This window comes from Pseudopipra pipra, chromosome 5, assembly GCF_036250125.1.
Source record: "Pseudopipra pipra isolate bDixPip1 chromosome 5, bDixPip1.hap1, whole genome shotgun sequence".
NCBI lineage: Eukaryota > Metazoa > Chordata > Aves > Passeriformes > Pipridae > Pseudopipra > Pseudopipra pipra.
Window position 1 is genome coordinate 57,959,012 of NC_087553.1, and position 986,231 is coordinate 58,945,242.

The window sequence follows — 986,231 nt, forward strand, 5'->3', positions numbered from 1 at the left end:
TGGTAAAATAATTTAATTTAGAGTCAATTCATATTTATACATTTAGGACAAGGAAATTAAAACTAAAAAAAAGAATATGTAGTTATTCAAATACATAACAGAATTTTCACTTAATATTTCAGAAAATGACTACTGAAACATTTCATTCTATAAGTGTTGATGAAAGCATCTAAAATTGTATCTAGTAGAGGTGTTTTACTATTATCTTTGGGTTGTACAATATGTCTTTTTCTATTGTCAAGCTGAGTATTTATTTATTCCTTTTTATGTGCTTGTTTAATTAAGAAGATTCCATTCATGTCTAAATTATTACACAACTCAAATTTCCAGCATAGCAGCCATGGTGAGCATGGATGAATTAAAAACTGAAAAAACCCTTTATTTACAACAAGTTAACTCTTCTCCACAGCACGTGGAATGGAAACTGAATAGAAGACGTTAGTATTTTAGTAAATTATCTCCTTACAGGTAAGCAATTAGGGATGACTCTTATGGAACCGGCTAAATAAACTCTCTAGTAGTTGTCTATATAATCTGTGAGTATTTAGCTTTTCTCAAGAAGTAAATGAGAAAACTAATTCAATAAAAATTTATTTGCTTTCTTGAAAATACTCAGATCTTCAGAAACTCACTAGGCTTCCTGTAAATCTGTACCAACATTTACCAGATGTAAGACCCCAACTCTTGAGCTACAAGCTCACCAAGGGGGTTTTACTTTAATACCAGGCTCCAACAATATCCACCCTTGGGATTATTAGAAGAGCCTTCGGTTCTTTTAAGACCCCAAGAGAGAGCACTAAGGAGAAACATTACATATGTTTTCTCAGGAGGTACTTTACTGGTAAACTTTAGGAAATGAGAGATCTTGGCAAAAAGGGTAATATACAACCAAAACCAAGCATTACACAAAGCATTGACTTAGCACATGCTAACACACACAACTTAGCAAAATCCAACCTGTTCGGTCCCAAGTTACCCAAAATATTAAGAAAAGAGATTAGGAGAAGAAAAAACAGTAAAGAAAGAGAGGAGAAGAAAAAACAGTAAAGAAAGAGAGAAAAAGAGAAGATTATAGCTACTCCTACAGTCCTGTAAGAGTCCAGCTCGCACATGGCCAGGTGGTAGGTCATTGATGCTTTTATTGATTTGACTCCCTGTGGCCACCCCTCTCAGGTGGCCCACTGCCCATGCTAGGGCTCTGGGGTGGGCAAAGGGTGGTACTCCCACTGCACCAGGCAATCAGAGGCTGGGTTAGGGGCTCCAGGGGGTGTGGTGTGGGCGTGCTCCTGGGCTGCCTTTGGCTGACAGTTGCTCCAGGGTTGACCCTGGAGACTTCTGGGGCTGCCATGTGGGACAAGGCATTACCTCACCTGTGTGAAATTTGATTTATCCCTCTTCCCTCCCAGCACACACCTGAGCTGTTCCAAGCCAATAAAATAATCCAGTGTCTCACACTACATCATAATTTACTTTGAAATAATTTACTAAACACAGTACACTCAACAAAAAGAAACTGTAAGGAGCTTAGACAATGTCTTTTCTGGATGTATTAGTTTTTTCCAGAAAGCTAGAATAATTTCTAGTTAGTCCCTCATTAATATTTTCTGTGCATAATATGAAGGAAACTGTATTGCCTATTAACCAGAAATTTTACTATTTTAGCACAGGACAAACTTGGCCTATATACTGTTAAAAGACATGTAAATCTCATTAGAGACCATAAGCAAGTAAAAATCACAACCAAAGCAAAATAAACTATAAAATGCAACTGACATCTGTTTCTTTTTCCAAGAAATCTTCATGCACATTTTGACAGTAAACGTAGTAAAATACTATTCTAAACTTTCCATATAATTTTCATTACTTAATAGCCTTATACTTAATGTCACCTATCTGTAATACACAATAACACATTGTAAATGAACATAGCTCAAACTGTACTGAAAACACTGCTGTGGGCAGAGTAACAACAGGGCGTTAACACCTTTCAGCACTCAGAATTTTTTAAGGTTTTTAATAGCATGCCAAAAAAAAAAAAAAGAAAAAAAAAAAGAACCAATACCAAAACACATCAACTGAGAATATGATTTTGTTTAATCATTGCTAATTATTTATTATAAACATTTTTATAGAAGTAACTGACAGACAATCTAGTCTCCAACTCTAATCAATATTTTAGCTGGACTAAAGCTCTGTTCAGAATGTGTTTTCAAAAATCAATAAACTACATCTAAAAGCAGTGTAAGAGATGAAGAACAAGTTCATTCATTGCTTCCAGGGCAAGAAGAAAGAGGATTCAAATTAGTATCATTAAAAATCTCTCTCTATGTTCATTCTGAGGCTGAAATTATGCTTTCCAGATACTTGCTCTCTGTTTCCCTTTTCAAATAAATTTTGAGGAACATAGGGGGGTTTTGTGGAAAAATAATAAGCCTCAAAGAGCTAAAAGATATAATATAGTAAAAAATTCAGGAGTATTCTTTTTCTCGTAAGAGGACCGAATACGGATTACAGCTTGAAAAGAGTCTTATGAAGACTATTAATGACCTGGAAAAGTGATTAGAAACTCTCAAATGTGGCATAATTATATACATGAATATATATATATGTGTGTCATACATGTGTGTGTGTGTTTGTGTGTGTATGTAGTTATCAGTATGTATGAGAGAGAGAGATACATATATGTTGTCACATGTGAGCCTACTGTGACTGAAAAAAAAGATTCGTAATTAATTAGACACAAAGCTGGAATGTGAAAGAGAATTTGTGAGGAGGTATACTGGAGTCATCAGATGGGTGTGCAGCCAGGACTCTCCTATGTAATTCTTTTCTTATTCTCTTCAATTTTAACTGAAATTTTTCTATACATATCTGAAATAATATATTTGTTAAAGAAAATCCAGTCTATACTGCTTACTAAGGACTCTAAATATCTTTTTTTTTTCCGAAAGAGAAAAAAATTTTTTTGGGTAATTTTCTGATGACCTATATATAAAAATAGGAATAAACACAAGTTATAGAATAAAAGCACTGATTTAAATCTAACCCTGGCTCCCAAGCTCCTCCTATATTTGCTTTCTCAAAGGGAAACACTTGTAAGTTCAGATATGTATTCCCTCAAGCTAGGCAAACATGGTATATATGAAGTACTATTTTACTTCCAAATGAACAAATTAGAAAAGGGGGAATATATCAAGACATTATGTAACGAAGATCTCCTAGAATTGGACGTGCATTTGACATATAGGAACTTTTGACATATAGGAACTTTCAGTGTGCCATGTAGGTCATTCTGGTGCCAGTCCCCGGATTAAAAAGACAATAAAAGGAGAATATAATTTCACATGCAATTTTAAAATAAATTCAATGTTCTACAAAACTATTAATCCAGTAAATGATCTTTTTACTGACAGAGAACAGTACCTATATGCTGCTGTGCATGGAAAAGGGAGTACACAGCGGGCAGGCACGGTAGCATCTCTACCACTGACACCATTGCAGAGTATACATGCAAGAAGAGAAGATGACTGATGGCAGTGACCAGGGACAGCCAACAGCCCTGTGATTGCCAGCCACACCCTTAGTGACAATTCAGGTCTGACATATGGCCAGGAGGCCAAGTCAGTTAGGCCAGCTCAGGGACACTGGGGTGCAGTTCCAGGCATAGGCATAGCTGCCACAAAACTCACACATGGGCAATAGGTCAAGGGCCTGAGCTCAATACAGCTTCCAAGCAAAGAGGGAAAAGACACAGCTTCTGTCTTCACAGCAGTTTGATCCCAGGTAATACAGCTGAGCAAAATCACAGCTAACTTTGAACACAGACAGCCAAACCCCTAGGAACTGGGTGAAGAAGCCTCAGAGACTGTTGGTTCCCTCAGCATCCTGGTACCTGCAACAGTTAGTTTTGTACTTAAATGCTGTGAGAGTTTAAATCCTCAGCCTTAGGAGAGGACAGGACATTTCACAGAATATTGCCTAAAGATTTCCAGCAGTTTTTCCTTTGATTTGGCTAAGGTTAATATTGTACACCTTTTTCAGTTTTGGCAGGTACTGAGATAGGAGGGTGTAAAAAAATACAGAAATAACAAAATGAATAGAACACTGTGCTTTTTACATTGAAGAATTTTTTACTTTACTGATGGGTAGATGTTAAAGTATGGTATAGGAAACCTCTTTATTTCCATATTCCTTTACCACTTTAAATAAGGATCTTCCTAAAGCTGAAGGTTAGGAAGGAATGATTTTTAAGCTTTGGGAGCTGGAAAGGGGACAGCAAATTTTACAGCACATAGAGAAATGTTTCCTCAAATGTCTACTGGTTCATATTGAGTATGACTAACACAAGATGTCAGACTACTTTTTATCTCAAAGGGTTTTTTTCTTTCTGCTACGCTGATTTTGACACTGTGACGTTTTGTTCCCTCCTTGTCACAGTACAGAGTTCTTCTATGTCACTTGGACTGTAAATTGTATTAATCATACCACACAGATTTCTACCTGAAGAATATTGAGTTTGAACACTACCATCATGCATTTCAAATCAACATATTGTGAAGTTCATTTGCAGAATGTGTTAGATCCATTCAGACAAGAAGTGATGCTCTAGTGTTTCTTCCCATTCAAGGTAATCCAGACAGGTTTATTGAATTCTTTTAAAAACAGAAGCCATTAAATATAGCCAAATTATTTAAAAATAATATTTTTTATAAATTAAAATTTGTAACACTGTTTCAGAATATGCTTTCTATTACTGTGAAACTCTGATTTCTGGCTGTGGTTAATGATATGGAAACAATGTGTGATGAGGTCTAATGTCAGATCACTATTAGGTGCTATGAATTATGGAAAGATGAGTTACCTTCTTTAAACCATTTATTGTTAATAAAATACCCAGCCTGCTTCAAATATGTTCCTAACAGCCTCATTTTTACTTATAACACCTAACAGTGTAAGGAATAAAGCCATTGAACTCAATATATTTGAATTAACACTAATCAAAGTAATGAAAAGAAATACATTTGTTTTTCCTTGTTAAAAAGCCCCCAACATACTAAACATAGGTCAAAATATAATTAAAGTGGCTTGAAGAGCTACACGTGTTCCATTTTTTCCAGGATTAGCTTCACTTCAGCAATATGAAAACTGTTTGGATAGAAAATCAGGTCCACGTTACATTTCCACAGAGTAAATACAGAATCATACTGTTATATTCATGAACAAAAGACAACAAAACCACCTCTGATTTTCTACTCCTGTAATCACATCTGTAAAAGCAGATTAGGAACATTTTGCTTTTGCAAATTAAATGCAAATGTGATAGCTGCAGAAGGAACAATGCACTAGAGAATCAGGCTTATCGTCCACAGAAGGGATCTTCAGTTGCTGCTCAACATTACAGAATTCCATTAAGGAAGGAAGAACTGGTTTACAAACTTCTAGGGACTTTTTTTCTCCATTTAAAACAACCTAAACCACTTAACTTGTGAGAAAATTTCTTATATATAGAACTAATCTTTTTTCTTTGGCAGGTTGCTGACCATTTAGTAGATCATTAGAAATAGTCATAGTAATTTGGCTATTTCAGTTGAATCTCTCCCTGCTAAGTTAAATCTCCCCATTACCATAATCAATTTAGAGTAACTCCCCTGAATTTTAAAATGGTATAGTCTTATGCTGAGTTTTATGTTCAGTGTTGTAACTAGAAGCTTGAAAACTACATAAGAATTTCCAATAGCGCACTTGTGAGTTTCTCATGTTCTGAGTTTCTGGGAACACAAGGTGCTTTTCCACAGCTCCTCTGACACCTTTTCTAGTACAAAATAAAGTTGTTCCAGTTGCAGTTAAACTGGCTCTGATAAATTTCCTTATTCAAACTGGTTTCCTAGTTTTCAACAATCTTCTTTTACAGTGAAAGATTCACCATTCTTGCAAGTTTAGGACAGATGATGAGATCTAGAGATAGATGATGAGATCTTGATCTTTAGGATCAAGACTGAGATTTGTATTAATCACCACCAAGGAAAACAACACTTGGCAACCTCCTGTGGTGTCTCCCGACCCTGGCCTAGGACCCTGTTTCATCTCCGAGGAGCTCTTGGTCCCTGGCCCAGGGATGCCCAACAGGGCCACAGGACCAATCCTGGACATCTTGGCCCATCTCCATCCCCATGGAGATACCCCAGCTGGCCCCTGGTCTGCTCTGTGCCCTGAATGGGTGCAGGCAGAGCACAGACTCCCAGCCAGATCCCATTCAACTGCCTTTGGCTTTTGTCAGTGGGATTGGCTCTGGCCACAAAGCCCTGCCCTGACACCCCATTGGGAGGTCCCTTGGCCCCAAGCATCTGGCCCATGAGGACCACCAGTCCTCACAGTATTCTGACATGAGACAGCAAGCTTTAGCTTTTACCCAATAATGTTCTGACCAGAGTGGACCAATATTTGGGTTCCTTATGCATATTCTCTTTGGTTGCTAAAGGTACATCATAGATTTTATGTTTATGATGTAAATAGCTGCTTGCAATATGTACCTTTTTCGTGTACAGTATTTTGTAATTGCTTTCAAAATGAAGATAAACTAATCTATTTGGATTTCAAGTGTCTCACTGGGGTTTCTTTGACTGGGCTGTGCCTAAAGTATGTTAGGTACAATTCCTCATACAGGTCTTTCAAGATGTGTAAGGCTGGAACCAAAGAATATCAAGGGTTGGTTGGTTATATTTTATCACTTAATAGACATATCGTGCTATTTATGGGTTAGCCATATTTTATCCCAAATTAGATTAGAATTGTAATCATAGAATCATAGAATATTCTGAGTTGGAAGGGACCCACAAGGATCATCGACTCCAACTCCTGGGTCTGCACATGACAAACACAAAAATCACACCATGAATCAGTCAGATTATTGACAGTCAGTATTCATAGGATTCAATGGATGTGGTTTTCTCGACTTTTTTTTTTTTCAGAACAAGTAATTAGTTTTAAATACCAACTTTGGGATTACTGACTCAGTCACATGTGCACACACATGAACACACATACACATAAAGATAGGAGCAAAAAATCCCAGCAGGCATGTCACAGTATGGATAGTATCCTATTCTCACTTATTAGCTCAGATTTTTCTGATTAAAATTATGTCAGGAGGAAGACTTACCTTTTGGGTTAAATTTCATATGATCACAGGTGGAAGGAATAGTTCTGTGGAATTGACTTAGATGTGAGCGCTCTAAAAAAACACAGAGGAAACCAACTTTATTACTTCATTTTTAAGATTCTGAATTTCCTTAGAGGAATTGCCAATAAGACATATTTTTCTCCTCTAGTTACTTTCTCACTGTTTGCCTAGCTAGTTCAAACCTGATTCTTCCCAATTCTGAACTGTACATCACAGTGATCCCTGAACCTGAGCATAAACCTCATTTGGGTCAGAGCAGAGAAAGTATGCAGCCTGAATTTGAGATTCTGAGCTGAGTTGGAAGTCCTGATGACTGGGGGAAGAATCATATGAACATTTACCTTAAAGATAAGGACTTTCAAACTGACACTGCCTTTTTACCTAGGCACTCCTGTGATGGGAAGTCTGCTTTAATTAATTCCAACGGAGATAATTCCTAAACAGTTCAAGAGAGAAAAAAAAAAACAACAACAAAATAAATCTTGCTGTAAAGGCTACAATATCATCACATGAGTTCTGTCCTTACTGCAAAGGTTCACTTTAATCCAATCTTAATAAAAACTGATACAAATTTCTTATTTTTGAAACTATAAGAAAATAACTGGGAAAGATAGTCAAATTAATGACTGATTTTTTAATCCTGATTAGTCATTTCATACCAACCTCTATTAATTTCAAAGAAAAATGTTTCCAAATTGATTAGACTGCTTTGAAATTGTTAGTCAGCATGCCTAGAACCCTGTGGTGTTGCTATGACAGCCACTTTAAAGCCAAGGAAAGATTTATTTGCTATATGCCTGAAAAGGTCAGAGAGAAAAGTACTTACACAAGGACAATGCACACAGTTTGATATAAACACAACAAGGTAGTAAGTTCAAATATTTGCCCAAATAGAAATAACTCTTGCCTGTCATCTTTAAAATAACCTTCCGATTAAAAGAGCATACCAAAATATTTCTGATTAATTTGAAGAGGCAGTAATTCAGTTTTTCACATAGACCAGTGAGACCGGGTATGTTTCACTCAGATTGGTCTGTTAAATATTTTATAGATCAGTTTTCTACTTCTACTGAATTGAAGTGTAATCATTACATAATATTTTCTTTACTGTCAAGGAACATGCCAAAGAAGCTTTTTATATTTGATTACTTAGTTCTGGAGCAGAAAACTTATTCATCAGCATCACTTCGTTATTGTACCTGTCTTCAAGAGTGATTTTAGTTGATAGGATCTGACAGAACCATTATGATGAATCCACAATCCTGGCAATCTGAATAGAATAATCCTTAATATTGGCTAGTAGAATGTATCACTTGTTTCTTGTCTTTCATAGAACAAAACAAAACAAAAAACCAACCTCATACACACATAAAAAAAAACCTCTCAACTTGTTACTGGTTTAATTGCTGATAGTAATATGTAGAAGCTGTTTATTACAAAAGACCTTTCAATATATAATAATTATACTAGGTCTGGCTGAAATGTAGTTAACTTTCTTCATACCTTTGGATTTTTAAGCCGGTATTGATAACACAGCAACGATTTGATTATTGCCGAACAGTGCTTGATGACATGTCTTTCTCTTTTTCTTGCTCTTCTCAATCTGCCCCTTCAACAAGTAGTCTAGGGGAGGGAAAGATTATGGGAGAGAATACAGCTGGGACAGCTAATCTGAATTGACCAAATGACATCCTGCTCAATGATAATGACTTTCTTTCAGGATACTTGTTGCTCAGAGGGGGTGAGGAATTGTCTTTGTATGTTTGGTTGGGTTTTTCCCTCCTCACTCCTTCACTTATTAACCTTTCTTGTCTTGTCTCATAAGTTTTCTTGCTTTTGCCCTTCCTGTTTTCTTCCCCAGTCCTTATGAGAGTGAGGATGGAAGTGAAGGAACAGCTATGTTAAGGATGTCAGTCTGAAGGATCTCTCCAAATAATACATGGTTTCTGAACAGTTTTGTGTACACCAAGCATAATTTTGTTGTGCCTCTCCTTGTGTGATTGGAACATTTGTGCAAAACTAATGAAAAATGATGATATAGAAAAATTGTTCATATACTGCTTATATTTTTCTAATTGTACCAATACACTAATTTGCAAGTAAAGAGATATCCCTATGTAAAATTTCACATGATTTTCAATGTTTATAGCTCTCCAATTACTTTGAAAAATTTGCTTATTTCTAAGTGATTTTCATCAATATGAAAGCCTACTCTGTACTTATAATCAGTTACCTATGAAAACCAGGTGTTTTTGTTCAGAAAATGTAGCTGCAGTAGAATCAATCATATTCGTTAATAGGATTTGAACATATTTCTCTACTAAAAATAATAAAAGTTACTGGTTTACATCTGGTTACACTTCTGATAGTTTTTTACCTTCAATCATATGGGTTATACAGGTGATTATATTCGGTGTAAAACATTTTTAAAATCTTGACATTTGAGTATGTTCATGTAACCTTTTACAGACTGACTTAATCTTCCTGCACTATGAATTTGAGGCCTCTCTCTCTCTATGATCCACTTGAGTCAGAGAAAGGCCATTTCCAAAATGGAAGGCAGCATAAATTGTGATATCAGGGTATCTAACTCATCTAACCTCCAGCTCCCATCCAATTCTGTGAAACAATGAACAGGACCACTGAAAACTCAGATACAGTTTCCTGAGTTTGACTCACAGTTGCTATTTCAGCTCACTGTTACTACATGAAAGCAGCACAGTAGCAAAACTGCAGTTCCAGGGACTGATGTTATGATTTCTAATCAGAAACTACAGTGCCAATATTTGCAAAATGCCTGTGTGGACCTGTCATGCTAGACCACAACCTTTAAGTACCTACTATAAGCTTGTAACAGTATTTTTTTCGTGCCAAGAGACACAGGTGGAATCTTGTTTCCATTCATATACATAGTTTTTGTATTTTTGTTGTTTTGTCATGGAATTCACTATTTCTCCGATATTTCTGGAATTCAGTCCTCATACACATGCTTTAAGGTATGCGTTACCTTTTCCTGTGACCAAGAAAAAACAAGAAGAAAATAAAAAAAACTTTTACAAGGGCTGCAGTTCATTAGAGCCCTACATTAAATTTCATAATTGAAACAGCACAGATCAGGACAGATCTGACTGAGATAATCAGCTTCTCCAGCTGAGCTCAGCTGCTCTCTTTTTTTCAGACAAGGGTTAAAGAGCAAGGGAGTTGTCTTCTTTCCTTGAATAGAGCACTGGGGAAAGGTGCCATAGGGGAGAAACATTTCCTTGTTTTCTGTAGGAGATTCCCTTGCTATAAATCTTATTGCACCTTACTCAAGCACCCAAGTCTTTGCTGAATAAGTATTTCTACTGTTAGTAAAGTTTGAGCCTTTATCTGTTGTGGGGAAGGTAAATGCAATCTTCTTCTTAGGAGAAATAAAAAGATCTTCCTCTCAGTGCCCCAGGTTATATTGCTAATAACTGACATCTCATCACCCCCAAATATTCTGATTTAAGGGAAAGATGATACTTGAAATAAGGGAGTTTTTGCAGGCTGTTGGGAGTCTTTGCTACATGCAGATGGTGTTTACAGTTTCACAGAGCAGTTGTTAACTTGTGTAGCATTTTAAAGAATAGATTTCTCTCCAAAAACTTGTAAGGGATCCTTATGGGAATTATTTTGCCTTTTCCTGTCAGTTCATATGAAATCCATCCATCTTTTCTGAAGGTCTCATTTTATTTTTGAGACGCTAACAATTATTAATTCCATTTTCACCCTCTGTTGAGAACAGAGATATGTATATATATGTTTCATTAAGTCTACAAAAGTGACTCATCCATTTGTATTTTTTGAACAGGATCTTGGCAGCTGGAAGTATATTACCTGTTTGTCTGCAACCTTCCTGCATAGGGAAGGCACACTTGTAGCAATTACCAAGTCAGGCACTGTCAGTACAAGCTGTAAAGCCTTTACTTTCATAGAAGTAGGTGAAATATGATCAGCCAGATGTCTCAAAAAAAAATAGTTTTGGTGTGTTCAATAAAAGAAATAATGAAATGATGCAAACAACATTTCAATCAGTAACAAGTGCAAATATGACCAGATGTGTCTGGAACAGATTATGAGTGCCAAAAATGGCAACAGCAACCAAGAAAAAAGAGTACAATTTGAATGAGCTAATGGCGAACAAGATTTTCTCTGTTCAATATAATTTATGAAAATTCAGAGTGTCAGGGGTACTCAGAGTACCTGAAAGACTCTGGGAACAGGTGGGAGACATTATGACCCTGAGCCAGGAGCTAAGACCTTCATTGCTACTTCTGGAGAACCCAGGGAGCAAAAGAGAGACCAAGGAACCCCACGACCCTGCCCAGGACTACATACATCACACTGACATCCTATGTGCCATCTCTCCCACAAAAGAGGGAATTGTATAATTTGTAAAATTGCATAAATCTGTGATTAAAGTCATTTGGTATCCAAATTCCTTCGGCGTTCAAACCATCATTAAGTCTTAATCTGTGACTATGTGCCTAGATACTGCTCTCATGAAGCAATATGTTTTTCAATAAAACATCTGCTTTTCAGTTAGAAATGTGAAAGTTTTCATAATTAAACCACTTGCTTAATAATTTAATGAGATCACTTCATATCATGTTAAAAAATCTAGCAAACTGTCCCATTAAATACTTAATTAATGAAAATCTGCAAGTCTTTAGTTTTAAATAAGTATTTGCAATCATACTCACACAAATCAAAGCCCGGATTACAACGAAGGGAATAAATAATGTTCCAGAATGTAGTGAATAAACAATTCCTTAATTTGACTTAATGAAGTATGGTTTTAATTCAGTTTAGTATATATTTAAAATGTCATTTGCGTGTATATTTCCCCAGGGACACAGTATGACATTTTCATTATTTCATTGTCTACTTTTGTGCATATGCACATGAGACCCATCATTGGTGACCCAGCAGGGTGACTGTGGATGGCATCCATTCATCTGAAATATGCTTGGGCCAGATATGGAGAAGGTTTAAATCAGCAGAGCATCCCAGCTGACTGATGGGATTGTGTATTCACACAATTCACTTTCTGTTATCTGATGGGTGCATTTTCATTGATAGCTACAGAATGTTTCAGATAAGTATGCATTTCACTCAAATATATCATTACTATGGCTGAAAGTGGTAGTTAATCAAACTGCATTGTCACTGAGGGCATCTTTAAATAGATGACCCCTACTGGATAATTAATAATAGTAATAATAATAACAATAACAATAATAGTAATAGTAATAGTAATAATAATAATAATAATAATAATAAATAATCATCACCACCACACAAATCAAAACAGGACACTATTGTACATCAGGATTTTGCATTTGCAAAGGATATTTGTGATTTCTTACGTGAATCCTACTTGCTTTCTTCTTCCTTTGTATATAGAAAGAATCAATATAAAAAATATATTTTTCCTTTTCAAGTTTCTTAGTTTTCACCCATTTCAAGGCTCTTACAGCTAGTTCTTTGTTTTTAGATAACCAACTAAACATAACTAATTACAAAATTTTCATTCTCCCTTTAATGTGTTAGGTCAACAAAGATCTCCCTGAAACTATTTTTAAGATGAGAGGTGAGGAAAAAGATTTCATTTTATGTATGTATACTTGCAGAAAAATTAAATGCACTGTGATAACAGTTAAGGTTAGATGCTTATTTGTCATGTTAGTTTATCATTATTTAATTACATACCGATGAATAAATCCCTAGAGGCTTGAAATCCTTATTTAAGTCCTCTAAATGAAATTTTGTCCACAAACAAAAATCTCATGAAACCTTGAATATGCTATCATAGAAGTCCAGGTGAAAAAGAATGAGTTCATAAATATTTAAGAACAGCAGATGTCAAGAAATGTGTTCTGAAGGAGAATGTGTGATTTTGGTACCATTTATATTCTGTAATAAACAAATACAGTTAAGAATTCTTTCTCTTCATTTTCAGTTGAGGATATATTTAGTCGAGTGAAAATGGTCTTAAGAATCAAAGCTGTGCAATGGAAAATACTAAAATTCAGTTTGGACTAATAAAGCCTTTGTAGTGAAATATGGTAATCCTTCTTTGTAGTGAAATACAGTAATACTTCCTGTGCTTATCTTAACCTGATTTTTAATTTTATATATATGTTTGGAATGTGTTAGAAATATAAAAGTCAAGTGATGGCAACCCCTAGAGTTGATGTGAAAGGTCAAGGAGAAAGCAAGGCAGAATGATGTAATAAATATGACATATATTTAATTACCAGAGAATGAGGAAGAAGAAGCCATGAGTTTAAGAATGTTCATTTTTAAAGCAAGTATAATTCAAAATATGATTTCGTTATGGACTAGATTCTATGATGGAACATTCATCACACAACTGAACTGATTATTCACACACAATTAGATTTAGTTAGGATAGGGACTCTTATGGACACTTTAATCATTTGCTTCATGAATTGAGAAGGGGTGTGCATTTGATTTACTGTCATCTGGGTGGGTGATAAAGATCAGCTAGTTGATAAATGTTGCAAATGAATTTGCTGATCGAAGCTATCCTTTCATTTGTTTTGCACAATAATTAAAGATTAATTAAATCAGACATGACTCTAATGAAAGAGTCTTACCTTCAGTTCTCTTCATCCAACTGGAAAGTACAAAACAGATGAAGATGAAAATTCTTCAAAGAATGAGGACTTGGATAAACAGAAAAGGAAATATTTGTATTGTTCTGCAACTATTGATGCAAGCAATGTGTAATGGTTTACACTCTGCCTATTTCGAACAATAATTACTTTTGGACCAGAGATTGGTAACATTAAGTAATAAGCATGCAATCAATATAAAACTTGTAAAAATGCTTTTTTTCTTTTTTTTTCTTTTCTTTTTTTTTTTTAAAGTGTAAATGAATTCTATATTTGACAGAGGTAAGTATGGACTTTAAATTGAAAAACTTCTAGACCTAATAATGGTGCAGAACAAGAGCTGTTTCAAGTGCTTCACAGCAGTCAAGAAGGCATGCTTGTTTGTCATGATCAATGCCCTAAAGTAATCTTCAGAAAAATATTACACTCTTGTAATAACAAATTAGGTTTGCTCAAATATATGACTCTGTACATAGGAGATTCCAATTAATGTGAGAACTTTTGTGTTGGACGCTGATAGTTGTAGCATCTCTGATATGTCCACGTGGGTTTTTTTGTATTGTTCTACCAGAAGGTATCTGCTATACTCCACAGTAGCTTCACTATCATGAATAGTACTAGTCTAAAAACATATATGTCAGGGACTTTTCAGGAAGATTCAGGAAAAAATCAACCTGAAATTCAGTAACGTGGAATGTTAAAGAGACACGTGAGACAAAAAATGGAAAGTGAAATAGTTATACACAATGTATATTAGACATCTATTTCAGCTGGGGTGTTATGATCTCTCTAGGTGATGGTCAGCATGAGAGAAAGCATAGTTAATTTGAAACCTAACCTTTAAGTAGTTAAAAATATGTCCTATGACTTCAATCCTAGTGGTTTTATTAAAAACAGAAAGTGATGAAAAATTAATAATTAAAAATTAGAGTTATTTTGTAAATTTTATTCTGAGAGTTTTGTTTAGAAGCTTTGAAAATGTCATTGAATTTTTAATCAAAGTTGGGATGCAAGGAAAGGATGCAGTTCCTCATAAATTATGTCAGTTTTACTGACACCTCAAAATTGTATGGCTGTTTACCTGCCTCCAACAACTGTCATATCTGTGGGTCATAGTAAAATGATAAATCAAAGACATTAGAAGTCTCTCAAAGATCTTTATATTTTTGCAATGTGAAATGTTTACATTTTCCAAATATGAAGGTTATTGGGCCGTATTTCAACTTTTTTTTTTCTTTTTTATGATTTTAGTAGGTCAGTTTTAGTTGTATTTAAAAGCCTAGTGCTTCTCCTGAAGCACTGATCTTAACTGCCCTGATCTTACTTTCTGGGCATGTTTTAGTCTGATGTGGACTTTCTGAAACTTAGATTATCTGACTATGAGAAAAAAAGATATTTCAGTCACCAGGCCATCAATACTTTCATTTAGAGTATGTAGTGATAGAACAAGGGGAATGGCTTCAAACTAAGAGAGGGTAGGCTTGGATTAGATATTAGGAAGAAATTGTTTACTGTGAGGTTGATGAGGCTCTGGAGCACGTTGCCCCAAGATATTTTGTATGCCCCATCCCTGGAGGTGTTCAAGGCCAGGCTGGATGGGGCTTTAAGTAACCTGGTCTAGTGGAAGGTATCCCTGCCCATAGCAGGGACTTACAACCAGATGATCTTTAAGATTCCTTCAAACCAACCCATTCTGTGATTCTGTGCATAGAGTTTTATTTAGCTCTACATCGTGGATAATGCTTTGAAAAATTATGAAAAGAAATAGATAGAAAAATCTCATAAAATGTTACTACCACCTTTCTTCTTCAACTTACTTCAAATTTTTTTCTGTGAACCTGCCATATATATATACGTATGTATATATCTGTGTGTATATATATATACATATATATATACGTATATATGTATCTGTATATATATATACGTATATATATATCTGTATATCTATCTATCTATCTATCTATCTATAGATAGATAGATAGTTAGGTATATATATGCACATAAAGGCAGATTCAGAGTTAGAGAAAGTTAAGGAGGACATTCTCCAAAAATTAAAAGCAAAATATAAGATGTTGTGAAAGCACTGTTAATGATATTGAGTATCACCTATTTTTGACAAAATATTTGTCCCTGAAAGCAATCACATTTGCTGCAAACTTGCCGTGGAAAAGTAGTTCTTGTGAGGACATGACAATGTAGCTAGTATGTTTTCAAAAGGATAGAGAAAATAACTTTCATCTTGACACTGTAGGCTACCTTGAGAACAGGTTACAAAGGAAGGACTATCAATGGTATGAATCAATAGAAAGAAAAATCAATAGGGAACAAGAGACATTGACCTTGCATTATAAAACTCTATTTCTTGTGTCCTGAGTACATATTAATTGATCCTACAGTACCTGTTTAGGAATACCAATTTTCAACACCTGTAGCAAAAAACATCAACCTGGCTTTAAAAGGTTTAAAAAACGCAAAATGGTAGTTCATATCATAAAGAACTACAGTGCATGCTGGCTCATAGCAGAAAAATGCAACTCACTTTTGAAAATACTAGCATTTCACTATTATATCTTGTACCTTTTCTGAATTAGAAGTCTGGTTGTATGAAATAAGGCACACAGGTGACCCAGAAGAATAAGTAGCCAAATATATTTTGCCATTAAACTACATAATCTATTGTCCATGCTGTTGTCCTACATATTTTGTTTCTTAAATTCTTTGTAATGCTGTTTACGCAAATGACCTTTAATAAATCTAGGAATACAATCCAATTTTATCTACAGAATTTCAAAACAAAAAAAGAGAAATGCTGAAAAAAAAACCTGCCTAGAGTACACTGTGAATTAGTGAATAGTTATCAATGCCATGAAACCCGGAATTTGCTCCGATATAGTGATACCAAGATGCTTGATCATCTACTGAGGTATTCTCTCAGTTTCGGGCTTTTTAAGCCATCAGGGAGAAGCAGGATTCTATGGGGTAGTAACATGAGATCAAATCACAAATTTTAAATCCTGCATTTTTAAAAAAAGTTTTGGTAATCTGAGATATGAAATTGACTCATGTCCTAATTTGTTTATTTTATACTATAAAATATCTGCTTTTCTGTAATGCTTGGTGTCACTGGGTTATACTTCAGAAGTATCATCTTTTAGCATCTTGAAATTTATATTTTAAAATGAAAATATGCTCTGGAAAAACCAAAACTTGTGCACCACAGAGAGAATGAAGTCACATTTTCCCCAGGTTCATGTCTCATTACATATGAATCTTCAGAATTACTCTTATGGTAATATATATTATTCTGCCTTAGTGACATGATTCACTTGCCTCAATCTTCCAGCATCTCTCAAGTAGCATGAAAAATGAATGAGAAGCGTGTAGTGTGTTCATCCCAGGAAATGTTTTATACCCTGTGCAATACAGATGTTCTTGTCTAGTCTTCCAGCATAATTTTGCCAGTTACTGTTTAGTGTTGTACTCATAAAATTTTCTGTTGTGTTTAAGATCATTCCTGTAAGCTCAGAGACTTTTCAAACCATGGTTTACAAGGAAAACTTCTGCCATTATTCGGGTGATAATTCTAAGGACAGAAATTTTGGGGCCTTCATAAAAGCATCAGTAAACTAAATTAAAAAAAATTATAGACCATAAAGAAAAACAAAAGAGAAAGTAAAAAGGAAAGCAACAAGCCTATTTCTAGTTTCTCAATACATTAAATGCTATTAAAGAAAGTTTTTAAGACAAATACAAATTCAAGCAAATAACCAATGCATAAGGCATTTTCTATAGGATGGTTCATAAGACAACAAAATACTGAAATACTAGTATAAAGTGAATATTAAGAAAGGAGTTAAGTATTATATTTTCAATGTCATGTAAATTCGTTTTTGTTTTCAAAAAAGTTTTCATCATCTGATTTTCAGAGAAAGTTATCCTTAAAAATTAGTTTTCACAGAGTATGAGAAATGTTTGTTTAGTTATAGAAATAGAACTCACGTCCTTTAAAATTTTGCTACTGAGCAGCATCATATTTTTGATAATGACTGACAAAACTCCATGCTTAAGGATCTAAAGTATGTGCAGAACATACCACCTAAGGAGTCCTTCTGCTGTGCCTTTTACAATCGGACATGTCTATCTCGTATTTGCCTTATTAGCCACCAGCGTGCTTGTAACAAATGTGATAGAGCCTTTCCCAAATCTTTGTCTGTGAAGCCTAGCCATGATGATGATATACATATATGTTATTACATTTAGCTATATACACTTATATGTACATTATCTACACATATAAGTCACATAAACCTGCTTGTTCAGTTTTACCAAGACAAAATATGACTGAAAAGAAAATCATCTCACTAAGAAAAGTGTAAATTTATCATCTAGTATGTCTCTGATTAATGTGTCCTACAGATTTTTCAGTCAAGTGATACATTTTAGAAATCAATTATAAAAATGCCTGGCACTAATTAATTATACACATATTGATATTGACCATCCTTTGTTGTGAGATATATAAAAACTTCAAAGCTTATCTACACTGTGGTATTGCTTCATTCAGTGTCACTGGAGTATGAAAAACACCTTCGCTCTTTCTCTTTCCACTATGTCCTATTCAAAGAGCCATTTGATTTGAACAGCCCAGTTTTACTGTGTTTAACAATATGTGAAAGAAATGTAAAATATAAAATCTTAGGATATATTCATCAGGAAAGTTACCATTTCCTATGGTACCCAGATCTTTTCCATGGAAGCAAGGTTAAGACACATACAAAACAAGAAGGTGATCTGAGACAGCTTCCCTAAGGGCAAATCATGCCTGACCAATCTGATGGGCTTATATGATGGAGTGTCTGCAGCAGCTGACAAGGGAAGACTGACCAAGGATATCTACCTATACTTCTTCAAGGCCTTTGACACAGACCCACATAACATCCTTATATCCAAACTGGAGAAACATGGATCTGAAGGGTGGACTATTGAGTCGATAAGGAATTGGCTGGGTGGACACAGACAGAGCTGTGGTCAATGTCCAGGTGGAGGATGTTGATAAGTGGTGTCCCTCAGGGCATCTGGGACTGGTAATCCTTTATATCTTTACCAATGACATAGGCAGTGAGATTGAGTACACCCTCAGCAAGTTTGGAGATGACACAAAGCTGAGTGGTTGAGTTAACTCAACAGAAGGAAGGGATGCCATCCAGAGGAACCTGGGCAAATTTGAGAAGTGGGCCCACGAGAAATTCATGAAGTTCAACAGGTTCAAGTGCAAGATGCTGCACACAGGTAAGAGCAATCCCAGACATAAGTACAGCCTGGTAGAAGAAACCATTGAGAACAGCCTTGCAGAGAAGGACTTGAGGTTCTGGTGGATGAGAAGCTGAACATGAGCCAACAGTGTGCATTTGCAACCCAGAAAGCCAATCATATCCTGGGCTGCACCTAAAGCAGCGTGGCCAGCAGGTTGAGGGAAGTGACTCTGCTCCTCCACTTTGCTCTCATGAGACTCCACCTGGAGTCCAGCTCTGAGGTCCAAAGAACAAGAAAAACATGGATGTGTTGTAGATCGTCCAGAGGAGCACCACAAAGATGATTAGAGAGGTGAAGTCCCTCTCCTATGAAAACAGGCTTAGAGAGCTGGGGTTGTTCAGTCTGGAAAAAAAATGGTCTGGGGAGATCTCATTGCAGTCTTCAAGTACTTAAAGAGGGCTTGTAAAAAAGAGGGAGAGGGACAATTAACATGGACAGATAGTCTATAGGACAGATAGACAAGGGGGAACAGTTTTAAACTAGCAGATCAGAGAGTTAGATTAGACAGCAGAAAGTAATTCTTTACTGTAAGGGTCATGAGACACTGAAACATATTGCCCAGAGAAATTGTGGATGTGCTATTCCTAGAAGTGTTCTAGGACAGGTTAAATGGGGCCCTGAGCAATCTGATCTAGTGGGTGGCATCCCTGTCCATGGTGGGAGGGGTTTGAACCAGGTGATCTTTAAGGTAGCTTCCAGCCCAAGCCATTCAGTGATTTTGGACAAGCAGTGGAAGCCTCTAGAAAGGATATATACAAAATAGTCACGTTTTTTTCCCCACTAAAATTAATTGTAAGAGCGGGCATGGGACCAGAAGACAATCCTTCTGTATCATAAGGATGTGTAAAAAAAAGTCACAGAAAGGAAGTTCTAAAGAGTTCAGAGAGTAAAATACAGATGCTTAAAATGGGAATTTTTTCCACATATGCATGTCTTTAGCAAGACTGTGCAGCCAAAAGAAAGAAAACAGCTTAGCAAACACAGACCTGAGTAGCATAAGAAAGAAATAGTTCACTGTAAAAGTGCATCACATTTTCAGCTAATATGAACTAACACCAATTTTGATGGGTCAGTATTTGTTGATTTATTCTATCTGAGAAAGCAATCCAGAAAGAGAATTGTTATATGAGTGATATGTTTTCTTTTTACTTAGAGGGAGAGGTAGATTGTTATTTGTTGCCAGTTGGAGAATAAGCAGAACACTCATACATGAAAGAACTAGAAGTATTTCTCCTCTTAGTCCTTTGAAAGAAACAAAAAACCCCACCCGTCTCAGTGTAGAACACTATAAAAGTAAACAGCATAACAAGTGCTAAGAATGAATTCTGTGTGAAAAAACCTCTCTGCTTCATTAAACCACAGCTTTATGTTAGTAACCCATCAGCAGTGGTTGCAAATTTTCAGGGTTCTGCCTTTTCTGTTTTCACACTTGCTTGTTCCCCAGGAAAGATTACCACCCCTGATTAATTCCATTGCTGTGTCATCTTACTATAACCTACATTTCCTGAAATGATCCACTGAAATAAATAAAAAGATATAGTTTGTTTTACTCTTAAAATGCCTTGTAGTTGTCAGGTTTAGAGCAAGGCCACACAGCTGAATCGGCACACCTGAGGGTGTCATAAAACCTTGCAAAGGATGGGAAACAAAATATCTTAAATTAGGTCCATCTCCAGTGGAACAGTAATGGAGAATGCAAGCCACAAACAGAAAGAAATTGGACCATGTCACAAATTCCACATCTTTTACAGGTGTAAGAAAGCAATCAAATTTGTCTGCACATATCACCTCCCCAGCTGAATCAGACTATATATCCTGAAGGTAGAAAGCAACATAAGGAAGTAGAATCTTCACTGTTTTTGATATGAATTTTTTCGTTGGATCACTGATCTTGCATATATTCTGGGGTCTCAGTTTTTAGAATGATCATACAGCTCTTTTTCATGTTTATTCCCAGATGGCAGAAATCTATTTCTGATCCACTGTAGCAGTAAAAAGTTGGTATTTAGAAGAAGTAATTGGTTTCAAAATCATACCAAATCCACTGGAAAGAACATATGCAATTGCACATACTGTATAAGTTTGTCAATGTCCCTGTGTGTACCTAATGGCAGCAGTCAGACTTTTTTGAAAGACTGAGCCAGTACTACCCTACATTACTGGAAGGACAAATTGTGTAATCTATGTATTTAATCAGTAATGCAGCTGACAGATTTATCTCTATGTATATAATCTGCTTCAGGCTATACTTAAGCATCTTCAGCTGCTTTCTACAATGCAGTTATCACAGTCAAAATATATTACCTGTAGCATATAAAAATCTTTGGACATTGAACTCATTCTTTCAAGATAAAGAGGGAGGACAGCCCTTAACAGCTTAAAACAGCTTGCCAAAATATCACCTAAAGCAGTGGGATTCAAATCTAATTATACATTTGACAGGCTTTAGAATCAAATGGAAATTGTCCCAAGCATGTTGACAAGTACAAGATAAGAAAGGAGAGCTGTCCTCAAATTGTTAGTAGCCAGACTCAAGAATTTCTTTCAGAAGATTAGATATCAGCTGGGCAAATGCTAATGTCATATTTTTAAGCCATTTAGACAACACTGAAAATGAATTTTTGAAACTAAAATAAGACACAGTTCAATTAAATGCATGCCATGATTTGTTTTAAATGATGATATGTTAAAGCAAATCCTACAGACATATAGTTCTGTACTATTCTCCTAAGCTTGCACTTGAGAACCTCTGGCACCTCTGTCAGAGAAGACTTTAATGTTAATCTGGTAATCAGTAAAACTACAGCTGAGCCTTCCCACAGGAGAAAAGTTCTATCAGCCAATTATTTATCTAGCTTACCAGACTATTTAAAGGAGATTGATGTGAGACATTGTAGTCTATAACTTCCTTGTGAGAGGAAGAGAAGGAGCAGACACTGATCTCTTCTCTGTGGTGACCAGTGACAGGATCCAAGGGAATGGCCTGAAGTTGTGCCAGGGGAAGTTTAGGTTGGATATTAGAAAAAGGTTCTTCACCCAGAGAGTGGTTGGGTACTGAACAGGCTCCCCAGGGAAGTGGTCACAGCACCAAGCCTGACAGATTTCAAGAAGTATTTGGATGATACTTTCAGACACGTGGTGTGACTCTTGGGAAGGACCCTGTGCAGAGCCAGGAGGTGGACTCAGTGATCCTTGTGGGTCCTTCCAACTTGGCATATTCTGTGATTTAATGATTTAATGATTCTTAGGAGGCCTTACAGCCCACCTGCTGTAAAGAAAAATCTGAATCTCTTAAAAAAATGGATTTCAGCTTCCTTTCATCAGTCATCACAGCATCACAAAATGGTTCAGGTTGGAAGGGAGATTATCTGGTCCATGACCCTGCTTAAGCAAAGCCATTTAGAGCCACTTGCCAAGGGTGGAGACTCCAAAATCTCCCTGGGAAATCTGTCCCAGTGCTCGGTCACCCTTAAGTGAAATAATTTTTCCCTTTTTTTTGGTCTCCTCTGTTTCAGTTTGTTTGCTGCTTCTTGTCCTGCTGCTGGGCAGCAGTGAGAAGTGTCTAGTTCCATATTCTTCCCTCCCTTCTAAGATTCCTCCTGAGCCTTCTAATCTCTAGGTGAAATAGTCCCATCTCTGTCAGTCTTTCCCCATAGGAGAGATCCTGCAGTCCCTTCATGACTTTTGTGGCCTTTCACTGTACTCTGTCCAGTATGTTCATGTCTTTCTTATCCTAGAGAGCACAGAACTGGATGCAATACTCCAGATATGTCCTCTCCACAGTTGAGTGGGGGGTAAGGATCATCCCCCTCAACCTGCTAGCATCAATTTGCCTAATGCAGCCCAGGATAACATTTTCCTTTCCCACAGGGTTCACTGTTTTAACTTGGTGACCACCAGGATCCTGAGGCCCTCCTCTGTCAAGTTGCTTTCCACCTGAGTGGTCCCCACCATGTACTGTTGCATGGGGGTTGTTCCTCCCCAGGTGCAGGACTTTGTACTTCTCTTTGTCAAACTTTGTGAAGTTCCTTTCAGCCCCTTTTTTAAGGCTGTCGAAGTCCCTCTGGATGGCAGCAATGACCCTCTGGCATATCAGCCACTCCTCCCAGTTCTGTGTCATCAGCAAGCTTGCTGATGCTGCACTCTGCCTTGTGATCCAAATCATTAATGAAGATATTAATTCCATCTTTGTTGAAAGATTACAGAACTGAAGTACCATTCTGATAACATTCCAACTCAAAGAGTCATATCGTGCTTTAAATTGCTTTGTCATTTTCTCTAAATCATGTCAATTTATTCCCCTCCTATATCGCTTGCTTTCTGTCTCTGGAGATTTGTATCTTCTTCAGTCCAAATATTCTTATCCATAAACTGAAAAATGTTTATTTTTACATAATCAGAGTTTTCTTCCTGGTAAGTACTGGTCAGAGCCAGGATTTGTTTAATTTTACAGTGTGTATTCAGCTCAGAATATCCAAGAAGAAAGTTCTCCTATACCAGATAACCAATCATGGCAGCCATTCTTATGTGTATGTTTATAATTGTATTATATGGTTTCCCAATGTTATCAAGGTTTATGAAGTTATTAATTCAATTAATACAGAGTGAGAAAGTTAGCACTTTGATGAAATTTTCATCCAGAACTGAAATCTTGAAATGCACAGAATATATTCCAGTGGCCAGTGCGAGAGGGAGATATGACAACTCATCTGTAGAAAAATGTGAAAAAATCTGCCTTTCACAGAGGTCTTGTTCTGGTTTCCTGTAACTAGATTCTGGATGATGTACAGATACACTTTTTACATTTTCAAAAATATTGTAAAAGCTTTGAGAACTTTCTAGTTCATTATTGAATCCCTCGAGATCAAAGGAAGAAAACGAACTCCATATTTGAATTAATAGTTCATCTACTGTCTTTGAAACAATATGTTCTGTAGTCTAAATTAAGACCCTGAATCCCTGCATAATTCTATTATAGCCTGTCTGGCGTATTCACTGTGGTTCTATTTAGTATATTTGGAGATTTGTCTGTAGAGAAGCTGAGAAAACTCAGAAAGCTTAAAAAGTGAGTCAGCATTCAGATCATGCATCTCTGATTGTTTATATCGTAGGCTGAGAAGAGTAATTAGGATTGAGCCGTATGTGAGTAATGTGTGTTGATTATTGTTAGCTGACCAGTGAGATGTGAAGGACAACCTAGAAGTTGCCAACTACGATTAAAACTGATAAGTTTGATTCCTGCAAAGAATAAAAACAGACTAGTTTCTGTCTTTGAAGAGATTTGTACTGAAACTGATGTATAAGCATATGGGTTTGTATGAATAAACAAGTGGAAAGCGTGGTGACCATAATTACGGTTCAGTTATTCTTTGATTGACTATATATATCCTTCACACATGCACACACACTCACACTGAGTATTCTTTGTGCTTTTTTCCTAACGTATTTACAACTATTCTGAATGTGCCTCTATTAAAATAATTGCTTTGAGGAAATTTTAAATAGTCACGCTTTTGTTTGTTGTCAGACAACATGTGCTATGAGAAAATTGACTGGGTTTAGAATTTTTTCTTAAAAAAATATTTCTTTTCATAGATTATAAATGGTTTTGGGGACCTGAAAAAACCACAAAAATATATTTTGTCCACGGGAAAAATGCAGTCAGTGAAAAGAGAAACTCCCATTTTATCTGTTGGAGTTTGTAACCTGATAAAATATGTGTGGTTTAAGTAAGGAATATTTGTAGTTGCTTTTCTTCACGAATGAACTCAAGTAAGTACAGGAAAAAATGGGCAAAAAAAGTTTTAAGTAATTTCCATGATTTTTAGGGTATATTAATTGTGAAAAGCAAATTGATGTATCCACAAATAATGAAAAAAAGCCTGGCCACCGATATGATCTAATGAAGAACTATCTAGAAGAATCTTATCTCTAATAAAATTAATAATTCTAGGTACTTCAGAAGAATGTGAAATCAAGAGGAAATTTCCTGTAGTACTTTTAGTAGCCAACAGCACTTAACACCAATAATTTATTTTTCTTGGCTAAACTAATTGAAGTTGCATTTTTAGAAAGGCAAGCAGTAGATGCTTATTCTCTACTTTTAAAATCAGTTCACTTGACTTGCATTTTCAGAAAGAAATCTTATTTTCTAGATACTAGGTTCCCAAATTTGGGGTTTAATAACCAAATCTCTCTGAGTTCAAAGAAAAAATGGAGAAATACTGTGAGATGTACATGCTTATTATTACCTCCTGGTAGATAATACCTACCCCACACTTAAAAATAAAATGCAATTTCTAGATTAATAAAAATAAGAAAGAAGAGGCAGCTGGTAATTTTAATCTGCTTTGAGGTGATGATTACATCCAGTGATGACTCAAAAAGAACTGTGTAAACTAGCAATTGAAGAGAGTGAATCCGGAAGACTGTATCCAGAATATTAATGCAATGACAAGCTCATCATAAGTCATTCAAACAGCCCACTAGAAAGAAAAAAGGGAAAACGAATAAACAAACAAACCATGAGTTTGAGCATTATTATATTTCTTCTGGTAAAGAACTACTTTTGATGAAAAAGATAGGTCACATTCTTTCACTTTTATCTTTCTCTAGAGAACATGAGAAGGCACTAGCAAAGTAGACAGAAAATTCCAGGATGCTTAAGGACTGATTATTTATTGTCTACCTTGGATCAGACTATTAGTTTGTACCAGTGTGCCTGTTGCAGATATCCAAGCAATGATAACAGGAAACATAAATAGTATGCTTGGTAAAGATTTATCTTCTTGAGTGACTTGAGATTACCATGTTGTAGTATTTAAAACTAGTTCATAAGTGTTTAATTTGTAAAAATTAAGTGTGAATGATATAATACACTCAATATATCTATATCTATATCTCCATATATGTATATATATATCTGTGCAGTTAAAAAATATGTCCCTTTTTACATTTGAGCTACTGGTGACATGTTTATCACAGTATGTCTGAGTATATCTTTGTTACTGTTTATCTCAGTTTTTCTATGGCATATCCCACCAAAGAGGAAGAAAGTTTGAAATAAACTCGTGATTTGCTATTTCAAAATTATTTCCATAGTCTGAATATTGCCTGTTATTGCTAGGCAAAATGCAGAATTCCTATGTTTGATCTTTAACACTGGATTTGGATGTAGGAACTGTTCTTTACTCTTTTCTTTGCTGTAAATGAGTGTTTTTAACATGTATTTTTCATCTAATAATAGGGGAGAAAGAAGCATTTTAAAATATTTCTAACTGATTTTGGAATCAAGTCTTTATTTTTATAAAAGAAAAAATTAAAAAAAAATAGAAATTATGTCCCTTTAATGTATTTTTAAGGGGTGGTGGTGATGTACTTTTTAATTTATATGTATTTAATCTTTTATTCCTTTCATTTTTTCTTCTGTGTTACCTTCCATGAGAACATCTGTCCATTGATATCTGACTACATCAAGCCCTATTTCTGATTGTTAAATGATATTCGTATTAATTACTTTAAAAAAACCTGTAAGGAATAAATAGAGCCAACTCTCATTTCATACAGACAAAATCAAATTTTGAATTTTTGCATGAAGTAAAAATTACAAATTTTGACTGCCTAGAATAACAGATTTTAATTAATAATAAGCACACAAGTATTTGTTTTTCAGCCATATCTCCATATTTCTGATACTGTGGTCAGATTGGTGGTGTAATTTAGTTTTTAATGTAAGATTCTTTAAGAGTCAAAGCAAAAGACAAAAATTATTATATTTTGTATCATTATTTCAAAGAGTAATACTTGGTCAGATATGCCTTATTTGAGTCAGATGGCTATAACTTCTGAAGTTTAAATAATGATTGTTTCATAAATCATTAACATATACTATAGACTTTTATTCAAGTTAGGTTGATATACTATTGATGAGAGAAGAAAAACATTTTTTTCACAAATCAGGCACACCATTGTAGAAATTACAGGTAAACTACGTTAACCAAGATATTTAAATTTATTCCTTCTGTAAGAAGAGGATTTTTATCATAATTTCACATTCCTCTCACTAAAATATAGACCCATGAAGAACAAAGAAAGTTCTGGTGAAAGTTGTAATCTTAAAATTCATGGCACCCAGTGTGACAAGTCATATTTTAAACTTCTTAGAATAAGGCTATTTCTACATTAAAAATTTGACTTAATATTTTCGTTTTGCTTAATATAAAATTATACACTACTATGGATTCACTTAAATAAGTAAGGCATTAAATGTTTATTCTGGTTATAAAATGGTTCACCTATAAAATCACTTACCGAAGAGTATATAAAATGGAAATCATAATAACACATGTTTTTTATCCATACATCAATTAATTTTTCTGCTTGATGAATTCTAGATATATCATTGATGAACCCGATTAAAATACTGATTATGCATCAATAATAAAAGGGAAAATTCATTATAAGTTAATAATCTAACATCAAATATTAAATTTCATTATAATACTGATCAGAACATCCTTTATGTTATTTAAAGAAGTTTGCTCTCCCTCAGAATAAAAAGTTGCAAGAAATAACACAGCTGGGTATTCTCCTATAGTGACAGTTCTTTTAACTTGTGAACATATTAAAGTTTCTGAGTTATAATAGCAAGTTTTCCATAAATGTTAGCTTTTTGTAGGCCTTCAATATTTTCATTCAAAATACACTATATGAATTTTTTAAATTACTTACAGAAACATCGGTGACATTCTAAATTATAGATTTCTATGGATAAAAAGCATCCAGGGTAAAGAGAAAAATAGACAATAATTATATGGCAGGTCCAGCATGGTGAATTATAGTTCCACTTTGTCAGTTGTACAAATAGAATTATAAGAACTTTTTTTTGGTTTTCATCCTAGTTTTTGCTTTAAAAAATCTTTAAAAATTATAAGATTTTGAGTCTATCTAAAAGGTCAGATTAAATCAAAAGATGTATATGGTTCCATAACCTCTTTCTGTCACTAGTAGATGCCTAGAAATAGACTAAAAGAAAGTGGACATCTCAGACAGGAGATGACTCCATCAATAGCCACTTGTTTTAAGATACCAGTGACTTAAGGACTTCCAATGCCAGTCTTTTTTTATTCTACTTCGAATACTTTTGTACTATCAGAAAGGATTGTTGCCTCACTACTGAAATCCATTTCTATATAATTATGACTATACTATATACGACTGGTGTCATATTTGGTATCCTCATCAATAGCCTAAATTTAATCTAAAAGCTGACATTCTTTTGCCATTTCTTCTTTGCTATCTTAAATCAGTTAGTAATCCAAGGAAAGATTTTCTCATATCCACTTACAGCTTAGTTCCCCATCATAGGATTTTATAAAGGTTTTCTAAATCCAAACGCATTATATCTTCATGTCACTCACATTCATTCACGGCTAGGCTTCACGAACGAAGATTTGGGAAGGCTCTATATCTGCATGTATAGCTCTTTCAAAGAATATTGGAAAATTTGTGAGGTACAATATCTTTCCAGAATGCCATGTTGTCTCTACCCCTATGTAAAGTACTTATCCATGTCTGCTGTTTACCATACTTACTATTGTTTCTTTCAGTTGCTCAGAAGGCACCCCATTAACAATGATTTTCAACTTTACTCAGAGTCCCAGGCTCTGCACTGGCATGATAGGTCAGATCTGGACTGGGTTTGAGGCTTGTTGCCTCCCCTACCTGATCCTGAACTGTGCCAGTGTCTCCATGGGAAGGGTCTGGGAAATCCAGGGTGTCACTGACAGTATGAGACCTCGGGGAGGCTGTGTCTGGAGAGGCTGTGGGGACATGTTCACTCAGCTTGGAACAGCCATACAGCAGCCACCTCGGGTAAAGAAATGCAAGAAAGCTCAGGACAGAAGAAAAAACCTTGTCCCATCCCACCAAATTTCATACTCATCCTGCCAAAGGCTCAGGGTGCTGGTGTCATGTCTGGTATACTTCTCTAGTCTTCCTTTCAGGAGCTGAGCTTCTTAATTTCAGGATCCCCTGGGACTTTGGAGGTATGAGCATAGTCGAATGGAAAAGAGCTAGATGCCAGGAAGGGACAAAGGGATCGCATAGCAGGTTTAACTCTGTCATTTATGAGGCTTTTATCTGTATTAATTACATAGTTTGTATTACTAGAGTGTTAAAACATTACAAGACTGCCAACAGGTTCCTAGCTTCATATACACAGTGAGTTTTTTTGCTAAAAAGATTTTGAAGGTAGAAAGTACAGAGATCAGACCTGTGACCTTTTTAAAAGCTCACATTGGATATCAAACATTTAATTTCTCTGATACCCAGCAGTTTAAAGGAACAGCTCTGCTTCACTGTAAGCAGCTATAAGCAATTTCATATTTGAGTTTGCCTGAAATGTGATAAATGGTACAGAATTAGAACAGATCTTGATCCTTCATATACTTTTCTTCTAGGCTAAATAACTAAAAATAAGATTGTAGGGTCAGTGTTCAGATTACTTTAATCTTTTACAATATTCCTATAGGAAGTGGTAGGGTTCTACATACAAAGATGCAGCATAAATCAAAAAATGAAAAAAATCTGCAAACTTGAAAGTTGCCATTACACCTTGGTCAGACTTATTCTACACCTCAGTGTCTTCTGATGCTCTTCTGAAGCACATGCTTCAAATACAGTTCATAGAAGTCTTCTTTTTGAATGAAAGGGTCTTGGCAAAATTAAAAAGGAAAAATAGCTGATGATAAGGAGTGTCTCAGTAGTAGGAACTGATTAATATGACAATATATCAGGATAGTTTATATTATAGTACTGTAGGAACAATGTATATAGACAGTTTCAGTGGAAGCTATAGTAAATATTAAGGTAGGTAGATAGGTGGAGGGATGAATTCAAACTGTCTAGAGACAGTACATACAACATTCTTATTGGGTTTTTATTGTATAAACCGGATCAAGGAAAAAACTAAACTATGGCTAATTTTAAAGAAAGGAATAATCCCACTGAAATCAGTAGAATCAATGTTTTGTCTGATGTACAATGTGCATTTCTTCATATTATACGGATCAAAAGAGCAATTCATAATCTCATTTTTGTTACCCTTTTAAGTGAAATATTTCTTTTACTGTATTAAATATTTATTTTTAATTTAAACTTGGATAAATATGTTGGAACTTCATGTTTATTTTTGTTTCTGAATACACCAGGGTTTTTTCTCTCAAAAAATCAGATTTGGTAGCTGAAGGCTTAAAAACTTAATATCAACTGTAACACTAAATATAAAGAAACAAGGAGTGTTGCACAAATAGTTGCAACACTGTAAAAGCTCTGCACTTTATTAAGTAAGGTTCATGTCTAGAGACCTTTTAAAGTCAAAAACAGAAATGTAAACATGGTTCCATTATCAGATTCTGATTATTCTAATTCACAGACATTTGTGGGTTTTCAGGTTTTTTTAGTTTGTTTGTTGGCCGGTTAGGTTTTTATATTATTTTTATTTTAATATTTTAAAACATTATTAACAAAGAGAAACATTTCTATCTACTCTATTTCTTAAGATCACATCAATGAAGTGTTTCTAAAGGACAAACACCTATAAACAGATGGAGGTGAAAGGTTCAAAACTGCCTTCTTTTCACCTCAGCTTTCTCTGATTCTTCCAACCACTGTCCTTCATTACAGTGATTGCTGCACTCAAACTGCAGTTCTGAGGACAGACAGTTTACAATATCCTGCTGATATGAATGGTGGTATTACCATTCCATTCACTTCACAACATAGCAACAGATCGAATTGTTAGATACAAGGGCAAACTGTCATTTCCCAACATTTTAAGTGTCTCTTTCCTATAGTGTATAGTTGTATGTCATACGAAATTTTGAGCAGCACTTCAGTCTATGGAGCAAAGCTGTTTTAAAGATCAATGCAACTCACAACACTTGAGTTACCAGAAGTGTTGCAATATGGTTTTCTATATGTCTGCCTATCAAGATTGCACAAACATAGTTTTACTAATTAGTAGCTGTATGTGCACAAAGATTGCTATTTCACTTATAAAGAAGAAAAGAAAGTTTAAGTTAGTGGAGTATAAGTCTATCAATCAGGCTGTGTTATCGCTATTTGCTAATGCTAATGGCATGTTTATATGTATCTGTTACTTCTTTAATATGTAATACAGAGACTAAATGGCAGCTGAGTAGCCTGTTGAGAACAATTAACTCAAAACAGATGGCACTACAAATACAATTCTTAAAGGCTCTTTTCTTGTTTGGAATTTTCGCCTTCCTTGTTGATTTTGCCCCCTGGGTGAATTAGGGTCTTTATTGATAGATTTAAGATGTTCTTGACATTTGATTAAGCAAACTTCATACTGAGACTGTATTAAACTTTAATATCTTTCAGCACTGAACAGCAGTTTCTATTGGATGTTTTCTCCTCAAGTCTAGTTTTTAATATCATGTAAGTTAACTGATAGCTCAGCAACTACAAATCCTGAGAAAGCAATACAAACACAGACACTTGATCTAATAACATCTTTGAAACATTAACCCTAAGGGTCAAAAGTTTTTGTGCCCAAACAGGACAGTTAATTCGCAAATATATCAAGAAATATGGGCAACAGTTTCATTGAGCCGTATATAGAATATGCTAATATATTTTTTAACCACTTGAATCTTCTACATGTTGATTCTTTAAGAAGCAACATGCATTAATGGAGGCTGATAGATTTTTGCAACATATGGTATATGTGTGGACAGCTGTCCATCAAGATTTCAGTGCAAATTTGAGGCCTTTTATGTATATAAAGACACAAGTGAAATATCTCTCCTACTGTAACTGAGGCCTGAGAGACAAATCAGTGTCAAATATGTGTCCATCAAGTAAGTGCTACACTTAATGGAACACAACTCCCCTCAAGCTGTTTGTAGTTCTATTTCTGACATCTACCCTGGTGTTACACTAAGCAAAAATTTTCACTGTTCCTTTAGAGAGTGCTCAAAACAGGTTTCATCAGAGGTAGACATATGGACTTTTTAAGTATCATTCGAATGCAGAGTATTTTAGACATGCAGAATAGCTGACAGGAAGATTTGCAAACTTATTAAGTCTGGTCCTAGGACTGAAAATCTGGTGGGGTTTTTTTGTTTTGGTTTTTTGTTTGTTTGGTTTTTTTAAATAATAAATGTTCCTTCTGATTTATGAAATATATTTCTACAAAGTAAAAAATAATATATATCTATACAGGAGTCTGTTTTTATAGAAGCATGAAATACACTTTATTATATTAATGTTTTACAAAAAGAAGAAAAACTGGCAGAAAGCTGATGACACTGCTCTGAAAAAAACCCAGCAAATAAAACATAGTACTGTATCAATATTTAAAAACTACAACTACTTTAATATTGCTTAAAAGAGTTGATAATCCAGTTCTCAGTAAAGCTCTTTGCTGCTCGATCCTCCAAAGCAAGTTAAGGACAATCAGCTACATTTTTATCTTCCGTATTTTGAACCAGTTTCCAATCAAATAATGTCTTCTTTTGCTCCGTAAGATTTACCAATATCCACCATGACAAGAAAGTATTATCTGCCAGGTTATTTATAAAAGATTAAAATAGAAGTTGTTAAAAAATAGAATTCCAAAGTCAAAAATAGGAATGAAAAATGGAAAAGATCACTTTCACTCTGCAAGACAGAATTTTTTCTCTGTAATGTACTTTTCTAGTGATTTATGTTGCCTAACAGGAAACTTTCCACAGTCTAACAACATACAATGTGTTCATAGAATCATAGAATGATTTGTGTTGGAATGGACCTTAAAGATCATCTAATTACAACCCCACTGCCATGGACAGGAACACCTTCCACCACAACAAGTTGCTCAAAGCCCCATCCAACCTGGTCTTAAACACTTCCAGGGATGGGGCATCCACAACTCTCGACAATCTGTTCCTGTGCCTCACCACGCTTATAGTAAAGAATTTATTCCGAACATCTAATCTAAACCCTCTCTCTTTCAGTTTGAAGCCATTTCCCCTTGTCCTATGCCCTTGTAAAAAGTCCCTCTCCAGCTTTCTTGTAGGCCCTTTAGGCACTGGACGGCTGCTTCGAGATGTCCCTGGAGCCCTCTCTCTCAGCCTGTCTTCACAGGAGAAGTGCTTCAGTTCTCTGACCATCTTCATGGCCCTTGTCTGTACTGACTCTATCATGTCCACATCATTCCTACAGAGGAACTTGGGCTTTTCTCCCACCCTCAACATTCAATTTATTTCTGTCAGTTCTGTCTGTGTCTGTTGTGTTTGGTGATGCTTCCTGGACTATCCTAAAAAACAAGTGGTCATTAATTGAAGAGTCCATTAAGGCATATCAGCAGGATAATAAAGTTATGAGATAAGCAAATATGGGCACATTAGAAAATATAAGTTTTATTATGTTGAAATATTATATTTTTAAATAAAGATATTGAATTTTTGCCCTTTGTCTAATCCTGATCTGCAGTTAAAAATGCTATTTTGTTTCAATGGTTGATTACTTTCCACAGAAAGTGCTTTGTACCACAAAATAGACCAATTTTGCCCTTCTTAGAGAAAAATGCTTTTTATTTTTAAAAGGTTCTGGTGATCTAAAGATTTATAGTGAAAAATGACAATTTCTTTCATAGGTCTTGTAAAGATAGGTGGCCATAGACATAACAATTAATTTTATAGATCTTTTGAAATGAATATGTTAAAAAAATCTTCAGAAATGCATTAGAAACCAGCTGTAAAGAAGAATGTGACACATTTCTATCAGGGTTTTTAAGGCTTTACAGTTTATTTTTATTGATAAAACACATTAAAAAATGTTAAACTTATTTTGTTATCAAGGAAAATAAGCTAAAAAGAAACTGTTATTAGGATTTATTTGGTCCAAAATTTCATTCATTTGTATATATGTAAACAAGAGTTTCAAATGAACATAAACATGTAGTATCATAATTTGCATGGAACAAAGGATTATTGTGGCTTTACAAAACATCTGGAGGCTAGATGTCTTTTATGTGGGACACTCATAGGAGCCCTTTGATACTTGACCTTGAAGGACTAGCTTCCTTCCTATTTTACGAGTCTCTTTTTGCATCTTTTTTTTGACAATTGTGTAAGGTATAAAGTCTCCAGTAAATACTGGGTCTAATATGTTAGTTCAGCCCCTCCTTTTGGCCCCTATTTAAAACAGAAGCATCTCCTATAACATCCAAGGAAGAGTGCAACCCTTGGTAGAATATATTTGGTGTGCATGTCTACCAGATCAGCCTATAGACCCTAGAGAGAAATAGCTCTGCAAAAAGAGTTGCGGGTTATAGTAGTTAACTTAAAGTTCTCACTTTGCAGTTCTCACTACAAAGTTATAGCTATGAATGCCAAGAAGTGTTTTTTGGATATATAACTATTTTGAGAATATTGAGTAGTGATAGAACATGTAACTTACAGATATTTCTTAAGAGGAGAAAAAGTTCAAAGGATGGTTTTAACTCTATTTAGTACTTCAATTTTACATATGTTTGTTATAACATAATAGAATAATTTTTTTTAATTTTAGTGATGCTTAAAAAAATAAAAGGTTTATAATTTCAGCACTGTTCTTGAATTTTACTAGAATAGCTGGTGAAATATCAGTCATACTACCACTCTATCTAAAGCAAACCTCCAAATATAATTCTTCTAGGCAGATCTACTGCACCTCATTTTTTATAATTGACTGACATTACAAAAGTATATTTGATTATATAACAATAGAAATAATCCTGACCAAGTTTTTTTCTCATTCTTGAAGATTTTTGAAAAGGTCTATGAAGACTAAGTTAATGTTTGAATTTTTTCTATGGTTTTGTAGGTATATAGGTTTTCACATGAATATATAGTGTATCCATATATTTATTCAATCAATATATTTTACTAATATGACAAATTTATTATAATTCTTACATGTATATTTTATATATATTTTTATTTTATTAAAATTATTGAAAATCTGTATCTTTTAAAAATGCAAATAGGAATCTAAACCCACAGAAAAATCCCAAATAATTCACACTAAATTTTCACCAGCCTTCAGCACAATTTTCAATGTGATCATTTACTTTAGAGTTTGTGTTGCTATTTAAAACCAGTGTTCATTGATTCATGTATTTTTGAGGAAGTTTTTCCTTTAGCTTTCAAGATGCTGAAGATCTTATATCATAATTCATCTTTCGGTATATTAAAGTATATTAACACATAAAAAAAAAGGAATCTTTGTTATTCATTCAAAATGTGCTTTGTCAGTTGTTCTGTTTTGGTATATCTTAATTAAATGCCAAATATAATACAATATTTATTTATTCTACTACCAATCTTTGTTTAAATCATATCAAAGCATTACAGTCTGACCTAGATGATACAGGATACCGTCATTGTGTATTATTCTTTTTAAATTTTCTATTGCATTCTGGTCAGATCTCTGCTAATTCAAGCTAAGCAAATGACATATTTGAATTAGCTCAAAACAGTTCCTAAAACAAGTCTGTGTATTTGACTAAAGTGCTGTGTCTCACTGAATCATCATGTCTGAAAGTATTTCTGAATTCAGCCTAAACTAAGTGACCATTTCGTAAAACGCAGGAGGCTTCTCTCCCAGATGGAAAGATGTATCTTCCTCTATTAGCTATTTTGCCCTTTGGTTATGGGAGAAATTTTCTATATTACTATTCAAACTCAGGTTGTGAATTGCTTTCAAATGTCAATTAAATGACTATCATAAACCAAGAGTTACTTATAATAACAAATTATTAGTGCTTTAAAAAGTTTGTATGTTTGCCTTCAATGACTTAATGTATATTTCTCATTCTATTTAGCTTGTCTTAAGAATATTAAGGAGAACTTATCAGCTGCCATTAGGGGAAGTCCATAATAGCAGCAAAGTATTTCAGGGAAAGGAGAAGACAAAATACAGATATGAGGTTATATTTAATCTTACAGAGTAAGAACATTAACTATTTTGAAATAACTGATCTCTATGAATATAAAAGTTATCTTTACCACTCATATTCACTATATGGACTCTTTGTAAAAGAGGTGAAAGAGATGAATAACACTGCTTGTAACACTTTAGTTCTGAAGCCTGTGACCTTTTATTAGAGGCTTCTTGATACCATAGTATGCTACTTTTTCAGTGTTAAAAGAAATGGGTTCAAATGCTAAACCATAATGCTTGCAAGAATTGATGTTGTATGGTAATTATTTAAATTTTAGGCAAAGACAGAATTCACCATAAAGTTTTTAGAAGCAGATGGAGATATTATAATAACACAGTCTACAAGATGTAAAGAGAGAACTTGCTGGAGTATATCTGCTGCTGAATCACCATCAAACATGCTAGAAGTGCAGAAACAGGATTTCTCAAGGAATTATCAGCCTAAAGTAGCAATAAGTCTGTATGTTGTCCGCCTAACACTAATATTTAAAGCCATTTTAGGTATTAACATCAATCAGTGTAACCACAGAAAGAAAGAAAGAATCTTAGGAGTAAAATTTTAATGTGGATGTTAAGAGGAATTCACACAGATCCTGTTAGTCATATTAAGTAGGATTTGTATACTTATCTCCTGCGCTTTGTATATTGGGCTAATTTGCTTTGTAGTACATAGTGGCATGCAGAGTGGTGAGGTACCAACAACTTCAGACCTACTGCATGGGCACAGGTGATATTTAAAGGAAAATAATTATAGTCTAGGCCTAATGAATCTATGCAATACAATGAATCTACATAGACAGGGTGTACCCTACACTCCTCAAATATTTGTGGTACCTTTACATTACACATACGTAGTGATTTTAACACAAATATATATGGTTATGTTATTTAGACCATGCACAGTGGTCACTCATCCTGAAATTTAATAGATCTGCTGGAAAAGAAAAATAGCTGTTCAACCTGACAACCCGACCAGAATTTCTATCCTGGTATTGTCTGGAATGCATTATTGAGAACTTTTTTAGATTTATTTTTTGGTGAAGATTTCTTATGAAATTTCAGCGTGACGAGTTGCATATCTTCTCCAGTGTGGTCCTCCATGGACTGCAGGCATCAACCTGTGTCACCATGGTGTTCTCCATAGGCTGCAGGGGAATCTCTGCTCCTACACTTGGGTCACCTCCTTTGCCTGCTCCTCCACTGACCGTGGTGTCTGCAGGGCTGTTTCTCTCATATATATTCCCACTTCTCTCTCGCACAATTTCTATTGTGCAGTGTTTTTTTTTTTCCTTTTGTTAAATAAGTTATCACAGAAACGCTACCAACATCACTAATGGGCTCAGCTTTGGCAAGAGGCAGCTCTGTCTTGGAGCTGGCTGGAACTGGCTCTGTCCAACACAGGGGCAGTTTCTGGTGTCTTCTTACAGTAGCCATCTCTGCACCTTCTCCCTTCACATACACCCCCCCCCCCCCCCCCACACACACACCCCCCACACCCCTTAATACCTTGCTGCATAAACCCAATACACATCACTAATGAATTTCTTTGCTCCAGAGTGGAGCACATAAGTAGCCATATAGGATATAAGTGGTGACTTAGGAAATGAGAGTTCCACATTTAATGATAGGCATGATAGGGAGAGATAAAGCCTGTATTAGCAGTTACAGTGCCAAAAAGAGAGCAGGAGCTGCTGATCTTTCCATGACAGCAAATAACAGTATTTTTTACTTTCTCTCTCTTATCAGGCTACTACATGGGATCTTGTTCCTTCGCTAGAGTCAAATGGTTTTATGGATTAAGCTGAGAAGTTGATAGAACTTCAATAACAAATCATTTCCAAACAGTAATTTCTCTTTTTCATTATCAGTGGGATACACTTGATTGACAGCACCCATCTCAACACAAGTATGTTCCCAGAGCTTTTGCCCTCTTCTTGGTACTATTCATGCATACCTCTGAAGAAAGGGACTATGTGAGGACAAGAATCTTATTTGGTTTCTTATTTTATGGAGCAGTTTTTCTGCCATAACCATAAGCTTTGCAGCAGGATCATTCACAGTCGTGTCTGTCAAACATCTTCAGGTGTAAATAATACACCTTTTCCTTGCTTCAATTTTAGCTGTTAATTCACTTCATTGCTATGTTCTAAGCCTAATAAATATGTTTTGTTTTTTTTTTTATTTAGTAAGTGCTTGCAAGTACTAATTTAGATCTACTAAAATTTAGCTATTATTGGGATTACTTAGTATTGTTATTTAAATTGACTGAAAAGTGACCTGCACTGTTCTCATGTTGTTTTCAATGTCATGAAAAATTATGCAAGGTTTGTTCAATGTGGGGTTGTTGTGGTTTAACCCCAGCCAGCAACAGAGCCCCAAGCAGCCATTCAGTCACTTCCCCACCAGCATGATCGGAGAGAAAATAGGAAGTCTAAAAGTGAGAAAACTCATGTGTTGAGATAAAGACAATTTAATAGGGAAAGCAAAAGCTGTGCATGCAAGCAAAGCAAAGCAAAACCAAACACAGCTTCGTATGGGCAAGCAGGTGTTCAGCCATCCCCAGGAGAGCAGGGCCCTATCACGTGTAATGGTGACTTGGAAAGACAAAAACCATCACTCTAAATGTCCCCCCTTTCTTCTTCTTCCCCCCACTTTATATACTGAGAATGACATCAGATGGTCTGGCATATCCCTTGGGTCAGCTGGGGTCACCTGTCCCAGCTGTGTCTCCTCCCAGCCTCCCATGCAGTCCCAGCCCCCTTGTCAGAGTGTCAGTATGAAGCACAGAAAAGGCCTTGGCTCTGTGCAAGCACTGCTCAGAAATAACAGAAACATTTTATCAGTCCTGTATTCAGCACAAATCCAAAACACAGCCCCATGCTAGCCACTGTGAAGAAATTTAACTTTATCCCAGTCAAAAGCAGGACAGGTGTAAACAAATCATCTCTACTCAGAGAAATGTCCATGAGAAACCACTCTAAAGCTGCAATTCTTGTTCCTGGCAGAATTCAAACCTGGTAAAAAATATAATAATCTATGTTTATTTTTCTTTTATTTTTCTAGATTCAAAAGTAAAATCTGTTTACGTATGTCACAACCTAAAGGATTACCTAGCCTGCTAGTGATAAAGATTACAGCTGTGGGTTCATATGAATCCATAAAACACAAGGACACAGAAGATTTATTCTCTAAATTTCACTAAATGATTAGAGATTATCACAAATACAAAAAACCTCAAAATCACTAATGACATATATATATATGAATTAATAAAGCAAATATATATATACACATATTCAGCTATTAAAAATTATTATCAACAATAAATAGTATGGCAGTAATCAATAATAGCAACTGTCAATAGTATTGTGGCAATTAATAATAACAGGAATAGATAACTGCAGCCACAAGCACTTATAAAATTACAGGTTACTGCAAACTTATCAGTAATAAAGTGACATCAGTAATGTAACAGCAGATATGATAGCTTACTTATATGAATGTATACAATTACAAGTACATTAAACAGATTTCAGAAGGGAACCAAAACATCCCAGAGGGGACCCAGCTGCCCCAAAAGTGTGAGGACTAACTGAACCAACCCCAGAGGTATTCCCAGAAGGTACCAATCTACATCATGGAGTTTGGAGTCAGCTGGTTTGAGCCCAGCGGGGGCTCAAGGTCTCCTAAAAAGGTCTCGCCCTTTCCTTTTGAGGAAAGGGAAATATATATGCAACACAGGAAGTTCTCAGAAAGAGAAACTCCACTTTGGATAAAAAATAAATCATTTTTATATTGTAGAGACATAAGAGAGAATAGAACACTACCACTTCAAGTAGCCAGTGGATGTTGGCAGTTTATAGTTTTTTACGTGGAACACAAGAGATGATGACATTTTTTGTTCTATGGGATAAAATTTTTATTTTTCCAGACTGTTTTCCTGTTCTTGCAGTTAGAACAGCAAATGGCATTTACTGATTCTTAATTTCTCATGATATTTTCCCCTTTTCACAAACTATTTTTCACCTTTTCAGACTATAAGTCACTGTTACAGTTCTCTGGTTTTTGTTTTATTGATGAAATCTCAGGATGTTTCTAGGATATTTCTAGGTACCCAATCGTACTTGAGAGTTACCAGCTGCACTTCTAAAGGATGCTTCTGGCTTATAGGTCTAATTCCCAGGGTAAGAGTTCCCATCTGATAGGCATTTTCTCTGTCAGTATTTCAGCATATTCTTCTCAGTATTCTTCCCTTATAATCAGACCTATGGCTTCTCACATCAGCACAAAATAAAATTAAAGAAAAAAAGGAAAAATAAGGGGAGAAAAAAGAAAAGAAGCATGCGATGATTTATGTACCCTTTATGTACCACTTCTTGTACTGAATCAAGAGCTTTTAAAGCATTTTGTTCTTACATTTATCTATTACTCATGAAAGAAAATGGTACTAATAGAACTTTCATTCTGTCCTCATGTTTAAGGTGTGATATGTCCTTTTCCCACATGGTCAGAGACTGTTCTTCACTTCAGGTAATACTTCAGCCCAGGCAACAATTTTTCTAGAATGGCCAGCAGAGTATTCCCTTTTAGGATCAGTTTAGATTCTAATTTTGAATAATTGCATGATGGCAAATGCTGCCTTACACTGTTACACTTTTCTCTGGAAGGCATAATAAAAAAATGGAAAATATCCTCAAAGATAGTCCAATATAGACTATGACCAATATGCCTAAGCTAGTGAAAGAATTTAAAACTGCCTTAAAACAATGATCTATTTCCATTATTTACAGAGGTTTTTTCAATTCAAGTCTCATAAGAGAAAAAACAAAAATATGTGACTGTTGTCAGTAGACAGCCTAAAAATATAATGATGCTTTTCAGTAATTATACTACATAAAAGATGTGTATTTATTATCAATGTTCCACAGATGTCTTTGATGTTCACACACAGTCTGTAATACTCTTTGAGAAAATGAGAAATCTGGAATCCATTCAAACTATTTCTAAGAATAAATGTTGGCAAGTGTCCCTTAGATATTTGTGGAGTGTCTCAGAAATGCTATTTTTGCTAGATATTGGTGGATTTCAACCCAGAAAATGAAAGAGAATTCTTCTGATATTTAGAATGTAGTATTGAAGAATCACTATATTTTCATTAGACGTGAAATGTTAGACGAGAAGAATCTGTCAAGAAATCTCTAAACTACAACTGAATGAATGTTAGAGGAGATTTTTTTGGGAAAAAAAATCTTCATATACTTTCCCTGTTTTTTAATGATTGACAACTCTTCCTGTCCACTGTCAGACAAGAGATAGTGTTAGATCTTTTTTTAGATACAATATGATAATTTCATTTCAACAGAGAGTTGCTTTAAATTCAGTACTAGTTTATTTTTCAATTAATGACATACATTATGACTTTATATTTGAAGCTTCTCTTAATCAGAGTTGGACTAAAGGCACATCATCACATAAACTTAGTATTTCAAACTACATTTAATATTTTAAAAGGGTTCTGAAAAAAAATAAATTAATTCCATAAGGATGAAGTCTACCACACACATAAGAAGAATTCATTGAAGAAATACAAGATAGGAATGATTGGATAAATAGAAGGTTTGCAAAGCTGGAGAGTACGGTGCATAACAATTTAAAGAGGGCTATTTGCATTTCACCAAGAAATGCTTCAATAAAAACAAAACGAAATATACTGAAGTGAAAGTGATTGGCAGATGCAAATTAACCTTAATTTATGAAATAAAACATGCAAGACTAGCTCAGAGTAAGTAACATCTATGCAAGTTTAGAAAATTTATTATTTAGCTAAAATATTTTAACTACATATTCCAGCTTTCAAGAACATTGAAACATCAGAATAAGTATACTTCCTATAAAAAATGTATATGATTTTCAATATACTGATAAAATCATAGTTGTGCAAAAGAGTATGACATACCTTAACTCTATATTTAGGATCTGTTAAGTCAAAAAAACAAAAAGAAAAAAAATTTTATAAAACAATGCCATTTTATTGACAAGCATTCTGTGATCTAAATTTAAAATCTCATTTTTAAATTAACTTGACAAATTGTATAAAGCAAGTGATTTCACATTGTAAAAGGTTACCTCATGATAGATATATTTAATTCCTTTTAGATATTAAAATTAGATATGAAAAGGTCATAGAAATACTTCAACATAGCATAATCAGGTAATTAAGTCAGATAATTCAGATCATCATTGAGTGATTAAAATTCATGCTGGTGACACCTGATTAAAATAAATATTTTTTGATCTCTACATAATTGCCTGTTATAGTGAAACAACTAGCTCTGTGGATGAGGGAAGAGAGGGGGACATGATCTGCCTTGATTTTATCAAGGCATTTGGTCTGGTCTCTCACACAGCTTCCTTGCTAATGAGCTGTTAAGATATGGACTGGACAGATGAATGGCAAAATTGGTGGAAAAGTGGCTAAACTGCTGAGCTTGAAGTGTGGTGGGAGTTAGTGACTCAGAATCAGACAAGCGGAGTTCCTTGGGGTCAGTAACTTCAATACCGTTAAATATCTTTATGACCAATCTGAATGTCAGGACTCAATACACACCAAGTTTGTGAACAGTGTCAAATTGAGAAGAGAAGTAGTTGAATCTGGACAGATAAATCACCACTTAGCGTGATCTCAGCAGGCTGGATACAGACCAGCAAGAACTCTATAAGGATTAACAAAAATAAATGTGAAGTCCTGCACTTGTGACAGAATAATTATAAACTCTGTATGTAAAGGCTAGGGACTGATGGCTGGAAGCAACTCTGATGAAAAAGGCCTGGGATACTTAGGACACGGTAAGATCAATGTGACTCAGAAGCGTGTCTTGGAAGCAAGGAAGGGCAACTGCTTCCAGGTGTCCATCTGAAAGAGTGTACCAGCAGACTGTGGGATACGATTATTCCACACTACTCAACATGTGGAATGCCTGGAAAAGTAAACTGTTCTGATCCTTCTAATGTAAGAGAGACATTGGTATAACCATAGGGAATAACAGAGAACTGCCAAGATGATGAGATACTTGGGAAAATTATGAAGAAAAAAGTTGAAGGAACTGGGTCTGTTCCACCTTGAGAACAGAAGACTCAGATTTAGTGTAGATGGAGAGGAACCATACTCCAATCACGCTCATTAAGTAAAAGGTAGTTACTGAGAAGATGGATTAATCTCTTCAGAAAGATTCAAAGTGACAGGACAAAAATCCATGGGCACAAGTTGTGTTAAGGGAAATTCTGTATGAATATAATAAAAGCTTTGTTGTGACAACAATTGTTGTCATATGTTGCTTAGAGAAATGATGGAATCTCTCTCTCCAGAAATCCTCAAGATTCAGCATGACAAGGTGTTTGAACAGGGCCCTGGAAATCTTGACTTGAGGCTCTGCTTTCAACAGAATGCTGGTCAAAATGAGCCCTGGAAGTCTATTCCAGACTAGATTTTTCTATGGTTCTATGATTCTACAATGAATTATATCCACAAATATCTGTTTTCTGGTGCTGTTGGTTTAAAGATTATTGGAGAAATACTTTTTCTTTTTATTCACCCCTTATAGAAGAATAGATACTTTGTCAAATCCATTGGAGAATGTTTATAGACACATTAAACAAATTTGTCTTAGCTTAAAATGCACCAAATTTAATGAATACTTGAAATATAATTAATACTTTAAATATTATGAGGCAATATGATTATTATTTGTCTGATTTGGACACACTAATTTAGAAATTAAAAAAATTCTTTTGGTCCTTAGCAATAGCAGAATTTAAAATTGTCTAGTATGAATTACATGGTTTATTCGTTTAGTCAAAATTCTTCTTATTATCACAGTTCTAAGATACAAAACAATAACTTCTACCTTGCAAGGGCTGTGTTTAAGTTCTTGCAAATGCAGTCTAATAATAATATTGAGAAACACTGATCTATCTCATATAACCTAAAAAATAGTTTTGAATGTAATTGCATAAAAGAGTCACAATTTTAAGTTTGTAGGAAACTCTGGAGATCATGGAATCACAGAATTAAAGAATATGCTGAGTTGGAAGGCAACCACAAGGATTATTGAGTCCAACTCTTAGCCTTGCACATGAATATCCCTAAAAGTCACACCATGCATCTCATTAGGTTGCATGGACTTGTGCACCTTCAGGTTCCTTAGATATTCTCAAACCTGACCTCCTACAGTGGGCAGTTCTTCAGTCTCCCAGTCCCTGCCTTTGCCTTCTGACTTGGGTGGTGCAGCTCGTGCACTTGCCAATGAAGACTGAGGTAAAAGAGACATTAAGTACTTCATAGTCTCACAGCTGATGCAAGTCCACCTGGGGATCCATCTTGTTATATCAGCTCTCAAACACAGACACTGAGTGACATAAATTTGTCAAAAAACACAGGTTTCCTGAAAAGGCAACCTGCATGAACTGTTTTAACCCTATTTAATAGTTAAGGAAAAGGTGGTGGGACAAAACTGTCAGTTTAGCCTGTTTTCAATTTTAGCATGACCTTTAGCATTATCTAAAGGTTGAAAATTTAGATTGTTGTTGCTGTTGTTGCTAATCAGTAATTCAATTATTGATTATAAAATGGGAGACAAACTGGGGAAAGTGTAAAATGATAAAAAATAGGATACTGACAATCTATCTAGCAATTTCCTACCTTTGTGAAATTACCTTGGTAAGATGCTTTTCAATTCATAAACATTCATTCCTTCAACATTGGCATTCTCCTTTGTTTTTATTCATTTATATCCTTGTTTACCAGTTTTGTCTTTGCAGTAGGAATTAAGTTTCAATGATATACATATCTTATCCCAAATATATCTACTCTGATTCATTTTGTTGTTTCCACCTCCTCTCTCCTGTCTTTTCTTTATCTCTTGTGTTGATCTTTTTCCCAAACCTTTTTAATGTAAATGAAACATTCAGTACTTGGCCTTAGGGCTGATTCATTGTAAATTAAGCATTCTGTTTTATCAGGGGATGAGGGAGGAATGTTACACTATTTTCAAGACTGTTACAATATTTTATAAATCGTGTATCATAAGAAGTATTTACTTTACATAGATACTGTGCAATTCAGTCTTCATAACACCTTTACTTTTCCACTGACATTTTATACTCTCTATTAATAACATGTATGACAAATATTAGTTTCAGAACACTTTTTTTCTGAGCTCTCACTCCTGTTTCTGCTCTTTTTTTTCGGTTCTTTTGCTGTATATCACAAGTGTTATGACCACCTCCCCACAAAAAACCCCAAACCCTACCACAATAAAACAAACAAACAAGTGCATCAAAATTAAATAGTCTTTGATGTCTTTCTGAGGCAGAATTTCAACCTTCACATTATTCCACCACTCTGAGTTTTAGGAAGGACATAATCTTAAAACACTGAAAACACAACTCTAAATAACAGAGGCAAACATAACTAAGACAGTCCTAAGTATTAGCCAGCTCCGCTTTTCAACTCCTTTACTTTTCACAGACTCTAGACCTTGACTGTGACTATCACCAACCTCACTCAACCTTCAGACTAACAAGTGGCAAGTGCCTTTTTGCAGGTATGTTGCTAGTTCTGATGAAGAGCTACTTGCATGTTTTTCACTGGGAACATCTGTACCTAATTCAGCGATTCAGCTTTATTTGAACCCATTCACGTAATATTCCCTATAAGTAAACACAACAATACTATTTCATCATCCTCACTAAATACTTTGAAAGGTCTTCTCCCTCTGTCTCAGAGAGGTAGTATGTTAAATATTTTGCCACCAAATGTAAGAAGAGAAAAGCTTTCAAAAGAAAATAATACTTCTCTGGATTTTTTTCCTACATTACGCACTAACGTCCTAAAGTCATTCTCTGTATAATAGGAAGACTTGAGTCAGCTGGCTAAACGCAAGCAGTGGAGAAACTGATGTGCCTGAGGGTACCAAAAAGCATCTGATCAGGGCTGGTAAAAAAGGGGTTTGCAGTTTTCTGAATGTCAGAAAAGGACAAACTAGATAGGCTATCTTTGGACAAGCCCATATAGTAGCAGACAATTATGTTCAGGTAAGTCAGTGCCCACCTTTTTGTCACCTCTCATTGAAATAGAAAGATAAATGTGGAATTCATCCTATATCTTTTATGGAAATCTCATACCTTCACAGCAAAGACAAATGAAGAACTAAGTATGTAGTCAGAATAATTTTTATGTCTAAGTAAAATTAAAATCAACTAAAACTGTTTCTGTTTTTTTTTCAAGACCAGCTCAAGGAAGACTATATGACAGTCAATTTCACTATCCTTCTCCAAGATTTCATTTATCTACTCCCCACCTAGCCCTGAAATCAACAGTCTGAAATGGCTGAAAAATTTTAGATCTGGTGAAGAGAGGCATTAGTAGAGTACGACTTACAGGTTCAAATATGTATCTCAAGAAAATTTATTTTGTATATTCTTATCCATTTTCCAGCAGTTTTCAAGAGGTTTTTTCAGTCTCTATGTCACAGTCTAAAGTTCACTGAAACAAAAGTCTGCCTTGAATTCTTTTGAGATAACAAATACTGCAGAAAAAAAATGGAATTAAATTTACGTTTGCTTTAGGGAGTTTTTTCCTTACTTTTTACTACTTTGATACATAATATGTTATGACTCCAAACCTTTAAAGGATTAAAAAAAGGAAAAAGAAATGAAAAAGTCTAACACAGAAAAAAAACCCAAAAAAACAGCAAAGGAAACTTGAAGCAGGATGACCTAACAATTGTTAGTTGCTAGGGATAGACTCTACCTATGACTGTAAAAATACAATGAGAATCCAAGAGAGAATCTTTGTGTGAAAAAGCTAAGCAAATTCTTTTGATCTCATCAGCTTAATAACTCTGCTTTATAATTATTGTTTCACCTCTACACTGTATTTCATTTAGTTAAGTTTTGTGGGGTTTTTAATTTTTTTTTTTTTACTCTCCCTACTTAAAGAGAATACAAATTAAAACAAAAAGTGTTTCTTAACATTCAAAATTATTTCTTGATAAAATATACTAATATGGAGTATATTTCTCCCGGTTTTTGGATATGCATGCATGGTAAAGGAATTTGTTCCTTGCGAACATTAATAGTCTAAAACATCAACTGGACAAGAAATATTATTTTTTAATATTTTCATTTACATTACTGTACTAAACCAGGTTTCACATTTCATGCCTTGGTGGTTTTAAAGTTGTTTTTTGCTCTATTTTTCTTATCACAATTGTTGAGAATTCCTGTCACTTACCAGTCTTCAAGGACTTGTGTACTGGACTTGTGTAATATTTTTTACAGAAGATAAAATGCCTTTGTTTCACACCACCAGAGAGCACTGTTGGATCATTAAGATTTGGCTTTTTTCTTTCTAGACATTAGCTAAAGTAATGGGAACCAGGGAGACAAATAAAACTTCGCTAAATATTCTTTCTTTCTTACCACATGACAAATGTTTCCAGCACATAAGGCATAATAAATCAATTGGTATTTTTGTGTTTATAGTTCTACATTCTTTCAACATTTTTTCTTTTAAATAAATGAAAAGACCAGTGTTACCAAGGTTACAATTAGTGATACAGTTTGTACTATCAACTTTCATAAATTTTACTTTACTCAACAGTCCAGCTGAGTGCTGTATCACAGGACAACTGAGAAGATCACTTCTGGTTCTTCATTCAGGGAAACAGAAAAACATCTCTTACTGCCACACTAAATACATGACAAGAACTTGAAGACCAAGCTGCAAAAATACCTTGCCACTGTGTCAATCACAGGTAATTAATGCAACAGTCATGGCAAAGATCAAGGAAATTGTGTGCAACTAGAAAAAAGGAAAGGCACCAAGTCACCTTCAAAGGATGAGGAAGAGAGTGGTAGCCTGGTGTTCCAACTTAACTTTTCATTCAAAACTAAGAGCTACAAATCTTTGGTAGGTGTAGGAATTCATTCTGTGTATAGGTATATTCATGCATGCCTATGGCTACATGCAGATGTATCAATAAAATAAAATACATGTATACATTAATGTATAACACATTAATGTTTTTTAAATCTCTTAACTTTGAAAGAAAGCTGAGCACCTTTCTGTATGCAGCTATGTAATGAAGCTTTATACTAAATTAACCAAACATAGTTTTGAGATCTTTTTCATAAGTCAAAAAAAAAAAATTAAAGGGACTATAAAACCACTTAACCTCTTGGTAGCCACAGTTTAGGGATTTAGGGTTAAAGCCATTTTCAGATACTGATTAGGATTTTTCAAAGATAGGGGAATCAAAGATTATATAAGGTCTTAACTTCTACTTAGATTAGAAACTTTCCATTTAAATTTAGGTGTCTATATGCATTTTTGTTTTAAATCTTGGTGATTAAAATATGTTGGAGAAATTCAAATGAACTTACTTTGATTAATTAATGATGAGATTTCTAGTTTAGCTATAAAAAGAAAAAAATTATACAAGAGCTTCTAGAAAATTAAATGTGTTTCCTCTGGAAAGATACATCTCAAAATATTCTTACCTTTAAACCTAGCGACATGTTTATTGTATTGCAGAATATTTTGTGAGAATCCTACTTTTGTAGTAAGAGAAGACAATTAATCTCAAATGAGCAATACTGAATGTCTTTATTCCGCCCTTGATTATTCATTTTAACATAAGGAGATTATTCTGAAATTATAGTGTAGTGATTCAATGTTAAATTTTCCTACCATATTAATGCTTAGATATTGAAATGCCTAACTGTCAGTTTTACTGATTATTTCTAAATTCAAGCAGTAGCACACCACACCAAAGAAATCCTTACTGGTTTTTTTTCCTCATCATACCTTACACTTATGGTAAACTCTAGCGTAGAAAGACTGCAAAAACATCTTTCAGTGCTTCTGAAGTGAAGGGTTAAACAGTCTTTTCCTTTTGATGAATCTGCTAAGAAGCATTTTTCCTTCCCATCATAAAAAATCTAACCTATAATGAGCTTTCTCTCATTATCCGGAAGCAAGGTGATACAGACTATCTTGGACTTATTTGAGATTTTCCATTGGCTCAGACATGATAACAGAAAATGCTTGTTTTCATGATGTTAATGCTTCCCCTTCCACTTTAGGCTTTTCTCAGATAAAATGTGTATTGGAATTTTTGCTTGGGTAGGAACTTCAAAATATCTATATATTCAAATGAGAAACAGGACAATGATAATCTTCTTAACCTGTTTTCTTGATTATTATATTCTTATTGCAGGTTTTTCATATCTATATCATACATTATTTATATGTAAAGCTTATTCTCATGCTTTAAAAATATATAAAGCTCAAAAGCAGTGAAAAATTAGAGTCAAAATAGAATGATAGAAACATTAAGGTTGCAAAAGACCTCCAAGGTCATAGAGTCCAATCTTTGACTGAATACCACCATGCCCACTAAACCATAGCACTAAGTTCCACATCCGAACATTTCTTGAACACCTCCAGAGGAAGTGACTCCACCACCTCCCTGAACAGCCCATTATCCAATGCATTCTTGAAGTCCAACCTGAACCTTCCCTGGCACACCATGAAACCATTCCCTCTTATCCTGTCACTGGTTTCCCGGAGGAAGAGACCAACCCCCACCTTGCTATAACTTCCTTTCAGGTAGTTGTGAGGGCAATAATGTTCCCCGCAAGCCTCCTTTTCCCAGGCTAAACAACCCCAGCTCCCTCAGCTGCTCCTCATGAGACCTGTGCTCCAGACCCTTCACCAGCTTTGCTGCCCTCTTCTGGACATGCTCCAGCACCTCAATGACTTTCTTGAAGTGAGGAGCCCAAAACCAAACACAGGATTAGAGGTCCAGCCTCATCTGTGCCGAGTACAGGGTGACGATCCCTGCCCTGGTCCCGCTGGCCACACTATTTCTGATACAAGCCAGGATTCCATTGGCCTTGGCCACCTGGGCACACTGCTGGCTCCTGTTCAGGCACTATTGACCAGCACTCTCACTTTCTGCTGAGTCACTTTCCAGCCACTCTTCCTCCAGTCTGTAGCAATGTTTCTGTACTATATAATTTTGTTACTAAACACTTTTATATCCTCTATATGAGATAGCTCTGTTTCTTCATGATACTAGTGCCATATCAAGGCTTCTATTGTCAAACAATTTATAGGTAATTCAGAACCTTAGTTCAAAGTAGTCTTGACTGATAGTGTCTATATGTAATCCAAAATGAGAAATATTTGCTGTAAACTAAAATCAAAACATGGTTGGATTATCAACTAGAGAAGGAAAGAAGAATCAGGCAGAAAATCTTATTTTTGACTCGGAGACAAATTTGAGTCTTGAAAAGTTTGTGTGCAGTCACTACAATAAAAATTTCCAGGATGACCTTGAACTTATTATTTAGAATCAGATTTTTGAAAGGACTTTCTATAACAAAAACTTTGAATTTTTTAAAGCCATTAAGGAGATCATTTTCCAGAATGGAAAAATCAGAATAATATAGCAGAAATAGTTTGTTTTCCATAAATAAATGAAAGCAAATACATTTGTATGCATACATATGATATCCTCATAGTAAGTTAGTTGCCGAAGATTGTGAAAAAAAAGAGGGGAAAAACTTTTTACCAGAAGTTTATGTTTCATGGCTCATTTTAATTCATGAGTCAATTTAATAAAGAGCCAGCATACCTTTTCTTACTACGAAGATGATTAACCAATGGAATAATGTAGCCAAGGAAGGTGTGAATTCTTTATCATTTGAGACCTTATAAAAGAGACCGAATACCTTTTGAGAACACATAATTTAATTCAAATGCAGCATTTTCTTATGTCTATAGTGCATTTTTTGTTCAGTATTTATTCAGATAATCTCAGGATTTTCTAACCTTAAAATCTTGTAAGGGCCATAAGGTAACAGGTGAAGTAGGAGCAATACAGGTGTTAAAAAATTGTTATACCTGTAGTTCAAGAGATTCCACCATCCACCTCTTTCCAGATAAATTGTAAAGGTGTGAACAAAGAGCTTGAGGTCAATAGAAATTTTGGACTAAATTTGAAGGACACTTACAATTTTGTGAGTTAAGGAAAAAAAAAACTTGCTTCATGGCATTTCTTTAAAAACCACACCCATCTGTTTTCAGTAGAACTTCAGATTGGTAGTTCTATTTCATTTAAACTACCTAACTCCAGCTGCATACACGACAGCTGGCACCACTCAAGTCTAGTAAGCTGCAATCACTAGATGAGAGCAGTCTTTACAAGTAAGCCCCAATGCTTTGAAGGTATTTCTAAAGACAGCTCACATCCTCTGACAAGATTTATTCAATTTGTTGAAGTAATGGGCTAGGTTTTAAAAGACTTTAAATGTAAGAACAAAGGACATTCTGTCACAGGCTAGTCTACCATCTACTTTTTACCATGTGCGATCACAACATGTCTCAGGTTAGTAACTCAGGTTTTAATAACCTTCCCTAGCAATTAATGACTTGTTCCAATAAGGTCCCAACTCTATATTGTTATATTACCCTATGGGATTGATAAGTTTCTGTTATAATAGCTTATTTTTCCATTCCAAAAATCTTTTTTCGGTAATGACATTAAAATTAAAATTTCTTCCACATCACTTGTGAAAATCAAGTATTAAAAAGAATCTTAATAAGTGCAATCATACTTTAATCCAAAACCATTCTTAGTAAAGCTCTTTAATCAAAACTCTTTCACAATGGTTGCAAAAAAACAGGACTAGATTTATGAACTTATTCAAATGACTTCACAGCAAAAATAGGTCAGAGGGATGCAAAAATCCCACAGTTCTTATCCAACTAACTTTGTCTTTTGCTTTGAAACTTTGCATTCATTGGACACTTATAAAGTCTTTAAATTAGCTTTTACTCAGTAAGCCACTAATACACTCTTAGGTAAAGACCTTCATACTGATTTCAAAATCTGGTAGCTTTAAGCAATTATAAAGTCATTGCATTTTGAAAGAAGGAGGAAATGTGTAATTTGCATTCAATGTAAAAGTAAGACAGCCTTTCTAAGAAAGCAACTGTACTGACCCTTTTCAGAGATCTAAGTTTTGTTGAAGTAATTTCTGTGTATGTGTCTGTGAGTCCGCAATCCTTTTTGAAAGACTAAAATGCACTGTCCAGTACTTATTTGTATCTTCTTTTGCTTTGCTTGCCACCTGTATTTCTGTTATTATCTATGTAAAAACAAAGCTGGCCATTTTAGGATTTAAATGAATTCATATGGAAGGATAATATTTTGTAAAGTATAGAGAAGCACAGTCCCAGTGTAAATAGAATTTTTAGAGCATGCGAAAGTTTAAAAGATAGTTAAAAAATGCTAACAATCCTTCTTTCTGTTCCTACAGAAAAAAAGAAAACAATTATTAGAATATCCACTTAATTTTACACAGTGAATAATCTAGTTATAGGAATGCAGAAAATTTCTATAACTAAAAATTTCTTCCTAAAACACTGAATAAATGAACTCTAGTGGAACAATGAAACAGTCCCATTCCTTAAACTTCTCTTTTACACTGAAAACCTTTTGTCTTCTCCAGATTTAAAGATATCACATTTTTGTTCATAATTCCCTTTCCTAGTGCAATTCTTGCTTCTATAAGTTGTTGTAAATCTTCTGTAAGATGCTAAGCAGCAGAGAAAAGCCTAGAGGAAGCTCAGTAACCTAAAGAAAAAATCTATCTTCATGAAAGAAAAAAATTAATCTTACAGATTAGAGTATACTAAAATGCATAGCTAAACAGTTTATAAATTCAGTTCTATAACTGTCAAATTCTTTTTGACACCAGTTGAGGTCCATTACAGAAATGTAGAATTTTACACAGCTAGAACTGAGACTATAACTAGAGTAACTCTAATAGAGTATATAGGGAATGCATCTGTGATCTGTCTTAAAATTTCCTACTTTATGTGGACTGTCCCAGCAATTTATGTGCATTGTTGTGCCCTAATCACAGGATTAGTTCAAGGGGTCCACAAAAAAATATTTTGTAAAAAGCATCCACAGTATTTTAGTTAGTACTTAAGGGACATGAATTAAAAGTACCATTTTCATTAGTCTGATAGTTTTGACTGGGGTAATGTTCTTCACAGTTACTAGCATGGGGCTATGTTTTGGATTTGTGCTGAACACAGGGTCGATAACACAGAAGTGTTTTTGTTATTGCTGAGCAGTTCTTACCCAGAGACAAAGCCTTTTCTGCTTTTTGTGCTGCCACACTGGTGAGGAGACTGGAGTGTATGATAAGTTGAAAGGAGACAGCTGGGACAGGCGACCCAAACTGACCAAAGGGATATTCCCTACCATAGGGCACCATATTCAGTATGCAAAGTGGGGGGAAGAAGGAGGAAAGAGGAGTGCTTGGAGGAATGTTCTCTGTTTTTCCAAGTAATTGTTAGACATGATGGGGCCCTGCTCTCCTGGAGATGGCTGAACATGTGTCCTTGGGAAATATATCAGAAGCAGCTTTTTCAGGATTACCACTGATTAAAACTAATATTTTTATATATATTTCAGATTGTTTAACTGACAGAAGTGCAAGAAAATATAATAAAATTGCTATATGAAGGTCCCTCATTACCCAGTGAAAGCTCTAACTGCCAAACTCTTATGGTCAAGATGGCACTACCTTCAACACCACTCTGCCTCTTACCTCTTGTGCTTCTCCCATTAAGTTCTCAAACATCTGAGAAAAGAAAATAGGCTGGCTCCCTAAACCTGGATCAGAATACAGATCTCAGAGGCAGATATCCACTCAGAAAAGACAATTCTGAATATCTACATGAGCATAAAATCAGCCATCCATGAATATTTTAGGCGTAACCATCTTGTCCAATGGCCCAGAAAAACCTGTAAGCACTCAGAGTTTCTCTCTGAGACCTAAGTACCAAACTTAGGTATCACTGTTGATGATATCTAGGTGGCAAATATTTTATCCCTGTTTGTTTCAAGTTCATAACATTGTTGCTATTATTTTAGAAAACATGACTTTTTTATATTTTGATGGTAGGGTATTTCTGGATTCTGGATACACAGCAATCTCTTTAATACTGTATAGAAAATGGAATAATCTAAAGCAAGCAAACAATCCTCTTTAGGAGTATATGGATTCAAACACTTCTGACCAAGCTGGAGAGAGGACTCATGTAACCTATGCTTATTTTTGAGCTCTAGTGAAAAACTTTGACACTAGCGTGTCCTCCTTGTGTGGCTGCAGAAGAAAAAAACTAGGGAATGAGCCAGATGGAACGAAATGTATGACTTCGGTCTGTACATGAAGAAGATTACTACAGCCTTTGGATCTTGTTTCCTAAAGATGTTTTTCTCCCTTCTTCTGTTAGTGCCAAAATTCATTTTAATATATATCCTTTTATAAACATTTTGGGTATCAAGTGCTGTGAATGTCAGTGTTAGAAACCTGTATCTCAATGTTCATTGCAACTTATTCATCAGTATTGGGAATCCTTCTTCCTAAGCCAAGACCTTTAATAGTACAAGGTTGTGTTCTCTGGGTTCAATACACAGTGTACAGTTGGATTTTGGCCATGTAAAGAGATTTCATCAATGTTCCCAACAGAGATATTGACAGAAGAAAAGACTTAGCTCCCAGAGTAAGCACACAGTGAAACTTCTTTGTTGGTGAGGTTTAGGTATTTGGGTGGGTTTTATTGATGGTGGATTTGGGTTCCGGTTTGTTCCTGTTTATTGTAACTATATATATATAGTTGCTGTACTATTGTTGCAGCCTTATACATCACCTTAATTAAAAAAAGTAATTATTAAAAAATCTAGACTATATTGTCTTTATCCTTTTAGTTTGCATGCAAGGGTATTGCACCACTCTATAGCCTGAAGCTTATGCTTCCTGTAAGTCTTTGTAAAAACAAATGTAACTAATGTAACAACATTACCCTGTTGTTAAAAAAGGCACTACAACACAGTGGAATGTTATTAAAATATCGAGGTGCACTTCCTAAAGTTTTTTGGGACAAATTCAGTTGTGTGAACATGGAAAAAATGAAAATTTTCTCTGTCTTTAAAGAGGTGCAAGTTAAATAAAATATCTGTAATATAAGATAATTAACTCGAACATTCTACAGGAACAGTAAGAGGATAGAAATTATTTTTAAAAATCAAAATATATGGCAGAGATTTCATTTGTTGCTATGCTATAGCAAAGAAACCTCTTCATTTTATGTCTGTATATCTGAACACCAGAACTTGGATCCTCACAAACAAATAACATCATTATGCTATACTTTTAAAAGTTACAACATTTTTTCCAGTTCCACTACTGAATATTAATGGCCTTTAAAAATTTCAGCTTCCTATATACTAATCCTATGCTACACAAGCACTTAACTTATATAATGTTTGGGAAGGGGCTAATTTGCAAAATTAGATATAGATTCAACTTTTTCTTGAACTGGCTCTTTTTTTTCCATTTCATTTCAAAACAAAAACAAATCAGCAAATATACAAGCATATATTTTTTAGACAAATTAAATCAGTTGTTTTCAGAGGTCCTATGAGCTGTTTAAAAAGACACTGTCTCTCATCAAGTGTTGGCACTCTTTGGGAATGTAAGTCATGCTACTAAACCTGTTTACACACCTGCACGACTGTATGTGCATTAATCAGCTGGTCAAACATACCCCTTTTCATTTGATAGGCACACATCCCTTTGCTTGGTGGATGACACAAATTGTCCCAGTTCAAATTATCCAATAGATAATCTCTTATTACATGAGTAAATGTGTATCTACTCCATGACATAAACTCCTTCTTCATAAAGTCCTGACATATTCAGTAAGTTTTTTTGTCCAAAAAATATGTGGTCTCTTTCCTAGGAATGCAATAAAGAATAAGTTCTGGACAGGATTATTAGCAGTTTTGCATAAAAATCTGGTTGAGAACTTGAATTAATGGGGGGGGAAAGCTGAATTCTGTTTTCTATTAACTTCATAGATGGCAGAATAAGACATAATTTGCGATAATTTTCAAAGTCTGTGGTGTTTGGGTTGGGTTCTTTTTGTTTCATAAATAATAAATAAGTAAATAGCACATTTTAAACTGCAACACAAGCTGTGCAAGACAATCCAAAGTCATCTAGAAAGACAATTTTTGAATGAATCATACAAAGTCTTAAAAAATAATATGATGTTACCAGTAATAGCACAGTGGTGAATAGGAAACATTATATTCATTAGAGAATGCCAAAACCACCATAATTCTGGGCTGTTCCTATTTCTCTATGTTCATCTTGAACCTCTATTTCATTACAAAAACACAAAGAACAAATGAGCTATTTATTCCTGTGATAAGTTGGTATAGTGTGCTTTGATATATGTGTGCAAAGCATACAGAAGAAGTTATGTATGAACAGTGGTAAAAATAGATCCAACTGTTGAAATTGTAAACTAGAAGTAGGTTTAAATTTCCAAACAACTATCTCTTCTGGGGATAGTTCTATGTACACACGAATGACTTCATGGCTTTAGCCAGAACTGGAAAATATGAAAGAGCCTTTGATATTCAGTTCTGGGTCACCTTGTTTGCTGCATTTCTTTCTTGATCTCCACTGGCTTTACTAACATCTGAGTCTTGTTTTAAGCTTGCTGATTGCACTGAGCTTGTATTTGCTATGCAATAAGCTGGCACTAAGAAGGATTTTGATCTTTAATCTCGTTCAAGTGATACTAAGCAGCTCTGGTTGCAGCCATAGGCAATACATGTACTAAATGAGATTGAAGGACAAATTAAAATAAATAATGTTTGAGTAAATCACTTTGTCCTGGTTAAATGCATTTAACAATTTCATTTTCGCTTGAAAAGCAGGTTTTAAAAAAAATTAACAAGTGTTTTACTTTTTTTTTGGTGTAAGTATAATGAACCTTTTTCCACACGGAAAAACTAATGTCATTAAAGTAGTGTTTCTCCTGCACATATTACAGTAGCTTCAAAGCTTTTGGGTAGAAAGCTGAGGAGAAGTCAGGGATCTGTAAAATATAGTACTGTATTTATTGCCAAAGGCAAAGCATGGGAAATTGGTTCAGTCTTCCTTAGCAATCATACTTCACTCGAGTAATGATGTTTTAGGCCTTTTGACTAACAGTAGTTCCTGTAGACAGACAATAGCAACCTTGCACAATTTTCATTGTTCTAAGAAATTAAGTCTACTAGTGAATTTGGGAGAGAAAGAACAAGGAAAATGGATTTATTTGATCCATTCATTTTAGTAATATTCTGCCTGACAATATTTACATTCCTTAGAGTAACGTTTTCGTGATGTGTTGCTGTATTGGTGGAAGAGAAAGCTAAACAATAAACTAAAAAAGTCATCTGATGCTATAATTAGGAGAAAAGCTAGAAAAGATAATATATACGGTTTAAAAAAAAGATATTCCAAGATGGAAATTAATAGAACAACTAAGATTTTTCAGCAGATTATCCATGCTAAGTAAAAAGCACCTGATAGTCTGATAGAGTAAACTCTGTTTGGTCATGCTTTCAAACAAAAAATAAATATAGACATTACTACACTTTGGAATCTATAATTTTATGATCATCAATTACTTCTCTGCATGTGAATATGTTTATACAGTTCAATGTCTATAAATATGAAATGTCAAAGCAGCACATGTAGGTGTTCAGAACAGATGAGTGGTTACAGAATAAAATCTTAGTGATAGGTGTGATTTATTTATTTTTTTTTTTAGGTGCATAGTTCTGGGAAAAAATGTGGTCTTTTTGGTACATCTTGATGTCCTTGCAGAATTCAGAATTCAGAATTGAATTCTGCATTAAACCCTAAAATATTTTCTTATCTCAGCCCATGGGATTTATGTTCCTTCTGACTCTTCTCCCTGTCCTACTGGGATTGGGAGTGTGTGAGTGCGCAAGTGGCTGTGTGGTACTTTGTTGTCATCCAGGTTTAAAGCATGACATGGAGTCAGAAAATCTTCTCTCAAGGCAAATTAATTTTCTTCCTTCAGATTCATCTCATGATGGGTTTTGACTTTGACACTGACTTCTCTAAGAGTATCACTGTTCTCAGTGCCTTGTACCAAAATGAAACTGTATTTCTAACAAGATGTATTTTTTACTAAAGAACTATATCTGACACATGTGAATACTTTCTTGAAATCAGATGGTAATCTGGGCAAGAAACAGTTGTCAAGTCAAACACTTAATCCCATGCAAGATTTTTCTAGAAGTCAAACTATATAAGTCAGTGGGTTAAAACTACACAAAAGGATAAAGATATTTGAAACAGTGTGCAAACCAAATGATCACAGATGATAGCACAGACATTTTAATGTTTTCTAAGTCTCTCCTGATCTTATATATAAAATTTCTTATTAGCTAAGAGATAACTGAATGTTAACAATAAGATAGGTTGAGTAGTTTGATAATTACTTTCAAACTAGTGCTGCTCATCCATGGCTGGTGACCTTCTGTATTAGCAACTTCATAGTATGATATAATCTTTATGTACCAATACCAGAGTTAAAATACTTTCTTGGCCGCAAAATCAGCATGGATAGCAGGGAGCATTTACATATGGGACACTATTAATTTTACCATCTTTCTCTGTAATTCATTAATCTCGGTAACTCCAAAACACATTTGATTCAACCAGTTAATCAAACTGCTTATTTTTCATTATTTTTTAAATTTAACAATTATTTGATGAAATTTGTAAATTGTTAGAAGATAGAAAAATGTTATGATGCTTATATTAGATTATGCAGTTATGACATGCTGAAAGCATTAAATATAGACAAGTTACAACACTCAGTAGTCTAGGGACCCTAAAAATTTAATAAGCCATAGCTACAGGCAAGAATCTAGCAGTTGCAGGGACAGAGAAAGAGGAAGTTCTAATCTATTTGTAGTCTGTATTTTGTTGGCAAAAGTAATGCATCATCATAACCATTCTTTCTGATTCATTATTGAAAGTTCTCACAAATTTTCATCTGATGTGTATACCTATGCTCTTACCTATAGAATTATACCTATATTTCTCTTTTATATATATTTTGCAAAAGTAGTAGTAGACAAAAACTCATACTCCAAAAAATCTTATTTCAGTGTTTAAGAAATATTAAGGCTTCACATATTTGCTTTTTAATATTGTGAACATAGTCTTCTGTTCCCAATAAACCTTTTGTGACCATGAGATTGATCTTCATGAAAAGGATATCTTTTTTCAAAAATATTCTGTAGGGAGAAAATATGTTCAGGATATAGATATTGAAACAATATGTTGTTAAAAGAAAATTATCAATTCAGTCTTACAGTAGTCATGTTTAACAGTCAATGCATAAACAAAAGTCTACTCTTCAGCTTTATTCTCCAGTCCTGCTGGATTCAATCACACGTGCTTAAGCCTAGTACACTTACAGGGCATGGGTTTTCTTTCTTGCTGCAGCAGAGATATCTGTGATTGCAGTGGTGTTGTTCATGTTTCCGAGCAACCTGGAATCTACTTTAAATGAGTCTGAAAGAGCCTGAGTCTTTGTTACTAACTAGTTTTTAAAAACAGCTGTAGCATATTATTAGTTACATTATGACATTGTGATGACAGAATTAAGGCTGTGGACTGTGAGTGAAGTACTCAGCTTAAAAAAATATTAGAAAAATCTGATTATAGGAGTTAGTCTTTCTAGAAATACTTCACTCACATTAGGCTAGATTATGAAATTAACAGATTTTTCCCCCCTTCATTTAAATTCTTCCTAGAAGTACAGCTTTTTCTTGTTTAATTTAACTAAAACTCTATCTTAACACCTTTGTTTAGAGATACAAAGGAACAAAAATGAAACAAAAGAAGAAAAAAAAAACATTTTATATGACCTCTCTTGTTTTGGGAAACAGTTTCAATATATTCCATTAATTGTATCTTTTCATTTACAAACGTAGAGCCAAATTTCAAACACACTAGTATATAACTGTTCATGTTTTTTCTCAGCCCTGGATAATGGGACATGTACTTTAAATCTGATGGCAAGTAAAGGTAAGATTTAGTTGTCTGTATGGAAATCTCTAAGTTCAGAGGTGAAATGCAACAACTTTAACAACGTATACTGTGATATGATGGGAGAATAAAATTTTTTTTTAAAGCTGTAGAGTAAAAATATTATTTTTCGAATTTGTGGTGTTATGACCCCCAACAATACTATATAGCCTCTTTCTCACTCACCCCCATACACAGACCAGGGAGAAAATAAAAAGAAAATGAGAAGACTCATGGATAAACATTATGACAGTTTAATAGGGAAAGCAAAGGCTGTGTGTGCAAGCAAGAGAAAAAAAAAAAAGAATTCAGAAAAGGGATTCATTCATTACTTTCCATCAGTAGACAGATGTCTATCTGCATCCTGGAAAACAGGGCCTTGCATAACAACTGCTTGGGAAGACAAATGCCATAATAGGTAACATGTCCCTTTCCTCTCTCATTGCCTAAGCATTTCCTCCAGGGCACAGCATCATATGGTATGGAACATCCCATAGCTCACTTTGAATCAGCTGTCCTGGCCATGATCCCCCTAACTTTCTGCCTACCCTCAGCCTACTCACTAGAGCATTGGGCAGAGGAAATTAAGAGAAATAGAGAGAGAAAAACTTGACACTGTGCAAGTACTGTTCAGTAATAGCCAAAACACTGTTGTTTTATCCACAGTGTTTTAGACAGAAATGCAAAGCACAGAACACTATGGGCTGCTGAGAAGAATTTTAACTCCATCCCAGCTAGACCCAGTATGAAACTATATTTTCTAAAAATGATCAAGGCAGACTGTCATTTATAGAGATATTTTGCTTGGGATTTTTTTAGTTAACGTTAGTGTTCTTGCTACAATTGCAAGAACAATTTTATTTAGAAATATTTAAGAAGTAGTTTTAAAAATTCAGTATTTGACAGTAAAAGTACTTCTTAAAGTTGAACCTTTAAAAAAGCTTACAGCTGAGCAAACATGAGATGCTCAAAATATTCATAATTTTTTAGCCCAAACACATACACTGGTGAATGAATATATTTCATCTGGGATTTACACAGAACAAGTATCAACATTGTCTCATGCAGTACTTTATGTAGTTAGGCTAACAGCTCATTAAAATTCATAACTGTATTTACAAATGAAGAACCCACTTTTGATCTTCCAACCGTTGCAAATATTATCTACAAAGAAAAGCAGAAGCACCAGATCTACAAGGAAATCCAAAATATGCAAAGGTTTTATCAGAAAATATAGACATTATCTTTCCTGCACCTGTCAAAGCAGGAAAGTAAAATTACAACTATTTTCAAAATAAATGAAAATTCTCACTTTATGTTTAGTCTCCTGCTGGAAGGGTAATAGAGAGAAAAGATTGTAAAATGGTTTTAAAAGAGCTGGGATGACAAAAAGTATAGTCAAGATGAGGTTAAAGTATAAGATAAAACACTACTTCTAAGATATCAGTCTAACCCCAAGTTCATACTCAGAGACAAAACTATCCTTTCAGTCTACAAATACATAATGTTAATTTTATATTTTAATATATTTTTCATAAGATTTATCACCAACTGTAAAGAACTCCTTAACTATGGGTACAGAATCAATCTCTGCATAACTCCCACAGGGAAACTTCACCTAAACAGAAAAAAACCTTACTTGCTACCTTATAAAAATCAGTCAGAAGACTGACCACAATTTAAACTGCATGAAGATAGTTCTGATGCAAGAGGTGAAATTATTATCCCTTTCACAAAAGGGAAGTGCTATATCACTCATGCAGAGGTACAGTGGAAAGGCGATCCCTTGCTCACTAGACAGAGAACAAGGTTTTTGCACTTTCCTGCTAGGATCTCTTCCCAAACTCTCCTGTTTCACTAGCACTGTTTAGAAAACCACTGAATTTGGAGTAAAATGTATTTCCAGTAAAGTAAGTCCTAGAGATACAGTTTCTCTACTGTACTTGCCTTTTGGTTGATGTTTATACATCAGGACATAGGGACAAGAAATGCAGTGATCTATCAGATATAATTTAAAAAATTTAAAATTTACTGCTCTACTAAAATGACAAAAAATGACATTTCTGATAGTAGAATACTATCTTCTTTCAGACTTAACAGATAACAACAAATTATAGAGCATTAAATGTAAATCACATTAAATTTGACTAATAATGTTACCTTTTAACATCGACTCCATATTAAAAAAAAGTTTAATCTGAATTTGAAAACATCTAGGAAAAACTTACTTAATGTGCGTAATTTATAGCTCAGTCAAAGAAATAACCCAGAAAAAAAGTCAGGATAAAAAAGTCCATCACTAAAATGTGGATATGTACATAATGAGAAAAGCGAATTTCAATTCATATATGATATATTAAAAGTGAATTTATGGTCAGAAAATAAAGGTTCACTCATTTTATCATTGGGAAAAAAGAGTTCCAACATAAAATCATGTGCATAATAAGCTAGTGCAAAATAATATTAAAACTAATTAAAACTGTTTGCAACAGCATCGAGTCTGTGATCGTAGAAGAAAGTTTTATTATTACAGTATGGTTTGACAATAAATTGCTCAAAAGCATTATTGACATCACTGACTATGCTGAGCTGTAAATTTAAGGTTTTTCTTATGTTTGTCCCCAGGTAGTGAGTAACAACCCTCTTAAATTATCAGGGAGATTATGTATCTACAGTTTCCTATTGTAAAAGATTTTTCTTCAGTCTCCTCTCTCCTGTTCTTTGTTATAACTTCACTTTCGTACCGTCAGAAAAAGGTGTTTTTAAGGAAGAAACACAGGGCAAAGTGCCAAAGTCACTTTGATCCAACTCCCACCTAGGATTAGATTTGCTGTTTTAGAAAGGTTGTTAGAGGTAGTTTTACCTTCACTCTCCTCACAATTTAATGGGACATTTTTGTGGCCATCAGTGCTGCTCCATTTCACCCTTTGTTGTTCAGTACTGATCCTCCACCAGAAAATCGACATTGTAGGGACCAATCCTGCATTTTATTCTTACAGTGGGATGACAGCAACCTAAGAATGACAGTATCAAAGAATCATATATCTCTCTATCTGATAAATAAGAAGAGTAATATTCACTCCTCTAAGAATGAACTTGACATAGCTTCACAATTGAAATATGTCTTTCCAAAATGTGTAAATAATTTCATGTATATGGTCTGTATTAATTTCATTTTTTGTATTCAGATAACAACTGCTATAATCTGCTTTCTTATAAAACCCCTGCATCTATGATTATCCATTGTGACGATAACATAACAAAACATGGGTGAAAAATATGACAGTATATCTTAAAATCATTATGCAAGACAAATCCATATGAAACCAATTTTTCTCTGCTGGGTATAACAAACAGTTTTTAAACTAATGAGTAGAATTTATGTGACTGTATCAGCTACCCAAATGCTGTATGACTCATTGGGAAGTTGTCACAATAAAAATTCTGCTGCCTGCATTTTCTAGGAAATGGCAGGAAGCTGATCACTTTGTTTTGTGAGGATTCATAATGCTTCTAGTTTCTTTATTGCAAAATAATTCCATGGTCCAGTTGTGATTTGTAGGAAAGATTCTAGAAAATTAAGTTTGTTGAGTATCAGTACAAGTACTTGAAAGAAATTTTACAATGGAATTATTTTCATGGATGACTCAAAAAGGATGATTATTTAGTTTCTTGCAAGAATTTTTTTCTTTTGCACAACATGATGATACAATAATTTTCAGATTTTAAGAAAATTAAATTCATACAGATGATTTAAGTAATGACTCGGACAGCTGCAGGAGTAAATGATAAATAAAGAAGTTGGCAGACATACTTCAAAATAAGTTTGAGAGAGTAATTTTTGAAGTAGCTGTATGCATCACATTTATTTGTTTAATTTTTTTGTACATAGAATTACAAAGATAAGTACATAATTATTAAATATATTTTTGTATATAAAATAACTTCTCCTTGTCTCCCAAACAAATTGTAGAGACATAAGAGCATTCCTGAGAACATCCTTGAGTTAATCTTGATTCATGGTGTTACCTCATGCATGGCTAGTAGAACTGGGACCATTTTATCTTCTCCTGAATATCTTTTGAAGTTTATGGTCATTGAAAAAATCTACACAAATAAATCAGTGAAGTTAATGATATATTCAAGTCTCATACAGAGCATTAAAGCATTATGGTGGCTCAAATTCCTCTAGAAGCAACAAGAGATGGGATGAAAGAGTTTGTTAACAAATGTCTAAGGTATTTTTTCATTCAAATGAATGTGTTGCTATAAACAGAAAAGAATGCTATAAGATCAATTTATAGTGGCTCCAGTACTTTATGTTAAAGGATGTTAGGTACAAGGCCAGCTCCAGCAGCACTAGCTCAGGACTCCCTCCTGCCAGCCATTGGAGTCCATTCCCACAGGGACCTGGAATCTTTGCCCAGGCTGCCGAACAAAGCTACCACCTTTCTGTTAGTAGGTAGAACCAGAAGTGAAGCCCGGGTCATATCCAAGAGACACACATATGCAGGACACTGACACAGCCAGTCGCATGAGCTGTCACAGACAAAGTGCTGCCTTAAACAGTGCCTGCATACAGGATTCACATAAATAAAAGCACAGCCAGCCAAGATCTGCCAGTTCTTGGGCTGGCAGAGGCAGGAGGTCACTATACAGGCATACACACAAACCTCTCCGGGTTCACAAGCATGTGCACATTTGTGGCTCCCCTGAATACCGACACAGCCCCTCTCTCTTCCTGTCATAGTTAAGGAAAGGCTTAACAAGAAGACAGAAGAAAGTAGGCTAGACTGTGGTGATCAGACACGGGGCTCAGTCAGACTGTACTGACCAATACCAATAACATTACCAGACTCTTGTACCCTTTTCTGTGTGTTCCCCCCTTCACTTCCTGATTTGCTTTCCCTGCATATTCCTTCATCACAGTCCCACTGATCCCCGCAAACTGTCCCTCAGGTTTGCAAAGTCCTGGTTTGTCTGCTGTTTTGTGGCCCATTCGTTAGTGCAACTGACCCGGTGTGTTCCTTGTCTTTGCCTTCATACAAGTTGTCAGTTTTGAGTCTGTATATTTTGCTTATGGCTTCGCCGTTTTCCACAGTATCCCATTTGACAAGGTCCTTAATCAGATAATCTTACAAAAATAAACATTTCTATGCTCCATCTACTCTTACTAGCTCATGTTTCTGACCATGTTTCATTCTCATTATTGCCTGGTCAGGTTTGTGTCTCTGTACGATCTTTCTAATGAAATATACAAGTTGTCTTTACTGTCCAATCATTATATTTGGGCATAAGTTTGTTGCTTCACTATCCAGGCTCTGTATTTTTTCTGTGAAGGTCTCTATACGATGTGGCACTTGATTCCCAAGCTGAAAAATTCAGACAGTAAGAAATGGAAACAGGACTTTCATAAATTAGGAAGTTATATATTTCTATTATAAATTGTTACACTGATATTATACTTTTTTGGGAGAGGGGAAGTTAGCAAAAAAAAAATCTGACAATTTCTTCTTACTATTTGATTAATCTTTCTGAGTGAATTTTATCTTACTATTTTCTCATGTTAAAACCAAAGGAATTAATTCAAATATTCTCAGTTAAGCATTTAGTCAGTATATCAACAACTCACAGTGAAGTAGGTGTAGGAAAAAGGATTCTCTTCTCTTTTGTAACTCAGAAATTCTTCAAGTTATAAAAATATTAGTCCAATAAGTGTTTTTTCAAGGAAAAAAAAATAAGTGTAGCCTGAAGTATTACGAAGACTTCCTACCCTTAGGAATTTGAGAAATTAACTCAGAAAAAAAAAAAACAAAAGACTCCTCTTGTCAAGATGCTTAAGCTCTCAGGGCAAAGCTCTCAAAGTCCCTTCTTCTGCTATAATACTGAATTAGTTGAAAAAATAGAAATTTTTAAAGTTAGCATTCTAGACTAAGAAGATCTCTTTTCCTATTCCTATATGAACACAAAGAATAGTCATATATGTGCATACTTTACAGAAAATATTCATTGAGAACCCAAAAGGTACATGCATCCCAATGGAAAAGAATACTCTCTGCTTCCATCTCCTGGTAGAGACACACAGGCATAGTTTCATTTGCATAAAATTTTTATTCATAATTCCTTCAGTGACACATGGGAGTGATCATCACTATACACAAACTCATAATTAGTTAAGAATTGGAATTGCATGGAGAGAGGTGACAAGGGATTTCTTTCATGTAGCTAAAAGAACATCTGTGAGGCAAGGACTCACAGATGTTCAAGCATCCTGCAAGTTATTAGTTGTCAGGCCCTGCAGACTATGTGCTATTGAGAGGTGAAATATAGGTGCTCCTTAAGTGAATTTACAAAGGGCAGAAGAAGAGCTAAGTGAAATCCAGCGATTATTTTCCTAATAGGAAAATAAAGCTGAATTTCAGAGCACCAGGTCTTCTTATTCATTAAAAACAAAGGAAGCACGGAACATAGATGATCACAAAAGATGTTATTTGGTTGGGTTTTGGGATTGATTTTATTATTTTTTTAAATCTCACAGAAATTCCATCATGGATCAAAAAACTCATCATAGTGGCATTTTCTTTAGAATAGTTCCTTTGGAATGAGAAAATTAGTAATTCAGAATTTCAAAAAATTTTAAGTTACTCTTGATATGAGTTTTGATATAGTATTAGCTTGGGCTTAAGGAACTGTTGGCGTTTTATGGAAGAATCACAGACTGCATCTGTATTATGAAGTTATTCACTACTTTGTCCCAGTGTTCTATTCTCCTGATCATACCTCCAAGGATGTGTGCTCTCGAGCTCTGTTCAGGAAGAAATCAAACTGTTTACTTGACAGAAAAGCTGACCAACTGTGCATACCCATATCTACACACATCAGACAGTATGGGTAATTTTGTTTCTCCAGCTTGAAATATTCTTCTAATACGAAGTTATTTTTCTCCACTCAATGGCATCCTTCACAACAGTACATTGCATACTTTCATGCTACTCCCACAATATACCTGTCAGAGTTTCATCACAGTGTTGTAAGAAAACAATCTAGAGAGTTGCAAAACCTTTCTCGTTACTCATTTTTTCTGTCTCAGATATCAGCACACAAAAGCTGGTAGGGATCAGCTACCTGTAGGGACCTTGTACTGTCTCAGAATTTTGCTGTCAGGCAGATTCCCAACAGTATTACAAGGAGGTCACTTGCCATACCTGCCATATGGTCAACACTTTTCGGATGGTTACTGTACTCTCAAAACCTTGTTATGAGCACAGGGGAACACAGACTGTATGCAGAGGCAAGAATTCATTGTTAGTACAATTAATATTTTAAGGGTGTAACTAAAATACAGCAAACAGTTCTTATTACTCCAGTTACAATAATACTAACACTGATAGTGAAAATTATCTAACCTGTACAGAGAATTCTGCCTGATAATGCAGTTAAAACTGTTGTTTTCTAATAATATTTAGATGTTTCCTAACTTTTCTTGAGTGTTGTGCTCACTCACAATGTTCACCTGTCAGTGTAGGTTGATGGAGGTAGATGGTCTTCCTCAAAAAGACTTATTCACAAAGGATGTGGGTGAGTTACAGCAAATCATGCTCACTTCTTCCCCTAGGAAGAGTATGATGTTCATAGTAGAGTGTTTCTTCCTACTCATATATGAATCTGGCTTAATCTGGTTTTGAATATTTTCTAACACCATCTGCTCCATGGCTCTTCATTGCTAAAATTTCCAAAGTCAGTTGTCTTTCCACTGCCATACCAAAATATAACCACATATGAGTATCATGTGTTGTAGCGGATCAAGAATGACACACCAGACAGTGACAGTTCTTTTGGATGGCCTCCAAATTCAACAACTCTGCATTATAGGTACTAAATAGTGACTACTAACTAAAAATTATGGGAAGAATTCCCTACATGGAATTTACATGTTTTATCAAAAAGCTGTACAAGACTCAAACATGGTGTAAGCTAGAGAGGCCAAATGCTAAAGGATTTAAAACTCATTTTTTATTCAAGTGTGTGCTGATATGTATTACAAATCTGATCTTCTAATGTGCAGAATCTATAAGTCAGCCCTCATCTGTGATACAGAAAACTGAGCTCAGTCCCTGGGACATGAAAAAATTACGACACAGACATTGTCAATGAGCACTCAAAAACAGCTCAACAGAATCCCTGTGTGCCTGGGTATGTTGCTACTTTGATATCTTATCTCTATTTATTCATTGAAAATAGAACCTCATGGAATATATTTTGGAAGGACTCATCAATGGCTCAAATGGACCTCAATGTTAAAATACCATAACAATTAGTCTAATATGAATTGACATTGCTTAGCAGAAAGAATGATCTGTGTTTGAAAGACAACAGATTTCAGGACTTGTTAATCTTCAAAGTCTTCCTACTCAAGAGCAACACAAACTAATGACAAGAAGAAGGCTCCTTACCACTTTAGCATGAGGCATTATTCTATAGGCATAGATTTACTAGAATTTATTTTGGAGTTAAAAAAATCCCCAAAGAATATTAAGTTTGAAAAAATCTCAAAAATCACAGAAACAGACCAGCAGTGTCTAAATTTGGAAGCAGAATACATGCAAAGAGCAGTGAAGTAGAAACAGAAGAACCTTGGTAGACCACAAAAAAGTTAGAAAAAAAATCTAGAACAAGCAATTTAATACTTACTGCATCAGTAATAGTAGCACATATATTAATACGAGTGAATACTGAGTTGGGTTTGTGTTTTGGTTTTTTTTGTTTTTTTTTTTTAATTTATTTATTTTCAGAACTGAGGTAGTGTATCATTAGACATCTTGATAATAAATCTCTTTCATAAGAAGTCACCACCTTTTGACATCCCTTTTGATAAGGTTACAACATTTTGGCAACAACAGGGTAAGTCAGATCCAAGCATCTGTAGATGCTCCAGATGGTTTTTAGTTAATGGTGGTGTGAGGAACTGACTTACAAGCCTAGACCCTGCAGTTCTTTCACTCCACAGTCATAAAAGTGTCCTGACAACAGCAGGCAGCTCCCACCATGCTGTGCACAAGGAGAGCAATCACAGAAGGTGCCCTAAATATTCACAGTGTCTTGAGCAACACTCAGGGTATGAAGTAATTCATATTACTTCCTATTACTCCATCATAATGAAATAATAATGACTCTGAAGGACACTTTCAGCAAATTTATGTGAAAAACTTGTGATGCCCAAAAATGTAAACAGAAAGAGATATACTAATGGATTAAGATAATCTAGGGACTTCGTTGTGTTATGTATGTTTTCTCATTTTCAGAAAAGTAGACTCTATGGGACAATGCTTTTGTCTCATTATTACTACCAAGAGTAACTTCGTGACACCCAAAGAGGCCATCTGTGGAGCTGAATAGTCTGCAAAAAACATTTTAGGTATAAAAACTCCCCTTCTAAGGTCTTCTCACAATGACAATACTGTGTGCAACTGAAAGAAATCCACTTTCCTTCTAATTTCAGAGGTACAGCTTTGAAAATAAGTGAGACTTTCCATATGATTTAGAGGAACTACATCAGGATCACTAATGACTCAAGAAGGTAACAGAGCTGTATGCATACCTGGTTGATTTTTCCAAATAGTTCTCTTTTTAAGCTTATCTATTTTTAATTTTTGTAAATGAAAAATGAAAATTAGATGTCATTACGTTAATTAGAGGAGTTAAAATTAACTATACATCTGCCCATCTCGCAGTGTAATCTTGACCGAAGAAAGATTACACCAAGAGGAACTTCTATGCTGCAGATTTCAGTGTGTCGCCCAAACATTTGAGACTAGCTCATGTAGGGAAAGCATTCTAGTCAGTCTAACCACACAGAGACCTCCATGTGGCTTAATTTACCCAGACAACCAACCAACACTGCAATGGTTAACATACTTTCAGTACTTAAGTTAGCACATAAAAATTCTGCTCAGCACTGTGAACTATACAGCAATCTGCAAAGGGTAAATAACCTGAGAAGAAATGGCCACTGTAGATATTAAGAGGATTTTATTTTTCAGAGCTTTTTGCCTTAGCTATTTGTTAGAGCAAGATTTTCAGATTTAATGGATAAAGTGATGAGAGAAGCGTGGGTTTCTTTGCAGACATGAGCGGGAAGGATTCACTAGCAGGTGTATACCATAAACCATCCGTTGGCAGGGAGAAATCGTTTTGCTCTTCTCACGCACTTCTTCCTACTTTTTTTTGTTGTTTGACTCATTGTCACAAGAACACATTGTGCACAAAGAAGGTTTTTTTCATGTGATATTCCCTTATCCATGTAAGGGAATTTTTTTTTCTAGGTCACCCTGTAGATTTTTTCTCACCCCCAGAGATCAGTAGAAAAGCTGCTGTTTAACAGACATTGTAGGTGAATTGCTGTAAATCACAAAGAGAACTCAACTCTTTATGTTCTTAGGCAAAAGTGATTGACTCTTTTTAATCATCTCTTCTTCAAATCTATTAGGATAATGGTAATCTTGATGACAACAAAAATAAAAATACCTTCCTTTAGTTCAGTCTGTTATTTTTTGATTTAATATGCTTAAAGAAAGTTAAGAATGTAGCTCTACGTAACAGCTAGATATATAAAGATTTTCAGAAGGAAGATAATATAACATCTTCAATATACACTCCCTTAGATTTACCATGCAGTCTCTTTTTCACAAGAGGATTACAGTTATAATCACTGAAACATCTCATTCCTTCTTAATTTAAAGCAAATCACTACAAAGTACTGCAACTGTTCATATTGAATGGAATTAAATGAACCTCCATGATCAAGCAGTCCTTCTTTGCCATGATATGGGAACTGAAAATAAATATATAATAACCTATTATAATCTGAATTTTGAAGTTGTGCCAAAGTTATTGAAATAAAGCTAAAAATATATCAATTGTTGTTATACTGTAAAAATATTAAAATCCTTCAAAAAATAGATGTTTGGTGTCAGAATAAGATTTTTATGATTAATTAGCCCTTCATAAAAAATAATAAAGGTTTAGAAATGTCTTAGATTTTTTTGTGATTAGGGATTACTTTGTCTACAAAAATTTATTTGTAACAGTGTATGTACATATTTTATTATCCCAAGATATTTTATTATGTAGCACACAGAAAATTAAAGAAAAAAACTCATCAATATAATGAAAATATAATATAAAAGCAGATGTTTCTGGTGATTATACAGTTTACATGCAAATAAGAATAAAATGCATTGCCCAGCCATTTTCCTTTTTTGCCATTCCCAGTAAAAAGCTGTGGGAAGGGTCTGGCAAACACAGGGGGTCACTGTCCAGCAAAGTAGAGCTCCTAGGGGCTGAGCCTGGGGAGGCTGCAGGGTCGCACTCACACTCATCTTGGAGCAGCCAGCAGGCAGCAACCCAGGGTGAATAAACATATAAAAATAAAACCAAGCATGTCCAAATAATGAGGAGCAGAGGACCCCCGGCATGAACATCATATTTGTCTCTCAGGAAAGGCCCTCAAGATGCTGTTGGCTCACTGTAGCCCTCCTTCTTGAGGAAGATTTCAATGTGATCTTCAGGACACCAAAAGCCATTGGAAGTGCGAGATGAAAGAAGAGCTTTTTGATACAATTTGCCCTACATTTTTATTGAGTTTTTTCTGATTTTTAATATTAGATTATTGACGCTTAAATGACTCCAGTATTAAATTTTTAGCTGTGTGTATATATATGTTGCACTTTCTTTTGCCCATAAAAAAAGATTTTGAGATTTAAAATGTGTAAGATAGTCACAGTCTTTCAAACTTGAACTCACTAGTGAAGCTAAGGCAGTATGTATCAAATAAATGTATATTTTCCCTTGGTCATAAAGTCATGTGTTGGGAGCAACACATGAAGCAGGTGAGCGGAGTCGGGGGAGGCAGCTGCAGGACCCATCCCCAGTCAGCATCACTGATCAGCATCAGTGCACTTTTGGCCTGAGGCTAGTCCAGGGAGGAAGAAGGGTAGTTTTGCAGTGGAAGACAGGCTGGAAGCAAAGAACAACATCAAAGCTTGGTGAGCCTAAGGGCTGAGACAAAATGGGGCTCCTGGCTGAGGTGGGTCAGGGCAGCTATAGTCCAAGGGTGCTCACTGACAGCCTGTTTACCTAATCCCAAGGTTGCACTTTTACAGTTAGTAATCCTTTATCTGGATTGATTTGAGGATAAAAATGCTTCTTTGCTTGAAGCGTAGCAGCTTCAAGTTTCTAGTAAGTGAATAAGACAACTGCTGTTAATACGTGCTGGTCACTAACATGTATTCATTTGTTTCTGGATCTGACTATTATTTATTTTCAGAAAAATAAACTTTGAAGCCTCAGGTTATTTTAATACTTTTGCATGGTTCAGTACAATCGACAGAGTCAATGGAGCTACCACAATAACAAGCATTTACTCCTTGAATGTTGCATTCTTCCTCATAAACATTTAAAACTTTTCTATGCAGCTTGAACACCTTTGAGCCTCAGGTTCAGAACTTGATTCTGAATTTATTTTTTTCTCAAAAATATTCAGTCATTTTTATTTTCTTAAATTATCTTCCCTATTCCTAGAACTGAACATGGACACAGTCCTTTTGAATGTCTATGCTCTAAAGAGTATATTAAAACAGTTCAGTTTATTCATGTGACATATATATTTTCTGTCTCGATAAAGACTGAACATGAGAAAAATATTAAATAACGTTTAATTAAAACATGTGTGTGGGAGTTCACCCACCTAAAACTTCTCACCCACATATGTCCAACAACAAAGATCTACTCTTTCAGTTCTCTAAAACAGAAACACAGAATGGGTAAGGCTGGAACAGGCCACAGTGGTCCAACCTCCCTGCTCAAGCAGGGTTATGCTAGAGCACATTGCACAGAATTGTGCTCAGACTGTTCTTGAATATCTCCAGGGAGGGAGACTCCACAGCCTCTCTGGGCAATCTGCTCCAGTGCTTGCTCACCCACACAGTAAAGTTCTTACATATTCAGGTGGAACATCAGTTTCTGCCTGTTGCCTCTTGTTCTATTGTTTGGCACCATCAAGAAGAGACTGACTCCATCTTCTTGACACCTCTTTAGATATTTATACACATTAATGAGGTTTCCTCTCAGTCGCCTCTTCTCAAGGCTGAACAGGCTCCACTTCCACAACCTTTCCTTGTAAGAGAGATGATCCAGACCCTTGACCAATTTAGTAGCTCTCCTCTGGACCTGCTCCAGGAGCTCCATATCTCTCTTGTACTGAGGAGCCCAGAACTGCACAAAGCACTCCAAGTGTGGCCTAACCAGAGCTGAGTAGAGGGGCAGGATTACCTCCCTCGATACACTGGCAATGCTATATTTAATGCATCCCAGGATTCCATTGGCTTTCTTGGCCACAAGAACACACTGCTGGCTCATGGACAATTTGTTATCTGCCAGGACCCCCAAGCCCTTCTCCACAGCACTGATTGGGTCGCACTGAGATTGGTCACTTCTTTCAGTTTTGTATCATCAGTGAACTTGCTGAGAAGGCATTCTACCCTCTCATCTAAAACATTTTAACCTTAGCCATCTAGGTTCACTATTGAACTCCTCAGCACTTGTAAATTATTTTAGTGGTAAGAAATGTCTTTCCAGAAAGATTGGTGCCCAGTGCCTGTAGAGTCCCGTGGAGATTCAAACGTTTATTTCCTAATTCCTCAGAAAAGCTTAATATGTTACCATTAGGACTAGCACCTTTATTGGTGCTGCTGAAACCCATTTTTTGCATAATAATCTAGAGGATATACTGCTTGTCTAAGATGTGGGCAACATGTATTCTAGGCACTCTTCCTACAGATGGAATCTTCACTGTCTCAGACACAGCACTGAGAATCCCAAGTGAAAAAACAAGGGCAAGTATTTTCTAGTTATTTACTGTGCTCTTAATGGAGAAGGAAAATTATCTAATGTAGGAAAGAGAATTTCCCTCTGTAGATAATGGAGGAATCTTCCTCTACTGAGTATAGGAAGCATTTAGAAATTTTAGGGGAAAAATCTTATCCTTCAGGACTAAACACTGAAAATTGAGCAGAAAAAATGAAAAGATTAAAGTCTGAGTATAATAGAATGAGTTTTATCACTTGTTATCTGTTATATTGTCAAACTCAACATATTCCTGTAAGATGGTTTAGTTTCCACAGACCAGCATTTGTTCACAGCAGCTTATTCTAGGAGAAAATTTCTAGCCATTTTTACAACACGAAGTGTAAATTCATATAAATAGCATGAAAATATTAAAATATTAAAGCAAGAATTCTCACTAAAGAATCAATTTCTGTAATATTATTAGCAGAGAAAAAAAATCAGCTTACTTACTGGGGTGAAAATACTACATGAGAAATGAAAATAATGATGGTCCAGGAGCCAAACAGCACACATGTCAATAGTTATATGTACCATACACAACACAAACACAAATATTTAATGGTTAAATATGAGTCTTCCAATTATTCTTTTAATAAAAGGAAATACTGCTTTTGCAACCCAAGTGGATACAAATTTGAGGTTTCTTCCCTTATTTAAGCTCTTCTGTGAGCCGTGACAGTATCAAAGAGTCTCTGCAGATATAATACAACTTACTACAATGCTTACAGTGTATTTCCATTCTAAAAGTTTGTTCTCTGCAAATTATATTGTGTTGATGGCATGTTTATATTACCTTTGATGCTAGCCAAGGCAACATTTGTTCAGTTTCAGTTGCAAGACAATTCTTCCAGTTAATAACCTTGCAAAGTCACCCTGGAATTCAAGAGTTAATGTCTATTTGTTTATGTCTAATATTAAAGTGAAAATAAGGCCACAATTTGTTGCTGAAATTAAAATTTATTGAGCAGTTCTGTTGATGAAGTACAAGCCACAATAGAATTTAGCTTGCTCTTTCAGATTTCCATCAGATCTTGAAAGATAATATCATGTAATTTTTTTCTTTTTTTTCCCTCTTAGAAATGGCAGCTATGTCTGCGAAATACATATATGAAGCATATGATTTCAATGAGAAATCAACCCATAAGAGTAATTGTTTTGTTAAACAACATATCACATAGTAACATGGTCTGGCTGCCTCTACCCATCATTCCCAAATATTAAAATGAATTCTCTTAAATGGTACTCAAAAGAACATGAAATGCATTCTTAAATGGGGTGTTCCGACTAAAGCATTAATTAAATAAAGAGATTGGCTCCTTGAATAATATAAATCTGTCACGTTATTATTTGGACAACTGACTAATTGACGTGATTTTGCTTTTATCTTGCCATTCCAATTAGGTTAATAGCACTGTACCGTAACTTAATAAAAATTGTTCAAAAACAATGAAGGAAGAAAATGTATAAATATTATTTGCATAATGCTATCAGTGGAATAAGTTAATGGATACTGCAAAAATCTGACTCTGACAGAAGAAAACAGGTTCATCACAATTGTGTAAATTATTCCATCACACAAATGGCCTTTACTTGCTTGACAGTTTGAGAAAGGAAGTGAATAAATTAAAATGAAAATCAATTCCTAGCTCCTTGATCACAGTTTGATGGTCATTTATACTTAAATGTGTTGTAAGCAATTTATTTTAAGAGTACGAAGGACTTGAATCATTGCTGTTTTCTGGAAGTGAGAGTTTTACACTGATTTCATTTATACCAATGAATGTCTTTAAATATGAATTTAAATAATAAGTTTCCCAAGATTCAGAGGTCTGAATACATTCAGAGGTCTGTCTTTTGCATACATTATGAGAACGACTATTCAGCTCTGACTGTTGAATTCACTTCACAAATGAATTCATTTCTGACCATACATAACTGAGAAAAAAAATCTACCAGCCATTTTAAAAAGGTGAAGACCCACAGCCTTCAAAGTCTGCATTTTAGTCTTCAGCTAAATATGCAAAATGCTGACTATCTTTTGTTTAAGTGGAAGCTGTGAGAATCAATTCGTGAAGATGCATGCTCAGAGCAAATTTATTCCCGGTTTTAATAGGCACTGGGTTCAGGTTCTCACAGAGCATTTCACATATTTATTTTGAACATGCATAATAAAATGAAGAACAGAACAGAGAATACAGTAATATTCTTTTCTGATTTAGATCCTGTGCTTTTCATGATGGTAAACTTTCTGTTTTCATTCCTTTTTCAACAGTGTTTAAAGATTTATTGTTAAGTTTTCTAACTATAGGGTGGTTGATTAAATGATACTAGATTAATACCATATACAATTAATTTCCATTAAGATTATCACTGATTTTATTAGAGCAATATCCATAATCTTATTGTATCATAACAGATAATGAGTGATTCACTTTTTGTTGATAGTACAAATACATAAAAATTCTTTTTATTTTTATTGTCCAAAGATGTGTCCAGAATCTATAAATTAAATACCTTTTTTTGAAACTCAGCCTATTATATGTGTCTGATGGCAACATTAGGCCTAATAGACCCATTAGGGGTCCAAATCAGGCAACATTAGACCCAATATTATCTGCCAGAGCAAGTCCAGAGGAGGGCCATGAAGATGATCAAAGGGCAGGAGCATCTCTTCTATGAAGACAGGCTGACAGAATTGCATCTGTTCAGCCTGGAGAAGAGAGGGCTCTGGGGAGACCTTAGACCAGCCTTCCAGTTGCTGAAGGGATCCTACAAGAAGGCTGGAGAGGGACTTTTTACAAGGGCATGTAGTGACAGGATAAGAGGTAATTGCTTCATACTGAAAGATAATGCCCTTAATAATATGCTTTAACATTTTGTCAGCCCTGAATTGCTCAGGGAGTTGGACTAGCTAATCACTGTAGGTCCCTTCCAACTGAATATGATTTCACCTTTATGGAAATGTGATAATCTGCAGTAGTTTTTCTCTTCAAATATATCTCAGATAACAGCAGAAGGGAAACTTGTACATGATGCAGTTTGAGGAAGTACCAGTGTGCCTGAAGGAATATCCTAGGCCAGCTTACAAGTTAACAGAGCCTTCATGTTTTTTATCAGAGCAGGACCATTGCTGAGTAACAAGAGATAGACAGTTTGACTATATATGTGTATTCTTTACATTGTTTGCATCAGCCATATGGTAATATTTGTGCCTCATTGTAAACATGTACTTCTTTCCTACTTCAAAATTATATCTTTTAAAGTCATGAGGACAAATCTAATTCTCTCATTGTACAGACTTAATACTATTGAACACAAAGCTTTTATGAAAATGATATCACAAAATAGTTTTATATATATTCTGTCAGTTGTGATATTAAAATAAAATTAATATTCCCTACTAACTTTAAAAATTTTTGTTTAGTCTTATTTGTACATTTAACACAGCTACAATTCTGTACAATATTTCTAAATATTTATAAAACTAAATTAACAGCCAATAAAACATTCTGAACATTCATGCCAAAATGTTACAATTTTTAAGGAAATTTCTCAAAAAGGAAAGGAGAGTGTTTCCAAAGTCTAGAAACCATAATTTTACTAATGATTAAAAAATGAGAAACTGAAAATACTAGTGTAAAAACTCTGCAAAAACGTCCTGGAGTAACTGATATTATGCATGCGTTTAGTCAACTTCTAGGCAAAGTTAAGTGAGCATATTTAAACCGTGTTAGAAAAGAAGAGCCATCCTTACATTTAGCAGGAGAGTTACAAAGCAACCTGTACTTTTCAGCGTATTTAACTATTCATTTTGTTAGCTATTCAGTTCTCCAAGTGTCTAGCACTTTTAAGTAGGTCAGTTCCCTCTTTATTCCAGAGATGTAAGGGAAGGCCAAGAGGCATGCTTATGAAAGCATTTGCTATATTCTTAATCTTTCTTGTTAAAGCTGGAATGCCAGAGCGTTTTTCCATTTGTTAATGAACACCTCAGAAGACACAAACGATAAATCTGATATCAGTATTTGACAACAGCAATTAAGGTATGGCTATTATATTTGCACAGTCTCTTAAGAAAAAAAAAAAGATTCAAGTATTGCTCTAAGGCACCAAATCTGCATAACACATGTACAACACACAATAGCAGTAATTGGATATATTGCTATAAACAGCAATTTAAACCCCTTGTATATTCCTTGTAAACTTTGATTGATTGTCTGTTTAAGCCATGCCCTTGTGTATCTCTTTTGAGAAATATACTAGACCTACATAGAATTAAATACTCCTGGCTCACAATGGACTCCTATTACATTGCAATATTGTTAGAAGACAGATTTTATTTTTAATGAGCATGCATTATTCTTAAGTACTATTTTTTGAAATCAGAGCTTAGATGATTAGAATATCTGATTAGCAATCAGAAAGAACTTGGTCACATAAGAACAGTGTTAGACCAATTTTTCTTTCAGGTTTCTTGCTGTATATTTGTTTATTAAAAATTCTCACACTAAAAGGATTTAGAATAATGTTATTAAAACAGTACAGGTTTGATAATGGAAATGCATAACATATAGTATAAATATATTTAATTATATATATTTTAATATATGTTTGTGGGAAAAAAAAGTTTATAAAAAGAATATTTTTATTAGAATTTTCAACATAGAATTCAGTTTCCATGCACACTGAAATGTCTTTTATATTGTTCTAGTTTAAAATCCTATTTCAGAACTTGCATGTGATAGGTACATATGTGGTTGATTTAAAGGGAGGAGGTGTCCTAGTATATAACCCTGAACTGTTTCTCTGCCAATCTACGTCACCTTCCTTCCAAGAAATGTTATATAACCCTTTACAGTGAAGTCCATGAGTTGTATTAATATAAGTAAAAAAATCACTCCCCACCACCAATTCCAGTTACTGATTCTCCTGCATTAGAATAAACTATGACATAGAATTTCTATATCTGAACTTTACATACAGCAGAACTATAGGAGTCTTTGGGGCCTGGCATGGACAATAACATGATGGTTACTTCTCGTAAAGCCCCATGCAGGCATCTACTACTATTAGAGAAGTTCTAGACATTCAAAACATCCACAGTGGGCTAGGGAGCCGAAAAGAGAGCAAAGGAACTACAGGAAGACTGAGTATTTAAAATTATCTATGGCAACTGGTCCACTAAGTCACACTTTGGTTTCTGTACTGATGCTCAAGAGTACCCTGGTTCTGCAAGTAGCAAACAAACTTCAAGAAGATTTGGAGAAAGGAAGTATGGCAAAACAAGACTTGGCTCATGATCATTACACGGTTATTAATCATAATTTCTTTTGTTGTTGCATTTTTTTTAGTGTCAGTGTTCCAGCTGTTTGTATTAGGTGTTTTATATACAAGTCATTAAGTAAATGGTACTTTAACCTTGTGTCCTTGTTTTGGAATGGTATTCCCCAATTTAGTACTTCTAGTAAAAAGAAAACCACAAACCGTTCCCCTCCCTCCTACACTGGGAGACAAAAAAGGCAGAGATTATGGTTGAGATAAAAGCAAATTACTGGAAACAGTAATGAGATAGGAAAATGAACAGTAACAACAACAACACTAATAACAACAGTGTACAAAACAGAGGGTGATTTACATGCAAAATGCTCACTAAGCCAAGACAATGAACATTGGTAGAGAGACTCTATGTCCTCCCCCCCCCCCCCCCTCCCCGCTAGGTTTGCTCATGACTGAAAACCATGCCCACCTTCTTTGCAGAAGTGAGAGTCCATTACTTCCATCCCCTGGGAATGATGCCAGGTATGGAATAACATCCTGGACAAGCCCACACAACTCCAGGCTCTGCCCCCTCGTGGCTACTGTGGAAAAATTAACTCTGTCCTGGCCAAACCCAGGATATCTTGAGAGTAGAAATTAGATATCCTTCAAACAAATACTTTAAATTATTCCCATTTTTGTATGTCAGATACAAGCAAAAGTGCCAGAACCTTTTACTGGTGAATGATTCTTCATGATGATTATATTCATGTTTTTCCTGATTCTTAATGCATAAGTTATGCCTTGATTTGGTAAAGACATGATTTTAAGCACGAAAATCTGTGTTTTTCTAGTAATTTCTTGTGTGCTTTTCTTCCTTGTACTGAGGAAGCAACCCCAGAACTACAGTTTAAGAAACTTAGTGCCTTTACTTTGATGTGAAAAGAAAATTAACTGAATAAAGAGCATATAGAGAGCCAAATATTTTTTTTTTTTTTGAACAGTGATGGAAATTAAGGGATACATTTAGAGTTGGTTTGTTTTGTTTGGGGTTTTGGGGTGTTTTTTGTAAACACTGCTGCATTTTTTCTGATATTCTGAGAAAGGAGGTTGTACTGGGTCTGATTGGGATGGAGCTAACTTTCTTCATAGTAATCCATATGATGCTATGTTTTAGATTTGTGACCAAAGCAGTTTTGATAAAGCTCCAGTGTTTTGGCTTTCAGTGATCAGTGCTTGTTTCTCTGTTTCTCACTCTGCCTCCACTAGCAAGTAGACTGGTGATGTACCAGAAACTGAGTAGAGAAACAGCCAGGAAACCGTACTCCCACAGACCAAAGAGAAAAAAAGAAAATGCAGAAGGCATGTGCTATCTACTTTGTATCCATTTCTATCTACTAGAGTTATTAATCTTAGAACAAAAGCCTTTGAAATGGAAATGTATTATTTTTATTTATGCAGTCCATTCTCAATATTTTTTTTTAAGTCTAACATTCCTGGGAATTATACTAATTGTTAACCCTTGATCACATTCATTTTTATGTCTTATCTCTCTGTTTAAGAGGAAATGTTATCTGGCTCCACTCTAGCTGAAACCATACTGACATGGTGTGTTACAAATTAAAGCCTAATATTGTTGACTGCTGAAAACTGATGAGGGAGGTGTGGGATCAATGCTTTAAAATGTTCCTGATTTGTGGGGAACCATAAAGGGGAATACCAGGAAGGGAAGTGACATACAATGCAGCTATATCCTGTTCTAGCTTTTTAGATTAAATTAGGCCATTGAGATGAGAGTTAAATCTGTGATAGAATTTGGAGCAACCTCTTGTTCATGCCTCAGGCTGATTTCTATCCTCTTCATTTATTCTAGTGCTGCTTGCTTTCTATGCTACTTTATTTCTTTGATACTTTCTACACTGTTATTTAGAAACTCTCTCTTGAAGTGCTGTGCAATTCATTACTTTCATATGACTGTCTTTTCCCATTTCTCTTTATATTGTACTAAACATTCCCTCAGTGATTTTTCAGAAAATCCTGTTGTTACTACATCCTTGTCAAAGCTTCAATTGTAGTCCCAAAATGGCTGTATAGAGCTAAGACAAACAAACAGAAACCCCCAAACTACTGCTCTCTCCCCATAGGACTACAGTAATGTAGTGGACATACTTTGATAATATTATTCATATAATCAGTTTTATAACTGTACTATTTTTTTACATGTCTTCCAGTAGAAGAATATTCTCTTCCTTTCCTTTTGAGTTTTGTTTCTTTCCAACCCAAAATGCACTTTAAGTACTCCTTGAAAATTTACCTTCACAACCTGACAGGTTTGCTTCATGGTGGGAATAAAACCCACAAGGAGAACGGTTTGATCTGAGATATCTGAAAACAAATCAACTACAATCCTGTCTTGACATGGCCTTCAATCTGAAGTGTCAAGGGAAGCAGCAGGCCACGAGAGGAGAGGAGAGGGTAAGGGAGAGGGAGAAAGGGAGACAGAGAGGCAGAGGCAGAGGAAATCAGAGACTACTAAACAGACCAGGAGATGGGCTGAAACAGTGATATGGAATATCCTTTCAGATACAGTGTCAGCATGTTCCCTGTTTTAAATTTGGCCCACACTTCTATTTTTTCAAGTAGTCCCCAGGGATTAGAGGAAAAAGATGGAGTTTTCTTCCTTCAGGCCGTTTGGGTGAATCAGCTAGTCATCAGAGAAACAAAATTGGATCACAGTTGTGCTTTACTTATAAATTTGTTTGTACTCACCCACTCGAATGTCTAGACAGAGAAGGTAAGTAACTACAGTCACTACCTGCAACATGTAAATATGTATGTTTTATATAATTTCTGATCCAAAGTTTTTTCCATATTGTGAAGAAAAAGCATAAGAAATATTTTTCTCCTACCAAAATAAAATAGAGAGCTGAAGATACATATGCTGTTAATATATATTTATTTTTCTCCACTACTTTTAATTCCCAGAAGTTTTAATGAATAAACAACAGTTTACAACATCAGTGGGCCACATTAAACCAAAACTACAGCAACTGTCTTGGACTCTGCATTATCTTGTTCTGAGTCATCCTGAAGTCAGAGACATTCATTAGTTTTTTGTAATAAAGTTTCAGGAATGAAACTGGTTTCAGTCAACAAACTGGTTTCTTTCACCAATTCTTACCAATGCTTACCTCATTTCCCTCATCACAAAATGATTTGGCAATAAAAGGAATCTGACTTTCAGCTTCTTTTGCTTGTGGGGTGCAGCTTATACTTGATATGATTACTGAACAAACACTTGCACAGATTTTCTGGGGTAATTAGCCTCTATATACACTTCCCCAGAAGTAAACTCAAGTATGATAATTCTATGTTTAAAATTAAATTTAAGCATAATTCTTCTATGTGTTTTTTCTTTCTCCTCAGAAGCCATCAGAGGATTAATAGATGATTCAAAGTGTGCTCCATAGACTGACCATTTCCTGCTTTCAAGATACTACTAAATTTCTAATTAAAATGGGATGATTTTTTTCTGCAGTCCACTGAAAATAATCAAAATTATGTCTATTTAAGTAGTGAATGGTTTTTCTTTGGCAACAAAGCATAACTTGATCAGATTTTAAGGCTGAGGAGGTTCTTTTTTATTTTTTTAGTCTCTCTTTGTGGAAATTTGGAATAACTGAGCAGTTAAAATTCATGATTTACACTTTTGTGTCATTATTATTGCATTAGCATGAAATTATGGTTCTAGTTAGTCATAATTATACTCATAATTATTCAATTTATCACTATAGGTCCTCCTGGAAATTTTATTGGAAGAGTTATTAACATTAATAAATTGTTTTTCTTCATATCCATATTATTAATTCACCTCATGTGTGATATGAACCATCAGCTGTAAAATTATTACAAACTCTGTTCTACTTGTAGATGATTTAATGATGGAAGGTCTGATAACCTTTAGTCAGTTTTCTGGTACAGTTGTTTGTCTTCTTCATCGAAAACAAACAGAGGGGGATAGGTTGGACATTCAAATATTCAATCCCAAATACAGCCAAGACACTTACCAGAAGATTTCTGATTTTCTATTACTTGTGATAAAAAAAATGCTAATTTTCATATATCAATGTTTCTAAGAAACAGTCCATTGGTTTCACCCGACAAATATTTCTGGTCAAGGCACAGAAATATTTGTCAGAGCCGAGAACAGCCAATAGCCTTTCAGATCTAGGCACTCACTACAGAGCTCGGTTCTGACTTTGCAAGTACTTTTTTCTTATGCTTTTAACTTGAATACATGAGTGTCCAGAGACATTTCCAGCTGAGCTGTATTTAGAACTGATGCAGTATAGCTGCAGCAATTGTAATTGTTAAGAAAATATGGCAATGGTTTGTAGCACCTAAATTAGCACTCTGCACTACTAGATCTTCTTCCACATTTTTTCAGTTATATTCTATTATAAGTATAAATACTTATATGTGCATGTGTCTAGATATATAGCTACCCTGGCTTCTTTTCTTTCCCACCTACTGCCCTTCTGACAATCTTACCTAAAACTGTGAGAGTCTTCATTGCCTACTAACACTACTACCCTAATATGTGGCATAAATAAAGCAAGACATCCAACTCCTCTTTCACTTATTGAAATTTATGTCCAGTTGTTGGATCATGGTTTATTTTTTTTTAAGAATGTTGATTCATCCCAAAATTTAAAATTACTTTGAAAGAGAAATCTTTCCTGAGAAGGAAAAAAGTAGTTGAAGGAAAATATTTTTTTTAATATATAAAGCAGAGGGCAGAGAAACAGTAATTTGTTGACTGGTCCTGTGTTTCTTTAAAAAAAAAAAAATCAATACTCACATTACTGTAAAAATCAGGGTTTTTTTAATTGTTAATTTCTGGTTCTTTCCAACATAAGTGGTCAAAGTATTGTAATTTAAACATAATCTTTCATTCAACAAAACTGCTGGTTTATGTTACATATTGATATTGAAGTTGAGGCTTTTGGGTTTGGAGTACTTTTTGCTCTTCCCTCTTTTCACTTGTTTTTACCAAAAATATTTAATTATAATTTCTGATGCTTCCACACTTAAACAAGAAATGTAACTGGTCTGAAATTCTGAAATGCAAAGATAAAGGGAGGGTTCAAGACATACTGAAACTTGAAACCATGACACCGTTAAAAGCTTAACAAAAACCAATATTTATTACCAAGAGGTGGCCAACAAAACGAACAAACACAAAAGGGAGGAAGGAGGAGAGAAATAAGCCTCCAGCACGACCTCCCCAGTTACCCAGCTATTGCCCATAAAGTTATCTTACCAACCTAGCATGCCTATAATTACCCATAGCAGAAGCTGCATCCTTGGAGAGTCAGTAAGTTCACAAACTGGCAGGCATCCCTGCCAAAAGGCAACGTTGTCCTTGGTGTGAAGTTAGCTCCCTCCAAGAAAGCATTATCTGCTTTTATACAATTAACTGAGTGACCACAACCTCCCAGATGTGGCCAGCACTGCCCAGCCAGAGGCCCTCAGTTCCTAGTTATGTAAGTGCTGCCCTTCTGCGCAGGTGTGAGAACTTTGGAAATCCCCTCACGCACACGCAGTATGCTTTGGGGGTCTTTCTTAATTGAGTCTGGGGGCGCTATTTCATCCTCCTCCTCCTCAAATTCTCCTTCAAGCAACCTTGGAGGACAATTAGCCAATCACAGAACACCAATTAAAACAGTTTATACAGAATTTCTCCCTCCAAGGACAAATTCACTGTTTTATCAGCGAATTTGGCAGGGAGAATATAAACTACTGCAGGTGGCTGGGGCCAAACACAGACCAAAAGTATCAGCATAAATTCACCCTGGTACAATAGCAGAAAGGGATGAAATTCAAAACCTAAATTCTTTTAAGGCTTTTAAAATGTGGTCTCAGAAAATAATAATAATGTGTCCATTTTTTTATGGATTTTTCTGAGTCCTGAAGAATTTATTAACAGGTAAATTAGATATAGGATACTTTTATCAATACATTTTATGTAAAAATTTCTCATTGTATAGACTGGCATGGAGCAAGAAAACTGATATTTCCTTCCATGTATTCCCATGTCACATGCTATCTAGTTTATACACCAACTATATTTTCAGAAATCTGTATTTAAATCTAAGCTATTGCAAATCAAAGGCAACTGGTAATCATCCTGAAGACAAAAAGAAGGAATGATGACTACTTCTTCGCTAGATTTGAATGCCATCTATGATCTACAAAATCATTGAAAAACTAATACAAAGAGATAATATAATATAATATATAACCATATTAAAACTAAAATAATTATATAAGTGAAAAGAAAAAAATATTGGTGATTTCAAATCCTCCATGAATGAGTTTCCAATCTGAGTACAAAGGTTTTGTAGATCTGATGTGGTTCCTCTTAATCAGCTCTGAAGCAGATACATCTTAACCAGGGCATAAACAGATACATTCATATTCTGTGTGCATTGCTAGATGGAAATTTTGTGCATATGTATAGCATTCTGACTTTCTTTCTCAAATTTTTGTACTATTTTCTGAATAAAAATAATTATATAAATGTAATAATAATATTCACTTCAAATTATAATACCGAGCATTTGTTAAGCCCTCATTGGAACTGGTTGAGACTTGCAACTTTGGACAGATAAAGAAGAACAAATTAAAGCTGCTTCTGTAATTGATATTGCCGATAAGGAAGTGTCACTGGAGTTACAGATGGATTCAGAGCTGACACTGAGAAAAAGGTATTCAAATAGTCCATGACTAAGTGCTTATTGAGAAGCAAAGTACAGATCATGGAACAGCAGCGGAAGCTGTTGGTGGTCAGCTTCAATCTAAGGAAGACTGAAGCAATAAGAAGAAATTGAACCTTAAGAAGGAGTCCAGTCAATAGAGATACAAGTCAATATATGTCCAAGTACAATCAAGGAGAAAGCTGGCCTTCCTTGAAGAACATGGATGGGAAATGTAAATTGAAGGTTAGTTTGGAAGACAAGCATGCTGATAGAGATGTTTCTCAGGACAGAGAACTCAAAAATAAAGATTTAGGAACCTAATGCATGAAGAGAAAACACGTAATATATAGAGTTACAGGTGAAATTAAAATTGGAAGGAAAGACTTTAAGATAAAGGCAAAAGCAGAATCCACATTCATATTGCAAAATACAGAGAAAGTCCTAGGACAACAGATAAAGTTACAACCAATAGATACAAAACCTGAAGAGTCTAAATAATTAAAGAATAAAAAAAAAGCCAGTAATTTCATTGCTCAAAGAATAGTTTATAGTAAGCCTTGTATGGAGTCACTCTGGGTAATTAGAAAAACAGATTACACATACTTTACCTCAGATATGGTGCTAAAGAGTCTCCAGTTATTTTAGGTCATCTGTCTGACCATTATAACCCTAATCACATGCAATCACAGGGGATTTTATTCCAGTATAGGATTCAGGCATTTAAAAGATGTTTCTCTCCCCCAGCTTATAATAATCTAAATATTTTCATGGTATTTTACTGTACACAACAGTAAGTTAGGAAAAAGGTTATAATTATTTGTAGAAATTAGTCGTGAAGAGCCTCACATTGGAAAAGACCTTGAGAGCACAAGGTCTATGGAAACAGCAATGCCTCTCCCGGGCTACATTTTTCCCTTCCTATTTGAAATGTCAGCATACAGAAAATTGACAACCTCAGTCATCATAGTACAGTATTTTTTAGTAAAAATATTAATTTCTTGCTGTACATGGGAATTCCCAAATTGTTTTTCTAGCACACCATATGTTTCCAAGTGTGTTACAATTACACTTCAGTATCAAATGGCATTATAAGCCCACAAAACCTTTTCAGATAACCTGGCAAGCTGTCTTTAAGGTTTATCCAGTAGATGTTTGGCAATGACCCTCAGCTGGTGAATGATACCACATGCCTTCTTTTATTTTTAAAATATATGTTGCTGGAATGATGGAAAGAACAGAATACACTGCAAAAAAAGAACATCTTTAGAGGAAGATCTCTCTTTAGGTTCATAGAGCTACTTATAAATAGATATTGCTTCAGTGTGAAGTTTTTTTTTTCTGAACAGTTAAAAATAGAATATTATATTAGGGTAGCCTTATAATAAAAACAATCCCCCAAAATCTCCATATTGAATTGAGAATAACTATTGGCTAATAAAGATGGTTAAAAAAATAATGTGGTACATTAATATGGTTTAAATATTAAAAGCCTCTCCTTTAAGGGACTAAATGACAGTCAGTTTCAAGGATGTGCTGTCCTCTGACTTTGATAAAGAGTCAAAAGAGTCACTGGCACCAAAAAAAGGACTATATTAGAATAAAGAAACAGCCTTTTCCCTGAAGTAACTCTCTCACTCTCAACTAAAAGTTACTGCCTAAAATGTTCCACCTGAATGACTTTCTTCCAAAGAGTGAGCATTCAACTCCAAGGAATTCAAATGTCGTTATAAAAAGGTGAGATAAAATTTCAGGCCCGTGTCAGTGATGTTTTTAATGACAAAATCCATAGAAATAGAAGCTATTTATGCTTTATGATGAAAAGAGAACAGCAAATAAAGAAAGCACCTTCTTCTGCCCTCATTTGCAGTCATTATTTTGTATGACTGATGAGTTAGACTGGGGCTACAAAACCTTGAGCGCAAGGCTCTCAGGAAGCTTCTTCTACAGAGAAGTGGGGACCTTAGCTCCAACAGGTCTCCTTTTCTCCTGTCCTGCCCATCAAAGAAATATAAGGCTTCCTGGCTTCTTTCCAGTGACTTTTTTTGCTCTTAAAATGGCTAAGCACTGACTTTATGCATTATTTCTGACTTACTTTCCTCTCCCTGATAAAACTGATCTCCAGGTGGAAGAAAGATCCTGTGCCTCACAAGGTATCTACTACACATCAAGCTTGCCTTCCTGAGCCTGGGGGTGTTGTCTCCACAGAGCAAGCAAAGTGCCTAAGGCTCTGCTCTTTTGGTTTTATACCAGCATTTCTGCTTTCAGCTTCACGGATTGTAGCTGGCAGCTTCTGCATTTCCTTCACAATCCCATTGAGTTTAGTATTATTTTAAAGTATATTTAGGTGCATCTTCTGAAGAGTAGGATGTTTAATTTAGGATTTGTTTTCTCAATTTTTTTTTTCTGAATATACCTTATTCTGCTTTTCTAATATGCTTGTGGCAGGCTCTTTGCAACCCTGTTCCTAGCACAGCACCCCATTAAGGAAAAAAAGAGTGCTATGCTAAGCGGAAAAGGATTTCTTCACTGAGAGTACAGGACAAAAAGAGCTGTCTGAAATTGTCTCTGTTTCCTTAAGCTGAGTGAACACTTGAGTTTCTCAAAATGTCTGCCTGAATAGAGTCATGCTCTAGTACATTACTGCATGCACCATTTTGCAGGACTGTAAAGTGTGCTTCTCAAAGTACATGTGCTTTCTAAAGCAAAGCAAGATCTTTGTTTGGCATTGTACACATTAGAAAGCAAACAAGAGGCACTTTAGTTGTTTATCCTAGCAACAGGATTTATGCACATATATACATTTTGTAGGAAGAGAGTGAGTGATGTTGAGAGAAAACTCCCTTTTTTTTAGGCAGAAAGAATATTATCCGAAATTATCAAAATTTTCTGCATTCCTCAGCAACTATTAATTTTTTCCTCAGTTTCGATGGCCAAGTTATGGCGGGCCCAGGCAGATGGGCTAAAATGTTCCTTACTGTTGCCCTTAAAACAAACACAGGGCCCAGAGTTCCATTCAAAAGAATAATTTTTCAGTGGATTAAATTTCACTTATTGACTTATTTTCTGACTCTTTCAAACTCCCACCCAGTTAGATCTGCAAAATATGTATTTGAAATATTATTTTTTCTGTAAACTCTAGCTTAGGAAAGTGAAGTCTATTGCTTTTCATATGTTTGCTGTAGTCAGTCCCTTCCTGATAACTTTTCTTAAAATGAGGCTGTGGAAATGAGATGTCCTACGAGATGGATGATCTCCTTTTCCTGCTTACACTAGCAGATGTTGCTCCGTAGTCTGACTTTATTTTGTAACTCCCTGGGATCTATGTCCAACCCGGCTACAGGACACAGTGCCCACAGGCTTCCAATGTTTGTCCTGCAGCTTTTTGACTTTTATAAAGCAGAATACATATATAAAATCATACAGTCACTGGCATGACGTAGAGGAGTTAAAAATATTCAGGCAGTCATTATAGTTGCAGCAAATAAATATATTGGTGGCATAAGAAAATGTCAGGAAATATAAAAAAACCCACTGTTGCTATCAAAGATGTATTGCATTTTCCTACCTTCCTTCATCTGCTTTGGTTCATTTCAGAAAGAACTTGTTTAAAATCCTGGTACAATTTTACAACAATATATAAAATACTAAGAAATAAGCTGATAACTGCAACAGCTGGCACAATGTCAAGAAACAACCTAGTTTCCAGAAACTTGTAGTTAATACAGTATTTGACAACATGAACATTAGGGTAAAGAAGAGAGCGTACTGATTATGGAAAAAAGGGCTGACTACTCAGGAAGAATTTAGGAATATAGTTTGGTCCTGTAGAAAGAAAATTAGAGAGACGAAGGCACAGCTCAGATGTCTGTGACTGGCTTTATTAAAACCTGAATCTTTGTGATTAAAGATGAATTCTTTACTTGAAAAGCTGATCCTGTGGCTCTGACAAAGTTAATCTTTTTTATATCCTCATTATGTTGCACATTAATAAATTTTGTTGCTTATTATATATCAGGCATATCTAATAAAGACCAAACAACATAATTTTTTCAGTTTTCCTTTCAGTCTGAATTTAATCTTTGGACCAGTGGACAAAAGCAGACTTACTATTTTTCTCTCTTAACCTTTCCCATACTTTCATGTGGTTTGGAACATCTAACTCATTAGAAGTAATACACATATGGAGAACACAATCATTAAGATCAATCTTTCAGAACCTAGGAAAAAAAATAATATTGAACTATTTGGGCATGTTTTTCCTTTAAGCACTGTGATTTTTTTTCTTTCTTTCATGTGATATCTAAAATATTTCTTTATTAACTGTAATATCTAATCATTATAAAAATCAGTCATGAATCTACACCCTTGGGATTTTTGCCAGATCCATGGTGTTTCCTCAAGCCCAGATTTTCTGTCAATACCAGATCAAACATATTTTACAGGAACAGCTGGAGGACATTCTCTGAAGACAGATGCTTCTATTGGTGATTTACTATACTGTCACCATGTCAGTTGTCAGATAGTAATTGTCACACCTTGCAGGATGTTTGTATGGAAAGCAAGCATGTCAGAAAATGTAATATACACACAGCTGACTAGAGCTAGTCTGTTAAGTCTCAAGAGTCAGAGCCACTGGAATCTTGCGAGCGATATGAAATGGATATTTGGGAGTAAAATTGTATAATTAAAGAGAAATGCTATGACTAGTTTTTTGGGGTTTTTTTTGTCTATTTGTTGTCTTCTTTGTCCATCAGCATATCTTGAGATATCTGCTGTGAAAATAGAAGACAGTAACAATATCCCTTAGTAGGTTCTATTATTTAGATTTCCTACAGAAATATATTTAAAATATAAATAAAGCATGTAATTTGTATTTCAGATGAGTCTTGAAAATGGCTAACATTAACTTACCATGTTATAATGTAGAAAGGCTGTTTAGTGTACAAATGGGTTAGTTGCAACATGAAAAGCATATTTGATTAATACACAAGTCTTACTTGGATTGATTTATTTTTGTGGTCAGTATTTCTAAACATTGTAAAAGAGGTAAACCTTAATAAATCGGTTTAAAAAATCACAAACAATTTTTTTTTTTGTCAGTGCAAATATAGGTTTGATGCTTGATCTGGTTTTGAGACTGCAGTAGTGAACTGATAATGGCCATAGCACGAAAAGACAGTAATTGTTTAAGCATATTTTTTAGAATATCTGGGTCACAATATTTCTGAAATTTCATAGCTTAAAGAAGAGGGTTTTATGGCACCCATTTGCTTGACTTCATACTTGCCCAGAAGGCAGAATCACATACAAATTCAAGGAAGCAGAAATATAAACATTAAAACTGAAGTTCTGGATTGAACTTGTCTATTTTAAGACATGTAAGTAGAGAATTAAATACCAGACTATTTTATTCATCAGAGTTAATCTCCACTTCCATTATAATCTTTGTCACAGGATGAATTAATTTTATACTATTTTCTTTTCTCATTACACTCCTTGACATGAATATAGTCATATGTCCTTTTCTGAATGAGCAATATTTTCAGAACTCAGAATAATTCTACCTCTGATGTTCATACACAGTAACTCCAGAATACTTTCAAAGAATTACATTTGTATCGGAATCACCATGCAGCTGAGTGGACATTCTTATATGACCACAGAATACATCAGAGGGTTTGGGGTTTTTTTGTTAGCACTTCTTCACTTCTGATGCTCAGGTGAATATTACCATCTGATGACCACACGATCTTTCAGAAGTTTTCATTATGTTTTAGGACCTGGTCATTGCCTGCTTCTGGCAACAGATTTATCCTCAAGAACCGATTTCATGACTTGACAAACTCAAGCAAACAGAATAGATTTATACATTTTCAGTGTTCCAACACAACAGCAGTACGTGCTCACTTTGTTACCATTATTGCTTTGTTACTGCTTCATGTTTTCCAGCAGTGCAATGTCACAGTACTAGTATTGTTATTTCTTTTGGTAATAAGTAGCTGGCCAAAAGTCAAAACATATAAATTGGATTCAGCTATGGGAAAAAATGGTTCTCATGTCCACTGTTCTATTTCCTCTTCTTTTGTTGTTGTTATTGTTGTAATCCTATTTGTTTAAAAGTCATGTGCGAAGTCCTGCTACTCCGAACAAAGCACAAATCAAAGAGGAGGAAACTTTTGTCAATACTAGAGGAGAGAGGTGCCATTTTTCAATAATTTTTAGATTAAAAACTCTCCCTCAGAACTACATTTTCTGTCTAGGTGTTTTCCTGTATCTTCTATTCCTCCTGCATTGCCTTTTTTAAAAAAATCAGTACATAACAGGTGAGATCACAGAGCCACAGAGAAACCTATGTTAGAGTTGAACCTCAGTTCAACCTCCTGCTCAGAACCTCAGGATATCTTCAAAGCTAGTGGAGACCTCTGAGGGCCTTCTCCGGACAACCTCTGAAAATCCCTGAACACAGTGATTCCACACTTGCTAGGCTATCTCTTATGATGCTTAAACCCTCTTCTAGTGAAGCATCTTTCCCTATCTTGTAATTGCAGTTTCCTTTGCTGCAGCACTGTCATCATTCTTTCCTGATATTTTGTGAATATCTGGCAAGGGGCTAGCCTAATCTTCACTGTAAATTCCCTTTTAGACATTAGAAATGTGCTGCACCTCCAGGTCAAACATACTCAGTTCCCTTCTTTTCTTCTCTAATGTGATGTGCTCCAACTTCCAAATCATCTTGTTGGTCCTCCAATGGTTTCTTGCCAATTCACAATCTCTCTCTTCTGCTGGGAGAGCTGAAACAGGACAATATACCTCAAGGGTGGCCAAGTCAAGGGGAATAATAGCCTCTCTGAACTTACTGCTGTGTTTTTAATAGGCAGCCTACATCCCTGCAAGGACATGCTACAGACTCACACTCAATTTTCTGCCTATCAGGATCACCAGGTTCTTTTCTGCAGATCTGCTCCCCAGTCAGTCATTCCAGATTCCTCTATCTACTTGTGCCTCATCTAGGGCATTTTGATTAGTGGCAAATGCCTGTGTTTTAGGAAGTAGCTCCTGGCACTGAGGCAATCTGATTCTGCACAGAAGTGTAATTTTTGCCTATTGGTTTTCTCCTAAAAATAGTTCACTCCAGGTCAATAAAATCAACTTTAAAAGCTATAGCCTGTTCCCACACTAGCTGTTAAAATCTGACTATAATAATCTTTACTCCCCAAGGCTGTTGTGAGCTCCTCAGGAAGCTTCACATTTTTCTTCCTTTCACTCAAAAAGTTGTGGATATTCCCACTTTCCAAAATGCATAGATCTGACTGTTTGGTGTCAGTTTCACCTCTGACTCAAATTCCTGCTTCTTGGACCAGCCCTAAAAGACAAATGATAAAAATTTTGTTGATAAAAATATTTATTTCTCTCACTTTAAAAGTGAAGAATGGGAGTTTCACCCGCTTGTTTCAATATGTTTAACACATCACTTTGTTGATAAAGGATTCCAAGCTGCTAGCACAGAAAAAATAACCTAAATAGACTTTAATTATTTACTCAAGACAAGAAGGAATATAAAAGGATGACAAAACCTTTATTATTGCTGTCTTTTCATAGTGTCAAACCAAAACAGTGTCTCTTTCAAAGTCCTCCTTACTATACCCAGTGTTGAAGGTGAGTTTTTATCCTACCCAGTTGTTTTTTCAGCTCTTGAGATGAAGCTTCTTTTACTGTGATTTTGAAGAGCTCTTACCCTTTTTTCTCTGTGAACAGATAAGAAAGACTATCTTGAAGAAAACAGCAATTCTTGTAACTACTTTTTAAAATTTTGTTTTCCATTCTTACACTGAGTGTTCAGGGAAAGTCAGATCTTGCAAGAATATTGGGAAAGACGCTATTGACACCCCAATGAGGAGCTCTCTCTGATAGGAGGATTTTCTTTCTTGTTTTTCACTGTGAGCATTCTTAATTAGCCTTCTATACTTTATCTTCATTTTTCCTGGTCTAAATATAAATGTGTTCTAGTATTGGTTAAGATATTTGCCGACTTCAAAGGGAGAATAGTTTTACAGACACAACAGCCCTGGTATCTTTTCCAATGTAGACAGTTTATCATAGTGTTTATTATACTTTATCATTACTTTGTTTACTATTTACTTTGTTTAATACTTAAGTATACTTTATTACACTTTGTTTATTATACTTTATCATGCTTTGTTTATTATACTTTATCATAGTGTTATAATTATACCTATTATTTTTACAGTATTTAGCATATTGACTCCAAGATTTACCACTGTGACTAAATGAGTATTTACTGTAACAGTTTCACTGATATATTTGAATTTGGTCATGTCTGAGAGAACTCTTCATTATACATGCAACTGTTGAGTTCCTAATTTCTTGGAAGCTCAAACCTGACAGATCCACAAGAGTACGAAATAGGAAATTACACCTGTAGTGGGCTGACCTTGGCTGGATGCCAGATACTCACTAAAACCGCTCTCTCACTCCCCTCTGCAACTGGACAGAGGAGAGAGAAAAAAAACAGCTAAGGATTCATGAGTTGAGATAAGAGTTGGGAGAGGTCACTTACTGATTACCTTCACAGGCAAAACAGGGCCAAAGTGGAGATCGTACTTAAATTTATTACTAACAGGATAAGAGCCAAAGAGTGAGAAATAAAACAGTCCTAAAAACAAGTCCCCCCCACCGCTCCTTCCTTCCATGTTCTCCCTCCTCCCCCCCAGCAGTGCAGGGGGATGGGCAATGGGGGTTGCAGTCAGCTGTTGTTTCTGCTGCTGCTCAGAGAGAGAAGTCCTTCCCCTGCTCCCAGGGGGTCCCTCCCACAGGATACAGTCCTTGATGGACCACTCCAGTGTCAGTCCGTCCCTCGGGCAGCAGCTCTTCCCAAACTGCTGTCCCATGGGTCACTCCTCCATGGGGTGCAGTGCTTCATGAATGAGCTGTACCAACGTGGGTCCCCTACAGGGGCCACAAGTCCTACCTGGGAAAAATCTGCTCTAGCACAGGCTTCCCCCTCCACAGGCCACAGGTCTCCAGCAGGACCCTGCTCCATCTTGGGCCTCCCACGGGATCACAGCTTCTTTCATGCATCCACCTGCTCCAGCATGGGCTCCTCCATGGGCTGCAGGTGGGTCTCTGCACCCCGATGGTCCTCCATGGGCTGTGGGGGCACAGCTGCTCCACCATGGTCTGCACCACGGGCTGCAGGAGCCACAGCTCTGGTGCCTGGAACACCTCCTGCCCCTCCTTCACTGACCTTGGTATCGACTTTGTTGCTCCCATGTTCTCACTCCGCTCTTCTCTGTCTGGAATTCTCTTTCTGTGCAACAATCTTCTGTTCTTAAATATGTTATCACAGAGGCGTTACTATTGCTCCTAATTGGCTTGGCCTTGGCCAGCAGCAGAAAGTCCAGGCAGCTGGAGTCGGCTGGCATTGGCTCCATGGGACAGGGGAAGCTTCCAGCAGCTTCTAACAGAAGGTACCCCTGTAGCACCCATCCCGCTACCAAATTCCAGCCACAGAAACCCACTAGAACACCTCATAAAAATGTCTTAGGGATTAAGACTAAAAGAGAATCTCAAACTGAAGATGATAGTTTCCATCACTTTTGCACTGCTTGCTTCTGCTGGCATAAAAAAAAAAAAAAGAAAAAAATCACCCTGAAACTATACAGAGGCCAAAAAAAAATTGTCAGTTTTTTTTTAATATATATCTTTTTGTTAGATTCTCCCTCTGTACTAAATTCCTAGTAATTAAGAGAGAAAAAAAATCATATTTTCTGGATCTTCAGATTCAAATGCATACTTCCAATTCTACATTCTACATTTGCTTGCAAAGTCTCAGCCTTGAATGTACTCATAATGTTTTCCTACTTGTTTACATGTATGCCTTTTCGACATCTTTTTATTCTTAATCCAGAAGATGAGCACTCTGTAGTATGCTTTCTGATGTGTTACACTGCATTCAAACTTTTAAAAACAAAATTCTATTATACTGCATACGAAGTTGGATTAAGCAATGCCATAGTCAATCTTTGGTAATCTGTAGGGCTTTTAAATCGGTGGGCTATAATATCAGTTCTTAGCTACAGAAATATGAAACTCATCATAAGTCCTTAAAATAATTACTTTAATACTCTGCAAGTGTAGACTTCTGAAGTTGTTAAGGATTTGAGGAACATTTCTGTAGGGGATAATTTTAATGAGAGGTCAGAAATATCTGAACATGGTTCAGAGAGGAGTTCCTTCACACACTTAAATTGCTTTCCTTAATCTGATTATTTATGGAAGAAGTATTTGTTTCCTTAAACTATTCATGGCTGATAGATATTGCACACAGCTCTCAGTAGCTTGAATGGAAACAATTCCTTTTGATCTTTTTCGTCTCCATGCAGTCAATGCATGCAATTTAAAATAATGAAGCAACAAAGGACATCTCTGAAAACATATGCTATGGCATCCATAGGAATGCCAATACTATTTTAACTCTATTAATATTGCAAAGGATACTAGCAGGTATTTACAGTAGAATCAGTAAACAGAATGAAATTTAATATAAATTTAATTAACCATGACAGGATGACATTGTAAAATATGGAAGTGACATTCTAAGAAAAAAGATAGAAAATTTCTAGAAATTGATCCCAAAATCAAATCCTCTATTTCTCCATGCTTTTTTAAGCTAAAGATCATGTGCAAATATTGTTATTTATTTAAGAAATACAATTCATAAAATAAAATAAAATTCTAACCAGAGAACATTAAATCTATTGAATCACAGGGATTTTTATTGTTTTTAATCACTTTTATCATACAAAAAACCAAAAACTGTAGCTTGGTAAATCAAACTATGAAAATCACAAATAAAGTACTATCTAAAACATGCTACTTTTAGACTATGTTTTTTCCATTACATTGCAGCTTATGAATGAGGTCTATAATGCTAACATAAAAATAGAAGTATTCTCTCAATGTGTCAAAGAGAAAGTGAACTCAAAATATTTTTTCCTCCATTGTCCTATGTAGAATAATTAACTTTTCTAAAGTGACTTTGGTCATCTTTTTATAAGTGGTTATTGGGTACATGTGGAACTTTTTGTCATGAGATTTGTGACATTCATATGGGTACTACTGTTCCACTCTTCTCAGCTACCTAATATTTTTTCATATAAAAGGAGGTTTTGGGAAAGTACTAAAATCGAAGCCACAGTGGCAGAGGGAAGGAAAGCCCAAAACCTCTTCCAGTGACACTCTCTTTCACTGATATGACAACATGTTTTTTCCTATTTTGTGCAGTAATATTTCTGAGAATGCTCTCAGCTTGTAGCCTAACATCTTTCTGTGCAGGCATTGATCTGAGACCAGCAGTTATTTTAGCACTTTCTGTGATGCAGCAAAGAGACAAGACAATAATGTGCTGCAACAGAATGCAACACATTTCATCACCAGGGATCGTCCCAGTGATCTGCAATATACATGCACAGCTCAGTTTGAGGCATGTCACAGATTTCCGTTACATTGCAGCTTTGCTGAGACACACGTAATTGTCTGCAATTAAGTTAACTGTCTGCAGTTATCTTTGTTCAGTAATGTGTGCTTCTTGCCATGTTCACAACGCTAATAAATAAAGGATGATCAAATGGAGTGCAGGATGGCTGCTGCTTTTGCAAATTTAATTTGATTCCTCCAGAATCAATGAATGAAAACAAAGGCAGTGAGAGAGTCAGTTCTGTCTGATGTTACGTATAGCATTACCATTTATATTTTCAAAATTTAAACCATAACTGGAAGTTACACATGAAAGAATACTTAAAAAACTTTTCTACTGCTGTTGAAGAATTTTATTCTTCAACACAACAAAATATGTTTCTTTTTGATATGTGCTTGTTTGGAAATATGCGATCAGTCCTTCAAGGGGAGTAAATAAATAGAGCTGTATGACCTTCAGTGTTGCTCCACTCATGGAACCAAACATGATCTAATCCAGTCAGATGTGAGATAGACGTTGCCCACATGCTCATGAGGAAACAAGGAGTCCTATACAATTCAGAGCAGATAATCCCCTTTCCTATCACAACCAGACATGGTAGGTGGAATGTGCAGAATTAATTAAAGTATACCTGGTAGGTATATGGACATTTGTGAGTGGGAGAGATCAATTAGTGATGTTTCTGAAGGTAGGCCAAAATTAGCTTTCACAGATACATATCACCATTATATCTTAGCAGACTGAATTAAAGCTCAGGTGAAAATTCTTTCAGTATCCCATTGCAGACACAAACTGTCCCTTTACTCTGACAAGAAAAATTATTGTCCAAGACATGCATGAAAATAAGATGTCACTATTAACATCTTATAAGATGTTACAGCCTCCTATGATCCCCTAATACTTTTGCATCCAATAATACATAGCCTTAGAAAGAAATAATAAATAAACCAGTTTCTTTAGCCATCTTAATGAACAGCAACCCTACATAAGCATTATCATGAATGTTTACATTTGGGTTATTTTCATAATTTATATAATCCGCTTAAAAGAGTGACTCTTCTGTTTCCTTGAGCATCTAGAGAGACTAATAATTATTGTACTATTAACTTCAGGCTCATCTATTTTGACCCTCTCCTACCATACTGTTATAGATGTTTCCATTATGTTAATAACAAAATATATGGTTATAATTCTCTCAGTGTGACATGCAACTTAGATACAGATTAGTGTCGGGCTCCTTAAAAGCATACCTACATTTACTACAGATTCAAAATTTATCTTCCCAGGGGTGTTAAAGAACTACACATTAAATTTTCAGCTATTCTTATAATCTGCCTCAAATAGGGAATGCAGATAGAGAGACTCTTGCAGAATTTTAAAATACATAGAAAAAATGAATTTTTGTTTGTTGAAGTACAACCATTATTGGAAAATAAAGTTACTGGTGTATGTCACAGATGTTTGATAAAACTGGAGGTTTATTCACTGTGCCATACCAAACTTAGGTCATCAAAGTGAAAAGCTTAATGCAATGCTCAATCTTTATATACATTCTACTCATGACTTCCTTGCAGAGACCAGCAATAAGAGTGCTAACAAATGCTAGATTCAGTTGGTATTTAGTGTTTTGGAAGCTATTATGTAGCAGTCACCAAACACCCAGCATATGGTAATAGCTTTTAATCAGTAGTTAAGGAAACAGTGACAGTCTGGATGGGACTTTAAATCCTAAAAATGAAACAGCAAGTTTTTAACAGGTAGCTATTTGCATCTTAACATATGTTTATATTCTGCTGGATATGAGCATAATGTAAATGAATAGATAAATAACCCAGTAAATATATGATCAATTTTAAATGCAAGTTGAATCTTTTAACAATAAAAATTTCAGTATTCAGTTCTGGGGGGAAAAAAACAAACAGATATTTTATTTTAGTACAGTGATTTAACACCCCATGTGTAAATTTTCCTATCTGCGTGATTTCACTGTGTAGCAATATTCATACATTGCATTGTAGATATTCTTAAGTAAAGGCTCTGTCTTTCTTAAAAAGATTCTAAACATAATAATCTATTCCTTTTTAAGTATTGACTGTCCAATGACATCTTAATGTCACTAGATCTTGATAATTCAGAGTAAAAAAAATTTTTTTCAGTGATATCGTATTTGTATTTATTTCTGACACTAACATATTGATTATTGCTATCTCAAGACCACGAATTTAAACACCCTCAGACAGGGATGAGAACTGTTAACAAATATTTACTGGAATCAAGTGAGTACAACTCAGAGGTAGTTGTAGAATCTGTACAACACGTTCTTTAGGTTAATAATCCTTTTGCTTTTTGTTGTGCAATGAAGGATATAGTGGCTTTATCTTTCACAGATATAATAAGAGAATGAAAAGGTATGGAAAGCTCACATATGTTGCTGTTGAGGACAATAAATCTATCTTACAGAAACAGAAGGAATGAGAAGACAACATTTGGAAAAAAAAACCCTAATTTTTTTAAAAATCTAACTGATTTGATGTTAGGAAAAAGGGTCATATACTCTTCTTTATTTTTATCAATAAAGTGAACAAAATGCTATGCATGGTTTGACGCATTTTAAAACAGTTGTGAGAAATATAAAAATCCATCTATGTTATCAATGCACAACACATCTCTTTATCCTTCCAGAAATCTGCAAAGTTCATTCAACAGCTATGAGCTTCTTTAAATATGTTAGAGGTTTGTAGTACCATGGCTGCATTGATGGGATCATGTACTGATAGAGAAATAGCAAGTTCTTTAATATTCAGAGTCCTTCAGAGAACAAGAAACTGGGTAGTTATAGTCATTTTGTCGAATTATGTTCTTCCTGATGAAGAATTAATGTGTTGAGCCTTGGTGATTAAAAGTAGCATTCATAGCACAAGAGTAGTGCTTTAACATAGAATACTATCTGATGTATGTGCTAGGGATTTTTTTTTAAGTCTCAAATGCAGGTCTATCATAAAAATTCATCTGTTGCTCATCTTATACATTCTTGATAATAAACATTTTTGAGGCACAGACTTGCAAAAAACGTTCAAATGCTAGAAAGGAGGCCTTGCAATTATATAGAATAATAGTCAGATATTTCATATCCAGTAATAGAATCTACTTCATTTCACCACCTTCCTGGTATACTATTTACTCTTAAGGGCAGTTTGGGTCACTGATGACAGTTCAAATCTCCGTTAATACCAGTCATCATTATTCTATGATGACACATGATTTTACCAATTCTAGATAGGGTAAAATTTAAGGTCACAGACCAATGAGCAGATTTAGCTAATCAAAAAGTTACCACAACAGGATGAGTGAAGGATAGAAACACAGAATCAATTAGGTTGGAAAAGACCTCTGAGATCAAGTCCAACCTACTACCAAACACCAACTTGTCAACAAGATCATGGTACTAAGTGCCCTGTCCAGTCTTTCCTTAAACACCTCCAGAGAGTGACCCACCACCTCCCTGCTCAGTCCACTGCAATGTTTAGACACCCTTTCTGTGAAGAAATTCCTCCTAATGCCCTACCTGAACTTAGTTTGGCACAGCTGGAGGCTATAAATAAATATATATATAAAAAATGTATAAATTTAATATAGATTTCAGTCTTGGCCTTAAATTCTCTGTCTTCAGTAGTTTCAGTAAAGTTCTTAACATCATTGTCATATTAATTTTTGCATGTGCATTTGCATTAAAGTTGAATACAAGAAATAATTAGATTTATACATGCAGTGCCTGGCAGATCTGATAAAAAAAGCATTTATGTGGAATTCAATAGTCCTAATTTGGCGTAACAACCAAGATGATGTTTGTGTTTCTATCTTTCTATTCTCTACAGTACTTTCTGAATTTTTTACTGTTAGGAAATAATCATTCTCTTTGCATTACAAGATATCTGTTGTAGATTTTAAGCCATAATACTTTGGTCACTGATTTCTTCTGTGAAAAACTGAAAAATATAACACCCTTGTTAGAAAGGTAAAGCACATAGCTTTTAATCAATATTAAAATGCACAGGTTTGCAATGTTTTAAAGGTTGACTTTAGTATCTTAATGCCAGCAGGCTAATGTTAATCTAAAAAATCTAGTTAATACATTGAGGTAACCTTCAGGGCAAGAAAAACGATAACATAGACATGAAAATAGATCTGAAGAATCACCAAAGAAGGTACAGAAGTAAAGAAATTCAAGTCTTAAAATTTTAATTGAGACTGAAGAAAGAGAATATATAAACTATTCCTTAATATTTGTAATATCACTTTAGTTTTCTTATATCAGTATGAAAAGTTCAAGAAAAGCATGATCATAAACATTTATTTATTTATGTCATTTCTAATTACATTCATTGGAACAAATTCAGTGTTTATACATTTTTTCCAGAGAACTGTATAAAGTATATATACTGTATATCTACTTTATACAGTCCTCTGGAAAAAAAAACCAATGAAAAACAGACCAAAAAAACCAATGAAAAACAGACAAAAAAACTGAAACTAAAAATTAAAAAGCTGTATTTTAAACCTGATAATAATTTAACTCATATTGTATGTTTTAGGCACAACCATTTACAACCTACAACAAGAGATCTTCTGAATTTTAGTAAATCACACACATTTTCCCAGACTTTGCTATATATTTAAATCAAAGCTTGGTCTAAGTTGAAATAATACTTGATAGAAATGATACTTGAGTTTGAGTATAAATAACATAAGTGGAAAATTTTAATATATTCCTTCTCTTTGGAAACCAGACTGTTTACCTTGTTTGTCAAACTCCACTTAAATTCAGAAACTACATCAACCTACATTTCACTAATGTACTCATAATGCACATGTAATGTTAAACATCTTTGCTTTCATTATGGAATCATAATATTATTATTAATATCAAAACTGCCTCATACCTCCAGGAAAACAAAATAAAACAAACAATCAAACAAAAATAAACCCATAAAAATAGTTTATGTCTTTGATTATTTGTATAGTGATCAGTTTCTGGTTTCAAAGTGTATCATTAGAAAACGATGCTAGGTTTTACTCTCTTAGGACACAAGCAATTAAAAAAACTTAAAGATATTTGTAAAACTCTGCAGGCCTTTTTAATTACTCTAATAAGGTGCTCTTTATTTGAAATATATAGTGGTATTACTGACTAAGTAAAATGAGTCTTGTTCCATGCTGCCTTACATACCATGAAACTATGAGGAAGTCAAACTTGAAAATTTTGATACTACTCTCAGATTAATCCCTGGGAGATGTTTTAGATTCCTCTATAGAAAGAGCAAAAAAAAGTGCTATATTGTAAACAGGCCTACATGTTTACGAAGTGGCACCTCAAGAATAATTCTTGCTTTGTTACGTTACCTTCTTATAAGATAACTGAGGCTATAACGTCTTGATCTCTAAACCTGCAACTGTATCAGAAACTGTCATGTTCCTCTTCATTAAATTCAATATTATTTTCACTCAGATATGCTGAAACTCACTCCTTAGAAAGGCTTGAATATCACTTTTCCCTTTGCCCACTGCATCTCTTCCTCCAATGTTCCCTTCTAATCTGGCAACTTCAATTGGTTCTTAGGTTACGAGGCAAATATTCTCTATTCATCAGTTCAAAGACCTACATTTTGGTTCTTCAGCAAGCAAATCCCCTGATATTCTTGAAAGTTTTAGTCTTAGACCCTGTTGCAAACATGCTGATACCAGTGAGTCCCCTCCTACCAACCACATGACACAAAGCTGCACCCTCTGCACACAACCTATCTCTCCCTGTGGACCACCACCCTGGTCCCCGGTGCAATGTCTTTTACAGAACATAGTGAGATGCACAGTAAACTGTGAGGTAAAAATTCTACAGTTTACACAAGTAATAATTTCTTAAAAACAACATATTTTTAAGATATAGAGAAGTATTGTTAAATAAAACCATAAGAAAATTTATTTTCAAACTGGTCATGTATGTATGTATTTGATAGCATCCTCAACTAGAATTCAATTTACATAGTTACAAAACAGACACAAAGAACAATTAAAAAACAAAACAAAGCAAAAAACCACTAAAGAAACAAATATTAATTTGGCATCTCTTGACAACTACTACCTAGAAATACACTGCAAGGTGAAAACATCAGTGTTCAAAATTATAACTTTGGAGGCAGTCATCTTCCCCTTCCAAGACACACAAGCAGGACATCATCATTCCATCTGGCTAATCTGCCAAAAGAAGGCACTTCACTAAGGTTGATTGCCTGAAAAATATGCTATATCAGTGCTGGCTTAGTCACATTTGTCCCATTTATTTTCCTTCTTTTCTCAGGCTGACAATGAATGATTCTAAAAACCACAGCAAAGCCAAGATTTCAGATGTCTTTCAATTCCCTCTTGAAGCCAACATGACATGTTCTGTAGCCTAGTGTGGAGTCTGGCTGCTTGTCATGTTCCAATTAGTGAAGCAGATGTGAAAGGTTTATTATCATCACCTGAGCCTTCAGTTTAGCTTGGAACACACATAACTATGCAGAATTTTACTAGTTCAGTTGGTTTTCACTATGGGTATATTAATTTCTGTTATGAGTTATTTCATTTTAACTTTAAAAATGTTCTGTTCCTACTTTTACTGCTTCTGGACTATTTTTTTCTTCTTGGTAAATTAATGGCAGTTTTGTCATAATCATCAGTGGGAATAGAAGAAGTTCCTATAATGTGCTAATTATTTTAAGCCAAATCTTAATATGTAACAGACAGTACTCTACTGCTACATTATTACTTAATTAATTTGCCATAAGATATACTGATAAAAATGTATTCAATCCACTTCATTACATGTCAGCTTCAAATAACTTTCCGTTTCCTTATCAGAGTTCTTTCCCATAATAAATACAAAGCCTTATACATACCTAGGAGATTGTTAACTTTTTAAAAGGTTTTTAAGGCACTAGTCTCATGATTTCAGGGGCTACTAGAGTACAGGATAAGTCTTTAACTGAGGCTCTAGTACATGGGGAGCTATGACCTCCAGCCTCTTCAGAGCTTTACTAAGACCCACTTCAGTGAAAACTTCCTCAGCTGCAATGCAAGAGGGAAACACTTCCACTGCATCAGAGAGACCATCATCAGAGAGATCATCACCACACACCACACACCAGCACAAGCAGTATAGACAGGAAGCAGAAGTACATGGCCTCTCTACAATAACCACGGTGACTGTAAGTCTCCTGTTAGGTAAAAAGCAGTACAGCAGCCACTGCAACACAGTACCATCTCTATTCATAGTCTAATTTCCAGGGACTGCTTTGAAATATAAAAAACCTCTGGAAAATAGATTATTAGACCTTATATTGCAGGCAACTGGAGGTCAGTAACAAGACTCAAAGAAGAGACATGTCTAATCATCAATGCAATGTTAGTTGCCACATTGATGAAAGGGCTGTAGAAGGTCAAGATAGGAGAAGAAGAGCTGCATTAGTTTTGTCAGAAAGTTGACAGAAAGAAATAACCAGAAAGCTTTGCACAGAAAAGAAAACAAATTTTTTTCCTTCACCTAATACAGAGAAGGTGTCCGCTTCTCTCTATTGTCTGTGGAGAGAAGCTATGGAACTAATTTAGATAGGATGTCTTGCATTTTAGGCAGATCCTGTGAAAGGAATCCTAATGAGTGTTAAAGAATTCAGTGTTAAAGGGAAAAAGGAAGAAAAAAGTGGACAGAGAATGCTGCGATTCCTCACAATAATATCTGCTGACATTAAAAAAAAAAAGAACAAGAAGAAATAAGAAGTAAAAGCAAAGGATGAAGTCACACATAATGAGACTTTTAAAGAGTAATCACTCAGATTGTGTAGACTTTCTTACAAATTTATGACTCTTAATAACAATAATCCATGTAATAGTTCCAAATAAGGTAACATGCAATGGCACCACAAACACACTATACCTATATCAGTGACTAAGATCAAAGGTCTATATAATCTGAACATTTATTTTCCCAGCAGTATGCATTAACAATTCCTAGGCTAGAAAATAACATACAAAAAAAGCATACTTTTTACAAGTGCTGTCCAATAATTTGCAAATTCCTGAATTAAGGTGATTTCTAAGAATTTAGGAAATTTCAATAAATTTATTTACTAGACTTGTTCTGTCTTTCCTTAAACCTAAATATGCTTTCAGTATTCTTAGCATCCTGAGAGATGGTGTTCCATAGCTTACATTTTTTGAGTAACTATCTCAGAGAATCATAGAAAAATGTTGGAAATTTAGTTCAACCACCTGCTCTAGGCAGGGAAAAGTTCAAGATATGGCCTCCTTTAGTGTTACTTGTTAGTTTCATCTGATGTCCCATAGTTCTTCCATTGGAAGAGGCAGGGAAAAAGTGGTCCATATTTACCATCTTTAGATTAATCATAAAAAAATCTCTATCACATCTTCAAGATTTTTTTTTGGTTTTCAGACTGAAGAATTTGCAACCTACTACTTAAAACATCCAACAGTTCCTTGTTCCTGCTTTTGAATATCTTTCTTGCAACTCTCTGAAACTTTTATAATAGTTTTCTTCTAATATTTTTCCTCTTTTTTGAGACTTGTATTATACCCTTTTATTTTGATAAAAGTACATAATATTTGAAAAATGTCAATCAAATTTGAATGATCAGAAGTTTTCTAGCTCCACTTCTTGTTAGAAAAATTATTCTGGAAATAGTGTCTGAGTCACTGAAAGAAATAGATGAAGACTTCTGATAGCACCTGCCAGTAGTGCTTTAAGCCTCACAATATTACAACATCAGACCGAAAACCAGTATGTTTGCAAAATCAGACAGTTTTTATTTCAATTCTACTTTCTCATGTACTCCTTCAAAATTGTAACAAAGTATTTTCATCACTAGAGTATATGTGAGCAGTGCTGAGTGATTTAGAAATCACTGAGGCAGCTTTGTCAGCTGATTTGGTGATTTTGGTAATCCTGCTGCTCTGGTTCCAAAGTCTCGTGCTCTACTTGTTTTTTTAGTATTATGATGAATAGATTAGAATCACAGTATGAAGATATAAAATGTGAAGTTGTAAACAAACTTTTCCCGTTTGTTCTTTTTCCCAGACAAGTTTTTAATGGTGTATTATGCTGTCACTCTCATCAAAATAGTAAATCTTTATTAATTGATCAATCTGAAACTAATGAATCATGTGGAAGAATAATTTTTAAGTGGGCATTTATGAAATTGAGATATTAAGTTACTAGATTATACTTACAACAAATGTCACTGAATGGAAGTAATGATTTGCATTAATTTTTCAATTTATTACATTTTCAAATCAAAATATGAAGTTAACAAATCGTGTTACTTTTCCTTTGAAAAAAATTGTTAAATTGTATTTCAACTCAGTACAGCATCACCAATCTATTAATTTACCATTACATATATCACTAGGGCCTCTACTGAATATGACAGGTGCATTTCCCTATTCTAGTTGAATATTTCCTCCACACCCCGCGAAACTGCTATAGCAATTGCTGATCAGCAAGTAAATATTCGGTAATTAAATGCTCTAAAGTAGTGCCTAATTGAGAATGAGTGAACAACATCAGCTGAAACTGACTTTGAGGAAGGCATGTTCACAGTGGCTTGATCAGCCATGCATGTTAATTCTAATCCTGACTAGATCATTTATTTCTGGAACTTAGTAACAGCAGACAGTAATTACAACACAGTGAAGAGAGTACAAGGGGTCAGTTTCTCATTAAAAAAGGAAAATTAAACACATCAGATCTAAAACAGTTTTTCACCTTTTATTTAGCATTATTTTGGAGAAATTACTTCCAACTAGAAATTAATAAATTACATGGAAAGGGAATTATTTTTATCCTGTATAGATGAAGAATATCATCATATATGCATTCCCAATATCAGATGAAAACACATTTAAAGTCTTTTAGACTACACCATGACAAAACATGCTGTATTATTAGGTCCGTTCGGGAAAGAAAAGGTCCCTTTCATCACAGTTGCTTCTAGACTACAGAGTAGGTTTCACATCACAAAATCACAAAAGTGTTAAAGTAAAAATATGTTTTAATTAGCTGAATTTGTCTAATAAAAGTATTGATCAGCTTGTCTATTATGGGTCAAAATAGTGCAAAATGAATGAGAAAACTACTTTAATACATTTGTTTACTTAGATTTTTAAAAAAATTGTCACAATTCATAACTCAAGTAAATTTAATAAAACCTGAAATTAATCAAATAAAAACCTCTGAAAGCCATAAGACTAGTTCCATGTAGAGATTAGGTTATAACTTAATTCTGGGTCAGATAGTAGACCCAGAGTGAAACTGTTCTTATAGATCCAAGAATCATAGTCCTTTATTTTTTGTGAACTAGCATAGGATCTGAGCATCTTCTCTATCAAAGATAAAGTTTGACAGGTAAATCTATAGTAATCACCTTTAATTCCCTTTATATTTCCTGCAGAAAAACAGAACTGCCCTATCTGAGCTGTCTTGTATAGACAGAATCACAGAATTTTGAAATGGTTTGTGTTGGAAGCTATCTTTAAAGATCATCAAATCCACGTGCCTACTACACACACATGACCACCACCACAGCCCCTTCTCTGACCCCTAATGTTGAACTAGATAGCCATAGCCCTGGACTGCTCTCATTTGAATAGCCTGCTCAAAGCAGGTGATGATGATGGTGGTCTACAATTTCCTTGGACAACCAGTTCTGGTGCCTGACCAAGCACTTTGTCAAGAATTTTTTCCTCTTTCAGTTTAAAACTGTTGCTCTTTGTTCTATCACTATCAGCCCTAGTAAAACATCCTTCTCCATTTTTCTTACAAGCCCTTCTTAGCATTTAGGCTACAATAAGGTCTTCCCCTGACCCTTCTCTTCTTCAGGCTAAACAACCCCAACTGCGTCAGCCTTTCTTTGTAGTTTAAAATGTTCTCCACACATGAAACAAACTAAAGCTGATGAAAATCATCTTAATTTCTAGAGGAAAATCAGAAAAAGAGGTAAGCTTGTTGGAGTCTTGTTATGCACAATGACAGACTTGTGCACACTCAAAAGGATCCACTCATATAAAGGCAACAGAAAAACTATCAATTACGATTACTGAAATTTGGCATCTATGAAAAATTTTACTCTATGAATTACCCTGAATCTATAAAATACAAAGTAATACAATGTTTTAAATTAGAATTTTGGTAAGTATTTATATAAGCACAACTTATTCAATGAACTTCTAGAAATACAAAAAAACACCCTCCATCAGAATTAAAAATCTGGCATAAAAATTTCTAATCAAGTATGATTCCAGAAGAACTATGAATGTGAAAATTAAATTTAATGTAACTGGTTAAAATGTCCTACTGTGAAACTGTGTTAAGGAAACTTCCCACTCTGACCATCCACGAGACTCTCTCAGTCACAAACTCAACGCCAGAGACCATAACTACTGGGACCGGAGTCCCTTCACAGCAGCAGCTCACAGTCAGCCAGACCAGGTTTCCTTTTTGATTTGAACCCAACAGAGTCTCAGATGTCTCATTCCATAAAGCTATTCACTGTGCAGTGACACAGAAACAGCTGGAGTTGGTGCCTCCAAGGAGGGACTCCCAACAAAGGAAGGGTTTTTATACCCTCACAGTCCAAGCACACAAAAGTCTTACTCTTCCTCCTGTTTCCCAGTGTCCATTCACTTGGCTGGCACCACCACTCTTCCTGCCTTTTATTATGCAAAGTTTTGGCAGTTCACAACCTCTCGTCTTGGGCTCCTACCCGGAGCTCAATCTGCCTCTCAATCTGCATCTGGAACTGCAGCTTGCACACCCAAGCTACCTGCACTAAGTTTATTCCTCTGCAGTCCTCCTTTTGGTTTAATTGAGCATGCCTGCTATTATACTAAAAAGAAAAAAGAAATTTTCGAGGCATTTATCCACTGGCCTAATGTACAACATTATTGCAAGTAACAAACATAATGATTTAGTCTGTCACAGGGAAAAGGAAAAAGTACCTTTCAAGGTGTTCAACAACTTGCTTTATGACATTATTGCAAGTGATGAACATTGCAGGATTAAGAGTAACAAGATTATCACAGTGTAGAAATTATTATCAAGATGCAAGGCCTAAAGATTCTCAAAAGTCAGTTATTGACTAACTGGTTGATCATTCACTACTCGTTTGATGTGAGAATGGTGTATCCATTTATCTTTACCCAAAACTTCAACAGTAAAGTAACAACACAGTAAGACAATATATTGTTCCTCCCATTTAGGTCCTAATTTGAATTTCCGTGATAATATCTTGACTAACACTTCACCCCAGGCTGTTTATCATGTTCTTGTATTTCAGGTGGGCTTGGCTGATACTACTGTGCGTACTTTCTCCACCCTTCAAACTCTTTCTGCATGTTCATAACATACTGGGTGAGGCGTTCCTCTCCTAACTGCCAGAGAGTGTCATGAACGGTCAGACTGGGAAGTTTCCTTAACAACTCGCTAGGCTTCGTGAACGAAGATTTGGGAAGGGCTCTACCCACGTTTGTTACAAGCGCATTGGTAGCTAAAAAGGCCAATACAAGACAGACAAGTCCGGTTGCAAAAGGTGGTATATTCTGCAAGACACGATTCTTTCTGTGTTGTCTTTTCTCCTCCAGAGTGATCCTGTGTGCATTCTCAAAAGCATCAGCAGCGTTATAGATGGTGTGTCTCCAGGCCTCCCAATTGGAGGCCAGAGTAGACCAGTTATGTTGATCAATATGGCCAAGGCTGAGATGTTGATTCAGGGAGTCATTTAATCTTCTCTTTGGGGCTCCTCTCTTGTGGCAGCCGGTGGCAAGTTCACCATAAAGCAAGATCTTAGGGAGGCGGTGGTCCTTCATCCTTGAGACGTGCCCTGCCCAATGCAGCTGTGATCTCAGCAACATGGCCTCAATATATTGTCAAATTAAACCAAATCTGGAAAATTTGCTCAATGAAAACCACTCATTAAGTGTGATACTGAATGTGATCCTCAACAATACTGTTATTGAAAACTTGTTTCTGGAAGGGAAATAAATACTTGGTCTGTCTGTTAGAAATAGAGAAATAATGATGCCCACTTGTTATATTTATAAAAGCATAATGACATATGGGCAGAAGTGCTCTGTATTTTGTAAGTTAGAAGTCAACTGTTTTCTACTAATTAAAATGCAGACAAACTCTCCCCCAGCTACAAGACCATGAATAACTGTGACACTTACCCAATAGCACCTTGCCAGTTTACCATTTAATTTCAGCTGTGAATACCATTTTTTGAATTGATTGCTTTTCTTCTACTGCAACTAAATGCATAATGACTGGGTTTTTTATAGCTATTTACTACTTTAACTTTCAGTATTCAGTGTTTTGTCATTTGAAGTTCAGTGACACATAATAAACAAAGCAGCTACAAATACGATGAAATATTTTCCCCAAGTGTCTTTCTACAGTGATATATAGCTATTATAATTTATGGAATTATAATAATTGTGAGTTAGATATTTGAGTTTGTCTCCATTTTCTGTCTTTTTTTTTTTAATTATTTTTTCTCTGGGTCATCTGTTTTGTTGTGTGTGAGCTGAGTAAGTGGTCACACTCACTGAGAGATTTTTACTGGAAAAGAGTTTGCTCTACATTTAAAATATCAAATGGTTAAATAAGAGAGTGAAATAAATTATGTCTATTCCTACGTGGTGCCCAAGGGCAACAAACACTATTTTTAAATATATTTGGCTTTAGTTCTTGTCTCAGTCAAATATTAGAGAATCTCTTAATCAAAGAATTCTTAGAATGTTTTCACATCACCATAAGTTATTTTTAATTATACTTCAATGAGTGGAAAGAAATCCAATTTATAATTCATATCATAAACCACTCTTTCTCCCTTTTACCAACATAGGGTGACTTTATTTAAACACTTAGTAAGTGCATATATGCCAGGACTTTGAAGAACAATGCGGATCTATTGAAAGGCTGTTGTTCATACTGCACAGAATACATCTCATAGCTTAATCTTTCTTTAGCTATTACCTTTCTATGACATATTTTTGTTGAAATTCCACAGAGGACGATGCAGTTCTGAAAGAAGCAATGCAATTCAACCTAGAAGGTGGCACCTAAAATATTGAAACATGATGTGGCTACTCACACCAGAGGCATTTAGTGTTAGTCAAAACATACTGATAGGGAACCGACAGAAATGAATTTGTAGCAAAGAAACCATTGGAGATCTCTTCACTTGTAGGCACCTCAGATATGTAAAAGGGCACTACACCTATGCTTAGGCAAATAAAACTCTAGATGACTCTTTAAGGTGACCCAATAGCTCTGTCTCTGAGCTTTGCTGACTGTATTGATGCCCTTTTTGAACATCTCCATGGCAAGGATGAAGACACCTTGTGCTCAGGCATGTCATGCACCTGCCCAGGTGCATGCAGGCCTACTCACACACAAATTGGATGCAGTCTGACTCCCAAGCACATTAACTTCAGCTAGTGTTGATGCCCAAACAAGTATTATTGGTAGAAAAATAATCTTCCCTCTGTGCCCCTTCCCCACCCCATTTCAAATCAGATGTTTGCTGCAGCTAAGGCAGCATTGTACCATAGATACTGATAATCAGAATTAATTTCAGTGTTTTAAGTCTGCTTTATCATTTTCCATTTTTTTTTCCTCTTATGGGATCTGGGTTTCCAAAGAGCTCATTTGTCAGGCACAAATTAAAAAGTCCTAGGATGGGGATTCAGTGATAGTGAGAGAGTGTTAGAACTCTTCTTAGGATTTGATGAATCCCAAGCACAGTGAAAAACAACAAGAGTAGTGAAAAAAATTACAGTGTAATTACACAAAAAAATTACAGTTGTAATACATTTTTTGTTAGTTAAAACCAAAAGAAAATCAAACAATTAAAAAGCTTTTTACAGGCTGCTTAGGTGGCTCCCACCATGAGAAAAAAAATGAAAAATAAAATAGTTGTTGAGTTTTCCTCTATTAAACACTGTATTCCACAATTAGATATAGTCAAAGGTATTTGAAGATTACCAGATGTAGAGGGTTGACCCTGGCTGAATGCCAGGCACTCACCAAAGCCACTCTATCACTCCTATCTGCAGTTGGATAGGGGAAGAAAATACAGCAAAAGGTTCATGAGTTGAGATAAGGTCCAGGAGAGACCACTCATCAAGTACAGTCATGGGCAAAACAGACTGAACTTGGGGATACTAATTGAACTCATTACTAACAAAATCAGAGCAGGATAATGAGTAGTAAAAAACATCAAAAAAAACCCCCTTTCCCCACCCCCCTTCCCAGGCTCTACCCCCTCCCGCACAGTAGTGCAGGAAAACATGAGATGGGGTTATGCTGAGTTCATCACAGGTTGTTCCTACCACTGCTCAGGGAGAAGAGTCCTCCCCCTGCCCCAGCATCTCTCATGGGAGACAGTCCTTGATGAACTTCTGCAGGGTGAGTCCATCCACCAGCAACAGTTTCACACAAACTGCTCCAAAGTTGGTCCATATTCCATGGAGTGCAGTCCTCTAGGCACAGGCTGCACCAACATGGATCTCCACAGGGTCACAAGTCCTATCAGGAAACCTGCTCCAGTGTGGGCTCCTCTCTCTATGAGTCTGCAGGTCCCTTCCAGGACCTTGTTCCAGCACAGGCTTTCCAGGGGTCAGAGCCTTCTTTCAGGCAACCACATGCACTGATGTGGATCTCCATTCCCAGCTGCGAATGGATCTCTGCATTCCTCTTGACCTCCATGGGCTGCAGGGGCACAGCTGCTCCACCATAGTCTGCACTACAGGCTGCTGGGGAACCTCAGCTCTGGTACCTGGAGCACCTCCTCCCCTTCCTTCCTCACTGACCTTGGTGTCTGCAGCATTGTTCCTCTTGCATGTTCTCACTCCTCTCTTCTCTGGCTGCAATTACATCTCTGCAATATTTTTTTTCTTTCTTAAATGTTATCACAGAAGTGTTACCACCATTCATGATTGCTCGGCCTTGGCCACCGGTGGATCTGTCTTGGAGCTGGCTGGCACTGGCTCTACTGGACGTGGGAGAATCTTCCAGCAGCTTCTCAAGAAGCCACCCCTGTATCCCTCCAGCTACCAAAACCTGGCCATGCAAACCCAATACATCAGGGCACTATAGCTGTTACATCAATCATCTTTTCCATCTTGTAAAAACATAATTGATTCCCTAGAAGAGAATTACATCTAAACACAAGTATTCAGAACAAAAGAAAAAGTAATATAAAATGTTCAAAAGCTGATTTAAAGTGGTTAGTCATGATTGTTCCTAATTTCCACTGGAATCAGCAGAACTCACCAGTCAGATCATACCCATAGAATTTCAATCATAATGTAAGAGGATGAAAAAATAATACTTCTTTTCACAACAATGACCCTGTATAACAAAAATAAATTAATTCAAAGCAATACTCAAGAGATATGCATATCACCGTAGCCAACAACACACCATCTCATTTTCCTATTCTCCAGTTCTTCAGGAGTAGTAAAATGCATATCAGTATGGAGATTTTTTGCAATGGGGCACACACTTTTTGCTAATGAAGCAAGTCTGTCAGAGCAACAGAGATGGGAAAAAGAGTAATTGGATCTCCCTTGAAAACCTTCAGTTTAGGTTGTGGTCTAGAACTGACAGGTTCTGTCAATATTTACAGAGAGACTTATTACTATGACATATATGCTTAGAATGACACATACTTTTGTGCTATAATAAAATAAAATGAATAGTGTTATTATCTTACTGTGAATTTTTGTGTCTTTAAAGTACGGGAATATTATTTTTTAATTGCATGAAATTTACAATTAACTGCAGGTTTTGGTCTCTGGTTTTAGAACAAATCATTATAAAAACTACAGAAGCCTATTATTATTTGCATAAGTGAAAACCAGATAGTGAAGCTAGCTAAGAAAGACATTTCTGTTATTTAGAGAATGCATTTTGCTTAATTTTATTTTATAAGACCATAATTTAAAAATCAATTAATAACAAAGACAATTTCAAATACACATTTTTATCTAGGTTCTGCTAAATATCAACATTTAACTTCATTCACAAACACATGGGCAGAAATAACTCACAACAAAAATATATAATGATAAACAAAACAAACTGGCTTAAGAGAAGGTTAATTTCTTTAACACATAGTATGACTCATAAGAGCATTTTGTTTCAACATTTTCAGTCTCAATAATTTACTCATGTTTTCATATGCTGAGTAGTGAAATAATTCTCTAAATGAACAATGCCTGACTGGAGTCTTCTTTCTAGAACTCTGAGTTTAAGGCTTATCTCCATCATCTATCATATTTTAAATAAAATGTTGAATCTTGATCTGTAGGCAGACAGTGGTAGATATGTGATTTATTTCCATTTCCTTTTGATTTTTGCCTTGAAATAATAAACAGGTGTATCAGGGTTTAATTACACTTAGACTTTTGGTCTGTGTTTGGCCCAGCCACTTGTAAAAGTTTTGTTCTTTCCCTGCCAAGAAATGAGAAACAAACACTGATAAATGGGAACTTTGTCCTTGAAAGGGAGAATCTTGTATAAATATATTTAATTGGTTTTCTATGATTGGCTAATCGCCTTTCAAGGTCGCTTGAAGGAGAGATTGAGGAAGAAGAGGATGAAGTAAACCCACCAACTCAATTAAGGAAGACCCCCCAGGTGCAGTATGCAGACACAGGGAAAGCCACGCATATGCAGAAGAGATATTACTTGCATAACAGGGGGTGGGACTGAAGGCCTCTAGCTGGGCTGTGCTGGGCCAGGTAGACGTCAACAATTAATTGTATAAAAGCAGATAGCTCTTTTTTTGGAGGGAAGCAAGATTCACATCAAGGACAACATTGCCTTTGTTTTGCAGGAACGCCCCTTATGTGTGAACCTGCTGACTCTCCAAGGATGCAGCTTCTGCTATGGGTAATTCTAGGCATTCTGGGTCGGTAAGATAACTTTATAAGCAACAGCTGGGTGACTGGGGAAGTCGTATTGAGGGCTTATTTCTCTCCTTCCTCTCTTTTGGGTTTGTTCATTTTGTTGGCCACCTCTTAGTAATAAATATCAGTTTTGTTGAGCTTTCAACGATGTTATGGTTTGAGCTTCAGTATGTTCCAAACTCTCCCTGTTACAACAGGAATGAGACCTAATTCTGAATATAAACAGACGTGTTATATATGCTTAAAATGTAAATTACAAAATTTCAAGAGATCCTTGGAATTTGCATTTCTGAAATCTGTAAATCCAATCTGACACACAGTGAATAATTGCATTTCCGCCTCTGCTCCTCTTTCTATTTCATTTCACTAAGGTTTTATTCTCACTGGAAAAAAAAAATCACATGAAAATTTGGAACATAATTATATTAAGGGGCATCAATCAAGTAAACTGTGATTTTTACTGAATGAAGCTCTCTGCTTCCAAAGAAATGTCAGTAACATCTACTGAGTATCTGCAGAATTTGTTTAAAATTTGATGGGACATTTTTCTTACCAAATTATATTTATGAAAATACCAAAAGCTTGTTTTGAACTACTAAGCTATATTAGCTATGATAATCCATGGCTAAGCCATCTGAAAAAAACCTTTTTCACTGACCATTGTTATTAGCTGAAAAAAGGCTGAAAAAAAACTGGTTTAGAGAAGAAATATCTGACATGTACCTGTATAAATATATTTTTTATTTTAAGATGCAATTACATAGCTCCAGAGGAGATTTTAGGCACTGAGTTCTCCAAAGTACCTAATTGGAGTCACGATTTTAGTACTTACATACAGGAGAAAATTTGAGACAAACTTGTCTTTTCTGGGTCCTCCTGATTGGCTGTTTGTCATAAGTGGCTGTTGGGAATTCCACACCTGAAGCTTTGAGTGACTGAATGCCTACAGGATGCTTTTCCCCAACCTTAAACATCTTTAAGGCAGTTAGGTAAGCTATGACCACTTAGATTTCCAAATCATTACAGAAAAAAAAAGAATCTTATTAGATGGTATCTGCTATATATTTTTCATAGTAAATTTTATTAACAACACTGCCATTTTGTCTTTATTTCCCCCTAGATCTGCTCCAAGAAAAGAAAAATAAAAAACTTTTGCATAGTTTTGCTTTTAACTTTCAGCTATTTACATATTTTATACTCTTGCTCTCAAGTCTAAGGAAATATATTACACTGAACGTAAAACTCACTAGAGTCTGATCTCTGTTACATCTGAATATTAAATGACATAAGACTGCCTTACAATGCAAGCAGCAGTACAAGCACAAGACGTAAAAATGATAGAGAACTGGAGTTTATGGGAACACACAACTAAGAGGAATAGAAGTAAACAAAAATTAATCAGATATGTTTGTGAGGAAGCACGGAATAAATCTATGTGGGTTATTCTTCTCTATCAGGCATGTATAATTGTATTGTTTCAAAACTTGTTTGCTGGCTCAGTTCACAAATATGTTCAGGTCTTGGAAGCTTGATGTTTTGCAGCTGTGAGCAATCTCTGTAAACTTACACATTGAAGTAATTTAGAGTGTTGCTTAAAAATATTCTGTAAATCCAGCTCCATGTAGGGTACATCTATGGTTTGTAATATACAGTGTAAGGTTGATAGTATCTAAATGTCTATTGATTATATTTTCCTTTAAGGGAAAGGAGGAGAGGAGAGGTTCGGAGAGGGGAGGGGAGGGGAGGGGAGGGGAGGGGAGGGGAGGGGAGGGGAGGGAAGGGAAGGGAAGGGAAGGGAAGGGAAGGGAAGGGAAGGGAAGGGAAGGGAAGGGAAGGGAAGGGGAGGGAAGGGGAGGGAAGGGGAGGGGAGGGGAGGGGAGGGGAGGGGAGGGGAGGGGAGGGGAGGGGAGGGGAGGGGAGGGGAGGGGAGGGGAGGGGAGGGGAGGGGAGGGGAGGGGAGAGGACTTCTATTAGACCTAAAATTTAGTAATCCAAAAGATTCTTCTTCTTTCTGTATATGTGTACTATGGTAAACATGGTAACACTGTTTCTCCTCCTCTACAGAGGATGAGAACTACTCCTTGTTTGTGAAGTTTTTTTTGAAACTCCTCTCTAAGAGAAGTCAAGTGAACAGGTTGCCTTATAGGAAGACATAGTAGTTGTCTCAACAAGTCTTGAGAGAGTAATTGCTGTATAACACTTGCTACCCAGTTTACCACTGGCTACTGTTTTGAAGAGAAAATGCTGAGTACAGAACACATTGTAAATTCATGTCTTATTTCTTTCAGCTATTTTTGCTGATCATGGACAGTCAACTAAACTTCTATAAACCCTGTTCAGTAACAAAGCTGGAAAGAGTGGATCTGAAGAATGAAAAATATGCTGGCAATATGACAGATCTTCCTCCTGGCCAGCCCATCAAAAATGTTGCTGAGTGTATCTGAAGAATGTAGATGATGAATCAGTGAGTCAAGCTAACAAGGACGTAAAGAAATTGACAGTTCTGTCAACCCGCTCTTGGTGGAAAGCAATTAGGTTATGATGAATAAGAGAAATAAATCATGTGGAAACTGTGGACATTTAATTAGAGGAAACCTCTCCCAAAGACACAGAATTGATGCAAACATTCAAAGAGGAAATACAGATTGCAATGTTTCCACTACAAAAATAAAATGAAGAAGCAGAAGAAAAGAGCACTCATAATTGTGAAATACTCATAATTAATTTCCCTCATCCACCCTTTTTTCTTCCTTCCCCCTTTCTTTCCCTTTCTTTCCCTCCCTCCATCCCGATCTTAATTTGAATTTTATTGCACAATAGCTCTCATGCCCACTCTCTCAGAGAGGAAGTGGAGATAAATATTTGCTAAGAGCAAGAGTTCAGGAATCTCCAGGCCTCTACCTGGGGAGACAAAGAGAAACAGAATAGTGAAAATATGGTGGGAGGTCAGCGTTGGCTCAAAGAGACAGGAAAGTAGCTGGAATTGCAGGATGTGTCATTCCTGTCACCTCTTAGAAAGCATGATGAGTAGGACATGACAATTTCAGCATTTCCACAAAACATGAGGCAGCTACCTGTCTCTTTCTCTCCAAATCAGCATGAACAGATACAGTAGACTACACTGGTCAGAGCTAAAGACAGGTGGATTTTTTTTTTTCCTTTTTAGCTAAAAATGAAACTCTATAGTTCTATATTTTCAGCATTAAAATCAAAATAGACAAAACTGGTATAAACACTGATCATTTTCTACTATGCAAATCCACTTTCTTTTTAACTTAATTTCATTAACAGAAAGAAGATTTACTTGTTAGCAGAATCATAAAATATAAGCGAATCATCCCTCTGACTGTCAAGAAAGAAGTGTTACAACAGGGACACTAAATTTCAAATGTCCCATTCTTTATTAAGATAAGCTTATAGTGCTTTTTCTTTTGACTTCTTCAAAATCCTGTATGGGTTATGCCAGTGTATCTAAAGTGTGATAGCTTGTTAATAGAGAATCCTAAAATAATTTCTCTTCTGGGAGATTTATTTCCCTCTATTCTATCATTTATTTTCAGATTACATTGTGTTTCTTTAATGTTTGGCTTTGAATGCACATAGGGCATTGTAGTAACTTATCAGTTCTTTAAAAAGCTTGGTTTCTTAACGATGCTCATTAAAAAGAGTAATTTATCTGTTATTTGTCGTATTAAGATGTGTTTAGCTGAATATTTCATTTTGTTTTGTTTTATTTTTAAATCCCCTTCATCTATTGTCCACTTATCAGTTAAAAGCATTAATAAACTCCTGATACCATAGACAAAAAAAAAAGTCTTTTGTTGTATCATACAAGGATAAACAAAAGTAAAACAAAGTAGATGTGGACACTTGGTCTTTAGAAAAAAATAAAATAGTTACAACTAAATGAATTAAAAAAAAGATACCAAAAAAAAAAGTCAAAACTGTTCCAGACAAAAGGAGTCTGACAAACCTCAGTACCCTGACTTTGCAAAGTCATGGCAAAACTTGTAGACTTCAGCTAGAAATGGTAAGACTGGGTGACTATGAGATGCTTTGATATTTGCTCAATTTCTATGTTTTGAGTTTGGGTTTTTTGTTTGCTTTACTTTGCTTTGTATTATTTCCTGTAATTGAAGGCCCTTGAAATCTTTGGAAAATATGTATAAAATACGATACAAAACCCCACCTAAACCTTCATATCTGAAAGAGTAAATAATCTCTGCATTTTCTTTAACTTTTCAACCAAGCAGAGATTAAAAGAGCCGATAAGGGCAGGACAACTAAGTTTGGTTTCTCATTTGTTTCTCATTTTTTAATTTTTGACCTTGGGCAGGTCCCTCTCTTTTATGTTCTCTGCATTTCTTTCCTGTAGTTTTAAGGTTACTTACCTGCCTTACTAAACATTCCTTCTCCCTTACTAACCACAGTATGATCTAGAAATCAAGATCTTAAATTCTCGATTTAAAACTATATCCTCACATGATTTTCCTTTCAGTAACTTTTGTGTGTCTGTGAGTGTGTGTGTGAATTCTGTGATAGGATCTTCTACTTTCTCCAGCTCCTGTCTTCTGAGTGGAACTGTGCTGGGGAATAAGAATTAGGTACCACTGACATCTGCACCAATTGATAAAGACTGCGATTATGCACAAATATATACCTCCCTATCCACACCTGCCATTACTGTCTGTCTCCTCTTGGCAGTAAATTGGGCTCCTCTCTGGATAAAAATCCTTTTACTATCCATAACTATGGTGGCAGTGATTTCTCTTGTTTTACTTTTATACAAACCTCCACCTAGGGAAATGGAGTAAGAAAGTACTGTACTGAACAAGCATTTACCAACTTACCCTCAAACAGCATTTGGTTACTTATAATGTAATCCAAAGCTAATAAACTCAGTTTATGTAAATCAATCATTATCATACTGTATGAAATTTGTACAGAACACTGGTGTTGACTAGATTTCAACTGGAAATCAAAAAAACTCTGTGTCTCTAACAATGAAGTTCAGTTTTATAATATCTTTTAAATATATTTTTTTCTTATCTAATGTATGTAAAGTACCTAGATTAACATTTACTATCAGATAACTTCCAACAAGTGGAAATGGGAGGCAAGGGTGAGGGGTAGGGTGAAGGAAATATACATATATGAGTTTGAAGGACCTGAACTTGGAGAGATTAATGTTTCACAGACATTTCATGCTGTCATTATTTTACTTCTGCTGTAGAATTCCTGAAGATTTTATTTTTATTTTACTTTGAAGTGTTAACTCGGTAATTTCTAGACAGCTAACTTGAATATAGCTTAAGTGAGGCATGATGTATGCATGTACATTAAAGTCAGAAAAAATAGATTTCAAGGGCATTAATCACCTGTATTTCTCATCAACGCATGAGTAGATTGTATTCAATACTGTACCTTTTGTTCAGGGAAGATAGCAGTAGCAGAAACAACTGTCAGAATTTGATAATGATTCAAATTGTGATATCATGAAATTAAAAGAGTCCAGCAAAACCAAAGGGAATCAAAGACTGACTAAAGTCATGTTCCTACTGGAGCTGCAAAGATTGAATCAGCTTAATAACCCTGCCATACTGTAACTTATAAATTAAAGAAATATTTTTGATTTCTCATAAGCTGTTAGTATTCTTCCCTTTCTAAAATGAGCATAGCTGATACATATATCAATAGCTACACCTCTTGGGAATACACATCTACTTTTCCCACTGGATGCCACTGTTTGATCAAATTGAGGCAAACAAAATCCTGGAATAATCTTGAAAATTTATAGCTGAAAGAAACCATTAATTCAAATTAAAACACAGTTTCTTTAGGAAACATTTGAAACATGTTTTATTAAAATGCCTGGAGCACAATTACTGTGGTTTTAGTACGGATTACACAAAATTAAAGATTGCATGAGAAAATAAAAAAAAACTTATGGGGCATGATAGAATAATAGAACACATTAGTGATATGTAAAAGCAGAACTTATTTGCTGAATAACGGATAAATGTTTCAACACGTTACTCATTTTGAGTATGAGTTTGTAGTTTGAAATTCACTGACAAGGGTCTTGCCACTAATATTAAAATATTTCAGAGCTGGAATATCAAGTACTTTTTTTCTTCTTCTTTGTAATAGAAATAGCTCAGTATGAACAGTTTCAGTTATTTCTGAAAGCCAATGGTCTTATTTTATTGTCACTGGAATCAATCACACTTTCACCACTCACTTTCAGAGGACATGATCAGACCAACATGAGTATTATGAACATATTGACTTAATCTAACTCCTTGAGGAAACATTGTTCAAGGGATAATAAGAGTATTTAAACAATAGTAGGTGTTACAGTACAAAATAAGAAACAGCTTCTAAAATATTTACATTCACAAAACACAATACTATCAAACAAGAAAGTATTGTAAGAATATACCAGTAATAGCAGAATATATGAAGAGGCCACAAAAAAAAAAAAAAAAAAAAAAAAAAGAAAGGCTGCAAGTAAAATTAATTCAATTTGAAGAGATTAATTCAAAAGGCAAGGTATTATCACAAATTTACAGATAAACATGGGAGGAAAAGATGGTGATATATTGTAAATCTTCCATTGAATCTAGATTACTAGACACAAGCCATTTTTATAGCATTTGAAACTCTGCTGTTGCTTTTCTTAATAATGTGAAATTCTACATGAATTTTGATAGCAAGACATTGGTTTGTTAAAGCATTTTGTATGAATCCTTGACTTTTGTAAGTACACTCCAAAAATGTACCACAGCTAAGTAATTAGTTATCTTATAACACAGATATAATACATTTTTTTTGTGATAACATGAAGTAATCTTTCCTATCTTTAGCATCTTAGACATTGCATATAATTTTCTGACCCGTTTACATTATAATATTCCTAGAATTCTGAAAATGCATCATATCTGAAATACATTCCTAAGACTTGCTTTACCCTAAAATGGAGCAACTGACTCTGCTAAATTTGATGAATTGCTTGAAGGCAAGAATTACAAACCCCTACCTGTTTCAAAGATGTGTGTATGCCAAGTCCAGATTTTATGCAACACTGCTACTCACTGTGTCAAAACTCGTTTTTCCAGATTTCTTTAAATTAAGACTGCACACTAAGCCTTGAAATAATTGTAAAGTTTGGCTAGTGAATAGTGAAATGCACATTTTCTGGTACTTTTCAACAGTGTCTTCTAGCATTCAAAACCAGAAAACTTTCAGTTTGTTGCTTGGATTCAGAGACAGCATGGCTGTCTAGAGCCTTTGTTCAGCAGAAAGAATTCTGGTACAGGACAGTCAGTTTGGTAGGGAAGTTGAATAGTAGAAGATAAGAACTTGCAATGAAAAGGAAAATAAGATGGGGCAAAAAATATGGAAGACATACTCAAAAACAAAAAAAAGGGAAAGATTTGGTAGAAAGTGACAAATAAAAATAAAGAGGAGCAAAGAAAAGAAAAACTGAGAAACAAAATTATGAGTGTTTTATAAAACAGTATTTAAAAAAAATAACAAAAATTCTTGCTTGCATTTATTCTGTGGGTGGCTGTGTTGAGGGGATACATCATCTCAGACAGAATTAATGAGTGTGCTCTCTATATTTTTAATTACATATACATTTATGTGTGTCTATCTGTGCATCTATGAGCATATGTGTATATGTATCTAGATATTATACTCTATGTATGGAACACAGTCCCACCTTCTCTACGAAACAGGGTAGCTCTGATTTATTTTTTTATTTAGTTAAAATTTAGTGTAACCAAATAAAGAGAAAGAAAAAAAAGAAGAAATAGGAAACTTTGGGCATTGTACCATATAGAGGAAAAAACAAAAAGGAGTCATACATCCCTTAAAGTGATCGTGAGGTTAAAGTAAAAGTCTTCCAAGCACTTATCTAAAGTACATACAAATAATTAGAACTGGTCATTTAAAGACAGTGTAAATGGCTCATCAGCTAGAAAGGTAGAACACAGATACTGCTAAGAAGAGATAAGTCAATAGAGAAATACCTTCTGCCCAAACTATGAACCAGTCAGACAAGAGCCAGCCTTGAGTGGCTGAGATAAGCTAAAAGACCCTGCAGGAAACAGGCACAAACCTCAGATGAGAGCTGATATGTGTCAGAGGAGCTTGAAGCAGGCAAAGCAAACTCCTGTACCCCTGGAACCAGAGTTGCACACATCTGTATCCCATGTCACAGGTTTCCAGCAGTGTGTGCCAGCACTGAGCTGTTCAAGCACTTCAGGAGGCATGTAATAAAGACAACAACCCTGGTGAACAAGCCATAGCAGGGCCTGAGCATTATGCTCAGGGCAATCGCTGCTGGCTTCTGCTGCCAAAGCAAGTAATGAGGAGACACCAGTAAGGGTACAGAAACAGGGGAGAGAAAGAAAGACAGTGTGGGCTTAAACAAACATCATAAAATATTACTGTAGATTAAATACAATGACACGTAAGAATGTGGTTGAGTTTTCACCTGAAGATCATTTAAAAAAGCTTCTTTTTGATCTTAAAATCTCAAAAAATTACCAAAAAAAAAAAAAAAAAAAAAAGGTAGGACCTGATTATGAAAATATGTTTGTGAGCAATATCAATTACATGAGTATATGAATACATGTTCCAAGGCTGGTAGTACTGCAACTGACCAAAGTTAGTGTGCTAATCATCCATGCAATGGTTGAAAAGCACTTTTGTACATCTGAAACGTTTGAGAAAACACCTTTCATGTTACCCTGTTTTCACAGTTCTTAAAAAGACCTGCCTATAAGTCTCTGCAAAAATATCCTTCTATCATGGTTAAAATTAAAATCTATTCCAGGTCTTCAATATGAAAAAGTGGATTTTTATAGAAAGAGTTAGGGACAACATATTTCAAGAACTTTAAAATAAATTCTACTCTGTGACCTTCATATATTAAGGTTAGTATTATACCCACCATTACATTGTGGTGATAAAACAGCAGTTCTCTTTCTGAGCAAACATTCTATAAAAACAGTAATATTTTCCAAAATTCCTTTTCCTATCTTAAGCTGTCTTGTCTACTCTAGGTATTGTTGTTTAATCTGTCAGTACTCCAAGATATTATACAAGCAGATAAATTAGCTAGGATCCTTACCCCAGAGGAGTTTCATTACACATAACTACAATCATATGAGAGAAGGTAAAACAAAAGAAATAATTAGGAGAGAATAAGGGGAGAGAGGAAGGACATCAGTTATGAAATCCTCAGTTTTAATGGTGTTTTGCATAGCTTTCTGTATAGATGGACTTCTATCTTTCATGGAGGAATAATCCAATAAAAAAACACGGGAGCTGTGGAACAGATGAGAAAGCTCTAAACATGAGGAAGAAAAAAAGAGTATGTAGCCAATTAGTAGGGACAACTGAGGGAAAGACGTGAAACAAAATGTATGTCTTTAAGTTTTGCGAGAGAACCAGTTGCAGTCAGTGGTGAAAGAGAAGATGCATGAGAAGGTGCATGACGTGAAAAGTTGGTCCCAGCTCCAGAGCAGGAGACCTTCTTTTCTGCTGGAAGAGGTAGTTTAAAAAACAGAGCAGAGAAAGCAAAACAGAGCAGAGAAAGCAAAACAGCAATCAGAAGAAACCGAATTAACTTGCACTGCTTTTTTTTCTGAATCTCTTTATGTTAATAGAAGCTAGCCTCTCTGACAGTGCTGTTCTCTTTCTTGCAACAAATAGCCTGCAACCCCAAGGTAATTTTATATTAATATAATCTTCTTTTTTTCCTTACTTCTGTCTCTATGTTCATAACTATGTGATGATTCTCTTCACATATCAAAGCTGTAGACTCAGCCAGCAGGTATTTATACATATGAGTAAGATCCCCCTTGAGCCTTCTTGTCTCCAGGATAAACAGATTCAGTTGTTTCAGCCTCTCCTCATAATACAAGTGATCCAGTCTCTTGATAATAATCATCAAAGATTATTTTATTTGTGGTCCTTCATTGGACTCTCTCCAGTATATCTACGCCTTCTATTTTCTGGCAAAACCAGAACTGAGAACCGTACTCCAGAAGTATTTCACAAGTCCTTAACTCAGAGGAAGGGTCACCTCCTTCAGCTTGCAGGTAACACTCCTCCTTATGCAGCCCAGGAGGTTATTGGCCACAAGGTTAGACAGTAAACCCGGTGCCCACCAGGGTCACCAGGTCTTTTTCTGCAAAGCCCTCACCAGGTACAGCTACCTAGAGTTATACTTGACATTTCCTTTTCTTTAAGTTCATAAGATTCTTCACTGCCTATTGAGGTTCCTTTGAATGGCAACATAAAGATCTGATCTAACCAACACTCCCACTTTTGTATCTTCTGGAAACCAACTGTGGATGCAGTATATCCCATCATCCATATCATTAATGAAGTGAAAAAGTATTGGTCCATTCTTGACCCCTGGGGCACACCATTAGTGACTGCCCTCCAGCTGAACTTTGTGCCACTAATGATAACCCTTTGATCCTGGCCATTCAGCCAGTTTTCAGGTCATTTCACTGTCCATTTAACTAGTGTGTAATTCATCAGTTTGTCAATGAAATGTTGTGACATTGTGGAAAACCTTTCTAAAGTCAAGTTATACAACATCTACCACTCTCCCTTCATCCACCCTGCCAGTCACTTCATCACAGAAGGTGATTATCAGGTTCATTAGGCATGATTTCCCCTCCATAAATACATACTGACAACATCCAAGAGCCATCTCCTTCATAGTATCAAAAAGATTTCCAGGATTATTTGCTTCACCACATTCCTGGGGAGTGAGGTGAGACTCATCAGCTCACTACAGGATCACAAGATCCTCCTTAGCATTCTGGAAGATGACAATGATCATTACTTTCCTCCAAGCCTCAAGAGCCTCCTTCACTTGCCATGACCTTTAACAAATAATTGAGTGTCCTTACTGTGTCAGCTCCCTCAGCACTTGTGGTTGTATCGCATTGGTTCCTACAGACTTGCATCTATCCAGGATTTTTTAAAAAATATTTTCTTTAAATGTTGTTTAGCATTTGGCAGGGAGCCATGATTTTTGACAAAGTTATGACTCCAAATATTTCACACTACCCTGTGCTTGCGCAGTGTGACTGTGACCAGCCACAGTTTCCACTTTACTGAGAAGAATGACAGAAAAGGACTGCATATCCAGCAGCTGGCACTTTTGTCAATATCGTACCCCACACGTTTTCACCTGCCTACTAAGTTGGTAAGTTTCCATTTTTTGAAAGTATCATGTCTGTTTGGTCTCTGAGCAGCCTCTGATTGTCCTTATTACTGCCTTCAGACCAGGAAGTACTCATATCTGAAAATGTAGAGTTATATATACACACACATGTATAAAGATGTATACCATTGCTGTGATTTAAGCAACTAAGTATTGTGTAGCCACTCACTCTGTCACTCCCTGCCCAGTAGGGAGGAGAATCAGAAAAAAAGGTAAAACTCTTGGTTTGAAATAAGAACAATGCAATAATTGAAAAAACAAATTGTTGATGTTGTTGTTAATAATAATAATGATAATAATAATAATAATAATGAAAAGCATATAGGGAGAGGAATTAACCTCAAGAAGAAACAAGTTATGTTTTTAAGTGATAACACTATACAATTTCTCACCATCCATTGACCAAAGTGCAGCCCATCCCTGAACTGTGATCAGCAGCTCTCCCTGGCCAGCTCTTCTCAGTTTGCAAAACAGGCATGACATTCTGTGGCATGGAATATCCCTTGCCCAGTTTGGGTCACCTGTCCTGGCAATGCTCACTCCTGACTTCTCATGCACCTGCTCCCTGGCACAGCACAGGATACTGAAAAAACCTTGACTTAGGGTAGGCTTAGCAACAAATTGAAAAACAAACTGCTTAGCAACAAACAAAACATCAGTGGGTTATCAACATTATTCTCATACTAAATCCCAAACACAGCACTGTACCAGCTACTGAGAAGAAAATTAACTCTATCCCAGCTGAAGCCAGGACAACCATATACCTGTATGCACACTATGTCAGCCAAACTTCTGAGAGATTGAAAGGAGGAATTCTCTTCTCTGGAAAAAGTCACAGTGTCATAAACAGATTCAGAAGTGAATGCCAGCATGTATCTAGGGGCTATGTGTTGAAGGGAGCACAAGCTCACTGTGCTGAAATGTTCTCTCTCAACCCTAACAAAGAGGGACAGACACTGTTGAAGACTTATTTCATCACTTCTGATGGTGTAGGATAAAAAGCAGACGGTCTCCAATAAAACTGACCTAGGCAACTGTAGTGGTTTGAATTTTGTTTTCCCCCAGAGGCTAAGAAAAGTGGTAGACCCCAAGGGATGGAAACCCCTGGAAGTTTTGAAGTTCTGCCCAATGGGCGCTCCTGCAAAAATGTCAACATATCACAAGCTCACCGGAAGAGATGAGTTGTAGTTTGGTTGTTGAGGAGAGGTGGCCATGTTGTAGAGCCACAAGGTAGGGGCTCTGAGCCCCTTGGGGCCTCTGGCCCCCTCCCAGCCCCGGCTGGGGGGACTGCAAAGACTTGGAACAGTGCTAGACTGGACTAAGTGTCTGTAGTATGCCGGGAGATGTTTTCTCCATGGGCACAGAGCAGCAGCCGGCATTGACCAGAGAAACGGTGGCAGAGAGCCAGGGCAGATAAGGACCTGAACCGGAGGAGCAGCAGAAACAACATGCAGCACCGCAGAGAAGACTCCTGGAAGGAAAGCCAAGGAGAAAGAGAACCAACAACTGAGAGACAGAGTTCTGGGGGTAAGACTGTACCAGCCCCCCAAAACTCCTTTGAGTTTCCTCTGAGAGAAGAGGGACATGGACTCCTATTTAGGAGAAGAGTTTTAGATATGCAGCACTGGAGAGAGAGAGGAGCTGAGAAGCTCAGAGCGTCCCGGAGCTGGACCGGGACAGCCAGATGGAATGCGGGAGGAGTTGACCTTGGCTCCCCCCCTCGCACTGCTGCCACGGTGGCAACCTGAGAGACAGGGCACAGAGGCCCTGCAAGGAGCTGAGTCTCCTGGAGATACCAGACCGTCACGAAGACCCCCCCGTGTCTTCGTGATATGACGTGGTGATACGACCTTGTCTGGGGTTACGAAGCCCACGGAAGACCCCTTTGCCTGCGTCAAGGGGGCCGAGGGAGCTTGAATACCTCCCTCGTGGATGCTGGCAGAAAGCCAGCCACAGCTGCTGCATGCATGAGATGAGGAGAAACCTGCTGCCTCAGAAGATGCTGCTACTTAAGGACTGGAAGGGATCTGTCCTTCTTTCCCTCCTGGACTTTTATTTGGAGGGGAGAAGAGATCTGGTCCGTTGTAAATACTATATGTCATGGTAGAGATAGTTGTGATCGTGTGTATAATGTGATATGGTATTTATTTGTACAGTCATTGTAATATATTCCCTTTCCCCCACTTTGAGTCTGGTGTGTTTTGTCTGGAAAAACCCATCTCACATTAGGTTGAGATGTGGGAGGGGGGATGGAGCTAGGGAATTGGATTTTGGGGCTATCTCAAACCATGACAGCAACCAAAGACTCTCTTTGTCAATAATTATTAGTTGGTTGTATCCAAATCAAATATTTGCCTTATTTTTTTATTTTTTTTTTAAATTGAGCTTTGAAAAAAAAAACCACAACCAGCAAAGAAAAAAAACAAACAAAACAAAGCTTGGAAGTAATGATGAGTCTTCCATATAGAAAGAAGTTTCAACTAAATCCCTGATATGGTTAGAGGGCACTAACCATCCAAAACACAATTTTCAAGGGAGCTGCAAGCATGCTATCAGTTTGACAGTCATCATAAATTAAAAGTATTTATAAGCACATTCCTGCATGTTTTTGAAAAATACAACACTATTTGTGGTTCCCAAAGGATTTCTTCACTGTATTTCAACAAATACTGACATTTAGAAAGCTCTTTTTGTAAAGTTTACTCTATTATAAACCACATACTGTGATTTCAAACATGTTTTTGCATTAGATAGATTTATCATTGCAGCTATTTAGTTTTTCTGTAAATCAGACGCATAAAATATAACAAGATCTGAAGTGTATGCTTTACATTTATATGGTAGCAATGGTGTGCAAGAAGCCCATGCTGTGTCAATGACAGATAATACCCCCACACACTGCGCAGAAAGATGAATTTCCTGAAGTTTGAGCTATTAGGGTTACATGGGACAGCAACTATGTTGTTATGGAATATTAACAAGTTAAAACGGCAGCAGGACATTTGATCCTCCAAAAGGGGGAGACTTAAACATAAGCAATAGGGAATAAACTACAAGAGAAGCAGGGGATGTGCCCTTTGCTTCCCATATGGCAGACAACAGATCTCACACCCCAAAGTAATAAGTAACTTGCAAAATACTCTTATTTGTTCTTTCATTTGTCCAGTACAAGAACTTCTAGCTTGGACAAGTTGCAGTCACATGCTCTATCCATCTAAAACCTAGTACTTTAATGGAAAATGTCACTACTTGATTTCCAAAAGAAAACATTTACAAAACAAGTAATCACATTTATAACCTAATATTTTTTATGTCTTACTACTACTAGCAGCAAGTTTTTCTCCCCTTCTCAGATATTAAAATCACATGTCTCCTGCTGGACTGATTGTTGGTCCAAATTCATCTGAATAATGAACAGGGATGGATGATTAATCATTGTCTCTTGGACTGATTACTGCTTTCCTGTTTTTCAAAGAATTTTTCAAATGGATAATGGAAAGAACTACTGACATGGGCAAAAGAGCATAAGAAATGGGAAGACACAGGAAATTTGAGGTCTAATGGAAACCCGCAGCTTAAGTTCTCTTCTGACCTTGCATAGCTTAGAAGGACTTTTTGTGTCTTCTCATGACTTGTCTAAGATATGTCAAGAGAATCAGCTTCAGGAAGTGTTTATGACTGTAAAAGGAGGCCCAATGACTCACATGATTAACCCTGTGGCATCTAAAGCATGGTTAGTGGAATCCATCCATGAAAGAGTCTTCTGTGATACTTGTGATACAGTGGAAATGCAGTTTTCTCATCAACTATGATCTGCAGATTTGCAGGAAAGTCATTGCTTACAGTCGCAGGCATTCTGTGACGACGGTAAAAAAACAATCAACATCATATTCACATAGAGCTTTAATCCCAGCTTTTAAAAAAACAGTGCAAAAAATGTGGGGGAAAAAAGGTAATTCAGTAAGGAATAGAATATGACACTAATTGCAATTTTACTAATAAATGATTGATGATGGTTAACACTTTTGGATAAAGATGTCCAAATTCTGCCGAGATTTTGACTATAAGAATTTCTTAAATCAAGGTTACTGACTAATCTTTGCTGATGTGATGTCTTTGTCTTCATTTTAGGTTCCCAGGATATGGGGGGTTATGTGTCCCAAGGGTTTGCTTTCCCCCATGTTGTTTAGGTCCTGAGTCTGCCTGCTGTTATTCCTGCAACATCACACTTTTCTGAGTGTTAACACTTTCTAGCCCTTCATCTGATTTCCCTGAGCTTATGATGTTTTTTTGAGAGGAAAAAAACCCAAAACAAACCCCAAACCATTTACAAGTACTTCTTAGGGAAAAATGAAGTCAGCTTCAATGTGGAGATTTGAAATGTCTTGAACAGTGGAAATTCTTACTTATGATATTCCCTTTGAGCCACTCACCTGTGTTGGACACTGCATGTTGAGGTATGATTTTACATGCCACGCAGAAAAGCATGGCCTTTAAACTCCTTTAATCTCCTTTTTTTCTCCTTTAATAACTAAAAACTGGGCTTCTGAGCTGCAGCTAAAAAGAGGTTTTGGGGACAAGAAAGGACAAAAATGACAACATTGTTTGCTAGCCTGGTCTGCTAATATCCTTGAAAAAGGATATCATCCTGAAAGAAGAAAGCCCTTCTGATATAAAGCCTTTATTCCTTCTCTACAATCAACACCCTAGCAATTAGTCAGTCATGTCAACTCAGAAATACAATTCAAACAATACATTTCCATAGATCACAAAAGCTCATTACTTATTCTAAGAGGTTTACATACAAAAAGGGTGAATACAACCATCATTTTTTTTTTAAAACTGTTCAACAGCATTCAAGACAGAGAAGTATCTACTCATTCAGTCCTGACTCATCTTGGTCTCACTCCAGTAAGAATTTATAATCTGACCAGAGGAGAAATATTAGCCAAACACATAACTATTTTTCTGTCATGAAGATGTAGGGAATACTCTCCTTATCTGCCTTTACAGCCTCCATGACTGATATGATTGATAAGTGTACACTCAGTAAACTGGATTTCTGAACAGCTATAGGATGTCTTTAAAAGCACTGACCCAAGGGCAGAAATGTGTCATTTAAATTGTCATAGTGAATAATAGTTATCAAATTAACCAAAAGCCCAGAACAAAAAACCAACAGAATAAAAATAATTCATGAGCATTTTCTATTAAAATTTTTCAGGTCTCCCAATATATTTTGCAAGAATAAGATGCTCTCTTTTATCAGACTGATGAAAAAGCAACAAAAAATCCCAATAAACCTTTAGCTGATGACAGTAGACCTCTTTGAAAAATGTTATTTTCAAAGATTATCAAATCAATACATACATCAATAACTGCTTATACTCATAATATTGCAGTTTTCCTGTGTATTTTTAACTGAAAAAGTTGAGCGTGAGAAGGCTTTTATTTTAATTCTGGAATATGAGTGATGCACTAAGAAGACTTATCTTTTAGTAGCAGTTTTTAAATCAAAGTATCAACACAAATGTGATTGTGATACCCTACACCCAAGCCTTATTTTTTAATGCTTACAATGAATTCTTCATTCAGTATATGATTGCTTAGTAAAAGCTGAAGTACAGTTAGCCCAATTTTAATAGCTAGGTGTTCGGCTGGAGTAAATAATTGACTTTCATGACATTATTGATACGCATTAGTTCACTTTGGATTTCTGGACAAATAATTTAGATCTCATTGTAATCTTAAAAATGTATTCTAAAAAGCTTATTTACACACTCAGGAAGGGGAGGGTTGGACAAAGGAATTAATCTCAGTTAACTGTGGGCATAAGCCTAATCATTCTGTAGATTCTCTAGAATGGTAGGAGTAGAGTAAACTCTGCACAGGCCTTAGGAAGCATCTGTTTTTCTTCACAGGTTATACGTAAAGTCCATGTAAAATGTCATAATGAAAAATGTCATAATATAAGTATCTTTGTTAGATACTTAAATTTAAGTTATATACTTTAGTCACATCATAGAAACTATTGACTGAGAGAATAGTACACTTTGATGCTGTCACTCAGTCTTCCATATGGATATTTATTGAATGTTTATAAGTACAAGTACTCATCACTGGACCTGTGACTTCATTCTCTATATGTGCTCACAATGTCGTTTGAGCTCTGAAATAAAGGCTGTTCATTGTAGAAATAATTCACTCAAAGTAAAGTGAATGAAGCAATAAAATAATTTTTTGATAGCTTAAAAAGAGCTCTGACATTGGGAATAAACCATGTAAGATATGCAAAAAAATAAAAGGCATTAATAATGGAAGAGACCTGTTATGTCATTTAGATACTCTTTTCTGAATTAAATAATGTTCCCAGAGGTTGGAACTGTATGTAGTTTTAAATATCTTATGCATACATTGTAGCAATTAATAATCCAAACATTGGAATACTATTAGTATTTTGGGAAGATCTTCTCTGTTAATATCATATACTATCATTATCCCAAACAGAATTTACAGAACTGAAACTGGAAAAAAAAAGTCTTCTTTCTTTTCAAGGGGTTTTTTTTTGTCACTGAGGACCAGACACACATTGTAATTCCTCTGAATGTCATTAAATTGCCCACACATAGTCATTGGAATGACCTAGGGAACGCACTTCATCTACATTCCATAGTCATGTAAAATTTTAATTACTTTGCTCCTCTTAATATATTTTTATTACATTCATAAGGATCAAAAAGCATCCTCTGTTGGCTAATACAGCACCTGATTCTGTTGTACTTCTCTCTTAATGTAGCCTTGTGAATAGGGTAACTGGCAGGGTTATGAAAGGGTATGAGTTCAATTCCTGTAGAGGATTTGCTTTCATTAAAATTTCTCTTATTAACATCTATCTTCTTCTTACTGAGATGTGACTAAATTAATTTTTAATTTTAAATTATTTTTCTCATATTTCTAATTGGTGTATCCAGAAGCCTGAGAGCAAGAAAACAAGAAGGATAACATTAGAATAGCAAAAGAGATATCTACACAAATTTTTCTATTTTTATACAAAAGACAGTCTTATTATTTTGAAAAAGAGACCTTTACATTTTGACTTAAACTTCTAAAGGAAGATTTTAATTTGATCTGCAGTTTGAGCTGAACAAGATTCGGGTTCTGTCTTATGATTAAGAACGGTATTAAGAATGGCAAATACAGCAGCTGCAAAGGAATAACTTTTTTTGTTTAAGACAGAGCATGTCTTGTACTGGATGAACAGACATCAGCATTTTTCTGTGAGCTCAAAATGAAACGTAGGAAAGGATTACTTTAAGCCATTCTGAGTAAGTTCTGGATGATCAAGGTCAGTCATGATTATCTGGTGGGTTTGATTATGATTATTCTTTTCTGTGAGGCCTAGCTATTATCGGTTTCAATACTCCTTCTTCCAGGCCAAGAGTTAAAGTCTCTGAAAGATCTCCTGGGTGTGTAAGCAGAAGCATTTGCCTAGTACCACAAATGTAAATCTTGTGGTTGCATCATCATCACACACACAAGGCATAGTCTCATCATCTCTCAAACAAAATATAGTTCAAATTGCTTCACCTCAAAAAAGATATTCTGGAATCAAAAAGAGTAATAAAAAAAGGTGACGACACTTAATGGAATTACTTTCATTTACTTAGTTAAAATACAGTCAAACCGCAGAACTCCTTACCACACAAACCTAAAAAAATTATATAGACTCAAAGAAAAAATGAACACATTATTAGACGGCAAAGTCACAAATACTTACCAAACTTATAGGAACTTACAGGATCTAGGGATCCAGCTATATGTGAGTCAAGGTTTTTGGTATTTTGATATAATTTTGATGTGGTCCAGCTGCATAACCTTGACTTAAACTTCCATGTAAATTGCCAACTTGTGAAAAAGGACTGTGAGAAAGTATATAAAATAGAGCTATGCAAGATGAGAGAGCTAAGACTGCTGATACAGGGATAGTTAGCAGTACAGGGGCAGGACAGGAAAAACACTGACAGGAAAATATATAAAATCCTGAGAAAAAACCAGTGAGTCAGAAGACAGCAGCTCATAAGTGATGAGTATCAGCCCATCCAAAGAAGCATTGAAGACCGACCTGCCTGACCTGTCTGATAACTGACAAGAATGCAAGAACCTTCCAACTACTTTGTAGGAGGTGGTGAACATATTGATGATTAGCTAAGTAACTCCTTTGTCCTAAATATCTATCATGTGTCTAAAGAAACTTGTGTCTAAAGAAAACTCTGTGGAATTCCCACAAGAAGCAAAGGTGCCCAAAAAAAGTGATCAAGAGAGGGACAGCTACAGTATCTTTTGAAAGCTGCAATTTGTAGGGAAATATATCTTATTTGATCCTTCAGATATTGACTTTCCTTATGTGCTCATTAATTCATAGCAAACGATGTCTTAATACAAAAAAGGAAAAGAAATAAACAAAACACTTCCATTTAATTTTAAATTTCACTTATCTAGACCATTATAGGACTTGTTTCATGTCCATCTCAGTTGTAATAGAAAATTTCCCCAGATTTGTAATTCCCATAATTAGTCTTGTTTCAATCCTGATAAATGCTGTGAGTTCAGAATCTGACTTGTTCCAATACATATTAATGATAATTTTCACCTCATTGCTTACAATAAGATGTACTTATTTTGCAGTTACAAATAGAGTTTGGAAAAGCAATGACTATGGAATGATGTGAACCTTAACTCTGTAATTTCATAACCTGTCTTTATTTTGATGACAGAAACTGCTCTTGTAAGTAAAATAGTGATCTTTGAACTTTTCTTATCTGAATTCCCTTAAAGAATCCTGAGATGAAAAAGGTTACAAACTTAATTCTGTCTATTTTGGAGCTATAGAAATAAAAAGAAGTATCAAGAAGGTCTAGAAGGCAAGATAATAAGATTGTAGAATTGCTGATAATGGACTTCTGATGAAGGTCTGAGTTTCATGTGTGAATTGCAACACAAACTTAAAGGTTGATGATCTGAGAAATGAAGAGGTATGGGTCAAACCACATATATATTCAGCAAAGATTCTGAGATCACACAGAATAGAAAATGATATAGCACTGAGATTTACATTACATGATTATGGTCTGTGAGATTAAGGATTACATGAAAAGCAATTCTACCTGTTGATGTAGCTGTAAACACAGAATAACTGCTAACTAAGATAATGACATTTGAGGCATTTTTCCTACATAAATATTGTACACATTTAGAAATAACTTTTAATTTTAAGTCAAACATTACAATACAGTATCTGAGAAAATTACACTTTTAGAATACAATACTACAATTTTCTGTGGTTTTCAGCCTACCATATCAGAAAAGTCAATAAAAGTTGAACTTCTTTTGCCTTACTAGCACCAGATTATTTCTACAGTGTTGAAATGTCTGGCCACAATGCTGATTGACACTGACCAGATAGAATGTTTAATGATAAATTCATAATTTGAAATAAATAAAATTATCAGATCGAAATTGTTGAAAGTATGATTTGAAATAAAATATTGTCTCCTATAACAAATCATATTTTAAATTAAAGTTGCATGCTGAACATTCCAATACAGTGTATTCTTCTCACATTTTTCATTTTCAGTGATTACGATTACTATCTGTTGACATTAACAAGAAATAGTGATATGTTATACAATTACTTGAGCATTTGGGAGTTGTTGGAGAGTCAACTCATTGATCTCATGGGAGGAGTAACCTACCAAAAGGAAAATATGAAAATGAACACACAAATGTCATGCTACAAAATAGCCAACCCCATCTTGTTGCAGGTGCATAATAGCATTCTGGACACAGTCCACTCATTTCCCCTTGTAAATGACTGAGAGAATGCAGCTGCTGTCCAACATGTTTTCTACTGGGACCATTTATATATCAGGCCACACAGTAAACAAAATTGAGCAAATAAATGTTAAAGGAACTGGGACAGGTTTATGTCTGATGTAACACCACAGATTTTAACTTGGCTGTGCTAAAATCTTTTTTGTTTTGTTTTACTTCATATATACTTCTACTTTGTAACTTTTAATGTTAATACCTTTTAAAAAATCCTTTCTGTTGCTCTTCATGGGGCAACAAAACTCTAATCGAGCATTAGCCATACAAATTTTCTCCCTACAGTGGTTAGCTGCATCTCTGTAGTCTTCCTGCATTGCCTGTCCTTGCTTCCAATGTCCATACACTTTCCTTTTCCATCAAGGCTCAAGAAGATCCTTGCTCAGCCAAGCTGGGCTTCAGTTCCTCTTGCCTGACCTCTGACACTGAACCTTAGGATTAAAGGGTGGGCTCAGTTCAGCGCATGCTGTGTCTCACCTAAAAAATCCCCTACGCAGGCTCGAAGGGTAATGACCTTTCCCAAAATCTTCATTCGCGAAGACTGACCACGAAGATTCATAGGGACCTTACTAACTAGCTTTTTCAGTAGACCAAAGTCTGCTCTGTCCATATGTAGGGTCAAAGTTTTGCTAACAGCTTTTCTTCTCTCACCAATGATTTGAAACTCAGCTAATTCATGGACATTGTGACCGAGACAGCCACCAAACTTAGCCCAGAAGTCCATCTCTGTTTGCAAACAACAGATCTAGGAGGACATCCTTCCTAATCAGCTCCCTTAGTACCTGCACCAAAAAGTTATTTTAAACGTGTTTCAGGAATTTCCTGGACCTGTTTGTGTCTGCTGTATTATACTCCAGTTAACATCTGCGACACTAAAATCACCCATAAGGGCAAGGGTTGGGTAGATTTTATTTGCTTTCCCCCTCATCCTTACACAGGATGTAAGGATGTCATCAACTGTCATCACCAATTGCAAGCACCATACAGTCCAACCCCTCCCTTACATACAGCACCAGCCCCCTGCCTTTTCTGCCTTCCCTGTCACTCCTGAAGAGCCTGTAAATGTCCATCATAGCACACCAGTAACAGGTGTCATCCCGCTGGTTTCACTTATGTCAATGATATCATAGCTCTGAGAGTGGGTCAAAGCTTCTAGTTCTTCCTGTTTATTATTTTTATTTATAATATTCAATGTAGAAGACTGTAGTATAATATATAACATATATTACTGTACATAAAATACATTAAGAAACTAATGTATTTTATATAGTAATTTCTTTTATAAAATTGTATAATTGTTTTATATTAATAAAAATATATTTAAATTAAGGAAATTATTCAAGTAATTTTTTTAAATAATATATTAATACATTAATATAATTCCCCTCCATCACGGGGATTTGTAAATAGATGATCCTTACTGTCCTTTCTAACCCAAACCATTCTATGATTCTACGATTAATAATAATAATTATTGATTGATATAATGTATTATATATTATTGTATATAATATTCAACAGAATACTATATATTATTATATTTTGTTATATTATAAGTACTTTCTGAAGTCACAATGCTTTAAGCTTTGTACTTTCAGAATACCTCAAGTATTTCTGAAAGTTGAAGTTTAACACATACGTAGGGACTTTTCCATGGAACACAGCCAGTGCTACTCATCACATTAGAGTAAACTGTTTGTTTCAAATCCTGCATGGTTGTGGTTTTTCAGGGAACAAGACACTGATTGCTGGTTGAAAATCACTCCAAAAAAAAAGGTTTGTTTTGTTGCCATCTTGTGACAGTGAAAATGGTATACTTCAAAATAAATTTTTGTGAATATTGTTCTTTTTAATGAAAATGCTTATTTTTTAATTTTAAAGGAATTTATAAATAGACCTCTTTATCAATGTAGCCTACCCATAGCACATAATGTAGATGTCCCCCCTTTTAGTCATTAAAACTGACTGTAATAAGTGATTCTCTCTGACAGTAGAGATTAAAAAAAATAATGCAAAGTAGATTTGATCATTTACTGACACCATCAGTAATATCCTACTCTTTAAGCTAAGCAGATGTTTCTGGTATGTAATCCAAAGTGTGCCTTATAAATATTTTTTTCACTCTTAATCAGGAGCTGATTGGGGCTGTGTAAAGGTCCATATACTCACTGATGGATGCATAGCTGTACTGAAGTAACTTTGTACTGAAGTAACTTTGAAATGGCATTCTCAGGGGTAGTAGGAATGATAGACTGTTTTAGTGAGCCTTACTCATTTCATAGTATTTCTCTTTTTCAATCCTGTCTCATACTATAGTCAACAAAGTGGTGGTGATACTGTATTTATATGCCAACTCACTTCAGTGAAAGTAGTGAATCTTTATCTGAATAGGCAAGCAAAAATTGAAACAGCTCTTAGGTATAAACCCTGTCTTCTGTAGTGCTTTAATAAAAAGACTGTGGTAAAAAAAGAACACTGATAGTAGCAATAAAAATATTATACAAATATAAAAAAATAGACAGAAGATGAGAGGAAATAGAATAAAATATAAGCAAAAAAGCTGACAGAAAAAGTGGAGAAGAGTGTAAAGGGACAAATTATAAGGTAGCTATGTAAGACAATCCCATAAATGATAATACATTTTGTAAAGACAAAGATATTTTTTGCAATGAAAGAATTCAATGAGTAAAACAGAATAAAATACATAAGGGCTTCTTGAATTAATAATAAAGATTTCCCTGCAGCATTTACTGTACTGTTATATATGCAATTTGTACATTGCAAATGTATACTTTGTATACTAAGTTCTATAGTTTAATCATTTGCTAGGAAAAATCCAGATTTCATAACTGAGCACTTCAGTACTAAATTCATATCATCAAGTCTATGTGAGCCAAGGACACCCAACATACTTTTAGGATATTTTACTTTAGTCAGAACTCTAAAAGTGGTTTACTCATCTTACATGAAACTGTTTAAGACTAAAATGCATAAAGAAGAACTGGACACAAATCCTCTCTTCTTCTTCCTGTATAACCCATTTTTCCATATTAAAGAGCATGAGGTTGACACTTGCCTTTGGTGAGCCTGACATTCTCATCAGCACACTTAACCTATTATGGAATGAAAGATGGAGTTTCCTATTCCTACCCCACAGCTATTTTATTACCTCTTTTAGGAATAAGGTTCTTGATTCTCCAAACAATGAAGTATTATTTATGTATATAAAAAAATTATGTACTCCTGCTACCTCATTACTTAATTATTTATAATCAGGCATCTTAAATTTGTCATGAAGATATGATACTGTAATTAGGGTGAACATAGAGATGAATATAACTTGAATCTGAAAATTCAAGTGGCTAAAAACACCATCAAAAAGTAAAAACTTTGTATAAAAGTTTCTTGTTGAAATTGCTATGAAACTGTGTATTGTGAGGAGCAGGTCACAGACCAATGTCTGAAATCAAAAATGTCTGAAATAGCTAGAAGTCAGCTTTTGTAGATTACTTTCATGTCACAGTCAACAGGAAAATATGCAGTTCTTCAATATTATACTAAAAAAAAAGAGGTAGACAAATGTGTGTTGCCACAGTTATGAGAAAGAGCATCTTCATCCTTCGATTCAATGGAAATACAAAATATCCAGACTGGAAAGAGAAAGCAGAACACTATATAATCTCCTGTCCAGTCTCTCAACAAAGGCATCTCTCAGTCATCTCCTAGTGGTCATAACGTCAATTCAGACAATTAAACTAATTGCAGAAAGTTAAGACTCTCGAGCCAAGTGATTCACAAAGCGGCTGAACTCTCACAAGATAATGGTAGAATTTACTGAAAGTCTACTCCCTCATCTGTGTGTTGCACTTATAAAATAAGCACTTTTTGTCTCCTATCTGAAATAATAATAAAAAAATTTTGTTGTTCCACTCTTGCCATTGTCAGCTGTCCTGCCCTTTTTAAGAACCACAAATACTTTTAATGATACAGTTTTTCACTTTTTTCTCCTAGGGGCACAAATTCACTGCTGTTGCATTCTTAATTTTCTATATCACAAAGCTCATCAGAAAGGCACTGAATACAATTGTTAGACTGGTGACTTTTTCCTGTGGATATTCAAGTAGGTAGAATCAATTTTTATCAGCATGTCCTAACTCTGCTACTTTATTAAACAATCAGAAAGAAGGGAACTCTTTCTGTTTACCCTGCTCTCTCATGTGTTGGGAGAGACCTGGCAGCCGTGTTAGAGGCGTGGGTGATCCCAGACTTGCATGTGGTCTGGAGGCAGCATGACCTATGCTTCCTGTGGAGCAGAAAGCCCAGTATGTTACATTACAACAAATAGAAGCACATGACTAGCTCAGATTTTCCTCAGAACATCAAGCACCACTTATATTCTGTGTTGCTGCTGTGGAAAAAGTTTTTGAGTAGGATATCTACAGGGAAAGGGGAGATTTAATGCAGAATCTTATGAAGCACTCCTCTCAGGTATAGTTAATCATCACAGAGCAGCTTGCTCTTACCCAACCTTTAAAAGCTTGGTTGAAGACCTGTAACAAAACAGTGAGCCTTCTGTGGGATTCACTGCGCAAGAGGCTTGCTGTTGTAGCAAAGGGCAAAGCCAGGTGAAATTAAAGATGCATTACACTAGACATCAAGCAGTACTGGAGGCAGTAAAGCACAATTCCTTCCAGGAACAACTTGTCCTAAACAAACGAGACATACATAAGTTAAACCTGTAGACACCAGCAAAGAAGTTTTCTACAGCAAAGAAAAAACCTCCCAACAAATAAACCAGAAGAAAATAAAAGCCATTTGTATTTTTTGGAAGTGGCAGTACATCTGTTGTCAATCAAACTACGCTTCCTTCCTACCCAGACAAGACATACACCACCATAAAAGATTACATGCTTTTATAATAAGGCAAGGGAAAATTACCAGAAGACCTAAATCCTCTGTAAGTTGAAGTCAGGGAAAGATATGATCAGGGATGATGCTACACTTTTAACCAAATCTTCAGAAAAACATCTCTTAAAAGATGAATGAGTACTCAAGGCAGAACTGAAACTATTTAACATCAATAACCATTTTAATAGGAATTTTAACTTAGTGTCCAGTTTTTTGATACAATTTTCCAGAAGACTGATGCAAATCCCAAAGAATTGAAAAGGAACTCTTTAGAAGTCTATCTTGCTTTACATAGTGCATGAGAGTAGACCAATAAACCAAGGTATATTTCAAATGAAATATAAAACAGAAAATAAGATGGCATCCTCCAAAGACAACGTTCACAATGAGGAAATTATTGTAAATGTTTGTATACTTGAGCAGATAAGTACATTCAAGGGTATAATATCAGCTTGATACTTGCTTACATACGTATTAATAGGAGCAAGGGGCACACGTCACAGAGAGAATACCTGTAATTGTCTAAATTGTGTAATGCTAGGTTTATGGATTTCTGTATAATGAAAAATTTCAATCTATTAAGAACTCAGTTGGGAGTAACAAAAATACCAAAAAAATAAAAAGGGGTGCAAGGGGTTACACAGAATTTAATTTATTGTCAAGGTTAAAATATTTATTCAGTATAGTATCATTTCAAATGACATCACAAACCCTGAGGATCTTTATTTACTTCCTGTTCAGCCTAAAGTGTATACTCCTGCAGAATATTTTCATGATAATGATAAATTGCTTAAAAAATCAACATTGAGGTACAAATAACATTAGACTCCTCTGTGCCGTATCTAATGCCAAGATTAAAACAGAAGCAATGTCATGGGTCAAACTTGTTGCTGTAGGCCCTTATCAATGCAAAATATTGACTTCAATTTTATTTACTGACAGGAAAATACATTTTGTCTATAGATGGAAACAAGTATCAATAAACTATTTGAGTCTTAATTATTACTACTCATAATACACCTTCTTTTTAATATACTTTCAAGACAAGTTTCCAAGTATTAGGATTAGCAAGAGACTTATCATTCATGAGGTTTCCTCCCCTCCCCTTCCCTACCCTCCTCTCCTCTTCCTTTCCCTACCATTTTCTGATTTCTCTGTGCTTTTTCCTCAAAAGCAAAAATTAAATAACCTTCTTGTATACAAAATAATTCCAGCTAGTCCCCAAAGATAATCAAGATGATTTTTATCAGAAATGTTTTCATGATCTGAATGATCCTTCAGCCATTCAAACCACCAGGTTTATGTACAAGATAATGTATCATGAGTTAGTATAAATAAACCCCTTAATCAAAAGCTTCAATCAATACTTTGCAGATTGAAAAAACACATTCTAGATCTGAGACTGTGAAAGAAACATCAGGATAAACCTGAACCAAAGCAGTCTTGTACAGAAAGAGATACATTGGCAAAAAAAAAAAAAAAAAAAAAAAAAAGAATAATGTGTTTTACAGAATAAAGCTTAAGTCAAGACAATCAAAGATTCTGAGAGTTAGGGAAGGAAAGGCCACTTAAGGTCTATTGACAATTGCCAGTGAAGGCAAACAGCATATGGGAAGGGTTTGCCAAAGGAATAAATGCAGATGACAGAAGTGGAGAGGAGACTGAGTTAATGAGGTTGTGTGACCTGTGAAGTGAGTGCAGGAGCATGCACTAGACTGTGCAGATTAACACTGCTCAGGAAAAAAAGGAAGTTAAAAGTAATGTAATTCGAGGTACTCATTAACATATATTCAAGATGTCTACAGTGATGCAACCAGAAAAGGCTGTAGCTGGAGATGATATCTGAGATAGCCCAAAGGAAAAAGTTAATCAACCAAGGTGGCTTTCAAATTAAGGATGTGTAATAGGTTGAAACACTAATATTATGGGCATTCAATGCACTCAGACACTCATGAACCAGAAATAATTTAAAATTTTCCTAAACAAGGAATAAATTTGGAAATACTAATGTAATTTTTAGGCAGTCTACTTAGGAGATCCTGTTTGAGATTTTAAAAACTGTTAAAGACCATTGATTTCATTAAGGAAAAGAAAATAAAATTATCTATTTTACCAGTATCACTTGAAATTCTAATAGCAAATTTGTGCCAAAAACCATGGAATTTGGGAGACATAAAAATTAAATTTTGGTAGGTCTTGACAACCAGACACACCACTTTAGCAACAAGGCAATAGCTATGTGCACATCTGCTGTGCTTAGGCAATTCAGTCCCCAGATGTCCACAAATCCATTGGTTACTCATCTGCATAGACTATAGAAGTGGACTGCTGTATGATGGAGTGCCCTGAGAGGAGGCTGAAGTGCCACCTGCCTTTACAATGAAGCAATGGTTTAACCAGTGCAGAAGCTCTGCAGGTGGGAATTTTGGGCTGACTTGAAGACTCCCTCAGGCAGCACCTGCAGTGCCAAGACTAAATCATATCATTTAATGTGTTGATTTAAATCCTGAAGAAGAAGTTGGACTTTCTGAGGACTCCGAAGAAGGTTACTACTGCAGAATTGACAAAATCCTACACAGGTAAGACCTTTATAAGTATAAAATATTCTTCCAGAAGCAAACAAGGCCAAGACAAGTTTCTGTATATAATTTCAATAGTTAGCAGTTTTGTGTTTGGTTTAAGACAACCGCAATGGGACAGACTGTGCCTGACCTGGAGTGCTGTATAGGAGCATTAAACCAGCATTAAACCAGAGAACCTGAGAACTGAGCTAAACAGTAGTGTAGAGAATCTCACCCAATCCAGATGAAGTCATCATTTGAAGGACCTTTGTAAGAGAAACTTCTTTCACCTTCTAGACAGTAACTGAACATTTACCTCAGAGTATTCTATTTCTTGTATAAGCATTACCCTATTGCAAGATCTCAAAAATTCAGGATTTTTTAACAAGTTTTCTGTGTTTGGACAGCAAATTCTAAATAAAAAGAAGTAAAAGCAGTATGACACTTCTGAGTATAACAAACAGTATGGTTAAAAAAGACAGATTGCTCCACCCTTCAAGTCCAAAGCAAATTGGAATTATCACCTTTAAGATCCTGTTCCATTTTTCTCTCCTAAAAGTGATGGCTTGATATTCCAGCTTTTGTAACTGATTTTTTTAGAATTACTATTTGAGGTAATAATCGTTGAAACCTTTACATGTGTAGGTATCATTACTGCTGTTATTGTTAATGTGTAAAAACAAATATTGTAATGACAAAAACAGTGTGTTGTAAGGTATTTGTGAATGAATTTGCTATTGGCAACACTGCGTATTTTAGACTCTAACTTAATTCACTTAAAGATTTTTCATCTGCATTGCATGAGTCAGTGGAATATTCACAGTGTATGTATCAATGTTTTGTAGCTTAGTTTCTAAAATATGTTTCCCTAAATCATTCCAGTGCACTTATTCTGTGATGATAACTATTTTCTTTGAAAGAGCTAGGACTTTGAAGAGGAGATGATGCTAATAATTCTGATAAAAATCCTTTTCAATCTCTGGAGCTGTAGAAGATCCTCAGGCAAATATTCTTACCTCTACAGTATCATGGTAAATTGTTTAACAAGAACAGATAAGATCTACATAAGACACCTGGATGTAGTAAACTATCCTCAGGGCAGGAAAAGAGTGAGAATAATGATTTGTGTTTCTCTGTTGTCATTAAAGAGTAGGGAGATCAACATGTTCAGTGGTTTGAAGAATCTCCCTGTCAGTGGCATCCCATGTCAGTAGGAAGTGGTTAGTGCAGTCCTTCCTATGCACTTTTCAAGCTATGCCCTTGAGATATTACTTTATCCTTAGTTTGAACCTAAATTTTCATAGGCATTGAAATGGCAAACATTGCTTCAAATCCTAGACACCATTAATTTAAGCTGTAGACCTGCAAAAGTTTCCAAGGGCAGAACACTACTTTACCAATAGAATATGAATAGTACCTTTTGTCACACCATGGTATACCACTTTCTTGTCTTTTGTTTTGTCAGGTTTATTTTCCCCCATGGATTAATAAAATGCAGTTGAATTGAATTTTAAAATATGTTTGTACCCTATGTAATACTGAACTGTTCAGTCTTATGGATGTCCCATCAACGACTTCTGCCATTAAAAAACATAAAATGTGTTAGTGTCTTTATTAGGCAAAGACAGTTTGACAAACTGAAGCGTAAGCATTGTATTTTCTAAAGCATTACTGCAATATTAATGCTCAAATGAGTAAGTCAAGTAGAAAACATAATATATTTCACTTTATAGGAGTTGGAAGATAAATATTAGGTGGATTTCAATGATTTGAATATAAATAGGAATTCCAAAGTTTCTACAAATATTTAACAATGTATTTGAAAGGAAGAATGTGATGGAAGTACTTTCTTATACTAAATTTAAGGGTAAAGATAACTTTTATTATGTTCTGCAATTTGACAATATTGTTAGTAATAATCTCATAGTTCATTTCTTAAACAATCCAGTCTGTGTAGAAAAGCAATAAAGTTTCCAATTTTGTAAAAGTAGATGAGTTACAAAAATACATATGAAATTGAGTTTGCTTCATCCTTGCTTTTCATCTTGAGGATACCTAGAATGAGAGCTTTCTAAGCGCAGTTATTTCTGGCACTATTCAAGAAACTACCAGAAGCAGTTGACATCATAATCAAGGAATATAAACTCTTTGTTTGCCAGTACTCCTCTCCTAAAGTTCCTATCTTAATCATTCCTCTTCTCCCTCTACTAATTTATGAGGTTAGGGAGAGACATTTGAATAAACTTTAATATGTTTTATTTTACCACAAAAGGACTCAGATAAAAATGTGATTTGACATTTTACCTTAAAAGAAAGCGTGCAAAAAAATATTATATTAGTGGAGATATAGCTGTGCTTGATTTTCATCCAAGTTAGTAAAGATCTTGAAATTCTAACATTTTCAGGCAAAAGTGAAAAATATTTTCATTTTCCAAATGAAATTAAATGGAAATATTTTTGTTTGACTATAATTAAATCTTTTTGTCTCAAAACAAGATTTTAAAAAACTTTTTTGTTTATAATTTTAGCAAATTTCAACTTAAGAAGATTTGTAAATGAAGCAATAGTTCAAAATGAAAAACAGAAATGTTGAGAAAATATTGAAATAGACATTTAAACTGCTTTCTTCTCTGATTTTACTTTGTTACAGTAGAAATAGCATGATTTCACAAGTTTTTAATAATCTCATCTATATATTTAGTGATAGAGTTCAAAATTCTACATGGAAAATACTGTAGTTTTCACTACTTAATAGATTAAAAATATATCTCCTTAATGCCATATTAGAAAGTGATTTCTTAGAATCAAGAAAGAGATTTAGCAAACACATCTCATATTTAAACAATCTAAAAAACATTTAGGCAGCAAAATCATTTTACTACTAGATCAGCATGGCTTGTCCTTAAGCATATAGGCATTCTGATTGTTTACTATCTACACAAAGCATTAGTTGAAGTACTCATAACATCTAAATAATTAGATTAATAACCATTAATTAAAGTATTACTTATTTTACACACATACTATACAGACTTTTTTTTCAAAAATAGTTATTACTAGTTTTAGCACTATTATTAATTTAATGATATATCCATCAGCACAGAGAAAATCTATTCCATTCTATTTCTATTTTTATATCACTTTTATAACTGTAATAATGAGCAGCTTTTGGTGATGTATAAAGTATCATTAGCAATATTTTTCCCGAGTTTTGTTCTCTCTCTTTCTAGATAATGATTATTGTAATATAAGATTTTTTTCATAGAATGAAATGCAAGATATCCTTGACTAACAATGCATCAAAGGACCATTTAACTGTTTAACTCCCGTAGATCTTTGAATCTTCGACTTGTAGCAAGTATTGGGATGTCAGCTATCTTTATGAGTATTTATCTTATCATTGCAAAATTAATTTATCTCCTTTCCTTGTAGAGCAGCCATAATATTAGCTTTTATCAAAGCTCTTGTTGAGTTGAAAAAGAGGTGTCTTAGTAAGAACTGCTAACAACCTATTATAAATAACCCAGCAGGTCATGCAAAGAGTTCTTTATGAGCCCCGACTAAAGACACTCTAAACCTGGCAAGAAAACATTTCACATATATACTAGCTGTAAGGTTGTTGATCCATTTCTGTAGTTATTGTTTCTTTTGTATCCACGCTTCAATTCTCATACATTTAAAAAAAAAAAAAAGAGAAAAATAATTTAAAGTTTGAGATCAAATTGCCACCCCGTTATTGAAAGTGTACAAATGAAACAGGAAAACACACAGGAGTCCAAATATCTCAGTGTTGTAAAATTACCTTAAAACAGCAATAATATTTAAATGTAGACGTAATTAATAAACATCACAAAAAGCAAATAAAATTCTTTTTTTGAGAAAGGTAAACTTAATATCAAGAAGTTAGAAGCATACTGCACCTTTTAGAAAACTTAACATATTTCTTATCTCCTAGAGAAACAGTAGAACAGGCTTCTATGAAGAATTATGGAATCTATAATTAGTTTAATTCATTTTGCAAATGAGATTACATTCCAGCTTCACCCTCTTGTTCTTCCTCCACCCCCCAACATTTAGTACTTTGTAATTACTATGAATAGAATTTATAAAAGGATTTAATTGCTTATCTCCTTTTGAAATCACACCCTTGCCATGAGTCTGTAAAACATAAGCAGCAGGCCTAGCTACATCTTCAGGCATGATCATACACAAGGGTGGAGGTGAATGAATGGAAACATCTTCTGTATAAGCTGAGGGGATACCTGCTTCAAAGGTATCTCTCTGAACACCAGTACCAGCTTTCCAGGGCTTCCTGAGTACCTGTCATATAGTCCTACTCACTGGTATGTTTTGTCACAAATGTAACTGCAGCAAAATCCATTTTATACTTGGATAGTGTCAGCATGTAGCCTTTTCTATTACCTTTTTTTTTTTTTGTTTAAATCACATTAGTTGCTTTTAAGTGATATTTCAGTAAGGCATTGTAAATGCTTGAATTGGGTGGTGTAGTAGAGTTAGGCAAGATCTTGGAAAGATGCTGGCTATTCACAGAACAAAAATTCTAGAATTCAAATGTTACTTTTGGCAATTTTTCACTTTTTTCTCTTTTTTTTTCTAGTCTGTATATTCCTGAGGAAAAATCATATTTCACTGTTTATGTTGATGCACTGTTTAGTTCATACTCATCTCACCTTATTAACCTTGTAGTAACCATGTACCTCTGTATTAAAACCCTTACCTTTTCATTCCCCTGCGTATAGCCCTGTGCTAATCCATCTTATTGTCTTTACCCATTTTATTTACCAACCAAATAGAAGTACCAGCATGTGAGCACAACAGTCCATTTGGTTCAACAGCAGTACTACTACGGAAGAAGGTAGCATTTGAAAATGCTAATAAGATCATGCTGGCATCCTCCCTGGACTGCACTGGAGCATGAAGCAGTGAAGTCTGAAGCTCAGAAAGCCTTCAGTGGAATGACAGCATTACTAGTGGCAGAAATATCAGAAGTACAGGCAGTAGGTCAGATGTGAGTTCAGTAAATCCTGATGCTCAGAGCAGAAAGCTGCCCTGGGTGATGCCATTTCCTCTGGAGATACAACTCATGTCTTCTGCAAAGGGATGGGTTAGTGGTAAGGTGGAGCAGTCAGGCAGTTTTCTGATATAAAGAGGAAGTAGAAACAGTATCAAACCCCAAAATGAGAATGTAGATATCACTAAAGTTAGCTTATTCAATTGGATTGAAGAAAATTCCTATGCATTCCTTTCATAAAAATAGTTAAATGGTTTAGCTCAAATACCTGGAATAGCTTAAATGACACTAGAAATATATGGTTTTAAAGGACATCAATTCACCAATTTTTTTACAGAGCTATAGAAAATAAATCAACCAGAATGCAATAAATAACTGTATTGGATTCCTGACATATAAAGAACTAGAGACAGGCTTTTGTCTGAATTGACAAGTGGCTTGGTTTTGTAAACACAACTTCACTCTTTCTAACAAATGTGTCTAAAAATCTTGTTATGTCTGAAAATCATACCACTCAGTCTAACCCCCTCTGAAATTTGGGAAGAAATTCCCCGCTTCAAAATTACCAGCATGAAAGTTTTAAGTGCTTGATATTTTTTAAATGCACAATGAATTGAAGATACAACTATTTTCAGATGCAGATTAGTGATTACTATGAAAAAAATTGCTGTAAAATGAGATTATATTATGACTGTTATTATTTTTGTTCTTAACAACATTAACATCACATTTTCCAACTCTTCACTCAGTTTTTATGACCATGATTGTTGTTCCCAGTGTGGGTACTCCTGAAGAGCAAATCTTTCATCAAATGTTTGTCTCTCTTTGTACATTCAAAGTCTGATTTCTTTAGCTCTTTCAAGATCACATTGAATTGTTTACAAAGACTTCTCATGGCAAAGTTCAAACCTGGCTATGTATTTTGTTTAGGACAAATGGATCTGGAGATGTGGATCAGGAGGACCTGCCAAGGGCCTTCCTTATATCAGGCTCTCTCTAAAGGAGAAAACAGCTAAAATAGTAAGTACAAGACGATCTCAGAAATTTCTTCTTTAAAAACAAAACAAAACAAAGTAAAACAAAGGAATCAGCTACACTCATGTATGTCTTTCCTTTGGCATGAGGTAGTGTTTAGAGTAAATAGGAAGAAACATACTTTTACTAAATTACAATTGAGAGAGTTCCTCCAGACACCTGGGCAGATGCTTGCCAAGCTGTAACTTCATAGTATGTTGATGCTGATGTCCCATCCCTGGAAGTGTTTAAGGCCAGGTTGGATGGAGCTCTGAGCAACCTGGTCTAGTGAAAGGTGTCCCTGTTCATGGCTGGGGTGTTGGAACTCGATGATCTTTAAGATCCATTCCAACCCAGGCCATTCTATGATTCTGTGATTATAGTGGCTGTTAGCTCTCATTCTTAGAATTCCAATTTGCAAAGGTACTGAAGAAATGTTTGATTAACATGGTGTTTAACTTTTAAAAAAATGTGTCTTTCTTTCAGTGGACTTGGAGCTATTTGTGCAAAGACAAAGTAAAGGAGACACAAAGGTACACTCAGAAATTATGCTGATAATTTTATAATTCTGAAAGTATTGAATGCCAAAGGTAAAGCACTGAATATTGGTTTTGATTACTTGAAAAAATGCCTTTGGAGAAAAGAAAATTCATGCGTGACTAGACAATAGTTTTGCACACTGCATTAGGTTTTAGTGTACTTATTCTATGTACTATATATGGGTCAGAATCTGTCTGACTATCTTCTGGGTGCCAAGACTGTACAGCAAAAATGTACAGTTTCTCTTTGAAACCCAGACAGGAAACAGAAGAAACTGAAATCTAGGTAAAAGAGTAACTCTCACTTTCCCACCCTGTTACCTTCATTATAGTGTAAAGAGTACAGGCATGGGTATTACAGGGGGGTCAGTGCTTTCTGTATGTAGAAAATATCAAATTATGAGTACTGCTTTGTTTGTCCCATCACTTTTTACTTATTTACTTGAACACACATTAATGTATATTTGATGAAGATATGTACAGGCCACACAATTGTGTCTCACCAGAGAAGACATCTTTTCTTGATTAAATCTGTCACATCTCAGCTTTTTTTTGTACAAACCAGATCTGTGTGTAAACTTTAGCAAAGTCTATAAACATTGTTGCATTTTCCACTATAGGGATATGAAAGGCGAACAACAGTGTTGTTCAGGGCAACAGTCAAGGTACTGCTGATGAGGGAGTGTATCAAAAACCCCACCCCAACCAATCGAAACAATCAAATAAGAAAACAAACAACAACAACAGAAAAAAACAATCCACAGGAAGAAGCAAAGGTAGTCACTTCTTTTCATCTTATAAATTAGGTTCAACTTTAGGGCAAAAGGAGTAGCACAGCAAATTGTGAAACACTTCAGTTTTTCAGCTTTGTTCTGTTCAAAGGCTTCCTTAATCCCATTTGAGGAAAAAGGTAGTTTTTTTACTTGAAACTTCAAAGATACAATTTCTTTGTAAGAATCAACTTATTATTTATAACCAAACAGAAGTTACTTTTATCCTGATCCTCTCATAAATTATATGTTCCTTTTTAATTTACTCATCTATTACTATTCCTGTGCTACTTTTCTTGAGTTTGCTCAAGTTTGAGCTGTAAAAAAGTGTCCAATCAAGATTCTCTTTTTCTTCCAGACGGCTAGTCCACTAATCTTCTATCACACATCATCCATTACTCTTATGAGAAATTCCACTTAGCCAGTGTCATCCCTGTCATCTTTTAAGCAGTACAAACTCTCTTGGTGCTTGAGTCCACTCCTTTTTCTTTCTTTCTTTCTTTCTTTTTCTTTCTTTCTTTTTCTTTCTTTCTTTTTTTTCTTTATTTTTCTTTCTTTCTTTTTCTTTCTTTCTTTTTTTTTTCTTTTCTTTCTTTTCTTTTTTTCCTCCTGAACATGGACGAAAATTGAATATTGACTGAGATTTATTATATGTACCTATATTTATTTGATTTCATTAACTCCTGCATCAAACTCAGTCTGTTAACCATATTTCTCTCGTATTAAGAAATCATTTACATTTCATATGCTTCAGATTAGACAATATTCTTTAATTTGCTTTAGCAAAGCTAAGTGTAGAACTCCAATTAGAAATTTATTCCAAATAATTATTTGGACTTCTTTTAGCCTTTCTTTTCAGCCTAAAGAAAAAAAAATAATATATCAAAAAATTGGTTCAATAAAATGACAGCAGGAAAATTAGAGGAGGGGAAGATAATATTTTTAGGATTTTAAAGGCTTCACTACATTGGCAGAATTAATTATTTTGAGAACGATCATGACCACACACATAATAATTAAAGAAAAATAAGTTTACAATATGTAAAAATTTGTAAGTCATTCAAGAACTGATGCTTTCACTGCATCTTTGATTTAAAAATAGAGATGTTTTTGTTGTGTTCAAAGTGTATTGTCATTTGCACAAATTACTAGATTTCTATCTCTCACTAAGAGTTTGGAGGAGACTGGGGTTTCTTCTGTTTGTTTTTTTGTGTTTGGTTTTTGTATGTCGGTTTTGTTTTCTTTTCCCTGAAACATGTAATGTTCTTGCAAGCCTATTCCTTGTGGAAAATGGAGGGAGAGGATAGAGGATAAAAGAGGGGGAAAAAATGCAGCTAAGCAATAGGGGTGTTGAGCAATTACTGTAACTACTGTAGCATGTTATCCTATTACTGCTAAGTACAGAAGTTACTGAGCTTTTCCTTCCAAAATGTCATGTCAGACAAGACCTGGATTACAGCTGAATTTTTTTAATCTTCAGAGTAGAGAAGTCCAACATTTTTATAATAGGATGTGAGCAGTGATACTCTATTGTCAATGACAATGCTACAGCTTTTCAGTTAACTCTGGCAGTAGCTGCATTTTCTATCTGACATTTGGTGTAGTGAGTTATTTAAACTTCATTTTCAAGACATTATTATTAACAATATATTTCTTTGAGATCATATCCTAAACATTGCTCATAATCAATGTACATTCTTTAAGATGGGGATATAAATCTATTTGTAACACGTATTGATGCCTTATTTAATGTTTTGCAGAACTTCTTAATTCATCATCATCATCATGGCTAGGCTTCGCGAATGAAGATTTGGGGAGGGCTCTACCCATGATTGTTACAAGCGTGCTGGTGGCTAAAAAAGGCCAATACAGGATAGGTACGTCCAGTTGCAGAAGGCGCAGCAGAAGGACTCCTTAGGTGGTATATTCTGCAAGACACGATTCTTTCTGCATTTCTCAAAAGCATCAGCAGCATTAAAGAGAGTGTGTCTCCAGACTTCCCGATTGGAGGCCAGAGTAGACCAGTTATGTTGATCAATATGGCCAAGGCTGAGATGTTGTTTCAGGAGTCCTTGTATCTTCTCTTTGGGGCTCCTCTCTTGCGGCAGCCGGTGGCAAGTTCACTATAAAGCAAGATCTTAGGGAGGCAGTGGTCCTTCATCCTTGAGACGTGTCCTGCCCAACGCAGCTGTGGCCTCAATACTTGTGACTGCTGCTTGTTCTAGAACAGATGTATTAGTCACGTAAACTGACCAGTGGATGTTTAGGACTGTACAGAGACAGCATTGATGGAATCCTTCTAGGAGTCGCAGGTGGTAATGGTAGATGACCCATGATTCGGATCCATATAAGAGGGTAGACAGCACTATGGCTCTGTAAACACTGATCTTTGTACTTTTCTTCAAGTGTTTATTTCACCAAACTCTTTTATGGAGTCTTCCGAAGGCACTGTATGCCTTTGCTAACCTGTTGTCTATCTCCCCGTCAATCTTGCCATCTGAGGAGATGAGGCTACCTAGGTAATTAAACTGCTGGACTGGTTTGAGCTCTGATTGGCCAATGGTGATGTGGGGATGATGAGGGACTTCCTGAGGTGCCGGTTGATAGAGAACTTCTGTCTTCTTTAAGCTGACTTCCAGCCCAAAAAGCTGAGCAAAATACTTCTTTTTCTGAGCAAAAATACTTCTTATTATCTGGTAGTTCAGAAGATATATCTGTATGTGATAAGGCTTCTCATCTTGAGGGGAGGGAAAGAAAAAAATAAAAAAAAGAAAGAAGAACTGAAGAATTAATAATACTTCTTTAGTTTTGTTGTGATGATCCTAATCATCAATATATATTTTTCTTCCTGTTTATGCTTTCTCTCAGAGTCATTTTAATTTGATTTGGTAAATATTTGTCAGATGTCATCAATAACAGACAATACAAGGTCCCACTGTGTCTAATCGTTACCAAGCACAGTATGTAAATAGAGAGAACATAAACATACAATTTCAAATTTAGCCAACATGTTAGAGTTAATGGTTTTACTACAAAGACCTGCTGATTTTTGTCCATCAATGTCTTGATTTTCTGTTTACTTCGACAGGCTGCAAAATTCTTGCCATCCAATATTGAAACTCCCATTAGATGACACTGTGGATGATTCATAGTAAATACAGAACGACTAATAAGCCCCGCAGTGCTTTGGTTTCCATCTCTAGCACTGGTCATATTTAGCTTCGATAATCTCACTCCATGAGAATCAGCACGGCCAAGTCAGATATGGTAATGCACTTTCTGAGCCCTTTCTAATAATCAAGGATGTGAAACAAGGCTGCGTTCTCACACCAACTCTATTCACAGTCTTTCTCAGCATGATGCTCCAAAGGGCCACAGCAGACCTCGATGATCAGGACGGTATCTACATTCGATACCGTACTGATGGAAGCCTTTTCAACCTAAGGCGACTGAAGGCCCACACCAAGACCTTAAACCATCTTGTCCAGGAGCTGCTCTATGCTGATGACACCGCCCTTGTCGCTCACACAGAAGCAGCTCTGCAGCATTTAACATCCTGCTTTGCAGACAATTCTGAGCTCTTTGGGCTGGAAGTCAGCTTAAAGAAGACAGAAGTTCTCTATCAACCTGCACCTCAGGAAGTCTTCCATCATCCCCATATCACCATCGGCCAATCAGAGCTCAAATCAGTCCAGCAGTTTAATTACCTAGGTAACCTCATCTCCTCGGATGGTTAAGATTGACAGAGAGATAGACAACAGGATAGCAAAGGCATATAGTGCTTTTGGAAAGCTTCATAAGATTCTAGCCATGAGTAGAATTGGTGGTATCCACTTGGAAATAGGAATGTACATCTTAGATTTTTTTCTTATTTGTACAGAGTGATTGATCTGGATTCCACCTGATAACTTAGGAACAGTTCATCTCTTTAAATTAGACATATGCATGTCTAATTTATCTAAGTGTGACATATGGCTTTCCAGAATGCTCATTTTGTCTGGAAACTTACGTGTTGTAGACAGATTTGGAAATCCTGCTCTGCTCTTTCTTCTACTGTGTCATTGAGTGATTGTATGTTGTATAATTTGACAACCCCTTCTATCAGCTCATCAGCATAACCTGCAACATGCATAATAATTACAGCTTCATTTCAGGAAATACATGAGAAAGGGTCAGAAATGTGTCAATCTGTCTAACTCCTTCTTCCACCACATCTGTTCTACTTAGTAGTTGAACAGAGTAGGACTGCCTTATAAAATAATAATGTATTTTTAAAGCTGGACTAATCTTTTGGCTGTCACACTGCTCATTCATCATTATTCTATAATGCATTTTTCTGAGGATTTCATTATAAAATCTGATATTTTAATAATAACAATAATATATGAAAATCATTGTGATCACACCATCGCACACACAGCTCCATACTCCGCCAAGGCTTGAATCATGTCGATACAGATAAAAAGTTCTGTGTCAAAGTTCCATGTAAAATTAAGTATTATTTTGAGGGCCACGGTTAATGTTAACATTAATGTTAAGATTCCTGTCATAAATGCTTTGCAGGTTTTTGAAGTGTGTTATAGACTTCTACTACGTTATAAACATATCACGAAGTGTATATATGTAAGTGGGTAAAAAACATAATAATTTTATTTTCTTTCTGCAATATATAACAACTGATTTTATGAAATGTCTTTAGCAAATTTATTAACATCTTTTTGAATGTGACTTTTAGATAAATTATTCCATTTAAAAGCTTTATGTGTACACAAATTTTATTATTGCTATTTTATCAGTGCTCATTAAAACATATTTTCAATGTAATCCAGTAAACCATTTTTTGTCATTAGACTTCATTCTTCTCTTTAAATATACAATAGGTAGACATGAACATTCACCATATGCATTGTGTAGTTTTTATTAGAATATTACGTTATTGCTAAAATTGATGCAAAAATTAATTTTGATTCTGTTTTCTGATAAGCATCAGGAAATTCTCAAGAAAATATTATGTGTAATAATTCTTTATTTCTCTATTTAAACTTTCAAATTCCATTGATTTTTTTTTTTAGCAAAAGATCAAAGATGACTTGCAGAAGCAGGAACATCAAGTTGTAATTCATGCCCATAAACAAGCATATGCAAATACTCCTCAGAAATTGTCAGAGCCTGCAGCTTGTAGAGAGAGGAACTTCTTAGCATACTTGAAATTAGAGCCCTTTAAAACTACAGGGAAAACTATCTTTCTCACAATAAAGCTGCAGAAAGGAAAGCTGACATTGCAATAGACTTGTCAGAGCTATTTTGTTACAGGTGATCTGTTTTCCATCTGATGAGAAAGCAAACATCAAGGACATCGTCCTACTTGGCATTTTTGTCAGAGGTTCCAGAGAAAAAAATAGTTTTAAAGAAAAGCAATTCAAATGTTTTGATTTACACTGAGCAACGAAAATGTTAAATGTTAAAGTGAGAGGGATGATGAAAAACTGTCTTCAATAGATTTGGTTTTGTGTGAGTCCCCCTGGTAGAAAAACAACCACTGATGTATTTCTCTTTTTCAGTGAGGGAAAAAAAAAAAGAAGAGCTACAGATAAGTTATTTAACAAACTATGTGCTAACATTTTAATACAATTAAAATATATTGACGTGCCATATCAAAAGAGTGTTAAACAGTGAGCCTTGTATAGATATAAACCACACCCTTGGTGACCAAATTCTGAGTTCCTTAAATTCATACAAGCAATCACATTGGAAATAATTTCAGAATCAAATTCTAGTCTCTATTTTTCTTTCCCTTTTTTTTTTTTTTTTTGCTTTGGAGAGGGTGCAGGGGTTACTATTTCACATCAGCAACATGGATCAGGAGATGGTGCCATATTTTGTTATTCAAATGTTGTTGAGTCGAAAGCATGGAGATAAGATCTGTGAATTGTAACATGGAGAATTTGATATCTGAGAATCTATTGATATTCTTCAGAACAAAAAAAAATTACAGGGTAATGTCTGATTGAAAAAGAACTGCTTTTCTCTCCTCCTCTTGTTTGAATATATATAGATATATAGTGTAGTTCTTCTGACAAGTGTCTGAGAAACTCAAAATATGTCTATGTAAATGTGGATATACATATGTAAATGTATGTGTATGTTTGGATATGTGTGGTCATAATTTTAAATCTGGAGACAAGTTCTGTTCTCCAATGGCCACACAATTTTATTAGTTGCCTTTTTTTCCATCATCAAAATTTTAGAGAATATTAAGTTTTTGGTGCAGTTGAGGAGTTGAGGAGAGGGAGTCGTGGTAGTTTATGACAAGGATGACATCAAGTTATTTTTTAATTACTCTATAGTTTTGGTTTTTGGGGGTTTTTTTAGATCATTTTTGGTATTGCTGTGCAATAAACCCAGTGAGTACCTCTGGGTGTTTTGTTCCTTTTTTGAAGTTAAACATATTAGTTAGATTCTCCTGTACCCTTTTCTCTAAGTCCTCACTCTTAGACAAATAATTAGGTCAAAATTTCATTACACTCAGAAAATCAGACTGAATTTTCTTTGTTTCATGCAGTATTTTTATTTTTCATCTAATTCTACAATAAGCACCAATATCCTTCTAACACATGAGTTTGTCAGCTAGCAAAAAAATATTTAGCTGTATGACTTGAAATAAGTAAAGTATGTTGATTTAATTTCATCATATCTGATATTTTGTTACATTTAAACAATATTTAATTACTTCTTGAGTTATAGGGTGCAATTTTCATCCTTTTAAGACAGCAAGGATTTTTGGAGTCAGTAATAGTGGTGCTGTAAATTAGACTAATGACAGTAATTGTACTTTATTTTGATTCACTGATAAGATTTTAAGGAATAAACAATAACTCTTAGCTCATATACAGAGTAAACAATAAACTCTTAGCTCATATACAGAGTGTGTTTGCTATTGCTTGTAACAGGATTTTTCATGTAACAGGTGGACCTGTCTTCTTTTCTAGGAATATCAAGTCCACAGATGAGGAGTGCCACTCAGAAGCAAACTTTAAAGTGGAGAGTTACATACTAGTAAGTGCCTCGATGTTCTCCATTTTTAATTCATGTTTTTATTGCAGAAAAGCATGAAGTAGCTAATTAACAACTCGTAGACTTTTAGACTTTAAAACATGTTTGTGTTGATCAGGCATAACAAACCCTTCACAATTCATTGTAACAATTAACTATCATGTTTATATGGGTTGTAGATCAAATTCTTCTTGCTTCTTAACAAATTCACATTCATTTTGATAATCAAAGAAATGGATAGTTAAATATTCATCTTTATGATAAAAATGTATAAAACTCTTTAGGGCAAAAATTAAGGGAAAATTGGTAGCTGAGACAGTCAGCTTTGTTTAAGCCTTGATGTACACCTCAAAAGATTCTGTACTACTCCAGAGTAGACTTAATCAGAAAATTAACATTCTGGTAAGTCCTCATGCTCCAAGCAGAAAAAAACTAAACAGTGTCTTGCTTTGTCAATGTACTGGTTCGTAAGTGCTTTTATAGCACTTTCCTGTTCTGCTCTTGGTGGCTGAGTAGTATTCTTTGCTTCTTCAAAGCACTAAAAACTATCACCAACTAGGTCAAATTTAAAATAATAAAAAAACCACCTTACACTTCCACAGTCCCCTCAGATTAAAAGGAGTCTTCTTGATTTAAACAAATTTGTAGCTCTTTGTCTACTCACTCAGCATACATGTTAAAAATGCCCCCACAAATTTCAGCAAGGACTCACTCAAATACAATCAAATTCATTGCATTTGAGCAGAATTTTGTGGGCTACTCTTTTGCTGTTTGCACATAACTACTTATCAAATATTTGAATGCATTTCTGTGAAATGCTTTCTCCATGATGAAGTTAAAGCCAAATTTTGATCATCTAATTTGATTAGGAAATATGAATATTTTTTTTCATGGTAGCTTTAATGATTTGATAACAGATAAGTATGTCCAATACCTCCCACTGCTTTCATTCTTTGTACAGTGATATGATTTAGTGTTGTTACTCAATAATATACTTAAGGTACTTTTATTAAGCTTTTCAGAAAAACGTTCCTTAAATATATAATATGACTTTGCAAGTGTGTAGTCCTATGTCTCGTCTAAGCCTCTGTTTCTCCCACCATGTTTTTTTCCCCTCTAATCATAGATGGTAGTGCAGACAAGAATAGTCATCTTCCTGTGATCAGTACTTTACATGATTCTAACAAAGGAGAGCATGAACATCAAAGGGTTACATTACAAGACAGTATAAGATTATACGGAATAATCAGGAGTTTATTTTACAGAAGAGCCCTAAATATGTCTTTAGGCATGTAAGAGACTTTCTAAAGCACTGAAGCAGATTATGTATCTAACTCCCATTAACTTTAAGATAGCCAGATGTCTTTGGGAGCTGTGAAACAGAAAATATGATAAAACAGATGATGTTTGAATTACCAGAACAGAGTGATACCTCTAATATTATATATAAGAACTGATGTGTTTAGCTTGTGGACAATGAGAGTTGGTTGGTCAGAAGTGAAAGATCTATGGAAAGATGGAATAATTTAAAAGAGAATTAATGAGACCTGTGCATGTAAAGTATGAATCAAATTCCTAATGCTATTATGAATATGCTGTGATGAGTACCATAGCCATTCCACAAAGTCAGGATACAGTTCTTCAAGACTTTCACTTTTATCAGGTGTAATTTACTTCATTAAATTTTATAAACAATGACAATAGAGAAAATTAAATCAAAAACAGGAACAAAAGCTTATCACAGGTAACACAATGACAGTTTCATTTACTGTAGTGATACTAGATTAAAACTAAGAACAAAATGCTACCACAAAAGAAAGGACTTGGTAAATTTTGTGTGCACTATTTTATGATCTACTAATTTTTTTATGCTGTAGAAATCACACAAGTAACATCTGAATAAAACAGGTCTATCAGACAGAATTTTTATTGGTGTTGTTTTCAGTGCAATTCACAAAATTGGGCTCTTGGTTCCCAAATAGTGTCCACATGAGACCATGCTCAAAGATTTTTCTTTTGCTTAAAAACTTTCTTCAATTTCTTGCACAATTTCAATGAACAGTGAGTCAGACACTGGAAATTTTCCACTCTGGGATTTTTATCAGATTGTAAAACTACCCATTATATTTGGCATAATCAATAGGATTTTAAAAATGCAGTACTATTTATAAACAGAAATTATCAGTTTTAAAAATTTTAAATAAGAGATCACTGGGATGACTGGGAACACTACAGATTACTATCTGACATCCCACGGAGTCTGTCACCTCCTTCTTTTCCTTACCAGTGGTAGCAATTCCATACGTTTCTTTCTGAGCAAATTTTTCTCTCAGTGTCAAGGCCCACACTCATGTGATTTTCATAAATAATATGTTTAGTGTTTCTCTGTGTTTTTTCACCAAAGAAGGTCTCTCTTTCTCTCTTTCTATATATATACTTATATATATAAATCTGGTTTAATACTAATTCAATTTTTTCCCTATTACAAAAGTATTTTTAAAAGCAGGTAAACAAAAACAGTCAAGGCTTTCATGGTAAAACACTCAATTAATGAGATATGTGACACAACTTCATTTCCTGTGTACTAACTCCCTGGTCTACAAATTACAACTTCCTTCTGTCCAATACATCTGTTATTCTTGCAAAAATAAGATATTAAATAAACACTTAGAGCATAGAAACAAGCGAGAAATGACCTAAATTCAGAGTTTTTCCAACAGAAATTGCTCCATTTGGCTTGAAACCACAGTCTCTTTTCACAATAGTAGGTCTCATTTGTAAGAAACCTTCAAAAATGTAGCTTTCAAGTAAGACATGGAAACCACAAGTTCATCCCCACTTCCCCCATAAACATGTTCACATCCACTCTGCTAATGAGCCACATCTCTGATGAATTTGCCTTAACTTCCTGACTACTGATGTTGAGTGAATACCTGGGGATACACAGAAGTCTGGAGGTATTCTCCTCTTAGTTATAGCTCTTTCATGACATATAGGTTAATGGAGAATCTACATGTTCCATGTTTAAGGAAAATGTTCTACCTTCAGACCGAAGAATAATAAAATACTTTGTTTTTCCCCCGAAATAAGTGATTTTGCAGACAAATCAATAAGGTTTAGTTACAGTATCTCAGAAAACAGGATTCCTGTTTTATGCTGTCACTATTTCCTCTAAATAATATTTAGCTGTGAAGTCTGGACATACTCAGTAACTGCTTGGACAAAGATCCTTAAAGCGAAGAAAGGTTTCAGAGAGCTACCTTGAAAATAAGCTATCATAGCTCCAGGTTTTCTTTTGCTTGACTTCCCCATCCACCCACACATCTCTAGAAACAGGAGGAATCTATTATTCATCTGGGATTTCATTAAATCTTATCGAGCTAAAAAAATTTGGAAATCTTGTACAAAGGGCTGTGGCATCTACACAGATTATCTATACAGCTCAAGTGCATTAGGAGTAATATATCTCATGCTTTTGAAGTAACATTTGTGAATTTAGTGTATTTGAGCACAATAGAGAAAATATAGTTCTCGTAACACTCTGCAGTGATGCAGAAAATTTCCTTTGTGCAAAAAGATAAAGTAGACCAACACATGGTACACAGGTGAAGGACTCTCAGGTTAGTTCAGTTGGTCAATGCATGGTGCTAACAGCAGCATGCCTGTCTGGGCCATTCACTTAAGATTTGCATTTGATGATCTTTGTGGGTCCCTTCCAACTTAGAAGATTCTGTGACTCTGTATAGGTGAATTTCATCTTAGAACAACTAAAGATGTTCTTTGTATGATTTATATAATCTTTTTTGCCTCTTCTTCTATAGTTAGAGCTTCCACCCCTCCATTTTCAGTAGTAAGAGAATTCATTTCAGGGAAAAAGTTTCCTCAAATTTTCTTATTCTGTCACTTTCTCAACCAGCCAAACAGTATTAACAATTTCTTAAACATTGGAACATCGCCAGTTTGGGGCAATTTATGGATTTCTTGTTTCTGCTCCTTCCCTTTTCTCATACCATAGCCAGACATGACCTTTTAATGGTATCTTTGTTTATTTTATTTGAAGTTGTTTTGAAAAATTATCCTGTTCTAATCTTAAAAATATGTGTTGGTAGATATCTGATCACATTTCTTTGTAATTTTTTTTTTTTATCTTCTACCTAATTACCTATCTGGAGCAGGGAGTTATGTGACCAAACAAATGTGCTTTCTTACTTAATGGTACTCCCATTGAGAGAAATATAGGTAATAGCTGTTTAACAGTTCAGAGATCAGACACTGTTTTCAAAGCAGAGATTCTTCCAGCAAAGACAGGAATGATAAAAAATCTATAGGTTTTTCTTTACAGTTAATTAAGCATGTACAAGTTTTTGGTTTGGTTTGGTTTGCTTTATTTTCTTGTTTTTGTGTCAGAAAAATCAATGCAATTGCATGATAAAATTTTTTTACTGGTATATTTTTGTCTTGCTCCTCCCTTCCACTTCTCTGTGTGAATATGACTACATTTTTCATTATCCAATTCAGGTCCTTCAGGCTTCAGAATAGCTCTCTGATACAACAATTAATAGTCAATTTAAATATAAATATCAGGCTATCTCCAGTTCTGGCTAGAATCATTGATTTAATTTCCTAATGACAGAAGAATTATGTAATAGGTTCTAAGTAGGAATGCAAGCAATCATGTGAAACCATGTGCCAAATTGATATTTCAGCAACTCTGATAGCTTATTAGGATGATGGCCATGAGATGTCACAGACCTGAATCATAAATCTTCAGTTTGCTGCTTTCCTACTTCTTCTTTAAAATAAGTTTTCTATTATAAAATTAATTGGCATTTGTGTTGACAGTCAGTGTCATCTTCAGTAGTGTTTAAATTAAGAGGCTCACAATGCTACTAAATGCTGTGAAAAATTGAAGCAAATAATCTTGCACAATAAACAGGCAGATAAAGGAGGTTGGAATTCTTTTCACAGAGGGCCAGCCCAAGTCTGACACATCAATAAAGTTCATTCATGGCAGGATACAGCACTTAAGTACTGCAGAGTCCTATGGATGGAGCATTTCACAAAAAAGAAGTAAATTGGACAATTACATTTAGAATTGCAAGCTTAAAAGCACAGATATCAACAGGATCAGAAAACATATATCTCAAGGCTGAAATAAACTTCTGGCTGCCACGAGAATTTTGGGAAGGAAGTCAGACACACAGAGTAGTAATGAATCTTCTGTGAATCTTCTTCATGATCATATACGTTTTCAAGTGATTAAAAAGGGTGAATATAATTTTAGTAAAAACTAATGTCACTCATGCCTATAGGTTAGATTTTATGTTTTCAAATAAGCAGGGAAATTCTTTAAATTAATTAATGGCTATGCAGTTTAATTATTTGCCATTACTGTCAGTAGCATATTTACCCCTGACTTTAGAAGGATAAAAAAATCATACCTTACCTACTTCCTGAAAAATGTTACTGGTCCAATCCAATCTTAACAGAAGTTGATGTTTTCCCCATCCTTTTAGTACTCTAGACATTGACAGAACTGTAGAGGTTTCAGCTGGTAACATCCGACTTGCATACACCTTGTTATACTGCCTTACCCTAGATTCTGTTCCAGAAAGCTAATACAGAGGGTTTTTTCTTTTCTATTCCTTGTGCTCAATCAAAAGATGCAGGCTTTTCAGATTGTGGTGAATATCAAACAAGCTGGGAATATCCTCTGATAGCAATGGTGCAGCTCTATTACAACCTTAGGATGTTAAAACAGTTTATGTAGATAGAGGAAAAATCTCTCTCTAGAATGTTGACATTGTAACTCCTGAGCAACACTAAGAATCAGGGTCAGTACTCTGAAAAGGATTTGTTAAGCAGTGCATGAAGGCAAGGTACTTTGCAGAACTATGCCACTGTTGTTCTTCTGCATACTATGGTTGCTTGTGGCTTTCTACAATCCCTAATGAATCTGGTTTTGGACAAACAAATGCCTTAGAAAGTTAATGCAGAAAATGCATTTTGAAAATTATACTTTCAGGTACAGACACATGGTGGATACTCGATAAATGAGATGTGTAACTTCCCTGAAGCGTTTCTGTCCCAGAACTCATTTATAGGTTTGCAACAACCTTTATGTAAGGGGAGCACACATTGTTTCTGCTGCAAAAAGAAATCAGGAACTGGATTGGGAGGATGTGCATCTCACTAATGTATAGTGGCTGAATGCATATTCCAAAAGCTTTACCCCCACCTTCTACAAATTCTACAAAGCTAAAAAATTAACTACAGAAATATGAGTTTCTCTAACACTGTTTTCTACACAGTTGTGACATTTTAATAGGTGAACAAAAAAAAAAACTTGTAAAATAGTGATCAGAGTACTTTAAATACTAAAAGTAATAAAATATACCAGTTATGAAGTTTATATTTTCAGAAACATTTTCAAAGATTAAAAAAAAAATTGAAGTTGTTAAATCCTGTGGAGTAAAAATGACATATTAGTAAAACAGACACCTCATGCATCCAAAACAACTGAAACCATTTGAGACATTAATTCTTTCCTCAGATACTGTAGTGGCTGTATAAGAATTTTCTCTGAATCACAGAAAACTTTACAATTTTCAAAGAAATAATCCCTATAACTTATTATGAGTGAGGTAATTTTAAATAAACAGAATAATTCAAAATGTGAACACAGGAACCAGAGGGTTAACCTTAATAAAAGGTCAAATTCTGCCTGCAGATACATGAACTTTGAAGAATGCTCATGGGCAAAGTTTAAGCCCTAATGTACATAGTACAAATTTAGCAAACATATTATTGAAACTACGGTTCTTTAAAGAGATTTCAGAGTCATGTGAGTTAACTGTGCTGCGTGGGGAATAGGCCTCTGTGAGAGAACTTCAGAGAATTGAAAGTAATTCACTATTGGAGGTAATGATAGTCCTGAGGACTTCTGACAGTTTAGGGTGACATGACTGAAATAGTTTATTGGCATATAGCTTACAATTACATTTATGAAAATTATTTGAGTGTGGAATTATACGGAAAGTTTCTGGTGCTCTGATATTATGACTATTCAGTATTTCTTTAAATCTACCATTTTGTTGCATATTATATTGCCAGACATCAGAAGTGAGGATTGAATATATCAATATTTGGTGCAAAATTGATTTTTTATTATTATTATATTTAGAGTTCAGCAATACTGTAAGGAGTTTCAATTTTGTTATGTTTGGGTGAGCAAGGTTAGCAACAGATGCTGTAGGTAGTTTTACCTGCTTGATTGATTGTTTGTTTGTTTTTCCATTACTCTTTAGAAAATGTCTCTTGTAAAAAGTGTGTCATCTACAGTCCACGTGGTGCCTTACTAGAAATCCTTTCCAAATCAGATTTATTTAAATAACTGGAAATTGCTATTTGAAAAAAGCAAAAACAACCACAAACTAACAACAAAGCAACCGAAGATATCCCAAAACCAGAAACGAAACCAAAAGAACACATGGGGAAGAGACAGTTACTGCTGTGTATTGAGTATGGTGAGTGTTTAAAGTGCTCCAACACTGATTTCTGAGATGAGTGTTACGTTTCTTCATCCATAAGGGAGGAATTAAGAGCCACATCATGGGAAAATGCTTTAGGCAAAAAGTTTTGAACAGTTTCTGTGTAGCAAGATAGGGAGGAAGAAAATAAGAACTCCATTTGAAACTCTTCCCCTGTGCAGTGAAAGTGAACATAATTCTCTAGTCTACTGTGTAGGACACTCAATAAATGGAATTTTGAAGGTCCCAATTCCCCATTCAGAGCCTGGGTATGTAGTTTAGTGAATTATCTTTTTCATAGAAAAAATACATAGACAGGCACTGAAGCCCAGACATATTCATTGGTTCTTTCCAGAGTAGCAGCAGCTGCTTATCAATCCCCACTAATACTGAGAAAAAGAAAAGTATGTGGGTTCCATCTAGAATAAAAGTAAGTCTTGTGACAGCTGGAAAACCATGAATGTAGAGGAAGTAAGGAATTCCAGTTCCATAAAAAACCTACAATGAAGTTGTAATGGTAAACCACCACAGAAGTGGTAGCTATCATTATGGGGCTCTGATGATGATGAGGTGGAGACAAATAAAAGGAGAGGTTTTGTGTTCTGATTGTCCCAAGACTAGTGGGTAGGTAAGCAGGGATCCAGGATTACAGCCTTGGATCCTGAGATGCATTAGTTTGAGAGATTTAAATACTTATTTTCCTGATAAGGTAGTTTAACTTCCAAGGTAATACTTCCATATAAACAGTTAGATATATAAGTCTCACTGATTTCACTTGGAATGAAGTTTTCAGATTCCTGCCTGTGCTGTGGTGACTGTGAGCTTCTGGTTTCTCTTTCTTCGTGGAGAAGTCCCACTTTTACTCCTCCTACACTGTGGGCCTAAGTAAAGTTTCTGAAATGGAAATCATAATGGAAGTGTAATTGTGATGTCATGATATTCTTTTTCACACACTTATCTCTCATGTGAAACCGTATATTCGTTGTTCATCATCGTCCATTCGCGGCAAATAAAGTTAGGTGAGTTAGGTGCTCCACTGGGTGCCATACTGCTATCCAGTATCTTAGATCTTATTAATATAGTGATGTTACTCAGAGACTCTGGGTGTACTGTAGGACACTCATTACCTTGCAGTGATTAGCATTAGCAGAGATTCACTTGTTTGCAGAGCAGAAAACTTTTATTGACAGATAGTAATGACAGTAAGACTTTATTTTTAAAGAATTCATGCAGTCAATGTGTTTTAGCAATGTAGTATATCAATCAAAGCCATGCACAAATTAGGGTTCAGTTGAAGTAACATTACCTTTAGAGAACAAATTCTTCTTTAAAGTATAAAAAAATCAAAGGTAAATTCTTTGTAGAGATCCATGCATTGATTTAAGCAGAGCGTTCAAGTTGTGATAGTTTTACCTGCTATGTATTCTTATCAAGTTGAAGAAATATAAAGTGGTTTTTTCTTGTATTGATTTTTTCTTTATGTCCCCAACAGAGACCAAAGTAGATATTTTTAGTAATACATAGTATGATTTTAATATGATACAATAGTGTAAGCATTGCATAATATGTGATGGCTATAACCAGGTATTAGAAAACATGATGTCATCATAATCTTATTACATTATGATACTATAGATTTACTTGGTACTAGTATATTATTTCTTACCATAGATTCTTTCTTTGACCAAGGTCATAAGCTGTACTTCAGGCTGCCTTCTGTTATCATAAGCATTCATATGATCACATATTTAATTAAGCAAGAAAGACAGAACTGCTTCTAGAAAGTAATTCTGAAACTGTATTCTGTTGAGACTTTTTACTGGTTAAATTTTAATTTTACTGTGCTACCCCTTTGGTTTACCATGCAGATACATGAATACATGAACACCACCTTTTAGTTGGTATCATTAGAGGCCTCGAATACAACTAACTTCATTCAGCCTGCTGGAAATGATATATTAGGTCTCCTGGAACAATCTTTTCTCATGCATAATTTCAAGATTAAAAAAAAACTGTAATACAGTTGTCTAACTCTCTATAATATTTGGAATAAAACAAAAAGGAAATGTAGATACCTGGTGGCAGCTGACTCAACTGTTAGTGTTACGAGGAGTTATTGTGTAACAATTTCTTATAAAGGTATGATATGCACATCCTAAAAGGTTCATTTCTGAAGGATTAAGTTATTATTCCGTATGTTCATAAAAAAGCATATTAATGTGTACAGATTATTCATCTTATGTTAATCAATAAAGACAAATTTGTTTTACTTTGTTCATTACATACTTTCACATTTGGAGCACAGTATTAATTCTTGGAATAACTAGTTACACTTTCATCTGTTAGTTATATATTTACAGGAAAGATCTGTAACTAATACTAAGATTTTTTTACCTGCTTGTGTTAAAATTGTTGAGATGCTTTCATAATATTTTCCTGCTCTGCAATATGACAACTTTGCAATATTTTTTGTCTTATTTGAAGATCTGGAACAAGTGAATTTATTATAACACAAGCACTCAGGCAATAACTCTTTCACGGACCTTTTAACAAACTCTAATACACTGAATTAATCTTAACTACTAGACACAAAGCAGAGTCTATATTTGCATTTGCTGTTGCATACTATTTTACCTCAAACATGATGTCACATTTAACAAGTATCAGGTATCAAGTTGCCCATGACTCTACTGATATGAAGGCAGCAGGAAACATGAGCCAGCAGTGTGCCCCGGTGGCCAAGAAGGTTAGTGGCATCCTGGCTTGTATCAGAACTAGTGTGGCTCGCAGGACCAGGACAGTGATCATTCCCCTGCACTTGGCACAGGTGTGGCCATATCTCAAGTCCTGTGTTCAGTTTGGGCTCCTCAGTACAAGAAAGACATTGAGGTGCTGGTGTGCGTCCAGAGAAGGGTGACAGAGCTGGTGAAGGATCCAGAGCACAAGTTCTAAGAGGAGTATCTGAGGCAGCCGGGGTTGTTTAGCCTGGAGAAAAGAAGACTCAGGAGAGACCTTATCATTCTCTACAACTACCTGAAAGGAGGTTGTAGCCAGGTGGGGATTGGTCAGTTCTCCCAAGTAATAAGTGACAAGACAAGAGGAAATGGCCTCAGGTGGCACTAGGGGAGGTTTAGATTGATTATTAGGAAAAAGTCTTCACTGAAAGGGTTGTCAAGCCTGACCAGGGAAGTGGTTGAATCACCATCCCTGAAGGGATTTAAAAGATGTGGCACTTAAGGATTAAACTTAAGGTTTAGTGGTGGATTTGGTAGTGCTGGGTTAACAGTTAGACTCAATGGCCTTAGACATCTTTTCCAACCTAAAATATTCTAGGAAGCATTATATCACTGTGAGGAGTGGCTTAGTAGAAAAATTCTATTTGGCTTGTGCCAGAGACCTGATTCAAAACAAGAAAGAAGCAAATAAACAATCCCAAAAATAAAATTGTTTGAAAAATATTTTAAAATAAATTTTTGTTTGTCCTGAAAATATTTAATTTTTAAAATTTTTAGAATGTGTTATGACAGAAAAATAGTAATATTTCCTTTTAAACACCTGTCATTTCAGGGGAAAAATAAAATGTCATGAACTGCTAGTCATTTTAGTACACAGAATTAGTATTTTTCAAACAGCTTCACAGTTTCATCTAATAATAATGTATTTCATTGTATTCTACCACCTGAAAGTCCCATCTCTATATCATCTGTGAAAAGATGAAAACGCCTCCAGCTAACATTGCAATCACCATACCGTTGAATTATGAATCTTGCTTTCAAACACACGAACTGCTACCTTTGCTTATGTGAGCAATATTAACCAAAAACTACATAAAGATTCAAGTTTCACTCAGATTCACTAACAAAGGAACAAATAGTAGAAAGAAATAAAGGAGGGAGACTGATTGGGCAACCCTGGGTTGGGAACGGATACTGCTGAGAAATTTCAAATCCTCCATCGGCAATATATAAAACAACAGAATGTATGGAAAGTCCTTGTCAGATTTTTGAATAGTCAGTGTAATTGGGGTGTAAATGTGGGGAATAATATTAGGTATAAAGACTTCTAAATCAGCAATGCAGTCTAGCGAGAGAGCAATTTAAGCTTCAAATTTTAGTTCAAAAATATGTCTGCCACTGCTTAATCACCTGGAGCTATTCTTGAAATATCTGTAAGGTACCATGAGCTAACCTTACCAGAAATAATCTGAAAAATATTTTGACTTGTTTGCAAACAAACAAGCAAAATGAAGTGATTTCTCAATTACAGTATATTTTGTAGGTCACTGCACAGGAAAAAGAGTGAAATATATTTGTTTCTACACTGATGGGAGTCTTTGGAGAAATTAAAAGTAGAACCCATAGTTGGAATTAAGGAGTATGGACTTTCTTTAGTGTTACTTCAGGGTTTTATGCAATATCTATCTAAGTTAACTTAAATAAACAAGGGACTGAGTTCTGACTCTTATACTTTATATGAAGGTTACCTCCCATGAAAGTTAACTCCCTATTAACTGTAAAAAAAGATGCTGATTCTCATATTTTTTCCTCTGTCGTGGTTCAAGGAGCTTGCTTTCTTTCAGCAGAGCAGTAGAGCTTTTAAGAAAGGGTATCTTTTAATCCCTTCCTGCTTTCCTCGTCTCCATCCTTGTCTTCAACTTGTGGGTTACAGCACACTCTGTGTGCCACACCATCAGGCATGGGTTCAAATCCTGGCAGACTGAAGTGATGATAAAACCAAGTCTTCCACCTCCCGGAAAAGCACACGAAACACTATGCTATTATGAAAATAAGCTGCAGCGTTTGAAAATAGTAACATCATTTGAAAAGAAAGCAGCAACTACTACAGTGTTGTGTGAACTTGTTACTGTGTGTTAGGGATGCTCTGAAAAATGCTATTAGGTCAAGCCCCTGAGGGAACTTGCAGTCAAGCATGCTAGTTTCTGAGTTCCACTCAGGCAGAGACACTAATATAACAACACATATCTCAGCAATCTCAAGTTTGACAGATTTATGACCGTATTCAGGAGAAAAGGTTTCGGGTACTTATGGAGTGCTTAAAATGAAGGTTTATATATATATATATATATATATATATAAATGAGTAAGAATATAAGATATCACTAACCTTAGATGGGTGTTTGAGTTTTCAAGATCACAGGTTTTGACATAGATTACTGTATTCTGTCTAGCTATCAGGGTCTATATGCATAGGAAGAGGAGAAAAGGGGCAGGCGAGGTTAAATCTGTGCTATTGTTTTATTCTGGAAAAAGATTCAAATTTCTTGCAAAAGTTAGCTCAGCTCTCAGATTTCATGGCCCAGCTTGCAACTTAATAGAATAAACCATTTGTGTGTATTTTACTACTTTGATTAAAGTGGCTAATCAAACAAATATTCACCTAAACAAGCATATTAGTACAATTAGTTAAACTGATTATGAACAGAACATTTTTAATTGAGGTCACAGTAAAGATGGAGCCAATAAATGACTATTTTAAAATATCTAAATTCTCAAATAGAACAGGTAATCACTGAATTATGGGTTTGACATGAGATGAGGTTATTATATGCTAAGCATGATTTAGGAAATACAATTCAGAATCTTTAAAATTGGTGAACAAGCAATTCCAGACGCTGAAGTTATGATTTCCTGCCTGAAAAAAAAAAAAAAAAGAAATTTGCAAAATGTATGTGTTCCTCATTTAAGTGTCTGTTCTGAGCTAAGCTATTTGACAAAGGTTTTAAATTTTTAATCAAAGGAATGGTCCACTCTTTGTAGACTTGCTAGTTAGTCATTAAAAATATTATTTTCTTTTAAAAAAAATATTTTGAATAATATAATTTTAACTTCTATGTTTATTGACTTATTTATTGACATATGCATTTATTTTGGAAAACTACAAATGGGGTTTTTCTTCTAGATACCTGTATTTGTACATAGCTACACCAAAAAAACCCCAAATTTATTAAATAAAATTTAGGCTTCTTCTGCTTTGTTGGTATAAAGAACAGAATACATTTATGCAAGAAAAGTAAAAATTTGGAGCTACATTTTTTTACTTGATCAGAGTTGGTAACCTATTTCAAGGAAATTCAAGAAATCTTAAAAAGCTGACATAAATTTATTCTGAAGTATTTAAATTTAGTCATCACAAAAAATACTGTGCCTTTTTCTTACCATTGTATTATAAATTCTCTTTAATCATCTTGTTTATTCAGAAGGTTTTATTTGCCCAATCAATTAATTAATTAATATTTATGTTAATTTAAATTAATCACTATGAATGTTTTTGTGGTTTCTTACCTTAGAATTGATCAAAGGAGCCTAATATACTGGCCAAGCATTTTACTAATCAAACTACAATGAAACAAAAGGTATTTAAATTTACTACAATTTACAAAAGGCATTTAAATTTACTACATCTCGGCTAAAGTCTAGGCATCTTTAAATGTTTAAAGAAACAAAATGTTTTTCTTAGGCAAGTAAAAAGAGTATTTTTTCATGACAAACAAAAGGAATGGACAGGGAATCTGAAGGTACCCATGAGATATTTCTGATGACATAAAAAACATTGTTGTGGCTTACTGGAGCCAGTGAAAGCAGTTGCAAGGAAAGAAACTGGACCAGAGAGAGAAGGGTGAAAATGTCTGCAGAAGGGGAAACCTGACAAACACCAAGGTACCTCATGCTATGTCCTTCTCTGTCTAACCTCTCCACTCAAAGAATTATGAATCTGACACATGGAATAAGTTTTAAGTATCTATTAGGCTCATTTCCGAAAGAAAATGTAATTATTTTTATTGAAAAATTTCCACTTAAATAGACACCTAATAGTTATTTTTATAATTCTGTATCAATAATATAATGAATGCTGCCATTCATTGACATATGGAATAAATATCAAGAGTAGGTCCTGCATCTGCAGGATGTCTGATAAAATTCTGAGCTCAGACTGAAGTATAAAGGCTTCATATTTATGTGTTCCAAAGGAACTTAGATTTTTTCTGTTTTCCCTTGCCTACACAAAAAGCTTATTTCCTCTTATACTCACAATTTAATTTCAGACTAAGAAACACAAAACATAAGCAATTTGCTCGTCATGACCAACATGAAAAATGCTAACTTTGTTGCCATTATTTGGTCCCTTCCCTATAATAAATATAAAGTGTCATAAGCCTGATTCTTGTACTGAAGTAAAGCTGGCACTTTGCTCTTCCCACTAACAGAAAAGAAGAGACCTGTGATCTTTAAGGTACAGCTTTTTGGGGATGTAAGCACTGACAAAGCTGGGTTTTAAATGCCGGCAACCAGAGTGATGTGTTCGACCTAGAATATTGAATTTTTGCAGTGTGCTTTAACCAATAAACCCTTGGTGAAGATGGAATGGCATTTGTTTCCTTACCTCTCACTGAAAATGTGCCATTATGAAATGGATACAAGATCTGAAAAAGCAGGGAGTGAATAAGTGATTTAGCAATCAAGCAGAGGATGCTGAGAACATCTCATTCTTTTTCCATCAGTCTAACATGAACATAAATACTCCCCTTGCTCTCCTCTACCTGCTCCCAATTAAAAGCAAATGATGACTCTGATACAATGATGTTGTAAATGTCACAGTACTGTAGAATTTCAGCGATTCTGCATTTTTTAGCATCTTAGAAGCTCTGCAGAACAATTTCTGATTTGCATTTCATCACTACCTTATTGGAGGAACAGCAGTAAACTTATGAATTAAAGCTTGCTAGATTAGGGAGTTTGTGCTCAAGATTTCAGATCTCTAGTGAATGGCTTGCTTCTGCACAACAAATCATTCTGTCAAACCAAATTGTGCTGTTAAAATACACATTTTAGACTATGTTCCCCAAATAGGTAATATGGAGGTAATTGAAAAACCCAAAGTGCATACAAATAATTGGAAAAAGTGAGCAGTGAAGGAATAAGAAACCAAATGAAAAAGAAAATAAGAAACACACCAAAAAACAAGGCAAATGTAAATAAACATTACTGTAGAAAAAATAAATATAATTTACTTTGTCACCAACTGCAAATAAATCACATACTTTGGGGCTTAACATTTCACCTATTGTGCACACAGTGCTATCTACTGAGATGTAATGGCGAATCATGGGGAAAAATAAGGAAAACTTTATGCCTCATAAGTCTCCCACTGAAATGCACTGAGAAGCATGTAATCTTCTGCAAATGCTCAGAAAATATCCAGCTAGGAGTTCTTCATTTCGTTAAATGGCATCATTGATTTCCATGGAAAATTACAATTAAAAGAGAAAACAGAGGCCAATGACAAACGCAAATTCTATAACATTTTTTAAATTAAGGAGTTAAAAAAAAAATAAACCCAAAACTTCATCATTGCAGAAACTCAACCAAATGAGTTTGTAACTTTTATGTACCTTGTTATAGTCTATGCAGTATCAGATTCATAGAAAGATTTACCTCTTCAAATATTCATCCACATGAGCTTGGTAAGTTAGTATGTGTACATACTACTGGTGCTTCTCATAAATGCTAAGATAGAATGAGTTTGAACCAGTCTTTTCTCCTCCCCTCTCCCCTAGCATCAATTTATGTATTAATAAACAGGGGACATAATTAGTAAAATCAGCTTAAGAGATTCATAAGTTCATATTTTTAATATTACAAGATGTATACTGAGTATCCTGTTCAACTCTATATAAAATAGGAGCACGATCTTTTAGGTTAGATAAAGATGCTAATTAAGAGTTCTGTTGACTAGATCTGTTTCCATTAAACACTTAGGCCTATGTGAATTCTTTCTTCATATGCATGAAAGGAAAAGGGAAAACCTTACTAGAACAGCATGATCAATGTGTTGTTGCAGATCCAATTGAATTTAAAAAAATCCAACTTTCTTCACTGAATGGAAAATCAGTTATCTATACATTCCAATGGACTTACACTGAAATTTCCTTCTGTCCCACAGGAATGTTAGACATTTAAAATTAAAAAAAGTATGTTGAAATAAATTAATCCTTTGTGATCTTTTATCCCCATAGTTCTTAATCAATTGTTTTGATTGTTTAATAGATCTTTATATGGCCCTAAATTATATTGCTCACATCCTGTCCTTTTCTTCCCTCTCTTTAAATATCAAATAATTCTAGAGCAAAAAATATTATCACCAAATGTTTGTCCATGTTCTAAAACAAGCCTTATCCCTTAAGGCACGTTTAGTAGAATACAGATGACATAATTTCTGAAATTTTCATTGCAGTAACTTCAGCAAAATTGTAAGATGACTCTTGTTAAATGTAAAGCACCCACATTGTTCTTCCTATCCTCGGTTGTGCATATTTCATATTTTACATATTGTGTATTTTGGTCCCCAGGACTTAAAACCAAAGATGACTTCTTTTTATTTGGTTGGTTTTGTTGGCTTCATGAGTATTGGAAGAGTTGGAATACTACCATTTCATCTTGAAGAAAAACTGATTAGATTAGAAGATATAAAAAAATTACAACTTCTACTTCTGGAAATACTTCCACTGGGATCACTCTGGAAGTCCCAGTCTCTCACTATAATTCACAATTGATTTTATGCATGTAGAAAATAATGTCCTAAACATTTTGGAACCTTTTCCATCTGTTTTTTTCACACTGATAAATAGGCTGTAAAACATCACATAAACATATCCTGTAAAACATCACATAAACATATCCTGTTTGCTTTTTCATATCAACTAGAACCTCATTTTTATTAAAATCACAGAAAGAGACACATGAAATTGTTTTTTAAGAGAATCTACATGCAAATCTGTGGATCTTGTAACGACCCAAAATTTTAACACCTTTAATTGATCACTTCTGGATGAAGCTATACACAGGAATATATTATTGACAAGTACATTATTGCCTTTCTTCTTCAGTGCAATAACTTCATCTGTTTAACCATCTATCCAATACTGTGTAAGAAGGCGGAGTATTTATATAACTCTTGTAGGCCCTCATACCATTCGGATATGACAGTTAAGCACATTTTAGTCATGGCAATATAATTTTAATTCACAGTTCTCTTTCTCCTCCCCTTCTTTTTCCTTCTTACACAGACCATAACTATGATCGTATTTATTTACTAATCATTTCTTTATTCATATAAATGCATATTCCCATCTAATGCAGAGGCAAAAAGTGTTTTAAATGTAGCATGAGGAAAAATTCAAATATGCAAAGGATTTGAGTGGAAAGTGAGGGGAAAAAGAAGTACTTCTATGAATAGTTAATTAATTAATTGATGCATTTTAAGATAGGAAAGGAAGCATAATGAATATTTATGACTATGGGCTCTGAATTAAATCTATTTTTCTCTTTCCCAAAGGAGCAAAAGTATTTGAACCAATCGTGGTAATGTTTGCAAAGGGGTTTGGGTTTAGATTGTTGTGGGATTTTTTGTTGGGTTTTTTATTCTCCTGCTTTTTTGTGCAATGTACATTTGGATTGTCTCTTCAGATCATTTTTCTTGAAATTTTGCTGAAAGGAGAAAATAAACCATAAACAATCTTGAAATGACAAATAGAAAGACAAGGCTATAAAGAAATAAAGTAAAGTAAGTATTTTTTTTTTTTGAGTACCACAAATTGTGACTCTTGGCAATCTTACAAAGTCTTGAATCTGAAGATAACAGCCTTAAAAATTATGTGTGGGTTTAGATGATGATTTGAGATATTAGGACTCCTCGATGTACCTCCTGCTGCAGTACGTAAATGAGGAATTTAGATCATAAGTGGTACTTTGTTGGTATAACGGTGATTTGAGTTAGGTAAACTATGGCATATTAGCAGTACTGGGGAAAAATGTCCTCATTCAGAGTAAAATCATGTTTTTAAGTTTGTTTGGGTTTGTTTTTTTTTTCTTTCTCCTTTTATTTTAGCACAACTATCAGTAATAAATTGTTAATCAAATTGAATTTAAAAGAAATATTTGGCATAGTTACAAGGTTTGAATATTTAAAAATAAAATTGATAAATATTTTGAATGCAAAACTACTTTTTAAAAATTGTTCTATTTTTAAAATGTCTATGTGGTTAATTTTAAATATTTTAGTTTGTATGCCTTCTGAAAGAAAAAATGTTAAATGACTATACATATTTGCCAAAAGTATTTCATACACTTTCCATTGTCATTCTCACACTGTAGAGCAACATCCTTCAAAAATAAGCAGGAGGGGAGCCATTTCTTAACTTAAGACTAAGAAATATTTCCTTAATACCATGGACAATCAATAGGTATTATCAGTTTGTGAGTGTTTCTGACTGATATTTGGACTACCCCAAAATGAGAAGTTCTGCTGGAAACTTTAAGGTGCTTTGAGGGAAAAGCATCACCTGGATTTTTTTTGGTTTTTTATTTTAGTCTTTTATTTGAATTTGGCCCTGAAAATAAAAGCTTTATGAAGTTTTGCTGAATTCATTGTTATCTTTTCTGTCTCCAAGTGCAGAATTGGCATCTTCCTACATGCTAGGTGAATTTAACTTCTGGACATGCTGATCTCTTTTTCACTTGAAGAACAATGTGGAAACCCTCCATCCTCAGGACAGCTTGAAAACAAACTGGACAACCCTAAAGTGAGGCTATTTGCTTCTTTCCTTTCCAGAGAGCTTTTGTATAGATATTTCTGTAGTTATTCTTCATTCTACTGTCAATTGTTAACTGAGTTAATAGATGGTAATGATTTTCTGTTGTATGGGTGCATCATTAAATATCAAAGTTTGTAAAATAAGGACTATCATCAGACTCAAAATTTGAAAGGCACTTTGAAGATAAGAAGTCCTCCAGAAGTGCTTGTTGTTAAAGATACATTATCAGATATAAAGTGTCATAGAAATGATTGAATGAGCCATGGGACTGAGATAGAACCTTGTCATTTTATGCATGTGTACTCTATCCGTGTTATACACATATCTGGAATTTAGAGCTATGTCTCTGAACAGTCACTCAGTTTTCAGTAATTTCACAAGTTTCATCGGCACCTGTTATAGGTTAGAAATTCAGGAGAATTTTTCTTTCCCCTGTCCCCCTCACTGTAGGAAAGACGGAGTTTGAGTGGAAAAGGGGGAAGGGAGCCAATTAGTGTTACAAAAGATCTAGCTGACTTCCTGGCAAATGGCCCATCAGGGAGGCTGGGGGGAGCTGGCTGCCCGGACTGAGGACTGAGCAGACTGCGGAGTTGGCTCTCAGATGGAGACGGGGGGCGGTCTGCATGCAGGCATTTGGAGAGAAGGCCTGGAAGCCTGTTTGTCTGGCTTCCCGTCTTGTTCAGCCCTGACTGCTGGCTTCAACTTGCCTGCGAGTTGTTTTTTTGTCTCCAGCCCGGACCTGCTGTGCTTTCATCAGAGAGTCTCTGTGCTTGCTGGGAGAAAAGGAGGAGCTTTTTGGGGCGCCATCAACTGAGAACCACAGTGAGTCCTGTTGGGGGGTGAACTGTTTTCCTTACCCCTTCCTCCCACTGAGGGAAGGGTCCCCCATTTCCTTCTCGGCTTCTCCCGCGGTCTGGGATCACCCCCCTCCCCCCGGACCCCTCTCCCCGTGTGGTGACCGCCAGAGCCCAACAGCGCCCCCTGCTGGCCACGACAGGGAACTGCAGGCCCTACACCTTCAGCGATCCAACAGCGCCCCCTGCAGGCCACGGTTAGGACTGTGCTAAAGGACAGAGAAGTATTCAGTCAGACTTTTCCTTCTAGGACTACTGTCTAGTTTCTTTTGTGTTCTGTTACTGTTTTTGACAACATACATATATCTTTTAATAAATGTTGTTATTTCTTCTGGTTTTTTTTTTTCCACACTTCCTCGATTAAAGCCCCTTAATTTTCAATTTACAATTGCTGAGAGAGAGGAGGTTGGTCTATCTCATAACTCATCCTCTTTAGCAAACATTCCAGTCTCCTCAGACTGAGACAGCACCAAAGACTGGATCCCTATTCAGCTGACAGATGAACTCAAGGTAGGTCAACTTGTATCTAAACCTAAGTAGAATTTAAAAGCCAGTCCAGTTACAGTGCGAGTGGGGACACTCTTGACCACAGTCAAGTTTTCCACAATACACGGCTGTCTTCACGACTGACAGTAGGGCTCATTTCTTCCTCCTAATTGGTCAGTGACTCTGGGAAAAATGAACACTTTTATGTTAAAAATTCTGCTGTCTGTACTAAAATTCCCATCTTCACTTCTAAGGAGGTGCATTAACACTGGAGTTAATGTAGTGAATGTAGCCTGCAGTGAATGTAACATTTCTTTGACAATGTTAACACCAATAAAGTTTGACTGGCCAAAACAAAATCTCTCTTATTTCTCCATTATGAGGAAGATAAGCCTGACCTGAGAATGAAAGTTCAGGACAGATGTGCACAAAATGTTCTTTAAGATATTTGAGAAAACGTATACGTCCAGCTGTTTCTGTGACAGAACCAAAGACCTGGCCTTCCATATGGGCAATTTTGAATAACCTATGCACAATGAATGTTCTTTGATAAAGTTTTCAATTGTGCAGCACCTAATAATCAACACTTGATTTACTGGATGTCTTGTGTTCCCTAGGAGGATAGCGTCTTCAGTAGCACTGAAATCCCACTGTGGATTTAGTTCATTGCATTTCTATAACCATTAACTTTAAATAGACTAAATAGGATTACAAAAACTGTCAATCCTCACTCTATTAACAGAGATAAGGCTGTCCATAATGAGACTATGCTGAAGATGGGATATCTGTTAATAATGATTATCAGTGCACTTTATATTTTGAAACTAACTCACACATATATTTAATTTGGTAAAGCTACCTTGAATCTGAAATGCAGCTGTGTTCACCATTCTATTATCAGATTTTTTTTCTATAGCAGAATATAGACCAGAAATTTGAACTTCATGCTTTAAGCTTCTCCTATTAAGAAAAGCAACATATTGGATCCTTCCTTGGATAACAATACCAAAGAAAGTGATTTTTAGAAATACTTCAGTGATTGGCATTAGGAAGGCTTTGATACCTACTCTTTATACAAAAAAACCCCAACATTATACTTCACTTAGTTCCTTTGATTTCCTTGAAAGAGATTGCACATAATTCCTAATGTAGAAATTTGCACAGTGCCTTCTAACAAACAGGAACAATTTCCTTTACACACTGAGGACTGGGCAGTCACTGATTTGTGCTGAAGGTTAAGTGACTGCAACGTGATGGTAACTTTGCAGTTCAGAAAGAAAGTAAACTGCTGATTAGGTCATCTTCTGGTTCTGCATACACCTATTTATAGCAAGTATAGTAATAGATAAATAAAGATTGCATAAGTACTATGGTGGAGTATGATATTTAATCTATGTTAATGCATATTTGTTTGTTTGTTTTAATAAGATAATCAAACAACATTTGTAAATTCAAAAATATCTCTCAAAATTCACCTTGGTTGACCAGTTTGGTTTATTTGTTTCTAATATCTATCATCTGCACATCAGTGAACAAAGAAGAATAAGTGGCAAAGAAAAATTTCTGTCATGACACTATTAAATGTCAGCAACTGGCTCCATATTCTTTTATTATGTTGACTGATTTATATGTATTTGCTAATGGTTCACTAAACTGTTTTCCATATAAAGTGTTAGAGGTGACACACATAACTTTAAATATTATGTTATTGCTATTTGAAAAGCTGGTGACCAGTTAGCTGTGCAGAAAACAGTTGTCTTATAAAAAGAGTAAAATTAATGTTTTGAATTCCAGGAAATTCCCAACTGCCTTTTTTTTCAAAGACTCTCTAGAACAGAGGATATCAATACTTAAAAGCAGAGAAACAAAATAAGAGAGAAGGGGGATTGCTTAGGATAATTGCCAGAAAAAAAATAAATGAATGAATAGAATAAATAAATAAATAACTGCTGCATGAATGTATGATGGAAGTACAGAAGGATTATGAAAAGCTGTAAAATATATAAACTCACAAACAATTTTCTCAGTAAGTGGTAGAGAATTTCATTATAATTGGAAGCAAGTCTCTGTTATCTACCACTATATTTGGGAAAAACTGTACCAAGCCTTTTGTTTAGGTTATGTTTTGGTTTTGCTTTAATAACCCAAACAGTGCTGACTTCACAAGCAATATCCTCAAGAGATTTTCCACTGTAGATGTTTGCGATTACTGTGATGGATTGTGATTTACTGTACACTAGTGCTGTTGTATTTTCACAGAGGTTAAATGGTATTCAGTATGGAATACTGTAAAAATATCTTCTCTTTTGGCAAGAAAACAACACAAAAGTAAAGGAGCATCCACACATGCACATTCACTATGTCCAGTCTACTTTTTTAAGCAAGCCTCAAATGATGGAGATTCAGCGGTTTGGGAGTGAATTCTCTGGTGCTGGATAACATTGTACTAGTGCAATTTCAATTTTTTAAACACCTTTTTTGATCCCGTTGAAGAAAAATTGCTGTTGAAGTTATAGAAAATAAAAAAAAAATAAGCTATTAATTGCACAATTTTAACTTACCACATTTGGGCTACTCCTAATTGCCAGTGAAGTACTTGTTATTAGTTTTTATCTTAATTTTAGAAGAATTCTACACAATAGAGAGACCATAATTCTTCTATATCTATTCAATGCTTCAACAAAATGATTTAGAAGTTTACTTTAACTTATTTCATTTGCAAATAATTATTTATCTCTGTTTCTGTATTATTAAATTACATTCTATATATTTTTAAATAGAAGTATTTATTTTATTGTTGCAAGAGTAAATAAATCAATTTCAGTGCAAAACAAAGACAGAGACTGAAAAACAAAAGTGTATCTCAAATTATTTTTTAGATAAAACGCTGGTAGTATTTAAAGAAAAAAAATGTTGCTAGAACAGTTGTCACAACAACTTGAACATGAGTGGCTTTTGCATGACTCGTCATCAAGTGATTCACTTGTGTATTATTTTTAAAAATTCTGTCTGACACTGTTGACATATCATGTCCTTTGAGTTTCTCCCTCTTATTCAGAAATCAAGGCAAAAAGTTCACTTCATAAAATAGTAATAGAAGCAAGTATTGTCTCTGACCTTATTTCATCAAAGTGGTTAGTGTTAAAGTTTCATTGCATTTCATGTGTCATGGTGGCATCTCTAAATCTTATGTGGAGTTAATAAATTATCAGCATCATAAGAAAATCTCAAGCAGTCATAATATAAAATAGGAAAAATCTGTAAACTGATACTTCACACTTAAATAAAATTTTGTTTTATTTAATCTTAGTATTTTCCTTCAACTGCTACTAAATATCAAAGATCAAAGCCTGAATGAGGCAAGGAATATTTAGGGTGTTTTTATGATAGGATTAGAATGAGTCTACTTCTATTTGAATAGGGATAATCAAATCTGGGATAATCTTGAGATCCTAAAGATTGTGTTCTTCACCAGATTTTTTTGCTAGACTGTTGCATACCTTGTGGTTTACAGTTAGAAGTCAGTTCCTGGCCCTTGTACTGAGCAGGCATTCTGACATTTGGCACAGTTCTTTCTCTTAAGTTTCCATCCTTAAGTAATTATTTCCTTCTCTAATCACAGAATACATCAAATTGGAATGGACTCACAATGATCATTGAGTCTAACTCCTGGCCCTGCACTGGACCATTCCTCAGAGTCACACCATATGCCTGAGAGTATTGCACAAATGCTTCTCGAACTCTGTCAGACTTGGTGCTGTGATCACTTCCCTGGGAAGCCTGTTCCAGCACCCAATCACCCTCTGGGTGAAGAATCTTTTCCTAATATCCAACCTAAACCTTCCTTGACACAACTTCAGGCCATTCCCTTGGGTCCTGTCACTGATCACGACAGAGAAGAGATCAATGTCTTCCCCTGTTTTTCCCCTCACGAGGAAGTTGTAGATTGTGATGAGGTCTCTCCTCAGTTTTACTGGTACTAGTACTCTCCCTTCTAATACCCTTCTGTATCTATAGTCAACTGGGCCAGTTGATTCAGTCAACAGTGGTAAGTTGTTGCCATTAGGGTCTCAAAGCCTTTGTCATAGAATTCCTTTCTCCTCAATATATTTGAGTTTATTTTTATGTCTATTTTTCTCTGGGTTCCTTCATTCTTTCTGTTCCCAGCTGAGTGTGATCATGGCCCGCTCCATAGCCTCTCCAGTCTAGAATCTCCCCCTGGGGGCTCTTGTTATTTGGACAAGAACCCCCCTGGGTTTGCCAGACCCTTCCCATGGAAGCACTGGCACAGCTCAGGCATAGGCAAGGGAGGCAACAAGTACTTGCCCCCAAGGCAGGAGCTGAAACCAGGCCAGCTCTGAGACTGGAACTCTCAGTTCAGAGCAGAGCTTGTGACCCTTTACCAGGAATGGCAAACAGTCATATTCCCTGTATTACAGCACTACAAGTGGAATTGCTTTCATGGAAACAAAGTTCTGATATGCTCCAGAAAAATTGCTGGTGGGTCTAGACTGCTGTGATAGTTTCACTCAGGCCTTCCTGGAGACAGGCTTGTAACCAGGAAGGAACTAGGAAGGTGATCACGGAAGTATTCCATGCTATTCCTTTACATAACTTGAGGTATAAATAAAGCCAGCAGGAGGGACCTCACTCTCTTCCTTTCCGGTGAGGTTCTAGAACGGTGGGTCCCTGTCTTGGTCTGGCTTATCTGGAGCCGAGGCCTACAGTGACTGCTGTTATCTGCCACGCGTGAGGGGAGAGCGCTGGGCCGTGTCTAGCCATCCTGCTTGTTCAAAGGGAAGTGGTGAGATTTTGCTAATTTACCTTCAGTTGGCTGGTTGACTTGTTTGGTCTTTGTCCCTTTTTTGTCCTTTTTCCCTTCTCCCTCCCCCTCTTCCCTTTTTTGGGGAGCTGTTTGGGATTTCGGGAGTCGCGGTGTATAGTATTCTCATTGTATATATCTGTCTCATATGTATATATATATATATATAATTTTTTGCTATAGCTTTGGCTGCTTAAGTCGTTTTTTTTCTCTTCCCTCTCTGGGAAGCAGGTCCTTGTTGTCTGGTTTTGGGGACTTGGCAGGAAGCCAGCTCGAAACTTGCACAACTACTCAGTCAAGAAGAATAATATTATTTCTTTACAAGAAGAATCTTTTGACATAGACTGCTCATGACTGAAGGATGAAAACAAATTGCTCTGGCAAACAGTTTCTCTTTTGGCCGTCTCTTCAGCCTGAACTGTGCCTCTGTTAGATCACTGGCAATAATTTCTGACCTGAAGAAGCCAGTCAGGGAAGGATTCCAGTATTAGCTTTTCAGATGGAGGTACAAATATTTACATCAGCAGGTAACCCATAGTGTCAGTTTTTCTGGCTTGCAAACAGCTACACAACCAAAAGGATCATCTCTGCAGTCATCAGGATGTGACTGGAAGTGTTAGCTTCTCTTTCTCTAGAATATGCTTGCAATCTGTGTGAATCTCCACGTTAAAACTATAGACATCATTTTGAATTTCAACAGCAAACACTTGTCTTGTGCATAGGTTCATTCACTTCATGTCAATGTTCTTGAATAGTAAATGATAAGTGTTTCTTTCCCATCTGGTTATGTCTCACAGAGATTGATTCCAATGTCATAGACTTGAATACAACAAACTACAGATAACTATGTCTGTTTGTCATAGTAGATGAGTGGAATTGGATGGCAGTCACTTGCTCACATTTTTGAAATGCACTTTCTTCGAGAAAGTCCATCTCTGTTGATCTGTCTTGACAAAGAAGTGGAGAAGAGTTTGGTTGTAGCTGTTTACTTTGGCTGAATGCCAGGTGTCCACTGAGGCTGCACAGATTTCACCCCCCCACCCAAAGGGGAGACAAAAGGGAAAAAAAACATGAAACGCGGCTCTTACCAAGAAAGTTTATATTTACACGGAGAAAAAGAAAGGAAGAGACTAATCACGCTACAAACACATAGACAAAGGAAACTAACAGTAAAAATTCTACCTCCCTCAAGGAGGTGCAGCTGTCTACTAGGCCATTCCGTAAGGAGAAGAAGGGCTGAGCTACCTCTCTCTCCCTTTTATAGCTGGGCTGACTAAACATAGTATGGAATATCCTGTTCCTCCCAGGAAAGGAAATGTTATTTAACTACATAAACCCACTACATTGGTGATCATTGATTTTTGTGGCAGGGAGATGTACTAGCAGTTCAAAGAATACTTAGAGATCTTGCTTAAGTTTTGACTGAGAGAAATTTAGCCTCTTTCTATAATTGTATTTCCTTAGTCTGTCTTCTGCTTTCACTATTAGTGGGGCCCTACATGGGATGCAGGGGGACAACCTGCAGCACCACGGTCTTCTCCATAGTCTGCTCTGGTGCCTGGAGCATCTTCTCCCACTCCTGATCTGGACTGTTTCACATTTTCCTCACTCCACTCCTTTACAGCACCACTGCCAAAACCTTGCCACATAAAGCCAATACATGTCTAGCTGTGCTTTTGTGAAATTTTTGTTCTTGTTCAGCAGCTGTGACAAGGTTTCACACATTACCTCCTGTAGCTGGATGAAGCTCAATCATGTCCACTGTTTATTCTGAAACTTCAACAGATGATTGCCATTCTTGTGACCAGAAATTGCAGTTTTGGTTACATAACAGAATTCATAGTGCTGAACTTCATGAAGGTAATAGAATTCCTTGTGCTTACTGACTAGGTGAACAATCACATATAGGTAGGACCATCTGATTTTCTCTGGCTCCACTCTCTTCTACAGAGAGAAGGAGAAGATATGATGTAAACTCTGCGTCAAAAAGAAACAACCTCCTCTGGGCAATTCATACTGCACAAAACGAGTGCAGTGACGGTGTCCTTCAGCAAATACAACGTGCACTCTCACAGGACATAAAGCAGAGACTGATGTTCTACCAATAGAGAAGTCCAAAAAGATAGTTACATGCAGTGCAAAATTGATGACTTTCCTCCTCTCCTACATATCTTCTCAATATACAGCTCATTTACTTGTAGTTACTGTAACCTCTCCAAAATTGTGTCTTCCAGCACCATGTTTAGATGTAAAAGAAATTTTAATTCTTAAAACAACAACCGCTCTAGAATATAAAAGTTTTTCAACTTTGTAGCTCTTTGTTGATTTGGGTTTTTTCTGCCACTCCTATGAAAACTGTTTTCTTTATTTAACAACAGGGTTTTTTTCAACTGGTCTATTCAAAAAGTAGAAGAAATTGTTGAAGAGACTTCAGAAATTCTGTGCATCATTACCTCTTAACTGAAAGATTTTGATTGATTCTCCTAGACTTATGCCTGATGGATTGTACAAACATTTGAGACAGGGGACCAAGTAGACTTTTTTTTGCTCACATAACCATGGATACTGGTTTAATGTGTTAGAAATATCTACCATGTGGCATGTTCAAACCATACTTCAGTATTTCAGATGACTTTTCATCAGAATTTTTTTCTTCAAGGAACAGAACTATGCATTTTTCATTCTGAAAGTTGATATTTCACAGTCATTTAAATACAACAGTTTGAAAAAGTGGATATGTAAATCATATAAGACTAAAACCCAGTTAAAACAAAACAAAAATAAAATTTGAACTGTGAAGTATAATTTAATGTTACAGATGTCTAGAGTATTCACAGCACCATTCTAAGTGACTATTTCTTCTGTGGTTCATGTCAGGAGTAGTTCAGCAATGCTAAAAGCATTTCCGTATACTCCGTTAACAATTAAAAACAGAAGTCAACACACCAATAAATGCTAAAGTGAATTACCTACATACACCTTTCTATAGTTTAAAGAAAAAGCAGACACAAAGCATTTAGTGCCTGCAAAACTTGATGTGACCTCAAAAACTAAAAAGTGTTATATGGCTATCTTTTTATTTATGACTACATGGGTTTTATAGAATATGAGTTCAATGTTTCATCTCTGTTTCTCCAGAGATATTAGATGAGCAGCTCAGAACAGAGAGACAGTAATCCATCTAGTGTCACAGGGATAAAATACAGCTAGTCTTGAGAATAATTTTTTCTAATAATGTTTTATTTACATAAAAGCCATTCTGATAGATAGACACAGTTTGACAGTTGCTTAAATACCCTGAAGACTGCTCTTCCCAATCTTCCCTCATAACAAGGCTCACACCTGTATTGAGTAAAAATGCTTGCAGCTAAAATATTTGTATATAAATTGAATCTATTGTCTTCAAAAATAATGTAAAATAACATATTCTATTTCTTTTCTAAGCATTTGTTAACTTTAACTTGTACACTTGTACTCTTTAGAAATATTTGTACAAGTTTGTCAGGCAACTTAAAGACAATAAGGTAGATATATGAAAGGAAAGTTAACTCTGGATTGGAAGTTTTCATCTGGTTTTATGTACAGTGAGATGTCAGGTTTGCTAGAAATACTCAGTGCCTGATCTTAGACATCATTACGTGAAGACATATTTGGCCAGAACTTAGTGTTCATCCTGAACTTGAATGCACGCAATTTTGAGGCTTCATATTATGCTGTATGTTGATGGAACAATATTTAATTTCAGTTCTATCTCTAACCGCATTAATAATTTCATGTTGGAATGCAGAGATTGAACTTCTACTCTCACTTACGATAGGGAGAAGGTTTGCCAGCTACAGAAAGAACAGTTTTTCTTGAGTATACATAAAAGAATTATGAAACAAGTTGGCATAAGTACCAAAAAGATAGATTCAAGAAAAGAGAAAGAAGAAAAAATCGAAAGAGAGAAGGAAGGAAGAACAAACATATAGTATGCTTACCCACTACTAGTAAGAAAAACATGTTATAAAAACTGCATGAAATCCAAGCATAAACACTTTTAAAAAATGAATCTATTATTATATTAAGATGGTTTGGGCAAACCAATGTTCTAAGGTATGTGCTTTGTTAGTCAGGTGTGTAAAAAACAAGAAAGTACAGCAATGAGGGGAAAGTAGAACTGATTAAAATAAGTTATTAATTCTGTTGGTTGACAACTGGCAATTTAGATAAAAAAAATTATTCCCATTCAAATAATGAATTAAATGACTAGTGAATTAAAAAGTATTTTAAGCTCTTCAAAACACTGTCTTTGAGAAAACTATAGAACTCTTTTAATTTAAAGCAGATTTTTTTTCTTTTGTAAATATTATATATATATAACATATATAAATGTTTTGCTATTTTATAATTACAAAGTATGAAATTAGTATATTAAAGAGTTCATTGTGGTTAAGTCTATATATATTTTGACAATAATGCAGAAACTTTTACCTATTTTCTCCAGTGAATTTGTGACTTTGTATCCCTCCCCTCCTCACACACTAATAAGCATGCATGAAATAGGGAGGGGAAGAGAACTGCAGAGAAACAGCTGGTGAGTGACACACAGTGGTGTTTACTCAGTCAAAAATTAGCAGAGTGTTCAGTGAAGGCACCTACGTCAAAGCAGGCTCAAGGGAAAGAGATGTGGTTTGACTGAAGGAAGCAACACAATTCCCATTTTGGTGGAGACAGAAGCTCCCCGTTGCAATGACATATATTCCTGAGCTCAAACCCCTGTCTCCCACTACATTCGTTTCTGTATACTGCAATGTTGTCAGGTCTTTCTGTTCCAGACAAGTTTTTTTTTCAACTGCACCCACTTAGAGGCAGACAGAAATGGAAGTCTGTTTAGCAACAACAGCTAGCTGAGCTATTCTGCTCCCTTAATTCCTGCTCATGTCTTTGACGCTCTGGCAGATTGACTTCTAATTGCTATTTAGGAACAATGACATTCAGTCAGAGTTTTATAATTGTCAAAAGGCTTTTTTAAATTTTACAATACCTTGTCTTACCAACTAGTTATAGCTTTGTCAATCAGTAAAATTAGAGTACAAGTTAATTTACATTTCAGCAAATGTGTTAAGGCTTTTGCAAAAATGTCTCTGTAACTCAACCTTAATTTTGTCCAAACTGTTCCACACTGGAATACCATCAATTAGCAGATGCTGTAAAACTAGTTGACACATTGTTGAAATACAAAAAAGGAAATACAGTCTCTGTGCCATATGGGAGATGAAGTATGTACGTGCACAAAGCGAGACTGCACAAATAATGTCAGTATTGAAGCCAGTACTAGACAAAAGCAGGTGATGCGAGTGGGAGAGAGCACAGAACTCAAAGTAAATAGGTGCCCACAGAAGATGCACATGCTAGAAATTATTTCTCTCACTGAATCCTAAATTACTTATAGTTGGATTGAGTGTCTGTTTCTATCTCACTGTCTATATCCAGATGTCTAAATGGTAAGAAACTGTAAAATAAAATTAGAGGAAAAGGTAAGTATCCATAGTTAAGCAGAGAAAATAAAAGTATGTAAAAAGAGGCATGAAAATAAGGAGAAAATTTATATGAGAAAAAATGAGCCATTATGATAAACAAAAAGAAGTATAAAAGGGAAGTAACTTACATGGTTAAGATGTCAAATATAAATCTCAAATGAATTTTTTATAAGAAAAATAAATAAAGCATTTTGTAAGTCATGAAGAGCTCTGAAAAAAAGGCTTTTCAAAGAAGAGTCATGGAAATAATCAAAGGGATGAATAGACTTATTTATTAGAAAAGATTAAAAACATAAATACAAATAGTTTAGTGAAGTAATTAGATTAGGGAAGAGAATAAACAACTACAAACCTCTGGAGGCAGTAAACACTGAGGGAGGACAGGAATAATTTATCCTGATACAAGAGAGTGTAATTAGAAGTAAAAGAATTAAAGTTAAAAAGGAAAAAAAAATACACTGAGCAGATGAGAAAATCACTTGCCTATGAGATGAAAAAAGATTGAAGTGGTGAGAGTCCACATCTAAGGGTAAGTAGATAAAAGAATTGGAAAGCATAACAAAACAAAATAAGAACAAAAAGGTTTAAAAAAAGGTCTAAAGGGCTGCAAGAAACAGCCTAACTACAAAATTTGCATTCCATAGATATTGTTTATGCTCAAAAAAAAATAATTTAAAAATAACTGAAAGGATTCTTTCAAAGATAATTTTCTTTACTTCTTTATAAGTCTTTATTAGTGCCTGTCATGTCATTGAACCTTTGTGGACTGTTTGGTTTGGAAAGTCCTCTGGGAGAAGGAAGAAAGCTTCCCATACAATCACAGTGAGCACCTTCAAGGCATGACAAACCCAGAGATCAAGAATTAGGTTTATTTCCAAAATCACTGAGGAAGCAATGAGCGGGGGATGGGTTGATAGGCTCAAAGCTTAATCTTCATCTTGCTTAGTTTTGAAAGTTAAGGCTTTATGGGGAGTCAGTGTCAGCATTTTAAATTAGGATTCTGCTGTTCCCTGACAGGATGTTCTCCACAGGTTTTCTGAGTCTCTTTCCCTCTCTCTATACATTCCCTATGACTTTCAGGCTATCACAATCCCTGTTGTTTTCTTGTACAGCTCTCTTGCCTTATCTGTCTTCTTGCCTCTCCTCACAAATAGTTTCCTGCAAGTTTACCCCTTTCCTTCCTTGCAAGCACACTAACTTCTCTCTGCCTCCTTTCCTATTACTTCTCACAACAGTCCTAGCTCCTGCCTCCATTCTCAGCTCATCTCCCTTGACATCCCTACTGCTGTTTTTAGGGACAAATCGTATGGAATATCTGTCCTGCCCTATGATACAAAAAGCAAAAAATAAGTTCAAAAGGCAAACGATAGGTCCAATTGTAAAAAGCAATTATCAAGCTCCTTTTCTGTTTTTTCACAAGAATAAGGTATGTCCTGAGACACTTTTTAGTAGTTCATTTCTTTCTAGGGGCAAAGAGGAAGGAAAGGTTATATAGTGAATAACCTCATGTTATCATGAGTTTTAACTGAAGCACAAATAGAGTAGCTGTTATTAGAGAACAGTCACATGCTGGCATGAGGTTGAAGTCTAATCTGTCTTTCTCTCTTTAGCTTCTGTTCCCAAGACATTTGATCCAATGGTAAAGGCAGCAAAATATATAAATGTGTTATGGTTCCCCAATGCTCTCCATCGATCCTGATGTTCCTTTTCCTAGTTAATGGAGGTTGTTATACTGTCTATCACTACTCAAACTTGCATTTATATTTTAAAAGCATGCTAGTTTGTAGTGCTTTTAAAAACTTAGTGCACACATTTAATGCTTATCTTCCTATTGAGAGATTTAAGGTATAAAATAAAATCAGATATATGCAAGGGAAATTAATTAATTAAGATTCCTTTTTCTCTCTCTGGGTACAGAGAGGGTTTCCTTCCTACCTTTTTTTCCAAGTGTACCCTAACACTTATGACAGATAATATCAGAATTATGTATGGTAACTTTTAAAGAAATTCCATGTATTGTAAAGATTGATTTATTAGTTTATTATCAGAATAATTTTGAAACAAACTTTAAAATAAAAAACATCTGCCAGATTCCCTGACTAGCTTGACTGTTAAAGAGGTCATATTGGCCTTGATATGCTACATAAAAGAACTAGATTGGTTTATGAAAGTACCCTAGAAGATTCTGTCTGTTCCCTTAGTTTGAGGAACTGGAAGATATCTATAAGAATGACTCATCAAATTATTACACACAAAGTCTCTCAAATGTGTTTTGAGTATCATAGCTGTAAAGCTCCTTTCTTGAAACTCTGCTGTTGTGCACTGTAGCTTTAGATCCCTACTGTAAAAAAAAACACTGTAAAAGTGTTCCTGAAGTCCCTTGCTTTTGAAAATGGTATCCAAAGTATACAATTCAGAGGACCACATAATTTTTTTACTTTCTCACTTTAAAAATCAAAATTAAAACTAATTTTGTGACTTTTCTGATTCAAATCCTGTTACTCAATTTTCACTCTAAAGATCCTAGAGGTGCAGCACAGAAATATTTACCCATAGTTCAATAAAAGTAAAGTGTGCTCATGTTCTCTTTTGATTTTGAGAGAGTCACTGTTCTTGTGGATTTATACCATGTTGCATATGTGTATAAGAGCGTTTGCAAGTGATTTTCCACATGGTGAATACAATTTAACAAAAATGTGTTTTAATTTTTTAATCAGCATTCTTCATTGATGAGAAACTATGAACAGAAAAAGCATTAACAAATCCCCCTAACTCTAAAATCATCAGATTCTGTTGAAGAACTTAATAATTTTTTTCTTTTCAGTTTCCCAATCTGTCATTTTCTGGTGGCTAAAGCAACCCTTTTTTTATCTTGTTCTTGATTAGATGACTAATAAATAACTCACTTTGTGTGTTGGAATGAAAATAATTTTGCAATCTGTGGGCTATTTATACAACTTGAATTTCTCCATTTGCTCAGTACAGGTCCATTAGGTTGTTTTTAGTGATAGCTTAAGATCAAACTATAAGGCATGATGACAAGTCTCATATCTGTAAAAATTTTATTTACTTTCTAAGAGGTGTCTATATTCTTTTTTGACTGGACACATTAGCAGATAACAGGTCATGTGCTGAAGGAGTTATTATTTCGAAGTGCCATGCACTTGCTTGCTTCAATTTGACACATTAAACATAGTGAACAGTGAATAGAGTTATCAACATTGTCCAGTCCACCGGGACCTGAATAAGACTTAAAATCATATAGGAATGATCTGGTTGTAGTACAATGAAGCATCAGACTGAATCAGCAAATAAAGTAAACAGAAAATTGCAGCAAAGTGATATGAACGAAGCAGAAATTGTGTATTTATAGCCATGTAACAGATTCCCTTTGTTTTTTGTTTCTATTGTGAACTAAACATTCATCAGATTCTTACATCTTCCTTTTCACAGGTGTTTTACATCTCTATGCCATCAAGAGTAGCAGCTAAATGTATACCATATAACTGAATCGATGTGCTGCACTATCACACAATTCCGTACCATTCTATCTCCACAAGCCAGATCACAAAGAGAGTGCTAATAAAAGTGCTTCTTCACTGAACCACGAGCTGGACTAGTACATTTTAGACATTTATGTTTCTGTCAGTATGACTCTGATTTTTTCAGGATCACACCCACTTGAGTCCTATGGATCATAGCACATTCTGGGCACAAAAATTATATCTTAAAAGCCTCTTCACCATCGCAAAGATTTTTCCAGCATTGGAGTCATCCTCCACAAGTCTCCTCTGGTACGGGCTATACATGTAATTAGAAAAATGGAAAACCTTTTCACCACCCTGAGAGTTCTCAGCTGTCGCATCGACCTCTTTGAAACACTTCTTAGAACAACTTTTTTATGCCTGATAAACGTAAGAGTAATTGCAAAATCCAAAGGACAGAATGTCAGTTTAAAGCTGCTTTTAGTGAAGTGCCTCTCAGATCTCCTGCCAAGTACTTCTTTGTGGGTCAAGCAGATAGCAGGAGCTACATGTTGTTGCTCTCTCCCTTTTAACATTTTTGAGGTGGTAGCAGTAAGGCTAGAACATGTCAGAATCTATTTATGAGTGGCTGCCATTACCTGACCTTTCTTATCCAGAGTGTTTTCTAATAAGTAAAGAATTAGCACTCAAAGAGTAGCAGTTTGTAATTTCCTGTTTTAACTGTGATATGAGTATTACCATTTTGAACTCTATCATTACCCTCTTACTCATCTGAAAATTATACATGAAATTAAAATCAGGAGCTGAGAATATAATTTTTTCCATTCAAGACATACAAAAAAAAGGAAATCCAGTAAGAGAGCTTGAGTTTTCAAATAGCAAGTTTCCAGAACCTACTGCATTCAGGTAAGTCTCGATCCACCTAAACAATATCTTTGGCTGTCCAAAATCAGAGGCAAAGCATTATGCATATATATATATGCATATATATATATATATATATATATATGTTCTTCTCCCCACACATGTCCCACACACTCACTTGGCTGCCTTCAGTCACAAAGAACAATCATGCCTCAAGCGGCTTTCCAGCTTGACCTTGAGATTCTTTTCACACACACACTAATCTTAGCTCTGGCTAGCTCAGGATCACATTACTTTTGCTTTAGTATTTTCTTCTTTTTCTTTACCATCCAGGTGTCCGGTGTTGTCTGTCCAGTTGCTCCTACAGTTGACGTTGGCTAATCTTCATATGACCAGCTTCTCTATTATTACCCCTCCACAGCAGGACCAGTGGAGAAAATGAGACAAAAAACTTGTGTGTTGAAATAACAACAGGGAAATCACTCAGCAATTACCATCAAGGGCAAAAGAGAATCAAACTGAGAAAATTAATAAAATTTATTTCTAATTAAATGGAACAGGATAATAAGAAATAAGGACAAATCTAGAATCTTCTCTCCACTCCTCCTTCCTCACCATGCTCAACTTCATCCCCAACTTCTCTACTTCCTGTTCTCTGAGTGGTGCAGGAGGATGGGGAGGGAATGAGAGTTAAGGTCAGTTCATGATGCTTTATCTCTGCTGCTCCTTCCTCCTAAGACTCTTCCTCTGCTGCAGCATGGGGTCCCTCCAACAGGATTCTGTCCTTCATGATCTTCTCCAAGGTGAGTCTTCCCATAGATTCCATTTCTTCAAGAACTGCATGAGTGCAGGTCCTTTCCATGGGAATGGAAACACCTGCAGGAATGTACTGCTCCCATGTGAGTTCCCCACAAGGTAACAGTTCCTGACAGAAAACCTACTCCTTTATGAGTTTCTCTCTACCAGCCACAGTTCCGTCCAGGAGCCTGCTCCAATGCAAGTTCTCCATGGGCTGCAGCTAATTTCAGCACATTTCCATTTGTTGTGCCAGTGGATGCTTTAGGACTGCACTTCCAGACTGCGGTGTGGACTAATGTGCTCCAGAGTGGTGCTCTATAGGCTGCAGGCAGACAACCTGCACCACTATGGTCTTCTCCATAGGCTCCAGGGGAGTCTCTGCTCCAGCACCTGAAGCATCTCTTCCCCCTTCTTCACTGACCTTGGTGTCTGTAGAGCTGTTCTCTCACATATTCTCACTCCTCTCAGCTGGTGTTGCACAGTGTTTTTACACTTTCTTAAATTTGTTATCACGGAGGACCCACCAGCATCACTGATAGGCTCAGCTGTGGCTGGTGTTGGGTCAGTTTTGGAGCTGTCTGGAACTGACTCTCTCTGGGAGCTGTTTATGGTGTCTTCTCACAGAAGCCAACCCTGTAGCCCCCCAGTACCAAAACCTTGCCATATTGGCTTTAAATAAAAAAACAAAAATCTATCAAAACAGATTCATAACTGGTGAAAATCAGCAGTTTCGTCAGCAGAAGCAAGAAGACCTGATATGTGAACAGAGTATAACTGTAAATGTGTGTATATGTAATGAGATGCCTACAGACTAACTACCAGTAGTTTGATATAGCAGCAACCCCTATATCAAACAGCCTGTATTTAGTTCCAGAAAACAACACTCTACTTTATCCCTCTGGCTAATCATCATGATCCAAACTACCCACCAAGAGGGCCAGAATAGTACAAGAAAAGTTATAAACTCTTGGTCAATTTCTTGGGCGAAAACTAAACTTCAGAGTAAAAAAGAGCCCACAGAGGTCAGTGCTGCAAATAGGCCATAAAAACACAATGTTGTAAGCAGCTGTTGTAAAATGAAAAATTTCCTGGCAGCATGTTTTATTTTTAAAATTAACACATAGCAATCAAAAATGGAAGATCAAGACAAGATTTAAAAGCAGCCAGAAGCAACGAAGTGAAAAATGCCACTTACACAAACATGTCTAACTGGACACACTGGGATTCTTAGAAGAGGCTGGAATTGCTACTTTGTAAATCTGAGATATATTGTTTGGAAGAATTTTGAAATGCATTAATTGCAAGAGTACATTATATATACACACCATTGACATGTTTTGCTATACTCTAAATACTTATGATGCTTATACACATTTAAGGCATAGAAATACCATCCACAAATTTCATTCATCATTTGTATATCATGATTATGTCTACAGTAGCTTCTTTCACCAAATATTTTCATATTAATATAATATTTTCATTAACTAAGTTATTATTAGTAAAATAACATTATTATTAACATTAACAGCAGCATAAAATTAAAGAAAATGCCACTTATAATTGCTTTGATTATAGTTTTGACAATCTAGAAAATAAGACAGAAAATAATCTAGATAGACCCCTTCTGCTAATGTTAAACAGTGGATGTTATTAGAAGAATATTATTAAGAAAGAAAAAAAGAAAGAAAAGAAAGAAAAAAGAAAAAGGTTTTGCTGTTGTTAGAAATACCAGCTTAAAAATTAAGAGACTGACATGTAAAAAAGTACACAGAAACACTGAGATGAAGTATGAGGAGGAATACAAAGAGCTTTTGCACAAATAAATACGACACAGAGATTCCCAAGTTTTCTTTTCGAGGTTCAACACTAGCAGGAGTAGGTGACACCTCTACCTGTGTTAATAAAGCAGTAGCTGTTTCTGTGCTAATTCATGTGTCTGTTTGAGTGTTGTGCAGGCCATAAGATGTACACAATCCTTCAGGAAATAATGAGTTAATAGAAATGAGATGAATCCGGGTGTTGGTGTTCCCTAATTTTTTTTCTTTGCAGACAGACTGCCTCTGGAAGCCTGAATTAAGTTAGACCCAAAGACTTGAACATGTTTTGTAATATTTTTCTTCTGATCTTTGCAGATACCTTGCTTCTTGAGATAGGATTTTATCTATCTATATGGCTGGCTGTCTATCTATCTATCTATCTATCTATCTATCTATCTATCTATCTATCTATCTATCTATCTATCTATCTTAATCCAGAAAACTATTTGATCACAGCATATATCTATCTGAGAACAGAGTAGTTATTCACCTTTATTTCTTGACTCATGCAAGACCATTTCTGAAACTCTCAGAGATATAAATGGTTCCATGAAATCTCATCAGCTTCTTGGGCACCTTGAAACACTCATCCCTCATTACTTCTTCAGCAACTTACAGAGTTGAACCCTTGCTAATTTTAACATGTTATCTTAGTATCTTAGCAGTAGCTTACTCTCCTGTGACCTTCTGACACTGATTCTTGCTTTCAGTCATGTAGTGTATTAGCAGAAGTTGTGACAATATTGATTTGATATAATTTAAGGTTGGGCACACTGTAAAGTATAATCCCTCACAGGAGCAGGTAATTTCATTTAGTTTCATTTAGGGGTTTTTGTTTTAATGTTATAGACGGATTTGTTGCTGTTGTTTCCAGATTTACGAAGTAATGGAATGGTCTCTGGGGATAATTATTACAACTGTTGATGATAAATAATTAAACTATAGGGCAGAAATCATTTTAATTATATTAACTCTATCTTACATGTGAAGGCTGAGCATTTACTATCTCCAGAGGTCTTATGTGATGTTTTGCACAACATCTCTATAATTATCTTTAGCCATGTTCTCCAATCCTCAATTAAGCGTTCCTCCTAAAAGGAGGAAATTTAATTTTCAACTTGATTTGTATTACTGATTTTGTTACAGCTAGTAAAGGAACAGTAGAAAGGATAGGAAAACATGATCAAATTTCTCTGTAACATACACAATACTAAAATAGCTTTGTTGCTAAGAGCTGCTGCATCTAGTTCTCACACAGTGGATGGGACTATATATGCTCCAGGAGAGATGCACAGTACCAGTTGAAAAATAAAAGTCATAAACAAGGACAATGCAATGATGTACTCAATTTTATTTTTGCATCATACTAAATTTGTGTGTTTCACACAAAAGTAATTACAGTAGCTAATTGATGGCAAGTAGTTTTATATGTAGTGGATTGATGGACTGATGCATACCAGAATATAATTGGCACAAATGTTATTAATATTCAGTCTCACTTTTGCAGCCCAATGCCTTGAGCGAGGAAGGTTTGATTTTTATTGTTTTCTTTCTTTTTTTCCCTCTTGCCATTTCTCAGTACAAAGTTGTTTGGATTCACATTGTTGTAATTGATTTAAAAAGAGTGATTTTCCTGCAGAGGATGAATTTGGCCACAGATGTCTAATTAACAAGAGGTATTGGTTGCCCACAAAATACTATGCTAAAAAAAAAAAATCAACAGCCCATATTCATTTCAAGTTAAAGCAACTGACAGGACGGGCACCACAATTCAACAACCTGGAAATTAAATTTAAATAACATAATTAATGTCCTCGTGATTTTTTCCTCTTCTCTTTTGTGTTGTTTTGGAGTATTGGCCTGCAAATCCAAGCATTTGTCACACATACTTAATGTAACATGGCAAACATTAAGTTTCATGATTTCTTAGCTTACGGGTAATTTTCACACAGAACAAAATGTTACAGATTTTTGGACTAAGATGGATAAAGAAATGGCTTTATAACAAAGAGCTAAAACTCTGTGTGGTCACTCTTGTTAATTAAATAGAGCTAAAGGGTATATAGCTAGAAATTTTGCATGAGTGTGACTATGTTTGCACACATCTGCCTATAATGACAAAGAGGGAATCTTGGGTACCAAAAGCTTCTTCAGACAACTAGAGGAACCACCTCATACCTGTAGAGGAATTTAACTATCTCAGCATCTGCCATGAGGACAACATTGGACACCATCCTGGTGAGTTTTAGAGAGCTGAAAATAATCTCTAGACACAGTTAATTCTGACCTAAGTAAAGCACTTTATTGGACCTGAGGAGGCCACAGGATTTGGTACCAGACAATGTGCAGTGTCCTTCCAAACTTACTTGAAAAGCCTTGCAATTGACAGTGTGAAGAACAGAGTATTTTGTGTATAAGTGTATGCTTATGAATATGTATACATACATTTCTTTTTCACGTATAAAATATGTTAAAAAAGTTATATTGCTTCCTCACTCTACTTTTTCCCCACCCAGTTTTTAGTCATTTTCATCATAGGTTTTTTGAGTCTCTTGAACTTTGACAGACCTATATCGCAGTTTTTCAGCTATTCATTTTTTTTTCATCCCTAAACCATGACAGAATCAAAGAATAGCTGAGGTTGGTAGGGATCTTTGGAGACTGCCTAATCCAACTTGTCATGTCCAGTTAGGTCTTGAATATCTCTGCAGATGGAGACTACTCAACTCTCAGCAACGTGTTGCTGTGTTTGACAATTTTCACATTAAAAGGATACTTCCTTATGATTAAAGAATATTTGTTGCATTTGTATTTGTGCTTATTGAACTTTGTCCCACCACTCATTACCACTGGGAACATTCTCTTTACACCATCCTATCCTATCTATAAATATACAGATATCCTATCTATATATGGATATTTACATATTATAGAATGTTTGAATAATTTATTGTAAAGCTTTATGTTAATTTTATTTTAACATTTTATATTACAACTTTTAAAAGAGGGAATAAAGTAATCTAGGTTGTTTTTTGTAGATTTTTTTTCTTTCTCTTTGGTTTAATTAAATGTTCCTAACAGAATACCAATGCAGAAATCCAAATCAAATCCATTCAAATTCTTTCAGATAATTTTACAAGCTTAAATGCTTTGGAGACTAGTGGGGAGGGAGTATTCTGCATATTTGCTGTATGTATTTGTGCAGAACTCCCTGCAGAATTAGATGAACAGTATTTAATTTCAAATATTCATATTCCAGACATATATATTCATATTCCAAACAGTTAAACAGATAATAAAATTTTTTATTCTTTGATAATGTACTGCTAAGTTTTAATTTAGTGTTTTGATGCAAATGTAGTTCAGGGTCAATGCTATTACTTTTAATTAATATTTTTAAAAATCCTTTTGAACAGATAGATAACACTTTTTTATAATCATATAATAATGATTATTACACTCATCATGACCAGTCTTCGCAAACGAAGATTTGGGAAAGGTCTTTACCCTTCCAGCCTGCGCAATGGATTTTTTAGGTGAGACACAGTGCGTGCTGAACTGAGCCCACCCTTTAATCCTAAGGTTCATCTGCCGGGGCTGAGCGAGCTTGGACGGTGGCAGCGAGGTCCTCAGGACGTAGGTTTGTTTAGAGTGACCTTCTCTTAGTTGGATGGCCTTACAGGGCTGACGAGCTCCATCTGCCCGGAGGAGTTCCCTGACTGGGAATCAAACCTGGGCCGCAGCGCTGAGAGTGCCACATCCTAACCACTAGACCACCAGGGGGCCTCCATTATTACACTATTTTCCATTTAAAAATCCTGGCTCTTCATGGAAAGCAAACTTTTCTGACAATTATTAGAGTAATGTGTAGATAACAAATCTAGGGTGTGTTAGTAACTTCTGTGCTACCAAGAGACAGAATGAGTTTTTTGAACCCTTTTTTGTGGGATGCTGTGTAGGGCTGAAAGAGCATCAAACTAATTGTGTAGACCTACCTACTTTGCTTGTCAGATCTGCCTGAAAAGTTGTCTCATAGTTCCTACAGGAAAAGCGATTGAAAACCTCACTATGTTTCCAAGCTGTGAAGTCTCCTGGCACAGCTTGTATTCAATTTGGCCCTCCTTAAGCACTGAGTTTGGTCATTTATTGCATTTGGGTATCCCAGGCTTTTGTTGGACTCTAAATCTGTAAGCCTAGGAGAACACTTGCACCTTTATTGATCATTTGTTACCAGCCCAGCCAGCTATTATGCAGGATCCTGATTCTCCTGTCCCCTCAGGAACCTAAATGAAAAGTTCAAACAGAAACCGGCCCAAGAAAACAAAGTAATATCTTTAAAGTGATATGATCACAATAATATCTCGTCACCCAAGTTAAGTGGTGTTTTTTAGAGTGAGGCACAGAAAAGCGCTCTTGATTTGCATGAAATTTTGGTCTTCTGCTCTAATTGTAAACAACTTTATATCTCATATAAGAAAATAAAGGCTGAAGTCTTTGTAAGGAGTATGGACACACTTTAAAACTTAAACATTAGTCTTGATCTCTTTTAAGCTTAACAGACAGAATACATACATCCTAATGACACTGTTGCTCTTAGCTTTAAAAGTAATTTTATTTAATTGTAATAAATGTTCCACATATCCTTATAAGAACAACCAAATTGCCATCACACTATCTTTCTTTTATGAGCAAATATGTTTTACTAGTAGATACTTTAATCAGAGGAAAACAATCTGTCACCAGATAATTGCTAAAAGGATGGGAATAAGTCATATTTTTTGTCTAATTCTTATGTTACAGGCTTGTGGCCTAATTCAATCTATTCTGAATGCACAGTAAATGCAACACAGTAATTTCAAAATCATAAACCTCTCAAAAAAACCAGGCAGAGGTCTGCTAATGTGTTGGATGATGGATCTCCTATTTACTATTGATCTCTGAATTCAGAACCAATCCATTCTGTACTAGCAAGCATTTTTCATATATTTTTAGAAAATATTGAATTGCTCTTAATCAGTGACAAGACTGCTTTGTGTGTTACTACTCAACATAGATTAGCAACAACATACAGCATTTCACTAGAAAAATGAAACTTGTAGAATCTGGTATACCTTAAATGAACTGATTTCACATTCAGCTACCCTTGAAGTAAAGGAAAGCTCAGAATAAGCAATCCAGATGTAATGAGAAAAGTGCTGTAGGGGTTATTACATATAGAAATCTACCTAGCCCTTTGTTATATGAACATATTATACATTGTAGTCTGAATCACTGATGGGAGAGGATTTAATACAAGCAAACTAGCTCTTTGATTATTATAGCTGGTTTCCGTATCATCTGTCTCAAGAAGCTGCATTTATATCCCACTCTCTACTGATTCTATTTTCTCTTCCTCAATCCACCCCATTCCAACGACCAGGTTCCTACATCTCCTTCTTCTCTATTTTTTTCTATTCAAGTTTAGATGCAGAAATCCCCAATATACTAACCTAATCTCACCTTTGTGCTCATTGGCCCCTGGTCCAGACCCGGATGACATTAAAACAATAACACATGTCTGATCTAACTAAATATAGAATGGAAGTGGGTATGTGCTAAGCATTATTTGATGCATAAATGTCATTGGGTTTGGACTCTCAAACTTTCCTTTCAGATGACTTGCCCTGCTCTTGAAGTCTATTACTTCCTCCTCTATATCTCCTTAACAGCCTTTTCTTATTAAGACTGTGTCATTATATTCCCACAAGTCTCAGAGGTGACTAGGAACAGAGGGAATGAATATAAGAATGTGATTCAGTTCACCGATTAAGGACTCTAATTTTAGGTATCTACTGGTAGATATCTATTTGTTTGGTAGTTGTTCATCTTGCTATTATAGTCAATAGAAATTGAGGGTTGGACTCAGTTGTGTTAAAGTAGGTACGTAGCACCACACAATTTTCCTTAAGATGTCCAAGACATCTATACAGGATTGACAGGTAAGATAGATGATAGACAGGAAGCCTCAACCCTACTGAAGCAGCAACAGAAGTCCACAGAGTATATTCTATGACATATCACATGCCCTTCTAGTCTTGTTTTTATTTCCCTTGTTCTCAGCACATCCCGTTTATCATAAAAAAATATTTGGGGGCATTATCCCCTAGATAATGTCTACTGCAGAATAAACTAAATCCCCTCAATGAATTTGCAGAACAAAGAAACAAAGAAACAAAGAAAAAAAACAATCTCTAAACCAATAAGCAACAATGACGAAAAATCGGTGTCCTTCTAAGGCTTACATATGACACAATTCTTTCTCTTATCCACTTATTTGCAAGGGAAGGTTTTTTATCTGTGCATGAAGAATGACAGATTCTGACTGAAGGACAATCAAACCACAGACACTATATAAGAAAAGGAAACTCTGAAATGTTTCTGAACTTAGCTACCACATCATGTTCAATTACAGAAGAGTCAGGCTGTGTCTCTCAAGATATTTCAGTTACACTTATAACAGTGATATTGACATTCCATAAAAGTACCAAATTCCAACCCTAGTTAGGGTTAGATTTCCCTAGCAGTCCACGCAACTCACTACAAGTTATGGTAGTTTTCGATAATTTAGTTTTCGTAATGGCCATTCACAAGGCCTATAAACACTAACAGTAAGTGCTTGCAGACAAGAAGTAAGCACACTGAATATTCTGAAAGCATGAAATATTCAAGAAAGTTTTTCTCTATCTTACTGATTTTTTTAAAATTCAAATTCATTTCTAAAACAAATAAAAATAACAATTTGGAAAATACTGCAATGGACATATGAAAATCTTTTACAGATCAGTCCCTAATTTTTATTCTTTTTATAGATTGCAGATATGCCAAATTGAGTTGATTATATATTATTTTTTTCCTCATAAATGTTATACTCTCAAAAAAACCCCTACACTTTAATCATTGATATTAAGTCACATGAAAGAAATAGTGCTGTTTCTGGCTTGAAAATTCCTCTATATCAGCCTACAGGATAACTCTTCTCTCTCTTCTTAAATAGCTGGAGAAGAAATTTCATCCTCATCTCCCAGCTATATAACTATACCAAAATTATTGCCAGCTAATATCAGTATTTTCTCTTTTGATTCTTCCAATTATTAAGCACTGAAATAAAATTTTCAGGTTTAAAAATATGCAGATACCACAATAATCTGAGCTTTCATACATTTCCTTACATTGCTTTTTTCTTTTCCCATCTTGATAAAACATTTTTTTAAATTTCCTCTGAAAAATAACATTCCTGAAACACAATTCACACAGTTTTGTTGTCATAGAATGAAAATATTTAGAGTGTTTAAAAGTATTTTGTCAAAATATAATTAGGAATTTAATTTCCAAAGTCATTGAGAAAGAAAAAAATTAAATCTTTTTTCCTAGAGAGACAAAGTAGGATGTTTCAACACTAAAATATTGTGGATTTTTTTCTGTTTTCCTTTTAACTTATGGATTATCTCCTAGCAGAAGACATTTTACATTGCCAAACTAATTTATACAAAATGTTCAGTACCACCTAGACTTATTTAAAACAAATGTGAAAAACAGTGAAGACTGCAATCTAAGCAGGCTGCAAAAAATAGTTCAGATAGGGATGCCCTGAATAAAAGAGGACGGTTATCTCTGCTGATATGGCTGGACGTGTCAGAAGCTGTTGTCACAATTCTCAATTACCTGTGTGCAAGATAACGTGAGGCTGGACTCGGCTGTGCCTCTTAGTAGTCAGCCAGTCACTTGTACCCTTTCTTTAAGAGTGCTGATCTTCAGTGTCCTACAGCACACTGAGATGCCTCTTTTTTGAAAGGCTGCTTAGGAAGTAAATAATTCCATTTACTAGACTGCAGTGAGAGCATCATGCACCAATTACAGACATGGCACCAGGCAGTGGAGGGCTCCTGGCTTGAACAAAATAATGGCAGAGAGAGAAAAATGTATTCAGAAACTCAAAAGATGTTAATTAAACATATCTCCCCTTCTCATTATAAAAGTAATGGACATTTACAGGGTTATTGAGTTCATTGCTGGACCATGACAAATAAACACACAATCTTTTTCTCCACTATATGTACTCTGTAGTAGACTCTTTTTTTAACCCTTAATTTAGTTATTAAAATACTTTCTGATGGATATAATGCAAAAGATAACTGGAAAGTCCAAATATATGTACTAGGAATCAACCCATCTTTAAAATGAGATCTAGAAAAAAACAGTCTACCAAAGTTTTCTTTTTCCTGATTTCCTTGTTTATTCAGGATTTTTAGTTTGGTTTCCCAAAAAGAGTACAAACCGGGATGATATGATGCTACAGAAAAACTTACTATCAAACGTGGAATCGTAACTCTTTGCAGGGCACTGCCAAGAATCATATCTACACAAATCTCCTCCAATCCAATGAGTAATGTCACACTCTGAATAAACATGAAATACTAAATTGTTGGGGGTTGGGGGTCATGAGAAGAGAGTATGTTCTAAATATTTTTCCCACCTCAACAGCAGCAGCAGCTGCAGAAGACTTGATATGGAGTATTTTATTGGCTGATGCATCTAGGCTAAATTATAGTGTCATGTTCTTCAAAGTTGCTGTACTTGCATCCACAACATTATGATTCTGCCTAGAGTTGACATTAACAAGAAAGCAGGAAATTAAAATATTATCAATCCTATGAAGCCTATAAAGCCATGAACATCATCTGTTAATAATTTTCTTGTAAACTATTTATGCACCCAAAGATATTTCTCATTATATGTGCTGTTTCATTTGACCTTTATTCTAGCTCCACTCTTCTTCTTCTGGATAATTATTTCTAGGTTGTAGCATGTGACCCTTGTATAACAAGGAATAAGTGATGCTCCTCGTGCGGTGGTGAGACAAAGAGAATTTATTCGAATTCGCGCGCCCTTTTATCCTTACAGATCATGTGACTTTCTTAACCAACCAGTTTACTAACTCTGGGGCATGCTCCTTGGGCTCTGTACCTGGCACATCCTCTGTGCCACCTTTGGCCCGCCCCTACACATCCCCTCTTTTAATTATATTAAGAAGTCACAAAAACAGTATGAACAAAAATGCAAACAACAATGCAAACAACAATTTTTACAATCAAAACATTATAAAACTACTAAGCTTCGCAGTGATCCGGCACATTGCTTGCTCAGTTTCTTAATTCTAATGTAAACCTTTTTAAAACCTTCTTATATTCCTATAGGGTAGTGCAACTTGGATAATTACTTTATTAACTTGGGGTTTATCTTAACTGTCTATAAACTTATAACTTTTTAATCTGAGGGTTTTTATAACTGGGGATTTCAAACTTTATTTAAGAACAGGGTAATCTTAGCAAACTACAATTTCTCAAAAGCGACCTGTGGCTGAGGTAATGTTATTTGTGAGGTGTTTGGTTTTTATTATTTGACCAATCACACAACCATTTTCATTCACACACTCATATCATACATCGGTGGCCACCGTACTAAACACACACATGAACACACACACACACACATTCCAGAGATTGCTTTTCACCACGTTGGTCATTTTCTAATGTAAACTTGAAAACATAACATAACTCTTTTCCAAACTTCTGCGTTGCTCTGGTTCCTGTTGCTGTGGTCACATATTTGAATAGGGTTTTACACACCTGGAAGAAACTTGCTTGAGTTCTTTTCTATAACTTTTAGGCATAGCTTTCTCTCCATGTCACAAACCTAGGTATCTCATCCATCGTCCTGAAATCAAATCTTACTATGATTAGCAACTTTGGAGAAACAAACGCCTGAGGTGTGTGCTGCTTTTCAGACCTGCTTCTTTCAGCACTGTCACAACTCAAAAATTTATAACATACATAGCTTTTTCCAGATGTTCTTACAGGTTACACCAGTTCTCCCCCCTTTTGTTTAAACTTAGCACGTGTTTCAATATGTGTTTTTACTGTTTTATGGATCAGTGTGAAATGCTTGACATGAGAATTTTCCTATTTCATAGGAAGTAACTGCTTAATTTTAATGTTAATCCATTTTAGAGTACCAAAGGTTTGCTAAGCAACTAACTCATGTGTTTTACACTTTTGTGTTTTGTCTAGTGAATGTAGTGGCAGTTATGTTTTGTGAATGTATATCTATTTGCATGTACAATTTCAATATGTCCAATTCAAAATGTATATCTCTGATCGCTAAGCCTCATTTGCTATTAACTCTCTAGGGTGGTTTCCTGACAGTGTGGCATACTTTGATGATGTAGCTTTATTGATTGTTATTTGAATGGTCTCTTAGAGAACCTGTATTCTGATGGAGAATGAATGAAGCAATTGCTTGCTTTAAAACTCTGGGTATAGTGTTAAACATTGCTGCTTTAGCAGCTTTTCAGTTTCTGTCAGTTATTGGCTGTGGCAGGTCAGGATGTGATTTTGCGTGCATTTGTATACAAATCATACCTTTTGTAACTCACAGGAACCAATCAGAACGCATTTCAAAAAACAGGTAAGGGTTAACAATATCTCAAGGAAATTAACTTTCAAAACAGATTATCAACCTCATAGTATAATAAGCACAATCATAACATCAAAGGATTGTTTTAAATTCTTCTCAAGGTAATGACAATCAGTCCAGAACTACACAGGAGCTTAGTTCATGGCTTGTAGTTTTCTCACTGTTCCGTGGCAGGATTTATTTAAGTCTATTGCAGCATATTGTGTTTTCCTAGATGCATGTGTGAAGGCCCTGAGGCCTTTCATTGGTTCAGTATTGCATCTGGTGTGGCCTTTAAAGGTAAAGTGTTGATTTCTGCCACAATCTGTGCTTAAGGAGATGGATTAAAATATTACCACCAAAACTTGCCAGGGCATCTTGAAATCCAGCGTCCTCAGCTGTCATCCTATCCAAATTGTCCTTTCAAGGCTGGAATGTTGGTAAAGGCAGGATTTCTTCCGTCCAGATCCTCAGTCGTGCTCTGCCCTAAATGACAAGCTTACAAACTCAATAGCAACTTACACAGATTTAGGTGGTGGGGTATGACTGAAAGAGCTGTTTTAGAACTAACAGCGGCTTCTCTCAGTTTGATCCCACTGAAACAAAGCTGCAATGCTTCATACCTGCTGGAAACAAAAACTAGGCAGATTTGCTTTTCAGGATCTCCCCTGTTTTGTTTGCTCTTTGTTACCTTGGTATAATTCTCTAATTTTTGGTTTGCCTCTGTAATCAACAATTTGTCAGACTTTAAGTTGGAGTTCTCCCTTAGCAACACAAAGAGAGGTTGTAGGTCCCCTCTGTTTATGGATAAAACCTGTTTTAAGCAACTGGTAGCCTTCTGAGGTTTCTGCAACTCGTGTAAATACAAATGTTTTTTACCTCGAGCTGTGTCACCTGTGTAGAGCTTTTTTGCTGTGTTATCTTTTCCATGGCAAGTCCAGAATTGTGGTCGTTGGATCCTTCCTGAAACAAACTGAAGATCTGCACCTTGGGCAGTTTTGGTTAAAACAGCAGGAACAATTAGCAGTTCATTTCTCGTGGCATTGGTTATTACTGTGTCTTCTGCATAATGATGTATTATGGCTGTCTGATACTTCATCGAGGTATTTTGCATCTCCTGAGGAGGTACAGCTCAGCAGTGAGTTTGAATAGTTTGTGCACTGCTTAAAACCATGATGGGAAAGAGGGGTTTCTGGGCATCCTCAGGGTGACAGAGAATGGTAAAGGAATTGTTTTTTGAATCAGTTACCACTTGTGACAAATTTGCTAGAAACCCTTTAAATAGAGGCAGTCCAATCTGCAAGGCTTCTGCATGTGTTTTGACTGCGTGTTCTGCTGTTAGCATCTGTAATGTTTTCCACCTGTCACCCTTCTTTGGGGTACAGGGTACATGGTTATTTTGGGGGCTGGTTATTGGTGTGTGGCTTGCCTTAAGTAGTTTTCTCTTTTGCACATGAACAGTAGTGCTAAAAAAGAGTACAGCTAGCAATGCTATTACAAGCAATACAATACTTGTAGCATATCTTTTGTTTTGCGTATGGCACCCTTGGTACAACTGAGTCATTTCTCTGCTGCTAGGGTGTTTATGGAATGTTGCAATTAGGGGTTTCCAGGGACAACTCTCCTGATAGTGATTTATTTCTCCACAACTCAAACAACTAGTTGTGTGTCTGACTTCTTTGTGTGTTCTCATCTGGGCATCTAAAGCTGCAGCTAGAGAGGCAGGTAGCTGCTTCTCAGAGCTAGCCTTTTGATAGGGTTGCACTAGCTCAGTAAAGTCACAGTTCTCCCTTGCAGGAGAGCTCTGCAAAGCTCTTGCATTTTCTCTTTCAAAAGCCAAATGCTTGTACAGCATCTCTCTGGCTTCATTGTATTCAATTTGCTTGTTTAAAGTCGACTGTAGCTGGTCCAAACATCTTAAATTCAACTCAGTATAACTTTGTAACTCTCCACTGTTGGACAGATAATCATTTTGATCTGCAGTGATAATGTTTTCCATAGCCTTTAGGGCTTGCCTGGCTATCTCTTTATGGTATTTTGATTGTGAATCTAAATTATAATTTGCTTTTCCGCCTGATTGATGTGCCGTGGTGTCTGCCTGTAGGTATTTCCTATGAATAGAACAATTTTTCTGGAAATCAGCTAACCAGACTGTATATTGGGTGTCACTGAGAACTAGTTTTATCAGTTCTTTCCAGTCAGATGTAGTGAGTGGGTAGGTGTAACTCAATGCCTCCAAATATTTAAATATATTGGTTAAGGACAGACCAGAACCACTTATCAATTGCCTCAGGAATTCTGCGGCCTCATACAAGGCCTGACTCTGAGGGGGCTGGCTTAGGCTCATATCGCCTGGGCAAGCCTGAATAATATTCAGGTTTTCCTTTCGTATTGCCTCGTCCAGACATTGTTCCCACATGTTAGCTGAAATTTTCTCCTGTGCCCTATTGATCCCTCCCGTTGGAACTATGTTTAGCTCTTTCTCCCCCTCCTTCTCCCCTTCCTTCTCTCCCTCCCTCCATTCCTCCCATCCCTCCCCCCTTTTGGTTTCGGCAAAACCGGTTCCTTGTGGGGGGATGGTGGTCAGTGCAGGTGGCGAGTGGGGGGCGGGGCTGGGCTCTCGGCCGGAAAAGAAAGGTTGGAGTACAGTTTGTGTGGGGGAGGAAAATGGCTGCGGCCATGGCTGGCCATGCGGTCGCTGATCATTTGCAGCGAAAGGGAATGAATACATTAAGTTACTCTCCCCATCACTGTAACAGGACTGCCTTGTGTGGACCCGGGGGTCAGAAGTTCGCATGGCAGTGTCTGTCTCTTCCCAGCGACTTGTTTTACGTGGCTCTCGTGTCTCCCGGTATGATCCCTGAGTTTGTATTACCATGTTGTGCTGTGCTTACTTTCAGCAGTGTGTGCGGGGGGGGTGTGGTGTGGGTTGTTTGTCTTTCTCTGTGTGCCTCGTGCAGGCAGAGTTTATCAGAGTAAAACTGCTTTATGTTGCAAAGTTTAGCAAAGCTCTAGAGTCTGAGTTTTGTTTCAATGTATCAGAGGTTTCTATGGAAACAGGTGTCTTATGTTACCTTATTTCGAGCGGCTGGGAGCACACGTTTTGAGTTCCTTTGTAACAGATTGGGCTAACTGCAGTCTTTTTTCTGCGGCTTTTGGGAGGTCCGGGCTGTGTCGGCTGCGGCGAGGGGGGTGCTGCTCCGGCGGCGTGGGCGGTTCTGCACACGGCTGGGGGCGGCTGCAGCTCGGGGCAGGTCCCGGCGCGGGGGCAGGCTCGGCAGATGCTGGTTCGGCGATGGCAGACCGTGGGGCTCCGGCGCTGGCGGCTGGTGTCCCGGCGCAGACTGCAAGCTCGGGACAGCGGCGGCGGCGGCGGGGGGGCTAGGACCCGCGGGGGCGGCTCCGGCGGCGTGCTCGGGGCCGCGTGGTCCTAGCGCCCGGGCCGGGGCCGCGCGGGGCGGCGTCCGCAGACGCGGGGCGTCCCCGGCGCGCGCGGCTCGGCGGGCGCCGCGAGGCGCCGGGTTGGCGGCGAAAAGCGGCAGAAAGTTCTTTTGGGGTTTCCGCGGTTTCTGAAAGGTTTTTCCTCAACTTGAAGGGTCTACACTATCGTCACTAACAGGCAGGGGCCGGCAGGAGTTTGGCCAAGTCTCCTCCGGTGCGCAAGACGCGCAGGGGGCGGCCAGCACACGTGCTTGGCTCGGCCGCTTCTCGGGTACTTTCAAACTACGGGTTTAGTAGTTGCTAGGCAACAGGCACTAGGTGCCGGCCGGCGGTGCAGCGGGCACGGAGCTTTGCGCTTTCCGCTGGGCAGAAAGGCAATGCGGGGGTCGCGCGGTGGGGCTGGGATGGTACGGGCGGCAGCGAAAGCTTCTCGCACGTGATCCAGCAGCAGTCGGTAGCGGAATACCGCTTTTACCAAACGACCGACACTTAGGGAATCAACAGGCTTTTCCCTGACGATCTTAAGGTGCTCCGCAGCTCGGGGCTCCGAGCTGCAGCCACGTCTCGCCCAGGGATCAGTCTTAGACGTGCGGGTTCGCTCCAGACAGACTCACCGCCTTTGATGTTGCATGGACTCACTCCGCTCTCTCCGGCTGCCTGCTCTGACCTCTCGGCTTCTTCCTTAACTCTTTCTTCTCTTCTTCCGTGCACTACCTAATCTTTTTTGAGCTCGCTAACTAACTATCCGTCTCTTAGATGCCACTAAGACTACGGGGTTTACTGACGTCAAGGTTTTTTGCGGTAAAGACTCCCATCTCCGAAAAATCGAGACGATCCCGGAGTCACCGGCTAATCTCCTGATTCAGGATGAAATATCTCGCTTAATATAAGCTAAAATTGTCCCGTTCGAGCGCCATATGTAGCATGGACCCTTGTATAACAAGGAATAAATAATGCTCCTCGTGCGGTGGTGAGACAAAGAGAATTTATTCGAATTCGCGCGCCCTTTTATCCTTACAGATCATGTGATTTTCTTAACCAACCAGTTTACTAACTCTGGGGCATGCTCCTTGGGCTCTGTACCTGGCACATCCTCTGTGCCACCTTTGGCCCGCCCCTACACTAGGTCAGAATTTATTCATGAACTATGGGTTTTGGTATTAATGGATCTAATGGAAAGACATTTTATTTGAAAGATTGGGAAATCAGGTTAACAGGAATTGCACATGTACACTGTTGCAAGAATAAACCTCTGTTTGATACCTGATTGTCCCTAGATCATAGATTACTAAACCAATATGGGTTGACATGGTCAAATCATTTATTGTCTTGCAGTCAGTAAACAGGGTGGTATTTGTTATCAGATTTTTTTTTTCCTACAAGGAATGAAGCATCAAAGATAAATAAAGATAAAATAGTGTGAACAAAATGGAAGGACAGAGATGATGAAAAAGAAAAGAGAATAGAGAGTTTAATTTAACATCTTTGCCGTCATAAATGAGATATTTAGGTCAGACAACACATCCTGATATTCCCCAAAGACAGTATTCTGAAGTGACAAAAGTATGTTCTCTTCAATAATGCATAAGGCGTATTGGATCTACTTAAAAAGAAGGGTTTCTGGGATATAACATCAGAAGACACTTTCAATGAGTTAAGAGAAAAAAACAATATAAAAATAGTTTTGATTTTTTTTTTTAATCAATTTGAAAATTCAGAGTAAAACCTTTTGTAGATTGTCAAGGTTTAGTCTGTTCAAAAAGTGCCGCCAATAGCCGTTACTTGGGCCCCTTATAGCTCTGGGCCCTGCAAGGTAAGAACATGGACCTGCTGAAATGAGGGCAGAGGAGGGCCCCAAAGATGATCAGAGGGCTGGAACAATTCCCTATGAAGACAGGCTGACAGAGTTGGGACTGTTCAGCCTGGAGAACAGAAGGCTCTGGGGAGACCTCACTGGGGCTTTTCAGTATCTAAAGGGGACTACAAGACTTTTTACGAGTTTATGTAATGGTAGAAAAGAGGGAGTGCCTTTAAACTGAAAGAGAAGAGATTTAGGTCAGATATTAGGAAGAAATTCTGTACTGTGAGGGTGGTGAGGCACTAGAATAGTTTGCCCAAAGACGTTATGAATGCCCCATCCATGGAAGTGTTCAGGGTCAGGTTGGATGGGGCTTTGAGCAATCTGATCTAGTGAAAGGTGTCCCTGCTCATGTCAGGGGGGTTGGAACTAGACAATCGTTATGCCTAGAATACACTACAAGTTAATTTGTACTTTGCTCTTTAAGAGATGCAATATTTTGCAACATTCAGAGAGTTCACAAACATCAAATCATGAAATAAATTGTGTTTGTCATCTAAGTAGAAGCTATGACTTCCTGCAGACTTTGCAGTAGTTAACATAGTGTTCATTTATTCAGATAAGATTTTTACCAAATCCAATAAAGCTATAAATAAAATTAAATTTCTCTATTCTGCTCCTACCTTGCCTTTTCTCAGAAAAATTCTTGTCACCAAAAACGAGTCATTCTGTAGGTAGTACGTGCAAGTGGGACTCAGATAATTGTTCTATTAGATTTTTCTCTTTTTTATTTTCTTGTGAAAATTAATTCTAAAAAACTGCTCATTGTATATAATGGTGACACAGTGACAGCTTATTATGAACATTCTCGTTCTCAACTTCAGAACTAGGACTTTCTGTGGTAGTCAAAGAAGTGAAAAATAGCCAACACAGGTCTCAGAAGCATCAATTCTCTGAATTGGCTGTGGGGCCTTGATTATTTTCCCATCCCATAGAGATAATCTCTCCTGGTTAAACTAACCTAAATAAAGTCTTCCTTGTAAAATAAATGGAAAGACATGAGTCATTGTTTGCTACTGAGTTTCTTTCACAAATACTAAGAAAAAAAAGGGCATAACATTGAATAAAAAATGAAACAATAACTGTAATTCCTATAATTTAGTCTTCCAAGTATTATGATTTTAATACTTGTTATATAACTTGATTTGATCCTTTTGATTCATATTAGCTTCATCATCTATGATCTAGGGACAACCAGCTAGCAGACTAAGGGCTTTATTCTTGCAATAGCATGGAAGTGCAGTACTCATTACCCTTAACAAATGCTGTGTAAGCATGTCAGTTGATGAAAAGCCCTCCTGAAATCTTAAGGACAAAACAAACAAACTCAGAAACAATATGTTTTCACTTACAGTTGTTATTCCATGATTAAAAATTACTATTGCAAAAGTGAATAATTGGAAAGCATAGACACATACAATCAGACCTCATAATCAAGTTTTCTTTCCTTCTAGCATTAGTACTACTGTCTCCACATTTCATAATGTAATTTAATTTTATGTACAAAATTTCCTGAAAGGCATAAATGCATTTCAGCTCTATGTAGTGGTAATTCAGTTTTAAACCATGCATAAAAACTCAATAAAGAGCAAAATGCTAATATTTTGTATATGGGCTGTGACCTTTCCTAGTCATTTTTCAATATTTTTTAAGAGTTAAGAAACAGTCACAAAAATAAGTTGAGAGACTCTTAGTCTACTATTTACTTTAGAAAAATGAATGTTTATCAAATGGACTTGAATGATGATAATATGATAGTTCATGCTTCAGAAGCCACTCAATTGCCAAGGTGAAGAACTGGATATTGTCTCTCTGGCATAATCACTTGGAGCGTGGATTGCATTTTCACTTTGCATGACCTTGAAAACAGTTTCCCAGACCAATGACAGAAACATTCTTTTTTAATATTGCTGCTGCTGCCAAGTGTATAGACTAGACAAATAAAATTAAAAAGGAATAATAAACCTAGTGATAATAAATTAAACAGTTATACTCTTTGTTCAGTGTTTTACAATGAAAAAATCCTTATAATTATGAACTAGAATTTAAAATGCAGATTTTGTACAATATTTCACAAAGAGATTTTAGCATTTCTGAGATCTATTATATTCTAAACCAGACTTTGAATGGCTAATGTTTTTTAAATGTGCTTTTAAACATTCACTGAGATTCCAGATTCCTTGAGTCCATCATCCTAAGTTTCAGAGATGCTAGGTTTGATTCACAAGCTGTTGTTGCATGTTGAATGTTTTCAGTAGCTTTGACTTCTTTGTTGCATCATATATTCCTAAATTTAGCAGCATATATTTTTATTTATTTCATGGAATTTTTCTCTTGAAGGTCTTTTATATCTGTAGATTTTTATCATTCTCTGGATACTTTCCCGCTACATTGGATAGGTACTGATGCAAGTACTCTGAATTATAAAAATTTTCCTCGCATCTTAAAATCAATATTTGTCTATGCTATGTTTATTCATCTGTTGCTCAGCAGTTCTAGTGTCCTTCTCTGAAGAAGATCCAAGGATGTTTTTAGTTAACCTCTGTTCGTACCTCAACCTTATTGTAATATGATCCAGAATTCTAAAATATTTATTGTAACTATAGCTAGGAGGTCCACGTGAATATAAGAGAAATCATGCTTTCTGATTGAGTGAATCAGAAGGCAACATAGGTTTTTACCACGGGTTTCCATGCAGCAATGAAACTCCTAGGACCTACAAAGTTTTCTTCATCTTTGGATTTCACCAGCCTATTTTTCAACTGAACTTTGTATTTCACCTGTTTACATTGCCGTCATGATAGATTTATATGTAATTACATCCATATCCATATAGTCCATACTTTTTCAGGTGTTTTTTTGTGACATTATTCTTGTGTGTATTCAAACTCTCAACACTCTTAAATGAATGAATTACCATATTACTAAAGAAATGTTCTTGATTCAAAATGGAGATTGGAGTTACAGACCTGCTTAAGATTTGTTGCTTTTGGACAAGATCCTAAAGCAAGTCAGCGTTTCCCAGTTATATTACCATTTAACAGGAAACAAGCTCTTTGAGAAAAATACATAACAATATACTTCTCGATTAAGTTACAGCACAAAGTCTACTACAGTTACAGTTTATAATGATCTATTAATGCAGTCTGGTTTGAGTTACTCCAATATTTTATTTTGCTTGATCTGAATGCTATCTTTGATGATGTCGATTATAACATTCTGCTTTATCATTTATGAAATTAGGCAGGATAACCTGGCACTGTTTTGAGTTGTTGTCATTCTTATTATCAAATGCACGTCCATCTCTGTCATTACATATTAGCTCTTTTCTGTACTACCCTGTCAGTTCCTTCAGTTTTTACATAAATTCATTTTTACTCAGTGCACAGTATATTATTTCCTTCAGGTAACTCCATTTATCATTTAGGTATTTCTTCCTTCACATAAGGTAATCAAGGACATGGGATAGTGACTTTGTACAGCTGTATAAAAAACCACCAAAGACTGAAAGGAACACATTTGTATTTTGAAGATGTATACAAAACCAGAGAAACGTGATACATGTCCTGGGGCAATGGTAAAACTGTTTTTCTTCTTCAGATGAAGTTACTCAGGACAATATTATAAATCTAGAATATGTCACATCTGTAAGAGACTTTATCAAGGAAAATTATGAGACTTTTCACAATTCTAAACCTATACTTATATGATTCTTCTGAATAATTTTCATTACAATCTTTATTGATAAATAAGGTAAACTTTGTTGTAGAAATTCATGAGACAACATAGAGCAATCAAGTTTCACTTACATTATCATAGTGTTTATTTATTTTTTTATTTAGAGAAAAATCTGCATGCATGAGTGGCGGTCTGAAAAATAAAAGCTAGACACGATCCCAGTAGGGGGGAACTGGAATAGTTTATTGAACATGAGAACACTATTTTAAAGGCATCTGGGGCTGGACATATTAATGAAGAGGATGAGCTATGTTAATTAGGGAATTACACAAGTTTTTACTACTATTGTCCAATGGGTTAAATATTTCCCTCAACCAAGATTACATAGGGGGAAAGGGATTAACAGGGTTTAGACATGGTCTGATACAATCATCTCAAGAGTCCTTTCTGATTTCTGCTGGAGCCAGGCTTAATCCATAAGGTAGAACTTTAACAGGTCTTGTGAGAAGGGTCCAGCTCCTTCGGATCACAAGGTTTTTGTCAGCCTTGTTTTCTTTTGCTGAAAGCTGGGTTTGGGCTCCCACATGCATGTCTTTAATTTGGTTTACATCAAGTATTTACACTGATTTCAAGTGAGGAATTGAATTGATATATGTGTAACCTAGAAGTAACACACAACCTCTCTCACTGTTCCTCTTGAACAACAAAATGTTTAGGACACTCCAGACGTTTACTTTCACATGGCTGGTTTTTTTACTCTGTGAAGTTAATGTATATTAATGGGAAAAAGTGCTATTGTACTCAAGACATGAGCTGTTACCTAGGAAATCCATTTGCCGCCTTCATGTTTCTGAATTGAGGTAGATCATTCAAACAGAACACTAGGCTGAGCCAAGATGTGTATGATAAACAAGAAAACTCCAAGTTACTTTGTCACTATGATAACCATGCCTTGGGTCTACCCTAGAAACTTTTCCTGGTGCAATGTTGTCATCCATAGACATTTGGGAATTCTTTAACGATACTGCTTAGACCACCAAAGGGCCTAAAGTAAACACAGCAATTCTGAAGCAAAAAACTAGACCTTTTCTCAGAGAACTTATTTTCTGTGGGAAGCTGGTAAACGCTACATCTAAAGAAACATATTTTTATCAGTAAAAGCTGCATCTACTTTTAGAGCTTTTACTGAGATAGATGTGTTAGCAATCCCTCTCTAGTTTAGACTAGCCCTTAGCAGTATAAAGCAATTAAAGATAATCCTGGCATGCCTTGAAAAAGGATAATGTTTTCTGCAGCTCTTTTATTCATGATTTTCAGACGCGTGCTTTTCTCTACTGTCCCTGCAGATCCTGTAATATAGATTGCATACTGATAATGCATGCTGTTATCTGTAGGTGTTCCTAAATAATGAATAGTCCACTGTAACAGCTTTTCTTACAAGTAACTAGCAAAAGCCAGCTTCAATCTGTTTTTTTGAACAAAATAATTTATCACATTTCTAAAATAGAAGCCTACCTCTAGGCTTTTAAATCCATTCTTGGGCACCTAAGGGTGCCTTTCAAGCTCCATTCATTTCAACCTTTAAATTATATTTAGTCCAAAAATGGCCATATTTCTTTAAGCTAGACTGTGCCTGGACAAGCACAAACTCTTATCCTGAAGCTACAAGGACCCTTACCCAACATTTCAGTCCCTACGGAAACAAATCTGTAAACAACTTTCTTTAAATATTCCTATCTTACATATCCATATGTGAGGTAGTCAAAGTCTAGATTATAGCACAAAAGGAATGATGTTTTACTCTCTCCTGTGTCTCCATCACATTATAATAATATTTATGTCTGATCACATCTTCCTCTGGGAAATACTATGAAAAACCTTTGTAATTTTCTGGGTTGGTGAAGGTTCTGGGTTTCTTCTCAGCTTTAGTTTGCTTTAGCAGTTTCAGCAGAACTCCCTTTCTATTGCGGGCATCACTATGAACATAGTAAGAGAAAGCTTAAAACACAATGTGTTTAGTGACAATTTTTTCCCCCTAACTGCAATCCACTGCCCTGTCCTTTGTTCCGTCAGTGACTCATGGGGTCTCTCAGCAAAGACTAATTGCTGAAAAATCTGCACTTGTTCTGCTCTGTCCTTCATTTTAAGCTGGGTTGTAACTTTTTGTAGTCCTTGGTGTTTAATTAATCCAGATCTAACAGAAGATTTTCCTCATGGAAGTTATGCTTGCATTGACCCAGATACTATGAAGAATTCTGGATAAGCAAGAGGGGCAGAATCTAAACATTATTCTCAATTGGAAATTGAAGATCAAATATCTTGAAGCTCTAATTTACCATCAGATAGAGCCATTAAGTACACCAATGGTTATGACATCACTGTTTTCATTTGTCTTTCATCATACTCTTTTCTGTTTTTTTTTTTGTTTCCACAGTCTTGCCTCTGTCTACCAAGGGAATTATTTCAATACATCATTAGTCATCTTGGAATTAATTTAAAAGTTCTTCCTGAGTGATCTTAATGGATTATGGCATACTTCAATTTATTGGTTCTTTTCTCTGCTATTCTCATCTGACATATAAAACACATGCCATATGAACAGCAAAATATGCTCTTTTTTTATTTCCTGGAAGTTTTAATAAAATCACAAGTGTCTCAGTTAGAGTCAATTTACAGTGTACATATACTAAGAGGAAAGGAAGTTAGATATAAAAAACCAACAAAGTGAAATATCAGAGAAAGAAATCAAAATGTCAGTATTTTCATTATATATCCTTATTTTTAGATATTTTATTGCATGCTAAAAACTCTGTAAAGACTAAAACCTAGCATATGAAATATGACATTTCATTCTAGAAACTAATTTTATCTCATATATATGTATAAGGAAAAGTTAATTTGTGGCATTTTGTTAATATTATACAGTTGAATGAAAGGTGGCATTACAAAGTGGAATCATTTCAAGAAGTTAGCATAAAAAGTATCTGTAAGAAGAATACCACATCATTAAGATTCAGGTTTTCTTAGTAAGTTTTGATTTATACATGTTTGGAACTCTGGAATCACTTTTTAAACCTGATATTATTGTATGTTAGCTTTAGATCATGCTTACTGTGCTTTACAATCAAGTTGTCCTAATAGTTAATAAAGTGTGTATGTATGCATATAGTACATGATATTTGACACTATGCTCTCACTTTAATTCCATTTTATTTGTCAATAATCTTGTATTTGACTGCTGTGTGGTTGAAGAGAACCCAGGATATTAAAAACCTTCTGGTGTGTTATGAACAGAGCCATCACGTCTCACAACATGAGCACGAGACTCAGACACACAGCATTTGGTTTGCACCTTCACACAGTAACACTTCTGTACCATATGTTTTTACACCACAAAAACAGATCATTTGTCATACTTTGAGATCCCACATGACAATCACAACTGCATGACTTAGCTGTGATCTGTCAAACTGTTATGGCTGTCACACGGGGGTCAGCAGAAGGAGAAATACCTTGCTAGCTGTGCTTCAGCTAAAGGAAAAAAGGAAGGAGGTTCTTAAAGGAACTCCACCACAAGGTAACATTACCCATCTACAAACTAATGTTATTACATTGTTTCACCACTTGAATGTGTCGAAGACAAATTTTAGTGGCCATTGAAACACACTGTATATCCATACAATCTCTTAAAGCAAAATGTTTGTGCAGAGGCACTACAGGGCTTTGAACAGTTTCAAATTTTTGTTGTTGAAACACCACAGAAGTTTCAGTCTAATAATGCTTTGGTTTAAATATAAGCAAGGAATTCCGTTTTCCATGGAATATTGAAAGTATAGTTTGCTGTACAGATTAGTACATAATTAGTACATAGCTACACATTCATTGCTCCTATTCCTTGGAGCATGGCAATCAGATATTTCTGCTCAACATGGCACATAACATTCACAGAGAAGCAGACTAAAAAGAGGTAATTTCCTTCTGACCACTAGAAGAAGCTGTATATATAAACCTGAGATGTTTGACTACATTGCCAGTCTTATGCTTCACCAGTAAACATCTCCTGCCTTTACCTTCTCTCTCCAGCTGTACAAATACACAAATAACACCATTTCCTCTATGATAAATATTGCTTCCCTAGCTCCAAAGTTTTCATTTGAAATGTCTGAAATACTCTTAACCTGCCTGGTGATCAACATAATCTACTGTTTGCCATATATGAAAATATCAGTCGCTTCACTTTTATTGTTCCGTTCCTTGATGTATAGACATAGAAAAACTAAAAAAAGGGGAAAAAACAGGAGAATGCAGACACAGCTTCAAAAAAAACCTTTAAAGGACATCTGGAACATATTTCTCAATGGATAGCAAATTTCTGCCCTTCGTGTCTCACTATAAGTCAGTATAGTGAGTTACAAATTCTTTGCTGAATGAGTAGTTCCATGCTCCTGATCATTGAAAAAGGCTAGGTGAATTCCAAATAATTCAAAACCCTACTAGTATGAGGATTTAAACTGCTGAGTTTGGTAACTCAGCAGTGAATTTTTCAGAAGTGCTTAGGTGATTAAAAAGAACAAATACAATTTATACTCCAAATAATTCAAACAATATTGTCAAAATAATGTAGAGATGTTATGATGTTTCCCAGTAAATGTCTAGAATATGGACAGACATTTTAAAGAATAAGAACTGGAATGCAAAGTAAGCTTCACAGATCTAGACAGTTCCAGTATCTCTACATTGTTATCAAATATAAATGGTCCTTTCAAAGGACATTTAAAACTTGAAAGTCACCAAAATGCTTAAGAAAAATTTACAGGTTTTTTGGTTTACTTGCCAACACAAATGAACTTTAAAAAAAAATCTGTAGTGCTTGTAGTATTTTTGAAAATTCTACTTACATACACGTAATTATTGACTTCTCCCTTAAGTATTGATATTTTCTGAACGGTAGCTACCAAAATAATCTTGTAAATTAGCTCTTTTTTATTTTGTAAATTCTATATTGCTATTTATTATGTGCTTGTACAGTACCTATCCGCATGAGGACTTAATGGGTATTATTATAATTTGTGTAATATAATAATATAAATTCCATCAATTATTATTTCCTTCAAAAGGAAATAAAATTGATATTGTGTGACATTGTCCACAACATAACCCTTGGCAAGTGAAGAAATAGGAAATTTTCTTACAAGTTTTAATTACAATGGAATGTCCAGGTATCTCAAGTGACAGATTCCAGACCTTCACAAAGACATCTCCTCTGTCTCCTTCAGAAAAGGAAACACAGCATAAATAAATCTTCTTCATAGCATCACTCAGAGGTAATTATAAATTTAGTGGCATCAACAAAATTTGAGACTGAACCACCTGCATGCATTCTGTTTGTGATGTATTAGCCATTAGGCAGACAACTATGAAATAGATCAAAATTAAGGTTGTGACTACTTTATTTTTTCTAATCCCTTTGATTTTAGGATATCAAATGATTAATATAACTAGCTATAAACAATTAACTCCTATATCATTGTCATTGGGTTTTTTTAAGCATTGATGTCCCACCTAAGATTAGATTCAATGATCTGAGAGACCCACATCATAACATCATAATTTAGGAAGCCTTCTAAAACAGGGAAGGAAACTGCTCATTCATGTCATCTTTCAATAAGATCCAGGTGCCTAGAAAATCAAGAAAAAAATCTAAAAATTTCCAGTTAATTTTGAGTGCACAATTGTTCATACCATTAAAATGTATACAATGGACATCACATGTTTAATACTTGACATTTTTTCAAAGTGAAAAGATAATATTTCTGGAGGACTTGAAGGAAATGGCTGCTGATCTGCTTTGAACTCTTTAGAGTTGTTAATTACACAAAGTATTTATTATGTAATCAATTCCCACCTCCAATTAATTCCATATACATTTAAACCATGCACATAAACAACCATGTCTTCAATAGTCTTATCTTTATATTTCTCTTTATATATATATATATATATATATATATATATATATATATATATGTAAATTCTATGTCATTCTCCCATCTTACTTATCTCAGCTTTAGGCTGTATTTTTCTGCTAGTCCTAACCTGAGCTTTTCAGAGCTTCCTTTTCACAACTGATTCCATATCTGCCATTATTTATCTTCACCATTGCAAAGCCACATTCCCTCCCTTGTCTCACATCAACTTGTTTCCCAAGTACGTCTTTTGGCACTTACCATCACCAAGCTTCATTGTTTCTTTTGTTCACATTTCATCCCATCATCTTTAGCACTTTAGTTTTAATCTCCTCACATTCCTGAACTCCACAGTTCTTATTCATTGTACTTATTCATTTTTGTTTTGACTACTTTCTATGTTCTATTCAGACAATGAACAAATATAGTATTATACTATATGCTGACAGCTTGTTGTCAGTCCTTCCAAGACAAGTGGAGAAAAAGTACTATTTGCATTATTTTTCTTCCACCTGCAAAGACTACATTACCTATGTTATCCATGGCTGTAATAAAAGATTCATAGCATCATAGAAAGTGTGTTGGGAATACATCTCTAAATACTAGATAGTAGATTTTCTCCTGGAGGCATTCCTGTTTGAGAAACTTCAGTGATTCAGACTAAATGATGGAGAGCTCTCTGAGAAACCACTTAACAGTTTATCTTGGAAGATAACTGGACTTTTGCCATGATTAGTTTCAAAAGGAACGAGATCAAGTAAAGGTTAGCATAAGATTGGGTTTTACTGTACTCCAGAAAAAAAGAGAAAGATTCTTAAGCATAAAAAAAAGAAAAAAAATTACTTACCTTTCTATATATTAAGATTAGTGTCTTACATGCAACAATAAAAATGAGTTGAATCAGAGAGTTTACAGTTTAAAAAATGTTATCTGTTTAACATTCTAAGATAACTTTTTAATAAAGCAAATATTGTTCTTAATAAAAACAATGCATTTATAGTTCTCTTTTTCAAATTGTTTATAAATTAAGGACTTCATAAAAACCCCATTCTTTTACAGGGGAAATTTATTAATTTTTAGTGCCTTTTTTTCAGTTTTTTCTTCTGTAAATATCCTTATATTTTACAAGCACTTCCTGACTCAAGAGAGTAGAGCAAAATTGGGCCTTTCAGTTAACTGAGAGCATTTCAGACTGGAAATTTCCAGAAAGATATGTTTTCCCTTTGGATGTGTTTAAAATTAATCTCTTTTACACTGTGGCAGTGGATTTTAATAAGCTAGAATTAGTACTCCTGACAAGAGGAAAAAACACTATAAAGCTTTGTTTCTTGACCTTTGAAATAATAGTTAACCTCATCTTAAGCAGACACTTTAAGCAAGACTGGAATTAAGGGATTCCAATAATGCTGACAACAAGAAGGAGATTGTATCTGACTTAAGTTTATTTGCCATAAAATTTGCTTTGTTGCTTGTCAACTCATCTAAACGAAGATGTGTGAAAAAGCTGAGTCTCTATCAGACTGCCCCTCTTTCCTAAGTTCCGAACCACTGAGTTTGTCAGCTCAAGACTTGCAGTGGGACTGGTAACAGCCATGGGGCCTTCAGTGTCAATCTTCCTTATTGTCTTAAATGTATAACAAGAAAGTTTGGAAATAGTTGACCATGTCTTATTTTTACCTATTACCTTTCACACTCACATGCAGAATTTACTTTCTGATATGACTGTTTTTATCTTCTCATGCCTTTCAGAAGTCACCAGTAAAAAAAGCTCAGTTAACTCCTGGTATGAAAATTTTCGTACCAGTAGCCCAGCCAGCTGTTGCATTCATGAAAGCTACTGGCTTGTCTAGAATTGTTACGAATTTCTAGTAAGGAAAGATTTAATGTTTGCAAATTACTACAGTTTTTTTTTTCATTCTTAAACTCTGTGTTTAAAAATAACTACTGTAGGAACTTAGCAACCATTTTATTTTATCACAGATTCGTAGAGCGGTTTGGAGTATATTTTTCTAGATCTCATATTCAGAAGCGGTTTCCTTGTCATAAGATTTACAATCAGTGACAGATATGACATACTGGATTCTTCATCTGAAATCTCAAAAATATTTGCACAAATATGTTAAGGTTGGCAGATGCATTTTTGGATACATACCTTACTTATTCTATAAAATAATTTATACATTTGTCATTGCTTTATCATGGTGATGACAATTACAGTTGAAATGCAATGAAGAACACAGATCAATGTTTAATTCCCACTATACCATTCACTTTGCAGTTTTTCTCCTTCCTATGCCATGTAGTATCTTATCTGTTCAGAATGCAATTTTTTAAAATTACATTTGTTTCCTATCATACGCTATTAAAAGCCAGGACCAGGTGATCTTCGATCTTGTTATATCTCTAGATTCCACTATAGATAGTTAATAACAAATAGTATTGCAAAGATATAATAGCCGATGTTATAGTCACATGTAATTATGATATCAGCTATGTAAGAGGAAGAATAAAAGAATATTTTAAATGTAAAAACAAATTCTGTGTGTGAGGAAAACAATATAAAAAGCACAACATGTTCAAATATTTTTAAACTTTCATGATCTACAGGTAAGAGAAGAAAAATTTATTTTTTTCCTAATGTTCTCCCTGGTCTGAAGAACATAATACTACCTTTTGTTCTCCAGTCTGATCAAATTATTTCCTCTGGATCTGGAAAATCCAGAGTTATCAGAAAATATTCGATATAAGAAACCTGATGAGGTATGGACTTGTGCAGTGGAAAATGACCTCAAAACCCAGTTCTAGGCTAAAACTTCATGTAAAAAAAATAATCTTTTCCTGATACTCTTACACATTTCTAAAACCTATTAGCATCTTGAAAAATGGATTGAATAATAGAAAAAAATTCAAAGATAAAATATCATTTGTTCTGAAGACTCTCTGAGCTAGAACACAAAAATATAATAACTTCTGTTATTTAAAAAGAAGCTGAAAGTTTTCCCTGAGGAAATCAATCAGTGAAGAACTGACAGCCAGTAAAAGTTGGATTCAATCATCCTCTATAAGGTACATTCCTCATATTCAAAAAACTTATGAAAAGAGAGTTTCATCTTGAAAATTATGTAATTCAAGACCGCCAAAAGGGCCATAAAAAACACCCAACTCAAAAAAAACAAAAAAAATAAACAAACAAGACTTCTAATATGAATCATTGAATAGAGAAACTTGGAACAAAGAAAAGAAATGATAGCAAGGAAGAACTATTATCACAAGAATACAATGATATGCATGAATTCATAAAAATCTTTATTGTTTTGCAAGAAGATACTACCATGACTGTTGGGTTTCAGTGTACTACATAAAATCTTTTATAAGCAACAGTGAAGGCTAATGCTGCTACTGAAAATTATTTTTAATGAGTCTTGAAACGTTAGTTTAGGTCAGTTTCTCATGTTATTCATTAACTGCAGTAAAACAGACTGAAATTTAATTTGAATTTAGGGTTCATTAATGATTCCTGTAGATACCATTCCTTTAACAAGCAGGTGAGTTATAGGGTATATGAGGCTTTAAGAAATGCTACTATTGTGCATTAAAACTTACTGTTAGTTAATTTTTCAGGTTACTGAACTTGTAAATTGATGGAAAAAATTTCTTATGACAAACGAAACACAAAATCATCTACAGTTGTCCGACAATAAACCATTTTTTTGCATATGATAATTAAACAACATCAATATATTAACTAGGACCATAGTTAGATCGCTTCAATTTCTTCTGACTGGAATTTGAATTAAGACAGTTGTTTTATTTGCCTTTCAAATTACATATCAAATAAAGGTGTCCAAAACCAGGGAAAATGGATCCTATTAAAAACAAAACAAACCCTATGTATATTGGAATATCCTATATTCTTACCAACAGGCAAGGAATAAACAAGTATGACCAAATGGCAAATTTCCATTGTAAGTATAGAAAAACCTTCTAGAAGATTTTACTACGAGGACATTAGAGCTTTTCTCTCAAGGAAGCTTTTCTGCCTGGAAAAAAGCATCTTTCCCAGAGACAGTTTAGATGTTTTCTCCTCCTGCATTCCAGAGGAGCTGACTTTTGGGTACAAGAAAGGATAAGTTCTTGCAGACTTGTCTGAAGGCCCCAGAGCAGGGGAGTCAGGGATGATAAAAGCCCTGAGAAGAACAGAGGACCTGTCTCTTTCTTAGGCCCAGTGCAGATTTGTGCCGAGACAATGAAGCATTTCAATTCCAATAATGTTTTGCAGAAGTCATAAATCTAATCCAATTGAAGATAACAATTAAAAGCCTTTAAAAAAGAATAAAATAAGAATTTTAAAGGAAATGCAGTGGATTTCAATGATCTCATATACCATAGGAAAAACAAACAAACAAACAAACAAACATGAAGTTCTTTTCTTCCTCTTTTCTTTTTTTTTTCTTGTCTCTGCTATCCTTCCAGTATGGCAGACGCTAAAATCTGTAAAAAGTTTGAGGCACTGATGGATTAAGCGGGCAATAAGAGGGCAGTTAAGCCAGTTAGAGGAGATAAACTACATTGACATAGACGTAATGGATTTATATTTTCCTTTATCTTTTTCGGCTCTTTTATTTTTTTTTTTTCTATTTAATCTCAACAGACAATAATATGGACAAAATCTGATGGCTCAATTCAGTTATTTAAACATCTGTATCTGGTATCTGAGGGTTCTTGGGCCAGTCACAGAGGTCTGGGAGGTAGGAACCAGCACTACCTGGGGGTCCAGCCCCTCCACAGAGGCAGCTGGAGGCCAGAGCAGACTGGTAGGGATGAGGGCACAGCACAGAAGTTTCTGCTTAGGGAACTCAATCAAACCATATTCCTGCTGCTCTCTGGTGATAAAGTTACTGCAACAGGTTTTACCACAGAACTTCAGACAGAGTTATGGTTTACTGATTCTCTGTCATGAACCCCACCTTTATTTTATTTTACTGCTGTTTTACTCAGATTTGTCAGGGAGACACTTTTAGGGAATCTTGCTTTGGACACAAGTAGATCAATTATATGTCATCAAAACTGGAATATTTTTCAGTCATAGTGAAAGATCAGGTGAACCAGACAGTCTAAAAGTAACTTAGACATACAGAATTAGTCATAGTCTATCTTTGGAGAAAAGTGAATTATCTTTTTTCTTTTCTGTTCAGCAATGCAAAATGGAATTAAAAGGTGTAGAAAAGTCCAGAGAAAGGATTCCAATCCTGAAGTCTATTTGGACTGAAACATCTTTTCTATTTTGGATATTTCAGAATAAAATTGCATTTGTTTCATCTGGATTTTTGTTGAAATGGACTCCAGAATTAAGCGGAGCCTACTTATTTCATCCCTGCTCAGTCATTTGCTACAGTTCTTTCTGAATAGCAAAATCTGTAAATAAACTTTGTAGAAATATAATTAATTAACCTAAGATACTTAAATCCAGTTGAACAAAAACTTGTATGTGTACTAAAATATATTTAAAAAAAAATACAAAACCTCCAAAAATACAGGAGAAAATTAACCTAAAGGTTGCCAAGTCTGTTTGTCTAAAATAAACTCTGAAAAGTCCTAATGCCATGAAAAAATATAATGAATAAATTACTTTAAAAAGACCAAAACAATAAAACAACAAACCTGAAGAATTTCTATAACTTAGTCATAATCTTTTAAAATACAGAGCTAGTTGCAGATAAAATGAGAAAAGGCAAATACTGGCAATTCAATGGCCTTTTTTAATGTACTATACTGATGCTCAGATTATAGCTCAAAGATGTGAATGTTTTAAATATTTCATTTAGCATTCATTAGGAAAGATAGGTTTTGTAGGGTTTAAAATGAAAAATGGCATTGGAAGCTCAGGGAAAAGATATGTTGGCAATATTTGATTCACTTTCCTTGGCAATGCTGCTTTCCATCACAGAAGCATGAGAAAATGACATGAGAAGACATTTTTAACAAGCTTTTGTCCCACAGTTACTTGTTTGGTTATAATCATTAAGTACTTACATTAACTTTATCTTCATTTCATATTATGTCAGTTTCTAAATATATTTGAGGAATAAAAAAAAAGATATCCTAGACATCTTCCTAGGCTAATTCTGCTAATTCTTAAGTTAGTGACTACTTCAAAGTAACATGATGTGGTTACTATTAAAATGTAATTCAGAGTTTCACTAGACTGCTTGTGCCTGACAACTAATTTTTTTGTTGCTCCCTTGGGTAGTTGCTAGACACAGTCCCCATCCTGTGACCGAAGGAGAGAAAGGAAAAGTTGAAAAATGAGCAACGGGAACAGCTTGCTGATGAAGTTGAATGAAGAGCTAGTAATGATATTGATGACATTACTAATTACTTAGCAGGCAGAATTCAAAATGAGAATTCATTTGTCATTGTGATATCATCAATCAGCTTTCTATTGCCTTGGGTAATAGGTTTGTGCTTGCTTGGTGCAACATAAACTTTGCTATATAACTCATTTTGTTTTTTACATCTGTACTTCTTAATTTTTACCTTTTAAAGTTTTACTCCTTCCTGTACTCCACGGTGGTTTTATGAGTGTCCTATTTCAAAGGTGGTGTATTTTATGCTTAATCAGATAATTGAACACCACATAATCTCTGCCCCTCAAAACAAGCAAACATTCAATAGATTTTTTAAAAGTATCATAGCCTAAAATAACATCAATGCCTGAGCAAAGGAAGCATAATAAAATTTGATACTTAGAAAAGGTTCAAATAGATTTCTAGATGAATACTTTAATGAAAAATTTACACTAAAGATATGTAAATTCCTCTAATTTGGGGATAGAGGTCAAAAATCATAGTTCCTGAGTTCTTGATTGAAGAAAAATCTCATTGGCTTTGATTTAGGAAAATCAGTCTTTTCAAACAATCCAGTATTCCTAATCCTTCAGCCTGTGAACCAGTATCATAGTCTGAAGAGCCTAGAGTCTACACTATCTCTTCCAAACAGCTGAGATTCCTGGCTGAATCATCCAGTTGGAGAGAGAGCTGGCCAGAGTTCACCGGCTGTACACTCCAAGATTTTCCTCTCTGTTGTCCAATTTGGCATCTCTGCCTTTTTGCATCTCATTCTGGATTCTCGAATTCCTGCCTTGACTTATACAGACCCACTCTCCAGTTTTGTGGGCATATACTATGATCATTAGTGCTTTGCTGTGAAGTAAGTAGAGAGAGTATCTGTTCAGTCACAAGGGAACTGCTAATTGTCCCCTTGGAAGTCACCAGAGCTGTCAATGACACGTCCTACCAGCCCCATGTCATGGCAATGGGGATTAACCTGAGAGTGACTCAGGGTCCCAAAGGAAAATGTGGTCACCACAGGGGTTTGCTGGCCAGCTGTAGTTGGCCAAGGAACTACTGACAAGAATCATCAAGTATATTGTCTTTTCATATGCTTGTGGTACTATAGTGTAGTAATATATGCAGCTTAGAGATACCCTAGAACTCATTAAACAACCTAATGGATCATCTGACAGTTGGAAAGGTTTTCCCGTGTAAGTGAATATTAAAGTGAATGTGTTAATTTGAGCCTATCTTATTATGCCATCTCATTTGCACTGTTTTCTATCATTTTGATTAATGCCTAGATTGTGACTAACACATAGAAGGAATGGAGGATAATATGCATAAAACTGCAGTCTATGGATGTTCTTACCCTTCTAGATTGTGCATCTACTGAAAGAAAACAGGTAAAAGTGGAGAGCTAAAAAAGTGTTTCTTTTAATTTTCAGTCTTATAAAATTTATAAGGTTACAAATTTGTTGATTTTGTATACACATCACTTCTACAAGATGGGAATAAAGTAGTTTTTATTTAGTCAAATATCACAATCAAGAAACAGCAATTTATATGCCTCTTAGTCAAAAGCAGAGAAAACCTTCAGAAATGTTTTTAGTATCTAGAAGCATTTTCTTATTAAACATATTCGGAAGAATTCATGTGTTCCAATTCAGTGAGTTTATAATTGTGTTTTGGTTTACATGCAGGTCATTAATTTCTCCAGAACCCTTTGAAATACGTCTGTAGCTTGTCATAAAATCTCCACAGAACTGAATTTCATTTTAATTTCACTTTTTCTATAGTGTTTCTAATTAAATGACATTTCACAGAAGCTGAATAATTTTTTGCTTCTTCTGTTTAAAAAATTTGGTCAGATTAAATAATAATAAAAAAGTAAATATTACTAGAATTCAATAATTTTAAAAACATTAATAGTTACTAAGGATGTAATCCCTAAGATAATTTCATATATATTAGGTTGTATTACAGATACAAATTGTAAAGGACCCCACACCTCTACTATATCAAATTCTTGTGAAAACAGAAGAATCTTAGGTGATTTTTCTATCTTTCTAAAACAGTCTGACTCCTTAGAATGGTTACCCTGAGTAGAGTTCAGAGTATATTACTGTTTCTCCTCTGAAAATCTAATTTCAGGAAACTCTACAGAGAAAAGCAGGATAGTATCCTAAATCTTATCAGAATCTTACATGGAAATATCATTCACAGAAGTCTCCCAGAGGAAAGAGGTGCCTCTTAAAATGGTAAACATATGATTGTAAATGAGAACTGCAGTTCTAGACAATTGATTTGAGGATGTTTGAATATTGCATTACCAGTACATTGCCTTGATCTGTGTAATTGCAGTAGAACAGACACCCAAATTTTGATATGCTGTCCCTGACTCTCCTGTATGTCTGTTTCCAGCCACTACCATGATAAGGTCTTTCAGAGGAAAATAAAAAATGTATATCATGCATGCAAGTTAATTTTTTTTTGAGATATGACAACTTTAAATATAGACCTATTCTTCTAAATAAACGGATGATATTTTTCCCCTACTTGTATGAGGGGGATGTGTCAACTTACACTGGAGGCAGCATTACATTTGTCATTAGGTACAGTCAGCTTAATCTGACAATTAGTTTCAAATATAAATGCAGTTTGGCAAATTACTTTTTTATTATTATTTGAGATTTTTGTTTTCTCTCCTGAAAAATACTTTTCACAAAAGCATTCAAAATGTCCTTTTCTTTGTGTAATGGAAGATTCGGAGCAAGAATTTCATTTCAATAGCTCAGGCTGCCATCCTTGTTAGAGGTCCCTATTGACAGCAGCCTACTAAGCAACAAAAATGGAGCAGAAAAGAGCAATTCTATGACCCTCTTTTGATTTATTTTCTTTTTAATCTTTGAGCTATCTTCAGTCATGATATTATGCTGGGAATAGCTTATTATTGCTAAATTTGTTTCTATTTTTTAAGCAGTGGTGACTGACTTTGTTCTTTGAAAGTACTCATTTGCTTTTTTCCCTGTCCTTATTATCTCTTCCTCTGTTTTTTGCTGAACACAAGAACTGGTACTCTAAAAAAGCTGTTGATTAATCTAATGACATTTAATGAGATAAATATTTGGCATGGAAAACAGACAAAGGAGATCTTTTCAAGTTATTAGACAAAATGATAGTGGAAATTTCTTTCTTAATAGAGGCAGGAAGGTTGTTTCAGTCTCTTAAGTCTCTAATATTAAAGACACCTCCCAAGCTTTTAACCTAAGTTTAATTAAAATATATATTATACCAATTGACTTTCATTATTTCAGCATCAGAGAATCTTATGCTGTCATTATCTTAAGTAAATGGGTTTGTTTTACATAATGTGCAGTAATTATAGTAGTGTACATTAAAAACATATCTCTCTGAATTAGGGACAGATAAAAGAGAAGGATTTTTAATATATATTCCAATTCCACTTTTCTGTAATTGAGAATTTGTCCAGTTGGAAAGCTTATTCATTCTATTTATTTTCTGTTTTGTTTTGTTTGTTTGGTTGGTTGGTTGTTGTTGTTAGTTTTGGACAGGTTTGTTGTTTGTTTGTTTTGAGGGTTTTGAGTCTGTTTTGCCCATGATGGTGATCACTGAGTGAGTGAGAGAGCGGCTTTAGGCAATACCTGGATCCAAGCAGGGTCAACTCACTACATTTCTCTACATTACAAATATTTATTTGAGTGTAGCCTTCTTAGAAAATCTCTTTTTTTTTTCCCTAAAAATACCTAATTTATATCTTCTTCAATTCCAGCTTTGTGATTTTCTATGATTCCCATGGAAAGTTGACAGCAGTTTGGCTGATAATCTGCTCTTGCCACTGTGTATTGATAAAACTGTTGATAATTATAATCTCATAATTTCTTCAGGTATATACAGATATATTGAGGAATACTTCTCCTGTATCTGCCTTTTACCTGGACTGTAAACTATTGACCTAAGGGACAATCTTTTTGTTTTGTACTTTTACACTGCTTGGCATCATGGAGTCCTTATTTTCTTTAAGGGTTTTACAGATTGGCAGTAATACAAAAAATAGCATGAAGAAGCTATTTTAACTTTTGGATTTTTGCTTTCTTTTATTCATAACCATTTGACTGCAGATTCAGAGACTGCACCATGATGGTGCATATTCACAAGTAAATTATATTCATAATATAAATGTCTTCTATATTCTATACTTTCCTGTACATTTGTGTTGTGTAGGTACAGCTGTTTGATTGCATTGAACTGAAGTACATTATATCAACCAAGTTTTAAAACTTATATTCAATAAGTTTAAAAACATTAATGATCTATTTCAGTGTCCAAATTAGGAAAATTGTTAAAAATGAAGGTGACACATAGAACATTTTTCAAAATGTTTGACAGTATACTTATGTGTTATATTTCCTCATATTTTTACAATTTTACACTGAAACACATTACATTTTGTACCTGCTTCAATGGCATTCTTTGAAAAAAAAACAAAAAGAAGAAAACTTAGTTACTTTTCTGAGTTTCACAGAATGTTATCACAATTGTCTCACCTTCATGATGAATACGGGCCTTACAGAGCATTTCCCAAAGTTAGACTAAATGATGTCAGGACTGATGACAATCCTTATGTAGCCATTTCTGAGTACTTTTAACTGTAAAATCACTCCAAATTCTGCTTAATAGCACATAGTAATCAGTATTTTTCTGTCAGTCATCTAATTTCTGAAAGAATTTATGCAATTGTGCAGCTCTAAACACACTCATATCCTATCTATGGCTGTTGTTCAGTAAAGACCAATTAGACACTAAGCTGGGGGGGAGTGTCGATCAGCTGGAAGGCAGGAGAGCTCTGCAGAGGGACCTGGATAGGTTGGAGAGTTGGGCTGATTCCGACGGGATGAGGTTCAACAAGGCCAAGTGCCAGGTCCTGCACTTTGGCCACAACAACCCCCTGCAGCACTACAGGCTGGGCACAGAGTGGCTGGAAAGCAGCTAGGCAGAAAGGGATCTGGGAATTTGGATTGATAGGAAGCTGAACATGAGCCAGCAGTGTGCCCAGGGGGCCAAGAAGGCCAATGGCATCCTGGCCTGTATCAGAAACAGTGAGGCCAACAGGACCAGGGAAGTGATTCTTCCCCTGTACTCAGCACTGGTGAGGCCACACCTGGAGTCCTGTGTTCAGTTCTGGGCCCCTCAATTCAGAAAAGATATTGAGGTGCTGGAGCAGGTCCAGAGGAGGGCAACTAGGCTGGTGAAGGGACTCAAGCACAAGTCCTATGAGAAGACGCTGAGGGAGCTGGGGCTGTTCAGCCGGGAGAAGAGGAGGCTCAGGGGAGACCTCCTCACTCTCTACAACTCCCTGACAGGAGGTTGTAGCCAGGTGGGGGTTGGTCTCTTTTCCCAGGCGACCATCAGCAAGATAAGAGGGCATGGTCTCAAGTTGTGCCAGGGGAGGTTTAGGTTACATATTAGAAAGAATTTCTTTACAGAGGGGGTGGTCAGACATTGGAATGGGCTGCCCAGAGAAGTAGTGGATTCTCCATCCCTGGAGATTTTTAAAAAGAGACTGGATGTGGCACTTAGTGCCATGGTCTAGTAACCGCAGCAGTAGCGGATCAAGGGTTGGACTTGATGATCTCAGAGGTCCTTTCGAACCCAGCTGATTCTGTGATTCTATGATTCTATGACAATAAATTAAACTAATTGCTAAATTAGCCGGTACCTACACAGTAGAACAAGCAGCAGTCACAAGTATTGATCTAGAACAAGCAGCAGTCACAAGCATTGAGGCCATGTTGCTGAGAACACAGCTGTGCTGGGCAGGACACATCTCAAGGATGAAGGACCACCACCTCCCTAAGATCTTGCTTTATGGTGAACCTGCCACTGGCTGCCGCAAGAGAGGAGCCCCAAAGAGAAGATACAAGGACTCCCTGAAACAACATCTCAGCCTTGGCCATATTGATCAACATAACTGTTCTACTCTGGCCTCCAATTGAGAGGCCTGGAGACACACCATCTATAACGCTGCTGATGTTTTTGAGAAAGCACGTAGGATCACTCTCAAAGAGAAAAAGCAACCCAGAAAGAATCGTACCTTGCAGAATATACCAACTAAGGAGTCTTTCTGCTGTGCCTTTTGCAACCAGACATGTCTATCTCGTATTGGCCTTTTTAGCCACCAATGTGCTTGCAACAAACATGGGTAGAGCCCTCCTCAAATCTTCGTTCGCGAAGCCTAGCCATGAACAGGGTATGTGATTCAATTGGTTTATCAATTCATTCCATTAATCAATCAAATGGTTAATGAAAAACTCTCTGTAGACTCATGAAGTAGACTTTCAGTCTCTATACATAATTTCTTAAACTCTGAAAATTATTTTTCATATAATTAAATCTGTAATTAAGCAGCTATACATACACAAAAGAGAACACTAACTAGGTTAGAGCTGAGGACAGCACCCAATCTTTGGAGTGAATTACCCCTAAAGTGAATTACTTATCTGTTTTGTTTGTCCACCAGATACTATATGTAATGCTCCTTTAAAAGGCCTGTGGTTGTACAGCAGGAAAATAAAGGCTGCTTGTTTGCTTTGTCCTGACAGGGAGCCTCTGCAGGCAGGGGCTTCAATTGGAAGTGACTAAAAAAGCCAGGAAAAGGACAAGTAAAGGAGCAAGAGAAACTTCTGGAGAATAGTTTGGGACAGGGAGGTGGAGCTAGACACAGAGTGCAGTAAAGGCTGTGACACAGATGTTTAAGAGACTTCTGAGAAGAGGAAACAGACAGTCAGGTCTGATATGTAATGTAATAGAAAAAAAACCATTTTGTTAGAGATCTACTGGGGCCTATGTGGAACACACCACACGTGTTTTGCAACCCCAAGCACTGCACATCACAACTGCTATTTGAACACTGCTTTCTTGGGAATCAGGTAGCTGCGGTTTTCCAGACATCCTGGAAATCATTTAACATTAGTCAAACATTAAAGCAGACAAATGTCTGTATTGTTGCAACCCAGAAGGGTATGGAAATTGCTTGTCTGGGTATAAAAACTGTGAGAATTAGTGGTAAAACGGTGGCCAGGATATTGCTTAAAAACTTCTAGTCCATTACATTGAGCAGAGCTCAGTTGTCTTTATTCTTTTTGTTCTAATGATGATGAAATATATCTTCCATAGAATAGAATCACAGAATACGCTGAGTTGGAAGGGACCCACAAGGGTAATTGAGTCCAACTCTTAGCCCTGCATGGGACCATCACTGAGAGTCACATCATGTGCCTGAGACTATCATCCAAATGCTTCTTGAACCCTGTCAGGCTTGGTGCTGTGACCACTTCCCTGAGAAGCCTGTTCCAGTGCCCAAACACCCTCTGGGTGAAGAACTTTTTCTAATAGCCAACCTAAACCTTCCCTGACACAACTTCAGGCCATTCCCGCTGGTCCTGTCACTGCTCACCACAGAGAAGAGATCAGTGCCTGCCCCTCCTTTTCCCCTCACAAGGAAGTTGTAACTGCGATGAGGTCTCCCCTCAGTCTCCTCTTCTCCAGGCTGAACAGACCAAGTGACTTCAGCCACTCCTCATACAGCTTCCCCTCAAGGCCCTTCACCATCTTTGTTGCTCTCCTTTGGACACTCTCCAACAGCTTAATATGTTTCCTATATTGTGGCACCAAAAACTGCACTCAGTATTCAAGGTGAGGCTGCACCAGTGCAGAACCCCTCCCTTGACTGGCTGGTGATGCTTTGCCTGATGGCCCCCAGGATGCAGTTGGCCCTCCTGGCTGCCAGGGCACTGCTGACTCACATTCACCTTGCCATCAGTCAGCCCCCCCCAGGTCCCTTTGCACGGCACTGCTTTCCAGTATCTCATTCCCCAGTCTGTACAAACATCCAGGGTTGTCCCATCCCAGGTGCAGAATCCAGCACTTTCTCTTGTTGAATTTTGTATGGTTGGTGATTGCCCAGCACTCTAATTTGTCAAAGTCTCTCTGCAGGACCTCCTTGCCTTTGAGGGAGTCAGCAGCTCCTCCCAGTTTTGTGTCGTCTGCAAACTAGCTTAGTATCCCTTCCAGTCCCATGTCCAAGTAATTTGTGATGTTGAAGAGCACAGGGCCTGAGATGGAGTCCTGTGAAACCCCACTGGAGACAGATCACCAGTCTGATGTTACCCCATTCACTATCACCCTTCAACTATTTTTATCATGAAATATTTTTTTTATAACTATTACCCTATTTGACTACTCTTTTCACTATTACCCTATTCTGTGATTCTGAAATTTATCTTTAGAGAATAAAACCCCCTTTCTATTCTTCAAAAGCCTAATTGAAGCAGAAGATGTAGGAAGATTTACCTCAAAACTCTAATGAAGGTAAAGCTCCAGCCAAGGTATAGAGAGAACCTGGATATCACATATTAGAAATTAATCTGCATCAGAAGATTCCCCTTGTAACAGCCTCTATGTTTGCCAGTTGCTGACACTCACAAGCAATATCCACGAGTCACATATTCATTCATTCATTCATTCATTCGTTCATTCATTCATTCATTCATTCATTCATTCTTTTTTGTTTTGTTTTAAAAGACTAGGGAAGAAATCTATTATTTCAGAACTTCATTCTAAATATTGACTTTCCTGATGTTGACAACACTGATATTTATAGAATACTAAAAGACCTAAATGAATACTGGGATATATTGAAGCAGAGTTGAGGATGTTGCTGCACGATTCCTATCAGCTCTAGGGGGAAGTAGGATTAAATCTGCTGCTCTGCTTCAAAAAAGCTCAGTGCTTAACTTTAAAAAACTGCCTTATAATATTCCATACTCATTTTGCTAAAATGGAATGCACCCAGAAGAGAATTTTCTAGTTGCTCCCAGAGCTCTTCGGTGGTAGCAATCCATTTCCTATTAGTGACAGTAGAATGTGCCTGTGCTGCAGTCCCACACTGTAAGTCTCTTTCACTTTCCTTCCTTCCTTTCTCTCTGTAGGCATTAAAGTCATTCTAGCTTCCTTACATGGCCCTTACGACTCTTTACCAATGTCTTCTATGACAAGTATATGATCTTTTGGCGAAATACCTTCTTTGATATGTGAGATAGGGCAAAGAGGGCAATAACGAGTGCAAAGGGACAGCTTTTCTTGTCCTGTTCTCAGCTTTTATTTCAAAAGGAATATAAATCACTCTTTCACACAAAAATCACAAGGAACATTGATTATTTCAACAGCTCAGGCTGTCATCAAGAAGACATAGCTATAATAACCTATATCCCAGAGTATCTTAAGAGCTTTGACCATTTTTGAATTTTAAAATATACCACACCATATAGATAGTTCCTATAACCACCTATTTCTAGAAATCTGTGTTTCAGTCATTGTTAAATAGATACTTAAATACTAAGTCAATTTAAACTCAAGTCACTAATTAAAGTTTTTTAATTTAGTTCTATCAGCCAAAAATACACTTTCACCAAAATAGTCAACATTTTCAGCCTACGAGCAAGTTAGAAACAATCTGAGAATAGCTCACAGGTGTGTTTCCTAAAGCATGCCCCTTTCACCATTATCTGAGTTGCAATGCTGCCCTCTCCCTGCATGTTCAAGGAGAACCTGGTTCGTCCTTATAATTTTCAAACCTCTTCAGTTTATGGACCCAAAATTATTTCCAATCTAGATGAAGACCCTTGATTAGAAAAGAGAAACCTGATGACAGACTTGTTTTTTTCATCCTTATCTGTGAACACTTCTTAGCAGTAGTCCACTGATACTCCACTAGGAAATGAACCAGGCCAGCGACTGTTCCTTGGTATTGGACCTCAGTCATCAATATCGAATATTACATATTTGGGCCAGCTAGTAGTTTTCTGAACAATCTCCAGGCAGGATTTAGGAGTCAGGACATCCCAGAAACTATCCTTAACAAGCAGTTTGCATGTAGTCTCCTCATTCTGGAGATTAAGAGACTTTATTAGCACAGACATAAGTGCCAGTTGGCCTCAATGGTCAGAAATATTCCCAGACATATTTAATCTACTTACGTGGGTTAAAAATTTGAAGGCCGTATATTGAAATAATTTATTGTAATATAACCAGCTTGTTGACCAATTTTTCCTTTCTTTCTTTTCCTGCTCTTGGTTGTATGAGACAAAGGTGTTAAGCGTTTAAACCTTTTATTTCTTATTGTGGTAATCTTGATTTCTGTTTTCATCTCATTGTCATTACAGTGAATTCAAATGTTGAAAACATTGATATATGAGGAAGTATGAGGCCTCTGAGGCCATAGAATAAATATTTTTTTCTTGAATATATGAATTGATAACTTAAAATATTTATCAGGCCTTCAGCTTAAGAAACAGTCAAAAATTATTTGCACATATTTTACTCTCAAAAAGCAAGGGCCTTCAGAAAGAGCTGCATTCATTTTCCTCAGGCTACATGAAAAGACATTTACCCTTGTTATAGAGTAGCAGCTATCAGGAATGCTCTAAATTGTGTTCTTTTGATTAAAGAAGGCTTTTTGGAGCCTTTCTACAGCAACAACCACATTCATGACGAGCAGAACAAATGCCTAATTCCAAGTGCAGCAAATTTATTCTAACACTTCTTTGAATAGCAAAAAGTGGAAAATATATTTCTACTTAATATTTGCTAACTTAAATGTTCCCTGCATGTGAACCACAACTCACTTCACCTGTAAGCAAAATGAACAGTAGCACATACTTGATTAAAGAATGGTTAAAGTTCCCTATCTCTCTTGAAAATTAGTTTTTTAAAATATATATGGAGCAGAGCTATATTACATAAAGTCTATTGAAGTAGTCAAAATATCTGGTAAAATATCAGAATTCTAATTAAAAAATCTCATACTGATATAAGTGATATGTTTATTGTGTTCTCTCATTAAGAGAACAGCCCTACTATATTCTCTTGAATTACTTATACCTGTTTCAAAGCTATTTCTGAACCTAGTTCAGAACCTAAAGAAAACTTAACTAGTAAGGCTTTCATACAGATAGGTGAAAAGAGACATGAAGCAGGAACTAAAGCATGCAAAAGTCAGACACATCCCATTTATCTTCTGGATGATGATTTGTGTTAAATTTTTATTTATTTCTATTTCTACCTTCTGCTAGAAGACCTCTCTTTTTCTGTGGAATTACAGTTAAATTAGAGAACTCAAGACAAGAAAAAGGCTTTTTCTACTGAGAACTACTAATTTTTAGTGTTCAGGAAAAAATAATATCTTATGACTCCCAAGATAAACAATATTTTCACAATTAAAGACCCTCATCTTAATTACCATCACATTTCTGGACATAAGAATATATGAACCAAGAATTTTTCCACACAGTAGAATGTCTTACCTTTGAAAAATTAAAATTTGGTAATGTTACAGAATGAAGGAATAGTTTTGTCTTCTAAAATAAAATATTTTTAAAATGGAGTTTATAATAAAGAAGGTTAGACATTTCCACCTCAAATAGCCAACTTAGCAATTAGATTTTTATTTATTTGACCAATGTCTATGTGTCAACATTCAATTTGTTGTGTGGGAAGGTGATCATGGCTTTGACGTTCAAATTATTCCAAGATAGGACTCATTTAGTCTGTTTTATGGCTCTTTTTCACTTCAGCATCTCTGAGCAGAGACTACAATTGGATATAACCTCTTGCTATGGACTACAACTTTATGCAACTTTCTACAATTTACATTTAACATTTAGATTATGCTACTCTAGAATACACCATTGCTTCTTACCTAAATCATTAATTTATAATAAAATTAAAACAGAATTGCAAGAGTTATATTTTGAACTTGCTGTCTCACATATTGATTGATTGCATTGCTTACCTAACTGTTGGTCCCTTTTTAGCGTATTATTACTTTGTTTTTATTTTTAAAAAAATTTCATTTCACATATCCTTGTGAACATCATCTATAAGTTATGGTGTAATTCTCAAAGAAAGGAAGAGAAGAAAGAAATGAGGCAAATAGATGATCAACATACTCTTTGACTGTGAAAAATCACTGTGAAATTTTGTACTTCTTGCATAAGAATATTGTTATCATAACATGGGCACAAAATATTGAGTGTTTTGAGATGTATTCAAAAAACCTTCGGCAATGAAGGTTCTGTGCACCATCAGTTCTTTCTCTGGGAGGCCAAACAAGCAAAAAACACAATCAAAAAACCCCACAAACAAACAAAAGCCAACCAAACAAAAAATGCACACACACCCTAGAATAAAAGAAAAGAAAAAAAAGAAGATAGAGAAAAGAGGAAAATTATGAAAAGAGAGAGACAAAGAGAGAAAAAGAGAAGAGAAAGAGAAAGAGAAAGAGAAAGAGAAAGAGAAAGAGAAAGAGAAAGAGAAAGAGAAAGAGAAAGAGAAAGAGAAAGAGAAAGAGAAAGAGAAAGAGAAAGAGAAAGAGAAAGAGAAAGAGAAAGAGAAAGAGAAAGAAAGAGAAAGGGAAAGGGAAAGGGAAAGGGAAAGGGAAAGGGAAAGGGAAAGGGAAAGGGAAAGAGAGAAAGGGTTTAGTTTATTTAGGCATTTCCTTTGGGGCAACCATATACTCTGGCAGAGTAGGATATTTTCTGATTGATGATACCTCTAAAATAGCTATTTGGACCACTCTTCTTACATTTATGTCCCATTATCTATAAGGTATTTCTGGTCTGTTCAGCAATTCTTCTTTGAAAGCATCTTGTAAAACATAATTAAGGTACCCTATCTAGTCTTGGCCCAGTCTGGCATTTCTAATAAATGGAAAAATAAAACATCAAATGTATCTCTGCAACCATCTCAAACTGATTGCTGTGGCCTGCATTCTACCTAGAAGCTGCAAAGAGAGGTAAGAGAGGGAACTTCCCTCATCTCTTCAATCAGTCTGAAAAAATGACCAAAAAAAAAAAAGATGAACAGTGTCTTATTAATTAATTGAGTTCATATTTCCTTGAACTTTGCAGCACAGGGAACTTTACAGTTTCATAGGCACAATGATGAGAGACAACCTCATTGCACCCCTTTTTCTGTCTGGCACTGAGTGTCAGGGCAAGCCAGCCATGAAATAGGCAGTAAGTTATAATGTTCCTGGAGGGACTGATCTGTACAACCCTCTTCAGGACTCCAAAAGGAATTTTTGAAGGACTGACTGTCTGCCACTATGCTCCAGCTACAAATCCCTTTTCCATACCTGACAGCAAAGAAGCTACACTCCTATCTTTACTAAAATTTTTCTTTTTATTGCTCTTTCTCTTCTCCAAATGCCTAAATAGACTAGATATTGTTCCTATCCATCTGGAATATGAATATAAATAAGAATATGCATATGCAGGCAATAATCATAAATATGAATAGACAGTCAAGAGATAGATACTCTCAAACCCAGGATAGACAGAACCAAAAGTTGAGACAACCTGGAGAAGGTCAGGAAGTTCAAGGAATTTGGGGAAGAATTGAAGAGATCATAGAATTACAGAATTAATCAGGTTGGAGAAGACCTCTGAGATCATTGAGTCCAACCTATGACAACATCACCATGTGACTCCACCACCTCCTTGGACAGCACATTACAATGTTTAATTACATTTCTGTGAAGAATTCTTCCTAATGTCCAACCTAAACCTCCCCTGGCACAGCTTAAGACTGTCCCCTTGTCCTGTCACTAATTGCCTGGGAGAACTGACCTACCCCCACCTGGCTACAACTTCCTTACAGGTAGTTGTAGAGAGTGATAAGGTCACCCCCAAACCTCCTTTTCTCCAGGCTAAACAGTCCCATCTCCCTCAGTTTCTCCTCATAGGACATGCACTTCAGACTCTTCACCAGCTTCATTGCCCTTCTCTGGAGAAAGAGATGGATGAAGAAAAATGAAAAGGCAATTTACGAAGTTTACAATGAAAGGGAAAGGAAGATGTTAATTCTAAAGACTTCTACCTCAAGGACACCAGTAGTTTTGTTAATCCCTCCTATTTATTTTTATAGAAAAATGTTTCCACATTTTCTTCTAGGTGTAACTTAAGGAACTGAATCTAATGAAATTTGTATATTTGATATACTACTCCTCCCAGAGTCCTGACAGAATTGACTGACATAGTTGCCAAGACACTCTCCATAATATTTGAAAGTCATGGCAGTCAGATGAAGTCCCAGATGACTGGAAAAAAATGAAAATATCACATCCCATTTTTAAAAAGTATAGAAAGAAAGATTCTGGGAATTACCAACCTGTCAGCCTCACCACTGTGCCTGAGATGATTATGAAACAGATCCTCCTAGAAGCTATGTGAAGGTACATGGAGGACAGGGGGGTGATTTGGGACAGCTGACATGGCTTCACCAAGGGCAAGTTCTGTGCAACCAGCCTAGTGGCCTTCTATGATGGAGTGACTACATCAGTGGACAACTGAAGGCCTACAGATGCCATTTATCTGCAATTCTGTAAAGCCTTCGACATGGTATGCCACAACATCCTTTTTTCTAAATTGAAGAGAGATGGATTCAATGGGTGGACTGTTCAGTGGATGAGGAATTTTTACTGGGACCAGTACAGTTTAATACCACCATTTCAACACAGACAAAGGGACTGAGTGCACCCTCAGCAAATTTGCACATGACACCAAGCTGAGTGGAGTGGTTGACACACATGAAGGAGGGGATGCCATCTAGAGGGACCTGGACAAGCTCAAGAAGTGGACCCATGGGAGTCTCATAAGCTTCAACAGAAACCAGTGCAAAGTACTGTACCCGTTTCAGGGAAACTTTCAGCTCAAACTATTCTATGATTATCTATTCTACTTTATATTATATACATCTATACAAATGAACCAATGTTGAAAGTTATGCAAAAGTAGAACAAAAAAATTGCTACTACAGGTACATTCAAGTAACCAATACACACAAATCATGTGTTAAAATTGTGTATGCTGTAATAAATTTTTCATCTGAATTTATTCATTTAATTGCTCTGAGCTGATCTATCTTAATTACATCAATTGAGTCTCCACAGTATATCTGAAGGCCATATAGAGGAATATGATTGATCTACCATTCTCACTGTGCTGACATGTCCATCTTGTGTATAGATCTCCTAAATAAACATTTATCAGGTAATAATTGCTATTTTTAGGTTTACTGTCCTCATACTGGAAGCAGTGGAACAAAATCTGTGATCTGTCTCATGTTGGCTAGGTTCTTTCAGTTTACCTAACACACAAGTCTGGCCCTGCTATTATTACTCTTGTTTTTTTCCTAACTTTGTTGTTTTTGGTTTTTTGTTTTTTTTTTTCTGAATGACAGCATTTAACTTCAAGGGAAAGCAAGTGTCCCCTCTTGCTATACACAAAAGCAACAGCTCTTGTCAGTACCAGGTCAACTCCAAGCTCACTTTTTCTCCTGCTGTTGATGCTAAATGAGTGCAAGGGCTCTGAGATGGATTGGTGATATTGCCGCTAGCAATTGCAACCAAACCCTCCTGGGTGCAAACTTATGGCAGCACCCCCTGGTCTTTCTGAGCAGATGCATTTGCAAATGTTTTCACCTTGACCAAACATGTCAAACTTGTAACCTCAGTCTGTTTCTTGCTGGTGCAGTGCAGTGTCTAACTACCAGGAGTGGAAATTGTCTCCATTTCGGACCTTTCTTGTTTTATCAGCTTTCACATCTGCCACTTCTTTTGTATCTGATGCTAAATATGACATAAGAACTAAGGCAAAATCCTAGGGCAACTGCATCTAATGAAGTTTCTTGCACTCTCTGATGAAAAAGAAAGTAGGCAAAGTGAAATATCAACTTGATAACTATGTTTATTCTTTTACTATATAATTTTAATGACCAGGATAGAAAGGGAGTTCACGAGAAACGGATTCAAGGCAAGTATGTGGTAGAGAAAGTATAAAATTGGTGTCAGTTATAAAAGTTGTAATGAATCACTGCATTTGAATCCAGTACTAGCTGTTATAATTTATGCACATAGCTAATCCCCAGATTAAATCAAGACTTTTATTAAATATTAAATTTAAAATAGTATCAACTGAAAATCAAAAGAAAAGATCCCTGCTCCCTAAAGAACTCCAGCAAATAATTTCAGCCAGAGGCCCAAGATCACAAAATTTAGTACTGTGTAAGCAGCAACAACCTCAATTTTAGAGCATGTAGGCAACTAAATGTGTAGGAAAAAACTTCTCAAAAAAGAAAGGGCTACTGAATAGAACCAAGCAGTTATTTATCTAATCTGTATCTTAGTTTCTCAGTTCAGTTAGGGATAACTTTCTTCTTCTGTTTGACTAGAAAACAAAATTAAGATATCTCAGTCACGTTCTTTCTATTTTTTTAAATGCACTTCAGAATTGTTAAGAAAGGAAAGTTTAAATTTTAACATTTTATTTTGTCCATAATGTTAAAGTTGAGAAGACTAAAGGGTGAAAAGAATATGCTTATTATATCCTATAGAAGTTTCACTGAAAACAGCAGTGAAACTAAAAATGAGGTATACTGCAGGGTTTTCATAGATACTTATGCAAAAAAAGACGCACATCCTGTCCGTCTTGCAAATTGTCTAAACATGAAGAAAATCTCTATTAATTAGGGTGATGCTGAATCATATTTCAAAGCTCTGTGTCTGTGGTGCTTATTTATCTCAAACCCAGGACAGGGACTACTTAAGAACTTAGCAATTTGCTGAATGCAGGTCCCTTTCTTCTCAATCTTTTTTGTGAGGGATGGTGTACCACAAAACACTGAATTCAGTGGTTTTCTGGGGCTGTAGGAAGACTGGAAGCCAACTCGTACTGACTTTCAGTGGTATCTGGGTGTGCGACTCCCAGCGGGGCTTGTGAAATGTCATACTTAATTGGTATTGAAAAAAGCTTACATAATTCTACATTAAAAATGTGGTTATTTCATAGGATTGTCATAGAAAATTATTTGAATTACACAGTGATGTATATTAATTTTTCCGTATCACTACCCAATAAATTCTGCAATTAACCCATATCATTGCTCTAATATCATGTACTTTGGGGAAATCTTTTCAATTAGAAACTTAACAGTAGGAGTGGAGAATTGGACAGGATGCTTAAAATTGGATTTACTTTGCTTGTTTTCCCTTAAGGTTAAAACAGGTTTTTGAAAAAAAAAGAAACTACATTTTTTTCTTTATATCTTTTCTTATGGGCTTTTTCTCTCCTTCCAATGGAGTTAATGAATGACATAAAGTCAGAATGCACAAGAATCAAAGCCAAAGAAGATTTTTGCATTTATTAAAATGAGAGATAGAATAGTCATAAATGAGGGGTAACTAATTTAAGCATCATCAGAAACTGAACAAAGATTTTTTTTCTAATCCATTTAGTTCTTGGCAAGAACCTCAAAGTGAATATTTTTCACTAGAAAATAATGAAAAAAAACCAACAATGACAACAACTACCAAAGAGCATTTAATCTCTAAAATGCATGTTAATTTTCATTTGTAAGTAAACACAGTTAAATACAAAGTGCTTATCATAACTAGGTTGTCAACTGAACTGTCTCTCTAGAGAAAGAAATGAGATATGTTTTCTATTCTAAAGAGCTCAACAAGTGAGAGGACAAGTGTAGATGTATTTGTGGAGTTTTGCCAGAGGAGATGGATTAGATGTTTATGATTTTAGTTCTTTTGCTTTGGGGGAGTTTTTTCTGGGTTTGGGGGGGGGGGGGGGCTTTGTTTTCCTGTTTGTTTGTTTTATTTTTTTTGTTATTTGTTTACCTGTGTTTTGTTTTTACAGCTGTTTTTCAGTGTTGTTGGCACTGACCCAGAAACTATTGTTCAAAGTCCACATTTTGCATTAGTGTGTTTCCTACCCTAGTCTGGGGTTGATTTTATATAAAGTCAGAATTGAAGTTCTCAATATGCTTTTATAGTCTCAGTACATTTTTTCCTTTCACATTCTATTTTCACGTTCTCATGCTGAAGGATACAAGGAGATCTCATTGATTGCAGAGGCTAAAACATATGCCCTAGGATTGGAAAACACGGCTCCAGAAATTTTGTAAGCTAGCTCCAGAGTGATTGTGACAGCTTCATTCAGACACACTGCTAGAATAACAGTCAATGAGAATCATTACAATTGAGCACCAATGCAAAGGAACTACGAAAAAGTTTATAATAGTCCTTTGCAATATGCCCATACTGTGACTGTTCTTGATATAGGGAATTCCCAGGACACAGTACATTGACAGTACAATAATCTTCATTACTCTTCAATACATGTATAATGACGGCTATTAAAAGTTTAATCCGACTTTAGAGAAGACATTCTGCCCATTAAAATAATAAATTAATTCTGGCATTAAACAAACTTGGACAATAATCATTACTGTTATGAATCAGAAATATATTTACATTGGCAAATGATATGACAATCTCAGGAAAAAAAACCTCAAGATCAAGTTAATCTTGGAGACAAGATTTCTGATTAGTCAGAAAAATACGCCAAGTTTGCAGGAAAAGCTCCTAAGACTCAGGGTCAAGTCCAGTTTTCTATCTCATTTATATAACTCTAATATGGTAAAATTAACCGTTTATAGAATAAGAGTATCAAGCTGAGAAATTTGTCCCTGAACAAATGAGCAATCAATTTACAGGCATGTTCATCACCACATTTTGTACATGTAGGGGGCACATGACTGATGAATTCCTTCAAGAACTTACATTAGGACCCTTCTAAAATGTCTATAAAGTCATTATTTACTTTGGTCACTAAAGACTCTGTTTAGAGTACAAAATAATGCAGTAAGAAATTATTTTCAAAGATCAGGCATTGCTTAAGTAGAGATTTTTTTTTATAGCACTTTCTTCATTTATGTCACCTTTTGGTTCTGTAGAATATCAATATCACATGAAACTAGTAATTAAAGATTTAGATCCACAAAATAGACAGCATTTGAGAGGTGCCAGAATCAGTTAAGCACTTAAGCATTGAATTTAAAGTCTCGACTGACTTAATGTCCCTTGATGCTTTTTCACCCCTTGATAAAGGATTTATAGCCTCTTCTGCTAAGGCTGACTGGCCTTATTTGCCATATCTGGATTTATTTTCCACTCAGATCAACCAGTGAAAGACACCCCTTAGTCCTGTAACCATTCTGGGATATGCTTTCACAGTACCTTTCCAAGATATCCAGTAATGCAATACAAAATCAAAAAAAGAAATTTCTTTCATTCTTGCTCAAAAGCTTATTTGTTAATTCATTTCCACAGCATGTGTTATACAGCCATTTAGGATCTATAACCTTCCTCCAGTGGCTGAATTCTTGCCTTTTGCTTTATCAAGAGCTACTTTTTAAAAATTCAAAGTCTATCTTAAAGATTCAAATACCACCGCCCTCTCATGCACTTCCTGTTCTCAGACAAGAGTTTTGTTGACTGTTCAAGAGTCTGTGAGAGAAATTAAAACATCTGCACTTACTGTTTGCAGAACAAGGTGTCTGATTCAGAATGGAACATGCCTTGATGACAGGAGTTTTAAGAGTCTGAAGTTATGAACATTGCAGGTACCAAGGGCTCAGGTACATATAGTATGTGACTTCTTAGCTAGTTTAATTTAAAGAAAAAGCATTATGTTTTCTGTAGGGGTCATCCTGGTGCTTGGCATGCTAACTTGAGTCATGTTTATTTTTATTTCTCTATCTCCGTAGATATTTCACAGAGAAATAAATCTGAAGGAAGAATATGTGATATTAAGTCTAGATTGGGAAATATCGAGAAATAGAAATATTCTAACAATAGGAAGTCAAAGTTGTTCATTTGAGAGACTGTTAACAGGTTTCAGTAGATTAAGAAGACACAAACTGCCACACAATGTCACATTCATGTTACTTGGAATGATGGGATGTTAATTTTTAACAAAATTGTCACAGATTAAGAAAATAGAAATTGCAACCTGTATAAATTGTTAATATCAGCTAGGAATAATTTCCCATTGTTTAAGAAATTAAGACTATCAAATGAAAAACTGTAAAAAGTATTTTTACATTTATTTTAAAATGTTGCAAATAATTATCTCTTTACTAATAATATCCATAATGCCATTACAATTTTTGCTGTCTGGTAAACGAAAAATAGATGTCAATGCTTGATTTGCGTTCAGTGAAGATTCTAGTTGCTTTGCCTTCTTGTTATTTGCATTGCTATGAAAAATCCAATGACCTTTATGTTACATTAGAACATCAGAAAAAAATGGAGATACATTTCTGTCTTGAGATGAAAAATACTATTTGTTTTTTATGTTCCAGTCTGCTGTTGGGACTTAAATCCCCTATGATGCATTTTAAACTAGGATCCCAAAAGAAACCATGCTTATTTCTTCTCTTTCTAAAGGGATGCAAATGAGTCAAACAAATCGGTATTCATGATCATGCATAAAAAGATCCTTCAGTTTTTTAGTCCTCCTTTTTTACCCCTCGAAATTTTGGACAGACACATCCTGATTCACTTTATTAACACTTTCTTAGGGACATATAAATATTTCAACGTTTAAATGACATTGGATTTTGTTTCCTTTTTATTTTGCATTTTGTTTTAAAATTAAGATCTATTCATTTGTCTACTAGAAGTAAGAAACACACAATCTCACATTCTACTAGAAGTAAGAAACAGGATGTTTTTCTTTTCTCTTCTTTTCTTTTTTTTTTTTTAATTACTAATATAAACTGATTATGGAGAAAAACTTCTCTATAGACCAAACTTTCCTTCTTAATAAAGAGTGGGCTGTTGTCTAGCCCAATGTTGAATTTTGGAATATGGAAGGTTGCATAGAAATTACAGTGAGAAATCACTAAGGAGTATCAAATTCTGTTCCACCATAAAAGCCCTATTTTCTGTTAAACATCAGGTGCTTAAAAAGCCCTTTCATGCTGAAGTTATTATCAGTGGGTTTAGCTTACATATCTATTTTTTCTAGCCTTTCCCAGTACACAGCTAGATTCTCCTCTGCAGTATGTAGGAAGCTATCTGAATTAATGCTTCCGCAGTTTACGAAACCTCTTGTGCTACATAATTTTGCTGGATGGAAAAAGATGGAATTAGATCTCTTTTGGCAGCCTCAGTGCAACCACTCACATATGAGCTGTCCTGCTGTTCCCTCTTTGAAAAACCATTGTGTCTCTATCATTGTAGACTTCCATCTTGGCAAAATTGCATTGCCACAGTGTGATTTCCATGGGCTTTATTTTAAACAGAATTATTTATGCTATTCTTACAGAATCTGAATCATCATGAGAGCCTCCAGAGTGAAGGTTAATTCTATTGCCAGCAGCTGTAGCTTCGACCTCCAAAGCTGAAGCTGGTGGTGGCAGCAATTACTGGCCATTCCTGTACCGATAAATTTGTGTTTTCCCTTTGATCAAATATGTCAAGCTTTTAATTCTGTATAATCATTGATTGCATGAAGTGCCAGACCATCTTGTTTTATCATCATTCACATCTGCTGCTATTTTCTGGTCACACAGGTAAAATGCATTGACCTAGAACATGCTGCTTTAACCTCAGCACCCTTAATGTGGAAGAACGCCATATACATAAGAAATACTATTCCCAAACACTTGTAATCTCAAGAGACAGCATATTATTAAAAATAAATAAATAAATAGCAATAATTGCCCCAAAAGTAGAGTGCCAGAAACTAAAATGAGAAGGAATTGTATTGCAAGGAGGAACATAACATCTTCGATCTTTAAGAATCCTGTGGGTCATGCAAAATATCTGTTAAATTTATGTCACACACTAGAGACCTTCTAGAATAACTGGAGCATACTACTCTAATGATAGGTAAAAATTAATGTGTCCAAATGCATAACATTTTTTTTCTTTTTAATTTGTACCAAGTTTGGGTAGAAAGTTAAAATTTTGAAAATAGTGTGTGACAATAATAACTGACTATTAAAAATCTCTAGTACTTCACATACCAGTTGCTGCTGTTTATGATGCTTTGCTTTCTGTATTATGTATTTGCAGCTCAAATTTCTAAATAGAAAACCATTTAGTAAGCAAATTGAACTTTTCATAATGAAAAATGCATAAATGGGATTCTCTGACTATTTCAGAACTGTTTATTCTTTCGCTTCTTTCTACAGTGAACAAATTATTGTAACAAAACATTTCCTCCAATTTTTTTTTAAATAGAACTGCATTTTCTGATTCTTTCAAGAAATTTTATATTGCAACAAACACAATAGCCAGGGAGGGTCACAAAATGCTCTGACAAAAAAAATGAAACCATTTACTATCCTTTTTCTCCCTATGTACATGAGTTTTAAGTATTTGCTAATTCAGAAAATGGGAAACTCCTAGAACAGGAACATGCTTCCACTGCTTAGATAAATTCTGTATTCTTACAGATATGAACATTTTGCATTCTTAATAAGCCATAGTTCTCTTTCAGCTCTTCAAACCAAAAGTGCTGAAACAAGGTAAGGTCATATAGGGTGGTTATGTTTGTCCTGAATTGTATCAATTCAATTTTGCATTATTCACTCTCAGAATTTTGCACTGTGAAAGTGTAAATCAGAAGCAAAATTTTTTGTCTTGAAGTGTCAAACTATTGTGAGGGCCTATACGTCATATTTTCACAGAAGAGAGGAAAATTGCCAGGCAGTACAGCAAGCAGGGTGGTATGCATCTTTTGACCACATCCAGTAATGTATACTCCATTTTATAGTGACTTCTAAGACTGTTGTACGAATTTAGCTGTAGATGTGCTGTTTAGCAAGGACTGTTTACTCTGCATGACAAGTTTAGTAGTTCAGCCATTTTTCAACAGTCTAAATGATAAAACATGATGATATTTTTGAGATGAAAGTTCAGCACTGCAAAAGTTCTAACACAAAAAGATCTTGGGTTTTTTTGTTTTTTGGGTTTTTTTAATGGCAAAAAGAGGAATAACAAGGAAATACATTTATGACTGGACAGAAATTAACAAAGACATTTCCAAATGGGTTGTAAACATCAGAAATTTTTAATATATTTGAAAGTACGAAAAGTATTTGAAAGTATTTGAGATGGTGTTGTTTGTTCTTTTGGTTTTGGGCGGTTTATTTTGTTTCATTGGTTTGTTTTTTTTGTTGGATTTGGTTTGGTTTATGTGTTTTTCAGCTTTGGTCAACCCTTATTCACACTTACACACTTGTTTTTATACACTCCAGTAGAACAAGAAGATTTGAGTTCCCTCCCTGTTATTACACTATATAGAAGAAGCAATTCTGATAAAAGCAGCCGTGCAGAGCAGAAAAGATTTAGCAATGACAATACACATTTAGATTAAGCTCACTTAGATAAAGATTTTTCATCTTTTATAATAATGGCCCTTCTTTTGGTCTGAATTACTTTTGATTAACCCCTAAATTTCAGAGGTTAATTTGTTGGTAACTGCAGGAATGATTTTTAGCTATTCCAAATGCCATCATAGTTGGGAAGCATCTAATTATTTTATTTGTTTCAGGAGTTATCTAGATTTTTGCTGTTTCACTGGCTGCTGTAAATACTTTTCAATGCATTTTGAACTCTCCTATAACCCTCAGAAGGAGTCATAAGTACACTTTGAAAATACATTTATGTGCCATACTGTGACTATGCATCGTTCACAATTTACCACATGTGAACCAGCACATGGAGATTTAAACCATAGTGTATATTTTTATGAAGGATAGCTGACATAAACCTTTGATTTTCTCTGTGGAATATGGACATCCATAGAGTAAACAGCTATTTCATAGGAGTTCGAGAGGAGTTTGAGAGAAGTTTGATAGTTCTTTTTACATACACTAGAGATGAGCAGACATGCATAGGCATCATTCAGTTCCTCTTAAGGTAGACTTAAAACACTACCAGAGGAATCATATCCTATGAGTACATCTCCGTTCACTTAAAAATGGAACTTATGAGAGTGAGCTCAGCTATAGATGTTCAAATTGTAAGCACTAACATCAACCAAGACAATTTCTAACCTGAATGTGTTTCTCATTTTTGGTATACAGATGGAGGCATCCTAAGGCAGGCCAATCTTTCAAAAGTATTTTACTCTTAGAGACCAGGTGAGTTTTTTCTCATTCCGGCTAAACCTGAATTACAAATTAGAAATTAAGCCTATATATAAAACTTTCATTATCAGCTATTAAAAGCAGTGTATGTTTGAAAGTCTTTGAAAAGGTACAAATATTTTTCAGGACTTTAAAGATTTTTTGTTTGCTTCCTTGGTCTTAGTGTTGTAAATCCACAAACTAAGAAATACTTTTCTGCATTGCTTAGGTTTATCAAATAACTTGCATCACATCTCTAATGGAAGGTTTTAAAATACTTAATGTCTAAATGCTTTCTCTGTCAAAATTAATTTTAAAAAAGTCATGATTTTAAATCTAACGAACACTGAAATTTTTGTCTCTGAATTACAGAACTAAAGCTGTATTTTTATTTAAGAATCATAAGGATGATACTTATTATGAGAAAGGCTAAAAATTAGTTTAATTAACACCTATTTTCCATTATAAACACCTGCCAAATTTATCTAAACACAAGCTTTCAGTGAAATAATAGTTCAGCAAATTTTAGCTACAAAGTTGTTATTTGGGGAATTTAAGCTGTTAGTAAATTATAAATTATAACGTTTACCTCAATGCTCTAGTTACCAAACCACATATAAAACTGCAATGAGCTTCATTAAGAAGATGCTTACAGTTATTTTTACAAGTTTTCTTTCACTTTAACAGTACATGACAGTACATACATATAAACATCTTGTGCACTTGGTTATTTGTTCAGCAGTAAGCTGAATCAGAGAGAAATACTACAATTATAGCAATATCTTCTCAATTCATCTATTAAAAAAAATGTAAACAGACAAGCCTGTCCCCTTCTTTTTCTTAATTTCAAAGATCTTTTTAAATGCAAGATGAAACTTCATCTATGGTAAAATAAGAGAGCACAGCAAATGCAAGAGCCAGAGATGATCTAAGGTATGTTATCCTACTGCCATTTCACTTCTGCTGAGAAATTGCCATTACAAAATGAAGAGAGTGTTCTTTACCCACAAAGATTTACAGGATTTACCCACTGATTTATTTCAAGAAATGGATCTGCATATCAGGAGCTCACATACATTCTCATGTGCAGCCTGAGGGTTCAGTTGTGCTGCACAGCTTGTCTGTATGAAGCACATAGCACAAAGAGCTGGCAATGAACTGTACAGATAATTCCTCATGTGTGCACAAATACAGCTTTCCTGAGGGGTAACTTTCTCACCTTCAAAAAAGGAAATGATTGCCCTTCCAATCACTGCTGACATACTATCTGCAAGTTTGAATACCATAAACTCAGACCTTACCCGACTGTGCCCTGCGCACAGTGCACTGAATCACAGGGTGGAGGGAAAATTTCCTTCTATAACCATTATTCAAAAGAACCAAGATCTTCATAAGGATAATATTTTTACAGCTGCTTCCTGTGGACTGCAAGCAGGGCCCGAGAGAAGAGCCTATGTTAGGACTAGACCAACCTGTCACCAGCAGAGGCCAGCAGCACCAAACTACTCCCCTGTCCGGGAGCAAGGGATAAGCGCGAAAAGAGCTGTGGCGCCTGTGGGTATCCTTTGGAGGAAGTGATTGCCAAAATGAGAATTGCAGGGCAGTAAGGTAACCATGGAGGGAGATCAGCCATTTCAAAGGCATCACACAAGCCAAGAGACAATGCATACGTACAAGAAAAAGAGAGCCCTTTAAAGATACAAAGGTTCACAAGCACTTGGCTGCTGCTTTCTTGCAAAAAGTACTAATGTTTTAATGGGTAGATGTACAGTAAAGAGCAGAAAAGCCTTTGACTACTTCATTTGAAACCATTGCAGCTTCCCTGTCAGAACCTTTAGTAGTAAGCCATAATGCACAACAGTATGAAATGCAATATAACACTTGCTGAAGGTATTACTATTCACAAGCTGATATTGCAGAGGTAAGGGACACATAAGTAAACTATCAGCTACCACTTTAGTAAAAACTACAAGTTCTTTCATAATCATTAAGTCCTACAAATGTGTTAAACAGAAAATCTTTTTCTTAGCAAAAGGAAGAGCACATACGTAAGAAAATTAGGCATTGCTAATCCAAATAAAGTTTAACAGCCTATTAGTGCAAGATATCTTATTAGTCTAGAAAAGCCATTCACTCGTAACAGCAAAAATTCATATTCATTCAGCTACACTTCCTAGTTAAAAACTTAATGAATGATAAATAAAGCTAAGGCTACCAGTGGGATTTCCTGCCATGCCAGGATATTAAATACCAGTGGAATCAGATTTTTTGATAAATGAAACAGAAAGCAGATAGACTTCTACAATATAACACTTCTTCGTCCTTGTCAAAACTCCATATACCCATAAAAGTTATATACTTGTTCTGCTTATATACTTTTGAAAAAGGTTATTCACTGTCTGATTCTGTTAATTTATTTTGTTACAGGAGCATCATATTTTCTTGATATTGTTGTTGGTGAACTAGTACTGAGAAATAGGTAGAGTGGGACTTAAAAATAAGGAACTCAGCTAAAAAATATTAATATGTTCTTCAATCTTTCAAGTGGTCATATCAATTACACTTCTGGTATAGATCTTTTTTGATGTGCCGTTATGGATGACATTAATATTTTAATTGTGAGGAAATATCCCACTGTAAGATAAAGACAATAGAGCACCATTTATTCTGATTCCATTGACTGGATTCCATGTGGTCCATTACTGAAAGTGGTCTTTCTACTTGAACTCAATCTAAGTAGGAATAATCTAGGAAGAGTTCAAGCTCTCTGAAAAAAAGGAAAATAAAACTTATTATTGATATTTTGGTGTTTGCTGCAAATTGAATCTTTAAACTTGTATGTGTTTTAGCCTAGCTCTGATTTTACATGGATGGATAACTCGAGACATCAAAATTGTAAGTGAATATTTAAATATTATATCTTTAAATGTTATACTGGAGATATTCTTTCCCAATTGTGAAATCTAGTTCCACCCTTTTTTCTATGTGGGTTTAGCTATAGACAGTTTCCTACTTCCTCACTATGTCCAGTCAAGAAGAAAACAAATTAAAAAAAACCAAAAGAAACCCAAAAAGAAAAAAGGAAAAAAATACAAAACATCAAAAAACCTAGAACAATTAAAACATTTACAAAACCTCTGAAAAATTCCTGTTGTATGAAGAAAGAAGTCTGAGGACCGAACTAGATTTCCTCAGGGGTGAAAAAAAATATATCAAATATCTTAGACTTGAAAAGACAGTTCACAGAGAAATAACAAAGACATTGCATGAAAATCTACCTCAAAGGCGGCATAAAACCTTGTCTGGCAGCTGCTCTTCTTTCAATGTACATGTTGGGATCTATCTTGTAATTGTAAAATTTTCCACATAGTTTTATAGTTATCTGATGAAAAGTTTAATGGATAAGTCTACTGTTTGCATATGTTATACCTTTTAAAATGTAATCAAAAAGCCTTTGTTCTATCAAAGAAGATAAAATGATAAAATTAATACAGCAGTGGTGAAAACTGACTAGTAAAACTACTCAGAGCTTATCTGATTGAAGAAAATTTCTCATTTTCAGTTCAGTAGAGAACTGACTCCAAACTGCCGGAACTCAAATTTCCTTATGCACTCTTACACTCAGAATAATGGAAGATAATCCCATCTTTGTAGGGAAAATGTTTAAATGCTACTCTTTCCCATAGCCATTGAGGTAAGTCACCTATTCCCAATCAGCCAGCCATCAGAACAGCCCAGGACTTTCTTTCACCCATTTCCTTGGCTGCAAAAGAGAGCCAAGTCCCTGGTTTCAGCTTGTTCAGTATCTGTCACTGTGCTCCAGATGTAGAAGTGGGGTTAAGAATCAAGAAACTCTAAGAAAAGTCAGTTTGCATTTTTTTGGATGCAAACTAAAGAATAATTTCCCCACAATTAGATAACAATATTCCAAGGACTGATTCCATGTAATTATTGTGGGAAAAATAGTAAGTTACGCTAGAAACCATAGGGAAAAAAAGGCATGTATTTCGACCCTAAATCATTTAACGTATAGTCACTATGCTAATCCACTACCCCACTTCTAACAGGGGCAAATTCACTAGCTGTTGAAAATAGGAAGTTGTATTAAATAAAGTTGAAAATTTCAAAGAAGAAATCTTTATACCACAAAAATACATAAAATAAATTTAGTAGAATAGTTACAACATCTTTCTACACTAGAACTATTCTAGGACCTCAAGGGACAAAAAAATATCTTACTTTAGTAAAATTTGAATTACGTAAAATGCAATAACAACACTATTTAAATATGGATATTACTCTTAATTACAAGATATGTTCACTAGCATGTAAAATATTTTTTTTCCAAATAATTAAAACTGCTTCTTAAAAGGTTCTGTAATGAATAGTGACACACTATTGCTGCACAGTTAAAATAGATTATCTGAAAATTGAATCTAAATGTACTGTAATTCACATTCATTAAAACACTAGACATTTTTCAAGTAAATGAAACTGTTCTATAAAAATCAATTCACTGTACATATTACAGTAACATATTACAGACCTGCAGTTAAAATGCAATCATTTAAATGGGAGAAACACTAATCCAGCGGTAATTATTCCATTCACCCAACAACATTTATTCATATTCAAGAATATAAAATACTCACCCTGCATCTGTAAAACAGTGAAGGATGTCTTTAGACTGGGTAATTGTTGGTTAGCCATGAAAAGACAGATTATTAATATTGCTATTATTATATAGCAAATTTAAAACATACATTGAGAACTGAAAAAAAAAATTACTTGGAGAAACCCTTTCAACTTCCATCTATAGCTTTTGGTCCCAGTATTGGATATTTGACATAAAATGAATCATTTTTTATAAGTTTATTAGCTTAAGGCAAACTATCAGATGATTTATAAGACATAATTGCATGTAAGTTTATAAGTAACGTTACACTTTTAAAGAAAACATGAGTTAACACTAGCTATTTGCAGATTTTCAGTTTAGGAGATTTCTTCAAGTATATTTGATTTACTGAGGGGAGTTTCAGGATTTTGTTTGCCTTTTTAGTACTAAGCATTAAGCATAAGTAGGCAGAATTTAAAAAATTGTCCATTTACTATATTTAGTAACTGAATTCCACCTTTTTTTAAGAGTAGAACAATCTCCCATTTTGGAGCTTGCATTCAGCTTCATGTATCAGTGTGAAATTTCAGACATTTCCCATTCCAGATGTGGTGATTATGATCATGATTTTTTACTTTAAAATGGCTCATCTCTTCCTTCTCCAAAAACCCAAAATAGATTGTTTGGACCATATTAAACATTACTAATTCTGTTGTTGCGACACACTAACACTACCTTTTTTCAGTTTTCATGTATAAAATGTAGAAATTTGGCAGGGGAGTGATGCTTGTACAAGAGATATGTCTACCTTCAACCATGAATACATAAATAAATCCATACTGAAATCTGACATACTTCAATCATTCTATCTTAACCAGGTTAACCTAGAGTGGTGACTGAACATCATACAGTGAAGCAGTTGTAGAAGTCTACAATGTCAAACCATTTTGTAGCTTTGGTTTTCAAGACTGTTCATCAACCAGTTATGCTGCATAAGACAGCAGAAATGTCCCAACATTTGTTACATGTGATGGATTTTTGTATTTTAAGTGTGTGTTATATAAAGTTGCTTCAGCATCAAGTGCTTTTTGGAAAAATGGTGTCCATAATTCTCAATAACCATTGTCAAGTCCAGTTTCATCTGGGCGTTACTGCACTTCAAAAGATTCCTGATGCATAGTTCATTCTGCAGTGCCACAAAACTGAAAAACTGAAATTGAACTTTGCCAAATGTTTTTTTCAGGCAGGCAGGTGACTTTCCTAGGATCATTATTTCTCAGGAGAAACTGAAATTGTTACTGTGGCCACATCTCACCACAGATAATAAACATTACATTCTCTCACACTTTGATATTCCAGTGGAGTTATTTCCTATCTATGTTTTAATACATTTAGATATTCAGATAATGATTTCAGGAAAACATCAACCTGCCTTTAGGTAGACAAGATGCGAACAAGCTTCAGTGTGATTAAAGATTTCACTGTGAACAGACAAGCACTTACAGTTTGATTGATTGTTAACTGCCATTATGACAATGGTTGACAAGACAGCAGAATTGGCTTCACACCTACTCAAACTCATGAAGGCAAACCAAGAAGAACATTTATATCAAGAACACTTAAGGAGAAGCGGCTAACTAATAGTATCCTATTTGTGAAAAAGAATCACTGTATTGTTTATGGGCTTTGGAAAACTGAAGGAACTCTCCTTGGGTGTGTGGATTCCACCTGCAATCAGATCAAAGCTCCTTGATGACACTGTTAACAATAAGAGGATTCAAATGAGCAGGAATATAAATTGCCTGATTATTTGTGAGAATAATTCCATTTATGTATGGAATGGAGTATGGACCAGAAACTGAAGTTGTGATGGCTGACTGCTTATCTCATCTGCACTTATCTCTACCAGATGCCCAGATAAATGATGATATAGAGTACTTGCACAGATTACAAGCATACTTACTACAGTGCAGGAGAGCAATTTAGAACTACAATTTAACACATCTCATTCATCAGAAAATGATGTGATTTCCTGATAACATGGTGGCCTAACAATCCCAAATACCTTCATTCATTTCTACAACAGCATGCTATTCTATAAAATGAACTTTTTTTACAAGATATTCATGACAGGCTTGTTCACTGTTTATTTTGCATGCATACAGTTGTTTCATGACAAGCATCAACAACAGTCAGGACAAAACTGCAACTATTAGAACTCTGCTGGTGGCCAGGATTGCATGTTCAAGTTAAAATTGGTCTAAACTTGAAGCCAATTTTATGCTAAAAATGCACAAATTTATATACTGTAGCTACAAACTATTCCTAAACTTTGGGCATCATTAGAACTTTTTTTAAATTGGTACTTAAGGTCACACGCTGATGTGTTTGCTATTCTACTGCCTTGGTAGATTATTTGAAATAATATTTATAAACTGAATTTGAGTCATATCTATTGCTAAAATATTGTTTTCAGCATAAAACAAACAATCTCATTTTTTCAGAATATCTTCAAAATCTTTTACTTTTTTCTCAGAAGGAAAGGTTTTATATACAGGCAGTGAAAAACATTCTGTCTTCAAGACAACAGAGAGATTGAATGTCTGAATAAAACTTTGAAAAAGATTGCTAACCTTTCTAAAAAAGTGACAAGGTTACACGTCTTCCAGCAATTCAAAGAACACCTGCTGATTTACTACATGGATGGAGAATGCATGCAAAGCAAAACATTAAATGTTAATGATTACCAATTGGCTTAATCTGAAAGATCACGATCAGATACAAGGCAGAGCCCAAAATAAAAAGCAAAGATTTGAATATACACAGATTGGCATTAAATATCTTAAAATACACATTTGCGAGAGTATGACAACCCAGAAAGACTATGGAAATAAGGTTTCACAGAGTGTTTCTCTACTATTGGTTTGATTTCTCCTTGTTTCATCTCTCAGCAAGAGGAGGTAAGGGTGGGGCAACACTAAAGCTTTCTTCCTCTTCCTGATCCAGATCTCAAAAAACTTTCACTATCAAATACACTCATGTCACTGCTCTTTCATGCTCTTCATACTTGCCTGTATAAATGGCAGCCTTTGGGCATTCTATTTTGTCTCTACTGTAAAGAGATATCAATTCTTAAAAGAATTAATTAGCACCTGAGATTTTTTTGTGGCTTAAACTGTAGTAGAGCTGGGAAAAGAAGTGATAGCGGAAAACCATTTCTGGCAGCAAGAACACACGTACATGGACAAGCATGACATTATGACTTTATATTTGGAGACTCAAGCAATCCCATACAAGGCCATTCAAGCAAATAAGAATAAAAGAAATTTATTTTTTACATCCATCAGAAGATCCTTTTTATGCAGCAATAGTAGATTAACCGGTAGGGGGAACAAGGACTAAGGATCAAAAGAAATGCACATCTTTGTTCAGTCACTTAAGGTAATTATTGTCACTCTGTACTCAACACTAACAATCCCAAAGACTGTTCCAATTCTAGGCCCCTCACTTCAAGAAGGACATTGAGGTGGTAGAGCATGTCCAGGGAAGGAATTGGTGAAGGGTTGAGAGACTAAGTAATGAGGAGCAGCTGGGGGAGCTGGGGCTGTGTAGCCTGGAGAAAAGAAGGTTCAGGGAAGACCTTATCATCCTTTACAACTACATGAAAGGAGGTTGTAGCAAGGTGGGGGTCGGCCTCTTCTCCCAGGCAACCAGCAATAGGACAAGAGGAAATGGCCTCAAGCTTACCAGTGGAGGTTCAGGTTGGACATTTCACTGAAAGGGTTGTCAAGCATTGGAATAGACTGCCCAGGGAGGTGGTGGAGTCACCATCCCTGGAGGTGTTCAATAAAAAACGCATGTGGCACTTAGCGCTACAGTTTGGATGGTAAGGTGGTGTTGGTCAAAGGATGGACTTGATGATCTTGGAGATCATTTCCAACCTTAATGATTTTATGATTCCATGAAGGATAGAACTAGATTGTGCCTCTCAGTGTACCTAACACAAAAGGGCTTAAAAATCCAGGCTCTATCTTGAAAAGGTATGCAAAGTTGCTCATCTCTTACTTTACAGACACAGTGCAGTGCTTTTATTCACCAGCTGCATTTTGGTAGCTCTCTGCTATTCACTACAGCACATGGAGTGTGACAGGAACTTGACTTTAAACAGCATCCTCCCAGATGCAGATAATGGAGATAGGGTATGTGTATCCTGAAAGAGAGTTAGTTGTTATTTCAATCTTAAATCATAGGTCACTGCATTACTTGGCCTTATTAGTTGGCTAGCTATTTGCTGACTGTATATTACTGAGTATTATAAGGCAAATTCTAAATTAACTGCTGTACATTAAGACAGTCCAAGAGCAATATAGAGTTGTTGCATTGGTGCTTCTGTGCAGAGGGTGTCACTCAGTTCTTATTAGCTGAAAATTGAAGCAGAAGCCTTAAGATGTGATGTGGGTCACTATTTGTGACTGGTTTTCACATGATTTGTAATTGAAAACCATCCGTACTGGTAGAATAGCCTTATAACCTATACATGTACTTTCAATTTAGATATGCGTGTTTACATAGAAACGTCATCTGCAGCTAGAAAGACTAGGCATGGGTTTTAGCTTATGTGTTTGGAAACCTATTAGCATGTCTGCATTAGACTAAAAATGCATCTTAGCTTAGAGCTCCTATTGTAGAGTGCTCCTTAGCTGCCACCTAAAACCACTATGGTGCACTGTCAGCAGATTTTAGCAGCCAAAATCCCCTCAGATGCCAAATACAGACTATGTTACTAACTTCTGAAAGACAGAGGAAGTCGTTCCTGCCATTCTATTTGTTCCCTTCATGCACTGTGCATTGGCTATGATCAGGCCTTAGAGGGGAAATCACAGGACAACTCCCCTGTTTAATTGCAGTGAATTGCTGCAGTCATTCACCTACACTCCTTCTCAGCCAAAGGTGAAATGAGCCTTCCTAGATGAAATTCAAAATTGTTGAGAGAGAGTAGAGACCAGAAAACAGAATTTGAAAAGAAATTGTTGAGGAGGATGATCTGGAGCTGAAGTGCATGGTGGGATCATAGATTCTTAAAATTTTTACAACAGGCAAATGTTGCTGCAAGAATATTTGACTTCAGGATTAAAGAGATTTTAATGTAAAAAGGCAGAAAATCTTTAGTACTACAAATTGTGCCAAATCAACTCATTTTGCTAGTGCAAGGTGTTACAAATTATGTTAGATGATGGCCAAGACAAATTTTGTACTGAAAAGGGTAATGCATCCTACCTTTCCAATTTATACAACCAACACATGAAACAGAGGGAAAAGAGTAATGGCTAAATGGAAAAGAACTAGAAACACTTAGCCTTCCTTTTATTCAGCAGGGTCAAAATCAGAATATCAACAAGATCTACGGTACTTCTGAAATAAATAAATAAATAACATTTTGTGAAGTATAATCAGAGTAATTGTAACCTAAAGCTTGTTAATCTACGGTGGGTTTCATCTTCAAAACATTACAAACACAACAAATTCTTAACTATTTCCCAAAGCATGGAATATGCCCCATGAAAGGACTGATGGCATAATTAGAAGCAACAGGCACAGGATGACCTCCAAATTGCTCTCTAGGGTCTCAGCTATCATTAGTCACAATAGAGTGTAGGTAGCATTTCAAAAATATCTCTTTGATTTAGGACTTGCCAGGCTGTTAAATGAAATCTGGCAAAATTTCTTCAGCGTCTGAAGGTAGCAATACCCCACAGTGATCTGTTTTCTGCCTCAGTTCAGAGTTAATTCCTCTAAAACAACTTCAGCTGTTTGCTTCTGTACACATGAACCAAAATCCTATAATTTCTAAAACTTTTCAGACACAGGAACATATAGAGATATGTCCTCAAGACACCTGTTTACATTGGATGACTAACTCCTGTTGCCTTCCATCCTTCAGTCTCAAATTCTCAAAGGTGTTTTGGTGCCTAACTTCAGAGAAAAGAAAAAGTAAAGGGACTAGATTTAGGAACCTGGAGGAAAACACTGAATTTCAGAATTTCCCATTTAGTATTTTCAAAACCTTATAAATTAGAATCTCAGAAAAGTGTTTCAAAGGTTCCCAAAATAAATATGCTTTCTAGGATACTAGTAAGCACTAAATACAACTTTTTATCATGAACAGGAATCTCAGAGCCTGTCCTGTGGTACAGTCCAAAATTATAAATCTTCCTAAAGCCTACCAAGAACACCAGGATTTACAAACTCTCTGATTCTTACAGTCTGAGGAACAAGTATGAGATCTTGTGCTTCTGCATCTCCTTAGCTGAGGTACTTCACTGGTCACTTGATTAAAAAAAGAGTGATTTAAGGAATGGGAACTAAAGTAATGTTTCCTTTATGCTCCCTGCATTACTCATTATACTTTCTTCCAAAGGACAAATGAAAGTCAAGGCCAAGTCTAAGAGGAGGGAGCTATCAGCTCAAACCTTCCAAGCCTGAAGGAAAAGATATCTCAACTTTCCTGACACAGCATTGTCTCTGCTGAGAGTTCAATGAGAGAAGTACAGTTTAGGTTCCTCTCAGGATTTAGATGACATTTAAGAAAGAGATTAAAACTAGTATACTTCTATAGTGTGTTGTCTTATTTTGCACAGGATATAGTTACAGATGCCTCTGAAACTCTCATACATGAGATACATGGCATGTTATACAGTGTTAGACTTCTGTACCTATGTTTGTCCTCAGTTCCAATCTAACCATTTAATCTCTGCTAAAGTATTTAACATTATGGTCATGAAGAAAACATTAAAATAAGTATTATTGGGTTGTTTTTTCTGTCTATGTTTACAAAAATGAAACAACAGCTGTTTAGAAGACATTTCCATTTAGAAGACAGAAACAAAACAGGATGTGGACCTGGAGGCTTGTTGGATTGAATCAGGGAGGCATGATTTTTCTGATAGAAAGTTTTTTCCAAAACTTACTTATTAAAGTTTGAGTTCCTGACATGGTTCTGCCACACTAGTGATGCTTTCTTGCAAAAACATTTTGGAACATGAGTGAAAAACTTCTAAGGATACACCATAAATATGAACCTAATGATGATGTCATTACATGAAGCTTTCGTTTCAGCTCTGTGTGTTACAAATACCTTATGACAAAACAGAGGAGTTGTGAAAGTGTGGATAAGTGATAATCTCAGCTGTTCAGAGATTGAAACAAGATCTTATAAAAATACTTGACTACCTGCAGATTTATTAATTAATTTTTAAGCTCTATTTATGACATGCCTCATATTTTTTTAATATTTAGAATATACACATGCTTTTCTCTAAAACAGAGGTACAATAAGCCTTTATTTTATTTTTAAATTAAAGCTGAGAGTCTCAGGAAATGTAATAATTTTGGAATCCACAGCTTCAGGATAACCACCAAATATTATGAGTGTAACAATAAAATTGTCAGCATAGGCAACACTGTTCTTGCACAATGATTTTTGCTACTCATAAAGTTCATTTCATAGAAGTAAATCATGTACCTAAACTAAAAAGCAGTTAAACATTTTATAAACACTTGTTTTGTTGGTTCAAGTGCTTCACAGCAATTTTATCCTTTAGAGTGTTTCTCATATAATCATAGAACCAGTCGGGTTGGAAGGGACCTCTGAGATCATCAAGTCCAACTCTTGAACCACTACCACCGTGGTTACTAGACCACTAAGTGCCACATCCAGTCTCATCTTAAAAACCTCCAGGAGTGGAGAATCCACCACTTCCCTGGGCAACCCATTCCAATGCCTGATTACCCTCTCTGCCTCCCCTGGCAGAGCTTAAGACCATATCCTCTTGTCTTGCTGATAGCCGCCTGGGAGAAGAGACCAACCCTCACCTGGCTACAACCTCCTTTCAGGTAGTTGTAGAGAGTGATGAAGTCTCCTCCAAGCCTCCTCTTCTGCAGGCTGAACAGTTTCTTTACTGTTATCCGAGACTGCATTTTGGGATTGATTTATTTTTAATATGTATATTTAAAAATTTTTTCCCTCTGTAAAAAAGTTAAACAGCTTCTGCTATTCAATGGCTTAGTAGTAAGAAAGAACAGAAAATAATACCTATGTATGTAGGAATTTTTAACCCTTCCCTAAGAACATATATAGAAATATGTTCCTGAAGCAAGTAATGGACTAAGACATTTTACCTTCCTGTTATACATTATGAATCAAGAGTCTTTGTACTTGACACTGGGCATTAATTCACTTGAGAAATGCCTAAACATCCCTAAAATGCTGAAAACAGCTGTCCTAACAACACATAGATGCAGGAAAGGTATGTATGAAAAAATAGATGTAAATCCATACAATATTCTGCAGGAAGGGAGTAACAACTCAACCTTCACCTTGGAGGCTTCTACTTGTGTTTTATGTGCAGTTTGTCAGCATGGCTTAATAGATCAAGATCATGCTAACTTAGCAACATGTCTTCTGGCTTGGAAATTATCCCATCCTTCAGGCTTAGAATACATCCCGAGCACAGCCATTTCCACCTGGAAGGAACTGTGCAGCTGTACCTTACAGCTGAGATTTTGTATACTAAAGCAGAAGGGAGATACTGTTTTCCCTGGTTTGTCAGCAGCAGCTGTTTGGCTCACAGCAATTGCCAGAAATCTAAAAGTTACTGTCAGTTGTCTCTCTGATTCTGTGTATCTTATGGGGGTTTGACTGCTCAGGTTAATACAATTCCCTTTAGCCTGGCTCTTTTTGGTTTTACAACATTCACAGCTCGATTAGAAAGGATCCTTTATTCCTGAGGCTATTGTGGCCATGGTGTAGCCTATATGCATGTCTCCAAAACTGATGTTAATCCCTGAAGCCTCTTAGCCAGTGTCATAGCACCAGCCTGGTATATCAGGCTTGACTGAGCCAGGGTTTTTCAAATTACAGTGAAAAGATGTGGAAAAAATGAAAGGATTATCAAGCGAATTTATGTATTCTAAATAACAACCATAAGAAACTCTCAATTTAAACAAAACAAATCAAAAAACCAAGAAGCTACAGGACAAGATAGGGCAATCAGAAATTAATAAGGTATAAAAAATCCAGAATGAAAATTTTATTTCACGGGAAAAAAAAAGTGAGCTCTGAAATATTGGTGAAAAAACGCTAATAATGTCCATTTGAAGTGTCCAGATGCTACACTCAAGTGTAGATACAGGAAATCTTTTAGATGGATGGATAGTATATGTGCCAGGGTGCTGAGTCAGCCTTAATGACCCAAATCAGCCTCATCTGGGGCCTCCACCCACAGCCATGGGCCCAGGAGCTCTATTTAAGCTCTACCCTGGCCACTTCTTTCCTTCCTGAGCTTTGCTAGGGACTGTTGGCCTCTTGCTCAGCTGTACCTGGCTATGGGGTCCCTGGCACTGGAGTGTGACCTGCAGCCTGGCTTGAGCTTGTTTTCATGTAGCAGGTCCAATGCATGTGATCCTGACTGTGACCTATGGGCTGACCTCGGACTTGGCTCATCACTGTGATACCGCCTTATGATCTGGGCGTTGGGTTGAACCACTGTCTCAGGTCTTGTCCTGATTGTCTTGAATGAGTAGTGTGGGATCAGGTTCTGGCTTCTGGCCATGGTATCCCCATTGGCTTTCCAGCCCTTATGGAGAGGAGAGATGTCCATTTTCTAAATGGTCTCTCACAAACTTCACGTCTGACTTTATATCTTATACTGACTTATTTGTTTTTATACCAGAGTTAACTGTTGTAAGTTCTAGCAAACTGAGTGCCTGAGATTTTGGTCTCTAGTGGTAGGAGTGAAAGTTATGTTTATAAAGTGCTATAGAACCGTGCCAGGGCTGAACCCAGTCATACTTCTGCTGTTACTCTGCAGGAAGCATTTCTGGTATGTAATATAAATATTTCATGTGCACTCTTCACTTCAGCCAAGTTGAGATGATAAAGTAGAAACCATGCAGAGTTTGAACCACCCCTTAGTTATTTGTCAACAGACATTCTTGAAAGTAAAATGAAAAATAAAATGCCTAAATATATATGAGTCATGTGAGTGATGCCAAAGGCAGGTGCTAAAAATGTCTCTAGGTATTGTGAAACATAAAAAACAGCTGTTTGGCTGGGGGAGACTCCCCAAATTACTTCTGTATAAAGCCAGAATATCCTTGAATTCCTGGTTTGAGGCATATAATAGGAAAAGAAAATCTTGGTAACTCTCAAAGGGTTTAAATAGCTTAGTTTTTTTTTTCGTTTTCTCTTTTTTTTTTTTTGTCTTTGTTGCAAGATCTTAGACTGATCATGTTGTAGAATAGGTGAATGATATTACTGGGTTGCTATAGGCAACTTGGTATGGAAGAGAGTAGGAACCCCAAACTTGTAACTGTCTGCTCTACCTCAAAAACCTGGATTTCAGTTTTCCACCTACATTCAGGTGTGCTCTCTATCTTGTAAACATGTAAAAGTTCCTTTTAGTTGTTTTTAACTTTATTCATTTGTATAACAGAGAAAAGTCTGTTTCAGCTTGGGAAGGCAAAGGTTTGATGTCACTTTTGATACTGATGGCTATGAAACTAGAGAAGAGTGAAATAATCTCTTTCTTGAAATTACTAACTCCTACTGAGTGTAGGAACTTATCCTTTCATAAACATTTCTAAGAAATAACTTAGGTGTATTCAAGATTAATGTAAAACTGTTTGGGAATTTATTCTTTTGTTACATCTTTCCATCCATTGCATAGGAAACCTGGCTACCTAAGCCAAGGAGAACAGCAGGAACAAAAGCTGTTTTTTGAGCACCACAATGACTGAGAACTTAAAGATCTCTAATGAAAGTTGAAAAACAAACCAGAACTGAAATATATTTTTCATGTTTTTCTGTTGCATCTAGGTTTCTAAGACCTAGCCCATTCCCTTAGTGTCCTCGATCATGATTCTGAAATCTAGGGGCAAAATTGTTATGAGTAATTTATTTTCTGTTCTTTAAAAATATGGTTTTAAATATTGAATTAAAAAAAATAAAAAAAAAAATCAATAGAACCTGTACAAAGCAACTGCTTTCACATGGCCATATAAAAGGGTCCTGCCATTTTACAATATGAAGATAGGGGGATTAAACTGTCTTTGGAAAGGAAGACTGTAGATAAAAATTTAAAGTCTAATCACAGTTTTGCTAAGTATTTTATACTTAAAGTTTTGAAGTACCTGTACTTAATATAAATTAATTGAAAAAAACCCTACTGAAATGATAGTTACATATATGTAACTTTTTAAGGTTTGCTGTAAAAGAAGCAGGGTGTGAGGGAATTTCTTGATATTTTGCTGGTGTCCTGGTTACAGAGAAAGAGGCTGCAGTTTTTAACACTGTTATTTATCCGTTTCTTGTATGAAGACTACCAATTGTTTACTCAAATTTAAGGTTCAAAGCAAAACCATATTTCATTAAATCCATGCAATTAGAAATAAGGAGAATACTATTTTAGTTCCTGTGTGTAACTTAAAAGTGAACTATCCAAAATAATAGTGGACTCTCTGAGGGTGAAGAAACATTAGATGAATAATTTTCAAATACAGATGTGAGTTCAGTTATTGCACAGATATAGTTATATAGCACATCTTGATAATCACTTTATTTTGGAGCTTATACAGGAACAATGTGAATCAGCTCTTTGACTTGCAGAAATCACCAGGGAATGGTGCAATCTGTTTACTCTTCTTGCCAGGTCTTACTAATTAGCCGGTTCACCCATGATGTTACTGACTTAGGACTGGATATAGCTGCTGTACATGGAACATACTCGGCAGGCAAACCAATTTAGCTCCTTTTATCCTGACATTGATATGATTTAGAATTTGATGGGTTTAGTGCACTGAACTCCAAAGCTGAGTTTTCAATAATTGTTTTTTTTTTCATATGCTGGCTGCATCTGTACATTATTTTTCCACCTACACAAAATAGCTCATAGAATCTCTAGCTCAATACAAATCTCTGCACCTCAGTTATAAACCTACAAAGCTAGGGGTGTTGTAATTTCCAGTAAATACTATCAGACCCTTATCTAAAGGGATGCAAGCCATAACTCCTCTAATATTCTATTTGTTATTATGTCCCAGAAAAGAATTTTTATTAACAAGAAAGAATGAACTTAGAGGCCAGCCAACTGTATTAAATCGTGGGTTTTTTTCTTAAGCATTACACATTTCCAGCTACTCTGGCCTCATGAACATGTACTGAATCAGTAGCTGTAGTGTTGACAGGCATTTCTATGACTGCATGATAAGGTATGGCCTTTATAATATAATATTATTCATCTATAATGTATCTAATATTCCATCTATAATGGATATCTGTAATATCCCTTGCCTTGGTGGTTTGTTTTAATGCAGTCCAGTGCAAGATATGGTAAGGCATAGAGATGTAATTGTTGAAATATTAAAACAAGAATGTAAAACAGAAGTACTTTAGTTATCCACTTAGATATACAGTTAATTCTCAACAGTTTCAGTGAATGCTTAGTGGGTGGCTAAGAAATAACTGCTAAAAGGAAAACATCATTGCTACACATCAGATTTTAATTTTAATGTCCTTTTGCAGAAATTCACATTGTATTTAAGATAAGCACTTTTTCCTTTATCAGAAGAGTTTTGTTTTTTTTTATCTTAAGTACCTATCAATACAACAACATGATCTGAAAATACATTTTTCTTTCCTATTACCAGAAAAATGAAGTTTAAAAATATGGATTTATTTCCAAATAAGATATGAGGCAAAATATCAGTTGCAAATAGTAGCCTAAAAAATATCTGTCAACAGCTGTATGATGATTTGATTCCTAGAAATGCTACTGTGAAATATTTTTGTTGCAGGAATGTTATCACTTATGTCCAGTTTTGCTATGTTTGAAGCAGAAACATGTTTCTGTTGACGTTCCTGGAATCTGAATTTCATGGAATGATGTAGAGGTGGTATTAACTCTTTTTATAACCAAAAGAGATCACATATGTGAAGTTAATTTGACCTTGCTATTAATATTTTCATCTTAATAGTTTTAATCAGGAATACACTCTCTAGCAATAAAATTAAAATAGTATAATTTACTCATCCTGCTGGTTCTTCTACTGTGCTCACACTCTCTCCCCAAATGTCTGTGGGACCATCTTCCTCCATCAGAAGTGAGGAGTGTCCCAGCAAGCTCTTACTGCCCTTGGACCTAGACTGGGAGGAGTTTACTACTGACGGGTTTACTCCCTTCCTACTCAGTCTTGACATTTGCTTGAGATTATTTTTTTTTTGGTGTTCCAGGCTGCTGCTTTCTCTCTGCTCCCAGCTGAGGCGTGTGCCCCCACAGGCTTCTCCAGGGCCTCTTGTTTGCTAGACAGTGAACTGTTTCCACAGAGACACTGGCAGAGCTCAGGCTCAGGCAGGAGAGACAACAGGCACTTGGACCTGAGTCAGGAACTGAAACCAGCTCTACCCAGCTTTGGCCCGAGGTGAGTTCAGGCCAGCCTCGGGATGTATGCTCCCAAATCAGAACAGAGCCTGAGGACGTACAGTTGCGTAGTCGGTTAACGCTGACCAGCAGCTAATCTTCCGCACAGCTGCTTGTCATTCTTCTAACTCCAACAGGAAGGGCAATAGAAAGAAGAAAAGGAAAAAAAAAAAGGCAACCAACTCCTAAATTATTTCAAAAAATCCAAACCCTTGTAGGCTGATATAAAGACAGTGGAGTAGGTGAAAGGCTGGGGGAAAAGGGCTACAAAGGCAATCACAACCTCTGAGCAGTAACCATCTCGGAAAACAAAACTACCCCCACTTCTTCCTTTACCACAGTTTTTTTTTTTGCTGATTGTGAAGGAACAAGATTGAGGATGGGAGAGGTTCCAAGCATGGAGAAAAACATACAGCAATTGACAGGACTTTATGATACGGACTTTACAGTTCTTCTGTGTTTAAAAATATACATATTGTATGTTTCCCCAGGATTTGTATTTCCCGGGCATGCCCAGGCTTACCCACTTCCCTGCTTCCCTCTCTGATTGGCTGGAGAAGCTGCAGAGAGGAGACAGCCACCATTCGCCCTTTCCTTCCCCGGCTCCTCCCACATTCCTCCCCCTTTTACTTGTGTCCCTATCCCGATTTGTTCCCCCGTTTGTCTGTCTCATGCTCCACCCCATGTTCTAACCCTTTCCCCCTGCCTGAACTGATAAAAAATCCCGTGCACGCCTCAATAAAGCATTCCATCTGCACCCGTACCTTGTCTCCGGACCCGTCCGTGCTGTATCACGGCCCCATCCCCCCTCGGACCATGGCAGCTGATTATGTCACATGATATGGAGTCTCCCTTTAGCCAATTTTGGTCAGCTGTCCTGGCTATGCCCTCTTAATCTATTGCCCACCTGTAGCCTAAGTTTGGGAGGCCACAGTGGGGAATAAAAAGAAAGCCTTGATGCTGTGCAAGCACTATTCGGCAACAGTCAAAATACTGTTGTGTTATTAACACTGGTTAGCCACAAATCCAAAATACAACATCAGATGGGCTGCTATGGAGAAAGCTAGCACCATCCCACCCAGACAAAGTGCAATTTGTAATGGTGAAAATTTCATTAACTGGGCTGTAATTGTGATTGACAGTTGAGTGGAGGGAAAGAAGGAAAAACTATTTTCCATTTCTTGTTCCACTGCATTTTCACATGGTGCTACACAGCTTTGCTAGAACTATTTGAATATATTCATTTTCATGTGCTTCTGTTCCTACATAATTTCTGATTTCTCAGGAAGGTTTTACTTTGTGAAGATCTTCTAATGAACATATGAAACATGTAACATAATAAAAACAAATCCTTCCTAGTCTTTCAAAAAAGTTCACTTTGAGCGAGTTAAGAAAGAGTTCAGGAAGGAAAAAAATAATCCCATAAAATGTTGTTTTCATATACTCAAAGAAAACAAAATACTTAGAGAAATAAAGGAATGAGTTCATGCTCTAATTGACATAAAAGCATTATGATGACCAGATATTCTAAGGGGCTCAGAAACCTGCAAAAAAAAATAGTGAGGTTTTAAGATATTTTCAAGAACTAGATGTTCAAATAGGAATTCATCAGCATCAAAACATACAAAAAATTACTTTCTCAGAAGGTGAAAGACAGATTTTATAGAGTGTATTGTGACAACAATCATAATTATGACTGATGTAAATCATGTGATAGAGCTCAGCTTATGTCATATTGGGTAACTTTAGTGATATCAGGTAAGATTTTTAGATACAAAATGGGTTACAAGTGTGGCTTAAATATAAATACTTTGAGTTATAGATAAGTGGAGAAAGGTCCTCACGGGAGTCAATTTGCCCATAGATAGATAGACACACACCCATTTCTTGTTTAAATTAGTAATCTCTAATACTAGGCCACAAACATAATAAATGCTTATTACACTTAATACATAGCTTTAAATTCATATTAACTTTCTGATCTGTCAAGCACTGCTAAGATTCAATGGTTAAGCTGTAAGTTTTATTTCTTTGCTTTCTTGTCTGACTTTTTTTTCAGAAACCTCAAGCTTAAAGGTTAAGCCTCCTCTGGTCTCAGTAGAGTTACGTGATGCCAACCACTCTGAATTAATATTAATCATAATTTTTTTTTAAGGAATACAAATTTTTTTTGTAGATATTTCTCACATTGTTCCAGTTTTCCAGGAAACTGAGGCCAGTTAACACTTCCAGTGGTGTAGTGAGTTTCTGTGGCCGGGTTTTTGTAGTGGAGGGGGCTACAGGGGTGGCTTCTGTTAGAAGCTGCTAGAAGTTTCCCCTGTTCCATGGAGCCAATGCCAGCCAGCTCCAGGACGGACTTCCTGCTGCTGGCCAAGGCCGAGCCAATTAGGAGCAATAGTAATGCCTTTGTGATAACATAGCTCAGAACAGAAGATTGTTGCGAAGAAAAAAATTCCAGCCACGGAAGAGCGGAGTGGGAACACAGGAATAACAACCTAGATACTGCAAAAGGAGGGGCAGGAGGTGCTCCAGGCACCGGAGCTGTGGCTCCTGCAGCCCGTGGTGCAGACCATGGTGGAGCAGCTGTGCCCCTGCAGCCCATGGAGGACCATCGGGGTGCAGAGACCCACCTGCAGCCCATGGAGGAGCCCATGCTGGAGCAGGTGGATGCATGAAGGAGGCTGTGACCCTGTGGGAGGCCCAGGATGGAGTAGGGTCCTGCCAGGGACCTGTGGCCTGTGGAAAGGGAAGCCCATGGGAGGTTTTTCCCAGGTAGGACTTGTGGTCCCTGTGGGGGACCCACGTCGGTACAGCTCATTCATGAAGCACTGCACCCCATGGAGGAGTGACCCATGGGACAGCAGTTTGGGAAGAACTGCTGCCCGAGGGATAGACTCACACTGGAGAGGTCCATCAAGGACTGTATCCCGTGGAAGGGACCCCCTGGGAGCAGGGGAAGGACTCCTCTCTCTGAGCAGCAGCAGAAACAACAGCTGACCGCAACCCCCATTGCCCATCCCCCTGCACTGCTGGGGGTGAGGAGGGAGAACATGGAAAGAAGGACGGGTGGGGGGAAGGTGTTTTTAAGACTGTTTTATTTCTCACTCTTTGGCTCTTATCCTGTTAGTAATAAGTTTAAGTACTATCCCCACTTTGAGTCCTGTTTTGTCTGTGAAGGTAATAAGTCATTGACCTCTCCCAACTCTCATCTCTACTCATGAATTCTTAGCTTTTTTTTTTCTCTCTTCTCTGTCCAGTTGCAGAGGGAGAGTGAGAAAGCAGCTTTAGTGGGTACCTGGTATCTGGCCAGGGTCAACCCGCTACAGTGGGTTTTTATTTATCTTTTTATTGAAAAGTGATGGCACTTTGTCATCATTGTATAGTTTTTCAGCCCCTCATGTATTTTCTTGAAGTCTTTTGCTTTTTGCTGATTCTCATGTCACCATTTTTTCCTATTTCTCTTGTGTTCTAATAGAAAAATGACAAAGGTGAGTAAAGCAAGAAGATAGAGAAAGATAAAAATCCCTATAAATCACTGTAATTTAGGCATTTTGATACTCTAGCATGTTAATTATAGAATGGGTAAGGTTGGAAGGGACCACAGTGGGTCATCTGGTCCAACCTCCCTGCTCAAGCAGGATCATCCTAGACCACATTGCACAGAATTGTGTTCAGACAATTCTTGAACATCTCCAGTGAGGAAGACTCTGTAACCTCTCTGAGCAACCTATTCCAGTACTCTGACACCCTCACAGTAAAGAAGTTCTTCCTCATATTCATATCCTGTGCACCAGTTTCTGCCCATTGCCTCTTGTTCTTTTGCTTGGCACCACTGAGAAGGGCCTGGCTCTGTCTTCTTGACAGCCTCCCTTCAGATATTTATATGAAATCATAAGATCCTACATCAGTCATCTCTCCTAGAGGTTGAATGGGCCCTGCTCCCTCATCCTATACTCATTTGAGAGATGCTGCTGTCCCCTAATCATCTTTGTAGTCCTCCATTGGACTTGCTTCAGGAGCTCCATGTCTCTCCTGTACTGAGAAGCCCAGAACTGGACACGGCATTCCAGATACAACCTCATCAGGGCTGAGTAGAGAGGCAGGACCATGTCCTTTGACTTACTGGCAATGCTCTTCCTAATATACCCCAAATACCATCAGCCTTCCTGGCCACAAGGCCTCACTGCTGTCTCATGGAAAACTTGTTGTCCACCAGGACCTCCAGGTCCTTCTCCATAGAGCTGCTTTCCAACAGGTCAGCCCCCAGTCTGTACTGGTCCGTGGAGTTATTCTTCCCCAGGTGCAGGACCCTGCACTTGCCTTTTTGAATTTCAGACCATTCTTATGTGCCCACTTCTCCAACCTTTTGAGGTCCTTATAAAGGGCTGCACAGCCCTCTAGGGGATTGACAACTCCTCCCAGCTTTGTGTCATCAGTGAACTTGCTGAGAAGGCATCTATCCCTTCATCCTAGTCACTGATGAATAAGTTAATACTGGACATAGTAGCACATGTACTGCTAGTGACCGAGAAGTACTTGGGCAATGGACTCTATTTGAATGATACTGCAGAGGTTTTGGGGAAAAGGATTATAAATGGCATGTCTGTCACCAGAGAGCTGTATGAGAAAAGCCTTGACAAATTTGATTCCTCTGGAGGCACTACTGTTCAAGGCCTATAAAACACTCTTTCGTTTCATCTGTAATATTGTGGTTATTTTCTGGTGGCTTACATGCTTTTATGTGATTTGCATGCCCCCACACTGTGCACCATCATATGTATACAACACAAGAAGACATATAAGATTGCATTGGATACAAGGCTGTACTAAATTAATCTTAATAATAGATTCACAAATCTGTCACTACCTTTCAACCAAAGAAGTGACAGAGTATCTTGCTACTTTATTATTCATGTTGTAATTCATCCCTTATTTTCTTTTGTATGTCAGTATATTTAGGAAGGAATATCTTCCCTAAGTATGTAAGCGCTGTACCAGGAATGGTTCTCTATTAGGTGAGAAACAGCAGAATTGCTGTTACATGAATGGATGGCATAGATCTTTACAGGTATAAGTAAAAGATGAAATTTTAACATAAAGACACAACTTTAAAGCTGAATACATTTGGATCAGCCTTTGCTACTGTCTCTATGGACTCTCTATCCAGAAGGACTACTTCTGTAAAACCATTCCACTGTACCTCTATGAATATTTTCTCAGTATACATGTCTCTTTGAAAATCTTCAGAAAATTGGCCAACTGTAAAGAAATCATGTGAAATCCTGTTAGAGTTTTGTTGTTGTAGTTGTTGTTAGAGAGCTACAGAATTCAAAAGGATAGCTAATAGGTATATGGAGTTAGTTGCTAGGATTCAAGCACATAAAGCTTGCTTTGTAGGTGTGCTTTGTTGGGCACTGCTGATACTTCCCTGTGAAGCAATTTACAACAGTTTTTAAGAAGCATCTCTTTATTTTCTAAAATAGGTAATACAAATACAAAAGCACATTACCATATTTTGTACTGACCCCCATTCACAGATCTGTTAGCACTGGTATGGTATAAAAAAACAAACAAAGATATTCCATAATACTTTTAATGTATGTGCTTTATTCTTTGCAACTTACTTTTCTGCTAATAGTGGTTTACAGGTTGTTTCTTTTTACTTCATTGTCATTTTCCCCAAGTTACCATATGCACTGCAAACAAATTCTAGTTCTCCCCCATTAGTTTAGTTGCTGTAAAAAGATACTGTTAGGTCCTGAGTTTAGTCTTCACTAGCATCCTATGCCAGCTTGTTAAAACACTTATCAAAACCTCAATACTGCAATGCGCAGACAACACTCTGCTCAGCTACACCTGTCTCTAGGTAGCATAAAAAAGGGGATAGGGCCACAGGCAACTTCATTATTGCATAGCTTCTGGGGTTACATCTGGCTCCATACTACTGCCTTTCTCACATTCATTTTGGCTAATCTAGCGGCACATTATCATTCCTATTATAAACTTTTCTAGCACTGTGGTTTTGGAGAGGATTTTTGCTTGTCATGGATATTTTCTTTCTTTTCTCTTTACAATGCAAGAAAATGGAAATGCTTTCTTTAAAGGAGAAACTAGGCACTGCACCATTGTGAAAAGACTCTGAGGTCAGCAGCAAAGAACTGTGACCTTCTGACAGTGGCTGTGTAGACTTGAAACCTTTTGCTCAGTCATAACTTTTTTTCACTGTGTACTGATTTTTCAGCTCTATGTAGCTGTTCAAGTAGGCTGTGGTGAGGTATCCCTCAGTCAGCTTTGAGAACAGTAGGCTAAATCTCACTACAGATGGAGTCCAGTGGAGAGCTATTAATCAAATAGCCAATTAGCCATCTCTCATGATAGCAGGTTTCAACACCATGTGATACAGCACATACCAGCTGTAATTTTACAGGACTGACCATCTTTTGGGAAAAGTTGCACATAGCCACAGAAGTCTTAGCACCTAGCCTTCCTTGTCACATGACATCTTACCATTCATCCTTCAGCTGCAATGAATTTAGTAGAACTGTTGGTCTTAGAAAGACCCATCCATTTGAAATTAAAACTGTAGTTAATATGTAGTGTATCTTGTTAAAAAGAAAATACAGAAGAAAATTTTGTTTGGTTTTTTTAACCAACTGGAAAGAAAACTTCTGTCAATATTAGCAAATTCTATTTATTTGCTAAATTCTAAAAGTGTAAATTCTACAAGTTTTTCCTTAGAAACATTTGTTATTTTTGTTATGAAATCAGTTGTCTAGTCAAAGGCTCCCTCATAAGAAGGAACAAGAGCATCACATAGGCAGCAGTACACTGATATAGGAAGAAAAAAAGAAATATAAGTCTTGGAGATGTGAAGATTAAAATAAGAGGGGGACGTGGAGAGAGTAAAATAAGAAGGATTTATCACTACAAGTAAAATAAGAGAAAATCTGAACTTCCCTGCAGCCAAGGAAACAACTGTACTCTCACTTTTGGAGAATATGTGGTAACAAGACCAAAGAGACCATCTGTAAGTATTCTACTCTAGGGAAGTAGCTCTAAGTTCTGCCTTGGGCTTTATAAGATCTTTCTGCCAAAGGCATTACAAGAGATGCTGTGAATCAGCAATCCTTCTCTGTGAACTCTTTGCCCAAATGTTTAGCTTCCTCCTTTTGTTTTCCCTGCCTGCATCCCACGGGTTGTTGAAAGACTAGATCTTGTGTCAGAAGGAAAGATGGGGAATGAAAATGTTTCACTGAGGGTATAAAATGAATAAATTGTATCCTATCATAACATGTCAGGAAACAAGAAAAACTGCTACTCCTTCCTCCTCATGCTCCCACTCTGCACCAGAATTGGGTGCTTCCCACAGGATGCAGTCATTCCCAAACTTCTCCATCATGGGTTCTTCCCACAGGCTGCAATTCTTCAAGAAGTGCTTCAGCATGGATTCTTTCCAGAGGATATATTCCTTCAGGAACAGACTGCTCCAGCACAAGTTCCTCGCAGGGTCACAGTTCCTGCCAGAAAACCTTCAAGTGCATGGGTTCCTACCTCTCCATGGGCTGCAGAGTTCCTGCCAGGACTCCACTCTTGCTTGAGATTTCCATGGTCTGCAGCTTCCTTCAGGGCATAGCCATCTGCCTCAAGGCATATCCTCCACGGTAGATGCAGGTAGATGTTTTCTCTGCAATGGACCTCCATGGGCTTCAGGAGCACAGCCTGCCTTACCATGGTCTTCACCACAGGCTGCAGGGGAATCTGGTCTGAAGCCTGGAGCACTTCCTCCCTCTCCTTCTTCACTCTTCAATAACCTGCGTGTCTGCAGGGCTGCTTCACTTTTTTCACTCCTTCATCTCACATCTGCTCTGCAGTGCTTTTGCTCTTTCTTAAATATGTTTACAGAAAGGCACCACCACTCTCACTGTTGGGCTCAGCTTTGTCCAGCTGGGTTTGCAGCTGGATGAAACTGTCTGACATGGGGGCATCTTGTGGGGTTTTCTTACAGAAGCCGCTCCTGCAGCTCACCTGCTATGAAAAGCTTGTCGTGTAAACACAGCACTTCAAATTAAGCAATAGAGACATATTATCAATTTAAGTGTAAATTTCATAAGCTCTTCCAAAGGAACGAGAGTCATACTGAAGTCAAGGATTCTATCACAGTGCAGGCCTGGGTTATATTTGACCATGAGGATCCTGTAAGAAAGAAACAATGACCTGATCCAAAGCCAAATAAACCCATCAACTGTGTTTCTGATGAATGCAAAAAAACATTAATAGAGATCAGTACATTAATTTTTCACTGCCTCAGGTAATATAAATCTGTTTTTAATTTCAAAGGAATGCACAAAAATTCCTTAAAAACCCCCAAACCCCAACATGTTACTACTGAAAGAGTAAGCTTAAAAGAAAAAAAGTACAGAGAAAAATATACAAGTAAATTATTAGCTGTCACTTTCCCACAGAGAACAATTGCTAGCCTTGAGAAAACAGCTGCCTGATTATCAAAAGGATAATAGGAATCCCTAAACCATCCAAAAAGTAAAGTACTAATATCAGTTTTATATTTTTGAAATTAAAATTAGTTGTTCATTTGGCCCTAAAGCCTTGATTTTTTAAGCCTGTAATCTACTTACTTTCTATTCCCTCTGTTAAAAAGAAAGAAGAAAAGTAATTGTTGTCAGAAATAGTAAACTCATATTAATCACAATTACAAGGAGTAATGTCTGATTACAATTTTTAATCAATCATGCTATTCCATGTTTAACTCTCTAATGTTGGGACCACTAGAGTGGACAGCCATCTGTGCCTCTGTAAAATTAGAAATATGATGAATTATAGCTACTGGTAGTTTAAGATGATACCATGAATACAAATCATTAGAGCAGTGGCGATTTTAACATACTGCCAAAAATATTTTATCAGCTGTGTTTGCTGTTCTTCTTCTCATGGAAAAAAAAAGTTCCCAGAGAAAATTCCACACTTTACTCATCAGCTTTTCATAATGATTTATAGTGAATGAGAAGACAAAGTTCTGACTTTCTGTTTATAAAACACAAATCCCTTTAGTCATAGTCAATACTACAGTCTGAAGATTACATTCTGCTCTTATCTCAGATGGTCACTATCTAAAGTAAGTCTACTAAGTTTCCCGACTCTCAAATAACATATCTTTTAAGTATTACATTTAATCAAGTTACTGCATATTTATTGCCAGTATAACTGAGAGCAGAATCAGATCCCTTTGGAATAGTTGTATTCTTTCATGGCCAGTCTTCGCAAGCGAAGATTTGGGAAAGGTCATTCCCCTTTGAGCCTGTGCAGTGGATTTTTTAGGTGAGACACAGTGTGCGCTGAACTGAGCCCACCCTTTAATCCTGAGGTTCATTTGCCGGGGCCGAGCGAACTTGGACAGTGGCAGCGAGGTCCTCAGGACGTAGGTTTGTTTAGAGTGACCTGCTCTTAGATGGCCTTACAGGGCTGACGAGCTCCATCTGCCCGGGAAAGTCCCCTGACCGGGAATCGAACCTGGGCCACAGCAGTGAGAGTGCTGCATCCTAACCACTAGACCACCAGGGGGCCCAACCAGTTGTATTCACTGATTTGTCAAAATGACAGACTTCGGTCAGTAAGAGAATAGAAGGGCAAGTCCTTTGAAACATCAAATAAAATACAAACAATTCTTTATGGTAGTTAATAACAACATAAAGTTATAACATGCATTTTCTGAATCTAGTTAATTTATGGCCAAAACCAATAATGCAGACTTTTCAATTTTATGCCAACTATCTTTTATTACAGGAAGAGATTTATTAAAAAAAACAACAACAAACACCCAAACTGACTTTTTTTCAAAATTAAATTTAAAATTTAATTTAAATTTAAAATTTAAATTAATTTTAAAATTTAAATTATTATAATTTTAGTACTACTTTAAATGTCTCTTGTTATTTCAGAAGATAAAAAAGAAATCAGGTTGGAAGGGACTTTAGGAGATCCCCAGTTCAAACTCCTACTGAAAGCAAGATCACCACAAAGTATCAAACATGGTTTATCAGGGTCTTATCTACTCACGAGAATGGAAAGAGGCTGCACAATCACTTTGGGCAGCCTGTGTCAAGGACTGAGTGTCATTGTGGGTAAAAGGATCATCCTTATACACAGTGAGAACATCTCTTGTTTGAATTTATGCCCCTTGCCTCTATTGCCCCATCTTGTTCCACTGTGTAGGGCCTGGCATCTTCTCCATTGCCTACCTGTGTAGGGGAGCTGGTCCAGGATGAACAAGACCAGCTCTCTCATCATCTCCTCGTAGGGAAACTGCTCCAAGCCCCTAGTGTAGTGGCTACATAGTGCTTGCCCCAGTTTTTCCATGTCTTTCGTGTATTGGAAGATCAAAACTGGATTCAGTACTCTAGATGTACAGAACTAATAAACCCTGAATGAATGGAGATAACAAGCTTCCTCAATTTATCAGCCATGCCTCTGCTAATACAGTCCAGAATGTATTTAACATTCGTTACTAATAAATCAAATACCTCTTCACCACGTGCGTCCAGTGGTTACTATTTTTGCATCTATGTAGTCATGCAGAAACATATTGTAAAAATATAGCTGATTTTATTTGTCAGTCTCGGTCTCAAAACAAAAATATTATCTTGTTTCCCTCCAAATTACTGTGAATTTGTTCTTCCTTTATGTTTTCTTAATCATGTGAATTGTTTAGTTGTCCTATTTTAAATGATCACTATATGTATTTAAAACAGACATGAAAGGCCAAGATGCAATGAAGATACTTTCTTTAACTGTATTGTGTCAAATCATTAGTTACATATAATCCCTGGAAAAAGATAGACAATAATCACCTTAAACCATTCAGGATTTAATGTTCTTTCTCCTTGGTGTATATTGATCACAACTCAGGATGATGCTTCACCTGAAATTTTAAATGTTTCTGTTATTATTAAAGGGTACCACAGCCAGTATTGTCTTTTAGAATAAAATCCCTAAGTATCTCGACTCCTGACAAAGCTGACAGTTGTCTTTGAGGCTTTTAGGATGATAGAACAGAGCTAAATGTGTAACTTAGTGCCTTATGAAAAGAGATTGGGTTTGGACAAAAGTTAGTATTCAAATAAGGAAGTGGACTCCATTCTTAATTCTGTGAACAAAATTATCCTGCTAACAGTAGTTTTTCATCAAAACATATGACCTTAGTCCATATTTAGCTCCAAATTTTATGGTGTCAGTTCTTTTTTTCATTTGAAAAAGCTTTGGATAGCTGGATAGTTCAACATAAAGACGAAGAGATTATGATGTTTACTCTTAAATAATGTTTGGTGAGTCTTGGTAATTCGAAATTAAAAAAACCCCAATGTACACAGTATTTTAGTTCTTGGAATGACTTGCATATTATATTGGCTTCACTTTTTCTGAAGCATCCTACAGCAACTTTATGGTAAGCACAGTCATAACATATGAATTTTTCAAGAATATATGAAAGGATCAATGAAAAAAAAGAAGGAAAAACCCAAACCTTTATCATCAATGTTTTTAGTTCTTGCCTGCTCTTTCAGAGAAAGACATGTTTTATTTTCAGTCTGTGTTATGTTTCACCATAATGAGCACAAAAAAGATGCAAATATGTATCGATTTTATACAGAGGTCAGTAAAAGGGACAAGCAATCTTTGAAAAAGTTAGCAGTCCTAAGTAGGAAAAGTAATTAGAAAGATGACTATAACCTCTCTTTAATGAATAGAAATAATAAATTACTTCCTTGGTGGTTTTGTGACCCTGTCAAGCTAGCAAGGTGGTCTTTCCTGAGTCGATCTATGTTTCGATCCTTTTTGTAATCACAGTCTCACAGCTGTGGAAAATAGCACCATTTATTAATTGATCCCTGATTGTTTTCATCTGTAGTGGGCAAGAAGCACTCAGGTTCATCTTCCCTTGTTCTGAATGTTTTTTGGGAGCAAAACCATGGGCATTTGTCAACCACAGGTCTTGAACACTGTTTTTCTTCTTGGTGTTGTTGCTTGAGGCATTCACTTGTCAGTGTCACAGCAGGCTAGTGAGCAAGTGGAAATTACAGCTTTAGCAGCCAGCTCTACCACATGAAGCATATGAAAAATGTCCTCCCAAAACTAGCACTGGTGTTTTAAGTTTCATTAAAGCTATTATCCAGTAAAAGATATACTTAAGAAAATCTACTTGTGTACATTAATTTGAGGTTTTGTCTTCTGGAATGAAGATCTTTTGTCAAAGACAACCATTGGTTGATAAGCACTGTAATTGACATTGAATATTTTGAGGCTTTCTGCTCTTAAAGAATCCCAGACAAAACAGTGACTGGAACGTCTCTATCTGCTATGGGACAGGGAGCTTCTTACTTCTGTGAGATAGGATGCAACAGCTGTTTTAACATTTCCTTGAGGTATAGGAGGAAAAGAGAAAAAAAACCACAATTCAGTTCATTTTCAAGCAGTACTAATACAGTACTGCCTGTGCATTAAATATATCTGACAACTTCAGCTATCATGATTTTCAAAGCAGTTCTGCCTATAGGCTAATATTTAGGAACTTTCATAAATAAACTTCTTGACTCTGTCTCATAGACCGAATTAAAGTTAACTTCCCTCACAAGGCACTGAGGCAGCCATTTTTCTTGATATTAGTATATCTTGGATTGTCTACAGCGGTATTACAGAAGTTAGCAAGTTAGAGATAAAATAATCATACTATGCGTATTCAGGACAAACAAATAAAAAAACCAGTCATAGAAAATATCGACTGACATTGGGGAATTTCGGTGCTCCAATTCTTTTTTAGAAACCTGAAATTAAATATCTTTAATTTTTCTATTCCCGCAGCTAACATAAATTTATAGATTTTCAAAAATTGACAAGAAAAGAATCTTTACTTTTAAGTAAAACTTGATATTGATCACTAGCTACTACAAATGAGTTTGACTCTATGATTTCTGAGATTATTCTGATATAGTTTGCAGCTGAAAACCTACAATATCTATTTTTCAGGTTTGATATGCGTTCAGGTGAAGTCACACTCAAAAGTTTGCTGCCATTTGGAGACAAAAGTTCTCATGAACAAATTCTGGATTTGATTTAATTTAATTTAGATCAGAACCCAAGTGATATTTCTTTAGAGAAATTAATCCAAACAATCCATTCAATGCACTTCAATTTTCAGAATGAGGCAGAAAAATCTAAATAAAAATCTAAGTTTCTATAAGCAAAAGCTGTAAATTTTAACAGTATACTAGAAGATGAACTGGAAGATTTTTGTAGCAATTTGCTCCTCAAGACACTCGTCAGTCATATATCTGGCTTTAAAAATGCTAAGAGACAAGGTAAATGTCTTCATATTTTATTGTAGGCTGTGAGAATGATCTGCAAAAATGAATTTTTAAAATGTAATTATTAAATCCTCTAAACATCAGGGGATTGGGAATCTTTTTAGGCTGTCAGTCTTGTCATATGGGCAAAGTCCAAAAGCCCATCGAGGATGTAGTGTTTATGTTCGATGAGCTGCCAAAACGTAATTAAAATTTTTTGGAATACTTACATGTTAGCACATTCGAAAGAAAAAAGCATTATAAAGGAAAAGAGAATGCAATTTATCATACTAAAATTAGTACACTGAAGAAATGTGGGCTGTATTTTAGACATTGCCAACAACCAGTCATGCATGTCTATTCTTCTGCCAGTGTTAATCTTGTGCATTGTACTTTCCTTTCTTTCCCTTTCTAATTTTTTTTTGGTTCTATTTGAAAAATACAATAAAGGAACACAGGACAAGTGGGTGAAAAAAGGCTGGGGAGAAGTGTAATAAAAAATATAATGCTATCACCTCAATTTTTTTACTGCAAATTCAGACACTGAGAATTTGTGAATACACCTAGTGATATTCCATAATCCAGACCATTTTTAAAATGTTAAACATATTACAGTTTTCCTTTATCTGAAGGATATAACCATGTAACTGCTGTATGTCCCTGGACAAATAAAAATTATTTTCTTTGTCATAATTGTTGTGCTTTTATGGTGGAAATTTTGCATTTTCTGTTATATATCTCTGCTTTCAGTGAAAGAAGATTTAAGGCAATACTGATGGGGCATTTTAGAAAGCTTTGTACAAAAGGGTAGGACTACTGACAGAAATTTCACCTTAACCCTGATGGAAGACTTATCACATTTCATTACATTATTCATGCCTTTTATGTTGGGTTACAAAAGAGATACCTAATTTATGACTAATACCTACTCTCCTTCCACAACAAGGGATAAGGACCTCTACATACGACTTCATCTATGCCACATATAGGAAGGATGTGCATATCTTGTAACACACCTTTGTACAGTGACTACATGTCTTTGAGAGGATATTCGCAATCTCTGAAACATAAAAACAAAGGTGGAAAAGGCCAAGCTTAGTCTTGGAAAAAGTCAATTAGATAAGCATCAGAATTCCAGTCTTTTTAAAAAAATGTACTTAGTCTGGTTTCACAAAACTGAAAAATCTACTTTCTTGCACTGTTTTGTTCTGATATTTTGTATAATAGAGCACATTTACACCCACATTTTGGTAAGTATGCCAGGTGTGGAGCTCACCCGTTCTAATTTCATTATTTTTTTTCCTGTGGATTATACAGATCTTTCATTTAGCAATGGAGGAGAGATAAATACAATTTATTCAGAAAAGAAGTTGAAATGTGATTAACTCACAAAATTTACCAATTTTATCAAGGGCAAAGTTACAGTCCCTTAAAAGTACTTAAATCCTCATTGTTTCTCAAGTGTTTAGTTGTTAAGTAGTCAAAAGCAAGGTCACAGAATCACAGAATGGTTGAGGAAGGGACCTCTGGAGATCTTCTAGTCCAATCCTCTGCTTAAGTAGGTTCACCTGGAGCAGGTTGCGCAGTATTGCATCCAGGTTGGTTCTGAATATCTCCAGAGGAGACTCCATAAGCTCTCTGGGCAGCCTGTCCCAGTGCTCTGTTACCGTCAAAGAAAATTTTTTCCTCATATTAAAGATGACAGCCAGAACAAGGTATTCCATCACCTTTCCAGGGACAGAGGTAAGGCTGATTGGTCTGTGGTTTCCTGGGTCCTCCATTTCACTCTTTTTGAAAACTGGAGTGACATCATCTTTCCTTCAGTCCTCAGGCACCAGTCCTATTTTCCATGAACTTTCAAAGATGATGGGTTTATGTGGGTCAAGTTTTCCTGAATGGTCTCTAACCCAATCCTCCTCAAACAAGGGAAATTCTCCCTTTTTTCAGACTTTCTCTGTTGCCTACAGGCTGTGGGATTCCTGAGGACTGGCCTTACCATAAAGACTGAAGCAAACAAGTAACACCTCTTTCTCTCTATCCTCCATCACCAGGGCACCCACTTCAGTGAGCAGAGGGCTCACATTCCCCCTAATCTTCCTTTTGCTTCTGATGTACTTAAAGAAGCTCTTCTTGTTGTCCCTGGCATCCTTTGCCAGATTGAATTCCAAGTGGACCTTAGCCTTCCTTGTTGCATCCTTACATACTCTGAAAATGTTCTTATATTCCTTCCAAGTGGCTTGTCCCTTTTTCCATAAACCTCCTTCTTCCATTTGAGTTTTGCCAGAAGCTCCTCACTCACCCCTCCCTCTGCATGATTTCTTACTCATAGGGATGCACCAATCTTGAGCTTGGAGGAACTGATTCTCAGATTTTAACCAACTCTCTTAGACTCCCCTAACTTTCAGAGCCTTAACCCATAGGATTCCTCCAAGTAGGTCTTTGAAGAGGCCAAAATCATATGTCCTGAAGTCCAGGGTTGTAACCCTACTTATTGTTCTGCTTCATCCACATGGGATCCTGAACTCCATGGTCACTTGAAGCCAAGGCTGTCCCCAGCCTTCATATCCCCAACTAGTCCTTTGTTTGCTAGTGCAGGTCCAGCAGCACAACTCTGCTTCTTGGCTTCTTTATCTCCTGTATCAAAAAGATATCGTCAGGGTGTTCTTCAGGAAACTCCTGGACTGTTTGTGCCTAGCCGTCTTGTCTTTCCAGCAGATATCAGGTCCCCATGAGAACCAGAGCCTGTGATTGTGAGGCTACTTTCAGCTGTCTATAGAAGACCTCATTGACTTCCTCTTCCTGGGCAGGTGGCCTGTAGCATCCATCCACAACTGTGTCACCCATGTTAGCCTGCCCCTTAAGTCTTACCCATGAGCTCTTGACTCATTCTTTGTTCAGCCCTAGGCAGAGCCTGATACATTCCAGTTGCTCATCCACATAAAGATCAACTCCACTATCTCACCTTGATTCAAGTCTTGATTAGATTACCATAACTAACAGACAATTATGATCCCCAGCTAAAAATCTGACAGTGGCTGATGCAAATTCAACACAGGTAGGTGAAAAGGTCATGCTGTACAAGTGTCTTTAAAAAAGAAAAACAATAGCTTTCTTTTTTCCCCATTGCTGACTTTTATCAAGAGTAATGATCAACCTTATAATAAAATCTCCCAAGAACCAGGCACAAAGACCAAGCTATTAATTATATGTGTAATTTTTTCACCCATGTTCAACTAGCTAACATTCTTGTATAAAGGCAAAAGTTTGGAAAGATGTCTTTATTTTTTAATATATTTTTCCTTTTTTTTTTTCTTTTTCGCCTCCAGATTATTTACATGACTTCTTACCCTGATCAAGATATAGATAATTCAGTTCTTCAGATGCTTAAGAGGTCAAATGTCAAATAATTCCTACAGTGTATGCTCAGTTTGCCCAGTTGCCTCAGTATGCTCAGTGTATGCTCAGAAAAAGAAATGTAAATGTGTCTCTGTCGCTTATAACTTAGTATTTAGGAGTCCAAGCTAACCTTTGAAAAAGATCAAACATAAATCTGTTGCTGTATATTTGCTTTCCTGAAGTGATACAAAAACCTCTAGGAATGCTCTTCTTCTGGTAATAGTTCCTCTCACAGTAGGAATCCCTCTCTGATTGGCACCAGTGATTAAAAAATATGGATGGTGCCATAAAGGCACTGGATTTTATTAGAGCACCTATCACTATACTGTGACAGTGTTAGTCCTGTTGCTGGTGACAAGGATGACGATTTTTGAAGTTCCTCTATTTAGGCAGTGTATTTGCAGGCTCTCCAATATGTTTAAGGAAAAGTTTCTTTTCTTGAGGAGGTCCAAGCTAGCAAGGCTGATGCATGGTTTTTGATAGCACTGAAAGATGGCAGAATAAGAGAGAAGAGAGTAGAAGCCGAGTACAGCTGCAGCAGCAGCAATGACATTGTAAGTAGTTATACCACTGAGCTGTCAAAAGACAAGATGCATGACAGAGAATCTCTGCTAATCTTGGCCACAACGTTCTGTCTTGGAAGATGAAATTTAGCAGTTATCTAATAAATGGAAAATGAAGTAGTGATGATCTAAGACATGTACCTTTCCAAGAAACATAAATATTTTTGTACATAAATATGGATAAATAAAACTAAATCAGTCAATTGCCTAAGGGTTTTGTCTTTTGTTAATAAAAAAGATGATCACAGTAAAATCCAACTTCTCATTTATAATCTGTTTGATCTGTTGTGGAGTGTTTTCATTGAAGAGAACCAATATTTGTTCATTAAAATATTGAGATCAAATAGAGAATTAAAGATCTTGTCTCTTTTACGGATGCTATTGGAAGTTTATTCTCTTTCTCTTAGTGAAAATCTCATACAGAAGGGATTTGCATAAAAATCATACAGAAAAGGTTTAAAATCCACAAAGCAATTATATCCGGTTTACATCTAATCACCAGGCTAAATTTATTTTCATTTTAGTGCCACATTAGATCATATGTGAAGCCCAAACCTCTAGTCCTCCCTGAGAATGGGCAATTCCAGAACATCTTTTGTCCAGCTGCAGCTGGACCCCAGATTAAGAGGATGAAGTAGATACAAATCATCCTAGAAACTATATACCAAATGAAGCAGATTATTGGGAAAAGCCAATGCAGGTTTACCAAGGGTAGATCATGCCTGACTAAATCACCTCCTATGACAAAATGACATATTCTGACAACATGGGGAGAGCAGTGGAAGTTGTTTACTTGGACTTCAGCAAAGTGCTCAACCCTGTTGGATAACCAATGAAGGCAAATCAGATTCTCGGCTGCATCTGCAGATTATTAGCAGAGATCATCCCATTCTACTCAGCATGTGTCAGACCTCACCTGGAATACTATGTCCAGTTCTGGTCCTCATAGTTCAAAAAGGATGCAGAAAGACTGGAGCAGGTTCATGAAGATGATCAAAGACCTGGAGGACCCCCCCCATGAGGAAAGACTGAAGCAGTTAGGTCTTTGCTCCTGGAGAGGAGAAGGCCTGGGTGGACCTCCTCACAGTATTCTAGTATTTAAAGAGCAACCACAAAGATGAGGCTCCCTTCACAAAAAGACGTATAAAATAGACAAGGGGCAACACATACACAGAGGGAAGGTTTCATCTTAATAAAATAAACTGATTTTTTACTGTGAAAACAATCAATCACTGGAACAACTTCCCCAGGGAAGAGTCCCCACCACAGGAGATTTGCAAGATGTGATTGGAAAAGGTGCTAGCTGATCTCATCTAGGCTCCATTTCCCAGAAAAGGTTGCACCAGATGGTCTTCTGAGGTCCCTTCTAATCTAAGTTGTCCTATAACACCATGATTCTAATTTACTGTACACATTTTATATGATAGAATTGCATGGATGCAGGAAGTTACAGGCAGATCTGTTACACATGATAGGAGATGCTCCTATCACCTTCATGGTTAAATCATTTCATGTTTACCCCATCACTCATTGGAGAATACTTCTTCCATATCCTTCATTATCCAATCTTATAATAATTTTCTTTCATTTTGTAGCTTCCATATATCTCATGTATAACAAAGAGTCTTTAAGTATGGCTCTGAAGCCATGATGAATACTCCTCAGTCTGTCCTGATGGAAGAACTTTTCAAGAATTTGTAAATTTGTTTCTTTTAATTTCACCGAATATCCCTGGGTTTTTTACTGTCAGAGCTAAACAGAAAATACAATTCCCTTTCCCTGTGCCTTTCAGTATTTTGGGGTTTTTTTCTAACATGTCCAGTCTTGTTTCATCTAAAACAGCTTCAATTTTTTGTTATATCATGTCTTCAGCTTCCATGAATATATTTTATATAAAATAAATATATATTTATATAAATTTTATAAAATATATTTTACATAATATATATATTTTATATATATTTATAGATAATGTATATATTTTATGTATAAATTTATTTATTTATAATCTAAACCATTCTAGTTCATCAAAAAGCAATAGGCACTTGAAGGGCATAGCATATTTAACTATAAAATAAGAAGCTGAAATGCATCATTTAAGTGCTTACTTCTCTCTGCTGAGTAAGAAGGAGAATAAGTTGACTAGCTTAGAGACAGAGGATCAGAAATTGAATGGACTCATTCTACTTCTTCAGCAAACTACAAGACAGATCTACTTGTCTTTGATAAGGATTTTGCATTCCCAGCCAGTACTTCAAGACTGTGTCATATAATACCTTGTGTATTGACATGTTAAAGGACAATGGATTGGATGTCATTGCTTGTGTAGTGCCCACTGTTCTTTTGCTACCCTTTTCCTCTTTAATGGATCAACCAAGAATGACAGTAACCCATTGAAATAACCTGGAAGAAAGATTAATTTGATGCCTATATATAATAATTTACATATGACAGCAGGAGACCTCGTAGTATCTCTATAACTGAGAAGGCTGGTTGAACCACAAGAAGTAAATATGGAGATCTGTGACAGTGATTGCTCAGGAGTCCAATTCAGAGAAATGGATTTGGGGTTGTCAGGTTTTTTTTTCCTTAAACAGCTCCCTGCATTATGAAAAGATAAGAGAAATGATTCTTCACTAAGATAAAGTACACAGAAAATTCTCCTCCCATATAATCACAGGAGCAAGGAAAAAAAACAAAAGAAAAAGAATTATCATAGAATTGCTTATCTAGATTAAGACTCATTTATGTTGGAAAAGACCTTTAAGACACTTTATTATAATTTCTAGAATAATATATAGAATATGAAAAAAAAGAACAAAAAGGCAGAAAAAAACCACTTCAATATAGACATTGAAGGGAGATTGTAGCTTTAAAAAATATTTACATATCAGAAACTCTCTTAATTGTAGATATTTAAGTAGAGGCAGATCTCTAAATTTCCTACTCTCAACAATGTTAGCTATTACAAAAGGGATAAAGCTATATGTCTTTTTTTTCTATCTTTTTTAGTTATTAAAAATGGTTAGGTTACACTCCCCAGTTTATGGGTTGTCCTATTGTTCTGCAGAGATGCAGTGTCTGTCACTGTGCATTTTTATATATTTTCCCCTCATTCCCACATCTCTGCACTGCAGGTCTAGATACGTTCCTGGTATCTGGTCCAAGACCGGATTTAAGCAGATCTGGAAAAGTATGGAAAATCTGTGTGAAACAACAAAGGTAGAGACCTCTAAGGAGCAACAACTGACAAGAAATGAGGTGATTTATTTACTTTCCTGCTGAGGAGGCAGCTATGGTGTTTTGATTAGCCCAAAAACTCATATTTTTGACATTTTGTAAAGTTTGAGGATGCTGATAAAGCAGCAATAAAGTAGTAGGGGAGTATAGCACTAAAACTGTAGTACTAGGGATAGAGCTGAAAGTACAGCTGGAATTATTAAGTATTCTATCTCCTCAGATCTCCCTGCAGAAAACTTGAAATCTCACAAAAAGCACAAGGTACTGGAAGTGAAGTCACATTCCATATTGATAAATCCTTAATTTCATTTTTGCTTCAAAGAAAAAGCATGAGTCAACAAGAGAAGAACTTTGAGCTGCATAAAAATGTTATCTGTATTAATGGGGCAAGGCCAGTAAAATGATGGCTGGAAGTGCTGATAAATAGAAGGTAGTTTAAATTATGCTGATGTGTCTATTCCATTTTCTCAGCAGACTATGAGCAGCATAATTAAATTGTTTTTTTGCTCTGCATCCAAAGGGCATTCTTTTCTTGTGTCCCTCTCCTTTTTACAGCAAGTATCTGGGAGTGATATCCTGCAATATTAACACTGTCACTGGAAAGTGAACCCTTAGCGTGCTTTCAGCTGGAGTACAGCTTCTTTCACCTAAAAGTAGCAAAGATACCTGCAGAGTCATAATGGTCTGAACTATGCCATCTGTGAAATACAGGTACAGGTCTCAGTACACCTTGAACAGATATAGAAACATACCTTAAATTTTAATTTCATTTTCTCCACCTTACTTCTCTAATAAAGAATGGAATTAATATTGGGAAATTATAGGACTTATTAAGGTGTTTGAAGGTCTACATGGAGGATAATTTGAGGTGGGTTTGGGGGGGGTGTCAGTGTGTTTTCCATGTATTCCTCAGCTGACACTACAGAAGGTTTCAAGTTTCCCCTTGATCCCAAGGTGAGCTCAAAGGACAGATTCAACTTGAGGTTAAGACGTCTAAACTTCAGTGTCTACTTGTAGGTTTCTGTACAAGAGCTCATTAATAGACTCAAACCAAAGACAGCAGTCAGAAAATGTCTATTAGTTGATTACAACTGATGCTGCCCAAGAGTACCTGAGATATCTACTTGGCAGGTATACTATGGGTCACAAGGGAGACTCACTCCTGCCTTGAGTGACACCAGGCAGCCAAGCAAGGTATATTCTGATATCGTGGCTGTGTTAGGTGACTATGTTTACTCAACAAATGCTCTTCTGGAAGCCTGCTGTTGTGGTAGCTCAGTCATTTGACATGCTTCACTTACTGTATTAACCAGATGCTTAGAAACATGCCTATAGACACCTACAAGAAGATGCAATAAGACAGATTTCTTTAGATTGAACTGAATTAATTCTACTGGGATAAGTCCACTTTGTAACACTGACATAAAATTTGAAATGGTACTCGTGTACTACAAGCTTAATCACTACAAAATTGACTTAAGTATACACAGAGAAATCTACTTATCTTATAAAAGTTTACTTAAAAAAGATTGCTGTATTTCCCACTGAATAGTCAGGTTAGGAGAAGAGTATAAAAAATCTGAAATTGATTTTTCCATAGATAAGGCATTGAAATGCAAGTTGGATGTAAAATCCAAGAAATAATGGGCTAAGAGGTTAACATTCACATTTTACCATAACCAGAATGATCAGGTGTGGTCTATACTGATTAGGTCATCTACTGTCTTTCTTCAACAAGTCAGTTTCAGGAAATGAAATAACTATCATACTGGTGAATGATAACGCACAATTACTGAGGAATGGAATTTTGAATAGAGATCCCACTTTATTATGGTGGGGATAAAAATGCTTGACTAGTACTCATGTACAAATGTCGTATGCTGGGAAAACAGGTGCTTTCTGCACTTAAAGACGGAAGTCCTCAAATGAGAAAACTCTCAATTTTCAGAGACCTTATACCTAACCAAATGCTAAAAGTTCTGTATGACACTGGAAATTACAATTCATCTGCTATTTCCAGCAACCACTTTCCAACCACTTTCAAATGTATTTCTTGCAAAAAACCCTAAAAAGATACACAAAGTATTACTATTTTCATTATATTGCTAAGAAGCTTGATTTGAGCATCAGCATAAAGAAAAAGAAGTCCTCTTTTGGCCATGATCAGAAAGAAAAGCTGTCAAGACCAGTATCAAATATTGTCAGTAAAGCACTGATCTCTGCAGATCTCTGTTACTATGGCCACATCTGCCTCAAGACTCTGTGATGGATGAGAACGTTATACAGAGTAAACACTAAGGAAAATTTTGAGAAGATTAAAACATCCAAATGAGGATCGAACTCAAAACAAAACTAAAGTATTTGTTTCTATGTTAAGCATCTCAATTAATTCCAAGTGCATTTTTTTCCATGCACTTCTAAGCATAATTTTGCAGGGTCAGGTCCTAGACACCAAGACCTTAAAGCATTATTCCACACTGTATAATGACACGTAAGTCAGCTAATACATCTTTGGGCATCTGCTATGTGTTTTGATAAAAGATGACCCAGACCTATTATTATGACAAGTTGAAATATGGTGAATGGCATGTCTGAAAGGCAAGATGATGAAATGCTACAAACACTCACAAGACATATCTTCAGCTGCTGCATTAGTTCTGCAAAAGAGCAACTTGTAGCAAGATATTATCTGCTATAGTGAAGATGTATCAAAGCCTGGTATTAAAAGATGTGAAACACAAAATGTACTGGAGGAATACGAGTGGGTTACAAAGACACAAGACACCTGAGACCACAGCAAAAAGTACTCCACTTACGGAAGTTGAGTACCTTTTAACCAAGCTGATGAGAAGCTATCATAGCCTAAGAAGTACTCAAATCATCAACATAAAATTTAGAATTCAGACCTCTGGCTCAACTTGCAAACTGAACTCTTAAGTCTGTCATAGAAGACTTGTAGCACTGTGAAATCATATTAAGGAAGAGATAGGCAAGTGACATGGGGTTTTGTTAAAGTTCATCTTAAGACAGCATACCTTACTGTGCCTCTGTCTAAGAGAACTTTTAATAAGAATGAAACTAGGACAAGAAAAACCTGCTATGGAACTTGATATTGACATTTCAGCTTTTATGTGTAATATTCCCAAATTATTTTTTAAAATGTTTTATATTGAGTTGCAACTTTTAAATTTGCTCATCTTTGTAAACTGAGATATGTAAAATGAAGTAATTTTATAACATTGTTTATTGGTTTATTTGCTTGTAATATAACACTGGGATTCTGTTTCATCTTGACCACATTAGACTTTCTGTAAAATATCAGCATGTACATGTGAATTTAGGAAGTTAAGGTAATGTCAGTTAAGCTGTATTTACTTTCCCCTGAACCAGGTACACTCCATTCCTTTAGAACTACAACATTTCAACACCTCAGCACCTCAACACCTCATATACAGACAAAAATAGAGGAAGGAGATTTCACACAACAGGTATTTTGAGCAAGGCAAAAATAGACTTTGAGAAACAGACAATTTTCTTAATACTGGAGATATTAACTGCAAGCATTGAGTGAAGCAAGAGCTCTTTCATAACAGTAGTGTATAATCATCTAATTGATCTCATTGAGGCATATAATGTAACAATATAAAGCATTAACTGACAGAATTAATTTATAGTTGCCCAAGTGATCTTTTTTCTTTTTTTTCCTAGGTTTTAAATGTTTGGTTTCATAATGTTAATATTTTTCTAAAGTATCTTGAGTGTGAAAATTTTTGTAAGTAGTATATCTGATATTAATGTTTTCTGTCTCTGTTTCTGTGCAGATGTTAACCATACAATATACCTAAGTTCAGATGAAGGGAAGATTCCTGTCTGCTTCTGTACTAGACTTTTGTAAAATTTCTTCCAGAATCCAGTCCCATAAAAAACCTTTTGGGATATAGTAACTTCCTCCAGCAGTTATTTTATCCTTTCTCAAATAAAATTGATTACCATCTTCCTAGGAAGAGGAAATCCTCTACCTCCTATTTTCCAAGAGTCTGCAGTGCTTCCAGCGAGAGTGTGTACACGGCTGGTTATATGGCCTCAGAAGTGACAACACTAAGATGCTAAGAATAAGGAAATATGCTAAAGTAGGTTTTTTGCCTTATATAGAAAAATAAAAAATATGCTATTTATGTTGTACTGTAAATGGTGAATATATCAACATCACCATTCAAAATTTCTTGGAGCTTTCTACAGTTGATGTTTTACTTGTTCATAGGTTTTTTTTCCCTAGACAGGTACCCAGTGCTTTCTAGAAATATAGCTCTGATTTTTGTGCTAGTGTTCAAATGGATAAGCAGGGCATATATATGCTGATTTGCTAAAAGCTACTTTGTTGAGCTGTTTACATCTCTTACAGTTAGTCATACAGGGCTGGAGCTGCAAGTCTTGGCTATCTCATCACTGAACACTGCAGTACCTCAGCATTGTTGTTTAGGGGATTCTCAGAGTCTAGAGTTATACATCCAGGTTCTCTAGACAAAGCCTGAGGAGAAACAGGCAGCTTAAAAATAAATCAATGTTGCAGACATTTGTATGGCTGCAGTTTGTGTAAACAGACAGAAGTTAGCTATAGAGTAGCTTCAGTACAGACAAGAATGTAGCCCTCACAGCACAGAAGTCTGAGGTTGCTTCTGCATTTTGCATTAAAAAAACATTGGGTAAAATGAATAAATAATGTTATGACCACATATCAGAACCAAAAATTCCCTTGCCAAGAAGTGCCCTTATTTCTGGGCCATAGAGTCATGCTCCCATTTGCTTCTTCACTCACTCTCTGCCCTTTGTAATTTACTTTCTGCTATACTAACATGCATGGTGAAGAGAAGGGTAGTCACCTACCTTACAACCAGGCACTCTGCCGAGGGACACAGAGATGTGGGTCAGTTCCCTTCATGCAGAGATTTTTCACCTCCTTGACTAGCTGTAAAAGCTAAGCAACTGAATCAATTAAATATAAAAACTGAATGCCTGCCAGACTCTGCTAGCTACTATTTTAGAAGAAAAAAGTTGAGCCTGATTTTGGATAACTTACACAGTCAAATTACCAAAGTTGTCATAAAGCACCTAAGTCGAGAAGAGAACTAGTAATTTTTATTATATTTTTAAAGGTAAAATTATCTTCCACTGTTGATTATATTACATTTTGTGCCATTAAAGAAAAGTTTGGATATAAAATTGCAAAAAAAAATGAGTTATTGTCTAATGAGAAAGTTTTAGGAAAGTCTTACTCGTAATAAACTCTTCATTTTCTGCTGAGTTAGCTTAATCTAATCCTGTGGACTATTCTGTGTGTTATAAATTCCTCTCTCACATTGCCAAATTGGATTTATGTATTCCACTTAATGAGAAAATGTTATGGATATGAAATTACCAAAAAGTAGGAAAGGCAGATATCAACCTGCCTGCATTGTTAATCTGGTCCTATCTTCCTTCTCTGAATCTAGGTCTCTGGAAAGGGAAAATTGAGGCACATTTTCAATAGCCAGACAAGGGAGTAAAGAGCATGTGCACTACACCTTGTATTAGTTATGTTTCAGTTCTTCAGAAAAGAATAACAGAAGCCTCAGGGCACTGCTTGTGCTCTTTTCGCAAGGGTTCATGCCAGTGTGTGCAGGCTGTTGTAGAAGCATAATCTTGCAAAGGCTGAAGTAGTTAGCTGGCTTGTCACAGGGTACCTTCCCTGCACAACAAATGGGAGCAGACAGTGACAATTTGCATCTAACAGTACACAGCAGTTTGCTGCCCCATGTCCAGGGCAAAGCTACAGTCAAACCCAAGGTAAACAGGGATTCCATGTAGGGAAATTTTTTATGGTTCTGACAGGCATGATAATCATATAATCACAAAACATCCTGAGTTGAAACGAACCTGCAAGGATCATTGAAGTCCAGCTCCTGACCCTGCACAGGACAATCCCAAGAATCGAACCATGTACCTGAGGGTAGCAAAGAGGATTAAGGGACTGAAGCACCTCTTACAAGGATAGGCTAGCAAGACAAGTGTGAAGTTTAACAAATATGAATACTGTGTTCAGCTCTGGGAACAGTACAGGAGAGACATGGAACTCCTGGAGTGGTTCCAGCAGAAGGCTAAGAAAATGCGTAAGGGAGGAGTATGTGTCTTACAAGAAAAGGCTAAGGGAGCTGGGCTTGTTCAGCCTTGAGAAGAGAAGATTGAGAGGAGACTTCATCAATGTCTATCAGTATCTGAAGGGAGGGCATCAAGAGGATGGAGCCAGGCTCTTCTCAGAAGTGCAGTGGGTAAAACTGGTGCACAATAAGTTCCACCTGATAATGAGGTAAAATTTCTTTACCGTGTGAGTGAGCACACACTGGAACAGACTGACCAGAGAGGTTGTGGAGTCTCCCTCACTGGGGATATTCAAGAACTGTCTGGACACAATTCTGTGCAATGTGGTCTAGGACGATGCTTCCTGAGCAGGGAGGTTGGACCAGATGACTTCACTGTGGTCCCTACTAACCTTACTTTCTTAGTAAGTCTGAGATCCTGTGATCAGCCAGCTGTTTGAGTGTTCTCACAGGAATCCCACCAGGCCCCATAGACTTACAGGGATTGTCTGGAACTTTATTATTCTCACAGCCATAGTACCCAAAGCTCAAGGCATTGGAACACCCTTAGCCCATCAACAGTGTAGAAGACAGGGGCAAAGAAAGCATTAAACTTCTCTGCCTTATCTATGTTTCTGTCTGTAAGGTGACCATCCTCATCCTCTAACAGCCCAATGATATTTCTGAACTACCTTTTGCTATTAATGTAGTGTAAAAATTTTTTATTTTCCCCTACATTTCTGGCCAACTTCAACTCCAATTGAGCTTTAGCCACACAGATTTTCTCCTTACAGTGGTGAGCATTACCTCTGTATTCCTCAAATGTTACCTGACCTTGCTTTCACTGGGCATACACCTTGGTTATTTGCCTTAGCTCCAAAAGAAGATCCTTTCTCAGTCAAACCATCCTTCTACCTCATCTGCTCGACTTTCAACATTTTGGAATTGCCTGTTCCTATGTCCGGAGGAGGTGGTGTTTAAAAAGTGACAGCACTGATGGATCCCAGCACTTTCAAAAGCATTTTATCAGGGAACCTTGCTCACTAGTTCCCTGAGCAGCCTGAATTCTGCTCTCCTCATGTCAACAGTTGAAGTTTTGCTGGCACTTTTCCTCCTGTCAAGCAAGATTTTAAACTCAATTACTTTGTGGTTGCTGTGGCTAAGACAGCCACCAATCACCATTTCACTCACAAGACCTCTCTATTAACAAGCAGCAAATCAAGGAGGACATTCTTCCTGTTTGGTTCCCTTAGTACTTGTACCATGAAGTTATCCTCTAGGTGTTTTAGGAATTTTCTGGACCAGTTTGTACCAGCTCTGTGGTACAAATCACTGTTAACATCCAGCAAATTTATGTCCCCCATAAGGACAAAGGCAGTGGAATTGGAAATGTCCTCTAGTTCCTTGAAGAATAATTAACTGACATCATCATCCTGGTTAGGTGAGCTATAGTAGACTCCCATGATGACATCCACATTACTTGTTTGTCCCTTAATCCTTACACAGAGGCTCTAAACCATGATATTTCCAACTGAAAGCTCCTTATAGTCCAGCCCTTCCATTACATACAACACCACACACTCCACCTCACCTGCCCTGCCATCCAACAGGGCACTTCAGCCATAGGACTCATCCCACCAGGTTTCACTTATGCCAATGATGTCATATCTCTGGGACTGAACCAAAGCTTCAGACTCCTTGTTTGTTCCTTGTGCTGCATGGGTTGGTAATAGGAACATTTTAGGTGTAGTTCAGTTTAGCTGACACATTGTGGATGAGATTGAGGGATCCCTCTAGTGCTCAGTTCCTTAAGTTTTTACACTCCATCCCGTTGCTCATCACTCTCAAGACTGATTTTTTCCCTTTTCCCTTCCAGTCTAATTTAAAGCTCTACCAATGAGCCCTTCTAGGTCCTATGCTTAAAACCTTTTTCCCTCTGAAAAAGGTGCATCCCATCAGCTGACAGGAGACCTGGTGTTGTATAGACCATCACATGGTCAAAAAAACCCAAATTTTTTCCAATGGCACCAGCCTGGGATCCGTGTGTTGATCTGACGAGTCTACCTGTTCCTTTTGATATTCTTCCTTGCTGCTGGAAAGATTGAGGAAAACACTGCTTGTGCTCCTGTTCCCTCAACCAGGTGTCCCATTAGTAAGATTGGGGATGAAATGGTCTCTTTGTGACTTTCTTCACCAGCTATAATGTTTGTTCACTGCCTTTATTGGGTGATAAAGAGTGTTGAGGTCACTGACAGCTCGGTTAAGAAAGAATATAACTTACAGTGACTGTAAGAAACTGAGGTTTTTTTCTTAAAGTCACTTTGAAAATCTGGCCAAGATATTAATAGTTTATTCAGTGAAGAGTACAAAAGTGATCATGAAACAGGGCTGTAGCTGTATTACCTGAACTGCAACCAACTACCAGCTCTACATTTGGACCTATATTGGTAGAATATATCAAATAATATGATCTTTAACAAGATCTATTTTGTTCCATTTTCTAATCTAAATTTCTATCCTTTGGAATAAAATTTGAAACCATCATTTAATTATATGCCATGTTTCATTTATACTCAAACAGACACATGCAAGCTAATACAGTATTTTGTCCATCTGCTGTAGTCATAAGTAGTTTCAGCAACAGTACCAATCGATTTTCTCCTTCATAAAATTTCTTGTGTCAGTTTATTTGACCTTCTTTTCAAAGATGATCAAAATTTTAGTTTTATTCAAGTGTGTTCTAGTGAGAGGAAAAAAAAGTAACATAAAGTTAATTAACACCATTAAAAAAAAAAAGTTATGCGGTTTTTTTTGATAGTTACAGAAAAGAGAACATGGCATTTTTGTTTCTGGCTGACCAATTAGGTAGCTAGGAGAAGAGGAGCTGAAAAAATAATCTTTCAGAAAAGCTGTTGGAAAAATTTGCAAATTCCATGCTACTGGTTGAGGGAAAACATGAGTCCCTGGTGGTATTAATAAAAATTAAACAATATCTTTTGTTTTCTATAAAAATAATATTTTTGTGAGTTTATTCAAGCAAATAAATATATTGACTAATGCAATGAATTAGTGTGCGCTGAAGAGGCAATTATCAGCTGAGGAAGAAATAAAGGAAGGATATGCCCAATTAGTCAGGGATTCAGTGCAGGTGGCTACCCTTGTTTAGGTTAAGTAAGCGGTCTCCAGAGGTGATGACATTTCATCAACTGTGAAAGAAACCTTAAGAAAGAGATAAAGCATAAATATCTGATATGATTTGAAGTCTGAGATTCAATCTGTGACTTGACAGAAAAGATGGTTCAAGCCAAAACTTTTAAATAGCATAAAAGACAGATAGGACCTCTCCTTTTAAAAATAATATTAGAAAAATAACCTCACATTGCTGTAGTTTTGGAAGTTATTGCCAAGATGCATTTTTCGTACTGCCTGCAATTTCATTTGCTTTCTTTTTCTCCTTTCTAAAAGTAAAAGTCATATGGAAACAAGTGTAGGAAACTGCGTGGGGGAATCTTTCCTGTTTGGTTTCTAATTAATTTGAATACATTTGGCTAACAGTTTTATGTAGAGCAGGTAGAAGAAAGAATCAATCATTTAGAACTTTCTGAGTTCAAGTTGTTGAATAGTTTGCTACACCATGCTGACAATATTGAGTTTTCATTAGGTTTTACAGGAGACAACTCAGACAGAATTAAATCAAATAAAGATAGGTTGACCTCCTACTGCTCACACTGGCCTTCACTTTTGTTTCTGAGCAGTAGGAGAAAATCCATTGTAAGCATTTACTTTTGCAATGGTCTGTTATATTATTTCAGCTGTGCAACTGCTGTAAGAACAGAGAACTCCCTTGTCAAAACCAGAATGAAAGCACTTAAAATTATCTGTGGGAAGCCAGATGAAAATTTACAACCACCACAACCTGGTCACATAGATTTGCATGTTTACACAACAGGAAAGCTGTACTGAGCTCAGACTTTTAAGTTTGTCAGCCCAGGATGTGTTCCCAGAAAAAAACTTCTACATCTCCTGTGCAGTTAGGCAAACAAAAGTTTGTGTGCAAAAGTCTAAAGAAAATAATTATGATAGTAGTCACACTACTTCTTCATAACTTATAATGTTTTCATCTAAGAGTCTTTACTTTGTTCTAGAAATCTATTAGTCTTTAAAATATAACTTTTGTAAGAAAACTGACACTTCAGTTTATTTAATTCTTTTATTAAAAAAGACAAAAGTCTGAACTGATCTTCATGATTAGACATTCAGATGTGATTTATTTTATTAAATCTTCTATTTCAACCCACCTCACCTTTCTTGTCATGTCCACTTTTGAAACTCACTATGCCTTTAAATTTAATAACAATGCAGAATTAGACCTGTAAAGGTCCTAGGCAATTTACCTTGCATTTTTTCACAAAGGCACATAAATTTCTCTCCTGCTGATTGTTTTCCTGTAGTCTTCCTAATGTTTCCCACTCTTACCTTGCCCTTACTGACATAAATCCATACTATCTCATATATTACCCCAACTGCTGCACTGCCCCAAGAAGGCCTCTTGAGTATCCAAATAAATATAGTTATATAAATATAGTTAGATTCCTAAGATTTTTCCATTGGAAATGCAAAGGATCTGGCCATAAGACTGTAATTGCGTGGCATCACACTTAAAACTATGTCAAGTAACTTTTCACATTACTAGAGTATTATGTTAGCACAAGGCTATTAATAACAAGATTCGTGTCAAAAAGAGGCAAAGAAGGAGTTTATAATGAACATTTCAAATTTTCCTTTCTACAAATTATCATCTATAATTGAAGAATTTATAATTCACATAACTATATCAGTCAGATAAAATTCAGTAATTAGAATTATTTTCTTTTTCTAAATAAAAAACATCAGATGAAGAATAAAAGAAGGAAAACTTACACATACCATCAGAGATCTCTAAGAATCTCACAGAACTAAATTATTGCGTTACAGAAGTCCAATGGATTAAAATTTTCCTGCGATGGTCAACATAAGTATGTTTTAACTCAACATATGAATTTAAATATAAAAATTGCTTGCAGGCACAGGCACAGAGCAATTGATACTAATTGCTCAAGCACTGATCCTGATTTGTTCTCAGAATGATAATGAAGGAAATGTGGTATATTAAATACTATGAGAAACATCTTTGAAATTTAGTTTCTGTCAAAAGATTTACAAAGGAGTAGGCATATGCTCTATTTGCTGTGAACAGAGACTAGAGCTGAGTGCTTTTCAGACTCGATTATAAAGTCAGTGAGTATAGTAAATGCAAGATATTGTGTCAGTACAGAACTCCTACGCAGAGATTCCAAAATCAAATTCCTGTTTTCATGCCAAACTCCTGTTTTCAGTCTGACACTTTGTCAAAAAATTGGCTTTTACAATAGTGGTCAAAGTGACTATTTGTAGAAATTATCTACTGAGAAAGGCATAGCTTAAATTACCGCTTTGCCTCCGCACGCTCCCGATCTCAATGCCCCAAAAGAGCAAGATCAAGTATTAAATGAAAGGATAACAATGTTTTGAATTTGGAGCAATAGTTTAATTGCAGTCAAAAGACACTGATTGTCTCTGTTTTTATTAAGTTCATTTCTTCATGGTTTTGGAACAGAATTTTTACCTTAATATTAGTAGGTAGAACCATTGAAATATAGAGAAAGACTAAAGGAACAGAAATAAGAGTAAAAACTCTTATTGTTGGTAACTTCACTGTGACCATGTACTCTCTACATGTGTTAGTCTGCTGGAGAAAAGTATTCACGCATCATACTTGTAGAGCCACAATCAAAAAAGATTAGGATAACTCCTAAAAAACTAGACATAAGGTTGCATGCAATAAGGTGACAAACAGTTCATGCAGACACCTGCATAATCAGACACATTGTACTGAGATGATTTTTCTGCTTTACAGACCCCTGGCTTTTTCTACGAGTAGCCCACAAATGGTACAACATACATATACATATATATAGAAGACAATATAAAAGCTATCAGTCACATTAAAGGAATTTTGATGTGTAAAGCCATTATAAACATTTCATACCTAATAGCCTTATCATAGCACTTTTCATCCTCTGAAAAGATCCTCTCTCTCAGCCATGCAATATAACCCATGCCATCTATCCCAGAAGACATTATACTTTTACACTGTTTCCAAGTCCTTCCTGGGCATCACTTACCTCATAGGAACTATAAATGCATCAAAACCCAGAAAGCTATCGAAGAATTTCTGCCCTGCTTTCACCAATATCTAAAATAACTTTCTTCCTTTGCTACTCAGCAATGATTTCTCTGCTTCTATGTGCTGTAATATGCTATCATAGGCTGTAAGCTCCTGAGAGCTCTTAAGCTATCTCCAGCATCAGTGAGGTCCTGGATAATTTATCATTAAGTTACAGTAGTCACAGCACTGCACAAGCTTTTTCAAGAGCACATCTGAGTAACAGAAGCTACCAGCCACAGGCAAGACAATAAAGAGTATGTCACAGGTGCTTTTATTAGGACCATGTCTCACTCTAGTGTCAGCTAGTAGGGACTACTCATTTCTGGATATGGAATAGCCTTCATAGATCTCTTCAAAGGAAAAATTATTAGTTGTGGGCATGTCACTCCTGAGTTCCTGTCTTGACCATTTCAGATCATAAGAAGCTTCCTCTTTTGCCTGCTGTAACATTCTGTTCATCAGCTACTTGTCAATCTGCCCTCAGGACTGTCTTCTTGCAAGGACATATTACTATTATCTTGTCTACCTGTCAGAAATTACCACCTTTGACACCTGTATTCATTGTAGAATTCTGGTAAAGCAGCATGTCCAACTTCACTGTGACCATCAGTGACAGATATACCTGCAACCAGTAAGCCACCAGTGGATCCTAGCAGATCATTAATGGCAGGCATATCCCTGCCCCAAATAAGGCCAGTAGTTAACAGTATTGTAAGCTATTCTAGGACCTTACTCATCAGTTCAGAATATTCAGACACACCAGAATCCCTGTGTAGATATCAATGTGTAGATAATCAGTATGTAGATTATCACAGTAGATACGTGATAGTATTCTTCATGCCTGAACATTTAATAGCTCCTGATGTAAATGGCATCTTATTTCAGCCTACAAAATCAACTTCCATGTCCAGAAAGCATGAATCTGCATTTTCAGCAGCGACAATTACCTCCACTCTGGACAATTGTGTCCAGATCTGTCTTGGTAATCAAAGTAGTAAAGCAACCGCCTTCAGCTCTGTCTCAGTGACCTTCACAAATACCATTAAGAGTTTAATTTTCTAAAGGAGATGCCTGTGATATCAAGGAGATGACAAAAATGAGAATCTGAATCACTATGCACATACTGAAATCGGAGCAAAAGTATACAGAAATTCCTTCCAACCTTTTTGCAAGAAAGCCTTGAATGCAGCCTTAATCTCCAGTCTGAGCAGAATAAAACAGAATTTGACTTTATATCAGTAAAAATTCCACCAAGTACCATGGTTATGAGCCATTCTGCTTGCATGCAGAGATATCCGTCTCCTTTTTTTAGTATCTTACTCTCCCTCCTCTTGTCTCCAAACAATTTACTCCAGTTTCCCTTACTGTCTCTAACCTTTTTTTGAAGGGCAGATTTTCACTTCTGTTGTTTTGACAACAGCAGAAGCCGTGCTATACTTACTGTCCCATGCCACATCTCTCTGTACCTCTTGCTGAAAACAATGCGGGCAATACACCTGTGTTTTGTCCATTGCTGATCAGTGCTTACACAGTATCTTTTTTCTAACTCTGGCCCTGACCCCAAAAATGATCCTGGGGGTAAGCAAGAAAATGGAAGGGGTACGGTTGGGACAGCTGACCTGAATCAAAGCCAGGTCATATGGTGTCATGCTCAGCAAAAAAAGCTTAAGGAAATGAGCAGGAAGGAGAAACATAGGTGCTATGGTGCTTTTATTTGCAAGTAACTCCTGCCTGTGCTGAGGATTTGCTTTCCAGGAAGTGACTAAACCTCTGCCTGTGGATGGGAAGCAGTCAATAATTTCCTTATTTTGCTTTGCTTGCACATACAGCTTCACTTATTAAATTGTCCTTATCTCAAACCACAAGTTTTTTCCCTTTTGCTCCATCCCATTGTGGGGGGAGAGTCGGAGAGCAATTATGGGGGTGCTTAGTTGCTTGCCACAGTCAGCCCATGACATTACCACATTCTTATATACAGAGACATACACAAAAATATTTCTATCTCCCTTGCTCTATATTCACCTGTACTTAGCTTTCTTCAAGTTTTCATGTTTATGAAACCATAAGGGATTGAGAGAACCATGTAGACACACCTGATATTTACAGTAAAGAAAAAGAAGTAACTCTCTCCATATTCCTGCTCAAGAGAATAACAGTCACCACTGACGCTTTCATCAGCCTCTTCTGCTGATGAAATGAAGTCTCTGCTTTACACTATAGTCTACATTCATCCTGCTGCAGGTATACGACTTTGCATTGGGTAAGGATACCTAGAACTTGCACTTTCTTTGAGAGGATGATAAAAGAGGACTTCCTAGAGGGGAAACAAGAGAACAAGAATCTATGACAAGAGCTAAATATTTTATTGCTACCAAGTTGTGGTTTTCCTCTTGAAAAGTATAGCTAAATTTACTGATCTCATAGAAAGCTAGCAAAAAGAAATAAACTGTGAAATCTGCAGCCACAATAATTCTGTATGGGGCCAACACACAGTACTCAAACTTTGGTACAAAAGTGCTCTCAAATAACCTTGAAAAGTGTATCAACAGCTAGCTGAGGACACTGGCTGTGGAAACTACAGAGCTTGTTTTCATTTCACAGAAAGGTCATGGGATTGGAAGAAGTTCGAGAAGGAAATGTATCAACCCTATTATTAAATCAGTTTTTCAGACAATAGAAAAAGAATCTGCTACAAGTTTATTCCATTCAGGATCCATTAATTTATATCACCTGAGCTTGAGAGGAAATAGAGCAGCTCAATTCTAAATTCCTGCACTGGCCAGATTCAGACATGGTTCCTAACGATCTAATCACTTTGCCTCATGCTGCAATTCAATCACATTATTACACCTTCTTCTAAAGTTTCTGGTGCTGAATATTATTAAGGAATATATATGAAACAAACTGAACCATGTCTCTGCTTGAGAATGAGTATTTTGTGTCACTTGTAATACAACTATCTTTTACTGTTTGGAAACAAGGAGAAAAGAGAGATTATTTAGCACTCAAAATCTCTAGGATTAATAATAAGAAATAACTATTAAGAGAAAATGAAAGGTGCGTAGAGTTGATATAACTACATACATCAGACTGTGTACGTGAAGATCTGGTGAAGTCCAAAGGTTCACATCATTTTAAAACCAATTAAAATAAGTACAAAGTGATATGCTGTAGAGAATAGTCCTTTATCAGCAGAAAGAATTAAATCTGAACTGTAATTTTTATTATTTGCTTCAGCAATATAGCAAAATAAATGTCATATCTATTTCATAGCATTATGAATTATGAATGCTATTTTGGTCTCAAAGGTCAGAGTTAGAACCAGAAATTTCCAGGTTAAACAGTAAAAAATCTGCCATATTCCATGCTAAAAAAAAAAAAAAAAAAGGAGCAGGAGAACATCATAGAGTTTCATCTCATGCTGGAATATGTTTCCAGCAATGAATAAATGAACAGACCGGTCACATGCTGGATTGCATACTAAATGCTGTGCAAGTTATTTTACGTAACCATCTTCAAAGTATTGTTGATTGAGTTAAAATTGCATTTCTCCTCAGACTGATTATCTAATGTGATAGAAAATACACAGTCCAAGAACAAATTTAGACTTCTGTGGAAAATTAAACTGTAATGTGGGGTTATCCACTGAGGCATTAAATATAGCTGTATAATTGTATTTGCAGATGACAACTATGATATGACTGAACTTCATCTGATTTCCAATGAAGACTTACAACAAACATATACACAAAGGACAGATGCTTCCTTGGAAATATTTGGAGGGGAAAATTGATTTTCACAGTACACTTTTCATAAACAATCACTGCACTTGAAACTTTGAAGAAGTAGCTCAAGTGTGAAAGCTTCTGCTACCAAATCACAAAAGTAGAGAGTTCTGTGTATGGTCATTTTCACAGAAGAGAGTAATTGAAAAACTATAAGCAATTTGAGTAGTTATCATTCAATATCAGTCGGAGCACTATGGCAATATTTTCCTTCCTTTTTTTATTTTTAATGAAAGATTTCCAATATATATTATAATATAATTATAAGCTTTGTTTTCAGTCTGGGCCAAAATACCTGTAAAATTATGTACTTGTTTAAAATTATTCATAAGAAACAGGTACACAAAATATAGGGTTATTTTTGATCCACTCAACAGTAGAGTAAAGAAATTAAAAATATAGAAGTGACAAACCACATTTACATATTTATTTAATTACTACTTATGACCAATTCAAAAATCGGTATTCTATTTTTGAACAAGCAGATCTTTTCAAGAAATTTTCTGTTTGGTTATGATTTACCAAAGCCATAAATCCAGATGGACATTCACAGATTGGGATCTTGTCCTGTATCAAAAATAGTGTGGCCAGCAGGAGCAGGGAAGTGATCCTTCCCCTGTACTCTGCGTTGGTGAGGCCACACCTTGAGTATTGTGTTCAGTTCTGGGCCCCTCAGTTCAGAAAGGATATTGAGGTGCTGGAGCGGGTCCAGAGAAGAGCAACAAGGCTGGTGAAGGGACTGGAGCATAAGTCCTATGGGGAGAGGCTGAGGGAGCTGGGGTTGTTTAGCCTGGAGAAGAGGAGGCTCAGAGGTGACCTCATCACCGTCTATAACTACCTGAAGGGAAGTTCTGGCCAGGTGGGGGTTGGTCTCTTCTCTCAGGCACTCAGCAATAGGACAAGGGGGCACGGGCTTAAGCTCCGCCAGGGGAAATTTAAGTTGGATATCAGGAGAAAATTCTTTACAGAGAGAGTGATCAGGCATTGGAATGGGCTGCCCAGAGAGGTGGTGGATTCACCATCCCTGGAGATTTTTAAACGCAGATTGGACGTGGCACTGAGTGCCATGATCTAGTAAATGGACTGGATTTGGACCAAGGGCTGGACTCGATGATCTCGGAGGTCTTTTCCAACCCAATCGATTCTATGATTCTATGATTCTATTCACTGTCTGTCTTTATTTGAATTATTATTTTCTGTTTTTCTATTTCTTCCCAGTGTGCGATGATCATAGAATAATAGAGACATTTAGGTTGGAAAAGACCTCTAAGACCATCAAGTCCAGCTTGATGATGGAGCAGGTTTGAGCATAAAAATATATGTGTCATCCACATTTGGCAAAGATACAGCACCTTTTAAAAGATTTACAATCTTTGTGCTGTTACCAATGGCTAAGAAGGGGAATACTGGTCTTGTCCCACAAATAGCATTCCTACATATGTTGTAATTCTTTTAGAAATTATAATGAGTCCCTACAGATACAGGTGTGGTGTTTATCATAAATCAGTTTGTGTTACCTCTACACTCTTAAGATGACTGTCTGTTCCTATCAGGGTGCAATGCTGTAATGAAATAAGAACTGGTTTAACTTAAGGGAATAATAAAAGTGTCTCCAATGAGCTACACAGTGGCAAGAAAAAAAGCTGGTGGAAAACAAAACATGTTCCAGATGCTTCCCACTTTTGCAGAACAATTTTTTGTTGAAGCTAAAAAAATAGGATTTAACTTCTACCATTAAAATTTTGTGTAGCTCTGACTGATTGAGGCAAAAATGTTGTCATTAAAAAGTCTGTATGTACTGTAAAAATAATTACTATGCTTTGCAATATAATGATGGTTCTATTAACTTGAAATATTTTTATGCATCTAAAATAATTAAATTATGCATCTTCATGGAGAAAAAATTTCTTAAAGCTACTCACAAAGAAAGATACATAAATATGAACCTCTAATAAAGGTAGTGGTTTAATACAGCAGCAAACCATCATTATTAAAAGCGGGAAAAGATAACATGCTTTCACCATTAATGCCATAAATGTACCTGATAATCACATCAGCAAATATTCTGGATTATGAAGATGACAGTGAAGAATAAAGATATGGCCATGACCCCTATCGGGGGGTACACTGTACACAAAGTGTACAGTAGGGCTACTATAAGATAGTAGTCAGAGGAGAAAAACTGAATCTGTTAATATTAAAGGCTGATGCTGTGAAAGTAAGATGCCTGGAGGAAGTGAGAAATCTCTAACTTGTATGACAGTTTCAGCTGCCTCTTTCTGTACCTGGAATTGCTACCAGGGTATATAAATGCCTTGACAGCTGTGAATGGAGTTAAAGACAAATGCTAAAATAGAAAACATAAAGCTAGACATTTCAGGCTGAAATTTAGTAGTCAATGTAAATTATAGCTATAAATAAGGCAAAATAGGTATGAAAAGGAACATAATGAACTACACTGGAGGCTGATGTAATTTGAGGTAGCACCTTTGAAATTGAACTGGATTTACATCTGGTAAGGATTCTTTCCTACAAACTGCTTTAGAGTCTTAAATAAAACAGACAAGGCAAGGAGGTGTTATAAAACATACCAGAGGAGTGTGTAACAATAGATTGATACAAATAAAGAAGTTATATATTAAGACTTAAAACGGATGTGATTTGTTGAAACTCAGTTTTGCTGACTCTGCTTTGTGTTAGGACTATGAAAGGATTCCGACTCCCACAGTTAAGAATTGGAAATAGTCAAGTAAGACTAAGAAGAGGACCAAATAAGGAATACACTGAACGAAGGAAACACCTATGGACAAAAAAAATCCAATTTTATATCATAATTACTTTTTTGAGAAAGAAAATTAAGGCTGGTGAGAATGAAAGAAACATGAAGAGGTCTACATATTGGTATACTTTGCAATTGTCTCTACTAACAGGCTGCAAACCAATCCCTCATCCTTCTAAAAAGGGAACAATTATCAAAGCTTTAATAAATAAAATATCTTCAGAGGAAGCTAATGCAGGAGAAAGCCTGGACCTAGTGGAGTCAACTGTCAGGTGAAATGATTTCACAGCTTTTATCATTGTCAAGGTTCAGCAAAAAATCCTGTCAACTTCCAAATATCTCCTGCCTTCTACATGTTGAGTGCTTTTCTCCAGTTTTAGTTATGGTGAGTAAGTCTTATCAGCATTGTCAGACTACTTCTTAGATCTAGTATTTCTGTTAACTCATGAATTGCTGTGGAGTTGCTACACTGTTACTAAAGTGGTATAGAAATTTTTTACAATAGATCCCAATCTCTGCCCATTAGTATGAACCCATATTTGCTATTGATTTAATAAAAATGCTCGTATTTCAGATTATTTGATTGTAAAGAAGAGACATGGAAAGAATAAAGGTGTATTTTTTTTCATATTAAATAGAAAATAAATTTCAACCATCAAAAGAACTGCATTATGGGCATCACAGTTAACAAAATATATGTTTTGCATCATTTAGTGTGGTTATTTATCTGCTTTGTAGCAAGAATATATATTAGAAGTGTCAAATGGGTGTAGACATAAAAAATTTGAGCTCTACCAAATTGGAAATAGTCATTTGAAAATTTGCAGTTATTTATGTAACATTTGAAAACAAATTATAACCCTCTGAAAAGCATTATGATGATTTTTTCTTTGGGATACAAACTTTTTATGCAACCATAGAAGAGCAAAGTATTGTAATTATTTTATTTATTCCCAAATACCTGTACTTCAGGTCCAATTATTATTCATTTTTTTATGTTTTTTGGCCAAATTTTATGTTTTATGTACTGAATTACCTCGTTTTTTTCTACACTTCCCCCACAAATGATGCTTTTCAAGGGATTTCTTGCATGTATTATGAGATTATTCTAACCCTGTTGTAAAACTTTGAAAAATGTCCAAAGAAACAAAATTCTGTGTTCTACATTTGGTATGTACACAAACTTGGATTAAGCTACATATATATTATTTTGAGAACACTCCTAGTAGTTCTGATATTTGATATAAGATCATTGATAGGCAAGGCTTGAGCTGATCTCTTGTGTGTTACAAGAGCACATAGCTGAGGGGTTCAGAAGAGTTTTATTTCAATCATAAGCAATTGTTTGACATTATTTGTCAACTCATATTTTTGCTAACTCCTTAGTGATTTTGGAGCATCATATCTGTTTTAAACAAAAAAAAAGGTTTTACTGTGGGCCAAGTCAAACTCTGCTGTTACATACTTATGCAAAATTTAAAATGATGGCAATGCTCTTAGTGTTTTCAAAACCTTGGGAAAAAAATAAAAAAGTAGTCAAATACTGAACAAAGACATTATTATTGGTTCAAATAACATCTAAGCAGTCCAGACTACCTAATTAATACAGAAATGCCTCATTTGTAAGACAATTAAAATTACTGAACATAAACTTTCTACTCTGTTGGTGCTTGCCTTTCCAATATTCCTCTGGGTCCTAGTGTCAGTAATAAGTCTTTTTTCAAGAGGCAAACTTGTCATCATCCTGGATTCTTCAATGAGAGAATTCTACTCATGGTGGGATTTATTCTTCCTTGATCTTGAGTGGCTTGAGTTTATGTTTGTTATCAGAGAAAGCTTTCTTCTCACTGTAGCCCAGCTCAAGATTGGAAGTGCTCCATCAGCCTTTCCCAGGATCAATTAAAAAAGCTGCTGTATTTGGGGGTTTTTGACTCCCTCGGTTTGTCAGATTGTTCCTATAACAACATAGTCTAGCTCAGCAAGGTTAGGCAATAGCAAGTGAAAATAGAGCTTACAGTTCTAGCCAAGGTGAGCCCAGATGGATCCTCAGACCCTGTGGAGTCAGGTCAATTAAAGATCTGAGGCTTTTTATTAGTAAAGGTTCTATGATATTTAGGGGTTTACACTCTTCGTACTGTGGCTTAAGGGGGGCCACTGGTGGTCCAGTGTTTAGGATGCGGTGCTCTCACCGCTGCAGCCTGGGTTCGATTCCCGGTCAGGGGACTTCCCCAGGCAGATGGAGCTTGTCAGCCCTGTAAGGCCATCCATCTAAGAGAAGGTCACTCTAAACAAACCTACGTCCTGAGGACCTCGCTGCCACTGTCCAAGCTTGCTCGGCCCCAGCAGATGAACCTTAGAATTAAAGGGTGGGCTCAGTTCAGGGCACACTGTGGCTCACCTAAAAAATCCACTGCGCAGGCTCGAAGGGTAAAGACCTTTCCCAAATCTTCATTCGCGAAGACTGGCCATGATTGTGGCTTATGTCTGGCACAAAGACAGAAAGATTTTTTGCAGAAAAAAATGACCCTGTCTACCAGAGTTGTGGATACATTCAGTCAGGATGCAGGATTTCCATTTGGGACATGAGGAAAAGTATGTTCAACCTGTTCTCTGGTGTGGTTCCCTTATTCTACTACTTTAAAGCCATTCAGTAGTAGCCTTGAGGCCTATGGGATCTTTGCCAAGGGCTTCATTGAGCAAGATCTTTCTTAAAATGCATCTATTTAAAAGGATACTCTGAAAAGCATTTGGAAAACAGTGACAACAGATTTAATATACATCAATGGCATAAATCATGTTCTAACACTGGAGTGGCTACCTCAATAGATGAATTTTATTTTACTTTATTTCTGATGGAATAAATGGACCTAGATAATTCAAAGGAACTCTTTTCAAAAACAAGGACTCTTCAGGCATCTTATATAGGGTAGTGAGCATACTAATGTTTAACCTACTAGGTCCTTAAACATCAGTTATATTTAGTGTGTATTTGCAAGTAACTGGTTCATATGTCTGTGTATGTATGTGTCACTTTCTTTCTCCTACTTTGGAGAGTATTTTTGCATACAGCTGAGAGTGCCTGATACAGGCAGGCAGTGCTATGTTTACAGAGAACTGAAGGTGATTCTAATTTTTGTGTGTCTTTTGCATGTGCATATAAATACTCACTGCAAGAGATGAGGGAAAATCCTGAATAATCTTATTTTACTTTCACAATATTGAATTCCAGATGGAGGGCTGTCAGCTAGTACTCTGCTATTACAACTGATCAAGATATGGAAAAGAAGGAATGGCATTAAGGCAATCTTGTACTCGTGAGAGAAAAAAACAAACAAAAAAAATTTAAATCCCATGCTTTCTGCAAACAATGTGAGTGCTCTAAACTTCAGGATGAAGTGAAAGACAAATTCTATTCTCAATGTCACTTCAACACGGGGTCTAAAAACAGATATATATGAAAACAAAAATCTTTTTCATGAGTGTGAGCACATACAAAATTACAGTAACGATATATTGCTCTTCCACCCAAAAACCCATACCAAGCATTTTGTGACATAATGCTACAAATTCTCATGTAAATTCTCTGTATTTCTCTCACGTATTTATTATCAACTACTTCCTTTTTGCTTTCTAAAGCAGTATTTTAAGTACAAAATCTTCTAGGTTTTCAAAGTCTGTATTATGTTTTTGTTATTAATATCTAAATTAAATTGGAGGGGAGTATTACGTGCAATTTTTGACTAGGAGTAATCATATGGAAATGTATTCCTAAAACATAGATTTAATTGAATTTAAAGACTGGTATTTAAGTAAATAAAAGTACTTCATATTTTGCAACACACTTTACTGTGTCATTTAATCTGATGGTTGTTTATCCACGTGATTCCATTTAACATTAAAATGTTTCACATTTTGCTTCATACAGTAAATGTGCTTGCAGAGATAGATTTCAAGATACATATGTTGGAAACTGATGTAAACCAAGGAATATAATGTAAGCACAAATGAACAAGATGGCAACAGAAATTTCTTATTAAGTTTTCAGTCATGACCACTGAGAACTACACAATTATCTGGAGAAACAGTAGATTCTAACTGAATGAAACAGTGCAGCTATTATAAAATATTGTGATTCATCCCATTGCCAAATATGATTTTATGCTAAAAGCTGATTTCAGAGAAGATGAAGCTGCTGAAGTTTAGCTTTTACAGGTAATGCTCAGGTGACTATTCTGTCTTGCATCTCACTGTGGAAAGTTTTGTATCTTGTTGCAGTTTAGCCCCAGACAACAACTATGTACAATGCAGATGCTTTGCCACTCCTTCCCCCACCCCAGTGGGATGGGGAGGATAACCAAAAGAGGTAGAACCCATGCACTGAGATAAGAACAGTTCAATAATTTTATTATTGTTGTTGTTATTATTATCATTACTACTACTCCTACTGTTAGGGAGACAACAAAAATAAACCCCAAAAGAAACAAGCAATAAACAATACAATTCCTCACATCTGCTGACTAATGCCCATCCCATCTCTCAGCTATGATCAGTCTCTCCAAGCCAACTCCCTCCAGTTTATACACTGTGCACAACACTCTGTGATATGGTGTTACCCCTTTGACCAGTTCAGATCAGCTGTCCTGGTCATACCACTTTTGGAGGAATAAGTGGTTGTTTGTACCTAAACAATAACTAATTCTATTAATTAGGGATTTATTAAAATAGATAAGGTGAGTTAAATTTGTTTTCAGCCTAACAGATCAGGCCTCAAGCAAAATACATTCTGCTACTTCTCCCAGCTACAGGAGAAAACAGCGAGAGATGCGTTAATGCATTTAAGATAGGTATTCACTTCTTTGTCTGAGAAAATGCTCTTCCAAACCTTCTCGCATGAATGTGTCCTAACTATTATGGATTAAAGTCTCAAAGGAGATGGGACGTTAAACACATCATGTTGAAACTAAATGAAACTTAAAATTTGTGAGTCAGAAAGAAGCACATAGATGAAACTCTAAGATTTATAGTTAGTGTGTGTGTGCTGGGCAACAAAATCTTTAGTTCTTGCTTTAAAGACTATAGATATGAGAGGGCTTGTGTTGAAGGGGGCTGATGTTGTTATTAACAATATAACATATAGTTCCAAGACATGGGATCAGAACTTGCATTTAACTACTTCTCAGGTAAACGGATATTGCAGGATTATCAAGCTAGAGAGTTAAAAGTTTTTTTTGTTATATCCTTAGCACTGCATCTACAGAAGAAAGGACAAAAATTAATAGAGTTTAGAGAGTATATTGTGGGTATTAAGACATTATATTGTAAGGTAAAAGGGAAGTATGAATTAACATCACCTACCAAATAATTACATAAAAGATGCAGAGGGTGAAATTTTCACTTTTATGAGGTATTTTCTGGAAGAAAGGACTGACTGTAGTTTTCTCGAGTGAAGAAAAAGGTATGGATGCATAACTTTCATCAGAAGATTTCAGGTTGAGGATCTTCACTAAAACAAGAAAACAAATTTTATGAGGCACCTCTGCCTTAAATTATATTTGTTTGTTTGTTTGTTTCTTTGCCAACTTAGGCAGCTTTTTTTTTCACGTGGCTTTAGATGACTTCTTACTCAATGGATAAGGTAAGAAGAATGTATTCTGCAATTTTTTATTTTCCTTGCATTCTGTATAGAAATTCTGTCCTGAGACTGAAGCATTCAAAACTATTCCTTCATTTTTGCATAGCTGCTTAATGATTCACACCTTGAAATATACAGCATAGAAAATTTTAATGAATTCCCATAACATTTTATGAATTGCTTAATAACAAGAAGAATTTTAAGAGGAACTTAAGATTAAAATAAATATTTTTCAGGATCTGGACCGTAACAATTCATAAATTCTTTGGATACTATTTTTCCTTCCTTTTCTTTTTTTTTTCTTCAATTTTCATTATTGGTTTCTCGTTTCCTTAACTTTTTTTAATTTAAATTAAGAAAAAAACAACTATTTAATCTTAAATTTTAAGATCAGTCATAAATATATCATGGTCTTTTACTTGTAAGGTGTCATCTTGAGAATTCTACTTTTTAACTAAAAGTACATTGTGTAATATCTATATCTATCTATTTATAGATATACATATTTTAGTCTTGTGTATATATATATATACACATTCATATACATATAAATATATGTTTAAGTCTTGTGTATTTTTTTAATTGGCAGATATTTGTTGTAAGCAAGATGTGTTTTAGGTTGCCCAAACATGATATTTTTTCACCCTTTTTGAAAGCCTTCAAGATTCTAGACACTCAGTTAATACCAGATGACATGATTTCTTATTCTCTCATAAATACTGTGCAGTCCATGGAAGAAAAGTCAATTTAATGGTTTATCTCTTTTCCTATTCTCTTTTATTCTGTATCTTATTCCATTTTGAAATTTTCAGCTTCATCCTTCACTGATCTTTTATTTTGCAGTGTTGAAAATCTTTTTAGAAATGTGGTTAGCATCTCTTAACACACATATCTACTTCAATTATCTCTTTCCTTTCTAATATCCCCTTTATCTGTTTTACAGTTTTTTATCATTCTGGTCAGATTTCTATTTCATCTCTCTCTGCATTTTTAATATCCTTTTTGTGTTTCTTAACATTCTTCGCAAGGTCTGCAATTCACAATATTCTTTGGCATTTGATATCTTCCTCTCAAAGGTTTTGGAGAATGTTTATTTCAGTTAACTTGATAATTATATGACATGAGGTTATTACGCATAGCCATCTACTGTAAACTTTTTAAAACACTAAACATTTCTTCTTAATTGATTCCTTCCGCAATATCATTACATTTATTTGTAAATAACCCCTTCAGATATGGCCTACTTGAAATTAAACATTCATTCTGTTATTTATGCCTGAATGAAAAAGATTTGGACAAACAGATCCAGTGAGCATAGTGCAATTTAACATTTGCACTATTTTTGTTTTATATATTGCATTGACTATGAAAATGACAACCTCTACTTAGGTCACTTTTTCTGGTTTGGAGGACACATTGCTTCAACATCTCCTCTCCCTTCCAAAACTCCCAATTTTAAAATATTCATCTTCCATTTTTTCATTTTATACTATGTCTATTTCAGCCTATGTCTGTGCTCTTAAAATCAGTCATAACCAAAACTGTATTATCTCTATAAACTGCCAGTGCAAACTGCCAGTGCTTATCTGAAAATATCATAGTCTTCTTTATACTTTATAGTATTCAATTCATAACTTATCTCCATTTGTCATTCATAAATATATTTTCATATAATTCTCCCCTGTCATTCAGTCCATGTAACAGTTTTGTCTTTAGTGCCTTAATGGACCCAAACTCTTGAAATTCCTATTTCTTTATGAGTGCTTTTTTTTTTTTGTGGCTTTACATAGTTAAAATCAGTCTCCTCTCACACCACAGCTGGCAATATCCCCTAAAATATTCCTGCAAATCCATGTGCCCATTAATACCCTGAATGGTTATGTGATTATGTTCATTTCTTGAGTCTGTACTTTTATTTATAAAACTAGTGGAGTTTCCAGTTCTCCCCACTAAAGTACCCTTGAGTACTTGGGTGTGACCTGTATCTTTCCAACCCTGAAAAGTTTTCCACTTGCATAATCAGATGTGCATCTCACTGAAACTCACATGTAAGATATGCATACAGCTTTGCAGGATCAACAGGAAAATTCTTACATCTGGCACAGGACCTTCACATTGTGCTGGGTGGATGCTGGGTGCCCACCAAAGCTCCTCTATCACTAACGCTCCTCAGCTGAATGGGGAGGGAAGAAAATAAGATGGAAGCCTCAGTGGTCAGATAAGGACAGTGAGATGTTATTCACCAATTTCATCACAGGCAAAACAGACTCAACTTGGGGAAAATTAATTTAATTTGTTACCGGTCAAATCAGGATAAGATAATGTCGAATAAAACCTAAATCTTAAAACACCCTCCCTTACCCCTCCCTTCTTCCCAGGCTTAACTTTCATGAATTCAGTACTGCCTCCTCTTCCACCATACGTGGGGACAGGGAATTGGGATTACAGTCAGTTCATCGTATTGTCTCTGATACTCTTTCTTCCTCATGAGAAGGACTCCTCACAGTCTTCCCCTGCTCCAGTGTTGGGTTGTTCAGTCTGGAGAAAAGGAGGTTCAGGGGAGACTTTCTTGCTTTCTACAACTACCTGAAAGGATGTTGCAGTCAGGTGGAGGCCGGTATCTTCTCCCAGGCAACAATTGACAGGGTTAGAGGAAACAGTGTCCTCTCAGTACTTAAAATGAAAAAAATCTGGATAAAAATGTTCTAGAAGGGATCCTCAGTGAATAGCAGCACCCATCTGCCCCTACAGCTACAGTACCTGGGTGGGATTTTTAATTTATATTGTCAACATGCCTTGGCTGCTCAAGAGAAAATCCTCTTCCCTTAGGAAGTTGTGCCCAACTTTAAGACAATTAACTGTCTTCATAATTGTGTATGGAGAGTAAGTATCCTGGCAACATGGCTCTGAATTCCACATAGGGGGTAACCATCAACAAACACTTTCTTTGCCACTGAGGTTATGTCTGCACTTTGTTATCAAGCAGTGGTTAAGAAACACAGAAGTAAAATTTCAAACCTCTAAGATGTTTCTTTTTGGGGATAGTTGATGTGGAGTCTTGGGTGAGGCCTTTCTCCTCCCAGGAAATATTTGTTGGAAACACACCTGTTGACAGGCATATTTGCTGGAATATGGTGCTATTCTGAGTATCTCTGGATAATTTCTGCTCAGATACTATTCACACCCAGCAAGCTCACTTCCATGAGGAAACAGCTATATATATACACACAGCATCCTTTTATGTATCAGCTTTTAGTCTTTTGAAAACTATCCAAACACATACAGTGAAACTGCCAGGAATACTTTCAGCTGGTGGTAAACATATAATTTTTTTCCACTGAAAGACTACATGAAAGGTAAGCATCTGCAAAGCCTGATTTCTTATTTCTCTTCCTACCTACTGTATCTCTGAGACTGCAGTATTCAGACTGTTTGGTCTGTTTACGTATTTATTTTTAATTCTGCAATTATGGATTTGCCTGTTATCACACAAACCACAAATAACTTTATTGATACTTTTTCTGTGTTTGAAGTCTATTATGGATGTGGTTTCAGGTTTTTATATTTGCAAGCAATCCTTAGTTTATGTTCACACTGTGCATTTTAATTTATGAAACAATCAGAGGAAAAAAAAAATAGCTATTCCAGGATCCATAATTACAGCCTGGGCCATTTAAATCAGCTGAGTTCATGGCTGGTGACAGCTCGTTTCATCCAGAAGATATATAGTTCAAAAAGTCTTAACCTAAAAGCAGAGGGAAGTAAGAGGTTCCAAGTAGGAGATCTTGTTTACAATAGCTTAAATTCTGCTCTTAGCCAAAGATCAGTAAGTTAATGAGTCAATTATTAAATGATAGCAGCATTCTGATTTCTATAATAATGTTATAAAAACTACGAGATTGTGTTAAAAAGACACACCTCAATTTTCTTTCTACATATAATCTCCTTTCAAATGGAAAGAAAAAAGACCCACACTTGTTTATTAATCAAAAGTATTTTGTTTCTAGGATGACAGCAAATTTTGAAAAAGGATGCTTCACATGAAAATTAAAAAAAACCAAAAACACAAACCCAAAAGCGATGCAGACTGACATATTCAGTTATTTCCAGATGAAAATGCTCTTTTAAATCTTAACCAATGCCTTAACTAATTAGTTTCATTAACACTATCCTAATACCTTCTGGCTTCTGGAGGCCAAGAACAAAGTTTGTAGTTGGAATGAAATGTATTTTTATTATAAAGAGTATTATATCAAAGGCCCTTCAGAAATGAAGCCTGTTTGATTAGAGTTAGCAAGCCTGAAGAGCACTTTTTGTGCTTGTAAATCCTAGCCCTTTTTTTGTGCAAATAGTTATCAAGGAATTCGTCATGGTCTAAAATCCTAAGGGGTTTTGATTGTTCCTTCAAAAGCCTTTAAAAGCAAATACACTCAGGATGTCATCCTTTCCGAAGTTAAACATTAAACATTTTGGGAACAAACTAATCATGTGCTTATTAACTTCTGCTCTGAAATCATCAAGTCCAGATAGCTTTGTTGACTTAAAAGTAAGACTAGGTTTATTATCCATTTTATAGACAAAGTTTAATTGCTACTTTGTGCTGAATCCTCTTCGAAGGCAGCAAATTAAAATTCCACTTTAATTGGAAATATATCAATATTTTGTGAATCATGTGTCCTATGTATAGTAAAGCTAAGCGAGAACAAAGTGTCCGTAGTTCCTGCGTACATACATATATATTTAACTAAATTGTTTAAATGTTGCAAAACAACAAAAAAACCTTACTAGAGTATGGGCTACTTGGTAGATTCAGTTTTCAAAAATTAATTAAATTCATCCCTGTGTTCTAAAAATATCATTACATGACTTGGAACAATCAAAACCATGGATTATCTTAGAATTAATCATAGAATCATGTGAGTTGCAATGGTCCTTAAAGATTATTTAGTTCCAAGACTACTGCTGTGGGTGGGGACACTTTTCACTAGACCAGGATCCTCAAAGCCCCATCCAAGCTGGCCTTGAACACTTGTAGGGATGTGACATCCACAGCCTCTCTAGGCAACCTGTTCCAGTGTCTCACTACCCTCACAGTAAAGAATTTCAGCCTAATATCTGATATAAACCTCCTCTCTTTCAACTTGAAGCCATTCCTCCTTGTCCTATCACTACATGAGCTTGTAAAAACTTTCTCTTCCTCTTTCTTATAAAGAAGCTCCCTTCAGGCATTGGAAGGCTGCAATTAGGTCACCCTAAAGCCTTCTCCAGGCTAAACAATCCCAATTCTCCTAGCTTTCCTTATAGGAGAGGTGCTCCATCCTCTAACCATCTTCTTGGCCCTCCTTTGGACTCACTCCAGCAGGTCCATGTCCGTCTTATATCAGGGCCCCAGAGCTGGATGCAATACTCAAGGTGGGGTTGTAATACTCACTGTGTCCAAGCTTAAGTTAACTTCTGAGCAACAGAGTTCCACTATAGATAAAAGGGAACAAACCATACATGTAGACTCAAAAATTACTTTGTGTGTGTGTATGGCATTAACATCTCAAAAATCTAACTAAAATAAAACAAATAGTCACTATTTGTCCACTTAAAGAAACAATAGGATTCTGAATACAAATTAATATAGAAAACACTCATTGATACACCTTAAATAGTTATATAGAAAGCTTACTAATATCTACTTATCCTTTAATGTTATTCTCAACCTCGCAATGTCCCTTTTTTGTCACTCTCCAGCAGAAAAGCATGGGGTAACAGAGCAAGCCTTTAGTATGCCAAGACCTTCATTAGGAGGGATACAATGTTCATCTTGGGCTTACTTTTATGTTTCCTTGCCCAGTACTGCTGCCTTCTGGCTGCTCCTGGTTGAGTGTGCATGTGGCTGCACAGCTTTCCCAGACTCAGCTCCCAGAGGCTCTTTTTTGTTGGGCAGTGAACCCCTGGGTTTGCCTGACTTTCCCATGGAGGCACTGGCAGAGCTCAGGCTCAGGCAGGCGAGGCAACAGGCACTTGGCCCCAAGGCAGCAGCTGAAACCAGGCCAGCCTGGTTCTGGCTTAGGTGAGTCCTGAGCCCCGAGCCCTGAAGTCTGTAACTGATTGATGAATACCAGGAAAAAAACCAAAACTCTTTGCTAAGCCGCAGTTTAGTTAGAAAGAAACTCCTCCATCTTATTCATCATATTTATCCAACAAAGTACCTGGTTGAAGCCTGTGTACCTGAGATCTGACCCAGTGGCATATAATACTATAACACTTATAGTATCCCAATGACACTTAACACTAATTCCAGGCACAAAACACTTGATTCACCTCACCTTAGGCACTTGCCTGAGGACTGTAAGGCAGGACATGCTGCTGATGTCATTTTCTCTTTACTTTTTATTAAACATTTATACATTTCCTACCTGATGTAATTTCTCCTGATGTTAGCTTAGATAAACTTCAGACTGTAAGACTTATGAACTGCTGCAATGAGAGCAAAACACTCAATAAGTTTTGACGCACAAATGGATGCTGTTAGACATTCTGTAAAATGAAATAATCATAAATTATGTATACTGATATCTTAATGAGATTTAGAACAGCTCATACATGCACCAGAGAAAAAGGAGGGGGAAAAAAAAGAAAAAGAAATTCAAAGTGCCAGGATGATACACCTAAGATTTTTTGGAATATCAAAATAATCCTCCTTTTCCCTTTGCTACGTTTGCTACCAGGCTATCTGGTATACCATGAGCAACATGTGACTCAGCTTATCAAGAAAAAGAAAAAAAAATCCAAACAAACAAACAAAAGACCAAAAAGAGCCAAAGAAATCAACCCATAAGCTTACTTTTTCTAGACTCATTTTGTTTAACATTTCAGCTCCTGGATCTTTAATTTCATTAGGGGCTGAACTGTATAATTAAAAATAAAGACATTCTTTGGAAAGCTTATCTATTCACCCAAACTTTCCTCTGCTGCCAATGGAGACAGATAGCTTACATCTGTATTGTTAAATAAGAGAGAGCCAGGAGGCAAAGTCAGCATTAGACTGCTGATCATCCATACTGCTTAACTGTTTGCATGCTCCCTGGCATATTTGAGCCATTCCAATTAATGCTTTCGAAGGCATTCCCTGGGCATGATTTAGGTGTTAGCATATGCTAGGGATTATTTGCCATAGACAGTAGGGAGAATAATGCACCATCTGTCTTTCCCTGCCCTACAAGGTCCTCTAACATTAGCCCAGTTGGCTTTGTATCTTCAAATATCTGTTATATCATTCCATCACACACACCAGAAATGGCCACAAAATCTATTAGTTTGTCACTGTGAAAAAGTCCTCATAATAAACTATAACACATATTTTCAATTTTGACTTACTTTGAACTGAAACCCCCCTTCATACACAGACACACAGACACACTCACAGAATTAGAATTACTTTTTTTTGGCCCTAGATATGCCATATGGTCCCTGGAGAAGCCTTGGGCCCAATATTATACCATGTGAATTTAGTGAGCCTGTGCCAGCTGGCCTCAGGGTCAGATAGTGGTCTCTGCTTGATTCTATTTAGCAATATGACATAATGCCCTGTTGTGGTTTAGCCCCAGCTGATAACTAAGCACCAAACAACTGCTCACTCACTCCCTCCATCATGATGGGTAGAAGAGAATTGGAAGGCTAGAACTAAGAAGAAAATAATTGCTTGAGGTAAGAACAGTTTAACAATTGAAATAATATTAATAATAATTACAATAATAATAGTAGCATGAAGAGGGAGAAAGGAAAATAAAAAGGAGAGATAAATAAACTCCAATAAAGAAAAATTATGAAAATGAGAAAAAATTGCTCACCATCAATCAACTAATGCCCAGCCAGTCCCTGAGCAGCAGCCCCCTAGCCAACTTTCCCCTAGATTACATGCTCAGCAAGACATCACATGATATGGAATATAACTTTAGTCAGTTGAGGTCAGCTGTCCCATCTGTGGATCCTCCCAACCTCTTGTGCACCCTCAACCTACTCATTGGAAGGGCTTCATGAGGAGCAGAAAAGGCCTTGACTCCGTGTAACCCCTGCTAAGTAATTAAAAAAAATATTTCTGTGCTATCAACACCATGTTCAGCACAAATCCAAAATGTAGCTCTAGACTCATGTCCTGGTTCTGGCCCAGATCAGCAGGAGGGAGCGTGGTCAAGACATTATTTTATTTGATACCATTTTACATCATGCTGGGGGGGGAAAGGGACTCTCTCTCCTCCAAGAAGAAAGGCGCCCCTTTCCCATGGAGCAAGTGTGGCAGGCAGAGTGGTTGGGATGGGATGCCACAGGCTGGGATCAAACCCAGTTGGTTTGGGTTCAGTGAGCATTTTTTGTGTAAATCATCCTTTCTTTATCCACTTTTCTTACTAGAGTTCTGGCTGTTACTGTTAGTTTTCTTATCTCATTGGTGTTTCCAGTAAATTGTCCTTATCTCAACCTGTCATCTGCACCTTTTGTGCCTTCAATTCTCAAGTCCATTTCCAGAGTGGGAAGAGGGAAGGGAAGGAGGAGAGCAAGCCAGCGGCATCTGGTTTGGGAGAGTCTTGGTGAGTGCACTGAATTGGTGAGTACCAGTCCTAAACCACAACAACTCACTAGTAGGAAAAAAATTAATTTACCCCAGCCAAAGCTAGAACATTCTACACCCCTTATTCCATATCATTTATGTCATGCTTGGGTGCCACACTATCCAATACATCCTCATATCACCATCCCCTTTCCCATGCCTTGATATAGTACATAGATATGATTCTATTAGATCATGTAACATCCCTGTGAAATGTCTGTAAATTATACACATAAATGTCCACAAAATGCCCACTGATTTCATTTAGTCCAGGACTTTGGTTTCCATCTGTTGTGGTGGTCACTCAGAACACGAGACATTGTGTGTTGTTTGAAGTTACTGGGTACCAAAACCAGCTCAGGTTGAACAGTGAAGATGCATTTGTTAAAAATATAAAAATCAACCTGAAAGCTGTTTAACAATTTTAACAACCACATTTCTTTTTCATACAGCTTTCTTGATCCACCACTTATGGCAAGCCTTCAGAATGTTAGCATTATGTGTCTAGTTTGTCCTTTTGCTGTTTTGTATTATAAAAATAATAATATTTTTATTTATATTTCTTTATCAACATGGGAAAATATATAAAATCTGCATTGATACAATAATTTGAAGCTTTTTGATTTTGCTTCCTTGCAGCATTTGTTTTTATCCTCACATATGGCACTGGAGAAAGTGAATAAAAAAAATTTACTGATAAAACTTCCTACGTTTCAGATACTTATTTTCTGTTCCAACTCTAAAGTGGTCAAGTGTGATGGAATACTATTTATTTCTTTTCATATCTTTTTGGAATAATCTACTTGAAAGAATATAAATGATCCAGAGAACTGAATTAATTAACTAGCTCTCAGCTTCACCATTAATCATGCACTTTATTTTCATTCTGATTTTGGTTAATCAATGACATATGCATCATTTTAATCAAATACTTGATTAAATTCTTTAATAAATACTTTTTCAAACTTCAATATTAGTTGCACTGCAGCTGTTGGAGCAGAGAATGAGCCTATGGTCATTCAAGTGGTTTACACACAGGGAAAATGTTATCTTTTACTTTTTTTTGATATTCCCATACATATTCAACAAATATTTTTTAAAAGTCAGAGGTAGAACTCATCTTTATCTCACAGCCACCTTACTGGAAAGCCATTTATTATAGCGTAAAACTGTTCTGTTTGTGATTTAAAATTGTCACAGAAGCCTTAGTTCAATTCATTGAGATGCCTTGTATATTCACATCTGCCAGTGTCATCCACAGCTGATTATGCCAGACAACATAGGATCCTTTCCAGTAAGAGAACTTCTAGTTCACTGTATTGTTTGCATTTTTGAGTAAATTGGCAGGTGCTCTTAGTTTGATCATCACTGACTACAGCAAATTCTATATCTGCATGATCCTGAATTTTTCACGTTACAATGTATTAGATGTTGTGTAATTTAAATATTAGTACATTAAGTTTAAATCGAGTGAATTATTTGAAAATAACATTCACCACAGCTGAAAGCTTATAGCAGTAATCCACTTCTAGTTTAACACCGAGATTCAGTCTGAGAATAGAGCAGAGATATATATTTATATCTGTGTACAAACATTTAATTTGTAGTACATCTGGAGCTCTGAAGACTCAGAACAATATAAACAACTGAGAAAAGATAACTTTACCAATAACTAGGAAGTTTTGATCTGTTTTTAACTCCTATGCCAGTGTTTCTGCATATCTTTCTGGATTAATTTGTATTAGTTAATTAGTGGATCTTTTAATCTATGGTCATATGAAGGAAGTCACTGTAGCTCCTTCATATTTTAGTGGAGGTGTAGGTGACCTAATTTTAATTTAATGATAAATGGACAGAGGAAAAACCATGAAAAGTCCTTCCTGATAGTATTGTTTTGATCTCTAGAAAATAATTTCTCTGAGACAAGTATTTGTCTTTTTTTTTTCCAGTTGTGGAGTTATTCTGTCTCTAGAATCACTTCTAAGCATTTTTATCTCTCTTACTAGATGGTTTCCTGTGTTACTTTTAACTGGGATAAATTTCCTTCACACTAGCTAGTATGGGGCTAAGTTGTGAATTTGTGCTGGCAGCAGTGTAGATAATGTAGAGATATTTTAGTTACTGCTGAGTAACCCTTACACAGAGTCAAGGCCTTTTCAGCTCCTCAGCCCACACAACCAGCAAGCGGGTTAGGGGTGCACATGAATTTGGGAGGGGACACAGCTGGGACAGATGACACCAACTTACTCTAGGAGTATTCCATGTGATACAGCATCATGCTCAACATGTTCAGGCTTATGGTGTTTCTCTTCTAAGTCACCACTACACGAGATGGGGCCCTGCTTTCCTGGAGATGGCTGTACACCTCCACATGGGAAGTGATAAACAGATTCCTTATTTTGCTTTGCTTGTGTCCATGAATTTACTTATTGAACTGTCTTTATTTCAATCCAGGAGTTTTCTCACTTTTACTCCTTGTATTCTCTCTCCCATCCCATAGTGAGTGAGTGATGGAGTGGCTGTGTGGGGTTTAGTTGACAGCTGGGCTTAAACAAAACACTTCCTCATTTTACTCTGACAGCCCACAATACAATTCAGGATTTAATTTCCTCTGACAATTAGGGATTTCCAGAATGAGGTATTGTAGCAATATCATTTTTCACAAGAGCTTGCAAACAAGAATAGGTCTTGTTTTGTCAATATTGCTACTACTAATAATAAAAACGTGAGACCTGCTATATTAAGAGAGTGCTATTACAGGGAATCTAAGCTGATTCTATGCCGTTAACATATACATGTCAGGGAGCAGGAGATCATTGCATATGAATTATTCTGGGTTTCTGTCTATGCACCTCCTCAATTATTGCCATTACATGCAGATGTGGCTGCAGATTCATATAGTGTAAGTACAGTGCTTGCCTAATCTTTATTGTAAAAAGATAGAGCCTAGTTAAGCAAGTTTTCTGGTTTTATACTTCACTGAAGTATAAAATTTCACTGTCAGCAGGAGCAAATCAGGATAACCATGTAGTGCTGATTTAGGGATTGGCTACAAATTATTAGAAAATCATATCTTCACTGTAAATAAACAAATGTTACACTTTTGCTATCATTGTTATTACTTCAAGTCATTCTGTGAAATATTAACATGTATTAAACACAATTTCAAAATAAGATCTTTCTCTTGAATCTTATTTCAGTAAATTATCATGTTCTTTTGTTTCACCTTTCAAAATCTGGTTAATAACTTAGCTTCTTTAAACAGCTGAATGGAATTTAAAAGCCTGATGAAAATGGTGTTGTGAAAGGTAAGTAACTGACTGTTTCACTCTTCAAACTTGTAGCTGATGAGGTGAATACTGCTGAGATTCTGCAGAATACTGGAAATTACTGGAAGAAATAAATTTGGATTAAAGTCTTAGAAGGAAATAAATAGCAAGGACCTGTAAGATACAATAGAATCTCCTGTAGATGTAGTGGGTTGACCTTGGCTGTCTGCCATATGCTCTCTTACTCTCCCTCTTCGACATAAGGGGGGTAAATAATGAGACAGAAAAGCTCCTGGGTTGAGGTAAAGACAAGGAGATCATTTACCTCTTACCGTCATGAGCAAAACAGACTGGAATTGGAGACAATTTATTCCAACTACTGCCAGTTAAAATAGATTTGAATGCTAACAAACATAGACAAAATTAAAATATCTCCCTATCTCCCCTTTTTTCCAGGGTCAACTTCTTCATTCCTGACTCTTGTTGATGACTCCCACATCAAGTGCCACAGAGGGTGTGGAGGGTTGTTGTTAGTCCATAACTGTTCCTTTCTGCTTCTTGTTCATTTTTTCCTGTATTCCAGTGTGAATTTTCCATGGACTGCAGTTGCTTCAGGGTGTATCCACCTGCTCCATCATGAGATTCTCCATGGGCTGCAATGTGGTTATCTGCTCCACTGTGGTGTCCTCCACGGATTGCAAGGGAATCCTTGCTCTGGTGTCTGGAATACCTCTTCATCTTCCTTCCTCTCTTACTTTGGAGTTCATGGGCATGCATATCTCACATGTTTTCCATCATTCCTCACTGACTATGAAGCATTTTGACCTTTCCTAAATATGTTTTCACAGGGGCACCATTAGCTTGGCTGATGGGCTCAGCTGTGTCCTGTGGTGGGTTCTTTGGAACCAGCTATGTCCAGCACAGGACAGCTCTGGCTGCCTTTAACAGAGGTCTACCCTTCAGCACCCCTGATACCAACACCTGGATAAGAACACTCAGTACAGTATGAATAACAAAAGTCAGAAATTCCTTGCTTTCATACTATCTAGAGAAAAATTGTAGCAAAGAAATCATTTGTGTGACAGATTTACACAGAAAATGAGAGACAGTTCGGTGTTTGTAATCTGATATATATGGTTCCACACTCTTATGTCTCATAGTTAGCAATGTCCCAAGGTAACACAGACATTTCCTGGCACAGTTTCTACAAACTTAGAATCCAGTCCTCTGCTTTCTAGGGTATGTAACTGCTATGAAGAGAAGCAAAATAAAACCTGTTTTGCACAGGAAGAATAATTCAGTGTTATTCCAAGTTTTGGGAACATAACTTGCAAGAAATATGGCAATCAGCTCCTCTCACGTCATGTTTTAAGTAATGTGTTACTTTTTCCTACTAAGATGTGAAATACATATGTATTTGAAGATTGTTTCATACAGAACTCATCCTTATCACAAACTCCTATAAAATCAGTATTATACTTGAGAAAACAATTTTTCCCTTTTGCTTTGTATCTGTCTCATCAGTACTAAAGACTGCACAGATGTTCTGAGATGTACTCAGTAGCATTGGACCCGATCTGATGCACTAAGTGGGTCAATTACTGTTTTGTATCCCTTGACTCCTTCTTTCTCCTTTAGTAAGCTTCATGTGCTTTCAGCATATTCCCATATGCTAAATGTTATTGTTTCACACATCTCCAAGTAAATAGAATAGCCTATAAATTATAAGAATTCAATTTGGTTTGTAAAATTACATTTTAGTAAATATTCCAAAATGGGAACTTTTTTGTCCATCATATTACTTGATAAAGTGTTTTATTATGTAAGAAATAGATTTATTGCCTACAGGAAGGAAAAAAATTCCTTTAACAAGTTAAATAAAGGAATACAAAAGAATTTCCTATTTTTTTCCCATTAGCTTGAGGATTCAACAGCAATGAATTTTTGGTGGCTTTGTTATCCCCATATTGGTAGGTTTTGTCTCTCCATGATGACTGAAGGGTCAGTGAAAATGGTGATATTTTCACTTCTGCATTCGGTGACCGCATCTGTCCAGATTCCTGCAGAGAAATTGGCTCTCCCTGCTCATGCTTTGTACTGTCTGGATAAAATCCAGTCTTATAAATCCAGTCTTACATCCATAAGGCAGTATTAGCATGTCTTAGCCCTCAAAGAACCAAGACTTTTTTTTAGAGATCAATCTCATTGCCATTATCCAGGCTGACCTGGAAATTCCTTTGGACAAATTATATGTAATAAATATAAAGACCATTTTATCCAGCATTACCTTGGCAAGACAGCTTTGGCAGAGACAAAAGGGGTTGGTGATTATGGGAAGTAGCATTCCTAGTCAGCTGTTGTAGGGGACAAAGATGCAGAAAGGAAGAGGAAAGGGCAGGAAGCTGTCAATATTCCAGGAACCTTTGTCTTAGATAAAAGAAGTTGACCTAATAGACAGCTGCTTCTCAGAGTTCACTGAAACCTTTTGAGTTTTTCCAAAGCATAAATGTTACCTCTAAAAGTTCTTTCAAAGTACTGACACACAATATCTGACATAAATGAACTTATGTGAGATTTCTCCAAAATTTTTACCTGACAACAAGAATATTTAAATTAATGAAAAGTGATATTTTAGTGTTGGAAAAGAAGTACAAGAGTAGAATATACTCAAGAAACATCATATTTTGAAAGGGAAATTTACTTGATATCTATTGACTGTAAATGCATTTACATTACCTCATTTCATTAAGGGTCATATGGCATACTACTCATGATTATGCTAAATTAAAATCTGACAACACTTGTAATTTATAGCTTCATTTCCTGCTTGGGAACTAGGTACAAAAAATAATATGTTTTCTCCTTTAAGTATATATTGAAACAAATAAAAATAGTTGCAAGGTGTCCATGGCTTAGTATTTTGTTTAGCTATTGAGTCACCTACTGTAACTTGTTCATTGTTGTAGTCAGGGCAGTTTAATCATCTATCAGTGAAGTATTTATTTTGCTTTGGAAACATCTTATTTTACACTGACATGGACAAAAATGAAGAGTTCAGGCCTATTAGTAATGTCTGAAAAATTTGACAGCTGTGAGACCAAGGCTTTAGCTTAATTCTCTGTGAAACCTAGTGCCTCTGAAAAAGGACCATCCTTTTGACTAGGTCTGCTTTAAGACTGCATTTATTTATCTACTACTTTTTATCAGAATCATTTCTTCAACTTGAAAGTCATTGCATAATTGATATTCCATCTATTTGACAATACTTTATTTGACGATAACCCTTTATATCTCAAATTTCCATTAAGAATTCCTGCCATATAGGAATCCAACCATATGATTCTTCACAACTGTTCAAAAAAACTCATATAACTTATTGTGTCTAATGAGGAACAGTCAACACAAATATTTTTGTAGGGTTGAGCGACCTCAGAATGTCTTCAATTCCATCCACATTAAAATATAATCCTTCAGTTCCTAAAGAAAAGTGTTTAGATTAACATTCTTGTCACGTAGAAACTGTTTCCTAAGTTATGTGTCTCTGCTCTTAAGTACTTTTATAGCCTTTATTTAGTCAAATTTTATACTGTCTGTCAGGAAGAAGGCAATGCAGTTTTAATAGTCCAGTAAAAAGATATACTCATGTTTCTATTTTTGTATCTTCATCTTCCAAGGTCAATTCTGGTTTTGTTTTAGTCAGTTACTGAAAGCTGGCCATTCCTTTCACTTGTCAGCATCCAACTGATATTCATAATCCAAGCAATTCTTTTCCTGTCAAGAAAATAAAAGAAACAAGTCACTTTTGATTCCATGATAAAAATGAAACTTGTCACTCAACACTGGAAAAGAAGTTAAAGCTTCAACATCTAATGATTTATGTTCATTTATTTACTTATTAAAGAAAAGTAAAAGTAGGTAACTTGCCTAATGAAATAAGCACTGTTTTGATTCAAGATCATGTTACCATAATAAAAAATAAATGTTTTTTTTCAACAGAAAGAACTTATTTTAAGCTTTGGTCAGACACAGATTTTTCATTCCTGTATGTTTCCTTTGGGGTAGGTGGAGTTTTGTTTTTGTCCCTAGCTAGACCTTTCAGAATTAACAAAGGAGTAATCAAGTCCTTACACTAATATGTACCATAATCTTTCTACGGTCACTACTGTAAATATTTTACTCTCACTCTGAGCAGTATAAAATGTCAACCCAACCATGCAAAACATAAAGCTACCAAAATCTCATATAAAATGAGCTTAATTCCTTTCTCTTATCTCCAGAAATCTGATTAAAATCAGTGTGAATGCTTTGGTCAAGTATCAGAAAAAGCAGAATTTGACTTGATTAACCCAAGTCAGTTTTCAACTCGTGAAAGATATTTTGAAGGAAAGTTCCATTAGACACTTAATGACAGGATGCTGTGACCAGTGCTATTATTATTATTATTATTATTATTATTTTGCTTCTGCTCCTCCTGTAAAATGGAAGAAAGTTCACTAGTAAAATGTTATGTTTATGGACACAGACAGGCAGTATACTTGAGTATTTTTTTATTGTTCATGGAAATATTTCTTGAATCAAATTTTTCAAAATTTAATTTTTGATACTAACTCCTGCATTTCCACACATTGTCCTAGTCCCTAACACACTAAGACTGTGATATAGCCAATCATCTGTTTTTTCTATGGAAATTTGCATGCATACGGTTCTAGAAAGTAGAAACTTGAATATACCTTTTTACTTGACTTAAAACTGCATTATCTTCTTCATGGCAGACATTTGAATTTAATCTGAATAAATAAAGACAGGAAAGTATATGTAACATCAAACTAATGATGAAAATTTTTTCAATAAGTTTCAAATTCAACAGGGAAAAATGAAACAAGATAGAAAGCTGTTATATTACATGGAATTTTCATGTTTTCTCTGTATGAAATTGAACTCCATGTCCTACTAGTGGGTTTTGGTTTTTTTTCCCCCCGTTTTTATGCATAGTTCATGAGTTTCATTTTGATACACTTATGTTATGTGTTTACAAATGAATCCTTCCACACTTTCTCAGCAACGAGATACATGCATAAAATGATAAATTCACAAACTAAGCTAACATCAGTTAAGGGATTCTGTTAAAAAAAAGAAAGCCAATTCAACAAAATTCTACTAGAAAAAATATCCCCAGTTTTTACTTCAGACCTGTAGGCACAAGTTTGTATCACATACTTAACCTTGTCTAAAAAACAATTCTGCTTACATTTTCAACAAAAACTGTACATATTTCCATTGCCTAGTCTCATGGGGATTTATCCAGAACCCATATGATCTGAACTTTTTCTAATGATGTCAATGATAACAAGTATAATCTAGAGATTATTTTCATTACATTTGCTTCCGAACTGATTCTGAAATGCAAACAAGCTTAGAATTTTGATGCTAAAATATTCAATTTCGATCAGAAAGAAAAGATATTTAACAGTAACCTGTACAACTACAAAAAGTGGACAGCAATAATTGACAATGTGGACTAAAGATTGCGAGGAGTTGTCTGCAAAACAATTTTATAGAAAACAGTCAGGTTTGTAGTGAATTATAAGCTGAGTCGACAATCTCAGAAATGAAAAAAAAAAAGTACCATTGTGAGTTATACAGATAAGCATATAGAAGCCACAGAACAATGAGGTACATCTTTGATAAACACACTTTAAACAAGACCTCTGCTGCAGTACCATATTCAGTCTGGACCAACTCTGTAGTGCAGCTACACTACTATGTTTTGATTAGAAGACTAAGATTGCAGTTGTCTTGGACAGGAATTGAATCTTTTACAGGATAGAATAGCATATGTTTTACTTGCAGGTGTTATTCAAGGGACAGCACAGAAGATCTTAATGCAGGGAATTTGCTACTTGCTTTCACACTGATAAACAAATTTGTAAGAAAATATAATACTTCTGTAACATATCTGTCATTTAAGAGGATTTTCCTAACATGCTTTGAAAACACAGCTCCTGTGGTAGTCAGAATCTATGCTCATTCTCTTCCTTGGCTCAGATATTTCCAGCAAGGAAATCCACAAAAGCCCAACAAATTTCTGTTCAAATCTGCACTCAGTTTTCTCTACTTCTAAGATTGTTTTCTTACTGTCTCTAAGTGTACAATTTAAATCCTATTTCTCCTCAACAAGCCCTTCTATTCTATCCAGCTAGGGATGCCTTACAGCAGAGGTTGCATTGAATCATTTCAGTTCTTTCACAAGATGATCATCGATTGTTAGCAAGCCAGTCTCCCAACTTGATCTCGGCAGGTTTACTTGTTTGTAAAATACTGATTGAAGTATTTTCCCACCAAATCCTAAAAAGAATAGCAGGAAGTAATAAAAACTTAGGAAAATATGTATATTTCCAGACACATCATATCAGTAAAAGCCAGCTGTTATAGTGCAGGTGAGGAATTGTGACAATGATTGCTTTTAGGGAACATGGACTTACTAATGATTGGTTGAAGTTCATATTAATAGATGAAAATGAAATAGGAAATTAGGAAGAACAAAAAGAGAGAACAGATTTCTCTCAATATAAATATAACATAGCCACCTCAACAGTAGTATAAACACCTGATCAGCATAAACACCTGCAATATAGATGTCTATATATGGACACCCTGTTAGTAAAACATCATCATTACTGGGTAAACATCAGACATTGATGTTTACCCAGTAAAAATGTAGCAGAAATGTGAAATGAAATGCATAAATCTTTTTTTCACATTCAAGAAAACTTAGTGGATACATCTGAGCAGTATGCAGCTGTCCAAACACAAATGAGGTTTTGCTCCATAATAAATGAACTGTTGATTTGCTCGTGCAATATTAGGGTAGCATTATATATATCGGTGCTGCACATTAATTAGGCATTCTAAGAGCTACATACTTTTAAGTCAATACAGATATGCCATCTCAAAAAGGAAATTGTATTATGAAAGTCAACTCATAGGAGAAGAACAAAAACTGCAAGATCTACAATAAAATTCCAATACCGAGAGAGTTTCTACTGTTTACTTCAGGTAGCAAATACATTAAAAAGTGGATATGATAATCATAAAATCACAGAATCAACCAAGTTGGAAAAGACCTCCTAGATCATAAAGCCCAATCCTTGATCCAACACCGCCATGGTTACTAGACCATGGCACTAAGTGCCACATCCAGGCTCATCTTAAAAACTTCCAGGAATGGTGAATCCACCACCTCCCTAGACAGCCCATTCCAATGTCTAATTACCCCCTCTGTAAAAAATTTCTTCCTAATATCTAACCTAAACCTCCCCTGGCAGAACTTAAGACTGTGCCCTCTTGTCCTACTGCTGGTTACCTGGGAGAAGAGACTGACGCCCACCTGGCTACAACCTCCTGTCAGGGAATTGTACAGAGTGATGAGGTCTCCCCTGAGCCTCCTCTTCTCCAGGCTGAACAACCCTAGCTCCCTCATAAGACTTGTGCTTAAGGCCCTTCATCAGCCTCATTGCTCTTCTCTGGACCTGCTCCTTCCTGAACTGAGGGGCCCAGAACTGGACACATACTCCAAGTGAGGCCTCACCAGCACTGAGTACAGCAGAAGAATCACTTCCCTGGACCTTTTGGCCACACTGCTCCTGATACAGGCCAGGATGCCATTGGCCTTCTTGGCCCACTGGGCACACTGCTGGCTCATGTTCAGCTTCCTGTCAATCCAAACTCCCAGATCCCTTTCTGCCTGGCTGCTCTCCAGCCACTCTGTGCCCAGCCTGTAGTGCTGCAGGGGGTTGTTGTGGCCAAAGTGCAGGACCCGGCACTTGGCCTTGTTGAACCTCATCCCGTTGGAATCAGACCATCTCTCCAGCTTGTCCAGGGCCCTCTGCAGAGCCCTCCTGCCTTCCAGCAGATCAACAGTCCGCCCTAACCTGGTGTCATCTTCAAATTTACTGGTGGTGGACTCAATCCCCTCATCCAGATCATCAATAAAGATATTAAATAGAACTGGGCCCAACAGTGATCCCTGGGGGACACCACTAGTGACCAGCTGCCAACTGGATGCAGCACCATTCGCCACCACTCTCTGGGCCTGGCCCTCCAGCCAGTTCTTAACCCAGCAGAGACTGCCCCTGTCCAAGACATGAGCTGCCAGCTTTTCCAGGAATAATAATAATAAAGGATATGAGGAAATAGAACTGAAATGTTTTCTTTTCTAGTTTTAGAAAATGAAACAACAAAACCGTGAGCCGGAGATGGAAGTTATTGGTCTATCTACTTACAGGCTGACTGGACTGTGGAGTCCTAATAATTACACCACAGGCTTAATGTTTTCAAGGTTGTATTGTAGACTGAAAAGGAGTCTCACAAATACCAGTCTTTTAAAAGACTTTGACAGCTGTTCTTTGATATATGTTACTTGTTCAGGTTCCTTGGCACTGAAGAATGGATTGATCTGAGATTTAAAGAAAAAGAAATGGTAATTTTTAACATCTTTAGTAGTGAGCAACCCTTGTAGCTCCTTATCCTATTTCAACATTCATACAAGGATCGTGGAAATCAGCCCCACTAGACATCTGATTTGTAAGTGGCCGTTACACATAGGTCTATAGTATAAGGATGTGGCTTTATTAATATAATAAATAAACCACACGACCCAGTTGGTTGGGGTTCCAGCAACCAAATCCATTTATTGAAAGCAAACATCACCTTCTATATGCCTTCAAACAACATGTGATTCGCTTAGCCAACCACCATGGGACTTGCCACTGCCCATGTGTATTAAAGTATATTTTGGGGACTACCTCTCCCAGGATGCATCATCCAGCATCCCTAAAACACGTTCCCCACACAAGGATATCATGATAAATGTAAGGCAATGCCACTGAAGATTGCTGTGATGCAAGCTGATTTTATTAAAGACTCAGAGAACACCAAGACACTCTGTCTCTTGAACACATATTAGAAGCAAAAGACAAGTTGGCAACTTTATCAGTCACCTAATTTTGAAATATCATGGCCACACTTTCTTCCTTCACCTTCTCAGCTGCATCTCTCTGCCCTCCGAAACTCTTAGTGAGAAAGCAGTATAGACAGAAAGGTCTGTGAATACAAGCTATCATAGGAGCATATCTCTTGTCATCTGCCATCTGCCACAGACATGAATCTATATGGCCAGATCTATTCCTACGGACCATGCACCTTGTGCAGGAGATTTTGTGAGGCTTCCCATGGGCCTCTCACAGATGTGTACCATACCTCTCCTGTGAGTATCTCCCTATCTTGGCCTTTTCCCACTGGAGAAGAAATTAGCCTCACTGCTCTGTCTGTATTGTAAACTCGTTCACTTGAGTAGTCTGTAGCTGATTTAACATATGTTCCTCTTGTCCTTCTACTCCATCAGTGCACTTGCTGAAAAAAGTTGGCACATTGCTGACAGCAGGGGTGGCAATCTCTTCCTGGATGCCCCTGGTGATTAGTGCTGTACATATAACCCCACACCAGCAACTTTTTGCCAGTCCAATATTTCTGGAGTTCAAGTACATAACATTGCTGGGTAAAATGAATGCCCTTCCAGTCTCTAAGCAGCATGCTGTGATGGAAAAGTTCTCTAATTGGGAGGGAAAGCTTGCTCTCAATGCATGCAATACAATTCCTTTGTCTCTGTAGACATATGCATTATATAATATTCCTCTCCCCTCTACTATGATAGACTTCTCTTTTACTCACCACTTTACATTAGTAGAATGAATGCATATTTCATGCTTAACAATAGTTATCTTTATACATAGCATCACATCTAGAGCTTTCTGCCTCAAGACTTGCTTAAACAAAAAGTAATTACTTTACAATATTATGAAGAAAATTTCCACAATGCAAATACTGTAAATACATTTTTCAGCTGCTGGCTTCCCTCAACAAGTAATAGAAAACATCTAACAATGTCATCTGGGAAATTAATACATCTGGAAAAACTGTAGAGTGAACTGACATATGCTTCTTACATTAACATGCACAGATGATTTCTTTCCCTGTATAGAACCTTTGAATTGTTTCTGTAGCACTATTTGTTCCTATCATAAAGCACAACAGAAGCCTCTCTTGGGTTAAGTTTGGATACACAGGGATAAAAAAGGTTTTCTTTTTTTTTTTTAAGTTGAGTAGTATTTCTTCCCTAAGTTAAGGGAAAATATTTGCAATCATGATGAGTTTACTTTGATGTCAGCTAAATCAGATTTGATTTACTACAGCTAGCACGATTCCATATTATAGTTCATTAACCTACTTCTATAATTTTACATTCAGATATTCTTATAGTCTAAAAAATTCCATCACTGTGGCTGCAATTGTTTAAACACTGAGACAAATTTTCCCATACTGGCTTAATGTATGCACAGACATGCTTTCACTTTCAGTGTATATCACAGCAAATAAAGTACATAAAGTGGAAAAATAAAACACTCCTACAATAAACCCATAAGACACATAACTGATGAGTACTTATTTTTTGAAAATACAGGTCTTTGTATATAGATAAAACAAATTGTAAAAGTGTTCTTTTTTTCTTTATTTATTTTTGATGTTTTTAAGATCAAACAGTGCTTAAAACTAGTGGCTATGGGTAAAGGTGTGCTTTCTTATGAGTTTTCAGATATTAACCTAGAATTTTTCAAGAATTCTTAGTATTCTATGCAATAAAATGAATTACTCATCTGGATCAATGTTGTTAAACTGTTTGCACTGAGTCTGCCTTAAGCATTCCTTGACAGAGTGAGAGAAATTCAGCATTGATGAAAGTTGGTGCAATTCCAATGGCTTAGCTCGATTTACACCCACTCACACCTGAGATGAATTTGGTCCACTCAGTTATGCATGGGTTGAGTGAATGACTTCGTCGCATCAAGCAATTGGAAATAAAAGCATTTTACTAATGTAAGCCTCATTCTGTGAACACTTGCAATTCTGTCTATGACTCAGTAAAGCAGGTATTGTGGATAGACTAGCACAACAGGCATAAGTAATTCAAAATTTAAAAAAAAATAAAAATGAAAAACCAAGAAACCAAAATCATATTTTATCTCGCATCTTTAAAAGCTGCCTCTGTATTTTTGGGGATGTAAAACTCAACATGATTTCTCATGAACACTTGACATGGCATGATTCACATCAGAAATGTAACACTTTTCTCTGCACGAATATTTATGTTTTATTTTGGTGGAATTCTCAGAGAATTCCCTACTAGCTTCTCAGCCGCAGCAGAAATTTATATGTTCCTTCAGGTTAATTAGAACCTATGCAAGAAAATGGTATCAATGAAAATAGTTGTAGAACTTTAACATAAGCGATAGCTTTTTCCTTCCTCTAAGCTGCTCGTCTTAATGAAAAGTATACAAGAGCTTTAAATAGAATGGAAAGGAGAATGGTGCTGTTCTATTACTTTTTCATTTTAATATTTCATAATACCTTGTACACTATCGTTAAAACAGAAAATTGAAGTGGGTGAAAACAACCCACTACCGTAGATCTCACACAGATGTGGAGAAGTTGGAGGCGTTAACCGTTTCTATGTCATCCTGTGAAAGCACTATATTAATGAATAGACCAGGAATATACTATCTGTAAGTCTTAGGGAAGAACCATTTAGGAGTTAGTCAGCCTTGATGTGAAACAGAGATCATCACAAGTGATCTGATTTTCCCCAGGGCTCTTTAAAGTCTATATTGAGTGAACAATTCCAAATAGGTTATTGAAGCATAAATGTCTATTTCATTTTTACCTATTAAGAAAAAAATATGAGGGCTGAGTAGATCTTTCCATTTCACCTTTCAATTACTAGTTACATGGTTTCAATGTCTAATCATCATGAATAACTTCCCATATTTCTGTCAGTAACAGTACACATGTTGTACATTAATCCAGAAACAAAACCTATGCCTACTATTGTATATCTCCCAGTAACTGCTCAATTAACTCATAACACTGATATACAGTACAAGTATCATTAGAAACTCTCCAGAGTCAATTCTCCAAGGACTTGAAGTTCATCTTGCAAGGAACAACAACTTTGTTGTTATTGAAATCACAATGAAATAAGGAGTAATGATTAGTTTATTTTACAAAGCTGCTTGTTTACAGTTTCATGGGTGTGGGGTCCATTTTTTTTTGTTTGCTTCTTAATTATTTGCACAGCAAATTTCAATTTGAAATTGAGATGGATCAGTGAATTATTGACTAATATTATTAACCTAATACAGTTTTCCCTAATTCTCTGTGGGTACTCAAAGTGCGTCTTTTATCCTTCACTAGCCCTTGCCGTAAGACCATCATCTGTCTTCAATATTTTCAGGGTGTCTTATTTCATCATTTTACCTCTAATTAACTTTTCTTGTTGACTGATAATCCTGCTTCCATTTTTCTGGAGGTACATTCATAGATACACAAAAGACTTTGGAGGAAAAAAATGAGTAATACTCTCATTTGGGAGAATTGATAAAAAGAGCCTGCAAGACTAGTGTTCATGTAGTATTTATCTTAGAAACTGCAGGATAAGAGAAGCCTGGAGAGCTCAGTGATCTGAGAAGTGTCCTACCAGCAGAAAGGGTAGACACTCTTGAAGAAAACAGGATTTTCTGAACTGCGTGCTTAGAGAATATAGAGATACATATGAAAAAACCCAAGTAAGTTGTGTGAGCTGATTCCAATATACAGTTTATTCAGATCTAGGAAGTTCTCTCTTGCTAGGAACTTGACACACATTTTTGAGAAGGCAGCCTAGAAACTGATGTCATCTGTGGCTTTCAGGATTGCAAGTAGACTCCTGCAGTTAGTAATCGAAATCTTCAATATATTTAGCTCCTCTTTTTTTCCCATGGAATTTCTATGCAATAATCTCAAATATGTACATTATCCATTCAGACAGCAATACTACAGTGCATGTCCAGTGAATCAGGAATCTTTGTCAAAGATCTGCATATACAAACCCTTTAATGAATATTTAATAAAGCCACATGTCAATGTTATGCTTCCCAACAAGATCAGGTTTTCTGTTTCTCTGTGGTGCAGTACCTATACACAAACTTTTGCTTGAAACTACCTCAGGTTCATGGGCCGTTCTGCAAAAGTCCGGAGCATGGCTTTAAAAGCATACTGTCACGGGTGACAGTGGGTCTGTCAGCACCTTGGCACATACTGACGAAGCAATAGATGTTGACCAGATCAAAGTATACCCCTGAGATGGACTGAAAGAGAGGACTGAAAATGGAGGCCCTGATCCTGACAACATACTGATGCATCCTGAAGAAGCTGTCCTGTGGGAACAGAGAACACTGTCTCATGAGAACAGGAGCACTGTCTGATGAGAACAAGGACCTGTTTTGAACGAGAGTAGTTGGGAAGAACATCAACATGAGAGAAAAATAAGAGCAGGTGCTCGGGACTGTTGTGGGAAAGAACTGGGCTGTTTTGAGAAAGAGCAAAGTTGTTGTGAGAAAGTAGAGTTTAGAAAATGCACCTATTAGCTGTAAGAATTCTGGTGTGAAAGTTTGAACTGTCCTATCCGTGTGCATTACATGTGTTCAAGGGGCCTCTGGTGGTCTAGTGGTTAGAGTGCCTGACTCTCACCGCTGTGACCCGGGTTCGATTCCCGGCCCCCTGGGCAGGTGGAGCTCGTCAGCCGTGGAAGGCAATCCACCTAAGAGAAGGTCACTCTAAACAAACCTACATCCTGGGGACCTCACTGCCACTGTCCAAGCTTTGCTCGGCCCCGGCAAATGAACCTCAGGACTAAAGGGTGGGCTCAGTTCAGCGCACGCTGTGTCTCACCTAAAAAATCCACTGCGCAGGCTCGAAGGGTTAATGACCTTTCCCAAATCTTCGCTCGCGAAGACTGGCCATTACATGTGTTCAAAAACTGTACTTAAGGGGCTGCGCAGCAGCCCCGGTGGTCCCTGCTTTTTTCTTGGAATAAACTTTGCTGGAACCTTTTTTCGTGTCGCTTTGGCCGTTCCGACACTTTCAGCGACAGCATACCTCTAAGCAGCCTCAGATGATTGAATTTTACACTCTTTACAGCTTCTTTTATGATACTAGACTTGAATGTCATGAAAATGTGAAGTCTGGAAGAATGGAAACTTTGTGATCCTTTATATTCAGGAAATTCACGTTTCAGTTGACTCCTGCACAGAAAAGCTTAACCTTGTGGTACAAAAAATAAAGTCTATGAGAAAGGAGATTAGATGAGTGAAGGAAACCAGAACAGATGGTTAATATGGGAGAAGTAAAAAGAGGATCAGACAGGAAAACAAATAGTTTTACTTCAGATTGAAAAATAAGCCCAACTGTTTATATAAAGCCCCAAACATATCACTTTTCAGACAATGGATTTAACTATCTTCTTCAGCAGTTCCAAAACAAATACCTTCTCTAACTGCTAAAGGACATCAGTAAAAATTATTTCAGCTCCCGAAGCACTGTCTTCTTTAAATTATCAAGAATAAAGGAAATGTTTTTAGTAATAAAGGTAAAGGTTGGCCTGATTAAAATCAGATTAAAATCTGATTAAAATAAAGTATAATGTCAAATAATAACTCACTATAATTTGAGCTTCTAAATACAAGAGAATTGATAAAAAATAAGCCTCTTTCAGGTACTTTGAATATGTTTGTCTATATACAGAAGAATAATTTTTTATAAAAATATCACGAGTGCAATCTATTCCTATTAAAGCTAACATGTCAAATGGAAAAATATTTTAAATATAGTAAGCATTGTTTAAAAAAAAAAAGTTCTTTTGTTTTCAGAAAGGAATGCCTGAGAGAGAACACCAAAAAAAAACCTTAATTACTGAGTATTCAGAAATATGAAGAATGTTTGGGCGGGCAGGGGGGAAATTACTGCTTCATTGCTAACAAATACTTTTTTCTTAATTTAATTCAGAAATGGTTCCAATGAAGGTGCAAGACATTCCATGAGAAAACCAATCTTGTCTTCTTCACCTTTTCTAAGATTAAGAAGGCTTAAGCTTATTTGTAGATCTGCAACTGCCAGATAACCTTGAGCAAACTATTTGTCGTTTTCTGCTTCAGGTTTTTCCCTTAATAAAATGGAGCAAATCACAATGACCTTCTAGTACCTTATGTAGAACATTCACAGTTACAACAGTTGCTTCTTCCTTGTAATCAAGTGCCAAGTATGCTGTCTTTCATCAGTGTGCTGGCAATATGACTTTAGTGCCAGACAGACAATATTTGCTGCTGACTCAAGCAAACCAGGCATTATACTTTAATTGACACCTAAATAAAAGATCTGAACCTTAGATCTCTCCTAGTACTGTGTAGTTATATGTTGGGACAGTGCCTGATATCATTTCACCTGGACCTTTCAAAAAACTGACTGATTAAATTAGACATCTGAATATTTGGAAATATTGACCCTTTTCATTAACGGCCATTGTGTTGGGATTTTTTCCATAAGGAGTTGGAAAAGGTGTACTTGAACGCTCAAACATCTAGCCAAGATTCACTAAAAGAAGACAATCCCAGTGCATCATGAATTCTTTCCCATGTGCAGAATCTGACTTTGTCTACAACAGATTTACAAATCTTGAAAGTGGCTGTGAAGAAAAGTATTTACGAAGAGAAGAGTGAGGGACCAGCAAGTCAGCCAATGCAACTGAGAGCCATGCCCATGGTCAAAGTGTAAATCAGAGACCAGGCCAGGAAACCAAGTCAGTGATGCCAGGACAAGGACAGCGGGAGCAGTGCTGGGGGCAGTGCTGGGCAGAGGCACAGGTGTTGCAGCTCTCACACAAGGACATATGGCAAGGGCCTGAGCTTAAATAAAGCAACAAAACAAGGGGATAGAGGCCCCAGATGAACCTTCCACAAGGCTTTCTCATGTATATGTTGCATATTTGCCCATATGTTGTCACAGCAGACTGTTCCCAGGTAACATAGATATTTAAGAACACAAGCAAACTGAACATACCATAAGTTTATCATAGATAAGCTATTGAACTATGGGAGAGCAGACGTGAAGTGGATTAAAAATTGACTGAGCAGGTGGGCCCAGAGAAACCAGATGATTATTTTCATCGTGTCTAATCAGAGACCAGTAACTAGCGGTGTATTTCAGGAGTCAATACTGACTTGGGGGTCAACATTCAACACAGGAGTTTCTGTCTGAACATCAGAAAATACTATTTTTTTACTGTGAGAGTGACTTGTCACAGATTACACAGCAAGGTTGTGGAGTGTCCATCCACAACCTTGGAGTTATTCAAAAGTTGTCCAGACATATTCCTGATCAACTTGTTCTGGGTGATTGAAGGGGTGTTGAACTAGATGACCTCTTAAGGTCCCCTCCAACCTCAACCCTTCTGTGACTTCATGAGATACAGCATATCAGAGCTGACCTGTGAAGAAAAGAGTTGTTTTTATAACGCTGTTTTTCAGTTGCTTTTCTCCCTGTCAAAGTTGCCTGGTGCCTTGAGGCAGCCAAGACTTTGGCTTAAACAGGCTGTGAACTCCATGTTAAGTCTAAAGTAAAAATCATGCTAGTCAAAACAGTCAAAACCAACAAAAATTTATTCTTTCTTTTTATTCACCTCATTTCATTCTTCTCTTTTAATATTAATTTTGTATAAATAAAGATTAGGCTAGAATTTAATTGGACTACTTCTTCTCAGTAGAATATAGGAAATATGGAAAAGCCAAACACAGACTGTTTTTAAAGTAGATGTTCTAGACAGAAGACAGAAGCTCTCATTGACATTTTTGCTTTCCAGACCTTACAGCATTATCTTGCTAAAATTCTACATTTCCCTTGAGAGAAGTTTTGTACTGAGACATGGGAGTTTAACCGGTGAGTTCAGGGCCAGTGAGTTCAGAGGAGTCATTGCCTTGGGTGTTGGAAAGTTTAGACAGCGACATTGATGAGCTGTTGTTTATCAGAATATATCATCCATGCTGAGGTTCCCCTGAGCATTTTGGAGCACTCACAGGAGACAACAACCATGTATAAAAACTGATCCATAGGAATGAAAACAAATCCAGAGCAGAGTGATGACACTAAAATTCCATGCGCTGAAATTCCTTAAGTTTCATGGCTGTTAGACAGTTGGTAACTTAATAGACAAAGTCATAGTAATAAGGGCCAGTGGTAAGTCATGAAATAAATGGAATTGCATCAGTTCATAGTATCAGAATCACAGAATCGTAGAACCATACACTCATAGAATCTTTAACGTTGAAGAAGACCTCTAAGATCAAGTTAAATTTCTTCCAGTTATCTGTCTTGCAACTTGGACTTTAACATGAGGGACACAAGTTCAGGAGTGTTTTCTTTTCTGAAATTCTAGTTCCTTGATATGCATGTATATATATTTTATGTTTTAAATGTTTTTAAGTCAAGATTTGTTTTAAGACAGTTCCAACATCTGTTGGAAGATGTTTTAAATAAGATTTCCCACTTAATTTCGTGCAGCAAGTCTTCCTGCAGCTTGCAGATAAAAATGAACCTCAAGTGAATATGGTTCTTTCCTACAAATATTCCCTTACATAATCACTTGCAGTGAAGGTGAACTGGAACTAATATTGTGCATAGGTGAATTGAAATGAATATTGTGCATGCTGTCAGACCTTGATTCTGCAGGGTCAGAATTTAGCAAACAAAAAGTCATTCAATGAGACAACAGCTTAAAGGAGTAGATGTTCTCTCTAAGTACCGAAGCAACGAAATATTCATGGACTTTACATTTATCCTTGCATCAGATTTTTTTTTAATCTCATACAATACTTTCACAGCTATATAAAGATGGGATTGTCCTCCCTGTACTTGGTGTTGATAACGTTTGCTGATGGTTGTTCCAGTTTCAATCACACTATCTTGGTTTTCACAAAAGCATTTGGAGAGTGTAATTACTATTCACATTTACTAAGAAGGAGTTATTATAAGGCTGATATCATCTAGTATGCACAAGTATTTCCCCTGAATTGAATGTTAAATATAATGGTGGCATATTTCTTAACATAGATCGTAGTAAGCCAGTTATTACAGCATACAATTTACATCTAAGTCAACTGAGGCATGTAAGCAAGAAAAAGCTGCCAGCCTATTATGTAAAACTTCAAGTGAGTGTTTTATTTCATGAAGCAGCTTGCTCACTTGACATAATATAACTTGGTAACTAGGTTAATTGTGGTCATCTATCCAAAGAAAATCATAATTTCTGTAGAAAAAGATGTGCTGATTATATTTCAGTCATACTGTATTCTGAAAACTTTGCTGAACTTATTTCCAAACTGGAAGAACTTTACGAGCTACGGAAAGAGTGAAAACATAGATATGGACCTATGTCATCTGTCCTGGTTCTGGCCCAGATCAGCAGGAGGGGGCATAGTCAAGACATTGTCTTATTCAATACCATCTTAGTGATTGCCAGGGGTGGGGAAAGGGACTCTGTTATTAGTACTGTTGCTGTTACTGTTTTCTTATCTCATTGCTATTTACATTAAATTGTTCTTATCTCAACCCGTCATTTGCACCTTTTGGGCCCCCGGGCACCCGGCCCTGGGGCGGCCCCCTGCAGGGAGAAAGAAGAGGGGGAGCTTCACCAGCGAGGACTGCGCCCTCATGAGAGAGAAGAGGGAGAACCTCGGAGCACACCGAGGTTTGGCGGTCCGCTTTGGGGGAGGGGTGGGATGTCGGGTGGGCCATGGGTGTCCTTGGGCTGGCAGGAGGCCAGGCGGGACAGTCCCACATGGAGTGTATGGTGTGTCGCGGGTGAGCAGTGCGTGGGAAGATCTGTGGTAACACGGTGGGGGGAGGATAAGGTCAGGGTGGATAGTGGGTTCGTCTGGGGGTTTGGGGGGGTCTCAGTCAGGCTGGGGCCTTGGGAAGTACCCGAGCCCCAGGTGGGTGTGGGGTCTGGAACGGTTTGTTTTTGGCTCACCTGTGGCTACTGCTCAGGTTCGGTATGTCTTGGATATATTTACTGCATCCTGAATGGATGGTCAGGACAAAGGGATGTTCCTGGGTATTTCCCTGAGATTGAGCATAGAAGGCTGGCAGAAAAGTAGGGGAGTGAATGGCTTGCCCCCGTCCACTTTAGTGGAAAGAAGCCTGTGTACCCCTATGTGGTTGCGAGCTATGCTGGCGATGGTACATGCCTTCAGCTGGGTCTCCCATGTCGGACAGGTCAAAAACATAGGGTCAGACACAATACATCCATGGGCAGGATGAGCTCGTTAGCCTTCTGGCAGTCATCCTAGGAGAAGGACAACTCTAACTCCAAACCCAAGCAGATGGAGCTCATTTAGCCCTGTAAGGCCATCCATCTAAGAGAAGGTCACTCTCCACTCTACCCTCAGAGTGGGGAGAGGAAGGGAAAGGAGGGGTAGAGAGAGCAAGCTGTATTTGTTTTGGAAGAGTGTTGGTGGGGGCACTGAATTGATGAGTACTATTCCTAAACCATGACAGACATCTATCCTCTACATTTTGCTTTATTAACTATCTGTAATTTCAGAGTATCTCCTTTGTAATGTTTCTGATGGGTATAACTTCTAGTTATAGTAAAAACACAGTTTGGATCTCTAAATGCAATGAAGTGATGTGCAACCATTTTTATTAGAAATGTTTTTTGAAGCATGGTGAACTTGACAATATTTCATTAACTTTGGATGTTTCTAATACTTAGAAAACTATCTGTTTGTAAAGCATTAGCAAGAAAATGCTATGACAAAGGGAAGAAATATGAACATCTGTAGAAACCTGAAAGGTTAAATAAGAAATGAGTTTGGTTTCAGAGATATTAAAATTATACATCTTCACATAAAACTAGTAATAACTTCATAAACTTGCACTTTACATCTTTGAAGCCAGAATAAGTTCAGCAGAATAATCAAAAGATTAAGACTTACCCAAAAAATCTTAAACATTTAAAGATTATTCTTCATTATGTATTCTATGACATCAAAATATCTTGACTTTTGTTTCAGTCAAAATACTACAATATCATTGACTTGGAATGCTTATGTCAATAGATCATATAACTATTTTTGAAAGAGTTTGAAGGCTCATATACTTGAAAAAAAATTTTTTGATGATTTTATATTTTATTCTTACAAGGTACATTTAAGCACAAAACCCAGTAGCTAACAGAACTCACAATAAGAATCAAACCCAGTGAATTTGCACAGATCTTCTGTTTAGACTGAATTTATGCATTAGAAACTGTAACGAAACAGTAATAATATTCAAGTTGAAGTATGATTATACCAGTGCTAAAAGACAGATTTTTGATTCTATCACATTTACTCAATTATCTTCAGTAACTCTGGGTAAAATCTGAAGATAAAACACTTAAGATACAGTTGATACAGTTTCTCAAGTAGATTGGGACAAAGCCCCAAATTCTTCTTAGGCAACTCACCAGATGAATACTTGCTATTATGTAACACTAGAAAAAGTGAGTATTCACTGCATACGTCTGGTATTTCTGTAGAATTTAATTTCTTCTCTCAGAACCGAATGGAGAAGGGACTCTTTATGAACACTTACTATCCTTCCAACTTTAAACCTCCATTTAAAAATAGCATTTAGAGACTGAAGGTTAGTGACATAATAGGCACTGGTAAAACAAAGAACTTGACTCTCATACCTCCTGTTCATATCTACGGGAGGATGTAGTTCTCTAGTTTCCCAGGAGAATAGTCATATGACTATCTAATTAATGCAACCAAATAGATGAATTGTAAGCCATTTTTTTTCAGTCATATAGATCAATTTAGGGCTAGAGAGCAAAATATCTCTAAACGTTACAGAAGTCATAAGTAGTCATGAAAATTAAGATTTTAATATTGTGTCAAGAGTCAAGCACTTTGTCCTATACTACAAAAGATTCAGTGCAGAAACAAGTCAGTTGAATACAATCAGCTGGTGGAAAATACATCTTTGGCAACACAGGACCTCTTACAATAACTCATATGACTTATTTCCAGCTTTTTTTTTTTTTTTTTCACTTAAGCAGCTTGAATTTGGAGTTTCCTTGGACCCTTACAATGTCTGGACAAATTTCATCAGGTAAACTGGAAGAAACGTATTAGCTTGCATGTCACCTTCTGTCAAGAAATGGCAAGGAATTCAATTTCACCATGATGTCAACTTCTCTTACTTTCTTTCTGATCAATGTCCAGGGCTATGACAAGTGCCTTCTCCAAGTCCAGAAATAAATACAGAACCAAAATTGAACCTTTTATCTAATCTTTCAGAGCTTTGGGGGAGTTATTAGAAAGGTAAATAACAACTTCGTATTTTGTTTTTTACTTCCTCCAAAAGATATAGAAGGTTTTTCACGAAAGAGACCATCACAATGGTTAAATTCTAACTCTGTCACTGGGTCTGAGTTTACATATATGGTTAAACTTACAAACTCACTGGAAAACAGAGAGAGATCAGGAGAATCTCAATTTTTTCTGTAACCATACTCACTTGACTTAATCACATATTGAACTCCAAAACTGAGGATAATGCATATTTTGTACAAAGAGAGTGTGGCATGCCAGGATGTGTTGTCATGCTGTTGTTAGCATTAGTACCATAATAGAAATAAGATTACAATATTCTAACATTGACATCTTATCCTTTCACAAACAAAGAAATCTTAGAAGACAGTTGAATTTGCCTAGTATCTACACATTTCTTAAACTAATTACATTATTGATACAATGACTATCCAAGAGACTAACATATTTAGGATGTATTAGATAAAGCTGCAAAACACCAGCAGACTGTGCAGGGATACTGAGCTTAGCTCATACATAAATCAGATGATCGTAGAAGATATAGCAAATATGATGTGTTCAGGATATGTCAAATTCCCTGTATATGCTCTGTAGAGTACATATGGACTAATTTGTTTCTGTGAAATCCGTGTTCTTCACATTAAATGAACACATACAGTTCCAAGTTTACTCTATGATAGAAAGCAGGGTTTCAGGGTGAAACACTGGAGTGGCACAAGAGTCATACCTATTTTTCTCTAGTTGTTACAGATAGAGGAATAGGGTTTTTTCCTGGTGGTACTACAGCATAAAAACTACTGCAGTCATTCAGACCAGGAGAAGTTTAATCCTACTCCTGGCTTCGCTACAAAATTTAAACATAAGTGTGATTTCAGTAGACAAGAGAAATTTCTAAAAAAGTCATTCCACTCTGTCTTATTGTCTCTTCCAACAGCCTCTGAGTTTTGTTTTCAAAAGCACCTGCTCTTTTGTTGAATCTGACAAGTACAAGGTGGCTACAATTCATTTAGGTGCTAAAATAAAAGGTGTACAGTTGTTTTGAATTGTGCTGTTATCTTCTTTTAGGTCATATTTACTAATGCCTCAAGTTCCTGTGTGGGAGCAGATCAGAAAATGAACATGACGCTTAGACTTCTCTGTAAATGATTTGGGGTCACACAGTCATTCTTGTTAAACAAATTTAAATTAAATGCTAAATACACCTTCTGTGGCCCTTACTGAGGCACTGACTAATAAGTGTTATTTGACAATGCAGCCGAGTGATCATTTTGAAGCATTGAAATAAGCATTTGTGTATTGTTGTAGTAAGAAACACCAGGCCAGGTTGCTGTCTTTCAAAATTTGTCTATTCATTTGACCAAAAGATTCTGTCAAAGTTAAAAAGGAAGGCATTACAAAGCCTTTACTTAGCTACTATACTAAAGCTTCTATACCTAGCTTATACTTGGGATTTGGAAAAAAACACAGCAAAGTCCCTTCAACTCTCCTGCTGTCATCAGCCCTTCAGTAAAATTGAGCCTCTAATTGCGATCTCTTTGAAAGTCATCAATCTGAATGGGCAAAAAAACACCCCTCTGTTTGTCATCCCATAATATAAGTATAAAATAAAATTAAAAATAGAAAAAAATGAATAAACCCCCCAAAAGTATTCTGTTTTGCCAGGCCAAATCCCAGATCTATACTGACTGCACTAAAGAGGGTTCATCAGGCTCCTATGTCCTTTGTTAGTTCATATCACAAGCAGGAATATAGAGTTGCTTTCTGCAAATACCTATTTTATGCTTTCTATTGATGTAAGTTTGCATGCAAATCTAACATCATGTCATTTAATTATAAGAACTAGGGTAATAAGTGTGAAGACAAATATTTCACAGACCTAATCAGAAATTATCCTTTTAAATCACTATTATCTGTTGAGAAATATGCTCAGCAATCAATACTAGGCAAAGCTATCGCAGAGATAATTAGAACTGTGCAGACTATAGCATGGCCATTTTGGATGCTGATATTATGCCAAAGATGTCCAGCTAGAAAATTACATTGGGTTTTGTGCAGAGATTACTGAATTTCTTTTTATGCTGAGCAAAATACAAACTTCTTTATAATACTTTATAGTTTTTATAAAAGCTTTTGAACTTTTCCCTATAGAGAGATTTTGATGTGTTTTCTTTTTTTTTTCTGTTACTTGCAGTTACACAGCTCATCACAAAGTGAAATATCTCATCCTACTAACAGAAAGAAATAATAGATATGTAAAACTGATTCACCACATGTGGCAGTTTGAGCCACATTAAAAATCTAAAATCCAACTTCCAAGCTTCCCCCACCCCTTCTCAACAATTTATCCTAACACCGGAGAGAAACTTTCAGGCCAGAGGCTTCTGTAGGGGAAGGGGGAAGTATATATATTTATTTACACAAATAAATACTATATAAACTAAAGGCAACTATATATATATATATTACATTACTATCAGTCAGTCCTTTCAAGCCCCTCCTTTAACTTTAGTCCAGGAGCAGCCTTAAAGGCTGATATGTAACACAGTCTGCTGTGGGAGTGTTCTGGGCTCCTGAACACTCCCTCCTCACCAAGTCCAGCAGTTGTTTATTGTAGTTTCTCCTCCTCATGAAGTCCGAGAAAATAGCTTTGAGTCCTTGCTCTCCTGCTGCTGGTGATCTCTCCCTCTCGGTGTCCCACCTCGGTTCATAAGCTGCTGCAGTAGCTTATCAAGTGTCCACATCCTGGAATCTTCATTCCTCTAAGTCAGTTTTTGGCTGCCCCCAGTCAGCTTCGACAGGCAACTCCCGAGCCTCTCTTGACCCGTCTCCAATTTCGCCTGGGGTTCTTCTCCAGAGCACCGAGCTGATTTTATCAGCCTATCCACTTGGCTCTGCTCAAGTGCTGAGCCTCAAAATACACCCCCCACCAACCTAAATGCAGTGGGGGGAAAAAGCCCCCTAGCCTTGGCCACAGGCAGCTCGGTTCAGTTATGCACTGTCCCAAGCGTCCCGCAGCTGCAGGGGCGGGGGAAAGAAGGCCTGGCCTCCTCCCTCTTACCTCAGGTGCTGAGAAATTCTTCCTTCACAGCACACACTCCAAATGCTGACTCTAACTCTAGCCAAAGGCTGAGTTGGGGGGTCGCAGAGCTCCCCTCTCCCCCATGGAGGGAAAGAGAGGGAGCCCAGCCACCCCCCGGCCTTGTCCACCTACACGCAGCAGACACCAACAGCAAAACAACCAAAACTGCACTGCCAACCGTTTCCGGTGCTGTGATATATGATTTTTGAGCAGAAGCGAACAACATGAGTGGTGATTGGCTCTCCAGGGAACACTGTCCTGGCACCCAGTCACCTCTGAGCCCCTCGAACTCTCAAGGGGAGCCAATTTCAAACTATGACATTGATATGAACTGTGATTTTTATTCAGTGCTGCCCAATAAGCACAATTACATTTGTAACATATTTTTGTCAACTAGTCCAATATTTATTTTCAGAATGATATCATAAATCAATTAAAATGAAATAATAAATCCAACTCAAATGTAATATTGAGCAGTAAAGAAGTGGCTTTTCTGATTTAAAATAGTAACAGAAGAGGAAAACCAGTTTGCATTTCCAGTTTGCAGTCCCAGTTATTTGTACAGAACATATATTTTTCAAGACAATTCACCAACCTACATAGAATAGTTTATTTGGCATGAGGAAGCACATTGGGTAAGACTAAGGGAAATGCAAGGGGAAAGAAAAGTGGAACCTTTGAAAATGGAGAAGGTAGAAAAGAAAAGCACCCAAAACACTGAAAAAGCAAGATTTTCTAAAAATGAATCCTGTAGTCTGAAATGTTCCTGCTAAATCCTACTGGATTACTTAGAGGTTTAGAATTAGTTTAAAATTTAAGAGATTCACTAGATCAAAATAAAAACTTCATCATGTTCTACCACTGAGCCATATGTAATGGAATTGGTGCCCATAAGTATTACCAATTCTCCTGAGACTAGATATATCCATTTATTCGCATCCATGGGCATAGCAATATGTAAAGACAACTCCTGTTCTGTTTCTTTTATGTGTATCTAATTTGTTGCAGAGCAGGAAAGAGAACAAGGATGGAAATGGAAAAGAGCAAGAAATTCTATTGAATCATGTCTGGACTCTCAGCAGGAAGATCTCAAACACTAATTCTACAGGATTGATTTCTATATCAGACTAAGTCACCTCAAATTTGGTTGTTTTATTCTCAGATTAAGTCCAAATTAGAGAGACTTCAAAAAGTAAAGTTGCATTTTTTGAATTCCTGGTTTAAGCAACACAATTTTTTTTTTTTTTTTTGAAATGTAGACAAAACAGAAGAGATAATTTCCTATATAGTTCAAAAAATGTTCTGTAGTATTTCATTTGCAGATTAGTATTTAATCTGTAATATATTTCTAAATATATGAAAAGTATTAATCTCTCAATTGTTTGGATAGGCAGATAAGAACATAAATCAGACAGACAGTGCCCAACTAGAAACCCAGTTTTTGTTTATATCCTGTGTCTGACATTAACCACAAATTGTTGGTGAGGAAGAAATATTTAGGTATTCTGGAAACTTTAGTGACATTTCCCATGGTGTATCCTCCCAATACCTATGAGTTTTAGGGATGTCCACATCCTTGGGTTAGAGATGTTTACTTCTATTGCTTAGCTCTTACGAGCTATGACTTAATCAATGAGTATATATTTCTTCTTAATATTTTACACCAGCTGTCTGACAGTTTCATAGAAAAGTTCCATGAAAAATAGAAAATTGTCATTATGCCTTTACATTTCACAAAAAATTTGTGACTTTATATTCCTCTATTACATTTATACTTTGGTGAGCAACAGTCTCTATTTTTAGAAAATATATCTCACTTGCAAAATACAAGTGCCTATCAACAATATCAAAGGCATCAAAAGGACAAGGGACAACAATAGTTGACATTATGGTATTAAATCAGGTGTTGCATTGACAGGTTTGCTAAGTGTCATATCACACATCAGACACAGTCTGATGTCGCATTCAGTAACAGATGGAAAAGTAGATAAAGTACCATATGATATGTCATATATATCTGTTATTGTAAACCATTGTTTCTAAAATTCTATGTGTAGCATTGTTTTAATGTTTCAGAGTTACTTTGATCTTTGCCTAATATGCATTGTGTAGTAATGTCTATTTATGGAGAAAAAAGAAAACACTATTTTTGGATACTTTATTTTTGTAAAGAACAGACTGAATATTGTCAGGAGTGTACTGTTGTTTGCAGCTTTGCTATTACTCATTCTCTGAAGCTATTTTTATATGTTTTCCTATTTGATTTCTTTCTGGAAAAGTACATGTTTTGAAATTTTAGCTCATTTTGGCATTGTTCTTCACAAGACATTAAATAAAGTAAGTTCAAAAGTGATGATATTAAACAGACCTTTCATTCATGTTTGCAAATATTCACACTTGTAACAACATGCAACTGAATGGTAGAGTGAAAGTAAAAGGTAGATCTTAAGCCTAGGAAATAACGTATAAATTTGGACAAATCAGATGTGATTCTAAGAAAATAATTTAGAAGTGCTAGTTGCTCATAATAACCTTCTACTCTTCCTGTATAAGTCTGGTTAAGTAGGAGGTACATCTCCACTACAGTTAAAGTGAAACAAGACAGATTAGTACACACGGAGTTCTGTGCTTGCAGTTATAACACAGCTGATAAGCCTACAACACCACACGGAAATATTTCTCTAGGTATATGCTCATAGGGTCATCCCTAAGTGCAGAAACATCTACGGTTTCTGAGGTACAAAATTCTCTGTGACACATAAGTTGAAATGGTACAAGTTTGGAGCCATTCTATTTTATTCTGTGTTACTCTAGATCTCTATGGATGTAGAAATCACTTTTCCTGTATAGAATGTTTTAATAGCAAACCAGAAAAATCCATTTTGTATAGCTAGTGCTAGTTAAGTAGGATGGAGGAAATTTAGTGTATGGCAAGTGGGATGACAAATGGAAAGAGCAACTGACATGGACTGAGAAATTTAGAATTGTGTGGTTCAGAGAGAAAGACATGGAAAGATGGCAGAAATATATTGTATTTATAGTTTAAGGTGTTTCTAGACAGAGCAAAATGCATCATATTCTGAAGAACCAGCACTTCTCAGGTGGCAGTAATGATACTCAAACTTAGGCACTTTTCCTACCACTAATTACAAAAATGATGATATCTTGGCTCACTTCATGCCCAGTCATGATCTGTTGTTTGATTTGGTGGTCAGCTGTAGGATGGGATTCATCAGAGGATTGTTTCAGATTGCAGGCAAATACTTGCTAAAAACTAGAAACACAGTATAGCAATAACCTACTCAAGTGTAAACACACAGCTTAAGTTTAACTAAAACTACAAAATTAAATTTAAGTAATGCACAGCTGAAAGAGCTCAAAAATAAGTACCTCCACCAAAGAGAATCTGTAGTAGAAAAGTAGGGAACATAACCCACAAGTAAGAGATATGCACTAGGGTCCGCAGGTATGAAGATACTTTGCATGAAAATGAAGGGAGAAGGGATGCACAGGGAAAGGTTTAAGTAAGATTTGTGAGAAGAAATATGAAAGTCAAATGGCAGGTTCCAATAGTCAAAACATTTTTTATGACTGTAGTGTTTTCTGACAGTCTAGACCAGAGAAGTGAGTTGAAGTAACAAATCCAAGCACTGTGAAAATTACACCCAATTTATAAGCTGTAGATAATGGAGATTAATGACAGATAAATGAATAGCAAAGGTCTATCTTTTTCCCTTTCAAAATTTGATGAAAATACTAATTAAGAATAACAGATATATAAATATTCATAGAAAAAAGGGGGAATAAGAACTAAGCAAAGAAATTACAGATAAAGAAGATGAGAAAGGTTATATTTTAATTATTATTTTCAATAAGTTTAGATCTTTATGAAAGTAAATGTGTAGGTGAGAAACTAGAAGTGAATAAAAGAGGAGGCAAAAGATATATGAACAGGTTATGGTGAGGAGGGATTTCTAAGTAGGTTAGAAGAGGAAAAGTAAAGTTAAATGATATCGAGCAGTAAAAGTTGCTTGAAGTTTCTGTCTCAATAACTGAAAAAAATTCCCCACTGAAACACCTAGACAAAGAAGACAACATTTGTGCAGCAAACAGAGCAAAAAAATATAAGAACTGTGGGAGCCTACCAGAACTTTATGTTTGGTGACAGCCAATATTTTCTGTGCCCATGGAAAATGACAACCATGACCTATGACTCAGTAGCTGGTTATCAAGCTGAGAATTCAATGCATGAATCAAATCCTGACATACCTGACATAATACAGCAATAACACATATTAAATGAAAACATCATAAGCACTTCTGAGAATTAGTAAAAGGGGGATAATGATAGTTACATTGCAATAACCCAATTTTACAAATTAATATAACAAAATATCAAAATTACACTTAAAGTAGAAAGAAGCAATAAAGACTCAGATAAGGCAAGAGATATTTTAAAATTTAGGTTTGAAACTACGTTTACATATCAATACATAAGGAATACAACTGTTCTTACAGCTCAGGCCATCTTTAGATTTTTTACCTCTTATCACATTCAGTTATATAGGCATTCAACTACACAATCAAAAAACAGTTGATGCTGGGGTGAAAATTATAAGAAACTAGGAAGCATTGCTTTCCTCAGGAACAGTATTAGTATAGACAATGACGAAAAACTTAACCAGAAATCAAAAATATCTCAGCTGTCACTGAAGTAGCACCCTCCTCTTCACAAGAGACACTGGGAATCTACTTTTGTATACCAGACATCATTCTCAGATCATTTACTAGTGATAGAGATTATTTTCTATCTCTCACAATCACTGTAGGAGATAGTGATGATGACAAGAAAGACAAAAGCAACTATTAACCAGTGGGTGGATTGAGACATGTTGTCATATGGAATTATAATTACCATAGACTATGAGATTTTTTTCTTTTGAGGTAGTCTTTGAAGTATAAATTAAATTATTACCAGTGGAAAAAACCTCCAGTAGGCTAAAATCCTTTACAGTTTTTGAGTTATATTAAAATTTGTTGACTTGGTGAGTGCCAGGAGTCTTAATCATCTATCTTATCTCTCTTTCTCTGTGATGCCATAATACAGAAATTTTGTCTTCCTGCTATAGTTTAAAAATCCAAACTTGTATCAAAACTCAAGATTGAGTTTTGCTTTATATACCTTTCCAGTTTCTTTGGTTGTTTGGGGTTTTTTTCCAGAAATAAAGCTATGCATTAAAAAAAATTGCCTATCAAGATAAGTGCAGCTTAGGTAGCTGGTTTTTCTGTTTTGTTTAGCCAGTTGTGCAATCAATGACTAAAGCGAATTCAAGATTTTCAAAAAGGGGTTAGCATCTCCATCCAGCAGCCTTTCTACTTGAGTTCAAATATACTTCTGCCTAAAGTTACAATAATATTTTAATTGCACTTTCACCAATCTCAGGAAATAAAGTATTGCTATATCTCACCTATTAACTTTGAAATTGAACTAACAAAGAAATAATGAAATAGGGAGAATAATTGAGCTTCTTTTTCTCTTCTGGTTGAGGAGAGCTCATTCTTTCCTTTCGTTGTATGGACACAAAGTTAGCCATAATGGGAAAATTTTTTCATCTTTGAAAGATAAAAAGTATTGCAGGTGCTCATTCAAAAACACAATATACAAGACACCTTATTCTATATATGCACTATATATATATATATAAGGTGTCATATATTCAAGACATCTTAATTAAAATCTTGACAAATCTAGAGAAGTGGCTGGATTGATTTAGACTATTCATGTACACAAGGATAGATAATTAAAAAAGATAAAATTATAATTTGTCTCCCTGTTCAAAAGGCCCGCTTATCAGTGGATCTGGTACATTTTTTTATCTGACATCTCTGGGATGCCAGGCAACTAGGAACTAGGATTTGTGGTGTGTTTCAAAGTGCCAGTACTAAAGGAAAGACTGTCAGGGAGTGCATAAGCAGCATCCATTTACAATTCATACATGGATCTCCATCAACATCACGCCTACCTCTTTGAGGGGATTCTCTTTTTTTTTTTTTTCCCCCAGATAAAACAAATAATAGATGCTGAAATGTTTGAGAGATGTTAAACGTTAAAGTATTTTTCTTTTTTTCTCCTCCTCATATTAAGTTAGCGACTGCTAATATCTAAAATTATTTACAGATTCATCTGCTTAACAAATGGAACATTTACATCCCTGCAATTGCCTTTCAGACAGGGGAATAGCTTGTATGTAATGAAATCAATTGGTTCCTGCCTGTTTCCTGTCGATGTCAAAGGAAACCAACACAGAGTAGGAGGAATTGAAAACGAGAACTCAGAACTTAAAGCATAAAATTCTTGCTTGTATTGGACAATCTGTCATTTTGGGCCCACAGTCAAAAACTACCTTCCTTCAAGTGTTGTTGAACTCTGTTAGAAAGATTTTGTGTCATCTGATCTACTGACTTAAGCAAAACAACTTTTATAAGTTCCTGAATTTCAACATTGTGAAACTTCTATTGTCTTTAGCTTCACAGATTATAAATCTAAAGGAGACCTTTCTGCTCATCTAATGGCAATACTTCGCCTGGAGGTTGATGTCAAGATGATTTTACTGTTGCTAGTGACAGAGGATGACCTTGGTCTTTCATGATTTTTAGTCATTAAGCTCCTTCATTAAGTCAAAACTGAGATCTGTGGAAAATCTGGAAAACACAGATAGCTGTAACAATACTCCTGTGGAAATTCAGCTGTTCTCCCTTGACACCCTGACCTTGCTCAAAGAAGACCAACAGAGTATTTTTGGCATATGTTTCCAGATGTTAAGGCCTGTTTGACTATGAACACATTGCACAGTAAACAAGTAAGTAGGACACACACTGTAAAACCAAAGTTACAATGCCATCAGCTGACACAAAAGTACATTTTAAGGAAACGCAAAGACATACACCCCAAAAGTGTCTCAGAGCCTAATAATTTATATCTTACAGATACACAGAGTTTACTATGTCTGACTGTCTGCAAACAGTAGGATTCATTCTGTCTATAGCTTTGGATTAATAAAACATGTGAAACTTAATGTGTCATTTAATTACACTGGGTTTACAGAATAATTCATAAGTACAGGATAGATAAAAATTATCCACCTCTTCCCAAAAGATTTATTTATAAATTTAGGTGTTATCCTTCTTCTGATTATTAACTACAGATTTTTGCAGTACCTGCTAAAAACATCTGTGGGAAGGAAGGAAAGAACAGACTACAAATTTTGTACGACAAAAAGCTATTCTTTAAAATTTAAGTGGTTTTAAGTGGTAACTACCATCATTTACTGCTTCCACAAGCTTCCCAAGTTTTCATCAGAAAAATATGTTCCCAAGCAAAGTAAATAATATTTACTTCATTCTTTCTCTGGCTGGGTCAAAGCTTTTAAGAAGAATCCAAATCAAGTTAATTCAAGTTTCATTGATGTTGGTAATGGAAAGCGTATACTCAGAGTGAGAGCCATGTAAAGACACAATTCCAGGATGAATATTGATTAGGTGTTACAGCTCTGTGTGTTCACATAGGAACATAGTAAATATTAAGACTTTGTCCTGCTCTGAGAACCATGCAACAAAAGCGTTTCTTCATGGCAGAAATCAATTAAAAGCTGAATGAAAGACTGCTTATAGGACTGTTAAGATTTGTGTCATGGAAATCAACTTGCCTGAATTCAGAAATCTCCTTGGTTTCAATGATCAAATTACTAAAAGAGCAACCACTTCCAAAACTGTAATTTAGGTTTGTAGCAGCATGGATTTTAAGCACATATTTATGTGACATATGGAAAGTACCTTTTTCTCTAAATATATGGCAAATGTGCATGTCATGCCAGCTGTTTATCACTAGTTTCTCTCATCTGACTAGCTACAGGCAGGCAGCACTATGTTTCATTTCCCAGACAGAGGATCAAGAAAGGGGATATCACTGTCATTTTTATTCCAGCTATGAGAAGACAGGACATTGTGGTGTTTCTCTTGACTGACAGATGAGTGAAGAAATTGACCAACTGTGTCCTATGGTTCAGGTTATTTCCTTCAGAGAATATCAGAATAAAATTGAAAAATAAGTTCTTGCTATAGAGCTGTCATAAAATAATTCAAAAATTCTATATAACAGCTATCATTCTTTCTTAAAATTGGAAAGTCAAGCATCCTTCTTTGACACAGGCTGGTTCTCAGACTATCTGAAATTCCTATTTGTTCCTATTGTGGCTCTTCTACTTAATTCAAACATGTTTGTACTTGTTCTTCCCCTCAGAAATCTTCCTCATCTTGAAAGAACATCCTTCTGCTATGTTCCTTTCAGTTCCTATTGGACTTCTGTATGAAGCTGAAAGGTAATAAGAACAAAATGGCAGGTAAAAAATAATAAGATAAAAATTAAATAATAATTAAGAATAATAAGTTATAATGCAAAAGCTCTTGAAAAGACAATATTTTAGTGAAGTTAATTATTTGTTGCTTCCCCCACCTCCACCCCTGTGTGTTAACTTGCTGAAAGCTGAAGTCTTTTTGAGGTTTAAAAAGATATTTTCTTTCATAAGAAAGGAAAGTCAGAACTCCACTGCCAAAAGAAAGAGAAGGTGAAAAAAAAAAAAGAAAAAGAAAAAGGGGAAGCAATTATCTGCATCTGAAAAGAAAAGGAACATTCGGTCTGAGTATGCCCCATCAATTTCTGAATGAACCTTTATCCTGGAGGAAGAAGGGCAGAAGGGAGGGAAGAAAAGAGTTCAGTTAATTGGGAACACATAAATACTACTGAGGTTTTTTGCAGCTATCTGATATTCATTAATGTAACCTGCCTTTATGCAACATAAGAAACAGGATAAGGATGTGACAGTCACTCAGCTGTAACGCAGCTCTCCTGCAATGGCAATGGATTTGGTGAGGTATGTGCAAGATGTTCAAGAAATCTTTTTCTGTCTTGGAATAGTTGTGACTAATGTTTCTCTTCCTGTTACTAGGGTGTATCATAAAGAAAAATACGTACCTCCCAAAATGTAATATTTCCTGTTCAGGATATAATCAGGTATCCATTTCAATGATTTGCTTACTCCAAATTAAGGCAAATATGAAAAAACATTTCAGGGCCAGTAATTTATCTAAACGTGACACCTAGGTGAACATCAGAGGGGACACTGGCTGTCAGTTCTGTCCTGGCTGCTGTGCTCAGGGTATGTGCGATCACTTGGGTAGAGGTAGGGAGGGGATGCCTTCCTGAAAGCAATAAAAACTTCCTATTGTGAGAAAATTCTGGTGTGCAGTGTAGGGATGATAAGGCATTTCACATTTAAATTCAACTTCAGGTTGCTGCTGAAAAAATTAGTCTCTTCATTTCCAGCTTCATGTTCCCACCTCTTCTGCATCTGCTCTAGAAATCATGAACTAAACCAAAGTGGATTCCAGACAAGCTCTGAAGTCAGTGCAAAGGAAAAAAGGGGATAATGTACTGGAATAGGAAGAAAGTAGAGAAGCAAAAGAACCCCTCATAGAGACAACTGATAGCTAAATTAGATTAAGTATATTGAGAAAAAGCAGTCTGAGATTCACAGCAGGGAGGTAACCTGTGGGAGAAATATTGGCTGACATATTTGTGTATTAAGTAGAGGTAAGAAAAAAGCAACACATCAAAGACAACAGAAAGCAATACCTATTTTTTATGGACAACTGGGAAACAGAATAGTGTTTCTGCAATCTGGAAAGCCATTCAAAGCAGCAGGAACAAAAAACCAATGTAGTAGGGAAGGATTCCCACAGTAAAGATATGTATGTAAGAGTATTTTCAAGTCATCGATTTTACTACCCTTCACCCATTTTCCTTGAACAAAGTCAGTTTGTTCTAGTCTCCATTCCAATAAAAACTTACACTAAGAATTGAATGCCTTTTTTCTTTTTTCATAGTAGTGATTAGCAGTGAAAACAGCCCCATTTATCAGATCTTTTATTTACAAGGTCTTTACACAGTGTCTTAGCATGGATGCATAAATATGCATAAGTTTAATAATTCCTTAAAGTTAGGTAGAGAATTTTAGCATATAAAGGTATCTAAACAAATTTTTTAAAAGCAGCTAGTGCATTTGAATTTTCATACTGAACCTAATCTTCAGGGGAAAAAAGCATCTGTGTTTTCTAAAAAATGTATCATTTGTACACCTCTGAAATCAAAGCACCAAAATTAAAAATATTTGGGAGTCAGTAGTATTTTTACTAATTTTTTCTTAAAAGATGGTCTGCTAAAAAATAAACCTGTAATATAAGGATTCAACTGACCCTTCTTAGAAATCTACTTTGTTTTTCTGTAGACAACAAAATGTCTGATAATAACTCAAGGTCTAACACAGTAAGAATGAAAATATTTTACCCTCATAATTTGTATTAAGTTCATCCTTTGATTGCTCCTAAGTATACTTAATAATCAACAAATATATTTATTTGAAATCAAAACATCCAACTTCCATATCTGTATGAATGGAAATCGAGATATAAGTCTAACAACTGTGCATGTCGTACTTTTATTAACTGACCTTCATGTACTTAATCACCACATTCATGATGTATCTTAATCACTTTTTTCTCAGTCTTCTGCAAGGTCAAACAGTAAGTATTTAATCATGAATACATCTGACATTTGTACATAGATCATACATTTACTGTTAGTATTGTTCATGAGAATCTGTAGTTTATTGCTCTGTTGCTTTCAAGTGACCACAAAAGGAAAGCTCTTAAGAAGATAAGCAGGGTGCCAAGCTCTTGTCCACAAAGTTACCCATAGCTACCTCATGACAAAAGATTACCTTCTCTTTCTCAGGGTTCATCACAGCAGATGCATTTATTTTGCCTATAAGAAAGATCCAGAAGTCCAAGATTTCCTGTTGCTCACTCCAAAATTGGAAAATTCTGTACTGCCTCAATATAGCTGCTGTGATTATAAACACCCCTTTGTCTTCTGCAATCTTTAGAAATTCACTTGTCTACCTGTACAAAATAATGTAGGTGCATGAATATTTTTCATTCTATATACATTTGAAAATAAAAATTTGTCCTTTAAAAGAGGACTCTGATTTCTGACACGAATTTACCAGAGTTTTTTCATTGCTTTAAGAAGTTCACAGCCAAATTGCAAAAAGTAGAATCTGTACCAAGCTAATAAATAATTAAAACATCTGATGGATGATGAACAGTTTTGGCTGCCTAAAATAAATAAAAAAATGTATTAATTTATAGATTTTCTGTAATACAGTATTTCAACATGGAGAAAATATATGAGGAAGAAGTCACAGCAGGCCTCCAAAACTTTGAAGACAACAGTACACAATGGAACCAAACCAATGCAAAAATATGAAGCTATACAACTGTCATAATGATGATGTTAAAACATTTCTTTAGTAGACAAATAATGAACAGAATATGAAAGACCTTAAACTGAGATAGATCAGCTCTTGTTCTGACATAACAATACAAAGAAAACTTGTAAGTCCACTTCAGATTAATATTCAAACTGTTTCTGAGTTCGTTTGCTTCTGACTCTGGTTTTGTCTTCCTGGCTTACTGAAGCTTTTCGAATCATTCAGCATTTTATATGGTATATCACATAAGAATGACAAACTTGATTCTTGTTTGGGATACGGTTTTAGTACCTCTTGTATATTTCCTCTCTTGAAAAAAAAAATCAGTGTATTTTCATCCTCAGTAAGGCCCTCAAAAATCTTTAACTCCATAGAAATATAAAATTTCAGAAAAAAAATTAATCCATTCCAACCTCCTGCTCAGAGGTCAGCTTAAAGATCAGACCAGGCAGCTCAGGCCTTTATCCTGATGGGTCTTCAAAACCCCTCAGAATGGAGAGAAACTTCACAATCTCTCTGGGCTGCCTTGTCCATTGTCCTCACAGGGAAAGAACTTCTCATTGTCTTTAGTGAGACAGGCAGGAGGCCAGGTCTTCAGCTCATGGATCACTATGGACCCCGTTGATTCAGATCTCAACCTGTGGACTGACTTCTTAGCTTGACTCTGGAACTTTCTACTCATGATGAACCTGCCCAACCATCACTAGGTAGTTTCTAACCCTGGTAACCCTCACCAAGATGATTGTGAGCCTGAGTCATTGACATTTTCTTTGTGTTCCTGCTCATATAGTCCAGATTGCTGTACTCTTTCTCTGCAACCAGGGTGCTTCTGGCTCATCCTCATTTCTGTTTACCAAGACTTCCAGAGCCTTTCCTGCAGAGCTGTTGCCTGCATTCAGTATCCAGTCTGTATCTTAGCAAGTTCTTCCTTCCTGGGTGAAGGAATTTGCATTTGACCTCACTGAATTTCACAAGATCCCTGTTCCTCATTCATCCAGTTTGTCTAGGTCCTTCTGCCTCAAGCAAATTAGTCATCTCAGTTTGGTGTCAGCTGCAAACTTGACCAAGGTGCATGTCATTCTTCCTCCAAGTCATTAATAAAGAGATTAACCAAGTCATATCTCAAAAAAAGAACCCCTGTAGTACTCCACTTATCAGCCTGGTGGTTGAGTAAACCCCAGTAACCATGAAGCTTGATATTTCCATCTATTTTTTATCCATCCATATTTATCTATCCATACAGACAGTAAAGTCCATGTTTGGATACCAGAATTTTCTGGCAGACCGTGTCCAAAACTTTGGACAATATATCTATGGTTCTCCCCTCATCTACAAATCCAGTCCTCTTCTCTTCAGGCCTATGAGGCTGGTTAGACATGATTTACCTTTTGGTTAGTTATGTTGACTGCTCCCAAACACCATCTTCTCCTTCATGTACCCAGAAATGTGTTCCAAGAGTACTTGCTCTATAATTTTCCTAGGTACGAAGGTGAGGCTGGCTGGCCTTTAGCTTCCCTGGTTTACTTCTGGCCTTTTTGAAGACGGATTTTGAACATTTCTCTTTCTCCAATTATTGGAGTCCTTCCCCAGCCTTCATGACTTTTCAAATACTATGGAGAGTAGCCTTGCAAGGACATATCTTTACACGTAGGCTGTTAGGTTCCATGAACCTGTATGGGTCAAGCCATCTCAAGTGATCCTGGACTTGATTCTCATTTACTGCTGCTTGTTTTTCTCCTTGAACCATTTCTTTACAGGCCAGGGCAAAGAGAGCTTGTTAGCAAAGATTGAGGCAAAGAATATTTTGAATACTTCAGCCTTGTCTGTGTTCACGACCACTAAATCACCTACTCTGTTCAGCAGAGTCCATATTTTCCTTGTTCAGATTTTCATTACTAATTTAGTGGTTGAAGCTCTTTTAGTGTCTTTGATGTACCTTCCATGGTTTATCTGTCACTGAGCTTGGTCTTTCCTTATACCATCCTTACATGATATGGTAATGTTTCTAAGTTGTCCTTTGTAGTACATCACTCCTTCTGCATTATGTATGTAATGATACAAAACTTGAAAAATGCATAATTTGCTTGATGTAAAATGTCAAGAGAACCATGTTGTCTCTCTATAGTTCCACAGAATTTTATACTGTAAAAAGAATAGTAGTTTCACTGCCTTTTATCTCCAGACATTGTTGAAGATAAGTGTATCTTGGAGGCCTGCTGTGACAATGTTTTACATCCTTTAGTTAATAAATTGGACACCACGAACAAACTGTACAATCTTTAGTACCTTCTGTTGAGTATCATGAGTATCTTACCTTGACTAGCTAAAAATCTCTCTTTACTTTTGTCTCAGTCTGAGGAAACTGGGATGTTTGCTAAAGAGGATGAGTTATGAGATAGACTGAACTCCTCTCTCTCAGTAATTGTAAATTCAAAATTAAGGGGCTTTAATCAAGGAAGTGTGGAAAAAACAGAAGAAATAACAACCCTTTATTAAAAGATATATATCTATGTTGGAAAAACAGTAACAGAACACAAAAAAACTAGACAGTAGTCCTAGAAAAAAGAAAAAGGTCTGACTGAATACTTCTCTGTCCTTTAGCGTAGTCCTAACCGTGGCCTGCAGGGGGCGCTGTTGGATCGCTGAAGGTGCAGGGCCTGCAGTTCTCTGTCGTGGCCAGCAGGGGGGGCTGTTGGGCTCTGGCGGTCACCACGTGGGGAGAGGGGTCCAGGGGGAGCAGTCCCAGATGGCGGGAGAAGCCGAGAAGGAAATGGGGGACCCTTCCCTCAGTGGGAGGGAAAAAAGGGAAGGGAAGCAGTTCACTCCCACGAGACTCACCGCTGTCCCAGGTGATGGCATCTCAAAACTCCTCCCTTCTTTCCCGTGGTCATGCAACTCTCTGATGAAACACAGCAGATCTGGGGAGCGGGACAGCCAGGCAAGTCAAAGCCAGCAGTCCGAGCTGACCAGGATGAGAAGCCAAAAGCCAGATCCCCAGTCCCTCTCCCCAAATGCCTGCACGCAGACCCCTGTCTCCCTCCGAGTGCCAACCCCGCAGTCTGCCTCTCTCTTCTCCGAGCAGAGCCAGCCACCCCCCAGTCTCTGATGGGCCATTACCGAGGAATGTACCTCAGCTGGTTACATCCTTTGTAAAGCTAATGACCTCCCTTCCCCCGCTCACTCCCGTTTTTCCTTGGAGTGGAGTGGGGGAAGAAAAATTCTCCTGAATTTCTAACCTATAACACTTTTTGTCTTAAGAATATATTTTATCATTTCAACATAAAAAAACGGTGTCAGTTGGATACTTCCTACAATATAAAAAGAAGCTGACTTTCAATAATACTGAAAGTTGGGTAATTTAGAATATGGCTATTATGTTTTCCCTTTAGCATAACCAGTTGAACCCAATGCTGCAATGCTAAATGTTTAGCAGGATTAAAAAATAGATTGATTGAATCTAAACAAATTTCTATAATAATATAATTAGGAGTATATGTTACTGTGCTTATAAATCTTTCAACTGTAGAATCTGGTTTTAAATATTCAGAGTTGAAAAACTGCCTTATAATCAGATTATAATGTTTTTATAGCATCTGACACCAGTTATTTTTCAAAGACAAAATAGCAAATTGATGGAATAGAACATTGGTCAAATTTAGTAAGCAGTGTTGTTGGTTTCCTTGAAATATAGAGAATTTGTATTTAACACATTAGTTTTACGTGGACATTAAGTAGCTCTAACACAATAGCAATCAAATCCTAGTCTTGATGGCAATTCACAGGACAGAACATTGTTTTCATGAACGTGAGATAATGTATAATCCCTGCAACTACTCTCAACCAAATCTATGTTCATACCTGACAGCACCTTTTCACTGTAAACATTCCTTATGAGGAAAGGTAATTATTTCTTATTGAAGGAAGCAGATTTGTCATCAAAGAAGTTTAGGTAGAAAAAAATGTGAAGTACTAAAAGAAATTTTAAAGGATTTTTAAATGTTTCACCTACATAATTGATTTAAATAATGGAAAAAAGCCTTTAATGTCCTAGCTGTGATGATCTATGGGAACTTTGATGACAATAAACGTATCTCAGTTGCACAGTCTTCCTTTCTTTGACCAAAATAGAGAAATATCTTTCTTTCTTTAAAGAAATTATGGTTTCATAAGACCTGGAGTAGAGTCTTCTGACAGGAGAATATTGATATGTAAAACCCAAATCCTGAATTGGGCAAATTGGGGATTTACAATGTAAATCTGTGAAAGAAACCACTTTTAATGAAGTGAAACTTTTCGAGAAGTCTGAAAGACTTCCCATCCAGTTTCTCAATGAACCAAAGATTTTTCAATATAAAGTGACGAGAGCCCCTCATTCCAAAAAAAGCCCCCAGAGGCTAGAGAATTTATTTGATATACAGATTTATATACAAACACTCCCAGGAAAAATAGGTTAACAGTACTGACTTTTCTATTGGATTCTTTCCACTTAATTTAAATATCTAAGTAGTCAGTGGGACCGAGACTTGAACTTTGATCTCCCTGATTCTAAATTAATATCTTACCTTCTAGATTTTTTTTTTATTTTATTCTTCCAGCCCTACACCTGGAAAATGAGGGATTTTTAGAGTTTAAATTCTGTAGGGCTGTGTTATGTTCTGAGAGCATTATAGTATTAATAAATGAATCTGTTATTGTTTGGCTTCCAAAGTCTCCTGGGAAATAAGCAGTTGAGATGATCATTGCTATTTATTTCCTTCTGAAATAAGAATGTTATTAAATAAATTTCAAAATTAGTTTTCATGTGTACTGTAACAATTCTGAAAAAAAAAATTGCTGGTAAAATATATTTCTGGTGATTAATCTTTTTGAAATGCAAGGCCAAAATAATCAAACAGCATGTAAATATAGAATGCATTTTAGAACTCTCAGGCACTACTTCTTATTCATAGGGCATAGCGGATAAACAGGATCTTAAAAAACTGAATGAGTGCCATAGTGTACTGGTCACAATTATTTCTAAAGAATGTCTCTTCTCTGAATAATAGTATTGTCTAGTGTCTGCACAATATCTACAGCTGCACCTGTTAGGTGTTTCTTCTGTTCATGAAAGCATGTGTTAGATTTAGACCTGTAGCATGACCAAGACTGGAAACATTAATTAATCTTTATGGCTAGTGACTGAATGAGTTTGACTGGCATGTGCAACCCTGACAAACAGGAGCTTTGAGGTAAGTAGCTTCACGGCATCTGTTTGGCAAAAGCTTTTTAGGGATGCATAGCTCTTGAACACTACTTCAATAAAGACTGAAAGGCATGTTTTTCATCAACATTTTGGTATTTCTTACACTGCACACTCAAAGCATACATTTTATGTACATTTTGCATACATTTTGCAGTGTTTATATATATTTTTTTTTTTACTTATTTGACTATCAGTGGGCCACATAGCAAGTATCAGTCTCTCAAAAAAAAAAAAAAAAGCTAATGGTTGTTTTCATGGAGAATTGGAGAGTTATTGTATTATATACAGTTGTCAACGTCATGGATACTTCTACTACATTTCTCAGCTAGTTAAGCCTGTCTATAGAGTCAGTTGTCAAAGAAAGCAAAAAGGAAGAAAAAGTAATTGAAACAATGGATTCAAATCTAACCTTGGCAACTAAGCTGTGCCAAATTTTAGATTCTAGGGGCACACTCCTCCTAAATACATGCCTATATACAAGGTAAAAAAGAAAACACTTTTGAAGAAGTGGAGAAGAAAACCTTGTCTGCCTAACTTAGGGTTCTGAAATTAAAATTGCAAAATCCAAAAGGTGCCAAAACCTTAATAGCTTTACTGAGGCAGGGACGATGACTTTATCATCAGAAACAGTTTTTTGGGGTGTATGACAGACTGGACTGTTAATGGCTAATGACCTAAAACAGTTGTGGAGGCACCACGGTGCTTTGCTTAGGTCAAGTTTCATGGCCCCAGAGGGCAGAAGGTGATTTTTGGGGCGTGGGTGCAATGCGCACATCACACATGAGGTGAAGATGGGCTTTTAAGCTAGATAAAAGACAGATGCTGTGGAGACAGTATAGTGCTTTTTATCATGCCAAATTGCCCTCCCTTACACACACACACATAACCTCCCCTTTAGGGAAGGACACATTCACACTTAGGCCTACTGACAGGAGCGATTGCTGCCATGTCTTAGAATGGGCCATAAACCATCAAAGACACCCTAAGCATCCCTAGACTCATTTTCTGAGGCCTTTCACCTGAGGACTGAAAGCTCCCCCCTCACCCAAGGGAGACACCAGGCATTTCCACCTGATCTGAAAGTATATTAACCCATTGGACTTTGTGTTTCACAGGCTTATTTCCCCACCCCCAACGAAGCAAGACCATCACTTGACCAATGGACAACAAAGTTGCAACAATCAAGTGTCGTTGAAAGATCTACAGGTGGTGATACATTTTTACTTTTGTCCTTTCTCTCTGTTTCTTTCTTTCTTTTCCCTTATACATTTTCTTAAGTGATATTTTTATGCTTTCATATTGCCATAGTACTATCAATAAAAATAACCAAAACAGTTACATACCTGCTTTCCACTGCAACCAAACTGTTCTAAAATAAACCCTACATATATATATATTTACGAACACCAATCATTCAGTGTCATTTCACTCTAATACACCCCAAGGGATCTGTTAACAAGAACCTGGGTTACACTCGTCCTCTGGGGGAGGTCGTAACAGGATGCTGTTGTTGACTTTATACCTATGACAAAGCTGCACCATAGCAGATGAAACGATCGGGACCCAGCCTGAGTAGAGTCAATAAGTGAAACTTCTCCCCATAAAAAGAATGTCTGGGAAGACAGCAAGGAAAGATTCAGAAACAGCTTGTTTCTAGGCACACATATTCTAAACCATAGCTCAACAGTTGCAGTGATGGTTTTGGTAGCAGACATTCCTTATAGTGAAGGCACAGCTATCCTTCAACTAACTCATCATGCTGCCATGCAAAAGAATGATAACAAACATGGCAAAGATCAGGGTCTTTCAAACTCTGATTCATTAGGACTTGACAGCCTTCTGAGGCAGAGAATGCAGATATGCCAATTTTGTTGTCATTTGCATCATACTTCCCTGAAGAATAGATGCAAAAATTAGGTCAATTTGCACAATTTTGTGGGGCAGAATCATTTGGCTGTGCTTTGTATCACTGGATTCCAAATTGGGCACAGAAAATTGGTGCACACCTATCCTAGAAAGAGTTGTGGCTTAGGAAATTAACAGCTATATATATTCAATGGGTCATTAAATGTAAATGTGTTTCAATTTTTAATGATTATGGTGTTATAAAATTATATGGAAATTCATATAACTCTTTAAACCAAACAACAAGAAGCATAGGAAAATCTGTATAATATAAATTTGATCAAATTTTCCCTTACCTAGAACCAAATTTCACTTTGGAGACATCTGTAGAATTTATTTACAATACTAATTCTCAGAAGATGTTGGTTGTTCAATCAAACTACTGAAATAAGTGGTAAGTACACTGCAACTGGGGCTTTAAACATGGACTAGGAGCTGTTTGTCCCCCCTGAGACTTGGATGAATTCATTCACTGTGGCCCCCAACACTCTGGAAAGTTCTCCGTGTTATGTTTCCTTGGAGCTCAAAGGTCAAATCAGCAGGCACTGACTGCGATAAGGCCTCTGTTAAGTTGCAAGCTCATTAAATCCTCCTCTAAATCAGAATTAAACCCTTTGTGGTGTTAATCTCACAAAAAAACCTGATTGCACTCACTAAATTATTGAGCTGTTGAAAATAAATAATGTAGAAACGTATAATTCAGACCTTAAGAGTACTTTGGACACAGATAAAGGGCTCAAGCCACCTTTGAAAAAAAAAGCAAAGAAATCAACTTTCACTGAGAAGCCACCTTGGCTTCCATTTAAATCATAGCCCCAGACCCAAGAATGGACATATACAAGCTCCATGTTTTCCTTAAGCTCACCATCAGAGAGTAGAGATGGCCTCAAAACTACAGTGCCCTCAGTTCTATGTCCAAAGGGCACTGTAGTGGCCATGCTTCCAATGCCCTTTTGTCAGCTTTTGCTGTTCACTCCTCTATTCATCATTTCTCTGTCTTTTTTAATACTCTTTTCTGCTAACCCTTTTCAATACCTCTTTCATGAGTCCTCTACCATTGATTGACCTTGATTCATCTGTAAGGGGATGACACGATGAAAATGTAACTGTTCACAAAGAGGCAAGAAGGATGCTCACAGAGAGATTTGTAACAGGTATCCAGTCTTATAGATAAAGAAACTGTGAACCATTCTGAGAAAGGAAACATAAATAACAGTCTTTGGAAAAACAGTTAATGAACCTGATGGTCCTGTTTGTGCCTCTCTGCCCTCCATACCATATACCCAGCTCCTGCACATTTAAATAATGCCCAGTTCCCGAATCTTTGGATGCATTGCTCTCATTACATATTCTTATCAGAAAAAAACCAATAGGTAGCAGGTTATGGCTACACTTAATCCATTCCACAGAACAACATTAAATATGGTTAAGTTAAATACATTCAGACTGTGTTTTAAGAACTAACAAATTTTCTGTAAATCATTTAGTCTATGGAAAAAAAATTGTTTTATACATAGGTAGATGGTTGCTCAGTTGTGATGAATGTCACAGCTGGCTCAGCTGTGTGGGAACTACAGCTTTAGTATTGCAGGCCAATCCAGGAGGATTGGCAGGCACTTATCCCTTTGATGTTAATACCAGTGAATGTATATATAAACATAAGTGGCTGAATAGCTGCATTGAAAAATCAGTGTCTTTGGTTTTGATGAGAATGAGAGGTAGTTATACGATATAGAACTCTTGCTTGCAGATTATCAAGAAACTGTAAATATCTTACTCGAGAATGAAGACTGAACCATTTTAGGTTAGATGCACTACCAAAGATAAGGTAGTCTTTTATGACAAAGTACTTTCTATGACAAGGGAACTTACCTAGTTCATCAAGGGAAGCCAACTGATCTAATCTTTTTGGATTTCAGTAAAGCTTTCAAAACTGTCTCTCACAGTATCCTTCTGGACAGCACACAGCTGGTTAAACACACCCATTCCTCACAGAGGATGAGCAATTGGCTCACCAGTCGAGCACAGAGGGTAATAGTGAACAAGGTAACATCAAACTGGTGATCTGTCACTAGTGGGGTTTCACAGGACTCCATCTCAGGCCCCGTGCTCTTCAATGTCTTCATAAATGACTCGGACACAGGACTGGAAGGGATACTAAGCAAGTTTGCAGATGATACAAAACTGGGAGGAGCTGTTGACTCCCTCAAAGGCAGGGAGGTCCTGCAGAGAGACCTTGACAAATTAGAGGACCGGACAATCACCAATCACATGAAGTTCAACAAGAGAAAGTGCTGGATTCTGCATCTGGCGTGGGGCTACCCCAGATGTATGTACAGACTGAGGAATGAGATGCTGGAAAGCAGTGCCACAGAAAGGGACCTGGGGGTCCTGGTCGATGGCAAGTTGAATATGAGTCAGCAGTGCCCTGACAGCCAGGAGGGCCAACCCTGTGCTGGGAGGCATCAGGCAAAGCATCGCCAGCCAGTCGAGGAAGGGGATTGTCCCGCTCTGCTCTGCACTGGTGTGGCCTCACCTTGAATATTGTGTGCAGTTTTTGGTGCCACAATATAAGAAGGATATTAAGCAATTAAAGAGTATCCAAAGGAGGGCAAAAAAGATGATGAAGGGTCTTGAGGGGAATCTGTATGAGGAGCAGCTGAAGTCACTTGGTCTGTTCAGCTTGGAGAAGAGGAGAGTGAGGGGTGACTTCATTGCAACCTACAACTTCCTTCTGAGGGGAAGAGGAAGGGCAGGCATTGATCTCTTCTCTGTGATGAACAGTTACACGACCCAAGGAATGGTTTGAAGCTGTCTCAGGGGAGGTTTAGGTTGGATATTAGAAAAAGGTTCTTCACCCAGAGGGTGTTTGGGCACTAGAACAGGGTCCCCAGGGAAGTTGTCACAGCACCAAGCCTGACAGAGTTCAAAAAGTGTTTGGACGATACCCTCAGGCACATGTTTTAAGTCTTGCGGGTGTTCCTATGTAGGGCCAGGAGCTGGACTCAATGATCCTTGTGGGTCCCTTCCAACTCAGCATATTCTGTGATTCTGTGATTCTGCGATAGTCTATTCTTGTGTATGTTTTGAAGGCTTTCAACTTGTCTGAAGTCTCATTAACTGGTTTTTATCATAATGACGTTGATAATTTTTAAGTTATCTCAAGCTACATATTTTCCGTGATATATCCAAAGGGAAAGACAAATTATGTTCCTTATTACATGGAGTATCCAAATCTTTATCGTATTAGATATTTGCCTTTAAAATATTGTTTATTCCTTTAAAATTCTTTTTGAAGTGTGTCCTTAATCAAAACTGCAATATCTAGTTATATAAAAAAAATGCAAAAATTATACAAGTTCCTTTATCCTTAATGAAACTTACAGAAATAATTTTATATTAATTTGTTGAAAGACAGACTTATGGACAAGCAGTGAAAAGTCCTTTTAATAGCTAAGTTATAAGAAGCCATTGAACCAAAGAGATATGAAATGTAAATGCTGGCAAAGCCTTGACTACAGCATTGCAAATTGTGACACTCTAATATGACACTAATCATCCTATCATTCTTCAAAAATAATGTTCTGCAAATGAAATATAATAACTGGGAAGCCCACTTTAACATAAGTCAATAAACTAATAAGCTTGTTAAAAGAAAATAATTACTTGGCTGCAGTCTTTGAAGAGCATTTATTTATTTTGAAATCCTCTGAAATACCACAGCAGAAAACAAAATAAATCTTAGCACAGGAATCCAACTTTCCTCTTGGATTTCATGATAAATTAATGATTAGTAGCTTGTTTATGTTTGAGCTAAACAGCTGAATGCTTAGAAATCAAAAAAAGATAAACATAAACCTTGTCTGTTTCCTCTAGCTTCTGTAATAAATATAGATTTTCTTGGCATATACATATGTGTTGGGTTGCAAAATATGAATTCTACAGAAAGAAATTTGAGTGGTCCCTGCAGAAGACCATGGGGAACAGAAGCTGGGAAAGCCCCTTTCCCCTGACCTCATCTCTATGGACTCTTCCTGCCTTCTTCAGCAGAAACTCCTTACATGATGTTATCACCTGTCCTGCCAGCCAGAGAATCCACATCCAAATCTCATCAGACCTCTGCATAAACCCATTGTGTTCTCCCCTTTTGCATGTGTATACTCTGTAACCTGTTGCATATGTATATCCAATACTTAACCCTCCTGTAAAATCCCCAAGATAAAATAGGTTTTTTTCCCATGGGGTAATTCCTAAAACCTCAAAAATGTTAACCTGGATTTTTCCCTTACCTCATCTTTGTGAAACCCCCCAATTTTAATACCTTGAATATGTAAACCCTGAACCCTTTAAATATGAAGTTGTGAATCCAATAAACCATTCCAGTTTTCTGCCTCCCCTGGGATTGTCTTAGCTTCATTGACCTCTGCACATATGCAACGTGAAAAAGAAAGTTGCTATCAAATTTGAATTTCCATCTTCCTCAGTCACTATACTTCTAGTTGTTTGAGCAAATTGGGCTTTCATATAGGAGTTCTGGGGCTGGTGAGTCTAAACCAGAGGTTACTTGTTTAATTATTGTGAGAGGAAAGTTCTTTGGGGAAAACAGCCTCCATTCATCTAAACTTTCAACTAGCAAGTATGTTACACCAGGATTATCAGACAACTCCTCATTCCATTCCCATTGTGTAATTCACAACATTTTAGGATGACCTTTCCTGAAGATTCGGAAGGAGAAAAAAGTGAGGCAGAATGACAGCTTCTCACGAGATCAGCTGAAGAACTTCTGTTATTACTGTTCAATAAGAATGGCTATAGACTTGAATTCATGTCACCTGAGACTCCAAAACCAGTATGCTCACTCTTATTTTGCTCTAGTCAAAAGGGATTATTAGATGCTTCCATTAGTCCTTCAACATACCTGAAATGTGAATTACCTTCAAGTGATACTGTGTCTGTATCACTTGACTGCATAAGGAAGATACGTGCGCACCGATTTACCATCTCAGGCTCTTAAACCACACGTGATCCATACACACAAAAACAATTTTGCAATTAACGATAACACTGTAGTTTATCTAAACCTTAAATATTTCAGAGTGGATGGATTACTGTATACCTGTGGATAGTAACTTCTTTACCATTACAGTATATACTTATAGAACACCAGATTTTATGTAATACAAGGCTAACACTAGACCAGCATTATGGAAAAGCTCTGCAGCACTAGACTGATTGCTTTCTTCAGAATAAATTAAATCTTGGTGTAGAAATTTAGGTCATTATTCTTAGGTGCTGTGAGCTTTTTTCTAGCTGTAGTGAACAGAATATTACAAAACTCTTTTGAGAGAATGGAGCAGGCAGTTTATTAGCTGTGGTTATATTAATTTTATTTTTTAAGATGTTTGAGGTGTAGAGCAGCGACAGATCAACCTTAATTTTTGAGGGATTCGATCATATCTAGACCAGGAAAAAGAATCACCTATTCAGATCACATCCTATTCAGAAATCTGTGCAACAAACCTGTTAAAGGTGTGTCTTCTATTCATAGGATAGCGTGAAAGAGCAACTAAGTACCTAATTCTTAAATTAAATTCATCTTTCCATCACCAGTAAGCCATATTTTGAAAGAAAAATCACCTTTTCTCCATTCACAGCCACAGTCCTCTCTGAAAAATATTTCCAAAGTGTGACAGCAAAGAGGTAGTGGAAATTTGACTTCTTTTACATACTTGCATATTCCTCTGAGAATGGAAGCAAGAAAAAATAGTTCTCTCAAAATAGAAAATTTCAGACTAAAGCAGCAGAAAAGTTTCTGCTCTTCTGTTAGAGGATAAAAACTATGCAAAATTATTCTGAATTTTTTTTGTATCATCTTAAAAGCTGAAGTCTGCTGGTAGAAGTTGTTTCAGATCATAGCACCCAGACAATATGGTAGATAGCTAGGTCTGGTCTTCTAAATCAACCAAAAAGTCTTATTTAAAGCTTCAGAACACTGATTTGTTTCATGCAGCTTTTTTATTCTCCATTTATCTTACCTAAATATTTTTCATTCAGCATTTTTACTTTCCTATGGGGTGAAAACTGAAGTGATCGTGAGTCCTCCCTAAACCAAACCAGTAGGAAAAGCGATAGTCTATTAAATCTTTCAGGTCTATTCAATAATCATAGTTCATACCATTGGCTCTAGGTGCTCTGAGGTTGTCAGAGTCAGTGAAAATGAAGAAAAATTTTCTACAAAAGTCAAGTAATGTAACCAAATATAGACCGCTCTGTCTTCTGGAGACTGTAAGTTAACTAAAGCAGCTATTGTTTTTTGTCAAGAATGACAGCAGTTTCATATTTATAGGCTGAATAAATAGCAGAGTGCACTTAGGGCTCTGAAATATAACAAATTGGGTCCTAATGCCATGTCCCAGTTTGTGATTGAAAACTTTATCCCATGTCTTTATTTCAACCACTTTAGCCTGACAGTGAAGGATTATAATCTACCACCATCTAGGTTTAAAAAAAAGCTACATCAGGTACAATGTGCTTAAGTATAGAAGCTCTGTACTAAGGCTCAGAATATCGCAGGGTTTTGAGAATATACACAGATAGATAAAACACTGGCCCCTCTGTGAGCAAATCAAAAACTGCAGCTAATATACCGTGCATATAATTTGGCTTCTAAAATTATCAAAATTCTGTCCATTGGGATCTTTTAAGCAGATTAAGCACTGATGTTACTCTGAGCCTTAGATTAACTTAGATACCACAAAGGCAAATTATTAAGCAGAGTGGGACCAGGTGGTGGCAGGTGGGGCCACATTCTAAAGAGATATTTTTCAGATCCCGCAAGAGAAAGGTTAAAAGCAGGCACTATTATGCAGCCATGCAACATGATGTATAAGATACATAGGATAAGAGTGAGAAAAAAACTAAGCTTGCCCAGATGTGTAGAGGATCAGACCTACGCATGTTTTGTCTCAAACATTCTGAGTATTGCTACTGGAAAGGTGATTGGAGGAGAGGATCCCATGGAGATGGGGCAGCGCTGTTCTGAGCCAACTTGCTGCTCCACCTTAAGCCTCCACCTTGTGCTCAGTGTTATCCCCCCCATCCCCCACCAACCCACTTCCTGGAGAAGGGCTAGATGTGCTTCTGTGAACAAATGGGTGAAAAGTATAATTTACATAAGAGATGTGCACCAGATTAAGTAAAAAAGGGAGCGGAGCAGCCCCCTTCCCTCTCTTTTCTCTCTCTTTTTCTCTGGTTCTCTTTCTCCCTTCTTTTCTTCTCTTGTCTCTGTCTCTCACTTTCGCTCTGGTTTTCTTTGTCTCACAACCCCAGCTCTGGACCATCCACGCAGCAGCTCCAAAACAACATCTAAGGATTAGAGATATACTTTGTTTTCTTCCCTTGCTTTGCCTGGCCAAAACATGGCTATCATATTCTACCCCATACTCCGTTTTGAAGCTTGTTGTGGGAGAGGGTTTGAAGTTTGTTGCGGAGGTGTGTTGTGGCTTGTTAGCCAACACCTTTTAGTAGTGGTGTTGTGGTTTGTGCGCCAACACCCTTGAGCATCGGTGTGTTGCAACTTGTGAGCCACCACCTTTGGAAATGTGTTGTGGCTTGTTAGTCAGCACCTTTGAAAAGTCTGTTGAGGGAATTGAAAACTTATTGAAAGGTACTGTACAAAATTAAGGGCTTGTTCACTTCCACTCTCGTGGAAATGTCTTTTGTAAATTTAAGAGCTTGATAGGCAACAACTTTTCAGTCTAAATAATGGGCTGTTTGCTGGTGTTATGGTGGCTGTATAATAAAAGCATACATGTTCCCTGACACATGGTCCAGTGTCTTTGTTCAGTCTGATGAGAATTTATAACAAACATCACGGTCCCCAATCATGGGTCAAGATGGGAAATAATTATGATTTTAGAACATTAGCTATATGTGGAATTCTAGTTTTCCTAAAATATAAATTTAAATCTGTTGTCACCCCAAAATGGTCAATTACTGTTGTGGCTGGTCTCAATCACACATTTATCCTAAACATCTGGTGTACTACTTATGTTTCTTTACATATAGTATGATAAAAATGGGAGGTGTAGTACACAGAGACATTTCTCACTGAGAAATGAGAGAATGAAAAGAAATCTTTTAGTATGTCAAATCACGTGACACTGTCTCAAAATATAATGTTTTCATAATGAAGAATCATGATAGTGCTTAGTTAGAAGACTAAGAAACAACTAATCCAATTAAATTAGTATTAAAAAGCTTACTATGTTGACACTATGATGACAAGAGATACCTTATAAAAATTTTTATCATATCTCCAGATCAGAATAGCAGCACAACCTGTTTAGTCCCAAGTGCATTCTCCAGGCTATCAAAGAGTAATAATGTATCAATGAAAGAATCCAGACTTATCTTGGTGCCGTTATCACAGGGGTGCTGAGAGGAAGAATCTTTCAGGCAGTAGCAATGATCAAGACAGGTAAGCGGAAGGCAATAGGGAGCACACCAAAATTCTGAAGATTCATAAGAAGTCTGATGACAAGGGTTGTTTTGCTTATGTGTTCCAGGGAAAAGTAATCTTATCCAGAAGTAGATTTAGGTGCCTATGATAAAATTTAGGCATGTGAGGTTGGAATTCATCTGCTCTGATATAGTGTTTAAAGTTCTAAATTAAAGCACCGTAAGTCGATATAGAAGACATAGGTGGTTCAAAGGGCAAATCCTCTAAATTACCCACATAAAGGGTGGTGATATCAGCATTAATATCTGTAAAGTAATCTAATGTAAATAATTTTCTGATAAAAGCTCCCTGTGGAAAAAGGAAAAAATTACAAAAATGCTCAGTTTTAATATACAATTCTCTATTTTTTTAATATCTGAATTATGCTGGTTTAATTTTTCTTTCCCTTTGTTTTTCACAAAAATATAAGATTGTCCTAAATGTGTTTTTTAATATAATATGAGTAAGATGTGGAAAGAGCTGACAACATTCTGTCACAGAAGACACGAGATTTTATGTCTCTATGTCTTCTTTTATATGATGTATACATGTGCTGTGCCTATTGATTATACATTACCAAGAATAAAGACATTAGTCACAATACTATTACACTTATAAAAAGTTCCACTGAGAACTCTAAGTCAGTGAAGTATCAGCAAACCTGTAAAATTAAATTATTGAGAACATGCAGATATGGATTAATAATTTTTGTTCAAAAAGTTTTACATTTGAAAGACAATAGTATAATATGAAATTAACATTGTTTAGTAATACCCTTACAAAAACCATGGAATTTCTTAATAAGACTACATTTTTCTTGTGCAATGACAATGTTGTATATAACTCAAGCTTCTTCTATAATCTAGATGTGATCTTCTACGATCTAGATTGTGTGTTTATCTTTGTAGACCTCAGTAAAGGCTTTTCAATAAATGTATTTGTGTTTCCAAATGTTTACAAAGACCATGTATTATATATATCTACCTAGGCAAGATTATTTCTTGAGTTCTGAAGTGTTTAGTTTTCTACTGTAAGTAATGTTTAAAACAATACTATTAAATTTGCCCAGAGGCAAATTAAAACATTATCCATCAGAGGTATCACCTATGATTCATGCATGTCCCTAATACTTTTTTATCTTATTAATGCTAATTTCTTTCATGAAAAGACTGGTCAATTTGCTTCTCACTTGTTTCCATGGAACTGGAAAAACACCTTCCACGTTGTAATTCAGCAATATATTTTTTAAAATATCAATGTATTTCTACCCTTGATGCTAATTACAAAACTCCTTATTCAGAGTATGGATCTTCCTTTCATTGCTTCTCTGTGTTGTGATGGAAAATTGTTTTGAAAAGGACAGTCCCAAACAGATTTTCTAAGCAATAATAAAACACAGGGGGCTATTTTTACTAATCTGTTACGCCACCTTCACACTGGTCTAATTTCACTGAAATCACTATTGTGATAATACACTTTTGTGTAAGAGAATAGTGTTGTTGCAGTTATTCAGATCCAAGGTTTTAGTGTTTCATTTATTTGGACATGTGCAGATTAGATAATTTTGAATGTCAATTGAAACTGATTAAACATTTGATGTTAAGACCTTTGCAGAATATCTATCAGGTGTCAATGTTCTTAAGTAATTGAAAACATTCTAAATCACGTTTTTAAAAAGATAGGGTTTCATAAAGTGCACCACCTCTTAGCACACCAACCAGAGCAATTTCCACTCTTGTTAGTATCACTCTTACTGCAGCAATGTCTGATATAGGATTTCAGCTTTTTTGAATAATTGGTGTAAATGTACAGGAGGGTATGTATTCTGTCCTTTGGTAACTTTAGGATGTTAAACATACTTGCTTGTTCACATGGGAACGAAGACAGAACTTCCCAAATATGCTTTGAAAAAGTAAGTATATCTTATGCCATTAATTCCTTCTCAGAAAGGTCAGACCAGCAGTTCTTATGCTTTTCCTCCTATCATCACATACACAGGCAAACACATTTTAGAAGTGACTTGGAAACTTTGGACCTCAGAAATCTTCTGGCTGAAAAATTAATGCAAGGAGATATAGCTTTCTGAAAAATTTAACTTCATTAAAAAATTATTTCGGCAGAAATGCATTTTCCAAAAAAAATTTTGGCCAGCTTCCTAGACAGTAACTGTTTATTTTCTTTTACAAATTACTGGGAGCAATAACTTTCCTTTTGTCAATGTTGTTGCTATTATTATTATTATTATTTGAAGTCTGTTCTTCTACAAAAAGTACATCGGGTTAAAGGATGAAAGAGACATTTTAATTCAGACCATTCGTCAGATCCATGATACTCCTTCACAAAAACAATCCATCTTTATCTTGGAACACTGACTGGCAAACTCCCAGCTTACAGCACCTGTTTCATAGCTCACAGTGAAGATTTTATAAATACCTTGCAGTCATCTTGTGAAATCATTCATTTCATGATATGACTGAAAGTCATTCCTGGAATTATAGGCATTCTATTACACTATTTAACTGTTCCACTGAGTCATTATATGAAATGCCTAAAAGTGTCAGGCATTTCATGAAATGTCTGGTGTCAGTGCTTTAGTCATTTTACGAAACTTAGCATTATGACATTCTATTCACTATTACTGTGAAAAATCAATTTTTTCCAAGGGAAACAATGTCCTATCAAAGTCCCACTGATATAAATAAGCAGACTTATTTGTCATATACTCCTCACAATCCCTCAACTGCTGCGGGCCTGAGGCAGAATGCCTTTCCTGACTTTGCTCAGTCAGACAGATCTCCTCCACTTTTGGGTTGTATTTCTGGGTGGTTATTTCATAGCATTTGTCACTTAAAGAATGAACAAAACCATAGGGAATTACTTTTTAATATATATTTTATATTTTATTTTATTTTCTAGATAACCTACACCTAAGTCTGTATTCAGACTTGCTTAGTAAGGTGAAACACTAATGAGATAGAAATAGTAGAAAGTAGAGATAATAAAAACACCCACTTTCTTATAATTGACTGAGGCAGAATAAATCCACAGAACAGTTTAGTGTCATAAAAGACATAGATGAAAAAGGTCTGAAAGGGATTGGTTTGAAAAATAAAATCTATCATGGGAAATACTGTAGGAATTAATTGGCTTTGTGTCCCAAGCAGCTTCTTCAGGAGAGGAAATTATTAATGATAATCATGGTTCACTGTTTTGGAGCTTTACTGATGGAGATCAGGGTTTTGTAAATGCTGTGGAGGATAAAAGATATATAAAATAAATAAATGCAAATGCTAAAAAGTCAAACTAAACAGCTGATGTCCTGGTTCTGAAAACAAGTAGTTATTGTGTTACCATATGGCTGTAGAATGAAATATGAAAGACTTCATTATTTTAGAAATAAAATTATTATGGAAATACTTAAAAATATTACTTTAGGTTAATATTCATAATTTATCAAGAATTATGCATGCAATGTCTAGAACTGTTATTCGTTGTGCAAACCACTTCACAAGACAACCAATAACAAGAAAGCAAGTCATAATCTTGAAGAGAAATTGAAAGGCATTTTTCTTTTTTTAATGATATAATTCATCCCATTGAAGACACTTGAATACTTATGACTTTCTCCTTTTTTTGCAGGCAGCTAGATTTGGGAATTTTCTGTTTTCTCTATGGGTGAAAAATAAAAAATAATATAGTAGGCATGAACCAATTAATCAAGAAATGGAGAGTAATAAAAATATAAAGAAAAAAATTACATGCAGCTGGATTTTACATTCTATGAGTGATGGGAAATGAAAAAGACTTCTTGCCAATAGGCAGTGGAATAGTCTACATTCACAGTTATGAAAATTGTTAATTACTTTTAAAAAAAATTCTAGCTTTCCTGAGGTATTTCAGAATTCTTTTGTGTGTATGCTCAATCAGGGCACTCCCATCAAAGCCAGCTTAGTTGTTTATGAAAATCTCTTCCCATAATCTAGCTGCTAATGGTTGCCTTTGCTCATTCACAGCAGAAGGAAAATAACATGAAGTAAACAGATTTGCACAGTAGGAAATGTATGTAAGCAGACACCATTTTATAGTTGTTTGACTAATTTGGGGACATTTGCAGAAAACTGGCATGACTTTCAACATTGTTACTTGATGTGCATTGCACTGAATTTCTCTGATGTGAGCAAGTTAGCTGAAAAACCAGCTCTGCAAATTTTATGATAGAGCATTCCATTGTAGTCAACCCTTTTTCCTGCTCTAGGTTGGTTGGATATTAATTCCACTGTGCAAAAAAATTGTTACCAAAGGTAAACTTCCTATCTGTCAATTCCCACAATCTTTGTTCAGGTGGATTACATCAGATATCTCACTGGTTTTATTAAAAGGACTGAAATATTAGAAAGCACAGGACTGGCCTGTACCACATTTAAATCTCATCAGGTTCTTATATTACATTCATCACTATATATTTTAATATTTTCAGAAAGGGCATGGGAAGGACAATTTAATTTCATCTATTTAAAAGCATCTATTTACATGAGTTCTGTTGTTTCTTCTTTGAAAGTAATCTCAGAATCTTGAGAAAGTACTTAAAAAAGCTTCTTGTCTTGGACCGACTCTGTCAGAGTCTAAAAGTTGCTTCACGTCTCTATATTATCTACTTACTTAAAATTTTTCCCATATTTCATTCACTTTCTCCGAAAATAAAATAAAAAAAAGTAAAAAAATCCACAAAGTTGTCTTCTGCTGTATTACATGTGAAAGAGGACATTCCTGAGGACATGCAAGGGATAGCACCACCAGCACTCAGCAGCCCAAGGAGATTCTGGAAGTGAAGTATAGTAACAGCCATTCTTGCAACTGCTTTTTCTTCTACCCTTGTGAACTCCAAATAGCTGCAAGGCTGAAGTGGAAGGCAAATAGTGCAAACAGATTGCACTGTAAATGGTAAGTACATTTGATCTCACCAACTACCTTTTGTGCATTCTGCCTACAAATGTCAGGAGCAGGCATAATGTCTCCAGCTTAGCCACATTTCCTCCTCCTTTGGCAGAATAAAATGTGGTCTAAGAGTCTTGGTTAAGCATTAAGATCATCATGTTTGAGTGATTAAAATAACTCTGTGTTGTCATTGGGACTGCTGAGAATATTTTAGATCATAGTATCCTGACAAATCTTATTAAATTGTGTATTCATTTAAATGTCATATTAATATATTTTACTACGTTTTTTCAGCACATGTTCATATATTCAGATAATGCAGACCTTGAGGGAGACAAATGGGACATGTATCTTCAACACTGCTCAAATTGTTTTGAAAGCAACAGTTAAAAAGAGGGAAATCTGTTCTCTTATGTTACTCAATATGTACACAATTGCTCCTACAACGAAAGCAGGTTAGATCTCTGAAGTATGTAAGATTGAATTCTGTTCCTGAATGTTCCTACAAAAATGGAATTAGGCAGATTTCTCTTGAGGATGAAATCAGTCACCGTTGTGCTATATGGATAAATTAAACAGATGAACAGTATGTCTGAAGAGAAAAAAACCAACAGTGTCTTGAAATTTTCATGGCACAGTTCTTAACATTTCCTAGCATTGGATTTGCGCTCAGTAGCAAAGCTTCGGCACTGCTCAACTGTTGTGACAAAGAGTAGAGTTGTACTATGCTCATTTTTCTCAGAGAATGGGCCACTTAACAAAATAATGCTGTAAGTGAAAAGATAAAAGTGGGCTACTAATTTTACAAATGATCCTCTGCTACTGCCAAGTACTTCAGAAAGCTGGCATAGGCCTAGCAGCAGGAAATATCCCTGTGTGCAATAGTTACTGAAGAATGCCAGCTAGTGTAGAACAAAAAGGAGTCTGAATGTGTCATGAAGTGGTTTTGAGCACAGAGGACCAGATATAAGGCTATGGAATTACACTTGGGATACATTTGGCTCAGAGTTTTTGAACTATGAGTTAGCAGTTTCTACTACAAGAGTTGGGCATAAAAAGCATCTGGCTGTCTTGGAAAGAGGAAATAAGGAGTGCCCCAGAAGACACTAGTGAGAAAAGCTTTTGCTCTTAGCAACTTTGTGTTAGCTGAACAAATTTGTGTTTGGGTTCCAACTGCAAAAACTGTACACTGGTAAATGGAAGTGTTTGAAATAGAATGTATTTATCCTGCATCTGCTGCTCAACCATTTTCTATTTTCTTTGAAACAACCAAATTTTCCAGGACAATGTCTGTTTGATGTCAGGACAATTTCATTAGATGTATAGTAAAGACAGAGTTTGCAAACAGTAGTCTAAAAGCTAGCTAGGAGAAAACTGAACTGAATAAATGACTAGAACATCTTAAAGGAGTCCAGCAGAAACAGAAACAATCAAAGTGAGGGTGAGCAGAAAAGATCGGAGACAACAAAAAACAGGAATAAGAGGAGTAATTTGACAAAGCTCTGTAGAAATGTTTCGATATTCTCTTTATGAAACCTCTTCTTGTTAACTGTCTTTACTGTGTCTTACATTTAAAAACATGCAGAACGCACTCTATTTCTTGCCCAACCCACTACTTTGACTCACACTTTCTGCTTTCTGAGTCATGTCCTACAAGAATCTGGTTTTTCTACATATTTTCTGCCTTGTTTGTCCTCTATAAAAAACTGTGCATTTTCTCCACCTTTTACATCCTCACCAATCACAAAGAGGGAGATGGCTTACTTTTTTTTAAGTTTCTCAGGCCATTGTGACATCTTTCTTCCTCACCTTAGCAGCACAGCTGAAGAGTGTCAAGAGTCAGTTCTCTGACTCTCACTTGGTGTTATTTTACTTCCTGTTTCCCAGTTGCTCACATGAATGGAAGGTTCTGCCCATCAGCTGCCAATCAGCCAAACACAGGAAAAAAGGAAGCATATCTGAATGGTTGTTTACAGATATATTAGTGACTTAAGAAAGATTAATTTCTATTTGTCTTCTCACGAGAAGAGTTAGTGTTGAAAGAGAAGATAAATCCTTTTTCTTGCTCCTTAGCAATAGCACTTGGATTTTGAAAAAAAAAAAAAAAGAACAGAGATTCAATGAAAATGGGACTACTATAAGTCTTCTCAAGGTTTATCAGGTGTCCTCCATGCATACGGAGAGAAAAGACACTGAGAAAACTAAAGATTGGAAGAAAACAATGTATCCAGAGAAGAAAAAAAGCTTTCTGTTTTGATATGCTCTCAACATTTAATTGGATCTTCACAAAGACCTTTTCATTATGTGTTTGTTCTAACTAACAAAGGAAAAGATATAAAGACAGCAAATTTTAGATCAAATTTTAGCTTTTCTGAGTTATAGCTTCAGTTTAATCTCCACTCAAGCCCCATTTTTAAGACTCAGGTGAATCAGAGGCTCTGTTACTAACTCTATTAAGCAGAGTTTCACACCATTATTATTACCATCCGCATGAGATTTTTTTAATTGATACTTAGAAGTCAGTCACTAAGAGGACATAAGAGAGAGTTTTGATCAGCAGTCTGACATTAATCAAGGCAGAATCAATGAGGGTCTGCTCATTAACAAAGCCTCTTGCTTCTGCAAGATCGTGAATTCCTCTTTAAGTTCATTCAAAGAGTATGAAGCAGGTTCAGGTATTAACATAGTTTAGAACTGTCAACTGCTACTTATGCATTCAAGAAGTATTTCTTACTGTGATTTCAGTCAGGGAGGTTGATTTTCAGAAAACATAATAGTTATGGCTGACTCAAGTGATGAAAGCATAAAAGAGCATTATGCAAAAGCATACAAGGGCATAAGGATCTCAGAAACAATATACCAAACTGTGTTCCAACCCTGAATTTAGATCTAACTCATCGAAGGAAGTAGAATGAAATTAATGTTTTTATACTCCTTAGCTGGCTATCAGGAGCCAGAAGTCCCTTTTATTCTGTGGATTGGAAGTACAAAAGGGCTTAATAGACAATAATATATGAAGTTCTCTGAACCAAAGGGCAAAATTTCAGCAAAATTTCTCTCTAAAGTCTGGTGACTTTTGTACCACTAAACATCTTCCAGAAAACTTCACTCATATCAGCAAGTGCTTTTTGTCTATATTTTCAGACTTGAGCTTATTACAGAATCACGGAATATGCTAAGTTGTCAGGGACCCACAAAGATCATCAAGTCCAATCCTTAGCCCCTGAAAGAACTATCCCCAGGAGTCACACCGTGTGCCCAAGAGTGTTGTCCAAACACTTCTTAAACTCCATCAGGCTTGGTGCTGTGATGACTTCCCTGGGGACCCTGTTCCAGTACCCAACCACCCTCTGGGTGAAGAACCTTTTTCCAATATCCAACCTAAACCTCCCCTGACACAACTTCAGGCCACTCCCTGAAGTGAAGAGACATTCACCACAGAGAAGAGACCAGTATCTGCTCCTCCTCTTCCCCTCACGAGGAAGTTGTAACTACAATGAGGTCACCCTTCACTCTCCTCTTCTCCAGGCTGAACAGACCAAGTGACTTCAGCCGCTCCTCACTTCACCTCAAGGCCCTTCACCACCTTTGTTGCCCTCCTTTGGACACTCTCAAATAGCTTAATATCCTTCTTATATTGTGGCACCTAAAACTGCTCACAGTATTCAAGGTGAGGCTGCACCAGTGCAGAGCAGAGTGGGACAATCATCTCCCTCAAATAGCTGGCAATGCTTTGCCTGATGTGCCCCCCGCACAGGGTTGGCCCTCCTGGCTGCCAGGGCACTGTTGACTCATATTCAACTTGCCATCGACCAGGACCCCCAGGTTCCTTTTCTCAGCACTGCTTTCCAGCATCTCATTCTCTAGTCTGTACAAACAACCGGGATTGTCTCATCCCAGGTGCAGAATCCAGCACTTTCCCTTGTTGAACTTCATATTGTTTGTGATTGTCCAGTCCTCCAACTTGTCAAGGTCTCTCTGCAGGACCTCCCTGCCTTTAAGAGAGTCAGCAGCTCCTCCCAGTTTTGTATCATCTGCAAACTTGCTTCATAGCCCTTACAGAGCAGTAGGAGACAAAATTCAGTCACACACTTGCTATATGGATTTATGTCCTGCAATTTTAAGTTGCATTTGGTATCTTACTCTTCCTGGTACAATAAGGAAGAGATATGCCAGAGAAATGTAATTTAGCCTTAAAGTGACACTTCTGACAGCAAGGGACTGATTTCAAAAATCTCGTTGTCTAGTTATTTTCCCAACTTTAGGTGTATGTAGTTCAGAATTTAAATGCAGTTTCAAACCCTGCTAGCTGCACACTTGCTTAAGGACCAATAACATTGCAAATTAGGACAGCCTTGCAGGGACTGATACTTGAGGCCAGTTTGGCCATTCTGGCAATCTCAAGGTCAAGGAAAGGCACTTTGGGCAATCTTTGCCTCCAGTCACAGTTCTGTCAAGGCTCTGAGGCTGTACAAATTTTGTGTTTCTAAATTGCTGGGATTAATATTCTCAAAAACTGTAAAGAGTTCTGATACTGCAGTAAAAAGGTACTATAAATATTGTAAATAATCTTCCATTTCCATTGATACTGTTGGATTATGAAAGAGTAAAATTAGTAACATTTAACTAATATGAATTATTTGTGCTGAATTTTTTGGCTGATTGTTAGAAGAATAACATTAACAGAGATTACATATATCAATATTGTTATAGATGGGAATAAAAATCTCCTGATCAGAACAATCAGCTCGCTGCTGTATGCATTCTGAGTCCTCCCAGACGTCCCAGAGTGTTTGATTTAGCTTTTGAATCTCTGATTGAGCTGCAAGATGTGTGAAAGCTCAAGTACCCAGACAGCTACTAGCTTTACATCTGAGGAGACTCAAGAGTATAAGTTAATCCTCTCAAAGTCAATTGTAACTTGCCTTCATTAAATTAGCTCAAGATCAATCTGCTTGAGATAATAACATATGATGGACTTAAATATTTTGCCGAACACAGCTCTTTCCTTAACTCCTTCTTTTTTTCAAAAAAATGTGTTTGCTTTTGACATCAACTGTCAGAGCTGCAAGAACAGGCACATATTAGACTTTCAATCTTTAAGAGGGGGACAAAGCTTTGATGCATCTGAACATGTGATATACTATTATGTAAAGACTACCTGATCCTGAAGAGTCTCTTATCTGACTGGAAGAAGGGGAACCAATGCAGATGAAAAGGCAAAGTGGAAATGGCTCTGTGGATAGCAAGTTTCTATCCCTTCATGAAAGTTGGTCCTAGTATTTAGTATGCACTCAGAGCTCTCACTTTCGTAAGATGGTGGCAGAATACAAACACTGGCATTTGTGTGAGGGCCAATGCCAGTAGGATGAGTTCTGCCATGGAGGCAGGTAAAAACAAGCAGTGCTGCATTGGGTTCTTTGCATTTTTCCTTCAAAAGTGCCAATGGTTTGCAGACCTCCTTTATTTGATGATTTCTTTCTCCAAGCAAGTTTATTTAGAGAAACATCTCTGAAGGGCAGTGAACTTTGAGGGGTAGGCTACCAGGGTACTTGTCCTGGTGCTGCTACTTTGTCTGGATGAGCTGCTATGTAGTAAAAAGGTAACATCAGGCTTTGGAAGACTGAAGGATTGAAGAGACGTATTTACTTATATCAGTGAATACAGACAGATGCATTTGGATGAATCACTTAATTCAATTCAGTGAAACAAACTGTCAGTTTCCAGTCGGTCTGGTCCATATAGATTGAATATACTTATATCATACAAAATGCCAATAATATAAAAATGAAAATGAGATTGAATTTAACACTTTAACTTTCCTAACACTGCACATGGATTATTCTTCCTTGAGATATCCTGTGCTTACACTATTATTGTCTAGTTTCAAGTCTTTCTGACTTACTGTAAAATTTGCTTTTAAAGACCAGTTAATTTTTCCTTTATTTTTTCCAACTGAAAAAAACCTTCCAATGTCTATAACTCAAAATGTTATTTGTAAGTAGAACTTATTTCTTTGAAGTGCTTCTTTGCTCCAAGAATTTTCAGAGAACGTTTTCTAGATCACTTTCTTGAATGCATGCTCCTATTTCTAGTTAAACCTACTTGAAAGCCGACTCTGTTCCAAAAAACCCAAAAAAACCCAACAATTTAAACAATCCCTTCAACTGGCATATCTTTCCAGTTTTGACAGCTGATCTCAAAAGCAAACAGGTTTCATTAGAAAAAGCTTCAGTGTTTTAGCAAAATGTTTAATCATATGCAATCATAGCAAGCAAAAAGAGCTTAAGTAAAGTCATTAAATTCAAGATGCAATTCATTTTTTTAAATACCTTCATTTATATCTTCCCATCTATGCTGAGTGTTTAATAGAAAGATATATGGGTATTAAAGTTCTCACACTGTGGCTTTTCCACACTGGAAAATAAACTACAGTGGATTATGAGTCTTTATCTACCACCAGATTACAGTGCACAGAAGTCATGGAATATGTCCAGCAGTCAGAAACTTTTGGCTTGAAAATGGTGTAGCACCAAGTAAAATCTTCGTATCATTAGGCAATACTACATAAGCATCTGGGGAAAAAAAAAGTTGTCCTTAGATCTTAATAGCAGAGCTAGGTTCCTCATTTTTGCCCTTTTTCTTGGTTAGATTTCTGACTCCATTTCCTGCTACTCAGTTACCAACTTCAATTATCTCTATTCCTAGCTCTTTTCACTGTCTCTTCCCGACTTCTGCTTCCCAGCTTTGGTGTGTCCTGCCCTGACTGGCTTTCTCAGCTTAGCCTTCTCCTAAGCGTGACTCTAATATCTGATAACCCTGGTCACAGCTGTGACACTCACGTACTGCTCAAAACTTCACAGAGTGGAGCACCTCAGATATGTTTAATCCCTGTCATGTTCTGTTAGAAGAATGAGGGATGAGACGTAACAGACCAGCTTTTTTTTTTTTTTCTTTGCTAGCTTGCTGTTCTTTGGGTATTTAAATCACCCAGTTGCAAGACAAAGATATAGTATTCTATCTATAAAGAAGAGCTCTATTTCAAAATGTAAACCCTTAATCAATTTAGCATCTTAGATGTGTTGAGATCTGCGTTACTTCTGACTTTTTTGAATTGATAAAAGACATATAGAAGCTATGGAATCCAAGCTGATGCTGGAATTTAGAGAGACATTGAAGGGAGTCCTGCATATAAAAATTTAAGTAATCCTCAATTTTCTTTGCACTTTTGAAACAGATAGGAAAAATCATTGATGAAACATATCTCACTCTGCTAAAAGCTTACAGAACACAAACATTTCAAGAAAAAAAATAACAAAAGATCGATTTCTCCTTCAATAATGTCAAATCCCTCTTTTTTTTTGAAACTTGTAAAGGATTTACTACTCATAAAAAAATCCAGAAAAACAAAACCAAGGATTTTTCCAATTAACTCTACGCAATATGCTTTAATTAGATAAAAAAATGCAAGATATTGATGTTGGCATAATCTATATAAGCTTTACAAAGTCTCTGTATTTCTTCCTCACTCTCTCCAAATTTACATATCTCCTCATGGTGCAATAAATATTTTAAATGGAGCAGAAAGACATAAACATAATTAAAAAGTACTGTTGCACCATCTCCTTATAAATATTTTATAAGTTTTTACATTAAAATAATATGAGTCTGAACATAGTGAATTTGATGGGTATTAGAAGCATCTGTTGAATACTTGATAAAGAATAAATTCAATTTCATTGAACAATAATTTTTGAAGCACAATGCAAATCTTTGGATTATAGGACATATTTCAGTACACTACATTGGGTTTTATACCTCAAGGAGATAAGACTGACTGTTTTATTTCATTCTGTGAATTATTTCAAAATTCATGTTATAGGAAGATGTCACATGAAATTTTATAGATAAAAGTTTACATTGATAAGAAATTATTAGTATATCATTTAGGATAGTATGTTTAAACATAAAACTCACAAATGACTATGTATTAGGCATCTCCTTGGGTAATTTAGTCAGACATGCTCTAGTTGTACAAGGCATAGCAAAATTTACAGTGTATTGAGCAAAACTCTTGACCGTTACAAAATCTAAAACCAGAACAGATGAAAAAAAACCTATTAAGACTGATTTTCAAATACTCTGAAACCCTAGTTCCCGCAAATTAGCATCAGCAGTTACAAACCAGACTTGTGCAAATGTACTACGTGAGCATCTTAAATATGAAGAGATTCAAATAGCCAGTCTGAGGCAAATCTAATTATCCAACTGTATAAACAGATACGCGGTTGAAACCACAACTAAATAGACACAAAGGAATATATTATGGGCATGGGATTCTTAGACACATGTTCTTCCATTCAAGTCAAGAAATTCAATTGAAAGAACTAATAAAGGCATAATTTCTAGTGCCAAGTCACCTCAGTCATTTGTTTCAAACAGTAGGTACAGATGGTCACTGTTTCATGGATATTATTTATTTCATATCACTTCCAAAGGTAGTAGGAGTGCTTCTGGTATGTTGGATGTCACATATTCATTTAAGGAATTTGTCTCTGGTCTACAAAGGAGGAGGGTCTGTTGGAAGCACAATTCTGGGAAATTTTCTTTCAAGATAAGTTCTTTTTCCAGTATAGGTTATGAAATGTGTTTGTGTTCAATGTTGTATAGATCATACTTCAGGGTGTTTCATATGGGGCTCTTGGCCTTATGTAGGTGTGTTGCTCTGTAAGATTATCAGTATATTGTAGGTTATCATTTTTTGTATGCTGACCATTGTCCCTAGGAAAATGATGTTGTAATATATATATATTAAATTTCCATAGAGATGTAATGGTTGTTAATTTTTGGCTGCAATAATAGACTCATAATCCAAATTATTTTATGTAAAGGATGAGAATGTTATGTAGCCACATTGCATCATGGACTTTATGGTAACTTACTCAAATCTCTTTTGAACTTATTAAAAAATTTCTTGATCAAAGTGTCTTATTATAAAAGTTTAGCATATATGAGACAATCTGTCATAATCTGAAAAAACATGTTGTGAAAAGTAACTTTGACACGGGTAAGAATGAAATGGATGAGGCTAGAGAGTTGTAAAAGTCTCTAGACGATATGTGATTGACAGCATCATAACCTGAGTATCTGATGAAAAAATTCTTCTAGACCATCCTGACAACGAGAGCAAGATCCATTTAGTTGCATGGTTTACAGAGGAAGTCTGATGTGCTTTACAACAAATTTTTTTAGCGCTTTTTCAGTGGCAGAGGGTTTAATAACAGTTCTGTGAGTCCTGGTAATTCTTCGTAGAGGGTATAAAAGTTAGCTACTACAGGCTTACTGCTTCTTGAGGAAGACATGTTCAAATGCTATATAGGAAATTGGAAGGTAGTATTGTGTCATTTTTCCCAGAGTATAAGAGAAAAATGGTTGATAATATCTCTGGGCTATGTTCTAGAGCTCTTTATGAAAACTGGTTATGAGAGATTGACATGAAGAAACAAAATATTTATCTTAGTTTTAATTTTTTGTTTTTGTTCTAGGATGCTAACATATTTCAGACACCCGTTGCTGTGCTTCATATATGCACTTTAATTTGTAGTTGCATTCTTTATATCTATAATTTTATTATGGGTGCACAATTTACAAAGTTTATTAAAATATTTGGAGTTGTAATAACTTCCTCAAATGCTACCAAACCCCACCAAATGAAAGTGAATTAATCTTATAAGTCTCTTTTTAAAAATTCCTTATCTTTCAAAATTAAAACAACCTCATGAACTTTTCAGTAAATTCCACTCCACTCATATAGCCTATCGGTATTTTTCATGGATTTTTATCCTCTTAACTAAGCAAATATATTTAATTTCTATTTTTCATATAACTTATAAGAATTTTAACCAGCCTGCCTTCTCAGAATGTCTTCCTGCTCTAAGATACTGTGGTGACAAGGATCTTTGAATGGTTCATGTGTTTGTGTGGGTGCTTCTGTGCGAAGTTTCAATGGCACACAGCCACTATTTTTATAGTTAAAATGAAGGCCATAAAAAATTTTACCAAGCATGATAAACTACATTAAACCACAGGATTTAGTGTTTTGTGGTCCATAACCTGAAATCAGACACGTCAACACACCACCAGAGATCTAATAGCTAAATAAAGGAGAGAAGGATAGGAGTAATTTCATTCTAGGTAATAGAGTTGAGCTGAAGGAATACCTCACCTCATTTCTTCGTCAATTCTGCCACCCCATACCTGCTAATTAGCTGGCATCAGACCTTTCTAATTGCTCAGTTGCAGCATTATTTGGGAAGAAAAGCTCTTAAGCCCAGTCCGGGTGCAGCATACTGTTCCCTTGCACAAAGGATCAAAAGTAAAGGGAAACACAAAACTGAAGCACCAGCCTTGTTTTTTCATTAATGAAAGGACCGAAATCACTTCTAGAAAGGATATAGCTTAAAATTTTATATTGAACTAACTATATGTTTGGCTTTTTTTCACCCCATTGTAATAATCTGTCTCTGTTGATTTTTTCTCATATTTTCACTTTTGCAGAGTAGAAATACATATTGAGATATATATATTGAGATATTGAAATACATGTTTGCAGAGCAGAAATATATTCAGCAGTTTGCATTCTTCTTTCATTTCAGAACTATTTTTGAATAAGTAGGATTCTATTTAAAAATGTAAACAGGCCCTTGTGTTACAAATGGTCTGAAGCTTAAAATTTTATGTGCTAAAGGAAAGTCGGAATTTCGTTCCTGAGGGGGATCACTTGATACTAATGCTCGACACCTTTCAACTGATAAATCTCTCATTAAATTAGACACCTCCACAGTTGTGAGAATTGCTTTTTATGAGTCTCCACTGTGTTTTTAAGTATAACTGCACAGAGCAACTAGCTGTTAAAAATGATTCTGTAAAACATGACTAAACTCTGTAACCAGGGTAATGATTTCAGACATTACAGGGGAAAAACTAAGTGCTTTATCTGAAGGAGATTTTGTTTAGTAACTACTTGGTACATAATACCTTGTAAGACATTTGATAAATATTTTATTGAGTGTTCAGTTCCTAGAGTAAATGAAGTACAATTAAAGACATCAACATAAATGAATACATTTTTCTTAGTAGCCTGTAATATTGAATATTTTGTTCATACTAAGGTCATAAAACTCAAATATAAGGTGAAAGAAAGTAAAACAATACTACTATGTGTTAGTGGTAGTGTTGGTAGAGCAGTAAATGTGTTCTGTCTGTCACCTTTCTAAGACAGCCAAATATCCAGTTACAAAATCATATCAAATTTTGGAAGTAAATTTTACATGTAGGCCAAAAGCATACCCAAAATTTCATGGATGGAAAAAAAAGACAATGAATGACTAACTCTCTATTTGATGTAAAGTCAATAAGAACTTGTATTTAATTAAGGGAAATTAACATTAAATTAACACTATATTGCTGATTACAAAAGAATAAATATTCAACATTACAAAATCTTTATTACAGACAGGTATGGTCTATATCATTCAGACAGATCTCTAAAATATATATCAAGTCTGATGATAAACATTCAGCATTTCATGTCACCTGAGGATCCTTTAAAGGATTGTCTGCCATCCACAACATCCCTTAACATTTTAAACAGCCTGTTGCAATTCTCCACAGGGACAGTATTTCAATCACCAAAGATACCCTACCTTGTCACAGAACAACTATATCTCATTTAAACTAGTCCATTAAAATACCACAGCAGCACCAAAAAAATACGGAAAATCTGTGGAGAGTGAGGTTCAGTGATATCATAATGAAGTTGGAAGTTTAAACAATCTTGGAAATTTGAGCAATCATGGCTAGTGATGTCCTCCTGACTAATGAAAGTGTGTATATTCTAGACCAGATAAGTGAAGGTAAATATTTTCTTCTGTATCTGAAGTCTCTGTTACAATCTCTTATTGGCTGACTGACTACTGATGCTGCAACATCGTTATATTCCTTACAATTCTACTTACAGTTAAGAAGAATTTTCTAAATAATTTAATATTTATGACTTCAATTTATATATGCAAATAAAATTACATGCTTGTATATCAAAATATGTAGACTGTCATTACTAAAATGCACACACTCAAAGACCATTTCTCAAGGCACTCAGTATGCCCCAAAAGTTTAAGATATTATTTAATTTGTATTGGAAATTATGGTGTCAATCCTTTGAGGGATTTGAAGATTGCACAGTACTGTCAGCTTGCAATGATTAATATGGGAATTTGGAATTTTATCAAGGTTGTCCTGGATCCTAAGGTGTCCAAAGTGAATGAGAAAAGAAAAAGAGCAATTAACCTTGCAGTATAGAGTTGTTGGGGTGGGGGGTGAAGGGAAAGCCCAAACAGTAGCAGTCTCATAAGACACAGAATTACATCACTACATTCTTTTTAATTACATGACCACTGAGTAACACTTTGGCTGTAGACATAAACTTCATGGTGTTGGTCTTTCCTTAACATTTTTTTCCCCCCTACACATGTTTTTATTAATCCTATTGTTTATCTCTTGTTTTTTACTTTCTATCTATAAAACAACCAACTTAGCTATAAAAAAATGGTTCATCTTCTGTAATAGTATCATTAACTTAAGGCTAGGAAGCAATATAAAATCAATGGTTTCAAAAATTCTGTGCCAGAAAATTTAATTCTTTGAATGACATGTAAGACTACATGATATATTGGTATTTTTCCACTAGCAAGGATGCATGGGAGAGTAGAATTCAAGGCCAAAATTGTCTGCTATATCTTTTTTAATATCTCTTAATTTCACAAGGAGTTAACAATGTTTTCTGTTGGAGAAAGTAGCATCAATCTTCAGAATACTTTTTTCTCCCCTGAGCATAGTTAATGCTATGTAAAGCAAAAGAGAAACTTGGAAATGTTCACATGAGATCCATCATTAATTTTGTAATGTTTTAAGTAGGTGTCTTCACAATAGGTAACTTTTTTTGCTAATAATGATGTTTGATACAATGAAGGAAATCTAAGGATATCTTCAGCTGAAAAGGGAAAACAAAAAATATTTTATTACTATGAGTGAAGGGTTTTTTATTATTTGTTTTAATTACACCACTTTCCCTCTTGTTCTAACCAATTTCTAGCTCCTTCAGTCAAATTACAGAAACTTTCTCTCTAAATAAAATCTTGTCTCAGGTAATTTCAAGTAAAATACTTCTTTCACAGCATCATCTGTAAATGATTTGTGTTAGAGGCAAAACAAATTGTCTAGACCATTGGTGCAGAGTAATGCAATATTTCTCAGTGTTATGAATATAAGGATCTGTTTAGAAATCCTTAAACACTACTTCAGGTTGAGTAAAATACTCAAAATAAATAGACAAAAAATACATTTCTGTCTTTCAAAAGACAAATTTACATATGTTCTGACTCAAAAATATTTGAAGATTAAATCTATTTCAAACATTTATTAGGACCATTCCTGAGCCTAATCTACTCTTGAAAAGTCAAAGAAAAAACTATTACAATTTGGCTGAAATATTAAGTAAGCTTGCAAACTCCTTTTTTGCTTCTTATTCAATCTGTTCTTCCTTTAGTGCATACAGATTATTTTCTTTTTCCTCCTGTAAAATAGGATTACAATATTGAAATCAAAGGACTGAGGTATGTCAGACAATCAGCTTTCTCACCTTTATACATTACACAAGAGGAATTTTTAAGCCAGCAGACAAGGCACAACTCATATAGAGAAATGTGGGCTGTGGTTGGATAGACCTGAAATGTTTCTATGGAATAAGAAAGGGTTGGCAGTGAGAGTTTTCCCTTGTTTTTCTAGTAGGTGCACAAAGATTGCCACAATCTGTTTACCCTGCTATAATGTACACTTGGAGGTCGAATTAGGGATACATTCACAATCTTACTGAGTATGATTCCTCATTTTGCATACTTAATTGCACAAATTAAATCTTTTGACTGTTGGTTTGGATGGACTACATATCTGATAACATAAAAACAGATAAATCCCCCAAAAATTCACTAGAAAACCAAATTTCAGTCACTTCTGGTGTTCAATGGTCATTCTATTTGTCTAAAATTTTAAAATCAGTACCACATTTCCTTTTTTTTTTTTTTTTGCATTCACTAGCAAATGTTTCTGTTGAAAACATTTTGAAACATTTCCCAGTTTCATGTCATGCTTGTCTTGGTCTCTTCCAAAAATTATAATGTCATCATAAATATTCAAAGACTATACACCATTGCATGACTTGTTAATTAAACCTTGATATTTCTCAGGTGCAGATGAAATTTCAAACATCAATCTTCTGTAACACTGTGGTTTTGCATGTGTTGCAAATAGCATGCTCATTTTATATTTAGACTCAAGCCCAATAGAAGAGTTCACAAAGAATGTGAAAACTCTGCAAAGGCCTCACTCGGATGCTGCAGTGAAAAAAATGAAGACCCTGTAATAAAGAAACCTGATACATGGATGTAGAAAATACGGAGATTACTGCCATGATACCTCAAGTCTCAGTAAACTGTGGAAGTCTGTACACAATCTACCAATTTCTTTCCATGTTTTTGTTAGTAAATTTTAGTCTGGAATTATTAGAACACTATCTTTGTGTAGTCGAGAGTGCAGCCAAGTCCCTTTTAGCAATGTTCTCTGTGTTCTGGTTTTAAACTCCTCAGGGAGAAGAAATTCCTCTCATCAAAGCATCTTTTATACAACTACAAGCAAATATGAGCAAATAGGATTCAGCATTTATCAACTTCCTGCAAATAACTCTGAGAACAGAAGGCTCTATTCCAGTATAGGTCCTTGATATCTGTCACAGTGTCTTGGTCCTCCTTGAACCCATGTGGAACCCACTAAAATATCTCAAGCTAAGAAATTCACTAGTAAACATATCCAAGACTGGAAGTACACAAGTTATAGCACCTTTACAAAGTGCTATCTTAGAATGATCAACTTATTTTCTTGTCCAGACAAGGCCTGCAACCTCTGTAACCTTTTGTATGAGGGGAGAATTTAACACAGACTCCATAGGTATCCTTCTGAATAATGGCTTTTATGCCCTCGCAGGGGAAAGAGAAGAGTACTTCTCAGTTCGGAAATCTGATCAGTTTATTTTCTAAACAGTAGACAAATTAATTTTTTCTCACCATTAAATTCACTTGTTAAAATATGTGTATATCCATGCACAGGTACACTGTAGCCATTATTTTATGTAAAGATATATAGGTACAGTAATAATTCACTACTTTGCTTTGCCTAATTTGACTTTCTCCACTTTTTAATTTTAAGTAACTACAGGACAACAGAGTGTCTAATCTTTAGCCATACATACAGTGCTAGATAAGGACTGATGATAAATCAAAAATATATGGAGGTTTGACAATATGGAAGAATTTTAAGGAGCATACAAAGTATCTCTATAAGAAAATGAGTATCCCAAACATATCTATAACTAAATTTTATGAGATTATCACTTTATTGTGTGGGATCTGTTAGAAAACTACTTCCAAAAGGATTTTACTCTTTTATGGATAGACATCTGCAGCTACTACTGTTGTAATACAACAGAGTTTAATTTTCTTTAATACTGTTCATCCAAACTGCCTCTCAAAGCACTTTATAAGGGTGCAATAGCAGAAGGAGTGAGAAATTAAAATGTAGTTTTAAAATGAAGTGACTACGAAATGGTTCTGTGGGGTTTTGTGTTTATTGCGTCTCACTGATCCCATAACAAATTTGCTTAGCTTAGCTTAGTTTATGGATAACATATTGATTTATTTATTAACTACTGTGCTTCAGACTCCATCTAACCCTGCAAATCAAATCAAACTGAGTTATTTCCTCATATGTATTCTCAAAACTAATGAAACACTATACAGAGAGGAAAAGAATCACATCCAAAATGTAGCCCCACTGCTCAACAGCTGGTCTTTAACAGAGATGGGAAGCAGTGTCTGCATTGTTTTTTTGTCTTGTCTTTTTTTATTCCATGCATATTTCCATCTTGATTTAGCCTCTGAAATATTCAAAGAGAAGAATTTTCACTTGCTGCTGGTTCTTCTAATTAGCCAGAAATGTATTTTCTGAAAACAATAGTTGTTGCATATCTTCCTTATTAACATTACTAAGATTTCTTAAACAGGAATTACAAGTCCCTTGAATTTCAGGTTAGAAGAAACTGTTTTCACTAAGAAATAGCAAATTTATTATTTTACCAAATCTTTAAGTCTAGCAGGTGCCTTGTAAATAATATAAAAATATGACCTTTTTTGAAACTTGTGCAAAATAATTGATAAGGTTGGCAATGAAGGACAGAAATGATATAAGGCACAGCTAGAAAGGACCCTACTCTAAAAGGAAAAATCATGATCATCCTGCAGGCAGACAGCATGACAGGTGTGATTGCTCTACTGCTATCTGAGACACCTGAAGACACATATACAACTCAGATGCAGATTTTGTCATGACATGGACAACTTGGAAGAACCATAGGTATGATAGTGAAAGAAATGTGAAGAAGGTCCCAAAGCTGCTGTCAACAGCAGACTCAGACAAGACAGCAACTTGTCTGATCAGTGACAGAACTAGGGGATGCATGACTGTGTTGAAAGCAAGACCAGAATGTCTGCGTTAGATCAACTCTACAAAGTCCACTACATTCCCAATGCGGTATGCTTTGTAACTAACATGGAATATGAAACACTCAGTTGATAATTTTATGCCCTTCACAGATTAGAAATACAGTCTTAGGGAACTGGAATTTCCCTCCAAGGGTATTAAACAATAAGTTGAGGCTGGATCCTTTTTTGTCTCTAACAGAGAAAAAAAAAAGTCAGTCAAGCTGAAAGGAAATACCTTGAAATTAAGTTTTCAGGTTTGTTGTTTGTTTTGGTTTTGGGTTTTTTAAATTTCTTTTTATATTGACAGTACTGTATATATAAAAAATAATTACAGTACTTATTTTGATTTCATTAGTTACAATTATATTTTTATTTACTTCTATAACAATAAACAATTTTAAAAGCATTGCTGTGTCTTAAAAATTTCCATTCTCTCATTAGTCAGCAGAAATACTACAGAATTCACTCTCATTCAACAAGTCTGTATTAAAGATTCCAGACTCTTCACAGCTTCTCAGTCCTCATCTAGAACGTTTATCACAGACCATACATCTTATCAAGAAGATGGTGCTGAGGAAACTGTCAGAAGAACTTAATTCTTCCCTCTGCAAGAAAGTGTAAGCGGAGAAGGAATTTCATTAAAGTCCAAATGCTTTCTTTGTTATGAAACCTCTTGGAATAGAATCAGGCCTGAAATGAAGGAAGTGTGCAAGATTCACCTGAATTAATGCTGGCAAGAAAACACATGGCTGTCTGCAGGACAATTTGCTATTCACAACCTGCTCTGCCAAAAAGCAAATTTGTTATGAAACAGGTACCATGTGCAAAATTTTTTAGGAAGGAGTAGTACTGGAGTAAATAACATTTTGTGGCAACTCACATTATCAGCATCTGACACTGTAATGCAAGGCTAGAGTATAATTTAGTTTCCTGCATTAGGTGTCACTCTTATAAAAATTCCTTTCAGTGCTCCATATGAGAATGTAAGAATTGCCATAGAAGAACAGATCAACACACTACCAAACAAATCCAATGAAGAGGAAAATTACGTATGAATACATCTGTGAAATTTGACTCAAGAGGCAGTTCTGATACCTGTTGGGTTTTTTTCTTCTTTCTCTCTCTCTTTTTTTCTTTCTTTTTCCTCAAAATATTTCTAGTCTCCTGTGTGCTTCAGTAGAACAGTGTCTTCTCACTGAATGAAACTAGGAAGAATCACCTAATACCAAATCAAATGGTTTCATTTTCTACACAGTAACAATTTGCTCTATTTGCTCTAATTACACTGTGGAATATTAAAGTGCTTCTTATGTTGCTACAGAGATTTTTGGGTTTTCAGACAGTTTTATTCTGTTTGTGGGTTTGATTTTTGCTTTTATTTTTTTATCATTTAATTTTTGAGCAATGCACAATTATCATAGAAGTATAAACATTGCTTTACTACTGTGCATCATTAACACACAAATAGTTCTAACTGAATATCACTGAATAAATCATATATTAATATAAAATATTTATAAAATATAAATATTAATAAATCTTTATCACTTATGGATTATGCTGTAGACAAATTTATTTTATGTGTCTGACAGCATCTGGGCATGATGAATAGCAGTGTCATCCTGACTTTCTGAAGTAGTCACACAGCTTTTTGTTTTGCCATTTACCTCATAGAGGAACTTGTGTTACTTTGATAGGAAGCCTAAGAGTCACACATAGCTTTCCTAAATAAGGTCCAATACGGAACATTTCAAAGAAATCAGCATTGTTTTTCTTTTTTTTTTATTTTCCCCTGTCTCTTGCTTTTTTTAACTAGCCTCTTTTGGAAGTAGAATGTATCATCATGGTTCATCATTATGTTCAATTTTATAAATAAATAAACAAAACAAATAATTGAGAAAGAATTTCAAAACATATTCATTTCACTGAAGACATTCATACAGTATATGGAAGAACTCAAAAAAGCAAGTTGATATGGCATTTAGCTGAAAAGGTGTAACCTTGGCTTTCAGCTGTGTTCTCAGTATTATTTTTATTTTCTTTCCCCACAATAAACAACTTTGAGAAGCGAAGCTAGAACACAAGATCTTCCTGGATTTGGTCACATGGATCCTTCTTTTATCTTCCTCTAAGTTAAAGAATCTTCCAAACTATATTGTATTGTTGCTCAGCTTTGGAAAACTTCAGACATGGAAGATATTACAATTTTCTTGACATATGATATATTTAGGGAAGATCTGATTTCACTACTTCTGGTTGAGGAGGGATATAAATAATGAGTTTTCTAAGAAGCAGACTATCTGTATGAAGTAGGCAGTGTGACCCCTGATGAACTATTTAAATGCAATGGTCTTGGCCTTTGTTTTAGAGGGTAAGGCACAGGGGAAAATTGTGTTACCAGATGGCCTTGAATTCCAAATTCAGTACAACTTCAATGATCACGATTCCGTAGCTAAGTAGTCTCAAAATGAATGCACAAGCCCTTTGCAATTTATGGACACAGCTCTATCAGAAACCAAGCTAGGGCTAAAAAATAATTGTCTTGAGATAACTGAGAAGAAAAAATTCTATGTGTAGAAATATTGTGTATTATCTGTTGTTTGGAGTCACCCGTGTCAGAAATAGCATTGAAATGGATGATTTTTGAGTAATATCAGGGAGTATTAATTCCTATGTTCTTCCTGCTAATCACATGCTGGAGTATATAGATACTGACGACTGAGAGTAGGCACAGGGAGTAGCCATACTAGACCTTATGAAAAACCACCTGGAACAGAAGAAAACCTTTGAAGCATTTCCTGAGCACTAGATCAGATTCCCATAGTCAGGCTTCTGTAATGGATCAGTTATCTGGGGAAATAAATGAGGTTTCTTACTATGGTTGTTAGCTGTTTTTTTTTTTAACTTAAATGGAAATGCAACCTAAATTGGGACTGGATGATCATTTTTCGTTTTGTGAGTTACACTTCTGCGCAAATTATTATGGATACTCATGATCAGAATGAGTATCATGATAAACTGGGTTTAGCATTTTGCAGTATTGTGCCTATGACTTGAGTCTGGTACATTCGAAAGCCAAATACAACAGATTGAGAGTTCAAAAGAAAAATTATATCTTTATGTAGATCTTTTACAATAATATTAATTGGAGATGAGACTGCTACGTGTTGCTCTTTTTGGCAGTGTTTTTGCCACTGAGGCACCGCAACAATATAGAACATGATCAGCTTTGTTCTTATACATCTAATGACTAGAAAAAACTCTACACTGAAACCAAAATCAAATCCAAATATCATGAGAGAACTAAAATATATTTCCATTAACCTGGTATGTACTCATTCATATTTCTCTCCTAGATCATTCTTTAAAAACATTTTCCACGTTCATAGTTCTGTTTCACAGGAGTAGATGTTATTAAATGATTACAAAAGAAGAGAGCTGATCATTACAGGAATGCACTGCAGTTTGTAATTGTAAAGTCTGTCCCAGAGGAATGTATACTTCATTTGACATTCAGTCCTTCCATCTCATTAGATAATCATGTACAGTCTAATAAAAAATACCTGCTAGCATTCTAAGCAACTTTAAAAGTATGGTATACAAACCAACATTTTCTATCCTGGAACCATAACACAACTGTATATTCCTGCTCTCCTACTCTTATCTGTAATGTAACCAGGTCTCTTTCTGAGGTCTTGTGTTTGGCAGTTTCATTTCTATCCTTGCTGGAAAAAAGGTACAAGTGAAAATGCTGTCCTAAGATATCAGATTGAGGCACTATGGTGTCTATAGATGAAGACTGAGACATGGAAGGACTTATGATGTCCTTCAGTCTCCTGGTCTAGAAATTGCTACCTACCTCTCAATTTATAACGTGAGAGATGGGACAACTATTATCATCTGACCAACTAAACCTCCCAACAACAGACTTTTAGTAATGTTTGTATATTTAATAGCCCACATAGGTTTATTACATTTATGATTTACAAATGTTATGTTTATTCTGAAGAGGACATGAAGAAAGTGCCATTGCATCAGTGTTACCAGTGTAAGGAGACCATGGATGAAAGCTGCATTGAGCTCCTGGAACAGGTCCAGAGGAGAGCTTCTAAGTTAATCAAGGGTCTCTTGACTCTCTATCTCTCTTAAGAGGAAAGGCTGAGAGAGTTGGGCCTGTTCAGTCTCAAAAAGAGGAGACTGAGAAAGGACCTAATTAATGTGTATAAATATCTTAAAAATGGGTGCCAAGGGGATGGAGCCAGGCTCTTCTCTTCAGGTACCAAGCAGTAAGACAAGAGGCAATGGGCAGAAACTGATGCACAGGAAGTTCCACCTGAATATGAGGAAGAACTTCTTTACTGTGAGGATGAGCACACTCTGGAACAGATTACCCAGAGAGGCTGTGGGGTGTCCTTCACTGGAGATATTAAAGAACTGTCGGGATACAATCCTGTGCTATGTGCTCTGGGATGACACTGCTTGAGCAGGAAGGCTGGAAGAGATAACCCGCTGTGGTTCCTTCCAACCTGACCGATTCTGCCAATTATGTGACTCTGTGAAAGTTTTCCCTTTCAGGTCGGAAAAAAATCACAGAATGTTACAAATAATGTAGTATGGACACATAGACACTAAAATCTTTTCATCCAGCAAGGAAGTTAAGTCATAGACTGGGAGTAGACTAGAAAAAATATTAAGGGTAATAGTAAAAACTTTGTTTTCTGTTGTAAAACTGAGGCTCTGGAGGATAGTTTCAGCTTTCACAAATTCTTTCTAAAAGGAGAAGATGCAAAAAACGAGCTCGAGAGTCAGAGACACATCCTCATAGAGGTACAGGCAATGCTCTCGCTTTATTCCAAAAACACACACATTATCAAGGGTCCCACAGGGTTCACACGCTCCGCTTTAACTCTCTATTGGTTACATTCACTTTCACACACTATATCTATAACTCTATTGGCTCTACTAGCCAAGGCACATTTTCAGGCCCCCCCATCTTCCGGCCTCTCACACCCTGGATAACAACCTCCTTCCTTGTTTTCCTCTATGCAACTTTCTGATATCTGCTGCTCAAGGACACACATCTGCTGCTGGAGAACACAGGTCCCTGCCGTCCGGCACGCAGGCCGGATTGTGCAAGCAGGCCTGATGCAGAATATGTCCTGCATCATCTAAGATTTTCCTCAACAATTCCCCCTTTTTCTTTTGCACAATCCAGGCCTGACTGATGGTCTTTTGCTTGGTTCATCTCTTTGTTCCATGTGGTTCTTGAGAACTTTTATTTTGCAAATGAAACTTCATTTAACTCAGGGTTATGTGCCTCCCACTCTTTATCCAAAGGTGCTTATGCATATGTAAGGTAATATGGTTTACGCATTTGTGAGCAAAACCAGAATATATTAATAATCATATATTCATACATTCATATGCATACATTCACACAACTTTCATGCGTGATGGCCATCACTTCATGCTCTCACACAAACATACTTTTGAGTTGTATTTTGCTGTGTTTTCTGGTTGTGAACTGAGAAATTATCATTCTTGTGTTTTGCCCTCATCTGAGTAAGATCTAATTATGCATTTCTTGTTTTTATGAAAGTATAACTTGGAAAACATAAACATATTTCTGCTTCACGTTCAATTCAAAACCCAAATACATACAAACATTCTTATAGTTTAAAGATAAATATATACTCTTATTTTTAAAGCAAAACACACACTTCTCTATGCAAATGGGCTTTTGGACTTCAAAGAGAACTTGTCAATAGTCACTACAAAAACTTCAAAAGCTCCTCTTCTCCACCATGTTTAAAACAATTCTGGCTATTTAGGCAAGCAACCTCAAGTAACAGTCAGCAAGACCATTTCATGAACTTATCTTTCCTCACTCTCCCCCCCCTTTTTTTTTTTTTTTTTTTTTTTTTTTTTTTTGTACTGAAATTAAACTGTTAGGTTAGTTGTTGCATAAATAAAAAGCTTAGCTTTGTTGACTTTGAACTTAGTGTCCTGTGCAAGGACAGGTCTTTATATGATTTGCCTGTGGCATGCTGTATCTCAGGGGTCTGTCTTATCATCATCTTCTTTTTCACTGTTTCTGTCAAAAGTTTTTGGAGAGTTGTCAACTAATAGCAAAATACCAATTAATCTCAAGTTATACAAGATGGTTGTGTCAGGGATGAAGTTCCCGTCTATCAGCGTTTGCATCATCCAATTAAGCACAAATACATTCCCACCGCATGGTCTGTGGTTGGACCATGCCATTGTTGAACAAGTTAAGCAGCATATTGATGAAAAACAAGGAAAACAACATAGAATATCTACAATAAAGGACTAATAGTAAAAGGGTAGACAATAATATCTTTGCAACCATATCCATCTTTAGTGAAGAGATCAGAATAGGCTCTAGCTGTTCCTGCTTCATTGGGTCAGCCAGGGTCACTTGCATGCTATGCCGTGGTTGCAGGTAATCATAATCTCTTTGCAGTCAGCATACAGGGGGTCAGCATCCTACTGTTGAATGTAGATGTAATCTCCAAATTGGAATAGATGAACAGGAGTGTTTAATCTCACGGGTTCGGATTACAGAATGAATCTGTGGAATTTCTGCAAAATAGAGCCTAGACTATTAAACAATTTTCACAAAAGAATTTCAAATTTTCCCCAATCAGAAGATTGCAAAGTTGCAGCCTCTGTAAAGCAGGAGGGTTCTACACCCCCCCTTTTTTTTTTTTTTTTTTTTTTTTTTTTTTTTTTTTTTTTTTTTTTTTTTTTTTTTTTTTTTTTGAGTTCGGCCAGAGGAGGTCTCCTACTCAGTTGCTCGGCAACAAACTATCTCTATTGTGTGAGCCACTAACACCTTATCTCTTTCTCTGCTAAGGCAAAGGCAAAGTTTTGCAAGAGGGCTTTTTATCCTTTTTGTCAAAACCCTGCTTTTTTTGTTTGTTTGTTTTCTGTTTGTTTGTTTTCTGAATACGATGTTTTTTCAGAAAGGTTTTATAGGGGTAAAATACAGCTAAGAATAAGGCATTTCACTAAGATTTTCGTACAAATACTCATTTCCCGGAAAAATTCCCTAAAACTGTCTGCAGACTAGCTTGCAGGTAAACGCAAGTCTTTGGGTTTAAGTTACCTACGAGTGAGTAGAAGGACTAAAGAGAGAGATTTCGCTTTTAACAACACCGTGAGCGCACAACGACACACCGGACAGACAACAGAGTCAACACGAGAGTTAACAGAAACACGGGAAAGCAGCCTTCTAGCCTGCTCCCCTTCTTAACAAGAAGTGATACTTTTCCGGGGTTGCTCCATCCCTGTTTCCCTCTGGGGCCGCTCCTGGTTTGTTGTTGGGTTTTTTTTTTTGTTGTTGTTTTTGTTTTTTTGTTTTTTTTTTTTCTTTTTTTTCTTGCACCGCTGCGGCCGGGCTGCTCTCCTGCCGGCTCTCGGGTACTCCCGCTTTACCCCCGCGGTGCTGCCTCGCCCTACTCTGCTACGCCGTGAGAGTCTTCCGGTCATAGCGTCTCTCTGGTGTTCGTCTGCACCACGATTCTGCACGGGGTGGCGGCGGCCACGGTTCGAATTCACACGGTTCGGTCGGGGCAGTGTGTGCCAGGCCGCGACGCACTCCCCCCTTCAGCAGGATGACTACACGGCCGAGAAGTTTCGTAGTAGCAGCGAGGGTTTTCAAGTCCCAAAGTCTATCTCCCAAACCCCGCCATTCCTCAAAGGCGAAAAGGAGAGGGGGCACTTTAAAGAAACCGTTTTCACAGGTCCAAGCAATAAGCTTGTCAAACACCTTCTCAGCTACTGTTTCACCTTGCTTAGCAAGGATAGCTAACAGCAGCTTTTTAGCTGCAGCAAACTCCGATTCCATGCTTGCAGCAAATGACAGGGGGAAGGTAGCGACCCTTCCTACCTCGGTTCGCGCCGACTGGCCCACGACCGAAACGCCTCTGTCCAGCTTCTATCAGCCTCTCACGTCTCCCACCGCGTCTCACCGCAAGGAGATCAACCGGCTCAGCCTCTCGCGTCTCCGACCGCGTCTCACCGCAAGGAGATCAACCGGCTAACCGCATTCTTCTACCGTTTCGCGCTTTTTATCACCTGTTCGGGCGCCAGATAAAAGGAGAAGATGCAAAAAACGAGCTCGAGAGTCAGAGACACATCCTCATAGAGGTACAGGCAATGCTCTCGCTTTATTCCAAAAACACACACATTATCAAGGGTCCCACAGGGTTCACACGCTCCGCTTTAACTCTCTATTGGTTACATTCACTTTCACACACTATATCTATAACTCTATTGGCTCTACTAGCCAAGGCACATTTTCAGGCCCCCCCATCTTCCGGCCTCTCACACCCTGGATAACAACCTCCTTCCTTGTTTTCCTCTATGCAACTTTCTGATATCTGCTGCTCAAGGACACACATCTGCTGCTGGAGAACACAGGTCCCTGCCGTCCGGCACGCAGGCCGGATTGTGCAAGCAGGCCTGATGCAGAATATGTCCTGCATCATCTAAGATTTTCCTCAACATCTTTCAGTTTTCCCTTTAGAAGCAGGATAATGGGGATGCTAAGGCTTTTGTTTCTCTAGTTATCAGTCTATTTGACTTTCCTAAAGAAAGATAGCATTATTTTTTAATGCATCTGAAATATTTAAAGTTCTGTGATGTGTCCTAGAAGAACAACCTAAACAGCTAAGCATATAAAATGCTTCAGTTTTCTTTTATTCAACCAATTGAGTAAGACATTACTGAATACAGGCCTGAATTGAGTAAGGAATTAAACAGACTGACTAACATGGCAATCATGGTCCTGTTGTCATGGCTGATGTATGGTCCATACTAAGTCCTCCTCAGATCTACAGCTGATTCTGCACCTCTTCAAAATCAGTAGTTTGAAACTGGAAATATACATCTATATAACAGATCCTTAGAATGCAATTCTTTACAAAACAATGAAAAGAAAAAGATGTCACTTCAAAAAAAGAGTCCAATTTGGGATTAGGAAATGCCCTGTCTGGGAGATCCTGAGCCAGTAAATATTTCTGTATATTGGAACGACTAGAATCCTTTCAAGACAAATAGGATATAGTTGGAAGCCTGTTTCAATGACCCTGAGAGATGTGCCAGCTTTGCTCCTGATCAAACAGAAATTTCATTGTACAAAAACTAAAATAAGATTCAGTCCTTTGTTGTGAAGATTTAAGAGATGGCAGAAAGTTAACATCTTCTCTTAGAGAGAGCATAATTTACATAAACTCGGAAACAAGCCTTGGGAAAGAAGAAATAGTGGTACTAGGACTAAAACCCAATGCGAACCCAAAACAAACAAAAGAAGCCCCCCCAAACAACAAACAAACAAACCAACCAAAGCAAAAAAAATCCAACCCTTCAAAGAAAGAAAGCAAGCTGTGAAAATGGAATACATAATGTTTTGAGATCTTCAGATTATAGTCCCATGTACCCATTGATGCCTCAGAGCTTTTTTTATTTTTTAATTTTTATAGATTTTAGAAGTAGATATGTAGTGAATGTAGATTTTAATGTAGCTGTATTATATCCCTTACCCTGTAGCATAATATCTACACATACCAAACCCCATCCCATATTAATCCCTCAAAATTCCATTAGCTGTTTAGTCTTCTTTTCAAGGTAAAATTGTAGAAAAACACTTAAGGCCTGGACCACAAGATATCACACAGACACATCGACCTTCAAGCCCAGAACTTTGGAGGAGCTCCAAGGACTGTATGTACTTTGAGGAAAATGAAGATGATGAAGAAGGGGTCCCAAACACCTCGAGACTCAATTTGTGAAGGGGTGTTCCAGGGGGCAGAACGGGGCAGAACCAGGGGTGGAAAGAATTGGGATTGGATGGACCTTATTGTAAAATTATAGAACCAGTGCCTGAATGCTCACGTGTGGGTATGTATTCCTCTGGGCCTAAGGACTCATTAAAGCTCCTGCTCTCTTATCTTGTCTCTTACACTAAATTGTCGTGGAGTCTTTTTTCTGTGTGGTCTTCTAAGCAACACCATGACTTCCTTCTCATAATATAAATTATGAGAAGATAGGTTCCTCAAACTCAGAAGGTTCTTGTTTTTCAATGGAAAAAGAAAAAACATTCAACAAGAACCAAGGATATGAGAAACAGTTCTGAAATATCAATGGTGATTGGCCTTAAAGCCATTAGGAAGTGACTCCTAAAACAAAAAGCCCAGTGACTCAGTATCAATTTTGGTTTTATGTAATTAATGATATCACTGCTCATGTAAATACTCTTTTGCAGTACCGTATCAAAACTCTGTAGGAGAGAGAGAAGAAATATGGAAATTGGTTAAAGAGCATTAAAAGAGTATAAGACTAATTTCAGCATTCCTACCTAATAAATACAATTTGTGACTGATGGGTTAACCCTAACTGGACATGAGATGCCCACCAAAGGTGCCCCATGACTTCCTCCTTCAACTGGAGAGGGGAGAGAAAATATAGTCAAAGGCTTCTGGGTTGAGAAAAGGAGAGGGAGAGGTCACTCACCATTTGCCATCACTGGCAAAACAAACTTGACTTGGGGAAATTAATTGAATTTATTACTAATCAAATCAGAGTGGCTTAATAAGAGATAAGAATGAAAACTTAAAACACCTTCCCCCATGCCTCCCTTCTTTCCAGGCTCAACTTCACTCCTGATTTCTTCTACCTCCTTCCCTGACAGTGCAGGATGACAGGAAATGGTGCTTGCAGCTCATCACATGTCTCTACTCTCCTTCCTCCTCAGGGGAAGGACTCCTCCAACCCTTCCTCTGCTCCAGGCATGGCGTTCCTCCCACGGGAGATGGTTCTCCATGATCTTCTCCAACCTGAGTCTTTCCCATGGGCTGCTGATTTTCAAGAACTCCCATTCCTTCTTCACTGACCTTGATCTCTGTAGAGGTGCTTATCTCCCATACTTTTCTCCCCAGCTGCAATTGTTCTTGCACAGTAACTTTTCCCCCTCCTTGACTATGTTTTCGCAGAGGCGCTGCCACCATCACTGATGGGCTTGAGCTTGTCCAGTGGCAGGTCCAACTTGGATCCAGCTGGTATTGGCCCTATCTGGCATGGGGGAAACATCTGGCATCTGCTTACAGGAACCACCCCTGGGTGCCCCCCACAACCAAAACCTTGTCACACAAACCAATGCAATGAGTCAACATGCAAGTGTCCTAACAATAGCTGGATTATGATCCAAGCAGCCACCTACTGGATTATTATTCTAGGACTGCATAAAAACATTTGTTAAAAAATTTCTTCTAATTTCCAGCCTTTTTTTATTCATGGACATTACGTACATACAGTATAATCCATAGGAAACAATTTAAAAATGTTATGACATAGTCAAGAAAAATGCTTATTTTCTTCAAGAATAGAAAAAAAATTGCTCTAAAGTGGACAAGGTGCACAAATCTGCAACTTCTCAGCATGATTTCTTAGCAAAATTAATACAATTCTGCCTTGTGCAGTCAACATACTGATACAGACAATGCATTGAGTAGTTAAAAGAGATTAATCTATTAGAACCTCAATAAGTAGCACAGATGTTAAAGCTGTTTAGTGCAAATAGCCTTCAAAATATAAGCTTTAAAATTTACATGGATTTAATATATGTTTGAGTATTTTTTTATTGACTGCAATTTAGTAAGCTACTCTTATTATGTTAATACTCTTACTACTGACACAAGTACATAAATCTATCATGTGATTAGATGTTCCAGTAAAAATTCTGTATTACACTCTGTAGAAAAGTATTGTCTTTTAATTTTATGTAAAGACACTGTAATTTGGATGAAATTAGAATATTTTCTTCTCTTTGCATTTAATTATTTGTTTCTTCACATTACTTCTCCATACTATTTTGTTATTTTATGTATAACTATGTATACAACTTTTCCAGACTAGTGTTTTCTTTTTTGTACTTGTTTGTCTGCTGAACTGATAATGTGTTATTGCTTTTGATAGCTCAGAAGAACTATATTTTATGAATTATTATTATATTTCAGTAATTAAATGGAGCCTTGATTATTATCTAAAGGACTTATTTGGCATAATGTACCCTAAACTCTGTAATTACATCTGGTTTGCTGCTTCATACATGCTAACTTTGAGTTTATGTACTGAAGTACACAAATTCCCGGTCAGGGAACCCCTCCGGGCAGATGGAGCTCGTCAGCCCTGTAAGACCATCCATCTAAGAGAAGGTCACTCTAAACAAACCTACGTCCTGAGGACCTCGCTGCCACCGTCCAAGCTTGCTCGGCCCCGGCAGATGAACCTCAGGATTAAAGGGTGGGCTCAGTTCAGCGCACACTGTGTCTCACCTGAAAAATCCACTGCTCAGGCTTGAAGGGTAATGACCTTTCCCAAATCTTCATTCATGAAGACTGACCATGATGATGACACAAATTGCTGAAACTGAGAGTTAGGGATTTACTTTTGCTGAGGAGTATCTATAATTTTCAAAATCTGGAAAGTGTGTTTGAAATATGATTTCTCAATAGAAGTGTAAAACATCTGGCTATATATTTCAGGGTCCATTTATAAAGAAAATAGCAATATCACTGGATAACTCTTGGTATTGGAACTGTTCTGGTCATCTTCACTTCTTGATGACTGGTGCAAAGCATACCCGGAAGCAAAAACATTTGCATTCTGAGATCTACAGCATATTCCTTGCACTGACCCCTGAGAGGATTCTCATGTACCACAATTGTCACCTTTTGATTGCTTTATCTATTTCCTGAAAGCACCTTAAAATCTTCTCTTCAAGTTTGGCAATGCCTTCTGAAATTCTCTCTTTTGTGGGTTAATTACGTTGCTCTGAGAAAGGTACCTCAGAGACTTATGTTCAAACTGTATCTTTCATATTAAAATAAGAGTTTTCAGTAGCCATATACAATGGCTATTCTTGTTTTTCATGCTGCATTTAGGAAATTATCCGTGGTCATCTAGGGTTGCGAAAAGCTTAACAAAGATTGTGAACCTGAGCTTCTATTTGTCTCCTTGAATTAAAATTTAACTCTTATTTTCTTGCCATTTACCTTGGTGATGTCCTTATTTTAGATATGTTTAAGTACCGTACTTTCTCAAATGCTAGTCATGCAGTTCTCCAGAATAATGTGACCTTAGTCTTTTTTAAATACTAACGACAAAAAATAATAAATGTGCATATTCATGTCTTGGTTATCTTTGCTGTTGCTGACTTAAATGAGAAAAAACGCAAGGAGACAGGAAAAGCAGAGAGGTAAGGAAAAAGGAGAGAGAAATGTACAATTTTTTATCACTAAAGAGCAACATGAATTTTTGACTGTGAATCAGCAATCAGGAAAAGCACAGATAAAGTGTGATTTATATATAGTATTTTCTGAGCTACTGTGTATTAAGTCTCAGGAAGATTTCAGCCAACAGTTTGTGTTGGAAGAGAGCTTGGCAAGGCACGGGGACAACCTAGGGGCAACAAGTAGCAATCTGGAAGGCAGTTTATCACCTACTGGTACATGCTTTGATAGAATGTTCATCCACTACTTCATGCTCAATAGGCATGGAAATAACTGCAGCCTGCAGCAATGACCACAGAGAAGGTCTGATATCCTCACTCAACCCCTGCCAATACACAACATTTTCGTGCACTTTCAGAGGGTGCTTGTTGTAGTTCTGAGGTTTTGCTAAAAATAAATCTAAACTTATATGTCTTTATAATTAGTTTGATGCAAGTCTTTGTGATAATAAAACGCTGTCAAAATATACATCCTATTAATGGAACACGGGAGAACATCAGGGTTTCACACAGAAATCAGAACTCATCCAAATAAAACTCAATGGGAAGCCAATTCTAATCACACAATTTAATTTTAGTCCTGAGATTAAAAACAGGGAGAAAACTAACAATTCATTAATTCCTGCAGGAACCCAACTTCAGAGTTAGGATCTGAAAGAAAATAAAAAGGGGGAAAAGTGGGAGAAAAAATATCTGAAGTTAAATATAAATTACATATTTTTAATACAAATATTGCTTTTAAAAATAAAGGTTACTTTCTACTTAATGTCAAAATTCATATTGTTCCAGATATTTTTACCCTTATAGACTAAAAAATCCGATACCTCTATAAAAAGAAATTTATTCAATACTTTTAAAACGTCCTGCTGCCTTAATGATCGAAATTGACACACATTTATGAAAGATATATACAGACACTCAAATATTAATGGAATAGAAAATGTAAACTATGCTCCTCACATTTTGAAAGGTTAAGAAAAAAATATATTCATCTTGCTCATTTTGGCTGGTCAGAACTCTTATTTTGGTTTTTACTTGTTTCCTCATGACTCTCCTTGTAGTGTGTGGTTCAAGTGAAATATCAATGGGTGTTTGACTTAGAGATTTTAGTATGTCTGGGAGGTTTATCCTACCAAAATGTAATGACAAATATTATTTGGCAGTTCTATAGATATATGTCTAAAACTTGGAGTGTGGATGGGTTTTTCTTGCTGTGTATGAACACAAACACAAAATCAAATATCATAGAGCTATCTCAGAGATGAATCCTGCATGGTTTATAAGGAACAAAATCCTCTTCTAGTGCTTGACAAAGATCAGAAAGTTATTGCTACATTCCATCCCAATTTTTATTTACACAAATATAAAATTCCAAGTACCTTTCATGTTGTTAAAGATCTCTCATCAAAACTTTTTTCCCTTTTTGTCATGTGAGAAAGGGAGATTTCCTTGACCCTTGTGGGGACCCTTCACTGAACAGTCCTGCTGGGTTGGAGGGATGTTAAACTGACTTATACAGGGACATATGTCAGCATAAGGGAGAGCCCCTCAGCAGATCTTCCCACTTTATGACCCCTCAGCTGATCTTCCATTTTATTCGAGTGTAACCTGCTGCAGGTCAGTGCCGGCACCCATGAAGGGCCCACACTAACAGTTTACAGAATAACACTCTTTATTAATAGAAAATTGAGATAGGTTAAGGTTTGAGGGTAGCTGGTGATAGTATCTGACTACAAAAACATGTTTGAAGCAATATGCGACAAGCTCTAATCCCCACTAAAAGTATTCAGCATGCGTAGAGTGTGGTTCTTACCCAGCAGGCGCCCCTATGGGGGAGAAGACAGGTTCAGTGCATCTGCTGATCCCAGCAGTTGCTATGGAATCTTCCCTAACTTTTCCCCATTTTCTACTTACTTTTATACTATATATTCAGGTGGAGCTTGAGTGACACTAGTCATTAATACCTTTGTTACTGATTGGTATAAAATTCTCTTGATTTGCTTTTAAGGATATAGACAATAAAGTGTAAAGCACATGCTAAGTGAAGGGTGATTGTGCCTTGGAGTCGGGTAACTTTGGGATGGAGCTGTGTGTTAGTATTGCAATTAGGTTAGGGTTGAGGTTAAGCTCACCTGAGGAAAGCAATTTCACCACAGTTTTTGGCTCAGCATCAGGACATCTTCTCCTATCTCCCTTGGTTGACAGGTGCTGTGCAGTTTATCAGCTGCGAAGTACCATCAAGTTTCCGTCCCTGCAAAGATTTCCACAGAGCCTGGCTCTGGTGTTTCCAGTCTGCTTGACCCTCCGTTCCATCCCCCTTAGCAGGTGCTTATTGTTGCAGATTGTGTGTATGGGGAATTCTCGTGGAATAGGTTTTGAGCATGTCAACCTCATTCCATTCAGGAAGTAGCAGCTGCACTTTACCCATAATTTCTGTACCATTATAACTTCTGTTAGGATGTGAATATAACTTTTCCATTTCCCCTAACTTTACCCTCGGCCATCTTTCCACACTGCTCAATCTACAGAACTAGACTGGGAAACCTAGGTCCAAAACAAGATTTAAACTTCCAAAGATAGATTTAAAATTATGCAGGTCAATTTAAGACTGAGATTTTGAAATAGTCCTTGCACAATTCAGAAGTATTAAAATTCAAAACACCTTCTTAATGAATTGCTGACTTTTAAACCGTCTACATAATAACAAGTTCCAGGTATTTATTTTCATGTGGCTGGGAACACATTTGTATTCAATGGGTCCCTGTTTCAATGTACCTAAATAACACACTTAACAGGAGGAGAATCAAAGAATCATAGAATCATAGAACCAGCCAGGTTGGAAGGGACCTCTGAGATCATCAAATCCAACCCTTGATCCACTACCACTGTGGTTACTAGACCATGGCACTAAGTGCCACATCCAGTCTCATCTGAAAAACCTCCAGGAACGGAGAATCCACCAATTCCCTGGGTAACCCATCCCAATGCCTGATTTCCCTGTCTGTAAAGAATTTCTTCCTAATATCCAACCTAAGCCTCCCCTGGCAGAGCTTAAGACCATGCCCTCTTGTCTTACTGATAGCTGCCTGGGAGAAGAGACCAACCCCCACCTGGCTACAACCTCCTTTCAGGTAGTTGTAGAGAGTGATGAGGTTTCCCCTGAGCCTCCCCTTCTCCAGGTTGAACAACCCCAGCTCCCTCAGCCTCTCCTCATAGCACTTGTGCTCGAGTCCCTTCACCAGCCTCGTTGCTCTTCTCTGGACCTGCTCCAGCACCTCAATATCCTTCCTGAACTGAGGGGCCCAGAACTGGACAAAGCACTCCAGGTGTGGCCTCACCAGTGCTGAGTACAGGGGAAGAATCACTTCCCTGGTCCTGCTGGCCACACTGCTCCTGATACAGTTCAGGATGCCATTGGCCTTCTTGGCCACCTGGGCACACTGCTGGCTCATCTTCAGCTTCCTGTTAATCCAAGCTCCCAGGTCCCATTCTGCCTTGCTGCTCTCCAGCCACTCTGTCCCCAGCCTGTAGCGCTTCATGGGATTGTTGTGACCAAAGTGCAGGACCAAGCACTTGGCCTTGTTGAACCTCAGCCCATTGGAATCAGCTCAGCTCTCCAGCCTGTCCAGGTCCCTCTGCAGAGCCCTCCTGCCTTCCAGCTGATCGACACTCCTCCCCAACTTAGTGTCATCTGCAAATTTGCTGACGGTGGACTCAATTCCCTCATCTAAATCATCGATAAAGATATTTAACAGAACTGGGCCCAACATTGATCCCTGGGGGACACCACTAGTGATGGGCCACCAACTGGATGCAGCACCATTCACCACCACTCTCTGGGCCCAGCCCTGTAGGAGCCCAAAACCCGCTCTCAGCAAAAGGAGGCTCGGTAAATTTGAATCACAAATCTTGGAAAACAAGGCTGACAAACATCTCGTGATCTGAAGAAATTTGGACCCTTGTCCTGAGACCTGTTGATGTGCAACCCGGAAATATAAAACTGGCTCCAAGAAGAATTAAGAAAGGACTTTTTGAGATGATTGTTAAAACCATGTCTAAACCCCTGTAATCCCTCTGTCCCCCACGTAATCCTACTTGAAGAAAAATTAACTATTTGGAAATTACAGTAAAAACTTGTGTAACTCCCCAATTAACATAGGTTGTCCCCTTCATTAACATGTCCAACCCCAGATGCCTTTAAAATTGAGTTCTCGTGTTCAATAAAGCATTCCAGTTTTCCCCATACTGGAATTGTGTCTAGGTCTTATTTTTCAGACCACCACTCAGCCCTCCAGCCAGTTCCTAACCCAGCACAGAGTGCCCTTGCCCAAGCCATGGGCTGCCAGCTTTTTCAGTAGTATGCTGTGGGAGACAGTGTCAAAGGCTTTGCTGAAGTCCAGGCAGACACATCCACAGACTTCCCCTCATCCACCAGGTGAGTCACCTGATCATAAAAGGAGATCAGGTTGGTCAGAGAGGACCTGTCCTTCCTAAATCCGTGCTGGCTGGGTCTGATCCCTTGGCCATCCTGTAGGTGCTGTGTGATTGTATGTTAGGTATCTGATTGGTAGAGAGTAGAATAAAAAAGGGTTTGATTTGATGTTTTCCAATGTAAGTGTATACTGACTCTACAAATTCACTTCTAGTCACCTCTAAACATTTTGGGAAATTGCTTAGTCCTCCTAAATTAGGATACACAGCTCTATCCATTGATCCAAGAGGGATCCAGAGGAAAATGCAAGATCTTTAACTCCATTCAGAGTCCAATTCTTTTGTCGTCGTTCTGAGTCTACTCATCTAAACAAGTCTTGCAAAAGAAGACAGCGATGTACAAAATAAGTAAATCAAGAGTATTCTGCAGAAAGACTACAACATACAAGAAAAACTTCTTATGGAAGAGTGGCCTGGGGATGTGGTCTTTTTTTCCATAACTGCTTCTGCTTTTCCATATCTAATACAAAATATATTTAGCTGTCAGGGATCAGGATCTCAAATGCCTCTTCCATTCCGTCTCAGTTAAGGAACTCCCTTTGTCAGTGATTCAAGTAGCAAATCGTCAAGGTGGCCATACAGTACAAGAGGGACAGTGATCAGCTGTTCTAGCCAGAACTCAATCCAGTAATTTCTGCTGCTAGTACTGCTGAGAGCAGAAAGACATAGGGACATTCTTGTCTCCTCTTTCTACAATTCCTTCTCTGCCAGTTCCTCAACTGTGCTGTGGGCTATGAAAGCCCTGTTTCAAATGGCACATAAATCCCTGCAATATGAGCTTTTTGACCATGACCTTGAAAGTTCTTGCATAAGCTGTTCTCCAGTAGGAAGATAAGATTTCCTAAATAATCTATGCTGCCTTTTCCTGCTGGCAGCTGTGCCATTTTGGAATTACTCTTTGAGCAAGCACTGACGCTTTCTCATGAATATGGGGTTACTGACTTACGCCATGTATCATATAAATTCACCAGCTTGATAACACCTGATCTCACAAAACACAGCATTCATAACGTAACTAAAAATGTAAGAACCCTCAATACTTTAAAAACAAACAAACAAACAACACACACCAAAACCAAACACCAATAATGAAACTCTAATCCTAGCATTTAGCATACTTCTCTAATGAAAACTGAAATCATCTTTATGCAATCTTCTGTAGAGAGAAAAATATCTTTCAGATATTCAGGGAAGACTTTCAATGTAACTCAGTGAGTGACAGGAAAACTCAGAGGAGAGAACACTTTGGGAGATCTCTAGTCCAAACTTCTCAAATGAGGGGGAAGTTGTGAGATCAAATCAGATTGCTCAGAGCTTTATACAGTTGGGTAAATATCTGAGGATTGAAACTTGGGAAAAAAATCTTTCTTTAGACCACCTGCTTCAAGGCATGACTATCCACACAGTGAAGACATCTCTCCTTATATCCAGTTGGTTAGGTACCCCTACTTCTGTTTATTATTACTCTCACCTCAATGAATATCCATTGTCTCTTTACCTCCTGCCTTCCACAGCTGTGATGAGCCTGGCTCTGTCTTCTTCACAGAGAATTAAAGAAAACCTCAAGCTGGAAGGGACCCATAAGGATCATTGAGTCCAACTCTCTGCTCCTTGCAGGACTGCCTAACACTAAGTCATATAACTAAGAGTGTCCTCCAGCCACACCTTGTACTCTGACAGGCTTGGTGCTGTGACCACTTCCCTGAGTTTTCTCTCTATTACTCTTTGGATCCTTTCCCTTTTCAAAGCAGTGGCGAGTGATCAAGCAGCTCCATGGGGCTTAGTTACCACACAGATTTTAACTATGACCAAGAGAAGGGAAGAGAAGGTGCTTAATACAAGTAGCTTAAACTTATTTAAAAACACACACTTTTGAGATTGCAAGATTCTGTAAAACATATCACAGTAGGATGAGACTAGCCCTTGGGTTTCACCCCTAGTCTCAGATGTCTGTGTATTTTGTACTGAGAAATGGATATGAAACCATATTCATCTTGGGAATAAGAACATCATTTATAAAAAAGCCTGGCTGCATCTACATTTAGCAACTATGTTGTGAAATCCTTGATAGTTAAAAGAAGTTCCCACAGACAGCTGAGAATGAATCATGAGAGAAAGTCTGTAATATTCTCCTGTCTTTGAAAACTTTATAGTCTGCACTGAAAATGCTTTTAGCCAACATAAACTGTCAATTTCTGATTTTAAATACAGCCATCCAACTGAGAGTGCATTCAAAAAATTGCTTAAAAAAATGTTCCTTTTTGCTTTGTACTTCCAGTTTTAGAGGTGTCATTCTCAAAGGAAAAAGAGCCTACAAACAAGCTGAGTCCTATAGGTGGTCTTGATCTACAGTGTTAACGAAAGGTCACACTAGAAATGTTTATAGTCCTGACACGCTCTGGCAAGAGGCATGTGGTTTTTAGGGATTGCTGAACCAAGGAGCCCAACAAAACCAAGGCTGACTCAACTCCAGTAGCAAGGCTGGGCACGTTTTCTTAATATGCATGTAAACATCTGTGTTTTATACACATAGATATACATCTGGCAAAGCCACATGGATCAGCACAGACAGAACACACAGCATTCTTGTGAGCACAAACAGCATCAGTGGCCTTATCCTGTTCCCCTCACAGACTGAAAATCCATTAAGGAGAGGGCGAGAGAGAGGGAGAGGGAGAGGAAAAAAAGAAAAAAGGAAGAAGAAGAAAGAAGAAAAGAGGAAGAAACAAAAAAAAGGAAAACAAAAAAAAAGGGGGAGAGAGAAAAGAAGAAAATAAAAATAAAAAACCGATTTCTGCATTAATAGAAATGGAAGAGACTTGAAAAAAGGATCAGGATATCAGGGACCTCCTACAGAAGTAAGATAAAAGCATTCATTTTGCACTGAGAGCAAGTCTCAGTATAGACAGTAATAAAGTCGTGCCAGTGGTCCCATAACTGTAATGATACCTCTCACTTCTTCGAATATGACACATGTCATCAACGACTAGAAAAAATAAGGGGTAATGTCTGCTGTAAGAGACACTTGAGTTCTGTTGCCAGACTTCCTAGCATATCAAATAGAGTATATTACTTTGCATCAATACACTCTTTCCTCCATTAAGGCTATGTTTCTCCAACTTGGAAAGACAAGTATTAACTTAGTATACCTGAAGTTTCCTTGTTTTGAACAACTGAATTCCTAATCAAACATTACTTCTATTTTATTCAGCAATATAGCTAGAATTTCTCTGATTGTGGACCAGAAGCTAAGATTTCCATACATCAAGGATGCAAACCATTAAAGATCTCATTATTTTTATTTTTTTTTATTTTTATCTTCAGTTTCACGAAACAGATTGGCAAAGATCTGTGACAAATATATTTCACTTAAATTTGGACAAACCAGTTTAGAATTCTTCTGTCGGAGGACAGAAACTGTGTGAACAGTTTCCATTGCATTTCTGCGACCTTCACCTTGGCATGGCTGGGTGCAGACAGTAAAAAAAATACTGCGCCACTAATATGACTGCAGGTCCTGTGCCAGGGTGAAGGAGGAGTTATGCTGGCAGGAAAACAAGTTTTATGGACACCTGGTGTGGTCCAATTAGTAATGTACAGCTCAGTGTGTTTACCTTATGTATCCAATGTAACCTGAAAAAGAATCACATGTCTCTGCATCACAAGCAGCATATAAGCTGCTTTTCCTCTAATAAAGCGGACATTTTTGCCAATCATATTGATTTGTGTGCATTTCTGTCTGAACCCCTCCGCCGTTATCTGGCGCCCGTTTAGCAGGGAGTCCTACTTCGTCGAGTTCTGCAGGGACGTAAGGTGAACGGAAGGAGCTGAGGGAAGCGGTCGTGGGAGGTGATGCTGTCCCCGGCATCACGGAACAAAGCCATGCGCATGGTACAGAGGAATCTCACCCTGGCCCGGTGAGTCGACCGAGGGAGAGAGCATGGGGCCCGCGGCATCCAAAGAGGATGAGGCCGCGGAAACGCTCCTCCGATATATATTCTCTCTAGGAGAGCCTGTTTCTGATGGAACCGCCCCTAAGGGGTTGATGGCATGGGTGAGAGCGAGGACTCTACTTCCCGCTGCTCGAACCGCCTTTCAGGTGTCCACAAGGGACGCTATAAAGGAATTGTTTTGGGACGAGATCTCTACGGGGTCAGGAACCCCTGGAAAGTGTACTCTGCTTTGGCGTCTGGCAGTTCAGTCGCTACGAGAGTTAAGTTCTGAGCGACGGGAACTCATGAAGGTTCGGACGGCTCTGTCGGGAGATGCCGGGACTACGGTGGGTCCCCGCCCCGTTCGGTCTGCTGTAGGGGAGATCCCCGTGCTCGCGGCTGCGAAGTTGCGAATGCTAGGACCCTTAACAGCAGCGGGATCACCTCCGTTTAGCACCGTGCATGTAGCAGCAGGACGTGTAGGGGCTGCAGGAACATCACTAGCGGCGGAGAATGAAGCTGGAGCCGTGCCAGCAGCACCGCTCTCTCTTGCGGCTGCGCGGTCGACACTGTCACTCCTCTCTGTGCCTGCTGCTGCGCATGTGTCAACTGGACCGACACTGCTGGGAGCCTCCGCGTCCCTAGATGGCGCTGCACCGCTGGCGCCTGAAGCCACCACGAAACCCGGAAGAAAGCCACTGAATCGCTGCCATGGCAACAGATGCTGTTTTCGGAAAAAAAAAAAACAAAAAAAAAAAAAAAAAAAAAAACACCGTTTCCAGGTATAGTACATATGAAAGAAAGTAGCAGCTATTGAACCTTGCATTAGAAGATGCTATATTAGCACAACGAGCAACACCGAAAAAGTGCCACTTCTCGTTGACAGGAGAGGCAGGCTAGAGAACTGCCTTCCCGTATTTTTGTTAACTCTCGTGTTAATTGTGTTGTGTGTCCAATGTTGTTGTGAGCTCACTGTATTACTAACGGTACCGTGCTAGTGCATGTGTGGAGAAGCGACCATACGTTTGTTAGTAACTTAAAACCCAGAGGTGAGAGTCCGGGAGAATTTCCTCCCGTTAGAGTGTCTCGGGTACACATAACAGCATAAAAATTCCCTTTAGGATTACTCAAACAGCTGCCAGAGTCCGGCGTGCGGGCGCTGGGGCCGCGCGCCAGGGCTGGGAGCTGCGCGCTGGGGCTGCCGCTGCGCCGGCTCGGCCGTGGGGGAGGCGGCGCTGGCAGCCACGGCAAAAGGCGGCAGGGGCACCTCGGCGGCAGAGGCACCTCAGCGACAGAGGCAACGCCGACAGCTACTTCTGCAGAGCCAGCCAGACTTCTGCGGGCATCCCCGGGAGCTGCACGGCGCACGGAGCAGCCCGGGGAACAGCAGCTCGGCGGTGACTGGCTTGCGGGGGAGTTGCCCCGCAGAATCCAGGCATGTCAGTAATTGAGAACAGAAAGCAGAATCTCTCTCTTTAGTCCTTCTACTCACTTGTAGATAACTTAAACCTAAAAGATTGTGTTTTACTAAAAGTTAGCATGCAAGAAATTTTAAGAGTTTCCCAGAGAATGAATCTTTATATAAAAGCTTTAGTGAATTGCCTTGTTTTTAGTTACATTTTACCCCTGTAAAGACCTTCTGCCCAAATTTCGTGTTCAGTCTTAGCAGGAGACATAAGGTTCACACAATAGAGATCATTTGTTGCTTAGCAACTGGGTGGGACTCAAACCACCTCCAGCAGTTTCTCAGGACTAGGGAGAGAGTAGAACTTATACACCAAAAACTACAAATCTGCAAATAAGATAAATGGAAAGCTAGCAGGCTGACGATTTCCTTAATTCTTAGGTAAAACATCTATCTTCCTGTTATAAACTGAGAAGTTATTGTGACAGTGGAAATTACATCTTTAGAATTGTATTTAAAAAGGTTTACTCAGCTGATTTTAACATTTGGATGTTTAGTTTACATTCCTGTCTGATATTATTTCTTTTCCTTGGTCAAGCTTAGTGAATTCATTATTTTTTCCTTTCTTTTTTTCTTCTGTGTTTATGACAGAGTTGCAACTTTGAGTTGCATTTCATGTGCTGTTTAAGCAATTGTTAATATTCTATTTATAACATAGCAGCAAGTACATTTTTTTTTTTTCAGATTTTAATATATATCTTCTGTTGTGGATTCATACAGTATGTACAGAGCAGTTTGGTCAAACAAAACATATTATACGTTTTTAAATGATTTATAACTGCTGATATAGCATACAACCTCATTGCTTTTCTAAAAACACTACTCAGGCACACACTATGCTGTGAAGTTTGACTTATCTCTCTTGGCACTGATGTTATGTCAACAGTTATACTACATGAATTTCAGATTATTTTTAAAATAACCTAACAAGATGCAAAATGCGTGTGTTTACTTTATACCGATAAAAGAGCAGATTGCTAAATTACACTTTTCCAAAACTATTGATGCGTGAATTAGAACTTTTTATGCCCATTTGATTTATAAAGCAGAAATGTCTGGAGACCACATGATAATCTGTCAGGAAATCAGTAGAGATTGCAATAAAGCTGAGTTACTAGAGTCAGGTTGAATTTAGTAAAATTTTTCTAGTTTGCCTCCCAATATAACGATCTCAAAGCTAGATTTAGTTAGCTTTACATTCGGGAAATTAATTAAAACCTGTGAGTGATTTAGGGTTTTAATATAACAGGTGTGGTTTTTACCTGTTCTGTGCTGTTGTTCCACAATTATGGAGTTACATGTTCTTACAACTAGTTATTTGTTTTCCTTTGTGCTGCTTATGTTGTGAATTTTGTTCTCTTACCGAAATTTCATAGATAAAAGAACTAAAAATGCGAGCAGATGATGTAGATCACATCTAAGGAACCGGCTGCAAGCTGGAATCTGGCCTTCTATATCCTTCTGAACTGCACATGTAGCTTAAGGCTGAGTATTAAACAGAATGATCAAACAGTATTTTTTCACTGTCATAGACTTAAATGCGAACTTTTTCAAAAGATGAGCTTGACAATGACTATAATAACTTGATGGCACAATTAAGTGTGACAGATTCAGGCAGGGGAAGTGCATCTGTCAGTGCATCTACTGCTGAATCTTCTATGGGACTTGCTCATAATATGACCTCAACACAGACATCTGCAGTAAAACACATCCAATTTGGAAACCATGGGCAGCTTTTGCCACTACAGAAAATACCAACACGTTGTGATGAAGGTTTCTTTCTCAGTGACTTAGCAAATAAGAACTACTCTCTAGTAAGCAGCTATGAGTTTCAGACACTGGCTGGACATGGAGCAGAATCAACTGTTACAGACTGTCTCCTCAGGTCTGGGGAGAGTAATTTGAAAACTATGTTGTTATGTCTTCTGCAGATATTTGTCCATAATCCGTTTCTTGCAGAGACAGAATTTTTCCTCACAGGAGACACCATATTGATGTCACCCTTTAGCTGTTGCTGCCAGTGCAAGTTACAGCCAATCTGCAACACCAGTAGAGATGTCTGAAAAAGAGATAATCTGTATGGAAACAAGCACAGATAGTTTGGCAGAGGTTATGCCAGAGGTGCTTTCATTCGTATCTCACAAAGAATATGAATCCAAGGATGAAGACTTGTCTTCACTGAATCATTATGAATTCAAACATACAGTGATGCAGAAATAATTAACCAATTAACCAGTAGTGCAATCAACTTAGAAAAAAAAAAATATATTGGAAATTAAACCCAGACAGATTGAAAGTTTACCTGACAATCCAGGAGCCAAAGTCCAAAGTGTAACTGAAGACAGCAGTGGGAAGGATTTTAAAGACATTAGTGTATCTCAGAATCCAAAGAAACCTACTAATATTGTAGCTTGTGAAGTTCAATGTGAGTTTAATACAAATCTGTGCCTGATGCATGAAGAAGTGGACAAAGATGAACTGCAGGAAGCCAGCACTGAGGTAGAACATACTCAGGGATCAAAAGCACTCCTGCATTCTGGCAGCCAACTTGAACCAAACAGCCTTTGCCAAAGAGAAAAAAGTGAGAAAACAGAAATAGGTCTACCACTGAATGTACACAAACATTCAGCTGTTTGGAAAGCAGCTCCACTGCAGACTGCTTGTCACTGGTATCTAGGAAAGAGGAGGATTCTCTCCCCACATCTCATCCAGAGCTGCCAAAAGATCACACTCTGCGAAAAACACCTTTTGTCTCCGTGTTGCCTGTGCAAACTGTGGAGCAGAGGAATGTCTGTTTAGATGCGGATTTAGAAGATGATTTCTTGACTGAGATAGGGCAGACGTGTCACTAAGGGGAAAGGAAGACAATGGAAAACTATAGGACTTTTAACATCCTGAGGCCTAAGGGTTGTCGCTGTATACAACGATCTGTTTCTGTGCTGCTCATGTCACATCAGTGATGTTTGTGAAGATCAGGCAGACTGGTGTGGTTTGGGAACTCTACATCAGACATTAACTATTTTGCAGTGCTTGTATTTGTGTTTCATCTCAGTAGTGTTACAGTGGGTAGCAAGATTTATTTGGAATCAGCATATGACAGAAACCTTTTGGCTTACGAGTCTTCCCAAGATTATATGTGATTGTGCAATAACAATTTTTGGGGTGAAATTCTATATCATATCCAAACTAGAAAAACTTTAAAAGGGTGGATTGCTTGTCCAGTTTGAAAACTACTACCAAGTTGCCAGACAATGCTATGTATTTGGTATAGGGATCAGTGATTTAAGAATTTGTAAAACACTTTTGCAAGACAGAAATGGGGAGAGAACAGGTGGCAACCCCCTCAGTTCATTTGCAAAAGTTGTTTCATATGTTAAGTTTTTTTTTTGTACACAGGTGTTGGTAGCTGCCTGCATGATGAATGAAACCTTGGAAAGAAAGAACAAGGTTGATGCTGTTTTCTGCAGGTAACAATGGTAACATCAGGAGCTGTTGTGGCTAACAGTTTCCTCAATATTGTTAGAACACAGTTTTTGGAGCACAATTCTTTTTGGTATTATAAGCATAGTTTTTCTTAGTCATATACACCTTTTTAGTATATTTTTGTATATTTTTTTTTAAGCACATGAAATTAAGGATTTAAGAGAGTGTACGAACTTTAAAGTAAGTATTACAGGAGCACAATTTGTCAGCATTATGAGCACATTTTAGTGTTGTTAAGGCACAGTATTTTTAGTTTTGTTGGAGCACAATTTTTTAGTATGTTTAAGCATATAATTATAGAAGGTTAAGATCTTAGATTATTCACTGGGTATTGGTGGAGGAAAGTTCACCTGTTTGGTGGAGAAGCTTTAACACCATAAGGTACTAGAGAATTAGTATGGTTTCGTAACTCATGAGACAGTAAAATGAGATTCAAAAGTATGTGTGTGTGAAGTGTGTTTGAATGATGGTGGCCACCGTGTGAGAGTGAATGAATGAAAATGTATGCATGTATATGTGTGAATATTCACTTACACAAACACTTTTGGATAAACAAATACACCGATACCTTTCCATAAAATGGCAAGAAATCCTGAACAAACTCTCCGGGCTGCAATAGAATGGTATGCAAAGAGTGCAATAGAAACGGAAGATCCAGTGTTAATATACGATCATGTCATTGTGTTATTCAAGGGCCAAGGGGTGAAAAAGAATAACAGAAGACATATGGCCCAGAGTTTAATGGAGTTCCATTTCCAAGGATGTTCTGAACAGAGTGGAAGTTTTAAGAATAAACTCTACATTTAAAGAAGCACTTTTAGGCACACTTTGAGAGCACACATCTTAGGGTCAATAGGTTGTTGAGTTTATTGGTGATGGTGGTGTTGTTGTATGTTTGCGCTTATTGAGATGTTATGGATACAATAAGGAATGTTACAGAAATGCAATTTAAACTGTTCAAACTTCAACGGGGGATTTGTCGGAGGACAGAAACTGTGTGAACAGTTTCCATTGCATTTCTGCGACCTTCACCTTGGCATGGCTGGGTGCAGACAGTAAAAAAAATACTGCGCCACTAATATGACTGCAGGTCCTGTGCCAGGGTGAAGGAGGAGTTATGCTGGCAGGAAAACAAGTTTTATGGACACCTGGTGTGGTCCAATTAGTAATGTACAGCTCAGTGTGTTTACCTTATGTATCCAATGTAACCTGAAAAAGAATCACATGTCTCTGCATCACAAGCAGCATATAAGCTGCTTTTCCTCTAATAAAGCGGACATTTTTGCCAATCATATTGATTTGTGTGCATTTCTGTCTGAACCCCTCCGCCGTTATTCTTCCACTCCTTTTTTTTTAATTCTGTATTTTTCTGGTCTTCAGAATGTCTTTTGTGCAGCAATCAAGCCTATATATGTTTCTATATTCCACTTAAATTCAGAGCAATTTTTTACCAAAATCTCCTTTGAAATATCATTTGTCAAAATGAGACAGTTTCAAATTTCTAGGTGAACGGGGCATAATTCACAACTTGGGGTACCTTGGAAACAGAGTGCAGTAGAATAGAGAAAGAATTAAGAAAATATTTTACTTCAAGTGGCAGGAAGGGATTTTTTTTTGTAGCACAGACAAAGATGTCAGGACTCCTGAATATGTTGATGTGGATCTGTTCTTAACAAACAAGATATTTCCTCTGATCAACTTGACCAAACCTGAGATTTGCCCTGTAGAAACCAGCGGGGAATCAGAGGGCCTCAGGCATTCTATCTTCTTGTTATGGAGATAGATTGACTTAACTTAGCAGAAATATGAACAGCTTGCAAATGTGCCACAGGGCAAACTCCTATTTAATGAAAGTTTCCCACAGTCATTGGACCAAGCTTTTCTTGTACAATTTTGCTGAAGATGCACCAATACCAATGAAGTAATATTCTGCCTCTGTGTTTGATTTTAAATGAAGTACAGGGAAATGGAGTGCGTGGGTGAAGGAAATAAAGAATATGAAAACAAATCACATAGAACAGGAAAGAATTAGCATGGCTTTCTTCTGAAATCAAAATCTGATGAGTTTATTTATGCTGGTGTTTTCTTTCTATCTACTTCAACATAAGAGAAGAGAGCTCATTCTGTGCAGAGGTATCCTAGATACATCCTAGAGGTAGGATGTTCCACATTCTTAGCCATTGTCCTGTGCAGTAAATTATTGTGAGAAAAGTATTTAACCCATAAATTACTCCACCATGATGCCATCAAGCTACCCAAACTGGCTACTCCAGCTTTTGCCCCTTAGCATGAATCTTTCATTTGTCTGAGGTCATAGACCTTTCATTTGTCTGAGTCTTGTGAGCAATGGAGTGAAAACTCACAGCACCTCTACAAACAAAAAATCTGGGTTTGATGCATCTGTGCAACAGCATGTGCTTTCATCTGCAGTACAAGCAGTCCTCCATCCTCCAGCAGGAGGAGAATTGGCAGCAAGATATAAAGAATTTCTACTCACCTGTCTAGTGAACCAACCCTCCAACAAAGCAAAGAAGCTAGGCTCTGCTCTTTGTCTGTTCCCTCCACCAAGAACAAACAAGCAGATTAGCTTTTTTAACCAATGAGTTGAGTTGAGGCCCTAAAAATGTTATTACTTACCTATATGAGAGTACATAAAAAAAAGCTATATTGAAAATTTATTATTTAAGCTGCAAAAGCAAATGTTCAAGTGCTAAGAACCAGAAGATTCTTGTTCCCTGTAGAAACTAAATTCAAGCTTCTAGCATATTTCTTCTACACAGTGAGAAAAAGAAACCCTTTGTGGAAGTAGCATCCTCCCGTGTAATCAAGACTGTGCTTGAGAGAAAGTTGTGGCTCCAGAACTGCAGCTCTTGTACATACATAAACACACATGCACATTCCTCCCTCCTTTCCCAGGCTTCTTTTGTGCAGAGGTTCTCACACACAAACCTCTTTTCTGATACATTCAAGTTGACCTAGCAGTCAATGTGTCTTAATGCCAACTCCTTGCAGACTGCATAAGAAAGCAGTGTTTTGCTAGTGGCTTGGCCAATTAACAAGGCAAAAATCACAAAAAAAAATTTGATTTTTAAAAATCTTACTCTGAAATTCTACATTAGAGATGTTAGATGCTACTCAGTTTCAGAAGTCATGTTGAGGTAACTAGATACTGCCTTTACAAGAAAACCCCAAACAAAGCAATGTTGCCCTTTTGTTAGTCACACCCATGGGTAGGAAGTGATTCTGTGTCTATTGCTAAAACAAGCTTAATGATTCAGTGCTCGCTGTGTTTTCTAACCCATTGTTTCTTCTACACCAAAGCAGTGGCTTAGCCTTTTTGCACTTTATCGAGTATGAAGACCTCTTAAAAGACTGAATCTCCATTTCATATGAAAGTTAATTACAGTTTGGAACAGCTAGGGAAAAAAGAGAGGAAAATTGGATTACTTTTGACAACATCATGACAGGCTTTTTGTGCGCGATGATTTACAATAGCCCTTGAGTTCTGGGTGCAGCCAAATGACTGTTATATCAAAGCTATCTTGAACATGCAAATGTACATATCTGTGACAAAAGTTTTTATTTACTTTATGTCACAGGTGCAAACAGTAGAGATGACACAATTCCCTTGAGTTTTCATTTCTGATGATGATACCAGATATAACAGATTCTGAACTAAAACTTCTTCAATATTACTAGAGTAGCTTTTTATGCATTCATAATAATTTTGTAAAAAAATAAATCCTAATAAAATTCAGACATATTTTTTTCTTATTCTTACATGTTGCTGTAGAATAAAAAGACATAACTAATATGAGATAATTGAACATAAGAAATGGATATGATAATTTTAAAAGAAAATAATTTCTATAAAATGTACGTAATTTGTTGGCATTTTTGCTTTTAGTCATGTAAATTTTATGTTTGAACTAAATTAAATTTTAAATACCTGAACGGAATAAAGTTGCATTAATTTTGTTGTCAATGGTACTAATAAAATGAAATACACACAAGCTTCCAGTTCATAGTCAATTTAGTGGATATTTTTGTTAAAAATATATCAGGGAAAGGTCAATTTTTACACATGAATAACTTGAATTTGTATTTTAGATTCATTTGCTTTAGTCCCTGCAGCAAAACTTTCAACTGAGCAGAAAATATTTTTCCAATGAGCCATTTACTAAAACAATCACATAAATGTACTTCTAACACTGCATGAACTACCACTGTGACAATTTGCCATGATTTAACTTTCAGATTTGAAATTGCTGACATGATGACAAAAAGGACAAATAATGAGAGCAAATATATTACAGGAAAGGCCAGAATTTTCTTTTGTAATTGTCACAAAAATGTGTCAAATGGACATATAGCTCCTGTTGTGGATAATTATCTTGTACCTTTGTTCGATTCCGGTTTCATACTATGTGTAATAAGAGGATCTAAAGACATGACATGCTTTACTATTAAACTATTAAAAAACAATTGTTTGCCTGCTATTAACTCCTATTGTAAGTATACTTAAAAGATGCACTGAAAACAAGTTTATTGGTATTTTTTCTTCATGAAAAACTGTACTTCCTGAAAAGAATTTCCATTAAATATTTTTTTTCCATTTGCCAACTCATAAGATAATCAAACAATATTTAAATACATTTAAAAGAAAATTCATCACAACTACCTTGTGAGGGAAACTAGGCTTATTAAAACAAAACAAACCAATCAAACAAGTTGGTTCATTCCTGAAAAGTGTATTTTGAATGCACTCAACCCATCTAAAAAAATAGAACCTTACACCATTGAAAATGTGCTCCCCTCAGAATGTGAACTTGTGTTTGAATATGACAATTTTGAACTTTAGAATTCCTAAAATCTCCCATTTTGTGATTATTTTGCATAGGATAAGAAAAAAAAAAGTTGTTTTCTGATAAATTGATTTACATATATAGACTCTCTTTGATGGAAAAGAAAAAGGATATAACTATTCTGAACTTAATAAACAGGATGTATGTGAAAATTTGAAATTAATTAAATATTCGAAAATATTAATTCATGGACTAATATTTTTTAATTTCCCATTCATTTACTTATATATATTACAAGTTACTATTGTATTGTTTTTTATGCAGTTTGCTAAACATTAGATACAAAAGAACCTGGTTTTGTTATGCACAAAACAAGCAAGAAATAAACTTTTAAAGAAATAAATCTTACTGTGATATTCACCTTTTTGCAGTTTATGACAATATGATGATGAATTGTCTCACAGTAACACTCACTGAAGTCATGAAAGGTTAATAACTCATTTAAACATTCATTACATGTCCTTATCAAAGTCATCTTAATTTCACAAAGACATCTAAGTTTCTCTTTAGGGAAACACTCTCTCAGGATTCAAGTGTGATTCTTTATTAACAAAATGGCAAGTGCAAAGTTACATGTCAAAACCCTGACTGATGATGCTGCAAATTGGTTCTTCCACCAAAGCAGAAGACTTTAAATTACTGCTTTTTAAAGGTGTGCTCCCTCAAAGGCAATTAATGTGTCAGTTGTCAGTCAGGATTATTTAATTTCCCAGTGAGGGCTAAGAATGAAGAGAACATGGTGCTGCCCACAAGAGAATTCTAATAATGCTGCTGAGTTTTCACCTTTATTAGGTCTAAAATGTAAGAGTTAAAAGTTCGGTGTGTCAGTAGTACTTGTAAAGTTTTTTTAAAAAACACACATACACACACACATCCCCCTAAACAAACAAACAAAAAAATAAATCACAAGAACCTAAGCTTTCAAGGAGCATAGTTTTCCCAGGCATTCATAACTCTCCCTGTGCAAGTCAGAAATAAGCAAGATAAAATTGCTATTTGCAGTATATCTGTTTTGCTATTTATCATGTTGACAAGCTATGTCCCAGACAGCTCTATCTCAGAATAAACGATAGTTCACCTAAAACTTGTAGGTAACAAGGTTTTAAATACTCTTTATTCTGTGATTCTGGGCCATTATTTTAAACTGGTGTCTTACACCTTGGAAATTCATGTTACAAATTCGGGACTCTTTGCATCTGCATTACTAGTTTTTCCTAGCTGAAATCAGAAGTGCACTTCATAAGTGAATCTTGAAGTTGAATCCACTTAAATGCTGTTCAGTTCACATTGTGCAACATTCTTAGAGTACGTCAGCTATATACTTTATGGATGAAATTAAACTGGAAAATGCAATCAGTCCAGGATGTCTAATGCTCCCTGACTATTGTCAGACATTCATCCCATAAGTCTGTACTAAAGCCAGCCTGAAGTATACTCTCAGAAATTATAAGCATGTGGACACACAGTTCTCAGCACTAAGTATTGCAGTGCATAAATCCATTCTGACACAACCACATCATTTGTTGATATACAAATAGCTCAGATCTTTCTTGCTGGTGTTGTTCCACTTGTCATCATGCAGCCAAATTTCCAAAATATAAATATTTCTGCAAAAATGCAAGAAGCACTATAACTGAAGTAAATTCTGAGAACTTGAAAAACCGAGGCCATGCAGAACAACTTCAGTGTGGAAACAGTCATCCCAGTTATGTTTTCCTCTTTGCAAGTCCTGATGCTACAAAAACCAGACAGTATAAAAGCATAACCCTGCCCTTCAATAAGATAAATGTTTGCTGTGTACACAGATGGGATTTGATAAACCCAGAGTGGCACCTTACAGATGAGTACATGTGTAAGTTTTCTAGAAAAATGAGGCCATATGCACTAGGTTTCTATTCTCTGAATAAACATAATGATCAAAATAGTTGTCCTGACATTTGTCAGATTAATACTTGCAGTATGTGATATTACTTACATCTATTGTTTTTCATTTTATTGATTCATAATTCAATTTTTCAGTCTTTCAGTAACAAAGTGCAGTGTTTCCAAAGATAGCAAAACACATTTAAGTAATTTCACTTTAAACATCTTAAACATGCTGAGTTGTTTGAGAAATTATTATCAGAAGAGCGTAGTGTTCCCTCAAAACTGAGGCTGTTGTACAATGGAGTGTAAAAAATAAGGTCTCTTCATGTATCATGCTCAAAAAAAGATTTTATATTAGAACAGGGACCAGAACACTCTACATTCAGTTTTCTCGTATGGCACCCAAGCAGTGACATGAAGCAATTACATACAAATAGTATTGTTACTTATTTAATAAATGTATGACATTTAGAACATGCAAAGGGGTGTAAATTGAAAAATAGATAAGACATATGAGTTTAAGTTTTCACACTGGAACACTTGTGATCTGCTTGACACACATGTAAAAGAAACTAATATTTTATTTTCTACTTTTTCCCTTCAAAAACCTCCAAGAAAAGAGGAAGAAAGCTCAAATATTTTGAATATATTTTAAATGACATAGTTTTTGCTAATACTTAGAGAAGTTCATATTTTCATGAAGATAGAATGTCTTATCTCTCAAGAATCTATTCCCAAAGGCCTGTAGACACTAACATGCTGCTTTTACAATCCAAATCTTTTACTTGTTCAAAGCCAAACTGTCAATAAGATGCAGAAATAAAGACCATGTGACCAAGGAAATGTTTAAAACTGACTCTGATAAAATATGTATACATTAAGGATATAATCATTAGCACTTTATAGAACGTATGAATTTCGTATATTAAGGCATTTTAAAAGTGTTTTTGAGTATGAGCAACAGGAATCTGTACAAGTACACAATTCATTTGGAACATACTTAATTGTAGAGGCATACTATTCCTGTTTTGATAATGCCAAGAGTTTTTTGTTTTCTAAAATGTTCTCTGATTTTCAAATTTGATTGAAAAGTCATTTTTTTACCATTAAAATGTACCAAAATAAATTTATTGCATGCTCTTATTTCTTATTAATATTTCTATTCAAAATCTTTATTGTTATGGATATGTGAGACTACTTTGACAACCTTTGTATTTCCTTTCTAGAACATGACACATGGATGACAGGGACTGAAAGCCACTCTCAATAAACTTAGCCAAGTGTATTAAAATATTTAATAACATTTTGCTTACTGGAAGACTTGTCTGAGGAAGTACTATTTTCTGAATCATCTATATTGTGGGATCTGACTCACATTAAAACTCATTTTTTACATGAGTCATCTTATTCTTTTTGCAACTCAACAGAATATTTTGACTTAATGTTAAAGACAAAAAAACGTATTTTTAATTCCTCAGCATGTGAAAAGCTTCTTGCCTGATAATAAGGTTTTCCCTTGTTCATTGCCTCCAATATTAAAAGTGGTCTTGTTTTCACTGCACTGGTCTCTACACATTTACTTGTATTCTTATAAAAAAATCAACCTGATTTAAAGCTGTTAGAAAGAAAAAAAAATCACTGACTTCTGCATTTATTATGTCTCTTTCTTGCAGGTAGCCTTTGTGCTGTTTCCTTTCTGAAATGCAAAATTTACTTTATGAATCAACAAGAGGAGAAAAATTTCTTTGCATAAAGATGGAGCTGAAGCAGACATCAATTGCACTCTGAAATCTAATGAGTGAAAGAAAGATTCTTCCTCTGTTTCATGACTGTGTAAAAGATTTACATATCTTTAGCAATCATCACTAGGCAGAAAAACAGTTTTGGAAAAAAAGTTTCTCTGAAGAGTGTTATGCAACATCCTTGGGCTGGGGTGATATTCTGCCACAGAGTTATTCTCCAGAGTGACGTGAATGCTGACAATTTTTATCCTATTCCAGAGAAAAAACTTGGAGGCTTGACAAAACTTTTGCATTTATCAACATTCCTGAAATTCTACCTTTTAGTTCAACTTATTCCAAAGATGGTCTCATCCATGGAAAAATTGTTCTTTATCTTAAAATACATATTTAAGTGGAAAGCTGGTAGCAGGAATAGAAGAAAGAATCAGGGAGAAGTTAAAAAAATAAAAAGTGTTTTCATACATTTTTATAAACTGAGTCCCATAAATATACCTTTTAATACATATGGTTTTTCTTCAAAAATAAATGGAGTTTTCCTCATCCCAATGGCATGGAAATCACTGAGTTTTACACAACTCTGCTTAGGAACCAGAATATAAACACACTCTATGGTCTTGTTTCTGGACTGTCTCTGGGTCTTCTTTCTGGACATTGGGACTAAGTATGCTGTAATCTTACAAACCTTTTCCTACCACTGAAGATTGGACCATGATGACCTTCATGAGATCATCTTAAGTGGCAAGACATCTTTGACTTTTTGTCTGTCCTCTTAGTACTAAAATTAATCTGTATTATTTCTGAAATGGATAGAGGAACAATTCACAGAAATGCAGATACATATGGAGCACTAAGTCCATTTTCTTCCAGCACTGCAAATGCTTTGTGTATTTCCATATTCTTTTTAAATGTAGGAGAAAATTTCTGATCCCACTGAAGCCAGGAAATTATGTGTCATTAGGTTCAAAGAGAGAAGAATCGACAGGAGACAAGGCAAGGAGAGGAGAAGGGAAATGATCTTGTCAGTATTCAGACACAAATATTAAATGAAAACTATGAACATTCTAGAGGGAAGCTACTGCTGGGAAATCACAAACTATGCAGATTAAAATACATTTCTTTGAATTGCCTAACTTCCTTTTGAAAGAAGAGCTAAATCTTATTCTGAGAACACAAAAACTGGACAGCCTTTGAGGATTTAATAATGAAGCACACTTTTCCTTCTAATGTTTTGTTTTACAAGTTAAAAATGTGCTATAATATAAAATGTATATTTGGATGAGTTTTAACAATTTGCAGATAGAAAGGACAGAAAATCCAAAATCTGAAAACACAAAGGGTTGTTCCTTTACTGGAAAGAATTCTCTGTAGACCAAAGATGAAAGAGATAATCAATTTGCAAGCAGGCTTGCCTCTTTCTGTTAGTGTCAGTAAGGTCAGGGAATGGTAATATGCATAAGAAAACACATAATTTGTTTATCTTATCTTCCGCTGTCTGTTCTTACAAATATCTTCGAAAGTAATTACACAAACTTTAGCTATGACAACTATGATCATTAGTATGATTATTGCCTTTTCACCTAAATGGTTCTGTTTAATTCTGTGCCGTTACTTAGCCAGTGAGATTATTTTGTAAGACCAAAGCTACAAATTCTTAAAATTTAAGAAATCTTAACATCTCTGAAGACATCCTCCAGATTCCCAAGGACCTAGAACAGCAGTGGTCAACAGAGAACTGTATTTTCAAGTGTTCAGAGAAGATGTATAGTTGTAGTGCAGAAGACAATCATAGAACCACTGAATGATTTGGGTAGGAAGGGACCTTAAAGATCATCTGGTTCCAACCCCCCTGTCATGGGCAGGAACATCTTCCACTAGAACATGTTGCTCAAAGCCCTATCCAGTCTGGCCTTGAACACTTCCTGGGACAGGGCATCCATAACTACAAATACCTCAAAGGCAGATGTGAAGAGGATGGTGCCAGACTCTTTGCAGTGGTGTCCAGTGACAGGATAAGGAGTAATGGCCATTAACTAAAATACAAGAAGCTTCACTTCAACATGAGGAAGAAATTCTTTACATTGAGGGTGGCAGAGCACTGGAACAGGCTACCCAGACAGGGCATGACATCTCTGTCTCTGGAGACCTTCAAAACCCACCTGGACACATTCCAGTGTAACCTGCTCTAGGTGACCCTTCCTTGGCAGGGGGGTTGGACCAGATGATCTCTAGGAGTCCCTTCCAACATTAATTATTCTGTGATTCTGTGATTCTCTGGGTAACCTGTTCCGGTACCTCACCACCCTCACAGTAAAGAGTTTCTTCCTAATATCTAATCTAAGCCTATTCTCTTTCAGTTTGAAGTCATTGCCCCTTGTCCTATCACTACATACCCTTGATAACTGCCCCTCTCCAGCTTTCTTCTAAGCTCCCTTCAGGTACTGGAAGGCTGCTCTAAGTTGTCCCTTCTCTTCTTCAGGCTGAACAGCCCCAACTCTGTCAGCCTTTCCTCCTAGGAGAAATGCTCCATTCCTCTGATCATCTTTCTGTCCCTCCTTTAGACTCACTCCAACATGTTCAGGTCCTTCTTATATCGGTGGCCTCAGATCTGGATGCAGTACTCCAGGCAGGGTCTCATGTGAGTAGAGGGGGAGAGTCTCCTCCCTTAACCTGCTGGCCACTCTTCTTTTGATACAATGATTGGCTTTCTGGGCTGCAAGTGCACATTGCCAGCTCATGTTAAGCTGCTTGCTGATCAACATCCCCAAATCTTTTTCCTGAGGGCAGCTCTCAATCCGTTTCACACTTAGCCTGTATTTGTGCTTGGGATTGCTCCAATCCACATGCAGGACATTGCAGTTGGCCTTGTTGAACTTCATGAGGTTTGCACGGGCCCAAATTCCAATCCTGTCACAGTCCCTCTGAATGACATTCCTTCCCTCCAAGCCTGTCAACTGCACCACATGTCTTGGTGTTGTTAGCAAACTTGTTGAAGGTGCACACAATCCCACTGTATGTGGGAGGAAGTATAAGGGAGAAAGTAAGTCAAGAGCATGATGCAGGGATATGAATTGAGTGGCTGACAGCCTTATGAAGTGTTCAAATCACTGGATTATTAGGTATTTTGATGTGAGGCTTTCTTAATTCCTCTTGCAAAACAGCTCTGCTAATAAAATACATAATGATCCTTTCTTATTAGTACTTAGCCAGACCACTGGACTAAGATAAGTAGTATAGATTTTCACTGAATATATAATGAGCTGAATAGACCCTTTATAGATTTGTGCTTGAAATTCATATCTTCAATCTAAGCCAGACTTCTTCCCTGGAGTATTGTAAAACAAACAAACAAAACACCGAAAATGGCCAAACAAATGAAAAAAAAAAGGCTACAGGAAAACCTGTTTTTAACACCATGTGCAAGAACAACGTTCACAACTCAGGATCCTGAGTGAATAATAGCATCCATAGTGAAAAATTAGGTCTATTCTTGCATTTTTCATCTAGGAAAACAACCAAACCCTCATCCCTATTCTTGGCTTTATCAACTTCCCGCTCAACAGATTCTTGATGATCCCATTCTGAAGTGATTCTTCTCCTCATAGACAATACAGTGAACTGAGGTACTAAATTTTGTCCTGAAGGTTCAGCTGAGAGGTGAATCACCTCACTCAAATTTTACATAAATACACACCTTAAATATTGCAGTGCACAAAAAGTCTTATGCATGTCTCACAACTCACTTCAAATCCCAGAATAGAGTTTCATGCAGCGTAAGATATTCATAGGTCATGTACCTCCCCTTTGCATAACACAAAATTATTGACACAGTGCACAGGTACAAGTATTTAAAAGAAAGTGTCAAGAGAATTATAAAGAATGAATCATTATACAGGGAAGAAGTCTGTTTCTTTTAAAATGTTTGTTGGGAGCAGTTTGGTAATATTTCAGTGATGCCAGCAACATCACACATCTCAGGTATAGCCACTCTAAAGCTACCAGCCATGTGGATTGTTCTTTACATTCATTATCCACAGTGCCTCAAAGTTATATTACTCACCTTTTAAGTTGTAGAATACAAGGCAGTTGGAAGTTAATATCAGGTTTCCTACATACACTATCTTTGAAACCAGCCTCTCATATCCATTTAGGATTCAAGCAAATCGAACAGAAGAGTGCTTTTAACTCAGCAATTCTACAAAAAAATTCACTTGTAACTTGAGACGAATATCAGCATAATGTTTCAAGTGAAAGCTGATGCAGCCTTTAAATATGAAAGCAGGAAGGATGGCTTAAGGAATAGAGACTAAAGAAGAAAGGATTTAAGGAGGATAAAGTGTGCTCACAAATGAAAAGTAGTTCAAGTGAGACTGAAAGCAGAATGTGCTACAAGGATTGTCAAGCAAAAGGCAGAGTGAACCATAGTAGACTACGGCAAAGAAGGAACATTTGATTTGTACATGCATGCATATATACCTGTATATTTGTAAATAAAGGTAGGCAATTATAGGTAGGATCAAAATATCCATGTGATATGTGTGTTGTATATCCAGCACTGGCCTTCATGAGAAGGGATCACTGTTCCTCCTCCCAGACATGGCACAGATGCCTCCAAAAGCCTAATGCCCTGAATTTTCAGCTCCTTCAAAGCCCATATATAATCCAACCACAGGATGTTCCCATCTGTTTTCTGTCATCTGTGGTACAGGCATGCCAATGAGTTTCACAAAGACAAAAAAAAGGTGAAGGATGCCTTGACAAAAGAGGAGTGTCCTGGGCCAGATATAGGCCAGAGATGGAGTCCCAGAGATGCAGACCAGGTGGAAATAAGTATATTTACAGTGTGCTTGGTGTACTTTGAGGCCAAGTATCTTAGTGGAAGAGGTGTAAGGTGAGAATGTCCATTCTCCCAGGCAGCTATCAGTAAGACAAGAGGGCATGGTCTTAAGCTCTGCCAGGGGAGGTTAAGGTTAGATATTAGGAAAAAATTCTTTACAGAGAGGGTAATCAGGCATTGGGATGGGCTACCCAGGTGGATTCTCCATCCCTGGAGGTTCTTAAGATGACACTGGATGTGGCACTTAGTGCTATGTTCTAGTAACCGCAGTGGTAATGGATCAAGGGTTGGACTTGATGATCTCAGAGGTCCCTTCCAACCCGGCTGGTTCTATGATTCTATGATTCTATGATTCTATGATTCTATGATTCTATGATTCTATGATTCTATGATTCTATGATTCTATGTTCCCTTCTTCTACTGACACTATGCCTGGCTGATGTGGGAGTTTCCTTGGAGGACCATGGTCTACTGACAAGAGAGTGCAGAATATATCCAGGGATCCACAGGAAGAAACCTAAATTATTTCAGAAAAGATAAAGGCAGAAAATACTCTAAAAATTATAAATTCTGTTAAAAAGTGTTTCTTTATGGACCCCAGCCTAGAAGAGATTCTATTTTGTACAAAATCCAGTACACTTTAGGTAGCACTGTAGTGTCCCACAGATGGACTATTAGATGAAGGTCTATATATTTGGTGATATAACTGATTTATAGCATTGGTCATCATTAGAAAAAAGTAAATTTTTTTTGTATTTTATAAAATACAGTAGCAACAGAACCATTTTATAAAATGTAATTGAGTTTAGCAATACTTTATAAAAAACTTATTTTTACTATATGGTATATTAGACATAGAGTCCTGTAGCATATTTGACTGAAAATATTTTAAATTTTCACTTGTGAATCTTTCACTTTGAAATTCAGACTAAATATTTTGAAAATATTTTTAAAAAATTCTTTCACTTACTGAGAGTAATATATTTCAGAAATTTTTAGATGCTTTGATAGCTATATGATATATACTTTAATTTTTTTTATGATGATCAACACAGTTTAGTATTTAATTAATTTTCATTTTTATTATTTTAAACACTTTCCCATGAAAAATATGAATGATATGTACTTACAGTAATTTAGATTCTGACACAGTGCAATCCCAGGTCAGCTGATACTTAAGTTTCGTTGCATGTTTGTTCCTATGCAAATCATTTAGAAAAGTCACAAACAGCAATAGTGTAGAAACCAGTAGATAAAAAGATGTGTTCATATTTCTGAGGTATCAAAAATTTCCTGATTATTATCCTTTGCTTTTACAGGCAAGATTTTCTATGGTTTTTGCTATGTGCAAGTGTGAATATATTCCCCAGAATTTGAATCTTAATTATATTGGAATGTGGTATGGAAAAATTGAACTGTTTTCCCTTTGAATGGTTACTTATTTACTCAGCCTAAATAAAGAAATTTAGCTGACACCAATTGTGCAAACATTATATATTTCATTTACATGAAACTACATAGACATTCCCTAATGTATTTTTCAGTAAACTGAAGACAAGACTATCCCAAGATGATAAAAAAGAAAGCATAATACATGAGAAAAAAAATTATCATTAATGTTAAAGAAATTATCTCAAAGCAGCAAGCAGAATACCATAAAACAGAGTTGAAATGTGTTTTTTATGATTATTAAAATAGATACTTATCTTAAAATGCTTAAGCAGATCAAATGAAAATCCAGAGTAATAAAAAAGGAAATTAGACACTTCATAACATATCTAAAGAATGAATTAAACTTGAATTTAAATGATTTGTTCATATTTGTTTGTTATGAATGTAAAATAAAATTAGTAGAATATGAATGCAAAACAGATTTTATTTAGACTGACTACTTGACCCATACAAACTGAAGCAATAGCATAGGTCGTAATGATACTGCATGTACAAATACCATTACAGAAATTTGGACACTATTTTCCTTGACTAAAAATGCTCTTTGTTTTCCTACTCACTTTCTCCATGTCAGATTAGTAAAGTGCCATTTAAAACTACATCAGCACTACACAGATATTACAGGAGGCTATTTATGCATTCACCTTTGAAAAACCAATGGCCTAGAGTAAGACCAGCTAGAGCACAAATACATACTATTGCTGTCTTTCCTTATGAAATTATTACATTTTTTCTATTAAAATATTTCAACTGACAATACGCTAGTGTCAGTTCAGAATGACAGCTTTCTGATGCTAATTTTTAACTTCACTATGTATTCAAAATAGTTATCAGCAGAGTCATTTAACCCTTGCTGTCAGGAGGTTGGGTTTATAACAATAGTGAAGATGTTAATAGATGATACAAACCTCAGCAATATAGCAATAGAAGGGGTTTCCTCGACAAAAACAAAGGGGTGCAAAAAGGCATGTAAAACATTATCAGTTTTGAATGAGGATTATGCTACAACATCAGGATAAAAGGATGAAAGGATTAAGTTTTTAGAACAGACATTATGTCAAGTTTACTGAAAATAAAAATAAATTAAAAAAACAAAAACAAAACCAAACCAAAACACTTATTACCAAGGAGAAACCTCTAGGGCAAGTGAAAAAGAACTTAATATTGGGGTGTAAAAGAGAAAAAGGATGCATAGTTTTCAGAATCAGATATATTCAACGAATATGAAAAGCTTTCCTTGTATAACATTTTCAGAGAATCCACTGGGAGTTTCATATCAGAGACAATTTAGATTTAGGTTCTATTGCATCCACATTTACCTTTCACAGACTGTAAAGAAGAAATAAATCAAGCAAAATTATATACCTGATCTTGCACTAAAATTAGCCTAAGGATTAAATCATGCCTCTCTTCTTTAGCTAATATCTTAAAAGAAAATAATATTATTATTTCTCTGGTAATTCTAATAATTCCATTCTAGATAGATCTTGCCAATAGTAGTATCACTTTCTGCCTCAGTAAACATCAATATAATATTATGAAGACAGTAGGATAGCTGAACTTGGTTCATTTTTTTAACTAGATGGATAATGGCTTTCCTATTGAAACTCTGTTTGGACTCAGTATGAATTCCCACCTTTCATTGAATGAAGTAAGAAATCAGGAAAGAGAAGGAAGACAAGGCTATGATTCAGCAGTGACTGTGCTTTTCCTCGATTCCATTTTCTCTCTTAAATACAGATTGAGCAGTGAATGAAGAAGATAGAAAAAATTCAGGACTTTTGAATTATCTTTTGTTTCTTCATGAAAAAATATGATAACAAATTCAAAATGTAATGCAGTTTCAAGGCATCAAGTCAATAGTGCCAAAATCAGCATGAAATTCATGCTGGTCTGTAAGTAGAAGTAGACATATTCAGTCTTACTTCAGCCTACTTGATAACAAAGCTTACTTCAGATTTTTAGTGCTAAAGTCAAAAGATCCAGAGAGGCTTTTATTACTATTTGAAAAATTAAAAGTAATGCCCCACAGAATTTAATTTGCATAATTTCTTCAGGGAGATTTTGGCTATGGAATGCAAAGGGGTTAAAGAGACCCCCAGAGTGCTGTTAGCTTGGGCAAGAGCGCTATTCTTGTGCCAAAGACTTTATTTCCAGGCAGTAAGATTTTTCTCAGAGGCCCTAAACACTGTTGACCCCAAAGATACTCGATGACAGAACCTTTCATAAAGGTTTCTGATGTGAGTTATTTGCTGTAAGGGCTGTCATAAAAATCATCTGAGAAATAACATAGTGGGCAGTAGAAGAGCTAGAGGACAACCTGAGACCCCCTTTTAATGCTGATTTTTTTAAAAACCTATCAGTAAGTATAATTGAACAGAGCTTTTCTCAGTGGCATTTGGCAAGTGATTTCCTGAGGTCTAGATACTGACCTGCAACAAAACACTTGATAATGCTTTATTCACAGGGAGAGTGAGGTCTAGTTATTTGTGTGTGTCTGTGACTGTTTTCTCACGTTTATGATGGTGTTATCTCTCTTTCTCATCAATTTCTGCCTTTATATTCAGTCTTTTTTTCAGGGCTTTGCAACTGGGACAGCTATTCCTGTTAAAAGATCTCATGAATTCACACTCAAACTTTTAAACTTTATCAATGGAAATTGAAAACACCTTTACTATTTGTGAAGAGGGCATTAGTTATATTGACCTTTTATCCCGAAAATAAGCAAATGGTAATAACCTGGTATCATTTCCTCCTATGTTCAGATTGCCATTTACTTCTTTACATAAATTTCCCCTTTACTGTACTATGCTTTACAAAAAAAAATTAGTTTTAAAAGTGGTTCATGCTCTTCTTTAAAGTCCTCACTCATACTTTTTTTTAAACCTTGCTTACCAGTGATGTTTTCTCAAGTTTTTATATTTGTTCTCATTGTTTGATCATGTAAAAAAGTAACACAAAATATTCAAGTCAAGAAATTTGTCTAATTGCACATTTAGTGACATATCAGCATGAAGCTGTGATGGTGAAATAGGTATTGCCTACAAATTAAACACTCAAAAATTACTTTTGTCATACTATTTCCAGCAATATCCTATCTGTGCATGAGGAACAATATTGAAAATTCCATAGCAGTAGTAATGGTTAGTGATGTCAATTTTTAACAACCGGGTTTCTCTGGCCAGCATTTATAATAATATAAACATCTTGACAGCATAGAAAACAATAGATTCCTTAAAGCTTTGAACTATTTTTCAACTTTAAACTTAAAACGAAATCCTACCTTCTCCCACAGAAAGTGATCCTTTGAGATATCTTGGCACGTAGTCAAATCTGGCTCATACATAAATGAAATAGGCTGTACTGTGATACACCTTTGATGATAGTGAAAAATTTGATGGAATTTTTCTCATTCACCTTAGACATGTACATATGCTAAGCAGTGGAGATCAAAAGGCTTCTTCAGGAGACGTTTCGATGAATCTTTTCATTTAATATAAACAGTTTCTTAGAAATTTGCACCGAATTTTTTTTCTCTTTTTTTTTTTTTTTGTTTATGTCAGTGCTCTATTAAAGCTATTTAAATTTAGCATCAATCTTGTATGTAGTTTAAAGTTTACTGGTGGCTACAAATAGAGGGCTTCCACTGCTTCATTAGATTCTCATTATATAGCTATCAGTATTCACTCCCAATAAGAGGGAAAAGAGCAGACATTGTATCAATAAAAAGAGCTTCAAGTTTGGGATTTTTTTTTTTTTTTTTTTACTTTAAACCAGAAGGTCCAACAACCAGCTGACTAGGAATTGGTCTTTTGGGGTTTTTTTCTCTCTGTATTGAATCCAGGTTTTCTCAGAACTGTAGAATCATTTGATTTCAAAGTGTAATATGCCTAGGAAATAATATTGTACACAGAATTCAAATCCTAAATCATCATCATCATGGCTGGGCTTCGCGAACGAAGATTTGGGAAGGCTCTATCCACATTTGTTACAGGCACGTTGGTGACTTATGAGGCCAATACGAGACAGACATATCCGATTGCAAAAGGCACAGTAGAAAGACTCTTTAGATGGTGTATTCTGCAGAACACGGTTCTTTCTGCGTTGCCTTTTCTCCTCGAGAGTGATCCTGCGTGTGTTCTCAAAGGAGACAGCAGTGTTATAGATGGTGTGTCTCCAGGCCTCCCGATTTGAGGCCAGAGTAGACCAGTTATGGTGATCAATATGGCCAAGGCTGAGATGTTGTTTCAGGGAGTCCTTGTATCTTTTCTTCGGGGCTCCTCTCATGCGGCAGCCGGTGGCAAGTTCACCATAAAGCAAGATCTTAGGGAGCCGGTGGTCCTTCATCCTGGAGACGTGCCCTGCCCATCGCAGCTGTGTTCTCATCAACATGGCTTCTATACTTGTGACTGCTGCTTGCTCTAGAACAGATGTATTGGTCACATAATCTGACCAGTGGATGTTTAAGATTGTTCGGAGGCAGCGTTGATGGAAGCGTTCTAGGAGTCGCAGGTGGTGGCGGTAGATGACCCATGATTCGGAACCATACAAGACAGTAGACAACACTATGGCTCTGTAAACACTGATCTTGGTACTTTTCTTCAAGTGTTTATTACGCCATACTCTTTTGTGGAGTTTTCCAAAAGCACTGTATGCCTTTGCTAACCTGTTGTCTATCTCTCCATCAATCTTACCATCCGAGGAGATGAGGCTGCCTAGGTAATTAAACTGCTGGACTGATTTGAGTTCTGATTGGCCAGTGGTGATGTGGGGATGATGGGGGACTTCCTGAGGTGCAGGTTGATGGAGAACTTCTGTCTTCTTTAGGCTGACTTCCAGCCCAAAGAGCTCAGCAGCATCTGCAAAGCAGGATGTGAAACGCTGCAGGACTGCTTCTGTGTGGGCAACAAGGGCGGCGTCATCAGCATAAAGCAGCTCCCGGACAAGGTGGTTTAAGGTCTTAGTGTGGGCCTTCAGTCGCCTTAGGTTGAAAAGGCTTCCATCAATACGGTATCGAACGTAGATACTGTTCTGATCATCAAGATCTGCCATGGTCCTTTGGAGCATCATGCTAAAGAAGACTGTGAATAGGGTAGGAGCGAGAACGAAGCCTTGTTTTACACCATTCTTAATTAAAAAGGGCTCAGAAAGTGCATTGCCATATCTGACTTGACCGTGTTGATCCTCATGGAGTGAGATGATCATTTTAAGGAACTTTAAAAATCCTAAATATTTTTAAAGTATATGTACATTTAAATTTAAAACTTCTCCTAGTTGTACAGGCCAATCTTTTCTCAGCCAGTTGGCACTACATCTGTTTGTTTCTCTCATCACTCAGAAGACTATCCCTTTTTAAGACAAATTGTTTGCCAGTGACTTTTTACATTTTCCAAATAATTTCTTTTCCATCTCAGCTGCAATCATTAGCAAGTAAATTATGCCATCACAAAGTTTGTTTGGAATAAAACTCCAGACCTTACCTGCCAACTTTATATTTGTGAGCAAAACTGGTATGGAAAGAGGAACTGTGCTGGGTGAACCATGTCTCATTCTTTTCCCTTTCTGATAGGATTTTGGCTATATTTTTTAGTTTCTATAGCAGAGTAATGAAAAAGCCAACTTCAGAGGCTACTAAATGGGAAACAAAATATTTATAACAAATCTTTTCCATTAGCTATTTCAATTGTATTTTCTAACATTTTAAGAAAGATCCTTATAAAGTGCCTAAAACATTGTAGGTTGATAACAAGCACAAACTAGGTGTGGAATATGCATATATTTATGAGTTACCACTGTTAACACACTCTGTGTTATCCATAAAACACACAGAACTGTAGGCAAGCCACATTAACAGATGGAATCTAGTTCCACATCTCTATGATTTCCACTCTAGATTCTCACACTTTCTGAAACAGAACTTGGATACCTTATCTATGATTGTGCAATCCCATAACTTGGTGTATCCAGAGTTTTATATGGAGTGCTGAATTTCAAGGCAAGGAATTACATCTATTAAATGCCTCTGTAGAAAAATTTCACACCATAAACATTAGTGCTACATTCATAGCAGATTTCAGACACATCTAACTGACACTTCTCATTCAAATATTCCTTCAGCTGCCTCCTTGCACTGCGTGCTGGAAATACAGACTTAAAATTCATATATACATGCATACATTTTATTTCCACCATCTACTTTCCCAGATTGCAACTATTCAAGGTATAGAAACCTCTTGAGTTAAAAGTAATTTCTCTGTATTTTTGTAACTTGCAATGAATTTTCCTTCCAAGAACTTCCAAGAATTTCTCCAAATGCAGCAAACTTAGAGATATTGGTTGTTTGTCCCTTTGGTTACTCTTTCTATATCAATATTTATTAATTGAAAAAATAATCCTACACACTGAATTTGTACTAGGAGCCAAAGAAATCAGAAACATTCTTAGTAGTCACAGTAAGGAGTGGTGTCACAATTTTTTTTTTGGACTAATTTCATCATAAAGGGACTTTAAACAGTCAAGCTGGAAATACATTATTAAATATGACAGATGAAATAAAAAATTTTATCTGGCAGGTATACAAGTCCTCTTTTAGAATAGATAGCCAGGATCTTATGTTTTGCAGATTTTATTAAAATAAACATTAAATTATGTTTCTCACCTAGGAATTTGCATTCTGCTGAAGTACAGGGAACTCAACAAATTTCCTTAATGAGGTTTTAATGCTTCTCTGTAGTTTGAGATAACAAAATTCTACTGATTGCAGCAAAATTAAGACAGTGATCACACTGAAAAGAGGTAACTAATCTGAGGCTCAGTATGATTGACCAAGCTTCCTACTCTCCTTCTGCAGTCTCCTCTGGAAGGCGATACAGAGCAGGAGTTTATGTGTGGTGTTCCAAACTACCCCTTAGAGGAGCCAATTTCTGAAATTAGAAAACTCAGAAAAGAACATCATAACAGTTGGAAAATAACATCATAACATAGACACCTTAATTAGATGTCTTATTTTAGGAATCCTCATACAAAGGAATGCATTGCCTGAAAATGTTTTAAAAACAGTTAATCTTTCAAAGGAGGATAGCAAGGGAAAATGCATGATTACAATTTTTATGAGATCTATCTAACAACTTTACATTAAAAAATAAGAAGCATAGTGAGATACTAACACAAATGACAGATCAAGCAGGTAGTCTTCTTTGTGCTAGGAGATGTGTGTATGTACACCTATGTCTACATATGGGGATAGGAACAGAATATAAACACAGAAGGATTATTTGTAGCAGGAAGAAAGTAAGCTAAATATCTCCACAGGAAGCTGCCACTGAAAAGGACAAAGATTACCAGAATGCAGTGTTTAATTGGGTTTGACAGACTTTGAAAATGGAAAGCATCAGCACTATAGCTGTCACTATGTTCAGGGACAGTAGCCAAGAAAGCATAGTCTCTGAAACGCATTAGCATTTTCTGAGGCTCTCTAGTGTTGTGACTTCAGTTAGAACTGCGCATCTCTCATAATTCTGAGGAATAACACACAGTCTGCTACATAATCATGAAAAGGCACCTGGAATGAAAGCCTAGGATGGGCTTTATTATTTGTATATAATAGGAAAGCTGTTGTTCTTATCAAGTATTACAGTACTGCAAATTCACTAATCTCAGCATAATGAAGGATTGGTAATGCAATCACAAAAAAGCACTCCTGCAAGAAATCCCTGGTAAAAGGTTTGCCTCAGTGGTGGCCATGGTATCTGGTTTTGCCCAGTGTACCTCTAGTTTGATACTGAATTTATATGGATATCTTAAGATGGTTGTCTATTTTATTTTATGAAACTGTAAATAGAGAAAAACATAATAAATTATGCAAAAGCTCTGGAGAGAAAATAATTTTTCCTGTCATTCTGAACATGACACTTGCAAGTGCTGTTACCTGGGTATAATGTTAGAAGGGGAGATCATGTGCCATGCCACTTCCAGGTATTCAGCCAGAGAAGCATTCTCAAAAAAAAGGCTAAAAAATTTGTGGCATAAAAATGTTCAGTCCTTTGATAATTAATTACTTAACACTTCCTCATCACTGGCCAGATCTGGAGGTCTTTATTTACTTTCACTTGGGCTTGTGCACACTAAGATCTCAAGGCTTAGCTGGAAGTATTCTGAGCTGTTCATACACAGTATAGAGGACCCAAGCAGCATAATCAGGTACACAACCTGAGAGGAAAGAAAAAAAGTTCTCTGTGTTATTTATACATCTTAGGGGGAACATCTTGTGAATGGGACTTAAACTCTGCAACTATCATGACTGGGTTAGCTTTTTTTTCTCAGTATATAAAATTTTCCCATCTGTCAGGTTAGGAAGAAGCCACATGTATGGACTTTCAAAAACAATGTCTTTCAATAATTTCAATTTTGCATAGCAAGTTTATACAGGCAGTCCCTCTGTTAGTTAGGAAATCCAAATTTGTGAGAACAATGTAGCATCCTTTGTGATCCACAACTGTCCCCAAAGCAAATGCTACCTGTTTTAAACCATCTACATATTCTGACTTAGCTGCAGTCTCCTGAAAGTCTCTTTTTTATGGTTAGTTTAAAAGCAAACACTTCCAGAATCAAAATATGAGTAACACAGTTCATTCTCCAAAAAGCAGAAAGGAAAATGTTAAAAAATCAAGAAACATATATTTTAATAATATTTCCTATTTTTTTAATTTTATATCCACAGAAATATGTAAATAACACAGGGAACATATTTTCTCTAGTTTGGCATATATGTGCTATGTTATCCTTTTTATTCCCTCTGTCCCATCTTTAAAAAGGTCCACTGAATTCAAGAGTGCAGCAGTGAAACAGCAGGGCATCTTCATAAACCCATGTGATTATCCTTGTAAAAGTTCTGTGTTCATCCTCAGGCAGTTAAGAGAACCATTATTATTGTTCATAATACTGAGAAAATGGTATTTCAAAGTAAAAAGAAAATTACTTTATTAATATAGAAAGCCTCATTTCCCAGTGCTGGTTATTAGTGTTCTTTTGCTATCGCCCATAGTTTGTCTTTATTCACTTTCACTACAGAAATTTTATCACCCTTTCATCCTACTCTAATTTTCCTTCTTAATGCTCATCTTCAGAAGATTGTAATCAGACTGCATTGTATTTAAAGACCTAAATAATATTTAAAATTAAATTATTAAAATATTTAAAACAGAATAGACAGATAGATTGTTTAACAAAGAAAGCACACACACAAAAACATAAATAAAGGCATTTTTTTCTTCCATTTAGTTTTCTTATAAACATTATGTGTTAATATCTCATTTTTCAAAGGTTTAATCCAATAAATTACTGTAAATTTTGTCTCTAATACAGCCAAAAATATAAACACATGCTTAACTAGAAACTTACACAAACATTTCTTTGAGGTCAGTAACCCTACAGAATTCTAAACTGAAACAGTCTTAAGTACTTTCTTGAACAAGGAGCAGAATCAAGCTTTCAGTTCTGATTTCTAGAAGAAAGAAGACAAAAATACCTTCTACATGTCATACCACTGGTCTTTATAGTATATATATATGATCCAGCTTGATACAAAGGGAAATCAATAGCATGTGATTTTAAAGTGATTTGGGGGGTTTGTTGTTTTTAGAGTTTACCTCGTGGGGTTTTTGTTGGTTTGGGTTTTTTTCCCCACGTGATAACTACCCTGACAATTTAAATTATCTTTCTTTAGAATCTCTGCATTATCAGTACTCATTATGGGAAAATTTACCCATGACTTCACTGAGTTTGTAAGGCAAGAACTGCATTGCAGTGGGTCACTGCATTATGCTGATTTGGGCTGATATGTACAGTAAGGCACACAATTATTTTTTCTGTATTCCTACAAAATAGTAGGAGTAAACAGTTCTGGAGACTTTAAATACTGTGTTTTCCGTGAGTCAGGAATATTCATAATGAGTACAGTTGCTTTCCTCTTCAGTCTGAAAGATATAGAAGAAAAAATTATGTCCATTATGTATGGGCTAGGTTTTCATGCATGACATTGCTGGATATATTTGCTAAGGATATACAACACTAACTGCTAAAAATACTTGACTTGAAAGCATGGCTTTTAATAATGGAACCAGGGATAACTTAATGATGTTTTTCACTGCATACTTCCCTTATGCTTTGGTTTCTAAATACATCTCACAATTTTATTAATGCTGCATCTAGATGTTTGTCAGCATACACATACTGAAGAAAAAAATTACCTTTCTTTAGATAGTGTTATCTCTTTCTTATACTTTCTCCCTCAAACACTTAGTTTTTCAGAAAGATCCTAATAAAATACACATAACAAACAACAGACAAGTAATTTTCACAACAAACTAGTATTTTACATATATATATGTAAAATTCTAGGAATTCTAAGGCCAAATTCTCAGTTTTTAAATGTGAATTTTGAAGAAAGAATTGTTTAAATCCAAGGTAGCAATTTCCTCTTATGGTAGAACAGTAGGCAAAATCCCAATTGTTTTAGCATATACTAGAATATTAGAATCAATTTATGAGATCAGGTGCCTGTCAAAAAACAAGTTCCCTAGGAGAAAGTCCCTTCCCACCTAATTTTGACCCTTTACCTATATTAGGTATCTATGCCACATTAGGATGAATTGCCTCATGCAGTCAAATGATCAGATAAGTATCTTGGAGTGGATATCTAATATCCATGAAAGTCAATTATTCCGAGCTGGATCTTAAACCAAAGGAAAGATCTGAAAAGCATTGTGTATTTCTTTTACTTCTACCCCCTATCCAGTCTTGTTGAAATGATGGGAACCTTAGCCTACAATAAACACTTTTGAAAATTCTCCACAAAGTTTGCAAGTCTAGAAAGATATTTAAGCTAAGTGACCAACTCATTCAGGTTTCTGTCATACTCATAATGCCTATCCACATGAAAAATCACCTCTAATCCATTTTCAGATGTGTCAACCATCTGATCTGAGTTGTGTTATACTAATATGGTACATTATAGAAATTAACCAATGTTTATTAAACTCATAACAGGCTTTGTATGGTCTACAGAAGTATCACAGATTGTTACTATATTCAATGTAATTCCCCTTACAAATGAACATAATCTGCCCTGAGCTTCAAATCATAACAAGGGAAAAAAAAACCAAACAAAACACTTTGAAACTCATTGTTACTTGTATATCCTTCACCTTTGACTACAAACAATCATTTTCCACCTTTTTGACATTTCAGTTCACCAGTTCTTGGTGTTTCAAAATAAAACCCAAATGTCCAAAAATCATTGAGCCAGAAGAGTACAGAAAAAAGTATGTGCAGCTTTTCTTTCTCCTTGTATGTGAATTCTTTCAATTGGATCTCCGATTTCTGTAATCATACATTTTTTTGATCACAAAATATATTATGTTTTTGACAAGTCACACTTTTTAAAGATCAATTTATGCATGCACCATGTTAAAGTTTTATAAACCATTTTGTAGGTTTCATCTTTTGTCATTTTAATACACAACAGCAGTAATGCAAACAAATATAAACTTTTTCATCTGAGCTCATGCAAGCATGCCCAGCTTTAAACCAAAAGAGAGATGTCATTACAGAGTAGTAATATTTCCAGAGAGGATGCATTAGCATTAAAAATAAATGTTATGCATTCAGATAAAATCAGAGATAAGTCTACATGGTAAATGACACTTTTAGATTCATGATGTTCAGCAAAGTGTAAGAAAATGGTAAGAAAAAACTTTCACCATATATATATGTATGAGTACACAATGCACTTAATACTGTTAGGAAAAAAAATATGCTAATGCTCTTTAGCAAACCTTTATGCAATTAATATCAAGGAATGTAGCTCTTTCACTAATGAGGAGGGTGGCTAACAGACCACCAGTTAATTTACTAAATAAAGTCCATGTGAAAAACAGTTTAGTAGTATTTGTTCATCTGTTTCAGGAAGTTATTCATTAAGATATACTTAGATGCAAACTATCATGTTGATGAAGGTTTTTCTATAACAGGACTTTTTGCACGAGAATAAGATGCGACTTTGAATATATTTGCTATAAAAATAGATGAGAAAAACAAAACTAAACAAAACCAAAAAACCCACACTCTTGTATCTGTGGCCAGAATTGCAACACAGTAAATGCTATTTTTTGCTATTTCTAGTAAAAGGCTTTAGGCTCTTCCTTGAGATGAGAACATCAGTCTCAGGGCTGGTCTGGGCTCACCTGGCCAGGGCTGGACTGGTTTAAGCTCCTGCCTCGGGTCCAAACACATGTTGCCTCCCCTGCCTGGACTCTGTCAGTGCCTCTGTGGGAAGGGTCTGGCAAACCCAGGGGGTCCCCATGTCTGAGCATGGGGAAATGGTGAGGATTGTGCCCATCCCTCAGCTGAGATCAGTCAGAAGGCAGCAACCTGAGGCCAGTCAGAAGGTAGCAACCTGAGGCAAGGAAGCATTTAAAAATAAATCCAAGTGTAGTAGACTGAACAGGAAAGGTGTACCCCACTCCACACATAGATCTCCCATACATTTCATAAATAACTTATTCTTCCTGGTGAAGACTTTGTGATGCTCAAAACTCATTAAATGCCCATGAGGCATACCAAAGTGCTGACCATAGATCCCAAAAAGATACTAGAAGGGTGAGAATAAAATCAGATAAAAGAGGTAGATCCTAGGCAGTTCACATAGAAGGATTTTAAGAGTAGTACTACTATTTGTTTAATATGATTTGTTAAATAGTTAATTGGGCTAATAATAAATTCATAACTGAATGTGTATTGTGTTCGGTTTTGCTTGCAACAAGATTGTAACAAGAGTGTAATAGAACATAGTGAATAAGAAGTAAACTGCTTAAGAACAAAGCTGTTTCATTCTTTTTCACTTTGATTGAAAATAATCTGCAGCCATCATAATTAGGTAATAGCCCAGCTGTTTTCCTTTGCTCTGCTCTCATGCACTCTCTGTGCTTGAGGATTTAGCAAATTTTTTTTTTTTTATTTCCCCCCCCCCCCCCCCCCCAAGAAGGGCTGTCTCTCCAACACACATTGACCACCGAAACACAAAGATAGGAAGTCATGCAGCTAAGACATCTAGGGCAACAGAATATATATGTGGCATCACAGGAGCAAATGTGTGATGCCACACAATTGAATGAACTTGGCTGTCTGATTATCCTTTAATGCAGGGTAGAGGAATCTCTCCACCATTTCACTTAATAGCTTTGCAGCTATTTCTTTCATGTGGAAGGAAAGAAGGAGTTTTACACAGTTCTGTGCAGCTTTTGATGCTTTGCACCCATAGCATTTGGAGTTGTGCTTTTACATATCACAAACTAAGAAGAGTTTGTCGGGGTCAGTGTTTAGCTGAAAAAACTTTTAAGAAGCAAGCAGAGGTTCGGGGACTGTAGGTGCTCTTCTGTAACAATATGCCAAACGGCCCAACCAGACTCCAGTGACAGGCTTTCAGCTGAAGCAGAACAAATATTGTAAGAAATTTTCAGTCTAAAAAATTATATGTAATGTTGGTAAGTAAACTAAACAAATAATAGGTGAACTAAAGATAATGATGAATATGATTCAAAAAGGAGAATTGAATCCCTCATTTCTTTTCTGAAATATACAAGATTACTTTGCACAGAAAAACACTGTGGAAATAAGCTGCATTCCAGCAGTGAGCAATGTGATCTTCCTCCTTATGCTTCACAAGTCATTTTGAAACTTTCAACATGTTTTTCATGTCAAGACTGCTTTACAAATTGCTGTGAGCTCTAAAAGCAAAAAAGAATTTAATGTAAGGCTATATTATGATCATATTTTAAACTTTCATAATACATTTATATACATTAGGGACAATATAAAAACAAAGACATTTTAGATAAATAATTAGCACATTTTGCTACTCATATTTTGCTGAGTATTCCTCACTTTCCTTGTTGTGATACGCTTGTTTGTGTGAAGGGATAGATTTACACCTCAATTTCACAGGTATACAAAAAAATAATTAGAGACATCAGAAGAGTAATTAAAAGATATATGAATATAGTTAAATAAGAACTAAAAGATCCATAAATTCAAAATCTGGCAAGATATTTGCATAGTCAGTTTAATCCTAAGTGATGTTCTCCTACATTTATACACCTGCCTGAATAATGCACTGAGATATTAGAAGACACTGAGGTTTTATTTATCCTCTATAAAATTTTTTTCTGAACACATCTGTGCAGTGCTGATGTAACAAGGGACAATGAAGAATTACAAAGAGCTAATTTCAGTGTTGTCATGTCTTTAGGTAATAAGAAGCTAAATTCAATGTATTAGCATGAAAAGTAATTGTTAATAATAGTGTGATATGTTAGCAATAATTTCTAGCTGACTGTCTCGCGGCACCCAAAGATTTTAATGAATTCTGGATCAGAAGGTCATGAAATACCCAACACATAAAGCTAAACCAGGAGCAGCTGACTCGGTGTGGGCACAGCCTGCAGGGCCGGCTGTTCCTACTCTCGTGAGGGGCTTGTAGGGAGCTCGAGTGACCAGGAGTGTGGCAAACTCTTGTTGCAATCAAGTCTGTGATAAAGTGTGAAGTAGACAGGAATATTTTCATCTTTGGTACACAGAAAGATGAGCCTTAACATTGTAAGCACAAGTGTAATGATGTAAGCAATGGAGACCATTGTGTCTGAAGAGATACCACATGTGCAGTTTGATAAGTACAGTGATGGCAGTTTGGAGTGCAGAGAAAGTTAAATTTGGAAAGTAAAGTTCACAGACAGATTATTTAAGAGCTCTAGTGTAGAATAAGAGAGATTAGAAAATGTTAGGACAGTTAAGGAAATCTTGTAAATAGTCGTAATATAGATATGAACGGATTTAATTTTCCTGGATATTGATCAGAATACAAATTTCAAAGCAGGCAAAAGAAAAGGACCAGGCATTGCCTGATAATTTACATAGCAAGCCCCAAGATCATAGGTTGTTTTGAATTATTTCTCAAGAAGTAAACCATATACTTGTAGTCTGACTGTACTAAAAAACAGAAATATTGGCCTTTGATCCTACATCAGAGAAGGGCATGAGGTTATTTTATTTCTATTCTATGACTTTATTTATGCTTCCACCTCTGAATTGTGGGCAGCTGTTCAACACATTTTCTCATTCAGGACAGAGGAAATAAGCAAAGGAATAAAACATGCAAAATGTGAAAGGAATATTGAATATTCTGAAAAAAAACTGTTTGTTCCTTTCCTCCTCACAAAGATATCTTTCTTCAGTCCCAGATCAGTGTGTTCACAGATGGCGTAAAAACTGAATTAGAAGTAGGTTGTATCTGTGTGCACTGTTACCCTTTATCCAGTACATATTCTTTGATCGGAAATTATTAATTTCTTGTTATTTTTATACAGCCTAGGTACAGCTGTTCTCAAGCTTTCAGACCAGGCTCTGCTCCTTTTATCTGCAGTAGTTTGGATGACTCTCTTCCTTTGCCTTCAGCCTGGCTAACTAGGTAAACCCTGTTCCTTCTGAAGGAGAAGGCATAGACTTGTCTTTGCGGAGAAGTAGCAGTTGCATCTTGTGAGTCAGTGACCACCACAGATAAACTGAGAGCCAGACCAAGCCTTTGACCTTAATTTATTCTTATCTTTCCTTCTTCCTTAGCTCAGAACAAATTAGTTAGTTGGAACAAATGTGAGGCATGGAAAAGGAACCATGAGGACTGAGAGGAAAGGAAGGCTACTTTTTGCAATTTCTCCCTTTTTTTTTTTCCAAATAACTCTGCTGTGCTATGTGTAGGGAGTTATTCGCAGCTTGAGAATAAATAAAAGAGCCACAATAGTGCAGTTCAGTTGCAAAACAAAAGATGGAGCAATACTCACTGGGCATTACTTTACCTCAAAGTCCCATCTCCCTATATTCTTTCTACATTCAGTAGAGAAAAAGAAAATTCTTTAAGGCACAACTGGGAGTGGGGACAACTGCAACTGTTGTTCTGAGCAGTCTTGCTTTATTTACAGTCTCCCTAAGACAAAGTTCTCTTGGTGAATATTCCACAGTGATGACAACAATAAGGTTTAAATGTACTTCCCTGACATACCCACACAAGGTTACTCCAATGTACTGCAGGATATTCAGTTATGGAGCTTAACACAACCAGGTACTTAACATATCACCAGGGACTTGCATAAACCTGCTTCAGCTTGAATTAAGCCCACAGTTTTTATCCTAGGATTAAATAATATTGTAATAGCTTTAACACAGAGTGCTCTGAAAAGCACTGAAAGCTGTGTTTTGAGAGGGGTGGAGTTTTTATTCTATGTGTTTTAAACTGAATATGTGAATGAGAGATATGAATAGACATAATTAACTATTCTTTCTGTCCTATTGTGTGTAAAAATTCAACTCTTATTTTTTTTTTGTGTACCCTCTCAAAAGTCCCTCTTTATGAACTATTCCCAATAGAATCTCATGAGTGAAACAACAGCTACAGACCAAAATAACTGTATATGCTTTAATGTCACTGGAATAATTCCATTACCATTTAGCTGTTACATTAATGTCCTAGAGTTGAGTTGGATTATCATTAAACACTTGTCATTTTAATGAGACCTGATGGAAAAGCAGATGGAAATTCAAGTCAGCTTTTTAGTGATGTTCAGACAGAGGCTAGATTACTATTCGAGAGAAGGAAAGACAATTAAAGCTAAAATTTCACAGGGTTTGAGGTTATATTCATCTGTCCTGTTGTTTTACTTCCTTCCTTTTCATGATTTTGATTATCTAAAGCTAGCATTTTTAACATTAAAAATCTTTTAAAAGAAAAATAAATTCAAAAAAATAATTTTTCTCACTGTGCTATGAATTATGAAACAACCTGTTACTTAAAGATTGCATGTTACTTTCCATAGCATTTGATGCTGGTGTCAGTTTGTGTAATGGATAATGTCCATTAAATCAGTGGGCATGCAGTATTTAGTTATCTGTTGTTCCTATGCCCCTTCCTTTCTCAACTAAATTTAGATCTCTATATTCAAAACTAGCTTCAAAGAGACAACTTTTAACACTGTGTGTTTGGGGTTTTTTTGCCACTTATCAAGATAAATTGTTTTTACTTCTTAGTGACTTTATTTCGTTACTGTCTTGTGAGAAGAATGTGAGTTATTTCAATTTTACAGATGCAGAATGGCTATGTATAGAAGTTAAGGTTCACATATTCATCAGTGATATATCTGGTAAGGTAAATGGCATGCATGAGTATATATTTCCAATTACTGACAAGCAAATTATTGTTACTCTGTACTGTATGCCAAACCCTGTTATCAGTCTCCTACCTGGCTTTTTGCCAGTGCAAATGCTTACTTTCTAATAATTAATTCAGTCCACACCAACACTTAATGTATTTCAAATAACTTGATTATAGTTGCATATGCTGTGAAGTAACAAATAGAAATAACACATTAATTAATTTTGTAATTTCTATGGATAACACACTGTAGCATGTGGCTGTATTGAGCCTTGCATATCAGGTCCTTATTCTCAATGCAAATCCCACACTCTGTGGAAATACAAATAATAGCATCATGTGTGAAGTCCCAGAGGTTGCACTGCTAAGAATACATGGCCACAAATTAATGAACAAAGCATGAAAATTTCAAGGAATTGAACACTTTCAGAGCAGTCCAAAGAACCAAAAGGAATCAATCAGGGTTAAACCCAATGCGGGATTCAACAAGGAGATGAAGTAAATCTCAGTTCTAATTCTATTTATGTTTTACAGTAAACACTGATTGGATTTTAAAGAAAATTAAGAGTAAAGACTAGAACCTTGATTATTTCTCAGCTATTGACTGCTCTAACCACAAATCTATAAAGTCAGAAGACTATATTTATTTTTTAGTCATTCTCTGTGCCTTTAAAGTCCTATGAAGGGATGAGCAGAGGATCTGCATGCACCAGCTCTGCTCTGACAAATAGAAAACTTTCACAGAATGTAGGATATACAAATCAGATACCCTGACGTGGCCGTGTGAATTTATTAACCACTGGATTAATGGAAAAGTATATCTTTTGGCCACATGTCAGAGGCAGACCTGTAACTCCTTCCTGGTAGAATGCCAATGCTAGATTGGCATTTACACTTTTAGCAGAGAGCTTGTATAAATTTGAAACCAATGTGTAATGAGCTACTGCTTTCATTGACTTTACCTGTAACATTTTCAATACCACTACAGAGAGCACACTGAAGAAGAGATTTTTTAAGAACTTAGGGCCTGATTCCAAATGTTTTTCCTTTCATAAAGTTATTTTTAATTCTACAAAGGGAAAAAATTATACCCAAATTTTTAAGTAATTTCTTATTTGATAATATATTGTCTAATATTACAGATACATACCATTGTATAGGACACAAAACAAATATTCGAGCAGCACTTCTTATCCTTTCCACACCTCAAGTGGCACTGTCAAACAGATTATTTCAGGTTTAATTATTTGAGGTTCATACAAAATAATTTAAAAATAATTTAATGAAACTACATCCTCTCTATCTAGTCTCTAACATTTTTTTTTTTTGTCCAGCAGAAAAAACAGTTTCTCATTAAGAAGCTAAGTAATCAACAGTATCCAGATTAAGAGGAAATAGTGTAAAAATTTTTCTACATTTCTCACTTCATCTTTCCATTTTCTGTTGGTAACTTTGGTTTAATGATACTGTGTGATACACCATGGGGCAAAAACTTTTGGAGCTGAAAACCAGCAAGAGATATTAATGGTCCTGCTATTTAGTAACAGCAAGAATATTCTATTCTTTATGAATGGCCTTTTTTATTACACATTGTAAAATGAACCCTCAGTATGTCCTTGATAAATGAAAAATACCTCTGAGGAGACCAACAGGCAGTCCTTCAGATATTTTAAATGATAATTGCCACAGCAGGCCATTTTACAACATAATGATGATCAAAGTCTGAAAACGGTTTTATAAACAACATTTTATAAGGGTATTTGACAACTCCTTTTTTTTTAACACTTCATAAGAATCATTTACCTTTATTAGAGGACTGCCTTCATGGGGGAAAAAGGTCCAAAACTCCATCATTCTTCTTTTGAAGCCATTTTAGATTAATGGGACCCTGGCGATTTCATATAATTTACCAGCCAGCCACCAGTAAGTTCATAAGAATTTTTCCCTGAGGGGCTGCAGAATGCTGAAATGCTGAGTCTGAGCACTAGCACTACATTACTAAGTGGACAAAAGTGGTAGAATTAGATGAGACCATTTTCAACATCATTTGCTCCTTGCTGTTTTGCAACAAGAATCCGTGTTGAGCTCAGTTTGTGAGAGCATGGGGGGAGAAGATACATATTTACGGAGTTACCTGTTCATTCAGGAGCCAGTGTGACTGCCTGCATTCAAAGAAAAAGCACTCATCAACTACAACATTTTGCAAAAGTGGTGAAAAAGGATGGATGTTAACCTTCTGATTTTCTTGGCAGGGAAGATTAAAAAAAAAAAAAAAAGAAGAAGAAGAAGAAATTTTTATAAATTACTTGTATCTATAGGTCTACAAAAATAGTAATTCAGAAGAAAATTGGATGTATTTAGTACTAAATAATGGGCACTTCAAGGAGAATAATGTGTGACCCTGGGGATTAATTATTTTTTAAAATGCCATTTATTGATTAAATTGTAGCAAGAAGTTTCGATATATCATCAATCTAATGTGCTGCCTTCTATCAGAAAGCAATTGAGGAGCACTTGAAATGAGGTAAATCCTCTTGGATTTTAAGGTCCGCTCGCCAATCCCTTACAGTTTAGATTAAAGGCTGCTGTAATTTTTATGTCATAGCCAAAGTAGATGTATACCTCTTTATTTGAGTTCAGGATGCAATGTCAGACATGGTCATATAGAGCAAGAAGGAATCACTGAGCATTCATGTATTTCACAAAATATAATCCCAACCTAAATAAAGTAGTGCAGTGTTTTTAAACCTGTTCAGTTCATAAAATGTGACCTTTGGCACTAGATATCAAAATCATCTGTTGGAATCTTTGCCACTCCAATACAGAGCCATTATATTCAATGGCATATAAGTTGCTGAAGAAGACACAGTAGACATGCTTTAAATATTTATAAATTCTAGAAAACATTGACCATTTTCAAAAGTTATAAATAATATTTGAAAACAAAATTTTCAAGAAAGATGCCTATTTATCCTCTGTCAGAAGTACGAGGTAGATGAGTCTCCTATCCCTTATAAACTTTGATATTATGTAGAAAAAGACAAAAGAAGCCTATTTAAGCAAAAGTGGCAAATTATTGAGTCTGGCTTTTTTCTAACTATTTTCTGTGAGCTATATCATTGATCTCAGTCATTACCATCTAGACTTGTAAATGTTAATTACATTATTACTGTGAAGCAAATAGCCACTAGTCAAGGTTTTTAAATGCGACTTCCTTAAATTAGGATCCTTAATCTTTATTTAGGGTCTACAAAATTTCAAAACTCCTACTGAAGTTACAATGGCTATATTACATCATGAGTGCAGCCCTATGTCATATTTCTCATTAATCTTTCCCATTCCTTGAAATGATCCATGCTGCTATTTGATTGGTATTTTTGATCAGCATCTGTGCTGAAAATTCTACAGCACGTGACCTTTTATTTTTTAATCTTATGCCTGTAAGTTAATGTTGGAAGTCTCAGAAGTAGGATAAATAAGAACTTGTGTGGAACACACTACATAAGTACTTGCAAGTTAGAAACAGAAAAAAGTTCCCATGAGCTTATTGACCAGAAGTCTCTGCCACCATGATTTATAGCTTTAGAATTGAACTCTATAGATCATCTCAATTTCTGTCACCGTGCAGTTCAAAGTTTTGCAGGTCTCTTGTGGAAAGAAAGACATAACCCCTTAGATGTGTAGCTGAGACATTGATATGTTTCTCATGTAGAAAAATGACCCTGGGATACAAATGAAAATGAGATATAACTGCTCATCTCAAGAGGTTATCCCAATGCTTACAATGTGAAATAGATTTTTAAAATATTTGTCTCACTAATAAATAACAAATTTTTTAGCATACATACTTCCATGAATTTATGTCACATGCAGAACAGTTCTATTACAAACAATACTAAGGGTCAAAGTGATGGAAGGAGCCTTCTCTTTCATAATAGGGGGAAAAACAGCTGTGCCATTGTCCTTCAAAAGCCATATCACAACTCCAGTGTCACAAACTCAAGCTTTGTGTCTGCATAGAAATGATATGCAATAACAGTTTCAAAACAGCAGGAATTTGAGAGCTGCTCACATTTTTTTGTAGAACTGTTGCCCAAGACATCTTTAGAACAAGTCTTCATTTTTGCTGATTTGTTGTTTTAATAAAGATACAAAAACTGGGAAGAACTTATTTCTGTGATACATCGATCCGTATATGTGAGGTATAGGCATATATTTTATCACTGAGAAATTACTTAATTGTCTGATTGGCCACAGTACAATGTCATAAAGTTTTCTGAGATTAGCTTTCATTTAGATATGATGAATATAAAAAATTGTATTTATTCATTTACTTTTCATAGTTGCCATATTTCAGGTGGGAATCCAGGAACCCGATAATTTACATGCATGGTCTAATTTCTGAATAGTGACTTTTATTAGAATTATTAACTCAAACCCAGTGCTATAAAGAACAGCATAGCTTTCCCCTGTATGTGCTCTTTGGGTGAGTCCTACTTGCACTAATAATAATGTCAAAACTCCTGTTGATTTTCCTGAGAGAAAGACAGGCCCCATTTACTGCATCTTCAGGACCCTAAAGGATCTTTTAAAACCTTCAATAAACCAAGACCCTGTTGTACTGTGACTGGTTAATTCTGTTGAAATTATTCCCTGAATTGTACTACATTGCAAAACATCAGCTTGTTTCTTTTTTCATTGCAATTTCTTTTTTCTCATATCATTTTATTGCTTTTCAACTATTCCCTTTTCTTCATCTTTCATAATCAGGTCCAATGTCTTCTTAGGCTAGCACACAAATTTACTGAGAGGGCAAGCAGCAGGCAGTGAAACAAGGGCAAACAAAGGAGTAGAAAATGGGAATTACTGGGGAAAGACATGATAGTTTTTCCTCAGCTATATCGATTAGTATGAAAGATAACAAAGAACTCATATACACGAAGGCACAAAACTCTATGTACAGAAATGTATATTCGTAGAACCACAAGTGTGTTGTATATGTATTTACCTTCCATCCCCATAATGTTCCTTTCTTTGTAGCTCATAGCATCACCTGCAAATTGTCCTCCAAATACACAGTATGTGGCATGACATAACTGTCAATTCACTTCTCCAGATGCTCCAGAAAGGGCAATGAATACCGGACAGAGAGTTAACTTGAAATGCCTAAATTCCTTTGAAGGAATGTAACTGAAAGGAATTGACAGTCTGTTCCTGATTAGACCTCTTCACCTGAACCCTTTCTATTCTTTTTCTGTTGGCATCAGCTTTTATTGTAAGAGGATAGCTTTGTGCAAGCTACTTTGTAGAGTCAGTGAGTAACCAAGGCAAGCTGTGCAGCTACTGTGAAGTGCACAAAATTATACTCTACTAATGAAATCAAACTATGTCTCCTTATGGGATTAGCAGGATGATAATTAAGCCTTCCCTGCTTCTAGATGACACAAACCCGTGAGCAGCTCCAGCTTGCCACTTTTAAAGTAGTGGTGTTTGTAGTGTATAGAGTGACAGAGCTCCATCCTTTTGTGAGACACATTGGTTTCCTGTCTGTATCAGGGATCAGGGACCTGGGTCACTTACACTGGAACACACACTGAATCAACACTTGCAATAATTTTTCCAGAGACAGAGTAAGACCTAGGAGAGATGGTTAGTAAAAGAGAACACAAAACAAAGCCACACAGCAGGAATGTCACAAAGCACTCCACAACTGCCTGAAATATAGCTGTGCTTATAATGATGCTGTCTGGCAGGATGAGACTGCACGTTACTGTGGCACGCATCAGTCCTGTGTTCTTAGGTCATCTGCACTTGCTCATACACTGTGCTCCGTTAAAAAATGCTCCAAAGGGGAGCCAAATACACCTTCGTTTAGCTACAAATGCAGGGAATGGCAAGTACCTGTGTGCCACTGCTCCGGCTGAGGCACTTAACCCAAAACCACTGTGACCAATAAGGGGTGAAACTACCAGGGCAAAATCCTCAAAAAGATTCACCCAGTCCTGAAATCTGTCTCTGACACAAGCTAATGCACTAGCCAATGCTTTAATTTTGTTAAGGTCATGAACAACAGAAACCATTGCCTTGACTCTGACTTTACAGGATGTTAGAATAAGCCCCTTAGGAGCTGAAAGATTGGTTTATAGTTTCAGCTGCATAAATTTTAGTAATGCCATAGGAAGCTGCCAGGTTTTAGGCATTTTTTGTTCTTCAAAACATTTTATTTTCTTGATATGTGCACTAAAAGGTTTATTAAAATACTTTTTTTTCTTCCATTTCGTCTGGTTACACTTGAAATTCATTTCACCTTTAAAGGAAAAGGTTTCTGAAAAATAAATCATATTTCACGAAATAAACCCTGATATTCTTCAGTCATAACACTTTGCAAAGTCATATGCAATTGAAGTCACTGGGCTTGAGAGGAAAAAACAAGTTAATGTCAATGATTTCCTTTTCATCATCAGGCTGCAACAATTTTCAAGTTTCTGTAAATATAAATTTGTCTTGTTCTTCATCTTATAATGCCTATGTATTATCTTCAAAGATTAAGAACAAAATGTCCTGAAACTAGCAGAAATCTACACAAAGTACTGTCACCATCTACTGGTGTATTTCATATGATGATGTGATGGGTCAGTACCCAGGTTAGACAGTTATGTTACAATGTACATGAATATTGCTACTCTAAATTTCTTGAATATTTGAAAGCGTGTTGAAGTTGCACGAAAGCAATATATTAACAATAATATTTTGCATCTCTAAAATCTCAAGGAACAATTACCTTCATTATTATGATGATTTTTATTTGAAAATTTGTGGTAACAAAGGAACAGTAAACCAAGCTGTTGTTGCATAGCAGTAGTAAACATAAGGGAAAATAATGTGACTTTTTTTTTGGGATAGGACTGATAATAATTGCACCCACACAAGTTTAATCTTGGGAATCCTTTCAGTGATTGCAATTCACTTTCTTTAATGAGTTCGTTCATTCAGTCTTCACTGTTCCAGAGCTTGATGCTATTAGCGCTGCTTTCTTGCACATGTAAAGAGGCTGAACAGTCAAATCACTTGTAGCAGACTACAAGACTATTGACGTATGCATTGATGGGATATTGATATATTGACATATCATGACGGGATAGACTATAGCAGTGGTGATCCACAGAAGACAGCACAGAGCACTGAATAACATAAACCTCACTAGATTGAAAATAGTGCTAGAATTCAAACCAACTTAATTCAATCAAATACAGCTGTGCTATAGACTCTGCATAGAACATGTTTTGGAAGACAGTGTTCATGTTTTTTATTTAACCTTTCATCTGTCAGTATTTATACTATGACTCAATTATAGATATTATGTAGTCTGTGATGTAAATACAGCCAAAAACAGATATTAAGCTCTGAATTGCCAAGAACACCTGAGGGAATTCAAAAACTATATGTTGCTTTTTGCAATATATGTAACCATTATTCAAGTGCTATTTCAAACTGTGTGAATACTCAAGCTGGATTTCAGGGCTGTTTTTCACAAGATACGGAATCTAAAAAACAGGAATGCCTTACTGAGAAGAGAAAGAGAGAGAGGAAGGAGGAAATAATTTTTCTCTTTCTTGTATGAGAAATGTTCTGTTCTACCAATGACAGCTATGTGGGTTATGGAGAAATCCTTAGCACATGACCTGCTCGCAAATGTTACAGTCAAATAGAATTCAGTATTATTCCCATCATTGACCTTAACAGAAGGTACATCTTTGGGTATGCAGTATGACATTGATGGCAGTGATAGAAAATGGGGAGTCTTAAAAAGATTTGTTAAGATGATTTGGTCATGCTTGTCAAATCTCAGGCATCTCTGACTCATTTCATTATTTTGTATTTTTACATTGAATCATGGGATGTTTTATATTGAGTGCTAGGATGGAAGACTGGATACTAGTATACAAATTTGACCTTGTGCAAGATGGCCCAGCCCTGCGGAGGTTGGCAATGTCTACTGAACCATGAATATGTATGTGTGATTAGTACACACTTTGCCTCACACTGCTGTCAGTTCTTCTCCAATGCTGGTCAAGTGTGACTGCAAAATCTGTCCTAAAATTTTGCAGAAATAATCTGTGCAGGCCCAAAAATATACAGAAAATGAAGAACTAAGCCAATTTGTAATCCCTTGGAACCTTGCCACCAGCAACAGACCTTGGGTAATTCATATGAGTACAGAAACCTTTTGGTTTGGCAGTTAATTTGTGTGGTAGTAGGAGAAATTGCACTCAATATCTCCCAAGTTATTTACTGTTGAAACAGAAATTCTTTCAAACATCAGTATTTTTAGGTGCTATCAGAAATTAACAGCTTAATTTCACAAGTTAAAAATCAAGTGTTAGATCTGTTTAGTATAAACTTTAGCATATGAATTCAAAGGAATTTTCTTCAGCCAGTCTTTAAAAAAAAAAATCCTGCCACATATTAGCTGTAACGGGAAAGATATGCTCATATAGAAATGATTTTCACACACCTGTCTTTAACATACATTACCTTTCTCCATAAGTCTGTCTTACAGTAAGATAGATCGTAAATGGACACCCTTTCAGCCTTACTCAAAAATCATAAAAAATTGTTTTAATCAAAATCAGCCTTCCATAACCAAAGAAGGAATATGAATGAGTGTAGTGGGTTAGCCTTGCTGTCTGCCAATTGCTCAGCCATCCATTCTCTCACTCCCCTTTCTCAGCAGGACAGGAGATGAAAAAAAAGGTGAAAAAGGTCATGGGTTGAGATAAGGGCAGGGAGATCACTCACAAGCTACTATCAAAGGCAAAGCAGACTTGACTTGGGGAAATTAATTTATTGTCAATAAAAAATACAATAGGATAGTGAGAAACAAAGACAAAATTAAAAACATCTCCTCCAAGCCCGCTTTTCTGCTCGAACTCAACTTCATTCCTAACTCTTCATACTCCTCTCCTGGTATAGTGCAGATAGGCAGGTAATGGGAGTTCTAGTCAGTTCATAATCCTTTGACTCTGCCACTCCTTCCTCATCACCACTTCTATTCCAGTGTGGTGTCCCTGCCCATGGGATAGAGTCCTTCATTAAATTCTCTAACATGGATCCTTCTTCACACCAGCTGCAGTTCTTCATGAACTGCTCCAGCAAGGTTCTTTCCATGGTGTATAGTTCAGGAATGGTTTTGGTTCCCTACATGGCTACTCCTCCTGACAGAAAACCTGATGCTGGGGTCCTCCTTCGGCCTGTGTCACTATGGTCTTCTCCACGAGTTTCAGGAGAATCTCTGCTCTGGTTCCTCAAGCACCTCCTCTCCCTCCTTCTTCATTAATCTTGGTGTCTGCAGGGCTATTTCTCTCACTTCACTTTCATTCCTTTCTCACAGCTACCACAGAGCGATTTTTTACCCTTTCTTAAATATGTTGTCACTTGACTGATGGGCTCAGCTGGGTCCAGCTTTGGGGCCATTTTGGAGCTGGCTGGAGCAGGCTGTGTCCAATACGGAACAGCCTCAGCTTCCTCTCACAGGGGCAACTCCTTCAGCACATTGTCCTACGAAAATTTTGCCATGTCAACCCAATACAATGAGTTTAACAGTTACAGACAATTCAAAGCATTTTGCTGAAGTTTGTGTGGCCTTCTACAGGCTTTTTCTTACTTCAATATTAGAGCTTTGCAGTAAAGCATCACCAAATTGTACAAAATGCTGTCAGTAAAACCAAAATCATTATTCTGAAAGCATTTCCTTATTTTTCTTTAGAAAGGTATAAAAACATGACAAAATTATGTAAATTGTTTTTATTGTATTAGCCAGGAGCATGCATCACGTCTTTCACTTTTCTTGTAACAATACAAAAAATATGGAAAATTCAATGTCAAAAAAACCAAAACCAGAAATGTAATTTAAAATATCTTACCTACAACTAAAGAATGAAAGTCTGTCTTACACATCACAATGGATATAAGAAAATCATCCACTTAATATAAGTGCTTTTTTAATAATAGGGTGTTCAACATCTTTGGAGTAATTGTTTAAAGATAGAAGGTTGTAAAAAAGAAGAATGTTCTGTCAGATTTCACAGGAGCACAGATACACTGCCAATATTTATCTGAATACTAAAGAAATTTTTAAAACTGTCACTTACACTTCTGCTTTTCTTCAGTAATTGATACTCCTGTTCTTGTCTCTAACAAACACTAACTTTTTTGAGATATTTCAATACAATCTATATGGATATGAATGCATCATTCCTTACTACAAAAAAATATGAATATGATTTAAAATCATATTGTTGTAAAACAACTTATAGATGAAGAATGGCTTACGGAATTCACAGCAGAGATGCTATTGTTCAGTTCTCCAGTCACCCAGAGTAGCTATATGATTGTAATAAAAACTTTAGGAGTCTTTTACTTTAGCTTAAGAAAAAGAAAACACAAACTTTCTATCAGAAACATGTATCTACTTTGGAACTACCAGTTTTTTAGGTACTTTGAGAGCAAACAGGAGATTACTTGCTCAGGTATCAAATTCTGTGCGGGTTTTTTGAGTCAGAGAGAATAAAGGCTGACCTCTATACTGCAGTTTTAGTTGCAGCAAGGACAATACTTTATGAAATTTTACAAATACCCTAAAATTTTCCCTCTAAAGAATATACCAGTCATAGAACTCTGCCTTCTCTTTTTTGGATAATGAAAATTCTGGATAGTGTTGTTACACAAATGTTTGGGTAATATTGGACAGTATGAAATCATACCTATGGATAGTTTTCTGGGCTATGAAGAGAGGAGGCCACTTGTATAAACCTAGTGAAACCTCCATGGATGCTACCACCCTATTCAGGCGTCTGGCTTCAAGGTCAGAGACAATTTCATGTTCAGACTCCAATGCTGTTCTTCTCATGAATGCATCAAATGGAATGGAGAATCACACTCAAAGGATGAGAAGAAAGTTAGTTTTAAAGCTGTCATTGCCAAAATTAAAAAATCACAATGAAGAGCTTGGAAATAAAAAATCTGTGCATTAGTTATTTCATATAGCTGCATCGAACACAATTTTGGTGTGGACATGGAAGTAAGTTTCACTGATTTATACTCAGTTTACTCAATTGCAACTATTTTTTTTTTCCTTTTGCTTTACAATTCTTCCTCAACAAAGAGATTAAATTTGAGTTTCTCTTCTGATTTGTCTTCTGAAAGAAGACAATTTTTTTAATTGCTTCACATCACATAGGCTTTTAAATGCCTCATAAAAGTAAAATATTTCAAATAAAAATTATTTGATACTAGACAGATCAAGGAGAAAAAGAAGAAAAAATCCTTCCTGAAAATATCTTCATTGATGAAATTACCAATGAATGAGCACATGCTGTCGGCAAGCACAAGCTTGTCGTTTTCCAGAGAGATGAGAAAGTTTGTGCATTTGATATAAATTTGAATGTGATGCCTTTGTCAATGAACAGAATAGATAATAAGCTCCTTTGAACTATAGTATCTGGGAAAACATCATGTGATACATAACACGGTTAAATATTGTTTCTAAAGCAGACATTATTTTAAAGAATTATGGTATTTACTCAGCTATCCTCCCTACCAGTAGAATCTGTTTCAATGGTAGGAGCTTCAGTTCAGGGAACTGGGCAGTACAAAAGCAAGAAACTCAAAGAATTGTGTCTTTTAAATCTGTGCAAGATATATTTCTTATGTGTTACTGTATAAAATGGTGAAAGATTCTACTATGAAAGCTAAGTGATTTATTACCTTGATATGGAGCACAGGTGAACATATTTCTTCCTTTTTCACTGATACCATTAAGAAGTATTGCTTCATTTATCTTATATATTCTACCTTCATTTATCTTACGTATTTTACCTTCAACACTTGTTAGCAAGCTGCAATACAAACTTCCAAAAGAAACTTTTGATACTCAAATAATGAGATTCCTCTGTACAAAATACAGTTCCGGAGACTTTGGAACGTCATTCTTTTCACTCCTTCTGCGGGGAGAATATTAAAAATAAATTAAAAAATAATTTAGTGATAATGTTGAAAGAACAGAAACATTGTCTTGTCTTACTAACTATCCTCTCTTTTTAAGTGTAAACAAACTAATAGCCTTTTTATAGGTAAAAAATTTTGAAAAATTCTTAGTTGAATGTACTTCATACTTCAATGTCTATGCTATTGAATGATGAATTACATTAGTTCTTGACTCATATGGTGAATAAATCAACCAGATGATTAGTAGTACAATTAAGCCATGGGGAAAAAAATAATATCAAGAACATCAACATGATACATTACAGGGTACATTTGAGAAAAGCATTACAAACAAACTCATTTTTAAATATGAGAAACCAAATAATTCTCCCCTTGCCTCCCCAAGGATGTCAAGAGCTGCAGCCAAGCTCCTTGGGACAAAACTTCAAAATCCAGCAGGAATTGGTTCACATAAGATAGATGCTTACCAGGCTGGAACACATTCTCTGTGCATTTATATGAAAGGCTTCCAACAAAGTTGCAATAATAGCATACGTGGGAGACATATGGAGCTAAGGAATTCAAGAGAAAAAAAAAGAAAAAAGAAAAATGTATTAGCTAATTTAAAGTCTAGTAACTGAAGCAAAATAAATTATAAGATCTGCCTTCTTTTCTTGTTTTTCTCACAGGACTCACTGCAAGATATTCAAATTAATTAAAATATAATTGTTTCCACTATTGAAGGCAAAGTCTGAAAAGTCAAAAATGTCTTTTCATTCAAAAAGTTTTCCTCTGGCCATCCTTCTGTATTACTCCTGACACTTTAGCAAACCTGTCACGGAGCTTCTAGGTGTTCCTGATAGTTCCAACCCATAACAGTCTATATGTCTAAAATGTTTCTACTTGATTATAAAGTCATCACACAATTAAGATTTCCCTGAAGAAATCTTATCTCTGAATCACCTCTCATATGTATTTTACCTTTCTAGAAAAGGAAGTTTGAGTAAACAGTACACGTTTCTTTTCATTTGGATGTGTAATGTAACTTAAGATGGCATAAAAAAAATTACTATGATAAAAATCACACGAGTAGTAAATTTAATTTTTCAAACAGTTAACTTATTCCAAGCAAGTGGCAGTCACACTTCTGCTATAGTTGTGATGCTTTCCAGGAATTGCTACTGTGCAGTCTAGTTTTTCTCAATTGCAAGAAATCTGGCGCACATTTTGTTGAGGAATACATCTGGTCCAGGTAGCTGGGCTCTCAAGGTGCAGACTGAGATACAGGTTGAGCTCTGGGTGGGAGTCCAAGACAATAGGCTGTGAACTGCAACCCTTTGGGATAATAAAGGACACACAGACAGGTGACTGCCAGCCAGGTGAATGCATACTGGGAGACACAGCAGGAGCTGGGAATTGCTGATCTTTTGGCTAACAAAGGAGATGAGGACTGCTGACGCCAGCGGGGTGGATGGACACAAAGAGGGCTGCAGAAGCCGAAGAGTCAAGGAAGAGTGAGACTTGCTTGCAGAGTGTGAGGGTATTAAAGCCCACTGGTTCCTTTGCTGGGGGCCCCTCTTCAGAGGCTCCAGCTCGAGCTGTTTCTGTGTTACTGCACTGGGAATAAATGGCTTTATGGAACTTGACGTCAGAGACTCTGCTGTGGGAAACCTGGGGTCAAACCAGAAAGGAAACCTGGTCTGGCTGTGTGTGAGTGGGGTGTGCAGGGAGTCAAGCAGGGACCTGTCAGTCACTGGAGCCACTGCTGTGAAGGGGCTCCAGTCCCAGCAGTGAAAGTCTCTGTTGTTGGGAGTGGGACTGACAGTCTCTCATGAATGGTCAGAGTGGGAAGTTTCCTTAAAAATCTAAAATTTTAATTTTCATTTCTGCTTTTTAATGTAAATATTTCATATATTGAGAGACAAAACATCCCAATTCCATAAAAAAAAAGAACACCACAATAGAACAAACATACACATAGTTTACCATACAAAAAAAGCTCAAGGCTGTAGCCAAGGCCTCTGCTATCATGATAAAACTAATGTATACAAAACTTCCTAAGTGGACCCCAAGTGGACCATGCCCTCTGCTACAGGCAAATGTCATATTATATGGAATATCACTTTCATTAGGTTACTATGTCACCTCTCAACTTCTTCCCCAGCCTACTGGTGAAGAGGAGAATGTTGGAAAGACAGCTCTGATGCTCTATCAGCACTGCTCAGCAGTAGCCCAAATGCTGGTGTGTTATCAACACATTTCTAGCTACCGATACAAAGAACAGCATTTTGTGGGATGCTGTGAGGAAAATCTTAAAATTAATATCAACCAGACCCAATGCACACATCCTGTCCTAAAATTTTAGAACTAATTATTACTCTCACATTCTTCCTTCACTGCAATGAGTTCATCACTTTCCTTTGATATGACTCTTTTCTGGGACAGAGAGGATATTGCTCACAGTTTTACTGAATCAGCACTCTGGGCTCATTTTACTTTTGCATCAGAAAAAGCATAGACGTAAATTTATTTTCCAGCCTGAAAACTTTTGCTAATTATTATTAAAACCATAAAGCTACCACTGCCTGGTACAACTGTGTTCAGCTTCTGCAGTACATGAACATGAGTAGCAGCAATTCTTTTATGTTTGAAGTGAATGGAAAATATTCTAAAAAATTCCACTCTTCTTTATGAAAAACAGCCTGTTTATAGAGTTAAATCTCTCACTGTGGAAATTTAAGGTCTTGGCTCACTGTAAATGTGGCAAAGCTCCAGAAGTTAACATGCTCTTTGGAGGTGAACCCTTCAAGCTCAGCTCTTTGGTATTGATTGTGACATTTTCTTGTCAGCATGAACATCCAATATCCAACTTAGGCAATATTTCTCATTAAGTTGTATAGACTATGAACAGCATAAACTTAAACAAATATGCAGTGTCAGAGCACAGGCAAAGTACAGCACGCAGTTTTAATAAACTGAAAACAATACATCTGACAATCGTCTCTAATTTTACCTTTGACACAGTTTATGTTTTATTCCATCCAGCATCCCTCTTTTTGTCATTACTCTAGGTTCTGCTTTTGTAATCTTTCTTTTTTTCCCAAGTGAGTGGCTTCATGGAAGGCTTGATACTACTTCACTGTATTCAACAATAATACCCTCGTTGGCAGCAATGGTCCAGTATCAAGCTCATCTCTAAGAAAGCAAAACTTTTATTACCACTGCTCTGTTAAGAGTTGGATACTCTTCTCTACTGGTTCTTCTCTAGACTCACAGATTTTAAAGCACGAAGAAAGCAGCATGATGAGTTAATCTATTATCTTGCATAGAATAGAGCATATCATTTCACTTCATTCTTATAATGCATTCATTACTTCCAACTGTATTATCTCTTTCTAAAAGACAGTTCTCTGGAGTGAGTGACATACAAGGTAGAATGTGTCATGGCCTTTGGTTAAATTGTTCCAATGTCTCATTAAATCGCTAAACAATTACATTTCAATTTTCAGTTTGTTTCATTCATGATGAAGTCACCTCCTAAACTTCTCTTCAATAAACCAAAAAGCATGTCTCTGTTAAGGCACACTGTCAAAACAAGCATACTTTTATCTGTGTTTTCTGAAGCTGTTTCAATCTGTCATCATTGTTCTAAAGAGCTTCACACAGTCAGTATTCAGGTAATGACCTCACTAATGTAATGGACTGTGGTAATAAAATTTCCGTCTTTCTACTCAATAGTCTCTTGCTTATTGAGGCTCAATAGTCTGAAGGTGTTATCTGCCATGGGAACACTCAAAGTTCTTTCTGAATACTCACATTTCAAATTTTGAATTTTGTATTTGTTAATAAAGATATCAGATTACACCTTGCAGAAAGCAGAATCTGATCCATTTTACTTATTAGCTTTGAGGTATTAAACAAAAGTAAATTTCAGGAATCCTGTGTATTCCTTGTACAGAGATAATTTGCCTTTTCAAACACACATATAATTACAGTTTACCAGACAGAGCTATAGAATTATTTTCAAATTTCCCAAAATTTCAAATTCCCCAAAGCTTAGAAGACTATATCCAGTATATGTATATAAATTGAGCATATCTTTGTGACTGTAAAAGACATGAAAAATACCCAAAATGTGTAGAAATTTCGACAAATCAGAAATTAGAGGAAGAAAAAAGATAAGTAGAAGTAAAATGATGGAAGAGGAAAACCCTAAAAAACAGAGAAGTAGTTTGAATTAAAGCATTGGGAATGAGGGAATAACTCTGTTGTTTTGTGGAAAAGCTAGACACTGTAGTTGGATGAGATTTAAACTGTAAAAGGCTTTCCATATTAATGGGAAATAACAAGGTTGCTAAATAACAGTATGATAGATGTTGTTAAATCAGCGGGTCCAGACAATTTTGCCTACAAGTGCTTTAAAGAGTCAGCTGAGCAGATCACTTGATCATCAGTGATGATTTTCAATAAGTCTTGGAGCACTGGAGCATTTCCAAAGGGTTGGAATGAAGCTAATGTTATGCCAATATTTTAAAAGTATAAATGGGACATCTAATTATAGGCCTGTCATCCTGACATTGATCCCAGACAAATTATGGAACAAGAGGTATGGGATTTGATGAATAACCTATTAAAAGAGTATAATATAATTAATGGCAATCAGCATGGGCTTATAGGAAAGACATACTTTCAAACTTGCTTGTAAGCTGATCAGGAAAAGCTATCATTGGACTTGGATAAGGATGGTGCTGATGATCTTATTTTACTTCTATAGGTCGTTTAGTTTCATAATGCACCTGCTGATTAACAAAGAAGAAATTGCAAACACCAACATTATACATATTAAACTGAATAAAAGCTTCTAACATCTAGGCTTTAATATACTGTATTTAAGGAACCATCAAAGAGTGTGTTCTTCTAAAAACATGCCAAAGGGCTTATTTTTGTCTTTATTTGCAGCCTCAGTAAAACAACATTTTTGCTAAAAGAATATAGTGGATAACACAGCAACTGGAGGAGGGGTAAATGAAGGAAAGTAAAGATTGCTGACAAGAAGTTGTAATCCCTCTGATATTTAGGATAAAACAATATTTTATTATAGGCAACAAAAATTATGTATCTAGGGACAACAGTGTAAAGAACACTCAGGAAATGGGAACTCTATCCTGAAGATTAAAAGTCTAAAACCTTGGGGATGACACAGTAACATACTACATCTGGAAAAACCTAATGCAAACCTGGCTTATGCAGCGTTCAGACTATCCTTCTTAGAATATGAACTCTATCTCTGTACTCCTCAATTAAAGAAGGACACTGATATATTGAAAAACAAGTACAGAAAAACATTGGAAATGTACTGAAGCATCAGGAAGTAAATCTTACAGCTAAACTTAAGGTACTGCTTTAAATTTTCTGATGCACCAGTTTCTTTGCCTCTTTTAGCATAGAGAGCATAGCAACAACTTTGATAGGAAGAAGTCACCTTTCTTGACTATTCCCAAGGAGTTCAATCTGCTTAAGAACTACAAAAGAAGGTAAAGGATTCATTTGACCATAAGCCATCTGTACTTACATTCAGAACAGAAATATGGCTGTGGAAAAATGTGATAACCAGAATCCCTTTACAAGACAGTGAAGCTTCTTTTTTTTCTCCTCTAAAATAATACACTAATTCTAACAGAAAGTGTAGTTAAATCATTAGCTGTGAACTTGTTTGACTGCAATCATTTCCCACACTAATTGACTTCCACAAGTCAGCACTAATACATTATTCCCACAGATTTTGCTCTTGCTATGTGCTGTCCTTCATGGATCCTCTTTAATTCAATAGAATTTATGAGATTTATGATCAATGTGAATTCAGTCACTGTATAAAAACAACTTTAAGTACCGAAATCCAAATGAATTATTTCCCTACACTTTTTATTATCTTCTGACAAAAATGGGAAAAAACCACCCACCACCAAAAATCTACAGAATAATCTGTAGGCAGTAGTAAAAGAAGTAGCACAGATTATTTCTTTGGGCACCAGAAAGTAAGATTGTAATGTGTAAAGTCAGAATTTGCTTGTCAGTTTAGCTGATTTTCATTCAGCTTGTAACAAATTTCCCTTTCTTTGGAACAGAACACAAGGAATATTATATTCCAAATGTTTGGTTTGATTTCTAGAGAATACTACATATTTCTGTACTTTGAGGAATAAAGAATATGTGTTCCTCTTTTTTATGGCTAAAAGGTAATGCTTTGAAATGCTTTAGTTTCACCTGGCTGTTTATGCAGTAACCTATTTTGAACAAAATTGTTTGAGAGCATTCCCAGCCCATTCTGAGGAATCAAATACACAATCTTGTGAATCAAAACTGAGATATTATAACCATAAAATTTTACTTTACTGGACGTTGACCATATCAGTGTCCACTGAATTCAGCATGATACTAACTAAAACTCTCAAACAGCAATGTCAAGGAGAAACAGTATTCCATAAACTGATTCAGGACTCCTCTGCATAGCAGACAAAAAAGTAATTGAAGAAATAGTTACTTCTTTCAGTGCTGGTTGTTCCACTGCTCTCCTTTGATTGTGAAAAAATTAGCGATATAAAATTCAAAGCAAAGAAATGTTGAAAAATAAGAATATTTTGAAAACCAAGCTTAGAACAAAACTGAGTTGGCTTTGCAGCCCCAATGCTACTATACAGGACCAGTACCAGTAATTAGCCAACTGAAGTTCATACAAATTTCTAAAGACTTTCCAAGTAAGGAATACTATTTTGAAAAAGAGTAAATAATAGAAGCCTTATTTTATTAAATACCACAAAAACCTGCTTATATATTTCCATCAAAATGTGGTAGAGCAGTTGAAGAGCAGAAACACATACAAGAATACGACTTTCCAATGATGCAGTGCCAGAGTTAAATTTTAACTGGAGAATGATTTTATAACAAGCAAAAAATGCATTATCTTGCTATTAATTGATTGGCAAAAGCCAGAACAATCACTATGAATGTAACAGATTACCTGATTCCTAAGTATTTCACACTGCCAAGGTACTGGAGTGTGAAATTAGTGAAGCACTTATGCAATATACAGGCATTGTGAATATGATTATACCTAAGAGATGATTCTAGTAATGATAATTTGAAGCTCAGGCTAGAACAATTACTCATTTACATCAGGTGATAAGGGTGACAGTTTTAAAGTTAAAGGTCTCCATCTTGATTCCTCCAGGCTAACAGCATGTGTATGGATGTAGCCAATGTAGCCATGCAGCAAGTAGTGTGGAAAGTTTATTTTCAGTTGAGAGGGATGATTTTATGAGTCCTGTGTGGTGAATATATAGCTAAGGGAATATTTAGCTATGGCTCAGTGTGTTATGTAGAGCACTAAGCCATGGAATATATTTAAAGAAGAGAAGAGAAGAGAACAGAACAGAACAGAACTCTCTTAAGAGATCTACAAAGGTCATTTAGTCCAGTTGCGATATTTTGCTCATCCAGTTTACAGGCTGTAAAGTTGTACATTGACTGCAAAATTATAAGGTTGTTGAAAATTATGAATAGTCTAAAATGACACAGTAAAAATTATGAACGGAGAAAAATCATCTAAGGTTAAATCTAGGTGCTGATCACAAAGTGTCTGTTTGGATACTTAGTCAGAGTCAGCTGCTCATGAATGTAGACAGGTTGTGCTCATACTTCAATTCACAGAAATGTCAGTGGTGATCAGTAGTAAACCACAACCAATGGCATTTCTTAGAGCAAGGGCATCAGTTCAGTCTCTTTGTCTTTTTCAAGGGGATCATTTTGGAAGATGCAGGTTCTCCACTCTGTCAGTAAGGACACAGCAAGAAGAACTTGATCTTCACAGACTACTCAGTGAAGTTGTCTTCTGATCAGGTTAGGAAAATCAAGCTATCTATCTATCTATCTATCTATCATCTATCTATCTATCATCTACCTATCTATCATCTATCTATCTATCATCTATCTATCTATCATCTATCTATCAATCTATCTATCTATCTGTCATCTATCTATCATCTATCTATCTATCATCTATCTATCTATAATCTATCTATCTATCATCTATCTGTCATCTATCTATCTATCTATCATCTATCTATCATCTATCATCTATCTATCATCTATCTATCTATCTATCATCTATCTATCTATCTATCATCTATCTATCTATCTATCTATCTATCTATCTATACCTGCTGTAAGAGACTTGCATAATGGGCCAAGCTTTTTACACGACTTGAATTCCCCTATGTTTAGGAAAAAATATTTCTTACCTCTATCCCTTTGGTATGCCAAGGTTGCCAAGACAGACTCCTTGCTATGCTCCTGGTAGCATGCAGCCAGAACCAGGAGCCAGAACCAGGTCTGTAAGAAGGCTGAGATAACAGGTAGGGAATGAGTAAACTCTGGGTAGTTTAGATTGGGCAGCCTGGTCATTTTTCATGAACCAAGGGAGTCCCATTAAACACCAGTGGAAAACCTCTCTGCCCTAGGAAAATAGCATCTATAATACTGTCCATTTTATTGGCCACTCCATCCGGAGCTTCAGTGAGAAGGCAATAAGGTCCCAGATCTACCAGATCTATCACAAGTAAAAGTTCTTTTTTTTTTTACTGCCATTTGGAAAAGAGGTCATTTTTTCTTTTTTTCTACTTCACTAATGTTATACACCTGTAAAAATGTCTTGAATAAAACTTATATAGACAAGAATGCTCTCAGGCACATGGTATGATTCTCGGGGTGTCCCACACAGGATCATCATCAATGATCCTGATGGGTCCCTTTCAACTCAGCATATTCTATGATTCTATGAATTGAGACATAGATTAGAAAGAAACAGCCCAGTTATGACGATATATCTTGAATTTTGCAAAAGAGTTTTGACCATTTCTACAATCTCTATTATATCTCAAATCTGTATTTAGCGTGAACGGACAGTTCCCTCTGCAGCTGGATGTACCATCAACCATTCCTAGAATTCCAGTAGACAGTCTGAACTTTAAAAGAATCCCATTCTCTTGAAATAGCACAATCCCAGTATTTAAAGTTGTTTTTATACAGTGACTGAATTGACATAATCTCTTATTCTGTCAGCAAAGCCAACTTTCATAGAGCTTCTCAAGCACTGATGTTTGAAAGGAAAAAAACCCAACATTTCTTTGAATGTGGGCCAGAAAATATCTTGTTCTTCAGGAAAATGTGATCACAAATACATGGAGGTGGTTGTCCTAGGCATCTTTATCTTTCTACTCCTTTGTATTGATGTCCTCAAGCAAGAATTCTTAATTTCATTTCGAACATATTACCTGCTGAATTATAAATCTAGAAACACTGACAACTAGCCTGAAGTAAATTTATTTTAATATAATGTGAAACTTTTATTTGGATCCTATCTTCCTTCAGTGGCAATATAATCACCAAGATAATTTGCATGATTGGCTAGAAAACTCTTTTTCCATACTGCACATGTGTATCGGGGAGGGTTACTGTATCAGGGAGAGTCCGAGATATGCAGACACGAAAAACAGACACTGTTGCTAGCTCAACAAAAAACCCAATATTTATTACAAAAGGTGGCCAAGAAAATGAACAAACTCAAAAGGGAGGAACGAGTAGAGGAATAAGCCCCCAGCGCGATCTCCCCAGTTACCCAGCTGTTGCCTATAACGTTATCTTACCGACCTAGCATGCCTATAATTACCCATAGCAGAAGCGGCATCCTCGGAGAGTCAGTAGGTTAACAAGCTGGCAAGCGTCCCCGCCAAAAGGAAATGTTGTCCTTGAAATAAGCTAGCTCCCCAACACAGAAAGCATGTCTGCTTTCATACAGTTCATTGAGTACACCTGTCCAGGGAGGTGTGGCCAGTACCACCCCGTCAGGGATTCTCAATCCCACCCCCTTGGTTATGTAAGTGCACCCCTTCTGCACATGCATGAGAACTTTGGAAAATCCCCTCATGCATGCGCAGTGAGTCCTGGGGTTCTTTCCCAATTGAGTCTGGGGGCGAGGCTTCCTCATCTCATCATCACTTTCTCCTCCAAATGCCCTTGACAAGCCATTGACCAATCACAGGAGACCAATTAAAACAGTTTATACAGAAGTTCTTCCTCCAAGGCCAAATTCACTGTTTTATCAGTGAATTTGGCAGGGAGAACTATAAACTACTGCAGGTGGCTAAGGCCAAACACAGACCAAAAATATCATCCCAGCTTCGTCCCAATACAATATGCACACATGAAAACTCATGCTGATTTATTTTCTTATGTATTTCAAAATGCAACTGAACACAGTTCTTTCCTTTTGAACCTAAGATTCATGAGTCTACAGAACAAGTACATTTTTTAAAAATATTTGAGGGAGGAGATGTTTTAGATATTGCTATTGAGACATTAGCTTTCATCTTTCCTAAAAATTTTAATAATAAACATGGGTGGAATCAGTAATGGTCTCATTCCAACAACATTTCAACAACTTGCTTTAACATGAGCCACAGAACTAATATCTGAGAGGGTGACACATTATTCTATTCTAAGCTGATCATTAACTAATACAGATGTTGCCAGATATGTGCTATTTTGTAAGTAATCAGTCCTTTTCAGATTCCAGCGTGATGGAGACAATATTCACGGATGCTGATATTTTCTGAAAGAAGTTACTGTAAGAACAACACCAGAACCACTTATGCATATTAGCCAAGCAATTTTTGTTTCTTTGTAATCGGTTATCCACCCTGTCTGAATTTCTCTCACAAGACCTCAGACATTTCTAAGGAGATGACTTTTTTCCACATATAGAAGAACATGCTGATGAAATTTTCCTTTGTCCTGATGTCTATAAAGCCCATATCAACAAATTCAATTTTCAAGTTACTAATCTCCACATTTCATTACTTTTTTCCTTAAATTAATCTGAGCTTTCAAAAAGCTAAAAGTTCTCACAGACTGTGACTGAGCTTACCCAGGCTCTCCTGGCACCTCAAGCCGACCAAAGTGGTTATTCATAATGCAATGGTGCTACAAAAAATAATTATATTCACCTTCTATCAAAACATTTTTTGTGTAGTAGACTTGTTCTTGCATTTCCTCACATCTCAGGAAGGCGTAAAATGAGGACGAGGGACCACTGTGAGAGCCAATAGTGTGAGATGGAACTGACACTGAAATAAAAGCTGGGATGAAAAGAAAGAGAAATGAAATCAGCTGGTAAACTATTGCATGAGTAGTAGAGAGGAATCTAGCAAAGACATAGAACCTTAAAATAACAACTGTAGCCTTGTCAGGAGAGATGGATAAAGGCCACGAAGAAGGAAAACTTAAAAAGCATATGAATAAAAAGCAGAACAAAAATTGATAGGAGACTTCTGAAACAATACTTGTCCTGGCATCAGCGGTCTATTTTAGAACAGGAATAATATAGAAAAACAAACAAAAAAAGCCATACAAAAACATAAGTGGGGGGAATGTCACCACTAGTTGCACATGCCTATGCCTCTTCCCATTTGTTTGCCAGTTAGAATCACCTGCACAAAGGAATAGTGAAGGGTGCAATAATTTTCATTCATAAGACATTACAGCGGAAAGGCAAATAAAGTGGAGCAGTTAGTCTGAGCAATTAGTTCTTATCATTCAGTTTGTAAAACTGATAAAAATGCATGACCTTCATCAAATGTCACTGAAACCTTCTCTCTTCACCTGTACAATAACATAAACCAGGGATTTTTCTTTACTGCATCACTCATAGAAGAGGTCCAGATGATGGAACTGAAGTTCTTCGTCATCCAGTTGAAGATTCAGGGAATGCAAATTGTATCATGTATTAGAAATTTTTAGTTTCTTCCACTTGCTTTTACGAGAATTAGGAATATATATGCAAAAATTCACAATACATCTACAGGTCTGACATTCAGATTCTCAGATTTCCTCACTGACCTGACATAGGAGGTGAAATAATTTGTCTCAAGGCTTTAAACAAGGTAGAAAAAGAGAAAGAAAATGTTCTCTGAAAAAAGTAAAAAGACTTGTAGGTCAAGTGCTGGACTTGCACTCAGGAGACCAGTGTTCATTTCCTGATTCAATAGCACATTCATTATATAACACTGAGCAGATCTATGTCTCTGCCTCCCATTTGCAGAGCAAAGATAACGCTGTTTAACACCCTCTACCCACAACATCCCAAAAACTACTATGAATTGCTGAAGCTTTCTAATGATTGTATATTCACAACTTTGTCCGTATAGTCTCTCTTAGGAAGAGGCTGAAGGGAAGGAATAAGCCAGCATTTCCTTTCCCACCAAAAATTTCCTTCCTCTGTTATCAGCTAACCTGACTGGTTTTGTTACTGTTCAGCTACTCTCACTCTATTGTCCTTGTATTGGTCTGGTAACCCATAGTCAAACTCCAAGAACGTTACCACTCTCGAGAGTCCTTCAGATTATGTATTGTCTTATTTATGCTTGCTTCTACCCTGGATATCATCTTTTCTGCTCCTGTAAATTCTTTCTTCAAGGAAAATCAGAGATGCAGGAAAATATATGTAGATAAATCCTTAGAAATGATCTTTGGAAATGAATACAAAGCTTGATTGTAAAATGTAGACAAAATAGTATTTGGTGCTCAGCAACCAGGCCACCTCCCTCCACCACCCTCCTGTCATTCATAGGAAAACAGTCCTTGTTAATTATGTATTGCAATTTATGCCAGAATAACGTGTCATATGAGTCTATGTCCAGAAAAAAACCAAAGTAACAGTAAGTGATGTCTTAAAGCAGAGAAATAATTTTTGAAAAAAAATTGCTTACAGAGAAAATAATTTTTTAAATGTTATTAAGGCAACACTGAAAAGACCATTTCTTCATTAAATCATCCCTGTTGGGTGTCGAATGTGTTCTAGTTTTGAAAAAAGTGATTCTCAAGTGATGCTATAAATTTCACACAAATGTTCCAGTTATTTATCAAGTGATTAATACTAAATATATTATTGTAGTATTACAGATTTCTATTTTTACTGGAATCTTAAAAATGCTGCTTCAGACATGCCCTTTTCCTGTTATTTATCGATACAGAAAATGTTTTATTCTCATTTGGCAACTTATTTCTTTATTTTCCTAAGATTCACATCATAATTTTGCTCATAAAAATGTTTTGAAGCTGTATTCATTTTAATAATTTAACAATAATACTGATCATGTAATGTTTGAAGTGCCTCTTCAAATGGAGTTTAGACTTTTTATACTGTAGGATTTTATTATGGAGTTTTCCGAGGTAAAGAGCTGAATTTTTTCCACTCAAGCTGTTTTATATTCATAAATTAATTTATTTTGATAGGAAAAATTTCATTGCAGGCTGAGCTCACAATGTCACATAATTAGTGTTGGATTCCTTCCTTGCTTTAGCTGGATAAGCTCTCCAAAATGAACAAAACAAGTTTGAATGCAGTTCTTTTCTCCTCTCTCAGACGCAAGGCTTTGGGCAAGAAGACTTTTCTTTGGTAACTACCTGATTTTTCATTTGAGTTTAGGGTTTATGTGAAGGGAAGAGGACTCCATTGTCAATGTTTTGAGTTCGAAATGGGAGCCAGAAATTGTGAGTCCATAGCAGTGAGTGCTTTTTTAAGTACTCTGTCTCTGAGCTGCTCTCTCTCTTACTTTAGGACACTGATGGAGATATCTATTGTCCAATAATCTAAACAAATTAACAGTTTATATGATGGGACTTACTTTATACTTGTGTATGTCAAATGTCTGGGGAATCTAGCTCCTGCTGCCTGATCCAAATCAAATACAGGGAAATGCTAGGCTTTCTATTAAAGTCCAAAATAGAAACATCAAGCTACTGTTTTCAGGTGGCACACAGCATCTCTCTTCTGAACTGACTATTAGTCTTAATACACTGTTCATGTATTTTACTCAGAAACACAGCAGACATTATTTCCTGTTCCCAGAATGCCAAGAATGATTTCTCAGTACTAAGAAAAGCCATCATTTTTTTCTCTGTAATTTGCTTCTTTATTCACTCTTTTGAAATGTCAACCTGGAAAAAAATTAAAATCAGAGGATGTATTATTATAGGCATTTTAAAAAGAATACAGGTACCAAGCTGGTAAGAAATGCATTACTTCTAAGTGAGGCTTGTCTTGTCACACTACTGTCATTTCTTTATGTCTGAATTACAGTAATTTTTAAATCCTAATCTTAATTTAGGGCAATAGGATGCTCACAGCTACTACATTCTGTAAGTGTTTGCATTTGCTGCACATTGACATTTTATTGAATGGACACCTAGAACAAATTATACATATAGGATAAGTGACAAGCAATAGAGGCAAGTATAGACGTATCTGTGTATAACAGTAACTGTAAGGGATAGGCAAGGTAGCATTTTCATATGTCCATCAAATTTTACTGAAAACCTCTAAAGCTGATCAGAGAATTACAGTTCAAATAATCTCAGTGCCAAGAATTGATACAATTAAAAATTCTAGTTTTAACCTTTTTCTAATTAAATATATGAGTGGATAGGTGATGTCCTTTTTCTGCTGAGGTGTCATAGTTACCCTGAATTTGTTTTCCATGGATCTTTTTCTCTAATTCACTTAAGCTTTCATAAAGCTACATTTTTCATTGCAGTATTGGTCTCTACTGCATTAGAATAAAGATATTAACAAAACCAAAAAAAACCCCTTTTACACTTAAAATCTAAGCTTCAAATCGAAGAATTTTAAAGAATAATCCAGAACAAACCAAGTTAATTAAAGTCTCAAATGCTCCCTCTTTAGGTGACCAAAAAAAAAATAGTTTTAAGAACAGGCTGCTCCTAAATAATGCATATCTTTTTTTCTTTTAGAATTGCTGTCACACTGCACTATTTGTTAACCTGGTCCTTCCTAACTCAGTGGGGCACAGAAGTATAATCAGTGGGGCACAGATGTACAATCAGAAAATTGAGGGTGGAGCAGAGAAGTTTACTGTTACATGCAGTAGGCTGCTGAGAAGCCATGGTTACTGCCCACTTCTCTCAGCAAAGTGAGTGTGTGTTGAGGTGCCTGATCAGCAAGGTGAAGGGAGAATTTTACTTTTTCTTTTCCCCCAGAGTCAAGGTGGTTTTATATTTTCAGAATAACTGAATAAGGTAGTGTCCAGAAAAAAGCACCCTTGGAATTCTTCCTGCTGACTGCAAAGGATAAAGGTTATTGTTTTACTCTGTGCCCAAGTGTAGCTTCCACTCACACTTGAGCTAGAATGCAAGTCTTGCATACTGCTCAAAGGTTTACAGTGTCAGGGCTTTTGCACAAAAGCCAGAAATTATTCTGAAGGATTTACATGTCTGAGCTGAAAATGCTACTGCATGATAAACTTCTACTTATATTCCTTTCAAGTAAATGAAAATATGTACTATCATATATATATATATATAAGCATATGTGTGTATATGTGCATATATATGTATGTATACATATAGGTATGTATATATATATATATATATATATATATAAAAAAAACAGTTCCAAGCTACAAGCCACAAGGATACTAAAAAAAAATCTAGGTAGATATCAGGAAAAATGTTCCGATGTTATGTCAATTTGCTACAACATGAAGTGAATACATACTTGCTTCTTTTTTAAAAAATATTTTAGATTAATCAGTATTTGGTCAAATGACTTATGCATTTATTATTTCACTTTGAAAAGTAATTTCAAGAACAATATGGACACATGAGCTGTCCACCTGTGTCAGAAATGCCAAATGAATTTTACCCATTGTGCTTTGCAATATTCCAGAACTTTCTGAATTAGAAGTGGATCAGAAATAAAATATTTTAAAATTATTAAGGCTGATCAGAAAATGAAAATCTGCTATGGAAAAAATATTGAAGTTTTCAATTTACTCAGTAGCTGTACAAAACTGATATCTTTCAATTTGCTTATAAAGAGATTTATGTAAAGATATGTAGATTAGTAAAAGGCGTGGTCAAACTTTTACTCTAGCTGTTCTAACTGAAGATATTGGAGGGTTGAGGATTCAGGGTCTATCCATAATTCTCATTTGTTTTGACTGGAAAATACTATCTAAAAAAAAGAAAGCAACAAAACCAAAATAAAACAAAAGGAAAAACCCCTTGGATTTTATATGATCCCACTTTTTCAGTCAGGATTAATAGATGTATTTTGACAAAATTTATTTAATCAGAAATTCCAAACTGTTCTTTCTCCAACATTCTCCAATTTTAGTGATTTATATAAAACTGGAGATTAATCTAAATAGTTTTTATTCCAAAACATAATCCACATAAACCAGACTTTACCAGAGTGAAAATAAAAGCAGAATAGTCTCTTTAGTGAGCTGTGGTCATAATAGACTTAACCACATCAGAAGGTTGAACTTAGGATTGCACTTCTTGATTTCTAGAATTGCTGCATTCTAGAAACTGAAACTTAATTATAAACCACAGCCACACACTCATAGAGATAAGAAAGATGAGATAACAGCTATTTTTGCTTGATAGCCTGTGAACAAGATCATGATGTGCCATCATGATTTGGATGTTGCCTCTTCTCTGAGTGACAGTATAATTATTATTAAATTTTAATAATGAAATAGAGATTTTAATTTTAATAAAATAACGTTGCTGAATGGAAAGTTATATTATCACTGTATCATTTGATTGATATGGATTTAAGAGGTTAAAAGAGATATAGTTCAAATATATTATATGATTTTTTTAAAAAAAGAAATCACTTAGCAAGCAAAACTTACTTCTCATACATGAGATTTTAATCAAGTAAACATATAATTCTATATCACTTACAGTTACCAAGAAACTTTTATTGCCAGAAAAAGACAGAAAAACTACTGAAACATCTAAACATTCAAACATGAGCACAGAAAGCCTGAAATAATGCACAAATCTCAGGGGGTCAAACAAAGTCTGTTTTCAATTCTCCCACCCAAGTGATTCCAGGTTTTCTTTCAACATAGTGGCATGTGTGGCACATTCTTTTTTTAAATGGAGATCTCGTCAAGTCCTTACAATAAACAGATTCATACAACTCTTTCTCTTAACATGTCACTCATGACACTTTTTCTCAGAGGATAAGTTTTCATTTCTGAATTCCTTACTTTAATGAACTCTTTCTAGACCATATGATAAGAGAGAAAATCACTTGAATTTTGAAAAGTGTGGAACGTACTACATATACTAATTACTTCCACCTGTATTTAAAACTAGCTCTCACACTGCAATGTCAGCTATGTTAGGCATTCTCTTATTTCATTAAAGCATGACAAAAATTTTACTGATTATGAATAGTTATTAAAGGCTATTATAAACCCAGAAACCCTGTCATATGAGATGGAGAAAAATCAGATGTATGTAAAATCATCTTAGGTATTGTTTGTTCTTTCAAAGATGAGGGGTTTTTAAAGAACATGTAGTTAAGCTCAAGTACATAAAAACTTATATCAGGCTTAGAGTTTCAGAACTCATGATGTTCCTATAATATGATGTTTGGAATGAGGGAAACCTTGGTAAGATGTTTGATAACATTCATGGTTATGGTCAAGACTTTGATCAGTACAATGAACAGGAGTTACACAACATAGGGAATTTATTTATAGAAAACAATGCCGGTTGATATGCAGGGTTGAGGTAGTTATCAGTGAAAACTGGTGTCAACAGTAGGATGAAGGAAAAAGCACTAAAAGCTTGACCTTGAAGTTCAGTGTCATTTATGTTGCCAGGTTGTTCTAACACTCAGTTTATGGATAGATGTAATGATGCCTAATTTGAATGTAAGCAGAAAGGACAATGCAGTCCATATAGAAAGGAATGACTCTAAGACAATAGATATTGCCAACAGAACAATTCTGGGCATAAATGAAAATAAAACCACTAAAACAGATTTGTAAAGTGAGATAATATAGTGAGTTTCTTTCTTTCTATAATCAGTATCTAAAGATTTTGAATGTCCCATATGAAAAAAGGTTGCTTTTGATTTCACCTGTTCCAGTAGAGAAACATAATCGACTGTGGGTTTGGCAGTTGCAGATAAAAGTACTTTCCAGAGCAAATACTTCCTATGTCATGATTGGAGTTTTGGCTGCATACACTAATCTCCATGTGTCATGGTATGCCCATGCACACTTATTTGATGATGACTTCAGGAGTGCTAAGAACCATCCAGGAAAAATTTTAAAAGAGGATCTGCAGAATATGGCTACTTCCATATCTTCTATAAAGACTGTCATGGTTTAACGCCAGTCAGCAACTATGCACCACCCAGCCATTTGCTCATTTCCCCCTGGTGGCATGGGGGAGAGAATTGGAAAAGTAACCCCAGCCAGCAGCTCCAAAGACTACCCAACCAAGATTTCTAAGCCAGGACAAAAAAAAAAAGGAGAAAAAAAAGTATGCAGAATGAAACCAGAACAAATTCCTTTTGGGTCTGAACAATGTACATTTCCAGTTTAAAAAGATTGAGCTTCTGATCATCTGCACATGCACCAAATCTTTCCTTTGGGTAAAAAACAATTACCGTCAAGCATGCGTAAGATCAGTGTGGGAGAAAAAAGATCAATAAATACAAATTCTACATACTATAAACTGTTGAGAATATGTATCAAACACTTATTGACGTGTTTCTCATGTATGTACACAAATAGACAGCTGAATCTAATAGTTCTGTGGCTCTTGAAAGAAAGCAGGAGATGAAGATGGAACAACAGCTCCTGAAGCTGTATATTCCAGTTTAATGTCAAGGCACTCTTAATGAACAGAGGTAAAGCAATGTAAGATTCATATCATGCAAATGTTATGCAGCATCTTTTATATTTTAACAACATTTCACAGTAGTTTACAAGAGAACTTAGTCACTTTGTTTTCCGAAGTGATGTTAACAATTTCAACTTCAATTCCATAGTCAGAATAAGAATGTAAAGCAAGTCTTAGTTTTAGGTTTTTTAAAGTAAAATCTTAGATGAGACTGTGGTCTCATGTCTGAAACTACGTGTTCATAATTGTTCTTAATGAAGACTGGACGGTGCAGGTTAGAGGTAAATATAACTCTGTAAGAGATGTTTGGGGTTTTTTTGTCAGTTAAGGACAGAATAATAAGATAGTATGCAGACATGGGTATGCTAGAAACTGCATTGCAATACACAATTTGTTTTGATGAAACAACAACTATCACGAAAGGTCACAAAATCTTCCTTAGCTGAGATGACTGTTCTCAATCATATGTTCCTGTGGGTCTTCAGCACTTGGTGTACATGATTTCATGTCAATCTAAGATTTACTGATGAAGCTGTGGTCAAACACTTGACACCTATCCAATTTACCCCACTCTAATGTCTGCATTAGGTGTACTTCCTATTATAGGTAACAGCATTAATCACATCAGTATCACTCATATAGTGCTCTTGCAGTATTTGCTGTTGACCTTATAAATTTAACTGTAATAGGTCAAGCTGCTGAAGATAATATACACTTGCAAAAAAAAAAAAGGTATCTTTGCTATTCCATATATCCTGCATTAATATATTAAATTAGTACCATTATGATTTCCTATATATTACATTTAAAATTTTGTATGAGATTTAAATTATTGTTTAAGAGCCTTTATATCATTGGAACTTATCATGAAATTATGAGGTTTATATTTAAATGTTATTCATATATATTTTCTGAATACTTGTAAATGAACAAATCTGCTAGCCCATAGATGATATAATTTTTATTACATTGTTCTACTTTAATTTTCCCCTTGATTACATTTTGTGCAGGTTGTATTCTAAGCTCTGTGATGAGAAGGTATCAGTTCACATCTAAGTAGCTCACGGAGGATTATAAAACAGAATGCTGAGATAATTAAATAAGTATTAAGTGGATTAGTTGGTCACATCCCAAAGCTCTGAAAGGCCTTTTCAGTGGAAAAAAATGCAAAACTACTACAAAACCTGATGGTACAATTTCAGTCATGGATTTAGGTGTCTTCGTGAGAATGAGCTTTGACTTTCTATCATTGTTTGTCCTTGCTACCTTACAACAATTATCAAAGAGTCATGACCATGTTATAATGCCTCTTTTTTCAACACTTGTAGAAAATAAGAGTGTTATACTACTTGAACCAAACTGTCTTTAAGTTCTGGATATTTGTTATCTGTAGCAATTCAGATAATGAATTCAGGGAAGAAAATTGTAAATTGCTCATATCTTATACTAAACTATGTTTATTTTTAACTGTTATTTATTTATTTATTTAGAATTAATACTTACAGCAAGATCAAAAGGTTTCAAATTAAGTGGTATGTGAGAACACAAATAATCCTTCTTGAGAAGAAAACATACCGAAGTGAAAAAACATTGGATAAATACAAGAATTTTTCTTTTCAAGAGAATGACCAGACTTCTTAAAGTGATAGTCACAAGGATTACACGTAGAAACTCACTGGAGTGATTGTTGGTTTTCTCATTCCACTTTGGTAAATTGAATCATTCGTCATCCTGCCCACTGGCAGAGTTCCACTGCCAGCCACATGTTGTGACCATAGCATGGCAGCCTGAAGTGAACACTTGATTTCAAAGTTGAGAGCTATAAGCAGCTACAAGCTGCTCCACAGTTTCACTTTAAAAAAGAGTTGGTGTCCTTTTTTCATAACTGTGTTCCAATTGTTTTCTTCTTTTTTCACTCTGGCCTGGAGAAAGGTGCTTAAGCAAACACAGGGGATTGGATTCATTGTAGAGATTTAAATTTGTGTTAATTAATCAAAAGTCTACCTAATAATCCTTCACAGTGAAACTGCACAGAAAATGTTCGTCTTTCTTGAAATTTCCAGGGTTAAAATCTCATGAATCAGCTTTTAAGTTCATCTCTGATTCCCTGGAAATCATATGTCTTTGACTTATGAGCTTCATCTTTTTCTGAGTCCTCTCGCACGAATAACATGGTTACATTTTTATTCTAAGTGTTGCATATATTTCGCAATACCTTTTCATGTCAAGACACATCTTCCTAGAAAACCTTCCCATTTTATTTCAGGTATTGATGTCTGGTGGATTTTGCTTTGGATCTCTAAAGAGAAGTTTTCTTTTGTCACTGAATTTAAATCCTCCATAACAAAATGTTAATCTTCCTCAAGGTATTTCACTGGAGATTCTTTTCTTTGGTAACATCCCTGGCTGCAGCTTTTGAACTATAGACAAATACTAAATTTTGAAAATATTATGAAAGGAATTTGCTTGAATAAGCCAAAGGTTTGTGGATATCTTAGTGGTTTACAGTTTTCTTTAAAAACATGAGAAAGAGACAGGTCAGATCCCTAATTAGCAAACAATAGATAGCAGTGTAAAATCAGCAGATAATTAAAATTAGTTATTTATTTCCATGCTTTACAGGTGGCTTTAGTCAGCAAAAATCATTTACTAGTTACAAGTTTATACAGTATCATAGCTTTGTATAATTCATCAAACTACATATCTTCTTTACCAATTTTGAAATAAGGAAATTCCAGACCATTCCAATTTTATATGCATGTTGCTTTAAAAGTGACTTTCTTAAAGCAACTGTCCAGTTATCTGAGCAAGAACTATAGGATGTTTTGTCAAAATAACCTTTTTTATCCAGAAAATATTAAAGATGGTATCGGAAAAGTACTTGTTTAAAGTGGTACACCTGTGTTACAAAATCATTATGAACTTCTTTATCTTTAAATATGCAAGCATCTTGGTAAAAGGAAAGTCAAACAACAAAAAAATAATCATTACAAAAAATGAAATTTTTGCCTATTTGGCTTCCCAGATGTCAAATCTGGAAATTTTGGAAGAAATTGTTTGTACATATCTCTCTCCCCCCAACCCTACCCCAACTGCCTTGCAAAAACTCTATCCCTTAGAAGGTCCTTAAAACTGTAAGGAAAACTGAGATATAAAAATATCTTTTGAAAGGGAAGGACTCTGTCACCCTGTATTGAAAAGAAAGGAAATTAGATGTTATAAAGGTACTGGGACAGAGTACAGAGAAGATACAGAATAAAACTCTGAATCATAGTAGAGGAAATAATTTGTGTTATTAAAAACCACCAGTTCTCTGAGGTATCTTCTTTTCACTACTTTTTTAAGCTACTTCTCTTCAGGCTGAGAGAATTAGTAAATTGAATATAAAGTTTTCCATTGAAGTGACTTTATGCAAATGAGTCATTAATGCAGTCTCCAGGATGTTGTCAGCCCAATCTGCTTCTATCTTAGAATTAACTTTGTAACATATGTTTGCATCTGTTTTATGATACTGGTAACACTTCTCTCATGTGAACCAGGAATTGGCCCCAAAATTTTGAGTAGTAGCAGCTTGCTATGCAATACAGGAAGTTGTTGTGAAAATTTTTTAAAAATTATTTAAAACATTTCCAATACCTCACTTAAATAAATTGTTCCTTTAAAGGATTATAGGATAAATAGATAGATTGGTTCTATTCATTACACATGCTGATGTATTGCTTCATGCTAGGCTGTGCTGCAGCGTGTCACTGATGGTGAGTTTCCTACTTTGTTTCCTTGCCATTTCAGATATGACATGCTGTTACTATGACTAATGCAATCTTACAGGACCTTACAGTATCTCTGCTTTGTTCTGCACACTTTCATTATTTAAAACAATAAAAAATGCTTTTTTATTGGTAACAGAGACAATACTGACTACTTTCATTGCCTATTTTTAAAAATATCCAAGAGCTATAAAAAATGAACAACTATTCTAAATAATATGCATATGAAAATACTTTTCTGATTTTACAGTTCTTTAAAAAAATCCTTCTTAAACTGACAATACCAGAGTTTTGTACGTAAATAGACAACAACAAGCTGATATTATGTTTCTTCTGCTCTCAATAAAAATGAAAATTGAAGCCCCAAAAGGTTCTTCTTTTTCCGTATTTTTAAAATTTTGATAGCTGTCTTTACACTTCACAATTTGAAACAGGGTCTGAGTCATTTCAAATTCATTTTTGAGAGTGCCAGGTTGCAAGAATGTAGAAATTCTCAACTGTTACCCAGTATTAAAGGCATTAACAACCCACTGAGCAGGGACTGAAATTCTGGACGACTTCTTAAGCTGTTTAATGAGTTTTTGAATGAAGTGTAATTTTTCTACTGCAAGAATGAAGAATAGGGGCTGGGCCGTTATGCCACAGAAAGGATACAGTGGGTAGACAAGGCTCGTAGTTCCTTCATCACAGCTGTGGGGAGAAGGAGAAAAAAGAGAGAACTGTGACAGCTTCAGATAGGAGGATCTTCTCACTCTGTAGCAATAGCTGTTGTCCCAGCTTCTCTTTTTGGAGCTGGTAGCCAAGGGAGCCGAGCTTTCCATGGCTTTGACACAGCGGGGAATGCAATGGTGCAATGACTGGCTGTCTGACTCCAGCAAGAAACTGGCTTAGAAAACTGTACAATTAGAAGCTGCTTTGCCTTCTTCCTAAGTTGTCATTTGTAACAATTGTACTTCAGCTACATTTCCACTTTTCTCTTTTTTGTCCTGGTCTCATGAATCATATACTTTGATTTGCACAGTGATACGGCTTTGTTATATAATTAGCCTATATCAAGTGGTCATGGTGAGATATAGATCTGAAACCATTGGACTGAAATGGATATTTTACCTTCATTGCCAATTTTTTGCATGATTCATAAAACTCTACTGGCAGGGAATAGTGGCCCATGGGCAACAATAGCTATAGATGCTTAAATAAAGTACAGTCTCTTTTTTTTAATTTGATGAACACATCTATCTGCAGATAAGTGAGAGTCCTGAAACTGAGAAGCAATGGGATTTCAGGTACTAAGTCTGTGGCCTTCCTTTTTTACTACATCCCTAATCAACACATGACTATTTTGAAGTCTCTAATTCCTCTGTGTACTTCAGAGGCTTTCACACTCACATATTAGACTTTTACTCGAATAAACAGGAAAATCTAATACTTGATTTCTAAACAAGTGATAGGCCAAGAATAAATGAGTGAAAATTTTCATCCCTAACCCCACTGCAAGTTCAAGATAATAAGGAGGCTCTTCTATCTTAGCTTCTTTCCACCAACAAATTTGCATCTGTTTATTATAATATTCAATATTTTGGGGCTAAAATGTTGTCCTGGATTTTACCTAGTGACCCGTCTGTGTCGGATTTCATCCTTTTTCCCCACAGGTTTTCAATATTGCTATTATTGTTGCTGTGGCAGATACTATTTTTTTCACTGCTAAAATATAAAAGTAAAACATATATTCTCCAAGTCTAAACAAAATAGTCACCAGAGACATGACTATAAGGGGCATAACTAGACCCTTGGGAGGACAGCAGGAGAAAATCATTCTCCCAGAAGATTCTGCTTCCAAAGTTAGAGTTGTGGGAAATAAAATAACAACCAATATAACAATGAAGTCCAAGACTAAGAGAAGAAAGGAGATGGAAATAGTAAAGATATTTGGTTAAGGTACTCGTTAAGGAGCAATTATGTCAGAGATCAGAGAACTAAAAGAAAAGACTGTTACTCTGCTTTATCAACACATATATAAACACATTTTTATTCCCTGTATGAAAATACTTAGTGTAGATCCTTGGGTGACCAGATGTTAACAGTGTTACTTCATAGTTTTCAGTTAAATTAATGCTTCATAAAGGTGCTTTTTTTCTCCTAAATTTGAGTTTCGAAGAAAAATGCCTATAGGAAATAGCAGAATCTGGTTTTGACATAATTACTTTGTCATAAAAGTTTATTGAAAAAAATATTAAATAACCATTTATATTTAAAACCGTGTGTTTAAATATAAATATAAACTGTGTTTTTAACCAATTGTGTAAAATGCATTCATGTAAATGTTTTTCAACTTTGATTTTAATCTGAAAATGCAGGGAAGACTTTTAGTGCTCTTCAAGTGTTTGCACACATGAGAAATAATCAGTTCATTTGAGAGACTTGTCAAAGGAGTTGTTTGAAAACTTTTCTAGAACTTTTTTCCTACTCTGTTTATGATGCTCCTTCTTCTACATCATTAACTGTAGGATGATTCTGCTTTATATAAGGTAATATTAATTCAAACTGTTTTACAAAAGGACATCTTCAATAACATTCCTTCCTTGTGTTTCTTCTGTACTTTCTTCTTGTATGATTTATGTGTGTATTCTCCTCTGAAGTGGCTTTAGTCTGCTCAAAAATAATATGAGGGTATACGGAAGGAGCTTGTCTACTCCATTAGGGTTCTCTGGTCAAAAGAGTCATAAACAAGAATGCACAGAGACAAACTTGACCCCACAGACAATGGGGGTCATGATATAAACAAACATGGTGTACTAGGGTGAATTTATGCTGATACTTTTGGTCTGTGTTTGGCCCTGCCACCTGTGAAAGCTTTGCTCTTTCCCTGCCACGTTATAGGAAAAGAAGCACTGATAAATGGGAAAGTTGTCCTTGAAGAGAGCTTTTTGTATAAACTGTTTTAACTGGTGTTATGTGATTGGCTACTTGTCCTCCAAGGTCGCTTGAAGGAGAATTTGATGAGGAAATGAGGAAGGCTCACCCCAGACTCAATTAAGAAAGACCCCCAAAACATGCTGCGTGTGCGTGAGGGGATTTCCGAAGTTCTCACGCCTGCGCAGAAGAGATGCACTTACATAATCGGGAGGTGGGACTGAGGGCCTTGGGCTGGGCGGTGCTGGCCACACCTGGGAGGTTGTGGTCTCTCAATTAATGGTATAAAAGTAGATAGTGCTTTCTTGGAGGGAGCTAACTTCACACCAAGGACAACGTTGCCTTTTGGCAGGGATGCCTGCCAGTTTGTGAACTTACTGACTCTCCAAGGATGCAGCTTCTGCTATGGGTAATTATAGGCATGCTAGGTCGGTAAGATAACTTTATGGGCAACAGCTGGATAACTGGGGAGGTCGTGCTGGCGGCTTATTTCTCTCCTCCTTCCTCCCTTTTGTGTTTGTTCGTTTTGTTGGCCACCTCTTGGTAATAAATATTGTTTTTTGTTAAGCTTTTAACTGTGTCATGGTTTCAAGCTTCAGTATGGTTCAAGCCCTCCCCTAATACACATGGTCAGCCATCCAAATCAATAAGGGTATATGGAGACTGAGAAGGTTCATTTTATTCGGTTGGAAGTATAGGGAAAGGGAGGAAGACAGCACACAGAGTCATAAAACCTGAGCAATTCATGTTTACTAAGAGAACAGGAAACAAACCTGGTCATTAGCACTAATTGATGGGCTTTCAGGAAACAGCAGAAAAATCAGGACACTGAAACTGATAAGGATATGATCCTGAGGGTCCAGTATGTGGAAGGAGGTCAGTGGGACTATGTCAGTTGGTGAGGCGATGGCTAGGGTAAGGGCAAGCAGGGAGGAATAAAGACGGGGGTAAACAGAAAATTGTATAAAAGTGAACATCTACGTGTAAAACAGGGTCAGTCAACACACTTGTCTGTTTGAGCCCTGTGTCCAATCACCTCAGTCTATTCTGTCTTCTCATATCTTCTTAAACCTTTTCTTAACTAAGTCTCCGTGTAATCTCACTCTCTATCTCGTGTGTATGTGTGCAGTACAGTGACTGAATATCAGCTACTGGCAAGACCTGCATATGTGTGAGCAGAAATTGGTACCAGCTACTGGAGTCAGACCAGGGGTGTGGGTGCCCTGGCCTGTGGTGTCAGCTATGGGAGCAAGTGTGGTCTCAGCAACTGGCGTGAGTGGACATCTTTAACATCCAGGCATGGAGTGGGAATGGTGCAGGTCCTAAAAAACACTACTTGGGGCACCACCATGAGTGAGAGGCTCAGTGCTAGTGGATGGAGCAGGACCACAAGCCTGTATGCCATATGCTGGCTGCTGGGTCTTTGGGCATGGATATTCACTGGCAAACCTTAAGCTGGACCAGCTGACAAGCTGGGGAGCAGGGGTGTCAGGTGGGTGAGGCTATATACTAGTACCTGGGGAACCCGTGATTGTGAGGTGCCTGTGAGACAAGAGTGTGAATGCCAGCCAGCAAAGAGGGGACCTGTGTGTGGGTGAGGGGGCCAGGATGCAGGCTGGGGGGCCAGGTGGAGAGAAGGTCCTTGGCAGTTCTTGAGGGAACCACAAATGTGCATGTGTTTGTGCCATGTGTGTGCCTGCAGCAATGACCTCCTGCCTCTGCCAGCCCAACAGCAGGGGGGGACTTGGCTGTCTGTGCTTGTGTTTATGTGAGCCCTGTATGCAGATAGTGCTGAAGGCAGTGCCTTGGCTGTGACAGCCTGTGTGACCTGCCATGCCAGTGTCCTGCATGTGTGTGTGTGTGTGTGTGTCTGTCTGTCTGTCTGTCTGTCTCTGGCATAAGTGTATATCCTCATTACTGGTTGTACCCGCAAACAGACCTCTCAGCCTGGGCAGAGACCCTGGGTCCTCAGGCAGGGCTCCAAAACCTGGGGAAGAGGGAAACTTAGGCCAGAGCAGCTGGAGGAGGCATTCATGCTTTTAACATCACTTAATATAAAATGAACATGTACAGCAGAATTTCTTTCTTAAATTAGGGAAGCAGGGAATTGCATGCCTTTTAATTTGGTGCTGGTTTTGGTTGAAAAACTTCATTTTGTTAAGGTATATTTGTTAGGGATGCTGCAGTACCTACCATTTAGTTTTTATTAACAGGTAAACAGGTCTTAACCTTGTGTCTGAAGCTAATAATGTAATTTTAGCCTTTTCTCTTGATTTATCTTTCAAATAAAGTTTAAAAGATAACAAAATGATGAATTATTTGCATGTGTCAGAATGAACAATTTTTCTTCAAACTTCTGTTTCTGCTATGAAAACATGAAAAAGTAGAGACTTTGTGGATAAAAGGTTTTAACAGCACTAATCTTGATATTCATTCCGTAGTAACATATAAGTCAATGAGCTTGTTAATTGCAAAGCTTTCAGACCAAGAAGCCAAACAGATGTCCAGATAGATTCAAAATCACTTCTAAATCAAATTGTGCATTTTCTCTTCAAATTTGGCTTCTTTCACATAATGAAAATAAAAGGTAAATAATATGAAGGCAAAAATATTTTTACGTATTTAAACAGGTTCAGTACAAAAATAAGTTCATTACTCTATTTTCAGTGACAACTTAAGATTGCGCTTTGTCTTTTTTGTTAGACTTCATTAAGAAAGTATCTGTCAAGTTTTCTTTTGAAATCGTGGAAATCTACTGGATAAATAATTCTTGTGTAACTTCCAACACTTTAAGCAAAGACCGCTTGTGTATTTTCCAAGACAGCTCAGATTTGTGTAGAAACCGAATGCTCATTTTATGGAATAAGAGACCATTTAATTGGAAAGCTGCCACTTTTTCCCTAGATACAATCTGTGACAAAACTTATCTCCAGAATTATATTATCTATAACAAATGTGCATGTTTGCAGAACATCCAAAGAGCATTTCCAAGATGCTGCAAATGTAGGAACATAACGCAAATGCCTATCACCAAGGCAATAGAACATTCTCATGCATTAGGACCAGAATATCTGTAATCAGTTGAGAGACCTCAGAAGTGAAGAAAGAAGCTAGATGTTTCTAAGTCACATTTCACCTTTCCGAATCCCAGCCCCTGGTCTTGTAACTCATTAGAGTTCCCTGAAATTTTGTCACACAGTGCACAGAATCACAGAATTAACTAGGTTGGAAAAGAACTCTAAGATCATAAAGTCCAACCTTTGACCTAACATCACCTTGTTTAGTAGACCATGGCACTAAGTGCCATATCTAGTCTCTTCATAAATAACTCCAGGGAAGGTGCAGTATGATTCTCCTTTCTATTCAGAGACTTGTCCATAAAAAAAAAATCTAAATTAGAAGCTAGTTAGAAATCAGTATAAATGATGCTCACTAGGTGGATCTAGACTATCAGAAAACAAATTTATTAATTTTTCCAGCACTTGCCAACTCCTCCCATGCATCAAAACAGAAGGTGAGTGTTCTGAAATTTTCAAGATCTTTAGAGAGTCTTCAATTAAATATACACAGTGTATGTTCCACCAAAGGAGTCACAGCAAAGAAGCAGGACTTCTTCCAACAACTGTTTGACTCAGGCATGAATTCATAAGCTAATGCCAAATAATGACATGCACTGTTTGGTGTTGAATTGCATTTTTAAATCAGCACAATGAACAGGGAGCTGAGCCAGAGCTAGGAAAAAAAAAGCATTTCTGGGATAATGTCATCAATAAATTTCAGTCTGTGTTAGAAGTCTGATTAGCATATCCCAGATGTAGTGAAAAGGACATACAGGGCACCAATAAAAAGGTCAGAATACGGTGCACAGTAATAATTGAGTGTACTCCTTAAAAAGTACGTCTACAAGACTGTGTACTGCCCTCAGTGAAAGACACTAACTGTAGGCATTTTTCATTTAAAAAAAATAAAAAGACAACCTCTTTCCTCATTTTTCTCCTAGAAAATGAGAACCAGCAAATTACAGCAATACTTAACCAAACCCATAAAAAAACAAGCAATCCCCTCCCCCAATAAAATTCTAATGCACAACAAGAGCTAATATCTGATCATCTATCTAGATATGTGTTCAGATCCGAGCTCTTCATCTCCCAACTATTATTTCTGTTGAGGTCCAATTCTAAATATCAAAATAGAAGAGACAATTAACTATGTCAGATTGGTGTTAACATCTGCTTTAGTTCTGTAATAGCACTGTTATTTTTAATAATTATAAACAGTATAGTGCTCCTCAATCTAAGAATAACACAGTTTAGATTTATGTAGCAGTTCACAGGTTCCTTTGTCTTCACAGCTCCTGAAATCAGAATGAAAACTGTAATTCAAGAGAAAAGTTACAGGAAAGAGAGATAGATTTGTGATATAAGGATTCTTTGGCTGCAGATCAGATGGGTTGAGTTTAGACATCTATTTGTGATGAAAGGAAGTCTTTCAGTAAGAGTTTCTGGCTTTTAATGTCTCTGTATGTATTTAACATGAGAAGCCAGTACTAATCTTCCTAATAGCAAATTAAGAATACGGGGAAGAAGAGGTGTTTTTCAGCATGCATTCAGCATAGCTGGCAGTCTCCCAGTCACTTGTGTCTGTACCTGCTGCTCTAGAAGCATGTCAGCATAAACATAATCTGCAAAATCTCATCCCAAAATAACTGTGTAGCAATCCCTGTATTACAATGATCTTTAAATTATAGAGCTCAGAAGAAACTGATAGGAACTTAAGGAAAAAATTGACAGCTTTCATTCTGTGAAATGTCTATGGATCAAAATCCTGTCAGTTCTACAGGAAGGACATAGTTGAACCTTTGCAAGAGACTAACTGAAATACTCGTATGCTAAAAGAAATTTTTCAGTCTGAAACCAAGTCTTACCTGAATGCCTGACTCAATATGTCAGCTTGGTACCTATGCAACGGAAAGAGATATTTATGATACATATGTTAGTTACAGTCTTCGTTCTCTTCAGTGTTTTCCACTGTCAGAATCTCAAATTCCTCTCATTTGGGAGACTGGCTCTGTGGTTCCCGCTTTCCGTCCTGTAGCAGAGAAATGAATCCATAGTGAATTAACAGTGAATTCCTAACATAAAATGTTGATATATCCAGGGTCTGATGTCAGTAATGACTTGTAGGTTCCTTGTAGTTCCTGTAATTATTGATAATTAATTTCTTAATGCAAGTAGAAACATAGTCAATATAATATGTAGAATTTATAAATTATAGACCTTCAAATATACAGTTAAATTCAATCTGATTATATTATTAATGTAGGTAAGCAATTTGACTGCTTCATAGTGATTCTTCCAGGCAAGGCATATTGTAGAACATTGCAGTTTCTTGTGTAACACAGAAGCAGCACGTTCACACATCCTAGCTGCTATAATTTCATGCTGAGAGTAGTATATATGCTCCCTGGTAAGGGAGGCTGGCTACAGCCCAATAGGCTTCCTCTTATTCCTTGCTTAGACATCATGCACATATCTGTAAATTTACGTACCCTGACTCCTAAAGAACTGTCTTTGCTGTAGAAAAACTTAATCCTGCTGAATCTCTCACAAGTGAGTAGATTGCATAAGGACAAAAACACACACATACAAACAAAAACCTACATAAAGCTCACTTTTCATAGGAATTGTATCCCCTTATTAACCTCTCATAAGTAGCAGAAATTCATAACCACCATGTACCTCATGAAAAGAGTCCTATAACTGTGGTTAACGTTCAAGGAGATATGGTTTCTAATCTATATGCAAGTAGATTCAATCTGATAACAGAAAGAAAACTTTTATTATGCCTTCCTCTCCACCCCAGTCAGACTACAATAAATGGCAATGATAACCTCCTTGTGTTTCATAGGAGAAGGTAAGTAGCCCACACATAGCCAGCTACAGCCATTCTTATACCTTATGATGTCTCATTCATTAACTTGAAGCTGATAGATACATTCAGGATTTATAGGAGACCAGCAGCCTTTTGAAGCGGTAGCTGAAAGCCAAGAGGGGGACTCTAGGGCATACACCTGGCCAACAAACAACAGTGAATGGAAGAGGGAACTCTGAACACTTTAAAGTTCATTGCTAGACAACAGAGTAAGGTAGCATTCCATGATCTCTGCATTTTCTCCCACCTTTCTGTGTACTAGGAAGAACGACTTGGAGGAAGGATTGAAGATATGCATTTCCCTGCAGCCCATAATTCTCTTCAGACAGGAGTTATATAGCTGTAAATGTATTACAAAAAAAAGTGTACTAAAGACTCTAATCAGCCTCTCGTCCTGGTGGATGGTACCATATCTAAAGACATAATCTTTTTCTTTCTATTTTCCCAAGTATAACAGCATACCCAACAAATGAATGATGCTGTCACTTTTAGGAAGGATCCAAATCAGTCACAAACTTGAGGGGTATATGACCTGCCCTCTCCTATCTTTACCAGAGTTTAATTCACATGTGTTGCATAAGCGAGTCAGATAAATGAGGTTGGAAAGGTGGTTAAATTGTTTGACTTTCTGTCCTGAATTACTTCATATCACACACATTTTCTTTTATCTTTCAGGATGTCTTTCTTTTTTACACTCACTACTTTGGCATTCTGAAGGGCAATGCTCATTTTAAAATATGTATAGACTTCATTTAAAATAAATGAATCTAAAATCCTCCGGGGCAAAACCACGTTTGGTGTATCTCAGCTAACTTCAGTGGAGCTACACCAGGTTGAATCCAGGCCTGTGTCCTCTCGTTTGTCATGAGTTTAGAGAAAAACAAAAAGACATCACTAAAAATATAGGTTATTTTGCATTCTCTCCCTCATTGACTAACTTTGTTTTACAGCCTTAATAAAACCTCATACTAGTGGGATTTCATACATTTGTCTTTATGTTTGATAATGTTCTTGAGTACTGTGATAAAATCAAGAGAAATTAATGTAATTGTTTCCAGCCAGATTCAATAACTCTAATTACAAGTATTTCTGGTCCAACTGCATAGTATGCTTAATTATCCAGTGTACTGAAGGAAATTTAAATACTGCTGACTCAGTGTTCTTTTATATTTGTATAAGAACATTCAGAAGAGTAAATAAAGAAAAAAATGAATTTGCAAATTTCTCTTCATCATAGAATTATGATTATTGCCAACTTCTAGCAATTTATGAAAAATCCAATCAAGAACCTTTTGTTATGATGTATTTAAAATTAGAGAAAATTGCATTAACACATTATATGAAGCAATGTGGTATCGCAGTCATGCATTTTTAAATTGAAAAACATCTCTGATATCCTAAAATAGCTAGCCCTTTCTGATATGATATATTCATGACTGTCTTTGTACACTTCTACACCCTCATTTTTATATTCCTCTTGGCTGAAAATGTCTTCAATAGCTTCATGTACTGAAAATAACATGAAGAAAAAGATAAAGTCCTAATTGTTTATCTGGATTTGATCAAGGATAATTAGGAGAAACTATAAACTACTTGCAACCAGAAGAATTTTAAATACACATCCATTTAAATCCTTCTGTTACTAAACTGTACAAAAAAACCCCAAAAAAAACAAAACAACAAAACAACCCTGAATGAGTTTTATCACTGAATTATGCACATTTGGACTTATGCAGGCATTTCCAGATATTCTTATCTAGAAAATAGACTATAATACATAGGCACAAGGTATGGAAGCTGCCAGCACTTTTCACATTATCACAGCCAACTCGTGACTAAGCAGTGTGTTCTACTCTTTTTTAAGTTACCAGGTTATCAATAGGGATTGTATCCCTGTTACTCTGAGAGGACAGACTGAGAAGAAAGACTGAGGTCATAATGTTTAACTGTGTGATCTCTAGAGATGGAAGAACTCATTACTCTAACATGATAGACAAGCAAAACACCTAGCTTCTCTCCATTGAAAATGCAGTTATTTATGTTTTGGAGACAGTCAAATCTGGAAAATGTTTTTGCATTTTCTATGCAAACTTAATTGTTAAAGCTTGTTGTGGATATGAGATTATAATTAATTCTTCTCAAGGCTGAAAATAAAGTGATTCAGTGAGTTTATTACATATGGCTCAACAAACCATGAGATTTAAATATATGTAAATCACACTCTATCTACATTAAAATAAACATTGGCATTAAATGGTAAGCACAAAGTGCAGAATTTTTCCCTAAAATTCTTGTTTCCTATAAGAAATTTTTTCTGTTCAGTCTTGAACTTTAGAAAGTAAGTTTCCTATTCAATATCAGAAGGACATACTGCCTATATGTTCCAGCAGTAAATGTCAATGTGCATCCCTATGGTGTTCACTTTTACTTGTCCAGAAACCTAGCTAAGGCATATCAATAGCAAAGAAATCTACATATCTTTTTTAACATACATTTCCAGAAGCTCAACTCTCCCCAACTGTTTAACCCAAAGCTAATATAAAGCAGAAATTCCCTGTTAGTTTGACATGTGTATCACAGCCCTTGTTTTCCTGAATAGAAAAAATTAGTTTCTCTGCAGGGTAGTAGCACACCACCTCTACACTGCTCTCAGTGTTCTAAATCCTTGAACTTTTTACTGTTCTTTCTTGAACTCAAATATATGTCAAATTTACGAAATTGCAGGACTGCAAATAGTTAACAGTTCTGAGTGTCTGTCATTTCTAATGTTCTCAGCTTCTTTAGTCTATTTTGGTACTTCTCCTACTCTGGCCTGCTTCTATATTTTGGTGACTGGTGCTTGTGAAAAGCGTATTTTTTCCTGTTCATATGAATACTCTGTTTACAGACTTTATGTTTATAGTGACTCAATGCCAGTGAAATGCAACAGCTCAAGGAATCAAAACACTTGTCTTGCTGAGATATGTAGTAAGCACTAAAGTTTAGGGATGCAACCAGGTTCATTCAAGGGGATGCAGAGAGCCTCGATAACTCTGAACATCCAAGCTTAAATAAGTTCTCAGGCTGCACAGTGACAGAGTGCCCAATGGAAGTCAAAGCACCTGGAAAACCAGACTCTCTTTGGGAGATCCAACCAGTATATGTTTATTTTTCAATGTTCAGCATTCTAAGGCATCCTTTACTGATAATATAAATATTCCCTATACATATTTCCATAAAATTGTCATTGTTTACTTCAGTAGACTTTTTCCCAAAATAAATACTTCAGAAAGTGGTTTAATATCATTTGATGTTGGGTTTCAGTTTGTATCTTTGTAGATAGCTGCGATTTCATATCCTCATCTGAACTTGTCAGACAGAAAATAGAATTGTAGATACCACACAATGAACACACTCTCAGCTGCTGCTCTACTTCAGATTGGTGAATATATACAGTAATGATCACTAATAATGACAGCGCACAACTATGACTCAAATGCACATTATATGTAGATCAGATTGCTTGTTATAGATCTGAGGAAAATAGTGTTGTTTCATTTACCTTTTAGACTCTGACCTTTTTATTTGCAACCAAGATTAAAGATGAGGAGAGGAAAACAAAGTAGCAAAAACGCTTCATGAGAAAATGCAAAAGGTATTGATGGTCTTAATGAAAATAAATCTACTATAATATTTAGAAGCTAGCAAAACCAGTAAAACCAGGAGGTTTGGAGGATTTTTTTTCTTTTGAGCAAAGTAATTTTAACAGTTCATTCATGGATTACATTATCAGAGGCTTTATGTATTTATTAAAAGAGCTGAACATTTTTGCTCAGGTGTAGAATACAAGAGCTCTAAAGTAATACAAGCACTTTCTTTTTTATTATTTTTCTGCTCTGAATTTGTTAGGGTTTTTTCCCCAGTATTCAAAAACTGATGATTATTTGCCCCCCTTCAAGGAAAATGTTCCAAAGTACCACAAACCCAATAGAGTTCTTTCTGCATCCATCCAAGACCTTGGCATACTTCCCTGTGCTCTTCTAGCTTCAACCCTAAAGGCAGCCAAAGGCAAAGTATTTTCAACAGACTAAGAAACACTGTAAGCTTCAGGGATTTCTGGATGACAGATTTTAGATTGTAACCAAAGTAGAGGTGTGATTAAAATAACAAAAGCTAAAACCTCTCTAAATTCTAAAGGGAAATGTACAAATTTATCTTTCCTCAACATCATAACTGATGACTGAATAATTTCTAAGTTACTCACAAAAATTAAAACCAGGATCAATGTACTATGCCGTTTGTGCCATGCTCCTAACAATTCAGTAAAACTTTACATTACATATTGCTGTCATTTTTTGCTGTCAGGATTCAGGTGGTTCGAAATTGCCCTTGTTGTTTATAAGGTGCTGATGTCAAATGCTTGTGCAGCTCTTGGCTCTTAGGAATTTTCACTTCTTAAATTCTGAAGAAAGTTTGAGCATTGTTTAGTCTGGAGAAGAGGAGGCTCAGGGGTACCTCATTGCTGTCTACAACTACCTGGAACAAGGTAGTAGTGAGGTGGGAGTTGGTCTCTTCTACCGAGTCCTCAAGAGGAAATGGCCTTAAGTTGTGCAAAGAGTTGTTCAGATTAGATATTAGAACTATTTTTTTTTCCACTGAAACAGTGGTTAGGCATTAGAATAAGTTTCCCAGGGAGTTGATAGAGTCACCATCTCTGGAAGTGTTCAAGAGGAGTCCGGGTTTGGCACTTGGGGATATGGTCCAAGGGTGACAGTGGTGGTGCAGGGTTGACAGTTGGACAAGATGATCTTGAAGGTCTCTTTCAACCTTGATGATTCCATGATTTTGTCATTTTATAAGGAAGAGTGTATAATCACAGTAATAAAAATGACGGCTTCTATAGCTAGTTCAGTCTATATAACAAAGCTGTTTTTAGAAAGGTTATGAAATTAAAATCATATAAAGTAGTGAATAGTTTCAGCAGACACTTATGGGAACATTTGTGGAATTAGGAATTAATTCAGTGTAAAGGAATATTTATAATTAAAAAATTGGAATCTTTTCTACACAAAGACCTAAATCCATCTGAGTAATGGTATATATGTTGACAATTCTTGAGAATTGACAATATCTTGAGAATAGGTGTGGTAGATGAACGAGCTACATTCAAATTTATAATAGATTTTCTTATTCCAGGAAAAATCACTGTGAGATGTTAAAAAATTAGGAACCTTACTGTGAATATAAAACAAAACCTGTTTGCATTTTATTCAGAGCTCTCAATTTCCTATATTTGCACATGAGAACTTTAACCCTCTTCTACAAGTCTTCTATCCAGGATTAGATCTCAAGGGTCTTTGCTTTTCTTAGGTCAAAAGGCTTTGATTCACCAACTATAAAATTGTTGTCCACCTCCAAGATCATATGATTAGTTAAAATTAAAATGTTCTTCCAAACACTACTCATTCAAACAAAGTGGGTCTTTCTTTCATTTTTTTTCCTTGTAGAGTATAATAACTTTAAAAATCCCTGCCGCTCTTTTACATTCAAAAGCATGTTATGAATAAAATGAACACTCTTGAAACTCAAATCAAAAATATATCTCCAGTGCAAGTAAAGACTCAACAAACTAACCAAACAATTATTTCTACAAAGGTTGCAATAATACTAAAAATTATAGTTCACAATATGTACTATTAAAATGATAAATAAACAAACTAATTTTCTGGTGTATTGCTCATCTATTCTATGTCCCCCAGCACCTTTCACTTTCAGTGCATAAGGCAGGAGGTTGTGGGGGGAGTCCTCAGTTTGTTGAGACTATGATGCTGATCTTGGTGATTTCACTCTTCCCTCTAAGATCTGCTTTAGAACATTTTTATATTTGCTGATACACTTTACACCTTGGTCATTCTTCATTGGTCTGCAGGTCTACATAGATGTGAATTTGTTGTCTGTGATGTGGTTCACTTACGTTGGATGTATGTCGTTTGTTGTGTTACTCCTTAAAATTTCTTTTACCCATCTCTCACCACACTGTTCCAGTGATTAGAGGTGTTTGATCACTGGGACATGGTTTAGAGTTTTGAGGCCTCCCATATTGTCCCATGCCTGTAGCTAAGCTACTTAAACACACTTATTTACTACTTTTGTCATATCTTCCAATCTTAGAGTGTCTCAAATGGAACTGCAGGTTTAAGTTGAGGCAACTGAACCTCTTCTGAAGTTCCTACAACTTCTGTGAAGATCTGCAGCTGAATCAAACTGAAAATAAAAATACAGTAACTCCCCAATTGTCAAGGAGCTATAGGATGAACTCAATGCTTATCTGCCCAGTTTGAATCTGTTTGTCACATTTTGGTCAATCATCACACACATAGGTCAGAATGAGTTCTAACAGATGTTGCCATTTACTCAGTTGTTAAAATTAGGTCCCTGTAAGGAGATGAAGATACAACAGAGGAGTTGTGTGGGGATTTCTTTTTTCTGTCTCCTGCCTCTGGAATTCCCAGTTATTCCTGAAGTGATTTATGTAATAATATTTGCCTTGCATGTGTCAGAAAGAGGACTTTGGTCCTTGCTTATCCTCCTGACAGCCTTGAAAGATTTGTTCCTACATCTATTCATGCCGATCCTCTGGAATTAGACCTGTTCCTCAAAATAAGTTCTGTCCCTTCAGACCATAATTCATTTTCATTTCATCAGTGAAACTGTCCAGTTCTCACATTTTACCAACTTTTCTTCCTACTTCTCAGATTCCATTTTTATACATAGTGCCTACATCAATCAATCTTACATCAGTTGGTTAGTGGTGGCTTTGCTTTTCCCCATCAAGTTTTCCATCTTATGTACTACAGTCAGGGACAGAAGGAATTGTTTAAAGCAGGACCTTCAACTCTGATGCAGGACTGAAAGAGGAGGAAGAAACTTCAAAGTCTTTTCATCACCTTTTACTCTTCTCAGGTAAGAGCTGCAAGGACGGAGAAGGAACAAACAGCAGAAGAGATATCCTTGTAACAAAAGGACAAAGAATCTGTCCTGATAATCTTGTTCTTTCTGTATCTGCCTTCTCATCTAATTTAGGACACAAAAACTTCGTTGTTTATACCACCCAAGGAGACAGGACTGTTGAGAAAGTCTTTTTCTCCTTAAGAAAACTTACTGGATTAGAAGAATTTTCTATATCACTGAAAAATTCCTTTTAGTCCCTGACAAAATGTAGTATTAAAATTTTTATACTGTTGGTTGGAAAAGTTGTCATGGTTAGGCATATATTATATTATAAGTAGATTTCTTATGCATTTCATTTTATGCACTAGGCAACAATAATTTGTCATTCAACTCATCTTGTTATAATTACTTTAAGTCTCCAAATTTCAACCAGATAATTTTAAAACATACCATGTTTCCATTCAAGACACTAAGGAATTCCTGATACACAGATAACTGTAGCAGTTGTAATTCACACATTTTAGCTTTGGGTCTTGTTTTTGCTTTTTTGAACAAGTCTCTGGACATATTTATTTCAAAGTAACGATAATTTATATCTTAAGTTTGTGTGTATTGCAACTGAATATATTTGTGTATAGAAAGATTTGTATCACTTAGGGAATTAGAAATTGTGGTGGAAGTAAAATAAAAACAACACAGGTCCATGTAGCTGATGCTGTGTTGTTAGCAACAATAGCAACAATATCATTACCCTTGGTGGTGCTTAAGTCCCTGTAGCCAGAGTGAGCAGGTTTGAAAGGTCTTTGGCATAAGAAGTCAGGACTATGAAGTGGAATTGTCATCTTTCTCCATCTTCCTTGCTTATTCCAGATGCATTATTACTACTCAACGATCCACCCCAAAACAGGTTTTATTTGCCCCTGATGCTGTTTATGTTTTTTGGAGTTTTTTTCCAGTCATCCACATAGATTTGACAAGAAGTGTTACTTATTTACGGTTCCCTTTTTACCTTCTTTGTTCTCTTACTCGAAGAAATCATGATTTGGATGCCTCCTAGGAGCAGACACACAAATATTTGTTTGTCCTTTAGGTTGTCACATTGCATACATACTTGTGCCAAATATCTATACATTTTTTTTGGCCATGCCATCACAGTACTACAAAGTACTTATATACTGTTGTTGGTCACATTATTGTAGTACTTTTATGAGTAGGCTTGAGGTAAAATAATATTAACTATATCCCTCTCAACAAACTTTTACCCTACAGATGTCACTGTTGTCTGTCTGAGCTGTATAACTGTCATTACAGTATTTTTGTTTAGTAGTCATAGTTATCAAATTTGAGACCTACGATTTTCCTGGAGTAGAAATTATTTATATAATCTTTGGCCAAGTGATAGAGGAAAAAATTACAAAACAACTTTATAAAACTGCAATCCAAACCCCATAACAACTATAAGTAATATCGGAAAAGGGAAGGAAATAAAAAGCATTTGAATTCTGAGCAAATTTGGTAGAAGAAAACCGTGCAATTTAAGTAAAAGGAAATAAAGAAATAATAACAAAGGAAATATCCACTATATATATGCCAGAGATAATGAGTGTCAGGCCTTGAGCAACCTCTGAGCAATGCCATCCTTGGAAGTCTGATCTGTTCTCACTTATGATAAACAGCTTAATTTAAAAACCATAGCTTTTGCTTTTTTGTTCATACGATTCAACCATCTTCCTTTTAATACATATTAGGATTTATCTGAATATTTTTGTGTATGGACATTGATCATTCGCATATACTAATGCATCAGACTGATGTAACTGAAGGTCTGTGGTCAGCACTATATGGCAGCCAAGTTGCAACATCATTGTACAGCACAGCAAGCACAATGGAAATTCCAGTCCCATAGGAGCTTCTGTGCATGGCATTGTGCTTTATACTGTGCTGCAGCTTGCCTAGCTGAAGTTACCTTCAGTGTAGACTTCTGCGCCTGAGCTAATTGCCTTAGGATTTATTTAGTCAGTACTTTTTGTTTATAAAGGAATAGACATTTTTAGGGTGTCATTCAGCTGATGAGATGAGACATGCCCAAGATGTACCATTTCTTTTCCACTGGCTCTGAAGGTAACTTGGGTAACTATCTCAGGTATCTGTATTTAGCAGGACACTCCATTTGATGCCTAATTCGGGATAATAGCAGAAAGACCCCCCAGCTGAAAGAGTGTGCAGCTGAGTAATAAGATTCTAACATCTCTATGCTTGACTTGCAAAATTTAACAATATAGCGGGTAGTAAATGGCTGAAAATCCAGAATCATTAAGATTGGTAGGACATTTGGCATAGCACCAATTCTGCACCTGCCTTCCATGTCTTGAGCATCAGAAAAAAAAAGCAAGTATGCTTCTTTCCTGAGAAAGTGACTGTAGTGGGGTTAGTCAACTCTTTCCTGCTTTTCTGAGTAAATCAAAGCCAAATGTAATCTTGCCTTCCTTCTTTCAGATCAGCTTGGTAAGCTATATTTGCTTACATTACTTATCCTGTCATTTAGAAACAGGTGTTACTAAAATAGCATCAGTTTATAATTTATATCTCCTTTAAAATTTAACCTCTGTCGTAAATTTATCTCATATTTGATCTTTCCTGTGAAAATTTGTCTGAGTTTATTAGTGTGGGAGCATATTTCTTTTAAAATGCTGTCTTTGCAATTTTCCTAAATTCTGCTTGGAAAGACTCCCTTTAATTTCATAAGATTTGGTTTAGGTCTTTGTTAAGGAAAAATATTCTATTCTAGGGACACTTTGTTGCCAGTTGCAATATTTCCATGTGGAAAATAATTTTCAATTTATTTTCTTTTTAATTCAGCATATCACATAAAGGTATTGCAAACATAACAAATGCATAGAGATTTATACAAATTGGAAATCCTTTTTAAGTCAATATGCCAAGAATAAATAATATGTTATATAAATTACATCAATATGGAAGTTGATGTGATTTAAAGTAAGATGTAAAAATAGATGCCTGAGATAAGAGTGATTGAAAAGCTGATGTAAAACCAATGTGATTTAAGGCCAGAAATTGAAGCAGACAGGGAAAATAAAGCAATTCAAAAAACTGATGCAGCTCTAAGCGAACAATGGAAATGGTGAGCTCAATTAAGATCAATGCAAAACCTGAAGAGATTTAAAAATGTGAAGCAGCTAGGTACAACTCAAGAACCTATGTGATTTAATGAGAAGACTGAAGCAAGGACCTAGAGTAGAATTGAACAAAAAACTGATTTATGTTGAAGAGAGAAATAGAAGTAGACAGCTGAATTATGACTGATAAATTTCAAGAAGGAAGACACAGTATTAGATCACTTGCTATGTCCTTGTCAATGTTCAGGGCAAATCCTACTTTAAACCCATGCCAGCTTCCAAATCTAAATGCCAAATGCTAATATGAGAATTTTCTTAGATTCCTTTATCTTTTGGGTCAATTTTTTTTTAACCTGAAGTTTTCCGTGGAGCCTTATATGCTTATGCCTTAAGCTCCTGCAATTTCAAAACATAAGATTTTGACCAAGTATCTGTTCCTTTTTACGACTTAACCATGACTTTCATACCTACATTCTAGTCCATGCTCACCTGTGTTTCTGAGCATTGACAAATTTTAGAATATTATGAGACATTACAGAAACATGCTGGTTTCATTTTTTGCAATCAGGTGCTTTCATAGACCTTGAGTGATACCTTCTTGTGTTTGGAGAACAGGGATATGAATCATGAGTGAATCCAGCCTTGGCACTAACTTTGACAGCTCCATGGTCTGGACAAGGTGCTTCCTGTTTCTTCATCAATTTCTCTTTTTGTAAAACTATGATATAAACACTTTTCTGTCTGTGGGCTGTTTCAGTGAATAATTGAATTTGTAGGTGTTCAAACCACTATTCTTGCCAACTTTTTGGCACAAAAACACTCAGTAACGACACTGGTGCCGTGGGGAGAGTGTCAGCTCAGGGAAGAACGGAGGATCTGGGAGTGATTACACTGGGACTGGGCAATAAGTAAATTTAAGTATAAGGTATGACTCCCATTATTGCATCAAATTCTTAAATGCCTGAGCGAGGACAATGGCAATGATATGATTTTAACTCGAAGTAAAGCTTTTATTGATAGACGTGCCTATATTGACATTCCATGTGGTCTGCAGTAGCATTAGAATTTTTAGACTGAAATATTGGTCTATAATTATATCACTTAAAAGGCTGCACATTGCACATATCAACTGATGATATCAACTGCAATTTGCTGCTCTGACTTTTAGTATCTTATGGAGGTGTAGATATAGGTCTGACTTAGAAAAAATTTCAGATTTTGTCTGTTTTACTAGTGAACACAAACACGATTCTGCTCTGGATATGATTTTAACTCATAAATAATCTGTATTGGTGTTAAAAGCATATAAAGGGTACCATAGCAGTAAGGGTGGAACAAGTACTCAGACAAGGCATATTATTAACTACAATCCACCCTCCTTCTCTGCTGCACTTTCAGGGAGAAGATACAGTGAACCTCTCACTTAGACTGTCCTGTTCCCATCTGCATTTCACAGCATGAGTTTCTATAGTTTTCCCTGGATAATGAAGTTGTGAAGGAAATTAGGAGGGACCTAAGATTGGAAAAGGTTATTCAAGCATTCCAGACATTTAACTGAAAAGCCCAGAGATGAAGTTTCATAATTCATTTCCCTTAGCCATGAAGCTGACTTAAGTTTGGGGAGAAAAAAAAAATGGGAAAAATACTTTCCACTTACCAGTTTTTTTCCTTTTGTCCTATGAAACAGATTATGAAAACAAAGTTGATGAGGAATTTAGAGGAATTCTATAAACCAGTGTTGTCAAATGTGAAATTTACTAATAGAACTGACAGGCCAAGTGACAGCTTCATACAAATTTAAACTTCTAGCGCTTCCTATGCCAACACTGCTGTACAACCAAAAGTCTGTGGATCATCCCATTAACTTAGCGGGACTGCAGCTATGTTTTAAATTCAGGAACCATTTTCAGCAATAGGGCCAAATAAGTAGAGAATACACTAAACCTGAAAGTCATAAAATAGTAATATGTCATATTTTTATCTCCCGGGGGAAAGGTCTCTGTTAATATAGATACCTTATTACCTAACCAAAATTTAAATTCTATTCATCCTTGGTCCACTTTTTGTACTGCTTTGAAGAGGATGTTGAAGTAGTAAAATTATTAGCTTTGATATTCATCTAAGCATAAGTTAAGATTCATGACTAGGGCAGGGGAGAAAAGATTTAATTAGCATCCAGTCTGCTTATTTGCAGATATAATTTTGTTGCTAGTACTTTTTGATGGCACTCTGCCTCTCACTTGGTTCTACTTAAAATCCAGATATTCAAGACAAACCAGTTATAAAATTAGGACTTACTTCTGAGCCTTACAGTTCGAGATCATTTAAACTGTTCGATATCTATGTATATGTACGTGTATATGCAGGTGTGTAAAGTCATAGTTTGTCCCTTTGACGGAGAATTACCCAGCCAGTGTCTTAGATTCCTGTTTCCAGATAGATCAAGTAAAGAAAATGTAATTTAGTGTACTTGAAACTTAATGTCTCCATTTTTTTCAAGGTAGACAGGCACTGGATTGAAACTCCAAAGACAAATCCTAATCCCATCTGTGCTACTAGGTTGCTCTGCTGCTCCTCCCAAGTCACTAAAATATGCTCAAACTTTAAAAGAAATCAGGACAAGTATGTAAGCTCACTGCCCTGGACTTTAGAAGAGCAGACTTTGACCTCTTCAAGGACCTACTCAGTAGAGTCCCATAGAATTGAGCCCTGGAAGGCATAAGGTCCCAATAGTGCTGGCAGAATTTTGAGAATCACCTCCTCCAAGCTCAGGAGCAATGCATCCCAACTAGGAAGAAATCAGACAAAAATGCCAGGAGGCCTCCATGGATGGATAAGGAGCTTCTGTGTAAACTCAGAGTGAAAAAAAGAAGCTTTCAGTATGTGGAAATGAGGGCAGGTGGCCTGGAATGAATATAGGTGAATTTTATGGGAAGCTAGAGACAAGGTTAGGGAAATCAAGGCCCAGTAAGAATTGAGTGATAATCAGGATAACAGGAAGGGCTTCTATAGATATGTTACAAACAAGACAAAGACTAGGGATTATGTTGGCCCTCTCCTGAAAGAAGCAGGAGATCTGGCTACACTGGACAAACAGAAGGCTGAGGTTCTCAACAACTTCTGTGCCTCTGTCTTCAATGACAAAAGCTCCAGCCATGCCACCAAAGTTAAGAAAGTCAAATACAGGGACTCAGAGAATGAAGACCCAAGTCCACTGTAGGAGAGGATCAGGTCTGAGATCAACTAAGGAATCTAAACATGCACAAATCCATGGGACCTGATGAGATTCATCCACAGGTCCTGAGGGAGCTGGCAGAAGAAGTTGTGAAGTCACTATCTATAATTTTTGAAAAATCATGGCCGTCTCATGAAGTCCCCAATGACTGGAAAAAGGGAAATATAATACCCATTTTTAAAAAGAGGAAAGTGAAAGACCTGGGAAACCACAGACCAGTCAGTCTCAGCTCTGGGCAGGCAAGATTATGGAGCAGATTCTCCTGGAAACTATGCAAAGGCACATGGAAAACAAAGAGGTGATTGGGATCAGCCAACATGGCTTTACAAAGGGGATATCATGCCTGAAAATTTGGTGACCTTCTATGATGGGGATACAGCGTTGGTGGACAGGGGCAGAGCAACTGACATCGTCTACCTGGACTTCTGCAAAGCGTTTGTCACTGTCCCACACAACATCCTTGTCTCCAAATTGGAGAGACAAGGATTTGATGGATGGACCACTCAGTGGATAAAGGCCTGGCTGGAGGGCTGCATGCAGACAGTTGAGGTCAATGGCTCATTGCCCACGTGGAGACCAGTGACAAGTGGCATCCCTCAGGGGTCGGTACTGGTGCCAATACTGTTCAACGTCTTTGTCGGTGACACAGACAGTGAGATCGAGGGCACCCTGAGCTCATTTGCTGATGGCACCAAGCTGTGGGTGCAGCTGGAGGGAAGGGATGTCATCCAGAGGTACCTTGACAGGCTTGAGAGGTGGGCCAATGCCAAGTTCATGAAGGTCAACAAAGTGAAGTGCAAGGTTCAACATCTGGGTCACGGCAATCCCAGACACACCTACAGGTCGGGCAGCAAAGTAATTGAGAGCAGCCCTGTGGAGAAAGACTTAGGGGTGATGGTTGATGAAAAACTCAACATGAGCTGGACATGAGCCGGCAGTGTGCACTTGCAGACCAGAAAGCCAATGAAATGCTGGGCTGCATCAGAAGGAGTGTGGCCAGCAGGTTGAAGAAGGTGATTCTCCTGCTCTGCTCTTGTGAGACCCCACCTGGAGTGCTGCATACAGTTCTGATGTCCCCAGCATAAGAAGGACATGGGGCAAGTCCAGAGAAGGGCCACAAAGTTGACAAGGGGACTGGAGCACCTGCCCTATGAAGACAGGCTGAGAAAGTTGTGGCTGTTCAGCCTGGAGAAGAGAAGGTTGCATGGAGACATAACAACCTTCCAGTATGTGAAGGGGCCTATTGGGAAGCTGGAGTGGGATTCTTCATCAGGAACTGTAGTGATAGGACAAGGAGTAATAGGTACAAATTTAAAGAGTAGAAATTTAGGTTAGATTTCAGGAAGAACTTTTTTACTATGACAGTGGTTAGACTCTAGAACAGGTTGCCCAGGGAGGTTGTGGATGCTCCAGCCCTGGAAGTGCAACTTGGTCTCATGGGAGGGGGGATTTGGGACTAGATGATCTTTAAGTTCTAGTCCATGATTCTATGTTGTGTGTAATCCTTCTCTGAGAATATGGGTTCCTTTCTGCTGTATACATTCATGATTCACTAAGCGGAATGGGTGCAAGGTGTATTTTCTTGATTCTTGTTTTGGAAGAAAAATTTTCTTAATTTCACAGAGAAGACTGGAGATTAGGCACTGCAGATTTAAATAGTGCACAGAGGTCTAAACAGTTTCACTACTAACAAAAACAATACTGATGTCTACTGTATTAGTACATCAGTGTCCACACTATTTATATTCTGAATCACTCTGGTTCCATAAGCCTACAGATGGGATGTATCTTTGAGATGACAGGGTAAAGTCAGCAAGGTAGTGAGAGGTGTTGCAGTAAGCAAGGTATTTGGAGGTATTGCAGTACAGGTTCCAGATTCCCTTTTTGTTCTTGGATGGCTGAAACTCTTCTTATTACCATTTTACACCCCACACGGGGAAGGGAGAAACAGACCAAATCCACCAAAATCTTCTAGAATGGATATGGTAAATTTTCCTATATACCAGAGATGATGGAAGAATTTTTCCTGATGTCAGCACCAGCCTCTCATGGCAGTGTGAGGGGAAGCTACTGTTTCAACTATCGTAGGAAACCTTAATAATAGATACAAGTCTTTCCAAAGCTCACTGAACTCAAGGCAAATGTTGCCTTTGCCTGTACTGGAAAGGAGTAAGAATTAAACAGCAGGAAGTGACATGACAAAAGATTATAAAGACAAATCAAGATAAAACTGAATGAAAGGAAAGCAAAAGGTAATTAAATTAATAAGGAGAATAGCTCAGTGAACAAGAAGATAATGAAGGAAATGAGAACTGAAGTATGTAAGACACATAACAAGTAGAAGGCACAACACAAAAATTAGCTAGAAGCAATAGAAGGAAAATTGTTTTTTAAACAGAAATATGAAAAGTGCAACAAAAGTAGAAGGATGAAGGATATAATTGACTAAATGCTTCTTAAAAAAATCTTCCATGTCTTCATTACTGTTCCTGTTTTTTTCCCCTCTCATTTTTCCTTTTATTTCACCAATCTGGTCCTTACTTTTTTTCCTGCAGAGGTCAGTAGTCAATGCACAAGGTTGTCTTAAAAGAACCATTTTGGTTGGTTCAAAGCCTAGTCAAGCTTATTTCTGTTTGTTTCAGCTAGCAAAATTCACAGATACCATATTTTTTACTATAGTGGCCACAGTTTCTTCCTTATTTTGCCATCAGAAACAAGAACACAGCAATTACTCACATTTATTCTAAAATAAAGCAATCCATTACTCTACCTGCCAGTGAGGAACTGCAGCCACATGGCAGGTGATGCCTTAGGATTTTTAGCTTTTGTAGATTTTAAAGTAACTGTGTAGTAAATATAGATTTTTAGTATAGTTGTATAGTCTCTCACACTTTAGAATAGTCAACATTTACCAAACCCTATTCCCCACTTCATATCAAATTTTGTAAATTCTTTAGGTTTGTTTAGGCTCCTTTCAAGGCAGGACTATAGTAAATATATCTTGTTTAAGAACATATGCAACTCAGGCCTGAACAACAAGATACCATCATAGTCAAGCCCGGAACCCTGGAGAAGCTCCAAAGACAGCTATGAAGAAGAGGAAGATGAGGAAGAAAGGGGTTTTGAGACCTCTGACTCAATTCTGGGGAGGTGTGCCAGGGGGGCAGATTTGGGGAGGATCTGGGGGGGGGGGTTAGTTCTCAGAATGAACCATAAATTGTGGAAACCCTGAACACAGGTACGCGCTTTTGTACTCTTTATGCCAGAAGGCCTTCATTAAAGACCTGATCTCTATCTTATCTATACTAAATTGCCTGGTGAGGTTTTTTTCTCTCATTTTTCAGGCAACACAGGCATAGCCATTAGAGAGAAAACACACTATCAGAGGGGTTTCTATCACACAATCAGAGAAAGTCTTCTGAATAAATGAGTTAAAGATCATACAATAGTTTGGGATAGAAGGTACTTTAAAGATCATCAGGTTCCAACCTCCCAGCCATGGGTAAGGACAGTTTTCACCACGTTGCTCAAAGCCCCATTCAGCCTGGCCTTGAGCAATTCCAGGGAAGGGGCATCCGTGATGTAGGAAAGGAGTTCCAGCAGTGATCTGTACTTAGAGGTAGGCAAGTAGGAGATAATGTCACTGACTAAACATTGTTATAAAACAGAAAACCTTTCCAGAGTGTGTATTCTTCTGCGCTTTCAGAGGAAACACAAATGTTTTCGAGAGGAAAAAACATGGCAGTTACCAACTTTATTTTGATTACCAAATTTCCTTTGAGTTCCACTTTTGGCCAAGAATCTCACCACGATAAATGAATTAAATGGATCTCACTGGGTTAAATTAATTAAATGTTAAATACTCCTTTATAGGTGTGTCATGGGTTAAGATTGGCCCCCCCCGAGAGTCGGGGGCTCAGAGGTGATCGGGTGCCAGGGCAGTGTTCCCTGGAGAACCAATCACCACTCGTCTTGTTCGCTCCTGCTAAGAAATCATATATACACAGCCACCCAAAGCTGTTGGTAGTTTCTGTTGGTGTCTGCTGCGTGTAGGTGTAGAAGGCCAGGGGGTGGTTGGGCTCCTTCTTCCCCCTTTGGGGGAGCCTGCAGCCCTCTAACTCTGCCTAGGCCAGAGTTAGAGACAGCATTGGAGTGAGTGTATGTTTGTGAGGGACACGACTCACAAACAACTGGTAAGAGAGAGAGAGAGAGAGAGAGAGAGAGAGAGAGAGAGAGAGAGGTAGGTCTTGCGGCCAGGTCCTCTTCTTCTTTCCCCACCTTTGCAGCCAGGCTGAAGAAGGGGGCTGTTTTTCCCTTTCACAGTTACTGGGGAGTGAAATCAGCTTCCTGCTACGGCAGCTGCGTACTCCGTGTTTCATATTGCTGGTAAATCTAAATAACAGGTAAATTAAAAAATTCAGATATCTGACCTTGGGTCTTTTTCAGTCCTGCAACCCTTTGTAGTGGGACTGAAAGGTTCTTTAGTTAGCTCCCAAAATCTCTAGGTTTTTTGATTTTTCATTTTTCTTCATAGCAGACTGTGTTGTTTTGATGTGAGCAAGTGTTGTCCCTGCAAGATAGTCAGTTTTGGACAAGTGGAAGAAGACATTGTTTAGTCTGGAGAAGAAGAGGCTCAGGGGTACCTCATTGCTGTCTACAACTACCTGGAACAAGGTAGTATTGTGGTGGGAGTTGGTCTCTTCTGTTGAGTCTCAAGTGAGAGGACAAGAGGAAATGGCCTTAAGTTGTTCAGATTAGATATTAGAAATATTTTTTTTTTCCACTGAAACAGTGTTTAGGTATTGGAAAAAGTTTCCCAGGGAGTTGATAGAGTCACTGTCTCTGGAAGTGTTCAAGAGGAGTCTGGGTTTGGCACTTGGGGATATGGTCCAAGGGTGACAGTGGTGGTGCAGGGTTGACAGTTGGACAAGATGATCTTGAAAGTCTCTTCCAATGTTAATGATTCCAAACATAGATTTTTCTGATCTATGACAAAAGTTCCTGGGAAACAGACAAGAGATTGTTTAATTGAAGATACTACTGATCTTTAAGTTAGATTACTTGGACTGTTTCTTTTTTTTTTTTTCCCCAGAATTTTTCGTCTCAGTCTCTGTGCACATTTCTAAGAATACAATTACATCATGGAGCCCAGAATAGAGGTCCTAAGCCAGTTTAAATTGTGGTATCTTGCTTCTCTGACTCTTAAGTGAAAACTCATATTTTCCAGAGTTTGAATACTAAGATACAGATAGGTTACACACTTCTCATATTCAGCTGGCCTTCCTTCAGCTTCTTCAAAGAGATATTTATTGTGGTATAAAACACCTTTTTATTTCACTCACCCTTCTGGGTGAATAGCTAATTTCCTTATTGTGAAAGATTGGTTATTAATACATCTACAGCGCTATGCTATTATGCAACTGTCTTTCTTTCTTGATTTAGAAGTAAGAGGGTGACCTCCCAATATAGATAATTTAATCTGCAAAAATAACCTTGCAAATTGACTTGCCAGAAACTAATATTAGATGAAATCTTTGTTCTATTGAACCTGACTGTCATTAGTGATTCCCCATAAAAGGCTTAATCTACAATTGTAAAAAATCTCTACTAACGTTGTCAGGTTTCATAAAACATCTACTCTATTAAAGAATTAGTGATGCTGATTCTGGTAGATTTGCAATATTTGGGTAGAAAGCCTGGATCTGATTCAAATTCTGATCATCTTTTGTATTAAAGTTTGGTAGAGCAGAAAAAGTGCCGCAGTATCTGCTGTGGGTACAAGTCAAGAGTATCATGGCTAGGCTTCGCGAACGAAGATTTGGGGAGGGCTCTACCCATGTTTGTTACAAGTGCGCTGGTGGCTAAAAAGGCCAATACGAGATATCTGATTGCAAAAGGCACAGCAGAAAGGCTCCTTAGGTGGTATATTCTGCAAGACAAGATTCTTTCTGCATTGTCCTTTGTCCTTGAGAGTGATCCTGCGTGCATTTTCAAAGGAAGCAGCAGCGTTATAGATGGTGTGTCTCCAGACCTCCCAATTGGAGGCCAGAGTAGACCAGTTATGGTGATCAATATGGCCAAGGCTGAGATGTTGTTTCAGGGAGTCCTTGGATCTTCTCTTTGGGACTCCTCTCTTGCAGCAGCCGGTGGCAAGTTCACCATAAAGAAGGATCTTAGGCAAGCGGTGGTCCTTCATCCTTGAGATGTGTCCTGCCCAGCGCAGCTGTGTTCTCAGCAACATGGCCTCAATACTTGTGACTGCTGCTTGTTCAAGAACAGATGTATTGGTCACATAATCTGACCAGTGGATGTTTAGGATTGTACGGAGGCAGCGTTGATGGAAGCGTTCTAGGAGATGGAGGTGGTGGCGGTAGATGACCCATGATTCGGAACCATATAAAAGAGTAGACAGCACTATGGCTCTGTAAACACTGATCTTGGTACTTTTCTTCAAGTGTTTATTTTGCCAAACCTTTTTATGGAGTTTTCCAAAGGCACTATATGCCTTTGCTAACCTGTTGTCTATCTCCCCATCAATCTTACCATCTGAGGAGATGAGGCTACCTAGGTAATTAAACTGCTGGACTGATTTGAGCTCTGATTGGCCAATAGTGATATGGGGATGATGGAAGACTTCCTGAGGTGCCGGTTGATAGAGAACTTCTGTCTTCTTTAAGCTGACTTCCAGCCCAAAAAGCTCAGCAGTGTCTGCAAAGCAGGATGTTAATTCTTCTAAGAATGTGAAACATTTTTGTTTTCTATGAAAAGCAAGAGTTAGACTATTGGAATCTTTTTCACAATCACCATTAATGTAACTACAATTTTTTTTTATAAGTACAGTTATTTTTTACCTAAATAACTGTACTCTTTATTTTAGATTCTCTATATCAACATATAGCAAGGCTTAACCTTTGCAACAAAACAAGTATGTGATGGTACTGCACATTGTAAGTAGTTCTAAAAATTTCAGTATTAAAGAAGCAAATCAATCTGAAATAGATTTAAGAGGCAAATGTATTTAACTTGGCTAAATACTTCAGCAAAGATACAACAGCTATACTGAAAAGTTGAAAATTCTTTGTGTATATCTGAAACAACCTCTAAAATCATCATATATAGATAACTGCAAACAAATAGAAAGATGATTCTCCAACACCTAGGCTGTGCAGTGTTTGAAGAGGTCTCCTGCCAGAGTAAAATGCTAACATCTGATCATTTAAAATTAAAATTTTAAGCTTTGACTGGGTACCGAATAGATGAGATTAGCTACTTTCTACTGTGACTTTGCTGTGGTTCTTTTCACTTAAGAGAATGCTCTGAATTGCATGAGGACAAAGAATAGTTTTTACAATTCAAATATAATAGAGTCTCTTACAAGTGAACAGACCATTCTGTGAATTAACCAATGAACATAATGAACATAAGTTATAATGTGTATGCTCAGTGCATATGCATGTTTTTTACTAGGTCAAAACAGAGCTCAAAGATAGGCTTAGAAAACAAGCAAAGCCTCTTTAAAGACCACTTCACAAATTGGTGAACAGGAATTCAGTTTGAAATTCAAAACTAGAGGTTAGAACTCTTCCTTCTAATGGTCCACTGTATAGTGTTATTAAATACTGAACTTCACCTGAGGTCACAGTAATATATATATGCATATGTGTATGTATGTGCATACATTCATATATGTCTTTCTGGAATTTGTCTGGTTTACATTGTGAATCTATTCAAGCAATGCTAAGCTCTTTCTTGAATACTGTTTTCAGTAAGTGTTCGAAGAGTGTTATTGGAATTTGGACCATATATTTGAAGAATACAACGGCTTATATTCATCTGAAGTGTACATATATATTTATGTATGCTGTTTTATACCATAACTCCATTTGTAATGCAGTCAATATATGATTATACAGAAATATATAAGACATAAAATATATGTAGTTGGCTACTTCTGCAAATAGCTCTGTAAATACCAACTAATTGCATGCATGCATTTATTCATATCTTTGTACAAAATACAACCGGGTGCAGTCTGTGTTACAGCTGCTTACAGTTACAACAACTTTTTTAAACATTTAAATCCTTAAAACCTCTTCAGTAAAGCTGATTTTTAACATTGTGCTTATAGTAACAGATCAAACTATCATACTATCATTTTTTCAAATGTAATAAGTGAATTCAAAGGTGATGCCTATTTTTAAATTAACTGCCAGTATTGTGTAGAAAAAAGAAACTATTTTAAGAGAGAAGGGGACATGGGAGCAGGATCTTGATGCAGTGTTGATATTACATAGAATGTGAGCAACATATAGATAGCAATGGCAAATAGGCAATAATAATTACCTATTTGAATCACACTGTATGTTTTGCATCATATTAAATAAATAAACACGTTAATGGACCAAATAAGTTGTGTTCATATAATAAAAGATCAACTGTCACAGTGTGTGCTAGGACTTTCCCTTGTTTCTTATATGAGTTTGACCTCAAGCTTAACTTGAGTTTGGGCTACAGTGATGTAAAACATCACAAGCATATTTGATTACCTTTTAGAAAACTCATGTGTTCCCAGTCAAAAAGCCATTGTAGGAACTTTATTCTCTCGTTGCAGTATCTTTTCATGAACTAGTGCAATCAAAGCAAAGCAATAGTCAGTACACTTCTCAGGTATTATGAACATTTCTACCCTACAGTTAAAAATTATCGGTTAAGAGAAAAAGCTTTCTCAGGGAGCAATGTGACTCTGAGTATGAAATAAACTACAAAAGGATCCTGGAACCCCATCATTTTGCTATTACTGCTTGTATGGTGACTCACTCCAGTAGGCTTTGTTTCTCTAGCAGGCTGCAGCTAGGTCATCCAGAGAAAGTCACACATTTGCTGTGTTTCAGCTACTTGCACTCTGAGTCACCCAAATCCTCCAGAAAGTGGAGGTAAGAAAGGAGTTGTTCACATTTGGAAAATGACAAATAGGACAAGAAGACAGAAAGACAGTAATGGTGAAACCTCAGCCACCCAGAGAAAGATGGAGCTTGCTAAGATGAACCAGGGGGCAGGCTCAGTAGTCAGGGGTTGAGAAGTGATTATGAAGACTTCATTTCAAGGCAGACACAGCTGGAAGTTCTTGGATCAAAGGAAGCCATAGGGCTTAAAATTTTACATCCAAATTCGTGGTCTGGGCAAAAGGAAACAGAGGATATATATGAAGCTAGGAATTTATTGTCTGTAGAATTAATGTTGGAACAGTCTAAAAGTCCAAATAATCATATTGGAACAGAAAAAACTTTTCTAATAATACAATTAAAATTATATGTAAACAATCTACTACTGTTCCTGGTTTATATTCACCCTTCTTCTGGATTTTATGTTTGAAAGTTTCAATCTTTCTCAAAAAGCACTGGGTGTAAGCAGATGAAACATGATATGTCTTTAATATACTAAGACCTTCATAGGGCAAAATACGATGTTCTTGGTGGGAGACCCCTCCACTGAGCCTTGGGGATCATACTCAGGCAATTTTTGTATTCTTCCTTACCCTGGGCTCCTGCTGTCTGGCTGGTCCCAGTTGACTGTGAGCATGGCTCTGCAGCCTCCCCAGGCTCAGCCACAGAAGCCCTTCTCTTATCTGGGCAGTGACTCCCTGGGTTTGCCAGACCCTTCCCACAGAGGCACCGGCAGACTTCAGGCTCAGGCAAGGGAGGCAACAGGCACTTGGCTGCAAGGCAGGAGCTAAAACCAGCCCAGCCCAGCTACTGCCAAGGTGAGCACAGGTCAGGCCTGAGATCAGCACTCGCAGCTTAGGACAGAGTAGGTGATTTCTTACTAGGGTTGACAAATCTTATTAGTCAGGCTATGTAAAGTGCATTTCTTAAGTTTCAATTTCAGATTCTAGAAGTACAAAGGGATGTTTGTTCACAGTCACCCTCTACAATCAAATACACATATACACATATATTTTATCATGTAAATAGTGAATTAGAATTAGGGAAAAAAAACAATGAAATGAGAGACCAGCACAGATACAGTCCTAGTAATATGCAAAGTTCAAGTGGAATAAATAAACTCTCTCTTCTCATATACATATACACACATACAACAAGGAGAGAAAGGAGTGTAGAACCTCCAAAAATCATGAGCTACATGAAGTGGTGAAGACAGAGAGTGCACACATGCTTATCTAATAATTTGTTACCCTGATATGAAAATAATAGGACTACAACATGCTTGATGATGGGGTGTATAATCACCTAAGGAAAAGCATGCAGAAAGCAAATAACTTGCACCCTCAAGAGAAAAGAAGAAAACTTTTCTCAACTTTCAAGCCCAGTGTGACTTACAGAAGCACTATGATTTTCAAAGATATAGACTGGTTTACAGACATATTTTAGGAGAGAAAAAAAGTAATTTCCATAACAAGGTACTGTCTACTTCCTAGCATTGTGGTAGGAGCTGTTGAACTTAAATTATAAGGATCAAATTTCAGCACATCCTATAGTTTCAACTATGAAATCACTGGAAATTTGGTTTGTGTCAGTGTTCACACCTGGTTCAGCATCCTGGCCATTAATTCCCTGCGTGGTTCAGCATCCTTCAGTAGTTATATTGCACCATCATGAACATTTTTCTGCATGTCTTCTGATGTGTGTACGCTGACTTCAAACATTCAATGTGTAGAATGACATCCTGGGCAGAATTTGGCCCTCCTGGTGACTCTACACAGGTGCAGACATGGTCAAGTGGGAGAAACTTTTGTACATAATCAAGGTAGGAGATGTTTTGTACCTAGTTTAAAGCAATATGCAGCAAAGGATAAGCTGGAATGGTTACCCAGGACAGCATGGACCAGGTAGATTTTGATAATTGACTTTCAGCAGCAGTGTGGGAGGTCCCACCAGATCCAGCTGTAAATGTTTCTGCAAGGACTCTGGCAACAGAAATTCCTGTCACCAATCAACCTGTCATCAACCATCCTGGCTGAGAGATTTGACACCTCACACAAAGCATTGTGCCAAGATTTCAATTATTTTATTTTTTTTTAAGGAACACTCATGGCTTTATAAGTGCCTTTGCAGTAGCATGCCAAATATATATTCAAATGAAAGATAGGACCATGTTGTTTGCAAATAAACATATACACACTAATAATTTGAATGAGGATGTGACGGAGTGCCCTTGCCTGGCTGCCAGGCACCCACCAATTTGCTCTCTCATTCTCCTTTCCTCAGCAGGGGAAGGAGAGAAAATAAGATGAAAAACTCATGGGTCAAGATAAAGAATCAAAATATTATATTCCATTACGTTCCATATAGCCCATATGCCAGCCACAACTTGGCATCCTATTTTGTGCTTATTGTCTTGCCATCAAATGTATACTTAGCATTCCTATGTAAATAATAAGTTCTGATGTTTCAGAAGAATTCTGTAGATGTGTAGAGTCATTGAAGAATTTCTTTGAAGCCTTAAGAAAATTCTTGTGTTTGGTTTTGTTTTTTTTTTTTTCTATAAATGACAGTAACATATCAGGAAATATATTTGTTAAAGTAAGAGGCTTGCAGTGGAAAGTTTGAGGCAAGGTGACCTCTGATACAACCACTTTCCAGCTGGTTTTAAAGTTGATCATATTTTGTTAAATTGGATACTTTTCCTTCTGGAAAATTGGATGGAAAAAAATGGTGACCTGTACTTCTAAAACCTGGAAGCTCCCCTGTACCCCATTACAGAATTACAGAGATCAGAGACAAAGAAGAAGACTAGGGATGTTCTTCAGAGATCAGGCATTGTCCATACAGGGGTCTTGCCCTAGTCTCACCTCTCTGCACCAAGTTGGTCATAAGCACATATACACAGACTTAATTAAGGTGTAAATTTTTATATTAATTTACCCAGACATTTGGTAAGAAATGTAGATGTAAAATCACACCCCACTTACCACAGAATTATTCTTTCAGCAACGAAATTCATAATACTATACTAATTCTTTATACTACACAGGGCTAAGCTTCAAAATGTACCCAATCTTCATTTTCTTGAGATCTTAGTAGCATGATATAGCAACACATCAACATAAACATAGTCCTACCATTAAACTCAGAAGAATTGTGCGCAAAAGGAGAAATACAATTATAATTAGGGAAGAAAATAAAGGGGGCAAGAAGTTTGAGTAAGATCATCAAAACATCTTTAAGGGGCAGGAAGAAACCTAAAGGTTTCTCAGAAACTAGCAAACAAGCTGCACCTACTAATCCTTTGAAGTATCAACTAATGAACAAAGGAATTAAAGCAAGGCAAAAATGAAATGTAGCTTTCTACACTCATATTTGCTAGGAAGGGCAATGAGGAAGTTCCCTGACTCAAAGATAATTTTTGTAAGAAATTAATGAGTGGACTTAAAAAAATTTGATGCCTCAAAGGAAGATGTTATTGAGCAACTCAAAAAAACTCCAGGGCAGTAAATCACTGGGACCAGATGGTGCTGATGAAAGAATTCTGAAGGAACTGAAGTGTGAAATAGCAGAGGTAGGAATGAAGATATGCAATATATCCTTAATAAACCACACTATGTTCCTAAATATTGGGAACTTGTTATCTTAGGTTAAAAATAAAATAAAAAAGCCATCTATGATCCTTGGCATTGCAGACCAGTGGGTCTTATATTTGCTCCAGGGAAACTGGTGCTGAATTTAATTAAAAACAGCATTCATGCAATTATAGCTCAATAGGGTATGGCTTCTGTAAGGGCAAACCTTTCAAATCTCCTAGAAGTTTTAAATGACAGTGGAAAAAAGGTTGGTTCTTCTTAACTGTCTAGAGTAATAATGTTTTATAGGTTCAGCATATTACCAAACACTTGGGGATCACAGTATACAATCTAATAGATACAAATGCAGGAAAGGTACTTTATTTTACCTTCCCAGAGTCATAGTGTCAGGAGAGGCAACTGGATGCTTCTGAAGTGCTGTAAATGTAATTACCATCAGAAATGAAGATAATCTCACTCGCCTGCTCCTGAGTGCTGTAATCTGAGGAGAAAATATTCTCTGACGACCTTTTCAAACAGTCACACAAGTAAATTCTATAGACTTCTCACTGATATAATTTGTACTTGCTTTTACAGCAACTGTAAGGGAAGTGGTCATGAAAATTTGACTTTGAATAAGCAGACATCTACTTGGACAGGCTGAAAAATACTATAACTTTTTTGTTATGGTCTCTTTTTTTCATTGCCAGAATTCTCATTTTCTACCTCACAGTTTGAAAGGAGTTAGCTGCTAGAGGCTCTGAGGTAGGAAGCATTCATCATTAATCTTCCCATGACTTCATCTTTCTTTCTATTCTTCGTACCTAATTAGAACTGAACAGAGAGGGGAAATTCTATTTAATCAAAGATTTTATACTTTGAAATTTATGTTTAATCTTGAATTGAAAGAAAATAGATTCCTATCACAAACAGTGGAACACATGGGTTGTCTAAAATTGTGTACTCCTAAAACCCCAGAATCCATGCTTCTGGGTTCAATCCACATGGCTCAAGACTAGCCAACATGGAAAAATTGCTTGGTGTTACAGCACTGGGGAGCTGGGGGATCCTCAGCCCTGCAGCAATCAAAGTGTCTGGCAGCTGCCTCAGCCGAATTACCTCCCTCAGCCAATCTATCTCTCAAATGTCAACAGCGCACACTGTAACACCATGCAGATGCATTAGCACAAGTCCCAAAGCAATATATTCAAAGCTATATTGAATTCAGTTCAAAGTCTTGCTTGTTCAGCACCAGAGCATGGTTCTCAGCACCACACAGAGCCACACTTACAGAACTGCCCTCCTAGGAAGACAAAAGTGCTGATGGATTGTGAACGTAAATTACCAGGAGCCTAAGCATGGCATATATTTAGGACTGATTTACAAGGCTTACAAGGTTTCCATCAGATTATTCTTTATAGAATTCCCAAACTTCAACAAAATACTGTACTTGGGATAATATGAAACCCAATTAGTATGTATCATGCCAATTACCTGATGCTTTAGTTTAATCTATTTCTGTTCTGCAAAGCCCTCATTGAAATTCCACCTCCTTACTTCTCTACCACATTTATTTTCAAATAAACACATATCATAGACTATGGAGTTCTATTCTATACACCCTATAGTGCAATGAGTAGTTCTTCAGGTAATTCTTCAATACAAATGTTAAATAGCAGTAGCAATAATTTCATGCAAAATACAATTATATCAGAAGAAATGGGTTCTTACTTGAAAGAGGATAATATGTTTGCCTGTTGTATGACAGATTCATTTTTTTACTCCTGTAAAATAGTTATCTGGTACAAGTGGTCAATATGTTTTCACATTCTTATTAGCCGCTCTTGTAAATCAGTAGTACATTTATAAATGTTTATTCTTGACATGCTGAATGTTAAAGGTTCAAAACAAATTATTTTTCAGCATGGTATAAACAGAACAGAGAAGTTAGTTATGAAGGCTGTTGAGTTTCACAATAATAACACATCTGTCTTCATATCACTTTTCTGACTGTACAATACTCTTTTGTAATGCAAATATCAGAGTAATGCAAACATAATGCTGAGCTTAATTGCCTTACAAAATCTTTATTAATTTTTCAACAAGCATTTTACTCACTCAACTATTCATTAACAGATAGCTTGCTATGTGGAGACGATATTTTTAATACGTAAGGCAATTTATGGAGTATAAGAGTTCTTACAGTACAGAGCTATTACATAGGTCATTGACCTTTATGGAAATTAATGAAGAAAGCTTCTTAACTTATAAGTGCCAGTGAAAAAAATGAGACATGCCAGCAATACAAATACATAATGTTTATCTATGTAAATCTCTATATACATCAAATCCCAGACAAAAATCAATAAATTCAACTTTTTCTTTTCTTCATCAATCACTCTATTACAGGTATCAAAAACAAAATCAGGCAAACAAGAAAAAGATCTTTTGGTATTATTCATTATCACATAGGATAATTTTTGAAAATTAAGATCTACCAATCACTAAACTTCTAGAACAGCATGTAAATTCATGTGTAATTAAAACCAGTATCAGCTCTCAGTTCTGAAGGCCATCTTAATTACGTCTTCATACTAAGACAGGTGCAGGACCTTGGCCTTATTGAACTTCATGAGGTTCACATAGGCCTACTCCTCAAGACTGACAAGGTCTCTCTGGATGGAATTCCTTCCCTCAAGTAAGTGAACTACACTGCTCAGCTTGGCATCATCTGCAGACCTTCTGAGGGTCCACTCAATCCCAGTGTCTATGTCGTTAATAAATATATTGAATAATATTGGTCCCAGTGTAGACCTCTGAGGGACACCACTTGTAACTAATCTCCCTTTGGACATAGTGCTATTGACTGCAAGTCTTTAGATAGTCATTCATCCAATTCCTTATTCGTCATATACTCCATCCGTCAAACCCATATCTCTCTCATTTAGAGACAAGGATGTTGTGTGGAACCACTTTAAAGGCTTTGCAGAAGTCAAGGTAGATAACATCCATAGCTCTTACCTCATCCTGTATGTGGTCAGTCCATCATAAAAGGCCACCAGACTCGTCAGGCACAATTTACCCTTTGTGAAACCATGCTTGCTGTCTGTAGTGACCTTCCTGGCATTTACATGCCTTGACAGAGCTTCCACAAGAATCTGTTACATGATCTTATCGGGCATAAGGGTGAGGCTGACTAGACAGTAGCTCCCATGAGCCTACTTTTTATATAGATTATAAATCTTCTAAAATTTTTGACATATGAATTAGTATAACTTTCAAATTTTTGAAATGCTAAACATATACATAAATGCTACTAGTGTTTTATGAAATACTTTTTGACAAAGGTGTTGTGGAAAGTACTGTATACTTTTTTACAAACAAATTTCAGATTTCAAGTGATGAAGACTCCACTAGCATCCACCAGCTATTTCAGTGATTGATCCTGCGTGCTGTTTCTTGACACTAAATTAATCTGCCTTCTGCTTTTAGTTTGCATTAGTTTGATGCATTTGAAATAGTAATCTGATTCCATAAGACATCTATAGTGCGTATTGGGATTTTTATTTTCCAGATTTCTCTAGTGTTTTAAATAATGATAAGTCTGCTATAATGAAATTTCTTAAACTATTGTATAAAGGTCAACTGGCTAAGCCCTTCACTCCAAAACTCTGAAATGGGGTTTCCAAAACTTGTGTCATTCTTCTAGCTCTTTTCTAAATCCTGAAATATTTTTCTATATCTTTTAAAAGAGTGGAAGTAAGGAGCAACGAAGTAAGAATTATCAGCTGACACATTGAAAACACTGCATCAGCTGAAAGTCTGCATCTGCAGGAGTATGAAGTAACCTTTAACATCTCCGATCATTCCCAGTCTTCATCATCTCCGTATTGACTCTTAGTATCACCATAGTTGCACGACATTTCAAAATGTATGTTCAAATTAGCTGTCTAGTATGTCAGTTTTTGTGACATCATTTGCTTGATCAAGATCATCTCCTCGCAAGTGTAATGCAACTGTTCTTTTCTCTCTGTGTGATTCAAGCCTTTTAGCGTATCCTGTAGCACTGACTTGTACATCATATACTAGTCCAATGGTGCAAGTATGTTCTTCAGAGTGCCAGACTATAAATAATGATCTACTCAGCTCTATTGAAAATCAACAGCATTAGGGATCTTATTTTATTTTAGAATTGTTAGGGATAAGCTATTCAAACCTACAGATCTACACAAGAATAATTTTCTATTTAGTAATTTTCCTAATTATTTCTGAAATAGAAAATATGGCTGTTTCATTGAAACTGTGAATTTGCCATCAAACTTTCCTGCTGGTGCAGTATGAAAATATGAAAAGTATGAATATATGAAAATATGAAAAGTATGGAAATATGAAAGTATGAAAACCACCTTCCCATGTAATTAATAATCTTCTGTGACCTTTTTTTAAAGACAATTGAAAAAACCAAAAGTCTGCAACACCACAACATTACACTTTCTGATGTTTAAGGTAGCATTATTTTTCCTGTATTCATGTATGCAGTGTCTTTTATACACCTGGTTGAATTCTTAAACGTATTTCTTTCACTGGCACAGTCACCTCTACTTGTGGTCTACATAAATATAATCAAAGTCAGTGGAGAAATGGATAACACCTTCATACTATAGATTCCTAGTCTACTATTGGCTCTGTCAGCAGATTTCATGAAAACTTGTCAATATGATGAGGATCCAAGTACATAAAAAATCAGGACTGTAACAAGGACAGGGAAAGAAGAAGTGTGTGGTACCTTTGTTGTCATTGCTGTTGGTACTGTCACACAAAAAGAAATACTGAAGATCTACAGATACATGGTTGGAAGAAAAAAGGGCAAGAAAAACAAATGGGACAATTCCAGAAACATTGAGCTCAAGATTTAGGATTACCTTGTTATCCTATGTTCTCCTTTTTATGCTGGGTATTGGTTCTTTTGATTATGTTAAATTCAAAATGTTAGGAGACAGTTGAGAGCGAGCAGATTATCACCCACTGTTACCAGAAGGCATAACTACATAGAATCTTCTGGCAGTTTTGTGAGTAAGAAGGAACTGATCACGATTGGCCATTTCAGCACTAAATTCATGCATATTTCCCTCAATATTCACAGTTCCACCCCTAATGGGAGCTGACAGAATGTAAATGAGTTTCTAAAGGAACCAGCAAAAGTGGCAATTTTTCTCATTTATTCTTTAGATGAGCTGTCTGTCTCCCAGCTGCTGAGCTTCATTAGAATTCTAAAACTAATTTCACCTATCAACACATGATTATTGGTTTGAGTGAGGTTTTTGGGATACTCTGAGTAAAAATCACTCTACAATACAGAGTTGGCTCAATTAAAAAAAAAAAAAAAGAAAGAAAGAAAGAAAGAAAAAGTTTCGAATAAAACTGACAGGCTTCAGAACAGTCAGTTCTTACCCTGAAGAAAACTTGCATCTATCTTTACAGTCTGGACAAAGTTCATCCTATACAGATCAGCGATGTAACAAAAATGTGATATGTCAGAAAGCTAGAAAGAGATTACACTTTACTTATTAGCATAAAACAGGTAAGAAAAGGTTAATATTTTTGCCCAATGACAAAAGCCAGTATAGAGCAATGACTGTTGTGTTTACCCTAATTAAATTCAAAGAGTAATAATCAGATTTAAATTATAAAGAAGTAGAATATGCTGCAAAATAATAGAACCACTAATTGATTCTTCTAGGCAAAGTGAGTTAGTTTTAAATATAAAAATTAGACAAATATTGTCTTTTCCATATCTTCCCTGAAGTTATGCTTTGCTCACCTCCAGTATTCATTATTCTGTCACTCATTCTTAATCAAGCAATCAGCTATGTCTGTTTGTCTGTTTCAAGATCTATGATGACCACTGATGTCATCACAGATTTGTCATACAACAAATATATGTATGTATATATACAACAATGTATGTATACAAAATAAGGGGAAAAAAATTTGTCCAGAAAATTATATATGTTTGCAGGAGATGGTTATAACTTTTACCATGACCGCGTGTCCTTGGCACTGGAGAATTTGATTTTATTGTCATTGCCTCCCTTTTTATCACCAACAAATCTGTTCTCTGTCATTTGTTTACCCTCGTATTTTTTCTTCATGAATCACTACATGCCCATAACAAGATGCACTTTATTTTTCTCATTGCTTTCATTTCTGAAGTCAAGTTTTCACTAATCTTGCAAACTATTTAGTGCTCTCTTAAAGTACAGTCCATTTCTCACAATAATTCAGCTTTGACCTACTTATCAGTTACATCACAAATAATTTATCTCTGGTGGTCCATCTGTTATCTACACAGCTTACATGATTTACCTTCATTATGTAGGGATAACAGAATGGCTAATAGTCTCAACTGGCAGCCTGTTTCTTGTACAGAAAATTCCTTTCCCCTGTGATATTATTGAATGCATCACAGCGGTCTTGAAATTTCTGACTTTGCCTAGTATTTTACATTCCCTTTCTTTCTCCCAAAAGAGCATTGCTCTCAGCTTGCAACACAACATTTTGATTGTTTCCAACTCTCATTTCTCTACACTACTACCCACTTTACCTTAATGCAATTTTACAACAAGAACCTCTGACGCATGTATTAAGGGGCCACAGAGGCACTGAGCAGAGAGAACAATGTTTATTTCTTATCCCTCAGTCTCATAGCATGGGGCAGTTTGCAAAAGGTAAATATACCACAACAGAGATTAGCATAACCTGATACACTGGCTACTGTACATATGGTACAAAAGAAAAGAAACGAACTAACATGGAAAGAGAAAACCTGTTGTTCAAGGTCAGATGGTTATTTTATTACAAATCAAGATGTCCCAGGAAATAAACAGAACTTCTTAAACAGAGGAGGACTTGGAGCTCTTTGCAAAAGATTTCCTAGCTACCTAGAAATGGTAATTTTTCAACAGGTTCAGTTCAGAGGCTCTCACTAACTGGATTTCTGTTCCTGTTGATAACTCTTAATCTCATAATGAAAAAAGCAGGTCCTGGGAACAGATATTGTTACACAAGTTATTAATATGTGTACTATGTTTTAAGAGAAACACCCTAACGATTCTCTAACTGATAATAATTAAATTAGGAGAAGAAGCATCTTATTAAATAACACTGAAATGAAAGCCCCTTGAATTGTGTAAACAGCTGAAGATTAGCAGCCATGAGCAGCACATAGTATTTGTATCACAAGGATACACATTTATTTAATTTTTCAGTTCTAATATCAAACTCTTACCTCCTCACATGCTGATGGAAGTGTTATAAGAGTTGCAGATGGTGGCGGTAGATGACCCATGATTTGGAATCATATAGAAGAGTAGACAGCACTATGGCTCTGTAAGCACCGATCTTTGTATTTCAAGTGTTTATTTCGCCACACTTTTTTATAAAGCTTTCTGAAGGCACTATGTGCCTTTGCTAACCTGTTGTCTCTCTCTTCGTCAATCTTACCATCCAAAGAGATGAGGCTACCTAGGTAATTAAACTGCTGGACTGATTCAAGCTCTGATTCGCCAATAGTGATATGGGGATGATGGAAGGTTGAGGTGCAGGTTGATAGAGAACTTCTGTCTTCTTTAAGCTGATTTCTAGCCCAAAAAGCTCAGCAGTGTCTGCAAAGTAGGATGTTAAACGCTGCAGAGCTGCTTCTGTGTGGGCGACAATTTATAAATATTTTAGAGAAATCCATGGTTTCAAGGGTTCTGTATGGGAGAGGCAGCACACTGACAGAAGGTCCCACAATCTCAGGGTCCACTGCTATTTCCCTGAAATCATTTAGATTACTTACATTGTTTCCAAAGCTGTCAGATCAATCCTAGAAGTATCTAATCAGACAAAGTAGGAAAAGTGCAGCTGAGGTTATATAAAATGATTCTGAGTTGTTTTTCTCTTTCTCTTCAAATTTTTTTTTTCATATCATGCAAGGATTTTTTTACTTTTTGCTAAAGATATTATATATAGATTTAGAATATTCAAGGAAAGATCAGGATACAGGTGTTATGGCATTTCACTTGCTTTTACAAAAGGACATTCAGAAATAGCATGAGTCATTGCTACATTCTTCAGCCTGTGAAATAGCTGATATTAAAAAAAAAACCCTCAGAAGTGAAATAACCTTATTTCAGACTTCTTTACTCCTTGTCAGTGTTATACACAGCATGCATTGTACGGGACCACTACCCATGGTAAAACTCCATTTACACAAATGTGCTTCATGAATTGAACTTATATTTTTTCTATCCTTTTTTCTGTGTTTCTGGAAATATTAATGTGGATCTGAAGCTTTTTCATAGTGTCATTCACAGTGGTAGGTTATACTTATTCATTTGCTTAATTAGTTCATTTATCAAATGGATGTGCTCCATTGTAGAGAAGCCTGATTAAAAGCCTGTCTTTTCTGTTGGTTGGTTGGACTCCAGCTCGGCTTTGAGTTGATTTCACTAAAACCAGCCAAAAAGTTTATAGAATGAAGACATGAGCCTGATCAATCTCCAGTTCCTCCTGTTGTGTTCACAAGCACATTAATAACAAGTAATTTTTCTGAAATTACAGAAAATGAGGAATTTTCTTTCATTTGTCTGCCAAGGGCAGAGTTAAAATTGTCCTCATTATAATTATTATTTATATTGCCGTGGTTTCATTGTGCATGCTGCAAATGTGTAATATAGGCTCTTTCAAAAACCTTGAATTCCAAAGACAGGAGGAAAAGGGTGAAACAAGAAATGGAGACAGAGAAAGGTGAAGTAACTGCTTAGAGACCACACAGCAAGTCACAACAAAACCAAAAATAGAACAATTCTCTTGTCTTTCAGTTCACATCGTCTCCAAAATCCCTAGTAAAAATTCATAAATTCTCTGAAATAAGTTCTCTGAATGTTGAATATCAGTTTTCTTGCTGTGAATTGAGTGAACATCTGCTGTTTTCTTGGCAACATTTCCAGCCATTTTGAGGCACATAATATGTTTTGTTCCTTTGAAGTATTCATCATGGTAGCTCACACAAATAAATATAATTGAAACCTTGCTAACATAAAGAACATATTACAAGATGTCTCACCTAAGAGTTGACTAGAATGAGCACAGGAAGAGATCAAACTTTATATGTGCATTTGTAATATTTTATGCACATTTCTGTTGAAAACAATTCACATTGAAGGAAATCAAAGAACCATATTTATTCTGTGAAATGCAAGAGTGAAACAGTACTCGTAAGATAAGTTCTTTCAAAAAGACTGCACATTGATGACAAGTCCCACAGTCTCTGGGTCCACTGCTATTTCCCTGAAATCAGTGAGATGACAAAGTAGGCTTTGAATAACAAATTTTAGTCAAAGAATCTGAGTGATTTTGACAAGATACGAAAGATCGCTCAAGAAACTTGTATGTTGTTATAAGGCTGATGATTGGATCTTGCTTATCACTCTATCTTTTTCAAAGTAAATGATAGCCTAAAGCAATGGCAGAGGAAAATCACTGCCAGCAGAACATGGTTCCCAGCAGAACTGGGAATAACTAGAAGCAAACATGGGTATTGGAAGTAATTACAGAAGAACTATGTCACGGGGACTGATGAGGCACCTGGTTCCTCAGGTATAAGGTGAAGGTTAGTAATTTTTGTGAGGCTGCTCTACAAATTCTAGATTTGGTCTGTCATTTTAGGGCCATGAAAATTCACCATGCCCTTCAAGTATAAAGAGCAAGCAGCATGAAACAAGAGAATAAAGCAATGAGAGGCTTGTCCATTCAATAACCATCTACATTCATTTAAAAATGTCGGGATTTGTATGACATTTATAATAACATTTGCGTATCGCTTTTCTTAAAATAACACATCTGAAACCTAACTGAGGATAAATAAAGACCCAATCCTAAAAACAGTCTTAGTGATTTAGATGCCATCTGTGGGGTTTACTGAATTCAGTCATGGAATTTGAACTCATCGAGTAAAGGAACTCAAGAGGTTCTTCTCTTTAGGGCCATGTTTCAGTTGCACCCCTGCCCCATGTAAAGCCAAGATTGAAGTCTTCCTATCATATTTCCTATCCAAGTCCTTCATTTTCCTGGGAAATTTGGAAGCACAGAACAGAAGGAAGGGGAAGCAGGTTTGAGTTGGTGCCTGGTCAGGACACAGAAGTGATGAGGTACTCCACAGTATATATGAAGGTGGAGAGAGCAGCAAGTCTGTCCCCCCGATTTTCTTGCCAAATTAGGGGCTCAAAGAACATGACTATTAAGATTAAAGCCAAATACTCTAAAATTACCTTTCACTAAATTTTAAAAACTTGAGGTGTTAGGTTTTGGTGCCTTTTTATTTTGTGGGTTTTGTTTTTTCTGGGATTGTTCCCTTTAGTGGATTGGGGGTTTTGGGGGGGGGATGTTTCTTTTTTTTTTCTTTTTATTATGGTATACCTCAAAATATATAGGCTTAAGGACCTATTAATATCTGTATAATCAGGATGTTTGGGGCATAACCACACCACAAAGTAGAGATATAACAGTAGGTGGAGGAGAAGAAACAGCTGAAAATGAAAGTCTCTGAAATCACTTTAACTTTGATGATAATTTTAGCTAATTTTACCCTAATTTTAACCATCTCCAAATCAGTCATGTAATTTAAACTATCTTCACAGTTTATCTTCACAGTAATCTAAATTTCCCTTCCGAGCCACAGGGAAGGAAGAATTAGACATCTCCTCATCTATTGTAAATTTCTTGTACTTGTCTTCAGTATTTTAAGATAGAATGAAATATTTTCTAACACTTTTCCCCTGACAGTGTCTCTGGATGCAATCCACATGTCTATGTCCCCTTGGAAGAGCAAATGCACCTTAGAAAGATGCTTCTCTCAGTTTGATGTTCTCTGAAATTAGACCAAACATCCTGGTGTCCTTGTTGCTCAGTCAATGATTTATAACCTATTATAAATATGTATTAAGATAATTGATAGCTCAGTTTCCTTCTTGATTAGCCACAGAAATTGTTAAAGTTTGGATTAGTAGAGAGGGAAGTAAGATAACTAAAAGCAGAATAAATAACCCTTGAAAATATCTTCAGTTCAGTAGAACAAACTCTCAAATAAATACCACAGCAGAGCATAAAGCATCATGTGTGCAGATTTTATGAACTCCAAATGTACTTGTATGTTCACTTTGATTTCTGAGGCAGCTGTCCACAAGGCTCACCCAAACAGATGGACTCTCTTGTTATTCTATCTAGAGCAAAATTTTTTTTCCTTATCTTCCTATCTCTTCCAAGTCACATTGTAATTTCCCTACTTAGTTTCAGTTATCTTCTTCATCTTACTTTAGGTTTCTTGTGTTTATTCTTCATTGCATTTTGCTATATTCACAAATGTCTTGGTTTTATATGTTTCCTTATGAGTCCTTAGTTTTACTACTCTTTGATGTCGAATTCCATTCTGTAACCTACATTACTGTGTTGTTCCCTGCTGTTGGTCAATTTCGGTCAAGTGATTTCTATTCAAAGCTAATAAAACACTGTTTGGCCTCACTTAACTATAGGAAAAAACTTGAGAGAGAGAGAGAGAGAGAGACAGAGAGCAAGAGATGCATATACAGCACAGTTCTAATTATTTTAATTAATTCCTTAGTCTGCTAGGTCTTTAATTATACCAAACACAGCGTCTTATGAGCCTAAGGCCAAAATGCTTGTTTGCTCCTTACTTACTATCAGTAACATAGCCAACAAGATGGACACAAATGTGAATTAGGTCATACACTTAGGTAAACAACTTTTTTTAAAAAAACACCTACAAATAACTAGCAATAACAGAGAGCCTGACTGTTAGGATATTCAGGATATGACCGAGGAGATATGGATTACTTACAAGCAAAAACATTCATCATCATCATCCCAAATGAATTCTTTAAACTTCAGGTTATGAGCTAAACACCTTCAAAAACCCTGTCTTTCTGAATATGTTTTACTTTTTGTAAGTGCATATTTATCAAACCTAAGAGAATGAACAACTAAGCACACAGTTCAGTGAATGGGCTCTGATCAACTGTTCATACAAACAGGACTTGCATGAAAGTCTGAGAGTCATTACAGGATTCCCACTTGGGTAGCAATCAGCATAATCAGAAAAAAATGAGGAGCTTGAATGCAGATGCACCTTCTGTTGTGTCTGAGAGAACCATGCTCACCTACAGGGCTGTGCATGGACAGTATGCACAGAACATTTGCAATAACACTTCCATTAACAGTCACTAGCGAGTTTGAACTGAATAGGCAAATAAATGCCTTTTTTCTTCATATGTCCTAAATTAAAACTAAAATAAGTTGTGGGACTGATGGAATATATTGTTTCTAGTAACTTATAGCACCTCTGTAAGCTTTGGTTAAAAAGATCAAACAAGAGAGGTTGTACTAAGGACAAAGCAGGAAAAAACTTCAGGAATAAAAGAGCAGTGGTTTGTAGAAGAATGGTGGCATGAAGATGTGAGACACTGAATTCAATTAAAGTCTTAAAGTTATGAAGAAAAGAACAAGATTTAGTGCATGGAGAAAAGGGAATGAGACAAAACTCTATAGAACAAAATTGGTGAAACACAAAAATTCCATTTCAAAATGAGAGGTTACAGTATAAAGACTGTATAATATACTACTACCCTTAACTTTTTAGCAGACCTACTTAAAAGAGAGTATAATTTATAGGAAATCCTGCTTCCTTTATGAGCTTGTGTGATTCTTATTATTTTGAATAGATCTAAACCAGTCCTGATAGATTTTATGTATTATGTATTTAGAAATATCCATGTTATTTATACCCATTAATATCTAAACATTAAATCTAACAAATTGATATGAAAAGCAATATATGTTTTATAACATACAGAAAGGTAGCAAAGTATCTTAAATGCATCTCTTTATATATCTTTAATGAAGAAAGAATGGGGAAAATATGCATATATCCATTTAGTTTGCACATATATATTATTTTGAACAGATAATAGCTATGTTTTCAGCATGAGCTTTCTAACTATACATACAGTACAAAGCAATTTGCAATAGTCTTCAGATCTATGGATTCTATGGTACATATAGACCACAATGATTGCATAGCTGTAAATCAAGAGTTAACTTTACAACACACTAAGGGATTTTTTATTCCAAGACTACTGAAAAGACTGAGATAATTCTAACAGATGTGGATAATTGTTGCATTGTGTCTAGGTAATATTTATAATGTTTCATGCATCTTTGGCATTCCTTCAAGGCAGCATCTCCCTTTAACAACTCTGAAAAAGGTTTTTAACTCACTTGGAAAGTACATTTCATGATTTAATTCAAGAATCCTGGCTTTAAGATCTGCAGCTGAAAGGTACTGCTTGGTATTGCAAATTAGAATACCTCCAAAGCTCATCCAGCTTATGACAAGCATTAGCTTGAGCCCATCAGCTCTCAGAAAACACGATAATAAGGCCAGCTATGGTGTTAACTCCCTTATCTGGGTGAAACGATCCGCGTGTGTGCAAGAAGGCCTGTTCGCACACACCATTATGTACTTTCACATCATGTTCCAGGCATATCTCAGTAGTTCAGTGTTTAGGAATTCACTTTTCATTGCTTTATACAGCTGATTACACATATACACACTCTGCTATTGAGTACACAGTGCAAGGGACTGTTTGTTAACAAATGTTCTGTGCCACGGATGAAGTGGCACATAATTACAAAGACACAGATCTTTCCCTTTTGTTATTTTGTGAATACCTGTTTTAAAACTAGTAGTGAAATATTTTTCCTCAAAAAAAAAATATTTTCTGTAGCAATTTGAGTTAACTCTATTTCTGGAGTCTAACTTTTGTGGTCTCTATGTTCTTCCCTTCTCAAACACTGCTTTGAAGAATGGAGGATCACACCCCTTGTTACAGGAAGTCTTTTTTTTCATATCTCTGTATCTGTGAGAATAGCTGAGAATGCATTCATCCTTCAATTTTCTTCAGTAGCAGCTTAATGTGAATATATAGCTTTAAAGACCAAAGCAGACGCCTTTTCATGGAGCTATACTAACCTGTGAGATACCTTAGAGCTAAGGCCTTAATATTGCACTATTCTGATATGGCCTTCTTTTTATTTTGGCTTCTCTCAAAGGGTGGAACAAAACTCATGTGAACAACTCTATCCTACAAAAGCGAACATATCTTTCATATAAATACCTTAAGGAGATTATAGTGAAGCAAACAGGTATACATTAAATCATTATTGCATTACCTTGCAACACCGAATTATTTAACTTTAGAGAGCAGAGTAGAACTGATAGACATATTTGAAATGTCATGTTCTAAACTAGCCTGTGCTTTTGACTCCCTAAATAAAGAGTGGAATGTGTCAGTTCCTCTGTTGACAAAATCTTGACTTCACTCACAATCAGGCTGCTGGTCTAAGATATACCTCAATGTACTGGGAGCAGCAGAGAGGAACTGACCACAAGTCTTCCACCAACACTGTGCTGCTTGATGGGTGAGTGGAGGAGGTAGTTAGGAGTAAAGGAGTGAAGAGGAACCTGGGAAAAAGGAAAATGTTTCTTTAATTTTATCTTTGTTTCTCACCATCCAAATCTATTTTAATAGGCAAAAAATTAAATTCATTTTCCCCAATCAGGTCTGTTTTGCACATGACAGAAATTGGTGTTTTTACCCTGACTTACAAGTTTTTTTATATCTTGTTCCCCTGTCCCGTTGAAGAGGGGGAGTGAGAGGGCAGAAAGGTGGGCATCTGGCAGATGACCAAGGTCAATCCACTGCAGTCAGTAACAGAAAAAAACCCACAAACATGAGAATGTCATTCCCAATTTCCCAAAAGAATCCTTTGTGTACTTTCCAGGCCTGAACATGTATTAAAGGAGAACTGAAATAAGTTCTAAAAAAAACCCCAAAATCCCATCAGTGAACAGGAGCCTTCAGAGTTCTTCAGATATTTTAGGTCAGCAGCTTTAAATATTACAAATTTTTGTAAAAAATCTGATAAGATGTTCTTATATTTCCCTGATTGCACTTAAGAATTCAATCTATTTGCAAAGTTAATGTTTGGAACCTGATCACAGCAGAATTAGTCATAGGTGAAAGGCATCATCATAAATAGATATTGTCAAGAAAATGTTTTAAAGAGAAAGCTCCATCACTAGAATAATAAATTAATTACATTCACCTCTTCCCAATTTATTTCCACAGATCTCCTAACTATGAACAAATGTTAGAAAGGTTTTACCTCTTTGCCTTTACGTCGTGTAAGCTTATAATGAAAAAAAATAAAATAAAATCTCTGATTCTTCACTTAGTCATTCTCTGCTTTTACTGTCTATGGAAAAAAACCTTTGAAGACCAAGGAACTTTTGAGGCTCCTGGGAACGGACTTCAGCAGTTAATCTAACGCCACCTAGTGTTAGAAGAAGAAATCACGATTTAGTTTTTTAAAATAAGGTGGGCGCTGAAAACTGAGACAAGTGAAAGACAAGATCGAATTGAATTTTAAACAGATTTTTAAAATAACACTTTAAGATGTAGTCTGTTTACTGCCACTTTCCTATTAAATGGAAATTAAATAAGATAATAAATAGAAGAGTAGACAAAAATAGTGGGGGAAAGAAATTTGGGAGGGGAGGGACGGGAGAGAAGGGGAGAGGAGGTGAGGGGAGGGAAGGGGAGAGAAGAAAGGAAAGGAAAAGGAAAGAGAAAAAAAGGAGAAAAGGGAAAGGGGAAGGGGAAGCTGAAGGGGGAAGGGAAGGGAAGGGAAGGGAAGGGAAGGGAAGGGAAGGGAAGGGAAGGGAAGGGAAGGGAAGGGAAGGGAAGGGAAGGGAAGGGAAGGGAAGGGAAGGGAAGGGAAGGGAAGGGAAGGGAAGGGAAGGGAAGGGAAGGGAAGGGAAGGGAAGGGAAGGGAAGGGAAGGGAAGGGAAGGGAAGGGAAGGGAAGGGAAGGGAAGGGAAGGGAAGGGAAGGGAAGGGAAGGGAAGGGAAGGGAAGGGAAGGGAAGGGAAGGGAAAAGAAAATAAGTACTGGAAAAAGAATAAGTATCTCCATAAAATTCAGGAAGTTTCAGAGAAGAATAATCAATACAGATATATAAACAGCAACAATTTTGAAATAATTTGTGGACATGCCTCATAAAACATCAGAGAAAAACAATAGAATCTTTGGGGGTGGAAGGAGGGATTTTGCATTCAGACACTCATGTTTTGAATATTTGAACTCATTCGAATGTTGCCTCTTATCCTGGTCCCAAATTGCTGTAAAGCAACTCATGATTGCTTCACTTCAATTTATTTTTTGCTAAATGACTACTACTATTGGTTGAGCTCTTGCTTGTTACATACACTTTGTTACTCTTGATTCTAAATTAAGACCTGCTTTGACTGCCCACAGAACAAATCAGCATGACAAGAGACAGCCAAATCCAAACACTCTGCACACTGTGCAGTACTCAGTAACAGAAAATGAAATACCTAAGAAAATAGAGAAGTTTACTTGATTGGTTTGGGGTATTTTATATATATTCATATGAATATTTGTGTTGCAATCTTAAACACTGTTGTACACTTTACCAAGTAGGATAAAAGGATCTGTAGGTACTATTTGTGTTCCTTACTATGATTTCCCAAAAATAAATGCCCAAAGCTCATAAGAGGATTTTACCCTTTATTTTATACAATTTGAAAAATATAAGCCAATTCTCTCAACAATATGCACCTAGAAGGTGTGCCAACCATCATGCTGTATCCCTCTAGTCTAGTTTATATATACTGATAATGTGAGTCACTTTTTTAATACTTTTGTCAAACAGCATATGAGCAAATAGAACAATGAGTAATCTTTAGAAGTATTTAGAGGAAAATACAATTATCATGAGGCCGTGATGGGTCAGCTCTTTACTGAAGTTCATAAGGCTATTTAAAATATTTTAATGAGTTGAGAGCAACAGAAGCCACCTTTTTCCAGTAGTATATAAATACTCCTTCGTATGAGAAAAATCTCTGCAACTATATCACCACTTTGTAATAGAGCGTGTCAAATTCTTAATCCTGGGATTGTAAGCGAATATAGAGGGTATCTCACTAAAAAAGAATGAAAATCAACGGACTTGAATAGATTAAAAAAAAAAAAAAAGCTGAACTTCCATTGAATTTAACATTTTGAAAGGAAATTCAAACTATTTATAGGGCAAATCAGAGCCTCAGAGGTCTGTTTTGTCATGGTACCAACGGTTACCCAAGAACAGCACACATTCTCCATAAGCTAATAAACGTGCAAGAGATGCTTAACAGTCATTTTATTATTTTTAATTTAGTCTTCAAGAAGTAGTGGAACAAATGTCAAAGACAGTATTGTTTGCCACTAAAGAGACCCAACATTTTCTAGGATGCTAGAATTTCATCATACAATAGTATTTAGATTTCCATTTACACAAATGTATGCCCTTAAGGTCAAGATGAACCCCAAATGTAAATGTAAAATTAGAACCAAATCCAAAGGTTTTCCAAAATAGGCCCTTGGGTCTGGGTTGGAGTTCAGTCTGCTTTATATGTAGCACATTTTTTCACATAAACACATTTTTTATATCAGACAAATACATACTTTTCATCACTTTCTATTCTAAAGAACAGATAACTGACAATTGTGACAGAGCCAATTTTGTTATATTGCTTATGTTATGAGCATGAAACTTAGCCGTACTTCCTATTTTAAAGGAATGGGAAAGAATGAATGACTGCTTTTATGCCTGGACATTTTTCTGTTTACTATGCATCTTCTCCATTAAAAATTCCTGAAATGATCAAAAGAAAGCAGTGGTTCAATTATTATCAGAACTAACAAGAAAAAGAAATCTTTGGGGTGAGTGGGAGGGATATATACAAGGTTAATAAAGCTAATAATAGTAAAGTTAATAACAATAATAATAATAATCGAGTAGTCATTAGTTAAACACAATAATCTACAAAGCTTGTCATGTCCACATGCTGTTTCAAATACCATGTCTTTAGCAAGGAAATGCATTGCAGAATATTTGTTTAGATTTTTTTATTTGTAGAAATTACTGCATTATTCCACAATACAGGATTTCTACTCTATATTTAGCACATGGAATTTTTTCCCTTTAATAGGGAAACTTAAATGATGGTTAAAACTTAAATGATGGTGATTAGATATATTTTCCTCACCAAATTTTATTTTAATACAGCCCAGGAGAATAAGTGCCATTACAGCTTGGATGGGGATTAATCACATCAAAATAATCTGCTTAAACCATAATCAGAAGAACTTCAGTATTTATATATGCTACCAACAAAGAGGCATTATAATCTGTGATCTGAATTGTGCTCTGTGCTGTCTTTCTCCATAGGAACTGAAGACACCTCAATTCAGTGATGCTGTTGCCCAGTTTGGGCATGTAGACTGTTAAGGGTTTCTGTAGTCTGAACAAACACAGGTGAAGGCAGACAATGGAGGAAAAAAAAAAAAAGGAAGGAAAAAAAGATTCATAACAAGAAAAAAAGTGAGATGAACAAGGTCTGGATTCATTCCACTTAACTTGAGATATCTTGCTAGCTTAGCATCATCAGTCAGTCTAGGCTCTCTCCACAGAAAAACAAATTAGAGATAGGAACTTTTAGAAGGCAATTTACCCCACCTAAGAACCAAGTCATCTCTAGTGGTATGTCTCACACTGTTAACTACAGAGGCAACACTTGTTCCCAGATAGGGTATGTCACTTTATTCCTGTAGGTGTCCTTGAGATAAAATAAGAGAGGGGCAAAGTGGCAAAAGTAGTAGGACATACAAATTAATAGCTGGGAAATGAGCAAAAATTTAAGAGCATGAATGACAAAAGATTAAGCACAAGTTAGTGCTCAAGGGAGAGAAAAATCACATACAGGAAACTGAATGACTGAAGAAAAATGCAAGAAATCACAAAGAATTCAAAACAAGAAAAAGGTTTTCTTTTTATTTTTAAGTTCAAATGAGAAGGGATGGCACTAATAGTGTGAATTAAGAGGCTGTACTGCATTTATTATTCTTTATATTATTTTTGTGTTGCAGTAGGCTAGAATAGCTCTAGCCAATTGGCAAATGTCTGTCCATGCATCACATATAGTTTGATGAGATATAAAGGTGATAATGATTTGAAGTATGCTGGGACTCCTAATATTTCAAACATCCTAAATTATGCCCAAAAAAATTACATCCATCCAGGTAGGCAAAAATTCTCTAAGCACCCTGACCCTACTGAGAACCAATATCAAAATTCTCATTAAGAATCTTTGTGAAATATGTATATTCACTCACTTAAAAAAAAGGTGTGTGTAGGCAAAGTGGACAGACGATGAAAAAGCATTTAAAACTAATTTTTAAGGCATCTGCAGTAAAACTGGTTAACAAATATTTCAATGTTCATTATTTGTTGAGCCCTGTACATCTTGTTAACTAGGATAAAATACTCCAGTCTCTTTGACTTGGAAGTTGAGCAGCTACTAAACACACTTAATTTGCACAGGCTATCTAAGATGTTAAATGAACCATAAAGGGCAGATGACAGAGACAAATAATCCTTTTCCCTGAAGGTGCAGAGTTTCAGGGCCTTGGTCTCCCTTTCACATTGATGCAGTGTGTGACACTGGAGGACCTGGCTATCACTTTCTATAAATGGCTTAACCTTCAGCTTTGTGTGGTCTGTCTAGTACTATACCCTGACAATTAAAGAAAATCAATATCTGACACTTCAATGCTGAAAACATGGAGCCCCCTTTGGAGGTAAATAATTAGTTCAGAAATGCTTCAGGCAATAATTAACCAAACTAGACTTATTAAGAACAATTGCCTGCAGCATTTTTCCTTTTCAGAGGTGTTTAATATCTATCACGTAACTTATAAATGATTTAGATTTAAGGATTTCAGCTTTTAACAATGTTATAATTAACATTGTTTGACGGGCAACTCTTTCACACAATAAATTATTCTCAAATCACAACACCTTAGTGAACCTTTAGACCTCATGTTCATTTATTTCAGTCTACAAAGAGAGAAGCACATAAATTATTTGATTCAGAAGCCTCTGATTTACATTTCTATTTAATATTCATGGAGAGAGGTGAGTGTTTTATATGTTTCTGTTTGAATCACAGATTATACATTTGATTATACAACACATTTGCACAAAAAATTCCCATGTAGAGCCACTGAGCATGAGAGTGAAAGGCTAACACCCTTGGCTATCTGTGGGATTTTTTCCATTGCCTTTAGAAGGAATAGGAGTTTATGGAAGACTGTTATGGTGAAGTCCAATGATCTGTCCAACATATTTCAAGTTTACCTCCTCTGACTCAACAATACAAAAGTAAAAATGTTATTCCTGTTGGATAGCTACATTATGACTAAACAGCTGTCTGGAAAGAGAGAGTGGGAAGAGAAGAGGTAATTTTTGTCAGACTAAATGTTTGTATTTTTCATGACCAGCTGTTGAATTATTATCCAACTGAAGTCTTAACAATTACTCAATTTTGGAAGCATTAGTTTTCCTGTTGAAGTCAGCAATGCTTCTAAAGGTCTAAAACACATGTAAATGTTTTTCAGGATCTGGGCATCCATCTATGTTTTGTTGCTATCATGACACTGGAAAATTAACATTATGAAGGCAAAAAGGATACTTCATACTTCTGGGTTCAGTGATCCTGTGATATCCTTACACGCAGTGGACTAAACTTTGATCCCACCACCATTCTTGTGCAAGTAATTTACAAGAGCAGAACAAGAGATTTTCGCAAGGCTGGGGTTGGAGCCTGTATGTGTGTGTGCATATACATGTATGCATGCTCACTGCTGCTTAGAAATCCATCCTTCATCTTTTAAATTCTATGGAAAACATTTATACTAGAACATTTACACTTAACAAAAGGAAAGAACAATCCTATATCCCAGTTTTGTAATTAAACAAATTAGCCATCCTCAGGCCTCTGAGATCAGTGGAAGAAATTACAGAAACTCCATATAGAATACTATCCCTTTTTCTCCTCTAATTGAATTGCTTGATGGATAAAATTATGATTGTAGTAATCTATCTCCTCCAGTGCCTCATGAATTTCATGGGTATAAAAGTACACTTCATCTTACAAGGCTTTAAAAAATTCTAACACTGTAGAAATTAACAGTCCTAGATTGCATTCTGTGTTTTATAGAATCTACATCATCCATTTGAAAATGTAAAGGTGACTAGTCAGGAAAGTCAAACACAAAACCATAATGTTTTACCCTATAAAGCAAAGAGCATACTTACAGGAATTGAGACATCCTAAACTAAGGCAGAAGAAAATTGTCCTACTTTGTGTTGCCTACCAATCTTAAAATGCAGAAGTACAAATAATATAAGCTAGATATCTGATGTAAGTTACACACTTAAGCTTCCTCTACAGTCTCTAAAGAGAGATTAGGTTCTCTGGCCACTGGTACATATCCTATACTAGAATATTAAACTTATCTTCTGGAGTTGATTTATTGGCTGTAAAATGGTTATAAGCAGCTTATAGTATGGACAAACTTTGGCTCCGTTTTAGTAGCACAGAATGCAAGCAGCTACATAGGTAGTTGTTTAAGCTCCTATAAGTTAATAGAAATTAAGCTAATAATTTAGGCAGTTCACAGGACCACATGCTGGTGTCTCCCTTAGGATAAGGTAAATTGTTCTCAGAATGCTTACAAGTTCTCCACTAAATATGAGGGAAGATCTGAAAAAAATCACCTGTGCTCGAGGCAGTTAAAGTTGAGGCAAAAAAATCCTGAATTGCTTAACTTTTAGGCATATAAATTTAGATTAGAAGAAATTTACATATCCGTTTTTTCACACTAGACCTTTCTCTGCCCATTAGCTTGTAGTTTCTTTTATATGACTGAGCCATATCACATGGTTCCTATTTCTACTTAGTTCTTTCAGTTTTATATCGCCAACCTCACATAGATCAACACTCAAATTATATTAACAATGCAAATGTATAATTTTATTTCCATGTATTTAAATTCTAAAGGTTAATTCAGTTGCAATACTTTAGGCTACATCTGTAAGAGGTTTAATGAAACACAATCTATTTCACAGTATTATTATTTGAGTGACACTTATTTATTTATTTATTTATTTATTTAAAGAATTGAGGTATAACAGGATAAAAATTTTAAAAATGTCAATATTTATTTATTTACTATAAAATTTCCACCAAGTCTGTAAAGTATTCATTTAGTCAGTGTGTTTTATACACATTTGGGAAAAAAAAAATCTTAATGTGGATATATACTTGTCCTCTCTAAGATGATGGATTTGAGTTCAGCATAAGAGCAGAAAATGTTAAAGAGAAAACATCCAGTCACCTGAGATTATTGTAAAAGCACTTCATGGATGATAACAAAAGTTTGCAAATAAGTTGTTATAAGAGTTTTGTTGAAGGCCAAGGTTACAGGAAAATAAAGTCAAATGGTGCATTTAATTATTTCATACACGTTGCAACCTCATGTGTATATGGTACCCTTACTGTGAAAACAGATTGATTAATTTTCTGTATACTCCTATATTTTTATACCCTTTTATTGATCTTCACCTTATTTGTGTTCTTTTGCCTTTCATGGATTGTTTACCACAGAAAGTCTGAAGCACCCTTGTTAGTGCTACTCCTGTGCTCATTGTAGAACTTACTCCTTTACTACTACAAGCATTTAATTCTGTTTTTAACAAGTTAAGGGAAGCCTAAACTGAAGAATTTAATCCCAGCCTTTTTCAGAACCATATTTATCTGATGTCTTAGAAGGCTTAGGCACAGTTAGCCATCTTCTACAAGATTTGGCTGTTTTCCATAGGTTGTTTCCATTTCTATGCAAACATAGAAATATCTCCAGGGACACTTTTAATTCTCAGTAAACATTACACCTCATTCTATATAGGCTTGCTATGTTGCTTTGAAAAAAGTGAAGACCTAAACACTGAGGGAATAGAACCATTCACAATCTAGAGGTAGGATGCCATGCAAACTGGAGGAACAACATAAGGAAATGCAAATGGGTGAAATAAATTTAAAGCATCCTATATCACAACTGACCTTGTGTGTATCAATGGAAAAGTAAGAGAGCACATGAAGGTGATCAAATTATTGGCATTTTCTCTCACATGTTAGCACTGATGAGGAAAGCAGATGGAAAAAAACATATTAGATATTGATCCCCTTCTCATTCCTGCACACCCTTTAATTAGATTTAGATCGTAACAGTGTTATTGTTCAGATTGTAAACAATGCTATTGTATCTTGTGACTATGCATTACATGGCCTGAACATGCACATGATAGCCTGAACTATATCTTTTTATATTTTCAAGTATTAGTCAAATTGAGTGCTTGGGAATTTTATGCGTTAGAAATATATGCTTTTAGTTACATTGCAAAATTTCTTAAAAATTAACTTTGGAAAAAACTAGAATACACTTTTGAATGCATCATGAGGAAACATGATGCATTTCTCTTTTAAGAAAGGGAAAGAAAACACATGTAAGTATGTACTGTCAAAGATTATGTTCCAAGTATGCAGACAGTGCAAACTAACCAGGGCAGCAATAGGTCATGATTTCTGTCCTTTTCTTGTGTCACTGTTACAGCTGTCACTGTAGCTACATCAGTATCTGCTAAGCTGGTACTATACAAACAAACAAACAAACATGCCTCTCCGTTTTACACATACAATGGTACGTCACAAAATTATCTTTCATGGAGCTGATGTGAGTTCAGCACAGTTTTTCAGCTTCAGTCTGTTGTCATCCAGGGAGAGCTCTCCGATTGCAGAACCAGTTCTCTCCTGCAGTAGAGCACATTGATACATTACTGATCTCAGGCTCCAACATTTTGTGAGAACAGCAGCAGCCCTGAGCAGCTGAGTAGTCTGGATAATTCCCCTGCACACTATGAATTCTGGAAGGGCTTATTAGCAAGGGTTCTGTGCTGTAAGACTGTAATTACACTATGTAGGGTGCTATGCTAATTCCTGGTACACAGGTGATCCTAGCCATCAGCTATTAAGATGGCCTGGATTCAGGAGTTTGGTGCAGAGAGACAAGAATTTCACACAGAGACAACTCATGTTTGACAGCAGTAATATTTTATTGGTTTTTCCTTTCTATGGGTCATTGAACTTCTTCCTGTTTACATTGCAGATTAATGTCTTTCAGAGAAGAGAAATCCCTTTACTAGTAGAGATCTGTTTATATTATCAGTTAAGTCTTTTTCCTTAAGTTGACTGTTGAGAAAATTGCAGTCAAAAGCTAGGAGAAAATTCTATCACTTAAGAGTGAAAGATGGTGCTGATGGCAGGCTCTAAAACACTACATAAACAAAAAAGAGTTGGATCAAGGGTCTGCTCTGTGAAAAACAGGTTGTCGGCTTGTTCCCTTGTTCCCTTTCTGTCTTATCTCCCATCACTGGATTAGTCTGCTTGACATGACTTTGTCTTATTAATCTCAAAAGACCTCTTCAATGTTGTTTAGAACAAATACATAGAACTTTAACCCTGAAATGAAACATAAGGCTACATGTAATTAAAGTTACTGATTTGGATTTCCCATTCTGTTATGCGGTGATGCAGAGTAGCAATGAAGTATGAAGTACACTCTTCTCAGTGGTGGCCAGCAGGACAAGAGGCAAATTGAAGAACAAAAAATTCAATTTTAAAACAAGACTTTCTCTTTTATTATTATTTTTTTACTGTAAGGATCATCAAACAGTGGAATAAATTGCTGAGAGAGGTTGTGAACTTTCCATCATTGAAAGCACTCAAACCCTGAGTGATTGAGGTTCTGAGAAACCTGTTGTAGTTGATAATCTCTACTAGTCCCTGCCAAGCCCAGCTATTCTGCGAAAGGACATATGTTTTAGTGAACAAGTCAGGTAATTTTTAAAATATAATAATATTTGCTTTCCCTTTGAAGAGCATTGCATAAACCTGCTGCTGCCAGACCTTCAAAGTATTTCCTACTAGAGCATACTAAAACTGGATATTTATTTTTTAAAGTGGGTTACACTCCACTATGGTGGGATGGATCAAAGATCTCAGCATGCTACACACAAGTTACAGAGGTTCCTACTCAAGGCCATCTAGTTAAAAAAAAAAAAAAAGGAAGTTTCTTGAGATTTAGTAAATCCACTTTTTTTTTCATTTAAAATAGTATTCATTGCACTCCATTCCACATAATATGCAATCTACTTCTCTTTTTTTCCTCTCAAAGCAAGACCAAACCTAAGTTTTATGAAGGATGTGGGAGGAGGGGAGGAAGTGGAGAAGAAGGTAGGAGGAATCATCTTCCAGTGATTTCTGTTATGGTCTACCTATTGTCATTGACTTCACAGAATATGGATACAGCAATGAGCAGCAGTGTCAAACCTTCAAATAAACTCAATGAGGTGGTCTGAATGGAATAATCCTAATGAAGTGACTATTCTTCAGCAAATACAAGCTACTGAGAAGTCATGGATTGCAGTTCAGTATCATTAAGTGCAGTACAGTTCTCCATTGACTGAAAACTACAGTCAAAGAAATTCTAAAGCCTTTGCCTCAGATACCTGGAGCTGGCTGTATAAGGGAGCAAATACAATGTCAAAGGCTTTTGCTTTTCCTTATTTCGTCCACTGAAAATACAATTATCCTCAGAAAGAGGAGATGAAACAGACTTGGGAAAAGGGAACTTTTCTCGGTCCAAAAGGAGACTGTAAAGGAGGCTGCCCTGTCAAACTCTATTGGCTTCACTAATTTACTTATTTCCTGATTTCCTTCAGGCCTCAGCACCTCTGTTAAGAAACAGTATCATAGCTTTTTACATTGATGTCTGTAGTTTGAAATTTATTTTTTGTTTTTTAAGTCGTGATTTATACGGCTTTGAGGATCAGTGAAGTTTTCTTTTGGTGGGGTTTGTTTGTTTGTTTTTTGAAGACAGTTGTTACTAAAATATGCTGGATTATAGACTAAATCCCTTCTATTGCAGTTAATGAAGAAAGCTGTGAGGATTAAAAAAAAAACAAAAAAAACAATTAAAGGGAAAAAAGAAAACCCACAAACACAGGAGGTAGGAGGGCATGCAGCTTTTTGGATGAAATTGTCCAGTGCAAGCATTGTGCGGGAACATCCAGATTGTCTTGTAATATCCAAATGTAGTAACTTCCCTGCTGGACACACACTACTGGATGTGCAGGTAGTTGTGCCAGTCTCTGCAGAGTGCAGGACCAGAAACATTAGAGGTTCCAATCATGCAGTAGAGAAAAGAACTTGCAATTCCCCCCCAGAGTTGTCCTAGGGCTGCCAGGGGGACTCTATGAGGAGGGTCTGTGGCTGCCCCAGGCTGCCTCCACCCAACTGTGCCTCTTGGCCAAGATGGTAGCATCCCTGGAAAAACAGATTTAAGAAAGAGAAAACACTGTACAGAAGTGAGGAGTGAGAAAAAAAGTTGTGAGAAACAGCCCTGCAGACACCCAGATCAATGAAGAAGGAAGGGGGGAGGTGCTGCAGGTGCCAGAGATTAGTTTCACCTGCAGCCTGTGGAGGAGATGTTTGTATTAGGAGGTGCAGGTATTTGCCCCTGCAACCCTTGGAGAGACTTTGCTGGAGTAAACATCCAGATTGAAGCCTGTGGATGGTGGCATACTGGAGTAGATGGATGACCTGGTTTTTGGTCAGGACAGAGGTAATTTTTTCACAGTAGCCATGAGGGGATGGTGCCTGGAGCCATGTGAGCATAAGTAGGTTATTCTATACCACCTCATGTCACCACTGGGGGACAGAAGTAAGAGATTCTCACTTTCTAGAAGGAGGAAGGTGTGGCTTGGGAAGAAAAAAGCGGCATGTGGGGGGTGTGCCACCATTTTATTGTCTTGGAGGTTGTGTGGCGCTGGATCTGTAGGTGAGCATTTTTTGCAGGTAAATTACTCTCTCTTTGTATACTTTTGTTATTAATATTGTTGCTGTTACTTTTAGTTTTCTTATCTCATTGCTATTTCCAGTAAATTTTTCTTATCTCAACTCAGGATCCCTGCCTTTTTTCTCTCTCACCAGGTAGGGTGGAGCGAGGGGAGTGGCTTGTGGTTTTCATTTTAGTGGGAGCACTAACTTAGGGAATACCATTCCCTAATTTTCAACAGTGGATACGGTCTACAGGAACTCTGGCCTGTGGAAGACCCATACTGGAAGACCCATACTGAGCTGGTTTCTCCTCAAGGACTGCAGGCCACTGAAAGAAACCATGTTGAAGCACAGAAAATATGAGGAGGAAAGAGCGGAAGAGAGGCTGTTGGGGACTGACTACAACCCAGTCATTCCACACCTTTTCTGTGGTACTTGAGGATGGGGGGAGGAGGAGTTTGGAATGAAGTAATGAAGTTGAACCTTGGGAAAAAGAGGAGAGAGGAGATCTTTAAATATTGTTTTCTTTTTTTCTTACTATCCATACCTATTTTAATTACTGATACATTGAACTAATTCTTTCAGGTTCAGTTTGCTTTTCCCATAACACCATTTGGTAAGTTATCTTCCTGTGCCTGTCTCATTTTCTCCCATTTCTGTTGAGAAGCGGGAATGAGAGCAAGGCTGTGTAAGCATCTAACTGCAGGCCACAGTCAACCCACTATATGTATAAAATGCAAATATAGTTACCTTGAACACCGAGAGCAGCAATATTTTGGTATACATCGTCACCATGTAGATAGAAAGGTTCTGTGAAGAGTCTGTAGCCTATGAGTGTATGTACAGTATGTGCAGTACAGAAAGAATCTCACTAAAATTACCCTACTTTTGTTAATAGTAGCATAGAAGATGTAAAGACAAAGTTTCTCTTGCAAACACCATCATCCCCACAAAGCCAGAACAACCCTCACATATAGCAGACTAAATATTTCTCCCTCTACCACCTAAGCTCTGTAGACTACATCTCTGAATCTTTTTACCCATGTTGCTATCATAGCTCCTGATTGTAACATCTGTGAGTGCAAGAAAGACAGTAAGCTCAAACCAGACATAGAGTCCTTCATCATATATATAAAAATATATATTTAAGATATAATTATTTAATTAATAAAATGGTTAAGATAAAGTTATTCTTTACTATGCCCAGATTACCCCACAGTTTTTCCTTATTAATTATCCATTTTCACATATTTTTAATCCAAGAAAGAGGTTATAATTAGGGACTTGGAATAGGAAAGAGTAAATGGTCTTTCAGTTCATATGATATGTATCTAATATCTTGCCACATTTTCAAGTATCAGAGAGGTCAAGTTGTCTCATTACATAAGGGTATTTTGATGTACTCAATTGGTACTCTGAGGTGAGTGTTTCAATACTTGCACACTTTTGACTCACATCCATTTAAGCCCTGATAATGGGATTAGAGAGCTCTGATATTTCCTGACAGTGGGTATATTGTCCTGTAGATTTTTGCAGGACTTCCATTAACATTAAAGGGAGTTACACACTAGAGTACCAGTGTCTATTAATACGAATAGCATCTTCCACAAACAGTCTTCTAAACAGCAATTTGGGTGTCCTAAAGCTCTCTAGTCATTCAGAAGAAATGACTCTGATGCCAACACTTTAGCAGCAGAGAAACATCCATTCCCCCATAAGCACCCACAAGAGACTCTCAAGCAAGATTTTTTTTTTGTTTTAGTTAGTGAAAATGTCTTCTATTCTTGAGCCTATTAACTTGTAACAATAGAAATAATAGGAGCTGAGACAGGTGTAGAAAGTTTAATTCTCTTCTTGTGAGCTTCAAATTTAAAAAGGGAGTTCAAAATTCATGATAAAAAAGGTTATTAAAATTCATGAATGCCAGTATAATATAATTTTGATCTGCACAGTTTTTCAGGGATTGTTGTCAGTTTCTATTCCACTGTTAGCCATCATTAACAGCAAATATGACAGATACACTAATGAAATCGATTTGGTCATGTTATCAATTTAATTCAAAAACGTAACCCCATTTTATTACCATGTAAGTTATAAAGGCCTATAGGCTAAACTCATCTGTCATTGTAAGAGTTCTCTACTGAACTTCTTAATAAATAAGTCTATGTTTATTTTATTTTTTATATTTTGAATTAATTACTTCAGTACAATAATAATGCTGGTTTAGCTCATGGTAGGACTGAAATATCGGTCAATGCACCCCAGTAAGCTTTCATTGAAATGAATATAGGAATACATTATTGCCTTAGAACCTGATCAGCAGATTACTGTGCAGAATATGTTCTCTGCAGCCTACTCACTGTCTAAGGAATTAATACATTCCTCATGACCCTAGAACAGGTCTGCCTTGTTGTGAGGAAGTTTTTGAAGGTACAGTGAACACAGAGTTGTCCTCAAACACATACCTCTCTCATTAATAATATTAGAAGGTTCTGCAAGACATTCCTTCTTGTACATGGCAATGCTTTTTTGAGCATTGATCAGATGCTGAAGCCACTTTATGGCTTTTGTATCGTGCTTGGGAAAATAACAGACAAAGCTAGATAATCATCAGGTGTCACCAGATGGCATCATTAGACACAGACTTCTGAATTATTTCCCTGAGAGACTAAATGTTTAAACTTGGGAAACCTTTCAACTCCGAATATCATTTTAGGCATAATCTTAAAAAATGGAATGAGAAACAACACTTTTACCTCCAGTTCAAGTTTGGCCTTGAGGAAGGACTGGTTTTGGAGCATAGAAAAATACTGTTCGATGTAAGTAATTGTTTCATAAGCTTATTGCCCTGTTTCGAGACACATGACATCTTTACAGTGTCTTATCTAGATTTCATATTTCTAATTCTCCACAAGACAGACAGTGAAAGAATGATAAAAGAACTCTGGAAAAGCAAAATATTCTTTTTTAACTAGAGACGCTGAAGAAATCCTTAATTCCTGTTCTTCTCATAAAGCCATCCAAAATGCAGTGACTTCAGATTATGCAGCCTGTCCAAAATCCCCTCATAGTGGCAAACCTGACACCTGCTATCCACCTGGCATAGAAGTGCACAGCTAGAGGCAGTACCATGAGATGGGCTTTTAGTTTGCACTTCAGTAGCCACTGCCAAACTCACACCAGTAGCCAAATCAGGCTGATCAGCCTTAAAACATTCCTTTAGAACTGATGGTAACCACTGCAGGGTGTGTCTGCACAGCACTACAGGCTGTAACTAGTGGGAGAAAAAGAAAAGAAGCTTCCTGAGTATGTCAAACTGCCTAAGGAGATTACAGTCACCATCTACATAATGCAAAGTAGCCTTGTCATGAAGCCAGTGACAAAGATTTCTTCAAGTAAGCAAAGTATTGTCTAGCGGGGCTTTCAGCTATCAGTAGTATCAGATTTTGTTAATCCATGAAAACAAGGCATTTCTGAAGTAGAGGAAACTCTAACCTGATGGGTACAATTAAATGCAAAGATTTCAGAACAATTTTTCCCTCTAACTTGCTGTATTTGTCTTTTAGTTTAGAGAGTTTCCATGTGTTTCTGGGTTGGAAGAAGCTCTACAGCAACCTACGCAGGTTCATAGAAGAGCTTTCTTTTCAAGAACATGGTGTGGCCTTTTGCTCTTCTTAGGAACTTTCTGTGTCCCTAAAGATTCCTAAAATTGCATTAATCTGTGACTCTTCATTACATTCTTTATACCCAAACTTACTCTTTTCCTCCATGATAATATCCAAAACAGAGTGAAGCAGTTAGGACAAAGGTAGCAAGCATCCTTCCTCTCTTCCTTTTAATATACGACAGTATGCTAAATGGAACCAGAAATTAAATTGCCCAGTCATCCCACAAAGCAATGTTAAGGTCTACTCAGCAGTAAAGTGAATATTTTGGAAGAGAACTACCCAGAAGTAGTCAATTTGCTAGCCTTCCAAAAGAGAATACATTGGTGTTTGCAATGTTCTAAAAAAGAGAGGGACTCCGACTATCCTTGACTACTCCAATTCCACTTCTCCTAGAACCTGTTACTAAGAGTTTCTCTACTAGTGACTTAGCTGAATGAAAATTTGCTTTTTCACCAGAACACATACTGCTGATCCCACTGACATGCAATTTTACTTGTTGGGGTTTCTGCATGGCTCATTGTAATTCTGGGCGCACATAAGGGAATTAAAACTGTGTATCAGGAATGAATTTCCATTGTAAAGTAACTTGTTTCCAAGCCAGAAGTTTATGGGACAATATCATCTAAGGGAATTTCACAACATCACAGTTGAAAGGCAACACTCAGTGACACTTGAGTATCAGTAGACAGTATGTCCAAAACAGCAGATGCTGCTGCCTGTTGCATTAGGAGAAGAAGGGGAAACAGGTTCTTCTGTGCCAGAAACTTAAAGGTATGTTTGCAGTTATTCATAATTCCTGTAAATACTGGAACATCTCTACAGCCAAAAGAAATCAATCACATGTGATATTTCAGATTCTTGAAGGCCTTGGACTATGTGATATTAACTTAACTGAGTTAGACTTAGCATCACTTTTGTACCAATGAATTTCCAAAAGAGCTGATTGCTTTTTTAACATACCGAGAACAGATATTTACCATTTGCAGCTGGTATCTCCAAATATCCCAGCCCTGCCTCCAGAGAGGAATTGATGGGGAGAACGTGGTTTTGCTCCTGTAATCAAATGTCTGTATAAAAGCTTTTCCTAAGGAAGTTATGGAGACACCATCATGAACAACAATCCCAGTATTATACCTGTTAAATTAAACCAAGGCAACCCTATGTGCTTGCTACATTTTTTAAATATTATTTTTAAAATAGAAAAGTCCTTCCTTTCAGAATTCCAACAGTCTTTCTCCTCTTTCTTTCCACTACCTGACGAGATACTGGGCACTTCTATATTCACCTTGGGTTACTGTTCTTTGTCTACAAATCAGCTAAATAAGACATAATTTCTAAAATGAGAATAATGCCCTTAAATGCTGTACATATATCCCGTATTTTCAGGTTTCTCTTGATGGGTTGGACAGTTAATTGATTAAACCATCTGCAAAGCTCTTGTCTTCAGGCCTTCAAATATATTTTTTAACTCTCACACACTTGTCCTGCTGTCTCCAGACTCTTCAAGTGGTGAGAAGTACCTGTAACACAGTGACGTGCAGTCTGTATGCTCTCCATTTCTCTGTCCTAGTAGAGCAAATGGAACTGTGTCTTTTCTGGGGAGATTGAGGGAAAGGGAAGGTGAGCCTGACATGCCCTATTACCTTTTCAAAATTATTACCATAAAACAAACATGTGATTGCATGAAATTCTGAGTGCTATTGAGTATACTCTATTGCAGATTTTCCTATGATTGTAATAGTGTGAGTAAAAATTAAATAACAAGAAACTTGAGTGGCATTACAATTATTAGTAATTTTTTTCTAATTTTTGGGTGTTAGTTTCCTGTGCACAGTGAAATCATTCAGCTAGATTTCCTGCCCTTCCAGAACTCACCCTCATTTGATTTGTTTTGCATGGGCTGGAAGTTACATTAACAATGTCACTTGCTCTCTCAAAAATTCTGGGAAGAAACAAATCTGTCTGGGGTGAAAAACAAGGGCTACATGGCTTCACTGAGTAAAAAATTGTAAGTTGTGTAAATTAAACATAATTTTCTTCAAGCCTCAATATATTTTTATTGTTTGCTAATAGCATATCAGTTAGGCTTTTATGTCATAAAATTGTAGTCTATGTTGAATTTCTGCTCTGGAGGTTGCCTAAATACATTTCTGTAGATGTAACTGGACAGTGTGGAGAGAAGTAGCCTACATTTATTTTCATCTATCCATGTGGAGATGGTCTGCATATAGAGGAGGAAATATATGTCCCTTGCATTTGCTTTAGTCATCGTGATGGGAAGGACCTCTTTACTGCCACTGAGGCTCTGTGAGCTGTTTTATGCAATGTGTTTGTACAGTAACAACTGGCTCAGGCTTCTACCACCAACCTTTTATTGGCACCTTCACAACTCCGTAAGTAATTTTGGATGGCAGTAGATGTCAGCATTTCCTGCCATTACAGTCTCTGCCTGAGGTGGGTGACGTGTATTGTTATACCTGTGTGAGAACCCATACTAAACCCCCTGTCTCTCTCATACCAATGTCAGCTTCTCCCTAGGCAGTGAAGGAAGACAGACAGTTGCTCATGGCGCTTTATACAATTGTTTGAGGTAATGCTTGGGCTCCTTAGCTGATGTAAACTGCTCTCTGCACATGCTAGCATTGTTCCTTCTACTGTGTCAGACCCTGTACTCCTAACATAAACACCTTTGAAGTTTCTACTTCTCAATGTTGGTTGTTCTGAAAGATCTTTGTAGAACTTTTCTTTTTTCCTTTATTACATTTTTTTTCTTACATTGACAGTCTTTATGGTGCTTTGTTTTGCTGGGGGTTTTTTTGGTGTGGTTTTTTTATGTGTGTGTGTGTTTCAGTTTTTTTTTTACTGCAGCTGTTCTTTGCATGCTATTTATCAATATTTTTAGAAAAGTTGCTTTTTGATTATATGGTAATGAACTTTCTTCATTTGCACACATCATTTTGTATCAGTGCAGCAGCATACAGTGTTCTGATATCACTGTCACCAGTCTCATATTGGCAATATCAAACCGAGAAAATTGTGATCACAGTCAGTCCAAGCCACCTGTGGAGGACATGGGTGCCATGAGCACCTTGTGCTCTGTGACTACAGATATGTATCCTAAGGGACCTCCAATGGCTTGCTGCAACTCTAAAAAGGCATAGCTAACACAGGATTATCACATGAAATCAGTGACTTGACCTAGGCACTGAGGAACTTGAAACCAGCATTAGTACCTATTTCAAGAGCAGAGCCCCTTTTTCACATATGTGCTAAAATTGACATAACTGAAGCCACAATTACATTGATGGTGTGAGAAATGACAAATTGACATTCCTGGTTTTCAGTTTTCCATTTTCTGTTAATATTTGGTGACACATTTTGTCTCTGAATATCCTCATATATTCATAGGCCTCCCATATCTTCACTAATCTGTGTAATTTACTGATACTAACAAACCATGCAATCTGTGTTCATATTTCATTCATAGTCAAAAGTAGTACAAGAACTTGTGTTGATCCTCCCACAGAATGGTTTATTATTAGTCACTGTTTATTCTGGTTTATTGTCATTTACTTCCACTTTTTAATTTATTTTCCATTTTTTAGTTTATTTTTTATCAGTGACGGAATTACCTTTTATATATTACCCATGGGTCTCTGATTTTAATGGGATTTATATCTCTAAAGAAGACAACCACATTATCTGTAAAACTCTCATCTCTGCAGTTAAAATATTTTCTAAAAAATTTTCTTTCCTAATTCCTTGTTTCAAATTTTACTCCTTTTGACTTCCCTAGCATGTATTGAATATACTAAAAAGCACTTATTAAACAGTAAATACTTTGAAATGAAAAAAATTATTTTTCTCTGGTGTTGGTTGTGGGTTTTTTTCAGTTTCTTTCTTGACTTCCTTTCTTTACTCAAGCCCCAGTTTGAAATCTACACTCTACGATGTAGAATATCGTCCTTTCTGCCCGTCCTTATTTGCGTTCTAAGCCCAGTGTGAGATTCATTGCTTCAATGTGGGATCAATTCTTTAATGTCAGAAAGAAAAAATAGTCAACTCATTCCTGCCTTTGGTTGTTACTCATGTATATGTGATTCCTGATATACATTGTTGTGGTAGTTTGGTCTAGGCCTTCTTTGGTGACCAGTTTGTAGCCAAGGACGTGCCCAGATTTACCCAGTATTCCCTACGATTTTTACATAAGCCAGGCTATAAGAAGAAAGGAGGAGAGGCCTTTGCTCTCTTTCCTTCTGACGGCTTGGAGGTGCAGGTTCCCTGCTGTTGAGTCTGCCGTGTTGGGGAGCGAGGCCGGGTAAGGCCTTATCGACCTTGGGAGACAGAGGTTGCCGGTGATCGTTCCAGAGTGACTCTTGGTTGTCCCAAGGAGAGTAGTGAGCTATTTCTTTGCTAACTATTTTAGTTGCTAGATATTGGGCTACTAATCGGGATATACATATATATATATTCTATTTTGGTTTTGTTCCTTTTCCCTTCCCCCTTCCCTTTCCCTTGTGAAATTGTAGATATATATTTCAATTGTATATAACTGTAACATAAGTGTAAATATATTTATATATATATTGCTTTAGCTGTCTCTATCGTTTCGGTTTTTCTTGGTTGTTTTTCTCCCTCTTCTCCCTGAGGTTTGGGAGGGGGGTGGCTTCTTGTCGTAAGGTTTGGAGACTTGGCAGGGAGCCAGCTCCAAACCATATCAATTGTACAAAGATGTTTACAAGGAAAAGCCTTCTTCTGCATTTTTTTAATTGGAAAAGATACTGCATACATGTAGGCTTATATGATGAAAGAGCTGGTCCTGTTTGGTTTCTCCCTCGCCCTTGAATAAATATACCAATTTTGGGGGAGTTTTTTTGACTTCCTGTGCTACATCCAGTGTTGGCTCGTTCATTTTTTCTTTCCACTAGTCCACTCACCCAAGCAGTCATTGCTGAAATTTTCCTGTCAACCAATCATTGACCACCTTCTAGTTCAACTTTTCCTCATAGCTATATAGGCTTTTCAGACACAGTGTTGAATTCTTTATTTTTTTCTGGAAACTCTAATTAGTACTCAGGATTGTGATGAATAGGCTATAGGAGATAGTAAGTGCCTAGGCTAAAGATTTATGCAACAGCACGTGGGTACAATTTCAGTAAACAACTGAATGATTGAGGATATCACATGCATAAAACCTGATCTACTGCTGAGAAGAAATGAATTCAGGGGAAAAAAAACAACTAAAAGCATAATTATGAAATTGGTGAATGATGTGTCACAATGATTGCTATAGTGTGCTAATGTTTGCTCCATTTGATATCCCAGATATTAAAAGCAGTAGTTTAATATGTCCTTGCCTCAGCTAACAGAAAGCTACAGAGAAGCTTTTTTCAAAAAAATTTTAAAGGTTTACTGCATTTCTGGAGGTTGTTTTTATTAGTCTATTATGCGTTTTTATGTATTATTCTGTTCCCTTTCAAGTATGTTTTGAAAAAGTTACTTGTTTGCAAGCTGAGAAATGAAGGATATTTAATAGCATTCAAATAAGACATTCCCCTCTGTGTTTTAAATTCTGCTTTGGAAGAGGCACATAAAATACTTTCAGAAACAAACAATTTTTTATGTAACTTAGTTTTGTAAAATTAAAGTTCACAATATTCTGAAAACATATTGTTCCTGAGAGACAAACATTTCACCACTGCTCTTAGAGTAGTAATTCACAGTGACAAATGCAGCCAGTATATTTTGTTTGTTTAAAACTGTACATTTTGGGAGAGGAGAGAAAAGCACAAAACACATTTTAAGTGCCTTGAGGTGCCTGTTGTACACAGGAGACTCAGTAACTAGAATGCATCTCTGAAGAATAATCAGAATCTTTTGCCTTTGATAGTTCTTCTCCAGAGTGGACCTTATAAACAACGTACATCTACCTTTTGTTGAGCTTTTAAAGTGCTTAGAAAACAAAGACATAAGATTGCATATTCAAAACTGATTGGAATGTATGATTTTAGATGTAAAGATTTCAAATGTACATTCTTAGATACCCGAGTTCCTAGAGGATCTGATTTCCAGAAAATAAATGACCTTAATATGATCTGTAACTAAGCATACCAAAATGAAGGTACCCAAGACATGAAAATGGAAAGGTAAAACTTCAAAGCACAACCCATGTCCTCAATTTCCAATTCCATCTTCCTCTCTGTGCTCCCACCTTATCATCTGGTGAAATTCCTTTGGTGACGTCATGCTCAGGGAACAAGTCTCACTTAGAAAAGGATTTTCTTTATTTTTCATAATTTAGCTGAACCAACACAAAACTGAATACTGTAAAGCAACAAAAATGATGTAACATCTTTCATTTTTCTGTGTTTACTAAATAAGGCTACTACGCTCCCTTTAAAATAAATCAAAACAGAGAGTTGGTAGAGTGAAGGATCTGGCTCTTGAGGTCTACATTTACAGTAAATGTATTTACCATCATTTATTGCATGACATTTTAAACCTGACATCGGTCATTTATAGTGCAGTCAGTCCATTACACTTTACAAGTGGCTGGGCTTTAATTGCTACTTTGATACTGGTCAAAATCCTATGATTAAATAAGAATTTTGTATATATTTATTTTACTTGAAGACAAACTGATACAATATAGGTCATGTTTCCTGCAACCTCTGCGTTAAATAAGCCTCAGCGTTTGAGCAGGCTTTAAAAAAAATTCTTTTATCAACTTTTCATTTTTGTATCTCTCATCTATGGTCACTTGAATAATCTCTATATATTTTTCTTTAGTAGAACAGAACGAGCATAACACTAAAAGTTAATTTGAGTATTAGGTAGTATACTTGAAACCATAACACATTTGCCAGGAAGAAATTAAGCTCCCTTGTTGATTGCATCATACCAATATGTACCAAACCTATATGCCAAAAGGTAAGGTAAAAGGGAACAAGGTTTTTTTTCTCTGTTTTGTCATAATTTCTCCCTTGTCTATGCTGTCTTTGCTAAATTTTCACTAACCAATAATGCCGAGAAAGTGGACTTTCTAACAATGAGGTAAAACACTGAAAATGGGATCAAGGAACAGGCTTCAAACTGACCCTTACATAAAATAGGGGAGAGAAAGAGAAAGAAAGAAAGAAAAACAAACCTTGCTATGAAGAGCAATGAGTAAAATATTTTACACTCTATTTTTATCAGTACATAAAGACAAAAAATAAAAATAAAATAAAAATAAAAATGCCTTCCAACAGTGCAATGGTTGAATGCATTTATGTAATATAAACAACATTATTCTTTGCTTTTTCTACACAGTCCTCTCTGGTCATGCTTTACATCCAGAATGTCCCCATGGAAGAAAGCAAACGACACCAGTCACTTCAGAGACAACTGAAGTAATAAAACACAACTTAACTCTGAACCACTTGTCATGACTGTCAGAGTTATCACGTTAATTGTTAAATAGGATTTTCTACAAATATACAACATATAAAAACTGTTAAATATATAACTTTAGGCTTTTCAAAATACATTTAATGATCTCTTTCAAACAAATGTTACTTTTGTTTTCTCTTTAATTTGCTTTCTGGTGCTAAATGGTGTATCAGATGAGACATAGGCCACAGATGACCAAACATGCTCTTTGCAAATACTGTATTATCCAACTTTAACTATCAAAAATGGAACTGTAGAAGAGGCATGTTTAACTGGTTAAAACTGAAAATGATTTTAGTACGAGAAAGTCAATCTAAGTACAGAGGAATAAAGGTGCCGTGTAGACAGTTTGTGTTCTTTTGTCCAAGTTTTTCAAACATAGGTCATTTTCTCTCAGCGCTCCATAATGTTCTCTTGAACGTGGCATTTCAAGAGCAGGTCTCTGAGTTAGTTTTTACTGCAGCTTTCCGTAAAGACTTCTGCTGGACAACAACATTTCATCTTTTTGAAAGCTGGAATCATGTTTGTGGAGACCTCCTTCAATTAAATGACATAATTCTGTTAAGAGTAAGATTGTGTCCACTTTAAAATAGATTTTGCTCTTTGGTCTATTGTATATACTGAAAGTATAAGAAAATAAAAGCAATTCAGACAGTTTAGGGCACAAGAAGAGTTTCTCTTTTGCACCTCAGTGTCCTCCCATAGGCAAAACAGTCTTCTCTAAGGCTGATTGGGATGATACTCTTCATTGTAGCAGACTCTTCGGATTGAAACATGTAGGTAACAGCAAGTCCAGCAGTGGTGTATAACGCAGATGAAACGTTAACCATGAACTTGTTTGTATTGCTAATGCCCAAGCATATCTCTTTTTCTGTATTCCTTAGTCCAGTGATCCTTAGAATGGTAGAACAAACTTTAGCTCATAATGTAGAGGAATTATGCTGTCACTCATGAGATACAGAGAAACAGACAGTTGAGTTGATGACATATAACGGATGATGATCAACAGCAGTGAAACTTGACTAAGTTAAGTAGCTCACAGAGAGCCTAAACCACTCCTACGAGGATTCTGTGTTGCTGCATTTGTCAGGAGACCTGTAAATCAATAAGAACAAATGAGTGAGTGTCTTAATCTATAATTCTGGTTATCTTTGATGTACATTATTTTAAAATACATTGTACTGATATTTTTCAAGGAGACAGTTAATGAATTTGAAGATATTTATTTTTCACGGCATTATCCCTGAGAAAAAAAACAGGAACAAAGCTATATTTTTATTATTAAAAAATTGTACTTTAATAATTATTTATATTAAAGCTATGAATATAAATTATAATTTACAGTAACTTCAATGCCATCTATTTTCTACTAAGCTACATGCACATTTTTTTCATAAAAGTCACAGAATGTTCTTTTACACACATTAAAGTTACAAATAGCAATGTCTAATACACATGGCAATTAAGATTACTTTTACTTTTTATGTATAGATTGTGATGAAAAATGGACATAAAGCCAGGACCAGATATTAAAAATGCAATGATGTTTACACTGGGAGGCTTTTCTGCAGTTAAGTTTTCAGAGCACTAGAGTGCTCCTAATTTAATCAATACTGCCCTCTAGCGATGCTATTTCAAGTGAAAATTAATGTAAATAATCTCTATTAATTGTCATTTTGTTCAGAAAATTGGTTTAGTTACACAGAAGAAAAAAAAATCCTAAAAGAATGAAAATGGGCAAAGGACTGCCCAATGAACCTGTTGAAAAGACAATGGAATGGAAGCAGTGTTTTGAAAGAGAAACAAAACCAAAATTCACACTATTAAAGAAATCAAGAGTACTGGAAGACAGCACAAACACAAATAAGAAAATAATGACTGATTTATACAACAAGGAGCCAGCTACTCATGCTCACCCAAAGTATCAGTTTAGAAATGATTTTAAAATTACACAGATGCTGTATAAGACAAAATGTTTTGGGGTGTATTAAGCAAGCATGATTGTTACAAAATGTCGTTTGAATTTTGAAACACAAGATCTTCTGCTTTGTCATTGTTCTGTCTCCAAATAGTCAGAACTGTTATTACTGATGGAAATACCATGCAAAACTCCAGAAAATACTGAACAGTGAATGTGAAAGAGCAAAACAAATAACAAAATCCAATTCAATTGGTTCAAGTCATGTATTAAATTTTGTGGTTTTAACCTAACCCTTAGAGCAGCAAATGAAAGAAACACCTGCCTCCAAATCAACTTAGTGACAGCTTGAAACATATGGATCTCTATATATATGCATGTAGAAAGAGAGAGACAGAGAGAGACAGGCAGATAGAGGGATGAATACTTTCCTTATAAGGCATAAAAGTGTATGTCAGATTTCTGCTTTTGTCCTCTCACCTTTTCCAGGAAAAAACACCCCAGAAATCTTGCAAACAGCCTTTCCTTTTCGGACTAGTGATCAGATCTCCAAACCACATGGCCTCAGACAGGCTGAAGGCAAAAAACCTTGTTGATTATTGTGATATATTTCCCTTAAATATACTTTCAGCAAGAGAAATTATTTCAAAATTTTGCTTCTATTAATTGTTCTATTTCCACTTTATACCCCTTCTTGCCTTTTTGCTATGCCCCCTCCTTTTCTTCCCATTAGAAAAGAACATAACTTTTAAGGTAGTGATACTTTTTAGGCTGCAAGACACAAAGCAAATGATTTATGGTTTATTAGGTCTGAAAGTAAACTACTATTGTGTTAAGAATTAGCCTGACATAGCTCCATCTTTCCTTTATTATAGGCTGCAATGGCCCACAGCTACAAGCAACAGCATAAAGTGCTGATGGACTGTGTGTTCAGTGTTTCATAGTGTGCTTCTCTACCATACTGGTCCCAGGACGCAGAGAGAATTCAGGTACAACACGTATTCACAGATACCCGCTGCTTTGTCATTTTATGGGTACAAAAGCTTCCTTCCTGACTTGCTATCCCTGTCTCCACTTTGAACACCCCTGCTGCGTGAATATGGTATCAACGCTTTAAAAGACGAAGAGAAGAGGGAAGAAAATTATGCATTTTAAAAATGCTGAGGAAGGGCAGAGAGCAGGCTTGAAATAAAGTGATGACAGGAAGAGGAACAGATTAGAGAACGGGAGTTGAATTTACAACTTTGGACAATGACAGGAGAAAATGAAATGACTGGGGAAAAAATGCATAGGTTAGCCAGGGAAGTTTAAACATCACTTATTAATGAAGGCATGAAAAAGAATAAGATAGGTAATAAGAAAAACAAATAAAAAGGAGAGAGAAGATAAGGGAGAGCATGATGAGTCCAGAGAAGAGGAAGAGAATTCACACCTAGCCTTCCACCTCCTGTTTTTTCCCTTTCATTACTCAATACAGGTAAATTAATCACTCTCCAGAAAAAGAGATAGAGCAAATAAGAGAAAAGAGGAACTCCTAAAAAAAATGGAAAGGACTTGTTTACTATTTATAGCAGTAGTTCAAACCATTGAATAGAATCACAGAGTCATTTAGGTTGGAAAATAGTTTCAAGATCATCGAGTCCAATCCAGCACTGCCAAGTCCACCACCAAACCATGTCCCTAAGGACCACATCTACATGTCTTTAAAATACTTCCAGGGATAGTGACTCAATCACTTCCACGGACAGCCTCTTCCAACGCTTGGCAACCTTTTTGGTAGGTACCGATGCACAAGTCTGTTTGTCGCTGATTTCAACGCAATCAGTATTTCTTCCCAGGGCTTCAGAGAGTAGGTTCTGTTTCTTCTGGAAGGAGCTAGATTTTCGGGCTGTAAGTGTGAGCTTCTTCAACTTTGAGATACTGAGTGGGTATCTAGTACCAAAGATTAAAATACTACTGTTTGTTATCTGACTGTTTACATGATGGAAGCCCAGGCTCCTGTGTGTTTCACAGGAATCTGCTCAAGAGTAAAACAATTTTTCCTGCTAAAAATCAAAAGCATGAGATACAAGACAGTTCACATGACCATATTTATCTTAGTATTGTTCTTGGATGGCTTGAATATGTCCTGAGAGCGTTTGGCTTATTAGAGAAAATATAACCCAGTGCACTTAATTTGTCTTACTCTGGAGAGAGTAGAATAAGGGTCAGTCTATCTCCAGCTTTGCCCTAATGGGTATAAAATAGTTAATTAGTTCGTTCTTATGGTCAAAGACAAAGGATAAAAAAGTTATGTTAGTCACCTTGAGAAGATAAAAATATATGATGCTTTGCTGAATTATACAGGCTTTCCACCAAAAGAAACCCACATATAAACCTCTGACTTTCTTTCAGTGTAGTATCTAGGATTGAATTTAATGACAAAATGTTTGAATTTCTCATCACAAACCAGAAAATTGAGCCAGGCTGCAGGTGGCAAATATTTTCAGATGTAGGTTTGAGTTTCAAGTATGTCTGGTCTGACCTTTCACTTTAAATGGAATCCATATAAATACCAACAATTCCATGTCAAGTCTGATAAAGCCTTAGTAGTTTCATCTGGTTTTCACTCTGTTTTCAGAATAAAAATGAAAGTCAGAGTGCACCAAAGTTGCTATTTCGCTACAGTAACCAAGTGCACTTACATGACTACCTGTTGCAGTCAGATTGGTGCTCTGTAATGACAACTCTGGACTATCCAGCACTGATTTCTGGGAATTTTCTGGATACTTACAAAGTATTTGATCATCATAAAGATGTTTCAGTGTTGCCTAACAGCTGAACTACTTGTCCAAACTGTGTATTTTACACTTTCAACTACAGTCTTTAAAATGCTTCTGTGAGTCTTAGGATTCTGTATTGCATCCATCAGTGCAAATGGCTTTTCTTTGGGCTTGGGTTCTTTTTGCACAAAGATGATTCACGGAGATGGATGCAGGTTGGGCCAGTCTCTCATAATGGAAACAGTTCTAAACCTTGTACCAACTGACTGCAAGTCAGATAAAAAGCATGTCTTTTCCCTCTGCTTCTGAGGCTCTCTGTTCTAGATCCTTAAACAACTAAGCATGTATGATGCAGAAAGAAAGATGTAAAAGCATTAAAATGCCCAAAGAAAACCTTACACTTCCTTGCAAGATACCTTATGCCTTATGGGAATAAAAATGTAAATTTCTGGTGGTGATCCAAGCAGTAGTTGCATTCATGAGAACTCCCATAGACCCTCCTGAAAATTTATTCTGTTTTCCTCCCTTCCTCTCCCTTCCTCCATGCTGTTCATATATGAAAATTGAATTGCTTAGTCTTCAGAAAAAAAGGACAAGTTAATCTAACTGCAAAGTGTCTGTAGCTATTCAGAATAAGAAAAAGAAGCATGGAAGCTACTCTACTTAATGCTATATTCTGTCTCACTGAGGTAGTCATGGGAAGCACAATTTCAGAGTTCAAACTGTAGTACCTGCAGAACTAGGAATAATAAGATTGGACAAATTTAGTGTCTATGCTTGTGAGTGAAGTCTAATGTATTAGATAGTATATATACAGGTATATTTTCCTGTGCTGCACTCCAACAAAGTGGCATTCATAAGTTACAGATAGCAGAATTTCATTATTAGCCACTTTCTAGAAGAAGATGCCTTTTCTTTTAACACCCACTGTATGTTTCTTTTCACTTCCTCTATTCAAGCCAGACACAGAAAGAAGTGTTTATTCCAACTCTGAGGCTCTTTGCAAAAGATATTTTTCTCCCAATAATAATTATTTTAATATCAATCTGTCTAGAACAAAACACAAAAAGTGTCATTTCCCCTTAAATAACACTCCTAGTCCTATCTTTTCAACTTCCCCTCACCGTCTGCCAGGACTATCATCCTGATCATTAATTTCCTTTTCTGTTAAAATCCTCTTTGTCTCATATTACATTTTTTGAACTTACAAGATCTTGGAATATTCTGGGTCAGAATATACACTCCTTCCTTCTTCTGAATTGCCCATTACTTTATAAGCAATATTAGCAAAGGAACTGCTTATAATTAGAAAACCCTTACAATGAATGGAAATGTTCAAACCACATCTTGTAACCCAGCTGAAATACATTTGACCTTGGGTCATGCAGGTAATCCAGGTTTAAGAGCTTAGCCTTAGCCATATATAACAATAAAAGCTTGCTTTGCAGCATCTGAACATACACTAAGGAAAAGCAATGGAGGTGGAAGAATCACAGACTCATTTACGTTGGAAGAGACCTCTAAGGTCATCAAGTCCAACCTTGTCAACTAGACTATAACACTAAGTGCCGTGTCCAGTCATTTCTTGAACACCTCCAAGGACAGTGACTCTACTCTCTGGGCAATCCATTCCAATGAAGAAATTCCTTCAGATCACTAACTTGAACCTCACCTGGTGCAGCTTGAGGCTGTGTCCTCTCCCCCTGTTGCTAGTTTCCTGGGAGGCTGACTCCCACCTTGCTACAACCTCCTTTCAGGTAGTTGTAAACAGCAATAAGGTCACCCCTGAGCATCCTTTTCTCCAGGCTAAACAACCCCAGCTCCCTCAGCCACTCCTCAAAAAACTTGTGCTCCAGACTCTTCACCAGCTTCCTTGCCCTTCTCTGGACACACTCCAGCACCTCCATGTCTTTCTTGCAGTGAGGGGCCCAGAACTAAACAAGGATTCAAGGTGTGGCCTCACCAGTGCCAAGTACAGGGGGATGATCACTGCCCTGGTCCTGCTGGCCACACTACTTTTGATAGAAGCCAGGATGCCATTGACCTCCTTGGTCACCTGGGCACACTGCTGTATCATGTTAGACAGCTGTCAACCAGGACCCAGAGGTCAACACTGATCCAGAAGAGACAGCAGCAAGAATATTTGGGTTCAGAACATTCAAAGTCCTTGGGCACTGAGGTGATCATGGGGAATTTTTGTCTGGAGTAGCATTAGAGCTGTTGTGGATAACGAAAGAGCAAGGCAGGTCTCATTCTGCTCCCTGTGAAAGTCTAAAATCAGTTCCTTGAAGCACCATGGGTAGAAAGAGGGAATAATGAAGAGGATCTTATAAGACAAAACAATGCAAAACAGCTTGTCTTCATCTCTTACGTGCTGGCTAAAAATCAAACACCCTTAAAATGACTCTAGCTAAAGACTCTGAGCAAGTAACCCAATTTTATCTGATTTCTTTCTGTTCTTTTAAAATGGTTAGAGGTGTGCACAAATATGAAGGTTAGTAGCAGGTAAAACTAAGAAAGATTTGTAACCGGTGTGGAATTGTAAACTTGAAAAATGACTACTTCTCTGTCTCCCTTTTACTCTTCAAATAAAAAGCAACTGCAATATTAGCACGACTGAAAGTGTCTAAGAATAGCCAGGAGCTTTCCTCAGGGTATTATGGAAACAACCTGGATTTACCATTCCTGATACTTTTCTCTAGGGCAGGAGATAGCATCAGATTAAATCATCAATGTATCTAAGAATCTGTTTTTGTTTAAATGCAGTAACTTAATGTATACTGAATTCTGAATATTCATACCTATATACCTATATTCAAAGCATACTCTTTATAGATTAAAAAAATCTTGACAAAGACATAACCTTAATTACATTAAACCTTCTTGTGAAAAAGTGACTTAAATATTTCTGGGTGCTAATAAATCTATTAAATACAATGATCTTCCATAAAACAATGCTTGTATTGCCACAAGAAAAGAGCATTTCATGAAAAGGGTGATATGACTCTTAATTATAAAGTTTAAAAAACAATCTTGCCTAATAGCTAAAGTTTACTAGTCTACTTAATAGAAAATAGAAAAAAATGTCTAAAAAGTCAGCGCTTAAGTCCACACACAAATATAAAGGATTACTTTTTCTTTTCTAATTAAAGAAGATTGTTCAGGGACATCTGTGAGTGATATCTGACTGAGAGGCAGCTGGGATAGAGCAAAGTTAGGCTCACACTCAGTAAAAAATGGAACAGAGTTTTAGTAAGACTGATTGTAAAAATAGTTAAATGAATAATACATCAAAAAGGCAACATGCTTTTAGAAGAGCTAATTCTCTCTCCATTAAAAGAGCTAATTCTGACTCGAAAAGTGTGAGCTTTATATCAGAAATCCAAATGCTAGTGAAGGAACTGCATAGTCAGTGTTCACCAGTGAGATACAATGTTTGGTTTACATATTCCATCTAACAATTAATTGCTTAAGAAAGCAGTTCATTCCAGTTTGCCCGCATCATTCCAGAAAGCAATGTAGCACTGTAGATGACTTCTAACAATCTTTATAAATATGTTGTATTTGAAATTACTTTGCTTAGCCTTTGTGTAGTACTTGAGGAGAAAGCAGTGAGAGGACAACTGTGGGGAACGAGAGTAGAGGAGGAATATATGTATGTGTATATATATACACACGCACATATATAAGTCAGGTAAGAAGAATGAAAGAGGGGTTTTATTCTCTCATGGACCTGTTTGAAGACAAAAGCAAGAACATAAAAACAACATTCTTCTGTAGAAATAACATATAGACATCCAGTGAAAGCAGAAAAGCATGTGTGGTCTTCAACATAGCTCAAACATAGGTGGACACATAAACAGAAGAAAGCCTACCACTGCTCTTAGTGCTTATGTCCTCTGCAAAGAAGAGAAAATCTGAAGGTAAAATTTTCTAAACCAGAATTGCTCTCACACAGTCCTCTAATATGTAAATGGAAAACAACACAAGCATGTAATAGCACAAATTAGTTCAGTTTTTTAAGCCTTGATCCTACTCATTTTCAGCGCAAAACTAAAAAGTCCTAGACTAACAGACTATTACATCTTTGTTAACAGGTTTATGAGATTTAGTTTCTGGGCCCAAAGACACTTCATAAAATGTGAAAAATCTTTCCTTGAAACACCTCACCACAGAAACAATGAGGTTCTTCAGGAAAGTGAAACGGATATTCCTTAAAAAGTCAACATTCCTTCTAGTTCCAGATTAAACCCAAGGTTTTTTAGAGATCCTTCAATCCTCATTCAACCATAAACATTCTGAAAGGACAATGGAAAATGTAGAGACTTAACAAAGTGTTTTCTTCAAGATTTGGGGAGGAGAGGACATTTCTCAATAGGATAACGGGAAAATTGACACATGTAAAGGATTTTGCATACAGTGATATATGTTGATCCTCTTTTAATGACAACATTACCATACAACTTACAATTTCTTATCCTAATTCAGGAAATATTTATGTTTGTAAATATTTCCTGTGCAAGTAAAATACCCTTTTGCACACCTACACTCACCCTCCAGTTTTAAGTTATGCATGACTACAGCAAAGCTGGGAAGAAGGATGAGACAGGATATTTAAGCATCATTAACCCAAAACAGCCCATTAAAACAATTTTAATCCCCTAGTGGCAAAGCAGACACATATTATAAATGCATTATACTGTGTAGCATTCTGATTGAGTGCAAATACATTTAAACCTAAGACAAAGTAGGAATGCAGTGTCCCAAAAACCAACCAGTGTGTCACTGCCTATAGGAGGCAGAGCACTCTCTACACTGTGCAGCATATTGGATTTAAATTCTTTGGCAAGATCACCATTACTCTCCCTACCCTGTTTCTGTGGTATTTTGGCAAGCAGTGCTGTAGTGATCATATTTCTGCAGTAGACTGAAAACAAACAACAGAAGAGGAAAAATAAACTGTGGCAAATTTCAAGGAATTTTCTGTATTTTACAATCAACTTATGCAGACAAAAGATAGAAATATATAAAAGCAGCCACAATAGAACTTTGGGGGAGCAGGAGAGGAAGTAAATCTTATCTCTTGACACACAAAGATAGCAGTCTCAGAGAATCTTATCACCCTATCTAGTTTCATGTGCCTCTCCTAGAAGTGAGGTGAATCCCCTCCCTTGTAGAAACCTTTCTCAATCAGATTTTAGGGATGACTAAACCAGTGTCTCTTCCATGATAGCTGTTCAGCTCCTCATTATTACAATTTGTCTTGGGACAAATTCAGAGATTATGAAACCTAAATGTAGGTATTGTATGTGGTGTTTAAGTGTGATCTCAGTCAGGATCAACAAAATCTAGAGTTCAATACTGCTTAAGCATAGATGCTTAGTGCCTTTGGGACATGTTTGAGCATCTCCCTGGGGCTCCAAATGCTACTTAAAAAGTACATTTGCACTCCCGAATATATCTTAGGCTCCTGGAGCATCTAGCCTGCCCTGGACATACGAGTTAAGGGAAATGAATTCTGCGCTTACTCTCTTTTCTCACACTGAAGGGTTCCAAGCAGCTCCTGCTTATGACACAATGGGTCTGATTTAGGCATTAGTGACCCACTCCCCATGCATCACTGCCCAAAACATGTTCTTGTGACTGAGCATTCCATCTGGGTTGAGTGATGCAGATGACAGGGAAGAAGAAAAAGATACCAACTGTGATCAGTCCCTGTGCCTAAGAAGCAATTGATCATGGTCCAGTTAGTTAACGCTACAAGACAGACCATGAAACATTTGTGTAGGTCCAACCTTAAGAGTGAAATGTCATTACAGCGATCACACAATCCTAGAAATTCAGGAGAATGGGATCAGAGGAAAGCTTCGTATTACACCAAGCGCATGTCATTACAAGTATTATGAGAGTTGTCAATTTCTTTCTTAGAAACATTTATCTAACCTTTGTTATCTTTCAAGCTTGTTTTCATTTCATTGGATGGATAAATAGTAACATCAGACCCTAAGAATAGTCCAAAAGTGACTGAGCTATTTGAGAGATACTTGCTTAAATCAGAGTAAAATGCTTGTTCCAATCGTAGGTGTGTAATGGACCTTGCTGGTTCATAAAACAGTTACTCAGATGAAATGCAATGAACCTGAGAGGGAAATAAGCTTCAGGTGAAGACAGGGATCAAGCTATAGTATTGACAATGTCATTAGTGAATCCAGTTTAGTGGATCACACAGTACGTATGTTATTCATCACAGTACCATTTATTTGTCAATAATCTAATGCAACAAACCAACTCCAGGAGCCATAATACTTATTTTTATTACAATATTTTATACTTTAGGGCTTTACTTCTTTCGTTATGATAAGATTTTTGCTGCTGAGAATTCACAGATTTCTTTTTCTCATCATAGGTTTTCTCAAATTTGAAAAAAATATACAAGAGATTCGAAAGAGTTCAGCTGCTGGCAGTATCAAGCCCTTGGCTCCTCTGATATGTCTGGCTTGTGAGGGGGAGGTTCTCAAGACAGAAGGAAGAGATATCACCATGTTTTAGCAGTTACAAGAAAGTACATCAAAGTTAAGGGGATAGGTCCTAAAATATTAACTATAGTCCAGATGGCCTGCGTGGGTGAAACTTGAGAATGTTTAATGAGAAATCACACAAAACTCAGATGCTATAGAAACCCGAGACAAAACAGAGAAAGAGGAAAATGTATTACTGACTCTGCTAGACATGCTAGGCAATATTTCATAAATATCAGATGGAAGAAGTCATGATCAATCTTTCCATTGAGGTCAGAAATTACGTGCCATATAGAACAGGTCTAATGAACAAATGACATCATACGGTTTGAGTTTCTGCTGTCAGAAGACCTGTATATTCTCCTCATAATAGGTCTTGGCTTAGGCTACTAGTTTCTTGGAGATGTCACTGTATCAAGGTTAATTAGCAAGGAATAGTTTGTGTTTCTCTGACACTGGACGCTTTTCACTAATTAAACAGAAATGAAAAAAAAAAGCAATTTTTTTTTTTTTTTTTTTTAAGTGGGAAAAGAAATAGAATCTGAGTAGGAGACTGTGGGTGTGTTCCACAGTTTTGGCAAGATTCACAGGGACCACTGTGGGAATGACAACATAGTTAGGAAAATACTATTGAAAGATAGCCTTGCAGGGTAGAAGCATAACACTGGCCTCCGAAGTCACATCTATTTGTAAGGCTTAGCTGCAACTCTCTTCTGTACAGAATTAATAACTATGATCATAAAGTCTTTTATCACTGCTAGACTCAATAGGTGCAAGAACAGTTAAAAGTTATTTTGAATAATTTTGCTTCAGAAAAAAATGGTATTTCAGAAAGTTAAACTTTAATGTTAAAGTTAAAAAATTACTTTTTCATTTTGCTTTCTAGGAGTAGTACTATGCAATAAGACATGCTATTATGAATATATAATATTAATTTTGACATTTATTACTTAAATAATTAGCATCATTTGTTAGTCAGAATTGACTGGAATGTCTTATTTTCAGTGTCACAGTGTTATATAAACTGTGGTGAAACTACATATTACTTCTAATAGAAAAATAAAAACCTGGGCTATAAGAATTATGCCATTGACCTTTAGGCATTTGAAAGCCTAATTTACAATTTTGTTGGTCAAGGAGACTTCTCGGAAAACCAGACATTTTGAGGTGGCAATACAGCTTTTGCAGCAGGTACTACAACTATGTACACATATCTTGGTCAACTTTTTTAGGTTCCTTCGTGAAATGCTCTAAAAATGTATAGCCTAATAGTATTTGAGGAAAAAACACAATTGCCTTTATCATGTAAATGAAATAAACCCTTACTTTTTGGAAGAACTTTTGTCTTTCCATTGATAATGGAGTAGGCTAACTACTGGGTTTGTTTGGGGTTTTTTTTGTGTGTGTGGTTTGTTGTTGTTTTTGTTTTGTTCTTTTTTAATAAACAACTGTATGCTATGCAACTTCTAGAGAGAAGATGATATTTTCATCTTCCTAGAAAAAATTATTTCAAGTGAAGATACTAACAGGAAAACAGCTGCCTTCTAATTAGTACATTTGATGCTTAGCTTCTTTTCATTATAGCACAGACAAGGAACACTTTGATCTCAATGTTTTAGTCAGTTTTAAGTAGCATTGGGCCCTAAAAATTTAAGAATTATTATATATATATATATATATATATAAAATACATCAATAGGAATTAAGCACATTATAATTGCAATGGATATGCCATAAAAGAGTGTTGCAAGTGTAATGAAAACGAGAAATAATGTGATATAATTGAAGTTTCATTTGGATTCTGAAAGTAAAAGTATTAAAATACTAAAATGTCAAAAAGGTGAAAATTCCAAGTTTTAACAAATATGATTAATTGTTGATCTGATTTTTCCTGGATTTACCATTTGGATCAGAAGAATTTGAAATTATTCCTGAATCTTCTCCCTTTCCTTTTAAAGACTCCAGACCAGCACACCATCTGACTAAAAGCTAGGGTCAGAAGGATTTACTTTTTACAATGTATGCACTGTCAAGTCTTTAAACTTACTCTGATAAAGTATGCTTGATTAACCTACGGTACTTGTTCTTCATACAGACTTTTGAAATGCAAAACAGCTATATCAATGTGTAATAGAAGACATTTCCACCATGATTTTCTATTTAAAGGTGCACTTATGTTGATATTTGATTACACTAGTGTCCTTCTATAAATAGTAGAGTATATGCATATTCCAACAATAAGCTCTGCTCCTGGGAATTTTTGTTCAAAACCTGGCATGATGGTAAGTCAGAGCTCTGACATCTGGAACCCTTTGGGCTAACTCCAAATGGAAAAAAAATAAATCATTATTTGTCAGAGGCCATCTTTCTCAAAAATGGACTAAGCAACCTTGGCCAAAATCATATAAACTGCAATTGATCACCTTGCCATCAAAATTAACAGAGTGACTTGAAAATGATCCTATCATTCCTAGCAATGACACTGCTCTGCTCATTTATGAGATACACAATTGTCTGATAGGCCAAATCTACACAAACAGTATTAAAATTTGGAAAAAAAAAGTCAACGAAGAGATAAATACATTTCCATTTAAAGCCTTATAGATTGCTTGATCAGAAATTAGTGCCAAGATTCATCAAAAGCTGTCAATTGCCATTTGCTGTACTAATTTGAGATATTCATGTCCTTAAATATAAGCATACTTTTTTGTTTTTCAGCAATCCTGCTGATTCTCCTGAGACCATTGTAACTGGCTTATTTCCCAGACATCTCTGTAAAGGATATTTGGCTCATAGAAAATATAACATATAGTGTCCTAAAGTGAAAAGTGAGGCAGAACACTTCTGTCTGGTAAGTTTGTGAGTTAAGGGAAAGAAGTGTTGCAATCTGAAGATACAAAAGATAAACTGAATCCTTGGCTAAGTTCTTAATGCTTAAAAAAAGAAAACACAAATAAGTAAAAAAATGTTCCTTAGTCTTTTTGCCAAATAAATATAGTAATTTATTGTTGATTAAATTCCTGCTTTTTAATATCTATAATAAAAAGCTTTTGATTTATGACTGTATGACTTATGATTGCAGATCCCACAATTCAATTCCTATCGCAAGTAAGGCATATAGCCTGATGGCATTTCTAAAGCATCAGCTAATGGCTGTATTTTACTTTAAACATAGTTCACAGCTGCCATTTATAAACTGAAAAGAAAGTTATTCACTGGGATTCTGAAGAGAGAATAAGGTGTACACTTCTGTAACTCTTTCAGTCATAGAACACATAAAGGGACTAAGGATATATTTAGATGCAGTATCTGAAAGCAGTATGCCTGTTAGCACAGCAAAGTTATTACATTTTATTATATCAGAGAAGCACTTAGCTGGATTGTGGGAATCTGCAGGTTCTGGTTACTACTACTTTGGTGGATGTCTCAGAGTGCGATGTCAACCTGTTCACAGATTCAGGTCTATTTTAAATCAGATTATGTGTAAAGAACAACTCAAGTAGTTTCTTGTTTTCCCTTTCTTATTTTTCTTTTTTTTTCTAAGGTTCCCTTCAAAGGAATGTCCTCTGTGCTAAGTTGCAGCCCACATTGTCTCCCCTCCTTGAAATGTTCCTGGCTACACTGTGATACATCTAAAACAAGAAAGATTTAGTGTTCATTCTCTCCCATTACCTTAACTCTGGACTAGAGACAGAGTAGGTTTCAATTCCTACACTGAAAAGAGAACATGAGTTTCCTGCCTCATCAGTATTTATTTTTAGTTAGGTCTAACCACTAAGTCTATGTGTTCGATTCATTAACCCCAGCATGCCATGTGCAGATACCTCAGTGCTGAGTGCTGAGTGCTCATGGACCTAGTCAGACTTCAGTGATCATGTACACTTGTCTATTTTCCTTCACCAAGTACTGAATCTCCTAGTAGGAAAGCAGGGTGGCTGCTGTGGGAAGTACCTCACATAGGAATGAATTGCAGCAAATGAGCCACTTCCTTGAAAAGGATCAATCTTCTACAATCTTCTGCTTTACAGGTACTATGTGTCAAAAGCGTGCAGAGCGAGAAGTAGAGCAGAATACCTGACTTCTGATGAATTGGATTGGTAGAAGTTTGGACAGCCCCAAACCCTAGAGGTTCCCAGAACTATTAGTCCCTAGGCAGCTAACTTGCAAAATGACATTCAGACTCCATCAAACTTCCTGAGAGACTGGATTCTGGCTTTGAGTCCTCTGTGGTATTCTTACAAAAACATGGCTAGTGCATTCCTCTCCTACTCTGGTTTTTGAGGAAATGACCTTTGGATTCAATGCTTTGTGCAGAACCCCAGAGTACCAGTATTCACTGGTTCAGCCTCAGTTCAGACTTCAGTGAGGGAATATGCGCTTAATGGATATCAAACACACTTGGCCTCAAGGCGGCACTAAGTTGCTCAGTTTTGCCACAGTAGCCAGACCTCTGGGTGTGTGCAGAAGTAAATTTATATGCCTGTAAGCAATTCTTCTGGGAAAAATATGTTGTTTATAAAATGATGAAGACCAAAGATACTAGGCAGGATATGTATTGGACAGCATCTCGGATTTAAGTCTCATCAATAAAACAGGAACAGCATATACACAAATATAGTGCACTAGAGTATTCAACTAGAACATAGTTCCATTCAAGAAAGTCTATTTCCCTGTGTGCTTTCTCTGATAATCTGTTTCTCTTAGCATTGAAAACCATTTTTAACCTCACTTTTTGACCTCACTGTTAGAAAGCACTCACCTCTGTATCAACCATGGGCCATAATCCTCAGGATCTATCAAAAAGAAGTCAGAGTGGGTAAAGCTGAATGGGTTATAGCCCCTGTGGGCCTAAATTGCTTTTGAAAATGATCCTGAACATTTTGAATGTTTTAGCATAACAGAACACTTACTCAACGAATATCACTCAGTTGCCTTCCAGTGCAAATATAAATACAGCATCACAAGATTCAAGAGGAATGAATGTCTACTCCAGGGACAAAGAATGCTGACAGGCTTTTCACATGATGAGGAAGTAGATATCCTACCACACATTTCTTCATCCTCACAGTTCACCAGTTTCACCTTCTGTGTTGTCTTTGAGAGATGCCTCCACCAAAGACGCTTCTTACCAAGAAGGAGATCTAGTTTTCTTTTCTTAACAAAGTTAACTTGCTTTGGAATTGCTGAAGGATACAGAGTGGAAATCAGCAAAGTGACTTTGCAGATGCCTTTCATAGCAAAGCTGCACTGTAGACATGCTGGACTAACTGGAACGCCTAAGGTCAGACCTGCCCTCAAAGTGTTCAAACAGATGCTCTCAATAAGCTCTATAAGATGTTCTGGGAACACTGAGATGGGACAACAAAAATGACAGAAACTTTCATAAACGTATCATACTGGCTGAGGACTGCATTTATGACTCACTAATGCATGCTCTGTCATATTGCTATTATGATCCTGATATTTTTTAGATCTAAGAATAATATATTTTTGTAGCACTTGTTCTGTATTACCTATAGTAAGGAAAAATGGTACTTGAAAATACAAAGGAAAGGGACAGTAAAAAGAAGTGCTGGAAATTTCTCACGGTAATCTTGTTCTACCTTTTCAAACAAATACATTTTAAAATTCCCCCAACATTTACTTCTTTCCCTTGGACTGGGTGTAGCATCCACAACGTTATTTTGCAGTGCAACATCAACTGACAATGGGCTATACTGCACAAAAGGACATGAGTATTGTTCTATCCCACACAGCTGCCTGAAGTAAAGTACTTCCTGTCTGTGGTGCATCCCAGAGACATGAGAAGGAGTTGATACGTGGCACAGCTCCTCTTACAGCACCTTCCAGCTTCACACAACTTTCCCAGTCACCAAGGCCTCTCTCATATTATGACACAGTCAATCCCCAGTTTACTCCTAAAGCTAATTGGGCCCAGCGCTGCCCATCAGTTTAATGCCCATGAAGTGTAGAAAAGATTCCCCCTCAAGAGGCCAGACAGGAGGTGACTTACAAACAACCCATGACCCTGAAAAGCACCCTCACTTCAGCCACTGCATCAGCACGTAGTTGGTTCCAGGGAAATACATGGAAATCATGTAGCTACTTACAAAAAAAATAGGTTATAAAAGGTGTGTGACAGACTGACCACTAAGACAAGCTTAAAAAATCTTAAAAAGAAAAAAACCCCAAAGCTAAAACCTACTCTCATGATTTAAAAACCCATCATCTTAGTTTCAGAGGCACATTCATTCATGTATTTTTCTCTTGGAAAGAAGGCTGGTGAAATGTAAAGCATTTCTCTTGTGGGTGATAGCTATCAAGAGCAGCAGATGTATCAAAAATTTCTCAGTGGTTTGGTATATGGTGGAGGTTGGTCTCTTCTGCCGAGTAACAAGTGACAGGATGACAGGATATGGCCTCATGTTGCACCAGGGCAGGTTTATATTGGATATTAGGAAAAAATTCTTCACCAGAAGTGTTGTCAAGCATTAGAAGAGGTTGCCCAGGGAAGTTGTTGAGTCACCATCCCTGACGGCATTTAAAAGCTGTGTAGATGTAGCACTTAGGCACATGCTTTAGTGGTGGACTTGACAGTGCTGGTTTACAGTTGGACTCAAGGATCTTATAAGTGTTTTCCAACCTAAATGATTCTATGGTTCTATGATCCCTGATAATCATCAGAATAACTAGAGCCAAACTTCCTTATTCCCAATGAAAAAATCAGCCACATCTTCATCTGCAGGCAGAACTAAATGAGATGCCAAGACAGCATCCACAGATGTGGTTATCCACTGATTCTTGTATCAGTGGGGAGCTGCATGTTGTGCTTTCTAATCATGTTTGAAGCTTTGTCAATCCTGACTTTGGCTGTATGTGTGGGAAGGTTCTGTACAAATATGTTCTCATGCGCTATACACTGTAGAATCCAGATCTAAAACACCTTCTACTGAGTGAAGGGGTATATATAATTTTGACATCAGTAAAAATCATTACAGTGACCTAAGGATATGTCTATATAAAAAGTTTTTTTAGTATCCACAAACAATGACTTCAGTGCCTATTACCACTAATGTTGATTGAAAATTCAGGAAAAATCTATCACAAATATTCCTTTTTAATCCCAGTTTCATTGAGAAAACACATTCATTCTATAAAATAAGCTTTCCAAATGTTCTTCTTATACAGTGTCTTTCTCAGACTTTCATGTTATCTGCACTTAATTTTGGTTTCTGTCTTGGACAAGAATTATCTCCATTCATTCTTTTTTGTTTGGTTGGTTTTTTATTTGTTTGTTTGTTTTGTGTTTAGTTTTGCTTGTTTTGTTTATTTGGTTGTTTTGTTTGGTTGTTTGTTTTTCTTTTCTGACAGAAATAAAAAAAACTATTGAGAGTTATATATCTAGATAAAGTAGGTGACTCTCTCATTCCTTTTGCTTGTATTACCATGACATCATTCAGGCATTTTGGACAACATTTATGAAGCTTATAGTATATTTCCATTCCACTGTGTAGTCTTGACCTAAACAGAAAACTCTGATTTCTATTCAAAGGTAGAATTTTTTGAACTTTCTAAAGCATTGGGACTATATACACACATAATATTCAAGTTTGAATGCAAAAATAATTATCTTAATTGAATAACTTTTCTGGTGTGCCTGATATGTTAGGAAAACATTCAAAATTATGAAAAAAATATCTAAAATAACTATCTTCACAAATCTAAACAGCAGACAATAAATTCTTTTCTGTAAATAAGTTGATTTTATCTCTCTTCATCGTTTCTCTCATGGTTTGTTATACAAGTAGAACAGTGAGATAAATCAACCATTTATTTGCTTTATTGCATAAATCTCACAGCAATAAAACGGAATTGATCACATAAAGAAGTTTAAGATGGGTTTCAGTGAATCCTCGAGACACTGTAAATTAATCATGCAAGCTGATATTTCCCCAAGGGAAATATGTTTTAATAGATCTTTTCCAAACATTTTCCTCCTTTAATGTATTTATAAATATTGTTACTACTTTTATTCTTTTCTCAGATGATTGAACCATTCTTTTTCCCTAGTGTTGTGTGTTGCAAAACAATTCAAGAAAGTCTCTTCATTACTTATAAAATATACAACAAAATCATGGGGAAATTTAAAACGAAGGTACCTTCAGCAATTGAGGTATTACTAACCTTTGTTTGCACCAAATAGATGACACTGCAAGAGGATCCATAAAAATGGAAATCCACATTACATGTACCACGCAATGCTCCCCTGAAATAAGTTTTAAAGAATGAAAGTTGAACTAGTCAACTCATCCTTTGCACTACTTGATACTGTCCATAATGTATTATTTTAAACCATTAAAAATTTATTTAATTAATTTCAAAGCTGCTTGATTTATAATACAAAAGAGTATAGTCTAAATTCCCATTGGCAATGTATAGATTAATGATTTTATGCAATTTAAAACAGGACTGCTACTAAGTCACGAATAGCTACTGTGTGAATATTGTTAGCACAAGTTCTTCTTCATTGTCATGTCTCTCTTTTCCAGGGGCCTGAACTGTGAAAGTGTAGCCTCAGATCTCTTGAGATCCTCTACTAAGTCTGTTCAATATCTACTGATTTGTGCAAATCATGACAACTGTGTTCTAAGATAGTTACCACTCTGAGAAATTTGAAGCAAAGCATATTTATGTACTTGTTCCCACAGTGGAAATTGACATCAATAACAGGGGAGAATGAGGTTAAACTATGACTATGAGGATGAAAGCACTTTCCCTATCCCCATTCTTAAACAAATCATAAAACCGTACTAGTTTATTATGGAAATACAGGATTAAAACATCTGAAACCAATGACAGACAAGGTAATATCCATTCCTTTAATAATACAAACATATGTGATGGTTTTAGTTTGCTCTAAGACTATTGGTTCTAGAGTGACAACTGTCACATCCAGATTCCTAACCATCAGCCCTTAAAAAGAAATCTGGTGGTTGTTGTTATTCTTATCGATATTATTATTTTCCTTTTTGATGAACAGCTGGGTGTTCAATCTGGTGAATCCAGATTGAAACACTTCATTGTCACATAATCAAAGTCATCATGAGGCTGATTCACCAAAAAATGGTTTATGTGGATGGAAATTGCACATTATTTCTGGCATGGAACAAGGTCAGCAAACTTTGTATCTGATTTAGAGTACAAACTCGGGGCTACTTGTGTACAGTGATATGGATAGTGTAAAAGCTGACATTTTTATGAGACAAACTAGTAACAGCATGGAAGATAACACTGAACTTTGCTACACAGGGTAAATATTGCCAGTAGTGCACAAATAGTAGAATTTCTGTAATAAAAACATTTTCTTTATGCTTCCATAATGTAATTTGGTTCAGTGTTATTCAAAGGAAATCCAATCAGATTAAGGACATGGTAAATGTTTTGCCAGTATTTTGCCTTGTTACCATAATTTGAAGTGACTGAAACCTCACCATCTTCAGACAAAATAGGGCATGTGTAAAATAAAACAAAAGGATGGAACAGGATAATTGATTACAACAGTAAAGCCAGTGTTAATCTGCTAACTCTTTCACTTTGATACAGATATAGAAGTAAAGGTGTGGTTTCATTATACTCCATCCTATAGTTCACTCTTAATCTATTCAGTTCTTCTCCTGCTTTCTTGCACCATACATAGTTGCTTATTCACTTGTTTCAAATCTAATTATGGTGCAATCAAAGAAGGAAGTGGAAGAGCTCAATGATCTGATAGAAAATGAACTCATTAAAAAAAGGTAAAAAAGACTTTCTGACAGAGCAGTGAGCCCAGCTGATTTATGCACAGAATTGCTAGTTGCAAGAGACGGATATGAATTTCCAGCCATGTCTAGAAGAACCTCCTTTTCAGAGGCAATGTATATCGGTACTGAATCAGGTGCAATCTTACAGCAAGTCCTGAGAAAGATAAATACAAGACCAATGACTAGATATAATATGATAGAAAAACTTAGTGATCAAAAGTTGTTTGTTTTGCAGCTCTTACATAAGCAAAACAGCAATTGCTTTCTATAGTGACTTTGAACATAGAGGACTCAAAGTAGATGATTTTATCAGACCTGGAGGCTTCCCATATTCAAATTGGCCTTTCTAAGGACCATAACTTTAAGCAGAAAGTTTGAAATATTTGAAATATTTTTCACATTATTTCAAACAATGTCATTTCCATGAGGACCGTTTCCCATCTTCCCAGGAACCAGCTACATATATGCAGACTACTGTATGTTTCAAAATATAATATCTATTTAACTAAAATTAACTGAACTTTACAAAGGCAACATACCAGATGTTAAGCGATCTTCTTAACTTTCACTCATTTCCTTTCCCCTTCTCTTTATCTGATATATCACCTCCTACACATTTCCAAAGGAAAGTTTTGGGAACAAGCAATATCTCATGTTTTATGTGCACAAGAGCTGCCACAATGGTTGTTGATCATTTTAGATTATTTCTATATTCATCTGCATTGATTTGCTATGTTAGTAGGAAAAGCAATAGCTGATACCAAGGTTGAAGAAGGTAATTTGTAATTTTAAAGAGGATTCACAAGTCATCCACCATATGCAACATGTGCCAAATAAAGTTTAATAATGAAGAGAAGTGTTGGCCTTCAGCCCTTTTCATTTAACGAGCTAACAATGCCTCAATTTCTTTGCCAGCATTGAGAACATTTTGATTTACAGTGGATAAAACTGGATAAAATGTTTACAGCTCAAGCTGGACAATCTTTCTTTGGAGACAGGCTAAGCATATCCAGCTCCTGGCTAAAGAACTTTAAATCTATTGTCTTATCAGAGGTCAAGCTTGTCAGCTACTGTTGCAATGGCTCAACCTGTACTGCACTGTCCACAGTACCTGAGATGAAAGGATTAGTGAATCATCTCCTTCTAGTACGTGGATCAATAGTTAAAACACTCTTACAGTTGCCTCTGAAGTTCCCTCAGATTATGATTAATGAATTCATGATATTTTTCTGATGGCTCTTCAGTTCCCTCACTATAGTTTGAGCTAAGAGAAATTCATAGTTTCTTTGCTCTAAAGAAACCTGATTTCCAAATAGTTTGATAGCTGCTACAGTTTTGTTGTACAACATAGTTCCCTCTAGAAAATTTTTTCAGTCCACACGACCAAGATATAAGCAGCAAAAAGCAAGGGAACATGGCTGATCAATCATGAAAACAAACATTTCTGCCCTTAAAACTCATTGTGTTATCTTTCAGTCCAAAAGAAGCATTTCTATTGGAAAGAACTCTTGCCATGACAAAGCAATACAATTAAGAGTGTGTCACATAGTCTTCAATGAAATTCATTACTAGTCCTGCTACAAGGAATTAATATTGTGAAGTAGGAATATGAATGACCTTTTCAATGCTTCTTTTGATTTGCTTAGCACAAAAACTTGGCAGTATCACTGAAAGAGATGCTCTTTAAACTATGTAATCACTATTCTTATGTGATACTACTTGAGTGGTAGTATATGTACAGAAGTATGTACTGTCATATCATCCAAAGTTAATAATTTTTACCTGTTAATTGGAATATTTCACTTGCACCTTCTTGCAAAAATGGAGGCTGTTTCTAAAAGAAACTTTAAAGTAGAAATTTTGCTCCAGAAGTTGATTTACTGAGTTGCATTACTATGTAGCTAGTTTTCTTGCATACAAGATAAATTATATCTTCCTTCTGTGACACAAAGCACTGCTTTTGAACAAAGAGATTGTTTTCAATTCAGCAGCTGCTTTAGGCTGTATAAATTTAGAAATTATTCTATGGTGCGAGATAGGATAAACTTCTGGAATGACATATACCTTACATATATACCATACATAGAGGCACCAAAAAAAATACCTGAAGGACATTCGTGTTGACAGTTCCAGTTTAAGTAATCAAGTCTTGTTGATACACCAAGAATGAAAAATCTTCAGGGTTTTTTTTTTGTTTGCTTTCATATGTCTTGTTTTTAAATACTGTGACAATGCTTAAGTCTCCATTATTTCAGAAGCTGACAATTCTGAGCATGCTACATACTGTAGTACTGAAGTGACTGAAGCAAAGCGAAACATCAAATTTGTCCATATTTGTGCATTTCCATTTTCTCCTCTGGCCCACCATTGGAACAATTTGTCCTTGTCTTTTTCAGAAAATGCTCCCTTTCCAAATCACTCCTCAAACAGAACAAGCTGCCAAGAAGACTGAAAGGCACATACAATGTGGTCATGATAGGTTGTAATGAGTGCTGTGAGTGTTAGAAATTACAATGGGTGCATTTGGTGTTCCAACTCAATGCTACGTTTCAAGATGATATTTATACACATGGCTACTCGCAGTCTATATTGTATATCACAAAAAAGGATTTTCTGTGAGGTATACTAGGCATACTGACCAAGAAGGTATAATATTGTTATATTATCAGCCCTCTGGTATCATTCATTTCTGCATCATTTCACTACTGTTCTTCCTGTATTACATTGATGCCGTAAGGTCCATCTGTTTTTTCTTTTATTTTCCTAATTTTATAAGCTTAATAAGTACTTATATAGTAGAAGTAGATTTTAGAAGCAGCAGCCCTTATATCCCTCACCATTTAGCACAATAGTTTACACATTCCCTACCCCATCACCCCATTCTATGTTCCCCATATCAATTCTACCCCTGAATTCCAGTAGAAAATGTTTAGTCTTTCGTCAAGGCAGGCCTCTTCTGTTTGAGGACATCAAATCCTGGCCTGAACCGCAAGAGAACAGTCAAGAACTGGGTGACTGTGTAGCCTTTGTGCTCTGAAGAAGATGAAGATGATGAAGAAAAGCCCCCAGACCCAATTCCCAGGGGGTGGGCCAGGGGGTGGACCAGGGCAAAAGCTACGGGATGGACAAAACTTGGATTGGTCGGGCAGTATTATAAATTGTAACATCTCAGGCACATCGGGCGCGCGTCTTGTGATCTTTATGCCTAGGCACAAATTAAACCCTTTTCTTATCTCACCCTCAATTAACTGCTCTGGAGTTTTTTCTTCCTTAGCTCCAAATAGGCAACACATTCTAATGGCATTTTCAGGCTGAGGTGATCTACTAATTTCTGTGGGTTACACATATCTACCATATGCAGCATGCTGCATCCCAACAGGGCCACTTAGTTTTCTTTATGGCAACTTCAGAAGTTTTTATAAAGAATTTAATGTGTATATCTAGATTTAGCATTTTTAATATCAGTGCAGTGGGTTTACCCAAGTAAGAAGCATTATCAATACCCGAGTATCCTTCTAGTTCAAGGGAGGTATTTTGATAAGCTATGTGCACACACAGATTGTGTGCTATAATCATATTAGGAATTACAGAGATGCTGCCTTCCGTTTTTCCATATGTAATAGAAAACCACCTTTCAGCACTCTGATGGTACGAGTGACTACTGCCTGTGACCACTACACTCAGGAGGAGCTGCTTTCTGGGAGCACCTATGCTTGGTCAGAATCTGAATCAGCAGCCTTCAAGGAGTACCTCAAGAACCATCTGGTACCTGGGTTCAACTTCCCCTCCGACTCCCCTGCGAGGGCTTCCATATGTTTTCTATTTTTCATAAAGAAGCACGGGAGTCTCTGCCTCTGCATGGATTACCAGAGGCAGAAAGACAACAGAGTGAAGAACGAGCACCCCTTGTCTCTTATCCTGAAATGCTCTGAACATCTGCAGTGGGCTCCGTTGCTCGCTTTGGTGGATCTATAAGGGATTGCTATGAGCATCCTGTGATGCCATTCAGTTTCTGCAATGCTGAGGCACATTCCAGTATTCTCTACATGCTGTTCTTAGGGACTTGCTTCATAGCTATGCCATGCTATGCCATGGTATACCAGGATGACATCATAATGTTCTTCACCTCTCGTGAGATATGCACTGACGGCATCCAGGACATTTTCAATAACTTGCAGCAGCACTTGCTGCGCCAAACAGAAGAAATGCTCCTTTGAACAACAGAGGGTGGAGTTCCTGGGGCAACTGTGGGCAACACTGACTTGCACATAGACTCCAAGAAGGTTGACAACATCACAGGTTGGCAGACCCTAGCACAGCTGCAATGGTTTTCAGGATTTACACCTTCTGAAGACAGTTCATGAGTAGGATTTCTGATTTGTGGCTGCCATAATGGTACTTGCCTAAAAGAGGGCTTGATTTTCATGGATGCCTAAAGCACCATCAGCTTTTGAAAAAGTAAAATGGGTATTCACTGTAGCTTTTATCCTATGCCCACTCTTTTGGTGTAGAACCAGGTGGTCTAAGCTGTACCTCCTTCTCTGTGTAGCTCACTGCACTGAGAGGAATAATGTCTGAGATGATGAGCTCCTGGTAATCAAAGCTACCTTTGAGGACTGGCAGCACAGCTGTGCGGGGGCAGAAGGACTGAAAATGCTGATGACCAGAAACCCCAGCCTGGACTAGGTTTGAGGGATGAAGTGCCTCTCTCTCTCTGCTTTGCCTCCTGGCCCTCTGTCTTTTGTCTTTCGTCTTTCCTCTTCACTTTCCTTTGGCATCTAGGAAACAGAATGTCAATGCAGATCCCTTGTCATGGAATAGGGACCCAGACTTGAACACACACCTCATACACAGACCTTGTCTTCTTTTTTTCTGAGTCGCTTCACTGCAGCCATAGCAGAGGATGAGCTCAGGGCCCAAGTTCACAAGGTCACAGCAAACAACCTGCTCCTGGCTCAGCACTGCGATGGCACAGCTTCCACCAGCCTTTAAGCAGGCAGGCAAGTATCCCATAGTGACTGCTGCAAACATGGCTATTCCATTGATGCCACAGTGCATCTGAAGTTGGAAATGTGCTTCAGCAATTGAATGCCGAGTCTTGTGCATAATTGACGTGTGGCTGATTATATTTGGGTGTGTCACATATGTACTTGTATCAAAGGCTTCTGCAAAAACCACAGCCACAGCAAGAAAAGTGGTCTGCAGGGCCTCAGTGGTACCTTAAGATTTCCCTCTCTAATCAAGCTATAGATGTAAACATTTCTGTTGTTCCTATAGCTCTCATTTGAGCAAGTGGGTAGGAAAGAAGGATCAACATCTCCCAGTCTTTCTCTCTCTGTCCCAGTTTATGGAATGCAAAAGAGAAGGAAAGACATTTAATTTCATGCTTCAGGTCCAGGGTTAGAAAATGGAGGCCCTGCTATTTGCATTAGCCCTTTGAGTAAAGCAGTGCTATACTGAGAAAAGACAGCTGCCATGCGGTCTTTTGATAGATTTTCTCCAGCTGTGCAGGTCCCTGGCCAGTGTCCTTGCTTTTTTACTGCAGTCTTAATTTTTGAAATTTTATTCTCTCTATCACTATTTCAATGCACATAAAGTAAGCAGAAAGGAAGAGTTATCAAAATGTCTGTTGCATAAGCACACATACTCTGATGGACAGTTTCTTCTTTCCCTTACGTGTGAGATTGTCTATTTTAAATTTTTGGTCTATTATTTAAATTTTAAACAGTAATATATTGATGTAACCAATGGATCTCTATCAAATTATGACCTTTAGATTATTCAGTATGAGATTTAAAATTTCCTCTAGCAATTAAATAGATAAAGTGTTTTCCACAGGAACTTCTTCACTTTTCCTCGATGTCATGACATAGTGTAAGAGAAAAATCTTTGTGCAACAATTTCTATCAAAGTGTCATAATTAGTGCTACAACTCTCTTAACAATCTTTATTCTCCATAATGAGCCTGTGCCTTCTAAGGCTTTTCTTGGCTTGCTTACACCCTTCATTCTCCATTGCTCTTTCTAACTTGGTCAGACTATTTTTCTAATTGGAAAAATGCAAGCTGTCTGATGCATACTCCATTAATTATAAGTTTTAGTTCACAGTTTACAAAAAGTCTTGGCAAACTGTTAATAAATAAAAAAGTATCAACTGTAAAAAAACAGATTTCTGGTGAAGTTTTTTTTGATTAGTCTGTGATGTTTTGGAATTTTGCACATTGGAATAACTCTTAAGAAAACATTAACCATTTTGGCTGGACTATAATTTTTCTGGAAAGGTCATATACACTTAAAGTAAAAAAAATCGCAAAATCCTCAAATTGCACACAGAAGGTGTAAAAACACAATGTGAAAACAACATTGTGGAAGAAATAAACTGGAGATGAATATGCAAAATAATGCAAATTTTAATAGCACCAGCTCTCTGTAATACAAACTGTGAGGTCCTATTATCAAAGTGAGCAAAGATAAAAAGAACACTAATCTTGTAAACAGAGAAAAAGTAGGAGATAATGTAAACAGAGTACTAAGAAAAGAACATAGCCTTTTCTTTTGGAAGCTCAGGTCACGATTTCTCTAGGAATATTGGTAGACAATACGGTGGTTGTGTCTAGTCATATGGAAATTTGATTAGTGTAATGACCATTTATGATTTCTGCCTTGCCAGCTTGACAGTGTCAGCTGTTAAGCATACAAGTCCCTATATAGCGCACTGAGATTTTGACCACACAGCTTTGTTGTTGCTGTTCTTACACTGCTCAGTGGCAATCTCCTGAGATGTGGCTCTGCAGCATTTTGTACCGTAACGTTCAGGCTGACACTTCTTGTATGGCGCCTCATTCACTGCTCCTGCAGACAGTACACCTCAGCGTCCTCCATGGGCAGAGTCTTTCATGGTGCTGTTTCCCTGTATCAGCCTGTCATGGTTTAAGCCCAGCTGGAAATTAAGCACCACACAGACATCTCTCACCATCCTCTCTCCCTTGCCATTTTACCAATTGCTTCTCATTATGCTTCTCTGACAGCTAGTAGGATGCTAGGGATACCAGTCATTGTCACCTAAGCCACCACCAGACCTTATTCTCAATTCATAGGATATCAGATGAAATTGGAGAAAAGTTTTATATTTCTCTGAATGCAAGAACTATAACTTTGCTCCGTCCTTAAAAGGTCCTTGCAGATTTGGGGAAGTCTGTAAGTCCTTCATTTCCCATAGGAATCCACACAATACCAAGATACATTCTGGCATGTAAGAATAATTTTCAACTTTTATAGAATTGGATTTATTAGATATGCAGAGGAAGAAAGGTACTTGGCATACATTATCTGTAGTATTTTTTCACATAGAGGTCTCCTGGATTCTAACGTATAAGTACAATCTTGCAAGTAACAGGCCTATTAGACTGAACAGAAAATGTTTAGGTCTGGGAGTCAGGTTCAATATAGTCTTTGAGCTCTGGGTCAGAGAGCTTGCTTTAAGTACCATCTGTATGTCAGCTATCTCCAGACACAGCATAGGACATTTTTCCTTTTTCTCCAAGGATTGAATGACCTTCTGCCTAACAGTCATTCAACTGATTCTTTCAATGTTTTAAAGTTAAATGCAAAACATTTCTCAGACTTATCTCCCACTTGATACTATACACATGGCTACATCTGTTATTTTTTCCTAGTGTTGCCCCCTGGTACTTGAAGGGCAGATGATAAATCTGGGCTAGATTGTATCTGGCTTTGTATGGGCTTGCAGTGAACCAGACAAAAGGGTACAAGGAGCTACTCGTGCTTCCTTGAGCATCCAGGCAAGGGGCAGACACAAGAGACACTCTCATCCCTGATTTAGCAGAACTCTAAATGTGCACAATTTGTGTATTTAGTATTTATAGAAACACTAAGTGCCAAAAAAGGATCTAAGGCCATGGTCATCTGATTGGGTCAGCAGTGGAGTTATGTGATATCTTTTTTTTTTTTTATGAACTTCACTCAGAAATAAAATCCAGAAGCGACCAAAAATACTAGATATGTAATTTGGATTTCTTGACTAGATTTACTTCACACTTCAAAATCAAAGCCAAATCCCAAAGTAAAACATTTCCCTGCCCTCTAAAATAAAACTGACACAATGGTAATAAAATTAATAATTCCGGATCAGTTGTTTCTTTGTCTTGATTTTTTTCCAGTTTGAATAGCAAATTAAAAAAAAAACAAAAAACAAAAAAACAACAACCAACCAACCAACCAATCAAAAAAAAAAAAAATCCACAAAAGAAAAAACCAAAAACAACTCACAAAGCAAGCAAACAACTTTTTGCCACAGTATAGCCAATGAGAAAGGCCAATGCTTAAGGAACACAAATCGTACTCTTTAAAAAGAACAATGGAATACAGTATTATAAGGGTCCACCACACCCCTGAATATATCAATTTCATCTCTATCATACATCAACAGCACCAATCACACTACATACTGTCTTAGCTTACTTCTCCTATGAAGACGCTAATTCAAAGCCTACTTCCATTGACAGAAACCTTTTAATTTTAAGATCAAAGTTGTCCATGGCTATTATTATCACCTAATTGATACTGTACCAGTATTGTCCTCAAAACAATTAATTGCCTTTCGTGTTTATTTTCCTGCCTATATCCAATGTGCAATCATATACCCTCAGAGGCTTGTTCTCTAGACAGGGTCACAAAGCCTCTTTTTTTTTCCCCCCAAAAAACAAGAAAAGAAAAGAATCAGCTTATTTTACAAAAATATTTTATTCTGAATATTATAGTAACCCTTTTGTTTACATGTTCCACTTTGAAATAACCTTGAATGGTGAGTATGACTAACCATAGAATTCTAGATGAAATTTCATTTATATCTTGTGCAATGGCATTAATGCTTCTTTTTAAGCCCAGGATGTGCTGCTTCTGGTGCTTCCAGGTGCAAGTAACATTTACCTTAGCAACTCATATTTGTTGGAGGGCCTGATACAGAAGTGATGGAGTTAATAACAAAAAAAAGCTTAAGAACAGAGTATACTCCTGAGGAGTTAGAGGAAACTATTATATAAGACTATTAACTTTGGGTTAAAGGAAAAAAAAAAACCAAAACAAATAAAAGACAAGTGTTGTTGCTAAGACTTTGGGTCAGATAAGCTAGATTAAAATAATATTTGTTTCAGCCTTGGGAAAAGAAAACCAGCAAATTGGGAAATAAGAGTTATTACAGTTAGAAATAGATAAATATAAAGAAGATTAGCTAAGAAGTTTAAACCAAATAATCAAGGATGGAAACACTTCTGCATTGTATTTATGAGGTTATAATTGAAGGCAGGAGTTAGACATCTCTAAGTTCTTTTCTTAGTGTCTTCCAATATGCTGTTGGATTGATTAGCCAGCAGTGTTTCTAATAAGGATATAATGTCTGCTATCCAGTTTAACTTCACCTCTCAAATAGAACATTTGAAAACAATAAAGCTTTCTGTCTGGGCACTGAAACTTAGAGACATATTACCATTACTGTTCAACATTACTCGTACTGAAATCAAAACCAAATTAATTTAATTTGAGGGCAACAGCTGTACTACTTTCAATGTCCTTAGCAATGTTTTTTTTTTTCCCTTTTCCTTATTTAATTTTGTAATTGAATGGTCAATAAGCACACTGTCAAACCTAGTGCCCCATAAAAGTTTCATTTCAGTTTGACTCCTGGAAATTCTCATTTTATTCTACAAGATGTAAAGTTTTACACCCTTTGCAGTTTCCCTGTTTAATCCCAATGTTTCATTTGTACTGGTTATTCATCCAGTTTTGAGCTTTTCTGCAATGTCTTCTAGCTCTCTACTTGGGATATATGTTCAAGAACATTTTTGGATATGCAAGACAAAGGACTCCAAGGGCTCTTTCATATTCAAGTCAAATATTAATCTGAGCTCTGCTGCCTATATGACTAATTATTCTTGCCTACTAAGAACTGATACCCTTCATTACAGGTCTCTATTTACTCTTCCATTTAAATGAAACTTAATTACCTTATGATCACGCAATCCAAGTCTATTTTCTACAAATGACATTTTTTATAATGTCCTTACTACTTAAAAAAGCCAATTTTATAGGCCAATCAGCTTTGTTGCTTCATTGGTGGAAGCAACAGAAATCCTGTATTCTGAGGGAACTCCTTTTTTATGAGTAGCTTGTGGTCAGAAGTCTACCCAGGAAAAAAAAATTTGCTCCAAGTGATTTTCCCTGGGTACACATTGACAAGATTTTGCACCTCAAGATTATGGTGGCACAAAACTCTTTCAGGAGAGGTAAGCTTCTTTGAGGCATTCACTTCACAGCCAAGGTTCTTGAATGCTCCAGGGCCCTGGAGCATCCTGGGATGCTCATAGAAGTATCAGTGGGTCTCTACTTATGCTATTCTCTCACAACCAGGTGCATTTTCACTTCTATTAAACTTTGCTTCTTTATTTTTTCACACTGCAAAGCAAGAATGTTTTTCCAAAGTACTAAGGGTTACCCCATTGTTGTTTGTTTGTTTGTTTGTTTCTTTGTTTAATTTTACTTTTTCTCTCTCAGATAATGAAAATCCATACGGAATAAACTATAAAATATAAGCCTGAGTTTTAAATAATAAAGACTATGGACATAACCAACAAAAAAGCTGATAATGCATTTCCAGCTTTTTACTAGCCATACTGCAACAAATTAATTTCAAAGCTGTTTCCACTTCCCTCACATGCAAGATGAAGCTGGGTACTGAATCTGTAAAATGTAGAGGGAGTGGCAGTAATACATTTGTCTTACTTATTTTCATACTAGGCTTACACAAAGGAGGTCCTCTAGAACTAATTTAACAAATGCTATGCTCTTTTGCGTTGCTCTGTAACCTAAAAGGGTAATTTCTGGGATGCTTTTTCTCTGAGGGTCTTTGGAGTTTCAGCTACATAATTTTCATTTTCAAACCATGACATTCTTTTCAAAACATTCAGTCAGACTCAGGGAAGATCCCATTGGGCTGTGTGGTTTCACATTTTGGTACTGAATGAAGGACTCCATGCATTTCGTCAGTATGAGTGCACACCAGCAGCTTTTGGGACAACTTTGGGAGATCATAACACAACCTTTGTAGGAGATACTAGCAGAACACTAGTAATGTTAAGACGTGTTCAAAATAGATTAGGACCACATATCCAAAGACTACCTTTTTCATCGATAGTACTACTGCTTTTGCTCTCATGGGTACCTTCATCTCGACTGAAAGAAAAAGCATTTAAGCACATACTTAGTTTTCTGTCGATATGCATGTACCAGTCTGAAAGGCAGGACAGTGAATCACATTTCCCAGCATTAATTAGAGGTGACTGTATTTTGGGGGCACTGGTTCACTATTACTTCATTTCTATTCACCTCTGATGTGAGGTCCTGGTTTAGATTTCTGTAATTCCAGTGTAGGACTCAGCCTTTCTAATGAGACTGCGGCATTAGTGAAACCACTTACAAGCAGATTTTTATCTTCCTGTAAATTAACAATTCTGCAAGAATGTAAAATGATTCTGCTAAACACATTGAGCTGGCCATGTCTGAAAATTAACTTTCTAGTCATTGCTCCAGCCCACGTGGCACTTGACAAGTGCTACAACACTGAGAAAAAACCATGTTAATTATCACATGACTATTATTTATATCTCTATTTCTTGAAACACCATTCAGTCATTAAAGATAGTAAAAAATGGCACTATCCAGAATGAATATGAAATGAATATTCATAACGCAGCTAATTGTCACTGACATCTCAAATTTCATTATAATTTCTGTTTTGCTTAGCACTTTCTCACACTTGCAATAAGCCCATCACTATGCTATTCAATTACTGACTATAACAGAAGTCCAGACGAAATTATATATTCACAGTAGGACTCTACATTTCAAAATCAGCTATATAGTTAGGATGTTTGGAGAAATGCTTTTTAGATAAGTATAGATGTATTTATGTAGCATACCACATCTTAACTTGCTTAACAGGACCTCCCACTTTTTTTTAATAGGCATTGCATGTTTTAATTCACAGCAAATATAATAATTCAAGAGTTGCTAAACTTATCACTGGAACTAAAATAAACTTTTCCCTTCTACTGGGAGATTATAATAGGCTTTATTTATTTACTCAGTGCATTTCATCACTCCTTTGAATGTGCAAGTAGGAAAATGCAACTAAACAAAAAGGCTTACAAGTGAGCTATTTTAATGTTTATCGAGACCATTATTTTTCTTGCAGGCTTGTTAAGCTCTTAAATATGTATTTGTATCACACTAATGTAGCCTGTGCTTTTTGTGTAATATCACCTACTTCACATACACATAGACAATAAGGGAGCTTAATTTAAAAATTACTATGGTTATAATGCTGGGTCTACAAAGCCAAAGGGAGATTATTTTAGCATTAAAAATTGACTTGGGGAAAATTAACACAGTGAACAAGCATATTAAATACTAACTGCTTCAAACCATACTGATTCTTGCTGCTGCTAAAGAAAGGGCTATCTAATTTAAAATACTTTGCAGATTTTAAGGAGTATTTCTCTTTGAAATACTTACCTTTGTGAACACTGTTATTTGAAGTGCTTTAAGAAAGGAGCTGTCCACTGTCAGCTGTTTAAAGCCGACATTTTTGAACAGGACACTGTGATGAGGAAGTCTATCACAGGTGGGACACAGTCATTTGGGGAGGAGAATTTTTGATGGTTTGATCCTAATGAATTTACAAGAGTTCCTGGGACCGTGGGTCAATATATCCTCCTTTCTATAAATGGGAAGAAGTCGACTCCTAACTAGAGGGCAGTCAAGCCACACCGAGCTGCAGACCCAGCTGCAGAATGCCCACTGACTTCTGCCTGCGATAAATGTCAGCCTCTGAAGCAGTTATTTACAAGCTCTGTCTGTGGTAGCCCTGAGATTCCCAAGGCATGGTTAGCTGCAGCATTATGCACAAGCTCCTTTCAATTAGAGCGACCAAGGCAACAGGGACTGAAGCTGACAGGTCACAACCCCATTACACTTTATGGTGACTGACATTTTCTTTAATGGATACTTTTAAAAAATTTAAACCATTTTAAGAAACATTTTCCTAAGAAAATGTTTGTGTATCTATAAAAAATAGCTGCTCTCAGCTTCTCTTGGGTCTGCTATCATTCTTTCTTTTACTTTTCTGCTGCAGAAGATTCACAGATGTATATAAGCAGGAATGACAAAAAAAGCTATATATGACAAAGTTTTAGACAATTGTACATTGCCATTCTCTAAAAAGGGTAACAGCCAATATGGGAAGAATTCTTTAAAGGGAAAAATCAGTGCAGACACTCAGTTTAAAACTGATGCTCTCTGTATGGTTCCTACAGAAGCCATCCATGATTATTCCAACTTTGATAAATAGTGAGTAGAAAAAAACCTCCAACAAACAACTGTATGAGAAGCACATCATACAGAGACTCTTGCTTGAAAAAGAACTGTCTGGTGACACTCACAGGCTGAGTTAGCTTCCTTCTCCAAAGAGGGACTAACAGCTAATGACAGTCTGCCAAAGAAGTTCTGCTAGAGGTCATATTTGATACTTGTGACATTTAAAACAGGAATGCAGAAAAAAAGTGTTAATTCTGGGAAAAGAGTCAGTGAACACAAACTGCAGAACAATTAATTTGTTAATCTTCATCTCTACCTACAATCACCGGTATTTTCTTTACCCAGCTAGCTGTCTGGTGCATCCTTATGCTGTTTAAACATGTTAAATATAAAGAAATATTTTAAGTGAATTGAAGAATACATTGGGAAGTATGTGCTTAAATGACATTTTACACAAGATTTTAAATACGTGTTTCCTTTAACTCAGCCCTTCATCATCAGTTAATCAGCTGGGACAGACCAGCTACACTGTAGGAGTGCAGAAGTGTGTGAAACAGGGCATAAGATTCAATTCATGGCTAAAGTACTCCCAAAGATGCTGGAGTCACTGTTAATGGCCTGGATTCAAAGGCAAAAAAACCAGACAAGATACCTTGAAAATTCAACTGAACCATGGAAATTAGAAAATGTTCTCCAGAGAGAACAATCAGGTTCTGTAGCACCACACATTCATTGAATTTTTCCCTGATCTTTGTGATTTGGAGATACCTTCTCACATGTGATCTAGTAGCAAACTGGTGTTTTCTTCTTTAGTTGGTAGTCAGTCCAGGAGGAATGAGGAGATATGTTTTAGAGCTTTTAAAGAAACACATGAATTTTAAAGAGAATCCCTAAATTTCCCTTTGGTGTGGTTGATACTGCTTTTCTGATTATAGCAAACATTGAGTTAAGCTGCTATAAAGTTCTTTATGGCTCCAAACTGACAGTACTGAACTCACTATGGGAAAAAGAAAATGTTTGTCAGAAAAGAAATGGACAAATAAATAAATATACTGGTAGAAATCAGAGAAAAATAATTTGCAATAGTGTTATTGGAATTGCTGAAAAAAAGCATGTCTTTAATCTACTAGAGAAATTCATTCAATGTGAAGACATATTTTGAAAAGAACAAAAGGGGAACAATGCGAGAGCAATTACATACCAGTTCATGACAGATTATACTATGAAACTGGCACAGTAATCATGTTTGACCTCACCTACAGAGTAGCTTTTGAACAAAATAAGCAACCAAGAGAACAAAACATAGCACCTGTAATAATAACACAATGTAGAAAAATACTATTTAATTGCAAATTGTGATCATGGAAAATAAGACAACAAAAAGTAAACCAGGTGATAAACCCTTTTCTTCTGAATGCCCCTTGTTCTACTCAATACCTACTGGGTATTTTAGTTCAAAAATCAAAATATCACCTCAGCTGCAGATGAGATTCCTCTCATTCAGCTGTAGACATTGAGGTGAATGAGATTCACCTCACAGACTGATGCACCAAATTTAGGTACCTACATGTGAATTCGATATCCAAGACCCCATTCTAGTCAGTGAAAACCTGCAGTGACTGAAAACTCAGCTGGCTAAACAGAGAGACTTGTTGCATTTCCATTTAAAATGCCTTCCCACTTAAAATGCCATCTTAGAGTATCTGACAAAACCTCATGGGACTGACGGATATCACAGAGGACTTCAGGGACACTTTTCTGAAGAAGAGGCTGGAGAGTAGGCAGGAATACCTGAGACATCTCTCATGTATTAGACATCTGTGTATGGACAACTGAGGCAAAATCATTTGATCAATGGATCCAAAGAGCCATGTAACCCTCTCCAAAGTGGTCATCTCCAGCAGATCAGCTGAACTGGTGCCTACATGCCCTTGCAGGTGACCAGGATAAAATCAGCGTTATGAATTAAATGATGTGCATCTACTTTTTCCTATGCATACATATTAAGTGGTTGGTTAAAGGTTCTTCTGCAGTGCACATGTTCTACAAATGAGTTAAGCCTTGGATTCATTATTAACCAAGTGAACTTCCAGAGCACTTACTTTTACAATCTAGCAGGTAAATCACTGGAAAGAAAGAGGATTATTGTCTTGTCTTTTGAAGCCACTTCATTTGAAATACTGTGTTCAAATAAAGGAACTACATTCTTAGAAACAGATTGGCAAACTGGAAGGAGTTCTCCAGAGAACAAACAAAAATAGGAATAAATACTTTGATTTTTACTTATTAAATCACTTGCATATTCCAAAGGACTCAGTGCTCTAACAACACGGACAAGTGACAAAAAGGAAGAATAGTATCAGCTTGCAATAGTACAGATCCTTAGAAAAGAAGGGGATTATAGTATGCAGTACTCTGGGATGTAATTAGAAGTCAGCGTATGAAGACAAAGATAAGAAATATAAAGAGAAACTTCCCAGTCAGTGACACTTTTCTGGTTATTCAGTAACCTCTGAAATGTAGAAATCCCACTTCACTGGATACTGAAATCTAAGCTTGATTTAGTAATAGAAAATGTACTTTAGAAGAGTGTCCTATAATCAACAGGGAGACGGATGGAATAATCTGAAAAGCTCATCTATTAGCAACACCTATGAATTTTTCCACACATTATTAGTTGACAGATATTTTGTCAGAAAAGCAACCATCCTGATAAAGAAACAAGATTTGTCAAGAGAATACCAAATAACTTTTACTCAGCACTTATACTTGTAGGCCCTTAGCAGCATTGCCTTAAATCATATCTCTCCACCAATATTTCTGTTTAGCAGATGCTCATTGGCTAGTACTTATTTTGGACTGGCTTTAAGTAAAAGATTAAAGGCATTGAGTATTGATAACTAAATTAAAAGGGCTGGCTGCCAATAGCTATAACAGTAAGTAAAGAATAAAGAGCATTGCCTGCTCTGTGTCCTCTTGACCACACAGAACAATCATTAAGAATTAAGTGCTGTGATTCAGTGCCCCTCCTCCGTTTTCCCCAGGAGGCAATGCCTCACACACCACCAAGTATGCAGCACTCTGGGAACAAAGCCAAAAGTAGCTACTCGTTCTCTGAATGAGAACAGCTCAAAAATGGGTCTTACCCAAGACAGAGGGATGGGGGAAGGGAATGACAATGTTTCCTGCTACTGTTTATAATGCAAGTTTTTTTAACTGGAATGAAATTTGTATAGACCCATCTTTTACTGTCTTTCTTAAATGAAGCTCAGGATTTTAGCTGAGTGGCTACATTAAAAACATGTAATATAATGATGCTTTTTCATTAGAGCAATTGATAATGTGTAAAGTTTTGAAGGGAATGCCATTCCCCATTCCATCTCTCTCCTTCTCTTTTCCCCACCACTGTTGCTAGATGTGTTTTTTTTTTAATTAGTTCTCTCTGTTTGCTGTGTAGTAACAGAGCAAAAAATTGGGATGATACCTGAATCCTCCAAAAATCCTCCAGTGGCTCCTGTTTATTTGTTTTTAGATATCTACATTGACGACTACAAGGTAGAATAGGCTAAACACAAGTGATATTTAATTCATTGGGATTATACTGATGATTCATTTAATCAGGTATGTTCAGCATAAAGAAAACATTAAATACTCTCCAGGCTGTGTCTGACCACACATAGGTGGGTAGATGACAGAAAAATCTACTCCTGCAGGTGAGAGCCACAGGAATACTGGGGAGGGCAGCCGAGGTTAGCAGAATTGAGCTGGGCAGCAATAAACAAGCTCTGAACCATTTCAAACTGTGGCTGAGCTCCTCCTCCAGCATCCCCTCTCCAGAGGTCTGGCACCCTCTGAAAAGGCTTCAGTATGTGACAGATGAATCAGAGAGTATTCCTTGAGGGAATTCCACTGTTGCACAGCTCCTCTTTGTCTCTTGTTCCCTCTAGCGTAACATAGTGCATGCAGTTATCACGTTCATATATTCAGACCCTGGATTTGCACACAAATACAGATGTTTGCATCTGCATAATGAACACACCTCTGTTTTTTAGGGTGTGCTCACTATGATTCTAGCCTTTAATGTCTGATTAAATTAGGAGGATGTGCATTGTGACTTTATATAAACTTCATGGGACAATTCTCATATCAACAGTCTGTGAATTTAACTAATAAATACCAATGTCTTTCAGTTATTCCAATATTTTATTTTTATTCTTTTTAAATACTCTACATACTGCAATAGGGCATGCCTTAGATATCTCTTAGCATGAAAAAAAGTATTACAGTTTTTTTTCTTGACTGAATAGTTTTCTTGGTACTTGACTTTTAAATACCATGGGACAAACAGGACACTGAGCTTGCACTGCAGTCACTGGAGGGAAAATAAACCACCTCCAGAGAGCAATCTATCTTATTTTCCGATAAGCATCTGAGACAGGTCAGCGCACTGCTAAGTGCTCATTTCTCCGTGTAAATTACAGGTAGAGGCTAGGGTGGATATCTGAGGCTTGTACATCCACATTTTTGATATCAGCACAAACCCAAATGACCAATGAAAGTTAAAAAATTTACCTCTGTGCTTGTCCTCCTCCCTTTTTTCATAGACTTCATCACAAAATCTCAGAATCTTGGTATCACATAATGGTTGAGATTGGTGTAGACATCTGGAAATCCTTTAATTCAACACGTCTGCTCAGAACAGTCAGCTAAAGCGGGTTGCCCAGAGCAGTGTTCAGCTGGGTTGTGAATATCTCAAAGGATGGAGACTCCACAATCCCATTGTGTTTGACCACTCTTAAAGTAAAAAAAAAAATAATTTTTTATGTATAACTGAAATTTCCTGTATTTACATTTATGTCAATTGTCTCTCCTCCTTTCACTGGGCACCACTGAGAAGAGTCAGTTTCGCTCTTTTATATAATCTTTCCATCAAGTACTTACAGAAATGGATAAGATCCACCTGAGCTTTCTCATCTCCAGGCTAAAGTACTCTAAACTTGCTCAGCCTCTTCTCATATGACAGAAGTTCCAAGCTCATAACATAATCTATGTTATGTTATGGGCTAACATTGATTATGTGGTCCAGCAAAGGACCACATGTAATCTATGTGGTCCTTTGCTGGACTTGCCCTAGGAAGTCCACGTCTCTCCCATGCTGGCGACATCAGCACTGGTAATAGCACTCTTGATGTATCTTTCCAGTTCTTAGCAGAAAGGAAGTCAGCTCCTTCTGACCTGCTGGCAACACACTGTCTAATGCAGCCCAGGAGGCTGTTAGTCTTTGCTGCAAGAGAGCTCAGTTGGCTGTGGCACAACTTGCTGTCCATTAGGACTCTCAGGCATTATTCTGCAAAGCTGTTTTCCAGCCAGTCAGTCCACAGTCTTGGACTGTGGGACTATTTTTCTTTGGCTGGAAAACTCTGTATTTTCCTTTGTTAAACTTCACAAGATTAATACTCCCACTCATTATAGCCATCAAGAAGTCAGTTAATCCAGTCCTTTAAGTCATCCCTACAATCAACTGGGATAGCAAAACTGCTTCAAAGGGAAATTCACCCCTCTATTGCACCAAGTAATGTCTCCCAGAAGGGGACACATCTCTCTCCACATGTTTGGCTAGTCACAGTCTGGAGAGTTTTTGACACTTTCTTTATGCAAAATATGTTTGCTTGCTTCAAAAAAATTCAGTCTTAATGTGTTCTGTTTTCTCATCTCAAGAAGATGTGGATACTAAATTCTATTAAATATGGATCTGATGGTGCTCAGCTCTTCTTTGTCTCTGGTGTCCAAAATGCAAATGCTCCTCCAATAGCAACTTCTAAGGCATGTTTTTTTATTTGCTGTCTTATTTTAGACTTAGCTTATCCACTGTCTTAAAAACTTTTACTGTTAGTTGCAACAATTTAAAGATATTCCTGTAATATATTATAAATACTATGAGATGAATATTCATTATTCTTACATCCAGTCAAACTCACTACCTTTAATATGCCTTGATTTTTTCACGCACACACCACATATGTTAGGCTTGATTTTAAAGTTTACTTGATACTTTTTCCATGATTGTTTCATAAGTTTTAAGAGTTCATGTCACGGCAGCTTGCAGCAAAGACAGAAAAGAAGTCAGTAAATTTAGATTTCTTTTCTAGAGCAAATGCAGGAAAAATAGAGTTTTTATAATTTGCACAAGTCATTGAATAATGTTTGTATTGCCACTGGCAGTTTAAAGTCCAATGACAGATCATACATTAAAATCATAACATGAAACTCACTTATAATTTAAAGTATGGATTATGTTACAAAACTGTATGAATTCTGGGATCTTTTAAAAAATTGAAGAATAAAGATAGAACTATGCTAGTTAAAGGAGTCACAGGGCTAAGTGGAAGTTTATATGCAAAAGGAATAAAAGAAGAAATAACTAGTCTCACACCCCATAGGTCCTGTAAATACTTATGTCTAAAGTAAGAAGTCCTGCTACTCATGAAAAGAACTGTTTCAAGCTACAATTTTATGACAGAATCCTATTACATTAGACTCCTTCTGGAGCTCTTGTTCCCAAAAATATTGTCTTTAAAGTAATTGTTACACGAATTGCTCCATTAGGCCACATTCCGAAATTCTCATTCATTTTTCCATGTACTCAGAGAGTAGCCTTCAATAACCCTTTCAAAAAATGACAGAGTTCCCCCTCTGGCATGCCCTCTCCAGAGCTGTGACTCCCTTTGAAGAGAGGTCAGCTTGTGCAATATAGACCACAGAATGCCAAAAGCAGACTGTTGAGATAGACCCATCATTTGAAGTCATGCATGCTTTTCTCCACCTTTTTGTCACCTTCTCTTCTTAATTTTTTAAGGCTGCTAGGAACTAAACTGGCCTCTGGCATAAGTAAGGCATTCTTAGCAATCACTTTCCTGGGCTTAATTATTGCAGTGATGCAGAAGAGCTGAGCATTTGGTTTTGTATTTTTACTGTCCTTGGTAGAATGTTATTGAAGGACAAAGCAGACAATGCAATATATGTCAAAACATATTACAAAATTTGTATGAAGCCTTAAATCTTTTTTTTTTTTTTTTTTGGAAGCAACTTGAAAAAGAACTTTACACTTAAAAATGTAAATCTCTGAGAAAAAAAACCAAAACCCACCAAATCCTAACTAGAAGAAAAAGACAGTGTTTGAGGATCTTACTGAATATTCCTGCTAAACCATAACTTGCATTCTCATATTAAAACAAACAAACAAACAAACAACAAAAAAATCACCCTCTCAAAACCAAAACAACACCCAAAATACAAAAAAACCCAAAAGGAAACACAAAAATGCTTGGTTTATATTCCAAGTTAAAAAGTTTAGGCACATAGCACCTGGGTTATACAGGTAATTCTAATAGCTTCTCAACTTCCTCCTTAACTTCAAGACACTGCAAGTTTTTTTTGAAAGTTGCCATTAACATTTTCACTAAATGACTTTCTCCTGCGATACATTCTTGCTTCCTTCATAGGTGTGAACTCTATGCTATTTCCCTTACAAGTCTGTCATCAAGCAATCCAAGTAAGCACTTGCCTATCATTGTTTCCACCTGAACAGACTGATCACTTTACTGCATATTTACAGTATTTGTTTCCTTTTTATTTGTTTCAATCATAGGAATGTAATTTGGTGTCACAGAGAAAGACTGTTGACATCTATGATTGCTATGGTCCTTTGATGAGAGAATATGGGACAGTACATTATCTTACTTGGACCAAACTGGATTGGTAGGATTAATCTAGAGTCAGATTAGAGATTACACTCCTGTTGATAATCAGCAAATATAGTGTGGCATGACAGCACTCTGAGGCTGCCCAGCTCGCACCCACATGCACAGCAGTTGCAATGCCGTGTGCAGTAGATGCTGCTGTTACTTCAAAATAACAACTCTTTTTCCAACAACTCTCTTTGTTTGAACTAGATACCGAAGCATCAATAACAAAACACCTTTGACTTATATCTGGAAACCTACAGCTTTGTATAAAGGCTGTGTTTCCCCCTGATTAATGCAGCTTTTCTTCAGCACTCTATCTCTGAACCATTTGTCTGCTGTGAGCTTTCCTTCTCTAAATCAAAGCTGCCACTGAAAAACAAAAAGATTGTAAGAATGTGAGCAAGAAGTTTTGACTAACTTTTATTTCCAGCCTTCTAATTGGTGTCTGCCATAGTCATGTATATACATTTACATTTTTCTAATGTAGGTTTCCATCAGATGGCCTCTTAACAAGCAATGATTTAAAGGGATAACTCGAATGTAAAATTCACGCTTCTGTATGAGCTGTTTTTAACTAATGTTCTTGAAAAGAACATTTGAAAGTATCATCTCAGAGAGAGGAAAAAAAAATTGTTCTGGAACTTCAGTCTTTATTTTCTGCATCCAACAACCTTCTTCTGCATCATTATTCTGTTCTCCCATTTGTGATTTGGTTTATTTAAGTCCATAAGAAATGACAATATAATAATACATATGAAAGCCTAAGTTAATGAATAGTATTCTATTCTTGGCACTACTACTGTTAAGCCTTCACCAAATTTCCCTTTGTTACACTACCAGAAAATCAGAAATTCTGCTTTGCCACAAGCACAGTTAATCATTAGCGAGGGCCAAAGAATCACGTCCTGTTTTAATCATAATGTCAAGAAAATGTTTCAATTTATTTGAAAACCTGTCATAAGTGAGAAATTGCAGGGGGGGTTGTTTTTTGTTAAAGGTATTGACATTTTATCTTTGATTCTTCACAAAGTAGGATCAGTTATTTCATCTTTGTGCTTATCAGCATTAAAATAGTTAAAGACAGTGAAATGCAGTTAAACTTTCTAAGACCTGGATATTGATCTAGTAAAAAAAAATCTTTCCAGATTTATTTTTATTAGATTTCTCACTAAGAAATAAATAAAAAAAAAGTGCAGGAACTGCTCAACAGTCATGCCATTCTTCTTTACTAAGGCTGTCACTTCTGGGGACATATTCTCCACCATCAAGGCATGTCATGTAGAGATGTCAGATTCATCTCATGCACTGTTTTACCTATACAGACTCTGTGAATTGTAGACTAAATATACCTGTGCTGCACTGCATATATACTCCTTTTTTTATCTAAGATATTTGGGAAGGACTATGTGTGCCTTCTATATGGTGTATTCTGTTATATTTTTACTAAACTTAGATTTCACATAACCTATACTGTATTTCTATCCTCAGATAGTCACATTCAAAAACTTGTAGAAAACTATTAATTTACCCAGATACACTGGATATTTTAAGGATGAGAGAAATAACTCCCTGCTAGGGTCTGCTTCTCTCCATAGAACCTAAATGGGATTCTCGATATCTACACTTCAGTGAGTCCCATTCCCTGTCTGTCTTTTTCATCCACAACTTCCCTCATGTGCAATAAAACTGTGCCTTTATCACTCTGCAGGGGTCTAGTCAACAACTGAAAACTAAAACTGTTTATCATATTTAATTAGGCAATTTAACCATGCTGATTTCAGGATTGCACTTCTTCCTGATTCACATTTGAAAACAAAACCCAGAATGTTTAAAAAGAAACCGTCACATTGAACTGTATCTCAAGGAGCTCTCCAAATCATAGTAGCACTCTTTCCTGATATATCAGCTCTTGAGGAGATTTCTCCATCACTCTAGTAAGCTACAGACCAAGTAGATAAATTGTGGTGTTGAAGTTCAGAAAAGTGTGGAATTTGAATTATACCATAAGACAACAGCACTGAAAATTTAAAATAGTATCTACTTTTGTTGCCTTTCCCACAATGACTGTCTTTGGTCCTGATTAAGGTTCAATGTAAAGAGATTTTTTTAAAGAATTAGTAGTGAGTATAATTTCAATAAATGTGAAACATCTTACATATGAGGTTTGTTCAGGTTGCAGTTTACAGAGTTGAATGAAGATCAAAGTCAGTGAGTAGCCTTACATTGTGTATGGATAACTGCGTGGGTCATTCATCTTACCAGAAAACAAAAAGCCTGAAATTCTATGACTGAATGCACATATAATAATGTTCTCAAAAATTATTTTCGAAATGAAAAGTACTGAAAATGTATGGCACCTTCTAACCTCTCCAGTCTGTTCTATTCAAGAAGAAGAATCAATGAAAAAGCAAAAATTCAGTGGAGCCAGGATAGATTTTGTAGAAGCAATTTACATCAGTCTGTATTTGGGGGGAGATATTCCTCGGCAAATACTGATAAAGCAAACTTAGATATAATTCTAGGCATTTTAAAATAAGAAATACAGTTGATTATCTAACTCTTTTTCATGAGTTAGATCATCAAATTCTTTTTCATGAGTCAATCTATGAAGTTATGAAGAGTTATTAATGGTATATAGATAGATTAACAAAATTAATACACATTTTTAGAAGAAATGTAGGTAGTTCAATTTTATTTTTTTTTACCTTGCTTATGAAAACCATAATTGGTACTTTTGGAAAGTCATCAGTAAATTCAGTCAGCAAATGATTTTCTTTTGTTTAGGAGCTGTATGATTCACTGATTCTTAACAAGTGAAGAAAATACCTGTAGGCAAACAACAATACTAAGCTTGCAGTGCACAGAAGTGAGCTAAAAAAACAGATGCCAGCCCTCTGCTCTTCCTGTATAATTTGTACATGGTAACGAAAGTAAAGTGATTCCTTAAGCATATTTTCTAGCTTATTATTCACCACTATCTTATTTCATGTGGCACTTCAAAATGCTCTTTTATACCTAGGTTGCTAGAACAGGATATCAGCAGCTTTTTGCTAGTGCATATAATTGAAAGGCTGCTACTTAAAACAGGCACCATTAAAAATCTGAATTTGCCAGCAGTTACAGCTAAATTCTATGCCTAGAATAGAAAAGCAATTATGGTATGCTGCTGTATTTGGAAGTGTTGACAAGTCTTAACCTTTAATGGTGACTCCTATTTATAATAAGAAACATACACATTGAGGATCTTTCTTTAGTCTATGTATAACCACCATAAAAAAACAGTGTAAGTAGGTAAGGTGGAATGAAACATTTTATCGTGATTTAGGCTTCAAACAATAAATTCCATTACATTTCAAAGGTCATTTCAAAATTTTTAAAATTTTGATGGTTCTATAATTTCAGAAATTAGTCTAGAGTCACATCTTTTTGGTTTTGCTTTATGAAAGTACTCCCAATGTTAGACATGAAGTACTTAATACCACTCTTCAGCTTTAAAATGAACACCATTAACAATTCCTGACTATACATTACTCAAAGGGGATCAAAATCCATTGACTTTGCATTCTAATTTTGCCAGAATGCAATCTTGCTGCCTCAGGTGAAATAAAAATAAATTCTCAGTACTGCAAAGAATATGAGTGTTCAACTGTACAGATGTGTCCTAATGGCAATTCATACAGTGCAGCATGTTAAGCACACTTACTGCCTGACATCTTGTGCATTTGTTAAAACAGGAATATATCTGTCATTTCTGAGGTAGACTCAAAAGATTAGGAGGGTAAAATTATTAAGTGTCGTACCTTTTGTTACTGAAAAAGGTCTTGGATTTGAAGGGACCAGTGAGCTGACTACATTCCTGCATTGTTGCACATAAGCTGGATTTGCACTAACAATACAGTACTGATTATACCTTAAAGCAAGATTTACTTTGCTGTAGAAGATCATCCCTCTTTATTTACTGAGCTAAGCACTTCACGTGCATTGCCTTGTCTAGCATGAAATAAAAGGGCTTGTATTTAAAAAGGCGGCTGATGAATGAAGAGTTACATAGGTCTTCAATTATTTCAATTATTTACCATTTATGCACTTAAAATAATTGTAAAAAATACAGTTTTATGGAGAATTGATAGTAATGTTATACAATTACTGTAAGTAGCCTTTGGAAATGTAATGACAAAGTTCTTTATTCCTGTGTTATCCCAAATTGGAGTATGGATGAATATCAGTTTGGTCAATCACATTTAGGGGGGTGTTTCATCCTAAAAAATTAAGGTCTCTTGGTTTTTTCAATACTCAAAATACTCAAAACTTGTATTTTTATCTAAATAAGGAATGCCATTCATAGAATCATATAATCTTTGTTAATCCAAGGAATACAAAACATTCTTCAAAAGCCACAAAAAAATCCTTGCAAATGAAAGGTAAAAATATTATCTTTATTCCGATTGCTAAAAATGAGAAAACTAACTTGATGCAGTAACAGAGTGTAAGGTCACTGGAGATTGACCCATTAGTATAATACAGGGGTTTTAAAAGCAGCAGTCTCTCTGGTATGAGAATACTAACCTATTACTTCAATGATGTGTTATTAAGTAAAAATAATGGTATTTCTTTTACTTTGCCAATACTAGGTTTGTATTTTAAATTCAGTTAAGGAGAAATAGCTAAGCTAAGACAGAAAATTTTTCAGAATTCAGAAGTGTCTCCACATTGGCCTGAACAGACCTCATTCCATTCCCTTTTCAATGTAACTTCTGTTCTAGGAATTTAAGATACTGTGGAGTCACCAAGCTGGCACACAGAAATCCCAATACCAGCACAGCTCTGGAGCTTGGGTACCTTTAAAAATGACACAAATAATAAGAAAGAGAATCCAGGCTCATTCATTTGATTTAGTAGATGAAACCAGGAACAGATTCCATTTTTACGTAGCCCTCATTCAGGCCAGTTCCCAAGGACAGTAGCATGAATTAAGACAAGACCTCACATTTGGTTTAGTAGGATTTGTAATGATGTGTGCCATGGTCTGAGATGTCTGTCTCTTTGAAGAATATCAATCTTTCTACATCCTTTTGAATGACCATATTTCTCTTTAGTACTACATGTTTATAAATCTGTAGTAACATTCTAAATGTTACTCACTCTGCAAGAAAGAGGAGAAATGTACAATGTACTTTGTACTTAACCAATGGCAAGAGTGGTTGTTATTCTGGATATTTTGGGTCATGGAACAGAATGATGAGTTTAAGTTTCATGAGTCATCTTGTGTAAAAATCCCACAGAGCAGTTCTATGCACATAAGTAGATAGAAATAACAGTAACAATGTTTGTGAGTCTGTCCTATGTTGGCATAAATATGAAAGTCTACATAGACAGGCAGACCTTTCAAATGTCACAATTTGATGGCAAATGCTTTTCGTAGGGTGAGAGAAATATTTCCTCCTGTTCATCCTTCTTCGTAAAAGTAAGACTGATCCCCATTAAATGTTGAGCCCCATTGACAAGGTCTTTCAATTCCTTTTATCTTAACTTCAAGTTGAATATTTCACACAGTCTAACTTTTGATTTGGTAGATTAACTTATGTCTTTTATTGTCTTTCTCATAGGCATGGGTAGCTACCTAAAGATAAAGACTTTCCCATAATAAAGTCAGGATGGACAGGCATAGATCTGCCAAGATTCCTATGCAGCCCTCAAGAATTTTGCACAGGATTTTCCCTACTGCTACTGCAACATTTTAAGCATGTAAAAAATATGTCTTGTGGACTGATGCTCTGAATTTTTCTATCCCTTTCCCCCCCCAAAAAAATAAAAAGACAGTATGTGATAAGTTGTAAAATTACACTGAAGTCATGAGACATTCCAACAGCAAAACTAAACCTTAACTACATTACCAATTTTAATGTAGAGTTATACAAATCTGTCCTTTATATTAAAAATAAGAAAATCTAAACTTAGGATTTTAGTAAGGAATACCACTTGTAGGACTAGACTCTTACTTGTAATACAAAGCTTTTATACAAATTGATGACACCTAAAAACCTCATGGAGAAAATACTAGCAGTCCACACCCAATCATAATTGTTCTCTCACATTCCGAGTTACTAAAAGTCACAACATGATTTTTAATTTTACAAAGGAAAAATTTTCTCTCACCAGCTTCTAAAAAGCAGAAGACACGATAATTTTAAATTAACTGTGTTTCTACCCAGCTTTTTGTTAAATCAGAAGATCATAAAAAAAGATAAACTACACATGAACATTCGTTACATAACATTCACATTTTCTCCATGCATGCAAAGAAATTCCTCATCCAATCAAAATGCTGATAACCTTCAGTTTGGAAATTGAGTTTATTTGAAAGACATCTAATTTTTATAAAGTGATAAAGATTAAAAAAAAAAGAAGCTTATTAAAACTAGTTAGTTGACTGCCCAAAAAATTACACTTATAAATGAAGCACTTTCATTGACTGTGTTTCTGGAAACCTTAACTTTTCTTCTCCTGCACATAGGTCACTTCTTGGCCTATCATTTTTAACCTACAAGTAACTCACAACACAATGCACATCCCACGACACTTCTGGTAAAATATACAGTAACACAAATAGTGTGACCAGGTAAATGAGCAGGTCTGATCCCTGCTACAGAACAATTGTGATTGGTCAATATATTGTGAGTAGGCAAAGCAAGAAAAAAAAATAGAAAACAGTATGGCCAAAAAGAAGATTATATCTACATGGATAAAGAATGGATGGTTTTGATACAGGATCTTATACTAGACTCTGGGCTAAAATAACTATGCAAAGTGCTGTCGGGACTGTGACTGGGCTCAACATAACTTTCCTGTAAGAGACTTATCTAAAATGCACATAAAGGGAGGACCTTCACTACTGAGTCAGTAGAGCACTGCAGTCCAAGACACAGCTAATTTTGGAACAGTCTGTTCCGTTTTGCTAAAACTGTCATCTAGAAGATCTCTGATTAAATGAAGAGGTTTCAGAAGATACTAGAGAAAATAATTAAAGGAACGAAAACAGACCTTCTGTGCAATTCAGAGTCCAACTTACCTGATCAAAGGAAAAGATTAATGGGGAAGAAGCGACTTAGTCACAGCCTATAAAGATCTATACAGATTTTTATCATGCATTTTCCCATCCAGCAAACAAAGGAATAATAAGATGCTACGATTACCAGTTGATGATAGACAAGTCTGCCCCTGGAGTGTAGTTAAATCTTCTAACCAAAGACTTTTAGAGGCATTTATGTAGTTTTACTTTCAAGTCTCCCCACTTGATGATTTAGAATAATGCTTTATAGAGCATTGTTTAATAACATGATTCTCTTTTCCAAACTAATAATCTACAGAACAACTTAACTGATAATTAGTTCTTCTAATATTAGAGGGTAAATTAATTCAGTGAACGATACAGAGAAAATACAAGGCTAACTCACCAATAACATAAGTGAAAAAAATTAACATCATAAACCTCTATTTCATGAACAGATCTGTGATTTAAACACATTTTTGCAAAATCTCCTAAATGAAGATTCATTTCTTTTCAGTTAAAAAGTATGTTTCTTTATTCAGGAGTCCACAGTTCTTTAAAAAAATAGCATCCATTGTAATTTTATCATTTGGGAAGGTAATATGTTGAGCTAAAATCTTGTCTATTCAGGTTTTATTTTTGTAGGATGTGGACTACAGATAATTTGAACAAGAAAATCTATCTTTTGACAACCACTCATTTGCTTTTAAACTCCTGTGCACTCACTGTCTGCAATCATGCTCTAAAGCACCATAATTAAAACATGGAGTGCTGGATATATTTAACAGGTTCAATTCTGTTTGCTGGTTAAAGATTAAGAGACCAAAAGATGGAGTCTATTAACAATACTGTATGAAGAAAGAGAAATCACTGCAGACTGAAGTAAGTCCCACTGGGGGCCTAACAAGCACCTGCCATTTTCATGCAGTGAGAGATCAATCAGTCTCTATATGCAGCAAGACGACTTGCCAAAAGCTGAACCACAAGGGGGAGAGAAGAAAAATGATCAATTCCCCAAATTCTGTGCTCTGCAGTAATAAAACGTTGTGTTCTAAACACTTGCACTGTCTTTGCAATTGTGATATCTTGGTCAAGTTCAAAATGTGCAGTGAAACCTCGGTATCCAAAACGTATCAGAAAATGAATTCTCTCTGTTGTTACTGTGTAAATTTAGTCACATTACAAGAAAAATAAGTTTTGGGGTTTTCATACAGACAGTTGTGGAGTACAAAAACCCAGGTTTTTGTTCTCATGTACAAGACTGCAGTTTAAATTTTCCAAAATTGGACTCAAGTGCTTATTTGATTTCTGGTTGCCCTGGAGGACTGAGTTGGCCAACAGAATACTAAAATATTCTAAATACATATCGAACACAACAGTGACAACCGGAAATAAAATTAAAAAAATAAAATTGGAATTTGTCTATTTGTCAGAAAGTGTTATTAACACTCCTATAAGTTCACTTGTTATCAAGCAGAATAGCCAAAAAAATCACAGAACATTGCACACAATTCTAGGTCATACCAAAATGCCAGGCTCTTACCAGCTTGGGTTGGTGCCAGGTCACATGGATACAATTGTATGTTAAGGTAAGAAAAACCAACCTCAATTTGCAAAGATCAGAAACCACGAATGAAATCTCTAGACATTATTATTCTTTCCTAGGTAATCAAGTACTCAAATATATCTTAAAAGGTGACATGATCAAACAAAATTGTCTGGAATTCTAGAGAAAGCACTGAGACCATGCACTTATACGATTAGCCTGGATTTTTTAGTATTTTCATGTTATCTCTCAAGTGTTCTTAAGGGCACTTTTCCACAATATGAAGTGTGATTTTTCATTTCCTGTTATACAGAAGACAGCTGTGGAGCAGTGGTACAGTAGTAAATAATACAGGATGGGAATCTGTTTGGTATACAGAAAAAAAAAAACAAACAAAGAGGCTTATTAGAGGTATTTATTTGCATTTTCCCTTCACTATTGTTCTGAAGAATGATGGTTATAATAAAAACCCTCAATTAAAAATGTCCAAACCTGTCTTTCGATGTAACAAGAGAAGTCCAAACTGGCAAAAATGAAAAATAAAGAGGACCGCCAAAAATGCAAAAATAGTATATTATTCTTCATTATTTGATTAGAAAAATACTTCTGTTTGAAACAAAAGAGTGCAAACAAATGATCTGAGAAAACTGTTTATCATTTAGTGGAGAAATTGTTTCAGAAGTGTTCATCCTTGCACCAATATAACTTTTGAAATATTATTAAGGTCGTGGTCTGCAGAGGTTATCTGCTGGGTAAATGACTGTAGTCCTAGCTCAAGAGAGATCCAAAGGTGGCTATAACTGTTACATCAAACTTGTAGAAGAAAAAACAAGACTTTTTCAGACAGGATTTGAAATAGCTTGCTCAGTTCTGCCAGTTCCTGCTTTAGTCTATTCTAGTCTATTAGGTTTCAGCAAATCTGTCTCCCTGTTAGTTTTGCTTCTCAAACACTCTTGTTGATATACTTAATTTTAATACCACACCTTCAGTTATAGAAATACAACGTGACAGTGGGCGGATTGTGCTGCTCTCTGGGGTCTGCACCACAAATCCTATTTTCACCTAATGCCCCGATCAAGTTCCATACATTAACACTCAGTAAATTAATTTGTACTGTAAAAAAAACCAACCAAACAAATCCCTAATCAATTACAGTTATGTAGACAATCTTTAAGAAAATAAATAAAACAAGCACCTGATAAAGATTAAAAATAAAGCAAAGAAACAAAAATACCAAAAAACAATAACAAACCTCCCCCTTCCCTCCAACAGAACAGCACATATGAGGAGGTAAACTGAAAATAATTTTTTTCACACAAAAAAAATTGAAATTTAAACTGTTCTGCAATGTATAATATACTTGCCAATTAAATAGGGAGAAAGATATTATTTCTTTTTGGCTTTCAAATATCACAAAAAATATAGTCTGTACTTCTATGTGAGAGCTAAGTACAAAAATGAACAATGCTGCAGTCTTTGGTGATTGCTTCTTCTTTAAAAAACACGTCTAGTACGACATAAACAACTTAGCGAGTTCAGTGTATGAATTGCATGTCACTTGGGTTTACTGTGATACAGTGCCTACAGAAGAGATTCAAAGGTAAAGCCATGAAATAATACTCAGAATACAAAACAAATTACTTCTCTTTCTAGGAATCACTAGGATCATATTCATAGAAGACCAAACTAAATCATGCCTACAATATTTAGAAACCTTATTCCAAGACATCATATAATAGACAGCTTTACTTAGTCCTGAAAGCACTTGCACTCTCTACCCAGTTCTCAGTTTGACCTAAACTTTCCCTGTGATTTTATATTAAATATCAACATGAGTGCATTGATACTGATACACAGGAAAGTATGTGCTCTGGGGAGAATGCTGTCTTTATTCTGCCTAAGCTTCTCTATGATCTACTGTGCCTAAACTAAATTCCACTTAACTCCCCAGAAAACTGCAAAAATTTTTATGGTCAGTCACAATCTGAAAAGCAATGGAAAATGTAGTGTTTAACTCTTAGGAAGCAACCTAATGGCTACCATCCATATTCCTTTCAATACAAGCTATAAAACAGGTTTACAGCCTGAACCAACCATACTGAAAAGTTTCCAAGAGCTCAGCTTAGAATTTTGAATAAAAAATTGTAAATATTAATTCTCAGGTATTTTTAAAGAATGTCAATGCAATTTTCCTGCATCATCAGGAAGCATACTGGCCAGTTTATGCTGAAAGGAACTTCGGTTATCATTGTAGAAAAAATATTTTAAAGTATTACTTTGCTAAACAAATTAGAAGGACTCCTTTGAGTATTCATAATACATATTTACTAACTATTTTAGTTAAAACCCATATCCCTCTACTTAACTTGAAACCTATATTTCAATCTGTCTTATGATTTGTCAAGGTTCCTGTATCATATGAACATACATTTTTGAAAAACGAATATAAATCAAATATGCTAGAATAAACACTTATTAGAACATTTTGGAACATCATTACCATACCCAATTTACATGGCACAAATCTGCTAACATCTACAGTGATATACAATCCCGCAACATCTTTCATATCATGAAGATGAAAACAGCCTTTTTTTTTTCTTCTTTTGCTACAATAAATACAACACCGTATTTCTCCTATTTTGCATTTAACAAGAAGCCAATGAGTGTCATTATGTCATATTAGCATAGAACATGAAAAGGGAGAAGATGGAAATAAGATGCTGAGCAGTTCAAGTAATCTGTTAGCCCAGGACCTAGAACAAGAAATTACCTCCATCAGACAGTAATTCATTGTTCTGGGAGGCTCCAAGATAAATAACCTAGACGACAGCATCACTTCCCTTGGCACTTTTCATATTTCTTCATTTCCAGCATCAAAACTGAATAGTGAAATTTTAAACAAGGAACAATCTATTAAAGCTCATTAAAAACATCCCCTTACATATATTGACATGAAGAAGGTTTTGAAACCACTGATGTTGACTATTTGTGACCCACATTAAATCCCCTTTTACTTAGATGGTCATTGTTTGTTTATTTTTTAACTGGGAAAATACTTTTTTGAATCTTAACAAGAAAATAAAAATCTGCCAAAAATTTACATTTATTCTGAGGGTTGTAAACTGTTGAAGTTATATGCACAATGTGCTTGCACAAAGGTGCAATAAGTATCATCCATTCAGAGCCTACAAATGAAAGCCCAGACTAAGATGCAACTGCCAGATTTTTGCTTCAGTTGAACTGGTTTACCCAATGTCCATTTGCATTATTAAATTAAATACTAAAGTCTTTATTCATCCTGAAAAGGCAACTGTAGTCTTCCCCTACTGAGAGTGGAGTGTACAACTTATCCAACAGATTTGTGATTGAAATTATAGTATGTCCATCTGAAACTTTTTAAAACAGACAATTAAGCTCCACTTCAGGTCTGTAGAAGTACATCCAACAAAATGCTAAGTCTTTAAAAACCATTCTCCTCTGAAAAGTCCTACAGACAAATAACTGTTGACAAGCTCTTTAATTTGCAGTTCTTTAGTTTCACAGACCCACAGTGGCAGCAACCCATCACCCACAAGGTATTTTACCTCTTTGCTCTTTTCCCTTGTCCACATCCTTTGCCCCAGGCATTCCTCTGCTTCACAAAGAGCTAAGGAAATTCTTGTTTGCATTTCAGAAAACCTGAATGCAAAAAAGTTATGATTTGCAAGCTTCCAAACCCAGCAAATCCACTGCACCAAATACGAGCACTCAGATTCAGGAATATGAAACCAAATTGCTAAGATCTTCAGCTCCTAACCTTTGCAAACTAGTTGGACCAAGCCACTCTCCCTTGGGCCACTGTAGCTGTCAGCATTGCAGTGGCAATGAGTGGATGGGGTGTCGAGCAGATACTGATTGTTCTGTTTGTTGCACTGTCTGCCCACCTTCCTCTTCCACAGCGGAAACCATCACAGTAGCATCTCTGTCCCAGCCATGTGTATACTCCACACCCTATGAGGTGTGGGATCCCACACCCTATCCCACATACTTTCCAGGTGAAGAACTATTATTACACATTATGATTACCTACAAAGTAAATATCTAATCCTCAGATCACTCTGAAAAACAGCTTATTATTGTCCAAAAATAAGGTGGGTTTTTTTACCACTTATCTTTTGTAACTCAGGGCTTTCTGTTTTTTAAAATTGTGTTTCAGATACATCACCTACTTTTCCAAGGACAAAAATGAAATGTATACCAAAAATAATTTTAATGTGAGTGTATCATTCCTCCCTAAATTAATGGAAGACCTAGTCCTAGGCTCATAAAATTCTTGCTTATTTGCTTTTATTACCATGTATTACCAATGACATATAAGATACACTCTTCTTTCCTATTTTAATAAGCACTTTTACTAAGAAGATGGTAATGATGAATCCTTTATTCTGAATTACTTTGAATTTTTTACATCCAAAAATGTTATCAGCAGTACAATCTCCATTGCTAACAGTCGACCACTCTGCACCACTAAGCAAGAGAAAGACAGCTTCACTTAGAGCAAATAAAGTAGCAAAAATACCTCTTTTTTATGACAGGAACTATAGCTGCTGGACTTCTCATATTGGTTATGTATTTCTCATGCTTTCTGCATTCTTTGTGTTCATCCTAATTTGAGAGGAAATGATTCCATAGGACTCTAAAAGACAAATCATTCCTCCTAGAAAGATAAAATTGCTCCTGTGATCAAGTCAAGTAATTCAGCTTGCTCGAGCTCTGGGGGAGGCAGAGCACTGGAAGAGCAGCAGCCCCTTAGATCACTGGGTCACTGGGTCACTGTTATCCCTGTATGAAAATCTAACTCAAATGACCCAAGTGAATGGCCACTCACTGTAGATGAAAACACTCTGATTAACCCTTATGAGGGCTGTGCTATGCTCAGAGGACTCAGGAGTATTCATGAGATTTCTGATATTTAAGATGCAGTTTGTGATAAAGCAGCAAGGGGAATCTACAGCAAGACCTTAACTGAAGCAACATTAGATGTCTGTCTGGGGCACCAATCATCTCATGTGAGACCTGCCTGAGAGCTGGAAGATGATACTGCAGGGTTTACAGCAGCAGCAAGACAATCTAAGATTTTGCAGGAAACTTTCACAAAAAACGTTTACAGAAAATTTTTAAAAGTTTACATATATATAGTTATTAATGTCTTTTGTATTAATGTATTAATACTTCTTTCCCTTTCCAAATCCTTGGTTCATTTCCTACTCCTGTCAACTACACCTCTAGGGGTCAGGTGCAGAAAAATATATAATTTCATAGTGGCAATTGTAAGAGCTATGGAAAGATTTCTGGATTTAAGAGGCACAGTTGGACCAAAATATTCTACTGAAACATGTACTATCAACACTACAAAACCAGAAATAAGTCCTAAGAATAATCTTTACTGTAGTTATCTTTTCTTTCATCTTTTTCTCTTTATTGTGTCCTAATGGAATACCATTTTTAAAGGATATTGTTCCAGAATTGATAGTACAAAAAGATAGTATCAGAGAATTAAGAAATACAACCTATTAGTTTCTTTGTGCACTGATATTATGCCCCTTAAGAATAACTCACTTAGAAATAACTTGTGAGCAATATTATCTCTATCTTATGGGCTTTTACAGAACTCAGTTTTATTTTTATGGTTGTTCATTTACCGAAAAGGTTAAAGATTTTCTAAAGTGTTTCATTATTCATCAACAACAGACCTTTTCACATACTCTAGGAACGTAAATATGCCCCCCCAAACACCTGCAATTTAATTGCTGCCACTGTATACTAGCACTGAAAACCCTAGATTTTTCTTACATTATACAGTAGAGTTATTATAAAAGAGTGCAGCATGATGAAACATACATACTTAGTGCTGGTCAACAGAATATTACTGAACCAAGCTCAATAAATTCTGATTTTCTGTGTTTAGCAAGACTCAGAAAACACCATCACCATCAGCAAATAATGTAAGAGAATGGAATTTCATTTCTGCTCTCATGGAAAAGGAAAAAATTCACACTGCTGAGGAGGTCATGCAAAGTACATGATCACTTCTGCTTCACTTGATGGCTTCTCTGGAAGCACTGTCCACACATAACAGCCAAGTCTTCTAGGACTGGATCACTGTATAGGCCAGACCCAGCTGTGAGGAGCAGAGGCTGGATAACCCTGAGCCTCACAGGTGCCCTCATGCACAAAAATATATAGTTATAGACAAAGATCTGTATTAGCCTGGAGAAAAGAAGGCTCAGGGGAGACCTTATCATTCTGTGCAACTACCTGAAAGCAGATTGTAGCCAGGTGGGGGTCAGTCTCTTTTTCCAAGTCATAGGATAAGAGGAAATGGCCTCAGGTTGCCACTGACAGGGCAGGGAGGGTGTGTGTGTTAGACTGAATACTAAGTAAAATTTCTTCACCAAAAATGTCAAGCACTGGAACAGGCTGCCTGGGGAAAATGTGGAGTTACTAGACCTGAAGGCATTTAAAAGATATTTAAATGTGGCACTTGGGGATATGGTTTAGTGGTTGACTTGGCAGTATTAGGTAAATGGTTGGACTCAATGATCTTAAAGGTCTGTTCCAACCAAAATGATTCTATGAGTGTATCATTGCTGTCATAATAATTGTTTACCCTTGCATTTATAAGTAGGCACAAAACTATCCCTGAAAAGTAAATCTCATCTTATGAGAAGCTTTATTTGGAAACATTCTCGTGTCTGAATATGAATTAGTGGACTATTGAAATAATGTACAGAGAATTCAATGCAATTTTATTAATGCAACATGCTGACAACTGAGAACTTGTACCAAGAATTCATACTTGATGCTGTAGTCAATACAGTACAGTATGTCTTCAGTCTTGATGATGCTAGCAAAAATTTCACAACCTGTACAAGATTTGTGAGTACAGCTTGACTGGATCAAGGTCTCATTAAAAGCAAAACAAAACAAAACAAGCAAACAAGTTAAAACAAAAAGAAGAAGGAAAAAAAAAACATAAAAAATAGAAGGAATTACTGAATTATTTATAGAACTCTTGGGAGTTTTATTATATCTTTCCAGTGCATCATTTTGTCAGCAAAGCTGCAACAACTTCAGGCTTAAAAACATATGATATGTACAAAATCAATCAATAAAAATCAGTCTGAAAACATCAACAATAATACGTTAACCTTATTACTTAAGACTCCTAACCTGGTTTCTGATAGTGAGGTTTATTAGTCCCTTCTCAAACTATTAGCTTTTCAGTCTGTGAACCACAGAATCATAGACTGTTAAGGAATGGACCTTAAAGATCATCTTTGCCAACCCCCCCTTGCCATGGGCAGGGACACCTCCTATGAGACCAGATTGCTTAAGGCCTTATCCAACCTGGCTTTGAACACTACCAGGGTTGGAGCATCCACAACCTCCCTGGGCAACCTGTTCCAGTGTCTAACCACTGTCATAGTAAAAAAGTTCTTCCTGAAATCTAACCTAAATTTCTCCTCTTTAAATTTGTACCTATTACTCCTTGTCCTATCACTACAGTTCCTGATGAAGAATCCCACTCCAGCTTCCCAATAGGCCCCTTCACATACTGGAAGGTTGTTATGTCTCCATGCAACCTTCTCTTCTCCAGGCTGAACAGCCACAACTTTCTCAGCCTGTCTTCATAGGGCAGGTGCTCCAGTCCCCTTGTCAACTTTGTGGCCCTTCTCTGGACTTGCCCCACGTCCTTCTTATGCTGGGGACATCAGAACTGTATGCAGCACTCCAGGCAGGGTCTCACAAGAGCAGAGCAGAGCAGGAGAATCACCTCCTTCAACCTGCTGGCCACACTCCTTCTGATGCAGCCCAGCATTTCATTGGCTTTCTGGTCTGCAAGCGCACACTGCCGGCTCATGTCCAGCTCATGTTGAGTTTTTCATCAACCATCACCCCTAAGTCTTTCTCCACAGGGCTGCTCTCAATTACTTTGCTGCCCGACCTGTAGGTGTGTCTGGGATTGCTGTGACCCAGATGTTGAACCTTGCACTTCACTTTGTTGACCTTCATGAACTTGGCATTGGCCCACCTCTCAAACCTGTCAAGGTACCTCTGGATGACATCCCTTCCCTCCAACTGCACCCACAGCTTGGTGCCATCAGCAAATGAGCTCAGGGTGCCCTCGATCTCACTGTCTGTGTCACCGACAAAGACGTTGAACAGTGTTGGCACCAGTACCGACCCCTGAGGGATGCCACTTGTCACTGGTCTCCACGTGGGCAATGAGCCATTGACCTCAACTGTCTGCATGCAGCCCTCCAGCCAGTCCTTTATCCACTGAGTGGTCCATCCATCAAATCCTTGTCTCTCCAATTTGGAGACAAGGATGTTGTGTGGGACAGTGACAAACGCTTTGCAGAAGTCCAGGTAGACGATGTAGGTTGCTCTGCCCCTGTCCACCAACGCTGTATCCCCATCATAGAAGGTCACCAAATTTTCAGGCATGATTTCCCCATTGTAAAGCCATGTTGGCTGATCCCAATCACCTCTTTGTTTTCCATGTGCCTTTGCATAGTTTCCAGAAGAATCTGCTCCATAATCTTGCTTGCCCAGAACTGAGACTGAAGTGGTCTGCAGTTTCCCAGGTCTTTCACTTCCCCTTTTTAAACACAGGGGTTATATTTCCCTTTTTCCAGTCATTGGGGACTTCCACACTTGATTGCCATGTTTGACTCCCACAATTTTTCAAAAATGATAGACAGGGACTTAGCCATTATGTCTGCCAGCTCCCTCAGGACTCGTGGATGAATCTCATCCAGTTCCTCCCATGTACTTGTCCACATTCAGGTTCCTTAGATGGTCTCAGACCTGATCCTCTCCTACAGTGGGCTTGGAGTCTTCATTCTCTGAGTCCCTGTATTTGGCTTTCTTGACTTCAGTGGCATGGCTGGAGCACTTCCCATTGAAAACTGAGGCACAGAAGTTGTTGAGAACTTCAGCCTTCTGTTTGTCCAAGGTAGCCAGGTCTCCCGTTTCCTTCCGGAGAGGGCCAACACTATCCTTAGTCTTTACCTTGCTTGCAACATATTTATAGAAGCCCTTCCAATTATTCTTGATATCCCTAGCCTGCAAATGAGTGTGGCTTTGTGTCTTTTTTTTTCTCTGTTTTATTCAGGTTATTTGATTTTGGATAAGTTTTACAACACTGTAATGAAGATTTCCTTCAAAAGTCATATAAATCCTGCTGTGCAGACATTTTACTTTTTACAACCTACTTACAACACTCTTCTAAGCAATTTTTATGCAATATTCAGTTTCATGGCAGAATTCTTTGTATGAATACAGACATTTATATGGCAGATGTTTTGTGCGTGTCTATTTTTTGTTTTCCTTTCAAAAATTGTGTTATGTCTATGCAAATTCCCTACACTTCAATAATTTTAAGAGCTGACAAATATGCTCAGTACTGTATCTTCCAATATGAATAACACTCAAATATAGACTGCTTTGTCAGCAACATCTGCAACACTTTGGGAGATGCTCCAAAATTTGTTTCATTTTAAAGTTCATTAATTTGACACATTAAAATATAAATACATTATAAAATCATGCATTTCTAGCTTTCATTAAAATGTTTATATTGCAGAGAATGTGATTTTATCAGTTCCCTTTATTTCTTTCAAGTCACCATTAAAAAAGACAACCATTCTTTTATTAACGTTAAGAGTTTTACTGCAGATGTTGAATCAAAAACAAATAAAAGCTTGGCACAAAGAACACAGTAAGAGGACGTTTTGGCCTAGTTCTATTTTGATGTTCCTAAATGAAAGCTAAAATATTACTTCTAGGGGATAGAATGGGAGTGGATTTCTGTATTACTAAGTATATATATTGCTCTCATTCAGATGACAACCCATCAGAACAGTGTGGCTACTTCAGCAATGCAGGTAGAGACATTTTCACACTCCCTTGAGCAGAACACCTGCATAGTATGCTACCAGAGAACTCTTGGTTTGACCAGCTAATACAATTTTAAACATCTGCCAGTGGTCTTATATTTTTTTACCATTTATTAAGACAGACAAAGAGATTATTGATGAAACACAGCCATTTGAAAAAGCATTTATATTGTAATTAGAGGACCTACTATCATTATTATATAAACAAATTAATTCTTCAGTTATACAATTGATTTCAGTAGAGTTAGTTACATCAAGAATGAGAAGAAAGCAGCAGTTCATAAAGGAAAAACAAAGATGAAAGGCATGATATTTAATGTAACAAAGCCTACTGAAAATCAGATGATTCCCATACCTAAGAAGTACAAGTATGCACTTATTGAAATGAAGGCAAAAGCAATGCTGCTCTCCACATCAAATTGTTTTCTGGAATGAGAGCCAGAGGGGATGATTTGCTTTAAAAACAAAGACATAAAACCTGACTATAAAGTAGGTATCAAACTTAAATATTTGGAATCTTCCTCCCTCAAATGCATTTTGTATCACTGAACACACTTATAGCTGTGCTATACAGGCAAATCTGATCCTCTGGATTGCCTGCAACAGCCAAGATATCCACAGCCTCTGTTCAGATTCCCTAATGGCTCCAAGGTCTTCTTTTTTCACAAAAAAGCACCTTACTATGAAAATATTTCAGAAGTCAGCAAAAAAATCTGCAATGATCACTTGGCAAGTAACTTGAAAAGATAAGGCAATCCACCTAAAATCTTAGGTCAGGCGATGAACATTCTAAACCTTCCAAAACCAATCTTTTAATTTGCATGTCTTTTAGAATTTATATTTATTAGGTATTTCTGAAGTTAGTATGAAACTAAAAATTTTTATTGGCAATGCAAACTTAGAGGTGTGTATTCTGAGGAGATGGACATCTATCTTTCTAAACCAAGGCCTTTCTATTATTCTCCAGATTTAGGTAGACAAGAATATTAAGTTTGGCTATCTGATCAGGAGGAATTAGGAAAGACGTGTCTGTACCTCAGCCAAGGATGATGACAACAGGGCCATGCATAGCTTGTATATCAGTCTAGTAGTTAGACCAATCACCTAGGATGCATCTAGACCTATTTATGGCAAGTGAGATTGAATCTCCAGTTCCTGCATTCCAGGAAAATGCCATGATTACAGGAAAATATCTCAAATCAGAATATTTTTTTCACTCCTCTTTCAAAAATTAAACCACTGAGCAGCAAATCTTGAAGTCCTGTGGAGAACTGACAAGATAATTTGCCCAAGTCCAGTAACTGACACTCATCAGGGAACCAAATAGAGGATACAGAGCACTCTCCATGAAACATATATGCATTTTTATATTGACATTGGATAAAAAACATTCTGAAGACATTTAATTGTCTTTTGGAGATACTTAACCTGTCTACAAAACCACTAAAGACAGAAATTTCAATGTCCTGCTGGAGGTTCAGATATACCCACTCCTCTGACTGGATAGTACAGCTGGGCACATTTGCTCAGGTCCTTGCTCAGACACTTAGGGTGTGCCCAGTTGTGCATTCATTCAAAATTTGCAATTCTTAGAAAGAAATTTCATCATATAATTTATGTCCTAGTCCAAGTCCCAGGTGTGTCAAATCTCATAGACAAGTGAAAACTCTCATAATTGGCTTGTACCTGATCTTTCTCATGCTGGATTTGTGTGTCAAACATACAGAGGACGTTACAGCAGGATGTTCACTCTCCATTCAAAGCATCACTGCACACCTCTCAGCTGCAGTAATCCCTATACCTTAGGTAGTACCATCACTAACTTAGACTGCTAAATGTACCTTCAGTTGTATGACTCATTTCACATGAAAGGCAAGAATTTACCTCAGAAGTCTGCAAAATACTATCCTTCATTAAAATCTATCAGTGATTAGGCATAATAAACATGACAAATCAACCTCACCCCATCTAGCCTTAAGTGTTTTTCAGATGGGTGACAAATCACCTACAAGGGCTATTGAGGGAGAAAGGATTCAGAAGGTTACCTCTACTGTTATAAGAATTAAGTATCAGTCCTCCCATAACCCTGACAACTTTTTCTTTCGGTTTACATATTTGACACTGCCACACCACAGATTGTATAACTATTTTGTGGCTAGAACAATTCTAAAAATTGTTCTGTAAGGGAAAAATCACTCTCAAAAGAGATTCTCAGGACATTATGGAGAAAAAGGAAAAGAGGTAGGAATAAAAAGAAAAAGAACAAAAGAGAAAAGAATATTTTTTAAAAAGTAAATATATTAGAGAGGCTACCTTTAAAATCCCTGCTCCAGAGAAGCACAACATTCTCCACACTTCAGGATATGGACTTTCAAACATCTTATCCCTTTCATGAAGGGGTACACCAGTATATGTCATATGAGGGATGTATTTAATGCAATTGTCTTTACTTCAGAGGCAACCTTCAGAATTCTTTAGTAAGTGCAAATGGGGAAGAATAGCAGTGCTGTCTGAAAAAAAACTAACTAGGTATCCAGCAGCAGTTGTGATGGCACAAAAGGCATTGGAACTATGTAATAAAGGCAGACGGAACCCACAGATATTGGCCGAGAAAAATTTAAACTGCTCTGTATCTCTGTATCCTTGTTATTCTGAGTTGATCTGCAGAATCACAATCAGAAGTTGATGTGGCCGAAAGACAACCTGGGAAAAAGTGGTGCCTGTTTGACATCCCAGACATTTCCACAAGCAGTTAGGGTCTGACCAAAATAGAGGTCAGACATATACTGCCAGAGTGGGTTGGGAGAATAGGTCTGGAGTAGTTTGGATTTAGATTGGTTTAGGCTACCATGAAGCTGCACAGTCAGTTGAAAGAAAAGGTCTTATTCTATATTTTGCTGACTGATTTTACTGTCCCACCCTTGCCTGGCTTTATTTGGATTAAGGAGCAGTCAGTTTTGTTCACTTCCAAACTCCTGTCTCTGCCATGTAATGAGATTGCTAAGGTCTAATGAAAAGCAGGAATAGCCCCAGCTTTGGGCTATCCCTTTCCCACGACTCCGTAAACTGAGTTGTCTTTCTGCATACCCCACCATGCTCATATGCAAGTGAACAAAAGGAGTAGCTGAGAACAAAGCATCACAGGCAGGAGTTCACTGGATCAAAAAACTGGCAACCTCATCCTTTAGGTCTGCCACCAAGGTAAAGAAACTTATGTGCAGACATAATACTACTGAGTATTGCTATTCCAAATGGTTACTGAAAATATAGCAGGGGAACACTGGAAAACAGAAATGTCTGTTATGTGTCTACCTTTCACAGATTTTCAATAACACTTAAGAGCTTAACATCTTTTATCCTTTTGAAACCATTCTTAATAAAATAACATTAGACCTTTCTCAAGTCTGTCACTTCCTGGGCCACCTCGACCTAGATCAATACACTCCTGTTAAGTGTTATTATGCACTGTTCACAGGTCCTCCATCAGCATCTTGTTGAAATGACAGTTTTCAATGTGACATGCCTTTCTGAATTAATTTTCGAGTATGGTTTCAAGAAATAATGTGTCAAATGTATTATAAAAATCCCTGAACTATAACCTTTTTCATTTTCTTTATTCATTGCCTGTTTTGTTCAGTCCAAGAATTCTAGCAGAAATCTTTGGGGATATTCTTAAAAATGGAAATGTTCCAAAATGGATATACATGTGCAACAACTTCATCTTCTAACACTTGTGGCACGAACACTTTCATTGTGTGAAACTGGTGTGCAACAACTTCAGCATTTTTAAATTCTCGATGTTGATCCAACATACCAGCTCCCAGCCTTCATAATTTTACACTACATGCCCAGAAAATACACGATATAAACTATATACTCAAGTTCTCTGTTGCCTTTTCCAGCTTTCTTCCCTGTTTGCATTTCAAATCTATTTTTCTTCCACATTTACAATGTATCCTGCAGTTCCCTTTAGTTCAACTACTTGGCATACAGCATCTATTGAATCACTTCTTACAAACAGTGTGTTGTGCTACTTACAGCACAAAATTGCACAAGTTATCTTCATGTTTGTTTCCTCCGATAGACTCTTTCCAGTCACTTCTTAAATGAAAATTGATTTTCTCATATTCATTCAAGAAATCAGAACCTTCAGACAATATCAATCTATAATGAAACATATATGGTAGGAGTGGGCAGCGCTGTATCAAATTGTCTGGTTTAGAAGATGAGGAATGAGATTTAGTTGCTTAACACCACTAATGAAATAGCATTTTCTGCATGTCACTCAGCTGTCGCCCCACAAAGGCACTGGTCTACAGGTTCTATGTCACGTATCCTCACCCTATGATAAATGCCTTCAATACCCTTAAGTATCTGAATGCACTAAAATGATAAGCTGAGGAAACTAAATCGGATTTAGAATGTCTATTTGTTATGCTAAGAATTGTCAAACAAAAAAAGACCAAATATTACCACTACTAATATAAACTTGGTTTATCTGTTCCCTTTTGTCCATCTCAGTACTAATTCTTGAGATGCTTATTTCTTAGACCAGTTATGATGCTATTTCAGTATTTGGAAAGGTTTACCTAAATGTGAATGGTGACTAAAGTGCTAAGCAATAATACCGAAATCTATTATATGCCTCTTCACTCTTTGATGGGCCTGCTATTTTGCCATGCAGATAACTGAATCTGTGAACTGTGTCCTGATACTTCCATTTTTAAAATGTAGGTTCTTTTCTTGGTTTTGAGTATATTGATGAGAATTTTACCCCATAAAACCCCATAATTTTTACTGGTATACTGGAAAATTATAGAATTTGTAAAGAATTTCAAATTCAACTTTTTTTTTTTTTTTTTTTTAATTAGGACCAACTTAACAATTTAGGCATTCCTTAAAATGCAGCTTTTAAAGTCTTGGGTACACTTGAACGTTCTTAGATGTCCATAATTTATTGGGTAGGTTTGCACTATGACATAGTGGTCAGCGAACTCACCAAGTTGCACATGTGGTTTTATTTACATTTCAGAATTCTACTTTCAAAGCATAGAAAAAAATAAAAACAACCTATGAATTTTTTGCTTGGCTTTTTTACTGAAAAGAGAATTGGTTCCACAAAACCATGAAATAGATGATTGGAAACTCAATATTATTGCCTTGGGTAGAATCAGCTTTTGTTACTTACTGAAAATGACAGTTCAGACCTCAAGACAGATCAGAATGTAGCTCATTTTACAATGAACTAACTGGTTTTAAATATAGATTAATCCATATCATAAAGAAAAACTATAGTTCCTAAGCATTAAACAGAAACCAGTTTTTCTCACTGAATCTGAAACTTCCCTGTCCTTAAGTAAGCATTGTAAGATTGGACTGAACGCTAGAAGCAAATTCCAAACATGAAATAAGAAAAAGGAATCCTGAAAGAAATTATATACCTGTAAAGATTATCTATCTGAAAAGTGATTTTAATTATTTGCACAGGAATTGTAATATCTTTAAAATAGCCCATGCAGAAATAGGTATTCATATTTTCTGTAACTTTGTAAAGACAAATAAAAATGGAGATATTATAAGTCCCCATTATAACTGGAAAATACACGTTCTGAAAGTGAAGAAAAACTCCTATATCCCCTATTTTTTTCAAAGGAATCATTTGAGAAGGTAACAAATTATGATTTCAACTTACCCTGCCATTTTACTGTACATTATTCTTGGAGTAAATTGTGATCTTTTCAGGTAGTGTGAATCACTGAACATTAGTAGAGCCAGTATTCAGTATTCAGGACAGAGGAAGGCACCTTATATCTTTAAGGTAGTTCTTCAAGTATCTGACAGCTCCTTTCAACATAAAGTCTACAAAAGTCGCAAAACCTTTGCTAGTATTTTGGCTTAGGACTTGAAGATCAGTTATTTGAACAAAGAAGTGCATTTTGATAAGGATGATGAAAAATAGAATGTGCAGATTTCAATACATTTGTATGACAAAGAAGTGCACAGCTTACAAAATAGGAATAGCATGGTGCCTTCATGAGGGGCTTCAGCATCATGAGAATTTTATTTTAATTTAGTTTCCCCAGTGCATGAAGTCCCTAAAATATGGGGCCATGAAGACCATCCCACCACTCTGCTTGTAAATTGTCTCAAGCTACTGTTTTTTTCTAACACAGGATTTAGAAACTTAACTTTTAACCTCTCTGAGACTTAAGACATCCAATTTCCATACTAACTTGCTTGGAAATTAATGGAAAGCAATCTAGTTTTAGTATTGCAATCATGACCCATTTGTAAATTATGATACCTTTTGTGAACAATGAGTAGTGGAAACTGTTCAAAGCATAAAAATCTCTTGTAAGCCATGAAAATAAACAACAAGTTGAATTTAGGCCTTGGGGTACAGATCTATAGAGTGCACACTGAAGCACATGGCTATGATATGGTAAGAACTTGCATTTTGTCTCATAATCAAAGCTATTTCTGCTGAGAAGAACATCAAATTAATGACAAAATATTAGAAGGCTCAGCTAAACCACTGGACAATGACTAGGACTGATCCTGTAGATATGCAGTTACACTAGAATGAGATGTTAATTATAAGTAACCTAGTTTGGGTAGTTCACATGTACAGTCATAAATCGAAATATCATGACTTCTTTGATCTTAACATATCTGCCAAAGACATTCTGCAGAAGGTGTTCATGTTCTACCCTTTCTTGACTTGTATAGAATACATAAACGTTTTAACATTTGAAAGGTATTTCAGGCTAGCTTCCAGTTATGTGGTATGGCCTCGGAAAATTTTATTCAAATATCAATTTCAGAACCACACTACTGAGACCTGAGTTAGTTTTAAAGGACTTTGTGATGCATGATGCTTAGTGAAGCAATAGTCTCAGAGCTCATGAAACTCTAACTGGCTGACAGCAGGAGTTAAGAATAGAGATGATTCTTAGTGACAATAAGAAATTAAGAGTAAGTATGTCTGAGGATGACCTGAAAGAGTTAATGATCCATTTCACCACATAAGCGCATTTGTGAGAGCCCTTTCTGCTGCTGCTAAGATCTCTCGCAAGGCAGTGCAGGCATGCCATCACAAAAAGAGACACACAAAAAAAGAGAAGACATAGGCACTCACAATCACAAATGTTCATGGGCTTTAAGCAAAGATGGTCCCATAGTTTAAATATAGCCAAAGATTCTGATTCCCCAACAGTTGGCCATGAATAATGGAAAATTCAGGATCATAATTGCCTGCTTGTTTTTAAAAGCCATTCTTTGGATTAGGATGAGGAGATACACCAGCCTCCTGAAAAGTAGCCTCTGTAGTCTTGGTCTGTATCTAGTGTTGCTGTTACAGTTAGGACAGTGAAGGAACTTAGTAGATGAACTGCTGACAAGTGGATTTATTGTATCTATTTCATGAATTGACCACTTCTAACAAAGGGGAAGAGGGAAACTTAATTGGCATGGCATGCATGCATTATTCCACTGCTCTATTTTGGTGCTGCCTGAAAGCTTATTTTGGTAGGTATTGTATCCCAGAAGGACACAGAACTAGAACTGGCAGGATATCAAAATATCAGCTTAATCAAACAAAATCAGCTGACCTGTGGAGATGTGAAATGCACATTTAGAAACACTCAGAGCTGAAATGCAGGTGAAGCTAAGTACAGGAATGCCAGAGTTATGTGAATACCTAACAACAACATGAATATCACCAGTAAGGACATTTATAAATAACAGTGGCTTTTTTTAAAGTTACTCTGAATTTCAAAACCTCTAAAATGTTAAGTCAGGACTCCCAAATTCTCTAAAGTATGGAACTAAGAATTGTTAATCTAATTTTTAATGCTGGGGAAACTGAGGCAGAGAGGTTCAGTGACTTACCCAAGGCCACAGAGGGAGTCACTGTCAGAGCCGGGATTAGAGCTCAGGAGTTTCTGGCTCCCAGTCCCAAGCTCAGACCAGTAGACCATGGCCTCAGGACATTTCCAGCTGGTCTTCAGTCTAAAAAAAAGTAAATTCTCAAGTATGTTACAAATATGTAACATATATATGTATATATTTATCTTTTTACCTTGAATGTAATGTTATGAATGAGAACACATTGCTCATAAGTCAGTGATGAGAAGCAAACCAGTATATTTTATCTATTTTATCATACATATGTGTACGATAAAGCTTTGCAGAAAAATCTTGATTTAGATTGCAGCCAATACAAATAGGTATTGTATTTTTCAGGGTAAGGAACAAATTTCCTTTCCAACCCAGCCAGCATGTCATTTATATTAATGGTAGGGAATGCTAAGTTGCTCTGTGTGTAAGTAAACTCTATTAAGAAAGTCAGGTCCCTTGGTGAAGCTAGATCCTTAGTAAATTTTACCAGCTAAGCACTGAGCTCCATGTCAGAGTAATTACACCTTTTATCCACCGTGAGCTCTCTCTTAGCTTCTCCACATTTCTTAATTTCCCACTTCAGCTAATTTAGCAGTAAAATCACAAAGGTTTAAAAGGTTAGCTACCGAGAAACTGGCGCATGAATGTTCTGTTAAGCTCCATGCATTGAAATCACATTATGTAGACGAAGGAATTAATTAAGTAACAATTAGGTAGTGATGGATCATTGGCAACATATACACACTTTGGTGCTAAAAATTAATCTCCCCTGTAAAACCAATACATTGTGTATCTTCTCATCTATACACTAGCAAGTTTTATACTTGAAATATAAAATAGACAGGCCTTTCAGCAACATCTTTTAAAAAAAGGCATATCTCCTGGCACTACTTTAAAAAATCATATAGCTTAATTTTTTATAAATAATTGGAAGAGTAATAAGGATAGCGAAGGGAGAACAAATTTTAAGGCCGGAAATTTTAAAGTGACTGTAAGAACATTTGTTATATGAAAGTACTTATATGTTGAAATAGCTAACAATTGTGTAGTATTCTCGTGCTATCTTCTTTTACAAGTTCCCATATTGTTTCCATGTATTGACAGTCATCCTCTTAATACATAGATTGGCAGTTAGCCCAGTCAGTCCTCAATTCTAAAAGCCTCTTAGCAGATGAAAAATCTTTGGTTCATTCACACCTTGTAGAAAGAACAACAGGGCAGAAGTGACATCCAGATCCATTTAGAATATACTTTGAGTCTGATTTTTCTTTGCCTTGCACCCTGTGTAGTCTTTTATGGATGTGCAAAGAGAGCACAGGATGGATATAAAACACTGCTACCCATGTGAGGACAGAATTCTGATTTGGTTGCATTATTTCCAGAAGTGATCACAAAAAGTGCTAGGCAGTTGAAAAATCTGACTCTCCATAGAAAGTGTAAACAATTTTGACACAAAATATAAAGTAACAGCAGCCCTTTCTAAACAATTTACAGAAATTGTGCTTTTGCTCTGCAGCAATGGGTATTTTCATTTGCTGTTTGCTTGGAATTTTCATGGAAAAAATACTAAATTTAAACTCATCTCCAGAAAAGGAAACCTATTTCTTCCTTTTTTTTGTTAGAAACTTATTTAACTATGAGTCCTAAAGTATATTCTCACATAAAAGGAAATTTATGTCTTACATAAGATCTCTACTTGTCCTACCTTTCTACGTGCTACTTTTAAGCTCAGTACTTAAAAGGCTGCACTTCTACACAACCTCCTGGAATCAATGCAAAAGCTGGTATTATCACAACAGCTGGTCTCAGTTCATCCAATTTCAGTACTATTCTGGCTTTAGTATGGGTGGCAAATTATTGTTTCAGCATTTACCAAACAGTGATATCTCTGCTATATGATCTACTACCACTATGATAACACAAGACCAACTACCAAAAATATCTTTAAGATGCAAGCTATATCATCAGGAAAGGCCTGCAAATATAAAATTAACATATGTGCGTAAATAAAATTTAGTTAAAAATCTAAGGACCTAACCTGGCTATTGCTGGAGATGTGGTCAAGAATTATTTCTACTTAATAACAATGTAAAGTAACTAATTCAATATGTCTGGGCATTTATTTCCCCATACTACCTGGTGGCTAATTTAATTTTCTTGCCCTTCCCAGCACACTTAAATACTATGCTAGGCCTGGTAACTCATGTATGTTGATTAGGAGCTGAAATAGAAATTATTTGACTGCATTAGCAGCTGTTGGTCTGAGAGAATTGCTACAGTAAAGAGTGTCTCATGGTTTTGGTTAGAAATTTTTTTCTCTTTTAATCACAGTCATGCATTTGATGGAGTCATCCTAAGACATAGTTTCCAAATCTACTACTATTGTCCAAAACTTACCCTTCAACCAAGTGGCTAAAGAACCTATTTTTTTTTTAATTCGTAATATGTTATTAATACTGTATTATAGACTAGAGTTTCTTGTGGGTTTTTGTTCTTTTTTTTCCTCTCTCCCCCTTCTTCATTCAGTGCTTCTATAAGTATTCTGAGTTGCTAGTCTGGCTTGACTGAAAAGTACTGTGTGTTTGTTGTGTGTCTGCATGTGTGATACCAACTGCTGAAAACTGCTTGATGTTAGATGAGGGCTTATGCTCAGAGCTGTTCTACAGTTGGCTCTCTGGCAGAATCTCTCCTCACCAATGACAATGATGTATCTGTGTGGGGAGTCTGTTTTATAATACTACACTTGCCATGGCCTTAATTTTACTGATGGGGCACGATTATGATTTCATTTACATTAATCAAATTCATGAGTCATTCTATTCATGTCAATAGCATTAAAGAGCTATACACACAAGTAAGAGTTCAGAATCAGGCTTCTGGTGTTTAATCTGAAAGCATATCTGAATCACTTCATTAAAGACAGAAACTGAAGGATAGATCCTGTGCTTACTTTGCATTACTCAGTCATGCCATTAGCATAAAACATCAAATACAGAACTAAAATGATGGCTGGCAACGCGTCACAGTACATGGGTTTTCCGTTTACCTCAGATACAGAAAAAAAACCCTAAATTAACAAGATTTAAGACTATATTTCAAGTATGACAAAGCTACCGTATTAGATCTCCTTGCCCTTGAAAGCTGGCATTCATGTTAAAAAAGCGATTTCCTTCCATTGTTTTTTTATGCCACTTTTACATTACTTGAATGCAAAAAATTTAAAGGCAAACCATATCTAAGTAAGGCCTCAGAGACTGAGTTAAGTTTTATAGTCCTGTCCATAATGAATAATATATCTGGTAAATATAGAAGAATCAAAACAGAGACAATTCATAAAATTTGTTTTGTATCTCATAAAGCACAATCAAATCTTCCTTCTTTTTAAAAAGTGAAAATTACATTAATTTTCCAAAATACATGCATTCTAAAACAATAAAAGGTTTTATACTGCTATCTGTCTCCTGCTCAGACAGAGAAATTGTGCAGGGGATGATGGGTCTTAATTTAGTCCTCACTGATAAGTACTTTTAAGACTAAATATTCTTGAAATTGCACTTATTTAAATTACACTCAAGTTCCCTGTAAACCTAAAAAAAGATTATAAGGAGGGGAAATAATTTCAAGAGGTCTAGCAAGCTATCAGAAAATTGCTCTATTATATCTCTTCAGATTTTTTCCATTTTTTAAGTCAAAGAATTACTGGCATTTGAGATCATTTTCTAGAAATCTGTTTGATATATTACAGGCCATAGAAACTATTACTGTCATATATACTTTCAGCTTCACTAAAAGCACATGCCCCAAGACACCCAATCAGAGAACTGAGGGGTTTATCAACAAACCAGGACTAAAAGAAAACTGGAAGAAGGGATCTTTTGCTATGTTTTCTGTAGGTCTCACTGAAAACTAAAGATCTGTGCAATTTGCTTTTCCAGTATAGTGGGAATAGCAAAAATATGTTCTCTGGAACTCCCAGTGAAAGCTTTCTTTTTGCCTTGCTAGACCATTGTTCAGTTTTACATCCTACACTACCTCAGCATAAGAAAATTCATGTAAAAGGAAGCAATAGGATACTGTCTTCAGGCTGGATACAAATGTTAGCTAAACCACTGGTGCCTTTTAAGAAAACCTTGATATGATTTCCACTCTTAGTAACCATTGGAATGACACAATTTCCTTTGTTATTCTTTCCAATCTTATCCTTTGTGATAACTTTGCTTTGTATTTCAACATGCACACTTGGGCACACAGATTAATTATAAGGCAACAGGCTTTACATAACTGTGCTGAAAAACAATTAAAGTCTCATTTTTTGTTTTTCAATAAACTAAAGTGAATGGAAAAATTAAAGAAGTATAGAATCGAGAAGTGACCTACCGTGGTTGTCTTTATCCGTCCTCCTGGTTGCGTACAGGTCCAGCCTGATTTATTGATTAGCAAATCACAGCCTTCTCCTTCTAAACATGGAAGCATTTCACACCACTGTTTTGTTTTGATAATTCGTGCTATGGAACAGAAAAGGAAGAAGAAAAAACAAAACCAAAAACAATTGGCAGGAGAATTCATATTTCACTTATCTCTAAACACTTTCTCATTTGAGTTGTCTATTTTCATCATCTGATAATTCAGCAATAGGTTATCATGTAGACAGCTCTAGGCAATTTACAAACTTATTTACAACACCTGCTGTGCCAACAAATTTCATTTCAAATTTAAAAGCCAGCAATAAAACAAAAGACAGCTCTATTACTAAACAAAAGAACATAGAAACTAGCTATTTTTCCTATTTCATGCTCTTTCCAATCAAGGAAACATTGCTGAAGGGCTAACAATTGAAGCCTTATTGTCCTAAGTAATCATTATGGTAGCCTAAAAGTGACCCACAACCAGGATCCATTGTGTTAGACTCTCCTTAAACCTGAACAGACACTCCTTATTCTGATGTGCTCACAGTGTAAATAGACATGGTACATACAGTGTAAAGAGAAAAGCTATAATAAACAGTTAGAGAGGTCAGCATAATCACAGCAGTTGTGAAACTCCGTGATACTAGCAATGGTAGGCGTATAGTTAGGGGCAGAAACTAGGAACATAAGGCGGAGAGGTGTTGAAGGAAGCAAAGGTTGAGAAATCATGGACAAGGCAATAATAAGCAGAGGGACAAGACAGGTATAAACACCCTACTACAAGGGAAAAGAAGTCTAGTTAGGAAGGTCCTTAATTGAAAGATGGTGTGATATGTGTTTTATGTCTCCTCTTAATGCTTGTGTCTCTGGCAAGCTGGATCTGCAAAATTTCCTCAAAAGTCACACACAGCAAGTAGTCTGGAACAACAGAGCTCTAGCTGCAATAAAGCAGCTATAGAGCAGCAAAATTATCTATAGTAGCTTAAGTAGCAAAGGAGTTATAGGGAGAAATTTTTCTTCAAGGCAGGGAGAAAAGGAGCTTTAATACTTGTAGATTTCCTTCTGGACTATAATACTACTTCTTTTGAGTTTACCTGTGTAGTACTACTTCTTTTGAGTTCACCTTTGTAGTATCCGAGTTCCCTCTCATAGAATAGTAAACAATATTAGTAACATCTAGTATTTTGTTATTCTTTCACTCTCCCCCAGCAGACAAAATTGTAGACTGAGGTGTTTGGGATGTTTTTCATAAAATACTTAATATGGCGATACACGCCCTTGCAGAGTGCCATATACTCATGCTAAACAAGGTAAAGTACCCTAAACTAACTTTTGCTTAGACTGTAAGGCTCACAATATGTATATCTTCAGTTCCTTCAGAGATCATCTCATCAATCCTTGGCTGGACTACAAGAAAGCTTCACCACTTCAATTTGTACATAAGTGTCCTAGGACTCAAGTCCAGACCTTGTTCCACATACAGAGACACAGACCATGCCTCCCTCTGTGTTGATGTGGGACACTAATACACACAAAATGCCTTCAATAGTCATAAGTCCACCAAAAAGAGGACTACAGGAGAAAGACTTGGCAAGATAAGGGTACAAGAAGCTTGTACTGCACCAAATTAACCTGGGATCCAAGGAGATTAAAATGCATATCTATCCCAGTGGGAGTTGCAGCTTTATGCTCACCTGAATGTGTGATTCAGCCTGAATTTCTCTGTTTGGAATTGCTAAGAATACAATTCCCAATGCCACTGGATCATGGCAAGAAATAGAAGTGCAACTTAAAGTCTTTTAATAGAATCCTTTCCAATATTTTGACATGAAACAACTTGTGTCCTCAGTTCCGGTACAATTGTAGGTAAGGTCTAGCAATGTAACAAACACTGATTTCTTTCGGTGGAAGCTTAATTTGAAATTCATATTAATATTTTCATCATAAAAAACACTTCAGGTCCAAAACATCTACATAGGAATTTGTACTGTTCATTAGGCAATATATATCTCACTGGTAGAATGACTCCGAAATAATTTTCACAACTACAATTTTTTGAAGCGAATCCACTAAGTTTTTATAGCACATAATACAGAGAAATCTGGATTGTGCTTGGGCTCCATAGGTACTGCTCTACTGATAACTGGATATCAGTCTTTGAGACTAACATCTCCTCTGTAACAGATAATAGCCTTTCTCAGTGAAGGCATGTATTCAGTTGCAGGCTTAACAGAAAAAGCTCAGTAAAACATTAACTCAAACCTCACCCATTTGCATGCATATCTTTCGCAGTTCACATATCAAAATGGCTATTTCTATCAATGTTTCAAGAATATGAAGGATCATTGAAAGACTGAATAGTCAGTTAAACTCAGAAATATGTGCTAGATTGCCTCTACTATCTCAGCTGGGAGGTTTTTCTGGAAACATAATTTGAATTAATCCGCAAAAAAAAAAAAAAAAAAGTATCTCCTCTGTGAATTACTCTCAGTGTTTGCTTGCTTGCTATCTCAGAATGCAGCTACCGGTATTATCACAAATATATGGGGTCCTTGCTCTGGGTATTGGCTATATCTGCACAAATTTAGGACACACCAAGAATATTTTACAGAACATAAAGTCTTCAACAATTCTGTGTTAAGTACACAGACCAGCTCATGCATTTAGGCCTTGAGAATCAGAACAACTGCTTTTGCAGGGAAAAGCTACTCAGTTCATATGGTTTAAAAGAAAAGTAGTATCAAAATGGTTTATTAATCTATTAATGACACATAGCCAGCAGTAGTGTGGATCAATACCAGTAACAGAAAAATGTAAACCATAGTACTAAACATTAAATGTTCATTAACACTTGAAAATTCCCAAATACACCCTCAGAAGTAATCCCAAACATGTGTAGCATCCCTGTGTCCCCTCAGATCCCCACACACGTCTCCCCACTCTGCTTCCCCCTGGGGTCTCTTCCTCATTACAGGCTCTCACTTTCCTTTAATTTTGCTTCCCCATCTGCCTGTCGCTTTGCTTCAGGAGCCTCACCAACACCGTTTCTCTCACACCATGGCAAAAGGGAGGTTCTGTTCCTGTCTGCAAAACTACATCTATTTTTGCATTTTCACTTTTCACTTGCCCATTATATCAGAGTGAAGCTAAACTGTAATGTAGGGAGGGAGCAAAGTGTACAATGATTTCTATCAGCATAGTATCAAAGAATTTTCATCAGTAATTGAAACTGAGTTACACTAGTCAAAGCAAAGGAATACGGTGTATTTCCTGAGGCATTGTAGTTGGTTTTTTACTGTGTATATTCACTAGGGGTGAAATTCAGCCCTCTGCAGACAAGAGAGCAAAAAGCCTATCAGATTCTTCAAATCCACTCCGAGCTCCATTATAAAGAATTAAGTGGCACTTAAATGATACATAGGCTTTGTGCAGACCTTCTACAAAGAACTGAATTTCAGCTTAAGAATCTGTGCTGACACTACTCTGCATCTCCTAAGAAGGGCTGTGCCCCTTCACTTAAATGGAAGTTAATAGGAACTGACAGTGCTCAGCATATGGTAGAATTGCTTTCCCAGGTAATGCCATTTGAACTGGAGAACAAATAGAGTCTATCCAAGGGTTTTTCAGACAGTTTTGAGGTGTTGGAGGCAAGAAGAGGTTGTATCAACATAATGTCAAGCTATTCACCAAAGTGATCTTAACTGTTTCGTAAGACAGAGCAATTTGCAATGGATTTCCAGTTATTGGTAAAAAAAGTCTCCATTCATGATCAGTATGGTCCAGTTCAAGACTGCTCAACTGAGTAGTGCTTCAGAACACCACAAATTGCTTTCTGCTAAATACTGCAACTAGGTAAGTTTTGTCACTAAGCTTCTCACCTGTCAACATTATATACATATTTTCTATAGAAAATCATCTTTACTTCTATACTTCCTTTTCCCACATTCACTCTACACTCAGGGAATTATCCATTGCTGCATCTCTAGTCAATCTTTTAGCTGAAAATCATCACCTTTTTATGATAGCAAAAAACTGAGATAAATCTTGTTCAGCAGCAGTAAATGCAAAAGCTTACAGCCATATAAAATCTGGTAGATTAAAACACTCAGATTGTTACAATTCATTGTATTTTTTTATTTTTTTAATGTTGCAAAATGAACTTGGAAATAAAATAAAAAGGTACTTTTTTTTTTGTAACTGAATAAGTATATTGATTAAAACAGCATTTGGATACAGAGACTTATGACTTCAGAATACATCATGCTGCTATGCATAAAAGGTAGTGTGCAAAGTGAATATTTGAAAATTATAAGCAAAACCATGGTGCACGAGTCTAACTAAAGAAAAGAAAAAAAACAACCAACCAACAAAAAAAAACGACCCAAAAGACAGCTTAGTTGATGTTTATCAGTCAGTTCCAGATGCCTGAAGTAGTAAATAGAAGACTCATTGTAGTAGGGAGTACAGAAAATTTCCCCAAACAGAATATACCATTTTGAAACATACTCCTTAAATGAGAGTTGTACTTCTTACAGACTGATGTTCTCCTTCACATTATTTTTTCCAATGATAATTTGTAGCACTTCATGCAGGATGTAATGTATGCATTGGAGAAAATATTTCCTTTTTGACCTTCATATATTATTTCACTGTTGTTGTCCTTGACCTTTGAAGAAAGGTGATTGGCATAGCTGATTCCCAAGGTTCAGAAATGCCCTAGGATTAATCACTTTAGAAGGTCACACAGGAATTTGTTGCAGAACTGGAAACAAAACCTCTAAATTCTTAGTGGTCACTAGACTGGAGACTTTTCTGTGCCACCTTTTCCTTCAGAGAGAGTGTACATTGCAGTCATGAACTGTCCTTAGAGCAGCAATTTGACTGTAATAGTGTATAAGCCCCAAACGTCAATCTGTGTTACTATACAGCAAGGAAACATTACAAACCTTGGATAACTTTTACACCAGTCATTCTGCTTCACTTAAAAAAATGGAGGCAGTGCTAATTCACAAAGAGTTAGCTTGTCTCAATTATTTATAGAGCATATAGACTGAAGACTATCCAGTTCTAAGAACAGCAATATAGCAATGTCTAGACACCCATTTTATCATGTAGCTCTTGCTGTCAAGATTGGGAGGGATGCTTGAGCTGAGGCTGAGAAATATATGGGAAAAAGTGATCTCCTGTGGTCTACAGGAAAGCTACAAATTGAGACTAGGTGACTAGATCAAAAGACTGATTGACAGGGCAGAGGCTTTTCCTGCAGCTCATCCCAGTCATGGTTCCACTGAGGGATAAATCTTATTGCAACCCCTGGGTTGAGAAAACATCTTCAATGTTCACCTATATCCCCAAAAAAATGAAAATCTGGGTTTATCAGAAATGGTGCTGATTGCACCATGCACAATATGTATTTAGGAGGCACAGGATAATATCCAGGAGGTGATCTCCAAATTATGCAGTCATCATTATCATCCCAAACTAGGACTCCCTAAGGGGCACTCCTGCCAGTTACATGAATGGTCTCTACAAATTTAGCTGAAAAAGCCGGCATAAAAAGTTGTTGGATTAAGCCTAGTGAATATGGGAAGCTACTTGGTAAACCACAGTAGCAAAACTACTTAAAACAAGTAAAACTAAGCTTTTAAACTAATGCATTTAGCAAGGCACCGAGGTATCTCTTCAGTTTTAAGAGGTACCTGTTTTGCTGAATCTTCATAAGACTGTGAAATAAATACATACTGACAGCTTAAAAAAAATTAAACAAACAAAACCTGAAGAGAATCCAGATTCTAAGAGCACTCTCATGAAATTCAACAGCTCTTATGTTCCTTCCTGTTTATGTCTACAAATAGAAGAATTTCCTCATTATGATGCCCTGAACGATAAATAAATAAAAAAAAACAATGAAAAGCACACGAGTAAAAACACCAGAACACGATATCTGACTTTTTGTAGTGTAGAAGAAAACCATGTATTTATCTGGCCTCTCTCTTTTCAGTTCTTTGAAAACCTTAATACTATGTGATTCAGTGATATAGCAATAGATTCGTCTACATCCAGATGTTCAAATACTTGTATGACAGAAATATTATCCTAAACCAGAAAGTGTCCTAAAAGTCAGCTTCACAGTCAACTCATGTCTCTTTCCATTTTATTTTTCTAGGGCCAGTTTTCTTCTGTTTGTAATTGCTCTCATTTGAGATTGCAATATGTATCTGCATTTGTTCTCAACCCTTTAGCCTTTCACTGACAATTACTACAATTGCTTACATGGAAAAATAATGTAGCAAATATAACACATATTTTTCAACTCCTTATAATGCAGTCTAACAGAAACAGAAAAAAAAATCACTTTATTTAGAATCATTTACTAAACCTCACAGGGTCACAGCAAGCATTCTGACAGTTATAATAAATGATAAATACAGACAAAACCTACATGTTGAATTTTATTCAGGTACAATACATGTGTTTGCAGACTCTTCTAAATGGTTTTTTTTCTAATTATATATTAAAGCGCCAATTAAGAGTTGGACTTGATGATCCTTGTGGTTACCTTCCAACTCAGAATATTCTGTGATTCTTTCTATGAGTTTAAATGGGCAAGTTGGCCTACAACTTTGCCCAGAATTTCAGTACTTGTCTGAATATCCACAGATGTACATTTTCAATGATTATCAATCTGAGAATGATCTAGTGCTACATTGTCTGTGGGTAGTTAGCACTTGCTGCCTAACAAAAGATGCTAATTGAGCACCTACCCCTAGAGAAAGCCTTTGTCAGGACTCAGTGTCTTCTGTTTCTGTCCTCTGCTGTTCTGCTCTGCTGTATTCAATTAGTGTGCTGGAAGCAAAGTAAAAATTACTAAAAATCTGATCAGTGCTATGCCAGCAATGAACCTTTCAGAAATCAGGTTTTCATCACATTTCATTTTGCTGCCAGCATACTGAGAACAGCAAATTTAACTGGAGAGAGATGGCAATTTCAGACCTGAAGTAGAGAATTTGAAGACAATACTAAAGAATGGAGACAAGAAGGGTTATAATGGGAAAGAACAGGAAAACAGATAATATAAAGCAAGAAAGGAAGGAAAAAGAGGAAAGCCCAAAGCTATATGTAGTAGCTACTGAGGCTGATGGGTAAGGTCAAAAACTTGAGTAAGTTGTTAAGCAGAGTCAGCAGGACAATGTAGGTAAGTGAAGGCAAATGACCAGAATGGTTTGGGTGGTTTTTTCCCTGAAGTACATCAGTTTCAGTTCTCCTGATGATCTGAGCAGAGTATGCAGTGGAGGACCAGATTTACTGCAGTTGAAAGTAGAATCAGATATTCATATGTTATGCAGAGAAGGCTGGGCAGCTGTGGAAGAGGGAGAAGGACCTCAAGAACTCCTAGCTATGAAACATGTGAACATATCAACGTAACCACAGCAAAGCAAGAATTTAAAGGAGGAAGTTACAGTAAGAATTAAACATGCTCTAGGTTACATGGTAGAGAGTTTTCAGTGAAATGGAAAGTAGCAGGGAATAAAAGATTATGAGGTTGGAGTGAAGGAAGGGTGGCAGCAACTTTACAAAAGCAACCTTACAAAAAGTGTCTGAACAGAGAGTGTACCTCAGAGTGTAAATACCCATGGATATGGGTGACAAAGAATTCTGGACACTTCACCCTGTCTGCAGCTTTGCATGTGATTGCACAGCATCTGATTTTGTGCTCACAAAACACATGCCAAAACAATAGCCATGAATCATGGTCCCTCTTGGGATTCTAGCTGTGGAAAGCTCATGTACCCAGACTTATGAGGTACCTTTAGTGAACTCTGCACATACTTAGTCAGGCAAATATAAAAAGAAAGAAAAAGCAAAAAAGAAAAATAAAACAAGAAGCACTCTTCATTTGACAGCTGCTTTTTCATGGACAAAGCAGTGAGAATCAGAATGTGAAACTCCATGTGCTTTAGGATAGAAATACCTTAGTCTTTAATCTTTCAACAGCTATTTCTGGGAATTTTAGTTAATGTTCTCCATATGTATTTAAAGGACAAGCATAGAGCTGAGTGGTTATGCTGTGGCCCTCATTGCTTTTGGTGCTTTCAAAGTCCAGTGTCAGCATGTGTATTGCTGCTGTGACATGGTGGTGACATTTTATTGTCCACTAAAAGAGATAATAATTCACCTGTTCTCGAGTACAACAGGCTTCCTTTGTCAACATCCAGAGCAATGGGAAACTCTGCTCTCCTTTTGTCACATATGTAAGAACAGAACATGCAAGCAAATTGAGTTGAAATGAGCGTGATGACTAGCACAGACGCAGACTAACAACTACCGTTATGAGAACAATTTTAAATATTAGAAAAGGAAACTCGGCAATGAAGCTGTACTTATTTCATACCCAAAGTGATTTCCCCCTATTCCACGACTAGATGCTGTGTTACAGTAAACTGTATGCTCTTTGGGGTAAGCCTGTGACTTTCTGCTTTCATCAAATATTAAAAATAAGCTACAATTATGCTGGGGATTTTGACACAAATCAATGCTACAAGAATGAAGATCAAGGAAGTAATTAATAAAATGAGTGAAACAGGTGAAAACAAAGAATGGAAACATCTTTATGGTTTTACCTTTCACAGTGAAAATACAATTAATATAACCACTTGGGATTCTTTTGAAACTTGTGTCAGTGCCCCAGGAAACTCACTATAGTGAACTATGATGTTGACCTTCAGATAGCTTGGAAACTGGCCTTTCCTTATGATTTCTGCTTTCATTAGCCAGTGTTTGACCAACAGAGGAATAAATGTGTTTAAATACAGCAAAGATGTTAGTTTATATAACATGCACTGAATTGATACACTGCCCATGGGAAATCCTGTTACAGGTGGATATGTTATATCTCAACTGCACAGTCACACATCTTGTCAGACAGCAGTTTGACATCATGACTGTATAGAACTCGATTTTTGACTGACAGTTCAGATAATTTTTTAAAGGCAGCTTTTCATATATACATAAATATTAGTGCTTTGTTTCCCAAAATTAAATGAATTGAAACATTTTTCCTAATTTTGTACTTAATTTGGACAAAAACTTATCAAAGCTTTCTCTGTATATACATTGTAAAATGTATATATTTTGTAAAAATAAAACAAATACTGCCTTATATTTACATAAGGCTTCTATTTTTAATTTATTTTTAAAATATTGCACATAAAATCATGAGACAGATACCTTACAAAGACAAATACAATACATTTTCAAAACTCAGCTATTGTGTGGACATTTTTACCTTGGGTACCTAATGCACAGACAAATTAATTTTCAAATATTCATCAGATTCTACTTCATAAAAATTCTTAAGATATTTTATGCATTAAATACAATGCAGTTCAGAAAGAGCTCTATATCAGAAATAGTCACTGATTAGAAGGAATAGTCTTTCTTGACCTAACAGGCAATATTTTATTTATTGGAACACATCCAGCAAATTTATGAACAGCCACAAAAGATATTGTAAAAGCCAATAGTCTCCCTGTCTTCTTGACTATCAGAAAATCTAATTTGAAATTTTCAGATTTATTTCTGGGAAATCAGACTAGAAGGACTGGCAATAAGGTGAAAAAGCAGGAGATGATGCCTCTCTCCCACGCCAGGCAATAGCTCACGTGCTATGATCACTGTGTTTGCAAGCAGGAATCTTATCCCCTGTCAAAAGCTGCACGGTGTAGGTTGGTTGGGGCCAAAGGACATAGTAAAAGCACAGACAGTATACTCTGACTTATTTTTTTAAACCACAAATTCTGAAAATTAGGTGCCATAAGCACTTGTGTATCTCCAGCAACTGCTCCAATTGTAAAAATCCAGACCACCAGGCACGAAGTAGTTGATAAGGTCAGGATACAGAGACAAAGCTAATTTTTTGCATTGCACTCCTTTACAGGAAACAGGACAGTTATACATTTTAGGGAGAGAAACAATAAGTTAAATTAATCAGATCTGATCTTCAGCTTTATGAAGGCCATAAAGTTTATTCAGCAATTTCTGTCATAATCTGAAGAATTTCTGGTTGAGATATAACAACTTTTAGAAAGACATCCAGTACTGATTTTCAGAGAATGCTCACATTTCTACAAACTCTTAAGGCAGCTTATACAATTCAATGGCAGTTCTATAGATTTTTAGTATTATTTCTATAGGATTCCTATTTAACTTTCATAGGAGTATACTCATCTTCCCTTATTATATCCCAAACGACTCAATGGTCTACTGTCAGCTACAATAAGGCCACATCAATAACAAAACACTGGGTGTTCCTAAAGGTTAATCATCTAACTTTTATATCTCCTATTCTTGCCTTTTCTTTTTTTTTTGTACATTGAAAAGCTTAAGCGAAATAAAACAAACTAAACATCAACACTGGACACACACAGGAGTTTAAAATCCCACAAATTTAACCTGGCCCTGACTGTAACCTTAACCTGCTGATGGAAGCAGGTTAGAATACTCCATCTGCAAAAATGTAATTGTTTTCTTTTAACAGTAACTGTCTGCAAAGAGCTTTCTCAACCGACTCTTGTTTTTTAAGAGCATTGGGGAAGCCTTATTGGAAATATCTACATTGTGTAACAATACAAACGGTACATGTTCACAGTCCTGACTCAGGCAAAACTGGCAATGGGTTTCTTGAGGGTTCCTCTGAACAAAGCACTGATTGCCTGAGTCTGCAGCTTGGAAATAGCCCCTTGCAGATTAAGAAACAACAACTGTTAGTTCTCTATGCTTCTCTTAAGTACAATACTGAACTATTTAAGTGTTCATTTAGACTCAACATTTTAAACATATTAAAAAAAAATCTTTAAGAGGTCTTCCCAGGGAAACTCCACAAATTTTCTATACTTTCACATAGCAAAATGGCCCTTTAAATTATCCCTGGAAGCATAATTATGTAATAAGGCATGTATATATGTATTTACGCATTTACTGTACTAGAAATAAAAGTTGCTATTAACACTTCACTGCAGTATTTTACTCTTGTCAGCAGGATACTATTTAACCATTGTAGTTGTATGTGAATAACAGAAATAATTTGTATTAAATTGTACGACAATTCGCAAACTTTCTACTGTTGAATTGAAAAAAACACTTTCATAATTTCATATGTGCAGAGCCTATTTACATATTTATTAATTCCTTTGTTCAAGAACAGAAATACATATATATTAGTATACACAAGATTATTCAGATATCTTATGCCATAATGACATAACATATATGCATACTGTGTATCCTAAAATAATCTGCAAATTCCTAAATTTTAGCTAGCCAAAAGCTAGATGTCAAAAGGTAGATATTTTTAACTGCACGTTACAAAGATTTATAAAGTCACCAACTTAGAAATATACACCAAATATTCAAGATAGGGGAGAATATTTTTACGAAAACAGGCATATGGGCTGATAGTAGGGAGACTGGCAATTTCTACCAGGTGGATTAGCAGGCACTTCAGCTTCCCAAAAGTTAATGCCTCAGAGCACGTGTGACAGAGACACAACACACACACATACAAATTTGTCAGCAAATTCTTCAGCAGTTTTACTGTGATATAATTTTTTTCCTTTTTTTACAAATTTGTAGTGGACTCTACAGCTTCAGTGTCCTGTTTATTATGTGTATGGTCTTGACTACTTGAATCTGTGCAACCCATTCAAAAACAGACTGCAAAATGCCAAAGACTTTCTTTCACTTCCAGTCCTGCTCAAGTTTTCTTTGAGGCACTGCTCATCTGAATCATTGCCTGTTTCTTGCTTACAAAACATTCATATTCAAAGCATCATTAGCACAATAGCAATTAACAAAGAGCCTTTTATGCCAACATGCTACAACTTCATCTCACACACCCTTTACAGGAAAAAGGTCTTTTCTCTTCTTTCCAGTATCAGTGAAGCACTCATGTCATGTGAAAAGAATGCTCCCTTTCAGTGCAGAGGGGACATGACTGTGCCTTATGTGAATCTACTCTATGTACAAGGGGAGGACTAGGTGACCTAAAAGGTCTTTCTCATCTCTAACCTCTATGAAAGTTCACAGTATCGGGAATTGCATATTAACAAGCAGATGCAGGATTTTGTGTGGAAATGGCACAGTGTTTCCACAAGATGATTTTTTTTCTTAATTTTTATCTGCTATAAAGCATAGGAAAAATATTTTTAGGTTTGCCACAAGTATAATCAACAAAAAACAGAGAGGACAGTGATTAGCCTTGAGCAGTCATTCCCAAAATATTGCTAACATCGAGCAGTAAGTGCTGCTAGAAATTGGTGGATTTTGTTGCCAATACTATATTAAGTTGCCACATAGGCACTAAGACAAGCACTGAGGTTTCCCATGAAGCAAGACTGTTTCTTTATAGCATGCTGTAAATGCAACGATCATATTAATTAGAGAGGAAGAAGAGAAAGTGGAAATGTTTTATACTTCCTCTTAATAATAATTTATAGGCAATTCCACGAGGAAAAAAAGTGAGTAGCACAGCGTTGGTCAAAAAGAACAGAATACAAACACATTTGCAATAATAGCATATAAGCAATATCAAAGCATTTTACAGTAATATAGAGATGAGAATCTAACTGCCCCAAAAACATGTTCAATATCAGACAGTCACAATATTTCCAAATACTAACTACACAGCCCTGATACATGTTAATAAACTTGATCACTCCGTAACAGCTGTAACATTGTTTAGAATGTGTTACCCCGAGTTCCCACTAACACAACACACACTAGTAAAACAAGAAACAAAAAAGAAACAACCCCTCAAAGGCTCTTGTGTGCCTTTATTTCACACTGAATAAGCAGGCACAGTACAGCCTGCTGCTACGCTTTTCCTTACCAGTTGGTCAAAACATGGATAGACTCTTGGTTACAGCTCCTAATGTGCTGATTAACTGACCCAGAATAACAAAGGCTAAGGGTAAGCAACACAGAAATTACTATACAGGATCAGACCTGAATCAGTCTAGTTTAACATCCTCCCTCTGTGAGTAGCCAGCCGCCTCTATTCCTATATGTTTTAGCAAGAGCTGTTCCAAGAAGAAATAACTTAATATGCTCAGATTTGTTTCTCCACATTTTCTCAGTTACTGATTTACAAGCTGTTGATTGAGGGGCAAAGGGTGAAAATTCTACATCTCTGAGGAACAATTAACTCTGTTCTTGATTCCCTGAGGTGTACTGTAAGCCATAATACCATAAATTAACCCAGGAAGAATTTACCATAATAGAAAAAATATTCATACATTTGTGTTTAAAAGTGCCTCTTTTTTTTTTTCTTTTTTAAGGATTTTCCATTGCCGATTTGAGGGCAAAAAAATATAATTTGTTTCCATTATAATACAGAAAGCATTGTGTATGCATCACACATTAATCACAGAAGAAATTAAGGACAGAGAAAAACAAATATGATAAATCACATATCCTTTTGCCGAGATATAATACAGCATCAGGCCTGTATACCTCATTAACTACTGTGTTTGCTATTAACACTTCACAAAAATGTGTGAACATATAGCTGCATCATGAAGCTGTTAAAAAAGAAAACTGTCTTTAATTTTTTCTGCTTTGCCTTCCTCTATATATCAGATGCAAATCATCCATACTGTATACCTTTCCTTGCTTAAAATATAAAAATTTCCTTTATGATAGAATCTGAAAGGTCTCCTTTCAGAGACAGACAATTCTGCCTGTCTGAGAAGGGGTATGTCATACCTACATCACACTATTTCCCCACCACCCTGATATGAAATTTTTCATGAATAAGCTTGAGTTCCTAATACACTTTCTGTTCCATTCAGCTTCTTACACAGCACTCAGCCGTGCTGGACCCAAGTGTCTCTCTGTAGGATATGAGCAACGTGACTCTCATTTATCATGTGCACTCTCACTCCCCAGGGCAAGAAGTGCATGCGGTGAATGTTTTGTTCAACATTTTGTTGCTGCTCTTTTTCTTAATGCACATACACATATAACTTAAGGAAAGCAAGTCAGTGAAACAAATCCTGCACTTAGAGTGGAAGGTGCTGAGTCTTATCCTTAGTTCTTTGAAAAATTTATTTCAGTTGAAGTTAGGCCATTGACTGCTTTCCTTAGCTCAGCTACACGCCAAATGAGGCTGCTGAATGCACTCTCATTCCTACCTTCTCTTATAAATAAATAGGTTTAATTATATTAACTTCATAACACTTCTACAAACATCTATCCTCTCTTCCATAGCTCTCAAAATACCTCTCAAATTAAAAAATCACATTGATCTCTTGAAATTCCTAAATATACAACATGTTTTGGGCATCATTCTTCAGGAGAAAGATTGTGACTGCTCTCATCAGCCTCTCTGGCACCCACCCTTAATACTGACAATTTTAAACACAAACACACATTTATTCTAATAAAGCAAAGTGTTAACACCTGGAACATGAAAACAGAGTATTAAAAAAATTCTGGATGTTAACATCCACCTTTGTACTGACTTACTCCATTATCTTACATATTTGGGGTACTAGTGGTCTACCTTATCATTTAATGGAGAGGAACTGCCTTAAGGAAATCTATTAATTTTTTTTTGATTCTGTTGATGAAAAGCAAAACAAAACAAGCAAAAAAAAAATCCAAAAAACCCCCCAAAACACTATAAAAATGAGAAATTGTTTCTCCTCAGCAGAGTCTCTGATAATCGCACTCATACCCTTTAGTATGGTCTTTCACTTTTATTGCTATAGTTTCATATATTTTTTCTACAGATCATGCATACAGATCACAACAAATATTCATGCATTTAAGTACATGAGCAGTATATTTATCCTAAAAAATGTGTAGCCTCTACCTTGTCCCAACAGCTTCATAGGGACAATATACTTTAAATGAATGTCGAGATAGCAATTCTGGCATTTATAACATCTCCTAAGCCAGCACCACCTTTCTTCCCTGTTTGTGAATGTGAGAATCTTGTGCGTTCACAGCTGTTTGTGAAATTGGAGTCTGGAACTGAGAAACTCCTCCAGATACTATGACTATGCTGGCTGTGTCACTAAGTTTCTTTAAGTTACGGCATAAAATGTAAATATGACTTAACATTTCCTAGTGATGAAGGCACTGGAAAACAAGTCTGCTTGTTTATCTTGCAGTGAAGTATGTTGCCAAAGATACATTTCATTGGAAGATTTTTTCAAACACTTCAGGATTCATGCTTCAGTCCAGGACAGTAAAACTAGCTGCAGTTTTAACTCAGACAGTAAGCTAAATAAGTGACCTGTCATTACAAAAATAACTTATTAAAACAGTGGACCAGGAATAACCTTGAAAAGGGATTTTGAAAAATGATTATTAAGATCATGTAAACAGAAATGTCTGAATATAGCAGTGGATAAAAATAAAACTTGGTTACGAAAAATTTCACATTTTTACTGAGTCTGATTTAACATCAAAGGCTTAGCAGAAATGCAATTCTCAATGACTATCCCTGAGTAAGAATCATTGAAGCATAATTCCAAACTTCCCAACAAGAATTTTTAAGATCTCTGCATTTATATTCCTCGTGACTTCTTTTAGCAAGCTACTAGAACAAGATGCAACTTAAATGGCTATTATTACCAATAGAAAGAGTATTTGTGCCTCTTTTTCAACTGATATAAACCAGAGTAATTCCACTGAACAAAAGAAATCCATTTGCCTTAATGCTAAATCTGGAACTGCTTGTGTTTATTAAGTATTGAGATTTTCATTCACTAAGATTTTATGTTTATACATACACATATCCTACAATTAAAAAAATATCGTTATTCTCAGAAACTAGAAAATTCAAAATCTGTATTACTTGAGAGAAAATGTAAGCCTGTAGTTCTCATCTTAGCTACAACAGTTGTTCCTAATACAGCAAAGTAGAAATCAATTGCACACAAAACTCTGTAAATTATCTCAATCATTAAAATGTGTAACCTTAACTAAGTTAAGAAACAAAAGAAAAAGAAAAAAGGTTTTATATATGGAAATATAAAAGCAATACAAGTTGAGTAAAAAAATATGAAACTGGAAAACACAAGAGCTGTTAATTTATTTTATGGATGACAGACTGTAAGACCAGCAAGATTCATTGTAATTCTATATTCTGACCTCCTGTACAATGTTACCCAGAGGAATTCTCTGCATTCATCACTTTACCCACCAAGCTAGCAGTAGCTGTCATAGAACGAGAGGGCTGTTTTGGAAAACAAACAGAAAATCCTGAGTTTAAAATTCTCAAGCCACAACTTCAGTGACATATCCCAAAGGACAATGGCAATTTCTTGTAGAAAAATCCTGTGCTTCTTTTGCATTTTTTTAAGTCAAAGTCACAACATTGGAGCCTCAAACTCTGCTCTGCAGAGTTGGGGCTGGAAGAGGCCTCAGGAGATTTCTAGTTTTCTTAACTCTTAATCAATGTCTTGTTTAGCACAAACTGAAGCTTCACACACTAAAGCATGTTACTTTCATCATCACCAAGACTGTTCTCTGAACTTTTTTCAATTTTTCAATATCTTTCTTGAATTATGAACCTAAGAACTGGGTATACTAGTATATTAAAATCTTCCCTATGTCCCAAGTGTGTAACAATGGGGTTTCCTATATTCGCCCAAGCTTTTTCAGGCTTTTGTCTGTAACATATTCACCTTTATGAGCATTGTCCATCTTCCAGATCTTTTATTTCAGCATATGTACTAGATCTGCTTGAGCCGGATTTAATTTTCTTCATAGGAGCTGGCATGGTGCTGTACTTTAGGCTTGTTACAAGAACAGTGTTGGTAACACATTAGTGATTTAGCTACTGCTGACCAGTGCTTGCACAGCATCAAGGCTTCCTCTGCTTTTCGCTCTGTCCTTCCACAGTGAGCAGGCTGGGGATGTGCAAGAGGTGTGAGGTGACATGGCAAGGACAGCTGATCCAAACTGACCAAAAGGATATTGCATGTCATATAATGTCACTCTCATCAATAAAGAACAGGGAGTAGTTTTTCCAAGGTAGACATGCTGGCTAGGCATTGGTCTGCTAGTGGGAGGTGGTGAAAAACTGCCTTTGCTTTGTTCCCTCCTCCTCTTTCCATCACTTAATAAACTGTCTTTATCTTGACTCAAGTTTTTCTTACTTTTACTCTTCTGCCCCCTATCCTCTTACAGAGGCTGAGGAGTGGGGGCCAGCGAGCAAGCAGATGGTGGGTGCTTAAGTTACCGGTAGCAATTAACCCAATGCAGCATATTAAAAGATACAGCTCACATGGTTACATACACTGTACCATCTGACAATGCCCCCAAAGCATTCATGGATAATTGCCAGTCTTGGAATATTTTGAAAAAAAAAAATTGATCTGGGTAGTCTTTACAGCAATTTCCACTGCATACTTTCTGGATCACTCCATGCTCAGAAGTTACTTCCTAGAGCTGCTTGAGTTCATGGAGGCATAATCTTCCAGTGTGATGCAGCAGATCCCACACAATTATCTTTCCATATCATTCTTCCATCTCATCATGACTTGACATATGGTTTATCTTTTCAGGGGCTGGGTGTAGTAAAAAGCTTGCTTGTAAGAGCCTAACACTGAATGAGACTGCACAGGAAAAGCACTACATGTGCAGCCACAATCCAAGCCACAGCTATAAGAAGTTCCCATAATGATCACTAAGAATAGAGAAACCTCACACCTTCCAGCACTTGGGTTCTACAAATGCTTCACTTAGCTTCTATAAATGCTAGTCTTGGGCTCTTGCCCTGACATTGTAGGTTGAGAGCTGAAGTGGGGGTTTCCCAGGCAACTCAAATCTGTCTAGCAACCACCCATGTAAGCATGCATTACAAGGTCATCACAGTATGTTTGCTATTTCCCATGGCATCATCTTGTTCCTTGGCAGCTACAGAAGACAGATGCATATGGTGCCTGTTCAACCTTGTATCCTGGTGCCAGCAACCAGAAGCCAGCTGGACCTGCAATGCAAACTTTTGACAGACAGCAGTACTGACCAATGCCTATACAACACAGAGTAGAGAAAATCTGTAACAGAAAAGGTCCTTATTTGGTTCATACATTAGATGCCCTGTGGCCCCCCTGCCCAGTGCTGTGTGGTCTGCCAGCGGACACAGGGAAACCATACCACAAATCAGGTATTCAGAGGGGTGTGTCAGAGAGAGCTTGATGCATCCAGGGCAGCTAGTGGAGGGGAATGTTCTGGAAAGGCTGTTTTGAAGTTGCACCAATGTCATTGTGGGATTCTGTCACTCCTAAAAGCTTTCCTTTGCAGAATGCAGTGATTGAGGTCATCTTAAGCAGGAATGGAAGCAGCTACTTTAGCATGTAGTGCCTCTGCAAGGGTCACATGAAGTTATCTAACACAGGATGGGTGAAGACATTAAAACTACTGTAGCCATTGTGGGGTTTTTTACCTGCTTTTAGTTTGTCAATCATCCAGAAACACCATAAGTGACTTCAGATTTTCTTCCAAGTTAAGAAGAGAGAATATTAGGCTCTAAGGATTAAAAGATAGTTTTCCAATAAAAATACAGCTGTTTGATGAGATCTTCCATTTATATTTACTTACTAGGACCTGCTAATTAATTGCTTTTTTTCACTTATTACATTGAATGATTATTTTTAATTGTACATTGTTCTTGCTTGTCTCCAATTTTGTTTTCATAGAGGAATTACATTACATTAACACTAGTACCATTATTACATAAAAATGCAATCAATTTTTGGAAAAAAATAGGTGGGGAGCAGTATATGAGCTAAAACCCAGCAATTTAAACTTGTCCAAAAGATCTTCAAATTGAACTCACCCCATTATCTTTATTTTTGATACACAGATCGAACCAAATATGCTTCCCCACACCTTTACAGAATAATTTTCATGTTTCTTTCCAGTGCAACAAGTATTTAGAAACTTAAAAAAGATGACAGAATTTCAGAGAGACTGTATGAGAGCCACTCAGAATAATGACTGACACAAGTGGTCTTTTGATGTGTTAGAGATACAGGCATGGCTTCACCTAGAATTACCTTTTCACCTATTGGAATTAAGTATCTAAATTTGTACAAGACATTCCAATGTTTGTCCCAAGCTGCCATTAGATAATCAAACAAAAATAACCAAGCTCAACCTCCACTCCCATGAATACTTTTGACCTGTCCCTGGTCACCTTCCATACTTCCTAGACTTTCTAAGCACCACATTCATATTCAGAGACGAGAGTCTTCTACCTGGGTATTCTATAATTACAAGGAAGAAGGAATTTACTACTACTGTTTCCAAATAAAAAAGCTTCATATGCTACTGTAAAAAAGTATTTAATTGCTATCATCTTCACCTAATATGATGTTTTCTTTTTCGATAATTCTAGACATAAAAAAGATAAAGTTTATGAATGTAAAGAGCTGCTATAATTAGAACTATTAGATAAACTATGAGAGAGACATTGAGTTAATTCAGTAGCTGAGATAGCATTTATAGTGAAAGCATAATTTGTTAAAGAAAAAAAAACAAAACTGAAAGTAAAGATTGTTTGATCATATTAAGTAGCCAAATACCATTGTTTACATACCCACAAAGGAAACTATTTTATCTGTCATTCATTTCTGTGATACATGCAAGAAATATAATTCAAAGCAACAAACACATAAAAATGCCTTCCATCTCACTTAACAGGTGCCTTAAATAGAAGATTCCATAAACAATAAATAACTGTTTTACATAGACTCAAACAGATCAGTCTGTGCAATTTTTCTCAAGCAGTCTCTGAAAAGAAACCTTTGAGAAAATCTCAGATTACCAAAAGGATTTGATTTTTTTATTGTTCAATATAATTTTACTTTCAAATTAGGCAACACAATCCTTTTTAAAACAGTGAAGTAATAATTTATCTCATCATCTGACATCAAAACAAAGCTCCGGGGAAGTTTTCAAGGAAAGATACACAATTTTAGCATAGCAGGTTCATACTAGTTTGGAAAACAAAACACTAGTATGAAAACAAAGGGAAAGGGCCAAAACTCAAGGTCCCATGTAGAAAAATCTACTTTCCATTAAATATTTTGCATTTATTTTGATTAAAAATGAATGAAAAGTTTTAAATTGCGTTAATAATTTGGAATGCATAAAAAAAATATCATTGACCTACTGCATGACCAAGAGACTGGAATATTGATGAAATATTGATGCCCATTTAGATAAAACAGAATGTGCTTCTAGGTTTGAGGCAAAGGAGCTGTTATCAGGATCCTTTTTCAGTTGACTGCTGAAGGCTGCTTACTTGTTATGAATTATACTGGTATTCTGGCAGTTTTACTCCACTCATACCTCCTTTAAAAGAATTGAACAGTAAAGTAATATTCTAGAATGCACTTCACCATTTGACTTTACTGCACTAGGACTTCATATCTACATAGCCTCAGCTACCTCCACTCAAATCAATGCTTTGACTTTTGATCAATTTAGAAAGTAAATCAGAGCAGAAAGTGCCATTTGGCTTGGGTAATAGTGTTGTACAGTCATAGGGTGGCTCCAGGTTTCATGACCTGCACAGCTTCCACTTTGGTTTTAACTTAAAGGGAACTTTGATACAAAAAGCTCCAATTGTGCTATGTTCCACCTACTTGAAGTGATACCATAGCTAGTATCAACGGAGAGGCTTAACCTAAATCCCTTCTAGTTTAAAGAAATCTAAGTGTCAATACATTGCTTTTAATGAGAACCTCCTGCTCTATGGGACCGAAATCAACCAGATCCTTGAAGTAGAATTACCTTTGTCTCCCTTGTCTTCTTGAAGAGAGCACATCAAATGACACTTTACTTTCATTCCCTAAAGGTATAGTTTAATAGAATAATAAAAACCCTTGGAAAAAAAACCCAAAACAAACAACCAAACAAAAACACACCAAAAAACCCCCACAACCGAAAAACCTCTTAAAACACAAAAGTCTGAACTGCTGTGTGAAATTTGAGATGCTTGTAAATAAATCTATCCCTGTTCACTGTTCTTAGAGTGAAGTGACCTTTCTTCTAGTTCTCCTTTTCAGTGCAATAACTTAAATGAGTTTTTACCTTGACAGGCTGGAGAGATCAGCTGACAGGAACCTCACAAAGTTTAACAAAAGGGAAGTGCAAAGCCTTGCACATGGGGAGGAACAAACCCATCCCAAGTCATGCTGGGGACCACCCAGGTGGAAAGCAGCTTGGCAGAGAAGGATCTGAAGGTCCTGGTAGACAACAATCTACCCATCTGCCAGCAATGTGTCCTTGCAGCCAAGAAGGCTAATGGTATCCTGGGCTGCCTTAGGAAGAATATATGTTCTGCCAACAATGTCTTAACCTGGGTGTGGAAACAACAGATCCTTTTCTCTGCATGTTTACAGGTCAGTAACACAGATAAAATCATAACAAAATTTCAGAGAATGTAGCACTGGCATAATTATCATCACTTCACAACAATAGTGTAAATTACACTAATACTACAATAAACCAACACGTACAGTATTTCACTACTGTGTGAGCCAAAGGAAGCCTCATTTCCAGCAGTGGGAGATACAGATTTAGTACTTAGTCTTTTTCTCCTGAGGGAAATGTCAACTTTCCTGCCTTAATTCTCTTTGGCACGAAACATTCACTGGAAATACACCTGGTTCAATAGAGAATGCTACAATTAAATACTGATTTCTGCTCTAAAATAAGCAGTTCAATTTAAATGCTGAATGTCTCTTCATATTTTTGTATAATTTTTAATTATAATAATACATGCAATTACTAGTATGCAGTACTTTTCAGCTTCAGAATCCCATAGCCAAAATTAGATCATAATAAAATATTTCTTTGGAACTTTTTTTAATTTCAATAAAAGGTTCTCTTTCACTCCTTTTTAATGTGAATGTTCATTTTAAATGCATCCAATTTAAACAGTATAGCACTATGACAGTGCATTACAATAAAACATAAAACTGACAGAGTTAATTAATGAACAGTAATTACTGTAATTTACAGTAATTCTGTCTGACAGCATCTAATTACTAACAGAGCATTCCTATGACTATAAAGGTAAGCATTTTATTGCTTCTCAGTTTTTAATGGGGAAATTGAGGCAGAAATGTTAATTAAGCCCAGAAAACTGAAAAATTAGATGTCCAGAATTTAGTCTGATATGTATCTATGCTAGATTTAAAGATTTAAAGCCTCTCTCTTTTTATGGGAATGGCTCATTAGTCTCTAGATTCTACTCTTGCTTCAGCATATTTTCAGAGAGCAAACAGTCCGACTGGGAGGGGGGAGAAAATTTTGCAGATGGTATATTTTGCTAGGGTTTTAATTTCTCACAAGGGGACAAATGCCAAATATATAAGTGGAACAATTAGATTCTAGATTCGCTTGGAGGGCTTATTTATCAGTAATTCAATTATAGCAAGTTTCAGGCTTGTTTTAGAGTCAAAAACCCCTAGGTCCCCAGAGCAATCCCCAGCTCCCTTTCCATGGCACTGATCTCCATCACTGATCTCCAGTGCTGATCTTGTTCCCCAGTTTGCACACATATCCGGGGTTGCCTGATCCCAGGTGTGGAATCCGGCACTTTCCCTTGTTGAACAAAATATGCAAGTATGTGAGTGTGGGTGAGAACCAGGAGCAGGTAGTTTATACTCAAGTGCTCTTTGCCTGCCCATTTATTATAACTTGAGGAAAGAAAACACAACTGAATGAGATGTTCAGGCTGCTACACTACTTGCATAATCACCCCATTCCTATTCTCCTTCTATTTCTTAGAATATTAGCTTATCCTTTGCTGATCCAGATTCATCTTTCTGTCCCAGACACATTTCCTGCTACAATGGGAACATTTCCTATATAATACCATGTTATACCATACTCATATCGATACTATCCTGCCACCAAGTCTTAATTAGTGACAGTATGAAGTACATAAGGGTGAATTGGTACATGTCCATAGCGTCATGCATATGTTTTTGAACTTGTGGCAAAATACATTCTCACAAATACATTCCTCGGACACAGACATGTCACGGAGAGAAGCAATTCTAAGGCTGATATTTCCCCACCTGGCTACTTTTACTGTCTGTGATGGTACACATTCCTGCATCACAAGCCACAGGTGCAGCTGTGCTTCTCCTCAGTTCTCTGTTTACATAGGAGCCATACCTTTTTCTGCTATTTAAAATTACCACAATGCAATGCAATAAAAGGAACAAGTGCATTAAACAAACATGTTGGAAATATAGTACAGACATAAATACTTCTTAACTGGAAATTTATGCATTTCAAAGCAAAACTATATTTCATTGTGCTATGAAAATTTAACCTATCCCCTTGGAGTTCATTGTTTCTTGGTTTCTGTTAATACATAAATCTGCTTATTTTAACCAATGGCTGGAAAAGATGAATTACCTACAACAAGACCTGTGAGACTACACTGAAGTCCTGCACATACCATTGCATAGTCTTAAATTCATATATTCCATAAATGGCAAAACTGCCAGTATTTTTTTGAAAAGTATGGAAAATTTGCATTTGTTAAAATTTACATTATTAAAACGTTCAAGAGTACAAACATTTCCTCTAACTTTGCCAAACAGCAGAGCCTATGAAGTCACCTTTCTATTTTTTTTCCCCTTTTCCTCAGAAAAGGCAAGGAAGTCAATACCGAAAGCTCACTTTCCATTGTCCGGGACATGGGTAGTGCACAAACGTACAGCATCACCCCCGGATTTCTCTCTAACAAAGAAGAGAGAAAACTGAGAAAGCATAAAAAAAGATAGCAGCTTCAGTGGTCCCTGGATTTGGGCGTAAAAGCCATCTGTAGGCTTTCTCACTGGTTTTCTAACATTTACAATTATCATCAGAGGTAATTAATAGATTACTTATAGTCTCTCCTGCATCTTCTTCTCCCTTTTCATTCACTAGCAGGTATATCACTTTCACATGCTGATATTCAAACATGCACGTAAGTCTAGGAAACTGCTGAAATTCTTAGAATTCATTCTGTTTGAGCTATGACACTGTAACTGACCATGTAAACAAAACGACGACACAAAATAGCATCAGGATTTGGCATGAACTATCCACTCACCTGTATGCAATTTACAGCAACCTCTTTCTTAGTCAAGTAAAAATTCTGCAGGATCTCCTTTTCATTTGAAAAACAAACAAACATTCTGGGCCTCTTTTGTAGCATCAGCCACCCAAACGTGAACCGAGTGTGAATAGATATAGCTGGGACTCCGTAATCCTCACAACAGTCAGCTCAGGTGCCTCTGCCACTATTCTTACTCTCATCAAGCTGCAGAAGAATAAAACCTGACGAATTTTATCATGTTTAATTGCTGATACTTTCAACATTGCGGACAATACAGTCACCTAAGAAAAATGTGATAAAGCTACCTGAAAGTCATGATTTGGCTGCTTCCATACCACAGGTATAATATTTTGTGAAATAGGGACTTGGCTGTCAGCAGCCTAACTACTTAACAGGCTCATGAGGAACCCCATCAGCCCCTGTATAAACAAGCCAGCAATAAAAGGAGACACTTTTGAAAAGTCTAACAGCTGCTACAAATTACAGTGTTCTCTTGTATTACAAGATTATTCCCCCTTTTATCTATGCAGAAGGTCAGTCCATTTCATGGGGGTATCTAGTATTCCAAAATCTAATTTCAATCTGATTAAGAACAACAAATTTCAAATACTGAAATACTCACTTAAAAGGGACACACATTTATTGGGTGTTAAAGCCCTGGAGAAGTTTGCATAGAAGTTCCAAGAAGTTCCAAGAAGTTCGAAGTTCCAAGGTTAGCTCCTGAAGGGCTGCAGCTTCACAAAGCTCAGATTTCCTGCAGCTAAGAAACTGTATTGGCAATTTGCCAGTATATTTTGTTATTGATATTTTGGCCAAATTGGACAATTTCTATGAAACATTCCTGTTTAACTATCACTACATTCCAACGAAATACACAGATTTATTTTTTTTTCCTTCTGACTTTTTTTCTGCATTCTTGAGCTCTTCAGTTTCTCTAAACTATGTTCTCATCACTCAGGAACCACTTCACTGCTTAAAGACAAAGCAGGCTGCCTGGAATGCCATATAACACCTAAACAAAGCAAGCTTGGTAGTGAAAAGCAATATATTCTATTAACCATACTGATCAAACTTATCTAGATAAGGTAGTAGACAGAAACCCTTTTCTTTGGGACCATACAGGAGCACAAAAAGTACTCATTTGAATTCAACTTGAATTTACAGTATAACTTCACTGTACCAATCTGCTAAGACTTAGCAGCCTTGGAATGCAGTTCATGCAGTCTTGCAGTAGCTTCACACTGTGGCAGCTGCAAGAGAGCTGCAGTGCAAATAAAACTCAGGGTTTTCTTTTTCTCACAATTGCAAGGATAGATTTCAAATCAAGACCACCTGTGATATCAAGAACTTGAAAACAAAGCAGCAAAGTACAGTTAATTCTAAGACCTTCAGAAGCCAACTCTTTTCCTTTTACCTGCTTTTATAGGTTTTATAGAATAATACAGCATAAAGCTCTAGAGAATTTTAACAAAATGTATTTCACAGCAATACAAAAGAGATGTACAATAAAATACAACACACTCATTGCTCAGCAATAACAGACATTTCTTCCAGTGAGGGGCAGGCCATGGATTTCATCTGGTAGCTGTCAATTTAAGCAAAAACATAAGGACTAAAGGGGAAAAAAATCTTGGCTTACAAGCAACTTGCTAAAGCAAATGCTTCAAACCTGCATTTTAGATGTCATTTCACTAGCTTTTTTATCCCCTGTAATCCATCAATATAATATGGCACATCAAAGCTAGACTCTAATCTTTTAAATTAATATTTTAAAAAGATTGCAAGTGTTTTGCTTTGAATCCTTGAAAATGCTTTTTATTTTAATGAACAGAAGGCAGACCTCAAGACTCATGTTATAATTTTATTGGTGCACTGTTGACATTGTTTTTTTGACTTAATAAAACAAAGATACCAAAGCTACAGTTAGGAGTTTATTTCTCTTATGAGTAAATTTCAGATAAGATTTCCCTGGATTAAAAACTACCACTAGTCAAGTGCTAATAGCAGTGTTCGTAAGAACATATTTTATTAAATTATTATTCAATTTGAAGCATTCTTAACAGCATTCTTAACTTATGGGATAGAAAACATAAAGTAAAACAGTGTTCACAAAACAGGCCACAGAAATTTTACCATTTTCAGATTTATGCCTGTTCAAAAATTATTTTGAAACAAGGAAATATATATTTGTTAGAAAACAATGAATGAAGGGCACTACAAATTTTCTGTTTTGTGTTTCATGGCAATATTTATACCTGGGTGAATTTTGCCAAGACTAGAAGTTCAAACTCCCCTGATAAAAGACAGAACTATTTCAATCCAGCTAAGGCAGTGTATAGGGGCTGTGCATATATAAAAAAGCCAAGGAGACTTGAGGGACCAAGGCTGCAGAGTAAGACAGTTGGTGTTGAGAACCCCGTCTTAACCACACATGGATTTGGGGGGTTTACCCTAGACTAGATCTATCCTGGCTCAACACATTGAGCATTCACTCATAACGATTACACTAGATGCAATCATAGAACACATCTTCCAGCTGAGTTTCATCCAAAAAGAATTTAGCTTGCAAGCTCTCAGACAGCTCTGAAATGTTATGTAAAACATGATAAAAATGGGGATGACTGGGAGATTTGCTCTGAAAATGCTTTAATCTACTATGCATCTAATCTGTGACTGCTCTGGATGCAAATACCTGAGCAATATCTTGATCCTATGGCCCTTGCTTGTATTCAGCCATAGGAGAAACGATCCATGCAAAGTGTAAATCTTCTAGACTCACTGAAAGTCTTTAAGATGCCTTTTTATTCCAATGGGTGAGAGTTACAGACTACACCTATTTCTGCCTGCTTCCCTTTCAGCATTTCTGACAGCAAGGCAGCTGAGTTTCATAGGCTACAAATGGTATATGTTTTTACTATACCACAATGCCCTAGAAACTAGGGAACGGTGCCTTCTCTTTTGACGTCAATTCAAAACTTACCAGGCTAAAGAAGACTCTGAATCTGTCCTACTTAGATCAGTGCTGCAACTACTATTACATGAGAGGTGGATGAGGACCGCCATTACCTTTTTTTGTAATCCTGGTATTTTGGGCCTTCATTTAGTATTGAGATGAGATTGCAACATGACTGAAACTTCTGTCACTGGTTTTTCATACTGTAGTGTCTAACTGGCTAGACAAGACCACTGTCTGAAGACCTTCAATGTATCTCTCCTTGCTGGCTTTAAAGACGATATATCAATTTTATACTACAATATCTGAATACAGAAGCTTGACTTACAGAGCCCGGTTCTCACCTCTGATAGTTAGTAATTTAACTATAGTGTTTCTTCCTAGATGTATGCTAGAAAGAACCATTCATTAAACAGATAACATTTTTTCCTTTCTTTGGTGAAAACAAAGAAGCTTTGGGAAAGAGTTGAATAAAAACAAGAAGGGTATGTGATTGAGAAAAGGTACAGTCATAGTAAGCACCGACCTTAATATCTTACAAATTCAGTCTGCCGTTAGTTTTTCTTGAGTTCATCAGGTATCATTTTATTTTTTTTGTTATGTAACAACCCAGCTCTATCCTTGATTTGTCCAATAATCTAGTTTTAGTTCTGCACATATTTTGAAGACATTGGATGCTGTTCTACCAGGTGCACCCTCTTTTTATTCAAAGAAAGATTCCTGAAAAAGATAGGTTGAAGAAGAATCACCAGTTCTTATTGTGTAGTTAGAGAATGTTATAGCTCTAAACCAGCAACAATGATTTATTTCTTTTCTACTGTTGGCTCATTAGTTGTAGCCATATCTTTTCCCACTAAAAGTCCTCTAAAATGGTTTCTAATTTGTTGGTACAGTTTCAACACTAACTGTGAGAGAAAAAGGAAAGCTTTTCGTACCCGCGATTGAGTGCTACATCAGCTTGTCTTAGCAAATGGCCAAAAATAAATCAATCGTAGTTTGCTTTACCTAAGGAGACAAATCATTCTAATCAAAGTGGTGATTTAACAGACTACAAGCTAGTGAGTTGTTTGTTTTGTTTTTTCCTTTCATTAGACTAACTAAAAAAGATTTTGTTCCTTTAATCTTCATTCATTATGTGATAGAATCCTATGTGGCACTTGAATAAATATTGACTTACTCCTTACATTGTCTAACAAAACTAGAATACTGTCCATTGGTCTTATAAGCCTTCTAATCAAAGCAATATTTTAGGGTAGAAAAACCCCAAAACCTATCATGTTCTTTTTTTTTGAAATAACAAAAGAGAGAATAGACAGGACCATTCCAAAGAAGTGACATTCAGTGATATCCCACAGTAGTTCTAAGAAATCCACCAAACACAGGCATCTGCTTTTCTATCAACACTGAAATAAAATAAATAGGCAGCAGATATTTTTAATTAAAAAAAATTCTGAACCATTTTCATTCACCAAAATCACAGTATTTCAATGTTTATGTTATCATTTAAGTTAAATTAAAGCTGTGAGAAATTTTTGGTAGAAATTTATGACAGTAAGGTCATTCTGAAAGAGAATGGAATTTCTGTATATGCTGGCTATTGAATGGGCTTAAATTGCTTGATTAGGATTTGATTATGCTTGATTACAATACTTAGAATGTCCTTATCAACAATTGCTTTTTTCAATTTTTCAATATGTTTGTTTGAATCTTAATTCTACTTGTAACAGCTTAAAGACTAACTAAGATTATATCATATCAAAGGTAAATGGATGATACAGCCTTAACAGTTTTTCAAAGACAATTTACTTGAAAGTTAGAAGAATGCTTCTGCACAGAGCTGAGGTCACTGTATAATTTATGATCTTCTGTGAAAACCAGGCACACTTTTATCTGAAAATGAACTTATTGTAGTGTGCATAATATACAAATCTACAAAGACATTTACTAATCACGTTTAGTCTTTTGTGATGGTTATTTATGAAAAAAGTCCATAAGCACCAAATTTTTAATTAAATGATTGTAAAAACATAATGGGATGCCAATCTTACTATTAATGCTATAAGGATCCATCACAAACATACTTTAACACTTGTTTCCTAGAATTTACAAACATTTTTCAAAGCAGCAAGCAAAAGTATTCCTCTTAATTTTTTTTTAATCTGCTTTTGATAAAGAGCCTTATCCCTTCCAAGACAACACCAAAATGTCTGTTTACTTAAATGGGTAAATGATTTTACCTAGGAAGTAAATAACAAATGAATCCACACTGTCTTAAAATTTCATATTTAAAATGAGAGTAACTGTTGTCCGATCCCAACCTTCAATATGACAGTATGCTATTGTTACTGGATACAACAAACTCCTAGATCAAGCTATTGCCTGTTACCTCATTTGGACAATGTATCCTTAAGAATAAAGGCAAAAAACAATTCAACCTCTGAAACCACAAACATTAAAGGAAAGAAGTTCAAAGAAACTGTAATAATGTGAAAACTTAATGGGTCACATTCCCTGGACACACTGTTCTAGGGCAGTTTCTACAAAAATTAATTAGGCCCTTTTCTTTGTGTTTCATGACTTCTATTGAAACATAATAAGTATAACGAAGATGTAAAAAAAATAATTGTTTCTAATATCAGGTAGACAACAGTAACAAGGAGATTTTAAACTTTATTTACACACAAGTAACAAATGTTTTCACTTGAGCTCCCATCCTACAAAAGCTTATCTTTGTCTATCCTGGTAGTTTCACAAATGTTTTCAAAAGTAGAGATTTGACCCCTGCCTATACCTGAAGATATTTTTTGCTAATAAATATATTTTTATATTGAAGTTAATCAATCTTTTAGTCAATGTTCCTGTTATAGCATACTTTTACTCATCTAGCATCCATTACAAGCTTGAGGCTCCTCCGACTGGCATAAATTCTATCAGTAAAAACCAGACATGTACCTACAACTTTGTCTGCAGTGTCAGTTGAAAAATAGAAAGTGTATCCCTAACTAACTATATTACACTGGAAAATCAGAAGTACACTTGGACTTATTTCTACTTGTTTAACATTTTACAAACGTTTACAAATAACAATATATGCAATATACATTCCCAGAGGGGAAAAAAAAAGACGGAGAGAAAAAAAGAATCTCTTTTAATTTTGAATGCAAATTGAAAACCAGTGAATCAGCTGAATAATTCTGGCATCTTACTGTGTCTAACTATAATACTGAAGAAACTACTAATAGTTCAAGAACAGAGAACTGAGGAAGTAAAGAGCTAGCAGCAGGAGGTGCCTGCAGTAGAAGCAGCATTAGTTTCAGTGGTAATCTAGACTTTACAGCCTCATATTATATCCTAAGCCCTTTATCTGATTATAGAATTCAGAAAGATAAGAAAAATAAGGAGTTTTTCAAACAGCAAGGTAAAATTCCTCTCTAAGCAAATGATAATTCCAACCAGCACTGAACTGACATATATATGTAGGATATATTTCAAATTTTCCTCCATATCTTGACTTAAAAAAGCTAAACAAACCTCAGCCTGTGGTACCCTCTTCCCCAAGTTTTCTTCCCTCAATATGGAATTCTGTCTGAGATATTATCTGAGAATATCAGAGCTATTTGAGAATGAGAAATATTTCTGCCTGAACAACTAATTTCCTCTCCCTTCAAAAAAGTCCTCCTTCTATTCTCTTTGTTGGTTCTGGTGGTATTAATAAATGGATAGTCAAATTGGTCCAGAAAAAAGATACTTCACAATTCAAAACAAACTTAAATATCTCAAATTACAATGACCCAGTGTAAGAACTCTGGACATTTATGAAGTATTCCATAATCTACTATCTTGATAAAATATTTTATTAAAACACCTAAACAAAAAAAAAAATCAACCTGAGATTTCCTCAATACTTAACTGCCTAGGGCTGATGGGGTCTTAAACATTGTTTCAAGTCTATCTAAGAGTGAAATTAGGAAAAGAAAAAAAAATGTTGTCTTTATTAAGAAAGAAAATTATGTCCTGGGTTTGGTTAATTGGTGATTTGTAATAGTTCCATGCTCCTCAAGAGGCAGCTGATAGTGGGTTAAGTTGTTATAACTGGCTGAGATATTCTGTGGGAGAAAAAATCTAAATTCTCTAAATTCAGTGAACATGCTCCATTTCTTCAAGATCTGCCTACAAATTAATGATCTCTGAGTTTAGCTCCTTCATGACATAAGATAGCAGCCCAATTCAGAAGAAGGATTTTCCTCACAATTTGCTGTTCTTATTACTGAAATCTAAAAGAGAGAAACTGGTACAAGGTAGTGGAATAACTCAGCACAGGAGGGACTGAGATGGGCAAGAGACCAGGCAGATATGTAACCAAAGCAGGATATTGCCTTATAAAAACCCAGAATCCTTCTAGCACATAACCTGAAACAACTGAAAAATATATAATGTATTTCTTGGAGCTGGTGCAAATAACCTAAGACTGTCACCAGTCACTTTATGGGAAAGCTTGATTAAATGATTTGCAATATCTAGGAAATTTGTAGCTCTAGCAGAAAGATCACCCAGCATCCTTTTTCCCTGCATTTGCCCTGAGTCTAGTCTTCCCCCACCCTACCCCCCAGAAATCCTGTGCTTTTTATCAAATCCCTCCTAACAAAGTAAAACTGTGGTATAGACCCTATGAGTTCTTCCATAATTTTTAACTCATGTGAAGACTGTGTTCTGCTTTTTATAGGAAGCAGGGAAGAGGTATTGCAGGAAATACTCACAATCTTTCCTGATATTACAATATTTGATTCACAATCCTGGCATTTGATATTGTTTTGGCGACTCACTAAATCATTAATGAAAACAAGATTTGGGCATTTTTAGTAGTTTACCTTGATTCAGAATGGAAGTTTCTTAGAAAAAAAAAATCACCCATTGTTTTTCTCCGGCTTTTGCAAGTTTTCCCAAATATGGCTGTCATCTTAACTAAACTGACTCACCTGTGGCTTTCACTCGAGTATAAACTATGACCTACTTTTGTTCTGATTTAAAAATACATTCATTCATCTAAGAATAAGACGTTTTTCACCTCAATAGCAAAACAGCAATTGTGGACGATGATGTTTAGGAATGTTGGAAAGATCTGCCTGAGTGAGTATGCTTGCCAGTGGACTCATGAAGGTCATTTCCAATACCTGGGGAAGACATCAACATCATCCCTCTAGTGTGAATATCCCTCCACACTGAATTAGCAGCTACAACAAGGCAGCAGCTCACCTCCAGGCACACACAGCTACAGGGCTTCCTCCAAAGCTGATGACCAAGTGGCCACTTGCAGTGGAAGCCAGGAAATCAGTGTTTATTACTGACCAACGTGAGCAGGACTTCAAGGAAAATAAGCACAGCACCTGTCCTCTAAAATCTTTCTCTTAGACCATTACAAAATAAGTGCAACTTTGGTGGGACAGGCATTTCCTCTCCTCATGCCCTTCACAAATCAGAGAGTGAAAAATTAAAAGTAGAGGCAAGCTTTAGATCAGATGCAGAGGACTTGGAGAGAGTCACCAAAGAAGAATGTGGAGAGAAGCAAGGAATACTAAGGAAATAAGAGAGAAATAAGAGAAAAATAAGAGCTGTGACTTCTGGAAAGTGACCAAGCGGACATCTTTATCTTCAGATTGATGTATAGGTGACACAAGGTGGGGAGAACAACACTTCTCACTGCACCAGAGGTTCATGATAAGAGAATACAAGGAAGAAAACAGAGGGCACCTTATACTTTCTTGGTAATACACAGCTATAAAATACCTAGCATCTTAATATTACAGATGAAGAAGTACCCTGATCAAAGAGGGAGAAAAGATATGCCCTTTTTCAATTGTCCATATCTGTCCTGGGTGAGTTGCAGTCAAACTAAACTGCTTCTTTTGCATACAAAACTAAAGAGCAAGTCAAAGATTTGACTTATGTTAAGTAAATAATTTCAGTAAGATGACAACTATGTTTTATAACCCTACTGAATTCCCTACATAAAAAGAAGGGTTTTGCTTTCACACACCAGGAAGTGTGTGATTAAAATTACTGGTTATTGGGTGAATTGACAACTCAGTCTCTGACCAGATTATGAATATAAAATATACCCACTAAACATGGTAGAATTCACACATTGTAAGATAAAGTACACATTCATTCACATCCAGTAAGACAAAGTATCTTCATATCTACATATAAATATGGAAAGATACTAACTCTGCCCTAGTTTCTGAATTTTAATACATGTGAAATTTGAAGGAGAATCATTGCAACTAACAAAAAAAAAAAAAGCTTAAATTTTTGTAGACTTCAATCAGGTGATTAGTTCTTCTTTATATTTATCTGAATTGGAAGGTTTTGTCCATCATCTCAGGGACATGAGACTTTTCAATGGATGAAATGAGATGATGTAGCTATTGTGAACCATAACTATCACTATACAATTTCAAAGGGTTAGAAAACTAGGGCATATACTGTGAATCCTAACACTTTGTCATAAGGTGGCAATGAAACAGCACATAAGACTGCTTCTGTGAATAAAGGGAAGACGATCCTCAGTATGGAGTCTTTTTCCAAAATGCGCTTTGTTTCAAAATGAACACGAAACTCACTTCTTATTGTATCTTGTTATCACCTCAGACCTTGACCAAAGCCAGAGAGAAATTCCCATTAGTAACAGTAATCCTTCCAGGTGTTAAACCTCATCAGTGAGGAAGACACAATTCACCTTTTAGTCAGACGAAGGGAAATGAGAAATGCCTGTTCTCTCACGAGGCTCAAGACAACCATTCAGCTCCACGAACTGACTGACACTGCCACAATTTTTCTTACTACTAATTTCTCCATGTGCATTCTGTAAGCATCTTCTTAGCTGATGAAGGTAATTCTGTTTTCATATCATGCTAGCTTTCCGAATTCCTAGATTAAAATGGTCATTTAGAGTCACTATCGCTTTGCCTGAAACCAGCTACAAGGGTGGTCTACTCATTAGGCTGTGGTTTACAGAAACAATTTAATGAAAAAGCAGATTTATTTAGATAGGCCTAATTTTGAATCTTTTGCCATAAAATACCAAGTGCTAATCAGCCTACATCCAAAACTGAAATAATTATCTGTGATTTTGAAGAAGAATGTTTTAAAACAGTAAGAAAAGGAAATGCACTATGCACTGCTTTAGATATAGCCATTTCAAACTTTTTTTTAAGGCAAATTGAATTATTTTTATATACCCTGATATAAGTTGTTACTATAAGAAATTAATCTCTACAATCTCCTTGTAAGAGATAGGAATGCTGTGTAATCCATACACCATCTGTTATGAGTATGCAGAACTACATACTTAAGGTAGAGCAGCTTCTCAGGCAATTGTTATTCACTAAGATCTTATATGTAGCAAAGTTCCGTTATGTTTCATATTATAAAATTAAATTATAATACCAAGCTAGAGTTTATCAACTTCTCATTACACTGATAAAAGAAAAATTTTGACAGTGAATACTGTCAAATTAGAAATTGTCCAGATTAGAAATATTTTAAAATAACCCAGTCTATAATTAATTGAAAAAACATATTTAAACAGGAACCTGTAATTCAATTATTTATTTTTACCAAACTGGTTACTTATTATTATTATTTTTTAATCATGTGTGCACAAATATTGCTTCTTTTCACTTTTATTGCTACTTTATAGCATATTCTCAAGAAAAAAAATTTCCACTGGTAACCTTTACAATAAGAATAGCATATGCAAATGGCTGATTTCAAACATGAACTGGTTGATTGTACAAGAAAATTCTTACTATCTCATGGTAAATAAATTACTTAGTTAGGAAAATTAGTCCAGTAAACATACAAAGTTTTTACATTACATATTTTAAAACTGAGCATATTTCTGGAGTGATGGTGATCCAGAATCTCAGCGGAGAGGTATTTACAAGATGTGCAAATGGGGTACTTAGGGACACGGATTAGTGGTTGACTTGGCTGTGTTGGGTTAATGGTTGGACTTGATGATTTAAAAAGTCTTTTCCAACTGAAATGATTCTATGATTCTGTTCCATAAACTATTCCTTTGTGAATTAGATTCTTTACCCAACAAAAGAGATGAGGTCACTGACAAACTCCTTTATAACATTTACTAATGTAGCTGAACATTTATCTGAATGCAATCAGATATTCTTCTAAGAGGGAAATTTTGTTTTCAGTATCATCTGTTGCCTCTATGCTAAAACTCTATAGCCAGCCTTTGCCTCTCTGCTGAAACAGTCAACAGAAATTCAAATTTGCATTTATGGACATGGTGTCTTGCAGTGTGGGATGCAGTGCCCCCAGTATAATCAGTGGAAATGTCATCAATACAGCCAGATAGTTCAAGGCAGTTCAGCTCACCCTAAAGTAGACACTTAATATTAGGTAAAAATTTCTCCTTGTGCTCCATTGACCAGGATATGGTTTGCTTCATTTTTCACACAGAGACATCTTGTGCTTTCTGAAATGGCACAGGGAGTTCTGCTTACCCTCTCGCTGACACTCTCAGAGGGCACAAGTCTTGCACATTTTATCTCATATCAGTCAGATTAACCCCACTGTTTTGAACACTTGGGTATCCTGGCAAGAAATGGTCATGAGTGGACAACTAAATCAAATGCTAGAGTTGGACACCTATTGACATGTAGATACTTGAATTTAAATACCTTAGTTCAGATTTTTTTCATCTGAGAGCTGGGACCTACCTTTTTCTTTTCTTAGCCATTGAACTGACCTTTCATTCTTTCATGTCAATTCAGATGGCTGCGCTTTGAGACTTACACATGATAACTTGGATTTGAACTTGATGACTTGATGACTTGAAGTTGATGACTTACAAAAAGCCCCATGAGTGGTAATAATCTTTTAAAGTCAGAGACTTTAGGCATTATGCTGTTTTTTAAAAGCACTGAAGGATCTTTCAAGAGCAAAAAAATTACACAGAAATGCACGGAATCTGCAAGCATAAAAACACAAACAAAACCAACCAACCAAAACACATGGAAGGGTAATATCACTTTAAATATTCTGAACCCATCAACAGAAATATAATTCACTGTCATATTAAAAAAGTTGAGGCTCGTACTTACCGAAAATAAATTTGCTGGCCAAATGAGATGATGATAACATAATTTCTGATAAGAAACAAAGTGAAAGCCATCTTCCTGAGAGGCTTTTCTAACTGAATGTTAGGGCTGTGACATAAAGAAAGGATAAAAAGAAACTCCTGCCTTGAAATAATGCAAAAAAGTTGGGAAGGAGGGGGTGGAATGGATGTGTTTGTCACAAATATTCCTACACGGTATTTGGGAAACTAGAAAGCACTGGTATTTTCCCATTTTTTTTCTTTAAATCTGCAGCACTGCATGCTGAAAGTGACCTACATCACTCTCCACACAGTACATCAAATAACCCATTACTTAACAAATCAGTGAAGCACCTCTACTAAATGAAAGGAACCTATAGCTTTAATCCCACTTCGATTAACTTTGTTCTTCTCAGAAAGCAGACCTGAATTTATATCAATTTGCAGTAATCTTTACAAGAAAATTCTACTTCACTTACACATGCTGTTTGACAGCAAAATGAATTTCTCAGGCATGTGGATACTCTATGATGGTTCCAATAAAAATTGCCCCTAGTAACAATGAAGAAGCTGAACACTTTCTGTCTGCTTAAATGGTTTCTTTGGTTAGACAGATGATGAGATTTAATGATGTATGTTGTGAATTCTCTCCACTAACAAATACAAGTAACACTTTGATCAGTGGAAAGACCTCAAGGACATTTGGTACAGCCATTTAAAGTTTCCTGAAATTGCCATAGACAGGCATTTTGTTACTGTATTCAGTTATACCATTATACACCTCTGTAAAGGACCAACTGAGTTAAATATTTCTGAAGGACAGTAAAACAACATGTTATTTTTACCAATGGGGAAACCAAGAAAAAGAGTCTTTCAGGATAATGTTTTAAAAGTGGGGCAAAATAAAGGTAATCAGTTAATTATACAATTAGGCACTATATTCATTTTAAGTGTCCCATTTTTTTTGATAACCCACACTTCTCAAGTTAATTGATTATTTTTCAGAAGTCTTACATCTGAGTGCAATTTATCAGGATCTGCAAAGACAAGATCTGCAAAGACAGTCAAATATGTATCTTTTATGTATTTACTTAGGTATAATGGGATTTGAAGCTGAAGCAGAAATAGAAGGTATAATTTGTCCATGTACTCTAAATCCATAACAAGAAGATGCCAATGAGAAGCTCAGAAGTCCTGTTAAATTATTCCCTAATCTCATAATGATCTGAAGCCCCAGAGAAGTCACACTTTTGCTGAATAACAAGCATGAAACAAAGTCTTGATATGTCAAAGACATCTGAGGATCAAACACCAGCAGATCAGCCAGTTCATTTCTTTTGCATGTCAAAAGTTATCACACTCAAATAGGTGTGTGTAAAACATATATGATGGAATAGGTTTGGCAGCAGGAACAGACCACCTGTGAACTTGTTTGTTAGCACATACACAACACCCAATGACTCTATGAGAGGAAGAGTTGAAAAAGAAGTAGGATCTCTGTTTTCTAGTTCACATCCTAACATGAAGCAGAGCCTGGATCTAGACTGTAAGTGTCTCAGTGTTCAAGCTGTAAGACGCACATCATCTCTGTAGCCTTCTTTAATCAAATGACTATTAAAAAAAAATTATTACCAAGTGGAACATCTGAAGCAGAAAGGACTGGGACAGCCTTACTCCACAACAAATCCTTTCTGAAAACTGAGAAACTCCCTGAAGCCTCGGAGATGTAGGTTTGCAATGTTGCTTCACCACAGGCAGAACAGTATTATGAAACATGTTTGGCCATCAGTAGGAGACTAAAGTAATCAGAGGGCTTTAATATATTACACGGGTGAGGGAATGATTGCTTATTTTCAAATTGCCAAGACGAAGGACTGGACTGTCTTAAAAAATAAGAGACATCAAGGATTCCAACCACAAGCATAACTAGAACTAGACACCTCACTACCATCCATATTTGGGGCAGATTATGGTTGAATTAAACTCCAGACTAAATTTAGATATCCGAGTCCAGATTCCTATTCAGTTACTCGCACACAGGTATCTACTGCTTTCTGAAGAGCCCTTAGGTTGCCTGACCTCCAGCTGCTGATTCAAAAAGTCAGGTCTTCTCTCAAAAGGCCTCAGGTTGATGCTTTTGACATTGTAACTCAGATGTGCTAGGTGCCTATTGGGAGATAACTGAGCAGAACCTTTTGTCCATGAAATACAAAGAGTCTAGAGAGCTGACTAAATGGAGGCATTTATTTTATGCTGAATAAGTCTCTAGACTTTGTTGACTACAGACTAGGAATTAAGGTACCAAAATTAAGACAATTTTTTCAGAGTTCTGAATGTTGCAAGATTTAGGTTCTGTGGCAGATTTCTGCATGAAATTATCTGCCTCACTGCAGAATGGCTGTCAAAAAAATCAAATACATGAACTTGTTTCACAAAGCTGGAAAATCTCACTTCTGGTTTGCAATTCTGTGGTTGACATAAACTCTTAGAGATACTGCTGAAATTAATAATAGGGAATTTTTTCTAAATGGCCTTTCTCACCAGCTATTAAGCAACAGATACTCTCATAAAAATCAGCTTAGGATTTGGGATTTCTAACTAAAGAAAAAGATGCCAGTTCTGAAATTCCTTTTTTGTATCATTTTAGATTATTTCCCATTGTGTCACACTGTGAGCACATGTATAATTAATGTGGCAGCAACAAATCCAAACATATGGATTTCTATGTTTTCTGTTGGTCTTTGTTAAAAGGATAACATTCTGTACAAACACAAACAAACCCTGTTGTCTTTTATTTTTCCCTCCCTCTGGGGTTAGCATTGTTCTAAGAGTAAAGGTAGACAGTTGACAAAGCTTTTTGCTGGTTAAATACATAGACATCTAAGCAAATGCTATAATTTTGCAGTAAAGTTTTATTTGTACAAAATATATTATACAAATATATTTTATACAAATATACAAAAATTTTGCTGATATGTGGTCAATTAATTAAGAAGTGGGTATATGACAAGTTTGGATAAAACACTGCTAGAGCAAATATACATATTGAAGTGGTTTTTTTAATTTTGTTTGTTTTTTTTTTTTTAAATTCCTCTATTTCATATATAGCTCAAGAAGAGACATCTCCTTAGGTCTCTATCAGTTCAAGAAATGACGATTCACTGCATTTCTAACTTGTTGTTTAAAAAATTATTAGTCCAACTTTGAGATAAATTTGTAAGAAAGATAATAGGTATCATAATACCCATACTAAGGTGATGATATTATCAAAGCCATTAATGACAAGAGTACGAACTGGCTTGGATGACACTCAAGATCCAGGAAGAAGTAATTTTTAAAAAGAGTAAGAAAAAAGAAGCAGTCACAAACAAACACAAAGACAATCAGTTTTTGGCAGCAAAGTTTTCACATGTGAAGCCCACTGTGGGGCTCAAATGTGTTGGTAGTTAAAGTAGAGATGCACCCAAGCAAATTATAGCTTTCCTGAGGACAAAAGGAGGGGGTGGGGGAGTACCATGTGTTTAAAATTAGAAACTCCTCTCAAAGCTGATGATTACAGTTAAATATAAATGAGGGAATCCAGCCCATGACTGTCAAACAGAAACAGCTCTATAGCCCTAAGGCTTTTCTAAAAACCATCTGAGTTCTAGCCAGCTATAAGAAAGGTGATCAGTCACGCATCCCACAATCATAGGGAAAAATACTTAATAAGAGTCTTAAGATATTTGACCCAAAAGATTTGATCTAATATTCTTTATATAATATAAAATTTTCTTGCTTGACTTCATCAGAAGTCCCTGAGGAGCTATTGCATAGTCACTGTTACTCTGTTTTGCTAACTGCCCATTTTTTCCTCAAATGAACCTTGCTGAAGATGCCTACTCATTTCATCTTTCAGGAAGGTCATTCCTAATTTTGAAACCATGGATGAAATAGAAAAAATACTGATATTCTTTCTCTGGCTTTTATGATTTACTAATTTCCCTGTTCACTTGTTCTTTTTCTTCCCTTCACTACCCCTCTTTTCACTTTTGGCTCATACTCATTTTGTGCATGGATGCCTGAAAAGAAAAAAAAAAAACAACTCATAGATGCTTTTTCTCTTTTAACAAGTTAATGAAGAAATAATAGTCCAGAATGAAGCTATATTGGAAACACAGAGTCTTCTTCTTTATCTGACAGATACAAGCAGCCTTGTCTCCTAATCAACAGCAAGATAATGCCAACGATATTTCTTTTATTCCATGGATAGTCATTCAATCAATATAAAATGCATTTCAAATGAGAATGGAGCTAAAATTTATCAGTTTTAAGTGATCTGAAAAAAAACAAGCGAACGATAAAAAAAAAAGAAAGCCAGGAAGTGTATGGGTTTGTTTCCCCACTTATTTGCATTTTTTTCCTCTGATAATATATTATCCAGTATAAATGAGTTCATGACCGATGCCTGAGATTCACATTTATTCTTCTAAAAACCTACAGGAAATCACTCAAGCTATTGCTCTTGCAACTAAAACATCTGCACTGCCATGGATTTATTTCATATTACACTCTTAATTAGCTCATATGTGCATAAAATTTGAAGATGAAAAATGTATTTCTGAATACAAGTAGGCAGGGTTTTCAATGTCTCAGATACCATTTATTTTTCTCTCAGATATGTTACAGCACATAAAAAATCTCAGGGCTGCCTGAAAGACTAGGTAAACTAGAACCAAGTGTTTAAAGGAGTAAGATTTAAGGTCACAAAGTAAGATTTAAAGTCATGAAGTAATAATAAAATCTCCATTTTGCAATTATTTACCTACAAGAATTCTTATTTGAAGTGAGAAACTAAACAATGGCTTAAAATTAGAGGGGTTGCTCATTGTTTCTACCAGCTCTGCCAGCACATGATATCTGCTTTTTCAGTTTGGGGTTTTTTTTGTTGCTGTTGCTTTTTTGTTGGTGGTGGTTTTTTGTTTGTTTGTTTTTACTTTGCTTTCATTTGGGGGTTTTGTTTGTTTGTTTATTTGTTTGGTTTTGCCTAAAGATTGGACTCCTAACAAAGCAGGGAAAGCCTTTTATATGATATACCACCAGGTTCTGAAAGACAAGAAACTGAAAAGGGTTTTTTTTCCCTCAGATCTTCTGCAGTCACTATAATCTTAGTTGATCTTTAGTTATTTATTTTTCAGGCAGAAGTGACTTTTTTAAGCTATCACTGACCCTTTAAAATTGCTAAAAGGTTTCCCCTTTTTTCCAGATTTTAATGATTTTTAAAAATTCTGATTCAGTTTAAACTGTCAAAGCTCATTCTCAGCCCAAAAATAATTTAAACAAAAATCAGAAATATCTTCCTGACACTCACTAATTTGACATGACAAGAGACAGTGATTGGGAGGGTTGGAAACACATAATTAGCAGAGCTTTACAATGAAGCAACCACAGCACATTATGTGCAAATTTGCAGTATACTGTCTCCCTCAACCCCTCAGTATTAGCCTGGCTAATAGGAGACACTGTTCTGATTTAAAAACATATACACAATGCATCTACCCTATTTTCTCTCCAGAAAATAAATAAATAAACAAATAAATAAATATTGAAATAAACAAGAGACTGCAACTTGATACTCTGCTTGGCTGACAAGGAAGAACTTATTTCACTCATCAGTAGAGACTGGAATGCAGGAAATGAAAAATAAAACAGACAGTGACTGAAATTTTACATCTGGACATGCTCAGTGATGATCTGCTAAGATTTTGGCTGAGCATAATGAAGAACCATCTTCTTTGTGACCTCACTGCACATTTTCTCTGCCCAGCTTGGCAGGCACATCTGCTCCTGGAAAAAATTTGCATGAGGCAAATTTTAATTGAGTCACTGAAACACAGAGCCATGGTCTGCAAATACCAAAAAGACTAATTCTGCTTTTGCATCAGACACAGAGAAAAATACAACTCAGAAAATAATAATTTGTCTAGCAATGTTAAAGTATTTCTAATCTTTGTTGTTTTACACATTTTAACTTTATCTCTTCCTCTTCCATTTCAAAGTTAATCCTTTTTTTTCCTCCTGCAACCATATTTTTATTACAGCACACACAGTAAGATATGCATCTTGCCCTATTAAAGTGCTCTGACGGGAGACCTCATTGCAGTCTTCATGGGGGGAAGTGGAGGGGCAAGTACCGATCTCTTCACTCTCGTATCCAGTGACAGGACTTGAGGAAATGGCATGAAGCTGAGTTGGGGGAGGTTTAGATTAGATATCAGGAAAAAGTCTTTCATCCAGCAGGTGGTTGAACACTGGAACAGGCTCTCCAGGGAAGTGGTCACAGCACCAAGCCTGCCTGAGTTCAAATAGTGTTTGGGTAACGCTCTCAGGTACATGGTGTGACTCTTGGGTCACACTGCGCAGGGGCAGAAGTTGGACTCAATGATCCTGATGGGTCTCTTCCAACTTGGCATAGTCTATGATTCTTCCAAAGTGAATGAATCTTAGCAATCAAGTTATCTAGCAAAATAACAGCACTAGTAAAGAGGTTGAAATTTCACCTCAACTTCAACAAGTTCTCTCAGTAAAATGATAATTTCATCTCCAGTTAAGGATGGTTACTGTAGGATTCAAAGGTTACCACTGTCATTCAGTAAGACCCGGACAGGAGTTGGGTGGAGAGGAACCTACAGGAGTTCAGCAAAGGCAAGTGCAGGGTCCTGAACGCAGGGAAGAAAAACCCCATGTACCAGTATAGGTCAGTGGTTGACCCACTGGAAAGCAGCTCTGTGGAGAAAGACCTGTGAGTCCTGGTAACTACAAGTTGTCCATGAAAGAAGCCCAGTGGTATCTTGGGTGGCATTAGGAAAAGCACTCCCAGCAAGTCAAGGGAGGTGATCGTGCCCCTCTACTCAGCCCTAGTGAGACCTCGTCTGGAGGTCTGTGTCCCATTCTGGGCTATCCATTTCAAGAAAGACAAGAAACTGCTGGAGAGGACCCAGTGGAGGGCCTCAAAGATGATTAAGGGACTGGAGTATCTCTCTTATGAGGAAAAGCCAAGAGAGTTGGGCCTGTTTATCCTGAAGAAGAGATGAGAGAGGAAATATTACCAATGCACACAAATATGTTAAGTGCAGGTGTCAAAAGGATGGGGCTGGGGTCTTTTCAGTGGTGCCCAGTGATAGGACAAGGCACAGAGGGCACAAACTGAAACACACAAAGTTCCATCCGAACATGAGAAAAAACTGTTTTTCCACTGAGGGTGACAGAGCACTGGAACAGGCTGCCCAGAGAGGTTGCTGAGCCTCCTTCACTAGAGATATTCAAAACCTGCCTGGACACAATCCTGTGCAACCTGCTCTAGATGAACCTGCTTTAGTAGGGGGTTGGACTAGATGATCTCCAGGACTCCTTTCCAAACCCAACCATTCTGTTATTCTGTGATTCTGTGGTGATTGAATTCTAAAATAGGCAAAATAATTTCCATTCTCACTTATTTGAAAATAACAAAGAATATAAAAATTCAAAAACAATTACATTAAAGTAATCGTTCAGCTAATATTTTCTTTAAATCTAAATGCTGACATGAAGATTCCTGCCCAAGTGGTCACACTATATATCCTGCATCAAAGTGAAAGGTTTTGATCTTTAACTAAGGTCCAAATTCTGTAAGGTATTTTTAGGAGTATATATGTACATTTGTGTTTATACACCCACACAGAGATCACACTGCCCATTGGGTACATAATGACAGTTTTCACAGCACTGTCTGCAATCAGCACTATCTCAAGATGAAAAACTGGTAGCCACATACAGTTCACAAGCAATTCACATCTGGTTCTCATGCTGGGATGGCAGTATGTGGCCAGTCTGTTGACATGAAGATTTTGGGGGAATCCAAATTCTCTGTCAGAGAAAGGGAAGCAGTCAGGTTGTGCAAGCAACACTGCAGTGCACCCCAACACTGAGCCGGACACCCAGCCCAGTCAACCCAACAGCACAGAAGACATTTGGGACTTTTTAACAGCCCACTTCAGAGCTGCTTTCAGAATAACCACTCAGCCCCACTAAGCACACAACACTCAGTTCTGAATCTTGCCCACATGGAGATGTTGAAATGTGGCTCATGCAGCCACTAAGGCTGCCCTCCCTAATCCACCCCACAACTGAGCTGTTTGACATCAAACACTGATCTAACACTTGGGGACATCACTAACCAGCTCTGCCAATCCATGCTGATTCATAGACATGGCCTGAGCTCAGGAGATCTAAAAATGCTCTTTGCCCTAGCAACAAAGAACACCAGTACCCTCCTAGAAAGGAACTTAGACAATATTTCTGGTCACAAACAAATACCTCAAAAGCAAATATAATACACACAAGTGGAGACACGACTAGACATGACCTCTTGGTATCATAAAGTTTCAAGGAGACGTATACTCAGTTCTGAGGCATGTGCAGCATAGAAACCAGTCATCTTTGTCTTTCTCACAAGTGCACATCCACCCGAGGGCATACCGTGTATGTATGCAGCATGAGGGTATGCATTTCTCCCATGGAACCATGTGATACAGATCCCTTATTGAGGACAGGGAACACCCACTATAGGTGGAATAGACTGTTATTCCTTCTAAAGAGAAAAAAGGAAACTAGCTTTTATAACCAATGCTTTTAAAAAAATCAGCATTCTTTAGTAGTAGAACAATTTATTTAATAATGACAATATTGTTCGTTGGATGTTGCATCAGGGTGAACTTATGCTGATACTTTTGGTCTGTGTTTGGCCCAGACAACTGTAAAAGTTTTGTTCTTTCCCTGCCAAGTTTTGAGAAAACAAGTACTGATAAATGGGTATCTCGTCCGTGGAGAGAGAGCTTCTTGTATAAACTGTTTTAATTTGTGTTCTGTGATTGGCTAATTGTCCTCCAAGGTTACTTGAAGGAGAAAGTGAAGACTATAATGATGAAGTAGCGCCCCCAGACTCATTTGGAAAAGACCCCCGAGTGCAGGACACACAGGCGCAGGGAAAGCTACGTGTGTGCAGAAGAGATGCACTTACATAACAAAGGGGGTGGGACGGAGAGCCTCGGGCTGGGCGGTGATGACCACTCCTGCCCAGGTTGAGGTCACTCAGTTGATCGTATAAAAGTAGATAGTGCTTTCTTGGAGGGAGCTAACTTCACACCAAGGACAACGTTCCCTTTTGGCAGGGACGCCTGCCAGTTTGTGAACTTACTCACTCTCCAAGGATGCAGTTTCTGCCATGGGTAATTATAGGCATGCTAGGTCAGTAAGATAACTTTATGGGCAACAGCTGGGTAACTGGGGAGGTTGTGCTGGGGGCTTATTTCTGTCCTCCTTCCTCCCTTTCGTGTTTGTTTGTTTTGTTGGCCACCTCTTGGTAATAAATATCAGTTTTGTTGAGCTTGCAACGGTGTCATGGTTTTCAAGATTCAGTATGGTTTGAATCCTCCCTAATACAGATGTACACAGAGCTTGTTTAACAAGAAAATCTAAGCAGAAAAGCAAAACTTAGCAATATATTGTAGAAAAGAGATAGGGGAAAAAAAACCATGATTGTCAAACAGGATTTTATTAACACTGCCATAGGCATTCTAATGTTTTTCTGTTTATAATTCCATGCACAGTTGTTCAGTTTTATCAGAGTACTGAAGTGCTTAAAAATGTTTTCATGCTTTCCAGGTATCCTTTCCAGGCATATCTATAAAGTTCTCCTTAAAATGTGCTTATACACCTAGAAAAGAAGCCACCTATTTTTCATTTTGCTTTATTCAAGTATCCTGACAATGCATTGAAAATATTGCAATCCAGTTCTCATGCAGTACTGGCTGTAGACCCATTAGGAACAGGAAATTGAGTCAAGAAAGCATGCAGGTATACACAGTGTTTTCTAAATACAGAGATCAGGCCAAAAGCCAGCACAGTGTAAAATGGGAAAGCATCCAAAAGAGAGCTTTATGCTGTTCTCAGGCATAAATATTTATCAACCAGTGCAAGAGAATGTCACATTCCTCCTCAAGCAAAGAATTTGCTCAGAAAGCATTCCAGAAGAGACAGAGGGGAGAGAGAAAGAATAAGAAGGGGGGAGGGGGGAACCACACACAAAAAACTGTTGCCTTTATGATGTCAAGCTGGGTTATAGCATAGAGCCCCAACTAAGAAGCTGAACTAATCACTGTTACTTTTGTTGTCAGGGAGAATGAAGCCTCTTCCAGAACACCAGACCTCTTCATGACTGGCCAACCACTGAGTGTAGCACAACCAAAGTGGCAAACGATCATTATGCCACGTGAAAGTTGAAGATAATTTACAGGTTGATGCATGTGCTAAATGAAAACAAGCAGGCTGTGAGCATGCACCACACTCATCTCATTAAGGCATTACACATCTCTTCTAGCTTTCATTTACTTTCCTCTCAGAGAAACACAATCAGCTTGCTTAGTTTGCTAATGAGTATAATAGACAATCATGTAAAGTAGACTATCGCTTGGTAAAAATGCAGTGGAGAACTGCAGGCAGTCTATTAGATGTAAACTTCCTAATTCTTTAATTATGTGTCTTTGATCAAAAGCAGCTCACTTGGAAAGATTTTTTAAAAAGTAAAGTAATGAGCACTCACCTTTCATGTACACCATTGACTGTTAGGCCAACCTGATATAACTGTGGTATCACTGACTGTATGTCAAGTACACCACTAAAAATTGAGATAATAAATGTTACTTACAGCTATTAAAGCTTTTCTCTTTTGGAGACATAGATCTGTAAGAGCTGTTCTGCACTTTTAGCTTTTCTTTCCATCTCTGTCAAGAATCTCAGAGAATTTTTAAAAGAGATAATTGAGGCCATTTATCTTTTTTTTTTTCTTTTTTCTGTTTTGTCCTCATCCCCTTTCCTTTTCTCATTAACCTCAAATCTCTATTGAAGATCTCTTTCCTATTACTTCCAACACCTTATACTGTTCCTTGGACTTCATCTTCTGACAACCCTTAATCAAGACACAATCTCTTCAAGACTCTCCTACCTGCTACCTATTTATCACATATGGCTATTTCCTTCTCATCTTCTTCCTACCTGATCCCTCAAATAATTTTCTCTGTTCATGCCTGGTGCCATTTTCTGAAAGGTAGAAAAAAGCTGCTAACTTTTTTGCTGTTATTTGCTATTTAGGTTTTATGATCAAACTAAGTTATTGGCCTGAAGTTGGTGTGACAACAGGAAAAGTTTCAGAAACCCCTGACTACTAAGTATAAACAATTTTCTATCATCTTTGACTGGCCAAGGCTCCAGCCTACATTGTCATAGACTGACAATGAAATTAGTGACTGCATAACAAAAACAGAGAATTGACTGTAAAATGGCTTTGATCTCAGCCTGAAACGTGTCATGGCAAGTAAGGTCTAGAATGGAGTAAAAACCCCCTTCAAAGCAGTAAAACTGGAAATTACCTGGATGTTTTGAATAGAGATTTGTAACTACTTAGCCACCTATCTTAAGTAAATTTCTACGAACATCCGACATCATGAGAGAGTAAACATACTACAAGATCATTATTGTTTCTCCTTTATAGTAAAGTATTAGCAAATTTATGACTGATATGAAAGCCAAGGCTAATTCATGCCACCTACTTCAACCCAACTTTATTGAGGGGAAAAAAGCAGTTAAGAGAGTGAAATTAGGGGGGAACTAAAATAGAGGAATGCATAGGAATGGTCTGTGCAGCATCCCTGCAGCTTACTGCAGGAAAATCTGTAGTTTCTGATGTCCTTTAGAAAAACTGTTATTTCGGTCCTGCAAGTATATCTTATACAGAGAAATCTGTAAGAGAATTAGGCACTACAACTTAAATTCCTTTTAATTGCTTACATTAATTGATTGTTAATCTAATTTTTTCTTTTCTATAAATGAAAAAACCCAAAAATTTTGCTGTATTCTGTTTCATTCCAAGATGTAACTAAATACTCCTCCTTTTCTGTCAGAAAAAAGAACCCACACACTGAACAGAAAGTTCCTGTTGTCTTACTTCTCAATATAGAGTTTGTGCAGATTATTGTCCATAAAAATAACAAATAAATGCTTAACACTATTGTAGGAGGGCTTAGCAAACTGAAAAAATGTCAAAACAAGGGAAAACTAAACAAATACAATTCTGAAAACCTGCTTTAACTCCATGTGTTCACTTACTGAAATTCTACAGTCTAGAGTCTATTCCAGCTCCCAGAAATAAGAGCCTACATTCTTATAATGTTTCTATTTGCAGTTTCTTCTCTATGTCAAACATAATGACCTAATTCTCTGATGTCCTTATTAGGGCACATGAAGATCAATATCATGTTTTACCACATACTGCCTCGAAGTTTCCTTTTGGGGTAAGCACATACCTACAATTACTAGATAATCACGATTCACTTGGATTTTAGAGTCAAGAAAATTTTTCTTGACTTGCATGAAATGTTCTTTTTTAAAGATACATACTTGGACAGTTTTCAGCAACATTTCCAAGACATTAGCAGTTTCTGACTGTGATGACTGTTCATCGTATAATTTACATTAATGCTAACTTTCAGAAAAACAAATGTGTTTTTATAAAAGACCAGAATGCTTCAAATATTCTTCTAATTCAAATTCCACTTGCCTCTCAAAATCATAAATTACATCATTAAAAATCAGATCAAGTGCAAATACTTACATTATGTTAAAGAATAAGATTGACAAGAGTAAGAATTGCAATTATGATATGCACTAAGCAACTGTGTTTCAACACAAATGAAAAAAAAATTAAATTTCTTATCACTGAAAATTGACAGTATTCAAAAAGTAAAACTTCAGTTTAATATAATTTCTAATTACCTCTAACTAGGGTCACTAGTAAATGGATCCTGTTCTATATGTTTTTAAGTCATAAAATTAGCACAGCTGTCCTGCCCCATATCTGTTTAGCCTCTCATATCTTCTTCTGACTAAGCTGAGTTTCATCAGTTGTCAGCTGTCTACAGCAAAGGGAAGCAAATAGCTTTGACTAAACAAACAAGCACATTCCACTGCACCTTGTCCTGTACTGACATACCTGTGGCGATTCAATCAATGACATATGTGCAAATCTACTGCAAGCAGCAGGAAGAGTAAAGAGTTATTGATATAAAGGCCTGGATAGAGAACTTAATGGAAAGCATCCTCTATATTTTTTACCTTTTTTTTTTTTAATAAGATGCAAAATACAGAATTTGTCTATTGAGACTCCATACTACATTTCCCGGGATGATAGCTAGGAGAAAATGGTTCTAGTAGTAATCTAAGTACTTTCGATCACACAACCCTAGAAGAATTGTTTAAGTTTAGAGTAAAATATTATACAGGAAATATCTTCTATCCTGAAAAGTATTCAAAAAATATTAAAGGGAGATTGCAGAGTTAATGCTCAGAATGTCGGTAGAAAACAGCGTTCCTGCATTTTCTTTGAGTCACTAATATAACCCAGAAATCTAATTTACCAGTGTCTTAGCAGTTTTACAGAAGTGCTACCCCATGATTTTTCTCACTTCGTGATTTACTCATCTGTTGATTTCTGCACATCTTCCCGCTCTTCCGCAATGCTGTTTTTTCTTCATCCTATGCATCAGATTTTAAAAACAAAACTTAAAGAGTCTGATGTAATTCAGCTAGTCACTCCCTCCCACAAAGTTAACTTGCATATGTAGGAAAAACTTCTATCCCTTTATACACGTGTTCATGAAATACAGGGGTTCATAGCAGGAGGGTACCACACACCTGCACTGACATACTGACAGATTTGTTTCCATTGTCAAAAGATCAGCTCACACTTAGTCTTCATTGCATGTACTATAAAGTTTTGCATTCAGTTCTCTGCACTGAATCCCGGGTGCAGCCTCCCTTATTTTACACATTTCACTAATTACCCTAAATAAGGAGCATGTTTAACCAAGTTTCCTTTGTCACATGTGGAGAGAGACCCTTTTCTCTACAGAAAGTAACTCAGCAGAACTGAGAACTTTTTTTTGGAGGTTCTTACTTCTCTCCACTGATGATAAAGAGTGCTTAAAGAGACTAAGATCTTAACATTGGGGACTTGGAAAAACACCTGAACCTGAGTGGGAACAACCTTGGCCCTAAGCACTGCTGACATAGTAAAGGGGCTGTATGCAGCCATGGCATGAATGACCATCTCATGAAATTTCATGCAGGTTGTCCAATCAATCTAAAAGAGTTCATAGCACACTACAAGTACCTTAAGTATTGCAGTTCTGAAAGGCTGCCTGTTCAACCTATTCATTTAAGTAGGATTTAGAGGACAGGAAGGAAGGAAGGAAGGGAAAGAGAAAGGAAGAAAGAGAGACAGACAGACAGACAGACATGCATCTATTTTACAGGATTTCAGCACCAAACATTTTTCAGGTCTTCCCTTCATCCCCTTTTTTTGTTGACTTCTTCCTTAGCCAGTTGAGTAGAGACAGGAGTATAGATTACTAGAGAAAGATAAAACTTCCCTTAATAATGGGATGGGAAGAAACCATAGTTAACCAAAGCCAAAATGACAGAGGAAGGGGTTAAGCTTCCTCTCTTTGACCAAAAGTCATGACCTAGTGGGCAAAATGAAAGACTAATTAGGACTGTGGGATTTGTTCCCTTTCTTGCTCCAAATAAGCTTCCTGAACTTACTTATTTTTATCTTCTCTATGCCACTGTTTCCATGTCTGTATAATAATAACAACAGTTCCTCATAAGGTTACTGGAAAATTTAATTCATTAATGTGTGTAAAGTATTGAGCAATGCTTAGAATGGGACTGCAGAAATATTATTAATCTGTCAGATATTTTCCTATAAAATTAGACCCTTTTGTCCACGTAAAAATAATTGGTATGACAATAAGATTGAAAACTTTTAAGTATAACATAAAAGCTTGCTTATAATGATGAGGTTGTCAATTGACACCACGTACTGCAGAAATTATGGTTCAAAGACTGTAGCATGACAACAAAGAATTATTTTAGCTAGTGTAGTTCACATTTATACATATTTAAGTATTATTATTACACACATACAAAAAAAAGAAAGTAAAAGGGACAAAGAAACAAACGCACCTCTGAGAAATCTGTCAGCTTGACAGTTAAAAAGATACTGCTCCTCTGCTAGAGTTTTTGATGGATATTACAGGAATCTAACTTCAGAGTTCTTTAACAGACATTCAAAACTATTAAAGCATGAATTTCAAGGAACTGCACCCAGAGAGATGTACTATCAGAATTACAGAAGAATATTAAAGAGATATTTGATACCTGTAAAAGAAGGCCAAGGTTTTGTCTCATGGGAATTCTGGCAAGCAGTGTTCCTATGTGTTATAATAAGGACTGACTATGAGAAAAGCAGCATGCTGGGAATACGCAGAAAGTCGACAAAGATGATGAAGGGTAGATTTTGACAAGGACTTTTTCAGGAAGGCTGAGTTTCTTATAACAGAAATTGTGTTTGAAGAAGGCACGTTATGAGCCAAAGAGTGGTAACATTAATGAATAAACCAGACAGGCAGGAAAGGTACTATGTGTTCTTTTCACCATCTCACTTTAGACAGGAGTCATGACAGAAACTGAGTCTGCCTCCATCTTTCTAATCCTTACATGTGATTCTTCACTCCTTCCCTAGCAGTGAATTGTATTGTGTACTGAGGGACAAGCTAGAGTGTGAATGATTATTTAAAATTCCTCTCACCACATCTCTTACTTCAAGGGAGCAAAGACCAGATGTTACCTTTAACACAGATGTATTGCCACTGAGCCTTGGCCACTGTTTGGTTCTGCAGCTCCCATAGCAACTGCTATTAAGTGCTAATAATATGATTAGGAGAAAAGAAAGAAGTGCTAGAATGACTAAAAAGTAACACAAACATTTTACTCCAGCCCTGATAAGGGTGCATATCTTTACACATGATGTTCTAGGAAAGGCAATCAAAAACGCTGTTGATGACCATGAAATAAAAAGGAATGAAGTACATCAAATAATGCATGGTGTAATAAATACTCCTATCTCATATTTGCTGGGAGATAGCAGTGTGATAGATAGCAGAGGGCCCTAAGAAGTATAGATGAACTGACATATAGGAGAATGGACTGACTTGCAAACCAAGTGATCCCACCTACAAGCAAAAGAAATGAAATCCCCACATAAAATGTCCAAACTGGGATATTTTATGATTGTTCTGAAAAGGAAGAAACAGTGAAAGGACAAGGAAAATAACACATGGTTGCAAAACAAAATTCAAGACTGTAATTCAGCTGAGGTCTGCTGATCCCACAAAGCACAAAAGCCCAACTCCAACAACTCCTGAATGACAATGAATGACTGAATTCCAGCTTCAGTATTTCAGCTAAAATCAGGATGTAACATAAAACAGCAGAACAAGACTCTTAAATCTGTTTCTTACAGTGTGCAGGTGAAAAATGTCAAAAAGCCAGAATGGCAGCAGCTACCATTTGTGAATTTTAAACAGATAATTAAACAAAAGAAAGGCTCCTGTACACAGACAGGAGATTTAAAAGGTTAATGATGGTATAATAAAGATGGAGATCTGACTATGAATGCAATAGTGACTTGAAAAAACAAACATTAATAATAGTCAGAAAACAAAGCTGATTAAAATAATTTCTGTTGGACTCTCACCTTCCCACTTGCCATGTACTTTTTTGGTCATTTATTATACATATGTACATCCGTAAAATATAAATACATATGAAATTGTTGCTTAAAATACAGACATGTAAAGATGGTTTTTTCACCACAAAGAATCACTTAGCTGAAAATGTAAACATTTTTCAAAGACAGAGTGATGTGGGATTTCCAACTGTGACCACCTCCCTTGACCCATTCTGAATCTGTAAAGCCACTATGAGAGCATATGTATGTTTATTAAAAAAACTAACAAATAGGTTTTATTTCAGCCTTTCTACTTCACCTTGCCAAATGTCCATAACAAGCCAGATGTTTATGTAGCTTTCAGTAGCTATTTTAATTTTGTCAGTATTTTGAAACTATCTAAACATAAGGATGGCAGAAACAACTTCCATGTTATTATGATGTGCTACTTTTCCAGCCAGGTAACCTTGGAGGTAACACTGGAGGTAAATACAAACTTTCTTTTGCTGACTTGCTCAAGGTGATGGTTATTTGTTTCACAGTAAGAGTTACAAAAGGTATGTCAGTGTTAGGGTTAATGTGATAGGTATTAGAAGCAGTATCTTCAGGTAAACACCATCTTAGGCAATACTTTCCATTCTTCAGATCTCTTGAATAAATAAATGCAACATGTTTTGGCTGTGACAGGTTATCTCTGAGTTTCTTATTTTCCATAGAAGTATTTTTGGGATAAAGAATACCCTGTTTCCTATTCATGGAATATCTCAAAAGATCCAAAAAGACTCTAAACTTTTCTCTCAATCCCTGAAATCTTACACTGGGCTTAATGCCTGTAAGAAATTATTTAAAACAATTTAAACTGCAATTTGGATTAATTACAAACATGTCAAATGAGGACAGAAATGCATATATATTTGATTGCATATATGCAATCAAATTTGCATATATTTTGTTTATGGCATTACTGTTCTCCCTCAGGCCATATCTTACAAAGTAAGCTTTGAAAGAATGAAAGCTCTTCTGAATCTAAGCAGTACAGCATCTTCATGTAGACAGTAATGTAACAAGTATTTATTCTTCATTCTGTATACAGCTGTAATACTGTTCTTAACCAATTTAAATAACAGTTACTTAAATTCACCTTATTACAGTCCTGGAGAAGAGAAGCAAGGAACTTTATGACAGAATAAACAAAGCACAGGGTTTATCTGAAATATCCTCTAGCTCCAAATTCATGTAGCACTATCTCAGGGGACCTGAAAGAGCTAAAATGTATGTTTAATATTATAAAGCCTTTTATCAACACAAAGACGTATAATTGAGCAAAACCTGCTTGGAATTAATGCACTGGACCCAGAAGTTGAAACGTGTGTGCTCACAGAAAGGTTTAAGCCTTTTTAGCATAACCATCTCCTTTCTAAGAGTATTTGTTTATTGAGCTGGGCTCCAAAAAAGATTAGGAAGGACTCAAGATGTTAACAAGTCTCCTTGCCAAAGTGTCAGACTGACTAAACCACCATCAGCAATGGCTCCTCTTCCTAACAATGCCCCTTTAATAGAGCACAGGAAAGTAGTAGTGTGGAAACTGTAGAAGTGGTCCTAATCCTTTGGATATTTTCAGTGTAGGAGGAATTTGGGATGGTGGTAGGTTAGCACGTATTGCAGGAAGAGTGCAGAGTGTCCTCAATAAATTTCAGCTTTGGCAAGCATATTCTCACTGATTTCATAATTGCTGACAGTTGTCAATTGGCTGGGACAAGCTACAAGATGATTGGAGTCAAGGGTAAGCAAAGCAGAGAAACTGCTTAAAAAGGGAAAAGAAATAATGCTCTAGCATCAAACATGAAATGAATCAGTAAAAAAGCAGGATCCTAATACTGATGATAGAAATAGCAGTGGGATAATCTGTAATACATCACTCTGCAATGTCCCAATGCAGAAGAAAAGGGGCAATCCCCAAGGCATCCAAGTCAATCAAGCAGAAAGCGCATACATGATCTATATACAAACACACAGTCAGGATGTTATGACATGCAGAGAGATGTCCTGGCCTGAGATTTAGCTAACTCAGCCATGAGAAACTACTGAACACAACACGAGAAATTACCAGAGCCAGTAAAGAACAGCGTGAGAAGGTGACAAAAGGGACACAGAGTGGTGGTGAGGAGGAGTCATGTGAGAACAACCAAACTGCATGTGTACTTGAAGGGCTGAACTGGACCTTTTGTGGAGAGAAGAGCCTTGCAAGGCAATGTCAAGTAATGTCATAAAAGATTACCTAGGTAATGGTATCAGAAATACCAAGTCCGGGTGTGGATGGATGTAGGACAGGAGCACCAAGGCCAGCAACTGGGGAAAAACGGATCTAGGTCTGGCTTCTGGAAAGACCACATGTGTGGGGCTAACTCCGGATCCAATTGCATACATGTGTGTTGTGTGTGTGTGTCACTGTGTGACCACCAGCAGGCTCTGATCTTCATCTGCTGGACAAGAAAGCACTGTGGTATGCATGGAGATGTCACTTCAGACAGGTTTGCTTTGTTGGTCCATGTGGCTGACTGTGCCTTACAGTGTGTGATATGTGCATGTGTGTACATGTTCACCTCTGTGTGCCTGTGTGTCTGGACAAACACCTCTGGAATACACATCGTCCTTGACACAAGCTGGACCTACAAATGGGAACAGCAGTGAACAGACTCAGAGAGAAATCCCCTGAGCTGGAAACTCCGCTGGATTATGGTTGCCATAAAAGAGCTTATCTGTGGAAGTCCTCTGCTCCCACTTAATACCAGTAGGCTTTACAGTTGGAGATGGAGAACTTGTGTTGATACAATAAAACTAAAAATCAAAATGGAAGTTTAAAGGAGTTGCAGAAGTGAAATATATGTGCTCTGTCTAGCTAAGAAAATAAAATCCTTTCTTCTTCTCTCTCACCTGCCCCATCTACTATACTTAGGTGTGTTCATGTGTGTGTGTATAAATACGTAGATAAACCAATATACAGGTAGATAGATGTAAAAGAATCAATACATATTTATTCAAACATTTTTTGTTCAGCTTGAACTTTACTGAGGGGCAGGATATACTTCTTTGGGAAGGGGCAGAAGCTTCATGCTAAAGGTGTCACTGATCGTACCATACTTACATGTAAAGATTAGTTTTTCCAGACAGATAAAGATTATTTTGTATTTCTTTGAGGATTCATTTATTGGTGTGGTGTGTTTTTTTGTTTGTTTGTTTAAGGGGTTGGGTTGTTTGTTTTCTTTGCTTTAAGGTTTTTTTGCTTGGCTGTTTCTTGGATTTTTTTATTAATCATTGCTTACTAATGTAGACAGGAAGGACATGATCAATTTGAATAGATACACATCCATACCCCCTCCTAGTTTTTGACATTGTTTTCAAATTTGTCCCTAAAAACAAGATGGTGATCATATATTTCTAATGAATCCAAATGCTTTGGGTTGAACAACAGCTTTTATCTCAAAGGTTGTTTACCAATAGCACAACCTTGCCAGGAGAATATCCACACAAATTTACTGATATCAATATCCTAAAATACTTAGGTCATTATTACTTACTTCCTGCATCTAAGCTCTTATTTCTGGATTTGCCTACATGATTACACAGAAATAGCACTGGAACACCCAATTACACCATTTGGTTAGGAACTACTTTTGTACAATTCATAGAATGAAGTTTTATATGAGACTCAAGTAAGCAAATGACCATAGACACACACCCTGAATGTCACCCTGCCTAATTTGAAAGAAATCAGAGGACTCAATCCACTGAAATAACTTCCTTCAGAGCTCATAATATCTCAGTGGCTTCTCAGTGGGCAAAGCTGTCACAGCTGGATCCTCAATTAGGGATCTCTGAGGCTGGACTCCTGAAATGAAATTTTAACTCTATTTCAAATGCCTGTGGGATTTGTGCTTTGAGTACATCATTATCTACATATTACAGGCTTTCCATGGAAATTTATATTACACTATACAAACAATTAAAAGAGATAAAGATAATTAAATGGTATACTTGTAGATGCATTAACGCAATCTTGATTTTTTTTTTTCATTTTTATAGTATTAATTTCAAATGTATCTCCTATTTAAAAACAGCAAAAATGGATTTTATAAACATTCCACGCTAAATTAAAAAACTGAAATGTCTTTATGATAACTATGATGGAATAAAATAGAGGTTGTGGACTCTAATATGAAATGTATATACTTGAAACCTAGGTTTTCAATTCTGAAGATGCTAACAGATGAAAGTCTATCTAAGCACAGAACAGCATTTGTGGGGGTGGTAGTAACCATATCTGTCAGTCATGAGGCCACTGCTGCACTGCTGCTATAGTCAACATTAAATCCTAGTGCTGGATGCTTCACGGTGCACTGAGCAATAAAGCACAAAAGAAAAGATTGCTTTTTATCCCTACTGGCCAGAATTGCAGCTGGCATAAATCGGTACATCTTCACTAACCTAAGCATAGCTATGCTGAGATATATTACACATTTCTTTAGAGATACCATTCATGATGTCTTTCTATTCAGGAATACATGATCAGGTATACATTTAGTTTCTAAAGCTGCATGAACTACAATACATATACACACATGTATCAGAACTATCCTATTTCCAGAACACAATTTCTAAAACTGAAGTGTAGAAACAGACAAGATGATTGCATTCAGACTATGTAATTTGAAACCAAAACTCTGCCTGTGAAATTGGTTTGAACTGTAGACAAATGTCAGCTCTGTGCCCTATTAAACTTGCAATTGTTTTAAAAGGACATATCAATGAGCCCTGAAATGTTGAATAAATGTTAATTGAAAGTCAAAGAAAAGATCATGAGTGAAACAAAATATGCAAAGAAAAAGCATTTTGAATCTACAACACTGTAACAACTGGATCCAAGAAAGAAAATATTACCAAATAGGCAGGTTCCATCTTAAAATATGGACAAGAAAAGAAAAGAAAAATATTGGAAGTTTGTTTAATTTTAATGAGCATAATCTTGATTATTATTATTTTTTGAAGTTGCTACCATGTAAATATATTACTTTTAAAGTTTAAATGCCATGGTTACATTGATTGTTGAGCTACTTATAAGCTATCCTATATAAGTTGAGAAGGGTAAAAATGCATGGGATTTATGATTGCCATACCATAGCATGGTCATGTAAAGCATTAAGGATTTGTATAATCTATTAATCCAATTTGAATGAGGAAATAACAATTTGTAACCTTCTACCTTTCTTATTATTCATCCAAGACTAAGTATTATGAATGATTTTTTTCAAGTATTTCAATCTTTTTTCTTTGGTAGGTTTTTACAGTTTGACAGCAGCAATTTAAAAATGAAGACAGAAGAGGGATTTGATTTTTATTTTTAATTATGGAAATGCAATCTTCTACACATCTACTTTCAAAATGATGACTCGAGGCTATTTGCTTAAGTGAACGGTGAACAGTATGAGGAGTAAATAATCACACTTACTGTAGGAGCTGTATAACTTATGAAATTATACTAAAAGGCTGCTAGATACAATACTAAAGAGAAAAAACATCAGAACATTTTATTGTATATCCTCGTAGAGTAAAAATAGCATTTTGTTGGAATTAAACAATCACATCTTGATGTGGGATAGCAGTCAAGAATTTTATGGGAATACTCTTTTCTAAATACTGCTAAGAATTTTGTATCTTGGCAAAATATTTAAAATATTTTAACCTTAATAGTGACACAGAACCTGATTATTTAAATGCATGCAGTATGACCAGTGTCACCAACGCAAAACTTAAAAACTCAAATGAAGTAATTAATACAATGTTGCTGGACAGAAAAAAAAAAATTCTTAGTTCAAATGATTCAAATTCTGGTAGAATATGACAACGAATGAAATAAATTGACTGCTTATTCTGTGAGAAGACAAGATATAAAAGCTTGGTTTCATGAGTCAGTGAGAAATTTCCCACTGGCAAAGGCTGAGCAACTATTTGATTTTAGGCTTTTGGGGTTTTTCTTGTTGTTGTTAACAAGGGTATTCACATTTCCAGTTCTGCTAATCTGACACTTTAATTGTATGTTACTGCATTTTCTCCCTCTCACAGTCTCAGAGAAGAAAAGACCTGACAAACCAGTTTCTGAATTTACTAACAGCAACAAAAAGGACCCTCTTACTATTCATTTATCTTCAATATACAAGTGCATCTTGACAAACATACATGGGAAAGAATATAATATATATTTAATTTTAATCCTTGGCTCACTACCTATACAGACTTAATTCTTATACTTTCCAAAGAAGCTTCAGTTTTAGTCTTGAAATGTAACCAACCAAATATAATGGAGTCAGTCAATCAATGTCATGAAGGCAGTTTCAGCAACCTTAACTAAGCATTCCCTTTATTTTTCAATAGAGAAAAAAAAAAAGAAGAAAACCACAATTTCACTTATTCCTATTCTTTCCATTCTTCACACTTTGTTAGGCCTCACTTGAGTGATGAAAACTATTGCTGTTCTAAAGTTTCACTATAGTAAAAATTTTTTTTGTCTGGTTTGTTTAACTAAGTATTGATAACAGCAATAAGCTTATACATGTTGCATGAAGTACATGCATATAAAAAAATATTCTTAATTCAAAATAATTCTTATTTGGTGGGATGATCCTGCCTTTTGTTAGGTTTCAGCTGTCCTATCCTGCTATGCTTTATGGAGTGCACCAGCACTTCAGATCAATCTCATAGTCTACAGTCATGTATTACTCATCTCATTTCTGTATGTCCCCTCTTGTTTGACTCATTGTCCACACTGCTGCACATTTATGGCGACAGATAAATCAGAATCTTTGGGGTTGATGGACTATCCAGTTTCATCACCTTTTAGTATTATTTATCCCTTCTTGTATGTTGGTATGGCAGTTACAGAACAGCACCATTTTCTTCATTTCCCAGAAGGGCAATGCAACAAAGGGAATGGAATATATCCTGTGCAACTTCAGACATTTATCTCATCTAAAAGTGGCTGTCTAAAGCAATTCAGATGAACCAAGGCCAGTAGCGCCCATTTCTCTCCAATGAGTAGAGGGAGTTTAGGATGGTTAGGTGAGATGAAGTCATCTGAAGTTAAGGGAGATGAATCCAAGTCCACCTGTCCAAGGTCATTAAAGTAGTCTGAAAAGACATTTCAACTCAAACCTCAAGTTTACATTTTTTATGCTGGATTACCTGAGAAGTACAATGATGGAATAAATTTATCATATCAATGAAGAATGGTTAATGTTGTACCAGTGTTCTAATGAACAGAAAGAAAATTTTTAGTTTATGGATGTCTTCAGAGTCCCATTTGATATAAAATACTGTCATCCTCTTCAAAATTTTAGAAACCATAGTTATGGTTTATGTCGTTAATTCAAAATCTTTAAAATAACCACTTCCCGAAGAAAGAAGTGCAGTCAAAAAATAAGTTTGCAGTTTTTAAAATTTAATACACAGATTTGAGGTCTCCCTGAATCTAGGGCCATCTATTATTTTAAACATAAATGAAATGAAGAATCAAATGATTAACATGTGAATACTTGTATTAAGAGTTGTACAAGAAGAATGGATCTAAATGCTATTGAAATAATTGAGCTAATGAAGGTTGACTTGTATAGCAACAAAGACTGTTTCTGTAACACTGAACAACACATTCTGTTGACTCAGATAATGGTGTTTTATGCAAAACAACTCTATTAGTGGATCCATGTTAAAATCTGATACTGGTTTTAGTGATTTTTTTTTCTTTTTGCCTTTGGTACTTTCCATGATCTAGTCCTTTGAAAATGAGTGGAACAGTGCATATGAAAGCACTAAAAAACAGAGGAAGAAAAGATAGGGCTAAAAGTGAATAAAATTTTGGTTTTCCTTTCATTTGCTATGATGTCCAGCTCTCAAACTACTTTTTATAGCATATACTGCCCTTCTCAGTTGAAAATGTGAGTCCTATTAGTCTAAGGTTGTATTAATGGTCAACACAGGCAGACTTTAAATTCCAGTTCTTACCAGACAACTACAATGACAACATCAAAAATTAATTGCTTTTAAAGAAATTGGGGTTTTGTTTGGCTTTTTTTGGTTTTGTTTGGTTTTTTTGTTTGTTTGTTTTTCAAATTAGCTGCTTTCTTAGTCTATATAGGTCAGATTCCAGCCTACTATCCTACACAGAACACTGTAACAGAGTAACTGCCTGAAAATGAAAACATCTGGGTTGTTCATATGCATTCTTAAGGTCAGAAATTATTTACACATATTTTTGAATAGTGTATTTTTTACTTTGTTTTATCTTATTGATGGCTGTAAAGTCTTTTTCCCTGTGTTTGTCAGAGAAGACAAAAAGCTGCATTTTACTTGTAAACATTAGGACATTAGCTACAAAAAAATTCTAAGCACCTCTTTCCTACATAGGTGCTTTATGTGCATCTTTCATTGCATGGGTGCAATTTTTGCAGTCAGCATTGCTACATTTTGCAAATAAGCAGTGAAAGCTGAGCAAGGACAGTTGTGACAAAACCAATCTTGACTTGCACAAGGCATAAATTAGCCAAGATCCCTACAAATATCAAGTGCCTTGTGTGAGTCAATTATTTAAACAGTGTTTTTCCTTTAATAACAAACTGCATGTTATGGAAACTTAATATGGACTCATTGATATGGAATTACACTGGTAGAGTCCTTGCAGTTGGTCTAGCATAAAGTTCTCCAGAATTTCTTAATGACCATTGAATAATCAACTTTTCCTCTCACCAGAACTTGGTACATACTGGGAAAGCAAAGATATGACATCACTTTTTTTTTCCTGCCACTTTTCAAATAGTTTTGGTGGGATAAATATTACTAGAAAGACTGGGAAGGCTGCCACGATGCCCTCTAATAGGGGTAGAAAAAGATGAAAGCTTTTAGAAAATCTTACACAGGAACAATTTAGTTTGTAGAAAAACAACATAAAGAAGTTGCTCCTACAATCTTCCTTACTTCCTATGAAACCTACTTGCACTACAATCTGAAAACAGATTTCTGAACCAATTAAATACCTGTCTTCTCTAAACTATACTTAGCACAAGAATGCCTGCCTGTAAAAGGCATTAGAACTAAAAGCTGTAGGTGTACTCGCTCTCAGAAAATCTCCAATTTCCTCAAAAAAAAAGAAAAATATGCAGTATTTCTGTACACTAAATCACTGTAACTGTTCTGGAATGAAAAATATTTCCAGTCTTCAGGATTATTTCTAGCCACCCAAAACAGCGTGTTCTGCTTGTGTAATGAGTATTTAATTTACAGATTCATATGCACACTCACTTCTGTACAAGCTGAACTTCATCATAAGCATCCTCTTCATTTCATTTACCTTGATTTACCCTCAGAATCACTTTCCAGACTGCAATATACAGAAATGATTAAAAGGGATTAAAAGCAAAAAAGAGGCCAGATCAAGGAATGCATGTAGAAACAGTAAATAGTACCACTGTTGGATTCCAAAATTTGGATATGAGAAAAAGAAAACTGTTAGGTTTAAACAAAAGCCTTGGGCTAACAGAGACCGGGGAAAAACCTCCATCTAGAGTCCAGACAAGGATCCATTGATGTCACGGGTTTGGAATGTCCTTCCCAAGCCTGGAGAAACCATGCCCTGATTTCATCAAGCCAGTGCAGAAGACTTATTGTGTTTTCTCTCTCCCTTTGTGTTCCCTGGATTCTTGCATTCTGTAAACCCGAATTCCCCTAAGATAAAATGAGTTTTCCCCTATGATGTATGTGTAAGACCCCAAATTTGTTAAACTGGGTTTTTCCCTTATGTCACCCCCTGAAACATCCTATTTGTAATAAATTGTAATAGTTACAACTCCTTGTTGAATATGTAGACCCTAAACCCTTTAAATATGAACTTGTAAGTCCAATAAAGTATTCCAGTTTTCTGTTTCCACTGGGATCGTTGTAGTTATTGACTCGCTACATACCACCAGGATTTTTTTTTTTTAATATTTTTCTTCTAGAATCAATACATCTCAATATAGCATGCCATGTTGCAGACAAGTGGTAGAAGACCACAGCTGTGATTTGAACCAGTTTTTTTCAGTGCTAAAGGAAAAATAAGCAGTTTGTTACCTCTGCCATTCTTTGAATGTGTGTTTGGAAGGACCCAAGGATGTATTCAGTAGATCAAAATACTTTTATTCTGAATTTCTGACTTGCAAATAATGAAAATTTCAAAGGCAAAGAAAAAAGGAGGTTTATGTTTTCAAATACACACAAAAAGGGTTTTATTCTTCCATTACCTATGTATCACTAACTTCTATTTCAAACTTCTTCCCAGTGTAAAGTAAAATGCAATACATGCTTACAACTGTGTGAATGATAGGAGGGAGGTCTTAGTTTTCTGCTGGTTTTGTTAATCACTCCTAATACAATGGCGAGTGGATTAACAGATGCTGCCAATAGTCTCTGGGGATGTGCAAGTACATTAAGATGACTTTGCAATGCGTCACTCTTGCTCACAATGTAATTAAGTTACAGTTTTCTGTATATAATTTCATTAATATAGATTAGTCAAAATATCGATGCACAAAGAAATGCAGACTTGCAAAATGTGTATGTCAATAAAATAAACACAGCATTCTAGTAACAAGGTAGGAGTCTAACTTCCACAAGAAGCCTATTCAATACTACTACTCAATTGTCAGTCACATGAGTAACTCAGGTTATCTAGACTGCGCTTTTATGGCCACCTCCTTTTGACAATTCTTCACTATTCTAATATGCAGGATGGAAGGCAGAGCTCATAAGGAAGGCAGATCATAAGTGAGTCAGGAGCCCATCACAGGAGAACAGAGAGTCAGTGAAGAATCTGTCACATTTATAGTCAAGAGGAAAATGAAATTTGAAGGAAACATAAATCTTCACTGTCTACCTGGTGAGAAGTTAGATGTCCAAAGATAGTATGGTTTTCATACAGTATTAGTTTGGTTTTTGTACAGTATTTTGATGTTTACCTCTCTGATACACAAATATTGTGATCTTTAGAAACTTACTTCTCTTCCTTAAATGAACATCTTCAAATGGGAACTAAACAGTAACTAAGAATTAATGCATCTAGCCACAGTTTTTTAAAGGGGGAAGGCACTGTCTTATGTTGAAAAAGAAATGAGGGACTCAAGGTTTATTTTCCCTTCCCTTCCCTTCCCTTCCCTTCCCTTCCCTTCCCTTCCCTTCCCTTCCCTTCCCTTCCCTTCCCTTCCCTTCCCTTCCCTTCCCTTCCCTTCCCTTCCCTTCCCTTCCCTTCCCTTCCCTTCCCCTTCCCCTTCCCCTTCCCCTTCCCCTTCCCCTTCCCCTTCCCCTTCCCCTTCCCCTTCCCCTTCCCCTTCCCCTTCCCTTTCCCCTTCCCCTTCCCTTTCCCCTTCTTCCCTATTTCTTTCTTTCCTCTGAAAATTAATTACAGTTATAAGCATGTACGGTTCTATTTGTAACTTGTCCACAGTTCGCTTTATAGAATATTATTCAGAAAATAAAAATTGCATACAAATTGATGTTTCCACTCTTACCATACTGTCAAAGCCTTTGAGAGGGCATAATTGTCATAAATTAACCAAGAATAGGTAAAAGATTTTGATTTACTAACCATTAGCTTATTATTACTTGTAATGTCATGGTAATAAATAAAAAAGTAAAACCATAAATGATGTATAATACATGCTTTTAGATCCCTCAGAGAGACAGAAAAAACAAAAGAAAATATATAGGCTCCTAATTAAGTATTTTTATAGTGAAATATTAATATCTATATCTTTTTCAGCCTCAGTTTATACAGAGGAATGACAAATAACATCTCCTGGCTCAGTTATGTTTGCAGATTAGTACTGTTTGAGTCAGGGAGAATTAAGCTCTTTCACCTCCCACAGCAAAGGCAAAGGTGATGAGTTTCTATTAATACAGCTAATAATATCCTACACTGCAGTAAAACTTTACAAATAAATCATGAATTTCCAGCACCATGCGTTAAGATGTTGTACATTGACAATAAGACTGATCCAAGTAAAAGAGACTAAAACTTAATACAAAGACATAGAGATTTACAGTGTTATTCTCCATAGAACAAAATGACTTACAATTCTGTACAGCCATTTAAGAAAAAGAAACAGACAAAGTGAATGCAAGCCAAATGTTGTTTTTTGAAAAGACAGGGGGGTAAAACAGTCTTCAAGCATAAAATAAATTAATAATTATGATAATTCATTCATCTGAGCTTGTTTTCCAGCAAGTTCCCCGTTGGTTTCTTAATGAGGCTAATAATGTATAATCTTTACAACTGAAAGTCTCAGAGGAAAGTCTACATTTCAAAAAAGAAAAAAAAAAGAAAGAAAGAATGAGACAAAGTGCCTTAAGAGTAACCTTAGGTCTCACTGGATAGATCCAAACAAGTGATACTGTAAGCCTTAAGAGAAGCTTCTATCCAAGTTGTGCAGCTCTGTGCAGTTGTGGAATAACTGCATCAACTCACTTGAGCTCCTGATATCCAGAAAGATCTGTTTTTAGATACCAAAACCACATTAGGATCAAAGACTAGGCAGTATACCACAGTACTCTCCCTCATATGAAAGCTATGAAAGAAATGGTCTGTTTTTCTTCTACCCATCCTATCCCTTGGAAAACTATTCAAGATTTAATAATAAAAACGTGTATCTTCCTAGTACTAGCTGATTATGAGCTTGTATTTGAAGAAAGGATCTGACAGGCAGTAAAAGGTAGCCACCTGCCTGTAGAAAAGCAAAACCAGACATTCAAAAGTGCAATCACAGATAGAAACGTAGAATCATTGACGCGCTTAGGTTGGAAAAGACCTTTAAGATTCCTGAGTCCAACCATTAACCAAGTATACCATTAAACCATGTATCTAAATGCCACTACATGTCTTAAACACCTCCAGGGATGCTGACTGTTTCAATGCTTAACAATTGCTTCCCTCTTTCAATGCTTAACAACTCTTTCTTGAAGAGTTTTTTGCTAATATCTAATCTAAACCTTTCCTGGTGCAACTTCAGGCCATTTCCTCTTGTCCTGTCACTTGTTACTTGTGAGAAGAGACTGACCCACACCTGACTACAGTCTCCTTTCAGGTAGCTGTAGAGAGCAACAAATCTCCCTTGAGCCCTCTTTTCTCCAAGCTAAACAAACCCAGTTACCTCAGCTGCTCCTCATTAGAGAAAAGATATATAAAACAAAAGACAAGAACAGTGATGTTAGAATTAAAACAAAAAAACAACCTAACAAGTGCAGAGCACTTTCTCTTCTTTATATCTGGAATTTTAATTAAAATTAAAAAAAAAAATAAGCGTGACATCAGAATTGTAGCTATTACAGTAGGGCAAAGGAGAGTGATGCTTGTTTGATATGGTATTATGAAGTTAATAACGTGATAAATCTACTTATTACTTAGTATTAGTCCCAGAAACTATTGAGAAGCACTTGATAAAATCTGCCCTTAGAGAAATTTTCTCCTTGTTTGAGGAACACATCTAATTGGGTTTGAAAATGGCATCTGATCTGCTAATCTGACAATTCTGAATGAATTGGTCTCTTAGGTTTTATACTGATAAATCTACAACTGCTGGGCTTTCAGTAGCATTCTCATTTTTAACTGTTTTTGAGATGAATCAATGCACATTTGGACAGATCGCTTTCTCTCTTTCATCTTGATTAATCCATTAAAGTTAATTCTTTAGACCTCATCTGCAGCAGAATCCCCTTGAAAACCCAGGAAGGCAAGTTAATTATGGAAACAAGGTGATGCCACATCACAGACCATAATATCCCCATTCTGATAACCTGATTAGTAGATCTAAAATGTTAGGGAATTATTTTTAAGACAGAAGAATCTGAGCTCCCAATTTAAATTTTGAATTACTGACTGCAAGAAGTAGATTACTTTTGTCAGCTGTGTAAGAAGGTAAAAGGAATTCAACTAAATGATTAGGAGACTTCAGTGCAGAGTACAAGCAGTGAAGAACATTTCTAATCATGTAATGTTTGTATATACATCGGTGACATAGAGCAAGTATAAAAATTGAGAGTGGTAACAACGTTGAAGACATTTACTGATACATAATAAACACATAAAAATAAAGAGCACAATTACAGGACTATCCAAGTTTTTTTCTCTGCCTGCCATATAAGAAACCTATTTTGCTTCTTCTGAACACACTCAACTTAAAAGTTTCCAGTAGTGCACAATAGTAGCAGTTATTGAACATATGACAAAATAACTCATAAAGCAATAATAAAATGCGATTAATAATTAAAATAATGTGTTTATAGCACAGGAGTCTCTTGCAAAATATAAACCACAGATATCAAAGAAGCAACCACTTTGTGAATCAAGTAGTGTTTTAAAATTTAGGACACTTCAAAATACATTTTAAATCTCCAGAAAATACTCTGTTAAAAAAAGCCTAAACCAACAAACAACAAAAAAAACAAACCACATTTTTAATGGTAGCTACATTTTTAATGGTAGCTATTCAGGCTTAGGAAGATGCTGCCCATCTCTATTAAACCAATAACACACTCAAGCGGATATTGCCTTATGTGAAATTTTTATTTCTTCAGGTACTTTTTAGGTGAAATCAGTGTTTTGGATAAAGCACAAGCATACATAAACACATGTAACTTTCTAACAAGTTATAATCAGGAAAAGAAAGAATACAGGAAAGATCTTTCAAATTCTAACTCAGCAGTTTTTTTAAGAAACTTTATTCCTAACCAGCAGCTAGAACAGATTAAAGACATATCACACTTGAAGGAATTTCAGAAAGTTCAATGATAAATATACCCAGTATTCTTAATATTGCTTTGTTTTTTCTATTAATAATAGAACATTCTTCATATGCACACAAGAACAGTGGACTGCGGCTTCAGTAATAGATGAACAGATGAATTCCACCATTTTGAGAAATTTTGGTGGATGAAGGAATTGAAACCATCATATGCCACAAAAATTTGTAGCATTAAATTCTAGTCATCAAAAAAATCCAAAATGCTAAGTCATTTCAGTTGGGCCAGGATATCAGCCTCAAATTTAGAAATTTTCAGAGAATGCTTCTTCCTTGAAAAAAAAAAAAAAAAGCTACAGAAATTCTCATTTGCTTCACTAGAACCAGACTGGTTTTTTTAAGTCATCTGAACAGTGGTTGACCGCTAAGGCATTTTGATAATGCCATTTTAAAACACAGCAGTACAGAAGTTGCTGAGGTGTTTCAGTGGAAAGAGGCACACTATGATGAGCACTTGAGTCACAACTGTAATAAACAATTAGGAGATGCGCTGAGAAGCCTGGTAAAGAGAAAAGACAAATTGTTAAGAAAACCCCTCCTCTGAAAAGAAATCTGTAGGAGGGAAGAACCCTCAGAGACCTGTAATAACTTCTAAGTGCAGATTGTTGGTATTTACCATTTTGAAATGCTTCCTTTGGAGCTTATTGCCTTTTCCATTTATTAAGGAAATTCACGTCAGACAATCTCTGACAAAGGGTAAACCTCAGAGAAGTTAGGCTGACATATTGAGAAGTAGCACAACCTTAGATTTTAGGTTCCTCCAGAAAATGAGGAAATCCTACATGAATGATTTGTGAAAAGTCTAGTATGACTTGTCTAGAATGACTTAGGAATTTGTGGCACTGGTACGAACGAAATTCTGTTTTCCAGAAAATAGTTCAAGAAACAAACTTTTCTACAAATCTTCTGCTTCTTTAATTCACCACTGAAGGTTTAACACCACAGCGAATGAGCTCTGACAACATTGCCTGCTTTGATCACATGAGAGTGTTTGCTCACAGAAGTATAGCCTTGCTCATCCAACTGTACAGACATCCCTGTCTCAATTTTCCAGCTCAACTTTGCCACCTTAATAATATTCTTCTAACACCTTTTGTTTCCAATCTGACTCCCTAAAGACATGATACTACAGAATCATGCTGACTGAGCATCCCTGTTAACATTTGAACCCAAAAGTTATTTCTCTAATTTAAAACAAGGTAGGAAAATACTGACAAATAAATGCTGTGAAAACAGATATCTGGGTGTTTGAAAGAAATGCTGTGTGTCCTTACAGAAGGAAAGGTGGCAGCCTGAGCCCATCATGAGACACGACTTGATTGCCAACCATACTCCTCAAATCCACAGCTTGCTTAGTAATTTTACTTTTTTTGTGGGGGAGAAGGAAAGCTAGCAGTTAGAAAAATGAGAAATCCTACTATATGACATCAATAACAATATAAACACAGAAGAATGGTATGCAGATTTTGCATCTTTATCATAAAGATCCCCACCTTTCGAATTAACTAACAACACCAGTAAAGTGCATTGTCTATACCAACACTGAAATAAAATAGGCTCAGGATACATTTCTTAGTCCTGAAGTTGGATGACATCTGCTTAGACCTTCTCTACAAGGGGCTCTGATACAAAGTTATTGTTTGGTTTTCTATTCTGTTTTTGTTTGTTGGTTTAATTTTCTGTTTTGAAGTGTCTGACATAATAGGAGGATGGATCACAGCCGGTCACAGCGGTATTTTTTATAGTATGTAACTGCCTCTGTGCCATACTCTGGGATAAGACATGACAGCACATGGGAGTATTTTTTGGTGAAAGCATGTTGAGATAGTGATGGAAAACTGTGGAGACAGTCAAACTTGATTTTATCTTGCTCACACTGCTCCTTCAGAATGGCCTCTGGCATTTACTCCCTCAGGCACCACCTCAAAGAGCACTGTCTGGCCCATGCTGATAAGAGGCCTGCATGAGTGCAGGTCAGGGCTTGAATTGGTGCTCTGGCCCTGTTTACCTTATTATAAAGATCCCTACTGCAGAGTCAGCAGGACACAGAGATGGGAGATGGACAGAGGAGCTGGATGTAGATGAGAAATTGTCCAAAGGGTTTCACTGATGTTGACAAAGAAAGAACAGTGAAGTTTGGATAATATGTTCATGCTGGACCATCCTTCTACCTGTTTTCTCCAAATTAAGCCCATATCATAGAATCACACAATATGCTGAGTTGGAAGGGACTCACAAGGAACATCGAGTCCAAATGACATCCATCAGTGCCTTCAACTGACATCACACTGAACTATTTTATTAATTTCTAGCTCTTCATTGTAGACCCTTTTTGCTTAGTTCCCATTTTCTCTCAATTGGCTTCTACCAGTATCTTCCCTTTCCTACCCACTCCTAGGCTCATGCTTACCAAAGCAGAATGCATTATTTCCCTAGTCTCTTTCCTGGAAACAGATGAACCATATTTAGCCTCAGGCAAGCAGCTGAAATGAAAAATTTCAGTCCAAAAAGGGAAAGTTTAGTAAAGTTAGAAACGATTAAAAACAGAGATCCATCTTTGTGGTAAAGAACTTAAATAATATACTAAAAGATGTGTATATAATACACATAGCCTATTATATATTTAAAATAAATAAATAAAACCCCAAAACACAACCATGCCTGACATCCATTTGGCAGTATAGTCTTGTTCGAAAGATTTATATTTTTGAGACTAAAATTACCTTAGAAACAGTTGCAAACACAGCAATGCTGAGCATATTTTGATCACTTAGCAAAAAAGAAAAAGAAAAAAATAAATGAGATAACCTAATCAAAAGGAAAAAAAAAACATTTCCTGCTTCACAGGTCACCTAATACTCTGAACCCTGCCCTGCAATTCTTCTGTTGCCAAGGGACCTTTGGACACATGAGAATAAATAACCTCATTTCCTCTCCAGCATATAGCTGGATGTGCCACTAAATAGGAGAGAGATGTGGCAGCTTTGACATAAAAAATAACTTACTTTAAAAAAAAAGGGAGAAGGGGGAAAGGAGGAAAAAATATAGTCAGAAGCAAACCCAATGATTCTTTCCTTTTCAACACACTCATACAAACAATGGAAAGTGGAACTGTAACTTTTCCAAATATGTGAGACCACTGTTCCTAATATAGTGTAAAATCAGCCTGTACAATCACATGCTAAATTCAATCTCATATGACAACAAAATAAAGATCTGGGGGAAGACTTTTATAAGGACTGGAAAATCTTTGAAAAAAATGAGGCTTTATAACTATTCAAAAGAAGACAACAGTTTAAGCTCACATTAAAGAATGCAAGACGATTATTGCAGAAATAAGGAATTTACAGTCATCACTTATTTGTGCAAAATAATGATCTGAGCTTTAGTGCACAAAATTTTTGGGTTTAATCCTTTAAATTATGAGTTTTGCGTCAGTAGCTAAGGTAAAAATTAAAGCGGTGAAAAGCAGTCTTATTACATACAATTAAAAAAATTTAAAAAGTCAAGAACAAAAATGTCAAAATTAAATAGTTCATATATAAAGCTATCAAATTAATGGAGAATCTGAAAGCTAAAGCCCTTCAGTGAGCGTGACAAATCTGTGAGTCAGTGCGAATGCTATACTGGATATCTAAGATTCAACCAAAAGAACTTCACAGCTGCATTAGTGAGCACTTTTGGGTGATGAAAATGAGAAGACTTAAGGGGTGTGTCTTTCATTGGATATTATGAGACAGTGGTTATAATTATATTGCAAAAATAATACTTTAACTTTGATATATCTTAAAAAAAGTATCTCGCCAATGAGACAGGATGGAAATGGTTCTCATGATCCATTTTCATTGTCTCTTTGCAATCTGCATTTTCATGAATGTACACAGACTATCTCATAAACCAGATGGCATTATACAAAGGAATTGATTAAAGTTGACTAAAAGATAAGAAAGACTATATTAGATAAATTCTGTAATAGTGCATAAATGGTAATAGTTGGGCAATTGCAAATATTTTATCTCAAAATACTGTCAACTGTAATTGTGGCAGGATATGAAAGTACACAAGGAAGGTTAAGGACGAGCAGAGGCATTTATACAGAGAAAAAAATACTACCATATCGAAGTTATAGTCTTGTACTTTTGAGTATCATAACTAATTTAAAATCTAAAATCAACACAAACATTCTCCTTTAAAAACTATAATGCAATAAAACTTTCAAAATATAAAACACATACGTTTCCTGTAATTTAAGTTTGAAAATAAAGTGACACCATTTGTTATGAGAGGTTTGAACTACCCCATTCACCACTGTATGGAATAAGAATAAAAAAAAAGCAAACATACAATACAAACATCAATTAATTAGTGTGAATAAAAACTGTAATGCTATATGAGGAATTTTTGAAACTACACACAAACCACAACACGTAGGAAAGAAAAAAAAAAAAAGGAAAAAAAGAGTAAGAGAAAAATTCCCCTCCATAAAGGAGGAGCATCTGAGAAACTGATTTTCTTTCCTCTGTACATTGATTCAGGTGAGTAAAATACATATCATTGTTATAAGTGGAACTGCTATTAATTAATAATTGCATACCATATTCAAAATAGAAAAATACCAATTAATGTTTAGACAATTTATTGTTCTAAATACACTCATAACGCCTCATCCTGATCCACAATTGCTTCACAGATGTTGTTGACTACCTCATGTGTGTGAAGAAAAAGACCATTTCACACAGTACCGTATGGGGAATTTAGCTTTATTCTTGAGTATTACATTCATTGTTGCTATTTATTAGTTATTGCTATAACCTATCTTGAGTAAACTCAAGACAAGCACTAAAAAGTTCAAATAAGGAACCTAAAAAATACTGAATGGGCCTCCAGAAAAATGTCAGAAAAATAATTGAGATTTTAAAAAGACAAATGAGTTCATGTCTTCCTTTTTTTTTTTCCAAATGGGGAGAAACAAGCTATTATATTACAGAAATGAATGCCGAGATAACCTGTTCTGTTGAAAGAGAACCTAATTGGAAAATGTTATGTTTGGTCTGTTGCAGAGCAGGGTTATACCATCATAAAACATCCAAATGTTGCTAAAGAGCATTTCAAAGAATCTGTGCTGGCTTTTTCCTATCATGACCTTAAGGTAATTTTAAAAAGCCAGTGCTTTATATGCCAACTATCTGAAAACAATAACTAAAACCTTTAGACGCATTTGCTCATGAGGCAGAAATGGTCAGGCATGACCAACAGTATCTGTGAACTCACATCTGACTTCTCTGTATATAAACCACCTTCATCTTTCACACTTCAACTTTACAAATTCAGGGGGTGAAGGAGTTAGTGGTTTTGAAAGATAAATTCTAAAAGAGCGGAATACTTTGAATTATTTTGAATATATTTTCTATACATGGAATATACTCCTGATAAATCCAAATCTAAATAACACCCTCCAAAAGCTCTCAGACTATTTCTTCCCAAATTGCTCATAAATTAGAAAAAACATTTGTCACAGTCACATTTTTTGTAGCAGTAGAAAATTTTATTTTTCTATGACAGACTTTTTATCTAAAAATGCAGTAGAAATACAGAGAATTAAGTAAAATAGATCAAGCTTGTTGCATCTCAATATCCTTTAAACACAACTCTCATATTTAACACAAATTTGTTACTCTCTCTCTCTGCTTTGAAAGCTTATCTATTGCAAAGGTTGGGGGAAAAAAAAATTTGAACAGGAAAACTAAATGGAAAAGACATTATCAGAAATCATGTTTTGTTAGTAAATATGTAAATATTCAGCTTGTGCCCTAGACTCTCAAGCCATTTTACAAATATTTCCTGTTAAAACATTTTTATCTGCTGTACAGATTTATGTGCCAGTGTGTACCAACACATATGGTTATTATCAGCTAATGGCACACATTTATTTTGTAATTCCATCAGCTTTTGTAGATCTATATAATGATAATTGTCAACTCTCCCTCATGCTGGATTTTTGAATTCTGCCGTTCACAGTTCAGGACCCAATCCTAATAATATGAGAAGTTTAATTTTTTTAAATATTTTTTAAATTAGAAAAAAAGATCACTCCTTTTTAGCAGAACTAGGAAAATGAACCTTTGGTTCATTTAAAAATGAAGTCCTAGACTCCATAAAGAACATTTTCCCTTCATACTGCTTCCAGGATACAACAGTATAGCTGAACATTGGTGCACTTTACCAAAAAGATAGCCATTAGTTTCCTCTAAGGAGTTCTGCCAAGTGTATTCCATATAACGTGAGGAAGGGGAAGAAGTTAAAATGAAATAAATGCCTTGTTTTAGAACTCATGTGCTTTTAGAGAACTATTTTTAAAAGATATATACTTCCCATGTATATATAAAGATAAATATATATATAAATAGATAGATAGATAAAGATATATAATTCCCGTGTATTTTGCAGTGCCCAAATCAGTGTTACCAGGGCAGTGTGAGGCATTATTATCATGTAGATGAAAAATTAAAATTTCATCATTTCAGAATTTGAATCTTACTCTGGTCAACTGTCAGATCCTTAAACTTCTGCCTAGACAGTTAATATTCAAGATATTTTGGATGCTAAGCTTCCTCAGAGTTCCTCAAACTGGATGTAAAAAATCACAAGCAACTCTTAAACTAGGGGAATTATTTCAAAGATCATGCTGTAGGATGAAGTATTCCATCCCAGCTGTGAAGGATGGTTATTCTCAGGGTATTTCCACACAACAAAGATTCTCAGGAAGATTATTTGGATAAATTAGACCCACATTGACACAGCTAACTGGTTTCCACCACCTGAACTCAGTGCTGACAGCTATGGTGTGTCTCAGAAAGAGTAAAGGTCATACAATTAGATACAGGCTGTGACTTGTTCTGGATGAGCGTCATACTTCTTGTTAGTGATACATGAAAGAGAGGACCCTTTTCACTGACTTCTTGTTTTTGTGGGTGTAATAAAAACTGACAAAATCGAAACCAATGCAAAACTTACAAAGAAACATAAAGAATGGGGGAATACATGAAACTTCCACTACTCTGCACTTGATTGGACACATTCTGCCATGTGCGTTACTGGGACAATTTTAACTCTGAATTTATACACCATATACATCTACAATTCAAGATGTTATTACTAACTGTATTTCATAAAATGTCCTCTTTCTGGCACATACTAGATTGTACCTATCTGATAGGTCTGAAGTTGGCGAGCAGATGTTGCAAGTAATCCATATTATGGCCCATCTCTCTAGAGCATGTGTGCTCTACAGCCAGCCATCTGTTTTCTGGACTCTCTGATCTCCCTATTCTTTTAAGGCCAGTCCTATGGAGAATGGTGGCAGCAGTGGCTTGTCATCCAGTGAAAAAACATCACACCAGACCCTTTACTTTTTTATATTCCCCACAAAATGTTGAATGGCTTATTTTAATTATAAATAATCTTGTTAATTGTGTTCTGTTTGTAGAGTTAAATCCATTCAACCTAGAAGTTCTCTAAAGAGATCTAATAAATTTGGTTTCTGTAATTATTTAGCAGTTTTCCAATTATGAATAACATCTGACAGATTAAAGAAAGAAGGAAAAAATATTCATAAGCCATGCTTTATGTCTCTAATCATCTTAGTAGCAAGTTTTCTGGAAGTTGGCTAGAAAAATAATTTTTGACACTTAACAAATGTCACCCATAAAACTCTAGCTTGTTCAGTGTAAGCCTGCACTGGCAAGTCTACTTTACAGAGATAGGTCTGTCTTGGGTAAAATCTTTCTCACCAGTAACATCTCACTTTGATTTACTTTCATTTATTTGTTCTACCTTACTTCTGAACTTCAGAATAGGCCATAGAAATAGAAATATTATAAATATTTGATCAATTATAAATACTATTTTAAGACTTAAATGTGACATCTTAAAATAGCAAAGCTGTTAGGGATTTACACAGAAACATGTTCTTGTGTCCAAATGATTGCTCTAACGCTTTTATGGACTTCAGTGTTCTCTTTCATCTCTTCTTAACTGTGGCATGTAGAGCGGTGATTTGATGAAAACCTCTTACAACTAGATCCCTTATAAAGACAGATGAAGGCAGGGTCTTTTAGAAAGACAGAGTGAATACAAATTGAAGATGGGAAGCAAACAAGATAGTTGACTGCTATACTAATAAGAAAACCCTGGTTTCTCTTTTTAGGCATGCTTAAGACTTTTATGTTCTTTTAGTGGATAATCTGTAGAACTACTTCATTACAGACAACATTTAAAACAGGAAATCTCACACAAGTTTCAAATAAACCTTTTTGCTTTATGATTTTTAAATCTTGAATAGTGATCAGCAGAAAGTGATCAGCAACCTGCCAGGAGCTTAAGAATTTACTTTTAATGAAGGTTAAAAAGCTATGAATATTGGAAACAGAATCTTTTATTTATCCATGTTCTATTCTGCATATCAGAAAGCATAAACTTTTCCAGTACACTTAATATCATAATTCCAAAGGTATCCTGAATGCACCCATGAAATAAATCAACTTGTCTGATGGCTGGGATTTAGACTATCTTGCCAAAAGCCAGTTTAACTGAATAATTCATGATGTTTTATGATGTGGACTACTGTCCGCAAAAGAGACAAACAGACTCATTTTTCTTATGTCCTGAAACTGGACTCAAAATGTGAGGTAAAGGAGAGAGGAAAAATATAGTTTTACTCTTCCATTTAAATAAGCTTCTCACCTTGTGAGAAACGCACTGTATGGGTACTAGTGAGCAATCATGTCCTATGGTATAGGTTGCTCTGATGAAGATTTTGAGGAACTTGTAAGAAGGAGAGTTTTCTGAGTATGATTTAGTTAAAACCCAGGAGGTAAACCGTAAAGAAAAAAGTGACAGAAAATAGACCAACTTTTTAACCCACCACATGTGGAACTGCTATCCTACTTAGTTCATATAATGGAATGGTTATAATGGTTTTGTATTAGGCATTACTTGTGAACCTAAAACCTTTCTGCAGGACTGAACTAAGTGCAAAGATTGATTATAGGCCAAAAGGATGTAGCAAGGACATTTCTTGGGTGACAACCTGATCCTCAGTAATTATTATTTTTAAATTTGCTTTATCAAATGACATATCTTTTTGTGTAAGATATCTTTAACCTTTTACGTATGTCTACACTTGGTATGGAATTATTCTGACAAGAGAATGTTAGTATAGTCTCGGTACCATCAGTGTTTTCATCTCTGAAGTGCTCCCATCATAGATCTGGGTGAGTGGTATAATCTCCTTAATAACAAATAATTTCAAAGATGTCTATAGCACCAATCCACTGAAGTCATAGTGACTTTCACTGGGTTAAACCATCAAAAAATTAAGTATGGAACTGCCTGTAGATGAAAAGCAAAATGGGAAGTAACATTTCTATTTCTAAATATCTTATATTTGCTACTTATTACATCTTTTTTAAATTACTAACTACTACAAAAATATATATGTATGTAATTTAATGTCTGTGGACTTTAATGCCTTCTTTATATATGTACAAGGGATATTTCTCTCAGATCTATAGGCTATTTATTAGAGAAATAAAAAATAATCACAAAAACTAAAAAAATGTATGTTTCTTATATGCTCTCAAAATAAAAATCTTCATAATATTCTTTTCATTTTCTAAACTCCAGGGTTCAGATTTAAAACCAAAAGAAGATTTGTCACTTAACTATATAATAATCAGAGATTAAAAATCTGTCTTCATACTTCCGCATTACAAATACTTTAAGGTGTATTGATAGAAAAAAGGAAAAGATCTTAAAATGCTCTAAATAGATTATCTCAGACATTTACACCTCCTTTCCTCATAAGATGAAAGGGTATAGGTCAGGAAAATTCTTACTCAGAATGTGACTTAAAATTTTTAATGCAACTTTAGCTTTTAACACTTCAAACCAGTGGGGGTTGGTCTTTTCACCCAGGTAAAAACCAACAAGACAGGAGGAAATTATCTCAAGTTGTGCCAGGGAGCGCTTAGATTGGATATTAAGTTAAATTTCTTCACCAAAAGGATTGCCAAACTTTGGAAGAGGCTGCCCAGGGAAGTGGCAGAGTCACCACCCCGGAGGTTATTTAAAAGACATGTAGATGTGGTGTTTGGGGACATGGTTTAGTGGTGGTGTTTGGTTAATGGTTGGACTCCATTGATCTTAGAGGTCTTTTCCAACCTAAATGATTCTATGATTCCATCACTGATCCTCTCAAATTGGTGGTAATCTGCAAACTTGATTGTGTGACATTGGCTCCTCCAGATAATTAATAAAGGTATTAACAGGACTGTCCACAGATATGTCATTTTGTGACCACACCTGGTGCTCTGGTTCCTCCTGCCTGTTTACCAGGTTGTGTTTCCGAACATACACCTGAGGCAGGTAGTCCTTTGCTATTTTTTGTCATTTCTTAGGCCCCTCTTCTTCAGATAACTCAGAAATATTTGCTTTCTACTCTCAATCAACACTTCCTCACTTGTTTCCCAAATTCCTAGTTTAAACCTATCTTGTTACCATGTTGGCCAGCCTGCTGGCAAGGATGTTCTTGCCCCACTTTCTTGGGTGGATTCTGTCTCTACCCCAGAGTCCTCAGTCCTAGAAGTGAATGTAATGGTCATAAAAGCCAAATCCTTGTTGTTGACACAAGCTGTTGAACTAGGTGTTATCCAGCAAGATTGATCATTCTTGGTGTGCTACAGCCCTTCCCTGGCAGGGAATTGTAGACAATTAAATTAAGAAAGTTTTCATATTGGCTCTTTTCGCCTCCTAGATATCACAGAATGGCTTTTAATGGAAAATGATTTCTGAGACATTCATTAGCAAGGGGATTTACTATGTGAGTTTTTTCCCTTGTCTTGTCCATTTTATTTCTTGTTTCACTTCTTTGGAATTACTCAAGCTGATCATAAATTATTAGGCTGTTCAGGAAATACTGCTTCCACACTCAAAAAGTCACGAAACAAAAAGCTGACTAAGGTTTAGACTGGTTCAGCCTGGTTTGCTGTAGCTAACAATACTTAAATGCGTACTTTAAGCAAGTCTAAGTTTACAGCACAGCTGTGACGATATTGCCATTATTTAATCCGATACTGAATTTATGTTCACATCATAGAATGTGATTCCATGGAGAACATACTAATAAAATTATGCAAAGAGGATACTTCATTCCCTTTTGGAAGTATGACATTCAAGATAAATTAGTATAATAAAACTTGTCTCTTTGCAACTTGTCTGCAATAATCTGGTTAAGAAACCAGTGGTGCTATGGTATATGTAGTAGCTTAACTGGACAAGACGTAAAAAAAAAAATAAATATTTAATAAAGAAAAAAAAGTTCATCTGTTTTCCCACAAGCACAGTGAATGAAAATTAACTGTATCACATTACATTGGACATGGAAGGAAATATTTTTTGACTCTTATAACAGGAATTCTTACTTTAACTGAATGCTGTATCTGATTATGACTCTGAAGAGCTGTAAGATTTTCAGTATCATATTATGTTAGAAAACTGTTCAGATATTTTAGTTTTCAATCAAAAAATGCAGATCTTAGGCATAAGCATTACATTAAGTAGAGTCAATATTAAAACAAGTAAAGATAGCGCTGTGGAAGTACAACGAAATTGCTGTTTTCTCATGTAATCCACAGTAATCCTACTCGCACTTAGAAGCATAGCAATTTTTACATTCATTCCTTGTAGCTAATGCCATCAGTGCTGCATAAAAATTGTTGTAGACTTCAGAAATAAATTGTTTAAATAGGATTTTGCCATTCTTATTATTCTTCCCAATTCTGTTCTGTTTATGGGGCATCTATGGCAAAGGTTAGACAAGATGTAAATTTGATTAAATGGCTTCAGCTACCTTACTGACTATGCTCATATTATGGCCTTTGGCAGTACAAGAAGCAGAGTACACTCTGCTAGTCTAGGCAACACCAGGAGGGGCAACAGCATGTTGTACAAAGGGACTTCCTTATGCATTTACTGCAACTTCACTTGTCCCTTACCCCAAACTCCCTTGATTTTTTCTTAACCTAAGCAATATTCCTAAAAATCAGTGAAGTTTCAAAGTCACATTTCAATCTACCCAATGATGGGGTTGACTAACAGAATTCTCCCTATGCCACCTAAGAAAATACAGTTTTAAATCTAAGGACATATTTTAAATCACTTATGACTAGCTATGACCATAAAAAAATAAGCATTGCCCTTGATGCCAATTTTGCCCCCAAAAAGGCGCAGAGAACTGCTCAGAGACAAAGTTTGGTCTTTAAGCAGAGAGGTATGTTTATTAGGCAACGCTGGAGAGCAGCCAGCTCGCGCTGGACAAACTGCTCTGTCTCTCCAGTGAATTTACAGGTTTTTATACCATTTCTACAGGTGATTGCAACATGTTTACATAAATATTCATATGATTGCAACATCTGATTATAATATTCATAATAGGCGGAGTCTAGGCAGAGTCGGAGGCACGGTCTTCAATTTGGGGAGAATCTAGGAGGGTCGTTCCTGTTTCTTCATCCTCTGGGGATCGTTTTTACTCCTCTTCCTCGGCTGAACTTTTCAACTTTCTTGATTTTGGCAGACTTCATGGTGAATTTTGCAAGATTCTTGGACTCAAGTTCTACTTTGCCCCCTTATCTTACTTAGGTTGGGTGTGTATGCATTTTTCCAGTATACGATACCACCTAATCTCTATCTCTAAGTTCTGGCAGTGCATCCTAGCTAAGTATTGGCAAGGTTCTTCGTGCTTTTGTTTATACTAATATTCCTATATTCTACTTAAAATAATTTTAACTCTCTTAAAATAATTTCTCTACCTGCTTTCTAGGTCTTGTCTGGCTTCAGCCTTACTGCCACCTGTTTTCTAACACACATTAAGTGTTGAAACTCCATTTAGACATTAAGGAGTCTATGGCGGTCTAAGGACAGTATGGCAGGACAAGAAACAGACCTACTATTTTTTGGGTAACAAAATCAAATTGTGCAGGCAGAGCATGTGCTATGGCAGTGTTGAGCACCAGTGCTACATACATACTACCTGCAGATAGGTGTTCATCTTATTCTTCTATACTAACACCGAGATTTGCTAGACATAGTTTATATTCCTTCACTCCTGTTTAAATAACTCTTTAGAGAAATGAAAATGGAATACATGACTCCTTCCAGGTGTTTTGAGTTGCTGCTCATTCCACCTCCTGCTCTGGAAGTGAGTTCCTGCTGTTGTCAAATATTTTGTTCCAGCATTGTAATACCAGTACTAGTTACCCCAGAAGGATGATGCCTTCTACAAGACACCCACATTCATCTCAACTACTGTCATCTCAACTGTTCTAAGTAACTAACAGTAAAAGGAATTATCATGTTCTGTACTCTCACATCCTATAAACTGTCAAATTTTAAAATGTTGAATTCTAACTCATAATGTAGCAGCATGAGTAAAGGCTGTAAGTGCTGCATGTACAGATCTAATTTGTATGTAAAAGACTCGAGCACAAAGTTGGCAAATAAGCTACTGTATCCACAGAAGCAAGTACTAGATGTGATTGTCCTCTATTAGGGTGTTAAGCTTGGTTCTCTGTCACACTTCAGTATGCATGGCAGAGTGAACCATAATTAATTTGTTACAATCATAAATGTTAAGTTTGTAAAAGAAAGATAAAACATGAAAAACATCAAGGTAACTGTAGCTTTAAAATTAATCTAGTATTATTTTATCCACTAAAAGCTCTGTTTTTGACTGATGAATCCTTGTAACTCAATGACAGATTGTTGTGATCTCCCAAACAGTGAAATGTTGTAATGGGAAGGCAGTAATCAATATTATTGGTAAATCACAATCTGAGACAGTTATTCTATGTTGGGATTCAAGGGAAAATTATAACATTCCTGCAACTGACAGCCATACAGATCTTTCCAGTTTTCAAAGAACACACCATTCATCTTCATATAAAAACATTACAGTTGCCTCTTCAATCAGGAAAGGCCTACAACTGAGAAAAATTTAGAGAAGCCTCAAATTTTTAAATGCTATATTTCTGCATTATTTAGAATTTCTAATAGCATTTTTTAGCCCATTTTTTCATAAAATGGAAAGAAGTAATCTTGTAGAATGCGGTCAACAATTACCAGTCTGATATTTGAACCACAGCCCAAACCATTTCAGGAATTAATTTAAAAAGTGATGACCAGAAAACAACTCCTGCTATTCCTACATATGAATTTAAATCCCATGGGTATAAGAAAAGATTTATGTGTTCTACTGCACAGGAAATGGGATTTGCACAGGAAATAGCAGATCTCTTAATTACATACATCCGTACAGATGCACACTCAGAGGAGGCTGTGCAGAATATGGGTCTTGGTGTTGGACAGAGGGTTGGAACAGAAGCCAGAAAAAGAGGTATGCAAGCAACTCTTTGAAGAAGACTACACATGAGACTCATATATAGCAAAGATGATGTTTTGAAAATTTACATAAAGTCTAGTTGCAGAACAGAAAGTACTAGAAGTTATTGCACTATGAAATATTGAAGGAAATCTTAAAAAGTAACTGCACTACCAGTCCTTCTGATCACATCTTTAAATCCATATGTTTTGCAGTTCACAGCAAGAGAATAGTGGTGTTTACCTTATCGTGCTTCTAGCTCTAATATATCATCAGTCCATGTCTTATTTGCATACTCATTGAGCTCATGTGCATCTGAGGAATACTAACACAAATACTCTAGAAAGAACAAGCCCAGTGTATATATGTGACTTACATGTTATTTTTCTGAAAGCCATTATTTATCTTTTAACATTTATTTAAATAGTTTCTCTTTTTGCCTTTTGTAAAAGTTACTTCTGCCACTTTTACTGCTTTTCTCATACCTCCCTCAACAGACATTCATCATCTATTCATATTCTTATAAAGAGGACCTAGAAATATCACTAGTCACTTATAAAAAAAAAATACAGAAGAAATACATATGCCAAACAAAGAGTTGCTTGAAATTCAGACTAATGTTCAGGCAGAAACTTAACTGTATCCTGTACAAATCATCCTCACTGCTGGAAAAATGGGATTGTGAAGGTATTTCTACCAGGACACAACAGCTGGAAGACAATTCATGGGACTAACATTTCTTATCTGCTTTAAAAAGTAAGCTATTCTAGTAATGCTTTCACAGACTCCTATTTTCTAACTTCATATGTAAAACTAAGATAAGCTTATAGGGATTTGTGATTATGTTACTTTGTTAATATGGATAGCAACTGTAAAGCTAACTGTTGAGAAATGAAATCCCTTGGAAATACTTCATAGATCTACTTCTCTAAATTTCTTTCAAGATTAGCTTGAATAGAACCAAAAGAAAGTATTTGCATGTGCTGATTGACATAGGGATGGTCCTGGAGGAGTTTGTACTTGAGCATACAAATGTGAAATAAAATCAAATTAGCATGCTAAGAAAATTAACACTAATATAAGCACATTCCTGAATAGCCCCAGATAGCTAATCCCTGGGAAGAATAACTTAAATTCTGTTTTTATTTATGAAAATGGATTCTAATAGAGTTCCACTTGCTAAAAATGTTCAGAGCCTTAGGCTATGCCTAAAGGCAGAGACACTATATGTGCTGTAAATCCCAACTATTTCAAGTATTTCTTCTTAAAGTTGCCCTAAATGTGGCAAAATTTTAATATCCTATAATGAGCCTGACATTCAAGTACATTAATTGCATACATATGAACTAATTTTCTGTTTGAATTATTTGATAGATCTAATTAAATTACAATTTAAAATACTATCAATTTTGCTAATCAGCGGGAGTGAATGAATATACCTCAAAGGTAATAGGTTTCATATTGTCTTTCAAAGCGTCAAACAAAACTAAACCAACTTGTTCTAACACTAATTCAGTAATGAACATAAAAGCACTTAGCATCTGAAAATCTGGAAAAGGAGTGCAAAAAGCCATTACTAATGAAGAATGAAATACCTATAATGCATCTATGAAACTTGCATTTTATGCTAATAGAATTAAAAGAATATTCTTCTGCAATACAGATGCTAAAAAAGTATAATCTAGATTTAAAAAAATACAAAAGAATAATTAACAATAAAACAAAATAAGTTTTAGGATGCCAAGAAAGGACAATTTTTTAAGAATATGAATTCTCAAACTTAACCTTTCTTCTCTTATCCCAGAACATGTTTTAATGTCTGACTAATCCAAAAAACTGTTTATTTTCTGTACAGGTGATCTCCAGAGTGTTGTTTTAACATGTCACACACAAAATCCTAAGTAAATAAGGTGACAAAACAACTTTTTATTCTCAGCAGCTTGTTTCAAACATGACAACATGCATATCAGAGATATGAAGTCAGAAGTAATTTTGACTAGAAGCTCAGATTTACAGTCAATTATTTTACAAAGGCATTTAATAGATTGTGAGATTATTTATAACCTTGCTGATGGTAAAATATCCTACTGTTTTAGTATATTTTGATTTAACATTTAATAGAAAAGAAACAATCTTGACTTCTAAGATTCTGAGCTAGGGCTGATATTGCAACTAACAAATTGCCAAGTATAAAACTTTTATTAAGGGCTAAGAATTCTTGTAAACAAGCAGTGCATATTTTTTTGTGTGAATTTGCATGAACTAATACTATATGTTACAGGCAGCCTCAACTACATTTCCAACCACTCGATAGTCATAACAAGTTTTCAGCTTGCTGTAAATTAAAACTTTCATTACAGAAAAAAAATAACAAGGAAAAATGAAAAAAAAAAAAAAAAACCATAACGTGGAAAGCAATCAGGTTAAATGCTGGTCAGAAAAGTCAATACACTAAAGAGAAATTTTCCAACAGCAATTGACTACTGACACTAGACTAGCAAAAAGACCTCATTCTGGAGCTTCAAGGCTGATATACTGATAACAATTCCTGACCCATCTCAGAAATGCCCCTTTTCAAACAACATGGGGTGATATTATTTCTTTATGTCAAAGGAACTAACTTATCATAGGTATGTTCTCATGTTCTCTCTGCTTTTTGCATCCCTGCCCTACAAAGGGACATGGAGATCAGAAAAAGTAAATTAAAAAAGCCAAGGATAACCTGAAGTCTAATAGTCTTTCTTACACTAAGAAAAAAGCACAACTGTAAAGCTTCTTTAATGTTAAGTGTCATAATAAACAGCACAAAATAGAGAAGAACAGCAATAAGAATGTCCAAAATCAGGAAACTGTTATGTTGCAGTTTTTACTGAGCTGGAACTGTGAGATGCATATGCTGATGTCAATATATTATTTTGAGTGGTAGAAAGAAAACTGTGAAAGTTACAAAGACATCTTATAGTGCTGTGAAATCAGATGATAAACTGGCAGCTGAAATGCAATGTCAACAAAAACAAAGTAATGCAAATGGAAAAAAAACCCCTAGCCTTAGCTATAGATAAACAGGAATGTACTCTAAATTAGCTATTATCATCTCAGAGAGAGATTGGGAATCAAACTAGAAATGTTTCAAAGGAAACATCAGGTTAGCACTTGGTAGCTGTCAACTGAAAAGATGCAGTTGAACTAGAAAGGTTCAAAGAAAGGCAAAAATAGGGTCAAATCACTGGAACACCTGATGAGGACATATATAAATAGATGTATATATTTGTGCACATGCACAATTAGGAGCACCACAGGAAAAGTGAACCATTGCTTACAACAACACACAAGAAAAGAACTAAGGACTTATTACAAAATTTCCTGACGCAACAAACTTTGAAGACTGAAGAGACAACCAATTGGCTGAAGACTTTATGAAGGCCCAGCAGAGGATGGAACATGTAGTCTCTTTGGTAAGATGTTCGAGACTACCAGTGTTAAGGGAGTACTGCTAAATTCTTGCTGCCTTCTTTAGCCTTCTTCCCTCCAGCACAATAGGGTAATGGACTACAGAGAGCTGCCATCTTCTAACTTTGCCTTGTAAGCCAGTATAATATGACCCTTACTGGACACATCACATCCTTCACTATCACTGGCAAGACTTGTGAGTTTAGTTGTAAACTCCTGACAAGATCACTAGCATTATGACAGGGCAGAAGGATGTGTAATAACGGATTTTAGTATTTGATTAACTGTTCTAGAGTCATCAGCAAGCAAAACACTCTGAAGCAGATGTGAGATGTTACTCCTCTCTCATTATGACAAAACTGCATATAATTTTCTATTAAATTACCTGTCTCTCCATATGAGTTATCTAGTATCAGATTTTCTACTTTTCCCATCCTGAAATTAAGCATACTTCAGTCTTCTTCACCCTAAACACTCTGTCCAGTCACCTTGTTTCATGAAGCTCAGTATAATTTTTTTAAACCAAAAAATTATACATATATATATAAAGCATAAACAGGGGATAAAAGAGGGTCAAGAAGATGTATTTCTATGAAAATATTATCTACACCATTCTTGTCCTACTACCCAAGCAATGAGAAACAGATTTATTGATATTTTAATTCAAATTATTATTAGAAATATTTTTATCTCTTAAGTACTTGGCAACAAAAGATGAAGGACAGCCTGGTCAGAACAGTCTACCCAAGACAAACAGGAGAAAGAAGTAGCTGAAGAAACCTCTGCACAACAGTTACTTGCAACAGAAAAGGTTTCCCAACCAAAATTTTGAAAACTCTTTGTCACTGGAACACAAGGAGAAAAATAATGTAAATAGAAGTCCTGCACCAATTTGGATGTCAAGGAACTCTGGTTAGCAGGCATATTTATCTTATGTTTTAGTCAACTGGTAGTATTTCCAAGTTCTTTTCATAAGAGGATGAATAATTGATGAATATCTATTAATGGGTGTGTCAGAAAAGTGCTGAAGATTGAAGAACTGACTTCTACAAAAGATGATCAGAAATGAGGAAACTCTGGAGCTTCAGCAACATGACTAACTTAACTAGTTCACTAATGTCTTCTTTTAGGTGATTAAATAATCCAGTTGATTGAGGCATGTATTATGGGTAAAAAGAAACACTATTTTTCTTATATTAAAAAAATTTAAAAACAGCTCTGTGGAAAGCAAAAGTAAGGATATATTCAGAGATATAGAGCAATATTGACTTCTTCTGTTTCACCTTCCTAGTTCAGGTTCTACCATCCATCACAAATATGAGAACAAAAAGGGCTTCTGTTTCTATCTTCAGCTGAATCTATACCTGTTCTTTCTATTTCAGCTAGATTCTGAGCTAATTACAGCTTTTACTCTCCTGGAAAGGCATCCTATTACCACTGCAATTATTCAGTTCCTCTGTATTGCCTTTTGATTCACCTCATTAGCCACCTCTAATTTTACTTAACCAGGCCACAGCGTTCAGTTTCTTGTCCTTGACTCCACCCTCTCCTCATTTTCTATGTCCCTCTATGTCTTCCTTCTTTCTTCTATACTCCTACTTCTTTTTATAGAAGTCCAGTAGTCCAGCATCCAATAACATTACTAAAAAAAAAATCCAAAAACCAAACTTAAAAAAAAAAAAAAAAAAGTAAACATCATGAAAATACCACATATGTGGATATATGAACAGCAAAACAAAAGATCTTCAGACACTCAAAAATGTTGTTAAAATGCTAATGTTAAAATAGTATTTCCTTTGTTTTGTGTTGACTTGCTCTGATCCTTCACATTTCCTTCTTTTATGCATGCTTGTCTCATACCCACACTTCCCAGGGTCTTTTCCATGATTGTATCCCCTTCACACCTTTTCCCTTCAGAATCTCCACCACAAATTGTTGTCATCTGGGTCTACGATCTCTCAGCACAACCTAATTCCTTTACAACCCCACAGAATTAACAGAATTGGAAACAAGAATATTTGGTTTCATATTTTCTCTGGTAAGTTCTGGCCCTTTTCCCATCTTATTTTTATTAAACTCTTCAGGAAGAGGATTAACTATTATTTTGAGTTTCTACAGTGTTCAGCATAATAAGGACTATGATTATCCTTGTGAACCACCACAGCAGCCATGATCAACAATAAGAATCTTGCCAATCAGCTTTTATAAATGTATAATTTTTTTTTCTAACCTTACTAATCTTGACTCACATAAGAAGTCAAAGTCTTTGCCCTGAACCCACTTTCATTTTGCTGTACAGGATGTGACACACTTTTGGTGATGGAAGAACATAACAATGGTAGATTGAATTATGAACATATCATTATTCTTCCTAACATGCATTTATGAAAAACAGTGTAAATAGGTTATGGAACAATCTCCCAGACCAAACGTTTTATTTTTTTTTTTTTTAGTAAGTGTATGGAAAGTGCTATTTTCTTCTTATGTTGATGAAGTACTGATACAGAGGTAGTCAACAGCAACACTTCATTTTCAGAAAAGATCCTTATTTATGATTACATCTGCAACTGTACTATTGAATGTCTACCAGAAAATGGTAACTATGCAATCTACATCTGAAACAGATAGCAGTACTGCCCTACTGAAATCAGTGATTAAATACTTTGAGAGATAAGGAATCCTTATAAAATATATAAAAAACCCACAAAAATTTGGTTTCAGTTGCTACTGATAATACTACAGAAAACAGGAAAGGCCTTCAAAGGTAGTTATGCCTTATTTTTCTCAAAATGTCTACAACTGTTCTTAATGCAACTCTTATAGCTACTAGTTATCTCTGCTTACTCAGCCGCTCTGCCTCTGCAGCATAATGAAATTCTGGTATGATGATAGTACATCCTATTAATGAAAGTATTATGGACACAGATGGCTATCAAGGATACAGATTGCTGAACACCAGGACCCATTTTCTAGCTGATATCATACAGTATTTAGAGTCAACAAATCTGGGACACAAATAACTTTGTAGAAAGCTTCTGCTGAAGCTTTTTCTGTTCAAATCAGGGCAAGTGAGGGATTGGAAAAAGAAAGGGAAAGGATTATTCCCATTCCCAATCTCATTAATAACTACTTTTTTTTAATCGGTAAAATCTCTTACAAACCAATCAAGTGGATTCAGCTTTACATCATAACGGTACAGTTCAGGAAGATAAAAAATAAATGTCAATTTTAATGTTAAAAAAGTGCGCTAATAACAATAACAATCTAATTTTTTTTACATATTTGAGCAACATTTACCTTACTAATGTTATCATAATTTTCTTAAACCTCACTTTCACAGACATCACAAACAATTTATATATTTATACTGCTGTAATTTCAATCTTTACCTTATTTTTTTTTTCTGCTTATCATGTGTATATGTCTACCCTGATGAATTTTCATAATAGATATCTTGTGCATATTATACTATCATACACAACTTTTCTGTAATTTTTCATTCAGGCTCAAAGATCTTAATTCTTTGTCAGTACATTTTATGCTATGGGAAAACAAAAATAAGAACCAACAATTTCTCTGTGGAAAATATAATATGTAGGTGCAGTATTCTTAACTGAACATTTCAATCTTACATATTTTGTAAACTAACATTTCAGTGAAGTTCCATAATTTTTAAAAATACTCAAAAATTAGGTTGAAAATTGAAGCTAGCAAGAGTACATTAACAGGATGTTACACCTTTAAATCTCATCATATTATGATATGAATTCAAAGGTCAAAGGCCCAGAAATGCTATTTTACATTATTTCAATAAACATACACAAAGAAAGAAAAAAAAAACCAAAAAACCAAAAACCAAAACAAAACCAACACCTTATGTTAACACTCCAAAGTAGAAGTAAAAAATTCCAGAGTACAGAAAAAATCCAATCCAAAATGAGAAGCAGTCTGAACTATTATTTTCACTTCAATCAAAACGGAATAAGAAAATTTTAGAATATTGTGCAATCTTTTTCAATCCTGACAGCAAGTAAATTAAAATGTATTTTTATGTTATGCATTTTCTTCATTTTTTTTTTTTTGCCTAAAACATGAAGTAATTCAGAAATATTATTTCAGGTTCTCCTTATCATGAGAATCAAAAGAGATATTTTCATCTACATCTTCATATGAGACAGAATCAAAACGTTTCTGCCTTGACACTCCATGCAAAGCTAAGGACGAAGCAGAACCCAAATATTTAATCTGACCTACAGACATGCTCGGAGAAAACTGTGCACCCAGATGTCTATAGGCTGATTCAGCAACACAGTGCAAAGAAGACTATCACCTTTTTTCTAAACCAGAAAGTTCAAGGTATAATTTTTTCAAGTTAAAAGCAGAGTTGGAAATGCATCTTTGAAAGCTTGTAAACAGCCAGTTTGTATAATTAAATCAAGGTATTCACCTTTGTAAAGTTACCTTGAGTATTTCTATGTGCTTATTTCTATTTATGTGCTAATTTTATGGAACTTTGTTTTACATGAACCAGTAGATTACAAATGTCACTTGCAGCATCTCCCATGTGCAGTCCATTTCACCTGTATGCCCAAACCTACTCCATGTGTCTCGGTCCGTAGCATTATAAGGCCTAAACTACTCCATGAAAGGCATATCTGTGAAAAATACAGAAAAGTAAGGATTTCGTGAGCCAGCTTCAGTTCCAGAACACACAGAAATACCCACAACGAGAGAAAAATAAATAACTTATCCAAATGAAATATGACTTCAGAAATATGACTTCAGAAACAGGCTACTGTGAACTCGAAAGAGTAAGAAGTGTGGGTGGGGATCTGGTATTACTGTGGCAGGGATACAGAGCTGAAGGTCACGTCCCTAGAGGAAACAGAGTTTCATTAATCCCACTGTAGAAAGAGCATTATTTTCTGATTTTGTTTTACGTTTTTCATCCAAATTAATCCAGACCTGTAGATCCAGAAGTGATTCAAGGTATCATGGGTGTGTATACATATTCATGTTTTTCATCTAAAACTCTCTATTCCAAATAAAAGCTTGCAGTTGATTATTAGTAGATTACAGGGAAAAGTACTCTATGTAAAGAAATTGTAATGTAAAAACTTAAAAAAATGGAAACCATTAATGCAAAGAACTTGAAAATTCAAATTATTTTTGCATGAATCTGAACCTCTCCTTCAAACTTCTTTCTTACGGGAAGCTTGTCACTGCATTGATCCCATCATTTTATTATTACATCTAGCTATCCAAAAGAGTACTGATCCAGTAAATTCAAATTCAAGGAAAGAGGTTCATTAGCTTCAATAGCATTCTTAATTTGACAAAGAGGTTAAAGTATGTGAACCTTAAATTATAATTATATCAAGATAGGAATCATGTCTCTCTGTCTGGGTAGTCTTTTTTTTTTTTAATTCCATAATAGGATCTAGACTCATCCTCATGTTCCAGATATAGTCATCAACATCTGAAAGAGAAGAAAAAACTATTTCAAGTACAGAAACCTTTCCATAATCTTTGTTTGCACACTGGACACAATGTCATTTTAGAATTTCCTACACAAAGAACTGGCACCACTTAATTCATAATAAATTAGTTTAGCCATTGTAATAGATGGATGGCCTCTTACACTGGTTTAAACCTGACTTGAGTCCTCTGGCTTGTCCCGGAAACTACTCTCATGGGTATAATTAACAGCTTAGGACAATTACAATTGCTAGGTTACACTGGGGCTTTTTTACCTGCAAAGTCATCCTCAACCAGTAAAGTAATTTTTGAGCAGAAGCACTAATTGTTGGGGAAGATTTCTGTGTTTTGGCCTTTCAGCTCCTAATTTATTCATTCCAGTGCCATATAATAATAGACATATGAAAGGATTTTATATTTACTATATACAATATAGACATAAATATGAAAACCAGCATACAGTTATCACAAAATAAAATATCATGCTGTGCACAGTACCTACAGAACTGAAGGCAGCATGATACTCAACATACATATTTTGTTTCCGAATACATAAACCAAAGGGTTGTAAACTGTGCAAAGAGGTTCAAAATTAGCTGAACTCTACGTTGCCTATCAGAATACCTCAAAATGTGCTAGATCAGTACTTGATGCTGCCAAGAAATGCAGCTAATGCAGTTCCTATCACTGGTAAAGGAAGACAATGCTAACTCAGCACTTTTTAGTGTAGGATAGTGAAATCAAAATAATTAAAGTCTGATGTGGATAAAAACGAACAAAGGTCAGGCACTTACAATATCATACAGACCAAGACTTCCACTTCTGATGTGTTGCAAATTCAAAATTCCAAAACCCACTTAATTTGTGCAAATAGTCTTCAGAAAATCTGGTACTAAAGGTCTAGCAGTATTTTCTAACAGTGAAGACCTACCTAACTATCCTAAAACCATATCTCTTCCTGCCCCAAGACTGTCAGGCTAGTATGCTTTGGCAGTTTATCTGCCAGCTGCCTACCACTTCAACAGACAGTTGCTGATATTACTAACCAGGCTGCCAGCAGTTGAAAATAAAAATTCAGGTAGAGCCTATAGAGAAACTCAGATTAAAAGAGACAAGCAGATATCTGTGAGAGTTTTTGAACTTCTTTGAGGTGAAATGCACAGAGAAAACCTTGACACTATTAGCTAAAACATGGTATGGTCCTAATCCAGTTTCACAAAGTTGGATCACATTAAAATTGAGTTCCAACCACTTTGTGGGAAGCATGATTAGTCTTACAAAGGAAGCTTAAACTCCAGCTGGGAACAAATTGCCGATGTTCTTCAGGCAGGCAACAGGCCCTTCTAGAGGGACCCCATCAGCTATCACCCCCGCATAAAGAGACAGTCAAACAGAAAGGGGACGTGTCAGTGTATGGAAGCAGATGACATCAAATCTGGTTCACGTACATTTACGGTAGGGCTATGCTGGACCTACACTCAGTGCTCCAGCCTTCCTTTCCATGTTCCAAGGCCGGCATTTCCCTTGGTTTTATATTTGTATATAATGATTAGACTTCCAAAACTTACATCAAAATTCTGAACTAAGGCTGTTAAAGCAAGAATGCAAATACGGAGTCTAAGTTAACTACTTACTTTTAAAAAGCTGCTAAATATTCTTAGCAAGCCCTCAATGTTTTATGCTTAGGAAAATTAAAAATTCAGTAGTGCATGCAAAGCTGAAGTCTGAAGTTTAAAACATGCTTGCTGCTTTGTGCAGAAGACACCCATCCTACCAAAGAACGCCTGTTCTTAAATTCTTTTCATTTGTATTACATATACCCCAGATAGTAAGATTTACATATATATATATAATATATATGTATAAAAGCTGTTTATTCTCAAGGTCAGCAGGACTGAGTCTTCCAATTTTGTAGAACTGTTACATGATATAATTGAATAGAAAAACAGTGGTTTTTTTCCATTGGCTATTGTTATTCTGCTAGTGCTAGCCAGTGCATCAAAATATCCTATGACAACTGAAGAAAAAAACAATTTGTAGACTTTTCCCTCCTTAAAAAAAATCAAACTCCAAATCAGTTCTATTCTTTTTCTGAAACATGTAATTTATTTTTTTTCATACCCTAAAAAAGAATTTATTTCTCCTTTGTGACATCTTCCTTCATATTCAGTTGGGGCTGAACCTTGCCCTCTCAAAGGGGATGAGCAAGGGTAGAGGTCCTCTGTGTATGGCCTTCTAGGAAGGATGCTGGAGGAACCACTGAAACTGTCAAAGATGTACTCTGGAACAATTGCATGAAAATTCCACTTTTCCACGTCTACCTCTTCTGAGAGTACAGAGAAGTTTGGACAGCTTTTCTCCTTATCCTACTCCCCAGAATCTGGATAATTAACAAAAAGAAGCAGCTACATATCCTTAATTCCTTGTATCCTGAACAAACAATGATTTGGTGTATCATTAGACTGCAAGTGCTTTTAGTCTAGAACTGTATGAAACAGACTTCTGAAGCACCCTGCATGCCTAGGATATTGTAAAAATAACACAACAGTAAAACATAAGCAAAAGAAGTTATAGAAATAAAAAATACAGACATCTTAAAGTTTATTTATGATATGAAAATGCTATTTTTTATGACATGAATAGTTTTTCTTCTTGCAATATAACCTCAACCCATAACCCCAAGGGAAACACAAATCTTCTGCATCACCATAAATAGGTAGGTTTCTAAGATTCTGTCTTCCAAAAGGCTATTTTCTCTGAATTGGCCCTGTGCAGACTATTCTGAAAGAGACATACTAAAATGGCCATCATTAACTACTCTGGTCCAGGTGCTGGGTGCAGTAGTGGTATTAATATGGTCACTAATTTAGCAATAAATTTTAACACTTTCTAGGACTCTTCTGACACAGATATTAAACCTAAGTTAAAAATAAAGTGGTACATAGCTTTAAAATGCCATTTCTAACCATGTTATAATCTTTCTTGATTCAATTTCATTAAATATTTTTTTTTGTTTATAGTTCTCTGTGCTCAACGAGATTATTGGGGGGGGGGGGGAATATTCCTTGACCTTGTTGCTTTCACATAGTGCCAGAAATGTAATTTAGCTATAGTTTTATCTCACCCATTGATGGCAGGGGTATTTAGAAAGGTTCATCTTCCTATATTCTCTTACACTCATTGGAGACAAATATGTTGCCCTGACAGAAGCCCACCTTCACACATGAATAGTTTTGGAAGTTTCTCTTTTCCCATTATTCTGGGGATAACTAGAAGGTAGGATGACAACCAGAGGGGGTAATATAAACATGTTACATTTTTTCCTTAAACCGCCTCTAATCAGTGAAGACAGTGGCTTTTCCAGAAGGCAATCTGAGCAGCTGATGGCCTGAAATGTTTATACACATTAAATTCAAGCAGAAAACCTACTCTGCTAGTCATCCTATGTTCTCTTTAATCCCATAAGAGAGAAAAAGAAAAAAGCTTTCAGAAGTGATTGCAGTATTGACACTATGTGGTCTCTGATATGCCCATCTCATACCACTCTCTGCACAGGGAATTTACAGTGACCAAACTCCTGACCAAACTCCTGAATTTAGGAACGTCATGTTGACCTATTGCCTGAAGTTAGGTAATGAATCAGACTGCAATCAGACTGTTGTGGTTGTTGATAGTGCTCTGCCGCAAGATATCAAGCACAGAAAACTCTCCCCAGTGATTCAGAGCATGCTTATGCTAATGCATCATATGTTCTCCAGTATTTTGTCCAGTGCAATTTAAAATGTCTGTAGTAATTAGGCTTCTAGTCACTTCCTCAGAAAATTGTTCCACAATCTAATGTCACATAATCTCCAACCATTTTTCTGTACTGAAACAGCCATCAGAGCACACAGACAAAAGAGGATTAGACTACATGGGTGACTGCGTAGGAATGTCAAGGAAGTAAGGGAAACAAAGCTGTTAGCATTGATGAACTAATGCGTCCAATGAAACACCAGGAGGATGAAGGTGTTGTCTTTCAGATGAAATGTGAAAGCAAGGCACTAAGCATTAGAGGCAATTAAAGTTCTCTCAGTACTCTCTGCACAGTATCACTGTTAACCCCTGGCTCCTGGCCACCTTCCAAATCACATAAATAATTCTGCTTTCCTAAATATTTCCCTGCCCTATCATTTAGAAAGACAGCCATCTCTTAACCCAAAATAGTATATTGATGCCAGGTTTAACCTCAAAGGAGGATGCTTATGAGTGAAAAGTATTTCGAGTTTGGTGACTTTGTTATAGGTACAAGGCTTAGAGAAGTATTTTATCTTCAATTACATTTTATTCCCTCTTGCCCTGGGACTACATCCCTTATATATCCAAAGTGTTTCCTCTCAATCTGTGGTGTATAATCGTTTGGAATCTTATAAAAACTAATCTGCCTATTTGTACCATAACTATTTAAACCTTATTCTGCTCCACCCCTGATTTGTTACTCCATAAACATTCTTAGCTCATGAAGGGAGATCAATAGGTCTACTTGCCATTAGGAAGCAGTTGATCCCTTAAAAAAAAAAAAAAAAAAAGTTCTCAGCCTGAGAACCCATAAACCTGACTTTCAAGCAGTGATTAGTATTCACCCTCTGCTACCTGATTCCTGAACAATTGTTCTGCGGAAAAGACTAGCATTATGCAAAATCCAGCCAGATCCAACCATAGAATCATAGAATCATTTAATATCTCAAGTTGGAAGGGACCAGTAAAGATCAAGTCCAACTCCCTGCCCCTCATAGGACTAACTAAGAGAAAACCGTATGATCATGAGTGTCGCCCAGATGCTCCTTGAAGTCTGACCAGCTTCATGCCGTGACCATTTACCATCAGTTTCATTTCCTGACCACCCTCTCAGTGAAAAACCTTTTCCAAATGTCCAATCTGACCTTCCCCTGATGCTGTTTCATTTCCTTGTGTACTAACACCAGTCACCAGAGAAAGGAGATGGGGATCTCCCCCTCTTCTGCCCGCCTTAAGGAAGTTGTAGACTTGATGAAGTCAGCCCTCAACCTTCTGCAATCTGAACAACAAAGTGACTCCAGTTACTTCTCTGAAGTCTTGTCCTCAAGACCTTTCATCATCTTGGTAAGTCTTCCCTGGACACACTCTAATAGTCTGATGTCCTTCTTATATTGAGGCACCCAAATCTGCCACAGTACTTGAGGTGGAGCCTCAGTTGTTTGAGTTTAGGTACCAAATACTTCATAACATAGTGAAGCCCTTAACTATCTTTCTTCATTAAAATATTCTCTTGGGGTAGTTATCAGTGTGCCACTTTCCTAAGCAGGGGTTTGGTTTTCTTTTTCAATGGTTCCTTGCTTTTTTGTCATGTCTTTAGTTATTCCTTTTGTGGATTCTCAGTCAGGAGAGGAAACCTAACTTATCTCCCCGTATTTCTTATAGACACATCCGTGTTCCACTGATGGTGTAGCTACTGATATGTTCCCTTTTATATCGCTCAATTTCTGTCTTGGGATTGAACAGTGATATTTCTTCCCCAGCAACACTTTAGTCTCTGAGACTTGATATTCATTATCAAAGAGAACAATTTTTTTCTACGTGAATATGTTTGTAAGATTTTACTAAGTTTGTGATATTATTTAGATAAGAATATCATTCATCTTCTTTTGGAATGTCATGTGTTGTCCTTTGCAGGAAGCAAAGCAACTGAGTGAAACTCAATCTTCTAGGCATTTCTAAATCAAAAGTGACCCACAAGGTGGAAATTGTCACACTGTGCCTGTACCATGCATAGGAAAGGGAAGCCCATGAGTAACAGAATAGTTTTACTTCCATTGTCAGTAACTATGAAAATCTGCACTTCAGATTGAATTGTCTAGAGGCAGCTGAAAGAATATAAAGTGTTGAACATGCTCCAGTGCATCTGTAGTTACAGCTGCATTTATGACTGTATATGTGGAAGTTAGGGTGAGGAAAGGAAGAAAAGAATTATTGTTTCTTTAAGTCATGTTGAAAAATATGTTTTACACACATAGTGGTGCAAATGCATGGTTGCTATCCTTCCTTACAATTTATTAAAAGAAAATGAATGATTTTTAAATTATTTCTAGGTAGGAATAAATAGAAATCATTAATATTCTAAAGTACAGATTAAGATGAGTACCCAATGGTTATTTTATAAATGAGCATATACAGTGTTTGGAACACTTCAGATACATCATAAGAAATAACCACTAAAAGACTACAGAAGCTCAAGAAGTTATACTAAACCTTATAAGGGTTATTGCTTAAATAAGTATATATAAGCATTGATCAAAATATTATTTCTTTAATTCCTTGAAAGATATTCTAATATTGCATTGCATTACTGCATCCTACCAGCATATGCAGCATTAAAAATGATGCCTGGTTAACTATTCTAGGATTGTTTAAAAGCCCTGAGGATAAACAAGACTAATTTATTCTTTGGAAATTACACTCATGACCATTGTCAGAATATTCCCAGGCAAATATTAAACCATCATATATACATTTCTTTACTATATCATGTGGCCTCTCATGTAACAGTATCTACTCAGTAATATCAAGTATCTAAAAATTAGAGATTTAATTTTGAGAAGTACTAGATATCTCCTATACAGAAGGTCTTCTGTACAAACTGGGCACTCAATGAATTTGACTGGTTAGTATACCTGAATCTTCAAAAATATAAAAAATATCTAAACTTTTTTGTGATTCGGCAACTGAAACGTTGGTATGGACAGTGTGTTTGATACCTGGGCTCTCTGTGCAAAAAAAGAAAGGAAAAGCACAGAACAAGCAGAATGTTATTGGGATAATTTTTCCAAAATATTCATTACCAGCAAAATATTCTCCAATATTTAAAGTAATTGTCGCTCTTTCTCAAGAAGAAGAGCAAGGCAAGCTAGATACATGTTCCAGCCTGTTTAGCTTCATAACTATCTACCAGAACAGTCAATTGTTTTGCTACACCATTATGTAATTAATACTATTTGCCCAGGGTCAAATAGAATCATAAAGTAATAGGAAGGAACCTTTAAAGATCATCAACCGCCTTGTCATGGGCATGGACATCTTTCACTCGATCAGGTTGCTCAAAGTCCCTTCCAACTTGACTTCGAACGCTTTCGAGGATGAGACATCCACAACTTCTCCACTGCTCATGGAACAACTTGTTCCACCACATCTGTCTCACCATCCTCATCTTAAAAACTTCTGCCTTATTTCCAATCTAAAGATACCCTCTTTTATTTCAAAACAGTCTTTGTCCTGTCATTAAAGGGCTTGGTAAAAAGTTTTTCTCTTTCTTATAAGCCCCTTTTATACATTGAAAGGCCATGATAACATCTCAGCAGAGACTTCTCCAAGATGAACAACCCCAACTTTGTCACACTTTCTTTCCAGAACAGGTGTTCCAGCCCTCTGATCATTTTTTATGACCAAACAGTCCCACTCTCCTCCTAGACTTATATCTTCCATACTGTACAATTCACTGTTTCTGGTCCAGCAAAATGTCTATGTAGTGTTATTTGGTCTCCTTTTAATTTAAGATCCATACTGCTTTTCCTATTGGTTTTGCTTGTTTTAAATTGACATAAATGGAAGAAATTTAAATATATAGAAATTACTGTGAGAAAACATTTGAAAATATCTGCAATAAAACCGAGATGAAATAAATATTACAATAACAAACATTAAATATTCTTAACATAAAAGCATAAAATCCCATTTCAGAAAATCGTTATAGTTCTTTTTTTTTTTGTCCCTGCAGTATGTATAAGATAATTTAGAATGATGAAGCTGTCCAGGTATTAAGCAGTTTTGTTTCAAGTGCATGACCTAGGATTCTATTAATGATCAGTTCTGACCCTTACACCTCCCCATAGACTCCTAGAGATAATGAGAAGGGCAGGGAATTATTGATCGAAACTAATGTGGCTTCCTTGTAGATCCTGAGTTTCTATGTTAAACAAAATCAATCAATGCCAACTGAAAAGCATGTTAATCATAATGTATGAACAACTTATACCAACTAACATACTATAGAAAACAATATTGCTACAATATTTAGAAAAGCAATTAAATATTATTAAAACTTTAAAAAGTAAAATAAACAACAAACAAACCACAGTTTGATTTGTAACATAAATTGTCTGAATACTTTGAATTAAGTTACCTGAGCTCCAGTTAGTCTAAATTTAAGAATTTTGGATATCAGGATTGACCTCTTAGGATTTTTCATAGCACCTAGTGGACATAAAAGTAACCAGTACCCAAATCCAGAGCATAAGAATCTTCTAATCACAGAATTCAGGTAAGCAAATTAACAACTGCCATCCTAATTTTCTCAAGCAATTAAACTACTTCTCTCATCACTTGTTTCTATCTTCTGGAGAAAATTGCAGTTTATTTTTTAGCTATAAACATACATTGGACAGAAGTACTGGAATCTATTAAATATTTAAATGTTCATTCCATACTTCTCAGGATGCTCTACTTGTACTTTATGAAACACTTTGGCATAACAAATCTTACTTTCAGATATACACAATTTTTGTGAAAGAACACAAATCATGGGTGCATCTGTACGCAAACTGTTATCAAAGCCTTTTTTTACTTGCTTTAAAACAAGTTTAAATTAGTAAAAGTACTGTACAAAAATAGAGAATAATTGCTATCTTCCAATCTCTTACAGGCTCCAGCTTAAAAACTGATAAAGCTTGACCAACACACAGGGAAATTACTCTGGTGATAAACCAGATGTTACACTGAAACAAAATATCTTAGTAATGCAACTGAGGTAATTTCTATGGAATTTGATCTCAAAAAAGGGACTAGGGAACATTAGTAATAAATAATAATAATAATATAATGAAAAGTGCAGGCAAACTACTGTCATAATACCACAGAACCAACATTCATGAATAAAAATTACATCACAACCAAACATACCAAATATACATTATGACTCTGTGGGTGTAGAAATGAAGCAATCAACACTAAATCAAGCTTTAAATCAGGGTGAATATTGATGCCAGTTTTTCAGAATACATTAGCAATCTGCCATACTTAAAGACTGCTAGAAAAAAACCAAAACAAAGTAATTTAATCCTCTCCATCACAGGGAAACATTTCAAGAAAAATCTCTGTTCTTTATGCTCTGCTCAGACCAAGTCCTAAACACTGCATTTTCATTTCTATGAATTCCAGTTTTATCTAGGTGACATTCACAGTCTTTCCTTTCTTAGGAAAAGACCTTAGGTGATGCAGCACTGGAAAGCAGAGTGGACTTGGGTAATCAACTCAGGACTTACTCTAAGAGCTATGTTGACAAGTGCAATCTCAGACAATGTTTGTGAGGCTTAAGAGCCCTTAAATTACTTACTCCTTTTGCTGCAAGAATTGACACTTGCATTTCACACCTCCAGGAAATATACTGCATAACTGAATATATTCTAAGGTACTTCTCTCCATTGAACAATGAACAAATGGTAGCCAGGTACAACATGATGTGTTTTAAGGTTGTAAAAAGTACCAGCTTGGTACTGAATTTTCAAACCACTCTCCTGCTAGAAGCTGTAACACAATTGTCAGCTAACATTTTCTTGTTAGTAGGTTAGGAGGTCATACTTACTATGCCTGCTTCCTCCACAAATGATTTTGCATTAATTATTAAAAGTCTAAGGTCTAATTCTTCTGCCTTTACTTTAAAAATAACGTCATTAAAATCAAGGCTATATAAAGAATAAAATGAAAAGAACCGAGTTTTTGAGTTTTTTTTCTTTTAGATAGCAGAAATGGAATCTCAAATAGCAGTTATATTCTTAACATGAAGTATAATATAAATAAAGGAAAATTTGCAAAATTACATTCCACATCCTATTTAAGAAAGTTCAGAAGATTTTTTTTTATTTTTTTTTTTTGGGAAAATGAGATTCTTTATTGTAAAAAAACCCAACAAACAAACAAACCAGCAATTATGTTAGTTGTTACATTCCTAAAACAGCTGTATTTGTCTTAATATCAGAGATAAAACTAGCTTTTCTTAGACATAATTTTATGTTGCTTTCATGTTATGTTCAGAATAAAGCATTAAGTAGTTGTGTCTGAAACATTTCATTCTAGAAATGAAAAGTCACTATATATTCTATACTTTTTTAACTTCATTCATGACAAAAACCTATAGATCACAGACTTGACTTTTCCCTTCATTTTAATCTGGGAGTTTGATACAGTTCTAGGTATCATCAACCTTTCTGAGCTCTGATTACAAAGCATCCCTAACAGTGTCCAGGAAAGCAAAGTAGCATGTCATACAGATCTTGAAGTAATCATTCCTAGCAAAGGGCTCAACATCTTAACTATAAACATTTCCCAAAATAATGAAGAATCATGTTATTAGAACTATGTTATAGAGTCATAGAATATCAGGTTGGAAGGGGACCTCAAGGATCATCTGGTCCAACTTTTCTAAGCAAAATTACAGTCTAGACAAAATGGCCCAGCACCCTGTCCAACTGAATCTTATGTGTCCAACACTAGGAAATCCACAACTTCCCTGGGGAGAATATTTCCATGGCTGATTGTTCTCATTTTTAAAAATTATCATTTTGTGTCTAATTCTAATGTCGTCAGGAGTAACTTATACCCATTACCCCTCAACTTTTTCATATGATTCTTTGTCAGCTTAAAAAATAATTAATTACAGTATTTAGATACAAACATTAAGGGGAAGCTCTGTTTTTCAACTGATGAACTTCCCACTTATTTTTCAAATGTTGAGTACCACATAAAGAACCTTCCCTGATTACACCACCTCTAACTACAGATCCTGTCATTCAGTTCTGTTTTTAAAAAATTATGATCAAGTGGATTGACAGTAAAAGCAGAATTTGAAAGAGACTTATTCTTAATGAGTTCTCAAAAAAAAAAAATAAAAAAAAGGAAAAAATATTTTTAAATATCAGATTATCTCAAACCTTAAATTCTCGGAAAATAAGCTAATATAGTAATTGGAGGATGAGGTGCAGTCATGTCTTCTTACTGGCATGTACATTCCAGCTATCTATGATTCATCTTAAGACACTCACAGGTCTATTAAGCCATGACAGAGAAACAGTGAGTACCAGAGAGTTCCGATTTATCTGATTTATCTTAGGCACTTAGGGTGAGATAAATTACTCTGAGAAGGTGCTTTTTGTTTTCCACTGGGTATAAAGGTAAACTGGAGTTACTAACAACTAACTTTGGATACCCAAGTTACAGCAAATCAATCTCACCATAGGCCAAAACTGGCTGAGGAAAATTATGTTTCGTTCCCATCAGCTGGTGCAAAACTCTTTTTATCTCCTTGTTGTGTTAAAATGAGAAATGTAAGTTGAATTTTTTTATTACTAGTAAGTATTTTTCCTAAAGTTACAACTATAAGTGACACAGTAAAAGCATTCCTTTCTTAACCAATTAAATCTTATGATCTTACAATAAAACAGGAAAGAAGAATTACTGGATACAGTATTATATTACGAAAGAGACAGCTAAGAAACTGTCTTACAGAGTACTAAAAACAGAAAAAGGAAAATGCAAAAATAGAATGTGCATGATGTTCTATATTTAGCTTTGTGGGTAGGCTCTGAAATCTCCTTTGAGCTGTCTTTGATAATCACTGGTACAATCAAATTCTGAGGCAACAGTAGGGTGTTCTCAGCAACGTTTTTATCTGTGGACTCAAACCAGCCAGTATTCAAAGGCAATCCATGAATTTCTTATAGTTCTATACATAAGCATCTTTTTTATTTTTTTCACTTTTGTCAACTGAGCCTAGATCAAAACATACAATTTTGCATCACTGTTTTCAATATGTCTCCAATTTCATTTTAAATATGAATGCTTGCTAAAAGCCTTGCAAGGCAGACCTATCTTGAAGATTGTCCCACTATTAACACAGCTGTAACAGAGAATTTCATTTGTCTCAAAAAATGATTTCAAAGTGAAACATTTTCATATCTCTCTGTATGTGAGCAGTTTTCCAGCTGCATGCTATCAGTGCATCTGCAGTGAATCTTACAGAATATCATTTAAAAGACAGAAGGAATGCTGGACATGTGAGGCATATTCAGATACTATATTCCAACTACAGCATCAGTGTTTTCTTCAACAGCATTAAATATCACACATTAGCCTGCCAGTGGCATAAGACCCTTGAGGCTCTTTTGCAGCATTTCTTTTAATGTTATAAGGAATAAAAAGTAAAGAGAAAACGGATGCCATTTCACTGCTAATCCTATCACCAGATGCAAAATATAACAGCACCATGCCCTTAATATTCAACTGCATACCAAGCTAAAACAAAAGTAAAATTTCCAATTAAAAAAACGTAATTGAAATCTCTATACTACTAGTAAGTAATCCTCTTTGGGTCAATTTCAATGGTATTGCCATTGCTAGTTGGGGCACATGAAAATTTCTTCCGTATTTTTTTGTTTGGTTGAGGTTTTTTTATATGAGACAGTACCAGTTTACACCATTCTTGTATTGGCAGAAACTGATTGAATAGATTTTTGCTTCTTACCATCAACACATGCTGGCCTTGCTCTTGTTGTACCGGCAATCTGTCCTTTTTTACATGCACAGCGAGCTGTTTGTCGGGCTATAGTCCTTCGGGGCTGACTGCTATCTCTGTCCAAAGTAACAATCTCACATGTACCTGCAGCCAGTTGACCTGGAAAACAAACCAGCAACAGGTACCAGAGTCACTGAATGCACTACAGGCAATCTATTACAGCCGATTAGAGTCACGGCCCTAAGTCACAGCAGACACTCCACAACAAATGGGCAGCCAGCTGATGGATATAATAAAACTGAGATGACATACAATTTTTCTTTGTGGTGGACATATGAAACCCCCGCAAACTGGTTCTGTCAGAAAATGATTATTGTTCCATAAAAGCCACAGAGCTGAGGTTACACAGGTTACTTTTACTTACGTCGGCTAAGTAAAGGAACAATCATTTACAGCAATGAAATTTAAATGGTGTGCTCTTTACATACTTTCAGAAAAGAAATTATAATGTATATGGAAAATAAAAACTTCCCCATATGTCCATGAATACAGTGAGGTCTTAACTGCTTTGTGTGTTGGTTTTGAAGGAAAAAGTCTTTCAAAGCGTGTCCATGCTTGCCAAACTGTCAGTCCTTTGGCTCTTGCTTCATCTAAACTGAATTCTCTACCTGACTCATATTTGATGTAGCTGTTAGTTTCTTTTTCTTTTAGTTTCTTTTTTTTCTTTTACCAAATTTACTATTTAACTATTCTCCAAATGACTTAAATGATACTGCACCCTTAGCTCTGTAACTGTTTACTTTTTATTGACTTCTCCAATATATGTATCTTTTCCTGAATACTAAGGAAATACAAACCACCTAATTCTGAATTTCAACCATGCTATGAGAGGCAAAACAAAAAGAACAAAAAATTCTTGTGTGAAGAATATTAGCCTGAAGTAAATGCTATACATTTAAAGTTATGCACTTCCTCTGATAAAACCATAAACCAAAAGACTACCTTTTACATGCAAGAAAGACACATTATTGAATTACAGTGTGCAGAAGGACTGAAAAAGCCTCCCAGCTATCACTTAGTATTACATGTAATTTCTGGGGGTTATGGTGCAGCAATAAACATGTGCAACAGTACATCTGCAAATCACAAGCTTGCTATGTTTTGTTTTTACAAAAAAAAAAAGTGAACAAATGCAATATTCTTTTTAGAAAAAAATTATGCCGTTTAAAATATTAGTCACATATATGAAATACTGAAAAAAACCCTATGAGACAAAAAGAAGAAATTCTAAATCTATATAGACATCAAAAACAAAAACGAACTAACAAAAAACCAAAAACAAACAAACAAAAAACCCCTGAAACATATATGAATGGTCTGTAAGTCTAACAGTACAATGCTATTTCTCTAGGCTGCATTTTTTTTCATTCAGAATACAAGTTTACCCAGTCTATTCTTCTCAGAAGCAGCTTACGATGCTTATTGTGCAGAACAGAAAAACATTGTAGCTCATCCCACATATATGACATAAATATTTTCTGGCGATTGTGTCGCAGGGTGCAAAGATTTCAAGTATACTGAGCACTGCAGCACAGTGTACATCCAGTGTTACTTGGCTTTAGATGGCTGTAAAGCATGAGAAGTAGTATTTAAGGTTCTGGAAGACCAGCTCCAGGGATGGAGTCATCTTGGTGTAAAGCATGTCTTCTCTGCCTTTCAGTAGGTAGAGGGTAAGTCTACAGGAGTACCCTACTTAGATAACATGAATGCTACTTTGGCTTTTTAACAGTTTAATCTGGAAACATAAGGTCCAAAATAATGGAACAAAATGAATATGCTTCTTGTAAGTACTGAGTTACAAAAACTAGGATAGCTTTCCTTTTCAGGGAAGTTAACATAGTGACCTCTTTCAAAGATAGTAATGAAAAAAGGCTGTTCAAGTGAGAGCCTTGGAACACGCTCCACTTCATTCCTGAGATCAGAGAAGAAATTTCAAGGCAGCAGTGAGTGGAGTTTCACTGGAGCTTTTCCAATTGAGAGATTAAGAGCCACAGTCTACAAACAGTCATAAAGACTCCATGTTTTCATTATATTTTCTTTGTGTACTTGCAGTAAACAAAGCAATTCACCACCTTCCAACCTGAACAAAATAATCTTGACAGAAGAAAAGACAAGCATCATCAGAGAACTCGGAGCCTTGCCTAAAATTTTTTTCCCAAGAAAAAAAATGTCATTTTTTACTAGTATGAAGGTTGCTACAGAATTACCATAATCCAGTTTTCCAAGCAAATGAGTAGGTATTTCTTTATTCTTGCTATTTTTATGATATATATAAAAATATTTTATACTTGATAAATATCTATTTTATAATTTTAATCCAGTAATTAAGACCTCCTTGGCAATTTATTTGATTTTGTGTTGTCACCATCTGATTACTAAACAGAGAAAAGTTTCAGATTCTTTAATGCTCTTCTCTAGTGTTATACTGCCTTCCTAAAATGCCAGCTGATCTCTCCCCTCCCTCTACCACCACAATAACAAATGCTTCTATATGGAATTATTTCAGGAAAAAGGAAAGCCACGGGATTCTGAATTAAAAATGCAAGTTGAAGTAAACCAAAATAAAAACAATGCTCAAATGCTAACATTTTAAATACAACAGGTTTGGGTTTTTGGCTTTTAGCATGAAATTGTTTACAGTAATTGCTGTATACAGAACCTCTTTTGTTTTTTTCTAAATGAAATCCAACTGCGATCAGTCCTGAAACTGCTCTTTGTGAGACTTCCATGAAGTATGTAGAAATCAGTGAGTATAGGTACACATATTTAGCAAATGTTCAGGATGTCTCAAGGTAAAATAAACATATTGTTAAAAGATCTTTAGTACTTACATTCTTGAAATAAAAGAGTTTGATATTGAAAAGTTTAAAAGTAAATGGCATTTTTCATGTTGATTACTAAGACCTCTCTGTCAACCATATGCCATTGCTGAAAGAGCAATGATATTGAACGACTTTGATATTGTTTGTCATCGGTAAAACCCTTAAATAGTAAATACATTTGTACTTCAGTACTTGGGATAACATTTTAATTTTCTGTGAATAAAAATATTTCTGTTCTCTAATAGAATACAAAAATCTACATATTCCACATTGACTACAGCAAGCAAGTTACAGATTTTTTTTTAATTTATGATTACTGAAAAACTTTACCAAAAATTCAATTAAAGAAATAAAATCAAATGATGAACTAATGGTATCTGTGGGTACAATGAAAGTAAGGCTTGATCTAAATATATAGGTTTTTCCAGGGGGTTAGATTTCATGCTCATCCATAAAATCTACTTTTGATTCGTACATGCAGGCTTACATTATAGTTTCAGTGAACAATTTTTCCATGCATCACCAATTTGATGCCTAGCAACACAAGCTCTTTTAGTTCAAAATGCATTAAGTTAGATGGTATTAAAATTCTTGGCTAGATTCAGATACTCTTTTGTCAGTGAACACAATGCAGGAGTTGTTTCAAAATCAGATCATAGGAATACATTCAGTAGTTTTCTATTACAATACTGAAGTCTTTGTGACAACAGAGCCATGCCAACTCCTGAGCAGAGCTTAGGACCAACAAATGCTACTGAAATAAGGGGAAACTTAAATACTTAGTGTCACTCATTATTTGCAGTTTGACATTAACCTGAGTAACAAATATTTAAACATAATGCAATTTAAAATATAAAAAGAGTATGTTTAAGTCGAATTTGAAATTTTTTGTTATATATCCTTCCTCAAGGAGAATGTCCTGCAATAAGATCTCTTACACTGAACATGATCCAATTTCAGACAGTCAGATTACCTTTTGTTTTCCAATTTTAGTTCAGAATGAGAGAGATTAATGACAAGGAATTGTTTTGCCTCAAAGAACCACACTCACTTTTAAGCTACAATAGCAAAATTTCTGGAAATCCAACTAGCGTAAAATAAGAAAGAACAACTCCAACAACCCTCCCGAAAAAACTTATTTTATCTAAAGTAACAGAGTAGAATTGGCTCAGTCAGTATGGGGAAAAGCTGTTCAAATGAATCAGCACAATTTGAGAATAACTATCAAATAAGAACATTGTTTCAATTCTTACCTTATGTGATACAAGGGCATTTCAGATTTTTAATAGAATAAAGTAATGGAAATACACTATTTCCCTTTCCTGTTATTAAAGTCAAGGACATTGAAAGTATTTGTTTCCAAAATCTTTCATATATCATTTAGGACCTTGTATCTTTTTATTGAAATAAATATTGTGGCTGTTTAAGTAGCAAGACTGCACAAAGCAATTTTTCATGCTAGTTGAGTTAGACAACCTGTTTAAAATATTCTTTATCATTTTTTCTTGAGGGTATGATTATGTTGTCAGTAGAAGAAGACAGAACCAATGTCACTGAAACAAAAAGTAACTAATTTGGAAAATCCTAATCTATTGGTGCAACCCACAGATGCCCAGTAAAGTAAAAAGTAGTATAATTTTTCCAGAACTTTCCATACATTTACTTCATTACAGCTTCAGAGCTATATTTGATGAAAATTGACCTTAACATATGACCTCTGTAGCTTCTCTGTCTTAAAGGGAGTGATTTTGGATTTTAGTGGTATAAAAGAATGGAATTTGTCTCAAAAGGTGTGGCTTTAGTGCTCATTTTATGAAGGAAAACTCACTGTAGAATCCAGCTAAGTAAAATTTATGAATAACAAGGGAAAAGTATGATGAATTACTTCTCCTTTAAAGAGTTAGTTTAAATATTTTTTCAGAGTTCCACTGCAATGAAACAGTACATTATGTCCCCCTAGTAATTACTAATCTTATTGCAATTTTCAGACTACCACTTAGCCATCTCAAGCACATAAACAGCACAGACATTAGGAGAATAGGAAAATAGTTTTCAGCTCTTCCATTCTGATATAAGCAGTAAATTTTAATTAAGATAGATCCTAATCTAAATAGTTGCACAGGAAAGAAAATCAAGTCTGTGGAGATTCAAAATACATTCAGGGCCCATTGTGAGATTTCTTTTTTCCCAGATAAGACTAACGCCCTAATTTATTGCACCTGATACTGCTATTGCATGTAATTGCTTAATATTTGGTTGTATAATTAAGAATAATTTCCCTTATATCTGACTATTAAAAACCTAACAGAAAGAAAAATAAATGTAAAATCAAATTTCAGTAAAAACAAACTTCGAGATTTCAGTATCCAAATGCAATTCTCAAACAGATTGGTACAAATGGGGATTGTAGACCAGAAAAAGCTCAAAAATGCAAGGATGTATGAATAAATATGGAAGCAAGACATCTCCAGCACCCAGGGCCATCAAACCCCATCCCAGTGATGCCACAGCAGGGCCGATCTCCAGCCCCCCCCAGCCCTGCCCTGCCCAGCCACGAGCCCTGCCTGGCCTGTCCCTGTCACCAGGGAGGTGACTGGTGCCTGGGACTGGGGCTGCCCTGGCTGCCAGACCCTGACAGGTCTCCTGGAGAGGATCTTGCTTATTCCAGCATGGAGACTGCTGGTTTCCAGCAGGGAAACCCACCAAGCTGCAGCACCAGAAGAGCCAGTGACCCTTGCACTCCTCATTTCAGCAACAGAATTCACAGCTTTCTTGTTTGAGAAAAGTTTGTAATGCCTATTCACACAAAAATCAACCAAATACATCCCACTAATGTTGATTTCATGAATATTATTGACATATCCCCTCCAGCCTAGTAATTTCTGCTGGTTTGCATCAAGATTCCTAAAAAGTGATCTAAAACTAGACCTTACAAAGATGCTACCAAAAATAAGTAGAAAGGACAAGGTGTTCAAGTCCTTTTTCTTTAATTAAGTTGTGCCTCTGTGTAAGTCAGTATGAACTGCAAATCTCAGCTCCACAGGGCTCCTCCAAGGACCTGCAGCTTCAAGGGCCTCCCATTCACTCCTCTTCATGCAGGGTTAGTTAACTGCTTCTGGAGGCCTTGATTGGTTACAGAAAGGAAATAACTGCAGGAATTCAGGATTGAACAAAGCTTTGCTTATTTGCATAAGTCAGGAAGTGGCTGTCACTCTATTACTTTCCTAAAAATATTTAAAGCTGTTAAAAAAAAAAAAAAAAAAAAAAAGAAAGAAAGAAAGAAAAGGAAAGAAGAAAAATGCCAAAATGCCTTTCCATGTCTTTACCAGCCTTTACATGTAAAATAAACCTAGTCTGTTTATAAAACAAACAGAATAGCCATAGGGGAAAAAATGTTGTTGAAGGGATGCTGATATTCCTCTTGAAAAAGACAGGAATAAAAAGCACAGGTTTGTCTAAAAAGCTACTGACATTTGTTAGAGCCAGAAGCTGTATGTCAGGAAGGAACAAGTCTGTTGTGTTAGCAAAATATGTCACTGCAGGGAGCATGAAATCAGTTTGAAAGAACATGCAGATAAAGTCATATATCAGAAGTAGATATAATGTAGCAACTCAAGTAAACAGTGTTTTTAACTTCTCAGGTTTTTCTTTATACAACCAAACTGTTATCCTAGAATTACCTAATTGTTATTCTAGAAGGACTTACATGTGAAATACAGCCTTTAAAAAGTCATCATACAAATGCCCTTATTACTAGTATCAAGGTCTGCACTGCAAGATTCTGGGTTCAACAGCAGACTTGGGGTAAAATTTGGTCCAGTAAGGGTCATGCAAGAAAGGAGAAACAATATACTGAAATCTTATTTTGTTAAATCCTATTGACAGTCCTTAAGCTACAGAACTAACCCCAAAGTCTAATTATCATCCACTAGGAACTAAGTTATATCCTATGCAACATTACTATCCATTACTCCATGCCTGTGGATGGTTCGAAAACCTGGAGGCCAAAGTGGGCAGCTGAAAACAACAGCTACCTAACACTATCCAGCCTTGTTAATATGCTGTATGCTAACTCATACCTATGAATGAATAAAAAAATACAAACTATGAAAATTTTCTGACTTTTTCGTAGGAAAAATGCGATCAAACTAAGTAACTCATTGTCCTCTTAGCACATCTAAGTAATTTCTTTAAAATACGGCTGTTTATTTTCACTACTGCCTGTAACACTACTCTTTCCCTTTTGCAAAAGACTATGGCAAAAGAAAAACCCATTTTCATTCTAGTAATGACACTGTGATTAGTTGTATTTTTTCTAATCCAGTGTAGTGGCGAGCTTACCCTGAAATCACTAGGTAACAGAGTGTTATAGTAGCTAGTGTAATTATTTTGCCATTTTTTTTTATGGAAAGTCCATAAACATTCTCCATTTAAAATATAGTCTCTTAAGATTTTGTGATGCTGCACTTGCTGAGAACATACAGGTACAACAGCTCACATAATAACCACAGAGAAATATAAACTCCAAATCAGGGTCTGATGCTGAGAACCCTCAGCAAAGGATCCTCAGGCCCAAAGATTCAACAGACAGAATTTGCATCTCTTGTAGTGTGTCTCTCTGCAGTGGCCATAAGGGAAGTTTATGATGCATAGGTTCCACTAATCTGGGTGCTCACATGAGTTCTCAAATCAAGCACATCATAATGAGCAGAACAGAATAGCATGCATCTGCTGTGTCTGCTGTTTCTTTTTGCTTTGCTCTCAGAGTTTCATCTCTGGTCACACTAGAGCAGTGTAACATTCCTCAGTGATATCTGCTTCTACATGTTTAATGCGTGGTGCAATGAAGTCCCTCGTTCAGGTGTTACGCTGAACACATGGCTAGATGTAGCACACAAACCCTGCTATTGCAGGTATATCACCAAGGTAAAAGTTAAAAAAGGCAGATACAGTATGCAAAAGAAAAATATCCTTTCTGTTAGTATAATATCAAACTTCACCACTAACCTGAAGAAGTGAACATGACAGGCTCCTTAAGTGACGGATTTGAGTGATGGCTTTCATTTTACAGGTTTGTCTGGTAACAGTGTTTTACACAAGTGTGACAGAGAAGCATGTGTATACTGGCTATTATTCTCAGATGTTCTGCAGACTTGGAGAAGTGATTTTCTATCTGGGCCAGCTTCACTGCTGCATTTTCCATTTTTATCTGTTTTGCTCAAAATGACTTATGAAACAGGTGCATGTTGAAACTAAAAGTTTTCATGGATGAAATCCATGATTTTTATATCCTTATTTCTAGTCCTCCAAGAAGATAACCATTTATGGGATAAGATTCTCTTCTGCACAACTCAGAGGAGGGTGTCAGAAAAAGAGATTTTAAGTTGCTCGTGTATCCAAGGCTACCCAAAGACAGTGCAGTGAACAAGGACTACAGTCATCCCACCCACCTTTACAAATCAGTAAAAGGCTCAAGATTAGAGACATACACAATATCTCTTCCTGTGTCCCATTTATCAGGAACAATACCTTCCATTCACACAACTAAGTGTTCAATCATTGCACACTCACAACACCCATTATTTCAACTCTATACCATATAGAGGGTAAAGAAAATACATCATGTATGTTAACACTAGATGTAGCATTAATCTCAAGTTACTGAAAACCTGAAAACATTTTAAGTGTACAAATCCATTTTCTGCTGGACTTAGCAGCTGCAAAATAAACACAATTAAAACTATTCACAGAAGAAAAATCTCAAGGTGTGTGTTAATACCATAGAAGGCAAAAGTCTTTACACTGATGACCTTTTAAAAAACTTTAAATTAACCTTTTATTATTATTATTATTCCCTCTATAACAAGGTCCATCTTTCTATGTACTGCTTATCAGTTTTACTAGCTAATAAAAAGTTTAATTACACCATCAATTTCCCAATGAATGCCTAATAAATAATACTTCCTCAGTTCAAGGTCTTTAATAAAAAGGAATGAAAATGAGGCCTGACACTGTTTTAGTCAGTATTTTCATGAACTAAGTTTACTATTACTCGTGGTCTACTACGAAGGAATGCATTTCCTGAAGCATAGAATAGATTGCAGTTAAGTTTTCTAAACACAAAAAATGTGTACTTGTAGAAACACATATGTATACAGATATTCTTCAGAGAAGGATGTGTTGAAAATTATTCAGAATGCATTGCTTTTCATACTGACCATAGAATATAAGCAATTTGCCAAGATCTTTCACACTATCATCATCATCATGGTTAGGCTTTGCGAATGAAGATTTGGGAAGGGCTCTACCCACGTTTGTTACAAGCACGCTGGTGGCTAAAAAGGCCAATACGAGATAGACAAGTTCGTCTGCAAAAGGCACAGCAGAAAGACTCCTTAGGTGGTATATTCTGCAAGGCACAATTCTTTCTGCATTGTCTTTTGTCCTTGAGAGTGATCCTGCGTGCGTTCTCAAAAGCATCAGCAGCGTTATAGATGGTGTGTCTCCAGAGCTCCCAATTGGAGGCCAGAGTAGACCAGTTATGTTGATCACTATGGCCAAGGTTGAGATGTTGTTTCAGAGAGTCCTTGTATCTCCTCTTTGGGGCTCCTCTCATGCGGCAGCTGGTGGCAAGTTCACCATAAAGCAAGATCTTAGAGAGGCAGTGGTCCTTCATCCTGGAGACGTGTCCTGCCCAGTGCAGCTGTGTTCTCAGCAGCATGGCCTTAATGCTTGTGACTGCTGCTTGCTCTAGAACAGATGTATTGGTCACATAATCTGACCAGTGGATGTTTAGGATTGTACGGAGGCAGCGTTGATGGAAGCATTCTAGGAGACGCAGGTGGTGGCGGTAGATGACCCATGATTCAGATCCATATAAGAGAGTAGACAGCACAATGGCTCTGTAAACACTGGTCATTGTACCTTTCTTCAAGTGTTTATTTCGCCAAACTCTTTTATGAGTTTCCAAAGGCACTATATGCCTTTGCTATCCTGTTGTCTATCTCTCCGTCAATCTTACCATCCGAGGAGATGAGGCTACCTAGGTAATTAAACTGCTGGACTGATCTGAGCTCTGATTGGCCAATGGTGATATGAGGATGATGGGGGACTTCCTGAGGTGCCGGTTGATAGAGAACTTCTGTCTTCTTTAAGCTGATATCCAGCCCAAAGAGCTCAGCAGTGTCCGCAAAGCAGGATGTTAAACGCTGCAGAGTTGCTTCTGTGTGGGCGACAAGGGCGGCGTCATCAGCATAAAGCAGCTCCTGGACAAGATGGTTTAAGGTCTTAGTTTGGGCCTTCAGTCGCCTTAGGTTGAAAAGGCTTCCATCAGTACGATATCGAATGTAGATACCGTCCTGATCCTCGAGGTCTGCCGTGGCCCTTTGGAGCATCCTGCTGAAAAAGACTGTGAATAGGGTTGGTGCGAGAACGCAGCCTTGTTTCACACCATTAGTTATTAGAAAGGGCTCACACTATACTATTATGCTAATAACACAGAGCGAATCATTAAGTCTGCTCTTTATGATACCATAGTCAACGGATGCAATGTCTTTACAATATATAAATTTCAGTCCAACATAAAGATTCCAAATAGAAACTACCTGTATAAGAAGAATCCCCAATGATTTTCAAGGGAATGCCATATGCAAAAAAAATTTGAAAATTCAGGTCCGAGTCTGGCATTGGCTATGCATTGCATTGTTTGTTTTCACCTATTTGCTAGAACTTCAGCACTACAATGTTGACTGTAGACAATCTTTCAATGCTCCCTCCTACTGTGTCTAGTGGATGACACTAAATTATCCTTTCAAATTTGGGATTAAGTGCATCAAAAACCATTATAAACTATATTCCATCTTTCATCAGTTAAGCCTCTAAATAAGAAAAACTAAGAAAATGTGAGATCTTGGGTCACAATGAAGTAGTACCAAAAAAAAGTTCTCTGGTGCAGAGGACAACACGAAAGATGTCCAGGTAAAGAGCACTGAGTGTAACTAAGTGCTGTCCCTCATCCAGAGGAAATGCTGAAGGAGAACTTTTAACATTAAGGAGAAGCATTAACATTTTCTGCCTTCTTTTGATGAATATATTTAAGTTGTTTAGATCAGTGATACTGATATTATGTTTCTGTGGTAATAGTATGTAAGCAGGAGAAAGTATAAAACTCACAGATAGGAGAATGATCCCACAGGGATAAGAAAGCAGCAAAGCGTGATTTATTGAATTAATGTTTGCACTCACAGATGTAATAAAACTTATATGATATCAAGCAATTAATGTACACATATGAGGTATACATAGTCATGTTGACTACTTATGGCTTGCCCTTCTTATTTTAATTTTCCTAATGGCAATATAGCACTTTCAATGAAAGCTGAGGATAAGCCGATAGGAATCAGAACAGAAAAGCTAGCAATAAAAATTTCATTAAAAAAGGGTATCTGAAAGGCCATATAACCTTTTGTCTAAATGCCTCAAACCCAAAATGTACTAGGTTCAAACAAAATAAAGTTATTTTAATTAGGTATAGATAATCTGAATTTATACAGCAACAGCTAAAGAGAAAGTGATTATGACACTAAGACAAATCCAATCATTCAGATCAAAGATTGGGTAGGGTACCTCTAGAGAAAATAGGCCAACACAAGTGTGTATTACCTAAGAAGTGACTAAGGTAGTGAAGTGAATGATTAATCACAGCTTTAACTACACACATTACATTATATGTGTATGTTGATGCATACACGTATATTTTGGTCTGATGCTGGGGAGGATAATAGCAGAGGGAGACAGTAAATTTGCAATAGAGAGAACATCACAACCTCATTGCAGGAGAAACATGAGCTTAGTTATATACAGAAAACAGTGACTGTGTTACTCTTATTGAACTGAAGGAATGTATTAAATAATGATTACATAGTCTTGCTTGAAAACAGGTATGGCAATCAAAAGACTAAAATTCAGTTTCTGATGTTGCCATATATCTTCTGTACCAGATAACCATTTTGCTCTCTTTAACAGAAAGAAACAACACTATTTTCACTGAAACTACACCACCATCAAACTCATAGTAGAAGAAGCTGAAGCCATGATGATGTAGTATTAACCAAAATTCAGTTCTAATCTGCTGAAACCTAATGAATTAGAGAACTACAGTCCTTCCCTAGTCTTAAGTGAAAACAGTTGTACATTTTCTGTACAACATGAATCTTTTCACAATGACTAATCCTGTTCCCAATAAAATCAATGGAAGCTTTACCACTAACTTTACAGACAGTAAATTCAACAGAATAATGAGAAAGTCTCCACAATCCCAGCACTAGTCTATTCGCAAATTTGTGTTGCATCTTATATAACTGTCATTCTGACCAAGGATATTTGTCAAAAAATTTCTTAGCCAACTGAAAGCTCTATTTTAAGAACCATTCACTTTGTATGACTTTGTATGTACCACAAGCCATGGCAGCAGCTCTGAATAAAGGTGTTCTGAGATCAGGAGGCAAAGATAGATGTAAAGCCAAAGGCACAATCCTTCAGCGTTGCACTTGGCTATGCACTGTATGACAACTCTATGGCCTCTTTATCTTTTTTGGATGAGATAACCTCCAGGGTACCCATTTTAACTTAAATCATTCCATGATAAATGATTCAAATAATGTTCCACTCTACACTAGTTGTCTGTAGAAACAAGTTTGTATGTATAGCTGTTTGCTTACGGCTGTTGACATTTTAGTCTTTAAAACATGTTAGACTCACCATGCCTATTATAGCAATTTCAAGAAGACAGTTTCTCTTTTCTATTGCTTCTCTATTTCAGATATTAATATCAATTTGCTGTAACAGAAGTTCTCTGTTGATATGAGATAAGCTTCTTCTGATGTCATTCCATTTAATACCTGAATATTAGTATCTTCAATCAAATAAGGCTGGACACTATTCAAAAAGTAAACCCAGTAAAAGATCCAAAGACCTTAATAAGAGTAAGGTGTACATATAAACTAACTATGTAAAACTCTTTAAGAGAATATAGAACAGCATGTATTATATACATAAATATGGTATATATGTAGCATCGGTATGTATAATGCATAATACCAATTGTGTATACTTAGAAATTGTTAGGGTATATTTCATACTAAAAAAATTTAGAGATATCCAGATTCAGATTTACCTTGTCCAGATCTCTGTGCAGAATCCTCCTACCCTCCAGCAGATCAACACTCCCACCCAACTTGGTTTTGTCTGCAAATTTATTGAGGGTACACTCAATCCCCTCATCCAGATAACCACTACAAATATTGAACGGGACTGGGCCCAATACTGAGCCATGGGAGACACTTCTAGTGACTGGACACAACTGGATGGAATACCATTCACCACCACTCTCTGGGCCCAGCCATCCAGCCAGTTCTTCACCCAGCAAAGTGTGCACCATCCAAGCTGCAGGCTGCCAGCTTTTCCAGGAGAATGTTGTGGCATTTAATGGTTCCCTGTTCCACCTTCATCTGACAATCCCTCCTACCAACTACCTTTCTCACTAAGCCTAGCAGTAAAGGCAAGAATAAAAGTCAAAACTGGACTGGTTGCTTAAACTGTCACATAAACAAATGCTATAAAGCCTGAACACTTTTTCTCCTCCCTTTTAACAAGATTACATAATTGATATGTTGCATCCTCTCCTACACAGTGAGAGTTTCATAGTGGTTACTGAGATTGTATATACACTCTTACACATGTGAATGCATGGCCATACACACAAACACAGATGCATATCACACAGTGCATATCCTATCCTGGGATAAGCAATGTGTCCAGTTGTCTTCCCCTTATAAGAAAAATCCACTGATAGTAGTTACTGCATGATCAGTATGCAACTGGGGGGAAGGGGGGAAAGAAACACCAAAAAAACACTAAAAAAGAGAAAACCCTCAAGCTGTCTAGGCAACCAATCCTTTCCACATAACAGTTCTCGAGTAAAGAGACATTCTTGGAGTTGGTGAAAAATTAGCATCTTTGCCAAAGTCCCTTGGTGACAAAGGACATGGATTTTGATATTTGAGCCCTAAACACAAAGTGGAACCAGCAAAACATAAAAGAAAACAAATCTATTTAATAATCTGATTAGGTTTTACCTTCCATTTTTCCAGTGATGGGGCTGTATCTAGTGACAGTGTAAACATTTTACTTTGCACAATATAAGAACCACAAAAGAAGAGTATAATTAGCACTGGAGAGACAGTCTCAAGGAAGTACTTTGATTTCAAAAGACTGTTGGAGTGATTGTCACCCCTGCTGTGCTTGGATTCTCTCTTGATGTGCATAAACTGTGAATGCAGAACGCATTATTATGAAACTCACTCGTCCTTGCATTTGTGTGCTCATTGCTTTGCCATCTTGTGGTAACCAAAAATAGAAACCTACAGAGCAGCATATAATTCACACTAGAATAATGCTGCTGCATTTTTTAATGAATTCTTCAGTGTACTTGCTGCAGATCTACAACTCAAACCATGCTCTGCATTTTGTCATTTATTTAACAAATGTGCATTCATTTTCCTTTTAAGATTGAGATCACTGAAAAATACAAACTGTAGCCTAAACACTAAAAATAAGCACAAACATTAAATGGTTTAATGCTACATGAATGACTTTGAATTTTATCAAAATACCCTATGAGATCTTTTGTTTAAAGGAAGTAAAGTGATCCTCTTCTCTCAGCACATATAAAAGCAATACCTGTATAAAAATTGCCTAACTACAGAACAGTTTATTGTGTTACGAAAGAAATTGGGTTTGGATTTCATAAAGTAGTCAATAATTATTTATAGAACAAAGTGATTTGTGGGCTTTAGTTTGTGGTTTCTTCTTTAAATTATCATGGAAAGCAATGAATATAAAGTATCTACCGTTCCTAACTTCAACTTTTAAAAGAAATAGCACGTTTTTGAGTTAGTGGTCCCAAGAGAGAGAAGATGAGGCCTTCTGTTGCTAAGCGAGAGTTTGCCAGTTATTTCAAGCTTTAGCTGAGTACAAGCAATAATCACTACCGCCTGAAATATATTGGAATGAAAGTACATGGGACCATTCATGACACTTCATCAGCATTCAGGAGGCAAACAGAGTGACTGCAGTGATTGAATACAGGCTCAGAACTACTGGCTTTAATCTCCATCTCATTCATTCAGCCTTTACTTTTGGCACAGCTGTATGATAAACACTCTGACATTCTTCCTTGCCCACCTTCCTTTGGAATCCCATGACTGCTGTGTGTATGTTTGTTATGTATTTAAGATAGTCAGGTTTGGTTTTTTTGTTTCATTTTGTTTTCTCCCCTTCCCCCCCACCCCCAAAAAAAAAAGGAATCGATGTTTGGATATGGGTAATCTAGAGGCTTACTACTGTTACTACCAAAACACCATTATTTTATTGAAGGGAAACTAAGTTACATGCACTTTGCCTCTGCAGACATCTTAAACTAAAAAAAAAAGGTGAATTCATAATTAACACTAATTCTTTCTACTACCTTCTGTGTAAAATCTCATCCATACAGTGAATGTATATTTTCATAATAAATAAAGTATAACTGGCTTAAAATGAATATCCCATAGTAAAGTTAATGGGAGTTATATGTAAAGCCAGTAAGCACTAGCAACTTCTGCAAGTCTGCAACTGTTACACCGATGTGACACTTGTGTCAAAAAAAATAACTTCTACTTTATATTACTCCTTTCTCACATTAAAATACCTAAGAGTTTTGGGAAAAACTGCCTAGTCTACTTCAAGAAGTTAGGCTGAATTTTCCTGCTCAGTATGCCAGACTCCTTGAATTCACAAACCTGCTACACAAAACTATCACAGCTTTTCACTCAATTTGTATTGAAGTTGATACTGTGTGATCACTTCAACGGTTGTAATTTAATCAAAAAGATACTCTTATGCCCAACAAGATACCATAAAGAAGCTATTTAATATTCTCCACTACAAGATGGGAAAGTTTCACTGACTGAAGGCATGTGGCCATTTCTTAATGTTCAGAGGTAAGTAGGAGAGAGGGATAGAGCTCTGCAGAGGGCTGGTTCTAGAGTGCCTGCTACCGATATGAAGATGCCATTTCTCTTACACGAAGTTTTTCTACTGCTAAAGAGTTACTGAGCTAACAACAACATAAAGAAATTAAAGAAAGAGGGAAAAAAAAACATTTACACCCTATTTGTGCAACATTCAACACCATCTCTTTCAACCAAGCAAAGAACAAATGATAGGCTGCATTGAAATTTGGAGACAGCAAACAGATCTCCAAGTGAAGGAGACAGAAAAGATGAACTTTGCACATTCCCAGGGAAGTGCAGAAATATCCTTGGGATAGCTAAAATAAATCTTTTCAAGAAAAAAATATTCTGTTAACCACAATGCTACTTAAAGAAAAGGATTTAAAATCTATCTCCAAAAAACAAAGCAAATTCTGTACTTAAGTAGCAGCAAATATTCCAGCACCTTCAACTTACCAGATTAGGCACTCTTAAGGATCTAGTTTCATTGCTTATTTACTTCAATTAGAAAAAAACCCAAACACTTGAATATGAAAAAAAATTGGCCCATTGTTTGTGAGAGCTGAAAATCTTCTAAGCATCAACAACAAAGGAAAACAACACATACAGTGAGACAGACTAATCTCATGACTTATCATTATGGAAAAGGGAGCTAGGATGACTACATCTACACTGTAGTGTAAATACACTAAATTGTCAGCCAAAGACTGATACCAATATATTTATTCAACACTTTCCTGCTATGACTGTTCCATCTTTCCTTAAAACAATCATTCACTAGCAGTAATTGATCAGCAATACTAAATGATGTGACTATACCAGTTCACACTATGATTTTTTTAAATTTATTTAAGAACAGAAAATGTCACTACTAAAAGAACACCACAAGTTTCAGAGCCCAGTCCAAAATATTTCTACTGGCTGCTTAGTTCAAATAATTTTTTTCTTAATTAAAAACAACAGGTTTCCTTGCCAAGAAGTTAAATGTACTACCAAAAATAAAACGAAACAAAACCAAAACAAACAAATAAAAAACACCAACACAAACCACCCATAATTGTCCAACAGGGGGAACAATCCGATTTATTTACAACAATTATGAAAAAAAAATTCTGTTCATGAGACATCTATCTCTTACAGTAACTATTCTATCAACTATTCTTATTTTTCATTTTGAAGTTATATAGAATATATTTCAATTGGTGGGCTAACAGACTAAACAGACCACAGAAAAGGAAAGCTGACAAGTGATTGCAGGTAACATACTAGCTTACTGAAAATATAAATGATGAATATTACAAGAGACATCATCAGTGCATTGTGACCTGCTTAAAAAAAAGAAAAAGTTTTATTTTTTTTTGTTCCAGCACCATCAGGCAAAGTAGCTTGTGCTCTTTTTTTTTTTTTTTCCCATCTTATTTCTTTTCCTCATTAAATGTAGTGCAAGAGCAACCTTGCTTTCCAATGTCAGAATTTATGAATTCCCATTCACGGTGTCCAAAGATTTGCAAGACAACCATCCTGACCTTGGATAAAAAGAAAATCGCTCTGAATGAGTTTAATGAGGATTTGAAGAAATGGCCTTGGAGGTGTAGCTTGAATGAAAATGTAATAGTGTTTACATTTTTCCTTATACCTTATGAAGAGCCAGGAAACAAATTTTATTCAGCATTTTGCATTTGCTACTTCCAATCCCATTGAAGTTGCTTAAACAAAGGAGCTAAGAGAAATTGCCCAAATGAGGCATTATTCCTTTCAACTGCAGTATTTTGTTCCACTTTTTTCTGTTGACTGCAGAAATTAGGAACTAAGACAACAAAATATAAGTCAGTATCACTGTGGGTAAACTTAAGTTTTCAGAGTTCAGAGGTGGGTGATGATTGCTAGTGTCTGAAATGTTTCTTTTTATTTTAGGTGGAAAGGGTTTTTTGCTGCTCTTCTGTTGATTTTTTTTTTAATGTTTTAGGAAGATAGTGGTGGGGGTTTTTTCTAAAACACATATCACTGCTGCACCGAAATTAAATAACTATTCTGCCTTTAAAATAAAACAACTCGTCTGCAAAAAGTAACTAGTGAACTACAGTACATTTTTACCCCTTTAAATACACTTCAGGCATGTGGTCTTATTTGCCATGTCCCCTTTTGAGATGTCATGGGCCACAAATGACATCAGTCTGAATTTCAACTGGTATTGCACAGACACGTCAATATCAATGACAGGAGAGATATCTGTGAACTAACTTGTGTTGCTAACTGCTAGTTAGCTACACAAAGCTAAGTAACCAATTGTGTAAGATACAGCACAACAAAGCCACATGTTTATCAAGGGACAGTCAAATCAGATGACATATCACGAGATTTGGCAAGTAACAATTCAGAGACCAGAATGTTCCACAGTATTGTTCAGCAAGACAGCAGGGTTTTCAACATACTTCAGTAAGAACTGTAAGATCCTGTATGATACTATTGTCTGCTCATATAAATTAGTCCAAATTCTATGTTGAGAGATTCATATCACACAAAGAGTTCAATGTAATTTTTAACACATCTTTCTATGGTACTAATTTACATGTCCCCATAATCAGAGTTTGAAAAATCACCTAAACGGTGGAATTTGAATGTGATCTTGTTCTCCAACTGTTTGGTCTGCTTCAGTGCCTGACCAGAAAAGAGGGAGAGTGAAAATAAAACTTCCATCTCTGTGTAATAAACCGGAAAAGAAAAATCTGTATCAGATGAGCTAACCTATATTCTGCAGGTATAAGTTTGAAAACCACATGCTAGGAGAAAAACTTTTAAGCAGAAGCCACTGCCAACCTTATCTGGAATAACCTGTGTTCTTCAGACTTCGCAGCTTGTCTCTTGAAAGTTCTCTGGCAACATGTGCTTTTTCACATTTGTCAGTTAAATCAGAGATCCAAATGCAAAATATAACATAAAGGAACAGTGAGTGCATTTGCAACACTACTTGGAGAAATCAGGTACGCATAAGGCAATGACTATGTTACATGGAAATATAAGCATCCCCTAATGCGACTTTGTTGCACTAATTTAATGAAGGAAGGAAGATCAGTAGTCCTTCCTAACATCAGGGCATACTACTGATAGTCTGTTTTTCAGAAAAATTTGCTATCCCGAGGTATCAATGAAACAAGATACATGACAACTTGGCACAGTATTTCAAACCACATACTGTTACCCTAATTATTCACAATGCTGTACAAGTGCAGGCACAGAAGTATGAAAACTGACTCCTCAAACTGTGTGTTCCACTGATTGTGAAATGGAAAGCAAGCAACTTATCTACATTTCATCTGCGACACATTGAAACAGCTTTACTGAAGTAGTTAAAACAGCAATTTCCAGGTTGTTAGGACTAATTTCCATCGTACTCCGCAAAATACTCTGCAAACACACAGTGCAGCTGCAGAGAGGTAAACTGTAAATTTTACTGTAGTGTGGTTGCACATACCTGCTGCAGATTGTGGACCACAACAGCTTGCAGACGAAATCTGGGGATCATTGGCTTATGTGGCCTGCCATAAAAAGTTTATTTAGAATATAGGTCAGGTTTTGTGGAATTTGCCATAATGTTAGGCAATCTCTTTGCCAATGAAATAATAATACAGCGCATAATATTGCTGAGTTATTAAATTTGATGTTCAGTTTTAGAAATTAGCTGATGTTGAAGAAAATTTCTGAGGCGAAGGATTGATGATGCAGCAACATTTATACATGCCTTATGTAGAAAAAAAATGCAAAATATATGGTATGATGCCTTACGGAATCAATTTCTCACCATGGTGAGATAGCCCATATGAGTTTTGCACTCGCTAAATGCTGTCAAGGATGATTGCATTCTAGGGAACAAAACTACTTTTTAGAAAAAAAACTGTGCTGTGGAGTGACAGCCTTTACAACTGCAAATATCATCCATGAACAGTACTTTTGCCAACAAAAACTATCCCAAATACTCGTCAGAAACAACAAGCACCAAAATGAAATAAAATTTTACAAAATGCTTGAAGGGCATTGCAGCTGCAAATCCAGGCACGTGATTGCCATTCAAATCATAGAGGACTAGTATGGATCTCACTGAGTTCTCCTCTCCAAATCTACTCGAAAGCCACATACAGAGTACAAATCTCATAAATGCTGTTTTATTAGATACAAGGTAGATAAAATTTTGCACCGGTCACCTATTTTTTTCTTTTCCCCAGCAGTAATTTAATAACATATATACATTAGCCATGCTTACATAAAAGCTTATATTTCAAAACTCTACTAAATGGCTCTAATCCATCACTACTGGCCTTTAAAGCCTTTTATAGAATGAGGCTTTAAATCAAAGGGTTCAGAAGAAATCTTGATCTTTTCTTTATTATGCTATGAAAAATTCAGTTACTACTATCATGAGGAGAAAACCACATTTTACATGAAAGCATTAAATGAACTTATGTTATATATGCCCTGAACACAGAAAATAAGAAGGTTCTCAACAATAAGATCATTCAGCAGCAGGTACACCAATAACCCAAGTCTTCTCTTTGGGGTACTACATCAGACAAGAATATTTTGAAAATCTTATCTTTCTACGTGTTACATAAAGATTTGCAGCAGATTTTGAAGATTACTACAGGAAATTGTGACAGATTCCATCTGGTGTAAGTCAGTGTCATTCCACTAAAATAAAATAAATGAAAGAAATAAAAATCTGATCCTTCAAGGGAATGCTTTAAATCATCTGAAAATACATATATGTGCTACAGTATTATTCCTACCTTTGTAAAGATATAGTTTATATTTTTGTGACCTTCCTTAATACTCGTTGCATTTACGCGTCAACCATTGTTGACTAGCAAAAACAGTACTTTAAAATTTCTGCTAAACTAAAAAAACCCAGTTTATTTCCAACAGTATCGAATGGATATTTTGGGTTATAATGATTCTGTTTTAAAAATTCATAATTAGAATCTCTGGCTAGAATACAAATATAACTTTCGGCAATTTTTCTTAATTGTTATTTACTTTTCTTTGGTAAATCTAGCATCAGGCTTCTGAAAGCCATTAGTACATTTATTTTTGAACTCCTACTCCCTAATTTGTCTTGAACAAATTTTCTTTTCTTAGTTTTCTATCACATAAGTGCATTCTCTAGGATGACTATGCTCCGATTCAATTTGTAGGGTTTTTTCCCTCTCATTCATTTGTCTTGAACATTTTTAAATTACGGAATCATATTTTCTTAGACGTATAATTTCATTACCTTTTAAAGATTACTTTGGGCTTTAACTATTATTTTGCATAGCCTGGATAAACAAAATAGTGAAAGGAAACATTTTGACCATGAATTTACAATGCACTAATTAAGCACAGGTTTGAGAAGTAAGATAATCTGCCTATCTACACAGTTACATATATAGGATTGTACAGCAAGTAACTGAGCCAATGCTCAGGTAAATGCTCATTTGTTGTGAACAACAAATAAATAAATAGATATTAACTTATACGTCAGTGCCTGAATTTTAAGAGCTTTGCTTTAAGACCTTTGAAATTTAGAGGCTACTGCTGAACATGAGTTTATTTCAGTAGAAAACATGTCTTTGGGCAGTAAGTGCTCTGAGGACTCCCATTTGAATCTGTCCCCGTCTCACTCAAGCTAAAAATAAAGGGGAAAAAAAAGAAAAACAAAAGAAAAAGAAAAATAGCCTTCAGTCCAAAAATGTTATGAATTTCAGACTCCTCCCCCAGTCACATCAGATAAAAGAAAGATACTACACTTTCATAACTCAATAAGACCTATCTACATTATATTTTATACAATTCTGAGGGGTTTTTTTACTTGTACAAGAGAAGGCACTATGGTGAAACACAAACTTTTCTTTGTCAGACTGAAGATTAAACTACTGTATCTACACATAACTGTAAACAAAATAAACATATAAAGTTTGTAGATATGAATGTTATACATATACCCATAATATCATGTTACTTTATTTTAAGTATACACTCAAATATATTCTTTTTGCTCCTTAATACAAAATTCAATACATGTTTTATATGTTATGGAAGCAATTAAAGGGATTTATGAGGAAGAGAACAATCTTGCCCTCGTCACTTGCCTTTAAATAGTCTATTTTGAAAGAAATAAATTACTTAGGACACAACATTAAACTGTGAACCAAAGCATAATTAATCTGGATCCTGACTCTACTTAGCTGTAGGAAGGAATAGGAATTGTTTAAACACATATTCTGAACTGACTCAGAGCTTACATGGCCTACAGAGAAACTAAGAGAGCACATATTTGAGATATCAAAGTACTTTATAACAGCATTATAAGAGCTCTTCTGACAACCATGATTAGCTGGAGCATATGCTGACCTCTTTCAGTTAACATCACTCCATTCTGCTAGTATACATGAGATGAGACAAACTAAACAGCCCAGAGGACCTCTTCTAACTTTGAAGGAATACGTATATTCCCTTGCTTTCTCGTGTATAATCCTGCAGCACAGTAAAACGAAGTTAAGTCACTCTGTAATTTCTCTTTCGAAATATTTTTTTTCTGTATGTGTATACACAGTGTAGGGTCCAAATTGCCATGTTGCTTCAGAAGTACTCATTACAGATCAGTACAAGTCCACAGGACTGCTAATGAATCAGAACTCTGCCCAAATCTTAGGTTTGAAACATTCAAGCAGAAAGAGGAAAAGTTGTGAATTTGCAACCAGATAAATCACTTAAGGAAGGACTGCTAAAGATAAGTGACCTTTTCTTCTTTCATGTTGCTCTGTTACACAGTGAGGACTGTAAGCAGCAGTCCTCACAAAACATCATATATTTGAAAAACAGTCTTACAAATCCAAAGTTGAATAAGGACTGAAAAAGGACTCCTACAAAAGCAGCGCCACATCAGGTAGGTGTATTTGTTGCAAGGTTTAGTTCCTTTCAGAATGAAGTTCTAGGTGGCAACTAGATGTGCAGACTCCATATGCTAAGGATGGAGGCATTCTGAAGAAAATAAGACAGCTATGTTAATCTAAGGTGGCTTCAGTTCAGCAGACAAACTGCTTCCCACATGGTTAGCTATCCAGTAAGACAATCTGTTGAAACAGATGATTTCTAGCTCACTTTGTTGTCATATGGACAAATGGGGATTCTTCCTGAAAGGCCTCATCCTGGCAATATAAAAAGAGACAGCTTGCCTGGAAAAAGCATAAGAACTAGCACATACACTGGGGCAAAGATAGGAAGCCTTGGCTTAAATAAAATTTGGTGCCTTAGAAAATAAAGGGTGTTTGCTGAGGATAACATATCACAGAAACATGAGGAGGAGGAGGATGGTATAAATATGTATATACACCACATTCATATTGAAAGAATCAGCCACAAGTATCCAGATTTTTCCTCCTCTCTTGGTTTGAAAGGAATAACCTTAAGGAAAGATGACAGAGGCTAAAGTTCTCTGAAGACTCAAAGGGCTGACCCAGCACTAATCTAACAATATGTTAAGGTATGGACCATCCTAATATATTGGAAACATTACTATTAATTTCTCTGACTGCAGATTCACAAGTATGTTTTGCAGGATGCCTGAAGCTGGTCTGGCTCTGTCATATCCTTTTGATACTCCAATCAAAATCACTGACTTCAAGATGTGCCTCCTCCCTCTTCACCATCCCTTTATGTTTCTGTTTGTAGTGGCTCACAGTTTTCAACTACTTAACTGTCATTACAAGGGTAAACTGATTAAGTTATTTAGTGACTGAAATCTGATTGCAGTTTGTAGTGAGCCATACAACTAAAAAGAAGTTCATCTTATTTTCCTTTCTCCAGGGCAAGTTTCAAAATATGCATTTTATCTACATTATTTGTAGCTGAACTCCTTTCTACACATAGACAGAAAGCCTGACACATCCCGTTAGTGTGGGCTCCAGGACAGTGACGTATATACTGAACTTCAAGGTCAACTGCAGACTCTGATCTCTGAGATCACTGAAGTGAAATACTCACCCAAGGAATGCAGAATTAACTTTAAAAACAGTAAGTGGAACTTATACCCACTATGTGCCACCCATAGGGAGATCTTGCAGAGTTCTTCACTACCCAATCAGGGAAGAATGGTTAGGCAAATAAACCATTAGGAGATAAATAGGCACATAATGTATATGCCATTGCAGAAGACAAGCTCTTATAAACAAGAACAGCAAAAAACCCCTCAGTTAATTGGATAGTCAGTTCAGTTGTTTCAACATTCAAACAGTATATGCAGCTAACCTCAAAGGAGGCTCTGGTAAAAGAAAGCTGAGGAAAGACCATGTTTATTCAAAATTTTGAGTCAAAACTTGAAGGACATTCAGTCTATTCACCTTGAACTCCAGGGAACTGAAGAAGACTGAGAGAATTGGGGTTGTTCAACCTGGAGAAGAGAAGGGTCTGAGAGACCTTACTGTGGTCTTTTGGTACTTAAAATTGGCTTGTAAGAATAAAGAGGACAGACTTTTTCATAAGGCCTGCTCTGATAGGACAAGGAGTAATGGTTTTAAACTAAAAGAGGGTAGATTCAGACTAGATATAAAGAAGAAATTTTTTACAATGATGGTGTTGAAACATTCTATAATTTGATGAAATGTACATCAAGAGACTTGACATCTTTGCCAGAGTCCATTGTTCCACTGTTTAGGAAAGAGCATAGCTCCATTTTTATGGGTGGGGAAAGACTGATATGAGGACTCCTTTTTTTTTTTTTTTTCTTGAAAAAGAAAGAAGTTTGGTGCCAGAGAGACTCTAGTGTTTGAATCTTGTACGGACATGGCAGAATCTTTACAGAGGTAATTAGTCTCTGCAGAAATAAAGATGCTTTCAGTCCAAAAATGTGATTAAGACCTTGAGTAATCATCTTGCTGGTCAAGATACACACAGCAGTGATCCCTTTTAAAGCTGCAGACTGTCAATGTAACTTTTCTGAACTTCAGCTTCTGAATTTCAGAATAGTTCTTCAGCTTCTTCTGAGAGTATACGAATACCTGAATGTAAAACAAACCAAACATCTTAGATCAGTTCTATTATTCTCTAATCCAGCAAGTATTTGTACCTTCCACAGGCAGGCCCTCATGGACAAGGTCTCCAAAACAAGGAAAAAGGGTCAGATGCAGAAAAGTGAAAAAATGAGTAAAATACCCATGGGATGAAATATGAAACCCCCTATCTGCCAGAGCTAGGTTACAAAAATGACAAATGCATTTTACTGCCTCGGGGACAATTTCCAGTGGAAGTGCTGAGGTACCAACTATTTGAGTGCATTTCCACTTCAGTTGGAATAAGCCTAATGGCAGGATCCTAATAACACACTCACAAAACTGTATCAGGAACCCGTGGGGAGCAGGACAGCCATCCATTTCAACAGTGATTTTGGGAGCATTTTCCCCTATTAGACTGTTCTTGGAGACACTGCTTACCTAAAGGCTTCTTGTAAGATCTAGGAATTGAAGTAGAACTTCACTAATTACTAAATTACATCACAGTTCTTTGCATGTTTTCTCAGGAGATATTCTTGGTATCTGTACTGTCCAAAATTTAAACCCAACCTAAATGGTGGGATTTGATTGAATCACAACACTCTCTAAGGCAGAATAAGCAATTACTCTGAGTACAGTTTGAGGAGCAAGAAGAAGTGGCAGATTAAGTCTGTATTACTAGTACTTCACACTCTGCTCAATCTTAATGAGAGAGTTGAAAAGAACTGAGGATGTGGTATGCAGCATTCATTTCCACTAATGGTGCAGAACACTGGAGTATTGGACTTAAAATGCATGCTCTCTGAGTATTTCTGAGGGAAAAACAAAACCTTCTATGCTCACCAAAAAAAACTTTTAAACTGTGTTTTCCATGATGTCTCCATTAGAAACCGTTTATAGCATGTATCACCAGTGACCAATTATCCAAATAAAATTGTTGCCAAGTCTGTCATCAAGCAACTATTTATTACTAATAAATACATTTTTCAACATTTTACCTCCATATATAATTCAAACAACTCCCGTTATTAAACAAATAACCCGAAACACTCTCCTGATTACACTTCAGTTCAATTCTTGTCACCACAGATTGATGTCTTCTTGCTGATAATTTTAAAAATGTCACTGAAACTGGCTTTTATACAGTGACATTTTTGTTTAAAATTTCCTGTCACCATAATAATTTTTCAATTATGATTAATTGAGAAGGCAGGATATTTTCTGGTTAGGAATTAGTTGCATTAAAGACTGGCAAACTATACACATTGATGATAGCTGAATAGCCTTTGAAACATACTGCTATTTGCCGTGAGATAAAAATCTATAAAAATACAATCTATAAAAAACGTGCCCATCTTATCTTAAAACAAGATTTGAAAAATAAGTGTTTACTGTATCTGTGCTCCTTTGTCTTACGATGAGTACAGAACTGGACACAATGTTCATTGCAATGGGATAAGATGAGAGCAACTAAGCCAAAGTTTGGAAGTATAAAGATCTACGGTAATACAGAAAAACATTAATAATAACATGATGTTTTAAATGCAGTATGATGCTATAAAAATTCATTGTTTAAGATTGCTAATAAAGTTCATGCTGTAATTTCATGACACACACAGTGGAGGCACCTTCCCTGGAGATATTTAAAAGTAGAAAATATGTGGTGGGAAGTGAACTGAAAAATCTAGTAACTTTCATCTTTAATTTCTGCAGGGTATGATCTACTTTTGGTTACCCTGGTGTAAATGCCAAAAAAAGAAACCAGAATTGCAAATTCAGATCTTTGTTTAGTTCTTCAGTACACCTTTTATAATAATAAGGACACTTCGAGTAATGAAAGACAGGATATTCCTAATTTGGGACAGCTTTTGTCCTGCTAGCCACTCTGCAGAAAGCAGATCCTTTGCAGATCAGTAAATATACTTACACTGTAAGCTAAGCAGTATAAAAGACTATGTTTCAAACAGGAAGAGATTTCTAAAATGTGGACTCAGTGAGAGAAATCTTTGTTCACATTTTATTTTCCTGCACTGTCTTCAATCTGAGGAGCATCATTCTCTGAAAGTGATCTGGAAGTTCATGAAATGGGTTATTAAAAATATATAGTTATGGAAAAGTATTTCAGCAGTGAGTAGGAGGCTGGAAACCTCTTCTAATCCAACAGAAAAGACAAGAAGTAAAGGAACAAACACACAGATATTTGGAGGAATGTACATTTCACAGCTGGGGAAAAAAAATCTGCACTAGATTCTAAACAAAACAAAACAACAAAACCAAACAAAAAACATAACAAGAAAGAAAGAAAAAAGACTGTGAAAACACATGCAGAATATGTAAGTCATACATTTGCTGTTCTATTCCATTCCACTGTTTCCATACACACCTCTTCACTCATTATAATATCTATCAGACGTGCACATCATGACACTGTTGACAACATTTCATATCTTGTCCAACTTGATGTCATCACTGGTAAGAGAAGAACTGCACCATCACTCCCATCTTTTTATATGCTAAGAAAATGTGGTATTTAAATAATCTTGGGCAGTTTGAGATCTAAAGGCACTACAGTGAGTCTGATTTTGTCACTGTCAGATTCTGTCTTTAAAACAGAAACTCCTTACACTCTGAGTGGTACTGCATAATCACAGAAAATGTAGAGATTCTATCCTGCAGTCAAGATGAGCAGTAGGATCAACAGGTAAAGACAGAAAAATGTAAAACTGACAGATAGGGTAACTTGAGAACATTTGCTTTGGCCCTTCATGTACTTTTAAGTACCCGCGTTTCAGCTCTCCTCTTGAGAGGTTGGGTATGTCTGCGCATGTAATTATGGTATAAAACTGGTAATATCAAGAACAGATAGAATTAATAACCTTTACTAATTTTACAGCACAAATAGCAACGTAAATATAATTCAGCTTTGAAATTTATATCAGATGGTGTCCTGCAAGCCCATCCATTAATTCAAATAGTGAGTTTATTAATTTTTCTAATAGCTTGGAAAGCACAGGCATGTGTGCTAAGGCTGGCAGATGAATCCAATTCACTTTGCTTCACTTTCCCTTCAATATGGCACGATACTGTTGCACCCCTGAAACATAAAACTATATTTGAAATTATGCACTGCACTTAAATGGTGGAGAACTTAAGCCCTGTTATTAAAACCCTTGCAGTGAAACTGAAACTCAAACTCAAAATGGTTTGACAATGCCTACCAAAGCATCTCTGAGATCAATCTACACAGCATTCTGCTCAGCTCACTCCCACTGGATGTCCATGGACTGCAGATATGAGGTATCTACTAAATTACATACTTCGCAACAGACTAATTCAATCTGGAATTTCCCAAGTGATTGCTAATACAATACCATCACCTGGCATTTAAATATTCTCATGCACTTTATAAAGACTCCTTCAATGAATCTTTCAGGCAGTTAAAGATTCTTAACTGACACTGCAGCATTCAGGTGGAAGTACTGAAGAAAATCTAATGACAGCCAACTGAAATACACATATAACCACAAAAGGGGAGTTGAAAAGGGACTGCAGGATTTCTGCACTAATTCTCTCAATTATTTCTGCATCATATGTTTGCATATTGCAGTAAGATGTGTGCGTGCCACACATAGTAACCAAGCCTGTTCCCTAAGTTTAAAGGCATGTCCCTTGCATTTGACCCAGTATTAAATAAATACTAGTTTATTTAATTAAATTAAATACTATTTAATACTAGTACACTAGTATTAAATAAATTTTGCTGATACTCAGAGATTCTGCTCCAATGCGACAGTATTTAATAATTTTGCACTGGAGTAAATTACTGAGTTTAGTTCTACTGACAGAGCTATTGACTCTTTCCAAACATTTGTTTCTAAGTAAAAACCAATAAATAAAAAGTTCACCATTGAAACCAGATGTGATGAAGTAGATAACAAGCAAGTATCTCCTGAATACGATATAGAATGAATGGGAATATGCCAGGAAATAACAATACCAACTGGAAATTGGGTGATGGTGCAGTGAAGTTCCTGATGCTGATGATAACTCAACCAATGCAAGTTAGGTAAAATATTCCTCATGATTTTACATTATAAAACTAAGGAATTATTTGATCCACCAGCCCAACCACCTGCTTTAAAATTTTATCTGGTTAACAATGAACTGAGACCAATAATTTGTTCTTGGCAAGAGTCAAATAATTTCCTGAGAGTTATTTAGTTCTAATTTGACAACCTCATGTGATGGAAAAATCACTTGTTTCTCTTGGCAATTTGTCCCAGCAGTTAATCACCTCCCTACTGAAAGTATTTGCCATATATTTAATTTGAATTTTGGCTTCAGCTTCTACTAACTTGCTTTGCTAAATTAAAAAGCCTTTTATTACTAAGTGTTTTAGACACAGTTAGCAAACCACCTCTCAATCATATCTATGATAAGCTAAGCATATTCAGATGCATCTGAAACTGTATGTCATTTTCTTCTATCAAAAGCTCAGTTTTAGTGTTCTTTCCTTCACTCTTTCTATTTTCAATATGAAAAAGAATCAGCCACAGTCAAGTATTAGTTCTGCCAACTGCTTTACACTGGGGTAAAACAACCCCATAACATTATTTATTACTTCACTCTACTCAATCAGATGCTGAACTATTCTGTTGTCATCGTTGATGTTAATGCTGAACTAATTTAAAATTATGTCATGGTTTGAGAACCCCAAATAAAAGTCCAGGAGGGAAGAAGGAAAGATCCCTTTCCACTTTCAGAGCAGCAATGTCTCTAGGGCAGCAGGTCTATCTGTTTCGCTCTTCTCATGCAGCAGCAGCTGTGGCTGGATCCTTGCCAGTACTCAGGAGAGGGTATCCAAGCCCTCTCAGCCACTCATCTTCAAGCGAGGGTCTTCTTTTCCGTGGGCTGCATTTCCCAGGACAAGGGCGCTATCACCACGTCATATCACGAAGCGCAGGGGTCTTCGTGATGGTCCTTATCTTCAGGGGATTCAAGTTCCCTACAGAGCTCTGTGCTCTGTCTCAAGCAGCGGGGGGGGGGGGCAAGGTCACCCCCTCCGCATTCCTTCTGAGCTTTACAGCCCTTTTCTGCAGTGCTGCTGCAGTTTTAGGACTTCCATTCAGTAGGAGTCCATCCTTTCCACTTAGGAAAGGTCACAAAAGGAGTTTGGGGTTTTTGGTTCAGTTTCTTACCCCAACTCTGTCTGTCTGTAGAGCTTATCTCTTGGCTCTTAGCCACAATCTCTGGATGCCGCTTCTGCTGCTGCTCTGTCTCTGCTCACTCACTGGAGAAAACTTCTCAGTGGAGAAAACTTCTTTAGCTTTCAGCTGCAGGTACTTAGACCAGCTTTCCGCTGTTCCAAGTCCCTGCAGCCCCCCCAGCCAGGGCTGGGGGGCCAGAGTCCCCCCAGAGGGGCTCCTGCCCCTTCTGCTCGTGGCTTTCACAACATAGCTACTTCTTCTACCACAACTACAACTAACTTTCTCTTCCATTCCGCTTGTGATATGTTTATATTTTGCAGAAGCGCTCATTGGGTAAAACCTCAAAACTTCAAGGGTCACCACCCCTTGGGGTTTTACCATTTTATAACTGCAGGGGAAAAACTGTTTCCCCCCACCACAACTCTCCACCCCCTGCTTTTGCGAAATATCAACATATCACAACAATTTAAAACCTCTAATCAACATGCAATAAACTAAAATATAATCAAAATCTCTCTACTACACATCAATATAGCATTATCACAAACTTAACTCTACTCTTAGTACTTAACTTACATTACTATAGCCTTACTTTCTCTACAATGGTACAGTCTGTGTTTTGTCTGGAAAACTCTTTCTGTTATAACAAGCATCATGGCTCTTATCTCTTTTATCTTGATGGATTGTAACCATCCTCTGCTACCAAAAATGTCATGGTTTGAGAACCCCAGAATCCAATTCCCTAGTCCAAGCCCCCTCTCACATCTCAACCCAGTGTGAGATGGTTTTTCCAGACACTACACAAGACTCAAAATGGGGGAAATGGAATATATATATTACAATGACCGTACAAATAAATACTACAATACATTATATACAATCTTAGATATCTCTACCATGACATAAGTATTTACAATGGATCAAATCTCCCCTCCAAATAAAAGTCCTCTCGGCCACTCGTCTTCAAATTCCAAAAAAGTAGCCTCATTTAAAGACTTACCACTGATAATTTTCCTTAGTTTCAAATTTCCCTCCCCAAAAATGTTTAGTGCCTCGTTGAGCAATTGATTCTACAATTTAAAAACTACATATGATCAGCAATTGGATTTTGGCTGGCACGAAATAAAACATTTTACAAAGGCTAAATTATGCTATATTTTCATTGCCATATATCAATCAAACTTGATATGTCATCAAGAAAAACAAAGTCATTGGTGAAATGTTAATTGCCTAGAAAAGCCTGCTACTCTTTCTTAACTACATCCTTTTCCCTTAACTCTCTATTAATTCAGTCTCTTATTACACATACTGTTATTTTGCCCATAACCGATACCGAATGAATCAATCATGAAGCTACCTTTCATTTGAAATATTCAGAAACACTGAGTCCTTCTGTCTTCTGGTGCCCTGGGATCTATCAAGTAAAAAAGCCATAAGGCTGGAGATACCCTTACCCAAATCATTGAAGAATCATGGCTAGTAATTATCCGTATATTTTAAGGCATGCAATCCTCAGATTTATCATCTTCAAGACAAGAAGACAGTAACACAGATATGGCATGTATTTCTATACTGTTAAAAATAAGGACCAGAGAATGATCCACGGCCTTAAAGTCAAACTGAATAGAGTTTTCTGCCAATATTTATGGATTTATCTACCTCTTTCCAGAGCAAACTCCCTGGCTCACATTACCTGGTATTTGGGCCCAAGTGGCCTCTGGACCCATACACTGCCCCTGTGACCCCAAGTCATAATTTGTATTTCCACTGGGGGTGCAGAGGGATAGACAGTTCAAAACATCCAAATCAAATGTTTTATTCCAGTGTCACACTGAAAGAAAGTTGTGTATTTCCTAGATGTGATCTGAAAATCTCTATTTCAAAGGGCAAAGTTTGCCTGGTTAGAGCTAAATGATGGTGTGAATAGAAATAACTGAAACTGACACAATTTTGTTTCCACTGCCTGTTTGGAGTCATCTCTGAAGTAAACTAGGTTATTTCCTCCCCATCCAATATCTTCTTCAAATGTGGATAAAAAGACATAAGGAAGAGCTGGACAAGGGGATTATGCATAGCTCTGAAATTCCTTGTATAGAGGATATTATATATATTCCCCTAAATAACACAATAAAGATTCACCAATATGATGCAAGAAAAAAGAACACTTAAGACAACTAGAAAAAACAAAAATCTCTTTCCTCATCTACATAAACACCAGATCAAATAATTAATAAAGCACCTATAACTCCAAACACTGCACATGCATACAAAATATTTACTTTTGACCATCTTATTTAAATGCTCATAACTTAAATTTAAAGTCGTACTGAAGAAACACCCTAAATATATAAACATATTTGGTGCATGCATAATATTCTACACTGAAACCTTGTTTGTACTGGAAAAAATGAGAAATTGTGCAAATCTCTGCAAAAAAATTATAACTGAATGTCTTTCGATTGAACTAAAATTTGATGTTGATTAGAATAAGCACAGCCAAGGGGTAAGGAGCCCTATATACATGTGATTATTTTGTTTACTATTTTTTACATTAAATACTTTGAAAATTATCTCCAGTGAAAGACTCAGTTTCTTTTAAACTGAGATGGAGAAGGAACTGTTCAGACAAACTTTAACTAAGTGAAGACTTCTGTCTATAATCTGATGAAGGATTATGCAGACTACATGGCAATTTTTATCATCATATCACAGAAGTGCTTCATGATTCTAGTATTTCCTGGATGCAAAATTATATCATAAATGGATATTACCTTCCTGTAAACTATATAATATTATGTACAGAAGATACTGAAAAAAAATGAAATGTTTCTGTAATGTCCATAATTATGTGCCAGACATCATTAATCTGGATGCTTGACCTAGATTTGTTATACTGTATACACAGCATCTGTGTTCATCTTCCTATGGAAAATGATAGAAAAGAAATTACACAATATGAAATCTGGGTCCAACAATAATTGTTGACTGTTCACTGCTCTCATTCATAGATATTCCCTATGAAAAGAAAAAAACATAGTTTCCTCTTACAAATCTAGTTTTGCTAGAATTAAAAAAAAAAATAAATACAACACCAAAAAAACAAACAAACAAAAAGAAAACAAAATTAAAAAACAACAAACAAACAAACAAACAAAACAACCAAAAACAACCAACCAACCAACCGATCAAAAAAAACCAAACAAAACCCAGACACAAGTGAAATTCATTTTCCATGGAAGCAAAAAAAGTAGTTTCTTTTCCTTGAACAACAATTTCTGCAAAAGAATTCTTTGCTTCTAATAATTCTATGTTATTGATTCTGTTTTGTTGATTTACTTACAATATAAATGATTTAGTAGTTGGTTATTAAGCATGGCAAGGTGATGAAAAATGCACCCATGCTAGAAGTTTTATATTTTTATTAAACAACCATTAGATATACTCAGTGCTGTGCATGGAACCATGCAAAAGCAATTGTAGTAATGGTACAAGTATTTAAATTGAACCCAGAAACAAAAGTTGAGAAGAGAACTCTCTATATAATCATATAATGTCTTAACACTAACCTGTGCTTACCAGTTGCATTGTTTATTTTGGAAAGAGCTGTAATTCACAGGAGAAAGACTCATAGTCTATAAACTACCCTGACAGAAAAGTGCAAGAGTTCCTCAAAAAATTGTGCCATAATTAACAAACAAAAGTTTATTTTTCTCCCAAGAGCTACTGCCCTATTGCTTTACATGAGGCAACTTTTAATACAATCCTTATCTACACTGCCTGATAAATTTAACAGCAATAAGTACTACCTCCCACACTACATTCCAACAGAATATAAGAATGTCATATTAAAGCACCTATTAACAGGTTTCGTTGTCTAAAACCCACTTCATTATACTAACATAAAACTATGCAAATATGTGTTCATATAAAACACATCATTAAAATATGCAAATGTAATGCAAATACAAAACTACTGATAGATGCCTTTCACACATTCTTAAAAACAGTGTTCCACAAATTATATAATAACAAAAAAGTCAGCATTCAGGTTCAGTGGGCAGACAGGATCCTTTTTCTGCCTGGTTGAACACAATGACTAAAGCAATAGGGACAATGGTGGCAAGTTCCTAACTGGTGCAGCAGATGCATCTCCTCCATGACTACCCCACCTCTCCTGGTGTCCTGGAATAATAGGCATGAGGCTCTGCAGGTGGAACTCAACAAAAATGAGGATGATGGTTCGTTCAGCTTGAAGGTGTCACCAAGATTAAGACAGCCTATGCCATGCATCAAAACTACTTCCATAAAGAAAAAGGATGGGTCATTGTCATAGGAGACTCCTTTCTGAAGGGAACAGAAGGTCTACTAAGCAGACTAGACCCACTTCTTATGGAGATCTGCTGTGTCCCTGGGGTCCAGTTTAAAGATGTGAAGAGAAAGTTTCCTATCCTGGTACAGCCCTTGGATTATTAACTATTATTTTTCAGGTAGGAAGCAATAAAGATGCAGCAAGAAGGCTGCCCAGGGATGTGGTGAAGTGACCATCCCTGGAGGTATTTAAAAGATGTGTAGGTGTGGCACTCAGGGACATGGTTCAGTGATAGACTTGGCAGTGCTGGGTTAACAGCCAGACTCGATGAACTTAAAGGTCTTTTCCAACCTAAATGATTCTATGATTCTATGAAAATAAGTCAGTAATAGTAAAATTATCAATTGACATTTTGAAAGGTTGTTATCTCTTCTTAAAATGATGTTATGCTTTTCAGAACAAAAGTATAACTACCCTATTTCTCACAAGAAAAAAAAGAAAATCCAGGATTATGAATCCAAAAATTAAGAGCAATACCAAGTCTCAGTAAAAATTTACAAGGGAGCATTTACAAGGGCAAGTCAGATATACGTACAAAAACACAAACATCTTCACCCCTCAGAGCTGCAAAACTGACATTTTCTTAACTAGATTTTCTTCAGTATGAGCAATGAATGCTCAGCGGTTTAAAAATTAGGTCATTCAGAATGAACTGTTTAAAGAGATTATCATAATATTGGTACAGTAAAAGTAGCAGAAAAAAAGGAGTAAGAGTGAAAAAAACAAACACTGGGCAACTGACAGACAGAAGACTGCAATAGCATTGTCATGATATAATCTATTTTTGGAAATTCTTGTTTTTTTTCTGAGATGGGGGATTTGTTTGTGTTCTGGGGTTTTTTTATTCATTTATATAGATAGAACATAAGTCTATGTGAAGGAAAGGCCAGTCTTTCAAGTACTGAATCAGGACAGCTACTCATGGGATTAGAAGCAGACAGCAGATGAAAAGCCCACTTTTTTCGCCATGGTAGAGAAAACCAGGGTCTTTACTCCCTCCTTTAGTTATTCAACCAATATGAGTAAAAATTAGGTTGCTCCTTTAAAACAAATGTTCATTTTTTGATTCTCTCTTCAGGATAAAGTCATACAGTGTTTTGGAGGGTACCACTCTAACAAGAGCACAAAAAATAATGTATTTTAAGGAGCTATTAGTCTGGGAGCTATGAAAATCAAAGTGCTAGGGTAACACCTACTATATTCTTTCTTTTTCAAATGCTACTACTTCTTTTGATTTACATGACTCAGCTTTCATTGGTGGTTTAGAGGGATACAACATGGATTGAGCAGTCCTATCACAGAAGTTGATGCTGTCTGTGCCTCCTGTAAAGAATCCTTGTGCTGAAGTAGTGATTGGAAATGTATCATACCAGATCTTTGCAGGGAAGAAATTATAGAAACATAGCTTTCCATAATCTTTCAAAAGATTCCTTGGGGATAGGAGAAGTCAGCTCCTCCTACAAAGCTGTCTCAGGTAACTGCTAACTGAGGCTTGTCCAATGCAAGCCAGATAATGTTTTAACAGTAATATACAGCCAGGACAAAAAGCTACTATATTAAAAAAATATAAATTTGTTATGAGGAGAACATATTCTAAGAATTCAACACCTAAATGTCACAATACCTTATTTCAAAAAATAATTTATATGACATAATATATGACATAAAGCATCTAATAGATATATATTTAATCATTGTTTCTACAGATTAAGAAAGCTACTTCAAATTTTTCCAGACCTGACTATTAATGTTGATGACATAATAACAGTAATAATGTGCAGTCATATCACAACATATTTCTGAAAGAGAGGATAGCTCACCATGTTGGTTCTCTGAAAATATTGCTGCATATTCAACATAGGAAAGAATGTTTGTATTGATTATCAGCAAAAGGAAAGAAAACCCAAACTCAAAAATAAATTAAGAGTATTTTGAGTTCTTATGCTGCTAACCCACTAAGTGAACTGGCAAAAATCATGTGGTTTTTTTTTCTGAAAATAAACCCAAATCAGAAAACATTAAGGGTTATCTACCTTTTAATTAAAAAAAAAATTAAAAAAGTGGAAATTACCCAGCAGATGGTACATCTGAGCTGAAGCTTCTGAGCTCAAGGAATCACAAAGCAGGAAGAAAATTTGTTTTCATAATATCTGTACTAAATAGAACTACTTAGATCAAGCTGCATGAAATATCAGAAAAAAATCAGGAGATTATTCAAATTATCTATTCTCAAAAATCTATATTAAAGGAAGAAATATGTCTTTTCTGAAGCCATAGAACACAACTCAAAGAATAATAAATAAATTACTGATAGTTTTCTGCATCTGAAGGAGTAAATTTTGCCTGTCAAATTTTAAAATACAGAAAAGTCCAACAAAAGCCACTCAAATATCACAGTCCTTAATTGGATTATCTGTTCTGAAATCAGTTCACCAACTGAAATTGGTAATACTTGTTTGGTATTTAACACAGGAATATTACAGGCTTGTGTGAAGCAAAGGCCTCAATAGATAGATGTGAAGAGAACTAGAGGACAATAACACCAAATACTTTAGGTAACTATGGCCATTCCTACGCTCTAGTATATTAAACTGATAACACTTTATAATGAAAGTGTACAAGGGACATTACGGCAGAAATTGGTGATAATAAACACAACACTATTACATAGTTTCTCATTTGTTGCAGCAGACTTTTTATGTTCAATTATGCAATTATGATTCCTAAAGAAAATTGAGATCCTCATTCCTTTGCTGTTGAGAGGTTTAAGTCTCACATAATCCAAAAAGATTATAGTCATAAATTAGTTGCCTCTAGTCCTTTATATTCGACAGATACGACGTGATGAATAGTTCATACAAATTCAGATTTCAAAAATACATTATTTTGAAGATAACTCTGGAACAACTACTAGATGACAGACCATAAACTTGAGATGTTACTGTTGATATACTTTTAAGTACATCACCACTAAGGTAGATTCATACATTTGGTATGAAGAAATGAAACCAATTTGATGGCTAGACACCACCATATATCTCAGAAACATTAGACTGAGATCACTTATCTTTGAAATACTTACAAAAATAATGAAAAAAACACTGTATGAGATATTTTGCCTACTTTCATATAATTTAAAAAGAAAATAATGCTGATCAAGTGAAGCCTCTGTTCAGATGGATAGCAGTTATTTCCTGAAAGAATGCACTGTTAGTTGCAACAAATTCAAAATTGCTGTTTGAGTCCAACTTTTAATGGAATAAAATCAACTATTATTTTTGTTTGCTTTTAAATTCTGGTTATAAGTGAACCAGATACAAAAAAAAACCTCTTACAGAGTGAACACTTTGCTCTATTTCCTTCATAAATTTTCAGTATTGAAATTAATAGCCCTAGAAAACTGGAGAAGCAGAAACTATGAAGCCCTCATGTTACTGTATCATTTTGCTTGCTAATATGGCAGCATTTACAAAAGGATATTAAAAGGAAAATATGGACACTTTTATTGTTCCCCTTGAGGCAGAAAATACAGCAGTGAAGAGGTTCATTACTAAATACTTTACCACTGTCCAGCTGCCTTGCAGTCAATTATGTTCAGTTAATGTGCATCTTAATGAAGATCTCGACATACAGTTATAATCACAAACTGTCCACTCCAATGTCAGTCTTCAGTTCATGATTGGTACTTTGTTGGCATAATATAATAAACACTTTCTAATTACGTTTCAGTTCATTAAAATTAAAACAGACTTCAATAAAAGCAACTTGCAACGTTATTTATTTTACTAAAGATATAATCCTATTTATTTTAAAGAAGATTCAAGAAGTAATATAAAAATGAAAAATGCACAAACAAAAACTATTAATATTGTGCCTGGTCAGTACTGAGGATCGCTTTCATTAGGTTATTAAAGTTATTATGCAAATATTCCCCACAACAAATCAACACACTCCATCAATGTTGTGTTTTCGAAGAGAAGATACATGAAAAAAAAGATTACCCTCAAAATACAAAGGTATTTCTGCAGCAAATTTCTCTTTGATTCAACCATGGAGGTTGCTACGCATGAAAAATAGACAATCACAGATCTAGGAAGATGATTCAGGAAATGAGAATACTGTGAAATGATAGAAAATAAGGTATTTAGCAAAGCACGCTCTGTTGTTTCTAATGCAGATTTTCAATCAGAATATATCCTCTAAGTTACTCGTGATATCATGAGTACATCTGTTTTGCAGGTTTGGGCAGAGTATTAACTTATATCAGCACATTCCTGTGCCAGTCACAGGGATGAAGGGGACATCAGCTTTTCTGAAAATCAAAATGCCACAGGAATGTAAACACTGCTCAGGAAGTATCATTGACTACTACAGCTTGAATACAGACTGTGCACCGTGCAATTAGCTCGACTTTTTTTTCCCCTTTTTAGGTGAAGGTCATTCCATTAGCTTCACACTGGCAGAAAATAAAAGAATACATTTTTCAAGGCATTAGGAATAATAGGTAAGCTTTGGGGACAGAAACGGGACAAGAGGCTGGTCCTCAGCCTCACTGCTTTATGAAGGTATAACTGAGACTTCAGCAGATTGCTACTTTACAATATTACTGATAGGAGAAAAAAAAAAAAAAAACAGCCTGTAATCAGGAAATGATTGTGGTATAAGGAAATCATATTTCAAAATATCCTTCCAATGAAAAACATGTCTAGTTACCACAATAGGAATAAGAATATTGTTGCTCTGAGAAGAATATGTGAATTTTACGTGAGCATTTTTACGGCAGAAAACTGCTATTTATTACATGCATTATGCAGTTCTCTAATTGTATCTATTATCATGGACCTCTTGTGTTAAATCTTTCCTAGTTTCCTCATAAATATGTTCTAATACAGTAGACTGTAATTTTTACAGGAGTGCAGGGAATAATACTGCAAGAGAAACAGTCCCAATATTCATAAGAAGACATTATTAAAGTGCCAGAATTAACAAATAACCTATCCAATTTTAACTATTTAATATCTAGGGGAAAAAAAGAAAATCAGGAAACCATTAATTCTCTCAAACTACTAAGTAAAACAGCAATGAAATTCTTCACACCTCATCCTCACCTGACTCTAAGCGATGAGACGCAATAAGAGCTTGCTTAGACTCTTTGCAGCCTGGATATACGCATGACAATTGTATTATCACTGTAGAATTCTAGTCAGTTAAGATTGATCTGAGTAGGCAAAACATAAAAATGCACAAGAATTCAGGTAGTTGGAGAATTTAGAAAAGCTGGGTCTTACCTACTCAGCTCCTTTCCGGCTTTAAAGAACGAAGTGACAGTAAGATGTGGTCGCAAACTTGAAAACCTATTCTTCAACTGAGTGTGACTCAATTCTCAGGTTGTGAGAGAGTTTGAAATACAAGGAAAGCCTCAATAAGAAAAATGCATTTTTTGAAAACTGCACAAAAGATTGCAAATGTGTCCTCTGATAGCATTTTCTGCTTGTATTTTTTGTTGTATTCATTAAAACAAAAAAAGGTTGGTTTACATACGTATCCAAAAATATCATTCTTCCTTTAGACATATCTCCTCAATGCCTGTAAGTACTGCAAAGGTCTTAATCCAATGGGAAATTGATTTTTTCTTTAACCTTTGTATTACCCCTATGTTAATTTTCTCCTTCCCTTTCTTCTATAAGAAGAAATGCATAAATTTCCTTCACCTAGTGACAGAAACATTAAAACAGGTTTGATTCATCTTTCAATGCTGAGTCATTGAAAGGTAAATGAAACTGAAGAAAGGAGATTTTTCCCTTCTGTTCTCCAAATCTGGCCTACCCAGGCAAGCAGCAGCTGCCACTTCCCCTTACCATTATATAGGGAATACTTATTTTTATTTTTTCATTGCAAGCTCAGAACGAAACAAGCCTCAAACACATGCTAACATTTAAATGATTCAACATTTTGTAAACGTCATTCTTCTACTGCTATGCAAGAAGGATTAGTAAAAATGTGCTGGTCCTCTCATTCAGAAACTAAAAAATGTTCATTCAAAGGTTTCCTGGTATAAACAGAATACCAAGAAAGAAATAATGATAGTGGTTAAGCCCTCTCTGCAAAATAAAGGTCTCTTCACAGTGAAATATCTCAGTGTGAAGCTCTACTACAGATCAGCACACCAACACAGAAAAAGTGAAAGCTATAAGGTATTCGAGGAGCCTCAACTAAGAGGAGAGTAACAATTACCCATGCTCTGCCACAATTACATAACTTTCAAATTGAGGTAGGAAATTCATGAAGGAAACACTGATTTTAGTGGGAAGGTACAGCCTAAAGTATTGTAAGTATTTATCAAGAATCCTCCAGCAAGCTGCATCCAATTTCAGTTTATAATAGACATCAGACATTTTGCTCCTCATTTTAGCACACAAACCTGCAGGCACACACACATGCAGGCACAAACTCATACTTTCTTTCATTAGGAAAGAAAATTAAAATATTTTTAAACAATTCAAGAATAGGCTGTAGGTTCACTGAGAAAACCTTGTGAAGAGAAGAAAAAAAACAATAATAAAGCTAAACACATCAAAAGGCTACAGGCTTGTGAAAACAGTAAAGGCACCTTTATAGTTTTATAAGGTACTACATATAACCAATGAGAATACAAAAATGATACAGTGGCATAAAACCTTGGCCACTGTAAGCTGCCTTCATGTATTGCACAGACAGGCTGTGTGCCTGAAGCTGCAGCAGAACTACTGACCTCAGGAACATTCTCCAAACCAAGGCTCAGCAGGACTAGGAAGTCATTCAGTGGATCTACTGAATAATCAAGGCTATGATTACACATGTTGTTCATCCTGCAGTGAACAACAGTGATGTAGCATTTCTGGTCCATAATTACGAAAAACACCAAAACCATGAAAATTTTTTCAATAAACTTCTAAATTGATGAAAATCCAAACCTATGCAGAAAAATAATCTGTTTTCCAATCATGTGATGCACACAAAACACCTGAGGAGAGCCCACCTTTCTCAGTGTTCTCCTGATCTTCCACATAGTACCAGGCAGGAAACAATTACCTTCTTATTCCCAGCTTTGCTAGCCATATACACTGGAATTGTAGCACTGTTTCCTATTGTACAGGTGCTAACCTATGAAAAAATTTAGTGACTGACCCTAGTCTATGCCATACTGCAGGATTTACCAGCAGAGAAATAGTGTGAATCAGCTGGGCTCTGAAAACTTTCTTTATAGTAAGAAAGAGAATGTAAATTAAAAAAAAAAATTAGTGGCATATTTTAAAACTGAAATAAATAATATAAAAAGCTCTTGTGTAGCAACTTTCATGCTTATCTGTGTCTCTAGATTACCACTTAAAGAAGACTTTAATATGCAGTGCAACTCCATAGCATCACTTTATCAACCTACACTGAAATATATCTCAATTCATGGTTTAGTAATTCCATTATTTTAGAATTTATCTCTTGATTTAAACAGAGATGTTCCAACAAAAAATCGTTGGGGTTTTTTAATTATTATTTAATGTGCATATTACAAAAATATGTCAGGCATCTTCTGCATTGCTATACTGTAACGAATTCTGTTACTAGAAGTGGGTACCCAGAAAACAGTATGTCCAAACCTGTCATTAAAAAGGTAATTCTAGGTTTCTGAGGTTACTTAAGAAAGGGGCTTTTTCAAAGTCAAATGCAATGTGGTTTTCAACTGCTTCAGTTTACTAAGCAATAGACAAAACCAAACCTCTCTCATATGTCAATAAACAGCCAAAATAAAATTATTTTTGATCAGACTTGATCTAAAAAGCATTCCTTCAGAATGCCTGTCATGAAAAATGTCTATCCTCTTTGTAAATCTGAGATATTAAAATGTCTCTTTACTTTCTTTTCTTTTCAAACAAAACAAGCAGTTAGGAAACATGGGTATTTGAGGACTATCCTAATTCTGTCGACCAAATGCTTGTAAAGTTTTCAAGTGATTTTAATTCCAAGTTGTTGTTTTTCTGAGCTCAAAAGCATTACTTTCTCTGGAAAACTACTGCCACTGAATGCAGAAAATTGTCACTGTGAACCTGGTCTCAAAATAAGATGCCGATAGGGCACTACTAATTTGCTAACTATAGAATATTGTGGGCATCCTGCAAGCTTTAATGAGTGCAATAAACATAGAAGCACAAACAGGCAATTAACCTCATTTTCTTTGCAAACAATGTCCAGAGAACACTCTTTGTGCTATCATTTACCATATAAAAACCAAGAAAGTGCTGATGGGTTTTTAAGACACAAACAGGTTTATCTGTCAGCATTACTTTGAAATATCACATGCTTCTCTACCACCTGGAGAAGTCGGCCCATGTGAATCTCATGAAGTTGAACAAGGCCAAGTGCAAGGTGCTGCACCTGGCTGGGGGCAACCTCTGGTATCAATACGAGCTGGAGGAAGGTAGGATTCAGAGCAGTTCAGCTGAGAAGGACTTAGGAGTGCTGGGGTTTGAAAAGCTGGACATGATCTGGCAATGTACACTCACAGCCCAGAAAGCCAATATTACCCTGGGCTGCATCAAAAGAAACATGGCCAGCAGGTCAAGGGAGGTGATTCTGCCCCTCGACTCCACTCTCACAATATCCTACCTGGAGTACTGCATCTAATTCTGGAGACCTCAGTACAGGAAAAACATGGACTTGCTGGACTGAATCCACAGGAGTATCTCTGGAAGTAGACGACTGGATATAGAACTTAGTGCCATGGTCTGGTTGACAAGGTGGTGTTGGGTCATAGGTTGAACTCGATGATCTCAGAAGTCTTTTCCAACATAATTTTTTCTGTGATTCTGTGATCCTGCAAATGGTCAAATAGTGGAACAGGGACACAGAGACACTGTGGGATCTCCATGCTTGGAGATAATCAAATCTGGCCCAGAGAAATTTGATCTAACTTCATTGGCTTTGTACTAGTAGCTCTAGATGGCATATGGAGTTTCCTTCCAACCTATACAAATCTTTGATTCTAAGACCATTTTTGGTTTTACAGTGCTCAACATTACCTCAGTAGCCAGGCATTAGTTTATTTGCAGTATATTAACTAAACACCTATTTTTAATACAATTTTCCCAGATGGAAAGATCAGTCTGAAAAAAGACACAATGCTCTGAAAAACCCTAAGCATCTCTCATAACACAGTAATGAAACTGTTTAATTGTATCTTAATATTAAACCAGAATAGATTATTTTAATGCATAAAGTCAGCACAGCAAGTAGATATACAAAATACAATACTGCTTATAATCTCAAAAAACTATAAAAAGACAATATATAAAAAACTTGCAAGTCATATAACAAAGAAAAGCTGCCTGGTATCCAAATGTTATGTTTGTAGATGTCAAAACCACCTTATGGACTCCCCGATACTACTGCTGTTTCATAGCTGAGTTGTGCAACTATATAAACTCTTTCTTAACAAATCTTTTTCTTTGTCTCTTTTTGCTAATTTTGTTTTTAAAATTATTCTTTTTTTCTGTCAAAATTAATGTGAATGTCCATGTACTTTATCAGATTGTTTGCAGTAAGCTCAAAAGAACAAAGCATTTTTCTTTCATATAATGATATATCATATAGAAGAAGTGAAAACTTCTTCACAGAAATCTCTTACAGTGACTCAGTAGAGAGCTTAAAGAACAGTAGGTGGATTTGTTTACATTTATTTGCAATATCTGGCCCTTCTGATAAAAAACTTGGAAGAAAGACAAGAATTAATAACAAAAGCACAGAACTCCAAGACACCTGTCTAAATTCAATAATCCTGAGTGACCAAGCAAATGTTTTAGATGGTTTTGGCAGAACTAATTAGTCATGAAATAAAGTTTTGATATATATTTATATAATTAAAAAAATGTTTGATACAAGAATACATTTAAATATATAGAACAAGAATAAGCTAGATACCAGGTCAGGAATTTGGTGCCCAAATGTACATGTCAAAAGGCTCTACATGCCTCAGTGTCTTAATTTTCAATGTAATGCTCTCTAGGCACCTATCATGCCTATCATTATCTCATAAGCTGCGGACACCTAGAGTTTTTGCTCTTGTTTCTCCTGCTGCTTCAGTCAGAATGTTTCTATCCTTAAATTAATTCCTCCAGAGACTACATCTACTACACGAATTGAAGCCAGCCCTCCCCACAGCCCAGGTGAAAACCTTAGAGAGCAGACACTGACTCATGCTGCTTCTCACCCTTCTTTGCTCCACAAATTGGCAGTTCTTGGCTGCACAAAGGAAAAACTGAATTTGCAGAGCTGCACAGGTGATGGGACTTTCCACCACAGTGTACACGACAGTGAGGTGCCAGTCTCCATCCTCAGAGCTGCAACTGAATCCCCTCAAGGTGAGAAAGAAGCTGAGACCAGTAAAAGCCATAATCTCTGAGACAGAAAAAGTAGGTGTCACCCACCCTCTCACACTAACATACACCAGTATCACCTCTTCTCCAAGAGCAGCAATAAGAATTAATCAGGGTTTCAGAAGAAGTACTGTTGTACCCATCAGGTTGCAGATGGCAAATGGAGGAAAGTGCCATCCTGAACATACTGTCATAATCTGAAAACGTAGCTTGATCTCCAGGGAGAAGAGGGGTTTCAGACAAACCAGCTGTGCTTATCATTTTCTATGGGCCTCTTGAAAATAGCCCATGCATGCTAGGCAGGCAATTATTCATTTCCTTTAGATCACGATCCAAGGCACCTATTTTTCCCCAAAAATATACAAGGAGTTAAGAAATTGTAATGTAGGTTTCTGTATTTAGCTACCAAAACCATTTCCTGTATCTTGAAATTGGTATTCGCTAATAGTCAACTGTGAATTTTATTTTACTTTTTTTTTTTTTAGATTTATCTGGCAACTGTAATATCCAAAATCTGTGGCAAGATCTTCTTCATGAACTAGCTACAGATTTCACAAGTATATTTTGTCTACATCATCTGTTCAGTCATGAACTGTCACAAAATAGGATTGTTACCCTGCTTTCAAAAAGGAAATGTGACTTATTTTTCTCCAAATGATAATAAAGGTACTAGAAAAAAAGAAAGTTCTTTGCCTATGCCAAATAATGAAAACACAGAACATGTATTACTAAAATCACAAAACAACGTAGGGCAATAATTTATTTTTTAGAAACTGCAACTTATATACTCAGTAGATGTCTCAGTAGGGCACTATAAAATCATAACAACAGACATCCCATAATAATCTTTAACAACACAGTGCAAATGTAGAAAGCATCACCACATAATTCCACAAGAAGAGGCTTTTAGTGGGGAGAACTGGCTACACAAGCAGGAGTCAGATGACCCAGATTCCACTCAGCTCCTCTACTGACTCTGGGCTTATCTACCCAGGGAAAACAACCTATAATAGCTTCTCCTGCGGACACTCTTATTCCATTAGTCCTAAAATTTCTATGTTCAGGTAATTTAGTTCACTTTAGAATTTAACTGAAGATAGCACAGAATACTTACCATGTTTAAATTTCATATGCCAACTTATTTTGCAACAGGTTCAGTGTGTAAACAAGACTTGATTATAAGGCTCAAAATCAGCATATCACTTGATTTATTTAAAAGGGTAGATGACAATAATTTATGTTATATAAATCAGAATACTATTTTGAATCTGCAAATATTCAAGAACTACATCTAGATCCTCAAATAATGTTATACATATCTAACAGAGACATGTAATTGGCAATTCTTTTTCCAAACTGTTTAATGATTATGTGAAACACTATTTTCTGACTTCTCAACAACTCTAAGAAACATTAGCTAGTTCTAGATACAGAAAAATTTAAGGAGCTATTTCTTGAAAAAGAAGGCAGAAAATTGGCTTCTCTATGGGAAAGTTACAGAGGCTTCCACTATTTATGCATATTTTTTTTGTTAAATTGCATGAAGTCAATAAATACACTCAATTTAGAAACTCTTTTAATTCAAAATGCACTTTTTCTATTTTATGAAGCATCTTTGAACTGTAATTTAAATTTAAAACATTTCATAAGTGAATATAAAAAGGTTTGTGCCACATCTATGTAATACACAGAAAAGAAAACATGCAATTATGCCTTATTCTTGATCAAAACATAATTTTACCTCATAAAGATGCTTAATTTCCATCTGAATTAAATGTCTTAAAGCTACAAGTATTCTTACTACTTATTTATGTTTGTTATGGAACTGACATACTATGTTTCCTTGAATTCCTGACATTTCAGAAATCAAAATGCATGTTTGTTTCTTTGTGCATACTAAAGCTAAGGCTACTTAGTCTGAAGAGTTTGTTTTCAGTAGAAACGTCACCAAGAAAAGATAAGGTATCATTGTCTGATGGAACAAAAAAAAAAATCTACAATTAAGTATCACAAATAAAATAGCACTAGTGGAATTATTAGACACATATTTCTGTTGCAGAATTTCTGCACAGGATTTTGAATCTGTAAGTCAGAGATATTAAATAAAAGCCCTACTGGCTTTGGCGGGGTCAGAGTTAAATTTCTTCACAGTAGCTATGGGGCTATGTTTTAGATTTGTGACGGACAGGGCTGATAACACAGGGATGATTTAACTATTGCTGAGCAGTGCTTGCACAGCATGAAGGCCTTTTCTGCTTCTCAGACTGTCCTGCCAGCAAGGAGGCTGGGGGAGCACAAGAAGGTGTAAGAGAACACAGTCAGGACAGCTGACCCCAACTGACCAAATGGATACTCCATACCATATGGCATTTGTGTTCAGCAATAAAAGCTGGAGGAAGAAGGAGGAAGGTGGGGGACATTTGGACTTACAGTCCTTGTTTCCTCAAGTAACCATAAACATGTGATAGAACCCTGCCTCTATGTCAGATGGCTCTGAGAAACATGTTATGATTAAGCATTGCACTGTGCTAATTTACATTATTTTTAAAATTCTTCATATATTATCTTGTAATACCAAGAGTTTCTCAAACTTTCTTTCTCTTTTCAATAAAAACTTATGTTTTACACAAACCAGCAAGTTTAGGTCTGTCTCAGTATATAAATGTGTTTTGCCTTTACATCACATAAAGTTTCAATGTGGGATATTAGAAGAAAGAGGAATGAAGACAATTTTAGGAAACTGACTACTGTAAGAATTTCAAACATTTGACAATTAATACCAACTCAATTCCTATTTTATCTAAAATACATGTAAAATTTGGTCTTGCAAATGAGTGAACAACCTAATTATACTCATGGACTGTTTCCATGAAGCTACCTTCTCCCTCTTCCCTTAACACTATCTTACAGACATATTAAAAATTAAGTTGTCATAATAGTCTTTCCCTTCTCCACCAAAATTAGACTGATCATTGTTACCACTTACTGAGAAAAAACCACATCTGATTTAGCAATAACAATATTCACATGTTCAAGTTTGCCCTCACTGAAATAAAGTTTGTGGCCATCCCCTCTTGCATTCAAAGTTTGGGGATTTTTTTGGTTTTTTTTTTAATCCTAAACAAAGATGCCTATTTAATGTCTCTTTATTGCTAGGTAAGGCTAATAGCCATACATATGGCTTTTTAGAACTGCAATCTTAGTTCTTCCTTCAAAAGAGGAGGAGGAGGATAAGCAGGAGGAAGAAGAAGCTGTAATTCTGTAGCAGTCTAACACTCCTGGTTCCAACATTATTTCACTTGTTTTCATGCTATCAGATCTTCTTTTCATTCACTGACTATTTTACTGGCACTATCGTTAGACCAGGCTATCAAGGCTTTAGACAGTCCCTTCAAACAGTGATGAATGTTCCTGGTATTCCGTATGTTTTGTGACATTTGAGACTCCCAAGTACTACATTTAATCAGTGCAATATGCTTCAATGGTTCTCATCTCCACACAATCTCTAAGTCAAAACAACAAAACAACCTCCCCCCAAATCCTTTTAAATGTGATACTTTACCACAGTTGCCAGCATAAATTTTCCGTTAGTGACAGCTCAGTTTTTCTTCCAAATCCACACATGTACCACTATAAAATATTCATTCTATTTATAGAACACATAGAATTATGCAGTGAGTTATAGTATGTGAACGCTCATAGCCAGATTTAAAACATGTCAGTGGATTGCACTGAGATGTGTGGAATACTCCTAAGAAACTTTTTTTTTTTTGTTATGCAAAGACAGTATATTTCCAGTAATTTAATAAAATGTCATTGAATTAGTTGCTCAGAAGAAATATTTGAGTCTTACTCAAATACTTACTATTCATGACAAAAGTCTACTTGCTTAATCCATGAACAACTCACATAAATTTCAATTCCAAATATAGAATAATTAGGTCCATTTTTTTCCAAATCACTTATTGGAACTTGAGGACATGATTTAACGGTAAACATTGTGGTGGTGCTGGGTTGACAGTTGGACCCAATGATCTTAAAGGTCTTTTCCAACCTTAATGATTCTATGATTGCTGATTATTCAGTACATCTCCAATATTATAGGCTGTCCTATTTTATTTTTGTTCTTTTTATATATATATATTATATGAAAATCTCAGCAAATAGTAGTTCTGTTTACATAAAGTCTTATTTGCTTGAATCAGCATGTCAGATAAAAGTTAGGTGTCGCTATTCAGAAAAATATTTAATGCTGAGTTTCTTTTAACTTTCAAAAGATCAATATAAAACCCCAAAACCCTTCAGAAGTTATTAAAAAAATCATAATACTTCAACATTCTTATGGTTTTGGAGCTTCTACAAAAAAAATGGGAACAACACAGATCCTAGAGCACTTTATGATATAAAACCTGCTTCCCTACCTATTGTTATATTTGGAATTCTCAATCCATTAAATTAGGCATTTCCTGATACTCAGGGCAAGAATAAGACCATAGGAAACTGAAACAACAACACTCAATCACTTTATGTTGTAACTAGCAATTTCCATGAAGGTAAGAAAAAGAAAAAAAGAAAAAGGAAAAAGGCAACATGGAATTTGTAGTCTATGTTAGTGCACATGCATACTCACTGAGCTACTCTACTGACTGCTCAAATGAAAATAAGGTGAAACAAGGATCCCTTCCTTCACACTTAGCACAAAAATGTAGGTACACAAGTAGAAACATGAGAGAAATAAAATAATTTAGCATGAATATGAAATAAAGAGAAATGGTTGCATAAAAAAATTAAAAATAATATAAAATCCTTATTCATTTCCTCTCCAAATGCAGCATTTCACTACTGGAAGTTCTCCTCCATATTCTAAAAAGAGATGGGAATTACTGTGATTTCTTATTCTAACTGGAAATATCCTCTAATCTTTTGTGTGAGTCTTTTTCCAGAAAAGAATGATGGTCCAATATATGCAAATTTTTTCAAACAAATCTACTTATAAAGTTTAAAGCCTGTAACAAGACTACTTCCATCAGTATTGCTGGCAGCTGGTCTGTCTGTCCAGCATTTCCTTTCTCTGCACAAGGCTGCCAAGAGTACCGATATGGAGCAGAGCTCCTAAGGTTTCTGGCTCACTAACGAAGAAGAGCAGCCAGACCTCCAACAAAACTGTTTGCCTCCTCAGCAAACACATGTCGAACTAAGCCACAGCTCACTCTGTTCCTGAATCACCTACCTGCATATTTAGCCAGCTCTTTTAGGCAACCAGCCCTTAGCCAACAAGGTGGACACTTACACTACGCCCAGGCACCAAGACTTCTAGACAGCCTAGAAGCAACTATGGCAGCCATTCAGACTAGTACAAAGATTTGTCTTTTCTGTTTCTAGCATAACCTGAGGCAGTAAAAAAACCAAAAGGTTAACATGGACATGAAACCACATCTAGTATTCCAGCAACACTCAATAGAATAGTTTACTAAAATAAAATGGGGGGGGTGGTAGGGGGGACAGGGGAGGGACAGAAGAGGACGGGACAACAAAAAAAAAATACCCAAACCAACCCAAGGGGAAAAAAACCTATAAAACAAACAAAAACTGAAAATACCCAGCTAATATATTGTACAGAAACTAGAAATGAAAAGATAGAAAATTATATATAATAATCAACCTATACAAATTTTTGTGCATCTTGTTCCCCCAACATAATCCAACCTCAACCGATACAGGCAGAAACAATTTTTCTGGCTTCAGAAACCACAGGAGGGCACATGCCGTCTGCCTCGGAACAAAATATCTCCTAAATATCTCATAAAACCTTCCTAAACATTCCACACACAGTATTTTGCAAATATCAGGCACTCTCAAAGTGAAGGTAAGACCAAGTTTTCAAACTGAAATAGGAACTATGGCTGTTTTACATGCCTTAGACAAGCCCAAAGATTCAAACCCACACCTTTGTGACTGTCATACCAACTGGCAGGAACTCTCCTTCCAAAACTTCACTATGCTCTTGAAATGTAGGTTTAAAACTTTCTTGTTAGGATGTCCTCTCTCTCTTTTGCTAATGTAAAACAGCGCTCAACAGAAATACTGCTGCCTCTCAAATCATCAGATGAATTAGTCAACTTCAAGGCAAATTATTTCAGCATGTATTTGAGTCTGTTTCAGACCTGCCATGCATGTGAAATTATGGAGGATTTTTCCAAGTGTCTCAGTTACTCTAGTAAAAGATAATTTTCCTTTTTCAATAAAGTATCCAATAAGAGTAGATAGGATGCCAATTTGCTGTAACCACAGCATGTTGCACAGGGTAACATCATCCTGCCTCCTTCAACTCTTCTCTCCTCTGCTCAGACCTTAGACTGTAAGCTCTTTGGGACAGGAGTTCTTTCTTTTTGTTCTATTTTTGCACAGCATAAAGAAATTTGAGTCCAAGTCTGGGCACTATGAATATGGCATTACAAACATTCGGGAATAACATCTATTGTGTGAGTTTGAGCTGATGTATTTTACTGTTCAGAAGAAAACATCCAGTAAAGTTTTTTTTATTTCATTTATTAGATTAGATTTATTAGGATTTATTAGATTACTATTATATTATCTATGCAATAAACATGTCCATGCACATAGCAACACAATCTATACTTGGCAGACTTGAAAACAGTAACCATTTGTCTTTAAATACATCTTTTAAAGGATTTTTTCCAGGGGAAATATACTATCTGAATGAGCAAAAACAAAAGAATACAAACTCTGATAATCTTCGGATGATACTGTCAAAATTACTGAAGAACATTTTATTAATCAGTAAATAAACCTGGGCAACATAAGGAAATTAAAACCAGTGAAATAAAATAAAATACAGCTGGAAGGCTGATTTACAAGTGATTTACAAGTCTTACAAAGTAACCACAATACTGCAATAAAACACTAGAGGTGCCAGTAAACAGTAAGCGCAGCAGAGCTGTAGAACAGAATATAGCAATCAAAGTGCTAACCACTCCTAAGGGTATCCCATCATACACCTCCAATGTGATAGCCTGTCTGTGGCATAATAACCAGTGCAATTTAATTTAAACCATGGCAGTAAGTTTGGGTACCTGACCTCCATTAAAAAAAAAAGGAAAAAAAAGAGAGAGAGAGAAACTGGAGCTACCAAAATAATGAAAGAGTTGAAGGGACTGAGTTTTGTGTAAAGGTCAGGAGAGATAAAAGGTAGTAGAAGGTAATGTGGCATCACTGAGAAAGGACTAAACTAACACAGTAGCTTCACCGGTAATCCAGTGTGTAACCTTATGTATATTTCCCTCCTCCTCCTTCTCTGCCTTCCTTTTCTTCTACTCTTTTTGGCAATTTGAATATCTGCACAGATGTGAACAGACACTGAACTCATTCTGACTGCACTGCACAACAGCTGAATGGGAATCATCTCCAACCAAAATGAGATTTAATGACACTGTGCTGGGGTGTTCAAGCCAACAATGCATGCTGACATCATCTCTCTATATTTACAGTCTCTCTGTCCCAACTGGATCATAATGTTTGGTTTTGTAATGTAAATAAAAATATTTTAGACATCAACACAATGACAGCCAAAAAAAAATAAAAATGTCAAAATACCCACACATAGTGATCTTCATCTGTCTGTATAGAGGGAGTGTAGCCAAAGACGCACAACATGTGACAATGTTATAGTATCAATTGATATCTTTGGGACAGGCCTAAAGCAGAACCCCAATTTGCAGTTTAGAAAATGATCCAGTGGGGAATATATTTTCAGATTAGTGCCGTCTGTGCCTTCATTTATTTTGGACACTCCAGTATCCATCTATAACAGTCCCTGAGACATAACAGTTCCTGTAGACAGAATCAGGCAGTGCTGATACTACTAAACTCAAAAATATAATGTGACAGCTAATGCAAGGGGAAGTCCAGGCTTCAAAGCTTTTAGGTTCAGATAAATATTTTTGAGCCTGGTGAAATCCAAGGTGCCTACTGCTGTAGCTATACTTTTATCAGTACCAGCTGACTTAAATTAGTTTGAGCATAAGATCTGAGAGGCCTTAGTATCTCATCTGTAACAGGATCTGGGCAAGGGGATCAAGTGCTCCCTCAGTCAGTTTGAAGATGACACCAAGTTGGACGGGAGTTCATCTGCTGAAGGGTAGGAAGGCTTTGCAGAGAGATCTGGACAGGCTGGATCAATGGACCAAGGCAAATGGTATGAGGTTCAACAAGACCAAGTGCCAGAACTTGCACCTGGGTTACAACAACTCCATGGCTAGGGGAAGACTGACTGGAAAGCGACCCAATGGAAAAAGGTTTGGGGGTGTGGGTCAACAGCCAGATGAACATGAGCCAGCAGTGTGCCCAGGGGGCCAAGAAGGCCAGTGGCATCCTGGCTTGTATCAAGAATGGTGTGGCCAGCAGGACCAGGGCAGTGACCGTCCCCCTGTACTCAGCACTGGTGAGGCCACACCTCAAATCCTCTGTTCAGTTTTGGGCCCTTCACTACAAGAAAGACACTGAGGTGCTGGAGCATGTCCAGAGACAGCCAATGGATCTGGTGAAGGGTCTGGAGCACAAGACTGATGAGGAAGAGCTGAGGGAGCTTGGGGTTGTCTAGCCTGGAGAAGAGGAGGCTCAGGGGAGACCTCATCACTCTCTACAACTACCTGAAAGGAGGCTGCAGCCAGGTGGGGATCGATCTCTTCTCCCGAGTCAGAAGAAATAAGACAATAGAAATGACCTCTAGTTTGCTGGAGAGAAGTATGTGCAGATTGGATATTGGGAAAAATTTCTTCACTGAAAGGGTTGTCAAGCATTAGAACAGGTTGCTCAGGAAAATGGTTGAGTCAGCATCCCTGGAGGCATTTAAAAGACATTTAGATATGGGGCTCAGGGACATGGGTTAGTGGTGAACTTGACAGTGTTGGGTTCACGGTTAAACTTGATGATCTTAAAGGTTATTTCCAACCTAAATGATTCTATGATTTTATGATTGAAAGATTATCATCTTTCCAGTTGTCCTTTTCTGTTCTTCTCAAATCAATTCATTATCTTTCAGTAATAACTACTTTTACTCATGTTGTAGTTGTATTACAGAAAATTCAAGGATTCATGCTGCCAGTATTTTTTGTTTTGTTTTGCTTTTTAAGCAGCTGTCTCTAAAGACTCACAGGCATGAGCAGCTCTAGAAAAGATCCTCTCTTCCAATACTTGGCTCCGTAATTTAAAAGATGCAGCCAGCATCCTCTCCGCACAAGGCAAATGGGAAGTCTTCTGTGAGTCATAGTACAGTATAGGCTAAGTCAGCCATTCTTCCTTCATTTCTTTAATAAATTTTGTGATCAGAAATATAGTTGCCATATGCACATGCAGTTTACATTCATATTTGTATCATATACCTATGAAGGGCAAAACCACAAACTTATCATAACTGTCCATGTATGAAATTTTTAAAATTTTACAATGTTTGTTTGTGTACAATACTATATATAAATACAATGCCAAAATCAGTTCTCAGAAATGGAAACTCATGGAAGAGTACTGATCACATAACTGCAGAATAATCTTCCACTTAAACTGTTAAGTGTTAAGCCACACGTTCCTATTTTCACTATGTTAGCATTTCAAGGCTCTGTTCCTCTCTTTCTCCCTTTGTGTATGTTTTCAAATCTGTAATTCTTTGGGTTTATTTCCATTGCAGAGGTAAATCTGGCTGCTGCTCAGCTGCATTGCCAGTGTTGTTTGCACTCATCCAACAGTATCAGAGCCAAAGACAGTAAAATACCTACGCCCAGCAGCCCATTCTGGAGTATAGGCAGACTTCTGTCTATAATGTTAATTATAAGGCTGATTAACAACATGTTAGTAGTAAATTTTTCCCTGTAGTCCCCCGCCCATGCCCTGAGAGGCTGTCTAACTCCATCAAGATTTTTGGGGCTATGAACTAGTGGTTACAATTCCCAAAATTCAACTGCCTAACATGAGTGCAGCTCTAGTGTGGATGTCATACTTGATCCTGTCTTTAAAAATGTGCTTAGCATGACATTTAAATTGCATGTGGTAGTGCAGACAGGTAACTGCCTCACTTGCCCTGAAACCAGTTTTTACAGTCTTCATATCAAAACTCTTGGAAATTTTGCTGCAGCAGTACAGGATTGCACCCAGCCTGTTCTGCCAGCAGGTACACTGGCCACAGCAACGTGAGAACAGACCACAACATGCAAACCTGCCTTCTGTTTGACGTTTCAAGCTAAAATGCCAACTATGCTGGCATAGTTGTAATATAGCATGGTGTGATTGGTCTGTGTTCTGCACCACCAGTTCTGATGCAATGAACAGCAACTTCCAAAAGAAACCTGTTAATACCAGGGAACTATAACATTTTACAAGGCTGCAGACACATTTAGTTTAGCTTGTCTATAAAAGCATCTATTACCATGAAGGCTTAAGTGTATACCCTTCTTCTCCTTCAGGTGGTCATGACAGACAAGTAGCCTTTTTAAAACCAGTCAGCAAGTGAATCTAGAAGCCTGGTTTTGGCAAATTGAACAAAATATTATAGAAAATTAGTTTAAAATAACAAAAAAGCCTACATGCTCACTAAGCTTATTAATCTTATAATTCAATACAGTGTCTGTTATATAGGCCTTCCTTTTGAGTTAAGGCAGTACAAATGATTCAGTTCGAATTTTTGTAGAAAGTATCACTGGAGATAGTTTGCTCACCCCAAGGTTTTCACAAAGGCCAATCCCGCCCAAAGCAGAGCCCACTTAACATATGCAGTGATGGCTACTATTACTGGCCTGAGACATGAAGTCCTTCTTTTGTCTCAAAGTGGTTTTCCATGAGGATATCAACAAGGCCTAAGTAGGTCATTCCCTTTGACAACAGAACTGCTGTAGCATTTACAACTCACAGTGGTAGCTCTTGTCCTTGCAGCAGAGCACACAGCAACTATCTTTTCTCTCTCTCCTTTCTTCATTTCCAGACATGCTACACAACTACACACCTACTCTCAGAACTGACACTCATTTTCCAATGTTCATACAGAAAGCTATCACAGGACCAATCATATTTGTATACTGTCATTCTCCCATAAACATTATAGTGACTTATACTATTTTGAAAGCAATATCCTTCTGCCATTTAGGTAGAATGTCTTTTCCATTTATTATGACTAGAAGAGCAAATAATCACAACTTCTGTGTTCCTCGTCTGAATGTGCCTAATCAATACATAAAAGACCTTCTGCAACAGCTTATATTTTGAAATCATTAGTTAGAAATCTACTTGCTATTATATATATCTTTAGGTTAAGACTGTTTTTATTTTTGCTGTATTGAAATACTTGTTAAAGCTAATATTTACTATTGCAAGAAAAACTTCTTTCAGAAGATGAGAAAACTTAAACCACTCCTGTTACTAAACTGCCAGAATAATCATGATGCACTAGTATTTTCAATAACAACTGAACTTGATTTAAAGATTTTGTATGTAAGAACCTAAGGTATAATTTTCAAAAATTGAAAGAATTATCTTAGTGCACAAGGTTCACTGTAACTGAAGAACTAATCAGGAACCCAAACTTCCTCACATGTGCCTAATTTTAAAATCACCCTCCACCCTAGCACTTATTACTGACACTGTCATCAACATATGCCACAGTAAAAAAAATCTTCACCAGAATGAAAAATATAAAATTCCTTCACAACTGGGATAAACACCCACCATAACAGAGCCATCAAATGCATGGATCCTGTGCATGCACACACAGGCAAGGCACCAAAGACTGTTATAAAACTATGTAGGGTAAAGTGAGCAGACCTTCCAATACCAGAACTCATATACGAACCAGTAAAAGACAGGATATGCATTTAATGGAAGAACAGTTTCCACAAAACATTTATTACATTTCTGAACACTCAATCTCTTTCTCAACAGAAACACACCAAATACTTTGAAAAGATAAGCCTGGGGACTAAAACTTACAGCTTTGCCACATACTAAAAATCATGGACCTAACAATGACACATTATTATTTCACTCACATCCTCTCCCTAGATAACTTCTCCATGTTCCATAGGTAATAATTATCTGTCTCTTCATCCCATAGAGCTAACAACTTGAATACCTCCAGCCTTGTTAGCAGCTTCTACAGTCCCACAGGTTAAAAAAGTCCCTACCATTGTTTCTCAAACTGTATATTAAATGAACATAGTTAAATTGAACATAGCAACTGTTTTCAACATGTAATGTTTTATTTCAGTTTCGAAGACATGGATTCATACCCAGGAACTGGCTTACTTTTCTAATATTGCTTCCTTATAAAACTCACATGCACACACACACACATGTATTATCCAGCCATATATGATGAAGACTTACAAATATATATTTGCACATTATATGTATTTACATACATAATTATGTATTTTTAATATATATATATATGTAAAACTTCTTAAAACACCTTATAAAAACCTCACCTTACAAAATCATTAAAATATTTTCAAAGCTTACGTTATCACACCTCAGAAACACATACTGGTTTATATAGGCAAGAAAAGATAAAAATCATTAAAAAACTAGAACTGTAAATAATAACAGCCTCATCTCATTGTATTGGGTTTGGACGGTCAGGTTTTTTTAGCAGGGGAAGGGCTGCAGGTGTGGCTCCTGTAAGAAGCTGCTGGAAGCTTCTCCTATGTCCAGCAGAGCCAATGCCAGCCGGTTTCAGGACAGATGCTCTTCTGTCCAAGGCCGAGCCAACCAGAGACGGTGGTAATGCCCATGATGGAGCAGGTTTCCTGGTAGGACGTGTGACCCTGTGGAGAACCCATGCCAGAGCAGGCTTGAAGGACTGTACCCTGTGGAAAGGGACCCATGCTGGAGCACTTCATGAAAAACTGTAGCCCATAGAAAGGACTCACAATGTAGAAATTCATGAAAGACTGTCTCTGTCTCCTGTGGGAGGGAGCCCATGGGGAGAAGAGGAAGGACTCCTCTCCCTGAGCAGCAGCAGGTACAACTTGTGATGAGTTCATCACAAGTAACCCCCATTCCCCATCTCCCCGTGACTCTGTGGGGGGAGGGGGTAGAGCCTGAGAGGAGGGAGAGGTGGGAGGATGGTGTTTTTAAGATTTGTTTTACTTCTCATTATCCTGCTCTGATTTTGACTGGCAATAAATTTATTAATTTCCCCAAGCTGAGTCTGCTTTGCCTGTGACAGTAACTGGTTAGTGATCTTTCCCTGTCATATCAACTCAGGAGCCTTTTTTCATATTTTCTCTCCCCTGTCCAGTTGCAGAGGGGAGTGATAGAGTGGCTTTGGTGGGTACCTGTCATCCAGACAGGGTCAACCCACTGCACCCATCTGTCCCCCCTACCCTGGGGGAGGACACCTTACCCTTAGAATATTCTTGATGCAGATTTGCCTTACATATTTTAAGTCTCCAGAGACTCAAATGCCTTACAGTTTTTCCAAGTATTTAGCTGTGTTATATATAGTTTTCTTACCCCAAATTCTGAGTGTTATGGAGTATGCTGATTATTTCTGTTCTATTTGTTATCCCTTTTTTAAGCTGACTTCCAGCCCAAAGAGCTCAGCAGCGTCTGCAAAGTAGGATTTTAAATGCTGCAGAGCTGCTTCTGTGTGGGCAATAAGGGAAGTCAGCTTAAAGAAGACAGAAGTTCTCTATCAACCGGTACCTCAGGAAGTCTTCCATCATCCTCATATCATCATTGGCAAATCAGAGCTCAAATCACTCCAGCAGTTTAATTACCTAGGTAGACTCATCTCCTCGGATGGTAAGATTGACGGAGAGAAAGACAACAGGTTAGCAAAGGCATATAGTGCCTTTGGAAAACTCATAAAAGAGTTTGGTGAAATCAACACTTGAAGAAAAGCACAAAGATCAGTGTTTACAAAGCCATTGTGCTGTCTACTCTCTTATATGGTTCCGAATCATGGGTCATCTACTGCCACCACCTGCGACTCCTAAAACGCTTCCATCAACGCCTCCTCCGCACAATCCTAAACATCCACTGGTCAGATTATGTGACCAATACATCTGTTCTAGAACAAGCAGCAGTCACAAGTATTGAGGCCATGTTGCTGAGAACACAGTTGCGCTGGGCAGGTCATGTCTCCAGGATGAAGGACCACTGCCTCTCTAAGATCTTGCTTTATGGTGAACTTGCCCCCAGCTGCCGCAAGAGAGGAGCCCCGAAGAGAAGATACAAGGACTCCCTGAAACAACATCTCAACCTTGGCCATATTGATCAACATAACTGGTCCGCTCTGGCCTACAATCGGGAGGTCTGGAGACACACCATCTATAACGCTGCTACTTCCTTTGAGAACGCACGTAGGATCACTCTTGAGGAAAAAAGACAACTCAAAAAGAATTGTGCCTTGCAGAATATACCACCTAAGGAGTCTTTCTGCTGTGCCTTTTGCAACTGGACGTGCCTATCTCGTATTGGGCTTTTTAGCCACCAACAAACATGGATAGAGCCCTTCCCAAATCTTCGTTCGCGAAGCCTAGCCATGATGATTTTTTATCCTTTGGAAAACAGAACCATCATTCTTCATAGTAATCTTTTCTACTTTTTTTTTGCAATATTATTGACATATGTACCTCTCAACTTTTCTATTCAGTACTAAGAAACGTACTTTTGTCCTAATATCTGGTGCTGGTTATTGCTTTTCTCCTCTGGAGGCTGTCCAACTCATCTATTTCTTTCTTTAAGCCTAATGCCCTAGACCAGACAAAATACTTCTGTGATATCCCACTCACTGAAAAAAAGCTCAGTAGCAACTCCCATGTGTTGCAGATGACATTCCTGTCTGCATTTCCCGGGGCTATTTGCTCTTTTTTATGTAAAAGAATCACATCATTAATTAATTTCAATTTGTGGTCTTTTCTAACACCCAGATATATTTATACACTACTGCTGCCTACACATTGATTTCCTATTTTGTACGTAAACATTTGATTCCTCATTTCTAAGTTGTAGTAGTTAGCATTTGTCTTTATTGATCTTCATCTTATTGACTGAAAAACATTCCTCCAACTTATCACTCATTTTGATCCAACACTAAGAAGTGGTTAGTACTCTTAGCATCTCCATGCTACCTTCAAAACTACAAAAATGCTTTCTATTGCAAAGGATCTTTTTACCATTCTCTAGTTGCATGTTATTATACTCATGGATCACATGGAATATACATTCCTCTAGGTTGAATGAATTTTGTGATCACAATTGAGTTCATGGAATGTACAATTTCTAAGTATGGTACATATATTCAATCTTTTACCAAAAGTGCTCATACAGCATTGGAAAGAGAACTGATACTAAATACTTCAAAACCAAAGATAATTCAATATAAAAAGAAAAAAGAAGTTTGTAAAGGAGAAGAAAGAAAATTAACTCAGAAAGCACAGATTATGGCAAAGAAAAGAAACAGCTATGCCCTTCTACAACTTTGTTCTACTTTTAGATTTTCAAATAAATATTTAAAATTATATAGATAGGAACTGGTCAGTAAATAATTTCTGAAAAAAAAATAATCTATTGAGCTAGATAAGCTTTTCATATTGAGGAAAAACAAATTTTAAAAAGAAAAAAAAGTGTACATGATAATTTTGCACAGCCTTGAGTTTCTTTCATAATGGTGCAGCTCCAGGCAGTGGAGGAATAGAAGAGGAGATAAGGACAGAAAGAGATAATTCAAAAGAGACAACTGTCAACCACATCATCTCCAAGAACAGGAATGTTGATCCAGGAAGGTCAGAAGGAAAAGGTGGAGGTGTTACAACTGAAGAAAGAAATTAAACTGAATAAAAGGGTATGTTAAAAGATTTTTGAGCTGCACAGGGCAAGGATGGAGAACAGATAAGTAGATCAAATAACAAAAGAATGCATATAAATACCCCAAAATGCTGTCTTCCTAGTGGGTACAATAATCATTCCTCCACTCTAAATCTTATGCAACACTTACAGTAAATGACAGCATTTTTGGTTCAAATCTCCCAAAACACCATTCAAATATGATTCATTTATCTTTATTAAATCTCTAGAAGGTAACTATAATTTGTAGCACTTCACTAAAGGATTGACAGACAATGTGCCTTGTTCAGTCTCTTACAATGACTGTGGCAGGATGAAACTTTCAAATCCCAACTCTCTTCATCATCTATAATATCATCTTTCCTCTACACTTTTCCAAGCATTTTCTGAAGACTGGCAGTAACAACACCACTTACAGCAGAATATTCTGTTTTCATGATGCGCCCTCAATTGTGCCACTAGGAGGTGTGCAAACAGCGTAATACAATCCACCTCCTTTGGAATAAAAGACCTTCTGAAAAATGTACTTATAGGTGGACAACTAAAGCTTGGCAGTATAGAAAATAGATGCATATATGTCCTGCCAGTTTTACTATGCGTAAGCCAAATGGATACCAAACAGCCCAGCTCATATTCATGGCAAAACATAAGTCAACTCTATCAAAAGTAGAATTAATTGCTGAAGAACAGTTCATCCACACTGATCTTTGGCAGTCACCTTCAAACCCTTCCTCCAACAGCAAATTTGTTTACTTGTTAAATCAAAGAAGAGGAGGATTGAAAGGTTTCTGTGTTAAGCACTTCAAAATGACTACAAATGATGCATTCTGTAACCACTGAATGAAACAGTTCTGGAATTAACAATTCAAGCATTTCACAAGTTAAGAAGTAAAAAATTTGTTTCACCATGGGGATCCACAAAGCAGTTAGTACACGGAAATATATGAATGCAGGAAAACCTATCAGTATGAATAAGCAGTAAGCAAACTAACAAACAGTTCTCTAGGAAATTCAAGTCCTACATTTGATGGATCATTGATCCTTAATACTTCTCCATAACTCAGCACTTACTAATAAATGAGAAGGAAAGTCTCATCTATTACTATTAGAACTGGATGCTGGCACAATAGGCTGACACAGGTTTACACCTACACAAGCACATGGATTTTTTCCCTGCTGCCATGCACTGAGCAGGGTACAGTGATCCACTGTTGCTTGGAAAGGAGCTGATACTGCAGTGCAGTGCAGCAAATGAGAGTTTGCCACTCACTGTCTTGTTTTGAAGCTGTTGCTTCTGAGAGTAAGGATGGACTGAGATATGCTATGCCTCTCTCTCAAACCCAAGTGTGAGATTCTGGTAATTTTTTCTTTCTCTCAAATAAATAAATAATGATAAAAAATGTGTGCAAACTCCAACTGGTAAAATGCCATTTCTGCTTGTGTGCTGAGAGCACAACAGACTACTTACAGAACAATGTTTCTTCATATTAATTTACCCTTGGAAACTCAGAATGAGGAAGGCACTGCTATTGCTCAGTGCAGAACTAAAGCTAGCTTAGGGAGAGACTTCCAATTTTGAGAATCTCTGAGATTTCAATATTATTCCCATTTTGAAACAAAACTTCAAACCAAAGCTACCTCTTTACAAACAAGATGTAGGAGCTTTATAAGCATTGGAAAACCGGGAAAAAACAGCATGGTTCAAAGAAGATGACCACTTCGACTTGAAAATCGACTTCAAGTCATCAGTGTATAAAGGATATAGTTTTTACACATCAGTTTCTTCTTTGCACATGGCTACAATCAATTACATATTTTAAGACACTACGAGACTACTTGTCTCTTGAGATTCCATAATGCAAGTCACATCAAGAGTCTTAAGAATTAATGAGAATAATTTTTCCTGATCCAAGACGAGTAATTCAGTATACTATACTTAAGGAAAATAAAAATGCTATTTCAAGAACCCCTCAAAAAGTCATAAAGTGCCTCTTAGTCCCCAAAAAGACTGACCTCCAAGTCATGACAATTGTTCTAAGAGAAGGCTTAGTCTACCTCATGACCTTTTTAGCTCTGCTCATCTTCTCTACCACAACTTAAGGTTGAAAAATCAAATTTTAATGCATTCTAATATGCACATATCTCTGGCTGCTCCACAGGAGATTCCACTGACCCACTGTTCACCCTCAAGTTCAGAGAAATGCCATTCATCTCCTATTGCTATCCTGACTCATTGCTATCCTGTATCAGGGCTATTAAACAGACTTATCATATGATTAAACAATAAAGAAAAAAAATGTGGATCTTACATAGAGATAGAAGCTCATGGGGCATCAAGAGACGAGCAAGCTGTGCTGCTGCATCTGAAGCTACAGTTTTTACTCAGTGCTTTTTCCATTTTTCCACATCTGGAAACAGCATGAGAACTTCTGCTAGTCAGTGCTATTGCAAATTCCCTACACTCATGCACACACACAAATCCTGATTCAGTAACAAGAGACTGCACCTCAACCACCCCCAAATACTCATTCCCTTTCATTGCTTCAGCAGCACTGAATTTCTATTCACCTTTTTTCATATTGTACTTTTATCACTGACCTCAGTTCCTCCCTTTTGCTTACCAAAATCCATATCCTGTCAGCCACCCATACATTGCTGCTTCCACTTGCCATGCCCCTCTCAGAAGGATTTTAGTATTCCTTGCAGTTCCCATCTTCTATTTCATGTTTCTTGTGCTATGGAGAGTGATTATAGGCAATTCTTACACTCAGGTTCTGCAGGAAATAAGCTGCTGCCATAAATTAAAACTACTCAGTTAATTCCATGGTAAAGAGCTCATATTTGGATGGAATGGTGAGACAGACCAAGATGTCTTTGAAATATAAACCTGGCTCTCCAAACCAGTGGGACAGATGTTTAGCTTGAAGATGCAGATCCATCCTTACTGAAAGCAATGCTGCTGACTCTACTCAAAACCGCTTTTAAAATAAATTGTAGCCCAGTAATGACAACTTCTGTCATTCCTAAGTAAAGACCAACAAGCTGTGCCCTGAACTGACATCTGCCAGAAGGCAGCAGCCCTGGGCAAGGAAACACGTGAAAATAAACCCAAGCAGGTCTCAGAAGAAGAGAGGTGGGGACTCTCACCATGAACATCACAGCCCACCCAGCAAAGACATCAGGATAGTGACTGCACAACTGTGCTCACTGTGGGTGAGGAGAAGCCATCAGTCATCAGCCTGAGGACCCAAAAGGAGCCTGGAAGAATGAACACAGGACCAGAGAAAAGACACTACGGTGGCTTTTTTTCTAAAACTGTCTTTTACCACAAACATTTTAAGGTTGTTACTAATGAGTGTTTTTTGGTCCTCACCTCTGCAAGCTCATTAGAAGACTAAAATAAAATAAAAAAGGTTCTCTAGCTCCTTCCAAGGCTCAACACTCAACAATTTTAACTTTGGATTTCCTGCAACACTGAAGGTCTGATATCACAAATATCAATCACTTGATACATTGACTCATATTCTTTGTCATATAAGCATGCCAGGGATGAAATTACTTTAAACTGTATTAATATTACACACCTTCTCACATACCTTCTCACATTCTCAAATGACCATGAGAGGTGGTAGGCAATAGATAATAGTGACTACCAAGTCCAAATGAGGAAATCTACTTGTTTTAAGCCAGCAGGCAGTTTAGATCTACACTTTAGTAGTACATATGCCTCCCCTATAAAGCACATGAGCCAGCTTATAAGTTATAGGCTACTGAGCCAGTTGACTCTGGGTTGCAGAACTTCAAAATATTGCAAGGATGTGAAATATATGATGGACTTGAATTCATCCTTAAGTGAGATGAAGGCAGAAGCAAGTTTAGCATAGAATCATAGAATCAACCGGGTTCGAAAAGACCTCCAAGATCAAGTCCAACCCTTGATCCAACACTGCCGTGGTTATTAGATCATGGCAATTAGTGCCACATTCAGTCTCACCTTAAAAACGTCCAGGGATGGTGAATCCACCACCTCCCTGGGCAGCCCATTCCAATGTCTGATTACTCTCTCTGTAAAAAATTTCTTCCTAATATCCAACCTAAACCTCCCTTAGCACAGCTTAAGACCATGCCCTCTTGTCCTACTGCTGGTTGCCTGGGAGAAGAGACTGACACCCACCTGGCTACAACCTCCTTTCAGGGAGTTGTAGAGAGTGATGAGATCTCCCCTCAGCCTCCTCTTTTCCAGGCTAAACAACCCCAGCTCCCTCAGCCTCTCTTTATAGGACTTGTGTTCAAGTCCCCTCACTAGCCTCGTTGCTCTTCTCTGGACCTGCTCCAGCACCTCAACATCCTTCCTGAACTGAGGGGCCCAGAACTGGACACAGTACTCTAGTGCTGAGTGCAGGGGCAGAATCACTTCCCTGGTCCTACTGGCCACACTGTTCCTGATCCAGGCCAGGATGCCATTGGCCCTCTTGGCCACCTGTGCGCACTGCTGGCTCATGTTCAGCTTAAAGTTTAAGTGTATAAACCCCTACTAGAAAAATTACGGGAAACTAAGACAGTACCTGCGCTTTTGTATTGACATATCACACACTGTTCCACTGAAAATGAGGTGTCTCCTCTACCATAAAAACTTGGAAAGGAAGAAGCGATTTCCCCTCCTACAGTGCAAATGATTTCTATGACCATTTAACTCTTTTTTTCCCCCCATATTAATTTTTTTTTTAACTTGGAGTACTGAATATATTCTTTTGATTGCAAAGCTTTGTCACCAACACTGAATTCAGAATACACAGAAAATCACTAACAGAGCCAGATGGGGTAAAGTGTTCCTTTACGTAAATCTAAAAAATAAAGGGCTTCATAAGACCATTTCATAAACACACACAAACTACCAAAGTTCGGAGTTTTTCACAGATGGGATTCTGGCTCGAACTCTTCATTGATATTAAAATGAACATTAACCAACAGAAATTACTTCCCCATAGTGAGGGAAAGGGGTTTTCCTGGCAGTCATAGACTATTGTTGAAGGCTGCAGTCACAGCCAGGGACAGCAGCTGAACTATGCCAGGGCTGTGCTCAATTTTATCATTTTTTCTTCATTGTGTTGCTTGTTTTCACACTTCTAAAGGTGTCTTTCTATGCTAGTTACTTTCATAATAAAAGTCTGACTGTGATCAAAATGTTGAGGCAATTTCTTCATGAATTGCTCACAGTGGGCATAGCTTGACATTTGATGCATTTTAGAGGTTGCATCAGAACCAAGAGAATACATTTTGAGACTTGACTTCATATTCAACTTTCTCTATGTGATAGGAGAAGACAAGTGCAGGAAATGTGGGCAAAAATAAATTTAGGAATAAAAACCTCCTTCACAACAACTGCGGAATTTAGACAGAAAGACTCTTATCCCAAAGAATGTAACAAGCTACTAATTTCAAAAGTTTAAAGTAAAAAAGCTCAAAATCTCCTTGACCTTCTTGCTTAACATAATTCATCTTAAGGTTTTTAGATGCTGCAAAAAAGCAAGAATAATTTTTAAAATTGCTGCTATTAACACTACAGAACTCAACACATTTTCCATCATACAAAAAGGTATATTCTCATGTGGATTAGAAATGTTAAGGAAAGACAGCAGGTTGAGGTTCACAGTGAAAGAAAACACCACAGAGAAAACATTACCCAGGTCATTATACGAATAAAATAGTCCAGACATACCTGGGGAATATTTTCTAATAAAGTAAATACATATTTTCAGTCCACAATCACAAGCAATATAAAAGACAGACACCAGAATGTGTGCCAAGTTGTACGTAAAACCTTAAGAATTCTGCAATTTATCACATTAAAAACAACATATGCTTTATGCAGTTACAAGAATCTGACTTTACCTTACATTTCTAACATTTTTATTACACTTTGGTCCAATAATCCATCTGTGATCCTCCTAATACTCTTACTACTAGACTATTCTACCACAATGCTTTATAAATTTGCCTTTTAAAATTAATTTATAACTCAGGAAGATTACTCAAACTATCATTTAGGGAAAAGAAAAAGTTCTATGAAACAAAAATGAAGGGGCAGAAGTGGAAAACTTTCTGGCTAGAATTTACTGACTCAAAAAAAACAACCAAAACAATAAAAAGGATGTAAACAAAAGTAAATAAATCTTTTATTTCAACTAAATATGTTCCATATATATATATTCCATATGTGTATGCATATACATATATATACCTGCATAGACTTAAACTGCTAAGAGATTAGATTAAAAACTGAGCTCAATTATACTATAAAAACAGAATCCACAAAATAACTTTTGATTAAAAGACTAACTGTAAATTTACCCCTGCACTTTCTTCCTTATGTTACCCAGTTGTGTTTCCACGGTTACTCAATTTTAGACATCAATGAGTTTTACTGGAACATGAATAATGATAATATTCCTTTATCAATACATTTTATGGAAAGATCAATCAGGCTAGATTTCTAAGTACTACAAGAGAATTTTTCTTTATTTTTTCATTATTATTTAAATTGTACATTAGGCACACATATAAGCAAAGCAAGTAAGTGGAAAAGAACATCAAAGAAATATTGCAATTAAAATTGAGTTTGAACTTTAATTATAATCCCAAATTTAAGTAATAACTTTCTCAATTTCTTTTTAATGAATGTTTATCTTTATTAAAGATGTTTTTGTTGGTTTATAGTGCTGACATTCAAAAGGGAAAGGAAAGGGAGAGAGAAGTGTTTATGTTTGATATAAGTATGGCTTTGCAGTTTACAGAAAGTAGTCCAAGCAACTACTACTCTTGATTGAAGCTTCATACTAAAAGCAAGTTATTCTTTTAATTCTGTTGCTAAATAGATCACAATAAAAGATTTGTTCAAGTTTTTAGCTGAAATTTGTCAGTTGTAGCATTCACACAGACAAAAAGCTATCAGCAAATCTGGGTTGTCATGATACAGATGCATAAAGAGAATCGTTTTTTTCTGAGCCACCATTTTCAAAGTATTATTCATATAAAAACATTCTTCCATGCTGAAGGGTAGTAGGGATAAAGAAAGGGGCAGAGAGTACAGAATCGGTGCTTTAAGTAGCTAAAAGACCAGGGTTTAGTGTTTCCTCCTTTTCTTTCCCAAGGGTATCACATATATGAGTGCATTTATTTAGACATTATTTTGCAGGCACTAGAAAATATCTCTAAGTGTAGTGTTTCAATGTAAGCCATCTACATTTTCCTTTAAAAGAGACAGACTTATTTACAACTCCAGTGACTGCCACAATTTTTGAACTGTGATTAAGAGAGGTTTATATATCAGCCAGTTCCCTCAGGACTCTGGGATGCATCTCACTGGGTTCCAGAGACTTAGGTTCAAGGTGGATTCAAATGTGATCTTCCTCTACAATGGGAGGAATTCTCCCAGTCCCTGCCCTGAGGTTGAGGGCCTTGAGAGATGTGGACAAAGAAATTATCACAGAAAACTGAAACAAAAATAATAAAGATATGAATACTTTTCAAGTCCATGCTCTGTCTACAAAGTAACAGTGATATTACTCACTCTGTTAAAAAAAAATCAGAATTAGTATCTCTTCAGCTACGTGAGACTTAGATACCGAATTCTGAACAAAACTACCAAGAATATACACAAAATGTCAGTCCCAAGCATCTCAAATAACCCCATAAATAAAGGTCTAGTCTGCTAACTCAGTTGCAGATAAACTTTTATCACCTCCCTATCACCAGATTCAATTTGCAGTGCTTACTCATTCTCATTCTAGTCCTCAAAACCTTTAATATATTTGCATAAAAACATAACATACTCATACAGGCTCAAAATCCCACTGAATGAAATGTGTTAGGATTTTATCAACCTGAATCTGACCAGCTTATGTCAAGATTATATCCTTCCACGTATTCTTACAGAAAGAAAAATATCTGATTGGATCTAAATTATCAATCTATCAATTGATACTTCTAGGACTGAGGAGGTTTCCTTGGTTGGTTGGGTTGGGTTTAGGGGTTTTTTTCCCCTCTCTTCTGCCAATGCCCTTGTTTGCATTTCAATAAAAAAGCAACTTGAAATTTCATTAATTCTCTTCAGAGATGTCAGGGCTGGAAACCCTTTATGAATCAGAATGCTCAGTCACCAACAAACTATTATGTCCCTGTGAGAGGCAAGAGAGCTCAGCAGTGTCCAAGGCAGCACCGCTCTTTAGAGGGATGTTATCTCCAAGGCCTTTCAGGATAACTTCTTTCAGCACTATCAGCTGACAAAATGTAGAATGAAGACTCTACTGTACTCTGTGGAGGTTCATATACAGCACGAGGCTCCCATCACTGTGGTGGTTGAACCAAGGGCCACTGTCACCTGCAGTGGTGCAGGAACTCACACTCATCATATGCAATGAACTGTCCTGCCTTTCACTCCAACAGCTGCCTACAAACATGCACCAGGAACATAGGAAAGGGGAGAAGGAAGGATGACTAATCACTTACCACAGCTTTTGGACAAAAAAAGTTCTGGTTCACTGAACAGGATGTCGGTGCCCAGCCTTGGGGGCTGCTGAGGGAGTCTGTGAGGAGAGGCCAGGACTGCCCTGGGCTGGACATGGCCAGTTCCAGATGTCTCCAACCCACCCATCACAGGGCATGGCTGAGGCCCTCGGCCACAGCAGCACCTCTGGGAATATGTGTTGAAGAAAGGGCAAAACCATGAGAGACCAGTGAAGAGGGAGAAGGAAAAAGTGTGAGAAGCAGCCCTGCAGACACCAAGGTCAGTGAAGAAGGAGTGGGAGGAGGTGCTCCAGGCACCAAAGCAGAGATTATCATGCAATAAATACCTGGAAAGGACCCCAGAGAAGCCAGTTGCCCCTCAGCAGCCCAGGGAGAGGACCATGGTGGAACAGATATCCACACTGCAGTCCCATGCCAGAGTAGGTGGGTATTCCTTAAGGAACTGTGGCCCACAGAGAGCCCATGTTGGAACAGGTTTATTCTGAAAGACTGCAGACTATGGGGAGGACCCATGCTGGAGAAAGGGAGAAGTGTGAGGAAAGAACTTCAATTTTGGCATTCAGTTTCTAATTAAAAAAGGTTTATATTTTTCTTTAAAAACCACCATGTTGCACATGACTTCAAAACTTTCGGGAAAAATACACTAGACAACAGAAAAACTACATAAAGGAAAACGTGAAATCTCCAAGTAACGTATTGGACCAGTTGCCCTGAATTGCTATTTACCAGAAGGGAAATAAGTAAGGAATTAGAGACTCTTGTAAAATGAATTTGGTGGAGGGAGCCCATAGCACAGGAAAGGAAGAAAGCAAGAGCCATCAGCAAGTTCAACATAATGGGAAGGGAAAAAGGATTTCGCTTCCACACTTATGATTGACTAGACAAGGGAAAATACATTAAAACCACTTAATGGAAGATGTAATAAGGTCAGCTACAATTCCAACAGGGTACAAAAAGGAGTAAATTCCAAGAAACCAGTAGCTTACCACAAACTTCAAGAGGTCCCTCTAGGAAAATCACATCAAGTAATTCATGTTAACAGAAAAAAAAAAAAAAAGAAAGAAAAAAGAAGAAATAATTCAGTTCCACATAATAAATACTCTTATGGGAAGGATAAGGCTAAAATCAAGAGGCTGGCCCTCAGGGCTTTTTTTCAAAGTGGTCTTGATATTTTAGAAGGTCTGAGGGCCAAGATGTGCTGATGACAGCTCCATTTTTTCCACTAACTCATTCTCTGGTTTACTTTGCTTAAAATAATTTCTATTTTACATAACTTAAAGGGAACTATATTTTTCATAGGATAGTGATTGAAATAGTAGACCAGAATAACTATTAAACCATACAACTAAGTCTACAAATTCAGAAGAAAAATACTGTGGTTTCTGCACAGACTCATATTTAAATGTCAGTGACACCAGGACTTTAAAGATCCCATTAATTGTCTATCAAAATGCTTTGCAAGCATCACTATTCTGCATCTGGACCTCTGCTCTGGTCCTCTTCCATATGTCTAAGATCCCTCCAAGAACCAGTTTGGATGTCCAGAAAATGACTCTATCAATGAGAAGGCCACACCGTAAAACAGTGGGCAAACAAAATATTCATATTTTTGCAAAAACAGGGGTTTTTTGTTTGTTCTGAAGTAAAAATGAGGGGAGAAAAAAGAGCATATAACAATTAGATGGGAAAGTTCCAAACCCACGTATTTAAAATATATCTCTGTATAGTTCAATAATGAGCAGAAAATGACATACAATGAAATATGAGAAAGCACTGACTTTACCATTGTTGATTTCAGAGTAGAAGCTTTTTAAAGGTTATTTGAGCCCAAGTATTAATACAGCCTAATCTAAAAGAGATGAAAGAGTATCTCAGCAAGGACATTTTGTACAATTGCAGTCCTTGGTGCTTATCCTCCTTGGTCTATAACTCGGCTGGAGGCTAGCAGAAATAAACAATGCTTTAAAGAGAAACAGTAAATCAAAAATCATTCATTTTTAAAAGATAAGTTGCTATCCATGTTATTATTCTTCTGAATTACCGCAACCATCATAAAACTAATTTTTTCATATTAATGATTATTATATTTTTTCCATTATATATTCAGCTTGAATAGTAAGGCTTATCTAGGCATTTTCTTTTTATTTTATAATAGTTTTTAATTTTGTCCAACAGATACTAGCCATTTTTAACAGGTGACATTTTAAAACAAACTAAAATATATTCCTCAATTATAACTGATACTTTCTAATTCTTTTATACACAGAAATTCCTTACTGACACCTAACTTAAGGTGATGGTGTCTCTTTGCAGCTTCACTGACCACTGTGACTCCAAACAGCTCCTGATCTGATCTACGAGAAAACAGAACTAGGTGTGATTGTAGACTGAAAGTTTCTGTATTCTCACTGCTATTGGCTGTACTGATTAACAAGATACATGTCAAGATTGCTCATCACATGTCAACTGGTGAAACTTAGTTAATAGGAACTACGTGTAAGAGAGCCAAGAATAGCCCTTTTTTCAGTCATAATTAATGATATTTTATCCAAATATGACTTTTTTTTAAGTAGAAAAATACCAGTATTTCATGATGACAGGTACATATATAACTCATTTAAAAGCAAAGCATAGACATAAAGCATAGACTGTTAAAAAACAGTCTATTTTAAACTTTAGAGCTTATGTTTTGTTTATTGTGTTTTCAACCTGAAGTGTTACCAGAAGGCGTCAAGTCCTAACTCTAGGAAACAAGATTGCTGACACAAAATAGTTTTAAAGCATAAGAATTTGCTTAGTTTACCCAAAATGAGCAGCATTAATATTTACAAAGAAATATAAAATCTTATTATTTTCACTTGCTTCAACATCTGCTTGAGCCCCAAGAAAAATACTAAACTATGTTAAATACCTAATAGTAGCAGGTTTTCTCATTAACACGCAATTTCTTCTCCCTGACTTTGAGACAGAGCAAAGTGCTACGTAAAATGTCCTAATTATTAGAATTATGCAAAGATAGCTTTCATTTATGAAAATTAAATCATTTAGCAACTTGTATATAGTTAATGAAGCGTAATAAATATTGAACTAATGACATTGTACGTCCACAGAAGACAATACGCCAAAGCAATTCACAGCCATCATTTGCTACAAGGACAAGTAAATTTTCATAAGCATAGTCAACTCCCTAAGCAGATATGAGGGATTTATTATTATTATTATTATTATTGCTAGTGGGTGTTTTTCACAAATTTTTAATTTTGTTACACAGCAATGTTTTAGACACCCTATGAATAGCTAGCAGTATGAAAAGAAAACTGGAAGTCTAATAAAATTTATGATAAAATCAGATCAAAAGATCTGTTTACAGAAGATGATGAACAAAATGAGAATGTTTGCACAAAACATATATTTGGGGAAGCTAAGGTATTTTCAACTGAAATTAATAATGTGTTTTATCAGTGTTGGACATTACACACAGCAGGAACTGTCACCTGTCTACCTACAAATTAGGTATTTCAGTGCAAACTCAGACACTAAAAGCTTTCCTTCCCCTTTTTCCCCTTCCTCAAAGCTAGTAAGAATCAAGTCTTGGACTGTCAGTCAGGAGACACAGTGATGTTCTGCCACTTAGGGAAGCAGATCCCTTGTCTTTGACATCTGCCAAAGGACACAGAAATTCTGCACCAGGTAGGAAACAAAATACCCAACCCCAGCTCCAAGACACTGTGTTCCTGCCAATGCAGAAACTGGATCTTTGTTCCTTGTGAGGAAGAAGTCATGTCCTCCAAGAACCTATACCCTTCCCGCCGGCAAGAGGACAGGGTGCAGCTCTAGCAGTATCAGCGCAGCTCTCACTGCCTCCAAAAGGCCCAGCTGCAGCCCGGTCCCAGGAGCTGAGGAGACGCAGCTGCCAGACTGAACCCAACAGGTCTGCGGTGGCCCAAGAGCAGCTCACGTTAGTATACTAATATTTCTCCATGTGCACGGTATCCTAGTAGTCATATGACAACAGAAATAATTGAATAACATTTTCTTTTTGCCATAGATCATTACACAACAAGCAAAATTAATATTTAAGATTTATCTTTACATAGGAAGGTTTTCAGAATGTATAAAACTTAGAAAAAAAATGCAAGAAAACTTTTTAGTAAGAAGATGACTAAAGAAATACTTAGAAATATGCCTTATATTTATATATGCATAAAATATATGTATACAATTGTAATTTTATACACTATTTCACATATATTCTATAAATTTATATCTTATAATTATATGATTGATGTGGTTATATAATTTATCATAATTATAATTTGTAGGTTTATATATATGTGATTTTTCAATGATCGTGTATCTATTCCAGAAAAAAATCCTTTTCTGGAATTCTAACATCTTATTACAAGTTTCTGTTGCATGTTTTTCTGTTTATTATATGGGAAGCATATAATTATTATCTTGTCAGCAATTATTGTGAAAAATCTTCCTTTGAATCACCCAGTGGCAGACTGAGCATCACTTCTTTGGTAATCATGTCTATCAATCTAGAAAGCAACCTTACTACAACATCCAGTTATTCAAATAGCCAAATCCACACCAAATTAGTTTTGCCCAGATCCTAAAGATACATAAGTACATGCCCATACACACATATATTCATACAGACTATATTACATGCACTCCCTTCTAACACACAGAATCAGTTTGGACATCTTTAAGTACTATAGAGAATTTTGCTTTACATTGTACTCACTGTTTTTCAAACCATCCAAAAAGCAAAAAATTAATTAAATTCCTTCTGTTCACTGAAATTTGTGTGCAAGCTCTAGAATTCCCCCCGATAAAACCAGGGGGACCTTGGTCCCACAGACGTGTTGTACTACTGCCTGTGACTACCAAAATTGTGCTTTATCTACATTCCACTGATGTCTATGACTCAAAAAGCACTGCTGTGTTCAAGGGACAAATTTTGTAGTCAGAACCTAAATAATCTACTGAAGTCAAAGTAGACTTTGAGCAGAATATTTCTGGTTTTGTTTCCTTCTCTTTTCTTGGGTAAGGGAATAAAACAACTGAAACAATTGAAATAAGGTAGATCCTTATTAACTAATGGTTTCCTCGACAGTAAAGCTTCCTTCACACATGGTAGTCTTTGACTCTTAGGAGCAGATTGTGAAATCTGTGATCTACACAGATTGCCAGATTTTCTACAGCATCAAAAATCTGCTGGATGCAGCAGATCCATGATGGGATGCAGCCAGGAACTGTTTTCTGTCCCAGGTTCAAAGAATACAAGGCCTAAACAAGGAAACACTTTTACTTGTCACAGGAAAAACATCGAGTCATAACACAACCAGGGAGACAGCCAGAGGATGCTGTGCTCCAGCCTACTTCCCTGGCATCTCCTTTATAGGAGTAGTAGCAGAGAAGGAGGACTAGAATTGACCTACTATAACTGTACAGCTACTAGAGAAGTTAAAATAGGAGACTATCCTGTGCGTATCATCTCCCCTGAATGGGAGATGTTGAAGTGGGGACTTTCATTCTCACTGCTAATCCTGGAAAGAACTGACTGAAACAGCTGCCCTAAATGTCTTATATGATACACTCCAGTTCTCTTTAGCAGTACAGATATGAACATTTCAGAATGGAAAATAAGAGTCATCTTATGTAAATTTACAGTGGCAACCTCCTGAGCTAAAAAACATGAATGCCACTTTCTGACATCAGACATCCAAAGTCAGGCCGCCTCTGCAGGAAAAGAAAAAAGGAAGTCAAATAGCCAAAAAAATCTCCTGTTCCAAAACCATATGAGCCTGAAAATGCCTTTTTTCGTTCCTGCAGTCACTGGATCATATCCAGAATAAAACAGATAGCTGTTTACAGTAATGCAACAACTCTTGAAAGCCTTTCTAAGACACTCTCCTTTTCTCATGATCAAAAACTCTTGTTATGCTCTGCCCCTTCCATGAGGATACTTATTCTTCTTAACTGCCAACAGTTACAATATGTTCCATTCTTGCCTCTACAACAAATATATTCACTTATTAATCGAAGAGAACAGTCTCCTTAGCACTCTGCTTTTCAGATCTACTAATTCTTGAACCAAAAAGATAAGGAGAGGAAAAAACTTCCAAGGAAGCTGTCAGAAGCCAGAAAGCAAGGGGTCACAAAAATGTTCAATAGGTTGCACCAATATTCTGAAAGTTTCCTGTTTGATGTGTGTGGATATGGTTTCCTCAGACTGAATTCCCTTTGGTCTCTAAAAAAAATGACTCAGAATATTACTCCTTCTGATGTAGAAATGTCAGAAGACGTAGGAGAGGGAGGAGGAGTAAAACTGACTCATCTTGAGAGATTCAACAATCTCTAGATATGTTATCCATCAAGAAGACTATAATCAAATATATGAACAATGGATTATGCCACATGGATGATGAATGAGGAAACAGAACTAGGCTGGATGAAAGGTCACTAAAAGCATCAGTCTATGGTACTAAGAGAGGTCATTTTGATGTGATTAGAGATGATACAGTTAATATAGCTTTCTATCTCCTATAGTTAAATGAGATGGTAGGACTACAGTACATTTTCAATACAAAAAAAGCAAAAAGGAAAGCTATTAAAAATTATTATATATTCCTAATGAAAGGAAGGAAAGAAGGAGTGGGAAGAATGCAAAAGATTTACTAGTCAGAAAAAAAAAAAAGGCAGCAAAATGTCTGTTGGCCATACCACACCAGGACTCTGTTTCCTGTAACAGTGCTACAGAGATAATCAGAATGATAATGATCACATTTAAAGTAATTAAGAAAACACTGAAGGTCTTGAAGATCCCTAATGACCAAAACTTTTTTTTCAAGATCAGGGCACAGTCTATTTGCAAACTACGTATTGCCCAGTAGCTTCATATTCAATCAGAGCAGACAGTTGTAAAAGACAAAGATGCACAAAAGAACTTTGAAAACCCACTGGGTTCTCTGACCGGGGACACCTTCAAAGAATATTTTCCTCTTCTGAACCCAAGAGATACTGGCACATAAAAGTGAGTGTAAAATCAGCTACAACAGGAAGAGGTGTTATTCCTTACATATCTGACTCTAAACCCTTTACAGCTGCCCTCATTAAAAAAAACACCAAAAAAAACCAAACAGAAAACCCAAACCAAACAAAAGAAAATCCAAATACAGTACACACATAGAAAAAAAAACCAGAACAGGAAAAAGTCACTTAAATAACAAACAGAAGCTTCTAATAACAGCAGAAAAAAATGCGTTGGTCACATTTGTTTCGAATGCATTTGAAACATATCTGTATTGTACCTCACAAACAAAAATCTTTTTTCTTTTAATCTTCACACTAAGTTTGCCTCCTAAAGCTAAGTATGCTTTTCACCAAATTCAAATAAAGTAGTTTAATTACTTCTGCTGGCACTAATTTATAGCCTGTAGATTCTTGCTAATTAAGAACCCTAATCACTGTTTCAATCTTCTCCATCATATCTCTATCACCTGGTGTGATTCATACCTGCTGATTCCCTTTAAGCGCTAAAGCCATATTTCAGAAAGACATTTCCTATGATAAAAGTAAACTTTTTAACTATATAAGAGTTCAATCAAGGAGACATATGCCAAAATTTTATCCTTGCAAGTTTTACACAAAACATCACAAATCCCACATTCTAGAGAAAGTCAATGCTCTGAAAAAGTCTGCAATTCAACTTGAAAAGATTTTTGACTTCTAAAGCAAGATGTTCTCAAACAACAGTTTTTCATTGACTTGCTAGTTCTTCATTGAAAACCAAAGGTCAAGAGTAGCAAAAAGGATGACCACCAAGAACACCAATGTCAAAAACCAAGAATACAAACTCTTACTTACCAATGAAACACAGGAAAAGTTTAGCAATGAGAAAACCAAACAAATTTCAGAACAGAAGTTTTTTTTGCTATTTATTCATTCTGTTTATTAGTTTATTGAAATTTCCATATATGCATAGTCCTGTTCAGGAGAATTTAGGGTTTTTTTCAAATATTGCCGTGATAAGATTTAGTCCTAGTTAATGCATATTCATTTAAGCTTTGTATGTTTATTACTGTACTCCTGGAATAGCACATGCTGTAATTAATCCTTTGTAGCTAAGTTTCCAGTTTTTCAAAAGCATATCTGCTTGGAAAAAAAAATTCAGTAATAATAAAAAGACAGTATAATCAATAAGATTTTACCATAAAAATGCAGGATGTGCTAAAAGAGGACACCACCACCTTCTTTTGCTGAAATCCTTATGTGGGGGGTTTTTGTGCATGAGAATGATGCAAAATCAATCAATGAATTAATTCCGTTCTTCTATGCCTTTTTTTACAAGGTGATGCTTTAAACAAATTGTAATATACAGTCCTTCTTATCCATAAGGAGTTTGAAACAAACGGAGCAATGGCTGGGATATGTTTAATGTACCTACAGTGAATTGCTATTCTTACCAAGCAAAAGCATAGAAAGTCCTATGAGGAGAGGCTGAGGGAGCTGGGGTTGTTTAGCCTTGAGAAGAGAAGGCTCAGGGGAGATCTCATCGCTCTCTACAACTACCTGAGAGGAGGTTATAGGCAGGTGGGGGTTGGTCTCTTCTCCCAGGCAACCAGCAGTAGGACAAGAGGGCATGGTCTTAAGCTGCGCCAGGGGAGGGTTAGGTTGGATATTAGAAAGAAATTCTTTACAGAGAGAGTGATCAGCCATTGGAATGGGCTGCCCAGGGAAGTGGTGGATTCTCCGTCCCTGGAGGTTTTTAAGATGAGGCTGGATGTGGCACTTAGTGCCATGGTCTAGCAACTGTGCTGGTAGTGGATCAAGGGTTGGACTTGATGATCTCAGAGGTCCTTTCCAACCCGTCTGATTCTATGATTCTATGAAACTTCACCAGAACAAAGTATGCCGAAATAGGCCAAAATTAACAGAAGATCCTTCTTATTTTTGTCAGTCTTGATTTGATAAAAACACAGATTTTGTAAGGCTCGTTATTTTTATAAAATCACAGCAATGAAAATACAAAATGAAAATCTTTAACTGTTAATAAACACAGTAAATATAAATTTGATGAATGGAAGTAAGACTTAGTTTGCTTAATTAGAACCAAAAGATCTACTGCAATATTCTGTTACATTACAATTTCTTATAAGACAATATTTTTAAGGATCAAATATAAAAAACTAGGTCTTCATATGTGTTGCAACAGGACTTCCATAACAGTCTCTCAAAACACACTGAAATAAGAGAGACCCCCATTTAAATAAATGCTATTACACTTGGTAGAACTTTACTTTTCTCATTTACAAAATTTACATAATTCTACACTACCATATGTGGGTGGAGTAGGAGTTCAAAACAAATGAGTCAATATTTTTCTTCAGGAAAAATACCATTAGCAGAGCATTCATGAGCAATCATATAATCACAGGCAACTGTCCCAGACCCATAATATATGACGACAAACACACTTAAAAGAAATATCTCAAACAGAGAACAGGCTTTGAGAATGAAAAAGTCAAAAAGTTATTCCAAAAACAATGAATTTAAGTGAAGCTTGACATCTTTCTTGCATCCAATTATAACATAGTCCCCTAGTCACCCCTCAGCTGTAAAATGAGATTATTAATGTTCCTATTCTGCCAATTTTTATGTCTTTTGCCTAGTAATACTTGAAGCTCTTCAGTGCAAGAACTTTCTCTTATGGTTTTAACTAAGATATACCTCAATGGGTTCCATTATATTCTGCTGAAGAACATAAAAGACATACAAAACCCACAAATTACCATTGTATTACATTGTAAGAGTTAATACTCTAGAACTGAGTAAGTTAAATATCAAAGCTACTACTTATTTTTTACCATTTCTTGCATGTAGGCATTTATGCCTAACTCCCATAAAAAGGATACAAAATACTAGTTTAAATATATTATTTTATTCTGTAAAAAGTTAACAAAATCCAATCCATTATAAAATTTCTAGCTCATGTATTGCATGATAAATTTGGAAAAAATCTTTCTGTCAAAATTATTGGGAACATTTTGTAGTAAATTGCCCGGTTGTATGATGGAAAGCATGTATAACTGCAGCCAGAATGATCACTGAACCAAGTGAAGTCACTGAATAGAGTCAGCAGTGACTGCATTTGTTTCAATGAAGATACTTTACTACCACCTTTTAAACAACAAAGTCTTTGCGTCAAACAGAAACACTCTACAATGCTAAAAGTCTGGATATGAGCAGTCGAGTAAGAGCTTATTCCTACAGTGGAAACAGTGCACCCTTCTCAAGTGACACTTCTCTTTGTTATCCTTTACATACTTATCCTTCCCTGTAAACCTCTGCAGCCCTGTAGCCCACAAAACATCATATTGCTGCTTCTAGTAACAAGCCACACTGTCTTTGAAACTATGGTAACAGAGGTCTCAACAGGTGGGGACACAGAATGCAGTTAGGTAAAAGCGTGAGATTATAAGAAAGTGGATCCTTGAAGACCCCAGGACTGTAAAAAAAAACAAAACAAAACAACAGTAGTGAGTTAAAAGAATGCAGACCTGGAAACTGGGCAAAACCAGATGCTGGTGTAACAAAGAGCATAAAGAACAGCACCCAGTGTGTTAGACACTCTGTAATAGATTTGATTGTAATGTGAATTTGCAGACTGAAGAGTAAAACCGAGGTATGATACAGAACACACAATAGTAGGCCCAAGTGAGCACTAGAGAAAGGAAGAAGAAACCATCAACGCCAACATCACAGTCCTCCTGGCAGAGGACAAAGGAATCCCCAACACAGACATCATGCTCTCCCAGCAGAGCACTCATGATGGTGGTGGCTCACCACAACTAAAGCCAACAGGCTTAGGATGCTGAAAAAGCATGGGAAGGATGAATGTAACACCATTGAAATTAGTAGATAGTAGGAAGTGTGTGTATTATAATAATTGGGGTTTTTTCCCTTTACTAGTATTCTTTCTCTTAGTTTGTTTTTTCTTCTTCCATAATAAATAGATCTTGACTAAAGAAGAATTCTTTGATTAGACTGTTAACATTTAAAATACACTAAATTCTTTGCCTTTCACATATTGTGTGTCCTTCTGGTACAAAACCTCCCCAAGCTTCTTTCTGGACTTTCATCACATGACTGAAATTCTCCCTTTTTTTTATTTATGCCATCTTTGTGCTTCTCAGTGTTCAAGTTCCTGATCTCCAAATTACTCCAAAAATAACTAACACAGATTTGGAAGCCAGATGACACCAAACAATTTACCAGAGTATCCAACTAGTTAAACTCAGGTTATACTGGCTTCATTTATTCCTGCTACAGCGTCATACTAGTCTTACTGACCTCAAAACAAATTTCTCACTGACTCTTTCAGTGTAGACTCAATTTCTTTCTTGCCAAGCTTAATGCTGATGAACATGTAATCGTTACATTTTTTAGACAACAGATAATTTCTCTCCAGCACCTGAGAAAGAGGCCAAAATTTGCAATTTTTCCGATATAACAATAGTATTTTGATTAAAAATACTGTAAAAATTGCTGTATTAATTTAGACTTTTATTTTTGAACCTGCTTGTTGTCTTTTTTATTAGATTGCTAAGATTTAAATAGAGCAGTAGTAAATTCTTGGGTTCATGTTATAGTATGTTTCCTTTTGCCCAGAATAACATTTTGACTATAAGATATCATCTATCTATTTTTGGTACAACAGAAAAAAAAAAAAACTCAGATGAAAAAATAAATATAGAAAATAGTAATTAAAAAAACTATCTGGATTAAGATACTGCCTAGATGGAAATAAAAAGGAAATCCTAAATCAGAGTGACATCAGCAGCAGGAAGAAACTTCTACAAGACCACATAAGCAGTACAAAATGTAACAAAATGAGTTTGGGAAAGCTTTTAATGAATCTATGCTCTCAGCAAAGCATAAACTTACCATAAGTACAGAAGTACTTTTCATTTAACCTTCAGGGGGTAAGATTCTGTATTTGACAGTGAGAACAAAGGAATGGCCAAAAATTCTCATATTTCTGGTGAAACTGCACAGACCTTTCATCCATAAGTACTAGATATAGTCATGTTCCTAAACACCAGAAACTGGCATGCAGAATCTACTGTGTCACACTGACCACATTTGTACCCAACCACCATCTGTAACTAATTCTAATCTAGAATGTAGAAATGAAAAGTGACAGAAGAACGTGTGGATGTTTTATTGGCCTCTATGCTAAAGATATGAGCACACATAAATAATGAAAAACTAGCTTTGCTGTTGACACCTGTTTCTTGAAGCATATTAAAAATTAAAGGAATACTATGGATGACAGAGGGAAACTACATGTTTCCATAAGAGCAATGTGCAATATGACAGTAACAGGAAAACAACTGAGTTTTCAATTCCAATGGGATGCACTTAGTTTAGCCAGAAGTTGTTTTTGTAATTCAGTGGAGTATACTAATTTTCCTCTGGGCTGCTTTTTCATAACTTTAAATATTAATCCTCTGGACTAGCTAATTTACCTACTTATCTCTCATCTAAGTAGCAACAAAAGTTTCTATCACAAGTTTTATTTTCATGCTACGTAAGATATGTACTGTGTTTGTTTTAACAAAGAAAGATAGTAATATCCAACATGTATAAACTTTGAAATGTAAATATTAAGATTTCTCTTAACTGAAATGACTAATCAATAGGAAAATACACAATGATACATACTCTTTATGTGACCCATCTACCCACAGATACAAATTCTCCAAACTCTCATCAGAACTAATCCCTGGACAACCTCTGTGTTACTGAAATGGTTGATTGCACAGGAACACTGAAGGATCAGGGACCAAAGTTGATTTCAGCCTCTTCAAAAAACTGCTGGAATCACTAGTCTGAGATCTAGTGACTCTTATACAGGTTTTTACTATTTCAAAAATCCCTCAGTCACTGGTTCCACTGGGGTTCAGTTCTGGCACAGAGGCTGAGTAGTGTGAATAGCAAGTTGGTCTAAGCTGAAGTGCAGAGAGACAGAAACCCTTCCTTCAAGGGCTACTCAAAGGTCTGCTCATATATCTCAGATAAGTACTCCAGCACATGCATTTAAAGAAATAGAAGAGTGGTGCCTGACATACAGCCTATGCTTACTGTTCTCTTTTGGTCACCTCTGCTGAGACTTGATTAATTTACACAACCATTTAGTCACTTTTACCAAGTGTATAGAAATCTTTGTAAATCTAGCTTGACTAAACTAGCTGTCACCTTCTCTGTAGATGCTAAAGCCTAAAGAGGGACCTGTTCTTTCTTTTTCTGATCTGTCTTCTTCTTGTTCCCAGATCTCCTTCAGTTTGCCAGCACTGAAAATGTCCCGGATATCCAGGATAGGATTAAATTTATGGATTAAGATGACCAAATCCAGGTTTGTATTTTAAAACAGTTCCATCAACATACAGACTTATGTATCAATACTTAAGATGTCACATCAATACTTAAGATGTCTTACTCTGTGAACCAAATGGCAACCCCTACAGAAAAACAGTAAAAGAGTAAAGCTAAGAGCAAAGTTTCCATAAATGAGAACCCCAAACATTATACCTGAAATCTTTATTCCATTTTGAGCTATGAATGAGGAGGAGTACTGTGAGTTCAGCTGAGGCGCTGTTCCTCAGATCCCAACTTGCTCTCAGACTCCCCTTCTATGCACCTAACTCTGTACATCTCACCTAAATGTTTTTATTTCCACAGAACTAAGGGAACAATTCGCTTCTTCTACAGACATTAAACATTGTTAGAAGTAAGAGGTCTTCAAATACTTTACTTCAATATAACTTTTGCAGTGCTTTTTCCCTCTTGGATCTTCTTGCTCTATAAATAACTCCAGGTACTACACAGAAATGCCAGTAGCTTATGTGAAACTTGCAGGTTTCAGTTTGAGACAGAGATTTCAAACTAGCAAAGAAAAAAACCAAAAATGAAACAAAGGCAGTAATTTCACTCCTGTGTACACTGGTAAAGATAGGAGGTGTAGCATTGGAATAGGATCTGCACGTCTTCAAACTTGAGAAGACACACTGGTAAGAGTTCATATACATTTCCTATCTTTAACTACAACAGAAGCTCTAGGATATTTCTTTATTGAACCTAAATGTTCAAGTCCCTAGAAATGGCAATTCCCACTGAAAAAAGAACCTAATACCAGTCTCAAATGAAGTCTTTTTTAGAGGTTTTTATCCAAAGTAAAAAGCTGTCAAATTTCTAAAAAAAATAAATCTGCTGCTTCTTGTGTCTTTTGTGAATGCAGTTTGGCAAAAGAGGGCAAAAACAGCAGAAATGCATTCCTGAAACACATATCCAGACTTTTTTAGATCTTTGGCATAAGCAGCAGACAAAGTTTGAAGTCAGGAAATGTCAGTGGTATCTGATTATCGCCTCCCACTGCCACATGTATTATTACTTGTCTTTTTGCTGAGCAAGGTGGGAAATGCCAATATTTATTTTCATGTAAAAAAACCCCAGAATATGAAAATTTTTTTTGTTTTTATTTCTATGCAATGAACTAATGACTTCTAAAAGGCAAATTTAACATGGAGAGACAGTTTTTCATGATGGCCCACTGAATTTTGCTACTTTCTACTAGACAAAGAAACAAATTAATGTAGAGTTTTTCTATTTTTCATAAGATTGCTACAGCCTTTCTTGTTTGCTTTACTAAATTCCATTTCTTTCCATTAAATTTCAAGACATAACAAATTTCCCGGTCTCGAACTGAGAAATAGATGAGCTGCATAAAAAGATCAGTGGAAATTAAAAATCAAATCATATCCTTAGAGGTATGTTCAGAGAGGGAGCCCTGAACTTCTTATGGAGAACTTCTTAAAACTTTCAATGTTGTCTCTTTTATGATTTCTTAGGATTTTCTTGCATAATATGAACTTTCCTCATACCAAAAATGTAAAAAATAAACATTTAATGTGCATGTCATGAACTCTCTTTTAGCAAAGCACAGATATCATAAGTTACTGAATATTCTAACAGGCTCTCAGGAACATATATTGACTTTATAAATGCATGTTTGATTTTGGCAATGTAATGCCTATGCAATTAAAATAAATGAGATAATCACACGCTTATATCACACTGAAACTTTAAATGTAGATATCACAAAACCCAATAACAAGTTCCTATTCCAAATGGAGCATACGCATACTAATAGATACATAAGAAGGTTCCCAAAAACTCAGTAGTAGTGCAGTCATGTGAACAGTAATATTACAGCTCTTTATTGGTTTCATACCGTGAAAGCCACTAAATTTCAACTTTGTGATGTTATTCAACACAATTTGATCTGCTATTTTATGCCACTGTGCATAACAACAACAAAAGATATAAGACAAGTAATAAAACTAGAATTTGTTAAAGTCAACTGCCTTGTCCCTTTACAGAGATGTTAGGCTGAGAAAGAGGCAATAAGATTCAGAATTGTCAGGCTATTAAAATAAATTAATTTTGCTCTGATTATGCCAATGAGAGCAAAAGAAAGAAAGAAAGAAACAAGAAAGCATATTTATGGGTAGTTTAAAAAGTACTTAACTCCATAAAGAAGTAAGTCAAAGAATAAATGCTACATCTAAATGATAGTCTCTGCAGATTTATTCACTTTTAACTTCTTGAGTGTGTTCCATGCTGCTGACACACACTTTGCTTCCTTTCTTACTAATATATATTGGTTTCTAGTATATCAGGTTCCAATTTATGACTTCCTAGAAAAAATAAAATAATAAAATAATAATAATAACAATAATAAAGTAAGAATAATTCCATGGCATAACCTATATGTGCTTTCCATGTTTTGCATTTTCTGCTATTGATTAATACTTTCAGAATTTTTTTAATAGAACTAAAATTTTCTGTATTGGCTTTAGATACGCACTAAAACAAAATAGATATAAAACACAATTTCCATCTATTTTGACTGCATATTTGCAAATCTTTGAAACATCTGGAAAACAAACAGGATAATATTTTTTGATTTTGTTTTTCAGTAGATAAAAGAAAAAACTGAAACCAAAACAATCCAAGCTCTGTAAAATGCTGAAATGTCTCTTTATATAGATATTACTTATAAAGCTACAATACCAACAATATTTAATTCCTGCAGTAGTGGTCTAACATTATTCACTAAACAGTCCAAGAAAGAAAAATGTCAGAGAGAAATTTTCTTTCCATAAACAACCCTAACACTCAACTAGCAAAAAATTATTATCAAGAGTCTGGTGTTTTATCTGAAGGAGTTTAATACCAGTCTTCACCACCAAAACTCTCTAAAGATTTATTAGGTACACCGTGCTTTAAAATGCCTCTGAGTCTCCCCTCAGACATTTACATAAAGCAGATCTCATAAAACAGCTTTATAGCTGAAGAGTTAATTTTTTCACAAAGGAAGAGAAACATTCATTATAAAATCATATGACACATAAAATCAAAAGAAAATTTTAAATACCTAAGCTAAACTAAAATTCCTGATGTTACAGTACTAGTCACCTCAGAGTTAAGGTCAGAAAATTTGTATTAAAAATATGTACCTCTACAAAAGTCAATTTATATCCACAAAATCTACCCAGAAATGCACTCAAACTACCAAAATAATATCAAAATTAGCTTTACAGATTTGTATTTCATGTAAAATATATTATATAAATGTATTTGTAAAAGTAAAGCTTTATTGGGCAGTTTAAAACAAAACAATACAAAAACTTCCTTCTTATTGTAGGCAAATTACCCCAAAAATTCAAAAGTAAGCAAAACCAAACAATTTTGTCAAACCTAAAACAGATCACAGAAACCACAGATCAGATTCAAAAACCCTATGAAGAATACAGTTCATTTTTCTGTCATCCTACAATTAAATCAAAACAAAATATCAATCATCTCAAGGATCTTATTTAATAACAACTCAGCATCCTGCTTACTGTTTTAATGTTAGACAAGTCTTTGTAGAATTGCAACTTCTTTCAATTTGTCCAGACACGTGATACTTAATAAGATTATTTCAAATTTCTGTAACAGAAGTCATACATCTCATTCAATAACATCCACTGACTGCCATGTGTTCATTATGCTGTATTTTTGTCTCAGCAGAATCCAACAATTTTCAGTAATGCATTATCAGGAAAAAAAAACCAAACCAAAACAGGGTGTGTCCCCAGGTGACTTACAAAGAAATTTATGAAAAATAAGCCTCTAAAAAATTCAGTATTTCTAAACCAGAAAGACAAACTGATTGAAGCTAAGTTTGCCAATGTTAATTTGACCTTCTGTTTCCCTTAGTAATTTATACTCCTTTTAGAGAGAAGCAAATATAGCCACCTGGGCTACTCGAAAGGGTCATGTATTTATGTTATGACAGGCATCGATTACCCTATTTTGATAAGTCAGCTAATGAATAGCAGTAAAAATTAGCTTGCAGTGGAAGCCTGCCAAGGTTCTATTTAGAAAACCACATCCAGATATATAAAAAACTCTTTACAGATTAATGAAAAGAAAAAAAATGGCAATATATTAATTAAGTTCAAAACTGAATATTCCAATTAAGTGGAAACAAATGCACTTTGCTTCACCAAATATTGTCATTTTAGTTTTTAAAATAATTCCATTTGATAGGGAAATGGGAGCTAGTAAAATGCCCTTAATGAAAAAAAAGTAGCATTCTTGAATCTTGACTGATTATTCAAAACTTCTATTTGCTATTAAAAAAGAGTGCAAACTTACCAAGCACATGCCATCTAACAGAGCAGTGTTCTTGTGTTTATGATCCGAATTATTCTAATGATACCATGTCATCCCAAAATAAATGGCAATAAATTAGAAGACATTTACATATAAACACTAATACAAGAAGAAATAAAGGCAGCATTCACTAGGTCTAAAGTCTGATCCCAAATTCAGTGTCAAGAAAATTTATTTCTCTGATTTGCTTCTTGAAACAAAGGTCCCGAGCACAAAACATCATTTCAAGCTCTGGCAACTTTTATGCCTTTTTCCAGTATGGACTCTACTTCCCAAAGAGTGTAGATACATCTCTAAACCAGACAAAAACCTCACAATTTCTTTGTAGATGTACAGTGCACCAACTATTTTACATCATTTATCTGGAGACCAAGATACTCTGGGACAGATTCAAAAGTGTGAACATCTACAAATGCCGGCAACTCATGCACCCTGATACACAGTTACTAATTTAATTAAGAAATTTGTAGTCATTCATATGCAATCCCATGTAACTCCATGAAAATGTAACATACTTTGAAAATACTGGCTGCCTCATAAAAATTTTAAGTATCAGTTGTAAAGCAGACTGAATTGTACATGAATTATGCTATCCTTTAACTCTTGAGTGCCACAGAAATAAAAGTCTAATATAAAAAGCTTTGCTAAATCAATCTTGAACAGTGGCATAATCTTCCTCTTGTTCTTCTTTATCTCCATTCTTATGCATTAATATCCACTTCACTTCTTTGTTCAGCCCTCCACTTAACACATACTTAGCTCTATGGCCAGCATATACAGCTACTCTCTGGGAGCACCTTCACAGGCAACCAAAGAGCAAATCTGTTCATACTGAACAGCTGCACTGCATCTGCAGGACACTGCCCAGCTCCAAGATTCAGCCTTGTTTCTAACTAACACATCCCTAAAGCCCTGGAGAGAACACCACACAATATGCTCTCCACTACAGCCTGTGCAACTAACAGTTTTTGGTCTGTACAGGCAAGCTGCACTGATCCAGCAAAAATGTGAATGTAAGCATGGCAGAACCTCCCAGATAATCAAAGCATACGAGTAAACACAGCCAGGAAAGCCAATCCTGCACTAGGTTTCCCTACAGGCAATTTTTTCAGATGGAGGACCAGGATTAGCACAGACCACGCTGCCCTTGCTGTCTCTGCACTGGAAAACCACACAGGATGTGCTGCCACCAAAACATGCAGAACCTGCCTGATATGAAGAGGACTAGGAGTACTTCCACCAGGCCACAGAAAACACTGCTAGAGAAAGAACACTTAGGTATATCTAAATTACAGTAACAGCAGTGTCCAACTAAGGAGCAGCTGGGAATACTCCAGCACTTGCAGTGAGACAACACAAGTAGCCAAACACTGAGGGGAGTTTCATTGTCTCCACATCCACATTCTGCCTGGGCCACAGCCATTTTTATTTCTCATCATTGCTGACATTACACCTTCACAAGCCAGCCTATCCAGGGTCTATGGGAGAGGGAAAGTGCCCAAATAAGAAACCAAAGAGGCTCCTTAGATTGTCAGTAACTAAAATAGTCAAAAGAGCAGCAGTGGGACAGGAGCGGAAGCATTTGCTTGGAAGGTCCTTGGAAAATGTCATTTTTGTTAACTGTAATAAAAGGGGTAGGTATCTTCTCAGGGCAGAACGGGCTTTCAAAGCAGAGCTTCAGCTATCAGAGGCTCAGCCTCTGGGCACTCAGTAAGAGCTGAGGATATGGCTCAAGGCCTTGTGAACACTGTAATTAATGAGAATTTTTTCAGGTAAACCACATCAGCAAAGCAGGTACCCTCACATGATACATGTTCAATTCATCTACATCCCTGAAAAAAATAAACCACCAAAATTCTGGCAAACCTCAGACAGGTAGAAGACACTGTCAGTGATCAGTAAGGTCATGGAGTGGACATGGGACTGTCAAGGATGTTTCTGATATAGCTCCAGAAAGGCTGTTATGATTCCTGAGACACCAACCAGGGGAAAAAGTGTTATGTAGAGGATGAGCTGTAATGACAATGATAACCATGCAGACTCACTGCAGAACTGCTGTGTTACAGACTGGCACGAGCCTGGTTATGGCGAGTTTCCAGAACACAATTCCTTTCTGCTTCTGGGCTCTGATTCAGAACTAGAAACAAATGTGCTACCTCCCTCATTTCAAGGGTAATTCATCACAAAGAGCCATGAAGGTTATCCTGCACATTTGAAAATTATCGGTCAGTGGGTGGTTATCTCACGTCTGATCGCAAAGGGTTTACCAGAAATATGGACAGCCCGTAACATAAAGTTTTACAATTCTGCGCAAGACTCTTGAGAGATCAGTATGGTTGTGGTAGGTTGACTTTGGCTGGATGTCAGGTACCCACCAAAGCTGCTCTGTCACTCCCTTTCTCAACTAGACAGGGGAGATAAAATTGAAAAAAAAGGCTTATGGGTTGAGATAAGGACAGGGAGAGATCATTAAGCAGTTAACGTCACAACATAGACCCACCTTGAGGAAAAATAATTGAATTTATTGTCAATCAAATCAGAGTAGGAAAATGAGAAATAAAACCAAATCTTAAGAACCTCTTCCCCTCACCCCTCTCTTCTTCCTGGGCTTAACTTTTTCCCCATTTTCTCTACTTTCTCTCCCTCGGGGGTGTAGGGAGACGAGGAATGAGGGCTGTGGTCAGTTCACCCCAATTGTCTCTGCTGCACCTTCCTCCTAAGGGAGAGGACTCCTCACACTCTTCCCCTGTTCCAGTGTAGGATCCCTCCCACGGGAAACAGTTCTCCATAAACTTCTCCAATGCAAGTTCTTCCTACAGGCTGCATTTCTTCACAAACTGCTCAAGCATGGGTCCTTTCCACGGGGTGCAGTCCTTCAGGAACAGCCTGCTCCAGCATAGATCCCTTGTGGGGTCACAAATCCTGCCAGCAAACCTGCTCCAGCCTGGCTTCTTTTGCTGGGTTCACAGGTCCAGGACAGGCTTCCCACAGGGTCACAGCCTCCATTAAGCAGCCACCTGCTAGGGCTTAAGGGGAATCAGACATAGATGAACCATTCTACAAGAACCTATGAATCTGAATGATGAACAAACACTCCAGAATGAGACACTATCATTAGCTCATATTTTATAGTTCTAAGTAAGCAAAACAAGCACGGCCACAAATTCTAGGTGAACCTCTAAACCTAGAACCTCTAACTGCACATGCATTCCTTATGCTTCAGTGCTCCTTAGACTCTCTTTGTTAGATACTATCCAATACCACTAATTTGTCTCCTCATAAGTCAAAGCAGAAGACTAAAATCAGAGGCCAACACTTGCAACAGACCTGAGTTCTACTGTTAGCTCCGCACAGACCTCCCATGGACAACTAACTTGCATGTATTGTAATTTAAGCTCTCAAAGCATTATAATAAAAAAACATACACCAACCTCAAAAGGTATTATGATAAGTAGTTCACTCTTTATAAAGTATTATGAATTTTTCAAAAGAGAAATGCTGCAGAAAGATATTATACTGCTATGAAACCATAACAGTCTACACAGGACAAATGTTGACAAAGGGCATAGAGGATTATGGTCTTCAAGTAAATAATTTTCCTATCTTAGTCTTTTTATGGACCTTATCACTGTAAGGTCTGAACAACTCAAAAATACTAATTAACTGAGCCTTTTTAATTATCCTCCCTGCTTACACAAGGGAAACCCTAGACACAGTCCAATCTAAGTTCTCCTTTACCACTAGATGAGTCAGAAGAAAAGAAGGACAAAGCACAGTATGTAATGTTGATATTCACTGACCTAACATATTCTTCCAAGAAGGCTGTGCGAAACAGAGCAATCTCTGAGTTATCTGAACTCATACACAAGGTCTCATGGTGCCATACGTGAAACATTTATAAGCCTCTCAGCAGTGGGTCCAAATGCTCTATACCTTGTGCATAACCAATAAGGCTTAAACTCATAAAACAAGCAACACTAATATATTCAAGGCTCATTCTCTCGAACCCAAGACTGTTTCTTGAAACATTTTTAATAAAGGATCAGGGATTTAGAAAAAAAATCATAACAACACAGTATTATAAACCTATGTAACAGATAAAGTTATGTTTTGCTAATAGCAAGACTGTACCAATCTGTCTGATTTTTCTTGTACATGCTTCAGTGAAACTACAAAGTAAGCACAAGGTGAAATTGTTCTGTTTCATTAAGCCGCTGATAAAAATCTGTAAGTGCATATAATATGAAAATTATCAGGTGGACTACAACAATGCTTAAAGTCCTCTTCTGTTCTAGTCTTGGGGGAAAAAAATAACAAAAGAGAGATTTAGCTAATTGAAAAATGGAGATTTTCTATCTACAGTGGAGTTATATTAATTACGAAAAAATTATATGCTATTTACTCAGCCAGTCAACATGCATCTTCAGTGAAAGAGCTCTCGGATCGTTTAAAGAACATATCAGGTCTCATCTATTTTTGGTTCTGGTTTGGTTTCGTTTTGCAAAAGTTGGAAGCCTCAGTTTCTTCTCCTTTTTGAACAGTGAGGGACTGATCCTACAAATAAATTACTTTAGTTCCAAACTGCAGCTAGTATTTTAACTAGGAATAGGAACTAGTGATGAAATCTGAAATGCACTCTTCTGCTTTTTAAACATAGAATATATGGGCTGCTCTCACTTTTTTGAACATAGATGCTGCTTTTTTTTTTTTTCTCTTTCTGCCTTCTTTATTCAGATATCTAAGTCTATAACAATTTAACTGACCTGCCCGTGCCTTGCCTTTGTCTTCCTTTTCACATTACATGTTTGGCTATTTTTAGGGCAGAGCCTCTGGTGACAGAAACATTGTTTCTATCAATCCCCAGACCATAACTAACGTAAAACATCATAATCATATGAAATAATGTCTGGGCAGGATAGCTATGACAAGCTTGAAATTCAGCACTTACTCCGGGAAAAAAACATATCATGTTACCAACTGGATTTTTCTAGATGCATTTTCAGTGTCAATGCAACACAAAAGTTAAACACAAGCAGAGTTTCTAGGTACCAGATACAGTTCAACTAAGCACAGAAGCAGGAACTGAAAGACTGATGCATGTCCTTGCAATACAGGGAGAGCTTTGAAGTCGTTGCATGAGATGACACAATGTTGAGAATTCAACAGTCCCATTGCTAAAGCTCTCAGAAGCAGAGCCTTTTCTTTCTACCCCATCTTCCTCACAAGCCTATGTCCATAGGTACTTCATGAAACAAAAAATGTCAGCATGTGGGATGCCACAGTGCAGCCTTCTCAGATACAAATCCCTACTTTGAGCAACATAAACTGCACCCATGTCCCAGTGAAACTGAAAGCAGTATTTTTACCAAATTGCATGCTCTGGCTTTGGGGTGGGACTGTATGTAGTCCTGAAGACGCACTCTCAAAGCAGGCCTACCCCTGAGATAAACTTACTGGAGTGCTGCAGGGCAGCATATGCAGCTCAAACAAGTAGCTTCCCTATACAGACACATAGACATGGCAAATGATAAACTGACCATTTTGCTGCATTATTCTTGTTATTTTAAGCTGAAAGCTGGACAAGGCACTGTCCCTACATCAAACTAGCTCAGAGAGAGGGCTGTTGTCCCCATATATCCACCAGAGAATGTTTCCAGCAATGGGTATCTAAGAGAAGGAAAGGGTGAGCAATTACTAAGTTTTGGACAAAAATTTCTCCTCCTTAGTAGTGACAATATTGCAGTCATTTGTGATATTACACAAGCTCAGAAAATACTCTGTTCCAAATCACAAAAGCCTTTTCTCCAAATGGGCCATTTACCCAAAAACCTACATCTTTACCTTCCATTAAAATCAAACAGGGGCAAAACAAGTTATCTCCTGGTTTGATTTGGTTAGTGACTATTTTCATCTGGATTTCTTTACTGAAAATTGTTTTTTTAAATAATTTAAAAACAACGGGGCTCAGTTCTTAGACTGAATACTAATAGTAAAATAGGAAGTTGAAAACTCTGGCAACACTACACTCCAACCACTTCTAATGTTATTTCCACCTAATGAAAAGATAACTACCACTTCAATTCTACACAGTGAAGTTGTCTATGAAGTCTAGTCTGAAAAGATGACAACCTCTGCCTCACTCTCTGCAACTGGTTGCACTATATGCAATTAGTATCCAATCCAACATTAATCAATTAGACCTTCCTGACAGGTAGTATCAGTATCTTCCATATACTTCATGGCATTGAATATCCTTGTTTATAGTATCTGACAAGGCAAAGGTAACTAAGAGAAGGCTGACAAGCTTCATATTTTCATGACAACACACAAGGACGAATCCTGTTATACTTCATGCTCCTGTTCACAGCTGGCACACTGTCAAGGGGCATTGTAATATGAATTAAGGTCAGCATGTGAATCACAGTGTCAGTGTGTGCACAGCTGGACTCTTAAAAACAGATGCAAAGACTCATGTCTTCCTACTACTACATTCACACATAACCGTATCTACTAGTTCATACTTTCCAAAAATAACCATCAAAATAGCAAAAGTAACATCAAAGTGCCTTTCTTTTCCTGATACTGGCCTCTGTGAATACATTTTTGTTTTCATAAAGAGTAAATAGGTACCATTCTCAGAGTATTCAATATCAGATCTATATATAGAAAGATGCTTCCCCGTGTGCATCATTCTTCCCATGTAGTGTGGAAAAACCTGGGCTGCCAGCAATTCTTTCAGGTTTTCCAGGCAATTGATTGTTCCTTTGCTTACATCTCAGCAGCTGCCTCACAGCCTCAGTCCCTGGCAGGAGGAGCACGAAGGCCATAGAAGTGGACCTCTGTGGTCTAGAGCAGTAGTCAAGGTCCTTGTTCCCTGTGTGGAAGATGCTGGATACTTGGTTTCACTGCGGCTGGAGTCAGCTTTCTAGAAGGGGGATAATCTCAGTTTAATATCCTGGAGTCACTTTTTACTGTTTACCATCAAACAAAAGAAACTCTCCAGGGAGGCGAATCTCTAACCCTATCGATTTCATAGCAATGGAGCTAATTTACATGGGCTTTTTCCACCTGCTGATGTTTTGCTGCAGACTATTGGCACAGCAGCACAGGTGCCACCAAGACCCTCAGCAGCCCTTCCCTCTGGCTACCTGATTCACTGGGAGCAGTGCAGCAGGGTGAGCCAGCCTCCCCCGAACCCACCCGTGCAGAAACAGGGATGGGCAGGGGACAGGTGGTGGCTCACCTCTGCTCTTCCATCAGGCACAATGGAACTGCCAAACCGAAGACCATCAAGCAGTTTAGATTAAATTAACCTCCATCACTGAAGGGCAGCCTTTCCCTCTTTCTGCTTGACAAGCAGTGTTAATATCCCAGCTATGTTCCAGACTTATTCAAAGACTAGTCTTGTGCAGACTAAATACACTGAGTATTTGGTAATATTTCTTATTCAAAAACATGTCATTTGTGTTAATATCACTTTCTTCTGACTGGAATTAGTTTACACTACATTGAAAAGCCTATTCTATTGACCAAGAAGCAGAGTAAATTGAGAAAATTAATGACATGTTGAAATAAATGACTGCTTTCTCCTCTATTAAGCACGTTGAATTTAGAAAAAAAATACAGATGTATGACACAAACTGTGGAGCATGCTCCTCTTAGCAGTAATAGATGATATAATTGAACGAAAGCACACTAATTCCAAGTGGAAATGGACTTAAATGTTAAAAAAAGGAAGATAACAGAACATTAATGATTTTTTAGAAACATCCATTTTCATACTTTTCTGTTTTTGCATAATCACACCATTTAATAAAGCTCCAGAAAGATACTGTGCACTGCAAATTTTAATTTATGCAGCTTGTAGTTCATCTGCAGTTCTGAGACAGCCTTACTTCTTAGAGGATTAGAGCACAGTATTATTTTAATGTTGGTCCACAAAGACATTAATTAAACAGTATATAGATAAGTTCAAAGCTGGTTGAATTTCAGGCCAAGAAAGCTTTCTAGCTATCTTTTAAAATGTCTTTTGTAGACATTTATCAAATTCTGCAGGTTTGCTTGCTGAAACTGATAAATCTTATTTACATTTGAGGAATTTTAACGCAGCCTGTTTGGTGACTCAGATGAGCAGTGTTTAGATCACTTGCACAGTGCTCCAACCTGCACAGAACTTCTTCTTGCGAGAGCTCATGCTAATCCTGCCAGAATTAGTCTGTGTATCCATTTTCTATGAGCCATGTTTGTGTTAGAGAAACACAAGCCAGAATCTTGTCAGCTGAACTCGCTACTTGCTGTCTAAGCACTGCTACTGCTGCAGCCATTGAGCAGAATATTTTGATTCCAAGGATAAGATTTATAGCATCTCAAGTTAGTAAATAATGAAAAAGTCATAGCATATACAAATCACACTTGCAGGGTTTAAATTCTCTAAGTTTTACTGTTTTGTTCCTTCAAAGGTTTCAACAGAAAAAAAAGTCACATTTGAAAGGCATAAAGGTATTTCCAGCTTTTGCTGCAGTATTTAGAAACATACATTGCAGCAAAAAATTCACAGCCTAAAAATCCTTAATCAGCAATTACTGTGAAGGAATGTAAATCCTGATGTATTTACAGATGAAAAGAGGTCACACAACTCAGCCCAAATACTCCATTTTCAGAAAATCACAATTCTAGTTGAATTTGTAATATTAAAAAAAAACCATGTGTATTTACAGCCAGATTATAGGCAGCTAGGGTACACCACCTTTTTCAGTAAAATATTTATTTCCATATAAATCAAATTTAGAGTTTGCACGGTGCTGTTAATGTGTTACATTTAAAAGTGTATTAACAATTTTCAAAAGATGGAAGATGCCATTTATAAAGCACATGCCTCCAAAATCCTCCGGAGGGCAAATGATACAATGGAAGGGCCAGCAGAAGGTAACACTTTCATCACTCTCTCTGACACACGAGACCAGGACAGGTCCACAGAACAGGTCCACAGAGATAGGTCCACAGAATAAAGGACACACTGCATGAGAGAATCGGAGATGGAAAACAGCTTACAGGAAAATAGTATTTTTTTCTTTGCTCGATGTAGTTCATGTGAGTTCGTACCCTAAATTCTGCAGTTAATTTCAGGATTAGACATCTCGGGACCTCAAACCTTCCAATTTATGCTGCTGTTGAATAAAACCAGAAACCTCTCCTTGATATGTGGTTTGGTTCATAGCTGAGTCATGGTTCACCTAAAAGAATCATGAACTTCTGTTAACCTTCCAATGAAATTAAGTCAGGCAAGTGGTTCCTATAAAAAAATGGAAACTAGAGTTTTACACCATACAGCTGCACTAATCTGCAACTTCAAAGCCCGTAAAATGTTAGTATTTGCAGTCAATTATGCTGGTCTGAAAAAAAAAAAAAGTTGAGATGTTCCTTTACAGATGAAAGAGGCAAGCAATGTGAAACCCTAGGAAATGTCATCCCTAGGAAACAATACATATTTGGGAATCTAATTTCACCTACTCAATTGCTAAAAATGGTGGGAGTTTGGTTTTGGGGTTTTTTTAAATCAAGACAGATATTTGATTACCAAAATCCAAAGCTTTGCTGTCATAATTTATATTCAACAGTTTCCACTTCATTCAGTAGGGTTTTTTCAAGCTCCTAAATTTAAAGGACTTCCTAATTTGAAAAAAATAACAAACATGAGAAATTCTGAAATTTATTCCTCTCCTTCTCCTACACCCTGATCATTTGTTTGCAGTAAAAATACTTACATATACAAAACCAACTTGAAAAGCCTGTGTCCCTAATACACTGGAAAATATGCAGTCAAATTCACAAGACACTAAGCTTTTCTTTGTAGACATAAAAGCCATAGCAATTCCAAACTACATTTCTCAAACAGCAGGTATCAAAAAAGAAAAGAAAATACTGTTGTGCAACTGCCAGAGAACAAATAACTCCACTCATTCTTCTGCTCATAGCTTTTCCTAAACCAACTAAGGAAAACCATTACACATTTTGAGTGGTTTCATCGCTACAAGCAAGACGACAAGATACAGAGTATAAAATTAGAGATGATTAGTTCAATATTAGTTGCCACAGCTAAACCAACCGCTATGAGTTCAGTTCTGTACCAAAAAAAAAAAAAAAAAAAAAAAAAAAAAAAAAAAAAAAAGACGTTTTCCTAATTTAATTATGAAAGCCTGGAATATTATTTCATAAGATAAAGGTCCTAAAAAATGAGCTAGTAATACAAGCTTACACCACTTTTGATCAAGTCTTCAGAGATGAGACACAAATTTTAATTTGGAAATCTAACCTCCAAATGCCAGTTTAAACCCCTATGAGATCTTAAATCTTGCTTTTTGCCCCAGTGCTTTTTTATGTGCAAAATAAAATGTTACTGCAAATGTGGTTACTGAATTCTTTTTATTGCACATCTAATTAGAAGCTCAAAAGAATTCTGAGACACAAATTTTAGAGGCATTGTTAACACAGAAAAAGCTTAAAATACAACATGGAAAGAACTGAATGCCTTTCTGATGATGGGTTTAACAGAAGTGGGATGAGAACAATGAAATGGAAAGCCAAGTAGGCAGGAACTAAAAATAATTCGTATGAAAAATTTGGGAATTTACTTGTTGGAAATGACAAAAGAGAAAAAAGGACTAAAACGATGAACTGATGACAGATTAATTTTACTCTGTGAAAAGGACAACTGCTGTCCTAACAAATGGGAATGGGACAGGTACTGCTAAAAAGAAGGAGTCAAGTATTAGTATTAGTGCTCAACACTACTGCAAGACTGCTAAAAGTAAGACTATACTTTTTCAAGCCACTGTGGGGCAAAGAAGAAATGAAAAGGGCACTACACGTACACATTATGAAGTAATGCTGGAAAAATAACTGTTTTTCTTTAGTGAGGCAAAATGAAGGCTAAAAAGGAAAAACAGCATATTCGTAATTTCAGAGGTAACAAATACTGGAAGGAGGGAAAGTGCAATGGATACATGCTGCAAATAAATTAAGGCTGAAAAAAAAGTCAGATTTCCAGTAACAAAAGTGATGAAAATCTAAACCAGCCCGTGACAGTCACTCAGCAGATGCAGCTGTCCAAACTGATTTGGAAGATGCAGATCTGTCCTCCCCCAAGTCCATTTAAACAAACCCTTTTTAACGTGCTTTGAAATTTTGCTTTCTCTCTTTGTATTGTTACTATTTCTTGTGTCACAGCAGGTTGTAAGAGGACTATCAAAACAGATATTTTCTATCCGTGTTTCAAACAAATAAGAAAGGGTGAGATGTGAAGGAGCAAGATTCAGGATGGGAACAGTTCCAGGTGTGGAGAAAAGCATACAGCAATTGGTAGGACTTTATTATATGGACCCTACAGTCATCACATGGACTTTACTGTTATTATGTGGTTTCATTGTATTCACACTACACAGTGCACAGCCTGGACAAGCTCAGGCTTGCCATGAGTTTGCCTGCTCCCTGCTTCCCCCACTCCTCTCCCTTTTGCCCATGTCCCTTTCCTGGTTTGTCCCCCTGCTTGTCTGTCTCATGCTCCGCCCTATGTTCTGGTCCTTTCACCTCCCGAGCGGACAAAAGACGGTGTGCATGTGTGAATAGGGGATTCTGTTTGCACCCTTCCTCGTGTCACATCTCCTCTTCTGACTGCAGCACATGACAGGAGTAAGGGGTGTAAAAATCTCTACCAAATGCAGTTTATAGACAAAACACATGTAGTTGACTGCTATGATCTACGAAGTTCTGGTGCTTAACTTGAAAATTTTAATTAGATCAATGAAAGTTGGCAAAGAGCAAAAGAGAGAGTAAAAGGACTTGAGCAACAGAACAGTTGCAGAGCTGATCAAAAGAGAGATGGGGACCTACAGTGTTTAAGACTACTAACTTTACATTTGTAAGGAAACATTATACTTACAGTTAGGGCAGAAGCAGCTTTTTGTCAACAAATACTTCACCGTGCAAGTTCAGAGTTTACCATTACTAACTGATAGACAGTAATTGTCTTTGACTAACTGGCAGGTGTATAATTATTCTCCATCTTCCATCTCTTATTACAAACCTTTGAAAAGCCAAGTTCCTTAAAACTAATGACATGTACTAATAAGCATTTAGTCATAATATTCAAGTCCCTTACCTACTGCATTTATGAAATATTTTTCACCTTCATATTCACGGTATATGTACACCTAATATCACAGAACAGAAATATGCACTTTGAACATGTTAACTCAATTTTCCTGATACTGAACATTAAGGACATACAAATACAAATGGTTTTGCCTGTGCAGAATATGAAAAGCTAAAGATCCAATAACTATACCATTTATGCATTCACAATATTTCCTATTTTCACCCAAAATCCAAATTGCAGTCATCATATACAACTGAAAATCAAAACTATGCTCCATATACTGAGATGCAAATGAACATATAAGCAAGCTCTCTTACAAGTGCAGCACCTCCACACTGCTGCAAGCAGTCACTCTTGAAGCTAAACCGAACTTTGGTCAAACTACTATCCACAAAATGTGTATTTAAGCCTGTCAAGCCTCAACACTGTACATAAACTTCCAGGGCAGCTGGGACTATGATACAACTGATATATAAAGTAAAGCCTTTGTAGAGAAGGATGATGGTTTCACCAGTAAAGCTTCACTGTACATTGCACATTCACTGCACGCAGATATCATCTGAGATACTTGCAGAATTTAAAAAGAGTTCTGTTCAAGTTGAATGAACTTCTAAGAGTTCTGGTTACTGATTTACCTGCACAGCATAGCACTATCAAATGTCCTTTGAGAAATCATAATTGCAAACTATGGAAATTATCCCACAGAAGGACAATGTGGGTGTCATTGACATTGCAGCCTGTCTTTTGCATACAGGAATACAAAGGCCACTTTGTATTACTGCAGTTTAAATGAATCAATATGTTTATACCTGATTTAAGCATGACAATATCTGAAATATGAGCTACTCTACCACAATCACAAATACAGTCAAGTATTATTTTACTTGTAGGGATGCAAGCCATATTTATAACATCACAATGAGCAATATAGAGAGAGGAAAAAACAATTTAATCATGCACAGTTTGCTTCTAATTTTTACAATTTAAGATTCAAATTTAAAACTATATGGTTTCACTACTTTTAAGTATTCTATCACTTCTAAGTGATACTACAATGATTCCTAAACTCTGTGTCATGGCAACACAGTCCATTGCTGTAGATGAACTACGTTGTCCCATATTCAATGTCTGAAGCATCAGTTGGAAGAAAGAAAATGGAAGGGAGATAAAAGTACTAGTTTAAAAGTATCCTGCAGTGGATCCTGCATCCAAGACACTTCACAAAGTCAGATCCACAGAAGACAACTTCATGCCTTTCTATGACTTTTGGGTACTATTAAAACACAGAAAACCTTTCATTGTACACAGTTTAGAGAAGGAGGACCTAACTGATAACATCAGTGATGATTTAAAGAAAGTCCAGTATCATTCAATTCAGTATTACCCCTCCTCTCCTGTATCCTTTTCTATCCTACTGAAAAAATGACATTTTCAGAAGCACAGATCCTACTTCCTCAAAGTACTGACATTGCACAGTAACATATCAATCATCCCAAGCACAGGACTCAAGTTCTATTCAGTCCAGGTTGAGCTTGTTTAGGGCCCATTACCACATCCATAAAGTAACGTGCATGGTCTTTAAAAAGACAAGTGTATGTCTGGCACGTAATATGCAAAATGCAGCGTGTCAATGAATGCTGGTATTCTCCTGCTGCGTTTATAGCATGTTTAAGCGACTTTCTCACTGGATCAGCTACAAAAGCAGATACATCAGGCCCCTGAAGGTACCAATGTCCATGCTTGGCACACCCTGCCTGCAGTCCAGGAACTCATTCCAGCCCCCAGGGCCATCAGCCCCCATCCCAGTGATGCCACAGCAGGGCTGAGTTGAGCCCCCCACAGTCCTGCCCTGTGTGGCCATGGGCCCTGCCTGGCCTGTCCCAGTTCCCAGGGAGGTGGCTGGTGCCCAGTACTGGGGCTGTCCCTGGGCCCCCAGCTGTCTGGCTCCTGGCTGGGGTGGGACAGGCCCTGGCTGCCAGGCCCTGCCTGTCCAGGTCTCCCGAGAAGCCCCAATGCCCCCCCCACCCCAACCCCAGGATGCTGCTGGCCTTGCAGCACCCTAACATTCAAAAATGCAGAAGAGGGATGTTAGTTAAGAACACATAAGAAATATTTGCTCATAGATTTTGCCCTCTAACACAAAATTTACTTACCATCTCTGTCAAAAAAATGCCAAGAAATAATTTGTCAAGACTTTGGAAAACAGAAACATGAAGTCAGATTTCACAAAGCAGCAATTAGAGATGGATGATTTTCAAAAACATTCAAGATTGTCAACAGCAGCAACTGCGTGTCCTAAATACTCCCAAGAACCAAATGTTTACATAAAGTTGGATTTAAAACATGACTTTTTATTATCCCATTGGACAGAGATTTGCTAGTGACCTCCTTCAAAACTGTCAGGAATTGTACTACTGGAGAGCAAGACATGCTGCTTTAAACACCTTCTCTACCTCGAATGAAGACGAACTCATGTATTTTTACAAGAAGAAAAAAACAAATTAATAAAATTCTCTCTTGCACATTTACCTTTCCATGTGAAGCAAAGCAACACAAGAAAGACATTAGTCACAATATCAAACGCACTGTTATGAATTGTGCTCACAAGACACACTACAAGTCTTGAACAACAACAGTAGGTGGCCAAGAGCTTTGTGCATGCTATTCCTGAACAGCAAAATGCACGCATTCAGCATTCTAAAACTCTGAAATATCATTAAATAGCATTCTTTGTCAAACTCTAAAATCACTAGTCGTTTGTTGATCTAGGATATTTTGGAAAAGCAGTGGAAAAGGACTCAGGGCAGTACAAGAAGCCATTTTGGCGCTGACTGATGGGAAGTAGGAGTCTTCCAGGATGTCAGATCAGGATGATGGCAGAGACAGGTGTATAAACATAAATCACAGTCAGTCACTTCTAACTGAAGGAACATAGCTTTGGGAGTTCAGTAGAATCAGCATAACAAGGAAAATCAAGGTACATGCATTTCACACGTGTAAAACACCCTTGCATGAGGTGCAAACAAAAAGGTGTCAACAATTTGGCATAGAAAAATGGCTGCAGCTCCCTCAAGGGTGGAGACCAACAAATAACAGAAGGATTATTTTAGCGCTGCCTCCTCAGTTAGGAATGCCACACCTCAGCACTGATTCTAGGTGTGCTCAGAGGTCCTCCTCCTCCCCAGCAGGGACTGAACATTGTTTTTTGATTTGCTATTTACCACATTCTGTAAGTGCAACCCAGTCATCATACATAAAGTACTATCTTTACGATTTAATTGGGTTAAGTACTTTATGATTTCAAAGAGCTCTATATGTATGTGTGTGTGCTGTCTGCTCCAGCCTTCCCACATGACAAAATGATTGATACCACAGCAACCACTCAGAGTAAATGCAGACATAGCAGATGAGTGCAGCATGAAAATCTGGGAAAGCTGAAAAATCTCCATCACGAGAGGTCTGAAAGCAGAGCAATGGTCTAGGTGTACTCAGATCTGTATGCTTTTGAGTTATTTTTTATGATTCTATAGGAAAGAATAAATGCTACTTAAAAAAAAAAAAAAAAGATACTAATTTATAATGGAAAAGGAGACAGCAATAGAACTGCAGCTGAAGAACGGTAATGGTAGTATACCTTAGTGCTATCTAGTTGTAAGTACTTGCTGTTATTACATTTAACATATGTAAAAATGAGATCTATTTTTAAATCTAATATACCACCATGGAAGATTATCCAAGCTATAACACTCAATTGGATCAGACATCAGCAAAAACTTCACCTTAGAAAGTTAAATAGCTCAGACCTCCCATGAGTCAAAAGGTCACTGGCCATCATTAGTAGAGCTGGATCCAACACAGCAATACTTAGAAAGCATTAGACGATCAGCTGCAAACATTATTTCTTACATAATTCTTGATCAATATAAAATACATAAATAGCACTGAAAATAAAAACTGGCTGTTTGCTGAGACTTGAGATATGCAGTAAATTAACTAGTTAAACAACTGACCCTGCAAATTCCTCTATAAAAATATTTTGCTCAGTGTGGCACATGAAGTTAGAAAGCTACAGAGCAGCCTGTGGCACTCAGAACTAGAGTTTGCAATCCTCATAATGCACAGTACTAAAACTGGCCTTTTAAAATAGCAAAAATGGATCTCACTATTAAATTCTATCTGTTGGTCTCTTCAACAAAGCTCCGTTTCATATAGAAAATATTATTGGTAAGCTTGTTCTAGAAAAAAAAAGTGAGTGAATAAAACAGAATTAAAAAGCAATTCATGGGGACAGACAGAATATACTGCACCGCATGTTTAAAAATCATCAATATTAAATGCATAGTTGGAGAACAGCAACAGAGCTGCAACAAATTTTTGTACTGAAAAACACCTATACATTTTAGATTGTTTTAGAAAAAAAAATGAAACAGTAATTATCTTAGGAACAACATAATTATAAAGATGATTGGAAAAGACTCCATTTGCATAATTTACCAATGCCGATATATTTTATCATGTTTTGCACAAAATGAACTGTTTGAGGCTAACCCCGCAAATCACAGAATTTTGCTTTCCTACTCAGAAAACTTGAGAAACATGTCATGCAAGTTAAGAGTTTTCTCAGTCTAATACATGAGATTTAGAAAATTTTTGCAACCTACATGTTACTATGGCAACTTTTTGTTTTTTCAAAATGTAAATTAACATTGAGGCTTCATTACAAACTCTGGATTTCCTTTGTGTTTGTACATAATCTTTTCTCATATATGGATTCAGAATAGCTCTTTTTACTTTAAATGGCTACAGTTAATAATAAAATATGAAGCTGCAATGAGAAGAAGTCAGGATTAAATCACAGTTTGTAAGCACATCTCTGTTTAACCTTGACTTTTAAACCATAATGTAAATAAGTGCAGGAGAAAGCAATCAGACAAATGAGTAGTTCTATGGCAAAGGTTTGTCTGCTTGGTTTGTACAATTATAAACTATTAGAAAATGAACTTATGCTGCACATTTCGGTCCTTTTCTTGCTCTTTTTACTGCTAACTCCATTGAAATTTTACTGTTTTTTTCTCTTTTTCTTAAAGACAACAAAAAAATCTGGAAAAGAAAGTATGATTGTTCTGTTTTCATATGAAGAAAATTTTGTTTTGATATGCCACTGTAGTACTGGACAAATTTACTGAATTCAGGAAAGTGCCTGCCTCAAGATGCACAGGTGTCTGCAGTTCTCGTTACAGTGAACAGGAATTATACAAGCCTAGAGATAGATCTGATATCTTCATCATCATGTCAGAGAGTCATAGCATCAGAATGAGAGAAAAGCTACTCATTTTAATTGACTTCCATCTCATCTGCTAAAAAAGGGAGGCTTGCAAATCTCATTTGGTGAACTGAGAATAATTTTCAAACTACTCATTAAAATACCTGTAACAAATAAAGACTTTCAATTCATTTTACACCATATTACAAATTACTAAACTTACATAATTTCTATGAACTGGGTTTAATATTAAGAATTATTATAAATCTAAAGCATTTTAGCTTTTACCATAATGGAGCTCACAAAATTGAAAACTTAAAATCATGACAATACAATAAAATGCATGTGAAAATATTGGAGCCTAATTACATATAGACTTGGTCTCCCCAGCATGGGCATCTAAGCACCCTGATCTAGTGGAAGGGGGGTTTGATGACCTTTAAGGTTCTTTCCAACCCAAACCATTCTTTGATTCTGTGATCCGTACTGTCTTCGTAAGGGACCAGTTGTCTGGAAGTTTGCAAATGAATCACGTAGTAAAAAATTCCCATCTAGCAAAGAGGAAGTAATTATAAAAAGGGCACAAAGTCCTTGTTCATCTTAGTTCTCTGCCAGTATTAGAAAAGAAAACTTTCAGACTATATCGTAACAAAACTAAATCAGAATACTGGTAATTCATTAGCTAATACACAATACCCTAATACCCAGTGAACTAGATCATGCAGCCAGCCATATTATGACATAAAAATTAAACTGGAAGAATTTTATATTGAGTAGAGGGATAGTCAAGGCTATACATACAGTTATATGAGCACATAGGCAAAGCTAACATAGAATTTATTTCTAAGACAGCTAAAAACTAGGAAAGAAAAGCCCAGTGTTCAGAATCATAACAGCACCCTTGACCATCTCCTTTTTTTCCCGTGTGCATGTAGAATGAAGCTGCATTCTCCTGGGAAAGCATGCAAGACAGAAAGCAGAAGGAGCGTGTTGGAGGTAGACAAGGACCACTGAAGAAATCTGGAAATCCTAGATGAAGAAAAGCATTAAGCCTGTGAAGAGACACTGAGGAGAAATTATATTTCATAACTTCTGTTATTTTAACTACTTGCTCATGCATAATTTAACAATCTTTTTCTTGCACTTCTTCTGTGAGCAGCAAGCATCTCCAGATTTGTTAAGTGACTGCAAGGGTATGGCTCTGGCTCTAGGTAAGGCCTAAGTGCATAATTAAGCAGAAGCACGTACTACTAACACTAATAATTCACTGCATTTGAGTATGAAGTTACACAACAGTCAAAATTTTTAGCATCTGTGGAACAAGGAAAATAATCTCATTTTAACAGTAGAAGGCAATGTCACCAGGAGCTGGAGTGCCCAAGTATGGGACAAAGAAATGTAGTGTGAAGCAAAACCTGCCCAGTGAAATACATGCTTTAATCAGTTGATTTGAAAAGAGTTTCAGTAGGACTTATTTTTCAAAGTCATTTACCTCACACATCCTACAGATAGGAAAGGATGCTTTCCCAAATCAATAAACCCAGGCAAAAGTATACTGGGATAGGACCTCAATGCTGCCTAACACAGCTAAAACACCAGTGAAAACACCAACTTCACCATCAGTTTTAACTGAGACAAGATTTTACAGATTCACAGAATCAACTAGGTTGGAAAAGACCTCTGAGATCATTGAGTCCAACCTCTGAACTAACACCACCTTGTCAACTAGACCATTCCTAACCTCATATAATACACTCTTTTTCTCTAATCGTACTGCTCCCTTCAACATTCACACCTTACAGATTACTTTCTTAAGACTGTTACCAGAAACAGTTTACTTAAAAGTGAAAAGCCATGCATGGCTTGCAAAATGCCTTTAGGCTCAGGAAAGTCCAACAAAAAGGAAAAACTGCTGCTAATTTAGAGACCAAACTTACAGTGCCTTTCTTAACACTACAAGTGATGTCTACATAACGCAACAAATGGCGATTTGTCGGGTTATAAATTAACCAGTAATTACAATAAACCTGTTGGGCCTTGGCATGAGATTAGTAAGTAGACATGGTCAAGAAAATGCTCAACCCATGTGTTTTATCATACAATCTCTAACTGCAGATAATGGGAGTTCTTGGGTCTTCAGCCCACTTGAAAATCATGTTGCTATTGGCTAAATAACAGGTAAAATACATATTTAATGTTTTAATAGTCTTTAGGGAAGACATAGAACTTCTTAGAATATTAAAATACAAAAAGTTTTACTAAAATGTTTAAATAATGGAAAGGTGAAAAGATTCAGTAAAATGGAGCTGCTCCTATATACTACCAAAGAAAATAACACACAGCAAAGTGATTTTTATCTTTAAAGGCTTGCCTCTAAAACTCATCAGCATCCATTATAATTCTATAAAATAAGATAAGGCAGCATCTGGTACAATCTATATAGTTTTATAGCCAAGTATACAAAAATGCTTAAAACAGTTACAAGATCTTCTCACAATAAATGAAGCTGAAGACTCTTTACCTCATCTACCAGCACGTATTTAGAAAAACAAAGGTAAAAGCTAGAATAAAAGGGGAAGAAAAAAGCACATCCATTTTTTTAATGCCTAAATAATACTTTTAAAGTATTAACAGATAGTGGAACTGCTGATGCACAGGAAGAGAAAGCATCTCGCAACCATTTTAGTTTAATCTCAATTAGTTCATAGCCTTAAGCAAGGTGATACTCAAGCAGTGACCATTTCAAACAACTGTTTGAATCTCTTGAGGCTAACTCTATTCCCAGATTCACAATGCATATCTCCAAAACATGTATAACTCTGAATAATGGACCAGTGGTTTGGTTTTTCTTCTTCCTTAAAGCCATAAATTTGTATTGAAAGAATCATGCAGAAAACCATGCAATTTAGTACAATAAAACAGTAGCAAATTCCAAAAGATGTCATATAACAACATTGTCAGGATTAATTATCAGTCACCACAGAATCACATAAAATGCAAGTGCTTTTTGAAAAACTGGTGTAAAGGGGTAAAGAAATCTTAACTTGCAATACAGTAACTTCTAAAAACTTTCTTATTTCCTGTATTTTAAAAAATGTTAGTGCTGCTCAACAAAACAATAACTAGTACCCAGGTCTTCTACACCTCTAAATAAAACAACTTCGTAGTGCATAAGTGTTCCATAGACATGAAAAAATTCCACACAGAACCTGCTCAAAGCACAAGGTGTGGACTAGGAATATATTGGGTTTGCATGGCTAGGTATGGGGAGAGACAGAGGGGCTATAGGAGTGTGTCTTCCATAAGAAGCTGCTGGAAGCTTCCCCTGTGTCCAATGAAGCCAATGCCAATTGGTTCCAAGCTGGACCCACCGCTGGCTAAACCTATGTCTATCAGCGATGGTGGCAGCACCTCTGAGACAACATATTTAAGAAGGGGGAAAAAAAATACGCTAAAGCAGCAGTATTAAGAAAAGAGGAGTGAGAATATGTGAGAAAAACAGCCATGAAGACACCAAGGTCAGTGAAGAAGAAGGGGGAGAAGGTGCTCTAGATGCTGGAAGAGCATGGGGAAGATTGCATGGCTGTCTCCCTGCAGTCCATGGGGATTCACAGTGGAGCAGAGATCCACCTGCAGCCCCTGGAGGACCCTACACTGGAGCAGATGGATGCCCAAAGGCAGATATGACATCACGGGAAGCCTGCAACAGAGCAGGCTCCTGTCAGGACCTGTGGAGAGAAGAGCCCACACTGAAGCAGTCTGTTCCTGAAGGACTGATCCCATGGACAGGGCCATGCTGGAAGAATTCAGAAAGAACTGCAGCCCATGGAATGACCCACATTGGAGAAGTTTGTGGAGGACTGTCTCCCATGGGAGGGACCCCATGCAGAAGCAGGGGAAGAGTGTGAAGAGGAAGGAGCAATAGAGATGATGTGTGATGAACTGACTGCAACACCCATTCCCCACCCCCCTGCACCACTCAGAAGGGAAGGCAGAGAAAACTGGGAGCAAAGTGAAACCTGGGAAGAAGGGAGTCATGAGGTGAAGGTGTCTTAAGATTTGGGTTTGTTTCTTGTCATCCTACTTTGATTTTCATTGGCAATAAAAGAAATTAATTCTTCCCTAAATCAAGTCTGTTTTGTCTGTGGTTGTAAGCACTGAATGATCTCTCCCTGTACTTATCTTGACCCACAAGTCTTTCTGTCAGCACAACTTGCCGATTTTCCTTTTGCTGGATTTAGAACCATACAGATGTCACAATAATTGGATAGTATTGCATCAAAGTACACACCATGACAGACTGCAATGAATATGAAGCACCAAACAGATAGCGGTTAACAGAGAACCCTCGTGAAGCCATTTGGAGCTCACCCTGTTGTGGGGCTCATTCTGTGCTTCCCATACCAGAAGTCAGAGTAGCCATAGGGCCATGTGGAGATAAGCCCTCCAGTGCTGGGGAAACAAGAACAGACTGGCAGAAATCAACAATCCTCATCCATAAGAATACCAAATCCTCATCTGTAAGAAAGACCAGAAAGTGAATTATACTAATATTCCTATTTCACTGCTCTTTGTACATGAAGAAGAGCGAACAGAGTAAGGTCCTGCTTCAGGATACCTTCAAGTCCTAAAGAGCTTGTAACAAACAGCACTTAAAAGAGTGTGCTCTTATTTACATTAATCATGAGATTTTCTGTTCCTTTTTTTCCTTTTTTTGTTTTAAATTACATCTGCAACTCAAAAAAAGGTCTGATTTATCTAACAAAATACTTAAAACATTGGTTGTTTTCTTGAGGTTTTTTTTTGTCCTCTGAATACTTCCAGATCCTAGGGTAGCTTCCCATGAGCCTATTGACTTCAGCAGTCAACAGAAAACTGCCCTAAAGTCAGAAGTTTAAATATCTTTCACTTTTCTAAGTAATATTCAGATAAGTGCACATTTGGGAGGATAGGACTTGAAAGAACTTCAGGAAGTCACTTAGTCTGCCTGTCTGCTTCAACTTAATAATACTGATTCCAAGAGATAATATTTTAACCTGAAAATTAAAACTCTCCTATTTCACAGCTTCACAAGAAAATCTATTTCAATGCTTAACTGTTCTTGCCATTGGCAAGTCTTCCCTAAAGCACAGCATGAATTTTCTGTAACCTGTCCCAATTCATAGCCTAAATTTCCCTCAAATCAGTTTGAACTCATTGCTTCTTGTTATCTTCCCACCTTAAAGAAAGGATGATTTGTTACTTATAAGGCAGACTTTTACCCACTGAAATCTCTTGTCATCCTAGTAAGCTCTCCTCTAAACTCGGTAACTCCAGTGTCTTTAGTTCTCTTTTCTAGGTCATATCTTCTAAAGGTTTAGCTATTCCCTTTGTTCTCCTGTGGATCCACTTAATCTTTCCTTATGTGTGACTGCAATTAAATATCTAGACTTCAGAATACCATACTGCTTTGTGACATGTTAGAAAGAAGCTGAGATCCAGATTATACTTGTCTATTACAAATACAATTTTTCACCCGACAAATTAATATAATGTTCAACTTTCCTCTGTACAGTCAAAAATAATGCATCGCTCATGCGAACACACATTAGTACAGCATCTGCTCTAAGAAAATATTTTAATAGGTATTGATCCATTACATTATTTTTTTCTGGTTATTTATATGTTAATTTGCTGTTTGGACATATTCCAAACATGTTACTCATTGCTTTTCACAAGACTAACAACAATTAGTAGGAAGATCTATTGTTCTGAGTAGCATTTACTTGTGAACTGATGTGGTGCCAAAGGTAAAATATAATGAATAGGCAGATTCATTATGTTGTGTTGGATTTCTAGAACAGGCTTAGAAAGCACATTTAGGCAAATAATTGGATTTTGTTATTAAACAGAACCTACTATCACTATGGGTTTTAAGTAGCAAGAGGATATAATTGCTAAGAAAAATAAATCTTTGTTATTATCCAGATACTGGATGGAATAGATCTCCCAGTTGGCCAGTAATATTCAGCTGAGCCACCAATTCCAATTATATTCCACCTGGGATATCTAAATACTATCAGAAAACAAATACTGTTGTTATCATTAGTACAATTGTGTTGTGTCTTTTCTTTATATGATTATAATTTATTTTTTTAAATATATATGTAAAGTGAATAATTTTATCTATATTTTGACTAGTCAAAACAATGTATGGCTTTTTTTAGCAATACTATATTGAACTCTTGACTTCTAAATACATGCCTTTTTTTTCCCCAATGTGGCCTTTTTAGTTCAGTTTCAAAAAAATCTCAGTTGTGTGTGTCTCGTTTTTCCAGTTTAATATTTGATATAGTGTATGCCTGCTAAGAAACAAGAAAAATAAATATTAAACAACAGATCTGAACAGCACGCACTTTTGCATGACGTGACTCACATCAGTCTATAGTACTGCCTTTAAGAACAGGTAGTCCTGATAAATTCTGAGAAAGGTCAATAATTCATTTGTACTCTTGAGGCATGAAAACAGGCAATCATAAAAAGGCTACCAAAAATCTGTTACTAATGGCTTCTTTTCAGTTGCTCAGTCAGGAAAAGTAGGAGGTTTATACCATCTATGGTGCAGTTCCCCATGAAGACATACACATCTTTCATTCTAAACACCCAAAACCAAAGAGACTATTCCAAAGCTAACTTCCGTGGGTAGAAAAATTATCATACTCCCCCTTTTGGTATATCCCGGCACAGCAGATGCCAGATAGAGAACATCTTTCCTGCTTCCCTGAAAAGAAAATGATGGAGAAATTTGTCTGCATTGCTTCCTTTCACTGTTACACCTCTCTAACCCTATTGAAAAAAACAAACAAACAAAAAAGGAAAACCCCCAACAATTAACTGAAAACATTAAAACATGTCAAATATTTTATCTCAAAGCAGGACCTTCTCTCATTTTTTTGCAGTCCCAATGTCACACTATCACACAGCCACTGAACTGGGTCTTCTTAATTCTATTTAGTTGCCACAAAACTATAAAAAAAAATGCAAAGAAATGCCCCCAGATTGGTTACATATTTTCTTTCCTCTGTAACATTTATTCAAGCTTAGGGTTTTTAAACTGTCAATTCTGTTTCCTGGATGGGAAGAGGAAACCTTCCACTTCTGCATTTTGTGCCTCTCTCTATCCTGGTGCATAGATAAACTCATCTGCCTCTCCACAACACCCGCCTAAAAAAACGTATGGAAGACAGACAGGAGAAAAAACTATACTACACTGAGTTAAAAGTAACAAACCCTTCAGAAGCAGGCAAATTTGCAGCTGGGACACGCTGTCCTCAACTCAGTTTTACTATATATACAGGTAACATATGCAGCACATCTGGTATGCAAGGTATCTTACTGTTTTGAGACACAGATAAAGCATAAGAGGGTAAACTGAAAAAAATAACAGTAACATAAACCTGAACACTTTTTTTTCCCCCCTAAATTCTTAAAAGCAATTATCTTTCTAACTATGTTTCATTGTTTCAAGTATTTTTAAATGTTTAAAATCTGAAAGAAAAATGGAAGGAATGAAAGGCTGTCAATATTATCTGTCATACTAAGTTACATTCAAATGCTTTCTAGGAAAATTTTGAGGGCCAAAGGCTCAAAACATTTTAGAAGATAACAACTCCTTTCCTTAAAATGTTTTACACTGCGGTAAACATTAGTTTTACCAATTTCCTCAAGCTATGAGGTTATGTGAACATAAAGCTCTTTAAAAAATCATCTTGGGTATACTGTCAGTAGATAGTTTCAAACACTGGCAGAGGTATAGCAAAGTTGTTTGGGGTTACACAGCTAAATAGAATAAGTGCATTATTATTATTGTCAATATCAAAATGTGCATGCTAAAAACATAAAAATATGCATAAAGCTTTTTCCATACTTTTAGAGGAGGCTAAAATATTTAGAACTGTAAAAAGTGATAGAAAAAAGACATTAAGTATAAAACTTAACCAAGTTATGTGTTATAATGCACTCTTTTAAAGAAAGTGCTGTAGTATTTTTTGCTAATGTGACACAAATTCCTCTAAATGTGATTGACACAGAAGTGCCAACAAGTGTAACCAATGATTGCTAACCTTTGCCTAAGGAAAAAAAAAAAAGATAATTATGACAAAAGTGCTAAACAGATACCTTATTCATACATATAAGCATATACTAAATCTGCACAAATGATACTAAAATTCTATTTTATAGCCATAATCATCTAGTTGTAACAGAAACATTGGAATTCTCTTGTCTCTACTTAACTACTGCAGTGTATCAACAGAAAATCATCCTATTTTACAGAGCTTACTACTGAACATCTACCCAACAGATTAAGAATATGGGTTTGAGATTTAAATACTCCAGTCCTCTCTACACCTTAAGTAAGATTCTTCAGACTGAATCCATGTTTCTGTGTAGTCCTCCTTCAAACAAGGCTCACACAAACTCAATCTCATAAACCATTCAAAATATCAAATCACCTTTGATAAATAAGACATTCCCGTCTTCTAATGAAAAAACAGAGGATAAATAAAGCTTTAAAGTTTATCCAGGGCTCTAACACACCCTTGCTGCCACATGCACATACCCTTCTGAAGTTACTCCCAAACAGCCCTACTTTCCATGAGATTCAAAGACATTTAGAAACTGTATCCTTTACCTTTCCCCATCACTGCTGTGCGTGAACAGTTAAAATGTTCTTCTAGGTGAAAGAGGTACTTGTCTGAGGCAAAGCAGTTCCCACAATTTATGTGTGTAACATCAACTCAAATATTTCTCAGTTCTCTTTGAAGAAATGAGTCAAAAAATAATAGAAAATAAATTATTTAAAATCAGACACGGGTAGTGAATGTAATTAGGCAGTTTTAATTTTCAATGGTGTATGCAAAAAGTTTTAGATATTGCAATTTTTAACACTCCTTCATACTGACTGCAGATGACTAGAGTATGTTAAACTGCTTTGCAGGAAGATCACACAGGCATGGGACTGCAATTATGTATCACAATACCCTTTTCTGGGTTCACAGCTCTATTCATCTTTTAGAAACACTGAAGGACAGATTGGACATAGGGGAACGGATTAGCCACAGGACGACCTGTATTTCCACACAAAAGCCTAAGTGTGGAAAAATGGCACCCTGTCTCACCCATTCTTCACTTCCTGAAAAAAACATATTCATGAAAATAGACATTTGAACAGCTCTTTCCCACTCATCTCAGAACAAGTATTCATTGTTTCCTAACATCATTTATACAGCAGTAATGTAATGCTACTACCAAATTGCCTCAATTTGAAAATGTATATAAGAATATTTAAGAATTACAACAGGTCTACTTAGAGGAAAATCTAAGTTCAGTATAGGAACTAAAATGAAATTAACCGTGTGAAAAACTCTCAGTTGACTCTTGCAACACACAATCTTATATTTAGCAATGTGACTGAAGGAGGACTTGGTTCTGGTAATAAGTTTTAGCTAGATGTAATGAAAGTTCTACACACTATAGCCATGCAGTACAACTGAAATTATAAAAGTAACTTGTGTTAATAGGTCATAAGAGTGTAGCATAACAGATAACATCAGTAATTCCAAGTGAGTAAAAGGAAAATGAACACAGAAAAAGACATATGGTAATTATACGATTTTGTACAAAGTGAAGATTATGTCAGTTTTCTGTTAAGATCTGCCTCTGGAAAAATAATAAGCAGTAAATATTATGAAACATGCAAAAATGGAAAGAGCATGCATTAATAAATTAAGTCAGAACTTTAATTAATTTTACATGTCATTCTTCTTAAATCAATTGTCTTGCATACAAAAGAGATGCTTTGTGTATGAACTTGTACTGTCAGATTGTCTCAGGAGATGTGTTATCAGCTAATCTGATCAAGCCAGGCAAACTGGTGGCTTATTTGAATGTTCTTTGGGACTGCAGGAAATTATCCTTCTGCACAAGAAATAATCACATTAAAATGTCCAAGCATTTAACTTAGGAATTCGACCACACAGCTGAGTTACAAACAGCAAGCCCATGTAGCTCATTAGGCTCCAATGGGAAATTAATCTTTTTGCCAGGAAATCAACAGTCTAACAACATCATGTGCAATGAGACATACAGTTCCTAACTTCTTATATAATTATAATGTAAAGGGCTAAATCTGACATCAGAAAACAATTTCAAGTCTTCTGAAAGTAAGGTAACAGCCATCTCACATGTATTCTTTTCTATACATATTTACTTAATAAACTGATGTGGTAGGCATATGGTTAAATCATTTGCTAGTCCTTCCCTCACACTTTTCCCCTTTCTTTTCTTATTGAAAGTAATATAAAACACCAGGTTTTAAAATAAAAAAAATAAAAATAAAAAGGAACTATAAATCTCATTTTGCAAACTGCTTACAGTTTAAATTACTGCTTATAGCTTAAATCCACCATCTATTTCTCCTTCTCTTATATGCCTGCATTTGAATATATTATGCTTAGATCAATCATTTTTATTGGATATTTTAAAAGTTCTTCATAAAGAAAAAGCTCAGTTATACCATGCAGACTTTCATTCAGCTCCACTAAACTATTTAGTGTCATTATTGGAACTACAGGGAGGAAGGAATACATACACTGTTGAAGCAATTACATGGAAGGGGTCAAAATGCTATTGTGGAGATTAGCACCCATCAAAAAAAGTCTGAAAACTAGCCCAATACAAGCAATCTGTATTTACAGTCAGTATACAGTTCTCAGGGTTACAGAAAGCAGAAATATTTCAGAAACAAATATAAAAAACCTCATGTAATTAAGTTATCCAACAAACTCAAGAGCTTCAGTTTACTCTCTGCAGTCCATGTTAAGAATAGCTTTAATTGCTGGAGAAATGTAAAATGTGTTAAAAGCCCTTTATGTACAGCTATCGTTTCTGTTCTTTGTAAAATAATTTACAAGCTTTCTACTCCTACAAACCAAGAAGAAATATTTAAGGGAAATAAAATGCTTTTTCCTTTATGGATTTTTTACAGAAACACAGATCTCAAGCAGTGAAAGACTGAACAAAAAAAAAGGCAGCATAATGGCAAATACTGTCAAGAAACAGCCTGAAATTCTGGAAAATCTCCTCAAAGCAGGCCATGTCATTAGACAGATATATATAAATACACTCGTCTGAGCATTTTAAAAGAACGTTAAATAAGTCACTATGTGGGAGGCATTGCACACAATGCAATTAGAGCATGGGTAGGTTTCTTAAAGGAAAAATCTTTGGCATTGGAGCTATCTGGAAAATGCTTCTAAATTAACCAAATCAGGCAAATTAGTGTTTATTAATTCCATTAAAAAAAAAATGTGAAAATGTACAGTCTCACACTTTTCTTGGAGTGACACAAAATTAAAACCAGTACCGATACTTCAGTGGTTGCAAGGTTGTCATTTTGCCCAGCCTTGAGTGAAACTTTGTCCCAGTCACAAGAAAAGTTTTTTCCCTGCTTTGCACAGGCAGCACTCAAGCTGAGTTGGGCTCCTTTTTCCTGCAGCTCTAATCTGAACTATACTACAATGCTAAGAAAGAATAAAGAGGTTCACCAAAAGCCCCATATTGTTGTTTTCTATTTGTTAACATTGCTTAGAGAACAGCACTGGGCTTTCCTATACACCACCAAATATATATACATTTCTCAGTATTCACACTTAAATCTCAGACTACAGTTTGCTTTACAAATAGGCAGTGGAATTTTAGCAGCTGGGGAAAAACAAAAAAAGTACTTTCCTGAGGAAAGCAAACAAACAAAACAAACAAAACAAAAAAAAGAACAATACAAGGGTTACTCCCAAAGAAAATCCCTCTACCCACTTAATCAAATATAATTTTTTTCCACCCAATTCAAGTAGAGGAAAAAAAAAAAAAAAAGAGGAAAGCCTGCCTCACAATCCAAACTATTTTCTCCTGTAAATTGTCATCACAATTTTTTGACCACAAGGTGGAAAAAACAGGAGCCTTGAAACCATGCAAAGGCCTTTTTCCGTTTCGGGGCAGCAAGGAGGATAAGGAAGATGCTGAATGCCCAGGATTTGCTCTGCCCTGCCCTTTCCATAGAACTTTAGTGCCATCTATTGAAAACGTACTGAATAAGGAAGAGGGAAAGGATGCCTATTGATTTAGTATAAAAATAAGACGTTTACTTGTTAAGGGTTTTTTTGGTTTATTAATATTCCCATGATGACTACTGTTCTGTGGTCATCTGATAGCAACAAATATTTTCTATACATGTCCCATAAAGAAATGAGACGTCAGCTAAAACACCAAATATAAACATCATAAAGATTTCATATATATATTATATATATATATATATACACACATTTACCAAAAATGTAAGTCTAAAGCTACCTATTATCTAAAGCAACAAAAATGAGAAGGCTTTAACGGAAAGGAAAAATAGCGTGGAAGCACTGCTGTAAATAGAACATACTGGAAACGGTAAAAATAATTAAGGCACCTCGTAAAGACCTTAGTATTAAAGAACAGGGTATGTAGACATGCAGATATAATTACCTTCTTTAAGAAACTGTGAGTGGATGACAAATATAAGAAAACAGCAGATCGCTGCTCCTGCTAGTGCCCATAAAGCTTTCAAGAGCTGCATCTCGGTCTGAAACTCAGTAAATACCCAGAAAGTCACACAATGAATTTCCACAGCGATGCATCAACGCTTCCCTCTGTGCGCCAGGCGCGGCGGCTCCCGGCAGGGACCACACTCCCGAGCAGGGCGGGCGAGCCCGGGGCTGCGGAGGAGGGGCCGGGGCTTCACACCCCGCGCGGGGGCAGCGGCAGCGCCGCGCTCCTCTCGCCGAGGCGGCCGGCGCGGGGCCCCATGAATCAGCGCTCCGTGTCCGCGGGAGCCGCGCCGCGCCGAGCCGGCGGCGGGGGCAGGGAGCCGGCAGCGCCGGGCAGGGTTGCGCAACAGCGCCCGCTGCGCCGCGGGGGCGCGGGGCCGCCGCCGCCGCCGCTCAGGGCGCGCCGCCGCCGGTCGGCGCGGGGCGCGCAGGGGCCGGGCCCTCCCCGCCGAGGCTCCGCGGGAGCCGCTGCAGCATCGCCGGGCTGCGGGCTCCGCTCGCTCGTCGGGCCGCTGTTCCGCTGCTTGCTGCCACGGCTCGGGGAGGAGAGAGTGAGCGGAGAGGGGAGGGAGCGGGGGGGGAGGGAGGGATCTCTCTTTACTGCAACTTCTCCCGGCTGGCGGCAATTTGTTGCACCCCCTTTCCTCCTCCCCCGGCTCGGAGATCCTCTCTAGTGCGGGGTTTGAGAGGGGAGTCAGTTCACCCCGCCGTCTCCGGCAAACGCGGCGCCGCTTGGGGGCTCTGGCACAGATCGCTGGCCTCCCCTCGGGCTCGCAGCTTCCCCGCCGGGGCTCCTGGTCGCCCGGCCCCGGGAGCTCCCCCGGGCGCCGTGCCCGCCCCGTTCCCTCGCCCGCCGCTCGCCCGCGGGGTCGGCCCTATCCCGGCGCCGCGCCCCGGCGGTGGCACCGCAGCGCGCCCGCCGAGCAGCCGCGCCGGCTACGGCGGGAGCTCGCTCAGTCTACAGGTTGATGCCTCTGCTGCAGCCATCCCCGCGGAAAACAGGAGCGCAAATGAAAGAATGCCATAAATCAGGGAGAAAGGAAAAAAAAAAAAAAGAAAATAAGGCTGTGATTTTGCTGCCGCCCTCCCACTCCAGGGGAAGGACCCTGCCGCGGCCGCAGGCTGCCGTAGAGCAGCCGGGCGGGGGGGGCGGGAAGGCCGGAGAGGTGCTGCGATGCGGGACCGCTCCGCGGCGGCAGCGCGCTCGGCCCCGCCGTTGCGGGACCGGGGTAGCCGCGGCCGGGGACAGACGCGCCGCGGCGCCCCGCACCCGGGGGCCGCTCCGACGGACGGGGCTACCCAGTCACCAAGCCCCGGTGCCGCGCAGGCGGGGCGGTGCGGGGCAGGGGTAACAGCTGCACATTGAAGTGCCGCCGGCCGCACAGAGGGGGCTACCCGAGCTGTTCTCCCTGCCCGTACCCTCGGCCTGCGCAGGCGGGGCGGCTCCGCGCCCCCCGCGTTCAAACGCCGCCGCTGCCCCGCGCAACCTCCGCGTCCCCTGCGTGCCCTGCACCGCGGCCGGTGCTGCCCCACGGGGCGGAGCGCGGGGAAGCGCAGAGCGGAGCTGGGGCGGGTGTCGGCGGGCGCACAGTTCGGGGAGAGGAGGTGCAGCAGAGAAGGCGCGGGCAGGGACAGAGGAGGTGCGGTTCGCAGCACCGCGGGAAGCTGCCGGCACAGGGTTGGCGGCCCGGCCCGGCCCGGTACAGCGGCTGGTCCTCCCCGCCGTGCAGCCTCGCGACGAGCTGGAAGTTGCGGTGCTGCTCAGCCTGGCCGTAGATTCACTGGACAACATGGGCAGCGATGATAACGCACCGACGGCCGGATTGCTACCCCGGTTTCTCCGGGATAGACATCCACAGTTTTGAGGATTCAAACCGAGTAAGGGAATAGTTGCGCGCTGAGAGCTTTGTTTTCATAGCGCCTTGGTTACACGTCTGCATTTATTACGGGGGATTTTTTTTTTTTAATACTTAAATATTTTCTTAATTTTAAGAAACCGGGGGGTTTTCAGATGCTTGAAAGGGCAGATTAATAAAAGATCAGTATTTTCATTGGGCAAACATCTCCCTCGTTGTTGATGATGTCTGTTAAATTCATCCCTGTGCTTTTTGGTTTTTCACAGATAGCACAGAGAAACATAAAAAACAACCATCTTTTGAATTTTAAACTTCACACAAATCCCTATAAAGCCATATATTGCATTTACTATATTTGAAGATTACAGCAAGACAATGTTAAAGCAATGTCATAGCTACACTAGAGAAATTCCACTGTAAATCTTTCATTCTGAAATGTACACTTTGGTGAGAAATTGGCCATGCTTGGGTACAGTTTAAGTTGGGTTTTGTTTATTTGTCTTCTGGGTGAAAGAAAAAAGTGTCGAGTAGCTAAAGGAAATTCACACTTTTATACTTAAGCAAACATATTCATTCCTCCCATCCCGCCCCCCCCTCAACGACATAGCAGCTTTAAAGTCCATAGATAAGTGGATTTTAAAAGTGTCAAACTTAAGAGTTTACACAGCCCAGGATAAGCAATATGTATCTTTCAGTTTGAACATGGTTAGTTTAGAGAGAAATCCTCTGAGAAATTTTACCCATTATTTTTCTTTTTGACTAAAACCATATGAAGACCCCCTGTCAATGGGTCAGAATCTCCAAATTGCTTGCTCCTTGCTCCTTTTGAGGTGCAAGATGGTAGCCCTTTGCCCATTTTAAACTAGTCTTACTTCTTTGCGCTTCTGAATTAGACAAATACTCCTGGTATCTGGAGGCCTTCCATAAGCATGGTATCAGAATGTGGCACTGTGCTCCTTGGCCACAGGGCAGTCGCTCTACACACACACTAGTGTAAGTGGGAGCAAAATCTGTTTCAGTGCTCACACTGTACAGAGATATTTAGTCTCATAGCAACAAGGAATTCCAGAAAACTTCCCATTTGAGAGGACAGTGGTACCTGGCAACGCCGCCACTTGCTGTACTACATATGCTTCACTCTGGGTTTTGCGTTTTCTAAATAGCTTTGGACTTTTTAAATAGGGTGATTAAAATATTTCCATCTTCAATTCCTTTACTTGTCACCTCCATAAACACTTATAAAATATTAAAGATATCTCAAGTTACCAGCGTAGACTTCTCTGGAAGACTTTTCTGAAAAAATTTCACTGATAACAATTCCCCTTTATCTTTCAGTCTATTAAGATTTGCCTCCCCAGCTAATGGAATAAGACCTCTCAAACAACTTCTAAGCTGCTTAGGCCATGACAGATTTACAGACCTATCTCACTGTGAGTTTCCAGATTTTGTCCAGAGCTCCAACCCCACCCATCTCCAGCAATACAGAGGCAAAAGGCTGTGATCCTAGTAGTAGCTCCTGCTGGAGAACCACTCCATGGGAGCTTTCCCAGTTGTGTTTAATGCTAAAGGAGCAACATTCAGCACCTGAAAGCTGGTAAAGGATGGCGATGGCATTGGAAGACATTTCTGATACAGAAGACATTTGCAGCTGGGAAAAGCAGTGAGGAATGCATTTTCCTGATGATCAAGGAGCAAAAGAAATTCGTAAGAGATAGAAGTTCTTCTGAGATCTTACAGGAAAGCCATGCAAAAATGAAACGCATAATTTCCATATGTGTGTTCTCTTTTGGAAATACAGCTCATTTGTTCTTTTTACCAAAAATTCAATGAGTTCTACAGAATTACTAAAACTGGAACTCTGTAGCAGCCTTTGCTCAAGTCTAAACATTTTAAAAAATTATCTATACTCTCATTTATTTTTGTGAAAAGATTCTACCAAACTTTGTAAGATTTATTCTTCACTACTAAGATATTTTATAAATAAAAATATGCTAAAATTCCTGGAAAACAGTCACGTTCAGATTGTATTTCACATACCTATAACTAAGGCCCTAGTATTTTCATATGTGTCAAATGCTTTTTGCGTAATTATTTTATTCCTGTTCATGCAATAGACCCCCAAATTTTGCATGGTCAATGCAGATCTAAATGCAGGAGCACAAGATATGACATTAGCCCATTTTCACTAATGAATTTGGAAACTACTACTGTCTTGGAAAAAAAAAGTAGAGCAGACAATAGCTATTATTAGGTTATCCAGACCAAACCTTTGCCAATCCCCACTGAATTTCATTTTTGTTACTTTTGAGTTACTCAGGCAATAGTCTGTCACCAGTCACTTGAGGTGGTTATTCCAGCCCAGTGGTTCTCTCAGCTGGAATGTTTCTCCTGATGCTAAGATTAACATTTTATTTTGTTGAAATTCACCCAGTTCATCTTTCACATATGCATGAAGTGGCATTATAAATCCTTTTCCATTTTGAATCTAACCAAAATAGATGATATATTGAATATATAGGAACGAATACAGATGGATATATTTCCACCAACTAGTTTTTGCAGCCTTTGAGTCTTTTTTTAACCCCTCTGTTCTCTGCATACCAATGGTTGGCGTTTCTTTGCTTCTGAGCTAGTCAGAACTACAGCAGTCCTCAAAATTTTATCCCTGATCTTCAGCTGATGCTGGGCAAGTGCCACTGGAATAGAAATTAATATCTAAAGAGATGCTATTAATCTCTGGTTTGTGACAAGATGCAGCTACCACAGGAATCACAAATACACATCCATTTGACCATATCCTTTCATGAACATCTCAATTTTTCACCTGTTTTTCCTTCACTTACCAAACTGGGTGATACATTAATATGTCTTTAATATTTTTTGACAGACCATACCCTGCTTCCTGTTCTGGCTCCTAGTGGCAGATCCATAAAAGGGTTAGCATAGTCTAGGTGATTTATAATAACCAATGTGTAATTTCCTTGCTACAGTGCATGTTTACTTAGAACATTTGATGGTTTACGGTGCTGTTTTAAGTAACTTTGTTTCATTCTGCTTTTCAGTTGCATTATTTTGCTGTTCATGTCTTCTTCCTGCCATCTTACTGGCTTTCTATTCAGGTATGATTTTCTTTCTCTTTTCTATTTATAGAGAAAGAATTGTGCTAGCAGTTTGTGCCATGTAGACAGTTGTCCACTGGGAACTCGGTGCACTTTCTCCCGCATAGCAGTCACTAGTTGGTAACAGTTTTTGGCCACTACAGACAAAATGACCTGCCTAAGAAGAAGTGAAAGGTTCTGTAAGACCCCTCTTATCCCTTGAACCACTGGGAAATTTTCCCAAAACACATATCTGAAATGACATAATATGCCAGTTACAGGTACTATGTGTAGTATAGTCAAACTATGCTCCATGTTTCCCTATCCATGTTGTACTCATGGATCATCCTCCTCATATCTGTCCACCACGCAATCTCCCTTAGATAATTCAAATCTTTAAACAGCTCAATTCCGAAATGTTGCTTTTGTCCTCTTTCATTTTATTTTATATGCTCAACCTGTTACAGGGAGCACCTCGATTTGCAGTAGCTGCTCTGACACATTTAACAGCACAATTATAGATGACTTGGTAACCACCCATTGACTAAAAATAACCTAGCAACTGAAGACACACTTGGGTATTTATACTTAGATATCCCAGAGGAACCCTTCACAGCTCCTGTAGCTGGGGAAAACATATGTATCTCACCAAATGCAGTAGGCTAGGAATCCTCAGGGGTGGGGGCGGGGGGACGTAGGGGAAGTGATAACATTGCACAGCTGAAAGATTTTCCAGACAACACTCTGCCAGCTAATCCAACTCTTATCCAACTAGCTCTGCAATTAAGGTTTCCCACCGAGAACAATGACAGCATTATGACCTGGGAAATTTTCTACATAGAAAAACCTCAATGCATCTGAGATTAAAAAATTTAGAGCTTTAAAAAATCCAGTTCCTACACTGATGGTATTTGCAACCAGTACAGATCCCAAGGAACTATAGTGCCAGTATGCATATGAGAAAATATATGAGCTGTAATGAATGAACTAGCAGTGAGGAGGGAGCCAGGCAGCATATACTCTGTGAAGAATCTGCAGTGCTGAAACTCATTCTTGCCTTCCAGGGCAGAATTTTTTATTTTTTTTTTTTTTATATATAAGATGTACCAAGTTTTCACACAACCTGTTCAGGAAGAAATATTTTAATGTCTGAAGAAAGAGGCAGCTAAATGACGTGATTTAATTTCTGTGATACATGACTACATATGATACGGCTGCCTATGGATAGTTTTATATTTGAGAGGAAAAAGAAACTCATAATTTAATTTAAAGAACCACACATATCTTAATGGAGAACTTGTAATACTGCAGCATCTGTCTCCCCAGCCTTTCCTGCTCCCAGTTTCTTCTGGTTTGTCTATAGCTTTCATCTATTCTTGTCTTCAAATATGACTTCATTCACCTAAAAACACCTGAATAGTTAGGAATTTACATCAAAAGGAGAACTCCTAATCTCAAAGAGAGATTGTACAGTGTCTTAAGGGCCTTTCTACCTGCCTCCTGTAAGATTATTGTCTTGAAATGATACCAGAGTGTTCAAGGCCAGGTTGGATGGGATTTTGAACAGCCTGACCTAGTAAAAGATGTCCCTGCCCATGGCAGAGAGCTTGGACTAGATGATCTCTGAAAGTCCCTTCCAACCCAAGCCATTCTATGATTCTATGATAATTCAGAGAGAGCATACAACTATTGAAACTCACAGTTAAGACTAGTGTGCAAGGCATAGGCTCAAGTATTCCAATGACTACAGGGCTATTCACAAAAATCACAATGAAATCGAGTGGCTTATCCTTATATTTTTTATTTTTTATATATTTTGAAACCATCTGGATTTTTAAACACTTCTCAAAATACAATTGTTTACTCCATTTTTTAGGAGCAGGATTTGTATTATAACCAGGACGATTAAACATATGAAATTCAGGGAATTTAGTTATTATGCATAGTTTCCAGGATCAATTCTTGGAGGTCTAACCAAAAACTACACATGTAAAATGCCGTAACATTTAGGAAGTTCTTAATTGAGAATGAGACCCACAGAGAAAGCCATGCTGAATACACAGTAACTCTACGAGTCACATCACAGCAAACCTTTATGGAATGGCCAATAGCAGTCATTGTATGGAAAAGTTAATAAGCTAATAGATTTGTGATGTTCGTTGCTTCCTCTCATCTTATTGGAGGGGGAAAAATAAAAAAAATCCCGATTCTATAATGAATTCTACTGTACAAACTCATACTCACTGGCAACTTAACCAATAAGGTCTTTCATCCGTTGCTTGAAGTTTAACCAGAAAACCTTCTTTATATTTCTTTAGCTTTTGACTTTCCACCTCAAAACCTGGATATCACAAAAATTGATCAGGAGCTGTGGTCAGGCCATAATGGCCACTTTTAATTCTTTCCATTAGTGATTCTTACTGTAGTATGTAGAAAGGGGAGCTGCAGAAAAAGTGGGGCATATCCAAAACAAATCAGGCACCTCCACGGTAAGTTAGAACAGGTTCTGAATGCATGAGGAAGAGACAACAACTGCCTGTGTAATGTTTGAGCATGTTGGGTGATATTATTGAGGGAAGAAGTAATCTTTTGTTCCTATTAGGATAGGAGAGGGGAAACAAATATTTTTCAGACAAATGTTAAGTGCAGATTCTTTAAAATTATTCAAACCCTCAAATATTAACAGTTGAAAATTGTTACATGCACAGAATTAACAATTATTACATTTTAAGTATGAATTAAAATGAGTTTACCACTATGGCACTCTTTTTTTTTGACCTGAAAACTCATGTTTTCAAGAGATCTACACCTGCATCAGACTGACATTAAAAGAGACACAGAATTTTATATATTAAGTTTCTTCTGGGTGTGTATTCAGACATACGTAAAGGTGAAATGGTTTTTAAATTTACAGTCTTTAATCTGAGAACACAAACTTGTTGGTGATTCTGAAATATAAAACAATCATTGTACAAGCCATTCATGTATAATATAGTCCACTAGGTCTTGATAGTAAAGAAAAAGAAAAATATTAGGAAGCCTCTAGCTATTATTAAATACGGCCAGTTAATGCTAAATTTATTAGACAATTTTTTTTTCATAGGATGAAAATGGATTACTGAAACTTAATCTGAGATTTATTACCAGACCCTGTAGAATTAACACATTGGAGGCCCATCTATTTACACCTGAGTGTGACAATGGCAGGAGCTTCAGATTAATATAACCTTCTCTTGCATGCACAACCTATTCATTATTTGCTTGTCTGTTTGTTTTTGTAGGAAGCTTATTTCTTCTATTTACCAGATACCTCAGGAGGCCTATAACTTACTACAGTTAATGAAGCAGCTGCCACATAGCACCTTTTCACAAAACTTTTTGTGAAAAGCTTGTTTTAAGAGGTAAGCAACCTCTTTGGTTTTGTTTTAAATTATGCTGTTCTAATAGGAACCATTTTTCTGCATGCTTACATCGTTTTAAAATAGAAAGCTTTAATTACAACATGAAATGGAACATGTAAGATTTTGGCATTTAACAAAAAAGTCAGGTATTAAAATAGGACTGCTGGCACATGAGGAGTGACAGTGCACAGCCGTAACTAACTTCTGTAATAATCCTGGAGATAGTGTAGCTGATTCAGCTGGATTTCAGCAGGATAAAACATTACAAAGAGCATTATACAAACATTGTAAGAAATCCTTCTCTATAGCAGAATATACACTCTCCCTGGACGCTGCTTAACCTTAAATAGAGGAGTGAAGCGGAGTACCAGGTCCTGGGAGGTTTTTGCATCACACCTATGCTGGACTTTCCCAATCATCAGACTTATCAGCAGGCTATTGAATAAGAGATAGAAAGCTTTCTTTGATTTCTTCACTTAGTGCACACTCAGTGAAAGCCCCACATGAACAGCCCATGTCTGTACTGTCCTTCCTGCACAGGCTCAAGTTCACATGCCCATATGTTTTCAGTTGCCTGTGGACATATATGAAAGGGGAGATGAGTCATGATAACTAATTGTTCCTGACTGAGGCATATAAGGTAATATGTAGATAGTAAAGATGATACAGGCATTACAGCTTGAATGCCAGTGTAAGTCTTAAACTCATATATTGGTTAAGCCATGCCTGCACTAACAGCTTTGACCTGAAAGTAACAGTAAAAATCTGAGTATGATTTACCTCACTGGTGTACTAATATAATGCTAATGTGATATTAGATTAGTATAATATTATACATTGAATGGCTACTATAGTAGAAGTAGACATATCAGAAGTGGGTAGCAATGATTTGAAGGTTTTATGTACGAATTACCACATACAGATTATATACTGTATTTAGTTTTTTTAAAATACTTTTACCTTTTCTTTTTTACCAAAAAAAATGTTTATTTAGTTTTGTTTAGCATTTCAGAGGAAACTAGTATAGTCTATTCTGTCAGTAAAGTACAGAATAATAGGTCAGTAACACAGTTTATAAACCATATGCTCTCAATCCATGCCATAGTGCTTTGAGAATGTGTCAACACTCAGCGATTTCCTTACCCAGCTCAAAAGCATCTTGGAAGCACCCCGGGCAATGTCTCATATACAGCCATTGAGGGTTATCCGCTCCAAAATAGCTGTTAAAATCTGAATGGAAGAACCATAAATGATTCAATTGAAATCATGTCTGAAAATGCAAAAAGAAACGAACACAGAACAAACTATATAACATCAGTGGGTCTAACAGTGCGCACACCTGAAGATTTAGAACTGAAGAGTTTGGTGTTTCCCCTTACAGTCACCCTACTGTATCTAACAGCTACTTTAAGATGCTGAGAATAGTACTCATAAAATTGACTCTCACTGATTTTTAGAAGGGTTTTTTTGCATCATTTCAGGTGTAAAGTTAACCAAACACATCCAGTTGCGTCTGACGTAAATGAAACTTAGTAAAACAGTCTCTCTCCCCTCTCTCTCCTCTTCTTTTTGAAAGAGGTTAAGTGTTCATATCTTCCCTACAAAGGAGTTATAATATAGTACACAGCACTTACCTAGTTATAGCCTTCCTAGTAAAACCGTGTTAAATAAGAACTTAAAGTCTAATGCCACAAAATTCTGGATCCAGACACAGCTTGCTTTTTGGATTTTTTTTTAACTTTATGAAGAAACAGGGATAGAAAAAAAAATCTTTTCTTTTTCACAGAAAACTAATGGAATTCTATTAAATCAGAACAAATCAAATCACCAAAACACATGACAATTACTTCTAGAAATGAGGGTCTAGCAAAAATCAGTATACTTACTGGAATAATTGTTATGGTTAAAAAGGAGATCTTAGATTTATTTTGAATGACAACCACATTTTGTATTGTTTTTTCTTTGCCTACATGTAACAGATTTTTATTGTCTTCCATTAGGAACCACTAGGTTTTAAAATATTTTGTTTTCATAATCACTTCAGAACAATATAAGGGGCAATATGAGAAGCAGGTGTGTACTTTATGTAGTAAACTGAAACATCAAATAGTATGAGCAAGATAACATCTAATTGTGTATTAAGTATCACCTAGAGATCAGCAAGGGAGAAGTTATTTTGCTGAAGTAAACATGTGCAACTGGTATCAATTCTACAGACTTGCCATAGGTAAGATGTTTATCAAAATGTAGTCTTATCGAAATAGATAGAATCAGTAAATGACCAATGACCTCCTATTGTGAGAAACAGCTGCAATTTACTTTGCCATAAGAAAAAGGCTTTACCCTTTCCAGATTATGTATCCCACTGCTTCTTATATAGAGAAGCATTCTTGAGAAGGCAGTGACAAAAACCAAGTAATGCAACTGTAAGAGCTTCAGTATGTTTACCTGCTTTATTTTCCTTTTCCAGGTATACTATTGAAGATGTGTAATCTTCTTTTTGACAGACACAACATAAGACAAAAATTCTTTCACAGAAATTTGAATTTTCCACTGTATGTGGTGATAATATTTTTTTTAATTAGCTGACTATCAGATCTGAAATTTGTAAACAGGTATCTTTTTTCTTATGAATTTTTTTTCAGACCATAGTAATTTTTATCATCCCAATTATTTTTGTGTCATGCACACAGCGTCTCAAAGAGGATTTGTTTGGCATAAGATATAAAAATTCCCTAATTTTTAAGAAGATAAAAGTAATCCTTTGAGTTACATTTTTCCTCATTTTGGTAGATATTTTAGTGTTGCTGCACTATAAAAATGTGTTCGTAAAGGAAATTTTGGTAACAAAGAATTTTACTAAAATAATGCTCAAGAAACATAAACATGAATAAACTAAAAATTCAAAAGACATATTAGGGTATATAACAACTGAGACAAAATACTGGTTCACAAACAATTGTGAAATGAAGCTTCCTCTCCTTGACTTCACTGGTACCTTTTTATTCAATCCTGCATCAAGTAATATTATAAAATTTGGAATTCTGATTAAGAATCCCCTAAAACAGGTCCTGCATTTACTGACAAACTGAAAGAAAAGACAGCTGTACCGAGTCTTTAGCTAAATCCAGAAAACAGCAATCCATGAAGCTGGGAGCAGCCTGATGGTTGTGCATTCAAGAAGATTGAGAGTTGATATTTGTGGGTCCTTTTGTAATAAGTTTTTACAACACTGCAATAGTATAGTTTACTTCTTTCTTTCATTTTTAGTTCTTCCATCCAGAGTGGTATATGTTATGTATGTATGAATACTACAGGATATCAACCCCATTCAACGTCAGTGCTCATAGAGAGAAGAAAAAACAAAATAATTACAAAGCTTTCTTCTCCTGCACTGTGAGGAAAGTCTTAAGCATAGCTTAAACTAACAGTCATCTTGAGAAGCATTTACACTATCACTCATATGGGAATGTTATTAAAAGCAATTCTATTCAGCACATATTCAAACAACAACAGTGGATGGATTTCACGGCAAGCAAGCAATCTCACGAATCAAATAAGACCTGTTCTCCTGTATGTTTACATCTCGTAATTAACTGCAATTCACTGATTTCCTACAGTTGGACATTTTTTAAGACCATGTCGTTTCTCTGCATTTAATACAGTAGGAGAGGACATAGTATTTGTTCCCATCATTGGGACATTTATAAGGTCTCTATCTTCTAATGATCTCTTGCTTTCATAAACATTTTGGTTGAACTCAGCCCTCAAATTAAAAAGCTTTTCATGGAAGCACAACAGATGTCTTGTTTTCTGAGCCTCAAAAGCTGCATAGCCCTCATTTATTGTCCTCACTGACCGCTCATGTAATTCTAGATCTCTTACTTGCACAGTTTGTCTGCTGCCACTAGTTTCTACAAATAAAAAAACCCCTAGTTATAGCAAAACAAAATCTTTTATGAAGTCTTAGCAGAACATTTTCCCCTAGATTGAAAATCTCTCACCAAGTCCTCTATAAAAGCCTTAAAAATATTGAATACTCTTTTTCTGTTCCTTGGTGCTAATGCGCTGAACCCCATATTCAGATTTTAACACTGACCAGCACTCAGCCAGGCAGATTATCAAATCAAGTTAGAGTGGCTTACCAATTTACCTCACATCAGCACTAAAGCAATACCTTTTTGACCTGCTGTAACTGTGCAGTGTCTGAACCAAACACATGTGAGTGAAGGTTATTTCAGAAAGAAAGGACAGACTGAAAGCACAGCCTATAACCACAAGCGAAAAGTAGGGTAGACATCTGAGCAAACTGTTTAACCTTAAAGCCAATTAGGCAATGAAATGACTTGCCTGAGGAGGTAGTTTAGACAATGTAATGAGAAGTGTTTAAAACAGAATAAACTATTTGTGAGACAGATACAGATGTAAATAATCCTCCATGTTTTGAACTAGATAAATCAGGAGAGGTATCTTTTCTATTCAAATGTCTGACTATGAAATGGTATTCTCTTTCTTTGGGAACGGCTTTCGAACTTATGACTGTTTACACCTGTTCTGAATACTAAAGTGAAACTGCACTCCAAAAGGCAGTTTAACCTCACTGTATCATTATAAAGTAGATTTATTCATAACAAGCATCTATGAAAAACTTCCAGCAAAAAAGTCCTTAGTCAGGGAGATGCACATTGTTGCAAAAATGGATTGTTTCTCTAAGTGCTTATATGGCCCCATTGCTATAGCATCCAAGAGCCTTACAAACATTAATGAATGTATTCTCACAACACCCCTGGGAGATAGAGATAGTATTATTAGCTAATGCACAAAGAGTAGCTTGTCCAAAGTCACACAGAAAGTCTGTGGCACAGCCAAGACTCAAAACTGTGATTTCCTGCCCATTGCTGTAACCATGACTATATTCTCCTGCCCATATACAGCATTTCAAAATATGTTACATATAACCTCAGATCTTTACACAATAAGCCTTTCTGTTCAGCTGTAGATCCAACCACTGACTTAATAAAGAAAAATAACTTTGTTTATCGGGAAGCTTCATTACAGCAACAAATTTGCAGGTTACTGAAACAATGACAGTTATATGGACCATAACTGGTACTTATATATGAGAGCAGAGAAAGAGAATTCCCTGATCATCACATTCAGAACAGGAGGCATCATATCCAGAACATGACTTTGATACCAAAATATTTTCCTTCAGATAATGTAAAGCATTACATTATACAGAGAAGTCTTGTTTTGAGAATAAAGGGAAGAAAAAAAAAAGAAAGAAAAAGAAAGGCTAGCTGTATTCCCTGAATAGTTCCTTTTGGATAAACTATTTCTGCAATAATAAGACACACACAGTATTTCCACTTTTAATGAGGTCAGATCTGGAGAGACAACTGCAGTAAGTGTATTTACACCTGAATATCAGAGAACAGAATTGGACCTATATATTTAATATTATAATCATATAAATATATTATATCAAGATATATATAGAGAGAGATAGATTTATTTTGGCAGTCATTTAGATTCATTTTGATGAATTCAGAGATCTGATGAAATGATAACAGGATTCTTCTAAATCAGAAACACAGCAACTTGTCTTTATTTTGACAGAGGTGAAGCACAAGTATTACATTTTTCCAAAAGTGATAAACAATTAAAAAAGAGACAGTAGAGAACAACTGCAAATAATGGAAAAAGGTGTGAAGGTATAATGGATCACAAAGTGAATAATGATCAAAAAAATACCCTATTGTTGTAATGAAGTGGAATTCATTGGCAGAAACAAAAGACAAGGTAAGTAGTGTCTCCTGAAGTTCTCATCACAGCACTTTTCTCAGTTTGTGGCTTCATCTTTCAAGAAAGATGTAGATAAATTAGACCTCATTTTAATTCGAGCTACCAGTATAGGAAAGGGGATTTATATTAGATGCTAATTGAAAACAGCCCAGCTATCAGGACAGTTAAATGATGGACCTGTTTATCATTTATAGGGAATCCACATCTCAACACACGTTTAAGAACAAGTTAAATAAATACCCATTGGGGTGATCCTAATTCACATAAGAGAACAGATTGTATCCTCTGATCCATTTCAGCCTAACACATATATTTGATCACTGTAAAAACAGTACAAACAGTTATTCAGATGACTTATTGTCCAAGAATCCTTGTCATAGAATCTCTTATTTCTTCTCTCCCCATCCTACTACTTTTTCTTTCCTCTTTTCTTTCTTCCTCTTTTCCTCCTTTCCTCATCAGGTATCTCTTCTTCAGCCTTCCCCCTGTTCCTTCTATATGCTTTTAAAATCACACATCCCTTCTTTGACTGGAAATTCCTGATGTGCCTACTTTAGCACCCTTAGCATAAGGAACATCCTATTCTTAGAGACCAGATACCTGTTCCCTACAGACTATATAAAGATCCAAATTTAGATAAAATATGATTTAAGCTCCTCATATCCTCATTACAGGACCAGAAAAATGCAGTGAGTGGGTACTTCTGGGTAATTTTTATTATAATTTTTATTACCAGAGTAATAGAAAAATTAGGAAGATAGTCTGTACATTAGCAAAATTATCAGATTAGAGAAAAAGAGACTCTTGCTATTAAAGAGCTTAGGTGCTCATTAGGTTGCTGGAATAGCTTTTCATTTTCTCTGGTTCTTCCAAGTACAGGACAAGACTTTTTTGCCTATTCACTACCATCACAGCTACCTGTTCACATTTCACATGCAAAAAAAACCTGCTCTGATTTAATCTGTTATGTATGGATCACTCTGTTTCATAAAAAACAGTGTCACATGAAAGACAAAAGAGTGGTGTCCTGCACCATCAGTTTGTCTCATTTCTTTTGAGACTGTTGTAATAGGGGCTGGATGGAGAAAACTGGAAGTGCACTCAAATGAAAGAATAATAGGATTAAACAGTTCCTAGTTCTAAGTGAAATGCACTCAAAGAAGAGTGGAGAAACTGTTTTTAACAAAGGACTAAAGGAAAACTTTAAACTTGGAGCACCCCCTTGGACTGTTTTGTAAAACTGAGATCAGGCCATGTTTTCTGGTTAGAACAGGTTACTGTATTCTTTGTCCTGTTTTGTTCTCAGAGATATACAGCTGACTGGGAGAAACTATTCAGTTATCTGAAATTATAGACAAGCCATATTATTATCAACAAATGTATTTTAACTTTTTGAAATAGCAGCCTACAGAGCTGCTATTAAGAAGGAGTATGGTCCCTTATACAAAAAATTCATTTTCACTTGGAGTATGAGTTATTAGAATGTCTATATTTATGTGCAGTTTAGAAATGACAGTATAAGGGATTAATTAAAAACCTGCCTCATATGGAAAGTCTAGAAGTGCACACGTGGAGCAAAGTCCTCACTCGAGGAGAAAATCAGCCTTTGCCTAGAATGTGCAGGAACCTGCAGGATACTTTTCAGACAATCTGGAAAGAAAGACTACTGAAGTTAAAGTGGGTACCAGAGAGCCCACTTACAAGATGTTAGCAAGGGCCCTCTGCTGTGAAGTTTGTGGAGTGCCTGGCCAAACACTAATGAAGAAACCCACAGGAATTCCATACTGGAAACTGAAAGTTAAGCTGTTAAATATGAACATATGGAGCTAGGCAAGCTGTAGGAGTCCCAGCTAGTTGTGATGGTTTAGACGATAGCACTCGTCATTCCTCACAGGATGATCATATCAATGAAAGGAGTCTCAGAATTGTGAGTATCAGTTAAAATGGATGGTTTCACTTAAAATGGACAACCACTATCGACATAACCAGCAAAAGGATTTATGACAACTCAATGAACAAAAAAAACGATAAAATTTCACTTGACATTTGGTCATGATCAGCATTGTGCTCATTTTACCAGGAGCTAACAGATTGTCAACAACATGTAGGGGTAAGATCTTAGAGAATGGCACAAGCAAAGCAAATCCATTCTCTCTCATGAAAGGTGTTACTTTCATTGCTTACATTAATAATCTCTGATACGGCAAGACAATCCTTAAAGAGTCAGAAATCTAGTCATAGGGTCATTTCCTGTTACTTTTGGTTTTGTTTGGTTTGTTCTGTGTCTATGCTTGACTGTGGGAAAGTACATAGTCTTTCTGTCTTCACACAGAAACCAATGGCCCAATGAGTGAGAAAAATGTGAGGAATCACTGCTAGATAACACATAGAAGCTCGAAGTGAAAACATGAGTCTGCCTCAAGTAGCTTCATTTCACTGAAAAACAGATAACTTTCTCTAATTTCACAGTGTCACAGAATCACAGAGCAGTTGAAGTTAAAAGGAACTTCTGAAGATCATCTAGTCAAATCTCCCTACTCAAGGTCAACTGGTGATGCAGGTCACTCAGAACTGTTTCCTCTGTGAGGATGCAGATCACCACACCCTGGTGAAGATCCTGTTCCAGTGCTCAATCACCCTCACAGATAAAAAAAAAAAAAAAAAATTAAGTTTCTTGTATTTAAATTTATGCCCATTGTCTCTTTGTCTCCTCCTAATAATTTAGGCAAAACTTAACCAAAATAGAAGAAATGAAAGGAAACTGTTTCTAAGAGAAGAGGGTGACAGAAGCTGTTGTTGTTCAGCTTAACAGTAGCATGCAATACTACATAACACATGTATCTACAGGCCACTACAGCAAAGATATTTCTTCCATGGGCTTTCATGTCCACAGAAATTATACTGCAGTCAACTCCACATGAGTCCTGGCAATAAGTTACATGGATAATGTGTTCTTGCTCCTTAACTTTATTTATTATTTATGTTACATGCTTAGTAGGAAAATGACACCTACCTGACTAAGAAATAGAAATCTTCAAAACACTGCCAAAAGCTTATACGAAGGCAGCTAACAGTAATAATTGCTAAAACTGGAGGTTTAAAGGACATTTTAAATCCCATGTGAAACACGCATATAGCATATGAAAAATGCAAATATCAATATGAGTTTCAAAGTTTGCTCAAAATATCAGAGATTAAATTCCTAATGACTGAGTAAAGACGTTAAGGAAAATTAGAGCAAAGTGTTAATTGCATCTTTAAAATTCTTCTGATTTTATTTTGTTCAATTAAAGATTAATACTTTGAACTTTTCATCACTAGTAAGTAACATAGGAGAGTAAAATCACATTCCAAAACAAAGGATTTGCAGAGAAGCTGAGAGACAACATCACATTATGCTCTAAATGTATGTAAAAAATTAAAGGAAAAGATAAATAAATAAAATAAAGTGATACCTTAGTTTGCTTCCTCTCCCAAGCATTAAAGCAGAAACACTTCAAGGAAGGACTTTATCACAACCCTCCTGAAGGTTTCCATGACCCCAGAGGATGTCGTGTGTTCCACAAGGAAGAATAGCACTACAAATAATTGTAATCAATAATATTTATTATAAAAGCACTTTCAAAAACTCTTATCTGATCATTTCTCTATAATTATTGTATCCTAATGCTTTCTGTGCCCCTTGCCCCACGCTCCGCTTGCAGCGCTGCCGCCTCGCGCTGCCGTGAGCTGTCCCTTCAGCACCACAACCCACCACAGCGGCTGTTGCACTTCTTAAACCCCTCCAATCTACTCCAGCCATTAATCGTCTCATAGAACAAGGGGGCTACCACCGTATTCCAACTCTAGAGATATACGTTTAAAAGACATTTAGAGATATACGTTTAAAGGACATTTCAGCTACTTAAATTGAGTTCTGAGTTACACACATGGAAAATCAGTCATTTAGAATGAAATAGAAACACTGATAATTTTATAAACCACTATTTTTATAAAAGACAAAGAAATTCCTTCAAAACTATGTATTTGATAAATCTGTATGTGTTTGAAAATCCTGTCAGAGCTGCAAAGCAAGAAAAAATTTCTTCTCAACAACTGAGCATGCATAATAGCATTCCTTTAAACAGCCAATTAATTTTACCAAACCCCACATTATAAAAATTCACTGTTTATATAGGTGATAAAACTAGATTTTCCTTCCAAAACATTTAAGCATCTTTGTGACAGAAAATACCTTCTCTGTAAGCACTAAAAAGATCTGAAGTAATGTCTTTGATGTGCTGCAGAACTGTGGCTGTCAACAGAAAAAATGCACATACCTGATGAGATTAAAAAGTCCAGGTTTAAAGCCAGCACTAACTTCATATTAAGACTCTAGATAGACCATATAAATAGTTCCAAATTCTTTGGCTTCTAATGAATATTTATACCTACAAACACTCTTGCAAATTCCAGGTGTAACTGAAGTATGATAGTTAAAAAGAAATTAGGTTTGCTCCTTGTTGATGTGATGAAGAGATTGTTCATACTGGAAAGTTCAGAACTCCACCTTGTGGTGATAATTTTAACTATATGTTGAAAACATCTGGGGAGACAAAAAGGAACACTGAGATGCAATCAGGGGAAGCAGGAGAAATTCAGGTTTGAACTATGGTGAATAAATTCTATTGAGGTTTATTTGAAGAACCTTAACATTTACTTAAGATGTGAGGCAATGCAAAACCACATCATGTTTTCTTCCAGAAAAACACAATGTGTAATATTCACTGTGAAGACAGATAGGCTTCCATCACTGCTTCACTTTTTCTGTCAAGCCAAATGACTGAAAGTTAGCACATACCTATCTTTACAGAGATCACTCTATGGGTTCCTTTAGGTTTCTTCTAGCAAAAAATGCCAAGCATTCTGCTGGATTTGAATTGTTTAAGGAAATCTAGACTGACCATCACCCATGCAATAAATGAATAAAAATTTTAAATAAATAAATGCTTTATGCAATAAATAGCAGATAATCAACAACACAAATTCTATCACTCAGTGTTTCTATATTACAAGCAAATAGCCTTCTAGCAAAATATCTGTCATTTTTATTACTAAAACAATATGAAGGCAACAGAGAATCTAAGCCTCTGGAAATTTTCTCTAACTTAAACCAAAATGATCATAGAATCAGGCTGATGCACAGAAGTTGAAAAGTCCATATGCATATACAAAAAAAGGTTCCAGGTGCTGCCATTTTATTTCTATGCTGAAAAAAAAAAGGCAAAAAGGCAAGAAATTGATGTTTTTATTTATAATGTGATGGTTTAATTTTTCATTATACTATAGAATAGGAGGTTTAAGGGTGACAATTTCGCCAAACAAGCTAATATGTCAAATTCCTACAATTCTGCAGATGCTCTGATTTATGGTTGATTGTTTTTAGGTTTTTTTTGGTAAGCACAATAGATTTTGGAGATTCCTGTTTCCTTTCAACTGTCGAGTTATAACTGAGAATCACATGCTCTACTGCTGATGCATCTTTGTAGAAAACATAAATTGAATTAGCTCAGTTATTAAAAAAAGCAAACCAAAATACTACAAATTTATCTAGTAATACCGTTTGCTTTGTCTGTTTGCTTACACTATTAGTTTAACTAATTATTTTACACAGAAAAATCATTATCATTCAAAAAAAGTCTTTTCCTGAGGAAGAGTCCATTATTTGAACCTCTTCAGTCACAGAACTGTTTAAGGTAAAAAAAAACCCCAATGAATCTTGCCTGCCAGAGATCCTCTGCTTTTCAGTGTAAGCAGCAAATCCTCATTTCTGGTCAGATATTCTTTCATTACTGAAAGTACCAGTGTGTTGCAAGAGATATGAATAGTTCTACATATCATCGCATACAAACTGAAGGAGAACACACCATTACTATTCCTTTGTACGCATGTCTAACCCCTTACACACCATCAGGAGACTCCTGCAGGAGGATACTGAGAGGAAAATAAAGACACTCCACCTGAGTTCAAGAAGTGTTTGAACTATGCTCTCAGGCACATGGTCTGATTCTTGGGGTGTCCTGAACAGGGCCAGGAGTTGGACTCGATGATCCTGATAGGTCCCTTCCAACTATTCTATGATTCTATGCTAATCTTCTTACAGAAGACATTAGAAACAGAATCTTAAAATAAGTTGTCCTGTGTTTACTGTACATCAGAGACCATTGCCCCCTAACAGCTCACACTGAAAAACAATATCTGCAGGCAAGCACTGTGCACCCTTAGAGTAAATATTATTTTAGAAGACCATTGTGTAAAGCTTAAAAAACAAGGACCACAACTTTTCCACAAATAAATGAGTTCAAGCCTGTCCTTGGCATATAACCTCATGGAACACCATGTGAATAGAGTCTTTAAAATTAATTCATTACTATAAACAAACTTACATAATCCTAATATACAAGATACATGTCCACTGGTACATTTCTACCCTGGCATGAAAGTAGTAGGAAAAGCAATAAATAGCTTACTTACAAGGATTGCAGACAACTATAAACATTCAGGTCATGACAGAAGGAACGTTTTACCCACCAAAGAAGAATCAAATCTACAAAGTATCTATAAAGAATAGTAAGCTTTCATTAGCTTTTAGCATGGTTGCCTCAATGAAATGTTGCTACCATTATTCTGTGTTGCACAAACAAAGCCACCAGAAGGAAGGCCTGCCAAAGTTATGCATTCAATTGCAGCAGAACTCTACAAGACAATAAAGGTTTTAATGGAAGGAATGAAATACTATTCTTATCTTCCTTTGGTTCCCATAATGACCAATGCACCCCACCTTGAGGCAGCTGAATTAAAATTGAGCTCAGTGTATGAATTATTGAAACATAATAGACATTAGGCAAAATGCACAACCAGAAAAGCACATCATACCAACACTTCTCCAAACTCCAAACATGTAAATTTGCACTTTTATGTGCTTCAGTTACCAGGGTAATAAAAGGTTTCCTAGATCTCCTCGCCTTTCAGTCTCATCTTTTTCCCCAGCAATAAGCCTCCCTCTCTCTACTACACTCAGATTCCTGCTGTTAGCCTGCCCACAGAGCTCTCCTCACAACAGCAAAGTAGACACAACTTTCCTTTGGGACTTTGATATTTCTCTATCTTATTTTCAGAATTTCCAAGTTCAAAAATCACCAGATATCCATGTAACTTTTCTGCTTTATGCTGCATAAGCATAAAAAGAGAAAATAATAGAGAATAATAGCAAGTAGAGCCCTATACTGGGTTATTACCTTCTTGGCTCTGATGGATTTACACAGCTTGTAAATGTATTATTTTTGTTTCAGTATTTCACATGCCCACTTCTAAGGATGGTTTATATATGCACTCTGTCTATGACAGTACTTAATTTTTTATTACAATTTTTATGATACAATGAGTTCTAGAGAGAATCCACTGGCAATAACTTAGGGCTAATTTCCATGTGAGAAATTCTTTTCTCAGCAAACTTAGCCTACATGCCAAATTTCTACACGAAACAATAATCAGAATCCATTTAAGTGTTTGCTTTCATTGTTGTCAATTGGATATGGACTGTCTGTAATCACAGATTTTCAACAACCCAGCAAGATTTTTTTTGAGTTTCTTAGGGATTCCACTCATGTGCCAAGGGCCAAGGAGTTCAGTTGAGCAGTGTTTAGGTACCTTCTTCTGCGCTGAACCCAAGTATTGCACCTGCTCTGGTACTGCCTCTTGCTGACTGCAAGATGCCACCCTTTTGCAAAGCCAGCATTTGTGCCTTACTCAGCACCGTTAGCCAATGCAACTGACAATCCCTTGCATCAGGAGAAAATATACAAGTAGTTTAAGAAAATATACTTTACAGTAGAAATTCCACCTTTGAAAGCAAACCCTTACAAAACTAAACAGAATAAAGTCCTGTAAGCAGAACTTATGTTTCTTGAACAAAAAAAATTAAGAAATTCTAAAAAGCAGATGTATAAGGAAAGGATCTTAATAAGACTTCTTCAATAAATTCCACACAGTGTGTCTGACAAAATGCATAAAAAAACTATAGAGCTTTCTCAGTGATCTTAAATGGCATTGCTTACTAAAGTTATTAAGTAGTATCCATGTCAGAATCCGTATATTCCGTTGTGAACTACCGTGAATGACAAAGCAAGCCCCCAGTTTAGAACAATTAGCTATGTCAATAATAGGTTATTTGCACATGGTTATTCATCGTGCTCAGGTAGTCAGGAAAACTATTCACACTGATGAGAATTTAAGTCCAACACTTGCAATTTAATATTTGTAAGCATATACATGCAAAATTTGTTAGAATATATGTGGCACTTCATATATGATGTTCATTTTCCAAAGAGCAAATTTTTCTAATTTATCAAATATTTCTGATGTGTATGGCTACAACCATGGGTATGTTTCCCTTCTGTAAAAAATACAGGCAATAAAGCACAGCAAAACCTTAGACAACTATTCCTAAATCAACTTCATTCAAACCCTGGAAACTCAGATGCTTTTCCCTTCGAAACATGGTATCTCATCAGACCAACTTCTCACCTGGGTATGATCTCATTTCCAAGAAGCAGGAAGAATTCCTGCTTATGGATGACAACTTGAAAATGACTGATACTGTAAAACGGTTTTATTTAGACTTAAAAGAGCAATCACAGAAACCAACACATACGTTAACTATGACTGCATTTTTTAAAGTATTTCTAAATTTTACATATGTTTATATTATATAGGAATATATAAAGAGTTTTCTTTACAAAAAATTCAAGTTTGTTTAAAAGCAAGCCAAATTAAGTACAAACCAAATAAAAATATGATAATCAGATAATTTACTTGTCAATTTAGTAATGTTAAAATAAAATAAGAAAACAATAATTTGTTTTAAATATCATAGTTTGATTGCAAATAGTATAATTTATGATTAAAAGCTTTAAATTAATTTGGCACAAAGTCTGGTTTAATCTTACTATCTCTGGTTCCTGATATATGTTACAGATAGATGAACTGCAATACATTTTTTAAAGAAAAGTAAATACATAAGAAAAAATTATTTGTTCTTTTTCTTACTGGTTTGGTTAAACTAAAAGGATTTATGTGAGAAAAATCTGTCAATACTAAGTATAATGCTTTCTTTTTGGTAGAAAATTACTAGGCATGGTACCAAAAAGCCAAATATAATGCACCGAAAACCTTTTTACTTCCAGGAAAGGAGGAGGAGGTAGCAGAAAATGTCATTTGAAAATGTCATGGGAAAGTGTAGTACTGTCTGCTGCATTTATAGTAATTACAAAGGAAATGAAAATAAAAAACAGCAATTAGAGACCTTCTCAAACATTTATAATATTCAAGGAGAAAGGATGAAAAACTGTTTTCTGACTTCAGACAAATTCCTGCCATTTTTCAATCCTTCTCACTATTCTCTTTTTCCTGACTTCAAGTTATCCAAGATTTGTTCACAGGATTTTCTTAAGTTCCCAGTGCTGCAGTAAAAATAATTAGGCATAAAAAAGCTCCTATACTCTGAAGGGTAGTTGTCATCAGTCAATTGTGAAGGCACAGTATAAGCACGACAACTGTTTCCAATTTGGTGCATAGTTCAAAACAGATACAAACATTCTGTTTGTGGTTGTTGGCAGAGGCAGGGTAATAGGCAGTACTGAACATCCACTTCTGTTAGCAATGTGCCAAAGCAGAATTCTGCACAAGAAAATGTTACAATTCTCTTTGGAAATACAAAATCCAGAGGAAATCATGCTAATCATGCAGCATTACTCATAAAGTATAGGTACTCTTGTGTGGGCTTATATTTATAAAAAGGTCATAAGCAATGGTTTATTCACATTTCAATTATTTTTTAAAATCTCAAAATTTTCCACACTGTTTTAATAGCAGTCATACTGTGTTGATGTCCAATAGCCACTACCTAAAATATCCACTACAAAAACACAGTATTAAGGTGTAGCACAGAGGGAAATATAGAATTTTGTACATCAGTGAACTACCAATAGGTGACCACTTGAAAAATAATGGAACATAACTTCCCTGCCTTTATATGCCTTTTACATATTCCTATTATTTAGAAGAGCTCTTTAATGGAAAAAAAAAAAAAAAAACAAAACCAAAAACAACAACAACAAACCCAAACAAAACAAAAGGAAAAACCCCCAATAACCAAACTAGACAGACAATCCTATTTCACATTTTCAGATAAGAAATTACAGGAAACTCAAATTTCTCCCAATAAGATATACAGCCCTTAACCATTCCGCTGAATTCCAGGAAGACAATTGAGGTTTTCACATCTTAAAATGGGAAGTGGCAGGCTCACTCAAACAGCACTAAATATAGAAAGCTTACTGAGCCCCGAACTATAGAGCTCAGAATATAAGGTCTTCTGAGCAAAGTCTTACGAATAGAGTGATGTGAGAAGTGTTCCCTGCTCTAGGTCAGTACCAGAATATCTCCAGTATAGGTTACAACACTACAAAGAGTGTAAATTGACACCTTCCTGACACCTGATGCACATTTCTTGCCATTAGCCTATAGGCTCAAACACTGGCTGCTGGTATATTTGCAAGGCAGAGTAGTCAGTAGGGCCCTAGCAATAATGAGATATACAAGACTATTTATCATGTAAATACCAACTAGGCAAATATCAGTAGTTTTTAAAAGCAATGTCTGATTATACCATCAATTCTCCTACCCCATCAATTTACTGATAATCTGGAAAGCAAGAAAAAAATAAAAGAAAATATCATGCCAAATTATATAGGAGATTATGAAAAGCAAAAGCTACTTACATAATGATTATTAGCCTGGATGGCTTTGCCTGATGTTTTGGGGCAGATGTCTTAACTTGTAGAAATTAAAAAAACATATTAATATAACCACCGAAACAAGGATCATTGTCAAAGCATGAAAAGCAACAGTAATGATTGCAAGGATTTTTCAGCTTAGAGGGAACATTTGAGGATATGATGGTGGTTGACAAAATCATGGTGACTTGGGGGAAATAGATAGGGACCAGCTATTCTTTGTCTCTTCTGGTACAAAAACGTGGGAGTATCAAATGAAGCTAGCAGCACTCATGCTCTAGGGAAACAAAAGTATATAATTCTCAAAACAAGTAGATTTGTTATGTTGTGGATGGATTCAAGAGAAGACAGGGTAAAAAGAAAGAAAGTTTCATCGATAGTTACTAATGTAACAAAAAACATCAGAAGCAGAAAAACTCCTAATCCAGGAAAAGCTGGAAGACTTGTACTCAGGCATACCCTATATGCTTGTCCTGTTTTCACCCCTCCTGAGAACCAACCTATGAGTGTTATTGGAGACAGGAGAGGAGATGGACCATTGAGCTGAACACAATGCTTAGGTTCTCACATTCTTAAGATTTCTTAAAAATCTTTTATTTTCTTTGCAATAAACAAAGGAATGAAATAAAACCCCCAACATTTTCCTTAACGTTTTACACTTATGTTGTGGTTTAAGCCCAGTTGGCAACCAAGCCCCACACAGCCACTCACTCACTCCACCACCAGAGGGATGGGAGAGAGAATCAGAAGGGTAAAAGTGAGAAAACTCATGGGTTGAGATAAAGACAGTTTAATAGGTAAAGCAAAAGCTGTGCATATAAGCAAATTCAAACAAGAAAATCATTCACCATTCCCATGGGCAGACAGGCAGCTGTTCAGCCATCTCCAGGTAAACAGGGCTCCATCACACATAATGGTTACTGGGGAAGACAAATGCCATCACTCCAAGTGTCTCCCACTTTCTTCTTCTTCACTCAGTTTCCACCAGTTTTTATCATGCCATATGGTACAAAATATCTCTTGGATCACTGGTGGAATGGAACGAGAAGCCGAAATGGCCTTGACTCTGTGTGAGCACTGCTCAGCGACAATTAAAACATTTCTACATTATCAACATAATTTTCAGCACAAACGCAAACCATAGCTCCGTGCTAGTTACAATGATGAAAATTACCCCTGCCAAAATCAGCCCAGCTTGCATATTATCCTTTTAATTTAAAGAGTACCTTTACACACTAAAGAATGTACCCTTTTTTGGTCTATTCAGGAGACTTCACTTAAAGTACTCCTGCTTATTAGTATAGGATTAGGATGGCCAAGATACTTTCTCCACGCATTTTCACTTTTATAAAAAATACGCTCAGTGTCTTTATGATCTATGTTGCAAGTCACTGACATACTTCAATACTTTTTGTCTCACTACATATTTTCAATAGGTCTCTGATGTCCCTATATGGAAACCCTGATTGCCATAAAGGTACAGCAGCATGGAAGCCAATTGTGATTTCATAATAGAATACTACACTCATATCCTTTTGTGGCCTTTTGCAGTAAGCACCACACTGAAAATAATTCTTGGCATTTAAAATCTAAGCCAATTTTTTACTGCCACTTTCACTCATCTTTGATAAATTAAAAAAACAGAGACCTTACAGTAGTTGTAGTCCAAGATCAGATCTTGGCTTATGGTATACATCATATATTATGTTTAGCTGACTCTTCTCATTATGAATGCAAGGAAAGTTCCAGGGTGGTGCACAAAAGGTGTAAGTCATTTCTCCAGGGCACGGATAAATAATTTTCTGAAATTTGAGGCATCTAATTTTGTATTACTGGAAATAACTAACATTGCTGGTGTCCATTCTCTCATTTAACCCTCTGCTGGTTTTGATTTGAATGCAAAAGTTCCTTCTATAGAGGGGCTTTTAAACCTCCTAGTTTTGCATTTAGACCATTAGATTACTTACTTTACAATTTTTTAGCTATTGCTGAATTGAGATTGTGATGTTACCAAAATAGATATTTATTTCTTCACCATCGTGTAAGATGTAACTTTTTTTTTTTTTAACTATTACATTTACATCCTAGATTCCAAGAAATTTTGCTTTTTAGTAATCTTGAGAAATACAGAAGGGGTTTATTAGTCAAAGGTCTATTAAGCAGCTTCAGTTCACTCTTCTGTCCTCAAATTCAACAGATCATTGCCATGACTGAATTGTTTACAGTACTTCAAAGAGGATTTGTGAAATTTATACTTCATTTTCAAAGCACTAACTATACTTGTAGATTGTTCTTAAAGAGCAAATACGTTTCTAATTTCAACAAAAGTGATGTATTATAATAGAGTATTTTATATGTTATGCTGTTAACATTTCTTTCAAATATAACATAAATGCTTCAAACACATTGTAAAAATAATGTAAGCAGCATTTATGGAAATCAGAACAAAGTTATGTTTTATGTCATACACTTACAGTAAATACACATTGTAAAGATAAATGCATAAAAAATTTTCTTTCACAAAATGTCAGCTTTTGTTATTAAAAAGAAAAGGTCATCTGGTATTTAGAATATTTCTGTACATGGATTCTATACTTTGTATAGACTGAATAAATTCAAATAGGTATTTTCTAAAAGTTATTAAGATTATAAATAAATTTAAATACATAAACTGCCCCAGATTTTGCATTGTCCCCAGAGATACAACCCCCAGATCCAGCAGAAAGGTGGCCATCTAAAAGCACACTGTTAGATATGCTTAACAATGCTAATCATAAATGTTAAGTGCTTCAAAAACTGCTATGATTTAGTTTGTTGAAGACATTTGGGAATCCTTCTTCTTTGGTAAAATTAATTAAATTAGGAACATTAGACTTTCATGGTACGACAGAGGGAAATTTTAGTATGAAGAAGCTCTTTGCAACAAGTTCATTTGGGAATACCATGTCTCAAATGGTACCTATTCACATAATTTTATTTTTAAAACAGATCATATATATCCTTCCACTATGGCTCATAATGAATAAGCAATAAATTATTTAAAAATACTTAGCTTTTTTTATAGTTGCATCTGATTCATTTACACAGAGTGAGTCAGAAGAATTCAGAAAAATTTTCCCTACAACAAGATTTTAACTTTTAAAATTTCATTAAGTAAAATTTTTTTAGTAATGCTGTAATCTAAACTCAATAGGATATTTGCCCATACCCATATTTCTTGTGGAATAGATTCCTTTACATCCATTGCTATTTTGGTTTAGGTCCACACTGCCTGTGTCACTCTGAAGAATGTATTAGACTCAGTATAAAGTATGTATTTGTTGTCATATAAACTTTGTGTTTGTTATAGGTTAGAAATTCAGGAGAATTTTTCTTCCCCTGCTCCACTCCAAGGAAAAATGAAGTGAGCGGGGGAAGGGAGGTCATTAGCTTTACAAAGGATGTAGCCAGCTGAGGTACATTCCTTGCTAATGGCCCATCAGAGACTGGGGGGTGGCCGGCTCTGCTCGGGGAGGGGATAGGCAATCTGCCGAGTTTCGCTCTGGGACAGAGACGGGGGTCGGCGTGCAGGCATTTGGGGAGAGGGACTGGGGATCTGGTTTTTGGCTTCTCATCCTGGTCAGCTCGGACTGCTGGCTTCGACTTGCCTGGCTGTCCCGCTCCCCGGATCTGCTGTGTTTCATCAGAGAGTTGCATGACCACGGGAGAGAAGGGAGGAGTTTTGAGATGCCGTCACCTGGGACAGCGGTGAGTCCCGTGGGAGTGAACTGCTTCCCTTCTCTTTTTTCCCTCCCACTGAGGGAAGGGTCCCCCATTTCCTTCTCGGCTTCTCCCGTGGTCTGGGACCGCTCCCTCTGGACCCCTCTCCCCATGTGGTGACCGCCAGAGCCCAACAGCCCCCCCTGCAGGCCACGGTTAGGACTGCGCTGAAGGACAGAGAAGTATTCAGTCAGACCTTTTTTTTTCCTAGGACTACTGTCTAGGGTTTTTTTGTGTTCTGTTACTGTTTTTGCCAACATACGGATATCTTTTAATAAAGGGTTGTTATTTCTTCTCTTTTTTTCCACACTTCCTCGATTAAAACCCCTTAATTTTCAATTTACAATTGCTGAGAGAGAGGAGTTCGGTCTATCTTATAACTCATCCTCTTTAGCAAACATCCCAGTTTCCTCAGACTGAGACATGTTCACAACATTCATACTGGAATTGTGAGATGGGTTTCCATCTCTAGTTAACTCAGAAATACTGAATCCCTGTCTCACAAGACATCCATAATAATCACCTTGTGTGATTACTTGAAACTAGGCTATTGTGTAACCAGGAGAGCAAACAATAATGATCCCAGTAGTAACTAAAAGCAGAAATTATTTCATTTGTTTAATGTCTGAGATGAAGTGGATATGCATTCAAGGAACTGTATAGCTCATGCAAACTCATTGCTCATACCATTAGACTAAAATGAGATATTCACATTGAGGTGCTGGAGCATGTCCAGAGAATGGCAATGGATCTGGTGAAGGGTCTGGAGCACAAGTCTGATGAGCAGCACCTGAGGGAGCTGGGGGTGTTTAATCTGGACAAAAGGAGGCTCAGGGGAGACCTTACTGGTCTCTACAACTACCTGAGAGGAGGTTGTAGCCAGGTAGGTGTTGGCATCTTCTCCCAGGTAACAAGCAAGAGGACAAGATGAAATGTCCTCAAGTAGCACCAGGGGAGGTTTAGGTTGGATATCAGAAAACATTTCTTCATAGAAAGGATTGTCAAGCACTAGAAGAGGCTGCCCATGGTGGTGGTTGAGTCACCATCCCTGGAGGTTTTAAAAGACCTGTAGATGTGGCACTTAGGAATATGTTTTAGTGGTGGACTTGGCAGTGCTGGGTTAACACCTAGAGTCACTGATTGTAGAAGTTTTTTCCAACCTAAAAGATTCTATGCTTCTATAAGAATGAATTAAATTGCATTCTGGATACATAGTGGAAAGGGAGTTCTCTAACTGAGAAAAATACAAGTTCTGTCTGCAAATCTTGAAAATATAATTAATTAATGTGGTTTATCTTATGACATTTAGAACTATTGATTGCAATGGATTCAGGTCGTTCAATAAGTACAAATGTATGTATGAAAATAGAAAGTAGAAAGAGATTTATTAAATTCAATTTCATTTATTTAAAGAGGGAAAACATCATGAAAGACAAAGAAATGAAGAAATAAACCCATAGCTGATTTTAAATATAACCTACAAGTCATGAATTGCAAATACACTTGTTATGAGAGGATAATAGGTTGCCTTTCTAAGTGATAAGTTTCAAGCACTTAACAAGTTAAAAACAACACAAGAAAGAAATTAAGTTGTCAAAATTAATTATTTCTCCCAGCTATCCATTAAATAAAATCAATATCTATTTTCTATATGACCAGCTCAGAGATAAAACAGCAAAATACAACAAATGTTTTGCAATTATTTGTGATTTTCTCAGGGTCCTGGGTACACTTTTGCCTCCTTGGGTTCAATCACCTGTGCTGAAGTTGAGTGCTAGCATGGTACAGCCGCAGAACCTCAGAGCGGACTGGTGGGAGAAGCAGTGGCCTCCCAGTTCCTTTGCTGAGAAGCTACATTTGACCTCAGGCTCTTGCACTTAGCTACTGACTGAGCTACAGTGCTACCAGGTCTCTGTCTAGTGATGTATCCTGCTAATCCAGAATGGCAGACTTGACTTCCTGGCTTGCATTTCAACGACTTGACCTGTCTTCTCACCCCAGACCTGCCTGGGATCACTGCACTGGGACTGAGCTTGGTTACTGCCACTGATCCTGATGTGCAGACTTGACTTCTCATCTTGACCTGAGACATCCCTCATCAGTTCAGTTTTGCCTGGTGTGCTAGACTCTCCTCTGACTCTGGTTCATGCCACCAGACCTGCTTTGCTCATTTTGCTGGTGAGGGCCCTGCTGCCCACCTTGCTTTGCACTCAGCACCCAACTTGCTTTTCCTTGGGGAGCATCCCATCCTTGCTGCTCTCTGATGTTATTGATAATCACTGGGATTTTTTAATATTAAATGAGGGGATAATCCCATATTCAGTCATTTTCTTTTCTTACATATTAGAAGACACCAGAAAAACTAACAAGATGATTTGGTTTCCAAGTAACACAATTAAGATTATTAGAAATAATGAATGGGTTAATAACTAAAATTACTAAGTAAGCTACATTTAAGTAGAATAAAATTAATGATATAGTGAAGGGATAGCTTAGAAATAATACTGAAATCAAATTTAGAATTCTAGTATTCAAGTTTTTTTTTTAATATAGAATATTGCATTCAATTGAGAAATTTCAACAGCAAATGTAGCTTGATAAAAACAATATTAATTCAGTCACTAATGGCACCGGAGGTATATTTCTATTCAGCTAAAGCAGACTAACTGCCAATCCAGTAGCCATATTTAAATACACCAAATAAAAATTCACTGGAAATAAAGCATGAATAGTATCCTATAATGCAATTCAATACTGAGGTTCTTTTAAAGAAAAAAACTGAAATGCAAACTTCTAAGACAGGTAGTATAATATAATTAAAAGCAATGTTACTATATAAGGTGGAACTCTCAGAAGTGCTCTTAGCATCATCTTAAATGTGATATATTTCTATTATTTCAAAAGTAAGCACAAAATTTAAGATAAGTTCATGGTTATCTAAGCACTTCACCATGAGTTTATGCATGGTTGACATACATAACCCTTGCTAATGACTATTAAAATGACAGATTGAAGGAACTAGCTTTATATACACAGTATGATGTTTCTAGCAGCAGTGCAGGGTGAGTTAGCTATTACTGATCTAATCTGAAGTTAGTTGGAGAGAATCAAATAGTGTAAGTAAATCATACATTAATCCTATACGATGTAAAGTATGAAATCATAATAAGATAAAGTGAAAAAAAATTATAAATAGAGAGATGCAATTAGAGACCCTCTCTTAAAATTCAATTTTACAGTCAGATCGTTTCTTTAGTCAAACTTCATAAACTTCAGAACAGCTAATAAACATAAGAGATATAATACAAAGCATAATATTTTTTACTATTCAACACAGATAAAATCTGGTACAAACAAGATTAATCTCACCAAACACCTGAGCTTTGAAAAGCATAGATGCCTAGAATCAGCTGCTCATCTGGACTCCTTCCCTTAGAGGAGACACCTCTCCTCAAAGTTTAAGTGAAGCCTTGATGTTTAGTTGCGTTGCTGTACCTACACTAGTCTAAGAACATGGATGAAAGCAGAGATTTGGGGTAGAGATATAATATACCTAGAGTATTCTAATTCATTGGTCTAGCATGTTAGTACTGCACAGTTAGTCCTGCATTTGGTTGGTGTTATTATGCCTCTGCCTTCATACATTCTTCAGCTTAAGCTAGATCCCTGTTGGAAGCAGCTAAAGATGAGGTGAGTCAAGCTGAGTGAGAATACTGGTATGGAACTTCAAAGCACCAGTGCACATACTTGCAAAGGAAGACAAACTTCTGTAGTTACAGATATATATAATACAACCTCAGTTGGAAAAACAACAGTAACAACAGCATGCTGCTGTTCAAGGTACAGATAAATGAAGATTAAAGAAGCACTGACTGCAGTACTTGGACAGTGAGGAAAGACAGCACAGCAATAAATTCCCCAGCCCATTATAAGAAGTAAAGGTCCTTGTGGTGGAGAGGGAATTGTAATATCATCACCTACCCAACCTACCAATCCAACCTGTACTGAATACTGAAGCAAGGTTTTCTCAATCATGTAGCTGTACAATTTGGACCACTGGACACAGAGATTAGATCTTTTTTCTGACTAGCACCACTGTGCAAGACACATAAAACTACTTCCACACTATACAACTCCTTTAACAGATCAGGTGTTGCTACCTGTTCTTTAATATACTATGTGGTATTCATGCTTTTGAGAAGTGCATCTTTTCACACAATGAAGAGTTTCCCTATTTTGTTCTTACTTAACACTGAACTAAAATCAATAATTTTAATAGAATTTTTTAAAATCCTTAATTCAATCTTCTTGGTAAATACCTAGCAGTAATGTGTTCTATACTTTCTGGATTTTTCATCAATTTCGTTTGAAGTTTCCCTTCTCCTAAAATTTAAATATTAATATTATTTGACCCCATCCACAGGGATGTTTCATGCATTATGAAGTTAACATCCTAGATTTAGATTCCAGATCTTGATATTAGAAGGAAAAAGTGTTTGGGGGGGGTTGCCTCATACAGATACCAGTATTACTGGATTTCACTTGTTCTCAATTTCTAATATAGCAAGAGATACTTGAGCGCGATTGATACTGGAATATTTATCAAGAAAAATTAAATGTTTTCCTAATTTGGTTTGTGCATGATTTTGTGGGCTTGTCTAAACAGCTTGCTGTTAAAAGTAGCTCATAAGCACAGCCCACCCTGCAAGCACGTTTGCAAGAACTGTGCTGCGCTAATGACTTCTGCCTCTTACTTTGTTCTCTAGATACCCAAAAGAGTATAAATTATGGGAACTGTGACGTGACTGACTTATTTTAAGATCAAGAAGCTTTCCTTAAAATTGAAATGTCTGCTTACAGCAATTACTGGCCATATCCTTAGTGGCTTAATATTTACACATTGTGGTGGGTTGACTGTGGCTGGACACCAGGTGCCCACCAAAACCACTATATCACTCTCCTCCTCATCTGGACAGGGGAGAGAAAATATTAAAAAAGGCTCATGGATTGAGATAAGGACAGGGAGAGATCACTCACTGATTACCATCACAGGCAAAACAGACACGACTCAGGGAAATTAACTTATTGCCAATCAAGTCAGAGTAGTGAAGTCAGTACAAGTACTTACAAGTCAGTAATGAAAAATAAAAACCAAATCTTAAAACATGTCCCCCCCCCTTCTTCCTGGGTCTAACTTTACTTATGATTTTTCTTCTTCCTCCTCCCAGCAGAGAAGGGGGGCTGCAGTCAGTTCATCACACGTTCTCTCTGCCACTCCTTCCTCTACAGAGGGAGGACTCCTCACACTCTTCCCCTGCTACAATGTGGGGTTCCTCCCATGGGAGACAGTCCTCCATGAAAATTTCTCCTTTGTGGGCCCTTCCCATGGACTGCAGTTCTTCACAAACTGCTCCAGTGTGGGTCCCTCTCCACATGGTGCAGTCCTTCAGGAACAGACTACTCTACCATGTCCACAAGTCCTACCAGCAAACCTGCTCTAGTGTGGCCTCCTCTCTCCACAGGTCCTGACAGAAGCCCGATCCACTGTGGGTTTCCCATGGGGTCACAGACTCCTTCAGGCATCCCCCTGCTCCAGCATGGGGTCCTCCAAAGGCTGCAGGTGGATCTCTGCTCCATCATGGACCAACATGAGCTGCAGGGGCACAGCTGCCTTACCATGGTCTTCAGCATGGGCTGCAGGGAAACCTCTACTCTGACACCTGAAGCACCTCCTCTCCCTCCTTCTTCAATGACTTTGGAGTCTGCAGAGCTGTTTCTCGCCCATATTCTCATTCTTCTCTCCAGCTGCAAATTTGCTCTTGTGCAGTGACTTCTTCCTCTTCTTAACTCTGTTATCCCAGAGGCACTACACTACCTCTGTCACTGATGGCTCAGCCTTGTTAAGCAGCAGGTCTGTCTTGGAGCCGGCCCGTGTTGGCTCCATTGGACATGGAGGAAGCTTAAAGCAGCTTCTCACAAAAGCCACCCAAGCAGAACCCTCCACTAGCAAAAGCTTGCCATTCAAATCCAATACACATATTTAGCTACTAAAATCAGTCTTTTCTAACTATATTATTTTAAACTTGCATTTATTTCCATCAAAGCAAGATTATTAGCTGAACAGTAAATGTATTCAAACTGTCAAAATAGACACTTAAGCAAACAGAAAGAGCTGAAGCAAAGTTTGCTTTTTGAGTTCTTCTGTTTGGGTTTCATGAGTGTTTTAAATACAAAGAAGATTATTTTTTTTATTTTCCTTCTCATCATAACATTCTGTTCTTGAAAACAATATAGTTTTAGGCATGTATTTACAAGGTAGAAAGAGATTCAAATTAAATTCCAGTGAAGTGATTTTGCCCCAGGAACTCTGGGATTTTTATTCAACATAATAGGAGCATAACCATGCAACCTATCTATCTTTAATTGAAACAAACAGTTTACGGTTGCACGTGAGAGTGTTCAAAATTTTTTTTCCAGGGAAAAAAATTATACTTTCGGCACGACCAAAGTATGTTTTTAGAACTCCTTTCAGAAGACCACACAAAGTCATGAAAAGTGTTCATTAAAAAAATATAAACAATCTCTTCATAGGTTATTCTTAAATCTGTAGATAAGAGAGCCAACTTAAGGACATACAACTGCATGTATGTGAGGACAGTTGGCCAAATTCCAGAGCAATTATAATTTTGTGATTTAATCCATTAAGACAACAGTTTTTATTAAAACTCATTTGTTACTTGTGAGAAGTTGCTGACATAAATTGATGATTAAGCTGCTATGACCTTCACTGAACCTTAGTAATTCTCATTTGCATTCTCATTAAAGCTGGGTTTCAGTCTCATTTTTTCAAATGTGTAATACCATTCTACTCAAGTCTTTATAAAGTCTTCCTCAAGAGCAATTAACTAGTCTGATAAAAAATGTTTAACTTTTATATATATATATATATACATATATATATATAATAAAACATTTAAATGTATACAAATACTGGGTTAAAATAAATACAATTACATATCTTTAAATTAAAGATTATGGATTAATTATTTTTTTAAATTAAGATAGATGAAGAGAAAAATACTGGAATAATATTGAAAATGGTCATAAGGTAGTTACTATTTGGAATAATATAAAGTAGTTTGGTATTCTGTAAATTCAGTACTCCTATTTTATATGTGCATTTAACTACACTTCTTTAAGTACTTGATATGGCTTTGTGGTGGGCAAGTTAAGATGAGGAGTTTGCCAGAATTAATTTACTGAGCCTTTCTTCATAGGCTAATGGATCTCTTCTCAAACACAGGTCAAAAAAGACACAAGTTTAGTGATAAAGCTCCAGATCCCATAGTTTTCTCTCTTTCGGTAAGAATCAGCATGGTGAGGCTGTTACAACTATTTTGTATTTCATGCACAAATATAAAGATTAATAGAATTATTTTTAAAGCGTCTTTGACATCAGCAAATAATAATTCTTTACAATTTTTTGATGTCATATGTCTATCTGAATAATGTTGGAATCCAAACAGGATTATGTCTCTGTATATCTGCAATGTGTTAAATTCATCTGCAGAAAAAAAAGAGTTTTCAAAAAGGAACAGATAATTTTGTCTTCAAAATATTAGTCTTTTTCATACAATAAACCAATCTACATCTTATTTCTAGTAGTATGCTGACAAAGTGAAAAAATGAAAAAATATATTCAGAGAGTTTCTGGTGTAGTAAAGAGCATCAATATTCTTAATTTTGAGTTTACGTTACTTTCAAGGACAGAAAATCTGCAGAGTATTCAACTTATATGAAAAATCAGTATTAAACAGAGAGAAAAACAGTAGTTGTTTGCCAGGCCTACTTGGACATTCATCTTTAAAATTAAATTAATTTTTAAGAATATAGAAGTATTTCTAGTACATCTCTTAGTTTGAAGGATCTAGACAAGTCAAATATAAACACCGTATTAAAAAAATATTCTCTCTTTAAGGATTATAAAAATAGGCAAGTGACTGAAATTTTCTTAAGTCTTTTTCTTTTACGTCAGCTTCTATAACAAAATTCAACCCTGACAAAAATCTTAATTAAAAAAAAACGAACCCACAAAACAACACCCAAATGGGTTCATTAATAGATATTAGAACATCCTGAAACTATTTTAAGCATCATGTGCTTTGTAAAAATGCTGATAGAGTATCTGAAATGATTGACCTAATTAAGCATACGTTAAATGTACTCAACAAATCCTAACTGATTCAATATCCATGACTGAGCAGAGAAGAAAGTAAAGAGTTAGATAAGTAAGGCAGTAAGGTAACAAAAATGTGTATACCAATGACGCCTAAACTGGAACATGCTGAAAAGTACTACATTCCAGCCCCACAAAAGCCCAAATAACTAGATCTTACGACTTCACCTTGCAACTTTAACTCACATATACTTCCAAAAGACTTAATGGAGCAATAGAAATCCATGTCTAATGTCTATGTAAATATAATCCAATTTACTTAATTAGGGGAAACTGCCATAAAGCTGGCTATTTCTCTGTGCCTAGGATATATTACATGTTAATAATTTCCTTCTGTTAAACACTGACAGTTTCAGGTTGATACTGAGCACTGGCCTAATCTGAGTGGATCCATATGAGTTATGATGCCTACATCCACACATCAGTTGTCTGCCTGCAACACAACCTTCCGTATTGTGCATCCTGCCTCTCTACCAGAGGCATCCTGGTAAACAGTTTTATCTTTCCTTTCATATTTGTCTCTTCATTCTGGGCAGCAGAAAGAAGAAATGTGTTATGGTAACATCATTAGGAGATATTTTATATATCTTGATATCTAATTTTTTCCCAGGAGGCACTCAAGAATAAGTTTTCACAGTAAACAGAGAATGCATTTGTATATTTCCTGTTTCAAACATTTCAGGAATGATCTTTCATTCTTTACCTTCTTGAATTCCTTTCCTTGCTTTGAGCAAAGGAAGAATTTCTCTGCCATCATTAAAGACCCAAGCAGACATATCAAGTTGAGCATATCCTTTCTGGAAAAAGTATTTTTAAAAATAACATTAAAATTTCTTGTAAAAACTTACACATCATTTCTCCTGCAGTGGTCCACTGTTTAGCACTGAGAAATTTATATGGTCACCTCTTGGATGTCTTCTCCATGTAGCAAATAATTAAATCAAAATTATTTCTTAAAAAAACCCCAACACTTCATATCTTATTCAGAAATAGCATATATATAGCAAATATTTAAATACCTGCAGTATCATCAGATTGTTTTTATCACATTGCATTTCCTCTAACTCATATTCTTTTGTGCACAATGACAAGCAAATTGAGAACATGTTAGCTAGTAAGAATTCTCAGCAGTTCTAAATACCCCCAGAACACAAAGGATGGAAACATCATTTCTTAGAGTGAATCAGGACTTTAAATGGCTTATCTTTTATAAATAAATAAATTAAAGAACAAAAGAATTAACCATGATCTTAAGAATATGTCGAGAAGAGGATATGCAAGAGTATTACATCTATATTTATAGGATTCACTCCAAACCTATTCAGGAGCTTTCTGGAATACCTTTACAACTCATACAACATGTTATTGAGTAATTATGTTGCTGCTATAGGCTTATATTTGAGGTGATATGAGATCAATTCCTTATTTTGATCAACTTAAAAAAAATGGGAGAAAAAGCTGATGTGAGAGAGCACTTAGAAACTGCCTTCTCTAATTAGATCTTCATTCCATACTCTAAACTTTCCTTTAAGTATAAATACAAAGTAATCATCTTAAACACGAATTCCAGAAAGGCAAGCTGATAATCTAACTTTAGGCAGATTCCAAACAGAATACAGTACTGAATGGAAGAACATATAGACCAGTAAGGAAGTTCAGTTCATTTCATTAACCATCCTATGAATCCAGTCTATGTTTGGCCACCTTCTCCACAATGGGATAGAAATGCTTTATCTAATAAAACATCAACTATCTGTGGGATAATCTTGGATAGCAAGTTTTCTCAACTTGCTATGCTTCAATACAATCACACCAGGCGGAATTCAATTACCTTCTTCTGGTTTGGTAAATTGCCTCATAGTTTTGGGCAAAATTGGCTATATAGTCTTGGTGCATAATACTTCAGGTACCTTAAAAATTTAGCTTTTGTTAAAAAATTCTGGTTATTTTTAGTTCATTCAAAAGCTGTGAACTACCATCATCATGTGGTATCCCAAGCAAAAGAAGGACATTGTAGGTCTGCCTATTTCCCCCTTTTTGCCTTTAGCTTTTAACAATGGGGGAAAAAAAGGAAAAGGGAGAAGGAAAATGGAAGGTATCTCCATATAGCTGTTTCTCAGTTTTGACACATATATTATTTTTGCTATCATGATGTTATTTTTTCTTAAGAAAAAAAGTTTCAAGGCTTGCATGAGCCACAAAGTGCACTGAATCACTGGCAAACTACATGGATAACAATTTATTAAAAAAAATAAGGATGTTTTGCTTTTTGTAGTTGTCAGGATACAGGATATTCACAAGAAGGATAAACCACCTTCCATAAAAAAAATTAAGAAATAAGATGTGTCTTCTAACTAGCAGTTGTTTAGAACATAATAGTTTTCATGAAGGTTAAGCAATACTTCAATCCCCCCAGCCTCATGTTTTTCAGAGGTGGAAAAAGGGCCTATCTGTGTGTCTTCTTAGTATGTACCCGGGTATAACACTGAGCGAAACTGCCTTCTTCTTTAGGTCATAAATAACTTCTGTTGCCTAAGGTTAATAGTACTAATTAGTATCAGTACTAACAGGAGAAAGATATGAATACTTACACTGATATTACTTCACTATTCTATAGCTGCTGTAAAGATGTATGGGATATTATGCCATTTAGTTTAGGCTGTAATATTCCTAAATAGCTTGTGTCACTTCCAATCTGAATTATTTTCTTATTATAATTAAGTTAATAGGTTAAGAGATGCACCTACAGGAGTTTGCACACAACAACAAATATATAATTTCTAATTTTTGCATATCCTAATAGTTGTATTTTAGAAAGTCTTCATTTAAAAATAAATTGATTATACAAACTACAAGATGCTGATATTCAGCAGTCATCATCATCATCATGGCTAGGCTTTGCGAACGAAGATTTGGGGAGGGCTCTAACCACGTTTGTTACAAGCACGCTGGTGGCTAAAAAGGCCAATACGAGACAGACATATCTGATTGCAAAAGGCACAGCAAAAAGACTCCTTAGGTGGTATATTCTGCAAGACACGATTTTTTCTGCATTGTTTTTTGTCCTTGAGAGTGATCCTGCGTGTGTTCTCAAAGGCATCAGCAGCGTTATAGATGGTGTGTCTCCAGACCTCCCGATTGTAGGCCAGAGCGGACCAGTTATGTTGATCAATATGGCCAAGGCTGAGATGTTGTTTCAGGGAGTCCTTGTATCTTCTCTTTGGGGCTCCTCTCATGTGGCAGCCAGTGGCAAGTTCACCATAAAGCAAGATCTTAGGGAGGCGGTGGTCCTTCATCCTGGAGACGTGTCCTGCCCAACGCAGCTGTGTTCTCAGTAACATGGCCTCAATACTTGTGACTGCTGCTTGCTCTAGAACAGATGTATTGGTCACATAATCTGACCAGTGGATGTTTAGAATCGTACAGAGGCAGCGTTGATGGAAGCGTTCTAGGAATCGCAGGTGGTGGCGATAGATGACCCATGATTCGGAATCATATAAGAGAGTAGACAGCACTATGGCTCTGTAAACACTGATCTTTGTGCTTTTCTTCAAGTGTTTATTTCGCCAAACTCTTTTATGAAGCTTTCCAAAAGCGCTGTATGCCTTTGCTATCCTGTTGTCTATCTCCCTGTCAATCTTACCATCCGAGGAGATGAGGCTGCCTAGGTAATTAAACTGCTGGACTGATTTGAGCACTGATTCGCCAATGGTGATATGGGGATGATGGAAGACTTCCTGAGGTGCAGGTTGATAGAGAACTTCTGTCTTCTTTAAGCTGACTTCCAGCCCAAAGAGCTCAGCAGCGTCTGCAAAGCAGGATGTTAAACGCTGCAGAGCTGCTTCTGTGTGGGCGACAAGGGCAGCGTCATCAGCATGAAGCAGCTCTCGGACAAGATGGTTTAAGGTCTTGGTGTGGGCCTTCAGTCGCCTTAGGTTGAAAAGGCTTCCATCAGTACGGTATCGAATGTAGATACCGTCCTGATCCTCGAGGTCTGCCGCGGCCCTTTGGAGCATCCTGCTGAAAAAGACTGTGAATAGGGTTGGTGCGAGAACGCAGCCTGTTTTACGCTATTAGTTATTAGAAAGGGCTTTGAATAGTTCAATATAAGACTTCTTCCTCAAATATGAATACAACCCTTTAACAGTACACATACATAAAAAGTTATGCATAACTGCAGCACTAAATTACACTTTTTTGAGACCTTTGCACTCTATTCTTTTGTTAAGTTTTATACCTGTAAATTATATTTACATGGTTAAAAGCTGCTAATGGTAAAAATGTTACAGGAAAGGTACTTTTGTAAACAACAGAATGAGAACTAAAGCGAGGACTACTTCATACATATGGGCTTGCAGGCAATTATTCTTCAATAACAGCTAAAAAAATAATTTCATTCAAATATTCAGATGGAATCTGGTCACAATACTTGCAGAAAATATCTATGCATCATTAGAAAGTGAATGGGGTATATTTATTGTAGAACAATTTTAGCCAAGCAGTTCATCTTTAAGAATTCTTTTGCTTTCATATTTTAAAGTAAAATGCATGAGATAGATTGCACACTTACTGATACCCCAGCAATCTTGGTGAGTCAAGTGAGTTGGAAACCTTAATACTGGTAAGAGCTTTGCAGCTGAACATACTCTATGGTTTAAATATTTTAATGACAGTTCAGTGTGGTCTGGATTCTGAGGGATCTGGTCTTGCCAGATCAATGACTGAGACACGGCAAATTTTTAAGCTTGAGTCTAATTACCTCTCTTTTATACTGAGTTTTACTTAAGCAAAAGCCAATGACAGTGGGAGTAGTACTGCACTGAGGAAATTGGGCAAATTGATCTCATGTCAGCACTTTTTTAGAGGCAAAGATTACTAGGGAGAAGATTAATACTAATCTCTGAGTAATAAATAGAGTGATAAATCCCTTTCAATAATAAAAAGTGATGACTATATGAATAAATTAGCCCTCTTGCCATGAAATAAAAAATCTAAAACCTTATAAAGTACTATTTTTACAGACTACATCTGTATTGCCAGTAAATAGAATTATCCAACTTGTATTTAATGATTACCCAACATACTGCAATATTTTCTTGATTTTATATATTTTTACATAGTTGCCAAGTTTTTAATAGTTTAGAAGACAGTTTAGTAAGGAAACCCACAAAATATTACAGATTTTTTTTTAATATAGAATGTTTGTGTACACTTCATATATTACAGAAATTTAAGAAAACAAATCATAGGAAATACAGTTTAAAAATATCAGTTCTGATTTATTACTAAACTTCATGTACTCTAGGCATTAATGTACTAGTTTATCATTTGGGAGATGCTCTTTTTGTTTATTTAACTGCCAACCAAGAGGCAAGATACATAACTAAATAGGCATTAAAATAATGCCCATACATGATATTCAAACCTTACAGGATAAGATAGTCATTGGAATCTTAAATCAAATAGGGGAAAGTAGAAATAATTAAGAAGAGGACTTTTCTAAAACAAATTCATCCCTTCAGTTTTGATTCTGTGCCAGTTCTGTACATGCTTATTTTCAAGCCAAGTTGATAGAATTCTCTTAAAAACACAGAAGATTCCAGTAGTAATTAGTTTGAATACAAGTTTTGGACATGATTCAGCATTGATCTCTCATCTGATCTTAAAGTGAATATCCTAATCTAATTTTTAAGCAAGACTTAATTGTACAAGAATGTTATTAAAGCCCATTTTCCCTTTTTCATTTAAACAAAAATTTTATTTTAATTAGTGACATTGTCGTTATGTTTTTTATTTTTTAAATTATAATGAATATGTTAGTTAAAAAATACTTAGATCTTCATTAAAGAAAGAGAACCCTACAAAATACTAAAATACTGTTTATAGAAGGTTGTTCCAAAAGCAGAAAGGAAAATTGCCTGTAGCAGTATAAAAACAATATTGCTGCAACCTGTGACAATAAACCCCAATATATCTCATGACATGTCCCTCTGCAGAAAGAGAGGAAAGAATTAACGCGATGTTAAATTTAATTAACAATGATTTCTCTTTCTTTCTTTAGTGTTCATTGTAATCAAACTGGAATCTTTCTTTGCAGCAGTTTGTGTACTGAAACCCAGCATCCTTCTTTGTGGAATATTAATGAGCAGATAATTAACTACAATAATTTCATGTAGGCTATTAATTAGCTGTGGAGTAAAATACTACTAAGTGAACCACTGCTTTCTGCAGGAAAGAATTGTAACTGTTCAAATCTCATAACTTCTCCCTATTTTTTATTTTATTTTGCAAGAACTAGCATCTAATAGTCATCAATTTCTTACTGACCTTGATGCCTCAAGTGCTTAATATACCCTCCAATCATTCCTATTTTAATCAGCTTAAAATGCTGGTAAGTAAAATAATCTTCTATATTAGCACTCACTACTATATAATTTTTTAAATTTTCTTTACCTTCACTGGATCTCACTCCTACCTTTTGAACTCACTAATTCTTGCCCAAAAATTGCAAAGCTCCCACAAAATTAATTGTACTTTCCCTTTTATATTCCTGCAAGACAAGCCTCTATGTTTTGGCTGCAGTCACACTAAGTAAAAAAATCAAATTGTTCCACACGTAAAGAATTTCCAGTCAGAATCTACAATACCAGCATCCCCTCCACTCAAATTTCTCCTGCTGGCATACACACTGGCAGAAAATCAGTAATAAAAAGCTTAATAACCAAGTATTTCACACTCCTTGTTTGTGCTAAACCCTCTAATTACCTTTGTTATCCAGTCTCCTTTCTTTTAGCTTTTTCTGTTATTTGTCATCTTCTAATCTTTTAAGTTATGAGCTGTTTGAGTTACCCATTTGAATGGTGTCCTAATAAATGCTGTCTGAACTAATTGAGTTATCCATTACTAGCCATTAATGCAATAAATACTAAATATATTATTATTACCACAACCATAAGAAGTTATGTGCATTCCTTTATTGCCATGTATCTATTTTAGAACCCTCCAGCAACAATTAGGGGATATTGGAGGTAAATGAGGCAAAAAATAACTACTGTGCCTTTCTGGCCTTAGCACAGAAATGTGGCAAAGCTGGTTAAAAATAAACCCACTGAAAGAGGACAAATTCCTGACAGCAATGGCAGTTCTACATCCTACCTTAGGAAATGGCCCCTTTTTGACTGATCCAAGCAGCAGTGACTCACCATTTCTAAAACTTGGGGAAGGATGGTTACTGAAAGTAGTATGAGAAGAGAGGTAGCCATTACCTTCCTACTTAACACAGCAGCTTAGGAGAAGGCAAGCCATTCCCTCTTAAAGAGCTCCCTGCTGACTTGACTCAGTTCAAAAAACCACAAACATGAATAAAAACATTAATATCCTACTGAGAAATTAAGATGATGAAGAAGGTTGGTAAACTGTTTAGCATTAAACTCAGTATTTAATAAATACTATATCTCATAAATGTAAACACACAAATCCTTGTCTCCTTTTGTAATGGAAATATTTCTCCTCCCAGTTCTTGGTCTTTTTATCATTATTTTGGAAACACCTATAGGGTACTTTTCATTACAACACATTATTACAATGTTGTTGAAATTTGCTTCTTGCATTTTGCTTTCTGTGATTTATATTTTTGCTCTTTATGCCCATTAATAAAGCAAATTAGCACTGGTAAGCACAATTTCTATTGATTAAGTCCTTCATCTAATAGATAAACCAGCATTATAAAATGAAATGTCACCAGCTATTTAAGAATTATCATCCAAAATACAATATGACTTGGCTAATTTAATTCAAAACTAAATGTGCATTAACTCAGGATCAGTCCAAAGTTAAAAAAGAAAAACTGAGTATTAAGTTAACTGGAAATAGGAAGATATTTGATGAAGAACTTGAGAGAAACTCTATTAGGAAGTACCAAAGTGACACAGAATAAATCTCATTTTCAGAATTGATCTAGGATACTTCCTGCATTTCAATTACTGATCATCTCACAAGGACATAACCTACATGACTTTAAACATGGTACAATTAAAACAGCCTCAGAAGCCAGACCTCAACACAAACTACATAGCAGATAAGTATTTACCCATCTTTTCAGACTCTGAAGTCTGCTCCAGGCCCCATGCAGCCATAGGAAACCCACTAAAAGCCCTTCTTTTAGACAGGTTAGAGCTAGTTTGTACCTAGATGCAACCATAGGAAAATGCAGGACCTCCTGTGTTAGGATATTCAGTGATACAGTTATACATTCTAAGTGTCATAGGCCCTGGACAGACATTACTTGGAGCAAGGACAGAATCCGTCTTTCACCTGCTTCCTTTCTGCCCCAAAGACTCCGTAACCCTGTTTTGCACAGGGACACTGATACCCCAGTACAAATAGAATAGTTCATCCATCTTCTCTTCCATGAAGCCCACTTTACGGGGCCACTGTTTGGAGCAGTTTTAGGTGGGCTTAAAAGCTCTCTTCAAGGCAGATGAGGAGAATGAATGCAACCAGAGAGTACACATCTCACACAAAGTATTTAAGAAATAAAGCATATATTGTTTGGATCAAAGACCACCACGCAAGTATAAAAATTCATATCTAAATTAACAAATTTACAGTTAAAGGAATACAACTGTGAGGTCTATATAGCTGAATAGACAGGCTACAGGCTTGGGTGAAGGTTTAAAGTGGGGCACACGAGTGCAGTGTCACTGCTGTGCAATGCTCACCTCTGCCCCAGCACCTTTCATCTCCCTACACAGCCTGTTGGCTGTGAAAAGCCTCATTCTCACTCATTCGCCAGGAATATTTGTAGTCCTGACACCAGGAGTTGTGTGTGTCCATTTACAGCATAGAATGTAAGAACTATTCCTCCACCTCCTTATGGACTTAACTGACATTCAAACTATAGAATTTCTTATCAGGAGGCACTACATTTTGAAGCTTAAAGATCTAAGAATGATTTTCTCCCAAATTAATAGTTTTGCTTCATGCCAGCTTAATTCTTTAGTTCACCTGGCTAGCCTAAGTAGCCTGCCTGCCCAAAGCCAATTGCCCCAATGAATCTGTTTTTTAAAAGTTGACCAATGTTCGTGCAAAAGTGCAGCAGCAGGTTAGGAAGAGCATTTCACATGACTGAGTTTTACATTTCTAGGTGAGACGGTGCTATGGATTTCATGTTAAGGAAGCTGAGATGGGAATTACTGGAATAGGAAGAAAAATAAACAGCAACTCCATTTAAATAAATCAGTTCTTTACAATAATAGAACCAGAAGGATCCTTTTCATTTTAAATGAATGTCTTCATCATGGGGAAATTTTCCTGCTAAGGCATTGTGCAGGCAGAGCAGTTTATGGGGGTTTTTTATACCCATACAACCTTGAAGGTTACTTGCACTCAGCCTCTAAGCAAAAATCACACGGTCACTACTGTGAATTACACATGTGGAACTCCTCAGTTTCCAAGTGGTTGGTATTTTTCTACAGAGATCACATCAGTGCAAGAGGAAATTCCAGGTGCTCACAATTCAAAATATTGTAGTTCAGATATCAGTTGTTCAAAGCAGTATTTATATGTTAAATATTTAGGTATTTTAACATAGTAACAACCTTTTTAATAAAATAATTACTAGTTGGAGAGGTTCAAGAAAGTAGCAGAAAGACCAGAGAAATTCGGAAAACAGAAAAGCATGAAAAATTACATCCTAGTAAAATCCTAATCCAATAGTTCAGATTAAAAATCTAGTCCTAATGCAGAACTGCAAACATATTAATTTTGTTGAAAATTGCAAACAGATAATTAACAGGTTCATAGTTTTTCAAATTGATGCAGACATATACATGCTTGTTTACCACAGTTTCAGAAGTAAAACCTATACCGCAGAAAGAAGGATCTGATAGGTCATCTTGAAATATACTTCAGAAATAAGTAGAAACCTGAAGTTTGAGGGCTCTCAACTGGAAGGTGGTTTATTTCATCTTTTTATATAATCACACTAAGAAAATACACTCTGTGTTCCCCAGTGAACAAATAAATACAGTAACCAGATCCATATGACATCCTGCTGGCTATGAACCCTTGTCAGGCCTTTCATCCTGCCCATCACTCCAGTATGAAATTACAAGTTATGGACACGGGATTTATTTAGTGCATTCTTAGCATTCCCTATCATTATATGCAGCTGAATCACCGGTATCCTGAGGCAGTGAAAAACCTCAGTCACTAATTCTTCATATTGTTGTTGCACCATGTTCTGAAATACACAAAGAACTTTTAGCTGCAGGCTAGGCTCCTTACAAAGGTTGTTCTTTCTCTGCCCTACTTTCAGATCATTTTATCCTACAGAGATTAAAGCCCTTCTTCTAATTTATTTATTAGTCTGAACACCAAAGAAGGTTTTTATTATGATCTGTAACGATAGCAGTAATAATATCATGCTTAATACTTGAGAGTGTGTGAAAAATACTGACCAAGGGGCAATTTAAAAATATCTACACTCAATAAGAGAAGGTAAAATTAATGGAAAAGACAGTGGCAGAGTTGACTTATCTATTGAATTCAGAATTCCATTTGCTTATTAGCACAGCTAGTAAGTAAACTAATGCAGATGTCCTGCAAAGTAGTTGGAGATAGCAATTAGCAGACTTTCTCCCTGTAATCCTCTTGGTTGTTCTCAACAAAACTAAAAATGGAGAGAATTAGATTGAATTCACATCAATATATACACATGAATCTTAAAATAAATAAATCTCCAATAGGAGAAAAGGAGCCTTCTTTGCCTGTTCAGAAATAGATTTACTTATATGCAGAACTTAGTGCTGCTCAATAAAATCATTAAATGAGTCACTTAACATGAACTAAAAAGGTCATATTTTTCAACAATATTACAGAGACCATTTGTTTGACGATGAAAGTGTATTATTAAAACTTGCTACTTTAAAAGCACAACCTGGAGCACTGGAGTCATTCATACAGTAAACATGAAATGGAAGTCTTAAAACCTATTTCATTTTTAAATAACTAAGCAAATTCATTAGAAGTTATGAAAAAACACTCATGTGTACTGTGTTAAAAGAACACATCTATATGCACAAATGTATATACCTAAAAAGTTATAGAAGATCAACACTAATTCCAGCCTTAATGACAGATGTTTAAAAATGGCAAAAAGCCCCTCCAAATGCTAAGTGTCTTAATAACAGTTTCAGATGAAAAACAGTATGAATATTCTCTTAACTATATGCTACCTTACCCTCAGCCTTAGAGGCAATACTTCATAGTCTATGCGTAGAAATTTCTGACCAGTATATTCTAAACATATAGAATGTTTTCGTATATTAAAAAAAAAAACAAAAACAAACGAGTTTTCTAAGAACTGTGTGAGGAAGAGAGGTAAAAGGAAGTGCGTGACCATATTTTTTGAAGTCAGACACCAAACAATCAACATCATTAAACCTATTTTGTATCACTTTGTAATTTTTAACCCTTGGAAAACAGTACTGTCCCAGCCATCACAATTAGGTAACCATTTTTCCATTTGCACAGTACATAGAAAAGAATTACTTAATTAAAAAAGCAACAGAGGATTACTATCCAGAAATAAACTCATTATGTGGCAAGGTAGGTAGGTAGATACTTCAGAGTACTGCTGGATACTGATAAGTAAAAAGAGGGTTGGGCTTTTCAGGCTGCAAAACAAAACAGAACCTGACCCCTACTGCTGTTCATGAAAATTAGGGACATTTGCTTTTTCTGTATTCCAATGTAAGTTAACCTTAAGGGAAAGTGACTCCATCTCTTTAAATCACACTCAAACATGTCTTCAGGTTCAAATAGTTTCTCTTTGTAGACAATAAAACATTTATACTTAGAGAAGTACACTTCACAGAAACCAAGAACTGAATGCTTCTAAAGAAGCATACCAGTGCAGGTCTATGTGAAAAAGCAATTAAAAGAATAGAAATAGGGCACATTCTATATACTGCTTGTCATTAAATTAACAAAAATGCAGGTTTACCTTGATTCATCAATTCAGGGTGGCATAACACATGAAAAAGAACAATACTAGTTACACAGCACATATAGTACAGTATTCTCCACAGTACTTAATACTGGTATAATTCTTCTACTACTAATATTCACTGGGACAAAATCATAGGTGCTTTTGAAACCACAGTTTCACCTCTTGTCTTTTCTTCTTTGGAATTCACATCACTTCATGACAAGTAACATGCACACAGTATATCTTGATACAACATCTTCTGCTCCTAGATGCCTCACCATCTTTTAACCTTTGAGATCTCAGTTATCCCTTAAGATATCTGAACACCACAGTAAAAATGGAACTTTCTCATGTTCAATTTTATGGTACAAACAAACAAAAAATAAATCAGGCACATGAAAGAAGCAATACTGATTGCTATTTTCTCATGCTTGTTTACACTCTTTATATTTTATGGAACACATTTCAGTGTTTCTTCTACTTGCAAGGGTTGAAAATTACATTTTTTTTTTTTTGGCATACACTGTGACTGCTTAGAGACTGCTTTTCCTTGAACTAGTGGGCATTGATTACCACGAAGGACAAGGTAAGGTAGATTATGCTGCTACTTTGGCAGATATCCTCTGAAGTACTTGTGTCTTACATGTTCAGGGCTTAATCAGACACAGGACTTTCAATTAGGAAAAGGTTTTTCTTTTTTCAGGTGGGTAGAAAACATTGGCTCTTCTGTTGTCCCGGACACAGTCCATTTTGACTTCTAATCTGAGCATCTAACAAAAGTGGTTTATATGCCAGGAAAAAATTGTACTTTTTGAGATTGACGGCATTTGAAGTACTCACATTCTTCCTCCTCTATTTTTGTTATTGTGATGCTTCATCATTTACCAGGTCTAAAGTTCATTACAATGTGTTGGAAAACTATTCTAAACTCTGCATGTGGTTTCATTGATCCTCCTGAATAAATTTTTACGGATTACTGGCTAAAATTACAAGGGGCTGACCCTGAAAACTGGCTTGGTTCTGTTCCTTTAATGTCTGTGTTTTTACAACAAAACAATCTAGACTGTTACTGTAAATTCAATGTTTCATTTCATTCATGTTTCAAAAATATAACAATCCCTTAGCTCAACAGCAGTTTGTACTGAAATAGATGCAAATGAACCTACATGTGCTGAAGATCTGGAAGAAAAGCTGTCAAGCCTACAGAAGCCTTACAAAGAATCTTTAATGTTGGCCACTTGGAACAAAGTGCATTGCTATTATTGATCAGAAATAAAACTAAAAATATTGCAATTAAATAATAGTCAGAGGACTTAAAAAAAAAATAAAAAAAAAAATAAGTAAAAAGAAGTAAAGCCATGCCAAGAAGCTGAATTATTTTCCTGGAAACAATTAAAAATTAATGATTAAAATGAAGATGGCATGGTTCATGACAGTATTTTATTATTTTAATAATATCCTTTCAAAATACTCTTTCATGATAATGTTAGAGGATATTTTAAAGATCAAATAATTTATAAGCAAATAAGGTAATATGATCCTATTGTGGCTCCGGATGTTTTGGTTTTGAAAAATATGAATTGCAGATTATGGTACAAATTTGTATAACTGAAACTGAAACTGAATTGCTGAAATCCTAAAAGAAAAAAATATAATTAAAGACAAAAGGAGATATGAAAGAATATACTCAGCTTTTTCCCAATGTCTTTCCCAATATGGAGAAATTAAGCTACATTTTGTAATTATGATCCATGTAGAGGTTAGTAAAACAATAATTCAAACAGTTTGCTTAAACTAATGTTAAATTTATGTGTTAGGTATGTCACAACTATATTCTCTCTTCACCATTCTGATCTACTGGTAATGACAGTAAAATATAGGAGGCCTGGTTCAAATATTATTCAGTATTCCACCTTTTTTTGTCTTATTTCATAGCAAGTACTTCAATTACTTGGAGATGATGGAATTTTACTTTTCTGGAATTTGAAAACTTAGTCACATTTCCTTTTGATCTATGTTCTGTAAGTCTTGTCAGCAAGATTTCTCTACATCAGATAATTTACAATACAGTGAATTTGCAATACTAGTTAATTATTAACAATTAAAATGACAGCGACCACAACGAAGACAGAGGCTCTCACTTCACAAGGAGCCATATGGAGAGAACAAGGGGTGACAGGTGAAAGTTGCACCAGGAGAGGTTTCATCTCAATAAAAGTAATACATTTTTCATGATGAAAGCAATCATTTACTGCAACAACTTTCCCATGGACATGGTAGAGTCCCCATTACTCATGGTTTTCAAGGTGTTGCTTAGACTGAGTGCTAGGTAATCTCATCTAGACTCCCTTTTCCATGAAAGGTTGGACCTTTCATGGATTTTTGATGTGCTAACCTGGGATGTTCTATGACTCTATGATTATATATCTCTAGATCTCACCCTCTAGTATGGAAGGCAATATTAATACATCCATTTTCAGGTGGAAAAACTGAGGAAAATAAGTGACTTGGCTATCGTACAGTAAGTGGCCTGCAGAGCTGGGACTCGGATTTCCCAACTAAAGAATGCTCAAAGATACTCTTTTCCAAAACAAAAATTGAAATGTCATTATAAAGGGATGATTTCCACTAACTTATTTGCACTTATTTCCCAACTCACTGATTTGCCAGATCAACACAAAAAGTGTGAAAAATCTTTCCGATTTCCAGTTCCCAGGGGAATCTGTGCTCTGAATAATTTCCTCTGAGGCTGACTCATCTAAATAAGATCTAAATTTGTCCAGAGCCAATATTTACATGAACAAGTGACAGACTTAAAAATATTTAAAATGAGAAAAGGAAACACTTTGGTGGGGATTGCAAGGTTTTCAAAACAAGGCAAATGAATCCAATATTCCATGTAGTAAAATGCTCTTTCAAACAGATGTGGAAAAGAACTTCATATCAAACACAATGAATGCAAGACATAAACATGCCTGCAAGTAAAAGATAATTTTATGGCTTCCGGGAATGATTTTGTAATACATTTTATCTCAAAAAATTACAGGAAAATGAATTTAGAAAAAAATGTCCTTGATGCCTTCCTATTTAATTAGATGCTACTATACAGGTGAACATCATTTATGACAAGTATTTTTTAGGAATTTGTCTATATACAGAAGTACCACACATAACCATTCCAAGTACATCAAAATTATTTAAGGTCTCTGGAATCTTCAGAGTTTGATTGGAATTATATGAATGCTTACACAAGGCAGGGGGAACAGCCATGCTGATGTCAGCAAAAAAATGAATCCCCAGTAAGGGTCTGTAGCCATTTAACTATTTTGAAAGAAAAATAGTAAATGAAAAGTTAATAAAATATTTATAATGGATCCTATAAATGGCTCAATATAAAACATAAGGCATTTTTTTGTATTTTAAAATAACTGATGTGAACTGTACAGTTCAGGAATAGCATACTTATGGTTCTACTAAAAGTCATTTTTATTAGAAAACTATTTACAATTTATTTACCTTAACAAAATTTACTCACTCATCATTCAAAAATCCCAGACAGATGCTTTCCATCATGTCCAGAACTGAACATTATTTCATTGTATTATTTCAATTATTGTTTGAGATGCCATGTGTTCCATTTTTGTAGCATCTTTCTTTTAAGGAGTAATTCCACAAACATCTATGACTGATTGTATTGTTTCTTCTATCACCACTATCATTAAGCCAATAAAATAATCATCAAGCACTAGGCTAAGTGTAAAGTACTTGCAAAGGCAAGAATTCTCTAGTATCAAAGTGCCAAGGATTCATTGTTGTGGATATGTTGCAGGGTTAAGAAGAGTGATAGCACATGAAATTTTTAAAGAGTAAATTGTTCATGTCAACTAACTGTATAAATTCACAGATTATAGAGATTTTGTAGTGACATAGCTCAGTTAACTGAAGGAAGAGTTTGAAAATGAATTTATAAATATTTAACACATGATAATTGTTGTTTCTGTTTTTTTCAGTCAATTTTAATAATAATAAATCAGTACTGTCCATATGATGATCTACAGGACAAATACATACTTCCGTTTCACCTGCTATCCTGCAAGCTACTGGGAATGAATGTTACAGAAGTGGACAAAACTAAGCATGAGAATGCCTTTTCCACTGGCTCAGAGCCCTGTTAGTACTAGATGGGAGTTTTGCCTCTCCTGCCATTAACTGCATTATGGACTGGAAGATTATCTCAACTTAACCACAGCCCAGCACAGGGCAGGCAAAGGGGCAGCTATATTACCTTGGCCCACAGAGGAGTCTCTCCTCCCCAGAGCTGGTGTTTTCTGAACATTGTGCTCAAGCACTGCTTAGCAGAGCAACAGTACTGAAAAACAGCAATAACTACATTAACAACCATTCTCAATATTTATTCCAACGTACAGACATATCCTATGCACTGGAAGGACAATGGAACATAATTCAAAAGCATTAAAACTTTAAACCTGCATCTGAAGAGTAGTTATACTGATTATTTTTAATATATGCCTAATTTTTTTCTTCAGGGCAGCTGAGTACCTTGCATGATTAAATACAAACTCTGCAAAGAAATCCACTGTCTCTAAATACAAATAATATTTTATAATTGCAGCTAGCTTAATTTTGAGACATCATGTAATCTGTTAAACATAAAAGTTGAATGAGGCCTTTTGACTTTCAATATGCTGTAGAAAGTAATCTGCACATTAAATTTTGTGAAAACTCTGTAAAGCCACCATAAAAAAAGAAAATTGCCTTTTTAAAATCACATTTGTATGAAGATGTGTCCCTGTGGCTTCCTCATATCTGCTGCCAATGACTGAATGCTCACCAGAAGTAAACGGAACTGAGCTGACCATCTGCATTCTTGAAACACAACTGCGTGCCAACAGCTAAGAAGTAAACATACAGAGATAGACAGATGTATAGACCAAGCTTCTTCATCCTGGAAAATACAGCTTGAAGAATAATGCCATGATAGAGGTCCATGACTGTCATCAAAATTAACAATGCATCAATTGCAGCACCATTTGCAACTCTGGGACAGAAAGCATTACCATCACACTGCCTCCAAACCTTGCCAACATGAACATGTGTTGTCAGGGCAGACGTTAGTGGAGAACAGACCTTGACAAGCAAGCAGTGATTCCACTCTCTTGGTGAGAATCACTTGCCAATTATGTGGCAAAGGAATTTCTGAATTACATAAATTGCCACATGTATAAAAATTAAAATAAATATATAATTCATGCTCTAACCTTCTATTGCTCAAGAGGTAGCCCTTTTCCACAAATTACATTAATATCCAAGGAATTATGGCCCAGATTAACACAGATTTGGATTAATTCTACCTAGATATTTAAAGCAGGTTTTGATTGCATTCTGCTACAGTAGTGTTCTAATTAAATCTGTAACGTGAATAGGTCTGAAGTATTTGCAATTAGAAAGTTGAAAATGCTGGGGAAAAAAGCAACTGAAGTGTAATTTGGTCATCTTTAGCACCTAATCTATAGTTATTTATATATTTCTTTTTCTTCCAAGCCAGGTCTAGTTGTCATGCATCAATAAAAGTACATTTCCTAAACATCAGTATAGTCAAGCTGTAAATTAATTCATAACCCATTGGACTACTTCCACTAGTTTTTCATATGAAATCTTTTATTATGTATTGTTTAGAGCAAAGGTTTAAAAGTAAAATATACTTCCATCTAACATATAGAGAAATACTCTTACAACTAAATTTAAAGCTATCTTTTCCAAGACATATAAAACATCCTTAGCAAGTCATATTCATTTCCTAAAGTGAACATATCAACACTAACAAATCTCAGCACCCCAGCAAATGAGTGACTACTGTCTAAACTTCCTCCCTTCACAGATTTAGATTGACTAGTTTCTTATAGAAGCTGTTTCACTCTATTTCAAGCTAATGTGCTAATGTCCAAAGAAATCTTTAAACTCATCAAACAAATGATTTCTCAATAACTACAGTACCGCTTTTTATATTGTGTATGAATCATCCTGTTGGACCATCCTGGGTCCCCCCAGAAAAGCTGTCTGACTATCTTCATGAAAGGTAGTGTTTCAACTCAACTCAGATTGATCTATCTTGTATGAATTACAAAACACATTTTAATATCAGGATACTAGACAGAATATAATGTATCCCTGTTCCATCAAACATCTAAAATGTAGTAGATAACATGGCTCAATACTGAAATACTCTTGTATTCAGGTTGCAGGGCTAATTTTGCAAGTATTATTTATTTTAATGATACGAAGTCAGTACCAAACTGAATTCCAGTTGGAAAACCAGGTCAGTTCAGGTCTTCAACTACGTAGACAAAGGAAGGCAGAAGACAAATGCTGGTAGTCAGTCAGTCATGAAGGGCAATTTAATTCTTTGCAGCCAGGTCTACACAAAACACATATAACAACTATAAAGGCTCCTTATTCCCTGATTAGAGTTAGTAAATAAATTGATACGTGTCCAAAGGCATGCTAAACAATGGAAAAGATTAGCACAGCAGCAGAATTTGGTACTTAATGCACAGGGGTGGTACCTGAGAGGATAGAGGCATCCTTCCTGTCTACACAAGACCTGCTGGGTTCACCAGTGCTGCTCTGCACGAACAGTCCTCAGCATGGCTGTCAGCCCACTGTGCACACCTGACTGTTCCTCTGCATATTCTGACTTTCACCTTTGCTTCTGGCTGTCCCTTAAGTCATCAGCTCAGTCATAAAGAAAGTGAGGATGATCTTAAGGGTGAAACTGTAACACTCAAATTAAGTTTTCTCACCAAAATTGAGACTTCTACAATATAGATATTTAAATATCTTACCTGCCTGGATCCAATTGATTGCCAGGGGAAAGAAATGGATCTTTCTGGAAATGCCACTTACTGCTTCTCACAGGGCACATCTGGGAAAGGCTATGTGACTTGCCCTCAGAAGTGCCTGTTTCTTTTCATTAATTATAGAGGAAGCCCAGAGAACACACGGGTACACCATAATTGCTATGTTAGGTGGGATGAAGCTCATCTGTGCCTACATTTTGTTATTATAGTGTAGATCATGTGCCTAGAATTGTCTAAAGAGGCCAGAGTCACACTGCCACAATGAGGACTGTTTTGCTAGTGCAGGTACTACAAAAGACAGTTTTAATAATTCCTGATAAGCAGTCAGATAAGGCTTGGCATACAGATAGTATTCTTGAAACCAGTAAGTCCCTGCAGAAGTGTGAGGAGATCCCATAACTTGACAACCAATACTGACAGCCCAATGTTTTAAGAGGTCATAAGAAGAAAGGGATAAAAACAGCTTCCTTACAGCTTTTTTTTTCCTCTCTAGGCAGTAAATTTTGTATTTCATAGATATGCCTCCATAAAAATAAAGTTTTAACTATGTTTTTGACCACGTTTATAAAACAGTGAAAAAAAGATAACTTTGCATCTATCAAAATACTGCAGTTAGATAGTATCTATAATTATACTCCAGCATATATATGTATATTTATGTATTTCAGTGATGAATAACAAATCAGTCTTTTATTATTTTACCACAACAGTCAAGTAGGTTACTAAATATGAAGTGTTGGAGATAAAGGATATGGTGATGGATTGAGCCTACCAACTGAGTCAGCATTAAGCTTCTAATTAACAGGATATATTTTAGAATTAAATCAGCAACTCAATATCCAAACCTCTGTGTCATAGTGCTAACATTTAAACTACTTGATCTCCACAGATTAAAAAAATCCTGATATTCGGGCATTTTGACTGGCTTACCTGAAAAAATGACTAGAAGTACTCTTAATAACATTCTTTCCAGAATGTAAGATCCATATAGGAATTATATGGGAATAATTACAGCAGAATAACTTATTCTAGTCTATTTCCCTGCTACAGACAAAACTTTGTTTTAATGTCATTCTACTGATTTCTGAAGAACTACTCTCAGTTTCCTAAAGTGAAAGATGAGACTCAAGCTCATTGTGTTCTCATCACCTTCATATGTTCAATGTACAAAATGGTCTCAAGTTATATATTTGTTGTCTCTAGACCTAGAGGTTCCATTCATCAAACTATAATCAGCTACTAGAGAGATTTTCAAAACATCTCTGCATCTAAGAACAAGCCATGACTTTATCCCCTTATACCCTTCATTTTTTTCCTTCATATGAAATCATCTCTGCACAGAATATACATGCACTATATTCTTCAATGTCAATTTGGAACATAAATGCGATCATCCCTCTTACCTATTTTAAGGAAAAAATAGAACAAGGAATGGATGAATGTCATTTCAGAAAGATGCACATTTTTATGGAAGGAAAAGAAACCATATTTGCTTCAAGGAGCTATTTTTTTTACGTACATTAGCAGGACACAGATTGTCAATCATTGCCTGCATCCATCTTGAAGACCTCATTGAAATACCTGACATTACACCTATTAGGTGCCAAAATCAACCAGATTACATGATGGAAGGCTCAGAAGATGAGGCATGTAAGAATATATTTCCCTCTTAGATCAGTTAAATTAGAAGCAAAGGCTTAGATGTCATGGTACAGTTGTATCAAATTCAAAATGCTACAGTTGATTTAAACAGTCTAATGTGTGTCTGTGAAATCTTTATTTGAAAACTCCATTTAATATACAGATGGGATCTTAAATATTTATAATCGTTATTTACTTAAAATTAAACAATGGCAAATGATAAATTTAACCCTCCAGAGGGTTTTTTTTTTAGAAGAATAACTGAAGTGGCATGTAAAAGTGGCCTACATGTAAAGACACCTGACACTTATATTTGTCTCACAATGACCTTAACAATATCAGAACTAATCACAGGACTTGCAAACTTTATATTCCAACAGCCTATATCTATTATGACTGTGAAACATACTGCCATTCACATGAAAACTATGAAAGTAATCAGCATTCTGTGTTTAAACTCTATGTAAAACAAACCTAACATAGGTCAGTGCTCCCTATTGATTTAAGTTAGAGTAACCCCTGTTTACGTCAATTAAATGAGAGCAGAAACAAGCTCAATCAATAGCTACTAATCTTAAATATCTCTGCAAGAAGTACTGGTACTTTAAAACAAAACACTGACAAGATTTTGTTTATGCAAGTATGTATGTGTGTGTGCGCACGTGCATGCACCTGCAAAGACTTGAACTTGGGACTTTGACCTTTAGTGTGTAAATTCTCAGAGAAATATGTAAAACATATTTCAACATGTTGCAGTCCTCACAATCACATAAACTCCAGATAAAGATGGAAAATACAGTATCTTACCAAATGGCTAAGGCTTTAAAAAATTAAGCATATTCACAAAGTGGTTAAAATCACATTACAGAGACAACCTTAATTCCCATATCTTCTAATTTCTGAGTACTTGACATTGAGACATGAATAACATTGATGAAGTATATTTTTAGCTTATTTCTTACAGGAACAAAACATAGATAATTGCTTTGAATGTCTGTCTTTCCATCTGGTAGTCCTTAACTTTTTAAACTTTTAGATCATTTCTGTCTATCTAACAAACATAGTCCACTGCTTTTCTAGAAGGTTCATAAAAGTGGGTTGTTAGGTAGAGTGTCTTACTAAAAGAGAGATGCAGGGAGAGCAGAGCCCATAACACACTGACAGCAACCAGCTGGCCCATTAGATATATGTATTGGCCAGATGATCAGTATATGAACAGCTCTAAATGAACCACAGTATGTGCTGTCTCCTGCCTAGAGGTTTTCCCAGTGGAGAGAGCTATGCTTATTGCAGAAGGAAGGAAGGAAAGATTTGGGATATAGAATACAAACCCCTAACTGAGTTGTTGTCAGTTCCACTTCTCACAGTCTGAACAGTTTTCCATGTGCTTTTATTAACTGTCACCAGAGAAACCAAATCCTAAGCACTGGTAAGTAAGAGTAAACAGGTATTTTCAATCTTTTATATGTACATACAAAGTGCATGTAATCCAGAGAGGAAAAATATTTCTCATTCTAATACAAAGTAGTTTCTGAACCCATGGGAAATGGTGCTTTGTCTTCACGAGGGGCATTAGGAGCGCCTGCATCTGTGCCTGCACCACCTGCTCAAGGCACTCAGTCAGGTGCCAATGTATTCAGTTCTACAGACATACCTGATTTCTTCTTTTGTCTTGCACAGGGGATAGTGTAGCAAGCGTGGTGCAGCCCTAAGGCAACAGCCATGACTACTGAGTAAGAACAAATGACATGTTTGCTCTCCCCATTTTCATCGACTTTTTTTTTTTTTTTGTGAGTTGGAAGGAGTTTGGTTACTTCACTGTGATTTTCTCTGGTTAGGACAGTGGTAAGAAGTTGGCTTATTTATTAGAAAAAACAGATAGTGTATATTTGTACTTTCAAATTCTTTTAAATGAGACCTGAAGTTGCTCAGCACTATGAAAATTATTCAGTATGTGAAACTAATCATCCAAAATCAGAGACACTCAGAAGATCCCAACACTCTGGCTTACAGTTATTCATATCTTCACAGTGAAGAACAGAAAATTGACCTCTGTGTTCCTAATCTTGTTCTTATATCACCTACTTTAAAACTTTACTTATCTAACTGATGACATAAAGTATCATTGAAGACTGCTTATCATTTAATCAGGTTGATTACATAAAAAATATTCTGGCCTCAGCAGTACAAGGTAGTTTAGATTCTATACAATTTACACAAAGTAGTAATTGCAGTTGTGTGCATTTTCTGCACACAAAGTGTGCAGGTGAAAATGAGGCAAATAAATCTTGTGATGATTAAATATAAAACAGTATACTTTGTAGCTTTGTGAATGGTGTGGGAAAATGACTGGGGGTAAAATTAAAGAAAACTGGGAAGTTATATTCTCATTCTAATAGAGGTTATAACAGTACGGAAACAATTGCTACTCCCTGGATGGGATGTGGTCAGCATGCCCAAATTCCCACACACAATAATTGCCAAGGTGGACTAAATTGAGGGCAGAGCAGAGTGCAAACACCGTGGTCAGACTGTTGAAATACTTGCAAGAGGGGGAACTCAGTGGCATCTTTAGCTGGTAAACCACAATGTAGCTGTCAACCAAGAGAGAAGAAAGATTTCTTGCTATTGAACAAGCAACCGTGGCAAGATCACAGATGTACATCTCCATCTTAAAGGCTACGTCAGATGAAATACTGACATTACCCCCTCGAAGGTATGACCATCCCCCACTGAACATGATGTATGACTAGAGTCACTCAAGCAAAAATAGCATAAAACTAAGTTAAAACTGCGGAGAAGTTAGGGAAGACTTCATTGTAACTTCTAGGATCTGTCAATGGGCTGAACCTGTCCTCTCCCCCATAGGGATATCTACTGGGTAAGAACCATACTCTATGCACACTGAATGATTAGCTTTTGTTAGGGATTAGAGCTTGACAGTGTATTGCTTAGAATACATTTTTGCAGCCAGATACTATCACCAACAACCCTCAAACCTTAACCTGTCACAATTTGCTATTGTATTAATAAAGAGTATCATTCTATAAATTGTTGAGTTCTTTAAGGGCCCTGGAAGTTGCTGGCAGCGGGTGACATACTTGACTGTGGAGGACCAGGAGCAGGTCTCTCTTATGTTGTAGGCATGTGTCCCTGGATCTTTCCTGGAGCACTGACAGACCAATTAAAGGTGTGGAAACCTGGAACCTAGGAGTCCTTCTGTTTACATATGACCCCAAAAAAGTCAGCTAAACTGCACCCCCCGATCCAGTGGACTGTTCAGTATAGGGTGCCCATATATCCCCATGCTGACAGACTGGTTGGGCACAAGGGTCTCAACTTTCCTGGGGCACTGACAGACTAATCAAACACAAAGGGTTTGACAGAATTTCCCCTTTCACATGACAAATGACAAAGATAAATCATAGGGACAACCAGAAAAAAAAGATAAGCTGTTGTCATGGAAACATAACAGTTAAAATTTCTCATGCTCCTTCAAAACATTAAATTTTGATAATCAGGTTGGATTCCCTGCTCCTCATAGTAAACTATTTGGTGAAAAAAGTGCTGACATGAGTCTTTGACAACACATCATCTTCAGTGGTTGAGCAAAGCCATATGTCTACACTGCAGTGTAGTACAAGAGCCAAAGTTTCTCAAATTTCGTGGACAGCACAGTGGAGGAAAACATAATTCTCATAAAACCCTCAGATTTTAGACATCCAGTCATTTTTGACAAAGGTATTACTTGGGTTTTACAGAAGCTCATCTAGCCTTACAGTGCTCAAACAGAAGTTAGATTGAGCTCCTTGTTTGCATAGACTAACAACCATTTATAATGGTTTTCACTTTAATGTTCCCAGCAGTACAAATTTCTGCTAGTCACACTTTTTCCTAAAAGGTAGTTATTGTATGAATTGTAGCTCTGACTAATTTGGAAAAAAAAATAGTCAACACCTGCACATCTGGATATACCAGTATTTAGTTATTTTACAAAGAAATAGAAAGACACTGCCTGCCAGCACCATTACTAATTGAGTTCTGCTTAGCCCAGATATTTCACCTGCTTAGTGCTCTCTAAAGTTGGCTCAAATGAATGGTGATTCCTCTATGAAATCAGCCAGAGAAGCATGCTTGTAAGAAGCACAATATTCTCCCATCAAATATGAATGGCTGCCATAGGAAAATGGAGAATAGTCCAATACTTCAGATGAGATCTGGTAAGGGATATAAATATAACATGCAGGCTCAGCAAAGTCTAATTATCTCCAGAATTTCTGTAGGATGAAGCAGCTTGCACTGAAAGTCAGTTAACTTTAAAACAGTAGGTAACCATTTAACTGTCTACTCTTTCTCTTACGAGAAAGTGGCAATGGTCTAGACAGAGGACAGGAGAGAGTACTGCCACTATAGATTTGGCAGAATTACTAAGGAATTATACATCCTTTTTTATTTTTAGAGATGAGTGGCGGTCTGAAAAATAAAAGCTAGACACGATCCCAGTATGGGGGAACTGGAATAGTTTATTGAACACAAGAACACTATTTTAAAGGCATCTCGGGCTGGACATGTTAATGAAGAGGATGAGCTATGTTAATTAGGGAATTACACGAGTTTTTACTACCGTTGCCCAATGGGTTAAATATTTCCCTCAACCAAGATTACATAGGGGGAAAGGGATTAAAGGAGTTTAGACATGGTCTGATACAATCATCTCAAGAGTCCTTTCTGATTTCTGCTGGAGCCAGGCTTAATCCATAAGGTAGAACTTTAACAAGTCTAGTGAGAAGGGTCCAGCTCCTTCAGATCACGAGATGTTTGTCAGCAGAACTTTCTTTTGATGAAAGCTGGGCTTGGGCTCGCACAGAGATGGGAAGAAAGAATCAAAAAATTCACTAGTAGGTAGTTCCTGGTTGGGTATTGAGGGTTTGCAGAGGCAGAAATATCTCCACAAAATCAACATTTTATGATAATTCACAACCAGGAAAGACAGTCTACTAAAAAACAAATACATTAAAACCCCTTCAGACTGTTGCTGAATAGTGATTCTTAAAATGCCTTATGCCTTCAGAGTCAAAGACATCTTGGATGTCTCCTTTTTTTTCATTTTCAAAGCTAAAAATGTCTGCCACAGAGGAGTATTTTACTTAGATTGTGTCTAGCTCCAAGCCTGGTAGTTGTATTTAAAATTTGGGAAACAGATTCCAAGTCTACTCCAAAACTGGGAGGGCCTTTCACTATGCAGTAGATCTCTATGCAAAGGGCCTAATGTAGAAAAGCAATATTTCTCATCACTGTCTTTCCCCAAGGCTAGACAGACCCCATACTGTAATTGAACAGTAGAAAAAGAAATTATACTATCTGAATCCCTAAGAGAGGATCTGCAACCAACCACTGGCTTTGGAAGAGACAGAAAAGAACTGCTGCCCTGAAGTATGAATGACACCCGAACAACACTTTTCTTTCCAACCCAAGGTCCCACTTACAAGTAATGATAATATAAATCTATGAACAAACTGCTTAGTAATTCTTAGCCGAATATGTAATCACATAAAGCTACATCAGGAAAAATATCTTCAGGCTTCTTTAGAATTTATTTTTTTCTTCAAATGCATATGCAACTCAATCAATAGAAATAATATACACATCATATTTTTAAGAGAAAATAGACTCTTTAGTAGTTTCAGCAGATGTTTTACTCTGGGAAGGAAGAATCATTTTTGCTAGCTTGGCTGCTTAACATTTAAATGTAGTGTCCCTGAAATGTACCTTGTCTTTATGAAGAAATAAAATACCAGTAGAGCAACATAAAAACAGTACTAAACAAAAAGAGGTTAAAGTTATTGTCAAAATATCTTTTAAAAAAACCCCAAAACTGATTATTCTACATAGCCACCTAGTTTAACTCTTTAGAAACTGAACAATAAGAATTAATGATGTTGGAATTTTTCCATATTTGGAAAGACTGACAGAGTGGAGCATTTTTCTTCCTCTCCAAAGAAAGTTAATTTGATTAGATGCTTAGTTGAGTGAGTCATCAGCTGAAGCTTTGACCTGTAATATAATTTAAGAACACTAAAAAAAAGATGGATATTACCTAATCCTGCTGCATGAATAAAATGCACATTGACATATAGGACATTCAGCTTATACTTGCACTAGCAACCACTTCACAGGTTTGTAGAGACAAATGGCTAAGCCATTGTGATCAGTGCACTAAACATGTGCAGGTCTAGCAAAAATAAATTAAAACAGCTAAAAAATAAAATAAACCAAATACTATCCCATCCTTTAAAAATTTTGATGCCAAAAAGGACTGCCTTGGTACATAACAGAAGACAACCCACCAAAAACTTCTTTGTTGTCAAAGCTTAAATATAAATAAAGTAACCAGAGACCAGTCCAGGCTTACTGTTGTCAGAAGAATGCAGACCCTTAAAGCAGCATATGATGTTGCATCCATCTTTCTGTAGCAGTAATGAATCTGTTAATTCTGCCATTAAGTATCAGTATGAAAACTAATATGAAAAGACTGTTTGGGGAAGGGAAAGCATGAAGAAGCTAAATACATGATCTAATAGCAAAATTGGGAAAACAGCCAGGTTGGAGCAAGGTGTATAGAATGCGCACCTTGTAACTGAAGAGTTGTGAGAGATTGAAATGTTAGAGGTTAATGACTCAATCAACCACTTGCAAAAGCAGAGTGTGCTTTGCTGAGGGCAGGTGTACACCCTCGAAACCAAAGGGGAGGAGAAGAGTTCTTGGACTGTGATGGGAAACCTCTGATCTGCATAAGAATTGCCCAGGTGCACAGGGGGTGAGCACCAGGGGATGACCACAACAAACCAACCTTTGTTTAGCCAGGCTTTGAGCCAGATAAGGGAAGAGGTCTACAAGAAACTGATTCTGCTGAGGTGGAGTAGTGCTTTTTATCATGCCAATTTCCTCCCTTATACAACTGTGTCAGGTGTAAAAGTCCCACCCCTCACTTCCCCCCCCCACCCCCCCCCACCCCCCCCCCACCCCCCCCCCCCCGTAGGTATAAGGACATTCACATCCACAACTGGCTCAACTATGCTGATGCTGATGTAAAAGGCAGCTGTCATGTTGTAAAGGTGTCGTAAACCATCAAAGACCCCCAAAGCGCCCCCAGACTCATTTCTGAGGCCTTCCACCAGAGGACTGTACACGAATCCCAGTGTTACTTCAGAGAGTGTAAATCTCCCCTACTCCAGGGGAGGTACCTGGGGGTTCCCACCTGAACATGTATTATCCCATTGAACTTTGTGTTCTGCAGGCTTCCCCCAACCCCAATGGATCAAGACTGGGACCATCACCTCAACCAAGGGACAAAGAAATTGCAACCACCAAGTCTCATCGCTGGATCCCATGGGGGCGATATCTTTCTACTCCTATCCTTTCTTTCTCTTTCTTTCTTTTCATTATACATTTTCTTGAGTGCTATTTTTATGCTTTTAAATTGCTATATTTCTACAGATAATAACCAAAATGGCTACATACTTCCTGTCCATTGCAACCAAATTGTTCTGAAATAAACCTACAATATATATATATTTCTAAACACCAACCATTTAGTGTTGTTTCACTCTAATCTGACCCAAGGGATCTATTATTAATAAGAATCTCTGTTACTCCACCTTCAGGGTCATAACAAGAGTATCCTCTGTTGCAAGGCTTTTTGAAAAGAGCGCTATTCTTATGTGGCTTTACTGGAAACTTCAATATTGTTATATTTTCTTCTTGCAATGATGATAAACAAAGTTTAGTGCCTTTAAATTGTACTTTATAAGTCTAATATGGCAGCAATGATAATAGCTTAGAAATGGGATTGCATGTGACTCAGAAAATGGGACATACAAGTGAAACCTCCTGCTTCTCATATGTTCGCAAAACAAGCTTCAGGCCCCAAATATAGAAAAGTAAGGTACAAAGGTCTGAACATATGTGCTCTGGGAATGTTTAGAAAAAGGATGTGCCACATCAGTGAACTGCAAGATGGTTTGCCCCAAGAGAAAGTAGACAAGCTCACACAACTCTGTCATTTAATACTCTTGGCTGCCAGCAGGAGATCTATCACATTCCTTTAACTTCATTTTCACCAAACCACTTTATTTACTTTTTTCTTCAAAACAGGAGTTTTTCAGAAAAGCAAAAAATAATAATATATGCCTGAAAGGAAACAACTGATTTTTTCAGACAAAAATGAGCAAGTTACTAAGGGAAGTCATTCCACTTAAACAAAACAAAACAAAACAGAAAAGGACATATATTTTAAATGACACTTCAAAATCTAGCCTAATCCAAAAGAGACCATCAGCATTCTGTTTCCAGAAACTTTATTGTGTTAGGTGAAAATCTTTCTGTAAATAAACTTAATTATTTAGATCAGCTTGAAAGATTAAAGTTCTATTTTCATGGGATCTCACATAAAGCTTTGAGCAGCAAGTGATCACTTCTGGGACAACATTTCAGAAAATATCCATGTAAAACTCTTCATTGCTAAACACATAATCTTCCTGACAAAAACATGCTCTATTTGCCTTCTGCCTCCATTCTTCTTAGGAAAAGGTAAGGAAGATCTTCTCATCTGGTGAGATTATAGTTACTATTATTAATATTTCCTTAAGATTTTTTAGTTTTAACAATAATTAATTTGCTAGCAAAAGATGAAAGACATGAAAATTTGCAGCGTTGCATAGAAGTGTTTAGAAGGTGTAACAAAATGCATATGAAATCTGTATAAACTAAGTAATTAAAATAGAAGAAAAACTGGAGGAGCCCTGAATTACTGACTGTGTTTTTCCCCAGATCTTACTGAGGCAGAGTTCTCAATGGAGTATGTTGAACTATGCACCAGAATCAGAACAAGATGTCCTAATTTTATGTTAGGTTGAATAATGTGTGATTTCAGAAAAAGTCAGTTAATTCCCTACAACTTCGGTTTTCACCTTAGAATAATAGGGGCAATGTTTTTTACATTATCAAAAAATGCTTCAGAGAACCGGAATATATATTATTTCTTTTCTCAGTTTTATGTTTTATACTTCAACTACCTCATCATAGAAAAGGAAAGCCACAATGAATTCCTTGATGAAGCATGTGCTGTATTTTGCTACACACAGGCAACTGAATAAAACACTGCTATTGCCCTCCCCTGCTGCTTCATCTCATTTCTCCCCTGAGGATCAGTTGGACATCAGGGAAAATCACATTTATCTGACATCTTTGAAGTTAAGAACATGGTGAGAAAATGGGAAATATCCTATCCAAAGGGAAGGAAAAAGGCATTAGGACATGTCTAATGCTGAAGCATGAGAACGGGGGTTGCTAGAGTTACAGAGATAACAGTAGAAAATGAGGTATCGCAAAGAAGATGAGTTATTGAATCATTTTGGTTCAATGATCCAGTACAAAAAACTTGCTACTGGATAAAAATGCTGACTCTGTCAAGTCCAAATACTTGACTTGATGCAAAGCTAAATATGGAAGGTATCTATGTTATAATTTGAATGTCATCATCTTATTTTTTCACCTTGAAAACTAAATCTCCAACAATAAGTACAAAACAAGAACAGAAATTGTTTTATGACAGCATTCAGATTTCATGCTCCCAAAATAAGTGCTGACTTAGAAGCAGTGAGTCCCAGGCTGTAGAGGGTGCTTGGGGCCTCTCCCCAGGGCTGGAGAGGTGCTCACCTCTCCCAAGATGTGCTGCTCTTGAGGAGCTACGTCATCAGCAGAGGAGTTATGGATGAAGTGAGCAGGCTGTGCTATGTAAGAGAGGATGAGAGATCTACAACAGCAAGTAGGATAGTCTGAAAGAAGCCCTGTATTGCAAAACAAATGGCATTGAACATGCAATCCATATTAAGTCTCCCTGAAAAATTGATATTCCTGACTAGATCAAGCCTGGTCCCATATCCGAATTTCTTCTGAAACGAATATAATTCTCAAGCTTCAAGAGCACTCTGCAATGTTAACAGTAAGTGAGGACTGGGAAGCCTTCTGATCTACATTAATGTAGATCAACTCCTTTTATCTACGTTCATACACGTTTGTGCATCAAACATTTATTACAGAAGATCCTGTTAAGGGCTAAGAAGTAGCCAGGTAGCTCCTGTTTGGCTGTGACTTAGAAACTGACATATATGATGAGGAATACAATAATAAATATTGTGGATTGTCTAAACATTTCCCTTAAGTTTAAAATCATAGCTGGGGGGGGGGGGAAGTTCTCACACATACCTGTGTGTCTTGCACACATATATACACACGCAATAAAACCAAAATTTAGCAATCATGCTGCTCTAAAGATATGTTTGATTCTTCCAATTCATTAGAAGAGGTCCTTAAGATCAATGCTATCTTAAGAAATCTATTGTTATTACATATTGGAAATATTTATCTAAGCCTAATTTAGTTAGTCTGTGGTTTTTTTGCATACAAATATTTCTTTTCAATCTAAAGGCGTAAGTATTAGTTAATTTTTTAAACACTTACATACTATGCAAAGTTCATCAAATGTGATTTGAAAAAACTTCTTGATTAATGTGTCCTCCTTTTTCTGTGAGTTAGCAAAACATTTCCTATAAAAACAGCACTTAAATTAATATTTTTCACCTACATAAAAATACCCTATTTTCCTAAGCATTAGTCTGATGCTTCAATTTCATAGAGTTATTTTATATATTACACATGATATAGATTGTTCTGTCCTATAAAAATTAAATGTTAGCAATTTATTCTTTCACACGACGGCACAGTTTTTATATAGCTGTTGAAGAGACGCTTACTCATAGAGTTACACAGGGGTGGAACAGAAAAGCTTTTTGGTGATGCAACTCCATACGTAGCTAATTGTAACTGGAAACCCGTGTTCTGGGTGTACAGAAAAGTGTTGGCTATATCAAAACATTGGACATCAGGTTTCTAGCAGGGCCCTGGAGCCATTCAAAATTGGACAGCAGAACACTTGAAGATAACCAAAATGGGAAATAAAAATTCTAAATAAAAGAAACAATAATTTTTGACAAATGCCTGAAATGTTTTGTAATTTCTATCTATGGCTTGTCCAGTGGTGCCTGCCAATTGTACCTAGAGGAGCACTACATTTTCTGTACTAACACATTTTCCCTCTGAACAGCTGATAAAACCCGCCTACTGGGCTTCAACAAGATGTCAAAACATAAATGGAGCACTTTGGTCTGATTGCTCTCTGCTTTCAGTTTCATTTCTGCTTGTGCAAGATGGCTACAAAATGCTAGCAAAATTGAATTGTGGTTTTCTTATCACCACTCTGCATGGCGCAAATGATACATTCAACTGTAGGTATTCAGAAAGCTTTCAGATTAAGAAGTTTCAATTATGTTGGAAAGCTTTTAAGGTTTCTTTTTCTCATCTATGTATTTCATATTACACCAATAACACCTTGAAATACTGTCCAGAAAGGGTGATTCAATGTTCTTCTTTGCCCTTCCCAGCTGCCGAGGTATCTGCAATGCAGAAGGCCACAAATTAGGAGAAATAGGCTCTCTTGCAGTCTGAGGCAGATGGCAGGTAGTTTTTTAATGTCTCCATTACTTTATTCTCCACACTGTTCCCCCCCAGTCATCTTAAGTACAGTAGTATTTTTCTTTAGCTTTTTTATCCGAATATGTAGTTGGTAGATTTATGATACCTCAGAATCTTTTCCTCCTGATGGCCTACTAGTATTGTCTGAACCAAAAAGTGAGTATGAGCAAAACTCCCACTTCATTTGATCTTATTTGCTGGAACATTTTGGGAAATCATATGAATCTGATTGATTACTTTATTTTGTAACATTAATTGTATTGCCACATTCAACGGTAATTTGTAAAGAACTTACTCTCTTAAGATTACTTGCTTTCTCTCCTGTCTCCTCACTAATTCTTTGGTCCTGGTTTTCTTGGTTGATTGCTTGGTTTTGAGTTTTTTTAATTATCACAGATTTTTTCCTTATCATCATAGATACTCAATGTCATGATGAGGATTCAGGAAGCTTATTTCAGAAATCTTGTTATATGTAAAGTGTTTTTATTTTTGTTTAAGGGGAAAAGAGATCTTTTAAAACTTACATTCAAATAGATTATATTCAGATAAAACTTTGCATGAGGGAGTTTAAAAATTTGGATAATTTTAAGTACATATATAGGGTAATATGTATTATTGTAATATTTAAAATAATTTCTCTTTTAAACCAAATCAGAAATATTTTCCAAAATTTTTGATCAGAAGACCCTGCATCCTCAACTTCTTATGTGTTTGTATAATTACCCAGTAACTGATTGAAACTAAGATAACTTTTTTTAAAAAGCATCCGTTACTACACTTGTTTATCCTATTTCTTTCATAAGGAAATAAGTCAGTCATCGAGGTTAATAAAATTTCTCACTTAGTAATGTGCTAGACAGATTACTGATATCAGATTTCAGCAAAATGCATTAGGGAAAACCCAGCAAACAGACACTATGTTCAGTACACAAGCAACTGGGTGACATTCTGTGGTCTACTTAACATGAGAAGTGATTAGATACTGTAATAACCCCTTCTGGTCTTCCATCTATGGATAAGGAGTGTCATTTCTAATGAAACAAAGAGAGAAAACACAGAATTTCACACTTAATGAATGTTCTCTACAGAACACATTTGGGTCAGCTTTTCCTCTTCTGCAGTTTCAGTTTGAAATGATTAAGCCAGACCCATAGTCCCTGATATACTTGCTGTTCCAAACATACCACCACATAGTAACACAATTCTCTCATAAGGTACTAGTGGTGTACCTAGCAGGCCTGAAAGAGCCTCTGGTATGATAAAGTTCTAACTACTGATGAAAATAAGGACCACTGAGATCTACTGCAGACAATGGTTCAAACTAGCAAACAGGTTCCAATCAACAAAAGAATATGGACATGGTAGGAGGAATATGTAGCTTTTTAATGATAGATAATCTTGTGTGAGACAGAAAAGTTAAGATACCAAAAATTTAAGGCATGACTGCACTTCTAACTCACACAACTGATTTAGGAACCTCTTGGATGAACCTTGACCTTCCAGATCTTTAGATTATTTAATGAAGATTAATAGAAAGCTATATATTTTATCTTGGAGAACATTTCCGTTGGGAGGAGGTATCCAATAACATAAATTTAATCACATCTCTGATTGTATGTTAAACAGACCATACCCATATGCCAATCAAACAAGATGCATTCTAAAAAAATATTTGAAATTGGAATATATTTGTATTATTAGTGCCATTATATACACTGATGAAATAAGATCAGTCACACAAACTAAAATTTCTTAGCCTCACCATTAGCTTAGGGTTTTTTGTTGTTTGTTTTTAAAATGCCAGGCTTTAGATCCTGGGCCTGCCTAGAAAGATCTGTGGAAACTGCACAATGCAGGGTAAAATAATAAAATGCTTAACTGAAAAAAAACAATCTACAGAACAATTATATGCAAATTGAAGTGTATATTCTGGGGATCATCAGAGGATTGACTAACTTAAAGCACTAAAGAGAATCCACTGCAAAGAAAAGTGAGACAACACTAACAGTAGTTAGTTATTTTTACCCTTTTTTAAAGAATGATTCATCCATTTTGTTTAGACACAAAGATGATTTTGCTGTCTGCCTGAAAGATCTATCGGTCAGATTAATATTCTAGTGCTTGAGTACTTCAGCACAGTACAAACATTTTATTTTCTGTACATTTATAGAATAAACCCAACAATTAGTCACAAACTCCTTGCATATGTCCTGCTTTCTGCCTCCTTTTTCAAAATGTATTTAATTTTTCTTTGTCATGCACATTCATGGTAGGTTTTTTCCCAGCATTCAAAGAATATTCTTCAAGTGATTAGTCTTCTGATGAAAGGTCATGGCCAAGGAGTTCTCATTATATAAAAGAAACTAACAGAATGTGAAATGAACAGACACATGAAATAATCCATATCATATACTGCAATCTAACTATCTGAAAAGGAGTAGGATGGTTGGGTAAACACCCAATTAAAAAATGTTTTCCAAGCTAGCAGTAAAATGGTTAAGAATGAAGACTGTCAACCCCTTGTTTGCCATAGGGTTTTTTAATTTCCTTCAGCAAAACGTTTAGTTGAGACTTAACTGCAGCTACTTCAGCAGTCTAAAAGGCATTTATCTGACATTAGTCATCTTGGTTCAATCAGGGGCCACCATCACCAAAAAACTATTCATTCTGTCATAAGATATATGCCCAAAATAACAGGATGAATCAGACCTGGTTCTGCCTTTTTTTTTTTATTAACTCTGGCAAAAGTCTAGGGAAATGGCTTAAATTAGACTTAAATTTTTCAATGTCTACAAATTGTCCAAATCCAATAAAAGTAGTTACAGTTTGATACTTTGGTTGTTTTCTGAATCAAAAACTGTGAGTCTTTCCAGAACAGAAACCAAAAGAGCAAATAAGGGAAAGCCATCTGACTTACTCAGATGAACACTACAGATTAACAGTATAAACACTATATGCTAACTATAAACACTACACACCAACAGTATAAACACTGTACATTAACAGTATAAAGGTAAGCACTAGGACAGTGATGAAAATAATGAAAAACAGATTCCTCATTCACAGCTGGAATCTCCTGATCTCATGACCTTCAGCCCAACGAATGGACGGGGTTGTCCTTCAAGAAAAGCCAAAGGGCATGTTCATAGTAATAATCACTCTAGTGCCTGGTAGCAGGAAACAAGCAGATGAACACTCCAACCAGAAGGTTGAACTGGCTAGGTCTACACTCTTTCGCTGACCTAAGGAAGGTCAGAATTCATCTCATAAGATTCTGGAAAAACAGAGTGTAAATTGCTGCATAAAAAATCAGGTAAGGTGCTTAAAAGGGAGGAACTTCAGGTCCAGTTCTTGCTTCAAGGTATAGGAAGGAACTGAATGTTTGTGTCTCCAAGCACCCTTAAGAGGTAGGATGCCACTACAGCTTTCTAACAGCTTGCAGTTTTAGGTGCACTTAGTTTGAGATATGCAAGCCCATGGCTCCCAATTTAGAGTTACCACGCAGAAAGTGCGGGCCCTGAGCCTTTGAAATCCATTGGATAAATTCCAATGTGCACATGTTGGTTCTCAAGTCACCAAAGAAACAGTAAAAACTGAACAAATTAAACAAACTAACAGAAGACAACCATACATCACGCTAACATTTGCTTCTGTCTCTAAGAATGGACTAACGAAGAAGTCATCCTCAGACAGAACAGGAGTTAGGGGGGTATCACAGTCCAGACCTTATCAGAAAGATTGAAACTCAATCTCAAACTGAGCATAAAAAATAGTATCAACTACTTCTGCAATATAACATGATATTTCTTTATGACCGCACCAAGTGAGTTCTCTAAAATTCCAGAACTGCAACTGCAGTGATCGTAACCAGGAGACCACTGTAAACTGAGGAGTCAGTGATCCACACAACAGTTAACCTGGGCAGGCACATGCCTGTTCTTTTCTGTGCTACACGTATGTAGAGCTGCGCCATCGCACCTGTGCTTTGCTGGGCATATCCCTCGGCTGCAGGATAACCTTAGCCCAGCCAGGGTAACACAGGAGCCTGTAGCCAGCTCCCACTCAGTAGGGGGATTGCATTGAGCTAAAAAGGCAGCAAGAAGTTCTCATGTGAACATCCCCTTTTTTTTTTTTTGATAGTAGAATTTATTAACAGAACTGCTTTCTTTTAAGAAAATCTTGTAAAATCTCAAAAGATCTTCTTTTTTACAGTCTTAGTTCCAATAAATGGTATTTTAAGTGGTGTTCTACAGAGTGTGAGTGCCCTTGTTATTATGATGATAATGAACCAGCAGTTCCAGCTGTAACACAGTAACCAAGAAGTTTTATGCTCCAGCTGAAATGTCAGTCTTTAGACTTCAAAATAAAAAACATTTCTACTAACATTCTGGCGTTAATAATACTTTATCCAGAACACACCACTGTAAAGCTATAATTTCATTTTTTGAAAATCATTTAAGACATGTCCTAAAATAAAGGGTGAAAGTAAAATTTTTGGAGTAAGTTTCAGGTGCAGTCCACACTTCAAACATTCATGACTCTGAAAAAACTGCTTAAGAGTGAAATAATTGCCCAGCTTTTTAAAACTACACTATCCCTCGTATTTCCTTGTTTCTGGCACTATTTTTAGAGCCTCATACATAATATATCTTTAACAATATCTTTAACAAAAATCTTTAACAATGGCAACATTTCTTACTTACATGACCAGAAGCTGCAATCTTCACCTGCTTTTCACCTATAGTTAAAAGAAGCATTTACCTACAAAGATTACAGACTCTTACCCAAGTCATTTGAAGTTTGTTACAAAAGCTCAATTTCAAAGTTAAGTATAGATCAGGTTGGAAAGATCGCAGTGCAATCTACTCTCCTTTAAGCCATTCCAAAAATAGCTACTTAATTAGATAATACAAAAATATACATTCTTACACAGTAACCTTCTTTTCTCAAGGAGTTCACAAGTGCTGGCAACTGAAAACACATGCATATTTAGGAGGAACATCAAAGTGTAAGAGAATTAAGAAAGTCTGAATATAAAAGTTTCTGAACTCAGATTTAGTTCTTACATTTCTGTAAATTCTGAATAAACCACAGACTATAGTGAAATACTCCAGATGTCTAGTAAACAAAGATCAGGCAATAAGACATAAAACTCTCATAACAATAACAGCAACTCCCGTCCTCTCTAAAATATGCAATGACTTAGGTGTTGGGAGAAGACTTGGGCATTTTTTTTTTCCTGAAGCCGTGAATCCCACTGCTTTGTTTTGCTTTTTTTACTTGCTCTATAAACAAGTACAACTAATAATTACTATTCTTTATCTTAGCTGCTTAAAGATACATGCTTCTATCTTAAGGGAAGCATACGGTCTATGAACAGTTTCTCCCCTCATCTGCATGGTAATTAAGCACTACACAAGGTTCTGTCAGAGGGTGTACAACAACAACAACAACAACAACAACAACAACATGGCTACAAGGCAACATGTCGCAATCAAAACCAGGGAACAACTGCAAGAGACTGGAGTGCTAGACTGGAAATTTAATGAGATGTTATTTCATGAGCACTCTTCCATCCATTTCAAATTACTTTTACAGGTTGCGATACTCACTGAATTCTTTTCATAAAAATGATGTTTTATAAAAGATGGACAGTCAAAATACAGAAGTATCAAGCAAAGAAAGAAGAAAACTTGCAGAATGTAAAAATCAAAACGCCTTGAGTGCTCACTGTCAGATAAACCACAATTCCAGTGAACAGATCTCTGTTAAATTCCTAAATGACACATTCAAAAAACAAAAGCAAAATAAAAGGAATAATCACTTCAGCATTTAAGAAGAACACATTGATAGTATATTTTTAAATGAAATCTCCTTCTCCAATAAAAGTGCCATGTTGCAATCTAGTTAAGTCTATTCACAGTATACCACACTGATCATCTCATTCTTCTCCTGCAAAAAAACCCAGAGCACACATAATGACAGTGTAATCAACATTTAAATGAATTTACAAGACATTGTCTAATCTTGTAAAGACCAGGAAAGATGTAACAATAAGCAGCAAAGAACTGTCTTCACTATCTTATATGGATGAATTTCCTAAAAGTGGTGATCTCAAAGTTGGAAATGAAATTAATGAATAGAGAGATAATGGAGATAAACAGCATTTACAGCCTTATCCAGACTGATGCTAAGTCTCCTCATCTTCCATATCATTCACTATAAGGTGAAGGCACTTAGCAGGATTGGTACGCAAGGTGATTATGCACTTTCACATTTCATCAAAATCCCTCTGTTTATTCTATCTCATCACATAAAAGATCCTAGAACATACCTACTTTTCATTTTGAATATGAATCGAATTTTTTTTTGAAAATTTATTTGTTCAAAACAATTAAATTACAGATTTTGTAGCCTCATGTTTTAATATGGAAAATGGATATATCAAAACCACTAATATAAATCATCCAACAAGATCCACATTGAGGAGGAGACTACTCTAGCCACACAAATAAAAATCCTGAAAAAAAGTATTACATTTTGTATCAAAGCCCTGAAAACCCAGAGAGTCTCTGACTGCACCAGAGAAAATGATGCTAATCTAGCATTCAGGATCTTTAGTCTTTATCATCCCTCAGTGAATTACACAGAGCTACGAGTTCCATTTAGAGAGCTGCTAACTGCATTGCCTCAGAGGAGCAGTTTCTGGGAAGTCAAGTTTCAAGCTCTGTAGGACTCATAAATCAGTATCAACTCCTTATATGATACCCTGACATCAATGGGAAAAGCCCCTACACCGTCATTCCCGTTCTTACTTTAAGTCTGCATAAAGAAAATATTCCAATTTAGCAATATGCATGGTATGCTGTAACTGTCATTCTTCATGCTAACATTATTCCCCTCTGGTCCTCTCAGAATTTATTTTCTTATCTGTAGTTATACAGACGAATTATAAATTCTCCGGATGGAAATATCTTTATTAACCACTTGTTCAGTACCTAAAATGAAATCAAGTTCCTATTCCATGACTGTTCCAAGCCCACAACAGAGTTGCACAAGGCAGACTTTTAAATCTTTACATTAAATGACGTATTTGTCACTTTGGCATACAAAATAGATGAACATTGTTTCATTATAAAGAGAACTAAAGTTTAGGCTTATGTGGTGACACAACAGAAAGGCAACAGACTAGCTTATTTCTAGTGTTTAGAACATCCAGTGTTTCTCTCATGTAATATTCATTTTGCCAGCTGAAAACACATGGTGGTTAGGGGCCCAAGAGAGATGCTTATCACGTCACATACAAAATATCTATAGACCATCCAGAAAGAAATCTTGTTCTAGGCAATACCCATTCTCATTTTAAACTTTGAAAGCCTAATTTTTTTGAGCATCAACAATTTTAAATAAATGTATAAATTTATCAGGTGCAAGTGCATGATTCTCTACCTGGAATCGGGTAATCCTGGTTATACACAGAAAGTGGGGAATGAGAGGCCAGAAAGCAGCCCCACAGAAAGGGACCTGGGGGTCCTGGTTGATGGCAAGTTGAATATGAGTCAGCAGTGCCCTGGCAGCCAGGAGGGCCAACCATGTCCTGGGGGGCATCAGGCAAAGTATTGCCAGCTGGGTGAGGGAGGGGACTGTCCCGCTCTGCTCCACACTGATGCGGCCTCACCTCAAGCACTGTGTGCAGTTTTAGGTGCCACGAAAGTTATAAAGCTATTAGAAAGTATCCAAAGCAGGGCTAGAAGATGCTGAAGGGTCTGGAGGGGAAGCCATATCAGGAGCAGCTGAGGTCACTTGGCTTGTTCAGCCTGGAGAAGATGAGACTGAAGGTAGACCTCATCACAGTCTACAGCTTCCTCACAAGGCTAAGTGGAGAGGCAGGTGCTGATTTATTCTTTCTGGTGACCAGTGATAGGACATGAGGAAATGGAATAAAGCTACATTAAGGTAAATTCAGGTTGGACATCAGGAGAAGGTTCTTCACTGAGATGGTGGTTGATCACTGGAACAGGCTCCCCTGGAAAGTGGTTGTAGCACCAAGCTCGTCAGAGTTCAAGGAGTGTCTTGGACAGCACTCTTTGTCATATGGTTTAGTTTTAGGCAGTCCTGCAAGGAGTTGGACTCAGTGATCCTTATGGGTCCCTTCCAACTTGAGATATTCTATGATGCTATGATTCTAGGATTCCATTTTGACAGGCTTTTTTTTCCCTTTACACTTCTACTACCAACTTAATAATTTTTCTCCATAAAATGAAAAGCCAGTATCTGTAACAAATTATACTACTAAACTAAGAGAGCTATTTGGAGAATAAATACATGTAGTATATGCTTAAACACTATACAGAAAACATCACAAATAACAAGATGTATATTATCATTGTGTAATCTATTGGTTTTATTAAATTCTGCTTAGACACAGAGAAAGAAGAGGCTAAACTAGTCAAGGAGGATTAACACCATAAGAAATAACAAAAAGGATTAATTTAAAAATGCTGGGGAAAAATGAAATTGTTTCAGAAGATGATATAACTCTATAGTTTGGCAAGGTGGTAGCCTGAATCACTGTAAAAATAAGTAATTGGTTCCTTGGCTTGGAGTGCTACATCTGTTTAATTGACTATCCTTTGTCCTTTGTCATTTCAAAAATTCTAAACACAGAATTAAATAGTTTCCAGCAGACAGCCAAACTTATATATTCCTCATAAGATCCCAGGTAGTTTTATGCGTTTTTACAGCTTATGCAGAAAAAAAATGGCAATGTGTTTGGTAAGGCAGCTGTGCAGCAAATAATAGGTACTCTCCATCAGTGAAGAGACAGACTCACGGTTAAGGAGTGTTCTGCTGTACATCAGTCAGTTCAGATGCCTGATTTCTGTCTCCCATGAGGTCCGGTACTTCTACCTAAAACGTTCTTAGAAAGAACCACTGAACCATGTAGCTTCCTTGAAGTGCACACTGCAGCAGTGAGTAGTGAAATTATAAATATAGGCTACGCAAGAGCATCAGTGCTGGTTTATACAGGCTGGGTTCTTATAACATCTGTGACTAATACTGATTTAATGTACAATATTTTTGATTCTCATATAGTACAGTGATGGATGCAAAAGTAAGCTCAGATCAGCAGCTAAAAATATTTTTGACACTAACTGTCCCCTTAATAGAGATTAGCCTCATTAACATCGACCTTCTTATCAAGTCATGTTGCAAGACTGATTTCTATGTAACAAGTTTATAATGGTATTTATTTTCTCTTTTTCACTGTTTCTCCCACTTGATCTGTTTCTGCTAACTGGATATGATAATAAAAGTACTTAGTCCTAGGAGTGCTTTTACCAATACAAAATGTTTTACAAAGAAGTTTTAGTACTGTGATCTCCATTGCTATCAACAGAGAAACTTAGACACAGAAAAGTCAAGTGCCTCTACATACAAATCAGAGAGCTAAACTAACAGGACACTTGAGTCTCAGTCCTGTGCTATAATAATACAGCTACATTCTCTCCCCTAGGGACAGAAAAAGCCCAAATCAGGTGGCTAATTACAAGTAACCACAGACAACCTATAATCCTTGAATAATCCAGTTTCAAAACCCTTGAATTATTAGATTCATAGATTCATTGTAAGCCTCTGAAGTAATTAAAGCCTGACTGAGAAGCTAAGCGATCTTTAGCTCAAATCCTATGAATAGGTTAGCTTGGGAACATAATGTATGATGACTATTAATGTGCTATTTTGCTGTATAAGCAGCAAGTGTAATTCAGCAAAACCTTACCCAAATTGTACATATAAAGATGATTTACATCATCTTTACACAGTTAAAGCCAATGTTAGGAGAAACCATCAAAAAATGTGATTTTATCTCTTACTATATCAATGACAACAAGATACAGTAATTGACAGAACACAGTCAGATACCTCAAGGCTCCAACAGATGAAGATCTGTGAATCCTTCCATAAATGAAGAAATAGAGCACTGTTTGATGAGGGCAGTCTAATAACAGAAGTATGAACTTGTACTTTTCTACCATTTTTAAACAGGCATTGTCCATCACTTGGAAAGAAATCTTAAAATTTATGGTCTTCTAGAATTATTAAATTACTTTCAATTTTGTATGCTTTAACATAAAATGTCCTGAATTCTTCCTTTCAAAATGTACTATAGTGTCTAGAGTAAGTTAAATGTCCTTGAAATTACCTGGAATCTCTCCACTGGCCATGCAAGGAGCAGAGACCATTTATTAAATAGAGTCATATTAAAACTGCATGAGTTGAGCATCAAAATATTTATACCACAACCACTGAACTCTATTGTAAAGAAATGTTCACTAACTCATCCCTATGTCTGACCTCATTAAACCCCTCATCACTTCACCAGAGAATAAGAGATTGCTTTTCCTAAGTGAAATTGGACTGAACCTAAGAACTCATTTTTAGTAGTCACAGTCACTAGATTACTGTCAGTCACCAACACCAGAGCCTCCTTTTGAACCGTTAAGTACAACCAAGCTTAAGTGCGAATTTGATGCAATTTGAGAAGAACAACATCCATCTTTGCACAAATTCTTGGCTTTTTTTTGCTATTTTCTGCATCCATTTTATGTAGATTTTCAGTGCACATTTGGAAGGAAATTACAATTCTTGGCATGTCTGTTCAAAAAAAACCCATCATTTTTAACAAGACTATGAGGCTGCAACCAACTTGGACCACAACATAGACCAGTGTTTGGGTTTGTCACATCCCTTCCTCATGAGAAATCTTTTTTGCTGAGGATCTGTTACGAAGCTTTCGCAGTACAGAACCCAGGACCTGAATAAGTAGCAGCATCTGTTTACACTACTAACTGCAGTATACACAACAAATGCCTTAGGAAAAGTGGGAATGTGTACTGTTCTAACCCTATCTTCCCACCTGCCCTGATCTGCAGCTTTGCACTCCACGCAGTCACATCTTCCATATTCCTTCCTCCCTCTCCCAAGAGAATCTGATGCCAAACAGGAAAAACATGGTCCATCTGCCCAAGAAGGAGCAAAGAATAATAAAAAAGCTAAGCCTCACAAAAGTGCAGCAGAAAGCCATCACACCTATGGATTCTGTTTTGAGCACTTGTTCCATATCTGTGTTATGATTCTCCTTCAGTAAAATAAACCAATTACTCAAGAAGTTCACATATTGGACTCACATCTGACTCCAAATGGCATCCTTATTTCTCTGTTCTAGTCACAAATCCTATATCCTCTCATGCCTCCTCTTTGCCATTCTAAATAACTCTAAACCTTTTGTTCCTTCTCCATTTGGAGGTCCTGAGGGTATTTCCTAATCTTGGTATCATTAAGATTAGTCAGGTTTACTTTGATGTTAAGAAAGTTTCTTTAAGGAACTTGTTCCTTTTCTAGAGAGCAAAAGATGAGGGGGAATCTCATTTCTAAACATAAAATGCAAACATTATGTAGTTCAAATTTAAAAATTCAAAACCCTATTTCACTTAGCATAAATGTTCAAAGAATTCTTCATGCCTATGTAAGAAACTAGTACTTCTGGTCTAATACCTATAGTTCTGAAAGTATGCAGGTGATAAAATATTTCTAAATTTCCATTAGAAGCTTAGATCACAATGGCAGTTTAATGAAAGACTAGAATTAACCTCGCTGAAATGCAAAATAATACTAGAAGACTCTTTATATTACACTTACAATGAGGTGAGATTATATAAGCTTTTGAGACAGCATACTGTTGGGTCCAATTCTTCAGCTGGGCCTTGCAAAGATGAGAAAAAAATACCCTATTATATTTCTGGTGCACTGCTAAGAAGCACAGCATACATACAGTTAAAGTGAACAGGAACAATAGGTCAGCATGAGGATAGAAAAGCCAGGAAATGTGGAGGTCTACAAAACTAAAATACATATATCATCCCTAAAATGATCTTTGGACTCATGCATTATATTAAAAAAAATATAAAAGAGAGAAAGAAATAAAAAAAAAAAAAGGAAATTGGATCTTTGGCAAAATAACAGAGAGAAACATAAAAGTGATAGAATTTGCAACTGAACTAATTTGAATCAAAACCTGGAAAGCTTCAAAAGGTTCTAAGAACTAAACTTTACAGAACTTCAGCAGAAATTCAACAATAATCTGACATCTGCTTCTTTCTTCTGACACTGTTATACTTTCAGATGTGCATCACATATATTCAGTTAACACCAAGAGATGGGAGAAAATTTAAGCCAACTGACCTCTATCACCTCAAAAGATTTCTCACTAAATCATCCTATTATCTCCCAATAATCCTATAAAGCATCACTCACTCATTTGTAACACAAGAAGCAAGTTACTAGACAAGATAAGGCAGGTGATTCATCTCCTCTAGCACCATGCTGCTGACAATGGCCAGATTCACCTTCCTGTAAGAGGAAATTCCGCTTCTAACACAACACACTGTCTGTGTGGAGGCCCCTCCATAGCCATCATAAGTTATGGATAGACTTATCTTGTAAATTGTGAGGTTTTATAAGCGTAATTTTATTTTTACTTTTATTACAATTAACAATGTTTACATTTTCCATAAAAAGAAACATACATAGTTTCAGTTTAAACCAGTTTTCTATATCCTTGATTCCTTGCAACAGGAAGGAATCTATCTAAAAACAGGACTGTTTTATCAATTTTGAGGGGTTTTTTCATTGTTGTTAAAATTTCATTCATTTTTTAATTATTAGCAAGGAAAGAGGAAGTTGCAAGAGATCCTCTAGGAAAAAAAAATTATTATATTACTGCTGTGCTTTCCAGCACCAAGTCTGTGCATCTTTGGTCAATACGCTGCCCACCTTTTCTCTCTTCTTATCTGTAATACATGACAAGCCCAGATCCACAAAAATATACATGAAACTATTGTCCTATTTGGATGCTAATTTTTCATTTATCTAATATGAAATAGGAACCAAAACATTCCAGGATTTCATTATTTGTATTTCAGAAGCTCAAGAAAAAATATTAATACTTATATTTGTAATTTGAATGCAATTTGAGACAGATATCTGAGTTAAAAACTGTAAAATCAAAGAAATAAAAAGATCTCAACTGCTAATAACAATGAACACCCTGGAGCAATTAATGATTTTTTTAATGACAAATAGAATGAGTTTGACTATAATTTTAATCCCTCTGTCGTACTTTTCTTTCCTATTTAATAGATTAGAACCATTTGCTGCTGTTTTTCAGTTATAGCTCTAAAGATGTATTAGGATATGACAGATCCAAGAAGCCATCCTTTTAAATAAAACTTATTCATCTTGTAAATAGCCCTCTAGAATTTCTGGCTTTTATCATCAGTTTAATGAAGTCTAATGCATCTGTTATTATCCTTTCCCTTCAATGTGGTGATGAGAATAAAATATTATTAAGAGTGTTTGAAATAAAGGAACAAAAGCTGAAGACAAGGGAGAAAAAGAGATAGACACATGAATGAGAGGTCAAGCAAGCTGCAAATAGCTTTTCTATAGGCATTCTAAACATAGTCATTCTATGATTCCAAAGCTTATCCATAAACCTGAAGCCTTCTAAACTGGCTACAGAAACACCTTATGCTCAACTGTATTATGAACAAAACAAGTCTAAGAGAACCTGGTGTAACAAAATTCATTTTTAAAAGTAAATCCAGTCATATTTTACTGAAAGCAACTTGTCTGTATGAAGCAATAATTGTGAAGGAAATGATGTGCACCTTTTGCATATTGTGATTGTGGTTTATCTAAATTAAGGTGACTCTACAGGCAAAGCGAAGTCTGATTAGTTCCCGGTAAGATGAAGAGAACATTAAATTTATGTTAAATATCTACTTTCAAGAAGCTTCTTGTCTGAATTTTGTTACTTTTTTATAGTTTTGCTGTACTAAAGATGTATTGGGTCGAGGACAAAATCTTAATTTGAAGAAAAATTATGAATAAGGTAAGAACACATATGCAAAATATGCTTTTTAAACAACCAAATAAATTATTTATAGTGTCAGTATTTTTCTTGAAGTTATCCTACACACAAAAGTTTCTACACTGTACATTTCAAGGCATTATATGAAAATATTTCCCTTTTGTCCTAAAAACTGCAAAAAATTTATTTTTTTATGGCAAATGGGAAATAAAAATTCTTGGATCTCTACCACAAATAGATAAACAAAATCTTCTATTTCACTTTTCACAGTTTTGAATAAGGAAAAGCATATAAGCTACTTAATAAATAGCATGATCTTTCTTCCTCTTTCCTATCTAACACTAGAAAACATGCCATATATTACATTATATATTTCTCATTGATAAAATAAATAATCAGATTTATCACAAGCCTATGACTTCCCATCAGAGTAGTATAGTTTACAAAAAAAAAAACAAAACTGAAAATTCATATTGTGCTCCTTTTGTTTCTCAGTTGAAGTATGACATTCAATGGTTTTATACCTTAACTTCCTACAGGGAAGTTAGTATTCTTTCAGCACAGTATGAATGAGTACAGGTTTAGAAAATGATGGCAGGAAAAAAAACATGGGGTTTGTATATGAAGGAACAAGTGGGATAAGATTAAGTCATTTTACTCTGAAAGATGATATGAACCTGATGAGGAGCTATATAGGAAAGTTATGTCATTGGTTTTCTCCTTGTACTCTTACCTGCTTTACTTGTTAAAGAGAAGAAAATATCTGGAGGTAGATCAGGAGGTAGATTAATCTTCACTGTTATGCTATTTCAGCTCATCAATTGGATCAATGAAATGCACAAGAAAGAGATTTATTTAGTCTTTTGCATGAAAAAAAAGCAAAAACTACCCAATTCCCCACACTATTTCCTCCCTACAATACCCCTTGAAACTCCTAGATTTTTGCAGTACATGCTGCTCCTTTAGCTACGAACTCCTTCAGCTTATCATTTCCACTACAGAGGATCTACACTTTTCCTTGAAGCCTAAGGGAATTGTGTTAATAGAGTACAACCAAAAGTGCTGAGCAAAATGAGCAGCAAATGAAGAGAATCTCTGCATACAACTAAGTTGCCTCATTTTTTCTAAAAAGTACGAATTTGAAATAAAATAATGCCATCTAGATTTCTACTTTATGCTTCATAAGCAGATTTTTGTCAGAATCAGAATATGAGTAAGTAATTATTGTCATTTTCTAGGAAAACATTACTAAAAATTTTCAGCTTGTTTTCCCTTCTAATACATGGATAACTAGATTTATTTTTTTTCCATTGCCATATATACTTAAACTTAATATAGCACCAAAATAATTTAATGCCTTTTGTCTGTTTCCCCTTTTGATGGAATAGTGCCATAAAGGAAAGCATCAAGGTGGGCATGTTTCAATGATTTCTTCATGACTTCTTAGTTGGTATGAGTTGAATATATGGCATCACAGTAAGACTCTTGGGCTGTTCTATATATGCAAAACTAATGATAATTATACATTTTGTAAAGAATAAAAAGTTAGGCAACTCTTCCTTCTCTCCCTTTCACACAACAGTTAGAGCCACATGGTTGTTCAAGCTTGTTATACAGAATCCTGTTGTTACAGGAAGAACTATTCCATAAGAAGATTAGACATTAGCTTAAGCTGCCTTGATACAACTGAATAAGCATGAGCCTGCAGATATACAAATGCTAAATCTACTGGCATTATAATTTCTTAAGCATTCAGAAACCTCTGAGCTTTTCTAGACGGTAAAGCATCTTACTACATATAAGTCTATTTCACAGACACACCAAATCTGTTTATTTTGAACAGAAGCATCATTGTTCAAGTTACGTTATAGTGTAATAAACAGATTAGGGCAATAGACAACACAATTATTAAAAGTGAAATATCCTCAAAATGAAGAATAGAAATGAATGCCAAATCCTCTATGTCAAAAAAAACATGCAATGAAATTTAAACTAAATCTAGCTCAAAATAATTTACCTTTTGGCATCCCATATCAGTAATTTAGGTACCAGTTCAGAAAGTAACACTTCAGGTTGAATGAACAACTACCCTGTCTCTTTTGATCCAGTGTGAATTTTCAAATTTAAAGTAACATGTAGTCATGTATTTGGGGTACATTTTATAGTATTGTTTGTTACAGCAAAGTAGAGATGGGAACTTTTAAGACTTCAACTTGCTCCTGGAAATCTGACTGCATTTCATTTTTTTCTCAATTGTTCTCAATGACTTATGGCAATATTGGCTGATTGAAAATAATGCAAACGGGCTATAAATAACATTTTCTTTCACTCACAAAGGTAAAATTAGCAGGGAAAACATTCATACACTACCCCTCTCTGTATCAGAGTTTAACTAATAAGAGGATAGGTCCTATGCTGGACCTTGATGCAGAACTCTCTTACAGTTATTACACCAATTGCTATTATAAAGGAAAATTTTACATCAAGAGTCAAAAAAAGCCAGTGATCCTTCCTGAGGATAAGGTTTCTTTACTATAATAAAAAGCTGGCTATAGCTGTATTTCAAGCAATATGTAGCAGTATTTTCATACTGAAGAACAAAGGTTGAAGACTAAGCACTTCTAAATTGTCTTTGAAGTGGTAGAGTTTCTCATAAGAACAGATTTTGCAAATACTATCAGAACCTGCAGAAGCAAGGTTGGGGGAGGGAATGTGGGTTACTTTCAAAAACTATTGAAAATCTCTTTCCATCAACAGTAGTTTATATCTGCCTTGATTAGCAGTCAATATTGCAGTGAATATTCATGGGAAACAAGAATATGTCATTTTGTCCTAGTTGCCCTATTATGCAAATGTTTAGAGATATGTGTTGAAATCATATTTTAACTCAAAACAAGCTCTTTTGTTATATTTAGACCTCCTGCTTGTCATCACAGAAATGGGCGACTATCATACTGTGCTCTTCAGATAGCACGGAATTCAGCTCTAAAGGCAATGGCTTTTCATACGTGTTTAGGTTTTCTGACTTCCATGGTATCTGTGGACACAGATGCCCAGGATAAATAAATCATGCTAACAGACTCCAGACTGCAGTAAATGGCCAGGCTTGCGTATTCTCCTGCCACTGTCAGAGACAGAATACTAGACTATTTGGAACCATGGTCTCTGTCAGGGGCATTTCTTATACTGTTAGCTCTGAGTTCAATTTTCAAGTGTTATATTCAAATGAGAACATTACTTTTGACTGCTCTATGGAATTCTATAACACTTAAGTGTTTCCAGCACCTTTGAAGGAATAGAATGAATTGGTGATGTTCCAGACATTTGAGACAAATCTGGGGAACTCAGAGATAACTATAGTAAAAACTTTCCATTCTAAAGGAAATTTTTATTTTTAGTAAGTTCTTTTCTGGAAAACTTCTACATGCAATTTTCATTGAACTACTTCTATGTCAGGAAGTAATGGAGCATACTTGTCATTCTAGGATTTGCTGTCTCCAGCCCTTCTAATCCAGAGCATCAACAGACACATTTAGTATTCAATTTGCCACCTCTCCATTATCTTATACATAAGACTGAATACCTGGAATGGAAGAATCAAATATCTCTACAGGAAGTTGTACTAATTCCTTCTCATCTTCTGATGCTAGCCCTTTGTTTTCACTGCATTTATTCTTCTCTTTTTCTCATTGTTCTGCAAGGTGGGAAACTTCTGTATACTCTTGACAGTACTAGTTGCTGGGAAACACACTGCAGCAAACAATTATCCACTCACTATTTCACCTTTCAAAAACGAAGCTTGAGAAGAAAAACAGACACACAAAAAGAAAAATATTACTTTGTTCCAGACCCAAATTATTTCAAAGAGAAGACACATCTATACTAATAGTAGTAGTTGTTCTCTTAAGATTTGTGGACTTGCTTAGTTGTTTTTTGTAACATCAGCATGTTTTACCACATTATTTAATGAAACACAACTAGTGATATAAAGACCCTTCAGTGAGAAAGCAGGCCTAGCATAGATATAACTTCTTAACTTGTCTGTCTGTGAAATTTGCTGATATGCTGTGAGATTCACTGCTACTTTGCTCTACTCTTTTCCCTCTTGCTTACAAATCTGTCATATCATCTTTTAAAAATGACCTTGTTTTTCACAAATCAGGCCAGGTCTACTTGAAATCTGTGTTGACTTATTTGTAAAGAACAAGCTGCACTGACTTTATTGGTTTACATTTGAATTACATTGAGACAGAATTATGCAGCACTTAATGCTATAGAATATGTGTTGTATCTTCCGCATTTTATTTCAAATCCATTACAGGGAAAGCTAAGTAGGAAGACTAAGGTAAGCAAGTAAACAGAACTGAGAGAAGAAACTGAGAGATTAAAGCAAGGGAGAAAAACTAGTTAAAAAAAAGCTATTTCATTGTGTAAGTGTGAAACAATTCTGGAAAATACCTTGCTCCTTTCAGACTGCTGAGTGCTTTCCTTGATCATGGCAGAAAAATATTTTAGCAATAAGACCCCTTGGTTTCTGCTAATAACTAAAGATAAAAAGGGGCAAGATTTCTTGCTTAATAGTACCACAAGGTCAAACTTTTCTGAAAAGGTCTTGCTGAATTTAATATAGATTCATATTAATGCAGAATTCTAGGAGTGTTACATGGAATTATGAAAAAATTTGAATGCTGTTTTAGCATGATTTCTGAAGGCTTTAATTAGTTCTATCTCTATTAACATTTCTAGGGCACCTCTACCAAATGTGGTGACTGATTTCAAGCACAGAGCTACAGATGCAAACTTCATACTTCAGTGTAATTTTGGGGTTTTTTTTTTGCAATTGTTATTCTGTGTAGCTCTTTTACAAATTTTTAATTTCTTTACCACACTGGCTTGAAAATGCACTAATGATAAATGATCCTTTGACAGGGCTGGAGATATCTGTAGCAGAAAAGACAAGACTTGTGCTTTAGGACGTGAGCTGCAAAGGAAAACATTTGAGTAGAAGACTCCCTGAGAATTGCTTCCTTTCATAGGTTTCTACAACACGTTATCATGTTATTTCTAACTTTTTCAAAGCAGACATCATTGCCAAATTTAATGAGGACTTGGGCAAAGATTTTCCATACAGTCTTTTACAAGTTGTGTGAAACTCTGTGTAGGCTAAAACCATAAATTTCTTCAAACTACATTAACAGAATATTTCTTCTTGAGGTTATTTTTATCAATTTTTAGGCAGGCAGAATTTGGCATTGCCTTCTTTCCTTTTATAGCTTTTTCTGTATCCTTCTCTTGTAAAGTTTCACCTCCAAGTCTTACAACTGTTCTAAGCTACATTAATCCATGCTCAACGAAACTAGCAGGTCTCTTTTGTGACCAAAAATAACTGACTGACTTGGTAGCCAAGGGGAGAGCAACAGATATTGTCTACTTTAACTTCAGTAAAGCTTTTAAAACTGTCTCCCTAAAGATCATCACAGAGAAGCCCTTGAAATATAGGCTGGATGAGCAGGCCGAGAGGGTCATGATCAGTGGCATAAAGCCTAGATGAAGCCAGTAACTAGCATTGTACCCCAGGGATCAGCAGTGAGTCCAGTCTCTTTTAACATCTTCACTAATGATCTGGATGACGGGGCAGAGCATTCCTTTTTCAAGTTTGCAGATGACACAAAACCAGAAGTGTCTGATATACCAGAGGGTTGTGCTGCCATCCAGAGGGACTCAACAGTCCAGAGAAATGGCTCAACAGGAACCTCATGAAGTTCAACAAGAAGTGTGCCAGTATATATTACACACTGATCAGCTGGAAACCAATCATCTGGAAAACAGCTTGGCAGAAAAGGACCTGTGGAGTCCTGCTGGGCAACAACCTGACCATAAACTATCAATGTACCCTTGCAGCAGAGTGGGTTAATGGTGTCCTGGGCCGCATTAGGATGATTGTGGACAGCAGGTTGACAGAGGTGATCCTTCCCCTCTACTAAGCCCTGGTGAGAACACACCTGGAGTGTTGTGTCCACTTTTGGGCTCCTCAGTATAAGGCCTGGACATACTGGAGAGAGTTCAACAAAGGGCCATGAAGATGATAAAAGGGACTGGAGCTTCTCTCCTGTGAAGAAAGGCTGAGAGAGCTGGGCATGTTCAGACTAGGGAAGAGAAGTCACAGGGTGATCTGACCAATGTATGTAAATACCTTATGGGAGAGTGTAAAGGAGACAGGGTCCTTTCAGTTGTGCCCAGAGGCAATGGATACATAGGAGGTTTCCTCTGAACATCAAGAAACAATTTTTTTTACTGTGAGGGTGGCTGAGCACTGGCATAAGTGGAGTCTGCATCCTTAGAAACAATAAAAAAACATCTGGACATACTCATGTGCAATCAGCTCTGGGTGAACCTGCTTGAATAGGGCTGTTAGGACAGATGAGCTCAGAGGTCCTTTCCAACATAACTGTTCTGCAAGTCTATGATTCTGTAATGCAGACTTGTGTCATATATGACTGAAGCCCAGTGAAGGTATAGAATTAAATAGTAGTGTTCAAAGCAGAATAAAAAATAAGGCAGCAACATCCTCCATCAAATTGAAACATTTCATTACGTCAGGTTTAGCCTTAGCTGACTCCATTAATCCTCCATTTAAATGAATATTAAATCCAAGAAAATAAAGTTCTTTGCCATGTAACAATAGCAACACAGTTACTAGTTTGGTAATATGCTATCTGTGTGCAAACTCTGCTAAGAGAAATGCCTTGATATAAACACTGACATAAATGTGCTGCTTGGCATATTCATAGGAAAATGCTATACCTGTGAAGTACATTGATTCATCTTTTATCACACTGTTTCTCCATTTAGACACAAAGAAAAGATTAAGGGTCTTTTTGTTTAAATTAGTCTCTGTACTTTATAACATTAACATTATTAGACTGGTTGACAACTTATACTGATGCTATGGACTTCGTTATAACTAGCAGAAATTTAGAGCTGAGGAATATAACAGACAATTATATATAATATTAAGATAATTTTTCTCTCCCACTTCAACCAACTGAAGCTCTCCTAGAAAAAAGTAAGGCTCATCCAGTCACAACAAGATATACTCACTGTTAACACTATGTTCTGTGAATTGATTGAACAGGTAGTTGTGACTAAGGAGTAATTTAAACTAGGAAGACAGAAGCATATAAAATGATCACGCTAATCAGAATCCTCCAAAAAATCAGGACACAGTTAACTTCATTTTATGAATCTTTCACAGAGCTTTTAACAGCAACCGGGTAAGGAGCAGCTGTGAAGATAAAACATTATTCCATAATGCTTTACGATCATAAATCTCATTTGGGTGTTTCCACTCTCATTTAATTTTATATCAGTTCAGGCAATGGGACAACATATTTCTATGAGCTGCATTCCATCCATCAGACAATCTTAAGGAGGGAAGTACCCTCAGCATTTGAAAAGAGTTACTGGTATGACAAGGGAAAGTATAATAGTGTTTTATGCTTTGAGGAATAATGGGGAAAAAAATAACATAGTAATTTTTTGGGGAATAAAAATAACAGCTCTGGTTCATGGGCAGCAGAGAGACTTAAGTCATAATGTATGTGGTGCAGTGTGTTATTCTGTATTATTAGCCCTGAATGGCATTGCTAAAGAGAAATGGTGGCAAGTCAGGACTAATATAACAGGAACTAGAGTATTTGTAATTCCCTCCTAAACATCTGTTACATAAAATGTAATTTGTTCATTTGTGCCAGCTGTGTTTCTTTAGAGGCAATCTCCAAATCTTTTTTTTTTTCGGATGTACCTGCCCCAATTTGTACTATTTGACTGTGGTCCAAAAGAGCCTGTATTTCAGTTTCACGTAATTTGAGGATTCTGAAGTTTGCAACTTGTTCATTTAAATTACATAAAACACAAAGCGACACAGGGGTATGAGCGAGTGGAGAGTCCAAAAAGGAAGAATTCAAAGACAAATTTTGTTTGGTTTTTTTTGTTTGTTTGTTGGTTGGTTTTGGGGTTTTTTTTTCAAGAGGCAGAGCTCTCAAATCACCAGGAAGAATATTAAGGAAAGCAGTTAATATGTAGTTAAAGGAACCATAATGCACATGAACATATGTTGTTTTACCTAATTTTGATCAACTTAAAAGTAAAAATGTCTTTATTCTTTCAGTTGGGTTTAACACACCATCTGGTTTAATTATTCCTTAGGTAGCACACCATAAAGTTAATAGTAACAGTAGTGTTAAGCCAATCAGAAAGAACATTTCTGATGTGATTTTTCACCAAGGATGTTTCTCTTAAACCCATTGACTATAAGGTCAATGTAATAAGGTTTTGCATAAGCATTATGTTACTGCCAGTGCTTGACAGATGCTAGTTGAGAATCACCACCTCTAGATTGACTCAAATCTGCTTACTAAGTGAAAGAATTTAGTCATAATCCAAAGTGCTCCTTTAATTTAGAGTTTTGGTCAAATTTTTAATGTAAAAATTGTTAAGAAGATATGATGACATTAAAAACACAAGATCTTATAGGATTTTCTACTAAAAGGAAATAAACTGTAGTTTATAAAAGTCATATTGATTAAAGAGTCCAAATCCTACAGTCAATCTCAGTCCCCATTTCAGCAAAGAAAGATATGCCCAGTGAGACTTCTGAAATCCACTGCTTTGATCAACTAGGCAACTGAAATATGGAGTGTTCATTATTCATGGCAGTACCAGAGGGAAGGTGGGGATTTAGGGATTCACTTCAACATCTTTGAGTCGAAAAGTGATTTCAATCAGTTTTGCATAATCCCAACTTTAAGGAGTCCTAGTGAAGTTCACCATTCCACTCCCACTGACTTTCAACAGACCTAATTATTGTTTAAAATCCTAGATAAAAATTGCTTTGTGCTGTTTATCTTCAAAAGTATTATTTAGAAAAAAAAAAAAGCTGTAACAAATTCTTTCAAAAATGAACATTTCCCTATGGCCCCAAAAAAACCTGTTTCCTTTGGTGTTTCTGAACTGACGAGATAAAAAAAAAGGTCTCTAAAACAGAATTTCGTCTTAACATATGTATAAGAATTACTTTATCAAACACACAAATATTATTCTCTATTTAGTAAAAGAAAGGGAGAAGATCTAGAATACATTATATCGGTAGGGAAGTGCTTGATAATCTCATCATCATAACATATATTTCCATTCTCTAATGTAGTATCCCATGTTCTCATTCCCTATTCCAGATTTAAACTATATTTGTGATAAAGAATGTTACGTGATGATCATGAATTAAAAAAAAGTCATCAGTCATACTGAAAAAAAACAAACAACATTAAATCACTTTAAAATCAGAGTTAATCACAGTGTTTTTCCAATTCTTATGCTTTGTTGCCCATTGCAGCTGGATACAACTTACAGCATAGTATTGCTGTTCTAAATTACACCAGTTGCAGTGGTGTCTGGTGACTCCAATAAATACCAGACACAAAAACTAACTTCATTTCTCAGCAGCCATGCTAAATGGAGTTAATGGAAATCATTTGTTGTTTAATAAATGCCCCTAAATCTCATCCAACCCAAGACTCCCCGAGCATAAAACAGCTGGAGGGTGGAGGGTTCTAGAGACAAGCCTTGTTCTGTCCTTAGATTTCCCCAGGTATACATTTACAGCTACTGCCGAGAGTATCAGGCTGAATGACTTGTTGATGTATCCAAGTAAATTTGTTCCTATATATCAGTATAAATAAAGAACTGAAGTAAATAGAAATGTAATCCTTAAAATGATAAATAAATTTTATCAAGACAACTTGGGTACCTAAATGTGTTTTCTCAACAGAAGAAATGTTTCACAAAAGACATGGATCTCTCCCAGGATTCATTTCAGGAAGTCCTATGGATAAGAACACACAGTATCGATGAATAGAAGTCACTTCAGCTGTAATTTGAAACTTGAACTTAAAAAGTCTTATCAAACAGTATAAAGGAGCTAATCAACTTGTAAGAGATATCAGGATATGAAGACAGTAATCCATAAGTGATTTCATGATTTAGTGAAGATTTATCAGAAGGAGTTATCTCAGACACATGATGCTACACACCCCTATGCCAGCCATAACACTTGAAGAAGCTATCTGGCTGAAAACCAATTTGACCAAAAGAGTAGTAGTCAAACAAAAGTCTAGAAGAGATCTTTTCAAGTCATCACATTCAGTGCCTTGGTATCACAGACCTCTATGTATTAAAATTCTGTTTCTACATCAATTAAAACTCACTTCCACTTAAATCCTGAACTAACGCTGTCCTTTTTTTGCCCCCTTGCTGTTGCTTATTCTTCTGATGTACCTTACATCTATCTCTAAGCTGCTGTTTAACTAACAAGCCAAGCAGTTTTCAACTTCATTTCTGGAGTGGACATTCCATTTTTATGAATATACATCCATTCACTTTTTTCCTTAGATCAGAATGAGTTTCTGAATAAAGGGAATTATACACAGCTTTGCTAATGAAGTCTCAACAATGCTGTCTATAGTGACATTAACACTTCTCTATTTTCTAATTCACCTTGGCGTCGCACATCTTTTTCACAATCTCAGTAATGATTCACAGCTATCCTGCAACTAACCACCATGCCAAGGATCTCTGTTCCTGGGAGACGATAGATGAGCTTTCATTTTACTGCAGAAATTCATGCTGATAATTAAGAAACAGAATCACAGAATAGTTAGGATTGGAAAGGCCTTCTGGAGATCATCTAGTCCAACTCCCCTGTCAACGCAGGGTCAACTAGAGCAGATTACACAGGAACACATCCAAGTGGGTTTTGAATGCCTCCAGAGAGGGAGACTCCACGACTTCCTGGGTTCCTGTTCCAGTGCTCTGTCACCCTGAATGTAAAGTTCTCTCTCACATTGAGGTGGAACTTCTTGTGTTTTAGTTTATGACCATTACTCCTTGTCCTGTCACTGGGCATCACTGAAAAGAATCTGGCACCATCCTCTTGGCACCCACTTTTGAGATATTTGTATGTATTAATGAGATCCTCTCTCAGTCTTCTCTTCTCTAGACTAAACAGGCCCAGCTCCTACTGTCTCTCCCCATATGAGAGATGTTCCAGACTCCAGTCATTTTTGTGGCCTTCCACTGGACCCACTCCTTGTCTTTCTTGAACTGCAAAGACCAGACTCGAACACAATACTCTAGATGTGGCCTCACTAGGGCCAAGTGGAGAGGGAGGATCACCTCCCTTGACCTCCTGGCTAAACTCTTCTCAATGAACCCCATATGATGCTGCACTTCATCCAGCTGTAGTCTGCTCCCATTTTATGATCCTAAGTCTTCACTATCATCCCACAGTGTTATACTTTTTCTGGTAACATATCAGTAGGATTTTAAAATGTGAGCTAAATGGTACATGTTAACCCTAAATGCATTTGCTTCTTCAGCATCAGATACAAGGTATTCTTTAATTTTATTTCAAACCTTTACTTCAATAAAAATATCCCAGACTCACACTGTAGCAAATAATGCCATTGTCAAATCAATTGTTCTAAAATAGGAAAGCCAGACAAACAACAAATTCTACATAGAGAGACTACTGCAAGAGCAATTTGATCTTATATGTAAAGGAAAATTGTTAATACTTTTCATTTAGTTGGAAACAGCTGTACTCCTAACTTTACTATGTGGAAAACAGGAGGAGAAATAGCTGTTTAAAAAATCATATCATTTTTAGTGAAAAATGGATACAACTTTGGGAATAATTGCTGTTGCCAGCAGGTTGTTAGAAAATAACCAGTAATGCATTGAAATAAAACATAGTAAAATTCAGCAGATTTTTAAGTAACTATCAATGTGAAAATGAACTACAATTATCAACTGTTAGCCTGTTCACATATAAAGAGTACAGAATTACAGCTTAAAATAAATTCTCCAGTCACTTACTGGTAGTTGTGACTAGTAGTTACCTAAATGTATCAGGAAACTGTTGCAAAGGGGAGCCTTGAAGTATAAACAGAAAGTAACCACTTTATCCCTTTCTGTCATTCTTTTATTGCAAGTTCTAAGAACTTGATCAATGAAACAAGATACCCTAAATTATTATGGTTTTTCACCATCATTTTTCTAAGTGAAGAATTACATAGTGGAGGAGGAAAAGATGCACTGGGATTCACTGAAGATTAAGCCTTACCCTATTGTCTCTTTTCCCATGTCAATCCAGTGAAAGAAAATATTGATAGCCTTTCTTCTATTTCAGTAAGTGTACTGTCCTTTAGAAAAGGGGTCAAACCAATTATTTTCCTGTAGAGAATCTGACACAATATTTTCTAATTAGTGAAGTAACTGTTTTTCTGTAAATGCAGTTACAAGACCTAGATCTTGAGTTTTAGTGTGCATGTGCAGAAATGTACATCACATTTATTTAGCTTGGAAAGACTGTTCGTTTGATTATGATTCCTGGTCAGGCACTAAAAGTACTAAACCATGCAACAGTTTGACACCCCACTGCTGGACATGTTCCCAGCTGCTGACAAGAATCTGATCACCTTTTCCTAAGCAAAATATTGAGTAAAGCAGTAAAAAACCCTCCTGTCTTACACCACCTGTCAGCTGGGCTTCAACCCAGACCACCGGTCTGAGACAGCACCTCTGGCACTGCTGGATGACCTCCACATTATAGACAAAAGGAAGACAGTCATATCAATTCTAACAGACTTGGCACCTTTGATGCAGCTGATCTCCAAATACTCTTACTTTCATCCCAAAGACGGCTCCACAGGGCAAGCAGTAACAGCCAGAAATGACTTGGGTCATTTGTCTCAGACCACAAATGCTGGACAGTACGGGCATTCCTTTTCTCTTCCCTCTTCAGGCTCTCACAATGCTCACACCCCTGCTACTTAGTCCTCATCAGGATCTAGATCTGCTCAGCAACAGCAGCAGAAGCAACACACAACATTAAACTCTACCCTATGCCAAGCATGAACATAGACAAATTTTGTAAAAATCTCCTGTTTAAAGAGGAGCTGGCAAGAACTGAATCTGGGAAGGCCAAAGTAATGCTGGAAGCTTGACAGAAGTGCTAAAAAAAGCAAACTTTCTCTAGAATCGCTTCCATTTATAAATATGTTTGTGCCACTAAAACAGGTCACAACTTCAAAGACTTATTTTCTTCTTCATCTTTGGCTCAGATACCATGGAAGCAAAAATGTCCCCCTGGTTTTAATCTGAGACTTACTGGAACTTACCTGCTTAATAGTCATGGGTTGGTCCTGGTGAAGTGTTACTCATTTCTTCAGATCTGCGCTGCATGTATGAAAGGAGGGGGGAACTGTGATTTCATGTGGAAATGAAGCTTCAAATGAGACAAAATTAAAAACCATCAACTAAGCAACAAAAATGTGTTCAAAGTCCAGTTCAAATTTTCAAAGGCCTACACTGGTCCATGAAAGTAACTTTTAACCTCATCAACGTTCCAAAAAACCAATTATGTTTGTCATTCTTCACAATGAAGTGTAAGAAACAAAAAGTTTATGATGATATAAGCATCACTGTGATACTAATTCCCACAAGATTAATGGAATAGAATACAAACCCAATTTATTCAGATTAATTTACCTTCATTTTCTTCTTTTACACACAAAATGGAAAGACTCCTATAAATTAATTGAGCTATTTATTCTCCAAAGGAGAGAGAGGGACATGCTTGTTGGCAGTGTTTCATGAACCTGAAAGGTAATGGGGTCCATTAAACTCTTTGACACTTGTTTTTGAGCTTCACAAAATTAGTCTGTACTTCATACTTGAAGTTTTAAAAAGACTAGTTTCCCTTGCCTGATTCATCTACCAGCCAATTTGCTGGTCACAAGAATTTGTGCCATAGATTTTTAGTCCCTTCTCTTTAAAAATATTTAAGTCCCTTGAGGTAGTAAGTCTTTCATAAAAGGCAAAAATAATAGATGCATTATGACTATCCTGCAAAAACACATGCCCCAATCACACTTTTTCAATGTTACTGAAAACATAGGAAGAAAATGCATTTATGTTTAGAAACAAGTTGTTAATGTAAGATCAGTATTCTTCATGGAAAATTGAAATTCATCTTACATAAATCTATTTTTTCATACGTACATAATCTAGTCAGGTAATGGAGAAATAATCTACTGTAACATGAGTCTTATGCTGTGCATACTTGTACTCTAATCGGTACAGACAGAATCACTCTCCAAAACAGGCTGTAGGAACAAAAGGTACTAATTTCCAGTATTTGCAGAAGTTTCACATATAGATGAAAAAGTTTTCAAATGTTGTAGAAACTAAATTGAACAGAGAACTTCAGCACATTTTAAGTCATACCTCAAAACTACCTTTAGAAATCTATCTGATTTCAAAATAAGCTGTGTACTTAATTTCAACAGAAGTAAGAAATATCAAGATACCATCTGCATGAATTTCATATGTAGAAGCTCTTCTTCCTTGGTTAGCTCCACTGGCTCAGACGCTTCTACAAATTTCCAATGTGTTGTTTTAGTATTAGTCACCTTAAATTCAAGTTCAGGAGAAAAAAGTCTTCTCTTTTCACCATTAATTCTCTTTCATTATCTGCAATTGATTTAAAAGGAGTCTTTTCCACTGTTTACAGGCAATAAATCATTCCTCACCTTGCGTGTTTAAACCTTCTCAAATTCCTTATTCTCAGGAATTAAACATTATGGTAATTTTCCTGGAATAATATCAACTGTTAACATATGCAAGTTTTAAATGTATCAAGCAACATTCATTCTGCCTGAGTGCAGTCCCAACAAGAGCTACTTGTGGGAGAAAATATATTTGTATGGTTATAACTATTGTGTTTTATAGAACTAAGCATTGCAACAGTGGATGAACCTCATGGCCAAGATTCATGTTAAGTGTACACAGCAACTGAATGAGTTTGCCAATACATTTTCTATAAGATCTCAATTTTCCTGTCCCTCAGCTAAAATACTACCAAAGGTAGGAACTAAAATTTTGACAGACCGTAACCACTTTAACTACTCCACTACAGCAGTTCTTGCATTAAGCAAAGAGACAGAAGTGGATGCTCTCAGCAGGTACAGCTTCCTGAGTAGTAGTAATGTTTTGGTCTCAGGAGCCTGTGAAAAAGACGAAGAGAGACACAGAGGAAGGCTGGACACAGAATCCACAGCCTGAAAGCAAACATGCAACTCAATGACTTGCAGTCCTACACATATCTCATACTCTATAAACCAATAAAGCTATTTATCTTATAGACTTATCTACAGACCTTGTTGTTATTCGATATCAAATATTTAAGTGCTTTTATATAATTTCGCTGAAAGGACTCACAAAAGAAAACAATATTGCATTTATTTACTGATTAAACTACCTCTAAGTAAAACCACAAATTATTCATCTCAAAAATTCCAGACAAGATTTAAATTGTTTCCAATGAAGAAAAACTAACATGGATGATTCAGAGCATCATATGGTCTTCTCATATGTTTATCCCTCTGTTTATATTTCATATGTGTATCCCTCTGCTTATTTTGTTTTATCTGAACTGTGCAAATCTGTCAGCAAAACTATGTGGAACTGAACAGGAGATTAAAACAGGAGGAAAAAAATAAGAAATATCCAAAAGATAAGGGAGATGTAAGTAAGAGGAAAAGCAACCAACACACAAACAAGCCTCAGCACGAATTCACAAGCTTTCATTATTTAAAGACAGAATCTTCTCTGACAGTCTCCATCATATGTATCTCATTTATTTCAAAATTTTACTCCTGTATTATTTCTTTAAATGTATATTTTTCCCTTCTAAATGAGGTTAAATGTTAAAAAAAAATTAAAGCAGCAGCAGCAACAACAAAACCAAATCAAACTCATGGCAAAATGTCTGATCTTCCGGGGCGCGGGGGGAAAGAGCAAATTTAGACATGTGGGGGAAAAAAAGTTACATTTTGATCACTTAAGTTCAGCTACAGTGATATATTGAGAGAATAAATATGTGCATTTATAGAAATATACACTGAGAGGAGTAAATCAGAAAGTAAAGAACATGAAATTGGTCAAAAGCATACTTCTGAAGCATTACTCTTTGACATTACAGAAGAGCTCTGGAATTTTCTTTCCATATGCTTTATGTCACCATCACTTTCTAACAAAGACCAAAACCAACTAGCTCAGATACCCTCTTCCTGACACCCACTTTCAAGATAGATGTCTTTTGTCACACAAAACATGCAGGACCTCAGTAATATTGATATGCATCTGAAATTTAGATGCCCTTGTCATGACAAAGGATATATAACCATCACATCCACCAAGGCTCTCCAGCATTTTGGCAACTTAAAAGGTTTGTTCAAATTACATGCACTGAAACTGAAAGCATATTTTTTCTCAGCATTTCAGTTCTCACCCTCTGAGCATAATCATATCTATTGCTTAATATACTTTCAAAATAATTGAAAATGGCAGAAGAAAACTTAAACTCTAATTTTAGATGTATTATATTTTCTGCACACTGCCAATTTACTAAGTTCTAATAAGGTACTTACACTCAAGCCTACAGTACGCTATATCACAGAGTTTATAATTGGGCTCAGAGAACTTGATGCAGGGGAAAAAAAGAAAAAAAACACAAAAAAGCCCAATTCTCAAATCTCTGCAGATCTAGCAGTTGGAAGAAAAAGTCTCTACACATGTGTCAAGTTAATTTCTCTGAGAAATCACTGGCAAACTGCAACTCAAATAGCTGTTCCTGTCATATCAAATAACAGAAAAGCACTTCAGAAAGTGGCAAGACAAACAGTAGGGCCAATTCACCTGACCTTAGATAAGAAAAATAAGAAAGCAAAACTGAAAAATATAGAAATATAGAAAATTAATACTGGGACTGTATGGCAACACCAAGCACAAAATTCTAAAAGAAGCTCTCAGGAAGGAAATGGTTATCAGTTATTACAAAGAGTGAAAGAAAAGGCAGTGAAATATATTGGGAATGTGCTCTAATAAGATAACATAGGAGATGTTTTCTTGAGTTCTACATATTTGGTCTCTGATGGAGACAAAAAAAATTCAGGGAATTAACTAAAAAAATGAGACAGGTAGGTGGTTCATTTGATTGTGCATCTGTGCTGGTATTAAAATACCAAGAGGAAAATATTGCTTTCACTCTGCAAAATAGAGGATTCTAAAGGACATCCTTTTCCTCTATAAAAAGATGAATTACCTGAGAAAACATTAGACAATGAATTTTAATATTCCATATTCTGTATACAATGTCAATCTTATGAAGTCAGTGTAATATTTGTGCCAAAGAATATACTGGTATACCTATATTGCCATCAAATGTCAGAATGGAAAAAAATAAGCATTAAGCTGTTTCATAGGAAATGCTTTTGAAATGTCACCAACTCAAGTATTATAAATTGTTTTTAAACAAATTCAACAAAATTATATCCGAAATACTCAAACTCCATTTATTGTAATTACAGCTGGCAGTTCATGCAACTTATCATCCTAAGAGTTCACAGCAGTACTTCATAGAACTCTGCAAAAACTTTCTTCAATAATGTTCTGGTTTTGGCCAGGCCAGGGTTAATTTTTTTGCAGTAGCCAGGAGGTGGTGCACACAGAGGTTATTCTTTACCACCTCAGCTCATTGGTAGGGCAGGAGAAAGGGACTCTCGCAGGGAGAAGGGGTTCCTTCTGGCCAAGAACACATGGTGGGTAGAGTATCCCAGATTGTTTATTGTCACAGGGTCCACAGTGAGAACTTTTGCATGTAAATCACACTCTCTTTTATACATTTTTGTTATTCATATTGTTGCTGCTACTGTTCATTTTCTTATTTCACGGCTGTTTGCAGCAAATTTTTCTTACCTCAACCCATGATCTTTGTCTTCTGTGCCTCCAGTTGAAGGGGAGAGAAGGGGGAGCAGTATGTAGGCTTTTTTAAGTGGGATTATTCCTAAAATTCAACAATTAAGGCATTCTAAAGAAGATTATAATAGAAAATAATTACATTTGTAGACAGGATCGAGGTAGAGCTCCCCAGTAACACAAGCAGCACAAGCAGAATTGGTCAGCTTTAAGACAGAATGTCCATGAAGATATATACTCTGGAAAAAGGTGAAAAGCAATATATTCCTTGAACAAAAACATATTGATAAAAGAATGAGGTATTGAAGGCAACAAATCTCTCCAGATGAAAAGGACTGTAAAAATAGCACTCACAGTGAAGAATGTAGAACTGGGGGAACATCTCGGGTCATAAAACCCAATATCCTCCCAAAAATAAGCACATAACATGAACATTTTGAAACATAGCTTTTATTTTCCAGGTGAGGGAGAAGGAAGAGCAGAAGTCAAGGGGGTGGCACTTCAACACTCAATGCACTTTGTACCTGGTTTTATATTCAAGGCAAGCATTTCTAGTCTTCTTTGCCCCTTATGCTTCTTATATACATTGTTCACATTTAAACCTTTCCTTACCTAAATCAGTAGTAGATAAAGGTTATTCAAATGTTTTAATCACACTATAAAAGGTTGCATGGGGAACGTGTTCAATATTGTTCCATATGGAAGAGGCTTAAAAAATGAACAAAAAAGAATGGTAAAACTGATAACCTTTGATACAGTCCTTGAAAATTCACCTAGTTTCCAACTTTTGGGGGAAAGACAGCATTTTTTGAGTGGTAATACTGACAAAGAAACTAGAGACTTTATAGTAAGACAAAACACATTCGGGATAAGTAAGACAAAAAATATTCGGGATACAAGCTGTTTTGCAAAGATGTTTTCCAAAGATCCCAGTAATTTATGCCAACTACATCCCTCAAATTGTACAAATCCTTTGCGGCAGTTGTTCAATATCTTGACCTACAGTCTTAATTAATCTGTACCACAAGCCCATTTTTCTATGTTTTTTTCTTCCGTACAGAAATTCTGAATCAGTTACTTGACATGAAAATAAAATAAGCAGCATTCTAAAGATGTTTTAATGAAGGACTGGATTAATGTGATAACACGTATGTTAAAATCTTAGTAAGTTGTCCAACCTGCCTTATAGTCAACGAAGACAAGCACTTCTGCAGCACAAGTTACCTCAAACTACATCATGTATCTAAAAGAGGTCACATGAACTGCATTGTAAAAATGTCTATGTTTCCACTGACTTTACAATGACATTACGGTAAATATAGATGACTATACTGCAGAAATATAAAGTAAGGAATGAATCCTGTTCAGATGAAACTGAGACTATTTCTCAGATGTTTCTTTTAATCTATCTGGATCTGAGTTCCAGAACATATATATTTGGTTTTGCTGGTTTTGTTTGTTTGTTTGTTTTACAGTTGGAGATAACTTAAAAAGAAAATCTCTGAAAATTCCTTAAAATGATATCTTAAAAGAATCATTATTCCAGGTATTAGGCTATACAAAGACATGTTAGGTCAAATGCTTTATAGCAGGTAATTTCAGGGAAATTATTGCCTTTAAGAAACACTCAGTGATTACAAATTTTAAAGCCTCTTAGTTTTATTTTAAATATTGATGTGGGTTTTACTGAGCACATATATACATCAAAACCATATATAGTCTCATCTTAAAAATAATGTTCAATAAAGCACTACTGACTGTAGATACTTAGAAAGCTCTGGAACACCTTTCTGATATTTTTCAATAAAATTATTTGTAATATTAACTCAGATTATAATATTAGTTCAATTCAGAAAATATTTTTTATTTTTTTATTATTCAAGCCTTTATATAGAACTACTTTGGAATTTTTTCAGTGTACAAAAAAATAATAGAAGGAGTCACATTTCTTTTAGGTTGCACAAAAGAAAAGTGTCTATCTAAGGTATAACTGGATAGAAGGTTCATTTTGGTTCAAAAAATGAGAAACTGGTGAACTCTTTCAGTAACACTAGAGAATGCTAACAGTAACAGGTAACCTTTCATGCTTGTTATGTTTGTACTTAGTTTAATTTAAAGCAAGAGAACAAAAGTCATAGATTGGTTTGGGTTGGAAGGGACCTTTAACGACTATTTAGTCCAACTCCCCTGTTATGCACAGGGACACCCCACACTAGACCAGGTTGCTCAGAGCCCCATCCAGCCTGGTCTTGAACACTTTCAAGGATAGGGCACCCACAGCTTCTCTGGGCAACTTGCCACCCTCACAGTAAAGAATTTCTTCCTTATATCCAACGGGAATCTACCCTCTTTCAGTTTAAAACCATTGCCCTTTGTCCTGTCACTACGGCTTTTGTAAAATCTCTCCCTCCATCTTTCTTATAAGCCCCCTTCATACATTGCAAGGTCTTTCCAGAGCCTTTCCTTCTCTAGGCTGAATAATCCCAAGTCTCTCTGTTGGTCTTCGTAACAGAGGTGGTCCAGCCACCCGACCATTTTTGTGGGCTCTCTCTGGGTCTGCCAGAAGTGGTGCCAGAAGTCACTGTTCCCACAGCATTTTGACATTTCTGCTTGCAATCAAACCACTTGAACAGTGTAACAGTTTAGCTTAAGCCCACTTCTGTCATCTGGCTAAGATGTTCTGCCAAACTTTGCACTGGTCTAGTTCAATGGAAAAAAAGGAATATGCTGAAAGGAATACTGACATCTCAGAAAGTGATGAGGTATTTCAGGTTAACAGTGCATCATCTCTTAGAACACATTTGTCAAGATCAGAGTTCTAAGCTAACCAGCAAAAAAAAAAAAAAAAAAAAAAGACTTCAAAGAGCAAAGGTAAAATCCACCATAAATTATAGTAGGATTAACAAGAACGCAATAAGAATTCCCATCTACTTTTCATTAGACATTAGAACACAAAATTTCTTTTTCATATGTAGTGATTTCTCATATCTGTAAGAATTAAGGACCCTTCTCTCAGATGATGCATACCAGAACCAGCAGGTTCTACAACTATGCTTAAATACATTTCATCAGTACAGTTCTTCCCTACCGTGGATGAAAAAACAGGAATTAATCCAACCAACATAACTTGCAGTTTGAAATGTTACCAATTTCAAAGGCATTCTGTATTGGGGTTTTACTCAGTTTTTGGTACAGAAGATACAAATAGAACACATCTGTTAACTATGTTCTGGAATCAACTTTGACACAAAACAACACCAGAGACAGTCCAAGTTACAGACCTTCAAAACACCAACAATGGGGTCATAGCATAAATTGCTACTTTCAGTCACAGGCAGAGGCAGAAGGATGCTTTATTACATAAGGGATGTGATCCTAAAATCATCCTAAGATCCTATCCTCTCTTGTTGGAAGAACAGGAGATGCCAGTGGTGGAGGACTCTTAAAGACAAGGGTCAGATACAGGCACGTGTTAACTTGGGCTGCAAGAGAATTAAGGCAGTTCAGCAGAGGGATCATCTACAATGGCTGGTAGCAATAGGACAAAGGGTAATGTTTAGAAGGGCTAATACCTTCAAACTGAAAAGAGGGAAGGTTTAGATTAGATATTAGGATGAAATTCTTTACTGTGAGAGTGTTGGGGCACTGGAACAGGTTGCTCAGAAAAGCTGTGGATGCCCCATCCCTGCAAGTGTTCAAGACCAGGCTAGATGGGGCTTTGAGCAATCTGATCTAGTGGCAGGTGTTCTTGTCCATGGCAGGAGGTTTGGAACTAGCTGAAAGGTCCCTTCCATCACAAAGCATTCTACAATTCTATGAGTTAAAAATACTAAAAAAAAAAAAAAATAAAATCAAAACTAAAAATAAGTCACACCAATGTACAGCCTTGAAGGGAATTGTAACAATCAGAAAAATAGTAGCTACAGGTCTCTCTACATATAGCTCATGTTTTCTCCAATAGCAGCATACCATTTGGCAAAACAAATAACATTTTGTTCTAAAAAAAAACTTCCTTATTGCTGTACTGCACCACAGGCACAGAAGTGTTAAGATCTGCAAAACCACAGATGATATTGAGTAACTAGATGTTACTCAGTAGAGAACCAGAGGGCTTGTTGCTCAGAGACTCCTCCAAAAAAGTTAAAATCCTCACCACAGAATTAGATGAGATACATTCTTGTTATCTGAGAGCAATCAAGTGTTTGAAGAAAGATGTCCAAAGACACAGATCAAAATAATACATAGGCCACACAGTTTTGAGGACATCAGAAGATCATCACATGAATGCAAAACTCCACGCATTTTAGCCAAAGAAAGTCCCTTGAAAAACATGCACAAAGTCTTTGAAATAAACCTCTATACCAAAAATATTGGAAAACATAGTCTAAATAAGGTCCATATATTTTCAATTCTGGTAACTTATTTCCATTGCAAGAATAACCACTGATATAGATGGATATAGTGGGAAACAGATAGGAAGGGAAACTAGAAGGAAATGGGTATTTTCAATTAAATATGTGGCAGAGAAGTATTCCATATATTTTCGCATAGGTATAACACTGTCCTATTTGCAGGGCTAACATAAAACCATATCCATGAAGAGATGACTTCCCAGAACATCTACAATAAGCAAACTGGCCAACCATCTGTGCAAAAAGGAGTGTAACTTAAACAGAGAAAAAAAAAACAGATCCTCAGTCCAACAGTCGAACAGCACACCTGATCAAACACGAGTCTAAGCGTGAAAACATTCTGGTTTGCATTTAGCAAAAAAGAATATGCAGACCAGGAAGACTGACGTTAATCAAAGCTATCTGGATTTGCCCATATATCTAACACTTCTGTACACAGCTCAGTATCCAAGTGCATTTTTTAGTTATTGATAACATTCAAGGCACACCTCTAGTAAACATTATTGACATGTCAGATTCTGGACTACCTGTCTATGTGCGTTTTTCATGTAATACACTTACAGTTAGAGCACTCTATAAGAAAGCACTAAATTACATCTTAAAACCTGAGATATTTCAGACTCTGCTTCTAGCAAAGAAGCATAAGTGAGAAAATACCCACTCATAAGGGCTAATCTCAGTTAAGGACTTACTACTACTTCTTCAGTGGAGTCACTAAGCAAAGACTAAAAGATTAATGGGACCCCAGTCAAGGAAAATCCAATCTAGCCTCTGTTTACATACTTAGCTGGAGCTGGGGGCCTCTAGTCCATGCTCCCAATACTGTTTCATAGTATATGGTAAGAAAAATATAGCACAATACATAAACGGCATAAAAAAAAGCAAGTCAAAGAGGTCTCAATCTCTCTCCTATTGATCCTCCTGAAAGACATGGGATACTCCTCTGCCATATATTTAATTTAACATATCCATTTCCTTCCAGTTTCCCCTTCCTACCTGTTTCCCATTATATCCACCTATATCAGTTGGTTATACTCACAATGGAAGTAAGAGTTACCAGAATTCAAACACATTTGAGAAATTGAAAATGGTGCTTCCTTATCCTTAAAGGGTTGAATTCAACATTAAAAGCGGTAAGAAGACATTTTGTATGTTGATGCCAATGACTTCTATGTAATACATCATCTGGACAGACTACAACACAACTAGTGAGACAATCTCAGTGTCAGTTTGGTACTCATGTTGACAGGTAGCATGTGGTAGAGGCCATTAAGTGCAAAGCATTGGTTTTATCTCAAAAACTGAACCTATTTTCAAGGGGAGCAGCTGGGATGTTACATAAAGAAACAGGATTTAATATCTTGCTTTTCTTATTTAGTGTCAGAAAAGCATTGCTTTCCATTTCTATATACAAAGTAGACTGAAAGAAAGGTTTGACTAATGACAGTTGCTTCCATGTCACATTTATTCTGTGTGCAGAGTTTGGGAAAAATACAGTAATTCTTGCGGAAAACATAATAAAACTACAGATCAGCAGAAAATATTTTAAAAATCTGTGGTTTTCATTTTTGAAAACAGAGAAATGATACAAAATCAGTAACAGGAGCTGTAGGCCTTCATTCGGAAGTGACTTGTTTGCATCCAACATAAATTTGCAGTGACCATTTACCACCTAACAGCTGTTCGGCAGCCTACGCATGATGATATGGTAGCTCCTGTTGGAGAGGTGTCCAGGTGACAGTCACAGTTAGTTACCATCCCTGCTGGCAGTCTCAAGTAGCATAACGGAACAGTAAGCCCTAGAGACCATGACAGCCTGTGTCTCCTAGACAGAAAGCAGTTCCAGAACGGGACAACAAAAAGGTATTTCTGAAATTAGCAGTGTCTACCTAATGTGTAACAGGATGTCAATTTAAGGTGTAGTCAATATAATATTTTTCATGAGAACTTGTGGTTTAACCCCAGCCAGTAGCCGAGCACTACACAGCCACTCTCTCACTCCCCCACCAGTGAGATCGGGGAGAGAATCAGAAGGGTAAAGTGAGAAAACTCATTGGTTGAGATAAAGATGATTTAATAGGGAAAGCAAAAGCCGTGCATGCAAGCAAAGCAAAGCAAGGAATTAATTCACCATTCCCATGGGCAGGCAGGTGTTCAGCCATCCCCAGGGAAGCAGGAGTCCATCACACGTAACAGTTATTCAGGAAGACAAATGCCATCACTCCAAACCTCCCCCCTCTTCCTCCTTCTTCCCCCAGTTTATACACTGAGCCTGATGTCATATGAATATCCAGTTGGAGTCACCTGTCCCACCTGTGTCCTCCCATACAGCCCCAGTCTCATCAGCATGGCAGTACAAAAAGCAGAAAAGGCCTTGACCCTCCATAAGCACTGGTCAGTAGAAACAAAAATATCTCATTATTATCAATGGTGTGTGCAGCACAAATACAAAACATAGCCCCATACTTGCCACTGTGAAGAAAACTAACTCTACCTCAGCCCAAACCAGGACTATTTGCATTTTGGATATTTCCAAGTAAAATCTTTGAGACACCTTTTTTTATTTATGCTAAGGGGTTTTTTTGCTAAACAAATTCCACAGATTGAAATGGCAGGCTGCAGAATCAGCCATTTAATATAACCTACCAGTATGTTATCATTACAATGTACTTATTTTGTACTCTGACAGCAAAAGAAATAATGAATTAGAAGATTGCCTCTTTCCATTCCTTCTTACTGTGAAAGAACTTGTACTAACAATGCAGAACTGTAGAGTTATGGGAAATATTTTGCATTTTGGAGGTTTATATTCTTTTTTCCTACTACTATCATCATTTAGTCAGCATAAATTCTGGGCTTCATACCACTCTCTTCCATACACAGTATTTAAAACAAGAAGGTCAATTTTCCAAGTACTATTCAGTTTTGCTGGTTCCTTTCAAAAAAACCCATTTGCTCAGCCTTAGAATTATTACCTTAACAGAACAGCATAGAGCTCTAATGATCTATTCCTTATGCTTACAAAACAGTATAAAATAAGGAAAACCAAAAGCTCATAACAGCCACAACTTTGCTAAAAGCTGAATCATATGTTGTTTAAAAAGTTACCATTTACATATAAAAAGCTCCTCAGTATATACAGCAGAGTCAAGCGAATAAATGCACTAAAAAGTACTTCTGAATCAAAACTATGTTATTTAGATTCCTGATGTAGCATGCAGCTGTGATACCACAGAAAATTTCCTTACTCTTACCAAACTTTCTAACGTGGTAAAATGCCTATTCCAGTTACAAAGAAGAAAAAAATAATTCATTTTACCTTTACAATGTGAGGCATTCACTGTAGGTACTTCTCTCTGGTCTACTACTGTTCATTAAACTAGTATGTGGGATGCATGTCTGGGATCCAAATATGTCACAACTCCTTTAATTCTAAATTGTCATTGAAGGTGGCCACCCCCTACCAGGACAACCTTCTGAGGGTGTTTTTTCTTTTACTGATGCTTCTGCTAAGTAAGATAACTAATTCCTTGTTGATGACACCAAGGACCATAAACAGCCTATTTCTACTACTTCATTTTTGTCTTCTCCTGTTGAGAGCCTACCAAATTAGACCATTTTTCTTCAGTTGAAGAATATTGCATTATATTTATCACTATAGCAACTAACTTAATTGATTTGATGCAGGTTTCTCTTCGACCATAGGATGGAGCCACTATCCCTAAGTATAATCTAAACATTTAAGAAAGAAAAAATTATCAGTTTATCATTTTATCACATCAATGGGAATATAATTGGGCTTCAGACATTAAAGTATAAATGACAGCCTAATGGGCTGTACATGTACACCCAGAACATGCTTTATAAATACGCTTATCTGCAAGAGGAACTCAGAGTATCATGTTTACTGGTTGCTCTCAGTAATAGGGATGACTATTGTACAACAATTTCCAGAAACAAAGATTGACAAAGTAATTAGGAGAAGGAGAAGCAATGTTCATATAACTGATTCAGGAATAAGATTTGTCATTCTAACAGCTTAGAAATGGATATAAGCAAGGTAGATCAAAAATTTTATTTACAGTGCTATTAAAAAAATGGAAAAATGGAAAAGTTCTAATTTTGTTTTTGAAGCTGCAGAGTTGATTGTAGTAAAATGATACAGTGAGCGAGAATCCAATATGAGGTTAGTGTAATTAGTTTGATAATATATTCACCTTTATTGTTTTTTACAGAATGAATGCTGCTTGATATCAGAAATTTAAATAGGTATACTTCCATATACCTGAATATATTGTGTATGGAAAAATACAGAACACCTTACATAGTCAAGTTCCTTCCTTTTACTTCTTTCCTTTTACTTTCTAAGAAATATGGCAAGCCTGTTATTTTTAAAACATTTTTAAAATCATCATGTCTCCCTCCACACCCAGTTATCCTTTTCTTCAAAAAAGGAATCAGATGAAAAAAGTCTGGTTAAACTTTAGCTGATTTTTAAAAGAATTCATAAAATCTTAAGTGCTACTTTAGCTAGAAACTGCTTCATTTTTTTTTAATCTTGATTTTAAACACCTTCCCTCTTTCCACAGAGCAAAAAATATATTTTGCAATGTTTCAAATATTACTGCTAGAAAAAACGTTCATGGTGCTTCATTAACATTTGGAATTGCAGTTGTCAAATCAGTGAAGCATTACATAAATGGTAGAGTGTTTTGACACTGCATATTTTAAGCTGCATGATGCTTTTCAGTGCTATAAGAAATGAAGAGCGTACTACATGTTTGAGGAACACCATCTACGCTGGCTGAGAGAACTAATCAGAAACTGGTCCCTTAAGCACACCAGAAAATGCCTTCAGATTATCAGCCAACATTTGTATTGTACAGCATCAGTAAACAATGCAAAAAATAAACAATGCACAATATGTAATAATTCAAAGGGACAACTTCATTCCTTAGAACAAAACGTTGTCAAACCTCTCACTGCTGAACATAAAATGTTTTTAAGTGTCAGAGTTTATGGTTAACTCTTTCTGAGGCCATGCTAATAGAAAATATATGCAGAGAAGAACTCACATCGTCTCATAAAAAGTCTGGGACTCTCCAGGCATTTCTAGCACAAACTTAATAAAATATTTCTTATTACTAACATCCAGATGAATTCCCTTTACACTTGAACTACTCATCCTGTAATATGCACTCCCAGCATACACATAAATTCTTTTAAATCTCACTATGTTGTTTAGTATATCCTCTATATTAAGAGATTGAATATGGCATTATGAACAAAATTATATTATTATTTAAAAGTGTGGCCACTTTAATGTAATTTTTTTAATGAGAAGTGTAATGCAAAATGTGCTAAATTAAAAAATAATTACAAAATATGTTATTCTTTTTGGAATAAGCCATTTACACTGTCACCAGTATGAAGAGTCCTTGTAATATGCAAATAAAAGTGAATTACAGGTTCTCTTAACCAATTAAAATTTTGTTTCAGAAAAAAGAACCAAAAGAAAACACACAGAGAAACGTGAATATAATATAGTTGGAGGGAATGGAATATAGGGTTAAGAAATGCAGCAGTATGCTCCTGGAAAACAGCATCTATTTCCTATTCATCATAACCTACACCTATTACAGCTCAACAAGACAAGTCTACAAAATCTTTTATGCGACAGCTAATGAAATGAATACACACCATAGGTAAATTACAGACCTCTTCATCTTAGGTTGGGAAAATACACTGTAGATTCATTTTGGCAAAGCTGTGCAGGTCTCTCCTGATAAATTACATATTTTTTTATTATTGCATAGAAACAGTTTTGTCTATTCCCTTTGAAGCTTTCCCACTCTGGTACTATGGACTAACTTGCATTCAATAGAAGTATGAGCATTAACTCTATTTACATTATTTAACTGCTTGAAAATGATTCTTGCCAAGAGCAAAACAAACAAACAAAAAAACCTGGAAAAACAGACCTTTAAAAGTATTATGTACTTGATTCTTACAGATACCATATCCACAACTCAATGCGATTAATCGACAATCTATCAAGCCTGAAAAAAAAATATACAAAACTCTGATAGCCTGAGATGAAGCTCTGAAACTGACAAAACGAACTAAACTGCTGAGGACATGCCAAGGAAGTGGCAGGGTTTGTTCCAATGGAATTTCAGTCACAGAATCACATATGATCCCAGGGATGTTGACACCTCTCACTTGATTAAGTTTTTGCTTCATAAAAGGATGAATATAAAGAAAACAGCTCCTTTTCATGGACGATGGATGGAGTTAGGAGAGTGTGTACACGGAGAGAGCAGTCGGGGAGAAATCTGGTAACATCTGATAATAAACAGTGAACAGTGGATCACAGTTACTACCGCTACAAAGTTTGTTTCTAAAATCCAAGAGATGTTACTGTTTGGACTGGAAATGCCACATCTACAACCTAAGGACATCTCATTCTCCTGAGAAGCAGCAGTACTAAAGTATTGGTCTAACTGCTTTACCATAAGGGACTGAGGAGAGACGTGTTGAGGGGCAAGTCTAAGATAAAGTACCCATGCCTGCCAGCTTCAGAGCTTGGCCTTTGCCAGAAGCATTCCCTCAGGTGGGAAGGGCGTAGACCTATGCCCAGCAAAAGCACCACAACAAATATGTACTTACTGCAGTAAGCGATTAGGAGACTGGCCAGGATCATGATAGCCCAGAAAGTTGAAGACATGCTTGGCAAGGTGTTGGCATCTTTCCTACTGCTTCTCCTGGGAGATGGAGCCATTGAAGCCACTTCCCCGGTGGGGGGGAAAGTCAGACAGTTTCACCAGCCAGCTCTCCCCTTGACTGATGGGCTTTCTCCAGGTGTAATCCTCAAGGAAGGCATCTTCCAACGACCCTGCGGTTTATCATCAGCAACATGGTTCTGTTGCAGGAATCATCTTCCAGCCAGAAAGCCAAGACGACTCTAACACCTGCGATACTTGGGCGCAGTGGCCACTGCCAGCTTTCTTCTTGTCACTGTGGTGGGATTCACTGGCGTGGAGGGTTTCACTGCGGCTTGGACGCCACGCGTGCTGCTGAGCTTCGAAGATGTCCCACGAACGACCCTCTTTTTACTTTTTTTTTTCCTCTCCTTTCCTTTTTTAATTTGCAGAAGTTGTCCCGCTTGTTGTCCTCTCCCCCGCCTCTCTGCTCCCCGGGGCAGCCCCCGCCGGTGGGTGCGGGCCCTGGCGGTGCTGACGCGGGGCCTCCCCCGCCCGCCCGCCGCTCTAGGGCGACCCCCGCTCAGGGCGTCGCCGCCGCCCAGCGCAGGGCAGCATGTCCGCGGGGGCCGCCGGCACCGAGGGGCGAGGGCAGACCGGGGCCACCGCCGCCCGCCCGCGGGGCAGGGCTGGGCCGGGCAGTTCCGCGGGGCGAGGGCGATCCGCGCCCCAGCGCAGCGCCCGCGGGGGAGCGGGGGGCGACGGTGCCCGCCAGCTGCCGAGAGCAGCGGCGGAGCCGGACAGCCCCGTCCCCCCCGCCCAGTCCAGCCTGAGCTCCCCTCCCAGCCGGTCCTGCGGCTCGACGGGGCGAGAGGCGGCCGGGACACTTCAGGTGGAGGGTCGCGGTGGCAGGTTTTCTCCTCTCTGTGCGCCGCCCGCTCTGCTCTCAGGTTCTGCCGCTACAGCGGCGCCGGCCCTTCAAGTAACCAGAAGCAGGAGGAGGAGGAGGGGGCCGGCGGTCACGCCCACAGGTGCACAGCGCTCGGAGCACAGCAGTCCTTCCCCTGCTCCGCTCCGCTCCGCCAGCGTGTCCCCGCCGGAGAAGGGCTCCCGCACCGGGTCCCGCATCGCCCCCGGCCCCGCTCCGGCCCCGCTCCGGCCCCGCTCCGGCCCCGCTCCGGCCCCGCTCCAGCCCCCGCTCCCCTGCTCGCGGGGCGGTGCCGCGCCCGGCGGGTGTGGGAGGGAGGGACCGCGGGGGGACTTTTCCCGCAGCGGCGGCTCCCGGCCCGGAGGGGCAGGCGGTGGGAGCTGGGGCTGCCGAAGGGCAGGAGGGCGAGCCCTGTGGCTCAGCGGGGGCAGAGCAGGGTCCGGCCCCCAGCGTCTGCCCACGGCCTCCTGCGGAGCGGCGGCTCGGGGGAGCCGCCGAGCGGGGAAGGGAGCGGGGGCAGTGCCCACCTGGAGCCCTCTCGAGGAATCTTTGTTCCCAACTGAGACAGGGTCTCGGCTGAAGGAGAAGTGGCCCAGGGAACTCTCTCTCCGCCCCCTCACCTGCACGGTGCGGCTCGAAGTGTCCACGGTGCATCCCACCTAGACACGACCATGGGTGTAAAAGGAAACAATTTTTCTTTCTGTAACCATCTGCAGTCCTTACGGATCCTTATGGGGACATCGGTTTCTCTCACTGAAATGGCAGCGACACATCAATATGAAACCCAGTTTAGAGGGCTTGAGTTTACATATCTGCCAGTAACCCTTATGGTAATAATAAAAAACTTAAATGTTTTAGGAGGGACCAGGTAGTTGAGCTTTTCCATAGCAATGTCTTCAAATTAATATTTTAAGTTCTGCAGAAGGTAGTCATGTTCCAAGTACAGGCAGACTTGGCAAGACTAGAAGAGGAGCTTGGTCACAAAATGTCCCCATTGTCTCCTCCTTTGTTTTACTTGCATAATGAAAATACCATGAAAAAGCTGTTCCATATTCCTTCAGAAGTCCAGGTTTGTCTGATTTTTTGCCTCTTAAATATCTGGACTTAAGATTGCATGTGAATAATGCAATATTTACAAGACAAAACTGTAGGGACTTTTTAAATACAGCTATACTTGACTAGATACTTATAACTAAGTTCATTTTTGCACCATGAGGACACTGCCAATATAATCTCTTTGATTTTAGAGAAGATTATCTACCAGACTAGTTTCATCCTGAACTGGTAGAGCAATAGGTTTATGTTTTCAAACATGCTTCACAGAGATGAAGCTTTAACTATCATTTGGGTGCAACTACATTTGGGTACCAGAACACCTCTCAAGATGTGACTTTCTTTTCCCTTATTTTCATGGGAAATTCTTTTCTATTATATTTAAGAACTGGAATAAAACAAAACATAAACATTAAGACAACATGCTAAGCTGTATTCTTCTCCCTCATATTGTTTAAAAGAACATTTCATTATTACTTTGTATGTAGAGAATAAATCTTTGTAACACCTTCTATCCCTGACTTAGACACTGTATTTTCTCTATAAGTCAATATAAATTGCATATGTCCTTTGGAATCCTGAAGTATTACTTCAGTTTGATATTACAAAGTTCTGTTGCATCATGATTTTTTTTAAAAAAGAGGACTTTCAAAATTCCTAGTCTCAGAATAAATGTAAATAAGTGTTAAGCAACAAAAATGCCTTGGCGTGACATGCTGCTGTTCGCTGCAATTCCAGGACTGACATGTAAATTAATCAGTTTTCTGTATGTATGAAATAAATATTTCCATTACAGATGTGAGTAATGAATGTACAGTTGAATAGCATACTTTAAATATTACTAAAAAGAAAAAGCATAAGTATCTTGAAAAGAGATATATAGTATAATGTATAGATTGGGAGACTTTAAAGCCACAAGGAATATCTGCAGCGGTATATAGGACACTATACCTTTCAGTAGAGTGCACAGAATTTTATATAGTAAATCTTAGAGTTTACCCAAGAAGTTGTGGTTATACAAGAGGATTTTCCTCAGTCTGAGGAGTGGGAGTCATGATTACTGTTCACCTAAATAAAGCTTGAAGATTGATGTAGAAGCTGAAGTCTTGCTTTGATAATTCTGAAAGCTGACATTGTTCACTTGAAACCAGGTTAATTCCCATGTCAGAAAACTACTCAGTTACTCAGAAAGTAAGGTACCACTCACTGGAAACAGGAACCACCAAGCTGAGCCCTTTGTGTTTCTATACAACTATCTGTAATTGTTTTACATAGGGCATTTTATATTAAGAAAGATTTTCAAACATTGCATTCTGATTTGATTGTCAAAGACAAGATAAGACTTAAAGTCTCTCTTAAAATGTAATTTTAGGTCACTGCTGATTTGTTCTATAAGAATATGTTGATCCCCAGTAACAGCTTGGCTTTTCTGCACTGTCTTATATGGAAAAGTATTTGACACTACTCACAGAGTAAAGTCTTACTCAATGAAAACGTGGCAGAATGTGATCTCAAATTAATTTGCTTGCCTCTTTCTTGACATGTCCCACTCACATTGATTTTCAAGGAAAATGTGTGAAGTCTATCTTCAATGCCTCCCTCATCTCCCAGGAAATTCCCAGTATTCAGACCTCTATGTACAGAAAGGTAGAAACAATGATTAAAATCAGGGACAGATGTCTGAAAGCTGAAAATAAAATAGAAACCCAAGTTAAAAGCTGTATATCAAAGTGAAATACCCTTTTCAGAAATCAGATTTGTTCTTTGTCAAAGACACAGATCTCTCATTGCCATTGCTGTTGGAAGAGGTAATATTTACAAGGAAATTAAAATAATATTTAAGCTATTTATTAAGATAGGCTGCGCCATTGCTCTAACTGAAATTATAAGCAAAATGTATCTATTGACTTAGAAACAGGCATAGTTTGAAGCCTGATGTAGCAATGTGTCAGAGTTTGTTCATGATGTGTATATGCATCGCTGCTTTCTGCTAGAATGTCAGACCTGTAAAGCCTGTGTAGTGATGTTGACCTCTATTATAGATGCAACGTACAGAGGATAAATTTTAACATTCATTTAGCATCAAGGATGTACATGAGAGAGGGTAGATAATGTTCCTCAGGTCTTTGCAGAGACACTTTCCGTTCTTTGTGAGTTTGCTTATTTACTTTGAAAATAAAAGGATTAGGTAGATAGTGGGTAAATTCTGCGGCACTACACTGATTTAATGTACTTCGTAAAGAATTAACAACCAAAAACATTCAAGCCAACAACTGAGTTTTTGCTTTAGATAAAGTATAATTATTCAATTGGTTCTAAATGTTGATGTCAAGGAAAGAACAGGAAATATCTGACGTTATTGTTTACATCTGTTAATTTTGAGATAAATGCGAGTAAAATAGATGTAAAAGAATAGCAGCAGTTAAAACTTCTTTTTTACAATGTTAAAAACATGAATTACGTACTAGAGCTATGTAATATAAACTTGTTGTTTTATCTCAACAGCATTTTCAAGGGAAAAGCAGTGGAGCTTAATACTAAGAAAGTAAGGACTTTGTTTATTTAATCATTTATATTTTCAACAAATTAAATGACTCTGTATGTCTAACAATTCACAGCACCTCTTTAACAACCATAGCAAGTATTAGAAAAAAAAATAGAATAGAATTGCAATTTTCTCTATCTGCCTTGAGAAGAAGGGACCAGTGGAGACCAGTCAGGAGATGCAGATTCTTGGTTAAAAAATAGCAATGATTTTAGTTAGATTTTATGAGAAGATTTTGTGTCTATATTTACTGATCTTAGGCCATCCTTGGAAAAAATGTTCTAACTAGACTCATAACTCAATGATTTTTTTTTTAAATACCCTCTTTAGTGCCCGTAATATTGACCATCTATTTAGTAGGGAAGTTTTTGCTATTGGTTTGCATGAAGCAGAAAATTAGTATTTCTGACAAAGAAAGAGAAAGGAAGAAGGAGAGACTGAGTGTGTAGGTGGCTGATTTCATTGTGAAATTATAATTTGGAGAGTTCAGTCCTTCAACAACAGAAATGATATTTGAGTCTAAACAGCAGTGAACCTCATATGTCTGAAACTATGGGATAAGAAACTTAGTTCCCAGCCAATATTTCAGTAAAAGTCTTTATTTACAGAGTACTTTAAAAATTTGTGACAGATGTTTTGATATGTGTTCATGCAACGAGCTTTTTAAGGTCGGTAACAGTAAGGTCCTTAAGAAAAATCCTCCTAATGCATAGTCAAAATATATTTAGAGGGAAACTGTTGACCGCTCAGTGACCAAAGCCAAGTCATGTTGCTTTATGTCACTGTATTGTCTACATGCCAGGTGCTCTCACCAATAAGTGCTTTTGTTGGTTTTTACAAACACATAACTGCAGCCTGTTACTTGTAGGCTGTGCCTTTTCACTGATCTTTCTGTAACAGATTCAAGCTACTAGTTAGTAGTGGTTTTTTTGTTTTTCTAGCCAATATTAGTTTAGCTGGGTTTTTTTTCTAACTTTAATTACCCATCAGTGACGTTATAGATATTGTTTGATATAGATACAGTTTGAAAAGCTGTATGTGGTTTTGATTTAACACGAAAGCTTTCGTAAGTTATAGGAAATCCTCACCCCATAAAACAAAATACATGAAGTTGTTCACTGACAGCTATGTTAACCTGTCCAATTATTTGCAAAGTCAAACATTTTTAAAAAGCATGAAAGTGACAATGGGAATGTGTTGCCAATACAAAACATTTTTATACCTGTCTGTATAACTGCTGTGTTGTCACAACGTCTGCATTATGATCCTGACTGAAGTTTATTTGTCGACTTTACACTACAATGGAGAAAAGCCATGAAGGAGAATCATTTAAAGATGTATTTTAATTCCACTTTGTGTCAAAGGCAAATCTGCTGTTTTTTTTTTTTAATTTGGCACTATCAAAACATTTCTGCCATTTTTTGAAACACATCCTCGCTATAAATGACCAAGAGATTAAATTAAGTTCTGTAAAATTACTGCATTCTCACTCAGATCCTGAAAATATAGACATTAAAAAAACCCCACTTTACTGCTGGCAAAAGAAACCCAAATATCAGATCTAAAGTTGGGTTATAATAAACTACAGCTCTTAATAGCATGTACTATTAAAATGTTTTTATGATGTGGGTGTGTAAAATTGTTTCTTTGCATTGAAATGCCTACAACTGATGTGGCAGATAAGTACATTCCTGTCACTTAGCAACCTTCACTTGTTCCGAAAAAAAAAAAGGAATATCTGAAGTGCTATTATTGAAAGTGTCTGGAATTTTAAAGATTACCAAATCATTCAGAAGCGAGTCATTACCTGAGCTACAGTGATGTAGCAAGAACAGAAATAACTAACTTGCATATCTGGATAATTTAGGAAGGTGAGTTATTTTAAAAAATTAGGAAATAAATCAGAACATGAAACAGCAAACAAACTTGAAATGAATCCAAACATGGCAAATTGCTTTCATTACGGCAAATAGAGAATAAGAGGGATATGAAATCACAACCATGAGCAAATTTCTCTCTTGGAAATTGCATAAATTATTAATCAGCTCAGTTGTGAGTTAGGTCTAGTTTAATTTTGCGCAATCAAGTGAAAGAGACACTGAATCCAGTACCTGTTTGAAAATGTCCAGAAAAATCTGCTTTTGATGCTTCATAAATAACACATGCAATTCTTTTACAATAGATTTAAAGCAAGGAAATAATACATTACTTATTTGAGAATTTATTATATTTTGTCTTTTTTTCGTCTAATTTCCTTCAACTTTTTTCCCTTCAATGACATACCACAATTTGATAACTTACACATCATATATGTGTTAAGTCACAAAGACCTAATTTTTTTTTGTCACTCCTGTATTTTTTCTGTCCTGTATCTGTTAGTTTCCCTGCACTGCATTCTGTAGGAGGGAGAAGTCAAAATATCTTATACTTGTCTGTATATACAATCAGCATCTACCCATTAAAAAGAAAAAAAGCATCGTTACAGGTCTGGCAACTGCATGACCCTGTCTTTCAGGGAGTGTGCTCTGAAGCCACCAATGGATTTGCTATGTAAATCCTTATTTCCTTTGAAACTCTGTGCTATTTTAGCACAAACACCAGAGAGGTAAGGGCTCTTACTTCTAAGGTATGAGGCTAACTATGTGTCTTTTTGCCTTTCTCTGGAAATCTCACCACTTCTTCACAAACCTTTCTGTAGGAGAAGAAAGGAGTGATATTGTCTGGAGGCAGAGTACAAGGTTATGTTCAGAGAGCTGACTTCTGTTGATGACAAAGCCAATACATTTTCTGAGCAGCTCTTTGACAATGGTTTCAGTGTCTCTTTTTACCTTAGTTTCTGCTGGAACCATGAATTGTTAATAGTTTTTTTTCTGTAAAGATCTAGAGCTTTTTTGATTAAATGTTCTGTTTGAAGGTGAGGTAAGACACAAACATTTAAAAAATGTATTTTTAAGAACTCAGTGATAGGGCAGTGAGTACAGATGTGCTCAGTGTACACTGGTACTTGAATGGTTAAATTCACCATGCAGCAATATTGTCGATGAGTGAATAGTAGGAAATTTTCCCAGGAAAAGAAATCTTGACAAACCAAGCAAAGCTGCAGATTTAAAAGCTAGAATTTTCATCTAAAGATGATAAGACTTACAGAGAATGTGGTTCCTTTGCATTCTCTCATTTACCAATTCAACTAGTTGTTCTTAAGAGCAGGATGAAATGGTGTTTCTGGTATCATTATCCTGTCTTTAAGAAAACAGTTAACTTTCTGTAATCAAGAAATCCCTCAAATGAATTATTGCCTTCCTGAGTGGAAATTAGAAACTATTGGTTTACTCTAAACCATAGTGTACAAACTGCAACCTATGAACCTGATGGACTTATTTTGAGAAGTAAATAAGCTGTCTCTTAAATGATACTGCTGAGTAGCAGACAAGGGTTGAAATGTTCAGTGTTTTTTCTGGTCAGCTGAAAAACTGTTCATCATGAAACATCATCTGTTTCTGCCATCTAAAATAGGATTTTAGATGTGAGGTAGGAAAAGGGGTACTAGAAGGTAAAAGGGATAGTAAATAACAAATAGGAGCAATTCACCAGAGATCTTGCTGGTAAAATAATTGTTAGTTTGAGATTCTTGACTTTGGGTGGGATTTTTGGGGGGACAGTGGAAGGCAGAACAAGAGGTAGTGAGATGTCAGTAAATGCTGAATTATGGGAGGGCTATTTTTTCATAAGGTAGTGGACATTATTGATTCTAAAGGTGTCACATCCATGTGCATCCCGTAAAATTTCGTCTATGCTGAAGCATGACTTCAGATAAAATGTTTGACTTTCACAGAGCACTAAGCTCCTGAAGTTCAAAAGTGGGAAGTGCAAAGTCCTGCACCTACAGAGGAATAATTCCATGCATCACTATGGACTGAGGCCAACAACCTGTAAAGTAGCTTTGCAGAAAAGGACCTGAAAGTCTGGTGGACATCAAGGTGACCATAAAACAGCAATATGCTCTTGCAGCAAAGAAAGCCAGCAGCCTCCTGGGCTGCATTAGGCAGAGTGTTGCCAGCAGGTTGAGGGAAGTGATCCTTCCCCTCTAGTTAGCACTGGTGAGACATGTCTGGAGTGCTTTGTCCCATGCTGGACTGCCACAAGAGGTAGTTCAGGAGAGCACAGGAGAAGTATGTCCGTCTCTCTTCAGTGCAGTAAAGGTCTGAGAGGGTGATTAAGGAATCAGAGCATCTCTTGTACAAAGGCAGGCTGAGAGAGCTGGGATTGTTTATCATCAATAAGAGAAGGGGGTGTGCATGGGTGTGGGTGCATGTGCATGTGTCTTATCAATGTGTATGTCTTATTAATGGGTCCTGACGGGACAAAACAGATTCTTCTTATACAAAGAAAGAAAAAGACACAATAGGTACAAATTAAAATAGAGGAAATTCCACTTAAGCATAAGAAAAAATATTTTACTTTGAGGGTGATCATACACTGGAATGGGTTGTGCAGCAACATTGTGCAGCCTTCATCCTTTTGAATACATAAAACCTGTCTGGACAAGGTCCTGAGCAGTCTGGTGCAATTGAGCCTGCTTTGAGCAGGGAGTTAGGACTGGACAAATTCCAGAGGTCTTTACCACCTTCAGCTGTTCTTTAAAAAGTAATTGAATAATACTAAATACAAGTAAATAAATAAATAAATAAATAAATAAATAAATAAATGCATTCATAGATTCATACATACATGGTCTTGCCTCTTTTCAAGGTATTTGGCTCTTATCTAAGACGCTGAATAACATTTGAGCTTTCAGACAGTGTGATGAGGGCTAGGTACCTCAGCACAGGATCTGACCATAAGTCAGCAAAAGGTGCATGCAGGTTAAGAAATAACTAGTAGATATCCACTTTGAAATGCTGAGGATAAGGGAAACTCCTGTACTCTTGTTAGGACTCCATGTGCTTTTCTATCCACCTGAATCTTATCACGGAACCTACTGCTGAGGCCTGTTACCTATAATCCTTCCTTCTAACCAAGTATTGTGTTTAGAGGAGAGTGAAGTGGTGGCAATAGGGCAGACCCCACCCCGTGTCCTCAAGGCCTCCTAGTCATTACAACATTTGTTCAGGATGTATGGGAGCTCAGTTCTGTTCTCTTCTCTGCCATGGGCAAATCTGCATCAATCATTGGTTCTATAATGGAGCACTTACAATCCCCTTGTTGAAAAAATGTCACTGTACATGTAATAAATTAAGATTTATAGGTCAGAAGGAGAAAGTATAAAAGTGAAACCATAGCTAACTATTTATATGGGTACTCACCTTGAGAGGAGACCAATCTTTTCATCCCAGATCCCAGGACAGTTCATAGAATTTTAACAATGATGATATAATGTGCATAATTATGAAAAAGACAGGCCATTGAAGAAGACTCATGTTAAAAAACTTTATTTACTAGGTCCTAGCTTCCATGCTTTGTCTGTGAATTGAATAATACCTCATGTAAATATGTAACTTCCATGGCAAATTTGATATCACATTGCAAATAATGAGATAACCCATGGCATTGACTTTCTGACATTGAATCAATTTCCGACCAACACAGCTATTTTTCTGAATAGTTACATCTAGAACAAACAAACAAAAAATTGGTACATTAGTATTCACAACAATGTTTTCTGACAAGATCAAACAAATGTTACAATTAATACACCGTTATTCACTCCTCTGAACACTCTCTTCCTTTAGACTCACATTCTTTTTCATCTTACCCAGAATAAGTTTGTTTCTCTTTTATTAGTATAAACACTTAATTAGGAAATTAGAGTTACTGGAAATAACTACTTTCTTACAAAAATATTTTTAAGTTGTCCAAAACTTGTTTGCTTTCTCCTCTTCACCTTCATTTTTTACCCTTTAAATTCTGCAAGTTGCAAAATGAGAAGTCAGATGCTTCTTCACTGTGTTTGGGATTAGTGCAATCCAAATTAAGCAGTATTATGTAGTATTTGTGCCTAGCACTTCTCCATATAAACTACACTTGCTATTTACACAGAACCCATACCTAACACTGGATCATCTGTGGGGAGCAGGGACACGGACATGCTTTGCTTCACCATACCTGTGGCACTGCACCACTTGTGCCAGCTCTAATGGGGACCCCCCTATGTCTGCCTCACCTTGGTGGGGCCCTGTGTTTTCAGAGCAGGATTTGATGCAGCTGAGGGGTGGAGACCTGGCATGGTGGCAGAAAGAGATGTTAGAGTCAACTGCCTATGGATCATGTGCAAGTTCTGGTGGCATATGGCTGACTGAATGCAGGAAGCTGTAGAATACTACCCTTTGTGAATCTTGCCCAGAGGGCAAGATAACAGCATTATCTTTCTTCATTATAGAAAGGTATTTATACAAGATGTGGAATATGCAGCAGCGTAAGTAGGAAGACAGAGAGGCTCAACTGTGCATGTTAACTTAACATTTCATAGAATCATACAACAATTTGGACTAGAAGGAACATTTAAAGGTCATATAGTCCAACTCCTACAATGAGCAGGGACATCTTCAACAACATCAGGTTGCTCAAAGCCTGATTCAACCTGACCTTGAATATTTCCAGGGTTGGGTCATGTGCCACTCTGGGAAATCTCTTCCAGTATTTCACCATCCTCATTGTAAAAAAATTTCATCCTTAAATCTAGTCTAAATCTACCCTCCTTTAGTTAAAAACCTTTAGCCCTTGTACTATTACAACAGGCCCTCCTAAAAAGTTTGACCTCGTATTTCTTATAAGCCCCCTTCGAGTACTGAAAGGTAACATTAAGGTCTCCCCGCAGCCTTCTCTTCTTGAGACTGACAACCCTAAACCCCTTAGTCTTTCCTCACAGGAGAGGTGCTCCAGCATTCTGATCATTTTTGTGGCCCTGCTCTGGACCGTCTCCATCTGGTCCATGTCTGAAGACCCCAGGACTGGATGCAGTACTCATTTAATTCACAAGACTTTAATAAGAGATAATTCCTCAAGTGTTCAGCCATTAAGACTGGTTCACTGGCACCCTAGATGGGCCTCTATACCTGGGGCATCTTGGTTCTGTCTCCTGTTGGGCACACTAATGAATGGTTGTGAATATTGATTTTGTGTGTCTCTTTGAGACATTGGTTTTCTGCCCCCCTATGGAGCTTCATTTCCTCCATCATACGACATTATCTCCAGCTGAATAAAACTGCTTTGTGTCTGGAATAGGGTGACACACACAGTCTGTTAATAAAATCTTAAGTACTGGACTGGAAAAGGTGTGCAAATTTTAAAAAATAATTTAGCTTGAAATGAGGACACAACATACTTGTTTACAAGACCACTAATGAACATTTTAATTCACTTTTATTCTTGCACTGAGGTTAGCAGGAGAATAAAAATGGAACCCACACACATTTCTGTGTCATCATGAATTAAGGCAATCAGTAGAATTCCTTGACAAGTTGCCAGCCCTCATCATTAGGGGTTTCTCTGATGCTCATTCCACAATGAATTTCTAAATCTCATCAGTTGTGTGAACCATCTTTGTCAGGCAGGAAGGGCCTTAACCATGTCTTTGTTTATTATCTGGACATGAAACTAATGTGACACTTCAAGTCTGACGTGAATGTCTCTATGTCCATAGGCTCTCTTTCAAACATGCTAAGTGTTGACATCTGGTATGACAGAAAGTTTCAGTTATCTGTGTTGCTTAAAATTGTACAGAACTGTTCCCTGCTCCACCCCAAAATCACCTACTATAGCCAAAATGCCCTCTCACACACAAAAATCTCTGCGCTTTATGTCAGATCTACACAATATTTTAAACAAGTCATAAGAAGAATTGGCTTTGAGAAAAGATTGAGTAAAAACCTTACGTGTTTTTAAATACCATTCTGAGAAGTTTTGAGGATGAGAACAGTGCAGATTTTGACTGATCTGCATGTTCTTCAAACTTTAGGACTGATAAAAATTGAAGATAAAGGAATTTTTTTTTTTTGCATAGGACATTCCAATTCTGTCTTCACAGGTGATTTCTCCTGCCTTATGATTAACTGTGGTGCTGGATGAAGTTTTTTTATACAGTATTCTTTTCTTTTTTTCTTGTCAGTTTGAGTTCAAATATAATTTTAAGAGATAGCTTTTGAATCATTAGATTTTCCACTTAATTGCAAAGCCATTACAGGCTCAATATGGCAAGAGCTGAGCCTGTCAATGCATCCATTTCTTTTAGTTTAATTGTAGTCCATCCACCTTAGCTTCTTTCTGAGCTACTTTTAAACTTAGATAACATTCTTTATGAGATTTCTCATAAACTGAAATGTCATTCTCGGAAACTGTGATACTTTCCAAATGCCGCAGAATCATGCACATTTTTCTAAAGTAGTTCTGATGCCAAATGAGAAGCAAAATAGTAGGTTTAATATTTTAAGTAATATCAGAAAGTTGTCATCTTGTCTCTTTCAGGAAGATCGGAGGGAATAGTTTTGACAAAACGTTTTTCATCAGAATATGTTGACTTGATGAAACCAAAGCTTTTCATAGAAATGTATATCTTTTCAATAAAAGTTTCTCAATGAAGAAATTTTTTTCAGGTCCAAGCTAGAATTTCTAACCAAATTCTGACAAACTGAGATACACCTACCTCTGTAGTCAGGGCAAGTTAGGGAACCTGGATTTCAATTGCCTGCTTTGAGCTTCTTTCCAGCTGAGCCTGGGCCTACCACTGTAAAAATGACTGGCCTCAGTGCTTGATTGCTGTTTTTTTGGGGTAAATCTCTCTCAGTCTCCCTTAATATCCCTTCAGAACTTTCTATATACCTAATTTTTCCCCTACATGGAGGTAAAACAGATGAGAAAGTGACAACTGTGGTAACTAAAAATTCTTGTTGTTTTCAGGTCAGTCTACTTGTCAGAATGCAAGAGAAGATGCTGTTTGGATGTATTTACTTAGGAAGTCTCATATGATATATTTGAAATGCCATTTAGAGTCTCAAGTCACAGCTTTTTGTTGACTCATAACACCTAATTCTCCTTGATTTAAGTGAAATTATCTCTATAGGTGCAGGTAGAAAGCTTGAGCATTTCTTTTGATAAGTTTTCACAAAGGAAAGCCCTGTAATTTTAATACTAAAAAATATTTGCATGTGTCATTTGAGTAGACAGCTTTATGCTCATTTTATATAGCAATAAAATTATCTGCTTACAATACTATACTAGTTCTTTCTTGGGTAGGTTCTAGTTTCTAATATTCCATTTCATGATAATATAAAATAATTTACATTAGTCAAGGAATTAACCAATGTCATGGTTTGAGATAGTTGTGATCGTGTGTATAATGTGTTATAATATTTATTTGTGCAGTCATTGTAATATATTCCCTTTCCCCTATTTGGAGTCCGGTGTGTTTTGTCTGGAAAAACCCATTTCACATTAGGTTGAAATGTGGGAAGGGGGCTTAGACTAGGGAATTAGATTTTGGGGCTATCTCAAACCATGACAACCAAATAGTTGAAGACTTATGTTCACTCAATTGCTGTAGGCAAGTCCATGTTTAGCCTACTCCAATTTCCACTAAGGTTA

General features: G+C 36.3%; 1 protein-coding gene, 1 long non-coding RNA gene and 1 other non-coding gene across 18 annotated transcripts; 1 reads left to right on the top strand and 2 right to left on the bottom strand.

Annotated features, from left to right (window-relative positions):
• Positions 1-279,889: 279,889 nt before the first annotated feature.
• Positions 279,890-279,961, bottom strand: TRNAE-CUC (transfer RNA glutamic acid (anticodon CUC)). The gene has a single exon. It is a non-coding gene; the product is annotated as a tRNA-Glu (tRNA).
• Positions 279,962-468,835: 188,874 nt separating this feature from the next.
• TAFA5 (TAFA chemokine like family member 5) lies at positions 468,836-973,132 on the bottom strand. 16 transcript variants are annotated; one of them, XR_010430894.1, is made up of 7 exons: positions 972,098-972,952; positions 869,615-869,701; positions 742,979-743,128; positions 639,274-639,401; positions 605,284-605,505; positions 568,724-568,816; positions 565,157-567,420 (listed from the first exon to the last, which is right to left on the bottom strand). XR_010430894.1 is itself a non-coding variant. In XM_064656237.1 (6 exons), exons 1-6 carry the CDS (start codon positions 972,207-972,209, stop codon positions 471,040-471,042), a joined length of 570 nt encoding a protein of 189 aa, XP_064512307.1. In that variant the 5' UTR covers positions 972,210-972,974; the 3' UTR covers positions 468,836-471,039. The 16 variants fall into 16 exon arrangements, 9 of the variants coding, with proteins under 9 accessions (XP_064512307.1, XP_064512306.1, XP_064512311.1 ...); XR_010430897.1 differs by lacking the exon at positions 605,284-605,505 and adding an exon at positions 634,888-635,007 and having other exon boundaries at positions 972,098-972,668; XM_064656237.1 differs by lacking the exons at positions 565,157-567,420; positions 568,724-568,816; positions 605,284-605,505 and adding exons at positions 468,836-471,048; positions 471,520-471,603 and having other exon boundaries at positions 972,098-972,974.
• LOC135414913 (uncharacterized) lies at positions 868,332-871,384 on the top strand. The gene is made up of 2 exons (XR_010430901.1): positions 868,332-868,471; positions 870,942-871,384. It is a non-coding gene; the product is annotated as an uncharacterized LOC135414913 (long non-coding RNA).
• Positions 973,133-986,231: the final 13,099 nt, after the last annotated feature.

What these genes read in the sequence shown, in the direction of transcription:
- TAFA5 (XM_064656236.1), bottom strand. Translation starts at nt 972,209, where the DNA reads ATGGCTCCATCTCCCAGGAGAAGCAGTAGGAAAGATGCCAACACCTTG. An exon ending in TCTCCTAATCGCTTACTGCA is followed by an intron (nt 869,702 to 972,097) that starts GTAAGTACATAT and finishes TCTTCCATTCAG; the next exon opens with ATTTTAACAGCTATTTTGGA. An exon ending in CCAAGATGCTTTTGAGCTGG is followed by an intron (nt 743,129 to 869,614) that starts GTAAGGAAATCG and finishes TTTGTTTTCCAG; the next exon opens with GTCAACTGGCTGCAGGTACA.